The 1,153,433-nt window shown below is 36.8% G+C and overlaps 1 protein-coding gene, 1 long non-coding RNA gene and 1 pseudogene across 5 annotated transcripts; all 3 read left to right on the forward strand.

Moving 5' to 3' along the window:
• The first annotated feature begins 47,167 nt into the window (after nucleotides 1-47,167).
• On the forward strand, nucleotides 47,168-688,103 carry LOC129008283 (uncharacterized). Its single transcript, XR_008492497.2, has 3 exons — nucleotides 47,168-47,252; nucleotides 345,261-345,397; nucleotides 688,026-688,103. It is a non-coding gene; the product is annotated as an uncharacterized LOC129008283 (long non-coding RNA).
• A 25,634-nt stretch (nucleotides 688,104-713,737) lies between these two features.
• Nucleotides 713,738-901,671, forward strand: LRRC4C (leucine rich repeat containing 4C). Of its 4 annotated transcripts, XM_063670976.1 has the most exons (4): nucleotides 713,738-715,654; nucleotides 870,187-870,238; nucleotides 870,488-870,553; nucleotides 894,698-901,671. In XM_063670976.1, the coding sequence occupies exon 4, from the start codon at nucleotides 894,740-894,742 to the stop codon at nucleotides 896,660-896,662; it is 1,923 nt and encodes a 640-aa protein (XP_063527046.1). In that variant the 5' UTR covers nucleotides 713,738-715,654; nucleotides 870,187-870,238; nucleotides 870,488-870,553; nucleotides 894,698-894,739; the 3' UTR covers nucleotides 896,663-901,671. The 4 variants fall into 4 exon arrangements, with proteins under 4 accessions (XP_063527046.1, XP_054296283.1, XP_054296285.1 ...); XM_054440308.2 differs by lacking the exon at nucleotides 870,488-870,553; XM_063670977.1 differs by lacking the exons at nucleotides 713,738-715,654; nucleotides 870,488-870,553 and adding an exon at nucleotides 820,215-820,233.
• A 22,653-nt stretch (nucleotides 901,672-924,324) lies between these two features.
• LOC129008606 (zinc finger CCHC domain-containing protein 9-like) lies at nucleotides 924,325-927,343 on the forward strand (annotated as a pseudogene).
• The last annotated feature ends 226,090 nt before the right edge of the window (nucleotides 927,344-1,153,433 follow it).

The following is a 1,153,433-nucleotide window of genomic DNA, read 5'->3' on the forward strand; positions in this document are numbered from 1 at the left end:
GATGTGGTCTTTAAGTCAGAAGTTTTTTTTATACCAATCATGCCAACTTATTCTGCCTCAGGATCAGTGAGTAGTGGGTGTCAACCAACTTCCCTCCATGGAAGTTGATGATTCTATTCTCCCACAAATTTTTATCATACTCCAATTTATACAGAGATAGCTCTTCATCTAGTCCTTCTAACTAAATGTATAAAATTGTAGCAATATTGTAATTTAGATGTAAATTCTTTGCTATATTTGGAGAGATCGTGGCAACTAATCCAGATCTTGAGAAGGCAAAATTCAAATGCCATTCTCCTCTCTCATTCACCCTACTTCTATTGCATGGCTACAGGACCATTGCATTTGAGCTAGTTAGAGAAGTAAAGACCAGCATGTTTAACTATTACCTGCTCATATGTCATGTCTGTCTTTCTTTCTTTCTTTCTTTCTTTCTTTCTTTCTTTCTTTCTTTTTCTTTCTTTCTTTCTGTCCTTCTTTCTTTGTTTCTTTCTCTCTCTCTCTCTCTCTCCCTCTCTCCCTTCCTTCCTTCTTTCCTTCTTGTCTTCCTTTCTCCTTTCCTTTCCTCTTTCTTCCTTCCTTCTTTCCTTCCTTCCTACCTTCCTTCCTTCCTTTCCTTTCTTTCCTTTTTTCTTATGCTTCCATATTATATTGTCAATAGTACTAGTATGGGATTGAACATATCACATCCCAATAATCCAATTAAATATGTTCTTCTCCATTAGATGGTCAGCTTGCTCATCTTTATGAGAATACATTGTCCAGTATAGTAGCAACTGGCAACATGTGGCTATTTAAAGTTGAATTTCCATGACAAAATTAAATTTAAAATTCCTCATTTAGCTACATTCACATGCTCCATAGTCACATATGGCTAATGGCTACAACATTGGGAAGAACTGAAATAGAACATTTTCATCAATATAGAAATTTCAGTTGGACTTTTTAATAATAGCTATTCTGAATGGTGTGAGATGGTATCTCATTGTGATTTTGATTTGCATTTCTCTAATGATCAGTGATGTTGAGCTTTTTTTCATACGCTTATTAGCCACATATATGTCTTCTTTGAGAAGTGTCTGTTCATGTCTTTTGCCCACTTTTTAATGGGGTTGTTTTTTCTTGTAAATTTGTCTAAGTTCCTTATAGATGCTGGATATTAGACCTTTGTCAGATGCATAGTTTGCAAAAAATTTTCTCCCATCTTATAGGTTGTCTGTTTACTCTGTTGATAGTTTCTTTAGTTTAATTAAATCCCATTTGTCAAATTTTGCTTTTGTTGCAATTGCTTTTGGAGTCTTCATCCAGAAATCTTTGCCCATGCCTGTGTCCTGACTGGTATTGCCTAGGTTGTCTTCCAAAGTTTATATAGTTTTGGATTTTACATTTAAGTCTTTAATCCATTTTGAGTTAATTTTTGTACATGATGTAAGGAAGGGTTCCTGGAGAGGCTCTGGAGAAAAAGGAATGCTTATACACTGCTGGTTTGTGTCGTGTGCAAATTAGTTCAACCATTGTGGAAGACAGTGTGGTGATTCTTCAAGGACCTAAAGACAGAAATTTGACCCAGCAATGTTATTACTGGGTATATACCCAAAGGAATATAAATCATTCTATTGTAAAGACATATGTATGCTTTTGTTCATTACAGCAATATTCACAACAGCAAAGGCAGGGAATCAACCTAAATGCCCACCAATAATAGACTGGATAAAGAAAATTGGTACATGATACACCATGGAATACTATGCAGTCATAAAAAAGAATGAGATTATGCCCTTCTCAAGGACATGGATTGAGCTGGAGACCATTATCCTTAGCAAACTAACACCAGAACAGAAAACCAAATATGGCATGTTCTCAATTATAACTGGGAGCTAAATGATGAGAACACATAGACATATAGCGGGGAACAACACACCCTGGGGCCCATTGGAGGGCAGAGGGTAGGAGGAGGAAGAGGATTAGGAAGAATGACTAATGGATGTGAGGCTTAAAATTGGGTTGATGAAATAATCTATAGAATAAACACCCATGACACAAGTTTACCTGTGGAATAAACCTGCACATCTTGCAAATGTACCCTTTAAGTTATAATGAAGGTTTAAAAAAAAAAAGAAAATTTCAGTCAGATAATTCTAATCTAATTTCTTGCTATTCAAAGGGTGGTCCACGGAATAGCAGTGGCAGCATCTCTTAGAAATGCAGAATTTTGAGCCCCACCTCAAGACTAATCTGCATTTTATGGTATTACAGGCTGACTGGCATGCATATTATAGCATTTAAACCACTGGTCTAGTTCATTATCATACTATGCAATGTGTTTGTTTAATTTATAAACAAATGGATGGAAATATCTTCTTTCATTTTACACGTAAGAAAAAAGGCACTCAAAGTCAGGTGACTCTGTTTTATATCAACCACCAATTTTTGCTTAACATTCTTATTTCCTTTTCAACACCACTGTATTTTTTAAGGAGAATAAATGAAAGATTAGGCTATGTAAAATATGTAGTTGATATATGGTTGAGCAGAGTACTTTACATTTTTCAGCTACTGTTTCAGGGTACCCTATTCATCAAAATATATTTGCATGTCTCTATAATCTACATCTGCCATTTCTTAGCTGTTGATTCTAGGGGTGACAGCCATGATGATGTTTCTTGATGCCTCAAGAGAAACACTGAATGATTTATCGAGTAATATTTTGGGGAAGTTAGTCATAGGGAATTTAAGTTTGATCGAATGCAGAAGTATAGATATATTATTTCTCCATCTTCTGGGATCTTGAGGGAAAGAAGACATGTTAGGAAAATGTTTCCTTTCTTTAAAAATATTATAGATATTAATCTTTAATGCTTTGTTGTTTACTTTGCTAAGTCAAAGGACTTGTATTGAGGTAAAGATCTTTAAACTAAAGATTCTCATTACTTATCTGTGCTGATATTATCACCTTGGCTAATGGAATATTGTAACTACTTTTTTAAAAAATTGACTTTTGTTTTCATATTACTTATCTCCTTTCACTTGGGTGGGTGGTTATATTGGGTTTACCAGTGTCATCACCGAAGTTTCAAGGGGATAGTTTGTTTCCTGTATTCCAAGGAATGATCTCTAAATAATGGTATTTTAAAAGCCCCTCTATATGTATATGTGCATGAATATGTTTTTGACTTCGGCCCCAGAAAAACTTTTGTCTGGACACTATCCTATTCCCAGTTTGAGTCAGAGAGTTGAGAAGCCACTTACAGTGGTAGTGAGGCTCTAGTGTAGTGGGCTGTAAACAATAATACTCTCCTGAAGAAAGCAAGGGACAAATATAAACGCTAGTCGCAAATTAGCTTTTTTTTTTTTTTTTTTTTTTGAGACGGAGTCTAGCTCTGTCGCCCAGGCTGGAATGCAGTGGCGTGATCTCGGCTCACTGCAAGCTTCGCCTCCCGGGTTCAAGTGATTCTCCTGCCTCAGCCTCCTGAGTAGCTGGGACTACAGTCGCACACCACCACGCCAGGCTAATTTTTGTATTTTTAGTAGAGACGGGGTTTCACCATGTTGGCCAGGATGGTCTTGATCTCCTGACCTCGTGATCCGCCCGTCTCGGCCTCCCAAAGTGCTGGGATTACAGGCATGAGCCACCGCGCCGAGCCGCCAGTTAGATTTTTTAACCACATATATTTCACATGGTTTGAATCCCAGCCCCCATACCCGACTAGCTGTGTGACCTTAGGCATGTTATTTAATCTCTTTCTGCCTTTGTTTCCTCAGATGAGAAATGAAGATAATAATAGTAATGTTCTTATAGAATTATTATAACAATTAAGTAATTTAATACAAATTAGATTTGTAGAGCCTGATATGTGTTACTGTTTATTACATAGGCTCTGCTCACTCTGAGCACAGAGCCTACATGCTAATAACGTTTGCTGGGTCTAGGCATTTATATAAACTTGAAGAGATTCTTCAACATCATTTGAATATATCAAAACAACATGAATTAAGAATAAGCCCTTGTTTTATGAAGAGTAGTACATACTTTTTATGATTATTTGATAGAGATATATCATAAACTGTCATGAAATACGAAAGAGTATGTTCTTACTCAGTTTTCTTTACAGTTGGGTCTTCATCCATTTTTTATTGCTTAGACTTTTTTTTGTCTTTACTTAAGTTTTTGCCTAAACTCTGCTCTGGTTCTTATTTATATACCCCAGAAATTGACGGACAGTGTATAGTGCAGACTATGCTAGGAGGTCTCAATTTCTCTTCTCCAGCATGCCCAATTAATATGGATGACTTCAAAACTACTCTAAACTGAATTCATTCTAGACAATTTAAAGAAATCTATTCTACATGTTGCCTTCTTGCTCTCTGCAGCAAGCGGAGAATATAAATATTTTTTGACAACAACAAACTTTTTTTGCCCAAGAGAACATTTCTCCTTTGCACTTGTCCAAGTCATGGCATTTCCTGTATGGTTCCATTAAACGTCCCCTTTTTAAAGGAAACTGATGGCATTCCCATTTTAGTGTTTTTGTGACCAATATTAGGAAGGTTGCTGATTGTCCGAATTATAATGGAATATGTCCAAAAATGCATCATTGTATTATTGTCTGCAGCTTGAATGAATGCCTTTGTGAGCTAAATTTATGTCTGGGAAAGCTACAGGACGGCTACTTTCCTTTCATTTCAACCAGATGGGACTTCCTTTTGTGATTGAGATATTTAAATGCCACCTAAATGTCACAGAAATTTCTCTGTCCCTAAGAAATTTTATAAAATGTTTCATTGATTTTCTTGTTATATTTCTCCAAAGAGAGGAAGCTGATAAATATAAATATGTCTATAAGATTCACATCAAGAAAAGCAGAGATAATCCAACCCTGCTGTTTTACTGAGATGATAGTTGGATGGATATTTGAAAATCTGGTTGTATGTGATCTAGACAAGGAATATGTTTCATTAGGTGAAACACATAAAATGGCAGAACTATTTACTCTGATTCTAAGAGAGAAAATTTTCATTTATCTTTGATTTCACCTCACACTCGATTGTGGTTTCTTAGAAACTTTACCATTACTAAATGCTGACAAAGATGAATTCAGGCTTCTCAAATTTTCATTAACATTGAGAATACCTAAAATCAGACTTCCAGAATCTAAGAAGCCACAGGATGTTCATAGATGTGATTAATTATCCAGTTCCCTACACTGGGAAAGAAATGGTGGTAATGAGAGTTATAGGCCAACTGACTCCAATATAGACCTATTGTAATCTAAGCCAAGATCAAGTTTGCCAAAATTTTGTAGTCTTGATGAAAGGTATTCTAATTCATTTGTTTACCTACAGATTAAGTCATTAATTTATTGACTATTCAAAAAATATCTATTGAAAGAATACTAAGAGCAGGGTAGTCTAATATATCGGGCCCTAGAGTTTAAATAAATGATACAGATATGACATACATCCAAGGAATTGATAGTATTATAGAAAAAGCTGACAATATATTTGTAATTATGAGGGAAGATACTGCATTCTATGAGAACTTATGGCAAAAGGAACAAATCTCATATGCCTAGTATGAGAATTCAGGAAAAGCTTTTCTAAGTTACTAAGCTAAGAAGTAAGATTGAGGGATAGTTGGTCATGTCAAGGGTTATAGGTCAGAGGGGACAATGTGCAGATTATCCTAGAAAGAAGAACTATCATATTCAAGGACTGAATTGTATTTAAGTATAGTGAACTGATATATGTGAAAGAAGCTGAGAATGACTGATATCAAAAAAGGAAAAACAGACCAGGCGTGATGGCTCACACCTGCAATCCTAGCATTCTGGGAGGCCGAGGCGGGCGGATCACTTGAGATCAGGAGTTGGAAACTAGCTCGGGCAACATGGTGAAATCCCATCTCTACATTTAAAAAAAAAAAATACAAAAAGAAAAAAAAATAGCCAGGCATGGTTGTGGGCACCTGTAATCCCAGCTACTCGGGAGGTTGAGGCAGGAGAATCGCTTGAACCTGGGAGGCGGAGGTTGCAGTGAGCTGGAAGTGCACCACTGCACTCCAGCCTGGGCAACACAACGAGACTCCATATCAAAAAAAAAAAAAAAAGTGAAAAGAAGGAGGGGCATGAGACAAAGTTATAGTAGGATTTATCAGCCTTAACTCTATTGACGTCTGGGACAGGTAATCTTTTGTTGTGAAGGAGGCTGTCCTATGTACTGTAGAATGTTTAGCAGTATCCCTGGTCTCTACCTACTAGAAAACAGTAGCATACTCTTGACCATTTATGACAATCAAAATTGTCTCCAAATATTGTAAAATATTCCCCGGAATGTAAAATATCCTTCCAGTTAAGAACCAGAGAGTAGGGTCAAGAATGAATCAAAGTTAGGTGCTAGTTGGCTTTGCCAGTACCTTACTAAGAATTTAAAGATTTGTTTTTCTGGGCAGTGGAAACTCATGAAAGATGTTAAGTTGGACAGTAATGTGATAAGATTTGCAATGAAAAAAAATTACTCGGATTACAAATGTGAGCCGGTGAATTGTATAAAGACAGGAGAAGATTTGGAAGATCAACGGAGGGCCTAATGCAATAATAAATGGAAGAAATAATGGTAGTTTAGACTAAAGAGATGAAGAAAGAGAAATAGAAAGATTTGAGGACTCTCTCAGGAATAGAAAATACAGAGTTTGGTGACAGATACATTGTGGGAAGAAGGATAAGAAGGAATTAGGTGGCCATGACAATATTTTATGTTAGATTTCAGTGTTTGCCTTTTATGTCTGTACCTTTTTTTCCTGTGTACCTTCACATGTCCTCTTCTCCCTGGTGACTTCCCACAATTCTCCAGCACACCCTCAGAATCCCAAGACATTCTGACTTGGTCAGCAGGAAGAAGATGTTAGCATTGATTGAAATGATTAGCACTAGCTTTGTTTTACAAATAGACGTTTTTGTGGAGGGAGCAATGATTGAGTTGCATTTGGAATTTTTTAAGTTTTGAGGGACTTGTCAGACAGCCAAATAAAGCTATAGAACAGCAGTAGGGGATAGAGTTTAAAGCAGGAATCTGGACTGACAATATAAGGACAAAGTCATTTTCTCCTTGGATCTTAACTACTTGTCTAGAGAAGAGTTTTTTTTCTATCTCAACTACCTTATAGTCACTGTGTCTTCTTGGAAAATGACTTACAAATTATGTAGAAATTCTTTGATATACATAGTGTAGAGAAATCTTTTAGTGGACATCCTACAGATAGGTTGAGAAAGTATAAGTTTGAAAGTAGATATTTGACAACAAAATTGGTGGTACATGCAAACTCCACTGACTTGAATATCAGAAATCAAGTGCCAGCCTAGTTATCAGATACTCTAGGCAGTGGTCCCTGGCCTGTCAGGAACCAGGCCGCATAGGAGGAGGTGAGTGGCGGGCCAGTGAGCAAAGCTTCATCTGTATTTACAGTCACTCTCTATCGATCCCATTACCACCTGAGTTCTGATTCTTGTCAGATCAGTGGTGGCATCAGGTCTTCATAGGAGGGCAAACCCTATTGTAAAGTACACATGTCAGCAATCTAGGTTTTGTGCTCCTTATGAGAATCTAATACCTGATGACCTGTCACTGTCTCCCATCACCCCCAGATGGGACCATCTAGCTGCAGGAAAACAAGCTCAGCGTTCACACTGATTCAATATTATGATGAGTTGTATAATTGTTAGAAATAAAGTGCACAATTAATGTAATGTACTTGAATCATCCCCAAATGATCCCCCTGCCCCAGTCTGTGGAAAAAAATTGTCTTCCATGAAACTGGTTCCTGGTACAAAAATGTTGGGGACCAGAACTCTAGGACATATATTTAGAAGGAATGACTTCTCTTACAGTCATTCAATCATTGTTTTTTTCTTTTGGAATCCTTTTTGTATACTCTCTCTTCTATTGTTTTGCCTTCATGACCAAGGAAATAAAACACTGTAGAAAACCTCTGCCATTCCACAAAAATCACATTTTGTTAGATGTTGGACTCCACACCAATTGGATTTTGAAAAAGTATTTTTGGTCTCACTAGTTTGGTTAGTGCCTTTCTCTACATGCTAAAGCCTTTCTTCACTTTAATTATTTTTGCTGTATACAGCTTTTGATCACCAGTAGCATTACGCTGGTGACAAATACTGTGTGACCAGTGTGCACAAAATGAATGACTTGCTGCTCTGTCGCATCACTGAAAATGCCCTCAAGCCATAGTCTTGTTTTCTTCAGAACCCTTGTTTGTGAAAATACAAGAACCCAGGAGATATTTTCTGAGTGATTATAGTGGTAAATAAATCCAGGCGAGTGTTCTCCAACAGGCAAAGGGAAATCAGCAAAGCAGCATGCAGAGCATTGCTAAGTCAGTTCACATCCTAGAATCCTTTCCCCCATTTACCTGAGCTGCAACACTGTGAGAAAGCCAAGTGCAAGGAGATATCATGACTCTCATTAAACAAATGCAGACGTAGTATAATGTAAAAAAAATCATAAAAAGTTTGTGAAGAAATATAATCCCAGCGAAGGAACACCTAATTGGCTAGATGACTGTGATCTTCCTTCTGAGTGAATGCACAGTGATCGTTTTCAGTGTTGCCATTTAAATTTATGGAAGGCTTTATTGTCCCAGACTACTATTTTTCCTTTTGAAACTAAGGCTATGCCTGATGAGACACCTCTACAAAAGTCTAGTGGAAGTATCAGTAGTGGAAATAGTATGTGCCATATTAACTTGGGTTCAGATCAGCAAGTATTGAAGTATCAAGACATTCTCTAAGCTTTCAAGGAGCCTACAATATTGAGAGGTGACATATTTTATATAAGCTCTGAAATCTGCCTGGATCCAAATCCCAACTGTGTAACTTCTTCTCAGTTGGCTCATAAGTAAAATGGAGATGATGATAATAATCATTCTACTGCATGGGGCTGTGAAGATTAAATGAGTTCATCTTTGTGAACAGATTAAAAATGCTATATTGGACTTTGTTATTATTCTAGTTGGTAGAGGCTAAGCACATTTATGGTAATAATACAACACAATGCAAGATAACATATTTAGCAAACAAGTAATAAAGAGATGAGGCTACTTAACTTCATCATGAAAAGTCATCCTGAGGTAGTATTTTAAAGGATGAAGAGAAATTAGACAACTGGTAAGAAAGAGCATTGAAAAATAGTGAGAAGTAAGGCAGGGCTTGTATCATGCGGGGTCGTGCTTATTGTATTAGGGTTCCCCAGAGAGACAGAACCAATAGGGTCTATCTATCCATAAGTAGATAGATAATCTACTACTAAGCCAACACTGGGAATTCACTCAGAAGGAACATCACAACCATCTGGCCAATTACATGTTCCTTGGCTTGGGTTATATTTATTCACAAACTTTTTATGATGTGACTTTACTTGATATCACATATGTGCTTGTTTAAGGAAAATAATGCTATCTCCTTGCACTATAATTAGATAGATATCTATAGATATTAATAGACATATAGATAAAAGTGTAGATGTAGATATATGAAAGTTAACATATTAGGTAAACTTGCTCTTGTGGTGATGGAAGCTGAGGAGTTCCACAACAGGACATCTGTAGGCTGGAGACCCTGGGATGCTGGTAGCTTGGCTCAGTCCAAGTTCAGACACCTCAAAACCAGAAAAGCTGATGGTGTAATTCTCAGTCTGAGGGAAAAGGCTTGATAACCCAGGAGGCTGCTGGTGTAACTCCTGGAGTTCCAAGGACAGAGAGCCTGGAGTCCCAGTGTCCAAGAACAGGAGGAGGAGAGTGTCCCAGCTCCAAGTGCGAGAACAAGGAAATACTTTACTCTCTTTTTCTCTTTTATCCTGGCCCCCAGCCAATTTTACATCCACTCACACTGCGGGCAGTTTTCCCCACTTAGTCCACTGACTCACACTGCAATCTTTGCAATGTTCCCTGGAAACACCCTCTCAGACATACCTAAGTGTAATGCTTTACCAATTCCCTACGTATTTCTAAATTCAGTCAAGTTGACAGGTAAAACTAACCATCACACTTATCATATTGACAAGCTTGAACTTTATGATGAAAGGATAAATGCATGAGTTTGTAATTGTTTTAATGTAGGATTTATGTAGCGGTTGTATCTTGGCTTTGTTTATTAATCCAACATTCACTTTGAACAGATGTTGTAGCTTTTGGCGTCATTTTAATGGTAACACGAGGAAGCTGTCCTCTATTATCCTCAGTTATACGCTGAATGTTATGGTGCATCAGCCAGTAAAACATAATATAACCCTGGAAATAAATTCTGAGCCAGGAGGCCAAGAAAATCTTCATCTGGTAGAGATTAAAAATCAATAACCACAGAGATTAGTTATAAGAAAATGTCCTTCTGAAAGAGTAGAACTCATGTCAAATGTTAATAATTAAGTGGATGAATATTCCTTGAAATTAAGTTAATCCAAAGAAAAGACTCTCAAATTACCCTGTAATACTTCCTATATGGGATGAAAGAGAAACATGTGAACATTATAATGTTCGTAAGTTTAAACATACTTTTTAAACCATTTATAGCAGCTCAGTTGTATAATAAAGCATTTCCCCAGGTGTTCAAATTCCAGCCTTGTCACAGTGGCTGGTTTGCACACATGGCCTTGTGGAGCCCTCCAGGTAGTGACTTAGAGACCACCAAGGAGACTGGGAAAAGAGGCTCCACAATCCCTACTTCATCCTGAAATGAGCTCAGGGCTGTTTTATCTATTATATGAGTATTCCACCTAGACAGTTGCTTGAAAAAAGGGAATAAAACAAAAAGGCTTTAAAAATCAACAATGGAATCAAATCATTTCCAACATATTGTCTAAATTAAAAACCAGTCTAGTTATAGTTTTTATCTTTGCTCAATTAGCTGATTAACTCTCCAACATTAATCATATTTCTAAACGATGATTTTTCTCCTAGTATTAGAATTTACACTATTTTTAAAAATAATAATAAACCAGGACTTCTATAATAAAATATTAGCTTACTTTGCCATATTATGTTTTCTAAACCCTTCTCTGGGCCAACTCCAGTGGCTTTTCTCCCTCTCCACATCTATTCTCTTCCTAGTGATCTCTTAGAACTTTCTGTGGGCTCCAGAGCCAGTTCTAGTTGATCAAATAAATCATTTTGGGATTCCTCCAGAAAAACTCTTCGTATTTCTTGACAAGGCATTGTTTTGTCTTGTCTGACCATTATCCATATTTCTTGTTTTTTTGATTTTTGTTTGTTTCTTTTATTTTTTTCTCTGCCTAAGTAGTGATCTGTCTTCTTACCAGTTAGCTCTGCAGCTAAAGTGGGCCATGGACTAGCTTTCTTCTGTCTAGTAGACAACCACAAATCTTCAGTGGAGACATAACTAGTGAATTAGTCCATCCTCACACTGCAATAAAGAAATGCTCAAGACCAGGTAATTTGTAGAGAAAAGAGGTTTAACTGGCTCATGGTTCTGCAGGCTGTACAGGAAGCATAGCAGCTTCTGCTTCTGGGGAGCTTCAGGAAACTTACAATCATAGTGGAAGGTGAAAGGAAAGCAGGAACATCTCACATGACTGGAGCAGGAGCCACACACTTTTAAACAATCAGGTCTCAGGAGAGACTCACTGGCAATGACAGCACCAAGGGGGATGGTGCTAAGCATGAGAAACTGCCCCCATGATTCAATTACCTCCCACCAGGCACCTCCTCCAACACTGAAAGATTACAATTTGACATGAGATTTGGGTGGGGTCACAGATCGTAACTGATATGGTCTGGCTCTGTGTCCCCACCCCAACCTCATCTGGAATTGTAATCCCCATATGTTAGGAAAGGGGCCTTGTGGGAAGTGATTATACCATGAAGGCAGTCCCCCAGTGTTGTTCTCATGATAGTGAGTGAGTTTTCATGAGATCTGATGACTTCATAAGGGGCTTTTCCCAACTTTGCTCTCATTCTCTCTACCGCCACCTTGTGAAGAGGTGCCTTCTGCCATGATTGTAAGTTTCTTGAGGCCTCCCAAGCCATGCTGACCTGGGAGTCAATTAAACCTATTTCCTTTATAAACTACCCTGTCTGGGACAGTTGTTTATAGTAGTATGAGAACAAACTAACACACTAGCCATATCATTTTGCTCTGGCCCCTACCAAATCTCATGTCCTTCTCACATTCTAAAACATAGGTTGGTGCCTTGGTTCATGCCTGTAATCCCAGCACTTTGGGAGGCTGAAGTGGGCAGATCGCTTGAGGACAGGAGTTCAAGACCAGCCTGGCCAACATGGTGAAACTCTGTCTCCACTAAAAATACAAAAATTAGCCAGACATGCTGGCACATGCTTGTAATCCCAGCTACTGAAGGGACTGAGGTATGAGAATTGCATGAACCCAAGATGCGGTGGTTGCAGTGAGCCAAGATCGCACCACTGCACTCCAGCCTGGGTGACAGAGCAAGACTCCATTTCAAAAAAATAAAAAACAAAACATAATTATGCCTTCCCAACAGTTCCCCCAAAGTTTTATCTCATTCCAGAAGTAACTCAAAAGTCCACAGCCCAAAGTCTCATTTAAGAAAAGGCTAGTCCCATTCACCTATGAGTCTGTAAAATAAAAAACAAGTTAGTTACTCTGAAGATACAATGGAGGTACAGGCATTGGGTAAATACTCCCATTCCAAAAATGAGAAATCAACCAAAACAAAGGAGCTACAGGCCCCACGCAAGTCTGAAAACCAGCAGGAGAGTCATTAAATCTGAAAGCTTCAAAATAATCTCCTTGACTTTCTGTCTCACATCCAGGACATACTGGTGCAAGGGGTGGGCTCCTATGGCTTTGGGTAGCCCTGCCTCTATAGCTTTCCAGGGTTTAAACTTCATGGCTGCTCTCAAGGGCTGGTGCTGAGTGCCTGTGGCTTTACCAGGTGCAAGGTGCAAGCTGTCAGTGGATCTACCATTCTGGGGTCTAGAGGGTGATGGCCCTATTCTCACAGATCCACTAGGCAGTACCTCAGTGGGAACTCTGTGTCAGAGCTCCAAACCCATGTTTTCCTTCTGTAGTACCCTAGTAGAGGTTCTCTGTGAGGACTCCACCCCCAAAGCAGGCTTCTGCATGGACATCTGTGCTTTTCCATATGCTCTCTGAAATCTAGATGGGGGCTCCCAAGTCTTTACTCTTGCATTCTCTTCCCCCCCCCCCCCACCCCAGGCCTAACACTATGTGGGAGCCGAAAAGACTTACAGCTTGCATCTTCTGAAGCAGTGGCCCAAACTGTGTCTGGGCTCCTTTGACCCATGGCTAGAGCTGGAGTGGCTAGAATGCAGGGACCAGGGTCCTGAGGATGTGCAGGACAGAGAGGCCCTGGGCCTGGACCACCATACCATTCTTCCCTTCTAAGCTTCTGGGCTTTTGATTGAAGGGGCTGTGAAGTTCTCTGAAATGCCTTTGAGGCCTTTCCTCCATTGCCCTGGCTATCAGCATTTGGCTCCTGTTTACTTATGTAAATTTCTGAAGCCATCTTGAATTCCTCTCCAGAAACTGGGTTTTTCTTTTCTACTGCATGGCCAGGCTGCAAATTTTCCAAACTTTGACACTCTACTTCCCCTTTAAATACGAGTCCCAGTTTCAGGTCTTTTCTTTGCTCACACATGTGAGTATAGGTTGTTAGAAGCAGCCAGGTCAATTCTTAAGTGCTTCACCGCTTAGAAATTTCTTCCACCAGATACCCTAAATCATCAGTCTCAAGTTCAAATTTCCACAGATCTCTAGAACAGGGGCACAGAACAGCTAAGCCCTTTCCTAAAGCAAAGCAAAAGTGACCTTTACTCCAGTTCCTAATATATTCCTCATTTCCATCTGGGACCACCTCAACTTGACTTCACTGTCCATATCACTATCAGCATTTTGGTCACAACAGTTTAACAAGGCTCTAGGAAGTTTCAAGTTTTCTCTCATCTTCCTGTCTTCCTCTGAGCCCTCCAAACTCTTCCAACCTTAGCCCATTGCCCAGTCCCAAAGTTGTTTCCACGTATTCAGATATCTTTATGGCAATGTCCCTTTTCTCAGTACCAATTTTCTGTTTTAGTCCATTCTCACATTACTATGAAGAAATACGTGAGACTGGGTACTTTATAAGGAAAGGAGGTTTGATTGGCTCATGGTTCTGCAGGCTATACAGGAAGCATAGTGGCTTCTGCCGGGGAGACCTCAGGAATCTTACAATCATGGTGAAAGGTGAAGGGAAAATAGGGATGTCTTACATGGCCAGAGCAGGAACCACACACTTTTAAACAACCAGACCTCCAGAGAAATCACTATCACAATGACAGCACCAAGGACTGTGCAAAACCATGAGAAACTGCCCCCACGAACCAATCAGTTTTCACCAGGCCCCTCCTCCAACACTGAGGATTACAATTCAACATGAGACTTGGGTGGGAACACAGATCCAAACCTTATCAATTACCATCTCTTGGTTTGAGATTAGCTAGAAGGCTCTGATGATTTTGACTGATCTCATTCACACATCCAGAGTCAGCTGGGGTCAGCTGGGGAAATTACGAAACTCAGTTCTCTGCTTCTCATGGCTCTGATCCTCCAACACATTAGCACCGGCATGTTCTTATGATACCAGAGAGCCAGGAGCACACTTAAAGCCCAGGCTTGAACAGGCAGACACTCACTTCTGCCTTGTTCTATTAATCAAAGCAATGACCCACCCCCAATCTCACAGGATAACACAACTTTGGCAAACTGAAGGGGATAATGTCTGTTCAACTGAATAGTATATTTGCTACAAAGATATTGAGGGTTCAGTTCCAGGTCACTGCAAATAAAGCAAATATTGCAATAATGCGAGTCACACAAAAATTTTAATTTCTGTGTTTATATAAAAGTTATGTTACAATATTCTATAGTCCATTAAATGTGCATTGTCTAATAAATAGTGTACATACCTTAGTATACTTTTTCCATAAAGTGCTAGTAACCATCTGAGTCTTCAGTGAGTCCTAATGTTTTTGCTGGTTGGAACTCTTGCCTTGATATTGATGGATGCTGACTGATCAGGGTGGTGCATGCTGAAGGTTGGGGTGGCTAAGATAATATTTTAAAAGAAGACAATAATGAAGTTTCCCGCACCAGCTGACACTACCTTTCATGAAAGAATTTTTTTGTAGTGTAAGATGCTGTTTGATAGCATTTTACCCACAGTAAAACTTTCAAACCCTTCTGATGCTTTATCAACTAAATTGTATGTAATATTGTAAATTATTTGTTATCATTTCAAAAATATTCACAGCATCTTCACCAGGAGTACATTTCATCTCAAGAAACCACTTTATTTATTTATCCATAAGAAGCAACTCCCTAACCATTCAAATTTTATCACAAGAGTGCAACAATTTGATTACAGCTTTAGACACCATTTCTAATTCTAGTCCTCTTGCTGTTTTCATCATATCTGCATTTATTTCCTTCAATGAAATCTTGAAGCCCTCAAAGTCATCCGTGATGGTTGAAATGAACTTCTTCCAAACTCCTGTTAATGTTGATATTTTGACCTCCTTTCATGAATCATGAATGTTCTTAATGGCATCTGGAATGCTGAGTACTTTGCCGAAGATTTTCAGTGTGCTCTCCCAAGATCCATTAAAGAAATCACTAGCTGTGGCAGCTATATTCCTATACAATGTGTTTCTTAAATAATAAGTCTTGGCAGTCAAAACAACTCCTTGTTGCATAAGCTACAGAATGAATGTTGTATTAGCAGACACAAAAAATAACAGTAATCTCCTTGTACATCTCCATCAGAGATTTTGGGTGAATAGGTGCACTATCAATGAAAAGCAATATTTTGAAGGGATTCTTTTTTTTTCTAAACAGTAGGTCTCAAAAGTGGGCTTAAAATATTCCATAAACCATGCTATAAACAGATGTACTCTCATCCAAGCTTTGTTGTTCCATATATAGAACACAGGCAGAGTAGTTTTAACATAATTTGTAACGGCTCTAAAATTTTCAGAATTGTAAATGAGCATTAGCTTCATCGTAAAGCCACCAGTTTTATTAGCCCCTAATAGGAGAGTCAGACTGCTCTTTGAAGCTTTAAAGCCAGGCATTGAATTATCTATCCTAGCTACGAAACTCCTAAATGTCATATCATTCCAACATAAGTCTTTTTTTTTCTACATTTAAACTTTGTTTTATAGCGTATCTACCTTCATCAATTATCTTAGCCAGATCTTCTGGATAACTTGCTGCAGCTTCTACATTAGCGCTTGCTGCTTCACTTTATGCTTTTGTGACACAGAAATGGCTTCTTTCCCTCAGCCTGGTGAACCAACCTCTGCTAGCTTCCTACTTTTCTTCTGCAGCTTCTTCAACTCTCTTAGTCTTTATAGAATTGAAGAAATTAGGGCCTTCCTCTGGGCTAGGCTTTAGCTTAAGAAAATACTGTGGCTGGGTTTAATCTTCCGTCTAGACCATGAAAACTTTCTCCATATCAGCAATAAGGCTATGTCACTTTCTTATTGTGTGTTTACTGAAGTGGCACACAATATTAATTTCCTTCAAAACTTTTTCTTTGAGTTCACCACTTGACTAACTGTTTTGCACAAGAGGCCTAGCTTTTGACCTTTCAACATCCCTTTCTCACTAAGCTTAATTTTTCTACCTTCAGATTTAAAGTGAGATATGTGTTTTTTTCTTCCACTGGAACAGCAGGAAGCCATTGGTAGCTTATTAATTGGTCTAATTTTAATATTGTTGAAATTAGGCAATACTTATTTCAATATTTAAATTATCATATATTATTATTTTAATATCAAAAATATTGAATAATTATTGAAATCTTATTTCAATATTGAAATTAATAGAAGACAGAGAAAGATGACATAACAGCTGGTCAGTGGAGTGGAGTAGTCAGAACACAAAACTTTTTAATTAAGTTTTCTGTCTTATATGGGCATGAATTGTGGTGCCACAAAACAATTAAAATAGTAACATCAGAAATCACTGACCATAGATCACTATAAGAGGTATAATAAGAATGAAAACATTTGAAATATTGTGATAATTACAAAAACATGACATTGAGACATGAAGTGAGCACCTAATCTTGGAAAAATGGTACTGATAGATTTGTTTGATACAGGGTTGCAAAAAGCATTCAATTTGAAGAAAACACATTATCTGCAAAGCACAATAAAGTGAAGCATAATAAAATGAGTTATGCCTGGACATAGTAAACAAAAATGGAAGATATAAGTATGCTTATGGCTTTGGGAAAGAGCTTATGCTTTTCAGAATCCTATCCCCTATTTTCAAGCCTACTATTTATTCATGCTCCTAGTTCTTTGTTTTACTACTTGCTGTCCCTTTTTCTCTGTCTTCTCTTTCCCTGACTTTCTTTCCTTTTTCTTTCTTTCTTCCTTCCTTCCTCCCTCCCTCCCTTCCTTCCTTCCTTCCTTCTTTCCTTTTCTCTTTTTAAAAATAATCTCAACTTTTAAGCTCAAACTCAGATTAGCTAACTAAATTTGGTGATAAAGTGAATGATAAATTTCTTTATTTTCATGTCTGAATGTCACCTCTTTCAGGAAGCTCTCCCAGATTGCCCCATCATAGGCGATATCGCTACTGAATTTGTCAGAGACCTCTGTGCAACCTCATGTGGCTCTTGAGACAAGAACATGTTTTCTTTTACTAGAACTAAATTGTTAACATCTTGAAGAGCATGACAAGGTATGACTCACATTCATCAGCAATAAAAATGGTATCTAGGAGATGCTCTAGTCAGTGAAGGCAAGGTCATGTATAATTGCAGTCTGGAGAAAAAGAAAGAAAAGAAAAGAAAATCATGGCAGGGTATTGTGGTAGGAAAAAAGAAGCTGAGGTTTCTAAGGAACAACATCAATGAAGAGAAAAATCAAGGAAAGGAAAAGAAGAACTTGTTAATGAGGACAGAGGCATGAGTCCACCCCAGGCAGATGGTCCAGTATCTTCCACCAAGTGTGCACAGATGAAGGTGGTGTACATACCTATTCTAAGATAGGGGCTTTAGAGAAGGGAAAAAAGTAGAAAGGAACTGTGACAATCCTAAAAGCAAACATTGTGATATCAAGTGCAATTTGTGAGGAGCTTAGTGCTGCTTGAAGCAGAGATGTCTGAAGCCTTCTCCTGTCATATAAAAGATAGGAGCCTTGGTCACCTCACTTAGCCCCATATGTAAAAACTCCACCTTTTTCCTCTTCATTCCCCAGCAAGAACAGAATCTCAGTGAGCCAACTTGGGTTTCTCTTAAACTAAACTCACTTTCTTCAATGCCAGTCTGCATCTTAAATGACTTTCTACTTCTCATTTTTTAAAAATGTAAAGATGCAAACATAAAAATAGGTAAAGTGTACCTATTCTTTCATGACATTTTGCACTGTATTGATTTCGTTGAGGGTGAGCCTGTAACATGCTAATGAAATTACGTCTACTCTCTATCATCTCTACTCACAAATACTTCTATTAGATTCTACATTAATAAACTACCCTTAAAGGCAAATTCAGTGCCTGTTTTTATTTTCTTTCTTTTTGCTTGATTTGTTTTGTTTGACTTGGGTTTTTTTTTCTGCCACTTGCAGCTTTTCAGCGTGGTGTCTGATATAAATCAATGATAAAAATAATAGCTAACACATAAGGTGTCTTGGCCATGCATCAGGCTCTATTGCAAGGGTTTCACCTATATAATCTCTATGGATCCTCACAACCTTTCTATGAGGTTCATACCATTGTTATGCTGGTTTGATAGATGAAGAAACAGACACATTGAGAAATAGCAGCAGGTACTCATAAGAGCTTTTATTAGCAGTTGGGAAAAAAACCAAGGCATAGAGAGGTCAAATAATGATCCAAGACCACCTACTGAGATGTGGAGCTCAGATTTAAACCAAATGTTTCTCATTCATAGATTTTTAAAGATTGCCCAAATATTGGCATTTCTGCATTTTGCAGTAGTAAGACTAAGAAGACATTGCCAACAAATTACTCAAAGGCAAAGAACCTGCATATGTCTAAATAAGGTCAAATACTTAAATCGTTATTTGAGTGTGTGGTTCTATTTGAAAGATGCCCCATCTCTATCCCAATATTTGCTGAATAAACAAAAGATGATTCTGAGATATAGTATTTGATTTGATTGATTCCTGCCTGGGTGCTTTTTGGTAGGAGAGCTATATTATTTTAAACTAAAGTTCAATGCTAAAGGAAGAATTTCTGTTTGTGTATTAGCAATATACCCACAAACAAATAATTCTTTACAGGCTACAAAGCATATTGTGTCATCTTCTATGCTTCTTTGAGCTATATTGTAAGGCAGTCAGGGGAAGCATTGTTGTTGAAATTCAAAGCTCATCTTCTCTACTTAATGTGTGACTTTGGGAAGTTGTTTAATTTATTTGTGAATCAATAGAATAGGCACATTGATGTTTAAGACAATTTATCCCATGTTGATTTATATATCATTGATGAGACTTATTTGAGGAATTAAGTTCATGTGTGTAGCCAAAGCTCAGTACATACTCGGTCTGGAACTTCACAGCACTTGCTGAATAGTGTAAAATTGAAATATACAACTAATGTTCACTGTAATAGCATTGCATTGGTGTTATGTTAACATAGCAGGAAATTTTATAATTTTTATAACAATTAAATTGGTTGTAATAAAAATAATACTGTGCACTTGAAAAGTTAACCTTCCTTTAAGTCCAAAGACTGCAATCTGATCACTCCGGACAACTCCGGTATCAAGTTTTTACTTTTGTAAAACTGTCTATAGGCACTTACTCCTTATCAAACATCTAAAAGCATAACCACTTCTGTATCTTCAAATAAGTCGACAGAGTTTGAAATAATAATTCAGTTTTAATATGTTTAATTTGCTATTCAATTTGGCAAATAAGGCATTCTTCCTGCTTCCTGTCCCGTTTATCTCAAATAATATGCTTGCAGAATTGTGAGACTGTTCCCAGCTTCCATCTTACAAAAGATAATTTAATTAATTTGAGAAAAGGTAATCTGCCCTAAAGTTTATGGCAATTTTTAAAAATTCAGCTGAGTGAGTTGTTCTTTTTTGGAATAGATGAGAGTATAAGTAGATCTTTCTATCTGCTGAAGATGTGAATAATATCCCATATATTTGTATATATGCTTTCAGCAGGATAAATTTCTTTTACTTTTCTAGCCTGGCTAGCATGTCTTAGGTGCTTTAACAAAGATTTGCTTATGAAATTCATTTGCTCAAAACCACACTGAAAAGCAGTCTTATTGATTTTATCTGTATTTAAGTTCCCTGGCCTAGCTGAAGATAGTTATTTATTACAATACATTATTTTTCTGGTTACACTAAATCCTAGACCAGGGATCACAAACTTTTTCAGCAGTGCCGTCTATCAGTTTCCTATTTCTGTTGTAACTCACAAATGTAGTGGTTTCAAGCAATACCAATTTACTACCTTACAGTTTTGGAGCTCAGAAGTCTGAAACCAAGATGTGAGCAGGCCTGCTTTCCTTGTAAATGATGAAGGGGAGAATCTATTTTCTCACCTCTGGAACCTCCCTGCATTGCTTGATTCATGGTCCCTTCCTCGATCTTCAAAGCTCACAGCATAGCCCCTTTTCTTCTTTCCGATTTCTGCTTTCATCCTTATATCTCTCTCTGATGCTGGTACCCTTGTTATCCTTAATCACATCTGAAAGGTCCTTTTTACCATATAAACTAACATATTGACAGGTCTGGGGCATTGGGACATGGATTATCTTTGAGGGGCCATTATTCTGCTTCTTATAGGTCAGAGTGTAAATATTTTAGACCTTGGAGATCAGTCAGTTTCTGGGTAATTCATAAATAACGGGTATGGCTGTGATCCTATAAAAATATATTTACAAAAAGAGGAAACTGTCAAAATTTGGCACATGGGCTATAATTTAACACTCCCTGCCCTAAACACACAGCATCTGGTGTGGCGGTTTCTCAAAGGTTTTCTTAAAATGAATGGATGGATAAATGAATGAATAAAATAGACAAGCATTTAGAGGGAATTCTTATAGATTTTTTTACTTTGATATTCTAAGGAGAAACTCTGAGAGAATAGAAATTTCCCCCACTCATTCTTTACACAACTCTTCAATCCTGACCATAATATGTGATGAACTTTCATGCTGAAAGTCTTTCCTCTTGTCGTAGACCCTGTATAGACACATTTATGCAAATGAAATCCTGAAAATCATTATTGATTTCCTTTTTATTCCGCATATAATCTACAGCTATTTTCAAACTATTAATGTCTACTGCTATAAAACCAGTTATGCATATTTTAAAAGTCATGAAAGACACAGGTAGGAAAACATAGAACTGATATTGGGAAATTTGCAATACTTTTATTTCAGGGACTCTGAAGCCTAAGAGAGATTGGAACACAGAGCACAGACACCAAGGAGGCAAGTGTTTGTAGCCCTTCTTGCCTCCTGGTAACAAAATAGAGCCTCAATGTTTCAGGCAAAATAGAACAACTCTATCACCTGTGCTAATCATCTTTTGATCCTTGCCATGTGAATAGACTCATGATCTGATATTTGCTATTCTAGTCACAATAGCTCTTGGCTCAGAAATTCAATTTTCAGTGTCTCATGAATTTAATACCTGCTCTATTATCAGAAGATTTGTAATAACTTACACAGCTGAACCTTTTCCAAATTTCCTGTTCATCTTAACCTTTCCACCCTCCCATCTTGGTACAGAGGATGGCCTTGTGAAAAGGCAGGTTTAATCAACACACTTTCATCAAGCATCACTGTGTGCTAGAGTTATAGTGTGACCAAGACACAAGATCTCAAATGTGTCAGAGATCTGACAGCTTCAGCTGGATTTAGGCAGGAAAATAAAAAGCAATAAGCAAAGACCATGGATATGACCGAGCTGTTTGTGGAACTTCCCTGGTGGAAAGTGTCATTATATGCCTTTGACTTGACTTGCTGAAGCAGTTTTTAATCATAGCAGCACCCACTGACAGCCTTTGGCAAACTCCCGTTCTCTTTATCTTTTAATTTCTATGCTTCTTTGGGATAAACAGCCAAGTTTCAGAATCTCTCTCTCAACATTTTGTAGACAACTAAGATATACCTTGAGCCCAGTAAATATATACAAATTATCTGGCTTGGATGACCAACATGTTTAGTTTTCTTCTTCTTTAGAACATAGTCTAGCAGGCATATTTGCCAGAAGTATAAAACTTAATTTCCAGTAAAAGCTGAGATACAGTCAATCATCTTGTGTATGCAGAGGTCACACTATGTTCTCAGTCCCATAAAATAATAACCCATTGGCTTTCCCACAGAATTGTTTGAATAGAGTTAAACAGTAATCATAGAAACTCAATTTAGACCTTGTCTGGTTCAATGTCGCTTTAGCTGGAAAACAAAAGAAACTACAAAAGTAAAACAAAATAGTTCTAGAATAAATATTAAGTTCAAATAATTTCTTATATATCATTGACATCTAGTTATTTCTGTTTTATCTTGGTGATGTATCAAAAAAATCCAAATTCACACAAGTTAGAAATTTGATAATGAACCTTCAAAAGACTTTATAATGCAATTTAAAAATATGTTTTTGTAGATAAAAAATCCATCCATAAGCTTGCATGCTTATTATAGAAACTTCCTTCCTTCCTTCCTTTCTTCCCTCCTTCCTTCCTTGCTTCCTTTTTTCTTTCTTCCCTCTTTTCCTTTTCCCTTTCATGCCCTTTTAATCTTTTGTCTGTTTTTCCTTCCTTCCTTAGTTCTTTCTTTGATTTGATATATCTTTATCAATTGACTCTTCTGCTCCAGCCATTGTTAATAATTTAAAGTAGAATTACTATCATCTAATATCGTACAATTACTTGTATTCCTTATTGAAAATAAAAATTTACAAAAGCATCTAAATCCTAAAATGTAGCCTCAAATGTTGATAATACAGTACCACTGTGGGTTTTTGTTGGGTGTTGAGTTTGTTTTTGCATAACTGACTGCGATGCCATTAAAAGAGTAATCACTGAGCAGATGTGCTTAAACCTTCTCAGCATTTGATTGAACATGACACACTTTTGCTAGAGCACTATGCTCACTCATATAATTTTATGTGAACAGACTTGCTCAGGAATAAATTTAAAAATAGAGAAAAGGGAAGGGCAATAATCTGGGAAATTGGAAACGCCTTTAAAAAAATGTTTAAATATAAACATAGAAATAGCAGGAGTCATTTAGTATAAAATCTCACATGTATACTTAACCACAAACTTAATGCAAAATTAATATATTGATGGTTTCCATCATGTTAACATTTTGGCATTAAATATAATTATGTCCATTGATATGCAATACATTTTTATGCTGCATATTATAATAAAAATTGATTATTTTTGTTAGGTTGGCCAAGTGTCTTGGTTTGCCAGGAACTTGGGGAAAGGGATTGTTCCAGGGACATGAAACTTTCCATAATAAACCTGGAATATTCTGGACAAACCGGGATGTCTTGCTTATCATAGCTGTATCTCTAAATTAGGTAATTCTATGAGACACAATTTTAAAAACCATTGTGTTGAGTTCTGTTTCTTTATTGATGGTATACTTAACTGCAATGAGCTCACCTAATCTGGTGGGTTTCAATTCTAGGCTATGCATTAGAGTCATCTCAGGAGGCTTCTCAAAGTATTGATGATTGAGCACACCTAAAACCAACTACATCAGCATCTCAATACATTTTCAAAGCTTCTTAGTGATTCTAATATAAAGCAGAACCAAGAACCACTGCTCCTGGGCTGCTCTGAACTCCATTCCACACCAATCAGGTTCAGTCTGGCTCCAGTTAGCAGACAGAACACCACCAGAATAAAGAAATAATTCCTGCCTAAGGATGACTAGATCTAATCTTCTTGAGACATTTGTTGGAACTTGCCCAGTAGTGACAGGTTAGATGGATACAGGCCCTGGTTTTCTTTATGAATCCTGATACTCTCCTCCTCTCCAGCTCCTCTTCATGTTGTAATCCTGTATGTTGAAATGAGATCTGAATTCTGCAAACTGTTCTATAAAGCAAGAATTCAAGATTTGAGATTTCAAGAATCAAAAGAATTAGACTAAATGCTTTTAGAGAACAGTTTATAGACATATTTAGCTCTCTAACTGCTGATGTCACACACACATTCTATTTATTTGTTGAATCATAGAAAATTACATTTTACAATTTTCCTTAATCAAAGAAATGAGGAGCTTCATCCAAGGAGTTTATGCACTTACTCAACATTAGTCAAATGTTGATTATCATGTTCTATTTAATCCCACGTTCGTGGAATACTCAAACTTATAGGGACTATTAAAAATATAAGGCAATTATCTTAATGTGAAAATCAGTATTTGTCAATGTAAGTCTTTATGATTATTATCAAATTTCTGTAGTAAAAATTATGTAACAAACTCTTCTAAACACTTACTTATATAATTTATATTCATTTTGTGCTTGCTACAAGCTTATAACTTAGGTAATATTGTCATCATCCCTATTTTACAGTTGAAAAAAGTGAGAGCATAAAGAAGTTAATTAAATTGCCAGACTACTGTCTTAGTTTGTTTGAGCTGCTGTAACAAAATACTACAAGCTGAGTGGCTTATAAGCAACAGATAGTTATTTCTCCCAGTTCTAGAATTTAGGATTCTATTATTGACGTGCCTGGGAGATTCAGTGTGTGGTGAGGGCCTGCTTCCTGGTTCATAGCTGGCTGTCTTCTCACTGTGTCTTCACTTGGTAGAAGGGATGAGCTAGCTGGAATCCCTTTTATAAAGGCACAAATCCCAATCATGAAGGCTCCACCCTTTAGGACATAATCACCTCCAAAGACCCCACCTCCTAATAGTATCACCTTGGGGATTAGGATTTCAACATTTGAATTTGAAAGTGGGGGAGGTTCACAAACATTCAGACCATAGCAGCCACAAAGCTAGAAACTGGAAGGGCTGGAATTCAAACAGAGGCTCTCTTGCTTTGGAGTTCATGCCCTTAATTATTCCCTAATACTACTTCCTATCAGAATGGGAATTGGCAGAAATCTGCACTGGAAACCCCTCATCCCCCAGTAGATTTGCATAAGGGAAGGAATCCAGCCATCACACACTCTTCTCAACTAGGTTTAAAGAGACTCCTTGATAGGAGCAATGGATATAAGCCTAGACTTCAGCACTTATGCTGTATAATTTCTAATACCATCTCTTTTGTCCCATTATATGCAGAAAACCATAGTTTGTTTAGTGTGGAAGGACTCTTGTACATAATACAGCTCTGACTCCTCATTTACAGGATGAGAGAACAGATCTTTAAGTAACGTTGAACATAGTTCAGAAAATACAGCTATAGTGAACCTTGAAAAAGAGAATCAAAAAGAGGGAGACAGTGGGTGATGGAAAGAGAGAAATAGAGAGATATATCTGTAAAATATATGGCTTAAACTGTCCTGATTGGATAAACTTAGTAAGAGTTGGATCTCATCTTCCTCTCTTCAGTGTACCTAAAGAACTTAGTGGCCACAGAAATATTTTACCTGTGATACTAGCCCGCCTGTCACCTACAATTGCTAAGCGACTTGCACCTTGTTTTATAGTCCTTTTCTAGCTTCTACATCTACTTTTTGCAAAACCTTTGAGAAAAAGAATGTACTTCCACTACTTGCCTTAAGAAAAATAAAACATGCTACAATTTCTGTCTTGAGATTTGCCAAAAATGTCAAGTGTCAGAACATGATTGAGTTCCATTTATATGTAGAGAGAAGGGTCTTCTTCCTGATTTTGTGACATGTTTTGTCTCCTGGGACAAAGACATTCTGGATGTGCTCAGAAATTTCATATCTTTACTAAACATTGCTTTCATTAAACTTTGCCTCTGAGTTCCCTTTATGCACTGGGAACCCAAAAACAAACTGAGTTATCTGGCAAGTATCCAGTTCTCTCTTCCAATTAAACTCTTCTTTTTTTTTTTTTACTTTAGTCATATAACAAAATGTTCCAGGCCTATGAAGAGATTTTTTAAAAATATGTCTTTGAAGTGAAAGTTGGAATGGGAAGGGGGCTAAAGAGTGTTTATATTGATGAGAGAAAGAGGGTCCTAGCCCAAAATAACTTGTTATAAGAATATAGACATTGTGACATAGTGAAGAGATAAATCAAGATTTTTGCTGATTTTTAGGTAGACAGATGTGGGCCTATATGGAAAGAAGTGTATTAATCTATGCTTTCCATCTTCTCAATTTATTCCAACTTCTTCTTATTTCTCACCAAAACTCCATGGGATAAGCCTAGAAAAGTAATATTGTCTCCATTATACAGATGAGAAATTTAGATCCACTTATTGATCATCTCATCCGAGAGCTCTTGGATGAGCTCTTGTACTAGCAGATCTTGTACTAAACAGTGCCCAGTATTTCTGAATATGAACAAGGACTGCCAGAAATTAATATTCTTTATTACAGACAGTGTCTACCAGAAAATTGCAATGCCCACTACCTAAAGCACTAAGACTTAGGCACAATGCTTGCTCGTAATTTATAAGAATTCCTTTTTAAAAGACTCTGGACGGAATGTTAGCCAGCAAATAAGTATAAGAATGTATTTTACAATCCAGGAATGAAATGAAGAATTTAGAGGGCTATTGAGTTTGCTGAATTTTCACAGCCGATCAGCTCAAGGTTATTTGTTTTCGGTATCCCTTCACTTGTGCTACCCTCAGATATACGATGTTCCATTGCCCACTGTTCAAGAGCCCTCAACCTTGCTTTCTCATCTACGATCTGGCCCTTTGTAAGTAAAGCTCACAGGAGTATATTGAAAACCATAAAGACTGGTTGGCTTAAGGGCTCTGTCAATATAACCTTGAATTCTAATTTGAAGAAGACTGTACCCTTCGGAGAATGTGAATGAGAACAGCGCAGTGTCCCTGTGGAACTTGATTCACTGAACAAAGCAATTTGTCTCCCATGTGTGTGGAATGTATGAGTTTTTCTATGGCGAAGCAGAAGTGTTAATCAAGATTTTGTAAGGGAAGTCACAATAAAATGCAGAGCTTTCTGAGTTTCTAAGTGCTTTCCTCTATGAGTACATGTCTGCATTTTCCAAAGCAAGAGAATCTTTATTGACTTAGAGTTGTCAGTTTCCTTTTCTTTTTTATAAACTCTTAATGAGGTATGTTTGACAATCTGTTTTAAGTAACATTTGGAAACAGAAAGGACATTATATAGGTAAAAACAGACTCCACCTATCTCAAAATAGGATCTTGAACCCATTAATCCAGATCCTTGAATCTCTACACTAGTTTTAGATTGTAATTATGGTAGAAGAGATTATAATTAAGAAAAGGTATATTTATTTATTTGCCACTTTATAACTTCCAAAAAACAGGGTTTTTTATTTTAATTTTTGTGTTCTCCACCCCACCCCCCGCCAGTGATGAAGAAAACAAGTCACAGGACATTTTGGAGAAAGACAATTCTAAAGAAGAAAATTTTAATCATCTTTTATACTTCCTTCTACAGAATGCAGAGACATTAAATGTTTAAGGCATTTTGTCCCAGTCTGTCCTTATAGCTCTCCACCTGCATTCACATGTACCATTTTCTAGGTACACGTTTGTCCCCTACTTTAAAAAATTGAATCTCTTGGGCTCTTTTTAGACCCTCGAATAGTCTTCAAAAATACAACTTCAATTAGTGTTTAATATAGACGTAGCATATATTGATATGTCATGGCAACATAACTTCTGATATAACTTCACTGGCAATTGGTTCCATTTTCTACACAGCCCTTGCTCTGAAAAAGGAGTGAGATAATGTTTCATCTTCTAGGGTAGGTGGGGGCTGTGAAAGGAAAGCAATACAGTTTTGAGAATTGGGAAGATACAAAAGCATGAGGTGGGTCCTTGTGTTCCCAGGGTTGTCTGAGTCCAATCTCTGGGGATCAAGATGAGGAAATGTGTACAAACCAACAGGGGCTTCTGTAATTCCTGCTGTTGTCCAAGAATGCCCTAGCCAGTCAGGACCCAAAATTACCTCCAGTGATATTTAAGCTAGAGAAGAAATTGCAAATGGTGGTGCCAAGCCACAGCCAATATTTAATTCAAAAGGAGAAACCCAGAACTACTAACCTGCCAGTGGTCTGGGATCACTCTATTATTGCATTAACCACACAATAACATGACCTGTATTTTACATAATGGAATAATTTGGGCTATTTTATTAAGATGAGGCCAGATTAACCATACTTTATATGATCTCAATTGAATTAGAAATTGAACTTTTAAAAAGTGATGCTACACTATTAACATTCTTATAATACCAAGAATCCAAGGTCCTAGCCCTACTCAAATAAGAGAGTGTTGTTCACTAGATACTGAGGGGAATAAATGGCAGCACAGGTTGGGCTTCATGATTGGAGCCATGCAAATGCCTTAAGGCTGATTCATCGGGATTTCCAAAATATTATAGAAACAAAAATCGTTATGAATTTCCAAGTCTTTTATTTACACTAATTTCCCAAAATTATGAAAACTAATTATCAGGAGAGGTTTCTTTGTTGTATTTTGTCGGGTAGATTTATTTATTCCAAGATTTATAAATCAACCCCTCACTTGTTTTTTGTGTTATAAAGATGGAGCGTTTACCTAATGTTACATATTGGGGAGGTTGGTGCCAGTTGATGCATAGTAGAAAATTTCTTAAACAATTGCTGAAACAAAAACAAGAATAAAGAAAAGTTCTATGCAGTAGATGCCTTGATGAGGCTGTCTATCTTTTGCCCTGATACTGTATGAATAGGGAACATGAAAGTTTGCTGCTTTCTCACCTGTGTTATTGGTCCTCCTTATAAATACCATCTAGTTATGTATGTGTGGATTTCCAAGTTTTCTTTGGATGAATCTCTAAGACTCTCAATCACATTGGAGTTAAGAATTATATCATGTACACTATTATGCAGTTTTCCCCTTTTGTCATGACAAAATAAGATAAAAATATAAGAAAATGTTTTTAAATTATTAAAACTATATTCTATGGTAGGCTGAAACTTGACTGCAGCTTTAGAACAGGAAATAATGGTATTGAAAGTGCCAAGAAGGCTTAAAGGCTGTTTTCTTCACCTGAACCTTCGCTACCCTTCATTCCTGTTCTTTATGCCACATGGTCAGAAAAATAAGTCCTTATAGGTTTAGTCAATGGGTATTTTTGATGTAATGAACATCATTTAAGTATTCATAGTATCTAGTAATGTGTGCTTGGGGTTTAAAGCCTGAAGATAGATCTGTGAAATATGGTGATGCCTTTCACTAGTATAAAATTTAATCAGGGTAATATGCTTATGAAATTACATACAGCTGTGCATTCTTATTATGGTGACAAGAAGAATGATAATGCCATGTATTCAGAGGTTCAGAGAAGGTGGAGACTGTTATGAATTGGAAGGGTCAGGGGAGACTTTTCTTGACAAGATGAGGTTTCACTTTGGACCTGAGAGATGGGAAATCCATACCTATGTCACTGCCCACCTTCTAAAAGTCAGGAAATGAAAAACCTTGATGATAAATTGTAAAATTCTCATTGAAAAGTTATTGGCCTCTGGAATCTGCAGATCAAATAATTGTTTTTTTGTATAACTCCCTTACTTTATTTCCATAGAGCTTATATTTTCTAAATAGGGTCCCTCTCAGGATAGCTTTGTCCATGAACAGTGTTATGAAAGTAGCATACTGTCTCAAATGTAAAATAAAAATCATTACACGTTAAGGAAGAAACATTTTAGAGCAATCTTGTTTTCTGAGGACCTCTTTATTAGTATCTTTGTATGCTCGTTAGTGCTGCTACATGCAGAGCTCTATGTTTATCCTGCATTTAAGGAGTTGATTTTACAACCATACAGGGGCCAAATAGGTTTCAAAGACCTGGACAAAAGAAAAGAGAGAAAGACAGAGAGAGAGAGTGTGTGTGTGTGTGTGTGTGTGTGTTTGGGAATAGACAGAGGTGTGTGTGAGGGACAGGAGAGTTATTCAGTGATGCCTTAAATAAACCAGTGATTCACAAGTACAAGAAGTTTCAGATGCCTGATTGTGATCAAGATCTGTGTGAAGAGCTGCAACAGCATTCAAGAACACTTGGATTGGATCATGGGCAAGGATGTCACTCTTGGAGGGTCTTGTTGGACCTCTACCCATCTGTTTGCTTCAACCAAATCATATATACATATCCAGTGGGCTTTGTATCAAGTCAGTCTCAGTAAATTATTTACATTTGCATTGCTGAAATATATTACATTTGCATTGTTTCAAATATAGCAGCATCTTAATTCTAGAAAAAGTAAAGACAATATTAAAAGGTTGAAAGCTTAGAAAAAGAGCATGCTTGATCAAAAGTGAAAAAGGGTTAGAACTTCTAAATTAGTGTCATTTCATAGTAAATGTTCAGTATAAAATTAGTAGGGGGAAAGAAGAGAAAATTTTAAAGGTAGCTTTCGAAGCCAGCCAACCTGCTTCCTAGATTCCCAAAATAAACCCTGAAAATATTTTATTTGGGGGAAAAGTTGAGTGGCCTAAAGAGATTGGACCTTGGAGACAAAAGACTTAGGATCCATATCCCTCTACTTTGGCTCACTAACTGTTATGTATATGCAAATTACTTAGTCACTCACATTGCTAATTTCACCATCCTTAAAATAAAAATAATAATGTTCACCTTGTAAGATGCCTTGGACAGTATGTGCATCACACATATGAACTAAATTAATAATAGCTAACTTTTCTGAGCAATTTGTGGTAAAAAAATCTAATATTTCACAGATATAATAAACTTATTTAACCCTTAGAGCAAATTTTGAAATAATTATTATGCCCATTTGAACAGATTGGGCAACTGAGGCATGAAGAAATTGTCTTCCCCTGGCTTATACAGTCAGGATGTAACAGCCAGAATTCAATCTGAGGCAGACTGATTACAGAGAATAAACTTCCAGAAACTATGTGCTACTCAATAAAAAGTGACTGACTATATTTTATTACTCCTAGTCTTCTTGTCTTACTGAGGTATACTACATCTGATTTTCTTAATCATACCTTTCAAAATTCTTAATTCAGCATCTTCATTTAGAATCATCACCATTTAATGATAATTTTTTAATAGAGGATCCCCTATGATAAGACTTGGTGCATATGCTTATTATATTGTCCAAATGCTCCAGAGATTTAAAATGTAAATTAGAATATTTAAGTGCCAACATATTAATTTTTCTATAACTCAGGGCAACAAAATTGATACCTGTACAATTTATGTATGCAATACAATGTGTGTAAAGTCACACTGTTGACCTACTTTCCACAAGCCTGCCTTGATGTTTAAGTCCTCACTATCTTTTTGCATCAGGAATTTTTTTTTAAATTTTCACTCCTATTTCCCCCAACTTGCCAGATTAAACTAATAAGCACAATAGCAGGCAGTTCACATTACACAATGTGTGTTTTGGCATTGAACTCAATTGTCTCATTTTAGATGATATATCTCTAAGTAGTATCCTTTTTTTATTTGGAAAGAGTTTTGGAAAACAAGGCTTTCTTCTTTTATAGCTTTTAATTTGAGAATTTAGCAGAAATAACATAAAACAATTCCCCATCAAAGTTTCTAGAAAATCAGTGCAGTTTACCTTCCTGTCTTTGCCCTCTGGATTTTATTATATATTTCAATGGCCTTATTTATATGCAGAATGGTGCTGCATTATTTCCATTAGTTTATGTTGCAGCTAATATTTCACCTTATGGGAAGGATATTGGATAGTAGGAGCTTATCTGGGTGCATCCTGTACTGATTCATGTATGTATTCATCAAAAATATCACAAAGCCCTTAAAAAGAATGGAGTAGATCTATATGTACAGACAGGAAAAGATGCTTAAGATTCATATTTAATAAAAAAAAAAAAAATAAGGAAGTTGGAAAATCACATATACCAGGATCAAATTTTTTATTAAAAAACACAAAGCAAAATTATTCCATATGTGTAAATGTGTCTAGAGAAAAACTCTGGAAACATGTATCTCAAAATATTAACATTAGTTGCCTCTGGGAAATAAACTTACTTGGGTATGGGGAATAATTAAGACACGATTAAGTATTATTTGTTATTTATACATTTTTGTATTGTTCTATTTTTCTCCACTATGATATCAGTATGGTAATTAGAAATAAATAATTTATAGCATATTTGTTATCATAAATTTCTGTGTATACACAAAGGTCAGAGAGACATTTTTGAACTCAGTAATATTATAATCTTACAGATCGAGCAGACAAGTGAAAATAATAATTATAATACAAAGAAAAATATGTCATCAGTTCTATAAGACAGGTGCACATATATTTGAAAATTTGGGGAAAATTACATTTCTTTGGGAATATGAGGGAATTAAAAATAGACAAATAGCATCTGAGTGGAAAAGTAAGGGTTTTCTAATAGCAGAGAGCATTGTTTAACTTGGAGGAATGTCTGTCATTTTTCCTTCATGTTGCCAGTTTCCTAGAACATGGTAGGTGCTCAGTAGAATGGGTTGCAGAAAAAAGAAAAGAAGAAAACATAATGGAATGATCTTCTGATTATAGAAGTTTAGAGCTTGGAAGGATGTAGGGGTTACCTCCTTTCATGTCAGTGCTCTTATGATTCTGAGGAGGGGTGGGTGGGACCTTGGACACTTCACTATAGTTCTACCCAGAGACGTTTTTATTTCCCTACCTCTATTACTGGAAAGTTACAGATCTAATACAACCTTTGTCATTTTAGCCATGAAAAAAATTAAGAGAGGTGAAAATTTTCCTCCTATAGAAATAATTAGTAAAACCCATGAACTCTATGTTCTTAGGAGTTCATAGTAGCATTTCTTCAATGAATATGAGTCCAGGTAAAACAGCTAGTTTGTCCAAAAATATGAGGCTTAAAATGTTTTTGAATATGGAGTATATTGAGGGAGAGTAAACAACTCAGATTAAATAGAACATGTGACTTATACGGGGGAGTCATAAGAGAAAATCCAGGCTTTCCTTTGAGCCATTTAAGAAGAGCAGTGAGAAGTGTACCTATCAAGAGGCTTCACTGGCGATGACTGGCTTCTACTTTTCACCAAATGAAGGAAGAGATATCAGTTATAACTTCTTGCTTGAAATCACCGAAAAAAATGAGGACAAAAATACTCAACACAATGGTAGTCAAGCCATTGAATATTAAATTGAGAAACATTGAGAGACAATTATGGAGGGAAACAATTGAAGACCCTACCACTGTCCCAGCTTATTGAGAGAGTTTCCAGACCCTAGTCTGAGGACAGGGGACACAGTCAAAGAGCTGGGAGTACAGGGAGGCCACTGGGCTAGAGTTTGCAGGAGAAGGATATCAGAGAGGGGAGAGCTGCGGAGAGAAAAGAGTGAGGGGAGGTGGGGATCGAGAGAGAGTGAGAGAGAATGAGAGAAGAGCACTTCAGAGATCTGCACATGTTCCTCCTCAGCTATTCTGGTAACCTGTGAGAATGCCTGAGAAAACTAGTATGGCTTGAGGAGAAAAACACTGTAAGAAGAGAGGGAATAGTGCCCTAGACTCACTCTTTGGTTAGGAAGAATTCCTATTCCTACCAGCCAGAGCAGAAAATCTCATAATTCACTAGGCAATAGGTAGCATATACAAAAGAGACTTGCCTCAATAGAGACAAAATTAGTCCTGAAATAGGCACGTCTCTGTTACCAATAAAGCTTAAAAGCAAGACCTGAAAGGATCAAACTATTTTTACGTAACTTTACTGCATCCCAGAACAAGAACAGCAAAACCTAAAATGTGTTACCAAGTATTTCCCACTTGTCAATTTTTATCGTGAAGATGTTTTTACAAATTTGTGCATCATTTTACAATTGGGAATCAAATATTTTTCTAAACAAGATTAATTAGAAGCCAAAACTGTTAAACATAAAAAAGTCATACATGATTAAGATGTATAATTCAGCAGTTCTCTAATATTCTAAATATTACACTATTAGCCTGTATTTCCAAAAGTTATTCAATGAAATTAGTTGATAAGGAGTTTTCTCTGATAAAGAAAAAAAATGTACGACTTCTGCCTTAACTTTACTTTTACCCAAAAGTCATTCAGGGGCAACTGTTTAATTTCTACATAATTGTGTGGTTTTAGGAGATCTATTTGGTATTGATTTCTATTTTTATTCCACTGTAGTCTGATAATATGGTTGGTATGATTTAAATTTTTTTGGATTTATTGGGACTGGCTTTATGGTTGAGCATGTGGTCAATCTTGGAGTATGTTCCGTGTGCAGAAGAGAAGAATGTATATTATGTGGTTGATGGATGCAGTGCTCTGTTAGATGTCTATTAGTTTTAATTGGTCAAGTGTCAAATTTAAGTCCATAATTTCTTTGTTACTTTTATCCCTTGATGGCATCATTAACCATCAGAGAGATGTAAATCAAAGCCATAATAAGGGACCATCTTGCAGCAGTCAGAATGGCTATTATTAAAAAGTCAAAACACTTTTATTTTGGTTGGCAAGGCTGGCAAGGCTGTGGAGAAAAGGGAATGTTTATACACTGATAGTCGTAATGTAAATTAGTTCAGTCACTGTGGAAAGCGGTTTAGAGATTTCTCAAAGAACTTAAAACAGAACTACCATTTGACCCAGCAATCCCATTACTGGGTATATATCCAAAAGAAAATGAATTGTTCTACTAAAAAGATACATACACTCATATGTTTATAACAGCACTATTCACCATAGCAGTCATGGAATCAACCTAGATGCCCATCAGTGGTAGATTGAATAAAGAAAATGTGGTACATATACACCAAGAAATACCATGCAGCCACACAAAAGAATGAAATTATGTCCTTTGCAGCCACATGAAGGCAGCTGGAGACCATTATTCCAAGCAAATTAACACAGGAACAGAAAACCAAATACTGCATTTTCTTACTTCTAAGTGGGAGCTAAACATTGAGTACTCATGGACACAAAGACGCTGACAATAGACACTGAGGACTACTAGAGGGAGGAGGACAGGAGAGAAACAAGGGTCGAAAAATTACTCTTGAGTATTATGCTAACTATTTGGGCAACAGGATCATTTGTATCCCAAACCTCAGCATTATGCAATATGCAAATGTAACAAACCTGCACATCGACCCCCCAAATCTAAAATAAAAATTGAATTACATTTTTAAACCTGAGACTAAAAAAAATATTGTGGGTTGAATTTTTGAAACTCATATTCATATGTATGGATTATTGAATCTTTGGGAACCACACAAAGTTTCCTGAGATTTATTTGGAGGCTCTGATGGTGTGGTTTTTACTGTTTGATAACTGTCCATTAAAGACAGCTTTCTGCCAGGAATATACAGGAGCAACAAACTCCTTTCTCCATGGTTGGTGGATCGCTTAGTCACATCCATTGCTCCCCACTTTTCAATGATGTTGAAATTCTGGGTTACACTGCTGATTCTAATTAACAGCAAAGATTTATCTTGACAAGACTTGTCAGCGAATTTGCATTCACCTTCATGTGACTGATACCAATTTCATGAGTTTTAAAATTGGAGTTGTAAGGACTCCAATGGATACTACGCATTAAGGGGTATGATTGTGTTCAAATGTTCATTATATTTAGGAGGATAGACAGTGTATTTAAATGTTGTCATGCTTTAATTCCTATGGTAAGTTAGTATAAATTGATAGTTAATATAAATTGATAAATTTTAAAAAAAACATGCTTCACTGGCTGATTTGTTAGGGTTTGGCCAGGAGAGAAGAAAAACTGCAAAGTTGAACACCACTTAGGAGAGCGTGACTATTACAGTAGAAAAAATGAGCAGAAACGCAGGACTCAACTTGCATAGCGACATGAGAATACCTAAGCTGGAATGAATAGGAAAGATATAGAAGTCCATATTTTTATAATTTGTTTTCTCTTGTTATTGGCAAAGCATTAGCCAAATGTCAAGTGTTGTTAAATGCTAATATGTGGGCCAAGTTTACCAGAAGTTGGAAAACCGTTCTGACTTATTATACACTAAGACCATGCAAAATTGCCTTTCCTGGAGCATTATTTCAGGGTAAAAATGATCAAACCTACCAGGTGTTTGCAGAATCATCTTGAGGACTGGGAGCTTACTATTTCTAATCCTCCCTCTGCATTGCTAAGCTTTCCAGAGGTGCAGAAAGGCATCCAGTTCAAGAACCCATGTCACTCCATCGGTAGAGAACTTTTGGGAGACAGAGGTACTAGCCAAATTGCGCAGAGTAGGCTTGTTAATAAAATTATCAAACTTCACATTATTTCAGTCTGTTACTCTTTTAATGACAGAAGCATTTTTTTTTTGCCTCCTTTCCAGTGGAGCTTCAAAAATGTATCTGTGTTTTGCAAGTCTTGCAGATTTATAATTTTCTGTGTTGGATGTGAACCCCTTCACTGCGGAGGTCAGAAAAATTATTCTTGACAAATACAAATCTTGCAATCGATAGATAAGGATAAAATATCTTGTCCTCAAGATATATGGTGCAAATCTATTGCTAAGGCATCTGTGAATGTTTTTAGCTTGGGTTTTTTTAATGCAGATATTAGTGATGAAATCTTAAACACTTCATTGGTTATCAATAAATATCACTTTTATTTATTGATCAAACTGTCTTCTGACAATTTGTTGTTTTTGAAAATCATTTTCTGCTATCCATCCAAGGGGAGCTAACATTTCTGGAGTAGCTAATAGGTGTTAAATGCAATGATGTATATTTACCATCCGTATTTAGGACAACCTTAAAATAATCCTATTCCAATTAAGGAAACTAAAGCTTGGTGAAGTTAAGCATTCTGACTAATGAGAAATGTGCCCGAACATGGATTAAAATCAAGTCGGTCTTTGTTCTGGAAGTGGAAATGAGGAAGAGGGAGAGCTAAATGGGTCAGGGCCTTCTGCCTAATCACTGTACATCTGACCTATCAGGTCCGGTTTTCCTGGGTTTTAAACATCTGTGTCATGGTTACTCCTACTGGGAAGTTGAATGTATCCCACATAAGAATGAAGAGACTAATGTGTGCAAACACTTCAAAGACTCTCCCAACAGGGAGATAGCCTTGGAGACAACTGCCTTCATCATTTTTTACCCCTTCCCCTTCATTGAAAACAATTTCAAATAGTATAACACAGGTTATATTAGAATCTGTGTGGTGGCTATAATACTCTATCTAAATGAACTGAATAAAAACCTCTCTTGGGGCAAACCAGGAAGTTTGGTTTAAATGATCCCTTACTCTGCTTTAAAGTATACTAGTAATACAAGGAAATCCAACTGTAGCCAACAAGTGAGTTCTTAGAATTGCATTTTCTTTGGCAGGTAAATAGTTTTTCTTTGTGCTGGAATTGAAGGCAATGGAGAATAGTGGTTAAGAATATGGGTTTTGAAGTCAAGCAGCTGAGAACTGTAGCACAGTACAATCATTCGTGTGATCATGAGCCAGTTACTTAAACCCAAGCATCAATTTGCTCCTCTATACTAAGGTGTGAGGGGAAATAACCTGCCTGCAGAGATGCTGTGAGAACAAAACATTGTAAGTGTGTAAATCACCTAACAGTACCTAGCCTTTAGTTATTTAGTCATTTCTTATGCACCACGAGTAAGTTAAGTCTTCACACACAACACCGCTCAGAGAACAACTCCATGAGATAAACGTGATTTCATTATTACCTGCATTTAAGAAAACTGAGGTTCATGAAAACTATTCATACATGTGGGCCAAGATAGAAAAGTAGGTTTATGTCTGCTTTCAACACCTGAGCTCCTAAGTATACTACTATTTATTTCACATGATCCTGTGTCACTATGAAATAAGTACTTGAGTAATTGCTGACATAGAAAGTTAGTAATAGGGGTATGGGGAATTAAATGCCTTGCGTCTGTTCATATGGTTGGTATGTGTTAGAGTTAGGACTGGAACTCAGGTCTGTCTGCTGTTATCTTTTCTTTATTACTAGTATCTCCATTTTCTTTACCTCTTGGAATGCTCCATCTGAATAGGTTGTATACTTCAGGAATCTTTCTACAGTGCAGATCTCACACTGTCTCTGCCAAGCATTAATTCCTTCAATAATCCCACATTATCTACGGGATAAGGTCAAACTACTTTGTATAACTCACCTTGCTCTTCCCAATCTGAATCCCACCTCCTTCTCTGGTGTGCTGCACACCAACACACTTACGTACATACTCCAACCCTAATGCACTACTTGCAGCGCCCCCACACTCACCATGTTGTGCTGTATTTCTACATTAGTTCATGCCTGGAATGCACTTGCTCACCTTGTTCAATGTGTGACTTCTTAGCCATCTTTGAAAACTGCAGCACATTCTGAAGTTCTGGTCCATGAGTAAAAACTAACACTCCCATGACCACTGCAGTGAAAGTATGCCATTTGTCCTCTTGCTGGGATTATAATTGACTGATAGTCCTAGAAGCTGCTCTTAGGATCCAATGGGTCTTTTGCTGCCAGATTTTGTTTCCCATGAGCTGCTTCCAGTCAATGACTGCTAGTAGCTCAGTCCCATTCTTATAAAACACAGGACTCCTCTAATGTGCAACTTCATCTCAAGGATGCCCCATTGGCTGGCTAAACCTTTCTTGGAATTGTGCTGCAGGACCGGACTCTCTCTATCCAACCTTTGCCCCTTCCATTCTCCTTCACACGTGTCAGACTTTCATCGTGTCTGAAAGCTCTCCCTTATTCACCTGCTCACTGCCCCTTTATCCGCCACAACAATATCTGCCAATAAATTTATTGTGTGTCTAACCCTGTCTCGGTGCCCGCTTCTTGACGGACTTGAACTAACATAGCTGTGACAATGCCTTCTCTATCCTATATACATACTATCACAAAATAATTGCCTTCATTTTTTTTCTTATCCCCTTCTCTAAATTAAATTATAAACCCTGTAAAATCAGAAAAAAATATTGCCTTACTTCATTTATTTTTAGCACTTAGCATACTGCTTGATCCTTAGTGAGTATTTAATAAATATTTGTATAAATAAGTGCTCAAAGTATGATTTTCTCTAACATGAGTTGTTTAGGTTAAAACAATCAAAACTATGTGTTTACTTCTCAGGTAGCACTGTCAATCAGTGCGAAGATAGCTGGAAGTTAGCTTAGTGTTACTAATGTAAAGATTATATTTCAAAGTATTGCCATTTAGCTTCCCCATGCCCAAAATATTTTCTTGAGTTCAAGTGAGTTTCCATGCTTATGATCTTAATTTAACTAAACATGAAATCTTGAAATCTCACTGAATACCTCTCATCACTAAATGAAACAGCTTTGATTAATCACTTTGAGCACTTCAAAATAATCTGTCAGTTAACCTATATTTAACATAAAATCTATGTGAGAGCATTTATTTGTAGGAAAGCATATTCTTAGACAGCTATAAAATCAGCTATCAGTTCTTAATATCTCAAGTAAGGAGTGGGATGTAGAATGTTTCTATTTATTACTGGTAAAGCCATTACAAACCTGTTTTAATTTGCATAGTAATAAAATTATCATGACTAACATTATTTTCTCTTGATCATTTCAGATCATATTTTTATTGCAACAAAAAATAATTAAGTATCTCATTTCTAATTGAATTTTTTCTTCAAAATTACACTGGTTTAACAATCTAATTTTGAAATGCCATCTCACTGCTTGACTCCAGCCAGTTCTGTTTTTTTGTCCCACTTCATTTTTCATATTTAAGATCTCTGTTGGACTTTTTAAATATATTATGTTCTGACTGTATTATGTGATCATTCTTGCACCATCAGAACCAGTGTCAAAAAAAAAAAGATTTTGTAACGAATTCTCTGTCATACTCTTCAGGCTATGATCCTCATTCCCCAGATAAGATGCTAAGAATTAAGTAAGTAAAATAATGAGGTGATTGCATAATTAGTAACTGGATATGAACCCAGATTTACCTGATTTTTGACTACCTAATCTTAATTCAGTTGTCTAGAGTTTTGACTAAAGTTTGAGTATCAGAGAAGTCTGTTTAATATGAAAAGCACAGTGTGCTCTTCTAAGAACTTTGTAGCCTCTTCTGGAGGCATTAGAAAGCTACTTAGGTTTTAAGGAAGAAGGAATAATGTAATTTGATATGTGTTTGAAAAACATATCAAAAGTAGAATGTGCAGATAATGTAAAAGATGATGGTTAAAACTAGGAAAGGGGAGATCTGAAGTAAGTTACTGACAAAGTCCAAAGAGAAAGTGGTTAGGATCTTATCTAAGAACATAGACAAGAAAATTGAGAGGAAGAGCAGAGTGAAGAAATTTCTCTAAATTCAGTGGCTCAGTAATGTGGGCATTTGATCACATTTCTTAGCCATCATACACTGTTTCCTGCTTGGTAAAATGAAGATAGTACAATATTCTTCAAAATGTTACCATGAGTTTTAAATAATAATATACTATTCTAAACTTGTTTGGTACCTACTACGTGCTTAGGCTTTTTCATGAGCACTTTATTTAATCTAAAAATTTAATTCTCACAACAAGCCCATTAGTTAGGTAGTATCACTATAACAGCTTTATGAATGAGAAAATTGAGGCACAATGAGGTAGAGTAAAAAGGGATGACATTGTGACAGTGTGAGATTAAAGTAATAGCAGGTATTATATGTCTGACACATAGAAGGTGCTTTGTAAATGACTATAATTAGCCAAGTAGACTAATGTACTTGAGAGATAGAACCAAATTGGACTCAAGTTTGTTACATGGTAATCCAGCACTTGTTCATGTGAACTGAACTCTGGACCTTCATGGATGGAGTGCAGGTGCTGTCCTTGGTGCTGGGAATACAGGGGCAAAGTAAACAAACCCCTGTCATCACAATGATTTCTGTCTGATAAAACAAATGATCTGATGATAGGGCATTGAACGAAGGAAGCTGAGTTGGACTGTTTCCAAATTATTTTCTGCAACACACTGTACACTGGAAACATTTACTCAGGAAGATGGCACAGGAACAAGGCTCATCAACCATCTTCACTTTGCTGCATTTTCAGTGAGGACAAAGGAAACAAACTGGCTTCAAATCCCTTCTTGAGTCCCTTTTTTGAGAGTTCACTTTAATCTCTGGACTGTTACAGGTCCAAAGCTGTATACAAAGTGTCTAGTTTCTGTTGAATCCCCAGGTGCCAAAAGAGTGCCTAAAACAGAGTGGGCAGTTAACTATTGTGTCTTGAATGAATAGATGAATGAATGAATTCAGGTATTTTTCACCTTTTAAGCTATTCATCCTTTACAGTAAGTTGATTTCTGAGGAAAAAAAATGAGTATTTAAGGATTAATTACCAACTTGTATATGTGCTAGGATTGATGGTTTTATAAAGAAGATGTAATGATTTAAAAGTGTCTCCTAATAATTATTTATAACAAACATTGAAGAGATAATTTTAGCCATTTTACCTGAGCACTAAAACTAGAGCATCTCTTTGAATTTCAGAAGTGTCATTGTGCCACCTTTTTAAAATTAAATCTCATTCAGATTTCATATTATAAACAGCATTGTGAAAACACTAATGTTCAATATAAAAGCATCATTTAGTATTACACCATAGCCAAGAAATCATGAGACAATTATTCCATGTTCTTCCATCTAGTTTTTGTACATGGACATTTGTATCATCACAGAATAATTGTTATTTTAGAATTTCCTTTTTTTCATTCACTATTATATCATAAACATTTCTATAACATTCTATAATTATATAATACTATTTTAATATCTGGATAATATTTTCTCTATTTTTCCCAGCCTTGTGTGGCCACTCACCTACTTACCTTCAGTAGACCTCTGGAATGTTATCAATTCCAGATAGTGTCTAAAATGATGCATTTGCAAGATAGAACCATTACACTGTAGCATTTTCTAGTTTAAGAAGAGCTTGAAATTTGCACAATTAAATAATTCTCTTCATTTAAGGATGAAGACACAGACATCAAGGGAGTTGTGGGAACTTGAGCAATGTTCTGAGAAGAATGGTAGAGTGTCAGATGAAAGTTATTCAGCTATGACCTGGACCAATCACTTCACTACCTTGTGCCTTAGTGTGGTCAAGTCTGAATCACCTAGGTCATATTTTTAGAAATGTCATGTTTATCTATTTAAGAAGAGGCAGTAGGTGGTTAAAACTAATGAATGACATTTTCAAACATATTTATACAACACAGAATCAAAATAAGCCACATAATGTGTTTACCATATTATTGGACACATAGTGTGCGTTCAACACATACATTTACTGCCATTGTCATTGTTATTATTGTTGTTGTTTGTACAATGTCTCTACTTGGTGTAGTATACGCATATTTTATAGCTGTTCCTCAGTGTATTATCAAGTACAGTGAATTATCCATAGGCTTTCCTCACCCTTCACTTGGATCTTTTCTCTGTGACAGTACAGAATCATTGTGGTGCACTCATCCAAATGGAGAAAGGTCAGAGGGAGATTACGTTTTCTTTCCTGCCAGAATAGCTGTTTATCAGTAGGAAAGGAACTGTCAGAACTGGAGGAAGACCTGCGCCTGTTCATTCATCTTTGCCCCTTTCTGCCAATGCAGGATAACTACTGAAAAAACATTCTTCAGTGATGCTTTTTAAATGACTTCAAGCAGTAGTGCTTCCAATTAGATTGATATTTGTCATAACTATTTTATTGGCTCTTGATAATCACAGAGAGAATTACTGCTATTACTCTCCAACATTACGATGGATCAGTTCACAGAAGAAATTACAAACAAGAGCAGGATGGGTGCAGGAGCTCACACTTGTAATTCCAGCACTTTGGGAGGCCAAGGCAGAAGGATCACTTGAACATATGAGTTCAAGACAAGCCTGGGAAACATGGGAGACCGTGTCTCTACAAACAAACAAACAAACAAACAACAACAACAACAAAAAGCTGGGCATGGTGGCGTGTGCCTCTGTCCCAGCTACTCAGCAGGCTGAGGTGGGAGAACTACCTGAACACAGGAGTTCGAGGCTGCAGTGAGCCATGATCACGCCACTTCACTCCAGCTGGGGTGAGACTCTGTCTCAAAAAAGACAACAGCAACCACCCTACACACACACACACACACACACACACACACACACACTCAAGAAGAGTGAATTATTGGAGAGACTGAGTACTTTACAACTGAAGAGTTATGCAATAAAGTGATGGTGTCTTAAGAGTACCCTAGTATTAGTTACTCTGTATTTTTTTTAATTTCAACTTTTATTATATTAGACATGGAGGTGCATGTGCAGATTTATTACAAGGGAATCTTTTGTGATGCTGAGGTTTTGGGTATGGATCCCATCACCCAGGTAATTAGCATAGTACCTGATAGGTAGTTTTTCAACCCACATCTCCCACCCTCCCTCCCCACTCTAGTAGTCTGCAGCATCTGTTGTTCCAACATTTTTGTCTCTATGTGCTCAATGTTTAGCTCACACTTATAAGTGAGAACATTCTGTATTTGGTTTTCTGTTCCTGTGTTAATTCACTTAGGATTATGGCCTCAAACTGCATCCATGCTGCTGCAAAGGACATGATTTTATTCTATTTTTATGGTTGCATAATACTTCACATTTATATGTACCACATTTTCTTTATCCACTCTACCACTAGATATATATGTACCACATTTTCTTTATCCAATCTGCCATTGATGGAAACCTGGGTTGATTCCATGTCTTTGCTATTGCAAATAGCACAGCAATTAACATACATCTGCTGACAATGTTAGACAGTTACTTTGTTTTTAATTTATCATGAGTCTTCCAGATGTTCCCCAAACTTAACTCTCAGTTAAGAGTGATTGCCTTCTTGGAACTCTGCTGTATGGACTCCAGATTATATAATTCTAATTTCAAATTAGAACTTGTTTTTGTGTTAGAAAGCTGTCTAGGTTGGCATCCCAATTTTACCATTACTGACTTTATGTCCTTATGCAAATTATTTAATCATTCTGTGCCTGTTTTTATATTTTTAAATAGACATGATTATAATTGCAACTACACAGCATTGAGAATTAAATAAAATAATACATGATGTTGTCAGTTAATGTAGTGTCTGATGTATAGTAAGTGCTTGAAAGTGTTAGATACTGGCAGGGCACGGTGGCCCACACCTGTATTCCCAGCACTTTGGGAGGCAGAGGCGGGTGGATCATGAGGTCAGGAGATGGAGACCAGCCTGGCTAACATGGTGAAACCCCGTCTCTACTAAAAACACAAAAAATTAGCCAGCTGTGGTGGCGGGCGCCTGTAGTCCCAGTACTCGGGAGGCTGAGGCAGGAGAATGGCGTGAACCTGGGAGGCGGAGCTTGCAGTGAGCCGAGATCGCGCCACTGCACTCCAGCCTGGGCAACAGAGTGAGACTCCATCTCAAAAAAAAAAAAAATGTGTTAGATACTATTGTTGCCATTATTAATTTTATTATTAGCATATGACATATTTCTCAGGCCCTGTAAATCAGGTGAACATAAATTATCTATTTTTAGATGTTAATAAAACTTACTATGGTGAAAAATAACCTATTTTACAATTCAAAAGACCCAACTTTAATATTGGGCCCACCACAAATTAATTATAATATCTGGAAATCATTGCAGCTCAGCTACATTGAAATACACATTTTTCCTCAGGACAGAGTTAAGGTTCAAACTATGTTTTTTTTTTTTTTATATATATATAATTTGGCATTTTTTTAGTAGTTTTTAGTACTTTCATCACATTTTTACTGATAGTCCCATTTTATTTACTCAGCTCACTTTTAAGATGGAGAATGTGTTATTACTGTAGTTTATAGCTGAGGACCCGAGACTCAGAATGAAGTTACATCACTAAACACGGTGAAACAGGAAGTAGAACCTAGATTTTCTTAAATCAAGAGAATAAACTCATTTATTCTGTGACTGTCTAGTTATCTGAAAACGTCAACCACCCAATACACTTTTCTGCTCCAATAGACTAATTTCTCTTGGGAATACATTCTAAAAATATGTCATTAGGCAATTTCATTCTTGTAAGAACATCATATTGTGTACATATGCAAACCTTTATTGTATACCCTACTATACACCTAGGCTATGTGGTAAGGCTCATTGCTCCCAGGCTACAAACCTGTACAGCATGTTAGTGTACTGAAATATTATAGGAAGTTATAACACAATACTAAGTATTTGTGTATCTAAAAATACCTAAACGTAGAAAGGGTACAGTGAAAATATGACATTATAATCTTATGAGACCACTGTCATATAAGTGGTCTGTTGTTGACTGAAACATCCATGTGCAGTGTATTATTATATTAAGCAGACATGGCTCTGTTGTGTCAGAACAGACATAGATGAAAACAATAATAAAGACACGAGATTTTCCTCTGCGTCTCACAGTTGAGGAAGCTGTAAATGGGCTGAATTTTGAACCCAGTAACATTAATAAATTATTCAGCAATCCACTTAGAATGACTTCACTTCCTTAATCAACAAAATATTATTTAAGCCCCTACTACATACCTGTTTTGAATATATTTTGTTATTCAGGGAAACAAGGAGTACAGCAGTGAAAAAAACTAATGGAAATCCCCACCCTCATGGGGTTTTCTTGCTTAATGGGAGGAGAACAACAATTTTAAAAAGTCTGTTTGTCAAAGATGTTGTATGCTAGACGGTAATAAGTGCTTTGAACCAAAATCAAGGAGGGAAAGAATAGGGTCAACGTGTAAGTCATGTGTTAAGTCTTTTTGCATAAGAAAATGGTAGGATGTTGTTCTGACTTTAGAAGAAATGGCAGGAAGAGAAAATTGGTGGTGGCAGGGGGCTCCCTTTGGGATATTCTAAATATAAATAGCTTATTAGCACTCTAAATGTGTAGATCAAGTAGAGAGTTGGCTGGGCTAAAATATAAATCTGTCAATTCCAGGTGTGTAAATATAGTATTTCAGTCATAAACCTGGATTAGACCTTGATGAGAGCTAGTCTACTAGGAAATAGGAGATAGTCAAGAGATAAGCCATTATTATTACAAACAATTAGAAGGAAATCTCAGAGGAGACTAAGAAAGTTTGACCCATTGTGGGAGGAAAACTGGAGAGAATGGTGCTCTGGAAGCCAAGTGAAAAAAAAAGTGTTTTAATTGGAAAGAAATGTTAAATTATTATAGCGTAAACTATAGCAGTACTAAGTCTAATTTACTCCAGGATAGAGTAAGGAGCAATTGAAAGTAATGTGTGAATGTCTATTATTTGCATAAGGCAGGTGGTGATTAAAGAAAGTAAACACACGAGTGCACACACACGCACATGCAGATAAAATATTTTCCGTTCCTTCAGAGTGCAAAGGCAGGGACATAGAATTAGGAACACCAGCTATAAATCTCACAAAATATGACAAACAAAGGTCTGTGGGATTACGAATGAGGTAGAGATTAGTTTTGATTGGCTACTTCAGAGGGAAAAGGTCATATTTGAGCTGGGTATTAAAGAATGACTATGAGTTTGTGGATGAGAAATAGGAATAGACAAAAGAATAATGACATTTCAAGTGAATAAGATAGGAGGAAAATGGTATAGAGGCATGAAAAGGCACAGTATGTTTAAACAAGGAATAAACTCATTTGACAAAAATAGACCTTGCAAAGAAAACAGGGATAAACAGCACCAGATATGCCTTTTTTCCTTTGTTAAAAATCTTACTCAACAGCCCAATAGAAAGACAAATTTGATAAAGTGACACTTTTCTCAGAACCAAATATTGTGATTAACATCATTTTGCAAAAAGCCTTTTATATTCTGGGAAAAGCCTCAAGCATGACATATTATAAAATGAATATACACTTGGATAAACTTACTGTAGAGAAATATGAATTATTCCCTGCAGGTTATTCCATTAGGTCAGTTTTAATTTCAAATAACTTTGCTTGGGCTATTTTCTAACTTTCTTAAATGTAATGCCATGTTTTAATTGTATCTCTTTTCTAGAAATGGTTCTCTTTACTGCGAGGCTGCAAGGTCACCCAATGAGAGAGGGGCCAAATAAGCTGGAACATCATCTAATACACTGAATGTAAGTGAGTGCAACAATAATAGCTTTAAACAAAAGTAGAAAGAAATGTTGTTTCATATATGACTTATACTACCTTGGAATAGTCCATGTTTGCAAATTAGTATGGTCAATTGCTGGATACATGGCATGGGCCAGGCTCTCACTGGTGAGTGTGGGGTTGCTGCACACACCTGTGTCGGGGCTCCATTTCTCCTTGAGGCACACAAATTACAGTTTTGCCAGGAGTCAGTTTGTCTCTTGTAACTGCTCTGCTTCTAGTAAAACATTGAAAGCCTGCTTTCTAACTGCAGTTGCATGTATTTTCACTTATTCCACTTTCTGACTCCTACTGAACTCATAATTTATCCTTCCTTTATCTTTCTCTATCAACCTGGTCCATCAGACACTACACTTAGCTTTATTTGCCACGCAGAATCCAAAGTCAGTCACTGAGTTCTCTCCAATCCTCTAGCTCTCTGTGAAATCTATCCCCTGGCATATTTTTCTTGTCAGTTGACTGGTTAATATTTATTTGTATAACGATTATTGGATGTACCTTTCACTAGATCAAATATTCCATGCAGGCAAGAATCATGTCTGTTTGCTCATACCTCTTGGATATTCAACACGACCATGCTGTCTGACCGCATCTAGTCCTGAATAGGATGTGACTGCTTAAAATGTTCCAGCTCTTTCAGCATTTTTCAAAATCTCTATTCTCCATGGGCTCAAACCTCGCCCTGACTTCCTTAGTTTCAAATGAATTAGCCTCCTCGTTTGAAAAAAGATGAGGCTATTTGATGTGCACATCACCGAATTTTTCTTCTTTAAGCCTTAAAATATCTCTTTATCTTTACCTATACTCTATTTTCCAAAATAATCCATCATATTAAATGTTAATTATAACACTTTCATTCCTTTACCAATTTTACTGAATCAGCTATTCATCTCTAAATTTGCATTTCTCCATTTCCCTGGTTCCTTCCACACAGACTAAAACCAAACATGTTTCTCTAATCCTGGAAACATATAACCAACTAAAATCCAAACAAAACTATTCCCCATCATTTCACTCTTTTCCTGTGTTCTTCCCCACATTAGCCCCTCTTTACCCATTCAAACTCCTTGAAACAACTCTCAATATTCTTTCCCAATGCATGGTAAATTCCATAGAAGAAGGATCTATTTTTGTTTCATTGTGCAGTGTATTTCCAGTATCTAACACAGCATCTAAAATGACAGGAGCTCAATAATTAAATAAATAAATATTAGTTCCCATCTCTCTTCCCACTCTACCTGAGTGTTAAAATTTTGCTTCAAGCACTGCTTAAATTACTCTCACCAAGATAACCAACCGTAATACCTCCCTCCTCTCTTTTTCAATTTATAGCAATGCTTCAAATTCTCTTTTATATCCCATATCATAATCTGTCCTAATTATTTTAACTGTGTATATGTCTCATCACCTCTTCAGAGTCTCAGGCCCTTGAGGTCAGGACGATTAACTTGGTTATTTGTTTTGCTTCCCTAACTCTTAGCTAAGAACTTATTTTTCAACTTTTTACTAATGACTTTAATTAATAGATTTAAGTACTGAAGGATCGATCCTCTGACATTACTCAGACAACTTTAGCACTACCTTTGGTAAAATGTTTTGTCCCTGAAATAAAAATGTAAAAAATGGAATAGAATATCCTGTTACAAACCATTTCAAAATCATTGGAGGAAGAATTCTAAAACTTTATACCAAATGAATCATGACATTTATATATAGGCTTCATAACTATATATAATCAATTAAAAAATAATTATAAGTGTCTATGCATATGTATGCTACACACACACACACACACACACACACACCCCTTTATCCTTGGCTACTTAAGTGCATTATGATCAAACTTATGCATTAAATGCCTGCAGTATATATCAATTGGGGCTCTATGATAAACAAATATATGCATGCGACCTTAGACGTATACCACACAAATAAGCCAAGTAAAATATAACCCCCTATAAGCTAACATTCTCACTTATGTTGTCACAAAAGAGACAACATAAAATCTGAGTTAAATCGTAAGACTCTGCTTATTAAACTTACATAAGCAATAAGAACACATGCATGCACACATGTCTAAAAAATTGGTTGTAACTATATAAATGAATAGCCACTGATTAAATTATTTCTAAGAAAATAGAAGCCTTTTCTACTGTCTTTAAATTCCCAGTAAATGCACACAATAGAAGGAAGAAAACCCTAAGCAGCTGTTTTAGGAGTTTGAAGAGAGATTTAATAATTATTCCACATTTCCCTTCCCTCTGTCTTCATTTTCTGCAAACCCAAAATTGGGTTCTTGTTTGTTTGCTGTTTGATTCTTTTCTTCCACTAACTCATATGGATCAGCAGATCGACTTGAGTGTATTTGCCCCAGGTCTGATATTCTAAAACTCCTCTGGGATACTGTTTCTTGTAATTATCTACAGCTGCATTTACTAAAACCCACAGATTAAAGTTTTCCTACCAGCGCCTTGCTCAGGCCTTTGGGAGATCTTACAGTCCGTGGAAAGGGATCAGGAAAATCCAAACTGATTGGTGGCTTGAGGGCCAAATAATTTATTGTTTAATTAACTTTTCTGTTTTTCCATTAGTTGTGACTTCATATAAACATAAATAATTTATGAAATGTTTGGGGGATTTAATTTGTTTTGGCCCCCATTAAAAAGTCTTGAATGAAGCCCATTTTCAGACTTGGATGTAAATGCTATTGCTTGTATGATATTCACTCATATGGATCACTGTATCATAGGGGCATTTGTAAAATCAAAATAATTCACAAAGTAGTAATATTTTAAAAATCTAGACACAGCAACAATTCAGGGAGAGCCATAAAGGCTTATAGAGAATCACTTTAAGATGGGAGGTCTGTCAGCCTCTAATTTGGTAAGTTGAATGATAATGTGGTTTATAGTCTTTGCCTTCTCTGTAAATATTTGGCATATACGTTGGGTCAAACCTTGAAACCATGTCTGCGTGTGGTGTATCAGAGACACTAATTCAGAAGGACCCCGAATGCTATTATATTAATTCTATTTAGTTGTTCAGTTAGCTCTCTTTTGTTTGCCTTTTCATTCTGTCCTCTTTCTTGTAAGTTGACCTGTAAAGGCTAGAACAATAGGGTCCAGTCCCCACTTTGGCAATTAGGAAGTCCTAGCAGCGGATAATAAGAAAGAAAAAGTGAAATCAGGGTTTCTACTCTCCAGGTTTCTTTGTGTGTTCATCTCAGACTGGCTGGATTCCTCAGCCAAAGGTTTGGTATTTTTCTTGGCTACCTTCTAGCCATGAAACATGCAGACACAGCTTACCTGAACAGCTTCCTGCCCTACTACCTTCTGGACTAGAAGCGGTAACAACTCTTTTTCTCTCATTAGCCCCGGGTCCTGCATTCTCATTTACGGCTCCCCAAGCCCTGGTTATATATTTGTAAGAAACTTTCACTGAATTATCTTAATTTGAGTGTGCCAGCTATTTCCTGTCAGAAATCTGATAGAATTCTCATTGCTATTCCTAAATTAGCTTCATATTGATTATAATTTTGCAAAATTATGGCTAGTAGAGCTGAATATTAAATTAAATGTAACTATTTAGGATAATAGACATGAATTACATGTCAATAGAGGAAAGGTCTTGGAAAAATAAGAAAAAAATATTGCATTAGTAACATTTGCTCTTTTCTTTCATATGTTTACTTTGGACACTGAATTACATTTAAGAATTGAATAACTAGCTACTCCGGAGGCTGAGGCAGGAAAATGGCGTGAACCCGGGAGGCGGAGCTTGCAGCGAGCTGAGAGCGTGCCACTGCACTCCAGCCTGGGCAACAGAGCGAGACTCCGTCTCAAAAAAAATAAAATAAAATAAATAAAATAAAATAAAAAAGAATTGAATAACTAGAAGGTGCTGCTATTTTTGGTGAACGTCTTCCCTTTTTACTATGGACGGACAGCACTGAAGTTATAATGAATTCACCAGGACACCCAAACTACATTTTTCCCCATTTAATTTTTTGTGTTTAAAAATGTTAGAGGTTAGTTGACTGATATGGCCAATAGTTGCACTATTTTGTTTTTATTTATTTATTTTTATTCGTATATATTTAAGGGGTACAAGTGCAATTTTGTTACATGAATATATTGCACAGTGGTGAGGGCTGGTCTTTTAATGGATGTAGCACCTGAGTAAGTTAAACTCTTTTAGACCTTGATAAACTTTTAAAGAAGTATGGGATTAATGTGGCATGGATGGCCATATTTGCCAAAAAGGAAGGCTGGCTGTATTGGTATTGTTGGCATCCAGTAGGTCAAATAATTATTTTAATAATTTGCTTTAAGTTTTGCAAATTTAAAGAGGAAGTGTCTAATACCAATAGAATTGGACTTCTTCCATTTGTGAAGAATTCAAAAGAGAAACATGTTTTCTTATTTAATTATACAAATTAGTCTCTGAACACTTTTTAATATTGGTATTAGAGGAAAGAAGCAGTTCTTGATATTAAATTTAACCTTGTAGAATGGTATACAATTATGCACCAAAATGTTTCCACAGCATTTTAGTGTTTTAAATTTGCTTGCTGATTTGAATTTATAAAAGAAATTACAGACTTATTATGAAGTATTTGGGAAATTAAGAAAAAATTGTATAACCCTAGCATAGAACAATTATAATTTTAGTTAACTTACCCAAATTTTCTTATATAGTTTTAATTTTAATTCACATATGATATTTTTATTCATAGGTCAAAGATTTTTCCAAATTTCTACATAGTTTTATAATAATCAAAATTATTAAATGATTTTTGTAATTTAATAATTAAATTTAGCATTTGTACGGAATACCAAAGCAAACATGCAATTTAGTGAAACTGTAACTGGACATTGGCCTTCTTAAGTACCTTTAAGAAGGCTTCTGGCCACAGAGTAAATATTCAATAAACGTTAGCTATTATTACTTAATGAAAGAGATAACAGAGTTTTAAAAATATAGATGACCCCCATTGTTGCCATTTTAAAATATTCAACTACTCCCATATTGTGAATTAGCGACTTTCATCAATTCTAAGATGCATAATTATTTTTTCAAAATTTTCCAACTCCATCTCATGATGTGCCTCAATTAAATGCAATAATATTTAATTTTCAATATGTTTTTATTTTGTGTGATACATTAAAAAACCGGGAAGTCCATGACATCTTAATATTTATTTTATAAATATATATTTATAAATATATATTTATAAACACATATGGCAAGGGATTCTGAAAGAAATGTTAGGTTAGACCATACTACTTTGATATCATCATCTGGAAGTCCTTCCTATTTTTCACCATGAAAATTGCTACAAAACACCATGAGATTTAGATAGTGAAACAATATGAAAGCAGTTAATTTCACTACTTGAGTTATAGGGTTTTTTAAAAAACAATATATTTGTAACTGATATTTCCCTTTTAAACGTCTAAATAATGTTTTAGGTCATATATGTTATGGATCTACTTAAAAAAAACTTCACATTGATTCATTAGGAAAAATTACTAAAAGTAAGTGAAAAATGTTTTTCCCCCTCTGACACAACATCTTTTTAAAAATGAATACGTGGTAGTCTGATACACATACCTCTCCCCAGTAATTCAGCAGAAACTAGGCTCTGTGTGAAACACCTAAGTGACCTATAATATGTCAAAAGCATGCCCTTAAGTACTTCCTACTTATAGGCAAAAACACAATTTAGTTGTAGTAATAGAAATTATATTTTAATCAATATGCCCTTTGCTATTAATCCATTTTTAACTGCCTGAAGAGGCTTTAATAACATGTTAGGAAAATCAACCATCTATACAGCAACTCCAAAGAGAAAAGGGCTAGAATCCTTTCATTTCCGATTTATTATGTACAAAATTGACTTATATAATTTGCACACTTGTTTTTCCTAGAAACACATAGCTATTCTTTATGTACTCAAGGTGTCTTTCTTGGCAACTCAGAAAGAATCTGTAGGGTTTATTGGTAGCGCAAACTTTATAAAAATTAATAAATACATATTTTGTTATCTTTAGTAAGGACTATATGTTTGATAATATTCTTTTTTTTCCTTTTTTCATTTTTTTATTTTTTGAGTCGCAGTCTTTCTCTATTGTTCAGGCTGGAGTCCAATGGCATGATCTTGGCTCATTGCAACCTCCGCCTCTTGGGTTCAAGTGATTCTTCTGCTTCAGCCTCCTGAGTAGCTGAGATTACAGGTGCACACCACCACACCTGGCTAATTTTTGTATGTTTAGTAGAGACAGGGTTTCATCATGTTGGCCAGGCTGGTCTCGAACTCCTGACCTCATGGTCCGCCCTCCTCAGCCTCCCAAAGTGCTGGGATTACAGGCATGAGCCACCATGCCTGATTGATAATATTCTTTAATAATCAGCGACTGCTGCATTACAGACATAAGCTAGATTTTACCTTTACCCAAATTTGCTTATTTTATTGATTAGCTTTATGTTTTACAATAGCATACTCATTTTGGAAATATCAGAAAATAAATATAAGTCCCCTAATGATCTGAACACTCATGATCCTCCCCTGACAAACATAACCATCCTTAACACTGATGCACATATATTTACATAGTTTATGCCTGTATCTGAAGTTTTTATTTAACATTTTATTGAAAATATTATTCTTGTTAAATAAGTATATGTGTAACATTTTTTTTAACTTTTAAGGTTTGCATAGTATTTCTGTGTAGACTTCTATCTTGATTTATTTAATGAATACCCTAGTATTAGAAGTACCCTGGAACTTAAAGTATAATTTAAAAAAATATATACTGTAACCAAATTTACATGGTTAAAAACAGTGGTGGATGAATATGCCTATCATTCATTGTGAATACCCTTTTCTATTTTAGCAGATTCATTTACCAAATTAAAATATTAGAGTAACAGGAGTACATTTCAGTGTCTTATGTCCTTGCCAAATTTAGAAAGTTTTTATCAAGCATTGTAAGAGAGTGCTTCAGTATTTTCAAAAAACATTTGCCAATCTGATAGATGACAATGCTCTTTCATTATTATTTAGATTTTTCTTTTTTCATCTTTAATGAGCATTAATCATTTTCAAACATTTATTGTCTGAATTTATTTCGTTTTTCATTAGTTGTCCATTTTTGTCCTTAGCTGCATCATGTCTACTGAGCACAAATTAGGGAGGAGGACATCATGTACAACACGGAAGTCACAGGGTAGAAGGAAAAAACGCAGCCTCCCTAGTAGGCATTGCTGGCTGCTGGAAAGTAATCTCTTCCTCTGGAGACTTGTGATGAATTTGGCATTTGTACTAAAGGCCAAAGCAAACATGCAATTTAGTGAAGTTCAAGTCCGACTAGTTCTTAGCATTTCTGCTGATTAAACAACAACAAGAAAAAACCCTTAGATTTGGGCTTAAAAAAAAAAACACCTTTTAGCAGGTGTTATTAGAACTGTTAACAGTAAAGCTTAGGATGTTTCTACATTTAAATAAGCACTCAAAGGAAAGCAGAAACAACATTATTGACCATATACCATGTTTTAGAAAGGAACTAAAGATTTACCAGTATTGTCTTTTGTCAATAGACATGTATATTTTGTTTTAGAATTCATTTCATCCATTTTTATCCTCTCAGTGCCTAAAATAATGCCTGGCACATAGTAGAATTCCAGTAAATATGAAATGATCTCCAATTTACAGACAATAAAGTAAATGCTAAGAGAGATAAGTAATTTTTACCATGGGGACTCAGCTACATAGTGATAATTTCAGGATTTGACATAAGTTTGTCCAAACCCAAACACTGTGCTCTAAATATTATATATAACTTTTTTTCCTATTATAACTTTCCTTTTGTTATCTATTCTACCTGGAGGAATAAATTAGATTATGCTGTGGAACAAACACTTCAATATCTGAGAAGCTTAAAGTGGAAAAGGTTTCCTTCTTATATGTGCTGTGTGACAGTTGCAGGTTAACCAACTTTTGCAGGTTAACAAAACCCTTGTTCTTTCTCCAAGATTCAGGCTGAGGTAGCAGATACTCCCTGGACCATTGACAGTTGCCAAGGCAAAGAAATGGAGAAAGAGAGTGTGCTGAATATTCTTTCCCTTTTTTGTTAAAGCTTTTGCCAGAAGTGATGTGTGACACGTCTGCTCATACATCACTTGTCAAAGCAATTTATGAATGAAGATTCATGAGGGCTTGAGGGTGGGAAAATAAAATTGGGTAGCCCAACATAATCACAAGGGTTTTTATTGAATGAAGAAGATTGCCAGGGAAGGAAAGAAGAAGATGTAAATATGATACACAGGAAAGAGAGAGAGAGAGAGAGAGAGAGAGAAATATTTGGGGATGGCTCCTCCCGCTGGTCACTAAATCCTCAAATAACTAACTTCCAGGCATAGCACATTTGCTCTCTCCCTAGAAGAAACAACCCAGAAGAAACAACCCAAGCTCCTCTTGGCTTGGAGAAATATGAATAAAAAGTCAAATTTTCTGCGCCTTTCAAAAATGATGTGTAATGATCAAACAATGACAGAAATAAAGACACTTTCTGGAATTGAATATGTTCCTTGATTAATTGCAATTTTGCTCTATGGAGGAGGTCCCTCTCTTCATGATTTTCTCATCTGTATTTTCTTATTTTAGCCTTTGAGAGATTATTTTTAAAATACTTTTTATTGATATATAATTGTACACATTTATGGGATATATATGATATTTCAATATGTGGATACAATGTGTAACGATCAAGTCAGGTATTTAGCATATTCCTCACCTTAAATATTTATCATTTCTTTGTGCTGTGAACCTTCCAGATCCTCTCTTCTAGCTAATTTGAAGTACATGGTAAATTATTAACTGTAGTTACCCTACTGTGCTATCAAATACCAGAACTTATTTCTTCTCTCTAACTGCATATTAATACCATTAACTAATCTTTCTCTATCCCACCCCTCCCTTCCCAGCCTTACCTATTTGATTCCAGTAGATTCTTTATGTTGTTGCTCAGACTACTAGTATTTTTTAAGGCATACAGTATTTTTTAGCTTTTGCTACATTTCATTCTCTTCCAAAATTACTTCTTTCAAGCTGCATGCTGAATAATGAGCATGTAAGGCCTATCAGGTTTCAATTAAAGAACCACATCCTTTGTCTCCTGCCTCATAGCCAAAGTGTTCAGTTGAACACTAGGCAGCTGAACTCTTATTCTCTCACCTTACTCCGTACTCTCAACAATGGGTGTGAGGGCCATACTTTGGATTGGATCCTTGCTACAAGCTTCCATTTTTAGGGGCTTTGAACCTAATATCAAATATATACATATATATATATATACACACACACACACACACACACACACATATATATATACACACACATATATATGTATATATATAACTCTACAAGTCCCTGAATTCATGGAATGACTTTATTTCCTTTAATTACTGATTGTAAGCTAATTACTTTCTGAGCTCATTCTCTTTTCTCTAATGCATTGCTAAATACAGAAAACATCAAAAATTAGCATTTGGTAGACTAATTCTTCCTCCAAAGCTACAAATTCATTAATTCTATAGAAGAATGCCCAACTTAAAAGAGGTGACAACTTCACCAAATGCTTGTCCATTACATAAGACAGGTTATCATGCATCTTGTCTTCTGTAATAATTTTCTCACTATTATTGTCTATTCAGCCAAGGACATTTTTTTTTAGATTTTTCGATTATAGCATTCTTCTTTTAGATATCATTTTTTAGGAGTCCAAATAAACTAGTTTAGTAAAAAAACTTTAATATATCAGTTGTTTAAAATAACAAATGAATATTATTTACTTACATTTTGCATCCATTATAGACAGCTCTGTTCTATGTCATTTTACTTGGGACTCCAGGCTGAGGGAGGTTTCATCTTTACATTTCCATGGTTGCTGAGAAGATAAACAGGAACATGGAAAATTGCACATTGACTGTTAAATTCTTCACCCAAAAGTGACAAGTGTGACTTCTGCTCACACATTATTGGTCAAAGCAATACACTGCCACATTTAACTTCAAAATAATTGGAAAGTACAATCCTACTACTTTTCTGGAAAAAAGAACAATAAATGTTGGGTTAATCATACAATGACTAACACATTATCATATCCTCCAGTAATTTATTGTTGAGAAGAATGACTCTTGGAAAATATGGCAACACCATTTTTCTCACGTTGATTGTTAGATCTTTACCCAATGCATAGAAATAATTAGGTTTTCAATGAACTTTTGTTTGAGTAAATGAAATGTAACAATGTTTTCTAAATAGTGATGGTCAGAAAGATGTATGACAGGCTGGTGCAGTGGCTCACACCTGTAATCCCAGCATTTTGGGAGGCTGAGCAGGGCGGATCACCTGAGGTCAGGAGTTTAAGACCAGCTTGCCCAACATGGTGAAACCCTGTCTCTACTAAAAATACAAAAATTAGCTGGGTGTGGTGGCGTGCACCTGCAGTCCCAGCTACTTGGGAGGTTGAGGCATGAGAATCTCTTGAACCGGGAGGCGGAGGTTGCAGTGAGCAGAGTTTGTGCCACAGTACACCAGCCTGTGCAACAGAATGAGACTCTGCTTCTGAAAAACAAAATGTATCACATTTTAAAGTTGTAAAATTCACTTCACCTATACTACCCAACACAATCAACTATCACTGATATATCACTGCCCTTGCATTTGTTTGCAAAATTTATATTGATTTTCTCTTGGATATTCCCTTTCTCCTTGCCTTCCAACTTTCCGATTTTCCAAAGAAGAGTATAAAGTTATTGACAGACTACAGGTATTTTAAATAAGCATAGAAAACTAGTCAGAAGGGAGTTTATGGCACCAGGGTGTACTTTTGGTGACGAATCACATCTTTTACCACATGCATAATTAAAATGGTCTTGACAAGAGAATGAGTGTGCTGGCGGAAACTGTCTTAATGCAATAGCAGTAAAGAATGACAGAGTTCAAGGTTTCCGTTAACCAACAGCAACTTTATTTTTCCTCTACAACAAACGTCTTCAAATCAATTATAAAGATTAAGTGGACAACCTTACAAAGGAAATAGCTATGGTTTAAGAGAGAACTTATTTAATGTTACTTCAGGGGAGAAGAAAAGTCAAACATTTTCTGGGGAAATATACATATTCTCATTAAACAGTACAATACATTTTCAGGAAAATAGGACTCCCCCTCTACTCTAAAAATCTAAAAACTTGTACGGAGTGGTAAGGTATGGGGAGGGAAGGAAGGGGAAGAAGACAAGAAGAAGGGAGAGAGAAATATGAGAAGTTAGTATGTTCTTAAGTACTGAATCACACATATCTACCTTTTCCCCCTAAACTGAGTAAAATTACTTTATAATATAAAAAATTAGTTTGCAAAGTATTTGATAACTGAGAGTATTGCCAAACATTGAATTTGTTGTACTCATGAGACACTGCCATTTGTCCTTAGAAGGCAGGAAGAGGGAATTTAAATTTGTTTGTATGGAATAGTACAGAGTAGAGGATTCCAAAAGTTCAAGTGTGGTTTATAAGGAATCTACAAATTATTGAGTTGTATTACCCTCAGAGCATTGATGCAAATTTACAGTAGTCTAGATTATGTTTATTTTCCATTGCTGTTGTAACAAATTATCACAAATTTAGTGGCTTAAAACAACCAAATTGGTAATGTTGCCAACACAAAGAAAGATAAATGTTTGAGGTGATGGATATTCCAATTACTTTGACTTGAATATTATACATTGTATGCAGGTATCAAAATATCATATGTACCTCAAAAACATGTACAATTACTATATATCAACTTTTAAAATTTGTTGAAAAAAACAAGGTGATTATCTTATAATCCTGTCTGACAGAAGTTCCTCATAGGTCCTACTGAGCTAAACTGAAGATGTCAAGAGGACTGCATTCTTTTCTTGGTGATCTAAGGGAGGATTCATTTCCTTGGTAGTTGTGGTTGCTGGCAAAATTCAGCTCTTTGCAGCTGTAGGACTGAGCTTTTTCTCCTGGCTGGCTGTCAGCAGAAGGTCATTCTCAGCTTCTAGACATCATTCACATTCCTTGGTCCCTGGCCTCCTCCATCTTAAAAATTAATAATGACAGATTTAGTTACTTTTCTGTTTCAAATTTATCCTTCTCCTTCTATCTCAAATCTCTGACCCACTTTTCTGCCTTTCTCTTCCACTTTTAGAGATCCATTTCAGGCCAGACTTGGTGGCTAAAGCCTGTAATCCCAGCACTTTGGGAGGTAGAAGTGGGAGGATCACTTGAGCCAAGGAGATTAAGACCAGTCCTGACAACATAGCCAGACCTTGTCTCTACGAAAAATTTTAAAAAATTAACCGAGTCTGCTGGTGCATGCCTTTAGTCCTAGCAACTTGGGAAGCTAAGGTGCAAGGATCCGGTTCAGCCCAGGTAACTGATGCTGCAGTGAGCCATGATCATGACACTGTACTTCAGCCTGGACAACAGAGCAAGACCCTATCTCAAAAAAAAAAAAAAAAAAAAAAAAACCTTTATTATGTTGGGCCCACCCGGATAATCCAGGATAATCTTCCCATTTTAAGATGCTTAACCTTAATCAAATCTGCAAAATGCCATGTGAGCTAATATAGTCACATGGTCTAGAATGTAACGATTCAAGGTAACATGCTCACAGGTTCCAAAATTTAGGACGTGGTCATATTCGGATGGGAGGCACGTTATTCTACGTACCACAAAGATCTCATTGTGGAATCCATGTTTGGGCTGCTCTGAGATAAATGGGTGAATTGAGTCATCAGTTTCCTATTAGAAGTAAACATGAGATTGGCCACTCATGAATCTGAAAAATCCTAAATGTGGTTTGCCCTATCAGCTTGGGGGAAATGATTGTATGCTTTCCTAGCTACAAAAATATAGAAAATGTCTTATATTTATTCTAGAAATTCCCAGCAGAGCCTCAATTAACCAATATGTAGGGGAGTGTGTAACCAAGATAATATCCCATTAGTTTAGGAATGTGAAAGTGCCTTGTGGGCTTATAGTTATAAATTAAAATGCTTTTATTTAATGTCTTCACTGTATTATGATTCTGAATGTGTGGCCACATCTGCTGAATGTGTCACACAAATATGCATACAAATATAGATGTGTGATTAAACTTGACTTAAGTGGAGTTAATTAACCTGGAGAAGAGAAAAATCATAGAGTATTTGAAAGGTATCTTTATTTTTGATAAGGGGCTAATAAAGGAATAATAATTAGGAAAGTTATGTGTATTTTTGGGACTTGAAGTGTTCTCAGTGAATGCTTGCTTTTATGATACTGATTTTTGTTCGACATAAGATTTACTTATAATCTGAGCAGTCTAAAAATTAATGGCATTGCATCATGAGATAATGAACTTCCTGTCACTAGAGGTAATCAAGCAGTGTCAGATGAGCCCTTAGTAGGGATATTGTGGATTTGTTTTGAGCACTGTAAAGGTAGATTATACACATATTTTAGTAATATGGCCCTGTTTTTCTAAGTAAACTGATCAAAAATTCTTGGTCTGACAATATTTTTTTCTGGTTTTTTATGCCTTGCAAAGATGTTAAAATTAATTCCTAAGTTGTTTGCAATGACCTAAGTTTTATAATTAAAATGGATAATATTCATGTTAAATGTGTAGATTTCTATACATTCATAATAATTATTACTGATTTGCATTTATTAATTTAATCCTACACACACTTGTTAATGTTTGCTTTACGTGAAGCATTTTGCAAGCATCATTCTTGATTTTGGGCATACATACAGACCCAGACCCAGAACTTACAGATCTTACAAATTTGTGGAAGGAGACAGACAGTAAGATAATAAGCAGATGAGGAAACCAATAATCACAGAATATGCTGGAAGAAGATAAGCCAAATGATGGGTTAGAAAGAATAGCAGGGAGACCAGTTTAAATAAGGTAATCAAGGCATAATTTTCAGAGGGGCTGACGTTTAAAGTGAACCTGAAGTATAAGAAAGAGTCAGCTCCTTTAGATAACCCTATGAGTTATTAATCCTTTCAATAACTCTACAAATTAAGAACTGTCATTATCTAAATTTCATGAAGGAAGAAAGTGAGGCTTAAAAAAGATTTACATGCACAACTTTAAAGATTAGAAGGTGGTAAAGCTTGGATTAGCCCCTGGATCTATAAGACCCTACAGTGTGATACAGCTGGAATCCGTGATCTTCAGTTTTTAGGTCCCTTCCAACCCTGCATTTCTGTGACTGAAACTGACCAGTATGACTTTGACAGACTGAACATACAGGGCCATGCTTTTCCATGTCCGTGGGCCAGTGAGTTAACTACTGGCTTCAAGATAACCAAACTTTAATAAAGGAGTTAGAATACTAGGATTCAGAAATATATCCTACAGGAAATGCAGCAAATTACATTTTTTTTTATTTAGGACATGGTTTGTGGTGGACACACAGACATGGTAAAATACAATCACTTTCTCAATTTTCCTTGATGGCATTTTCATAATGCTGATGTATTATAAGTACATTCAGTGGTTTAGTAAAAGTGATTTAGGTACCCAGAAAGCGTATAACTTCCCAAGGCAAGCAGTCTCTTCTTTTGAGTTTAACTCATCATTAAAATTGGAGTAATGGAAGAGAAAAAATCTGGATGAAAATGAGACCCATGCTATAGGCCCAGCTACTCTGCAACTATGTAACATTTGGGGAAGCCACTTCTCACTCTGAACTCGGTTTTTACAACATGCTCAAAGATATTCTGATAAAGTGACAAACCTGCTAGAGATAATCTCTTTTTCATATTTAAAAAGCTAAAGGAAACAGCAGATATACATTTGAGTCAAGATTCATGTGAAATCGATTTTTAAGGATGTGTGCCATCCTAAAAGAAGGCTGCTAAAAAGGGGCATGATGCATCTAGTAGACACCTGGCAAATAAGGGAATTGGCCAGGCTGATTTAGAAACTTCCGGGAAACTCTCCCCAAATAGGAAATAGGTCAAATTGTTCATTTTACAAATTTGATTCCATACATATATATAAATATAAATATAAATATATGCATTTGCAGGTACCCCACTCTCTCTTTAAATGCAAAACACATGCACACAGGTGCACACACACACATGCACACACATATGCCACATATTAGCATTACTTTAAATTTTGGAATGCTGTGTGTTTAGCCTTAATACACACATCCTCACAATAAAAATTCACAGAAGGTTATTTTGCTTTTTAGATAACTAAAAGGCTGTGTCCTAGATCTCATTTCTCCTTACACAAAGGCTCACTGGGAATTCTTAGTGAAAGATAAAGCTTTTCAAAGGGCTCCTGATCGATCAATCATATAGATTAATATGATCTTTACCTATTCAACATACTGATACTCAGTTACTTCTGTGATCATGGTATTGTTCTAGGCATGTGGAATTCTAAGGAGGCATAATACCTTGCTGCTATGCTCAATAAACACAGTTTTGATATGCAAAGAATGTCAAACCCACACAGTTTTTTGTTATTGCAATGATATTGAATAATGCAAATATTGAACGTCTACTTTGTGTGTAACTGTGATGACAGGGCTTGTTTATGTTATTCAAGCCTACTGTGCTTCACAATGCCAAGGGGACACTATTTATCTTACATATATTATGTAAATGGTGGTCTCTCGAATTACAGAATGCTGTGGTTCTCCTTTATTTTGTTAATTATTTCAAAAATCACATTAAGTAGTTTTATTATCTCTTTTTCTAAAGGGAGAAGAGTAAGCCTCACTAACTTTACAATCACATAGTGACTAAATGGCAGAGCTGGGTTGGGACTTGGATCTGGATGATGCTAAAGCCTTAGTCATTTCACTACTCCATTATGTCTGTTGTGTCTGTTGTTATAATGTTATCAAAATGGCATACAACTCATAATTTAAGTGCCCCTAGGTTCTTTCATAAGTTGAAATCATACATTAGAGGCCATTTATATCATTTATCTTTGGAGAAAAATAATGTCCTGCAAATGCTCTCAGCTCTTGGTATATGCAGAAGCTGAAGGTCCTGCCCCTTTTACACATGAGCGTTCACAAATTGAAAAGCTCTGTAAATGTTCTATTAACCTTCTTGTAAGAAGTTACCCAAGAAATCTCTTAGTGATATACTATCTGAGTCACAAATGCATATTTCTACTCTTTTCCTAGCCACATTATGGAGAGAAGGAAAAAACTGACTGCATTAGAGGTGTCACTCCAAAACTTTGGAACTTACAAATGAAAATTTAACCTCCTATTGAATTTAAGACCTATGTAAGTTAGATAAATACTATTGAAGTAAACTCATTAACACTCCTGGGAAACATCTCAAAGCCATATACCATGATGAGTCACTAAGTTTGTGATTGTATATGTATAAATTTTTACTATATGTAAGTGTATGAAATAAACCATGATTATAGTTCAAGAAAATATTAGAAAATACTGTGTTATATTTAGTTTTCTTCTAAGAAATAGCTTAATTGCATTTTGTCTATTGTAATTGCATGAATTCATGTAACATTGATAATATACATATTTCATGTTCTTTTTAAAACAAAACTTGTAAATCCATGAATATAAACCTCAACCAATTTTTCTACCCTCCCTCTAACTAAGACCAATTAAGTGTCTCAATAGTCAGTGTCTTACTAGATAGACATTTTTAAACTTTCTGAATATTTTTAATTTTAATTTTAATTTTTATTTCATTTTTTATTTTTTTATTATACTTTAAGTTTTAAGGTACATGTGCACAATGTGCAGGTTTGTTACATATGTATACATGTGCCATGTTGGTGTGCTGCACCCATTAACTCGTCATTTAACATTAGGTATATCTCCTAATGCTATCCCTCCCCCCTGCCACCACCCTACAACAGGCCCCGGTGTGTGATGTTTCCCTTCCTGTGTCCACGGGTTCTCATTGTTCAATTCCCACCTATGAGTGAGAACATGTGGTGTTTGGTTTTTTTGTCCTTGTGATAGTTTGCTGAGAATGATGGGTTCCAGCTTCATCCATGTCCCTATAAAGGACATGAACTCATCATTTTTTATGGCTGCATAGTATTCCATGGTGTGCATATGCCACATTTTCTTAATCCAGTCTATCATTGTTGGATATTTGGGTCAGTTCCAAGTCTTTGCTATTGTGAATAGTGCCACAATAAACATAGGTGTGCATGTGTCTTTATAGCAGCATGATTTATAATCCTTTGGGTATATACCCAGTAATGGGATGGCTGGGTCAAATGGTATTTCTAGTTCTAGATCCCTGAGGAATCGCTACACTGACTTCCATAATGGTTGAACTAGTTTGCAGTCCCACCAACAGTGTAAAAGTGTTCCTATTTCTCCACATCCTCTCCAGCACCTGTTGTTTCCTGACTATTTAATGATCGCCATTCTAACTGGTGTGAGATAGTATCTCATTGTGGTTTTGATTTGCATTTCTCTGATGGCCAGTGATGATGAGCATTTTTTCATGTGTCTTTTGGCTGCATAAATGTCTTCTTTTGAGAAGTGTCTGTTCATATCCTTTGCCCACTTTTTGATGGGGTTGTTTGTTTTTTTCTTGTAAATTTGTTGGAGTTCATTGTAGATTCTGGATATTAGCCCTTTGTCAGATGAGTAGATTGCAAAAATTTTCTCCCATTTTGTAGGTTGCCTGTTCACTCTGATGGTAGTTTCTTTTGCTGTGCAGAAGCTCTTTAGTTTAATAAGATCCCATTTGTCAATTTTGGCTTTTGTTGCCATTACTTTTGGTCTTTTAGACATGAAGTCCTTGCCCATGCCTATGTCCTGAATGGTATTGCCTAGGTTTTCTTCTAGGGTTTTTATGGTTTTAGGTCTGACATTTAAGTCTTTAATCCATCTTCAATTAATTCTTGTATAAGGTGTAAGGAAGGGATCCAGTTTCAGCTTTCTACATATGGCTAGCCAGTTTTCCCAGCACCATTTATTAAATAGGGAATCCTTTTCCCATTGCTTGTTTTTGTCAGATTTGTCAAAGATCAGATAGTTGTAGATAAGTGGCATTATTTCTGAGGGCTCTGTTCTGTTCCATTGGTCTATATCTCTGTTTTGGTACCAGTACCATGCTGTTTTGGTTACTGTAGCCTTGTAGTATAGTTTGAAGTCAGGTAGCATGATGCCTCCAGCTTTGTTCTTTTGGCTTAGGATTGACTTGGCAATATGGGCTCTTTTTTGGTTCCATATGAACTTGAAAGTAGTTTTTTCCAATTCTGTGAAGAAAGTCATTGGTAGCTTGATGGGGATGGCATTGAATCTATAAATTACCTTGGGCAGTATTGGCATTTTCACGATATTGATTCTTCCTATTCATGAGCATGGAATGTTCTTCCATTTTTTTGTATCCTCTTTTATTTCATTAAGCAGTGGTTTGTAGTTCTCCTTGAAGAGGTCCTTCACTTCCCTTGTAAGTTGGGTTCCCAGGTATTTTATTCTCTTTGTAGTAATTGTGAATGGGAGTTCACTCATGATTTGGCTGTCTGTCTGTTATTGGTGTATAAGAATGCTTGTGATTTTTGTACATTGATTTTGTATCCTGAGACTTTGCTGAAGTTGCCTATGAGCTTAAAGAGATTTTGGGCTGAGACGATGGGGTTTTCTAAATATACAATCATGTCATTTGCAAACAGGGACAATTTGACTTCCTCTATTCCTAATTGAATACCCTTTATTTCCTTCTCCTGCCTGATTGCCCTGGCCAGAACTTCCAACACTATGTTGAATAGCAGTAGTGAGAGAGGGCATCCCTGTCTTGTGCCAGTTTTCAAAGGGAACGCTTCCAGTTTTTGCCCATTCAGTATGATGTTGGCTGTGGGTTTGTCATAGATAGCTCTTATTATTTTGAGATACATCCCATCAATACCTAATTTATTGAGAGTTATTAGCATGAAGGGTTGTCGAATTTTGTCAAAGGCCTTTTCTGCATCTATTGAGATAATCATGTGGTTTTTGTCATTGGTTCTGTTTATATGCTGGATTACGTTTATTGATTTGTGCATGTTGAACCAGCCTTGCATCCCAGGGATGAAGCCCACTTGATCATGGTGGATAAGCTTTTTGATGTGTTGCTGGATTAGGTTTGCCAGTGTTTTATTGAGGATTTTTGCATTTATGTTCATCGGGGATATTGGTCTAAAATTCTCTTTTTTTGTTGTGTCTCTGCCAGGCTTTGGTATCAGAATGATGTGCTGGCCTCATAAAATGAGTTAGGGAGGATTCCCTCTTTTTCTGTTGATTGAAATAGTATCAGAAGGAATGGTACCAGCTCCTCCTTGTACCTCTGGTAGAATTCGGCTGTGAATCTGTCTGGTCCTGGACTTTTTATGGTTGGTAAGCTATTAATTATTGCCTCAATTTCAGAGCCTGTTTTTGGTCAGTCAGAGATTCAACTTCTTCCTGTTTTAGTCTTGGGAGGGTGTATGTGTTGAGAAATGTATCCATTTCTTCTAGATTTTCTAGTTTATTTGCATAGAGGTGTTTATAGTATTCTCCGATGGTAGTTTGTATTTCTGTGGGATTGGTGGTCATATCCTCTTTATCATTTTTTATTGCATCTATTTGATTCTTCTCTCTTTTCTTCGTTATTAGTCTTGCTAGCGGTCTATCAATTTTGTTGATCTTTTCAAAAAACCAGTTCCTGGATTCATTGATTTTTTGGAGGGTTTTTTGTGTCTCTATCTCCTTCAGTTCTGCTCTGATCTTAGTTATCTCTTGCCTTTTGCTAGCTTTTGAATGTGTTTGCTCTTCCTTCTCAAGTTCCTTTAATTGTGATGTTAGGGTGTCAATTTTAGATCTTTCGTGCTTTCTCTTGTGGGCATTTAGTGCTATAAATTTCCCTCTACACACTGCTTTGAATGTGTTCCAGAGATTCTGGTATGTTGTGTCTTTGTTCTCGTTGGTTTCAAAGAACATCTTTATTTCTGCCTTCATTTTGTTATGTACCCAGTAGTCATTCAGGAGCAGGTTGTTCATTTTCCATGTAGTTGAGTGGTTTTGAGTGAGTTTCTTAATCCTGAGTTCTAATTTGATTGCACTGTGGTCTAAGAGACAGTTTGTTATAATTTCTTTTCTTTTACATTTGCTGAGGAGTGCTTTACTTCCAATTACGTGGTCAATTTTGGAATAGGTGTGGTGTGGTGCTGAAAAGAATGTATATTCTGTTAATTTGGTGTGGAGAGTTCTGTAGAGTTCTGTAGATGTCTATTAGGTCCACTTGGTGCAGAGCTGAGTTCAATTCCTGGGTATCCTTGTTGACTGTCTGTCTCATTGATCATTCTAATGTTGACAGTGGAGTGTTAAAGTCTCCCATTATTATTGTGTGGGAGTCTAAGTCTCTTTGTAGGTCACTCAGGACTTGCTTTATGAATCTGGGTGCTCCTGTATTGGGTGCATATATATTTATGATAGTTAGCTCTTCTTGTTGAATTGATCGCTTTACCATTATGTAATGGCCTTCTTTGTCTCTTTTGATCTTTGTTGGTTTAAAGTCTGTTTTATCAGAGACTAGGATTGCAACCCCTGCCTTTTTTGTTTTCCATTTGCTTGGTAGATCTTCCTCCATCCCTTTATTTTGAGCCTATGTGTGTCTCTGCACGTGAGATGGATTTCCTGAATACAGCACACTGATGGGTCTTGACTCTTTATCCAATTTGCCAGTCTGTGTCTTTTAATTGGGGCGTTTAGCCCATTTACATTTAAGGTTAATATTGTTATGTGTGAATTTGATCCTGTCATTATGATGTTAGCTGGTTATTTTGCTCAATAGTTGATGCAGTTTCTTCCTAGCCTTGATGGTCTTTACAATTTGGCATGTTTTTGCAGTGACTGGTACCAGTTGTTCCTTTCCATGTTTAGCGCTTCCTTCAGGAGCTCTTTTAGGGCAGGCCTGGTGGTGACAAAATCTCTCGGCATTTGCTTGTCTGTGAAGTATTTTATTTCTCCTTCACTTATTAAGCTTAGTTTGGCTGGATATGAAATTCTAGGTTGAAAATTCTTTTCTTTAAGAATGTTGAATATTGGCCCCCACTTTCTTCTGGCTTGTAGAGTTTCTGCCGAGAGATCAGCTGTCAGTCTAATGGGCTTCCCTTTGTGAGTAATCCGACCTTTCTCTCTGGCTGCCCTTAATATTTTTTCCTTCATTTCCACTTTGGTGAATCTGACAATTATGTGTCTTGGAGTTGCTCTTCTCGAGGAGTGTCTTTGTGGCGTTCTCTGTATTTCCTGAATTTGAATGTTGGCCTGCCTTGCTAAATTGGGGAAGTTCTCCTGGATAATATCCTGAAGAGTGTTTTCCACCTTGGTTCCATTCTCCCCATCACTTTCAGGTACACTAATTAGATGTAGATTTGGTCTTTTCACATAGTCCCATATTTCTTGGAGGCTTTGTTCATTTCTTTTTATTCTTTTCTCTCTCAACTTCTCTTCTCACTTCATTTCATTCATTTAATCTTCCATCACTCATACCCTTTCTTCCAGCTGATCAAATCAGCTACTGAGGCTTGTGCATTCATCACGTAGTTCTCATGCTGTGGTTTTCAGCTCCTTCAGGTCCTTGAAGGACTTCTCTGCATTTGTTATTCTAGTTAGCCATTTGTGTAATCTTTTTTCAAGGCTTTTAACTTCTTTGCCATGGGTTCAAACTTCCTCCTTAGCTCGGAGTAGTTTGATCGTCTGAAGCCTTCTTCCCTCAACTCGTCAAAGTCATTCTCCATCCCGCTTTGTTCCATTGCTGATGAGGAGCCACATTCCTTTTGAGGAGGAGAGGCTCTCTGATTTTTAGAATTTTCAGTTTTTCTGCTCTGCTTTTTCCCCATCTTTGTGGTTTTATCTACGTTTGGTCTTTGATGATGGTGATGTACAGATGGGGTTTTGGTGTGGATGTCCTTTCTGTTTGTTAGTTTTCCTTCTAACAGTCAGGACCCTCAGCTGCAGATATGTAGGAGTTTGCCAGAGGTCCACTCCAGACCCCATTTGCCTGGGTATCGGCAGCGGAGCCTACAGAACAGCGGATATTGGTGAACAGCAAATGTTGCTGCTTGATCGTTCCTCTGGAAGTTTTGTCTCAGAGGAGTACTCGGCCATGTGAGGTGTCAGTCTGCCCCTACCGGGGGAAGCCTCCCAGTTAGGCTACTCGGGGGTCAGGGACCCACTTGAGGACGCAGTCTGTACATTCTCAGATCTCAAGCTGCGTGCTGGGAGAACCACTACTCTCTCCAAGCTGTCAGACAGGGACATTTAAGTCTGCAGAGGTTTCTGCTGCCTTTTGTTTGGCTATGCCCTGCCCCCAGAGGTGGAGTCTAACAGAGGCAGGCAGGCCTCCTTGAGCTGCCGTGGGCTCCACCCAGTTTGAGCTTCCCAGCCGCTTTGTTTACCTGCTCAAGCCTCGGCAATGGCAGGTGCCCCACCCCCAGCCTTGCTGCTGCCTTGCAGTTTGATCTCAGACTGCTGTGCTAGCAATGAGCAAGGCTCCATGGGCATAGGACCTTCTGAGCCAGGCGCAGGATATAATCTCCTGTTGTGCCGTTTGCTAAGACCATTGGAAAAGCACAGTATTAGGGTGGAAGTGACCCGATTTTCCAGGTGCCGTCTGTCACCCCTTTCCTTGGCTAGGAAAGGGAATTCCCTGACCCCTTGTGCTTCCTGGGGGAGGCGATTCCTCGCCCTGCTTTGGCTCAAGCTCGGTGCACTGCACCCACTGTCCTGCACCCACTGTCTGACAATCCCCAGTGAGATCAACCTGGTACCTCAGTTGGAAATGCAGAAATCATTCATCTTCTGCATTGCTCATGCTGGGAGCTGTAGACTGGAGCTGTTCCTATTCAGCCATCTTGGCTCCCCCCCACCAAACTTTCTGAATTTTTAATGAACATGGCTTACTAAAACATAGACTTACCCTTTCATCAAAGGCGTATTTGCTTTTTTAGACCACAATATCAAGTCACATTAAAGCTACATTTTTAAATTGCTGCATTTCATATGTGTTAGCTGTATTTCCATAACCAGATTATAATTTCTTAAAGAACATCTCCGGGTTTTTTTCATCTATGTGTCTTTTGATAGAAGTCTTCCTGCTTCCTAATCCTTTCCTTTTTCTGTCTTGGGTAATTTGTTGAATAAAATAGATGCTCAATATATACTGCTGAATTGAATCATGTTATTTTTCCATCTCCTGTAACACTCATGGCAGTCTAGATCTCACAGAAGGTACACAATATGTTTTTTATTGATTGATGATAGGTATATCCTAAATCTATGCATGAGACTCTTTTCCTTAGTAGAATTGCATTAATATTCCTATCAGATTGTATAGAGACCAACAAGCTTTAAATACAGGTCTTATTTTGATCCTTAATATTGTGTGACTAAAAGATGAATGATTCCTAAGTTTTAAAATAGAATTATAAAGGGAAGACATGAAGAAAATAATAGGGAATGCACAAAAAATTTCTATGTTCCATTAAAATAAATGATTTTCAGTTGTCTATTATATTTTCTAAGACACTAAAAGTGTGGCTTGTCATATTCAAGCATTGCCTTTCAATGCCTTTGTGAATTTAGGCAAAGCATTAACCTTTTTGAGTTTCAGTTGTCTTCTTTAAAAATAGTATAATAATTGTATATGTGATGCAATGTTGTGCTGAGAATTAAGTAAACTGCCCTTTGTAAAAGAACTGAAAAGAGAACTCACAAAGGCAGGAGGTCAAAAGATATGAGTCATGGGTTTCCTCCCACTCTGCTATAGTTACATAATATACATAATATAACTGATCAAGAGAAGATAATAACTCATTGAAAATTGATGTGTAGGACTGGTCTATATGCTTCATTATGGGAAAAAAATGTTGTTCTCTGTATGAAATTATCTGTGAATATACCACCCTAAATTTATACACTGTCATTAGGAAATTTTCATTGTGTTAGATACTGATCTGCTGTTTATTTATTGCTTGTTTTCGTATGTTTCTTTGCTAGTTAATAGCCTTCTTACTCTCAGTGGTTTTCATTCTTTTCAATGTATTCTGTATAATTATTATATAAAATTTTTGAATGTTGACTTCAAATATTGTCCATTGAAATCTATACTAGGGCAAATTTAGTCGAAGCAAGCTACTATTTATCAACTTGATAGTTAAAATCACAATGGAAAGTTTTTAAAGAATAGAATCTTACCTAAAAGATTGATTTAAAAGGAGATGATAAATAGCTGACCCAGAGAAGATAAAATTCCTCATGTAAGCAGGCACGAAAGCAAGATAATTATTTCCAACCCCTACCCTCAAAGCTTCAATGGGGATGTTATGGTAACATCCATGTTAAATGTCTGTTATATAAAGAAAATAACACCTACAAAGTGTTAGTTGTTCCTTATGTTATTTCATTTTGCATTAACCGTTCATATAGTAATAATGTCAGGAGCAAAATGGCACTTTGTTCTGCCTATCTCACCTCCTAGTTGTATACTCCCTAAATGGCATAGATAATGCGCCCATAATACCCAGCCTAGTGCTTTGCTAGAAGTTCAATAAATGTTTGTTGAATTGAATTAGCACATTAACATGTAAATTATCAGATTGCAGAGTTTACCACCTGTAAATCTTATTTTAAAATCTAGGTTTATGCAAATTTGCATATTATTTAGAAAATGAATAAATTACACTCAAATCAATGTCTAATTTATATGCACTTCCACAAACTCATTTGAATAGTTTGAAGTATTACCACTGACCAACAAGTTGGATAGGGCAAGAGAACTTCTTCATTTTGGGACTGACAATTTTTTAGAAGATCATCTAAATGTTTGTTTATTTACCATGTAATATTTTTTCCAAATGAACCTTCTTTGGAGATTTTTAATTTATTTTTCATTTACCACTTTTTAAGTTCTGTTTTGTTTCTTTCATTTATTTATTTTTGGTTCTAATGTATTTAGTTTTTGACAGACAGATCTTGAATGCTTCTCCAGCAAATAAAGCTTATCTGTCCTTGTTAATAAATAATGAAAGTGACTTAAGCAGTTAAAACACTGACTTTTTTGCTTAATTAGTATTTTATTGAGTAGTGATTTTTCATTCGAGAAAGAAAGTATGCTTTTTTTGGCTTGTGGCATTATGTCTACATGTACTTTTTCTTTTGAGCTGATATAAATTTATCATAGGTGTTTGTCTCTTTAGTTTTCAATTTAAATAGAAGTGAAACTGGCTTCTTCACAACTTACGTTATCTTCCTTCCTATTCTTTTACTCAGGTACATAGATTCTACAAATCTTTATATAAAGTACTAAGGAGAAACATCCAACAAAGTATTTATTCAACTGTAGTGACTATTCAATGTGAAAAAAAAATGCCTTGCTTTTTCTGATGCAGTGCCCTTAAACCGAAGTTGTGTGTCTGATTAAGTAACAACAATACCTATGTTTCATATTTCAATGGATATAATTTCACCTTTATCTACTCAAGCAAATACAGAAACTTCAAGTGCACGATGTTGGAATTATTTTAGAAGATGATAGTTTGCAAGATCTTTTTGAAAGGGTTTCCAAAGAAACAACAAAAAAAATAAGGTGATAAATTCTAATTTTAAAACAAGTTACACTTTTAAGTGACTTAAGGAAGCCACATTGAGATTTAAGAATTTTAAAATTTTTGAGAAAAATTGCAGCTCTGTTGCCAATCAGTGAAGACATTGAATAATGTGTTTTCGCTGAGAATAAAGAATGAAACTCAGGATATAAGGAACAAGCTATAGAGAGGAAGAGTTGTATTTTAAAGGCTACATAGTCTCAAGGTGTTCAGTTGATGAAATCTTTGTCTTGTCACCAAGCTTCTTTCACTGTTTCTATAATCACAATGCAGTTTTTATACTCTGCAATTATCTTTAATTGTGAGGATACGCAACTTCTTATTAAACTAAAGGAAAGATAGTAGCTGTGCATATTAAAGAACCTATGAACTCCAATAGCCTGTTTTGATTTCTAAATGATTTTGACACTCTCTTGAATAATGATTGCCCCATTATGTTCCTTGCATTTGGTGAGTTTCTTAAAGGAAAAATGCTGACAGCATCCTCTTAGTAACTTTCCTCACTGAAGCATGGTTCGTGAGAGACTCCATCTGAAGATGATCTGCTCCTACGTGTCCAGCTACAGGGAAAAGTTATGCAGCACTACAAGGGCTAGCTATTTTAGCTGACAAAAAAGAAAGACATTCTACATCTCAGTCTCTGTCAATGGCTATAGTTTCAGCCAAAGATGTTGAACTATCTGATAGAAGACTGTTTTAATCTGAAAGAATAACTAAGCTAGTAGGGTAGAAGTAACCGATATACTTGCGTATCTCTATATTTGCTGGACTGAAAACAAGCCCTCTCCCTCCTGACAGTGCACACACATATATAACTCCACACACTAAAATAAATCACTCCGTTAACCAGGATTGCCATACAATATATGTAACTCTATTTAGCCCGTATTTTTTTCTGCCTTGTATAATTATAAGCTATTAGCATGTTTGACAGATTGTAAGCTCTTTGAGATCAAGTATTAGTGTTTTTTACACTTTATCTTTTCTGTGTGTGAATAATGTATATGTATAGAACACACGTAAACACATAAAAATATTCATACACACACGTACATATAGAAATTAAACAGAATACATACATGTGAATTTACTGTAAATACACATACACACACACACACACACACACACACACAGAGAGCGAGAGAAACATACTCAGAAATATTGCAGGTTCGGTTCCAGACCACCACAATAAAGGGAATATCAAAATAAAGCAAGTAATAGAATTTTTGTGGTTTCCCAGTGTATATAAAAGTCCTGTTTACACTATACTTACACTATATGTAGGTTTGTTTGTTTGTTTGTTTGTTTGTTTTGAGATGGAGTCTCGCTCTGTCACCCAGGCTGGAGTGCAGTGGTGAGATCTCGGCTCACTGCAACCTCCGCCTCCCAAATTCAAGCAATTCTCCCACCTCAGCCTCCCGAGTAGCTGGGATTACAGGTGCGTGGCACCATGCCCAACTAATTTTTGTATTTTTAGGAGAGATGGAATTTCACCCTGTTGGTCAGGCTGGTCTCAAACTCCTGACCTCAGGTGATTCACTCGCCTTGGCCTCCCGAAGTGCAGGGAGCACAGGCATGTGCCACTGCTCCTGGCCTATACTGTAGTTTTTAAGTGTGCCATGGCATTGTGTCTCAGAAACAAAGTACCTGCCTCAATTACAAAGACTTTATTGCTAAAATGATCATAAGCTTTTAGCAAGTCTTAATCTTGTTGCTGGTGGAGAGTTTTGCCTCCATGTTGATGGCTGCTGACTGACCAGGGTGGTAGGTCCTGAAGGTTGGAGTGGCTGTGGCAATTTCTGGAAATAAGACAACAATGAAATTTGTCACTGGGTTGAGTCTTACTTTCACAAAAATTTCTCTGTAGAATGCAATGCTGTTTGATAGCATTTTACCCACAGTAGAACTTCTTGCAAAATTGGACTCAATCTTCTTAAACTCTGTGGCTACTTTATCAACTAAGTTAATGTAATATTCTAAATCCTTTATTGTCATTTGGACAATAGGCACAGCATCTTTGCCAGGAGTAGATTCTATCTCAAGAAACCACTTTTCTTGAAAATGTGCAGACAGCTCTTGGAGAAAGTGGCCAGGAATAAGGCCCTGCTCAGGCCACTGCCCCCACCTGGGAAACAGGAGCAATCTGCCCTGTGCCAAGTGTTGTGCTGGCCTTGGGGAAGTCAGAAGGGTGGGATTTGTCCTTGCCTTGCTTTCAAGGCATGTGTAGCATGTGTAATATTTTAGCAGCAGTGGAAAGCAGAGCATATGGAACGTGTAGTTTCTGCCTGTTAGTTTTTCCTTGTTGCCTCAATCCCTGGGGTAGGAAGGGTTTTCTTGTGCTCAGAAGAAACCATTTGAAAACTCAGCAATAGATTTTGTTCGCATGACCCTTTTCAGGATACCTCAAAGATGGTACTTTTTTTTTCCTGCCTTCTATTTGTGAGCCCTGAGATTCTTCTCCCAGCTCAAGGGGATATTCTGGGATAAGGGTAGGGGACTTAGACGCGTGAAACTGGGAGTGGAGAGAAGAGCTATTTCTCTTTTTATTTTGTCTAGAAGAGCTTTTAAAGAATGCATGTTTTTCCTGGTTGGAATTAAGTAGGAAATGAGGCTACACTTCATCAGATATGGTACAATCAAGTTTGGGGTTTTCCCACCAAAACATTCAAATCCTCCCCGCCTATTCCACCCCCTTTAATTGGTGCCTGCTGGAGAGGATGTCTATATATACACTCCTGTACAACTTCAGACTTGGGCTCTTTTCTCTCACTCCCAAGATGAGTCTCATCAGACTGAGTGGATAGGGGGTGGGCGTGTGCACGTGCTCACAAATGTGCTTAGCTTGGTTGTATTTTTTGACATGCGGGGCCTGCAGCTTTCCTCTTGAGAATGGTTTATCATGTCTCACTTTCTGGCTTCATCCTTTGAACATCGACTTTTAAGTCCGATACAGGTAGGGGCTTGATGAAAGTGTGTTCCGCACTCCCGTCTGCTCCCTAAAATCAAGACATAAAGAAGGCTTTGCCTAGCATAGGACTTTAGTTTGGGAAGGATCTAGATCGAGAGAGAGAGAGAATATAAACCTAGACAGGGAGGGGAGACCTTAGCAAAAGGAGAATGGTGCCTAACCTGCAAACCAGTGACCTGCCTTTTGAGGGGGAATGAGTGGTGGTGGCTCTGAGCTATAGTCATGAACTTTTGTGTCTACTGATTCTCACCAACTTGCCACTCCCCCAGAATTATAACAGGGACCAATATTTTTAACTTTGCATATTTGTTTGTGGGTAGATTTCCCCCTCTTCTTATTCTGTCCTGAGATCATGGGCAAAGCTCTTTATTTCGTGAGAGAAGAAAAACTGTTGGAACCGCACAAAATAATATTTTCTTTTATAACACTTGAAATTTGAAAAAAAATATTTTGCTAGCAGATGTGCTATTTATTTATTTGCTATGTATAAGGAAGCCTAAAAAATAGAAAGCTGTGTAGATTGGGTTTAGTCATTAATTGGTTTGGGAGCCTTCTATGTGTGACCTACGACTTCTCTGTGTTCTGTGTATCTTGTCTGAATTAATTGCCTGGAAAGAAGCTATGGTAGCTTTCAAATAGGAGGTGATTTTCAGAAATTTGTATAATTTGCAATTGCCAGCCCAATAAAATACCTGGTTGAAATACAAAAACAAAAACAGAAAGAAACCACTTTCTTTGATCATCCCTCAGAAGCAACTCCTCATTGGATGAAATTTGATTCTGACATTGCAGCAATTCAGTCCAATCTTCAGGCTCCACTTCCAGTTCTAGTTCTCTTGGTACTTCTGTCATTTTTGCAGTTACTTCTGCCATTGATATTTTATTAAATATATATTTTTTAATTTTAAAATTTGATGAGTACGTTGTAGGTATATATATATATTTATGAAGTACATGAGATGTTTTGATACAGGCATGTAATGCATAGTAATCACATCATGGAGAAAAGCTTTCATCCTTTGTCTTACAAACAATCTAATTATACTCCTAATTACTTTAAAAGATACAACTAAATTATTATTGATTACAGTTACCCTGTTGTAACTGTAGGTCTTAGTCATTCTTTCTAACTGTTTTTTGTACCTATTAACCATGCCACTGAAGTCTTGAACCCCTCAAAGTCATCCAGAAGGTTTGAAATCATCTTCTTACAAACTAATTAATGTTGATAGTTTGACCTCCTCCTATGAATCACAATTGTTCTCAATGGCATCTAGAATGGTGAATCCTTTTCAGAAGGTTTTAAAATTATTTTTCTTACATCCACCAGATAAATCATTATCTATGTCAGCTGTAGTCTTACAAAATGTATTTCTTAATTAACAAGACTTGAAAATCAAAAGTATTCCTTCATCTATGGGTTGCAGAATGGATGATGTGTTAGCAGGTCTGAAAACAACATTAATCTACTTGTACAGCAGAGCTGCTGGGTGAATAGGAGCATTTTCAATCAGCAGTAACATTTTTAAAGAAATTATTTTTTTCCTTAGCAGTAGGTCTCAACATTGGGCTTAAAAACTGTGCTGTAAACAGATGTGCTGCTATCCAGCCTTTGTTGTTCCATTTACAGAGCACAAGCGGAGTAGATTTAGCATCATTCTTATCGGTCCTGAGATTTTTAGAATGGTAAATGGGCATTAGCATCAACATAGAGTCACCAGCTGCATTAGCCCTGTTACGAGAGAGTCAGTCTGTCCTTTGAACCTTTAAAGCCAGGCATTGACTTCTCTCTAGCTATGAAAGTCCTAGATGGCATCTTCTTCCAACATAAAGCTGTTTCATCTACATTGAAAATCTGTTGTTTGATGTAGCTACCTTCATTAATGATCTTAACTAGATCTTCCGGGTAACTTGCTGCAGTTTCTACTTGAGCACTTGCTATTTCAACTTGTACTTTTATGTTTTAAAGACAGCTTGTTTTCTCAAACCCCCTGGACCAAACTCTGCTAGCTTTAAACTTTTCTTCTGCAGGTTCCTCACCTTTCTCAGCCTTCATAGAATTAAAGATTGTTAGAGCCTAGCTATGGGTTAGGCTATACTTAAAGGAATGTTTGGCTGTTTTGATATATTCAGACCTCTGAAACTTTCTCTGTATCAGCAGTCAGGCTGTTTCATTTTATTACCATTCATGGTCACCGGAGGAGCACTTTTAATTCCCTTCAAAAACTTTTCCTCTGCCTTCACAACTTTGTTAAATATTTGGCACAAGAGGTCTAGCTTTTGGCCTATCTGGGCTGGCTTTTGATATGCCATCCTCTTTAAACTTTATCATTTCTAGCTTTGATTTAAATTGAATGTAGGGTGACTCTTCCTTTAACTGGAACACTTAGAAGCTATTGTAAGGTCATTCGTTGATCTAATTTCAATATTGTTGTGTCTCAGGAAATAGGGATGCCTGAGAAGAGGAGGACAAATGAGAGAACGGCCCATCATTGAAACTGTCAGACACATACAACATTTATCAATTAAGTTTACTATCTTATATGGTGTGTTCACACTGCCCCAAAACAATAACAACAGTAACATCAAATATCACTGATCACGAGCACCATAACAGATATAATAATAATGAAAACATTTCAAATATTGTGAGAATTACAAAAATGTGACACAAAGAATGCTGTTGGAAAAACACCACCAATCGAATTTTTCAATGCAAGGTTGCCACAAAATTCCAAAATGTAAACATTGCAATATCTATAAAATGCAATAAAGCAAAGCTCAACAAAAAGACGTGTGTGTGTGTGTGTGTGTGTGTGTGTGTATGTAGAGAGAGAGAGAGATTGTCTTTCCTTATATATCAACCTATTAAAGGGCAATAGCATCATTTTACTTACCAGGGAGTTACCCCTGTTTCAGTGAGAGTGGTAAATCAGATTAAACGTTATATATTCATATATAAATTAACACCATAATACAAGCATTTGAGTTCACTCCCTCTGTCTCCCCTTTAAAAGAGAAAAATCAATTCTTTGAATCAATCCAGTTGCTAGGATATTTCCGTATTGTTTGGTATTGCGTACGGTTCACTCTACAAATACCTTTGGGAAGTCAGAATTGTATTGCTTCCTATCTATTCTTTTCTCTTTACATTTTATCCCTGTATTCTGACAAGGGTTAAGTCTCACTTTTCCTCCTTCTTTTAGGATTTACTTCGAAGATTTAATAAGGGTAATAACCATCAGTAATTTTCTGGGAGAAAAAAAACTGGTAGAGGTACACTGCAACTCTAAACCTTTTGAAAAATGCCATATCAAATAATTGTGCATTTTTACTTTCAGTATATATAAACATTCTTGTATGGCCTTCAAAGATGTTTAGAAATATCACATTTGAATTTTCATGCTTCCTAAAGAGGTATGAGAAGCTGGAGTGCCAATGTGTTTTTACCAACAAGCAGGCTATATGGCCCTGGTATTTCACTGTTAGCCCTTGGAGTTATACTTCTTCTGTGAATTCCATTAAATTTGTATATGTACTCTATTTTATAGTTCAGAGTGACAATTAAACATATTCAAGAGTATGACATAGACAGTGCATGTGTCTTTACCAGGAGTGCATTTGCGCTATTTGTGACTTCTGCACGTCAAGGTGTTCTGACACTTTTTAAAAAATAAGATCAGCCAGTTTGTGAAATTTGTACCATATTTCAATGTGTTTGAAAAAATATTTTGCTTAAAGAGACATTTTTACATAAAAGAAAAGGAATTGAAAATGTGATCAAAGAACGTCCTTACACAAAGCAACAGGCCCAGATGGTTTTGTAAGGGAATTCCATAAAACCTTCAAATACCGTACAATCCCAAACACACAAAATTTTTAAAGTATAGAAAATGACAGATAACGTCCTAGTTCTCTTTTTATGATACAATCATATTATTGATATTAAGTCTTAGTAAATGTAGGGAGAAAAAAACTACAAATTAGCCTCACAGATATTTATGTAAAAGTAATAAATGAAATTGTATTGAATTTTTAATTGAATCTAGAACAAAAGATATAATCTAAGTGAATTTTAAACAGTATTCTTCTGCACACTTGCAATGGGATTACAATCTAAGGATAAAAAGAAATGAACATTATTTAGTAGATTTGGTGTTGATATTGATATAGTTCTTCCAAAATATTTTATATATATTATAAATATTAGCATTGTCATTTTGGAAACAGAGAAATAGATATATGACATGAGAAAAGAAGGAGATAAAATCCTGGAATTCGCATGAAACCATGATTTAACATAGCTATCATCCATCTGTTGTTTTCCTTGGTTTGGTCTAAGGATGCATCTTAAAATCAATTATTCCTAGTGGCAATTAGTACAATTATTGCCAAGTGGTTTCTAAATACCACTTGCCACTGAGAGAAATCATTAATCTTTAGATAAATGTTTAATTCCTTGGCTGAGCTGGTAAAGTGCAAGTTGAACCTGGATCATCTTATTCCATAAATTAAGAAAATGATTGAAATTGATGGGCACGTTTCAAACCAACACACAAACCCACCTGAAGGTGCTCTAACTGGCCACATTTAGAACAATTTGTTCATTAAAATGAATAATGGAAAATACATTATAATTTTGTAGAGAATCCATGAGTCAATATGGATCTTAAATTTGTAAATAAACATGAAGAAGGGAAAGCTGTTATTAGTATAAGAATGCCAACTGGTACTTCATATAAAAAAATAAAACAAATAGAAAGCTCGGCATTTCATATCCACAATAGTAATAATTTAATTCAGGCAAAAATCATTAAAATTAAAACACTAAAACCATGGGGCAAAAGACTATTGGGGTACAGGATATTTACATAATCTTAAGGTACTCTTCAGACACATACATTTTAATTTTTGACTACAAAAGGAATAACATATCTTTAAAATGGAAAAAGTCTGTGAACCATACTTAAGCCAAATGATCAAACATTACCAATAGCGTGAGAAGTGGATATCATGTTCTTTGATCTACCAGTTTCTCTTGATTCTAAATTTTGTTTCCATCTTTTTTCTTATAGTAGTGTGTTTGTGCCTAAGAATAGGACTACACTAATTAATCTTTTGAATCTTTCTAGAAAACTGCTATGTGTGCAATCACCATGCAGTCTTCTTGTGCCTCTGTAACATAAAGCTCTCCTACACAGAAATACTCTTCATTAAGACACAGTTTTATAAAGAACACAAATCTATGTTGGGAAAAGCTCAATTTTGTCTAGATAATCAGAAGGGGCCTTAATCAGAGTTGCACTAGCTGTTTAAAAAAATAAATCCAGAATTTCATGACTCAACAAGACATGAAAGTTTATTTCTTTCTCAAGAAGTAGTCCAGCATAGGTATTCATGCTGGGAAATCCAAGGGACCCAATTTCATCCGCTTTTAGCTGACGTCATGAAGATGGACACGAAGGGTCACGGTACGAAGATTTTCAAGAGCCAGGGAACTTCCAACTCTTATTCCACTGGAGAAAACTGAGTCATATAGCTACTCCTAGTGTAAGGAAGTTCAACAAATGCATTGTAGATGCACAGCTGAAGAAAGGGAGAACTGATTTGGGGACACATCTTGCAGTTTCACAAATATGGTCTCTCACTCCAGCTCAGGCATTTATAAATGGCAATACTTGGAATGAGTTGAATGAGTTCTTTACTAAATAAAATGCTTTTTTTTTTTTCAAAATGACCACATCCATATTCTGAAATGCACATTCTAAATACTTGCTTGTATGTGATTAAATACAGTAAACCATAAAGAATCCAGTGTATTCTGTGATCAAAATTCAATAACTTCTTCCAAAAAGTTTGATTCTCAGTTTTAATGTATGTATCTAAGGAAACAGGATGAGCTAGTTCTCTCGAGAATCTTCTGCAGATACCAAGTAGCTTTGTCCATCAGTGACAGGTCTGTGCTTATGATGGCCAGCATGTGCTTAGGGACCCTATTACTGCTTAAAATCCAGTTTAATTGGGACTAGTGGTTGGTTAATGTTTTTTTGTTTTTCTTTATCAAATAAAGCAAGGAATTTTTAAAACTTATAAAATTCATACCTTAAACATTTTCTGTTAGCTTTGAATCTACTATTTTTATTGTAACACAAAGGTCTGCCTAATGGAGTTCTAAGTTTTCTCCAATTTGTAAGCCAGACCTCAGGATGTATCTATAGTTTCTAGTTTGGTTTTAACTTTTCTTTCACTTTTTCTTCCTTCTTTTCTTTTTGTGAGTGTGTATGTTTGTGAAGCATGAATTTAGAGCCATTTGCGATACAATCTGAGATCAGATTCCTTTTCTATCCGTATGATTATTCCCATCTTTACCAATCTCAGGCACAACTAGTCTTCAACAAAAAGTTTTGCTAACTCTCCTTTATTGAATATTTCCAAAGCAGCTTACATTTCCTTTTTCTTTCTTTCTTTCTTTCTTTCTTTTTTTTTTTTTTTTTTTTTTTTTTGAGATGGAGTTTCACTCTTGTTGCCCGGGCTGGGTGCAATGGTGCATTCTCTGCCCACCACAACCTCCACCTCCCGGGTTCAAGCAATTCTCCTGCCTCAGCCTCCCAAGTAGCTGGGATTACAGGCATACATCACCACGCCTGGCTAATTTTGTATTTTTAGTAGAGATGGGGTTTCTCCATGTTGGTCAAACTGATCTCGAGCTCCCGACCTCAGGTGATCTGCCCGCCTCGGCCTCCTAAAGTGCTGGGATTACAGGCTTGAGCCACCGCACGCAGCCTCAACTTATATTTCATAGAAACAGCACTTTTTTTCTTTTTGTAGACCTATTTTATAAGCTTATGAAATATTTAATGAAATTTTAAAATTATAATGATAAAGGTAAAACTGCATAAACAGTTTTGGGAACAAGCAAAACATATTCTTCCTGGGCATGCACATGCAACTCAACGGTAGCAGTATGGCATGGTATGCCATGGGGTAGCCAGTTAGCAATGGCTGGTCAACAAGCTGCGGTCTTCAATCAGTATGTTTTACAAAGTACATTTTGGTACTCCCTGTACATTTTAAATTTTCTTCCTACAATGGGAGATTGGGTCATTAAATCCCCACTATCACTGAGATTACATTTGATCTGATGACATGATGATTCAATTAATGGGCAGAGCCATTATTTTAGACTTCGTGACTTGCTTTCTTTGACTCGTAGTTCAATTAAGATTTCTTGATTTTTCTCAAGGTTTTTGAATTCCAGGGAAACCATCTTCTATGCTTACCAAAGTCTGTAATTGATTTTCCTGTTTTTAAAAGATATTTTTAAATAAATATGTATGCAACACATATCCTTGCTTTATTTTTGTTCTGAGTCCACACCACTCTTCTAAGGATACTGAGTATTCTTTCTCATCATCTAAATGCATTTCAAGTATTCCTCATGAAAATAACAGGTAGAGAGGAAACATCGATGAGACAAAATTTAAAATGCATTTAGTGATCTGAACACTGAATAGTCATTGCAAATTTCTCTTTTGTTATAAATATACATATTTCAGAGTGTTAGAAATTTTCATTACTAAATATTTCCTTTTAACTTTCTGGGTACTTAATTAAGGTTTATCTTTCTCAATACACTCCTAGTACTTTAGATATTTGCTTTTCCTTTGTTATGCCCTTAAGAATTCCTCTTTGGAATTAGATGTATCTATCTCACTTCTGTGATATCAGTGAAGCCAGGTGGCACGCTTTAATACGTCTCCTTGACAGTGCCAAGCACAGCACCTCGTAGATTGTAAGTAGATGTGCATACCTGGTTCAATATGCTATTGATAATTCCTTTGATATTTAACAATAATACATTTTTCTATCACTATATTATTTTTGTTGGTTAGCTGTATTAATATATACATATATAGCATATATAATATCTATTTGCACATACACACATATGATTTTACTCTTGTCTATATATGAAAGGACAAAATACCATAATTTAGAGTCCCAGACAGTAACTGTCTTTAAATTCCAGTGCTTTAAAATAAAATCTAAAAAAAAGTATATTCTAATTGTACAGACCCAAATTTCTATCATTTGTCACATTCTTAAGTTATTTAAGATTTGTAAAATATTTCAAAAATATTAACATATAATCCACTGAATTTGAAGTACACTCATGCTAATTACAAGTAAGATTTATCAGTGAGAAGATGTGATTTTTTTCCCCTCAGAAAGAGCTCAAGGCGATCTGGAAATGATATATTTCAAGGTAATGCCATGTATGTTTCCTTTCTGCTTAGAATGGTTATTTATAGTTGGTTCAATTAATTCCTAGAGTGTGCAGGGCAAAGAATCCCTTTATCCTGCCATCCTATAGAGCTAAGGGTATGGTCTATGCTGAGCTGGAGCAAACTTTAAAGCTGATCAAACTTCTAAGCAAAATCCTATATTATGATTAGTGATGGACCCAATCGTGTGAAGTGAATAGAGGTGAAGGAAACACAAAGGATTCCAAGGTTGGAGTTGGATGAAAGAATCCAAAAGACGAACTGTGTATCTAAGCCTTATCTAAACCCCCTTGGTGGCTGGAATTGGGTCTGAAATCTTGTTAGGACACACCTTCTCAGGAGATTTTATGCCTTTCTTCATTTTAGTTAGGTCAGAGGAGCCAAGAGAACAGTTTGCAGGTTCAAAAGCACTAAGGGAAATGTGACTGAAATTTCAGAGACAGCCCCCAGATTGCAGGGTTCGGCTCAGATGCCAGGATAACTTCAAAGCCTCAAGAACTCTTTGGACCTAATTATTATCAGATAATAATACTTAAAATCATTTTTTAAGTTATAAAGGCAATTTAGTGTAATTTTAACAGATAAGGCTGTAGAAAGTAGCCAGTGGCCAGATGAATTTCACTTTCACAAAACAGAGAAAAAGAATAAAATATTTATAAAAACATTTTTTAGAGACTTGGGTTCAGACAAAGAATAATGCAAAGCTTTGTGTATCTGTATTTCTAAATACCTTTTAAAATAGAAGACTCAAATATCTGCTTCAGCAGGCACAGAAGATGATGTCCCTGGAATTCAGAAGCCCTGGGGCTGCTATAGACAATTTTTCCAGGTACATTTTGGGGGCATTTTTATATCTGCAAAAGTGATAGAATGTTTAATACTCACTGTTACTATAATGTTTCTGTGATTATCAACTAAATGTAATTTTGGGGTTTTTTTTGGTATTTTAATTAGTTTAGATAAAATTTAGTGAGGGTGATGTTTTAACATATTATATTACTTTAAAATATATGGAAATCATGATAATAACAAAGGTCATTTAAAATTCTAGAATCCTTTACAAATCAAATTTGACCAGGTATCTAACATAAATAATTCTAAGATATAACTATTTAAACGTTAAATTTTATTGTTTATAGTTTAAAAACATTTCTAGCATTTCTGTCAAGTTTTCAGTACATTTTTTTTTCCTTGAACAATTATTTCAGCCAAAATCTCTGCTAATTCACCTCAGGGTAACAAGAGTGAGCAACAAATACATTCTGTACAAAGAATATTAGAAATTAGCTATCAAGCCAATTAATAAATATTTATTAACATTATACTTTACAAAAAAGAGAGATATGAGTTAGAGGGGCTAAGATGAAAAGATAGCTACATTCATGGAGCTTACAAAAAGATCATTCACATAAGAAAAGAAATAACTATATACAAGGCAGAATATAATACGTACCAGAAGTCTAAATGTCAAAACGGGACCAGATCTTATCTCCATAAAAGAACATAGTGAAATTAAAGTGGTTCCAGGCCTTGAATTATGGGTGGACTGTCGATAGATGAAGAGAAGGGATAGAGTTTCAAGAAATAGCCATTGGCAGAAACTGTGACAGAGTTAACATATGCACACATATTTGGTTGTTGGGTGGAGAGCTTGAATATCAGAAAGGTAAGGAATGTAAGGCATTTTGACATATTTCTGTTCTTAGGAAATACTGAAATGCTGGGATGCAGAAAGTGACTGGATCAAAGCCAAGCATAAAAAACTTTCTAACAAAATCCCATAATCAAATTGTTTCATAGTATTTTGTAAATTTATTTCTTCTCTGTTCAGAAAAATAAATAATGATCAGTGTCAGTGTCTCTGTAAAATGGATCATGTTGCATTTCTAACAGATTTGGCCATAGTGTAGACTCCCGATAATCTGCCAAGAAAACTTAACACTGGAACATCCCTCAGAAACTGGAAAAATGGAAGTCTTTCCTTTGCTGCTTTATAAAAATTCATGAATCTATAATAATTAGATACTGATTTGAGGGAATATTTATATTTTGATTAAGTTAATTTATTAATTACCAAAGCATTTTAGAGACATTTATCAATATGTTTTGAATCTTTGGACTAAAAGACTATAAACTGAATTTATGGTGAAATTACTGGATATTTAACAGAAAGTATCTAACAATTTTAGCATTAGAGAAATTAGGTAAGGAAAAAATTGATCTGCAAAGCATCCAAGAATTCAATTAACAAACTGAACCAGCTATAATTGGCAAATGATTTCATGGATATTAATTTGTCAAAAACATGCAGATTTATGATCTTGGGGTTAACTGAAAACCATGTATGAATTCCACTGAAAATGTACTGTGTATGTTTTGGGTTTATTGTCAAGAAGCAGAGCAGCTCAGATTTCAAAGCTTAGATATACAAGCAAGTAGGCAGAGATATATATGCCTCTGTGTGAATGTGTGTGTGTGTGTGTGTGTGTGTGTGTGTGTGTGTGTGTTATAATATGTAACTAAAACATTTTTTGGTCATCCTTTCTGAATCAGAGCCATCATCTCCAAATCTGAAGTCATATATATTATAGCCTTTGAACACTATGACATTTTTCCATGACCATAATTTGGTAAGCATTTTGTAGATCCAGCTAAATGACTGTATAAAATCAATTATATGCCCTTAATAAGTGCCTGAGAGATTAAATCATCTAAGTTCTGAGAAATGTCTCTTTATAGTTTTCCTTTTTTAAAATTTTTAATTAGTATAGATACTTAGTAGTAGGGTACATATATTTATGTCTATACACATAAATATAATGTATATATTTATGGAGTACATGAGATATTTTGATACATGCTTGAAATGTGTAACAATAACGTCAAGGTGAACAGGATATTCATCACCTCAAGCATTCATCATTTCTTTGTGTTATGAACTTTCCAATTGTACTTCCTCAATTCTAAAATATGCAACAAATTATTGGCAATTGTAGTCACCCTGTTGTGCTGTGAAATACTAGATGGTATTCATTGTAGCTAACTGTATTTTTGTACCTAATAACAATTCTCATTTTCCACACCCACAACCACACTTGCCTTACCAGGCCTCTGGTAACCATCATTCTACTCCCTATCTTCATGAGTTTTTAAAATTTTAGTTCCCACAAATGAGTGAGAATATGTGAAGTTTGTTTTTCTGTTCCTGGCTTATTTCACTTAACATAATGTCCTCCAGTCCCATTCATATTGCTGTGACAGGATTTCATTATTTTTTTTTTTGTAGGAGTTATAACTACAAAAACTAAAAACACCATGTTCTTAGAAAAAAAAACATAGAGATAAATACTTGCGACCTTGGATTGGGTGATGGTTTCTTTTTTATTGTGGTAACACATACATAACATGTATCATTTTAACCATTCATAAATGTACAATTTAGTGACATTAAATACATTATAATGTTGTGTAACTACAACTACTATCTTATATATACAAAATGTTTTCATTATCCCCAACAAAAATTCTGTACTCATTAAACAATAACTTATCTTCAGCCCCCAGCCGCTGGTAACCTGTATTCTACTTTCTGTCTCTACATATTTTCCTATTCTAGGTACCTAATAAGAGAAGCAAAACAGTATTTGTTTTTCTGTGTCTGGATTATTTCACTAAGCATAATGTTTTCAAAGTCCATTCACATTGTAACCTATATCAAAATTCCATTGCTTTCCATGGCTGAATAATATTCCGTTTGTATTTTTTTACTACATTTTGTTTATTCATCTGTTGATGGACATTTGGATTGTTTCCATCTTTTGGCTATTGCAAATACCATTGCTATGAACACTGGTGTACAAATATCTGTGTAAGACCCTACTCAAACATCTGTTGAAGTCCCACTTTGGATAAAAGTGGGATTGTTGGGTCATATGGTGGTTCTAGTTTTTATGGCTGAATAGTACTCCATTGTGCATATGTACATGCTTTTTTTTCCATTCATCTGCTGATGGACATTTAGGTTGCTTCCAAATCTTGGCTATTGTGAATAGTGCTTCAACAAACATGAATGCAGAAATCTCTTCAATACACTGATTTCTTTTCTTTTGGGTCTGTCTAGCAGTGAGATTGCTGGATCATATGATAGCTCTATTTTTAGTTTTTTGAGGAACTTTTTTTTTTTTTTTTTTTGAGACAGAGACTCATACTGTCACGCAGGCTGGAGTGCAGTGGCACCATCGCCACTCACTGCAAGCTCTGCCTCCCCGGTTCAAGTTATTCTCCTGCCTCAGCCTCCCGAGTAGCTGGGACTACAGGCACCCACCACCACACCCAGCTAATTTTTTGTATTTTTAGTAGAGACGGGGTTTCACCATGTTAGCCAGGATGGTCTCCATCTCCTGAACTCGTGATACACCCGCCTCGGCCTCCCAAAGTGCTGGGATTACAGGTGTGAGCCACCACACCTGGCCCCCGAAGAACTTCTATACTGTTCTCCACAGTGGTTGTAGCAATTTTTACTCCTACCAGCAGTGTATGAGAGTTTCCCTTTCTCCACATATTTACCACTATTCATTAGTGTCTTTCTTTTGGATATAAGCAATTTTAACTGGGGCGAGATGGTATCTCGTGATTTTGATTTGCGTTTCTCTGATGATCAGTGGTGTTGAGCATATTTTCATATACCTGTCTGCCTTTTGTTTGTCTTATTTTGAAAAATATCTATTCAGATCCTCTGCCCAGTTTTTAATCAGATTATTAGATTTTTTTCTGTAGAGTTATTTGGGCTCATTATAGATTCTGGTTATTAATCTCTTATTGGACGGATAGTTTGCAAATATTTTCTCTCATTCTCTGGGTTGTCTATTTCTCTGAAGGATGTCGTTGGTATTTTGATGGGGATTGTACTGAATTTGTAGATTGCTTTGGGTGTTACAAACAGGAATGTCTCTTTAAATAATAAAATAATACTTTTGGAATTCAATTGAAATGTTCTATGAAGTTTGCTCTCACTTTGGTTTTTGTTGGTCTAGCAAGTTTGTCATTGTTGTTGTTGTTGTTTGATTTTGTTTGTTTGTTTGTTTTATTTGAGACAGAGTTTCGCTCTTGTTGCCCAGGCTGGAGTTCAGTGGTGCGATCTCAGCTCACTGCAACCTCCACCTCCACCTTCCAAGTTCAAGTGTTTCTCCTACCTCAGCCTCCTGAGTAGCTAGGATTCCAGGCACCCTCTACCATGCCTGGCTAATTTTTATATTTATAGTAGAGACATTGGCCAGGATGGTCTTGAACTGCTGACCTCAGGTGATCTCCCAGCCCCGGCCTCCCAGAGTGCTGGTATTATAGGTGTGAGCCACCACGCCTGACCTAGTCTGGCAAGTTTTAAAGAGACCTAGCTGTAAATTTGAATTCAGTTCAAATTGTGATTCCTTTCCTCTCCTTAGCTTTTTGACATTGGATATGTTTCCAATTTTTTTTTCAGCCTTGTTGCTCTTATTTTAACAATTGAGACTGACATATTTAACTTCCAGGGTAATTTTGGGGATTAAGTATGTTATGACATAAAAAGGGCATATCATGCAATCTGTGCTACTTATGAGCTTGGTAAATGTTAGGAATCCCATTCTGTATTTTCTATCCATGTTCAGTTATTCTACTCCCATAGAACAATGGTCTCCTCACCAATGACAAACACCATTCTAAAATTTTGATCCAAGTTAGTAAGATAAATTGCTCAAATAATATATGCAGCAGTGCTATGGTTTAAATATGTCTCCAAAATTGTATGTATTTGAAACAATCCTAAATGCAACAGTATTGAGAGGTAGGAAATCTACAAGGTAGCTAGGTCGTGAGGCCTTTGCCCTCATGAATGGATTACTGTTCTTACTGAGGGAGTGAGTTTACAATCGTGACAGAGTTTTGTCATAAAGGGAATTCAGCCTTCTTTTGTTCTCTCTTTAGTGCTGTCTGTCTCTCTCTTCTAAACGTTCCATTAGCAAGAAAGCCCTGACCAGGTGCCAGTACCTTGATATTGGACTTCCCAGCCTTCAGAACTGTGAGAAATAAATTTCTTTTATTTTAATATATTACCTACTTTGTGATATCCTGTTACAGCAACACAGAATGGACAGAGATAAGCAGGGTATGTGTTTTCCTTTTCTTATCTCATTATGACACAAATCTCAGTTCTCCATCTTGATAAATGTGACTAAGGCTTTCCTGAAATCTGAAGATGCAAGGAAGATACGATGGAGACCACTTGACAGATTAAAAAGTGTTTCTGGTCTGTAGAATAAGAATCTAAATATTTAAACTTCCTTTTGGGCATAAATTGAGGTAAGAGACATGTAGTATGTTCTATTCTGTATTAGAGTTTTTAATTATACATTGACTATAAGCCAGGATCTGTGCAAACACTACATTCATTTTCTCATTTAATCTATAAAATAATATATACATATGAAGTAGATATTATTATTATGCCTATTTTGCAACCAAGCAATTTTTCTGGGATTCAGAGAACTTGGGTAACTTATCTAAGTTTAAAAAGAATGTGATGATATCAAGTTTAAACAGAATGTGATGATATCAAGTCACAAACAGAAACAGAAAAATAGCACAGTGTTGCTACTGAAATATTCATATATAACACATTGGAGTTGGTTACACAGGAATGCCAGAATGCAGAACACCCAAAAAGAGATAATGGATGGTTTTCTAATTCACATATACACTGGAACTACAAATAATGTGCGTTATATAGCATATATTTTTTATTCAAAAAATATTTTGTTTTTGTTTAATTTTCTTGAATCAAGAATGGCTCTGTTTTTGTTCTACGCTTATTTTAATAAGGAATACCTGTTAATGGTATATAAAATATACATGAGAAAAGAAAAAAGTCACATAAACTGTCCCCACAATGGAAGCAATTGTTAATATTTTTGTGTATATTCTTGGAGATGTACATTTGCATGCAAATATAAACAAATAGGTTTGCTATTCATAAAAATTGAAGCATACTGTTATACTGTTTTTCAGTCTTTAATTCACATTAAGCAATATATTATGAGTATCTTTCCTTGACAGGAAATTTGCTTTCACAAAACCTAGCTATATTTTAAAGGACTGTATAGAATGTGTATGGATATTCCTGAACATATCTAACTCTTTTCTTGAACATTTAAATTTAATGCTGCAATGAACATGCTTTTAATAAAATCTTGGGGCACATTCTAAATTATTTTATTAGCATGAGTTCCTACAGTGGAATAGCTGGGTTATATGGTACACTAAATTCTACAGCTTTTCATAGGTATTGCCAAATTGCCCTCCAGGAAGGAAGGATCCTTTATATAAGATAATATTTGGTAGTTTTATCAATAATGGCTCATTGCCTTAAATAAAGATATTTAATGTGTTAATTTAGTCCAGAATTCCTTAAGGAGAAAAAAATAAAGGAAGATAAGCATGTTGGTGTGAAAATTTTATTGGCAGCACAGGGCCATTGCTACTTGATAAGCAATTACCTCTAAAGTCATAAATGTACACATGAGAACCTTCAAAGATCTCAGACATATTTGAAGAGAAGATATTTCATTATAAATATTTACCATATCATGCTCTAAAAGTTTGAAATTTGGTTAATCAGGAGAAATTTCCATATTTCAGTGAATAAATTAGCTATGGTTTCCATTACCATGAAATAAAAAAGCTCCTTCCAATTCTTTTTATGGGAAAGTTGATGTCTTGGATGTACAACTTAGTTTCCTTGAGAGAACAACATTTCTAAAATAAGTGGGAATCATTTTTCAGCAAAGAACAACTTCCAAGTTGGTGAAAACTGGTTCAACATTCTGCCTGAATTATATATTAAATGCAAGTGAGGAAAAATACATTTTCATGGGTAATCTTCGAACATATACATGCAATAGATTGAATACTATCATTAGATATAAAGTTTAAATACTTAAAAATATACCTTCCACTTACTGGAAACAAATAAACAAGATTTTAAGAGACAAAAATAAGAAAGCCCATACAACTTTACCTAAAATATACATTTTATTATAAATTATCATTGATATATTTCATGTATGTTTATATCTATATGGGAGAAAACAAATGTTCAAATTTATGATCACATTTATTTTCGGAGAACAAGAATTCATGTACTTAAAATGTTTCAGAACCCTGGAATTTTCACAAAATACAAGGGTTTTAAGCTACTTAACTAACAGGAACTAAAATGAAATGAGACATATGTTGATTTAAAAATCAAATGGAGACTCAGTGAAGTAGGCTCTTATTCTGATTACTAGTGCCAAAGACTAATTCTTTATAAGACTATATATCTTTTGTTAAAATAATAACCAAACTTTTACATGTTTGATGAAAAACTTATAATGAAGGAGAGGCATGGGAAATCAAGTATAACAAATGATTTCCATTATAATGTTAATTAATTTTCTAGGCAGTACCTTAATAAAGAGCCACAAGGATATAGAATGCAAACAAAGCTATAAAAATATTTACAACATCATTAATATTTTAGAGAATTGGCAAAGATGCCACTGGTAATTCAGACTTAGCATGTACACAGACAATGCTTTGCATCTAGAAAATATGTTATGTTAAAACATACCCTGGGAAGATCACAGACCTACCTTTTAATTTCTCTTCCAACCTAGTACCAAACTCTAGAACCTTGGCAATGTATTCGTCAATCTAAGCTGGCTATGCTATGGGTAACAACCAACTCCAATGTGTTTTTTAACAAAACTAAGTTTATTTTCTCTTCCACAAGTTCAAAGTGGGTCAGCAAATTCTTTGCTCTGTACCTCAAATATTTAGTATTTCCCATAAACTGGAATTTAGACCTAATGACTTGATAATATTCAGGTTCAACAGCTCAGCAAAAATATTTTATAGATGGTGCTGTGTCATTACTATTTCAGCATATGAAGAAGTGCATCTAGTCATCCTATTTTAAATGATGCTAAGTTTGATCAATGGAATGAACAGAGACTAATATTTCCATATTTCCTAATGGTTCTAGAATCCACTGATGATCATTGTCTATATCAATTGTCTCATTATGGCTTGCAAAATAATGATTTTTCAAAATCTTTTTTTATATGTATTAGCTGAAAGACTTTTGTAAAGGAGGATTTCTCATCAAATAGTTCCTTTGATGACCTAGAAAGTCAGTTCAAATAGTCATGAAGAATGGCTTCTTAATGTCTTCCCCTTTTGATTGCTAGTAATCTAAGTAAAGACTTGGTACCCTGGCTACTTTCTATATGTATATATATATTTGCTCGTGTGTGTGTGTGTGTGTGTGTGTGTGTATATATATATACACGTATATGTATATACGCATGTATATATATACACGTATATGTATATACGCATGTATATATATACACATACAGTTATATATAAATATTTGCTTGTGTATATGTATATACACACACACTATATATAAACATATTTGCTTGTGTATTGATTGTGTATTTGTACTTTGAAGGAGAGGGTCAGCGGAGAGAGGGATAATAAAGTGCATGAACAAACAAGGCTAATTTATGTAGACTTTTGTTACAGTTTATCGTTTCTTCATTTAGTATAGAGTTTATAGTGCTTGAATATCTTGACTTTTTTTCTGTTGTAAGTTTCTGTATTTAAAGAGTCGTTTCTACTGACAGAAAATTGAATAATAAAAGATGTTGCAGAACTTCAGGAATTAATTTAAAGCAGGACACATTTTAAAATTCATCAGTTGAGAATAAAGTCCTTAATTAAAAAAAAGAGAGAGAACTCCCTTTTGTTTCTATTCGGTTGATTTGAGAATTACCTTTTCTAGGACAAAAGGGTTTCTATTGGGTTATTAAAATGGCAGGTGTGAGGTTTGTGAGAGTGTGTGCATGTGTGTGTGTGTGTGTGTGTGTAGCATTTGAAACGAGACTTTGGACTACAGTACCACTTCTATTACATTGAATTGACAAATAACTCCTACTGGCTATTTCTCCAGTTGAGAAGTAGATATTCAGGTTATTTTAGCCAAAGCTACTTAACTGGATTTTTCTAGGGCTAAGAGAAATTTGGAACATGAATCACACCACTGAAATTTTTGGCAGTAATTTAGGATTCTAAATCAAGTAAAATCAATATTTGACTCATTTAATAACTAAATAATTGATAGAATTTAGATAAATAAATATAAGTGTATTATTTATTGTTGCTTTATTAATTACTATGCCAATGGAGATAATATCCAAGTTTACAGAAGGAGCAAGGTGCCACTGACAATTTCTCTCATTTTCTACCTACATTCTTGGGCAGCACATTTTATATTTCAGACACTATTAATTCTTCAGCAATGGGGATGGGAGAGGCCTGTCTGCTTGCTCCTAGCCCCATGCATTCTGCATTCTACAGCCATCCAAAATATAAGGGGATCCTTAGAGCAGTGAGACCCTTAGGGAATTTCAGGTTGATGGAAAATCAATAATGCCTTTCATAAATAAGTATTTAACATGGCACCTGGCACAGGGTAGAAGCCAAAATACATTTGTTGAATGGATATGTTGTTGAATGATAAGTACTCTGACTAAATAGATGCATTCTTTTAGAATGATTCACTTTTGGTGAGTGTATGTACTCCAAAAATCTACCTTACAGCATTTTTGATATTTTTATTTTCAGTATGATACCTGTGTCTCTAAATTATAGCAGGAAATCTAGAGAGTTTGTTGATGATACTGCCTATTTTACTGTGAGGCTGTTTACCATTCCATTTGGAGTTTAAATGTAGCTCTCAAATCATTACAGAGCTTATATAGCAGAGGATGAAAATGGATGAACTGTCTTTTAAACATGTCTCCACATAAGCCACAGGGTCCTTGACCTTTGATGCTACGGATGGCTATGGATAATGGGAACACAGCTGCTGCCTAATACAGTGGGTGTTGCCTGGTGTCTGTGTAACAATACCACTCACATCTTGCAACTTAGATCTTGCTCCTTATTGAGCTCAGATCTGCTTTCTCCAAAAACAGGACTTAAGTAATTATAAAAAATTCAGCATTCATATTTTAGCTAAATAAGTGCTAAGCAATAACTTTAAATTTAACAATTTATTCACTACTAAAAAGTTTATTTATGTATTTGGAATGAGGACTAGCAATAAATTTATTTGTGATACAAAAGTAAGCCTAAATACAAACAGTTTGTATAGGGGGTACAAGTGCATTTTTGTTAACAAGGATACAATGCATAATGATGAAGTTTGGGCTTTTAGTGTAACCAGAACCCAAATAGTGTACATTGTTCCCAGTCAATAATTTTTCATCCCTCACTCCTTTCTCACCCCCCACCTTTTTGAGGCTCCAGTGTCTATTATTCCACTCTTGTGTCCATGTGTACACATTGTTTAGCTCCCACTTGTAAATGAGGACATGAAGTATTTCACTTTCTGTTTCTCCATTGTTTCACTTCAGATAATGGCCTCCAGTTCCATGGGATATATTTTAAAGGTAACTTTTTTTAAGTAAAAGATTCAGAAGCAACTCTACCAATATCTACACTTTTTTCAGGAAAATAAAAATTGCAAAGTATTGTATACATTTACACATCTAGTCTATAGTATTGGTATCAAATTTGACCTAAAATCAGAATTACAAATGCCTTTCAGAAATTGACATGTCCAGTGATATGGAAATAACAGTATAGTAATAACTATTTCTAACACATTCCCTGCTGCTTCAGCTTTAGAACAGTTCCTTCTATAAAACCAGCTTATTTCTCTGCATCAATGCTTTTACACTGTTGGTGGGAGTGTAAGTTAGTTTAATCATTGTGGAAGACAGTGTGGCGATTCCTCAAAGATCTAGAACCAGAAATATCATTTGACCCAGCAATCCCATTACTAGGTATATACCCAAAGGATTATAAATTATTCTACTACAAATAAACATGCACACATATGTTTACTGCAGCACTGTTTACAATAGCAAAGACTTGGAACCAACCCAAATGCCCAACAATGATAGACTGGATAAAGAAAATATAGCACATATACACCATGGAATACTATGCAGCCATAAAAAAGGGTGAGATCATGTCCTTTGCAGGGTAATGGATGAAGCTGGAAAGCATCATCCTGGGCAAACTAATACAAGAACAGAAAACCAAAATTGCATGTTCTCACTCATAAGCGGGAGTTGAACAATAAGAACACATGGATGCAGGAAAGGGTACATCACACACCAGGGCCTGTCACGGGGTAGGGTGAAAGGGGAGGGAGAGTATTAGAACAAATAAGATAATGCATGCGTGGCTTAAAACCTAGATGATGGGTTGATGGGTGCAGCAAACCACCATGGCATATGTATACCTATGTAACAAACCTGCACATTCAGCACATGTATCCCAGAACTTAAAATTAAAAAAAAAAAAAAAAAACTAGCTTATGGTTCACAAATAGATATCAGTTTCATTATTTTGGAAACAAACTTGTAAGTTTTTTAAGTCCATCATTTTGAATACCATACCAGAAAGTCATTTCTATAGAAATCCTCAGCAGTTAATAATTCCATGTTTATAACATGTTTTGGCATAATTTCTTATTAGAAAAACGACATTTTCCCTAAAGTAGCATTTTTAAAGGAAGAAAGAAAAAAAAGCATGACTTACAAAGCTCTAAATGCTTATATATTTAATTATGTATGTTTAATTTTGCAATATATATGTCGATATACTCATAACTCAGAATAAGTCATCTTCATTCATTGGTGAGAGTTTGAGTTGATGAACTGATTTGGCATTTGAATGGCAACTGCACCCATGAATTAAGATTCCTCCTATATTAAAGCATTTATATTAATTTTGTTTCTGATTATTTAAAAATTTAGCTATCTGCTGATAGAAATCTTTTAGAATGTGAGCTCAGTTTATATCCACATTTTTTTCTCAGTGTGACTCTGACCAGTCACCTGTAGGAGTGAGTCACTGAGGCCATGTTTTCCTAGAAAATACTGCCCTATCCAGTCACATTTGACTATAAGAGGGGCAGGCATTGACTCAAGACTGGAAAGTTGCATTTCTTTTTTGAAAATTTAGAGTTTCATCTCAGGGACTCTTGTTAACCTCTTTTAAGTAGCTGGATTGGAAGATGATAAAATAAAAAAAGTAAGGCTGGTTATCTTTAGTGTGGAAGGCAAAGGAAAGACGGTTAATGACAGGACATGAGAGTAGAAGTTATTCCAAAAGAGACCAGGATGACATGTACACTGAGACCGAGATGGGAAAAGTAGACTTTTAGTTCCAAAGCCTTTTAAACTTGGTCCCTATACCTCAGACCATTCATGGTTCACAAATAAGAAAATACCTCTAATATAATAAACCCCATTTTGAAGCAAATTTTAGTTGATTTCTATAGAATGCAACTAAAAGAGTGTTTATTTAGAAGTTTATGTTCATTAGGTAGTGCATGCTTACTAGATTCTAGGCCAAGAATTTAGAAGAAAATAAAAAGTAGTAGCCCTGACTCTCACTCCAACTCCATTTTATTTCAAGAAAAAGAGAAAGGAAGAGGAAGAGAAGAAAATGAAGGTCAGTATGGGCAGTAAATAATTACACTGTACTGTTAAGTCCTAAAATAGCAATAAATGTTAAATTTTAAAGGAGGACAGAGTTTGGGGTAACAGGATGTACTTCATTGGGAAGACGGCATCTGGAGCCTTAGATAAGTAGGACATCACTAGGCAGAGAAAGAAAAAAATGGAAGTTCCAAGAAGTGAAGGAATAGTATGTAGAAAGATGCAGAAATGAGCAGGAAGGTGGAATATATATTGGGACATAAGGCTGGAAAGAAACAGCAATGCCAAAATGTAAAGTCTGAATTCTAGCCTAATGTATTTGGACCTTATCCCACAGGCCGTAGGTAGTGTGACCATATGTTGCAGTTTGCCAGGAACTGCCCTAATTTACACTTGCCAACTTGGCATAATGATTAATAGCACACCTTTTTTTATTCTCAAGAGTGCTGAAGTTTCGGTAATACAGTATTTGATCACTGTATCCATAGGGAACTATTAAAAGATTAGGCTAGAAATAACATGAGCAAATTGTTGTTTCCAAATGATCACTTGTGGGGTTGTGTAGAGCAGCAAGCTTAGGCCTCCTAGTCATTCTAGTTTATGGTCAGTTTTTATAAACAAAATTTCATCGGAAAGCAGCCATTCCCAATACTCATTTATTATCAATGACTGCTTTCATGCCTCGATGATACAGCTGAGTGGTTGTGATAGAGATCAATCATATAGTCTGCAAAGATGAAAATATTTACTATCTGGGTGTTTATAAGAAAAAAAACCTGCTGACTTCTAGTATGAAGCAAAAATGGAAGAAGTAAGACTGGAAGCAGGGGGATTCATTGAGTCCTAATTTCTGTTTAATAGAAGAGTACCTGCCTTGCTCATGTTCAATAAGATTTGGGTTTTGGTTCCAAGTCACAAGTTTATTAAAATATATAATTTGGATAGTGATATTTTGTCTTGAGAAAGTCTTCATTAGATCGAGATATTTTACTAGGAATCTTGACAAAATTTCACAGAGGTGATTAAAATTTTACATCTAGAATACAAAATAATATTGTGAGATTGTTGTGTTTCCAATATTTCTGTCCAATAAAAAAAAGAAAAAAACTACAACTGCCATTAAAAATCAACACTAAATAATCCTCAAATGAGGAAGTAATTATATAAAGGTCACACAAAATGAGTATAAACTGTTGAGACTGAAAATGGCCTCAATAATATAAATCACAAGAACAGTAAATAACCCCACACCTACTTTTATTCTTGGGAGGGAAGACCATGTGACAATCTGATTTGTTTTTATTGCTTTGACGCAAAACACACGAACCCAATATATCTTACCCTTAAGTAACTTGCAAAGAAAAAAGTGTTTGTGTATGGATTGCTAATGGCCTCAGAAATGAGTAAGACATGTGTCCTAGATTTTATTTATGTAGGATACACAATAATCAACAAAAAATGTATGCTGTTGGACTGAATTTAGTAAGATTATAAAGTTGGAGAGAAAACAGTCCCTCCTCACATTTCTAAAAACCCTGTAAAGATTATAAAGTACTGAGATGGGAAAATTTATTTTTAGTTCCCCCAAACCATATGCCGTAATATTTACTGAGTAATATTATTTGTATCAAGAGGTGACAGTATTATTTACAAATAGGAAGACTGAGACTCAGGAGAATGGCACAATTTTTTTTAATCTATGTAACTGAAATAATTTCATGAATTCAGACTCTCATAATGCAATAAGCAAGAATGTTGCTCATTCTCTGGCCCTTGTGCAAGGACCTTCCACTGCCTTACTTCCTATTCTTTTCCTTACAACATGTGGTGGAATTCAGGGCTCCTTGATTTGAAAAAGAAAAATATATGTGTATGCATATATATACACACACACTTTATTTGCGCTCATGTCTAAGTGAAACTATCATTTTTGTGAATTGTAAATGTAGGCAAGGAAGCCCAGTAGCATTATCAAAAAAATACTTTACCTATAACATTAGAGTTGTCTCAGATACTGGAATATATTATTTGCACTTAACATTCCTTTGAAATTATTAGATATTAGAATTATTACTAGATGCTATTTGATGCATTAGTAAAGATATACATATATTCTTACATCAAGAATAATTTGATATGTTGATAATACTATAGCAATATAATTCATTTCCTCTGTAATGCTGTGTAGTTTCTTTTTTTTTTTTTTTTGCATTTAAAAATCTTATTCTGAGGAGGGGTTCGTAGGAGTCACCAGATTTCCAAAGGGAACCATGGCATAAAAACCTTGGCATAAAAAGTCAAACTCCTACAAGAGTCAAAAATATCTGTTCAGTTAGCTATTGAATCACCTCAGAATTTAGTGACTTAATGCAACAGCAATCATTTTATTATTTACCAGGGGGGATTAATTGAATCCTCATTTCTGTGAAATTGAATCCTAGTTTCTGGTGTTTGACTGGACTCAGCTTATTGGTACTTACATGGAATATATCACGCTGTTTCATCCCAATATTGTCTAGAGCTGAAGTCGTCTCAAAGTCTTCCCCCATCTCAGGTCTGGCAGGTGGCTCTAGTACTTCCAGCAGACTTTTTGGCAGTTACACCTACTCATGCCTGCCTGGTTTTCTCACAGCATGGCAGCTGGTTTCAAATGTGAGCATCCGAAGAGATCCAGACAGAAGCCATGTTGCCTGTTAGGACCTAGCCTCAAAAATCATGTAACATACCTTTCTCCATAGTTACAGACTTGTCCAGATGCAAAGAGAGATGACACAGACCCCAACTCTCAACAAGAAGAGTGGCAATGCCACATCATAACAACTTGTGGGATAGGAAATATTCAGGTGGCTGTCTTTGGAAAATACAATCAACAATAACATTCCAAGGTTTTCCATGTTTTTGAGCCTTTTCACATAATGTATCTTCTGCTCTAAATCTTTTTGCCTTATTTGTTTAACATTATACTCTTGTCTTCCCTTCAAATCCAAAGTAAAGCAGAAGTTCTACTGAAAGTCATCTCTGAATGTCTTCCTCCAATACACACAAACACAGTTAATTTCTTGGTGTGGGTGTGTGTGTCTGTTTGCTGCTGTTTTACCATCCTCCCTTTATCTGTGAGTTTACTTAATAAATTTTAGTACGTACTTGTTTGTAGGTCTCCTTCTTACTTGATTGTGAGCTCTTTGAGGGCAGAGTTTGAGACTTCCCCTCTGTTTTCCCCCATAGGACTCATTACATATTCACGCATTTGTAGGATAAACAACTTTCCTTTCAAATTCCTTCTGCTGTTGCCTGTTAGAACAAATAAGCCATCATCTTTCCATTAGTTGGGTGGCTTTGTGTTATTGACAACTGCTCTGACACAGTTTGTGAAATTTTTGAGCACACAAAACTGTTTCGTTAAGAATTAGGTCAGAAGTTTGAGGTTCACTCCAACAAGTGATGGAGTTTTACAGCTACTTATGATTTTTTCCCTTAAGATTTTAAACCTTTAATATTCAAAAGCTTGAGTTTTCTGTGTTTGTCAAAATACCTTTTCAGATGGAAACTGATTTTCCAGTGATCATGACAGAGAGCTCCATGGAGCACATGAGTGGAGACTATGATTGTTCAAGACACTGTACAAGAACACTATTGAGAGTACTCAGTATAACAGTGTTATTATAGATGATATGTTTTTAAAGATGTCTGTCATGAATTATTTATAGTCGTGGCACTTAGAAACTTTGAAAAGAATCAACACTCACTGTGTGGAACTATGTGAGGCTCACAGCCAGACATGGGGATGCAACAACCCCATTTACTGATTCCTTCCTTCCAAGATTGAAAAATGAGACCAAGGAAACAATGTCAGTTCAACATAAGCAAATAGCATCTCTAATTCTTATAAAACTGTATGTGAATAACATCACCACTGCCTCAAAACCAAAGGCAGAGACACCACACAGCAGTGCTAATAATCTGATATAACATAATTTCTCCAAAAGTAATCAAGGTATTTGAATAAAGCAGATAAAATATTAAGTCATAAGTTAAGTCAGGGATTCCCAAACCCTGGGCCAAAAAACCAGGCTGCACAGTAGGAGGTGAGTGGCAGGTGAGCAAGTAAAGCCTCATCTGTATTTACAGATTGCTTTACATTGCTCACATTACTGCCTGAGCTCCACCTCATGCCAGATAAGTGATGGCGTTAAATTCCCTTAGGTGCACTAACCCTATTGTGAATTGTGCATGTGAGGGCTCTAGGTTGTATGCTCCTTATGAGAATCTAATGCCTGATGATCTCAGGTGGAGCTAAGACGGTGATGCTAGTGCTTGGGAGTGGCTGCAAATACAGATTAACATTAGCAGAGAAGTTTGACAGCAAAAAGACCATAATAAGTCAATTGCTTGCAGACTCATATCAAAACCTTATCAGTGAGTGGCAAGTGGTAATTAAGCTGCATCTGGTGGCAGGCTTTACTGTGGCAGGTGAGTTGATGTACTTTAATTGTACAGCTGCATCTAGTGGCAGGCTTTAAGTCAGAATCCGACACTTATTTTAGTCTACACGCAGCCCACCCATTATGTTATTTACCACTTCCATCCGTGACACTTTCCCACACTGCACACTTATCTCAGTCACGTTTTGGTAAGCTCACAAGCCCTAGCCAAAATGAGTAAAAAACAGACATCACTGGAGAGCTTCTTTGAAAAGGGGAGAAGATTCAATGATGAGACAGCACAAGACTCTAGGACTACCAACAAAAAGCTGCATCTAAAAGAAAATACCAAGAGGCCTACTTAAATCACAGGTTCATTGTAATAGCTGATTCACATTCTCCAGGCCTGCTTTGTGTAATATGTGTCGACTGGCTTTCCAACAAAGCTATGAAACCTTCAAAACTGCTTTGCCACATGGAGAGCAAGCACCCTGCATTAAAAGACAAGCCTTTGGAGTTTGTTGTTGTTGTTGTTGTTGTTGTTTTAATGTGAACATGAAGAACAGAAGCAATATTGAAGGCCACCACTTCGTAAAATGTGTCTGCACTGAGAACATCATTCTTAGCGGCTAACCGCATTGCTAAATCTAAGAAGCCCTTTACGGTTGGTGAAGAGTTGATCCTGCCTGCTACTAAAGATATTTGCCATGAAATTTAGGAGAGCCCGCTGTTCCAAAGGTGGCATGTGTTTCCCTTTTGGCTAGCACCATAACTCAGTGAATTGATGAAATAGCAGAGGATATTCAAGTGGAACTGTTAGACAGGATTAATGAGTCACTGTGTTATGCAATCCGGGTTGATGAGTCTGCTGATGTTGACAACGAGGCAACAATGCTTGTTTTGTGTAGCATATTTTTCAGGGGATGTAAATGAAAATATATTATGTGCACTTTCGTGGGCAACAAACACCAGAGCTGCAGAACTATTTAAGTCTATGAATAATTACATGTCGGGAAAACTGAATTGGTCATTTTGTGTCCATATATGCACGGACAGAACAATTACCATAGCTGGACGCCTTTCTGGTTTGACTACTTGGGTCAAAGAGGTCTCTTCTGAATGTGAGTCTCTACACTGTATCATCCACAGAGAAATTCTGGCTAGCCAGAAAAAATGTCACCTGAACTTAACAACGTTTTACAGGATGAGATTAAAATTATCAACCTCATTAAAGCACACACCCTTAAATCTGTTTACACAGCTCTGTGAGGAGATGGACACAGAGCACACATGTCGTCTTCTCTTACTCACAAAAGTGAGATAGCTTTCTAAAGGTAGATCACTGGCCAGAGTTTCTGAGTTATGAAAGCTGCTATCAAGAATTTTTTTTTTTTTTTTTTTTTTTTTTTTGAGACGGAGTCTCGCTCTGTTGCCAGGCTGCAGTGCAGTGGCGCAATCCTGGCTCACTGCAACCTCCGCCTCCTAGGTTCAAGCAATTCCTGAGCCTGAGACTCCCAAGTAGATGGGACTACAGGCTCCTGCCACCACACCCAGCTAATTTTTGTATTTTTAGTAGAGATGGGGTTTCACCATGTTGGCTAGTATGGTCTCATGATCTGCCCGCCTTGGCCTCCCAAAGTGCTGGGATTACAGGTGTGAGCCAGCACGCCCAGCCTGAGATTTCTTTTAGAAAAACAGTCACCACTGACAGCACATTTCAGTGACACAGGATGAGTCACAAAACTTGCTTACTTGTGTGAAATATTCAACCTGCTCAACAAACACAATCTGCCACTTCAGGGGAGAATGACAACTGTGTTCAAGTCGGCAGATCACATGGCTTCATTCGAAGCCAAACTGGAACTATGGGGGCGACAAGTGAACACTGGGATTTCTGACATGTTTCAAACATTATCAGGGACTTTGAACGAGACTGAGCCAGGATCTTCTTTCTCTTAGCTGGTGCATGATCACCTATCTCAGCTTTCAAAAGAGTTTCAGCATTACTCCCCAACAACAAAAAAAAAAAACTGTAACTGGGAAGGAACGGACTTGCGACCCATTTGTGAATAAGCCTGGTGAACCAACTTTGTCGGTACTAGAAGAGGATCAACTGTATGAGATCAGCTGCTTGAGATTGACAGTGGCCTTAAAAGTATGTTTGAGATAAATTCCAATCTCCATATATTCTGAATTAAAATCAAGACGAAATATCCTGAGGATGCCACAAAAATACTGAAAATCCTGCTCCCATTTCCAACATTCTATCTTTATAAAGCAGGATTTTCTACAGTGACAGCAACAAAAACGAGATTACAAAGTAGACTGGACATAAACAACACACTTTGGGTGTCACTATCTGCCACCACCCCTAGATGGGACCGTCTACTTGCAGGAAAACAAGCTCAGGGCTCCCACTGGTTCTACATTATGGTGAGTTGTATAACATTTCATATATATTACAATGTGATAATAATAGAAATAAAGTGCACCACAATACATGTAATGCTCTTGAGTCATCCCGAAACCGTCCCACCTGCCCGGGTTCATGGAAAAATTGTCTTCCATGAAACCGGTCCCTGGAGCCAAAAAGGTTTGGGACTGCTGAGTTAAGGGATTAAATATGTGCGATTACTTTAGAACACAACTACAGGTTGAATATCTCTTATCCAAAATGCCTGAGACCAGAAGTGTATTGGATTTAGGATTTCTCCAGATTTTGGAATATTTGCATAAATTTAATGAGCTATCTTGGAATGAGACCCAAGTCTAAAGGCAGTCCATATTCTACTCTATTGGGAACATTGAGAACTAGATAGGTCATACTACTATCCTAGAGGGAAATCAGTTCATGTAACGCCCTGTATTTAATTCATCAAATGCGGAATCTTGACAGTGTTCATTTTTGCTGAAAAGATTATTACAACATACATTTTGCTTTCTTATTTGAGAATTTTTAAATATTGACTCAATGTTCCCAATAGATCAGAAGTAAAACTTTTTGATAATGTGACCTCATTTGTAAGATCTATTAAAAAATAAAGTATTGCCTTTATCCTCTTTAGAAATAGATTAGTAGGAGTAGAAACATTTTTAAAGAAAAGCTATAATCTTGGAAATATTTCTACTGTGTAAATTTTTTCCTGGGTCCTAAGAAATTTTGTGGTAGTTTCTGGACTCTTAATTGCATTCTTGCGTACTAAAATAATAATAATAAATGTTATATAAATTCTGACATTTTATACTAACAAGTGTCTTTATTTTATTATTTACTAGGCTGAATGGGAAATGATTTCTATACTGATTACCTTTTGTAGAAATATGACTCAAATGACTTCTCATTGTTATCTATTTAATAAACAAATTAGTTCTAAGAGTAATCAGAACCATCATTTTGTAAACCACATCTTTATTCACTCAATATCTCCTTAGGGAAAAACAGCGGTGTCTTCCCTCCAGGTTGCTAGCAGTCCATATTCCAATCCCTTCAGAGACGTGGTACTATGTTGCTGCAAGGCTACCAGACACCCTGGCCTCATTGCAAATCCAGTGAACCTGAATCTCTATAGATGAGATCTGTGTATTTGTACTTTTCAAAGCTTCTCATATGAGTCTAATATACAGTTAGGTCAGAGCAACCTGGAAAACAAACACAGGATTTTCATTTCTGAATTTAGTACTTTCTCCACAGTTGCAGCATTTGGGGTAGGTAGGTGCTCTTCTGATGAAGAAAGGAAAAAAAAATGATGTGAAGAATATTTTCCAAAGTGGGAGGCATGATGTGACATCAAAGCTGAGAAAATAATTCCCAAGCTTTATTCATTCCAAAGTAGGACATATGTGCTCTCATTTTTCATGGTCCATTTGGATAGGGCAGCTCAAGAGGGCTGATTCTGGACAGCAAGGGAGAGAATAATCTTTTCTTGCCTAAGCTAAAAAATGGTGAGATGTGCAGAGTTACTGGAAAAAAAAAATGCATAAAATCCTTACAGAACATTGGTTTAAATAAAGCTATGTCCACACTATGTACAGAAGAAACCCTATACATCTTGATTCTGAGCTACGAGGTTTGTTTTTTGAGTGTGGGGGCATGAAAAGAAAACCCCAGTGCAATAAACAAATCTTTATAAACTTGTACATATCTGACAGGAGATGGTTTAAATCCCCTTGGAAAAACCATGTTCCGATATTGTGCATTTTCTCTATGCTTTTACTTTCTGATCTCTAATCTAATAATGGCCACTTGGCCTGTGTATCATCTGGTATTAGCCCTCTGGAGAAAATTTAAATGGTACACAAAATTGTGCTCTTATATACATCATATCTACTCTATATGTCAATGGTACAAAGACTGGATATTTAACAATGGTTTTTACAAATATCCTATTCAATGATGGGAAATGTATTGCTTTGGATTTTTACCATAAGAAACATGAAACATGGAAGATGTTTATTAGAAGTCTGTAATTCGAAATGAGATGTCAAAGAAGGCAGAAAAGTTAAAAGAATTTAGTGTTGAATTCTCCCATGAGCGATACAATAAATGAACTTAAGGCAGAGGTAGGAGAAAAATAAAATCAACTAGAAATGTGAACCAATACTACTACCTCGGTTGTCTAATCCGTGCTGTATGGGAGATCAATATTGATCAATATTCTGGAAATTAAGAAAGACATTTACAATTTGGTGTGTAAAAAACGAGTATTGTGTTTGAAATTCCATTGGCTCTCCTGTTTTCCCAAAGTGTCCCAGACGTCTTATCCCTTACAGTAACTGAGTCATTACCAATATTCCTTAGGTCCAGTGATAGAGGAAGGACCCAGTTTATTTGCAAATTGTGAGTACAGCTACTATTTTATCTGTGACACAACATCATCTTTAAATTTCTGAGGTCACACCTGAGAGGCTCCATCTGGTGGTGTGGCAGTTTCTGATACAGAAAGACTGAACATCCAGATTTCAAACTATTGTTACAAGCTCACCTATAGAGTGCTAGCCATTATTGAAGCACTGCAGCAGCAGGTTGCATGCATTAATTCCTGTTATTAGTACAACATCAGATTATGATACTTCATTGTTATTATTATTTTTATTATCCTCATTTTGCAGATATAGAAACTGATGCTTATTCGGAGGAAGCAATTTGCCTAAGGATACTCTGCTAATAGGATTTGAACCCAGGTCTTTCTAATTCTAAACATGAGGACTTCACCAGGCTGCTAACCTCTCATTGGTTTTTGTTCTCTGTACTATATTGTCTCTGCAGTCATACTGAGATGTTTTTCCCCTCATCTACATCATTATCCCAAACTGAAAGTTTAACTTACAGCAAATAATAAACAGACCTGATGATAAGTTTTTGTTTTAAAATTAAAGGTTCTAACTCTTGTTTTTAACATCTGATAGAAAGATAACATCAATCAAAAAATGTGATCCTGATTCTCAAAGTGAGATGCACAGTGAGATCAAAGCAAGATATTTCTGTAAAGTAAATTTATTTTTTTCCTAGAGCATGTGAGAAATACGTTTTTCCCTTTTACTTGTCCATACTGACTGCTGGAATATAAACTTTATGCCACAGTATATAGGCCTCTCTTGATCCCCACTATGTCTTCAAAGTTCATAGAGTAGCTGGCATTCTGTAAGCTTCATATTAATATCTTTATTAATCATAAAGATATACAATTTACCAAATCTGGGAAAGACATAGGTAAACAGCAAAATATCAAAGTGGTGGTCTATAAGAAGAGCCATTTGAATAACATAGAGTCCAAAATTATTCACTTTACCAAAAGAAGTATATAAGAAAATGCTGGGAATGTGGAAGATGCTCAGAAAATAATGGAAATAATGGGAAATTCTTGCCATAAGTGAATTATTTTGCTTCGACTTTATAAATGGACCAATAATGAGCTCATAAACTGTTCTCCCAATTATAGAATTAAATTGACAAGCATAAAACATTTTTTTTTTTAAAACTTTCAGCCAAACCAGTTTTAAGGAGAGAGCCAGGACTATTTTGAGAGCCCAAAGGCACATTGAGTCTCCAATATCAGAGTAGCTGGCAGGCTTGCCCTAACAGGAAATGAAGGGGAGTTGGACATGGGTATCTACAGTGGTCCTTTCATAAGATACTTCTTTAACTGGTGGATGTCCCAATGCCTAGTTGTCAGATCTTGCCACCAGGGCATCCTTCACACAGGAAACTCGTTTAGAGTGGCAGATGAGCTTGTGGCTCTCATCTCACCCATGTCCAGTGTATGCCTGCCTGACCAATGCCCTGGCACTAGAAACCAGCCCTTGTGTTCTCCCAGGCATTTCTGGGAAAACCTGGCCTGGGGAAGCCCCTGGTTCTTCAGATGAAAGGCACATATTCAATACCACCACAATAGGACACAAATTCAAAGATTTTTATTTACAGATCCATGGCAAGGAAGGTGCAATGAGTGTGTAGGGCAGTTCTCCATCCCCAGGTCATGCAAGGCAGGTATGAAGAAGGATAAGAGAGGAAAAGTAGAGAGTGTGTCTCACTTTATGTTTGGGAGCAAATGCCTGAATGGTCCTTTTAAAGGAAGCTGCAGGAGAGCGGGGAGTCTAGTGTACCAGGTGGAAGAGATAACTCTAAGTTCTTACCTCTGGCTACATGCTTGAGTCATTTGGAGGTACTGTGGAAGTGACGCTTTGTCTGTGCATATACTGATGCAAAATGACCAATTCAGTTTCCCTGATATGTAATCATTCAAGCTGTGTCAAGAGTGACTGGGCCCTGATTCTAGTATGAGAAAGTTGAACTTGTATTCAAAATGGATCCCCAAGGGAATATAAAATTATAAGAATTCACAATAGGTGCATATTACCAGGTACATACTAGCCTCCACACCATAACTCACACACCGCCAATTCACATAGTACAGCAACCCCCAGCTCACAGTGAAACATTGATAAGTTTTAGTGAGAATAAAAAGAGAGATTAGAATTGGAATTATTTTGAAAACTATAAAATATTCTGCAGATAAAAAGACTATTAATAATATTTTTATATAACTTTACCCTTCCCGACATGGCTTGTTGTTTTCTTTTTATTTGGCGGTATACACATTGGAGATAGGGAGGTCCTTGAGGACTGAACCTTGTCTTGCTTTTTATTATATAGCTCTTGGTACATGATAGTGTTAGCAGTGGAAATTATCTGAGTCACACGGCACCGCAGTATGTTACGAACAGCGAATCTGTATAGGTCTGCAGCTACCTCAGTTCTTGCCTTCTCAGAAGAAAGAATTAGACTGAGGGGCCTAAGGCAGAAGGAGAGACAGAGGCAAGTTTTAGAGCAGGACTGAAAGCTTATTAAAAAGCTTTAGAGCAGGAATAATCAAGTGGGAAACTTGAAAGACAGGTGTGCTGTTTGACCTTTGACTTGGGGTTTTATACGTCGGCAAACTTTCAGGTTCTTGTGTCCCTTCTCCCCTGATTCTTCTCTTGGGGTGAGCTGTCCACATGTGCAGTGGCCTGTTAGCGTGTGGGAGGTGAGCACATGTGTTTACTGGAGCTGTACACACGACATTCCTGATGGTGGGGGGCCCTCTCCTGCCCCTGCTCATGTCTGCCTGACTACCTGCTGTAAACAATAGGTCTTCAATAATAATCCTAGAGCTGTTATTGTTATTCTTGAAAGCTGATCAAATTTCAATACATAATTTGTGAACATGTAATTAATTTGTCTTACCTTTTTATATTTCCTGGAACATACTGGGTTGTGTTTGCTTCAGGTAATCCTAGCTAATGTGCTCATTCTGTGATCAGAGGCATTGTTTTTTTAACTTCTTTCCATCTCAGTTTTCTTACTTCTGAAATGGAAATGATCCATCCCCCACAGGTTTGTCTTCAAGGCTGAATGAGATACTGTGTTTAAAAGTAAACTTAAGCTATTAAGGGTCATCCAAATGTTATTAGTGTTTCTAAGTGAGCTCAAGTAATATAAGGAACAAAATAAATGTCATGTCTCTGAGACCAAAGTGCTTTCTCAGAGAATAACAAAAGGTTATTTCCTTCTGTATGACTTACATAATTCAGTACAGAGAGAAGGGGACATGATAGCCCAGAAAAACACAATTTCTTAAATATCATTGTTAATATTATGAACAACATAGTTTTGAATTTTATCTTTAAAAACATATTAAACATTTCTAGCCTTTTTAATTGCATCTTTGATTATATATTACAAAGCAGAGAAGTAATCCCCAAAGATGATCAAACACTAAATATTTTCCTAGTTGATCCAAAAAAGGAAGTGGCTCTGCTTGAAACTTGGTGGTTGTGGGTAGTCTTTAGGGGTTGGGCAGGGAAATAGAAAGGTATCGGAAGAAACTCTTCTCCTCTAGAGTAGTTTTGGGTTCAGGGCTTTAGAGATAAATCTTCCAAAGTTTATAATGAAAATTCCCATCTGCGTTTTCCTGCTGACTCATCTAAAAATGGCATTAATGTGGGTGTAGGAGGAATTTCTGCCACAGGAATGAGAACAAACAGGACTTTCCAGATGTTTCCTCTGAAAGTGAAGTCCTGATCCTCTGACTTGTCTCTCCCACCAACTTGGTCATAATGAAATATTAAATAGCATTCTTCAGTAGTTGAAGCTTGAGCCATTATGGCAATTAAAACCACATTCCCCGTTCATTTTCCAGAGTTATATATTTACTGAAGGATAGCTCAGCGAGACTTTACCCCTTCTCTCCCCCAACCCCTGTGATTTTCACAAGCATCCCCCAGCCATTCCAATGTGCACACAGTTTAAGCAAAAACAATTAGCTTGTGATGCAAATGCTCTCAAGAAAAGCCTCACAGGCTTTCTTAAAACCAGATGACTAATCCTAAGTACTATGTATATAAAAATTCTGGAGCCCTCCTTAGCTCTCTTTTTCTGGAGGTTGAAAAACAGCCACAGGGATCTGCTTGTCATGAGCTAGCATGAGTTTCATTCACTGAATCATGCAAAATTCTGGAGTCACATGGGTTTCACCAAACCATTTCCCTTGTGCATTGCCAGAGTGACATTATCTAATGAGCATGCTAGACGGGGTGAGGCAAGCTGAGGTGTGCATCAGGTGCACTTGTCATGGATGCAGACCTCTGAAGGACTGGCTTTCAAGTCTGACTTGCCAATTTGATATGGCTGTCACTTTAGATTAGCCTCCAATTTAAATTCAGCTGTTGTCATTTCCGTCTTAGCGTCATAAGCATATTGACGGAAGGCCCTGAATAAAATCTCAGTCCCAGAAAATCTTCTCTGTTAACATAATGCTAGAAAGCAACTTTGGTGGGGTAAAATGAACTCTACACAAATACATTGCCTTAGCAAGAGAACTTGCTTCTTTTTTCCCCCAAATTGATTCATTTCTACCTTTCGGAAGTCTAGACTACTATACAAAAATTGAATGTGAACGTATGGGACAATAATAGTGATACTAATTACTTTAAGAGTCACCAATACTCATATGTTTCTCATTTAACCCTCACAGTCACTTCCAGAGACAGTATTATTGCAAGTTTACAGTCAAGAAAATGATATCTGGTAGGGCTTGACTAACTTGGCCAATGTTTCAGGACTAGTGAGCTACTGAAGTCAAACCCCCATCTTTCTAAATCCAAAGCCCACATCCATGCTTCCTACATTGTAGATATATATGGAGTACAATGATGGAAGTAGTTCTAATTTATTCAATACTTAGGACATGTCAAAAACAGGGTTGTGTTGGTGAACGAGGCAATGCTGTCCCCATCCGCAGCTTCCTTACAGTATAACTGAAGAAAGCAAAATAAGTGATTAAAGTAAGACTTAAGGTTTGAAAGGAAAAGGATAGAATGCTCTGGCATCATATAGCAGAAGAATCTTAACATATCCTGTGAAGGAACATATACAGTCAAGACTGATCATCAAATAGTAGAATTTGGCCAAGTGAAGATGGAGGGGGCACGAGGGAAGACGAAGGAACAAAAGGAGCAAATATAATGGAAAAGAATCAGAGTTGAGAAAACACACAAGTTACTAAAAATGCAAAATGGTCTGTGAGGCTACAGGATGGAGAATGATGAAGACATTCATGGACTATAAAGCTGGAAATAGGAGCAGAAGTCATATTATGGAGCTCCTTATAATGTTGTCATTGTGCTACATGCTGTGCAGAAAATAATAATAATTATTATTCTGGCCCTTAAAACAATGCTGCAAGTCAAATATCATCACACAATTTTATCAGTAGAGAAGCTGAGGCTCAAAGAGCTCACGTAGCCAATACCCAATTGGCTTGACTCCCAAGCTCTGGATCATGACAGTCTGCCACACTGCTGTCACACCTCTTCACTTAGCTATGCCAGTTGACAGGGACAGTGAGTCAAGTTATCTTCCTGCTTGGTCTTTACTGCAAATGTTAATGACGACCCCAACCACATGTCTAGTCAATTCATTTTGTGATGACAAGTGGGATCATGCCATCTTAATTACAGCATAATTGAAAATGTACGTGATTTTCATGAAACTTTGCAAAGAAGGCCATCATTAACATTTAATGCTTTGCCCACATTTATCCAACTTTGTAGATTTGACATTTTATACTTTTCTGACCTTTTTGGGTTGTTAAAAGGAAATATCTTTTCTGTATTTCCTCTATTAGAGAAAAAGAAAGCCAACTCTATTAGTATTTATAGAAGAAAAAAATAGAGGGAAATAAAGACCACATTTCTTACCGCTTTTTTTTTTTTTTTTTTTTAAGTAGAATTACTGTGGGCTTTCAACCAGAGACTTTGGGCTGCTCTGTTATTGATCTGTCTGTTCTATATAAAGATTAGACCATATACATCTGTCCCAATTGGCAAGGATTCATTTATAGTCTTCGCCATTCATATTTAATTTGTTGATTATGGCTACAACCTCATATAGACAATTTAATAGAATAAAATCTTCATATTTCATCCAATAGATTAAAAAAACTACAGTTTTTTTTTCAAACTCATGTTGAACATAGTTTTCACTCTTCGGGAAAAGTACTTATGTTATTAATAATGTACTTTAACCCTACAAATTATTCTCTTATTTCCTTTCTATAATATTGCAGTTTAATCTTTTATTTGCACTCTATATTTTATATAGGAAAAATATTTACCTTTACCCCAAAGTTTATGCTCTTTAAAAAGAATGTTATCTTCCTGGTATTCTTCAAGTTTTATTTCTTTAGATTAGAACTGAGGTGTGTACATTCCTCAGAGATAACCCACCTGTTGAGATTTTAGGAATGGCTTTTGTTATTTATTTATATTTTTATTACAAATTTATTTATTTTTGAAACTGAGAGATAAAATTACACATATTCATCACATACAACATGATGTTTTGAAATATATATATATATATATATATATATATATATATATATATATACACACACTGTGGAATGGCTAAATCTGACTAATGAGCATATGCCTTGCCTCATATAGTCATCATTTTTGTGGTGAGAATACTTAACATCTTGTTCAGCATTTTCCGAGAACAAATATATTGTCATTAACTTTACTCAGTATGCTGTACAATCATCCTCCTATCTAACTGTAATTTTGTACCTTTTAACCAGCATCTCCCCAACTTCCCCCTTCACTGCACCCACCAACAGCACCAACCTCTAGTAACCATTATCATAACCATTATACTGTATTCTGTGAGATGAACTTTTTAGTTTGCACATGTGGGTGAGATCGTGTGGTGAGGGCATGTATTGCTGTGCTTGGCTTGTTTCGCTTAACATAGTGTCCTCCAGAGTTATCCATGTTGTTACAAATGATAGGATTTCCTTTTTTATGAAATTAGCATGTGGAAAACATCTCTGCACTCTCGTGTTTATTGCAGCACTATTCACAATAGCCATGACATGAAAACAACCTATGTATCCATCAATGGATAAACGGATAAGAAAATGTGGCTTTTTGTTATCGTCTGATCATTTGTTGAGGTTAAAACATTACTTGAACCAGATGCTAGTTTAAACAGTTTTATATCACCTGTCCACTTCTCCCCTTGTGTAATATCTGTTACACACAGAAGGGACTACATGCTGAGTGTAGAGAGTATTGAAAATTTGTTCAAAAGCTGACAGCCTGAAAATATGAATCTATAAAATTCCATAGTCCAGATAGAACAAAGATATCATATCTCCTTTGCCAGTGCAGATTAATTATTAGCTGCTTCTTAGAATACTAAGAAGCTGTGGTAGCCATGTCTTTGCCTAGTTTGAAAGAGTACATTAATCCACTAGGTATGTCTGCCATGGGCACCCAGTAAGAGCAGGTGAGCCATGGGTTTTTCAATCTTGCCTTAGCTACACAACGTTGGTCTAAACCAGGAGTCAACAACGTTTCTCTGTAAGAACAGATAATACATATTTTAGGTGTCAAGTGCCTTATGTTATCTGTCTCAACTACTCAGTTCTGCCATTGTAGTCACAGAGTTGACAAGTGTAGTATGTGAGAGATTTTCAGATAAGTAAACTGAGGCAGCACTAGTGCATCTTGTGGTATAAATTGGTGTGCATTGGCTGGGCATGGTAGCTCACACCTGTAATTTTAGCACTTTTGGAGGCCAAGGCAGGTGAATCACCTGAGGTCAGGAGTTCAAGACCAGCCTGGCCAATATAGTGAAACCTCATCTCTACTAAAAATACAAAAATTAGCCAGGCATGGTGGCACACGCCTGTAGTCCCAGCTACTCAGGAAGCTAAAGCAGGAGAATCACTTGAGCCCGGGAGGTGGAGATTGCAGTGAGCCGAGATCATGCCACTGCACTCCAGCCTGGGTAACAGAGTGAGACTCTGTCTCCAAAAACAAAAATAAATAAATAAATATAAATAAATAAGTAAATATTTGTCACATGCATTGTTCTTGTCATTTTCCCATCAATATAATTATTTTTCCTTCAATTAAAAAAACTGCATTTTTGTGATCTAAGATTTTTTGATGAAAAAAGGAGAACATGCAATGTTTGCTGGAACATAAGCCTGTATTGGTAAAGAATATTTTCTTTACAGGTGACATGAACACAACTTAAATAAGTTAAGCAAAAAGGAAAGCAAATTATAATAACACAAAAATATCTTTTTGAAAAATTAAAAGTTGTGTTTGGCCATTATGACCTATTTAAACCATAAATTTAATGAATAGCAACAAGAAGGATTTCCATCTCTGCTGGTATCTGAGTATTTGCTTTATTCTTCTGTCAGATTTGCCTTTTAATTTCCTCCTTATCTTTAAACCACTTGAAAGAAATATGGCTCACAAAATTTTCTGAGCTTATGATTTCAGCCTTAGAGAAAGACGGCCTCTTCCTTGAGTTTACCTCCTCAGTTTTTGAGAAGACTTTTGGGTCAAATGGCCATGCCAGGGCTGATCAACTAAGAGAGGTGGGGCTGACAAAAGGGTTATAAGGGCCCAGTTTAGGGGCGGCCCATGATATCATGAGACAGGTTCCTAGGAAAGAGAAGGGGAAGTGGTTGAGTAAGAAACATGTCTGTTCTACCAGTTTATACAGAAACAATCCTGTCCTTAAATTTCCATTTGGCATGGTGAATGAGCCTTTCCATTTTCTTGGAAAATTTTATGACTGTTGGGTAATTCCAAGGCAGCCACCTTCTGAGTGTGTGGAAACACCAGGCGACATTCTTGGTAAGTAGACCATGAGTGAGAGTGAATTAGTCTGTGCTTTGTTGTTGGGCCAATGAGCCTTAGGCTAAAAGGTTACTCATGTGAAAACAGTGGAATTGAACTTGAAGAAACCGATTAGCTCTGCTTAGCTTTTTGTGCTCTGTTTAAGCTACATAATAATTCCATCTTCCTTCTTGCATTGTGATGATAACCTTCAGTGCTTGCATCTCAGAATCTACTGAAAGGAGTAAAAGATGATCCAAAATAATGTGTTCCGTGTTGGAGAACCTCAAAGCATGAATACCCCTATCTCAGAAGAAATCATTTGTTCCACGAAAGAAATAAGATCTTCCTCCATGTGTGAAGCTGAACTACTACTTAATAAATGCCCCTTGGCAATGTACAGCACTTTTGGATGAGAACATTGGCTCAAAATGGAAGTGCTGAAGAGGTTTCTGTGGCTTTTCTCGCTGGCTGTTCCTTATACAGCACTTGACACAGAGGAGAGTTAAAATTGTGGGTCTAGGTGACAGAATCAGGACATCAACATTCAAGTACTTTATCCATCTTCCATGATGTTCTTGTATTCCCAACCAATTTGTAATCTAGGGAACTATCTCTCAGAAGAAAACATTGCTGAGAAATTGCTTCCAGCTGGAAGGAGATGGAAGGTGGCACACTTTGTGTTTCTATCACCAAGTATTTTAACAGTCAGTTGTTTGGGTTTTTAAAGCCATGATATGAAGTTTAGTATTTACACTAGTAAGAGATTATTTAAAAAACCACAAAAGCATATTTGCATTTGTTGTAAGATGTCTTACTTTAGTAAGTGGTTTCCATTTTCTTGAAAATACTCTGAACAAATGATTCTTTGCTTCCTACAAATAGCACATGCCATTCAGACTTCATGCATTTGTGAAATCAATTTTTTTTTAAATTTAAATAAGAGCCTAAACCATGGTTCACCACTTTGCTTTCCTTTCCAAACACCAAAGTCAAAAAAACAACAGCAAGAAAAAACTTCAAAAACCTACCTTCTATTTTTCTTATACTAAGGCTAACTTAGTAATACACTATAGAATAGTGTGAATAATTTTAAAATCGTCTTTTATTTGTATTCAGTAGTATTCCCAGGTAACTCAGATGTAACCTGAAACCATGTACTTTTGTAAATGAATGGACCTTCTTTTCCCTACCCTCCCATGTCCTGTCAGAGGTACAGAGCCCTTCCCAAGACTGCTGATATGGTTTGAATATTTTGTTCCCTCCAGATTTTACATTGAAATGTGATCCCCTATAGGAGAGGTGGGACCTGGTAGAAGGTGTTTGGGTCACAGGGCCAGAGCCCTCATGAATGGCTTGGCTCCTCCCCATTGTAATGAGTTACCCTGAGAGCTGTTTGTTTAAAGAGCCTGGCACCTCCCCACCCTCCCTACTTCTCTCACCATGTGACATGTCTGCTCCCACTTCACTTTCCACCATGACTGGAAACTTCCTGAGGCCCTCACCAGAAGCAGATGTTGGCAACACACATCTTACATAGTCTGCAGAACCATGAACCAGATAAACCCCATTTCTTTATAAATTACTCAGCCTTGGGTATTCCTTTACAGCAATGCATAACAAACTAACACAATAGCTGTGCCTTCTTGGGGTTATATCTTCTCCTGGCTTCCCTTGTTGTTTTCTCATACTTACAATGTCACAATGAGTCCTTGACCATACTCCTGATCTTACTCCTTCTGGTTCGTCTCTTCTTTGTTCTTGGTTCTATTCCCAGATTTTCCATAAACCTCACCCATAATGCAAGTTTTTGGTAATGGAATGAAACTGAACATTAGAGTTTCATATAATAAAGGAATGAATAATAAATCTCACACATCCCTGTTCTTAAAAGGACTAAACCTTTCTTATCAAGGGGTTTCCTTCCAGGCTCATGTTTCTCTTTTAAGTCTCAGGTCTCCCAGGTCTCCTTGGAGCTGACACCTTTCTGTTCAAGACTTCCCACACACCTCTATCTTCTTCTGCATATCCGAGGATCTCAAAATTTATTCTACTTTAAGATGCCTTAGCATTTCCTTTTCTATCTTCACTCATCTCAGCTATATTTTGAGGGTATTCTTTCTATAATTAAAATTACCAAGAAGGTATTATAATATATAAAAACTTAGTTTCCCTTGAGAGTTATTCTACTTTTTAAAATAAAAACTTCTGTTCACTTCCAACATTAATATATTCTCATGTAATTTACAATTATAAGACATGTTCCATTCTTTAACTGAGGTGAAATACACATAACACGAAATTACCATTTTAAACGAACAGTTCAGTGGCATTTAACATCTTTACAACGTTGTCCAATCATTGCTACTTTCTAGTTCCAAAATATTTTCATCATATCAAAATAAAACCTTGTTTCCAATAAGGAGTTATTTCTCTGTTATGGGTTGAATCGTGTCTCACTAAAAAAAAAAAAAAAAAAAAAGATATGTTAAGATCCTAAGCCCTGGAACATCAGAATATGTCCTTATTTGGAAATAGACTTAAGGCAGATGGGATTCCTTGAAATGAGGTTATCCTGGAGGAGTTGGGGTAGGGGAGTGGGATATTAATTCAATATGACTAGTGTTCTAATACGAAGACAGCCACGTGAAGACGGAGATGCACTGGGAGTACACCCCGTGACTACAAAGTCAGAGACTGGAGTTATGCCGCTGTGAGCCAAGGGGCTCCAAAGATCTCTTGGCACATCAGCAGAAACTAGAAGGCAGGGAAGGATTCCACTACAGGTTTCAGAGGAAACATGTTTCCACTGACATCTTGATTTCAGACTTCTTACCTTCATTGTGAAAGTAACTATTTACTGTGTAACTTACTCAACTGTTGGTAATTTATGATGGCAGCCCTAGGAAATGATACACTTGTATTCCCTCTACCCCCACCCACTGGTAAACACCAATCTGCTTTCTCTCTGTGGAAAAACTTGTTCTGATATTCCATATAAATGCAACCACACAACGTGTGACCCTCTGTGTTTGACCTCTTTCACTTAGCAAAACGTTTTTGAGGTTCATTCACATTTTATTTTATTTATTTATTTATTTATTTATTTATTTATTTTGGCAGGGGTACGGAGTCTTGCTGTCACCCAGGCTGGAGTGCAGTGGTGCGATCTCGGCTCACTGCAACCTCCACCTCCCGGGTTCATGCCATTCTCCTGCCTCAGCCTTCCAAGTAGCTGGGACTACAGGCGCCTGCCACCACGCCCAGCTATTTTTTTTTTCTTTTTTGTATTTTCAGTAGAGATGGGGTTTCACCGTGTTAGCCAGGATGGTCTCGATCTCCTGACCTCGCGATCCGCCCTCCTCGGCCTCCCAAAGTGCTGGGATTACACGCGTGAGCCACTGCGTCCGGCCTCATTCACATTTTAGTATGTATCAGCACTTCACTGCTTTTTACGGTTGACTAATATTGCACTGTAGACACATATCACAATTGTTAATAAAAATTTGGGCTGTTTCCATCTTTTGGCGAGTGTGAAAAATTCTGCTAGAAACATTTGAGTACAAATTTTTTTTCTCTTTTTTTGAATTTTATTTCTTTTGGGTACGGAGCAAGGAGGGTGATTGCTGGGTCATATGGTCATTCTGTGCTTAACTTTTTGAGAATGCACAGTATCTATTTGTAACTTGTCATTTAACCTTTTCTTAGAAAGAGTATATATTTCAATTATATTATCTTTGTGAGTACAGTCTTACTAAATATTCACAAAATAATAAAATATCCAACATTTACTGAGTTTCTACTACATGCTAGATAAACAACACATAAGTCTACGAGCCTCTCAGGCATGAATCTCATTTCATTACTATGGACTTTCCATGACTCCTTCACTACCGTAATCTCCTTTTTTCAGAAAACTGAAAATATACATTATCTGACCTTGCTTTTTGAGTTACTCAGTGGTAGAGTTATTATTAAAAACTAATGGCTTGGACTGTAGAACCTCTACTCTTGCTTAGCCCATGATTCTCTTAACCCTCTATATTTTTGATACACCATGAGTTAATAAATGATTCCCCACTGATGTTGTTTCTTGTGGTTTGCTATGTTCTATATATCACTGCAGCAAGTAGCCTCTTTTGGGATCTATTTTGATATTCTTAGCTTTTGGTCCCTTTGGATGAATCATAATGAAACTACTGGGTCTGAAAATTTGATGATTCTCAGGTATCTTGCCATGTGGCTCTCAAAGAATTTAAAAGATTTAACAGTTTTTGTCCATTTGGCAAGAATTTTTTTTAATGGAAATGAATTCTACCTATTTGGCTTGTTTGGTGACATTATCCATGTCCCAGATAATCAGAACAATGGCTTTTGTTGGTTGAAACTTGTCACTAGTAAGGCTTTCGGCTTGACACATTAAAATACATCATCCGTGAAAACAACATAAGCTTAGTCCCAATTTCTTTGGGACTAAGTTGCACACAATTTTTTTTTTTTTTTTTAAGAAGGAGTCTCACTCTGTTACCAGGCTGGAGTGCAGTGTCACGATCTTGGCTCACTGCAACCTCTGGCTCCTGGGTTCAAGCAATTCTCTCGCCTCAGCCACCAGAGTAACTGTGTTACAGGCATGCAACACCATGCCCAGCTAATGTTTGTATTTTTAGTAGAGATGGGATTTCACCATGTTGGCCAGGCTGGTCTTGAACTCCTGACCTCAAGTTATCTGCCTGCTTCAGCCTCCCAAAGTGCTGGGATTATAGGCATGAACCATGTGCCTGGAAACATGATCTTTTAAAATACTATTGATCTCAAGAAATACATTAGACTTACGTAAGTAAATTTAGTCAAAAATCATATTATTTCTGAAAAAAGAAACAACCAAGCTCTTAATTCCTCCTATTTTCAAGACTAGCCATAATGTAGTCCAACACCACATTTTGCCCAGTTATGTCCAGTGAAACTTTCTGCCATGATAGAAGTGTTGTGTAGTTTTGCACTAATACGGTATCTACTAACCACGTATGACTACTGAGAAGTTGAAATGTAATTAATTTAACTGAGGAACTACATTTTTTATTTTATTTAAATTTAATTTATTGGGCAGTAGTTAACACATTGGGCAGTGCAGGTTTAGAGTTTTCCCTTCCCTTCCCTTCCCTTCCTTTCCCTTCCATTCCTTTCCTTGTCCCTGTCCCTGTCCCTTTCTCTTTCCCTTTCCCTTCCTTTCTTTCCTTTCCTTTCTTCTTTTCTTTCTTTTTTTGGTAGGATCTCACTCTGTCACCCAGGCTGGAGTGCTGTGGCACAATCATGGCTCAATGCAGCCTCGACCTCCTGGGCTCAAGCAATCCTCCTACCTCAGCCTCCCAATTAACTGGGACTACAGGTGCATGCCACCATGCCTGGCTAATTTTTGTATTTCTTGTAAAGACAGGGATTTGCCATGCTGCCTAGGATGATCTCAAACTCCTAGGGTCAAGTAATCCACCTGCCTCAGCCTCCCGAAGTGTTAGGATTATGGGCATGAACCACAACCATGCCCATTTCTAATAATACATATTTATTCTCATGAGCCCGTCTCAGGATAGTTAATTAGGTATATTCTTAAAATAAAATTTGCATTTTGAATTTCTGAGTGGTTATATCTGAAGTTATCTTTCCCTCAGTGTGTGACTATAACTTTGATTCAGATAAAAATGTGTGTGGTTCCAGGAACAGAAAACCAAACACCACATGCTCTCATTTGTAAGTTGGAGCTGAACAATGAGAACACATGGATACAGGGAGGGGAACAACACACACCGGGGCCTGTTCGCACAGGGCAGTGGGGAGATCATCAGGATAAATAGCTAATGCATGCAGGGCTTAATACCTAGGTGATAGGTTGATGAGTGCAGCAAACCACCATGGCACATATTTACGTAAACCTGCACATCCTGCACATGTATCCTGGAACTTGAAATTAAATTTTTAAAAAAATGTGTGGTCCTAAACAAATAACAACTGTAAAATTATTTTATTCCATTGCAAGGCATTGTGTCTTATAAAAATTAAAGAAATAGAGAAATTTGGTGTATAATCTGGATTATGGAAAACCTGAATTCTAGCCCATTTGCTGGCAATTACTTTTCCAACCTTTGTCTTTAGGCCTCATCTATAAAATGAACAGTTTGATTTGAATGTTTAGTTAGACTTCTCCAATTTGGGCATTCTTCTTCCTTTGTCTCTGCCTCAGTCACCATAAGATGTACACTTTCAGACTTTATTCTGGGAAATTCCCATTCCCTGTATCTATGGTCTCTCTGGGAAAAAAAAAAAAAAAGATAAAAACACTAGAATGTGATTGTCAGCTTTAGTTAATGGGACAGCTGTTCTCTGCACTCAGATGCTGTGCTGAGAAAAGGAGACTAGTTTGTCTTGATCACAAACCATCCTGAACATTGCAGGATGAAATGATTTCATTTGAAACATCTGAATCAATTAAGAAATATTGTTTGTGTTTTATTTTATTTACTCCCACAAGCAAAAGCAAAAAAATATGCTGCTTCTGAAATGCCAATGCCAAGAATACTCTACTTTATGCATTTTAATTCTAAGAGAACATGTTTAAACAAGAAAGTGGAAATTCCTCCATAAAGAAAATTGAATATTTAAATATATAAATGCATTAAGCAATCTATACAAATTCCAGAAGCACAAGATAAAATGCATTAACGAATGTTTCTTCTGAACATAGGAAATATGAGCAATTTTTTCTCTTGTCCAAGAATACGTAGTGCAACATACCCATGTACTTCCACAACATTTTATATTTTCTGCATAAAGCCATAGGTAAGGCTCTGAAATGGACCACAAATCTGTATCTAGTTAACAGAACAATTTCTACAAAATGTCTTTCTTTTATGTAGCTACGTATCCAAACTGTTTCAGAAACAGATTGATATCTAGATTGCTTCCATTTTCACAGTTTTAAGAATTCACACCCTATAGACTTTATGAAGTTCCTTTTAAACCAAAGTTTTTTCATACAGTAATGGATGGCTCATACAGTAATGGATGGCTCCCAGAAACTTTAGAATAGAGGTTTCAGTTCAAAGTAGAGATATGAAAATTGTATTTATGTAACTGGAGTATTTACCACAGAAAGAAAAAGTAAAAAAATAAGATAAAACTGTCTTTGTTCCTACATCTTTGTCTACCTAAGGAAAAAAATATATGAAGTAAATAAATAATAATATAAAAAAGCAACATAAAATATACTATAATAAAATAATTATAAAAGAAAAATAATAAGACTATGCTGCATCTGAATATTTGCATTTGTGAAATGGGAGTTAGGGGTTCTGTCATTAATTTAAATTCTGTACCTTTAAGTTAAGTTTATAAAAAAAAAAGGCTCATTCAAAGAAGTTCTCCAGCAAAAGCAGGAAGGCATATGCCTGGTGGCTACCACCAACTCACAGGCTCAGTCTCCTAAATAGGCAGCTAATTATAAAGTGCCTTTTGAAAAACATACAGCCTGACATCATTTTCTATGGTGACACTTTGTGCCAAAATACATACAGAATTAGGGCTGGGTTAATTAATGCCCCATGGAGATTTGAAAACTTTACTTCCTTCTCAATAATCAGTTTAATGCTATAAAAAAAAATCCAAAAACACACATCACAGAAAGGCTCCAAGTAAGACAAAACATGATAAGTGCGCCAAGCATCCACAACCCACTGCATATGGATGGTGAGTTGATTAATATGACGTTATAAGGCAAAACAAAAATTGAATCTTCACTATGCCCTTTTGGTTACTATTTTAAAGGGAGGCAGGACAGAAGGGATGAATAATAGACCTAATAGGAAAACATTTCATTGGGTTTTTCATTATAGTAAAAACATCTCAGTAGAGAGATAAAATGCATTTACTAAATTCACTGGAATGGAGATGTGATTGTTAGAAAGCTTTAGATGCTTTATAAATTGATTTTGCACTAATCTCCTTTTTGAAATCTGAGCACAAGGAAGAAAATAAGTATCTCCTTTCATAATACAGCTGGAGGACACTGAAAATGGTCGTATTTCCAGACATTTTGGATTATGGGTTTTATTCTGACAATCATTTTGAACAGAGAAATGAAAGTATCAGCTATTAAAAATAAATTAACTCCCAAATTGTGATTATAACCTCAACTTTAGTGAGTTTATCAATGGGGAAAAATCTTTTTCTAAATATTTGTTTTAGCATGTGTCTTTTATATTTGGCCAATTTAGCGCTTGCCTTCAAATGTGAACGTGATCTCTAATTGTTATTAACAGAGCTAATAAAGTCATGTAAGTTATATCCAGCCAACTGAAAAACACAGATAATATATAAACTGAATCTTGTTATTTTTATTAATATGTACATTATATATGTGTATAAAATATATACATTAATATACACTTTAAATATATTTGTGTTTAATTACACAAATATATTTTAATGTATAAAGTTTTGCAGGTTTGCCAAGGGTAGCAAAAAAACTACACCGGGAAAAAAAGGCATTGTATGAAAACTGTATCATAACTAGTTATAGATTACAACTAAAAATGAAAAAAAGTCCACAACTGATAGGAGTGGAAAATTAAGAAGGATATGTTTTATGTATACAAAATCCTCAAATATTTTGAATACAAGTCGAGTCTGACTGAAGACCCTAGCTGAACTCATTTACCCAGGTGAGATTAGCAATTGGACAGATTAATAGTGGTTTCCACTTGGAAACAAGAAAATGAAGCTCTCATCTACACATCTGGCCCTTCTCTTTTAAAACAGGGCAGCAGCCTTGCCATTCCAGGAGGTGGCTATGTTTGGCAAAGTGTTACAAGAATCTGGAGTGATGGGAAAACTCCCATTCCTGTTAGAATCAATTCCATAATACTGCCTTGTCAATAAACTGAGGTTAAACCATGGTGGGAATGATTTCAAAATGCTATGCTTCTTGGATCCAGAAAAAAATGGAGGTGTGACAATTGGCTATTCTTTACCCATTTCCTAATGAAAGAATAGAAGCTGCCACTGCCGAGGCATTTGAGATAATTCTTTTTTTCTGTGATGCCTACTGGTTTCAAGAGGGCATCATTTGAGAAGAGAGTAGTTTTATTTGAATAGTGATATTTTTGATTACCTCTCTTCCAGTTGATAAGTTGATGATTTAGGCAGGTAATGAACTAACCAGATTTGGGAAGAGTTAGCAAATCAATGAAATGTGTCCTTCACATCCTTCTACCACCTGCCTTTTTTCTATCCATCTATCACCTAACTTACATCTCCAAAATCTAGTTAATGTGATGTTATTTGCTATCATGGCAACTGACTCAGTTCTGTGCACTAAAGTAACATTTCCTTCCCTCCGTAACACAGTTCACCCTGTTCAGTCCTCTAATCATTGCCAAGAAGACAGAATTGATTTAATAAATGAGGTGTACGTTAGTTTTGAATGGTATTCACTGCCTAATACTTTAATGACCCCATGGGTGTTCGTGGTTTAGAACAAGTCAATAGAGAATCCAAGGAATCATTCCAGTTGTCTTTTCTTGTTTTTGATCGTTTTGCATATACCTGAATGAAAGTAAATCCTTAAGAAAATATTTTTGAATAAACCAAAACCTGAATGACCTGGTTAGGCTATTTTATAGTTAATTTATATACATTTATAGTTAAATTATATAAATATGTAGCTATATAAATATATATAAATATAATTATATACATTTATGTATTTCTGTTTGCATAAACATATAGTTTAATTATATAAATATATAGTTAAATTATAAAGCATATAGACACACATATATGTGTATCTATATATTTGTGCGTAGAAAGATGATACTTTAAAATATTAATTACAAAGCATAGTATAGTAAATGAATAAACCAGTAATGTAGTCATTTATTTTCAAGTATCACATACTGTACAGAATGTGTTGTACTCTTGTACAACAAACAGCATAGAAGGTTAGTTTACACCAACAGCACCACAAATATTTGACTAGTATTTTGTGCTACAATGTTAGGAAGGCTGTGACATCACTAGGTGATAGTTATCTTCCAGATCCATTACAATCTTATGGGACCTCCATCTTACATGCGGTTCAGCATTGATAAAAACATCTCTATGTGACATATGGCTATGCTTGATATATTAGATCATATCAGCTCTTATTCAAAATCCATCACCTTTAAGACATCTATATTTGGTCTTTGAGCTATCCAAAATAGAAATATATTAAACATATTTTTGTTAAGTGTTTTCAATTTATCATGACTGACAGTTCTCTGTAGGCGCTAGAAAATTTCCATTCTGACTTTATTATTTTTGCCTGAAGATGCCAGGTTAAAGTTGATATCTGAGAATCGCAACAGTTCTATTCCTATTAATTATGTCATCATACTAATGTTCTTGGTTGTTGACAGCTTGTAAAGATTTTTATCCTTAGATTTTTATGATAAATTATTTTCATTCCCTTTAAGTCAATTGGATTCTCCTAATCTTCTGAGCCTTCTATCCAGTCAGATCAGATATAAATGTTAAAATGTTAACACACACCACGTAAAACAATACAAAACAAGAGGAACCTGCGAAAAATCAAATCTTCTGCAATTCTCTTTTATGACAGTCACAATACTGAATATATTAATATTGTTTTGTATGTTATATCTTTAACTTTTAATTTAGTAATCTAAAAGTTTATTTTTTAAAAATTGTAGAGTCTTATCACCCAAGTTTGCAGACAATTGGTGGCTCAGAAAGGTATTAAATGATGTATACAAGGTCACAAAACCAGTAAGAGACTGGTGTGGAAATGAGACCTGCCTTCCTCCAAAGACCAGATCCTGTCATACATAATTTCAACTCACCAGGGTCCTCAGGGTGTGTGATATTTAATCCCCAGTCATAGTACTTAAGTACCATTTAGAAATGAGACAATTCCTAAGTAATTCTAATGGATTAAAAACAATCTGGAAAAAAAAAAACAATCTGGTAGTGCATGGTGGCTCACGCCTGTAATCCCAGCACTTTGGGAGGCTGAGGCAAGTGGATCATGAGGTCAGGAGTTCAAGACCAGCCTAGCCAACATGGTGAAACCCTGTCTCTACTATTAAAAAAATTTTTTTAAAAAGTACGAAAGTACAAAAAAAGTCTGCTCCTTTTAAGTGAGTTTGTTTGCAGTAGCGGGGAACAGAAAATGCTGATTAAACACTAAAACTCTGGTGGAAGGAGAGGGGCAAGTGTGGCTGGCAACGTGGGATCACCAGGGTCCTAAAGACAGATGCTGGCTGAAAAGGACAATCTACTTATTTAAGCATATACTTTTTTTATTATTTATTTATTTATTTTTTGAGACGGAGTCTCACTCTGTCGCCAGGCTGGTGTGATGTCGGCTCACTGCAACCTCCGCCTCCTGGATTCAAGCGATTCTCCTGCCTCAGCCTCCTGAGTAGCTGGGAAACAGTTTGTTATTTTTTTTCTTTTTGCTGTTTTCATTTGTTTTTTAAATTAAAAAATTAGATTCCTGAACAAGATGGCCAAATAGGAACAGCTCTGGTCTACAGCTCCCAGCAAGACCAACATAGAAGGCAGGTGATTACTGCATTTCCAACTGAGGTAGCCAGTTCATCTCATTGGGACCAGTTAGACAGTGGGTGCAGCCCACAGAGGGCGAGCAGAAGCAGGGTGGAGCATTGTCTCACCCAGGAAGCACAAGGGGTTGGGGAACTCCCTCCCCTAGCCAAGGGAAGCGGTGAGGGACTGTGCTGTGAGGGACAGTACTCTCCAACCCAGATACTATGCCTTTCCCGTGGTCTTCACAACCCACACACCAGGAGATTCCCTCAGGTGCCTACACCACAAGGGCCCTGGGTTTCAAGCACAAAACTGGGTGGCTGATTGGGCAGAAACCGAGCTAGCTGCAGGAGGGTTTTTCTTTCCCCCATACCCCAGTGACGCCTGGAAAGCCAGGGAGACAGAACTGTTCACTTCCCTGGAAAGGGAGCTGAAGTCAGAGAGCCAAATGGTCTTGCTCAGCGGATCGTACCCCCACAGAGCTCAGCAAGCTAAGATCCACTGGCTTGAAATTCTCGCTGCGAGCACAGCAGTGTGAAGTCCACCCGGGGCTCCAACTTGGTGGGGGGAGATGGGTCTGCCATTACTGAGGCTTGAGTAGGTGGTTTTCCTGGTCATAGTGTAAACAAAGCCACTGGGAAGTTTGGACTGGGTGGAGCCCACCACAGCTCCTCAAAGCCACTGTAGCCAGACTGCCTCGCCAGATTCCTCTTCTCTGGCCGGGCATCTCTGAAAGAAAGGCGGTAGCCTCAGTCAGGGGCTTATGGATAAAACTCCCATCTCCCTGGGACAGAGCACCAGGGGGAAGGGGCAGCTGTGGGTACAACTTCAGCAGACTTAAACGTTCCTGCCTGCCGGCTCTGAAGAGAGCAGTGGATCTCCCAGCACAGCGCTCCAGGTCTGCTAAGGGACAGACTGCTTCCTCAAGTGGGTCCTGATCCCTGTGCCTCCTGACAAGGAAAAACCTCCCAGCAGGGGTTGACAGATATCTCATACAGGAGAGCTCTGGTGGGTGCTCCTCTGGGAGGAAGCTTCCAGAGAAAGGAGCAGGCAGCAGTCTTTGCTGTTATGCAGCCTCTGCTGGTGATACCCAGGTAAACAGGATCTGGAGTGGACCCCCAGCAAACTCTAGCAGACCTACAGAAGAGAGTGCTGACTATTAGAAGAAAAACTAATAAACAGAAATCAATAGCATCAACATCAACAAAAAGAACAACCATGCAAAAACTCCATCCAAAGATCACCAACAGCAAAGACCAAAGGTAGATAAATCCACAAAGATAAGGAAAAACCAGCACAAAAAGGCTGAAAATTCCAAAAATCAGAAATGCCTCTTCTCCTCCAAAGGATCACAACTCCTCACCAGCAAGGGAACAAAACTGGACGGAGAATGAGTTTGATGAATTGACAGAAATAGGCTTCAGAATGTGGGTAATAACAAACTCTTCCAAGCTAAAGGAGCATGTTCTAACCCAATGCAAGGAAGCTAAGAAACTTGATAAAAGGTTAGAGGAATTTCTAACTAGAATTACCAGTTTAGAGAAGAACATAAATTACCTGATGGAGCTGAAAAACACAGCACAAGAACTTTGTGAGGCATACACAAGTATCAATAGCCAAATGGATCAAGCAGAAGAAAGGCTATCAGAGATTGAAAATCAACTTATTGAAATAAAGTATGAAGAAAAGATGAGAGAAAGAAGAATGGAAAGTACGAACAAAGCCTCCAAGAAATATGGGATTATGTAAAATGACCAAACCTATGTTTGATTGGTATACCTGAAAGTGACAGGGAGAATGGAATTAAATTGGAAAACACAATTCAGGATATTATCCAGAACTTCCCCAACCTAGCAAGACAGGCCAACTTTCAAATTCTGGAAATACAGAGAACACCACAAAGATACTCCTTGAGAAGAGCAACCCCAAGAAACATAATCGTCAGATTAACTAAGGTTGAAATGAAGGAAAAAAAAATGTTAAGGGTAGCCAGAGAGAAAGGTTACCCACAAAGGGAAGCCCATCAGACTAACAGTGGATCTCTCTGCAGAAACCCTGCAAGCCAGAAGAGAGTGGGGGCCAATATTCAACATTCTTAAAGAAAAGAATTTTCAAAGTAGAATTTCATATCCACCCAAACTGAGCTTCATAAGTGAAGGGGAAATAAAATCCTTTACAGACAAGCAAATGCTGAGGGATTTTGTCACCCTGCCTGCCTTACAAGAGCTCCTGAAGGAAGCACTAAATGTGGAAAGGAAAAACTGGCACCAGCCACTGCAAAAAGAAACAAAAATGTAAAGACCATTGACACTATGAAGAAATTGCATCAACTAACGGGCAAAATAACCAGCTAACATCATAATGACATGATCAAATTTACACATAACATTATTAAACTTAAATGTAAACTGGCCAAATACCCCAATTAAAAGGCACAGACTGGCAAATTGGATAGTAAAGAACCATATGTGTGCTGTATTCAGGAGACCCATCTCATGTGAAAAGACACACAATACGCTCAAAATAAAGGGATGGAGGAAGATTTACCAAGCAAATGGAAAGCAAAAAGAAGCAGGGGTTGCAATCCTAGTCTCTGCTAAAACAGACTTTAAACCAACAAAGGTCAAAAAAGACAAAGAAAGGCATTAGATAATGGTAAAGGGATTAATTCAACAAGAAGATTTAACTATTCTAAGTATATATGCACCCAATACAGGAATACCCAGATTCATAAAGCAAGTCCTGAGAGACCTACAAGGAGACTTAGACTCCCGCACAGTAATAATGGGAGACTTTAACATCCCACTGTCAATATTAGACAAATCAATGAGACAGAAGTTTAACAAGGATATCCAGAACTTAAACTCAGCTCTGCACCAACCAGATGTAATAGACATCTACAGAACTCTCCACCCCAAATCAACAGAATATACATTCTTCTCAGCACCACATCACACGTATTCTAAAATCAACCACACAATTGGAAGTAAAACACTTCTCAGCAAATGCAAAAGAATGGAAATCATAACAAACTCTCAGACCTCAGTGCAATGAAATTAGAACTCAGAATTAGGAAACTTAAAACCGCATAACTACATGGAAAGTGAAAAACCTGCTCCTGAATAACTACTGGGTAAATAACAAAATGAAGACAGAAATAAATAAGTTATTTGAAAACAATGAAAATAAAGACACAACGTACTAGAATCTCTGGGACACAGCTAAAGCAGTGTTTAAAAGGAAATTTCTAGCACTAAATGCCCACAAGAGAAAGCAGGAAAGATCTAAAATCGACACTCTAACATCACAATTAAACAAACTAGAGAAGCAAGAGCAAACAAATTCAAAAGCTAGCAGAAGACAAGAAATAACTAAGATCAGAGCAGAACTGAAGGAGACAGAGACACAAAAAAACCATCAAAAAATCAATCCAGGGGCTGTTTTTTTTTTAAAAGATTAATGAAATAGATAGACCACTAGCCAGAATAATAAAGAAGAAAAGAGAGAAGAATCAAACATACACAATACAAACTGATTAAAGGGATATCAACATTGATCCCACAGAAATACAAACTACCATCAGAGAATACTATAAACACCTCTACACAAATAAACTAGAAAATAGAAAGGGATAAATTCCTGGACACATACACCCACCCAAGACTACACCAGGAAGAAGTCAAATCCCTGAATAGGCCAATAACAAGTTCTGAAATTGAGACAGTAGTTAATATCATACCAATCAAAAAAAAAAAAAAAAAGCCCAGGACCAGACAGATTTACAGCCTAATTCTACCAGAGGTACAAAGAGAAATTTGGGCCATTCCTTCTGAGACTATTTCCAACAATGGAAAAAGAGGGACTCCTCTCTTACTCATTTTATGAGGCCAACATCATCACGATACTAAAACCTGGCAGACACAACAAAGAAAGAAAATTTCAGGCCAGTATCCCTGATGAACATTGATACAAAAATCCTCAATAAAATACTGGCAAACTGAATCCAGCAACACATTAAAAAGCTTATCCACCACGATCAAGTCAGCTTCAACCCTGGGATGCAAGTCTGGTTCAACATACGCAAATCAACAAACATAATCCATCACATAAACAGAACCAATGACAAAAACCACATGATGATCTCAATAGATGCAGAAAAGGCATTCGATAAAATTCAATGCTCCTTCATGCTAAAAAAAAATTCAATAAACTAGGTATTGATGGAACATATGTCAAAATAATAAGTGCTATTTATGACAAACCTACAGCCAATATCATATTGAATGGCCAAAAGCTAGAATCATTCCCTTTGAAAACTGGCACAAGACAAGGATGCACTCTCTCACCACTCCTATTCAACATAGTATTGAAAGTTCTGGCCAGGGCAATCAGGTAAGAAAAAGAAAGAAAGGGTATTCAAATAGGAAGAGAGGAAGTCAAATTATCTTTGTTTGCAGATTACAGGATTGTATATTTAGAAAACCCCATCGTCTCAGCCCCAAAACTCCTTAAGCTGATAAACAACTTCAGCAAAATCTCAGGATACAAAAATCAATCTGCAAAAATCACAAGCATTCCTATACACCAATAATAGACAGAGAACCAAATCATGAGCAAACACCCACTCACAATTGCCACAAAGAGAATAAATTACCTAGAAATACAACTTACAAGGGATGTGAACGGCCTCTTCAAGGAGAAGTACATACCACTGCTCATGAAAATAAGAAAGGACACAAACAAATGGGAAAACATTCCATTCTCATGGATAGGAAGAATTAATATCATGAAAATGGCCATACTGCCCAAAGTAATTTATAGATTCAATGCTATTCCCATCAAGCTACCATTGACTTTCTTCACAGAATTAGATAAAAACTAGTTTAAATTTCATGTGAAACCAAAAAAGAGCCATAATGGCCAAGACGATCCTAAGCAAAAAAACAAAGCTGGAAGCATCACGTTACAAGGCTACAGCAACCAAAACAGCATGGAACTAGTACCACAACAGATATATAGACCGGTGGAACACAACAGAGGCCTCAGAAGTAACACCACACATTTGCAACCATCTGATCTTTGACAAACCAGACAAAAACAAGCAATGGGGAAAGCTTCCCTATTTAATAAATGGTGTTGGAAAAACTTGCTCGCCATATGCAGAAAACTGAAAGTGGACCCCTTCCTTACACCTCATACAAACATTAACTTAAGATTGATTGAAGACTTAAATGTGAGACCTAAAACCATAAAAACCCTAGAAGAAAACCTAGGCAATACTATTCATGACATAGGCATGGGCAAAAACTTCATGACTAAAACACCAAAAGCAATGGCAACAAAAGCCAAAATTGACAAATGGGATCTAATTAAACTAAAGAGCTTCAGCACAGCAAAAGAAACTATCATCAGAGTGAACAGGCAACCTACAGAATGGGAGAAAATTTTTGCAATCTGTCCATCTGACAAAGGGCTAATATCCAGACTCCACAAGGAACTTAAACAAATTTACAAGAAAAAAAAAAAAAAAAACATCAAAAAGCGGGCAAAGGATCTGAACAGACATTTCTCAAAAGAAGACATTTATGCAGCCAACAAACATGAAAAAAAGCTCATCATCACCGGTCATTAGAGAAATTCAAATCAGAACCACAAGGAGATAACATCTCATGCCAGTTAGATTGACCATCACTAAACAGTAAGGAAACAACAGATGCTACAGAGGATGTGGAGAAATAGGAATGCTTTTACACTGTTGATGGTAGCATAAATTAGTTCAACCATTGTGGAAGACAGTATGGTGATTCCTCAAGGATCTAGAACCAGAAATATCATTTGACCCAGCAATCCCATTACTGGGTATATACCCAAAGGATTATAAATCATCCTACTATAAAGACACATGCACAGGTATGTTTATTGCACCACTATTTACAACAGCAAAGACTTGGAATCAATGCAAATGCCCATTAATGTTAGGCTGGATAAAGAAAATATGGCACATATATACCATGGAATACTATGCAGCCATACAAAAGAATGAGTTCATGTCCTTTGCAGGGACATGGATGAAGCTGGAAACCATCATCCTCAGCAAACTAACACAGGAACAGAAAACCAGCCTCTGCACTGGAAGTTCTGGCCAGGGCAATCAGGTTCTCACTCATAAGTGGGAGTTGAACAATGAGGACATATGGGCACTGGGAGGGGAACATCACACCATGGGGCCTGTCGGCATGTAGGTGGCAAGGGGAGGGATAACGTTAGATGAAATACCTAATGTAGATGACAGGTTGATGGGTGCAGCAAACCACCATGGTACATGCATACCTATGTAACAAACCTGCATGTTCTGCACATGTATGCCAGAACTTAAGGTATAATAAAAAGAAATAAAAAAATAAAAAATGACAAAGAAAAATAAAAGAAAAGAGAGATTATGAAAAAAATTAACAAATTAAAATTGTATATATTTATGTTGTACAACATGACTTTTTAAAATACGTACACATTTTTAAAGAAAAAGAAACTCAGCATGATGTTTTATAGTATGTATACATTTTTAAAGAAAACAAAAGAAACCCTAGCTTTCTTTTAATTAAGAAAAGTAAAAAAAAAAAAAAGGACAAAAAGAAAGTATGTGTACACTGTGGAACGGCTCAGTCAAAGTAATTAACACATGCATTATCACATATCATTTTTTGTGTGTGGTAAGAACCCTTACAATCTTCTCTCAGCAATCTTCAAGTATGCGATGCATTGTTGTTTCTTTTATTGTTGTAAAATGGCCTTTTGGAAACATTTTATTTACCTATAAAGGATGCAGACACATTACACCAATTACTTGTCTAATTATTATTTGGAGTTTAGTAATAAACGAGAAAGTAACGATTCCTAAACAAAACAAAAACAAAAAGCACTAAAACTCTAGATACAGGTCTGGCCTCAAGATTAGTTGATCTAATAGTTCAATCATACCAAGATCCAGACTTTTTCCACCCATATAATCTATATTCTTTTTGGATATCTTTTATAGTCATATCAGTAGCAAGAGGTCTACAGCACCTCCATATCTTTCAATGTACATAGGAAAGAGAAGGGCCCATTTCATTTTCTATCTCTATCTTAAGAATGTGGAAAAATACCTAGCAGATAATTCCATTTTGCCTTACTAGCCAAATTAGGTCATATTCCCATTCCAGTAACCATTGGCATTGGAAATAACATTACTATTTTTGGTTTAGAGCAAATAATTCAGATTTAACAAATAAATAGCACTGATTCAACCGCTGTATTTTTTTTCTTTTATTTATTTACTTTTTATTATACTTTAAGTTTTAGGGTACATGTGTACAACGTGCAGGTTAGTTACATATGTATACATGTGCCAACATGACTGTAAACCAGTTCAACCGCTGTATTTTTAAAGGCACAACCATCTATACAACCCATATTTATTTTCCAAGGGCCATTTTAATCTGTTTGTAAAATTCAAGGCTACCTGCTCATAGATTCAAAAATAAGTGACCGGAGCACCAATAATGTCTCAGAATTTATCTGCATCTTTCAAAGTTAGAGTTCCAAAAAATATGGCTCCAAAAAGCTTATTTTGCTGTTTATTCACTTCTACTAGTCATGTAAAGCTCCTTATATAAAACTCCTCATACTCTCTAACCACTGTTGTCTGAACTATCAGTGAGAGATAAAAAAATAGTATTTTGATTGAACCATATGAAGTCGCTAATACTTAACCAATATTTGCAATTGAAAATGTAACAATTTCAAGTTGTTACTATATGAATACTAATGTTTAAGTGAGATAAATATTCCTAAAATTTTGAGCATACTGCTTGGCAGGTAATTATTATGGAATAAATGGTTTAGGAATCTGCATAAACTTGTTTTGAACATAGTTGCTTTGTATCCTTACCAATGTTAAGATAACAGATTCCTTACTTTTACTACTTTAGAGAAAGGAAGATAGAGAATAGAAAAAGCTCTCTGCCCTTCAATTGGTTAGAAATATCGTATTTCATCCGAGAGAGTGAGAAAGAGAGAGAGAATCCAAACTTGAGACATTGATTAGTTAACTTGGGTGTTTTGAAAATTGTTGATAATGATGGCTCAGGTGAGATGAAAAGGGGATGCCAGTAGGGAATGTCAGCCCACTGGGAGGCAAAAACTATAGGAAATGAAAGAATAATTCTAAGACGGGGATTTTCAGATGCCTGCGAGGAATTCCCAGTCAACTACCTAGTATATAGGGTTGGTCTCTTCCTAATTGCTGGTATTAAAGGACTGAGAGTAAGTCCAGATATCAAACGAAAGTGAGAATAATAAAGTAGACTAGAATGGCTGCCTGACCCCTTAATGGGAGTAAATATAGGAAACAGTCATCCAATGTGGCTATTGCACTACCCAGGGGTCAGTGTGTCACCAGGCAAGTGGTTCTCAAATTTCAATATAGATTAGAATGAAAATTCAATATAGATTAGAATTTCAATAGAGATTAGAATCTCAATAGGCTCAGAAATGTCACTTCTCAAATTCTACAAAAGATGTTTGGAACAGGCTGAATGAAAATACAGGTTTCGTTCTGTGCTCACAGTGCTGTATTATACCCTGCTCAAATGGGTAAGAAATGTTACTTTGCAAAATCTACAAAAAGAGTGTTTGGAGCCTGGTGAATGAAAACACCACAGAGTTGTAGAATCATTTGTTTAGGTGGGACACAAGATGGTGGAGTTCTGACAATTTACCAGGTGATTGTAATGTTTATGATCTAGGACCCACTTGAGAACCACGGTTCTCCTATTAACCTTAGATTATAGGGTAAGTAGCACAATAAAAATTTTGATCAATTATGGAGTTAATTGGAGAGATGTTGGTCAAATGATACAAAATTTCAGTTAGATAAAAATAATAAATCCTAGATCTGTTTGATAATACAGTGGCCATAGTTAATAATAATGTATTATAGTTTTGAAATTTGCTAAAAGAGTAGATTTTACCTGTTCTCACCATAAAAATAATAGTAAGAGTGTAAGGTAATGCATTTGTAAATTAGCTCAATGTAACCATTCTACAATGTATACACATTTAAAAACATGTATATAATAAATATGTGCAATTATTATTTGTCAATTTAAAAATGAATAAGAAGAACAAATTTGATCCAAAAAAGTTAGCAGAATAAGAACTGAAGATCGCTGGGCCTTCACTGCTATATATAAGAATGTTCTGAAGAATGTTAAGAGTTGGGACATGAGGCTATCCACATTGGAATGCAGGAGGCACAAGCTGCATGGGGCTGAACTAATTGGAACAGAGTTGTAGTGTTCAAAATCCAGCATGGAAATCTGGCACCTGAGTGCTACATTGGATTTTTCAGTGTCCCCTAAAGACAAACAGGTGTAAGTGATAATGAATTAATAACATCAACTATTGTAGTCCAACTGCATAATAACCTTGCACTGTGAAGCATAAGGAAATTGTCGTGATTTATAATGCAAGCTTGAAGTGCAAGAGACCTTATGGCTAATCACTTGACAACAGCATATATTCAATGCTAGGGAAGGGAAATAGAGTGGGAACAGGCATGTACCAATAAGAGAAGGTGAAATGGTTGTATTATACCCTGCTCAAGCAAGAAATGAGAGACTAGAGTGTGGTTACTGGAAGCCCTAAGTTAACTGTTGGCAGCTAGCCACTAACATGGCCAAATCAGTGTTTCCTATGAATGCGCCTTCTATTTAGCAATCTTGGTTGGCTTACACTGAAAGAGAAAAATGCGTTTTCTCAGAACTTAATTATGTCCAGTATTTTTATTGCCTCCCAGGCTGTATTATTCTATTAGGGCTGTCATAAGAAAATATCACAGACAGGGTAACATAAACATTATTTCTCATACTTCTGGATGCTGGAAGTCCATAATCACAGTGACAGCAGATTCAGTTTCTGGTGAGGGCTCTCTCCCTGGCTTACAGATGGATGCCTTCTTGCTGTGTCCTCAAGCAGCCTTTCCCTGAATGCAGGCTGAGAGAAAGAAAAAGTGAACTCTCTGCTGTCTTTTCTTATAAGGACACTAAACCTTGTCAGTTCAGGACCCCACCTTTGTGACCTGAATTACTTCCTTTAGAGGCCTCATCTCCAAATGCAGCAGCAATGGGAGTTAGGGCTTCAACATATGAATTGGTATGGGGAGAGAAGGGTATGCATATTCAGTCCATAACACTGACCATGACAAAGCCATAAGAAAAGTCTTATCACAGCAGAACAAGGATTGGGACTAAGAAACGACATAAACTGAACCATGAATCTTGAGTTTTAGCAACCAGGTATACAGATTTTGACTTAGCAATAATGAAGATTACCCCATTTCCTTATCTTAAACTAGACACATTTAATTCAAAAGTAATGATAGAACTTCTAAAAACTTAGTAATAATGTTTTAAATAATTAGATGGCAGATGCAGTGAATATTCTTTAAAACCATGTTGATCATTAATGTTTCTTTTTATATTTTCTAAATTCACACAACTTCCATATGTAATCAGTGTAAGTGAACAAAAAATGTTTCTTCCTGTAAAAGTGGGAAAGTTGTTTGTAGACTTTTTGTTTATTAATTCTAATAATTAACAAGAGAGATTGATTGATAAGTGGAAAATAAAGTGAAGAAGTGAAAAATTCCATTTGGTTCCCAGAGCATATAATGTTGAACAAAGTAACTAATATTAACAAATCTTAACAAAACAAAAACATAATTTATCTTTTTTTCTTTTGTTTTACTGTTCTTTATTAATAAGCCCTTGGAATTTGAACGTGAATTCTTTTCTAAACTCTCTAAACCTTTTTTCTTAAAGTCAAACTTGGACAGCTCAAGAGAATACAAATTTGATTTGACTAGAAGAAGAAAGAGCAGCCAATCAAAACCTATTTTACCAGTTCAAGGAAACCATAACAGTGATGTATCACCAGATGGTAAATGGATTAAGGTTACCTCTAATGATGTTTACTATTTTCAAGTCCATGTTCTTTGCAATTTTTATGTTATTTGCCTTTCCAGCTATTTATTAGTCACAAATCTAAAATCTGCTTTTTCTATTCCATTATTTTAATGTGGATTTGCAGGAGCACTAAAAAATCAGTTTCATAGTTAAAGGAGAGGATGTTGAAACAGACCATACAATCAAATGCTTGGTAGGAAAATAAAGAAATAGAAATAATGTTGGTAGGATGAAGGCTGGTGTTTGGGAGATTTGCTGAGTAATAAGTGGGCACACAATATCACTGTGCATTTTTCTTTTGTTTTATGCTTATGTCTGTTTTTCTTTGATAGGAGGATTTGCTGTCTTAATACTATTGTGTTGATTATTGCCACTGTAATATTATCTCTATAACTTTATCATGAAGTGTTATGGATCCTATCTGTACTTTAAGTAGTTGATAGAAGTTACACAAGTACATATATCTTAGATTTTTGGCAATCTGGAAATTCAAGTTAGTTTCTGTGTAAGATCTTTGAAAGAATAATATTTCCATTTTCTGAAATAGAGACTATCAGATTGGGAAAAAATGAATTATAGTATACTTCTTTAAAATATCGTAGGATATTTCTTTACCTAGTCCATCAATTATATAAGAGTCAGTCTTTATTTTTCTAGATGTTTCAAATGTTGTGATTCCGGATTGAAATTATTTTTTATGGAATTAAAGAATATATGTCATCTATAGATTTATTCTTCTTCAGCACCGGGTATATGTCCACCCTTTCTTCATTCCACTTGGTAAGTGACCCTGTAAGTCACTGCCTTAGTGTTTAACAGTTTTGAAGATCAGTTTACAGCAAGGATCCTTTCCATCTGTAGACGACTAATAGACATAAGAGAGTCAAGAATAATGACTCTCCTTCTTTGGAAATTCAATTGCTTTCTGCTTCTTGGCCAGTTCACTTCATCCTAAATAATGTCATGTCTTAATTCTAGGCTAAGAGAAATTTGAAATAGGTGATGGCCAGGTGCGGTGGCTCACGCCTGTAATCCCAGCAATTTGGAATGCTGAGGCAGGCAGATCACTTGAGGTCAGCAGTTCGAGATCAGCCTGGCTAATATGGTGAAACCCCATCTCTACTAAAAATACAGAAATTAGCCAGGCATGGTGGTGGGCGCCTGTAATCCCAGCTACTTGGAGGCTGAGGTGGGAGAATTGCTTGAGAATTGCTGAGGCGGAGGTTGCAGTAAGCCGAGATTGTGCCACTGCCCTCCAGCCTGGGCGACAGAGTGAGAATCTGTCTCAAAAAAAGAAAAGAAAAGAAATAGGGAAATAGGTGATGAATGCTTATAGCAAATAATACCTTCTATCTGGAAGTTGAACACACAATAGAAAAACTTTGGTAGAAAATATCTAAAAAACAGGCAAAATTTAGAGACAATACTGTACTTGTATATACAACAGGAAAATATAAAAATGCTGAAAAACATATTACATGAAAATATAGCAAAGTTGATGGTCTCTTCTATGACTCTCTTTCTTCAGGAAATATTATTTTAGGGGGAACAGTTAACTCAATTGGTCCTATTACAATTCATTATCACTCCTAAATCCTCCCTAGAATGTTAAAGAAATACATTTTTTTCTGATTATCAAGGAAACAATTGTTGACGGAATTAGGGATGAGGGATTTATTCTTCTACAATAATTATAAGAGATGGCTTATCATGATGAATAACTTTCAGCAGTTTTTACTGGCATTATATTCTTACTATCCTTCCAAGGTCAAAAATTTAAAATGAGAAATATGTGCATATTATATATGTACAGAATATATTTATACATAAATACTTACGTGTGTGGGTGTTTGGGCCAGTTACTACAACTCATATATTTTCAACAGATAAAAACATGTCTTCATATATATACAATAATTCTTTCTATATGTATTTTCATCATATATAAACAAACTCCTTAGAGTAATAGAGCAGACTTTATGCACATAGCAAGTCCACAGAAAGTAATTCACGTTCATTGGCAAGCTAGTTTGCATAAGGAAAAAGTGGGAAGACTAGGAATATTTGCATTAGCAGATTCCAGGTGGTAACTGCTTGGATGAATGGATAAATCAGATGAAATTTTCAATGCACATTTTTCATGAGCTGAATGGCCAGATCCCAGAAGAAGATATTCTGAGAGACAAAACATTTTCATCAGGGTTGAAAATATTGAGAAAGAATTAAAAATGCCAAGTAAATTTTCAACAGTTGTTTCAATTAGCCAAAGCCATCTGAAACCTCTTTGCAAACAAGAAAATAAAAACACATGGACATATTCCTCTCTCTCACTTACATTTTCAAATTGTAGAATTACTACTCAGTGAGAAAGTTTCAAATGTTAAAAGAAGGTAGAGTTTTCAGTTCACCTGGAGTTCTCAGAAAAGTTACATTAAAAATACCAGTAGAGTTATCTACTACTATATAGTATCCTTTTCACAATAAAGCCCTAAAAGCAGCCAATGTTTGGGATTATTTTGGCACTAGTAGATGCATTTAATTAAATGTGTTATTTTCAATGGTATTTTTTGTTATAAGTCTAAAATATATTATTTCCAAAACAGCAAATGAACAGCTGTATACATGTGAGGGTGTGTATATATATAGTTTAAGCATCATTGGCTATTTTCCTCTATTTTTTTTTTCTGAGACAGGGTCTCTGTCACCCAGGCTGCAGTGCAGTCGTGTGATCATGGCTTACTGCAGCCTGGGTTTCCTGGGCTCAAGCAATCCTCCCTCTTCAGCCTCACCAGTAGCTGGGACCACAGGCACATACCACCATACCGGCTAGTTAATTTTTTTTTTTTGAAGAGACAGGGTTTCCATATGTTTCCCCGGCTGGTCTCAAACAGCTGGTCTCCAGTGATCCTTCTGCCTAGGCCTCTCAAAGTGCTAGGATTACAGGTCTGAGTCACTGTGCCCAGCCCCTCCCCTCTTGAATGTTAGGATTTCAGTAGTTTTAATAATCTTCACAATATGCCAGTTTATTTGGCTATCAAATAGATTAAAATATTTTTTCAGCTTTTGCTATTATTCTTCCATAATAATAAATGCAATTATTATTGTACCTGTGGAAGAAGGGGCTCCAGCATGATTTATCCTAAACATAAATTATCATCAATGCTAACTCTAAATAAGCATTATGCAATTTCCTGGACATCATAAAGTTTATTTTTATATATTTAATATAGCAGGGATTGATTTTGAATAACTATAGCATTAAGATTTGAAACCTGAAATGAATCTTTGAAATTAATTAATACAGAAGCTATCAAATTTCAGGTCACATCTGCCTAGACAGGTGAGCAAGCATCAAAAAATAGGACCTTTAATTCATAAGTGCATAGATGAATTGCATCATATAGTACTACTAAATGTACAATAACAGTAAAACGGAGGATCTCATTTTTGTAGTAAAATGTCCAATACAAACAAACTGATTTTAACACCGTTCTTTAAGAGTTTAGGGAATGGAAGTTGGCAAAAGTAAGAGATTTTTTACAGGCCATGTCACTAGTGAGATGCCATAATATAAAGCCCTGATTGTCCTGTGATGTTGAGGAACTGAATGGAACTATAGATAAGGAGATGACATGATAATAAAGATGATAATGGTGGAAGAGGTAATAATAACAATAATGGTCACTTAGGAGGTCTTTTGTTGTTCTGGGACTTTCTATACTTTATCTCATTAATGCAATCACCCTATGAGATAGGTGATTTTTTTAGAACAAGGGGAAGTAAAGCTCAGAGAGATTAAATAACTTGCTGTAGGACATCTAGCAAAGTAAACATTGACATTGAGAGTCAAATTTTGGCCTAAATCCAAAGCCAGTGCTTAAACAACAACAACAACAACAAAACCCTATGAGACACAGGACTTTTCTGCTTGAGGGTTGTATTATAAAATAAGGTTGCTTAGAAATCTGAAATGGATTTCTGTCTTACTAGGAGACAGTGACGTACAAAGGAGAACATAAAAGAGTGATTTTCAATCATCTTTGATGCCCCCTAAAGAGTGCATAAGATCAATTCTATAACTTTCTTTCTATATGTATTTTTATTATTGGCATATAAAACAACATCAGAGCATATGATATACTCAACATCTAAGCGCACCTCACTTGCTACAACAGAATGAGTGAGGCCTTAAGGCAAATACAATCCATGATCACATGATCAGCTCTCACAAAGTTTTGCTCTTCATGGGAAATGAGATGGAATCCTTTCTTCAGTAGTGAAGGTATGATGGCATAGGTCCTTACACCTTCCTGTAACAGGAGGTCTACATTTAGGAGAAGATTGGTCAGGTTGGGGGTGCAAATAGGTACCCCTGGAGACGGAACTCTGTGTAGTCATTAACAAACTGGTCATATGACTCTGGATTTTTAAGTGTGCTATTTTCGTGATAACTAATGTTTCCATCTTAGATTATTCCATTTTTCTTTTCGAATGTACAGGGACTGGAATTAAGTTGTGACACGCTTACCAATGTTGCAAATGAAATGCTATAAATATGAAGTATGTTGGATAACTAATTTAAAATCCAAAAATATCTTCACCAAAGAGAGAGCATCAGACCAAAACTAACAAGATAAAATGTAATGAAAACACACACCAGCAAATTTAATTGACATTGTATTTTTACTGCTTCTTGCTGATGGAAAGGAATGCTATTAATATTTTTATTATTTAATCTGGTCAACATATTAATATTTCTCTTAATTATAAAATGTTAGTAAATTATTTGGTGTTTTGTAAATATACGACCATATAATCTTCAAATACCAATGTGCTTATGTCTTTCTTTGTGGTATCTAGAACTTTCATACATGTCATGGCTTATTTTGCATTGTCTGGGATTTCCCTGTCAATGATAAAGTATATCAATAATATGCTGAAAATTAGGCTTGTTTTCTAACAAATAGATGTATAAAATCAGATTTTTGTGGTCATTAGTACATTATCTGTGTAAGGGTCATGTGTGACATTAAAAAGGAAAACAAATAAAAAATACATACATTCAGAGAGATAGTCTAGAGATGCTTTAATCAAAGGAGTATGGACTACAGACCAGTCTGTGAACTTAGCATCAGTCTCTAAATATGTAAGTACAGAAATGGGAGCAGATGTTTAGAAATTTTATAGCAATTTGACAGAGTAATTTTATGTCTTTTGAGTCTAATAATAAAACATGTGATCTTGCATTTTGTAGAGCTTTGTTTTTTTGTTATTCTTTTAGTAACTCTTTTTTTATATTTTACAAAAATGCCAGTCTGTAAAAATGGAGAAAATAAGTTGGCCTTGTTGCTTTGAGAAGCACTTTTATATAAGGGAAAGAAATATCAGAATGGTGGTTGAGTTAAATGAATTTCATGTTTAAGTTTTGTTTAAGCTATACATGAATGCTCCTACTGAAAACTATAGTCCTACAGTTTGGGACACCCTGTGTTGCATTGCAATCAAATAATCAATGTATTGAGAATAGAGTTAGAAAGGGTGCATACAAATTCAAAATCCAGAATCCCAGGCTGGGTTGCTCAGCTGTGTGTGTGTGTGTGTGTGTCTGTCTGTCTGTCTTTTCTTTGCATGTGTTTTGCTAAGCCTCTTTCTCAGTCCTACCCAAAAATTCATAATACCCAAGATGTGGCTTTAGACATGTTGAGGGCCAAATTTTTAGAGGATGTGAAGGACAGGACAAAAATAATAGCTTCCTATTGTGTTTAGCCTGTGTCCATTATTAAGCCACCTCAGTTACACAAAGAGATTTATGGAATCGTTGACTGCTGTCTTTGAACCCATGGTGTATGGGATGAACGACATTTACATGAGATATTTGCCCATGGATGCCCATGAATGAATCTTAACAATATTCCTAATTTCTAGTGTGCCAGTTGTAACTCCCCTTTCTTTTTTCCCCACTACTAGAAGTAGCATATATTGGATTTCAAGAGGTATACAATACGTTAATTTTTTTTTTTTTTTTTTTTTTTGAGATGGAATCTCACTCTTTCACGCAGGCTGGCGTGCAGTGGCACAATCTCAGCTCGCTGCAACCTCCACCTCCCGAATTCAAGCGATTCTCCTGCCTCAGTCTCCTGAGTACCTGGGATTACAGGTGTGCACCACCATGCCTGCCTAATTTTTGTATTTTTAGTAGAGACAGGGTTTCACCAAGTTGGCAGGCTGGTCTCGAACTCCTGACATTGTGACCTGCCCACCTCAGCCTCCCAAAGTGCTGGGATTACAGGCGTGAGCCACCGCACCCGGCCAAAATACATTACTTTTTAGATTCATTTTATGTAAATAATTCCTTAGCTTTAGATATTTATAATTCTGTGAGATTATTTTTTTCAACTCACAAATTACTATGATAGCACGACTCTGCAGTTGTGTCCTGCTCATTAAATATAGAGGACACACTCAGACATAAACACACAGGTTTGGTGTGTACACATATAACAAACAGATTTTTTATAAAGAAGTACAGGGTAGAAAGTGATTTTAGTGTTTACCTAGATCAACTCTTTTATATGAAAGATGAAAAAAATCAAGGATTTACTGACAGAAATACAACGATTTGCATATTGATTCTGTGTATCAGCAGAACAGCACATGCCAGTTCTCAGTTTTTTAAAATTAATATTAGTCACACACACACTTATGCACAACACTTACCCACAATTCAAGAATTATTTCTAAATATAATATGTACACATTTACATTTTAAGTCATTTTATATGCCAGAATCAGATATCTTGCGATTTAAGAATAATAATTTAAAATATTTCCCATTCTTTGATAGAAAAATAATCATTTGCTAATTCTTACATTTTCAATAACTGAAAGACATATACACAATTTATAATTTTGCTAACGGATATGGAAACCAGTAGTCATATGTGGTCCTTGGGTGCAATGAAATGAGGCTGTTCAATTTGGGATGTTTTATAAGGATCTAATGAACTCCAGAGAGAAAAGTCATAATGTTAAAACAAATCTCATTGATACTTTTTACATTAGTTTTCTAGTCAAAATGACAATATATTGGATATATTTACTAAAATAAAATATATACTTGAAATTAATTTTACCTTTTTTTAACTAAATGTGACAACTGGAAAAAATTTATGTTTTATCAATGTCTCATAAAATATTTTTATTGAACAGCACTGGGTTTTGAATTTATCTTTCCTCCTTATCTGTATAAGCAATTTCAATTCTGATAATAATGCCCAGCAGAGAAGCTAAGTCAGAGAAAAATTCTGAGTCAGAGTTTGGGAAGTTTTTGTCACACGGAATATTAAATGAGTAGCAAGTCAAGATCCACTATGCCTTTGTAACTATTAGCTAACATTATAACCACACCCCACAAATTGAGTTTTGAACAGTTTTAACTAAGGTAAAAAAGCCAATAGAATTTTGGCCTTAAAATAGGTTAATTCAATATGATAGCATTTTACAAGAATACAAAAATATGCCATGATCTTGTGAAACCTTCTTACGCTTGTGTTGAGCTGCATGTTTTTCTATCCACAACCAAAACACACTGCCTTGATAAATGCTTACTACAAATGAACTCGGATGATTTTATATTAATATGCATAGCATTATTACTTTTTTAATGTGCAAAATTGTTTTACTTCCCAATGTACTACCTCATTCTAGATTCTTTGGTAGTTACATTTAAGTCAAATTTAGTTTTTTTGATAGTTCCACAATTTTTGTAAAGTTCTGAAGATATTTTTAAAATAATAAATGTATCCAATCATAAAGATTTTTTTCAAAGTGTTGTTCCAGAAAAAGTTGATAGAGAGACAGAAGTACTAGATTCCCACCGCGGCTTTTACTTGCTTTCCATTTGTGGCAGTGGTCTTCATCATTAACTAAGACTGATGTAGGTGTCCTCAAGGCCCTTCTGATTCCATCTAGTGTTTTGAGATTCTAGTTTGGGATTTATTAATAAAGTATGGTGTTTCTATGTACTTTTTATTTGTCACAGGAACTGTTATATCTCCAATATCTAGATCCGAGTCTGACATATTAAAATGCATCTTTAAATTCGTTTAATTATAATGCCAAAGTAATTTTTCTAAAACAATTCTAGATGATTAACCTATCACATTTTTTATACAGGCATGCTCCACATAATGACATTTCAACCAATGATGGACTGCATATATGATGGACATCCAATAAGATTATAATATGGTATTTTTACTGTATCTTTTTTATGTTTAGATATGTTTAGACAAACAATACTTACCATTGTATCGCAATGGTGTACACTATGCAGTAGAGTAACCTGCTGCTCAGGTTTGTAGCCTAGGAGCAGTAGGTTATACCATATAGCCTGGGGGTGTACTAGGCTATGCCACCTAAGTTTGTGTAAGTACATGCAATAACAATCACACAGTGATGTATTTGCTTAACATGGTATTTTTAAAATCATAACTCTACCTATAACTGTATTTTAAATATATTTTTTGATAATTTAAAATCTAAATGTTTCTATTTTATGACATGGTTTGGGTGTGTCCCCACCCAAATCTCATCTTGAATTACAGACCTTATAATCCCCATGTGTCATAGGAGGGACCCAGTGGGAGGTAATTGAATCATGAGGGGCAGGTTTTTCCCATGCTGTTCTTGTGATAGTGAATGTGTCTCATGAGATCCAATGGTTTTATAAAGGACAGTTTCCCCTGCACATGCTCTCTTGCCTGCTACCGTGTAAAACATACCTTTGCCTTCTGCCATGATTGTGAGGCCTCCGCAGCCATGTAGAACTGAGTCCATTAAACCTCTTTTTCTTTATAATTTACCCAGTCTCGGGTATTTCTTCATAGCAGTATGAAAATGAACTAATACATTTTATTCCTATGTATTTAAGTTATGTGTACTCACAATTTAATATTGAATTACATTTTAAGAATAAATTTCAAATTTTAAATCTAATTATTTATTTTCGTATTATTTTAATGACAAAATAATACCTTGAATTTATGTGACCTTCTGAGGAGGGGAATGGAAGACAGGTTCATCAGATATGTCTGCTTGGAGAGTATTGAGTGGGTCTATTTCAAAACATCATTTAATTCCTGCCTGACTACTAAAGGATTATTTTATAATACACATACATAAATCCTTTCTCCTACCAGAAGGCTGTGAGTTTCAGTTTCTTCACCATTTATGCATTTACCAGAGAGCAAAAGTAACAATTTCAGAAATTTATCTTATACTTAGGAATAATTACTTAGAATTCAGGAATAATTTCTTAGAACCCAGTGAAATTAAGGTTCCAGCTGCAAGCTTGTTGAATTATGCCCCTCTTTTGCTTCTCTGTCACTGCTACCCATTGCCTAGTGTGTGATATCTGACCTCTAGATAACAACTAAGTAAAGTATCAGTGTTTGAAGCTTTCCTAACAAAGTGAAAAAAGTACTGTCTGTGTGGAATTAGTGATTCCAACAAGTGTCTTTGGGTGGTTCAGACTGGACATTGTAATTCATTTCAACAGCCACTTTACTGCAGCTAATAAGTTAACATCAACCATGCTAATTTCCTCCACCCTCTTTGCCATAGATCAATTCAGGGCCTGATGGTATTAGGGAAAGAAACAATTCTTCTTATTGCATCCCATGGGAAGTCAGTTGTGTAACTAAGAAAAAAATATAGATCAAATTGTTATTGGTGATCAACCTACAAACGAAGATGAATCCGCCCCATATGGTGTACATCAGCATGAAGGGTAGAGGGAGACTCTGACATAAAACAACTCACAACGCTCTCCAGTCTGTTCTCCTTTAGATATGAGCTAACATGCCTCTCCTTTATTTTACACCAATTTGATTTGGGGTTTCTTTTATTTTTCGTGAAGTACTTACTAACTGTTTAACTCAGTATATAATTTCTACAGAAATGGAGGGCTACCACTCAAAATGAACTCTAACCACTTATTCTTTGTTCAGTGTGAGGGCAATTTCTCTTCTTAGAAAACCTAAAACACTGACACAAAAGAGAGTAAAGTCTGCAGTTGGCTGGGTTTTGGACATCAGGAACAGTCAGTAGTTGATAATACTGCTTTGGTTGGCATTTAAAGCAAGTATGGGGAATAATAAGATACTAGCTTGTATTTCATGTATTAATGAAGCAATAGAAAGTTGAGAAAGAACTGTAGGTAACTGCCTCTAGGCTTTTGGACATACTCTTCCATGTGTTATTAGAGAATATTCATCCACATTCAACCACAGTTATTGAATAAATTTCAGTAGTTAACATTTCTGCCATTTCCCTTTTTGGTGTTTTGGTCACATCATAGTTCTTAATAGCCCGTGCTTGTTTTTATTCCTTAAGGCCCCTAAACATACAATTTTTTCTGCAGGTTATCTTGCTGACAAACACCTATTCATCCCTCAAGACCCTACTCAACTGTTAGCTCTTCTGTCAAGTCTTCTTTGAATTAGACTTCACCCCATACATTTCCAGAAGCAATAATATTTATTTTTAGTGTTTTCATAGCAATTCCTGGGGGACTTTAAATGCACCTCATTGTGTCTGTATTATTAGTTTATTTGTGTGTTGCTTTTCAATATAGGATGATATCCTAAACACAGGAATTACACTATTTTTAGTTTTACAGCTCCAGCACTTGACACAGTGGTTGATAGATAATGGAATCAATATCAATATATGGGTTTTTAAAAATATTATGGAGAAATATTAACGATTTGATGAATGAATAACAGTAGTAGCAGAATAGAATTTTTTACTTTTCTTTCTACAGCACAGACCTCGATTTGGACGATATTGTTCAAGTGTCATTAGTTTTGGCACCTTTGGCAAAATGAATAGCCTTTAAATTTGTTACATAATTTTCAAACATTCCAAAATACTTGGAGTTAAATGTCATCCAATAAAATAATTTGAGCAGCCTTTAGCTATATTCAAGAACAAATATGTAGCAAAATGTCTGCATTGCCAAGAAACTACTAATATTCCTAAGTGACTCTGTAACCATATGTTGCTCTGCAAAAGCAATCCAGAAAGTTTCTGCTCTGCAATTCCAGGGGCTGCAAACATTTCCATCTATAAAGCAAGAATAAGAAAGCATTATGGTTATGTGTGCATACTGTTTCAATATTGGTAGGACTTGATGATCTAAAGGAGTTTTCAAAAGCATATTTTCAATTTTTTTCCCATCCTCAATATCATAGGCGGTGATGCCTAAATTTGTACTCTTTATCGTACTTCATCTTATTTCCCATTGAAAAGCTATCTGCATCAAAGCAGAATTCTTCAAAACAAGATATCTTGTTTATGATGATATAATCATTTTCTTAGAAACCAATTATGATGTAAACATTACTGGGCGTCAGGTAGCAGAATGAACAGCAGGAAGTGTTGAATTCTAACCAAGATTTTTGTTTGTGCATTATTATATTTAGAAACCAGAATAAGACTAGAAAAATGCAGCATATGTGTTAAGGATAAAATTACTTACGTCCTAGAAAAAAGATTTTAAATAATTATTTTAGGATATAGCTTTATAAATATTTAGATTTATGGCTCAGGTAGTTTTGATGACTGACTGCATTAGGAAATAGAATGGAAGCTTTGTCATTCTGAGACACTTAGTAACATTTCAGATGCAGAGTTTGCAGGCAAATTGTCTAGTACAAGCCCTTCGTTTTCCACAAGAGGAAATGAAATCCTAGAGAGGGTAAACAGCTTGATCTAGGCTAGACAAGGAGGTAGTGGTAGAGCCAGAACAGGAACCAAGCTTGTTTAAGACTATTTTTTTTTCTGTCAGTTTTCTGAGTTTAAAATATGGTAGGACACATTTGCATGAAACTTTTCCATATCCAAATCACTTAATGCTAAAAACCTGAATGTTTCCATTTTAGTATAAATGTGGACCATGTAAATCAAAGACTAAAGCACAGCTCAAAGCTTTACATTATCTAAATACATATAAAGAATTTTTTCCTACAGTATGTCAATATGTGTTTCCATTAGTCTGAAGACTGAAATATTCTTGACATTAGCAAACTACAAAATATTATTTGTAGAAATCAGGAGAGGGTTTTGCATCCTAGTTGCATAATTCTAATGTAAATTTACTTATTTTCACCATGCTGGAGAAAAATAAATAGTATAATTCAAATAGTCAAAGCAAGAAAATGTTGCATTACCCATATGCATATATGTGTATGTATATAATATATACTTATATGCTATATATTTTGTATTTAGTTTTTGAGTGTGTGTGTGTGTGTATGTATGTTTGTATACACACAAAATAAAGGGCAGTATACATATCGTTTTGTTCAAGTATAATTTTAGCTCCACAATTTTTTAGCTTAGGCACTGTTTTATAGTTACCAGTTAAAAATATTATATGAACCTGCTATATTATTAGACTTCTAACCATGTAGAAGAGACTCTAAAAGAATCTAAACAAGACTCTATAAAGATATTGTAATTGTTTTTATTTTTGATAAGCACCTGTTCGTCTTTTCTAGAAAAGGTCATGCCTCTTTATCAGTGAGGTGATATATCTTACATTTTTAAATCCTTTATATGTGGTATTTCTTTATTCACTTGATAGATGAAATGTGTAAAATCCTATACAATTTGCCATCTAGGACTGGGAGAATTAATGATTATATATTTAGCTACATGTACACACATGCACCCATACACGCACACACGCAAACATACTCATTTCATTATTCATCAAGAGAAAATAAATAAAATGAGGTAGTTTATTTTTTCAGTTTAAAAGCATCTACAGACTGAACATTCATTTACTTCTCTCTAAGGGCCCATAAGGTAGAATTTACTGTTGATACATATTTATAACTGTGTTATCCAGATTTTAATATTATTAGGTTTCAGTTAACCTCAAAGAGTCAGTGTAAGTCTATCTAGAAAGAAGATAGCAAAGATTCTTGTCTTTGCTTCTGGCTTTAGGCTCAAGAGGAACTTTTTAAATTTTTTCTTTTTAGTCTCCTGCTATTTAAGAGATAGACTATGTATGATTTTCACAAATGTGTATAATAATAGAAAATGGTACCTGTCTGGTAACTCTGCACATGGCACTCCTTCAGCAGCGACAGTCTTTGGCTTCATTAAGGAATACAAATTAGTATGGCCCACTGTTTTGAAATCTGACATGAAAAATAAGATGCATTTATATGCCTAAAATGGATTTAAGCAGATTCAGCAACCAGCCTCCTAGATACGTTCAATTAAATATTCACATTTCAGTAGCCATTAAATACTTGTATCATATTGGAAATGGGTTGTTGTGGTTCTTGGGTAAGTTTATGCTTTTATGATATTGGGAATCAAAAACTTTAACTTTATTGCACACTTTATTGCATGTTGTGTGATTAGTGGATGGTTTTCAAATTATTACATTATCAAAAGATATTACATAAGTCTTAGGAAAACGGAGTTTGTAGTGTTTTCAAAGGATAGTAATATTTCTCAGTTTTATCTTTCTGCTGTTGATATGATTTATTTATTTTTAGTAAAAGAGAATTTCAAAGTATGTATTTAAATTCTCTTGAAACTCTTGTTCTCTGTGCATAGGGCAATATTTTAGTTACTGAATTGAAATCCTTCCAGTGAAAATATATTCCTGAATTCTAGCCAGTCCCTTACAGTATCTGAGAAAATTATGGAAAAATTCAAAATATCAAGACTACTTGAATTGCCTGTTGTGTCTCAAGTTTTCCAATTAGTATCAAAGCTAGGTTAATAATCATGCCAAAAAATGGAACCAACTGGAAATAAACTGAATTCTACCCTTCCTAATGTCTCATTTTAGTTGACCAGCTGAATATTATTTTACTTCTAATGACTTTTAGGTGGTTTCAAAGTAAAAGACGTGCATTTTCTCTGTCATCATGAATAATATTTTGGAATATTTAAAGAAGGGGGTGTATGGCACATACCCTTGGGCAGAATCTCTCTCACTGTGACTTTGTGCTTCTGCTTATTCTCTTCCTGCCTCAAAAGTAGCTGCAGCTCATCAGGACTCTATTCACAGTAACTGGTGAAATCTTTTTGGAATCCTTCAGGCTGTATAAATGTCAAATGTTGCTGCTATTGCTGTTATTAATGGGACTTTTGGTTGAGAGAGAGAAGAAGGAATAGCTTGATTGTATTAACATGCATTGACTACATATTGACTGCAAAGAAAAATTGTATCTCCAGGAAGAAAGTTAAATTTCCATGATGAAGTATGCAATCAAGAGACAGCAATCTGGCTAAATAGAAAGGAATGATTTGCTCTTTAACAAGCAGTTAGTTCTACCTGGAAGGGAAAATAACTGTCTCTCTCCCCTTTATAAATCTGCCCCTTATTTAGTGCTTTGTGGACTACATAAGGGTGCATCACACAAAAAGGAACATTCACAAACCCTGCAATTTCCTCATTTTATCCTCCTGTACTCATTGAATATATGTGAGACCCCCCCCAGAATACAATATGTGAAGCATATATAAAAGGAAAGAAAAAAAAGTACTGTTTAAATTTTTTTCTTTTTTTTCTTACGAAAAGAATATACAACTGGCTTCTTTCCTTCCAAGAATCCTTCAATCTTTCCTATCTTTGTGTCATCCATTCAACATGTGTCAACACTAAGTGAACTCTGGCAGACTCCTAAATGGGGACATGTCGTGTCTTTTGTCAGGAAAGAAAAAGAAACACTCCCCTATTTTACTCTACTATTCTCTGAAGGAAATGAAGGTGGGAAGAATGAAGGCCAGGTCCAAACCATCTATGTATTGTGACACATGCCTCCGCTTTTGTGCACTTTAGGATGATTACACATTACACTGGATGGCACTTAATTATTTAAAGTGACTTTTACCTTATTGTTATAGCCAGTGTATGATTGAGTCCTTGCTGGGAATGCCAAGTTCTTCTGTTCCTGAGAGAAAGGACTGAGTTTAGATGTCAACTAGAGATGGTAGATTGTAATTTGACAGGGAGAGAGGAACTAGGCAGTACTCCAATGAGGCCAACCTCACTGGGTAATTCTGCAGAAACTGAGTATGGGCAGTCTCCTTTAAGAGAGGAGGTGATGGAATCGTCTGGACCTTCAGTAATCACGTATTCATCATTTAGATCTCAGCAACATGGCATAGTAAGAGCCGTGGTTTTATACGCACTTTAGATAGAATTTGTAGTCTAAAGACTGATGATTCGATGTAGGTACTCCAGTGAACTACCAGGAGAAGCTGAATAATTCATTTAACTTCCCTGAGTCTCATTTTCTATTTATATAAAAAGGAAGTTTTAACATCTACCTCGGAGTTTTATTAAGATTAAGTGAAGCTAATGTAAGTGGAAGCACCTACATAATGTGCTTAGTGGGTAACTGATAAACATCAGTTCCCTTCTCTTTCAGCTTGAAATGCCATTATGGTCTCTGTAATGGCCACTTAGAAGCAGGGACCAACTCACCGTAAAAGAGCAGTGACCAGCTGTGGCAGTGTGGCAGAAGTGACAGCCGCATTTTATATTAGTACGTATATTGTTAAAAGGCACAATTATCTTTACTTGTTGTCTCTGTGGCCAAGAGGAGGCTACTGTGACCAGCTGAGTAGATAGATAACACTAACAAGAAATCATGAATACAATTTGAGTTCTGACTGGTGGCAATTTTACTCTGGGTCTCACCCATAGAGACGTGTTGACATTTCTAATAATGTAGCACTTTGACTTGCAGCCCTGCTTAGAAATATGTACGGGGTACTTCGATTAAGAAGACTATTAGCATGATGAATAATGTCTGTAACATTCATGAATTTGGAAGAGTAATAATAAAATAGTTAGAAAAACAGAGCTCGGTTGGGGTACATATTTAAACTTGGGGAAGATTTCTAGTAGTGGAAACATGAATCCAGAGATTTGGGATGATGGATTTTTGTAAGCTGCCTTATCTGCTACCTATTTTACATATGAATGAAACTCTATTTAGGAAGGAATGAAGAGACTTTCCTACTTTATATTTAATTTTTCATTTTAACTTTAATAACTTTAAAAAATTTTAATCTACTTTTAAAATTTTTGAATTTTATCCTAATATTCTATACATGTTAACAGCTTTAGTGAGGTTTAATACAATAAAATTCACAAATTAGAAATGTATAATTCTATAATGTTTTCTAAATGTATGGAATTGTGCAATCATTACCACCATCTGGTTTTAAGATATTTCAATCAACCCCCAATTTTCCCTCATCCCTTTTGCAGATACCTCCCATTTCTACTCCCTGTCTTTGGCAACTATAGATCTGTTTTCTGTCTATAAATTTTCCTTTTTGGACATTCCACATTTATTAAATCAGACAACATATAGTCTTTGGCATCTGGTTTCTTTCACTTAATATAATATTTTTGAGGTCCATCCATCTAATAGCATGTATCAGCAATCCATTTCTTTTTATTGCTTAATGGCATTTTATTTTTATACTTATATCACATTGTATCAATTCTTGGGCTATTATGAATCATGCTGCTGTGAACATTGTATAGATGTCTTTGTGTAAGTACATTTTTACTTGTCTTTGGTAGATTTTAATAGTGGAGTTTCTAGGTCATAGGGTAAGTTTATGTTTAACACTATAACTGCCAAGATACTTTCTAAAGGAGCTTTACCATTTCACATATTTATTGGCAATATATGAGCATTCCAGATTTGTACATCCTTGCTATCATTTCATATTATCTGTCGTTTTTGTTAGAAGCTGTGCTGTGGTATTTCATTGTATTTTTGATTTGCATTTCTCTAATGATAAAAGACGCTGAATATTTTCATGTGCCAATTAGCTATTCATACATCTTCTTTGTCAAATGTCTATTCAAAATATTTGATTATTTTATAATTATTCACCTTTTTCCAAATTACATATCTAATGAATGATTATAAAAATATATTCTTCCCAGTATGTTACTTACCTTTTTATTTTTGTCATTTAAATTAATTAATTAATGTATTTATTTTTACTTTTCTCCTACCCTTGGAAATCACTCCTTGTCTTCTGAAGCACAGAGTTTTTAAATTTTTATGAAATCAAACTTATTTTTTTTTTCTCTTATTGATTGGGCTTTTGGTTCTGTATCTAAGGACATTCACCCAACTCAAAATAATAATAATTTTCTCTTATGTTTTTGTCTAAGATTTTAAATAATTTTAATGCTTATAATTAGGTGTATGATTGATGTCATCTTAATTGTTACATGCAGTAAAGTAAAAGGCTAAGCTATTTGTTGGTAGATATATAATTATGCCAGCACTATCTTTTGAAAAGACTGAAAAGACTAACATTTTGACATTGACCGCTTTGATACCTTTATGAAAAGTCAATTGAACACACAAACACAGAGACCAATAAAACAGAATGGAGAACCCAGAGATAAAATCACAGATTTATAACCAGCTGATTTTCAATAAGATACCAAGATTATTCTGTGGAGAAAGAACAGACTCTTCTATAAATGGTGCTGGGAAAACTGGATAGATATACATATAGGAAAAATAAACTAAACCCCTATCTCTCACTATATACAAAAATCAAATCAAAATGAATTAAAAACTGAAATGTGAGGCCTAAAACTAGGACATAACTAAAAGACAATGTTAGGGAAGCACTGCAGAAAATTGATTTGGACAAATTTTTTTGGGGTAAGACCTTAAAGGTACAGACAAATAAAAATAGACAAATGGGATTCTATTAAATTAAAAAGCTTCTCCACAGCAAAGAAAACCACCAACAAAGTTAGGAGCCAACCTACAGCATGGGAGAAAATATTTGCAAACTTTCCAACTGACACGGAATTAATAACCAGAATATATAAGTAACTCAAACAACTCAATAGCTAAAAAACAAATAATCCTAAAAGAAAGAAAATCATTATATTCAAGAGGTATCTGTCCTGCTGTTTATTGCAGTATCATTCACAATAGCCAAGATAGAGAGTCGACCTAAGAGTCCATCAGTGAATGAATGGATTTTTTAAAAAAGGTTGTTTGTACATATAATGGAATACTATTCAGTGATTAAAAAAAAAACCTAGAATCAAATTCTGTCATTTATAGCAACATGGATAGAACTAGAGGTCATTATGTTAAGTGAAATACGTCAGGCACAGAAAGACAAATATCACATGTTCTCACTCATTCACATGTGGGAACTAAAAAAGTCAATCTCTTGGAGGTAGAGTAGATGGTGGTTACTAGAACCTAGGAAGTTTAGTTGCGGGGTGAAGATTGGTTGGTTAGTGGTTACAAAAATAGATTGAAAGAATAAGTTCTAGTGTTCAATAGCACAGTAGAGTAAACATAATTAACAATAATTTATTGTGCATGCCAAAATAGCTAGAAAAAATATTTAAAATGTTTCCAACATAAAGAAAGAATAAATGTTTAAGGGGATAGATATCCTTATTACCCTGATATGGTCATTATACATTATCTGCATGTCTCGAGATATCACATATACATAAATATGTGTAACTATTATGAATCAATAAAAAAATAATTTGACCATACTATTCACTAAACTCCAGTCTTTTTGAGATATTACCAGGTTTTACACTAATGTCCTTTTACTGTTCAAGAATTCAGTCAAGGGTACCATGTTACGTTTAGTCCTCATGTCTTCTTAGTCCCTATCGGTCTGTGAAAGTTTTTTAGTCTTTCCTTATTTTTCATGATCTTGTTTGAAAATGCAGGTGTTTTTATTATTTATTTATTTATTTATTTTTACAAACATTCCATGGTAACATAAAAGACAAATATTAGGGAAAATTGAGTGAAGGGCATATGAGAACTTTCTGTATTATGTCTACAACTTATCTATTAATTTCAAGTTGTTAAAAAATATAAATTTATTAAAGAAAAAATCAATTGACTACACCTGTAAGGATTTACTTTGCAAATCTCAAATCTACAATAATTTATTTTTATTCATATCCTGGCACCAGTTATACCCTGTCTTGATTATTGAGGCTTTATATTAAATTCTGAAATCTGATAGTCTATATGTTCCAAATTTACTTTTCTTCCAAATTGTTTGTCTTGTTTAAATCCTTTTCATTTTTATATAAATTTTAGGAGCAGTTGGTCAATTTCCCCCCAAAATAGTGTATTGGAATTTTGGTAGAGTTGTATTGAATTTATTGGTTAATTTGAGAATTGCCCTTTTTAAATTATTGTGTGTTCCAATCCATGAAGATGAAACACATCTCCATTTATATAAATCTCTAATTTTTGTCAGCAATGTTTTATAATTTTCAGTGCGTAAGTCTTAAACTTCTTTTGTCAGATTTATTTACTAGTATATTTTCTTTTAAAATATATTGTGAGTAATATTGTTTTCTCTATTTCAGTTTAGGCTTTTCTGTTGCTACTATGTAGAAATAAAATTAAATTTTGTATATTGATTTTGTATTTTGCAAAGTTATTTTACTTCTTTGTTTGTTCCAGTGGACTTTTTGTGTGAACTTCTTGGGATTTTCTGTACACAAGATTATTTTGTCTGCAATTTTACTTCTTCCTCTGTAATCTAGATGTCTTTTATTTATTTATTTGTCTGAATACACTGATTAGAAACGCCAGTATTATGTTGACTAGAAAGGACAAGAGCATATTTCTTTGTCTTCTTTCTAATGTTAGAATGACAGGATTTGGTTGTAGGTTTGTAAATGCTCATCGTCAAGATGAGGGTGTTTAGTTCTATTCCTAGTTTTCTGATAGTTTTTAAAATGAATAAATGTTGGATGTTGTTAAATGCTTTTGCTGCACTTATAAAGATAATAATTTTGTTCTTTATTCTATTAATGTTTTATATAAAATGAATTTATTTTCAAAGATTGAAATAACCTTGGATTTATAGGATAAACCCCACTTTATAATGAATATAATGTGTTTTACTCCCTACTCTTCATACTGGCTAATTTATTTGAACTATATTCAGATTTCCTGATTTTTCTTTCCGCCACATCTAATCTACTGTGAAAATCTCTACTACATTTTTCTTTCATTTTTTGAGCTTTTCGGCTCCAGAATTTTCATTTCTGAAAAAATATATGTAATTACTTTTATGACACTATTTTCAATTTATTGCTGTCTTGCTTTCTTTACATCACATAAAAATGTTTCCACTTCTTAGACAATATTTATAATACTTCTTTCAAGCATTTGTCTGCTAAATCAAACATGAGTACATTAATTAGACAGTTTCTATTGACTATTTTTCTATTTCTATCCCTTTAATATGGCTATTACTTTTCTGTTTCATTATATTTCTTATACCTTTTTGTTGAAAATCAGACATTTTATATAATGTGCTACAGCAATGCTAGATTTCTATTTTTGCTTTTTTAAAATGAAGTTTGTCGTCATTAGTGGTTTTTTGTGTCTTTTTTTTTTTAATTTAGTCACTTTTCTGGATTAATTCTGAAATTTGTCTTCTCTCTGGTACATAGTTGCTGATGTTTCTGCTCAGATTTTTTAAAATTAATTCTTGATTTTACTTTTAACTCTAGCTTCCTAGAGTTTTTCTAGGTATCTTGAGAACGTTAATAATTAGCCAATGACTGATCAGAAATTATGCTCAACCATCTCAGAACAGTAACCCTTCAGTTTTCTGCAGATGTAGTGTATGGTGAATCACATTTGAATTTCAGCCAATTTTCAAGCCTTCGCTGGCATTTATTTTCTGCTGGGCCCTTTTGCATCTCCTGTGTTTATGCACACAGCTTCTGGGTTGACCAAGACTATGCGGCTAGCTTAGAAGCTCCCAATTTTTAACTACATATATGTATAGCCTCAATCAAGCATATATTTTCCCCAGCCATGCAATGTGAAGCTTTGAAAATCCATTGTAATTTCTACTAACAACACCAATAGGCTTTGTGGGCATTGCTGCCAACATCAACTACAACAAAGGTGCCAGTCCTCCTGGCTTTACTCTGCTCTGGCTGAATCTCCATCCAGTGGTGGAAGTGGGGAAGTAGCAGAATTCCAGGGCAAGAACATCATAAAATCCTGTTCTTACCTGTTCTAGATGAAAATTACCTGTATAGATGAAAATTTATAGTTTTTCATCTATAAATGCCCCTCAGATTTTTTTATGACTTTGGTTTATTTCCAGATTGTTGAAATAGTTATTTTCATCAATTCTGTGCAGTTGTAGAGTGGCTTTTTGCAGAAGGTATTTTGCCTATCTTCTTAATTGCCCATATCTGGATGTCCTACCAACCCTTCTGCACATATTTGTGAATCATTTTATTGAGAATGGTTTCACCATTAGATAACGTTTGAAACCTAATGTAAAGAAAAAACAGGATTATGTATCACTGGATACCTCCTTCCTTTTAGACTTTCTTTAAAAGTTTCATAGGAAATGAATCATCAGTTTTTCCTGAAACTGAAAATTTCAGTGTCATTGGTTCAAGATATATATAGGCATTATCCATATGTATTATATCTACCTGTTCTATTTTGTAATCTTTCACTGTAACAAAAGTGAAATGGTTTATTTGTGTAGAGTAAGACCTCAGTGAAGTGACAGTCTAAGAAAATGGATGCAGTATTATTTAGCTAGTTATGAATTGGTTAACGAAATACAAATTAAACTCTTAGAAATTATGAACCTGATTTCTTAATTTAGTGTGTATCCTATTGATTTAGATATATCTTGGATAACTGATGATATGTAAGGTTTTTGAGTAGTATTTCAACATGAAATCTCAATATAAAATAATGTGTTTAAAAAGAGAAGGCATAGAATATTGGTCTTAAAATTATTTTGAAAAATGTGCTTATATTTGTTTTTAGGAAGTAAATCATTTTTTTCCTTATCATAGAAACTGAACAAAAATAGGAGAAAGGAGTTAACCTAATCTTTCTTATTATTAGTGATAATGATGATAATAGCACTTTATGTTATTAAACAACTGACAGTTTAAAAAATAAGCTCAACTAACTTTTATATACCAAAGCTTATTTGATATACTTAGCAATTTAGTGTTGTAAGATGTACCAAGTGAGACTTATTAGGTACCTATTCACACACTGAGCCAATAATTGGATATATAAAGATGGAAGGGAAAGTCTTAGCATCCCGGAACTTGCAATCCTTAGTGGGAATAAAACACTAAGTAGACAATTACAGTGCAATGGTTTGTGTCACAAGAATGATTTTCACAGATGTTATGGATGTAACCTGAGGAGAAGCATCTTAACCTTGGTTTCCTAAGTAAGATAGTGCTAGAATATAAACAATATAGGGAAAGATGAGTGAAAAAGATGAAAGAAGAGGGAAGAAACCTTATTTTATAGTTTTTATAAGTCAGGCATTGATCAAGGCACTTCACTTAAGAAATCTTGTTTAAATAAGGCAACTACTCAATAAAGATCTTTTCATAATCTCAGGGAAAAACAAACAAACAAACAAATTAAATCCTGAAGCCCATTAGGCATAATTAACTTGGGTGAATTGCTGACATGATTTATGTGTTTACAAAGGTGTGCAGACAGCAATGTGTGTTATGCTGATAGAAAAGCATAGAAATATAGAAGGAAGCTTTATAAGTATTGTTGTGATAAAGTTAGGGAAAAGTGAAGGCTTGACCTAAGGCACTGGCAGTGAGAAAAGAGAAAAAGATAGGGTTGTAAACATTTGAGGAGTCAGCCAGCATGGGTGAAAGTTGATGAGTTAAACTTAACTTTTAATGTAAGGAAGATATAAGATTCAAAAGTGATTACCAGGTTTCTGACTTGGGAAAATTAGTGGATGATGTTTGTCATTCATTTAGGAAAAGAGAGCAGGAGAAGAAGCAAAATTTGGATGGGAGTAGGATATTAGGGACCAGTAACTAGATGTCCCCAATAAAATGCTAACATGTTCTCACTAAACCATGCAACCCTTGCATCAACTACTACGTTCTACTAAGACAGGTGGACTAGGTCTTGCCAGAATAACCGTTATGACGCAACGCATCATATCTATCAGGGTCCTTCAGATCCCAGTATCATTGTGAGTTGAAAGGATCTGAAAAACTACTAATTACTCTCATCTTTCTTTATATAAAGATCTAGTCCTTGAAAAATCATGGTGTCAGGAAGTCTGTCTGTCTGTCTGTCTCTTCTCTCTCTCTCTATTTTATTACGATGAAAAAGAGTCATTGAGGAGAGAGAGATTTCAGATAGCTGTCACCTGTATTTCTTTTCAGTTAGATAAATATTATGTCAGTTGGCTGCCAAGTACAGACACACTGGCAGGAAAGTTTTCTGAATAAGGCAAAGGAATAACCAGGTTGGCTGTTCTAGCTTTCGATCCTTATTTATTACACCACTGCAATTTGTCTTAGAACAGAGACAGCTGTCATTATGCTAGTTTCAGATTAAGCTAACTATTGTAGACAAGGCTCCGATGGAAAAAGAAACATACTTATCAGCTTCTGCATTGTGTTCCATCCAGGAATACCTGTCTTTACATTATAGATATCTATTGTGATGGGACCACAAGTCTTCCACCTATACGTGGAAAGCCTTTTAAAGACCTTCAGAGTCAACCCTGAATATAGTATCTTTTGCAAAAGACTGAGGATTAAAAAATGTCAAAATACCCTATAGAATACTAGTTGTAATATACTTATCAACTTTAAGGTTATTTAAAAGTTGTTTTCTACGCCTAGAAATCTCCCAGTTATTTGCATTTAAATGACCCTCTAAAACTTACCCAACAATGGAAATTGGTCGCCAGTAGATATCATCCATATTGTCCTATTATATCCATGAATATAATGCTAAATGATGCTAATGACGATTATACTCTCTACAAGAATGTGTCTAAAAAACACAGTAACTATCTTATTAACACATGCATTATAAATGAATCAAGGTGTGAAGCCAGTGGTTATCATTCTGAACGCTTGCTTTTTGCACACAACATAACACCTTCCTCTCCAATTGAAAAAAGAAAAAGACAAAAAACTTCAGGCAGAGTAGTTTATAAAGAGCCTCCGTATATCTGTTGTGAATCTGTGACAGGATAGGACAGCTGGTTTTGGTTTTCACGTTTACTCATGGGTACCTTCTACTGTGCTTTCTGCTCCCTGATCTCAATGGAGAGTGAAGAGTAAAATCCAGCAATCTGTTGGCACACAGATGTGGAGCTATTGTCAAGCTTTTGCTTTTACATCCCAGTTCCTCCTGATAACCTCTAGTGGCCTAGAATTAATGACCTGCCATTTGCATCCCAAAAAGAAACAGATGATAGTCAATATGTGTAAAACTTATAAACTGTCAGCAAACCTCAACTTTGGTCTCTTTGAGCTTTACTTACTCCTTTGCCAGATGGACCCAGGTCTCTCATTTAGTACAAGTGGGTGATTCCTGTCCTCTTAATAGTGGTAGGACAAACTGGGGGGAAGTCCTCTTAGCTCTTTGCTTTCTCAGTTACTCACTTCGTGAAATTGCATTAAATAGTTTTGACTACATGTATAGAAAGCATCTTATATTCTACTAAGAAAGATATGTAATTATTAGCTTTACTGCTAGGAGGAAAGATGTAGGTCACTTCTCTATTAGAACACACATAATCATATACCACTGGTAAAAGTGTCATTTTGATAACAAGCTCCTTTTCTTGATGTTTATGTGACAACGAGTTGGACTAGAGTTAAAGAGGAAGGTGCAGGTCAACCAGTGCACTGAGCTGATGGCATTCCCACTGAATTTGACAGAACAGTACCAACAGGAGTCAATTTTAATGAGACTGGTGCTCCTTGGGAAGGACATGTGCCATAAATTATCAGCTCTTGGAAGAGGTGGCAAAAAGGGAGCCACAAAGAAAATTTTTAAAATGTATGGGTGATAGAATAAGGTGACTTCCAATGGACAGCAATCAGGGCTCTTGAGAAAATCATCCAAGACCTGCAAGGTAAAAAATTACTGACTTCAAAAGAGAATTGGAATGGAGTATCTATCAAATGTGTTTTGGTAAATAAGGTCTGAGGGAACGGTATTGATATGGTTTGGCTGTGGCCCACCCAAATGTCATCTTAAATTGTAGCTCCCATAATCCCCACATGTTGTGGGAGGAACCTGGTGAGTGGTAATTGAATTAAGGGGCAAGTTTTTCCTGTGCTGTTCTTTTGATAGTGAACAAGTCTCACAAAATCTGATGGTTTTTTAAATGGGAGGTCCCCTACACATGCTCTCTTGACTGCCACCATGTAAGACATGACTTCGCTCTTTGTTCACCTTCTGCCATGATAGTGAGGTCTCCCCAGCCATCTGAAACTGTGCGTCAGTTACACCTCTTTCCTTTATAAATTACTGAGTCTTGTGTATGTATTTATTAGCAGTGTGAGAACGGACTAATACAGTAAATTGGTCCTATTAGAGTGGGTGCTACTGGAAAGATAGCCAAAAATGTGGAAGTGACTTTGGAACTGGGTAACAGGCAGAGGTTGGAACAGTTTGGAGGTCTCAGAAAAGGACAGAAAAATATGAGAATGTTTGGAACTTCCTGAAGACTTGTTGAATAGCTTTGACCAACATGCTGATAGTATTATAGACAATGAAGTCCAGGTTGAAGTGGTCTCAGATGGAAATGAGGAACTTGTTGGAAACTGGAGTAAATGTCACTCTTGCTATGTTTTAGCAAAGAGACTGGTGGCATTTTGCCCCTGCCCTAGAGATTTGTAAAACTTTGAGCTTGAGAGAGATGATTTAGGGTATCTGGGAGAAGAAATTTCTAAGTGGCAAAGCATTCAAGATGAAGCAAAGCATAAAAGTCTGAAAAATTTGCAGATGACAATGCAATAGAAAAGAAAAAACCCATTTTCTGGGGAAAAATTCAAGCCTGCTGCAGAAATTTGCACAAGGAACAAGGAACCAAATGTGAATCACCAAGACAATGGAGAAAATGTCTCCGGGGCATGTCAGAGACCTTTGCAGCAACCCCTCCCATCACAGGCATGGAGGCATAGGAGGGAAAAATGGTTTCATGGGTCAAGCCCAGGGTCCCCCTACTGTACGCAGTGTAGGGACTTGGTGCCCTGCATCCCAGCCACTCTAGCCATGACTAAAAGGAGCCAAAGTACAGCTCAAGCCATGGCTTCAGATGGTGCAAGCCTCAAGCCTTGGCAGCTTTGATGTGGTATTGACCATATTGCTGCTACACAGAAGTCAAGAATTGAGGTTTGGGAACCTCCACCTAGATTTCAGAAGATGTATGGAAGTGCCTGAATGTTCAGGCAGAAACTTGCTGCAGGAGTGGAGCCCTCATAGAGAACCTCTGATAGGTCAGGGCAGAAGGGAAATGTGGGGTTGGAGCCCCACACAGAGTTACCATGGAGGCACTGCCTAGTGGAACTGTGAGAAGAGGGCCACTGACAGCTTGCACTGTGCACCTGGAAAAGCTGCTGACTCAATGCTAGCCTGTGAAAGCAGCCAGGAGAAGGGCTCTACCCTGCAAAGCCACAGGGGTGGTTCTGCCCAAAGCCATGGGTGACCACCTCTTGCATCAACATTCCCTGGATATGAGATATGGAGTCAAAGGAGATCATTTTGGAACTTTAAGGTTTAATGACTGCCCTATTTGATTTTGGACTTGTGTGGGGCCAGTAGCCCCTTCGTTTAGCCAGTTTCTCCCATTTGGAATGGGTGCATTTATCCAATGCTGATACCCTCATTGTATCTAGTAAGTAACTAACTTGCTTTTGATTTTACAGGATCATAGGCAGAGGGGACTTACCTTGTCTCAGATGAGACATTGGACTGTGAACTTTTAAGTTAATGCTGAAATAAGTTAAGACTTTGGGGACTATTGGGGAGGCATGATTGGTTTTGAAATGTGAGAACATGAGATTTGGGAGGGGCCAGGGTAGAATGATGTGGTTTGGCTGTGTCCCCACCCAAATCTCATCTTGAATTGTAATAATCCCCACATGTCAAGGGTGGAGCCAGGTATAGATAATTGAATCATGGGGCAGTTTTCCTCATACTGTTATTGTAATAATTAATAAGTCTTACAAGATCTGATTGTTTTATAAATGGGAGTTCCCCTGCACAAGCTCTCTGGCCTGCTGCCATGTAAGACATGTCTTTGCTCCTCCTTTGCCTTCCACCATGATTGTGAGGCCCCTCCGGCCACATGAAACTGTGAGTCAATTAAACCTCTTTCCTTTATAAATTATCCAGTCTCAGGTATGTCTTTATTAGCAGCATGAGAACAGGCTAATGCAGGCATGTACTGTAATATAAGAAAGAAGGAATTCTGCTACGGGTTCCAAAATTTGCTGGGGTAACCTGGTCAATTAGATCTTATTCCGGCATCATTTTGTAACCGTACATACTGAGCAAACTCAACCTTGCATGAAATGATCAAGTCTGAGATCTTAAGAAAACTGGGGAATTTTATAGAACTTTAAAATTCAAATCATGTATTTCAAGATGTTAATGTGAAGAAATGCACTGTATATCATCATGCATTTTTTTCCACTTTCTTTCCCTCTTTCTAGAATCTAGGGACTTCCATAATTTGTTTCCCTTTTGGATTCACTTGCTCACTTCTCTTTTTTTATCCAAATGTTTTGCAGATGTGTTATAAACAAATAGGTAACTGAAGGCTTCTCTTGCCTTTTGGTGCCTTACTCTTTGATTATTCTAATGTTAAAAATTACAATTTTCCATTATCCACAGAAGCTGCTTTTAGGGTAAATGAAAATTAAATTCTATACTGGGATGTATGCCATTGGAGTCTATTTTTCCTATATGATATCTTATCACATTTTCATTTTTGTGGCTTAGAGCTTAGGGCAAATATCTTTCTTATTCTTATTTTTATGTTTGAAAAAAATATTACATAATATCTCTTAAATGCTCCAGGGCCAGGTTTTGGAAATTATTAAGAATCTTATATTTTAACATAGAGAACCAAAACAATGGTTACATTGAGGGCCAAGTTTATTTTCTAAAGTCTAATTTATCAAATATTATCATTATCATTTTATTATTATCATTTATATTATTAATACCATTGCTGTTATTTATTGGGCAAACATATCTGCTGATACATTCACAAGATGTATACAACTGTCTGCATTCTATAAAGGAGAAGACTGAGCATCAGTCAGAGGCCTAAGTCACATAACAGTGAAAGTTGCTAAATCAGGATGGAAACCTAGTTATATGTGATTTAGAAACCCATGTGCTTTCTACTACAGTCTATTCCTACAAATTAGGATTAATAATAGAAATAAGCATCTCCTTTTCCACTACATTTGACATTTATTGAATTTAATAATCTTTGGGAGGTTGTAACATAAGCTAACAAAAATTACAGACAATTACATGTTAAACTGGGCAGTACTTACAATGCAATAGCAATTAGAGAGAAGGATGATAAGTGAAATAATAGGGAAAAGGTGCATGAAGGTTGGAATTAAACTAAGTCTCATTAATAATAATGGCTGCATTCTGAAAGGGCCATAGCATTTACATTGATTTCTACATATCTGATCTTCTTGGCATCCTGGCAGAGTTGCTATTATCCTCCCTATCTCACATATAAGGACACTGAAACCCATGAATGATCCTCTCTACCTCACATACAAGGACGACCCAAGGGAGCAGCCTGCCTAAAGTAGATGCCATTTGGCTGCGTGCGATGGCTCACGCCTGTAATTCCAGCACTTTGGGAGGCTGGGAGGCTAAGGCGGGCAGATTGCTTGAGCTCAGGAGTTTGAGACCAGCCTGGGCAACATGGTGAAACCCCTTCTCTACTAAAATATAAAAACTTAGCTGGACATGGTGGTGTGCACTTGTAGTCCCAGCTACTCGGAAGGCTAAGGCAGGAGAATTGCTTGAATCCAGGAGGCAGAGGTTGTGGTGAGCCGAGGTAACGCCAGTGCACTCTAGTCTGCGTGACAGAGGGAGAATTCATCTCAAAAAAAAGAGTAGATGCCATTTATATATTAATTCAAATATATTTATTGATAGCTTCCCTCTGGCATGCACTGTACCAGGCTCTTAGGAAACAGCTGTGAACAGGATACATAATGTTCCTGTCCTCAAGGAACTTATGTTCTTGTACAAGCACAGTTTATCAGTTATTAAATATAATAAGCTTGAGGTACAGTCAACATAATTAATTCACATAATCTTAGGTGCTATGGAGGAAATAAAGTAAGAAATTATAATAGTGATTAGTACTTTAGATAGTGGAGTTGGAGAGGGCCTCTTTTAGAAGGTCACATTTGAAGTGAGATCTGTGTGAAGAAAAGAGTCAGACATGAAAGGAAAAAAAAAGAAAAAGAAAGCTTGAGAAATATCTTCCAGATGAAGGAAGAACACAATTAAACATCCATAGGAGAGAATCAAAGTGTCATGCTCAAGGAATGAAAAGATCTCCAGGATTTCTGGAATGCAGAGTACAAGTTTGGAGAGGAAGACAGAGGTCTGATTATGCAGGGCTTTGCAGGACATAGGAAGAGTTTGAATTTTATTCTAAGTGACATTGGAAGACATTGGAAAACTTAAAGCAAGAAAACGTTAGTATTGGATATAAATTTTTAGAAAAAAGTATTCTGGATTGTAAGGGGTTATGTGGGTCCAGGCAGATCATTTAGCAGGCCCTAGTAGTGAACAATTGTGACAATGGAATTGACGAAAGTTGGTGGATATATTTTGGGCACCTAACCAAAAAGACATGTTAATTAATTAGAAGTAGGGGTGAGAGAAATAGAAGAATTAAGATTTAATTGTAAGTATTTGGTACAAGCCCCCAGATAGATGTTGGTGCCCTTTTCTGATTTGAAGAAGGAAATGGAAGGAGCAATTTGCAGAAATGGGAGGTGAGATACTAAGAGTACCATTTGAGATACACTCATCTTGAAATGTTATTAGACATCCAATGCAAGACACCGTGTTTAAAAATGAGTCTAACCTCAAGAGAAAGATCAGGACTGAAGTTAAAAATTTGGTTATTAGCTTACAGTTGTTATTTAAAACTATTGGACAAAATGAGATCATCTTGGAAGAAAGTTTAGATAAAAAACTGATGAGGGCTTCCACCAATGTTGGGGTGCTCCTACATTCATAACTTAAACAGAGAAGGAGATAACAAAGCAAACTGGGATATTGCTGGTGAAATAGCTGAGAGAACCATGGTGACACAGAAGTCAAGAAAAGACTGTATTTCCACAAGGAGCAAGTATTCATGTGTCTCAATTGTTGCTGCAAGGTCAATTAGATGAAGGAAAATATAGAAACATTGGATTTATCCACACCAAGGTCACTGGTAACCTGAACAATAGTGATTTGAGTAAACTGGTTGAAATGGAAATCCATACAAAGTCTAATAAAAAAACAAACAAAAAGGAAGTGAGGGAATGGAGGTAATAAATAGAGACAAAGATTTTAAAAATATTTGCTGTGAGGAAAATGCCTAAATGAAGCAATAGGAAAGGATATGGAGTAAAGAAAGAGTAATTTAAGCCTTTATTTCGAGCAGTGTTACGACTTCAAACCATTACTTTTGTACATTTCAATCTCTTAGAGAACTAAAAGTCATATAAGTCTTGGAAATAAAATGAAAGTCAAAATGAGGTCTTCCTATTTCAGGGAGAATAGTATAAGCAAATCTTAAGAAATTTAATAACAACCACCATTTACTGAGAGTCTGCACTTTGTAAGGCATGATGCCAGGATCTGGCAATATAGAGACAATAAATTAATAAATTTATTCAAAATATACAGTTGAGTGAGCATGTGCAACATGTCAATATAATTCTAGGTGCTGAAGTTTCAATAGTGAAACAAACAATACGTTGCTATCCTTATGAGGCTATTTTTTTTCTGTGTGGAGGAGGAGAAGCAGACAGTAAATGAATGAGTAGAATATCTACTTACAGCAAAAAGTTCTATAGAAAAAAAATGCAGCAGGGGAGGGATATAGGTAGGACACAGAGGTGGGGAGATGTAGAAATTTTTAAATATAATTAAGAAAACTACAGAAAAAATGTTTGAACAAAAATATGACAAATAATATTGAGAAATATTGATATCTGTGTGAAAAATCAGTACAGGCAAAGGAGATTGAAATCCAAAGGGCCTTGAAGTAGGATCTTCACAGGTCAAGTATAAAAAGTAGGAGAGAGAGAACGTGTCAGATGCTTATCTCTATGCAGTTCCTTCTTGATTTTGACAAGAGCAGTTCAGCAGAATAGTGGAGAAGGAAGCCAGGTTGAAATGGAGAGAGAATTAGGTGGAGGTAGAAAACACAGTAAACTATTTTGAGAAGTTTTACTGTAAAGGGAAGCAGAGAGTTGAGATGGTTGTTGGAGGGCAGTGAGGTCTGGAGAGGGATTTTTTTCAAAGACAGAATTTTAACTGGATGTTTGTACACTGATGGGAAATGTCCAGCAGAAAAGGAAGAACCAGTGAGCATCAGAGAGGAAGAACTGCTGAAGCTAAGTCCCAGGAGAGGGGAGACAGGTTGGGTAGTGATTAAAAAGACAAATAAGTGAAAAGTTTGGCATTAGGTATACAGACAAATTGACACACCCACAGGAAGAAAGGCAGAATAGGGCTCAGATGCATGTAGATATGTGATGAGACCTCGGAAACACTATTTTTTATCAATCCTCTGTTTAGTCAGAGAGAAAGCAAGTTATTAGCTGAGATGCTGAAGAAAGAGATTTTGGAAATTTGATGAGAAGAGAGAAAGTATGAAACAGCTATTTAAAAAGTGAAAGAATCAGAAATATAGGATTGACCGGCAGCACTGGGTCTCCCTTGAACTTGGTGGTCATGCATTTTAAGTGAGGCAAGTCAGGGCAGTTCCATGAATTTTTCCAGCTGGCTCCGTTGTGCAGAGGAGAAGGCAGGGGAGACAGAGAGCACCCTTTACTTTATAACAGGAGAGAGAAAGAGAGAAGAAAAGAAAATATAAATAGCAAAACAAAAATATAGAATGTGTAAGTGCTACAATTGAATTACTTCAGATTTAGTGAGAGTTCAGAATTGAGAGCAAGAACTCTGGCTGACTTGAGTAACAGGTATAGGAAGGTTAGACACAGAAAGGAATGCTTAAAGCATTAATAAATAAGTAGGGGTGGAGAACATGTATTTCTGAAAGTGCTGATGAATTTATCATTATCATATAATTTTATTATCAATCAAAATCAAGATAGAAAGTATAATTTTAGTAGTCTAGAAATAGTCATAATAATGGAAACTAATGATAATTATGATAATATAAAATATCAGATTATATATACTATAGGATGCGCAATATAATTTATAATTTTACTACATTTCTTACTCTTGTATCCTCTATTATTGTTTAGTGAGCATTCTCAGAAGCACATTTACATATAGCTATTATTCTTCCCATTTTACAAATAAGGAAGCCAAGACACAGGTTATGAAGTCACTTGCTCATGATCAAAAACTGGTAATTAGCAGAAAGAGGGTTCAGATCCAGATGTACCTGATGTAATTTTTTTCCAAAATAATCAAAAATATTATTCCCAGGCATGGAATTTTAGGCTACTGCACCCTGGCAGAGTTAAGAGCAAAGGTGCTTATCGGTACCGTTGAATGTGGTATCCAGCAATATAATATCTAAATTAAAGCTTTGTCTTAAGATCCCATACAATTAGAATAGCATGTTGATTTTCTCGCCATATGCTGGCAAAGTTTAGAATGTTGAGTTACTCTGAGCGTGAAATGCTGTGTCTTAAAACCAAAGGTCCAAATGGAATCCTAAAATCCATGCAGAAAACTGCAATGCCTACTAGTTTCATAGTTATTTACTGCTTTGGAAGACAGCTCCATTTGCTCTTCTGAACAGGAGACTTTAATTGTGTCACAGAAAGGAATGGCACAGTCTTCAAGGCTTCTGTTCTGTCAGAAAGAGTTTGACAATATACAACTTAGTTGTCCCTTACACAACAAGGTCAATGTTGGAGTTATCTCACTGAGTCGATTCCATCAATAATGAGAGAGAGGGATCAGCGAAGATGAAATAAAGAAACAACCGGTGTGCTCACGGTTTGTTTGCTTCCCTCTGTCTTCATGGATAGACTATTATTACAGGGTCTGGGGATGACAATAAAAACTGAGAGGTGAGAGATATCCCTTGAAGCCCGTCGCAGGACTAGTAGCACCAACAGGGTACAGTGTGAAAATGAAATGTCTCTATCTTCTGAACCTGTTGAAATGTATCTCTGACAGACTATGAAATTGACTTTTATTATTGACAACTTATCAGTCTATTGGAGAAAACTGTGTGGGGGTGAGGAGTAAAAGTTGACTGAAATTGGAGTGAGGTGCCCTGAAAGTTAGCTGTATATTTTGAAAACAACCATATCCAGTTTTCTTAAAGGGATGAAGAGAAAATCAAAAGAAAGCATGCACTTGGGTCATTAAAAATGTAATATAAATGTAGCTCTCTTTGATGAATTTGAGAAAAAAAGTAGCGCAGTTTTTTTTCAATCCTACTCAACTCTCACAAATGCAAAAACTCCTCTTAATTTTCTAGAATGTAGATTATGCAAGAACATTTTTAATTCAAGACTGGCTATACGCTGTCTCCCAGCACACATTAGGAATATGCCTTTCTTCCTGCCTGCATAGTGGTATGTTTTTGAGAAATACTAATTGATTCTAACAGTAGATGTAGTAAGCAGATGTATACATTTCTGGGACTAAAATGAAGTAAAATATTCTAAGTCAAAATACACACAGATACGTGACTCACATGTAAATATATATTTGTGATTTGGGCAGATTTATCAAAAATTACTGCAACAATATTTGTGGCCCACTTTTCCAAAATTTTGTTCTATCAATAGCAGGTTTTGTTTCTCCTCTCTTGGAAAAGGAGGGGGTCTTTGTGACTGTCCCAATTCTTGTGGATTGCAGTGGATGTGGTGCTGCGTGGCTTCAGAGGTTAAGTCCTAAAAAGTTATGTAGCTTCTGCTTGCCTCCCTCTTGGGGCGTTTGCCCCAAGAGCTCTGAGCTGCCATAGTAGAGAGACCAGCAATAGAAATGATAGAGCTAGAGCTATAAATAAAGCTGGAGGTACAGATGGATGTGGACATGGACATGGACAGATAGATGGAGATAGACATGAAGAGAAGGAAAATCCAAGGAACCCTAGCTCTTCTGTCTCTCTGCTATTTGAGCCTTCTCATCCCAAGCTCCAGGCATATCAGCAAATAATCCTTCAGATAATTCTAACCTCAGCCTTCAAGTGGCCTAAATTTTTTAAGGCCACTAAATTTTGAGGTGGTTTGTCACACAGTATTAGATAATGACAACAGTCATAACATTTTTTAAAATTTTTTAAAAATAAGGTTTCAGTGTATGCATTTAGAAATTATACTTAGCATAACTATATACTACTGAAGCCAGGTGGGACATTAGGGGCCATTTGGAGTAATTAAATTCCTTTGTAGGACACTGATTTTCCCAGCAGTTCCGTTGTTGTACTCAAAAGGCAAGGACAGAACAACAAGAAATCCACTGATTCCTAGGACCATGCTCTTTCTTGATGAACATTATGAAATCCTATTTTTTTTCTGAGTCATACCTACACAAATAGAATGAATGTGATGGTCTTATAAACACCATACTCTTTACATCTCTGAAGCTGTTTACCAATAGTGATTAATACTAAAATTAAATACTGCTTGCCTAAGAACTAGAATCGTAACAGATATATCTGTGTTTTTTGTGCAGTTAATATAAGAAAGTGAAGAACAAGACTCCCTAGTGTCAACAAGAGACCTGGAAAGAGAACTTTACTGTAGGTTAAAGGTGGAGATAATGTCTTACTTATCTTCACACTCTTGAAACTAGTGTTTAGTACACCCAGGGTTAATTTATTTTGTATAGATATGTCTATCGCTAGAATATTTACATAGTCTCAGAACTGCATAAAAATAGAGTATTAAGATATGTTTATTTACAAAAAAAAAGAAAAGTGACTCAAATCAATCTGGTTTAAACAATGAATGGCTGTCACAATTGAAAATTCCAGAGGGCAATTTGACTGTAAGTGACGATTTGTCCAATTGGTCAAGTGGTAGGACTAGAACAAGTTTTCCTCCCCCTTTTCCACTTCTGAGATTTAGTTTTAGAGTCTGCTTTATTCTCAGTCCACTTTTTCTATCTTTGGCCCAAGATGGCTGCCATAGGATCCTAAATCTGCATGATTCCTAATCTCAACCACTCAACAAACATCCTTTTTCTCAAGGGAGTAAGTTAGGTGATGCATATTTCATTGATTCAATTTCTGGGACACAGTAATGGAATTGAAAATCAGCTTAGGCTCAGGCTTCATTGTTGGACATGAAGTAACCAAAGCATTCCTTGTAGCACGGAGGAATAGCTTTTATACTTCTCGCTCAATTAAAATATTATCATTATAAAAAGGTGAGTTGGACGCTGGGTGGCCAAACCAAGAAATGTGCACTCCAAAGATCCATTTAGGAATCAATGTATTCCAATGTCTAAAATCCCAGCCCTATCCAATGAGTTAATTCTTCCTCTTTATGGATTACTTTAAGCATTTCTTTTGACCAATGCAATGGAGTACTAATTATTTATGGAAATGTTTCTCTGCATAAGAGTTTTTGCACTTTTATAGCTTTAGAGAGTGAGAAAAAAATAATTTCAAGTCATCTGGAATATCCCCAGTGTTCTCTGCTGTAAAATCTTTGGATGAAGTACAGTAATAACTTGGGAGGCTTGAGAATCAACTGGCTTATGATTTATCCAACTGCAAATTAGACTAGTTCAACTGAGTAATAAGAATAATAATAATACATGCTTGGGGAACGTAATACACAGTGGAAGAATAAAGGGAGCATTTTCCACTGTTACCACAGGCTTCAGAGAAGGCTTATTAGCGAAGTGACTGATGTGCTACTTGTGTCATTAAACATGTGCGGAACACTGTGGTTATGAAACTACTTCAATTAGGTGGTGCACATCCCAGGGAAGTGAGGAGCTTAAAGAATATTTAGGTCATAGGAAAAGTCAAATTTCTTGAAAGCATATTTTTAAACCAAAGCTCTAGAAATATTCTTATTTTATTGATTTATTTCTTATTCTACTGAATATTTTTGCATTTTAATTTAGGTTAAGAATGAGCTCAGTATGTAGACACAACTATCAAATTTATAAGCAAATGGAGCCTATGTGAGAAGATTGGTGTAAGGATGTGGAATCTATGAGACTCCATTTATAAGCAAGTGGAGTCTATGAGAAGATTGGTATTTTTAGTAAAATTAGGAAAAGGGCCATTTTTACTAAAGTTAGTAAAAGATCCTTCCCTCAAAAGAGAAGGGAAAATAGAAAACTATTTATATAATAATTCAAACAAAATTTTAATTAATTATTTGATTTTTAGGCAGCAGTAAGAATAAGACCAAGTATTTGATAGTACAACAGAGTGACTATTGTCAATAATAATTTAATTGTACATTTAAAAATAACTAAAAAAGTATAATTGGATTGTTTGTAACAAAAAGGATAAATGCTTGAGTGGATGGATAGTCCATTCTCATGATGTGATTATTATGCATTGCATGCCTGTATCAAAATATCTCATGTACCCCATAAATATATACCTACTATGTACCCATAAAAATTAAAAATTAGGCCGGGCGTGGTGGCTCATGCCTGTAATCCCAGCACTTTGGGAGGCTGAGGCGGGCGGATCACGAGGTCAGGAGATCCAGACCAGCCTTTTAGTAGAGACGGTGAAACCCCGTCTCTACTAAAAAACACAAAAATTAGCCAGGCGTGGTGGCGGGCGCCTGTAGTCCCAGCTACTCAGAATGCTGAGGCAGGAGAATGGCATGAACCCGGGAGGCGGAGCTTGCAGTGAGCCGAGATCGCGCCACTGCACTGCAGCCTGGGTGACAGAGCGAGACTCCGTCTCAAAAAAATAAATAAATAAATTAATTAATTAAAATTTAAATATTAAAAAAGACCATATAGACAATTTTTAATTATTTTAAAAGTTTGGGAGATAGAGAAGACCTTTCCTTATTCTCAATAGATTAAGTTAGATGATGCATTATATTGAACCAATTTCTGGGATATAGGAATGGAATTGATAATAGTTAATTAAGGGTTTTAGGTTTAGCACAAAAATCACAACTGATCTAAGCCGTGTTTCTTTGTTTGCCTAGCTGCTTACTTTCAGTTAAGGGGCAGGCTCTCATGTTTGGACCGAGCTTGTAGGTTTGTAAATCCTGGTCCTCTCAAATAGCATTGGTATGACTTGGGGACACATTACTTAATCTTTTTGTGCTTCCATTTCCTCGTATGTGAAATAAGAAAAATAACGATAGTAACTGCTTAGGACTGTTGATGAATTAAATATGTTAATATATGTAGACTGTTTTCAACAGTACCTGTCACATAGCAAATATTACAGAAATATTAAGTACTTAACTGGTAGCTTGCCTGGTTATCAAATCTTAGGTTGAAACCCATCTTCCTTTTCCTTTAGAATTTTGCAGATTTACCCTAACTATAGAATTTTATTAAATTACACTGCCATGATAATCCTGAATCCTTTTTGCATTGCCTTTTCTCTTGCAAGGTTTTTAAGATTTTCTTTTGCTCCAACATTTGAAATTCACAAAGATGTTCCTTGGTATGAGCCTTTCTTCAACCACTGCGATGGGCAATGTGAGTGTCCTCTAAATTTGGAAACTAATAGACTTTACTTCTGGGAATTTTTATTAAGTTATCACTTTGATCATTTCTTCTTCCCATATGTATTCTTCACAGTTTCTGCAACTCCTATTATTTGGATATTTATCTTCAAGGGATAATGCTTAAATTTCTGTTTTTTTCTCACATTTTCTATGCCTTTTCATTTACTTTCTATTCTGAAATGTTTATTCTACTTTATTCTACAATGTTCAATACATGCAAGGGACTTTGAAAGTTCCTGGTACACATTAAGGATTAAAGAAATAATGGCTTTCTTTTCCTCTTTCTTTTCTTCCTCCTTATCCTCCTCTTCCTTATCTTTTTTTGCTTATTATAACCTCCTAAGAAATATGTCCAATTTCTGGGTGTTTTATTAAATGCTCTGGTTTCAGCAGCATTTCTCTCCATTCAGAATATGTGGACCCCTCTTCTCAGTCCAGGAAAATATTAAATCATGTATAAGTGAACCAGACTGTTTTTGTTTTTTTTTAAAACTACCATTTATTAAATACCCACTGTGTAGCAGGAAATCAACTAAATTGGCTTCCTTGAAGGCACTGAAACAAGTAGTCAAAACAACCCCATAAGATAACTGTGGTCTTATACAATTTTACAATAAGGACATCTCCTAATGTGTGCAGGTGGTCTGACGCCTCAGCAGTTGTGATTAGCCTGGCTGCACTTGCATAGTTCTGACAATGGAATGTAGCTGGAATTCTCACTAGGGAAGGATAGAAGAAGATGTAAGCTTGTTGTTTTACTCAGGTACAGGTATTTTTTATTTCAGTGAGCACAGAGGAAAATGAATATGTTGGGGAAGAAAAGCCTGGTGGATGTGTAGTCTGTATTAGTCCTCCTTGCAGTAAATGATGTACCGAAAATGCATTTTTCTCCATGTGAAGGAGTGACATATTTTAATTTAGAGTCTCCCTTCCTGACCTCCCAATGACTTTCCATCAAACGAAATCATATTTATGTATGTGATTAATGCAGGCATGCCATGATTTGTAACTTTGGGGAGTTTTCATTCATTTATTTAGCCATCATTTCACTTACTCTATTACTTTTAGGTCAAAAAAAATTTCTGGTACTCAACTGTTTGTGACCTAAAAAATGACAATTGCATAGAGTTTGAAATAATACTTATTGAATTCTTTCTAAAAGTTACTGTGAGAGATTAAAAATTTTTTAGATATAAACATAGATGGTATTAACAAGAAGATTGTATGTTTCTCTATATATACAACAAATGTTGTTTGAGTACGTACTATGCATTGAACTCAAAGGATACGGTGGTAAACAAAATAGGTGCAGTCCATGCCCATATGGGGGTAAAAATCTTTTGGAGGAATAAAAATACACTTAAACCACTGTAATATAAGAAAGAAGTAATTGCTATAAAGTGGTACTGGAGTTCAAAAGAGGATGATGTAGGTCTTCCTAAAGAGATTCAGAAAAGGTTTCATATAGAAGGTGGTATAAAGGTGGGCCTTGAATATTGGTTAGAATAGTGAGGAAGGGCGCACCAGCTGGAGGGAATGGCAAATATACCCAGGTGCATGTTTGATTCCTGTGGAACATAGATAAAATTTTTCTCATAAACTGTTTATAGTGACTTGAGGGAGCAAAATATAAATAAGTAATTTTAATAAGAGAGAAGAATATGTGAGTTTACTGTAGGTATATCTACATTTGTTTTTCTTTATGCAAGAGTGATTCATTGTGACTATGGAAATGAGGAAGAACTTCTTAGTCAAGACATTGTCATCTGATTTACTTAGAGTGTGGAATATAATTAATGTGGGTGAATAATTGAAAACAAGCCCTCTAAGTTGAAGGAAAGACAATAGGGAAGGCAAGGTAGTGAAGACGTTTATGATGTATTTAAGGAACAAGATTATGATGTAATGGTCCTGGAGCTCACAGATAATAGAGATGAGGCTGTTCATATATGTTGGAATAACTGAAGGAGAAGTTTGATATCTTATGCAAAATAGCTTGTATTATATTCAATAGGACATCAATGAAAGTATCTGAAAAAAACATTTATTTTTTCTGAAAGAGCTAAGACACAGAAGAGTAAAATACACTGCCTAGATCATCCTTGTATTAAAATAGAGTGGCATTCAGTGTGATATAGTGGCAAGAAAAGTGAACTTGGAGTTGGAAGATACAGGCAGATTGACTAATGCCTCTAAAGCTCAATTTCCTCAACCCTTCAAAATACAGAGTTAATGATTCTTAATTTTGTCTAGTTTATAACGCCATTGTCAATATATACAAGATAATGATGGTAACATCTGTTAGAAAAATGCAAAAGTGTGATTGTGAGTTGAAATTTTAAAAAGGTAACTTTGGACAAGGGTAAATGACTCTTAGTAATCATCCAGTCTCCTTACATGTTCACAAAATATGGGTATTGATGAAGAGTGTATTATATCATCCATGGCCACCATTGAATTCCCCCTCAAACCATAAATGCTGTCATGGATAAGCATTGTCCTCAACACTCCCCCAGTTAGAAGGGACAACAGACAGGGAAACAAAATAGTCATGTTTTGCCAGGACTTCTTTTAATTGTTTATAAGGACTTTGCCAATAGTTTCTTATTCATTGCATCACATGAACCAGATATAAGGTGAAGACACCCTCACAATCAATGGGAAAGGAGAGCTTATAAAAAGAAAACTAAAAAAGTTAGACAAAATTAATTGAGAAAACACTTAATTAGGAATTTATAGGATTAGATAACTAGTCCAATTCTGACCTCAACATCTGTACTAAAACATTGTTCTTTTTCCCTCTTTTTTTCTCCGACTTCTTTTCTTAGCTACACGCTTTAGAAAATTTGTGTTGTCTTTTAATGTGTGTTACCTGAAAATAGACTGTCTAGATACTGACTATTAAAATACAAGAATACAAGCCAAGAATGATCTAGCCAGTATATTTCCACTTCTGAAAAATCTTAATTGTGCAGGACTTGTCATCTTTTTACAAAGAGAAAATCTGAGATCAGAGAAGTTATTTTGCCCAAAGACATACCAAAAAGTAAGTGACTATACTACGATCAGATGTAGTGGCTCATGCCTGTATTCCAAGCACTTTGGGAGGCCGAGGCAGGTGGATCACTTGAGGCAGGAGTTCAAGAGCAGCCTGGCCAACATGGCAAAAACACTTCTCTACTAAAAATACAAGAATTAGCTGGGCATGGTGTTGCATGCCTGCAATCTCAGCTACTTGGGAGGCTGAGGCATGAGATTCACCTGAGCCCAGGAGGCATCACTACACTCCAGCCTGGGTGACGGAGTGAGACTCTGACTCAAAAAAATAATAAATAAATAAAGTAAGTGACTGTATTAGGATTCAAATCTAGGTTAATGTGACTGCAAAGTCAATGATCTTTTAACGCTACCATGTTGTTTTTTTATACATAAAACATAAAAGGGGACCTTTCTGTCCAGTATTTTTTGTTTCATTTTTTTAATTGACAAATAATTATAAATATTTATGGAGTACAATGTAATGTTTTGATACATGTATATCCACATATATTATCAGAAAACAATGCAAAGGTACACAAAAATTAAGGTTAGAGAATTGCTTGTGATGAGAAAAATAATCAGAAAATTGCATAATTTAAAAAGCCTATTTGTAGGGGGCTGATGAAGTAAAAATTAGTCATCTATGAAGTAAAATATTACATATGACCTAAAAACACTGAGGAAAGCTTATATGTATTTGTAAACAAAGGTTTCTAGGATTTGTTGCTAACTATACGCAAAGCAGAATTGTGAGAACAATGTGATTTTATTTCACAAAAAGTATATTTTACTGTATTTGTTTTTAAACATACAAAATTTATGGAAGGATATAAAAGAAACTTATAATACAGCAGAGCACGGTGGCTCACGCTTGTAATCGCAGCAATTTAGGAGGCTGAGACAGGTGGATCGCCTGAGGTCAGGAGTTTAAGAACAGCCTGGCCAACATGGTGAAACCCTGTCTCTACTAAAAATACAAAAACTAGCTGGGCGTGGTGGCAGCTGCCTGTAATCCCAGCTACTCGGGAGGCTGAGGCAGGAGAATCACTTGAACCCAGTAGGCAGAGGTTGCAGTGAACTGAGGTCATGCCATTGTACTCCAGCCTGGGCAACAAGAGTGAAACTCCATCTCAAAAAAGAAAGAAAGAAAGAAAGAAACTTAAAAAGAAACATATAATACTGATAACCTCTAGAGATAGAGAAACAGATGCTTTTATTATGCATCTATTGTATTGTTATTGATTTTATTACATGACTATTACTTATAATTTTAAATAATAAAATAAGACAACATAAATGGAGAAAGATGGTTTTTAAAAGTACTGATAACTTTCAAATTCCATGTTTGAAATCAGAAAACTAACTTGTCTTAACTCCAAAACACTGTTTCTCAGCAAGCTTCCCCTATGGCCAAAATTCAGGACAATTGCATGTGTATAAAAAATGTATGTGTATGTGATGTTGCTTTCAGAGTGACAGCTGGATGGGGAAAACTGGTCAAGGGCTGACCCACAGCATATGGTCTCACAGGTTTCTTGATTTGTGCACACATAGCATTCTTGGCAAGGTCAAGGGCAGGCAAGAAAGTGATTCATTAAATTTTTGTGGTTGATGTACATTAGATGTGTACTGCAAGTCAGCATCTTACACATGCAGACCTCTGCTCCGGCCCTTTGTCTAAAGAACAAGGACTCTTTCAAGTAAGGGACTTGAAAATTGCCTGTGTAGGAGCAAAGAGCTGCCAGTACAGATTATAGACCCAATAGGAATATAACTGTTCAACCTCAAGTTGCGATTTTTGGAAAAAATATCTTATAATTAATAATAGTATTTCCAAGTCTGAGTTCACTCCTACATACTTTAAGGAATTTGGCTAAATAACAGTGTTAATATTCTAATTTGTTATTTGTCATGTAGATGGAGTGTGGTGTTGTACAATACTTTGTCTAGATGCAGCAAATACTGAGTCTCTGTTCCCAAAAAGCTTATCATCATTTAAACACATTTATCTTTGTGGTCAAGTTAAATGGCAATTCATCTACAAAATTTTATTTACAGGAAAGGTTAATATTAGCTAAAGGATCAAGAGAAAGTCTCAATGTTGAAAAAAGTATACAATAACTTCTTAGAGCAGTATAAGGTAATTTTTGATCCTTTTATTCCCCCTTTACTCATCTTGTAGAGATTTTTGAGTCCTGAGAAATTGGAAATACATTTGATTCTACATAAAAGTTATTGCTTTAGTCTATATAATAAGATACTCTCTTTTTGTTCTTGTTTTCCTAACCTACTAACTGCAGATAGTCTTTAAAACTCTCATATTCTGTATTTACTTCTTTAATGGTTTCATTTTTGACCCAAATCCCTATGATTTCCAAAAATGTACATCTCCAACTAGATGTCCCGAGATCTGTCCAGGATCTTGCCTTAATTTGCCATAGGATCTCTTCTCTCAGATGCCCCACAGTAACACCTAACCTTTCAAAAATCAAATTCATTGGAGCTCATTGCCTACTCCAGCCCACCCCATACTCTCCATTTCTATTTTTATATCCCAATCAGAGACATCTGTATCTTTCTTAGTTCAGAGCTATGGAGTCATTTTTCACCAGACCTTCGCTATCCTTTAAAAATTTTTTTCTCTCAAATTTGATAATTATCTCCCTTCTTAAGCATGTGTCTTTCTATGGTTGTTACTATTGTTTAAATTCTCATTTTCCTAAAAATAGTCTAGAAATACTATCCAAATTATTCTCCACTGTCTACTCCAATGATTCATCTTATCCAGAGATATTGCTCAAGTTCTATAGTGTGTGATATTAACAGTGATCCATCAAAAGTCCTGCTTGTGGCTAGGCGTGGTGGCTCATGCCTGTAACCCAGCACTTGGGGAGGCCGAGGATGGCGGCTCACTTAAGGTCAGGTGTTCAAGACCAGCCTGACTAACAAGGTGAAACTCCATCTCTACTAAAAATACAAAAATTAGCCAGGCATGGTGGTGCATGCCTGTAATCCCAGTTACTCAAGAAGCTGAGGCAGGAGAGTCACTTGAACCCCGGAGGCAGAGGTTGCAGTGAGCCAAGGTCGCATCATTGCACTCCAGCCTGTGGGGCACAATAAGACTCTGTCTCAAAAAAAAAAAAAGTTCTGCTTAGCAGTCTTTTGTTTTCCTTAAACCAGCTATCAGATTTAATTTGTATTCTTCCCTTCTACACTGACTACATTTAGACACCCTGGTCCTAGTGATTCTTGCTGTTGTACATGCTTGACTCATTAATGCCATCAAGCAAATACTCTATGTCTTTCAGAATCTGGCTAAAGTGGCCTCTTTCACCCATCTATTTTCACTTTATTTTTTGTCCTATTATTTTTGCTACAAGCCTGTCCTTAGGTGGATTTATATGAACTTCAGAGTTTAGCCTGCACCACGAACTTTGACACGTAACTAAACAAAATGCATGGTCCTGTTATTTTGAACATCTGCTCAATTCTAAGCTCTTTCGGAGATGAGACATTTGTTCCATCCCCTTACTATCATCTATTTTAATGGTTTTGTCTCCAATACTGCCCAAGCTCCCACTCAGGGCATGCATAAGAATTAGACAAATTTACTGTTTAGGTGAACATATTTTTTATAAATAAATCCCCAAAGCCTGGGTATAATACCAAAGCACCCATATTCTCCAGTTCCTTGAATATTTGAAGAAAAACATCATTCTAGGTACCTAAGCGTTTTCATTCTATGATCACAGTAAACTTATAGATAATATATAGACATGTTATCATTTGGGGCTAAGAACACATTTTTCCCTCAATTGTTAGTTCTCTTTGGCAGTTTACAACTATTTTACATTCCTGCCTTCCTCCAACATAGAGGTGGCCCTATTATTTCTTAAAGTGTTACAGGGCTAATTAAAAGATCCTGAATGTTCTTCTGTAATTTACAAATTATATGCACAACTTGGTCCTTCATAACCCACAAAGTTCTTACATCTTTAGAAATTTTTGACAATTATATTTCTTCTCTTTTGAAAATTAAGGATATATTATTAATACTACCTCAAAATAAACTGCTTGTTTTGTAAGAGGACAGGTGGATTTCTTTTTTTAAACTGCCTATGTCAAAATTTCTACCTAACACAAAGCAACCCTTCTGGGGCTTTCTGCATAATTGCCGTTTCTACTTTTTCCTACCCTTGTTTTTTTTTTTTTTTTTTTTTTGGAGATGGAGTCTCGCTCTGTTGCACAGGCTGGAGTGCAGTGGCATGATCTCAGCTCACTGCAAGCTGCACCTCCCGGGTTCACGCCATTCTCCTGCCTCAGCCTCCTGAGTAGCTGGGACTACAGGTGCCCACCACCACGCCTGGCTAATTTTTTTGTATTTTTAGTAGAGACAGGGTTTCCCCGTGTTAGCCAGGATGGTATCGATCTCCTGACCTCGTGATCCACCCACCTCGGCCTCCCAAAGTGCTGGGATTACAGGCGTGAGCCACCGCACCTAGCCTTTCCTACCCTTCTAATGGTAGCATATATGGATGTGGAGAAGTAAAGATTCCATGTCTGGCAATTACTGCCTGTGCTTTTTATTATCAGGTATAATGTTCTTTTACTTGTTTTAGAGTATGTTATTGCTTTGTAAGCCTACAAGTCATTGAGTGTTACCAATGGAAGGACATCATGATGAGAAATACAGTTAAAACACTACAATCTGAAGTGATGGGAAGATTTGGCTTAGAGAATTTCTCTATAGTAAAAGATATGATGTCTAACCAAGAATTGAGTAAGTAGGAAGGTAATTTGCCATTTTAGGAGAAAATTAATTAGAAGCACTCAATATATCATTCTTGTGTCACCTACCCAAACCTTGATCCTAGGCCAGATACCAAACTTTATCTGCTGATACTGGGACTTACAGGAGTGTTGATACTAAGCCCTGGTTACGGACTTTGAGTCGTGATCTTGTTTTCCTACACTCCTGGCTTCCCTAGGTTATTTGATGAGTCCTACTCATATTCTTATAGCACTCAACTGGTTGTTCTATCAGTATTACTCATAGGAATTGGTGACATAAATTTTTCTAACACCTCCCAAGGCCCCTTAGAAATTAGTACTTCCAACACTTGTAGGATGGAAAACTATTTATTTGTAATTACCTAGTTCAACAGACTGAAACAGCGTCTATTCTCTACCCTGCGTTGTATCCAAGGAAAGGATATTTCTTACAGACAAAATTGCTACAAAAGCGTGAGTCCTATGATGGAGAACCAGAGATTTGATGGCTAGTATATCTCTTTGAACAAATAGTACATGTCTGACCATTCCTTTATCCTCCGATCCCTTTCCGCCACTTTTTTTTTTTTTTTTTGCTGGCTTTTATGAGAGTGGCTTTGTTCTTTGTATGTCTTAAACATATATTCTTGTCTTTATCATGTTTATTCACTAAATGCCTATGGCCCAGACTTTCTCATTTGTTCATTCTTAGTCTCTCAGAATGTATCAGTTGTCCTTTTTTGCATTCAAGTAATAGAAGATTCCTGAACCATAATTATGCTATCTACAGGGGACTACTTTGTTAAGCTACTTCCTTGATAAAGAATATTCCAAGACTCTGTTGGTCATTAATTCAGAAAGGATGCATATCTAGAAACAGGAAGTTTATTTTTAAAAAGTTTTTTTTCACATTAGAGATCTCACAAAGAAAAAGAAGCCTAGTCAGCCATATGAAGAAGCCTAGTCAGCTTATATGAAGTCTAGTGAGCTTATATGAAGATAATAGAGAAGGAAGGCAGCCTAGTCAGCTTATATGAAGATAAGAGAGAAGGAAAGCAGCTAGTAAGAGTATTTTTAAAGTCCGTTCCAGATACTTTATTTCTAATTACAGAATTGTTTGTGTCCATGATAGAGAGTGTGAAAAGTACATAAAAGCACAAAGAAGTTGAAAATGATTTATGTTACCACCACTAAAATATAAAATATATCCAATGCTATAACATCTTGGTATATATCTTTTTAAATATATGCCACACATTCTGGTTGAAATTATGGACTCTATTTCCAGACTGTCTGCATTCAAATCACAGCTCTGTCACTTCCTAAGAATAAAACTGGGTAATTTACTTGACCTCTCTATGCCTCAGTTTCCATATTTGTAAAATAAGAGTCAAAGTAGTACTGGCCTATTTGTTTTGTTTGTTGTGAGTATTAAATGAGTTAATACATGCAAAGCTTTTCAAATTCTGACTGGTTACAGTAATGTAGTTTTAATTGCTATTACTGACAAAGATGATGTTACTATATAATTAAGGGATTTGAAAGCTCTGTGTGGCTTTTCTTCCAATTGCCTAAAAAACTACTTTTTATACCATGAAGTTTATTTTTGAACTGAGGTAACTTTATTGGTAGACATTAACAAAGCTTAGAGAATTTTTATCAGTAATCAAGTAAGAAATTTCTTCATTGTTTTTTGAGACCCTCAATTTTTAAACAGTAACAATTAAATTATTTTCTTAATATTTTTGAGAAATAATTTTCTCATGGGCATTCTTGCAAATTAGAGTTAGGTAAGATTTCTTTTTTTATTTTTTATTATACTTTAAGTTCTAGGGTTACATGTGCACAACGTGCAGGTTTGTTACATATGTATACATGTGCCATGTTGGTGTGCTGCACCTATTAACTCGTCATTTACATTAGGTATATCTCCTAATGCTATCCCTCCCCCCTTCTGCCACCCCACAACAGTCCCCAGTGTGTGATGTTCCCCTTCCTGTGTTCAACTATTCTCATTGTTCAATTCCCACCTATGAGTGAGAACATGCGGTGTTTGGCTTTTTGTCCTTGCGATAGTTTGCTGAGAATGATGGTTTCCAGCTTCACCCATGTCCCTACAAAGGACATGAACTCATCATTTTTTATGGCTGCATAGTGTTCCATGGTGTATATGTGCCACATTATCTTTATCCAGTCTATCATTGATGGACATTTGGCTTGGTTCCAAGTCTTTGCTATTGTGAATAGTGCCACAATAAACATAGGTGTGCATGTGTCTTTATAGCAGCATGATTTGTAATCCTTTGGGTATATACCCAGTAATGGGATGGCTGGGTCAAATGGTATTTCTAGTTCTAGATCTCTGAGGAATTGCCACACTGTCTTCCACAATGGTTGAACTAGTTTACAGTCCCACCAACAGTGTAAAAGTGTTCCTATTTCTCCACATCCTCTCCAGCACCTGTTGTTTCCTGACTTTTTAATGATCGCCATTCTAACTGGTGTGGTTCTAATAAATAAAATATTCTTACATTTCCCTTTCTGACTTTATAAGCCAAAAAGGCTATTTATTTTCACTGACCATTAAACTTCTTTTTACACCAGTCTGCATGTCTTCTTACCTTTCAAAACTAGTAGCACTACCGAGAAATAAACTTCAATCATAAAGAAAACACTTATTTTGTTCATTTTTTTTTACTCCTTGGAAGCGTCATTATTGATTTCATAATTATTCAAAAGGACAAAAATAATGAAACGTCATATTTTCTTCAATATCAAATTAACAAATGCTAGAATAGGGCTAAAGTCTATAACATCTTTGGCCACATGTTGGAGAAGTAAAAATTTGTAATTGATTTGCTGGTTCTTGACACTTAAAGTTACAAAAGTTCAAACTAAAAATGTTCAGAGTTTAAGAGCTGCTTGGTGGAGTAAAATAATATATATATTTTTTAGTTCAATGTCAAATGTGTTCAAAGGCTACGTAGCCACTAAAGGAAAAGAAGCCAGAGCCTTTTTTTACCAGATAAAACAAAACTCATGGGTTTGCATAGCCTTATCTTCATGAATTGTATCACCTCCTTCCATTTAAATATTCTAAAAAAACAAATAAGAGACTAGTTTAATGTCCAAAGAACCTTACTGAACCTGATCCGTTCTCTGTCCAGAAGGAAGAGGACATCTAACAGGAACACACTATTTCTTTTTATAAGGCCGCTTTATTTTCTTTCCACAATCCCCCTCCCACTCATAGATCACGATGAATTGGCATATGGATATCATACAATTCAGGCATGTTTCATATGCAAAAGGCAAACTACCTGGCTATTCACTCACTAGTAAATATTTCAACCAGAACCCAAGCCCTCTCTTTGTCCTTAATTTTTTGCACAAACATGATTACTTCTCCATAGTGCTTAGTGATTACAAACTTTTATGGAAATTAGAGTAAAGTTTCACCTAGAGTGGATGAACAGCCCATATGTAGAAGATTATCAATTTTCAGCCTCCCTATTCCTTGTTCATTACTTTTTCTATATTTATTAGAAGCAACACTTCTTGAACTCCCAAGACATACAAACAAGTGGGGGGAAAATAACTGATTTGACAGAATGACTTAATCATTTTTGAAATGTGAAAGATGCAAAGTACTTACTATGGAAAAATGTAAAATCAATAGAGTTTACTTGCAACACCATACAATGCTTTTGTAGGCCCCATGATTTTGTTTTATTACCTCCAAATAGCCAACTGAACTTCATTCCCATATACCAGGACATTCATGAGCAAGGGCCTCTGGAAGAGGTGGGGAGTGAGCTTTAAATAATCCTCATCTGTAACACAAAAAACAAAACAACTCAGAGCTTTTCATCAGACAGGTACTGAGTGACAAAATGCAGCTCATATCATGTGGAATTTTTCAAACAAATCAAGACCTCTGATTAAATAACTTGGGCCTTTGGCTTCCTGCAAATCTAAGGAGTATCAATGGAAGCATTGTGGCACAGTTTTATTAGACTCATTGGAGCTATAATTAACCAACAGAGAGAAACAAAAATAGTTTTAAGATCCATAATGATTAATTTTCACAGGATGTCTTGGAAACCTTACAGGAGACATTAGTAGTCTGCATATTTATAATTAACAGATCACAAACACTAATGATTTTCCCAACAGGGACTATTTAAATGAAAAGCCTTGTTGATGTGGGATTCAAACACATAGGATCTAGTCCCTGAAAGATATGTTTTACAGAGATTTTAGGCCAATGCACTGTGTTCTCCTGATGAGATGTTGTTGTCTATGCTTCTATTTGAAATGCTCATAAGGGAAAATCCCCTTGGCTGCTTTTGGCTACAGCAACATGTGCAAAGTGAGGACTTGGACTGCCTGCTCACCTTGGAGAGAATTTATGCAACCTGTGCGGACACAGCAGGAAGAAATTAGCTCTTTAGTTAAGTGTTGGAGTCTGGTTTCCAAAGCCTTTGTATTTGGAATTTTTTGATCACCTCAGCCAATCAAAGTTGCCAAAGGAACACAAATTTCTATTAATGAGATTATGTAATTATCATATAAATCATCAATGTATTTGAGCACACAGAAGTAATATGATGCCAATGTCTGTGTAGAACTAGAAAAAATAAAATCATCTGTTGCAGCAATTCCACTTTGCAAATAAGAACTTCAAATGAGAAATTATTGGGCAAAAACTGTCAATGCAATACATTCACCTCTGCCTCTAATCTTCTCCAATCCACTTACGAAATATTTTCTGTGGGTAAAATTCAAGTTTTGTCACTGAAATCTTCAATGATAACAACTACCTCTATCTTTATTATGATGTAAGGATATGGTTTTAATTCCTTATATTTTGTAATATTGCTCCAACCTTTCAAGTGAATCCTGCCTGTACTTGCTATTCTCTGTCTCTAAAAACTTCAGTTCAACCTTTAAAGCCTTTAAAATTTTAGACACATATATCTCTTATTTGAATCTTTTTTGGCCCATCCTCTTCTGTTGCAATTTGTTTAATACTTTATCTGTGCTAATATGGCCTGGTGTGTGTGACTCTATTATGTGCTGTAACACCTGGTAAACATGGATTGGGAGTCCCCAATACCTAGAGAATATTTTGCTTGTATTCTTCATTACCTTGGAAGATATTTGGCTCAAAATATGTTGAATGAAAAGACTTGTAAGCAAACTATTTGGTTTATTTCATCTTACAAAAACATTTGTACACACCTATGCTTACATTTAACTCTGACTCAATAAGAAATGAGGTTTGTCTGAGTTGAAACATGAGCTGACAGTACCCAGCTACATTTTAAAAATATATCTGAAGTATAGAAGAGTAGAGCAACCTTACTTTAAAAATCTTATTGACTTAGTAAGAATGTCAATTAAAACAGAGAGAGGGAGAGATGAAACACATGTTTAAGAAGTTATTAAAGTTAAATTATAACTTTGTAATTTTATTATGCCAAATGTGGAAAGCATAAAAAGTGGGAGATTGAGAAAACCCCAAAGCCATGTATGTATAGATGTGCAATCGACTATGTACATTTTCGGTATCCCAGACTAGTTATCAATGAAGAGAAACTCAACCGATTGCTAGCTCATACCTTACCTGAAATAACACTATACTTGTAATAACAGAATTTGACTTTTTTTTCAGTCTTCTCACTAGCCTAAAATTTATAGCCATAGTTGTTCAATATTGAAAGAGAATGGTCTAAATTTTCAAACTTGATTTCATTTTCTTACCCATGAGCCCACTAACACATAAGTTTATAATATGCTATAATATGCATTTTTTTTTTTTTTTTTTTTTTTTTTGAGACGGAGTCTCGCTCTTGCCCAGGCTGGAGCACAGTGGTGCGATCTCGGCTCACTGCAAGCTCCGCCTCCCAGGTTCAGGCCATTCTCCTGCCTCAGCCTTCCAAGTAGCTGGGACTACAGGCGCCCGCTACCATGCCCAGCTAATTTTTTTGTATTTTTAGTAGAGATGGGGTTTCACCATGTTAGCCAGGATGGTCTCGACCTCCTGACCTCGTGATCCGCCCGCCTCGGCCTCCCATGGTGCTGGGATTACAGGCGTGAGCCACCGCGCCCGGCCTAATATGCATTTTTTAACAGAAATTTTAGTCCCCTCTCAGATGCCTTTTTGTATCTAAATAGGTGTCTAATACTCATGGCATTCCAGGAAAGATTTGAAGAGAGAAGCATTATAATTTCGTAAATTATATTGTTAAAAATGTTAGAGCAGCTACCACTGAAAATGCAATGGACTTTACCGGTCATGAAACAAAAATGAGAGACAACAAAAAGAAAGAGCAAAATTATATTTTGTTAATATTATTCAATTATCAGAAACAGCAGCAGTATGAATTAACCTAACCGGTTCTAAGTATGGTATCTGGGGTAGCTTTGCTTGTATTTGACTGTGATGGCAGTTTTATTGAATGAAAATATCAATAACTGAAAACATTTACAGCAAAGGGTGAGGTTTCATTTGTCCTCAAAGGTAGGACAAGACTGCAAATTATAAAGCATCAGAGTCTATACAGATGATCTACGAAGACAGAAGTGAAAGGAACAAAGAAAGGAGGAGGAGGAAAAAAAATGTTCAGTTGCTTTATTAAGGTTGAATGTTACCAAGCTGCTTTGAATGTATTCAGGGAAAGGCAGATCATCACACCTCTGAGAATGACCATGGGGAAACACAGTTTTGAAATAACTTGAGAAGCTGGGATGAAATTTGTGCATAAAGAAGACAGAACTCAGATTGAAACTAATCTCTGTCACTGGGTAGATGTGAGAACTTCTGCATGTTATGTAATATCTCTAATTTCCTCACTTGTAAAATCGGAATAGGGTTACCTCCCTGCCTAAATTGTGGGGAATAAATGATATAACATAGGTAACAGTGCGGTGTTTTGTATGTTAGAAGATGCAAAATGGTAATAACAAGAACAACAATAAGAATACCAACCTTTTTTCTCCATGGGAAAAGTTCTGTGAACTGGGCTGGCTTTCATTTTCCCTGTTTTCACTTCACTCATTCTTTCTTTGAAATCACTGGGCAAGCATAAAGGATCATTTTCTAAATATCATTTGGAAAAAGGCTGGTTAGACTTTACACTCAACTAGCTCCAATCCCTGTTGCCGGGTTTGTTTGTAATTGTAGTTTAAGCATATATTTAAATTATGTGCCTCTAATAGAATCTTTTTAAATTGCCAAAATAACTTCTAAATCAAGATGGCTGATTGAGCATTCATTTTCACCTCCTTTTCACTTATACTGATATGACAGTATGACAATAGAATGGAGAATAAGTTTACAACAGTGATCAGCATCAGAGAGTATGCCATTAGCAGTTCAAAGATTTTGAAGAGCTCTCAAAGGAGGAAACTAGATGGGATCACGTTGAAAACTGCTGCTGTATACATGCAATGGAGAATGTTGCAATGGAAGTAGGACCAGTTCTTTTTCGCGTAGTTGCATAGAGGCCTCTCACTTGTCAGCAAGCACAAAGGAAAGGAATAAGCAACTGGAATAGTAACTGCAGCAATTCACTAAAGGACTGTCACCCAACAGTGAGACTAGTCAGATCCCTTTCTCCTCCCTTGTTCCCTCTGTTCCTCCCGCTACCCCCAATTGGCAATTAACAGAGCAATGTGTGACAGACGACTTTACCACCTAGGGAAAATATTTTAATTTCTCTAAAGAAATTCATAAATCTGGAGGAGTAGAGGGTCTGCTTCTTATTGTTTATGTTAGCACCTGAAAGAGAAGTAGACAAGAGACTGAAACATGGGGAGAAATACTATGTGGCTCTTCAATTCTTGGTAAAACTCCTTATTTGGCATGGAGATGAGTGTCTCAGATTGCCTGTCTGCTCTCCTGACAGAAATGGCAATAGAAACATTTCTATATAAGAGAAATATTGAGGATTTCTCAAGGGAGGAACCAAAAACCTTGACCAAGACCTACTTTTACATAGTGAGTGTGCCAGTTTAAACTTAGGTTATTTTCTTATTACAAATGTTTTCTGGATGGTGGATGGGGGAGATGTTAATGAAGATTTGGAACTTGTCCTGTAGTTACATCCTGAAAGCAATCATGCTCAGCTGTTGGCTCATGTGTCTATTTGGGGTGGGTGAGATTTGACTAATGAAGATTATAGGATAGAGGAAGTAAAATATTTTTAATTTTTTCCTTTTTGACCCTTGTTACATACACCAATGATACCAAGTAAGAAATTTTTACTCCACTTTCATATTATGTTTGACCAAGTCTTTTATTCAGGAAAGAATCCTACTGTGGTAGCTATCAGCTTTTGCTGCATAACAAACAATCAAAAAACTCTCAGAGGTATATGATATACATTTATATGTCACTTAGACTTCTGCACATTGGCTGAGGTGGCTCTGATTCAGGTTCAGGGACTTCAAGCATCAGCTATGGTGGTTCTGAACTTTAAGTCTCATTAAAGATCCTGAAGACTGTGACTACTTATTGTATTTGCTTCTTGTGATGACAGCAGAAACAAATATGGCAAGCTCAACTGTACAAGCATATCTCAAGCATCTGTTCAAGTCATATTCACTAGCATCCCATTGGCCAAAGCAAGTTACAAGGCCAAACCCAAAGTCAAAAGGTGGGGAAGATAATTCTGCACATCATGAGGCCATGCAAAGGTGTAAATGTATATAAAAATTTGAGGGGAATGAATATTTTGGACCAATAATTCAACTTATTGAAGAGAAAGAGAACGAAACTCACAGCTGAAAGCATACAAGCTTCTAGAGCTAATTAAGTTGGTCTTTCATCCTTCGTATAAGTTTATACGCAAAGACTAGCAAACATTTAAGAAAAATGATGGGAAAGAAAATAGGACACCAACTTTCGTGTATAATTTGTTAAGGATCACTGGATTCTGAAAAAACAAAAACAAAACTCGCTGATTTCCAATGGGATTTCCTCTCTTCTCAACTTCTGTTTTTTTCCAACAATATCTACTGTTCATCTACTCTATGCTGAGTCAATGTGCAATGAGATGGTAAAGTATGATAGATACATTTTCCTTAGAATTGAGGTAGAATTTGCCTTGTCTTGGAGTTAGCAGTCAATGTTGGATAGAACCTAGTAAAACCTAAATGACAAATGTCTTAGTAGAATTTGAAGCTGTTTCCCCAGAAACAGTTAAAACTGTATTATTTTTGTGTGTTTTGAAAAGACAGCACCTTACCTCATCCCACCAAAGGATAGTGGATATACTGTTGGAGCTTCCAGTGAATCAGATAAAGATTGGTTCATAGTGTCTGATTCCTATGTATAAATTCATTCTCTAAATTGTACAGTGACAAGAAAACATTTTGAATTGCACATTTTAAAAAGAGGAAATGGGTTTTATGGATTATTTCTCTAGTAAACTATAACCAAGAGATGCCATTTTAGATATATCAAAAAAGTGCCTCTAATAATACCCTTTAGTGACATCACTTCACTTAAAGTAAGAGTCAAATTAAGAGTTAGGCAATTTATGGTAGTTGCAGAAAAATAATTTTTTTTGCAAGCTATGAGTTTGGAAGTTTAAAAATTGAAGGACATGCTGTAACTATAGGAAAATGATGGGACTGAAATGCACACCCAGTTTTTGTTATTACTCATAAATCTCGCCTGACATTAGCAGAATTCAGCCTGTGAGTCATAGATTTGTATTCATTCCTCGGCATCATCTCTTATCTTATCCAGACAGAAATGTGTTATTAGCATAACAACATAGATTATATAGCTGTGTGATAATTCTAAAATTGTAGCTGATTTCACTAAATTCTAAATCTACACATACATTGTCATTGCAATTAATGAGCAGGGCTTTATCATTTTGAAACTCGTCAGGTATTTTTTAAATGTTCTCTTTCTGTCGGCTGAAGGTAACTCTCCTTTTGAAAAAGTCCCAAACGGTCAAATTTTCTTCCTCCCTTTCTATTAATACTTTCTTTCTTCTTTCTTTCTGTGTTTTTCCCCCTTATCTTTGCTTTCTTCTTTCTAATTTATTGGATCCTAAAAACATGTTGTATGCACCTTAAAAACTATACGGTATTTCATACCCTTTCTAGCCTAAAGATCAGTGCGATTTTAGACACTCTCCAAGGTCTTTCCTAAGGAATATTTGCTATTACAATCATGCCATTGACTGCAGCATGTGCTGTGATAGGCTGAATCTTTCAAATTTCAAATTAATTCCCTTTATTTAAAATCAACACATATATTTCTGTAACAAAAATATCTGCAAACAATCAAAACAAGAATAAGGGAGATAAGAAATAGGGGTGTTTGTGAGACATCAATGACTTATTACATAAAAAATTACTTTAAGTTGTGTTCAAAAATGTTACTATCATTGCTTAATTAAATATAGCAGAAAAAAATGGGATCTAATACATTTTATCACTACCTCATATTGACTATTTTGCTTTTGCTTTTCCAAGCTCTTTCCCAATCCATTTAAACAGCTGAGGACCACAGCAATCTGACGAGAGAGGTAGGATGGATTTTTTTTTTTTAATTAGGTAGGCTTTTTAATGTTATAAAAGGAGCTTTTGCAATACAAAATGCAACTTTTGTATATGTAATACATATATATAGTGTAAGTAGTCTGTCTATATACATAGATCTCATTTAAACCACTTATATTTCCACTGAAGTACAAAATATAAATTATAAGAAATATAAAATATTTTACGATATAACTTCCTGTGCTATAAGACATGGTGAACTAATCTTAAGCAGAATGATTATTTTGCTCGGTTAACAAATTATGCATCCCCAATTTCTTTTCTTACTGAATGCTGACCACTGAAATAGCACATCCTGTACTCCTAGAGGGAGCCAAGTCAGAGAGAGAGAGAAAGTGCTTGCTAAAATAATTTTCTCTTCTTTGCTCAAAGGGGAAAAAAATCAGTGGTGGTGACCAATCCTGAAAAAGGCTCACTACTGAGCCCTATGGAAGTCAGTTCAACTAAATCCAAATAAACTGTAGTCCCTTATGAAGCCTGCTGAGAAGACCAAAGGGAAAAGGCATTCCACTTGTTAAATGTTTATTATTTGAGCTTAGTGGCCAACTATAATAAGGGAGAGAGGAAGCTGTCTGCAAGCTGCATGCAGATTTAGCTACTCAAATTCCATGAATGTAAAATAGAACATAGAAGCTAAACCCTTAAAATTTACTAGGCAGTAGCTTGAGGGAGGAGGTAGTTGGTAATAAAAGCTTGTAGCTACCAATATTTGGGTCAGTGATTTGAAAGCAGCCCAAGTCAACAAAGAACTAAAATTCCCAACACAGGAAAATTATTGCTTCCTCTTTTTTTTTTTTTAAGTATAAAAATATTTTTCCCTTTTTTTTTAAAATTTATTTATTATTATTATACTTTAGGTTTTAGGGTACATGTGTGCAATGTGCAGGTTAGTTACATAGGTATACATGTGCCATGCTGGTGCGCTGCACCCACTAACTCGTCATCTAGCATTAGGTATATCTCCCAATGCTATCCCTCCCCATTCCCCGCACCCCACAACAGTCCCCAGAGTGTGATGTTCCCCTTCCTGTGTCCATGTGTTCTCATTGTTCAATTCCCACCTATGAGTGAGAATATGCGGTGTTTGGTTTTTTGTTCTTGTGATAGTTTACTGAGAATGATGATTTCCAATTTCATCCATGTCCCTACAAAGGACATGAACTCATCATTTTTTATGGCTGCATAGTATTCCATGGTGTATATGTGCCACATTTTCTTAATCCAGTCCATCATTGTTGGACATTTGGGTTGGTTCCAAGTCTTTGCTATTGTGAATAATGCCTCAATAAACATACATGTGCATGTGTCTTTATAGCAGCATGATTTATAGTCCTTTGGGTATGTACCCAGTAATGAGATGGCTGGGTCAAATGGAATTTCTAGTTCTAGATCCCTGAGGAATCGCCACACTGACTTCCACAGTGGTTGAACTAGTTTACAGTCCCACCAACAGTGTAAAAGTGTTCCTATTTCTCCACATCCTCTCCAGCACCTGTTTCCTGACTTTTTAATGATCACCATTCTAACTGGTATGAGATGGTATCTCATTGTGGTTTTGATTTGCATTTCTCTGATGGCCAGTGATGGTGAGCATTTTTTCATATGATTTTTGGCTGCATAAATGTCTTCTTTTGAGAAGTGTCTGTTCATGTCCTTTGCCCACTTTTTGATGCAGTTGTTTGTTTTTTTCTTGTAAATTTGTTTGAGTTCATTGTAGATTCTGGATATTAGCCCTTTGTCAGATGAGTAGGTTGCGAAAATTTTCTCCCATTTTGTAGGTTGCCTGTTCACTCTGATGGTAGTTTTTTTTGCTGTGGAGAAGCTCTTGAGATTAATTAGATCCCATTTGTCAATTTTGGCTTTTGTTGCCATTGCTTTTGGTGTTTTAGACATGAAGTCCTTGCCCATGCCTATGTCCTGAATGGTAATGCCTAGGTTTTCTTTTAGGGTTTTTATGGTTTTAGGTCTAACATTTAAGTCTTTAATCCATCTTGAATTGATTTTTGTATAAGGTGTAAGGAAGGGAACCAGTTTCAGCTTTCTACATATGGCTAGCCAGTTTTCCCAGCACCATTTATTAAATAGGGACTCCTTTCCCCATTGCTTGTTTTTCTCAGGTTTGTCAAAGATCAGATAGTTGTAGATATGCGGCGTTATTTCTGAGGGCTCTGTTCTGTTCCATTGATCTATATCTCTGTTTTGGTACCAGTACCATGCTGTTTTGGTTACTGTAGACTTGTAGTATAGTTTGAAGTCAGGTAGTGTGATGCTTTGTTCTTTTGGCTTAGGATTGACTTGGCGATGCGGGCTCTTTTTCGGTTCCATATGAACTTTAAAGTAGTTTTTTCCAATTCTGTGAAGAAAGTCATTGGTAGCTTGATGGGGATGGCATTGAATCTGTAAATTACCTTGGGCAGTATGGCCATTTTCACGATATTGATTCTTCCTACCCATGAGCATGGAATGTTCTTCCATTTGTTTGTATCCTCTTTTATTTCCTTGAGCAGTGGTTTGTAGTTCTCCTTGAAGAGGTCCTTCACATCCCTTGTAAGTTGGATTCCTAGGAATTTTATTCTCTTTGAAGCAATTGTGAATGGGAGTTCACTCATGATTTGGCTCTCTGTTTGTCTGTTATTGGTGTATAAGAATGCTTGTGATTTTTGTACATTGATTTTGTATCCTGAGACTTTGCTGAAGTTGCTTATCAGCTTAAGGAGATTTTGGGCTGAGACAATGGGGTTTTCTAGATATACAATCATGTCATCTGCAAACAGGGACAATTTGACTTCCTCTTTTCCTAATTGAATACCCATTATTTCCTTCTCCTTCCTAATTGACCTGGCCAAAACTTCCAACACTGCGTTGAATAGGAGTGGTGAGAGAGGGCATCCTGTCTTGTGCCAGTTTTCAAAGGGAATGCTTCCAGTTTTTGCCCATTCATTATGATATTGGCTGTGGGTTTGTCATAGATAGCTCTTATTATTTTGAGATACATCCCATCAATACCTAATTTATTGAGAGTTTTTAGCATGAAGCGTTGTTGAATTTTGTCAAAGGCCTTTTCTGCATCTATTGAGATAATCCTGTGGTTTTTGTCTTTGGCTCTGTTTATATGCTGGATTACATTTATTGATTTGCGTATATTGAACCAGCCTTGCATCCCAGGGATGAAGCCCACTTGATCATGGTGGATAAGCTTTTTGATGTGCTGCTGGATTCTGTTTGCCAGTATTTTATTGAGGATTTTTGCATCATTGTTCATCAAGGATATTGGTCTAAAGTTCTCTTTTTTGGTTGTGTCTCTGCCCAGCTTTGCTATCAGGATGATGCTGGCCTCATAAAATGAGTTAGGGAGGATTTCCTCTTTTTCTATTGATTGGAATAGTTTCAGAAGGAATGGTACCAGTTCCTCCTTGTACCTCTGGTAGAATTCGGCTGTGAATCCATCTGGTCCTGGACTCTTTTTGGTTGGTAAGCTATTGATTATTGCCACAATTTCAGCTCCTGTTATTGGTCTATTCAGAGATTCAACTTCTTCCTGGTTTAGTCTTGGGAAAGTGTATGTGTTGAGGAATTTATCCATTTCTTCTAGATTTTCTAGTTTATTTGCGTAGAGGTGTTTGTAGTATTCTCTGATGGTAGTTTGTATTTCTGTGGGATCGGTGGTGATATCCCCTTTATCATTTTTTGTTGCATCTATTTGATTCTTCTCTCTTTTTTTCTTTATTAATCTTGCTAGCGGTCTATCAATTTTGTTGATCCTTTCAAAAAACTAGCTCCTGGATTCATTAATTTTTTGAAGGGTTTTTTGTGTCTCTATTTCCTTCAGTTCTGCTCTGATTTTAGTTATTTCTTGCCTTCTGCTAGCTTTTGAATGTGTTTGCTCTTGCTTTTCTAGTTCTTTTAATTGTGATGTTAGGGTGTCAATTTTGGATCTTTCCTGCTTTCTCTTGTGGGCATTTAGTGCTATAAATTTCCCTCTACACACTGCTTTGAATGCATCCCAGAGATTCTGGTATTTTGTGTCTTGGTTCTCGTTGGTTTCAAAGAACATCTTTATTTCTGCCTTCATTTTGTTATGTACCCAGTAGTCATTCAGGAGCAGGTTGTTCAGTTTCCATGTAGTTGAGCAGTTTTGAGTGAGATTCTTAATCCTGAGTTCTAGCTTGATTGCACTGTGATCTGAGAGATAGTTTGTTATAATTTCTGTTCTTTTACATTTACTGAGGAGAGCTTTACTTCCAAGTATGTGGTCAATTTTGGAATAGGTGTGGTGTGGTGCTGAAAAAAATGTATATTCTATTGATTTGGGGTGGAGAGTTCTGTAGATGTCTATTAGGTCTGCTTGGTGCAGAGCTGAGTTGAATTCCTGGGTATCCTTTTTGACTTTCTGTCTCATTGATCTGTCTAATGTTGGCAGTGGGGTGTTAAAGTCTCCCATTATTAATGTGTGGGAGTCTAAGTCTCTTTGTAGGTCACTCAGGACTTGCTTTATGAATCTGGGTGCTCCTGTATTGGGTGCATATATATTTAGGATAGTTAGCTCTTCTTGTTGAATTGATCCCTTTACCATTATGTAATGGCCTTCTTTGTCTCTTTTGATCTTTGTTGGTTTAAAGTCTGTTTTATCAGAGGCTAGGATTGCAACCCCTGCCTTTTTTTGTTTTCCATTTGCTTGGTAGATCTTCCTCCATCCTTTTATTTTGAGCCTATGTGTGTCTTTGCACGTGAGATGGGTTTCCTGAATACAGCACAGTGATGGGTCTTGACTCTTTATCCAATTTGCCAGTCTGTGTCTTTTAATTGGAGCATTTAGTCCATTTACATTTAAAGTTAATATTGTTATTGGTGAATTTGATCCTGTCATTATGATGCTAGCTGGTTATTTTGCTCGTTAGTTGATGCAGTCTCTTCCTAGTCTCGATGGTCTTTACATTTTGGCAGTATTTTGCAGTGGCTGGTACCGGTTGTGCCTTTCCATGTTTAGCGCTTCCTTCAGGAGCTCTTTTAGGGCAGGCCTGGTGGTGACAAAATCTCTCAGCATTTGCTTGTCTGTAAAGCATTTTATTTCTCCTTCACTTATGAAGCTTAGTTTGGCTGGATATGAAATTCTGGGTTGAAAATTCTTTTCTTTAAGAATGTTGAATATTGGCCCCCACTTTCTTCTGGCTTGTAGAGTTTCTGCCAAGAGATCAGCTGTTAGTCTGATGGGCTTCCCTTTGTGGGTAATCTGACCTTTCTCTCTGGCTGCCTTTAACATTTTTTCCTTCATTTCAACTTTGGTGAATCAGACAATTATATGTCTTGGAATTGCTCTTCTCGAGGAGTATCTTTGTGGCGTTCTCTGTATTTCCTGAATCTGAATGTTGGCCTGCCTTGCTAGATTGGGGAAGTTCTCCTGGATAATATCCTGCAGAGTGTTTTCCAACTTGGTTCCATTCTCCCCGTCACTTTCAGGTACACCAATCAGATGTAGATTTGGTCTTTTCACATAGTCCCATATTTCTTGGAGGCTTTGCTTGTTTCTTTTTATTCTTTTTTCTCTAAACTTCCCTTCTCGCTTCATTTCATTCATTTCATCTTCCATTGCTGATACCCTTTCTTCCAGTTGATCGCATCGGCTCCTCAGGCTTCTACATTCTTCACGTAGTTCTCGTGCCTTGGTTTTCAGGTCCATCAGCTCCTTTAAGCACTTCTCTGTATTGGTTATTCTAGTTATACATTCTTCTAAATTTTTTTCAAAGTTTTCAACTTCTTTGCCTTTGGTTTGAATATCCTTCCTTAGCTCAGAGTAATTTGATCATCTGAAGCCTTCCTCTCTCAGCTCGTCAAAGTCATTCTCCATCCAGCTTTGTTCTGTTGCTGGTGAGGAACTGTGTTCCTTTGGAGGTGGAGAGGCACTCTGCTTTTTAGAGTTTCCAGTTTTTCTGCTCTGTTTTTCCCCCATCTCTGTGGTTTTATCTACTTTTGGTCTTTGATGATGGTGATGTACAGATGGGTTTTTGGTGTGGATGTCCTTTCTGTTTGTCAGTTTTCCTTCTAACAGACAGGACCCTCAGCTGCATGTCTGTTGGAGTACCTGGCCGGCCATGTGAGGTGTCAGTCTGCCCCTGCTGGGGGGTGCCTCCCAGTTAGGCTGCTCAGGGGTCACGGGTCGGGGACCCACTTGAGGAGGCAGTCTGCCTGTTCTCAGATCTCCAGCTGCATGCTGGGAGAACCACTGCTCTCTTCAAAGCTGTCAGACAGGGACATTTAAGTCTGCAGAGGTTACTGCTGTCTTTTTGTTTGTCTGTGCCCTGCCCCCAGAGGTGGAGCCTACAGAGGCAGGCAGGCTTCCTTGAGCTGTGGTGGGCTCCACCCAGTTGGAGCTTCCTGGCTGCTTTGTTTACCTAAGCAAGCCTGGGCAATGGTGGGCGCCCCTCCCCCAGCCTCACTGCCGCCTTGCAGTTTGATCTCAGACTGCTGTGCTAGCAATCAGCGAGACTCCGTGGGTGTAGGACTCTCTGAGCCAGGTGCAGGATATTAATCTCCTGGTGCGCCATTTTTTAAGCCCCTCGGAAAAGCGCAGCATTTGGGTGGGAGTGACCCGATTTTCCAGGTGCCGTCTGTCACCCCTTTCTTTGACTAGGAAAGGGAACTCCCTGACCCCTTGTGCTTCCCGAGTGAGGCAATGCCTCGCCCTTCTTTGGCTTGCGCATGGTGCATGCACCCACTGACCTGCGCCCACTGTCTGGCACTCCCTAGTAAGATGAATCCCGTATCTCAGATGGAAATGCAGAAATCACCCGTCTTCTGTGTGGCTCACGCTGGGAGCTGTAGACCGGAGCTATTCCTATTCGGCCATCTTGGCTCCTCCCTTAGGATGGATCTTTATTAGAGAAGGCATGTGCTTCCCTGGTCCCTTGACGCATTTTATAACAGAATTCAACTCTTCAGTTTTCTGTAGGGTAAACCTGGGCAGTTTGCTTAGTGACTGCTTGCTAATTGCTCAGAGGATTTAGATGAGATTTGAAGGTGATGCTTCATTTCTAAATTCTCAATGAAACATGAAGGTAAACATTTTGAAGGAATGAAGTAGAAACCCAAGAAAATGAACTATTAAATGAATATAATACATAGGATTATCTTTAGTGAATATAGATATATATAAAAAAAATCTTTCATTAGAAACTTGATAAATGATTCTTATTTTAACTAAAGGACAACTCAGAATGAATCCTCTGACAAAGTATGCAAATAATATTTTTTTAAATAGTGGTGTTTGTCCAATGAATGTTTCACTTTAAAGTAGCAGCTTGGTTGTAAGACACTATTTTCAAGATTGTGGTTTTATCACATTTACAAAATAATTCTGGGCTCATCTTGCAGAATTACCTTTACAGCTGATTTACAAGGCACATGAAATCATATCCTATTACCAAAAATTACTCAAATACATTTTCCCAATTTTGACACTTACTTTCTCCATACTTAAATCTTTCTCTGATATGATATTAAAAATAATAACATCAAAATGCTGCATTTTTAACACAAAATTCCAAAAATGTTGCAATCAAGTGTATAATTTCTGGAGAAAGAGTATAATTTCAAAAGGCATTTATATTTTAAAAATAAAGTACCCCAGGCAGAGTGGCTCATGCCTGTAATCTCAGCACTTTGGGAGGCTGAGGTGGGTAGATCACTTGAGGTCAGGGGTTCAAGACCAGCTTGGCCAACATGGTGAAATCTCATTTCTACTAAAAATAAAAATAAAAATAAATAGCTGGCAGTGGTAGTTCATGCCTGTAGTCCCAGCTACTCGGGATGCTGAGGCAGGAGAGTCACTCGAACCAGGGAGGTGGAGGTGGAGGTTGCAGTGAGCCGAGATGGTGCCACTGCATTCCAGCCTGGGTGACAGAGCAAGACTCTGTCTCAAAAAAATAAAAAATAAAATAAAATAAAACAGTGCTCACTTAGCCAAATAATCTCTTATAAGATCACCAAACACCTTGAAATTGAATTACATAGACATACAATTAACAACTTTGTTCTTGTGACAGAGCATAGTGTTCAATATTTCAAACTTTGGTGCATTTAAGAAAATATTATTAATAGTGGTATTTTTAAGGGGTGGTGAGTAATCACCACTTGTATTTGTGCCTATGAACCAGTAATATGTTGTTTCAGAATAATAGTCTTCATGGTAACGAAATTGTTGTATTTATGTCTAAAAATAATGCATGGCACAAGCCAAGTGGTGGTCAAAACTAACTAAATTTATGAATATATATATATATAATACACACATGTATACACACATACATACATATACATATGTATATGTATAAACATATGTGTATGTAGATGTATACACATATGTGTGTACATCTGTATACACACACATATATATGTACAGACAGAGAGAGACAGTGACAGACTTTTTACCATAATTGACTACATAGAAATGCTGTTTGTTATTTTGAGTAATATCTAATGAATAGAAATAATGTCCACCAGGTTTGTAACAGATGCAAAAACTCTATTAATAATCTTTGTCATAGGAACCATAAGTAACAAAAGCAATACACAAACTAACTTTATAATTTGTTTGCCCAAACTCAGACTTTTTGAATTTATGCTTGTACCAATTTTAATTACAATAGGAAACTCTAGTGGAAGGCAAAGAGTATGAGAATGAAGTAAATTGAGATTCAACTGGGCATTTCAGTTTCATTCAAGTCCTTTTGTGGCTGCTAATAAAGATGTTATAGTTGCTTAAAAAATATATATATATATATGCAATTAGGTGGGAGGAGCTGTGAGCCAGAGAAGCCTAGAAGATCATGGTATGTTCATTCTCATCCCCCTGAAAGTGAGAGCAGCCATACCAGAGCCTGAAGCAGGTCAGAATAAATGTAGCAACATATATTAGGCACTGCATCAGGACGGGTAGTAACTGTTTCCACTGATTCTGTCTTAAGACAGGAACAAAAAAATGTGACTATGACATAGTAAAAGGTATCTGAAAGTATATATGCCAAAAACATAATTAAGGGAAATGAAAGCCATTACTAATAAAACAAGTTGAAAAGCTGACAGAGAAAAGAGGGCTGAGAGGCTGTTGTTTGGAAGCAAAATCAGTAATGCCCATTTTAAGGAAGAAGAAAAAATAGGCATGCAGGCTTTTGGCTTGAAATTAAATGAAAGTAAGGGATTGTAAATCAATAATGCAATAAAGGGGGCAGAAAGCTAATGGTTCTTTTATTTCAAACTGTAAATGGCATTTTTTTGTATTCCACTATAAACCTTAAGTGATAGCTTTGTTAATTACAGAGCAGAAAGCCTGGTATTTCACTTTCCTGATTACACAAATCTCTACGTTACTAAGCCTTGACTTTATTTACTCTGCATTTAGGTGCTTTTAGGTGTGAACTAAGAGCTATAACTAGTCTGGCATTGGGAGAACCCATTTCTCAAGACAGGATTTTCAGCATAGATGATTAGCGTCCAGTTGAATAGAGGGGAAGACCCTAAGAGACAGAATTAGTAAATGAAAATATTGGCAAGAGGGAGTAAAAGAACCAAATAGTTTAAGATATTTTGCTATGCTTAAAAGTCAAATCATTTAGTCATTATCTTTTGTGCTTGTAGGTAAAGGAACTATTATGCCAACTCTGAAAATTTATCTGTAAGTTCAAGGTGAGGCATAGTATTTGGAAAGCTTCCTAAAACTTCCGATAAAGGCTAAGAGCTGGCCCAAAACTATGTTAAATAATACAGAATGTTGTGCTATAGCAGGCAATCCTAAAGTGAAGCCTTGGGATTTTTGCGAACTCATAATAAGAAATTGATGGTCAATTTCTTAATTGGTTGATATTATTGTGTAAATATTTTTGTATATATAAATATGTGTGTGTGTGTGTATATGTACACACACATATGCTGCCATATGCCACATAATGACATTTTGGTCAATGACAGACTGCACATACAATGATAATGCCATAAAATTATAATACCATGATTTTACTGTACCTTTTCTATGTTTAGATACATTTAGATACACAAACATTTACCATGGTGTTACGATTGCCTGCCATATTCAGCACAGTAACATGCTGTACGGATTGGTAGACTAGAAATAATAGGCTATACCAGATACTCTATGTGTGTAGAAGGCTACACTATCTAGATATGTGAAAGTACACTCTCTGATGCTTGCATGATGACAAAATTGCCTAATTCCCAATTTCTTAGAACATATCGCTGTCAGTAAGTGACCCATGACTGTTTATGTATGTACATTTTCATTTTACATTCTCTCCGCACATCTTTCACTGATCCCTTTTTCTTTTTCCTCCCTCCTTTTCCACTCCCTAGACCTCTTCACCTGCATAAGATTCTCCTGGCAATCTTCATGTTCATTATCCTTCCTTGTATTAAAAAAAAAAAAAAGCCTCTAATCAGTTTTCAATTTGCTAGCTCTCTGAATTCATGGAGTGTTATTTTACTCTGTTATACATTATAAGAACTGTATATGAGGTTCGGTTTCAAAGGATACTTTCTAAATGCCATTTGTTATAATGATGTTTAGGAACAGGGCTTTGGTGATGACCCTTTTTATCTATTTTACATATTTAAAAAAGGTCAAACACTTACCCTCCTCTATGTCATTCATCATTAATGTAGCTCTATTATCTTTCTTGGTATCTTCTCCTTTTCATATTAAATAGCTCTCATTCTCTGAAACTCTTCTTTTAGGAAATTACTTTACTGTAATCACATTTCTTACCTTCCTCAAGATCTTTCTTATTCCTGCTTTGTCATCTTAGAAATTAGATGAGAAAATGAAATGTGATGTATAAAATGAGGGCATCCACTTACCAATATATATTTTCTAAATTTTCTTTTTATTCCTGTGTATGTATGTCCACAATGAAGTCTGCAGTACCATAAATACATTCAAACTTTGACATTTTTAAGATGATAATTTTTTAAAATAAAGTATGTTGTATTGGAATTTACCAGGGCATTAAAAAGAATTTTTTTATGCAGGCAAATGCCAGAGCTCTTACCATGGAATATTCAAGGTACCTTTTTAATATGATGGATGTGTATCTTTCAATATTTTAGTATTTTTCAGTCAGCACACTAGAACTAGATTGTAGGCTTAGGGACACTATTTAAGTCTTATTTTAAAGATGAAGAAACCAAACCATTCTGCTAGTAAAGAACAATGTTGGAATGTCCAATTTTTAGGCCTACACTGTTTCCATTACATCATATTGGGGTTGTAGTATTGCCATGATAAATTGGTACAAGCATTTATATCTTATTCTAAAGGATTATCACTTTAGGCACCATCCATGTTTGCCAATGGTCATTCACAGGTAGCCACTCCACAATGCAGCAGTTTCATTACACCCAGTCCTTTACCATGGTCTGTGTGTAAACACCCCAAATAATTTTACAAACTGTCTTATTCTACTAGAGACCAGCATGTCTTACCTGTGTCAGGGTATATTTCAATGTTTGGGGCTCTACTTAAACTTTAATTATCAGGGAACTCTCTAATTCCAGATACATGACTCTATAACAATTTTCTGCATGAAATTTTATTTTAATGTGACCTAGAGAAATAGAAATCTTTGAACTGTCTTTTAATTAGCTATAGTGCCTTTAAAAAACATGAACTTGAAAAGATCTTGAGGACTGGGTAATATAAGAAATGAGCACATATATTAATAAATTTTACATTAATTTTTTGTTTTCTCTGACTTATATTTCAATTAATCAATATATTATGTAAGTTATGCAAGTGAAATGCAGAAAAACTAGAAAATATAGGTATAAAACTCCCCATGCCAAGATAGGCATTCGGTTAACATTCTGGGATGTATGCCTCCAGAATTTCTTGCTTTGACATTCAGATACATTTATCTTCTATTCATTTCTTATGTCAGTAAAGAATAACATCATAAACTCAGTAGATGAAGCCAAAAACTTGAATCATCTTTGAGTCTCTTCTCTTTTTTTTCACTGCTTGCTTCCATGCTATCAGAAAACACAATATCTATAACAGAGGCCAAAATAGTCATTTTATCTCCAATACTACTACTCTGGTCCTGGACACTTTCCCTGTGGTAGGTGGTAGGTACCTACACTAATCACTGAACTCGTCTTCCTATGGCTACTGCTGAATCTTGCCTTTCATTCTCCACAACGTAAAGAGAACAATATTTTAAAATTCAAGATCATATCATGTCATCTCCTGCCTAAAATGCTGCAACAGGTTTCCGTTGCACTTAGAAGTGAAACACTTGGCTAATGGGATCTACTTTTTGCCTTCAGTCTCCAATCTCTCCAACCTCATTCCCTACCCCTTTCCCAACAAATTCCGGGTACCATTGGATATCCTTTTATTCTTAGAATAATAAAAATACTTCCTAACTACAGGTCTTTCACTTGCTCTACCTTTGAGGTATAACATTTCTGCCACACATTTACCCAACTGCCTCATTCTTGTCACTCTGATCTCATTTCAAATGCAGCTCCCTCAAGGAGACTTTCCTTGATCTATCTATTTAGCCAGCCCCTTTTTCCTTCCTCCTCTACTGGCTTCCCTGTCTCACTAACTCAAGAATTCTCTCTTGCTTGCCCTAGCTCACTTTCTCCTGAGCACTTAGCACCGTCTCAAATTATTATTATTTTTTCATTAAAGTATAGAGGTTAAAGCACAGACTCTAAAGCCCAGATACCTGTATTCTAATCCCAATTACACTAGATTTGTGACTTGGGAAAAGATTCAACCATTTTGCACTTCAGTTTCCTCATCTGTAAAATGATATTAATGATAGCATCGAAGTCCTAAACTGTTATAATGATTAACTGAGTTAATAATTGTTACATAAGTGAATCTCTGCTTAGCACATAGTAAATGCAATTTAACTGTCCAATAGAAATAAAAATGATGCTAAGGGAATTCACTATCACTAGGCCAGCCTCATAAAATATCCTCAAGGGAGTTCTAAACATGGGAATGAAAGAACAATATCTGTCACCACAAAAAACTTGAGTACATAGTCAACAGACCATATAAAACAACTATACAACAGAAACTACAAAGCAGCTAGCTAACAGTTTCACAATAGGATGAAAAACTCACAGATAAATATTAACCTTGAATGTAAATGGCCTAAATGTCCCTACTTAAAAGGTACAGGGTGGTAAGTTGTATTAAAAAATCAAGATCTAGCTGGGCGTGGTGGCTCATGCCTGTAATCCCAGCACTTTGGGAGTCCGAGGTGGGTGGATCACGAGGTCAGGAGATCGAGACCATCCTGGCTAAGACGGTGAAACACCATCTCTACTAAAAATACAAAAACATTAGCCAGGCATGGTGGCGGGTGCCTGTAGTCCCAGCTACTTGGGAGGCTGAGGCAGGAGAATGGCATGAACTTGGGAGGCAGAGCTTGCAGTGAGCCGAGATCATGCCACTGCACTCTAGCCTGGGTGATAGAGCAAGACTCCATCTCAAAAAAAAAAAAAAAATCAAGATCCATTTGTCTGCTGTCTTTAAGATACCCATCTCACATGTAGTGACAACCCAAGACTCAGAGTAAAGCATTATAGAAAGATTTACCATGCAAACAGAAAACAAAAAAGAGGAAGGGCCACTATTCTTAGATGACTAAAAAATAACAAACTTTAAACAAACAAAAAAAAAACAGTAAAAAAGGACGAAGAATGGTATTATATAATGATAAATGTTTTAATTCAGGAAGAAGACTTAACTATCCCAAACATACACACACCCCAAATTAGAACACCAAGATTCATAAAACAAGTATTTCTAGTTCTACAAAAAGATGTAGACAGGGACGTAATTATAGAGAAGTCCACACCCCACAGACAATATTAGACAAATAAGGTAGAAAACTAACAACAAAAATCCTGGACTTATATTCAACACTTAACAAATCGGACATAATAGACATCTACATAATACTCCACCCAATAAGCACAGAATATACATTCTTATGTGCACATGGAACATACTCTAAGATTGACCACATGCTTGGCTGTAAAGCAAGTCTCAATAAATTCAAAATAATTGAATCATCCCAACCATACTCTCAGACCATAGTGGAACAAAAATAGAAATCAATACCTAGAAGATATCTCAAAACCATACAATTACATGGAAATTTAAAAATGTGTTTCTGAATGACTCTTGGATAAAAATTAAATTAAGGCTGATATCAAAAAATTCTTTGAAATAAGTGAAAAAGGAGACATAGCATATCAAAATATTTGGGATGCAAAAAAAGTAGTATTAAGAGGAAAGTTTATAGCTCTCAACACCTAAAACAAGAAGTTAGAAATAACTCAAATTAACTATCTAATATTACACCTAGAAGAACTAGAAAATAATAACAAACTAACCTGAAAACTATCAAAAGAAAAGAAATAACTAAGAGCAGAAGTGAATGGTATCAAGACATGAAAATCAATACAATAAGTTAACCAAACCAAAAATTTCTTTGGAAAGTATAAACAAGATTGGTAGATGACTAGCTAGATTGACAAAAAAAGAGAAAAAAATCCAAATAAGCACAATCAGAAATGACAAATGTGACATTCCAACTGATCCCACAGAAATACAAAAGATACTCAGAGACTATTATGAACACCTCTATGCAAACAAACTAAAATATCTACATAAAATGGATAAATTCCTGGAAATGCACAACCTCACAAGATTAAATCAGGAAGAAATTGGAACCCTGAACACACCAATATTGAGCTCAAAATGGAATCAATCATAAGAAACCTAACAATTAAAAAAAGCCCTGGACCAGATGGATTCACAGCTGAATTCTATGAGACATACAGAGAAGAGCTGGTACCAATTCTACTGAAAATATTTAAAAAAAAAAAAAATCCAGGAGGAGGCCAAGACACAAGGATAAAAGAAAACTACAGGCCAATATTTCTGATGAATACAGATGCAAAAATCATCAACAGGCTCTTAGCAAACTTAAATCAGTAGCAAATTAATAATGTTAATTCACCACATTCAAGTAGGCTTCATTCCTGGAATGCAAGGTTGGTTCAACAAACACAAATCAGTAAATGTGATTCACCACATATACAGAATTAAGAGCAAAAATCATATAATCATCTCAATAGATACAGAAAATGCTTTTGATAAAATCCAAAATCCCTTCATTGTTACAAAATCCACAATAAACTAACAAAAGGAACATAACTCAAAATAATGACTCCCATCTATGACAAAACCACAGTTAACATACTGAACAGTCAAAAGCAGAAAACATTCCCCTTAAGAATGGGTACAAGATAATAATGTTTGTTCTCACCATTCCTATTCAACAGCATGCTGGAAGTCCAAGCAAGAACAATCAGATGAGAAAGAAATAAAAGGCATCCAAATAGAAAAAGCGAAAGTCAAATTCTCTCTCTTTACTTACAATATGATTTTTTATCTTAAAAACCCTAATAATTTTGCCAAAAGGCCTGTAGACCTGAAAAACAACTTCCATAAGTTTAGTATACAAAATCAATGCTCCAAAATCGGTAGCATCTCCATGCATCAATAATGTTCAAACAGTGCCAAATAAAGAAGGCAACCCCATTTACAATAGCCAAAAATAAAATAAAATAAAATAACTAGAAATACGTCTAACTTTCACATGCAAGGACAGAGTTAAGTAGTTGTGAAAGAGATTATATGTCCTCAAGTCAAAAATATTTACTTTTCTTTTTTTTTTGAGACAGTCTTGCCTTGTCATCCAGGCTGGAGTGCAGCGGCACAATCTCAGCTCACTGCAAGCTCTGCCTCCCGGGTTCACACCATTCTCCTGCCTCAGCCTCCTGAGTAGCTGGGACTACAGGCACCGGCCACCATGCCTGGCTAATTTTTTGTATTTTTAGTAGAGATGGGGTTTCACCATGTGAGCCAGGATGGTCTAGATCTTCTGACCTCATGATCCACCCACCTCGGCCTCCCAAAGTGCTGGGATTACAGGTGTGAGCCACCACACCTGGCCAATATTTACTTTCCTGTCCACTACATTAAAAACTGTCCAATCCCAATCTATATCATAATTTTAAGAAATGAATGAAACTGGATTTTATTAATTATTATATGTAAATATTTAGGTAATATAGTTTTTTTTATGTTGGACATAGGTTGCTTATATTTTTAATTTGAAAACAGAGCAGAGATTAATATGCCAGCAGATAATTATTTGTGCACTTGCAAGATTGTTGCTTTGGTCTAAATTCCCAGCAGTTGAGAAGTAGAAGAATATGGACTCTTTTAAAGCCATAGATACATAGTGCCAAATAGCCCTCAAAATACATCATTTCCCTTTACATTCCCATTATCACTTTTTGTGTGTATAATTTTTAACAACAAAAATGCACATCAATAGTCTTTTAAATTTTTTTCCAATATAAAGTTGAGTATATTTTATATTTTATTCTGCTCAGAATTAGAGTTTTGTCAACAAATTACCTGTTTATGGTTTTGATGATTCTTCACAGGTTAAAGATCATAACATAATTTAACTCTTCTTTCAACTTTATTTAATCTTTAGTCAAATCTATTCCAGTGTCTTTAATGTCATGATTAGAAAATATTTCCTCCATCCAAGATTATATAAATATTCATCTGTATATTATTCTAACAAATGCAGAATAGCTCCAGATTAATTTATCCCCAATTGACTACTACAATGTCAACTTGTTAAATTATTCAAAACTTTCCTTCTTAATATTATATGGAGTAATACTTATTTATATAGTATATGTTCACAGAACTTTCTTGGAATTTTCTCTCGGCCTCATTGATATAGTTCTAATAACATCTATTTTAAAACCCTGTAGCAAAGTGGAAGAATTTCAAATGTCCTTCAACAGGTAAATAGACAATTTAACTGTGGTATATCTATACATGGAATATTATTCAGCTGGAGAAATGTTAATATGCCTGCTACAAAATGGAGGAAACTTGAAGATATTATGCTAAGTGAAACTGGACATAAAAAGCTATATATTCTATGATTCTACTTATGTAAAATATTTAAAAAGCCCATGGATTGATTGACACAAAAAGCAGATTAATGGTTGCCAGGGATAGGTGAGGAGAGAAACAGAGTGATTGCTTGATGAGTGTGGGGTTTTATTTTGTGATAATAAGTGTTTGAAGACTAGATATAACTGGTAGTTGCAGAACATTATGAATATATTATATACCACTGAATCATATACTTTGAAATGGTTAATTTTATGTTGTATTAATTGAATAAGTTTATGCTGTATTACTTTTTCAATTAATTAATTGAAAAAACCTGTAGTACAGTTATAAACATATATTATAGCTCATATATAGTTGGGCAAGTTCATGGTTTATTGTCTGTATTTGAAAAGTAACTGAATTAAAAAAGTGTTCCATTTTTATTAAATCCTGAGTAAAGTGGTAACAGTAAAGTTCCCTACAATATTGTCTTCATTGGGATGTTCTTTTCTGTCTCTCAAAACGTTTTTTAATTTCTTCATATAGGTTTTGCATATTTATTTATATATGTATTATGAGATACTCTTTTGATTTGGATACTGTGAATTTTTTTTTCTTTTATCTTTATTTTTTAACATTTTTAATTTTATAGGTACATAGTAGGTGTATATATTTCTGGGGTACATGAGATATTTTGATACAGACATATGATGCATAATAATCACAACAGGGTAAATGGAATATCTGTCACCCCAAGTGTTTACCATTTCTTTCTGTTATACCCTTTTAGTTATTTTTAAATGTATAATAAATTTTTGTTTACTGTAATCACCTTATTATGATATAAAATACTAGCTCTTATTAATTTTCTCTAACTATACTTTTGTACCCACTAACCATTCTCACTGCCCAGTGACCCATCACTACTTCCTTCCCAGCCTCTGCTAACCATCATTCTACTCTCTTATCTCCATGAGTTCAATTGTTTGAATTTTTAGCTCTCACAAATTAGAGCATGCAAATTTTGTCTTTTAACTCCCACAAATGAGAGCATGCAAATTGTGTCTTTCTGTGCCTGGCTTATTTCACTTAACTTAATGTTCTCCAGTTCTATCCATATTATTGTGAATGACAGGAACTCACTCTTTTTTATGACTGAATAGTACTCCATTGTGTATATGTGCCACATTTACTTTATTCATTCATCTGTTGATGGACACTTAGGTTGCTTCCAAATCTTGACTACTGTGAATAGTGTTGCAGTAAACACGGGAGTGAAGATATCTCTTTGATATACTGATTTCCTTTGTTTTGTGTGTATACCTAAGCAGTGGATGGCTGAATCCTATGGTAATACTATTTTTAGTTTTTTGAGGACACTCCGTACTGTTCTCCATAGTAGCTGTACTAATTTACACTACCATCAACAGTGTATGAGTGTTCACGTTTCTCTACATCTTTGTCAGTATTCATTATTGCCTGTGTTTTGGATAAAAGCCATTTTAACAGGGGTGAGATGATATCTCAATGTAGTTTTGATTTGCATTTCTCTGATAATCAATGATGTTGAGCATCTTTCCTTATACCAGTTTGTCATTCACATATCTTCTTAAAAGAAATGTATATTTAGATATTTTGCCCATTTTTAAAATCAGATGGTTAGATCTTTTAATTTCCAATTGAGTTGTTTGAGCTCCTTATACATTCTGCTTCTTACTCTGTTGTCAGGTGGTAGTGATATGGTCAGGCTCTGTGTCACCACACAAATCTCATCTTGAATTGTAATCCAAATTTTAGTCACCATGTGTTGGGAAAGGGACCTCGTGGGAAGTAATTAAATCTTGGGGGCAGTTCTCCCATGCTGTTCTCATGATAGGGAGTGAGTTCTCACGTGATCTGATGGATTTATAAGAGGCTTATTCCCCATTTGCTCTGCACTTCTCTTTCCTGCCACCATGTGAAAAGGATGTGTTTGTTTCCTCTTCCATAATGATTGTAAGTTTCCTGAGGCCTCCCCAGCCATGCAGAAAGGTGAGTTAATTAAGCCTCTTCCTTCTATAAATTACCCAGTCTTGGGCAGTTCTTTGTAGCAGTGTGAGAACGGACTAATACAGTAAATCAGTACCAGAGGTGGGTTGCTGCTATAAAGATACCTGAACATGTGGAAGCAACTTTGGAACTAGGTAACAGTAACAGGATGGAACAGTTCGGTGGGCTCAGAAGAAGACAGAAAAATGTGGGAAAGTTTGGAACTTCCTTTGGATTTAGAGGGCTCAGAAGGCAGAAAGATGTGAGAAACTTTGGAACTTCCTAAAGACTTGTTGAATGGCCTTGACTAAAATGCTGACAGTGTTATGAACAATGTAGTCTGAGTTGAGGTGGTCTCAGAGGGAGATGAGTAACTTTTTGGGAACTGGAGCAAAGATGACTCTTGCTATGCTTTAGCAAAGAGATTGGCAGCATTTTGCCCCTGCCCTAGAGATCTATGGAACTTGAGAGAGATAATTTAGGGTACCTGGTGGAAGAAATTTCTCAGCAGCAAAGCATTCAACAGGAAGCAGAGCAAAAAAGTTTGGAAAATTTGCAGCCTGATAATATGATTTAAAAAAAAAAACATTTTCTGGGGAGAAATTCAAGCCAGCTGCAGAAATTTGCATGAGGAGCCGAATGTTAATCACTGAGGCAATGGGGAAAATTTTCCCAGGGCATGTCAGAGACCTTCACAGCAACCCCTCCCATCATAGGCCCAGAGGCCTAGGAGGGAAAAATGGTTTCATGAGCTGAGCCCAGGCCTCTCCTGTTCTGTGCAGACCTAGGATATGGTGCCCTGCATCCCAGCTGCTTCAGTTCCAACTGTGGCTAAAATGGGCCTAGGTATAGCTTGGGCCATTGCTTCACAGGGTGCAAGCCCCAAGCCTTGGTAGCTTCCACATGATGTTTGTCCTGTGGGTGCACAGAAGACAAGAATTGAGGTTTGGGAACTTCTGTCTAGATTTCAGAAGATGTACAGAAATGCCTGGATGTCCAGGCAGAAGTTTGCTGCAGGAGCGAGGCCCTCATGGAGAAACTCTGCTAAGGCAGTGCAGAAGGGAAAGGTGAGTTCAGAGTCCCCACACTGAGTCCCCACTAAGGAACAGATAGTCAATCTGTAAGAAGAGAGCTAACATTCTCCAGATCCTAGAATGGTAGATCCACTGACAGCTTCCACTGAGTGCCTAGAAAAGCCACAGGTACTTAATGCCAGTGCATGAAAAAAGCTGGGAGGGGGGTTGTACCCTGCAAAGCCACAGGAGTGGAGCTGCCCAAGGCCATGGGAGCCCACCTCTTCCATCAGCATGACCTGGATGTGAGTCAAAGGAGGTCAATTTTGAACTTTAAGATTGAATGACCACCTCACTAGATTTTGGACTTGCATGGGGCCTGTAGCCCCTTTATTTTCTCCAGTTTCTCCAATTTGGAATGGGTGCATTGATCCAGTACCTGTACCCTCATTATATCTTTAAATTAACTAACTTACTTTTGATTTTACAGGCTCATAGGCAGAAGGAAATATCTTGTCTCAGATGAGACTATGGACTTGGAATTTGGGGTTAATACTGAAGTGAGTTAAGAAGTTGAGGAACTGTTGGGAAGGCATAATTGTGTTTTGAAATGTGAGAAACATGAGGTTTGGGAGGGACCAGTGACAGAATGATATGGTCTGGCTCTGCATCCCTACCAAAATCTCATCTTGAATTGTAATCGGAATTGCAATCCCCATGTGTTGGGGAAGGGACCTTGTGAGTGGTGATTCTATCATAGGGGCAGTTCCCCCATGCTGTTCTTATAATAGTGAGTTCTCACAAGATTTGATGGTTTTATAAGGGGCTTCTCTGCCTTCACTCTGCACTCCTATCTCCTGCCACCATATGAAAAAGAATGTGTTTGCTTCCCTTTCCACCATGATTGTAAGTTTCCTGAGACCTCCCTAGACATGTGAAACTGCAAGTCAATTAAACCTTTTTCCTTTATCAGTTACCCAGTCTCGGGCAGTTCTTTATAACAGCATGAGAACAGACTAACATTGATAGTTTGCAAATGCTTTCTGGCATTCTGTGGGTTTCTTCTTCACTTTGATTATTGTTTCCTTTGATGTGTGGAATTTTTTTAACTTGATATGATACGATTTGTTCATTTTTGCTCTGGTTGGGGATATTTTCTCTGGTTGGGGATATAAGGCTTTGGGGGTATATTACTCAACAAATCTTTGCCCACACCAGTGTCCTAGAGAGTTTTCTCAGGGTTTTACTTGAGTAGTTTCATAGTTTGAGATCTTACATTTAAGTCTTTAATCCATGTTGATTTGATTTTTGTATATAGCAAGAGATAGAAGTCTAGTTTTTTCTACTGCATATGGATATCAGTATTTCTAGCACCATTTATTGAAGAGACTGTTCTTCCCCCAGTGTATGTTCTTGGCATCTTTGTCAAAAATGACTCCATGGTAGATGTATGGAATTACTTCTGTGATCTTTATTCTGTTCAATTGGTCTATGTATCTGTTTTATGCAGGTAACATACTGCTTTGGTTACAATAGCTCTGTAATATAATTTTTAGTAAGGTGATGTGATTCCTCCAGTTTTGTTCCTTTTGCTTAGGATGATGTTTGCTATTATAGGTCTTTTGTGGGTCCATATACATTTAGGATTCTTTTTTTCTACTTCTCTGAAGAATTTCATTGGTATTTTGGTAGAGATTGCGTTGAATCTGGAAATTGCTTTGGGTACTATGCACATTTTAACAATATTTATTCTTCCAAACCATGAACGTGGAGTATCTTACCACTTTTTTGTGTCTTTTTCAATTTCTTGCATAAATGTTTTATAGTTTCCATTGTAGAGATTTTTCATTTCTTTGCATCAGTTTATTTTTAAGCATTTGATTTTATTTGTAGCTATTGTAAATGAGAATACTTTCTTGATTTCTTATTCAGATTGTTATCTGTTGACAAATAAAGTTTTACTCACTTTGTATGTTGATTTTGTATCCTGCAACTTCACTGAATTATTTATCAGTTATAATAGTTTTTTCACAGAATCTTTTGGTTTTTCCATATATTATCAAATTATTCACAAACAAGGATAATTTGGCTTCTTCCTTTCCAGTTTGGATGCCCTTAATTTTTAATATTTTCTGATAACACTAGCTGAGACTAACAGTACTATGTGAATTACAGTGGTGAAAGTGGACATCCTTTTCATTTTCCAGATCTTAGAGGAAAGATTTTTAGTTTTTTCTCCATTCAGTATGATACTAGCTGTGGGTCTGTCATATGTGGCTTTTATTGTGTTCAAGTATGTTCCTTCTATTTCCAGTCTTTTTAAGGTTTTTATCATGAAGGGATGTTGAATTTTACCAACTGATTTTTCAGCATCAGTTGAAATGATCATATGTTTTTTTCCTTCTTTCTCTTAATACAATGTATCACATTGACTGATTTGCATATGATGAATCATCCTTACATCCCTGAGATAAATCCCACTTGGTCATAGTGAATGATCTTTTCAATGTGTTGTTGAATTTGGTTTGTTAGTATTTTATTGAGGATTTTTGCGTCAGTGTTCACAAAGGATATTGGCCTGTTTCTTTTTGTGGTGTCTCCTTTTCTGACTTTGGTATCAGTGTAATAATGGTCATGTAGAATGAATTTGGGAGGAGTAGAAGTTTGGAATGAATTTGTAGGTGTTCCCACTCCTCTATCATTTAGAATAGTTTGAGTAGGTTTGGTATTAGTTTTTCTTTAAGTGTTTGGTAAAATTCATCAGTGAAACCATCAGGTCCCAAGGTTTTCTTGGCCAGGAGACTTGTTATTATATCTTTAATCACATTACTTGTTATTGGTTTATGCAGGTTCTGGATTTCTTCGTGGTTCTCTTGGTAGGTTGTATGGGTCTAGGAAATTATCCATTTCTTCTAGGTTTTTCAGTTTATGAGTGTACAGTTTCACATACCATTCTCTGATGATCCTTTGAATTTCTTCAGTATCATTTGTAATGTCTCCTTTATTTCTGTTTTATTTATTTAGATCATCCCTCTTTATTTCTCAGTCTGGCTAAAGGTTTGTCAATTCTGTTTATCTTTCCATTAAAAAACTTTTTATTTTGTTTATATTTTATATTGCTTTTCCCGTTTCAATTTTACTTCTGGTCTTAGCATTTTATTTCTTTTTTTTTTTTCTACAAGAAGAAATGGTTTGGGTTTGATTTGCTCCTGTATTTTTAATTCTTTAAAAAGCATTATTAAGTTGTTTATGGAAGTTTTACTACCTCGTTGATGTAGGCACTTATTGCTATAAACTTTTCTCATGGTAATAAATGCATTGAATCACATGGATTTTGGTATGTTGCATTTTCATTTTTATTGCTTCAATAAATTTTTCCATTTTCTTCTTAATTTATTCATTGACTTATTGGTCCTTTAGGAGCATATGGTTTACTTTCCATGTGTTTGTATACTTTTTAAAGTTTGTCATATTATTTCTAGTTTTATTTTATTGTGGTCAGAGAAGATACTTGATATGATTTCATTTTTTTCTGAATTTCCTAAGACTTGTTTTATGGCTGAACATGTGGTCTTTCCTTGAAAATGATTCATGTGATGATGAGAAGTATGTATATTCCTCAGCTAATGAATAAAACCTTCTGTAAATATCTTTTAGTTTCATTTGGTCTATAGTGCAGATTATGTCTGAGGTTTCTTTGTTGGTTTTCTGTCTGAATGATCTGTAAAATGCTCAAAGTGGGGTGTCAATGTTTCCAACTACTATTGTATTTGTATTTATCTATCTTTAGCTCTAAAAATATTTTCTTTATATATCTGGGTGATCCATTGTTGGAGGCACATACATTTAAAATTGTTATACTATTTTACTGAGTTGACACCTTTGTTATTATATAATTGCCTCCTTTGTCTTTTTTATAGTTTTTAATCTTGAAATCTATTTTGTTAAATATAGCTACTTCTGCTCTTTTTGGGGCTTCCATTTGCATAAAATATTTTTATTTTATTTATTTATTTTCTGTCTGCATGTGTCTTTATAGGTGAAGTATGTTTTCAATAGGAAACAGATTATAGATTCTTGTTGGTTTGTTTTTCTCCATTCAGCCACTCTGTGTCTTTTGATTGGAGAGTTTAGTCCATTTACATTCAATGCTATAATTGATAAGTAAGGACTTACCACTACCACTTTGTGTTTCTGGTTGTTTTCTGGCTCCTCCTTCCCTCCCTCCTTCCCTCTTTCCCTCCTCCCCTCTCCTCCCCTCCCCTCCCTTCCCTTTCCCTTCCCTTCCCTTCCCTTCCCTTCCCTTCCCTTCCTTTCCCTTTCCTTCCCTTCCCTTCCTTTCCTTTGAAGATAATTTTCTCTGGTCATATGTGTTACTTTCTTGCTTGTTTTATTTTTCGTGTGTCTCTTGTAGGTTTTTTATTTGAATTTCCATGAGATTTGCAGGAAATATCTTAAAGTCTTTAATTAAAAAATGATGACCACTCAACACTAATTGTAAAAGCAGGGAAACAAAATAATACATGTGTCAAAGAGAAATCTAATAAATACTCTACATTTTAACTTTATCACCACAACTTTTCAAGTTTTTATTGTTTCTGTGTATATCTTTTTATATAGTCTGAGACTTAAAAAGTTGTATAGTTATTATTTTTCATCAGTTCTTCTTTTTCTTTTTATAATCAAGACATAAGTAGGTTACACACCACAATTACAGTGTTATAGTATTCTGTGTTTGTCTATGTACTTTCTATTACCAGTGAGTTTTGTACCTTTAGATGATTGTCTATTGCATGTTATCTTTTTTTTTTTTTAACAGACTGAAGAACTCCCTTTAGCATTTCTTTTAGGATAGTTCTGGTATTAATGAAATCCCTAAGGTTTTATTTGTCTGGGAAAGTCTTCGTTTCCCTCTCATGTTTGAAAGATATTTTTGCTGGATATACTATTCTGGGATAAAATTTGTTTTAATTTTCCTTAACACTTTAAATATTTCAAACATTCTCTCTCCCAGCCTATAAGGTTTCCACTGAGAAGTCAGCTGTCAGATTTATTGGAGCTCCTTTGTATGTTTTTTCTTTTCTTGCTGCTTTTAGGATCTTTTCTTTATTTTTGACCTTTGGGAGTTTGATTATTAAATGATTTGAGGTAGTTTTATTTGGGCTAAATCTGTTTGGTGTTCTATAATCTTCTTGTATGTGAATATTGATATCTTTCTATAGGTTTGGGAATTTTTTTTGTTATTATCCCTTTGAATAAACTTTCTAACCCCATCTCTCCACCTCCTCTTTAAGGCCAATGACTCTTAGATTTGCTTTTTTCAGGCTATTTTCTAAATCTTGTAAGTGTGTTTCATTCCTTTTTATTTAATTTTTTCTTCTTTCTTCTCTGACTGCATATTTTCAAGTAGCTTGTGTTCAAGATCAGCAGTTCTTTCTTCTGCTTGATCAGTTCTGCTCTTAAGAGACTCTGATATATCTTTAGTTTATAGATTGCATTTTTCAGCTCTAGAATTTTAGCTTGATTTTTAAAAATTTTTCTAACCACTTTGTTAAATTTATCTGATATGGTTCTGAATTCCTTCTCTGTGTTATGTTGGATTTCGTTATGCAACTTTAAAACAGCTATTTTGAATTCTCTGCCTGAAAGGTAACACATCTCTGTCACTTCATGTATCAGTTCATTCTCACACTGTTATAAAGAAATATTTGAACTGCATAATTTATAAAGAAAAGGGGTTTAATTGGCTCATGGTTCTGCAGGCTGTATAGGAAGCATAGCTGGAAAGGCCTAGGGAAACTTAACAATTATGGCAGAAGGTGAAAAGTAAGCAGGCACATCTTATGTGGCTGGAGAAGAAGAAAGAGAGAGGGGAGAGGTATTATACACTTTTGAACAATCATAACTTGTGATAATTCACTCACAATCACAAGAGCGGCACCAATGGTGAAATCTGCCCCCCATGATCTAATCACTTCCCATGAAGCTCCAACACTGGAAATTACAACTTGACATGAGATTTGGGTAGGGATACAGAGCTAAACCATATCACTTTGTAACTGGTCACTGGTGCCTTTTTTGTTTGTTTGGCAAAGTCATGTTTTCCTGGATGGTCTTGCTGCTGGTGAATGTTTGTCAGTATCTGAGCATTGAAGAGTTGGATATTTAATGTATTAATAGTTTGTACCTATCCTTTGTGGGAAGGCTTTCCAATAATTCAAATGGAATTGAGTGTTGTGATCTAAGGCTTTGGTCACTGCAGCCATACCTGCATTAGGGGTTACCCCAAGACCAGTAATGCTGTAACTCTTAAAGACTTGTAGACATACTGCCTTGGTGATCTTGGGTAAGATCCAAGAGAATTTCCTGGATTACTAGGCAGAAATTATTGTTCTCTTCACGTATGTTCCCCCACTAAAAATGGAATTTCTCTCTCCTTGAGCTGCCTGTAGTAGGGAGTAGTGTCACAGCACCCCTGTGGCCACCACCACTGAGACTGCATTGGGTCAGACCCAAGCCAGTACAGCACTGGGTCTCACCCAAGACCTGCAGTGACCAATGCCTAGCTACCACCAGTGTTTACTCAAGGCCCAAGGGCTCTACAGTCAGTAAGTGGAGAATACAGCCAGGCATATCTCCTTCCCTTCAAGGCGGTAAGCTCCCTCCCCAGCCAAAGGTGAATCTCAAAATGCTTTCTGGGAGCCAGAGCCTGGAGTCAGGAACATTGGTAATCTACTTAGCGTTCTATCTACTATGGCTGAGTTTGCACACGAGCTGCAAGACAAAGTCCTTCCCACTCTTTCCTCTTCTGTCCTCAAGAAGGAATCTTTCCCTGTGGACACCACTACCCTAGACCTACAGCAAGTACTGCCTGGCTACAGATGATGTTAATTCAAGGACCAAGGGCTCCTTAGTCAACAGAAAATGAATCATCCCAGGACTGGGTTGGGCCCTTCCCTTCAAGGCAATGGGTTTCCTTCTGTCCCACAGTTTGTGTAGAAATGTTATTCAGGAGCTAGGGCCTGGAATGATATCCTCAGGACTCAGCACAGTGCCCTATTCTACTGTAGTTGAGCAGGTATTCAAGTTGCAAGACAAAGTCCTCCCCACTCTTCCTTCTCCTCTCCACAAATGGAAGGAAAGAGTCTCTCCCCAAAGTGCAAGCTGCAATGCCTGGGGTTGGAAGATGGGTGACACAAACACTCCCTTTCCTACCCCAGCTTGTGTCTCACTAGGTTGTATGTACTGAAAGTCCACTGGCTCTGAGCCCAGTACACAGAGCCAAGACTTGCCTAGGAATTGCAGCCCTGTGGCATAGACTGCCTTTCTTGTTTATTTAGAACTCCAAAATGCTTTAGCCCATGGTGGTTGGGCTAGCTGGAACTTAGGTTCTGACTACTGAAATGGACAACTTGTCTTTGGCTAGGGATGGTCTAAATGCTCCCCCCTTGAGCTCTGGCTCAATTCTATCCTAGTTTGCTCTTCACTGTGACAGAGCAGCACTGAATTCCAATACAAAGTTCCACAATCACTGTGCTTTCCCTTCCCTAAGCACACAGAATTCTCTGTGCCACACAGACACTGCTAGGGTGTGGAGAAGGGGTGGTGTTGACAATTCAAGATTGTCTTTTCTACCCTTTTCAGTGCCTTCTTTCTTAATATAATGTTAGAACCAGGTACTGTGATCACTCACATGATTTTTGGTTATTATGAAAGTGCTTTTTTGTGTGGATATTTGTTGAATTTGGTGTTCCTATTGGGCAGCAGTGAGGATGATCACTAGAAAGTTCTATTCAGCCATCTTGCTCTGCTTCCTGCCCTATTTATATTTCTTAATAGTTATTCTCGTACAGTTCACAAAAATGTTATTAGATTATCACTATATGTACCATGATTTGCTCAGCACAGTCTAGGAGACAGAGACCAGATGGGATGGATTTAAATATAAGCAGCACTAGCAGATATCACCCCCTTGTAGAGGCACTTGGAAGGAACCCAACACAAATGAACATCTAAGTTCCCACAATATATGCATACACACAACTTTAAACTAAAAAAGTGTATATATATGTATACACACACATACATAAATATATATACATATATGTGTGTATATATATATTTGGAGAGAGAGTTTTTTAAATGGCCATAATATTGCAAATGAGTATCTTTTCTTATTTTTGAGCCAAGCCCTTTTGCCCTGTTAATACACAAAAATTTTTGAGATTGAATAATGCATACCTGAAATTTAAATCTCCATGAAAACAAGCATCATATCATCTCTAAAGTACAAATTTACAAGGGTATCAGTAGTAAGTCTTGAAAGAGTTTGGTGTAGAAGCTTCAACAATGAGAGGAAGCAGGAGACAAAACAAACCTAATAAAATAAAACACAGACTGGACTAGACCAAAAAAATTTATATTTTAGGATACAGATAGGAAACAGGTAGCCAGACTACTCAAGCAAGTCAACTTCTCATATCTCCTTCTTTGGCAAAGACTGATGTATGCATCTCATACAAAGAAATATCTCCCTTTTCATCAAAATACTACATTAGACTTGTTTTTATTCATGTTGGCATATACTATGACAGGGGAACAGACTCAAAAAAGAAAAATGAACCAGTGGCAACTCCGTTGTACCTCATAAAGTACCTAATCCACACCATCAAGTTCTTTAAAATATTTACAAATCATGGCTATCACACTAGGTGCTCTAAATTAATATAACACAATGGATTATGTATAATAACTCAACAGTGTTTTGAATCAGATCTCTCTAATTTGCCAGATGAATGTGGTTGAGGGGTTTATTCTATCTGAAACCTTAATGGAAATAAAGGAATGACCCACATTTGCTAAGTGACTAAGCTACAGTTAGATTCTCATGAAAAATTATCACCAACCTTAGATAATTATGTGTATGCTGCAAGATATGACAAACGAAGCCATGCAACATGATTGTTACATTTCTCCACAGGCCGCGTCATTAGCCTACATCAGCAGAAATTCCTAAGAGGAGTAGCTTTCCATGGCTTGCTCCTGCTCCCCTCCATAAAACTGCAGACAAAGTAGCCAACTCCAGGAACAATCCCTTGGAAAATGTCCTTCTATGCTATAGAGAAGTCTGGCAATGACAGTGATCCACCACCATTAATTTAATCACTGTGTATTTTTGAGTACCTTATTGGTGACCTACAGAAAAATGGAATAAAGTTCTCAAGTATGACAAATAGATAAAATGGTAGTATACTTCTTGTCTCTAAGAGCCTTCTCCTACCAAAAATAGACATGTTTCTGCAAATCCTTCCAACTCTTACTCCCAGGAAGATTGTTATTTCAATGTGGAACCACATCAGTGTAATAGGAGACAGAACCGCAGTACTCTTCCCTGATGCCTCACCTTAAAATACAGCAGCTGACCAAAAACTGGCCTTTTATCATACATTGAAAAGGTGTGCTTGAAGATGTTCACTGGTCTAATGCTTAATGAAAATATAACTTGGATTTTCATGTGAAAATAATAATAAGTGTGTTTTGCTGCATGCTCAGTATAATGTTGCATGTCTTCAGCAGTGTCTGAAAAAGCTGATCAGTTTGCTGTCTTGATGAAGAGATCTAGGACCATATTTTCTTTTCAGCAATCCATGTGTAACCAATTTCAACATTTATTTCGACACACAGCTTTAACAACAGAAAAGCTGAGGTTGCAGGTGAGGCTTTCTTCAACTCAACCCCTTCACATATAAGATGAAAAACTCATTAAGTGGCTTGCTCAAGGTGAAACAGCTTATAACAAGCTTTTGCAATGTTTCAGGCTGTGTGCCAAGTTATTCCCATGCATTTTCTTATTTAACCCTGCAAAAGTATGATGCTGTTACAGTTAACATTGCAATTTTAAGATGATGATACAACCTTCATTATGTGGCATAAACCGCCCATGGACATGCAACTAGTAAATGGCAAGGCCTAAAATTCAAAGCAAGGTTTCTTGGAATCTAGATCAGGTGCGACGAACACTGTATATTCTCCACTATAGCTCCTGTTAGTGGCAGATTCCAAACTAAAACTAAACATAATCATAAACATAATAATAACCAAGTGGGCTATGAGTTTAGATGTGCTTCGTGTCATAAAATATTCCATCATGTCTTGATTATCTGTGCTTCCTGAAAGGGCAGATCACAGTTTTGGAGACCAAGATGGGTGGATTGCTTGGGGTCAGGAGTTTGAGACCAGAAACTCTGTCTTTACAAAAAAATATATATATAGCATATATATTTATATATATTATATATATTATATATACATATATACATACATATATGTATATATGTATGTATATGTATATATAAAAATATGTGTGTGTGTGTGTGTGTGTGTGTATATATATATATATATACACACAAAAATTGGCCAGGTGTGCTGGCATGTGACTGTGGTCTCAGCTACACAGGAGGCTGAGGTAGAAGGATCACTTGAGCTCAAGAAGCAGAGGTTGCAGTGAGCCAAGATTACGCAACTACATTTCAGCCTGGGTGACAGAGTGAGACCCCATCTCGAAAAATAAAAATAAAAAAAGAAGTTTCTTCCATGGACAATCCTAAATAATAAACGATCCAAAATAACTTAGCCTTAAAATACACTTCTATACATAATATTGAGCATGAGTATGTGTATACTCCAGCCAAATTATTTTGCAAAAATTTATTCTGGAATAAATGAGTAGTTTAGGATTTTGCAGTTGTCAGCAAACTTTTTTTTTTTTTTTTTTTTTTTTTGGTAAAGGACCAAATAGTGAATATTTTCAACTTTGTGAGCCATATGGTCTCTGTTGCAACTGCTCAGTTCTCCCTTTTTCGGCACGAAGAGCAGCAGTGATAGACAATACAGAAATGAATGAGTGTGGTTGTTTTATAATAAAATTTTATGGATACTGACATTTGAATTTCATAAAATTACTCAATGTCACAAAATATGATGTTTTGAAAATTTTCAAACCTTCATTAATTTTTTTTTAAATTCTTAGTTTATAAGTTATACAAAAACAGGCAGTGAACTAAACTGGACCCAGGAAACATAATTTGCTAACTCAGCTCTACTGCATCACAAATTATTTTCTATTTCTCTTCAATCTGAAAAAAAAAAGGTGAGGGTCAGAGCCATTTGTCAGATAAATGCCAGGGACTGGTCAAAACCGAATTATTTCTTTTTCCTTTGTTTTTTTGTTGTTGTTTGTTTGTTTGTTTGAATTCTTTACTTCACCTAATCACCTTTTTCTCTATTTTTTTTTTAACTCTCAGTGCATATAGGTTTTCTAATTCCCGACTTTCAAGAAAGATAATTCTATTGGCTAGAAGTTCCCTTAGTGTAACTGCTTTAGGGAAGTTGGCTGATCAGGAAGGGGAAAAATTTATAAAGATTATATCAACATGATATCATGTTGATATTTTGTTCATGATATCAACAAGGAGTTGATAAATAGAATATGTGAATATGGGATACTTTGGACAAGAAGCAGAACTCCAGACCATCTCACTCTAATTTCATTACTGGTGTAATAGGCTAGGGTACAATGTGGATATATTAGGTTGCTGCAAAAGTAACTGAGGTTTTTGCCATTAAAAGTAATGAAAAAAACCGCAATTACTTTTGCACCAACCTAAAGCTTATTCACTCAAATATGTACTGATACCTCCCATGTACTTAGAACTAGACTAGGCCTTAAAGTTACAGTATTGAGCAAATCTTAAGATGGCATTTGATGTCACATGGTTTAGGGTATCTTGGATTGAAAATTTTTACTCACATAACCACCTAAATTATCACTGAGGTAAAAATGTGTGAAGAGAAAGTAAATGGTGTAAGAACATGTAACAGGGATATATATATATAAAAATATATATAATGTATATGGAAGATGTATATATATTATATATAATATATTATATGGAAGATTTTGTGTATTATATATAATTGTATATATTCCTCATATATGAGTATAATGGTTAGTTTTATATATATATATGGAAGATATATATATTACATATATAAGGAAGATATTTTTATATATATTGTATATATAATAATATATGTAAACTGTGTCCACTGTCTTCCATATAAATTGAAAATAACTAAGAGGGTGCTACTTGGATGTATTTAAATGACAAAAGGTAAGGTCCAATTAAGAGGGAGAGACTGAATATATAAAAGAAAAAGAGATATTGATTATTAGTGGTTACTGAGACTGCAATTTCTTTCTGTGATCCTGAATTTTATTACATGGTTTGTGGGGTAAGTGATTACATGAATGGGTTTTGGTGTCAGACAAAGGGAACTTGATAAATAATTTTGGGTTCCAGATTTTGACAGTTGAACTGGGAGAATGAAAAATAAGCAGGGTCACAAAAATTCTGTGGAAGAACTAATTTGATGCTAGTTTCTATTTTATTGTATGCTCCCTGCATCCCAACCTTCCCACTCATCTCTAGTATCTTTAAACCTTTTACGTCTTCCTTTTTCTAGAGTCTTAGAGATCCATAAAACTTTTCATCCAAGGTCTTCCAGGGATCTATCCTATTAAATGCACTATTTGCAAAACACTCATTACTAATATATTAATTCAAACAGAAAAACACACACAAAAACCTGAAACAAATCAACAAAACCTTTCTTTGAGCTCCTTTGGCCCTTAATTTGCCTGTCTTAAATCATAGAATCTATTTCTTCAGTCAGTGAGGGCATTTAAATTATTTAAATCCTTAAAACAGGAACTTTATTTCTCTAGGACTTAATTACCATGCACATAGCAGGAGGAGACGACCCTCAAGTCATCCCTTGAGCAGTTAATACATAAATCCAAAGAATCCCGAAGACTCAGAGTCATTGATAAGGTCAACCATTAGTAGGAGGCATAATTTTTTAAAGCCAGTTACTCAATAGAACATAGCTCCTTGGAGGCAAGCATCCCATATAATTTATCTCTGGCTCCAGAGCACCTTAGCATAGCATGGAATACAAAAGATGCCCAGGAAATGTTTGCTGAAGAAATGGTGACTGATGCTTGCTCTCTCAGCTTAGACTTGCATTTCGCGGGAGAAATATTCCTCAACATAAACTTCCAACGACATCACTGCATTGAAGCAACTTCCAATGTCATTCTCCAGATGTCATCATCAACACATAATGCATCCTACTGTCAGAGGTCTCAGGTGTAAAACTAAGGTTTCAGATGTATAAAATAACAAAAATATCTTGTCAAGAAATGTTTTATCTTTCAGGCAACCAACATTTCTGACTCTAACTTCTTGACCTAGAATGTAACACCCAGAGTATTGATATCTGTCAGTGTTTTTCAACAGGTGTGCTATTACCCTTTGGGACAGGAAAAATGTTTCTTTGTCTGGAACTGCTCTGCAAATTGCAAGATGTTTAGCATCCCTTGACCCTTCTTTCTAATGCCCATAGCACCTCCTGCCCTAGTCATTGTAAGCAACAAAAAAATTCCTTGAAATCAAAAGGAAACTTCTAGCAGAAGACAACAGCCTGCTGAGAAAAAAATAGTAAAAAAAAATAGGCTCAAAGTTTGGTTTGATATAGGCATATAACTTGGGAAGCAGGTGGATAATGAAAGAAGTAACTAGCCAAAACACAAAACAAAACAAAAACAAATAAATAAGGCACAATTCCTTTTCCTTGGAAAAAGCATAGGAGCTATAGCAGTTATATTAACAACAGCAATAGATTCACTGAGCAATGTACTAATTTTTCTAGTAACATGAATATTCATCCATGGGTACTGATGGAAAGCCTCAGAGGCAGGTTTAAGAGTCAAAATGCAATAAGGATAATATAACATAGGCCATCTACAAGATGCCCATCCTAATTCCTAAGCTTTTATTAGCCAGAAGGGAGATTTTAGAAGAATGACACAAAGACTGTTATTTACACTGTTTCCTAGTCTCATGACTGGGGGAAAGCCATTCTATTCACTTTAAAATATCCAAAAGATTCATTCTCAACAGAAAGCAGGTAGAATAAATAAGTGACAAACAATAGATGTAGTATTGTCGAGTTGGCATGGGGAAAGGGGAAAGGTTTCAAGAACAGTCCTTGGAAGAGGGCATGAGAGCAAGAATGACAAAAAGAAACAGTATGAAATTTGCTTGTTTCATCAGCCAAGCAAAGGATGCTACTACGTTTAAAAGAAGGATAAGTGTTTCTGTGGGATGTCCACTTTTGCTCTCCAAACATGACAAACTCCTCAAGGAAATTTTGAAAAAAAAGCCTGACAGAAAGAAATGGGATGAAGCTAAAATCTAGGCTGTCCTCTAGCTTGAACTGTATATTCATTTATCCATTGGTTTTCAAATAGTTAGAAAAAAAGACATGTTGATTTTTATAATCAGTTTCTAGGTAATATTTGTGAAAATGTTTTGAAAATGCATTGCTTAGGATGCTTCACATTAAATATTAGCAAAGTTAACAGTTTGCATTTTGAGGACGTTTTAATTGACCGGTTTAACTTTTGAGGTGACTTGCCAAACCTTGAAGGACAACAGCTTTGAAAATGTATCCAAATACCAAAGGATATTTCGCATGTGGAGAAAATACCCAGCCCCAACTCCACCAGTCCACATAGCAGGTTCACTGAGGCAGTGTACTTGGATATAGGTTTCAAAGACTTTTTAAATCCCTGGCAGCCTGATATGGGAAGCTAAAGTGGATTTTGCTACAAAATGGAAATTAAGCTAACAAAATGCTGCATAGTAAACGCAATTAAACACAAGGTTTACCAAAGAGGTGAATCATTCTTAACTAGCAAAGCAATGGATTATGTAAAAGAATACTTTAAGAGTGCTAAAGGTTCTTGAAAATTATTTATAACCTTAAGTGATGTATTAGTTTGATAGGACTGCCAAAACAAAAGACCATAGACTAAATGGCTTAAATAATCAAAAATTTATTTTCTCACAGTTCTGGAGGCTGAAAGTCCAAGATCAGAGTTCCAGCAGGGTTAGTTTCCTCTAAGTGCCATAAGGGAAGAATCTGTTCCAGGTCTGTCTCCTTGGCTTGCAAATGCTCATAATCTTGCTTCCTCTTCCCATGATCTTTCCTTTAGGCACTTGCATGCCTGTTGTTTTTCTGTGTATCCAAATTTCTTCTTATCAGGAAGCCAGTCAGATTGAAATAGGCACCCCACAATGGCCTCATTTTAACTTAATCACATCTTTAAGGCCCTATTGCTAAATACAGTCACATTCTGAAATACTGGGGGTTCAGACTAAAACACATGAATTGCAGGAGAGGGGCAATTTAGCCCATAACAAATATAATTTAAAGATGTTTCCTCAAATCTTGTTTTTATTTTGCCTTATTGCTGCCAAATACAGTACTCTGAAATTTCCATGCCAGTTTCTCTAAAGTAGTCTCACAACTGCTGTCTCAGTGTACTATGGATATTTGGACTGGAAGATTTCTTGTTGTCAGGAGCTCTTCGGTGCATTGTAAGACATTTAGCAGCACTCCTGGCCTCTATCCTCTAGATACCAGTAGCACTGCCCCTGCATCTATGACAACTTAATGTATCTCCAGGCATTGCCAAATGTCTGGTGGGATGCAAAATCTCCTGCACTAAAGTAAAGGAAATAAAAAATGGAGCAGCAGTAAGGAGGCTATTAACAATGGAGCATATTATGACTTTTCTTCATATATACACCACTCACCTTTAGCACTAGACTTCCCAGTGTTTGCATCCTGGATGTAATGATTGCTAGCCGTGTAGTTCGAGGCTAATTTCTGTACCTCTCTGTGTCTTACTTTTATTATCTGTAAAATGGTGACAGTAATAGTACTCTTTTCCTAGAGTTTATGCCGTAGTTAATAAGTAAAAGAGCTCATCATATTGCCTGGCGTATAACTGAAATCTTTTAAAATAGTAGTGGCAGAAGTAGTATCAGTAGTAGTAGTAGTTGTAATGGTACTTTGAGCAGTAGTAGAATCCTGAAACTGTTGTCCCTGATTCTAAAATGTACAATGACTGTGAACTGAGCTAAACTTTATCACGCAAACTCAACAGATAAACTCTTTGACAATATTTGGGAATAGAGCTTCTCAATTTAAGATCTATGAATGAATGTCAGAGTGGGAAATAAACTCCCTGAAAACTGTGTGCAACATTTTAAGCATGTGTGAGCATGTAGATTTTCCTAAAGAAAGGACCATCGTTTTTAATTACATTCACCAAGGGACCTATATACCACAAAAGTGTAAACAAGTGCTGCTTCACCAATATTGATGAATATGAAAACATAAAAATATAAAATTCAACAGCTGATCTTTTGAGGAAAAAATGTGAACATGATAAACCATTAGCTAACTTAGTAAAAAAAAAAAGTAATATTAAAAACAAACAAAATAAAATAGGCAAATTAAAATAAAACTAGAGGAAATTAAAAATGACTCTTAAGATACTGCCTTGTTAATATATATGCTAATAAAGAAATAATTATAAATACTGATACTATTATTGGTCACCACAGGGAGTATGGTGCATAAGCGGTGGTCTCTGGCTTTCGTTGTCTGCATCCTCTTCCAGAGTGTAAGCTTTATGGAAGCTAGCTGGCTGATTAGCCTTAGGCTGCTGTCTGCACCTCCTCAAAAGGACGCTGGACATAACCCTCTCTCTACAGTGGAGAACTGTGAGCCCCAGCTTAGGGGCCTAAATAGTTCCTAAGAGGTCAATCCTGAGGAGCAATTAGTCTGGGCTATGGTGTCTTAGTATTTTGTCTACATAAAATAATCTGTCTGTTTATCACCTATCTACCTATGAAGATTTCCTATCTTCTTAAACACAAATAGAGTTGTATATTAATTATGGCATCATGCTTAGTGAAATATGCCAGAAGCATCTCCATTAAAGTATTAGAGTCAGGATAGCCAGCATGTCCTTTATAGCCAATGGTGATGAAACATCAGTGAACAAAATTAGAGAAAGATACATAAATTATGAAAATTAAAAAGAGATGTGTAAATGATCTTTTACAAATTAAATGATTATGTGGAAACCCAAAGAAAATCAACTGAAAAATTCTTGCAAATGATAATTCAGTAGTATTTTTAAATGAATAAGCAGAATGTGTGTGTGTGTATATATATATAGTGTGTGTATATGTATATAGTGAATATATATATATTGTGTACACCATGTTTATATATACATATACACACATATATTTTTTATCTTTTTATCATATTCTAACTCAGGTAAGATGATATCTCATTGTGGTTTCAATTTGCATTTCTCTAATGATTAATGATAAGAATTTTTTCATATACCTGCTGGTCATTTGTATGTCTTTTTCGGAGAATTGTCTATTTGGGTTCTTGGTCCACTTTTACATATACTCACATAACAATCAAAACGTATAAAGAATATGATGCACTTTAGAATACCCAATAGGAAAAACAATTAAAAATTAAATCAAAATAAAATTATGGCCAGTGATGATGAGCATTTTTTCATGTGTCTTTTGGCTGCATAAATGTCTTCTTTTGAGAAGTGTCTGTTCACATCCTTTGCCCACTTTTTGATGGGGTTGTTTGTTTTTTTCTTGTAAATTTGTTTGAGTTCATTGTAGATTCTGGATATTAGCCCTTTGTCAAATGAGTAGGTTGCAAAAATTTTCTCCCATTTTGTAGGTTGCCTGTTCACTCTGATGGTAGTTTCTTTTGCTGTGCAGAAGCTCTTTAGTTTAATTAGATCCCATTTGTCAATTTGGGCTTTTGTTGCCATTACTTTTGGTGTTTTAGACATGAAGTCCTTGCCCATGCCTGTGTCCTGAATGGTAATGCCTAGGTTTTCTTCTAGGGTTTTTATGGTTTTAGGTCTAACGTTTAAGTCTTTAATCCATCTAGAATTAATTTTTGTATAAGGTGTAAGGAAGGGATCCAGTTTCAGCTTTCTACATATGGCTAGCCAGTTTTCCCAGCACCATTTATTAAATAGGGAATCCTTTCCCCATTGCTTGTTTTTGTCAGTTTTGTCAAAGATCAGATAGTTGTAGATATGCAGCGTTATTTCTGAGGGCTCTGTTCTGTTCCATTGATCTATGTCTCTGTTTTGGTACCAGTACCATGCTGTTTTGGTTACTGTAGCCTTGTAGTATAGTTTGAAGTCAGGTGCAGCCAAAACACACATGAAAAAATGCTCATCATCACTGGCCATCAGAGAAATGCAAATCAAAACCACAATGAGATACCATCTCACACCAGTTAGATTGGCAATCATTAAAAAGTCAGGAAACAACAGGTGCTGGAGAGGATGTGGAGAAATAGGAACACTTTTACACTGTTGGTGGGACTGTAAACTAGTTCAACCATTGTGGAAGTAAGTATGGCGATTCCTCAGGGACCTAGAACTAGAAATACCATTTGACCCAGCCATCCTATTACTGGGTATATACCAAAGGACTGTAAATCATGCTGCTATAAAGACACATGCACACGTATGTTTACTGCGGCACTATGCGCAATAGCAAAGACTTGGAACCAAGCCAAATGTCCAACAATGATAGACTGGATTAAGAAAATGTGGCACATATACACCATGGAATACTATGCAGCCATAAAAAATGATGAGTTCATGTCCTTTGAAGGGACATGGATGAAATTGGAAATCATCATTCTCAGTAAACTATCGCAAGGACAAAAAACCAAACACCTCATATTCTCACTCATAGATGGGAATTGAACAATGAGAACACAAGGACACAGGAAGGGGAGCATCACACTCTGGGGACTGTTGTGGGGTGGGGGAAGGGGGGAGGGATAGCATTAGGAGATATACCTAATGCTAAATGACGAGTTAATGGGTGCAGCACACCAGCATGGCACATGTATACATATGTAACTAACCTGCACATTGTGCACATGTACCCTAAAACTTAAAGTATAATAATAAAAAAAAAGAAAAAAAATTATGTAGTATTCTAGGAAAATAAACTTTAAAAATGCTTCTGTGTTTTCCGTGAGCCCAGATCGCACCACTACACTCCAGCCTGGGCAACAGAGCAAGACTCTGTCTCAAAAAAAAAAAAAAAAAAGGGCCTCTGTGAACTGAGTAGCACAGGGTATGAAAATGGGACTTTTCATTTTATACCACTCTGTAATTTTGAATTTTACAATATAAGCATATATTGGTTTTTTATGTATTTTTTTTACCGGTACTTCATATTTTACACATATGTGGGTACATGTGAGTGTCTCTTTACATAAACAGATTGTTCAATAATGATGTCAGGGTATTTGAGGGTATCCATCACCTTGAGTATTTATTATTTTGATGTGTTCAAGTCCTCTCTTATACTTTGAATTATACAGCATATTATTGCTAACTGTAGTCACCCTAATCGGCTATAAAGCATTCGAAGTAATTTCTTCTATATCTCTGTAAGTTTGTACTTATTCACCAACCTCTCAATTTCCCCCTCCCATCCTCACACTCTTCCCAGCCTCTAATATATATATGTAATATCATTCTATTCTCTATCACCAACTCCATCTCAAATTAAATTAAGTTAAGAATGAGAACTTCTGGTACTTGTCTTTCAGTGCCTGACTTATTTGACTTAGCATAATGACTTCCAGTTCTACACATGTTACTGCCAATAAAATAATTCCATTCCTTTTTATGGCTAAATAGTATTCCACTGTGTATACCTACCACATTTTCTTTATACATTTATCCATTGATAGATACTTAGGTTGATTCAGTATGTTGGCTTTTGTGAATAGTGCTACAATAATCACACAAGTGCAGGTACTCTTTGACATACCGACTTATTTTCCTTTGGATAAATTCCCAGTAGTGGGATTGCTGGATTATATGGTAGTTCTATTTTAGTTTTTTGAGAAATCTCTATTCTGTTTTTTATAGTAGGTATACTAATTTACAGTCCCACCAACAGTGTATAAGAGTTCCCTTTTTTCCACACCTTCACAAGCATCTGTTTTTTTTGTTGTTGTTTTGTTTTGTTTGTTTATTTTTAGTAATAGCCATTGTAACTCGGGTAAGATGATATCTCATTGTGGTTTTGATTTGCATTTCTCTTATGATAAATGATAAGATTTTTTTAATATACCTGTTGGTCATTTATATGTCTTCTTTTAAGGATTGTTTATTCAGATTACTTGTCCACTTTTTAGGTGATGATTTGTTTATATATTGTTGCATTCTTTGAGCTCCTTGTATATTCTGGATATTATTAGTTCCTTGTTGAATGAATAGTTTGCAAGTATTTTCTTCCATTCTGTAGGTTATCTCTTTACTCTGTTGATTGTTTCCTTTGCTGTGCAGAATCTTTTTCACAGAATCCCAATTGTCTATTTTTGTTTTAGTCATCTATACCTTTGAGGTCTTAGCATAAAATTTTTGCCTAAACCAATGTCTTGAAGTGTTTTTGCTATATTTGCTTCAAATAGCTTTACAGTTTAGAGTTTTAACATTAAGTCTTCTCAATCAATCTTGAGCTGATTTTTGTATATGATGAGAGATAGAAGCCCAGTTTCTTTCTACTGCACATGGACATCCAATTTTCCCATCACCATTTATTGAAAAGGGTGTCTTTTCTCCAGTGTATGTTCTTGATGTATTTGTCAAAAATCAATTGGCTATAAATATATTGATTTATCTCTGGGGTCTCTGTTTGTTCCATTGCTCCATATGATTTTTACCATTAAAATCCTGTTTTTGGTTACTATAGCCTAGTAATATATTTTGAAGTCAGATAGTGTGATACCTTTAGTTTTGTACTTTTTGCTCAAGATTGATTTGGCTATTTAGGCTCCTTTTTGGTTCCATGCATATTTTTGAATTGTATTTGTTTCTATTTCTGTGGAAAATAACATTGGTATTTTGATAAGGATTGGAGTGAATTTGTATATTGCTTTGGGCAGTATGATCATTTTAATGAAATTCATTCTGCCAATTCATGAGCATGGGATGTGTTTTCATTTCTTTTACCTCTACAATTTCTTACATCAATGTTTTGTAGTTTTCCTTGTGTGTATTGTCTACCTTCTTGGTTAAACGTATTCCTAGGTATTTCTTTTTTTAGCTATTGTAAATGTAAGTGTCTTCTTGATTTATTTTATAGCTATGTCATTATTAGTGTATACAAACATTACTGACTATTGTTAACTTTGTATCCTTCAACATTTCTGAATTTGCTTATCAGCTATAAGAGTTTTTTGGTGGAGTCTTTTGGTTTTTCTAAATATAAGTTTATAGCAGCAGCAGAGGGGCAATTTGACTTTCTCTTTTCCAATTTGGATGCTTTCTATTTCTTTCTCTAGCCTGATTTATCTGGCTAGGACATCAAGTACGATGTAGAATTGGAGTGGTAAAAGTGGTCATTCTTGTCTTGTTCCAATTCTTAGAGATAAGGCTTCCAACTTTTCCCCCTTCATTATGATGTTAACTATAGGTTTGTCATATATAGCCTTTATTATTTAAAAGTGTGTTCCTCCTATGTATAGATTAAGTTTTTTTTTCATAAAGAGATGTTGAATTTGTCAATTTTTTTTTGGCGTCTACTGATATAATCAATTGGTTTTTGTCCTTCATTCTATTGATGTGGTGTATCACATATATTTATTTGCATATGTTAAACCATTTACAAACCATGGTATAAATACCACTTGTGATGGTGTATCATCTTTTTGATGTGCTGTAAATTTGGTTAATTAGTATTTTGTTGACAATTTTTACATCTATGTTCAGCAGGGATATTGGTCTCTAGTTTTCTTTTTTTTCTTTTTTTTTCTTTTTATTATACTTTAAGCTTTAGGGTACATGTGCACAATGTGCTGGTTTGTTATATATGTATACATGTGCCATGTTGGTGTGCTGCACCCATTCACTCGTCATTAACATTAGGTATATCTCCTAATGCTATCCCTCCCCCCTCCTCCCACCCCACAACAGGCCTGGTGTGTGACGTTCCTCTTCCTGTGTCCATGTGTTCTCACTGTTCAATTCCCACCTATGAGTAAGAACATGCGGTATTTGGTTTTTCCTCCTTGCGATAGTTTGCTGAGAATGATGGTTTCCAGCTTCATCCATGTCCCTACAAAGGACATGAACTCATCCTTTTTTATGGCTGCATAGTATTCCATAGTGTATATGTGCCACATTTTCTTAATCCAGTCTATCGTTGTTAGTTTTCTTTTTCTTTTGTGTCCTTGTCTGCTTTTGTTATCAGGGTAATGCTGGCTTCATAGAATGAGTTAGGGAGAATTCCCTCCTCTTCAATTTTTTGGAATAGTTTTAGGATTGCTATTAGTTTTTCATTATATAGTTGGTAGAATCTAGCTGTGCCCATCTGGTCCTGTGGATTTTTGTTTGTTTGTTTTTGAGACAGGGTCTCACTCTGTCACCCAGATTGGGGTGCAGTGGCATGATCTCGGCTCACCACAATCTCCACCTCCTGGGTTCAAGTGATTCTCCTGCCTCAGCCTCCCAAACAGCTGGGATTACAGGCACGCACCACTACTGCCCAGGTAGTTTTTGTATTTTTAGTAGAGACAGGTTTTCACCATGTTGGCCAGGCTGGTCACTGTGCTTTTCTTTGATGTAAGACTTTTTCTCACTGATTCAATGTCGTTACTAATTATTGGTCTCTTCGGGTTTTCTATTTCTTCTTAATTTCAAGTTGGTAGATTGTATATTTCCAGGAATTTATTAATTTTTTTATAGGTTTTCCAGTTTGTGAGCATATATTTGTTCATAATAGTCTCTGATGATCTTCTGTATTTCTGTGGTATCAGATTTGATGTCTCCTTGACATCAGTTGTGATGTTTCATTTCTGGTTTTGTTTATTTGGGTCTTCTCTCTTTGTAGTTATTTATTACTTTTGTTTACCTATTTGAAGAACCAACTTTCTATTTCATTGATCTTTTTTCCTTTTTTTTTTTTAAGTCTCTTTTACTTAGTTCTGCTCTGATTATTATTATTTCCTTCATTTGCTAATTTTGGCTTTGGTTTATTCTTGCTTTTCTAATTTATTGAAGTCCATCATTAGATTTTTTTGACATCTTTATAATTTTTTGACGTAGACATTTATTGCTATAAACTTCCTGCTTATTATTGGGGTTTTTTTTTTGTATCTCATAGGTTTTGGTATATTGTGTTTCCATATTCATTTGTTTCAATTCTTTTTTATTTCCATCTTAACCTCTTTGTTGACCCAGTGGTTGTTCAGGAACATGTTGTTGAATTTCTATGTATTTGTATCATTTCCAAAATGCCTCTTGGTATTAATCTAATTTTATTCCATTGTGGTATGAAAAGACACTTGTTATGATTTCACTTAAAGTAAATGTTGAATTTGTTTTGTGGTCTAACATTCTGGTCTATCCTAGAGACTTTTCCATGTACTGATGAGAAGAATATGTATTCTGTAGTTGTTGAATAAAATGTTCTGCAAATAAATGTTAAGTTCATTTGGTCTAAATTCCAATTTAAATCTTGCTTTTCCTTGTTGACTTTCTTTCTAGATGATCTGTCTTACATTGAATCTCCTACTATCATTGCATTGCAGTCTCTCTCTCTCTCTCTCTCTCTTTAGATGTAGTATTATTTGCTTTATACATCTGGGTGCTCTGGTGTTGGATGCACATATATTTAAGGTTTTCATATCCTCTTGCTGCAGTGATCCCTTTTTAATTATATAATGATCTTTTTTTGTCTTTTACCACAGTTTTTTACTTAATGTCTGTTTAATCAATATATGTATAGCTATTCTTGTTGGCATTTGATTTTCATTTGCCTGGAATATCTTTTTACATTCCTTTACTTTCAATCTATATGTGTCTTTATAGGTAAAGTGTGTTTCTAGTAGGGAGCATATAGTTAGATTAAGTTTTTTATCCCTTTGCCAATCTATATCTTTTAAATGGAAAATTTAATCAATTTACATTCATAGTTATTTTTAGGTTTTGTTTCTGTCATATTGTTAATTGTTTCTTGGTTCTTTTGTATTTTCTTTGTTCCTTTCTTTTTATCTTATTGTTTGTCATTGACGTTTGGTGGTTTATGTAGTAGTACCATTTGAGTCCTTTCTCTTCCTCATTTGTGCGTTTGCTTTACCAGTTAGTTTTATACTTTCTAGTGTTTTGGTGATGGTAAATGTCCTTTTGATTTAAGGTTTTTTACTCCCTTGAGCCTTTCTTGTAGGGCTAGTCTAGTGGAGATGAATTCCCTAAGCTTTTGCTTATCTAAGAAAGGCTATTTCTCCTTTATTTCTGAAGGAAAATTTTGCTACATATAGTGTGCTCAGCTGGAAGTTTTTATTTTTCTTTTAGCACTTCAAATATATTATCCTATTCTTTGCTGACCTGAAAAGTTTCTCCTGAGAAAACTGCTGTTATTCTAACGGGGGTTCTTTTACAGGTCTCTAGGTCATTTCTCTTGTGGTTTTTAAAAATCTCTCTCTGTCTTTCACTTTAAACAGTTTGACTATATTATATGATAAAGAAGACCTTTTGCATTTTATTTGGTTAGGGATCACAGAGCCTCCTGTAATGAGTGTCTAATGCTCTTGCTAGACTTGGGAAGTTTTCATCCATCCTATTTTTGTTAACTAGGTTTTATAATTCTTTCATTCTCTCTTTGCCTCTTGGGACTCTGATAATTTAAAGATTTGGTCACTTTATGATGTTTTATATGTCACAAACACTTTGCTCACTATTTTTTTCTTTTTGGCCAAGTGAGTTTTTTCAAAAGACCTGTCTTCAAATTCTGAGTTTCTTTCTTCTGCTTTATCCAGTTTATTGTTGAAGCTTTGTCATGTATTTTGTTTTTCATTCAGTGAGTTCTTTATTTCCAGTATTTCTGTTTCTTTTTTATGATATCTTTCTCTTTAGTTAATTTCTCATTCATATTCTAAATTATTTTCTGATTTTTGTGTTGCTGTTAAGAATTATTTTGTATCTCACTAGCTTTTTTAGGATAAATAATTTGAATTCTTTTTTCTAGAATCTTATAAATTTATTTTTTATTGTGCTCTGTTGCTGGAGAATTATCATGCTCCTTTGGAGGTGTCATCATATTTTCTTCCTTTTTAATGTTTGAGGTGTCTTTATATCTATACATCTGGTGTAATAGTTGCTTTTTTCTATCTTTAAATTATTTTTTCATAGGGGAGAGCTTTTTACTAAAGATTAATCTATGGTTTTGTTTGGGTAGTGCATGTTTGCTTTGATTCTGGATATCTGCCATAGTGTAGCCTCTGTATTTGACTATATACAGTATCAGTGGTATCTATGATTTTCTGAATTGCTTAGCATGCACTTATGGGTGGGGGCTATGGCAAAGTTTTCCTCAGGACTGGTGCTCCAGGTAGGCTGATCTTTGGGCCCCAGTGGTGGCAACAATGGGCTGAGCATGCCTGCCTTGGGCCCTAGAACAGTGTACGGTGTACGCTGGCATCAGTGTTAGCTGGTAAAGGCAGGATGATTCATGAGCCACCAGGTGGCTTATTCAGATGCCAATAATAGCCACAGTGGGCCAGGCTGAAGGGAAGGCTCTCAGGCCCCTAGGCAGCTGGTGAGGCACGGGTGATGACAGTGGCAGTGGCAGGATGACCCTCTGGCTCCTGAACAGTACACATTAACATTGGTCGTAACTGTGGTGAATTGAGTGGGCCAGTGTCCAGGCCCACAGGTGGGACATACAGATAGGCACCAGTTGTGATATAGCAGCCAGGTAGGCAGGCCCCATCTTAGGAGGAGTGTTCAGTCCACCAAGAGGAGTGTTCAGGGCACCATGGTGATGGACTGGGCAGAGCAATCCCCAGGCCCTGATTGCATGGCCTGGGATGGAGCATACATAGCCTGGTCATTTAGGCTTTTACTCAGGTCCTCTGATGGTGTGTGGGGCACCAGCCATGGGAGAAAAGGGTGTGGTGATCTTCAAGCCACCAGCAGAATGCTCAGGTTAGGGGCAGCAATGGCTGTGCTGCTGCTCTGCCAAGAAGTGGGGCAGTGCTGACTAGGCAAATAAATTGAAACTGTGTACTCTACACGCACCTCTGCCCTAGTGGCACTAGAGCCTCAGCCCCTGTGCTCGAGCCTCAGCCTCAGCCCTAAAGCAGCAGCCTGTGCTTCTCTTGCTTCTCAGCCCCAGTATTGCTAGTTTCTGGGAAAATACACAGTGTGTTAGGGATGGGGCTCTAAAATGACATCTTGGTGTAGCTGTTCGTGTCTAGTGTAGGAACCAGGGTGAGCTCCTTTCCTGAAGCGGTGCCATTGCACAGTCTCCTGGCAGCTCCTAGTGTTAGTTTTAGGGCCTGCAAGGGTTGAGGACTTCTCATGAGTCCACGGTGGAAACATGGACTGCTAAGGGTCTCTCGCTTAGCCTTTCCCTGTGTTGGGGACTCTCTTTCAGCTCACAGCCAATCCTGACTGATCAGGCTGCCTTGCTTCCTCTTCCTTCATTGCTTTAGTATTTCCAATCACTTTTCTGTTGAATTCCAGTGTTCTCTTTTGGATGATCTATTTGAAGTGTGATTATCTACTCACTACTTTGTTTCTTCTTACTGAAGGAGGCAAGTACAAAATGCATCTGGTCAGCCATTTTGAAGTCATATATTGCCTTTTTAAACTGCATAACTAAAATATATTTTAAAAGCATTATTCTTTCTGATTCATAATGCCAGATTCATAAAGTCCTGAATTAAATTTTCCTTCCAGGAACAATAGGTTTAACTGAGAGTCAGTTTCACACAAGTCAGTGAGAACCACATATAATTTAAATGTGGTTAATATTAGCCAAATTATATATAATAAACAATAAATAATATTCATTGTACTTCTCATGTAAATATACATTTTCTTCCTAGTAAAATATCGTGGAAAAATTTTAGCAAAAATATATTTAGAAATAGTCTTATATAGGCTGAATTATTCCCTTCTATATAGTTCAAATTATCATCTGCCATATGTCCCACCCAGAAGTTGTTTTGTGCTAATTCAGTTGTTATTTAAATCTAGCCCTTATTACTATGCTTTAAACAATTATCAATTTATTTTAAGATTTGCTTTAAGTCAAAATGTCTATCAAAAGTTCTCATAGTATAATCATACCAATATACTTTGAAAATGTACCTTCCAAAATATATATTTTTAACTTTCTCTCTCATTGTCTGTCATTCTCTGTTTTGAAAACCACTCAATCCCCTTTTTTGGAGAAGAAGGTCTGCTATTTCTCAGTTCTCCCCTACCCTTTGGAAAGAACAGATAGTTCACCTCTTTTAGAGGGAAAAATATTTTCCCGATGGAAGTGTAGGCTGAAAAAGAATAATCCGTGGTGTGTAAATATGAGCATGATAATGCTTTCTGTGTATCACCATTAAACTTTTATCAGGACCATAAACAACTTAAGAGTTTTACTGCTTATGCATTCCATGTGCAATATGGTGATGGCTTACAGTAATACTTTACCATTTGTTTAGTGCTTTTATGTTTATTATTTTATGCAATGCCTTAATTTAAACAAACTTTGAGATGGATATTATTCTCATCATTTTATGAGAAAACAAAGACTTTGAGCAGCTATGCCTATGTTTATATGTTACTGTAGTTGGTAATCAATATACATCTACCTATTCTAAGTCATTTCCCTCATTAAGAAAACAAGTTAACTTAAACCCTCCCAAAAAATTTTGTAGAAAATACAGCCAAATGGTTAACAACATGGACTTTGCTGTCAAATAGTTTTGGACTTACAGCATAGCATTGCCATTGATATGACCTTGGAAAGTTATTAAATGTTTTCATCCTCAGTTTCCTCATAGTAAGATGGGATCAGAATAACACCATGCGTAGGGTTGTTTATTCATTCATCCCAGAAACATTTTTGAGGGTCACTAATATGTCAAGCAGTATAGGATACTATGGTAAGTAAAATCAGAGGGAATGGCTTCTCTCATGAAGTTCCAAGGCTAGCTGAGGCAGAAGATAATTGTTCGAATGATCACATTACTGTGTAAATTTGAGACCACTACAATTACAATGAAGTAGAGAAATTCTGGTTTCAGAGCTTCAAACACACCATCTTATCTCTTGGTCTTCACATTTACTGTTGCATCTGCCTGGAATGTTCTTCCCTTAAATATCTCCAAGAATTACTCTGTCCTCTCCATTCTTAATCTTTTCAAATGTCACCAATTTATAGAAGCACTTTTTGATTTATCTGTCTAAAATGACTCCCACACTTGTCTCTCATCTCTCATCCAGCTTTATTTTTCATTATTGTACTTGCTCCATCTGACACACTAAATATTTGTTTATTATGTGTCATCTATCTCCCATCATCAGAAAATAAATTTCATGAAAGCCAGAACATTGTCTGTTGTGTTTCCTTCCATATCCCTAGTATACAGAAAAAGAAGTGCCGGAAAAGGTGAACACAAAGAAATGTACATACATAAGAGTCTAAATAAATAATTAAACAGGTAAATTAATTGGCAGAGATTTGGGGTCAGTGCAGGCTTTCCTGAGAAAATGATGCTTTATACAGAGGCAGAAGAAAAAATAGAAGTTACAATGCAAAGCTGTGTTGGATGAGCATTCCAGATAGAAAACATAATATACCCAGACTTGGAAAACAAGAGCACGTCTATCAAGTAACAGGTCCACAGCAAAGCTAGCACGGGAGTGAAGAGGACAATAGGGAAAAAATGAGAGATGGAGGAGCTAGACCTTTCTGGACCTTGAAGGTCATATTTTCATACTGAAACAAGGAGTCTTAAAAGAGGTTTTAGGAAAGAAAGAATTGTGACAGGCAAAAGATGTGGTCAGATTTTTAATTTAAAAGTCTCACTTTCACTAGACTAGGGGGCGAAGTTAGCAAGATAATGACCCTCCAAAAATGTCTACTTCTTAATTCCCAGAACCTGTGAATATGTTAGTTCACATGAATGAATCCTCAGGCCTATATAATCCTATATATTACAACCCTATAATATAGGTGGCCTCTATAAGCTGGAATAGGCAAGGAAAGAGATTCTCCCCTACGTTTTCAGAAATGAATGCATCTCTGCTGACATCTTAATTTTAGCCCAATGAGATCCATTTTAGACCTCTGACCTTGAGAACCGTCCCATAATACATTTGTGTTGTTCTAAGCCAACAGCTTATGATAATTTGTTACTGCAGCAACAGAAAACTAATACAGAGGGGAGCATAAAAGAAATTGTTTTAAGAATGACGTGAGCTTACAGTCATAACACACTTAGCAAAGGGCCTGGTCCTTTGCATTCATTAAATGCAAGCTTTCATTGTTGATATCATTTTTAAGATTATTGATTTGACTAAGAAATTCATGTTCATTGAATACCAGGGAATATTTCTAATGTACCATTTTCATACTAAAAATGACATTCATACAATATTTTTATCTTTACAAATTCTCACCAAAGAGTCTAATGGGGCTTAATTGTCATTAAAGATCTTGACCTTTTCTACCTTTCCCAAGTTGTAGATTCAGATGAGCAGCACAGAATGTTAAGTTACATTCTGTTTTGCATTTCCCTTTTTCTGATGCTGGTATGATATGTATACCACTAGGCCCTACTGGTGACAGGCAGGAGTTTCTGGGGAAAGGAGCAGCCTACTCTGTACTCACATATTATAAAAATCCATAATTATGGTGGTTTTAATATTATCTCATTACAAAGAGGCTCAAAAACAAATGGTGATCACAAAATGTGTATCAGTGTAGCAAAAATCAGTGAACAGAATACCACTGTAAAGTAGAACAGAAAATGACAGATCCCAAGTACTAGATTATTAAAATACCAAATGAATAGATAAACAACTTCACTTTCTCTTTATTCCAAGGATTATAACCATCAGCTGCCAGGATAATTACGCACATATAATGGCAAATGATTGTTTTCTTAGTTTCTCTGGAGCCCTTGAACTGCACAATCTATTAGGAATGCCATCTACTTGCTATTTATTTTCTCTTTTTTATGACATTAGCTAACATCTGTAATCATTATTTAATAGACACAGGTGCAAAATGCAATTGAATGAAGAGCCATTGGTAGCTTTCGACAAAGGAAGCTGCCTGAATTACTTAGGAAACCAAGCCTTAATTAGGAAGTTGTAATGAATCAAAACAAGGAATAAATAATAATTTGAGACATCCTATCTGCCATGTTTTGTATCCCTCTGGAAACAAGAAGAACTAATCCTGTTCTCAGATGCAAAAGTCTCCTTTGCATCTAACTCTACTAGATGCTATCCATTTAAAAAAATCTCAATGATGCCTCGAAGACATCTTTGAAAACCATTCAGTATAGGAGCAATTTTGATGTGATTTCAAAGCTAGAAAGATACATTATTATGGAAACAGGATTTGGGCTGATTTGAATTTCATCTGCTCCTGCTGCTTATTCTGTCCTTGTGAAGTGATAATGCCCCTTTACGGCAATGTTAGATTTTTTTCTACTTTTCTGAAAAGTATTATTAGAAGTAAAATATGGTGATTCTAGCTAGGAGTAACAAGAGCAGATGAAATCCTAAACTACAGAAATTCTATATTCTTAGATGAGAAGACCTTTCTTTCTTCCAGTTGAAATTCTATCTTTGGCTATCATGAATGCTATTAAAACCAATGTTTATAATGAAGAGCATAAATTATTTTTATAGATGCCTGATTTGGTAATCAATAGAGTTTTTAAGAGAGTGGTAATCAGATTATTCTAAATTGTGACTAAATAACAACACATTATTATTTGATTATCAAAATTTCATTGAAAAATTTTTACTAAGAGGCAAAGCTAAAATTTTGATTTTTTGAATAGAATAAAATATTGTTAGGTTTACAAGGCACTATTTGCTCTGTGCCAAAAATAAAGTCATGAATCAATGAGTAGTGCTATAAGAAGGTGACTTTTAATTTTGCATAAATGGAAAAGTTAGGGAGGCATGTGTCTACTGTACCATCAGAAATGAGCTGCACACGAACAGCATTGAAAGTTAGGGCTTGGATCCAGTTTGGATTTATGCTAAGGTCTTGCATTATGGGGGAGTTGTCACAAGTAAAATGCTGCTGTTCAGGCATCCAGTGGATTTCTAAGGGCAATACTGTGGAATTGAAGACTTCAAGTCTTGATATGTTGGAGATTAGAATAATAATCTGGGTGCTGGGGGTACATATATGTTCCCTACCCATTTATTCAATTGGAGTGGCATAATTAATGGTTTTATTTTCACACACAACTAATCAGTTCCCCAAATGTGTTAATACACAATCTTGACTCATCTCTCTTCCCCGAATTACTTGAGATCAATATGTTAGATTGTTTTAATATTACTCTTAATACTTGTATGAACAACTTATTAGGGCTCTTATTCCTTACCTTATTTTATCAGCTAGAAAGGGCTGCAGAAGAAAACATTTAAATGCTTGTTGAATAATAGTCAAAAGATCATACTTGATCTCAGAATATTCTAGAAAGATATAATAATAAAAAATATGGTACTGGCATAAAAACAGACATAAAGACCAGTTGAACAAAATAGAAAGCCCCAAAATAAATCCATACATTTACAGTCAAATGGTCTTTGACAAAGTTACCAAAAACACACAATGGGGAATGTATAGTCTCTTCAAAAAATGAAGCTGGACAAATTGATTATTCACATGTGGAATGAAATTGGACCCTTATCTCATACCGTATACAAAAATCAGCTCAAAGTGAATCAGAAGCTTAAGCTATGACTTGAAATCTTAAAACTACTATAAGAGAAGATAGGGAAAATTCTTCATTACATTAGTGTGGGCAATGGTATTTTTGATATGACCCAAAAGCACAGAAAACAAAAGCAAAAATAAACTAATAAAACTAAAAAGTTTCTGCACAGCAAAGAAAATAACAAATGAGGCAACTATTAAATGGGGGAAAATATATGTAAACTATACAATTGATAAGGTGATAATATCTAAAATATATAAGGAATGCAAGCAACCCAATAGTAAGAAAACAACTTGATTTTTTTTCATGGAAAAAGGACCTGAATTGACTTTCCCAAAAGAGGTAAAAAATAGCCAGCAGACATATTAATGGCTACTATCAAGAAGGCAAAAGATAACAAATGTTGGAGAAAATATGGAGAAAAGCAAGCCCTGTACACTGTTGGTGGGACTGTAAATTGCTACAACCATTATGGAAAACAATATTAAGGTTCATCAAAAAATTAAAAATAGTACTACCATATGATCCAGGAATCCTACTTCTGGGTATATATCCAAAGGAAATAAAATTAGTATGTTGAAGAAATATCTGCACCATCTTCATTGCATCATTATTCCTAATAGCCAAGATATGGAATCAACCTAAGTGTTCAGCAACAGTTAAATGGATAGAAAATGTTAATATTTATATTACACATATAAGATTATGCAGTATTTGTATAAAATATATACACCTATATATTTTGTATATACATACATTATACAAATATATAATTGTATATGTTGATTGTATAATATATATACACACACACACATACATACATACATATCGTATTAGTCTTTTCTCACACTGCTACCCGAGACTGGGTAATCTATAAAGAAAAGAGGTTTAATTCACTGACAATTCCACATGGCTGGGGAGACCTCAGGAAACTTACAGTGATGGCAGAAGAGGAGGTAGGCACCTTCTTCCCAAGAAAGCAGGACAGAGTGTGAATAGAAGAAATGCCAGATGCTTATAACCCTATCAGATATTATGAGAACTCACTCACTATCACAAGAACAGCATGGGGGAAACTGCCACCATGATGCAATCACCTCCCACTAGGTCTCTCCCTCAACACTTAGGGATTACAATTCAAGATGAGTTTTGGGTGGGGAAACAAAGTCTAACCACATTACATATATACTACACAAATATATAATTGTATATATTGATTGTATATGACTGTATATATTAATTTTATATAGTTGATTTTTATATATGGTGTGAGATGAGGGTTATACACACACAGAGAATGGAAGAGTATTCAGCCTTCAAAAAGAAGAAAATCCTGTCATTTGCAACAATGTGGATGAATCTGAAGGACATTATGCTAAGTGAAGTAAGCCTGGCACGGAAAAACAAATACTGTATATTCTTACTTGTATGTGCAATCTAAAAAAGTTGAGCTAATAGGAGCAGAGGATAGAATGGAGGTTGCTAGGACATGGAGTTTGGGATAAATGAGGAGATGGTGGTTAAAGGGTACAAAGTTTCAGTTAAGCAGGATGAGTAAGTCCTGGAGATCTAATGTGGAGCCTGACTATCGTTAACATAGGAACACATAGTATTGTGTAGTTGAAATTTGCTAAGAAGGTAGATCTCAAATCTTCTCACCACACACACACACACACACACAAACACACACACACACACAATGGCAATTATGTGTGGTGACAGATATCTCAATTAGTTTGATTATGTTAATCATTTCACAATGTATATCAAAACATCACATTGTACCCAAAAGTAGATTCAATTATTGTCAATTGCATCTCATTAAAGCTGAAGAAAAAAGAGTCCTGCACTGGGTGGGGCAGGTTGGAGACTATTTTATTCAGCCAATAAGAATAAAGGTGGAAGTTACAATGCAAAGGGAAAAAGGAGTCAAAAGATTAGTAATAGAAGTTTCTGACTGTGATAGTCTTAAGAAAAATGTCTATCAATTCAATACCTATGGAAGTATCCATTCTGTATATGTGAAGATAAAGTTATTTTCATTTTAAAAGACTTTGGGGAGAGCTAAAGTTTTGTGTCTCCAAATGATGTCTTTTGGCTCTATTACAGACTATGTTGTATATATTGATTGTATATAATCGTATATATTATTTGCATATAGTTGATTTTTGTGTCCTGAACCTTTCCCTTAACCTTTTCAATTTAAACTTTGGCTATAAAGTGAATGATCTATACTCTGTATTGGTCAGAATCCTCTAGAGAGACATTAGCAATAGAAGAGAGATAAGTACATAGAAAGAGATAGAAATATATGAAAGGAGATTTATTTGGAGGATTGGCTCATGTGATTATGGAGGCTGAGAAGTCCCACAAAAGGCCATCTGCAAACTGAAGACCCTGGGAGGGCAGTATCGTGGTTCACTCCAAGTCTGAAAGCCTCAGAAAAAGAGAAGCTAGGTCTTACGTTTAAGTCCTTAATACATCTTGAGTTAATTTGTGTATAAGGTGTAAGGAAGGGGTCCAGTTTCACTTTTCTGTATATGGCTAACCGGTTTTCCAAACACTATTTATTAGATAGGGAATCCTTTCCCCATTGCTTGTTTTGGTCAGATTTGTCAAAGATCAGATCGTTGTAGATGTGTGGTGTTATTTCTGAGGCCTCTGTTCTGTTCCATTGGTCTATATATCTGTTTTGGTACCAGTATCATGCTGTTCTGGTTACTGTAAACTTGTAATATAGTTTGAAGTCAGATAGTGTGATGCCGCCAGCTTTGTTCTTTTTGCTTAGGATTGTCTTGCCTATACGGGCTCTTTTTCGGTTCCATATGAAATTTAAAGTAGTTTTTTCTAATTCTGTGAAGAAGGTCAATGGTAGCTTGATGGAGATAGCATTAAATCTATAAATTACTTTGGGCAGTATGGCCATTTTCACAATATTGATTCTTCGTATCCATGAACATGGAATGTTTTTCCATTTGTTTGTGTCCTCTCTTATTTCCTTGAGCATTGGTTTGTAGTTCTCCTTGAAGATGTCATTCACATCCCTTGTAAGTTGTATTCCTAGGTATTTTATTCTCTTTGTAGCAATTGTGAATGAGAGGTCACTCATGATTTGGCTCTCTGTTTTTTTTATTATTGGTGTATAGGAATGCTTGTGATTTTTGCACATTGATTTTGTATCCTGAGACTTTGCTGAAGCTGTTTATCAGCTTAAGGAGATTTTGGGCTGCGACAAAATCTCTTTTGGGGTTTTCTAAATATACAATCATGTCATCTGCAAACAGAGACAATTTGATTTTCTCTCTTCCTATTCAAATAACTTTATTTTTTTTCTCTTGCCTAATTGCCCTGGCCAGAACTTCTAATACTCTATTGAATAGGAGTGGTGAGAGAGGGCATCCTTGTCTTGTGCCAGTTTTCAAAAGGAATGCTTCCAGATTTTGCCCATTCAGTATGATACTAGCTGTGGGTTTATCATAAATAACTCTTATTATATTGAGATATGTTCCATCAATACCTAGTTTACTGAGAGTTTTTAGAATAAAGTAGTGTTGAATTCTATCAAAGGCCTTTTTGGCATCTATTGAGATAAACCATAAAAACCATAGAAGAAAACCTAGGCAATACCATTTAGGACATAGGCATGGGCAAAGACTTTAGTACTAAAACACCAAAAGCAATGGCAACCAAAGCCAAAATTGACAAAAGGAATCTAATTAAACTAAAGAGCTTCTGTACAGCAAAAGAAACTATCATCAGAGTGAACAGGAAAACTACAGAATGGGAGAAAAATGTTTGCAATCTATCCATCTAATATCCAGAATCTACAACAGGCTAATATCCAGAATCTACAAAGAACTTGAACAAATTTACAAGAAAAAAACAATCCCATCAAAAAGTAGGCAAAGGATATGAACAGACACTTCTCAAAAGATGACATTTATGTGGCCAACAAACATATGAAACACAGCTCATCATCATTGGTCATTAGAGAAATGCAAATCAAAACCACAATGAGATACTATCTTGTGCCAGTTAAAATGACGATCATTAAAAAGTCAGGAAAAAGCAGATACTGGAAACGATGTGGAGAAGTAGGAACGCTTTTACACTGTTGGTGGGAGTGTAAATTAGTTCAACCATTGTGGAAGACAGTGTGGTGATTCCTCAAGAAACTAGAACCAGAAATGCCATTTGACCCAGCAATGTCATTACTGGGTACATACCCAAAGGATTATAAATCATTCTACTACAAAAACACACACATATGTTTATTGCAGCACTGTTCACAATAGCAAAGACGTGGAACCAACCAAAATGCCCATTAATTATAGACTGAATAAAGAAAATGTGGCTCATACACACCATGGAATACTATGCAGCCATAAAAAAGGATGAGTTCATGTCCTTTGCAGGGGCATGGATGAAGCTGGAAACCATCCTTCTCAGCAAACTAACACAAGAACAGAAAACCAAGCACCGCATGTTCTCACTTATAAGTGGGAGTTGAACAATGCGAACACATGGACAAAGGGAGGGGAACATCAAACTCTGGGGCCTGTTGGGGGATGGGGGGCAAGGAGAGGTATAGCATTAGGAGAAATACCTAATGTAAATGACTGGTTGATGGGTGCAGAAAACCACTATGGCACATGTATACCTATGTGACAAACCTGCATGTTCTGCACATGTATCCCAGAACTTAAAGTACAATTAAAAAAAAAAAAGAAAAAGAGAAGCTAATTATGTAATTCTAAGTACAAAGTCAAATGCCTGAGAATTTAAATCCTGTATTTAAATCCTGTATTCCTCAGATTACTGATTTAAATCCTGTATTCCCCAGATCAGAGACCCTGGAATTCTGATGTACAAGGGAAAGAGGAGGAGAGTGTCCCAACTGCAGAAGAGAGACAGAGAGTATCTTTTTCTCTCCTTTTTTTTGTTTTAAATGGGTCCCTAGCTGATTGGATGGTTCTTGCACACATTGCAGGTGGATCTTCCTCACTCTGTCCACTGACTCACCTGCCAATCTCTTCTGGAAACACCCTCACAGACACACCCCAAAATAATGCTGTGCTACTTCTTTAGGTATTCCTTAATTCCGTTACGTTGACACCTAAAATTAACCATCACACTCCCTGTTCAGGATTATCCTTGGAGATCAAACTGGCTTTGAGATTTTTTTTTAGATTGTAAAGAAACATATGTTTCTTTATTCAAAGAATATTTTGTCTCCGTTAGTCATAATTAGCTACGTGGTGTGATTCTCTCATGCAGTGACTTATGGTAGATCAACTAGTGCTTAATCTCTTCTTTTCATTGAAATGGCATTGGTGGAGGGATAAGTTTTTAACCTCTAGTTTCTGTTAAATGTTTTCTGCAGTCGAATTTGCCAATCTGTGTAGCTTGTGGTTAGGTATACATTCTTCCTTGCTAGGTGAATGTGTATTGTTGTTGATTGTCTTTGGATCAGGTTTGGTTAGGGAGGGTGAGCAGCAGAAGGGAAGAGCGAAGGAAAAATATCTGTAAACAAGTTGAGCGGTTTCTGAAAGATATATTTTAGGAATAAAGTTCAATGTATTTTAGCATTTTATACAATATTGTCACTGTCAAATTCCATACATTGTTTTTGGCTTACAGGGGGTTTAATAATTATAGACTCCCCAACTCTTCAGACTGTAAGGTAAATTCTGATGTGTCTTTTATTGTACTCACCTCCCTATATTTTTTTAAAAAGCATTGATTTTAGGATATTTTAAACAATTATCTGACTTCATTTACGTTGTAGTTCATTTAAAAGATCTAGTTTTTTGACAATTGTAATGTCAGTTGCAAATTGAAAGTCATAATTGCTGTTCTAATAATGTTTTTAGGAATATCATTATAAGGGAAAGCATAGGCATCTTTTTACTACCTAAAGTGATAATAGTACCTGTTTCCCAGGTAACAGTATGTCTCCAAACCCATCTATTCTGACTTACTTTTCTCAAAATTTAAGGATCCTGTCGTTCCTTGTAAACCCCAAGAAGACTGGGTTTTACCACTTGTTGAATGACTTTGTATGTATTTTGGGGTCTTAGGGTCACAATGAATGAGTAATGGGTATTTCAAGGGGACAGCTAGCAACTTTTCTGTAACTAAGTCCCTATTAGGATCCGAACTATTTTAAAAGGTCGCTACTACATTAGTGGGCAAGGCCAATGCCTAGTGTTAGAACTGAGATTCATAAAGTCTAGCATAAAGGACTGGGCTTCATGCTTTCTATCTGAGATATGAGTCTTATCTTTAACTATTAGCCTCATGAATGAGAAGAGATAGTATATGATTCAGGAAACTCATAATAAATCATCTAAACCCAAACATCTCTTTGGGTAGAAGTGCAGGCTAAGTGGGTTCAATCTGGATCACAAATCAATTTTTAACATAACAAAATTGACAGATTTAACAAATATGTTTTTATAGTTGTGAGGATAGTATAAAGATATATGGCAAATACTCCTTAATAAAATAATCTATATTCAGCCGGGCACCGTGGCTCACGCCTGCAATCCCAGCATTTTGGGAGGCCAAGGAGGGCAGATCACGAGGTCAGGAGATCAAGACCTTCCTGGCTAACACGGTAAAACCCCGTCTCTACTAAATATACAAAAAATTAGCCGGGTATGGTGGCGGGCGCCTGTAGTCCCAGCTACTCCGGAGGCTGAGGCAGGAGAATGGCGTGAACCCGGGAGGCGGAGCTTGCAGTGAGCCGAGATCACGCCACTCTACTCCAGCCTGGGCGACAGAGCGAGACTCCATCTCAAAAAAAAAAAAAAAAAACCTATATTCATAACTGGTTTTGGAGCCAGGCAGACATATATTCCAACCTCAGTGATGGTAGTTACTAGATGTGGATCCTTAGATCAAGTAGTTATGTTACAGTCCTCGTCTGTAAAATAGAAACCAAAGTATTTAGCATATAGTAAAGAGAGTTAAATGGGTTAAGAATGTCTTAACCTAATAAATGATCCACAAATGGTTAAAATATTCCACAAATAAAGATAGTAGAGCTGGACAAAGTAGTAAGTACTTTGCATACCTCATTTAGCATTCAAAACAACCCTGGTAGTTGGGGTTTTTAATGTGCACTTTATACTTTCATATTGTTAACTTTAAAGAGATTAAATAACTAGTTAGTTTTTGAAGCTCCAAAGTCACCGTAGTGAAAGTGATAAAGATGAAGGTAATGATTGTGATAGTGATGGACGTGATGTGGACTGAGACTATGCATAGAATAGATATCAGACTATTTCCTTCATTATGTGTGATCTTTCTTCTAGCATGCCTTCTAAGGATATGTAATCTCCCACAGAGTCTTGGCTCAGCGTGTAAAAGCAGCAAATTCAATAACAACTGCTTGAATTTACACTTAGTGTCACTTTAACTTCTGGAAGAAAGACGCTGAATTGGAAAAGCAAATACCAGAAAATGAACTAGAGAGACCATCATTCAGCAAGAAAATTACGGCTTAAACCATTGAGATTTTTGGCAGAGGCTTGCATTTTGGACGCCAATATTTACTTTTTTGGGAGAGCTTTCATCCAATTATTGTACCTCCTTGAGTAAGCTACAATTTGAGTTAGCTGGAAGATTCTTTCTTTTCTGTTGGCAATGTGAGGGCCGTACTTTTTTTTCTGATAACGGTTGCACAAACTGTTCAATATTTTTTACCTTAGGTGAACTTTACCCAGCATTTATAAGAACTTTACAAAATAATTAACAGAAGAAACGCAATTATAGAAACTTCTATTGAAAATAAGCATTTAAACTTTTTTTTTTTTTTTTTTTTTTTTTTTTTTTTTTTGCATATTACTACTTTACTTCCCAGGCAAAGAGGTGTTCCTAGGATAGAGGGTTGTTTGCTTGATTTTTTAAAGAACTTTTCAAAAAAGGTCCATGCAAACAACTAACAATATTTAGTGTTGCTAAATATTGTTGTCAGAAGACTCCATTCATAGAGTAACGAAGCATCTTTCATTTAATAAATTTAAAAAATAAAGAAGCCGTTTACTTTTGTTAACTGTGACCTACTAAATGAGATGTCATTTTCTTCCCCATCTGTTTCTGATTATGTCTATGATTTTAAGTTGCCAAGGCTGTTCTGTTCATAGCGTATTATAGTGGCAGAGATTTTGTTGTTTGTATTCAATTTGAACCAATATATTTTCCACATGTAAAGTAGATGAAAGAGAAATGCTTTGAAGGTGAAGAGGTAAAGAAAGAATAATGTCATAATGGGAGTGTAGTAGGCCATTCTTGCATTGCTATAAAGGAATACCTGAGACTGGGTAATTTATAAAGAAAAGAAATTTAAATGGCTCATGGTTCTGCAGGCTGTACAAGCATGATACCAGCATCTGCTTGGCTTCTGGGGAGACCTCAGAGAGCATTTACTTATGGCAGAAGGTAAAGCAGGAGCAGTCATATCACATGGCCAGAGCAGGAGAAAGGGGCGGTGGGGAGAGGAGGTGCCTCACACTTTATTTATTTATTTATTTATTTATTTAGAGACGGAGTCTCGCTCTGTTGCCCAGGCTGGAGTGCAGTGGCGCGATCTCAGCTCACTGCAAGCTCCGCCTCCTGGGTTCACGCCATTTTCCTGCCTCAGCCTCCCGAGTAGCTGGGACTACAGGCACTTGCCACCACGCCTGGCTAATTTTTTATATTTTTAGTAGAGACGGGGTTTCACCATGTTAGCCAGGATGGTCTTGATCTCCTGACCTTGTGATCTGCCCTTGTCGGCCTCCCAAAGTGCTGGGATTACAGGCGTGAGCCACCACACCCGGCCGGCCACACACTTTTAAACAACCAAATCTCCTGAGAACTCATTCACTATCACAAGATGAGAGATCTCATCACACCGCGAGATTTCCACCCCCTTGACACAAACACCTCCCACCAGGCCCTACAGCCAACACTGGGGATTACATTTCAACATGAGATTTGGCAGGGACACAGATCCAAACTATCAGGAAGTAAAAAATAACATGATATTAAGCAGAAAAGGTGGGCTTCACTCTAGGTTGAGGCTGTGACAAATCTAAATAAAGGCACTCAGAATGAAGGTAACACTCAATTGGCCACAAGCAATACAAATGTTTATAATAATTCATAGCCTCAGTCAGATTAATTTTATCTTTCAAATGTTATAATAAAGTTCAAAGTGAAATAACAAAATCTGATTGAGCCTCTGTGATAAACAAAAGAGATGATGTGTTGAACCAGACATTAGGATAACCGGGTTCTTGCACTATTTTAAAATTATTTTTCTGGGTGAATTTATTCAACTCATCTATTGCCTTTAAGTCTCAGTTTATTTATGATATGATGAAAGCTGGTTTATAGGGCTTCCACAGTCTCTTCTACCTCAAAACTTTAAACCTGTATCTCTATGGAAATATACTCCCCATTTCTATCTTATCGAAGAATATATTAAGATCCATTTGCATGCATAACATTTGGGGTTCTACGTGGTTAAACAGAAAAAAATGTAGTGGTTGGGACACCTTTTATTTTGAGGAATTCGTAGGTCCTACAGTTGGCCAAATTCCTTAATATTTGAAGTTATTTTCAGCATCTCTCTGTACTTGCCATTTATTTTCACAGTATAGTAGGAACTTGTTGAAGAACATTAAGTATAAAAATGATATGATTCCACCATTATAAAAAACATAGGTTTATCTACTATGAATGATCATATATGAAGGTGTAATTCTAAAAGGATTATGTGGTTAGAAGGGATTCTCAGAGGAGGTGAGATTTTTAAAGTCCGTAAGTGAAACCAGTGAATTTTTAGTATGTGAGTGGAGGAAGTTATAACATGTAAGAAAGAATGTCTCCATCCTTAGGCATTGATCAGAGATCAGGCAAATGTTGGGTGAGGACTGGAACACAGGACTTTAAGTACAGACTTTGGGGAATGATCTTTCCTCCATATCATGCTGTGTAAGGCAAGATCATAAACAGAAACCATGGAGTTCAGGCAATATCAGGACCTGAAGCTGGCGTGATGACTAGTAGGCCAGAAAAGGAGTCAAAAGGGTCTGGATTGACATATTTTTACAAGAAAAGTGAGAAGGAATAAAAGTATATCACAGGAGTTACTTCTGTCTTGCCATCAGATGTCAGCAATTTAGATTCTTCAGTGTCATCCATAGTGCTCAGTACTTTTATTTTGACCTAATGACTGTAAAATATTAATGGCATTAGACATTGCAACATGTGCTAGTTTGCATCAAAATACACTAATTTCGACTAAAATATGCCAACAATAATTATTTTGGAACCAATTGAACACATGTTTTTACAATAATTTATTTATTATATATTTTTATTTCAATTTTTATTTTAGATACGGGGGTACATGTGCAGTTTTATTACACAGGTATACTGCATGATGCTGAGGTTTAAGCTTCTATTGATCCTGTCACCCAGGTAGTGAAGATAATATTCAATAGAAAATTTTTCAGTACTTTCCCCTTCCTCCCTCCCTCTATTTGTGGTCCCCAGGATCTATTTTTTCCATCTTTATGTTGATGTGTACCCAAGAATTAGCTCCCATGTTTAGGAATATGCAATATTTGGTTTTCTCCTGCTATGTTAATTCATTTAGGATAATGACCTCCAGCTGCATCCATGTAGCTGAAAATGGCAAGTTTTCATTCATTTTTATGGCTGTGTAGTATTCCACGGTGTATATGCACATTTTTATGATCTAATCCACTGTTGATGTGCACCTAGGTTTATTCCATGACTTTGCTGTTGCAAATAGTATAGTGATGAACATACAAATACATATGTCTTTTTGATAACATGATTTCTTTTCTTTTTTTTTTTTTTTTTGAGATGGAGTCTGACTTTGTCGCCCAGGCTGGAGTGCAGTGGCGCAATCTCAGCTCACTGCAAGCTCTGCCTCTCTGGTTCACGCCATTCTCCTGCTTCAGCCTTCCGAGAGGCTGGGACTACAAGCGCCCGCCAACACACCAGGCTAATGTTACTTTTTTTTTTTTTTTTTTTTCCAGTAGAGAACAGGGTTTCACCATGTTAGCCAGGATGGTCTCGATCTCCTGACCTCGTGATCCACCCACCTCGGCCTCCCAAAGTGCTGGGATTACAGGCTTGAGCCACCGCGCCTGGCCAAAATGATTTCTTTTCTTTTGACATACATCCAGTAATGGGGTTTCTGGGTCAAATGCTAGTTCTATTTTTAATTCTTTGAGAAACCTCCAAACTGCTTTCTACGAGGGCTGAACTGATTTACATTCCCACCAAGAGCATATAACCATTTCTTTTTCCACAACCTTGCCGACATCAGTTATTTTTTGACTTTTTAATGGTAGCCATGCTGACTGTTGAGAGATGGTACCTCTCAGAGGTTTTGATTTGTATTTCGCTTATGATTCGTGATGCTGATTATTTTTCCTGTGAGTCTCACTCTGTCACCCAGGCTGGAGAGCAGTGGCACAATCTTGACTCGCTGAAACCTTTGCCTCATGGGCTCAAGCAATTATCCTGCCTCAGCCTCCCCAGTAGCTGGAAGTCATTTTTACCACACTCGGCTCATTTTTGTATTTTTAGTAGAGATAGGGTTTTGCCATGTTGGCCAGGCTGGTCTCAAACTCCTGACCTCAGGTGATCCGCCCACCTGGGCCTCCTAAAATGATGGGATTACAGGCATGAGTCATCGCACCCAGCCTTGTATGTCTTCTTTTGAGAAGTATCTGCTCATGTTCTTTGCCTGCTTTTAATAGGGTTATATGTTTTTTCTTGTTGCTTTGTTTAAGTGCCTTATAGGTTCTGGATATCAATCCTCTGTTGAATGCATAGTTTGTGAAGTCTCCCATTTTATATGCTGTCGGTTTGCTCTGTTGATAGTTTCTTTTGCTGTGCAGAAGCTCTTTAGTTTAATTAGGCTCCATTTTTTCTTGCATTTGTTTTTGAGGACTCGGTTATAAATGCTTTGCTCAGGTTGATGTTCTGAAGAGTGTTTCCTAGGTTTTCTTCTAGGATTTTTATAGTGTGAAATCTTACATTTAAGTATTTAATTCATCTTGAGTTAATTTTTATATATGGTGAAAAGTAAGGGTTCTTTTTCATTCTTCTGCATACGGCTAGCCAGTTTTCCCAGTACAATTTATTAATAGGGACTTCCTCCCCTATTGCTTATTTTTGTCAACTTTGTTGAAGATCAGTTAGTTGTAGGTATGTGACTTTATTTCTGGGTTCTGTATTCTGTTCCATTGGTCTAAGCGTCTAGTTTTGTACCCATATCATGCTGTTTTAGTTACTGGAGCCCTATAGTAATAGTTTGAAGTATGGTAAATGTGATGCCTTTGTCTTTGATCTCAACTCTCAACTATGTCTCAAATCTCAACTACGATTTCTTTCAGCAGTGTTTTCTAGTTCTCCTTGTAGAGATGTTTTTCCTTCTTGGTTAGATGCATTTCTAGTTAACTTTTTGTGGCTATTGTAAATGGGATTGCTTTCTTTATTTGGCTCTCAGCTTGAACGTTATTGATGTACAGAAAGGCTACTGATATTTGTTTATTGATTTTGTATACTGAAACTTTACCTAAGTTATTTATCAGGCCTAGGAGCCTTTTGGCAGAGTTTTTAGGGTTTTTAAAGTACATAATCGTATCATCAATAAAGAGAGGTAATTTGACTTTTTTTCCTATTTGGATGACTTTTATTTCTTTCTCTTGTCTCATTACTCTTGCTTGGATTTCCAATACCATGTTGAATATGAGCATGGAGAGTGGGCATCCTTCTCTTCTTCCAATTTTTAAAGGGAATGCTTCCAGCTTTTTCCCATGCAGTATGATGTTGGCTGTGGGCTTGGCCAAGATGCCTCTTATTATTTGAAATGTGTTCCTTCAGTGCTTCGTTTGTTGAGCGTTTTTAATCATGAAAGGATGTGGAATTTTACAGAAAGCTTTTCTGTATCTATTGAAATGATCATATGTTTTTTCTATGTTGAACTAACCTTGCTTCCCAGGAATGAAGGCTACTTGATTGTGGCAGATTAAATTTTGATGTGCTGCTGGATTCAGTTTGCTAGCAATTGTTGAGAACTTTTGCCATCTATGATCCTCATGGATATTGTCCTGTAATTTTCTGTTTTCCTTATGTCTTTCCCAGATTTTGGTGTCAGCATGATACTGTTTTCATAGAAAAGTTACAGAGGCATCCATCCTCCTTGATTTGTTTGGAATAGTTTCAGTAGAATTGACACCAGCTCTCATTTGTACATCTAGTAGAATTTGGCTATGAATCCACATGGTCCAGGAATTATTATTTTTTTTTTGGTTGGTAGGTTTTTAAATTACTGATTAAACTTCAGAACTCACTATTGGTCATTTCAGGCTTTCAATCTCTTCCTGATTTAATTTTAGGAAGTTTTATGTTTCTGGGAATTTATCCATTTCCTCTATATTTTCTGGTTTGTGTGGATATAGAAGTTTTCCTAATAATCTCTGAGGATCTATTGTATTTCTGTGGGATTTGTTGTAATGTCACTTTTGTCATTTTGTTCCTGCAACACAGACCGTATTCTTGGCTCACACATAAGTAGAAATTAACACAAGGCCAAACAGAAGTTTTTCTCAGGCAAGATTTAATAGGCTTTTGGCTCAAGCAATCCAAGGCAGCAGCACACAGAAAAGAGATGCCGATGCTAGCTTTCTGAAGGGCTTGGCTACTTCATTTTTTAAAAGCTGAGATGACAAAAGGAGTGATATGTAGGCATGTACAGGCAGAGAACTTCTAGCAGCTGTGCAGTTTGATAACATGTTTCTTTATGCATTATATGTCTCATTACCATGTTAAATCTCCACCCAAGGTATGATTTTTAGTACTATAATGAGATTATTATGAAGAAAATCTCAGTGAAAGATCAATGCTGGAGTCCACCTTGTCTTCAGCTGACTGGATCTTATCCAGTTCTTTTTTATTTTTTATTTTTTTGAGACAGAGTCTCCCTCTGTTGCTCAGGCTGGAGTGCAGTGGTGGATTCTTGGCTCATTGCCTCACTGCAAGCTCCACCTCCCAGGTTCACGCCATTCTCTTGCCTCAGCCTCCCGAGTAGCTGGGACTACAGGCACCTGCCACCATGCCCGGCTAATTTTTTTTGTATTTTTTAGTAGAGACGGGATTTCACTATGTTAGCCAGGATGGTCTCGATCTCCTGACCTCGTGATCCGCCTGCCTTGGCCTCCCAGACTGCTGGGATTACAGGCGTGAGCCACCGCACCCAGCCTCCAGTTCTTATGGAGAATGCCAGAGTCTCACTTCAGTAAATGTGGAAGATGGTCAGGTTCTTATCAGGAATGCTAGAATCCTGCTCTACCAACCTTGGGAGGCATCACTCGAGGAGATAAATGGTTATGCTCTTCCTTTATGGTTAGGAAATTAGCCTAGTCAGTTAGGTTAGGACAGGGTAGCTTTCTCCTGCATTACATGGGTCAGCTTGTTAAGGGAGGCAAGAAAGTAAGGAAGGGAATCTTCCTGGATATGTGAGGTTCGTGGGGTCTTGGTTCTCATATCCCTCATCTGCCAAGACTAAGTCTCTTCTCTACACTGTTTCGATTTCAGATTGTGCTTATTTGTATCTTCTTTTTTTCTTTGTAAATCTAGCAACAGTCTATCAACCTTGTTTATCCTCTCAAACCAACTTTTGTTTTGTTTGTTCTTTGCATGATTTTTTGGGGGGTCTCAATTTCATTTAAATCTAATCTCATTTTGTTTATTTATTTACTTCTTGTTAGTTTTTTGTTTCTCTAGTACCTTTAGGTGTGATGTTAGATTATTAATTTGAGATCTTTCTGTGGTATTGATGTAGGTATTTGGTGTTACAAACTTTCCTCTTAATGTGGCTTTTGCCACATCCCAGAGATTTTGGTATGTAGTGTTTTCTGCTTTCATTTATTTCCAATAATTTTTTTTATTTCTGCTTTAATTTTGTTGTTTATGCAGATGTCATTCAGGAGCAAGTTGTTTAGATTTCATGCATTTGTGTGGTTTTGAGAGTTCCTCTTGGTATTTATTTCTATTTTTATTTCACTCTGGCTCCATAGTATGCTTGGTATAATTTTGATTTTTTGAATTTATTGAGACTTGCTTTATCACCAAGCACATGCTTGGTCTTGGAGTATGTTCTGTGTGCTAAAGAGAAGAATGTATATTCTGTGGTTATTGGGTGGAATATTCTGCCAATGTCTATTAGATCCAATTGGTCAAGTGTCAAATTGAGTCCAGAATCTTGTTGATGGTTTTCTTTCTCAGTGATCTGTCTAATGCTGTCAGCGGGGTTTTGAAGTACATCACTATTATTATGTAATTAAGTATTGTTGTAGGCCTAGAATTACTTGTTGTATGAGCCTGGGTGCTCCGATATTGGTTGTGTATATATTTAGGATAGTTAAGCTTTCTTGTTGAATTGAACCCTTTATCGTTATGTAATGACCTTCTTTGTCTTTTTTTTTTTTTTTTTTACTGTTGTTGGTTTAACTTCTGTTTTTTCTGATACAAGAATACCAATCCCTGCTTTTTAAAAATTTTCCATTTGCATTATAGATATTTTTCCATCTCTTTACGTTGAGCCTATGGGTGTCATTACATGAGAGATGGGTCTCTTGAAGACAGCAGAAGGTTGAGTCCTGTTTTTTAATCCTATTTGCCATTCTTTGTCTGTTAAGTGGGTGTTTAGACTATTTGCATTCACAGTTAATATTGATATGTGAGGTTTTTCTCCTGTCATGATGGTATTAGCTGGTTGCTTTGTAGTCTCCATTGCGTGATTGCTTTATAGAGTCTGTGGGTAATGTACTTATGTATGTTTTTGTGGTAGGAGGTGTAATTTTTTCCTTTCCATAGTTAGAAATCCCTTAAGTGTCTCTTATAAGGCCAGTCTAGTGGTAACAAATTTCATTAGCAATTGTTTGTCTGCAAAAGATTTTATTTCTCCTTTGCTTATTAAGCTTGGTTTGTCAGGATATAAAATTTTTGGTTGAAATTTATTTTCTTTAAGAATGCTAAAAATAGGCCCCCAATCTCTTCAGACTTGTGTAAGGTTTCTGCTGAGAAATCTGCTGTTAGCCTGATGGGGTTTTCTTTATAGGTGATATGATGCTTTTCTCTAGCTGCCTTTTAGAGTTTTTTTTTTTATTTTTTTATTTTTTTCTTTTATTATTATTATTATTATTATTATTATTATACTTTAGGCTCCATGGTACATGTACACAACATGTAGGTAACTTACATATGTATACATGTGCCATGCTGGTGCGCTGCACCCACCAACTCGTCATCTAGCATTAGGTATATCTCCCAATGCTATCCCTCTCCCCTCCCCCCACCCCACAACAGTCCCCGAAGTGTGATGTTCCCCTTCCTGTGACCACGTGTTCTCATTGTTCAATTCCCACCTATGAGTGAGAATATGCGGTGTTTGGTTTTTTGTTCTTGTGATAGTTTACTGAGAATGATGATATCCAATTTCATCCATGTCCCTACAAAGGACGTGAACTCATCATTTTTTATGGCTGCATAGTATTCCATGGTGTATATGTGCCACATTTTCTTAATCCAGTCTATCATTGTTGGACATTTGGGTTGGTTCCAAGTCTTTGCTATTGTGAATAATGCTGCAATAAACATACGTGTGCATGTGTCTTTATAGCAGCATGATTTATAGTCCTTTGGGTATATACCCAGTATTGGGATGGCTGGGTCAAATGGAATTTCTAGTTCTAGATCCCTGAGGAATCGCCACACTGACTTCCACAAGGGTTGAACTAGTTTACAGTCCCACCAACAGTGTAAAAGTGTTCCTATTTCTCCACATCCTCTCCAGCACCTGTTGTTTCCTGACTTTTTAATGATTGCCATTCTAACTGGTGTGAGATGGTATCTCATTGTGGTTTTGATTTGCATTTCTCTGATGGCCAGTGAAGATGAGCATTTTTTCATGTGTTTTTTGGCTGCATAAATGTCTTCTTTTGAGAAGTGTCTGTTCATGTCCTTCGCCCACTTTTTGATGGGGTTGTTTGTTTTTTTCTTGTAAATTTGTTGGAGTTCATTGTAGATTCTGGATATTAGCCCTTTGTCAGATGAGTAGGTTGCAAAAATTTTCTCCCATTTTGTAGGTTGCCTGTTCACTCTGATGGTAGTTTCCTTTGCTGTGCAGAAGCTCTTTAGTTTAATTAGATCCCATTTGTCAATTTTGGCTTTTGTTGCCATTGCTTTTGGTGTTTTAGACATGAAGTCCTTGCCCATGCCTATGTCTTGAATGGTAATGCCTAGGTTTTCTTCCAGGATTTTTATGGTTTTAGGTCTAACATTTAAGTCTTTAATCCATCTTGAATTGATTTTTGTATAAGGTGTAAGGAAGGAATCCAGTTTCAGCTTTCTACATATGGCTAGCCAGTTTTCCCAGCACCATTTATTAAATAGGGAATCCTTTCCCCATTGTTTGTTTTTGTCAGGTTTGTCAAAGATCAGATAGTTGTAGGTTTGTGGCATTATTTCTGACGGCTCTGTTCTGTTCCATTGATCTATATCTCTATTTTGGTACCAGTACCATGCTGTTTTGGTTACTGTAGCCTTGTAGTATAGTTTGAAGTCAGGTAGTGTGATGCCTCCAGCTTTGTTCTTTTAGCTTAGGATTGACTTGGCGATGCGGGCTCTTTTTTGGTTCCATATGAACTTTAAAGTAGTTTTTTCCAATTCTGTGAAGAAAGTCATTGGTAACTTGATGGGGATGGCATTGAATCTGTAAATTACCTTGGGAAGGATGGCCATTTTCATGATATTGATTCTTCCTACCCATGAGCATGGAATGTTCTTCCATTTGTTTGTATCCTCTTTTATTTCCTTGAGCAGTGGTTTGTAGTTCTCCTTGAAGAGGTCCTTCACATCCCTTGTAAGTTGGATTCCTAGGAATTTTATTCTCTTTGAAGCAATTGTGAATGGGAGTTCACTCATGATTTGGCTCTCTGTTTGTCTGCCATTGGTGTATAAGAATGCTTGTGATTTTTGTACATTGATTTTGTATCCTGAGACTTTGCTGAAGTTGCTTATCAGCTTAAGGAGATTTTGGGCTGAGACAATGGGGTTTTCTAGATATACTATCATGTCATCTGCAAACAGGGACAATTTGACTTCCTCTTTTCCTACTTGAATACCCTTGATTTCCTTCTCCTGCCTAATTGCCCTGGCCAGAACTTCCAACACTATGTTGAATAGGAGTGGTGAGAGAGGGCATCCTTGTCTTGTGCCAGTTTTCAAAGGGAATGCTTCCAGTTTTTGCCCATTCAGTATGATATTGGCTGTGGGTTTGTCATAAATAGCTCTTATTATTTTGAGATACGTCCCATCAATACCTAATTTATTGAGAGTTTTTAGCATGAAGGGTTGTTGAATTTTGTCAAAGGCCTTTTCTGCATCTATTGAGATAATCATGTGGTTTTTGTCTTTGGTTCTGTTTATATGCTGGATTACATTTATTGATTTGCGTATATTGAACCAGCCTTGCATCCCAGGCATGAAGCCCACTTGATCATGGTGGATAAGCTTTTTGATGTGCTGCTGGATTCTGTTTGCCAGTATTTTATTGAGGATTTTTGCATCAATGTTCATCAAGGATATTGGTCTAAAATTCTCTTTTTTTGTTGTGTCTCTGCCAGGCTTTGGTATCAGGATGATGCTGGCCTCATAAAATGAGTTAGGGAGGATTCCCTCTTTTTCTATTGATTGGAATAGTTTCAGAAGGAATGGTACTAGCTCCTCCTTGTACCTCTGGTAGAATTCAGCTGTGAACCCATCTGGTCCTGGACTCTTTTTGGTTGGTAAGCTATTGATTATTGCCACAATTTCAGCTCCTGTTATTGGTCTATTCAGAGATTCAACTTCTTCCTGGTTTAGTCTTGGGAGGGTGTATGTGTTGAGGAATTTATCCATTTCTTCTAGATTTTCTAGTTTATTTGCGTAGAGGTGTTTGTAGTATTCTCTGATGGTAGTTTGTATTTCTTTGGGATCGGTGGTGATATCCCCTTTATCATTTTTTGTTGCATCTATTTGATTCTTCTCTCTTTTTTTCTTTATTAATCTTGCTAGTGGTCTATCAATTTTGTTGATCCTTTCAAAAAACCAGCTCCTGGATTCATTTATTTTTTGAAGGGTTTTTTGTGTCTCTATTTCCTTCAGTTCTGCTCTGATTTTAGTTATTTTTTGCCTTCTGCTAGCTTTTGAATGTGTTTGCTCTTGCTTTTCTAGTTCTTTTAATTGTGATGTTAGGGTGTCAATTTTGGATCTTTCCTGCTTTCTCTTGTGGGCATTTAGTGCTATAAATTTCCCTCTACACACTGCTTTGAATGCATCCCAGAGATTCTGGTATGTTGTGTCTTGGTTCTCATTGGTTTCAAAGAACATCTTTATTTCTGCCTTCATTTCGTTATGTACCCAGTAGCCATTCAGGAGCAGGTTGTTCAGTTTCCATGTAGGTGAGCGGTTTTGAGTGAGATTCTTAATCCTGAGTTCTAGCTTGATTGCACTGTGATCTGAGAGATAGTTTGTTATAATTTCTGTTCTTTTACATTTATTGAGGAGAGCTTTACTTCCAAGTATATGGTCAATTTTGGAATAGGTGTGGTGTGGTGCTGAAAAAAATGTATATTCTGTTGATTTGGGGTGGAGAGTTCTGTAGATGTCTATTAGGTCTGCTTGGTGCAGAGCTGTGTTCAATTCCTGGGTATCCTTGTTGACTTTCTGTCTCGTTGATCTGTCTAATGTTGACAGTGGCGTGTTAAAGTCTCCCGTTATTAATGTGTGGGAGTCTAAGTCTCTTTGTAGGTCACTCAGGACTTGCTTTCTGAATCTGGGTGCTCCTGTCTTGGGTGCATATATATTTAGGATAGTTAGCTCTTCTTGTTGAATTAATCCCTTTACCATTATGTAATGGCCTTCTTTGTCTCTTTTGATCTTTGTTGGTTTAAAGTCTGTTTTATCAGAGACTAGGATTGCAACCCCTGCCTTTTTTTGTTTTCCATTTGCTTGGTAGATCTTCCTCCATCCTTTTATTTTGAGCCTATGTGTGTCTCTGCACTTGAGATGGGTTTCCTGAATACAGCACACTGATGGGTCTTGAGTCTTTATCCAATTTGCCAGTCTGTGTCTTTTAATTGGAGCATTTAGTCCATTTACATTTAAAGTTAATATTGTTATGTGTGAATTTGAGCCTGTCATTATGATGTTAGCTGGTTATTTTGCTCGTTAGTTGATGCAGTCTCTTCCTAGTCTCGATGGTCTTTACATTTCGGTATGATTTTGCAGTGGCTGGTACCGGTTGTGCCTTTCGATGTTTAGCGCTTCCTTCAGGAGCTCTTTTAGGGCAGGCCTGGTGGTGACAAAATCTCTCAGCATTTGCTTCTCTGTAAAGTATTTTATTTCTCCTTCACTTATGAAGCTTAGTTTGGCAGGATATGAAATTCTGGGTTGAAAATTCTTTTCTTTAAGAATGTTGAATATTGGCCCCCACTCTCTTCTGGCTTGTAGGGTTTCTGCCGAGACATCCGCTGTTAGTCTGATGGGCTTCCCTTTGATGGTAACCCGACCTTTCTCTCTGGCTGCCCTTAACATTTTTTCCTTCATTTCAACTTTGGTGAATCTGACAATTATGTGTCTTGGAGTTGCTCTTCTCGAGGAGTATCTTTGTGGCGTTCTCTGTATTTCCTGAATCTGAATGTTGGCCTGCCTTGCTAGATTGGGGAAGTTCTCCTGGATAATATCCTGCAGAGTGTTTTCCAACTTGTTTCCATTCTCCCCGTCACTTTCAGGTACACCAATCAGACGTAGATTTGGTCTTTTCACATAGTCCCACATTTCTTGGAGGCTTTGCTCGTTTCTTTTTATTCTTTTTTCTCTAAACTTCCCTTCTTGCTTCATTTCATTCATTTCATCTTCCAGGGCTGATACCCTTTCTTCCATTTGATCGCATCGGCTCCTGAGGCTTCTACATTCTTCACGTAGTTCTCGAGCCTTGGTTTTCAGCTCCATCAGCTCCTTTAAGCACTTCTCTGTATTGGTTATTCTAGTTATACATTCTTCTAAATTTTTTTCAAAGTTTTCAACTTCTTTGCCTTTGGTTTGAATATCCTCCCGTAGCTCGGAGTAATTTGATCGTCTGAAGCCTTCTTCTCTCAGCTCGTCAAAGTCATTCTCCGTCCAGCTTTGTTCCGTTGCTGGTGAGGAACTGCGTTCCTTTGGAGGAGGAGAGGTACTCTGCTTTTTAGAGTTTCCAGTTTTTCTGCTCTGTTTTTTCCCCATCTTTGTGGTTTTATCTACTTTTGGTCTTTGATGATGGTGATGTACAGATGGGTTTTTGGTGTGGGTGTCCTTTCTGTTAGTTTTCCTTCTAACAGACAGGACCCTCAGCTGCAGGTCTGTTGGAGTACCTGGCCGGCCGTGTGAGGTGTCAGTCTGCCCCTGCTGGGGGGTGCCTCCCAGTTAGGCTGCTCGGGGGTCAGGGGTCAGGGACCCACTTGAGGAGGCAGTCAGCCCGTTCTCAGATCTCCAGCTGCGTACTGGGAGAACCACTGCTCTCCTCAAAGCTGTCAGACAGGGACATTTAAGTCTGCAGAGGTTACTGCTGTCTTTTTGTTTGTCTGTGCCCTGCCCCCAGAGGTGGAGCCTACAGAGGCAGGCAGGCCTCCTTGAGCTGTGGTGGGCTCCACCCAGTTCAAGCTTCCAGGCTGCTTTGTTTACCTATGGGAGCCTGGGCAATGGCGGGCGCCCCTCCCCCAGCCTCGCTGCCGACTTGCTGTTTGATCTCAGACTGCTGTGCTAGCAATCAGCGAGACTCCGTGGGCGTAGGACCCTCTGAGCCAGGTGTGGGCTATACTCTCCTGGGGCACCGTTTCCTAAGCCCGTTGGAAAAGCACAGTATTCGGGTGGGAGTGGCCGGATTTTCCAGGTGCCGTCTGTCACCCCTGGAAAGGGAACTCCCTGACCCCTTGCGCTTCCTGAGTGAGGCAATGCCTCGCCCCTGCTTCGGCTGGCAAACGGTGCACTCACCCACTGACCTGCGCCCACTGTCTGGCACTCCCTAGTGAGATGAACATGGTACCTCAGATGGAAATGCAGAAATCACTCGTCTTCTGCGTCGCTCGCGCTGGGAGCTGTAGACCGGAGCTGTTCCTATTCGGCCATCTTGGCTCCTCCCCACCAAGAATCTTTTTTTTTTTTTGCATTAATCTTAGAAAGTCGGATGACTATGTGTCTTGGGGATGATTGTCTTATATAGTATCTTGCAGGGGTTACCTGAATTCTTCATATTCCCGTGTTGACCTCTCTAATGAGCTTTGGGAAATTTTTATGGATTATATCCTCAAATATGCTCTCCAAGTTGGTTACTCTCTCTTCTTCTCTCTCAGAAATGCCAATGAGTCATAGGTTTGGTCACTTTACATAATTCCACATTTCTTGGAGGCTTTTCTCATATTTAAAAATTTATTTTTTCTTTATTTTTGTCTGATCAGATTGATTTGAAGGACTATTCTTTAAGCTCTAAAATTCTTTCCCTTGTTTGGTCTCATCTGTTGTTAAGGCTTCCAACTGTATTTTGAAATTCCTGTAGTGAATTTTTAAATTCCAGAAGTTCAGTTTGGGTTCTTTCTAATGTAGCTATGCCATCTTTTAAATTTTGGATTATTTTTCTGGCTTCCCTAAATTGAATGTCAACTTTCTTTGGATCTTGTTACACTTCCTTGCCATCAAGATTCTGAATTCTATGTCCGTCATTTCAGACATTTCCATCTGGTTAGGATCCATTGCTAGGGAGCTAGTGTGATCCTTTGGAGGTAACAAAACACTCTGACTTTTTGAATTTCTAGAGTTCTTGCACTGAGCCCTTCTCATCTGAAGGAGCTGGAGTTTCTTTTTCTTTTTAAATTTGTTGTCAGTCAGAAGGGGCTGTTTGTTTTTATATTCTTAGTTTATTCCTTCGAGTGTTTGACTGTAGTGTATGTTGTATAAGGGGATTGTCTTCGTTTCTGGGTGCTTTCAGGGGCCCAAGGCTCCATGTGGGTTTCTTGGTTGTAGATAAGTTTCTGCAGGTTTCACAGCATTACATTTTGAAGCAGTGTAGTTTTCTTTGTTGGTGTAATTCAGGCTGTCGTCCAGTAGACGGCGCGTAAGAGTAAAGGCTGGCAAATAGGCGCTTAGCGGCGGTACCTCCTTAATATTTCAGTGCATGTGCAGCAGTGCTCTAGAGAGGAGAGGAGAGGAGCGAGAGATGACCCCCATTCCAAGTCCATAAAACTATTATTTAAATTTCAAAAGCAATATATGTCTATAATTACCAAATAGTACAAAATGAACAAAATTAAAATTAATAAATAAAAATATCTCCCTCCCCACTCATACATACAAGTGCACACTTCCTAGAAATAGAACCGCTAGCAATCTTTAAATACATTTGTCTGTAATTTTTTTGTGGATGTAAAAACGTAAATACAACACATAATCTAACCAGGGTTCCCTCCTTTCTTCCACTATTCTCTGAGAACTCAGTTTGAACAATGATGTTATCATGGTTTCAATCTTTATTTTTTATTTATTTATTTATTTATATTTTGAGAGAGAGTGTCATTCTGTCGCCTAGGCTGGAGTGCAGTGGCGCGATCTTGGCTCACTGCAAGCTCTGCCTCCTGGGTTCACGCCGTTCTCCTGCCTCAGCCTCCGGAGTAGCTGGCATTACAGGCGCCCACCACCGCGCCCAGCTAATTTTTTGTATTTTTAGTAGAGACGGGGTTTCACCGTGTTAGCCAGGATGGTCTCGGTCTCCTGACCTCGTGATCCGCCCACCTCGGCTTCCCAAAGTGCTGGGATTACAGGCGTGAGCCACCGCGCCCAGCCCAATCATTCTTACTTTGTTTTCTTATCCTATATTGCTGATGACCAGAAGTGATCTTCTCTAATATTATTGGGTATCTACCCAGCCGGGCTTCCTATGTGTCCACAATAAGAAAATGAGAATAAGTGAATCTGATTACTGGGCAAAAGTTAGGTAATATCAGCTGCTCTTGAAACTCAACTGTCTTAGTTCAAGCTGCTGTAACAAATTACCATAGACTAGGTGGCTTAAACAACAAACATTTATTTCTCACGGTTCTGGAGGCTGGAAAGTCTCAGATCAAGGTGATGGCAGGTCTGTTGTCTGTGAAGCATCTGCTTCCCAGTTTGCGATGACTGTGTTATCCTCATATCCTCACAGGGCAGAAGGCAGAAATGGAAAACAAACCCTCTCAAGGTTCTTCTAATGAGGACCCTAATTTCATCAAAAGTGCTCTACCCTCATGATCTAATTACCTCCCAAAGGCCTTATCTTCAAATTCCACCACATTGGGGATCTAGATTTTAACAGATAAATTTGGGAAGGATACAAGCATTCAGTCCATAGTATTGACTCAGTGAATGATGTTCGGATGAATTTCTGAATCATACCCTAAAGATCTCTATGGAAGACAGCGTTCTGTGGCTTCTTTACTAATAGTAAGTATAGAAAGAAATGAATTCCTGTTCTAGAGGACTATATTCTTCACTTCCTATAATGCATAGGCTCATCTCCTATGGCAAGGGTCCCTTTCAGACAGCAGGAGCTACAGATAAAAATTACTTAATTTAAGCCAAAATAAATCCCGCTTGTATCATTTGAAATCTCAGCACTGAAAACGTGATTAGGCTCTTTGCTCATGAATAACACCTATACATCATACTGTAAATCACCAAGATTTTATTCTTTGAATTAAACAGAAGGCTTATCTTTAATGATAAAGTGATTCTTTTGGGGGGGGGGAATAGAAAGAGTCTAATCCTATATTGTTCTGAGACCTCTATCAACTTACACAAGATTATCACCTTCTTCACCTTAAACAAATATCATGAACAAATTTTAGCTACCCAGAAGGTGAAGATGAGGTGGTACCTGACCTCCCAATGCCATGTCATCTGTCCCTTGTCTGAATCCCCTGGTTTATATAATAGCTATGTTTCACTTGGTCCCTTAGGCATTCTCTTGTACTGCTAACTATGTTTTTATGAACTTATGTCTCTTAAGGAACTTGATGGCAAAGATCAAGTCTATTAATTTTTCAAATAAATGATGACTATACAATAGGAATCGGGCCTGAGCTGTTTTCATTTTGTCATTCTTTGATCTCCTTGATGGTTTTGGAAAACAGTAGAAATCCAGTCTTTTCTGATAGTTTGAGCTGGGTTTCCTAAAAATGAAATAAAAGAAAGATGCCTATATTTGAAAGGAACAAATGGAGGTATCCTTATAAAACCAGAAGAATGAAGAGAGCCTGAGCTTTGTAATTCATATGTGTGATCTTTCATGAAATTAGGAGATGAAATAGCTCTACACCTAATGAGAGAATGGGATTAAAGACAAAGAAGGGGAGACGGGAAAAGAAACATGAGTCCTGGGAGAATGGGTCCCAACCTAAGCATCATAGATGAGGGATAAGCAAGGCAGACACTATAAAGGGCACAGCTGGAATTAGAGGTGGAGATTCACCAAAGACAAACTACCCACTTCCCAATTTGCCTAAGAATCTCCAAAATTAAATCAAATTAAAATTGTTTTTTTTAATTAAAGGAAGCAAGTTGGATAGTTTTCAGAAAGAAATTTTGATTCAGACTGTAATCTAAATACAATTTCACTAGCCACTTTGAATCGGATTTTCTTCAATGCGTCAGGGAAATATTTTAAAGGCCACCGAATATCCACAAAGCTCCACCACTGACACCAATAATTGTGGTTTAAAGGGTGATAATGGATCCCAAATCACAATGTACAAATCTAATTTCTTACTCCAATGTTCCTTATAATTTTCTCTGAGAGGATGGGGAGCAATATTAAAACATGGCAGTTTACATAGACAAACATAATTTTGCTCACTGTAATTACTCCAGCCAGTCACGGTATATCCTCAGTAGTAGAATTTTCATCACCCAAAAGAAGCTTTGCTTTCCTCAGTAATATTCAGGACAGATGGAATTGGATTTCTCATTCTGTGCCTCTTTGGGATATTACAGACTTCACATTAAAGTCATTAGCTATGACTCCAAGATCTAACTGCAGTAAAAGTTTACTTGGAAAAATAGTAATTTTTTTATGGTCACTTTTCTAACTTTAACTCCGTTTTTTATTTGACTTACACCATTATCTGCTAGTGAACAATTGACTTTTGTCATTTTCTCTTAGAAGACTAGAATTAAAAATATTTATGGTTTGCAGTAATGCATTCACTACTATGGCAAAATGTTGCCAATTGGTGTTTTTCTCCTTTTTCTCAAAAGATGATTACATGTTCACAATTTACAAGGTATTGTACACATTTCAGCAGGAAATTGTAAGCCTTTATCTTTTGAAAGCAAGAAGGAATTACTGCCCTTTTTAAAATAGCTTCTCTATTTTGTCCAAATAAATGATTCATGCTAGAGACTTCATGATTTCTTTTGTTGGCTTCTGTGAATTTCTGCAAGGGCCGTCAAAAGAGAAGTAATGCATTTCTGAAAATTTCAGAAAATTATAGGTTTTATATGAGAAGGAGGATGCATTCAAGTATCTTTAGTCCTGGTTTCTTCTTCCTTCTATGCTTTATTAATGCAAAGCTTGGAGGAAGGAAAAGAAAATAAATGAGAGGGTAGGAAATGAATATATTCTTTATCTGTCTCCAGTGACTGCTCAGTGCCCAGTTTCCTTATCCTGATAGGAATAAAAGAAAGTAAGAGATGTCTGTATCCATGTTGACTGATACCTACAAACAACTCAGAAAACTACTTTTATTTACAAATAGCAGCATGCTTTGGTGAGCGCTTGCTTATTCCAGAAGTTTCTGTATCTTTTAGAGGTTAAATAATAAAATAACCTATTAATACATTTATGCAGTAACATATTATTTTTGGTGCTATTTGACTTGTAGTTTACTTAGACTCTTGCTTCTCTTAGAAATACATAATTGGCAGGTGACCTAAATGTCCTCTAATCTTTATAATGGTTATACCTATGCATAGAGCAAATTCCTTTAGAGCCTCAGCTGGTCTGCATGAAAGCAGTGGTTAAAAGTTTGCAATTCTAGTATTAAAGTTAAATCCTGGCACATTGCTTCCATCTCTTGCTTCCCCGCACCCCAGGGTTTCTCAATCTCAGCACTATTTTCATTTGCGGATGGATAATTTTTGTTTTGGAAGGCTGTCGTGTGCACTGTAAAATGTTTAGCTGTATCCCTGGCTTCTACATACAAGATGCCTGTAGCACCGCCACCCCTCATTTGTAACAAATGTCTTCAGACATTGTCAAATGATCCTCCCTGGGGAACAAAATCACTCATGACTGACAGCCATTGCCGTGTGTTATGCAGGCATACCAATTTATTTGAAATCCTTCAGAAATGATTACATAGGCATCCACCATGTGTTTGATGGAATCTAAAGGATAAAGGCAATTGTAAAGGCGTGGATATGTATACAGATCCTCTTTTATCTAATCTGAACTTTCATTGCTGGTTTTTGTACATTTAAGACATACACACATATGCACATGTGTCTCTAGATTTTTAAATCTAATGTCTGTTCCGTATCAGTTATAGCAAACACAGTAATTGTGGTATATACTACCAGATATTTAAGCCACCTTTGCATTTTCAGAAATACAGAACATATCTTCATACTTTATGTAACTTGGAAGCCAGGGGTTTTCATAGGACTTGGATTAGCTGATGGATTTAGATAGAGTTTGATTTAATATTCCCCCTGCTATTTAGTTGTTTGTGCCTGATCAGAGCCTCATCTATAAAACTGTCAATAATAGTATAATAATAATAATCTGGTCAGGTGGCTGAGAAGACTACACGGGGTAAACCTGTGAAAATCTATAGCGCAGTGACTGGCACCTAATCTGCACTCAAAAAAAAAACAAAAAACAAAAAAACCCACATTATTTTCAACCCTCTAAAACAGGAAGAGTAGTTTATGGATAACTAGGAACGTTAGTACAAAAAAGAAAGTGTAATTTCTATACTCTTCAAACCTCTTCATCAAGTTTGTATTTTAAAGAGTCTTTGGGGCAGAATGTAAAAAGACTTGAAGCTCTGGGATTTCAAAAGACTCAAAAGACTTTGGACCGACTTCCAGTTCCGATTATTATTTGGTGTAAAAATCTCCAAAATTGTTAACATCTCAGAGCCTTCATTTTCTTGAAAAAGAAAAAAAAAATACACATACATTTGAAAAAACTTAAAAATGCCGAAGCACACTGAAAATGCAAGGTCTTGTTCCTTTGTGATTAGTAAACCATTCAGAGAGACAAATAGAATTTGTCCTCACCGAATATCCCATGCCTAAGAATGCCAAGCAATTTACAAAGGTTGTAAGCCCATGGAGGACAAAACAGAACCTCGTGATGCCTATAATCAAAATACAGAGGCTGTGAATGAGTTGGAATCTTCCAGGGTGAGAACAAAACTGCTAAAAGGCTTAGTCCTGCAGAAAAAGGGCAAGATGATGTTTCCTTTCTCAGTATGATTGGCAGCAACCTTCAAGTGTGGCAGCTCCGATTCCCCACTTCACTGTTGGTAGACACAGCCAAGCTTCAGAATCCTCATTCTTATTCTAATGGTCACCTCCCTGAAACCCTGTAAAATGCAGCTCCCCACCAGCATCTGTCACTCTCCTTTTGGCTTTCTAGGTCCATAGAGGAGTCATTCCCTTTAGAATAATAAGGCTAACGGGTTTGGCGAATTTGCAGAAAGATGTGAGCAGAGGAGGGATGATTTTTCAGTATGGTTTTAAGGCAGTCATAAAATGAGGTATTAAGATTTTCAGGAATCTATGACTTCTTAGATACAGCATATTACTGCTTTTCTTTTTATGCTGACTTTAGTATCTCTGCGAGAGTGGGAGCAATGTCATAAGTACTGTTCTTGGCATACCTCCAACTTCCCTTTAGCACATAGCAAATATTTGCTATGACCTCCTGCCCAGAGACAAAAAGTGAAGCAATTGTTTTTGGTTATTTTGTTGTTGTTGTTGTTGTTGTTTTTATGGAAGCTGCAATAAGAATTACCAGCATAAAAAATTGATTTATTACCAATCTCAATATGAAACTGATAACATAAGATTTTTTAAAAATATTTATTATTTTTTAACACCAAGTAGATATAAAAGAATATTTATAACATGTGTAAACTATGAAGAATACCAAGACTACAAAAACTCATGTATCTACCACCCAGTCCCCAAAGGACTTTGCACATGGGCCCATGCCTATCTTTCTCCAATGTAGAAAATTGTTATTCTAAATTTTGTTAATCATTTACTTTTTAAGGTATTACTGCATATATTTGAGCAGCATTTGAATTTCTTGCATGTTTTTACTTTATATAAATGGAATCATACATTATGATTTTTTCTAGGCCCTGGGTTTTGTTTTTGTTTTTGTTTTTGTTTGTTTTGAGACACAGTCTTGCTCTGTCACCCAGGCTGGGGTGCAGTGGTGCAATCTCGGCTCAGTGCAACTTCCGCCTCCCATGTTCAAGTAATTCTCTTACCTCAGCCTCCAGAGTAGTGGAGACTACAGGTACCCACCACCATGATGGGCTAATTTTTATATTTTTACTAGAGATAGGGTTTCACCACTTTGGCCAGGCTGATCTTGAACTCCTGACCTCACGCGATCCGCCTGCCTCAGCCTCCCAAAGTGCTGGGATTATAGGTGTGAGCTACCACGCCTGGCCCTAGACCTTGTTCTTTTTAATTCACTAGAAGTTTCCTGAAATACATGTATTGTTCTGCAATTCATTTTTCCTTGCCGTATAGTATTCTGTTCTACTACTGAAGGATATGTGGCGTGTCCAGTTCTTGCTACTACAAATTTCACTTATGAACATTCTTGTCAGTGATACCCAGTGAGCATGCACAAGGATTTTCTAAGATATGGACTTAGGAATACAACTTCTACATCATATGGTAGGTAGGTACACATTCAATATTTCTAGGTAATACCAAATGCCTTTCCAATACAGTGGTACTATTTTTCACTCCCTACCACTGTGACGATTGCTGCTGCTCTATATACTTGCCAACATTTGTTTTCATTTGGCTTTTTATATACTTTGAGGATTTGCTGAATTGAAATGGCATTTTATTGTCATTATGAATTAGAATTTCCTGATTACTAGTGAAAACTATTTTCTAAGGTTTCTGACTGTTTGGGTTTTCTTATTTGTGAAGGACCTCTTTAACATATTTGCTCACTTTTCTACTTAGTTTCCTTTGTACTTAATTGTAGGGCTCTTTATTTTGGAAAATAGTCTGAGAGTAGCATATGTATCTTGTCTCAGCTCATTCTTTTCACTACACTTTGATATTTTTGATAAATACATTATCTGGATTTTATTACAGGTGAAGTTATTTATTTTCTCCGTTATGTCTGTGCTCTGTATATCTATGAGTGTGTTGGTAATACATAGTTGCCTGCCCGTAGTCAGCAGGTATTCTCTTATAGTGTCCTCTAAACAGTTTGTGGTATTGCTTTTCAAATGTCAGTCTTTAATCCACTTGGAATTGATTTTGTGTATAGTGGAAGGTAGTGGCAGCATATCATTATTTCCATATAAATAATCAATTTTCCCAGTAATTTCTATTGAAAAGTCTAACATTTGCCGCCAGAAAAATACCAGGTTAGTCATAATAAACCAAGTGTCCTTATATGTATATGTGAGTTTCTGGCATCTCTATTCTACTTCATGGGTTGATGTTTTATTCCCTTACTGGTACCACACCTTTTTATTCACTATTTTTTATAATAATCATAACAATATCAGCCTCCCAACACTACACATTTGTTCTTTTTGGGGACACTTGGTCATCCTTGATTATTTGCTCTTCTACAAATACTTGAGGATTAGCGGGACAAGTTTCATACAATGCAACAGGGATACAGAGGATATACATCAAATGGTTTTTTCTTTGTAACTAACAACTGCAAACAATTGATTTACAAGCATTTACTTAGCTCATAATATGTGGTTGGCCAAATGGGACTGGAGTCAGTTGAATGGTCCTTTTGGTCCAAGGCATGCTGTGAGGTAATTAAGAAATAGTAGAAATATTGTGATCGGAAGTGGGGTTAAATTTGTAGTAGATATTTATTGCAGCATTGAAAAGTCACCCTAAAACTTAAAGGCTTAAAATAATAATAAACATTTACTTTCTTGTACAATATCATGGTAAGAAATTTTGAAATGACATGGTGATTCTGGCTGAGGACTCTCGATGATATTGAAATGAAGGTGTTGCCAGGGAACAGTCATCTGGATGCTTGACTGTAGCCTGACAGAGGCTTCCCATAAGGCTCACTTGTGTGGCTGGTAAGGTGGGGCTGGCTGTTGGCCACCTGAGTTCTGCATCATATGGATCGTTTCAAAGGGCTATGTGGCTCTCCTCACAATAGGCATCTGGCTTCCGTAAAAGCAATTATTCTGAGAGAGCAAGGTGAAAGCTTCAATGTGTATTGTGAATGAGCTATGAGGTTATATTCTGTAATTCCCACAATATCCTATTGGTTACACAGATTATCCCTCTTCTATAGCGATGAGAATTGAAGAGGGCATACATACTAGGTGGTAGAAATCACTGAGAGCAATCTTGGAGAATGTCTTCTACAGTCTCTTTGGGGTGAAACATAAATTACAGTAATTCTATATTTCATGATAAACAAAAAGCTTTGGGATTTGAAAGTACAGGTATATTTAAAGACAGATTTACATCAGAGAGAAGGAGAAACCAGAAAACTACTTTTTATTTCTAAATATCTTACTCAGATTGTCATTTTAAAATACTCTATTATAGCCTGACTTCTCTGTAAAGAATTATTTACATGTATATTTCAATCCTCACAACTACCCTTTTAAGTAAATATTCATAATTTCATTTTGAAGTTGAAGAAACAATTAAGAGTTCTTGTGTCACTTGTTCAAATGTATATAGCTACCAAGTGGCAGAAGCGGGCTTCTAATCCTGACATATTAGTTTGCATATCTCCTGAGTTTTCCACATAACAGACTGTCCAGTGAATATGTAAGAGGAATTTGTTGGCATCCCCAGATAGAAGTATTAGGAATGCATTTCTAGATACAAATTTTCTAAAGGGCATGCTCACTTGTTCTGTCCAAATTTCAAATAAATAGCAGCACTTCAAGTATTGCTTAAGAGTCATCTAGTTAAGAACTTAGTCTGCCTTCTACAATACCAGAAGGAATTAGATTAGATCAGAACTTTAAAAGAAATAATGGCCAGGCACAGTGGCTCATGCCTATCATCCCAGCACTTTGGGAGGCTAAGGTAGGTGGACCACCTGAGCTCGTGAGTTCAAGAGCAGTCAGGCCAACATGGCAAAATCTAATCTCTACTAAAAAAAAAAAAAAAAAAAAAATTAGCCAGGTGTTGTGGCATGTGCCTGCAGTCCCAGCTACTCAGGAGACTGAGGCAGGAGAATCACTTGAACTGAGGTTGCAGTGAGCCAAGATCACACCACTGCACTCCAGCCTCAGCAGCAAAGTGAGACTCCATCTCAATAAAAAAAAAAAAAAAGAAAGAAAAGAACTTACACGAAATAACAAAGGATCTATTGAAATAAATATGACTTTGGGATGAATGCTCTTTTGTTTATTAATCTTGTTCTCAAATATATCGAATAATTACAATATATATTATTCTAGTCTAGTATGTTTCTGATGCAAACTAGAATCTCTTTGTAAAGGTTTTTTAAGGTGGTCCTGAGACAGTATCTTAGCCTTACTATGCTTATTCCTCCTTCTCTATAATTACATTTGTATTTTTAACACTGTCTTGGTAAATTTTTATATTAATGCTAATATATTAATTACATGGGTCAGCATTCTTGTAAATATTGTCTATTTGTAAGTTTTTCTAGAAATAGCTTTTTATGAAAATTATATTTCTGTTCCCATGAACTACAATTCAAGATTAGATTTTGGGTGGAGACACAGCCAAACCACATTACTTACCTTTTTCAAAAATATTTTGTGGCATGTAGGTTTAACTTTTAGTTCTTTAAAGCTTCCTACATATAGGTTAGCTATGGGATGTGTTAGCTATGGGATCTTGGGGAAACCCAGTAAGTGAAAATCAAAGTGTTTTAAGTAAAAAATCAAAATGTCATTTGAACCAAAATGAAAATACAATATATTCAAGAAAATAATGTTAGCAACTGAGAAAATATTGGTTTGAGATACATGCCTTTTCAAAAAATACCTATTACATAAAGCAAGAAAAATGCAGAGCGTTTGTCAATGATATTGTGAGAAAACTTTAATTAAGTCAGTAACTTCATCAATCCTCCTTAGAAATCCCTTTGTAATTTCAAGTGACAACAATGTATCCCTGCCTTTAGCCCTCCTGCGTTATTAGATGTGGTTAATTTGTACAATTACCACACTACTCTGCAAGGAAGTTTGCATTTTAGTTTAAGGGTTTTAACTTTTATTGCAAATGTTAATGCAACATTAAAATTCAGCATTTAAGTTCCCAGGAGAAAGGAAATACAAACGGCAAGTTTTCGATGTGATTAATTTGTTATTCTATCTTAGGCTTCTCATTAGGACATGCATTTATGTTTCCAACTTATAAATTGAAAAACATTAAACCCAGTTCTTTCTTTCATCGTTTTACTCAAAGGAGAGAACATCCTCCATTACTATCCATGGTACAAAGTTGTTTGTTTTTCTTTTCTAACTCTGAATCTACAAATTATGTTTCTTTTCCATTCACAGATTTCTCTGGTTCCTTATTCAGGTAATGTCTATCTACTGTCAAGCAAACTAGTACAAAAGTAATGTCTATCAAACTATTCACTTTTATATCTGTAACACATAAATATAATCTTATATTTTCTGTTTACAAAAATTCTACATATGTATCATAAATGATGACTGCTGCCTCTATAAAACAGTCTATCTACCATAACCTGAATTATTTCTAATAACCAATTTATACATTTTTAAATACTAAAATTTGATCAATAACTGGGGAAGATAAGATAGTCCCTGTTTTGGGTATGAGTATACCAAAATAAGGTCATGGACTTGGGTGTTATAAAATCTGAGATTCGGTCCATTCCAAGATGGCCAATTAGGAACAGCTCCCATCTGCAGCTCCTAGCGTGATCTACGTAGAAGACCGGTGATTTCTGCATCTCCAACTGAGGTACCTGGTTCATCTTACTGGGACTGGTCGGAAAGTGGGTGCAGCCCACGGAGGGCAAGCCAAAACAGAGCGGGGCGTCACCTCACCCAGGAAGGGAAAGGGGTCGAGAGATTTCCCTTTCCTAGCCAAGGGAGGCCGTGACAGTCTGTACCAGGAAAATCGGGATACTGCCACCTAAACACTGCACTTTTCCAACGGTGTTAGCAAACGACACACCAGGAGATTATATCCTATGCCTCGCTCAATGAGTCCCACACCCATGGAGCCTTGCTCACTGCTAGTCCAAGGTCGTATTGCTAGGCAGCAAGCCTGGTTGGGGGAGGGGCGTCTGCCATTGCTGAGGCTTGAGTAGGTAAACAAAGCAGCCAGGAAGCTTGAACTGGGTGGAGCCCACCTCAGCTCAATGAGGCCTGCCTGCCTCTGTAGACTCCATCTCTGGGGGCAGGGTATAGCTGAACAAAAGGCAGCAGAAACTTCTGCAGACTTAAACGTCCCTGTCTGACAGCTCTGAAGAGAGCAGTGGTTCTCCCAGCACAGTGTTTGAGCTCTGAGAATGGACAGACTGCCTCCTCAAGTGGGTCCCTGACCCCTGTGTAGCCTAACTTGGAGACACCTCTCAGTAGTGGCCAACTGACACCTCATACTGCCAGGTGCCCCTCTGAGACAAAGCTTCCAGAGGAAATATTAGGCAGCAATATTTGCTGTTCTGCAATATTTGCTGTTCTGCAGCCTCCGCTGGTGATACCCAGGCAAACAGGGCCTGGAGTGGACCTCCAGGAAACTCCAACAGACCTGCAGCTGAGGGACATGACTGTTGAAGGAAAACTAACAAACAGAAAGGAATAGCATCAACATCAACAAAAAGGACATCCACACCAAAACTCAATGTGTAGGTCACCATCATCAAAGACCAAAGGTAGATAAAACCACAAAGATGGGGAGAAACCAGAGCAGAAAAGCAGAAAATTCTAAAAGCCAGAGAGTCCCTTCTCATCCAAAGGATCAGAGCTCCTCGCCAACAATGGAACAAAGCAGGATGGAGAATGACTTTGACGAGTTGACAGAAGTAGGCTTCAGAAAGTCGGTATAACAAACTTCTCCGAGCTAAAGGAGGATGTTCAAACCCATCGCAAAGAAGCTAAAAACCTTGAAAAAAGATTAGACGAATGGCTAACTAGAATAAACAGTGTAGAGAAGACCTTAAATGACCTGTCGGAGCTGAAAACCATGGCATCAGAACTACATGATGCATGCACAAGCTTCAGTAGCCAATTAGATCAAGTGGAAGAAAGGGTATCAGTGACTGAAGATCAAATTAATGAAATGAAGCAAGAAGAGAAGTTTGGAGAAAAAAGAGTAAAAAGAAGTGAACAAAGCCTCCAAGAAATATGGGACTATGTGAAAAGACCAAATCTACATTTGATTGGTGTACCTGAAAGTGATGGGGAGAACGGAACCAAGCTGGAAAACACCCTTCAGGATATTATCCAGGAGAACTTCCCCAACCTAGCAAGGCAGGCCAACATTCAAATTCAGGAAATACAGAGAATACCACAAAGATACCCCAAGACACATAATTGTCAGATTCACCAAGGTTGAAATGAAGGAAAAAATGTTAAGGGCAGCCAGAGAGAAAGGTCGAGTTACCCACAAAAGGAAGCCCATCAAACTAACAGCAAATTTCTCAGCAGAAAACCTATAAGCCAGAAGAGAGTAGGGGTCAATATTCAACATTCTTAAAGAAAAGAATTTTCAACCCAGAATTTCATATCCAGCCAAACTAAGCTTCATAACTGAAGGAGAAATAAAATCCTTTACAGACAAGCAAATGCTGAGAGATTTTGTCACCACCAGGCCTGCCTTGCAAGAGCTCCTGAAGGAAGCACTAAACATGGAAAAGAACAATTGCTACCAGCCACTGCAAAAACATGCCAAATGGTAAAGACCCTGGATGCTAGGAAGAAACTGCAAAACTAACGGGAAAAATAACCAGCTAACATCATAATGACAGGATCAAATTCACACATAACAATATTAACCTTAAATGTAAATGGGCTAAATGCTCCAATTAAAAGACACAGACTGGCAAATTGGATAAAGAGTCAAGACCCTTCAGTGTGCTGTATTCAGGAGACCTATCTCATGTGCAGAGACACACATAGGCTCAAAATAAAGGGATGGAGGAAGATCTACCAAGCAAATGGAAAGCAAAAAAAAGGAGGGGTTGCAATCCTAGTCTCTGATAAAACAGACTTTAAACCAACAAAGATCAAAAGAGACAAAGAAGGCCATAACATAATGGTAAAGAGATAAATTCAACAAGAAGAGCTAACTATCCTAAATATATATGCACCCAATACAGGAGCACCCAGATTCATAAAGCAAGTCCTGAGAGAGCTACAAGGAGACACAGACTCCCACACAATAATAATGGGAGACTTTAACATCACACTGTCAATATTAGACAGATCAACAAGACAGAAGGTTAACAAGGATATCCAGGACTTAAACTCAGCTCTGCACCAAGCGGACCTAATACACATCTACAGAACTCTCCACCCCAACTCAACAGAATATACATTCTTCTCAGCACCACATTGCACTTATTCCAAAATTGACCATATAGTTGGAAGTAAAGCACCCCTCAGCAAATGTAAAAGAACAGAAATTACAACAAACTGTCTCTCAGACCACAGTGCAATCAAATTAGAACTCAGGATTAAGAAACTCACTGAAAACCACACAACTACACAGAAACTGAACAACCTGCTCCTGAATGACTACTGGGTACATAACAAAATGAAGGCAGAAATAAAGATGTTCTTTGAAACCAATCAGAACAAAGACACAACATACCAGAATCTCTGGGACACATTTAAAGCAGTGTGTAGAGGGAAATTTATAGCACTAAATGCCCACAAGAGAAAGCAGGAAAGATCTAAAATCGACACCCTGACATCACAATTAAAAGAACTAGAGAAGCAAGAGCAAACAAATTCAAAAGCTAGCAGAAGGCAAGAAATAACTAAGATCAGAGCAGAACTGAAGGAGATAGAGACACAAAAAACCCTTAAAAAATCAATTAATCCAGGAGCCAGTTTTTTGAAAAGATCAACAAAATTGATAAACCTCTAGCAAGACTAATAAAGAAGAAAAGAGAGAAGAATCAAATAGACGCAATAAAAATTAATAAAGGGGATATCACCACCGATCCCACAGAAATACAAACTACCATCAGAGAATACTATAAACACATCTACGCAAACAAACTGGAAAATCTCGAAGAAATGGATACATTCTTGGACACATACACCCTCCCAAGACTAAAACAGGAAGAAGTTGAATCGCTGAATAGACCAATAACAGGCTCGGAAATTGAGGCAATAATTAATAGCCTACCAATCAAAAAAGTCCAGGACCAGAAGGATTCACAGCCGAATTCTACCAGAGGTACAAAAAGAAGCTGGTACCATTCCTTCTGAAACTATTCCAATCAATAGAAAATGAGGGAATCCTCCCTAACTCATTTTATGAGGCCAGCATCATCCGGATACCAAAGCCGGGCAGAGACACAACAAAAAAAGAGAATTTTAGACCAATATCCCTGATGAACATTGATGCAAAAATCCTCAATAAAATACTGCAAACTGAATCCAGCAGCACATCAAAAAGCTTATCCACCATGATCAAGTTGGCTTCATCCCTGAGATGCAAGGCTGGTTCAGCATACTCAAATCAATAAATGTAATCCATCACATAAACAGAACCAAAGACAAAAACCACATGATTATCTCAATAGATGCAGAAAAGGCATTTGACAAAATTCAACAGCACTTCATGCTAAGGACTCTCAATAAACTAGGTATTGATGGAACGTATCTCAAAATAATAAGAGCTATTTATGACAAACCTACAGCCAGTATCATACTGAATGGGCAAAATCTGGAAGCATTCCCTTTGAAAACTGGCACAAGACAAGGATGCCCTCTCTCACCACTCCTATTCAACATAGGGTTGGAAGTTCTGGCCAGGGCAATCAGGCAAGAGAAAGAAATAAAGGATATTCAATTAGGGAAAGAGGAAGTCAAATTGTCCCTGTTTGCAGATGACATGATTGTATATCTAGAAAACCCCATTGTCTCAGCCCAAAATCTCCTTAAGCTGATAAGCAACCTCAGCAAAGCCTCAGGATACAAAATCAATGTGAAAAAATCACAAGTATCCTTATACACCAATAACAGACAAACAGAGAGCCAAATCATGAGTGAACTCCCATTCATAATTGCTACAAAAAGAATAAAATACCTAGGAATCCAACATACAAGGGATGTGAAGGACCTCTTCAAGGAGAACCACAAACCACTGCTCAACGAAATAAAAGAGGACACAAACGAATGGAAGAACATTCCATGCTCATGGATAGGAAGAATCAATATCATGAAAATGGCCATACTGCCCAAGGTAATTTATAGATTCAATGCCATCCCCATCAAGCTACCAATGATTTTCTTCACAGAATTAGAAAAACTATTTTAAAGTTCATATGGAATCAAAAAAGAGCCCGCATTGCCAAGACAATCCTAAGCAAAAACAACAAAGGTGGAGGCATCATGCTACATGACTTCAAACTATACTACAAGGCTACAGTAACCAAAACAGCATGGTACCGGTACCAAAACAGATATATAGACCAGTGGAACAGAACAGAGACCTCAGAAATAACACCAAACATCTACAACCATCTGATCTTTGACAAACCTGACAAAAACAAGAAATGGGGAAAGAATTCCCTATTTAATAAATGGTGCTGGGCAAACTGGCTAGCCATATGTAGAAAGCTGAAATTGGATCCCTTCCTTACACCTTATACAAAAATTAATTCAAGATGGATTAAAGACAAATGTTAGACCTAAAACCATAAAAACCCTAGAAGAAAACCTATGCAATACCATTCAGCACATAGGCATGGGCAAGGACTTCATGACTAAAACACCAAAAGCAATGGCAGCAAAAGCCAAAATTGACAAATGGGATCTAATTAAACTAAAGAGCTTCTGCATAGCAAAAGAAACTACCATCAGAGTGAACAGGCAACCTACAGAATTGGAGAAAATTTTTGCAGTCTACTCATCTGACAAAAGGCTAATATCCAGAATCTACAAAGAACTGAAACAAATTTACAAGAAAAAATCAAATAACCCCATGAAAAAGTGGGCAAAGGATATGAACAGATGCTTCTCAAAGTAAGACGTTTATGCAGCCAACAGACACATTAAAAAATGCTCATCATCACTGGTCATCAGAGAAATGCAAATCAAAACCACAATGAGATACCATCTCACACCAGTTAGAATGGCGGTCATTAAAAAGTCAGGAAACAACAGGTGCTGGAGAGGATGTGAAGAACCAGGAACGCTTTTACACTGTTGGTGGGAATGTAAACTAGTTCATCCATTGTGGAAGACAGTGTGGCGATTCCTCAAAGATCTGGAACTAGAAATACCATTTATCTACTGATCCCATTACTGGGTATATGCCCAAAGGATTATAAATCATGCTACTATAAAGATACATGCACACGTATGTTTGTTGTGGCACTATTCACAATAGCAAAGACTTGAAACCAACCCAAATGTCCATCAATGATAGACTGGATTAAGAAAATGTGGCACATATACACCATGGAATACTATGCAGCCATAAAAAAGAATGAGTTCATGTCCTTTGTAGCCACGTGGATGAAGCTGGAAACCATCATTCTCAGCAAACTATCGCAAGGACAGAAAACCAAACACCGCATGTTCTCACTCATAAGTGGAAATTGAACAATGAGAACGCTTGGACACAGAGTGGGGAACATCACACACCTGGCCCTGTCGTGGGTTGAGGGGATGGGGGAGGGATAGCATCGGGAGAAATACCTAATGTGATTGAGGAGTTAATGGGTGCAGCAAACCAATGTGGCACATAAATACATATGTAACAAACCTCCACGTTGTGCACATGTATCCTAGAACTTAAAGTATAATAATAAAAAAACTAAAATAAAAATAAAATCTGAGGTTGAAACAGAAGATCAACTGAATAGTTAATTTGAGACCTTGAGCAAGTTACTTTATCTTGGATTTCTCATCAGTAGAATGGGAATACTGTGAAAACTACTACATTGGATTGTAATGAGGATTAAATCACATAATGTGTTTGTGTGTGTGTGTGTGTATGTTTGTAAAGGCCTGTAATTATTCCTAAATATACAGTTAACTTTTACATTAGTATTGTTCTGGATTCCTCTTACCTTTAATATTAATATCAAATTTTTGGAATTATTTAGTTTTTAACATGTTTTCTCTTCAATTGTATTAAATTTCAATTCAGTATTTACAGAAAGAATTAGATACATTTCAGCCCTTAAAATAGTGTAGTTTCCAGAGGGAAAGTGCACATAATATTATTATAAATGATATTGTTAATAATAGCTAATATTTATTGAGCACTTACAATGTATCATATCAGGCACTAGCCTAAGCACTTGACATATGTTACTTTAATTAATCCTGATCATAACCCCATGATACAGAAATCATTGTGAACTCAATTTTCACTTGAGGAAACTGAGGTCCAGAGAGATTATTGCCTAAGATTATTCCATCAAAAACTAACAGGGTTAGTTTTCCAGGTTTCTTGCTCTTCACCACTATACTCTGTAATCACTACAGTCTATGCAGAGTTACCTAATGTATTGGACTAAAACCTACCCTGGTTGCAGATGAGATTTCAGGGAGACCATTTTGATGTGATTATTTAAATGACTAAAGGAACCAAGAAGTCAAAAATGAGTGAAAGGTTGTGAGCTGGAGTAAGAATGTCTTTCTCCATTTCTTTGTAAATTTTTGTTTTGCAGGTCTCTCACTGGACACCTCAAATATAAAAATATAAATACAATAGTCCCTCAGACTCCACAGGTGATTGGTTCCAGGAAACCCAGCCTTCTCTGATATGAAAATGAAGGGATGCTCAAGTCCCTTATATAAAATGATGTAGTATTTGCATATAACCTGTGCATATCCATTCATAGACTTTAAATCATCTGCATATTACTTATAATACCTAATACAATGTAAATGCTCTGTAAATAGTTGTTATACTGTATTTTTTATTTGTATTATTTTTCGTAGTTGTATTGTTACATTTTGCTGTCCTCCACTCTCCCCAACATCTAATATTTTCAGCGCATGATTGGTTGAATCTGAGCATGCAAAACTAGTGAATATGGAGGGTAACCATAACTGAGCATTTAAATATCAAATACATTTTCTATGCAATTATTATTTTAATGACTTGATCTTTTTATTAATATGGTAAGATTAATTACTAAAACATACAATGTTAACATTGATATAGCAAACATAGAGGAAAAAATATCAACATTACAGGACAATTAGGGATCTTATATGCCGATTATTAACTGTTATCAACTACTACGTAATTTAGTCTCAGCTCATTTCCAGGCTTGAATGAAACAAATATTCTAAGTCATCATGACTAGTAGGACTTGCTTTTGCCTTGCTTCACTGTTAAATTGGAGTTTGCCTTAAATAAAATATTTTTTCTCCTAATTAACTAAATACTGTGATTATCTCAGTCATTCTCCAAGTGTGTAAGGCTGTAAAGCTCTCTCTGTCTCTCTCTTTTGAGATAGGGTCTCACTCTGTCACCTAGGCTGGAGTTCAGTGCTGCCATCAACCTCCAGGGCTCAAGTGATCCTCCCCACTCTGCCTCCTGAGTAGCTGGAACTACAGGCACCCATTACCACATTTGGCTAATTTTTTATATTTTTTATATTTTTGTAGAGACATGTTTTTGCCAATGTAAGTTCTGAACACAAGTTACATTTTCTTTTTTATGTAGATGGAAAAATTTCACAGCTACTTGACCATTTCTTTGAATTTAGACTTTGCCATAAGAGTTAGATGAGGGTTTTACAATTATTGTGTTATTACATTTTGGACCTGATAATCATTTTTTTGTGAGGGCCTGTCTTGTGCATTGTAGGATATTTAGCATCATCCCTGGCCTCTTACCCACTAGGTACTAATAGCACCTTCCCCTTATATAACAACCAAAAATATCTCTAGACACTGCCTAATGTGTCCGGAGGTAAAAAATTGCCCCCTATTAAAAAAATACTATTAAACTATTCTATTAATATTTCTAATTTCTGTATTTCTTAACTTTATTCTTATTTTAAAGCTAATATGTTCTCTGAAACTATGGCTATGGAATCCTAGCTTTTGATATTGATTCTGTGGCCAGTAATTTCCTAAAGTACAAATCACATAATCTTATGACATTTTAAAATACAGACTTTTAAAATCCTTTTCACACAGGGGATGAAGGAGTGAGGTCCAAAGATATTGAATTCAATGTTAAGCAACTTTCATACAGAGGACATCAAAGTGGAAATGCTCAGTAGGCAGTTATAGATGCAGAGGCAAATTTAGAAAGTAGCTCAAAGATGGAGATGCAGATTGATGGGTAGTCTTGGTGGTGATATTGTTTGAAGATGTGAGAGTGTGTATGGTAATTGGAGAAAACTATGTAATCAGAAAAGAGCAGAAATCAGCTTGTCCAAGACAAAATTGTGCTCATGAGGACAGGGAAATATGGACGTCATCTTGTTAGTGACCTCTCATCAATGTTGTTCTAATCTTGACTTGTTCTAATCTTAATGGAAAGGATATTTTTTATGTAATTTGTATAATGAAAAGCAAATGTTAGCAATTTTAAAGAGAAAGGAACAAAAGAAGGAAAGAGAAAAGGGAAAGATGAAAGCAAGGAAAGAAGCAAAGGAGAGAGGTGGCAAACTTAGTTCAGAAGTTAGGCAAAGGTTTAGAAGTTTGGTAAGAGAGACTTTTTTCATAAAATCTCTAGACTGATTATTTAGTCAAATTTATTGATCTTCTGGAAGCTAATTAGAGTGCCCTATTATTATGGTGTTGGATAAAAGCAACCATATTTTACATTATACTACATTTTTGTTTGATACTCTTGCTTGATAAACAGTAAAAATACAAATGATATATATATACTTGTGTGACCATCAACAGGTTTCAAAACGCCCAAATGCATAATATTCTCCCTTTTGTGAAACCTTTTAATGATAGTAACATCTGTTTTGTAAAACAGATATGGCATCACTTAATAATTTCATGTATGACTATTGAAATGGAATAAATTTTTTAAAAAGATTTGGGTGTATTATATTTACTAATTATTTCAAACGTGACTATTATACAGTTATCTTGTCTAACATCCTTTAAGAAATTTACTATTTCTAATTGTAGAATAGTTACCTCACAAACTTAAACCATCTAGCACATTTTCCAGAAGAGATAAACTAGAAACATTTTTCTTATTGGAAAGTAAAATGATTTTTTAAATTTCTGTTTCACTCATCTAAATAACAAATCATTAAATAGGGTGACTCTATTATGCAGGCTTTGTAATACTGGATAATTTTAGCTTGAAGGATTTTTTCATGTTGATTACACTAATTTCACATTTCCAGGAGAATAAACTTTCTTGAAAAGAACAATAAAATCTTTATATTATATATATATATTTCATGTATATATGTATACATATATAAAATATATATATGAAAACATATTCCTATGATAAATATAAAACCCATCCCAAAATATATCATTTACATGACATGGAAATGTCACATTTGCCATCACATAAGCACAGACTCTCCAGACTTCCAGGACAAATAAAAATACAAATTGTTTTTTATTTTTTTCCACCTTCACTGGATGTGCTGCAAATACGCTTTATTACATATTTTTCATGCTGTTAAACATTAGTATCTATTGAGAAAATAAAAAGAAGGTAGTGCATCTTTGAATCTCTTTTGAGCATTTCTTTTATATGGTGTGTCATATTAATGCTGCCCTACAGGGAAATAATCAGAGAACTTTAATATAATACTGTGGTTCGGAAAGGAAACATGACAGCAGTACATTACTGCAAATTGAATTTAATGAGCTTCTTAGCACTGGGAGAGTGACTCTTTGAAACAGAAGCTGTTCAATTGCGATCTTTTTGATTATAATTAAATCTTTTACATTTACCACAGGGACAAGTTTAATCTTAATTAGACACTTTTATGGGAGGTGAAGCCATATGATTTATATTTTCTTGATCATATAGTGAAAGATTCATAATGTAATGCATAAAAACAAAGTGGTCACCACTTCAAGGGAAAAACGAAAATATGTACTCTCAAATTTCTTTGAGGGGAATGAATTGGAAAGAGCAAAGTCAATAATTTGAGTTTGGCATGGATATATGCATATACATAAAGGGATGAATAAACAAAAATAGTACTTCTTTTCTTTTCTTTTCTGTGGCTTTTCCTAAAATACAGAAATCATATTTTGGGTAAATGATTGTTAAATTAAGTGACAAAGCTTTTTGTTAAAATGGATCCAATACAGAGATCTTTGTTTTAGTGGAAAGAGCATTTGTATGAGGTTCCATGGTGTAATGGTGAGCACTCTGAACACTGAATCCAGAAAGTGCACTTGAATCAGATTTTCAAGACAATTATTTAGCTAGCTTTGTCCTTTGTTAGCTTTTTAATCTTGGGCAAGTAACTCAATCTCCCTGCACCACATTCCATTCCTCCTAAAGTAGGACAAATGTCCCCCAGTTAGAGTTCGTGTGATAATTACTTGAGATAAGAATGTGAAATTACATGGCAAACTTTAGATTGATATATAAATTTAACCGATTAGTATTAACAGAAATACATTGTGATTGTGACATTTCTGTAATTTATGCCACAGGGTGCTAAGATTTTACCTTTTTAAGATTCTTATTTTATACACCAAAATGCATATACAGAGGTAAATGAATATTACAATAAATGAAAAAGAACAATAAAAACCTGCGTGTGTTTCTGTAATTGATATTTTCCCAACCATGAAATATCCAAAGACTGTCTCATGTTTAAACAAAATGACATGACAGGAAAGTAGATGGCTCGAGGGATTCCTTGAGGATTAATCTGTTTGGCGTTAGACACAGCTGTACATTTTAGCTAAGTTATCTTCAGTCATCTAAGACGTTCAATCATTTCCCAGAAATTGAAACAATCAAAAGTCCCCCTCCCCTTAACTTCACCTGGGAATGTTTGCTGAAAGGATGACATGGAGGGCATCCAATAGGAAAGACTGGATAATGTTCTGAATTTTAAAGCATTATAACACATTTTTCTCCTCTACTAAGAAGCTGTGTAATTTAAAATTAAAAAAGACTTCTAAACTAAGTTATTAAGAATTCTATGTCTTTGTGTATATTTAATTGAAGACTCTAATTTTAGTTTTAGTCACCGAAATAATATATCTTTATAAGAGTGATGTGTTTGTTGTGAATATCCTACAGACTAAATTATTAGAGCTCCTTACTAGACTGTCAATCATACAAGTAATATTAACTCCATCAATATTCCTTAGGGAAATGCGTATGTAAATAGAAATTATATGTGTGTGTGTGTATTTCTTTGTTGTGTCACCAGCACCTAGCACATAGTTGCTGTTACTTTTTTAATAAACAAATTAATTAAATGTTTTACTGCTGTCATTAAATGAATACACTTGTAGAGATTCCATCAAATTTCTCTTCATCTAAAGTCGAGTCAACATGGCATTGGGAAAAATGCACCAAAATGGGTTGGCATATATGTGATTTTGAACAGATCATAGCTCCTCTCTTAGTTTCCTCATTCTCATATTAAACGTGTTAGACATGATAAACTGGGTTAGCCTTCAATATAAATGATTTTAAAAAAATAGCAGGCTTTCTACACCTATTAATGAAGGGATTTTTTGTGCTGAGCTGAATCAATCTCTGTTTAGCCATTTGATGTGTACCAGAAGTAATCTGAGATGTTTCATTACTAACTCATTTCAAATAAATTTTGTAATAAGTCTATGACTATCAAGAGAATAAAGAAAATTCACTACATATTCCTTATAATTTTTAATGTAAGATTCTCCTGAAAATATTTCAAAACTTTTCAAAATTTAGATGATTGTAATGAACGGATTTAGGTATAGTAGGAATACCAAAGCTTCAGTTTTATCGTCTGCAGAGTTATGTATGTGTGTGGTGGGACAGGGGATGAGGAAAGGGTGAATAGTAGGAAACTCATCCATGAAAACCTGCCTTTTGTGTTGGATATGGTTTGGCTGTGTTCCCACCCAAGTCTCATCTTGAATTAATAGCTCCCATGATTCCCACATGTTCTGGGAGGGGCCAGTGGGAGATAATTGAGTCATAGGGGCGGTTTCCCCCATGCTGTTCTCCTGGTAGTGAATACGTCTCAAGAGACCTGATGGTTTTATAAAGTGTTTCCCCTTTCACTTGATTCTCATTTCTCTCGTCTGCCTCAACGTAAGACGTGTCTTTCATCTTCCACCATGATTATGAGGCCTCCCCAGCCACATGGAACTATGAGTTTATTAAACCTTTTTTCTTTATACATTACCCAGTCTTGGGTATGTCTTTATCAGCAGCAAGAAAATGTACTAATAAAGTATTTGTTTAACCCAATTTCCTTTTGACTTTTTAATTTTCTTCCCCTTCCTTCTTTCCAGGAACTTTCCCATTCTCTTCTTTTTCTCTTCTCCCTTTTTCCATTTTCCACTTGAAGATAAAGCAGAGGAAGGACAATAGGTGAGGCAAGACTGATTAGGATTTAACAAGGGGAAGAAAAAAAGGAAAAAAAAATGCTCTTATTGACTCTGTCTTGACCAGAATTGGATTATTCTCCAAAATACAATGATTGCTAGTATAGAGAAGAATTAAAAGTGAGTAATAAGCGTATGAAGAAACCTCAACTTCAGTGTCAATATAAGAAATTAAATTCTACTAATGAGATAACATTTTGTAACTTTCAAAAGAGAAAAGCTTTTAAAATAACAATAAATGACAAGAAAGTAAGGCAAAGGGGTCATTTCCTTGAACTATACTGCATAACCATATGAAAAAGCAATTTTTAAATGTTCATTTGTTTTGATATTATTAAATACATTATTATGATTATAACCACATATGGATAAAGATCTCTGTTCAGGAGTACTAATTGTAATTTTTTTTTTTTTTTTGAGACAGAGTCTAGCTCTGTTGCCCAGGCTGGAGTGCAGTGGCGCAATCTCTGCTCACTGCAAGCTCTGCCTCCCGGGTTCATGCCATTATCCTGCCTCAGCCTCCCGAGTAGCTGGGACTACAGGCGCCCACCACCATGCCTGGCTAATTTTTTGTATTTTTAGTAGAGACGGGGTTTCACTGTGTTAACCAGGATGGTCTCGATCTCCTGACCTCATGATCCGCCCACCTTGGCCTCCCAAAGTGCTGGGATTACAGGCGTGAGCCATGGCACCCGGCCAATTTTTGTAAAATAATAGCAGGAGAAGGTGAACAAACTAAGGTCCAAAATAGCAGAATGGTAAATTTAATTGCATATCCATATGACAGATTATTGTCATTGTTAAAACTGTGTTCTTCAATAGTTAAAGGGAGTAAGCTAACTCTAAATTATTGAAAGAAAGTTATGCAGGTATGATCCATAGGTTGTAAAATAGATTTAGGAATCAGGGAATCAGATCCATATGTAGCATCATTAACAGACATCTCAAAGTGTTCAGATTTCCTCTGATTTTTCCTGTCTTGCTTCTTTTAGTATTCTCAAAATTTTTGATTAAAATGTTATTCCTTTCATAAAAAGAAAATAATGTATATCCAAAAAGTGCTTTTAGTGTGAAAGACACTAGCATCTACATAATTTTTTTTTGGGTCCTTAAAATAGCCACTGTCCTTTCAGCCTCCTTGCGCTTTGAGTCTCCCATTACTCCCTAAGATCCAGTTCAAGGTCACTCTTTCATGAGGCTTTCAGTGAACCTGCCAGTCACTCTTTTTCAGATGTTTTACTCATCTCAGCACTTTCAAAGCATCTGACACACATATATTCATTGAATAAAGGAACGAAGGACCCCACGAACAAAAATGTATATGTGCAGTATGGAACAAGTACTATTTTCTTCATTTTATAGTTGAGAACTTGAGGCTGAGAGATTTCAGCCTATTTCCCAAACGTCGGATTAATGAAAAGGAGCTAAAACAGAAACTTCTTGACATCATACTTAGTGCTTCTTTCAATATTCTAATATTGAGACCATGAGGCCACAAGAGTCAATAAGAAGTTAATGAATCATTGTGTCTTTCCAGATTTTTCTCAGTTTGGGGAATACATTTGTTCTTGAAGTTGTTGGCTAATTCATATACATATAATACTCCATGTGCCTATAGCAAAGGATAGAATTTTGTTCTATTTCTTAGACTGCTTGTTGCAAAGGCACTAATTTAAAATGGTGAATGAGTACATATATATATATACTCAGATATATATATATATACAGTGTATATATATGCACAGAGACAATTTTTCTGTGCTGCAATGTATAGGTGCAACATTGCCTGTGTTTTATTGGCTGCTGGGAGTATGTTTTCTCCTTAAAACAGACTGTCCCCATTAGCCTAAGACACTTTGTTGCCTTGTGGCACTTGGAACTTGAGTTCTGTAATGTTTCTGTATAGCCATGGGAGTAAATAAAAAGAAAAACAACAGCATCACAACTCTCTGGCATTTCCAGGGTAATACATTATGAGTGTATAAATACAAAAACAGCATTTAGCTACTATTACCTTCAGCAATATATATAATATGTATATATATATAACCTCCAGCATATATATATGAGTATATATATATGACTATATATACTCGCATATATACCACATATAAACTCATATATATACCACATATATATACACCATATATATATACTCATATACATATATACCACATATATATACCATATATACACTCATATATATACACCGTATATATGCTCATATATATACACCATATATACTCATATATATACCATATATATACTCATAGATATCATATATATACTCATATATACCATATATATGCTCATATATATACACTGTATATACATACTCATATATATACCATATATATACCATATATATACTCATATATATACCATATATACCATATATATACTCATATATATACACCATATATATACTCATATATGTACACCATATATATACTCATATATATCATATATATACTCATATATATACCAGATATATACTCATATATATACCAGATATATATATGAGTATATATACCATATATATACTCATATATATACCAGATATATACACTCATATATATATACCATATATATACTCATATATATACCATATATATACTCATATATACACTCATGTATATATACTCATATATACACTCATGTATATATACTCATATATACACTCATGTATATATACTCATATATATATACTCATGTATATATACTCATATATATACTCATATATATACTCATATATATATACTCATATATATACTCATATATATATACTCATATATATATACTCATATATATACTCATATATATATACTCATATATATACCATATATATACTCATATATATACCATATATATACTCATATATATACCATATATATACTCATATATACACCATATATATATACTCATATATATACACCATATATATACTCATATATATACCATATATATACACTCATATATATATACCATATATATACACACTCATATATATACCATATATATATACACTCATATATATATACACCACATATATATATATATACCACATATATATATATATGTGTATATATATATATATATATATATATGGTGGCATTGTGGTAGGGAAGATAATACCTCACACCCAGAGATGTCTTGAAGTTGTTGGCTAATTCATATACATATAATACTCCATGTGCCTGTAGCAAATGATAGAATTTTGTTCTGTTTCTTAGATTGCTTGTTGCAAAGGCACTAATTTAAAATGGTGAATGAGTATATATATATATATATATATACAGACTTATATATATATATACATATATACTACATATACATATATACTACATATATATATATATGGTGGCATTGTGGTAGGGAAGATAATACCTCACCCCCAGAGATGTCTACTTCCTAATCTCTGAAACCTGTGAATATATTATCTTACATGGAAAAAAAGACTATGAAGATGTGATTACATTAAGAATATTGAGAAGGGGAGATTATTCTGGATTATCCAAATGAGCCCAATGAGGTCATTGTCTCCTTGTAAGTAAAAGAATGAGGCAGAAGGGTCAGAGAAGGAGATGTAATGATGGGGTCAGAGTGATGCAATTGCTGGCTTTGAAGATGGAAGGGAGCTATGTGGGAAGGAATACAGGCAGCCTCTAGGTGCTAGAAGAGGCAAAGAAATTGATTCTCCCCTAGAGCCTCCAAACAAGAACACAGCTGCTGCTGGCATCGTGACTTTAGCCCCCGTGAGACCCAGTTCAGACTTCTGACCTCCAGAACTGTAAGACAATAAATTTGTGTTGTGTTAACCTACTATGTTTTGGTAATTTGTTACATTAGCAATAGAAAATGAAAATAGAGCTGTTCCTTTTTCACTCAGGCCATTTTTCTTTCCCCTACCCCAGAATTCACAAACCAGTGCTAGTGACATATTAGCAATCAATGGAGATGAGGTCTCTGCCTTTCTGAAACTGATGCTCTGGCAAAGAAAGATAATACACAAATAAAAATACACAAATATGTCAGAGGGTTGAGTAAAAAAGTGAAAGTAAGTGATCAAACTAGGCCGAATATACTTATTGGATTATAAAATACACAGAACCAACATATACAAAATTTCTTCCTTCACGGTGCCTCACCAGGATCTTCCTGATCACCACAAGCAGAATGGATTATTTCCTCCACACTGTTCACTTAGCATTTTGTACAAGCCTCTTTATTGTACTGCATCAGAGTTGGTCCATCAGTTATTCAAATGGGGAGAAAACGTGTACTGTTTTGTTGTATACTCTGTAGTTAGCACACAATATCTGCACAATAGATATTTAAGGAAAAAAATGACAGGAACAGAAGAGGTGAATATAAAGTCAGGAAATAAATATAGAAAAAAAAAGACACAAATGGCTGGAAAAAAATGGAAGACCAGAGGGAAGAGAAGGGGGCTACGATGATGATAAAAGAAAATAAGGAAGACTGAGATATGAGCAGAGTTATGTGGATGAACTTCACCCATCTTATTCCTAGAAACAAGCCAACCCATATCAATTTGTGCAGTGTGATGCTTATGAGACTATTTTTCTGTGCTGTAATGTATAGGTGCAACATTGCCTGTGTTTTATTGGCTGCTGGGATTATGTTTTCTCCTTAAAACAGACTGTCCCCATTAGCCTAAGACACTTTGTTGCCTTGTGGCACTTGGAACTTGAGTCCTGTAATGTTTCTGTATAGCCATGGGAGTCAATAAAAAGAAAAACAACACCACCACAACTCTCTGGCACTTCCAAGATAGTACATTATGATCGTATAAATACAAAAACAGCATTTAGCTGCTATTACCTCCAGCAAACAGGAATTCTGTTTCTCTGCATTATACTCATTGGTGGCCTGTAATTGATTGCTGCTCTGAAATCATTTATTTTATAAAACTCAATAAAAGAAAGTGATGAAAATGTGCCAGATGATTTCCACAGAGGGTAAAAATGAGATAGCCAGGAAAGAAAGCAGCCTCCATTTCTATTCACTATTTATTTTCTCCAATGCTGTCCCAATTCTGGATGGAAGACTGTTCATTTCTCCTCAGTGGTTCCAGACCTAATAGGTAAAGCAAATTTCCCTGATGTTCTGTTTACCTCATTCTTGTTTTTATTTCCTTTGATAAAGATCTACTGGTATTAAAGATTGCAGGAGGTTTATTTTACATTGTGATTCCAGTTCAATTACTTCCAGCTACATCAGTACGGGGCAGAAAAGAGCTTCAGAAGGTAACAGAGCTAGTATGCGTTGCCTTTCATCTCCCAGGTAGCAAATGCAATTGTTTTGTTTTTCATGGTCTCAATATGACTAGATATCAGCAGTTTACACCCTGCAGGGCAAATCAGGATGCAGCATAAAGTGTTTGGAATTGCAATGTTGGCATTGATAGCAGAACAGTAATAGCAGAGTGTGTCTGGACACAATAGGGCTTTTGTCGATGTCAACTGCTCACTCCCTGGTGGAGAATAGGCTATGTCGTTGTGTCATTCCAACTCACCTTTTATTTTCCCTCCTCTTCCTTTACCTGGATAATTTTTTAAGACGAATTAACTCCTCCTTCCATGCCGCAGACATATTGTGATTCAATAGTTGGCTCTTTCACTGTGTCTCTTGCTATGTGGCTCAAAATAACTCTTCAATAATCTCTCTTGCCAAGGGTTTCTTGTTTATCTGGCTCACCTCTTTCCTAAATCATTGTAGTAACTTCATAAATGTATTTAGCTGCTAACAATCTCACAGGTTATATATCCTTCAAGGTAGACGAGAAGAGAAATATAAAGTCCGCAAATTACCTACCCCCTGCAGAGCCCAGCCCTCACCTTACACACATGTTCTTTGCTTCATTCCGATTTATTCCACAATTGACAAGATATACATTTCACTCAATCATCTTTAGCTAAACGATGGATGCCTTTAAAAACTCAATGTCTGTTATTGCCAAATTGTACAAATGGAATTCTAATCATTATATATGGCTATCTACTATTTTACCATTCTCTTTTCAAAAATCATTGTTTCCAATGTGATGAATTTAGTCAGACACTCAATTTTATTTTATTTTTATCTATCTCACTTCTTTATGAATGCTCTCTGAAATGGCAGACTAGCATTTCCAGTGCCACACAACCAACTTTTCTTTTAACTGAGGTTTTATGTATGTAAGTGTACAGAGGTATGTGTGTGTAGTAAAAAACCAGAATCACGACACATTGCATAAAAATCTGCTACAATGTATCCTAGAGATTATATTCATCTGGTACTTGGCTGTGATATTATGGATGACTTCCAATTTTACTTTCTGTATTAATCTCATAGTTCTGTATTAATCTCATGTGCTATGTATAGGGCATTTGCTCTAATTTTAATTCTTCACCAAAAGCTTATACCTAGGACTGTACTATCTTTTTATGTGTAGGGTTCATAGATAAGGTTCTTCTCATACCATTAATACATTTGTGATGGATGGAAATGTACAGTGTCATGGAATTAACATCACCCTATACATATAGCCCAAATAGGAGCCCGTTTTGTCTTGTTAATTCATCTAAATATCAACAATCAACAAAGAAGGAAAAAGGTAATTTGGTACAATAGACTGTTGCATAAAGTAATTATCGGCAAAAAATTGGCCTAACTTCCTAAGACCTAATCAACATCATCTCATGAACAAGGATAACTTTTCAAGGCTTTTTGTTTAGAATTGGTTAGCAAAAAAAGGACTTTTCTTCCACCCCGTTCATCTAGCAATTTGTAGTTTCTCTCTAACTTCCTTTGCTTTGTCCCCCTTTCTGCATTGTTAAAGTATTCATATTTTAAGTTCTTTGAACTGTGCCCTGAACTTTTCAGAAAAAGAGAACTACAAAGGTCTACCTTTCAAAATAATACAACAATCTTGTTCTAGATCCCTGTTTTGAATGCATCACTGATACCCAAAGGACTATAAATCATGCTGCTATAAAGACACATGCACATATATGTTTATTGCAGCATTATTCACAATAGCAAAGACTTGGAACCAACCCAAATGTCCAACAATGATAGACTGGATTAAGAAAATGTGGCACATATACACCATGGAATACTATGCAGCCATAAAAAATGATGAGTTCATGTCCTTTGTAGGGACATGGATGAAATTGGAAATCATCATTCTCAGTAAACTATCTCAAGAACAAAAAACCAAACACCACATATTCTCACTCATAGGTGGGAATTGAACAATGAGAACACATGGACACAGGAAGGGGAACATCACACTTCGGGGACTGTTGTGGGGTGGGGGGAGGGGGGAGGGATAGCATTGGGAGATATACCTAATGCTAGATGACGAGTTAGTGGGTGCAGCGCACCAGCATGGCACATGTATACATATGTAACTTACCTGCACATTGCGCACATGTACCATAAAACCTAAAGTATAATAATAATAATAATAATAATAATAGTAATAAAAGAAAAAAAATACAACAATCTTCTAGAAAGTGCTCATCTATGTATTGAAAGAACTGGTGGAAAGTGAAAAAAGTGGAGAGACACTGCTCTTTGTCTCCCTATCTGTGTTTCTCCACCCATCCCCCCCACCTCACCCCTGCTTGGATATTGAACACCTCCACTGACATTGTCAACAAGGCTATTATTCCAGTCATTGGTCAATACATATTCATTTTCTGCTGAATGCCCGGGGAATTGATACATTGTATGCTGATCTCTCTCTTGGGTTCATTTTCTCAGAGATAATAATGCTCAATCTGTATCATGCACATTTCTGATTTATGAGATGGGGAGGATTAAGTTGTAACTCACCTGCATGGAAACTCAGATTTAAAGGAGCAAATAAAAATAATTGGTGTCTATTTTCTGAAAGAAAAAGGTCTGGTCACTTCAATTGTTTAAGAAAAGTAGATTTCTGTCTTATCTTCTTGAAAAGCCCCTGCCTGTTGGTGGAGACAGTGATGAAACAAAAATAATCAAAGGTACCTCACATCCAAATCAGAAAGTTAACTATTCAAGGTGCACAGTTCTCTAAAATGAGCATTTATCACCCTCTGGGGTAAGAAACAAGTTTATTCAAAATACATAAATATTTTGGGAAGAGTCTGCATAACAAAGTATTTTGCTAAAAATTAAAATGCTTGATATTAACGTATATTTGATTAATTCTAGTTCTTAAAATGCTTTATTCTTCTTCAGATTTGTAACCTGAGGCAAGCCCTAATTTTACCAATTCCAGTCACCTTCTTCAAAAGCTTTCCTCTAAGCTCACCATTGTGGAGAAGTGATTAACCTCATTATACACTGATTATTTCTTCTCTGAGTATTTCCTTGTACACTGGTATGTAGTTATTTTTGTATTCTCTTGCACAGTTGTTTTACATTTTTTCTCTAGTTTCATGAATGCCTGAAGGCATAATAATACCTAACTTGCTGGGTTGCTGTGAGGTTTATGTGAAAGAACATATGTTGATTTCCATCTCCTGGTCCTGTTAAAGTTCTTGTGATGAAAAGGAAATTGGATACTTGGGAGAGAGAAAAGCTTGGATAACCTGCTTAGCCCAGCAACTGTACAGGAAGTGCTCCCTATGAGTCCCTGTGGGCATTCTGGAGTGCTACTCCAGGTACCAGTTTGTTATGGCAGTTAGAGGTCCCTATGAACCCCACAAGACATGGGGTTTTTTTTTTGCTTTTTATCAAGTTTCTAATATTAATTTGGTTGGTTTTGATGTGCTTTGTTGTGTTTATAAAATGGACTACTTGTTAGCATTTCAAAATCAAACACATTCATATAAAAATCTAAATCTCTTGCTGCACACGGTTGAGGGGACCTGCATGGCTGAAGTTGAAGATAACAAGCAAGTTGTAGGTAGATGTTGTGAACTTTACCACTTCCAATTGTGTTATTCACCCTCCTGCTTGTTTCATTCATCAGTGCTTCTTGCTTGGTCTCTGGAGCCATTTGACTTTGAGATTCCCTTGTGGAGTCCTTTCTTCTTTTAAGTTTTTATGGTTTGAGATATCAGCATCCTTTGAACAAATTCCATCTTACAACTCTGTGTGTTTCCTCTCCTAAGCTAAAATATATGCACATTGAGGAAAGATTCCACTTCTCTTTTTATAAGCCTTTGGTACAGTGTTATAGATAATTACACTAATTTCATATTGCCACATTTGGGGATTTATAAATTGCATAAACATGTAGAGGTTTTTTAAAATGAAAAGTAGTCTATGGTTTAGAAAGTGAGTTTTGAAGTAAAAATCCCTCCATTCTGAGAGACTGAATATACCAATGTAAAATGGTCATGTCAACATCTTCCAATCAGAGCCTGTCTGAGGCTTTCCACTTTTTCGCCTGTAAAGCTTCCCAACTCCCTTGCCTGTCTTTGAGTCTTTGATAACTGCAAGTGATGATGGGTGAACCCTTGCTACATCAACCTCTGAATAAATAGGTTTTGCTTGTTCTCATTTTGGTGGCCTTCATTTATTTTCACAGTTGAAATCCTATCACTGTCACTTATTAGTTAAATAACGTTTGTCATATTTCTTAACTTCTTTGAGCCTTAGTTTCCACACTGTAAAATGGAGATTCTAGTGGTATCTACCACACAGAATTAAATCAGTTAATAAAGTACATTAAAAACTCATAAAAAATGTCTAGTTCACTGTAAGCCCTTAATAGTCCTCAGTATTTGTAATCATTGTAATTATTTTTAGGTATGAGGCAACAAAGTGGAGAGGTTAACAGAATTGCTTGAAGTTCACAGAAAATAACTGTCTAAGCTGAGTGCAACCTTTCTACTGGCTTCAAGTCCAGTGCCCTCTCGTCCTTCAAATAATCTTTACTTTGAATGCATCGCACAATCAGCAAATGTTTTCTAAATGAATGCATGAAAGAATAAGTAAATGAGTTAGCCGACTAAATTGTTACATAAGTTCCAAATGCAACTACGGGTAAGGAAAGAAATCACCCAATCAACCAAAAAATACCTGTGTTCAGAACCTTGTTAAATATGGTAAGGAGATAACATAATTTCAGAGCTAGAATGTACATTAGTAATCATTTAGTCCAGTTGCTTACAGACTTTTACAAACTCCACAATAATAGAAACCTAAAAGGGAAAAGTTTACACAGTCATATCTAACTAGCAGCAAAGTCAAACTAACCTTAGCTGTTTTTTGGTGATAAATGAAAGACAGAAATTTTCAATTTGTTCTTAATCTTAATTTTTCCTGTAAATATTATTTGAGAAGAATCCTCTTCAACTCTTTCGGAAAATGGATAAATCAATTTAGAGCTCTCTGTAGTAAGAACTTCAAACCAGATAAGTCATGATTGTTACAAATATTAATATTTGTTCATTATATTAATGCTATTAATAATGATAAGTATAAGAACTCATGTTTACAATGATTTACACACATATCCCCTTGTGTGCTCATTATAATAAACTTGTGAAGCATGTAGGGTAGACATTAAAATACCATTTTTTTCATGAAGAAGACAAAGAGGAAAGAGGCTCACAATAATGCAATTCTTATAAGATAAGATGGATCAGACAGTACTGAGTTCAAATCCCACATTCTTACCTGCTGAGCCTCTCTAAGCTTCCACAAATATGAACATTCGTAGTACAGATCCCATTGGTTAGTAAGAGATTTAAACAAGATAAAGCAGAAATTCCAGAATCAAAACCATTGTTCTTTGTTCCTTTTCTCATTTATACATCTGAAGAAAAGATATTGTAATCTCTACTACAGTCCATAGCACTGTTGTTTCTTATTTGGGGCTCTTTTTCTATTTTAAGTTAGAAAAAAAAAATAATAGCATTTACAAGAAAAGTATCCTCATCCTCTCTTTTCCAACTGGAATAGCTTTAGGTGAAAAATTTCAAAGCTAAAATATCATTCTCTGTTGTTTTCTTATTTACACCTCGGTGAAGTACATGCTGTAACCTCTAGCATGCCCCATCCCTGAAAATGATAAAGTTCTTCCACCAACTGGTTTGCAAGTTCAAATTGCTTATTTGGCTCTTTGCAGAAGCACTTGAAAGCCATTGTGGTTCATTATGTGTGAAAGTGTAAATTGGTCTCCCGCCAATCAAACACGTCTTCTAAATATCTGTCCTGTGAGAATTGGCCTTCTATGTCACCTTTCGTGTCATTTCTTGTAAAATGTTTTCCACAGCATTTCACCCCTCTGACCTTTCTACTGACATAGGAGCATTTGGTGTCCACAGAGCATCCATCCTATGGCTGCAGCAGTCAGACTCTCAGCCATCTCTATGACCTGTCATCTCCTTATCTGATGCCCTGCTCTGCACTGTGGACTCCTTGTGTATGAGAGCCCAAGGCTTTCAACATTTGATGCCTAATTTCTGAATTCTCAATTCAGTAAATATTTTTGGAATAGATGAGGAAATGGTTAAGTAAGTAAAAGCTGCCAGATCACTATAGCAGTGATATAATGGGAAAAATAAGTTTTTTTCTTGTTCTTTAGAAGTTTGTTGTGTCCTTTACCATGCTTTTGACTAAATTCACAGGTAAAGCTAACAACGGAGGATCTTGAAACAGTCCTGTTGAAATCAGCTATGTTCGCAAATGTTTAAGTTAGGTCTTCAGTTCCACACACCTAACTGCTGTCTGGGCAGCTCTGTGTGATAACATCTACCCATAGCAGCAGCTCATTTTTACCTTCTGCTCTGAGATTAAAAAACTAATTATGGGATAATGAATTTGTAATGCTGCATAAGACAAATCTGTCGCTGAGTGACTGACAAAAATAATTCAAATTATTTTCATAAGCTCCCATTCCATTCATTGCCAGGCATTATGATGGAACAATAGTAGATTACAATATCCTCAGGAAAAAAAAAGTCTGTAAAGCAGGGCTATGCTTATTTAAATATTGTTTATCCAGGTATTTATTATAATAAGATAATGATCTTACTGTGAATTAGCTATTGAGTAAGATGTTCTCATTGTTTGTAAAGTTTAATTCTATGCCAGAAAATAATCTTCGGAAGTAGTCACTGTAACAGCTAATGAATAAATATGAAGCTTATTTTCAAGCCATTTACACATTAGGAAATTTAGGTTTTAGCCCTCATTATTTTATCACATTTAATATAAAATTATAGATAGGTTTTGTCTTGATAAGTGAAATAATTTGCATGCATCAGTCATAGCAAGAAAGATGAAGTTTAGCATTTCTCATATATTAATACAGATGTGCAATTGGAGTTTTAGCTTGAATGGGCCAAGAAATGTTTCTTTAGTATAATTAGTGTATATCTCATTGATTGAACAGCAACGTGTATTTAATCAAATACTATTTATCAAGCAACAATATTTACTTATTACTGTGCTGAATGTCAAAGTGTAGGGGAATTAAAAGATGATCATGACCATCAGAGGCACTACACTCTCATTGAAAAGAGGATCTGTCTATCTATCTATAGATAGATATACACACACATACACACATATACTTACAAACATACACACTGAATAAATGTAGAAATGTGGTAATTGATATTTTTATTTGGACTTGAAGGCTTCCTGATTCTCAAAGGTATATTTGGGAAGGTAACATGGCATAATGGGTTTGGAGTCCTGGATTGAATCTCAGCTCCATTATTTGCCAGTTGTGTGACTTTGGGCATTGTATACAAATTATCTAGCCCACAGGTTCTCAAACTGTTGCACTTGAGAAAGCCTTTAAAACCACAACGTCAAAACATCAGATTTTAAAAAACAGGTTTCAAGATTATTTCAATTAGCATCCAAGCCTGAGAGTGATTAATCTAGCTCACCATTTCTCAGACCGTAATGTGAGTACCAATTGCCCTGCTAGCTGAAGAAAGTGCAGGTTCTCATATAGGAAGTCTTGCGTGTGGCCTGAGATTTTGTATTACCAATAGATAATATTATTGCCACTGGTCTGTGGCCTACTCTTGAAGTGGCAAGATTTTAGCCTACAATTTTATCTTCTTTAAACTGAAGATGTCTCTTGGAGTGTTGAGATAAACACTAGTCTTTAGGTACTCTACCAACCACATAGCAGATGTACCCTATAATATGGTTATAATAGAGATTTCAAGTCAATTTCCCTCAAACTCTTAACATAATTAGAGAAACAGTGCTTTTGTAAGATGAATTAAATAAGACTTTTAAAAAAATTTATTTTGAACCGTTTCATTTTCCTCTTAACGCGGAAAAGGCTACTACTCATCATTCCAGCCCCTGAAGCTTGTACAGCCACTTCAGGTCACACCTGTCCTCCTTTAGCTCCACAGTTCTGGACTCTGGCTACATATTAGAGAATCACCTGAGAAAATTTCACAGCATACTCAATGTCTGGGCTGCCCCTGGTGAAGTTAGTGAGTATCTCTCAGGGTAATGGGAGGCATCAGCACATTTTAAAAGCTGTCCCAGTGATTCCAACATGTGCTCTTGGTTGTGCACCACAACTCCACCTAATTCTCTACATTCCACAGCTTGAGCTTTTACTCAGCACACACTGAGCTTCCTCTATGTGCCAGTGTTATGCTGGGCTGTGGAACTCATAAAAATATGAATGATAAATAGCAGACATGTATCAAGATAGCCACTATACTCTTTTTACAACAAATCGATGGTAGATACCGTTATTGTTATCATCTGGATGATGAAATTGAGACTTAGAAAGATCATGAAACATGTCCAGGATCCCAAGGCAGTGAGCAGGAATTCAAACCCCAAACTCTTAGTCACATGACAACCTTGCTTTCTGGAAGGTTATTGTAGAGTATATGATGAGGTTGAAAAAAGTGCTGTGGGGCCATAGAAGTAGTTTATCTTGGGATATCTTCTTCACAATTTCCCATCCTGAATTTCTTGATCTTTTTTTTTTTAATGACTGTTAAGTGTATCTACTCATATACAGTGTAAAATTCTTAGAGTCAAGGACCATTTTTATAATCGTATGATAGAATCTTTCAACCTAGGACAAGGTTGAACACAAAGTAAATCTTCCCATTCTTCCTCTCTCTCTCCGTGTTTGTATACACATATATGTGTACACATTTATATTTATATTTAAGCTGTCTTTTAACTCTTATGTGTACAGAATTCTTCTGCCAGTACTGATCAAGTTCTCTTTCTTCTCTGATTTACTATTATTATTTCTCTATCTCAGCCTACATCCTCATTCTTATCTCCATTATCCTCATTAACTATTCACTTCTGTTTAAGTGTGTCCTTGCATTCTATTTTCCACATTTTCTGGGTAGTGATACATTTCAAATTAATATATATTATTATTCTGTGTGTTTTATAGTTATAAAAATCATACTTGACTTTAAATTTTGTTGTTTTCTTAAATTTTCTATAAATACTCTCTTTAGATCTATTCAGCTTGCCCAACTTAAATCTTGTTTATAATTTCTGATTACCACATTTTATTTTATGGTACACATTTATATATTTTATTTATCCATTCACTTTTTATTAAAAAAAATTGAAGTTGATTTTATTTATTGTTTTCATTCACACAAAAAGACTGCTAATGGGTCTCATTATGACATATAATGAAAAAGTTTTATGGAGATACATAACATAGAGAGAAATTTGGGGGTCATATACTTAAAATCTTTGAAATAATTTGGCTTCAAAGGAGAGGTGCCAGTTGCGTCTCCCACTAATTCCAGTTATTCACATCCTGTCTTGTGTTTTATTTTTTTAGCAGGTCAATCTGATTGATATCAAATGCTATTTCACTGTTTTAGTTACAATTTTTCTGACTATTAGAAAGTGTGAACACAGTTTATTAGACATTTGGGTTTTCTCTTTGTTAAGAAACTTATTTATACCTATTATTCATATTTTTCTAAAGAGTATATTATATTTTTCTCAAAGGATGCAGAAGTTTTTATACAAATTATTTTTAGATTTTGAAAATATCTTCTTCTATTATATAACAAATTATCTAACTTTGTCCAACAAAATCTTCTTTTTTATGAGAAATAATATAGAATGCTAGTTTGAGCTTACTTTAGCTCCTTATTTTCATTGTACTCTAGTCCTGATTGTCACTGGTAACAAGTTTGTTGTCAAACTAATTGTTCCTCATTTGCATGTAATCTATTTTTTCCTCTCTGATTGTTTTTTAAAATGTCTTTTTTTCTTTGATATTTATTTTGTAAATTGCAAATAAATTCACTGCAATACATTTGGAAATGTATTATTTTTACTTTTTTTGCATTCCTTAATATGAAAATTTATAACCCTCTCAATTCTAAAAAAAATCCTTCAACTCTTTGTTTATTACTCTGCCAAGATTTTTCCATATCCCCATTTATGAAATTATTTTAGATATATGTTAGGTCTTCTCATCGAAAATTCAATTTTTCTTAACTTTTAATATCTTTTATGCATTTACCTCAATGTGATTGATTATGAGTTACTTCCTCATCTCTATCTTCCAGTTCACTAACATTACTTTCCGTAGGGTCTAATTCAAAATTTAATGCATACATTTAGTTTTTTTTAATTTCTGTGATTGTATTTTTCAAACTTCTAGTAGTTTTATTTGATTCTTTTTTAAATGCTTCCTCTTTATTCAAAAATTGAATTACTTTATTCTCTTTTCATTAAATTATTTTATGTCTATAATATATGTAACATACATTTTGTAAAGTCTTTAGCTTTTTTTTATTTCTTCAATTTTAAAATATTTTTATTTTTACCCCAGCTATTTACTACATCTGCTAAATTTTCATTCAAGGTGGAAATATTGTGTAAGTATTTTGTAACGTTGTAAAGTGAGCTTATTTTTACTGAGATTTTATTTGTGGGGATAACTCCAGCATAGCTTTGCTAATGTTTATAAGAGTTGTACCAGTGATATCATTAGAGTTGGCATAGATTTATGCTAATTTGGGGTTCTAAGTTCCCATAGATGTGATGCATTTAAACTCAGTGTGCACAAGCAGCAAGCCTGGCATTTTAGCAGAGTTTATGTTTTCCCTTTTCAAATCTTTGGTATGACATGCTTCCTCATTGGCCCTCCGTACTGGTGGGTGGATTTTTCTATTCTTTCTTTTTATGAGGAAGTCAAGCCCTAGTGGGGCTGCAACTTTTTGCAGATTCCTAACACTGCCTCATGCAGAACCAAACCTTTTCTACAGTTTTTGTATAATCTTTAAATAAATACATATCTACTTCCTACCTCATCCTCTTACCTCCACACTTATCTGAGACAGCTTCAGTACATATGATTCATTCTGTTCTTCCATCCCCTCCTTTTTCCTCTGTCACCTAGGAATTTCACTTTTTCTTTTGATATCAGTTATTAATTTTAAAATGACAATTTTTAAATCCATCATTTCCGAGCATCTGTTGCAGAACTTTCAAGTTTACTTTGTCAACAATTTTGACAAGTATAGAGACAGCTCTATAAGGAATTGTTCTTAAGATTATAATATGAATACTATATTAGGCAACAGTCCCTATTTCAATATTTTAACATAAGTTCTAAATAATAGGAGTGTTTGATTTCTCATATATTAATGGCACAGTGTCATGTGGTATGGGTGGTGCTGGTAGTGGAGAATGCTAAAGGGATGCCTAGCATACCTATACTTATGGATATCCAGTGGTCCCCAGCAAGAGGGCAGCATTGCCATAATTTTACCCCACCACCTTTGCATCAAGCCTTTGCTTCTTTCCTGCATTGAACTAGCATGAGGCAAAAAAATGTGGAGAAGAGAAAGAACATAGCTGGAAAGTTCTTCCTTGTATTCTCCTCATATGTTACCACCTGATATTAGTCTACTCTTGGTAACTGTTTCTTTATTTCTTTTGCATCCAGCCATCTTCTATCTTCTGAGGTTCTTACAATTCCATAAACATACCTCTGTCTTCTATAATATTTTCTGCCTTGGGACGTGGGGAACAGCAAGTAACCCAGCTAATTCTCCATCCTATCTAGAATATCTCAAATAAATATTTGTTGATCACTCTATTATCAGACTATAGGTCTGTGACTTTATCAGTAATTGGTTGTGAAAGAGTGTATAAGCAGAGATATCTTTATTTTATTTCTTTATTTATTTATTGAGACACAGTCTCCCTCTGTCACCCAAGCTGGAGTGCAACCACCACCTCCACGGTTCAAGTGATTCTCATGCCTCTCCCAAGTAGCTGGGATTACAGGCATTCACCACCACAACTGCTAATTTTTGTATTTTTAGTAGAGATTGGGTTTCGCCATTTGGGCCAGGCTGGTCTCAAACTCCTGATCTCAGGTCATCTACCTGCCTCGGCTTCCCAAAGTGCTGGGATTACAGGTGTGAGCCACTGCACCCAGACAAACAAAGATATCTTTAGATGAAAATTGTTACATAATTGAAAAGCAGTCCTTAAGGCCCACACTATTGGTATGAGGCACCCAGTAAGAACCATACTTGACAAATTTTTATTAGGCAGTGTTTGAGTGGCAGATATTCATTCATTCATCCCTTTAGTAACTATCTATTGAATACTTTATTTACCCCTTTTCTAGCACAGTGAGTTACTTTCATGCTTTTTTTTTTTTTCAAGGCAGGGCCTCACTTTGTCACCCAGGCTGGAGTGCAGTGGTGCAATCATGGCTCACTGCAGCCTTGACTTCCCAGGCTCAGGTGATTCTCTCACCTCAGCCTCCTGGGTAGCTGGGACTAAAGACATGTGCCACCATGCCCAGCTAATTTTTGTATTTTTTAAATTTTATTTTTCCATAAGTTATTGGGGTACAGGTGGTATTTGGTTACATGAGTAATTTCTTTAGTGGAGATTTGTGAGAGCCTGGAGCACCCATCGCCCAAGCAATATACACTGCACCATATTTGTTGTCTTTTATCCCTCACCCACCTCCCACTCTTCCCCCAAAGTTCCCAAAGTCCATTGAATCATTTTTATGCCTCTGTGTCCTCATAGCTTAGCTCCCATATATCAGTGAGAAAATATGATGTTTGGTTTTCCATTCCTGAGTTACTTCACTTAGAATAATAGTCTCTAATTTCATCCAGGTCATTGCAAATGCTGTTAATTCATTCCTTTTTATGGCCGAGTAGTATTCCATCATATTTTTTGTAGAGACAGGGTTTCACCATGCTGCCCAGGCTGGTCTCAAACTCTGGGGCTCAAGGGGTCCACCTGCCTCTGCTTCCGAAAGCGTTGGGGTTACAGGTGTGCGTCACAATGCCCAGCCATTTTATGCCTAGTCTTTATATTTATTAAACCTCTTCTCATTCTATGAACTGAACAATTAGATTTTTCTCAGTTATATAAAATATTATATAAATAAAGCTTTAAAGCTTTATTTTTCACTACTGCATTGCCAGTGCAAAGACTTTCTCACATAGAAATTCTTACATAAGCACCCTATTACATTTGTCATTCACTGTACAACGTTTTGGAGTACAACAAATGAAAACACACAGAACCCCTGCATTGAAAGTGTATTGTGTATTGGGGCAGACAGTTTTCAAAGGATTAATTAATAATACTGTGACTCTTAGGTTTTTTGAAAGCATAGACAGACATGGATTACATTCAACCTGTATTTATGTACTCTTGTACTGGCTGTTTTGAATAATGCCTGTTCTGATGAGACCAGTGTCTATTTTGGTTTGTCAGTGCCCATGCTCTATTGGCTATTAAATGTTTATATTACCTCTGCTATTAGGCTGCTCTGAGAGCCTAGGGAAGTATCACTTGAGATTTCCAGCCACTGCTGCTTCTTTTATTCCCCATACTCAATGCAAAAATGTAAACAATTTTTCATAGACTCATAGGTCAATATCTGATTGTATTACACCTGTGCTGTCTAGTAATGTAGCCACTAGCTTCATGTAGCTATTGATCACTTAAAATGTAACATGTTCAAATTGAGATGTGCTGTAAGTATAAAATACACATCCAATTTTGAAGACTTAAAATTCAAAATACCTTATTAATTCTTTCTATAATGATTGCATGTTAAAGTTACATTATTTTGCATATGTTGGGTTTAATAAAATATGTCATTCAAATTGCTTACACCTGTGTATAAATCCCTTTTCACGCTGATAAAGACATACCTGAGATTGGGCAATTTATAAAAGAAAGAGGTTTATTGAACTTACAGTCCCATATGGCTGGGGGGGGGCCTCACAATCATGGCGAAAAGCAAGGAGGAGCAAGTCATATCTTATGTGAATGGCAGCAGGCAAACAAAATAGCTTGTTCAGAGAAACTCATGCTTTTAACACCATCAAATCTCTTGAGACCCTTTCAGTATCACAAGAATAGCACGGGAAAGATCCGCCTCCATGATTCAATCATCTCCCACTGGGTCCCTCGAACAACACGTGGGACTTATGGGAGCTACAAGATTAGATTTGGGTGGGGACACAGAGCCAAACCATATCCTTCTGCCCCTGGCCCCTCACAAATCTCATATCTTCACATTTCAAAATCAATTATGCCTTCCCAACAGTCCCCCAGTATCAACTTATTTCGGGATTAACTAAACAGTCCACAGTCCAAAGTCTCATCCAAGACAAGGCGAATACCTTCCATCTATAAGCCTGTAAAATCAAAAGCAAGTTAGTTACTTCCTAAGCACAATGGGGACACAGGTATTGGGTAAATACAGCCATTGCAAATGGGAGAAATTGGCCAAAGCATAAAGGCTAAAGGCCCCATGCAAGTTCAATTATACAGCAGGGCAGTCAAATCTTAAAGCTGTAAAATGATCTTTGATTTCATGTCTCACAAACAGATCACACTGATACAAGAGGTGGGTTCCCATAATCTTGGGTAGTGCCACCCCTGGGGCTTTGCAAGGTATATCCCCCCTAATAGCTGCTTTCACGGGCTGGTGTTGAGTGTCCCTGGCTGTTCCAGGTGCGTGGTGCAAGCTATCAGTGGATCTACCATTCCGGGGTCTGGAGGATGGTGCTCCTCTTCTCACAGATTCACTAGGCAGTACCCCAGTAGGGATTATGTGTGGGGGATCTGACCCCACATTTCCCTTCTGCACTGCCATAGCAGAGTTTCTCTATGAGATCCCTGCCCCTGCAGCAAACTTTTGCCTGGGCATCCAGGCATTCTCATACATCTTCTGAGATCTAGTCAGAGGTTCCCAAACCTCAATTCTTGACTTCTGTGCACTCACAGGCTCAACACTATGAGGAAGCTGCCAAGGCTTGGGGCTTCCACCCTCTGAAGCAACAGCCCAAGCTGTACCTTGGCCCCTTTCAGTCACGGCTGGAGAGGCTGAGATGCAAGGCCCCAAGTCCCTAGACTGCACACAGCAGAGGGATCCTGGGCCCAGCCCATGGAACAATTTTTTGCTCCTAAACTTCCAGGCCTGTGATGGGAGGGGCTGCTGCAAAGGTCTCTGACATGCCTTGGAGACATTTTTTCAATTGTCTTGGTGATTAACATTCCTCTCCTCGTTACTTATGCAAATTTCTGCACCTGGCTTGAATTTCTCCTTAGAAAATGGGGTTTTCTTTCCTATTGCATTGTCAGGCTGCAAAGTTTCCAAACTTTTATGTTCTGTTTCCCTTTAAAAAAGGTGCCTTTAACAGCACCCAAGTCAACTCTTGAATTCTTTGCTGCTTAGAAACTTCTTCCGCCAGAAACCCTAAATCATCTCTCTCAAGTTCGAAGTTCCACAAATCTATAGCGCAGGGGCAAAATGCTGCCAGTCTCTTTGTTAAAACATAACAAGGATCACCTTTGCTCTAGTTCCCAACAAGTTCCTCATCTCCATCTGAGACCACCTCAGCCTGGAACTTGTTCATATCACTATCAGCATTTTTGTCAAAGCCATTCAATAAGTCTGTAGGGAGTTCCAAACTTTCCCACATTTTCCTGTCTTCTGAGCCCTCCAAACTGTTCCAACCTCTGCCTGTTACCCAGTTCCAAAGTTGCTTCCACATTTTTAGGTACCTTTATTGTAGCACCCCCCTACCCAGTACTGTATTAACTGTATTAGTCTGTTCTCATGCTGCTAATAAAGAGATGCTGGAGGCTGGGTAATTTATACAGGAAAGAGGCTTCACTGACTCACAGTTCCACGTGGCTGGGGGGCCTAACAATCATGGCAGAAGATGAAGGAAGAGCAAAGGGACGTCTTACATGGCGGCGGGCAAAGAACTTGTGCAGGAGAATTCCCATTTATAAAACTATCAGATCTTGTGAAACATTCACTATCATGAGAACAGCAAGGAAAAGACCCACCCCTGTGATTTAATTAACTCCCACTGGGTCCCTCCTATGATGCATGGGGATTATGGGAGCTACAATTCAAGATAAGATTTGGGTGGAGACACAGCCAAACCATATCATATTAGAATAAAATAATATAGAATACATAATCCTAAACTATTTTAAAATCAGTTGGGCCTAAATATACCAAGGAAATAACAATCCAGAAAAACCACAGAAGGTTATTCAGGACAATCGAAAAGTAACATCTGGTGCCCATGGAAATGAAGATGGATTAAATGGACACTGGGGACTATTAGATGAGGGAGAAGGAGGAGGGGCTCCAGGGCTGAAATTCTACCTACTGGGTAGTATACTCACTATTGGGTGATGAATTCATTTGTACTCCAAACCTCAGTATCACACGATATACCTTTGTAACAAATCAGTACTTATACCTCCTAATTCTAAAATAAAAGTTGAAAAAAAAAGAAAAGTGATGTGTGAGGAATAGTATTTATCTAGTATTAGCAGAACCCACCCTACCCCAAGATAGTGGTTTGCATCTCAGAAATTTATTCTCTCAGATAAAGGAAGGAAGACATTGGTACTCTAAGGCTGCTATGGCAGCTCCACGAAGCCATCCAAGTCACAGGCTTCTTCCAGCTCTCCGTTCTGTCATTCCTGGTTTATGTGCCTTATCTTTACCACTCAAGATAGCACGTAAAACTCCGGGTATCAATGCTGTATTTCAGGAAGCAGACTGGAGGTCATGTAAAGAAATGTATCATTCTTCTCTTTAAGAGATGTCCTTGTAATCACTCCAAACAGCTCCGCTCACATGTCATTGGCCAGAATTCAGTCATGTGAACCATTTCACCATGTGAAGGCTGAAAAATCTGTGTTTTGATTTTGTTTTGTTTTTAGCTGAGCAGCAAACACACTGCTAAAGATTGGCAGTTTCGTTATTAAGAAATATAAGAAAACAGATTCTGGAGTCAGCAATAATCCATATTTCACTTCCCAAATATTTATGCAAACCCTTCCTCCTAAAACTAAAAAATTTCTCTAGTTACTGTATCTATACATAATCAAGAAAATCTAGGTGATGGGAGGTTCTTTCCTTCAGGTCCAGACATGCTTTCATTTGATCTAAAGACTTACAGACTAAATGTGTCTATTATTGGATACTAACACATCTAATATATGTTCATATGTTTGTTTTGTTTTGTTTGAATTGAGACAGAGTCTTGCTCTGCCACCCAGACTGGAGTGCTGTGGTGCGATTTTGGGTCACTGCAACCTCCGCCTCCCAGGTTCAAGCAATTCTCCTGCCTCAGCCTCCCAAGTAACTGGGATTGCAGGTATCTGCCACCATGCCCGGCTAATTTTTGTATTTTTAGTAGGGACAGAGTTTCACCATGTTGGCCAGGCTGGTGTCGACCTCCTGTCCTCAAGTGATCCACTCCCCTCTGCCTCCCAAAGTGCTGTGATTACAGGCATGAGCCACCACGTCCAGCAAATATACGAAAAATAAAGAAAGAAGAGAATTTAAAACCTCCTTTCTAGAAAAGAGAAATACGTGAAACACAGGGGGAGTCATGGATTAACCACAATGATCAGATCTGTTGAGCAGGAATGGTAAAAGACTCTTTGTCTTGCCTCTGTTTCTCCTGATGTTTTTCATTGTCCATTAATGTGCCACATTTGAGAGGTAAATTGGGAAATACACCATTTTTTGTGGAGCTATACCTGAGAAACTGGGGAATGTTTTTAGGATTAACAGGCATAGGATTGGTATTATTTTGGTAACATAATTCTCTGAAGTTTGTTAATTATCTGGCCTATTTGCTTGTAGCCCATCCCATGTGCAAGTAAACATATCCAAAGTTCTTGTCTAAGACATATTGAACCAAATTGGTCAAGATTATCAAAATTGGATAAATATAGCCTAAAAGAAGGACTGAGAAGAGGCATGATAGCCATCTTATAATGCTGACAAATTGTCATGGAGCAAAGGAGAAATTTATCTTGCATAGTTTTGGAAGGCAAAACATCGTGTAATAGGAATAAATTAAAAGGAGGCAGGTATTGATGAAGCTTGAAGGAAATGAAACAAAATAAAACGAACACCCTTTCCAATAATTGGAACTGCCCCAAATCTGTATGTTTGCCTGATGAGATTCCCTCACTAGTTTTCAAAATGTCTATGGAGAGAATTCCTACAGTGTAGGAAGTTAAATTAGATGATCTCTAGGGTTTCATCTAACCCTGCCTTCCATGTTTCTATGATTCAATGAAACCAAAAGACAAGGATTGGACAAGTATTGATTCAGAAGAACCCAGAGAGGCATGAAGAAACTACAGAAACACATCAAACTGTCTTGCAAGCTGCCATAAAAGATTTATGCTACTCCCTTAAGAGCAGCCAAAAAGTTAAGATTGTTCAGTCTTCATCATCTAGTTGGCTGTTTGATCTACTTGAATTACTGACACAAGGTTTTAGAAGTTGTCACTAAACAAAAGGTCTCTATAACTTATATGTTGTTCTTTAGAAAACTTATTTTGTTCTACAGAAAATGTGTTTATTTTTGTGAATAAATTGTTAGTAACTCCTGGGATTTGTGTTGGTGAGTTTTATGGAGAACAAATTGTATCTTAGCAACACCTAAGACCATAGTTACTATATTTAAGAGTTTTCTTTTCCTGTTGCTTTGAATTGTTCACATGAACAATGGGAGTTTCCCTATATGACTTTTCTTCAAATTTAGAAATTTAGACTGAGTTCTTTAATAAACATATCCTGTTCCAAAAAAAAAACTTTAACAGAAACTTCTGATTTTTCAGAAAGATATCTAGGCATTCAAAAGACTGTGTGAATATATCCAAGATACAAATAGAACATGTTATCATTCTATAAATAGTTGTTGAGTTCTTATACACTTACCATGCACCAGATGTTGAACTTGGTATTAAAGATAAAGTGGTGAACAAGTCAGACACAGCCATCTTTGTGGTGCATACAGTCCAGCAGCTGGGGAGTCATATAAGATAAATTATGAAAATGCTGTGAGAGGGGAAGATGGTGACACAAGGGAGATCACAAAAAGGGAAACTAGCCTAGATTAGTAAATCAAAAGGGATGCAGTGTTGAGGCCTAAGTGTAAGAAAAGTGTGAGCAACTCTGCTTAACATGTTTTCCCAGCTACCCTACTATCTGTCCTGAGTTAACACCTATGACCAGGGCCGATCCAATTTTTGAGTCTTAACTATCATGAAATTCTAACAAAATCAAATATTTATAATCAATTATTTAATACTTCTGAAATTGTAGAGTTTCAAATTCTTTTCTTTTGAGCTCCTTTTAGGCCATTTTCCTGAAATGCTTAAGTAGATATGCTTTATGATTGCAACTTGGCTTTTCCTCCCCACATAGAACATGCTACAACTCCTGGTAAATTCCTAAGTCTAAATGGGTCCCATGTAATTAAAGGGTCTTAAAATTCATGCTTCATTAAATATATAGTAAACCTATCAATAAGTAGAATTTTCAAAAAAAAAATGTATAGTAAACCTACCTTGTCAATGAAATACATTTAAAAGTAACACATGATAGAAGTCCTGCTTTGTGTATGCTCTGACTTTTGGGAATTTTTTGACGCTTCAGAGTAGAAATCGTACTTCAGTGACCCAGGTTATAATACAGGCTCTGATTTTGACACACTTGGATGTGAAGTCTGGTTCTGCCAGTGATTAGCTGTGCAAATTTGGGCATGTGACTCAAACTCTTGGAAACTCAGTTTTTTCATCTATGAAATGGAGTTAATAATAATACCCATCATTTAGAGTTTTGATAGAAATTAAAAGGGTGACGGTGCAAAGCTTTTAGCACAGAACCTACAAAATATAAGCTCTATGCATATATGAGGCTTTATTTTATTCATCCTCATAATCATCATTATTATTATATTTTTAAATAGTTTTGGCATGGAAGCTCATGGAGAACATCATAATTTGTAAATATTAAAGTAAATAAGAAGGCATATGATTTATAAACTAGTATTATAATAGTACCTAAAATTTAGATAGGACTATAGTTTACAAAGCATCTCCATGTCCACTGTCTCATCTGATACAAACTGAGGCTTACCACCAGGACTGTTATTCACCTGAGAGCCCCTGGCTGTTTGCTGTCAACATCCATTCTGATTGGTCAATATCCTTGCCATATTTGCTGTTGAATATTTTGAATGTCATTCTTCAGAACAACATACTAGATTTTATTGCTGTCTTCTACTTTTCCTACACAAAGCAGGAAAGGCTAAAAGTGAGGAGAATGACTTTACCAAACTTCATATAAGAAGGTGGGTCACATTGACTGGAAGGGAGGTGCCAAATTCCAACCCCAGTGCTCTTTCCATGATGTAAAAGCTGGGTAGTTTTTTTGACGTTTAGTCTAGCCTCACATCGTCTTTAGATTAACAATGAAATTCGAATCCTATAGGCAGAGCCAATTTTATAGATATTCTCAAATATATTATGTTTCCTTCTCTTCCAGTGAAGGGATCACCAATGGGATTGGAAACATTTATAGAATTAACAGTATTAAAGCATTGCATCCTATTTTATGTGAGACCAGAGACCTGCTGGGGTAATGCCTTATGGCAGCCTAGATGATGACTGAGCATTGAGGTAACTGCTGGGGAAGAAAGAGAGAAACCTATCAGATTACACTTAAGAAAGCGATGGTTCATGAATGTACAATGGTGCATTGCCTGCAGAACCAACACTGGTATCTTGGTGACCATCATTAATTTATTTCCTTGCAACACTTCATCCTCCATACATAATGTGGATCAGTGGCTCTCAAACTATGTAATGAGGAGCTAAAAAGTTTCCTGTGGAATCCTTTTAATCCTCTCAGTGGAGGAAAGAGGTGAAGTAACAGGCAGTGTCTGGCATCTGTTATAACTAATCATAGTATGTACCTATTTATCTCCTCTATATATTGGACTTGTGCTTAATTGTTCCATTAAAATGGGGATTCTTGTCTTGAAGTAAGCTTGTGAACTGCTGTATAAAGTGCATAGCATCTAGCTGAAAAGGTAATCATGCCACATTCTAAATATTATTTTGAGAAAGTTATGCTACTTTTCTGAAATTCAGTAAAATTTATAGTTTTTGTTAAAAAAATTAAAGGAATACTTTTCTCTGGGGTTTATAAGCTAGTGAACTGATGTATGTGTTGTTGTTGCCTTATGGCCTGTAGAAAAAGATACCAATATTATGTGTTACTATTATAATTACCATTATATTCTTATCAGTGCTATATTTGATGGCCATACATTGTACCTGACTTAATCAGAGGATAAATATACTTGGAAAAGAAAAGCAAAAAGCCTCAGGTAATTTCTCATGAGAACTGCCCTGCTCCTAATATTTTTACTTTTTCTCCAAAATGTTTCCTAAAATTCAGCTGATTATGTAAGGATCATGTAAGAGAAGATATTAATAAACTTTTTGAATGATTTTACTACAAACTAGCTGTTCAGCAGACCAAAAAAAATCATGCCTGACTCCATTAAATAATATGCATAATCAGAATCTTCATTTCTTGCTACTTGTTTTTTTTTTTCTTTTAAGATAGGCTTAGGTAATATTCTGACTCCAATTTTTTAAGAGCTTCATGGACAGTCTTTTCACCTATGACCCCACAAAATTAGGAGATTTTTTGAGGCTCAAATATGAGGTGAGGGAATTGTCAAAATGCTCATCAAACAACGTGAAGGTGAAGAAGTCAAAGTCTTTCTTTACCCTCTTAAGTGCTACTAATCTCAGCCACTATATTACAAATTGGCTATTTTCTTCATAAAAACATGATTTGACTGAGATGTTATTCCTCTGACACAAAGCAAGATTAATTTGTTCCTGTAGTTTGTGATGTTAGCTTGTTTCCACAACTACAAAAACTCCAAGAATAAGATGAGAGATTACTGGCTAAGGCATATTGAGGGAAGTCTGTGTATCTGAAAAAGCTTTTTAATTAGGACATTTCTAATTAATGGTGTTAACAACAGTTTTCCTATCAAGATTCTTCAGCTGATCTACAACCAGTATGACACAGCAAAATCTTGTCCTCAAAATAGAAATGATGATATTACTTTTAATGGGGAACTCAATTGGAAAATTAATATGTAAAGTATAATACTAGTTGTTATTAACATTCTCATTTATCTTGTTAGAACCACAGCTATGGTTTAAATATTGTGTACATCAACATTCATATGCTGAAATTCTAACTCCCAAGATGATGGTATTAGGAGCTGGGGCATTTGGGAGGTGATTCTATCATAAAGATGGACATCTCATAAATGGAATTTGTGCCTCTTTTATAAAAAAGGCCCAAGAGAGACCCCTCACTCCTCCCACCATGAGAGGACACAGTGAGAGGGCATCATCTATGAAACACGTCTAGAAATTTGGCCCTTAACAGGAACCAAATCTCTGAGAACCTTGATCTTGGACTTTTCATTCTACAGAACTGTGAGAAATCAATTTCTGTAGTTTATAAATCACCCAGTCTATGGTAGTTTGTTATAGCAGCCCAAATGGTTTAAAACAACCACTCCAGTGATGAGTAACTAACAACTTGACTAGTCTTGAGACTTGACCCAGGACATAATCACTGAGACAAGAAAGAAACTTATCCCTTAATTCAACCAATTGTTTACTAAGTACCTGCTATATGCTTAGAAAGTGAGTAAGACAGACAAAATCTCGTTTTTGAAAAATGTACGTTCTAGAATAGGAATAAGTACAATGAATGTACTTAGAAATAATCTTAGATAGTGATAGGCACGATGAAAATATAAAACCGAGTAATTATAAAGAGGGATGGATAAGAGACAAGTATTATGAAGATGAGGGTTATTTGAGATAATTATATATTACTATTTGTATATATTACTATATATATACACACACACATATATATATACTACACACACACACACAAACACACTGAATAAGGACAAGAATGAAGGAATGAGACATTAAACGGCATTGAGTAACACAGTTCCAGACAGAATTTCAAAGATCCTTAGGCATAAATAAACATGTGCTATATAGAAAGTGAAAAATGGCCAATGATGCTGCAACAAAATGCATGACATAAAGAATAGTAGGGGCTGAAATATTAGAAGCAACTTTTCTCTATCTGCTTCCCAATCCTTTAATTAAGTTTATTAAATTCCTACTTGTGTGGCTAAACTCTGACGTTAATTTCTGTCCCCTCCCTTAAGCCCTCCATATCAGTGGATCTTTTCTAACATATTAAATATTTCCAAATTAAAACAAAATGCTATGTCAAAGACCAGTAATGCATTTGCTAAAATGGTTGCTAAAACTTCTTTAATAATTTAAGATAATAAAATGATTAATCGCAGTTTCAAATGTTATACTTTCTAAAGACATCAATTTAGATATAGCTATAAATAGCGACGTAGTTGTAGGTGTAAGTATAGATACATACTTTTTTAAAACGCTACAATCCATGCACATTTCCCATCCCAAATCTGTGTTCATAAAAATGGTTCTTCTTGGCCAGGCGCAGTGGCTCATGCCTGTAATCCCAGCACCTTGGGAGGCCAAGGCGGGCGGATCACGAGGTCAGGAGATTGAGACCATCCTGGCTAACACGGTGAAACCCCATCTCTACTAAAAATACAAAAAATTAGCAGGGCGTGGTGGCGGGCGTCTACAGTCCCAGCCACTCAAGAGGCTGAGGCAGGAGAATGGCGTGAACCCGGGAGGCAGAGCTTGCAGTGAGCTGAGATTGCCTCACTGCACTCCAGCCTGGGCGACAGAGCAAGGCTCCGTCTCAAAAACAAAAACAAAAACAAACAAAAAGTTCTTCACTGGCCGAATTCAAATCCTAAATTCGTAACTGAAGTTCAGGAGGTAAGTGGCCAAACTGACTAATGATATTTTGGTATGTACCCTTTTTTCCTTACATCTAGCAACTTTGCTGCTGGTGGTTTTATGGGCATACATCTTTATCATTTTGTTTTGTTTTGTTTTCAGAAAGGAGTATTGCTGTTATCCTTCAGGAAATGGGAAAAAAATGATCAAAGTTTTTGGAAAGTTCATATTTTAGACACAAGTACCATCAATGTAGCCACATTAAAAAATGGTATTCACATTGGTCTGATGTAGACATGCTTCTCTTTAGAAAGTCTCCCCACTGGAGTTGAACATTTACATAAGGACATTTTAAAAGAGAAGTCTACATGTAGCCACAAGGATTTACTGTATTGGGTCACTTCACATATTCCCAATGGCCCAAGAGGGAGAGTAATTTTGGCATTTTTATCAAGGCTCAAATTTTCACTGTAGGTACGGGGACACTGCAGTGTATGAAGAAAGCCCTTGTCTAGTGAAGGTGATAGGATACCCCAGACTTCACCTTTAAGTGACTATAATGTTCTCTACTCCTGAGATGTACAACACACCTTGTGTAATTTTGAAGTAACTACTATTTTTTTCTGGGAGAAAAGTTGCTCTTGGGATTTCAGGAGTGAGGTTCGTTGATGACAAAAATGAAGAGCTCTGGAAAAATATTGCTCTTGGAAAAAAAATAAAGCTATAATCAAGGTAATTTAAATGTTCCAGTTGCAATGAGAATATTATGTGGTTGTTTGGTAAAGGTCATTATAGTATAGTATATTTTATGAGCAGTGATTTTATACCTACTGTTTCTATAATTAGTTCAATATTAAGTAAAAGTATAACGGGGAGAGATGTTAAATTCTGTATCAGTCAGATAGAAAGGTGGCTTTAGCCAGCAGAGTGTTACATTGGACATAAATACGTATGAAGCAGAAAATAAGTGACAGATGATATCTCTTCCTGAAAGGGCCAAGTGGCACAGCCAAATCAGAATTAGAAATGTGAGGCCTCAGTCTGAAGACATTAGAAGATATATTGGGAGTACCAGGCAAGCTGATTGAAACACAACGAAGGGTCTTGTTTAGTAGAAAGCACACAAGTGCTGATTAAAGATCAGCCTTTTTCCTAAAAGCAGAAACAACAGAACAGATTACAGATAGGACTTGGTAGCAGTGTAGGCAGCATGGTTAGGAGAGAAAGGAGAAATGCTGGAGAGGAGAAGAAAGCAATGGCACCAAGCTTTACGTTTGAAACATCAGCTGTCTATGGGTTCCCAAAGCCAGGTCTCATGGCCTGAAATCTAAAAGCAGGGAAAAGTGAGTCTCTCAGAATTCTTTGATTTTAAAGATAAGACTGCAAAAATATTTGCTTCCCTTCTTTTAACTGTTTTGGTATATTGTTGCTTTAATAAATAGAAACTTCTTTACTTGTGTTTCTTACAGGCTACCTTATGAACTCCTAAAAACTCATTGAAGTCCAGGACATGATGAATTGATTTTGTGAATTCGATATGGGCATGGTGATTAGAAGAAGAGGAGAAGGGGCCTATTCATTTATTCATTTATTATTTTCAGCAAAATATTAAGTTGGTTTAAAGGAAATCTGCCAAGAAAGTGGTTTGACTCCATTTGAAAAGAGGGCTACCCAGAATAGAAAACCTATTTAAGATTTATATTTACCTTTAAAAACACAACAACCATAGAGATTTGATCCTGGGCTATAGAGGTTAGAACATCAAACCAAGGAACAAAACAGAGGTGTTTGCCCTTGTAAGTTATCATTGATGCTCTGTCTACTCCTGTTACCCTTCTTCCTTAAAGACAAAGAACCAAAAATCAATTCATCTAGCCCCATGGTTTCTACTGTCTTTCTCCACAGTACCTTGGCTTTGGGACGAATATAAATCAGAAGTGAATGGAGGGAGGAAAATCTCTCTAGTTTCTATTCCATTGGGTCATTATTTTTTAAATACAAGTAAGATCGAACTGTAATTTATAGCTGAGAGTTCTGCAAGGTTTACTTTTTTCTCTCCCCACCTACATTTTCCTCTCTCATTATAGATTAATGATGGTGAGCAACAGAGCTTTGCTCAGGTATTGGTATGAAAAATAGTCAGTAGAAAATACAAGAGTTTTGTCCAGCAAGAGTCAGGATGGGAGAGAAAATTCTGGCTTTAGAGACAAGGAAAAGAGAGTATTAAGTTACGCCTTCTTCTCTTGCAAACTTTATTTGTAGCCACTATTTGTGTGTAGACCATTTAAAATTTAAAATTTGTGTTTGCATTTTTTATGTGTGTGTGTTTCTCTCTCTTTCTAAGAAGGCAAGCAAATGACCAGATACTGGTTGAGGACACATTGATTTGGAAGATATCCAATAATAGATACAGTTATCAAACATAACTCTTTCCATGTTTTAAAAATTAGTCTCTGAAACTACAGCAAATATTATGTGTGATTTACTTTACAAGAAAATGATAAGATGTACCTGCACTAAACTTTGGATGCCAATGTTATTTATAAACATATTTATAACTAGAAATTTCCTTTGGGATCAGATTAGTATCATCAGAAGCATGTGGAAATCTTTTAAAAATCAATATATCTCAACCTCATCTCCCCAAATTCTGATTATTCAATTTATTCACAGTGGGGGCCTGACCTATGTTTTTTCAAAAAGTACTTGAGTTATTGTAAAGCACACTCGGAACTGAAAACCACTGATAACCCAAAGTTTTCACAGATGAAGGAGTGTTTTAGTTACCTCTGCAGAACACGTTACCTAAGGTAGGTGCTTAACACAACAGACATTTATTATCTCATAGTCCTGTGGATTCAGAGTCTGGGCACAGCTTAGCTAGTCCCTCTGCACAGAGATACCTACTACTACAAGCAAGGGGTTGGCCAGACTGCCTTCTCTTCTGAAGTTCGGAGTCTTCTTCAAATCTCTTGTTGTTGTTGGCCTAATTCAATTTCTTGCAGTTATAGGATTGAGGTCCCATTTCTTACTGGCTATCAGCCAGGGGCCACTCTGGGCTCCTAGAGGGCACTGTAGCTCCCATGAGTTTCTCATAGTTCCTCTTAGACTCTCTTACCATATGGCAGGCAGCTTACTTCTTCAAGCCTAACAAGAGACTCACAACAGTCAGCTAAGATGGAGTCATCTGTAAGGTAACCCAACAAAAAAGTGACTATCCTGTTACTTTTGCCATATTCCCTTGACTAGAAACAAGTTGCAGATTCTCTCCTACATTCAAGAGGAGTGGATTATGCAAGGATTTGTCTCATTGGGAGGCAACTCAAAGTTTGACCAACTCAGAGTATAAAGCTAATTGAAGGAACATCAATTTTCTTATTCCTCTGGGTGGTCTTTCAAAAGAGAAAGCAAAAGTAAAAGGAAAATCATTCATATATAACATTCAGAGTTAAATATAGAGCTCCTCATAGAATGTGAAAACACCAATTTATAGTTTGCTTATTTCCCTCTTATCATATAGGTAAAGTTACTTGTGTAAAAATACTAAATAATTAATTTACAATGAGTCTTTAGCCCTAACATATAGAAGTGGTTTGCAAAATATTAATTTCTGTTGAAGTCAGATTTTTTTGGTGAGTACAACTACATTTTGAATAATCTACGTTTATGACTTGAATCATTCAAGTGGCAAAATATTTTGTTCTGAAGGAAAATTAAGTACTTAACAAAAACCATTGATGGCAACTTGAATTCAAGGTATTTCCCCATTCCTAGCATTTTATAGCTACTTAAATATTTTTGGAGTTATCTTTCACAAATATTTGGAGGAACCTCAGGAGGAAGTTGTTATTTTAACTGACCACTGGCTAGGATAGCCTATGCAACTCTAAGACTTGGTTGATTGCCATCTGTTTCTAAATCTCTAAAGTATCCTAATTTTTCATTTGGGAAGATTTTCTAATGGCTCTTTTCTCCTGTTAATTTAAGATTATTTTATCTCAACACACCAATAACAATTATGTGCATATGTTGAATGTATTTAGGAAAATATCAATTTTTATATTACAATATTAATGCATTTATATGATACTATTAGCAACAATTCTTCTCTTGCCCAAAGGAATATTTCCTCAGTTCCCCAAATTTGAACCATTTTTGAGACATTGCAAACATATAGCCACATGTGTACCCACCAATCAGATATGCCAAATGTTACCATTTTGTCAAGTTCATTTTATTAACGTATCCCTTTCTGGAAAGAAATATAATTTTGTAGACACAATTGACTCCTCCTTACTTCAAACATGACCTTCTCTCCTTACTAGAAGTTAACCAGGATAGAAGTAACTACTATCCAGAAGTATGTTTATACCCTCACCATGCATATTTTATACCTTCCCTCTATATAAATGTACCTATAAAAATACGTAATATTAATTTAAATGGTTTTCTATTTGAATAAATTGTAGAGATACATTTGTTAACTTGCTTTTTGTGTTCAACATTGTAAATGTGAAATTTTGCATAGTGATTTATGAGGCTCTAGCTCATTTGCTTTGACTGTCGAAGAGTAGTATTCCATCATATAACTGTACCGTAGAACATTTATCTATTCTTCAATTGAAGGACATCTAATTGTTTACCATTGCTCATCATAATAAACCAGGACCTGTACACATGAACACACACCTATATATAGAAAAAAGCCAAACTTTCTACATTCACACACATACACACACACACAAATATATATACACATATATAATAACACATGTATTTACATATACATAAATAACATTTTCTGTCATATATTGTGTTCTATTCTATTAAATTCTATTTCTTATAGGTAAAAATTGTGGGTAAAGACTTGCTAAATTGACTGGCTAATCTAATAAGGGGCAGTTATTAGCACTTTGAAAAATCATGCTGTAAGTTGTATACCCAATAGCAGAACGGTTACAGGAAATAGAGATCTTCATTTTCCTGATATTGTTAAATTGCTCCTCAAAGAGTTTAAAAATTTTACACACTCATGAGTAGTATAAATGACTTTCTATTTTCTATGTTCTCTGTTTTCTTTTCAGTTCTCTACATTCTGTAGTTTTCTCAAACTGTCCTTCTCTGGTTTTGGAAAGATGATTAGAGGAGATGATGAGAGGTGTTGTGATTCTCTGAAAGAGTCATGGTATGCCTTGGTAGGACTCATTGTGCCAAAAATGTGCATAAGCCTTATAACACAATAGAAAATAGAATATGGAATCATCTAACTATGAGACAACAGGTGTTTCTTTAGATGAGCCTCTCACTCCTACCCCTAATAATATATATATATATATAATATATATATATTATATATATATAATATATATATATATATACACACATATTTTTAAGAAAGCAATGACCCCAGGGCTTTGGGTTCTTCTCAAGCTGGTTGCTTTTTTATTAAAGTTGCTGAAGCCACCAAATTCCATATTTTTCTAGGAATAAGGTAAAGGGGAAGCATCAGGAATCTGCATTCATTCACCTATACCTTTGATTTCCTGAATATATTTTGCACGGCTTATTTACAGATCTGTTATTAAATGAGGTTGAAAGTATCCTATCAGAAGATAAATTGTCATCCTTGACAAACCATCATTCTCAGCAAACTACCGCAAGGACAAAAAACCAAACACCGCATGTTCTCACTCATAGGTGGGAATTGAACAATGAGAACACATGGACACAAGAAGGGGAACATCACACACTGGGGCCTGTTGTGGGATGGGGGGAGGGGCAGGGATAGCATTAGGAGATATACCTAATGTAAATGACGAGTTAATGGGTGCAGCACACCAACATGGCACATGTATACATATGTAACAAACCTGCACGTTGCGCACATGTACCCTAGAACTTTAAGTATAATAAATATATATATATATTAAAAAAACAGAACCACATTATTTTATCTGACCTATTCTTTGGGATTATTTGTTCCTTGTTTCTTGAAGGTCTCGAGGAATTTGTCTGTAAAATCATTATGCCTACATTTTGTTTGGGTTTGTTATATTGCTGATAATCTCTGTGGTCTCTTTGTCATTGCTGCTGTTTTCTTTAATTTCTGCATCCGTTACAAACTTTTCTAATTTGTTTTCACTTTTTTTTTTTTTTTGAGACAGAGTCTCGCTCTTTCGCCCAGGCTGGAGTGAAGTGGTGTGATCTCGGCTCACTGCAACCTCCACCCATCGGGTTCAAGCGATTCTCCTGCCTCAGCCTCCCAAGTAGCTGGGATTACAGATGCCCACCACCACGCCAATCTAATTTTTGTATTTTTAGTACGGATGAAGTTTTTCCATGTTGGCCAGGCTGGTCTCGAACTCCTGACCTCAGGCGATCCACCTGCCTCTCCCTCTCAAAGTGCTAGGATTACAGGCATGAGCCACCGTGTCCAGCCCACATTCTCTTTTTTTTAACTTTTTAAAATCTTTTTGTAGTTAAATGCTATATAAGATATGCATTTAAAGCTTAAGTTGTCATGCATTCTTCCATGTTGAATTATAAACTACTCATTGTCATTCAGTTCCAAATATCTTATAATATCAAGTATAATTTCTCCTATATATGCAGAAATAATTGAGTACAGTGCTCTATATATGTAATTGGGTAAAGTTTATTCATTGGCTTCAAATGCTCTATAAAGGTTTTATATGCGGGACTTCTGTACCTTTGATCAGACAAAATCATCAAGAAGATTGGAATTAGCTTTAATTTTGCTGAGAATCTCTATGATGTCTTTATAATTATTCTTCCTATTCTTCTTTATTTCTGCAATCATTTTGGTGGTTGATTTTAAGTACTCAGTGAGGTGTGTTAAAATCTTCCACTGTGATTATGGGATTGTCTAATGTTTCATTTTAGTTCTGTCATCTTTAGTTTCATATATTTTGAGACCATAGTATTGTTATTAGGTACAAATTTAGAAATTCTCTCACTTCTACTTGTATAACTTCACGTTGAATGGAGATTCCGTCTGCTGTTAGAGCCTTTTGCCTGTTTCTATTTAGATATGCATCTTTCTGTTTAGCTCACCCCACTGACTAAATTATTTTTATTTCTCACACCTGGACGTTCTTCCCCCACCATTTTTTCAGACCTGTGTATTTGTTGTTGCTGTCATCTTTCTTTGTTTCATATCCAACATTTTGACATTTCTACCTGTTTTATAATAGAAAGTGTGTCTAGGTTAGTCCAATCTGCTATATGGTCAGAATCAGAAATCCAAACCACAATTACCAAAAGGAAGAATTTACATTCTAACTAAATAAATTGGCTGGGTGCGGTGGCTCACGCCTGTAATCCCATCACTTTGGGAGGCCAAGGCTGGCAGATCACGAGGTTAGGAGTTCGAAACCAGCTTGAACAACATGGCGAAACCCCATCTCTACTAAAAAAATACAAAAATTAGCCAGGCATGGTGGTGCACGCCTGTAATCCCAGCTACTCGGGAGGCTGAGGGAGGAGAAGCACTTGAACCTGGGAGGCGGAGGTTGCAGTGAGCTGAGATTGTGCCACTGCATTCCGGCCTGGGCAACAGAGTGAGACTCCGTCTCAAAAATAAATAAATAAATAAATAAATCTATCTTATCCAAGTGACTTATTCCAATCAAAATAACACAAAACAGAAGCCCTATTGATTTTCTATTTCTAGGAGATATAATTTAACTTATTAAATTATTTCAGAACTAGCACTTTATTATGATGATTTCTTTCAACCACACCACTACTACTATTTCAAATGTCCAATATTTATAGAGTGCATATCCTGTGATAGCTACTTTATAAAGTGCTTTATGCATATCAACTAAATCTTCACACAAATACTATGAAGTAGGTGTCATTATGATTCCCTTTTGAATGATGAAGCAACTGAGTTGTAATGGTTAAATAACCTGCACAGAGTTACTTAATTATTAAATGACAGAACTAGGATTTGAACCCAGATCTTCTGATTCTAGAACACTGATCCTCACCACAATACCACTACTGCATTTAGACAAAATGAAGAGATGTCCCTTCCCTGGGCCCCTCCCTTTAAAAGGATCAGAACTGAATTTCCCTGGCCAGTTTCTTTTCATGAACATGGACTTCATGGAGCTAAAGCTATGTTCCTCCCTATAGTCCCCTACCGTATTCTAGACCATGCCCCAGTGTTCATTCAGACCCAGAGTTCCCTGCCCAAACTCTTTTTTCAGGGTCTGCAAGGGTCTATTTTCTCACTGTGTCTTCCTGAGAGCAGCTATAACTACTGTAATGGGTACCTCTAGCCCAAGGTAGACTTTATATAGGGTTTGTGGTCAGACCTTGGACATGTAGGCTAGAGTGTCCACATGCATTCCTATGGGGTCTCTTATACAAAGCTGGACTTAACAGGGGTAAGAATGAATGAGATATGGGCTTCAGGAAGTGATCTGGCCACTTAGAATTGACACTTCGTTTCAGTAAAAACACTTCTAGGAATCTGAGAATTCTAATGTTGAGCTTGACCTTGCAGGACATTGTGCAGATGATAGAAGGATTTTATTTAATAATTATTTAGCATGATTTGTTACTTTTAAATATTCAGACATTTGAATGTGAGCCTCCATTCATTAGGTATCTACAAATGCTAAGAGTGAATTTGTGTAACACACATACTTGTCCATTTGTGGACTTTCCCCTAATATGACAGCTTCCTCATTCCTTTTCTCCACAGAATTTGGATAAATGTCTCTGGAATATGGATTTCATTCTTTACTTCTCTCTGAGGATGTTCTGATTTGCTTATATTTGGGGTTTAGAGTTGGGGGTTTGTGTAACAAGAAGGTAGCAGAGTTGACACATAGAGTATAAAGAATCAAGCTCACAGGATTATTTCATCTGCATCTTTCCCAATAGAGCGTATAGCAGTTAGTAGCAATTCAAAAAATGCTTGTGCGATAAGTGAAAAATAATATATACCATTAATGGAACATTTATGATATGTCAGAGGTAGTGCTTACTACTTTCTATAGGTTATCTTATTTAATATTGAACTGAAACACTTTTAGTTAAATACCATTATTACCACCTTCTAAAGAGGAGAAAACAAGCTCAGAGAGTAACTAGCTCAAGGTGAGAAAGTCAGTGATTGACAGTTTGGAGTTAAATTAAGTATGACTTGATAATGCATGCAGATGATTATAATGTTGTTTTATTCCCAAAGAAGTAATAATTTAAAAAATAGATATGATTTTCCTTAAATTCAAGTTTATCCTAGAAACCTAGCTCAAATAGTTATTGTATGTGTCATATCATATGCTTTGCACATCTTATTTTGATGCTTTCTTAGGCAGGTGAGATTTGAACAGCCAAATACAATAATATAAGTATGTTTAAACTCAAATTTTGTTTCAAATCATTAGAAAATAGATGATATTCTATTTACTAATGTTAGGATAAGAATGAAAAGAAAGCAGGATACATATTGGGCATCATCTCCTTTTTGCAATCAATATATTAACACATTTTTATTGAGTTATATCGGTTATCATTATTTATCATGCTTTTGATTGAAGATGCCAGATAGGATATTGTCATGGTAATTCTAATAATTCAATTCTTTATTGTATGTTTATGTCAAAAGTCCCATTGAGATTTAGAATGCTGGTGACACAAATGCAATAAAAAGAAACCCCTTTATTCATTTATATTCAGTAAAACAATATTAGATGATACATTCCCTCTTCCTTATGGTTAGCAATTTGAATCTCATGATCCTCTATTAAATTTATTATTTGTTGGGACATAATTTGCAAAGATTTTATCTTTAATATTAGTGTTTCTGTTTTGGCTTTCATTATAAATTATGTGTTCACATTCACATGGTGAAAATATATTCTTGTGGAAATTATCATGGTAAATGGGCACAAAACTATCAAATTGAAAAGAAGCTGGAAAAATGTGCAGGAGATGATTGCATTTATTGATACTGGAGCTTGAGTCCTGTGGGGGTGTCTATGCCTGCTGGACTCTAAGAATCAGGAAGAGATTGTTGTGTACTTACTTGCCTTCATACTTGCTCTGTGATATATCCAGCAGAAGCAGCAACAACATGTGGCAAATGTCTCAACGAGATATAGAATTTGGCCTCTCATTAGAACGGAACTAAAGCCATCCTCAGAAGGTTAGCAAGAATTTTGGACAGAAATATATTTATAACCATGCATTAATAAGACTGCACTTTTGTCACAGGATCTTTAGGGTTTCACTTTTCCAGCCAGAAACTTCTGTGGCCAGTGGTGCCTTTGCCCGAGTTGTGCTTGGGCCTGCTGGGGTTATTCTGCCCACTTGGCCCAGCAGGCTGCACTCCACTCATGCTACTGGCCTAGATCCCATGCCTGCTGAGGGCAATCCAGGTGCTGAGTGGCAAGGGTTGTGTAAGTGAGCAAGCATGAGGTCTGGCCACTGCACACTGCCAGGCACACCAGCTGCTGTGGTGGGGCAGGCAGCTCCAGGTGCTAGCACAGCTTCCAGCTCTGTGTAAGGCTGTGACTGGATCAGAGGTACCACAAGCAGCTTCCACTGTGGGCACCTGTGTGTGGACAAGGAGAATGCAGTGGCGCTCAGAAGCTTGGAAACACAAGGAACTGCAGAGCCCCAGAGAGGGTGTCACAGCCCTGGCTCAGGGAGCCCCTAGGTCTTTTGTCCTTGTTGTTGCCTGCAATGTGATGAGCAGGGGGGCATGTTTCAGCCCTGTTTGTGTTACAGCTCTTTCAGTCCCACCATTCGGTACATCCTGAGTACTTGTCCCACATCCATAAAGAATGAGGTACATGGACAACTGGAGGGTGAGCAAGGTGGAAAGGAGTTTTCTTCAGTGACAGAACAGCTCTCAGAAGACCTGAAGTGCATAGCTTGTTTCCGCAGGCAAGACCCAAAGTGGATAGCTTGTTTCCACAGGCAGGTCATCCTGAGAATGTCCAGCTCTAAATGGAGAGGAGAGCTATAGTGGATAACTCTGTGGGTAACTCTTTTCCACGGGCAAGTCCTCCCAACAAGTCAAAGATACCCTAAGTTGGTAGCTCCTTCCCATAGCTGGTAGTCTCAACATCTCTGTGAGTCTGGCTGAGTCTGGGGTTTTTATGGGCTCAGAAGGGAGGAAGTGCATGCTGATTGGTCCATGGGCAATCAAGGGCAGGCTGGAAAAAGCACCATGAGCTCTGACTCCAGGTCATGGTCTCCACCTGGAATTGGTAGCCTGGACCCCAGGCTTCAGGACATCCCTGGCTTGAAGGTGGGGTTTCACCAGGTACCCACTCCTTTCTGCCCAGGAACCTGTCTGCCTTCTGCCATCAACATGCCATCCACAGCCACAGGCTGTTCCTGCCACCACCCAGCCTCCTTCCTGCACTCATCAGGGCCCAAAGTCCAGAGAGGACCAAGGTGGCAGGGGACTGGCATGTCAGCACTGCTCCAAGTGCATGCACATCTGGCTGGGTCACAACAGAGCCTGGACTCAGCCACAACTTTGCTCTGCACTGGAGTGGGTGCTGGGAACAGGGAGAGGCCAGACACAGGAGCAGGATCTTCCAAGCCTATGGATATAGGGGCTTCCCGGGCCCCCAAGAGTGCAGCAATGCCTGGGTCCAGAGCCATTTCTGGGTGGCTGCAGCTGTGCCAGGGAACATGGGGCTCCCAACCTGCCAACTCATTAGGGTGCAGGGCTCTCATCTCTGCCCAGCTCCTGCTGGCTATCCCGAGCATGCAGCCCCAGCAGTGCCTCCCCTGCTACAGCCGGCATCCCCACAGTGGTCATTGCAGATGGGCTGTCACTGCTATCGCTTTGACCCACATTCTTGTAAGGGAAAGTTACTTAACACTAGATATCGACCATATGCATTTCCATTGTTCCTATACCTAGGGCTTCTGACATTAGAATCTTAAAACTTGTTTAAGAATTGCTTAAGCAGATTTTGAATTCCAGCAGAACATCTGATACCAACCAGTTTAAGGACCCCCAGAGAGGAACCAAATCATCCTGAGAATACAGCTTCTTCATCTTCCAGTCCCATGACTTCACCCTGCACTCTTCCACCAACCAACGATTGCCACACCCACACTTAGACTCATTCCAAAACCCTTAAAAACTCTAGCCCCAAACTCCTTGAGAAGGCAGATTTGAGGTTTCCTCACATCTCTTCTTTGGTAGCTTTACAATTAAACCCCTTTCTCTACTGAAACCCAGTGTCTCAGCATACTGACTTGACATGCACATTGGGCAACAGAACTGTTATGGTTACTGAACCATGAAATAAACCTACTGCCAAAAGAGAGAAGATGAGATTTCTAACTATCAGTGAGCCTTAGTATTTAAGCATCATGCTTCAACCTTAAATAAGGCTCTTTTAGCTTTTTCATGTCAAGCCTGGATGGTAGGCAAGAGCCAAGGGCAGGTGTTCTGAATTCTACATAAAGGTTTGAAGCCACATTTGCCTACTATGGGACATCAAATTCGTTACCCTTCGTATAATATAAAGGACACATATAAGGGATAGTTAATATGTGTCCTGATCTAATGTTTACTATAAGATAGCATTCTTTATTTTAATGATGTAGTTTTGCTTTTTAGAAAATATTGACTCTTTGATTCAGGTATGTGGAAAGACCACAGAGATTAGGTGCAACTAAGAAACTGTCAACTTGTACCTACTTCCATGTGAAAAGTCTGGCTTTGTTGTTTAGTATATCTTGCCGTTGTTCTTTGCCCTTAATCCAATTATATTGATATTATAGATATAACTGGACACGAAGATAAGTGGAAGGCTCCCTATTTCCCCTTGTGAGCCCCAAAGATTTGAGACAGGTCTCAGTTAATTTAGAAAGTTCATTTTGCCAAGGTTGAGGACCCTCACCTGTGACACAGCCTCAGGGAGTCCTGACAACATGTGCCCAAGGTGATCGGGGCACAGTCTGGGTTTATACATTTTAGGAAGACAGGAGACAACAATATATGTAAGAAGTACATTGGATTGGTCTGGAAAGGCAGGACAACTTGAAGCAAAGGCAGGAAGACTCCAATCAGGGAGAGGCCTTCCAGGTCACAGATAGGTAAGAGACAAAGGCTGCATTCTTTGGGTTTCTGATTAGTCTTTCCAAAGGAGATAACTAGATATGCATTTATCTTAGTGAGCAGAGAGATAACTGAATAGAATGGGAGACAGGTTTGTCCTAAGCAGTTTCCACCTTGAGTTTTTCTTTCAGTTTAGTCATTTTGGGGGCCCAAGAGATTTTCCTTTCATGCCCTACAGAGAACGTGGCTCTGAAGCATCTTACAGTGTAGCACATATTCACATTTAAATATTTGGAGCTACTTACACAAGAAAATTCCAGCTTAGACCAATCATTAGACTCAACATTTTTAAAGTAATAAGACCTATAGTACATCTGGAAGAAACATGAAGACTCACAAAAGGTCTGGGTTTTAACACTTGTGAGACAAGTGAATAGCTGTGTAGGCTTGGCCATACCTTGAAACTTCACTAAGTATCAATTTCTTTCTGTTAAACAATGATTCATTCCAGGCAGATCTTTTAAAATTGTCTTTAGGATTATATGAAATAAAACATTAAAAATGGTTTTTTACACTTTTTTTGGTAGCTTGGAGGTAGCCAAATAGAGCCTGTTAAATGAAATCGAAAGCAGAAGTACTTAAAATGAACAAAAGCAGGAGATTGTGCCAAAATAAAAATTTAACATTCCTTAAAATGTTTATTTTTCATCATGAAATTTTAAATACAAGCTGCATTTATACAATGCTCAATTTACCAAACTCTTTAGGAGATCCTGTTTAACTGGAAGAAGTTTGACAAATTTGGTGGCCTTGTGGCATATGGATATTTTAACAAAAAGATCAACAGATCATCCAGGTACCTTTGACTCTAGAGGGATATAACACTTTTAGGTGGAAACCTGCAATATACTTGGACATCTGCACAATGACTAAAATTAGCATAGGTTTACATAGTACACAACTTCATTAGAATTTTGATGCCTTGGAAAGGAACAGAAGGTTTGTAAATTTCCTAAGGGAAAGTCTCTCGAGAGTGTGAAGGCCTTAAACAAAATCAGCCCAATGTGACAGGCATGTTGTGAATGGCTGAAAGGACATAAACAGAGTTCATCAAGCAACAAATGTATTGCCTTTTTCAAAAAAAAAAAAAAGTGACCCACTTCTGTAATACAAGCACTCTTACCATACTAGGGACACAAATATCAGGTGGCCTGTCTGTTCTGCTTGTTGAGAAATGATGCAGAATAAGCCTGCTCCCTCAGTATAAATGGCCATATATTTTTCATATAAATACTTGTGTGAAAAAGAGGAGGAAATTAGGGAAAAAAGGAGAAAACAAGAATGGGAGAATAGGGAAGGTAGAGTAGAAAAGAAGAAGGAAGAAAAGAAGGGTTGGAGATGGGTGGACAAAAAAAAAAGAAAAACAGTAGGGAATCTGCTTTATTTTTATAGTTAGCAGTCATAAGGATGTGGGTCCAAAAGATTCTGGACTATAAACTGCTAAGAGGTAGTTTACTCCATGATATGGTTTGGCTCTGTGTCCCCACCGAAATCTCTTATTGAATTGTAATTCCCAACGTTGGGGGACGGACCTGGTAGAAGGTGATTTGATCACGGGTGTGGATTTTCCCTTTTCTGTTCTCATGACAGTGAGTGAGTTATCATGAAATCTGATGGTTTAAAAGTGTATGGCCATTTCCTCTTCGCTCTATCTCTTCCTCCTTCTGCCATATAAGACTTGCCCAGCTTCCCCTCCACCTTCCACAATGATTGTAAGTTTCCTGAGGTCTCCCAAGCCATGCAGAACTGTGAGTCAATTAAACATCCTTTGTTTTTTCCAGTTTCAGATAAGTCTTTATAGCAGTGTGAGAACAGACTAATACACTCTGCCAGAGATTTTGAGATCTGCCAAATTTTCAGCCCTACTCTTCACATGGGAATAATAAGAAATGACTCTTTTCCTACTGTTGTGCCAGTGGTGGGATCTTCTACCTGAATTTGTGAGCAAAGTGCAAAGCTGTCTAGGACAGTGGGTTTCTGTAGAGGTCTTCAAACTTCAGAGGCAACAGTACAATATAGCAAAGTGGTTTTCAAAACTTTTACCACCAAGGTCTCTTCTAGTATTTTATTTATGTTATGTGAACCCAATATTTTTTTTCCTACTGAACAGAGCCCATAGACTTAATAATAGCATGTTTTCCATATTTTTATTTATTAACCACATAAATTATTCCCTTGTTCTTCCAGGTTGATATTAAACACATGGTTACCTCCTTGAGTTTACTTGAATCCAGCCACAATGGCACTTGATCATTCAAATAGCCTTTGTGTTATTATGAATGATGACAGTCACTGCCTTTTTGAAATATTGAAATTAACACATGGTATTACTTAAGTATGAGATTAATACACATGCAAAATTATATTAAAGTAGATGTGAAAATGAATTCAGATAAATCTTCAGATCAGCTAAATGAATAAATAACTAGGTAAATGAAGTTGAAAAGGAACCCTATATTAGTGTGTTCTCACAATGTTATGAGGAAATATCTCAGACTGGTTAATTTATGAAGAAAAGAGGTTTAATTGACTCACATTTCTGCATGGCTGGGGAGGCCTCAGGAAACTTACAATCATAATGAAATGAACCTCTTCACAGGGAAGCAGGAGAGAGAATGAGTGACAACAGTGGAAATGCCAGACACTTATAAAACCATCAGATCTTGTGAGAACTCACTCACTATCAAGAGAATGGCATGGGGAAAACCACCACCATGATTCAATTATCTCCACCTGGTCCTGTCTTTGACATGTGGGTATTATGGGGATTATAATTCAAGGTGAGATTTGGGTGGGAACACAGAGCCAAACAATATCACTCTCTCCTGACCCCTCCAAAATCTCATGGCCTCAACTTAAGAAACAATAATGCCCTTCCAACAGTCCTCCAAAGGCTTATTTCAGTATTAACCCAAAAGTCAAAGTTTGAAGTCTCATCTGAGACAAAGCAAGTCCCTTCTGCCTATGATCCTGTAAAATCAAAAGCAAGTTAGTTACTTCCTAGATACAATGGGAGTCCAGGCTTTGAGTAAATACACCAATTCAAAATGGGAGAAACTGGCCAAAACAAAGGGGCTGCAGGTCCCATGCAAGTCCAAAATCCAACAGGGCAGGAATTAAACCTTAAACTTCCAAAATGAGCTCCTTTGACTCAATTTCTCACATTCAGGGCACACTGATGCAAGGAGTGAGCTCTCATGGCCTTGGGCAGCTCTGCACCTTTGGCTTTGCAGGGAATAGCAGCCCTCCCGGCCTCTTTCATGGGCTAGAATTGAGTGTCTGTGGCTTTTCCCAGCACACAGTGCAAAATGTTGGTGGCTCTACCATTCTGGGGTCTGGAGAATGGTGGCCCTCTTCTCACAGCTCCACTAGGCAGTACACCAGTGGGGACTCTGTGTGGGAGTTTCAATCCCACATTTCCTGTCTGCACTGCCCTAGCAGTGGTTCTCTATGAGGGCTATGCCCCTCAGCAGACTTCTCTCTGGACATGGAGGCATTTCCATACATCCTCTGAAATCTAGGTGGAGGTTCCCCAACCTCAATTCTTCTGTGCACCCTCAGGATCAACACCACATGAAAGCTGACAAGTCTTTGGGTCTGCACCCTTTGAAGCAATGGCCTGAGCCTTGGCCCAATTTTAAAATGTCCAGCTGGAATGCAGGACACCAAGTCCCAGGACTGCAAAAAGCAGCAAGGTCCTGGGCCCCAGCTCATGAAACCAGTTTTTTCTTCTAGGCTTCTTGGCCTGTGATGAGTGGGGCTGCCGTGAAGACCTCTGACATGCCCTGGAGATATTTTCCCCATTTTCTTGGTGATTAGCATTTGGCTCCTCATTACTTATGCAAATTTCTGGGGTGAGCTTGAATTTCTCCTCAGAAAATGAGGTTTTCTTTTCTATCGCATCATCAGGCTGCAAATTTTCCAAACTTTTATGCTCTGCTTTCTTTTTAAACATAAGTTTCAATTCCAAACCATATCTTTGTGAATGCATAAAACTGAATAGCTTCTAAGAGAACCCGTTACCTCTAGAATGCTTTGTTGCTTAGAAATTTCTTCTGCCAGATACCCTAAATCATCTCTCTCAAATTCAAAGTTCCACAGATCTCCAGGGCTGGGACAAAATGCCATCAGTCTATTTGCTAAAGCATAGCAAGAGTGACCTTTACCACAGTTCCCAACAAGTTTCTCATCTCCATTTGAGACCACCTCAACCTGGTCTTCATTGTTCATATCACTATCAGAATTTTGGTCAAAGTCATTCAACAAGTGTCTAGGAAGTTCCAAACTTTCCCACAATTTTCTGTCTTATTCTGAGCCCTCCAAAATGTTCCAACCTCTGCCTGTTACCCAATTCCAAAGTCACTTCCATATTTTCAGGTATCTTTATATCAGCACCCAACTCCTGGTACCAACTAACTATATTAGTACATTCTCAGCCTGCTATGAAGAACTGCCTGAGGCTGAGTAATTTATTTAAAACAGAAGTTTAATTGACTCACAGTTCCTCATAGATGGGAAAGCCTCATGAAACTTACAATCATGGCAGAAGGCACCCCTTCACAGGGTGGCTGGAGAGAGAATGAGATGCTTATAAAACCATCAAATCTCATGAGAATTTACTCACTATCATGAGAACAGCATGGGGAAACTGTCCCCATGATCCAATTACCTCCACCTGGTCCCACTCTTGACATGTGGGGATTATGGGGATTATAATCAAGGTGATTTGGGCAGAGACACAGAGCCAAACCATATCAGACCCCTTGGGGCCTCCTGAAAATCTTAAAAGAAGTTAAGAATTTTTTCTCTCTTTTCTCACTGATTCTGATATGTGGTCCATTCTCCTTCCTCACTGTCTCAGATAAGTAGACAGACGCAGTAGAAGGTAGAAGCAATTGTTGGAGCATCCAGCCCTGCTCCTAGCTGAACATGAGATTTTAGGGAGCTACTCTGTCTCCCATGAGCTCTTGTTTTCCATCTATTAAATGAGGACATTGGGTTGTGTGATCCTGCTATCTCTTCCTATTCTTTAGTGCTGTTACATTTTTTAAACACTACTTTCTCTGAACCTCATTTTTCTTATCTATAAAAATGGGAAGAATGCCTACCTCATAAGGTGACTTGAAGGATTAGAAGATAGTAATCAAGTATCTCTTCCTGTATAAGTCTATTTCCTTCCTGAATTTAGTTAGCAAGAGTTCACAGAGCAAGTTGAGATAAAGAGTATAACACTGTTTGAATCTATTTGAGTTCAATATTTTATATAGCAAGTGAATTTTGGGTAGTAAGTATTCATTAAATGTTTTTAGTTCCTAGATATCTATGAAAGCAGCTTACATGCAAGGCAACCCTCACTAAAGATTTACTCTTGTTTCCTTGACCCTGAGGCTTAAGACAACTTTGTTCAGCTTTGCAGCCCTGGCATCTAGCATAGTACCTAACAGTCATGAGGTACACAGTGGATGTTTGTGGCTTTCAGGAAAGTAATGAGACCCTGCTAAGCCTTTTCTGTAAAATATTCAATAATATCTATCCCCAATTGAGTTTTTGTAAAGAATGGTCAAAAGATCAAATTCAAAAAAGTTAAAATCACAACTCTCATACAGATATAAAATGAACAGACATTAAAGACTTTTCATAGCTCATTTATCAATGAGAGAACCACAGTATTATAGCCACTTCAAAGGAAAATCCAAAATAAAGACATGCATAAATAATAAATATTGAAATGGATATATAAATGCAAGCAAAACTAGCTTCTTCCACGGTGGAGAAGGAAATCAAATGAACCACACTATTGAACAGAAAAAAATTGCCTACAGAAAAAAATTATTTTGCATTTCTAGCAGTTATTTACAATTTGCAAAGTTGTAAATTCTGTAGACTTCTTCCATAGGATCACCTTCTGATAAGCAGAAGGGTGTGCTAAATATATAGTTTTCCATTGATGCACCAATTTTTCCCTAGTAAATAAATTAGACAATGCATGGAAATTGCTTAACTGGTATCTAGCTTATAGAGGATCTCCAATTGATGGATACTTTATTAAATTTTAACAGTGGCATATGACAGTGGTAGATTAAGTGTCTTCTAGTATTTCATAAATTGAACAAGAATTGGACAATCACTTATTCTACTTTCCAACTTTGGTATTCATTCTCCCGTGTAATTCAGGACTTTTTTCTTTCTTTTTCTTTCTCTCTCTCTCTCCTCTCCCCCACCCCCATCTCTTTTAAATTAGTTCTACTATGTTTTCTTACTATGTACCAGGAAGGATCTGCAAATTGCTGAACGTGTTAAGACACTTCCCTCTAGACTTACACATTGTCCTAAATATTCCTCTAATAAAACAGAATGACACTGATCAAAACTAAGTCTGAGAAAAAATTTACAAAGACTTTATTCATAAACTTGTGGCAAGGGGATACCTCTGCTATATCTTTCATTTAAGCAAAGTTTCCAAAGTGTTAGGAAGAGGAGTCAATTTTAGGGTGTAAAATGCAAAAATAGACTTACCTGATTGGCAAATGTTCTATTAAGATGGGATTTTGGAAACTAGAGAGGTTTTCTAAATGGTACGTTTTACAAGTATTTGTTGGTTACAAGGGGGCACTTGTGCAATTTGGGGATGTTTCAAAAGAGAGAAGTTTAATGTGAGAGGCAGAGGGTTTTCTGTGGCTGGCTATTTTCGGGAACAAGAGGGCATTAATGGGTGGTTTGTCATGTCATAATGATTCTTATGGGCTGGTCAAAGAGACCTACCATGACTGACAGTTTCTTAATAAAAACTAGTTAATGTAAGAGAGTGTTAAATTAAATAAGTAATATAATTCAGATGCACAGGAAGTTATTTTTGTTAAATTTAGTTAAAAGAGTACTGTGAATTCTAAATAGATGTGCAATTTCAGGCCAAAACAAATGTAATGGAGAAAAAAATTACGTGATGTCAAATAATAAAATTTCAACAATTTGGGTTTGACAATCTAATTGACTTTTATTAATTATTCATGAATTGGGCAGCATCTCATCTATAAAAATAGGAATGCACTTCATTGGATATAGCAGAACAGTCAATTTGTGAAAGGTAGCTTGAGCAGAAACAAGGAAACAGCATATACATAAAAGAAGATTGGTTAATGTCAGGTTACTTTCCTTGTTAGGAAAGTAAAGACAGTTATCATGCTGGGTCAGGATGACTGGCCCTTTTTCAGGTGGTTTATGTGAATCTCTTGTTATGTTGGGGAAAAAAAGGACTGTTTGGAGATTTTCCTGTTTTTTAAAGTGTCACTTCATCTGCATGACACTTAACATGAGTGGCTCCATTTTGCTTTGGTCTACTGGGGCCTATTGCAGGAGTTTAGTCCAAAACAACAGTCTGCTACAAATTTTATTTACTAGTCATTAAGGTGTTTCATCATAATTATGATATGTTGTGACAGGAAATTCATTATCTATTTTTTTTTTGGAATTCTTCATTAGCCTAGTGCCAAAATAACTCTTTTCATTTGTCTTAGGCCAGATTCAACACACAAAATATTTTGATATTAATTATTTAAACAAAACAAAGCAATAATCAATGGTCTTCCCCACCATCTGACTAAAACAAGAGAATATGGTATTCAGTTTAAATGGACTTATTATCTAACTTCCCCTATTTATAAGTCTTTGCTTTACAATTTGTTGTGGGAAGTCAGGGACCCTGAATGGAGGGACTGGCTGGAGCTGTGGCAGAGGAACATAAATTGTGAAGATTTCATTTTAATACAGACATATATCAGTTCCCAAATAATACTTTTATAATTTCTTACTCCTGTCTTTACTTCAATCTCTGAACATAATTTGTGAAGATTTTATTTTAATATCGACATTTATCAGTTCCCAAAATTAATACTTTTATAATTTCTTATGCCTGTCTTTACTTTACTCTCTTAATCCTGTTGTCTTCATAAGCTGAGAATGTATGTCACCTCAGGACCACTACTGTGTTAACTGTACAAATTGATTGTAAAACATGTGTGTTTGAACAATATGAAATCAGTGTACCTTGAAAAAGAACAGAATGACAGTGATTTTCAGAGAACAAGGGGAGACAACCATATGGTCTGACTGCCTGCGGGGTCTGGCAGAATAGAGCCATATTTTTCTTCTTGCAGAGAGCCTATACATGGATGTGCAAGTAGGGAAGATATTGCTAAATTCTTTTCCTAGCAAGGAATATTAATAATTAAGACCCTGGGAAAGGAATGCATTCTTGGGGGGAGGTCTATAAATGGCCGCTCTGGGAGTGTCTGTCTTATGTGGTTGAGATAAGGACTACTGAAATACACCCTGGTCTCCTGCAGTACCCTCAGGCTTACTAGGATTGGGAAATTCCAGCCTGGTAAATTTTTGGTCAGACCAGTTCTCTGCTCTTGAACCCTGTTTTCTGTTGTTTAAGATGTTTATCAAGACAATACATGCACAGCTGAACATAGACCTTTATCAGTAGTTTTGTTTTGCCTTTTGTCCTGTTTCCTCAGAAGCATGTGATCTTTGTTCTCCTTTTTGCCCTTTGAAGCATGTGATCTTTGTGACCTACTCCCCATTTGTACACCCCCTTCCCTTTTGAAACCCTTAATTAAAACCTGCTGGTTTTGTGACTCAGGTGGGCATCACGGTGCTACCGATATGTGAGGTCAACCCCAGAGGCCCAGGTGTAAAATTCCTCTCTTTGTACTCTTTCTCTTTATTTCTCAGCTGGCTGACACTTATGGAAGATAGAAAGAGCCTACATTGAAATATTGGGGGTGGGTTCTCCCGATTACAGTTTGAAAAATGAGGCTAACAAAAGCATCTGCTAGACAGTGTGGATAGCAAGATCTTAAGAAATATTACTGTGCTGACTGAATAAAATAATATATGTAAAAGCAATTCACATAGCCCAGGCCCATGGTAACATCTCAGATGTTAAATTCCTTTCCACCTTCTTAGGGCATGCAGTAACAAGCAAATTTTAATTAAAACTATTATATTGAGTCTCTAATCAATAAACTTTTATTTAGCCTTTACCAGTCACCTGGAGATCTACTACTAGGTGTAACTGTATTTACAAAATGACCATAACATTTGATATAGTTTTTAAAAGAGAAAATATTTTCCCATTACTTTCTATCATACAAAAAATAAAAATGGTCAATGTGTGTGTGTGTGTGTTTTAATTTTTTTTTTTAGTGTGAGCTCTAGGTGTTAAAATCTACCAGCATTTATTGACCATTAAATAATACTAATTATATCTTTTTCTTCTATTTTATGTAGGAGTTACTGGAAAAGCAAGAATAACTTATGCGGATTAACAATATGGAAACATCCTGAAACTACTTTGGAATTGCCATAAATTAAGTGGGTTCAAGTTTTGCAAACAGAGAAACGGGTCCATGAACAATTTGCTACAGGTAAGTGAGAGGTATAATTTTTTCCATTAGAATCCTTCAAAGATTCATTGACTATGGGGTTGTTAATTACATTTCAGATCATTATAATTCTCCTTTGGTACAGCTGACAGCTTCTTTTCCCTCCCGAATGTACACATGTGGATGCTGGCATATGGCTAAATGTCTGGCCATTTCATCTTGTTCATTTGGGCTTCAGTCAGTTGCAAAAGGAGAAAGCAGGGGGAAAAAGTTGCCACCTCATAAAACTTTTACCAGTGGTCATTTATGCAGAAGGGCGGGAGTCAAACTGTTTCTCAAACAGATGTTTCTAAGCACTACCTCAGGAGTTGAAAGAGTGGCAGATTTTCCTTCTTGGGATTCAGAATGAAACAGGCAGACAAATGTGATGCCCCGGCTCCTTTTCTTTGAAACTGGGGCAGTGGTTCAATCATTAATGTGGAACAAAGTGTTTGGGAATGGTAGCTGGCTTTCGATTCTCTCTTTGAAAACCTGGGGAGATTGGAAAGCTTTATGTGCTGACAGCATGAAAATATTTTCTGCTGGGCTACTGGAAAAGTTGTACTTGTCTGAATGAACCAGTGGGGAAGAATGAAAGTCTAAGTGACTCAAAACAAGTGGCAGTTTGTAAGCTGGAGGATTGGGTTGTGGCATCCTCTGTAGTTAATAATTGTTATACCATCAAGAGTCAAGGGGACTCACACCTAGAAATAGAAGCCATCAGCTCTGCAAAATTGAAACAATCTCTTTTTTCATTTGTGGGGTTTCACTGTGTTAAGGAAAAAAAAAAGATCAAATTATAGTGACATTAAGCACCATTGTAGAGGAGAAGTTTGTACTTTCCCTTTTACTGGCAAATACTTGAATTATTTGTGCTGCTTTAAGGCATAAGGAGAAATGTAAGTGGACTGGAAATGAAGGTAGAAGATATTGCTCATGCATTTTCCTATTAATATTTAGCTCTCTCTCAGTTGCATTTATAACAGCTATCTGTCCCGCATTCATAACTCATGATCCTCCCAGAAGATAACCCTTTCTTTACACATTATGTAGATTAAGCTGAATGGAAGATATGTTATTCTATCTTCAGGGATATCACTTTGTTTGGCGAGTCACATAAGAACCTAGCTATGGAGGTGTTTGCAAGTGTGAAGTGCTCTCTAAAGATGAGGAAGCGATGGTAAAGTAAACATAAGGTACCAGCCACTCAAGAGAAATATCAACCAAAAAGAGAGAGAAGACTTGGCCGGGCGCAGTGGCTCACACCTGTAATCCCAGCATTTTGGGAGGCCGAGGCAGGTGGATCATGAGGTCAGGAGATCGAGACCATCCTGGCTAATATGGTGAAACCCCATCTCTACTAAAAATACGAAAAATTAGCCAGGCGCGGTGGTGGGCGCCTGTAGTCCCAGCTACTCGGGAGGCTGAGGCAGGAGAATGGTGTGAACCTGGGAGGCGGAGCTTGCAGTGAGCCGAGATAGCGCCACTGCAGTCCGGCCTGGAGAGCAGAGCGAGACTCCGTCTCAAAAAAAAAAAAAAAAAAAAAAAAAGAGAGAGAGAGAAGATTTGAATCTTTCTTTTTAAAAGCATATGTAATTGTCTTTTTTTCCTTGCCGTCAAACTTAGTCTTTCTATTTATACACAGGGAAGGATGTTGTTTCCTTAGGCTCTTTTGTTTATTGAGAAAAAAGACTCATTTAGGTGACCCATGTAAAAAGGGAATTTTTCTGGCAACATGTGTGGGCTGGAACTGAAACCAAATTGAGAAACAAGAATAAAGAAGAAAGGCAGTTCTAGAAGCTTCTTATATGCTTGTGTCATTCTTATGAGCAACAGGAACTTTAAACTTTTTGCAACTCTACTTCTCCCTGAATGTCTATTCATTTCTGTTCTTTTTTGTTTCTGATTATTTTTCTTAGCCTTTTAATAATTGTTCCTCTTAAAATTTTACCTTGCACGTAGCCTATCATGGCCTCTGCAGCTGCTTTCCCTTTAACAGCTTCAGCTCCTGCTGCTAATGACCTGTATGAATCAGGTTACATTCAGGAAACAGAAACCACACCATTTATTTTAATAGGCAGAATTATCAAAGAATGGTTAGCCAGTTATTGGTGAATAATAAAGGCAAAAAAAACACTGAGGAATCATAAAGGTAGTAATTGCAGGAAGTGGATATCCTGGATGCAGGGACAAAAGTAAGAGTCAGAGATTATTAGAATTTAGAATACTGGAGGAGGGGCTTTGAAGAAAAGGAATACAGGATTCTTGGGTGAGGGTGTTCCCTGAAAAATAGAGGGACTTTAGAAGCTCAGCAAGGACTCCACAGAGCTAAGAACCTTTCCTTTAAGGACAGGCTGCCAGCTGGGGCTGTACCCCAGAAGCTCAGATTGGGGTACCCACGGAGCTGGGATGCAGAATTTTGTGGGGGATGGTACTCAAGCCAGTGTTACAGCCTGAAAACTAGAAAGGAATCCACAGGCAAAGCTGGAATCATATCTCTGAGGAAGGGGTACCAGCCAGCTAGTGCTGTTTTATCACTAGGAAAGAGTGCGATTAGGTTTTTTTTTTTTCTTCCTGAATTGTAGAAAAATGTATAAAATAGAACGAACTGCTTTGCAGTGGCTACTGGAATCAACAGGGCGACATTGTCAGAAGCAGAAAGCACTTTCTTCTTCCCTCTCAAGCTTCTATTCTCCCTCTGTATCCCTATATTGGCAAACAGGGAGCCAGGTGGCAACGGAAAATATATGCTTTGCACTGACCCAGACCCGGCATCTCAAAGCAAGAGGAGAGTGGACTTGAACTGAGAGATCATAATTTAATAACAAGCACACAGCCTATTCTGTGTGTGTTTATGTTTGTGTGTATGTGTGTGTGTTTAAATTTTCAAAAGAGAGAATATGATTGGCTCAATTCACCTGATCACTGAGATCATAGCATATGACTTAATTAAAATTTGCTTGACTTTTGGTCAAGTGCCATTCCTGATTTAGTCAAGTAGCATTAGATTGAGGTTTATGGCAAAATTCTATAGAAAACATGGCCACTTAGGTATCAGGGCTATAAACTGAATGGTATTCCTTAAAATCAACTAAGGATATTCATATGATTGCCGTGCAGTAGAAATACAAATATGTAGATGTCATATTGCTGATGACTGAATTTTTAATTCAACTTTTTAGTTTTTAAATAATTGTACATTGACATGTAGTTGTAAAAAAAATTACACAGAGATCCTGAGTGCCTGTTCCCCCTTTATACCTAATGATGATATCTTGCAAAACTGCATAGTACAATACTATAACCAGAATATTGGTATTACTACAGTCAAAATATAGGTCATTTCTATCACCACAAGGGACCCTCCTGTTGCCCTTTTCATAGCCACATCCACTTCGTTCCTGTCTCTAACTTCCCCCTTAAACACTGACAACTTCTAATCTGTTCTCTATTTCTGTAACTTTGTCATTACAAGAATGTTATTTAAATGTAATCACACAGTATGTGGCTTATGGGCATTGGCTGTTTTCACTCAATATAATTCTCTGAAGATTAATCCAGGTCATTAATAGTTCATTTTTTTCTATTGAGTAATATTTCTTGGTAAGCATATACCACAGTTTGTTTAATTATTTACCTGTTGAAGGATGTCTTGGTTGCTTCTAGTTTGGGGCTATTATAAAGAAATTCACTATAGTCATTCATGTACAGACATTTTGTAAATATAAGTTTTTATTTTGAGGGAAAAAATGGCCAAACATGCAATTGCTGGGTTGTATGGTAGTTGCATAATTAGTTTTTTAAATTAACTGCCGAAGAGTTTTCCAGAGTAACTGTAACTTTTTACATTCCTGTCAGAAATGTACGAACGATCCAGTTTCTCAATAGCCTTGGTTGCATTTGTTGCTGTCATCATTTTTTATTTTAATTATTCTGATAGGTATGTCACAATAACTCCTTGCAGCTTTATTTTTCACTTTAATAATAACTAATGATGTTTGACATCATTTCATGCACTTATTTGCCATCTGTATATCCTTTTAACCAAAATATCTGTTCATGTATTTTGCCCAACTTCTAATTGGATTTTTTGGGGTTCTTTTTACAGCTGCATTTTGAGCTTTTTATATCTTCTGTATATTAAACATTATTAGATAGCTAGTTTGCAAATATTTTCTCTCAGTCTATAGCTTGTCCTCTCATCCTCTTAAGTCTTTTACAGAACAAAAGATTTTAATTTTGATGAAGTCCCGTTTATCAGTTTTGCGCTTTACGGCCATGCTATTAGTTTCCAGTCTAAAAACTCTGCCTAGTTCTAGACTCCAAAGTTTATCTTCTATGTTTTTTTCCCAAAAGTTTTCTAGTTTTATTTATTAGTTATAAGTGCATAATCCATTTTGAATAAATTTTTATAAGGTATGAAATTGAAGTCAAATTTTATTTTATTGTCTATGGCATTTGCTGGGTGTCCATTTGCTCTCCTTGATATTAGCATCTAATGTTTTTTTTCCATTTCATTTTAAATCTCCCTGATTGTTGGTGGAGTAAGTAGTTTGCAGTTGAAACCTAGACATTTTGAGTATGATATTATGAGATTCTGGATACTGTTTAAACCTTCAGTTTTGGTTGGCTTTCTCCAATGTTGCTCTAGCAGGGGAAGTGGAAGTAGAATTAATGGCAGTTGGAGGTAGAAGCTTATGTTTCTTCACCTGTCCTTTGCTTATATATGAGTGGGCAGGGGCTGTTTATTACCGCTGGCATGGACAGGACTTCCAGCTCCCATTAGACTTCCATTGATACCTCCCTGGCTGGGAGGAATAGGAATGCCTTGCAACTATTACCAACTTGTTCACCACGGACACCATGCTGGTGGGGGGGAAGGGGGATTGGGTATTGGTGTCATTATTCCTGGGTGGTGGTGAAAGTACTGACTCTCCTCTAAGCCTAGTTTGACACCATCCCAACATATAGGGATGGTAGGGGTAGAAGTTCAGGATCCCTATGTTATCTCCACTGATGATACAAAGGGTGGAGGGTGGCCTGGTTACTGCCTGGCAGGGATGAATGTCCTGGCTTCTATGTGATCTTCTTTGACACTACCCTGATGGAAATTGGGGGGACCTTGTCATAGCCAGGTGAAGGTAGCAATGTAGATTATTCATTAGGGCATTGATGGCCTAGGTGAGGATAAGGCCATACATTTTTCTCTTATGTATGGGTGGATGAAAGTGTTAATTGCCTCAAATTTTTCTCTCTTATTAGATTGCCCTATCCTTGTGCTTTGGCCAGAAAGAGTCAAATGTTTTTTATCTGTGTGTGTGTATATATATGTACCTATTGTCATTTCTGGGTTTCTGATCTCTTCGGCTCCAAATCTGGGATATATGGAGCCAAAACAAAAATCCAGGAACTCACCACCATATCATTACTTGGATCCAGAGATTTTTGTGTGGTCTTCCTTCTTCATTCTACTTTTCAAGATCCTCTTATGCATTTTTCAAATATAATATCTGGGATTTTTGGTTGCCTTTAATGGGATAAATAGGAAGGAAAAAAGGTCTATTTTATCCTTCTGTAAGTGGAAGTCCCTTAGAAGCATTTTTGTAGATATTTTGATGGCTCTATTTTGATCTCTAAAATGTTAGCATAATAATCAAGGTGGAACTACGAATTTACAAAAACAAAAAAATAACTACTAAGTTTATTTCCTGGCAGGGTAGGAATACATGCAAAACCATCTTAAAGAGATAATTGCCTTAGATAGTCGGAGCTTGCAAATAATTGTTGAATGAAAGAATAATTATTAAATGAATTCATTTAACAAATTGGTCTATGTGTTAAATGTTCTAGGTGCTGAGGGGACCATAAATATGTATGATACAGAAATAATTATCAAGTAATACAGGGCCATTAACAGTGATAAAATAGATCAACGTAACTATAACATACAAGTTAAAAAGTTGTATTTCATCTCTCAGAGCAAGGCAGTGTCGTGTTCATCTTTGTCTGCTGCTAGTGCCTAATGTAGTACATTAGTCATCACACATGGCTTACTCTGGGAGTTAACAGAGGGACAGAGATCAATTCAGCTGATGGGAAGTAATCTGTTTTATGTCTTCCAAAACTTCTACAGAAAAGGAATTCTTTAACATTTCTAGATACAATATGTTCACATTTCATATTTCTTTATTATCAAGTTAGCAAATTATTTCTGTAAAATCCTGTCTCTACAAATAAACTCAAGTGATTACTGTAGCAGCAGAAGAAAGACAAACATCATTCTTTACACATATGCTTGTATATATTTTAAATTAAATGCCTTAAATCATACTCTCTCTTGCCCCAACTGTCAAGTGCAATAGCTTCATATTATACCATATAGAGAGACTGGTAGTCTTTGGGTCAAATGTCAATCCCACCCACCCATGACACACAAGCAAAGACAAAATGATTACAATGAGTTAAAAAAAAAAAAAAGCAGCCTGTGGTGACAAGATTTGACATGGCTGTCCTTGAAAATGAGCATTAATTTTAATCTGAAACATCACCCAAGGAAGGGCTCTGAATTTTGTCAATTTATTATAAAGTCTATGAAACTGGGGAATCACATAAACAATGACTTTCCAGGTACCTAAGGAAATAACTATTCGCAAATATAAAAACGCCTTGACAGAAAGTCAGAGTCACAGCTAACAAAGTCTCCAGCACTTCACTCTTGGACCAGGGATGCCAGAGGCAAACCAGCAAGAACCCTGATGGAGAGCAAGCAATAATGCTGAGGCTACAAACCCTGATGAAGCAAAAGTAAGCCATGTTTAATGCAAGGCAAGGAGATTGCTGAGAAAGCAGGAGAGGTCTCTGCTCATAACAGGCAAAGAAAAAAAGACCTCTTTCTGACCTACATTATAAACTCTTCGCATCAACTTTGACTTTGTATATTTGACAAGGCAATGTATTCTTAGGGGGCTTCCTAAATAGTGAATATTCACAAGATTAATAATAACAATAGTAAAATTCTGATTTTTATTCCGTTGGCTTGCTCTTTGAGTGAAAAGCTTTTCATGAGTGCCTAGAGCTATAAAATAAATAGAAAAAGTGGGGTTTGAAGAAGGATGTTTTTACTTTACATTTAAATTTATATTTACAAGCAATTTTCAGTGAAGAATGAGAATAAGAATGGCACATTAAAATAGGTCGAGTATATTTATTCTTGTACACTTCATTTTATAGAAATTCACTTTGATACGTTCCCTATATAGAAAATTAGGCTTAGAACTCTAAACTTAAAACCCCCAACATTTGGAATATTATGGAAGTAATTTTATCTGCCTTAAACTTTGTAGTTGCCACAAATGGAAATATTCAGAGTGCTATATAGTACTCAATATAAACAATAGTCTATATTAACTGAAGACTATCCTATTATGTGGGCTTGGAGATGCACAAGTTTATTAGATTTTTTTAAATTTACCTTTTTTTTTTTTTTTTTTTTGAGATGGACTCTCACTCTGTAGCGTGGGCTGGAGTGCAGTGGCGCAATCTAGGCTCACTGCAAGCTGCGCCTGCCAGGTTCACGCCATTCTCCTGCCTCAGCCTCCCAAGTAGCTGGGACTACAGGCGCCCGCCACCATGCCCAGCTAATTTTTTGTATTTTTAGTAGAGAGGGGGTTTCACCGTGTTATCCAAGATAGTCTCTCGATCTCCTGACCTGGTGATCCGCCCGCCTTGGCCTTCCAAAGTGCTGGGATTACAGGCATGAGCCACCGCACCTGGCCAAATTTGCCATGTATTCTTACGATGTATTTTTGAATCTAATTGTATTCTATTCAGAATTAAAATATCATTTAAAAATATATATTGGTATTATGAAACAAAATAAGTTTATTATTAGAAACTTAGAAATAAAAAAATTTTTTTTGGTTAGGAAGAGAGATTCCTATTGTTATAACCTATTTAAAATATTATGGGTTTGTTTCATCCTTTTTTTAAAAAAATGTAGAAAACGTATAGTTTATATTTGTTTCTCTAGGTATTTGAAAACCTTCACCCCTTGAAGGAAAAAATATTGCACCTCTTTAAAAAGGACCTAACGTGATAAAGGCAATAGTTCATGAGAAAAGACAAATCTAAAAATTTGTATTTCAGAATATTTCTTCCCTCACCGCAGTAAAACAAAATAGGATAGAAATAAAAGGACTTGTATGAGTTAGTTCGAAGATAAAAAGCCCATGAGAAATATCTTAACACATTATTTATTTTATTTTCAAAGCTAAGCTAGAAATATAAAAGCTAATAAAATATTAAAAGTATTAAAAATACATGTAAAAGAGTGGCAGCCACTATTTATTGCCATCATCCTGAATGTGATTTCACAGTTTTTCTGACTGTGTGATACATGATTTAGCCAGTTTTTCTAAGCTACCTTCACATGACCTAGTTAAGGTCTGAGAAGTGATAGGTAACCAACTGAGAGTATATAATCAGAGTGATTGCATCTCCTGGATATATTCCAACTTATCAAACATAATTTCAGAAGTTTCCAGGTGGATGTGAAGAACCTTTTGAAAAAAAAAAAATCAGTCTACATGAAGGCTCCAATCCTGCTTAATCCACTAGGTGAAACCATCATAATATTGGCCATGCATCAGTTTCCCCTCATCTTTTTCTTATCCAGTGACAAATATGCTGAAAACTCACGGAAATTCATTATGCTTGATTTCTTAGATTTTACATCTTTAAGCTCCATATTCATGTTGCAAATACAGGGAAATATCACTGCAGTAAAGCAAAATGTTTCACAGGACATATTTACTGTTCAAGAAACCACACCATAAAGCAGAAATTTTAAGGCAGTAAAACAATTTGAGACAAACGTTCTATTCAACCAAATGGCATGCATCTATTACAGAGAGTGACTCCTAAATTGAATGCCTTGCACAAAGAAGGCACAGCAATAACAAATTTTCGAGCGAAAGGGTGTTTATTTCATATACTTGTAAATAACAAGGTAGAACCAATGGTGTACTGAAAAATCAGCTCTCTGAGAACAATTCTGGCTCTAATTTGTAGTATGTGTAATATTTGCATGTTTCTGTGGTGTGACTACTGCTCCTATAGCCATTTCACCTACCAATGTGATGTCACTGAAGTCTGAGTTGGGAAGAGATGTGTAGAATATTATCTTACAGGCTGGTGCAGGCCAGTGTAAGGCGGCTTCAGTATTCTACTGGTAAGACGCCGACTTGCCTTCATTTGATTTGGCAGAAGAAAATTATACCACATGATATTATATTTGCTAATTAGCTGAATTGATTTTGATGGAAACTAGAGGGTTTTTTTTTTTTTCAACAACCATAACAAAGTGTTACTTTTTGGGGGTAGGATATCTGCAAGATGAAAAGTTGTAAGAATTCCTCCCTAGGAATTCTTATACTTTTGATAGGAAATAAAAACCAGGGAAGGCCTTGAGGATTTTCCTGAAGTTGAAAAAGAAATCTCTTTAACAAAGAGCCACCAACTTCGGAGCCTCGGAGCTGTTAAGCCTGCCTTGAAGAATCCATATTCTTGGCCACTACATGCTCAAAAATTGAATAGGGAAGCCCTAGGCAAGGCACTCTTTTAGCAACATCATATATTAAGTCTTATAATTTACAAAATCCTTCCAATTTCTCATGATGCTAAACTACTTTTGAAGTCAAGAAATGTAGTGCATCAAATAATTTTTTAAAAAGAAAAAAAACTCGACCAATTGAAAAAACCATTCATTATAGACTTTCTATGGATTAGACCCTGAGCTGGATGTTGACACATGTATTATTTTATATATTTTAATTAATTCATGTGCCTTCATTCTTTGTGGAAAAAAGTAGAACTTCCTCCATTTAATTAAGATTGAAAATGGCATCCCACAGGTTATTAAAAATATTTTAATAACAGCAATAGCAATCACCATCTGCTTCATGTATACTGTGTCTTAGGCATTGTCACATTTATCATTTTAGTTAACATCCTTACAATTATTTCTATTTTATGGATGAGGCAAATAAGATTATGACTAAGAGAGACTTATGCACAAGGTTAAGAGCCAATGAATTCCAGAGGAAGAAATGGAACACAAGTCAGTAATTCTCCAGATACATGCATTGCTTAGCATGTGTTGATTAATTCAATAATTCCACAAATGTTTATTGAGCACTCCACATGAGTCAGACACTATTCTTGGCTTTGGAGATATAGCAGAGAACAACACAAATATAAATATCAACCCTCACATACCCATATTTTAGTGGACAGAGATAGTCAATAAGCAAAAAAGTAAAACAAAATAATTTCAAGTAAATATGTTATGTTGAATGGGGGACAAGTTCTACAGAAAAATATAAAGTAGATAAGGAACAGGTAGTGCTTGCATGGGAGTGCATTGCAGTTTTAAATGACAGTCAGAGAAGGAATCATTATGAAGTTGAGAAAGCTAGGAAGTAGGTGAGAAGCTGAGGCATGCAAACGTATGGGAGAAAACCTTTCCAGTAGAGGAAACAAGTGGGGAAGGCCCTGATGTGGGAGCATGATTTATGCATTTGAGGAACACAAGGGACTATAGATTAGCCAGTCCTAGAATTAAGGAGTGAAGTCCTGGAGGTGGGAAAAACTGGAATAGGGTGCTAGATCTCCCTGGCTTCTGTGATGCATATAGACTGAAGGGAGATGAGAGTGGGAGGGAGAACAATTAGCAGACTATTGCTCTAATCCAAGTGGAAGATGATAATTTCTTGGACCATGGTGGTAGATGTGAAAGTGGTAAGAACTGGTTGGATTCTATATATATTTTGAGTAGATTTAATGTGTGAGATGATTAAAGACAGGATGTAAGAAAGAGATTAAGAAGAACTCCAACATATTTGGTCTGAGTAAATGGAAGCCTTGAAATTCCATTTACTGAGGTAGAGAGCTCTAAGGAATGAGAGATTTGGAGTGAAAGATAAGGAGGTGGTTGTTAACTGTAGTAAGTTTAAGATGAAGGAGATGCAAAAATAAATAATACCTACTTCAAAGGATAATTAAAAGTTTGAACAAGGTAATCTATGTGAAAGCACTCTATAAATATTGGCTACCTGTTTTAATTCTATACTTAGTCACTTGATCTAATCGTGTCCAGACTGAAATTTAGAGATTGCCTGCCATAGAATTGGTGGACGTTGAAGCCTGTTGGCAACTTAATTCACATACAAAGGAGGGGGTAATTTTTTATAATTAGCTTAAAATATTAGAAGAGGCAGATGTGTGGTAGAGTTGCCCAGGAGAGAAGAAAGCATCAATAGAAATGGAGAAGATGATATAAAACTTGGTTTTGCCAAAAGGCTCTTTTAAAATATTCATAGAGTTAGAACAGAAACTAAAGAATCTGAGTGCCTGGAAGAGTAATTAACCTGGGAGATGAGCCTTTCTGCTCTGGGGGCCCAGATGCTAAAATCAGTTGCAGGGTTAAGGAGGGAATGATCCTCCTAACACAGACACCAGTGCAATGTTGTCAACTGAAGATCTTGAAGGGCCATCAGAGGAAGATAACTGTGCCTCAGACCAGCATTCTTAGGGTGCTCACTGCCAAGGGAGACGGTATAGCATAGCACTTTGCCAGAGAAGACAGAGTGAGTGAACATTTCCTAAGCAATGTGAGATGGGACTGAGATTCCCAGAAATAACTGTGGACATTTTCATGAAGAAAATGAATCTTTGAGTGAGTTAGGAAGGGTCTCATGTGGCCAGCCATGAGATCTTATTTCCATTGCCTAGTTGAAGATGCCATGGTTACATGTTATATACTATATGTTACATGTTATATACTATAGCCACCTCTTCAAGAAAGCCTGGTATGGTAGATGGTGACCTGCCCATCTGGAGGCATTTGGGATATTTATGAGAACATTGACAGTTAAATCCTAGTGCCATTTCTCTATCCTGAGCCCACTTGTTGTATATCATTCTGAGCCTTTCTTATGGTATGGGGCTTTAGTTGGTTTTCCTTTACTTTCTGAGAAACCATTACCAATGTCTTTGTACTTACATTAACTCTAAGTTAGGGTAGTTTTCCCAGCTCCACTTTTACTTGCTCTTCCTGAAAAAGAGGTTTCGTTCTCTCACTTGGATCTCCCTCACCCATAAACCATACTCCTTAGGCTGAGTGCCTTAGACTTCTGCCATGCAGTCATCTTCAATTGCTCCATGTACTCCTTTTCCACAATGGGTAGAGATGTGTTGGCAACTGGCCACTAAGATAGATGTCCAGTGGGAGAAAACCTCCTTGGTTTCATTCACACAACCTAGATGAGCAGGAAGTGTCCAAGTGGCTCCTTGCACTTCACCTGGGGCAGGCCCACCTTAGACCTTAGTTGCCCCAATGTCTGAGAGGCTCGTGTTTTGCTGCTCATCTGCGCCAGAGCACACCGGGCATGAGATTGTACCCTCCTTTTTATGCATCTTCTTTTTACTTATATTGTTCCTTCTTCCTGAATTGTTTTTTTTCCCTATTTCTGCCTATAAAATTTAGGCTCTTCTGGCCAGGCGCCGTGCCTCACGCCTGTAATCCCAGCACTTTGGGAGGCAGAGGCAGGCGGATCACGAGTTCAGGAGATTGAAACCATCCTGGCTAACACAGAGAAACCCCGTCTCTACTAAAAATACAAAAAAAATTAGCCGGGCGTGGTGGCGGGCACCTGTAGTCCCAGCTACTCGGGAGGCTGAGGCAGGAGAATGGCCTGAACCCGGGAGGTGGAGCTTGCAGTGAGCCGAGATCGCGCCACTGCACTCTTGCCTGGGCGACAGAGCGGGACTCCGTCTCAAAAAAAAAAAAAAAAAAAAAAAAAAAAAAAAAAAAAAAAATTAGGTTCTTCTTCAATTTCTGGAGTGAATAGCATCTTTACATAGCTTTTTCTTCTGATTTTCCCCTACTGATTATGAGCTCCTTGAGTTGTCACTGCATTTTGGTAGACATGTCTTGTAGTTTTGTAAACATACCACTGTGTATGTGTCTGTGTGTATGTTCTTTCTGTCCTATTTGAAGGTGAGCTCCTTTAGCGAGGCTTCAATGATGAGCATCACCTAGCTCTCCAAAGCCTGAGGATCTCTAGAGTGGCTGAGAAATTTAATGAGGCCTATAGGCCAGGACCTTGGGATGTATCTGGAAAAGCTTTAGAAAAATCTTCCTGTAGACAACTAGCTTAATTATAATTGAGATTTAAATTCATTTCAGTAACACACACCCACTTGGGGTACTGGAGGTCGAGGTTGAGAATTCTATGATGGATGACCTGGGTGAAACCAGCATAAGAAAGGGCTGGTAAATATTACCTGGCTGTTAAAGTTATTGCAGCTTGATTTGCTTTGTTATTTTGCCGGGAGGTATAGGAGTGTTGGGAATCTTTTTGTAAGACTGCCTTAGGCTATGAGGAAAAGTCTGTAAGTCAAAGAGTAAACATGTTTTGTAATTAGCCATGGACCCTGTTTTTTTTTTTTTTTTAAATTTCCTAAACTGAGATCAGATCAATCTTAATAAAGAGAATCTAAGTTTTTGCTAGCCAAATATGTAAAAATAAGCCATTTTTTTTTTTCTTTTTTATTTTTTTACAGACAGTGTCTTGCTCTGTTGCCCAGTCAGGAGAACAATGGCGCTATCATTCCTTATTGTAATTTCAAATCCCTGGACTCAAGCAACACCCCGCACCACCTGCCTCAGCTTCCAAAGTAGCTGAGACTACAGGCATGCACCACTATGTCTGGCTAATTTGTTTTTTTATTTTCTTATTTTTTGAAGAAATAGGTCGCACTATATTTCCCAAGCTGATCTCTAACTCCCGGGCTCAAGGGATCTTCCTGCCTTGAACTTCCAAAGTGCTAGGATTACAGGTGTGAGCCACTGTCCCCAGCCAAGCATTTCTTTTTAAAGTAAATTATGTCTAAATGTTAGTACGAACATCTTAGTTGTCAGACTTACCAGAAAATAGCATTTTACTGCACATGTGTGGTGCTTGCTAGTAATATTCAAATATTTGATTCTGGTAGTTTTTCATAGATCATTTGAGGAAATAACATTTATTTAATGAAATCTGTAAACCCTAAAACCAACTTCCTTTCATCTGTAACAAACTTAAAGATTATTTGACATGTATATCATATATATGTGTATATATATGTAAATGAGGTTACAGTATCTTTAACTGTGAAAACCGAAGCTTCTTTAAGCATACTAGCATAAACACCAATTTGTGATCTTTAGTTTGGAGCCTAAGAATTAGGAATCATTATTGAAAGAACCACTTAGTTTATACTGTTTTCCAACAGTTTTCCATCCTTTATTAGTCAGTCTTTTATGCTGAAATATTTAATCTCACACTAATACTTCCATTGGCCCTTAAATACAAACAAAAACAACCCTGGAAGCTAATTGTGAGAAATACATCTTCCAAGTGTGACTACAACCTGTCAATATACCCTGCCCACTATTTTATACGTAATTAAGAGAAGAATGTACATTTACAAGTGTCATTATTTATCAGACTTTGTACCCATTTTATTTAGTCTACAAGTTTTAAATTCAGGAATTCATTTTTACATATATGTATTTCATTTTTATAACTTCATTGATTTTTTGCCTATAAAATACTCACATAAAATACAAATCAAACATTATAGAAGTATAAATATAAAAAATAAAATTTGTCTGTAACTCCATTTCCCTAAGATAATGTACGTTATTGGCCTATTTCTGTTAGATATTCTCATTCCCATTTTGTAGCTGAGGTAACTGGGGCTTAGAAATATAACATGGGGCTCAGCATGGTGGCTTACCTCTGTAATCCCAGCACTTTGGGAGGCCAAGGCGGATGGGATCACCTGAGGTCAGGAGTTCGAGACCAGCCTGGCCAATATGGTGAAACCCTGTCTCTACTAAAAACACAAAAATTAGCCAGGCGTGGTGATGGACACCTGTAATCCCAGCTACTAGGGGGGCTGAGGCAGGAGAATCACTTGAACCTAGGAGGAGGAGGTTGCAGTGAGCCGAGATCGCACCACGTACTCCAACCTGGGCGATAAAGTGAGACTCTGTCAAAAAAAAAAAAAAAAAAAAAGAAAGAAAGAAAGAAAGAAAAGAAAGAAAAAGAAAACTTGGCTGAGCTAAGATTTAAATCAAGGCCTGTTACTGCAAAGCCCATGTCAGGTATTTGTGTGTGCGTGTGTGTGTCTGTGAGTGTATACACATATATATTTCTATTTCTTCACATTCTGTGAACAAAGATGACTTCTCTCTTTGAACTTGATAGTGTTCTATGGACCCTCCCTGATCCAGTATTCATTTGTCTATCCACGTATTTATACTACCACTTATTAAATAATAAATGTTAGTAAAACTTAGAAAAATAAAGGATGTAAGAAGAGGAAAAAGGACATAAAATGGTTAAGAAAAAAACCCAAAGTAGCCTTGGCAAAGATAAAGGGATTGCATTTTCATTAGGGAAGAAGGAGCTGAGTTTGGATTAAAACAAATTCCCATTCTAAAGTCTGTGCTTTTATCTGCTGCATAACATTTGTTACCTTTGATGAGCTTGTTTATTTGATGTTTCCCTGAAGGTTTTTATTGCTAAAGTATCTTCATTGCTCAGACCCTCCAGAGCCACCACCCACAGTAGAGAAAAACCAACCAGCACATACTAAGTGCCACATACCGTCTTGGTCACTGGATTCAAAGATAAGTAAGATGAAACACCTGACTTTGTGATGCCTGAGTCCAGTAATGGGAAGCCCTCCATGCCATTTCTCTGTGAGGTTTTGTGAGAGTTCCCTAAGATTACATAAGTGTTTTAATTTCTCTGTACAGTATTTAAAACTACATTTAAAATGCAGAGTGTCTTCTCATCTATGTCCCCACTTCCTTGTTTCATTTTTGAATTCCTTTCATCTTCATTCTACACAGCTTGAGTTAATTCTGGTATCTCCAAAATACAGATATGCAAAAGGCAATTGAAAGAGAAGCATGCTTGCATGGACAGTGTCAGGGAACCACATCATCAATCTACTTCCTTCTTGACCCCAACTTTTCAGAAGCTTTGATTGAGTTCCGCAAATTACCATCCTGTTCTCTGAATCTTTCTGCGTGTGAGCTTTTTGAGGTGTTCTTTAGGTCAATTCAAGGATATGTCTCCAGTCCCAAAGAGCATACAGAATATTTATTTTTGAGTCTGGGCCAGCTTTTTCAAAACAAATACCTAATTTTGAATTCAGCCTTCAATACATGGCTGTATTTTTGTTTAACACAATCCAATTAACAAATATTTTTTGAGGGGCACAAGGTGATAGGAACAGGAAAGCAATTCAAATCAGTAGTTCTGAAGTATAGATCTAGTACTGCTACCTACTAAACCACATAACCTTGGCCAAGTCACTTAGCCTCTCTGAACTTCAGTTTTCCCTGTGATAAAATGGTGTTAATAATATCTGCTTCAAGTGAATGTCATAACATTTAGGAAATTATATTTGGTAAGGATGCTTCATTGATAGTTTTAAGTACAAGTTATGAATTATAATAATTATACTAGCAATTATAATAATATCTGCCAATAAGACCATTACAGAGCTTCTAAAGCTCAAATAAATATGGTGGGACAAATATGCCTTACATGCATGATTTGTAAACAATAGAAGACAAATATGGTCAAATACTTCTGTACTAATTAAACTACTTTGGATCTCAGATAATATTTGCAGAGCGCTATTCCAAGCGACATTTTTTTCTAATTCTACTTTGCCAATGCTATGTTAGTATAGCCTAACATAATACTCAGGCAACCTAGCATGTGTCAGGATAGAGTGAAAAGAAATGAAGTTAGATGGTCCACAAACTTTCTGAAGCCTCCCACATATAAATAACTTGATGAAGTATTAGGGGAAAGAGCAACAGAGTCAGAGTTCGCAGGTTAAAGCAATTGCCTTTCCTATTTTGCAGCCATATGTCTGTTACGGTATTGAGCTGTCACATATTGAGACAGTCAGTGTGACATCTTCATCAGTTTCAAAGATACTCTGGCCCCAAACATATCTGGCAATTACTGGGGCACCACCCTCACCCTATCCTCCATCTCCCTGGCATCTTAAGAGAATGTGCTTGCCATGCCAGACACATCTCCAGTGTGATTTAACTTTTGTGGGCATCAGCCAACACTCAGCACACATAAAAAACCCCATCAGCTTCATCCCCATTTTTAACTGTGATAAAAGTCCAGAAAACAGCATCAAATAGGCAGAAGAGATTCCAGTTCATTTCTGAGGGTGAAAGCCAAAAGCAGCTTTCTCTCTACAGTGGAAGTGCACATCAGACATTCAGGAGATGGTTTAAGAAAGTCAGAAAACTCTCCCACTATTCTCTAAAGGAAGCAGTAAGTTTCTTTCTCTCCTTTTAAAAGGGCTAACTTTGATTTTTTATATCATTATTTCACACTGAAAAATTACTCACAGAAATAAAATTTCTTTTACATTTCTCTGTTTAAGATGCACAGAAACTGTGCCCCAGAGAAAATGAGTACATTCATGAGAGGGCTGAGAACATATAAAGTACATTTCATATCGTAAAACTCTCTATGTCTTACAAAGTGAAATCTGTGGGGAGCTGTTGGGCACGTTAAGATTACTAATGCCTCAGTCATTATAGCCAGAATTCACTTTAAATTTTGAAAAGCAAGCAACCAAAGTACTGAACTTGGTTGTGTTCTGGTGAGACTCACAGTTAAAGGATCTGCTGACAATTGAATGATACTGAGATGTTATTATGCAGCATCTCTGAAGTCAGAATCCCAGCTTAACCACTTTTGAGTTGTGTAAACTCAGATAATTTATTTAACCTTTCTGAAACTCAGTATTATGAATTACCAAATAGTGATAATGAGAGAACATGTTTTATATAGCATTTTTCCTATTGTGTAAAGTAACTCAAAACTTGCTGCATAGTAAGCTCATTGGCTAGTGGCCAAAGTGGTAGTAGTGGTAAACTGACTATCAAAAAAAAAAAAAGAAGAAGAGGAATAGGAATAGGAAGAAGGAAGAAGAAGAAGAAGAAGAAGAAGGAGGAGAAGGAGAAGGAGAAGCAGAGGGAGAAGGAGAGGGAGAAGGAGAAGGAGGAGGAGGAGGAGGAGGTGAAGAAGAAGAGGAAGAAGAAGGAGAAGAAGGAGAAGGAGAAGAAGGAGAAGAAGGAGAAGAAGGAGAAGGAGAAGAAGGAGAAGAAGGAGAAGAAGAAGAAGAAGAAGAAGAAGAGGAAGAAGAGGAAGAAGAAGAAGAAGAAAGAAGAAGAAGAAGAAGAAGAAGAAGAAGAAGAAGAAGAAGAAAGAAAAAACAAGTAATAAAAGCAGGGGACTGTATTAAAGTTCTGCATCTTTAAACTTTATCTGGTCTTAGTGTATTGTCATATTTTTTCCCAATGTGATTCTTGTACCTGTCCTGTTTTGAATAATGTTCTTGAGATTTTTCTCAAAGATAGTTTCAGCTTTGTTCATGTATAGGAACATTCATAATAAGAATGCATCAGAAAATTCACAAAGTCTACAACTGAGGTTAAAAACATATAATAAAGCCTTGCTTCAAAATAATTATTTTATGATATTGGAGATTATTTATTTTGGAGATTATTTATTATAGATTTTAGAGATTAATTATTTATGATATTAGAGATTTTAGTACTGAGAAAACATTTTAGGGAAACCTAATTTTGTATCTGAAATATTATCAAATATATTAACCACATTTAAAATATGCTCTGTATCTATATCTATCTGTATGTCTATGCAGATTTTAAATATAGATTCTATGTCTATGTAGAAAGATATATATTTTTGTATAAAATAGACCTAAAGGCAAATGGTGCCATAATATTAACATCTTATCATTTAAAATGCTGTGAGCAGTGGATTATATGAAGTGACAGAGAATAAATCAGTAAGGTCAATACCATTTCATTTTGCATATGAATGGGAAATCTACATTCTATCAAGTGCCTATACTCAGTGTTCTTAATCAAAGCTATGGTGACACAGGTGAGAGACTTAAGTTAACTCTGCATGACTTAGAGTGAATCCATTCTTGTAAGCAGAAAGTGAATTTTCTGAAGCACATGTTCTAGTGTGATTAGCATTCTGTTTATTCATGAAATTTACTCCAACATGTAGAAACATGCTTTAGTTTGGGAAACAAAGGCTTAAAATTAGGTAGAGTAAGGGTGAGATATACCTAGATTTGAGAAAGCCACATTTTAGAAAAAATCCAGTTTGGACAACTATGCTACATTTTTTTCAAGGGCATGAGAATCTCGCTCTGTAAACATATGGTTGTGATGATTACAAAATAGCCCAGTAAGCCTTTTAAAATAATGTTAGCAAGAAAGGGGAACAGCTACCAAAAGCAATTTATTTTTAATAGCGTGTGTGGTTGATTGCCAATAACAACATTTCAACAAATTGAATATTAGTATCAACAACCTTAAATAAAAGCTGATTTTATACTATCTTATAAGAGCCAATTTTTATATTTTTATCTTCTACATGTAATACAAAATAATAAACATTTCTTAATTGCAACTTGCTAAGTAATATATTGTGAATTAGTCAAATGTTTAAGATGAAACTTCAATTTTTGTTTCTTTGTTTATATTTTTACCCCAATAGGCAAACGTTTGTTTAGTTAACAAGTAAAATCAAAATGGAATCTTACATCCACAACTGAGAAAATACATGGCTTTCTCCTTCATATTAAGCATAATTATATAAGAAAATTAATCAGTGTACTAATTGAAGGCTTAAATGCTCCAATTCTATCAGAATAGATGAAAACATCTAAAATTCTTCCAAGGATTTTTCAACTGTTTATAAGAGCTAGATTTATTTTCCTTATTAAAAATCTGGAAAGTGGCAAAAGAAGCACATTGACATTGCAAACACTTCTGAAATTGTCAAGTCCATTTCCTACTGTTTTCTTTGTGGTGTTAGATCTGAAATGTATTGCCTAAATGTGACCTCAGCACTTGACAATTTACAAAGCACATTCACAAACTTTGACTAACATTATCTCTGTGAGAGTACTGCATATTAGAAAAAAAATGCTTTGTGATGTTCCCCTTCCTGTGTCCATGTGTTCTCATTGTTCAATTCCCACCTATGAGTGAGAATATGCGGTGTTTGGTTTTTTGTTCTTGCGATAGTTTACTGAGAATGATGATTTCCAATTTCATCCATGTCCCTACAAAGGACATGAACTCATCATTTTTTATGGCTGCATAGTATTCCATGGTGTATATGTGCCACATTTTCTTAATCCAGTCTATCATTGTTGGACATTTGGGTTGGTTCCAAGTCTTTGCTATTGTGAATAATGTGGCAATAAACATACGTGTACATGTGTCTTTATAGCAGCATGATTTATAGTCCTTTGGGTATATACCCAGTAATGGGATGGCTGGGTCGAATGGAATTTCTAGTTCTAGATCCCTGAGGAATCGCCACACTGACTTCCACAATGGTTGAACTAGTTTACAGTCCCACCAACAGTGTAAAAGTGTTCCTATTTCTCCACATCCTCTCCAGCACCTGTTGTTTCCTGACTTTTTAATGATCGCCATTCTAACTGGTGTGAGATGGTATCTCATTGTGGTTTTGATTTGCATTTCTCTGATGGCCAGTGATGGTGAACATCACACTTCGGGGACTGTTGTGGGTTGGGGGGAGGGGGCAGGGATAGCATTGGGAGATATACCTAATGCTAGATGACGAGTTGGTGGGTGCAGCGCACCAGCATGGCACATGTATACATATGTAACTTACCTGCACATTGGGCACATGTACCATAAAACCTAAAGTATAATAATAATAATAATAATAATAATAATAATAATAAAAGAAAAAAAAAGACTTGGCATTCTCTGCTCCATTTCTCGTGTTATCAAATCATTTGTCTTATTGGGAGCTTCAGTCATTTCTTGCCTTTTATTCGTTTCTTTGTCTTCCTTTGATCAGCTGGTAATATATATCATCCTTACACTGTATACTTATTTCAGGACTGACTACAACAGCTATAAATTTCTCATATACAGAGTGAGGTAAATAAAAGACTGGTAAGCTTTAGTGATGGGGATTGTAAGCCACCCTAATCGAGTGTATCAAAAGACTTCTAGAAATAAAACTGTTGTTAACTTTCTTTTCTATATAGGTTTAAAAAAAAGAAAAAAAAATGCTTTGATTAAGCTATTTTCCCCTGAGTCTCATACTCTAAAAGATGATGAATTAGGTTTTAATCTGTGACCACTGGACTCTATATCCTATGATCTTTTTAATACCACATAGTACCTTTTATATGGTTAAAATAAAACTAGTCCTTCATAGAAAATAACTTTCCATTTTAAAATCTTACATATTCTAGAGAGCTATATCCTTTCAAGTGACATTATGTCCCTCAGCCGACTTGATGCTCAAATCAAGTTAGATAAACTCGAAACTTCAATGTAAGGAAATTACAATTCGGTGGGGGGCCAAATTGCTCCTAAAAACCAACATAGGACATCATTACAATATTACATGACTCTTTCACCAGTGCTGCTTATCTGACATGAAATAGAGCTGGAGCCTTTCTATAGAAAGAGTAATGCTTGATGGGGGTTAAAATCTGGAAAGAAGTTAAAATTTAGAGAAATGTTTCTTCACGCTTGAGTTTCTCAGCATCTAAGTGCTCAAATGGAAGAGTAGAGGAAGATAAGAAATTGTATTCTCTTGTCTATCTGTTATCCTCAGGGATGCAATCACAGGCTGCTCTAATCAATCATATACATTAAAGGTGCAAACTCTTCTCTATGTGCCATCTGGAAGAAGACATTAGTATCAGAGTGCAGCTACCTGTCCAGGCAAATGTAGCTCACGAAGTATTTTTTCCCTTGAGCATCTTAGTCAGAATTGTATTCCCTAAGTACAAAGTTCCTCAAAAATTTTATTTTACAAGAATGAGACTTACTTAAGGCTCACTTTCTTCCGAAGTCAGACACTCATTTGTACAATGCTTGATAAATGCATACTAAAGACATTCAACTGTAGATTTCCATACTTTCCAACTCTGAAAATCATAATTGATGTTTCAACATTCGCTATTTCCTCTGCCTTATTTAATTAATGATAACTGACTTTTATTCTCTCTCTCTCTCTCTCTCTCTCTAATGGGAAACACAGCTTGCTTTTGAAGAGAAATATTGGTAGATAGTCATACTGTTATCTTAATAATTTCCCTTAGGATAAAATGTAACCCTAGATGAAAATGTCTACATTTGCTTATCAATTTGCAGACCATCCTAGTACATGACCCACCCCACCAACCAAAAAAAAAAAAACAAAAAACAGTATAGTTGACAGCTTTTAAAAAAGGAAATCCTGAATTATATGGAGGGGAGAATAAATGATTAAGAATAAGAACTCTAAGTGGTAGCAAAGCTAGGAGGCTTAAATGAAAGCAGAGAAAGTGGGAAAAATCGTTGTTACATAAAGAGGAGAAGATATCTGGATTATTATTTGCAAATTGAGGGAATGTGTCACCATGCTGATGTGGCACTGAGATGGAGAGCCCCTGTGCTGGGTCAGGGTACAAGGAATATTCATCTGAGGAGACTTAGATGGAAAGTGATCCAAAATTGCAGTCATTTGAACAGAATCACTTCTGTAAATAACTAAAGTAGAAACTAAGAGAATTGATGTATGTAGATTCGGATAATGGATATTAGGACTATTTGTGGAGCTCAACAAGAGCTGAACCCAGATGTTAATGATGTACAAGTCTTGGAGCTTTCTTCTCACACAATGCTGGGTGCCTAGTGCAGAGAGTGGAAAACAACATAAAGAGATTGCACAGTGCTTGGCAAAAGAGGAGACATTTGTTCATCCATTCATTTGTAAACATTTATTGAAAGTCTGTGCTATGTGAAGCACATTTATAAGTACTAGGAACATACTGGTCAAAAAAAAATTCTCATGGAACTTTTGAATAGGTGGAGACAGCAATATATATGACAAATCAATGAAACACATAGTATTTTGCTACCAATAAGAGCTTTTTAAAAAAAGCAGGAAAGAGGGCAATAAGGGTCTTGGGGTTGAATTTTTGCTAGTATGGCTAGGAAAATTGTCCCTGAGAAGATGGCATTTGAGTAAAGAAAGAGAAATGTAAGGGAACAAATAATCAGGATATCTGGGAAATGTGTATTCTGGCAGAGGAAAGAACAATTTCGAGGGACAGAAGGGGACTACTGTGTTTGAAGCACAATGAGCAAAGACGGTAGCATCAGAAGATGAGTTCAGATAAAATATGGGGGTAACAAAGGGTAGAGAGGTGAGGAGACCATGTTGGGCCTTGTACTCTATTGAAGAGGACTTATTACTTTTATTCTGAGTGAAAAATAAAGTCATTGGGAAATTTTGAGCAGAGGACAGACACGATCCAACCTATCATTTAATAGTATCATGTTGGCTACTCTTTTGAGATTAGACTTGGTGAGAGGAAGAGGAAGGTCTCCTAAGAAAGATCATCCAGGAGAATATTGAAGTAATCTACATAAAAAAGAAGAGGTGTTTGGAAAAGGTTTGTTATAGTGGAAGTGATGACAGCAATCCTATTCTTGATAATTTTTGAAGGTAAATAGAGAAGAAAAAAATTTTTGCTCAGTGACTTTACCTTTCTGGAATATAACAGACAAGGAAATTTGGAAAAAATGAGAAATTTTATAACAGTAAGTTTGATGGTATACAGTGGCTCAAAATGTTATAGAATACTTTGAAAGAATATACTTGATATGGTTTGGCTGTGTTCCCACCCAAATTTCATTTTGAATTGTAGCTACCATAATCCCCATGTGTCCTAGGAGGGACCCTTTGGGAGGTAAGTGAATCATGGGGACAGGTTTTCCCGAAACCATGCTGTTCTCGTGACAGTGAATAAGTCTCATGAGATCTGATGGTTTTAAAAGAGCAGTTCCCCTGCACACACTCTCTTGCCTGCCTCCATGTAAGATATGCCTTTGCTCCTCTTTCGCCTTTTGTTATGTTAGTGAGGCCTCCCTAACCGTGTGGAATTGTGAGTCCATTAAACATCTTTTTCTTTGTAAATTACCCAGTCTTGGGTATTTCTTACAGCAGCATGAGAACGGACTAATACAATGCTATAGCAAAGTTTCACAATAGTTACTTTAATTAGAACTGAATAGAGTATAACATAGTGATTAAGAGCATGGACTGTATGGATCAACATATGTTGGCTAAAATCTTAGCTATGGCAATTATTAGCCATGTGACCTTGAGTACCTTACTTAAAATGTTTATTTGTCATATCTGCAGAAGAAGGCAATAATATTAATACTACAGTATTATTCTGAATATTATATGATCTTAGTTTCTTATTGTAATCTTTGGACTCTGATGAATGCTGATTAAATATCTAATCCTATTATACTTATTATGATCATTATTATTTATTCCTTTGAGCTTACTATGGCCTCAGAAACTTGTTGGTTTTGCTAATAATAAATGACCTTAAAGGGCTTATTTTAAAATAAGAAAACACTAGACTTAAAGTTAAAATCTAAATTCAAATGTGGTAGTCATTTATCCAGACTTATGGTTTACTGATATTAAGGCCAAATTAGATCTTAGGTCTTCAATTCAGTGTTTTTTCTATTATGCTATAATTGTAAAGGAACATGGGTTGTACTATACCCTACAAGATTCCAAAGCCTTACATAACTTGTTGTAAGACTGCCAGCCAAGTGTATGTGCCGCTAGTTGTGGATCTTTCGGACTGACAAAAGCAATCAGCCTCACTTTTTGGCAGAGCTTGGTTTTTGTGAATCAGGTTGGCCCATCTTCTGAGAGCCATGCTGGAGACTCAGAAACTGTCAAATGAAAAACCATTTGGGACACATTAAGATTGACTTGGTATCTATCAATGAATGCTAACGTTACCAGAGTAATTTACTGGGACAGGATTCTGAGAATAGTGGTCATTGCCACATCTGGGAATTTTCCTTTTACCACAGGCTGCTATAGAAAATAACTTTATTCCTCATCTGATTTTTAATTCAGGTGGAATTAGTAATGGGGGACAAAATGAACTAAAGACTAGTTTAAGCATATGCATGGAAGCAACTTCTTTACCAAGTTTTATAATTTTCTGTGTCACTAAATTAATCTGAGGTCAAAAAACATATCTTATAGTGATCGCAGGATAGGATATTGAAATGTCCATGACCATAGAATGTGCTTCTAACTTTTTGCTCAAGGGTGGAACACACTGACCAAACAGAATAGCACTCAACTCTTTCCCAGGTACTCTCTATTTTTTAATGAATGAGCTTACATTTGAATACGCAAGTGGCTTTTGATATACTGAAATGCAGAAAAACAAAATGTCTTGTCTACCAGAAGTTCTCTATACACACACATGCACACACAGGCAGACTTATGAAAATAAAATTAAATGAATTTTTTATTTCATGAAATTGTTTACTATTTTGAAGCATTGTTTTAATTTGTGAGTTTTTATAATGTAGAGCATCTATAATAAATTATTTTAACTCATTCTGTTGAGATAAGGACCAAATTCCAAAGCTATTGTTGGAAAAGAGAATCTCTTAAGGAAATGCATTCTTATGTGTTCCCTGTGCAGTATTTCCAGGGAAGAAGTGAGGTACTGTCAAGAGATAACATTTGTATGTTATTCATGCTCGGCATGTCATCCAGCAGCCAGGACATTGTTGGAACAAGTTGGCACCTTAGTAGGTTTTGTGCATATATAGTGTTCAATTAGCAGAAGAAATTAATTTTGCTAGTCAGAATAAATCCTTTATGCTTGGAATTACTGTGAATAAAGCTGGTGAACTCTAATGTAATATTACTTTAAAGATCCTACTAGTTACTTTAGGCCTTCCAAACTTATGCTGTAATCTAAATTACTGTCAAGAAAATGAGTATGAACCAAAAAGTTATTTTCATAGCTGGATAAGTAAGCAAATAAAATTAGGTCAAAGAGATTCCCCTGTTGCTAGAATGGCATCAAGACAATCTTTAGAACTTAAAATAGCATGAGATAATTATATACCTCAATATTTCCTAAACTGTTTCCTCCTATAACTCTTATTTAATGAAATTTCAGTAATTTTTTTTAAAAAGGTTTTTGAGGTTAAATAAATATTGCAGCATAAAGATGAACATATCAAGATATTCTTTCAGCTGAAAATGACTTAGTGATCATCTTTTCCAACTCATTTTACAAATGAAAAAAACAGAGATTTGACTCTTGTTAGCTAGCTAACAAGACCCTGGCAAATCTTGGTAGATTCTAAAATACAACATAGAGCTCCTGTAGTCACATGATGCCACAAAATAAATGTATAAGTAAATGTCTATAAAATACTTTCCAGTGAACTTAAAATCATCCCATTATTTTTTAAATTTAAACAAAAATAATAATAAATCATGGATGTGTAGATACATTTTAATGTTAGTTTTAATGAGTAGATCTTCCCAAGGAAAATTTATTATTATTGTTACCTGATTATTAAAATAATTGCTAAAAATAGTCACTGTTAAGATTTTACTAGCTATATGATATGCTAAGCACATTCCAAGTGTTCTATGATATGCAGAGTGTGCTTATCCCATTTTACAAATAGGGAAACATTCAAAGTCTCATATTTAGAAAACAGAGGAGCCGAGGCTCAAACTCAATGCTCTTTTCCACTCTGTACTGCTTCCTCCTTTAGCAAAAAGTTTAAACAATATAATATTAAGTTAATTCATTAAGACTGTCTTCTAAAGTATGGTTTTAGCAACTGAAATGTGCGTTACAATGAGCAGAATAAAACATCTCCTCTAAGCTCAGAAACTTCCTAGAAACACAAAGGTAGAATGCAGCTTGACTCTCACACTCATCTTTCTCAACTGGTCTTCTTTCATAGCCAAGGGAGAAATCTAATTGTTCTAGACATGCAGGCTATTTTGAGGCAGAAGACAAAAGCCTAGATTCATGGGAACTGGTTTTATGTCTGATCTTGTAGTTCCCTGTAGAATTCTTGGTATAAAAATTCATTCCTATGCTTTAAGTTCACATCCACTGTCATTATAGATTATTAATTCTGTTTTATTTGCTTACATATAGGCATTGTCAGGTAAAGCTTTACATAATTAGGTGATTTTACAGCATAAATTTGGATTTGAAAAATATAAAAATACAATCCAAAGTATGCATGTAAAAATGCTTGAAATCATAAGAAATTTGTTTAATGTGTGACTAAGATGTTGACATTTATATTATGGCAAAGTAGAAAGACCATTGGTTTGGAAATCCTGAGAGATTGGTTTTAGTTACTTTGTCAGTAAAAGCTGGAATGGACTTGGATAAAGTCATCTACACATCCTTAGTCTCATGGTCTCTAAGAGTTTAGATTCTTGAATGAGACTGCCTGGATTCAAATCCCAGCTCTCCATCCCAGTTGTGTGGCCTGGGGCAAAGTCTTTAACTTCTCTGTTTTTCTGAATCATTATCAGAATAATAGAAGTAAATGGAGTACCTATATCATAAAGTTGTTATATTAGTTAAGTGAATTAATACATCAAAATCTTTGAGAAAAAACAACAATACCTGGCAGATATTAAGTACCATATAAATGCTATTCTTATTTTATATCCAGTCAGTTACTTTAATTGAGCACATACTATGTACTAGACACTGAGCAAAGGGCTGAGGATAGTAAAAAAGAGTTAGACAAGGTTCCATCCCTCCTGCATCTTGAAATTTAGTATATAACATGTAAACAGATAAAGTCATCATTACCTCACCTGTGGAACAAACATTGCTAAAAGCATCTCATGATACAGACAAAGTTAGGCAAAAAAAGCAACCTGCCTTTACAATTCTAAACAGATTTTTATAACAGTATAGGGTTTTAAATGATGAAGGGTGGGCAATGGGAAGAAAGATTTTAGGTGAACACTGAATAAATAGCAGATGCCAATTCATGGAGTATAAAGGTGTGTGGTGTGTCTAGGCAACCAGAAATAGTTGGTATTGCTGGTAGAAGGGAACTGGTGAATGGTAAAGTTAAGCTTAGAGATGTAGACAAGGGCCAGTAACAAGTAGACTTTATGTCCTAAAAATGTTCCCATTATTTTCAGGAAAAAAAAGAACCATTAAAGGGATTTAAATAGAATAAATGATCAGATTTGTGTATTAAGAAGCTCACTCTTGGTGCACTGATTTCCTGTATAGATGAAGAAAACAAGGAAGACAGTAGACTGTCTAAGAGGGTGTTTTGATTTATAATAGAGAGATGAAAAGGATAGCTGAAAGAAGAGATAAAACCAAAAAGAAAGATGTGAGAATTATAACCTCAGTTTACTAGATTAAATTTGGTGGTATATGCACTCTCCAGCCCTCACCTCCTCATCAGAAAAAAACAAGCCTGTAGGCCTGTAGAGCACAGGAAATGAAAATTTCCTTCTAGACACTGCATTCTCTGAAAGACAGCTGTGAATCGAGGATAAATATTATTGCTCCATATCCTCATACATTTACAGTGCAAAGTCTCAGATATTATTGTACTTTCCCTACCAATGAAAAGTTACTCAGCGTTAGGATTCTTAAATGCAAACATTAGTGACTACAAAGATGTTCGCTAAATGATCAATGCATAATATGCAATATCATTGTCTTTTAAATACACACTTTTAACCACACACACAATAAGTAGCAGCTTGAATGGGGCTTCTGTGACACCGAATTTCTTTTAGTCTAGAGTAAGCAACAAAAATTATTCACACTTCATCATTTTATTTGTAGCTCTAACATATTATTTCATGTTCCACAATAAAGGTCAGTTTTGAATGGAAGGTTTATTTTTAATACATACTCTTTCTCAATTATCCCAGTATAATACCAATTGAATCAAAGAAATTCAGGGAGCTATCTGGGGTCTTTGAATGCTTTCTGGTCTACCTCCTTCCAGTCGCAGAAGAGAAATTTATGGCTCAGGGAAGTTTGTGATTGGCCTAAGGCTGTTGAGCAGAAAGAAAGCATAAGAGAGCCCAAGACCCCTTGTTCTGTTTCTTCTTGTTGTTGTTCAATACACCAGATTCTGATTTTTTTCTTTATTCTAATCCCTTATAGCTAGTCAATTTCATATTTTTACTTAAACATATAATGGGATGGAAAGCATAGAAGAGGTCACATAGAGAAACTCCTCTCATTATCTTCTAATGCAGAAGCAGATTCCAGGGGTTAGAAGACTATATCTGCAGCTCAGCCATGAAGACCACACTGCAAAACAAAATCAGCTCAGCTCTCAGCTCGGCTCATTCTTTTTTTTTTTTCAGGTATTTTTTCCTTTTAAACTTCAATTTTTCACATCTGAAGATACTACATATGTAATGAACTTTTGCATTTGTTGGCTAACACACTCAACAGTGCAGGTTTGAATAAAATGTAAAACACCTACAATGAATAATAACCACCAACAAAGTGCACTGTCTAAAGAATTGAATAACATAGCTTGACAGTCTCTGTGCATTCTCCAGTACTTCACCCTGCAACATCGAGAAAATGTGTGGAAGAAGCCAAGTTAAATAAAGAGTTACAGAATTATCATGGGATGTTGAAATTTCCTATCCTGAGAAATGTACATTTCTGTTTAGCAGCTTGGAGGGAGAAAAAGCAAAAACATACCAAGAGGGACTAACTTGGACAATAGGTCATAAACACTAAGGAGTCTGCAGTAGGGGAAGGCAAAAACTGATCTACGTGATTTAGGGAAAAATCTATTAAATTAGAAGAAAATAGCCAGAGGTTGAGTGAAACACTGCTAGTGATGTGCATTCATACATTTCCCAGTGTTCTAGGGATGGAAAAGTTACTGAGGGTAGTTTCGTAGAGCAGTCAGTTGACAAGGAAAATGAGTATCCATTCAGTTTTCTTTATTTCTTTTTAGTTTTTGTGGATAAATAGTAGGTACATATATTTATGGGGTACATGAATGTTTTGGTACAGGCATGCAATGTGAAATAAGTATGAACATTCTTCATCAATAACACCATGAAGAATGGGACAGTCATCCCCTGAAGCATTTATCCTCTGGTTTACAAATAATACAATTGCATTAAATTATTTAAAAATATAAAATAAAGTTATTATTGACTATAATCACCCCATTGTACTATCAAGTAGTAGGTCTTATTCATTCTTTATATTTTTGTTGTACCCATTAACCATCTCCAAATCTCCCCAACCCCCACTACTAGTAACCATTCTTCTACCCTCTACATTCATGAGTTCAATTGTTTTGAATTTTAGATCCCACAAATGAGTGAGAACATGTGATGTTTGTCTTTCTGTGCCTGGTTTATTTCACTAAAGTCTTAATTGGAAAGAGTGCAGTGATCTAATAAAGATACTGACCCCAGATCTTTGAGTGGGGAATGATGACATTCAATCTCTATATTTAATGACCCTAATTATGGTCCAGTTGACCCATTTATAGATGTACAAATAGACATCCCAAAATGCCACCTGCTTTTCTAAATTTATGCAGCCATTCAGCGGCAGATCCTGACTGGAAAGACTGGAAGTGTAGTTTTCCCTGTGGAAGTGAGATGGACTTACAACCCAAAATTGATTCAGATGTCAAGGCTGATGAAGTCACACCTGCACTAGGAGGAAATAATAAAAATTATTACTCACATAGTGAGGCTTTCTAGGGATAGCATGGCAGGCTCATGAGCAGTTCCAAAAATGGATTGAGAGAACAAAGAGGGCTCTCTCTGGCTTCAGACTTTATTGTGTTAGGTAATGGGGCTAGGGTAAGTTTTCCCATGCACCATCAAAGTATTGCACGATTGCATAGTATATTAGTTTTTTGGGGGTACTATAAAAATTACCATAAACCAGGGGACTTAAAACAACAGAAACATTTTATTTCATAGATCTGGAGTCTAGAAGTCTGCAATCATAGTGCCAGTGCCATTGGTTCATTATAGAGGCTCTGAGGGAAAATATGTCCCATGCCTTTCTCCTAGTTTCTTCTGGTGGTTGCCAGCAATCTTGGTCATTTGTTGGCTAGTACCTTCATCACTCCAATCTCTGCCTCCATCATCATATGGCTGTCTCTCCTGAGTGCTCTTGTGTGTCCTCTCCTCTACTTAGAAAGACATCAGTCATAGTGGATTAAAAGCTCACCTTTATCTTATATGACCTCACTTTAATTTAGCTGATTACATCTTCAAAGTCCCTATTTCCAAATAAGGTCACATTCTGAGGTTCTAAATAGACATGAACTTTGAATAGGACACTATCCAACCTAATTCACGTGGTTCAAACTTCCTGATGGTGCCAGAGAAAGGAATTCACAGGTTTATTACTAACTTTTTCAGATGTAGGGCAAGAAGGAACAAGGGAGAGGTGGAAATTTGGAAGCTTTTAGCACTCAGACATCAAATATATAGTCAGACTCCTCATTTCAAAAAGTCTCTTGCTTCCACAGTAGGTTACACTCTTCACTTAGTCAACCAGGTAGGTCAACACTAACATTTATCTTTCAAATTTGGACACTTATGACTGTGAAAAGGGGATGCTAAAATGGTTAAGATGTTGACACATCTACAAAAGCTGTATTCCATTTTGTACTAGGCATGTATGATTATGTATTCAGTCTGCCCAATAATAAAGAATACCAAATTCAGAAATATCAAAATATTTTCAGAAAAATATATTGCATAATTTAAGGAATTATTTCTCCATGGTACTGGAAATCTGATGAGGAGAGAAGTGAACATAGGAATAGCAGAAACCAAGCTGGACCCACGGGAAGAGATTTGCGATAGTAATTGCAATTATAAGAACTGCAATTTGAAGTAAGGGACTAGGCTCAGAAATGTGCCCAAACCCATTTAATTCAATTTAATTCAACCTAGGCAATAATTTACACTACAGCTAGAAGCAATGTTGATTTGATGGTAAGTTCCTTGACTAGGAAAATAGAGTAAATTTGAACAAATTTCAAATCTTAGGACAGCCAGGAAACAACGAAGACTTTAGGGATATGGAATTCTTGAGACCTAAACCTCCTTTATACAAGTGTTTTGTAAACCTTCCTTCTTTGCTATCTTAAGATAAAATGCATGCTATTTACCTCACACATACAATAATAATTAGAAATAAATATAGCTATCTAAGTGTAATAAAAGGAGAAATAAAAGGAAAGCGATTTCTAAAACTGCATATTGATATGTAAATGGATAAACTCTTCCGCAGTAGAAAACCTAATAGAGCACTCAGATGTCTTCGCTTAGATGTGGGTGAGACAACTGCAAATGAAGCCCATGGTAATGGGGACTTAAAAATGAGTGAAGTGGCCATCTGTCATGTAATTTTCTGAAATGAAGACCAGCTATTGGTAAAGATCTGAACAAAATAAAACACGATATTCTTTTTCTTTTTTTTTTGGCAGTTTTTTTTTATACTTTTAAGTTTTAGGGTACACGTGCACACCTTGCAGTTTTGATACATAGGTATACATGTGCCATGTTGGTTTGCTGCCAGTATCAACTCATCATTTATATTAGGTATTTCTCCTGATGCTAACCCTTTCCCAGCCCCCTACCCTCTGGCAAGTCCCAGTATGTGATGTTCCCCGCCCTGTATCCAAGTGATTTCATTGTTCAATTCCCACCTATGAGTGAGAACATGTGGTGTTTGGTTTTCTGTCTTTGTGATAGCTTGCTGAGAATGGTGGTTTCCAGCTTCATCCATGACCCTGCAAAGGACGTAAACTCATCCTTTTTTATGGCTGCATAGTATTCCATGGTGTATATGTGCCACATTTTCTTTATCCAGTCTATCATTGATGGACATTTGGGTTGGTTCCAAGTCTTTGCTATTGTGAATAGTGCCGCAATAAACATACATGTGCATGTGTCTTTATAGTAGCATGATTTATAATCCTTTGGGTATATACCCAGTAATGGGGTGGCTGGGTCAAATGGTATTTCTAGTTGTAGATCCTTGAGGGATCGTCACACTGTCTTCCACAATGATTGAACTAATTTACACTCACATCAACAGTGTAAAAGTGTTCCTATTTCTCCACATCCTCTCCAGCACCTGTTGTTTCCTGACTTTTTAATGATCGCCATTCTAACTGGCGTGAGATGGTATCTCATTGTGGTTTTGATTTGCATTTCTCTGATGGCCAGTGATGATGAGCATTTTTTCATGTGTCTTTTGGCTGCATAAATGTCTTCTTTTGAGCAGTGTCTATTCATATCCTTCACCTACTTTTTGATGGGCTTGTTTGTTTTTTTCTTGTAAATTTGTTTGAGTTCATTGTAGATTCCAGATCCCGATATTCTCCTTCTTTATATCGTAGTTTCATTCCTGGAAAAGTCCACACATATTTAAAACTTGCACAAATATTTTCATCTATATGTAAAACAGAATTCAATTCCAGGTTTAGATTACTGTGAGCAGATTTTCTTCATTAGTCTGAGTGTCAGGTTGAACACCTATGTAGCCAACATTCACTGTAACAACCAAAACATTTCCTGACAAATATCCAAAATGCCCCAGAAGCCATGAAAATGGATAATTTCAAATTTTAAGGTTAAGGGGGAATGTAGTTCTTCCTGCATAGCAGGTGTTTACTTGCAATTTTTAATGTAATTTTTGAAAACTACCAATTAAAGCAAATTTTAACAGATTCTGTCAATCACAGAAATTAAAATGACCTCACCTTTCTAACTTAGTACATTTATTTAATGCTAAGAGAACAGTTCACTCAGCAGAGAAAGGAAGACTAATGTCTGTTAGGGTTTGTTTATTGTAATCAAATAGAGAATAGGGTCATCTGGTAAATATTGGCATGGATAGGACTGTGATGACCCAAATAGCTTCAAATAGAGAAATGGAGACACATTTCTGACCAAATATTTATGAAGATAATGATCAGAAGTAACACATACAAGCTTCATCTTGCAAAGATATTGGAAATAGAGTTCAGGTTGCTGGAATGCTCTCTAGGTACTGGGCCACTGACTTCTTAATAAGAAAAAGCAGTGATCTACTGAGAGTTTATGTGAATATATATATGTACATATATATAATAAATCAATGGATTGAGTGATTGCATAGACAGTATTAACAGAACTATAGTGTCTAGAACCAGAAGGTTTTCCGTACTCGTCAGACATTATCAGCTATAATATAGTTCATTTTGTTATGCTTTGCATTATTTTTCTTCGGATATTTTGCAATTTTTACAAATTGAAGGTTTGTGGTAACCCTGCATAAGGCAAGTCTATTGGTACCACTTATCCAACAGCATGCGCTCACTTTGTGTTCCTGTGTTACGTTTTAGTTACACTTTTTCATTATTATTAAATCTGTTATGCTGATCTCTGATCACTTATCTTAGATGTTGCTATTGTAATTGTTCTGGGGACTCCATAAGCAGTACTCATATAAAATGGTAAACGTAATTGACAAATGTTGTGTGTGTTCCATCTGCTCCACTGATCATCCATTCTCCCATCTCTCTTCTTCTTGGGCCTCCTTATTCCCTGAGTTATAACCATATTAAAATTAAGATAGTTAATAACCCTACAGTGACCTCTAAGTGTTCAAATGAAGGGAAGACTCACATGGCTCTCACCTTAAGTCAGAAACTGGAAATGATTAAGCTTAGTGAAGAAGGCAAGTCAAAAGCTGAATTATGCAAAAAGCCAGGCCTCTTGTGCCAAACAGCCAAGTCATAAATAGAAAAAAAAAAGTTATTGAAGAAAATTACAAGTACTACTTCAATGAACACACAAATGATAAGAAAGCAAAACAGCTTTATTGCTGATATGGAGAAAGTTCTAGTGGCCTGGACAGAAGATCAAACCAGACACAACATTCCCTTATGCCAAAGCTTAATCCAGAGCAACACCCACTCTCTTTAATTATATGATGAGAAAGGTGAGGAAGCATCAGGAGAAAAGTTTGAAGCTAGCAGAGGTGGGTTCATGAGCTTTAAGGAAAGAAGCCACGTTCATAACAAAGGAATGCAAGGTGAAGCAGCAAGTGCTGATATAGAAGCTGTGATCTAGGTAAGACAACTGATGAAAGTGACTACACCAAACAACAGATTTTCAATGTAGACAAAACAGCTTTCTACTGGAAGAAGATGCCATCTGGGACTTTAATAGCTAGAGAGAAGTCAATACCTGACTTCATGGCTTCAAAGCTTCAAGGGACAGGCTGACTGTCTTGTTAAGGGCTAACATAGCTGGTGACTTAAGTTGAAGCCAATGTTCATTTACCAGTCTGAAACTCCTACAGCCCGGAAGAATTGTGCTAAATCTACTCTGCCTGTGATCTATACATGAGACAACAAAATCTGGATGATAGCACTTCTGCTTACAGCATGGTTTACTAAATATTTTAAGCCCACTGTTGAGACCTACTGATCAGAAAAAAATATTTATTTCAAAAACTCACCATTCATTAGCAATGCACCTCGTCACCTAAGACTCTTACAGAGATGTACAAGTATGTTAATGATTTCTTTTGCCTGCTAAAACAACACCCATTCTTCACCCCATGAATTAAAAAGTAATTTTGAGACATACCTTTCATAAGGCTGTAGCTGCCATAGTGATTTCTCTGATGGATCTTGGCAAAGTAAATTGGAAATCTTGTAGAAAGGATTCACCATGCTAGATGGCATTTAAAATAATTGTTTAATGTTTGTAGGAAGAGGCCAAAATATTAACATTAATGGGAATTTGGAAGAAGTTGTTTCCAGCTCTCATGGATGACTTTGAGGGCTTCAAGACTTCAGTAGAGTAAGTAACTACAGTTTTGATGGAAAGAGCAGGAGAACCAGAGTTGGAAGTGGGGCCTGAAGAGGTGGCTGAGTTGCTGCAATCTCATGACAAAATTCTGATGAATAAGGAGTTACATTTTATGGATAAGCAAAGAAAGTGGTTTCTTGAGATAGAATCTATTCCTGGTCAAAATGCTGTGAACATTGTTGAAATGACAACAAAATATTTAGAATATTATATAAACTTAGTTGACAAAGCATAGGCAAGGTTTGAGAGAAGTGACTCCAATAGTCACATAAGTTCTGTGGGCAAAGTATTATCAAACAACATCCCATGCTACAGAGAACTGTTTCATGAAAGAAAGAGTCAATTGATGTGCCAAACTTCTTTGTTTTCCTATTTTGAGAAACAGCCACAGCCATCCCAACCTTCAGCCACCACAATCCTGATAAGTCAGCAGGCATCAATATTGAGGCAAGACCCTCCACCAGCAAAAAGATTACAATTGCTGGAGATTCAGATGCTTGTTAGCATTTTTAAGCTATAAAGTATATTTTTCACCAAGGTATGTACATTATTTTTTAATGCATAATGTCAGTGGACACTTAAAACACTACTATATAGTCTAAATATAACTTTTATATGCACTGGGAAACCAAAACAAAATTGTGTGATTCTCTTTATTGCTATATTTGCTTTAATGCTCGAGTTTGGTACCAAACTTGTAATATCTCTGAGGTATGCCTGTATTAAGTTTATTTCAGCTTCCATATTTTAAGAAGACAGATTGGAAAATATTTTTTAAAACATCAGCCAAGTGATGAAAGGGCTAAAATACGTGTATGTGCATATGGATATTTTTCTGTATGCAGACCACTAATCTTTAAAAAATACTCATGTTTCAACTTCTTGTATTTACCATATTTTTATGCAAATATTACATTATATTTTGAAGTGCATATTTCAATTAATGTTCTTTTTGAAATAAAGGTAAAAACATATAGCATAAAATCTACTCTTTTAACTGTTTAAATGTACAGTACACTTTTGCTAACTATATGCACATTGTTATACAGCAGATCTTTAGAACTCTTTCATTTTGCTTGACTGAAATTCTGTACCCATTGAACAATACCTCCTCATTACCTCTTTATCCCCAGCTCCTGGCAGCCACTATTGTACTTTCTGCTTCTATGAATTTACTTTCTTTACATACCTCGAATACATGGTCTTGTGGTATTTGTCCTTCTGTGACTGGCTTATTTCAATTTGCATAATGTCTTCAAGGTTCATCCATGTAGTAGCAGCTGATAAGATTTTCTTCTTTTTAAGGCTTAATAATATTATATTGCATGTATATACCACATTTTCTTTATCTACTCATGTGTTAGTGGACATGTAAACTGTTTCCACCTCTTGGGTATTATGAATAATGTTATAAGAAACATGGAAGTGCAAATATCATTTGAGATCCTGATTTCGAATATTTTTTATAAATACTCAGAAATAGGATTTTGGGGTCATCTGGTAGTTTTACTTTTAATATTCTGAGGAAGATCCAGACTGTTTTAGACAGATAGATAGAGCCTGCACTATTTTTACATTCTCCCCAAAACGTAAAAGAGTTCCAATTTCTCCACATTCTCATCAATACTTCTTATTTTTTGTTGTTTTTTGTTGTTGTTATTTTGATAATGGCTATTCTAACAGCTACAAAGTGATATTTCCTTATGGTTTTGATTTTCATGTTTCTGATGATTAACGATGTTGAGCATCTATTCACACACCTGTTGGCCATTTGTATGTCTTTTTTTGAGAAATGTCTATCCAAGCCCTTTGCGTATTTTTTAAATTGAATTATTTATTTTCTTGCTATTGAATTGTAAGAGTTTCTTACATATGTTTAATATTAACCCCTTTTCAGATACGTGGTTTGCAAATATTATCTCCAATATTATATGTTGTCCTTTTCTCTGTTGATTATTTCTTTACTGTGCAGAAGCGATTAGTTTGATATAGTCTCATTTTTCTAGTTTTGCTTTTGATGCCTTTGCTTTTGGTGTTGTATCCAAAACAGTATTGTCAAAGCCAATGCTAAGAAGCTTTTTCTCTACATTTTCTAATGAGAGTTTTATAGTTTCAGGGCTTACATTTAAGTGTTTAATACATTTGAGTTAATTTTTATGTATGGTGTAAGTCAGGGGTCCATTTTCACTCTTTTGTAATATGGATATTCAGTATTTCCAACACCATTGGTTGAAAGCACAATCCTTTCCCCATTGTGTAGTCTTGGTACTCAGGTCAAAGATCATTTAACTGTATATGCATGGGTTTTTCAGGAGTCTTTATTCTGTTTCATTGGTATATGTCTGTCTTTATGCTAGTTCCATACTATTTTAATTACCATACCTTTGTAATATGTTTTAAGTCAGGAAGTGTGAGGCTTCCATTTTCAACCTTCTTTTCAAGATGGTTTTGGCTATTTGGGATCTTTTGTGGTTCCATATAAATTTTAAGATTATTTCTTTTCCATTTCTGCAAAAACAATCATTGATATTTTGATAATAATTTCATTGAATCTGTAGATATCTCTGGGTAGTATTGACATTTAAACAGTATTGAATCTTTCAGTCCATTGACACAGAATATCTTTCCATTTATTTATGTCTTCTTTAATTCCTTTCAGTAATATTTTATGTGTTTCAGTGTGCAAGTCTTTTATCTACTTGGTAAATTTCAATGCTAAGCATTTTATTATTTTTAATGCTATTATAAATGGGACTGTTTCCTTAATTTGCTTTTTAAATTGTTTATTTTAGTGTATAGAAAAACAACTGATTTTTATATGTTGAGCTTGTATCCTGCAACTTTGCTGAATTGCCTTATTTAGTTCTAATAGTTGTCTTGTGAAATCTTTAGTGTTTTCTACATATAAAATTATGTGTTTGTGAATAAGGATAATTTTAGATCTTCTTGTTTTATTTGAATGCTTTTTGTTACTTTTTCTTTCCTAATTACTCTAGCTAGAACTCCCAGGACTATGTTTAATAGACGTGGTGAGACTGGGCATACTTGCCTTGTTTGTAATCTCAGAGGAAAAGCTTTCCCTCTTTCACCTCATACTATTGAGTATGAGGGTAGCTGTGGGCTTTTCATATATGGCCTTTTTATGTTGAGATAATATTATTCTATTCCTAGTGTGTTGAGTATTTTTATTGTAAAAAGTTGTTTAATTTTGTCAACTCTATTTAGATTTTCATATGATTTTTATCTTTCATTTGGTTCATATGGTATAACACATTGGTTGATGTTCATATATTGAACTATCTTGGTACTCCAGGAGAAAACTCCCACTTGGTCAGGGTGAATGATCATTTTAATATGCTATCGAATTTGGTTTGCTAGTATTTTGGGGGGATTTTTTCTCATAGATTCATCAGGGATATTTGGCTATAGTTTTTTCTTGTGGTGTCTTTGTCTGACTTTGGTAATGCTGGCCTCATAAAATAAGTTTGGAACTGTTGCCTCTTTCTCAATTTTTTGGAAGAATTTAAGGAGGATTGGCATTAATTATTTTTTAAATGTTTGGTAGAATTCACCAGTGAAGCTATCTGGCTCTGGACTTTTCTTCGTTAGGAGGTTTTCATTACTAAATCAGTCTTCTAACTTGTCCTTCCGTTAAGATTTTTCTGTTTCTTCATGCTTTAGTCTTGCTAAGTTTTATGTTTCTAGGAATCTATTAATTTCTTCTAGGTTATTCAGTTTCTTGGCATATAATTATTCATAGTGAACTCTTATAATCTTTATATTTCTGTGATGTCAGTTGTAATGTGTCCTCTTTATTTTCTGATTTTATTTACTAAGTCTTCTCTCTTTTTTTCTAGTTTAAAGGTTTGTTAATCTTGTTGATCTTTTCAAAAAACTAAGTCATATTTCTGTTGGTTTTTTCTATTGTTTTTCTATGCTCTACTTGTAAATATTTCTGCTCTAACCTTTATTTTGTTTTTCCTTCTTTTAACTTTGAACTTAAATTGTTCTTCTTTCCTAGTGTCTTGAGGTACAAAATTGTTGTTTATTTGAGATATTTCTTCTTTTTGAAATGTAGACATCATCACCCTTTCCTTTAGGTACTGTTTTTGTTGTATCCGATAAGTTTTGGTATATTAGGTTTCTATTTGTCTCAAAGTGTTTTTATTTTCCATTTTTATTTCTTCTTTGACCCATTGCTTATTTAGGAGTTCATTGCTTAATTTCCATTATTTGTAGATTTTCCCATTTTCCTTCTGTTGTTGATTTCTACTTTTATTCCCTTGTAATCATATAATATACTTGGTGTGATTTCAGTCTTCTTAAATGTATTAAGACTTTTTTGTGAGCTAACATATGATGTATCCTGAAGAATATTCTATATGCCCTTGAGAAGAATGTGTATTCTGCTACTGTTGGGTGGAATGTTTTGTATATGTCTACTAGTCCCATTCATCTACAGTGTTGTTCAAATTTTGTTTCCTATTAATCTACTCTCTGGATATTCTATCTATTACTGAAAGTGGGATATTGAAGTCTCCTACTATGATTGTGTTGCTCTCTGTTTCTCCTGTCAATTCTGTCAATGATTCTTTCCTATATTTGGGAGTGTTGATGTTGATAGTATATACACGTATAATTGTTATCTTCTAATGAACTGGTCCTTTTATAATATACAATGTCCTTCTCTGTCTCTTGTGTCATTTTGGATTTAAAGTCTCTTTTGTTTGATATAGCTATGGCTACCCCTGATTTTTTTGGTTACCATTTGCATGGAATATCTTTTTCATTGCTTCACTTTCAGTCTACCTATGTTACTAAATTTAAAGTGAGTCTCTTGTAGACAGCATGTAGTTGGAACTTATTTTTTCCTTTACTTTTCATTTTTCTTTTATTTTTGTTAATCAATTAGCCACTCTATGTTGTTTGATTGGAAAGGTAATTCATTTAGATTTAAAATAATTACTGATAGGGAAGGGCTTTCTATTGTTATTTTCTCAATTGTTTTCTGTATATTTTGTAGCTTTTTGTCTCTCCTTTTTCTTTTTCTGTCTTCCTTTGTAATTTGTTGAATTTCTTTTTGTAGTGACATGCTTTGATTCATTTCTCATTTTCTTTTTTGTGTCTTCTATAGCTATTTTCTTTGTGGTTACTATAGGGCTTAGATAAAAGATCTTATAGTAATGGCAATATATTTTAGGCTGATGACAACTGAATTTCAATTACATAAAAGCACTCTACACTTTTACTTTCCCCCCACAATTTATTTTATTAATGTCACGAATTACAGCTTTGAATATAGTTATTTATTAACATATTTTATAGTTAGAATTAATGTGTATTCTTTTATTTTTTAACTCCTATACCCAAATTAAAAGTTATTTTTACATCTTCATTGTAGTATTAGTATTCTGTATTCTTCTATATATTTAAATTATAAGAAAGCTATATAGTTTCGTATGCTTATGTGTTGCTGACCAGAGTACTTTCACTTTGAAATGGGAAAGGTTTTCCCTTATTCCCCTCACAGGGCATGCAACAGGAGAAGTGGCTTGCTTCTTTGGTGCCCCACAGATCACACCCCTAGAGGGAGCATGTAGGCGGACAAGTCTTGGGGACCGTGGGCACCAACCCCACTGCAGGGTCTAGGGTTGAGTGTTTACAGCTCCCAAAGCCCCAGAGGGTGTGTGTTACGTGTGCTCTTTCAGCTTAGCAATCCACAGGTGGCTTGTGTTAATCAGCTCAATTAGACAATCTGCCTCATCACAAGGAGAGAGGGCTTTCTGCATCCCAAGGGTTTTGCCCGAGGGTACTGGAAAAATTGGATCACACGTAGGCTTGGAGAATGAGTGCAAGTAGTGGAAGTAGCTCTCAGCAGATGGATGGGAGCCAAAAGGGAGATGGAGTGGGAAGGTGATCTTTCCCTGGAGTCCGGCTGCTCAGCAGCCAAGCTCTTCTCTGACAGCCTTCAACCAAATTTCCCTCACCATCTGTGTCATTCTGCTTTTGATGACCTGCTGGCATCTATCAGTGTGGTCTTCTGCTGATGTGTTCCTCTTGATGTCCAGCCACTTGTGTCTGTGCCCACTATGGTCTCAGGGTTTTTATAGGCACAGGATGGGGGACGTAGCAGACCAAAGTTGTCTTGAAAAATGCAACATTTGGGCATGAAAACAGGAGTGCCTATTCTCACTTAGGTCTGTGGGCAGAGGCCGAAAGGTAAAGCCCTCACCAGGGACCCTGATGTTTTCTACCCAGAACTTCCCTTCCCCCATCCTGTACCAATTTCGATTTAAAGAACATTCTTTAGCATTTATTGTAAAGCAGGTCTAGTGGTGATAAACTCCCTCAGCTTTTGTTTATATGGGAAAATCTTATTTCACCTTCATTTTTGAAGGATGGTTTGCCAGATACATTATTCTTGCTTTGTTGTATTCTTATTTCAGTACTTTAAATATATAATTCCACTTCTTTCTTGCCTGTAAAGTTTCTGATGAGAAATTCACTAATAGGCTTGTGAGGAGTCCCTTGTATTTGATAAGTCAATTTCCACTTGCTGCTTTTAAAATTCTCTCATTATCTTTGACTATTAACTTTTTGTTATAACGTGTCTCTGTGTTCATTTATTTGGTTCAATGTTAGTTGGAATCTATTGCACTTTATGAATCTGGATGTTTATTTTCTTTCTCATCTTTGAGAAGTTTTCAACCATTAATTTTTCAAAATAGCTTTCTCCTCCTTTCGTTCCCTCTTCTCTTTATAAGACCCCCACAAATAAGTTTTTTGTTTCAGTGATTGTATTCCTCACCTCCAAAATTTTATTTTTTTCTTATATTTTCTAGCTCTTTGTTGATATTCTTCTTCATATATAATTTTTCCACGCTCATTAAGCATCTTTATGATGGTTATTTTGAATTGTCATGTACTTTACATACCTCTTTTTTTTAGGGTCATTTTCTGGGAATTTTTTTTCTTGATGGGGACATGTTTCTTTATTTCTTTGTGTGCCCTGTAATTTTATGTTGTTATCATTCATTTGAAAAAAAATATCTCCTAGTGTTTATAAATTAGCTTTGTATAGGGCATGACTTGTACCATTCAGTTGGGCTAAATATTCTCAGGGCTTCTCAACTTTTCTTGTGGATGTGTTGTGTCTTAACTTACGTGTGCACATTTCCAATTTGAGAAATTAGCTGGTTTCTTCATTCAGGAGCTGGTAATCTCTTGCTCCTTTTGGTATCCGTCTGCAGTACTCTAACTTCTCTAGTGCTACAATAAGTTACCTATATCCCTTTTGTCTTGGCTGACTCCTAGGCTTCTAGAATTTGTCAAGCCTCATTAGTGCTTCAAGGCCTGTTAGAAAGAAATGAGCTCCTCAGCACCTCCCTGAAAAGCCAAAACACTGAACACACACTTTACTCTTCTCTTTCCCCCATGAGGGAGAGACAACCAAGCTGCTTTGTTCTCTACCTGCTGTGCCATGTGTCCTCTGCAGCAGCCACAAGCCACTCAGCTCTTTCTGTTCTTAGCAGCCCCCAGGCATCTAGAGATTGCTGGGTCTTGCACACACTCCAAAACAAGAGAAGAAGAAACCAGTTTCTAGTGCAGCCCCTCAAAAAGCTAGAATGTAGGACCCACACTTCAATTATTTATCTTCCAGTAAAGAATCTGGGAGTTGGGAGGCTTCTCTCATTCTTTCCATGCTGGGCTAGTGGCAGGAACTATGGTGAGGAAGAGATTATTAGTTCAAACTATTGCTTTTGTTATTAATGATCCCCAACCTGGTGTCCTTTTCTGTCAGTGCTTAGATGCAGGTAAGAAAGAAACCAGTTGCTTTGGCAGGTACCCCAAAATTCTGAAAAATGGGCATATGTTTCTGTCTTTTCTTTTCTTCCCCCAGGGATAATTTGAGAGCTGGAACTTTCCTCTGAGTCCCACTGTGATAAAGTGGGAGAAGGACTGTGGTGAACGAGTGCAATAAATTTTCCTAGTGACTTTGATGTGGCTGGTTTTGTGCTCATCTGTATTGCAGAAGCCTCTTAAATGTTTTTTGGATGTTTCACAAATGAATAGGTTCATGTATTGTTGAATCATTGTTTCTATGTAGGGAAAAACTGTCTGGGACTTCCTATTCTGCCATCTCACTGACATCAATCTCCCTATATTCACATTCTCACATTAAATATGGTATTAAATTAAAGGATATTCCTGCAGTTAAAATTAAAATGCTTATATTTACCTCTTTCTCAAAGCACATTGAGGGAATCTAATTTTAAGCCCATTAAAAAATAAATCCCTTTGCCCCCCGCCTCCCTTGCTGATGCTACTCTTACAGAAGGGCTTATAAGGCCTGCTTATATCTAAATCTCTCACCCTCAATTTCCATAAAAATGTTCGGAATACTCAGCAGTTCCAGCTATTTTCATATCTTTCTCCCTTTATTTTTTACTTCAGCTGCTTTTAGTTTTCCTACACATTGATTATTGAGGGGACTCTCCATAATCATACAATAGAAAGGATCAGGATCTATGAGTAAATATCCTCCCTGCTTAGGGAATGTCAGAAATGGAATATAGAGTTAATTAAGGAAAAGGGAGTTTATGCCTTCTCACATGTAGCAATAGCTTAACCTCCATTCCTCCTTATGCTGCTTGTCTTTATTTTTATTCTTTTTTCTTTCCCTTTATGCTACCTTTTTTCTTCTTTACATACTTTCTTTCTTCCTTTATTTTATCCATCCTTTTTATCTCATCTTTATCATATTCTCCTATCTCAGATTCTTTTCGAAGTCAAGCAGAATATTCATTAAATAAATATAACACCTTTGTGTTGTTCATTTTACCATAAAACATACTTTAATTTTGATCACTGTATAGGTTATTATTATTTTGTACATCCTCTTTTGCAAGTGGTTAAGATTACAAAGCCAAGAAGTATCAAATAAACTCAAACCAGATTTTATTACAAACCGCCTACCCTTTCCACTATATTATGATGTTAAATTAGCTCTCAGTAAAGAAATGAAGGAATTTTCTCATCTCATATTAGAGATCATAAAATATACGCTCAATAATCTCTACTTTGCAGGGTTCTTGTGAGATATAAGAGAAGAAATGTAAGTAGGATGATATTGTACCCAATACATTATAACTACTCAATATATAATATCATTTAAAGTAATACAGAAGGAGAATTATGAGAGAAGCACTATATCTATCTTAGAGAAGAGAAGATAGGAGGAATTTATTACAGATTTTGAAAGCTATCATACTGGAAACATTTTTCGTGAAAAAATTTTAGGTAATATTTATGTTTTCAAAAATTCCTGTTGGTAAATTTATATATATGTCTGCAGTATTTAATACTGCAGTTTTATTTTCAAGTTGGGTCTTTGTGGTTGGATGCATATTTCTTTCTCTTTCTTTGTATCTGTATGTGTTTGTATGTGTGATTAAGCTGTAACATACAAATATACATGGGTATATTTTACTTCATTATGACCCAACGTCTATACAGTGATTATTCAAATTACTCTTAGCCAAGAATTACGTACAACTTTTTGCACTTCAGTGAATAGATCTAGGCTTCTAACATTTTAAATTATTCTACCAGATTTTTGGAATACTTATGTGATTTTATTGTTTACTATAATTTTTATGTCTTCTTATAACAGCTTCTCTCCACTTCAGCCTTTCATTTCCTCTTAGATGCTGTGGCTTGGGAATATGATTATCACTTAACTGAAATGTGTCTCTAAATTACAGACAAATTGGCTCTTAGTAAGGCCTTAAGGGTCTCCTCTGCGTTGCAAAGTAAACTCAGTGAAGACCCTCTCTGCCATTCAGAAGCCTTTTCTACCTTATACTAAATTTTTCACCATATTCCAGAGAATTGGGGTTGTCTCAAATTTCTGTACATAATCTACATCCACTCACAAGTCTGTGTTGACATTTAGCCACCATCTGCTCTGTACATGAGCTTTGCTTTTTTCATAAACTCTGTTAAGATCTGTATCGGATTTTCTATATTAGAATTCCAAGTTTGTGTCTGCACACCTTATATGTAGTGTTGCTGGGAATTAAACTCACTTGAATATTAGTACAAAAGCCAACACAGTCATAAGATGTGACTGAAGCACAGGAAGCAAGTCTTGGCAGTAAGTGGTTCTTTTCTTGCCTGCTTTGGCAGGTGCTCAGAAACCCACTTCAACTCACACATCAATCTTGAAATGCTAATTCCTTTGGTAATTATCAAAAGCCATTGCTGGTGTAATTTTTGGAGAAAGAGTTATGCCTCAGTGGCTTGATGTTACCATAATGACACATTTGGTGTTCAAATGACTGTATCTGCATTGTGAGTAATTGTCCTCAGGCTCATTCCCTCTGCCTCTTATTTCCTTGCCTTGTGCCTGTGTGCCATTCCCTTTAGTCAGAGTGACGTTTGTGACTCAGGTACAAGATCTCCCAGTCATAAAGAGATACTCTGATTACCTTTTGTCCTTGTCTTTTTAAGAATTCCCTTTATCTTTGAGCTCTGTATGACTATTACTTCCCAGGAAGTCACAGTGTGAAGGGGTGGCTAGACAAAGGCAGATTCAGGAATTTCTTGGGCCAATGACCAAAATAACATCAAAAATCATGATAAGAGGCAGATACGTGGAGAAGTTAATGAAACTTAGCTTCAAGCTCCTTCCTCCAAGGTACCTTTCGAAACCCAACACTGTACCTGCTGTTTCAGATTATTTTATTTAAAGACCTCCAAGCTGGAATATATTGTAATTGTTGTAAGATCCAGTCCTCATCATGTGGATGCACATTGTTGATGAAGATCCTTAATAATTTCCTTTTCTTTTTTCCTTTTATCCTTCTCTTAATAAAACTCACCATTCCCTTAACCCTTTATTTTCTTTTCTCCCCCTCATTTTCTCTTTCTTTTAAATCTCTTGCCTTTTTTTCATTTTTTCCTGTATTGTGATAACATAGAACATTTGCATTTAACTCTCATAATTACAATTTGTATTTATTATGTGGCTAAAAATATGCCCCTTTTGGGACATTAGCAATTATTAGTGCTTTGATTCTTTTCTCATAAACACAATTTGCACACATGGATATTCACCTTTTTCAAAACTGTTTAGAATACTCATCTCCAACTAGGACTTCAAATGAGTTTATCAAGAAGAAACCCACAATATTTGTACCTGTTAAAATATTTTGTGAGACCAGCACAATACAAAAATAAAGCTCTATTAAAGTTCCTGAAAGTTAGTTCACTTAATAATTACTCATACCTTTTTTTTTTTTTTTTTTTGAGACAGTCTCACTCTGTTGCCAGGCTGGAGTGCAGTGGCACGATCTCAGCTCACCGCAATCTCTGGCTCCCAGGTTCAAGTGATTCTACTGCCTCAGCCGCCTAAGTAGCTGGGATTAGAGGTACGCGCCACCACACCCAGCTAAATTTTTTTTGTATTTTTAGTAGAGACGGGTTTTCACCATGTTGGCCAGGATTGTCTCAATCTCCTGACCTCGTGTTCTGCCTGCCTTGGCCTCCCAAATTGCTGGGATTACATGCGTGAGCCACTGCGCCCGGCCCAGTTATTCATATTTCTTTTGACATGAGAAAGAGGCATGTTAGCTGTACATTATATATTCCAATCTGAAATTGGGTGCAGTGCAATAAAATAATTGTTAATTTATTGTTAAAGTAAGGTATATTCTAATATATACTTTGATCATGAAAAATATCAACATTAATTATCAAATAGAATCTTGTCATGTAATTTATAACATACTCATGAGAAAATATTCAAGTGCCTTCTATAAATTAGAACCTTGATGAATTAGACATGGATCCACCTTTAGTGGAAATTTTAATGATACAAAACAAAGCCATTCATGCAAAATAATTAGATGTGCCAACTGAATGATTTTTATACTTGGTTGATCATCAGTAATCACCTGGCCACTTTTTTTCCTTTAATACAGATTTATGTTCCCTATTCCAGATGTATTGAATCAAAACCTCTGAAGTTGCAAACATATGAACTGTACTTTCACGAACACCACACATTATTCTGATAATCAATCATAAAGAATAATTGCTGAGAAAATAATCTCTGGGCCTTTAGAGGAAGGAAAAATAGCTGCAGGCTCTCATGGCCATGAAGAAGGAGATACTTGACTAGTGAAGAGCTGGTAGTATTTATTAAGCACAGAGTATTCAGAAGAGAATTCTCAGCAGGAGAAATGGAAAAAGTAAATGTCTGAAGGTGGATAAGTAAAAGTCATTTGGAAATAGTAAAGAGATTCAATTATCAGAAATTAATGATACTTGGTGAGAAGCAGAAGATAAAGCAAGTACTTTAAGTAAAGTCTAGATGGTGAAGAATGTTAATGCCAAGAAATGGAAAAAATGAAGGGTTTAATTAGTCAGATAGTATTGCATGTTTCACAGTAGGACTACCATTATGAAAGCAGCATCTTAAAAAAATTATCTGTAAGAATAGAGAGGCTGGGTTGGAGAGGAACGGGTATTGGAATCAGAGTTCAGTTAACAGGTCTATACAGGTTGGAGTAATAAAAATCTAAATTGCCTTTCTATATAAGACACTAAATGATTTTAATCTTGATCTTTCTACGACCATTGTATATGATTCCTCATATTATGGGGATATGTATAAACAGGATGATATGTTCCTGAAAATTTAACCAAGTCAAACATAAAAGTGCCATGCATTGAATATACCAAGAGATGGTTTCTTATTTATTCTATCCACATCCCTTATTGACTTATGAGAGATCTAGACTGCCAAAATTCTAATAATGTTTCTTTGTTCCAGTGTGGTCCTGGAGAATACAAATAGATTATCTCTTATTTTGGAAGTCTGAAATATCTGGAAGACTGGCAGTAGAAACATTTCTCCATAGCTTCTTTTAGATTTACTAGCACAGTGATTCTCAACCGAAGTGAAGCAGCAGTACTGGGGGGTGTCACAAACATTTTGTGTAGAGAGCCAGGGATACTACGTGAGGGATGGTCTTGCTAAACAAATAATTCCTTTCCAAAATGCCAGCAGTGTCCTATTGAAAAACCACTTAGTAATTAAGTAGTTTTGGGTGTGGGCTTGGAGTGAAACAGACCTGCTATTGAGTTCAAAGTATACTACAATCCATTTGTTACTTTGGACAGTTTACATAATCTCTGTAAGCCTCAGTTAACTCTTTTGTTAAAGGGAGAAAAAATAATACCTACACACAGAGGTTTTGTGACAATCAAACAAGACAATGGTTCTAAATGATTTAGCATAGTACCTGGAACACAGTAAGCAGTTAAGAAAAATTACCAGTGTTAGTGGTTACTGAGTGGCTGTAAAGTCCCTAAATTGAGTCCAATCCTCTAGTCACCCTGAACTTCCATGTTTCTCCCAGGCTGATTCTATTCTAAACAGCAAACTATGCACAGAGTTAGAGCTCATGCAAATCAATTATTGAGCATCAGTGTTCATTCCTGTACTATATGAGAATACACTGGGCTTACCATTCTTCACTTGTCATCAAGATTATGCCTCTAGGAAATTCTAGGAGTTCAAATTCCTTGATCTCTTCTGTGTTGGATACTCTAATCATTTAACATTGTTGCCATTGTGCCCAGAGGATATTTGACATAGACCACACTAGGCAAAACCTTTCCTCTTATTCTTATTTCTGCCCTATATCTCCATTTCTGTCCTACAACTCTATCTACCATTCTAACTTGATAAACCCAGCTTGTCCTTTTGGAAATCTTAAGTACCTCTTCTATCCATATTCCTTCATTCATTTATTATTCCAACAAATATTTATTGGACACTTACTACATGCCAGGTATCTTCCTAGACATCAATGGAATAGCCCTGTGAAAAACAGATGTGGTATCTGTCATCCAGCATTCATTCTAGTGGAGGAAGCAGACGATGAAAAACAAACCAAGTAAATAAATAATATAAGGTAATTTCAGCGAGGCAAAAACATGGTCAAAAAATGAGACAGGATACCTTGATAATGACTAATAAATAGAAGTGGGAAAATATGGTTCTTCTTAAGAAGGCCCCCCGTCTTTTCTTCAGACGGGGTATCACTCTGTCTCCCAGGCTGAAATGCAGTGGTGCAATCAGAGCTCACTGCAGCCTTGACCTAGGCTCAAGCTATCCTGCTGCCTCAGCCTCCCGAGTAGTTGGGACTACAGATGCATGCCACGACACCTGGCAATTTTTTTTTAAATTTTTGTAGAGATAGGTCTCACTATGTTGCCTGGACTGGTCTCAAACTCCTAGGCTCAAGTGATTTTCCTGCCTCAGCCTCCCAAAATTGTGGGATTACAGACATGAGTCACCATGCCTGACCATGAAGGCCCTTCTGAGGCGACATTTGAGCTGTAACATGAAGGGCTATCTAAGTAAAGCTCTATGGGTGGGGAAGGGAAAGTTTTACAGGTAAATGTCCTAAGCCTTGAACTTTCGAAAAACAGAAAAGAAGTATGAGTGCAGTCATTAAACAATACTAAGAGGGAAATTGTAGATAAGGTCACAAATATAGACAGCGGCCCACTCATGTGCCATGTAGGGGTTTGAATTTTATTCTAAGTCCTGGAGCAGACACAGTGCTAAGCAGACTTCACCATTTCACTCTGCTATCTCCCCACTGTGATCCTATTTAGCTTTCTGGGGGTGAGAGCACCTTCTGTGTTTTCCTCCCTCCCCCAGCACCCTCTGTTCCACAAGCCTAGAGCAAAATGGATACAGAGGAATGATTCTGCAACCACTTCACTGTTCCCATCTTTTCCTCAGGCCATAACCACCACCTAAACAATATATAAAAAGGCTTTAATTCTGGTACATATTAAATAAAACATGTGAGATTAGGACTGGCTTCCTAAGGTATGTGTTGAAAGAGATGGAGGATTTGGACTCATTGTGAGGATAGCACGGAGCATTGCACCTGCTAGTTGGCCTTTATAGTAATAGGACAGCTTATTGTGACTTTTTCTTTCTCACCTGACATCTAACAGCTAACATGTTTTAAGTGCTTACTGTGTGCCTAGCAGCATGCTAAGTGCTTTGCTAGCGCCTGGGTAACAGACGGGTTTGTGACATGTGTACCCAAAATTGGATAAATTTTTTCTTCAAAGGTGACAGATGCTATAATAAAAATACTTGTCTTAAAACCTTAGCCATTTTCTGTTCTAGGAATAGAATCATTTTTGAGGTTTTTTGTTTGGTTGGTTCGTTTAAACCCTAATGTGTCTGAGTAGAAGAAAGCTTAAAAAGCAGAGGTGCTACAGAAATGTTTTTTCTTTCTTTTCTGGCTCATGAAAAAAGAGTAAAAATGATGCTTTTCTTAGTTTCACCAAGCGATATCCACTCAACCTCACTAAAAATAACTAGACTTTCAAATATCTTGTGTGGCCAGTTTTCTCTAAGGAGTAGTTTCCCTGCTACTTCAGAGGAAAATTTTGAAAAAGCACCTATGAGTGACAAACAATAATAGATTGCACTCTGAACCATGCATCCAAGCAAATAAAATAGGCTTTCAAACCTTAATTGATCAAAGCTCACAGCAGTCATCTGGACCTCATGCTTGCTTTTTGGCTTAATGGCAATAAAACATTTTCAGGGCCAAAAATATTACGCAAACTGTTGGCCAACTTTCCTCATGTTACTGAGCTCTCATTGACTGCAAATCCCTTTTCATTACTGTATTATTATAGGGCTGACTGTGATGTCAATGTGTTCAAGTGCAGTCAGCAAGAGGAAAAGGCACAGAAATTGAATTTGCTAGCTCAGCGTTCCTTATACCCTCTTTACTAACTTGCCTCCCTCCTCGTAGTATCAGTCCTTATTCCACCGTATTCTTTTAATAAATAAGGTTTGAATAATTGAACCTGGGCAGTGTATTTCTTCCTTCCTGTTGGATGTTCCTCAACTTACTGTTACTATTACATGTGACAATTTTATGCATACACATGTGACTATTTTTATGCAGATTAATATTTGTGGCTTAAAAATGATGAGAAGTGAAATACAGTGAGGATGGATTGATGATAGACAATAGAGATTATGGAACTCTAAAGAATAATTTGGATAATATTCCCAGGATATAGATCTTAAATACTTTGGAGTAGCATGCAAAAGTAACACAAAGTATTTAGAGTCCAGTCAAATCTGGGTGGAAATCCAGCCAACCACTGAACCATGAGATCTTGGATTAGTCAATTCACTTGTCTATTGTCTACAGCTTAATTTCTTGACTAATATGGTGCATATAATTGATGATAGTCAATGAGCACAAATACGTAAAATTCCAAACAGAAGACACATGTTACCAAATGCTATTTACCCTTTTAATATTCTGGGTCCAATCGAATAATTTATGTAAATGTAGGTTGAATAAAGATGAGCCTGATTCTTAAACTGATGATTTTTCTGTGAATATATGTAGCAGTATAAATCTCATTCTCTATGTTCAATAAGCAATAACACATTTGAATTTTTAGTTTTGTAAATATCACATTTATCTTTCTCAGAGATATCACATTTCTATTTGTTAAGAATATGGACTGTCTTTTTTGTGTATCAATAATATTCCATTGGGTATATGTACCACATTTTTTATCTGTTCATACATTGATGGACACTTATATTGATTCCATATCCTGACTACTATGAATAGTGTTGTAATAAACATGGGAATGCAGATATCTCTGCAATATATAAAATGAAATCTTGTAATTTGCAACCACATGGATAAAACTGGAGGACATTATGTTAAGTGAAATAAACCAGGCACAGAAGGACAAATTTCACATGATCTTAGTCGTACGTAGGAACTTAAATTTTTTTTAATTGAACTCATGAAAATATAGAGTGGAATGATGATTACCAGAAGCTGGGAAGGGGAGTGGGGAGGGGTGGATAAAGTGGGGATGGTTGAAGTGTACAAAAATACGCTTAGGTAGAATTAATAATATCTAGTATTTTGTAGCAAAATAGGATGATTATGGTTAACAACAATTTATCGTAAATTTTAAAATAACTAAAAGAATAGAATTAGAAAGTTCCTGAAAAAAAAGAAATGATAAATGTTTGAGGTGATGGATACCCCAATTGCCCTGATTTGTTCATTATATATTCTGTGCCTGTACCAAAATGTCATGTGTACTCCATAAATATATACAACTATTATGTATCCATAATAATATAAAAGAAAAAAGACTATTGGGTTTGTATGTTTTTTAATAAACAAGCTAATTTTGAATTTCTCTCTTGCTGGATTTGCACATTTCTAGAGCCACCTCCTAGCCTTGTGCCATGAGTTGTGGGGTTTTATGTCAAACCAAGTTATCATCCTCCTCCAACCCAGCTGTCATTGTTTTTTCATCTGTAATTCTGAGACTTGCCTTTTCCCTATATCAGTGGTCCTTTCAGATCTGGTAGCTATGTGTAGATTCTGTGCTACACTGGGAATACAACACTCTTTGGCAAGGACAGACATCTAATATCTGGAGTCTTATGCACTCTGCAACTATCCTGCTATTTCTCTGTGTTGCTGCAAAAGATCTTAGTTTTTCAAGTACTACCCCATCGCTATAGACTTCTTTCCCCCAGCTAATTCCAAGCCACTCTGCTTCTACTGAGAAACATGCTTTTCTTCTCTTTTAGCTCCTCTGAAAGTTTTCACTATGTTTCTAAGATATTGAGTTTTGGGAAAATAAAAGTCAGAAATATACACAGGCTATTTCTGCCTGCTGTTGCTATGTACTCCTGGGAGTCAGGGAAGTATAAAGATAGGTGTTTGAATGGAGGGAAAGGAAAGGGAAATCAGAGAAAGAAAGAAAACATAATATCTTAATATTTCAAAATATATTGGCCTAATATATTACTAAAATACCACATAGATCATGCACCAAAGAATGTTTATGTAGTTAAAGAAGAGTTGGAGAAAGAAGGGAAAGAGAATAAAGAGGAAGAAGAGGAAGAGAAGAAGAAGGAGAAATGTCTACATGCTGGTACCCAAGGATGTTGGTTTAGGTGAAAAACACTGAATGATTTGGAATACTGGGCTTGGTGGGCTTTCAACTCCCAGCCATGTTGTAGTTCTTAGGGTAGACTCACTCCTCTGAGTGTTCAAAAATCTCTATTTAACTGTTCAGTACTTCGATAATATTTTCATATTATTTCAAGTCTGTCTTTCCAGCTTGTAAGTCCCTACCATCCTAATTTATATTTATCATGATTTTTTTTGCAGATTTCTAAGATAATACCTAATGGTTTTGAATTTGTAAAATTTTATCCTTGATTTGGCTTAATAAATATGTCCCCTTCTTTTTTTGAGCACCATAAATAAAGTTCTATGTATCCTAGAGTTCAATTTAACACTATTATCTTGGGAAAAATAAAATCAAATTGTGTAAGGCTCATTAAATGGAAATGAATAAGGTCTGATAAACCCATATGAGAGAAAAAAACTATTCAATATTTAAAACTTACTGTGTAAAAGAACAATTAAGTAAAACATAAAATTAAATCTATTATAATCTTTTTGTGTTATATCTGTGTACATATGGCATGTTTGTGTGTGTATGTGTTTATTAAAACTAAATGTTTTCTGGGAAGCTCAGTTATACAGAACATTTTCTTCTTTTTGTTTACTTATTTTTTAATGTCTACAAAAACATAAACTAATATTGAAAAATGAGAAAAACATCAAATGTTATTTTGATAATTGCTCAGTACTTATTTCAATGACTGGAGACACCCTAAGCTGTCCCAAATCACAGATGTCAGTCACAATTTAGACAACCTATGTTCACATATCTGTTTTGTTAAATACTGAATATATGGTCTCAGCTAAACTGCTTAACCTCTATTTTTTTTAAAACAATAGGAGTTACTTTCTACCTCATGTTTCAAGAATTCAATAAGATACAACATATAAAATGTTTGCATATTATCAACCACATAATAGATCAGCAATAAACATTTATTTACTGCTCTTCCTCTTGACTCTTAATTAGAGAGGCATCAGAAGCAGTAAAATTGGCACAGAATTCCCATAAAAGAAAACTGGAATCAAATGAAAGCTTGGCAAATATTAAACGTGCCCTAGGGCAAGGTCCCCAGTATCTCTGAGCTCTTGTTTTCTCATCTATAAAATAAGAATAATTGTTCTACCTCCCTCATAGGGAAGTAGTGAGGATTATATAAGATGATGTACATTAAAAAACCAGCATAATACAGTGCTGGGCACACTGCAAGGGGTCAATAAACATTAGCTCCTTCTAGCTTTCCCAGCAATTAAAGAGCTAACATTTAAATGAAAAATATCAGAGTGTACCATAGAAAATTGCAAGGATGAAGGGACTATCAGGGACTATTGCAAGGATGAGGGAGAGTTAAGGAGAGTTGGAGAGGCTTTGTTTGAAAACAAAGCAGGCCAAGAGTTATGACTTTGAAAGTGACCTAGATAGTATTTGAGCTTCCAAAGCTTCAGCTAGCAAGTATGTTCCACACTGTTGGTGATATTACATAACTGGAAAGAATATGATCTATGTATTTTGATATAGAACCTTCCTCTAAAATTATCATTGATTTAACTTGTTTCTGTCACCTTTATTTTAAATTTTTAAATAAATCTAACGGATATTGCAAGATTTTCATTTTAATTAAAAAGTGACATGGGTTTTTAAAAAATGTAGATAAAAGAGTTTTCAATCTTATTATGCAGGAGAGGAAACTTTCGAAGATGAAATACATCCCTATGCAGTTTTTTAGTCTTCTATCTTGAAAAACTTTAAATATTACATCCAACCCCCTTACTTTTCCAGATGGAAAAACTGAGTTCTATAACAGGTAATCATTTCATTTAGAGTTACATAGCAGCTGAATGCAAGAACTGAAATGTAAACTCTTGTGCTAGTACAATTCTCACTACATCCCTGCATGCCTCTGTCTCTGTGCTTTTCTCTGTTTCTCTCTTGTTCATTACATACGTGTGTGTTGTGCACATATATGTATAATTCCTAATTGTGTGTCTTTATACTTGTGTCTGTGTATATGCATATATAATTGATAATTGTGTATCAATACATATATAAATTGTGCACATGTGTATGTGTACAGGGAGTGTGTAAGGGACAGAGAAAAAAATTACTTTCCTGACTATGAGAGGTTATTAGCCCATACGCTAAAGCATAAGGTTTAATAGATCTCTCTAAAGTTGTTTAAGTCAAGGTAGCACTTAAGAATGGACATTTTATTCCTGGTCATGTAAATATTCCTGTGTCAAGTGTCTCTAAAACAATCTCTTCCTTTGTTTGATGTATTTACATAGCATCTCTCTCTGTGGTTTCTCTCTGCTCATCTAGTCCTGAGAGTTCAGGCTATGCATAATAAAACTGCAGAGGCTGTGCTTGGCTTGCTGAGTTGCCAGTTGAGAAATTGTAATTTGTATTGATTAGTAAATTTACTCTCTTCAAAAGCACATCAGAAAGCCCCACTGGAGTCAGAGTTTCTGCTGTATTAGTTCAAGGACACTCTTGAGAGAAGAAATGTGTTTTCAGTAAGATTAAGTCCTCTATCACAAAGAAGAGAAAGAATATCCTGAAGCATTGCTTGAAATAGCATTCTCTCAACCAAAGACAAGATACACCCAGTAGAGCTGGTTCACATTTTTTCAGGTAATAAGGCTGCTATTTACCTTTCACTAGATCACTGTCATGGAAGTAGTCTGTGCATGCTAGAGTGGGAGATGACAGAGTGTCTTGGAACACTGGAAGGAAAGAGATTGTCTGGCTAAAAGTTACACAACGTGGGTGCAGGTCCCCAGTCTGCCATTTACCAGAAGCAGCTAAGGCCAGTCACTGAACTCCCACCTGTAGATTCTACATCTGCAAAAAAAGGCAGGGCATTCCAGTATGGGATGGACACAGAATGTCCTTGAGTCCTCTTCCCACAAGGCCTCTTCCATATGCTTTGCTTTGCTTAGATTGTTTAGAGGGTCTCAAAATGTGCTTCCCAGACCAGTAGCATTAATAGCAATTGATCATATGGGAATTTGTTATTGATGTGAATTTTCAGGCCCCATCCCAGACCTATTTATTAGAAACTCCAGGAATAGGGCTCAACAGTTTGTGTTTCAGCCACCCCTCCAAGTGACTATGATGCTCACAGCATGTGAGAATTCCTTCCCTGGGTCATGTTAACTTATCCGTTCATAGAGAAAACCTTCTCTGCAACACCATTTCCCCATTATGGGCTATTCTGGCACTCTGTACTTTATAGCACCTGTTACTTTTGCCATTTACCATTAATTGTGTCATTATTTAATTTCTCCAAAAGGGCAGGGCTGCTTTCTGGGTTGGCCCATCATTGTACTTCCATCCAGCAAAGCTCTTGCTGCATATTGTTCAAAAGCAAACTGAGGCACAATAAACATGTAACATCTATTTGAGTGAACAGTGATTCATGAATCGGGCAGCTCCAAACCAGAAGTGGTTCAAGAGCTCCATAGAGAGAACACAAAGGAACTTTTATAGGGATGCAGAAGTAAAGCAAAGATAGAATTTGATTGGTTACAGTTATACAGTCGCCTTATTTGGTCTAGCGCATGCAAAGTCCCTAGTTGTATAAGTCAGTTGGATGCTTCTGATTCTTTGAGCTAAAGTTCTGTTTTTCCTTAATATAGGCATTTACAAGAAACAACTCAAATTAAGTTTTGCTTATGCTTCCAAATCCAGCAAGGTTAAGGTTACTAATGAGGCGTAACTGCCTTTGTCTACTCAAGGATTCTTCAGGCCTGGTCTTCATTTTAATTTATGTTAACAAAATGAACACAAAATTATTTGCTATTTTGATGAAAGTTACTGATCTTGAATGAATCGTTTATACTTGCTGAGATTCAGTTTACTTCTCTTTAAAGTGGACACAATAAAACATACCTGAGAAGTTGTCACATAAGTGAGCTAAGAAATAACAAATTCAAATTTCAGTAAACACTCAATGTCTTAAGTCCATGTACATATACATATTTCAATATTACTTAGTTTCTCACTGGAAACCCTGTTTTGCTGCTGGATGTTTAGTCTTCCTTGTGTTCCCTCTCCAGCAATGGTGTTAGCTACACATCCAGCATTTTAGGAGATGCCAGAGTGATATAGGGTGGGTAGAGAAAGCTATCTAGTCTTCTGATTTTAGGATACAGAGGGAGAGGCTGAAATGCTCATATTCTCCACCACACTGTGCTCCTTCATTCTAGCTCTCCCTGCTGTCCCTGTGAGTTACGTATTTCTTAAAATTCTGTCTATGAGCGTTGCATGGTCCTATCTGCATAGGCCAACCATACCTGTTCTGTTGTTGCCTACTGTCCAGGACAGTGCCAATACATGGTATTTCCTCTGTTCTAGAACCATCCCCATCTGTCATATCTCATCTGCCCCCAAGAACCTCTTTTTCACTGCAGGTTAATCTTTCTTTCTTTTTTTTTTTCTTTTTTTTAATTGATTTTTGAAGTGGAGTCTTGCTCTGTTGCCCAGGTTGGAATGTGGTGGTGTGATCTCAGCTCACTGCAACCTCCACCTCCCAGGTTCAAGCAATTCTACTGCCTCAGCCTCCTGAGTACCTGGGACCACAGGTGTGCACAATCATGCCTGGCTAATTTTTGTATTCTTAGTAGAGACGGGGTTTTACCATATTGGCCAGGCTGGTCTTCAACTCCTGACCTCAGCTGATCCACCCGCCTCGGCCTCCAAAAGTGCTGGGATTACAGGCATGAGCTACTGCGCCAGGCCTCTTCTTTCATGTTTCTGCCTGATATTATAGCCATGCCTCTGGATTCTCTCTCTTACTGTGTGCCAGTTTATTTCTTCTCCGATGGCAAATTGTTTCTCCATCCCATGATTAAGGTTTTTGAAACAAAAGCCAGAATAACTGGCAACTGTATCTAATTTTTCATCCTGCTTTATCCTCCTCCTAACACAGTAGGTTGAGGGTTATTATCTGTGGTGGAAAATAATACTGTCATCAAGCTAGTAGCCCTCCATGCCAATGATTCTCAATTTGGGGCAAATTTTCTCTCCAAAAACTATTTAGTAATGTCTGAAGACATTTTTTATTATCATGACTGAGTGGGAGTGTTCTACTGGCATCTAGACGATAGAGGTCATAGACGCTACCAAACACATATGCTTGGCAGTGCAAAAGACTGCCCCCCATCACAAAGAGTTCATGTATATATACATATATATATATGAAGTGTGTGTGTGTGTGTGTGTGTATGTGTGTGTGTATACTTAAGGAAAGTCCAAAATTGCAATAGTCTTGTACCAAGGTTGAGAAAACCTGCTCCACAGGAAGCTATGCACAAAGCAAGTGTTAATAAGTGATCATTGACTTCAAGTCTTGGTTTCTTCCATCCCTGATCCCTTTGAAACCTTAGGAAGCTGGAAAGACTTTAGAACTTTTGTTCTGTCAGTAACTTTAACCAGATGTCTACTATGCTCCTCATGAGCAAACTTGCCTATCTACATGTCTATGTCATTGTCATTCTTCCTGCCTTAAAACTATGCATTTCATTCTCTTTATGTGTCCCGCTTGCATATTCATTATTATGTATCATTGAGTACCTACTTGCTAGAGAAAAAGTGGGACTGAAGTTTGACCTTGACTTCTGTATATTTACAATTAAACTAGAGAGGGAAATAAATGTACTACAAGAATATAATATGATGAGATTGGTGAGCAAACTCAGAGTACTAAGGAAGTGGAGAGACTACTGAATACCCTGTGAATTTGCAATGGCAGAGAGGCAGCAAGAACTCATCCCTGAGATGGGAAAAAGAATGATATTGACTTGGGGTAAGTCCGAATTTTAGATTAGAAAAATAAGAAGAATGCTAAGACAGGCAAGGTATGGTATGCCAAAGAAATAGAGATGAGGAAGACGGTTAGGGGCAAGAAGGGCATCCCATGTAATTTGTGAAGATTGGAGCAAAATGAAAATGCAGAGCCTCTTATTCAGAAAGCAGGAAAGCGGCACCATTAAAGGTGCTACAGTGTAAAGTTATTTTTCTTCCTTCTGCAGTCCATCTCTCAACTTGTCTTGATGTTTTTCACTTGCTCTTTATTATAGCAGCTGTGCTATAGATTAGAGCAGAGGGGGAAAAGTGATGAGTGAGTAAGAGGAAGTAGGTGGTTTAAACTGTCTGGGGTTTCATAGGTAGCAACCTTAGAAGAATGTTATAGAGCGAGCATTTAAAGTTATCAGTCATGTGGTCACCCGAGAAGGGGAATTTATAGAATGGGAAAAATTGGGTGAAAGGAAGGACATAAAAAAGAGGAGAATGAAGAGAAGTTGGTTAATCAGTACAAATACAGAGTTAGGTAGAAAGAATAAGTACTAGTGATTGGTAGCCCAGTAGTATTACCGTAGTTAATAATAATTCATTGTATATTTCAAAATAACTAGGAGAAAAGATGTGAAATATTCCCAACACAAATAAATTGTTAATGTTTGAGGTAGTATTCTAAATACCCTGATTGAATCATTGCCATTGTATGCATGTATCAAAACATATCATGTACTCCATAAATATGTACAATTATTATGCATCTATTTAAAAAAAATTGAACAGGCTGGGCGTGGGGGCTCACGCCTGTAATCCCAGCGCTTTGGGAGGCCGAGGTGGGTGGATCACCTGAGGTTAGGAGTTTGAGACCCCCCTGGCCAACATGGTTAAACCCTGTCTCTACTAAAAATTCAAAAATTAGTCAGGCATGGTGGCGTGTGCCTGTAATCCCAGCTCCTTGAGAGGCTGAGGCAGGAGAATCACTTGAACCTGGGAGGCAGAGGTTGCAGTGAGCCAAGATTGGGCCACTGCACTCCAGCCTGGGCAACAAGGGTGAAATTCCGCTTAAAAAAAAAAAAAAAAAAAACTGAACAAGGGAGAGAAATAAGTACAATAAGAAGAAAGTTCAGCTCCTTAACTAATTAAAATGAATTTTAAAGACTATGGATGAGTTTTAGCCTGTCTGTGACTGTAGCAGCCAGGCAATTACTTTTTTTATTTTGATAAAATTTAAAACTTCTAAGTATAGAAAAAATATTGTTTAGTACTATCTGTTCCTTGAAACTCATGTATAACAATCCAATGCACTGATAAATCTGGATTGTAATTTTGTGATTGTAAAATCAATTAAAAATCAGTCTCAAAGTGGAACAAAATTTTGAAACCCTACATAAAAATGTTATTTTATATATTCCTTGTCAGTATCTATGGATTAGTAGTAACATTTTTACTTTTTGGAGACACATGTATTCACACCCTTCTTTTTAACTTAACAATACACATAAATATTTTCTGTTTGGCTGAAATGGCTATTTAATATTCCACTGAATAGATGGACTATAACTTTTCTAAGCCTTTTCCACTTGGAAAAATGTGTTTTCTTGGCTTTCTTACTGTATATAAAATTTCAGGAAACTTCAGCTTTTCACACATATAGTTTTATTCTTTTATTTATTTTTATTATTTTATTTATTTAGAGACAGAGTCTCACTCTGTCACCCAGGCTGGAGTGCAGTGGCATGATCTCAGCTCACTGCAACCTCCACTTCTCAGGTTCAAGTTATTCTCCTGCCTCAGGCTCCCAAGTAGCTGGGATTACAGGTGCGTGCCACCATGCCCAGCTAATTTTTTGTATTTTTAGTAGAGTCGGGTTTCACCATGCTGGTCAGGCTGGTCTCGAACTCCCGACCTCGTGATTTGCCCGCCTCAGCCTACCAAAGTGCTGGGATTACAGGTGTGAGCCACTGCTCCTGGCCTATTCTTTTTTTATTTAAGCATCCTTTTGTAAGTGATTTTGTCAGCAGGTAGCAAGGTGACATGCCATTCTTGTAAAATGAAAATGAGACGGAACTAGCAAAAATTAATGTTGACAAAACAGAAACATAAGAAAATGAAACAAAACAAAGAAAAAGAATGAGCTGCAACCCTGCTAAGAACATGAGTGAGGTTTAAAATCTAGAGGGGGACAACTCAGCTAATGTCTAGGTCTGAAGACAATTGCATTAATGAAAATCACCAATATTGTTAGAAAGATTTCTGATGAAACAGTATGTTCCAATGCCCTAAAGGTGTTTTAATCATCAGTTTTACAAAAGACAACTCCAGTTTTACAGGAAATAAATTACCACGGCATTGTACTGAGTTATGGTTTTCACTGGAGCTTCTATAGTTGAACATGTTGACATTTGATGGGACAATTTTCTGTTAGTGTAATTAGCCAGTTCAGACTTACCAAAGCACATTTGTCATGCCCCAAAGATAACGATTTCAGAGAGGAGAATGGGAAAAGCAGTCAAAGGAATAAAAACAAGAAGACCAGGCTTGATGAATGAAGAAGGTAAACAGTTTAGAAAAATACCAATATTGCTTGCTTGCGCAATTATTCACTGGAACCGTATCTGGGAGTACAAGGTCATATTTAAGTGACAATAATATATCTGAAATAGTTCCTTTTAACCAAAGGAAGCAGTATTACTGAGTCCAAGGTAGTTATCAAAACTTGTTAAACTACTCTAGAACAAAATATAGATAGGCAAGGGTTTAAACTAACTGCCCATTTATCCAATTCTTCATTAAATGAAAATCCTGTCTATCCAAGTTAAGATTTTTGAATTAGACTCTTATCAATCCCATAAATTTCATCACCAGCAATTCTTTTTCAAGTACTAGCTATTCCTGATTTGAACATTGAGGATTTGTCTTTTAATAGGGAACCTACATCTGCATTTCACTGTGAACATAAAACATACCACTGAGTTATTCTATGAAGAGGATTAGCACATTTATTTACTTATTTTGGGTTATAGATATTTACAAAAAAGAAGAGATAAGGATTATTGCTGAATAATTTCTCCCTAAGATCAGTAGCTGATATGGTTTGACTCTGCATCCCCACCCAAATTGCGTCTCGAATTGTAATCCCCAGGTGTTGAGGTAGGGACCTGTTATCCTCACATGTTGTGGGAGGGAGGTGACTTGATCATGGGAACGGTTTGCCCCATGCTGTTATCATGATAGTGAATGAGTTCTCATGAGATCTGATGGTTTTATAAGGCAGTTTTCCATACTCTTGCTCATTTTTCTCTCCTGCTGCCTTGTGAAGGTCTTTGCTTCCCCTTCAGCTTCCGCCATGATTGTAAGTTTCCTGAGGCCTCCCCAGCCATGTGGAACTGTGAATCAATTAAACCTCTTTTATTTATCAATTATTCAGTCTCAGGGAAGTTCTTTATAGCAGTGTGGAAACCGACTAATACAGTAGCAATTTTTCTCACTCCCTTTCATCTTGAAAGGCACACACACACACACACACACACACACACACACCCCTGAAAAGTACCCTTGAACAAAACAGCTATTACATTATTTTCCCTTAGTCTCACACCTGGTTACAGCTACCTCTACAAGCTCTCCTCAGTCCTATTTCTGCCAGTCTCAGGTGAGTTACTGTGATTGACATGAATGTGAGACAGAAAGTAAAAGGAACAGAAGTGAGGGTTCTCCAGGAGGCGGGGGTTGAAGTGAGTGAAGATCGCGCCACTGCACTCCAGCCTGGGTGACAGAGCAAAAATAAATAAATAAATGAAGAAGAAGAAGAACTAGCAGTTAGGGTTCTATACACTGTTTTTTGTTGTTGTTTTTGTTTTTCTTTTGGAGGACTCTTTCCTTCGGAGGGTGATTCCTTTTTGGCTTGGAGAGCCAGCTTGTGCAAATACATAAGAGTTATAGACGGGCTGAAAGGGGTATAGCTGGAAATAGGCAACAGACAACATTTTTGGGTGATGAAAATGTTCTAAAACTAGACTGTGGTAATGATTGCACAGCTCTAGGAATTTACTAAAAGTCATAGGCTTTTTATACTTTCAACAAGTGTAGTTTATAGTATGTAATTATACCTTAACCCAAAGCTATTTAAAAAACAAACAAAAAACAAAAATAAAATAAATACAGTGAGACCACCATAAACTGTTATTTAAGTTGTAAACATTTTCATAAACCCAATTTTAATGCTTACCCACAACACTTCTTACTTAATGTACTTTTTTTCTATTCCTTTTTTTTTTTTTTTTTAACAGAGTCTCACTCTGTTGCCCATACTGGAAAGCAGTGCTCAGCTCACTGCAACCTCTGCCTCCTGGGTTCAAGCTCTTGTGCCTCTGCCTCCTGAATAGCTGGAACCACAGACACATGCCATCACCCAGGCTAATTTTTGTATTATTGGTAGAAATGGGATTTTACCATGTTGTCCAGGCTGTCTTGAACTCCTGGACTCCAGTGATCTACCTACCTCGGCCTCCCAAAGAGCTGGGATTAAAAGAGTGAGCCATATCACCCGGCCAACTTACTGTACTTTCTATTACCTTATTCATTCTGGCTTAACAAAGTCAGTGAATCCGAAACTATCACATATTTTAAAGAGTTATCTAAGGAATTTTTGGCCAATAGGTTTGGGGTAATCAAGAACAACATTAACAAACACGTTGTGTCATGTGCCTACCACAGGTGAAGCTCTCTTCTAGATGCTAGAAATTCTGCAATAAAAAAATAAATAAACAGACACAAATCTTTGGTCTCATTGAAGTTATACCTTACACAACGTATTTGTTAGTTTGTAATATTTGTAAAATAAGTGTAGAAAGTTTGGATCTGTGTTGCCAAATGCACTATTAAAATTTGTTCTCTAAACACACTTTTAAAAATAAAAGAGTTGAAAAAGGTGTTTAATGGTGTGTGTTCCAGTTAGTATCTCTACAACAAATAGAATAGTATTTCTAATCTTTTCCATTTTCTAGGTATTTATCTGTGGAGGGAGTCAGTGTGTGTTATGTGTGTATGAAAGAGAGAGAGAAAGAGACAAGTATATATGTAGGCATGCTTGGGTAGAAAAAAGAGAGGTAAGTCATCTTATGACCTAAAAATTATTACCAGTAGTATTATCTCTTACACAAAGCGTTTTCAACTAGATTAACAATAAATACTTGCAGTTGAGTTTAATAAAATTAATGAAATCTAGAATTTTAAAATATTACTGAAAATTTAAACGACCATCTATTCCTTAGTTGCATTTTCTGACCAAAAATATCCTGACACCTGAATGTAAAAGTTTTCCCTGTGTGTTAGGGCTCACCTGTTTGCCAGGTGCATAGTTGGGAAGCAAATCCAGGTATGAAATAGATTGAGAGAGAAAAATTTCAGAAAGCCAAATCCTTAGTTAAGAGGCAAAAAAAACTACAATAATATCACGCCTGTAATCCCAGCACTTTGGGAGGCCCAGGCGGGTGGATCACGAGGTCAGGAAATCGAGACCATCCTGGCTAACACGGTGAAGCCCCGTCTGTACTAAAAATACAAAAAATTAACCGGGCATAGTGGCGGGTACTTGTAGTCCCAGCTACTCGGAAGGCTGAGCAGGAGAATGGCGTGAACTTGGAGGCGGAGCTTGCAGTGAGCCAAGATCGCACCACTGCACTCCAGCCTGGGCGATAGAGCGAGACTCCGTCTCAAAAAAACAAAAAAAAACCAAAAAAACAAAAACAAACAAACAAACAAAACCAGTCTTGGAGGGTTTTAAAGGATGTAGAACAGGGTTTCTCAATAGCAGCGTTACTGGCATTTTGAGCCAGATCATGTTTTTGTTGTCGTTATTATTGTTTGTTTTTCCTGAGGGACTGTGGTGTGCACTGTAGGATGCTTAGCAGTATCCCTGGACTTTACTGACTTGATGCCAGTAGCATTTCTCTTCACATGTGACAAACAAAACGTCTCCAGACATAGCCAAATCTCTTCTGAGAGGCAAAGCCACCCCTTTTCCTCTATTTTCACTACCCCATTAAGAACTACTGATATAGAAAAACAGATATAGTCAATTATAGCGTAACAATGCAGGTTTGCCTGAGAAAGTCCCGGTTTAAACTTGTTATCCTGGCATATTACTTAATGACTCCTTTTCCCTTTAAAATTGTCCCTGTTTGTAGTATAAACTATACGATCAGTCTAATAATAGGCCACTTCTCTCCAGTCTGTATTGTACCTTTATGAAAAGTGCAAAGGGTACTTGTAGTACAGTGACTAGAAGCTTGGTTTTCCCATAGACTTTATCTTCCACTAGGTAAAGAAGAATTGGCCTTGTTAGCTTTATGTTAGGAGTATTAATTTTGGGTTGCTCTTGTTCTAAACGTCTAAATACCCTTCTCTACTAGTGTCACAAGTTCATGCTTTGGATCACACCGTGATTTAAAAAACTCAGTGTATATCTATCTCTGATGTTCTGTAATAGCTTACTGTTTTAAGGACAGAAGACTACAGACAGGTTTGCATTACAGAGTTCATTCTAGAGTCTAATCTGGCATTGAAGTTTCCCTAGGTAAAATCCCCAAATCTATAAGAAGGGAACTAAGTTACCATAATCAACCTTCAAAGGCTTAGTGTTAGTAATCTGTTATTTTATACATTCATTGATTTATGAACATTTAATGAGCACATACTATGTATTAAATATTAAATTATGTGCTAAACCCACAAAGATGAAAAGCTATGACCTCTGCTCTGGAGAATGATGTCTCCTTCAAATAAGAGAGATTAACAGAGGAATGAATAATCATGATACAATGTGATAATTACACTAATTAGTTTGTATGCCAACCACAATTAGAAGACTAGGAAGGGAATAAGAATGTTACCAACGTAGGGAAAGAAACAGGTCAAGGATGGAGGGGAACATTATAAATAGACAGATGTACTTTAAAACTCCTTGGGCATTTCTTCTTTTGAAAGTTGAGCTGTCATGAAAACTCCCATTGGGAACCTCAGAGGATGTAAGTGAGATGCATGATGCCACTTTCAGGGATCAATTAGTGCCCCTAAGCACTCTTCCAGATTTGTGTATCATTAAGGAATACACTCTTAACAACCTGAGAAAGTACAAGGCTATAGGCCAAGTCCAGGCTAAAAATTATAAAAAGGAACTGGTCTAGAAGCATACTTTGCCATCATAAGAATAAGACAGTGACCGAAGGTCTTGATTCCAGATGCCAAATATTAGATCCATCTGTCAGCTTAGTTCCATAATTTAGGAGTAAAATATAAAGTACTAAAACCTGGTGTCTTTGGGGCTTACTGGTTAAGAAATCCTAATCCAGGTGAGCAATTGCTAGTCCATACAGGTGTTTTATCTTCCTTCATCCCTCTCTACAGACCTTTCTCGTGGCTTACTTTATTTTTTCAAAAAATTAAAATAACAGAAAAATATTTAAGGGTTGTATTTTCATTGTCATTTGCTTTACTGCTCTGAAGCAGGAAAATAAAGATAAATTCAAAGATAATAAAATAAAATGAGGCTATGGGCAAGGAAGCTGTGATTTGTCTTTAGTGTTGGCTATTTGATATTGAGATATAATTTTATAAGCTGAAAAATATAACAATTACGTTAGATTGAAGTAAAACATGCACCATATTTTGCAATCTGTCCATACACATTACGCAACCCATTCCTGTGTGAAGGAGTTTTTCCATGTATTATTTGTGAAAGTGGTATAGTTCCAAATATTTGTATGTTCCTATTTAAATCTGTCATTCTCACGATTATTGTTGTTTGCCATGGATGAAAAATATCTGTCTTCTAAGTAAAGATTGTCAATACTTTATGGAATACTAAATCTTAGATCTTGAAGAAAACTGAATTCTTCATTTTATAAATAGAACCCTACTAAAGAGGCTTAAATTCATAGAGCTAATTAGTAGTAAGTTTCAGGCTAGAAATCAAGTATCTCCAAATCTATTTATGTGTCCTTCCCATTGCCTAAGACTTTTTAGTAAAATAATTCTTGGAACCCTTCCTAACATTTTAAAAGTAGGGTGATAGACATATCCCAGTTTTCCTGAGATTTTACTGGTTTTAGCACTGAAAATCACAGGTCCCAAGAAAACCTCTCAATCTCAGGAAAGTTTTTTTTTTTCATGAAATTAAAATAACAGACAAATTTCCAAGGTTGTATTTTTATTTTCATATGTTTTTGTGCTCCAAAGAAGGGTAATAAAAAATTGAAAGAATATAAAAGAAAATGAGAATGTAGGCAGCAAAACTGTGTATGGCTGGTAACCCCATGACATGCGCTTATTTTATTTTTTTGTTTGCTCTTTCTCTTTCACTTACTCACATGCACTCGTGAGCTAGAAACCTGAGAGTTTCTTAAGCTGTATTGTATTTGCTTTTTTCTATCATAGTACTGGTAAGTGATGATTCCATTGTCCTGAGATATGGAGAACTGGAGCTCCTGCATGAGCTCATCTTTTGGGTGAACCTGCTGAGGCTCTCCTTTGACTGCGACCCAGTCGATGGGATAGGAGTCTTGCAGCCAACAGGATGTGCTCATACAGTGGTCTTACCACCCTTTTAGACAACACTCTGGCTATCAGGGACTCTGGAGATGGCGTGCAACCTTCTAGAGAGTGTGTAGGCCTCCTCACTACTATGTGCTCATATCAGTAGGCAAGGTGGGCAAGAGCAGCTCTTTGTAAGATCCTGGGAGGAGGATGTGGAAAGAAATTGAATGAATAAACCTAGGTGTCTGTATGCTTATGCATATATCTCCTGTTGTATGGAGAGAAGCCAGGGGTGGAAAGAAAGGGGAGAGAGTGCAGCCAGCAACTGGAGCCAGCTCCACCCCCATGATCTGAGAATTCTAAATTTAAAGTTGGCCTTCTAGAGACTAAAGGGACATTTGTCAAGATAGGAGGTTTGAACACATTGTATTACACAGTTGGTTAGCTTGATTTATAATTTTAAAATGTTTATCCATATGGTGTTTGGGTCTGCGTTTGTACTAATGTTCTAGTCTCTGTAACTCTTATGGGAGGGCCTGATTGCTGCCTTCCCTTAGCTCAGGTTTGTTCCTGATATCACTTATAGATGTATTTAGAAACATTGGCTCTCTGTGCAACACAACAATCAAATACATTTAGGATACATGGGCATCTCTTAAGTCAGCTTTCCATGTCAGGGCTTCAAGGTCTGTTCTGTTCTCTTTTGGGCCCTGACTTCATTGTCCTGGCTGGCCAATAGCTTCAAACAGCCACAATTGGAGAAAGGTTTGGTCTGCTGTCTGGTTAACTCCATTACTGAGAGCAAAGAAAGTCTTCCTAGCTAGATAAAGATGGAGGGAGTCCCTGACTTGAAAATGTTACAGGAGAATCAATTGAAATACATTTCTCTAGAGAGAGTTTTTTTCCAACACATTCAGGTGTAAAAAATATATTTTATGTTGAATATCATACATATACTATCCACACTCTTTAACTGTGACAATTGCTGTATCAGTAAATTACTGAGCTACTTTAACACTGTAACCAAATTTCACAAATTCAGATAAGGGAATTTTTAAAAACCTAACAAGTAACAGTAGCCACTCTGCTGAACGTTTATAATGCACCAACTGTTTGCTGAAAGGTTTACATCCATGGTCAGAGTTTATTCTTGGGAAAAAAAAGATGACTGTAGTCTACCCACATTTATTTGGTTGAGAAAACTGAGGCCTTAGGTTATGTATCTTGCCTAAGTCACATAACTAATGTGCAGTAAGTTATCCTCTGTCAAAGCGTTAGTTAATTCATCTAAGATACATTTATTGCTAATCTTTCATGTGTAATGTACTGTGCTAGGTGCTCCCTGTTTGTTGGATAGATGGGCAAGAAAACAATCGTTTATGGAACTTACTGTCATGTGAAAGCTTAATATGTTTTAGGAAATCAGAATAGGGACATTGAATCTAACCCTGGGGCTCATAAATTTCTGAAAAGGTTTTCATGTGGTGTCAAACCTGGAACTGAGTCTGAAAAAAGAAACAGTTATTATTTAAGATTGATGAAGTGAAGACAGGCTTGGTGGACATAAAGAATTACATATGCAAAGTCACAGAGGCATGAATGTTCTTGGAAGGTGTAGAGAATGGTATTTACTTTCCTATAGTCAGAGAGGCTATAAAGGAGGAACATAGGAAACTAAACCAATTAAGAGAAGATAGAGACCATTTTTAAAATATTGTCATAATAAAGAAAACACCAGAAACACCAATGAGTTTTGTCTTTATAGGTTTGTAGGTATATAGAACATGACTGCAGGAAGAACAGCTAAAATTTTACTATTCATTATAACATCTGAAAGATGAAGAAATGAGTCCTGGATATATTTAAATCACTTGCTCAGTCTAAGAACTAAAATGTAGCAAAGTGCTATTCTCCTGAATCTCCAATCCCAGAGCAATAATAGTCACCTTTGAAATAATTTATTTTATCTTGAGTAACCTAATAACTAAATTTAAATCCAAATCAATGAATATTTTCTAACTGCAGACTACAGTTTAGTGCATATATGGTTGCAGAAGACAAAATAAATTTGGGTAGACTACAAAGAGAACAGTTAATTCAATTCAGAAAAAAATGATAAGCATTTTATTTTCAATTGTCATCTCACTTAATACCAAATGATATTATAATAGCAAATGCATTTGCATATAGTAATAGTGCATGTGTTTTCGGAAATGTGATCAAACTCTTATGCTAAAGTCAAGCCTTCTATGAGTCCCCTCTCTGTGTGACTCCTGTTTCAACCTTGGTGGTTCCAGTTCTAGGACCAGTCCTAACTCTCTGTAGAAGAGGCTGAGTGTTGACATTTTAGACTGACATCCCAATTTACATAGCCAGAATTTGCCTTATTTTTTAAACCAGGCCCCTGCCCTGTAACTCACTTCTGATACATGTGCTCCTGTATTATGACTAGGTCTGTCCTTCCTTTTTCAGTCTTCTCCAAAGATGTATTCAGCTGTAAACCTCAAACTATAACTAAACTCCACTGCCTTTTTTGTAGATATTATTGGTCCAGTTATCTTGTATTTCTAAACACATGTACTCATCGATGAGCTCTTTCCACCTGTTGGAACATACCTACATTCTCCATTAAATCTCTCTGATGCTTGCTGATATACTGCTAACATCTGCTGTTACTCTTTCTCTTAGATAGTGTTCATCTGGATAGGCAGGGCCTAATTATGGCATCTAAACCTGGGCCTGGACCTTAGTATCTATCCCAGGCTGGTGATAAAGTTCTAACAGTTTCCAGCCTATCCTTTCTAACTTCAATTAGCAATAGTGTATTCCATTTTTGCAATATTTTAAAAAAAGTTGTGTTCCCCATATGAACAAAATGACTGTTTGTTCCTGCTTTATGTTGAACAATTAATAACAGGTAGCATACTTCCTATGATGTAGGACCGATAGTCATTTGTTAAAGAGGAAAATATGGAGTGGTGGACTATAAGGAAGGAATACGGAAACTGTGGTGACATTCTTTGGAAGGAGTTAGGGTTCTAGATAGTAGAGGTTAAGAGGAAGTGATCTGCTGCATCCAGGAAGCATTCACCTACCCAAAGACCACAGATGTGCCACTGCTTTAGAGAAAGGCTCTGTTTGTTGAGTGATTTGGAAAACTTGCTAAGCTCCCCTTTTCTTCAAAAAGTGGTCTTTTGAGTTTGCCCTGCTTTCCTTCTTCATAAGGAAAAGTTGCCAATAAAACCTGAAGGCTTCAAACTGAGATGTTCTAAGCTATATGGGATGTTCAAATATCTATAATGATCAGGAAGCCCAGATGGAAACACGATATAATAAAAAGGTTAGGATCAGATATTGTTTTATTTAGAGAGATCCTCTGAGCTATGGCTAATTATAGATAAGACTGAATTATACATAAAGATCTCATTAAGCTGAAAGTCAGGAGTCACATGTTTCAGTAAAGACTCTCCTTGTAACTAGTTGTAGATGGTTCCTTTGAATAAGTCACTTGAATTGTCTGGCCTTATCTTGTCCAGCTATATATTGATGGGAATTAAGTGTTTTATATCTCATAGTGCAATTTATTCTGTTCTGTCAGGAATTCTGTTCTATGAGGGTGCATAAAAATTCTCTGTAAACACTATTAGTCAACAGTGAAATTTACAATACAAGGAAAATACAACTAAAAATTTTTAAAAAATTAACATTGGTGGGCAATGAACATCATGTGCATGTTAGCTTTTACTTTTCAAATTCAGATGTACTCAAAGAGCATGGAACCCTAGTTGGATGCTTTATGTCCATTTTAATCTTCCTATAGTCTTAAAAAATCAGAACAGATCCTGTATATGCTGTTTATAAAATACATAATTAAATATCCTAATTACTACAATTAATGCAATTTTATTTCAATATGGTTATATATTCATAAGACTCTTTAGCTACAAAAGAGAGAACATTAGAGACACTATTTACATACAGTGCCTCAGAACTTATACTGATAGTTTCATGATATAGTTTTCCATCAGTAAAAAAGCATTAAACAAAAGAAAGTATTATAGAAAATTGTATTTTAGCACATCCAAAGTTTTTTCTTGTCTTAAAAAAACTTTAAATTTATTTTTAATTTCTTTGATTCTTTATTTATTCACTTTATTTAACAAATCAAATATTTGATTACATGCTTTTTTCTGGTACATTCAATATTCATAATGGCTTATAGCACATCGAAGAATCAATTTAAATCTTTAGCGTCTTCGATGATAAGAGAAAAAATGTCTTTAGAACAGATATCATCAAGAATGAGAATATCAGAGAAATAATATCTGAGGAGAAATAGAGAAATAGATACATAGTATATACCAAGCCAGCACAATGTAAGTAGAGGCATCACTGTATCCTGAATGAATACATAATTTCCCTCCATAACATACGTACTTGTTATTTTCTTCACCCCTTAAATGGTAGTAGTATTATGGGTTATAGAGATACAAGAGAAAATTCTTCAAGTTGGAGAGACACATGCAACCATTTTACATAGTCTAAAAGCAGCCAGTCCTCATAGTGTATCTGTATTGTGAGCAGGATCACATTACTCTTCCTGGCAGTCTTTGGGCTGACCAGCACAATGACAGTTTTCTATACCAAACTGGCTTTGTATTGGGTAAGGTTAGGTCCTCCACCCAGAGAACGCTAGCTCTTGCCACTCTGAGACTTGTCTCATCTAATTTTAACTTGCAAATATGGATTTTTCCCCAGTATAAAAGCGGTGTGTATAAAATACACAAATTTCAGAACTATAAAAATGCATAGAAAAAATAATTCATATATAATTACACTACTCAGACATTGTACTATTTTGGTACATGTTTTCCTAGTACTGTAATATACATATAAATTATGTGAATAGATTTATTTATATGTATACATGTGTATGTTTATGTATATACTCATATATATGTGCATATTGTATATGTACATATTATTTACATGTGTAAATATATTATTTATGCATTTTATACAATGTTACCATATTGTACAAACTCCATGTAGCAAACTGATTTATTTTTACTCAGTAAACCTTTTATGAATATTTCTCAGCAACATGATTTTAATGCTTGTTAGTATTTCGCTATATGTATACACAATTTTTAAATTTATCCACTTTTTATTGTTTCACAAATTATTATGAATATTTTATCTTTAAAGATTTCCATTAGCAGGAGTAAAATAAAAATAGAGGTCCATTTTTCATTTAATCCTCAGTATAGATGTTGAACTCATAATGATCACTTTCTTGGTACCAGCCTTTGTGCTAGAAGACGATTTATATGTATGATATCATTTAATCATCAAACTTCCCTGTAGAACAGACAGTGCTAGTCCCATTTTATAGTCCAAAAAAACTGGATGATACTTTAATTAAAGTATATATATACACGCATAAACATTCACATACAAACACAGACATCACACATACATAGGCATATATACTGAATTGGAAATTCTAATAAATTTGGTCGCTTTGCTTTTAAGAGTTAATAAATGAGCTCAGGAAAGAGTTTTCAATCTGTTGTAGTAACTGACTATGGTTTTGCAAGTCTGTAAAAGGTATGAGACCATAGGCTTTTGGAATTATCTAGATAGGATACTAAGTTTCTTCTGGCTTAATTACATTGTTTTACAGATGAGAAACTTCATCTCAAATAATCACATTTATATCAGTTTCAGCATCTGAGTCTAAATTCAGGCTGTCCATTCATAGCATCTTTTATTCATTAATTTATGCCTTCAATAATTACTTGTCCAGTATCTACTGTGGGCTGAACAATTATGGTAAGGCCTGAAAGGTGTGGAGATCAGATTTTCAAGAGCTTATCTCATCAGTAGATCTCAAATTTAAAACTTTTCCTAATATATTGATTTAAGAAAATGTTTAGCATGTGTCTTGCATGTCTCGGCTACTGTGTTTGGTGCTCAGTAAACAAAGAACAATAAGTACATCCTCAGTGGAGTGGAAGAGTACAGGTTAGCTGTGGAGTAAAGAGCTAGTATTTTCCCATATTGAACTCAGAATATGATCATGCATCATCTTTACCTGTAATCCTTGAAACCAAGGGAGACTCTTTTTTGTTCAAGTCTAAATCCATGTATATTCTCTCTAGCAAGATCATTTGATTATTTCCTAATTTCTCACTTTCCTCATCCCATGACAACTTGCCATAGTTGACTGACCCTGTAGGTTACTATATCTGTACAATACATACTGATAGATTTCTTTCCATTCTAGGTATGTGATTCCAGGATAGGGCTGTGTGCTACACAGTGTGCTACATAGTGGGTGTTCAGTGTGTAATTACATAGTGGGTGTACGAATTACATAGTGGGTGTTCAGTGTGGTCCAGAGAGTGTTTCTGCCCATATCAATCAAATCCCCTAAATCTGATGCATGGCCCCAATAGTATCAGTCAAATTAGATTTTCGTAGAGCTGTTGTAGAAATTATATTAGTTAGTTAGTTAGTGCTATTTAAAAATGTACCCCAAAACTTAATGGCTTACAACAACAACATCATAAATAAATTTTACAGTTTCTGTGAATCAGGAATCTAGGCATGGCTAAGCTGGCTCTTCTGGCCCAGGGGTTCTCAAAAGCCTGCAATCAAGGTATCTGCTAGGGCTGCAGTCTTCTGGAGGCTGAACGGTGGAGGAGCCACTTCCCAGCTCACTAATGTATGTGCCCTACAGGCTGTAGAGTCCTCACAGGCTGATGGTTGGAGACATCAGTTTCTTCCCTTGCTTTCTCCAAAGGAGTTCTCACAGCATGGCACTTTGCTTCCCCCAGAGTCAGAGCTCTGAGAAAGAGCAAGGGCATTGCTAGCAAAACAGAAGGCATAATATTTTTGTAATCTAATCTCAAAAGTGACATTCCATCACTTCTATTATGATCTGTTCATTTGAAGCATGTCCTGAGGTCCAGCCCACACTGAAGGGGTGGGGATTTTACAAAAGCAAAGATTTCAGGAAGTGGTAATCACTGGAAGGTGAAGAAATGGGTTATTCTGACTTGAATCTTCCAAATGCCTTCCCTGATGAGATAGTACTTTAACCAGACTTTGAAGAATATAGCTTTGAGGTAAAGGGGGATTTCATAAGAAACTAAACATCAGAAAAAGTATACATACACGAATAAAGGCACAGAGAAATCAAAGTTCTGGGATTCATTCATTCCAGTGACATTATAGGGAGACTAGCATATGCTAGAGTAATAATCTGGTCAGGCTAGAGTACAGGGCAAGTCTTATGTCTTATCTGACTCTAAGCAGAAAGACCATTAACCCAGCATTATTATTGCTGCTAAGTGATGCTACATTATTACATTTTCTAGTAAGTGTATGTCTAACTTCATTATAGAATCATGGGACTGGAGAGCATTATAAGGAGTCATATATCTTATCTCTGTTTATGGAAAAAGCATGAGCTTCACTATCTGAAATACCTGAATCCCATCTGGGCCACTTATCAGCCCTTGCCTAAGTCACTTAACTTTGCTAAATCCAAGTGTCCATAGCTATAAAATGGAGCAATTATAATTACATCAAACTGCTGTTGGAAAGATTAAAAGAGATAACATTTGTGAAAACACATAGCTTGATGCCTGGTATATAATAGACATTCAATAATCTTTGCCTGGCTTGCATTGCCTTTTTTTTTCTGTACTTTGCCCTTTTTTATCCTGTCTTCATTTTAAAATTCTATCATATTGTTAAAAAATGTGATTACCAAGTTGTTTGAAAAGGCCGCAAGGAAGGTTAGCCATTTTATATCACTCCAAGTCTTTGACATCTTTGTTTATCCTAGAGGCAGAAGTATAAAATTACAACAAAATTAACCAGAAAATTAACCTTTAATCTATTGTATTTAGTTAGTATATTCCACATAATACACACTCAATAGATGCTTCTTAATTGAATGATTTTTCACCTTGTAGTCAAAAGTAATACAAATCCTCTGAAAGGTAAAACTAACACCATTTATTATACAAAATCTAAAGAACTATAATAAGTACTAAGCAAACAGATGACTAGTATAAATGACCTAAGATCTCTGTGTTTGTAAGAAAGAGGTTTAATACCTAGGCTAATTATAGATACAGCACTGTCTGACACATTGTAATTTATGCTTTTATTTTGATTTCTTCTTATTCAAAGAAATTAGGTTCCTTTGCAGGTGGTATTCCATGCATCTGAGGCTGTTATGCAAACTATAGCTATGCTTACTTTCAATATTTAAAAATTATCTCAGCAATAATGTTAGCTTCAACCAGCACCTTCTTTAGGGAAGAAAAATTGAAATTGCTACCTATGTTCATTAGCAGTGAAAGAGAGGAAACAAAATATATCAAGAAGTGTAACAGACCCAAACTCTTCTTGTCTAGTCCCATTATTTCATACAAAACATACCTGCTCATTTAACATATTTGAATATATGGCTTATTGACAAGTTAAACTAAATAATCTCTTGTAGTCCTGGATCCATCTAACTTCTAGTAACGATTCTATAATTTGTTATAGATCATATCACCCTCTATTATTAAAGATTATATGACATTATCTACTTAACCATTATAGGTTTTGATTTATGTCTTAATTTGATATATAGAGTAGAAATATAGTACTCAAGGTTCATCATTCAAAATTTTGACTTTTGGGGAGCAACTCTAAAAGTCTTTGCAATTTTGCTGAAGTTTTAATATGAATTATATAATATTTAAGGGTGATATGCAGAAGGATTACTTAAATAATGAGCAAATCCAATTGAATATCCAACACACAAACTTCAAATGTGGCCTTCTTCTAGTTAATATCACTTCTCCAGTCATTCCAGTGAAGTGGTCAAAAAATACTTAGAGAAGAAAAAAAGTGACATAAGTAAAAAAAAAAAAAACTTAGTAAAAATAGAAAAGACAGTTAATTTATGAATAACAAAACATACAGAACATATAGCTTTAATGGAAATATGAATTGTAGTAGAATAGGCCGAGCATCTTTACAAGTTTCTAGTGTGTGAACTGGAGGACATTTCATGTTGTATTGGGTATATCTAAAATGTTAAGTATTTTCTAACTAGACAAATTATAGATTCTGAATTACAGAAACTGTCTTTTTAAAAATTTTTACTCCATGGCCAAAAAGCTTAACTACAAAGCAAAAGCTTTTTATACAAGCCAGAATTTTATGAGACTTGAGACATTTTTTGCTCCTTTAGGTGGTATACCTGTTTGGGAAATCCAAGCAATAGATGGCAAGACAGAATTAGATTCAGAAAAAAATTGTTAGAAGGAAATGCCTCTAAAGGCGCATGGGGAGAGAAAGCCAAGATAGGCCAAAAGAGTCTTTAGCTGAGGAATAGGATGTCACAACTGTGAAAATTGTAATGGAAGGAAGGGAGTTTGGGTAGGAAGAGCCCTGACTGCAGTACGCTGTGAGAATATCTCAGCCAGACCACTAGGTAGCCCCAAGGAAAATATTGCCCCTAAATGAGAACATGTTAGGGAAGAATGGACTAGCTCTACCGCCTTCTTCAAGGTCAGTCACTGAGTGGGAGCAGCCTTGGGACAGTATGATTTTAGCATGAACTCTACAGTACATCTTGAAATTGCAGACTTGGTGGCTGTCAACAAATGGTTGATTACTTATACCAGCTTTTTAAAAATTATTTTTTTCATGAAGGGAGATCTGAGGGGCACACCCCCCCATAGCAGCCACAGTCTGTCTCTTATGCTGCACAGACTCACTTCTCCATATAAATGATGGAGAATAATTTCTCCACGGTTGCTGTGGACTTCTCCTCCTGAGAGGAAACATTGAAGAAGGAAGAAAGTGGAATGAACCACATTTCCTGTCACTGCAGTTTAATTTCAAAGCAGCAACTGATATTATCATCTCTCTCCTCCACTATCTATTCTAAAGTTCCTCACCCTCTGCAGGTCTTGGTTGGTTGGTAGATAGTGTAACCCAATCCCTTATCCCTGAGTGATCTTAGTTCCTAGAAATTATACGTATCTCAGGCTGCATGTGTCCACTGAAAGTTACAGCTGGGCAACAAATAACCAAGTGGATCATTTGGATTTCTTACATGGTTCTCCATGCCTGCATTGTGTAGTATGAGCCGTCCTACTGTCTCTTGCCAATCAATTACCCCTGCCAAAATGGCAACTTGTCCACTAAAGGAGTCCAAGTGTCTTGACGGCAGCTCATAGTTTAATGACATCTTGCTTTAGTCCCTGAAAAAAAGTATTCCCTCTTTAGGGACCACTCCCTCTAATCCAGAAGAATGTAACACTGAGAAAGTGTGAAGTACCAAGCAATAAGTCCCCCAGTAGGTGATGTGAAAATAAGCCACAGGATCATTTGATGATTATGTCCCACATCCAAGAGTGTATGATTGGAATTGGCAGTTGGTGCAATCCTCATCACTCCCCTGGCTATCAGAAAGGGCAGCCCTGTGTCCACCTCTTCCACCATCAGTGTTAACCTGCATAGAAGAGCCACCACTGAAGCTCTTGGTAATTTGGGTGCTCTTTTCACCAGTGCATTTACGATGGACTAGATGAATTACATGTCCTCTGGACCTTCCTAGAAAAGAAAATAATCTTCTAGTACATCTTCTAGACTCACGTAATATATCCATTCCAGCATTCCCAGCTCTATGAGCCTTTTCGCTCATTCCTTTTTTTTGTCTTGCAAGGAAAATCAGGTACTCACACTTCCCCAAGCATTGGCCATTGTTGTCTCAGGGCTTCTGAAGGCCATGCCATCAGTGAATTTGCCCATTCCCTATGGTCTTTTACAGGGCATTAAAGCCCATGTCCTAAGAAAGTGCCCACAAGTCAACAAATTCAGTCATACATCCTGTCTCTCCTTAATAAATACCCCTTGAAATTCAATCCCAGGGGTTCTCTTCTGGCTCTGGAAGGTATATGTTAGCAAATTCCTGCAGCTTCTTTGGGTTGTAATCTATTTTCGTACTTATCAGGCCTAGCATATCCCCAGCACTGAAATGTAACCCTAGTTATTGGCCTGACTTATGGGGGATGAAGCAGCAGCAGCTCTTGAGGGCAATTCCTGTTGCCTTAAGGAGACAGAGGGCTCTGTAGTGCCTTCCTGTAGTAGGGAAGCAAATAGGGGAAGTACTATTTGAAAGAGTTGGGTAATATCTTCAGGCACAAATGGTTCAGGTGAGCCTGTAAAGCCAGGCTTTTCAAGGGCTTCCTTCCCAGGTGTTCCCATTTCGTGTTTCAGAGTTCAAGGTTTTCTACATCAGGTTGAATCCTTAGCATAACAGATCTGCCAGGCTTGAGAATGTACACATCTTGGGAGATCTGTGCCACCAACTATTAGCCCATGTACTTTATATCAACTGTGTCTGCTCTTTCATTGCAGGAAATAATACCAAAGAAGTATCTACCAAAAAGACCCTCTGACCCTTACTTAGCCTTTAACTGTTTATTAACCACCCTCAGTTTCTCATTATCCCTCTGCCTAGTGTCAATACGATTTAATCATAATCATGCCACTCCACCGTCCTTGTAGGCATTGTTACTCTCAGACCTTTCCAGTGTTTGAATCATCTCACTGGAAAGGGCATTCATCTCCACCAGGCTTTTTCCCAAGTTACCAACAGTGTAATCATTAGCAATGAGTCCATGACTTTGGGCCAGGCACCCTCCTTGCCCCACATTTCACCCTGTATGTGGCTCTTCCTGCCAGCTGGGCATGAGTGATGAGGATCTCAAAAACTCATCTCAGTCTATGTCCTTGCTATGTATGTACAAAAATGAGAAATTTAAATTGTGTTTAAAAACCTTATCTCATTACATACTTTCTCAAACCACTCTTTGAGTGTCATTTTTGGGTCCTCCAAGAAGCTGAGATAAAAATGGAATTTGATGTGCAAGATATTTATTCGGGAAAGTACCTGAGGATGATCAAGAGGAGAGGAGAGGGAAGAGAAGTAGGCAGAGACAGCCTTCTGATCACTAGGTGAGTCTGACATCACAAAAAAAAAAAAAAAAAAAAAAAGGAAAGGAGCGATGATTGAGTAGAAAGAGCCCCACACAGAGTGCCACACTAAGAAAGCCTCAGTCAGACATGAGGAGCCAAGGAACAAAGATGAGCCGTTAGAGAAAGTGAAAGCTAGGCATGAATTGTTCGGTTCTAATACCCACTCACATACACAATTTGCTCAGCCATTGGCTTGGAGTAGTCATAGTCAGTATGAACACTGCAGAGGGTCTGAGGGTGCAGCAGCTGGGGGCAGGTTTTCTTTTGAAGAGCAATCTAAGTGTACACTTAAGGTAGTTTGAAATAATGAAAAAAAGAGAAGCATCAGCTCTAGTCTCGAATAGAATAGATAAGAGTTTCTGTTCCAGCTCAGTTTCACTAGATTTGTGATTAGTGCAAGTGACATGATATTTATTGGAGTCTGTTTCCTCATGCATAATGCAAAGATAGTATTACCTACTTTATAGGTCTTAATGATTTAACATAAAGTATGTAAAATTATACAGCATGATGAATGACCTATAATCAGTTTTTTAAAGAATTATTTACCTCCTCACCTCTGCATCAAATTCCTCTCAACTACAGACTATTTTAATTTATTTGCATTTTAAGTTGGGAATAATATTGGTGTCCTTAAAAAATATAAATGCAAGAAAAAACACTATAAATACCTTTTATTTTGTTAACATTTAAGAAATCTAGTTGCTTCAAGTTGATAATCAAATAAATAAACCTACCAATTAGGGCTTTAACATTTGTTATGGAACATGGTACACATTCCCATTGAGGTTTAATTGTTAAGGTTTGTTTGACATATTTTATGTGTTTAGACTGAAATCTTCACTGTTTGGAAATCATTGTACTTCTAGCACTGGCAGAAGACATGTAAATCAGCCATAGGTGTTGTCTAGACCACCTATGTGGGTGATATTTTCTCTCAGTTTATTGGATAGTTTCAATATAATATCTAATAACTATGTTAGTTGTAAACATGTCTGCTGCCTCAAGCCTGTAAAGAATTGCTTCATGCACCCCATTATGGAGTAACAGATTACAACTATTTGTCAATTTCAGCTCCATTAAAGAGTATATGAAGAAAATTCCAACTAATGGCCACCAAACAACTATTTAGTTTCAATCAATAATTTGTTAAATAATTCTGTACGAGTGAATTTGTTACCAACACAATGAAATGTTTATCTAATCTCCTTTAGGAGTCTACTTTAAAACAACAATGGCCCGGGTGCAGTGGCTCACGCCTGTAATCCCAGCACTTTGGGATGCTGAGGCAGGTGGATCACAAGGTCAGGAGATAGAGACCATCCTAGCTAACACGATGAAACCCCGTCTCTACTAAAAATACAACAAATTAGCCGGGTGTGGTGGCGGGCACCTGTAGTCCTAGCTACTTGGGAGGCTGAGGCGGGCGAATAGTGTGAACCCGGGAGGCAGAGCTTGCAGTGAGCAGAGATCATGCCACTGCACTCCAGCCTGGGTGACAGAGTGAGACTCTGTCTCAAAAAAAAAAAAAAAAGTAATCCTCAGAACAAAGAATAAAGATAATCCCCTAGTGACCATATAGACAGTAGATAATGAGCTAGTATTGCTGGAAGACACCTTAGAGATTATGCAGTCCAATCCCTTCATTCCACTCATAATCAGAGAGATTAAGTAATTTGTTAAAGGTGACTCGGGCAGGAGTGGTAGCAGGTTTTAGACCTGAATTCGAGTCCTGAGATACTTAGACTCGTAAACTTCCCCCTTTATGCATCTGCTATGTGATTAGCATTGTGCTGAGCAACCTGGGGAACGCAGAAGGATGACACATTATTTTCCTTATTTTCCTAAGTTTGACCAATATCAGTTTTTGTGATGGTAAGTCCTCATGAAGATAAAACTGTCAAACTACATTAATGTGTTACATTGAGAAAAGAAGGAGGGAAAACAAAGGATATTTATTGATCTCTTATTTCTCAAATGTAATTTTATATATTGAATCTCTTTTTATCCTTAAATTAACTCTCTGAAATGGTTTGTTTCATTTCTGTCATTTAACCAATAAGGTAACTGAGGCTCAGAGGATTATGTGGCTTGTTCAAGGTTATATTGTGTATAAATGCAGATTATCTGTGACTTGAAAGCTCTTACTCCTTCACCACTTCCAAAACAGACCATCTGATTGACAGAAGTTAGATCAGACTAGAACGATCATCTCTGAACTTTCAGAATGAATGATGTCACATATACTTACATACATTATAAATGGTAAAACTAGAGCCCAAACACAGCTCTTTCAATTTCAAATTGCCTTTCCTTTTCTCAAAATAATTCCTCTTCTTATCTTTTTTCTGCTATTCTTTTCAAATGGAAGTAGTTATCAGTAAGTTTCCCAGTTGCATTTCTACATCAAATATAATCATGCAAATAAAGTGGGAAAATATGGGAAAAAAGAAAATTCAACTTTCACTGGGTCTTAGAATACAGATACACACACACACACACACACAAAATACAGGCACACACATCATTGGTTGGTTAGGTCAATGGATCTACCTAATTCGTTGTTGGCATGGTGTTCTAAGAAGTCAATGAATATTTAATAGATTTGGAACCAAAGTCTTCATTTGGTTGTGACGAGTGGGAGAAGATCAATGCCTGGTGCTGTATGTCAGCATCTTGTACAAATCTTGTAGGACTGATGTTTGTTCTGTGTATTTGTTTGTACTATAATATTATTTAGTATATAATTGCTCTGAGAATAGAATTGTCTTCTATAAGCAAGTGTTTATAGACACCTAAACGATGAGAATATTCCCAGAACAGGTTACCCAGAATATTCTCAGAACATAACTCTTCAGGCAGGCTATAGGTTTTAGAAGAAAGACCTTAAAATAAAATGGGCTCTTAACTGGGGATGTGACTCAGTCTTTGCTGTTACTCTAAGAAGATCAGGATACTCAGGAGATAATTTCTTCACTAAGGCAGCCATAAACTTTAAGGAAACCAAATATAAGTGTAAGATGGTTTAATGATTTTCATGTGTTTATTTATTTTTTCTTTCTCTGCCATCCATTTAAAAATTTGTATCTTGTGGCCAACAAGCATGTGAAAAAAAAGCTTAATATCACTGATCATTAGAGAAATGCAAATCAAAACCTCAATGAGATACCACTCATACCAGTCAGAATGGTACGAGGTAGTCATACCATTAAAAGTCAAAAATAATGAGTTTTTTAAAAGTCAAAACTATTGAAAAGTCAAAAACAATGAAGGCTGGCAAGGCTGCAGAGAAAAGGGAACACTTACACACTGTTGGTTCTAGTGTAAATCAGTTCAACCATTGTGGAAAGCCGTTTGGTGATTCCTCAAAGAGCTAAAAGCAGAACTACCATCCCACCCAGCAATTCCATTACTAGGTAGATACCCAGAGGAATATAAATCATTCTACCATAAAGACACATACGGCCAGGCACAGTGGCTCCAGCCTGTAATCCCAGCACTTTGGGAGGCCAAGGCAGCTTGATCACCTGAGTACAGGAATTCGACACCAGCCTGGGCAACATGGCAAAATCCAGTCTCTACCAAAAGTACAAAAAATTAGCCAGGTGAGGTGGTACACTCCTCTGGTCCCAGCTACTCAGGAGACTGGGGATGGGAGGATTACTAGAGCCTGGGAGGCAGGGGTTGCAGTGAGCTGAGATGCACACTGCACTCCAACATGGGTGGCAGAGTGAGACCCCATCTCAGAAAAAAAAAAAAAAAGACACATGCAAGTGAATTTTCATTGCAGCACTATTCACAATAGCAAACAAATTGAATCAACCTAAATGTCCGTCAATAAGAGATTAGATAAGAAAATGTGGTACATATAAACCATGGAATACTATGTAGCCATAAAAAAGAATTAGATCATGTGTTTTGCAGGAACATAGATGGGAGGTGAAAACTATTATCTTTAGCAAACTAGCACAGGAACAAAAACCAAATACTGCATATTCTCACTTACAAGTCAGAGCTAAATGATAAGAACTTATGAACACAAACAAGGAAACAACAGACACTGGGGTCTACTTGAGGTGGAGGGTGGGAGGAGGGAGAGGAGCAGAAAAAAATTACTGTTGGGTACTGGGCTTAATACCTGGGTGATAAAATAATCTGTATAACAAACCCCCATGACACGTGTTCACCCATGTAAAAAAACCTTCACATTTACCCCCCAAACCTAATATAAAATTTTTAAAAAATCATGTCCATTTAGGCTAAGAGTAAGCAAAGATCTTTGCTAAACAGCACAATTGGTCAAGACTAGAACATCAAGGAGACACAGTACAGGGGCAGGAGTGATGTGGTAATGATGGAATTAATCAAAGTGAGAGAGCAAAGAAAGAGATAGTTGGGTAGATAATAGAAGTTTTCCTTAATCAGCTGATTCTTCTTCATCATAAAACATTTTTCTTCTGGGATTAAAAAAAATAGATTCTTGAAGGTGCTTGGTCTGGATATTTTCAGAACCATGTGTGGATACTGCTAATGTAGCCATAAAACAAGATAAAGTCTAAATGAAACAACAAACTTTCAGAATTACTGTGCAGATTGAAAACTGTATCCCTATGCTGATCAGATAGAGGATAAATAGGATCAGCCCAATTACGTAGTCTCCAAAATAGTAAATTAAAATGTTTGAATGTTTTAAGAACTTGTTATTGTCTCACATATGATCTTTAATCATTCAGTATTCATTTTAATTCTGACTCATAAATTGTATGCTTTTTAGTTAGCATTCCGTTCTGTTTGAATCTTTGTATTTGTATTTCTGAACAATAATTGCAGTGCTAAACAATTACATTAGTTTTCAAAGACAGAGATCTTCTCATGAGTAATTCAAGCATACAAAGTGAATTATTTTTACAGTGGGTTAGGATTAATCTTTGTGGTGTTGCCCTAGCATACTCTGTGGATTTAATTCTTATTAATCTGGATAAATTTTAACCTTAAAAACATTAATTTAACTCACCAGGTCTCCCGGCTCATTAATCTCCTCAATAATGCCACTTAGGATAAAATGGCTCATCAAACAGTAGTGATTCAATCATAAATATGTGGCAGTAGAATAGCAGCATTGAAGGCTCATAGGATTCACTTCTCTGCTTTATTCATCTTTAATAATATCAGTCATTGTTGGAAATTTTCCTACTTCATTAAAAAATAACTATCTATTAATATGACATTTATATTTTACACACACACACACACACGCCTCTATAGACAGTGTAAAAATGTCAGAGAAGCTCACTTTCCTCATCTTGAGAATAGACATACCACCTGCCCTCCCTGTTTTAGAAAGTGTTTGAGATTGATGGTGCTTGAATGGATAAAGTGTAATAACAATGTAACCTGGTAGAATTATTGCTTTTGTTAAGAACTGCCTTGTTTTCTAATCATAAAGATAATTGTTTCAGTTCAAGGATACTTTTGCATGTAATAATACTGGGTGCCAGATATTGTGTTGGTGTGCTTAATACACATTATGCAAACTCTTTCCTATAGCTCATCAAGATTTTTGTCATTATTTCTAATTTTCATACAAGGAACTCGAAGAGACCAAGTGACCTGCTGACAATCAAATAAGTTGTGGAACCAAGGTTCATAACCAGATCTACTTCTAAAGTGGTCGTTAGTTCCACTGCACTTTTCTGCTTTATTCTTCTGCTTGGACATGAGTGTAATTCATATTCATGCAATTGATTCTCATGTTTAAAAAATGACATTATATTGCACTATTTTTGTTATGGAATTGGTACGAAAAATAACCACCATTTTATTTCAATATTAATATGTGCTAGCAGCGCTATATATAAATCTTATCAGCTAAGTCTCAGAGCACGTGGTCCTGACTTTTTTTGATTGGTCTTGCTGTTTTTACAGATGGAAAAAACCTGAGTATTGGAGAACTTAGTAATGTATGATGCCTAAATTATACTTACAGATAATAAGATGTGGCAGAAATGGGCTTCAAACTCTGATCCATTTGACTCTGAAGCTCCAACTTTTGATAATCTTATTATATGAAAGTTTTCTCTAAGCTGAAACATGCCTTGCACACATTTGTATTATTATAGAACTTTTGATTTTTAATCTCTTGCAGTTTGTAATTAGCCTTTGATTTGAGCTGTTGAAGTGGATATCACCTCCTTGGTATGAATTATTTTATCCTAATTTTGCTTTGGCTGTGGTCACATTGACAACTCTTTATGGCAGAGTGATACAGCCCCAGAGAGAGCCAGAACTGCCTGGTAGATCATCCACAAAGCCCAGCTACATGGAGAGCCAGTGATTTACAATCTGTAGCAGACACAGAAATGAGAGGATCAATTGGACTGCAGAGCCTATTGAGATATATACAAGACCTACTTTCACACATGATTTATGTCATTTGGGGCAAACAACAGATAATCTTTCTAAGGCTATGGACCAGACTTTTTTAGACCAGTGAATGATAGTGTCTCAGGATTTATTCCTATAGCTCACTCTTTCTCTTTCTACATTCTGTCTTTAGTTTTTCAGACTTGCTGAGGGAAATATCTCTGGCTTCAGATTTATCGTAACAAACAGAACTTGGTAGGAAAGCTACAGCCATCTGTTTTCTATAAATTAAATGTTTTGATTAGAGACCCCTATAGGATATACGTGTCAGAAAGGCAAAATATACTACTTATGTGAAAGAACATTATTTCTTGCTACGGTTTAAATATGCCAGGCTAGGAAATTGCTTTTAACTGGTAATTCTCTGTTTTATTGTTTCCTTTGGAAACATTAGAATTACTTATTATGGAGATTATAAATCAGTGTGTTGGTTGCAATTTTTAGATGGGAAATTGGAGGAAAGTCTAAAGACAGCTAAAGAAGAGGCTATAATTTCATTTTTTCTATTGGGTCAAAATGAGAATTTTATTATCCTTGGTTCGGAAATAATTTTAAAAAATTGAAAATAAAATAAGGAACATTGAAAATAAATGCATTTCATGATCAAGGTTTTAAAATTTTGATTCCCAATTATTGTTTACCATGCAGATTTACATTTTATTGCCAGGACCCAATCAAATATTGTCTGTTGCTCTCCTTGATTTTTAGTAGAACAGTACTCAGCCATTTTTAACCCTTTGAATTCTAGGGCCTTTTTGCTTATCTGTGGTGGTGGATGTCACGAAAAATATACACGGTCCTTTTTTCTTTAGCTCATCAGCTATCGTTAGTGTTAGTATATTTTATTTTATGTGTGGTCCAAAACAATTCTTCTTCTTCCAGTGTGGCCCAGGGAAGCCAAAAGGTTGGACACACATACATCTAATTCTTTCTTGAGAACTGTCAGGGAACTTGCTAAAGGTTCTTTGATTCTTTCTCAGAGGGTCTGCATCTGAGTGAGAGCAAGAAAGGTTCATAAAAGGTATATTCATATAAATTGGGGAAATAGATTTTCCTCCTATTGCTGTTTTTTGGTCCAAAATAAGAATTACAATAATATCTGTTTGAATTGGCATAAACTCTGAAGATATCAGTAATAATATTTCAGAGAGTGATTTTACCCCAAATATACATCTTGACAGGACCATTGACATGGAATTAGATTAACAAGTTTAAAACAATGCCAACACTAACATTAATTCACTGGCAGCCTGGACACCGGTCTGTCCTTTAACACAAGGCAATGAAATAGAAAAGGAAATAAAATGATCTCTCTTTGCTGATGATATAGCTCTAGATCTAAAAAATCCTAAAGACTCCACCAAAAAACTCCTGGACCTGATAAACAACTTCAGTAGTTTCAGGATACAAAATCAATGTATAAAATCAGTAGCATTTCTATACATCAGTAACATTCAATTAAATAGCCAAATCAAGAATGCAATCCCATTTACAGTAGCCACACACAAAAAGTAAGAATATATCTAATCAAGAAGGTAAAATATTTTTACAAGGAGAGCTACAAAATACAGCTGAAAGAAATCATAGATGACACAAAGAAATGGAATAACATTTCATGCTCATGGATTGGAAGAATCAATATTGTTAACATGGCCATACTGCTCAAAGAAAACTACAGATTCAATGCTATTTATATCAAATCACAAACATCATTTTTTACAGAATTAGAAAAAAAAACTATTCTAAAATTCATAGGGAACCAAAAGAGAGTCCAAATAGCTAAAGCAATTATAAGCAAAAAGAAAAAAGCTAAATGCATTATATTACCCAATTTCAAACTACACTACAAGACTACAGTATGCTACAGTTTTAGCATACATACTAAAACAGTATGGTACAGGTACAAAAGTAGACACATAGATCTATAGAACACAATAGAGAACCTAGAAATAAAGTCACACATCTACAACCAACTGCTCTTCAACAAAGTTGATAAAAATAAACATGGTGAAAGGACCTTCTATTCAAGAGATGGTGCTGGGAAAACTGGCTAACTATACGCAAAAGATTGAAATTGGACCCATACTTCTTACCATATACAAAAATTAACTCAAGATGGATTAAAGGCTTAAATGTAGGACCTCAAGCTATACAAATCCTAGAGGAAAACCTACATAATACTCTTCAGAACATCAGCAAAGAATTTATGACTAAGTCCTCAAAAGCAAATGGAACAAAACCAAAAATTGACAATTGGGACCTAATTAAACTAAAGAGCTTCTGCACACACACAAAAAAGAAACTATCAACAGAGCACACAGGCAACCTACAGAATGCAAGAAACTATTTGTAAACTATGCATCCAACAAATGACAAATATCTAGAATCTACAAGGAACTTAAGCAAATCAACAAGAACAAACAATAAAACACATAACCCTATTTAAAAGTGAGCAAAGGACATAAACGGATACTTAAAAGAATACATACAAGAAGGTGTACAAGCAGTCAAGAAACATGACAAACTTCTCAGCATCACTAATCATCAGATAAATGCAAATCTAAAGCTCTGTGACATACCATCTCACACTAGTCAGAATGGCTATCATTAAGAAGTCCAAAAATAACTGATATTACCATTCCCAGTGGTATTGCACAGAATTCCCTTTGATAGAATAGAAACATCATGCTTACTTAGAGTTTTACGCTAATATAGTTTCTATGATAGTGACAATAGAGAAAATGATGCTGTCAGAGTTTCAATAAAAAATTATGTTATCTCAATAATCTAGATAGCTATTTTAAATTCTCCTGGATATGAGGTTTTATAAAATAACATTTGAATATACAGTATTCCTATATTAATTTAGTTCTATAAAAATTATCAATGCATACATTTTGTTGCTTCTGATCCACTTGTTTGTTTGTTTTTTTAGACAGAGTCTCACTCTGTCACCCAGGCTGGAGTGCAGTGGCGCGATATCGGCTCACTGCCACCTCTGTCTCCTGGGTTCAAGCAATTCTCCTGCCTCAGCCTCCTGAGTAGCTGGTGCCTGTCAATATGCCGGGCTAATTTTTTGTATTTTTAGTAGAGACAGGGTTTTGCCATGTAGGCCAGGCTGGTTTTGAACTGCTGACCTCAGGTGATCTGCCTGCCTCAGCCTCCCAAAGTGCTGGGATTACATACATGAGCTACCGCACCCGGCCTGATCCACCTTTTTACATGCAGGTATATGCATAACAAGTTTTCATTTTCAAAATCTGCCATCATATTTGATCTCTATTTTTCAAGACTAAGACGATTATTACATCTCAGGAGCTTTGTTGGCTGGCACATCAGGACTTAGATGAGCCATTTAATCTTTAATTATGGGTGTTATAGATTAATATTTTGAAGAATGAAAAAGGGTATATATTATCTAAGCTGCTGTTTTCACATTAAAATCAGCATAAGTTTGGACATGTCTTCATAATTAGAAAACCCATTATTTAGGATTATAGGTTTAAAACATGAAAACAGCCACCTTTTACCAAGCAGGATGTTCTGTGATAAACAAATGTTGCTCTTTCTGGCAGCTGTGAACATATCAGTGAAGTTGGCCTTATGTTTGTTTCCTCTAAGCCCTCGTGTCTACTGGACATCCAGTGCCCTCATGGACCTCATCACTGAGTAGGGTTCTGAAAGAGTTCCCTACATTGTGGGGGGTTCCTTAAATACAGAGATTTTCACCACTCAGGATTCCATCAAAGACTTATTTATTAGAGGCTCTGCTTCCATTGGGCTTTGAAGTCTGCATGATGTTGAGGAGACAGCTTGGACTTGGGCGTATAAAACAACTGGGTTCAAATTCCCACTCAGTTGGCTGGCTGTGTGGCCTTAAGCCAGTTCCTTAACCTCTCTATTTCATCTCCCTCAAAAAGACCGCTTTAATGATGTATTCATACATTCAACAAATGTATGTTTGAGCCCTGTATTAGTCAGGATTCTCCAGAAAAATAGAACCAATGGGACGTATAGAAAGAGAGATAGTCATTTTAAGAAATTGACTTATATGTTTGTGGGGACTGAGAAGTCCAAAATATGCAAGGTAGGCCTGCAGGCTGGAGACCCAGGGACAAGCTGATGTTGCAGCTCAAGTCAAAAGGCAGTCTGCTGGTAGAATTACTTCTGCCTGGAAAGAGGTCAGTCTTTTTTATCTTAAGAATGTCAACGAATTGGATGAGGATCACTCATATTGTGGAGAATAAACTGCTCTACTCAAAGTCTACTAACTTAAATGTTAATCTCATCTTTAAAAATATCTGCACAACAACATTTAGACCAGTGTGTTTCACCAAATATCTGGATACCACGGTCTAAGTTGACACATATGATGAACCATCAGAAACTTCTTCTCTGAGTTGAATACTCTCAAAATCTCTGAGGGTTGATTAGTTAACAATACAAGACCTACAATTTGTGGAACTTATATTCTACCAGATGAAGTGAGATAATGAACAGTAAAAAAATAGTAAATTAATTACCATAGTAATTACATGGTAATTTACTATGTGAGAAGCCATATGGAAAAGTAGTGGGGTGGAGGCAGATTAGAAATACGGAGTACAGGGGAGAAAACTTACCTGTGAAAAAAGACAGAAAAGTGGAATGGGAATTAGCCTTGTGGATATCTAGGAAAATGGCGTCCCAGGTAGGGACCACCCGAAATCAATTAACTCATGTAAAACTCCTTGAATAGAATGTCTGGCATATAGCAGGTGGTCATTAAATATGACTTTTTCTATTCTCCTTAGAGACATAAAAGGAGTTTAATAGTACTTAAAGTCATGAAATATTGGAACAGGAAAAATTCCTTGAAATGATCTCATGCAACCACCTCATTTTACAAATGAGCAAATGAAATGTTAGGAGTAAAATATCTAACTCAAATTCAAAATTGTGACAGAATCTTATCTTGTATGTATATCTCTTGACTGCTGAATTCTTGTTTTAGCCATTTAACCATAGATCTTGTAATTCAAGTTCTAAAATCAGATAACACATTTGGATTTTAATATGAACCTTAATGCTTTAACAAGGGTAGAAATGAATATAGGGATTCAAAGGCTGAGATAGATTGAAGGGGAAGAAAACCTGACTGGGAAGAGGTGTTAGGATCTCTTTAATCTTCCCCTGCATGGGAGTTGACTGACCATTCAGAAGCCAGGGCAGAAGTGAAGGCTTATTTCTTCTTACTTTCTTGAGAAAAACATAATTGATGGAATTTATCAACCAATACTCTACAACATGGGAGTGATACACCTCTTTGTAAACAAATATCCATTGAGCAGATTTTTCTCAACTTCAATCAGAAGCAGGTTAGGCTTCTATTAGGTCTTTTTTTTTTTCACCCAAAATTTAGAGGTTCCCTCAGCTATGACCTGTGTTTATGAATAAACCCATGGTGGTCCTTTTGCTGATAAATGAAGGGCAACACCAATGAGCCTCTGCCTGAATACCATTCTGTGTGTCACCACTGGGTCGTAATATACTATAAATAACACTTGCTGTTTGAGAAGCTGGATTGAAGAATTCAAAAGGCATTTTTCAGATTTATGAACATCAATTAATATTCACCCATCTGTCTCTCTGCACTTCCTGCTTTTCCACATACGCAAATAAGACTGTCAATTAGTCTGGAGGCTGTCAGGCCATTAAAGAGTCCTCTGTTAAAATATGTTTGCAATGCATACGCTTTTTGTTTTCTTTTCTTAGGAAAGATCTTTAAGAAACTGAAGTTAAAGTAAAGAAATATGATTTTTAGTTACATCAGAGTTGATCTCTGCATCCTCAACAAAGATGATAAAATGTTCTGGGGCAGGACACATTTGAGGTAAAAGCTTGGTAAACCTCCAAATCAAAGGAGTGAAAAGGATAGCTTTTAAGGGAGAGGCAGACATGGAATCAAGGGATACACATTAAAAATATGCCTCAGTATCATTATTAAATTACTGATTAATATTATTTAACAATGCATATTAACTAATTGAGAGTGAATATGCATGTTGACCTCTCACTGTATAATTTCCACATCAGGTCGCTTGATATCTGTAACCTATTAGTTTTACAGGCATGTCATTATTATTAAATTATAGTTCTAGGTGTCTTAGGGAGACATGAGGTGAAGATGATAATTAGATATAAAACATGGCCATTCCATTGTTATTATAAAATAGCATCTCTGTTTAATTTTGTCAGTTAACATTTTCATATAATACATATTTCAACATTAATGAGTTTATGCTCTGATATGATTTGCTACAGTATTATTAGCATCCATGTATCACCTAATGAAATTATAGCCTACAATTGCACAATGCAATAGATTCGACACCATTTAAATGCTTTATCCGATCCCTTTCTCTGTATGTATTTTCACTTTTTTTCTTCTGATATTTACTTTACCCATGGTATTTAATTTACTAGTCGAAGCCATCTCCACAGTCATTAAACTTTCCTACACTACTGGTTACAAAGTAGAGATTATGATATAAATACATTGACAAGCATTCTTGTCAATAATTCTCTCAGAATTGAGCATACAGCCTTCTTATTTCTTAGACATGGTTGATTAATCATTGATTAACTCTGCTTCCAGAATGCTAAGTTATTTTTTGTACGTTTATACCTGAACATCAATCTGTTCCTAAACTCTGTGTAAGCATCTGATTTAGGCTCTGTAGTTCAACTTCCAGATTAAATGGCATCGCTCTTTCTTTTTGAATATAATGCAACAAATTTATTATAGGACCTATTCTCTGTATCTGTGTATTGGAGGGGAAGAGGTAAGTGTTCACTCTGTCTGTGCTCCTGGTTGTCTTAAATCTAGTCAAGATGACATTGCAGTTGACATGAGAATAGTGAGGACGTTCTCAGAGTGTTGTTTCAGGCCCAGTTAACCAGTTAACCAGTGTCTTAGCCTGATTGTATCATAAGCTACATATCTTGTCTAATGATAGGTTATAAAGGAAGGAAACATCTTCTTTGATTAGGACAAACATAATTTAATAAATAGATGTTCACTCAACGTACATGCAATATACTTCTTAGCTTTTGAATTCCTGTTTTAGCCATTTAGCCATAGATATTTTAATGTAAGTTTGAAAATCAGGTAACACATTTGGATTTTAATATGAACCTTAATGCTTTAACGAGAGTAGTAAAGAATATAGGAATTCAAAGAGAACATATATTCTCTTTGAATATATGGAGTCAGAAGTTGGTTCCAGAAATCCTTTCTGTCAATTGTTAGCTTTGTGATTTTGTGAAGAGAATTGAACTCTGAGATTCAGCTCTTTGCAGGTGGGTGGGTACAGGGAGTACATGCACTAACACATACATGCAGCCTACTCACATTTTTCTCATTTATTACATAGGGTTGTTGTAAAATGCAAATGAAAACTTAATAGGAATATTTTGTTAACCATGAAGCATCATAATAAATTAAGCTGCCATTCGTACTCTCTTCACTGCCAATCACGGCCCCCTCGTTCTTCCTAGAGCATGTCAAGCATGGGTCTTTCTACTTACTGTCTTTTTGTGCCTGTAACCACTTCCTAGGGCTGCCATAACAGAGCATCACAAACTGGCTGGCTTAAATAAGAGAAATTTCTTGTCTGGCAGTTCTGGAGGCCAGAAGTTTGAAATAATCAAGGTGTCACCATGGTTGGTTCCTTCTGGGAGCTGTGCAGGAAGGATCTCTTCCAGGCTTACTTGCTTGGCTTACTGATAGCCATCTTATCCCTGTATTTTTCCTCATCTTCCCTCTATGTGTGATCTGTCTCTGTGTTCTAATTTCTGCTTTTTTGTAAGGACATCAGCCATATTGAATTAGAGCCTACCCTAAAGGGCTTCATTTTAACTTGATTTTCTCAGTAAAGTTGCTCTCTCCAAATAAAGTCACATGCAGAGTTGCTGGGTGTCAGGACACCAACATACATTTTTTGGGAAAGCACAATTCAACCTCAACAGTCCCCGAAATGCTACATGATTCCCTCACTTCTTTCCGATTTTTATTTTCTTCAGTGATTTTTTTTCTGGCCACTCCATTTAAAAACACACCTCTATTTCCCAACCTACATATGCACACTTTCCTTCTTTACTGCTTTGATCCAGCCAATAGCATTTACTAATCTTTGGCATACTATTCATTTCACTGATTCTCCGTGTTTATTGCCTGACTCATTCTGGTAGATTAAAAGCCTTACGGGAATAGAGCATTGGTCCATTTTGTTCAGAGCTCTCTCCAGTCACTAGAACAGTGTCTGGCATGTAGTAGATGCTCAATAAATGTTTGCTGAATGTTATCTTATGTTTCATATATTCTCTGGTCTTTGTGAAATGTGTAAAGATGATACTCTCTAGGAAGTCAAATTCTGATTTAGATAATATTCCCTCTTCGTATCTCAGTAGGTGAGAGCACCCAACATACCTGTAAAGATTGCATTAAACAGCCTACTACTCAACAGCATTCTATGTCCTATAGGGCGTTTAAGTTCATTGTGTTATTCAGGTAGAGTTCTAACTTGGAAAAGCAAAAGCAATAAGGATTTCAGGCCATGGTTTGTTTCATCTTTTTAAAAAAGGTACCCTGAGGTTTATAATATTGGAAATGTTCATTTAGGTAGCATTAAAGGCAGGATAAAAAATTTAGGGTACCAGGCACCAGGTGGTGGTAAAATGAAACAGGTCATTTCCCAGCTCTGATATATTTGCTCAGGGAGCTAGAGAGGCTCTGAACTCACTGCTTATAAGCCTTGCGTACCATGCTGGATTCACTTAGCAATAGGAGTCATTAAAATAATTATGTTTCTCCACCCAGAATTTGGCTTCAAGAACACTTCTAGTACTTTAGCCTTTCAGTGCCATGATTTTAGAAAGAAATGAAAAAAAAAGTTTTGGAATTTTTTTTCTTCAGCTCTCCCTCAGCAAATGAAGCTCATAAAAGTGCCAGTGACAAAATAACATCAGTTATCTGGTGCTCTCAGCTGAATATAGCTGCTGTTATTGTTGGCTGATACGGCCCTGAGGAAAAGGCATTTTAGAAAAACTAAATCTACACATAGCATTACTGTAATAAAGCAACATTTAGCAAAAAATCAACTTTAAGAACACTACGTGAAGGCTGGAAGCCAACTTCCAGCGAAGGCTGCACAAAATCTATTATTTCAATACTATCTATCTGTAATGAACTCAAGTACTGCCAAGGCTAGGTGTGAATTCAAACTATTGCCATTTTCTGGCGCAGGCTGCATAGTATACGAGAAAGAGCTTGGGCTTGTGAGTCTAACAATTGCAACCCAGCCACTTACTGCAGTGTCAGTCAAGCCTCTGACTTTCAAAATCTCTGTTTTTTCCATCTTTAAAATGGTGCTAACAATATCCTCCCCAGTTGTATGTATGAAAACTAAATTAGATTATTTGGAGAGAATGTGAAGCTAGTTCTATTTCTGCTATTCTGATGATTGGTGGTATATATTTGCCACTTCCTTAGCCCATCACTATGGCTTATTTCTCCATTTTAGCAAGTATGCATTGCAACTATTTATTTCTGTAGGTTGGGTGACCATGAACACATTAATTAAGCTTCCTGTAATTCAAATTTTTTCATCTGCAAAATTGAAAATCAATGGCAATGATATTAATGATAAAATCCAACATCCATATGGTGTATCTATGCATAAGGCACTGTGCTAAATTTTATCACAACCATGTAAAATTTATCCCAATGTGGCTCTATATTCTACATGATGAAACTGTCTTTCAGAGGTTAAATAGCTCGACCACAGTAATACAGATAGAAGGTGGTAAAAATATAAAGTACCTAGCATAGTATCTGGTAGAGATTCACTGAACTTGGTATTGCTATTATCATTAATATCATCAGCATCATGACCCTTGAATTCATGTCTTCCATAATCTCCTCTACCAATGTGTGATCTCTGTTAGAACAGGGAGTATGCCAAAAGCATTTTGTTTATTGTTAACTGGAATACTGCATAGACAATAAGTAAATATAGAGAGAAAGAAAGAGAAAGGAAGGAAGGAAGGAAGACTTGGAGAAATAAAATGCACACATATTGCTTTCTTATATATTTGCCGTCACATTTCTGACTTGTTGAAAATTTCAAGAGGGCTATTAGTATAGAACACGCTAGGTGTATTAACTATCAGGGTTGGTAATGTGCCATTTTCCAATGTGCCTGTACAGATGAACGTAATGACAAGTTGCTCTATTTTTTAATGACTGACAAAGTTTCCAGTGCAAAGCTTCAGCCAGCAAGCATCTAGGTGAACCCTGAATTATTATTTTTGACATAATTTTGTTGACCAAGGCTCTCTACATAGAAACTCTAAAGTTCCATTTACAGAAAGGTATCTCTCCCTTTATTGTCAGGCAATGAAAAATGGCTCTTGGAGGTTAAAATGCAAGGTGAACTATTGTTTTTTCTGTATATCCTTGTTTATACTTAATATGTGCTTTAACTTATCTAACACAGCAATGGAGGGGTCTTCCTGCTGCTAACGTTCCTGAAAGAGTAGGCTAAATATACTTACATCTTGCCTGAACTGCACAAGCTGCGTTCCCTTAACCTATACTTCCCCTTCCAGCTATCAATCTCCTGCTTTTTTAATCCCCTTACTTTTATGTTTTAAACATTGAAAATGTATTAGTTTTTTATAAATTATAGTACATATTCCGTAAAAAACCACTCTCATAAAATTACAAAGAAATGCTTGAAAATAATGGAAGAAGAGTTGCTTTTTTCTCTATTATTCTAATCGGTTCATTCAGTTATTAATTCCTATCCTCTTTTAACAAACATTTATTGAGTGAATACATGCCAAGCACTGTGTTTAAAGAACTAGTAGTCTTGTTGGGGGAAGGAAGAGCAGATATTCAAATACATAATTAAAACATGGTATGGTTATTATTATAATAATTAGATTTGTAGAGTGCTGTGAAAATATTGGAGAGAAATTGATGTTTTTTGCTTGGGCAATGATGGGAGGCTTCAGAGACAAGGTGCTATTTGAGCTGGGTCTTAAAAGCCAGAAGGAAATTAAAAGAAAATAAAGGCAGAGCATGCTAAGCAATGAAAATGGCTTGAAATACTGCTGAACACAGAATATCCAGAGACTGTCACTAAAGGGAACATGGAAGATATGTTGTTTGGGAAGGAAAGGCTATTAGATGAGATTAGGGAGTGAATTAACAAATGTTTGATTGTTTTTAGATTTTGACCATGTATTAACCCTTTATAGAAAGAAAGGACAAGAATGGAAAAAGAAAAAAATGAAAGTGATCCAAATAAACTAAAATACAAATTTAAGACATACACATGTGCATACATGGAAATCATATCTTAAAATTCTAGTTTATACATATTTCAGTGTGAAAACAAATATATCTAAGTAACTAAATAATAGATTTTCTTCTGGTGGTGTTATTTGGTGATTCTTTGCCACCAAAAGAATCTACATCCCTAATTTGGTAATGAAGAAATGTGATTCCCTGAAGATATACAATGCCAAGTGTATTTTGTTGTAGCTTAATTGTTTGTAAAGTAATAATCCATATTTTGCCTGAATTTACATATATGTGAGGGGCTATTGCTTTTCATTTCTTTGGAGCTCTGCAATCAATGAACTAGGTACAAAGAATCTGTGAAGAAACTGTGTGTTGTCAGTAATGTTCAAGCCTGTGGCAGGAAGGGAAAGGACAGTGGGCCAGAATGAGAAGGAGGTCATGGGAAGAGCAACTACCTTGGAGTTTTGCTTCTTAAATCCCAAATGCCTTAGCCTCGTGTAACCAGTATCTACTCTCATCTGTATTTATGCAGAAAATACTGACTAGGTAATTATCAAAGAACCTCAAATCTCATTCCCTTCTCTTCTGGATAAGTGTGGGTGCCCTTTGGTTCACAACAGAGAACTATAGTTACTTTATGAAAGTTTAAATATCGGTCATCTAATTTAGCCTCTTGTGGAACTATAGATGTTTTTAAAATCTATTTTTTAGGAAAGATAGTATGGCAAAGTTTGCTTAAGGAAAAGGCATAAACTTGAGGCTAGCAGGCTACAGGGGCTTTTCTTTCTCTATCAACCGTCTATATAAACATGCTGACAGCAATGTTTCCTCAGAAAACCCTCCTTTAGCTGTCAGTGATAAATGGTTATGGAAGACAGGACTTATAAATCAATAAAAGATTGCAGGAATTTATCTTCTCACATCTATAGTAATACACCCATGTATTTTAATACAAAAAAAATGGTAGTCCTCAAAAGATCACTGTTGACAAGATTCCTTTTAAGATTACTTAAGAGAGAGTCATATCTTTGTCATCAAACCCAAGGCCATAAGCTGGCTTAAAATCTCTAACTCATTCTTTGACTTTTCTCCCTTGCTTATACTTGCTATCACTTTGGCCTAATATGAACATGGACTCCTGTAAGAAACTCTATATTATTTTTCTTCTTAAGAAAAATGAAGGACTCAATTTTATCCTTGTTTGCCATCCAGCTGCCTTTTCAGGAAATGCTCTACAACCCCCTTTATTCAGGCTCGGTGAATATTAGAAACCAGTGAGAATGTTTTTCAATTCAGTAAAAGGCATCTGAGGGTCTGTGTGCATGGCTCTGATTTGTAATTATATTATATTTACAAAACATAATTACAAGAATTATAATACAGTGGCTTTCAGAAAGTGTGCAGATTTGGTGAGTGTATAGTTTGGCATATAACAAAGGCATAAAGAAGAGTTTCATGAAACAGAAGGCATTATAAACCAGAGCCTGCAAATTGTCTACTTTGGCCTTTACAGTGCTAGCCTTCACAGTATTTTTCTTGTAAAATTTTAAAACTAGTTATCAACATTGTGAATCATTAGATTTTACCTCAAAATGTGGACTTTCAGTTTTTCTGGAAAAAAAAAATGGTACAAGATTTATAGAGAGTAATGCATGACTGGCCTGCAAGTTTTTATTTTATCCTGGAGGTCTTAAAGGAGATTAAGATGATATTTTCAGATAATATGTTGACCATGGTATATGCCAGATATTCTATCCTAAGGAACTATAATATGCCTGATTTCCTCTGAGTCAGCACATAACTTAAGAAGCTATTGAAAGGTTAGATTTACAACCTAGAAATCTGTACGCTAAAAACTAAACTAAAATAAAAGCAACAAATGTGTAAAATGTAACTATCAGTTTAAATGTATGCCTTAACTCATAAGCATGTAAAAACATGCACAAAAGCAAAAACAGTCAATAAAATATGAGAGGGAAAATATAAACTGTCCTTTGTACCACCCTATGGGAGACAGAGAAAGCCAGAATGTGTGAGGTCTGCAGATTAGGCCTTGGACTATACATTTAGAATGTGGGTCTGAGACACAGACATCCTTGAAGGGATGAATGGGAATAAATCTAACCAGCAAGAGCAAGCAAGTGATCGAGTGAGCGAGCAAGAGAGAGAGAGAGAAAGAACTTCCCCTGTGAACACAGGGCTTGCTCTAGGGAAACTCCCAAGCCAGGAAATTATTATAAAAAGTGGTCCTAGTTGTTATTATCTCTGTTGGAAACAGAGAAGAACCTACAATCTGAGCTTTTAAAGTATCTCTGCAGATAAAAAGCAATATAAGGTACACCCACAATCAAAAAGTATAAATCACAGTAAGAGGAAATGTCCTCAGACCCACAAGGCAGCAGGGCCACAGCTTTGAAAACTTCAGCTAACAGGAGTTTTTGAATAGAGGCTAAAAAAACACTATGTTTAAGAAGATTACTATATTCCAGAAGCCAATCATAAAATCCCATGAAAAATCATGGTTATCCCTTGTTTTAATGATCACACCCCTTTATTTTTGTAGTTGGGGTGGGGTGCAGAGAATAAAGCATTTTCTCACAATGATTCTGTTTTATAAATGCAAGAACAAAATACAGGATTTAAGTAAGTTTCTGACTCTAACTCCATACAGGTCTGTGTTATGGCAGTCATATAAAAAATGTGAGAAGAAAAAAAAAGAGAGAAAAAGAAAGAGAGAGAGAGAAAGAAAAGAAAGAGAGAGAAAAGTAAGAGAAAGAAAGAGAGAGAGAGAGAAAGAGAAAGAAAGAGAAAGGAAAGGAAAGGAAGAAGAAAGATGGGGTCAATGTTATTTGGTAATTCTTTGGGTCTAGCAGAAAAAGAAGAGTCAAATATCAAGAATCTCAAAAAACTAGGCAGAAGACTTAGGTTTTTGGCAGTCAGTTCTGTTTATAGAAGGAGGGAAGTGATGTCAGAGAAAATTGCAGGGTTGATTTTCCTATCCATAGCATTCTTGGCTTTCATATATTTAACCAACATTTACTAAGCAGCTATCAAAGGGAAAACATCAATGTTAGGCAGTGTCAGAGATACAGAGATGATTGAGTGAGTCATGGTCTGTCATTTAGGAAATATGAAATTTAGTGAAGGAGATAAGAAGCTGCATAAATAACCAGGGGAGGTAACCAAGGAGGGTAGAGAATATGCTCCAATACAGTCTAGGGATGCAACTAGCTAGCCTTTCATTGCAGCAGAACACTGGGACTGTGATGGAGAAGGACTGCTCCAACCCAGTCCCAAGGCAAGATCATTGTCCAGTTCAGGATGATAAATGAAATCTGAATTTGTCAAGTTGGACTTGCTCATCCTTCCCAATCTCAAATTATAGAAAAGATGGCTTTTACCATCTTTTATGAAAAGGACCACGTATTAAAAACAGCCAGGAGTGGTGGCTTCTGCCTGTAATCGCAGCATTTTGGGAGGCTGAGGCGAGAAGATCCCTTGAAGCCAAGAGTTTGAGACCAGCCTGGGCAAGAAAGCATGACCCTGCAAGAGGATCACTTGAGCCCAGGAATTTGAGGCTGTAGTAAGCTAATATCATGCCACTGAATTCCAAGTCTGTGTGACATAGCAAGACTAGATATCTAAAAATTAATTAACTAAAAACAGACAAAATATTAGCCCCCAAGTTAACCCTGGATTATAAATTTCTGCCATTCTGTAACATTAGTAATTATTAACACTTTAAGTTTTTTTGTGTGCCTTATTTCTACGAAAGAGTTGAAGGATCCATTCAGAAATGTGTTTCCTATTTAAAACCTGTAATAAAGTGGTTGATTTCCCTATAGGTGCTTCGAGGAGTGCATAAATATCAGGAGCAATGTTGCAAAGTCACAATCATCCCTCCTGGGCAGGTTAAAATGGACTTTTGGGGATAATCACTGTTGACATGTTAAATTTAATACGTGGCTTCTAGTGCAGTTCCTGGCACATACAGCCATTTATAGGAGATTATGGACCTTTCTATAGAAGAGAGATTCTTTGAGAAGAACATGCTCTAGGAAAAGGAAAACAAAAAACTAAAACTATTTGAACCTACTTCTGCTGAGATTCCACAATAGAAGCTCAAATGTGGGGTACTAGATGAACAAGAAATAGAGAAAATTCTACATACACTTGATATTATTTTTTTTTCCTAAATAGTAAGGACTGAAATTGTCAAAATGAATTTAGAAGGAATACTCTTCCCTAACCTAAATTTTAGAACTCTGCAGGTAGAGGTGTCAGGGCAGCAGGCAGCACTAGTTGGCTTTTATCCCCATTCAGGTCTTCCTACAATTTATAAAATATTTGGTCAGGATCTACAATACTCCTGACAAAGAAGAAGCTGCATAGAAGCCTTCTGAAATAGAATACCTGGCTGTTTGGGTTTGAAAAATAAAAAACCAGAGGTGAGGCTGGCAGGTTACGTAGGGGAAAACAGACAGACCTAACAGTTTATTTTTAAGCATTTCAAACTTTAGCGGATCAATTTTCTGAAAGGGTTTCCTTCTGATTGTTCTTTTGAAAGTAAGAACTGCCAGTGCTACAACAGAAAGTTGACACCTATTCAGTTCAGCACTTAGAAAAAGCTAAGAGGGATAAAGACTTTCAATTCTTGTCCTTTCTATTTATTGTGGTGTTCAAAGCACTGAATAGTAGAGTTGGTGCTGAAAAGCATTTTCCATTCTATCTACCGCAAAATCTCAATGAGTCCCAACGAGTAGGAAGAGTCACAAAGTAAAACTTTTTCCAACTTTGAAAGTTTGAAGGTGCATTCTCAGAGCAAACTGAGTTGGGATATCTGATTTATTCCTAAAGCTACATGATAAAAAAATAAAATCATAATTTTAAGTTACTTCTATACCATAATTCTATCTTGTATATTGTAATTGTTCAAATAGATTACACATTTGCTATCTCTTTTTTAAAAAGAATAAAATTTGGAAAGTCTTAATAGCCACTAGACTGAATGAATCTACTTTTCCACAAAACTCACTTAAGGTTTGATTCAGCTGTTTATCATCAGCCTTCATAATTACCAAAATTATATGAGGTTTGTTTATTTGTTTACATGTGTCAGTGTTCTCTACCAGATTACAAACCAATGAAAGGACTCTTCATCTATCTTGACATTCTGCCTAGCATGACCAGAGTGATACTCTGTAGGTAGTTCTATATTCAGTAAATATTTAATTATTGGAATTTTGGAACTATCCCCATCTTTTTGTACTTTTGAATTTGTATATTCAAATTCAGCACACATAAAGAATACGGTACTAACATACAGATGGTGATTTCTACAAACAAAAAAAATGATAGATCTTCAAACTTATTTAACAAACATTTATTGAAAAGAGGCTATGCTTGACTCTGAAGATATACAGATAAATGAGTCAATCTATGAACTTTAGGATTCTAGCAGATAGAAAAGAGATGAAAATAGGTAATTCTAAAAGCATATGAGAATAAATCAATATAGGTACTACTGAGCATAGAATAGATAATTTTACATGTCCAAGCAGTACTAGACAAACTGGACATACAAATGGTGAGGCATGTGAAATGGATAATTTGCTTTCGTCTGAAAGTCAACACTAAATGTGAAAGCATCTGTGAGTCCTGATAAATGAGTCATTGCTGAAAGCTCTGATTAATTTGGGTCACATTAGCAGCATCATGTTTATCAATATGACCCTTGAAAAAGAAAAACTCTACTACAGCTTGGTTGGCAATACTTCTGTTAGGCAGAGGACGAAATATTTGTGGAGGGACTAAAGAGTGGGCTAATATCCAGAATCTACAATGAACTCAAACAAATTTACAAGAAAAAAACAAATAACCCCATCAAAAAGTGGGTGAAGGATGTAAACAGACACTTCTCAAAAGAAGACATTTATGCAGCCAACAGACACATGAAAAAATGCTCATCATCACTGGTCATCAGAGAAATGCAAATCAAAACCACAATGAGATACCATCTCACACCAGTTAGAATGGCGATCATTAAAAAGTCAGGAAACAACAGGTGTTGGAGAGGATGTGGAGAAATAAGAACACTTTTACCCTATTGGTAGAACAGTAAACTAGTTCAACCACTGTGGAAGACGGTGTGGCGATTCCTCAAGGATCTAGAACTAAAAATACTATTTGACCCAGCCATCCCATTACTGATATATACCCAAAGGATTATAAAGCATGCTGCTATAAAGACACATGCACACGTATGTTTATTGCGGCACTATTCACAATAGCAAAGACTTGGAACCAACCCAAATGTCCATCAATGATAGACTGGATTAAGAAAATGTGGCACATATACACCATGGAATACTAGGCAGCCACAAAAAAGGATGAGTTCATGTCCTTTGTAGGAACATGGATGGAGCTGGAAACCATCATTCTCAGCAAACTATCGCAAGGAGAGAAAACCAAACACTGCATGTTCTCGCTCATAGGTGGGAATTGAACAATGAGAACACTTGGACACAGGAAGGGGAACATCACACACCGGGGCCTGTTGTGGGCTGCGGGGGAAGGGGGAGGGATAGCATTAGGAGAATAAAAATAATGAGTGCTGCCACTTAAAGAATTACTCAGAGTGATGAGAGCGGCAGTTCTCAAACTTGGTTGCATATTAGAATCACCTGGAGAACGTTAGAAAGATTTTTTCCATGTGCACCCCAGACCAATTAAATCAATATCTCTGGGAACTTGGCCCATATTTTTTAAACTCCCCCTATGCTTCCAATGTATAACCTAGTTTGAGAGACAATAGGTTAATGCAGTGTTGTTCAAACTGTAATAAGCTGCAAGTCACTGGGGGAATCTTGTTGAAATGCAGATTCTAATCCTGTGGGTCTGGGATGACGCTTGAGATTTAGCTTTCCTAACAGACTCCCAAGTTCATGGCTACGCTGCAGCTGAGTAAACGGGGCTACAGCCACTGAGGAATTTACTAGCTTTCCAATCTATACACAAACTCTTGAAGTTAGGTGGTTGGAATGGTCATGCGGGTTTTACATAATAGCTTTCCTTTTTTCTTTCCTTTCCCAAGGAACTAATCTGTATCACATCTGATCCATATATATATATCTCTTGGATTTTTGAGATTTGGCTTTAGGAGCTGAGAGGATCTGGCCACAGCTTATTTGAAATATTAAAATCTGAGATATGGTTTTTGAGAACCAGATGGGGTAGGGGCCAAACTTCCTTTATATAGAAAAGGGTGATTTAAATTATTGTGAGTTGTTGTGCTTATAAAGTCTTTGTGAAAATGCCTCTATCAGTTGGCATCGTTTTGGAACTTTACCTGTCTCTCTTATAGCTACAACTATCTCCTACAATCTCTATTTAATTTGAGATATAGTATTATGGGGAAGTAACAATTGTGGCCTTGTGAGCCAGACTGCTGGAGTTCAAATTCAGCCTTAACAGCTTTCTGGACAAGAATACCCAGCCTCTCCCCGTTTCTTTACGGTGGGGATAAAAATACCACCTACTGAGAGGTGACAGCGTGCTGGCAATCCTCACAGCCCTCGCTCGCTCTGGGCGCCTCCTCTGCCTGCGCTCCCACTTTGGCGGCACTTGAGGAGCCCTTCAGCCCACCGCTGCACTGTGGGTGCCCCTTTCTGGGCTGGCCAAGGCTGGAGGCGGCTCCCTCAGCTTGCAGGAAGGTGTGGAGGGAGAGGCGCGAGCAGGAACCCGGGCTGCGCGCGGTGCTTGCCGGCCAGCTGGAGTTCCGGGGGGGCGTGCGCTTGGCGGGCCCCGCACTCCGAGCAGCCGGCCGGCCCTGGCGCCCCGGGCAGTGAGGGGCTTAGCACCCGGGCCAACGGCTGCAGAGGGTGTACTGGGTCCCCCAGCAGTGCCAGTCCACCGGCGCTGCGCTCAATTTCTCACCGGGCCTTAGCTGCCTTCCCGCGGGGTAGGCCTGGGGACTGCAGCCCGCCATGCCTGAGCCTTCCCCCGCCTCCGTGGGTTCTTTTGCAGCCCGAGCCTCCCCGACGAATGCCGCCCCCTGCTTCACGGCGCCCAATTCCATGGACCGCCCAAGGACTGAAGAGTGCGGGCGCATGGCGCAGGACTGGCAGGCAGCTCCACCTGTAGCCCCCGGGCAGGATCCACTGGGTGAAGCTAGCTGGGCTCCTGAGTCTGGTGGGTAGGTAGAGAGTCTTTATGTCTAGCTCAGGGATTGTAAACACACCAATCGGCACTCTGTAGCTAGCTCAAGGTTTGTAAACACACCAATCAGCACCCTGTGTCTAGCTCAGGGTTTGTGAGCGCACCAATCCACACTCTGTATCTAGCTGCTCTGGTGGGGCCTTGGAGAACCTTTATGTCTAGCTCAGGGATAGTAAACACACCAATCAGCACTCTGTATCTAGCTCAAGGTTTGTAAACACACCAATCAGCACTCTGTGTCTAGCTCAGGGTTTGTGAGTGCACCAATGGACACTCTGTATCTAGCTGCTCTGGTGGGGCCTTGGAGCACCCTGTGTCTAGCTCAGGGATTGTAAATACACCAATCAGCAATCTAGCTTTTCTGGTGGGGCCTTGGAGAACCTTTGTGTCAATACTCTGTATCTAACTAATCTGTTGGGGATGTGGAGAACCTTTGTGTCTAGCTCAGGGATTGTAAACGCACCAATCAGCACCCTGTCAAAACAGGTCACTTGGCTCTACCAATCAGCAGGATGTGGGTGGGGCCACATAAGAGAATAAAAGCAGGCTGCCACCCCTACCCCCCCCCCCCCCCCCAGCAGCCAGCAGTAGGCAAACCAGCTCAGGTCCCCTTCCATACTGTGTAAGCTTTGTTCTTTCACTCTTTGCAATAAATCTTGCTACTGCTCACTCTTTGGGTCTACGCTGCTTTTATGAGCTGTAACACTCATCGCAAAGGTCTGCAGCTTCACTCCTGAAGCCAGCGAGACCACGAGCCCACCAGGAGGAATGAGCAACTCCAGACGTGCCGCTTTAAGAGCTGTAACACTCACCACAAAGGTCTGCAGCTTCACTCCTGAGCCAGTGAGACCACGAACCCACCAGAAGGAAGAAACTCCGAACACATTCGAACATCAGAAGGAACAAACTCCAGACGCGCCACCTTAAGAACTGTAACACTCACCGCGAGGGTCCACGGCTTCATTCTTGAAGTCAGTGAGACCAAGAACCCAATTCAGGACACACTACTGCATGTGGTTATTGTGATGATTGAATGAGGTGGTATTTACCACAGCACTGAGAATAGAGCGTACTGTCACTAACCCTGGATGGAATCGTCACAGACTCTCTTTTCTTAGGGAGACAGAACCTAAAAGGAAATATTCCAGCCCTTCACAAATCGGGTAGCTGTTTTGAAAATTAAAAATGTGTCCGTTTTTTGTTATTGAAGGTCATATATTTCCTCACTTGCATTAATTCCCCCCATGGCTAATATTTGCATCTCATATTTTGACAGGGTTCACTCACATTAAACACGTATTTGTTAAAGAATCTACTGTATGACAGTCATTATTGTAGTTATTGATGTTAGAGCAGTGAACAAAACAGACCAAAATTCCTGCTCCCATGAAGCTAATATTCCAGAAAGGGTAGTTGACAATGAACCAAAAGGTAGAATATGTGGTATGCTGGATGATGATGACAATGGCTATGGAAAAAATTGAAGTACGGAAAGGGAATAAGAAGTGCCAGAAAAGAAGGGAGAAATTTAGCAATATTTTTTAAAGCTAGTCAATGAAGCCCTTGCAGAGAAGATGGCATTGTGTTCACCTAAAGCAGAAAAGCAAATAAGCCCTGTAGAGATTTGAAAAAAAAAGAGAATTCCAGGAAGAGAATGACTAGCAAATGTAAAGGTTCTAAGGTTAGATGGCATAGAAAGCTATTATGTAAACCAGGAAGCCATGCGGCCAGTTGAGTGAATAAGGAAAGGAAAAAGTAATATAGCTTGATTGGATAGACGTTCTCAGATTTGTGCATGTGTCAGAATCATCTAAAAGACTTGTTAAAACAGACTGTTTGGGGCCGGGCACGGTGGCTCACGCCTGGAATCCCAGCACTTTGGGAGACCAAGGCAGGTGGATCACGAGGTCAAGAGATTGAGACCATCCTGGCCAACATGGTGAAACCCCGTCTCTACTAACAATACAAAAATTAGCTGGGCATGGTGGTGTGCGCCTGTAGTCCCAGCTACTCAGGAGGCTGAAGTGGGAGAGTCGTTTGAACCCAGGAGGCGGAGGTTGCAGTGAGCTGAGATCGCACCACTGCACTCCAGCCTGGCAACAGAGTGAGACTCTGTCACATGGAAAAGAAAAAAAAAAAAAGAGGCTGTTTGGCCTTATACCTAGTTTCTGATTTTTGAATTCTAGGGAAGAGCCTAAGAATTGCATTTCTAACAAGTTTCCAGATGATGCTGTGGGGAAAAAGACAGGTCATATTAAGAACCATTAGATTAGACTGAGAAATAGTTGTGGACATACAATAATGGGCCTTACAGGACATTAGAAAGGTTTTGTTTTTTACCTTAAGTAAAAAATGAAGTGACCAGAGTATTTTCATCAGAGTGGTAGTTTGCTTAATCAAATGCATAGTGTCTGCAAAATAAGCCTTTTGGCAAAAGTACAATAAGTTAGGTGCAATGCTTCCTTTTAATCTATGTGATGTGATACTGCTTCAAAATGTACAAAAGTTTTCAAGCAGTTCAACTCATTTGGTAAGACATATTTCACCTTATCATTTATACTATGGAGAACTATGTTTTAAACTTCTTCACATATCTGGTCTAATGAGCTGGCATCAGCATGAAACATAATAGTAAATTAATTCATGCTGATTTAAACTCAAAGTCAACCCAGTACAAATCTAAATCAAGTCATTCAACAACCGGTAATTTGTTTAAAAACAAAACACACACACAAACTAATCTTTTCAAATAACTTTGTTGGCATCTTATGGAGAAGATCATGGTGTTGCTGTTAACAATGTTTAAAAGTTACATTGCACTTGTATTAATTATGTCTCTTGGTGATGCTTATAAATCCTACTACTGCCATCACTTTGTTGAACCTTCTTTGTAAAATGGCTTGAATCAAGGACACCCTAAAGGTGAATCAAGGACTACCAGTGAATCAAGGTAGTCACTAGAGCTGATGTGTCTCTCTAACCTATTGCACTCCAGTTTTTTATATACTTTTTTCTATTAATATTTCTCTGGTTAAAAATTGCAGATCGAATGCTGCCTTTATTAAGCTTCATTTGGAATTCCTTGCTTTTCCAAACAACCTGTTTTCCAAGTCTGTTGCTTCTTTTTTTTTTCTTTATTTTAAGAAAATTAATTTCTTGGAAATAAATCCTCCAAGGAAGATGACTATAACTCCAAACTTAGACAAATTTAGTCCCATAATACACTGCTACCTACACATCTAATTTCCAGAACTTTCTAGGATATGTTTTTTTTCTCTACCATTTGTCCTTTCAATTAGTTTATAAGAATACTGCATACTATATTGAGATAACATTTTCCATGGACCATATGTTTAGACCCTGAAAGCACAGGGCACTCTGACATTAGGAAAGATACTGTTTGCTCTGAGGTCATGCTTTCTCCTCTATGTTTTTACTGTTACTAAGGCTTGTGTGAAGATATTTAAGTATAGCTAAACACCATTATCCTTCATAACTCATCAGTGCCTTCCTCTGTGACATCTTAAATTTCAAATAGTAATGGACAATTTGCCCTAAAACCAAAAGGGTTTGATTCAGCAGGTTGGAAACACTCTTTTTGTAAAATATACGAAGGGACATTTCTGAGCCCATTGAGGCCTATAGTGAAAAACTGAATTTCACATAGTAACGGACAATTTATCCTAAAACCAAAAGGAATGTCAAGAGTTGCTAACATTTATTGAGAGCTTACTATGTGGCAGGCATGGGCCATCTATGTGTTATTACATTTTACCCCATAATATCCTAGGAGTTAACTACTTAGAAAGGCAAGTGTCTAGGCAGTGCCACACAGCTGGAAAGCAGGCAAACAAGGATTCTGACTCTGCAGTTTGACTCCAGAATTCTTAACCTCTATACTTTCACTTAAATGAGTAATTTTTTAAAGACCTGACACAGATGTTTTAAAATAACATGATTATATTATTATTTTTTAAGTACTATATATATACACATATATATGCCATAAGATTAATAAACTGGAGGCAAACATGGCTTAGTGAAGAAATGATAATTTTGGTAATTATAGTAACAACAATGGTAGCAAAAAATAATAATAATAATTGGACACATCACGTATGACAGGTCATGTGCTAAGAGTCATCCAACCTCATTGTCCCAACCATTCTGAGCAGTAAACACTATAATCCTCATTTAATAAATAAGGAAACTGAGACTCAGGAAGTCACTTTCTGAATTCACTTATCTAATAAGTGGTGGAACCATGATTTGCATCTAATTCAAGTTCATAACAATGTTCCTAAATCATTAGCACATGTGCCTCAAAATCTTGTGAGCACTAAGGCAACCACTACATTGTGCTGGGCATTGTCTATATGCACACACTTACTTGATGCTCATAATAAACTTTGGAGGCAGGTATTATCCTCATTTTGCAGTTGAAGTAGGAGAGTCTCAAAGTGGAGCCTTGAGTCCATGGACACATGGCTAAAGAGGAAAAACCAGGATTCACTTAAGTCTACTGGCTCCTCCACTTATGCTTCCTCCAATCAGGAACCTATCAAAAGGCTAGGTTCTGTGATTATGGTTAGAGTATCCTGTCCTGTGTCCCAAATAATCGCATGTGATTAATGTTGAGATAGCTTCTCTGACTATACCTCTCTGGAAATAGAGAGTGAGCCTTATGACCTTGTGTGGAAAAAAAAAAAAGCAACAGCTATAAAACCTGAATAAATCTGCCTCCTGAAGCAAATGCTGGAGGGCAGCACAGAGAGTAAGAAAACAAAGAAACCTACAATGCTCCGGGAGGGTGATAATGAGTTAAACCTTTGAGGTCAATTCTCCCCACACTCAATCAGAGACCAGATGAGGAAAATCAAAGGCAAAAAGAGACCCTGAGGCAAATAATCATAACGTATTGGCGTTGCTGCCAAAAGACCCACATGAATTAGTTGGAAGCTTCTGGTAGTTTATAAGTGAAGTTCTCCAGTCCCCAAATTCAGGGCACATAAGTTATCCCAACTGGGTATGTAAGCCAAGCTAGGATTTTCTGATCTAGAGAATGTTATAATTATTCTAAAACAAATATTTTTATTTGTTAATCAATTTAATAGTTACAGTTTAAATGCAAACCACTATTTCAGTCTCCATTTTCACATATTGAAAAATAGCTCCAAAATGATAACAGCTGATGTGATTTTGCTATGTCCCCACCCAAAATCTCATCTTGAATTGTAATGCCCATAATCTCCATAATCCCCACATGTCAAGGGAGAGACCAGGTGGAGGTAATTGAATCAGGGGGTTGGTTTGCTGTTCTCGTGATAGTGAGTGAGTTCCCACAAGATCTGATGGTTTTATAAGTGTTTGGTAGTTCCTCCTGCATTTAGTCTCCCTCCTGCTACCTTGTGAAGAAGGTGCCTTGCTTTTCCTTGTGCCATGATTGTAAGTTTCTTGAGGCCTCTCCAGCCATGCGAAACTGTGAGTCAATTAAACCTCCTTCCTTTGTAAATTACCCAGTCTCAGGTATTTCTTTATAACAGTGAGAGAATGGATTAATACACCAGCCGATATTTTAGACTGAATGGTCCCATGCTTATACTTACCATCTATACTCAACTCCCCTCTCCCCTCCCTTCTATGTTGTTTTTCTTAATCTACTAACACTTTAGTCACAAAACATTGATATTTTTACAATAAAGACTACTACTGTTTTTCATCTTATACCCCTTACATGACACCAGATATCCCTGTGTCTCTGAATTGTGGTCCTCCTTCTCATTTCCCTCAATTTCCATCCTGGCCACAGATTGCATTTTCTCATTTCTCTTCACCTGTAATTATCATATGATTGATCTTCCTACCCATAGGCTATATTCTAATATAATCAACCTTAATCCAAGGGCAATATATGGTCTATAGATTGAATTTCCAATAATAATTATTATTTGAATGCCCTTAGAAGTTGAATGCACTCTAAGTTGAATTTAGCCAGAGTGTACCACAATCACTGCTGTTCCATGTGATTCGTTTTACTCACTTTTATTACTTGTCTGGCCAATATAGAGGTTATGAATTTTGTAAATCTGTTTAACGTATTATGAAAAATGTAGTATACTGATGAAGAATTTAGGATTAGTCAGCAGAGCTTGGTTGAGGTTACTAGCTACAATACATACCAGCTTTGTGACCACTGGCAAATTCCAAAACTTCTCCAAGCTTCAGGTTATTTATCTAGAAACCACGAGTGCAATGGTTTCTAATTTATGAGATTGTTGCAGAATTTAGTAAGAAAATGCATATAAAAAGGCTAGCAAGATGCATGGTCATACTAGATGCTCTATAAATATTAATCATAATTATAATTATGAAAAATCCCAAGCACAGTTATGTCATTCCTATGTCAAAATCCTTTCTTATAAAATCAAAAGCTTAACCATGTTATTCCAGACCTTTCATGATCTCAGCCCAAACTATATATTTTTTTCTTACTGTCTTCTTTCCTTTACCACGGCCTTACACCAAAGATAAATTTTATATAATGCGTCTCTTTGATCAAGATGATTCAGCTGACAAAGCCTCCTCCTCTCTCATTGTTTGGTCTCAATAATACCTATTCTCCAAAACAGTTCAAACGCAATCTTGATTTAGTTGGCTTACTGATTGCCAATAATAGAAATCAATTCATATTCTCTTAGGCAAAAAGGGATATTTACTGAATTGAAAGAGTGAAGCTGGCCTGAGAAAAGAACTGAAACCAAGTTCTAAATAATTGTTGAGATTTTGTATTTTTCACCACTGCTTCACACTTTATATCTGCTTAATTCTTTTTTTTTCTATCTATTCCTTCTCTACAACTTAATTCAACTGACAGATTATGCTACCCACCACTCTGAGGTTTACATATCACAGTCCCTTTGTACTTAGAGATGAATTCAACTCTCTCGAAGTCACAATTTAAAATCCCTGGTATCTCAGTTCTACTTGGGCTAACTAGGATTAGGTCAGTCAGGATGAAGGAGGTGAAATGGGCAGGATCATTCTGCATTACTTTGGCTACAAATAGCCTACCCAATGTTGATAATAGGGAAGATATACAAGTGGGGGAGTAGGGTATATATGGAAAATTTCCATACTTTCCTCTCAATTTTGCTGTGAACCTAAAGCTTGTCTAAAAGAGAAAGGGCAGGTAGCACATGAAAGACAGGTAGCTGGCTGTTGGGCTGAATATACACACATTAAAGTCATCCACCGACATTTACTGATGATTTACTATGTGCCAATAGTTGTTTTAAATGCTTTCAATACTCTACTTCATTTATCCACTAGATATTATTAAGAAACTCCATTTTAGGAATAACAATACTGAGTTACTGAAAATTCCATGACAGGGTCACTAAAAAACAGTAGAATCGGAAGTTAAACAGAGCCCCTCCCTCCACTCAGCCTGTACTTGTGACTCTAATACATTTACCCCTCATAATGAAACTTTCTCCAAGCTTTCAGCAGTCACAGGTAAATTTCCCTATTTTTTCCTTTTCTTTTGGCATATACCAGTTCTTACTTTTTGATAGTAATTATTTGTGACGGGGCCTTATCTCATTCATGGCTGCGTCTTCCACAGCATCTATCACAGTCTGATGGTTTGTCTTTCCTTCATAAATAGGTTTTGAATGCATAAGCAAATCCATGAGTTGCTACTTGGCATTGTTGAAGTTTATTCTTAGTTGAGAACAATAATAATGTCTATACTTACTGAGGGTCCTCTGAGCATAGGCTCTGTACTAAGTACTTTGCACATAGGATCTCATTAACTCCATTTAGCCTTGTGAGATACAGCCAACTGATAACGCCATTTTTTTCTGATAAGAGAACCTGGGCTTTGCATGTAGCTAGTATGTAAAGGGAGAGCTTTAGGACCCAAAATCTCATCTTCCTGACTCTAAAACTATCCTTAAATTCTGTGACATCCTATCAACTCCTATTTACTTTTTCACATTATAAGATTATTTGTCAGAGGTAAAAATTCGGGCCAATATTTCTGAATGATTAAACATCCTGCTTGATTGGATATTATATTTAAATTATATTTTATTAAAATCATAATTTTAGAGTTCTAGCAAAGTCAGAAATGATTCACCAGAGAAAATATTTTTAAGAAGAACTTGAATTCTGGGCATTTGTTTTTTAATATGCCTACTCTCGAATATTTAGCTATAATTCCACATTCTTAAATTGCTCTCCCAAAAACCAGTAGTTTCAGCATGTCAAAAAGGACACTTTAAGTGTCTTTGGTTTAAACAAAAAGTTGTGCTGTGTTTTGATTAACGAGCCTTATTTTTTAAAATTATGCTTTAATTTCTGGGGTACATGTGCACAACATGCAGGTTTGTTACATAGGTTTACATGTGCCGTGTTGGTAAAGCAACTAAAGCAGGGTTGTAAGCAGACATCTAAAAGATCAAGTTCTCCAATGTCAAGCTAGAATCTTTTTCTTTAATGAGGTTTCTGAAGATGATCAACATAGAGTTACTGAAAAGATAAGCTATGAAGAAATTCATGATTGAATCCATTTTCCATTCTGTGAATGATGTGTTACTTTCAATAAGTTCAATGCAGTGTTTTTCAAACTAATGTTTTAGTTTACACTTTTAACTGCACAGAAAACTCAACTTTATTTCATTGATCTGCTTATTCAACAATTATTCATTCTGCTGAATAAATGTACAATTTGAATTCCCACTTGACCTCTGGGCAGCAGTCAATACTGCTGCCATTTCCTTTTCTTTTAAAACAATTATTTCTCTTACCTTCTATGATCCATCTGTCTCCTAGTTTATATTCCACTTGTCTGACCGCTATTATCTCTGTCTTATTTACTTGCTCATCATACTCTACCCTGTCATTCACTGTTGAAATTTCTCAAGGCTCAGTCTTAAGTCCTTTCAATTTCTTTTTTAAAAAAAGATTTATTTAATATAAATATAGAATATAATATACAATCAACTTCACTTATTTAATGTATACAACTTGATGAGTTTGAACGTATGCATATACCTGTAACAGTCATCATAGTCAAGTTAATAGAAATATACATCAGCTCCAAAAGCTTCCTTGTATTCCTTTTTGTTTTCAGTAAGAACTTGATATCTACCCTCATAATAAATTTTTAAGTGTATAACACACTATAGTGCTGACAGTCAACAGTGTAAAACAGTTGACTATCAACATGATACTGCAGAGCAGATCTCTAGAACATATTTATTTTACGTAACTGAAACTTTATACCAATTGAACAGCAACTCTCGCCTCTCCCCGACACTGGTAACCTATATTCTGTTCTCTGCTTCTATGAGTTTGACTATTTTAGACACCTCATATAAGTGGAATCATTCGGTTTTTGTCCTTCTGTGATTGGCTTGTTTTACTTAGCATAGTGTCCATCAGGTTCATCCATGCTGTTCCAAATGGCAGGATTTCCTTCTTTACAAAGGTTGAATAATATTCCATTGTTTGTATATGTCACATTTTCTTTATTCATCTGTCCACATTTGTTTGGGTTTTTCCCTTAAGTTGGCTATTGTGACTAGTTCTGCAATGAAGTTGGGAGTACAGATATCTTTTTTGAGATTCTTATTTCAGTTCATTTGGGTATACACTCAGAATTAAGATTGCTGTATCATATGGCAGTTCTATTTCTAATTTTTAAGGAACCTTCGTACTGTTTTCCACAGTGGCTGCATTATTTTATCTTCCCACCGACCATGTACAAGGGTTCCAATTCTTTAACATCCTTGCCTACACTTCCTTTTTTTTAATAATAGACATTGTAATAGGTATGAGCTAACATCTCATTGCAGCTTTTACTTTCATTTTACTAATGATTAGTGATGTTGAGCATCTTTTTGTAATACTTATTGGCCATTTATATCTCATTCTTAAATCAGGCTATTTGTTGTTGTTTTGCTATCAACTTATAGGAATTCATAATATATTTTAGATATTAACCCCTTATCAATATATAGTTTGCAAATATTTCCTCATTCCATAGATTTCCTTTTTGTTCTGTGGATTATTTCCTTTACTGTGCAGAACTTTTTAGTTTGATATAGTTCCATTTGCCTATTTTTGCTTTTATGCTTTGCTTTCGGTGTTATATCCAAGAAATAGATTTTTAAAAATTTTTCATGTTATTTATATTCTTCCCATGAAACTTCACTTATATCCATAGACAGATAACTTAAATTTAATTTCTGGCAGGGTGCAGTGGCTTATGCCTTTAATCTCAGCACTTTGGGAGGCCAAGGCAGGCCTCCCTTATTATAATATCCTTATTATATCTACTCATTATCTATTTAGATAGTTCAATGGCACTTTAGCTTTTCCAAAGACAAATTCATAATTTCCTTCCCTGGAAACTTGGGACTCAGGATTTTAATTTAAAGAGTATGATACTGCCATCCATCCTATTGTGCAAATCTAAGACTGAGGGTCATAACACCTCCCCAACTTGCCTCCTCCTATAGCAAATCCCTCAGCAAATCTTACCGATTTAATTCACCAAATATCCTTATTTTGCCCTTTATTTTTAAAGGGCAAACCCCACCTCCCTGCCTTTTTTCACTTTCTTACATCAATGCCATCTGATCATATCAAAAATCCTGATTAAAACCATTCAACTATTTCTTCTATTATTTTGCAAAGGAAATAAATCATCATTTTTATCACCATTTTAAGGCACTGCTATGTCTACCTCCTCTTTCATTTTCAATCTATATCTTTAATTTTTAATAAGCACGTAAAGTATATTACAGACAAGTGCACAACCATAGGTGAATAGCTTGGTGTATTTTTATTGTTAGTATACTTTTTGTCCATGCTCCCAGATTGAATAAACACAATATTTCATATACTCAGAAATGTCCTATCTGTCTACTTTTGTCAATATCCCCTCACCCCCACTGCAGGGTGATGACTATATTGATCTCTACCAGGATAAATTAATTTTGCCTGTTTATCAACTTTGTATAAATGAGAACATAAAGCATATAATTTTATATATCTAGCTTCTTTTGTTAAAAATTCTATTGTCCTCAGCTCATTGAGACATCAGTGGCTATGAGTAGATTTATTCCTGTATTCACTCTTCTGTTCTATTCATCTACCTGTTTATTCTTGCACCAACACACATTGTTGTATACAGCAATCGCCATTTATTCAGTTACTGTATTCATTATATGAATACATCACATTTTTAAAATGCTCTTTACTGTTGATGAAAATTTGGGTTGTTTGCAGTTTTTAGGTATTACAAATAACTCTGAGCATTCTTATACATGTCTTTTGGTGACCATACCTATGCCATCTAATAGGGCTTATACCTAGATACAGGATATGCATATATTCTATTTTAGTATATATTTCTGATACTTTCCAAAATACTTACGCCAACTTATGCTCCCAATAGCATTGTTTCAGAGTTTCAGTACCCCCAACATTTGGTATTTTATGTTGTTTTTAACAGTGGCTCTGCAGTAATAACACACTGAGTTTCAATTTGTATTTTCCTGGTGACCAATGGAGTTGAGTGTCTTTCATTTGTTTATTGGCCATTTAGATATTATTAGCTGTCCAAGTATTTTGTTCATTTTATCTATGGTGATTTTGGCAATTTCATAGGAATTTCAGGGTTTTTTAATGTATGCTGGTAGTGAGTATATTTGTTAAAATATGCATTTTAAATATCCTTTTTCAATCCTAGCACTTCCACTTTGCTCCTTTAATGGTAACTTTCATTAACAAAAGTTATTTTAATGTAGTCTGATTTATCACGTTTTTATGCTTGGCATTCTCTGTGTCCTATTTAATAATTACTTTTGTCTAGCCAAAATAAATAAGATAATCTTTTGTTTTCTTTTATTTATGTATGTATTTATTTATTGTTATTATACTTTAAGTTTTAGGGTACATGCGCACAATGTGCAGGTTAGTTACATATGTATACATGTGCCATGCTGGTGTGCTGCACCCACTAACTCGTCATCTATCATTAGGTATATCTCCCAATGCTATCCCTCCCCCCTCCCCCCACCCCACAACAGTCCCCAGAGTGTGACGTTCCACTTCCTGTGTCCATGTGTTCTCATTGTTCAGTTCCCACCTATGAGAGAGAATATGCAGTGTTTGGTTTTTTGTTCTTGTGATAGTTTACTGAGAATGATGATTTCTGATTTCATCCATGTCCCTACAAAGGACATGAGCTCATCATTTTTTATGGCTGCATAGTATTCCATGGTGTATATGTGCCACATTTTCTTAATCCAGTCTATCATTGTTGGACTTTTGGGTTGGTTCCAAGTCTTTGCTATTGCGAATAATGCCGCACTAAACATACGTGTGCATGTGTCTTTATAGCAGCATGATTTATAGTCCTTTGGGTATATACCCAGTAATGGGATGGCTGGGTCAAATGGAATTTCTAGTTCTAGATCCCTGAGGAATCACCACACTGACTTCCACAATGGTTGAACTAGTTTACAGTCCCACCAACAGTGTAAAAGTGTTCCTATTTCTCCACATCCTCTCCAGCACCTGTTGTTTCCTGACTTTTTAATGATTGCCATTCTAACTGGTGTGAGATGGTACCTCATTGTGGTTTTGATTTGCATTTCTCTGATGGCCAGTGATGGTGAGCATTTTTTCATGTGTTTTTTGGCTGCATAAATGTCTTCTTTTGAGAAGTGTCTGTTCATGTCCTTTGCCCACTTTTTGATGGGGTTGTTTGTTTTTTTCTTGTAAATTTGTTTGAGTTCATTGTAGATTCTGGATATTAGCCCTTTGTCAGATGAGTAGGTTGCGAAAATTTTCTCCCATTTTGTAGGTTGCCTGTTCACTCTAATGATAGTTTCTTTGCTGTGCAGAAGCTCTTTAGTTTAATTAGATCCCATTTGTCAATTTTGGCTTTTGTTGCCATTGCTTTTGGTGTTTTAGACATGAAGTCCTTGCCCATGCCTATGTCCTGAATGGTAATGCCTAGGTTTTCTTCTAGGGTTTTTATGGTTTTAGGTCTAACATTTAAGTCTTTAATCCATCTTGAATTGATTTTTGTATAAGGTGTAAGGAAGGGATCCAGTTTCAGCTTTCTACATATGGCTAGCCAGTTTTCCCAGCACCATTTATTAAATAGGGAATCCTTTCCCCATTGCTTGTTTTTCTCAGGTTTGTCAAAGATCAGATAGTTGTAGATATGTGACGTTATTTCTGAGGGCTCTGTTCTGTTCCATTGATCTATATCTCTGTTTTGGTACCAGTACCATGCTGTTTTGGTTACTGTAGACTTGTAGAATAGTTTGAAGTCAGGTAGTGTGATGCTTTGTTCTTTTGGCTTAGGATTGACTTGGTGATGTGGGCTCTTTTTTGGTTCCATATGAGCTTTAAAGTAGTTTTTTCCAAATCTGTGAAGAAAGTCATTAGTAGCTTGATGGGGATGGCATTGAATCTATAAATTACCTTGGGCAGTATGGCCATTTTCACGATATTGATTCTTTCTACCCATGAGCATGGAATGTTCTTCCATTTGTTTGTATCCCCTTTTATTTCGTTGAACAGTGGTTTGTAGTTCTCCTTGAAGAGGTCCTTCACATCCCTTGTAAGTTGGATTCCTAGGTATTTTATTCTCTTTGAAGCAATTGTGAATGGGAGTTCACTCATGATTTGACTCTCTGTTTGTCTGCTATTGGTGTATAAGAATGCTTGTGATTTTTGTACATTGATTTTGTATCCTGAGACTTTGCTGAAGTTGCTTATCAGCTTAAGGAGATTTTGGGCTGAGACAATGGGGTTTTCTAGATATACAATCATGTCATCTGCAAACAGGGACAATTTGACTTCCTCTTTTTCTAATTGAATACCCATTATTTCCTTCTCCTGCCTAATTGCCCTGGCCAGAACTTCCAATACTATGTTGAATAGGAGTGGTGAGAGAGGGCATCCCTGTCTTGTGCCAGTTTTCAAAGGGAATGCTTCCAGTTTTTGCCCATTCAATATGATATTGGCTGTGCGTTTGTCATAGATAGCTCTTATTATTTTGAGATACGTCCCATCAATACCTAATTTATTGAGAGTTTTTAGCATGAAGGGTTGTTGAATTTTGTCAAAGGTCTTTTCTGCATCTATTGAGATAATCATGTGGTTATGGTCTTTGGTTCTGTTTATATGCTGGATTACATTTATTGATTTGCATATATTGAACCAGCCTTGCATCCCAGGGATGAAGCCCACTTGATCATGGTGGATAAGCTTTTTGATGTGCTGCTGGATTCAGTTTGCCAGTATTTTATTGAGGATTTTGGCATCAATGTTCATCAAGGATATTGGTCTATAATTCTCTTTTTTGGTTGTGTCTCTGCCCAGCTTTGGTATCAGGATGATGCTGGCCTCATAAAATGAGTTAGGGAGGATTCCCTCTTTTTCTATTGATTGGAATAGTTTCAGAAGGAATGGTACCAGCTCCTCCTTGTACCTCTGGTAGAATTTGGCTGTGAATCCATCTGGTCCTGGACTCTTTTTGGTTGGTAAGCTATTGATTATTGCCACAATTTCAGCTCCTGTTATTGGTCTATTCAGAGATTCAACTTCTTCCTGGTTTAGTCTTGGGAGAGTGTATGTGTCCAGGAATTTATCCATTTCTTCTAGATTTTCTAGTTTATTTGTGTAGAGGTGTTTGTAGTATTCTCTGATGGTAGTTTGTATTTCTTTGGGATCGGTGGTGATATCCCCTTTATCATTTTTTATTGCATCTATTTGATTCTTCTCTCTTTTTTTCTTTATTAGTCTTGCTAGAGGTCTATCAGTTTTGTTGATCCTTTCAAAAAACCAGCTCCTGGATTCATTAATTTTTGAAGGGTTTTTTGTGTCTCTATTTCCTTCAGTTCTGCTCTGATTTTAGTTATTTCTTGCCTTCTGCTAGCTTTTGAAAGTGTTTGCTCTTGCTTTTCTAGTTCTTTTAATTGTGATGTTAGGGTGTCAATTTTGGATCTTTCCTGCTTTCTCTTGTGGGAATTTAGTGCTATAAATTTCCCTCTACACACTGCTTTGAATGCATCCCAGAGATTCTGGTATGTTGTGTCTTGGTTCTCGTTGGTTTCAAAGAACATCTTTATTTCTGCCTTCATTTCTTATGTACCAGTCATTCAGGGGCAGGTTGTTCAGTTTCCATGTAGTTGAGTGGTTTTGAGTGAGATTCTTAATCCTGAGTTCTAGTTTGATTGCACTGTGGTCTGAGAGATAGTTTGTTATAATTTCTGTTCTTTTACATTTGCTGAGGAGTGCTTTACTTCCAACTATGTGGTCAATTTTGGAATAGGTGTGGTGTGGTGCTGAAAAAAATGTATATTCTGTTGATTTGGGGTGGAGAGTTCTGTAGATGTCTATTAGGTCCACTTGGTGCAGAGCTGAGTTCAATTCCTGGGTATCCTTGTTGACTTTCTGTCTCGTTGATCTGTCTAATGTTGACAGTGGGGTGTTAAAGTCTCCCATTATTAATGTGTGGGAGTCTAAGTCTCTTTGTAGGTCTCTAAGGACTTGCTTTATGAATCTGTGTGCTCCTGTATTGGGTGCATATATATTTAGGATAGTTAGCTCTTCTTGTTGAATTGATCCCTTTACCACTATGTAATGGCCTTCTTTGTCTCTTTTGATCTTTGTTGGTTTAAAGTCTGTTTTATCAGAGACTAGGATTGCAACCCCTGCCTTTTTTTGCTTTCCATTTGCTTGGTAGATCTTCCTCCATCCTTTTATTTTGAGCCTATGTGTGTCTCTGCACTTGAGATGGGTTTCCTGAATACAGCACACTGATGGGTCTTGACTCTTTATCTAATTTGCCAGTCTGTGTCTTTTAATTGGAGCATTTAGTCCATTTACATTTAAAGTTAATATTGTTATGTGTGAATTTGATCCTGTCATTATGATGTTAGCTGGTTATTTTGCTCGATAGTTGATGCAGTTTCTTCCTAGTCTCGATGGTCTTTACATTTTGGCATGATTTTGCAGCGGCTGGTAGCAGTTGTTCCTTTCCATGTTTAGCGCTTCCTTCAGGAGCTCTTTTAGGGCAGGCCTGGTGGTGACAAAATCTCTCAGCATTTGCTTGTCTGTAAAGGATTTTATTTATCCTTCACTTATTAAGCTTAGTTTGGCTGGATATGAAATTCTGGGTTGAAAATTCTTTTCTTTAAGAATGTTGAATATTGGCTCCCACTCTCTTCTGGCTTGTAGAGTTTCTGCGGAGAGATCCCTGTTAGTCTGATGGGCTTCCCTTTGAGGGTAATCTGACCTTTCTCTCTGGCTGCCCTTAACATATTTTCCTTCATTTCAACTTTGGTGACTCTTACAATTATGTGTCTTGGAATTGCTCTTCTCGAGGAGTATCTTTGTGGTGTTCTCTGTATTTCCTGAATCTGAATGTTGGCCTGCCTTGCTAGATTGGGGAAGTTCTCCTGGATAATATCCTGCAGAGTGTTTTCTAACTTGGTTCCATTCTCCCTGTCACTTTCAGGTACACCAATCAGACATAGATTTGGTCTTTTCACATAGTCCCATATTTCTTGGAGGCTTTGCTCGTTTCTTTTTATTCTTTTCTCTCTCAACTTCCCTTTTCACTTCATTTCATTCATTTCATCTTCCATTGCTGATACCCTTTCTTCCATTTGATCGCATCGGCTCCTGAGGCTTCTGCATTCTTCATGTAGTTCTCGAGCCTTGGTTTTCAGCTCCATCAGCTCCTTTAAGCCCTTCTCTGTATTGGTTATTCTAGTTATACATTCTTCTAAATTTTTTTCAAAGTTTTCAACTTCTTTGCTTTTGGTTTGAATATCCTTCCTTAGCTCGGAGTAATTTGATCGTCTGAAGCCTTCTTCTCTCAGCTCGTCAAAGTCATTCTCCGTCCAGCTTTGTTCCGTTGCTGGTGAGGAGCTGTGTTCCTTTGGAGGAGGAGAGATGCTCTGCTTTTTAGAGTTTCCAGTTTTTCTGCTCTGTTTTTTCCTCATCTTTGTGGTTTTATCTACTTTTGGTCTTTGATGACGGTGATGTACAGATGGGTTTTTGGTGTGGACATCCTTTCTGTTTGTTAGTTTTCTTCTAACAGACAGGACCCTCAGCTGCAGGTCTGTGACACCTGGCCGGCCTTGTGAGGTGTCAGTCTGCCCCTGCTGGGGGGTGCCTCCCAGTTAGGCTACTAGGGGGTCAGGGTTCGGGGACCCACTTGAGGAGGCAGTCTGCCTGTTCTCAGATCTCCAGCTGCGTGCTGGGAGAACCACTGCTCTCCTCAAAGCTGTCAGACAGGGACATTTAAGTCTGCAGAGGTTACTGCTGTCTTTTTGTTTGTCTGTGCCCTGTCCCCAGAGGTGGAGCCTACAGAGGCAGGCAGGCCTCCTTGAGCTGTGGTGGGCTCCACCCAGTTCGAGCTTCCTGGCTGTTTTGTTTACCTAAGCAAGTCTGGGCAATGGCGGGCGCCCTTCCCCCAGCCTCGCTGCCGCCTTGCAGTTTGATCTCAGACTGCTGTGCTAGCAATCAGGGAGACTCCATGGGCGTAGGACCCTCTGAGCCAGGTGCCGGATATAATCTCCTGGTGTGCCATTTTTTAAGCCCGTCGGAAAAGCGCAGTATTCGGGTGGGAGTGACCCGATTTTCTAGGTGCCGTCTGTCACTCCTTTCTTTGACTAGGAAAGGGAACTCCCTGACCCCTTGCACTTCCCGAGTAAGGCAATGCCTGGCCCTTCTTAGGCTCATGCACAGTGCGCGCACCCACTGACCTGCGCCCACTCTCTGGCACTCCCTAGTGAGATGAACAGGGTACCTCAGATGGAAATGCAGAAATCACCCATCTTCTGCGTCGCTCATGCTGGGAGCTGTAGACCAGAGCTGTTCCTATTTGGCCGTCTTGGCTCCCGACCCTCAATACCAATCAATCTTTTGTTTTCTTGTAAAATCTTTATTTTTACATAATCCACGATTAGGTTAAATCTACACCTAGTACTTTTTTTTTTTTTTTAATTAAAGGCATGTATTAAGGTTCAAGGAATGTTTTCTTTCATATGTATGTCCTATTGACCTAGTAGTGTTTATTAAAAGACCAAGCCTTTCCCTGAAGCACTGAAATATCCCTTTTTGTTATGAATAATGTGATAACATATGTGTGAGTCTGTTCTAGACCCACTGTCTGTTCCATTGGTCTGTCAGTCTACACTTCGACCAATACCACCTTGTCTTAGTTACTACAGCTTTAAAATCAATCTCGATATCTGGGAGTATATTTCCTACAGTTTTGTTTTCTTTATCGTTGCCTTGGTATTTGCATTTTCATTGGCATTTTAAAATCAGCTTCCCAATCTCAAAAAAAAAAGTTGCTGAATTTTTGTTTGGATTTTTATTGACTGCATAAAATGTTTTAAAGAGAATTTATATCCTAGCATACTGAATTCTCCAATACATGAATAAAGTAATTCCTCCATTTATTTAGGTTTATTTCAATCATGGTTTTCAGTTTGGAGAATAGAGATTTTTTTCTTTTTTCCTTTTCCATTAGATGCTTTTCTAGGTATTAGTTTTTCTTGCTATATTTTTAGTAATGTAATTTGTGGGGTTGCCCTCCAGCCACCCCCTGCCATTTTTTTTTTTTTTTTTTGAGACAAAGTCTCTCTCTGTCACCCAGGCTGGAGTGCAGTGGTGCAATCTTGGCTCACTGCAACCTCTGCCTCCTGGGTTCAAGCGATTCTCCTGCCTCAGCCTCCCAAATAGCTGGGACTACAGGCGTGTGGCACCACACCTGACTAATTTTTTTTTATTTTTACTAGAGATGGAGTTTCACTGTGTTAGCCAGGATGGTCTCGATCTCCTGACCTCATGATCCACCCGCCTCAGCCTCTCAGAGTGCTGGGATTACAAGTGTGAGCCACCGCGCCCGGCCCAGCCCCTTTCTTAAGCCTAATTTCTCTGTCTGTTCCACACATACTGACCTCTTTCATTCCCTCATTTATCCCTTTCCATGAGCCCTTGTTTTCTTACTATTCCTCTTCTTGCTGTGCTGTATTCTTGCATTTGCCTCTCACACAGCTAATCACTACCTATTCTTTATATCTAAGCTAAATTATATATCCTGAGGGATGCCTTCCTTTATCTACCTACTTAGATACCATCTCTCTATTTAATCTACCATAGTAGTAACTAATCATTTCTTATACTGTTTATCACAGTTAAGTTTATGATTGTCTTTGTAATTATTTGATGTTTGTCTATGCGAGCTCCAAAAGGGTAGGACCATATCTGTTTCTTTTCACCCTACTGTCTTAAAGGCCTAGCAAAGCCCTTGGCTCATAGTAAGGTCCAAATAAAGACATTTTGAATGAACAAACAAATTGAATGAGCTTCAGTTTTGGTCCAGATGCTGTATGAGGTTATGAAGATACAGAAATGAGCCAAACATAATACAATCCTCAGCCTCTATCCATTTCAGAAGCTTTCCTCACCACCTTTTTTTAAGAATATAAAATGGCATTGCAGTCTTGATTAATAATACTTTTTTCTGAATTTATGGCTGCTTCTTTAATTTTCCAAACTTTTTTATATACTAAATAATAATTATTTAGAGTAGCAATTTTATACTAAAGTTTAATAGACATATATGTATTCAATAAGAAATCCAGAGAATTTCTGAACTCTTGGATAATAATGGTAATTTAATAGAATTCAATAAATTTATGAAGAAAAGTAACTTCATCACCACCTTTTCTAGCTCTTCATCTACTGTGGTATTTCTTTTCTCAGAGAGGACATGAAATAAAATCATCAAGACTTTACTTGAACATTTGAAATGACAGAAATGATTTGCTTAGTCCCCTCAAAACGTGTGACATTGATACTGAATTAATAAAGATTTACGGAAGTAGCATCAGCATCAGTGAGACTAACATAATAAGGCAAATATAGGAAAAACCCTTACTTCAGTGTTACTTGTTTGGACTTTTGAGAGTGATAATTAATCCTCTCTCTTTCCCATCTGGATTCTGAGTTAGCAAGAAATGGAAAGACGCATTAGATTGGGATCAAAATATCAACTTTATTGCCATTAAAGTTAGATTGGAGAGTATTGTTTTATTTGCAAATAAAAATGAAGCTTATTACTACATCCCCCAAAATCTAGAATCACCTGAAGGGAAAGCATGACTATCAGGGATTTTGATTCCTAAAGTCTGAGAGACACTGAATGCAGGAACAGAATGAAGACACATGTGTATATGGTTTTTAAATAATTCCAACCAAACAAGTAATGGATGTTAGATCCTCACTGTCTCATCAGTCAGATAAATTAGTTCTCTTTCCAAAGGGAGAATTGAAAGACAAGAAAGAAGAGTCCCAGATGTCATGTTAGCACTTTTCCCATTAGAGAGTGAAGTTTGCCTCTCCTTATGGAAACCCAAGTATCAGCAAATAATATTCTACTTTATATATAATAGAAAACTCTATTATACATAATAGATTACATATTATATATAAATCTATATTTTATATATTTAGAAATCTACATTTATATATAATATTTATGTATATAACCTATGGCATAACTATTAACATACATTAAGAACTATAGAAACCAGTAAGACTGCAGGATGGTAAAAAATATTTGCAAATAATATATCTTATAACAGATTGATATTCAATATTTAAGAATTAAAACAACAAAAATAAAAACACAAAAACCTGATTTTAAAAATGGGAAAGGACTTGAGTAGACATTTATCCAAAGAAAATATATACATTACCAATAAGTACACAAAAAAATGCTCAACACCACTAGGCATTAGGAAAATGCAAATCAAATCCACAATGAGATACTACTTCACATCTATTAAAATGGTTATTATCAAAGAAAATAAATGTGAGGATGTGGAGAAATTTGAAACATTCTACCTTGGTAGTAAGAATTCAAAATGGTTTATCTACTGTTAAAAGAATATGGTGATTTCTCACAAAATTAAAAGTAGCATTATCATATAATCCAACAATTACACTGTTGGGTATACAACCAAAAGAATTGAAAGCAGGCTTTTGAAGAGATATTTGTGGCCCCATGTTCATAGCATTCACAATAGCCAAAAGGTGGAATTAACCTAAATGTTCCATAGATGATTGCATAAACAAAATGTAAAATATACATACATACACTGGAATATTATTCAACTTTTAAGAGAAAAGATATTTGGACCTATGCCATAACATGATGAAACTTGAAGACATTATGCTAAGTGAAATAAGCCAGTAACAAAAGAAAAACATTACATTATTCCTCTTATTGGAAGTACCTAGAGTAGTCAAATATATGAAGACAGAAAACAGAATGGTGGTAGCCAGGGGCTCAGTAGGGGAAATGGGGAGTTAGTTTTTAATGAGTTCAGAGTTTCAGTTAGGGGACATGAAAAAGTTCAAATGTAATTCAGTTGAAATTAAATACAATTTAAATATTACTTCTTCAGTTATCCTAGCCACATTTCAATTGCTCAGTATCCTCATGTGGCTAGTGGCTGCCGTCAATGTAGAAAGTGGTAAAACCATCAGATCTCGTGAGACTTATTGACTACCACAAGAACCGTATGGGGGAAACTGCCCCCATTATTTAAGTTATCTCCCACTGGGTACCTCACACAACACTTGGGAATTATGGGAGTATAATTCACGATGAGATTTGGGTTGGGACACAGCCAAACTATATTAACGACCATCCACCTGCAGAACTTTTTCATCTTCTGGCCAGGCGCCACGGCTCACGCCTATAATTCCAGCACTTTGGGAGGTGGAGGTAGGTGGATCGCCTGAGATCAAAAGTTCAAGACCAGCCTGGCCAACATGGCAAAACCTCATCTCTACTAAAAAAAAAAAAAAAATACATATATATATATATATATATATATATATATATATATATACACAAAAATTAGCCAGGCATGGTGGCATGTGCTTGTAATCTCAAGCTACTCGGGAGGCTGAGGCAGGAGAATCGCTTGAACCCGGGAGGCAGAGGTTGCAGTGAGCCGAGATTGTGCCATTGCACTCCAGCCTGGGTGACAGAGAGGGAGACTCTTGATCTTTTGTCTCACTCAGGAATTGGTGTTAATACATCTTTTTAGAAGAATTTTTTTTGTCTGTTCCAACCTAAACTTCCTGCAAATCTTTACCATAATGGGAAAAAATGTCTCATTCATGTCAGTGTTTACTTATTTTATTTTTCTTTTCCATTTTTTTATTTTATTTTATTTTTTTGAGACGGAGTCCCACTCTGTTGCCAGGCTGGAGTGCAGTGGCACAATCTCAGCTCCCTGCAACCTCCAACTCCCAGGTTCAAGCAATTCTCCTGCCTCAGCCTCCCAAGTAGCTGGGACTACAGGCGTGCACCACAATGCCCAGCTAATTTTTGTATTTTTAGTAGAGATGGAGTTTTACCATGTTGGCCAGGATGGTCTTGATCTCTTGACCTCATGATCCACCACCTTTGCTTCCCAAAATGCTGGGATACAGGCATGAGCCACCGCGCCTGGTTTATTTTTCTTATACTGTACATTTTCTGAGGCTAATGACCATATGTGCCCTTTCATTGTCTCTGTGCATTTCTCATTGTTTGTCACGTAATATAAATTCAATACATATTTGAATGAATGGACAAATAAATGAATGTAATGAATAAGTGAGTGAATGAGCATAAATAGCAACTATCCATAGCACTATAATATTCAAAAAAGAGCTGATTGCTATAAATCCAGCCTCCAAGCTGACTCTTTCTTATTACTCACTATTCATTAAGAATTATTTAATGACTTATTATCTTCACCATTACATTACAATGCTTCATGTCTCATGGACCCATCTTTTGAAATTAAATTATATCTGAAGTGCAAGCTATGCAGATATTTTGTCAATTTTTCCTTTTAGAGTTGCTTTTTTATCAGAGCTAGCATGATTAGTTTTGGACATTGATTTCCCCATTAGCTCCATAGTGAACCAAAGTTTCATTATACTCCAAATGGGGTAAAAATAATTTCTCCTACATTTCACAAATGGTCGCTTTTGTTGCTTTATTAATGTTTGTTGTCTCATTCCTGAATATGCATTTGTGCCTTTTTTTAAGCAATGGATTTGGCTTGAGTTCTTTTGTTTTTAAAAAGGAAATGATACTAATAGAAATGAATATTATGAAAATATTAATAAGCTATATCCCTAGGTTGAGTATATACCATCAATATACACTGGATGTACAAGAAAATCAGGCAATCATAAAAGAAAGTATCTACTTCTGCTATAAAATACAGGCATACCTAATTTTATTGCACTTTGCTTTATTGTACATCAAAGATACTGTGTTTTTAATTAATTGGAGGTTTGTGGTAATCCTATGTCCAATAAGTCTATCAATGCCACTTTCCAACAGTGTATGTTCACTTCACTTCTTTGTGTCACATTTCAGTAATTCTCAATTTTTCATTATATCTGTTATGGTGCTCTTAGAGTCCTGATCTTAGATATTACTATTATAATTTTTGGGGTACCACAAACCCATATAAATAGCCAATTTAATCAATAAATGTTGTGTGTGTTCTAATTGCCCCACCAAACAGTTGTTCCCCAATCTTTCTCCTCCTCCTCAGGTCACACTATTTCCTGAAATAGAATAATATTTAAATTAGGATAATTAATAACCCTACAATAATCAGTAAGTATTCAAGTGAAAAGAAGAGTTACACATCTCTCACTTTAAATCCAAAGCTGGAAATGACTAAACTTAGTGAGGAAAGCATGTTAAAAACTGAGATAGGCCAAATGTTAGGCCTCCTGCACCAAAGAGTTTACCAGGTTTTGAACACAAAGAAAAAGTTATTGAAGAGAATTAAAAGTGCTACTCCAGTGAGTACATGGATGATAACATGCTCTCCTGGGTAACTAGATGCGTTGCCAATGAGTAGTGATATTTCAGATGGGCTTTGTTGTTCCAGTTGCAGAACATGGGAAGAGTAGATTTAGCATAATTTTTAAGAGCTCTAGGATTTTTAGAATGGTAAATGAGCATTGGCTTCAACTTAGTCGCCAGTGCATCAGTCTCTAACAAGAGAGCCAGCTTGTCCTTCACAGCTTTGAAACCAGATCTTGACTTCTCCTCTGTATCATGAAAGTCCTAGATGGCATTTCCTGCTGATAGAATGCTGTTTTGTCTACATGGAAATTCTGGCGTTTAGTGTAGTCACATTCATCCATGACCTTAGCTAGATCTTTAGGATAACTGGCTGCAGCTTCTCCATCAGGCCTTGCTGCTTCACTTTGCCCTTTTATGTTATAGAAATAATCTATAAAGATTGGAATCAACATCTTCCAAACTCCTGTTAATGTTGATACTATTACCTCTTCCCATGAATCACGAATGTTCTTAATGGCACCTAGCACGGTGAATCCTTTCCAGAAAGTTTTCCATTGACATCGCACAGATCCACCAAAAGCAAAACAGCCTGTTGCTAATATGAAGACAGTTAGTCATCTAAATAGAAGATAAAATCAGCCACAACATTCCCTTAAGACAAAGCCTAATTCAGAGCAAGGTCCTAATTCACTTCAACTTTATATGGCTAAGAGAGGTGAGGAGCAAGCTGCAGAAGAAAAGTTTGAAGCTAGCAGAGGTTGGTTAGTAAGGCTGAAGGAAAGAAGCCACCTAAGAAGAAATCATTGTGTCATTGGTAAAGTTTATTTAAACTTATACTTTCATTGTAATGAAACATTACATTTTAATATCTGGAGGTCATATGTTAATGAAAACATTATCTAATATTAAATCTCCTATAAGTCTGATTTCATAGCCAGGATTTTTACTTCATAAGACTTCTCTCTTTTTTAAAAAACTATTTAATTTTTTTATTATACTTTAAGTTCTGGGGTACATGTGCAGAACGTCGAGTTTTGTTACATATGTATACACATGCCATGGTGGTTTGCTGCACCCATCAACCCATCACCTATATTAGATATTTCTCCTAATGCTATCCCTCCCCTAGCTCCCCACACCCCAACAGGCCCTGGTGTGTGATGTTCCCCTCCCTGTGTCCATGTGTTCTCATTGTTCAACTCCCACTTATGAGTGAGAATATGCAGTGTTTGCTTTTCTGTTCTTGTATTAGTTTGCTTTGAAGGATGGTTTCCAGCTTCATCCATGTCCCTGCAAAGGACATTAACATCCTTTTTTATGGCTGCATAGTATTCCATGGTGTATATGTGCCACATTTTCTTTATCCAGTCAATCATTGATGGACACTTGGGTTGGTTCCAAGTCTTTTCTATTGTGATAGTGCTGCAATAAACATATGTGTGCATGTGTCATTATAGCAGAATGCTTTATAATCCTTTGGGTATATACCCAGTAATGGAATCGCTGGGTCAAATGATATTTCTAGTTCTAGACCTTGAGGAATTGCCACAGTGTCTTCCACAATGGTTGAACTAATTTACACTCCCACCAACAGTGTAAGTGTTCCTATTTCTCCATATCATCTCCATTATCTGTTGTTTCCTGACATTTTAATGATTGCCATTCTAACTGCTGTGAGATGGTATCTCATTGTGGTTTTGATTTGCATTTCTCTAATGACTACTGATGAGCTTTTGTTCATGTTTGTTGGCTACATAAATGTCTTCTTTTGAAAAGTGTCTGTTCATATCCTTTGCCCACTTTTTGATGGGGTTGTTTTTTTCTTGTAAATTTGTTTAAGTTCTTTGTAGATTCTAGGTATTAGCCTTTTGTCAGATGGATAGATTGCGAAAATGTTCTCCCATTCTATAGGTTGCCTGTTCACTCTGATGATAGTTTCTTTTGCTATGCAGATGCTCTTTAGTTTAATTAGATCCCATTTGTCAATTTTGGCTTTTGTTGCCATTGCTTTTGGTGTTTTTGTCATGAAGTCGTTGCCCATGCCTGTGTCCTGAATGGCATTGCCTAGGTTTTCTTCCAGGATTTTTATGGTTTAAGGTCTTACATTTAAGTCTTTAATCCATCTTGAATTAACTTTTGTATAAGGTGTAAGGAAGGGGTCCAGTTTCACTTTTCTGCATATGGCTAGCCAGTTTTCCCAGCACCATTTATGAAATAGGGAATCCTTTCCCCATTGCTTGTTTTGTCAGGTTGTCAAAGACCAGATGGTTGTAGATTTGTGGTGTTATTTCTGAGGCCTCTGTTCTGTTCTATTGGTCTATATATCTGTTTTGGTACCAGTACCATGCTGTTTTGGTTACTGTAGACCTGTAGTATAGTTTGAAGTCAGGTAGTGTGATGCCTCCAGCTTTGTTCTTTTTGTTTATGATTGTCTGGGCTCTGCAGGCTCTTTTTTGGTACCATAGAAGTTTAGTTTTTTTTTTTCCCAATTCCATGAAGAAAGTCAGTGGTAGCTTGATGGGGATAGCATTGAAGCTATAAATTACTTTGGGCAGTATGGCCATTTTCATGATATTGATTCCAGTGCCTAAACCACCATAAGGCTTCTCTTATAGACAGAATGTGTGTATAAAGATGGGTGGGTTCTCACAGTCCTGTCAGTGCGGTCTGATTGGATCTCCTAAATAGGGGGTGTTACTCTTGAAGCAGCCAGTTACAGAGAAGGCTGGAGAGAAACTTATCAACCTCTGCCTTTGCAGATGTGTAAGTAGCCTTGTGAAATTTCTACTGACCTCTTATTTAGCCTCAGTTTTTCTAAACATTCCAAATTACCATCATTTTCCTTTCCTATTTGACAGTCTGTTTTCCTGGATCAATGCCTTCCAGAGTAATGTTGCCAAACAGGACACTGGAAAAGTCATCGATTGAACTTCTTTTTGTTTCACTGTGTTTGACATTGACATATATCTAAGTAAGATGGGAATTATAATATAATGTTATTCTGTATTTCACATACACATTAGCATATTGTATTTTCTGCCAGTAAATTATATGTGTCCATGATTCTCAAGATTGTGCCTCTGAGAAAGGCATCCTGAAATATCCAGAGGTAATACATTATTTCATTAAATTTGCGACTTTAATCTTGCTTATCAGAGAAAGTCAAGCCAGAACCAGTATGAATAGGAACTGACCGTTGTATAACCATGCTCCATACTGGTCAGTGATAAGCAGTGATTAACCACCAGCCTTTCATTCTGGCCTATATAAGGGGCAATGCCCTGCTCTGTACAATGCTCTGTGCAGTGTAGGCTTCCAATAAATAGTGCAGAGAACCTAACTGACACCTTTTGACACATCCCCCTCTGAGTTAGAAACAAGATTCATTTTCATATAAAGCTAAGGAATAATTAAAATGTGGCTAAAGGGTCCTATGCCAACTCCAACCATATTTTTACATTGGGTATTTATTTTTAGGCTCATTTTAGAGGTAATTTTATGCAGAAGAAAAATTGGGTTGGATTCTCAGAGATGCTTGTGTCCTTATCTGAATACCTCTGTTTCACTTCTTGCATGGTGCTTTGTTGATTTCATGCAAAATTATGCAGAAAGAAGTAAAAAGGAAAAATTCCCTAGCCATGTGCCTAGTTTGCTTTAGACTCTTTCTATGCTACCATCTCCTTCTTTAGAACTTAAGAGAGACAGAGAGTGGACATAAACCAGTCAAATGCATAGGGTATTTGAAAATTTCTAACAGCGCCAAGTAGAGGCACTCATCATCCTGCTTAAAATTCTGTATTTAACTAGTTTAGCAATCTTGTTCATACATAGGAGAATTGGTAGTGGAGTTGGAAAATAATGCATCTTGGAAGCTAGCTGGAATAAAGTGCCTTTCTAAACTTTGTAGAATGACTTTTAATAAGCTCTTAGTCTTAATTAGTGAAAACTGTGAGAATTTTTAAATTTTTTTAACTGAAATTTATTATTTTTACCTTATAAGATTATATGATTACATAAATAAAATATGTAGAACATTTGTCATACCAATGGAAGTTAACAGCACTTAATATTATCAATTAATGTCATCATGCAAGTAGTGCCACTATAGTATTAGGAATAATTTGCTTTCTCAAATATTATTTAAAAAGAAAAAAAATCTTTCCCCCATACCCCATGCTTAGCGAAAGATTTCTTCACATGTAACTGTGGATATAATCTCAAACCTCTTTTTAATTGTAATGCATTCTGAGTGGATAGGGTCTGAGTTAACAAGATTATATTCATATGCACTATCATAAAATAAAAGGAATTTTAATCAATCACATGAACAAAGCTACATAAATTTAGTAGTATACTTAATCATGAAAGTACGTTCTTTATATATCATACGTATTAAAGGCCCTTTCTTGGCCACAGTACTTCATGAGGACTAACTGGGTCACCTCAAACATGGCTAAAATATTTAAGCAGGAAAAACACCTGATTTTTAATAATTGTTGGACATTTTACTGCATTTTAAAATGTTATTACACAAAATTGGAGTTATTTTACTTTATGTTTTAACCTACTAAGTCTTAGAGTCTAGTACAGATGTCAACAAAACTGAACAAAATTAGAAGTCTACTCTTAGAAGCGTAGAGGACAAGTCTACTTCATGAAGTCAAATAATATTCCAGAGATCAATCACATCAACTTGCTCCATGGGATAAAAATATGTATCATGAGTATATTAATATTATGTAACATGTAATTTTAAAATCTGAGCTAAAAAGTTTTTAAGTAAGATTAGACAATATAATTATTCACCTATAGAAAAGAAAGTTTTTCTTTCCTGACTGTGCATTTAAAATATTTTGAACATTTTCTTACAGTTTCTACCAATTCTATTAGTAAACTAAAATTCTGAGGGTTTCCTTTTGACAAATGTGTATCAAACAACTGTTCTTTCATAATAAAAGAAAAATATGTTTAGTATTGCTAAGTTTCTCTTTTATTCCTGATATAAGGGAAAAGGTGAAGAAAGACATGGTTTATTTTTACATGTTAATTAAATTTTACAAGACAGTTTTGTTCACTGTGGAACTTAGACTCTAAACCAAAGTAGCACATATAGATGAAAGTAATTTTGTTTGAGAATATGAAATATCTGAATCTAGAGTAAATTCAAAGATCTTACCCCATAAAAATTGAATCATTTTCATTTCATGGTTGATAGGCACTCCACAGGCAATTTATGAAATATATGGTGTGGATACTTTAGTATCAAGTTTTCTGAGTGTCCACTGGGAACAGATGAGATAGGTAGGTTTATAAAACTCTAGTCCCATGTCAAGAATTAAATTGGTTTGATAATTTTTGAAATTGTGACTTTTTTATCTGTGTTCTAATGAACTTCTTTGCCAACAATTAACTTCTCAAACTTTTAAATAATTGTATTTTTTTTATTATTTCCCTGTTTTGGCTGTCTACATTTTGAGAGAAGAGATAGAAGAAAGTGGGGAGGAGAGAGAGAGAGAGAACTACACAACAACACATAAGGGAGGTTGATGGCAATTATGTGAAAAAGACAATAGATGGAAGGAAAATCCTTATAAAATAATTAAAATAAAGGATAAAATAAGCGAATTAAATTTATTGAGTGCTAATAATTCTGATAATGATAGCAATAACCATATAGCCAGTCACTGACTATATGCCCATTACTCTATTAAGTACTTTGTATGGTTTTTTTCAAGTAATCTTCACAAAAACAGCATAAAATGATATGTTTATATGCATTTTACAAATAAGAAAAAAAAATGCTTCAACACAGCAAATAACTTGCTCAAGGCCACAGAGCTAATAAATGGTAGAGCTGGGAATTGAGCCAAGAATGATTTGGCTCCAAACAACATCACTTTACCACTAGGGTGCAGTGCACTGTGCTAAGCCCTTTGCATGCATCATCTTATTGGCTTCTTATTGCAACACTTTGGACATGTACTATTAACCTCTTAATTTTGTTATTAAATAAAAGTATTGAAGTTAGAAGAGGTTCATGAACTTATGCAATTTTACCCAACCAAACAAGGTTTGAACCCAGGTCTTTGTCACTCTACTCTAAGGATCACATAGTTTTGCTGGAATAGGTAAATTGATAAGAATGTTTTAGGGCCTGAGTTTCAAGAAAATAAAAGAAAGAAAAAAGAAAGTATTGCTATTTGCCTTAGTAGCAATTCCAAGAGGATTCATAGTGGAAGTGAAGACTCTTTGAGAGAAATGAGAGTTTAAGGTGAGACAGTTGGCTCTTTGTCTTGCCTGCCTTTTAAGATATACTTTACTTCATTTGATTGGTTTCCATCACCCTTTCCTGTGAGTTATTTTGCATCCAGAATCACTTTTATCTGAGTAAGAAAAAGAAAATGGAAGCCAAAAAACTGGTTAGAAAAGAAATGAAAGTACTTCTGTAAGGGTCTGTCTGTCATGAACCCAGCAATGCTAAGATATAGGAGATAGAAAAAACTCACTTCTATCCTGGAGAGTTGTAAAGTATCCTTCAGGAGGAATAAATTGTCCTCTATGCACCCCTTCTAATCCACTCTCCACCCTGCATCAGCGAGGTCTTTTCAAAATGCAACCCTGTCCTGGCCCTCAATTTTGAAAGCTTTCAGGGGTTCCCATTGCTCTAAGAGGAAGACAAAGCAAGGCTCTCATCCACCACTCCAGCCTGCAGCCCTGTGTACTTATCAGCTGCACTGTGCTTTGCTAGTGTGTGGTTTGCTAGGGCTTGCATCTGTGTGATTTCCTCTTGCTGGGGTACTTATCCCATTCCCTAGTCTCGTGTAGCTTATTCTCATCTATCTTTCAGCCTAAGTCTAGCTTCATTTCCCCAAGAAGGCTTCTCTGAACTCCTTGACTAATATAAACAGTACCTCTTCCTTGGAACAATTGTTAGAGTGGATTTTTTTTTCTTTTTTTTTTTTTTTTTTTGAGACAGAGTCTCACTCTGTCGCCCAGGCTGGAGTGCAGTGGCGCAATCTTGGCTCACTGCAACCTCTGCCTCCCAGGTTCAAGTGATTCTCCTGCCTCAGCCTCCCAAGTAGCTGGGATTACAGGCGCATGCCACCGTGCCTGGCTAATTTTTTGTATTTGTAGTAGAGACGGGGTTTCACCATGTTAGCCAGGATGGTCTCGATCTCCTGACCTCGTGATCTGCCCGCCTCGGCCTCCCAAAGTGCTGGGATTACAGGTATGAGCCACCGCGCCCAGCCTTGTTACAGTAGATTTTCAAAAATAAATATTTGTCTGCTGGTCTAGACTACAGGTGTCCCTAGTACACAGGAGTGTGCTTAGTCTTGTATGCCTATCTCAGTGTCTGAAACAGAGCAGCTACTGTAGTGTGGTAGCTGATTTTCAAAGTCGACTCCCAATGATACCTGTCTCCTGAATTCATCCTTGACTTTGATAAGGTGACTTGACTTATCAATGGAATTTGGCAGACGTGGCATTTTGCAGGGCTAGGATTGATCTTTAAGGTGGCTCAGTGGCTTTCACTTTTGTGCTTTTCGGAAACCCTGAGATATTGTGTAAGACATCCAGATATTCTACAAGAGACTCTGGAAAGAATCAATAATCCACATGGAGAGGAGATGCTCTGGTGTTACGTGGGTAAGGAATGAGGCCCAGCTCTCCCAGTGTCTCAGTCATGCCTGTGGTTGTGACTTTGGTCTCACCCACCATCTGATTATATCGACATAAGATGTTTCAAGTGAGACCAGAAAAATAACTGCCCCTCTGTGCCCAAGCAACCCACACAACTGTGAGATACAACACAGTAGCTACTGTTTTTATTTTGTTTTGTTTGGTTTTGGTTTTTTCGTTTGTTTGTTCATTTTTGTTTTTGTTTTGAGACAGAGTCTTACCGTGTCACCCAGGCTGGAGTGCAATGGTGTGATCTCGGCTCACTGCAACCTCCGCCTCCGGGGTTGAAGCAATTCTCCCACCTCAGCTCCCGAGTAGCTGGGACTACAGGTGTGCACCACCACACCTGGCTAATTTTTGTATTTTTAAGTGGCTAAGTGTGGTTGCTTGTTACATACCAATAGATAACTGAAAAATAAGATGCATAATAAAAATGTAGAATTTATAGATTAGCATAGTTTCCTTATGACTGGATTCTTGCTATTCAGGATATAGGTCAAGGTATCAGGGTCAGACCTATATGGATTTTTTTCTTTTTTTCTGGACCTGTCAGGCTCATCCTGCACTAATACATGCTAAAGAATAAAAACGAAGTATCAGTCTCTAAATTCTGTATATGTGGTAGATCTGAAAACCCATGTAATTTATATTAACTCTTGTTTCACTAGCCTGTGTGTACTACAAGAGTCACTTTTATGTGTAATATCAAATTTTACTGTTACTGCCAAAATTACTGATAGAAAGGCCTCAGCCCCCTTCAAAATATAGCCCGCTCTCCCAATATTTCTAGGGTCTCCAGAAACTTTTTCAGAAGTGCCCAGAAGCAATTCTTCTGGATTACTCTTCTCCAATCTTGCTTCTTTGCTGTACTTATCATTTACTAAGCGTGGCATTCCCTGCTGGTGCTTCAGTTTCGAGTCTGGAGAGAATGCTGCCTTATTCAAGTTTCCTTCTTCCTGTATACTCAGTTATGTAAAACATATGAGATACCAAGCAAGCACTGTGCTGCTTTCAGTCCTCACTACATTGAATTCATAATGTGTTCTGTGCAGAAATGTGGAAAATCTCTCATTTTATAGTACAAACTGGAAGCATTTGGTAGGCACTGGTCCATAGCAATTTTAGTTCCTAGATTAGTGTTCAATTCTGCTTCCTATGAATGATCTTTTGCATCTCATGGCCCTACTCTTTGAGCTCTTGATTTCTGCTTCTAGGCCATCTTTTCTTTGTCATAAAATGTACCCTATATTTGTAGATAAGTAGTTTTTACAGGTCAGTTGCTGAATGGAGTCCTTTAGGTGTCGTACGCCTCTTTTCATTTTGTACTGTTTCTGTCACTTTCAGTATGAGCTGATATAATTTCTTTAAAACCATTGTGGGCTTTCTGTGTATCAAATTATAATTCTTGTAGACAAAATATCCTGTACTCCTCCCACTTGAGGTTGCTGTGGTAAGATGCCTTTACATTTCTTATAACCTTTATTATTTAAGAGATATTGCCTACGAGGCACACCTTACAATAAGGCTTAATAGAGGATTTTTCTCCTCAACCTGGATTTTATTTTTGCCCTCTGAAACCATTTCTTACTTTGAGAATATTTTCCTGGGAGTGCCTGGGTCTTAGAAACGGTTTGTTTTTCCTTCAAAATCTAGCAAGTATCAGTTTCTTTAGTTTTTTTCTAAAATTTTTGCCCAGTATCCAAACCTTTCTTTCTTTTATTTTCCTCTTGTTATTCACAAGGGTCATCTTGAGTTCAGGGTCTGTATTTTTCTATTTCCCCATCTCTCTAGACTCTCTGCATACTACTCCTCTTCAAAGTCCCACAATGGTTTTCCCATGTATATCAACTGAGGCAACTAGGTGGGTGACAAGGTCACCAGATTTCAAGCACTCACATTGTGAGTTGCTGTTTAGGCTTATTTGAGACCTCTGATCACATATAAAATGATTTTGCTGCGGATAGAGGCAGTATCTGTCAACAAAGAGGAATCTGTACTTTTCTTCTGTTTGTATGCTGTTTAGCTAATGGCAAGATACTTATCCTCACTGAATTCATTTATCTTTGAAATTATATAATGAATTTACAGGATTCTTATTGTACTTAGATGTTATATCCTGTCACAAAGGAAATATCGAGTAAAATAGTCATTATTATAAACATTTTATTTATGTTGTACGCACATGTGTTTGTTAAGAAATCAACTAGACCCATTTTGCTGGCATTGTGAACGTGGACCAGTTATTTTAGCCATCTCATACACATTACTTCTGTTTAAGAAAGGAATAGCAATGCTTCTCATAGGGATATTAGGTCAGTAGTTCAGAACTATTTGAAACTTTAAGAAATATATATATATGAGATATATATAAAAATATATATAGATAATATACACATAGATATGATATATAAATATACATATATATTGATTGCAGGGTTCTATGTCAGACACTTATTTTGAGCTTTTGTAATATAAGTAATTAAAATTTAAAACAAGAACCCTTGAGGTGATTCCAATGCATAACTGGAGTGGAAAAGCACTATTTTTGAAGCTGAAGATGGCACTTGTAAATTACCTGGCCTAAAGTGCAGTAAGCACTCAATAAAGTTATATTTACATCCACTCCCCTGCACACTGCCTCCCTCCACTGCCATGGACAAGAGCTTTGTGAATCATTTAGGAGCCAATAGCAACCTGCCATGATTATTTTTAATCATCAAGTGACATATTTTTAGCTAACTGACAAGATTACACTCAGTACACACAAAATATATAACTATAGTTGCCTATGTTATATTACCTCACTGTTTCAAATAAATGGTTGCTTATTCAGCTTTGTGTAATAATTTGAAACATGATAAAGTTTTATTTAATCAAAAATATCTCCCTTTTTTATAAAAAAATGCTACGTAAAATTAACAGAAATCAGAAAATTGTATTTAATCAATACCCAATATTACTAGGCACTATGAAATGCACTAAGGAAGGCAGTCCCAAAAACGTGACATACCGCATTGTTCCATGACAAGTGAAAATAGACTTTCTCTCATTGGTCATTTCACCAAAAAAAAAAAAAAAAAAAAAAAGCGTACAGTAAAATCTTAAGGGATCTAATATCATTTACATTTTCCTTCAATTGCAAAATATATTTAAATTTGGAAGAGAGAATCATGTAGAAGATAAACTGCATCCATGCTCTTACCATTTAAATTTACTGTTAACAATTTTCAAGCTTTCCTATTAAACCATTTATCATGCTAAATAGCAACCCATTTCTTAACAAAATGGAATCACACTGTAGGTACATTGCTTAAATTATTACTTAATATTTCAAGTAGAATTTCTGATTTCCTACAGAATTATTTTAATGACTACATGAAACACCATAATTAACCAATCTCCTATTGTTGGCTATTGTATCATTTCCAATTTGCTATCTGATAATTATGCTGTGATGAAGTATATATTATTTCCTTGATATATGTGATCAGAAAAGGAAATGCTGGTTCAATGGATCTGCTTATTTTAAGACATGTCAACATATATTTCCTCATTGCCTTCAAGAGAGACAACCAATTTTACTCCTCCACAACACTTCATTTCTCAAGTTTCTTTTTTTTAAAGCTTTGTCAGTTTGATAGGTCAAAAATAGTATTTCCTTATTTTAATTTAATAGCTATAATTTTAAAACTCATGGTTATTACTTATGGTGATGCTTTTGTGCTTTAAGCCAACAGTTGAACAATAACAATTACCTCAAAAGTACACTTTGACAACAGTTTCACGTATATTATTTCATATAATATCCCAGCAGCCTTGAAAGATAGTGGAACCAATAATCATTAAAGTATATCACAAAGCATAACAATTCATTCTAAAAGTATTCATACATTGAACTCCCAGTTTCAAAATTTAGGTGAATATTTTTAGTAAGACCTGCCATTTGCAGAGTTCATGAAAAAGAAAGAATTTATTCCCTAGGACTAATCCCTTTTGGATAAAGATGAGAAGCTATTATTTCATTCTGGCCTGGTGAGTACATGAGCTAAATGCCAACTAGGCAGTTTTTTTCATCTTAGGCTAAGCTTTTTTTGGGCCAACTTCCATAATTTCAATATCTGTAGCATTACACTGTACTATATTATAAATGCTATGTTCTGTTTAAATCTAGGCATTATTTTTGCCAAGCCTTCTGTTTACCTCTGTTTTTTGTGTTTTATATGACTTTTTATTATAATAGAAACAAATTCTCATTGCAAAAAGTAACTACAGAAATGTACAAAATAAAAGTAAATAATTCCCCCTTCTTTGGTCTTCAATTCCATTTCTGGAAAAAGCCACCATTAGCAGTATGATTTTCATCCTTTGGTATTTTCTAATATATTTTGTACACAGTTGGGCCCATTCTATACTTATATTGCATGATTTTGTTATTTGTCATTGTACAGTATTAGATCTTGCTTCAGAGTATGCTGTTGGAGGGATATAACATTTAAATTTGGGCTGGGCGCAGTGTTTCACACCAGTAATCCCAGAACTTTGGGAGGCTGAAGTGGGCGGGTCACTTCAGGCCAGGAGTTCAAGACTAGGCAGGTGTTTGAAATCAGCCTGGCCAACATGGCAAAACTCCTCTCTATTAAAAATACAAAAGTTAACCAGGTGTGGTGGTGCATGCTTGTAATCCCAGCTACTCAGGAGGCTGATGCAGGAGAATCACTTGAATTCAGGAAGTGGAGGCTGCGGTGAGCTGAGATGGTGCCACTGCACTCCAGCCTGCACAACAGGGTAAGACTTTGTCTCAAAAAAAAAAAAATTAAATATAGTGCCTTATAATGAAGATTTATGTTTTTCTCCAGTATAGTTGCCAATATTAAAATAAGCATCTTTATATGCCAGTATATTTCTAGATTAAATTGGTAAAAATTTATTGTTAACATAAACTGCTAAAAGTACAGTTGAAAGTGATTCACACATATGGTAATGCTAGGCATTACCATACCTTTTTCAAAAATAAATTTCTAAAATATCCATCCATAGGTTCTTATAGTATCTATCTTCACACTCTCACCAACAATGAATGTATTCATTAGTGTTTATATTTGTTCATCCCAATTGTTAAAAAAAAGTTTTAATTTGCTTTCAATTAGCATAAGGTTGACCATTTAAAAAAATATATCTAGGGCTGTTTGGATTTTATTTTTAGTAAGCTGCCTTTTCATATGCACTGCCTACTAATCTGTTGAATTTTTAGACTTTTCTTCCTGATTTGCAGGCTTTCATTGTATATACCTAAACCAGATATTTTATCTAATCATGTGTTATATATATTTCTCAGTCTTTAAACTATTTATATAATTTTTGCTATTAAGAAAGTCTAACATTTTATGTGGACTCATTTAATTTTTAAAGGTTTTGGTTTTTCTGTTATGCCTGTGAAGGCGATCCCTGTTCCAATATTAGTAATATTTTTAATACATGTAGTGTTTTTTGTATCTTTATTTTCATGTTTCAGCCTCACATGTTGATTAAACTAGGATTTATTGTCAAGTAAAGCAATAAGAATATATATTTAGTAGATCCACCCTGTATGTTTTACGTGTGTGTTTGTATACTTCCCTAAATTAACAGCCAGTTTTTCTAGTGTTTTCATTAAATAATCCTAAATAACTTCATAAATTTTCAGGCATTTAAAATGACACCTTAAACATATAATAAATTTTTCTAAATGTATCTATTTTGGGACCTTACACATGTTCATTTATTTGTTAGCCTATTGTATTGTTGTGCCAATGCTCTTAATTACTATGAAATTATAAGGCATTATATATCTTGTAGGACTAATCCAATTTCTTCCCTAATTTTTATGGCTATTTTTATGTTATTTTCCATATAAACATTAGAATTATTTTTTTCAGATGAGAATAAAAAATAGCAGTTAAATGAAGATTTTCATGATTAAACCTTGAGAAAATAGAAGAGAGCAAATATATTTCCTTTGGCCATGTTCCCACTGGCTGTTGGAATAGATAAATAGTTCAGATTTTCAGCAACTTGCTTTATCTAATTATTTACAGTTTTATTCATTAGTAGCTACTTCACTGATCAGAGGAAGTTTTCTTGTAATGAAATACGCTAATTCCGTTTACTGAAACTGTGTGAAGGAAGTAAAATGACAAGTTTTCATTCAGTAGTGTTAAGATTTCTGTTCATGTGAAAAGCCACACAGCTGCATATGGTCTGCTAGCTCTTGGATTCTCAAAGAAACTGGAAAGGCAAAGAAACAGCCTACATAGAGAAAACTGTGAGTCAGAGCGTGTAGTAACTTCTACTTCATCTCATCATTATAAATTGAATTAAGTTGAATAAACTGAATTAACTGGTACTGTTAAGCTCAGTTTTTCTTAAAATTAGGGCCATTAAATACAAGTTCAAATGAAGAGCATAGGGAATGTATGACTACCTTTCTAAACATAGAACATACCTAACTTATGTAGTTTAAGATCTAAAAGTTCACCATAAATCTGTAGTTTGAACCTTGAATTCACTATGTAACAATATGTTAAAAATGAAGTTTCCAGGAAAACTTCAAGACGGAATAAATGTGAAATTCTAAGGCCACATTTCCATGTGTAGATAAAGAAATTAGAAAAAAATCATTTTCAGGCTTCTTGGTGTCCTCCAACCAGCATAAATATTAAGAAAATGGGGTCAGAATGTGAAAGGGGAGGGGAAGTTAAAAATGGTATTTCTTTGAAGAGAGGTATTATTGGGCTTCAAGCTCCCATTTCCTCTTTGAAATAATAACTTTGCTACTTTCTTACTCCAAACCTAGTAAAGCAAGTGTCAAGAGAAGCCCTTAGACAAAACTGCAATGTTTTTCTTGCATTCGTGGGCCAATGCCTGACATACATCTGAAATACAAAGTCAACCATTGAGTGGAATTTTACCCCACCCAGGAAATCTTGAAGCCAAGGAAAGATTATCATTTTGGAGATGGAATCGAGAAAACGACTTCACTGAGGTGGGTGTTCATTCTCGAAGTTTACAGGGCACAGATAAGCAAGAGTGTTTGCAATGGACCATAACCCAGCAGGAGGTTTCCTTCAATCCTGTCCGATGACATTATCTGGAAAAGTAAGACCTGAGCAGAAAAGGGCAGTAAATCTATTGTTGTTTGACCAGAGGTAGAGAAGGGAAACACAAGGTATCAGAATATAGTTGCATCTACTCAAGCTAAGGCAGCTTCAAGAAGTAAGGAGTCAACAGTTTTTAAATCCCAAGGAGCCAATGGAAATTTGTGCATCAGAGAAAGCATAAGCCATACCCACCCAGGGTCACCAGCTTTAAATGCCTGCCTCACCAAAAACTGGAAGCCACTAACCAAGTTAGACCCATCTCCTTACCTATTTTTCTCCCAACTGCAAAATCCTCCCAGGACCCAGATTTAGCCTTATCCAATTAAATCAGCAGTTAGAAAATAGAGGACAAGGTAAGAGTATGAAGGAGAAAAAAACAAAAACAAAAAAAACACCTGCCTTCCCCCACTAGAAGACTTGAGCCTGAAGATGGCCCACTCTGTGTAAGAATTTTTCCAATATGCTAATTCAAAAGTAAAATTTGATTACAATTCTGCACTGAAAATGCTAGTACTGTTTACGTGGTTTAAAGTGAGCCTAGGATTGCTATGATCTAAGACAGAGCCAGAAAAGTCCTGAATCTTGTCATGATTTTGTCCAGGGAAAGAGACAGCCTCCACTCTCTAAATAAAACATAAAATGGTGATGAGAAATGTGTCAATAGCAATACATTCTAGACACTGAAATAAATAGTTAACAAATAAAAAACTGTATGAAATTATAATTTAATATTGATTTTAGACCAAAATAATTATTTCAACACATAACTGAGATATCCTGGAGTCCTGAGAAAATATCTTCTTCCTCCAAGCTAATCGTTTCTGCCTAACTTAAATCCATGAGTCTTAAGCCATCCCTTCACTCAACTCACACTAGTATAAAGATTCAAAATCCTTAGGCTGATATCTGAGCTCTGGATTCTTGGATTCTGTCCACTTGGAGGACAGATGCCTGGCATATTCTGTTCATCTGAGTCTTTTTCTGTGGGAACTGAGGATGGATAATTATGACCTCTGTCCATCAGAATATCCTCCATGGCATCCCTCTTACTCCCCACAGTATACTTCACCCTCCAGTGGCTCTCTGTTGGGAAGGTTAATATACAGAATATTTTTATGTCTTTAAACTCACAAAAGTTTTATTCTTTCATTCAGCTATTCATACATTCATTCATTTATCCATTAATTGTTCACTTAAATTTATATTTTACAAAATGCCAGATGATTTAAAAAAAAAAAAAAAAAGGAAGCAATGAAATTACTCCAGAATCCTAAATGGAAGGTTTGCAGTTTTGGAATTGTGGGTGAAAATAATAAGTGTTTGTCAACTCTTTTTGTCACGTAAATGGAGGGATATATGAGGAAGATTAAAAATGACAATTTCTTTGGAGACGGTTATTGGGGGGCTGTACATGTCTCTTTTTTTCTCTTCAAAACGCCATGGTTTACTGCCAATCTCTGGAAAGTGAGTTTATAGCTGACCAGGTAGATAGTACACTGCACCATGGAACACTGCAGAAAGATATCCACACAAATGTATTAAAAGCATCATGAAAGAAAAAGCCAACATTTGGATATCCACCTTTTTGAGGGCATTAGCTTCAGATTAAAACCACACTAATAAAATAAGGCCTTTTTAAATCCTTTACCTCTAATCCTCACTGTCTACTGAGCCTAACTCTTGAAAGAACAGAAATAAAAATTTAAGAATGTGGTAAAATGGTGAATCAAGAAAGAAAGTAGACATAGAACATCCTTGTTCCTGTCAATCTTTGAGTCCTGGGTCGTGTAAGAATTGTGATAGGGAGTTAAGAAGCTTTAAATAGATTGAAAGACTGAAGCTTTGATATAAGATTGCATTGGGCTTTTTAATATCTAAGAATGGGCATAGACAATATAGTGAAATTACTTCAGGGTTTCACAGTAACCAGCTTAGCATTTTCAGCAAATTGGTTATACAGTATGTTTAAGGAGCTCAATACCTAGAAAGATAGAGAAGCTGCATGTAAATAAAGTGCAATTTATTTATTCAACCAATATTTATTGCCCATGTGCTATATGCTAGGCATGGTTCCAGGTATTGGGAAAATAGCATGAACACTGTGTTAGATGCCTTAAAAAATATTTAAGAAAAGGTACTTTGAAATTAAAGGAGTAATTCTGTCCTGGGGTCTGTAGGAAGGCTTCATGAAGGTAATGTTTTTACATACCTTCACAGAGGCAGAAGTTTGTCAGCATATGAACTACCAGGTAGCAGAAGCTGTGTGTTTAGAGGGAGAAAGGGAAAAGGTTGAAACAGTATAGTAGCCATGTGCTGCGAGTCAGCATGATGTCTTGGGGAAAGCATGAGTATTGAGTCAGAGCTAAATTTACATCTAGGTGAAATCTTAGCTGAGTAACAGCTGACAATTTTATGAGCCTATCTGAAGTTATCAGCGTTGTGGGTGGTTTTCGGATCTTTTCTAATATTCACTTTGCCAAAGTTAGAATGCTTCAAGTGACACTTTTGCCTGATAAGAGAACATCTTACATTACAAAAAAAAAAAAATCACATATTTTTTTCTAAGTAGGAATTGTTTACCTATAATTTTGATGAAGACAGAGAAATAAACCAAGTCGTGATCAAAGAGTGAAAGATGTCATAGATCATAAAACTATTAGTCATAAGGCAGAGCTACAGGTTTATAGAGATGCATGCTTATGTGGTTTGGCTCTGTGTCCCCAACCAAATCTCATCTTGAATTGTACTCCCATAATTCTCACGTGTTGTGGGAGGGACCAGGTGGGAGATAATTGAATCATGGGGGTCATTTGCCCCATACTATTCTCATGGTAGTGAATAAGTCTCATAAGATTTCATGGTTTTATAAGGGGTTTCCACTTTCACTTCTGCCTCATTCTCTCTTGCTGCCACCCTGTAAGAAGTGCCTTTCACCTCCCACCATGATTGTGAGGCTTCCCAAGTCACATGGAACTGTGACTCTATTAAACCTTTTTTCTTCCCAGTCTCCAGTGTGTCTTTATCAGCAGCATGAAAATGAACGAATACAGTAAATTGATGCCAACAGAGTGGGGCACTGCTGAAAAGATACCCAAAAATGTGGAAGCAACTTTGGAACTGGGAAACAGGCAGAGGTTGGAACATTTTGGATGACTCAGAAGAAGATGGGAAAATGTGGGAAAATTTGGAACTTCCTAGAGGCTTGTTGAATGGCTTTGACCAAAATGCTGATAACGATACGGACAATAAAGTCCACGATGAGGTGGTCTCAGATGGAGGTGAGGAACTTGTTGGGAACTAGAGCAAAGGTGACTCTTGTTATGTTGTAGCAAAGAGACTGGCAGCATTTTGCCCCTGCACTAGACATTTGTGAAACTTTGAACTTGAGAGAGATGATTTAGGGTATCTGGCAGAATAAATTTCTAAGCAGCAAAGCATTCAAGAGGTGACTTGGGCATTGTTAAAGGCATTCAGTTTTAAAAGTGAAGCAGACCATAAAAGTTCAGAAAATTTGCAGCTTGACAATAGGATAGAAAAGAAAATCCCATTTTCCAAGGAGAAATTCAAGCCCGCTGCAGAAATTTGCATAAGTAACACGGAGACGAGTGTTAATCACCAAGACAACAGGGAAAATGTCTCCAGGACATGTCAGAGACCTTTGTGGCAGCCCCTCCCATCACAGACCCAGAGGCCTAGGAGGAAAAAATGGTCTTGTGGGCTGGGCCCAGGGTCCCTCTGCTGTGTGCAGTCTAGGGACTTCGTGCCCTGCTTCCCAGCTACTCCAGGGATGACTAAAAAGGGCCAAGGTACAGATCAGGCTGTTGCTTCAGAGGGTGCAAGCCCCAAGCTTTGGCAGCTTCCATGTGGTGTTGAGCCTGCAGGTGCGCAGAAGTCATGAATTGAGGTTTGGGGACCTCTGCCTAGATTTCAGAGGATGTATGGCAACACCTGAATGTCCAGGCAGAAATTTGCTGCAGGGACAAAGCACTCATGGCAAACCTCTGCTAGGGCAGTGTGGAAGGGAAATGTAGGGAGGGGACTCCCACACAGAGTCCCCACTGGGGCGCTGCCTAGTGGAGCTATGAGAAGGGAGCCACTGTCCTCCAGGCCCCAGAATGGTAGATCCACTGACAGTTTGCATTGTGTACCTGGAAAAGCCACAGACACTCACAGCAGCTTGTGAAAGCAGCCAGCTGGGGGGCTTTATCCTGCAAAGCCACAGGGGCAGAATTGGTCAGTTGTTGTGGGTTCCATGGGAACCCATCTCTTGCACCAGCATGACCTGGATTTGAGACATGAAATCAAAGCAGATCATTTTGGAGCTTTAAGATTTGACTGCCCCACTGGATTTCAGACTTGCATGGGGTCTGTAGCCTCTGTATTTTGGCCAATTTCTCCCATTTGGAATGGCTGTATTTACCCAATGCCTGTATCCCCATTGTATCTAGGAAGTAACTAACTTTCTTTTGATTTTACAGGCTCATAGGTGGAAGGGAGTTAACTATCTTGGATAAGACTTTGGACTGTGAACTTTTGAGTTAATGCTGAGGTGAATTAAGACTTTGGGGGACTGTTGGGAAGGCATGATTGGTTTTGAAATTTGAGGACATGAGATTTGGCAGGGGCAAGGTGTGAAATGATATGGGTTGGCTCTGTGTCCCCACCCAAATCTCATCATGAATTGTACTCTCATAATTCCCATGTGTTGTGGAAGGGACCTGGTGGGAGATAATTGAACTATCAGGGCAGTTTCTCCCGTACTGTACCTGTGGTAGTGAATAAGTCTCATGAGATCTCATGGTTTTATCAGGGGTTTCAGCTTTCACTTCTGCCTCATTCTCTCTTGCTGCCACCATGTTAAAAGTGCCTTTTGCCTCCCACCATGATTGTGAGGCCTCCTGAGCCACGTGGAACTGTGAGTCCATTAAACTGATTTTTCTTCCCAGCCTCAGGTATGTCTTTATGAAAGACAGCATGAAAATGGATGAATACACATGCATATATTTAAATAATTATAAATGTTCTTTATTGAACAGTAGATTATATATATATTACATGTAAAATATATAGAAAAATATATAATATATATTGTATATATAAAATATAATATATAATATATAATATAATATAATATATAATATATATAATATATAATATATATATTTATATCAGACATTAGGCTATGTGGTCTAGATACTTTACCTTAATTCTTCTAACAGTCTTATGCCATTGGCATTATAATGCATACATCTTATGTTGAGGATGAGACAGGTTAAGTAACTCATCCCCAGTTATGTACCTATTAAGTCACACATCAGTTTTCTTTGATTCCAGAATCCATAACTGTATGCACCACTGAACACTGTTCATTATTTGAATCAGGTTTTATTGCAGATATTTCCATTCTAATTCCCAGAATTTTATAGTAATCTCTGGGAAACTGGGACAGGAACAGAGGATGGGTAAGGGCCCACCATGAAAAACACCCAATGATCTCTTTTTTCTGATTCCTGTCTTTTGTCCCTGGCCTAGGTCTCATTAGTTTTCTTAACTTTCTCTCCCGTGACGATGTTATTGCTTCATCTGATACACTCTTACAAGCATCAGAGGCCAACCTTGTTGTTGGTCCAGCTTGTTTGTTGAGGTTCCCTCGATGTAACTACTCATTCCCCCTTTCATGTTTCTTTGGCTTTCCTTCAAATCAATCCTTTGGTGTCTTTTTAACATGTTAGATTATGTCTAAACTCCCAAGAGTTACCCAATTTAGAGATTATCATCTCAGTTACTATTTTCACCATCATCAACATCAGTATTATTGTCTACATAATCATCAATACATTGATTAGATATTGAGAACATCTTTTGTGGCTGTCTTGTTGATGTCAACAATGTGGGAATTATGTGAAAATCAGTCACATAATCGGCAAGTTTATGGCTTCTTTCCTACTGGTTGAATGTACTGTGGACTGTGAAGGATACACTCTTCCCAGTGGTCATTACATGGCCATTTTTACCCAAAGATTTACTTTGGAGTAGAGACCAGGTGTGCAGTGTGATGGTTTCCATATGATACTCGCTGAGCAGGATGCTTGGATATGCAGATGCATTTTCTGACTCTGTCAGTATGGGGATATTTTTGTTTACCTGGTGGCCATATGGAAGTTGTACAAGTTCAATCTAGGGGCTTGACAGGTTATTTCTTTGGACAGCACAGCCAAGACATGCTGTTCACCTAAGTGCTGCCAGTTTCAGCTTCAAATGTGCATAGTTTCTGCGAAGGCTGACATCTCATTTTCCCATCCTCTCTCCAGCAGGGAGGCTCTCCTGCCAAGCCCACTTAAAATAGTTTCTTCAGTTGTGGCTGGTACTTGTTAACTCCTTTGGGGCAGACTACTTCTAAACTTTAAGTCATAATATCACCTATTACAAAATTAATGTAAATGAAAAGTCCCCTGGTAACATGGGGAGAGGGAAGGAACGATTCTAACCTTCTGTCATCTCAACATTTTGACAGTTGCTTAAACACACTCTGTAGAATGACTGGCCTTATCTATAATCACTGAGATCATTTAAAGCCTATTTTTCCAGTAAACTCCACTTAGTCCAGTAAAAATGTTCCAAATACCTCATTGTATATTTAAATGTGCATACATAAATGTCTTATAAGTGACACCATCTTATAAACATTCCTGAGGGACTTAAGCATCTAAGACATAATCATTGTTTAATAATATTAAAAACAATGATTCTGAAAACTTGTTTCATGGGAAGCATTTTGCATTTATTCTAAGTCAATTCTCACCACAACATTGCTAAGTAGCAATTATCACATTTTACTTATGAGAAAACCAAGAGCCAAATATACTAATTTTATCTTCCAAGGCTATAGACCTAAGATGGATAGGATTGTAATCAAGGTTTGCTAATGCTAAAACCTAAATACTCTTCTTCCCATATTTATTTTCAATATTAAAATGAACAAAAGTAATGAAACCATTTGGAGAAGAAATAAATCTATATAATGCAGAATATTACACAAAGTTCAACTAACCTTCCTAACTATTTGTGGCATCAGTGGCAGTGGGAGCAGTGTAGGAGTAATGGTGTATATGAAGGTATTTTTAATTTGGGTGCTACGTTGGAAGGTACCTTAGAATTCCTTCAGTCTAATTCCGTTGTAGTGTTACTTCCAGGAGTGTGGTCTAGGGAGGTTAACTCACTTGCCTAACTCTACGTATTATTTAGGGGGCAACTTTAGGAACAGAACTCAATCATTCTGACTTATGATACAAAATGGAATAGCTAAATTTGCCTTGACTTTGTACTCGGTAGATGGTGGTCTCTATAACTACTCAAGTAATTGTATAAGCTAAGATTTGCTAAAATTAAGGAATTCATTATGTAGATAAATTTAATATTTTTTTGTCAGTCGATTTAAATAAGATTTACATAAGTGTTAAGAGTAGTACAATTTCATTAAAGGTACACTTTCTTATACCATAAAGTGAAAAGTCACAAATACTGGTCTATAAATGCAAAATTTATTTTTTAGAGATTTTTTTAGGGGTTGTGTTCAGTTTTTATAAGAACTGAGGTCTTTGTCCTGGGAACTTGTGCTTAACTTCTGACCCTTAGCTTTTATTTCTCAAACACCTCAGAAAGAGGAGGAACTAAATATCAATAGAGACTATTTGTGACTTGTGATGATTTCTGATTTGGTAATCCCACGTGTTAAGAGCACAAAATAATTCTGAATAGAGTCCAAGATTATCTGCTATGCAAATGGGAGCTACACTGTCACGGTCTTTCTTTCCAACTAGAAAATCCAGCTGTGAAGTTTGTGATGAAGATGTAGCTTGGTCACATTTCTTTTGTAGCTTCACCTTTTCAAACTGTTTTTACTTTTTTAGATTATGTGGTCTTCAGATGTTTCTCCTCACCCTTTAAGAAGCAAATATGCAGTGGAGATATTAGTATATCCATGAAAATGATGTGCTTAAGTTTTAGTTTATTCTTTCTACTTAAATAATTCATGACTTTTCTTTTTTAATGGAGTTTTACTTTTGTTGCCCAGGCTGGAGTGTAGTGGCATGATCTTGGCTCACTGCAACCTCCGCCTCCCAGATTCAAGTGATTCTCCTGCCTCAGCCTCCCAAGTAGCTGGGATTACAGGCATCCACCACCATGCCTGGCTTATTTTTGTATTTTTAGTAGAGATGGGGTTTCACCGTGTTAGCCTGGATGGTCTCAATCTCCTGACTTCGTGATCCACCCGCCTCTGCCTCCCAAATTGCTGGGATTACAGGCGTGAGCCACCGCACCTGCCAATAATTCATGACTTTTGATGATTTAGTTGCCTACCACACTTGTCTTCCTTTTCTCCCCATTCTCCCCTGCTCTTTTCAAAACAATGGGTCAAGAACAAGACTTGAACAGCAGATGGGTTTTGAGAGGGATGATGGTCTTTAGGAGCCATGAGAGGACACTAAGAACACAACTTGTGTAGCACTTCTCCTCCAAGACAACAGCCATCACTTTCCATAGCATTCATATAAATTATCCTGAAATTGGTTAGAAAACTGAACTTTTAGAATCTTCTAGTACATTCAAAACAGACATGAGCACATGTGAACTCATTCTCAATCACAGTTTCTCACGTTGGGTCAGAGGGTGATTGGATTAATCTGAATCCTAACCGTCACTCATCTAAATACATGGTCTCAGAGACTCCCCATATGTTTCCATCTCCCCATTAATCATCTCAGTCATTCTTCTGTCACTGCTGAATGTGAAGACATAACTCAGGTGTGTATGAAGGCAGAAAAATGATTGACAACCATAAATTGGGATCCTTTTGCTTCTTTCTGGTATATTTTCCCTCTGAGTCTTAAGTAGGATGGTCTGTGTGGATTTGAGTCTCTGATTAAAAAAAAAAAAAACAAGAATATGAAATAGGTTTTCCTATATTCAGTGTAAAATATATCTCTTCATGTAACTATTTAGAAAATTACCTGAGGCAATGGATATGTTAATTGGTTTGATTGTGGTAATCCTTTCACAATGTACATGTGTATCTAAATATCACTTTATACACCTTAAATATATACAGTCTTTGTTAGTTACACTTCACAAAGCTGGAAGAAAATAAGTTTGTGATCAAATGAAAGACAACTAATAGAGATTATGCCATATCCATAGAGCTGAGTAACCAAATCTAAAATAATTCATGTAGATCAGGGAGGTAAAAATGAAATCATTATTTTCCTGTCTTCTGTTCTTTACCTCATGCTTGTAGTCATTTAAGACACTTTTGGCCAGGCGTGGTGGCTCATGCCTGTAATCCTAGCACTTGGGATGCCGAGGTGAGCAGATCACCCGAGGTCAGGAGTTCAAAACCAGCCTGGTGAAACCAGGTGAAACCACGTCTCTACTGAAAATACAAAAATTAGCCAGGCGTGGTGGCACTTGCCTGTTGTCCCAGCTACTTGGGAGGCTGAGGCAGGAGAATTGCTTGAACCCCGGGGGCGGAGGTTGTAGTGAGCTGAGATCACACCACTACACTCCAGCCTGGGCAATAGTGTGAGACTCTCTTAAAAAAAAAAAGACATGTTTATTGAGAATTTCAGTAAAATCAATGTCCCAAGTTCTGAGGTTTCCAGTACTATTTTCCATTAGTGGATAGTAAGTTCCATTCCAACACAGAGCCTAAGAGATTCTTTTACCCAACTTATTAAATCAAGTACTGACTAGCAACAGTAATTCAAAGATTACTGGTAGAAAGTCACCAACTAGATAGGGTCTTACCCGCTATGTTGTTAATGATCTGTCAGGATTTTCACGGTCATCTTCTTCCTTCCACATGCATCTTGTTAGGGAAATAATTTAACATGTAGTATCTCAACTCGGGGAACTTTCTAAACTCTCTGATTTTACTGTATTTTATTTAGTGACTTAGGTAAGTGTCAATCTTGAGACACTGGTATACTAATCTACTCAAAGGTTATTTGTGTGGATATGTTTTTCAAGCATTGACCTCTATATAAATTTCCAAACATGTGGCACTGCAGGGAAGATATTTGGTCGTGGTGAAACAAACAAATTTATTAATATTTTTTTTGGCAGTGGCGTGGAGAGATTGTTCGTTTGTTTTGCCTTTCCGTTTTGAAACTCCTTGCTTCGCACAAACTTAACAAAATCTACTGTTTGGGTTTATAAATACTTGTAAAAGCACATTTAACCTGTACTTTGAAATCTCCATTAAGCTTTGATATAAAGTGCACATTATTGATTCAAATAATCTGTTGGGAATGGCAAACAGAAATTTCAAGATTAAACATGGACACTTATCGATAATAATATGCCACAGCCAATGTTAATAATATTCACACTCTCCTTAGCACTGTGCTGAACTTTATGTATACATTTTAGTTAATTATGCAAGAGATTCTATGAGGGTGATACAATTTTCTATAATTTACATAAGAAAAATTTAAAACCTAACAACATTTAGATAATATCCAAGTTAAGTTGGGATTCAAACAGTCTGATTGCAAATTCCTTGTACTTATTTGGAGCATTAAATTGCTTCATACAATACTTTGCTGGACAGTGTGGTATCCAAGTAAAAAAGGTGTGTAGTAGCTGCTCAACAACTCTTCACTATTGTAAAAGTAGCAGGAATAGTGCTTATTCTCCTAGGAAAGCAGAAATCCTTACTTCACATATCATAAATTTTTCATCTTTATCAGTATATATGATTTACCACTTATTATGTCCATATGTATGGTTTAATCTTGAATTACTGCTTCTGCATGCTAGATGTATAAACAAAGTCTGATTTATGTCACATGTAAAATAGAAACATAGGAAACTATAATACCATTGCATAAATGAGATAATTTATTCAAGGTCCCTAATGGTGGTGCCCAGCATATAAATGTCAACATTTGTTAATTCCTTTCCCTCAGAAATAATCACTATTCTCTATCTTGAAATGCAAGTTTCTGCAAATGTTTATCAGGTATATTCAAATAAATATATTCCAACATTATTTATTGTTAACTGATTTAAAAGGCAAGCATGAACTTTGTAGAATATTTGGAAATTACAGGATGTAATATAAAAGACAAATAAAAATAACTTTTTCAGTTTGAGTACTGTCAGAAAACAGATGGCACGCTCAATCCAAGTAATTTTGCAATGCTTAGAGAAATTAAGAAGTTTCCTAGAGGACCAATATTGGAGAGCCATTACCACCCCTCAGCCTGAAAGGAGAAGTAGAAGGAATGGTAGAACCCCACGACGGTAGCAATATGGAGAGGGATTCTTGACAGAATCCGTGGCCTTCTTTAGATAAATATAGCTAAGCCGCTGTGGCTTAGCGGGGATAGAGAAAATTAATTCCCTGATGTCATCTTCCTAGTACCTCTGAAAGTTCTTTTGATAACTTCTTTTAACTGAAACTTAAGCCAGAGAGCTAGGAAATCACATAAAGGAGAACATCAAGGTCAGCCTCCCAAGATTTAGAGTAGGATGAAGAACAGTAAACAGTAGATTTAGGGAGGCTGAGAGAGAATCGTCAGCACTCAGAATGATCTGGTCTTTCTAACTGGTAATTCGTGTTCCACTGAAATGCACATAATAACCTTAGTTGGTTGGTATTGCTGAGGATTAGGCTCCAAATTTTTAAGCTATCATCTTGTATCATAAAGAGTGCCTATAATTCACTACTTATGTTAGATAGTTGTTACTATTTGTTTTAATACTTTATCAAGCTAAGAATTTATAGTACAGACTTACAGAACTTATCTCAACAACTTGAACAATTCTGAGTACACATCAGTCACACTGAATTTGTTTTTTACCTTTACTCATTCATTCTGAGAAGCTCCCTACCATCTTCATGAGCACATCTGTGATTGCTGTAATCATGTCAGTTGCATTTATTTCATTCTATTTTTGTGTACTAATGACCAATACACAGTGTGATTATTGTGTTAGGACTTTCTTGGTTGCAAATATCAGAAATGGAGTCGAAACTATTTTAAGGGGAAGACTTGTTTAACTTACATATCTGTAGATTACACAGGTATATTTTGGAACAGGTATAGACAAAGCTGGATCTACAGGCTCAAAAATTATACAGTACAAGCCTATACACATTTTTATTATATAAAGTTACCATTTCCTTACATAATTTTTCCCATTCTTTAAGTAGTCTGTGTTTAGACAAGATTAAATTTCTATACTGCTGTGATTTTTAGAAGTATAAATTTAGCTATCTCTATTTCTATATTATCTATATATCCAACCATCCATTTATCTCTATATTTAATATATATATTAAATATGGTAACTATATAGTTATAGAAATGTATATTTATAGATGCATCTTTATCTTGCCACTGTTTTCCACTTTCAAGTAGGCCTTCTCACTTATAACAGGTAGAAAAGATGGCCCTTGGAAATTAGAGGTGATAGTATAAAATGTTAGCAATGCAGCAGAAAGAGAAATCCTCCAATATTTCTAGCAAAAGCCTATAGGGTCATTCTCATAATCTGCTTTGGGCCATTTCACCATCAGTGAATAAATAACTGCAGATATCTGTATATATAGAGAAAGACAGAATACTCTTGTAGGTGAGGCATAGGTAAAGCCTGTTGATGTCTCACTTTTAGATATCCTCCTAAATATTTCATAACTTTTTTGTGAGGTACATACCTAAATATTAGGTTTCAATGACAAGACTCTATTACCTAGAAAGATTTTTAAAAGAAAAGATAATGTCAGCCTGGGAAGAAACAGTTGAATTGTTTGAAACCAGCCTATTCAACAGCCTAGGTGCAGAAGGAAGAGACAAGAGTCGTTTACTAAAAGATACGTAATAACGTGTAAGATGGCTCAGATACTAGGGAAAATGAAACGTGATTTTTAAAAATCAAAACATACAAACAAATCATCCTTGAAAATAAAACATTACTCCATAACTATTTAAAAATTAAATGGAAAGTAAATAAAAGCACATTAACCATGGCAGCTGAAAGCAAAATGGTCTTTCATAATTTGTATATCTGTGGGATCTACTTAAAATGAATCTTAACGATTAACCAATCATTCAAGTAATAAAAGGTTCTAGAAATATGACTCAAGTAATATTAAAGATTTGACAATGCAGTAGAGTGACAAATGTATGAATAAAAATACAATTTAATCCAACAAATTTTTCAAGCCAGCCTAACAAAAATATGGTCTTGCATATTTAGTAAACACTTGCAATTATATGTGTAACAAGTTGCTTACTAACCTCTTATTTTGTATCTGAACTCTCTAGTGACATCTCTTTAAAGAAGGCCTCTAGAAAAATTAGGTGTATGTGCAAGACATCATAGTCTCTAATAAACTGTCAATTCAAAATATAAAGCTATCTCCTTTGGGTTCTATTAAGCCAAGTTCTCTGAATTATTAAAACTTGTGCTATAATATGGTATGGTAGGCAGAATTATAGAATGGCCTCCAAGTTTCCTGTCTCCTGGTGTACTCACCCTGTGTAATTCCCCTCTGTGAATATAGGTGGGACTGTGAACGTGATGAGATACATACTCATGAGAGGATACACTATATAACAAAAATGAAAAGTTTTTTTAGATATAATAAAGGCCTCTAATCAGTTGATTTTGAGTTATTAAATAGGAAGCACGTTCTAGCAGAACTCGACCTAATCAGATGAGTTAATTTAAAAGATGGTTTAGAGGTGAGAAACAGATGCACTCATTATCCTTGAAGAATCAAATAGCCATGTTGTGTAGAGAGCTGCATGGCAGGAAGTGATCAGCAGCCTCTAAGAGCTGAGGTACGCATTCCTACAACCACAAGAAATTGAATTCTGTCAATAGATGGTGAGATTGAAAGAGAACCCTGAGCCTCAAGTGAGATTGCACCCCTTGCCAACACCTTGACTGCAACCGTGTAAGTGCCTGAGCAGAAGACTAAGGTAAGTTGTGCCTAGTTTCCTGACCTGTGGAAATGGCAAAATTATAAATGTGTGTTGTGTTAAGCTGCTAAATTTGTTGTTACACAGCAACAGAAGCTAATCAACGTGGCTTCTCCACACTTATTTATTTTGTGTGTGTGAGACCGAGTCTTGCTCTATTGCCCAGGCTGGAGTGTAGTGGCGAAATCTCAGCTCACTGCAACCTTTGCCTCCTGGGTTCAAATGATTTTCATGCCTCAGCCTCCTGAGTACCTGGGGTTACAGGTGTCTGCCATCACATCCAGCTAACTTTTTTGTATTTTTAGTAGAGATGGGGTTTTACTATGTTGACCAGGTTGGTCTCTACTCCTGGCCTCAAATGATCTGCCCGCCTCAGTCTTCCAAAGTACAGGAGTTACAGGTGTGAGCCAATATGCCCTGCCTATACACATTTTTATAACAGAAAATTACCATTTCCACACATAATTTTTCCCATTCTTAAAGTAGTCTGTGTTTAGACAAGCAGTACAGTCACTCAGGAGTAATCCATATGTCAGAAAGAAAATGATACTCTTTATGAGCTTTCTCCTAGAAAAATAAAAACTCTCCTGTTTATTTTGCATTTCCTAAACCAGGTTTTTAAAATAATCCTGAGAAGTTAATGCAATATAAATTATGTTTCCAGATTAAAGAACATCCCTTACTTAAGAACTTTGAAGTGAAGAGATGGAAGCTGCCGAGGAGTTCCATGCTTACTATTATTCCCTTCAGTATCTTCACCAGTGGAAAAGGAGAAACGTTTTCCATAGATGTTGCAGTGAGGAGCTACATTCAGTAAAATTCACTCCTCACGCCCAAGGGTTAAGAGAAAGTGGAGACCAAAGTTAGAAAATAATGTTGAATGTCTTTTTTTCCCCTTAAAACTCTCTCCTGTTAGCAATATAAAAATTAAGTAATTACAGATGGGGATTTTTGGAACAAGATGCATACAACAGGCGTACATGCACTACAAGGCCAAGTTAGAGGTCATCCCAGAGACATTCAGAATCTCATTACAGAAGCCCAGCTTGACATTGTGTCATGTCCAGTGTCCACTAATATAAGGTGATGGCTTTGGGTGTAAGAGTGGTGAAAAGGCAGATGAGTGCTTTATCTAATAATAACTAAAAGATTAATGTCAGCTTGGCCAAGTACTGTTGAAAGGCAGAAGGAAAAAAATCCACAACTTTGTGAATGAGCTCCAACTTCTGGGACTGAATATTAGATGGAGAAACTACTACTTTTTTTAGTTATACATTTTATTTATTATAAATTTTATTTAACAAATATTTATTGAACATACACTATATGGCAGGCATTGTTTGACACAAAGATGGCATGCACTGATCATGAGTAGTTCCTTCTCCAAAAGGCAACTGAGGAAGGAGAGTGGGTATTTTCAATATATTTCTGCTAGACTATGAACTTGAGGGCCTATATTTTCCATTGTTTTGTACCAATGGTTTCTTAACAGAGGTCCAGACACACAGTGAGTGCTCAATAAATGTATGTTAAATGAATAAATGGATAAAGGATTGGTTCACTCACTACTTATCAGAGAAGAATTTTACAAAATCAAGTCAATAAAAGTATCCTATTTGTCTGCCTTAACATTCATCTTCAAATGTAATAAAATAGTAAATGGGAGCTGACCTATTAGACTCTCATAGCTGGAAGTGAAAAAAAGGAAAGGTAGAAAAAGCACATGTTGCTGAACAATAAAGGGGGTTCCATTTATTGTGAGTTCTCAATTGTTTCTAGGAAAAACAGTGGTAGCTCCAACCCTTGTATTTTTGAGGCTACTGAATATGTTCCAGGTAATAGAAACTACAGAGACGGAAATAATAAATTCCTGCCCTCAAGGGTAAACTCATATATATAAATAATGACAACCTGGCAGGGTATTAATATAAAGTATCTTTTGGAATCATGTGGGATTACATGAGAAAGAGGCCTGCCTGACCCAGAGAGTTGCGAGTATGCGTGTGGGTGAGGAAAGAGGGTTATGGAAGTGGTCATCTAAAGATTCCCAGGGATGTTAATTCTAAATTGAGTTTTGAAAAATGTGTTGGAGTTAGCTTTCAGGGGAGCAAGGGGGACATTGTAGGCAGAGAGCGACTTACATAAAGATAAGGTTATGAAAGCAGTGAAGAGAATGGACTTTAAAATAAGCAAAACTTGAGGCATGATGTTTCTTAAAAGTCTGTACATGATATGGGTGGAAAATTACAAGAACCTGGACTAAAGCAGTAGCATGGGATGGAATGAAGTAGGATTTGACAGAAATTAAGGGGAAAAATAGACAGGACCTGGCGATCGTAAATGTGGAGGACAAGCCCGATAGAGAAGGAACCTTTTCCAGGTGACTTCCTCACTTATTTCAGTGAGTAAATTGCAGCACCAGGAATTTATCCCAGCTCTGTCTGAGCCCAAAACCTTTTATGCTGTCTTCCATTGTATTATACTCCATTTTTAAAAAATAAAGGAGAAACCATAGTATCATTGGGCAGGCATAAGATCATTCACTGAGGAAAATTAAAAATAGAAGTTAAGGTAGATATGGATACTTCATGAGGTGAGGATGAGCTGATAGGTAGAAAGTGGAGGCAGATAGAAAGCTCTAGTTAAAGATTCAAGGCACGGAAAAAGGGAAGCACAGGATGTGTCAAGTCCAAAATGAAGAGAAGTCTAAGCCATAACTCGTAGGAACACATTTAGGATTTAGTCACGTAAGAATCCAAACAGGGAGGCAACACACAGAGGATCTAGCTGCTGAAAGAGAAGATTCAGTTGCAGAAAGCCACAAGGCCACAGAAAACAAGGTCAAATGTAGGAGGAATAAAACACTAGACAAGGACCAAATCACTGCAGAATAAGAAAGTTCCTGTTCTTGGAGAACTAGAATACCATAGTCTAAGCAAAGTTTGTAGTAAGGTTGATGTACTGTTACTTTATCAAAAAAGTGCTGATAAAAAAGACTCTGTATTTCCCCCATGAGAATGTGTTGTCTCATGACCTGAGTAAGGGTCAATGGCCCAGAGAAATTCAATGGACTCTGCTCTATAAGTTACAAAGTTACAAGGCAAGAGGCCAGGAAGGTCACTGAAGATATTTTCCTTTAAGTGGGGAGAAAAAAAAAAACACCCTGTATGTGTGCTTTTGATTTCGAATGGTTTGAGTTAAGCCAGAAGAATTGGAAATCCATGTGCCAAGAGCTTACATGCATGCAAATTCTGTTTGTCATTTTCCTAGTTAATATATACTCCCATCTCTGAGATTTTTCTTGCAGCTCTCTGGTAATGTGTTGCAGCTAAAATTCTGTGTAGTCTTTGAAATCTGAAAGATCTCAGTTGAAGGGCTAATTTAACATTTACTTGCTATGTGACTATAGACAGCTAATTAAAATCTTGAAATTCATTTTACTCATCCTTAATGTGGATGTTGATAGTATACACATCTTACCATGTTGTGAGTTGGAGATTATATAATTTGTGGGAATTCTAAGCAAAATGCAAAGCACTTAGAAAAATGGTACATATATCAATTATAAGTAAAATCTATAGTTGTCACATAAATCAAGATAAATCTGTTTTTCTCTTATAATAAAAAGCAATTCTTGCACTCAGGAGCTTAATACAAATTTTTAAACAAGATCAAAATCTGTACAATTTAACGATTATGTAAAGAGTTTTACGTAAGTTGACCATTTATATAAATTCCTTTTATAACTTTTAAATGAGCTCTATGTTTTTTTGTAATGGAAATCCACTTCTCACAATTAGAGAGGCAGGTTTTATAATCTGTTTCACTAGTTGACAAGTTCTTCAAAATTCCCTACAAGGTAATGCACCGTGGAATTTTTTTCTCTCTAACTCTTCACAATACCTATGATTCCGGTTAAGTCCCACCCAGGTGGTCCAGGATAGTCTCTCCATTTCAAAAGTATTGATTCAATCACATTTGCATAGTCCTTTTTGCCATACAAAGTCTGTTTGAATGCTGACATGTTTCTGGTATTAAGACATGGATATCATTTGAAAAGCATTAGTTGGTCTACCTTGATTGCCCATGAAAATGTTTCTTGTATAACCACAAGAGTCTGAAGAGGAAAATTCTTCATAAATGTTGTATTTTTTAGGATTAAGTTAAACTGCAAATAACAGAAGCCTCATGAAAATGTTTCTTGTATAACCACAAGAGTCTGAAGAGGAAAATTCTTTATAAATGTTGTATTTTTTAGGATTAAGTTAAACTGCAAATAACAGAAGCCTCAAATTCCAGTGACGTAAACAGATTTTCTCTCTCATCAAAATAAGTTTAACAATAGAAAATTCACACACATAGAAGAATCAAGAATCTTTGATCTTCCAACTTCACATGTCAGTTCACGGATAGTAGCTAAAGCTTCAGCCATCAAGTTCAAGTTCGTAGTCCAACTCACACACAGAAAATAAAGAGAAATAAGTTAACAGACTTTCTAGGAGCCCCGCCATATAACTTTTCTTAACCCTATCGGCTTCCCCTATTTGCAAAGGAGGTTTTCCGTGGACCCAATTTCCAGTTTCTGATACAAAAAAGATTGAGAGAGTGAATATTGGTTAGACAGATAACCGATGCCAAATTAACCAGGAAGTAGTTCTATTCTGAGCATTATCCGAACAAGATTTCACTTCTCCTTAGCGCTGTTTACAATATAGGCAATCATAATAAAATTTTTATTATGAAAATGTACAAACATTGAAAGAATTTTAAAATATTAGAAGAGTAGCATATCTATATACACACCATTTTCCCATATTTTACTACTCTAATCTTAACCAATTGAAAGGTTGGAAATAAGTCGTATGTGTCATAATTGTTTACCCCTAAACACTTCAGCAGGTGTGTTCTATATAAGAATATTCATCTACACTACCTCAATATCATCACATCTAAGAAAATTAATTTCCTGATATTAGCTAGTGTTCAAGCTGAAATTTCCTCTTTTGCCTTAAAAATCTTACACAGTATTTTTTATAGCCAGAGAATCAATCATAGTTAAGCCCATGCATCATATTTGTTAGATCTTTTTGATTTTTTAGCCTACAATAATTTCCTATTTACCCCTGATGTTGACTGTGTGAAGAAATTAGGCCAGTTATCTTTTGTCTTATGTTTCAACTTTATCAGATAATTTCCCTGTGAATATTTTTTTTCCCCTATAGGTTTGGACTAAAGGCTTGATTTTTGTCTTTTGGCAAAAAGAAAAGACTTGAAAAAATAAACTTATGTGTACTTTTCATCCTGTCAGAAGGCTCATATGGTCAGATTGCATCAATATTAGTGATTCTAACTCTGGCTCCTTTTTTAAAAAAAAAAAACTTTCGTCTTAAGTTCAGGGGTACATGTGCAGGTTTGTTACACAGGTAAACTTGTGGCATGGGGGTTTATTGTATAGATTATTTCATCATCCAGGTGTTAAGCCTAGTACTCATTTGTTATTTTTCCTGATCCTCAATCTCCTCTCACCCTTCACCTTCCCATAGGTCTCGGTGTGTGTTGTTCACTGATATGTGTCCATGTGTTCTTATCAATTAGCTCCCACTTATAAGTGAGAACATGCGGTATTTGGTTTTCTGTTCCTGTATTAGTTTGCTTAGGATAATGGCTCTATCCATATCACTGCAAAGGGCATGATCTCATTCTTTTTTATGGCTGCACAGTATTCCATGGTGTATATGTACCACATTTTCTTTATCCGGTTTATCATTGATGTGCATTTAGATTGATTCCATGTCTTTTGTGAATAGTGCTGCAATGAACATACATGTGCATGTGTCTTTATAATAGAAAGATTTCTATTCCTTCGGGTATATACCCATTAATGGGATTGCTGGACTGAATGGTATTAAGATGTGGTTGTCAGATCACTTTGAAAAGTTTTGTGGGATGATTCTTTGGTACCCTGTAACTAGCCATTTTTGGTGGTTTTAGCATCCATCTTTTTTCTAAAACAATGAGTTCATTAGGGACTTGAAATGGTATTTCTCTACTATTAATATATTCAGTTCACATATTAGCTGGTATTCTTAGAAAGAACTTTGCCAAAAAGAAAAAACAGAATAAACATGTAACTCTAATATATAAAAGAGGGAGGGAGGGAGAGAGAGAGTGTGTGTGAGAAAGAAGCTAAATTATTTTCCTTTTATTACTAATTTTCAGACTAAGGGATTGGTGTAGCAGTCACTTCCACTGATGGCAAATACGTGTGTGTGTGTGTGTGTGTCCCTCTTATCACCATATTTTTACTGTTTTAAAATGAAGTATAGTCAATTGTGTTTTTTATGTTCAAATTATATCAAATTTGGCCAGTAAATGCTTCTTTAAGCTGCCTTCTGCATCTTATTGAAATACACCTTGCGGTTTTGAGCTCTCCCTGCTATCAGGCATGGTAAAAATTCCCAGGTTCACTTTCTAATTTTCCCACTTAGAGTAATCAAGAAAGATCTGGATGCCAGGTCTTTTGAGGTGCTACTGTTTCTAGGCTCTTCAAACAGTGCTAGCAAACTTGCATGTCATTTCTCTGACACCAAAACCTGTTCTCCTAATAATATTTAAATATTTACATGTCTTTTATTTTGTGAGATTCAAAAATTATTTCCAATTACACTGTCAGTAGTACATTGACTGTAAGTCTTCAGAGTAAAGTTTATTATTTCTTAGCAGGTTTTTTGTTATTGTTCTGCATATGACTTACAGAGAACTATATTTATGCTATTTGGAATAATTCTTTATTTCCATTGATACATTAGAAATTTTATATACATTTAGAATGAATTCAGTTTGTTTTTAAGTCTAAGTTTTGTATGTTTTGATTTAATTTTTTAAAGCATTTAAATAGTTCGGTAAAGCATATACAGAAAGGTCTTTAAATTTATTTTCTTCCATCTCAGTTTTTACTATTTCAACTCCTATAACTAATAATTATTAGTTTCTTGTTTGTATTTTCTGTAATTTTTCCTACCTAATGTATCCTTATTTCCATCCTTTTCTTGTATTAAGAAAAGGACTACCAGGTACATTAGTGTTCACCGTACCTTTTTTTTTCTCTTGGAGATCACTACAAAACAGTACATTAAATAAAACTTCATTTGTTTGCTGTTTATGTGTTTACATTTTAGGATGCCATAATACTCCATTGTTTTCATGTTCCCTATTGATGGGCATTTGCATTTTTAAAATCTTTTGCAATTAATTAATTGCAAATTAATGCCACAGTGAATAACTGTATACCATTTTACATTTGTAGAGGGGTATCTTCAGGGTAGATTTCTGGAAGTGGGACTATTGGATCAAAAGGAATAAAGTATTTCTGTTAGATATCAAAACATTTGCGAACACTAGATTAGTACATTTTGTACTTCTACCAGGTATAAATGAGGATAGCCCTTTCTCTCCAGCCTTTCCAGCTGGGCATATTGCCAAACAAAATTTTCGCCAAATTGATAGATGTGGTATGGTATATCAGTACTGTTTTTTATTTACCCATTACTTATTATTGGTTAAGTCAGGCATCTCTTTATACATTTGGAGGCCATTTGTTTTACAGTGAATTGTCTTTTTGTTTTCTGGAAATGCTTTTTGGATTATTGTTTTAAATATCAGTTCTACTTAAGTGTTGGATTTTTTCTCTTCACAAAAATCACTATATATATATGTATATACATACATATACACATATATACATATATATGTATATACATACATATACACATATATACATATATATGTATATACATACATATACACATATATACATATATATGTATATACATACATATACACATATATACATATATATGTATATACATACATATACACATATATACATATATATGTATATACATACATATACACATATATACATATATATACACATTCCTTGCCTATCTTCTACATTAAATTACATTTAAAAATCATTTTACCAATGTTTTAGCTTTGATTTCATTTATTTGGGATTCTTTTAATACCCATCTTCAATGTCTACGTGCTTTCCTTGGTTATAATTGTTCTTTGTTTTAGATAATTTTGTCGTCTTCCATTTTTTTCCTGCAATCAGTCACCAACTATTTCAGTCTTCCTAGATTTTATTCACTTTTATTCAGAATATTTCCATTTCTGATATGTGCTCTTTTTCACATCTGTAATTGCCTAAATCATGTTGGTTGTTGCCGTTGATTTTGTTATTTAAACCATGGCTCACATTATCTTGTTTCTTTGCAGCAAGACTTGGGAGAGCTCTCTATTATTTTTGGTCACTTCACCATGATCCCAAACATAAAAGAGCTCTCTTTCTCTCTTCTACAATCACCAGATATTTTTAGCCCCTGGGTAATTCTTTTTTCTCTTCATTCCCTCCCTGAGTTTCACCAGCTCAAGGGGTCCCATCCTTCCCTCTAGCTTTGTCTCCAGCCTCAGTCAGCTCCTGCTGTGCATAAGATGATGCCCACTGCTCCTCGAGATTTTCTCTCAGCTCTCATGCCCTAATCCCAGCCAGAGATGGGCCGCTTCCTTAACTACATGAAGGTCTGTCACATCTAAAAAGGATTTCCCTTGTGCCTAGTCTTGTATATGTTGTGGCTGTGTACAAAGTCAAGGATCAACAGAGAAGAAAATACAGGTAAATGGGGACTTTCTTTGTGAGTGAGCCTCCTTGAGGTTGCAATATGCATCCAAAATCCATGGAGATGTTATAAAAGTTTACTAAAGGTTTGGCTTATTTCTTATTCTTCCCATTGAAGGTATGTTTACTCTTCATTGTGCTATTCTATTAGGACTGAAATAAAACAGAGGTCTTTGTTTCCTAAGAAGATTTGCCCCTCTCTGAAATTCATTTTATTTAGGTTCTTTGTATTCTTAGCTCTCTGATGTGTTTTTTAAAAAGCTATAAATGACAAGGCAGGTGCAGTGGCTCACACCTGTAATCCCAGCTCTTTGGGAGACCAAGGCAGGCAGATTGCTTGAGCCCAGGAGTTTGCAACCAGCCTTGGGCAACACAGCAAAACCCCATCTCTACAAAAAATACAAAAATTAGCTGGGCATGGTGGGATGCATGCCTGTAGTCCTAGCTACTCAGGAGGCTGAGGTGAGAGAATCACTTGAGCCCCGGGAGGCAGAGGTTGCAGTGAGCTGACACTGGGCCATTGCACTCCAGCCTCGGTAACAGAGTGGGACTCTATCTCAAAAACAATACAAAACCAAAAAAAAAAAATTCCTGTAATTGATGTTTCTATTAGCTTATTGTCTTTTCTGATTTCTACGGTGGGAGAAAGTCTCATTTAATTTCCTATACTCTATTTGAAAACTCATAGGACTTTATTTTAAAGGATTAAACTTGCCTCCTACAATAATACAAAATTAATCTGAATGTCCTAAGGGTTTTGCCTGAAGTACCAGCCCAAGGTTTCTTCACCAATCTATGTGAGTAGCAAGTTTCTGTTTTTTCACCTGTCATTAATCCATGTGATGTGTGATGACTCTTTGATCTGCTCTATTAGTTATAGAAGATGGACTTTCCAGCCATGGAAGACCATTCTTTGAGTCAAAGATCTATATGATTGTTACCAAACTAACAAGTGAAATTTATGTCTCTAATGAACCAAGTGGTAGATGCTACAAGTGACAGAGCTTATATTGTCATTCTGAGTATTAACCATTGATTTGTTTGAACTTTCTAATCTTTTACAAACATATTTAACCTCATGTTCACAGTATCCCTACCAGGTAGTAAATATTATTCCCATATAATAAAATTGATGAAATTGATGTTTGCCAAGGTACACCAGTAATGAAATAGCTCTATCTTTTCAGCATCTGATTTTAAAGACCTTTTATTTTGTTCATATTTATGGCTTATCTGATATCTCAATTCTTTGAAAATAGGCAAATCAGTAAAAAGAAATATAGACCAAACAAACAAATACCTACCAAAAATAAAAGAACATAACAAAGAAAATTGTAAAAAGTATCAGTCTTGCTTTATTTATCATAGAGGATACATTCCTGAAAATGGAAGTGTTGAATTAATCAGTATTATATGGGGTCCATAAAACCCAATTCAATTTCCATATTATATTCAACAAAAATTGAAAAAAAAAGTTTACTTCCTGGTCTTTTTTGAGCATTCATTAGATTGTCCTTATTGTGACCATTTCTAAATTTAAAGTTAGGCCCCTATCCACCTGACAATCAACAGTCTCTGACAGTAAAATATTAAATTTTAACACCCAGTATGTATGTTAAGCACTGAAATAGTGTTATATTTGCTTATTCTTTAGAAAATCATCAAAATGTTTGCTCATATTCATGACCATTGGCCGGAATATAAAATATTAATGACAGATAGAAAGATGACTGTATCGTAAACAAGGAAGCACATTGTTGAATGCCACTCTGAGAGGCAAGAAGAGTTAGCTGTGATAAATGATAGTGTACAGAAGAGTTTACTCTTCTGTCCTGACTGGTGCAATTATGAAAAAAGAAAGCACCCTCCCACACACTGCTAAGTGAAGTATACCAGTTAACATTTACTGAGTGCTTCCTTTGTGTTGGACATATTAAAAACACCATCTCATTTATTCCTAGCAGATATTTTCTTTTTTCTACTGTTGTAAAACATTTTATTTCTATAATATAGTGTTATTAACTATAGACACAATGCTCTACATTAGATTTCCCAAACTTCTTCATCTTATAACTGAAAATATAGACCCTTTAAACAACCTCTCCCCACTTTTCCACCCTCAGGCCCTGGAAAGCACCATTCTTCTCTCTGCTTCTATGAGTTTGCCTTTTTAGATTCTCCATCTAACTAAAAACATGCAATATTGGTCATTCTATGCCTGACTTACTTCACTTAGCATATTGTATTTCTGGTGCATCCATGTTGTTTTAAATGGCTAGATTTTCTCCTTTTTTATAGTTGAATAATATTCCATTGTACATATTCTAATGTGTATATATATTCTATTGTGTGTATATATACATATATATGGTATATATAGAAAGAATCTGTATCTGTACATACACTATATTTTATTTTTTGACTTTTATTTTAGGTTCAAGAGTACATGTGCAGGTTTGTTATATGTAAATTATGTGTTGCAGGGGTTTAGTGTCCAGATTATTTCATCACCCAGGTAATAAGCATAGTACCTGACAGGTAGTTTTTTGATCCCCACCCTCCTCTACCTTCAAGTATGCCCTGGTGTTTGTTGTTCCCTTCTTTGTGTCCATGTGTACTCACCGTTCAGCTCCCACTTTTAAGTGAGAACATGTGGTATTTTGTTTTACTTCATAGATGGGAGAGGAGAAAACTGAGGCTCAAAGTAGATTAAAAAAAAAAACAGAAGCAAGCAAACAAAAAACTTTCACAGTGTTACATAGCTGGTAAGTGTCAATTTCAAGATTTTAAGTCAAATACATTTGACACAGAAGCCCCCCTGCTTTTTCCTCTATATTAGGCCAACTCAAACATGAACACTTTTAAGGAAAGAACCTCTCTGCTTAGCTTTATATCTCTGTTTTATGGAGGGTGGCTTTCCTTATGGTACTTCAGTTTGCTTCAGTCCTTGTCCTGCTTTCAGCTTAATTGCCTTTAAAATATAAGATTAACTCTCTTCAAGGAAAACCAATTTAAACAGAACAACAATTTGTTTGTATTCAGACTCATACATCCAGTAGAAGCAAGGAATAATAGAGGTCATCTTTTGAAATGCCTTTGTTATACAGATGCAGAAAATAAGGTTTCCCAGTGTTACAATTAGGAAGGCATCTGGTCTGAACCTAGATTATCAATATCATAAACCTGTGTTCTTTCTATTAAAGAAAACTATGCGGTTACCTCTTACCTCAGTCTTTCCACTGATTTTTTTAATGAAAATCTTGCAAGAAAACAAACATTGGGTCTTCTTAAGAAATAAAATGATCAGTCAATACCAATTACATATGAGCATGACCCTCAAGAGATTCATGAGTGACAGTCTGCAATAGGAACTTGGCACTATGTTTCAAGCAGCCGCCTCCCTCGGCAGCTTAACCTGATCCAGCTTACTCCTTTCATTTTATCATGGATGAATTTGATCCAGTTCTTCCCTGACACATATATACCATCTGAATTTGGCCTACCATAGTCCCTTCCTATCATAGCGGTTCTTCACTGCTCTCACAACAATCTGTAATTGTCAGTTCATTTACTCTCACATTGGCACTCCTCTCTGAAACATAAGCTCCAGAAGGACAGGCACCTTGTCTGGGTAGCTCAAAATGGACCACTTTCCTAAAAAAGAACCCAGTACACAGCAGACCTTTTTGAAGGTTACTTGAATAACTTTTAAAGAAAAATATTAATTTTGAATGAAAGATATTTGTATGTCATACTCTAGGAATTAGACCAAATAATATTCTTAAATGAATAAGATTATAATGTAATACTCTCACTGAGTGGTTTTAGAAACAACAGACTCTTACATTTTTATGGCATATAAAATTACAAAATGCTTTTATGTTCACTCTCTCATTTGCTGTTTGTAATTATTAACATTGGACATTCCAGTCCAAGCCCCATTCTCTCAAATATATAACAATAGATAAATATATAATTTTAATAAAAACAAATATGGATTTCAGAGTAATCATTTTGTGTAATAAGGCAAACATTAAATAAAAGTGTTTTAAAAGTTAATAGTTTCCTTCTCCCCTATAACAGCCAATGCAATTTAACCAACATTAGTAGAATGGCATACACCTTTCCAAAGCTTTATTAGTATTTCAAAAACCTCCTAATGCAGATTTTCTTCAATGCTGTCACTTCCACTCTTGACGCACATCTTTATTACAGTGAGGAGGAAGAAGAAACAGAAAAAAACAATTTTAAGGAGTCTTTTATTCAGGGAAGCCTATTTTGGCCCAATGGTCTTTTAATATTTTGAATAGGTTTTTACCAGATTCCTCTGTGCCCCAAAGTAAACATTACAATTACTAATGTAAATGACAAGTTAATGGGTACAGCAAACCAACATGGCACATGTATACCTATGTAACAAACCTGTTCATTGTACACATGTACCCTAGAACTTAAAGTATAATAATAAATTAACCAGAATGAGAAAATAAGCATTCTTAACTTACAATCTCATCAGCCTAACTCTCAGGGCCATACCATACCCTAAAAAACTAATCTCCAACATACAAACTCAATTGCATGAGAGAAGCTAAGGAAACCATAGCATGGATCGGAGCTTCCTAAACCACCCTGCAGGTACACATTTTGTCATGTATAAGTTCTTGCCAGAATTAATAGGATAACTTTCCTTCATTAAAAGGAGGAGTTTAAAAGCTTCTTCTCAGAGAATTTTATTCCTTTATTCTAGATTATTTTTTAAGTTACATTTTTATTTAGGCTGGCAATTAAAAACATAGATAATAGGGAATAAGAGAACTGGTGACTTTTTCTCAGTCTCACAGTGTATTAGTCCATTTTCATGCTCTGCTGATAAAGACATTACTAAGACTGGGAAATTTGCAAAAGAAAGAGACTTAATGAACTTACAGTTCCACATGGCTGGAAAGGCCTCACAATCATGGTGGAAGGCAAGAAGGAGCAAGTCACATCTTACGTGGATGACAGCAGGCAAAGAAACAGAGCTTGTGCAGGGAAACTCCCATTTGTAAAACTATCAGACCTCATGGGACTTAGTGACATGAGAACTGCACAGGAAAGACCTGCCCCCATGATTCAGTTATCTCTCACTGGGTCCCTCCCATAACACGTGGGAATTATGGGAGCTACAGGATGAGATTTGGGTGGGGACACAGAGCCAAACCACATCACACAGTAAGTGTCAAACCAAGACTAAAATCCAATTCCCCAGATATTTTCCAAAACTGCTCTTCTTTCCAAGGTATTTTACTGAAAAGGTGGCTACTAGGCAATTCACAAGGATGAAATTGTTAGATGAACTCTCAGAGCCACGTGGTATCTAGAGCAGGCAAAGAAACAAATTAAATGGTAGTCAATATAAGGGAAAAAGAAAAAGGAAATCAAACCATATTTAAACATAAGCAAATGAGTAAGCAACTAGAAGACTTTATTTTTTAGAAGGGAATGATGCAAAGGAAGGTAACAATGAAAATAATTGTATTATTCTGAAAATAAAAGGTGGGTAATGAATATATTGATGCATCCCTTTTAAGAAGAGAATACTTCCAAGAAGAGGTGGGTGATACCAAAGCCAGATCATCCCTCTCCTAATTAGCTTCTTACAGAGAGAAAGTAACTATAGGATAAAAGACCAAGCAGCTGATTCTGAATTAAGGAGTCTGATTTTCTTTCTTGATGTTGTCTCTCAAACTCAGTAGCACCATTTTTGAGCTAAAAGTTGGTGGCACTCTTCCTTTCCATTTAAAAGTATATCATTTATAATATCTAAAAATTTTAAAATCAAATCTAAAAGGGGCCTTCAATGGCACCCAGCTCAAACGTCTCCTTTCATAGGTGAATCCCCCAAATTTAATGGCACAAGTGCCAGAAAATGAAAATAATACATGAGCAGAATGGGCTATTTTTAACTTGGATAAATCGGACAGTTCTGGCCTTAGACCTAACTAAACTGAATTATTGCTGGAATTTAAAAGGAAAGAGATGAAAAAGGATCAATCCATTTTTTGTGGGAAAAAAATGGCAAAGATGACTAACTTCTCTGATGCATATTAAGTTGATCTTAGGACAGGATAAATTAGAAAACATTTTGTTGGCTATTTGTCTAAGTTGAGTAGTTTAAATCTGCCCTAATATTTATGGCCTCCTTTTTAAAAAATGTTTATAATGCATGAACCAAGTTTATTCTTACCATTAAAAAAATTAAAATATACCAAAGAGAAAAAACTTTATAAATTTTACATTCAAAGAAAATATCTTTGTTATTTTACATCCCTTATTCTAGAGCATACAAGGCAAAAGAAGTTAGAATTTAATGTTTAAGAAAATTGTGCACTTGGCTGGGCGTGGTGGCTTACGCCTGTAATCCCAACACTTTGGGAGGCTGAGGCGGGTGGATCACGAGGTCAGGAGTTTGAGACCAGCCTGGCCAACATGGTGAAAACCTGTCTCTAGTAAAAATACAAAAATTAGCCAGACATGGTGGCATGTGCCTGTAGTCCCAGCTACTTGGGAGGCTGAGGCAGGAGAATCACTTGAACCCAGGAGGCAGAGGCTGTGATGAGCCAAGATCACACCACTACACTCCAGCCTGGGCAACAAAGTGAGACTGTCTCAAAAAAAGAAAAAGAAAAGAAAGAAAAAAGAGAAAAATGTGCACTTATTAGTTTTCATCCCTTTACAGTATGTTAGTTAAGACTCTTTTGGTTAAAAGTAGCAGAACCCCAAATAATTTTAAGCCATGCCATACATGAGTGTATATGGATGCATGTGGCATGTATGTGTACACCCACACATGCACAAACACACTTCTAGTTGGAATACACAAAGAATATTGGTTTCAGTCTCAGACAGGCCTAGGATGATAAAGTATAGCCAAGTGATTCTCAATCATGGGCAGCTTGGTCCTGCAGGGAACATTTTGCAATGTCTGGAGATGGAGGAGGGTATTACTGGCACCTAGTGGGTAGAGGCCAGAGATGCTGCTAAATATCCTAAAATGCACAGCGCAGCCCCCAACAGCAAAAAATTATTAAGCCTCACATGTCAACAGTTCCAAGGGTGAAACCCTGGATGTAGGTACACTGATAAGTAGCAAAGGTAGAGTAAATGGGGAGGAATTTAGAATGAGACAACCCAGGAACTGTGATGCTGGGATGGCTCTATAATTATTATAAAGGAGGGGCTTAGGAGTGGCGTTCTGATAAGAAGAGGAAAGTTGGAGCACAGTTTCTCTAACAATTTTGTGAAGTTGTATAAATATCAATTGTGTATATGAAAGAATAGGACAGGACTCTAATGCTCCCCCAAATCCCACCCCATTAGTAGCACCACTGAACCAGGATGTTAGACTAGTCCTTAACTTGGATTTTTATTATTATTATTATTATTGCACTTAAAGTTCTGGGATACATGTGCAGAACGTGAACGTTTGTTACAGAGGTATACACTTGCCATGGTGGTTTGCTACACTCATCAACCCAACATCTACATTAGGTATTTCTCCTAATGCTATCCCTCCCCTACCCCCCACTCACTGACAGGCCCCAGTGTCTGATGCTCCCCTCCCTGTGTCCATGTGTTCTCATTGTTCAACTTCCACTTTTGAGTGAGAATATGTGGTGGTTGGTTTTCTGTTCCTGTGTTAGTTTGCTGAGAAGGATAATTTCCAGCTTCATCCATGTCCTTGCAAAAAACATGAACTTATCCTTTTTTATGGCCGCATATTATTCCATGGTGTATATGTGCCACATTTTTTTTATCCAGTCTACCACTGATGGGCATTTGGGTTGGTTCCAAGTCTTTGTTATGGTAAATAGTGCTGCAGTGAACATACATGTGCATATATGTTTGTAATAGAATGATTTATACTCCTTTGGGTATATACCCAGTAATGGGATTGCTGGATCAAATGGTATTTCTGGTTCTAGATCCTTGAGAAATTGCCATACTGTCTGCCACAATGGTTGAACTAATTTACACTCCCACCAACAGTGTAAAAGAGTTCCTATTTCTCCACATCCTCTGCAGCATCTGTTGTTTCCTGACATTTTAATGATTGCCATTCTAACTGGCATGAGATGGTATCTCATTGTGGTTTTGATTTGCATTTATCTAATGACCAGTGATGAGCTTTTTTTCATATGTTTGTTGGCCACATAAATGTCTTTTCTTGAGAAGTGTCTGTTCACATCCTTTGCCCACTTTTTGATTGGGTTGTTTGTTGTTTTCTTGTAAATTTGTTTAAGTTCCTTATAGGTTCTGGATATTAGCCCTTTGTCAGATGAATAAATTGCAAAAATTTTCTCCCATTCTGTAGGTTTCCTGTTCACTCTGATGATAGTTTCTTTTGCTGTGCAGAAGCTCTTTAGTTTAATTAGATCCCATTTGTCAGTTTTGCCTTTTGTTGTCTTAGCTTTTGATGTTTTAGTCATGAAGTCATTGCCCATGCCTATGTCCTGAATGGTACTGCCTAGATTTTATTCAAGGGTTTTTATGGCTTTAGGTCTTACATTTAAGTCTTTAACCCATCCTGAGTTAATTTTTTCATAAGATGTGGGGAAGGGGTCCAGTTTCAGTTTTCTGCATATGGCTAGCCAGTTTTCCCAGCACCATTTATTAAATAGGGAATCTTTTCCCCATTGCTTGTTTTTGTCAGGTTTGTCAAAGATCCAATGGTCGTAGATGTGTGGCATTATTTCTGAGGCCTCTGTTCTGTTCCATTGGTCTATATCTCTGTTTTGGTACCAGTACCATGCTGTTTTGGTTATTATAGCCTTGTAGTATAGTTTGAAGTCAGGTAGTGTGATGCCTCCAGTGTTGTTCATTTTGCTTAGGATTGTCTTGGCTATATGGGCACTTCTTGGTTTTGTATGAAATTCAAAGTACTTTTTTTTTTCCAATTCTGTGAAGAAAGTCGATGGTAGCTTGATGGAACAGCATTAAATCTATAAGTTACTTTGGGCAGTATGGCCATTTTCATGATATTGATTCTTTCTATCCATGACCATGGAACGTTTTTCTATTTGTTTGTGTCCTCTCTTATTTCTGTGAGCAGTGGTTTGTAGTTCTCCTTGAAGAGTTTCTTCACATCCCTTCTAAGTTATATTCCTAGGTATTTTATTCTCTTTGTAGCAATTGTGAATGGGAGTTCACTCATGATTTGGCTCTCTGTCTGTTATGGTGTAGAGGAATGCTTGTGATTCTTGTCCATTGATTTTGTATCCTGAGACTTTGCTGAAGTTGCTTGGCAGCTTAAGGAGATTTGGGGCTGAGACGATGTGGTTTTCTAAATATACCATCATGTCATCTGTAAACAGAGACAATTTGACTTCCCCTCTTCCTATTTAAATACCCTTTATTTCTCTTGCCTACTTGCCCCGGGCAGAACTTCCAGTACCATGTTGAATTAGAGTGGTGAGAGAGGGCTTCCTTGTCTTGTGCCAGTTGTGAAAGGGAATGCTTCCAGTTTTTTGCCCATTCAGTGTGATATTGACTGTGGGTTTGTCATAAATAGCTCTTATTATTTTAAGATATGTTCCATCAATACCGAGTTTATTGAGAGTTTTAGCATGAAGGGGTGTTTAATTTTATGGAAGGCCTTTTCTGCCTTTATTGAGATAATCATGTGGTTTTTGTCATTTGTTCTGTTTATGTGATGGATTACATTTATCGATTTATGTATGTTGAACCAGCCTTGCATCCCAGGGATGACGGCACCTTGATCGTAGTGGATAAGCTTTTTGATGTGCTGCTGGATTTGGTTTGCCAGTAATTTATTGAGGTTTTTGCATTGTTGTTCATCAGGGATATTGGCCTGAAATTCTTTTTTGTTGTTGTTGCATCTCTGCCAAGTTTTGTATCAGGATGATGCTGGCTTCATAAAATGAGTTAGGGAGGAGCCCCTGTTTTTCTTTGTTTGGAATAATTTCAGAAGGAATGGTACCAGCTCCTCTTTGTACCTCTGGTAGAATTCAGCTGTGAGTCTGTCTGGTCCTGGGCTGTTTTGGTTGGTAGGCTATTAATTACTGCCTCAATTTCAGAACTTTTATTGTTCTATTCAGGGATTTGACTTCTTCCTGCTTTAGTCTTGGGAGGGTGTATGTGTCCAGGGATTTATCCATTTCTTCTAGATTTTCTAGTTTATTTGTGTAGAGATGTTTATAGTGTTCTCTGATGGTAGTTTGTATTTCTGTGGGATCAGTGTTGATATCCCTTTTATCATTTTTATTGTGTCTATTTGATTATTCTCTCTTTTCTTCTTTATGAGTCTGGCTAGTGGTCTATTTTGTTAATCTTTTCAAAAAACCAGCTCCTGGATTCATTGATTTTTTGAAGGGTTATTTGTGTCTCTATCTCCTTCAATTCTGCTCTGATCTTAGTTATTTCTTGTCTTCTGCTAGTTTTTGAATTTGTTTGCTCTTGCTTCTCTAGTTCTTTTAATTGTGATGTTAGGGTGTTGATTTTAAATCTTACCTGCTTTCTCCTGTGGGCATTTAGTGCTATAAATTTCCCTCTAAACACTTCTTTAGCTGTGTCCCAGAGATTCTGGTACCTTGTGTCTGTGTTCTCATTGGTTTCAAAGAACTTATTTACTTCTGTCTTAATTTCGTTATTTACCAGTAGTCATTCAGGAGCAGGTTCTTCAGTTTCCATGTAGTTGTGCGGTTTTGAGTGAGTTTCTTTTATTTATTTATTTATTTATTTTTTAGACACTCTGTCACCCAGGCTGGAGCGCAGTAGGACAATCTTGGCTCATTGCAAGCTCTGCCTCCCAGGTTCACGCCAATCTCCTGCCTCAGCCTCCCAAGTAGCTGGGACTACAGGCATGTGCAACCACGACCAGCTAATTTTTTGTATTTTTTTTAGTAGAGACAGGGTTTCACCATGTTAGCCAGGATGGTCTCGATCTCCTGACCTCATGATCTGCCCGCCTCGGCCTCCCAAAGTGCTGGGATTACAGGTGCGAGCCACCTTGCCCGGCCTCGAGTGAGTTTCTTAATCCTGAGTTCTCATTTGATTGCACTGTGGTCTGAGAGACTGTTTGTCATGATTCCCATTCTTTTGCATTTGCTGAGAAGTGTTTTACTTCCAATTATGTGGTCAATTTTAGAATAAGTGTGATGTGGTGCTGAGAAGAATGCATATTCTGTTGATTTGTGGTGGAGAGTTCTGTAGATGTCTATTAGGTCTGCTTGCTCCGGAGCTGAGTTCAAGTCCTGAATATCCTTGTTAATTTTCTGTCTCGATCTGTCTAATATTGGTTTAAAGTCTGTTTTATCAGAGACTAGGATTGCAACCCCTGCTTTTTTTTTTTCTTTTTTTTTTTTTTTTTTGGCTTTCCATTTGCTTAGTATATATTCCTCCATCCCCTTATTTTGAGCTTATGTGTGTCTTTGCACGTGAGATGGGTCTCCTGAATACAGCACACTGAGGGATCTTTTAATTGGGGCATTTAGCTTATTTACATTTAAAGTTAATATTGTTATGTATGAATTTCATCCTGTCATTATGATGCTAGCTGGTTATTTTGCCCGTTAGTTAATGCAGTTTCTTCATAGTGTCAATGGCCTTTACAATTTGGTATGTTTTTGCAGTGGCTGGTACCAGTTGTTCCTTTACATATTTAGTGCTTCCTTTAGGAGCTCTTGTAAGGCAGGCCTGGTGGTGACAAAAATCCCTCAGCATTTTCTTGTCTGTAAAGGACTTTATTTCTCCTTTGCTTATGAAGCTTAGTTTGGCTGGATATGAAATTCTGGGTTGAAAATTCTTTTCTTTAAGGATGTTGAATATTGTCCCTCACCATATTCTGGCTTGTAGGGTTTTTGCAGAGAGATTCACTGTTAGTTTGATGGGCTTCCCTTTGTAGGTAACCCGACCTTTCTCTCTGGCTGCCCTTAACATATTTTCCTTAATTTCAGCCTTGGTTAACCTGACAATTATGTGTCTTGGGGCTGCTCTTCTCAAGGAGTACCTTTGTGGTGTTCTCTGTATTTCCTGAATTTGAATGCTGGCCTGCCTTGCTAGGTTTGGGAAGTTCTCCTGGATAATATCCTGAAGAGTGTTTTCCAACTTGGTTCCATTCTCCTCATCACTTTCAGGTACACCAATCAAATGTAGCTTTGGTCTTTTCACATAGTCCCATATTTCTTGGAGGCTTTGTTAGTTCCTTTTCATTCTTTTTTCTCTAATTTTGTTTTCATGCTTTATTTCATTAAGTTGATCTTCAATCTCTGATATCCTTTCTTCTGCTTCATTGATTTGGCTGTTCATATTTGTGTATGCTTCACAAAGGTCTCATGCTGTGTATTTCAGCTCCATGAGGTCATTTATGTTCTTCTCTAAACTGGGTATTCTAGTTAGCAGTTCCTGTAACCTTATATCAAGGTTCTTAGCTTCCTTGCATTGGGTTAGAACATGCTCCTTTAACTCAGAGAAGTTTGTTATTATCCACCTTCTGCAGCCTACTTCTGTCAATTCGTCAAACTCATTCTCCGTCCAGTTTTGTTCCCTTGCTGTCAAGGAGTTGTGATCCTTTGGAGGAGAAGAGACATTCTGGCTTTTGGAATTTTCAGCCTTTTTGAGCTGGTTTTTTCTCATCTTCATGGATTTTTCTACCTTTGGTCTTTGATGTTGATGACCTTCAGATGGGGTTTTTGTGTGGCTGTCTTTTTTGTTGATGTTGATGGTATTCCTTTCTGTTTGTTAGTTTTCCTTCTAACAGTCAGGCCCCTCTTCTGCAGGTCTGCTGGAGTTTGCTAGAGGTCTACTCCAGACCCTGTTTGCCTGGGTATCACCAGCAGAAGCTGCAGAACAGCAAACATTGCTGCCTGTTTTTTCCACTGAAAGCTTCATGCCAGAGGGGCACCCACCAGATGCCAGCCAGTGTTCTCCTATATGAGGTGTCTGTCGACCCCTGCTGGGAGGTGTCTCCTAGTCAGGAGGCATGGGGGTCAGAGACCCACTTGAGGAGGCAGTCTGTCCCTTAGCAGAGCTCAAGCACTGTGCTGGGAGATCCACTGTTCTCTTCAGAGCCAGCAGGCAATAACATTTAAGTCTGCTGAAACTGCTCCCACAGCTGCCCTTTCTCCCAGGTACTCTGTCCCAGGGAGATTCGAGTTTTATCTATAAGCCCCTGACTGGGGCTGCTGCCTTTCTTTCAGAGATGCCCTCCCCAGAGAGGAGGAATCTAGAGAGGCAGTCTGGCTACAGCAGCTTTGCCGAGCTCTGGTGGGCTCCACCCAGTTCAAACTTCTCAGAGGCTTTGTTTACCTTGTGAGGTGAAAACTGCCTACTCAAGCCTCAGTGATGGTGAATGCCCCTGCCCTCACCAAGCTCAAGTGTTTCTGGTAGACTTCAGACTGCTGTCCTGGCAGCAAGAATTTCAAGCCAGTGGATCATAGCTTGCTGGGCTCTGTGGGGGTGGGATCCACTGAGCTAGACCACTTGGCTCCCTGGCTTCAGCCCCCTTTCCAGGGGAGTGAACAGTTCTGTCTCGCTGGTATTCCAGATGCTACTGGGGCATGAAAAAAACTCCTGCAGCTAGCTCGGTGTCTGCTCAAATGGCTGCCCAGTTAGGTTCTTGAAACCCAGGGCCCTGGTGGTATAGTCACCCGAGGGAATCTCCTGGTCTGTGGGTTGCGAAGACCATGAGAGAAGCATAGTATATGGGCTGGATAGCACCGTTCCTCACGGCATGGTCCCTCGTGGCTTCCCTTGGCTAGGGGAGGGAGTTCCCCAACCCCTTTTGCTTCCCAGGTGAGGCGACACCCCACCCTGCTTCAGCTCGCCCTCCATGGGCTGCACCACTGTCTAACAAGTCCTGGTGAGATGAGCCGGGTACCTCAGTTGGAAATGCAGAAATCACCCGCCTTCTGTGTTGATCTCGCTGGAAGCTGCAGACCAGAGCTGTTCCTATTCAGCCATCTGGCCCTATGGCCTCCCTTTTTCCCCAATACACATAAGTGCCTTTATTTTACTACATGTCACTGCTTTGTGGGGCTGAGTGCCTAACATTGTATTATTTTTATTTTGCAGATTTTTACAGATTTTACATATATTTTACAGATAAGAATAATGTGTGACAGAACACATTTTTTAAATGCAAAATAATATTACTTTTTTTAGTCTAATATTAAGTTATTAGAATACAGCCTAATAAAATATGGGTCTTTATCAAAATGATGCCTCTAACAAACAACTGAAAGTGTACTAGAAAATGTTTCCCTGGTATTTTTTTCAGCTTCCTTTTTTGTAATACTTAGTTTGACTTGTAAGTTTGGGATTGAGTAACAATCTATTTCAAAAGATTAGACAGGTGCATTTATATAAACATATATACAAATATACATGTATACACACACTAGCCAAAATGTCAGCATGAATGGAAAAGCTCTTTGTTAAACTCACACACTCACACACACGCCTTTAAGCTATTTTTTCCTGTGATGGTTAATTTTAAGTCAACCTAGCTAGGCTATAAGCCCAGTTGTTTGATCAAAAACCATTCTAGATTTTACTGTGAAAGTATTTTTTAGATGAGATTAACAGTGAAATTAATAGAATTCAAGAAAAGTAGATTACTCTCCATATGTTGGATGGCCTTATCCAAACAGTTGAAGTCTTTTAGATAAAATACTAAGATTTGCCTAACCGAGGAGGAAGAAATTCTGTCTCCAGACTGCCTTTGGACTCCAGACTGACTACAACATCAATTTGGCCAGAATTTCCAGTGTTGAACTGTCCTGAAAATTACAGATTTAGACAATTTTTGAAAAGAAATTCTCTTTCAATATATGTATATTTATGTTTATACATATAATCCTTATACATATCCTACTGGTTCTGTTTCTCTGGAGAACTCTAATTCAGTTAATCACTTATATATAAATAAGAAGAATGTAGCAGAAAAGAAGCCTACAAAAATTCAGGAGCAAAGTCACATAGCTTCCCAACTGCATTGCCTATTAAACCCAAGCTCCAGGCTACCAGGAATTGCAGATACTCCTAGCGCAAATATCCACTGGAATGCTTGCCTGCAGCAAATTTGCACAGCCTTGTCATTTCTGGTCTTCAGGCAATTTCTACTTTCCCAACAACTCCATCAGTCAATAAAACAAAACAAACAAACAAACAAATAAAAAATGGCAGTGATTTAAAGTGTGATATACTAGGAGGGAGATCTATCTGTATTGCAATATAGTCTATCTTGGCCTAGCTTTTCTCTTGCCTCTGTTTTCCATAGAGTATATTGCTCCAAGAGATGATATTCTTGGCACAGTTAGGGTTCTGTTAGAATTTTGAAAATAGCAAATGTCTTGCTGTGTCAGTGTCCATTTTTGCATATTTTACCCTAACAGTCTACTCATTTCTGCTCAAGAACAGTTTTGCAAACATCCAGTTCTATTTTTGAAACAGGCTTAGACCTACTGAAACTATATCCTCAAACAGAGGATACAATAGAGTCAGTGTCTAGACTACTTTGCCTAGGTTTCCAGCACTCTAAAAATTTTTTCTTCCTTCTTCTTTCCCTCCTATCACATATATTTGCATAGTTATGCTATGACTTTCCATTTGTTAATTACATTGTACTAGGACTAATGGAATAATCATGCATATGGCACATTTTTCAATACACCCTTCTTAGTAATTGATACGGCAATTCTCTAGTTCAAAGTAATAATGATGACTTTTTAAAAAAAAGAAATTAATCTCACACAGAGCACAACAAAATGCTAAAGAAGAATGAGAAGGAAGAAATTTTTAAACAGAGAAAAGAAGTGGGATTTTCAACTTTCTCTGTTTTTGCACATCTTGTACAAGTATCTCACTTCTACTCTCTACCTCAACTCACCTTCACTGAGGCAGTCTAAGAGTCCATAATTCATAACAAAGTAAAGGTTGAGAGGTCCTAGGAATTTGGCAATCCCTTTCTGAAAAAATATGCAACTGTTTCTTTTCAGTAATGACACTGAGGCTGCATCTTTTCCTTTTAAGAAAATTGAAACTCATATGAATCAACTCAAACATGCATGCTTCATCAAATAAAAGTACAATTTATGAAAATGTAAATTATCATATATTCATTTTGTAAATTAAACATGAGAGATCCAGGCCTATCACTTGAAAACATTGCGGTTTAAACTGAAATGAACAAAACCTATTTACAGGAGAAGAGGAGGAATTAAGAAGTATGACACGTAACAAAAATTACTTAGATTTTCTTGATGAATGTAACAGTAAAATATCCTTTCTTTGCCCTTATATTTTATTTCAATAATAAATCAGTACTCTATAATATAAAAACAAAAGATATCTTGTCATTAAGAGCTGGATTCAAATTCTAATCATATTACACAATTATTATCTTCATCAAGTTAATTCATATCTCTAAGGCTTTGTAATATGTAAAATTATGGTAATAATATAAATACAAAAAAATTCCTATAAGAATTAAAGGAAAAAGTATACATAATATTATTTATATTCTGTCTGAAAAATGGTAGGTATTCAATAGTTATTAACAGCCTGCCTTTATTTTCCAAGCATAGTATTTTCAGAGTAATTTTTCTTTTTAGAAAAACTTATTTTTTATTTTTATAGATTTAGGGATTATGAGGGAAGTTTTGCTACATGGATATATTACATCATGGTCAAGTCTAGTCTTCTATTGTATCCATCACCTGAATAGTGTACATTGTATCCATTAGGTAATTTATCATCCCTCACTCTCCTCCCATTCTCCCACATTTCTAACTTTTGAATGTCTTTTATTTCGCTCTCTCTGTCCATGTGTACACATTATTTAGCTCCCACTTATAAGTGAGAACATGTGGTATTTGACTTTCTGTTTTTGAGTTGTTTCACTTAGGATAATAGCCTCCAATTCCATCCACATTTCAGCAAAAGACATGATTTCATTCTTTTTTATGGCTAATATTATGTGGTGTATATGTAGATACTTTGTTTATTCAATCATCCACTGATGGACGCTTAGGTTGCTTCTATATTTTTGCTCTCGTGAATAGTGCTGAAATAAACATGTAAGTGCAAGTATCTTTTTGATACAATTTTCCTTTGGGTAGATACCCAATAGCGGAATTGCTGGATCAAATGGTAGTTCAATTTTTTAATTCTTTGAGAAATCTCTACACTGTTGACCATAGAGGTTGTACTAATCTCTATTCCCACCAATAGTGTATAAACATTCCCTTTTCTTTGCATCCTCACAACATCTGTTATTTTTTAGTAATAGACATTCTGACGGTGTCTTACTGTGGTTTTAATTTGCACTTCTCTGGTGATTAATAACGTTGAGCATTTATTCATATGCTTGTTCATCATTTGTAAATTTTCCTTTAAAAATGTCTGCTCTTGTACTTTGCCCACTTTTTGATGGTTTTGTTTTTTTTTTTCTTGTTGTTTGTGTTCCTTGCAGGATCTGGATATTAGTCCTTTGTTAAAGGCATAGTTTGCAAATAGTTTCTCCCAGTCTGTAGGTTCCTGTTCACTCTGTTGATTATGTCTTTTACACTTTTACACTGCAGAAGCTTTTTTAGTTTAATTAAATGTTTTTGGTTTTGTTGCATTTGCTTTTAGGGTCTAAATCTTGAATTCTTAATGTAGCCCTATGTCCAGAAGAATTTTCTCTAGATTTTCTTCTATAATTTTAACACTTTCAGGTCTTACATCTAAGTCATTGATCCGTCTTGAGATAATTTTTGTATATCCTGAGAGACATGTGACCAGTTTCATTTTTCTGGATATGGCTATCCAAATTTCCTGGCACCATTTATTGAACGGGGTTTTCTTTCCTGAGGGTATGTTTTTGTTGGCTTTGTTGAAGATTGGTTGTCTATAGGTATGGGGCTTGATTTCTGGATTCTCTATTCTGTTCCATTGATTTATGTGTCTATTTTATATCATACCATGCTGTTTTAGTTACTATATTCTAGTAGTACAGTTTGAAATAATATGTGATGCTTCCAGCTGTGTTCTTTCTGCTTAGCATTTCTTTGGCTATTCAGGTGCCTTTTTGGTTCCATATGAATCTTAGAACTGTTTTTTTCTAATTCTTTGAAAAATGATGTAGGTATTTTGATAGAAATTGCATTGAATCTATAGATTGCTTTGGAGAGCATGGTAATTTTAACAATATTGATTCTTCCAATCCATGTGCATGAGCTGTTTTTCCATTTGCTTGTGTCATCTAAAGTTATTTGCGTCAGTGTTTTGTAGTTTTTCTCTATAGAGATCTTTCATCCTATGTTTTATTTATATTTACTGGTAGCTATTATTCAAGGGATTGACTTATTGATTTGGTTCTCAGCTTGATAGTTATTGCTATATAGATATGCTACTGAATTTTGTGTGTTAATTTTGTATCCTAAAACCTTACAGAATTTATTTATGAAATCTAGGAGTCTTTTGTAGGAGTCCTTAGAGTTTTGCAGGTATAAGATCATATCACCAGCAAAAAAGAATAATTCAACTTCCTATTTTCCAATTTGAATGCCTTTTATATCTTTCTCTTTCCTGATTCCTCTTGCTAGGACTTCCAGTATTATGTTGAATAGGAGTGTGTGAAAGTGGCCGTCCTTGCCTTGTTCCTGGTCTTGGGGGAAAGCGTTCAACTTTTCCTCATGCAGTATGATGTTGGCTGGGTTAGTCTTATATGGCTTTTATTATTTTGATATGTTCCTTTGATGCCTAGTTTATTAAGGGTTTTTCTCTGCAATTGATGCTGAATTTTATCAATTTTTTTCCTCATCTACTGAAATGATCGTATGGTTTTGTTTATAGTTCTGTTTATGCATTGAATCATTTATTGATTTGTGTATGAAATATCATTGCATCCATGCAATAAAACCCACTTGATCATGGTGTTCTATCTTTTTGATGGGCTACTTCATTCAGTTTACTAGTATTTATTTGAGGATTTTTGTGTCTATGTTTATCAGGGATGTAGGTCTGTAGTTTTATTTTGTTGTTTTTGTTGTGTGCTTGCTTGGATTTGGTATCAGGATGATTCTGGGCATGCAGAATGAGTTAGGGATAATTCCCTCCATATTCCCAGAGTAATTTTTCTTGTTGATATTTTAAGACAGGGATAATAGAATTCGGTGGAGTGCCTAGAACAATTTTCTATAGACTGCTATAGATATTCCTCAAATGGATTATACAGCCAAGTAAGTTTAGAAATGATGGATTAGACCTATTACTTTACCATAAGGCTTCTTAAAGCCTTTAATAGGTTAATTTTAAATATGATTCCCCAAAAGAAGCTATAGAATGTGGTGGTTCTAACGCATTTGAACAAGTAACTCTTTGTTCATTGAGCATTTTGTAGGTCTAAGGTTACATAGTACATATGTTAGAATATTTTGAAAGACTATTCTTGAAAAGAATTGCCAAAATTCTCCAAACTTCTTTTTTACATTGAGTTATTTCCAGCCTTTTGTTGATAATGATAGTGTGAGATCCTATTCATCCTTGAAAACATTACTCAAAGGTAAATTTCCGATGTTTCTGTCTTATCTACCAATTTTGAGAAGAACACTTTCTCTTTTTACTGCAAATTTAAATTAAACTCAATATCTATAGTGAGCATTTGCCAATTGTTTTCGTAAGATCCATGTGTTGTCACAACATCCTGCTGCCATTCCTGTTCTTTCAACCACAAACACACACACCAGTAACACATACGCACACCTGTCTCTTCCCAACAATACTTCTATGCCTCTTCAAAAGTGTTTTTCTTCCTCATTGTAAATGAAGCAGCTTGGGAGAATTTATCACACTCTTGGCTCCAGGGATTGGTCAGCATCTCCCATCCCCTTGACCATAGTTACTTTTTCAGTGACAGGCACAGAGCTAATTGAAGTCAGCAGAGAGTAAATTTCAGGACTTGTTGGTGAGTACTGTATGAGACACTTCATATTTATGGATGATCTGGGATAAGGATGATGTGAGACTTGCAGGTTCTCCATCCATTTTTTGAGTAGGACCATCCATTTAGGTTCTTTTGGATAAAACCTAAGGAGCTTTAGATGATGAAAATGATGGGATAAAAAAGAGGTGAATCTGCTCTTTGGTTCCATTGAATTGATGCTAGCTGGAGGCAACTCTACATCTGGGTTTTATATTGGTGTGAGTCAGTAGCTCTCCTTGCTGCTTCCAATCTTTTTTAAGTATCTATTTTAAGTAAAATAAAGTCTCCTAACTAAAATAATTTTTATTAATGAATAATATATATTTATTTGTGTGTGTATTTTTATCCCTTCTCACCACCCTTCATAAGGTCTTTGAGAACAGAAATCCTATTATATGTCTTCCTATCTCAATAGGTTTACAAAGCATTATGCCTGGCCTCTAAGTAAGACTCAATAAAGTTTTGTTTAATTTGATTTATTAATCTTTGTTAGAGGTTCATGTTATTTTTAACACCCTACATATTCTCTATAAATTAAAGAATGAAGAATGAAAATCTACCGCTTTAATTTAAGTAACATCAAATCATCTGAACTATTTGGTGTTGCCGAAGATAAAAAGCAAATCTCTGCTTCCAATTGTTCCTACATAATAAAGACTAATAATATGTTCCCTCCTTTGCCATGGATAATTGATGTAATTGTTTCTATACAAAGTTTTAAATAAACTCTTATGTTATGAATAGAAAGAATGTTTAGTTTTATCCTCTATTGGTATCATCAATATTTAACAATTGGGGAATTCATAGGCTTATATCATCAATAAACTTCAGTGTTAAGATGACTTCATTTGGGGCCATTTACAAACGCTATACTGAAAATACACTATATTGAACAGACTTCCTGTTCAAAAAAATTTAGAGATATTACAGACATGTAGAATAAAAAGATCCACTCTAACAAATGGACCACCTAGTCTTCCTTTTCCCCTCCTTTCCATCATTCCTCCCTTCTTCTCTCCCTCTGTCCTTTCTTCTCTTCCTTCCTTTACTTTTTATAATTTATAACTATGCTTATTATAAACCCATATTTAACTTTTCTTTACTCTTTATTTCATAGATCCCTTTCATATTGATGATTTCCCATCCATCATTTACTTTAAAGTAATAATCTTCACCAAATGCAAGGTCTGTGTAAAACTACATGCAAATATTTTTAAGAAGATTATTATAATATAACGATTATTATAATATGTATAAGATATAATAATATAAGATTATTGTAATATAATATATATATAATTTGTATATAGGATACAAATTAGAGAAAGTATTATATGTTCTAGGCACTGAGATACGTGGTTTAAGTTGGTTATTTCATTGAGTTATTAAACAATTTGAAAAGTAAAACATATTACCTTTATTTATTTGCTGAGCACTGAGTATGTCAAACACTATACAAAACACTTCAGTTGCATTAACTTATTTCATCTTCACAGAAACTTCAATGAAGTTTTTAAAATTATACCCATTTTATAGATGAAAACATAAGGCTCTAGAAAGTTACAACTCTTGCCTATGGCCACATGGCTAGTAAATAGAAGAGCTGCAAGTCAAAGCTAAGCAATCCAGCAAAAAGCTATGCTTCACTACGTCCTACCAGTTTATGGAAAAGTCATTCAATCCAAGATGAAGCTTAGTTTAAAGCCCATACACTTTCTACAATGTTCCACCAAAATCCAAGGATTCAGTGCTTCTGAGTTCTCATTTTAGCCTTGCCACTAGTAATGTACTCTTGAATAAGCTGCTTAACCCTGAAGAAATCTCAGTTAACTCCCCATCAACAAAGATTTTTTGTTTGCTTTGTTGTTGACATTATTTATTTAAACCTATACCCGTCTGTTTAAACTTTAGGCTTGGGCATTTAATTGCAGAAGTACTATTTTGGAAAGCTGTACTTACCATAGGTATATTTGGCTGAGATTTAGCATTTGAGTTTGCTGCCAGACAATGGAAGGAGAAATACAGTTATTTTACCATCCTTTTCATATATTAAGGAAATGCATTTGGTTGCTTCAGTATCTCATTATAATTGTTTTTATATGAAGGCTTTCCACATTCATTTATTTATTCAGTCAGTCATTTAGTCACTCGCAATCAAGTCTCTCATATATGCCTCATGGTGTTTTAGGTCCTCAAGATACAATGGTGAAAAAGACAAAGCCCCTGTCGTCGTGGAGCATCTTGTCTGGTTATAGCTATAGCTGGAAAAGTCTGGATATTTTATCACATCCTTCAAAAATTATGAAATTATGGTGAACTAAATGTTGCTTCCCAAAGCTTACTGCCAATTTATTTCAAATGTGGCATTACTGTGAACTGAAAAATGTTTACTTTTGTTAGGCTTTGGTTGATTTGTGAGGTATAGTAATATAAGAAATTTCCTCCATAATTATCCAGAATGCTGTCTCAGTCAATCCAGATATATTTTGTATGTACACTCCTTAAGAGATTTCACCAAAGTCTTCTTCTTTTCTCCTTTTCTATTTTATTATCTGTAGGCATGCCATGTTTGTATTTTAGCTATTTTTTTCATTGTCTATATCTCAGGTGGATTTTAATTTCAAGCACAACCATTTGCTTGTGCTTGAAATTAAAATCCCTCCGTTCCTTTCAAATGTTAGGTTCTGTAGTACAGAAACCATGTATGGCAAACATGTAGCACAGTGCCTGATGTATAGTATTTGCTCAAATAATATAACATAAAGGAAAACTCAATTTAAGTGGCTGGAGTTGGTCTCAGTGAGACCACTAATCACCTTGAGAAGGAAAGTAGGATTGAAGTTTTTGTAGAAAGAGTAAACTACCCCAGATAGTCTAACTCTCAATATGGCTACTGCAATTGTCTTGCTGCTTTCTGTTCTTAGCTTTTACCACACCCTGAAAAATTGCATTGTTGCTAAAAGGAAATTGATTGTCAGCCAGAGATAGTGAAAGGCTTTTGTCTATATCCAATCCTCAATAGCTTTTGCAGGCATAATGCAAACGTCGTGCTGCATCATGGATGTGTTTCAAACTTCACCTAGCAAAACTTGAGGGATGAAAAGGCAGCCAGTATGCACACAGGTGGCTGCTCTTGCTCTGTGGCATCAACAAGGACCCCTCATTGTGATGGCTTTGTGTGGTGGACATCAGTCTACAGCAGCAAGATTCTCCCCAAATTCAGACTCCCAAATAGAGCTTTATGAGTCATCACCCCTTTTCTTCTTTCGTGAGGGCTCTGCTTTGTCTCTAATGTATGTGCTCCAGCTCTAAGAATGGAGAGAGGCAGCTTTTCTGGCTGGATGAATTGGCTACATAATGTAATCATTAAATGTCTTAAAACTGGATCTGAATTTGAAGGTGTTAGAAAATTCACAGGAGGCCATTCTTTGTGTGATTTTGAAATTATTTTCAATTACAGATTAGAGCACGGCAGTGTCTGTAATATCATTTAATAAGTTATAATGCTTCCTTTTATCATTTTTCCCCTCTGACTGAGATGGGCACCCTTAAGCCGGCTGACAGATTCCTGAGTGCTGACGATCACTGCTCTGGCAAATGGGAAGGAGTACAATGATGTTGCAAATGAGTGCCAATAAAAGTGATAGATCTTTCAAATAAATTGCATACTGCTTCCAAATTGGATGTAATTGGAGTGTATTCATCAAATTTTGAATTTGGACTCAATAGTAACAGGAAGTTAGTATTGAAACATTGAATAAGAGAACACTTACAAAATAGAAGTCAATGATTGTGTATATGCATATATGAAAGAGGGAAGGTCATTAAAAAGTACTCAGTAGCTGGTTTTCCCAGGTCTAGAGACAATCAATATGAAGAGCATAATACATTTATATGTTAGATACCCTCATGTGTATGCATGTATGTGTGTACATTTTATCTCTGTATATGCATGTATGTGTGTCCATTTTTATCTCTGTATCCGCTTATCTAGGCTTTTTTTGATCTTCCTCCTTTTAAATTTCCAAAGAACTTACTGATTAACTATATCCACTCTTAGCAAGACATATTGTAGTAGGATATACAAATAAAAAACCTAGGAAAACATTCTCTTTGAATTTATTACTCTTTGAAGCCAAGTGAAGGTGCATATATTAAAATACAGTAACATTTAAGAGGGGTTGACATCCTATGAGATTTTTGGATTTCCAAAGTGATTTAAAATTCTAGATTCTCTTATTCTTTCAGTAGACTGTTGGAATCCATGCCTACAAAAGAAAACAAGTTTAGGTGAGAAAAGATATTTTATATTTGCTCAAGTTCCCCATCAAATACTAACCTGAGAATGATGAGAAAACCAAAGACTTAGGAGAAACTGAACAGAGAATAAGGTTATAGAAAGAACAGAGAAACTTCACAGATGATGAAGAAAACGAAGAAATGGTGAACGGTTGCAGTGGCAAGAATACAAGAATTAGTAGTATATGATGTTTGAAAGACAGATTTAAGACAAACTATGAATTACTTGATGGTCATTGAAGGACTCTGGGTATTTTTCAGTAGGTCGGTTAGATTGTCTTAAATATTTGCATCACAGAATTACAGGATTACAAGGGTTTATATAGATATGCATAATGTAATTGCATGACAGACTTACTATGATTATATATATATGTATGATAGTTCATTTCTACATACACATGTGTGTGCACAGGCGCACACACACACACACACACACAGGCAGTCCATGGCTGGTAACAAGGATTCTATTGTCATCAGAGACCCAAATTCAACATCTTCTCCGTATGATTTACAACTTTTTATCTTGTCCATTCCAGTGAAAAGATAATATCTCCCAGCCTTTCAGAAAGGAGTAAAGAAGGACATTCTATGCCATTTAAATATATTTCCTGGAAGTTGCACAAACCACTTCTATCTACATTACTTTAGGCAGAACGTAACTACATCTATCTGGGCAAGGAATTAGAAAGGTAATGTTTGTTCTACTCAGTCACATAACCAGGTGAGAATTGAGTTGTATTGCTGGAAAAGAAAAGGAGAATGGCTACTGAAAAACAGAGACTTCTGCAATAATATGACATAAAAAATTTCATACTATACAGGATAGAATGTTTTCTTAGAAATAGTGAATTTAATTGAAGGAGGGGAGCCGTCAGGAAGGGAGACTAGTTAAGATGCTCTTATAACAGTATTTAGTGTCCAAGCTAGGAAAGTGGAGATCAAAGACTCAACAAATTGCAGATTCATTTAACAGGTGGAGATAACAGTATTTGGTGATTCTCTGGCAGCTATTAAACTATTAAAGGACTGAATTTAACTCTCATTCTCAGTTTTCTGGGCCAGATGTGATGGTGCACCTAGGAGAATAAACATGGGAAGGAAAGTTTGATTGGAAAAATGGAACTGAGAAATGCACAAGAGGCATTTGTGTGTACTAAATGTTCAGGTATTTGGGATGCAAAGATAAATGATAGAAGTGCCCTGCCTTAAAGGAGACTCTAAATTTATTAGTAAGCAATACTTAGTTGAGTGTGAGAGATTTTCTTCTTAATAGATACATATACCTTCATCATACAATTAAAACCTTTTTTGCTCTTGATTTTATATTTATACAATGGGTATGAATTTATTACTCTTTGATGGGTATACTTTCTTCTTAAAAATATCTTTCTGCCATTCTGTAATTTTTAAATTTTTTTATAATTGTTTTCTGCTTCATATTAATCAACATGTGATTTGTTTGTGTTCTTTGAGATTCTTTTTTTAAAAAAAAAAAATGCTGCGGTATATCCTCAAGTAACTGGTTTTTTTTTTCTTTTTTAAGAAATACACAGGAAAGCTAAAATTCTGAGCTGTTGACCTTTTAAAATGTCCTCATTTTAACTAGATTTAGGAGTTCAGGTTCTAAATTATTTTGCATTTCGAAGGACAGTGAACTACTGTCTAGCACACATAATTTTTAAAGAATTTTAAGCCATTCAAGTTTTCTTTTTTTCCTTTTCTTTTCCCCTCCCTCCCTCACCTCCTTTATCTTTCTCTTTCTCTCTCTTCCTTCCTTCCTTTTCTTCCTTTCCTTTCCTTTTCTTCCTTCTTCTTTTTGTACAAGGTCACACAAACTGTCTCTTCCTAGCTTTCCATACAGTCTCTAAAAACTTGAAATTACCTTTACAATACCAAGCTTTCTTTAACATAAGCCTGGGTACAGATTTGAATTTCCTGATGCTATTGGACACTGGAGAGAATTTTTTCAATCTAAAGATGGAATTTTCTTTAACTTGTGAACATTTTTTTCTATTATTATTTCTCTCCCTCTCTTTTCTCCGTTCTTTTGTTGTAAAACTTCATTTAGAAATCATTGAAGCTTCTCAATCTATTCTTCTAAATTGAGTTCTTCCATATTTTCTTTTTTTATTTATAGATTTTATTTATTTATTTATTTTATTGTTATTATACTTTAAGTATATCTCCCAATGCTATCCCTCCCCTTTCCCCCCACCCTACAACAGTCCCCACAGTGTGATGTTCCCCTTCCTGTGTCCATGTGTTCTCATTGTTCACTTCCCACCTATAAGAATATGCGGTGTTTGGTTTTTTGTTCTTGTGACAGTTTACTGAGAATGATGATTTCCAATTTCATCCATGTCCCTACAAAGGACATGAACTCATCATTTTTTATGGCTGCATAGTATTCCATGGTGTATATGTGCCACATTTTCTTAATCCAGTCTATCATTGTTGGACATTTGGGTTGGTTCCAAGTCTTTGCTATTGTGAATAATGCCGCAATAAACATACGTGTGCATGTGTCTTTATAGCAGCATGATTTACAGTCCTTTGGGTATATACCCAGTAATGGGATGGCTGGGTCAAATGGTATTTCTAGTTCTAGATCCCTGAGGAATCGCCACACTGACTTCCACAATGGTTGAACTAGTTTACAGTCCCACCAACAGTGTAAAAGTGTTCCTATTTCTCCACATCCTCTACAGCACCTGTTGTTTCCTGATTTCTTAATGATTGCCATTCTAACTGGTGTGAGATGGTATCTCATTGTGGTTTTGACTTGCATTTCTCTGATGGCCAGTGATGGTGAGCATTTTTTTCATGTGTTTTTTGGCTGCATAAATGTCTTCTTTTGAGAAGTGTCTGTTCATGTCCTTTGCCCACTTTTTGATGGGGTTGTTTGTTTTTTCTTGTAAATTTGTTTGAGTTCATTGTAGATTCTGGATATTAGCCCTTTGTCAGATGAGTAGGTTGCAAAAATTTTCTCCCATTTTGTAGGTTGCCTATTCACTCTAATGATAGTTTCTTTTGCTGTGCAGAAGCTCTTTAGTTTAATTAGATCCCATTTGTCAATTTTGGCTTTTGTTGCCATTGCTTTTGGTGTTTTAGACATGAAGTCCTTGCCCATGCCTATGTCCTGAATGGTAATGCCTAGGTTTTCTTCTAGGGTTTTTATGGTTTTAGGTCTAACGTTTAAGTCTTTAATCCATCTTGAATTGATTTTTGTATAAGGTGTAAGGAAGGGACCCAGTTTCAGCTTTCTACATATGGCTAGCCAGTTTTCCCAGCACCATTTATTAAATAGGGAATCCTTTCCCCATTGCTTGTTTTTCTCAGGTTTGTCAAAGATCAGATAGTTGTAGATATGCAGCGTTATTTCTGACGGCTCTGTTCTGTTCCATTGATCTATATCTCTGTTTTGGTACCAGTACCATGCAGTTTTTGTTACTGTAGCCTTGTAGTATAGTTTGAAGTCAGGTAGTGTGATGCCTCCAGCTTTGTTCTTTTGGCTTAGGATTGACTTGGCAATGCGGGCTCTTTTTTGGTTCCATATGAACTTTAAAGTAGTTTTTTCCAATTCTGAGAAGAAAGTCTTCCATATTTTCTATCACTTTTTTTCTTGCTCTGTATTCTGGGAGATTTCCTTGACTTTTTTTTCTTGCTCTGTATTCTGGGAGATTTCCTTGACTTTTATCTTCAGATGTCCAATTAGGTAATCAGATTCAAGATTCCACTCAAATGTGTATTATCGTCATAATTTGGATTCTTAGTATCTCATATGTTTTTAGATAGCATTGTGGCATTTAATAAATTGCTACAATATACATATAGATAAATTTAATTTGAATTAAACGTTCTTCAAGTTGATTTTGCTTCTTCATTTTTCTCAAATTTCTCAAAATCCCTAGTTGATGACTGATACGCTGAAGAGGAGCTAAAGAGGACTGATATGCTAAAGAGGTTGAGTAATGTTGGTGACATATATTGGTTTCTTCTGCCATTTTGTAGGCATTTTTCTCCCAAGTACCCTCTCAATGAAAGGAAGTCATATGCCAGTAGAATAAAGGCAAAAGATATAGGTCTCAAGAGTTTCTAGTTAGGTATTGAGAACATGGAATTAACCAAAGAGATAGGCAATTCCACACTTCCTCATTGGAACATTTACCGTGTATCAATCTCAATGCCACTTTTACATACTAATATGGCCATTAATATTCATCTCCATGCAGTTTAAAATTTAAAGATAAAATGAGTTGGCCAGCACAGAGAGAGAGAAAAAAATATGCCCACAATACAGTTCTGCGCTATTTATTTCAATTATAGGTCGGAGCAGAGACACATACCTGGTTTTGATGAATTCTGAAGGCAACAACGTCTGCAAAAAGAGAATGTGCCCAGGGAAAGGTGATAGAAAGACCTTTTTCTCTCTGTCATTGGGAATGTGAAATGAAATTAGGACTCAGGTAAAAGAGAATAGGACAGATGAACAATTCAAGCATGGAATATTGAGCGCATGGGAAATAGGAAACTAGCTGTCCCCCATTTCACCTTCCCTTCTTCTCTTGTGGTATCTCACAGCTATCACTGAAATCAACAGAGTAGAAGTACACTTTGGGAATATTACGTAAGTCTGGCTGTGTTGCCCAGCTTCCTGCCTCTGGGCAGAACTCTAGTTAAATAATTCTGGACAGATGGATGCCTATCCTTGGAGAGCAGGGACACAGGAGTGAGGATGGACACAAAAGCAGCATGTCAGCCTGCTTCCATCTGGAACTAGTGAGCACCTCATTTTGTACAAAGGCAGTAGCCATGCTGTTTAAATGGCACTCTGCATGATTTTGTTGTGAAAAATGGGCTTCAGGAGCATTATATTTCCCTTATGGCCCAGGCAAGTTATATTTTGGGGTGTGATTTTTCACCTGGTGTGATTTTGGTGCTCACTTACTCTTTTCAAGTATGGACAACTGGTTGAAGCCAGTTGTGCTGTTTTCGTTGTTGTGACACACATGACAGATGACCTTCTCATGCATAGTATGCCCAAGGCTTTGGGCTATTTCTGACATGTTGCTCCCATTTAAGAGGATAATAAATAACATCCCACTTTATACCTCCCATTCTGGAACTATCTGAAAACTGAAGCAGGAATCACATGTAAGCTTTACTACTGATAAAAACTAAGTAGAGAATAAATACTGGATTTAAAAAAAAGGTTTTCTCAACTTCACTCCCACTTGAAGCCTTGTCTTTTAACCAGCTCACCCATAAAGGAGTCTGAAAATTAGATATATAACTGAAAAGGTAAATGAGAAATATTTACTTCATTATATTGAGCCCCAACGCAGGGGTAGAGAGGAATGAATATTCAGACATGGATATAAAAGGCATAGGTATTTTAACATAGCTGTGTTTACCACATTGAAAATCAGGATCAGAAAAAAAATTCATACACTGTCAAAGCAGACAAGTCCAAAACGGAGAGCTAAGAAGTTGTTGAATCACACAAGTTTTCTTCCCACTGTTATCTTTCAGATAAATCTCCCTTTGTGCCATAAGATAAAGGCAGTGAGTTAGAAAGATGAGCAGATATCTCTTCTCAGCACTTCTAAGATCTCAGAGTTCTACTCTGAAAGCAGAGGGAGAAGTGTTAGAATACAAAAAAAAAAAAAAATTCTCTAAGTTTACCACCTGTAACTCAACATATTCTATAGCTCTCATATTTGAAAAGATAGTACAGTACAAGTAAGTGAGAGTGAGAAGATTATAGGGATATTATTCAATCTTATCTGAAATCATATTTTAACTATGGTAAGTTGCACATCAGCATGACACCTATCTTACAGCTGTTGGTAACCAACGACTCACTGTTAAAAAACAAAAAAAACAGAACTTTAATCAAGTGGTCATTTTATAATTATATTGGGGAAACACTAGGGAAATATTCTCCAAATACAACAGACAAGTCAGAAAAGAATAAAGTGTTAAAGATAGAAGATGCAGGAGATCTCATGGATCCCCTTTTAGCACTGCTCAATGACAAGATAACCACTCAACTACAGGTCTTTGCTATTTGTAGCTATAGTATTTTTAACTTATTTAGTGATATATAATTCATATATCATAAAATTTACTCATTTAAAATGTGTAACTCAATGGTTTTGGTATTTCATAGGGTTATGCAACACTGCTATCTAAGTTGAGAACATTTACATGACCCAGAAAGAATTGTGGTACCAATGTACAGTGATTTCTCACCCCACCATAAGCCCTAAACAAATACTATTTTTCTTTCTTTCTGTATAAATTTTCTGATTCTGAACATGTCATATAATGTGCCTATACAAATCTTTTTATAGATTCCTGGATTTGGTTTCTAGTATTTTGCTGAGAATTTTTATATCTTTACTGATAGGGGATATTGGTCCGTAGTTGTTTTTTTTTTTTCTTAGAATGCCTTTTTATGGTTTTGGTATCACGGTAATACTGGCATCATAAAATGAGATAGAAATGTCCTCCTCTCTTTTGTTTCTTTAAAAGAGTTTTATATTCATTGGGATTGTATTAATACATAAGAATTGGTATTAATTATTTCTTTCAATATCTCATAGAATTCACCAGCTGTATTGCCCGGAGCTTTTCTTCATGGGAAGTTTTAAAATGATTAATTCAATTTCTTTAGTTCTTATCAGACAATTTAGAGTTTCCATTTATTTATTTATTTATTTATTTATTTATTTGTATACACTACTTTTTTATTTTCTCAAAAGCACTGAAGTAAAAATAGCATTCTCATTTTACATTTAAAGAAAATGAAACTCAGAGAAGTTAAATTATTTGCCCATGCTGGCTCCATGGCAAGTTTAGAGTTGAGATTCCAATCAACATTTTTTTTTCTTATACTTTAAGTTTTAGGGTACATGTGCAGAATGTGCAAGTTTGTTACATATGTATACATGTGCCATGTTGGTGTGCTTCACCCATTAACTCGTCGTTTACATTAGGTATATCTCCTAATGCTATCCCTCCCCCTCCCCCGACCTCGCAAAAGGCCCCAGTGTGTGATGTTCCCCTTCCTGTGTCCATGTGTTCTCATTGTTCAATTCCCACCTATGAGTGAGAACATGCGATGTTTGGTTTTTTATCCTTGCGATAGTTTGCTGAGAATGATGGATTCCAGCTTCATCCATGTCCCTACAAAGGACATGGACTCATCATTTTTTATGGCTGCATAGTATTCCATGATGTATATGTGCCACATTTTCTTACTCCAGTCTATCATTCTTGGGCATTTGGGTTGGTTCCAAGTCTTTGCTATTGTGAATAGTGCCACAATAAACATACGTGTGTATATGTCTTTATAGCAGCATGATTTATAATCCTTTGGATGTATACTCAGTAATGGGATGGCTAAGTCAAATGGGATTTCTAGTTCTGGATCCCTGAGGAATCGCCACACTGACTTCCACAATGGTTGAACTAGTTTACAGTCCCACCAACAGTGTAAAAGTGTTCCTATTTCTCCACATCCTCTCCAGCACCTGTTGTTTCCTGACTTTTCAATGATCGCCATTCTAACTGGTGTGAGATGGTATCTCATTGTGATTTTGATTTGCATTTCTCTGATGGCCAGTGATGATGAGCATTTTTTCATGTGTCTTTTGGCTGCATAAATGTCTTCTTTTGAGAAGTGTCTGTTCATATCCTTCACCCACTTTTTAATGGTGTTGTTTGTTTTTTTCTTGTAAACTTGTTTGAGTTCTTTGTAGATTCTGGATATTATCCCTTTGTCAGATGAGTAGGTTGCAAAAATTTTCTCCCATTCTGTAGGTTGCCTGTTCACTCTGATGGCAGTTTCTTTTGCTGTGCAGAAGCTTTTTAGTTTAGTTAGATCCCATTTGTCAATTTCGGCTTCTGTTGCCATTGCTTTTGGTGTTTTAGACATGAAGTCCTTGCCCATGCCTATGTCCTGAATGGTATTGCCTAGGTTTTCTTCTAGAGTTTTTATGGTTTTAGGTATAACATTTAAGTCTTTAATATATCTCGAATTAATTTGTGTATAAGGTGTAAGGAAGAGATCCAGTTTCAGCTTTCTATATATGGCTAGCCAGTTTTCCCAGCACCATTTATTAAATAGGGAATCCTTTCCCCATTTCTTGTTTTTCTCAGGTTTGTCAAAGATCAGATAGCTGTAGATATGTGGCATTATTTCTGAGGGCTGTGTTCTGTTCCATTGGTCTATATCTCTGTTTTGGTACCAGTACCATTACAGCTCTTATTATTTTGAGAATTGTCCCATCAATACCTAATTTGTTGAGAGTTTTTAGCATGAAGGGTTGTTGAATTTTGTCAAAGGCCTTTTCTGCATCTATTGAGATAATCATGTGGTTTTTGTCTTTGGTTCTGTTTATATGCTGGATTACATTTATTGATTTGCGTATATTGAACCAGCCTTGCATCCCAGGGATGAAGCCCACTTGATCATGGTGGATAAGCTTTTTGATGTGCTGCTGGATTCTGTTCGTCAGTATTTTATTGAGGATTTTTGCATCGATGTTCATCAGGGATATTGGTCTAAAATTCTTTTTTTGTTGTGTCTCTGACAGGCTTTGGTATCAGGATGATGCTGGCCTCATAAAATGAGTTAGGGAGGATTCCCTCTTTTTCTATTGATTGGAATAGTTTCAGAAGGAATGGTACCAGTTCCTCCTTGTACCTCTGGTAGAATTCAGCTGTGAATCCATCTGGTCCTGGACTTTTTTGGTTGGTAAGCTATTAATTATTGCCTCAATTTCAGAGCCTGTTATTGATCTATTCAGAGATTCAACTTCTTCCTGGTTTAGTCTTGGGAGGGTGTATGTGTCGAGGAATTTATCCATTACTTCTAGATTTTCTAGTTTATTTGCATAGAGGTGTTTATAGTATTCTCTGATGGTAGTTTGTATTTCTGTGGGATTGGTGGTGATATCCCCTTTATCATTTTTTATTGCATCTATTTGATTCTTCTCTCTTTTCTTCTTTATTTGTCTTGCTAGTGGTCTATCAATTTTGTTGATCTTTTCAAAAAACCAGCTCCTGGATTCATTGATTTTTTGAAGGGATTTTTTGTGTCTCTATCTGCTTCAGTTCTGCTCTGATCTTAGTTATTTCTTGCCTTCTGCTAGCTTTTGAATGTGTTTGCTCTTGCTTGTCTAGTTCTTTTAATTGTGATGTTAGGGTGTCAAATTTAGATCTTTCCTGCTTTCTCTTGTGGGCATTTAGTGCTATAAATTTCCGTCTACACACTGCTTTAAATGTGTCCCAGAGATTCTGGTATGTTATGTCTTTGTTCTCGTTGGTTTCGAAGAACATCTTTATTTCTGCCGTCATTTCATTATGTACCCAGTAGTCATTCAGGGCCAGGTTGTTCAGTTTCCATGTAGTTGAGCGGTTTTGAGTGAGTTTCTTAATCCTGAGTTCTAGTTTGACTGCGCTGTGGTCTGAGAGAGAGTTTGTTATAATTTCTGTTCTTTTACATTTGCTGAGGAGTGCTTTACTTCCAACTATGTGGTCAGTTTTGGAATAGGTGTGGTTTGGTGCTGAAAAGAATGTATATTCTGTTGATTTGGGGTGGAGAGTTCTGTAGATGTCTATTAGGTCCACTTGGTGCAGAGCTGAGTTCAATTCCTGGATATCCTTGTTAACTTTCTGTCTCGTTGATCTGTCTAATGTTGACAGTGGGGTGTTAAAGTCTCCCATTATTATTGTGTGAGAGTCTAAGTCTCTTTGTAGGTCTCTAAGGACTTGCTTTATGAATCTGGGTGCTCCTGTATTGGGTGCATATATATTTAGGATAGTTAGCTCTTCTTGTTGAATTGATCCCTTTACCATTATGTAATGGCCTTCTTTGTCTCTTTTGATCTTTGTTGGTTTAAAGTCTGTTTTATCAGAGACTAGGATTGCAACCCCTGCCTTTTTTTGTTTTCCATTTCCTTGGTAGATCTTCCTCCATCCCTTTATTTTGAGCCTATGTGTGTCTCTGCATGTGAGATGGCTTTCCTGAATATAGCACACTGATGGGTCTTGACTCTTTATCCTATATGCCAGTCTGTGTCTTTTAATTGGAGCATTTAGCCCATACATTTAAGGTGAATATTTTTATGTGTGAATTTGATCCTGTCATTATGATGTTAGCTGGTTATTTTGCTCGTTAGTTGATGAAGTTTCTTCCTAACCTCAATGGTCTTCACAATTTGGCATGTTTTTGCAGTGGCTGGTACTGGTTGTTCCTTTCCATGTTTAGTCCTTCCTTCAGGAGCTCCTGTAGGGCAGGCCTGGTGGTGACAAAATCTCTCAGCATTTGCTTGTCTGTAAAGGATTTTATTTCTCCTTCACTTATGATGCTTGGTTTAACTGGATATGAAATTCTGGGTTGAAAATTCTTTTCTTTAAGAATGTTGAATATTGGCTCCCACTCTCTTCTGGCTTGTAGAATTTCTGCCGAGAGATCTGCTGTTAGTCTGATGGGCTTCCCTTTGTGGGTAACCCGACCTTTCTCTCTGGCTGCCCTTAACATTTTTTCCTTCATTTCAACTTTGGTGAATCTGACAATTATGTGTCTTGGAGTTGCTCTTCTCCAGGAGTATCTTCATGGCGTTCTCTTGAATTTGAATGTTGGCCTGCCTTGCTAGATTGGGGAAGTTCTCCTGGATAATATCCTGCAGAGTGTTTTCCAACTTGGTTCCATTCTCCCCGTCACTTTCAGGTACACCAATCATGTAGATTTGGTCTTTTCACATAGTCCCATATTTCTTGGAGACTTTGTTCATTTCTCTTTATTCTCTTTTCTCTAAACTTCTCTTCTTGCTTCATTTCATTCATTTGATCTTCCATCACTGATACCCTTTCTTCCAGTTGATCGAATCGGCTACTGAGGCTTGTGCATTTATCACGTAGTTCTCTTGCCTTGGATTTCAGCTCCATCAGGTCTTTTAAGGACTTCTCTGCATTGATTATTCTAGTTAGCCATTCATCTAATCTTTTTTCAAGGTTTTTAGCTTCTTTGCCATGGGTTCGAACTTCCTCCTTTAGCTCAGAGAAGTTTGATCGTCTGAAGCCTTCTTCTCTCAACTCTTCAAAGTCATTCTCCATCCAGCTTTGTTCCATTGCTGGTGAGGAGCTGTGTTCCTTTGGAGGAGGAGAGGTGCTCTGATTTTTAGAATTTTCAGTTTGTCTGCTCTGTTTTTTCCCCATCTTTGTGGTTTTATCTACCTTTGGTCTTTGATGATGGTACAGATGGGGTTTTGGTGTGGATGTCCTTTCTGTTTGTTAGTTTTTCTTCTAACAGTCAGGACCCTCAGCTGCAGGTCTGTGGGAGTTTACTGGAGGTCAACTCCAGACCCTGTTTGCCTGGGTATCAGCAGTGGAGGCTGCAGAACAGCGAATATTGGTGAACAGCAAATGTTGCTGCCTGATCGTTCCTCTGGAAGTTTTGTCTCAGAGGAGTACCCAGCTGTGTGAGGTGTCAGTCTGTCCGTACTGGCGGGTGCCTCCCAGTTAGGCTACTCGGGGGTCAGGGACCCACTTGAGGAGGCAGTCTGTCCGTTCTCAGATCTCCAGCTGCATGCTGGGAGAACCACTACTCTCTTCAAATCTGTCAGACAGGGACATTTAAGACTGCAGAGATTTCTGCTGCCTTTTGTTTGGCTATGCCCTGCCCCCAGAGGTGGAGTCTACAGAGGCAGGCAGGCCTCCTTGAGCTGCAGTGGGCTCCACCCAGTTTGAGCTTCCTGGCAGCTTGGTTTACCTACTCAAGCCTCAGCAATGGCTGACGCCCCTACCCCAGTCTCGCTGCAGCCTTGCAGTTTGATCTCAGACTGCTGTGCTCAGAATGAGCGAGGCTCCATGGGTGTAGGACCCTCCAAGCCAGGCGCGGTATATAATCTCCTGGTGTGCCATTTGCTAAGACCATCAGAAAAGCACAGTATTAGGGTGGGAGTGACCAGATTTTCCAGGTGCCGTCTGTCACCGCTTTCCTTGGCTAGGAAAGGGAATTCCCTGACCCCTTGCACTTTCTGGGTGAGGTGATGCCTCACCCTGCTTTGGCTCACGCTCACGCTCAGTGCGCTGCACCCACTGTCCCGCACCCACTGTCTGACAATCCCCAGCGAGATGAACCTGGTACCTCAGTTGGAAATGCGGAAATCATTCATCTTCTGCGTCACTCACACTGGGAGCAGTAGACTGGAGTTGTTCCTATTCGGCCATCTTGGCTCTACTCCCCTCCATTTATTTTTAAGACAGTTTAGTAGTTTGTGTTTCTACAAATTTGTCCATTTCATCTAAGTATTATAATTAGTTACCATATAGTTGTTCATAGTTTTCCCTTAAAATCATCATTTCTGGCCGGGTGCAGTTGCTTATGCCTGTAATCTCAGCACTTTGGGAGTCCAAGGTGGGTGGACTATGAGGTCAGGAGTTTGAGACCAGCCTGGCCAACATAGTGAAACCCCCATCTCTACTAAAAATACAAGAATTTGCCAGGCATGGTGGCACACACCTGTAGTCCCAGCTACTCGGGAGGCTGAGGCAGGAGAATTGCTTGAACCTAGGAGGCAGAGGTTGCAGAGAGTGGAGATCAGGCCACTGCACTCTAGCCTGGGCAATAGATTGAGACTCTGTCTCAAAAAAAAAAAAAAAAAATCACTGTTTCTGTAAGGCCAGTAGTAATGTCACTCTTCCATTCCTGATTTTGGTAATTTGAGTCTTATTTCTTTTTTATTTTGGTTATTTAACTAAAGGCTTATCAATTTTTTTCTGTTTTCTAGGCAGCTGGCTTTTGATGCATTGATTTTTTTCTATTATTTTTCATTGTCTACTTATCTACTTTTGCTCTGATCTTTATTATTTTCTGATTCTGCTTACTGTGGGTTTAGTTTGCTCCTGTTCTAGGTTTTTTTTTCATTGTTAAATAAGCTACTGATTTAAGGATTTGTATAAATATATATATTATGTATACATAGAGAGAGTTACATCTATTAACTTCCATCTAATAACTATTTTTCTTACATTATAAGTTTTGGTATGTTGTATTTTCATTTTCACTTACCTCAAGATATTATCTAATTTGCTCATGATTTCTTCTTTGACCCATTAGTTCCGTAGAAGTGTGTTGTTTAACTTCCACATGTTTGCGAATTTCCAAAATTTCTTTCTCTTTCTGGTTTCTCATTTAATTACATTGGTCTTAGAGAGCATACTTTGTATGATCGCAATTCTGTATTTTTTTTTTTAATTTTCAGGGATACATGTGCTGGTTTGTTGTATAGGTAAACTGATGTCACAGGGAGTGATTCCAATTCTTTAAATATATTAATGAATGTTTTAAGGCCTTATAAGTATAACATTTCTAATTGTATAATGTGTAATACTTTCCAACAGGCTCCAAGCCTGGGCTTTGCTAAATGATTATAGCACTAAGGAAACAGTAGTACACTCCTACTTACATGTGCATCAGAAAGCCTGTTCCCTTATTTCAGTTTTAAAAAATAATTTTAGGCTAATCATTTAAGGTCATCGTTGTCTTTGTTTCCTTGGTATTTATAGCCACTGTTTATATCAAAAATAATATAATAAGTATTTTTACCTATGAGCTATAATATAGAAATCCACACATATCACACACATCATAGACACTTTTTCCTACTGTTCTAGAAGGAAAAGTGATATATTTATTTAATCATAATTAACAACAAAACTACTTAACACATAAACACAAAATATGTTTCCTAGAAGTCTGTTTACATCAATAACTTGTCTGTTACCACTACTGAGAATGAAGAACATATATATTAACTAATCAAACATAAATATTGACAAGAGAAGATGCGGGAGGGAAGGGCATATTTAGTAAGTGGGTCTTCTTCATGACCTTTGCCTTATACCTGCCCATATAATAATGAGGGATTGCTATAATAACAATACATTATTGGTTTTATTTTATGACTGATGGTAAACACAGCTAGTGGAGCATTAATAAAATACTATCTAATCTAAAATCACTGTGCCTTTAAGGATAATTAACCAGACTTTATTGAACACCCAAGGTAATTGCCAAAGTGGAGATGAAACTTAAATTTCACACTCCTCATGTTCTCAGGCTGAGTTCTGGACAGCTTTCCCCTTACCTGAAAATATATTTCTCCAGATAGCAAGTTTTCACTGAACTTTAATGCTGTTTTGCTTTCTTTTCTCAAGAGCACCTGCTTTATTTATTTTGTTCAAACATGTAATTTCAAGGCACTTCTGCTGCCATTCCTCTAGGGATGCCATTATAAAACTGATAAAACCATCAAAGTCACACTAGCCAAAAGTATTAGCCCCCGTTCATGCCTAGAGTGGAGCATGCGTTCATGGAAGTAGGGACATAATTGCAAGTCATAAACAACTGGCTGGGAAGTTAGTTGTCAAAACTTGATTCTGGATTAATTAAACAAGTAACCTTGGGCAATTTCCTTAACTTTGGGGGCCTCAGTTTTCCCTAGCTTTAAAATAAAGGGCTTTGATGAAGTAATCACTGAAACTTATGTTTAAGGATTTTTTACATCACTAGAGTAAATGAAAGGTAAAAAGATTTCACTGTTTATTTCTGCCCTAAAAGGGACATGCCTTCTCCTAGGAATCCATGGGACCTGGAGTCTTTTCATTTGTTGATTTAGTTGATTTTTTTTTTTTTTTTTGCTTCTTTTGTTTTGCTTTGTTTTGTTTGAGTTAAGTGAGTTGCAAAAAGAAACCAAAAAACAAAGCAAATACCCCAATGTTTAGAAGAAGCAGAGCTAAATTCTTACTGAAGAGCTTCTGCACAGCAAAAGAAACTATCATCAGAGTGAACAACCTACAGAATTGGAGACAATTTTTGCAATCTAACCATCTGAGAAGGGGCTAATATCTAGAATCTACCAAGAACTTAAATTTACAAGAAAAAAAAAACCAACCCCATCAAAAAGTAGGCAAAGGATATGAACAGACACTTCTCAAAAGAAGACATTTATGCAGCCAACAAACATGAAAAAAAGCTCATCATCACTAGTCATTAGAGAAATGCAAATCAAAACCACAATGAGATATCATCTCATGCCAGTTAGAATGGCGATCATTAAAATGTCAGGAAACAACAGATGCTAAAGAGGATGTAGAGAAATGGGAATGCTTTTACACTGTTCATGGGAGTGTAAATTAGTTCAACTATTGTGGAAGACAGTATGGCAATTCCTCAAGGATCTAGAACCAGAAATACCATTTGATCCAGCAATTCCATTACTGGGTATATACCCAAAGATTATAAACCATTCTGCTATAAAGACACATGCACACGTACGTTTATTGCAGCAGTATTCACAATAGCAAAAACCTGGAATCAACCCAAATGCCCATCAATCTTAAACTGGATAAAAACAATGTGGTACATATACACCATGGAATACTATGCAGCCATAAAAAAGGATGAGTTCATGTCCTTTGCAGGGACATGGATGAAGCTGGAAACCATCCTTCTCAGCAAACTGACACAGGAACATAAAACCAAACACCACATATTCTCACTCATAAGTGGGAGTTGAACAATGAGAACACATGGACACAGGGAGGGGAACATCACACACCAGGGCCTGTCAGGGGGTGGGGAGCTAGGGGAGGGATAGCATTAGGAGAAATACTTAATGTAGACGATGGGTTGATAGGTGCAGCAAACCACCATGACATGTGTATACCTATGTAACAAACCTGCACGATCTGCACATGTATTCCAGAACTTAACGTATAATAATAATTTTTAAAAAGGTAGTGAGAAAGAGTAGACCAAGATCTCCCTGAATTTTAAGTAAAATGTCTCATGAATTTACCTAGAGGCATTCCAATCAGGCAGGGCCTTGTGGAACTGCAATGGTAATAGCTTAGCAGGAGCATCCAGAATGCATTTACTGGCTGGGTGCGGTGGTTTATGCCTGTAATCCCAGCATTTTTGGGGGACCGAGGTAGGCAGTCAGGAGTTCAAGACCAGCTTGGCCAACATGGTGAAACCCCGCCTCTACTAAAAATACAAAAATTAGATGGCCATGGTGGCAAGCACCTGTAATCCCAGCTACACGGTAGGCTGAGGCAGGAGAATCTCTTGAACCTGGAAGGCAGATGTTGCAGTAAGCCAAGATCACACCATTGCACTCCAGCCTGGGCAACAGAGCAAGACTCAGTCTCAAAACAAAACACCAACAAAACAGAATGCATTTGCTTCTGGTGTGGATGTCTGGCAGTCAAGCTCTACAGTGAAGCTACTGAGATGGGTCCACTTCCTCCACATGTGATAAGACCTTAATCCATGCAGAAGCCTTCACTTGGAGACAGGGAGTTTGCTTAGATGGGAAAACTATCCCAAGTTCCAGCTCTGATTGTTTACTTTTCAACAACATAATTTTCTTGAGTCTTATCTTTATAAAATAGCTGTGCTTTATGTTTTCTTCTCAATTCTTGTGTGAAATTATTTTTTATTGTCTTATTAAAATACAAACAAAAGACCCCTGGATTGTTGACAGAGCCATATCATATAAAGTTAAGTGGATGCTAGCAATGGTCCTTTGAACTCAGGCAATTTAGTTGAGATGAATAATCCATCTGAAGACAAGCAAACATGTTTCCTTCCATCCTTTCTGGAACCCTTGCTTTCTAGGCACTTCTCTGCTGGTCTGGGGCTGGATTCTTCATCTGTGAAGTGATGCTTCTAGAGTTCTCTATGTGTTTCCAAAGCAAGAGGAAATGATGTCTCCAGTTCAGTCTTTCAAGAGCTATGGCTTTATCTAACACATATGTTGATCTCAATTATGAGTCCATGGGGAGGAAGTATTCAGGAGGCTGATGACTTGAGTTGAGGGGAAATGTGCCATTACCGGGATTGGTGAAGATGTGGCTGTTGACTTCACCTGGGAGGAGTGGCAGGATCTGGATAACACTCAGAAGATCCTGTACACGGACATAATGCTGGAGACCTGCTGGTATCCTAGGGACATTGCATGGTGAAATCTGAGGCACTTTTTAATTGGAACAAGGAGCAGAGCCATAAGTGGTAGAAACAATGCCTGATATGGTTTGGCCGTGTCCCCATCCCAAATCTCACCTTGAATTGTAATCCCCATAATCTCATTATCCCCATGTGTCAAGGGAGAGACCAGTTGGAGGTAATTGAATCATGGGGGTGGTTTCTCCCATGCTGTTCGTGTGATAGTAAGTGAGAGCTCACAAGATCTGATGGTTTTATAAGTGTTTGGCAAGTTCTTCCTTTGGTCATTCTCTCTCCTGCTTGTGAGGAAGGAACCTGCGCCCCTTCACCTTCCACCATGATTGTAAGTTTCCTGAGGCCTTCCCAGCCATGTAGAACTATGAGCCAATTAAACCTGTTTTCTTTGTAAATTACCTAGTCTCAGGTATTTCCTTATAGCAGTTTGACAACTGACTAATACACTGCCAAAACCAAGTCTCCCAGGTATCCACTCAGTTGATGACCTAATTAAGAGGAGACAAGAAAGTCACAGCAGACATTTGTGGCAAACTGCAATCACACACCCACATATCAACTAAGGAGAAAGTTGAATTATAAAAAGAAACATATAATTTTAGCACAAACTATATCTTAAATCTGAATGTAAATAATGGGAACAGTTCGGTAATGAAGCATGAGGAGTTAACTGTACATCAGAACATGCTTTGCCTTAGTAATCCTGATGCAATGGAGTCTTGAGAGAATCTAGATGCCTGTAATTTAACTGTGAAATATCTCAGAAATAATGAGCATTTCAGACAGCATCATAAAATTCAAGCTGACAGCAATATTCTGAATACAGTAGACATTGCTTTAACATGCAGGCAATATTATGGACACATGAGCATGGTCATATGGGAGAGACCTCCTGTGGATGTAAAGAATATGGAAAAATCTTGTGATCAGTCAGCTCTCATGTCCCAAGAGATAAGTAGTAAGTAGAAAAACTTTTCAGGAGAAATCAAGACTCAGCTCATTTCAGAGAATACACATGGGAGAAAATCATATGTGTGTAAAGAATGTGTGAAAACCTTTCAACTCAAGTCAAATCTCAGAAAATATCAGGATATTCACACAATCGAAAAATTCTATGAATGTAATGAGTGTGGGAAAACCTCCTGTTTGAAGGCAGTCCCCACTAGACATCAGATAACTCACAGGGGAAAAACCTTATGAATCTAATGAATATGGAAAAGCTTTTCACTGGAAGTCTCACCTCAGGTTGCATGCACTCATTAACACAGGGGAAATATCCTATAAATGTCATGAATGTCAAAAAAATTTTTCACTGGAATGCAAACCTCAGGAAGCCTCAGTGTATTCACATGGGAAAAATCTTATGAATGTAAGGAATGTGGGAAAACCTCCTGTGAGAAGAGAGGCCTCACCACACTTCAGAGAACTCACAAAGGCAATAAACCTTATGAATGAGATGAATGTGGAGGCTGGACACCAAGCCTCAGGAATCCTCATGGCATCCAAACTGGGAAAAACCCTATTAATGTCATGAATGTTGGAAAATCTTTTGGCCAGAAGTCACACCTCAGCAGACATCAGAGAACTCTCATTGGGGAGTAAAAACCTATGAACGTCATGAGTGTGGGAGAACACTGTGAACTGGTTACTCATCACTAGACACAGAAGACTCACAAGTGAAAACCCTTATGAATGTAATAAACATGGAATAGCCTTTTGCCAGACACTATGACTTAGCAGGCATTAGAGAAGTTAACACAGGGGTGCAGTAATGTATGTCAGATCCTGACTGTTCTCTGAAAATTATTCTCTATGCTTCAGGACACACACTTCGCATTTCTCAGTCTCCTATTTTTGTGGTATGGTTAGTATCATGCAACACTATTTTTATAGGGAATATGGACAGAAATGATGAACATTATTTAGAGCCTTGGCAACAAATACTGTTTCTGTGGTCCTCCCCAATTGCTTATGCCTTGTGGGGATGAAGGTCAGATGACCCCCAGGTTGACCTTGGGAGCCACTAGTGGTAACTGATCACTAAGATTTAAGAAAGAAGAAATGTATTGAAGAGAGGAGGAGACGTCTTCCCACCTCTACTCCCAAGAACTCTCCCTTTTTACCTTATGTAAGTGAGAGAATACATACCCAATCTTTTGAACGATTGGATGTGTGATCTGTTTCGGTTACAACACAAACAGCCCACTGCAGCTAATTCACTTTCAGAGCTTCCTGAGAGAAGTTGACAGTCCTTGTGTATAACAAAATTCACATAGGAAAGAATCTTGTGTTGTGGCTTTTAACAGCAAGTTAGTTTATTAAAAAACAAAACAGAAAAATACTGCGGCACGTTGGAAATGCCAGATCAGGCAGGGCCATCTTATTGATCACTGAGAATAAAGTAAATCTTTATAAATATCAAAAAGAAAAACAAACAAAAATTAGGCAAATAAAAGATTGTATAGAGTCATTCTTTTTAAATATGATTTTGTTTCATTATCATCTATATAATAAGTATAACCACTTCAATTCAGTTAAACTCAACACACATTAATCAATAGATGCTTATTCAGAAACATTAGGTAAAGTAATCCCAATTTGTATAATTCTAAGATCATTAAATGTTAATAATTGAAAGTGTTAAGGCAGAGGTTAGAAGAAACGGCTCTGGTATTAGGCTTCCTTAGCTAAAATCCAGGGTCTTTCACTAACTACTTGTGTTCTTATGGAATTTACAGAAGCCCTCTGATCCTCAGTTTTCGCACTTGCAAAATCGTCTAATAATAGTACTACTTCACCATGTGGATAGGAAGACTAGATGAACTAACATGAAGTGTTTCAACACTGCACGGCACACTCAATAAATGTCAGAAAATATTATTCATCCTTTTATCCCCTGTAAGGCAACCCTAAATTATTTTCCCATCATAAAGCTTTCAACGGAATTTGTTGTATTGGATGAAATTTAGCTGAAAATAAACTAACTTTTTTATAATGTGAATTCCCTAACTTACATCATGTAAAATTTCATATTTTGAATATCATGTTCTTTAAAAATGAACAATGCCAACATAGCATTTCATGATGAAAGGTGGTTAATGATGTTTAGATTGCTAACTCTCAAAATGTGAATGTCACTGGAAAGATGATTAGTAAAACATTATACTAGAACACAATTTTTATTTTTAAAAATACATTTTTAAAATTTTATTTTTCTGCTTCATATTGCTACCTTCACACTGTAAATACCACAGGTGTTCATTAGAATGCAATGGTAACACTCCAATCAAATTAATATTTACTGAGTTGCCACCGAGTGATGAAAATATGCTATGTAAATACTGATCTGTCTCTTCAGCATACTTTACTGAGAATGGCCAACTGGTCACTGAGGGAAAATGCTTGGAGAGTTTTCGACATAGAGAGGAATCTGACTGAAAGAGCTGATGCCCAACTTGTAAAAATTTCACCTGATGATATGCAAATAACTAGAAAATGAGTCTCGTCTTTGACATCATTCTGCAATCCAGAACAAAGTTGGTATAGGAATTTGCTAATTCAAAAGTCCAAAACTTCTTACCCGGAATAGTAATTTACTTAAGGTCTATATTTGTAATAGCAATGAAAGCGCCGCCACAGAAGTTTTTAGGGAAAGTTTCAAGATAATATCTTGTTTGTCATCACAGTTGCGTTGTCTTTCCCAACTACAGGGGAAATTTCTATGGTGCCAGTACAAAAAGGTATAATCTCCCGGTATAGCCAATCATTACCCTCTTTTCTCCGTTTATAAAAGTAAACAAAATACAGACTACAGCCAGATGCCTGATTGATCATATACTGAACTAGCTCTTCTTATGAGTCTCAGTTGGCCAATCATAAAAATATCTGTGGAGAAATTAAACATGTAATGAGATTAATTTCCAATGGGATAACTTTGGACATGTATAGCAATTATATATTAGAGTTTTTGAATCACTTATCTCCTACATTTACATCCACTCTTTGGGCAAGTTACACTTTTAGCATTCAACATTTTGCATCTATAAAGTGGAGTTTTAGACATAAATTACAGGTGATTTTTGCTGAAACATATACTGATGGTCATCTAACCCCCTCTCATTTCTAAATTGAGATACAAGACCAGAGAAATCAGAAAATCTTAGAATGGCTGTACAGTGAGTTATCAGTGGAACTGATACTGGAATACAAATGTTCTGAATAGAAATTCAATAAGCTTTTTCTGCTGCTAAAAGCTTATGTGATCTCCATAGTTACCTTCAGGTCTAAAATTTGCAGAAACTACTTCAACTCTGTCTCCCTGGAGAATCATATTTTAGGCTTTGAGACAGACTTTAAAGGTCGGGTTCTCACTGTAACTTTCCCCAACACATTGAAGCATTGATAGTAGATTCCTTCTCTCTGGTTCCATAGTATTTGATTCTTATCTCTATCATAGCATTTATCTTATCACATTTCAGTTATTTATATGTTGGTCTATCTATCCAGCTGCACCTGGAGTGGTTTTGCTGCCTAAGTTCCAGGGGCCTTTTTTAGTACCTGACTTGGTTGTTGGTGCTCATAAATATTTTCTAAATTAGTAAACAAATAAAGTTCTCATCTGGGCTCCCAGCTTTTCTTGCCATGGCACAAAACTTGCCTAAGAACTTGTGACACAAGTCAAATTCATACACTCAATAATTTCATAATGAGACACTTTATACTTTTGTAATGACTTTTACAATGAAGGAATACTAGGCAGTTCATCTTTTTTTTTTTTTTTTTTTTTTTTGAAATGGAGTCTGGCTCTGTTGCCCAGGCTGAAGTGCAATGGCACTATCTCTGCTCACTGCAGGCTCTGCCTCCTGGGTTCACACCATTCTCCTGCCTCAGCCTCCCGAGTAGCTGGGACTACAGTCGCCTGCCACCACGCCCGGCTAATTTTTTGTATTTTTTAGTAGAGATGGGGTTTCACCGTGTTAGCCAAGATGGTCTCAATCTCCTGAACTTGTGATCCACCCGCCTCGGCCTCCCAAAGTGCTGGGATTACAGGCGTGAGCCACCACGCCCAGCCAGTTCATCTTTTTATGATGCGTAATGACCTGCTGTGTGTTTTAAAGAAACTTGATCTACCATTACTTTTACCCAACACTTTCCATTTCTGGAGAATTTTCACATTCATTGTCTTACATGATCTTCACAGCAACCTTGTAATGTAGGTGGGTACAGATATTATTATCATCTTCTCATAGAAGACTTCAAAAAACTCAGATAATTGAAAGACCACCATTTTGAAATGAAGTCTTCTGATTCCAGATTTAGTTCATGTTCCATTCTAACATGGTGCTCTTTTTAAACATTTGAACTCTCCGGAAAGAAAAATCCACAAATAAATCTGTGTTCTAAATTAGCCAAGGCTCTTTGAGTTGCAAATGGTAGACCCAGATCAACCTGTCTTCAGTAAAATAAAGAATGCATTGTATCACAAAAAAAGTAGCTAGAGAAATACCTTCAGGCACACTTAGTTACAGCGAATCGTACTAAACAACCAGAAATCATACTGTTGTTTTTTTATCTTTGGATCTACTCTTCTCTGGGTTGATTTTAATCTCCAGCAGTATATGTCCCTTAAATTTGCAAAATGACTGTGAACAGCTACAGGGAGTCATTACAAATTTGCAACTCAAAGAGAGCAGTTGAGCAAATATCTACAACCTGTCCTTCAGCGACCCAACTGGAGCCTTGTGTTCAACACTCACCAGTAAATGCAGTTATAAGAATGAAATCCTTAGATTGATGAGAACTGGATGAGGGACTGATTCCCGAAGACTACAGTGACATCAAACCCAACAGAATGGCCCAGAAAAAGAGTGAAGGAGTGCTTCCCCAACAATCTTCAAAAGTTATCAATTTGAACCCTGCTTAGTTTATTTGATACTTCCTTTTGATGCATAGTTTATTCCAATAAGTGTTTAGAAGTAATGAGTTTAGTAACTTGAGTATGAAGTCAAAAAAATAGCCTTGTTCAAACAGGAAATAAGAGCAAACCTATCTTACCTATTTGCTGTACTAATAAAAAATTCCCTACTGGCTAAGAGATTGCAGCTGTGCACAAGATGAGCCGACTCCCTTCAGCCTGGTGCATCCTCAGCAGAACTGTTGGCTGCGTTGTACAGCATCTATTAATTTTAGCTATAAAGAAGGTGGAGAGAACAAAGCTGGGTTTTCAGATCACCACAAGAACTATAACATAATCACCATTTATTATCTCTTTATTACCTTGTATGAATAAATAATGTCCCTCAATAGAAAAGTCCTTCTTTCACTTAAAAAGTGAAGCAAGTGGATTAGATATCAATAGATAATGAATATGAAAATTCTTTCCTGCCTTTCAACTTACTTTTCAAGAGAATGATATAATTTCATAAGTAGGAGGGATTGTGAGAAATTTGCCAAAGGTGGAATATTATCTTGGCCTTTTGTTAATCACTACCAAGGCTGAGGTTGAATATATATATTCTACTTTAAATATATTTTGATGGTAATTTCTTCCTAAATATGATGGGATTGTTATTTAAGTAAATCTTTCTAGAAAATCAGTTTGGAGCTTTGCAGGAAAAAATGTATTTAAAAAAAAAAAAAAAAAAAAAAAGACCAAACTAAAGATTTTGTCATTTAAGAGTCACACAGATCTGGGTCATTAATTCATTCATTCAAAAGAAATTTATCAGCATCTATTCTATGCCAGGAAATGTTCTAGGTGCTGGGAATGCAGCAGAGAAAACAACAGACAACCTCCCTGCCCTCATGTAACTTATAGTTCAGTACAGGATTTGGAAAACTTTTTCTGCAAAGGTCCACATAGTAAATAATTTTGACTATGCAGGCCAGACTATCTCTATTGCAACTGTTCAACTGTGTCATTGCAATGCTGAAAGCAGCCAGTAATTATCCATAAACAAATTGGTGTGGTTGCGTTCAAACAAAACTTTATTTAAAAGAACAAATGACAGGTGGTATGTGGCCTAATGGTTATAGTTTGCCTACCCTTGGTCTAGCAGGCTGCTGCTTGAGGCTTTCCCACATAACTAGTTGTAGGACCTGGGTCATGTTACTTTTTCTTCCAAATTTGTTTTTGCATTTTTAAATGTTAGTAGTAGTAACTACTTCACATAGGCATTTACAGAATAAATGGGCCGGACCTGGTGGCTCACACTTGTAATCCCAGCACTTTGGAAGGCCGAGACAGGTGGATCACGATGTCAGGAGTTCAAGACCAGCCTGGCCAAGATGGTGAAACCCCGTCTCTGCTAAAAATACAAAAAGTAGTCAGGTGTAGTGGTACACGCTTGTAATCCCAGCTACTTGGGAGGCTGAGGCAGAAGAATTGCTTGAGCCTGGGAGGTGGGGGTTTCAGTGAGCCGAGATTGCACTCCAGCCTGGGTGACAGAATGAGACTCCAGCTCAAAAAAAACAAACAACAACAAAAAAAGAATAAATGGATTAATTTATGCAAGAGGCCCTATTACTCGTAATGGGAACTTAATAAATATTTAATTCTGAGCCTAATTCTCTCACTTTATAAATAAGGAGACCAGTAAACTAGAAAATCCCACAGCACATACATTCTGAGCTTCCTAACTACTTTGTTATTTCTAGTTTCCTTGCCCTTGACCATTCTATCAGTAAAAAAGTAGCAACTTATAGGCCAGGCCCAGTGGCTCACGCCTCTAATCCCAGCACTTTGGTAGGCCAAGGTGGGTGGATCACAAGGTCAGGAGATCAAGACCATCCTGGCTAACATGGTGAAACCCGTCTCTACTAAAAATCCAAAAAAAAAAATTAGCCGGGCGTGGTGGCAGGTGCCTGTAGACCCAGCTACTAGGGAGGCTGAGGAAGGAGAATGGCGTGAGCCCGGGAGGCGGAGGCTGCAGTGAGCCCAGATCATGCCACTGCACTCCAGCCTGGGTGACAGAGTGAGACTCTGTCTCAAAAAAAAAAAGTAGCAATTTATAAAATAACCCTGTAGATTTGAAAAACTAGTATTATTTTGATCCCAATTTTTTTTCCAAGGCATATAGATAAAAAGTACTTAAGAATAGATATTGACATTATTAACATGAGCTTGGCAAAAATAAAATAACAAAAGTGAGATACTTATTTTTAATTTGATAAATTATGAGTAGGCAATTTCAGAATATCCCCCAATCAGGCAAGAAATTTATGCATTTATGATGGACCCAAATTCGTCTCTCATTAACATACTGTGTAGCACACAAAGGATATAAAAAATGTTTTTCTTCTCTTCCAGAGTCCTTTAATGTAGTCAGATAGATAAAATATCTGTTTATTCAATATGTTTACTGAGTGTCCACTATTAGCCAGGCTTTGTTCTAAACATTGGGGACACAAAGTTCTTTAAAAAGACAAATGTCCCTGCCCTCCTGGAGGCTAAATTCTAGTAGAGGGATACAGACAACAAACAGAACATACAAGTAAATTTAGAGTATGAATTTGGAGACCAATCAAGGTGAGAAAATAATTTGGAGGATGACAGTCATAGTTTTTTGTTATTGTTTTGATTTTGGTTTTAGTTTGTTTATGTTCTTGTTTTTGTTTATTAAGGACAGTCAAGGAAGGACTTACTGAAAAGATGAAGTGAGAAAATGTTTGCAGAAAATGAGAAAATGAGCTACAGGGACAACTAGGGGAAGAATATATCAGGCAAAGCAAACATAAAGTGCAAGGGCCCGCAGTGGGACCAGACCATGCCTAGTGGTGAAAAACAGTAGGTTATTGCATTGAGATCACAGTGTGCTGATAGGAGAGTTGCCAGAGGTAAGGTCAATATTCAGTGAGGCCTGGTGAACATGGGACATGAAGGTCACTTCAAGGGCATTGCCTCATACTTCTAATGAAATAGTCATGGCCTGGCTGAGCGCAGTGGCTCAAGTCTGTAATCCCAGCACTTTGGGTGGCTGATGGATCACGAGGTCAAGAGATCAAGACCATCCTGGCCAACATGGTGAAACCCCATCTCTACTAAAAATACAAAAATTATCCAGGCATGGTGGCGTGTGCCTGTAGTCCCAGCTACTCAGGAGACTGAGGCAGGAGAATTGCTCGAACCTGGGAGGCAGAGTTTGCAGTAAGTCGAGAACGTGCCACTGCACTCCAGCCTGGTAACAGAGCAAGACTCCATCTAAAAAAAGAAAAAGAAAAAGAAAGTCACAGCTGGGCACGGTGGCTCACACCTGTAATCCCAGCAATTTGGGAGGTCAAGGCATGTGGATCACCTGAGGTCAGGAGTTCAAGACCAGCTTGGTCAACATGGAGAAACCCAGTCTCTACTAAAAATACAAAAATTAGCCAGATGTGGTGGCATGCACCTGTAATCCCAGCTACCCAGGAGGCTGAGGCAGGAGAATCGCTGGAACATGGGGGGCAGAGGCTACAGTGAGCCGAGATTGTGCCACTGCACTCCAGCCTGGGTGACAGAGCAAGACTCCACCTCAAAAAAAAAAGAAAGAAAAAAAGAAAGTCATTGGAAAGTTTTAAGCAGAGGAAAGACAGGCTCTGACTTACATATTACAAAGATAACCATGGATTCTCTGAGGAAAACAGACTGTAGGGAGTTGGGACAGAGTAGTGCAATCTGCAATTACAATGTGTATATGTGAAACAATTATGCAGGTTGACCTAATCCTTATCTTGGGCCACTTAATATAGTGAGAAAAAAGGAAAGATCCTTGGATAATAAGCACTCACTCATAGTTCTCGCTTCCATTATTAATTAGGAGAACATGATTCGCTCTGGCTTCCAGAAATCAAAAACAACTATCAGAAAAGTTAAAGCCCACAAAAAATATAATAAAAAAGAATAACAATGCTTTTAATCCCTAGCAGCTGCTCACCCCTGACTGGTCCAGAGTGAAAGTGGACCATCCTCCCCTGAGCTCGAACTACTGATCCCAAACCACCTTTGGCCTCAGAGGTCTGAGCCATTTTTCTCTTCCTTTACATCTCTAACAGCCTCTCAGTCAGACTTTCGATCAGTAAGCAACCAGAGGTCTCCAGCCTCAGTTGGGAACTCCAGCTGTAGTTGAAGTCCTCAATGGAGCAGCTGCTGACAGTGCTGTTCTTCACCATGCTGGAGTCTAGCACTCTGAAATCCCTGCTGCCGTTCTCTCCAGCTCAGCTGGTGTGTTACGTTTCGGGCCGCTTCTGGCAGATGGCATCTCAGCCTCTTCCCATTCAAGCCTTGAAGGCTCATTTCAGGCATACATTCAGTCTGTAATAGCTCTATTGAGTCTTGGAGCATTTGAGTTAGTGCTTTCTCTCTTGGGTGCACACACCAGGCTCTTCAAGCAGGACAGGAGAGAGGCTGGTTTGACAGATTCTGCTCAACTAACCCTTGCCAACTTCGTATGCCTAGACTGGAGCATTTTCTAGGAAATGTATTTCTCCTGGCCAGGAAATTTGCCTTTATTACTCAAGTCACACTCTTACTTCCCTAGAGTGACACTTTTTGGGGGCAGGAGTTATGTTTCATGTGCCTTTGAATCTCTATTGTCCCTAAACACGCTGTCATTAAAAGTGAAATGAATTAATGAATGAATGCCTCAAGCTACCTAAACAGCCCTCTCTGGGGCTTCCCAAAGCTTTCTGTTTATATTTAATTATTATAATTGTTAGTCTTCTGAAAAAATGAGCGTAGCTAATTTTTGTTCATGTTAGTAATGCAAGCTAGACTATAGTAACCATTTATTTTGGAGAGACCAATACATAAAGTGTGGATGTGATTATGACCTACAGATATTCCACAGTTGTAATGGAAAGGTAAGATTTTATTTAAGTAGTAGGGCTTGAACAAGAAAATTAAAGAAGGATCAGACTTAATTAAGTAGAGGAAAAAATGTTTCAGGTAGAACAAAAGGAGCAAATTATCAATATGAGGATGGGCTTGGAATATTAAGGGTAACAAGAGCAGGGAAGAGTTGCAGCTAGCTCAGAAAGATAAGAATAAACGAGCAAGGCGAAGCCAAATATTCATGGATGTTTTTTCCATCCTCCCCTTTCTCAGTCACCTCATTCCCCTATAGGATCCCAGCATTAACTGGTATGAGCTAAAACAACACTTGGGTTAATAGTTGCATATTGTTTTCATATAAATATTATAATTGCTGATATTTTTATCTGTTCTCATTATGTCTGCCCCTCCAATCTGTTTTTCCACTAAGCAGCCAGGGTGATCTTTGTAAATTTTATGTCAGAGCCTGTGCCTTCTCTACTCAGAATTCCCTAATCCCTTCCAGTTTTATTTGAAGTAGAGGCCAAAGTCCTCACCATTGCTCTTCCAGTGAAGATTTGGACTTTACCCTACCAGCAATGGAGAGCCAATGGAAAAGATTTGAACTGAGGAATATCTAATAAATCAATGCAGATGGAGCAATATGGATAATCCTCCCATCACTCCTCCCCATCTTTTCTTCAGAGCTCTCTTAAAAACCATCAATAGCAGTTCAAAAAGTTTTACCTGTCTATTTGTGAAGCAGGTAAAATTAACATCTCAAGATTCAGGAGTTTGATCAAGTGCCTGGCGCTATAACAGTTTAAATGGTCGGGCACAGGGTAATGTCTGCCTGGGCACTGCCTCTGAAAGTGGAATCAAGGCAGCCACAGTGCAAGGAGCATATGCTGCTAGTTGGCTGCCTGGTTACCCTGACTGGGTCCATTAATATAAAGCACAAACAAAGCCTGGATGAATGGAGCTGGCCATTTTGTTGCAACATATGGTGGTGGTGTCCCAGATATTTTTATCCTACTCCCACCAGATGTTTAGCTTTCCTGACACTCAGTTTTATCTGGCAGGAAAGGTGGTAAAGAATGCCCTTGTGATTTGGGGGAAAAGTATGTTGAATTTTTTCAGCATGTTGCAAAAAAGTAGGTTAGTGGTCAACTAATAAAGCTTCTAAGCCCTTTTAAAAATATTGTTACATTTTAAAATAAACCAGTCAATCTCTATTCATCATTCTCTCTTTCTCTTTTGTACTCCCTTCTTGAAATCCTTAAAACTCAGGCAAAATAAAACATTTATTTTCTTAAAATGGTACACTTAAACCAAATATGATAATTTAGCCACAATTGTTCAGATGGTTTGCTTATTTTTTCTCTTAAGTGACACAATGCTGGCTATAGAGTTCTATTATGTTCAACAGTAATTCTGAAGAACAACTGTGCATGGATCCTGCAGATACAGCAGAAAAGATAAGTGTAGGTCTGGCATTTTTCCCCACCTGATTGAGTTCTTAGGATTGTGTTGAAAATCATGGGCTACCATTGCTCCAAAGATCCCCATGGAGTTTTTGTTCTGATTTTTAGTCTTCCCGAAAGACTGTCCAGGCCTTTCCACTTGCTGAATAATGAGCAGTCGTGTGTCTTGCCGCGTTTGGAGCCCTCCAAGGAAATTAAGAAATGCCCTGGATTTGGCTCTTTTTGCTTCATTGGCAAGGTTAGAAGTTATCACTCTCTACCAGATAGCAGAAGAATACAGTTCACCCTCCCGTAACACCCTGTGAAAGCTCTAGGGTAGGTGACAAATAACCAAACATCCAATAGGAAATGGCAGTGCTGAGTATAATAATAACATATATTGTGTCTGCCTGGAATATTTTATCCCAAGATTTTTAGGTGCATTGCCAATGTTCTAGCCACTAACCCTAAATGGCAAGTGTTATTATCAACATTTTGTAGATGGGGGACCATGAGAGTGCTAGGCGAGACAGAACCCAAACAAATAATATCATAGTTGATAGATTTGCTAAATTCTCAACTAAACTGCCAGATAAGGAAATTTTGAAAATAAGAAAAGAAGAAAAAGTAGTTGTTTAAACCTCAATTTTTATTGAGCCTGAACACAATCTTCCCATTAGGGTTATTTAATCTTTAGAATTGTCTAATCAAGCATTCGTTCAAGTTTTTTGAAAATTCCTCAGTCCTCATACTCTTTGGGAACAACTGGAAATTTCACAAAGCCAGTCCTTCCTTCCTACTTTAAATGCTTTCTTCTCCTCATTTGCAGGACACCTCACTCTTCTGGTTTCTCACCAGTAGATCCTCATAAACCTCATCTTCCAAAACTTTAAGTCCTTGGACTACTTCCTTTTACACATATATCCTCTGTGGGCAATATTATAAATATCATCGACTTACATATTATAAAACTACACATATAAGTAAGAATATATGCGCGTGCACGTGTTCTCTCTCCTGCAATATGTCTGCTGCTGAAAGGCAAAACTTTTTCAGGGAGCTTGTCACTCTGAATTCATCTTCAGAGTTAGCAACTATCTAATTTTTTTTTCCTTTCAATTTCCTCTATCTCTCTCTTCCCAGCCCACCTCGTTTTATAGGAAATCAAAAAGTTAAAATTTATGAACTACAGGCTCTGAAATACTCTCCTTGGCACTTCCATTCTCCTTCCAAACAATCTTCCCACCTCATCCTGTATATTATATCAGTAACTCATGGGTTAAAATACTTTTTTGTGTCTCAATTTCTGAAGTATGATATCCAAGCGATGTTTCCTATTGCTCTGTTATTTATAATATGTAAAATATTATATGATGATACATACAAAACATAATATAGAAAAGTTGAAAATAATGTAACGTCAAGAGAGATTGTATCCACAATCCAGCTTTTAAATACAGTTATTGAATTATAGTTAACTTTATAACCTAAATGCTATTTGCATAGTAGGTGAAAAAGAAAGTCACAAAAATATATGTACAACATAATCCTATGTGTGAGTGTGTCTGCTGTGTGTAAGTGTGTGTATTTGGAGATATATGTAGTTTAGTAAGTTAAATAATTAACTCTGCATTATGACTTTTATTCATTATGCTTTCCTTAATTTCCTACAACGAACATTTATTATTTGTTACATAAAACAAAACTATATCCATTCAAGATGAAAATAAATAAACTTATTGAGTTTACATTCATTGCTAACATTGGGTCTATTTATTGGTCTTAAAAAGTGTATCTCTTGGGAAACTAATAACTCTCTAAATAGCACTTTTATTTATGGATTGGTCGTTGTTTGGAGTCATTAATCAAGGTTATTTTTGACAAAATGAACATAAAGAGCACAATTATTTTGAGAACTACTGAATCAACCAAAGTATAATAAATCAGGTGATGAAAGTAAAATTGGAAGATTCAAACAGAAGGAAACTGTTAGAGTCTGGGATAACATGGAGATATCCATACATTCATGTAGAGAAGACCAATTTTATACTAAATGTCCTGCAAACAAAATAAAACTCTTTCAGCCTTTGGACAGTGTCTGCCAGTTTTCTGCTAGTCCTACCTTTTCCTAAGTAACAAGTAGTTTTCAGACAGAAACTCCAGTCTTGTCAATGTGTAGTTTAACAATACGTTAAGAACCAAAGGGAGAATATAAAATGGCTTCTTTCTTCAAGACAGTTAAACTTTTTCAAGAAATAAGTTTTGTTACATTGTGGCACAGAACGTGTTATAACATTATATACTGTGAGTAACCAGTACATAGGGAAAGATTGGAATGGACTGAAATAGTTCAGAGGGGATTTTAAGAAGATGGTGGAGATTCATCTGTATCTTAAAAAACAAATGCAGCAACTTAAAAGGAGAAGTCTTGGGCAGGATGATTAGCAAGAGGCATGTCAAAGAAGAAAAAAAAATGTATGGCACCTGTGGGTGGATAGGTTAATAGGATATAAACCCATCAAGGTATCAGTGTTGTGTGGATAGAGTAAAAATTTTAAGTGCCAGCTGATATGAAAATCAAAGAGGTCTGACTACCTGTCTGAAGTTTTATACCAAGTCATTGATAGAACCTGTGCTCAAACACAGGTCTCTGTCTTGTTCAGGGTAAGATGAGAATCAAAGGTTGAGGTGGCTGACTTTTCCTTGGGTCCTGACCATAAATCTTTGGAACTAGTCTACAAGGGTAGGTTGTAGCAAATCTTCAGTACTGTGAGTTATGATAGTGTAATGAGGATGGGCTCAGTCCCTGGAATAGGAAAGTCCTGCGTAGTAGACCCAACTATACACATATTCAATTTTCTGTCATTGCAAAATGCACATCACATGCTCAAGACTCAGTTACCTTACCTGTAAAATGGGGATAATAGATCTGGTGCTGGTATTGCTTTGAAAAAAGCATGATGCGTATGAAGTATTTAATATGGTTCTTAGGGCATTTTAGATATTCCATTTATAACAGCTGACAAAACGTTTTAACAGGAAGTTTAATATTTGGGAACTTTTAACACCAAAGTTAAGAAAAAGGAAAGAAAGGAGAGGGGAAAAAGAGATGAAGATTAACAGAGGTGGTAGGCATGGGGAAAGAGAAAAGAATGAAAGGAAAAACGCTATACTAAGCATTATGAGAGACTGGTTGTCTAGCATTATGAGAGGCAGGTTGCCTAGCAAGGCAAAATTGACAAACCTCAAGATACCTTATAGTTAAGAATGTCTGAATTTTTTTGTTTTTGTTTTTGTTTTTTTTTTTTTGAGAGGGAGTCTTGCCCTGTCGCTCAAGCTGGGGTGCAGTGGCACGATGTTGGCTCACTGCAACCTCTGCCTCCTGAGTAGCTGGGATTACAGGCATGCACCACCACGCCTGGCTAATTTTTGTACTTTTAGTAGAGACAGGGTTTCACCATGTTAGCCAGGCTGGTCTTGAACTCCTGACCTTGTGATCCGCCCACCTCAACCTCCCAAAGTGCTGGGATTAGCCTGGCTGATTGTTCTTTCTTTGACGTAACATCACATGTTAGTTAGATTGATTTGTGGTAATAGAAGGCAAGGATGTCAGTAATTGGGACTTCAATTAAAAATATATATATGTAGAAGAAAGGTATAAAGAAATTTCTGTGCTGACCAGCCAGCCACAGTCAAAGGCGCTTTTGCCAGTTCCAGAAAACTGCAAAACTTTCTAGTCCTTTAGGAAGACAATTGTATCTGTGTAAGAGAAGTTCAAATGGGTTCATCTGACCATGTAAATATTGCCGTTCCTTTACTCACTGTGCCTATTGTAGCATCTAGAGTTGCTTGAAAGATTGTAGGTTTTTGTCAATAACTCTTTCACTGTTCTTCAAACTACACTGCTTTTCCATCAGAAAACTTTCTTCTAGGACATTAATAATCCTTCACCAACCTTCTCCTACAGCACCCCCCCCCCATATGTGCACTTTTCTTCCTTCTGAGATTCCTTATCAGCGCCCCCCTACTGCACAGTGATTTTAAGCTAACTCCTCTGATGTGAAAACTGAGAAAAATCTTTCTGGAATGTTTTTGAAGCTTTGATTGATGTAAAGCCCAATAAAAGCACAGCTGGAATTGGAGATACCAAGCTCTGCTTTTTGGCTCAGCATCGAAGAGAAGGAGGGGGTAGCAAGCTTTGTTTGGTCTTGAATGCGAAGGCAAAGCCAAGATGAAGCAGGGTGCCATTTGTTAAAATACTTTGGAGCAATAACTGCGCTTTGAAACTAATCAGAATAATGTTTAGATTAATAGCTTAGGTCATATTTCATGTATTATATTTAACACTGGAGAAAAAGAGCAAAAGGAGAAAGTTGGCATACCCTTCAAAAATCTATGCACATCACTAATCAAAGAATCAATTTTAGTGTTCTTGCAAAAATGCAATAAATGCTAGCTAAAATCTCCTATGGTGCATCCCATTTCTTCTATAAACTTTTTCTTATCTTTTAAATTTGGATCAGATTACTTTTTCTAAATATCTATTTCAAAGAGATTCTTAAAACTTTTTTAAAGATGAAAAGTCATAGAGCATTTTGAGGCTCTGAAGAGTACCATATATTCTCACCTTTAGAAATCCACATACCCTTACATGTTTTGGCGTTTTTTTTATTATTATTATGGCACCTGATTCAAAAGATTTTGGAGATCCATGATGAATCCTTAGCTCAATGAACACTAGTCTGGGAGTTCTTAGTCTAAAAGAAGTCAATGTTAAACTAAGTCAAATGTGAATGAAACTAAGTTTACATACCTCTTAAGATGGATGCAAAGAGTAAATAAGTGAAAGGAGTTTAACAGTTCATCACGGCCGGGCGCAGTGGCTCAAGCCTGTAATCCTAGCATTTTGGGAGTATGAGGCGCGTAGGTCACTTGAGGTCAGGAATTTGAGACTAGCCTGGCCAATATGGTGGAACCTCATCTCTACTAAAAATACAAAAATTAGCTGGGCATGGTGGCAGATGCCTGTAATCCCAGCTACTTGGGAGGCTGAGGCAGGAGATTTGCTTGAACCCGGGAGGCGGAAGTTGCACAATGCCTGAAACTTAATAAATATTAGTAGTGCTATTTTGTTATTGTTATCACTATACCTACTTTCTTAATACCATTACAGGATTTGGAAAAGTAAAATTTTGAAGAACAACATAATCTTTAATTTTATGAAATAAAACCACCCAATTTTCCTACGATTATTTAAGACTTTCATTAATAAGTGTAGGCAATTCTTTCTACTCTTTAGAAATGTATTTACTAAATATGAGTATCCTACTCACAAAACATCCACTCCTTACTTCAAGCCCTTTTAAATATATGGGAACAGAGCTCTTAAATTGGATTTCATTTTAACTATATTTTCTTAAGTTCTCAAATGATTATTTTTTCATGTTTACTTCTTGATATCTGCTGACTGTACCAAGACCACTGGAAAATAGTTTCTGTTTATACTAATTGTAAATGACTGAGCTAAGAGTGAGGAATGCTGTTCATATCATTTACTCCATTTATGACTTTATTCAAGCAACTTGCTAGTTAAGGGAAGGGGGTTTTCTGCTCATGTTGCTAGAGCTACAGTAGCAAGAGATATGTTTCTCAATTCTACAAGCAAGAGATATAAATGCATTTTGTAAATGCCAGGAAACACTTACATAAACAGCAGCTATGTTCTATAAAGTACTTGACTTCCAGCTAGATGGGAAATCTTACCATCACTCATAAGTTATTTTCTAAAATAATATTATGTCAGAGATAGAGAAACCTTAGAGATCAGCTTTTCCAAATGAACTCATTTTACAGATGGGAAAACTGAGACTGAGGATAATATATTTGCCAAAGCCATATAACAAGCCTTTAGCACAGTTATAAAATCCTTTTGGAATTCTAAGCCAACTCTTCAATACCACAATTCTTTTATAATCAAAAAAAGTCCTGTGTAGCCACTTAGGGAATCAAGATTGTCTAATCCAAGGCTGACAATTAACATCCTTTGAGTAGGAATATAACAGTAGTTCAGAAACAAAAAAAAATTTAAAAGAATTTATTTTATTCCTGGGCGCAGACAAGGCTGGTGTTCATAGGACTCAGTTATACAGATATTAACTTGAATTTTATTTTTTAGAGGGAAGCAATTCTTGAGAATAAAGCCTTTCTGATTCAGAATGCCTTCTAAAACATTTCAGTGATTTTTGACCCCTCATAATATATTTGTTAAATTTTCTTTTAATCTAATAATTTTTGAAAGAAGAGTAAAGACTTTATAGGTTTAAGACAAGTCATCCTTCCTGAGAATTTGTCGGGCTTTTGCGGGTTTTTGTTTTGTTTTTTCGGTTTGGTCATTTGTTTTTTTAAGACAGTCTCACTCTGTTGCCCAGGCTGAAATGCAATGACACAATCATGGTTCACTGTAGCCTCAACCTCCCAGACTCAAGTGATCCTCCCACCTCAGCCTCCCAAATAACTGGGACTACAGGCATGTACCACCACATCTGGCTAATTTTTTGTATTTTTTGTAGAGACAGGGCTTCACCATGTTACCCACTCTGGTTTTGAACTCCTGGCCTTAAGCAATTCACCCGCCTTGACTTCCCAAAATGCTGGGATTACAGGTGAGAGCCACTGTGCCTGACCTACCTGAGAATTTGTGATTCAGCTTTATTTTATTTTATTTTTTGAGACCGAGTTTCACTCTTTTTGCCCAGGTTGGAGTGCAATGGTGCAATCTTGACTCACTGCAACCTCCACCTCTGGGATTCAAGCGATTCTCCTGCCTCAGACTCCTGAGTAGCTAGGATTGCAGGTGTGCACCACCATGCCTGGCTAATTTTTTTTGTATTTTTAGTAGAGATGTAGTTTCATGGCATTGGCCAGGCTAGTCTCGAAACCCTGACCTCAAATGATCCACCCACCTCAGCCTCCCAAAGTGCTGGGATTACAGGCATGAGCCACCGTGCCCGGTCCTCAACTTAATTTTTTTTAAGGTGAAGATTTTTTTCTTTTATTTTTCTCCATCCCAGATTCTTTTGGACCATGCTCTGCCCCTGGCCAACCCTCTATATTATTATGAATACTAGACTTACTCATGTTTTTCCTATCTCTTCTATATATCCACTTGGTGATACATACTGCCGTGTTTTTACTTAAATATCTCAGAAGGTGATTTTAAATGCAAAATTTTTGTAGGTTATATAAAGATTCCAGTACAGAAACCAATTCTGGTAGACAGAAAGCAAAAGTCAGATGTCAGAAAGAAGGAAAAAACTTGACCAGAAAAAAAGAGAACCTGCTACTAGAAATGGAGTGAGATTTGAGTCAGTACAGGTCGGAAATGGAAAGAAGGTCTTTCAGAAACTAAGAAGAGCGGGAAATTTAAAACATTCCTTATATGTGTCTTGTTCACTTATTCATTCATTCAATAAATATTTCTTGGAGAACTTCTCTATACTTGGAACTATTCTAAGTATTCAGGATACATTCATGAACAAAATCAACAACATCCCTGCTTTTAAAAAGTTTTCCTTCTAGAGTGCAGAGATAGATGATCAAATATACACTTAATAAAGAAAGAAAGTATATAGTATCTCAGAGGCTGATAAATGCTACGGAATGAAGTGCCAAAGGATCAGTAGCTGCAGAGCTAAGTGAACTGGGCAGAGTAGGCATTCTTGATAAGATGGTATTTGAGCAAAGATTTAATGAGACTGAGGGAGATAGCTATGCATGCCTAGTGACAGGGCATCCCAAGTGGAGCAAACAGACCACACAAAACCCTAAAGGTGCAAGCACAGATGGGATTTTAAAAAAGTGGCTGGATCAAAGTGAGGAATATGAGAGTTGTAGGGTAGGAGGCCATAGAAGTAACTATGGCTGGCAGGCGCGGTGGCTCACACCTGTAATCCCAGCATTTTGGGAGGCCAAGGTGGGGAAATCATGAATTCAGGAGATCGAGACAATCCTGGCTAACATGGTGAAACCCCATCTCTACTAAAAATACAAAAAATTAGCCAGGCATGGTGGCATGCAACTGTGGTCCCAGCTACTCAGGAGCCTGAGGCAGGAGAATCACTTGAACCCAGGAGGAGGAGGTTGCAGTGAGCCAAGATCGCGCCACTGCACTCCAGTCTGGGTGACAGAGTGAGACTCTGTCTCAAAAAAAAAAAAAATGCAACTGACTTATTCTTGTTATCACCAGCATTAAACACAGTATACAGCACTTAGCATAGAGATGGTGTTCAGTGTATGCTAGACGAACAAGTGAATAAACAAGTGGAAGTATGAGCAGAATTTAGCAACATTTCCTACCATTTAAATGAGACAAGTGGGTGGAATGGAATTACATCTATGGCCTAAGATAGCTAAATATCAGTGAATTAGATTTGTCTTAATTTTTTCTGACATGAGAAAGAGTTTAGACAATAATTTAGTTGTTCCAGTGTTTTATATCATGAGACAAGACAATTAGTGTCACTATATCTGATCTGGTTATTTCATGCTTGTTTCATTTTCCTTTCCACTATTTTCATTTCCTCCTCCGTTTATGGTTCTATTCACTTCGACTCCCATTTCTCTTCCATTCTTAACTTCTCACCCAATGGGTAGTCTGTGCTTGTGGAAATGGCAATGTGTAGCAAGTCTACAAAGTCTTGGATTAACAGCAGCAGAATATCCAGATAGAGCTGAGATCATAAGAGGCAGGTAGAAAGACTTACACTGCATTGTGTTGAACCTTTGTAAGACTAACAGCAAGGACGCAAACAAAATTTCCTCCAGTCATCAAAAATACCCCATCCCTTTCTATTCATCTCAGTGTGTCCTGGCAAGAGTGTGCATATCCCCCTGCTGGCAAACCTCATGTAGAGGCTGATCCTTTTATAGATTTTTAACTTATCTGGAATTAACTTCATAAAGCAACCTCTAGTCCAGATGTTTCAGCATAATGAAAAAGGGGGGAAATGATTGGATTTTACTAGATCTCTTGGGGTCTTAAATCCTGATATGATTTAACATCCCCCACAAACCTACCCACCATAAGGGTTCTTTTTTTTCCCCCACAAAGGTGAGACTTCATTTCTCTTCTGAAAATAAAGTTAAAATGACCTTGAAATGAGCTGGAGGTTTTGTGCACCTCAGTAGCATTTGCAGAATGAATTCTGTACTTCTCTCTACCACCACCTGCAAGAGGAAGCAGAGACCAAATATCTAACTGGAACATCTGTTTTCTAAGATTGCTTTTTGACATTTGTTATTATTAGATTAATGCTTACTCATCAGAAAAACAAAAACAGACACATACTATATAAAAGACTAAACTAAAACATCAAAGTCCCAAACCCAACTTCACTTTTCCTCAGAGGCGTTCAGTGTTAAAAGTTTGGAGTGAATTATCCAAAAAATGTTTTGTGCCTAGTCAAATATACGTATAATTTTTAATGCATTCAAACCATGCACATTTGGCTGCATTTATCCGCTTGACATCATTCCATGTTGTTACACGTGGAGCTGCTTCATTCTTTCTCATGATGCCATAGTGTTGCTTAGGTGAACACACTGTAAGGTATTTAGCTGGTCTTTTCTTGATGTTTTTTCCACTTTATTAGTATTGCAAATTATGCAAGAAATCCCTGTGCATACATATTTGTTTATTAAAATCTATTTTAAAAACATTTTTTACTATTTCTTTGAAAATAACTGTAAAGGAATCTGTAAGAAATAACTGCAAAACAATTCTTATTTCATGAGGCCTTAAAAATAGAGGCGGATTATCTTTTATCATTTTGTTTTCTTTTTAGAGAAGAGGAAAATTGTGGTAAGCTGAAAGTTTTTAAGGCTCTTCAATATAGAGAAAAAATACATGAAAATAGAACTCCTCTTCTATTTGGAGTTTCATTTATAGCTCTGCTTTCATCAAAAGATCCTTGTTAGTTCACGCTTCACTAAAGTACCAGTCTTGAAAGAGGTAGTGAAATGCATTTCCAGGTTTCTCAGAGCAGATGTCCCAACTTTTATGAAGGCCTTTTAAGTATTATGGATCTACACAAAGCTTAAATAAGGTGATTTCTATGACTCTGTATGATGTATTTACCTTCCTGCTTTGTGAAGCCCACCATAGTCTGATGTCACCTTGCTAGTCAATTTTATCCAGCTGGTAAATATTTAACAATTGGTATATATGTATACCATATACATATCATGAGTTTTTATAAATTTTACTGATATAAAAGATATGGCGCATACCACATAAAAGGTATGTATACATCTTCATCATATAAAATGATTTATAATTATTAATGAAATATACAATGCACTTTATTCCAAATAACAGATTCTTCTGTAATGCTCTTACTGATTTTTACTAATTTTTGCTTAACTCTTGTATTCATAGCCTATTTATCTTTGCAATGGAAATGAGTGTAGTTCCAACATTGGTTAATATTTTTTTACCTAAACAAGCAAGACAAAAGGGAAACAGTGAAAACCTATGTGAGGACATGATCTGTGTGAAAACATGATCATTAAGAACATGAACAACTGACTTCCTTTTTACATTCAAATAACACCGTTTATATCCTGGAGGACAATTTCCTCAATTCTATGTGCTATTCACAATGTAATGACTACAGACATGATGCACATTTAAGTTTAATCTGTGTTATCACTTTCTGTATCACTTTCTTAAATCTAGAAATAAAACAAGTTAAATGTGACTTTTAGCATTTGGTGACACTCACATCATAGTAGACTTGAAGTTACCCAGGTGACCTTACTGAACAAAGAATTGGGTAAGAGATGTGAACTCTCATACTGTTATGTATCACTTCTGCCAAGCAGACAAAATAGACATAGGTAATACTAAAAGGTATTAATTACAAAGTGAAGAGCTTTTAATGTGTGCTAACTTTGTTTTTAACACAATTTATTTAATTTAAATGTATATAATTTAATTTTTAATCATGCTGTATTCAAAAACTGACTCACAAAATTTTTGGAAATTTAATTACTGGATTTATGAGCCAGTGCAAGTAGCTCAGCTCACTACTGGTTTATATCTCATCACTTTCCAAAGTGTAAAATCTATTACATTAAGAACTGTCCCTCAGTGCCCAACAAGGCTGATGGCCAAAAAGAATTTTAAGTTTCAGTCATGCAAACATTAAATAATTTGCTTTTTTTTTTTTTTGTAAAATGAGTATAGTGGGCTTAAGTACTTTTAAAGTAAGAGAAAAGAATGACTGATATAGTTTTCGTAGAACTTGGGATTCTAGCAAAACTCTATTATTCACCTTCTTTTATAGACCAACTTGAAATTACTAGCAAAGGAGGACAGTTATCCCATGCAAAGATGTGTTGTAACTTCTAATAAGAAATCAATGTTGAACATGACAATGTGTTCAACTAATAAGTGGTTTTTGGAGTTTAATTTAAACTTATTTCAAAATTTTACATTTTTCTTCCAGGATCAGAAAAAAAAATGTAAAATAAAAAAACTCCACTTTTTAAGAAATATTCAAATAATGCAGCCATGGTAGATTCATCTCCCAGTTTTTTGTCCTGTCACCTCTCACCAATATACCTTTGATCAGTAAGTTCTACCTCTTGTCTCTTCAATTACGTAGGGGACAAGAAGCACCCCCTTTCCTCCGTGTTACTGGAACACTTCATATCTTGTGATGGTTATTACGGTGAGCACTTATAAATTTTATTACTTATTCCTGTTTCTCTTCTAGGAAATGTACTTTTCTTCAACTAGATCTTCAGGAACTAAACTCTTTATATATTTTTAGTTTGAATATCCAATTGAAAGTGAATTAGCATTAACTGGGCAGAATTTACCTAGCTAGAGACTAAGGAGCATATTTCCTGCAGAACTAGGACAATCACTGAAACAGTGGGCTTGCTTTGGGGTAACACAGTTTCAACTCCGTAAGGAGGATGACTTTGCAGTTCCTCCATAGCTTTTTGCTTTTTATGTTTTCATTTAATGGTGTGACATCCTATGACAATTATCATTATTTTTGGTCCAATTTTCCCTCTGAAGCAGGTTTGACACAGATCAATGCATCCCAGTGTCGGTTTTTATGGAGCTGCAACATCAGAAACTGACAGCTGGAAATCTTAATTGGTCCAGTGACAGAAAATATAATGACTGCTCACAGTGACTTATTTTATCTGACCTTGTGTTTAATTCAAAGGGAAATTTTAATCTCACTACTGGAAAAGAAAAAGTTGTGGGTCGATAAGTGGGGCAGATCAGCCAGAGAAAGGCCCTTCATTTGGAAAGAAATTACTACTAGTTGTAGGGCTGTTATTAAATTAGGGTTTAAGTGCTGGTCTTGAATGACGGATACCAAGGGTCTCCATGCCTATTTGAACTGCCAACCATTCTACTGTGCCTTTCATTACAAATGGCAGCAGGCACTGAATGCAGCATGGAAGGTTGCCCACAAGTGACTGGCTGGAGGCCCTATTACAAAGGCCACCAGACAGCTGTCAGACAGACTGGCATTTGATCATTACTGACTTGGTCCAGAGCCCAGTGACTTTGACCCAGAGGCAAAATGTTCCTTATAATACCACCCAAATTGTCTAATACTTGCGCTCCTGGAGAGAAAGCTATTTCTAAAATAAGAACATCAGATCTGTCCTATTGAATTCAGCTGTTAAACTAAGATTTCAACTGTCTTATTGGTAGTTAAACACTGGTATATCAAGAAAGTATTAAACCCCAACATCTTTAGTTCATCTTGGGCAAAGATGTATCAGAGAGAAGGAGGTGGTATAAAGTGAAAAAAAAATGCTGGACTTAGATTGAGAAGATATCTTTGAGCTTCATTTCAAGGTTTACCTAATTCACTGGAGACTTATGAGAACTAAATGGCAAATGCATATTTAAATGCTTGATTAACTTGCTGATGACCATGAGGGTGACAATGATGATAGTCATGGTAGTGTTAATGGTGGTGAGTTAAATGTTTTTATTTTACAAACATGTTAATAGTTCTTATCATATAAAAGATCCCAGGGACACTGTTGGCCAAGGATGTAGTATGTCATAGTTAAAAGCATTGACTTTAACATTTAAACAAAAAAGTAAAATAACAGCCTTGCTCCAAATTCTGCCTCCAACACTCATGAGCTGGCAAGCCATAATTTCTATATCTATAAAGTTAGTACTCACTCCATTCAGGTTGTTTATGTTACTTTCAATTTAGTAAGCATTGAATTAGTGCATTCTTTAGGAACTCATTCACCAGATTGACGCTAAAAAGTGTTTCACTAAGTTTTTCTGCCAGATGTGTCTTTGTGTTAGTCCCCCAAGAAGAAAAACCAAGATTCAATTTTTTTAAAAATAAGGGACTTTAAAACAAATGGAGATAGAGTTCAGAGCAAGACGGGAAGAATGATAAGACAAGGATGTAAGTCTGGCCTTGAATGATGGAGAGACGTGAGGGAAGTTGGGTGGAAAAGTCCTACATTGCCATAAAGACTAAAGAAGATTCAGCAAGGCTGTCAGAGAATTCTTGAGACAAAGTTGGCTGTCAGAGGGGTCTGTTGTCTTCCAGAGGCAGGCCTGCTATGCTCAAACACTGGCTGGAAGAACCTTGAGGGGAAAACATGGTGTCAGTACAAATGTGGTGATCGATTTCAGAGCACAGCAGCTAGGTCCCTTGGTCAATTAAGCTCTCTGAAGTCTGAGATCTGTGAAGTTTTCTAAGGATCAGCACCAACTCTGCCTTTGCATACTGTGATTGCTTTCAAACTGTAATTATTCATTCCTTTCATTTAATAATACATCTATTCATAATGTTTGCTAGAATGCCCCAGGTGTTGGCTAATGTCTACTGCCTATCTGTTTACATCCTTTGAATGTTTTCTGCTCTTCATAAGTAGTTAATAAGTAAAATTCACCTCCTTCACTTATCTATCCTCCCTAAAGAGTAGATTCATCAGAAGTTCACCAAATATCTGGACCTGGTGCTTCATTCTTCATCCTTTTGAGATGCTCACTTCCTGTAAGGAATGATTGCTGCTCTACTGGGAAAATCCAACATTGATATAGGACCATAGCGCCCATCAGGCCTTCATGGCACCTGCCCCTTGTGCCCTCTATTAGGTACAGCCCTTTAGTGGAGCCCATCATTTTTTTTAACCATTTATTTCCCTCTATCAGTGAAAAGCAAAGTTTCCCTCAAGTGTCATTTTTATTCAGCACAAAGAACTTCATTTCACGTTTCTTGTACAGCGGGTCTTCTGGTGATCTTTTCTTAGTTTTCTTTCATCTGAGAGTATCTTGACTTTACTTTTATTCCTGAAGGATATTTTTGCTCAATAGAAAATTCTAGACTGACAGTTCTTCTCTTTCAGTATATTAATTAAATATGTTGTTCCACTATCTTCTGGTCTTCAGTTTCCAATGTGACATCTGTAATAATTCAAATTATTGTCTCCCTGGGATGTGCCATTTTTCTCTAGCTGCCTTAAATAATTTTTTTATATTTAAATTTCAACAATTTGATTATGATTGTCTCAGCATAGTTTTTGTTGAGTATATCTTTCACCAAATTGGGAGAATTTCCAGCCATTATTTTCTCAATATTTTGAGAAATATTTCTCAAATATTTTTTCTGCACTAATCTCTTTTTCTAATTCTGGAACTTCGGTGACACATATTTTAGACCTTTTTACATTTTCTTACAGTTTTCTGAGTTCTGTCATTTTTCTTTCTTTCTTTTTTTTCTTTTTATTTTAAGTTCCAGGGTACATGCACAGGATGTGCAGGTTTGTTATATAGGTAAATGTGTGCCGTGTTGGTTTGCTGCACCTATCAACCCATCACCTAGTTATTAAGCCCAGAGTGCATTAGCTATTTATCCTGATGCTCTCCCTCCCGCTATACCCCGACCACCAGGGCCAAGTGTGTGTTGTTCTCCTACCTGTGTTCGTGTGTTCTCATTGTTTAGCTCCCACTTATTAAGTGAGAATATGTGGTGTTTGGTTTTCTGTTCCTGCATTAGTTTGCTGAAGATAATGGCTTCCATAATGGCTTCCAGCTCCATCCATGTCCCTGCAAAGGACATGATCTCACTCCTTTTTATGGCTGCATGGTATTCAATGGTGTATGTGTACCCCATTTTCTTTATCCAGTCTATCATTGATGGGCTTTTGGGTTGATTCTGTGCCTTCGCTATTGTGAATAGTGCTGCAGTGAACATATGTGTGCATGCATCTTTGTAATAGAATGATTTATACTCCTTTGAGTATATACCCAGTAATGGGATTGCTGGGTCAAATGGTATTTCTAGTTCTAGGTCTTTGAGGAATCACCACAGTGTCCTCCACAATGGTTGAAGTAATTTATATTCCCACCAACAATGTAAAAGGGTTGCTTTTTCTCCACAGCCTTGCCAGCATCTGTTGTTTCTTGACTTTTTAATAATTGTCATTCTGACTGACGTTAGATGGTATCTCATTGTCGTTTTGATTTGCATTTATCTAATGATCAGTGGTGATGAGCTTTTTTTCATATGTTTGTTGGCTGCATAAATGTCTTTTGAGAAGTGTCTGTTCCTTTGCCACTTTTTAATGGGATTGTTTGTTTTTTCTTGTAATTTTTTTAAGTTCCATGTAGATTCTGGATATTAGATCTTTGTCTTTCTGTAAATAGATAGATTGCAAAAATTTTCTCCCACTCTGTAGGTTGCCTGTTTGGAGCCTATCAATATTCTTGTCCCACCTTTCTTGATCACATATTTGCTTCTGTGTCAACAAGGATTGGTTTTTCTAGTGGAAGACACAGACTTTGTTTTGTGTAGGAAGTTTTACAGCTGTCTGCCTTTGCTCTTTCACCAAGGAAAAGTCAAAGTGAGGAAAGTAATCAAATGATTCAGACGTCAGAATTTATTCTGAAAGGTGCTGGCATTATTACTACACATTACAACAACATTGGCTGTGCGTGATACCAGACTCGTGATTCAAAGTGGAATTAGATTTGGCTTTTACCATTTTCGAGTAGCAGATAAACCCTAACCCATACTTCACTCTCTCAGAGTCTTGCTATTTCCTGAAATGGAGATCATTTCATCATTTTAGGAGGAGGCTTCTTCCAGGCACATAGTGTACTTCTCAGAAAGGCTTGTTAAAAGAAAGAATGAATAAATAAATGGATGAATGAGTGAGCTTATTTGAAGAATTTGGTGCTTTGAAATTACATGTTTTGGCCAGGCATGGTGGCTCATGCTTGTAATCCCAGCACTTTGGGAGGCCGAGGTAGGTAGATCACTTGAAGTCAGGCAGAGGTGGGCAGATCACTTGAGCCTGGCCAACATGGTGAAACTTCGTCTCTACTAAAAATAAAAAAATAAAAAAATTAGCTGGGCATGGTGGCAGACACCTATAATCCCAGCTACTTGGGAGGCTGAGGCAGGAGGATCACTTAAACCCAGGAGGGGGAGGTTGCAGTGAGCCAAGATCACACCACTGCACTCCATCCTGGGCCACAGAACAAGACTCCGTCTCAGAAAAGATATAAATAAATAAAAACAAAATCATGTCTGTCATATTTTATGTTTCCTCTGTGATATAAAAGAGAAGTTTTAGGTATTGAGTTCGTTTATTGCCAAACAATCCCCAGAATAATCAAACCATACTATGGGAAAACTGGAAAGAACACACATCACCTGTTCTATTTTATTCAAAAAACTGAGTACTGAAGGGAAGTGACTGGACCAAGGTCATATAGCTAATGAAACAAAGTCTATCTCTTGCCTTCCTATCTATTCTCTTTTAACTAAACCATGCTGCTTTCCTTTTTCATTTTTTAATGTTCATTTGAAAAGGGACATTCACTGGTTCTCAAAGTATACGCAAACCTCATTTGAATATTCCATAATCCATTCAAAGCCATGAAGGCACAGTGAATTTTCCAAAGAAAACTCATCAAGTCATTCATTTATTCATTCATTCAACAAATACTGAGAGTTTATTGTATACACTATGGGCTAAGAATATAGTAGCACATTGAGCAGATTCCTTCCCTATTGGGGTTTATAGTCTGGTTCCTGTTCAGAAAAAGTGTTCCATTTATGACTGTTATTCACTGGCTATGTAACCTTGAGTGAATTTCTTAATTCCCTATTTTCTTGTCTGAATAAGGAAGCCAGTAAATCTCACTTTGCCTTATTGTTGGGAGGACCAAAAAGGTAATGTCGGCAAGTCACTTAGTGCCAGGTACAAAATCATAAATTGATACAGGGTGGTTTTTGTAATAATTAATTCTGAATATTCCAGTTTCACTCATTTTAGCACCATCATTTTTCCCCTTCCAAGAGTTGCAGAATGACGTAAGTTGAAGCTCTACCCTGTGTAATCAGTATCTGCTTACTAACTTTCAGCCATACTGACTGTCTTTCTGTTCCACAAACATTCCTAGCTCCTTCTTCCTTTAGGACCTTGGTATCTGACCCTCTGCCTGGAGCATCCCTCCCTCCCAACCCCCATCTTCATCCCCTACTGCTTTCTCATCTGCCTTTACTCCTGCTCATCTTTTTATCCCAGTTTAATTATCACTTGGCAAGACATTCTAACTTCCCAGGCTAAGTTAAATCATTCTTATACATTCTTACAGCTAGGGCCAGATACATAATTTGTAGCACCCAGTGCAAGATGAAAATATTTAACCCATTGTTTAAAAAGTAAAACAAAAGCGTTGTTGAAGGTATTGAATTATGAAGGTTTTCCCTCTCTTTCTCTGCCTCTCTCAGCCTGTCATGGTGGGTTTGTTGCTGCTGTTGTTATTTATTGTTGTTCTGAGTAAAAATAAAATACAATTTTAAATTATAAACATGGATTTTAACATAATCTTTATATTGCATACTACACGTTTTAACTTCAAATATAAAAGCATTTAACACGTGCACAAATAAGAGTTATAATTTCTATTTCATAGCTCATACATGCGTATGCATTTCATTCTCATCAGATCAGTGGCAATGTTGTACAAAGCTAGCTTCGGTGCTTTTATTTCCTTTCTTGATAGGCACACATTCTGTCCATGCTCTCTGCTTTCAGCCTTACTGATTGATAACGAAAGATTGAAAGGAAAAGGAACTATGGGTTAACCTGTCTCCACTTTGCTTCAAGGCCATCATTTTCTGTATAAGTGGCTAGCTGGTACAGGGAAGTAACATGAGTGAGAAAAATAAGACAGGGCTCCTCAGTCATTCATATTTCTTTCTATGTCATTACCCTTTTTCTGCATTCAAAGTGAGTTCTGGTTAGAACATAAAGTGTTGCCTCTAAGGCCCATCAGTACGCTAGCTTACCCAGTCATTGTGTAACATACTTATCTTTAACTCATTTTTAGTCTCACTGAACTGTCACATATTGCAGGTCTGTTGGAATTCTGTGCTACATATGAATGGGGCAGCAAGGAAGGGTGGAACCTCATATTGCACTATCTCCTCTCCCCATGCACGTGTTCCATTGCACCACCGCATGTCACTTACAAAACACAATTTCAAACATAAAATTAGGATTATCAAGATAGCAATGAGAGAGCATTAAACCAAGCCATTGGCTCTTCTGAGCATGAGCTTGTATGTGACTACACAAATTCTATACTGGTGAATCTGGCTCTTGTTATAGTGCTCTGCACTTTCCCACTAAAGTTCTTATATTGTAATTATATATTTATAAAGGTGTTTAACATATGCCTCCATGATTAAGCCACAAACGGCACGAGGGCAGTGATTTTATACTTCTCATCCATCTCTCCTCAGTAAATGTCTTTGAGTATATGAATCAACAGATGGAATACATGGCTGGGCAGACTAGGAGTCTAAAATCTTCATAAACAGAGTTTCAAAAAGTGACTTGAAATTAATGATGGGAGTTAATATTTTTGTATATAATTAGAATTTGTAAGTACTTTCCATAGCTGTTTATTCCTCTCCTCCTGGGGTTTTGTTTCACCTTCTAATTCTGTCTGCTCTGCTTGATCAAACCTTATTCATAAAAAGAATCAATAGGAGTTCCATCCCTTTGGAGAGAAGATCCCTTCTTCTGCTCCTCTGGTTGTGTCTGTGCATGTGTTAAGGAATACATGAATTATATGCTTAAAGAAAGAAGCTTTTCATTTTATTAATAATAGAGTTTCACATGAATCAAGTTCCAAAAGGGAATGTTTCTTCTATTTTTATAGGTCTTTTTTTTAATTATCCACACAAAGAAAAAGAAAAGTTCATTTAACTATGTCAAAGCCAATAGAGATTCACTGCTATTTACTTTCTTTTGTATAAATTTTAATGCATTTTTAATTCCACACCACTGGTTGGCAAACCACCCATTAGAGTTACTGCTGCCCCATAATGCATTTCAGTCCTTTCTAATAAGCCTAAACTTTAAGATGGCTTATTATTATCTCTGTAAGCTACTGGAAATGGATTCCCTCCCTGAACTGATGGGTCCTACAGCACTCTTGCTAATGAAAGTGGATTTGGAAATACTATTCAAATAAACAGAACCACTGAGATTTTTTTTTAAGCCAAAAATATTGTTCAGCAAAATCTGTAATCTCACATTCTGACCTTCCTTGCAGAAGTTATTCATTTAAATACCAATCCTCTGGTTCCCTGTGCCTGTGCTTTCTTTCTTTTACAACACGATTTTAAAGGAAGCCATCCAGTCATGTAAGTCTAGAATTTCTATGAACTTTAAATGTAAAATGAAACATTTAAAGATAAATATGATTTCATCATCTTTTAGCCATAAAAGAATAGGCACGTGTTGTATGTAAATATTGTTGCAGAATCATCTGTGTAGAGTCAAAGAAATATGTTCAGATCTAATATTTATACAATAGATTGACACAAAATGATGAAAATTATGCATAATTCTTAGACTTTCAATAACATTAAAATTCACCATTTAAAGGAGAGAATCAAGACCTTGGGATTGAGAAGACTGAATTTTGGTCAGTAGTTCTGCCACTGATATGATTTACTATTGATTCAAACGTAGTTTTGGCATATATATCAAGAGTTTCGTGATAAAGAAGACGAACATAATTTCTGATCCTGGGAAAGTTTCAAGTAGGGTCAGTGATTTAAGCAAGGTACTTTTCCATTCTGGGCTTTTCTGGCTTTAAAACAACATTCACTTCATTACATAAATATCTTCTGCATATTTATTAGAGAATGTCCAAGTGTTACAATACACACAGAAATAGACTTTACATAACTGCTAATTTGAAGGAGCTGATATTCCACACATAATTAGTTATGAAGGTAGAATATATGAAGCACCACAGGGACATTTAGCTAACATGCCATGAAAATGAGAAGTGAAAAGAGGGTTTGGATAGTGAAATCACGATTCCCTTGAGGGGACAACCTTTGAATGAGGCCGTGAGAGATGTAAAAGATTTACAAATGTTGAGATGTGGGAAAATGAGAATGTTAAGCAGAGAGGGTAGAAGAATACTTCAGGCAGGGAAGACTTAGGGCAACCATACAAAACAATCCCATTTCGCTGAGTGTAGGGTGTGTGAATGCATTGTGTCCTCTCCTCTTTCCTTTGATTGCCTCATCTGATGCAGTCCAAAGATTGTCATCTTGATGGAGCTTCCTCTTCTTCCTGCTAGGCCTTTCCATGAAAAAACCAATCACTTTCTGCTATGCTCCCAGCTTAGCACTTGATGAACCATTACCTGGTTATTATTTATGATTCTGTTAGTCTTGGTAGATTTCAAGTTCCTCCAAGGCAATTACTATGTCTTTTTCTTTTAATAGTCTTCATTGTCTAGATGAATTCTGGCTAAATAAATAGGCATCTGAATTGAGTTGGAATCAAAAGAAAATATACATGCAAAAATGGATTGGCACTAGATATCAAGAGCCTTGAATACCATGTTTAGAAACTGAAGTTCTTTTCTCTGAATATAACAATGATAGCTAATAATTTTTGTTCTGGACACTATTTTAATTGGTGTTCTTATTTTATACAATGACTTAACAACCCAATGACTTAAACATTGCTATTATTCCCATGTTAGAGTAAGAAAACAGTTCTGGTGTTGCAGGGACTGCCCCAGAATCACAAAGTAAGTCAGGGGTGGAGGCAGAATTTGAGCCTTCATAGCCTAACTCCAGGACAAATACTCTTAACTACAATTGCAGAACTGTGCTTCAGAAAAAAATAATTTGGCAGAAATATTTAAGGTGAATGACGTGGGAGGTGGCCAAGTCAAGCACTTCAGTTTGGAAGTAATGGCAAAAGAAAATAAAGAATTAGTGCTTGCATTATGATGGTGGAGGTGAAAAATGAAAAAGAGGAGATGCATTTGTTGTTCATCTAGAATTTTAAAAAATTGCTAAATCATTACATGTAAGAAGGAGAGATTTAAAAACAAAAGGTTACAAAATTTTGAGCCCATGTAACTGGAAGGCAGTCTCATTCACCAAAAAATGGAAAACCAGGAAAGAAGCAAACTCACTAAGGGAGACAGTAACTGTGTGATCAATATCACCATTTATTTATTATTTATGAATTACAGAAGTCTGAATGTGTCATCCTTTTGTAATTTCTATTCCTTAGAGAAAAGGAACTGTTTACAATAAAGCTTATTATGTACCATTGTTGTTATTTGTATTTTGCAGTTTTTTAAGACAAAATTATGACTTATTTTTTAAAATATGTAGCATATGTAAAAGTTTCTTTTGTGAGGCCTAGAAAGAAATCTAAAAATATGGCTTAAATATAGACATGCCATCATAGCAAAATAAGAGTTTTTACCATTAGTCTTTTAACAGATAACCCCCCCAAAATGCAGTATGTTATGTGAAAAAATCAGTATTTTCATATATTTTTAACATTAAGAAATTTACTAAACCTCAATAAGTCTGTTTTCTCACCTACAAAATGAGAACAGTATTAGACTAATCTCATAGAGTTAATGAGAGGATTGAATAAGATGTTATATACAAAAGGCTTATCACACAGTAAACACATAACAATACTAGCTACCATGGTTTTATTATCACTATCAGTTTTTATTTTTACTGAATTTCCTGATAGGCTGGAGAAATAATCATGAGAGTAACTAATATTTATTACAAGGTAATATATAGGTGATTGTTTTATAGCTATAATTGCAGTAATCTTACATTGTTTCCTCTTAAAACCTGCATCAGTAAGCATTTGCTTTATCTTATGGCTTGAGAAGGAGAAAGATAGCAAATAATTTATACACATTTTATATTCAGAATTTATACTCCACACTATCCATTCAGCACTCTGGATCTGATGTAGAAACAGTTAGGAAAGAAAGAATAAGTTAGTGTTCAAAAAGAATAAATAAATACATTCCAGAGCAGTGGATCTTCAACATGACTAGATAATGGACCTCATGCAAATGTGGTATTATTATCTAAAACACCAAATGGAGTTTTTCAAATAACATTCATTTTTGATGTATTTTCAACCTGAAAATCTGGGAACAATTTTACTACATTGAAACATTACTGTGCAAATTAAAAATACTCTAAAATCTCAACTCTGTGAATACAAGTCAACAAAAAGTGAACTAAGTAAGCCTATGTGACTTTGCGTTTTTCCAGTAACAATTTTGCCACACATTTTATTATCTTTTAATGCTCCAAATGTCTAACAACAATAAAATTCAAAAAGTGTATATTCAAATAATATAATTTTTAGTCAATATTATCAATCAATTCCTTCCCACCACCCCGCAAAGCGGGAATACTTACTTACTTTTACGATATCAGGAGATTACAGTCCTGTTTGTCAATCACCAGTGTTCTTTCTGAGGATAGCTTCTGAATCACAACACATAAACAAGAAAGCAACGGAGAAAACCTACTTCAGTAAGATGTGGTGATATGGCTTTAATTGCAACACTTTTAAAAAAGACACAGAGGTGATATTTTCTCATGGGTATAATAAGAATCAATGGTTAGATGTGACTGCCAAGAAAGCTAATTGGACTTAAACTACATTAACAGTAAAATTATCTCTATAGCAAAAAAACATGACATTTCTTTCTGCTCTGAAGTGGAAAGGCAACACCTACGTTACTGGATTCCGTTCAAAATTTAGAACTTTTACCTGGCTAGAAACAGACAATTAACTTTCAGGATTTTGCCACCAGTATGGTGATGACCAATGATACAAAAAAAGTGCCTTGTTCCTACGCTTAGATCATGGAGACACCCAACCCAGCAAACCACCCCTGGCCCAGGCCTCCAAGCAGCAGAGAAGCAGGGAAATAAAAGGAACGGAAAACATGAACTCAATAAGATGTAAATGTGCTATATAGTGACTGGAGAGTTGACAACATGAAAAGACCTATCATCTAGACACAGTGTTCATTATGGTAGCTGCTAGCTACAGGTGGTTTTTGAGCAGTTGAAATATGGCTAGTCTAAATTGAGAGGAGCTGTGAAAGTAAAATACATATTAAACTTTGATGATTTAGTGCAAAAAAAAGTAAAATATTTTATATATAATTTTTATATTGATTTCATGTTGACATAATAATGTTTGGGGTATTTTGAGTTAAGTAAGATATATTATAATGGTTTTCCTGTTTCTTTTATGATATTTAAATGCAGCTACTAAAATTTTTGAAATATATATGTACCTTGTATTTCTATTATACAACATGTTTCTAGACTAATGGTCAGCAATTTTTTTTTCTGTAAAGAGCTAGATGTCTCTATAACAACTACTCAACTCTGTCACTGTAGTGTGATACAACCGTAGGCTATACGTAAACAAGTGCAAGTGGCTGTTCCAATAAAACTTTATTTGTAGACGCTAAAATTTGTTTTTCTAATTGATTTATTTATTTTAATTGACTAATAAAATTGTAGATATTGTGTACAAAATGATGTTTTGAAATATGTATACACTGTAAAATGGCTAAATCAAACTAATGTATGCATTACTTCACACACTATTTTTTGTAATGAGAAGACTTAGTTCCATTTTCAATTCTTTGAGGAACCTCCATATCATTTCCCATAATGCTTATACTAATTTACATCCCCATCAACAGTGTTCAAGGATTCCCTTTCTCCACATCATTTCTAAAACTTGTTATTTTCATCTTTTTTATGTTGGCCATTCCAATAGATATGAGGTGATATCTCATGGTAGTTTTGATTTTTGCTTTCCTGACGATTAGTGATGTTGAGCATTTTTATATATACCTATTGGTCATTTGTGAGAAACATCTATTCAGGTCCTTTGTCCATTTTTAATCAGGTTTTGTTTGTTTGTTTTTGCTATTGAGTCATTTTAGTTTTTTTATATACTTTGGGTATTAACCTCTCATCAGATACATGGTTTGCAAATGTTTTCTCCCATTTTATAGGTTGTCTCTTCACTCTGTGGAGTGTTTCCTTGGCTGTGCAGAAGCTTTTTAGTTTGATGTAATCTAATTTGTCTATTTTGGCTTTTGTTGCCTCTGCTCTTGGGGGATATATCAATTGCCCAGAAAAATTTCATGGAGTTTTTTTTTTCCTATGTTTTCTTCTGATAGTTTTACAGTTTCAGGTAGTACATTTAAGTTCTTAATTCATTCTGAGTTGATTTTTTAAATGATGTGAACTGAAGATCTAACTTCATTTTTCTGCATGTGGATATCTAATATTCTCAAAACTATTTATTTAAGAAAATATCTTCCCTTATTATGTATTTCTTGGCACCTTTGTCAAAAATCAATTGACCATAAATGTGTGGATTTCTGGGCTCTCTATTCTGTTCCATTAATCTGTGTGTCTGTTTTTATGCCAGAGCTGTTTCGATTGCTGTAGCTTTACAGTATATTTTAAAGTCAGGTAGTGGGATGCTTTCAGCTTCACTTTATTTGCTTAAGATTGCTTTGGCTATTCAGGGTCTTTTGTGGTCCCATATGAATATTAGATTGTTTTTTCTGTTTCTGTGAAAAATGTCATTGGAATTTTTATAGGGATTGCATCAAATCTGTATATTGCTTTGGGAGTGTAAAAATTTTAGCGTATTAATTCTTTCAATCCATGAACACAAAATATCCAATTTTTTGTGTCTTCTTCAATTTTAGTAGTGTTTTATAGTTTTCATGGACATTTATAATTAAATATTATCATGTGTCACAAAATATTACTTTTTAATTTGTTTTCAACAACTTTAAAATGCAAAAGCCGTTTTGGGGCATATAAAAACAGGCTATTCATGAACAGTAGTTTCCAAACCCATGTTCTAGACCTTATTCTGCATTTATTAACTTTAGTCCTGAGTAAAATGACTTAACCTCTATCCTTTTCTAATAATTATGATATTTCCAGTTTCACTATAGAGATCCCCCACCTCTTGGAGTTTCAAGTGAGGTAGCATATAAATAACTTTACAACTTGGTTAAAAAAAAGATAAAGTTGGTCGAGGATAAAATAAACTGCTTCTAAATGTGTTAGGTGTTTAAACATAGACTTTTCCAAAAAACGATTTTTATACAGAGAAATTAAATGCTACGAGTGCAATTTAATTAAATGTATAATACCTTATTTTAAATCCCAAACACACACTTGTGTTTTGTTATATGTTAATTAAATTATATTTGAAACATTGTGAGGGGAAATTCAACAAAGGATTTCAGAGTATAGTTTCAGACTTCTAGAATCGAAATAGTTTATTAATAGAAAACTGAACATCCATCAAAGAGCTTCAGTAGGAATCTCATATCCGATTGATAACATTTCTTTCTATGTTGGTGGTATAATACTGTAGGGTTTTAATACGAAGAAATGAGATCTTGAGAAATAGGTTGATATAATTCTTCTCTTTAGCTTTCATTGTACTGATAATGAATTATCTGCAATGTATCTGAACACATACTTGGTGATTGGAAATAAGTTGGTAATTAATATTTTAAATTGTGATTTTAATAAATCCTCCCCAAAAATTTTCATTCTCTTTGCCAATTCTTTTCATGCTCTTCAGCTGAGTTATAAGTATAGAATATGTGATGCAATTACACTGAATTTACATTTCTTTGGTTAATAAATTGGTCTCAATCACTAATGGGTTCTTCATACTGATTGCATTTGTATGTTGAATTGGTTTAAATTGCCTAACCATATTTCAAGGTTAAATACAAAAGTATGTCAAGCTATTAATTTTGTGTTTCTGTTTTTGGTTTGAATGATGTATGTAGTTGGAGCTAGAACAGGAGATTAAATTAATTTCTGCCATTGCCTTAGCCCAGCCTTTCTTTGCCTATAATATGTCTATGACATTTGTCCTCATTCCAGGAGAAGATGAGGAAAACTCATCAGGATGAATGACCAGCCCTCATTAAACTGATGACTCTCAGGGAGATTTCCTTTGATCCTCATGCATTGAAACATTACCTCCCTGAAGAATTACTTTAGCAATGAGAAATTTGTAAGTGAATGAACACCAACCTAAATCAATCAAATCAACCTAGCTATTTCAAGGGCAAAAAGGAGAAAAATAGAGAGTGTCTTCCAGCTTCTGACAGAGAAATCAACATGTCTGAGCTGTAGTTTGGCTCATGTGTGAGAAGCAAATATTTCCAATAGATGCTTTGCTTTGTCAAATCCACATGGCTTGAACATTTATGACTTTGTTTTGGAGGCTAAGAGAAATAAGGATAGTTTTTGCATTTTAGAACATACAATCCAACTGAACCTATGCAAATGTCTTTTGAATCTAGATCATAAGATTCCCTCAGTCTCTCCAGAAAGTAAAATTTCATTTGCAAAACAACCCTAATCCTTCAAGCTTCTATGAAAACCTAGGTAAAAGACAGGACAAAAAATTCCTTTGCAAACAAGCACCAAGGGAATATGTGTAGCCCACATCCATCATCCACAGTGTATCTCTTATTACACATAAATTTGTCTTGGAGAAGGGATAGCAGCTCATAGTGATTTTCTTCATCTTATTGGGGATAGAATTTCAAAATTGGCCAATTATAGTATTTCATATTTCCTTGCTACTAGCCTTAGCATACAGTAGTTGTCTTAAATAGTAGGCAGAAATATATTGTATTTGGTTAATATTTATATTCCTGGTTGTATATAAATCAAAGTTGCAAGTGAGATTTTGTTTTCAATACATGATATTTTAGGAAAAAAATTGTTGTGTTGTGTTTTGCAATTATAAAACTAACATATGCATAATCTAGAGACTTTGGAAAATACTGAAATCAACCAAGTATAAAAATCACATATAGTACCACTACCCAGAAATAACTATTTGTTTTTAAAATGTATTTTCTTCTAGTCTTTTTTCTATGTTGTTGCATTAATTTATTCAATTAATATGTGTACTGCCCAATACATACCAGGCATCACACTCTCATTTGGAAATATAATGGTGAATGACATTGATACTTTTCAGTCACAGAATTTATCATTTAGCTAAAGAGACAACCAATTAAACTAATGCAAAATAACATGCTTTGTGCTTTGACAGAATGAGTCAGAATATAATAGTCACACATGGGAGGGAAGAAAACAAGCTCAAACCTGGAGGACAGCACAGAAGTCTTTATAGAAGAAATATTAATTAAGCTTAGGCCTCTAAGACTGAGTAGCATTTAGTCAGGTGAAGAAGGAGGAAGAAAATAGAAAAGCCTTGAAATACAGGAAATATCCACTTTAAAGGTCTGATGGATGTTCCAAGAAGTAAATAGCAGTTTACTGTAGCTTTAGAAAATATAGAGGCTATTCGAATAAAGTTGGACTAGCTCAGTTACAGTGGCCATCCTGCAGTGATCTGTGGATGTATGTTAATTCAGCTGTAGTACAAGATACTTTTATAAAGAGATCCGATATACAGTGTCACAAACAAGATGGAAGTTTAGTATTTACCTGTGAAACCATACAGAGAAAGGCAAGTGGCCTACTGTGGATAGAGAGCTCTTGCCTACCATAACATCTAGAAACCAGGTTCCTTCTCTCTTGTGGTTCCTCTATTTTCTAGAGTATTGCTCACTTGGTCACATAGTCCAAATTAGCCCACCTGCACCAATTCTTGCTTCCAACCTGTGGGAAAAGTGAGGAAGTGGACAACACACAATTTCTTTTTGAAGAACTTACAAAAAGTTTCTCAAAACTTCTTTTGTAAGTTCCTCAAAAAGAAATTGTGTGTTGTCCACTTCCTTACTTTTGCAGAGTTGTATTTTGTTGACTGTATCAACAATATACATTCCTTTTTTTTTTTTTTTTTTGTTTGGATAGAGTGTTGCTCTTGTCACCCAGGCTACAGTGCTCTGCCTCCTGGGTTTGAGTGATTCTCCTGCCTCAGCCTCCTGAGTAGCTGGGATCACAGGTGCCCACTACCATGCCCAGCTAATTTTTGTATTTTTAGTAGAGATGGGGTTTCACCACGTTTGTCAAACTGGTCTCGAACTCCTTACCTCAGGTGATCCACCCACCTTGGCTTCCCAAAGCGCTGGGATTACAGGCATGAGCCACCATGCCCAGCCAGATTCCATTTTTGATAACCTGATCACATGACCATTTTGGGGAATATCTCTAGTTGGGTGGCCGAATGCCTTCAGCCTTAAGGAGGATATTCTCCCCTTTGTAACAATATGAGTGAACCAAAAGGACATCATACTAAGTGACATAAGCCAGGCACAGAAAGAAAAATATTGCATGAGCTCGTTCGTATGTAGAATCTTTAAAAAAAAAAAAAAAAAAAAAAAAAAAAAGTTCAAATACAGGTAGTGAGAATACAGCTGTAGTTACCAGGGTTGGGGTTGGAGTGGGAGGTGTAGGTCAAAGGAAATAAAAGGAGCAAATAAGTAGGATGAACAAGTCAAAAGATCTAATGAGGACTCTAGTAAATAATAGTGTGTTGTATTTAGAATTTTTGCTAAATGAGTGGCTTATAGCTACTCTTGCCTTGAGGGTGGTGGGGGAATAGGAAACTATTTAAGATGATGGATATGTTAATTTATATCATTATAGTAACCCTTTTATTATATATATATCTTATATTGTATACCTTAAATATACATGATAACATTTGTTTTATTAAAGGCAAGTGGGAGAGTATTTGCCACATCATGATTTGGAGTCTGAACTATATTTAAGGATAATGGGAGGCTGCTGAACATTTTTAATGTGGGAATATTATTGTCAGATATAAATCATAGAACATGCCCTTGGCTATGGAATGAAGGATGAATTGGAGGCCAGCAGCAATGAAGACAGGGCTACCAGATGGGAGGCTCTTGCAAAAAAGAAAAAGTGGGCATAAGATAATGGCATCATGGTCTAGAATACAGGCAGAGGAGTCACAAGAGGAGCACTTCACTTGTGAGGTAGAATAAATCATCCATGTAGGAGAATTGCAGGATGAGAAGCATAGTTTAATATGGAAGGTGAGGATAAAGTGAAGATATCTGGCTTGGCAACTGGGTGGGTGGTGCCATTCACTGATTATATGCATATATTATGCACTATTTTAGAGATCGCCACAAAATTTAGTGGCTTAAAATAACAAACCTTTATTTAGCTCTTTATTGCGTGGGTCAATTGGACGGGGCTCAGCTGAGTTGCCTCCTGCTAGTCTCAGCCAGAATCTTGCATCTTAGTCCATCTGTGGGTCAGCTAGGACTCTGGGAGTGACTAGCTGTAAACATGGTATGACAAGGGCACCTTGGCCAAAATTCTTCCATCAGCCAGCAGGTTAGCTTAGACTTACTAACATGATGCCAGCAGATTCAAGAGCAGAAAGAGTAAAACTGCCACTACGAACAAGCACTTTTAAAATTTCTGTGTATGTCATGCTTACTTTGGTCTCATTCAGCAAACGTGAGACAAGGCACATGGCCATGCCTAGACAGTGCAGGAGGGAGCCATGAAAACCTTATGGGTCATTATTGAAATAATCTATTATCTTGATGTAGGAAACTGAATTCAGTGGAGTGAAAAAATTGTACTGGACTTGAATTTTGGACAGTGGAAGTGTGTCACATCTTTCTAGGAGTCAAGTCTGTTTAATGTTGAATATTACTTCACCTCCTTGAACTTCATTTTCTGCATTTGTAGAAGAATGAGCCTGATCAACTCCAATGTTCTTTTTCTCTCTGAGATTTAGGATGCTAATTGATTAGTATTTTGTTTCTGGTGGCATAAACAAAAAACCATTTTGAAGCTCAGACTGTCAGATATGGTTTCCTTCAACAAGGAACAGAAAAAAAAATGAAGTAGCAAAAGTCTTTATTTGGTTGAGTCTTTCTGTTCTAATAATCTGTGATTCCACAATTTGTCACTGATTGTCCAATTTTCATAGATCACACTGTCCTTATGTTAATGTTTGTTTATAGAAATTAGTGTGTCAGCATTAGTCACCACATAAATGATCTTATTCGGTCTTGCTTTCAATTTTCAGACAAACTATATAAATGACAGCTTTGAAATGTGTTCTTTGCATTTCGCACAACTTGGAGAAACAAAGAAGATTATTTTCTGGGATATAATTTGTGGACTATTTAGTAAATTTTACTATAAAGCTTTGACTGACTAACTTGGTTTGTCTAAAATGGTTGTTTTAATCCTGCATAATTATGATATCAGTTTCTGTGGGGCCACAGGCCGTCATAACCACTCATCTTGTGGTGCATATAGAGGTCATGGAGCAAAAATAGAATCATATGATATGGCTTAAGAGCTATAAGGGACAGTGTAAATTATTTTGTTTAAATCATCCATATTATAGCAAAGAAAATAACACCCAGAATATGTAGGCATATTGGTCATATCATAGAGTGAGAAGGCCATACAAATTAAAACTCATACCCAAGTTCAATTTTATCAAAAATAAAAGCCTAGACTAGGACCATGTGGCTTCTAACTGAGGAATAGATTAATTATCTCTAATAGGCAAGAAGTTTGTATGAACAACATTATAAGTACACTGGAGGTTATGTGGTATAGTGGAATTGGTCTTATGAAAGATCTCCCACAACCAGCTATGAGGACAAATTAATCTCTTTGAAATGCCTGTTTCTTTATAGGTAAAAGGACATATTTTTTGCTTCTAAGGATTTCATGAGGATGAAAAAACATGTGAAGATCATGCAGTGTTAAATTCTGGGTATATATAAATTTCTCAAAAAGTGTTACTTCTTTCATTTCACCCTTTAATGTACATTAGCTCTCCGACTTATTGGAATGGTCTTGAATTGATTGTTTGGGGGAGAATATATGGAAATGAACAAACTGTTGGTATCTATTTCGATGAAGAAAGGTTTATGCTTCTAATTTGGCATTTGCCCAAGTGAATTCATATAACATCTTTAACTACTATATGTATCAATTGGGAAAATGAATAGCTGGAGAATTGAACTGGGTCAGGGATATGAAATCTCATTCCATTTTGTCATGAATAAACTCTGTAGTCATGAGTCTCAGTTTCAACTGCCAAAAAGAGAATAAAATATATCTGCCCAGCCAACTTTACAGGGATTTTATAAGGGTTGAATAAATCATTTTGAAAACAACAAATACCAAATGCGCTACAAAAACATGAACTGATTAAAATATCTGGAATAAATACTTTTCAAGCAACCAGGGAATTACTGATACCAACTTTTGTTTACAATGGCAAATGGAGACAAACATGTAGTGAAAATACAAACACACAGTGAAATCCAGTTTGACACTGAGGTCCTGAAAAATAAGACCGCTTTGTTTTAGACATGCCTTTGAACCTTTTCCTTTTCAGTGTTCTCAAATGGTTATCTGAAATTGTAGAAAATGAGTGTAAGTCCTGTCAACATTGAAACTCTCGCACCTATTGTTTAATTGACTGCATTTCTTTCTTCTCCAACCTCCCTAACATTGTTACTTATTTTTTTCAGGCTCCTTTCTTTTTGTCTGAAGACCACAGAGGTATAGCTATTTATTTCAGAGGAATCTAATATTTTACATATATATAGACTACTGCAGATACTAAACGCAACATGAAAAATACACATACACATGCACACACCATAGAAAAGCAAAATGGTTTTTACTTTGGTTCCTAATGAAGTATCAGATTGTGAATTTATACACAGCATCCTCATATACTAAAGGATTATTTCACACCCATTTCACTTTATTATTTTTCCCCTTCCTGCCGGAAAATGTGCACATGCAGTAGGCTGTAGAGGGCAACACACACTCATGTGGAATATTCCCCAGTCAGAATAAATGAACTGTCTGTCTTGCTTTAGATTTGGTGAGCTACCAATTCGTGATAGTTTCATTTGGATTTCATTACTGGGCAACCAGAATGAATTGACAGAGGAAGCAATTGACATATGATGCACCCACTGGAACCTCTAATACAAAATGTTGGCTGCTTTTGTCAACAAGGCCAATTACCAAAGGTACTCAAAGGGTAAATGATAGCCAAAATAAGTCACATGTTTGCATGAACGACATCCTGTAAACCTATTAGTGAATTCAGAGTAAACACAGGATGACAGACTGCTTTGTCTATATAACATTTCAGGTGAATGCCCTGTCTGTACTGTGTTCTCGAAAGGCAGATTCAGATGTTTGTGGTAAGATAAGAGCTTACTGTTTGTGAGAGAGGGAAAGAGAGAGAGAGAGAGAGATTGATTGATTGATTGTATACTGATGCCAAGCCATAAATCACAAATCAGGAAATTTTTTTTAATAATTAAGTCTATTCCTGCTCACCATGTGTGCTGCTTTCTGCGCTAGTGCATGAAGTTTAAAAAGACAATACAGACTCAGACTTCCAGGAGCTTATTGATTCATGCCTTGCAAACAGCAATCAACCATTCTTTTAATAAATATTTATCGAGCATTTACTCTGTGCAGACATTCTATGCTAAGTAATGGTGATACCAAATTAAACAAGATAGTCATTATGCTTATCCTCACGGAATTTATAGATTGGTAGGGGAGAAAGAAAATTAAGAAACCTGGGCCAATATAGTGTGGGATAGAGAAAGTATAGGATGATAGTGATGTTCCTAATCCAGATTTTGAAATCACTGTAGATTTGAGGAGGGAATGACATTCCAACCAAGACTTAAACTATAAGTAGGAATGAGCCAGAGAAACTGAAAAAGCAATGATTATTCCTTGTAGTTTAAGCAACAGAAGTAAAAGCATGATGACAAGAAACCATGGAGTAATTTAACAAGATATGGACATTCAGAATGTCTGGAGTTTCATCAGTGGTGGTAAGGGGAAAGAATGGCAAGAAATGGAGATGGAGGGCTAGCTAGAGGATACATCCCAAATGTGAAATTAACTTTTTTTCCAGGTAGTACTGAAGAGCTATTAAAGGATTTTGACCTGTGGCATGGCAGGGTCAGATAAGCCATATTAAAATATAATGATTACTATAAATAGAGAGATATAGCTATAGCTATAGACACAGACATATACACACACACACTTTAAATATATTGTAATTTTAAAATAATGAAAGAGAACACACAGGTGGAAGCAAACAACTCTTTGGAGATCATCATGAAATAATTTTTAGGAAATAGAAGTTTAAGTTTTAATTTGGATCTTGAAGGGAGAGCCCTCTCTCCAGTTTGCACACTGACTAATTTTGCAGCCTATGCTGCAACCGCATCTGAGTGATAGAGAAACCTCTGTGTGTGCCATGGATAGTGAGTATGGGTAAAAGTTGCTGAGTAGTCTACTATGTCCGAGGGAATCCCAAGGATTTTAAATACATTTCTGCTCTCAACCTATTGAGGAAGTCAAGGTATTGTTCTATTCTCTGTGAAGATGGAGACATGCACTTGTGGACAACTCCCACGATTATAAATGATTCCTTGAAATAAATTTGAAGCAGTTTTCTTCGGCTTTGCACTACTTTTCTTTATTTTGTCCTTTGTAGTTATTTTTTAAAAAATCTAAAATGTCTTTGCTCTGTCAGTTAACTGTGTATTTGAAGTGATTAAATATGTCTTCTAAGCATTTTCTTTTACTCTTATAGACTAAACTGCCCCGTTTCCCCAAGTATTTTTCACATGACATGAAAGGTTGCAATGGTTTCATTTCACTTTTATTACTTTTGAAAAATTGGCTGAGAAGCCATCAGCACATGATGTTACCATTGTAACTTTTGTTGTTGTTGTTGTTGTTTATTTTATTATTATTATACTTTAAGTTTTAGGGTACATGTGCACAATGTGCAGGTTAGTTACATATGTATACATGTGCCATGCTGGTGTGCTGCACCCATTAACTCATCATTTAGCATTAGGTATATCTCCTAAAGCTATCCCTCCCCCCTCCCCCCACCCCACAACAGTCCCCAGAGTGTGATGTTCCCCTTCCTGTGTCCATGTGTTCTCATTGTTCAATTCCCACCTATGAGTGAGAATATGCGGTGTTTGGTTTTTTGTTCTTGCGATAGTTTACTGAGAATGATGATTTCCAATTTCATCCATGTCCCTACAAAGGACATGAACTCATCATTTTTTGTGGCTGCATAGTATTCCATGGTGTATATGTGCCACATTTTCTTAATCCAGTCTATCATTGTTGGACATTTGGGTTGGTTCCAAGTCTTTGCTATTGTGAATAGTGCCGCAGTAAACATACGTGTGCATGTGTCTTTATAGCAGCATGATTTATAGTCCTTTGGGTATATACCCAGTAATGGGATGGCTGGGTCAAATGGTATTTCTGTGGACACTGTTGGTTCTTTCTAACTCTTCTACCATCCTTGCTATTGTTCTTTGAACACACTCTAATCAGTCTAAGTGTATGATTCTAATTCAGAAATTTCACTCCTTTTGATCTGTTAAGAATATAATTTCAAAAAGGACAAAACCTTTGTTCACCAGTATGTTAATTAGAGGGTTATCTAAAAGAGTAAAAGTTCAGAAGCAGCTTTAATGCACCAAGGGAATTGGTATTACAAATTGAAATTAGGTACGTCAATGAAATAATCACAACCATTGATAATAATGATGACAGTGTTGTTGCTTATTCGTTAAGATGGCTTATTAGTAGGCCATTTAAAAAATTCCCTTTCTTTTTGTTCTGCTGTCTGTGCATTCATTAACTTTGATTTTAATAGTGTGATGTCTAGAACCCAGGACCCAGTTGCTTCTCAACTGTCTTCATCTGAGTCCTAATGTGCAATTTTAAGCTTGATTTAACTACCTGTAGCTGTTTTTTGGTTTGACCCTGTTGCATTTTCTTTCTCCATAGCATGTAATGTATCATTACGGAAAACAAAACAATCAAAACTAAGAAAATAGAAAATATCAGAGTTACATCCATATTTTCCTATTTTTACAGACAGAATCACTGGTTTATCAGTTTGTTCAACAAAGGTCTGTTGAACATTTACATTAAAACAACAAACACATATTGAGCTCTTAGTATGTAACCACAACGAGCACTTGGATCACAGTGGAAACTCAGGAAGGTATAGTCTCTTGACTCATGAAGCTAATATTCTAATGAAATAGATGATTTATTAATAAATAACATTTTTCAGCTTATGATATGTACTATAAATATAAGGAAATAGTAACTTATATGTTGGCTTATACTCCTGAATAATTTTCTATGAATAGTATTTATATTTCTTCATTTATCCAAAAATTGTACCATACTCTTCATATTGGTAAGCCATATTTCATCTCTGCTTAACAAGCTATCATAGTCATCTTTTCAAGTAAGAAATAAGCTTCTCCAACATTATAATCATTTCATAGTCTATAATTTCATAAAACTACATTACTCAAAAATTGCCACCTTTTTGTAAGTTCAAATGATTTTTTCCTATTATAAGCTACTTTTTATAACCATCCTTACAATTAAATCTATATACATATAATAATTATTGCATCATTATAGCATCCAATGGAAAAATTTGGGTGATCAGTTATCTCTTTATAAAAATTACAAATTGACTTCTAGAAAGATGAAATTGTTCTTCCAACAGAACTATATAAAAGTGCTTATTTTTCTACAACCTTTCCCACACTGGTATTTAAATTTTATTTTTAATTTTAATTCTGAAAAGTTCTGTCTGACTTGTCTGACACTGCCTTCTGCTATGCCTTTCGCCATCCTGGTTCCATGCTCATTTTCAGCCTACTGCTAGCAGGTGTCATTTGAACATTTGTCCAGCTAGACACAATTGAACTTCATTCTATGTAGAAACAGCAGTTTCTCCCAACTCTCTGTCCTTAGGAATTTTCTGTATAAAACATGCTTTTTACCCACCAACTACCTTCTGACCCTCCAATTTGTCAACAGTCACCCTTTGACACAAAAGGGGCAAAGAATATTTAATTTTAATTTTTGTTTGGGAATGTTGGAGAAATGACAATGTTGGTACAGAGAGTTCCATTATTCAAAGCTATAAATTGTAGTCTCTGAGTTTTTAAAAACGTTTTTTTCTTTTTACAGCAGAGCTCTTTCACTTTCTTTGCTTTTACTTAACTTCAAAATTGATGTCTAGGATGACTGCCAGTAATATTATATCATGCCATATGTTTTGCTTAATTACACTATTTCCTGAATTTATTTTTTGAAGTTAAATTTTTCTCTACTTCATCAAAACATTAGGAGCGCTCTTTGTCACACAGATTAGAAGACGAAATATTTTAAAATTATATCTATTTGAAATGTTTCCAGAGATTGGGTAGGGGATGATTTCATACCTGATCATTTAAATATATGTTACAAATCACAGGATATCAGAACCTTATGGTCCATGGGGTTAAGTTAATCTAAAATAAAAGCAAGGTTTAGATGTCTTTTGGGCTTGAAGTATATTTTCAATTTACTGTATGTTAAAGCTCAAGTCATTTTTTTCTAATATGTTGGTTGGTTCTGTGCATGGTTAATGTATCAATATAAGAAAAACATCTGCATCTTATTAATACTTGTATTATAGAGAACGTTAAGATGCATTGTAACTCAAACAGAATGCTCTCTTGGGAATCTTATATTTCTTTTTTATTTTTACATCTTCAACAAATCATAAATGGTCTTGAGGTCACTGGAACGTGTTTGCATACAGATTCTTAAAATGTATGTTTCAAAAGGCAGGTGAAAGACTTGCTAACAAAATTATGTTGGACGTTTTTTTAAATTTTATCTTATTTCCTTTATCATTAAAAAGAAAAGGATAAGCACCTAGTAAATATCACCGTGCTGTGATATGCAAAATAGATGTCCAATTTTACTAATATGTTTCTCTATTAAATATTCTACATGTTCTCTCATACTTTGGCTTCAATTTTACTTTTATCTTTGTAATTTTCTCCTAATTCCTCTCCATCACTCTCTCTTATCCACTCCAAACATTTTCAGTTTGAATAATTACATGGACTCCTCTGAAGGTAGAGTAAGGGTAGTTTGCAGAACTATAAACAAATCTTTAACTTGAACATGAAATTAAAAGGGGGCATTATGCACCAGAGGAATGGTGGTATTACAGTTTCTTAGCAGTAAAATAAATGATAAAAAGAATGGAGATGGAAATTATAAAACTGACTGTGCACTGTTGAATCAGTCAGATACTTTAAAACCAAGGTGTCTAGAGACGTGTAGTAATCAATAAGAAAAAAAATAATAATAAAAAAACAGAAACAATTCTTGTGCTGTAAGATGAACAGCTCCTACTTTCTTAATGTGATTTTCTTAATGTGAAGAATAGACTTAATGTGAAGAATAGATTTTCTTAATGTGATTCAGGACCACCCTGTAGACAATGTGTGAACAAGAGCTGCTTCCATAAAAACATGCATTGCATCCACATCCCTGGGCCCTATATAGGAGCAAGTGGATAATATATCTGAGTGTAGGTCTCAGAAATATGTACTTTTTAAAATTAAATTTTTTGTGACAGAGTCTCACTCTGTTGCCTGGCTGGAGTGCAGTGGTGTGATCTCAGCTCACTGCAACCTCCGCCTCCCAGGTTCAAGCAATTCTCATGCCTCAGCTTCCTGAGTAAGTGAGACTACAGGTGCATGCGAACACACCCGGCTAATTTTTGTATTTTTAGTACAGATAAGGTTTCAACACTTTGGCCGGGCTAGTATTGAACTCCTGGCCTCAAGTGATCTGCCCGCCTCAGCCTCCCAAAGTGTAGGGATTACAGGCGTGAGCCACTGCACCCGTCCAGAAATCTGTATTTTAATAAGCACTCTGGAGAATTTTTAAGCAATTGAATAGCACACACAAAAAAAAGTTGGATTCCCATTTCTAGATAAATATAGACTCAAAAAAGTTAAGTGATATCTTCAAGTTTGTATACCTATGCAACTTGTTAAAACCCCAAAACAGTTCTTTGATATCTTTGATATGGATTCATTGCTCTTTCTACAATGCTGCACTGAATGTATTATTCAGGTTTTCCTGGCTTTGATATTGCATTCCAGTTCTTCTAATTTTATGCCCTTTTATTAGAAAGGTGATGTACGTGAAAGAAGGTACCTAGTTAGGGCATGCCACCCAGAAGCTACTGTGAAGACATCAGAAAAATAAATGAGTGGCTGAGCAGAGTTCCGCTTCACAGGATCTCTCAAAGTAGGAGTCCAAGGGCTACTGTGAATTTTATAATTTCAAACAGGTAATGCTGAAAGTTTATCATCAAATACCTATGCACAGGAAATCAGTCTTGGAGTACAAGGTAGTATTTGAATTAAATTTAAGGATTCCCTGACTATACAAATTTTATACCTTAGAACATGTCACTAGTAAAGAGCATGCATGAGGTTGCATTGTTTAAAGATATGTGTGAATTGACTCCATCTACATTATAGACTATATCCTACTCTGTATCAAAGTCTATATCATTATAGACTTGATCACAGTCTCTATCATTAGAGTTTCAATGAATAGACAGGAAAAAATAATTCAGTTTCTGAAGGCCAATAGTTGGATAATTGGTAAAGGCTCAATATTATCATTAAGGCCATCAAGGTTGATAGGAAATATATTACAAAGAGAAATAGATACATTAGGAAATTACGTTTCTGAAAATCATAGTTTCATGTAATGTACCTACTCCTCTGATTTAGGTTAATAATAAAACCCATTTGAAAAGATGAAACATTGCCAGAATGTAATAGATCATTGCTTCTATCACTTCTACTCTCTCCTCTCTTTCTTTTGCCTCTTCTATTATTTACCTGTTCTGCATTGCCTGTTCACAAGTCAAGAGCGTGAACCGTGAACCACAGAGCTTCTTTTGGGTCATTTGAGGTGGCATGTGGAACTAGATTTATGATGGATCAAGGGGGTCACAGTCACTTTGTGGGTTTGTCCAGCTGTTTTTATTTTTTATCTGAATATATCAAAGAAAGTCTGAGCAGGAATCTGAGGTCAGCTATTGACAGACTGTTCAGGAAAGCATGTATGATGAAGAAAAACAAACAAGTCACTCTCAAAAGGATGATGTATCCCTTAATTCACCAGCTCTTTAGCTCCTGTCTCTAGGTAACTCATTTGTCCTAGCCCCTTGAAGATAATTCTTAACTGAAAGTCAATGGCCTGTCCTGTTATTTTTAGAAGGAAAAGTTTATTCTGCCAGGAAGATTGACTGTGTGTATACAAACAACGGCTGTGTTTTTTTTGCTAGCATACTGAGCATGGAGTGACTTAGTTTTTGAACATTTTTATATTCTAAGGTCTTTATGTCCTCAAAACTTTCAAAACTGGAGCAATGGGGTCCTGAACCACCTTCTTGCTGTCACTCTATTTTCTTCCATACATACCCCCAACATTATCTAAACAAGACTCTGTACCCATTCTTTCTTTCTTTCTTTTTTATCCTTTCTGTCCCTTCATTTTTGGCCTACTTTTATCCCCTTCTTACTCTTCATGGTCTTGCCTACTGCCAGACAATTTAAAATACAAATCTAAATTGAGTTAAAAAAAAACTGATCCATTTTTTTCTCTTTTCTCAAGAGTCATATGTGCATCCAGTTCTTTCTGCTATGTGTCTGTATAGAAATAACAATTTATTTTAGTTTCTCATGACTTTTCTGGATAATCCCTAATCAAATCTCATAATGTCTCTTGTTCTGGAAACTTTGTTTTGGGGGACAAAAGGCATAGCCCTGATGTCATGTAATTCCAATTGTTTGTGACAGATACAATGTAGGATTCATTAAAGGACCGTTGCATCCTGCTGTCATATTAATCAACAGTGCAATTGTTTTTTCACTTGGGTTATGATGTTACTCTTTGGGAGCTGTTTTTGTTGCTGGAGATTCAGAGTCAATGTTCACATATTCCGAAATTAAGTACCAAGTTATCCTGTACCATTACTGTATTCTTTTTCTCCAAAGAATTATTGCATAGGTTTTTCCTTTTCTTCCTGGCTTAGACCCTGTCTATTAAGTTGTTCATTCAAAAGAGAACTAGAGCTGAAAGATTTGTAGTGGAATCAAAACAAAGTACATTCTTAATGTGTCAATAGTCATTTCAGATTCCTCATAAATCTTCAGGGTCTCTTAAGAAAGTCTATTACCTGGATATTTTAAAGCAAAATATTGTTGAATTAACTATCTAAATCTTAAATGATTTCTGATGAAAGTAGTAGTTCAACACAAGCATATACATAGGATATTATGTGGAAGGTGGCAAAACATCATATTCTTTATAAGGTTTAAGGTTTCATTTATCCCTGAAATATTCCAATCCCTATTGAACTGATTATGCACAGCAACTATGAGGACTGCAGAGTCTTTACACTGGATTACACCTTGTCTTTGCAATATTTTTCTCTTCTGAATTGTCTTAGCTCCCCAGTAAGATTGCATTCTCTCTGAGGGCTTTTTGCTCTGCTGTTTCAGCCCTTTATACGTGCCTTTATTTTAAGCCAGTGCGTAATGGACTATCGTGAGTCACTTATCAATGGTTCCTTTCTATTACTGATGGCTGGATCCTCCAAGACAAGGACTGAGCCTTGGTCCTTTATCCCACCAAGAATATTCAGCCTGGCATTTTGTGAGCACTCAGCAAATAGGTATTGTCCTGGGGTTGTATTGAAAGCAAATAATCATTTATTTATTTTTTTGTCTCCCATTAGAACATGATACACAGTAGGTATTGAATAAATAATTGTTTTCATCACTTTGGTTGTCTTCTTCTGGGTATATTTCTTCAGGACAATAAATACAGATGCTACATTTTTATCTAGTACTTAAAGCTAAAAAGTAAAATACTGATATTATAACCAAGTGTTTGTGATGACAGCTATCAGATAGTAGAAATCACTTTCTTTAATGTTATAAAATGAAAAGTTCCATGTCTTCCAAAACACCTGAATGGTTGGCATCTTTAATTTTTTAATTAAATAACTTATTTATTTTAAAAAATAATTATTTTTAGAGCAATTTTAAGTTTACAGAAAAATTCTGCAGAACATACAAAGAGTTCCTCTTATGGTCCCTTCCATACCGTATACACAGTTTCCTCTATTATAAACAACTTGCATTCGTGTGATACATGTTTTAGGTGACAATAATTGACAAACCAATATTGATACATTAATAGTAACTAATGTTTATAATGTACACTAGGGCTGACTCTTTGTGTTGTATATTATATAAGTTTTGCTAAATGCATAATGTTATGTTTCCATCATTAGAGTATCATACAGAATAGTTTCACCTGCCCTAAATTCCCGTGTTCCCCTTTGTTCCAACTATTCATTCCTCCTCCTTACCTTTCCCCTCATCCCCACAAACCCCTAGCAACCACTGATCTTGCTACTGTGTCTGCCTTTCCCAGAATGTCATATATTTGGGAATCATAAAGTATGTTGCCTTTTTATACTGGCTTCCGCTACTTAGCAATATGCATTTAAGATTTATCCATGTATTTTCTTGGATTGATAGCTCATTTCTTTGTACTGATGAATAATATTTCATTGTATGAATGTACCGCAATCTGTTTATCCACCCGCCTGGTGAAGGACAGCTTGATTGTTTCCAATTTTAGGCAATTATGTATAAAGCTGCTAGGAACATTCGCAGACAGGTTTTTATGTGGACATAAAATTTCAACTTATTTGGGTAAATTTTTTTTTCATTTATTTACCATTCAAGTCCAGCTATTGCTAATATGCAGTGTGTGGTTTTGTCACTTTGAATACAATACTTATCAACATTTGACCGGTAAAAACAGGGAAATTGTGATGCTGTAATGATCTATCAAGTGCAGATTTGGCTTGCAGGGGAAATACTGTGCAATGGCTGAATATGTAGACTCAAACAATAGATGGACTGAGTTCAAATGCTTCTCCTTTATCTTTTCACCCCATGGTCCTGGAGAAGTGGCTTACCTTTGGCTCAATCCCTTCATCTCATCTCAGAATGGAAACAATGGTGGTACGTCACAGGGTTGTTATAAAGCTTAAATGAGATCACACCTATAAAGTGCTTAAAGCAGTGCTTACTTAAAAAATGAGCTGTTATTACAGAGATTATTATGTTGGTGTAGATCTTCCTACATACATCAGATTTGTGAATGGAAGAAAAGCTGAAAATTATCAATCTGGTGAGCTTTAAAAACAAAGCTTGTCATTTGTTCATGCATTCTCAACAACTACGTACTGAGTGTAAATATGAGCCAGAAATGTTGCTGATATTTGAGATATTAACAGGAAAGGCAGAATCCTTGTCACTAAGGAACAAATGTCTCAAGAAAAGAAATGACCTGTAATCCTAGCACTTTGGGAGACTTAGGTGGGCAGATTGAGGTCAGGAGTTCGAGACCAGCCTGGCCAACCTGGTGAAACCCCATCTATATTAAAAATACAAACATAAGCTAGTTGTGGTGATGCACACCTGTAATCCCAGCTACTCTGGAGGCTGAGGCACCACAATTGCTTGAACCTGGGAGGCAGAGGTTGCAGTGAGCCTAGACTGCACCATTGCACTCCAGCCTGGGTGACAGAGCAACACTCTGTCTCAAAAACAAAAAACAAAACAAAACAAAAAAAGGAAAAGAAAAGAAAAGAGATTATTTCGATACAATATGAAGGAGGTCTGAGTTTTCACAAATGGGCAATAACAGTCTCCTGACACTTGGCAAGCAGGAATCTGTGTTACAGAACTACCATCATGAACTCAAGAGTCAAATGAGTCAGGTCCCTGACCCTTCCCTAGAACCACCTTACTATGGAAACTTCTGCAGTTTCGTTATCCATTCCAAGCCTCAATTCCATTGTTAAGCTTATATATTAGATGTTTATTTTATCTCCTAAGAAAACTGTGAGGATTAGTTGAACTAATTAATAGAAAAGGCTTAATATATCACCTAGCACACAGTAAATGCTTAATAAAAGTTGTCAATTATTACTAATCCATGAAATTTCATCAGGTAGTTTAGATAGATTTTAGGTTGTGAGAAGCAACTGATTTTTCAGATCTCCTATTCACAGGGATCCTAGCCTGAGAGAGATAATTAGTTAAGTTTAAGATATTCTGAATAATTTGTGAGCTTGAATCAACAGATGAGAAGTCTATTTTGGATTCAGTTAATTCAGCTTAACACTCGAGATTAAGCTGAATTCCTTGTTTTCTTTAATGAGATATGTTTGATGCTTCTGTAACTGTCTTGTACAGCTAAACACCAACAGAAGTGTGATGTCTAAATTAATGCCAGCCATACTAATCAAAGGTTATTTGCTTTACTGTTTAAACAGAGATTATTCATGGCAGGAGCTGATGTGTTTTGATTTTTCAACATGTCAGCTATAAGATCAGAGTGGATATTTTAGCCTTGTGATAACTCCCTATAAATAGAGGCATAAATTATAAATGCTCATTGATGTAATTATAAATTGTCATTTGGGATCCTTTTAACCTAGCAAAATATAATGACCCTGAGTTAGAATATTGCACTAGGGGTGACTTCTATCTCTAACACTCTATAAGCCTGGAATTCTTGGTACTAAGAAGACCCTACTTCTTTCTATTTACCCTATTGTAAGAAATCCTTTCTGATCATTTACATGTTTGGTGACTTATCTTCCTCCTAATTGTATGCCTGGTCCAGCTACTTATAACAACTTCATGCTTATGTACCAGGAGGTAGGCATTACTAAAATAGTAGTAAAATACAGCAGTGTCTCATTTTTATAGCTTTTAGCAGATAATCCTTCACTCTAGTCCTTGGAAGTCAATATTTAGGGGAGATTATCAGGGAAGGTACAGTAATAATTATTAACAAGTCCTTGGGCCTAAAGTAAGATGTTACTCCACTTGGAATTAAAATCCTTCTCTCTCGTTTACAAGGTGAAAGCTTGGACAAATAAATTAACCTCCTAGTTTCTAGATATTTAAAATGAGGAAACAATAGTGAAAAAAATAATGGTTTTTTGATTATTTGTTTTTTTGAGACATACTTGAGATTATTTAGAAGCATTGGATACATAACAGAAGAAACTTTTTGCCCTGTATTAATATCTTTATGAGTTCTTGACAACTAACCCACCACGTGTACCTGAAGCAGGTTACAGCGGTGTGTGAATGGGGTTGGATATGAAATTAACAATGCCCTGCTCCTTCTTAGTGGCACAGAATGCTTTTCCATTTTGCCCTAAGATATCTCTATCACTTTGTTTTTTAGTGGCTCCAGTAACTTCTCCCAAGTTTAATGTGCCTGCTGGGATCTCTGATTTATATCTCCTTTCAAAATTCCTCCTGCAGCTCCAAATCCTCCCCGTATAGCTTTGGTTTACTAAATAATAAATGGCCCATTTTTCCTTTCTCCTTTCCTATGCATCCAGTGCAGTACTCAAAGTATATTTCAAGGAAAAAATGACAACAATCTTCAGCTCTTCTCCTTCTTTATACCATAAGAGATTGAAGGACATCACTAGAATGAACGCAAAACAAGTGAACACGTGACTAATATTACAAAATAAACATATTGAACTCTTGGTCTCCTAAAAATGGGGAGAAGGCTGATGTCTCCATTTTGCAGTACCTCGTCCTCTGCACTTCAGGAAATATCTGAATACAGACAGAATTGACCCAATGACAAAAACACACAGATGAGACTTGATGGCATAAGTAACAGTCTCATGTTGATTCAGTGTGCACACTAAACTTATTTGGCCAATTTGTACAACTTTCTAGGATCAATTCAGGTTGCCTTCCATCTAGTTCCGTTAGCAGATTACCATGGGTGTGTTAATAAAATGCAGGCATTGGAATTTGGTATCTGGATGTTCCCTGACTCATTCCTTACTCACATGACGATGCTGTGTCACTCAACCATAAAATTGCCAGCAATGGCATCAGGATCCCAGCAAGTTCTTTTTTCCACAAGATGTTTAGCCTCTCCTGTGATTCCAAATGAGAGTTTGTAAGGTTTGGGAAGAGCTATCAGGAAGAATGTCTTCAAAATTTTTCATCCCTCCAAGCGCAACCTGAATGTCTAACTTCTTGGCCCAGGTAATAGTTTTTGTAGCTGGCCCCATCACCAGATGACATTTTTATAGTGTACTTATGAGTGTCCTGAGCTCAATAAAACAGGGCAATTGATATTGACATAATCTCTTCTTTAAAAGAGGTGTCACATTTTGAAAGGTCTCAAGGAATTACCATTGAAGCAAGAGACAAGTAACCTGATAATTCATCTTATCCGGGCCTCAACTTTTGCCCCCTTTTATAAAGGGAAAATGTCTAATTGGGAAAAACAGCCTCTCTTTCCAAATGAAGGTTAAATAAGTCAGTAACAGGTAGAAGCAGACAGTTTGCAGGCTACTTTTCTCAATACATATTTTACTACATATGAAAAATCAGATCAAGGGTTGAGGAGGTTTATTAGGGGATAAAAAATATCTTTACAAGCTTCTATATTTCATCCTTGAGTCAATCATGCTGTAATGAGCACCAAGCACAGGAGGTAAAATGAGATGTAATGTTTGAGGCAAAAGAAAATCTCTGTGGAAATTAACCTGGCCTCAAAAGAGCCTTTAAAAAAACAAAATGCTGCCAACAGCAAGTCAGTCCAACTGCAGGTTTGAAGGTCAGCGTTCAAAGAGGACAACAAATGCAAATATTATCTTAACCATTTACAAAGTTACTGAGGTAAAAAGAGAGTTTATTCATTAACCTGGACTACTACTGTTGGAACCATAAAAATCACTTTCCTTTTCTGACACGTGCACTGTCCCTTGTGGTACAAATATGATCAGATCCCTCGGGAAAGTGTCACCTTCATGTCAATAAATAACCCTAGGTTTGCTTCAGAGTCTACAGCAATCATCAGACTTGACTCCCTATTAAAGGGCAAAGAAGGAGTTAGAAATTGAAACAATATAAGGAAAAAAGTAAGTGAACCCTTTATAAAAAATTATTTTTTCCCTTGAAGAGTTAGTCATGGGTACTGTGCATAGAGTGAAGGAAACCTATGACTGCATTTATCCTCAGGTTACTGCTTCCTAATTCCTGCTACAAAAGTGCCAGAAGAAAGGGACAAATGTCCTCAAAAATCTGTGGGTATCTGAATCAAATTCTTTACTTCTTTTAATGAGTAACCTATCAAGAAATAAGGATAATTTTATTGGGAGTGGTAACCCACTTAAATCCCAGATCAGAAATCATCATCTTTTTAAGTAATATTAATGGTTGGATTCTAAATGCATTATATACCAGTATATATAAACTGATATGAAAATAAATATGAGGAAAGTTAGAAGAGAAAATAAGAATAAAAAAGGAATAATTTTATATGATTTCTCCAACTCTCAATTCCATCCTACAATCGAATGCAGAATTATATTTTGTGACAAAAACATCCAAATTACGATATCCAAGTTATCTCAAATACCATCAGATAATAAATTGCATCATTATTAACTGCACATTGAATCATATCAGTCAGTAAACAGACACTGATATATATGATATAATAATATAGACAAGTTTAATTAATTGCAGTTGAACTTAGGGGTTTTCTAGAATGATAAACCCAAGGAAACAGCCCACATTAGAATTGTGTATGTCGGCTTTCCAATTTAAAGAGGAGCCGGTAAGCTGCGCCTGGTAAGAGACATTTGCTACTATTACTAAGTATTTGTTTACTACATTTATACAGAGTTTATACTCCACAGAGCCTAAAGTGTTATATTGAGACTTTGACACATCTGATATAACGAAAATAAAAGCGAGGAAAGCTAGAAGAGAGAATAAGAATAAAGAAACAAAGAGGGATGGAGGCAGGAATGGGGAGAAAGAACAATAGCAAATAATTTCTAGTTTAAATATCCTCTTCAATGCATAAAGTACCTTGCAGCTTACCAGAAGTACTAGATGGAAGAAAGACCTAATGTAATTGAACAAACCTACTTAATTGTTGTATAGCTATCTCATTTAATCTTTACAATACTCATATAAGGTGGACATTCTCATCTCCTCCTTACAGAAAAAGAGCAGATTCAGGGAAGATTATCTAATCAAGTCAGACAAGCCAAATGCCTGCTCAGTGGAATCCCTGCAATTTGACCCCAGGTTGGTCTGATTCTTAAGGTCAAGAAGTTCTATTATATTCTCCTGACCCTCAATACAGCTGGATTTTTCAAGATTTTGTCAAATGTGAGATCTAAATGCTGGGTACGTTTTAGGAACTATTTGGACATGATTATTTATGGTTTTGTGACATAATTCACTCCTGCAGTTTTTCAGTTCTTTATATATTTTTCAGTTATTCTGTGGTATGTGAGTCTCATTTTCTGGCACTTTTACATTTTATAAAGTTTTTAATGTTTTTTTAATTTAATTATTTCATTTTATTTTATTTTCAACTTTTATTTTCGTTTCATGGGTACATGTGCAGATTTGTTACATGGGTTAAATTGCATGTTGCTGAGATTTGGTATACAAACAATCCCATCATCCAAGTGGTGAACATAGGACTCGATAAGTAGCTTTTCTTTTTTATTTTTATTTTTATTTTATTTTATTTTATTTATTTTTTTTTGAGACAGAGTCTCACTCTGTTGCCAGGCTGGAGTGCAATGGCACGATCTTGGCTCACTGCAACCTCCGCCTTCCTGGTTCAAGTGATTCTCTTGCCTCAGCCTCCTGAGTAGCTGGGACTACAGGCGCATGCCACCATGCCCAGCTAATTTTTGTATTTTTAATAGAGACCGGGTTTCACCATGTTGGCCAGGATGGTCTTGATCTCTTGACCTCATGATCTATCTGCCCACCTCAGCTTCCCAAAGTGCTGGGATTACAGGTGTGCGCCACCGCACCTGGCCTCTAAGTAGCTTTTCAACTCTTACCTCCATCCCACCCTTCCCCTCTAGTAGTCTCCAATGTCTGTTGTTCTCATCTTTATTTCCATGTGTACGCAATGTTTATCTCCCACTTATAAGTGAGAACATGTGGTATTTGTAATTTTTAAAAATGTTCTTGAATCCTAATCCTTTGACATATGTTTAGGATCACACAGTTAGATAGATAGAACTCAAAAACTTGAATGAGAATTCTCTGCTAAGCAGATGAAAAAAGTTTTCTCTATTTTAATCAGTATTTGATTATTAATGCAGTTCCCCTTGAGATGACTTAATGTTTCCTCCCAGTAAAAAGAATGAATCATTCTCTCAGATTTTCTTCTCAGAGTTAGAAGGAACACTTCAGACATCACCATGAAACAGCAAGAACACACATCTGTTGCCCATGTGAACATGTATTAGAAACCTGTGTCTGTGGATGCCCGCCTCTGCCTCTGAAGATAACTTTCAGTGTGGTTGAAAAGTGTTTATACTGAAGTATTATTGAACAGATGGCATAATTCAATATATCTGTGTATATTATGATGCCAATTTTTGGAAATATACTTAATTAATATACAAAACAATACAAAAATATGCAAAATAATGTAGTAAAAATAGTTTTAGAAAAGATTCTTATTAACTTTGGGAGATTTCCCACTAGCACTTCATGTTTGCATGATAATTTCCAGAATTTATTAAAAGGTGCCCAGTAGAAATCTAGAAGGTAATGAATTACCCAAAGAATCATATTGTTTATAGAAAAATATAACAAACCTGCCAGAAGTGGATTTCTAATTTGATTAAAATAATATATTGTGATGAAAAAAAGAAAAGAAAGGTGGAGAATACCAATTGAGATGGTCTAATTCTAGAGAGATCAAAATGTAGGCGCTAAAAGAAAATAATCAGGCATTAGGAAGTCTATTTCTTCAATAGATCAAATATATCTAATTTTAAAAGACTCCTGGTATTCTTGTCAGATGGTTCTCTGATAGCATAGTGGAAACGATTTGAATGTTGGACCCACCAACTGGAAGTTTGAATCCTGGTTCTGCTATATGTTAGGTACATGACTTGCAAAAACTATATAATCTGTCTAAACTCATTTATTCACCTATATAATAGAGTTAATAGTGCCTACCTCGTAGCACATGATCAAATGAGATCAAATAGAATTTGGTACAATTTCTAGTGTTTACCAATGAATGCTAGTTATTATTACTTGTAATATGTTTACAAGCAAGAAGATTTCAATATAGTTTTTCTTTACTCTCTTTCTTACTCTAATTTTAATCCTAAAGTTTCCGGTTTCCTTAACCATCATCTTTCCAGCCCCATCGCCACTGTAAAGCAAAGATACTCTTAGGGTATTCCCCTGTGATGATTCTAAAATCATACAATACAATGATTTCTTGAATATGGCACCAAAAAAACATGCAACAAAAGCAAAAATAGACAAGTGGGATTACATGTAACTAAAAAACTTCTCCACAGTATAGAAAATAATCAACAAAATTAAAAGGCAACCTAGAGAATGGGAGAAAATATTTGGAAACCACAAATCTGATAAAGGATTAATATCCAAAATATATAATAAAAACAACTCAACAGCAAAATAATAATAATAATAATAATTTGAATTAAAAATAAGCAAAGGAGCCTGGGCAACATGGAGAGACCCTATCTCTACAAAAACTAAAAAAATTAGCCAGGCATGGCGTTGCATGCCTGTGTTCCCAGCTGCTAGAGAGGCTGAGGCAGGAAGATCACCTCAGCCCGGGAATTTAAGGCTGCAGTGAGCCATGATAGTGTCACTGCAGCCTGGGTGACAAAGTGAGATCTTGTATCAAAAAAATAAATAAAATTAAATAAAATGGGCACAGGATCTGAATAACATTTCTAAAAAGAAGGTATGCAAATGGCCAACACATATATGAGAGTTGCTCAACATCACCAATCACCAGAGAAATGCAAATCAGAACCAAAATGAGTTATCACCTCTCACCTATTAGAGTGGCTATTAAAAAAATAAATAAGATAACAAATGTTGGTAAGAATGTGAAGAAAACGGAACCCTTATACTCTGTTGGTAGGAATGTAAATTGGTGCAGCCACTATGGAAAACGGTATGGAGGTTCCACAAAAAATTAAAAATAGAATTGCCATAAGATCCAGCAATCCCACTTCTGGGTATATACCCAAAGGAATTCAAATCACGATATCAGACAGATATCTGAACTTCCACGTTAATTGCAGCATCATCACAATAGTCAAGATATGGAAACAACCTAAGTGTCCATCCATGAATGATAAAGAAAATATGATATATAAATATACAACCAAATATTTTTCAGCTTTTAAAAAAGGCAATCCTGCCATTTGCAACAACATGAAGGGACCCAAAGAACATCATGCTAGGTGAAATAAGCCAGACACATGACAAACTCTGCAAAATACCACCTACATTAAAAAATTGAAAGTAGTTAAACTCATAGAATCAGAGAAAAGAACGGTAGCTTCTCGGGTCTATGGGGAGAGAGAAATGGGAGGTATTAGTCAAAGAGTACAATGTTGGCTGGGCGCGGTGGCTCACACCTGTAATCCCAGCACTTTGGGAGGCCGAGGCAGGCGGATCACGAGGTCAGGAGATCGAGACCATCCTGGCTAACACAGTGAAACCCCTTCTCTACTAAAAATACAAAAAATTAGCTGGGCATGGTGGTGGGCGCCTGTAGTCCCAGCTACTCGGGAGGCTGAGGCAGGAGAATGGCGTGAACCCTGGGAGTGGAGCTTGCAGTGAGCCGAGATCATGCCACTGCAATCCAGCCTGGGTGACAGAGCGAGACCGTGTCTCAAAAAAAAAAAAAAAAAAATGAGTACAGTGTTTTAGTTGTGCAAGATGAAGTCCCAGAGATCTACTGCACAGGCTACTACCTATAGCAAGCAATGCTATACTTAATACTTGCATACTTTAAAATTTGCTTACAGAGTAGATCTTAGGTTAAGTGTTCTTATCATAAAATAATAATAAAGAGGGTTGGAGGAAACTTTTGGAGGTGATGATGAATAAGTTTATGACGTAGATCATATTGATGTTTTCAAGGGTAGTATATACTTATCTCCAAACTTATTTAGTTGTACATTTTAAATATACACAGCTTTTTGTATGTCAGTTATACCTCAATAAAGTGACTTTTTTAAAAAAGGAAAAGGCCATCAATAATTACAATTTTAAATAAAATATAAAAATTAAATTAAAGTAAAAACACGGCCAGGCGCGATGGCTCACGCCTGTAATCCCAGCACTTTGGGAGGCCTAGGTGGGTGTATCACGAGATCAGGAGATCCAGACCATCCTGGTTAACACGGTGAAACCCCGTCTCTACTAAAAATACAAAAAAAAAAAAATTAGCCGGGCTTAGTGGTGGGCGCCTGTAGTCCCAGCTACCTGGGAGGCTGAGGCAGGAGAATGACGTGAACCCGGAAGGCGGAGCTTGCAGTGAGCCGAGATTGCACCACTGCACTCCAGCCTGGGCGACAGAGCGGGACTCTGTCTCAAAAAAAAAAAAAAAAAACCACTGGCTGATAAGCATTTTGTCCATATGATTGTTTATTTGAAGTCCTCTTTTATTACTCCCTAAAATCATAGCTTAAGAGTCAGGAATTGATTATTTACACAATGAATAATTCATAATAATATATATTTGCAAGCCAGTGATACCTTCAGCCAGCGTCCCAATGACCAAAAGCCAAATTTCTGAAGAACAACTAGATTCAGTATTATGCTTGGCCAATGATATAGTGGTAGCACCAAGAGAGAGCCATCAATAGGATAGAGGTGGCTTTGTTACAGCAAATGAGGAGAGAGTCATGTTCTCAGGTTCTGAGACAACTTATCCCATATACAGCATATTTCTGTGAACTCCAGGTAATCAGCTTATGCTCATGAAGACTGACAGTTGCTTACTTTCAATATTTGCTTTTATGAAACACTTGTTAGGACATAAAATTGTCCAGCCAATTTTCAACACCAGAGACAGTATGTAGTTGATAATTGTAAGAAATGTTGAAGGTTGATGGCAGATTTTAACATGCAATATTTTCTTATACTTATTTTAAATATACTAATGTCATCTGGGCTACAGTTGTTCTAGGGCAGAATTATAGAATAGAAATTAAAGGCAGATCCAGTTGGTTAATGGCAAACTTAATGGATTGTATTTGCCAAATCAATTATCTACCTCAGATTGACCCCACCGTTGCATTCTACTCCCTTATTACCTAGGCTTTTTTTTTTTTTTTTTTCATTTTAAAGTCAGTTTCAACTACTCCAGCACATCACTAAATGGTTAATACTTTTCCCAACAAAGACTAATTCTTTGTCTAGGTCGAATTAATCCATTCATTCAGGCTTGTGGATGTTTGTTATTTTCCATAAGATTAAATGTATATTGCACAGTCATCCATAGTCATAAGATTCTTGGACAATGCTTGAGTGGTTGTCAGGGAAACAATGTGAATATCCAGTCCGCTGTAATATTGAGCTAAGTGCACACACATACACACACACAGAGACTCACAAGCACGGAATAGCTGTCAACAAGTTTGTTAAATATGTGTCAGATAGGTAGAAGATCATTTTTCTTTTTAAGGACATAATTATATGTGTGTGTGAACACATATTTCATTTACATTAAATTCATAGCTTGCTTTCTGTTCACAGCAATAATATTTTATGCTTTAATGGTGTTGTTCACCATAGATCCCAATGATTTCAAGAATTTTACATGAAGTGAATAGCAGATACTATTATTAAATATATTTACACTGATGATAATCTCAGCAGATAACCTTACACAGTAAAAGAGACAGGAAGGGTAGCAGATACTTTGCATGTATTATCTCACTGAATCTCACCAACAAGCAACATCCCTGTGATACAGATGTTATTATCTCAGTTACACATAAGAATACTGAATCACAGAAATGAAACAACCTGGGTGTGCACACATAAGTATGAATTATACCCAAGTATTAAGAACTAAGTAAGTACATAAGAATTAACATTTATGCCCAATCCTTTCTCTGACTTAAATCTTTAACCACTATATTATATAGCTTAGGATTCCGGTTTCCCAGCTTAATTTTCCAGATTTTCCCCAGGCACAATTTAAACTGGGAAATGACCTAACCGTAAAGTTCTAAAAACCAGTTCAAGAACAAAGGATTCTTTGGAAGATTTAAAACATAAACCACGACAAAAACCTTGCCTGATTATAGTCCAGATTAAGATCCTCAGATGATCATTCTCTCTATCTAGAATGCCTGTTTCACTTGTTTTCCTTAAAACTCCCTACTCCCTCAGGTTTAATTGAAGCATAGCCTCCTCCGTGAAATATTTTTTTATTTCCCCCAAAAAAGGGTTATTTTTCCTTTATATAAATCTTGTATCTTGTACATGGTTTCACTGAAATATACATGCTCTCACAATTACTGTCTTAATAGTTCATAAACTCTGTGAGAAGTCTGAGAGGCCATTTATTAATCTGCATTGCATAGTAGTTCCAAAACTTCAGTTCACATCGAAGTCATCCATCCACAGGACTCGTTAAAACACAGGTTGCTCAGCTCTGCCCCGAGAGATTCTGAGTCCGTTGGTCTGGGATGGGGCCCATGAATTTGTATTTCCAACAAATTCCCAGGTGATGTTGATACTGCGGGCCCACAACCACAATTTGAGAACAACGGGTGTATCAACTGACACATAAAAATGTGTTAAATAAACATTTTACTCTACACTGAACTTTATTCTTCAGAACAAGTTGTAATTAATTGTTTACAGTATGAAGAGTGATAAACTAATAACCCTCAGATATAGCACTGATTCCCACAAACAGAAAGAAGGGGGTATCAGAAGATATCATGAAAATACACCTCAGATTTTTCTTCTCCAATATTCCTAACCAGTTATTTAGAACTGACCAGAGGAAGTAGAAAAGACTTTCAGCTTTGAAAGATAAAAGTAATTTCAGCTTTCTGTCTCTTCTGAATTTAGTCTTTAGGTTCTTTGATGCATTTATCAAAAATGCAAAAACTAATTTCAGTTTGAATGATTTGGGTAAAGGTAGATATCACACAATAGGAATAGACTTGGATTTTAAGCTTTTTATAGAAATAATTGGGTTTAAAACAGCTGCTTTCTGGGCCTAGAGGAAGCCTAATTAATTAATCTATGTTCTTCAAAAAATAATTTTATATTTTGTCTTATAATTAAATTGGTGTGTTTTATTTAAATTGATAAAATGACCAAGTAAATACTGCTTAGACCCAGTAAGATGTTGCCCTTCTCATACTTTGTGTTAGGATCTCCTACTGACCTCCAACTTCCATATACACCTCCAAACATCTTTAGGTTACCTTTGCTCTTTATAACTTTATCTCCTTTTCTTTCAAAATCGGTTTTTAAAGAAGATTATGACATTGGTCATTTTTACTTTAATATGACTTTAAGTCATACTGCCTCCCTTGGTATTTGTTTGAAGGTTAATTATCCATCTATAATAGTTAAATAAATCAATGGCTTTGGTACCTGCCAAATATCTGTCAGTAAAGCAATAGAAAACACAGACACATACATGCTCACACATATATTTTACTTCTAACTCCATATGTGTATGAATCTCAGCTTTAAATCAGACTTTTCTTGAATTCCACTAAACTAAGTATAGCAGAGGATCTATAAACAGTTATAGCATAAGCATAGTTTTGTGTCTTCTGTTCACTTGTGTGTCCTTTCACAATAAAGAAATGTGATCAGTCATTAACTCCAACTTGAAAGGGATATTTTAGCTATGTAAGGCAAACCTGACATCTAGTAAGACGTATGACAACACAGTCACTGAACAATACATATCATGATGCATTCACTACTCCACAAAGCTATCCAATCTGTGGTCAATAATTCTAGAAATATTTCTTTCAATATTTTAAAGTTTACCATTTAAAGTTTATCCATTATAGTTCTTTCTCACAGAAATACACTTACCATCTATACCCCAAACACTATCTTTTGTAAGAGTCAGTATTAATAAAATACTTTTAAAATTACCCAACATGGATCTCATATGCCTACGAAGAAATAAGTCATAATTTAATTGTTCATGGAAATGAGAATTCTTGATCAGGTACTTCAATTATGATTATGATAATTTTCTGTGATTATTCCTGAAGGCTTCCCATGATGAACTGCTTGCCAGAAAAATCAAGCACTCAAGTTAATCAAGTGAAATAAGTTAATCCATTAAACACCAAAAGAAGATTCAAAGATCAATTTCTTCATCTGTCTTGCATCAATTCATTTCTTGGTGTATGATCTGAATTTATATAATTTATGGTGGAATGTCTAGCTTTAAAGTTTGATGTCCTGGAAAGTGAATTTAGAGTATAATGCTCAAGAACCTAACAGGCCCCAGATTAGCAAAAAGTTCATCTTTGCTATTTACTGAGTTTATTATATGTCATAAGAATTCTAAACAACTCCATCAGATTTTCATAAATTTGCATTACAGCAGAGTTTCTCAACCACAGTAGTATTGACATTTTGTACTGGGTAATTCCTTGTTTTTATAATCTATCTTCTGCACTTTTAAGAGGTTTAGAATTGACACTGGCCTCTACCACTGTATGCCAGTAGCACTCCCTCAATTTTATCAACTAAAAATATTTCTAGATAATGACAAAGTCATTTGAGAGGTGTAATTGTCCCTAGTTGAGAACTATGCTATTAAACAATTGGTTGCTCTTTTGTTTTCTTTCCTCTCAAAAAACTTCTGGATTATTTTATAATTTCTCCATTCTCCTCAAGAACCTTTATCAGAATTTTGCTTAGAAGAAAAAGTAGTAATATTCCAGTCTGTAGGCTACCTCAATGCAGAAAATGATAGAAAGGTAGATTCAAATCACGAGAATAAGAACTAAGAATTTAAAAATAATCAAACTTAGTATTCCTCATTGTCCACCTTCCCCAAAATGTAACAAAATTTGATCTCAGAGTATAACTTAAGAGAAACATTACATATGTGACACGTAAAGAAATGTACACCAACATCGAAACATAGGCAAGTAACCCACACATGCGTGGGGAAAATATTGTTGATGACAAATTAATCAACAGCTCAGAAAGTGCTAATAATCATTTTCTTCATAAGGACGTATACTATATAGTATATGCCATTGTCATCACCATTATCAAATAATGAGCTGCATCTTTTTTCTACTATATGGTTGGAGAAATATCAGACAAGAGTGATAAAACCACTAATGGATAATCATTGTGTGTCATGAGACTCTACTAAGAATTTTCAATCAAATGCAGCATTACTGGCCTCAAAGATAATCAACCCAAGCCCCAAAGTCATTAGTTGAGTAGCCTCTTTTATTTCTCATTCTTGTGTCGTCTCATTAGCTTCTCTCATGCTGTGCTATTTATGAAGTATTAAACACATGGTGAAGATTTTCAAATGTTATTTTGGAAATAAGATCTATTAATGAATATAACTTAAGTATATCCAGTGGTTACAGGTACTCTTTTAAGGAAAAAACCATAAGCAAAGCAACATGATATATGAGTTGGAAGCCCTGACCTTGCTCAATATTTGTATGTATATGTTCTGTTCCTCGGGAAGTGTAATTTTGTCCTGTGACTCCTTCCTTAGCTACAAGTTTTTATTGCAGGCAAGTCTAAGGACACGGACCACTATGTAGGTAGTAGACACATTTAACTCCCCCACTCCAGATACATACACACACACACACACACACACGCACACACACACACATAAGCACACACATTGATATGTTTACACTGTCCCTGGTTTTGTCTCTGGGTGCTAAGGAACACTTGCAAATTCCTCTGCTCACTTCAAAGTTGGTAACTTCATCAAGTTCATATATGCCAAACACTGGGCTACAGCATCTGGGTGTAAAGCTGTTTAATCTCTCTGGGAGTTTATTGGTTTAAACCCATGACTAACAGTCATATAAAAAATATGGCAAAACCAGATGTCTTTAAACTCCTGTAGTTCTTTGAAGCTGGAGTACATTTCTCTCTGTTTTCTCAAGTTTTCTCGCACTCCAACAAAATTCTAACAGATGTCATCTCTGCTCTGTTCAACTCTTTTCTGTGTTTCTATATAAAAGTACCAGGGAACAAGACCTATAAGATATGCTCTCTGCTTCTTGACCTGTAAAACTTTAAAAGTTACGTGCTTGAGGTTGTTAACTATAGCTCCATTTCAATCTTGGAAGGTCTGACAAGAGGGGTTATCATGAGTGGATATTGTATTATTTTAATATTGGTGTTTTGAATATCTTAATCTTTGACTCTACAGATAAAACATTTTTGTGAACATGGATATGAAAAGCTAAAATGATAAAACTTACTTATATTTCTTCTTATATTACTAATAATTCCTTGATTAATATTTCTGTTTCACGCACAAGAGTATTAGTTGGGAACGGTACCAGGTTTACTTAGCAATCTTCCAGGACCGTTCTAAAAACATCAAATAAATTATATGATTGAAGTTCAAATGACATTTTAAGATAATTACTTGTATTATCCCAAATTTTAAAGTTAACTCAGGCACCTAGAGATTAAATGACTTGATAAATATTCATGGCTGGAAGTGAAAGCTGGGGTTTGAAACCAGGTTTCCTGGTTGTAGAGATTAAGCACTTAACTCCTGTGGTAGCCTGCCTGTCTACTCCCAATCGTTGGTCAGTTCAATGAGAACAGGAAGTGAATCTGTGTCTACGTTTATATGTGGGTTAATTTATATGTATTTTCATGCAAGTGAGAGATAAAAATTCGAGAAACTTTACATAATCATTGTGCAGTCATCATACAATATTTTGTCTTAAATATTCAAATATCCCTAGAACCTGCTAAACAGTTCAAGGCTCACCTTTTCATGTCCACCTAGCTCTAGCATGGTGGTATGCCACAAAATGTTAGACCTTGGCAAAAGTGGTTGCATTTTACTAATAGTAAATCTGTGCTTCCTAAACTTAAAAACTAAGTTATTAAGCTCATTTTGTGTCTGTATTTATGTCATCCAAGTTCTGTCCGATATCAGGGATGGCTTGTTGATTTGTACTTTGTCATCATTCCTCTCCAGCTGTTAAAGAGAAGATTTATTTTCCATCTTGGTTAGGTCTCAAAAATACCAAAGACGTTACCTATTTGGAATATGCTACCTCTGTTTCAATTATAGAGGGCGCTTCAGTGTAATTACCGCTGTTGAGGAAAGGATATTGGAAATCTGTTTGCCAGTTATTTTTCCTCTTCCAAGATGATATGTTGGTAATAAAACAAAAAGTATGTTACAGTGTCTGACTACAGAGCCTTAAAGCTAATATTTAATAACTCAGTCAGCTATATGACTTAGAAACCAATTTGTTACTTGATTTTATCATGAGAAAATTTTGTTCCACTGGATGATATCTTAGGAATCTCAAGGCATCCATAAGGATACAACTTACAATTTTTCAAAAATTAACATAAAATAAATGTAAAGAGTTTAAACATAGTTGCTTGCCAGCTATGTGACTTTGGACCTTTCATGCTACCTCCTTGTACTTCAGGTTTTCTCATTTGTAAAATGAAGATATTGAAGAAGTGGTCCCAAAGTATTTGGGGTTTTATTTTTCCTCCTTCATTAAAATTCGTAGGATGTTGAAATTCATTGCCTGATGATAAATGAGGCACTTACAGAGGTAAATATAGTATCCTGATTAATAACACAGTAGCATTTTGTACAAGATGAAGAGGAATCTTAGAATTAGTGCATTTCCTCCTTTTTGATTCTCCTAATTTCTGCTATGCTTGCTGGATATGAAATGAACTCCTAAGAAAAGATGTATGAAATCTAAAAGTAGAATACTATGAGAATGTGAAAAAATCTGATAAGAATTCTTAAACTTTCCCCAAATCTTTGTTTTGTTTTATTTTTGCTAACACTGGCTCTGTTCACCTGGTACATGTTAAGTATTCAATAGACAATAGATATTAACATTTGTATTATAGGAGAATATCAAACTCAATAAGAAATTATAAATACCGTTAAATAACAACTTGAGCATATGAACTATAACTATTTTTCATGCATCTCTGTATCTTCAGAGTCTAACACAGTATCTGAAATATCTGATACAGATTAGGGAATTAATAAATGCATGCAGAATGAATAAATAAGACTAATTCTACCCAGGAGGATCAGGGAAGGTAAACTAATATCAACCACAAGCATCACCACTACGAACACAACAACAAACATCTATTTAGCAACTTTTCTTTTCCAGGCTACATGCTAAGCATTTCTTATTCATTATTACAAAATGGTTATATGATTTTCACTTTCCCCAGTAATTAATGAGAATGATCCTTGTTCCTCCCGTTTGACAAAGCTTGTTGTTGTTAAACTTTTTAATCTTAATAGTCTTGTTAAGGGATAATGATATATACTTGTGGTTTCATTTAAATTTTCATGAAGACTAATTATTTGAGCATCTTTGATAAGTGTGTTAGTCCATTTTGCATTATCATAAAGAAATATCTAAGGTTGGATATTTTATTTTAATAAAAGGTTTAATTGGCTCATGGTTCTGTAGGCTGTACAAATATGTTTCCAGAGTATGCTTGGCTTCTGGTGAGGATTGGGGGAGCTTTAACTTGTGACAGAAGGCAAAACAGAAGCAGGTGTGTCACATTGTGAGAGAGGAAGTAAGAGCAACAGTAGTAGGAGCCAAGCTCCTTTGAGTAACCAGCTCTCACATGACCTAACTGAGCGAGAACTCACTGATCACCAAGGGGATGGTGCTAGGCCGTTCATGAGTGAGCCGCCACCATGATCCAATCACCATCCCCCCACCAGGCCCTACTTCCAACATTGGGAGTTACATTGCAATATGAAATTTTGGCAGGGGACAAACATCCAAACTATATCAATACATTTATTGGTTATTTGGACTTTTTTTCATTTAGAAAGTGTATATTAAATTTACTGTTCATTTCCTATTGAGTTTTTAAATTTATTAATTTGGGGAAAAAATTTCATATTCTACATATTATTTCCTTGTTGATTATATGTATTGCAAACGTCTTCTCTCATTTCACCACTTGATTTTTACTCACTTCGTGATATTTTTTATAAACAGCACTTTGTAATTTTAATTATCAAATTTATCTAATTTTATGTTGTGGTCAATGTTTCTTGTACCTGTTGGATAAGATGTCATTCACTACCCCAAGGTCAAGAAGACACCTTCCTATATTACCTTACAAATGCTTTATTATTTTGTCTTTGAAATGTAGTTCTCTCTCTCTACATAAAATTGCTTCAAGTGTAGGCTGTGAGGTAGAGATTGCTATTTGACTTTATAATTAGGAAACCTAATTGTCTTTCCTTCCTTTATTAAAGAATATTTTCTTTTATTAAAAATGTCAGAAATATGTGTGAGAAGAACTAGCTCACCATTACCAGACATAGTAATTCTCCATTTTCAAATAATAATTGTACACAAACTCTAACAACCATGATTGGTTAGGTTATTCAACTTGCTGTAATTAAAAAAAAAATCCCAAATTATCTGGCTTAAAACTAATCTGTTGTGGGTCAGCAGGGAGTCTCTGCTAAAATTGCGCATATGCTCTAACCAGTCATATCAGGGCCAGATATTCAATTCCACCATGTGGCCAGAAGGTCAGCAATGTTTGGAGACCAGGCCTAATGACAAAGTATGCTTTTCTGATCACCAAACATTCAGTTCACTGTCCTTCCTGATAACAACATATATTCTCTCTCTCCCCAGAGAAGACAACCCAAAATTCCTATCCAGGCATAGCACCATGTAGAACATCCAGGATGACCGGGGTGTTAGCTGAATGAGTCTCCCCCTCCCCACCAAATATGCCTCTGCCCTAATTTCTGGAAGCTGTGAACAAGTTATGTTACATGGCAAAAGAGAATTCCCTGTTGTATTAAGATTGCAAACCTTAAAATAAAGAGATTATCCTGGATTATCTGAATAGGTTCAACCTAGTCTTAATCTTGGAGGCTTTTAAAAGCAAGGAACTGTCTCCAGCTATCAGCAGAAGTGTAATGATCTAGAGAAGGTTTGTGTACTTCTCTGCTACATGCCCATTATCTGGCAGAGATTTTTGAAATCCCATCAAATGATTACAAGGTCCCCAAGTATCCTTTGACTAGGCACCTATATTGCTCTCTGGTTGGGACCCTTGATGCTGCCGTCCAGAGAGTTCTTCTTTCACCATTATCCTCCATGGCCATGTCAGAAATGGACATTGAATAATTTAACCTCTTTGGGGAATGAGCATTACTTCAGCCTATTTCCTACTAGTTGGGTTTTACAGATTGTTTAATGTCTCAGTCACAGATATTTTTACTTAGTCCAGGCTGGTAGTTTCCTGAACAGCAAAACTATCTTAGAAGTCTATTTAATCCCCTGTTTATTTCATCTCATGAGCCACAAGCCACAATCATAGTTCTTTCAATATATACGTTTACATTTACAGACATGATTCTAAAATACACTGCTGTATGTTTTTTCATCCCATAACCACCCCCGACCCATCTACCTACATACCTAATTGTTTAATTCTATGAACCTGTCAGGCATAAATGAAAAACAAATATTTTCCCAGGTCGTGTTGTCCAGTTGGGAGCCTCAATCTACAATGCATCTTTGTTCTGACCCATTTGTGCCTCAATATTCTCATAGCATTTTGGATATATTCTATCCTAGCACTTATTATATTCTTACATTTCTCTATGAATCTCTCTGAAGCCATCAAACCATAGGCTTTCTCTGATTTATCTTATATATTCATCTTTTAGCGCATTACCTGGCCATTAGTTGTTGGCTCAATAAGAGTTAATTAAACCCAGGGTTGTATCTGAAAGGGTTAAAATGCTCAAGAGCCTTTAAACTCAGCAAGTCTCAGTTACAAAAATAAAAGAGCCCACCATGGTCTATTACCATTTACACTCTGATTAGAAATTTAGGCATTTGTGAAGTTGTAGTAAAGATAATTAATCATTAATATGTTGTCACTTGGGCCAAAGCTGCAAAGTCCATGCCTATGGGACTGAAGGAAATATTGTCTTCCCAATAGAATTGTCAAAATGTACAAATTGTAGTGTCCAAACCTTCCACATTTGCAGAGGAGACATGTCAAAAGCATATATTATACCCAGCTGGAAAAACTTGAATAGAAGTAAACTGCAATTTGTAATGTTGTGAAATTGCTTGTATTTTTTTTAATGACACAAGTTCAGATATACTTTTCTATGACATTTTTAAATTAGAAAGTGAACAGTATAAAAACTAAGAATCTTATGTTTCAGAGTTTTGGGGAAATGTTCCTATAAAGTGAGTGTGTTTTTTAATTTTTTAATTAATGTCTTTGTGATCTAGCAAGCAGCACTTCTTAGGCAAAAGTGAGTGTCTGTAAGTCCGAGGGTTGTATTTAGACAAGATTTTTTTTCTAAAAAATCAATGTACAGTGGCAATTAAATATGACTCATTTCACGTTAAAACTTTACAAATGATTTGCTAAAGTGAGCTTACAAAAGATCCATTTAAAGAGGTGGGCCTATAAAAATCCTGCATAACTGCAGTGAATTTAAAATAAATTTTTATTTTATTTCATTTTTGGGTGTTTTGGGAATATTTTATTTTATTTTGGAAACAATTTTTCATCTCATGGAAAATAAGCTCTTGATGAGCAGTACATAGCTTTGTTGCTCTTTTTTAAATTCCATGCTAAGATGATTTTACTAAAATGTTTTACTAAAACATTTGCCAGCTTTGTTTTACCTCTTGTTGCAGAATGTGGGCTGAAAGAAGCCCTGTCAATCTGTTACTTTGATTTTGTGCTCCTAAGTATGTGAATCACAGCTTGGTGACCCTGGGTCTTGATAGGTTGGATTTGCAGGCCTTGCTATTCTTAGTACATACAATGAAGGTTGTTTAAAATACGTATTAAGTAAAGAAATTTTTGTTGTTGCTGTTGTTGCTATGTTACTTTATTTACTCCTCCCCCTTGTGAATCTAACTTCTGATGGTTGAATTAACTATAAAACTTGCTCAACATAACACCTTCCCTGATCACTAATCCTAGTGAGGATGAAAAGAACCTCTGTACCATATGCAGTAGTCGTTTCAGCGAGTGTTTTAGATGTTGCCGTTGGTGTTTAGGTCTCTGCCTTGGGCATTAGGTTGGCATTTTGTGTGCTGTGTGTGAGGTCCCAGCTGGCTGGCATTAGTGAGAGGCTGAGAACCCTACTGGCTAGCTCTCAGCTCCATCTTCACAGGTGTTGAATTCAGTGGGTCCCTCAGGCCTAGATTTAACTCAGCAAACCAATAAAATCCCCACATCCGTGCTCAGATACAGGAATTCTAAAGGGAATCACTTTTATAACATCCTCTTGCAGATGTAAGTATTCTTTGGACTTAAAAAGTGCCATCTTATTTTAAAATAATTTTTTCTTCTTCTCTCTACCAAAAAAAATGGAAATAACCTGATCGATATAGAGTATTCATAAAACATTTGGTACATCTTCCACTTTTTTTTTTTCTCTATTTGCTATCTATATCTCCTTTAAACTAAAATTTTAGAAACCTTGTTTAGGTATTTGCTTCCTGTACCTTACCATTCTAATATCTATTTTAAAACTATTAGATTTTAAGTGTTTTTACCACACACAAAAAATGACATGTCAGGTACCACATGTATTAATTAGCTCAATCTAGTCATCCCACAATGTATACGTGTTTCAAAACAACATATTGTAAACAATAAATATATACAATTATGTTTGCCAATTAGAAAACTAATTACTTTCTTTAAAAAACTACAGAATGACTGGGTGTGTTGGCTTACGCCTGTAATCCCAGCACTTTGGGAGGCCGAGGCGGGCAGATCACCTGAGGTCAGGAGTTTGAGACCAGCCTGACCAAGATGAAGAAACCCCGTCTCCACTAAAAATACAAAATTAGCCGGGCATGATGGTGCATGCCTGTAATCCCAGCTACTCGGGAGGCTGAGAAATGCTTGAACCCGGGAGGCAGAGGTTGCGGTGATTCCGAGATCGCGCCATTGCCCTCCAGCCTGGGCAACAAGAGTGAAACTCCATCTCAAAACAAACAAACAACAACAAGAACAATCAAAAAGCTGCAGAGTAAAATGGGATCATAAGAGGACAAGAAACATTGAGACATTGCTCCCTGGCAGCTGAAGAGAAATGCCAGCAATTTCACAGCAGGAGACAGAGCTGATTCCAACCCCTATCTCATATAATTCTCATTTGGAGTCAACTGCTTCTCTCCTTGGTGAGAGTCTAGTGTCCTCTCTGTGACTGTGTCCACTGTACACCTAGATCCACACTTGGTACCTGACAGGTTATCAATAGATAAACATTGAATTAACGTAGTAAATAACAACACTGCTGTCCTTACCTTATTATGTATTAACCGTTATCTTCTTATCTCATTAACCATTTTATGAGCCTCATTTATTTGCTAAGACAGTGTAGATACTTAATTTACAACATGGAATTAATCTTACAACATCCCTGGAGGTAGGCTTTATTATCACATTATTGCAGATTAGATAATTGTGGCTCAGAGTGGTTTAAAGACTTACCCAAGGTGACACAATTTTTATGTGATAGAACACATTTGAAATCTGGTTTGTTTGTCCGCAAAGCCCAGGGGACAGGTAACATTCACATCAGCACTACTAAAGGTGGACTTATCTTTGTATGGCAAAACACCACCTTATAGAAAGCTCTTATTTGCACAAAACAGAAATCCACTTAGGCTAGCTTATTAAAGAAACCACCAAGGAAAATAACCAGGAAATGCTTTGTAAGAATGCACAATTATATTCTAAAGCCCAAGTGTAGATATGCAATCATGTCCCCAAGTAAAGCTGAAGTCAGGAACTGGAAGCCCTTAGGAATTGAGCTGTTTGTCATATAAAACTTACTGTCTAGTGGGAATAAAGACATTGGTTGAATAAACACATGTAAAAATATTCCTGTACTAAGTTTATTATGATTAACTTTATTATGGAAGGTTCATGGTACTATGAGAAAATTTTGATTCAGGCTCCCATGGAAGATCTCAGGTACTCTGATCCGAACACTGAAGAGTCATTACCTAAGATTAAGAAGTAAGAACATCTAAAGCCAATGTCCTCTTACCTTTCAAGACTCCACTGAAGTTAATATATCGAAAAGATCTTTAACCTTTCCAAAGTATATTGTATCGCCACCAATAGTCTCTCATAGCCTATATTTTTATTTCATTTCTCTTTAGTATGATTTAAAATTATTTATTTATGTGTGCTGATTTTAAAGATATATATATTTATCACACTTTATAATCAATACAAATGTTTGAGTCACCTTTACCAATGTCCCTGCCTTAAGCCAATCAGCTATGACAACAAAAAACAGTCTGATGAATAAAAATATAGCTGCCAAGGCGGTCAGTGGCATGCAGGGACAGGGGGTGTAGTTCAATCAATATCTGGAATTTTGAATCTTTGTTGATGTCTTACTGTGTAGACGGGACATTATACTAAAGACTGGAACATATATAAATATGCAAAACTCTGCCTTTAGAAAGCTTATAGCCTCGTATGAGGGATCAGATAATAACCAAATACATTTGTAACTTGCATAATAAGCTAGAAGATAACTGCTATGGAGAAAAGGAAAGCAGAGAAGGAAAACAATAACATGAAATTTTTAATAAAAAATATCAGGAAGGCCTCTTGACAATAGGACATTTCACAAAAGTGTTGAAGAAGGACATAAGATATATGGATAACTAAGTTCTCCAAAAAAGCAAGTCCATGACTTGGAAGGCACCCAAAGAATTCTATATACAATATGTTGGTTTCTACCTTCCCTTTTCATGATTCCCCTTCTAGCTAATGTCACTTTTCTTTTCTTAATCCAGATTGTCAGTGTGGCCTCCATGCATTGCATTGTGAAAAAAATAAGACAGAAAAAAGTGATGACAGTTTTTTAACAAATACTAGTGCAGCATCAAAATGTTGTACATTATGCAATTCAGTGGTGGGACCTTTTTCTTGTGTAATCTGCATGTGGATTAACAACTGGAAATGTTTCCATCAAATGCATCAGACAAGATGAGGAAATGAGTGTATTTGAACTGGGATGCATCTGTGTTCTGTATCAGTAGAAGGAAACAGCCTATGGAGCTCTAAATGTGGTACTAGTTAACTCATGTTCTTTCATGCATGTATCCATTCACCAATTAAACAAGAAATTAAGTTAATGTCTACAATGGGCTTGGCTGTGTGCTAAGCACTGGAAATGCAATGGCAAACAAGATAGACATGATTGCAATGAAAAGTGAGATAAAATATATAATGAGGATGCAGGTATTAAATAAATGTTTTATCAAGTTCACATCTGTGCCTTGATTGCCAAAGCAGATTAGAATCTTCTGAAAGGAGTTGCATTTCTCTATGTCTCAGAAACAGATGTAGTATAGTGATTAGAGTGGGTACTAACTCAACTCAAATTGCCATGTGGAATGATACAACTAACACAGATGTTAAAACCCGGTTAGTCTTCCTATCTTCCACCATCATATTCATAGCTAACAAAACTGAGAAATGTAAGGAGACTTGCATAAGGTCAGATACCTTGTTAGCTGCAGTATTTGCACTTGAAATGAAAACCTCTGGGTGCTGTTTCCGTCACCTCATATCATTGCATCTGTCTTCTTTACCTTCTCCTCATGAAAATGGCTTACTCAAAAATGTGTGTTATGTGCATAAATGCCATGTATGTGTTTGTATATACAGCATTTAAATTTATCTCAGTTTATAAGAATACACATAAATTGCCATATATGAGCTATATATACACATATGTTGTATATACATGCATATATAATAAATTCATGTAAGCCTTATCTATTTATATGCATAATATATGTAAATATTATTCTTTTAAGTTTTTCTCTGAAATCTCACCATCTCCCTGATATACAGCCTCACAATATTCCCAGTACAATATTCAACCCACAAATTCTATTCTGAACCTCAACTTCTTTATAAAGCTATTCTTGAAATGCCGACTGACAATATATCTCTCCAGAAACTTAAGCCTATCTTAAATGCTTCAAGGATCACCAAGTCTGGTACCTTGTACATAATAAGCCATTGGTAGTTAATTCTGAGTTAAATATGAATACAGTTTATTATCCAAATACACCATAAATTCCTCAAGGTAGAAAGCATATGTTATACTGGTTTATTTTCTCCACTGTTTCTGGTACAGCTGTGAGTGCATAGACACATACAGGAGTTTATAACTGGAAACAACCTTAAGAATAGTCTAACTTTGTCTCCTCATTTTACAAAAGACAAAACACAGTTTTAAAAATAAAATAAGGCTTTTTCTAAGTAATAGAGATAGTTGGTTATGTTGAGATTAAATCCCTGGTTTCATAACATTCTGTATACCATATTGAATCTCTCAATTTATATTCAATAAATATTTGTTGAACTGAACTGAATTTTGTAGTGTGTGCATGACAGTATATGTAATATGTATTCTCATATACCAATTAAAAATATATCAATAGTATGTATTGGCTTGCAAAGTCAGATATAATAAGTAAAATGGAGATAGGTCTATCCCTCATGCAACCCACTCGGGGACTTTAAATAGAATAAATATTTGAGAAAAATCAAAGTGACAATGAAGTTAATTGTTCTCACCATGTTAAGGTTGGCATTTTTGTTCTGCATCATGAATATCTGACAATCATCAGCTTGAGTCACCACTCATGACATTTACTTCTTGTAACATACTATTGTTTAAAAAAAAATGTTTAGCCCTCACCTCTTCTTTGGTTAACACATCCTTCTACTTGAAAATCTCCTCTCAGGCCTCCCCAAAGTTGCCTTCAGTTTTCCCTTAGAACTCATGTGACATGAGTTTGCCGAGAAGAGACAGGTAGGATGATGTATCACAGGGTAAAAAAACCCGCAGAACTTAATAAAGGCCAACACCTTTCTTTTACATATGAGTAAAGGAGGCACAGAATGAAGAAGCAACTTCTCTAAGGTTACACAGTTAGAAGGAGAATTGGCAAAAGTATTCAGGCCCCTGACTTCATATTCTTAATGTACCCTCCTATCAAGAGATGAAACCAAAAAAAAAGTAAGATGATTACATTCTAGTTGAAATCGTCTACATTTTTAAATCATATTTTAATTTTAAATCATATATATGATATATCACAATGCTTTAAAAGAGCCAATTAAATCTTATGGAATGTTTCTAAAAATCTTTTAAGTTTCCCCATATCTTTGCCATTCCCTATATATTTCTTTTTTTTTTTCTTTGTGGATCCAGTTTTCTACTGGTAAAATTTTCCTTCTGTCTGAAGTGGTTTCCTTTTTCTTGTGGTGATTATGATAGTAATGAATACTATTAAGTATTTTATTTCCAAAAATGCCATTATTTTACCTTCACTATGGAAAGATATTTTTGCTAAATATAGGATTCTAGGTTAACAGGTTTTTTTTTTTTTTTTTTTTTGCGTACATGTATTTTTTAAATCAGTGTTTTAAAGATATTGCTCCATTTTCTTCTGACTTGCATCTTTCCCAATAAGAAGTCAGTCTTTTTTATCTTTTGTTCCTCTCTGGGAATGGGTCTATTTTGGCTGTTTATAAGATGTATTACCATTTTTATGCAACGTAATTTTGATGAGTTTTTTGTTATTATCATCATATTTCTCTGGGTTTATTGAGCTTCTTCAATCAGAAGGCTTACAAACCTCTTTAAATTTTGAAAATCTTTGGTCATTGTTTTTAACAAACATTCTTTTCTGACAATTCTGAGACATCCTTACATATATATTAGACACTTTAAGCCATCTCATTGCTAATTTGTATTCTGTTTGCTTGCTTTTTTAGTCTTTTTAATGTGAATTTCATTCTAGGTAGTTTCTATGTATTCAAGTTCTATTTGCTTCTGCAGCATCTAATCTGGTTTTAATTCTATCCATTATATCTTTCATCTGAGACAACACATTAACTACCTTTAAAAGCTTAATTTGGGTCATTTTTTTATCTTCTGCATCTTTTAACATGTTTATGCTTTTCATTTGCTTTCTTGAACATAAGGAGTATATTTATAATAGTGGTTTAACACATTTACCTATTTTTTTTTTTTTTTGTCTAGGTCAGCTCAACGTCTGTTTCATTGACTGGTTTTTTTTTTTTCATTTTAGATTTCTTCAGTTTCTTTGCATACCTGATAGTTTTCTTGTTGTTGTTGTTGTGTTTGGACACCAGAAATTATGAATTTAATGCTGGTGGTTGCTGTATTTTTTTCTGTTGTTTATTTCAACATTCTGGTCTTTGTTTGGGTATATAGTTAAGTTACACAGTGCTATTTTATTTTCTTGAAGCTTTCTTTAAAGTTTTGTTTAGTGGGTACAGAATATCCATTAGTCTTGTAAACCTAAGAAAAATACATCAGAGAAAAATATGTCCTAATATGATGTTTGTTCTGGTGTAAGGAAAAAATATTATAATCAGACAGGCACAGCAACGGCAAGTCATAGGTGCGTGTGATTAGAGAAGTGTAAAGAGCAGCTTTTATTGATAAAACAGCAAGTCCATCTATGCTGCTTAGAAACAGTGTTCATTGGTTCCAGAGGTTCAAAGCCAGAATTGGCATCAGTTTATTAGTGGAGATGCCATTACCAGGCAAGTGTTCTTTGAGAGCATATCATCTGATTTGCTATGGTCCTTACAGTGTCTAGTGATAAACCTTGTCTCAGAAATACATGCAAAAGGTGGAAGCTGAGAAAAGCATGAGATGCATCAAACATATGAGAGGATTTCTTGTGAGGTTATCTTTTAAAGTCCTTGAAACAATTTTTTTTAACTTTTATTTTACATTGTGGGTTCATGTGCAGATTTGTTACATAGATAAACGTGAGTCATGGGGATTTGTTTATGCAGATTATTTCATCACCCACAGGTATTAAGCCTAGTACCCATTATTTATTTTCCCTGATCCTCTCCCTCCTCCCAGCCTTCACCCTCCAATAGGTCCCAGTGTGTGTTGTTCCCCTCTATGTGTTCATATAATGTGTTCTTATCATTTAGCTGCCACTTGTAAGTGAGAACCTGCAGTATTTGGATTTTTGTTCTTGCATTAGTTTGCTAAGGATAATGGCCTCCAGCTCCAGCAAAGGACATGGTCTCATTCTTTTTTATGGCTGCATAGTATTCCATGGTGTATATGTACCACATTTTCTTTATCCAGTTCATCCTTGATGGCATTTAGGTTGATTTCATGTCTTTGCTACTGTAAATAGTGCTGCAATGAACATATGCATGCATGTGTCCTTATAAGAGAACAATTTATATTCCTTTAGGTATATACCCAGTAATGAGATTCCTCAGTGGAATGGTACTTCTTTCTTTGAGGAATCACTACACTGTCTTCCACAATGGCTGAACTAATTTACACCCCCACCAACAGCGTGTAAGTGTTCCCTTTTCTTTACAACCTTGACAGCATCTGTTATTTTTTGGCTTTTTAATAATAGCCATTCTGACTGGTGTCAGATGGTATCTCATGGTGGTTTTGAGTTGAATTTCTCTAATGATCAGTGATGTTGAGCATTTTCATGTACTTGTTGGCTTCATGTGTGTCTGCTTATGAGAAGTGTCTGTTCATGTCCTTTCCCACTATTTATTGATTGATTGGTTAATTGATTGAGACTGAGTCTTAGTCTGTTGCCCAGGCTGGAGTGCAATGGTGGGATCTCAGCTCACTACAACCTCCACCTCCTGGGTTCAAGCAATTCTGCCTCCTCAGCCTCCCAAGTAGCTGGGACTACAGTCGTGCCCCACCACACCTCGCTAATTTTTGTATTTTCAGTAGAGACAGGGTTTTGTCATGTTGGCCAGACTGGTCTTGAACTCCTGACCTCAGGTGTTCCACCTGCCTTGGCCTCCCAAAGTGCTGGGATTACAGATGTGAGCCACTGTACCGGACCATTTTTTAATGTTTTTTTTCTTGTAAATTTGTTTACGTTTCTTTTTTATTATTGTTATTATTATTATTATACTTTAGGTTTTATGGTACATGTGCGCAATGTGCAGGTAAGTTACATATGTATACATGTGCCATGCTGGTGCGCTGCACCCACTAACTCATCATCTAGCATTAGGTATATCTCCCAATGCTATCCCTCCCCCCTCCCCCCACCCCACAACAGTCCTCCAAGTGTGATGTTCCCCTTCCTGTGTCCATGTGTTCTCATTGTTCAATTCCCACCTATGAGTGAGAATATGCGGTGTTTGGTTTTTTGTTCTTGCGATAGTTTACTGAGAATGATGATTTCCAATTTCATCCATGTCCCTACAAAGGACATGAACTCATCATTTTTTATGGCTGCATAGTATTCCATGGTGTATATGTGCCACATTTTCTTAATCCAGTCTATCATTGTTGGACATTTGGGTTGGTTCCAAGTCTTTGCTATTGTGAATAATGCCACAATAAACATACGTGTGCATGTGTCTTTATAGCAGCATGATTTATAGTCCTTCGGGTATATACCCAGTAATGGGATGGCTGGGTCGAATGGAATTTCTAGTTCTAGATCCCTGAGGAATCGCCACACTGACTTCCACAAGGGTTGAACTAGTTTACAGTCCCACCAACAGTGTAAAAGTGTTTCTATTTCTCCACATCCGCTCCAGCACCTGTTGTTTCCTGATTTTTGAATAATTGCCATTCTAACTGGTGTGAGATGGTATCTCATTGTGGTTTTGATTTGCATTTCTCTGATGGCCAGTGATGGTGAGCATTTTTTCATGTGTTTTTTGGCTGCATAAATGTCTTCTTTTGAGAAGTGTCTGTTCATGTCCTTCACTCACTTTTTGATGGGGTTGTTTGTTTTTTTCTTGTAAATTTGTTGGAGTTCATTGTAGATTCTGGATATTAGCCCTTTGTCAGATGAGTAGGTTGCGAAAATTTTCTCCCATTTTGTAGGTTGCCTGTTCACTCTGATGGTAGTTTCCTTTGCTGTGCAGAAGCTCTTTAGTTTAATTAGATCCCATTTGTCAATTTTGGCTTTTGTTGCCATTGCTTTTGGTGTTTTAGACATGAAGTCCTTGCCCATGCCTATGTCCTGAATGGTAATGCCTAGGTTTTCTTCTAGGGTTTTTATGGTTTTAGGTCTAACATTTAAGTCTTTAATCCATCTTGAACTGATTTTTGTATAAGGTGTAAGGAAGGGATCCAGTTTCAGCTTTCTACGTATGGCTAGCCAGTTTTCCCAGCACCATTTATTAAATAGGGACTCCTTTCCCCATTGCTTGTTTTTCTCAGGTTTGTCAAAGATCAGATAGTTGTAGATATGTGGCATTATTTCTGACGGCTCTGTTCTGTTCCATTGATCTATATCTCTGTTTTGGTACCAGTACCATGCTGTTTTGGTTACTGTAGCCTTGTAGTATAGTTTGAAGTCAGGTAGTGTGATGCCTCCAGCTTTGTTCTTTTGGCTTAGGATCGACTTGGCGATGCGGGCTCTTTTTTGGTTCCATATGAACTTGAAAGTAGTTTTTTCCAATTCTGTGAAGAAAGTCATTGGTAGCTTGATGGGGATGGCATTGAATCTGTAAATTACCTTGGGAAGGATGGCCATTTTCACGATATTGATTCTTCCTACCCATGAGCATGGAATGTTCTTCCATTTGTTTGTATCCTCTTTTATTTCCTTGAGCAGTGGTTTGTAGTTCTCCTTGAAGAGGTCCTTCACATCCCTTGTAAATTGGATTCCTAGGTATTTTATTCTCTTTGAAGCAATTGTGAATGGGAGTTCACTCATGACTTGGCTCTCTGTTTGTCTGTTATTGATGTATAAGAATGCTTGTGATTTTTGTACGTTGATTTTGTATCCTGAGACTTTGCTGAAGTTGCTTATCAGCTTAAGGAGATTTTGGGGTGAGACAATGGGGTTTTCTAGATGTACAATCATGTCATCTGCAAAGAGGGACAATTTGACTTCCTCTTTTCCTAATTGAATACCCTTTATTTCCTTCTCCTGCCTGATTGCCCTGGCCAGAACTTCCAACACTATGTTGAATAGAAGTGGCGAGAGAGGGTATCCCTGTCTTGTGCCAGTTTTCAAAGGGAATGCTTCCAGTTTTTGCCCATTCAGTATGATATTGGCTGTGGGTTTGTCATAGATAGCTCTTATTATTTTGAGATACGTCCCATCAATACCTAATTTATTGAGAGTTTTTAGCGTGAAGGGTTGTTGAATTTTGTCAAAGGCCTTTTCTGCATCTATTGAGATAATCATGTGGTTTTTGTCTTTGGTTCTGTTTATATGATGGATTACATTTATTGATTTGCGTATATGGAACCAGCCTTGCATCCCAGGGATGAAGCCCACTTGATCATGGTGGATAAGCTTTTTGATGTGCTGCTGGATTCTGTTTGCCAGTATTTTATTGAGGATTTTTGCATCAATGTTCATCAAGGATATTGGTCTAAAATTCTCTTTTTATGTTGTGTCTCTGCCAGGCTTTGGTATCAGGATGATACTGGCCTCATAAAATGAGTTAGGGAGGATTCCCTTTTTTTCTATTGATTGAAATAGTTTCAGAAGGAATGGTACCAGCTCCTCCTTGTACCTCTGGTAGAATTTGGCTGTGAACCCATCTGGTCCTGGACTTTTTTTGGTTGGTAAGCTATTGAATATTGCCACAATTTCAGCTCCTGTTATTGGTCTATTCAGAGATTCAACTTCTTCCTGGTTTAGTCTTGGGAGGGTGTATGTGTTGAGGAATTTATCCATTTCTTCTAGATTCTCTAGTTTATTTGCGTAGAGATGTTTTTAATATTCTCTGATGGTAGTTTGTATTTCTGTGGGATCGGTGGTGATATCCCCTTTATCATTTTTTATTGCATCTATTTGATTCTTCTCTCTTTTTTTCTTTATTAATCTTGCTGGCGGTCTTTCAATTTTGTTGATCCTTTCAAAAAACCAGCTCCTGGATTCATTGATTTTTTGAAGGGTTTTTTGTGTCTCTATTTCCTTCGGTTCTGCTCTGATTTTAGTTATTGCTTGCCTTCTGCTAGCTTTTGAATGTGTTTGCTCTTGCTTTTCTAGTTCTTTTAATTGTGATGTTAGGGTGTCAATTTTGAATCTTTCCTGCTTTCTCTTGTGGGCATTTGGTGCTATAAATTTCCCTCTACACACTGCTTTGAATGCATCCCAGAGATTCTGGTATGTTGTGTCTTGGTTCTCATTGGTTTCAAAGAACATCTTTATTTCTGCCTTCATTTTGTTATGTACCCACTAGTCATTCAGGAGCAGGTTGTTCAGTTTCCACGTAGTTGAGCGGTTTTGAGTGAGATTCTTAATCCTGAGTTCTAGCTTGATTGCACTGTGATCTGAGAGACAGTTTGTTACAATTTCTGTTCTTTTACATTTATTGAGGAGAGTTTTACTTCCAAGTATGTGGTCAATCTTGGAATAGGTGTGGTGTGGTGCTGCAAAAAATGTATATTCTGTTGATTTGGGGTGGAGAGTTCTGTAGATGTCTATTAGGTCCGCTTGGTGCAGAGCTGAGTTCAATTCCTGGGTATCCTTGTTGACTTTCTGTCTCATTGATCTGTCTAATGTTGACAGTGGGGTGTTAAAGTCTCCCATTATTAATGTGTGGGAGTCTAAGTCTCTTTGTAGGTCACCCAGGACTTGCTTTATGAATCTGGGTGCTCCTGTATTGGGTGCATATATATTTAGGATAGTTAGCTCTTCTTGTTGAATTAATCCCTTTACCATTATGTAATGGCCTTGTTTGTCTCTTTTGATCTTCATTGGTTTAAAGTCTGTTTTATCAGAGACTAGGATTGCAACCCCTGCCTTTTTTTGTTTTCCATTTGCTTGGTAGATCTTCCTCCATCCTTTTATTTTGAGCCTATGTGTGTCTCTGCACGTGAGATGGGTTTCCTGAATACAGCACACTGATGGGTCTTGAGTCTTTATCCAATTTGCCAGTCTGTGTCTTTTAATTGGAGCATTTAGTCCAATTACATTTAAAGTTAATATTGTTATGTGTGAATTTGATCCTGTCATTGTGATGTTAGCTGGTTATTTCGCTCGTTAGTTGATGCAGTCTCTTCCTAGTCTCGATGGTCTTTACATTTTGGCATGATTTTGCAGTGGCTGGTACCGGTTGTGCCTTTCCATGTTTAGCGCTTCCTTCAGGAGCTCTTTTAGGGCAGGCCTGGTGGTGACAAAATCTCTCAGCATTTGCTTGTCTGTAAAGGATTTTATTTCTCCTTCACTTATGAATCTTAGTTTGGCTGGATATGAAATTCTGGGTTGAAAATTCTTTTCTTTAAGAATGTTGAATATTGGCCCCCACTCTCTTCTGGCTTGTAGGGTTTCTGCTGAGAGATCCGCTGTTAGTCTGATGGGCTTCCCTTTGATGGTAACCCGACCTTTCTCTCTGGCTGCCCTTAACATTTTTTCCTTCATTTCAACTTTGGTGAATCTGACAATTATGTGTCTTGGAGTTGCTCTTCTCGAGGAGTATCTTTGTGGCGTTCGCTGTATTTCCTGAATCTGAATGTTGGCCTGCCTTGCTAGATTGGGGAAGTTCTCCTGGATAATATCCTGCAGAGTGTTTTCCAACTTGTTTCCATTCTCCCCATCACTTTCAGGTACACCGATCAGACGTAGATTTGGTCTTTTCACATAGTCCCACATTTCTTGGAGGCTTTGCTCATTTCTTTTTATTCTTTTTTCTCTAAACTTCCCTTCTCGCTTCATTTCATTCATTTCATCTTCCAGGGCTGATACCCTTTCTTCCATTTGATCGCATCGGCTCCTGAGGCTTCTGCATTCTTCACGTAGTTCTCGAGCCTTGGTTTTCAGCTCCATCAGCTCCTTTAAGCACTTCTCTGTATTGGTTATTTTAGTTATACATTCTTCTAAATTTTTTTCAAAGTTTTCAACTTCTTTGCCTTTGGTTTGAATATCCTTCCTTAGCTCGGAGTAATTTGATCATCTGAAGCCTTCTTCTCTCAGCTCGTCAAAGTCATTCTCCGTCCAGCTTTGTTCCGTTGCTGGTGAGGAACTGCGTTCCTTTGGAGGAGGAGAGGCACTCTGCTTTTTAGAGTTTCCAGTTTTTCTGCTCTGTTTTTTCCCCATCTTTGTGGTTTTATCTACTTTTGGTCTTTGATGATGGTGATGTACAGATGGGTTTTTGGTGTGGATGTCCTTTCTGTTAGTTTTCCTTCTGACAGACAGGACCCTCAGCTGCAGGTCCGTTGGAGTACCTGGCTGGCCGTGTGAGGTGTCAGTCTGCCCCTGCTGGGGGGTGCCTCCCAGTTAGGCTGCTCGGGGGTCAGGGGTCAGGGACCCACTTGTGGAGGCAGTCTGCCCGTTCTCAGATCTCTAGCTGCGTGCTGGGAGAACCACTGCTCTCCTCAAAGCTGTCAGACAGGGACATTTAAGTCTGCAGAGGTTACTGCTGTCTTTTTGTTTGTCTGTGCCCTGCCCCCAGAGGTGGAGCCTACAGAGGCAGGCAGGCCTCCTTGAGCTGTGGTGGGCTCCACCCAGTTCAAGCTTCCTGGCTGCTTTGTTTACCTAAGGGAGCCTGGGCAATGGCAGGCGCCCCTCCCCCAGCCTCGCTGCTGACTTGCTGTTTGATCTCAGACTGCTGTGCTAGCAATCAGTGAGACTCCGTGGGCGTAGGACCCTCTGAGCCAGGTGCGGGCTATACTCTCCTGTGGCACCGTTTCCTAAGCCCGTCGGAAAAGCACAGTATTCGGGTGGGAGTGGCCCGATTTTCCAGGTGCTGTCTGTCACCCCTGGAAAGGGAACTCCCTGACCCCTTGTGCTTCCGGAGTGAGGCAATGCCTGGCCCCTACTTCGGCTGGCGCACGGTGCACTCACCCACTGACCTGCGCCCACTGTCTGGCACTCCCTAGTGAGATGAACACGGTACCTCAGATGGAAATGCAGAAATCACCCGTCTTCTGTGTCGCTCACGCTGGGAGCTGTAGACCGGAGCTGTTCCTATTCGGCCATCTTGGCTCCTCCCCCTGTTTATGTTTCTTATATATCCTGGATGTTACACCTTTCTCAGACGTATAATTTGCAAAATTTTTCTCCCATTCTATAGGTTGTCTGTTTACTCCATTCATAGTTTCTTTTGCTATGCAGGAGCTCTTTGCTTAATTGGATCCCATTTGTCAATTTTTGCTTTTGTTGCAATTGCTTTTGGCATCTTCCTCAAGAAATCTTTGCCTATGCCTGTGTCCTGAATGGTATTGCCTATATTGTTTCCCAGGGTTTTATTGTTTTGAATTTTACATTTAAGTCTTTAATCCATCTGGAGTTAATTTGTGTATAGAGTGTAAGGAAAGGGTCCAGTTTCAATCTTCTGCGTATAGCTAGCCAGTTATCCCAGCACCATTTATTGAATAGGGAATCCTTTCCCCCATTGCTTGTTTTTATCAGGATTGTCAAATATCAGATAGTTGTAGGTGTGCAGTCTTATTTCTGGGTTCTCTATTCTGTTCCATTGGTCTATGTGTCTGTTCTTTTACCAGTACCATGCTGTTTTGGTTACTATAGCCCTGTAGTATGAAGTCAGGTAGCATGATGTCTCCAGCTTTGTTCTTTTTGCTTAGGATTGCCTTGACTATTTGGGCTCTTTTTTGGGTTCATCTGAATTTGAAAATAGTTTTTTCTAGTTCTGTGAAGCATGTCAATGGTAGTTTAATGGGAACTGGTAGTTTAATAGCGCTGACGCTATAAATTGCCTTGGGCAGTATGGCCATTTTAACAATATTGATTCTTCCTATCCATGAGCATGGAATGTTTTTTCATTTGTGTTATCTCGATTTCTTTGAGCAGTGGTTTATAATTATCCTTGTAGAGATATTTCACCTCCCTGGTTAGCTGTATTCCTAAGTATTTGCCATTAGTGGCAAAAACCGCAATTACTTTTGCACCAACCTAACATTCTTTTTGTGGCAGTTGTGAATGAGAGTTTGTTTGTGATTTGGCTCTCAGCTTGACTGTGGTTGGTGTATAGAAATGCTGGCAATTTTTGCACATCAATTTTGTATCCAGACACTGTTCAAGTTGTTTATCAGCTTAAAAAGCTTTTGGACTAAGACAATGAAGGGATAGTTTGACTTCCTCTCTTTCTATCTGAATGCTGTTTATTTCTCTCTCTTGCCTGATTGCCCTGGCCAGAACTTCCAATACTATGTTAAATAGGAGTGGTAAGAGTGGCCATCCTTGTCTTGTGCCAGTTTGCAAGGGGAATGCTTCCAGATTTTGCCCAGTTAGTATGATGTTAGCTATAGGTTTGTCATACATGGCTCTTATTATTTTGATATATGTTCCTTCAACACCTAGTATAGTTTGAGTTTTTAACATGAAGGATGTTGAACTATATCAAAAACCTTTTCTGCAGCTATTGAGATAATCCTGTGATTTTTATCTTTAGTTTTGTTTATGTAATGAATCACATTTATTAATTTGCGTATGTTGAACCAACTTTGCATCTGAGGATGAAGACTATTTTATCATGGTTAATAAATTTTTGATGTGGTGCTGGATTCACCTTGCCACTATTTTGTTGAGAATTTTTGCATTGATATTCATCAAAGATATTGGCCTCAACTTTTCTTTTTTCGTTGTGTTTCTGCCAGGTTTTGATATCAGGATGATGCTGGCCTTATAGAATGAGTTAGGGAGTAGTCCCTCCTTTTCAATTTTTTGGAATAGTTTCGGTAGGAGGAAACAGTTTTTATCTTCAGATATGCAAGGATTAGCTCCTCTCCTTTGTGCTCTCCTGGCCTCAATGTGTCTGGGACTGATTAAAATGACTTCATCCTCCTATCTGCAACTTGCACAGTCTAGAGTTCATTAGACCTCACTATTGAGGCAAGACCCTCTGAGGTCCCTATTCAATGCCCCATTTTTTAAGAAATATTTGGTGAGAATGTAAACTTTTCCTGTTTCTGTGTACACAGCAGAGTTTTTTCCACCTGTTACTTTCTATTGATCCATTTTCCAGACTTGGTAGTTACCTGGACCTCTTGTGTAATCAGTACTCATGTAATGATTGGCAGAGAAATCTCAGCAGATCTCTGTATCTTTCTTTGCTACTTGCCCCTCTCTGATATTCTGCCTTTCAAATTCTAGCCTTCTTTGCCTTTCTAAATACTGTCTTCTAAACTCAAGGAGAAGGCTGTTATTGTAGCCTGGAATTTTTCTCCAAATGGTCAGTCAGAATAATCATAGGGATCATTTCATTTGTTTACCTTCTTTCAAAGAGTCTCTCATACTGCCTTTCAATGTCTGAAAAAGATGTTTTTTCATATAGTTTCTTCACTTTTTATTTGTTGAATTATGGAGGCATACAGTTTTTAAGATTGAATTTTGTTTTTAATCTAGACAGTAGCCAGGTCAATTTTCAGCAATAACCACTTTAATGTTTTTAAAATTCTAATTCAATGGGCTCTCAAAAACTTGCCCTATTAGGTAGGGATGAGGTGTGGATTTCATTTCTTTCCCCTGAATCTCATAGGCATCATGATATCAGATTGGGAGAGAGTATTTCAAAGCTACTAGTCAAAAAGTCTTTTAATTCTAACTCTAATTTTCAAATAGATAATTTTTAGATGGCATAAAATGCTCATGGAAATGAATTGAGAAAGATGAGGCTATTCAGATTGGGTTGATTCTGACTGTTTACAGCTTTTAGTGCTATGTTAGAGAACTTGAATAATATCCTGTAGCAATTGGGAATCCAGGAGATTTTGAAGCAGGAAAATATTCTCATATAGCTATGCCTAAGAGGATTAATCTAGTCACGAAATAAATTGAGATGGGGAGATTGGAGGCAAGGATCCTTAGATAGTATAGTCATGAGATAAGGACCAGAATTAGCATTGTAATGTTTTGTATACACATCCCAACTAAATTAAGAGATGCACTTAATTGATGAGTGGTGAAATTAACATTGAGGTTCCATTACAAATAATGGATGGCTTTGGGAAAAAAAGTTCCGTCTACTGAGGAAGCTGAACTCATACTACTGGGATGCTCCAAATAATATGACAGTTTATTTCCCAAGCAACCAGAATATGACATGCACTTCTACCACCTGGATCCGTTCCCCAGAGCAGAGGCTTTGTCTCTGGCACAGAAGATAGGATGTTTGGCTTGCCCAATTCATTGCTTGCTATTCTAATGAAGGCCATGTACTGGTATCTTGCTTTTGAGAGGCACACATGCATCTCAAGTTCTTTTCAGTAATGAATTAGTTCTTTGTATCAGTTGCCAACACCTTTGCTTAAACCTACCCGACACATTACATAAGGGAGAAATACCAGCTTTCCTTTTTTTCCCTAAACAATTTATCAGATTGACTATTTTGTTAAACAGAAGGAGATTAATTAAACTGGCTTTTTAAGCTGATGAAAATCATTAGCATAGTCAAGTAAACTATTTATGATTGTTTGGGAAGAAGAATAAGCATGGGAATCAGTAGAAAGCCAAACCAGCACCAGCTCACATTTGAGAGCATTTGTTAAAATAAATAAATAAATAAATAAATAAATAAATAAATAAATAAATAAATAGCTTCCTTGGTGTTTTCCCAAGGCCAAGTCTCAAAGGATGATTACTATCAAAAACAGGGGCATAGAGGGTTTTCTGAAAGGGAAGGGGAAATATTTGCATGTGGAATCAGAAAAATGCCCAGTGAGTCTCTGCAGGTGCACATACATTTTAGAAAAAAGTTTCAATGAAAAGCACACAAAGAGACAAACCTGTGGCACCATGGCAGTGATCAGTAATACATAGGCAGCTTAGTATAGGAGATGGGAGGTTATATTAAGAGCTTGGGGACCAGGCACAGTAACTCATGCCTGTAATCCCAGCACTTTAGGAAGCTGAGGCAGGTGGATCACTTGAGCCCAAGGGTTCAAGACCAGCCCAGCCAACACGGTGAAACCCCATCTCTACTAAAAGTACAAAAATTAGCCAAGCACAGTGGTATGCACCTGCAGTCCCAGCTACTCAGGAGGCTGAGATGAGAGGATTGCTTAAGCCCCGGAGGTGAAGGTTGCAGTTAGCCAAGATCTCATCACTACACTCCAGTCTGGGCAACAGAGTGACAGAGTGAAACCCTGTCTCAAAAAAAGGAGTTTGGGGAGGGAAGCTTTACCTCACCTCTCCAAGCCTTACTTCTGTTTTTCTTTATTTCCTTTTTTGTTGTTGTTTTTTTTTTGTTTGTTCGTTTTTTGTTTTTTATTTATTTATTTTTGAGACAGAGTCTCGCTCTCTCTCCCAGGCTGGAGTGCAGTGGCACAATCTCAGCTCACTGCAAGCTCCGCCTCCTGGGTTCAAACAATTCTCCTGACTCAACCTCCCAAATAGCTGGGACTACAGGCACATGCCACTATGCCTGGCTAATTTTTGTATTTTTAATAGAGACCTGGTTTCACCATGTTGGCCAGGATGGTCTTGATCTCCTGACCTCATGATCCACCTGCCTCAGCCTCCCAAAGTGCTGGGATTATAGGTGTGAGCCACTGTGCCTGGCCACTTCTCTAATCTTTAAAATAGGAAGACTGGACTTAATTTGAGCTAAGATCCCTTTTACTTCTAATTCAGTGTGATTGTTTGTATCATGCCCAGGATGTTACAACCTTAACATGTACAAGGAAAGGGATACATTGTAGGCTTTGTAGAACTGGATGGGCAGGCTTGCTGTGTGGATACCTTTTGAATATACCTCCATGACTCTGTGCATATGAGAGAGAGAGAGAGAAAGGTTTTTCATTTTTGATAAGACATACATTTGTTAAGAATGTCTATTTTTTTGCTGGGTAATGGAGTTTTACAGAAGGAAATAAATGATTTGTGTCTATTAAAGAAGCAAGAGCAACAACTGCACATTTTTGAGAGCCCCATTAAATGTTTTCTGTTTCCTGCACCGTCTCTGTTCATTTGGGTGAGAACTGAAGTGCACAATAAAAGGCTGAATTAAGAGAAAGGCTAAATGAACCAATTAATTCTTTCTCTCCAATACAATGAAGGTGCCAAACAGAATGTAAAGCAGCCCAAAATTGACCCTTGTGTATCTCCTAATGTGACTTCTTGATAGGCACAGAAACATGTCCCTGTTCTCCTCCAGTCTCAGAGCTATAAACACACTGAAAAGTAAAGAGGCTTTGACAATAAAATATAACCATATTTTTAATAAAATAGCAGTCACACTGAATACATGAATTTTCCCCAGTCCCCTATCTTTGGCTGACTTTGGTCTTTAAAATTCTTGCCCTTTCCCCCTTCAAAAAAATGTCAGTATTAACCTAAAATTTCTTAATATTTTAACCTCTAAAGAGCATAATATGATACTAAATTTGTTCACAATTTTAGGGATAGCAATAGAATATATGGTTTACAGTGCACTCATAGACTTTGTATTCAAGCAAGACTGGTGTTTAATGGCAGCTTTGTGACCTTGAACAAGTTACTTAACATGGTTGAGCTTCAGTTTTCTTGTCTGCCCAATGGAACAATAACAGCCTTTCCTCTGATGGTTGGTGTAAATGTATAAAGTAATTCGTGTCAAGTGATTTTTAAAAATCAAATATATACTAAACACTTGAGGAATGGAAGTTTTCATTACTGTCTGCCTCATGCTTGGGAATGTATATTAGTATGATTTCCTTATGATATAATGTAATAAATAATTTACCTCCAAGGCAACAGAAAAATCCCCAGTACCAAGTTACCCTCTATGACTGATACTGGCATTTCACTGTGTTTCATTTTTCCAGGATTATCTATTCTTCTTTCATCCCGTGATAAAGCACAATCAAATTCCTGCATACGTTCAATAGACTACATCACCTAATGACCCAGGCAAGACCCCCTTATTGTCTAATAAGGAGTGGCAGACTGCTTAAGTCCCAGTTCTACCCTTAGCGGCCAGACATTGAAGTTCCTTCTACTTCTCTAACCTACCTTGAAATAGGAATAGTAACAACATCATAGAATAATTGTGAGAAATAGATGAGTTAATATAAGTATATTTTTTAAACAAATGCTTAATAGAATGCATACTATGTCCCATGTAATTCTTTAAGTGCTTGTGATACTAAGTTATGTAATCATCATAACATCAGAGGTGCTCTGGAGCTGGCTCATTCTGACTCATAAGAGCCAATTATTAAATATTCAAGAATTTTGTGAGCTGTTTGTGAAACTGTTGATAGCATGCAGTAGGTACTGGTAGGAGTGTTTACGCCTTTGAAATTGGCAAAGACCACCTAACTGGACAATCCTGTGAGGCAGGTGCTTTCATCATCAAACTGGCTTTACAGCCAAGACCCTGAAAGTATAAGAAATGTGCCCATAAATCACAGTCACTGGATGCCAGAGCTGAGAATCACACCCGTTGAGTCTGACTTCTCAGTTTATGCACTTAATCTCTATACTATACTATACTATGAATGTAAAACACTGCATAGCAAGGGAGGAGATGAAGCAAAATGGCTGAATAGAATCTTCTAGTGACTGTCTCTCCAACAGGAACACCAAATTGAACAACTATCTACAAAAGAAAGCACATTTATAAGAGCCAAAAATCAGGTTCGTGATCACAGTACCTGATTTTAACATCATAACAAGGTAAGAGGCACTGAAGAGAGTAGGAAAGAAAGTCTTGAATTGCCTATACCACCCCTCCACCATCCCTCAGCAGCACAGCATGGTGCAGAGAGAGAATCTGTGCTTGCGGGAGGGAAAGTGCATTGAGTGTGGAACTTAATTGGAACTCAGTGCTGCCCTGTCACAGCAAAAAGCAACACAGGGAAGAATTCAGCTGGTGCCCATGGAGGGAGCGGTTATATCAGTGCTACCCAGAAGGGAATTATCCATCTCAGTGGTAGAAAACTGAGTTCCAATTAGCCCCACCACCATAGGTTAAAGCACTCTGGGTTCCTAAATAAACTTGAAAGGTAGTTTAGGCTACAAGGGTTATCATTCCTGGGCAAGTCCTGGTGCTGTTGTAGGCTCAGAGCCAGCAGACTCAGGATACATGTAATCTAGTGAGACACCAGCAGTGGTGGCTAAGGGAGGGCTTGTGTCACCCCTCTCCCAACCCAAAGCAGTGCAGCTTGCAGCTCCAGGAAAGACTTCTTCATTTTGCATGAGGAGAGGCGAGAAGAGAGTAAAGAGGACTTTGTCTTGCAACTCGGATACCAGTTCAGCCACAATAGAATAGGACACAATAGAATAGGACACAATAGAAGGCCCTAAGGCCCTTCCTTCCAGGCCCTCACTCCTGGACATTTCTAAACACACACTGCCCTGAAAAGAAGAACCCATTCCTGGCACGATTTAGCACCTGTTGATTAAGCAACCTTTGGGACTTGAATAAACATCAGTGGCACAAAGACAATATTCCCCATGGGCCTTGGGTAAGACCCAAGGCTGTGCTGGCTTCAGGTGTGACCCAGCACATTCCTAGCTATGGTGGCTATGGATAAAGATTCCTTCTGCTTGCAGAAAGGAGGGGGAAGAGTAAAGGGGACTTTGTCTTACAGCTTGGGTACCAGGTTGGCCACAGTAGGGTAGAGCACCGAATGGGCTCCTGGAGTCCTCAGGTTCAGACCTTGGCTCCTGAGCAGCACTTTTGAACCCACTCTGGGCCACAGGGGAGCCGACTGTCCTGAAACGAGAGACCCAGGCCTAGCAGCATGCATGACAAGCTGATTAAAGAGCGCTTGGGCCTTGGATGGACATCGGCAGTAGCCAGGGAGTATTTGCCATGGGCCTGGGGCAGCAGTGGCCATGAGGAGAGACTCTTGCTTGAAGAAAGGATAGGAAGAACTTTGTCTTGCAGCTTGGGTGCCAGCTCAGCTACATTAGAATAGAGCACCAAGTAAATTCCTTAGTTTCCCGAGTCCAGGCCCTGGCTCCCGGATAACATTTCTGGCTCTAACCTGGGCCAGCAGAGAGCTCACTTCCCTGAAAGGAAGGACATAAGCCTGCCTGGATTTGCCACCTGCTGACTGAAGAGCCCTTGGGCCATGAGTGAACATTGGCAGGAGCCTGGCAGTGGTTGCCAGAGGTTTTGGGTGAAACCCAGTGCAGTCTCAGTTGTGGTAGTCACAGGGGTGCTTGTGTCACCCCTCCCGCAGCTACAGGCAGCTCAGCATGGAGAGAGAGAGATTCTATTTGTTTAGGGTAAAGTAAGGGTAGAGAACAAAAGTCTCTGCCTCATAATTCAGGGAATTCTCATGGATCTTATTGAAGATGACCAATATGGTAGCTCCTTGAGTCTGCAAGAGTCACAGAATTACTGGATTTAGGATGTCCCCTTATGCAGATACAGCTGCAATAACCAAAGAGTTAGATCACAACATTCAATTACCTTTGAATACTTGGAAACCCTTTCTAAGACAGATGGGTAGAAACAGGCCCAGGCTACAAAGGCTACAATAAATACCTAACTCTTCAATGCCTAGACATCAAAGAACATTCACGAGCATGAAGACCATCCAGGAAAGCATGACCTCACTGCATGAAATAAATAAAGTGCCAGTGACCTAACCTGGTGTGACAGAGAATTCAGAACAGCTGTTTAGAGGGAGCACAATAAAATTCAAGATAACACAGAGAAGTAATTCGAAATCCTATCAAATAAATTTAACAAAGAGATTGAAATAATTTTCTTGAGACAGAGTCTCACTGTATCACCCAGGCTGGTGTGCATTGGCATGATCTTGGCTCACTGCAACCCCCACCTCCAAAGTTCAAGTGATTCTCATGACTCAGCCTCCCAAGTACCTAGAATTACAGGCACATGACACTAGGCCTGGTTAATTTTTGTGTTTTTAGAGATGGGGTTTTGCCATATTGGCCAGGCTGGTCTCAAATGAACCACTATCTCAGCCTCTCAAAGTGCTAGAATTATAGGCATGAGCCACCACACCTGGCCTGAAATAATTTTTAAAAATCAAATGGAAATTCTGGACCTGAAAAATTATATAGTAAAAAATGCATTAGTTTCTCAAGAGCAGAATTGATCATGCAAAAGAAAGAATTGGTGACTTGAAGCCAACCTATTTAAAAATAGACAAGCAGAGAAGACAAAAGAAGAAAGAATAAAAAAGAATGAACTACAACTACAAAATCTAGAAAATAATCTGAAAAGGCAAATCTAAGAGGAATTGACCTAAAAGAGTAAGCAGAGAGAAAGACTGGGGTAGAAAGTTTAGTTGAAAGAATAATAACAGAGAACTTCTTACACCTAGAGAAAGATATTAATATTCAAGTACAAGAACATTATAGAACACCAAGAAGATTTAACCCAAACAAGACTACCTCAATACATTTAATAATCAAACTCCCAAAGGTCAGGGATAAAGAAACAATCCCAAGAGCTGCAAAAGAAAAGAAACAAATAACATTCAAAGGTGCTCCAATGCATCCTGCATCAGACTTCTCAGTGGAAACCTTACAGGTCAGGCAAGAGTGGCATAACATATTAAAAGTGCTGAAGGAAAAACTCTTTTATCTCTGAATAGTATATACAGTGAAAATATCCCTCAGATATGAAGTAGCAATATTTTCTCAGGCAAACAAAAGCTGAGGGATTTTATCAGCACCAAACCTATCCTGCAAGAAATGCTAAAGGGAGTTCTCCAATCTGAAAGAAAAAGACATTAATGAGCCATAAGAAATCATCTGAAGATATAAAACTTACTATTGAAAGTAAGTACACAAACACAGAATATTATAACACTGTAATTGTTGTGTGCAAACTACTCATATCTTGTCAACTCAAGATGAACCTATCAAAACTAATAACCACAACAACTTATTAAGACATAGTACAAGAAGATATAAATAGGAACAACAAAAAGTTTAAAAGCGGAGTGGGATGAAGTTAATTTGTAAAGATTTTATTAGTTTTCTCTTTGCTTGTTTGTTTGTTATTGCAATTAGTATTGTGTTGTCATGTGTTTAAAATAATGGTTTATAGGATGTTATTCACAAGCCTCATGGTAACATCAAATTTAAAAAACCTACAACAAATCCACAAAAAAATGAAAAGCAAGAAATTAAAACATACAAGGAAAAAACACCTTTGAAGGAAGGAAGGAAGGAAGCAAGGAAAAAATGAAGGAAGGAATTATAAAACAACCAGAAAACAAATAACAAAATGGCAGGAGTCTTTATTTATCAATAATAACATTGAATGTGAATGGACTAAAATTTCCAGTAAAAGACATAGAGTGGCCGAATGAATAATTTTAAAATATTTGTTACCTACAAGAAACACACTTCACCTGTAACATCTATAAAGACACACATAGGCTGAAAATAAAGGGATGAAAAAAGGTATTCTATGCAAGTGAAAACCAAAAAAGCAAGAGTATCTATACTTATATTAGACAAAACAGACTTCAATACAAAACTATAAAAAGAGATAAACAAGGTCATTATACAGTGACAAAGAGGTCAAATCAGCAAGAGGATATAATGATTGTAAATACATATGCACTCAACACTAGATCAACCCGATACATAAAGCAAAATATATTTTGTTAAGAGTAGTCAAGTTTAGTAGTGAGAAAGGGGGGAAGAGTATAACAAGGAATTCAATATGTAACTGACTGTGATCAATTGACATAACTGACTACCCTAGGACTAGCCAAAAGCAAATATTAGAGCTAAAGAGAGAGACAGACCTCAGTACAACAATAGCTGAAGGTTTCAGCATCCCACTTTCAGCCATTGGAGAGATCGTCCAGACAGAACACCAACAAAGAAACATTAGACTTAATCTGCACTATAGACCTAATGGACCTAATAAATATTTATGAATATTTCATCCAGTAACTGCAGAATGCACATTCTTCTCCTCAGCACACAGATTATTCTCAAGGATAGAACATATGTTGGGCCACAAAACAAGTCTTTAAAAATTCAAAAAAAAATCATATCAAGTATCTTATTTGACAGCAATGAAATAAAACTAGAAATCATAACAAGAGAAACATTGGAAACTGTACAAACACATGGAAATTACACAATATGCTCCTGAATGATCAGTGGATCAGTCAAGGATGCCCACTTTCACCATTATTATTGAATATAGTACTGGAAGTCCTACACAGAACAATCAAACAAGAGAAAGAAAGGGCACTTAAATTAGAATGAAAGAAGTAAAAGTATCTTTGTTTGCAGATGATATGATCTTATATTTGGAAAAATTTGAAGACTCCATCAAAAAACTATTAAAACAAATGAATTCAGTAAAGTTGCAGGATACGAAATCAACATACAAAAATCTGTCACATGTCTATATGCCAACAGCAAACAATCTGAAAATGAAATCAAGCAAGTAACCCCATTTGCACTGGCTACAAGTAAAAGAAATACTTAAAAATTAAGCAAAGAAGTAAAAGATCTCTACAATGAGAACTGGAAAACATTAATGCACAAACTTGAAGAGAACACAAAAATAAATGGAAAGATATTTCATGTTCATGGATTGAGAGAATCACTATTATTAAAAAGTTCTTACTTTCCAAAGCAATCTATAGATTCAGTGCAATCCTTATCAAAATACCAATGGCATTCTTCATAGAAATACGAAAAATATTTCTAAAATTTATATGGAACTACAAAAGATTAAGAATAGCTAAAGCCATTCTGAGCAAAAAGAACAAAACTGGAGGAATCATGTTACCTGACTTCAAATTATACTACAGAGCTATAGTAACCAAAACATCATTGTACTGGCATAAAAACAGACACATAGACCAATGGACTAGAATTTCCATTCGATTTTGGAAACAAATCCATACATCTGCAGTGAACTCATTTTAAGGCACAAAGAACATACACTAAGGAAAGGACAGCCTCTTCAATAAATGATGCTGGGAAAATGGAATATCCTTATGCAGAAGAATAAATCTAGACCCCTATATCTCAGCACATGCAAAAATCAAATCAGAATGGATTAAAGACTTAAATCTAAGATCTCAAGTTATGAAACTACTAAAAGAAAACATTGGGGACATGCTTCAGGACATTGGTCTGGGCAAAGATTTTTTGAGTAATATCCTAAAAGCATAGGGCAACCAACCAAAAATAGACAAATGAAGTTAAATAAAGTTAAATAGTTTCTACACAGCAAGGAAAACAATCATCAAATTGAAGAGAAAACCCATATAATTGGAGAAAACATTTGCAAATTCTACATCTGACACGGGATTAATAACCAGAATATATAAGGAGGTCAAACAACTCAACAGGAAAAAATCTTATCATCTGATTTTAAAATGGGCAGAAGATCTGAATAGACATTTCTCAGAATGTCTGAGATTGTGTCAGAATCGCATACAAATGGCAAACAAGTGTATAAAAAAGTCCTTAACATCATCGATCATCAGAGAAATGTAAATCGAAATTACAATGAGATATCATCTCATTCCAGTTAAAAGGACTTTTATCCAAAAGACAGGCAATAACAAATGCTGGCAAGAATGTGGAGAAAAGGGAACCCCATTCACTGGTGTTTGGAATGTAAATTAGTACAGTCACTATAAATAACAGTATGGAGGTTTCTCAATAAACTAAAAATAGAACTATCATATAATCCAGCCGTTCCACTACTGGGCAAATATGCTCCACAAAAGGAAATCAGTATATTGAAGAAATATCTGCACTCCCATGTTAATTGCAGCACTATTCACAATAGCCAAGATTTGGAAGCAACCGAATTGTTCACCAACAGATGAATGGATAAGGAAAATGTGGTACATATACACAATGGAGTACTATTCAGCCATTAAAAAAATGAGATTCTGTCATTTGCAACAACATAGATGGAACTGGAGGTCTTTATGTTAATGTGAAATAAGCCTGACACAGAAAGACAAACTTTTGCATATTCTCACTCATTTGTGGCTGCTACAAATTAAAGTAATTGAACTCATGGAGATAGAGAGTAGAATGATGGTTACCAGAGTCTGGGAAGGGTATTTGTGGAGGAAGGGAGTGGGGATGACTAATGGATTAAAAATTTAGTTAGAATGAATAAAATCTAGTATTTGATAGCACAACAGGATGACAATAATTTATTGTATGTTTTAAAATAACTAAAAGAGTATAATTGCAATGTTTGTAACACAAAAAATAATAAATGCTTGAGGTGATGGATACTCCATTTACCCTGATATGATTATTATGCATTATATGCCTGTTTCAAAGTATCTCATATACTCCACAAATATATATACCTACTATGTACACATAAAAATAAAAAATACAATACACTGAATAGTAAGTAGTCAATAAATTTTAGCTATTGTTAACATTTAAAAAGACATTTCCCTCACTGCTTCTCTGTCTTCCTCTGTTCTTTCTCTGTTTTATCTCATTTCTCACACAAACTTTACTTTGTGTCTTTACTAGGTCTTTATGTGTTGTATAAGAAACTATATTTTTAAAATTATTATAGTTTCCATCATACATTGAAGTCATTAGAAAGAGTTATAGATTTGGATTATCACATCTTTTAGTTTGCATGGGTTTTGGTGAAGAAGGCAGGGTGGAGGCTCATTAGCTGTTGTCTAAGATGCTGGGAGCAGAGGTAGGTATGCAGGTCATGAGAATGTCCCCATAACTACTACAAGTGAAAATAAGTCCATAAAGAGCAAGAGTGACAGCAGTAGTGGAGTAATGTAGGCATTTCATTTCTTCCTTGAGTTTACACCAGTGCATGTGATTTTGGACTTAAATGTTGTGAGAGACAAGCTAAGCTGTGCCTCTTGTAAAATGTAGGACCTCTGGGAAAGTAAATATACTAAGTCTGTTTCTTCAACAATAAAATGTAAATATCAGTAATAATAATTTGTTTCTGGCTTGAAGTGATGCATGCATACCTTGTTTTATTGTGCTTCACAGATTTTTGGGGGTTTTTTTTTACAAATTGAAGGTTTATAGCAATTCTGCATTGAGCAAGTCTAGCACTGTTTTTCCAACAGCATGTGTTCATATCATGTCTCTGTGTCACATTTTCATAATTCTCACAATATTTCAAACTCTATTATTATTATTTAATCTGTTATGGTGCTCTGTGATCTTTGATGTTACTATTGTAATTGTTTTTGGGTACCTTGAACCATGCCCATATAACACATTTAATCCAGAAATGTTGTGTGTGTTCTGACTGCTGCAACAACTGGTCATATCTCTCCCTTTTCTGGGGCCTCCCAATTTCTTGAGAGACAACAATATTGAAACTAGGCCAATAAACAACCCTACAATGCCGTTTAAAATGTTTTCAAATGGGCGGGGTGCAGTGGCTCACACCTGTAATACCAGCACTTTGGGAGTCCGAGGCAAGTGGATCACCTGAGGTTGGGAGTCTGAGGCCAGACTGACCAACACGGAGAAACCCCATCTCTACTAAAAATACAAAATTAGCCAGGCGTGGTGGTGCATGCCTGTAATCCCTGCTACTCAGGAGGCTGAGGCAGGAGAATCACTTAAACCAGGAGGCAGAGTTTGCTCTGAGCCAAGATCACGCCATTGCAATCCAGCCTAGGCAACAAGAGCGAAACTCCATCTCAAAAATAAAATAAATAAATACTTTCAAATGAAAGGAAATGTTGCACATCTCTCGCATTAAATCAAAAGCTAGAAATGACTAAGCTTAGTAAGGAAGGCACAATGCCATACAGTTAGCCAAGTTGTGAAATCAAAGAAAAAAATTCTGAAGAAAATTAAAAGTGAGACTTCAGCGAACACATGAATGATAGGAAAGCAAAACAGCCTATTGCCAATATGAAGAAAGTTTTAGTGGTCTGGATAGACCAAACCAGCTGCAACATTTTCTTAAGCCAAAGCCTAATGTAGTGAAGGCTAAGAAAGGTGAGGAAATTGTAGGAGAAAAATTTCAAGCTAGTAGAGGTTGGTTCATAAGGTTTAGGAAAACTACCAAATCCACAACATAAAAGTATAGGGTGAAGTAGCAAGTGCTGATGTAGGAGCTGCAGCAAGTTATTCAGAAAATCTAGCTAAATGACTGATGAAGGTGGCTACACTAAATAACAAATTGTCCAAGTAGACAAATAACCTTCTCTTGGAAAAAGATCCCATCCAAGACTTTCATAGCAAGAGAGCAGAAGTCAATGCCTGGCTTCAAAGCTGCAAAGAACAGGCTGACTCTTATTAGAAGTTAATGCAGCTGGTGGCTTTAAGATGGAAGTCAATACTCATTTACCATTCTGCAGATCCTAGGACCCTTAAGAATTATGCTAAATCCACTCTGCCTGTGCTTCATTAATGGAATGAAAAAGCCTGGATGACAGCACATCTATTTATAGTATGGCTTGCTGAATATTTTAAACCCACTGTTGAAATCTGCTCAGAAAAAAAAAAAAAAACATGATTTTTTAAAAATACCACTCCTCGTTGACAATATACTTGGTCACTCAAGAGCTCTGATGAAGACATACAAAGAGATTCATGTTGTTTGCTTTTAAAAAAACATTTATTTTAAGTTCAGGGGCACATGTGCAGGTTTGTTACATAGGTAAACTTGTGTCGTGGGGATTTGTTGTACAGATTATTTCATCACCCAGGTATTAAGCCTAGTACCCATTAATTACCTTCCCTGATCCTCTCGCTCCTCCTACCTTCTACCCTCTGATAGGCCTCGGTGTCTGTTGTTCCCCTCTATGTGTCCATGTGTGCTCATCATTTAGCTGCCACTTATAAGTGAGAACATGCACTATTTAATTTTCTGTTACTGTGTTAGTTTGCTAAGAATGGCCTCTAGCTCATTCTATGCCCCTGCAAAGGACAGGATCTCATTCATTTTTATGGCTGCACTGTATTCCATGGTGTATATGTATCACATTTTCTTTATCCAGTCTATTATTGATGGGCATTTAGGTTGATTCCATGTCTTTGCTATTGTGAACAGTGATGGAATGAACATACACATGCATGTGTCTTTATAACAGAACAATTTATATTCCTTTGGGTATATATACAGTAATGGGATTTCTGGGTGAAATGGTATTTCTGTCTTTAGCTCTTTGAGGAATCACCACACTGTCTTCTGCAATGGTTGAACTAATTTACACTCCCACCAACAGTGTATAAGCATTCCTTTTTCTCCACAACCTTGCCAGCATCTGTGATTTTTACCTTTTTAATAACAGCCATTCTGACTGGTGTGAGATGGTGTCTCATTGTGTTTTTGATTTTCATTTCTCTAATGATCAGTGATGTTGAGCTGTTTTTCATATGCTCGCTGGCCTCATGTATGTATTCTTTTAAAAAGTGTCTGTTCATATCTTTTGCCCACTTTTTAATGGTGTTGTTTGGTTTTTCCTTGTGAATTTGTTTAAGTTCCTCATAGATGCTGGATATTACCACTTTGTCCAATATAATAGTTTGCAAAATTTTTCTTCCATTCTGTAGGTTGCCTGTTTACTCTTTTGATAGTTTCTTTTGCCATGAAGTATCTCTTTCATTTAACTAGGTCCCACTTGTTAATTTTTGGTTGTGTTGCAATTGCTTTTGGCATCCTCATCATGAAATTTTGCCTGGTCCTACATCCAGAATGGTAATTCTTATGTTATTTGTCAGGGTTTTTATAGTTGTAGGTATTACATTTAAGTATTTAATTTATTTTGAGTTGATTTTTGTATATAGCATAAGGAAGGGGTCCAGTTTCAATCTTCTGCATATGGCTAGCCAGTTCTCCCAGCACCATTTATTAAATAGGGAATCCTTTTTCCATTGCTTGTTTTTGTCAGCTTTGTCAAAGATCAGATGGCTGTATGAATATGGCATTATTTCTGTGCTTTCTATTCCATTCTATTGGTCTATGTAACTGTTTTTGTACCAGTATCATGCTGTTTTCATTACTGTAGCCTTGTAGTGTAGTTTGAAGACAGGTAATGTGATGCCTCCAGCTTTGTTCATTTTGTTTAGGATTGTCTTGGCTATTTGGGACCTTTTTTGGTTCCATATGAATTTTAGAATAGTATTTTTGAATTCTGTGAAGAATGTTATTGATAGTTTGATAGAATGGCATTGAATCTATCAATTGAATTTGATAGAATGGCATTGAATCTATAAATTCTATAAATTACTTTGGGCAGTGTGGCCAGTTTGACAATATTGATTCATCTTCCTGTGAACATGTAATTTTTTCTATTTGTTTGTATCATCTCCAATTTATTTGAGCAGCGTTTTGTAATTCTTATTGTAGATATCTTTTATCTCCCTGGTTAGCTGTATTTCTAGGTATTTTATTCTCTTTGTAGCTCTTGTGAATGGGATTGCATTCTTGATTTGGCTCTCAGCTTGGATGTTCTTCGTGTACAGGAGTACTACTGATTTTTTACATTGATTTTGTATCCTGAAATTTTGTTGAAGTTGTTCATCAGATCAAGGAGATTTTGGGCAGAGACTATGGGGATTTGTAAGTATAGAATTATATTGTCTGCAAACGGTGGTAGTTTGACTTTCTCTCTTCCTACTTGAATGCATTTTATTTCTTTCCTTTGCTGGATTGCTCAGGCCAGGCCTTCCAGTACAGTATTGAAATAGTAGTGGTAAGAGAGGGCATCCTTGACTTGTTCTGGTTTTTAAGGGAAATGCTTACACTTTTTGCCCATTCAGTATGTTGTTGGCTGTGGGTTATCATAGAGGGCTCTTATAATTTTGAAGTATATTCTTTTAATGCCTAGTTTGTTGAGTTTTTTTAACATAAAGGAATGTTGAATTTTACTGGAAGCTTTTTCTGCAACTATTGAGATAATTATTTGGTTTTTGTTTTTAGCTCTGTTTATATGATAAATCACATTTATTGATTTGTGTATATGTTGAACCAACCTTGCATGCCAGGGATAAAGCTTACTTGATCATAGTGGATTCACTTTTTAATGTGCTGCTGGGTTTGGCTTGCTAGTGTCTTGAGGCTTTTTGCATGCATGTTCATCAAGAATGTTGGCTTAAAGTTTTCTTTTTTTGTTGTATCTCTGCCAGGTTTTGGTATCAAGATGATGCTGGCCTCATAGAATGAGTTAGGGAGGAGTACCTCCTCCTCAGTTTTTTCAGAATCGTTTCAGAAGAAATGGTACCAGCTCTTCTTTATACATCTAGTAGAATTTGGCTGTAAATGCACCTGGTCCTGGGCTTTTTTTGGTTTGCAGGTTTTTTATTACTGATTCAATTTTGAAAGTTATTATTGGTCTTCTCAGGGATTCAACTTCTTCCAAGTTCAGTCTTTAGATGTTATATGTCTCTAGGAATTCATCAATTTCTTCTAGGTTTTCTAGCTTGTGTGCATGGAGGTGTTCTTAGCAGTCTCTGAGACCTTTTTGTATTTCTGTGACATCAGTGGATTATCATTAGACCCCTTTGCCATTTCTAATTATGTTCATTTGGATCTTCTCTCTTTTTGTTCTTTATTAGTCTAGCTAACAGTCTATCTCTCTCTCTCTTTTTTTTTCTTTTTTGAAAAAACCAACTCCCGGATTTGTTGTTCTTTTGTAAGGTTTTTTTGTCTAGAATTTAGAGATCTTTATATATCACTCCATATTAAAAACATAATGGTTTTTAATACTGTATGTTCTCACTTATAAGTGGGAGCTAAACAATGAGAACGCATGGACCAAAGAGGGGAACAATGGACACCAGGGTCTATTTGAGGGTGGAAGTTGGGAAGAAGGAAAAGATGAAATAAAATACCCATCAGGTACTATGCTTATAACATGGGTGACTGAATAATCTGTATACCAAATTGCCACGACCTAAAGTTTACCTAAAAAACAATCCTGCATATGTACCACTAAATTTAAAATTCATATTTATGTGTATATATATATATATATATATATATATATATATATGTAAGTTGTAGGGCTTAATAGCATCTTCATCATGTGGATGTCAAGTAATTTGTTTAATCAGTCTCTTATTGATAGACTTAGGTTAATTCTAGATTTCTGCTATCCAAATATTGCTTCATTATGTGCCTAAGGTTGCATTCTTAGCAAACATGTCAAAGTATATATATAAGCTGAGTTCCACTAATATGAATTTCCAATGGTAGTCAGTCAGTTTATATATAATTTCTTCAATTGTGTAGTATTTACTCATTCCCTCAGTAACAATTTTATGAGCTCCTATTAAGTGTCAGGAATTACGTTAGGCAAAAAAAAAAAAAAAAAAAAAAAAAAAATGTGGTAGCAAGTTAGAGAAACATTACTATTATACTTATGGAGCCCACTTTTAATTTGGCAAAAGATAGGCAATAAAGAAAAATAGATGGAGACATGACTAGACTAAAAGATGGATGAATGAATGGATAAATATATAGGTAGGTAGGTAGGGAGATAAATAGATATAAAGGAAAATTACATAGTATGATTAGCAATATGTAGTATATATGGGGTAGTAGAATAGACAGTAACTGGAAAAAGAGAATTAAAGCAAGTGCTTGTTCTGAAAATGTGCTTGTAAATGAGACTTCAAAAAGCAAAGTACAAAACTGATCACATCAAAAAGAACATTACAAAACTGACTATGCCAGCCAGTGTTTCATTAGTATTATTTTTCTTTAAAGTAGTTATGTTGTATAATTTTTATGTGTTTTAATCATTTGCTTTTATTTTTCTACCAAGTGGTTCTCCATCTTCTTTACCTATTTTCTACTGAATTGCAGATATTTTCCTCACTGATTTATGAGGTATAAGCCTTTTCTTTTCTTTGTTTATTTGTTTTGTTTTTTGAGACGGAATCTCACTCTGCCGCCAGGCTGGAGTGCAGTGGTGCGATCTCGGCTCACTGCAACCTCCACCTCCTGGGTTCAAGGGATCCTCCAGCCTCAGCCTCCTGAGTAGCTGGGACTAGAGGTGCGCACCACCATGCCCAGTTAATTTTTTGTATTTTTTAGTAGAAATGGGTTTCACCGTGTTGGCCAGGATGGTCTTGAGCTGTTGACCTCATGATCCACCCACCTCAGCCTCCCAAAGGGCTGGGATTACAGGCATAAGCCACTGTACCTGGCCACCTTTACTTTTCTAAATGATTAAACTAAATTATCGAATTGCTGTAAATTTATACATTAATATTTTGGGGAAAAACTGAAGATGTTTAATTTTTCATAATAATACTCTTGAATTTGACAACCATATGACTTGGCTACAGATAAGCTTTGCTGTATTTTCTTTAAAAAGACTTATTTTGTTTTTTTTTTTTTTGAGACAAGTGCCAGTAACATAATCTCTATCAACATACAAAGCACAGCACTAAGCTCTGATTTACAAAGAAAACCACAGAAAAATATCTGTAATAAGGATCAAATATTTAATATGTCATCCCATATTTTCTAAGCACAAGGAACATCTATTTATATTTCTTTCTAGAATTGAACCCCAACCTTGTCACTTACTCAGGCAAAGGCAAGTTGAGATATGAAAAGTGATGTATCAACTGTGATGACTATCTTTTTTTCTGTCTTTTGAACTCTGAAAGAAGACAAAGAAATTAATATAAATTTGAAAGTTTTTTTATTATACTTTAAGTTTTAGGGTACATGTGCACAACGTGCAGGTTAGTTACATATGTATACATGTGCCATGTTGGTGTGCTGCACCCATTAACTCGTCATTTAACATTAGGTATATCTCCTAATGCTATCCCTCCCCCTCCCCCCCACCCCACAACAGGCCCCAGTGTGTGATGTTCCCTTTCCTGTGTCCATGTGTTCTCATTGTTCAATTCCCACCTATGAGTGAGAACGTGCGGTGTTTGACCCAGCAAACCCATTACTGGGTATATACCCAAAGGATTATAAATCATGCTGCTATAAAGACACATGCACACGTATGTTTATTGAGGCACTATTCACAATAGCAAAGACTTGGAACCAAGCCAAATGTCCAACAATGATAGACTGGATTAAGAAAATGTGGCACATATACACCATGGAATACTATGCAGCCATAAAAAATGATGAGTTCATGTCCTTTGTAGGGACATGGATGAAGCCGGAAACCATCATTCTCAGCAAACTATCACAAGGACAAATTTGAAAGTTGTTTATAGTTCATATATTTTAAGTGAGAAAGAAATGAGAAATATCAAACATCACTTCGTTTTAAGGTTTTTGACTGTTGAGGCTCCTTCCAACAGCCTTTGATGTTATGATGCCAGCAGAAAACTTTCAATAGAGCCTTGGCAAGTCCAAGATTTCCTTAGTTTATTTTGTGCTACACTCACCACCACAACATGACATCTAACAGAAATATATGGATTGTGAGGTTGAGACTACTGGTAGAATGTTGACCTTCAAATCTTCACCCATGGTAGATGAGTGACTACATGAGCTTAATTTTTGGCTTCTGTCATTTAAAATTTATTTTTTTATTTGCTCCTCTGCATTTAGAAAAGACATATCCCTTTGTCTTTAGTGATCAGGAACCAGAATAAACAGACCTGATATTTCACCTCAGCTCTGCTATTCAGTAATATCATTATATTACATAATAATACATGTATAATTGAATAATTTTTCTGATCGTCAATTTCTTGATTTTTGTAAAGTAGCTATAAAATTCCTATATTGTGGAATTGTGAGAATTAAATGAAAGAATGTTGCACTGCACTTGTCAGAGTACCTGCACACAGCCATTGATAAAGGTTATTATTACTTTTATCACTTTTATTGTACTTTATACATATACATATTAATATTATATTCCAAATGTATCCCTTAACCCTAGTCCCCACTACACATACATTCCTCAGTCCCAGTGTATTTAGAGAAGAGGAATTTTCAATGAGCAAGGTGGGTAAAAGTAGTTATGTGACTACATTATAATTCAACACTGTTAGTTTTCTGTTTTTTTCTTCTATTTTCTATAGGAATGGGATGCAAAAAAATACTAACCAATATTTGAACTGTACATGGCCCATTGGTGAACTTCTCATATTTCTGGCCATGTGAAAAAAAGAGAAATCAGAATTTCATATGCATTATGGGGTTTTGTTGTGCTTTGTTTTAGCCCTAGTTTTTGTATGCTGGAAAATAGGATATGAAGTAGAAATAACCATGTGCTTGGGCAGGATGGGAAGGGGGATAAAGAAGACAGTTACTTAGGCAAATTAGAATATACTAGGGCAATGGAAAATATAGGTAATTTTAATGCAACTGTTTCTCAATTAAAATTTCTAGTTATTCATTTCAGAACACCATAAGGAAGAATGATAAAAATCATACACCCACACAATCTTTAGATTTTTACTCTCTTGGAACCACATATGCCAAATTTCCAAGTAAATGTCAGTTTCCTTTTTATTCAACATATTAAAATTGTCTTTAAATTTTATAATTGTCCTAAAACATGAAGTTACTCTTCACTATTGCTCCTTGGAGAAAATTCACAAAATAAAGGAGGGAGGAAATTAATATTATTACAATTGATAAGGTCTTTTCAACTGCCCAGCTGCTCACCTAAAACAGGCTCAATACTAAACCTTTTTATGGTTATGATTAACATATGATTTACGGTTAACAAAAATTTTCTGCCACAAACCATGTCTAATCACTGGTGACCTTGTTTATACTGGGACCTGTGATAAAAAGGGCTTCAATGTACTAAGTATGTTCAACCAGGACAATTAAAATTAAATCGCCTGCCTACTTTATGCAAAGTACTGCTCAAGGCATTGGGTAGAAAAGAGAACAATGCAGTCAATATACCTGCTTTCCCAGACTTATATTCTGAAATAGTACACATTTTAAATCTCATTAATTCATACAACAACCCTGTGAAGTTAGTTGGCTGATTTTTTTGCCCATTTGAGAAATTAAATAACAGGCTTATATACATTAAGCACCTTGACTAACACATACGGAGTTTGAGGTGTTTTTTATTCTATAACCCATGCTATTTTTATTATATTGTGGAAAGACAAAGTGTTCTTTATTTTGGGACAACTACTATAGACTGTCCAAAGAAAAGCATACCTGACTATAACCTTGTTTCCTGGGCACAAAGAATTTGCTGATGGCAAAGTGGTATCTATTAATCCTGAGACAATCCAAAGTCTCCAACTCCTGCAGAGTTAGATAATATGTTTCTGCGAGAAATCCAGTGTGCCAAAACACTACCTGTCACACTTGGGCTGTAAAGTCTACCTTAATAAAGAGGAGGAAAATGTGTGAAAACACCCTCTGGTCCTTTGTAACTGGTTACTCATCTTGAAACAGGAAACAGGAAAAGGATGAACGCAGACACGAAGCAAACAGCATTCATCTATGGCTTTCTGGAGGCTTCTAAGTGATGGGATGAGTCATCTCTGCTATATTGTAAATTTCTAACAACAGGAGTCTCTATCTCTTTTTATAGTCTAGTGGCCAGAAACAGAACGAAGCCTTTTCCTACCAGACTCCCCTAAATTTTATTTTTAATGAAGATAATGAATCTCATCTATTCAGAGTTCATTTTATTCAGAAACGTTGGAGTAAGTTTAGGTAATATTAACAAATTCCCTGCTGTCATTTTCATTTTAAAAAAAAATACTTTCAAAATGATTTCATCAGGAGAATATTACCAAAAGAAGTTTTTCTGGGGAACGAGATTAGTATGAGTGTACAAGATAGACCTCATATTCATTTCAATGCTGAATTACCATTTTGGTCATATAGATTGCTGCTTTTAGATCATATCAGATTAAAACTTATTTAAAACTTCTGTCCTCTGGAAATCGGTAGCATGTATTCAACAGAACTTTAGTCCTTTGAAATATCCTATAAAAGAGGAAAGACTTCTGTAGTCAATTAAGTTTGATAAATACTCCAAATATTATTTTAACTCATGGAGAGTCATATGCATAAAAGCAGGCTAAATTCTCTGAACTACCCTGCAGAAATTGGATCTGACTAATTTTATTTAGTTCAATGACTCCAAAACATATCTTACTACAAAACCCTTTTTCACGTTGAACTTATTTACTACCTTTAGAACATGTTCTTAGGAGATATAAATTGAATTGCTATGATACAAGTCAAGCCGTTTCCAAACAGCCGCATCCTCATATGAAAAATATAGTCAAGAGTTGTACTAGTTCCATGTAAAAGGAAATTTAAAAGCATTTTAGAAAGTATCAATCACAGAAATGAAAAATAGACGTGATAGGGTTTAAGGTTAGAAAATCTAAAACAAGATTTCCACAGTTTGATGAATTATCTCCAGCTTTAGAAAGGTAAGAGTTGGAGGGCATATCTAGGGAACCACATGTAGTTATGAGTGGATTTAAGAATGATGGTGTCTGCATGTTCTCACTTATAAGTGGGAGCTAAATGATGAGAACACATGGACATAGAAGGGAAGAACACACACTGGGGCCTATCAGAGAGTGGAGAAGGGGAAGAGTGAGAGGATCAGGAAAAATAACCAATGGGCACTAGGCTATTAAATGCCCTGGTGATGAAATAATCTGTACGAGAAACCCCTATGACACAAGTTTACCTATGTAACACACATGCACGTGTGGCCTTGAATTTAAAATAAATGTTGAAAAGAATGATGGTGTCAAACTCAAGTGCTTCTGGGAGAAGAGTAAACAGATTATTTCAGATTATAACTTATTTAAAACTGTTATCCTTATTTAAAACCTTTGTCCATGTATCATAAAACAATGCTTGCAGATTATTGACTTTATGGTGTATTTATGATACATGGTTTTGCGATAAATGGACAAAGGTTCTAGGGAGCAAAAAACACTGACATAAGAAGACTTAAGCTGCTTTTGTGTTGTTTTCAAAGCTACTGTAATAGCTTCATAAATGATATCTCAGATTTCAGTCATTTTCTGACTCACCCTCTGCACGGGAGCTAGAGTGATTATTTAAAAATGTAAATTACATTGCATGATTTCCTTTCTGAAAATCTTCCAATCAAATCCACGGTCTTTACCCTCGTCTGTAAAGCCTTACTGGGCTGTCCTCTGATTCCCTCTGAACACATTTTTTACTCAGTTCCAGCCCATGCTGATTTTCTCATGAAGCTGTGAAAATTCCAAGCACTTTCCTACGTCAGGGTTTTGCTCTTGTGATTCCTTTTGTCTGGAGTGCTTTTTCAGTAGCTGTACATGCGTTTCTTTAGCTCATTTTACGAGTCTCGCTTCGGATGTGCGCTTCTTGGTGAGGACGTCCCCGACCACTCTCCTCCACTCCCTTTCCCTGATTCGCTCTTTTTTTTTTTTTTTTTGAGACAGAGTCTCACTCTGTCGCCCAGGTTGGAGTGCAGTGGTGCAATCTCGGCTCACTGCAAGCTCCGCCTCCTGGGTTCACACCATTCTCCTGCCTCAGCCTCCCGAGTAGCTGGGACTACAGGCGCCCCCCACCAGTCCCGACTAATTTTTTTGTATTTTGAGTAGAGACGGGGTTTCACCGTGTTAGCCAGGATGGTCTCGATCTCCTGACCTCGTGATCTGCCCATCTTGGCCTCCCAAAGTGCTGGGATTACAGGCGTGAGCCACTGTGCCCGGCCCCTGATTGGCTCTTCTGCATTGCACTTAGCACTAGCTGATATTATACTGCAGATTTATTTGTCTACTTACTCTCTCTAGATTAACTGAAGTGATGCTAAATGCTGTGAGAGATAAGCCTTGAAATTTTAACAGCGTAATACAATAGAGGATAGTTTTCCTAGTTGTATGAATCTGAATGTTGGTGGCAGCAGCGAGATGAGGCTGGAGATCTGCTCCATACAGTCATTCACGAATAAAGACTGACTTCTGTAGCCTGTGGCATTCAAGTTTGTCTAGGCGTCTTCATACAGCAAGCAGGCGAGGGAAAAGAGGAGAATCAATGGCATGTGGGAAATACGTATTAGCCAGGCCCAAAATAGTGCACATCACTTCCTTTCACACTCTTTTGGCCGCAACTCAGTTCTATGGACACACATCACCATAGAAAAAACTGGGATATGTAGTTCAGCGGTCTGTCAAGAAAAAAAGAGGAGAGAGGTTTAGCGAATAGCTACCTATGTTCTGTCACAGTTACTCACGTTAGAAGGTAAATTTCATGCAGGCAGGGATTTTGTTTTGACTGCTATTATATCGCCATCATCTAGGACAATGTCTAGCAAATAGTACTCTACTAAAAACTCTATATTGAACTTAAAAAATAAATGTAAAGACCTCATACTCATACAGTGCTTAGTATGTATCAGGCACTGGTCTGTGTGCTTGACATGGAGCACTCCTCAAAATGATCCTATGTGGTAGGGGCTATTAGTGTCTACATCTTACAGATGAAGTTCATGGGGCAAAGAGATGAGAAACATTCCTGAAGTCATAGAGCTAGTAAAAGTTGGAGTAAAGACTTGAATCCAGTTTATCTGGGTCCAGAACTCACTTAGCTGCGTTACTTAGCTGCATTACACAGTACTTAGCTGCGTTACACAGTACTACTCTAGACATGGATTGAATGAGTAATCACATAAATAGGAAATTTCAGAAAGTTAGACGAATCCATTCTCCTCAAGATAGGCACACTTATAAAAAGTGAAGTCTTCCGTGATGTAGGTATAATCAGAAGCAGAAGAGTGTCATACAATGATGGTGAAAAAGAAATTCACCTGGGTGAACATTTGAATTTGGCACATCTAACAATTGTCATAACTACATTTCTAAGATTTTCTGCTTCTCCATCCTAATCACAGAATACATTTTTCATGCTGTAGCAAAGTAAATACAATTAGAATCCATTCCAGTTTTATTAAATGTCTTAATTCTTTATTTCCTATTGTTTTGGCTATTTCATTTGGAAGGATGCTTGAAAAGCCCTTTGATAAGAAAGTTCACCTTCTGTCTTACATCTCAATAAGAGAGGACTTAGGTGTAGGATTTATAGACTGAAGAAGAAATGTTCAGCCTAAATTCTAATTCAGAAATCTATTTTTTGATATGTCTTTAAATATCATCTACAAAACCTACTTCCTTGATATAATAAAAATATGTATAAATTAAACAATCTAGAACAGACACAGGTTGCATTCTGACTTTTCGGTACAGGGTCATGGTTTCTGCACCTAAAAAAATGTAACACAGGAAATAAGAGCAATTATGAGATGCTACAATGTATAAAATGTTTGAATTTATAAAAGCCTTAGATTTTTGTTTGTACATTTAAAAATTAATATCAAGCATATTATTTATGAGTGAAAAATCTATAGTTGCTTAGTTATTTTAAAAGTTATAAATACATGGGATTTTGTGACTCAACCAGATATTGATTAATTAACTGAAAAAAGTTTCCAATGAGTATTGATAATGATCAGACGAATGAGTTTAGTGATTTCAATTGATTTTCAGTGGCCAGATCACTGTTATTGTATATGGTTTTGTTCCTGCTTTCATTGCTGCTGCAGTTTTTAGGTAGCACAGGAGCGAGGGAAGAAGGAAAGATAAAAGGGAGAGAAAAAAGAAATAAAGTAAAAATTTGAGATAGGTACTCTGAATTGTGTTAATGCTTTTTTTCATACCTCGCTCTGCTGACTGACTGGATGGCTTGCATATTTATGTATGCGTATGCATATGTATGTATATATTTATGTATTATAGATTTATCTGGTGACTTCAGTACTCTGCAGAAGTATTCTTTGTTCATTAATGTACTTATAATTACTTGATGATTGCAAGTAACCACAAAAACAGTTATGAGTACACACACATAATGAGATAGAAGGTAGACAGCAAAATAAAATATAATTACCTTCTTCCCCTGCTCACACTTGGTGGTGTATTACTGTGCAATAGTGAAGTAGACTGCTCTTAAAATTTTTTATTGTGCCCTCAAAACTTATCTTCTCAAACTTCTCAAACTCTAGTCTACTGGCCTCATGGATAGTAGTACCTATTGGCTTACTTTTGTGTGTGTGTGTGTGTGTGTGTGGGTGTCTTCTGAAATCATTATTAAAAGCTTTATTAAAATGTTTCAACTGTGTCCTTGCTAAGCAAATGTTCCCAGTAACCACAAACTTAATATTTAGAAATCATGTAACAGTCTTAAGACCTTTGAAAATATTATAGGTGCCCTTAAATATAAAATGTAAGAGGATCCCCAGTGGCATCCTCTGTGTACATACTAAAACACAGCAAGGAAAACCACCAGGTTAGGTTTTCCCATCTTGAGCACCAAGGACTCCAGAATTGTATCCACGAAGAGTTTTTGTTGTTGTTGTTTATGTAAGCCATCCAGCCAGTCAGCAGACAGTGATGTATGATAAAGCACTAAGATAATTGGGGGTATCTAACTAAGATTTTTACTTATTTCTTCTCTTCCTTTCCTCCTTTTTTCCTTCCTCCCTATCACTCTCTCTCTTCCACACAACAATACCAGCAACAAAAAACATATCGGATAGCAGTAATCTGACCACTGGAAATCAATTGAAGTCACTCTTCTGATCATTATCATACTCATTGGAAACTGTTCCTCAGTTAAGAGTCACAAAATCCCAGGTATTTATAATTTCTTTTTTTTTTTTTTTTTTGAGACAAAGTCCTGCTCTTGTCCCACTGGCTGGAGTGTGATGGCGCAATGTCAGCTCACTGCAACCTCCGCCTCCCGGGTTCAAGCGATTCTCCTGCCTCAACCCCCTGAGTAGGTGGGATTACAGGCACCTGCCACCACCACTGGCTAGTTTTGGTATTTTTAGTAGAGACGGGATTTCACCATGTTGGCCAGGCTTGTCTCGAACTCCTGACCTCAGTTGATCCTCCTGCTTCGGCCTCCCAAAGTGCTAGGATTACAGGTGTGAGCCACCACGCCAGGCCATATTTACAATTTTAAAAATAACTCGACAACTACAATTTTTCACTCATAAATACTATGCTTGATATTCCTTTAAAATGTACAAACAACAAATCCAAGGCTTTTCTACATTAAAAACTTTTATATGTTGTAGCATCTCACAAATATGTGTATGTATAATTAAATAATATCAATGAATATACAAAGATGATTAATCAGAATAATTCCACATACCCACTAATAAAACTGAGCTTAAGGAGTAAGGATTCCCTTACATATTGTTTGCTTATAGCAAGAGGAGGAGTTCATAAAAAAATTGAAAGTGAGATACTTTTGGTGGCCTTCACTCTCTATGCTATTTTTGTTTTAATATCCACAACACCTCACATATTCAGGTTCTTTCAGACACTTGCATGGGTCATAAGTGCACCTATTTACTCAGTCATCCATTAATTCATTAATTTACTCAATAAATATTTATGTGTGATAAACATGGTCCCTGCGTTTAAATAACTTACCATTTCAGAGAGAGAGCTAAACAAATGTTAATGACATGGCTTGACAATTGGCTTAGTGAAGATATATGCAGATGCTATAAAGGGAACAGAAGATGAAGGAAACTCTATTTTGCCTAACAGATATAAGAAATAGATAATGTAGCTAAAAGTTGTAGAACAACTAGAAAGTATTGACATGGATAAGGCAGAATCCTCCAATCCATGAACAATTATGTAAAAGAAGATGATGTGTTCAGAGAGTTAAATGTGCTTTAGCTTTATTAGGTTGGAAAGTGGAAAGAATAAGACACAGGGAATTAATGTCCAGGAAAGGAAGAATATTTTTTAAATAAAAATTAGATACCTTAATTTACACAAGTGTTGTGATAAAAAGATGTAACGTTGCTTGTTGTGAGTTGAATTGTGTTTTCAAAAAATGTATGTTAAAGTCCTAAGACACATGAAAAAATGCTCACCATCACTGGCCATCAGAGAAATGCAAATCAAAACCACAATGAGATACCATCTCACACCAGTTAGAATGGCGATCATTAAAAAGTCAGGAAACAACAGGTGCTGGAGAGGATGTGGAGAAATAGGAACACTTTTACACTGTTGGTGGGACTGTAAACTAGTTCAACCCTTGTGGAAGTCAGTGTGGCGATTCCTCAGGGATCTAGAACTAGAAATTCCATTCGACCCAGCCATCCCATTACTGGGTATATACCCAAAGGACTATAAATCATGCTGCTATAAAGACACATGCACACGTATGTTTATTGCCGCATTATTCACAATAGCAAAGACTTGGAACCAACCCAAATGTCCAACAATGATAGACTGGATTAAGAAAATGTGGCACATCTACACCATGGAATACTATGCAGCCATAAGAAATGATGAGTTCATGTCCTTTGTAGGGACATGGATGAAATTGGAAATCATCATTCTCAGTAAACTATCGCAAGAACAAAAAACCAAACACCGCATATTCTCACTCATAGGTGGGAATTGAACAATGAGAACACATGGACACAGGAAAGGGAACATCACACTTCAGGGACTGTTGTGGGTTGGGGGGAGGGGGGAGGGATAACATTGGGAGATATACCTAATGCTAGATGACGAGTTGGTGGGTGCAGTGCACCAGCATGGCACATGTATACATATGTAACTTACTGCACATTGGGCACATGTACCATAAAACCTAAAGTATAATAATAATAATAATAATAATAATTACAATAAAAGAAAAAAAAAAAAAAAAAAAAAAGTCCTAACCCCTGGTAGTTATAAATGTGACCTTATTTGAAAATAGAGTCTTTGCTGATATAATCAGGTTAAAATGAGATCAGGATTTAGGTGGGCCCTAACTCCAATGACTGGTGTCTTAAAAATAAAAATTAAAAAAAATTAGACTTACAGGAAGACACACATAGAAGGAAGAAGGTCATATGAAGATGGAGGCAGAAATCGAAGTTAAGGTGCCACAAACCAAGGGACGCTTGGAGTTATTAAAAACAAGAAAAGACAAGGAAAGATTCAGCCATAGAGCCTTCAGAGAGACTGTGGCCTGGCCATATTTTAGTTTTGGGCTTCTGACCTCCAGGAAGTGTAAGAGAATAAATTGCTGCTGTTTTAAGCCACCTCATTTGTGACACTTTGTTATGGCCGCCCTAGGAAACTAATATACTGCTAAAGTGCATTCAATTTTTAAAGGTCACAAAATATAGAAAAGGCTTCATCACAGAAATTGCTTCTCAAGTGTTAATTTACATGTTATGGCACTTGGGTCAATGCTGCTAATCATACTTGTATTCACTAGGGTTCTCTAGAGAAGCTGAACCAATAGAATATACATAAATGAACACGTACGCAGGATTTATTAACATTATGAGAATTGGATTATGTAATTATGGAAACTATGAAGTACCACAGTATGCTGCCTGCAAGCTGGATAACCTGGAAATCTGGTGGCATAACTCAGTCCCAGTCTGAAGAACGGCAGGGTTTGGGGCAACTGGTGTTAAGTCTCAGCGTTTGAAGGTCCATGAACCAGAAGTTCTGATATCTGATGGCAGGAGAAGATGCATGTCCCGGCTCAAGAAGAGAGAGAGAATTCAACCTTCCTCCACCTTGTGGTTATATTAGGGCACTCAACCAGTTGGACGATGCCTGCCCACACTGGTGAGGGGAGATTTCTTTGCTCAGTCGACTAATTCAAATGTTAATCACTTTCTGTGCCTTGCTTATTTTACCTACTGTAATATCCTCCAAGCCCATCCATGTTTCAGTCAATGACAGTATTTCATTCTTTTTTTATAGGTAAATAGTATTTCATTGTGTATATATGCCACATTTTCTTCATTCATTCATCTATTGATGGACATGTTGGTTGATTTTTTATATCTTGGCCATTGTAAATAGTGTTGCAAGAAACATGGGAATGCAGATACATCTTTGACATACTGATTTTCTTTCCTTTAGCTTTGATTATATTTGATTAGCTTTGGATGTATACCAAGTAGTGGGATTGCTAGACCATATGGGAGTTCTATTTTTAGCTTTTGGAGAAACCTCCATACTGTTTTCCATAATGGCTGTACTAATTAACATTCCCACCAACAGTGTATAAAAGTTCCCTTTTCTCCATGTTCTCACCAGCATTTGTTATTTTTTTGTCTTTTTCATAATAGTCACTCTAACTAGGTGAGACATAGTAAGTATCACATGTTCTCACTCATATATGAAAGCTTAAAAAGTTGACCCTGTAGCAGTAGAGAGTAGATTAGTGGTTCCTAGAGTCTGGGTAGGGTATGGGGAAGGGAAGAATAGTCAGAAATTGGTTAATGGATACAAAATTACAAGATAGGAGGAATAAGTTCTAGTGCTCTATAACACTATAGTTAACAGTAATTTATCTTATATTTTCAAATAGCTACAAGAGAGGTGATATGGTTTGGCTGTGTCCCAACCCAAATCTTATCTTGTGTTGTAGTTCCCATAATCCCCACATGTCATGGGAGGGACCCAGTGGGAGGTAATTGAATCATGGGGTTGGTTATTTCCATGTTGTTCTCATGATAGTAAGTTCTCACGGGATCTGATGGTTTTATAAGGGGCTTTTCCCCCTTTGCTCTGCTCATTCTGTCTCCTGCCACCCTGTGAAGAGGTGCCTTCAACCATGATAGTAAGTTTCCTGAGTCCTCCCCAGCCATGCAGAACAGTGAGCCAATGAAACCTCTTTCCTTTATAAACTACCCAGTCTTGGGTATTTCTTAATAGCATCGTGAGAACAGGCTAATACAAGAAGATTTTGAATGTTCCCAACATAAAGAAATAATCAGTGTTCAAGGTTGTAGATATGCCAATTACCCTTATTTGATCATTACACATTGTATACATGCATCAAAATATCACCCTGTACCCCATAAATATGTACAATTATTATATATTAATTAAAAATAATATTTTTATAAGTGAGATAGCTATATTTTTAATGCTAACTTTCCCCAGAAACATCCTCACAGACAGACCCAGAAATAATGTTTTACCAGCTATCGGGGTATCATTTAACCCAGTCAAGTTGACAGATAAAATGAGCATCACACCACCTCAAATTCTACTATGTAAGTAATTGCAATTTTTATAGATTCATAATTTGACTACCTCTTCTTCATTAATTTAACACCAGACTGGTATGACTCATTGGATTCTGAGAATGACAGTATACCTAGTTAGAAAGTAACTACCGGCCAGGCATGGTGGCTCACACCTGTAATCCCAGCACTTTGGGAGGCCGAAGTGGGTGGATCACGAGGTCAGGTGATAGAGACCATCCTGGCTAACACAGTGAAACCCCATCTCTACTAAAAATTCAAAAAATTAGCCGGGTGTGTTGGCACGTGCCTGTAGTCCCAGCTACTCGAGAGGCTGAGGCAGGAGTATCGCTTGAACCCAGGAGGCAGATGTTGCAGCCAGCCAAGACTGCACCACTGCACTCCAGCCTGGGCGACAGATCGAGACTCCATCTCAACAAAAAAAAGAAAAAGAAAGAAAGAAAGTAACTACCAAGTGGCAATCAATACTTGAATACCTCAAGTGATTATAAACTGATTACCTTCAACGACAGTCTATTCTACTCTTGGATAGTTTTGACAGGTAGAATTTTTTTATGTTGAGCTGAAATTGCATTTCCTGTTTCCTGTCAACCCTACCTTTGGTTCCTGTTCTATACCATGTGGTACACAAAGGAGTTTGAATCACACTTTACCAGAATAACCCAGAAACCCTGATTCCTGCCCAGTCGTCTCAAAGTCTGTTTGCTTTCTACAGACTCAACACCCTCACATCCTTCCAGCATGACTCATGTGGCATGGTTTCAGTTTACAGCACTGTTTCCGTTGCTCCCCTCAACTTGTTTACATTAGCTATGTGCACTGGCATTTCAGCTACATGTCTTTTTGCTACTAGTCATCAGACTGTTGGGTTCTGTTCTCCTGTGACGTCACTGCATGACTAGCTTGCCCAAGTAAAACAAGGTTTAATTAAATCTTAATGTTGTACCCAGCTCTTTACAGAACTAACTGTTATTTTCACTTCCTTGTGCTATTAGCAGAATACATAATGAGAGTGTATGGAGCACAGAATCAGCCCCACTTATAAAGAGTAGCGTTTTGTCACTCACTCACGGTCTATTTGCACTAAGCCTACTTTTTGGCTCACCACAGAGGTCTCAATTTTCCCCCACAGACAGATAAACTTTTATTTGTGGTAGTGTTTGTTCTTTTTGAGTTAATGAGGTGGCATCATAAAATCATTAAAATATATTAATATGTCTTTGAAAAGAAGCTATTTAATATATTTAGTGCAGAAAGTTTTGGGGATTACCCCACTCATGCTGCTATTATCCAGTTACCTTTTTCACATTTATGAATTGTCTAAATGGAAACCACTAGTCTCTGAGCACTCCAAATGCATGTAACCCATAATATATTCTGTATTTAAACTGACAATCACTTCTCTTTCATTTTTAAATATGACAGAAATGATTATCAAAGTTATTCTCTGGGGGAAAATTACAAAGTGATACCACCCAAGTACTTGTGAGATTACTAATTTTTTAACCTGCTCATAGATCCTCAGGAAATGTACAATACCTCAATTATTAAATATTAATCCAGTAAGACTTATTCCAATGGTTGACTATTCTTGCCTGCCTTAGAGAAGTCCCAGAAAAAGTATGATGACATGGATTAAAATATACATGCAACTTGTCAACGACTTTAGTTGTCTCCAACAGCTAAAGGCAAATATGAAAAAAAACACACAATGTGTGGAAGTATTATACTGTACCACTGAAATGATAATGATGTGAATATGTTCTTTTAGGCAGTTCATCTCTTGATTTCTTTTTGCTTCAGGTGATAGTAATGATGTGGTCTCTTTATTTTGAAATAAAAAACAGAGAGCCTAGCAGGCTTCCTAGACACCAGACTTTTAATTCTCATGTTAAAATAAATAAGGATAAAGTGGCTACATAGATTTAACTCCACTTTAGATAAAAATATTGTGGCATAGAATATTGAACTATCTTTCCAACCCTTCACAGGCCATGGAAGAGTAGAGTATCAAGTTTGGGTATAAATGTTCTCATTTTAGTTCTTACTATGCAAACCAACTTCTTTTAAAATATGTATAAAAATATTTCACTTTTAGTAATGTCTGTCTACAAACCTGTCACTGTCTGTTACATATTTGTTAACATATATAAAGATCACGATATTATTTTTACATAATGATTAATTCCTTTCTTTAAAAATATCTCAAGCAAACTCACAATTAGAATTTGGAAGCATAAATGAAATTTTTTTTCTTGATTTTCTAAATGATGTAAAGTTTTTATAGGTCAACATAAAAGTAATCAACTTTATTGTTTTTGTTATTAATTTTTGCAATAGTTCTAGAGTCAATGTAGAGTGTAGTGAAACCAGTTTCATGAATTCTGCTTGAGATATTTTTTGTTGGTGTTTAATAGACTAAAAATTTTGAAAATGTTCAGGCAGAAGAGAAGTTATAAAAGACTCATCACCAACACCTGGCCCAGTGCATAGCTAATTCACAGTAAATGTTTATTAAGGGAATGGCTGACTGATAGACTGACAGATGGACTGACTAACTGACTAAATCAGTGACTATGAAAACATATTCATACACTGAACTCAAATCCAAGATTATTTTGAAGCTCCATAGCTTTTGATGAATATCGTTTCTCAGCCTTTTGGCTAAGATCAAGTGTAATTAATATCAAATTCTTTCTGATAGCAGATAATAACAGAGGCCCTTTTCTTGGTCATTCATTTTCTACAAGGGAACAGTAAGACTCAATGAATTTGAAATAAATATGAAACATTGAGATTTCCCATTTAGATCTTCTTATTTATTTATGAAAAAAAAATGGCCTCTCTATGGAAGCAAGGCATCTCACGTGACTCCAAAGGGCATGCATTCTCCAGAAGCAGCCTCTGTTGAAAGCCCTATCATTGGAAATGGCAGATTTCTGCATGGCTCCTCAGAGAAGTCAACAGGAGGCTTACATTTCTTTCTCTGCCATTGAGAGAGGCTCCAGTTAGTGATAAGAATGCACCTCAACTCTCAAACATAGACCACCTCAACTAACCACATTCAGCATTAAGATTTCCTAATAGCAGTCCTAAACTTGAATCTTTTCTTGTGGTATTTTTCACTTCTAATCCACAAGCAAATCCTATTAAGATTTCTTCCAAAATATATTTCAAAACCAGTCTACATTTCTGTGTCCATTTCTATGGCTGTGTTTGAAACCTTTATCACTCTTTCCTAGACTTCTGAAATATTCCTGAACTTCCCTCTCTGCACTCAATCTTACCTTTACAATCCATTTTCTACACACTGGTTATTATCATCTTTAAAAAAAACTCAGATCAATGGCTCTCTCCACTTATATCTTAGAAGATTCCATTGCAATGAGAATGAAATCCAACAATGCTGACAGGAGCTGCAAGTTCCTGCATTGTTTGATTTCTGTCTAGCTCTCAGATTTCAATTTCTAGCAATGTCTTTATCATACTCCAGAAGCAAACGTTTTTTGTTTGTCCTTGGACAGGTTAAGGACTGCAAACTGATCTAAGCTTCTTTGGCCCTGCACAACACGCAGGCCTGTAGACTTTTTTTTTTTTTTGAGAGAGAATCTTGCCTGGAGAACAGTGGCACGATCTCGGCTCACTACAACCTCTGCCTCCCGGGATCAAGAAATTCTCTGCCTCAGCCTCCTGAGTAGCTGGCATTACAGGTACCTGCCACCATGCTCAGCTAATTTTTGTATTTTTAGTAGAGACTGGGTTTCACCATCATGTCCAGGCTGGTCTTGAACTTCTGACCTAGTGATCCACCCACCTCAGCCTCCCAAAGTGCTGGGATTACAGGCATGAGCCACTGTGCCTGGCCAGACTTATTTTTGGTAAATAATAATTGCCAAAGAAGCCTGAGCCCTCTGGGTGAGGGTTAGCTATGCCCTCAGAACTACGTTATACTAAAGTAAGTCACTGACTTAATTTTCGTAAACATAAAGATTTATTAGACAAACATGCTTTCAATAGTGAGCAAGTAAGCCACAGTTTTTATAATCTAAGTGCAACAAAATTCCACCTTTTTATTTTTTTAGGTTTTCCAAATGCCACCTTTCAGCAGACAGCATTCCAACCTCATGGTTGGATCAATCAATGTTCTTCTCACCCATGGCTATACAGAGAACCAGTTACAGATCAAGCTTCGGGTGTCATCCCTGACTTAAAGATACGTGCCTCTGGCCTCACTAGATTCTTAACTGGTCTTAATCTAATTGTGAGTAGTATCTCAAATATATCTTTGTCAATCCATATATGTTGAACACCATTAATTTCACCAATAAAGGCTATTTATTTTATCACCCCAATCATTGATACATTTATTTACTGGAAAATGACAGTTTCTGAAATTAGCTGTGATCATTAGCTGCCTGGTGTTGATTAAAAATGAAAAAATAAGTGTTAGTAGCTATCTTTCGAACATGACTTTTTAATATAATCCTAGCAAATATGGTTTCTTTTTTTTTTCTTTTGAGACAGTGCCTTGCTCTGTTGCCCGGGCTGCAGAACAGTGGCACCATCAAGCTTACTGCAGCCTCTATCTTCTGGGCTCTAACAACTCTCACTGCTCAACCTCCCAAGTAACTTGGACTGTAGGCATGGAAAATGACAGTTTCTGATATTATTTATTTATTTATTTATTTACTGGAAAATGACAGTTTCTGATATTAGCTGTGATCATTAGCTGCCTGGTGTTGATTAAAAATGAAAAAATAAGTGTTAGTAGCTATCTTTCGAACATGACTTTTTAATATAATCCTAGCAAATATGGTTTCTTTTTTTTTTTCTTTTGAGACAGTGCCTTGCTCTGTTGCCCGGGCTGCAGAACAGTGGCACCATCAAGCTTACTGCAGCCTCTATCTTCTGGGCTCTAACAACTCTCACTGCTCAACCTCCCAAGTAACTTGGACTGTAGGCATGTGCCACCAAACTTGGCTATTTTCCTTTTTTTAGAGATGGGGTCTCGCTATATTGCCGAGGCTGATCTTGAACTCCTGGCTCAAGCTACCCTCCTGCTTTGGCCTACCAAAGTGTTGAGGTTACAGGCATGAGATATCATGCCTGGCCTGGATTCTTAATTTAGATAAGTGACCGTTCCTTTCCTGGAGTGAGTCAAAGCAAAAGTAGCTGAAACTTATATAATAATACTGAAGTAGTTTCTAATAAGTTGAACACATTTTAACATTAAGGTCACTTCAGAAATTTTGCACTGTTGTTGGCTTTGTTAGGAAATGGCGTGAATATGTTTCCTAAGGCTTTTCACATATCTGGCTCTTTCTTATTCTTCAGGTTTAAGCCCAAATTTCACCTTTCAACTAGTCCTTCCATTGCCAATCTATTCATAGAAGAGTAATAATAATAATAAAGTAATAATGGTAACTACAACTATACTAATAGTAATTTTGAGCATTTCTATTTGCTAAGCACTGGGTTAATCTTTGTGTATTTATTAACTCATTTAGTCCTCAAAATAAGCCTATGAAGTGGAATATTTAGCTTCAATTTACAGAAGACGAACCTGAGGCACAAGATCTTGCCAACACAACATAATAGAGAAATGGCAGAGCTGGGATTTGAATCCCCAATCCAAAGCTTACGCTCTTCAGTTAAGAAACCCTGTCTGACCCCATCTTTTTCATTATCACATCACCCTGTTTATGTCTCCATAATTTTTACCCTAATCTGTAAATATTTTTATTTACTTAATTGTTCTGTCTCATTTATCAATAAATGTTTCTCAAGAATTGTTCTTTCTCATGCTTTCAAGAAAATATAGATATCTTTAGAGCCGGGACCTTGCCTAGCCTGTTCATTACTCTGTCACAGGATCTAATACTATCCCTGGTGCATAGTTAGTGCTCAATTTATTGTTTTTTGCAAATGAGTGAAGGTGGTAGAACTCAGAAACAGCACTGCTAATTCTAATCTTTCATTGCCAATTTCATTTCGCCGTCAAAAGGAACGCCATGATATTTGGAATTGCTAAGTTTCTATGACATTCTCCGCTACCTGTGTCTTGCATCTGATGTCATATGAATTCAAGCGTGGATTTACTAAGGCCTCTTTTGACATCTGACAAAAAAACTGCTCACCTTTATGGAAAAAACCACTCACCTTTCTTCTATTCTCTGCACTATTGCCAGAGCAATACTTTTAGAATCAAGCTTGCTTAAAATCCATCAGAACTTCTGCATCTGCATAATTTTAAGGATCGTGTCCAAACTCCTTATCATGACATATGAGATAGCTCATTAATTTGTCTGCCTAATCATGGATGTCAATTTGTTACATTCACACTTCTATGTGAGTATGTGTACCTACACACTAAACACACACACATAAACTCACACACACATACTTGCCACCTCTCACACTAATCATTCTGAATTTCTTGTTCATTGAAGGGAAAGTGTCAGGCTCTTTTATAGGATCTTCCCTCCGACTAGTGAGATCTTCTATACTTCCTTAATTAACTAATGCCTACTTGGTTTTGAAGCCTCATTTCTTCAGATAGTTGTCCTTGATTCTCCTCAGTCTTATCTAGCTACCTCCGATAGCACCTAGTTCATAAATTGTTTTATCATAGAATATGCCATATTATTCTATAATTGTTTATATACATTACTACCTCATTCAATAGAGGGTGGGTTCCTTGAGGTAGGATCTGTGTTGCTTTTAGCACAGTGTTCTGTCCAGAATAGGTGCTCTAGAAATATTTGATGAAAAAATCCATAAGAGAAAAAAAGGAATAAGCTCTGATTCTAAAGCAACCCCAGACATGAGAATAATCTGTGGCAAACTGTCCTTCAGAGGTATGTTCACTTGCTAGCTGCATTTTATAACTTTGGTGGATAGGGCCAACATTATTCCCTGGTGATGTCAATATGGCCCCTTCATCAGTCTGAAAATCCACTGGCAATGAAAATACATGAAGTCTGGAAGCTGTTTATGAAACTATGAAGGTGAGTCAATAGACTCTGTTCCAAGTTGGCAAGAAGAGACGTCGTCCTAAACATCCAAAGCGCCATAATTCACATTGAGCTTCTCATTAATTTAAATGCTAATGTAAATTTAAAACATGTTGTATTGATTTGGAACTATTTTTATATGAATATTGCATAACTGAGCTTCTAAAAGCAGAGTCCAAATGGACAGTCCTTCACATTAACTTATTATAATTAAGAGAACAAGTGAACTTTCGCCTTTTTTTGTCATGTAAAATCATTTGTTTTAGTTACAACGTTCAGCTGTGAGAAGCTGTGAGAACTTCTGCCTTTGAGTGCAATTGCTTTAGGCTGCTCTGAGCAAAAAGATCCATTTCCAAGTCTATTATTTTAGGGTATTGAACATTTAATTTCAAATATGTATAGAGATTTGTGTCTTTCTCATTTCATTGGTGAGTAAAATAAAGTTACCATGACAATGCTGGTTACTTGAGTCTCTTTCGTTAGTACTTCAGTCATAATCTCTTTTTATTGAGATTTATATTTCCAAGGGAAAATACAACTTACAGAAGATATTCCATTTTATTAGTCCCACATAAAATAAATTATGATGGTGAGGATGCTGACAATACCTGGATATCTATGTATATGCTCACTCTGGGACAGACCCTGATGCAAAGTACCCTAGAGAAATTTCCTCATTAAATCCCAAAGCAGCATAAAAGGGATGGACCTCTCATTATCCTGTTTCACAAATTAGGATAGTGACCCATAGAAAGATTAAGCCACTTTTCTAAAGATCTACAACCAGAAAGTGGTGCTGCTGACCTTAGATTGTCTGACTCCAAGGTCTTCTGTAACCTATGCTCCCTAAGTCTTAAACTGCACAATGTGATTGACACATTGAAGCCTAGAGAAGTGAATTTCTTGGCCGGGCGCAGTGTCTCACACCTGTAATCCTTGCACTTTGGGAGACTGAGGCAGGTGGATCACCTGAGGTCAGGAGTTTGACACCAGCCTGGCCAACATGGCAAAACCCCATCTCTACTAAAAAAACAAAAGTTAGCCAGGCATGGTGGCACCTGTGTGTAATCCCAGCTACCTGGGAGGCTGAGGCAGGAGAATCCCTTGAACTCAGGAGGCGGAGGTTGCAGTGAGCTGAGATCGCACCACTGCACTCCAGCCTGAGTGACAGAGTAAGACTCTGTCTCAGAAAAAAAAAAAGTGAATTTCTTTTTTAAAACATGCAATATAAACATACAATTGAGGATTCAGTGCTACCATTGAGAAGCTGGGTAGATGGATGAAATCCTAAAACCTGCTTTCTGGTTCATGAACACATTGTATCTTATTCCCTTCACCTGTGCAGTATAATATTTAGTGAATCGATTGGTGAGTCCCTTCCAGCCCCACATTTAATGAATCTATATAATATGATTCACTTTGTTCTAATCAACAAACCCCCTGCCTTGTTTTCTTCACAACCACCTGTCATAGTACTTCTTATCTGATGCTATGTCCCTTCAGGCAGCCCCACCAAGCTCAGTTCTCTGTACTAAGAATGCTGGTATAAACAAATTTATTTGAAACTTATTAAATACCAAGTAGAAAACTCAGATTAAAAGAAAGAGGAGGCATCATTTTGTTCCCCTGAACATATAATTGAAATGGAATGCAAACATCAGATTCCTGAGAAATTAGACAAGGCATTCAGGTATGAAAAGATCAATATCAACTGATGCATTCAGAGGCTAAGACACAATCAATCTGATAGAATCTACTTCAATTGAATATGTACTGGCCCAGAAGTAGCCGTCAAGCTTTGTAGTGCCAGGATACATAGCACAGTTCATAGTAAGAAAAAGTATAGGCTTGGGGATTAAACAGACTTGCCAGTTCCGCCACTTATCTCTTTCTGGGTTAAACTAAGTTGTTTAACTGACTTAAACATCCTTACCTCTGTTTCTTAATCTGTAAAAGGAGAATTATAATCCAAATTTTTATAGAGTAGTTATGAAGCTTAATTTGTACAGTAATGTAGAGAGATTAGCCTAGTGCATTAGAAGTATAATGCAAGCTTAAATTAGTTTCTTTTATTGTAATAATAGTAGCAAACAAATCTGTTATGCCAGTTTTAAATTTATCTTTGCAAGTAGTAATTCCAGCTATCACTCAACCCTTCAGTTTTAGGAAATGTATTGTTTTTGCAAGACAACAACAAATTAAATATGAATATTTCAACCAAAAATACCTTTTTCCCTCTGGAAGATATGTGAGGGGAAAAAAATCATCATATCATGCTAAATTCTGTAAGCTATCTTACATATTGTTGGTGGTTTCCCCAGTCCCTTCAGAATTTCAACTTCTCTTTAACATCAGGATAGCTGAAAGATGGACAACTGACCTACTGGCCATTAGGCTCCAAAGAGTTATTAATCTTTTGAGTTAAAAATAAAATTGTACTAAACCCCATCAGGTAGATAATTAATTTTTTTCAAGTAATACATGAATCTCAAATTCATTGATTACAACCACCTTAGTATAACTTACCTACAAATAACTCATACTCGAGAGAGAAGCTAACAATTGGTATATATAAGTATATAAAAATTCAGGCTTTATTTAAGCATGAGTTTTGCTTCCACAAAATCTTCCTGATCATTCTACCCATATCAAAACATACCCTCAGAAGGAAAATTATCACAGAATTTGAAAGATGGAAGGGTCCTTAGTGGCAATTTTGTACAAAGCTTTTCGTTTTATATGTGGAGCAATTAAGACTCAGTAAGTTTTGGATTCTTGCCCAAAATTGTCTGGCTAATTATGGCAGGGTTATGAATTGAATCCAGTTCTAATTCTCAATCCAATGTCTATATTTACTTATTTTCTGTGATGCTATATCAAACTGAGGAATCTGTAAATTACAGTGTATATTTTCTATTTATTTATTTATTTATTTATTTATTTATTTTTGAGACGGAGTCTCACTCTGTCGCCCAGGCTGGAGTGCAGTGGCGCGATCTCGGCTCACTGCAAGCTCCGCCTCCCGAGTTCACGCCATTCTCCTGCCTCAGCCTCCCGAGCAGCTGGGACTACAGGCGCCCACCACCACGCCCGGCTAATTTTTTTGTATTTTTAGTGGAAATGGGGTTTCACCGTGTTAGCCAGGATGGTCTCGATCTCCTGATTTTGTGATCCGCCCACCTCTGCCTCCCAAAGTGCTGGATTACAGGCGTGAGCCACCGCACCCGGCTAATTTTCTAGTTTTTTAATGTCAGTTTCAACTATTAGAGTTGAAATAAACAGATAATTATCTGTGTTGTTTTTAGCTCATGGCCAGAGGGAAGAAGTAAGAGCAGGAAGTCTTTTAAATTTATGTGCAATAAGCTATTTACAGATAAAAATCTTTTCCAGTGAAATTCATATGACACATTTCAATAAAACACAATGACATTAACAAAGAAATAAAAGACTAATAAATCTAGAGTTGGTAAACTAAATCAAATAGATATATGTATATATTGATATATTATATATATATAATACATATACATGTATACATACACATATTTGCTATAGTTTACCCATGTCTTGATTTGTTAGTTACGTAACACACACACGTATGAAAGACATTCTGTGATTTTAAATTACTAAATTATATTGAGGGAATGGAACAGGCAGGGATGTCTAACACTAAACTTGTTTTCACTTGTATAGCATGATTTTAAAATCTGATATTTATGTTATCTTCCTCCAGGTATAAAGAAGTATCTGCAGAAATCCAGAGCACTTATTAAACTTCTTTGAGTTTTCTCAGGAAGATCAATACCTGTTGGAGAAATTTTACTAAGGTAAGTTCCAAATACCTCTAATCTATTCTTTAGGGGCTTCCATTCTAGCTGCTCTAGTTCAGAACAAAGTGAGGTTCACTAAGTCAAAAAAAAAATAGACAAATAGAAAACCAGGCATTGCTTTTATTAATGATGCAGTTAATATTTGCGGATAACATTTCAATGCGTGTGGCAAAAATGAACTTCCTAACATTTAACTACAGCATTAGATAGATTTACCCATCCAGGCCCAAGAAGTGCATGGCAACTGCAGGCTCTCCCAACATGGCAGCCTGCCCTGTGAAACTTCTAGTGTGGAGTAGCAGACCTGAGTGTATCTTCCTTCAAGTAGCCCACTGTAAAGATGAAGGGGAAGAGAATGGGTTAAACTGTGATTGGCAAAATCTTGCTTTGAAATTCACAAATCAAATAAGCAACTCTACTGACCAAGAAGAAGGAAGAGAAAAGGGGTTAAAGAGAGGCCAGAAGAGCTGCTATAATGGAGTTTCCTTCATGTGGAAGAAAAAAAAATAGAAATGGGGAAGCGGAGTTTTTTTCTGTTACCATTGAAGGATCAGAGAGACCTACCAAAAAGGAAAAATGCTCTTTAGAGGTTGCATCAGGATTTTCTTAACCTAGCAGCACACGAAGATAATTTCTCATGGGTAATGGAGGCAGTCACAGGAATGAGATTTTCCCTGCTTTAAGAAGAAATATTCTAGGCAAAATTTTTTCCACCTTCCTATTAGAAGTCAGGTATTTTCAGAATCACAATAGACATGTTGTCTGTGCTATCACAGAGCAGATGACTATATAGTAGACTACTACCATTTACGTTTTTACTTATTTTTAAACAAAATAAAAACCTATTGCAGATAGTAATTTTCAATTTTTGAGGCATACTGTTAAGTTATTCTGTAAAGAGCAGGTGGAGGGAACAGTTTAGGTAGTAAATGGGCTTAGCTAACTCCTCAGTGGACTTGTCTCAATGGGGATTTGAAACTCTAATTTAATAAACAACCTGTGTACACGGAATTATTTATTGGTAAAAACAAAACCAAGGAAATATAATGTATTGAAAATATAAAAAGGAATCATAAGCTTGAAGAAAGTAAAATAATGTACTTGGTGCAAGACTGCGAACCAAGCCAAGTATCTGTAGAAGATAGCAGGATTGACTTAATATTCTCCATTAGATGCTGCCTCTGTAATGAATGAACCCTGCTCCTTTCATATTTGTGTTTCATCATCTAAGATTGAAGGTCATTTCATTCCAAAAAATGTTTGGTTTATTTTGATCATTTTATTTGGTCAAATTTTGATGATTTGTCCTTTTGACTAGACTGGAGCAGTAAAGGCAAAATAATAATAATAATAATAATAAATTAGACCATTGTGGCTTCTGTAGAGAAAGAGCAAGCATCCGGATTGACCGCACCACTGTAAATACATATTACAAGGAATAATTAATCATTGAAAACAAAGTAGGCTTACTCTCTGGGAGGTGTTATCTTTATTTGATATTATTTGGCATAGATGAGTATAGTGATGTTTGGAAATTGATTATTATCAATGTTCTCGGGTATGTCTTTCAAGAATACCAAAGGTCTACTAGACTGATCAATATTTTTAATTTGACACTCAAAACTTATACATCTGGAAGCTAATATGTAAGCTTAAATGTATGGTTACATATATAAAGATTCTGATCCTGCCTGTGTTCACTTTGAAAGGAAGAGTCTACTCCTTGCTACCAGGTTGCTGCTGCTGCAGAGAATAGGGACTTCTGCTCTCTAAAAGAGGAGCTTGGTTTCTCTCATCTTTCCCCTTAAGAATGGAATGGGAATACTTTAGATTTAAAATAAGCTGCTTCCTACCTTTAAACAAAAAGAGTAGCATAGTGTTGTAACTTGGTAATGAGTGGCAAAAACCATACGTGAACTAATAAAACCATGAAAGAAGTAAAGTTAATAAAGTAATTGAGAAGGTGATCTCAGGAAGGAACATGTAGGATGGACCAAGAGACATGCAGAGAGACATTTCAGTATCTTGATGAAAGACATAGAAGGGCATGGGTTTCAGGAAGTTTAATCACAAATGCGTACATTGAGAAAGTTGCCTGCATGGCTACAATTGTCAGTGAAGTATGAATTGGTGAAAAACAGGACAGATATGTAATTTATTGTCAGCTCTAGAATTTCAAGCTAGAGCATCCTTCTGCTAAGATTTCAGTCTGGATACTAAGTTATACTTAGATCCTGTGGAAAGTATAACCCATTATGCAAAGGGACATCTAACCCTAGAAAATTAAAATACTGTGCTGAAACAAGAATGAGAAATAATAAGGAAATGGAAAGACTAGGACTGCTGTGAAAGAGCCAAATCCAATAATACTTTGCAAAACAACAATATTTAAAAAGTAATAAAGTGGTCCTAAGTCAGTCGGATGTCCTGCTCCTAAAAAAAAACAAAATACCCTAACTTAGGACCTTTACTGAAGACCCCAGAATTTCCCTAGATTAAGTTCAATAAAAGATGTTTGCATCATTGAATTTTAGTAAACATTAGTTGAATAAATGATTAAATGATTACGTTAATTATGAATGTATGAGATTATTTTCCAAAATATACATTTGCTCATCTAATTTAGAATGAGTAAATCCCAGTTTTCTCCCTTTTCCCCATTTCCCACAGCCTTTATAACATCTTTTTTTTAGCATATTAGGGAACTAAATTTTTTTTTAAAACCTGGTAACTTAAAGCTATACAGATCCCCAATAGGTCTATCCCAAAGAGTTTATCTCAGAAACCCAAGGCTATCTGGTTTCCTGGCACCCACAAATCACGGCTTAACCAAATCACATCATAGTGAAAGCATTCGAAGTTTAATTTTGCCTTGAGATTTATGAAGCTTCTAATGATATTTACAGTCATGCATATGATAAATAAATGCATAACAAGTTCTATAGAATGTTTGGATATTCAGAGAAATTTTCCAAGAACCCTTTGTGAAAATTTATTAAACACCTAGAGATCAGAAAATACAACCACTCATTTGATTAACTATGATAACTCTTCATTTTCTGTTGCCCGTAAGCATCGTCATACAGATTTTTTGTCCTATCTGAATTTATACTAATAGGATTTGGCCATATCCCTACTGATTTTTACTTCTGTCTTCTTTTTGCTAGTAGAGGGACTGAGAATTATTGTCTTCCAAAAGGTCATTAACTGATTAACTGAACAAAGCAACAGATTGGAACAAGTAAAGTTCCAAACAGCCTTGTCAGGTTTCTGATTCATTCACAAAAAGTAGACATCTACATGAGTAAGTTGTGGCTGTTACTTTATGATTGACATTTTTATTTAGCAACAAATAGAGTTCTACTTATTTCTGAAAACATATCTATAAATTGGATTCCCCCAATATCTATAATGAGTTACATAATTTCAAGTGAAACAATATTATTGCCTCCAATCTAAAGAGAACTGAAAGAATATTTGCTATTATCACATCTGTGGGAATTTTTTTGATAAAAAATGCATAGACTTTTTCCAGTTTGGGTTTTCTCTGAAATGTGGCTATATTGGTAATGGCTAAAACAGTTATTAGATCTAATTCATAGAGCTCTTGCTAATAGAACAAACATGCCCACATTCCCATGATTCGGTCCTGGTTAACAAATCTGTACACCATAAATCTGATGTAGCCCTACTCAGGGAGATTGTAAGCTCTATGGGATGCCTCCTCATTGCTCTTTAAATTTAAAACCAAGTTAAAACATCCTGTAGTGGTAAGAGTTTAGAGAAAGAGCATTTTTGTAAACTGCTGTTCAGAGTATAATTTGGTGTAACCCTTTCAGAGACCTATATGTTATATGATTCAAATGTCTTTAAAATGTGCCACTTCCTTTTCTAAGATTGCAAATAAATCAGTGGACAAATGAAGACATGTCTACAGGCATGATCATTAGAGTATTGTAAGCAGTTGCAATATATTGGAAACAACTTAAAAAACTAAAAATAGAGTGTGTTATATAGTTTATTGATATAATGAAACACTATACAGTGTTTCACAATGCTGCTGCTGCTCTGAATGTATAGATATGGGAATATATTCATAATATTAATTTTAAATTTCTGGTTACAAGAAATTATGTAAATGTGACATCAATAATTTTACATATTACATATATTAGGCATTTATATGTGTAGAAAAATATCTAGATAATAGTATTATATGGGGGTAACATTTCCTTGTTTTAAAACAAGAAATAGACATGTAGGTACATAAACTAGGAGAATAAAATAAATTGCAAACTAAGCAAAAGCTATTTAAAGGATAAAAATGACTTCTTCCTCCTCTAAAACACACACACATGCACACACACGTGAACACACACATGCCATCCCTTTATAATCCGTATTGGGTTTTTTTTTGTTTTTTGTTTTTTTTCAAAGACAAAAACTGTTTAATTTCTTTAAACAAAGATTATTTGAGAATCTGACCCAAGAATGTACATAACATTTGTTAACAATCTTACTAGGATGTTCTTTAAGAAGGTGACTTCCCAAGATGCTTGTCAATATTTTTTCATTTTTTCCTGTCTGTGCAGTATTTCATTTTTTCAATTTTGTTTAACTGACATAATAATTGTACATATTTTGGGAGTATATAGTGATATTGCAATACAGATAATATATATTGATTTGCATATTCCTCACCTCAAACCTTTATTATTTCTTTTTGTTGAAGCATTCAATATCATCTTTTTAGCTCTATGAAACTATATAGTATATTTTTGTTAACTACAGTTGTCCGATAGTGATATAGAGCACAAGAAATTATTCCTCCTTTCTAGCTTTAATTTTGTATCCTTTAACAAATCTCTCCCCATCTCCCTTTCCCCTACACTTCCCAGACTCTACTGTCTTCTGTTCTACTTTTTACTATTATGAGATCAACTTTTTTTTAGCTTCTACATTTGAGTGAGAACATGTGGTATTTAACTTTCCGTTCCTGGCTTATTTCACTTAACATAATGTCCTCCAGTTACATCGATAATGCTGCAAATGACAGAATTTTATTCTTTTTTATGGTTGAATAGTATTTTATTGAGTATATATACCATATTTTCGTTATCCATTCATCTGTTTTTGGACCCCTGAGTTGAATCCATACCTTGGCTATTGCCAATAGTGCTGCAATAAGCAAGGGAATATAGATGTCTCTCCCTTATGCTGATTTCCTCTCCTTTGGATAAATGCCCAGTAATGTGATTGCTGGATCACATGGCAGTTCTATTTGTAGATTTTTGAGGAACGTTGATACTGTTCTTCATGGTGGTTGTACTTGTTTACGTTTCCAACAGTGTATAAGAGTTCCCTTTCCTCTAGATTCTCCCTAGCATTTGTTTTTTTGTTTTTCTTTTGTGATAATAGCCATCCTAACTGGGGTGATGATAATTCACTTTGATTTTAATTGGCATTTCCCTGATGATTAGTGAGGTTGAACATTTTTTCATGTATTTTTAGCCATTTGTATGCCTTCTATTGAAAAATGTCTATTCGGATCATTTAGCCATTTTTTTAAAAAATCAGATTGTTTTGTTTTTGTCTTCTGTTTTTTATATATTTTTTATTTTTTGCTGTCAGAATGTTTGAGTTCTTTTTATATTCTGAATATTAATCCTCTGTCAGATAAATAGTTTGCAACTTATTTCTCCCATTCTGTAGGTTGTCTTTTCATTCTGTTCATTGTTTTCTTGGCTGTGCAAAAGCTTTTAGTTTTATGTAATCTCATTTATTTGCTTTTGCTTTCGTTGCCCATGCTGTTGAGGTCTTACTCATAAAATGTTTTCCCAGACCAATGTGCTAAAGAATTTCCCCCATGGGCCGGGCGCGGTGGCTCACGCCTGTAATCCTAGCACTTTGGGAGGCCGAGGCGGGCAGATCACGAGGTCAGGAGATTGAGACCATCCTGGCTAACACGGTGAAACCCCATCTCTACTAAAAATAAAAAATAAAAATAAAAATAGCCGGGCATGATGGCGGGCGCCTGTAGTCCCAGCTACTTGGGAGGCTGAGGCAAGAGAATGGTGTGAACCTGGAAGGTGGAGCTTGCAGTGAGCCGAGATTGCGTCAATGCACTCCAGTCTGGGTGACAGAGCGAGACTCCATCTCAAAACAAAAAAGAATTTCCCCTCCGTGCATGTTTTCTTTTAATTGTTTCATAGTTTTGGGTCTTACATTTAGGATTTTGATCCATTTGAGTAGATTTTTGTATATTTAAAACTCTAGTTTTATGCTTCTGCATATGGATATCCAGTTTACCTAGCACCATTTATTGAACAGATGGCCCTTCCTCCAATGTATGTCATTGGCACCTTTGTCAAGAGTCAGTTGGCTATAGATATGTAGATTAATTTCTGGGTTCTCTATTCTGTTCGCTGGCCCTGTGAATTTGTCATGTTTTCATGTTATCATGACTCCTGTGCCTTAATCTGTAACAGTGATAATAACTCCTGCCTGTTGTTGTAAGTCATAGAATTGAAGGGCTGTAGCAGCCAGCAACATGGTAAAAGGCCTGGGAGGAGGCGAGGAGTAAAAACTAACATAAACAAATCTATTTGATCAATTACAAATAGGACAAAACAAAAAGAATGTGAGTTGTAATGTCCAGAGGTAGAGATTGAAAAGAGACTTTGAGGATGGTGAAAGGAAAAGGTAATAATATATTTGCCATTCACCAGTAAAGTAAAGCTAAGACCACTTCTGGTGTGATAGACATTTGGGTCTCAGTGAAACGAGTGGATGAGTGGCAAAAATGATGGACTTAACAATTCTGCAAGCTTGTAAAGTGCAAAAGAGAGGGCACCTGGTCAGTGAAGATATCAAGATGTTGCTTGGGAGAGCTTGAGCCTTCATGTAACTGCTGTCCAATCTCTGGAAGCAATTAAATGCTCAAATAAATGTCTTTCAGGTTAAGCTGACTACCGTTTCATCCAGATTGTTGACACTATCCTTCTGCTAGACTATTGGAACCACGACCATACTGTATTCATGGAGTAGTTAGTATCTGAGAGGTAAAGGAAAATCCTTTTGCAAATAAGACTAAGACAGGAACCCCTCAATAGCTCTGGATTCCCTTGAATTTGCCTTTCTTTTAGCATTCTTGGATAAAACTGGGTTGGTGCTATGAAGGGTTGGGAATCTCTTTTTTAAAAGGTCTTGAAGACATCTATTCATGGAGGAGTTTACTTAACCCAGTCTACTTATCAATACCACTATCCTAAAAATAATGGCAGGTAATAATAAATGATGTGAATAAATTCCCATGCACATGGCTGGAACTAAGCTCCTTTACATGAATTATCTCACAGCACTCTTTTCACCTTTACTTCAAAGAAGGAGGAAGACAAAAGCTAAATAACTTATTTGTTCAAGATCATTCAAATGGAAATAAGGTAGAAATGGGATTAAAATCTAGGCAATATGCCTCAAATCTTCTCAAGCATTGGTGGCTCTATTGTTTATTTATGGTTACTGTTATCGATTAAGGTAACAATAATAATTCAAAGAAACTGACAGAAAGTATAACCAAGCAAGAGTTTCATGCAACCCAGAAGTTAAATTTTTCAAACTTTTTTTTATATATCAACAAAAGGGAGTTGGTGAGTTAGAACTCCATAGTTCATCTTGAGTTCTCTTCTTTGGCCTTAACCCACATCTATGATAAATAACAAGACATAAGTAAAATCCATAGCTTTAGACAATGAGACATACAAAACCATAAAGCACTGTAATGTACATGAAAGGGGAAAAGTACTTTTTTTTTTTTTTGAGACGGAGTCTCACTCTGTCTCCAGGCTGGAGTGCGGTGGCACGATCTTGGCTCACTGCAACTTCCACCACCCAGGTTCAAGCAATTCTCCTGCCTCAGCCTCCCAAGTAGCTGGGACTACAGGCACATGCTACCACGCCCAGCTAATTTTTGTATTTTTAGTAGAGACAGGGTTTCACCAAGTTGGCCAGGATGGTCTCAATCTCTTGACCTTGTGAATCGCCCATCTCGGCCTCCCAAAATGCTGGGATTACAGGTGTGAGCCACCGTGGCCAGTTGGAAAAGCACATTTTAAATATGGTGCATTTGGCAAGTGGCAACCTTTTGGAAAACACAGGTGAAATAAAAATTACCTGCTAAGTCTCAGCTGTTGTACAGCACATTTCAGCTGAGAATACTTAAAAATAAAATGCCCAAGAAGGCAAACTATTAGAACTTCTATTTGTATGTGATCTTATTTTCTCTGTGTACAGAAAGAGATTTTCTTTCAATGTTGTCATTGTCCTCATTGAGCACTCACTCATTAAGTACACGCTTATTGAACATGTACATTATGCCACAAAATTAGGCACTAGGTTTACCCAGGAGAATAAATGCTGTCTTCTGTGAAGGGAAACAAAGACAGGCCCTGAGAGTTTAATATCTTAATAGTATGGTAGAGATAAGAGGAACAGATGCACATTAACATAAAGATATATACGCTTGCCCATATACGCATATGCTATCTTGCCATACTGCAGGAGAGAAATATCAATCACACTGAAGATATTAACAGAATGTCTGGGTGGCTTCCGCCTTGATCACAGAAGATTTTATGGATGAGTTGAGTTTTGAAAAGTTTTGGAAAAAAAATGACAGGATAAAGTATGGTTGCACAGAATATGGAGACATTTTCTGTTTTGGCAGAGATAATGACACAAAGGATCTAAGGAATCCTCTGTATCTTCAAAAACTATAATTTGAACTAAGAACCACCTCAGGTGAGCCATACAGTGTATCACATCCAGAATTAATGCATATGGTTTTCAAAATATTTTCAAATGGACCCTAAACAAAACTCTTTGGATTCTTCTTTAGGACCCAGTCTTTGGAAATGAGATAATATATAGTTATTATGCTTAATTCTAATAAATAAAGTAAACCAAAGTCCTTTTAAAGATTTTGACTTTAAATCAAACCAGCGTACAGGCAGCATTGAAAATTAGCTTTTAAGCTTAAAAAACATATTACTTCTGTCACCCCTGAATTCTTTATTGAGGAAGTGGGGTGGTTGTTGTGAGTTAATGCATATAAGAATGTAGCACAGTATCCTGCCACATAGTATGTGTTCATTAAATGTAAGCTAAGCTAGTGCTTCTTTTTGTTACTTTAATAAAGGCGATTGGAGGATACAGCACACAAATCATGCATGTACCGATTGATGCACGATTATAGAGAGTTCTGATTTTCCTTCAATAAAATAGGTTTATTGATGTTACTATAGCCTATAAATTGTGGCAAGCAATGTGGTACAATGATGAATAAGATACACTGCTACCTGGAAGGGCATCAGAGTCTGTGAGGGCCCATTTTCCACTAACCACAATAGCTACTTTGGGGTTCTGATTCACTCCTTATTTACCTATGAATTCCTAAGGAATTCAGGGACCTCAAAAGCATTTTCCTTTCATAAGAAAGCATTTCAAAATGCCTCTAGCACATTGTTCTATTGAAGCATTGTTGTACTTTTGAAAATATGTTCCAATTTATAAAATACTTTTACCCACTTCACAATATGATCTTCATGATTATTCATGAAGTAAGAATAGGGCTGCGGGAAATAAATGGAGAAGTGGGGGGATGATTGGAGGAAACTGATACTTCACGGACTTAAATGACTCTCCCAAGCTAACAGAGTGAGTGAGTAAGAAGGCAGTACTTTCTTCTGCATTAGATTGCCTCCATATAGGATGAGCAAGTCACCTTTTATTCCCCTGGCTCCAGGCAGGGCCAGCAGGAGGGAAGAAGATGGGCCTCTGGCATGCTTCCACAGAATATTCAACATCCCTCCTCAACCATCCTTTCCCTTCTGTAGTCAAACATATCTTCTTGCTGCTTCTGGGAGCCTGAGCAGCCATTAAGATCATACTTTTGGTGGGGCGTGGTGGCTCTTGCCTGTCATCCCAGCATTTTGGGAGGTTGAGGAAGGTGGATCGCTTAAGCTCAGGAGTTTGAGACCAGCCTGGGCTACATGGTGAAACCCCATCTCTACAAAAAATACAAAAAACTCGCTGGGCGTGGTAAAGCACACCTGCAGTCCCTGCTACTTGGGAGGTTGAGGTGGGACAATCACTTGAGTCGTAGAGGTGGAGGTTGCAGTGAGCTGAGATCGTGCAATTGCACTCCAGCGACAGAGCAAGACACTGTCTCAAAAAAAAAAAAATACACTTCTGCTCCTTTCTTCTCTGTCCTGTTCACTCAGAAATATTCTACCCTGTAATAATAATAACTGAAATAAAATATGATATACTCACATAATGCAATATTATTTGGCAATAAAATGGAATGAAATACTGATATGTGGTATGGCATAGATGAAACTTGAAAACATTATGCTGAGTGAAAGAAGCCAGACACACAAGACCACACATGGTATGATTCCATTTATATGAAATATTGAATATGAATATGATATGGATATAGATCTATATCAATTTGAATATACAATAAGCAAATCTATAGAAATAGAAAGTAGATTAGTGTTTACTGATGGCAGGGTGAGGACTTGAGAATGACTGCTAATGGTACAAAGTTTCTTTCTCAGATGATAAAATATTCTAAAATGACACTGTAGTGATGGTTGCATAACTGTGAATATGCTACAATGCAGCCTGTATTGGTGTGAACAGACCATTAAGGGTGACTCTGGTGAGGGCTCAGAAGGAGTGGAAGTGAGCTGTAAAGAAAGTTCCGTACTTCTTGGAGAATACCTATATGATCATGAACAGAATGTTGGTAGAAATATGGATGGTGCAGCCCATTCTGATGATTCATATGCATGTACATTTTATTGGCTCATGTAACCAGAGTAGCTTCAGGTATGACTAGATCTAGATGTTCAATACATAATAAGCTGAAACATAGAATCCATCACTCTTAATCTCATAGCTCTACTTCTCTCACTGCTGACATTTTTCTCAGGCTGGCTTTCATATGTGGTGGCAATGAAATTCCCAAACTACAGATTCACCTTCCATCATTTTGCCCACCTCAGTGGATCAAGGGTTTCTCCCTTCTTATAGTCCATGAAAAAAAAGTTTGTGGTTGGCTTGTCTTGAGTCACTTGCCCAGCAATTACGTTAACTGACAGTATAAGGTATTTGACCTTCTGCCTTCCTCTTATAAGGACCCTTATAATTACACTGGACCTGCCAGGTCATCCAGGATAATCTCCCATTTCAAAATTTGTGACTTAACCATATCTGCAAGGTCCCTTTTGCCATGTACGAGACATAGCCACAGGTTCCAGAGATTCAAATATGGACATTTTTGGGAGGTTGAGGGGAGGCATTATTCAATGTAACATATTTACAATGCTATGAAGTGTTAATGTTGGATCTTTAATCCATGTTTCCCAAATTGAAGATCAGTTTCTCTTCTACTTTATCACAACTGCATCAGCGGCCATGCATAAGCTTGGCTAGATTTCAAACTCTCTGGGAAAAGAGAATTGCACCTGCCATAGCAAACAACTGTATGTGTGGTGGGGGAGAAAGTATGATTGTTTTCTGAAATCACAGGAAGAGATGGGGGAAAAAAAGGTTCAGTTTCAGTGCCATCACTCCATACTAGCAGTGCCTCCTTGGCTCTCTTTTTTGATTAATAAAGCAATAATGTAGATTTGCTTGTACCTCCTTTATTTGATAAATTCTGTTTCTAGCGAAATAATACAAATTCCATCAGTAGGCAAATCACTTAATGGTTTTCAAATGACAACTATAATTCTTTCTCAGCTGTTCCTACATGTGCAAAGAGAAACAGAGAATTAAGGCAGTTGCATGAATAATTTAAACAATAAACCTCTATTGGCTCAATTATCTGATTTCAACAAGCATCTGGAGATAAGTTTAATTTCATATTCTCTAACTTTTTTTTAGTTTACTTTAACATTTTTAGTCATTTCCTTATAATAAGTCATTTGTTTCGTTTGTGTCCTAAATAAAATTTAACAAACATTTAATGAGCAACTAATATATGCCAGCAACTGTGCTCATTTATCTGGTGGCTAAAAAGACACAAAACAATGAATCTCATTCTCATGCAGTTTTCAGTTTCAACAGGAGAGATGATTCAATTATATACATAACTATACAACATGGCAGAAGGCAAAGGTCGTGATTGAACAAAAATGACATTTGAAAGTATTTAGAGGGAGAAATATCATGCAGTTGGAAAGAATTAGAGGAAACTTCCCCTAGGAAAAAGAATTTTAGAGGATGGATAGGCATTTGCAAGGCAGAAGCTGGGTGGGAGAGTATTGCAGTAGACAGAGCTACACAGGCAAGGGGGCAGGACAATCCAGGACTTATCTTGGGAGCCACAATTCCATTGATTATGCTGGGGAATAGGGAACATTCAGATTTCTCCCAATCATTCAAAGAAAGAAAGGGACAGTTTACATCCAGTATTTAAAACTATCTAATTTACTCATCCCAACACCCTAGCGGTTTTCAGTGGAGCGGCGAGGAGGAGAGGATTATTCATGTCTGCAGACATTTTGATTGTCATAATGGGGGGTGAGGAGGTGGAGTGGGGAAGAGAGGATGCTACTGCCATCTAGTGGGTAGCGGCTAGGAATGCTGCTAAACATCCTACAGGACCTAGGGCACCTCCCCAAGCAAAAAATCAAGAACAAAAAAAATTGTATATAGATAGATAGACATTAGATAGATAGATAGATACATAGATAGATACATAGATAGATACATAAATACATAGATACATAGATATCTAACTTGAAATACCAATTGTGCCACAGATTAAAAAAAAAAAAACCCGTGATAACCTTGTGAGGTTGTACTATTATTTTCCCTTATTTTATAGATGAGGAATCGAGATCTTTTGAGATTACGTAGCAAGTCTTACCCAAGATCATTAAATAGTGAATGGCAGTACAAGCTTAGGGCCATGTTATAAAGGGCAATGAATGGGGATATAGGCATGTAGCTAATGAGAGTCTCTGAACGTGGGCGTGGCAATCATTGGAGCTACAGTGGAATGACAGTGCACATGAAGTGCTGAGCACAGTGCCTGACACAGAGTAAGCAGTCAATAAGTGGACCGTGCTGCTTTGCATGACAGCTGGTGCTTTTGACTATGTATTAGCCATGGGTGGTTTGGATTGGGGCAGGAGCATATGATGGGAAGAGTGCTCAGGATCTGAACTGGAGTGAAAGCAGGTAGAGTGTAAAGGAAGGGACCCATGCCATACACTTTGCCCATGTGAGAATGAAAGAACCTGGCACATAAATGAATGTGTGGATGTGTATTGGGGACAGTTTTGAAGGTGACTCTGGTTTTCAACATGAGAAACTAATTTTCACCTCACTACCATGAAGTGAGCAGCTGCTGTGTTAGGAATTATTAGACTTATTTAAAACAGACAAACTGAGACATGGAAAGGGAAAGCAATTAGTTCAAGGTCACACCATATTTTGAGATTTCTTTTGACACTTTGGAAGAGAAAAAGGCTAACCTTTTTAAAGATACAATAACTAAATCTTTATAGGAAAGAGAAGGACAACATGACATTTTCCTTAACATACTTCCAAAAAATAGTTTTAGCATTAATTTTGCTATACATTTATATTGATGAAAGTGACTTTAAACTCTAGTCAGGCAGTCTGGCTGAATGACATAGGTGGAGACACCAAGGAAGAGTTGCTCAAAGAGAATGGGCCGAAGTTCTGTTTCGTTGGTCACATGTGCTACATTATTAAGGGAGAGCCAAAAAACAACCTGGTTGGTCAAATAACCACATGTAGAAGACAGAACCCATAGTAGTAACGCACAACTTGGTATCATACATTTATTAATAACAGCAAATATGACTAATAATTGAGTGCTTATTGGGTGCCAGCAACTGTGCTAACTATTCTTCTGCATTACTTCATATTAATCTTTGTAATTCTGTAGAACAGGTGTAGCCGATTATTGATGAGGTCTTTGAGGCTTAGAGAGGTTAAATAACTTACCAAAGTCACACAGCTAGGACATAAGGGAGCTAATACTCAAACTTCTGGTGTTGGGCTTAAGAGCCCAGGCTTTTATCCAATGTTGTCTATGTATGGCTAGAAGTTAAGAACATACATTCTTCCTTTTTTTTTTTTTTCGTATTTGACAAATGTAAATATAACTGGATACATAGTCATCATTCAATTAAGACCTACTTAGGAGTGACCCGAGAATATTTGCTACAGAAACAGCATGTTGCCTTCTCAAATCTCTACCTCGACTTCCTATCAATATTATGCAGTTGATTTCCAGATCTAACTTTTACCATTTTAGCTATTCATTCAAAAATTTTAATCCTGCCCTTGCTCTGTGCTTGGTACCATTCTATGAGTGGAGTATATGCCATGACCAGGAAAGTAGGGTCTGTACTCTCATGGACAACACATTTCAGCAGAGGTAGACAACTCCACCCATAACAACAGACATCAGATAAGGGTTCTGCAGGAAATTAAAATGTTGCAATAGACATGGGGTAGCCACTTGAGTTGCTTGAGAGAGATGACCTCTCTTACAAGATCAAAAAGATCAGTGCCTGCAAAGAGCAGAGGAGAATGTTCTAGGCAGAGAAAACAGCTAGGGCCATGGCCCTATTCGAGCGCCAAAAGAATGCCCATAGGCCTGGAGAGGCCAGTGCTAGGGCAGGAAATGTGTGATAAGGTTGATGATGGCTGTAATCCCAGCACTTTGGGAGGCCAAGGCGGGCAGATCAAGAGGTCAAGAGATTGAGACCATCCTGGCTAACACGGTGAAACCCTGTCTCTACTAAAAATACAAAAAATTAGCTGGACATGGTGGCACGCACCTGTAATCCTAGCTACTTGGGAGGCTGAGGCAGGAGTGCTCAGGATCTGAACTGGAGTGAAAGCAGGAGAATTGCTTGAACCCAGGAGGCGGAGGTTGCAGTGAGCCGAGATCGCGCCACTGCACTCCAGCCTGGGCGACAAAGCAAGACTCTGTCTCAAAAAAAAAAAAAAAAAGGTTGAAAGTCTAAAAGAAGTTGAGAATTTGAAGCCAGGTAAAAGAGGATTTTATAAGTCAATACAAGGTATTTTAATTTTATTTCTGGTACAATGAGATGCCTTTGAATGAATCTTACCCTCTTTCACTAGACTTTCTTGTCTAAAAGGGTAGCTTCTGAGGTAGAGAAGAAGTTAAAGATACTAAGAAAAACTAATTTTACTTTGACTTTATTAGTTAATGTTTCATTTGAATAAAAGAGAGTGAGCAAAACCCCAAACTCTTTCAGTAGCTTCATTTGTATCTGAAAGGTGTGTTTTTTGACACTTCAGTCAATCAGTGGGTGCCATTAATCTACGTATTATGTTACCAGAAGCTGTGTTTCTTCTTGACTTTCCTTTTCTTTTTGTTCTTCTCAGGAAATTAATTCATGTCATTTTCATTTGAAATCCGGTGGCATTTAACTGTACAGGCACTTAGAGGCACCCTCCTATGACTTGAAGCTTAATTTAATTGCATTACTTGTCAGCAGCACCTTAAGGAAAAAGAGCTAGGTCTTCCAGGCCCCTCAGTATCCCCAAATTACACATGGAAAATGACTTGATACAGGTCTGTAGGTCTCTATGGAGGGAGCTTCTGAAATAGCTGACTTTGGAGAATGATGTTGGCAATTGGGCTCCTAACATTTTCCAGTGTTGTATTTTACTGCAAAAGAAACCTTTGAGCAAGTGTTTGTAAGATGTCATCAATTTCACTTTAGAATCTGGCTTTTGAAAAGGCTGCACTTGGAAAGTTTTGGGAGCATTTCCTGCAATTATGGTTTAAGATAATTGGTTTATGAAAGGTTGAATAATATTCAATCACATTGCTCTGTTGATCTACCTGAAAGCACTTCATCAGGCAGAAATATTCTAATAAAAGCATAAAATCTAAAAGCCCAAAAGTCCCTCAAAGGCCATAAGTCTACTGAGGCCCAGACTTTAACACTTTTTATGTCCTTAAAGTGAACATAAAAGTGGCCCAGTATGGTGCTTTCAACTTTTCTTTTGTCAGATATTTGCATTTTAAAACAAAACTAAATAAAAGAAAAAAATGTTTTAATTGTAAAATTATAAGAATTAATCACAAATTGAAGATTTTTGCTTTAAATTCAAGTAATTAATAGGACAATCCCACTATAATGCCCTTACTCTTCTCATTTAGCTCTAGTGGAAATTTAAGCAGGGACGATGTTTAGGAACTGGTAATCTAATATAAGCTTACCTTAAAGGCCTAACCATAACATGCAGCCTATGATTGAGCTACTCCAGCAGCAGGAAAATCACCACCTTATAAGGAAGCCCATCCCATGTTCATAGAGCATTATTTTGAGGGAATACTTCATTATATTGATTGAGAGTTATGCATGGCCTCCAAATAGAATATCACACATGCACACACTCACACACACATACAAACAAATATGCAAATTAATAAAACTTTGTAAATTCTAACACTTGACATTCCTTATACCCACCTTTCTCTCTCCAACTCCAGATCTTCTGCCTTTGTTTAGATCCTCGTAACCTCCAAGTTTCCCAATTTCTCTCTGGTTTCCAGTTGTCCTTCTCTGATTCATCTGCATACTGCCTCTGGGATAACTTTTGTAGACCCCAAACTTATCATGTCACTTCTTATTAGCCCTCAGTGATGTTCCTTTACCTTTCCAAAAAACTCCCCCCCACCAAAAAAAATGATAATTCTTGATGTGGCTGTTATATGGAGGTTCATTTCTTGGCATTTTATCTTCTTCCCTGTGACACATTTCCCTTAAGTTCCAGCCTTAAAGCATTTGCAGTTCTCCTAAAGCACAAACAATGAATGTTTGTCAGATTCAGACTGAAGTCTATGAAATTCCAGACTTGCTGTTCTTGGCTCGACTCCATGCTGTTTTCTTGGATCAAGCATATACCCTTTCTAAATATACAGTAATCTTTTACAAAAATATAAGTGTGTCTGGGAAATGGTGAAAGGTTACTAAAGCATTGCTAAGTCATAGTATATACAGAACCCACTGAAATTGATATTCAATAAATATTTGCTCGTTCAATAAATTAATGGATTGAATTGGATAGTACTAAAGTGTTAGCACCTATATACAAATTATTTCATTTAGTATCATTCTTTTTGGAGAAGGCAGCTGTTTAAGGTTGAGGCCTTGGGCTATTATAAAGGAATTAAAAAAAGACACAGAAGAGAAGGATGGGCCTCTTCAAAGAAACTGTTCTGATAATCATATTTTACCATTCTTTAACCATAGAGGTAAAAGAAACACAATTGACAGCATGAGCAGTGAAAAATCCCTGTGGCCTTTTTAATGAAACCCCTAAAATAAATAAGAACAATAACAAAAAATTGTGGAAACATTCATAAGAATTAAAGTAAGAAATTGAAATTCGATGTGGCATAATTGTTATCCTAGTGAAAATGCGAACTTCCATAAATATTCTTAAAATTTCACTAGAAATCCTTTTCAAGATTGTCAACTGAAGGTTGTGATAAAATGTCAAACACTCACTCACGTAACAGTCACCCTGTGTTCACTCCATGCAGTGAGACCACAAATCAGGGACATACCTCACAGTCTTTATTAGCCACAAGCATATTTATTTTATCTCTTATTGCCCCTATAAAACTAACACAGTTTTTTTGTGATGGATTAAGTAGATATGTATAGTGAATCAAAGGATTCCTAAGCCCCTTCCATTTTGAAAGTCTTTATTTCTTTATACATACTTATTTTCATTTTTTGAGGCATTATTTTATTCAGGTGATAAAGGTGTCTCCATTCTCAGTGTCAGTATCATAAATGATTTTTTCACAAATCTACAGCATCCCTTAGAGAGTCATTTTTGTCTCTTAAAAATGTGTATATTAGAGACCTGGACATTAAAAAAATGCAAATTGTTTAACATTATTTCAATCATGAGCGACTAAATCAGCTGGAGGCCTGGAACCACAGATGTGCTAAATGAATCTTCAACGTGAAGAGAACTCAATTTTGAAATCTGTGCCTTCATCTTCTGAAAGCACAATAGTAAAGCAGTGGGGAAAACAAGGCTATCATTTCTTGAATCTGCACTGCATGGTTGGTGCTAAAATAAAGTGACATTCTTTAGGAATTGTTTAGTATCAAGTGCTGATTTAGCTGGATAAAATGCAGCTGTCTTCCCAAATTACACAACTGGATTCACACCATCTCCTAATTCCTGGTGAAGTTTTAAAGATACCTTTATGGCCAATTTTCTTCCCAGTGCAAAGATTCCTAATTTAGATGGTACAAAAATACCACCACATAATATCTATGCACAAATACCATCTCCCTCAGGAACATTTAATAAAGGAGACTGTTTTTAAAGTGATTGGGTCACTATTTACAAAGGATGTGTAAAAGATAATTGAGTTGAAGGCCATTCAGAAGTGGTTGCCAAATTGTCATACCGTTGTTTCTTTCAGCTTTCTTCTTATTACTTTAAGTCACTCCTCAAATCTGCCATGTTGCCTCATGTGGTCTGAAAAAGGGAGAATTATCTGTCAACATGCTCCCCTTCGCCAATGCCCTTCCTTCCCAAGCTTCTTTAGTGATTGATATCCTCCTAGGAAGATTATCAATGGGTAACCCTCCATATCTGTGGGTTTCCCATCTGTGGATTCAACCAATCACAGATCAGAAACCTTCCAGAGAGCCTAGTACAGTGCTCACACCTATCCTAGCTCTTCTGGAGACTGTGGTGAGAGAATTGCTTGAGCCCGGGAGTTCCAGGCTGTAGTGAGCCAGGATTGTACCACTGCATTCTAGCCTGGGCAACAGAGCTAGACTCTGCCTCTTAAGAAATAAAAACTTCACAGAGTTTCAAAAAGCAAACCTTGAATTTGCCAAGTGCTGGGTTACATTGAATCCTGAAGAATGAAGTGATGTGTAGGCATTGTATTAGGATTGTATTAGGTAAGCAATCTAGATACGATTTAAAATGTATGTGAGGCTGTCCACAGATTACATGCAAATACTATATTATTTTGTATAAGGGATTGAGCATCCTCAGATTTTGCAGTCTGCTGGGATCCTGGAATCAATTCCCCACAGATACAGAGGAATGACTGTATTTCAAAAGCTGGACTCTTTGGATCTGTACATGGCATCTAATAGTTGATCACTTCAACCATAGCTGAGTTTGTAAGTTAGTTAAGCTTTAACTCCGTTAATCTTTGGGTAACAAATTATTTTTTCTTAGAATGCATTTTGTTCTTTGTCCTCTGGCTGCCAAATGGGCAATTCTGCAATCATCAACTACATCCATATTCATGAAGCCTTGAACACATTAGCCTTTCTGATATGGTTTGGATCTGTGTCCCTGTTGAGTCTCATGTCAAATTGTAATCCCTAATGTTGGAGGTGGGGCCAGGAGGGACATGACTGGATCATGTAGGCAGATTTCTCATGAATGGTTTAGCACCATCCGCTTTGGTACTCTCCTCACGTTAGTGAGTTCTTGTGAAATCTTGTCATTTAAAAGTCAGTAGCACCTCCCCTTTCTCTCTCTCTTGCTCCTGCTCCCACCATGTTCACACATTTCCTTCCACCATGAGTATAAGCTCCCTGAGGCCTCCCCAGAAGCAAATGCTACCATGCTTCCTGTAGAATAGAACCATGAGCCAATTCAACCTGTTTTCTTATCAATTACCCAGTGTCAAGTATTTGGTATAGCAATGCAAGAACAGCCTAATACAGTTTCTATTTGTGAAATCCTCTTGGTCTGGCCCCACATTGAGGTAGCTACTGTCTCCTCTGTCTTCCATCCCCAGCCTTTACACTTCTGTAAAATTCTGACCATATTATCTCACCATTGATTGTAATTAGCATAGCTACTATCTATCCACGTTCTTCCCCCAACCAAGTGGACAGTTCATTCATCTAGTCAATCAAAATTTATTAAGAGGTCAAAGGACCAGGCACTGTGTTAAGCAACATAGGCCCCAATACATGTTAAAATAACTAGTTCTTCATTTAATTGGCTATTCAAGTATTTTTCCCATTCATGTTAGCTATTTCAAGAACTATTTTTGTATTTAAACTATGAATCTTTTCCTATGCATTACAAATAGTTTTGTTCAATGTTGTGGTTTCTTGTCATTGTACATATGGAACAGATTTTCCTTTTAATGTTTGTTCATTTAAACCTTTCTCTCACCTTTTTCACAAGCTAGCTGGTAATAGAGAGGAGCTAGAATGGGTAAGAAGAAAGATGAGTGGCAGAGTCCACACAGGAACCTGATAGTGGTCTCTCTAAAGTAATAAAGAGAAATAGGTACACTCTCTTTGGCACACATTTGTGAGCCATTCCTGAGACAGCATCAACAGGTGCTATCAGGAAAGTAAAGGTGACAGAGGAGTTACTGATGACTTCCATAATGCTTGGCACATAATTGGAGATCATTATGCATATGTTTAAATAAGTGACTGATTAGATGGTCACTAATGTGGACACTTTCTTTCCAGCAAACCCCAGTAATCACTAAGTACCTTTGTTATTCATAAAGGAGAGAGGTTGTAGTTGATTGCAATGATCACTCTGATTCTCCACTTGCTTTCATTTTATATAACTTTGCAGTAACCTCCTGATATGGTCTGGCTCTGCGTCCCCACCCAAATCTCATCTTGAATTGTAATCCAAATTGTAATCGCCATATGTTGTGGGAGGGACCTCATGGGAGGTGATTGGATCATGGGATCATTTCCCCCCATGCTCTTTTAAAAATAGTGAATGAGTTCTCAGGAGATCTGCTGATTTTGTATGGCATTTTCCCCTGCTCTTGCTAGCTTTCTGTCACCTGCCACCATGTAAGACGTGCTTCTTCCCCTTCTGCCATAATTGTAAGTTTCCTGAGGCCTCCCCAGCCATGTGGAACTGTGAGCCAATTAAACCTATTTTCTTTATAAATTACCCTGTCTTGGGTATATCTTCATAGCAATGTGAAAACAGACTAATACATCTCCCCTTGAAGGTGGAATGACCTGCCCTATTCCCTGGCAATGGGCTCAACTAAGTGATTTTGTTTGGCCAATGGGAAGTTAGCTGATACTATTCACACAGAAGCCTGAAAAGGTACTCATGATCTTCTGCTTTCTCTCTTGGATTTCTGCCATTGCCAAGAAATATGCTTGGTCCAAGCTGAAGAAGAGAGAGAGAGATGTATGTGGGGTGGAGCCCAGTTGCACCAGTGACTATAGTGGAGACCATTCTAGATCAGCAAGCAGTTAACTCAGCCAAGATCAAAAAGAGCCACTTAACCAATTTCTGACCAGCCTTTAGAGTCATAAGAAATAATAAATGATTGTTGTTTTCAGCTATTAAGATTTCAAATGGTTTATTATGCATTCATTGCTAACTGATTCAAAAGTTATACTTCATTGATGAAATCATCTTATTTGGTGGCATCTTCTCTTAGCTTTTCTATTTTCATAATTATGATAAGTATCTCATCTTTTTAGAATTTTGTGCACCACAGTGAAAAGAATAGTCGGTGAGAGACCAAAAAATGTAGGTCTTTCCATTTCCTAAGAGCATTATCTTAGACATTTATTCACTCAACGGTGTACAAAGCATTAGAAATACAGACAATGTTCTTGTGAAATCAATTATGGTTTGGGGGTTGGGGGGGGACATAGACATGAGCAAATCATTTCTATCCATCACAATAAGTAATAGTAGGAAATATGTGTTATAACCACAACCTCTGAGATGAAATAACCTGAGTTACAATCTTGCCTCTGTCACTTCCTAGCTAGGTGCCCTTATTTAACCTCAACTCCAATTCATCAATGGCTCCTACTTCATAAGACTGTTGGAAGGATTACATGAGTTGAAATCTGTAACATATATAGAGACATGCTTGGCACTCGCAAGCTCTCATTAAATGCTGGTTATTAAAACAAATGTTAAAAAGTATGAGAGAACAAAAAATAAGACTATATGGGATGAGGGCTGAGTGGAGGAGTAGCCATCATCGGTTGGTGGGGGGGAACCTTGAAAAAAAAAGCAGAAATTTGCACATCAGTATTTAGGACTTTAGGATCTTTTATCTATATTTCAAGAAATAAAGAATAGAGGATTATTAGGATATCTTCTAGTTCCAAAATACAATATCTATAGAATATTATCTAATGTAACATGTTTAGTAAACTCCCGCTGAGTATTGAATTTTAAATTCAAAGTAGTTTTGAAAAAATAAGTTGTTTTAATGAAATTAATTCACATGTCATTACGTGTGACTATACAGGCAAGCTTGATACGATTATCCCAGAGGATATTCTGGTGCCTGTGTAATACTATTGGAAGTGAAAAGAGAATATTTATTTCCAGGATTTATAACACAGAATAAAGACACAAACTTTAAGTATGTATTGTGCTTCAAGAGAGTTGCCTACAGCCTGTTAAATCCAATTAATAAACACAATAGACACATTCACTTTTTCATTTTTAAGCAAAGTTACTGAATTTGTTCTATTTGCTATTTTGTATTTCTGATTACAAGATGCTGTCCCCTGCTGTTTGCTAAAGATTACACCAGCTATAGTCACGAACATACAGTGAAATAAGATAACAGTTTTGTTTAATGACTCACATCTACAAATCAGAGAAGAACAAAAGTAGAAATCTGCATGTCCATAGAACAAATCTAGCATGCTAGCACTGTGCCTCCTCTTCTCCCAAGTCATGTCATTTCAATAAGCATTTTGTCCTCTCCATGCTTTTGGTAACTAGATGGGCTAATGGGAAGGGTTGTGGTGTAATATTATTTCTTCTAAAAGAGCTTTTATAAAAATTTTTATTTGAATACATACTCTGTCATTGTTAATAGTACCTGGCAACCTCTACTGCATAAATATCTATAATTATGTTTTTTTTCCAGCAACAGTTTGGTTTGCATGTGTACTTTCATGACAGTTAGCTTGTTTACTACTTATTCCAATTCTCTTTGAGTAAGGTCATTAAGTGACAAATGTGGTATTGCCATCCTCTGAAAGTGTTACAAATTCATGCCTGGCATTCAGGGCAGAAAATGACAGCCTGCATGCTGATAACTGACATACAGGTGTTCCCCATGTTACCAAAACCTAGATGTTATCACAAAACTGGAAGAACTGGCATTGAGTAGATCTGGGTTCAAATTTTGGCTGTGTCATTTACCAAGTTTGTGACTTTAAGCTTCATTGTTTCCATCTTCAATATCTCTCAGGGTGTTGTTTTGAGTACTAAATAAGATGATATACATGAGAAAAGTGTAACAAAAAACCATGCCATATGGATGCTCAATAATGACTGGTTCAATCTAAACCTAAAAATGAAAGCCACGTGACGAATTCAAGGTCATATAGTGTGAACGAGTCAATGATGTGGGTAAAGATACTGTAGCTGCTGAAGGGGAAGGTTAACAGGAAAGGGAAGCTGTTCCTTTTTTCCTTTTGGCCAAATAGCACTTATCTGTCCCTGCTGCTTTGCCTAATAGATTAATTCATTCTGATAGTATTAAAGATGTCTGGCAGATAGCTAATAATCAGCTCTGAAAAAAACAAGTCATTGGCCTGCCTTTGCTGTCAAAATCCCTTAAAAGAAAATTTTCATTTCAAATGGCTTCTAGCTTACTTCAGAATCAGATAGACTCCTTTGAAGCTATCTAGTGCAGCTAGTGAATGTGCCTTTTAATCGTTTATTAGTGGATAAACTATAATTGGCATATAGGGGTAAGAGCTTCAAAACACAAATTAAAGTCAACTGCCCACTAGTGTTTTGAATCAATCAATACAGCATTCATTTAAAAATAGAAGCAATGCCATTAACCCTCGAGAAATTCACATTTTCATGTAATTCATAACATCAAAGCTCTCCAAAAAGATGGGGAAATTACAATAAATCACAATCCATGGGTAAGGAAAAGTCTTTCCCTTTGCGTGTACTGACATCTGAGATGCACATTACAGCATGCTCTCGGTATGCAAAGAACATTACAGATGAAATTTTTTTAACTCTAAGTAAGGAAATACCGTGTACTATAATGAGAACAGAAAAGGAAAAAAAAAACAGCATTTTGTATAAACTTAGATATGTCTCTGATGTTTTCTTAATAAATCTTTTCTCCTTTCTGTTTGATGCTACCTTCCATTATGATTTACTCACTTTCTTTAAAACTGTTTTTAAACCAAGTACATATTCTGTTCTCTCAAAAATAAAGAAAATCAGCACAAAGATCATTACTTAGGGCACACAAAACAGAGGAACATTTATTTAATCTATTCCATATATATATATAGTACTGTTTAAATTATCATTCCTAATTTTATTTATTTATATCTCAAGGTTACATACATAAATGACATAAAGTGAATGCCCATAGGTTACTGAAAGGGCCTTATGAAAATTACACATTGAAGAAAGAAACCAATATAAATATTAATAGCATTATTTTGTTGGCCCAGTGCCTCTAAGGAGACCCAGTGAATTCGAAATGTGCCAACTATTTCTCTAACACGAGTTGATGGAAAAGTCCACATCCTGGAGCAGGGGATGTTGGAATTGAGTTGTCAAGCTGTCCTGGATGTCTTGTACAAACTGAACAGGCCAATTTACTGCAACACTGCATAGGCTGAAGGCTACTATCTCGCCTTTACAGTTGCTTCCTCCTGGTGAGATTATCCTGCTCGACCACAGCCTCCCTCCCCAGTAGCTTTTAAGCTACTGTGGATTCTTTCTGATGAGCCTATTCTTTTTTATTTTTATTATTTATTTATTTATTTATTTTTGTTATTTATTTATTTATTTATTTATTTGAGACGGAGTCTTGCTCTTGTCGCCCAGGCTGGAGTGCAATGGCCCAATCTCGGCTCACTGCAACCTCCGTCTCCCGGGTTCAAACAATTCTCCTGCCTCAGTCTCCCGAGTAGCTGGGATTACAGACACGCGCCATCACTCCCGGCTAATTTTTGTATTTTTAGTAGGGACGGGGTTTCACAATGTTGGGCAGGTTGGTCTCGATCTCCTGATCTCATGATCCGCCCGCCTTGGCCTCCCAAAGGGCTGGGATTACAGGCGTGAGCCACCGCGCCCGGCTAAGCAATAGTACTGTGTTAATCCTCAGCTTGGGACCAGTGTGCTTGACTGGGAGAGGCTCTTCACCTGCAACCTGAAAGCAACAGCTTTGTGTGGTTGGTGATAATTTTGAATCTTAGTGGTGATTCGATTTTAATGTCTTCCTCTTTTAGCTCAAAACTCCTGGATTTCTGGATGAAAACAGGAAAGATTTTTGAAAAAACTGACTTCTCCCACACAGCCTGAACCTCCCAGCGTGGGGGTTGCTTTTAGACTCAGCTGTTCTGGCTCTGCCCTCCAGGTGGCAGCAGAGCCACATCTCAGAAGCTCCAATCCCCTCTTCCCTGACTTCAAGTGTTAATGCAATTGACCAATCAGTGTTAAGATGATGGGAGGTAATTGGGTAATTGTATTTTACTGATCACAAGCAGAGAAAGGGAAAGGAAAAGGGGAAAGAAAGAGGGGCAGAGGAGGGAAGGCGACAGCAGTCCGAAAGGAGCTTTTGAAAGCTAGGACCCTAAGCGTCAGGACGTGGCATTGGTCGAGAGAAAGCCTGGGCTGGCAAGAGCTGCCGCCGGCGCTGGGAGAGCATTTATTTGGGAGAAAAAGAGGGGAGAGAGCAGAGGGAGGGGGAGGAAGAGAGTTCAAACCGAAGTGGATGGAAGGGGACTGGGGTTTCTGCCGCGCAGGGAGCCGTGAGCCAGGGCGATGGCGCTAAGGACGGCGCGGAGCAGCTGCGCTCCCGAGAACGCGTCTCCTCGAAGAGGACTAGCAGGCATCGGGAAGGTCTGCGCCAACGGGAACCAACTTGTGGCTCCAAAATGTACCCAACGCAGCTGGAAATGAGATCAAAGCTGCAGTTGCATTTGAGAAGGATGAGAAGAGCCAGCGATTAGGGAATTTTTTTTTAACCCGTTTTCTTCCTTTTTCTTTTTTTCTTTCTTTTTTCGTGTGTGTTTTTTTTTAATTTGCCTACCACGTTGTCTGTCCCCTCACTTCGCCCTCCCCATTTGAAATAAAAGCCCCAGTCTCAACTTCCATCACCTCGGCGCTCCGGGAACCACTGCCGGCTGATGGAGGAGAAGGGGACCCGGGGGCTGGCAGGGGCCACCTGCGAAGGACCGCATCCCGCGTCTCCCCCGTGATCCCGGCCCCGACCGCGGAGTTCTGCAACACCCGGAGGAGCTGGACCGGGTGCCGGGGGTGGGGGCGGGGACAGAGGAAGGAAAGGCACCCCGAGCCTTAAAAAGAAAAAAAAAAAAAAAGTAGCGGGGGGAGGAATGGGTTTCTTCTTGACAGCTGACGGAGCCTTGAAATTTTCCTCCACTACCTCCGCCCCCGCCCCCGCCCCCGCCCCCCGCACTCCATTTAACGTGAGATTATGAAATTGCAGAGGCGGTGGAGGGAAGGAGACAGGATATAACCGGAGTTTGGAGGGGAGAGGGGAAGGTGGCTGGCCGGGTGGCTGAAATCAAAAATTCAATTGCGCACTGGGTTGTGATGAGAAATCTAATCAGATCTTTGGCGAAGGGGCCGGCCGGAAGGATGGCGAGTGGGGGGGAAGTTGCTCCCCAAATTCTTCGAAGGGGAGGCTGGGGAGAGGAATTGACGATGTAAAAGGAGACTTTTTTTTTGGTGGTGGTGGCTGTTGGGTGCCTTGCAAAAATGAAGGATGCGGGACGCAGCTCTCTCCTGGAACCGAACGCAATGGATAAACTGATTGTGCAAGAGAGAAGGAAGAACGAAGCTTTTTCTTGTGAGCCCTGGATCTTAACACAAATGTGTATATGTGCACACAGGGAGCATTCAAGAATGAAATAAACCAGGGTTAGACCCGCGGGGGTTGGTGTGTTCTGACATAAATAAATAATCTTAAAGCAGCTGTTCCCCTCCCCCCACAAAAAAAGGATGATTGGAAATGAAGAACCGAGGATTCACAAAGAAAAAAGTATGTTCATTTTTCTCTATAAAGGAGAAAGTGAGCCAAGGAGATATTTTTGGAATGAAAAGTTTGGGGCTTTTTTTAGCAAAGTAAAGAACTGGTGTGGTGGTGTTTTCTTTTCTTTTTGAATTTCCCACAAGAGGAGAGGAAATTAATAATACATCTGCAAAGAAATTTCAGAGAAGAAAAGTTGACCGCGGCAGAATGAGGCATTGATTGGGGGAGAGAAACCAGCAGAGCACAGTTGGATTTGTGCCTATGTTGACTAAAATTGACGGATAATTGCAGTTGGATTTTTCTTCATCAACCTCCTTTTTTAAAATTTTTATTCTTTTTGGTATCAAGATCATGCGTTTTCTCTTGTTCTTAACCACCTGGATTTCCATCTGGATGTTGCTGTGATCAGTCTGAAATACAGTGAGTGACCCTTATTTTCTTATTTATTGGTGAAGAAAATGTCAGTTAATTTGGTGTTCTTGTTCTCTTTATCCTCTCTCCCCCTTTGGTGTTTTTTTAAAGAACTGGCTATTGGGGGCCAGAAAATAAGGGAATGGGTGGCCCACGCATTTGCTTCATCAGTCTCTGCTCGCTGATAAGCCAGTTTGCTATAAGGATGCAGGTTGACTGCATCCTGGGCAGACGCCTTTGCAAATGTTCACCAGGAAAAAAAAAAAAGCTCCCCAAGAAAGCCGCTGCAGTGTGGGGTGCCAGTGCTGTGTGACTGACACTCTAGAATGCATTTAAGTTGTTTGTCAGCCCTGGAGTTAGATGCACAAATGTTTAGCTATTGGAAATCGAAGGGACTCAATTTAAATTTCATTATCCGACCTGACATTGCAGATCAACAGAATGTATTAACACAAAAATATGACAATAAACGAAGCCGATGAAGGGTGGCTTCTGGCTGGTGCGTGGGTGGAGGGAGAAAGGGTGGGTTTTTGGGCGAGGAAGCTGGTGGAGAGAAGTGGCTGTACTTTCCACATTCACTCTTGCATACGTATGCCCAGATGTGGTCTTCAGATTACCCGGGTTCACACCAGTGCTAAAAATGAAACAAGGAGGACCTACTTCTCTCCAACTCCACCCCCTTCTAACTGAGGACTTCTTTGGATTACAGAGAGGCTGGGTATAGACTGTAGAGCAGTGGCTTGGGTTTTGCTAGAAACCTTTCCAACATCACCAGTTCGCAGCTCCTCAGAAAAAGAAAGAAATCTAGTGTCCTGTGGTAACTTAGAAAAAGCAGCTGAAGAAGAGATGTATGTTGAGCACTAATACTTCTCATGTGCCAGCTTTGTCTTGGAAAAAGAGGCCAATATAAAAAATAAAGCAGAAGGTGGAAAATGCTTAGAAAGTCTGAGCGCCTGTAGAATCACCTTCCCTCCTCCCCTGTAGCTGCCAAAGTCATGGAGCTGGACTTTTTCACAGAACTTTTCCCCTTCACCCTTCTCTATTCCTCTCTGGGGCCTTCTATCAGAATCATAGACTCATATAACTTTAGAGCCAGAAGACTCTCCAGAGATCGCAAGTCAATAAAAAAAGGAAACTGAGGCCTAGAGAAGCTATAACTCTTTCATTAATGGCCAAACAGCATGAGACAGGTGACTCACACAAGCCTCAGAACGCCAGGCAAAAGTCAGTTTGGGATCCAAACTGGACAAGGTATACATAACCTGGCTACTCCTGTATTTTGGATGCCGTTTTATGAGTAAGGGTCAAAGGAAGGCATATTGGTCCTGAGAGCTTGAAATAAAACTTCTGCCAGTTTAGACCTCAAGGGTTACAAACTCCAACATTCATTTTCTCTCTTCCCTTCCTCCCTCTCTCCCTCTTCCTTTCTTCTTTTCCTTTCTATAGCATAGTTTAGGTAACCCTGGCTTGAATACCATTTAAAAAAAAAATAAGATCCACAACTCTGACATATCCCAAAGGAGATGAAAGGCACCACTCTCCTGGGTCCCTTCTTAGTGTTTAATCCTGTGAGTGGTGGTCCCCAGAGAGTCATTAAAGAACTGTAGAGTTAGATTTATATTAGAGAGGTGATAATAGAAACCAGAAACACGCAGCTGAAAGCATCTGAGCCTGTTCTTACACTCACATCATCTCTTCTTATCCTTTTCATTACTCCTTAACTAAACTAGCCTACAGCTGAGCACTTCTCTAATTTATTTTTCTGGGCACATGTTTCCTGTTGGAACACAGATCAGGCAATAAATTTACCAACCTATGAAAATAATTCTGCAAGATGGTTTTATTCCCTGAAATCCCCATAGGCTTGTGCATATATTTTCATAGTTCTCTGCACTTTTTTTGTATTTGTTTGCCTATTTGCTTTGTTTTACGTTACCACAGCTAAGTCACCATTTGTAGACATGGAATGATTCAAGTTATATTAAGTTCCTGCTCAGCTGGAACTTAGCACAATGACAAAGAAAGTAAGAGGAAAAACATGTACTTGATGCTTTTTCACTTTATAGTTGAGTTCCTGGCTTCACATGGGAACCCCAGCCTTGAAATTAGGTTGGGTCTGCCAATTGGAGGAGATTTTATTTTCTCTCTCTCTCTCTCTCTCTATATATATATATACATATATATATATATATCTTTTGTTGACATCAAAATTTCTTCAGTGCTGCTCTAATTAGGTCTGAAAGCACATTCCTCTCCTTGATAGTGTCACCTCCTCCCTGTGCCCTCCACACTTAATGTACACATGCAACTTTCCTAAGAGAGAGAAAAGGAAAGAAGTGAAGAGAGAGAGAATCTGTTTAAAATTTTGGTCTGAAATGTGTCCTCCCATCCCCTCCACTTAAACATTTTCAAATCTGGAGTTAATAGGGCATCTAAGGTGTCATCATCTTTCATACTGGCAAATCATTTCAGCAACTCTACCGTTAGGAACCTATGGCCCACCTGGGGGTTAACATCTTTGGTTTAGTAGTCAGAGTTGGCCCTGCATTTTGGTTAAGTACTGATTCGTTTTAAACTGATTGGTTGAGAAGCACTGCATTTGTTCATGTACTGTTCAAAGAATTAGGGCCATGACAGAGCTGGAAACTTACTTCATCAGTGGGTGTCAGGGCCCAAGTTGGTGCCCACTGAAAGACATTTGTGAGTAAGCAGTTGTCCACCAGAATCTCCCAAGGACCCTATGCCCAGAAAACCACTGGGTTTTACAAGTTTTAAAGCTACGTTTTCAAATATCTTCTTCCTCAAATGTAATAGCTGTGCCCTTTGAGCAATACTTTTAATTTCCCTGGCTCTCAATTGTCTAGTCTATGAGGTGGGAATTATAATATGTAATTTGTTGAATTGTTTTATGACTTAAAAGGAGTGTTATGCAAAGCTGCAAGCATAATAGGCCCTCTAAGGATGGCTGTTTGTTATGGTTATTCTTGGATTAACGTGGATTAATTTCCTGAGAATGAATAAACAGTCTGGCTAAGCACTTTAACAGTTCGAGCACCAATACATGAAAAATAGGGAGTGTGCAACTGACCTTACAGTAGTTGCCAGGATCCTCATTTGAGGTCTTATCAGGACAGATTGGCTCAATATATTATTTTAGATATAAAGTGCTGCCTCATACTAGAAACTGTACATTATGACTTTCTCCTAAGAGTATAGAAAAATAAATCTCAGCAAAAATAATATTTAAATGAAATTTTACAGGGAAATAATGCAATTAATGTGCTGTGTGTGTTTTTGGTCTAAAAGTTGAATAAGAGATTTCTGGTATTTTAAGTGTGTCATTTTAGCCACATATTACATAGTCTGGACCTGGATGTACAAAATAAAGGCAAATGTCTATGCAGTTATATAATTTAAATTATATGGTATAAAATTCCATTACTAATATTAAGCCCTCCAAAACCACAATTTGGATTCACAATTCTAGTCAAAATGAATGCTATGTTCATTAAACAAAATCTTTACTTTGTTATAGGCTAAAGACTCATTGGAATATATAGAATGAGGAAGATTTAATGCAGACACACATGTCATTGTTTACATGTGCAAATCTTCCCCCACCAGTGGTTTTCTGAGGCAGGCGGTCATGGTCATTGCTCATAATTTCATTCTCTACAGCAGCAGCCCTGTTTTCTGTCCATTTCCTTAATATTCTTCTAGGGACCTGTTTTCCCCTTAAGAGAAAAGGAGTCCTACTGTAGTAATTGTTATTCTTAATGTCTCATCTGTGGATGATAATAGTACAGTTAGGCTTGGGAGATAGCCACTGGATTCTTATGTTTCTTTTCAATGAAAACAATTTGAAATCTGTGTGAATATTGGAAAAGCATTTGAAAGTTCACCATTTTCACTGACCTTAAGAAAAGATGGAAATTCTCTATGAAAGTTCTTACCATTTGATAAATTTTACTTTTTTGCATGCTTCCTAAAGATGAATAAGAAATTAGGTGAAACTTGGACTCTAGCATCTTAAGTGAATTCAAATACTCAGCTTCCCACTGGGCCACATGTGTTACATGCATCATTTAACCTCTCTGAGCCTGTTTGCTTATCTGTAAAATAGAGGTAATAACAACTGCATGGAACTGTCTGCCGTGAGGATGAGATCAGATTGCATATGCCACGCACAGCAAGCATTCAATAAATGCACATTTAAATGGATCATCTATGATTTTAGTTTCGATTTGCAGAAAAACAGATACGGATTCTGTTGGAGGGAAGCTGCTACTCTAAGTTCTCATTGGCATAGATGAAGAAAGAGAAATATATAGACAGGATTAAGGTTGGAGTAACACATAAATAGATATGACCATTTTTGGTAAGGTCCTGCCGTTTTAAAACATATTTAGAAGTGCCTCAGTGAATGCCATTTCATCAGTAAAGATTGAAATATACTTTGTGAATTGTGGAAAATATATTCTGTGTCCATATAAACTTTGGTTAGAATGTCAAGTACTTTATAATACAGGCATAAAAACATGAATGATCTGTAAATGGTATCTTAGAAGATTCCCTAAGAAGGTCAAGAATCAGTTGCATCTTTCATTTCTTCAAAATAATTTTTGTGGAGAAATGTTAATTTGACCATTGAAATTTACTTAGGCTGATCTTGTGGCTGAGACACTGTGCTTATAACACTTTCTGAATGCAAAGGTTTTGTTATGTCCTCAGCACCTCAGAAGAATGGCTGGCAAGTAGTATGCATGCAATAAATACTGCTTGAATGAACTTAGTTTGAGAAACACCTCCTCTAAATAACTCAAATGCATGCACATAGAAGAGTGTACGCAAACACACGCAGGCACACACATATATACCAGAAGCCTGGCTTTGGGGAATTTATAGAAGCTTAATAACAAAAGCCAACGAGTATACTGACGGAATACACACACACACACACAGAGTAACATTAAGTTGCTTCCTTATGTTGGAAAACCTGAGGTCTGAAAGTCGTGTGATGCAGTGTGTATTTCTTATTCTTGGTGTTGTCATTAATGAACTGTGACACTTTGTACAAGTCAACTTACCTCTCTAGGTTCTATATTCTCTTCTGTTAGATCAAGTAAAAACTAAGGTTACTTCAAGCACTAAGATTTTAGGTTCCTGAGTTCATAATTGACTACCTTGGAATTTAGTATTCCCAAAATTAAAAATATATAATTATTGATCTTAGGAAACTAGTTATTAAAATGTGGAGAAGAATCCCGCAGAATTGCGTTAAAATGGCAGATATGTGGGTAAAAAGGTGAAGGAAATGCTCAGTTTTTAGGGGAAATACTTCAAGATTTGGAATAGGCAAACCTTGGATTTCAACTTTGTTTCATCACCTGTTAGCTGGGGCCCCTAACTTTGTCGATTAACCTTGTTAATCCTCGGTTTCCTCAACTGTAAAATTGACTTTATTTTTTGCAGTTCTTTTGGGAGCAATAAAATGTCTTAAGTATTTGGCACATGACTGGCACTCAATAATTGCTAGCCCACTTTCTTTTCTTTGAAATCTTTGGTTATTTAAAACAGAAATGGGAAGATTTAACATTTAAGATTCTGTGAGTGTTTTGCTTTACTTTTATGGAGCATATAAATAAAGATTTCCTGCCAACTTTGCTATCCAAGTTGGTGATGTTATTTTTGATCATGGTTTTCAATGTCAATCAAATTCATAATGAAGTCTAAAAATAATGAAAAACTTATATAAAGTTAATATACTTTTCTTTCAACTTTGCCATAGGCTTATGAGAGCTTTCTGCACTTAGGAAAGCTTTCAACACTTCCGGGGTTTACAAGTGGCTAGTAGTCCCTTCTTATCTGCAGTTTCACTTTTGGCGGTGTCAGTTACCTGTGGTCAACCGAGCAGAGAGTTTAAGAGAAAGAGACTACATTCACATAATTCTGTTACAGTATGTTGTTATAATTGTTGTTAATTTTTACTGTGCCTGATGCATAAATTAAACTTTGTCATAGATACGTCTTTACAGGAAAAATTATAGTTTATGTAGGGTTTGGTACTATCAGTGTTTTTGGGCATCCACTGGGGATCATGGAATGTATCTCCTCTACCAACAAGGAGGTATTACTGTAACTTAATAAAAACAGTAGTAACCACCATTTCTTGAGCATTTGATATGCACCAGGCACTGTACTGAAAATATAACATGTATTTTTTTTTCCTTAATCCTCACTTTGAAAACAGAAACACAAAGAGGCTAAGTGATTTGTCTAAGGTTATATAGCAACTAAATGGTGAGGCTGCGACTAGGAACTGCGTATCTCCTGACTTGAGAACCCAAAATCAGAATCAGTAAAGTCAAACTTGTTGACTTGGTAACAAATAAACATAGCAGTTCACTATTATGTAACCTGGTACTCAATCTGAATGTTTTCACTGGGCTTGAGATGTCTGCAGTTTCCTTTCCCCCTATTTCCTGAAATGAAAGTTCTCCAGCTGCCTAGGTCACATATACCTTCCATATATTTGTCAGTCCTCAGTCATTTCCAAGTATAGAAGTGACTTCTCAGAAAGACTTAGGCAAAATTGTCCCAACTCACTGAACATATCTAATGGAGAGAAAGATTTTGCAAAGTGTTATAAGGCATCTAGAAATTTATAATTATATGAGAAATATGGTCAATGCTAATAGTAAGGTTAGAGTTTAGATACAATGTGCTATAAACCAGATGAGGTCCTCATTGTGGGGACCCAACACCTGATGTTAGTCCTTCTTGTGTTTGATCTCTCTGTAATACGATCCCATCACCTGCCTCTGGTTTCCTGAAACTCTTCCAAGGGATTGAGGTACTCCTCATTGATCACTTTATTGGTATCACTTTATCCTCCTTCTGTTTTCCTAATCTTCTCCTTAAATAATGAGGGCTTCACCCTTTGAGTCACTTCTACTCCCAGTCTCTCTGCATTCCTGAAAGACATAAGCTGGGGGTTTTTTGAGAGATGAATCTCAAATCCTGGCTAACCTGTGTATGCTGTTTCTGTTTTCTAAGTGAGGATTAACGAAAAAAATACATGTTATATTTTCAGTACAGTGCCTGGTGCATATCAAATGCTCAAGAAATGGTGGTTACTACTGTTTTTATTAAATTACAGTAGTGCCCCTTGTTGGTAGAGGAGATACATTTCATGATCCCCAGTGGATGCCCAAAACCACTGATAGTACCAAACCCTATGTAAGTGTCCATTGCCAGCAAGATTGCACTTAATTACCTGAGTCTCCTACAAGCCTTGCAAACTTAATACTCCATCTATAACTGGTTATTTTTTCTCCAGAAACCTAGATATGCACCAGGCACTGTACTGAAAACATAACATATTTTTTTTACTCCTTAATCCTCACTTAGAAAACAGAAACAAAAACTTGGATATTTACAGTTTTAAATGATATCAGTGTCTCTTTAACCTCCCTCCTGTCCAACCAGTCATCAAATCCAATCTACTCACTATCTTAAAGTCAGCTTTGGTCTATCTCGCTATGGCCTTGGTCCAGATTCTAGCATTTCTCTCCTAGATTGTCTCTAACTAGTCTTTCTGATAATGCCAACTTTTCCTCAGATAGTCTATTACTCGTGCTTCCTCTAGATACATCATCCTAACAAATAATGCTGAACATCCTCTTTATATTCTTGAAATATATTTTTAGAATAAAATCCAGACTCCTCAACAGCACAGTCCAGCCAGCCTATTCATGTCCTCTCCCATCTGCCTGCCATGCTAAATGTTTTAGTCCTCTGGGGACACGCCAGGCTAGTTTGAACTCAAACTTGGTGAGAGCTAATCCATTTACCTAGGATATGATCTTCGTGTCAAGTCTCAGAGCAAGTTACCTCCTTTGGGAACATCTTTCCCAGCTCCCCTAAGCCCACTGATCTCCCTGTCCTCTGTACACAAACACTTTGTTCATATGTTTGTGATAGCTCTTACTATTGTTATATGTATTTGGCAAAAACCCAGTAAATTGTGGCTTCTTTTAGAATATGGATCCCATTGACTGGGTGCGGTGGCTCACACCTGTAATCCCAACACTTTGGGAGGCTAAGGCGGGTGGATCAACTGAGGTTGGGAGTTCAAGACCAGCCTGACCAACATGGAGAAACCTGTCTCTACTAAAAATGCAAAATGAACCGGGTGTGGTGGTGCGTTGCCTGTAGTCCCAGCAACTCAGGAGGCTGAGGCAGGAGAATCTCTTGAATCCAGGAGGCAGAGGTTGTGGTGAGCCAAAATCATGCCATTGCACTCCAGCCTGGGCAACAAGAGCAAAACTCCGTCTCAAAAAAAAAAAAAAAAAAAGAATATGGACCTCATCTTATTCTTCTTGTCATCTCCCACATCTAACTAACATAGTGCATAGAGATTTTCAGTGTATCTGGGGAGAACTAATAAATGAGTGGCCTGATCTAACACATCTTTAAGGTAAAGAAATTTCTTTAATTCAGTTTGTGATATAGGCCATTATTTTCCCAATATTTTTATTGTTAAGATCAAGTTTTATTATTTTTCCTGTAGGGACCCATTTTTCATAACTACTTTGCATAATAAAACATTGCAATTTTTTTTTTACTTTTACTAATAGACAACATGTACCTGGCAGTTATCATTTTTTGAAGTGCACTAGATGAACATTTCAATCAAATGATTTGATATAAATTGAGCCAAAAGCAAAGGTGATTTAATTACCTTGTGTAAGTACATGAGTATGTGTATGAAATCTAGTTGGCTTTTTGAAATATTGATAATAGCTATTCTTGAGGATCTCATTTTTAAAAATAGTTCTTTAAATATATTTTAGTGCTAATTTAATATTCCAATGCATAGCTCCTCATAGGCTTACTGTAGGTGTGGTAATAATGTACAGTCCTCACTGACGTTGTTCATAAAGTCTGCTGGTCACAAAAATCAAGATGGTCCCTGCAGTTGTGCATTGCACACGCCTCACAGTTGTATGAAGCAGGGCTTCCTACTCATGAATGATTATCAAAAAAGAGAATGTGAATTTTAAGTTTGAGTAATGTCCATAAATGGACTAATATAACAAGAGATTAAAAAATATCTCCCTAATGAAAGTACCTTCATTAAATATAGAAAATAATGAGCTGCAATCGTTTTCGACAACATGTGAACACCTGGCTTTGTGGAAGCCAGGCATACATACATTCATGGACATAATACTCTGACTCCATGCTACAGAAGGTTATTTCCTCCTTTGTCTCCTGAGGAGCAGCAGAAAACACTGGATCACATGAAGGAAAGTGGTAAATGATAGGATACTATTTAATTATGGCTTAATTTTATCTTGCAATTTTGAAGAGAAACGTCTTAAATATGTTGAACTGGAGTATTTGTGTTTTTATATTAATAGTTCTTTTTTAAAGTTTTTCTTCTAGTTTTAGATTATTTCCAGTTTAGAGATTAATATTATTAATCTCTAATAATAGCAGATGATAAAGCATTAATAGTCATGCTTCATCATGCTTTTGAAATCCAGTGATTTCTTTTTATGCTTTCAACAAATTTTAGCCCCAGAACTTCCAAAGGGATTACTTCCTGACCACTACATTCCTTATGATAAAGTGTGAGGATTTGGGAAGGTATGCCAGGGAAGTTTTTGGGGTTTTTTTTTTGTTTTTTTTTTTTGAGATGGAGTCTCACTCTGTCACCCAGGCTGGAGTGCAGTGGTGCCGTCTCGGCTCACTGCAACCTCCACCTCCCAGATTCAAGCGATTCTCCTGCCTCAGCCTCCCGAGTAACTGGGATTACAGGCACATGCCACCATGTCCAGCTAATTTTTGTATTTTTAGTAGAGAAAGGGTTTCACCATGTTGGCCAGGCTGATCTCAAACTCCCGTCTTCAGGTGATCCACCAGCCTCAGCCTCCAAAAGCGCAAAAGATTTATTTAGAAGAGCCAGTGATGAGTTTTGTCTTATTTCTTGTCAAACTACAAACTGTTGAGATGACACTTGTAGGCAACCTCCCAAGACAACTTCTTGGGAGGGATCCATTTGCTTTAGCTCATCAATTTTGACCAAGTGACATTGGGAATGTAGGAGAATTTAGCTATCCAATTATATGAGTTTGTTTGTTGCTAAAGAAGGAGTGTGTGTGTGGGAGTGGGGGTCCACAGATTTTTAAAAAAGAAAGCCTTTATCTGATGATGACTAATACAGTTCCCTAATTATTAAAATAACCTGTTATCATCGATGTGGTCCTGCCTAGAACAAGTTGACAGATTTATTTGTGATGCTTTAAAAGACATCTTATTGTCAGTGCAGCTGATCATTTTTGTTTGTTATTAATCTAAAGAACTGTAGTACTAACGAATTTATTTTCAGGGCAATGGACATGTTTTCTTTCAACTAATGGTTTGATAATGATGGTGGGAACTTCAATAACTAAGTTATGAATGTTCTGAAAAAGGTGCATGACACTTGAAAATGTAGAGATGTGCCTCTCCTGAATGATTTTACAGTTGAACCTGAGCCAGATCTCAGAGTGTGCCGATTTTTACAACCTTAGGGGAAAGAGAGAGAGAGATTGAGAAAGAGTTTGCGGGGAGAGAGCTCATCCTGGCTCAGCTGTTCTAATCTGGGCAGAAAGAATGCCCATAGCTTAGTTAGCTGATCTCTAGAGAGGCTCACCTCAGCAGAGACCACTGCACGTGTGTGGATAAATGAATTCAAACACGTTATGGGGAGGGATCTAGAGGACTCCGATTTTTACTAACTGAAAAGGCAAAAAGTCAGAAGTCACCCTAAAAGAGTTAACATCTACACAGTGGTGTGCAGGAAGGCAAGAATGGAACTATGAAGGCTTTCTCTGTATTGTTTTGAACGTTGCCATGGCAATAGTTTCCAGCAGAAGTTACATGTTTTTCAATTCCCCAAAGCAGCAAGCAGCCTTTCCCTCTCTTTCTCACCCTCTCTGCATCCATCCCTATCCGCCTTCATCCTTAGTCCTCCCCATCCCTTTTCTCCTCCCTCTGTCCTTTCTTTTGTTCTCAAGTCCCTCTACCATTCCCTATTAACAACAAAAAATTCCAACTCCAAAAGGTTGCTTTTAGACAGAATGCGAGTCAGACATATAGTCTTCTATCCGGGTTTCTGTTTTCCCCCGTCTGTTTACGTATTAAAGACCTAATTAAACGGAAGCTGTGGATGGAAGCAGGGTTGGGGCTTTCCCTTGTTGGTAGGACACAGAACATATTATAATGGTTGGTGTTGTGGCGATATGTTAATTGGATCGCTCCAGGCAAGTGCAGAGCAGCAGTCTCTGACAATTAGAAAGAACAATGACTTTACTATGAGTGAGCCCACTCTCTTAACCAGTGGAAGGATTAGCATGCATTGCAGGTCTCTGGAAGGTTCCTGTAGACCCCGAGGGAGATCTGCAGTTGGAAATGCCTCCTGTCTCTTTATATCTATGCTGCTGCCTCTCCTTTAGCTTACTTTCCTGCCAAGGGAAGAGGAGTGAGAGGATAGTAAGATCTGGTTTACTGGGCTGGTGCGGGACCCTGTCGCAGACCTGAGCCATAGGATATATTACAGGGATGTTAAGAAGAAATCTTTGCCTGCTTAATGCACGTGGCCAGTGAATTGTGAAATGGGTCTCATTAGAGCCTTTCATATCCCGGCATGTGCCAAAGTGCTTTGCCGGCACAGCGCCATCACTTCAGGTCCAACCCTTCTGCTGTTCACTGAAGCCAAGAAGGGACAGAGACTCTGTATTAAAGCCTTCAGTCCCATCTCTCTCTGTCTACTGTTCATTGTAAGGTTCCTCTGGGCCTTTCAGTCCAGCCAGGGATGAGGCCCAGCGTATCCCCTAGGTGTTTATAGAGAGGAAATCTTAAGAATTTTGAGCATCACAGATGGATTTCAGGCAGCCAGTGGGTGCTGGCACCCAGATGTTTCCTCTTTTTCCCAGGGCTGGCACTGAAACTGTATCTAGACTTCCCTGCAAATATGCACAGATACTCACCTGAAAGAAAGGATGAGTAGTTCAGGGCCGAGTCAATCATCAAGGGCTTATTTGTTAGATAAAAAGGAACACTTTACTTTTTCTCAGATGCATATACTAAAGATTTTAAAATGAAATTATATCTCCCAAAGCATAGTCCCATAAGTAAAACTAATAAATGCCATATACTGAGTACTAACTGTGTGTCAGGCACTGTGCCTGTCTCTTATTTAGAACACCCCGTGAGTCCACAAGGTTGATGAATGACATAACAGCAGAGACATGGAAGGCAGACTAGTAAGAGCTCTGTTACCTCTTAGATCTGTGGTTTCAGGCAATTTATTTATAATTCTGAACCTCAACTTTCTTATGTGTGACATAGGCATGATTATAGTGCAGGATTGTAGTGAGTTACAATTGAAATAATTCACATAGAACTTTTAGCGAAGTGCTTGGCACATGGAAATACTCAAGCTATTATTTGTAAAAAGATAAGAGGCATTTTCTTACAACAATATTGTAAAATAATTACTAAGCATGTGCCTCCAGAAGAAAGGTGTTAAAAGTAATTATGGGCAGATTGTTTAATAAAAATAGAAATATGGCATAAGAAAATGAGTTTCTGAATTCGGAATGGTATAATTCCTGTTGTTTTCTGTATAGCGCCGTAGTTTGGAAAGTAGAATTGATGAGATCAATGAAACAGATTTGTTGCATTTATCCTGGGTAGATGATTTTTATCCATCCATATTCGAGTTTTCTTTTGGGACTGATCTCTTGGACCTGTCTCAGTTGTGATGCCTTGGATTTGACATAAGAAGGGAAAAGTCTAGCGAGGTTAAGCAAAAAAGAGAATTTGCTGACATATGTAATTGAAAAGTCCTACAGTACATGGAGTTCAGGTGTAGTTTGATCCAGATGTTCCCAATGTCACAGGGACTCCTGCTCTGTTTTCCCTATATTTCTCTTGGCATAGTCCTCTTTCATGGGCTATTTTAATCAAGCCATTGTTTTGCATTCCCTCAAACATCACTATAGAAAGTTCCATAGTTTTGTCCCAGCACTCCCAGTGAGCACCCTGAGATCACAGCTGATTAGATTAGGTTATGTCACATTTCTACTCATAAACTATCATTGGCTTTAAGGTAAGGGAGTAGAGGGTCAGTGCATCCCCAAGTGGAACTCAGGGGCTATTGAGAGGTAACAGGAATTATGTGCTGGAGACAAAACCACTAATATCTATCATATATCTGGTGGTAGAGAGTGAGAAGGACAAGTTGCTATGTTTCATAATGTAACTTGCTACAAGGGTTAATTTTATTTGTACTTCTCTGTAATGCTACGTTGTATATAGGTATTGAAGTTGTAATAACTAAGGAATTTTGTTCTTCCAGCAAATCGTCTGGCTGTAGTGATCAATTTTTCAGTGGAACAACTTCATCTGCATTCATGCTATTTTTGCATTATTCCTCTCATCTCTTAGAAACAGATCTTTGTTTTTGAAAGAGAATTTACAAGTCCTTTTTTGGAAATGAAGAAACAAAAGCAAAAACAAAAGAATCGTCTTCAGTCAGTAACAGCTCACTGGTAGAGGATCTTTACAACGCCTTGAATACCCACACTCCTGGTCACTTGTTCCGGCCATAGATGTGCTTAAATCTAGCTTTGATTTAATCTAACTGTTGTTGCAAAGATCTTAGCAGTGACATATGCCATTCCAGATCTCTCCATTCTGCCCACCCAGGGATGGTGATCTGGGCCATTTGACACGTCTTTTTCTTCTTCATAGGCAAGGTGACAGAAACTCATATCTGGCCTTTGGATACAAATATTTGTTAAGAAGCTCTGTTCAAAGTACATGATTGCTTGCCAAGTTCAAGGACTTATCTCTTTCAAAGTCTTAATACTGTGTGTTCCATATTGGGAACACTGTACTTACTTAATTCTTACTTATGCAGTGACATGCTCAGAATTGAGAATCAAACCAAGTTCATATATTTCTCAAAGCTACGGGAGAACAAATGACTGTTGGAGTAGGGTTTTCCTGGAAAGTTAAAGCAATGAAGGAAACTGCCACTTTTTTGAGTACCTGTTATATAGTGGCAATAGTAGTGAGTTATTTTATATATTTTATCTCATTGTACCCTTTTGACAACTGCAATAATAACCACAATACAAAAAAATCAGTGATAGGTAACATTTATGGAGTGTTTGCTGTGAGTAGGCACCATCTAAAGGTTTTACCTTTGTAAAGACATTGAATCCGCAAGCAAATAAGCAGTAAGCACCCTTTTTAAAGGTGAGAAAGAGAAGCTCAAATAAGCTCAATGACTTATCCATGTCGCAGAGACAGTAAATGGCAAAACTCTACTTTGAACCCTTGGTCAAGCCAGTGGTTTTCTACTATGCTGTGCTGCCTCTCACATGGGACTACTTACTACTACCGCTAATTAGCAATAATAATAATAATAATAATAATTTGATACTAGATTTCTTTTAGTTTAAAGAAATAACACGGAGTAAGACCTGTAACTCTTTCCCTTAACCTCACTGCTTTTTATACTTCCTTCCTCTTTCCCCCTCTTCTTATCCTGGGTGTTCTCAGTTCGACAACCTGTTATAGTATTTTGCCTCTAGTTTGGCCAGGGCAGCTACCCAGCCACAACTCTGGATATTTGAAAGTAAAACTTTTTCTGCATCGTTTATTTTAAATATATCAACCCTTTGAGATTGCCACAAATAAACCACAAGGGTCTTTAAGGAGGCCTTACTGTTTTCTTATGTTGGGGAGAGTAAAGACGCATTTAATATCCCAGTGGTCCCTGGCATCTGAACTTGCAAAGTGTGTGCAGACATTAGCTGGCAGGCCTCATTCCTTAAGATGTGGTGATACTAACAGTCACACAGCTGCATAAGGCTGTACCACATATTTCCTGTCTCATTGGTATCCATCAGAAGACATCCTCCTCTGTATATAGAACAAGGAAATTGGACCTTTTCCTCCATAACTCTTAACACTCTTTACCTTTTCCTACCAGGATGGCACATGGGAGAGGCAGGAAGAGATATAGTGATATAGTTCTGGGATACTGTCATTGCCGCCTTTCCCGTGAAGGTACTAAACAAAATTGCCATTTTCAGCTTCTCCGGGCATTGGTCCAGATGGAAGGCAATGCCCCCAATCAGTTTCCTTACTCCTTCAGCATATCACCCTTTATTTTGCTTATGACACAGACACTGCAGCAGCAGGGAAGACAGGCACAAAACAGCGTGATTGCAGAATCTATGGACACAAATGCTTGCTTGCATGCATACACACACACACACACACACACACACACACACTTGTTTCCCACCAATTTATCTCAGTGTCCTGAATTCCCACATGACTTCTCCTGAAGGGCCTTCTAGAGACATGTGCCACTTATCTTTCTCTGTTATTCAAGGTACAAGGAGGAAGAAGTGCATATTGAGGCAATACACTATAGATTCAGGGCATGGTTTGACGTCTGAGAATGATTTTCCTTACTGCCTGCTCCATATTTGACTGAACACCTCCTCTACAAAGAATATAACAGTAGCTTTAATATCAGTTGTGGCTTCTTATCCCTAAATCTAAGACTTTTTAAAGACAAATGGAAGAGGACTGGAGCTAGTCACTGTTTTATATTATTCGAACCACTGCTTTCTGTCCCTTAGGGCTGGCAAGACAAAGCAGGCTCTTGCTTCCTATTGTCTCTAGAATGTGTCCCTTCCCTATTCTAACTCAGCATTTAGCACTTACCAGGCCCAGGTAACTATAATCATGCCCTGATTTGCCCTTCTCCTTCCAGTCCATCTTTATCACGTTCTTTATCTTCCAAATAATCACAAAGCACTGTTTTAATGCAGTTCTCCTACTAACAAACCTTCCCTTGTAAAATAAGTGCCAGGCCCTGTAATCAAAATCTCCTCCAGAGAGCCTCTCTATCTCAGTTCCTCCTCTCTCTCAATTCCAGTATGTATTTCTTGGCTATGCCATATTGGTTTTCATTTCCAGTATCCTGTTTTGCATGAGTAATTGTTCTATGTGTTTATTAGTTGTTCCTGCTTTTAGCCAGAAGGCTCTCTGAGGTCAGCCCCTTGACTTCCACCTCTGGGTCCTCACTTTCATGCCTTACATATAGTGGATAGTCTATAGATGCTTTGTGATTGAAAGAATGTTCTTCACAAGCTTCCAACTGCTGATCTTAAACAAAATTTTTAAAAAATCATATGAAATTATGACTTTTTTGTTAGGTTTTCATTAATCTTTCTAATAGATAGCCCCATAGACTCCACTTGGGGCCAGCCAACCTTCTCCATTAGGGGAACCCACCTAGTAGTGTGTTGACTTTGAAATAAAAGCAACTCTCTTTTGCTGAGTTTCCTATGGTGTCTCTTTAGAGAGCTGGTATTGGATGAGCGATAATTTAGAGCTCTAGGTTTCCTGCAGCTGTTTTGCTTAGCAGGAATGTGGAGCTCCCTAGTCAAAGCAACCTGCTTCTGTGGGCTCCGTTGTGCTTCAGAGGGCTGCCTGCTTTTGTTGTTCTGTAGTACGGATATGATGGGTAGATTACCCAGGATTTCCCAAGGGAAATGCTCATATGTGCAAGATGTTTCTTTTTCCAGCCTCCCATTGGATTACAGTTATAAGGAGCAGGATGAAATTGTTACATTTAATGTTTCAAATCTCCTCCTGTTTGCATATTATTCTAATATGTAGCAATGGTCCCTGAAGCTAGATTGCCAAATGGGCAGGTGTAATGATGAATCTTGCATGCAATAACAGATAGAGGCAAAAAAAGTAGAATGCAGTGTATTTCTCACATAATTACATTTATACGTTTAAAAGACAGACTCTTGTTATTTCGTTGGGATCAAAATATCCTTTTGTTAAAGGTGAATGATTATGATAGTAGAAGGTATTTTTTAAATTCTAATGTCAATGCTTAGCAAGATATAAAGTCATATAGATATAATTGCACAAGTGTGTGACAAATGACCACCATGTCTATTATTCACTTCGATAGTATAGGCCACTGCCATAAGCTATAAACATTAGAGCCCCTGAAAATAGCCTTGAGCAGGTGGTTGCAAGTGAAATAGGAAATATGGGTGCATTTCACTTGTAGCTTCTTAGCAGTACCTTTGTAATGGCTGTTTCCTACTGCTGAATGCAACTGTCAAAGGTGACATTCCATTGAGGCTGCTGCTGTGTGCTCTGGTTGTAGGACTCTATGTAAGTTACCTCTTTTCTGAGCCTTATGTTTCTGTAAAATAAGAAATCTGTGATGCTCTCTGGTATTCCTTTTATCTATCTAAGAGTCTGAGCTATTTCACAGAACTATTTACAGGTAACAGGACTGTCTTTGCCAAAGAGAATGGAAATACATTTTTCTAGTTCCCCCTCTCAGACATTTTGGATGGCTAATTTCCTTTCTTTGCCACTTCTTGCCCTCCTCTGTCTCCCTTTTCATTATGCTTATCAAATGTATTTATTTCTGCTACTATCCATGTCTAGCCAAGTCCTTCTTCATATTGTGGTTTCCGTGTGTGTGTGTGTGTGTGTGTGTGTGTGTGTGTGTCTATTCCTCAGGGTAAGCACTTAATTTCATACTCACTTCCACTAATTAACTACGAAATTAAGTAGGTGAATTCATTGATACAGCACTTGGTTTGATGTTTATATTAACACGCTGAAAGGGAAGCCCTGGATGTGGCCAGAGGCTTGACGGGAATCTTTCCCTCCCCTCCGGAATCTCCTTTGACTTCCCATACTAGATTTCTATCTTGCTATTTCTCAGAAGTATTCATGCTTTTGGGGAGCAGCCAAGTGACCAAAGCCGTATCAGATAGGAATGCCATTCTTTGTGACCACAGAAATAATCATTTGTTCTTTTTCCTGCCCCAGCTTACTGGCCACAGCTCCAGTTCTACTTTTGATGCACCTGGAGAATGCTCTCAGGATGCCTACCAAGATTAAAGTGATAGGTTTGTCAAATGCCCTATAGCCACTGCCCACCTGCCCCCTACCTCATGGGGAAAATAGACTAAACTCTTGGTTGAAATCCTCACCTTGTTTCTACCAGAAAGAATGTAGGTAGGTAGCCGTAACAGCATCCACACTCACATCAGAACAATCAACTAGTATTCAGCAAAAGTCATATCTATTTTCATTTCTGTTTCCAACAGTCAAATCTTGTTTCATTCTTCTTTGCCTTAGCATATAATAACTACAAGTAAGTAACAGGTATGTTGGCCATTTGTCACAGAATTATGTTTACAATTTTTTGAACATTTTTCTCCATTTATGTAAAGATTTATGGCTTCTTTCAAACCCTGAAAATAGTATCTAGCAGACAAAATATGTTTTATGATAAAATAGACTGGAACATGGTTTGTAATAGAGTAACAGCCATCGTAAAGAGGACTTTTCTTGGAGCCCATCCAAGCAGGTCAGTAACTTGTCAAAAGTAATTGGATTAAGAGAAAAATGTTGGATGAAATATATGTTCTCTGAATTTGTATACCTTCTGTATTTTGTGTCCCTGTTAAGAGTCCTGAATTAAGCAGCATTGCCTTAAGGTAGTGTATTTGTTCTACTTATTGAATTATATGCGCTGATCATTAGGATAAACTGACCTTATCTTCCCACTGCCGCATTACTAGTTGCCTTTGTCATTGTCCCACAGTGCTTCACACATACCCCTACCATAACACTTATCACATTATTTACTAATTATACGTTTGTTCTCTATCTTCCCCCATAACTCTAAGCTTTGTCTATTCAGGGAACCAGACTTCCTCTTTATGTATCTCTTTGATACATACTGCATAGTAAATCAATATTGAAAGAAAATAAATGAAATAGTGAACACTTAAAGCTTAAAGTGTATTTAAAGCAAGACTTAGTTTATCTGATAATACTACAATTTGCATTTTGTAAACTTTTATTTTGTAAAACTCATTATCACAGTGTTTTAAATTATTGTATCTAACAGTGCCATTAAACTCATCATATAAATTAGCATCTTAAGTCACTATTTTGAGTCTTAATCATATTGACACATGGCTTTAAAAATGTGGTTGAATTAGTATAACTAAAAGAACTAATTAGTTTCAATCAAGTTACCATTTTGCAGGGACAAAAAAAAGAATGAATCATAGGTTTACACTCTGTTCACAGAGTCTGAATAATTTAACTAATGCTTTTATAATAAGACATGCTTTCCTCCAATGTGATTTTTGGTTGAAACTTTGCACCAAAAGAAGATGTTTCATTGAAATTATCATTTCTCACTAGCAACTACTTTATTGCATTTTTTAATGTGCTAGGAGTGGAACAGACTTTGCGGCAATTTTTCTTTCACTTGGGGTCTTACACATCTTTAAAAATGTAAAAAAAAAATGAAAAAAACAAACTAACAAAAAGCTGCCGGAAATTTACCCTCCCTCCTCTCCTTCATGCATGTAATTTTTCAAGAATCTCTCCAATGCATCTTGGTTAAAGAATAGATGATTCTTAGAATAAATTTATGAGGAGTATCCACAATGCCAGAACTCATAGCTGCCTTATTATCTATTTTATGTAGGCTTAAACTTTTGAATCAGGAAGTCAGACATGGGCGATCAAGGAAGGTTTGGGCCCATTATGTTTTCAGACATTGATTTTACCTGATTGCTTGAGTCTACATAATTGGATTCATAGTATTCCACAGTTAGTGAATGACCTTTGTATTTGTTTTTGTTAAGGCCAATGGAGAAAAAGGTTAACCATAAAATATCCACCAAATAGCTATTTTCTTATGGAAATTTCAAAATATTTTCCTATCACAGTTTCCATTTCTTATGCAGTTTCTACTCAATAAAAACCTCTCCGCTTTCTGGAACTTCTGAATACATCCGTATTTCATTTCTGTTCAATTTGGAGAATGTTCAATGTAATGTGCAGATATAGATAGATGTATCATACCAAGGTTTTTCATGGTATTTTATAGCACTGACTTTCAGATAGAACCAAAAGGAACATAGACTAAATGGTAGTATGACTGGAATTATATTAATAACTGAATGAGTGGGAGATACCACAAGTGGCCTGCTCACTCTGGTTCAATTCAATTTGTGAAAATCATAGGACATGATAGAATAAAACGTTACTATGTGACTCCCTGGGTCTAGGATGCAGATATGAAATGAATCCATTGATGTCATGTGAGCCACACAAGAGTTCTTCCCTGAGAAATATTCATGTGCCCTCACCCACATCGGTAGACAGGGGTCTACATTTGGAGCTGATGGAAGTGAAGAATGAATGTGTTATACCCCAGTGAAAGGTTCAGGAGTGAGCAGAAATACTGCCTTAGTGGCTTCAGGAGGCAGGGAAATGCCAAAGCCTACATTCGTTGAAGCTGTTTCAGCCAGAGCCAATAACTGAGCACATTTGACATAATTTAGTTCAGCACAAGTTATTAAATGTCTGCTATGTGGTATGCTAACCACTATCAGTTTATGCTAGTTTTGAAATCCTCCCTTCTACATCGAGTTTTAAAGGTAGTAAGTTAGAAGGGAAGAACTTTATCTTTCATTCTCCACCTTTGTGTTCTGTGGTTTAGCGAAATTCGTTTAACTCTTCCAACACTCTCCTTCCTAATTTGGAAATGTAGCTGCTCTGCTGTCTCTCTCCTATTCAGTGTTGTTGAAAGGATGGAAACATGGCAAAGCAGAAGAAACTGTAGACTTTTCATTTAGGAGGGGCTGAGGGCTTATAGTCTGCTGGAAGGGAAGGGGTATTGGGAACTGGTTTTGGAATAGGAGACCAGTTACATTTTCTTAGGTAATAAATATATCTGGGTAATTGGGGATAGCAATGTTGATGCAAATTATTTTGGGATAAAGTGTGTCCTATCCTTTCATGTATGAATATCTCTTAGGATGTTTAAAAGGCTGCTCAGATTGAAAGTTTACAACTTTTGTGGCAACACACTGCTTTCGTAGGTGCTGAAATATCAGTATGCTCAGCTTTTCCCCACTAGCCACCTTACTGAGGAAGGAATAATAGAAAAAGCATTAAATTGAGCTCACCCAAATTGCTTATGTACACTAGTGTGATCAAAATCACCCGATACGTATGATAACTCTCAATGTCATTCTGCCTAAAAACACTCAGTGATCGAATTAGTTGCAGCTATAGATGCTGTGGTAGCAGAAATTTTTGTTTACTGAATTGCCAGCTTTCAATGAACTGTGCAAGGAGCAACTGTGTGAAAATAGAAGTCAGTAATCCCCCTCTTCATCTCTTCATCTCTTCACCTCTACCTCATTGTAAGGAGGATTTGGGTTCTTAGATTGGTTGAAAGAATAGAGGTTCTATGAATAAAATAGAAGAGGATAATTTTCTGTTCAAAGAAAGAAGAGAGTGTTATGGGCAGAATTTTGTCCCTCAAAATTCATAGGTTGAGTTCCCGATCACCCAATGCTTCCAAACCTGAGCATATTTACAGATAACATCTTTGAAGAAGTAATTAAGTTAAAATGAGGTCTTTATAGAGTGGGCCCTAATGCAAAATGACTGGTGTCCTTTTAAGAAGAGGAAATCTGGACCCAGATGTGCAAGCAGAAAGGAAAGACTGAGAATACAGTGAGAATGTGGCCATTTTCAAGCTAAGGAGAGAGGCCACCAAAGAAAACAAATCTGCCGACACCTTGTTCCTGGACTTCTAGCCTCTGAAACTGTAAGAAAATGAATTTCTATTGTTTAAGCCACCCAGATGGTGACATTTTGTTACAGCAACACTAGTAAACAAGTACAGTGGCAGTGCAGTGTTTCGGTTAACTGGACAGGGGAGCTATGGCTACCATTAACATAAGAAATAAGGAATACATTCTCCCGTTATCTCCACCAGCAAGCATAAACTATCAGCTTGGCAGTCCCCCAGAATGGGCGGCGTAGGGGCTCCCTAGAAGTGTTGCTATTTCAGGAGAAGCCTTAGGTGTAACCTTAGAAACCCCACATGTGGGATGGTTTTATATGTTTCAGGTAATCTAACTTCCTTCTATCCTGCATTTCTTCCAATAGAAATAGATTCTAAAAAGGAATCCCAAGTTCTAAAAGAAAAAGATTTATTATCCAGATGTTTTAGGATCTGTCTCAAATATTAGGATTGTTCATGCCCGCCCCCGCCCCCGCCCCCGCCCCTCATTTGAGTTACCAATGTGCTATTAAGGGATCTTTTACTCTTGGAAAGGGATAGGGATAAGAAATGTATATCCCTTGAAGTACACAAAATCAGACTATATATTGCTACCCCGTTGTTTGTATATTATTATTTACTGTGTAATATATAGTGAAACAGACCTCAGGTTAAACTGAGAAGAAAGAAAAAGTGGAATCTTATTAGTTTAATTTTGTGTCACTGTAGGGTAGTGGTGACTGTCAGTTTGGAGTGACGTAGTGGAGTATTAAGAGCAAGTATGAAATGAGATAGACTTTGATCCTAGTCATGGTTAGGTGCTATCACCAGGACTCCCTTTAGGATTTAAGTTTCCTAAATATTGCTTTCCTCATCATAAATGGGATAATAGTAAATAGAAATAATAGTTACTCTAAATGAGGATAATAATAATACCCACTTCATTCTGTTATCATTAAATTAAAATTAGTGTTAGGTACTCGATTGACACATAGTAAGAACTCAATAAATGTTAACAATTATTAGTCTTCATGATATTTACTTTCAATATATTCTTTGTAGTGGAACACTGTTTAAGCTAAACAGAGATTTTATGTTGACTTGATTGCTTGGCACCATTGCTGTTGCTTCTCATTATGAGAAATATCACGTTTGTAGCATGAGGAGTACAGCTGGGTTGAGACTGAAAACGCTCTAAAATAGCAACATCAGCTGTAGATTTTAAATACATTCAAAATAATCCTACTTGAGGCCTGTAAGCTAAGGTTCTATCTAAAACACAGAGCCTTTAAGTACCAATATTAGCTTCTTCCTGCAGAAAGTAAAAGCCAAAAAGTGCTGAATTCAAAACGGCCTTAAACGGAGCTAAAACAATAGGCTTGGTAAAGTACGCTACTTAAGTGATTCTACCTAGAGTCTCTAGACTGGCGGTTCTCAGTCCTGGCTATGCATAGGATCTCCTGAGGAAGTTTAAAATTATCAGTATGGGTGCCCAACCTGCATTTTCAGACTCCAGGGATGGAGCCAGAATAGAATAAGCATGTTTTCAAAAGCTCCGCAAGTGATGCTGAAGTACATGCTAAACAGAATCTCCAGATGGTTCCCAAAATGTCATGTGTTAAAAGCCATATTTTTAATCTTTTATTTTTTTGCTGATTTTTTTTTACCAGTGCTACAGCTTGATGTTATACAAATTCTAATCCAGTCTCTGAAAATTATGGGGTTTTCCTAAAACAATTGCTTATTTATGTCTTTAATATCTCTCCATCTTCTCTTCTTTTAAATACACAGTACCATTGAGAGTAATATAAATTCATGATGAATTTTAAGGTTCTCTGTAAAGTAATAAAAGTATAAAGTTCTATATAAAACCATATGCAATATTTTCCTAATATAAACTCAAAGTCCCAAGAGATTTTGTTTTCAATTTAGGAAGCATCATGGTTTTTTCAAGTCTTCTTGAAGTTCTGTGATGAAGTGTGATCTTAGGACCCTCTTGTATCTCACTTTGAAGTGTCTTTAGCTGCAATATTTAATGGTAGTAGTTTCTCATATTAAAAAAGGCAAGTACTAGGTGCTTTGACAAGTCAACAACCAACTAGAAAGCACATTTTGTGTTTCAAGGACCTCACCATCTGGTAGGATAGGGCTTAAGAGAACAACTCCACCACGCTTCTGAAAGGTATTCTTGCTCTTCCCTGTACTATATGAAAAAGTGGTGATATAACAAGGATACAGGGTCTTTAGCTAACTCGGGAGCTGTACGCCATTCTTAGAAAAGATTGACTTTTCCTTCCACCCATTGACTTGCTGTTCCTATGTAATTTCATCCCCAGAAAAAAGAGGCACAAGGAGAGCCATGAAGGGTTTGAAGTAGGGAGTTTATGAAGCAGAAAGTCAATAATTGCAGGAAGTTAAATATGTTCCTGTAGATAACAGTGGGTCTATCACACTTTTTAGGATACAAGCCTAACATTATTTTCATTAAACTTCGTTCTGTATTTCCCAGTCTTCTTTTTAGCTTACAGGCCCACTCCCATTTGAAGCAAACCTAGTATTTGAAAATTCAGACTTGAGCATACCAAAGTATGATTATTAGTTTTATATACAAAGAGGCTCCCAGAATGCCCCATTAAGTACCTCACTTAAAAACACACTTCATACAGGACCAGGCACGGTGGCTCACGTCTGTAATCCCAGCATTTTGGGAGGCCGAGGCAGGAAGATCATGAGGTCAGGAGATCGAGACCATCCTGGCTAATACGGTGAAACCCCATCTCTACTAAAAATACAAAAAATTAGCTGGGTGTGGTGGCGGGCGCCTGTAGTCCCAGCTACTCAGGAGGCTGAGGCAGGAGAATGCCGTGAACCCGGGAGGCAGAGCTTGCAGTGAGTGGAGCTTGTGCCACTGCACTCCAGCCTGGTTGACAGAGCGAGACTCTGTCTCAAAAAAAAAAAAAAAATACTTCATACAACATATATTTGCACTCAGATACATTTAAGCAGCTTCAATGTGTGAAATGAATGACCACTCACTAATATCATACAGTAATTCAGTTACAACTTAGTAAGTTAACATATTTTTTACTAAACACTTATTCGGAGCCAAGATCATGCATGCCATTGAGAATGTAAATGAAGTTTGACATATTTCTTAGGTTAAAAATTATTTTATTCTATCTGAGGACACAAAACTAGTGATAAGAGAGAATCAGTTCTCCACGCTTATCCTCCTTAAGAGGAGAATTGTATGATCGAAGCAGGACATGCCATTGAAGAGCAAATAAGGGAAGGTTTAGGATGAAGCTAGCTAAATTTTAAATTGGACCTTGACAGAGAGAAGTAAAGACTGTGTGTGTGTGTGTGTGTGTGTGTGTGTGTGTGTGTGTGTGTGTGTGTGTGTGGTGTATGTGTTTAGAACAAACATACACCAAAATCCAAACTTCTGGAAGTGAATTTTATATCAACCAGTGTGAGGCAATGGAACGAATATGAATATTAGAGACAAAGCAATATCAGTCTGAATACTGTCTCTATTATTGACTGACTATACTCCATTGGGCAAGCTATGAATTCTTCCTTCATCAGTTTTCTTACCTTTGAATGGAGATAATAAACCAGCCTTAGAGAGTTGTCAGGATTTCCTAAGATACCCATGCAGAAGATTCAACAAATGTCTGTGCCTTCTTTTTGCAGTCCTATTATGTATTACTTAAAGCAGTGCTTTAAGTAGTACATAATACTTCAGTATTGTGTATACTTCAGTATAATACATAATAGCCTTGCCAAAGGCTATGATTTATTTGATTATTTATTTAGATGGCAACTTGGGAAGTGTTGGAATAATACTTGACTGTAGCAGTTTATTCCTTTTTTTGTGTTGTCGTTGTTGAGACAGGGTCTCACTCTGTCATCTAGGCTGAAGTACAGTGGCACAATCAAGACTCACTGCAGCCTTGACCTCCTGGGCTCAAGCAATCATCCCATCTCAGCCTCCTGAGTAGCTGAGACTGCAGGCGTGCAACACCATGCCCAGCTAATTTTTTTAATTTTTTGTAGAAATGAGGGTCTTGGTATGTTGCTCAGGCTGGTCTTGAACTCTTGAATTCAAGTGATCCTACTGTCTTGGACTCCCAAAGTGCTGGATTAAAGACATAAGCCACCACATTCGCCTTCTTCTTCTTTTTTATTTTTTTATTTTTTTTTATTTTTTGAGACAAGGTCTTACTGTGTCCCCAGGCTGGAATGTAGTAACAGAGTCACTGCTCACTGCAGCCTTCATCTCCCAGGCTCAAGTGCTCCTCCCACCTCAGCCTCCAGAGTTAGCTGGGACTACAGCTGCCACCCAACCATGCCTGGCTAATTATTTTATTTTTTGTAGAGATGTGGTTTTGCCATGTTGTCTAGGCTGTGGTGAAACTCCTGAGCTCAAGCAATCTGCCTGCCTCGGCCTCCCAAAGTGCTGGAATTACAGGCATGAGCCACCATGCCCAGCATCCTCTTCTTTTTAAAACAAAGACACATTGGAAAATGTGCTGCACATTTTTACTCAAATACTATATTAACCATTCTACAAATGTAAAAATGGACTGTCTGTATCTGTTTAAAATCTGTCAAATTCTTCCTTCTCATCTTGCAAACAAACAAATTATGTTTAGATTTGCCATTGCCCCCGCAGCAACTCAAATCACCGTGAATTGAGCAGACTCCTAGTGAGTGGATTTTAATGATTTATTTATGTATGCATATAATCCCTCCATCAAATACGGACCACATACTTGTCTGCCTGAGCTGAATTTTATTGATATTTTTTTCCTTACTTACAACTGTACTGTTCAGATTTTAATTCTTGACAATGCATTAGTGCCAAATGGTACCATTAGTGCTGTTAGGAGTTGAGTTTTGCTGAAATATTCAATTCCTGCTGTGTCTATCCTCCAGAAAAGAGAACAATCCAATCTTCCTCATTGGTTGTGACTTTGGTTGAAGTGTGGTGTTTAATTTGAGACACTTTGGGGTTGCAAAAGAGATAATGGAATATTTAGACTATGGAGGATTTAGAAAGCAGGGCAAAATTGAAGCCTTTTTAAAAATGTCTAAAACTGTGATGTTTACTTTGAAAAGTAAGTTTTCTAACAGTATGTATATCCTTAGAGCCCATTTAAATTACTTCAACAGCTGCAATAATAAAATGACACCGGAAAGTCTGCACATAAATGCACAAGGCAAAGCAAAAGGACAAAGTAATGAGATCAGTCATGCCAAGAAGATAATGAAAGACAGACCCACTGAGCCTACTCAGGGAAAAAACATGGGCACAGATATTTACAGTACAATGAAAAAAATTTTGATAGAATTTTATACAAGGTGCTACGGGAAAATGGAAGGAGGGAACATTAATTTGGCTAAAAATGGGAGCAGGGGTGAGGAGAAGGGAAGGCTTTATTCAAATCTATGTTGCCTTCAAAACAACAGATTTCCCAGTAGAACAAAAAACACTTGGATTGCTGTTTTAAATATGAGAGACCTTGACCTTTAGCCATTTAGTTCAATAATGTAAAGCAATACTGGACAGTGTATTTCTCTGTTTTCCTGAAGTATTCTAATAGTTCTTGCCATATATGTAGAAATGGATGATCTGTGTATGTTACAAGTCTCTGAAATTTGAAAGAGATGGGCAGACTGGAGCATCTGGATGTCTGGAAGAAGATGTGGGAGGGGCCCCCATTCTTCTCCAGTACTGAATTCAGAATGAGAACAGGCTCTGAAATATCAAGCACAATTTATCCCAAGGACAAAATTTCTCTTCTTGGCAGTTTTTCCCAGGGTAAGTACTGAGAGAAGATAAAGAATGATAGAATAGGAATTACTCTTCAAACCAGGTTGAAGACTTGGCTTTTCAAAGACAGCCTAGTTATATTCATCGGCACAGAAAAAAATTATGGTTCAGAGGATGCAAGTCCTTTATATCTAACAGACAGAGAATTCAGCTTATGAATATGCAGGTAGCTCTTTTTCAACTCTTCTTTTTCTCACTGTGCTGTGTTTTTTGGGGTGACTAGAGTGAGTCAGAAGTACAGGTGTCAAAGAATTTATTTGCCAAGTAAACTTAACATGTAATATATTTTTAAATTATGATTTAGAATTGAGAATGGTTTTGAAAATTGGAAAATATTTTTTTTAACCCAGCAACTATAAGAAATTTTAAAGTGTTGGCAACCGAAGTGCTTCTAGCAAATAACTGCTTTTTTGTTTGTGTGCACTGGAGGTAGTGTTTCTTCCTGGAAAGGAAAGAATGTGGGCTTTGGAGACACACAGTGCTCTCTGTTTTCAAATACTGGCTCTGGCACTTATGGAGTTAGTAGGTAACAATTAGTGAGCACTTACTATGTGCCAAGCACAGTTCTAGTTCTTTATACATAGGTATTAAATAGGACACAGACCAAGCAATTACAATATACAGATCTAAAGTATAATGGATCAATCAAGGTCTAGAATTTATTTCTCAATCCAGTGCCTTAGACCACTCAGCCATGCTTTCTTTCATGTAACAACACAGAGATGGGAGGACTGGGCAGGGAAGGATAAACTTCTATGTAAAATCCTCCAGAAACCCGGGCTCCTCCCGTGTTGTCATCCCTCATTCTGTCTGATTTGATCTTCATCTGGGTAATGTTGGCTCTCGAAACCATGCCACATATCAGACTATAGGATGAGCAGCTTCGTTTAAAGAATGTCACCTCCAAGAAGCACCCATCAGTTATGCTCACATTCTGTCATCCAGAATTTAGCCGCATGAATGGCCTTCCCCGCGGTGAAGAAAGGAGAATCAAGTGTCTGCTGAGTACCCATGGTCTCTATTAAAATGCCAAGGACACAGCCGAGCACTGTGGCATGTGCCCGTAGTCTCAGCTACTCAGTAGATTAAGATGGGAGGGTCTCTTGAGCCCAGGAATTTGAGTCCAGCTTGGGCAACATAGCAAGATCCCATCCCCCACCCCCAAAACTGTAAGGGATAGGACCACTACATTGTGTGATTCCTGGGACTTCCATTCCTGTAGGATATAATGTGAAGGATGACCCCTGGATTTGAGCCACAGAATGGTCTTGCTTGGGAAATACTGAAAGGATGAAGTAGAGAATGGATAAGGGAAGATAATGTATAGTTTTTCATGACATATTAACTTTTTTAACAGCCAAAAAAACCCTACCAATTTTATCTTCATTTCTGTAGGCAATTCTTTCACACTGTTGTTGAAAATCACTGGTCCCATGTCCCATAGCAGTGTGAAATTCAGACAGTCTGGCATATAATTTGTGCTCTGAATCAGTACTATATTTCCCCTCTACCTCAGATAATAATAGTATAGTCACTACTGTAAGAATTAGGTCCAGCCAATAGATTAATATTTATTAAGATCCTAATATATTCAGGAAACTGTGGAGCATCTTATTTTGTTTGTTTCAGTTGTGAGTCATGGTAGCTAAATCTATTGAGTATATGCAGGAGATGTAAGCTCTGGCCAAAAAAAAATTATTTTTTTTTTCAATTATACTTTAAGTTCTGGGATACATGTGCAGAATGTGCAGATTTGTTACATAGGTATACACATGCCATGGTGGTTTGCAGCACCCATCAACCCGCCATCTACATTAGGGGTTTCTCCTAATGCTATCCCTTCCCTAGCCCCCTACTCCCCGACAGGCCCTGGTATGTGATGTTCCCCTCCCTGTGTGCATGTGTTCTCATTGCTCAACTCTCACTTATGAATGAGAACATGCAGTGTTTGGTTTTCTGTTCCTGTGTTAGTTTCCTGAGAATGATGGTTTCTGGCTCCATCCATGTCCCTGCAAAGGACATGAACTCATCCTTTTTATGGCTGCATAGTATTCCATGGTGTATATGTGCCACATATTCCTTATCCAGTCTATCATTGATGGTCATTTTGGTTGGTTCCAAGTCTTTGCTATTGCGAATAGTGCCGCAATAAACATACGTGGGCATGTAGCTTTATAGTAGAATGATTTATAATCCTTTGGGTATATACCCAGTAATGGGATTACTGGGTCAAATGGTATTTCTGGCTCTAGATCCTTGAGGAATCACCACACTGTCTTCCACAATGGTTGAACTAATTTACACTCCCACCAGCAGTGGAAAACATTCCTGTTTCTCCACATCCTCTCCAGCATCTGTTGTTTCCTGACTTTTTAATTATTGCCATTCTAACTGGCGTGAGGTGGTATAATAATAATCTTGTTTTGCTTTGCATTTCTCTAATAACTCGTGATGATGAACTTTTTTTTCATGTTTGTTGGCTGCATGAATGTATTCTTTTGAGAAGTGTCTCTTCATATCCTTCACCCACTTTTTGATGTGGTTGTTTGTTTTTCTCTTGTAAATTTGTTTAAGTCCTTTGTAGATTCTGGATATTAGCCCTTTGTCAGATGGATAGATTGAAAAAATTTTCTCCCATTCTGTAGGTTGCCTATTCACGCTGATGATAGTTTCTTTTGCTGTGCAGAAGCTCATTAGTTTAATTAGATCCCATTTGTCAATTTTGGTTTTTGTTGTCATTGCTTTTGGTGTTTCAGTCATGAAGTCTTTGCCCATGCCTATGTCCTGAATGGTATTGCCTAGGTTTTCTTCTAGGGTTTTTATGGTTTTACGTTTAAGTCTTTAATCCATCCTGAGTTAATTTTTGTATAAGGTGTAAGGAAGGAGTCATTTCAGTTTTCTGCATATGGCTAGCCAGTTCTCCCAACACCATTTATTAAATAGGGAATCCTTTCCCCATTGCTTGTTTTTGTCAAAAAAATTTCTTTTTTTAGCTTCATCACTGCATGGAACTTTTGTTTCTAGGGTGATGGGATGATAGACTGTTTTCAAGATATGTTTCCCATAATTGAACCTGTCCACTTGTTTTCATATTTTATAACTTCTAAAACTTGTTTTTATCACACAGATTTATAGTCTTGTTAAATGTTGGTTAGGCAAGATGAAAATAGTTTCTGTAGTCTTCCTATAAAATCACACAGATTTGCTACTCCACTGAAGAATGCCCTTTTCTTCCTTCTCCTTCACACTGGAAAATATATCAGCCTTAACAAATGATCTTCCCTTCTGACAAAACATAACCCTTACCTAAATATTTAGGGGTGTTTTATTATGAGACAGAAAAAAATTCCAGTAAACTTTAATCTTTTCATTTCATTTATCAATGACATTCAGTATTTCTTTCTTTCTTTTTCAAATCAACAACTTTTTTTTTCAGCAGGTGAGTTGCTACACATTCCTTAGTGCAGTGCATTTTTTAAAAGAATTGTTTTCAGGCTGGGTGAGGTGACTCATGCCTATAATCCCAGACTCATGCCTCTAATCCCAGTGCTGTGGGAAGATCACTTGAGGTCAGGAGTTTGATACCAGCCTGGGCAACATAGTGATACCTACTCTACAAAAAAAATTTAAAAATTAGCTGAATATGGTGGTGCTTGCCAGTAGTCCTAGCTACTTGGGAAGCTGAGGCAGGAATATTACTTGAGCCCAGAAGTTCAAAGTTACAGTGAGCTATGATTGCAACCCTGCATTCCAGCCTGGGTGACAGAGCAAGACCCTGTCTCTAAAAAAATAAAAAAAGAATTTTTTGTATGTTTTGTGATTCATTTTGTGTTTGCCATGCATTTTGCATTTCTTCTAGTTAACTCTTTGAAAGAGATTGAATTAATTTCAACAATCATGGTATATTACGAAAAGAAGTAAAACAAATGTCAAAGGTTGCTGACTCCTGGGCTGCTCTATTCATATGTTATTTTCTGATGATAATTTGGTTACACAAATGATGGTCTCTGAGGCTGGTCCTCATCCTTTCTTAGCTCCTTGGACAGGAGCTTTTAATTTTATAGTTCTCGCACCCAAGTGGTAAACAGGACATTTTTGAGGGATGGGTATTTTTAAGAGTGCAGTCTGAGAAGCAACTGCTTGCCTGAATTCTGGCCCCAACAGTCTAGTAGCTGTGAGTCTTTGGGCAAGTCAGCATACTTTCTGTCTTGACTACCTCATTTGCAAAATAGGGATAACAATTAGATGAAACTCAGAGAGTTGTTACAAGCATTAAAGAAGTTAATAGATATAATAATGCCAGGTATATGATAAGCCTCTGATGCCATTTAGCTATTTATCATAACTTTCTTCATCATTATTTTCATGTGGACTTGGTTAATAATAATTCTGTCATTCCTTATGGTGATGTGTTGGTTTCTAGATCTGTTGGTTTATTGACATAGAGAAGATCAGCTGCAGCAAGTGAACTATTTTTTCTGCTTTCTGCTTCACCCACTTAGGTGGGACATGAGCAGCAGGGTTTTAAGTAAAGTATATTTTGAAGAATCCAGAGTTTTTCTCTCCTTCTATTGAGAACAGATTTAGGTTAGAGTCAAATGTAATTATAGGCTTAATAAAAGATAAGCCTAACAACTCAGAGTAGAATGGAAAAGGTGCTGGGATTTTTGCTATTTTCCATATCTGCTCTGCAAGTTAACTGGTCACAAAATATGACTGAGTATTTTCTCTATAAGGAGCTTTTTGCTAGAGCCTGCCAATGATACAACAAGAATGTAGGAATTGCCTCTAGGGTTTTTAAATTCTAGTTGGCAAAAAGACACTAACGTATATGAAATAACTTATATATGTTAGTGCAATATACATAGAATTAGAATGGGATATTTGAAATAATTATCACCCTCCAAATACATACTGAGAAAATTGAAAAACCAGTATGAGTTGGAGGAATTGGAGAATCTAGGCTGAAATTGTTTTTTGAGGTGGACTGTTTTTATTTCCAAAACTCCTAATTATGGCTGAGGCACATTCATACAAGTGTCTGAGCATTTAGATTGGATCCAAATCCAAATGTGAAGACCAAGGAGTTGAGTACATTCCTATAAAAAGCTTTCCCCCTACTGTAGTTGTACATGGAGGTAAAAGATTCATCTGGAGACTATGAAACGTGGTGAAAATAAAACATAGTGGTGAATTTTGTTGTTTTAAAAGATAGGCACATTGTTGTAATATTAATGACACAGAGCAGCCCACCTTGTAATTTTAGAAATTTCGAAGAGTAATCCTATTACAGAGGCATATACCCTGTGGATGTTCTACCCGGGACCTATTATAGCCGTTAGCAATAGGTATCTATACTGCCTTTTAAAGTAAGTAAATTTATTTTCACATAGAACAAGAAGTTCAGGGAAAGAGTGCTTCTGGTTTATCTCACTAGTTCAACAGCAGCATCAAGAACAAACGTCTTTCTATCATTTTGCTCTGTTCTCAGCTTGTATGTAGCCTTAGTGTTCAGGCAATTGTGATTGCAGGCATCATATCCAGACATCCAGACATGACATACGCCAAGTAAAAAGAGTTTATCTCTTCCTTAAGTCTTCTAAAAGTAAGTAAACTTTCTCAGAAGTCTTTACTAAGCCTTCTTTTATGTTTCATTGGCTAGAAATATATGTCCAAACCAATGACCAGGAGAGAAAGTGAGGCAGCCATGATTGTCTTAGGCGAGTCAAGACTCACTCTTCAGGGCTGCATCAAACGGCTTCTTTCTCAGAAGGACATGGCCACATGGAGGAGGGAAGACACTTGAATGAAACTCCAGTTTACTTGGGAACTAGAAAGAATGGGAATAAAGACAAAATGTTTTTTAGGCATCAATACTGTCTACTTAACTTGACTTATAGTAAATACTCTTATGTTCTTATGTTTTTATACTTGGTATATAGTAAATATGTTGTGTCCTTATTTTCATGGAAGAAAGAATGAGAAGAAGGAAAAAAAGAAAATACTTTCGTATTTTGTTTTGTTTAGTCTTCTCTACTCCTCCAATAGAATCCTTTGGATTTGTTTCTATCAAATCCAGGTAAAGCACAATAAAACATTACTGGGCCAAGCATTAGAATCATATAGTCAGAAACTGATTATAATTGGGTGGCCACTGCTTCTTTCTTGGCAAGGGGTCAACTTATTTCAGTAATGTGTTAAATAGCCCTTCAAAATACAAGAGCCAAAAAACAATGTCCTTTAGAACTAACATTCTTAAACAGTATCCAAATTAATGGAAAGTGCCTGCATTAAATAAATAAAACATCAGAGCTTTGGCAGGAGTTGATTGGCAGAAACACTCGATGGTTTGATGCATCTGTCTGCTGAAGACATAAATGGATTCCTCCTTGTAAAAGAGAATGAATGACTGTGGCTGAAGCTAAAGCTCTCATCTAAAGAAAATGAATTTCTGCCTTCTGCCAGAGTACCTAGGAGCACAATTCTCAGCCTGTCATCTTTGTGCCTACTAAAGTAAGATTCTGGCTGTAAAGATAAGAAAGATTCTACATCTGCAGTCATGAATACTACATCATTTAGTATTCATTAAGAGAAGATAAGATAAAGGCGTATTGTATCTTCCTTCTTGATTTGTAAGGATTCAGGAGCTGTGGCTATATAGTTGATTGATGGGTTGATTTAGAAATTTCTTTATTTGTTCATTTATTTATTGGTTCATTCATTCATTCACTTATACAAGTGGAATTACTTAAGAGTGTCTGTTCTTTTCTGGGCACAGTTACATACTGGATGTGCTAAGGTTACAGAAGCCAGAGTCCTAGATTTGAGCCATTTCTAGGGCAGAAAAGGAACGGAAGGGACTATGCTATGCACTGTACCAAGATTTTTACTTATATTCTTCCCAACACTCCCCACAACCCTGTAGGATTGTCATTATTACTTCCAGTTCCAAGAGTAGAAAATGGAGACTCTGAGATCAGGTACCTGTTCAATGTGACTCTAATTTTTGGTGATGATCTTGGCTTTTGAGCCTGGGATTATGTTATTCCCAAGCTAGGATCTTTCCACAATAGAGTGGATTGTTCTCTACTCCAATCAAATATTTACCCTCATTCTCTAGATACCCAGAGAGCTTTGCTATCAAATCCCTATAGTCAGTTGGCAGATGTTGCTCTGCAGAATGCATGAGTGGATCCAAAGCAATCCAAGACAACTAAAAAGGTTGTAGATCTCAAAGGTGAAGTCAACTGATGGTCATAATAGGAAACTCTGTATTTAAGAATAGTAGAATGGTGCTTGAGGAATGAATAAATGGACTCTGATTTAGAGCCTTTGTAGCTTTGCCAGAAATAGTAAAACATGAGTTGGTATATCAATGATGCAGTATCAAATTTGTTTTCTGCAGGATATTTTTGGCTTCTTTTTAAAGACTTAGTCATCTCCCAGATAGGTGAAGTTGGCAAACAAATGACCTTTATACAAATGAGGTTTTATACCAAAATATTTTGTATTTGGGTGGAAAGTGATTCTTCTTCATCAAGTGCTTCTTATCCTAAGGCTAGAACAACTCAGTGACACGCATGGGGTGGATTCTACTCTTCCCATTGTGTGAGTGAGGAGGCTGAGTTTCAGAGAGGCAGAGTAGCCTGCAGGAGGTCACTGACACAGCCGCTGAGCAGATGCATTGAGCATTTCTCCCCCTTTGCATCAACTCTATTTGGGTTAGCCATTATTGGACTGAACAAATTACTGTGTAAAATTTTCTAAAAATAGCTCTCTCAGAAATTATAAATAAAGTTTGGGTAGACTTTATGTATCTTGAGTAGGGGAACAGATATATCAGAACACTGAGTGTTTATCATCTTGCTGTGTTGACGCTTTGGAGCAATAGCTAGAATTATCATGAAAGTTTCAGGAAATTTCCAGTGTTTCTCAAACATGTCAGGCTTGCTCCACACTCAGTGTTTTTGCTTTTGTTGTTTCCTCTGCTTGAAATGCTCTAGAGCAGGTGGCTTTGTGGCACATCCCAGACTGCTTCGGGGTTGGGCTCAGGTGTCACCTTGTCTGGGAGATCTTGCTTTTCCACAGGTGTAAAAGTATAGTCCTATCCTCACACTTCCTATACATCCTCCCTGATTGAGTGGGACTCTTGTCCAAAGCATTTATCAGAGAATTTACTCATTTTTAGGGCAGGGTGCGGTGACTCACGCCTGTAATCCCAGAGCTTTGGGAGGCCAAGGTGGGAGGTCAGGAGTTTGAGGCCAGCCTGGGCAGCATAGAAACCCTGTCTCTATAGAAATAAATAAACAAATTACAGCTAGGCATGGTTGTTTGTGCCTGTAGTCTCAACTACTTGAGAGGCTGAGGTGGGACAATTGCTTGAGCCCAGGAGTTCTAGGTTACAGTGAGCTATAATTGGACCACTGCACTTTAGCCTGGGTGACAGAGTGAGACCCTGTCCCTAAAAGACAGAAAACAAACAAACAAACAAAACCTTACTCATTTTTTGATTGTCTCTTTCTCTCTCTCTCCCTGTAGTACACTAAGAGACAAGACATTTTGTTTGTTGTATTTGCTGTTACATCTTCAGTGTCTGGAAGAAGGCACATAATAGGCACTCATACATTTGTTGAATAATGAATGAAAATATTCATATGCATATATCATATAGGAACATACACATGTGCTATACAATTCTAGAAGTTCTATTATGTGTATCATATTTTTAAAAAGGAGGAGTTGAATAGATAGACCTAAGAATAACACATCACAATAGCAATAACAATTGGAAACATTGATCTGTGATCTTTTGTCTTCATTAGACTGGGCAATATGAAACATGGACCATGTGCAGAGAAATGTACAAGTGAGCAGCATGTGGCTGAAATTCTGCTGTCTAGCTTTATCATTCTGCCCCTCCACAATCTATGGCATCACCATGCTTTATTCAGATCCTGACTTCCCTCATGCTCTCTTTTCTACCTTTCATCTAAGTCTACTTTTAAGCACTCATTTTAATTAAAGTGTGAATGGCTAACATTGTATTTTATCAGCCCTGTTAATCATTCAGTTAGGACAAAATATGAAAAAATTATTTGTTCTTAGCATTTGCTGGTAGTTTGGAGCTTTACTGGCATTGCCACACCTTTCTGGGCACACAACCAGGATTCAAGTGTTACCTGCAAGGATACGGGAAAGGTCAGAAAAGATTGGGACCTAGAAGTCGGCTTGCTGACCAGATAGCTGTTTTCACTATCTACTTTAAATATAAGATCTAGAGAAATGGAATTCATCCCATAGTTTGATAATCTGCTTTCGGTAACAATGTTAAAGGAAAGGGCATGATTTTTAACTATAAAAACTTATATAATGTGAATAAAATCTTCATAACGTAAGCAGTACCTCAAAGTAATAATGTATTATAAGCACTTTATAAGTATTAACTCATTTAATACTTAAAACACACAATGACATGTCTCACTGTTGTTCTGTTTTATTGTTGAGAGAATTGAGACAGAGAAAGGTTATTTGACTTGCGCAGGGTCCCTCAGGTGGCTTATGTCAAGCCAGGATTTGGATCCAAGGTAATGTGTAGCATTGGGCTGCAGTGCATCTGGAGGATTAAGTTTAATAATCCATAAATCGTGTATTACCATCACTTATTTTACTAAGAGCAAATCATGTTCACCCTCATCCTTTAAAGAGAAGTGCAACACAGGAAGTCATTTTCATTGATTATCTCATTTAGTCACCACAAGCATTTTTCGAGGTAGTTAACAGTTATGCTCATTTTACAGTTAACTGAGACTTATTGAGATTGAGTAACAAGTCTTAGATCTCTCAGCTAAAAAGTATCATATGTGGCATTCAAAACAAGATCTGTCTGTTTTTATACCAACCTGCTTCTTTGCTTGGTAGTTAGCCCACAACACCAAGTAAACAAACAAACAAGCAAGAGGAGATCATTGTTTTATAGTCTTAGCATGTACTATGTTTTTGAAAATATGCCATTGTAAAGTCAAACATACTTCAAAGAGTTAAACTGTTTTTACAAGTCTTATTAAATTTCTTAGTGCATAAGTAACCTCAGATATTTGAACATAAAAGTATGTATACCTAGGTGAATAACTTGGCAATTAAGCACAGAGTGTTTCTGCAGCTATTAAAAAGATATTTAGGGATTGCTATTAACTGTAGAAATGCCAAGTGGAATAATTGTAGGATTTGGTGAAAATTCTTCTGATCCAAAATTATTTTCTCTTCAGTGTCTCAGACATCTCTAAGATGTCACCCAGATACCATAATTTTATCTCTGCAAACATTTTATTTTGTAATGGGGAGAGACTTTAGGTCTGGGAAAATGAGCCTAAAGTCTCCTGTTTTTCAGAAAGAAAGTATTGATGATATTTTGTGCAGTGACATGTCTATATGAAAGTGCTTTTATAATGTACATTATGAGAATAAACATAAAATATGCCATATATATGGATTACATAAATATTTTGATTGCTTTACATTAATTTCTTTTATTTTCTGTATTCGAGCCATATAGGAATTTTCTACTTTGTATAATAAAAGTCAGAGGAACAAGTAAAATCAATCTTACAGCCACAATCATAAGCTGGGCTATTTTAATCTTTGCCATCCTGTGGGTTTCAAGCTATCTCTGCTCCACAAAGAAACCCTGAATGAAAGTAAAGTGTAGCAAATATTTTCAGAAAGGGCTTTTTATTTTTTGCCTTCTCTTGAGAACCTAAATCAGTACTTGACCTTTTCACATCCCTATCAAGATAAAATGGAGTCTTGGTGTGCTGACTCAGAACTATAAAATATGTGGTAAGATCCATTTGTCTTGAGAGCTCTCTGTTTCGTGGGGTACTCTGTGTGTGTGTTGGGAGAGTATATGTTAGGGGGGTGTATGTGTGTATGTGTATATGTATATACATATATGTGTTAGGGTTGTGTGTGTGTGTATATATTAGGTGGGTATATTATGATTATATATGTGTATAAATGTGTGTTTGTGGTGTGTGTGAGTTAGGTGAATGTGTGTATATGTATATACATATGTGTGTTAGGGTTTTGTGTGTGTGTGTGTGTGTGTGTACCACTGCTTGAGATGATCATCCTATTCATGGTCAGTAATGTTGCCACTATCATTAAGTATGAATAATATTGTGTGGTTTATACAATGTTTTCACCTGAATCATGTCATCAAAGCCATCTGATTCCATGAAATAGGATAGATATGTAAAAATAGGTAAATGCATAGAAAATAAGTTTAAATAATTCATTGACGCTCAGAGAATCCAAATGCATGCAGCTGGTTAGAAGTGATGTCCAGATGCCAAACAAACCTCCTAACACTGAACTCCAAAGAAGGCAGTCCAAGGTGCACCCAGAAAGTAGCAGCCTAATGAACATGTGTTCTTTGTTGTGTCACAACACAAAATGCTGCAGTGAGAATCCCAGGAAATGACTTGTCAGTGCATCCTAAGAACTGAAATTTGTGTAAAGAATGGCATAAACTCTTTTAAACTAAAGCAACTTATTGGAGCCAAGGTGTTTCTTTCAACCGTAATCAGAGAGAAGATCCTTTACTTCTAGGTGAAGGTGCTAGTTTAGGTGAAGGTGCTCTTTCTTCCTTGGTTTCTTATCTCAGAGATGCAGGCCCCCTGACCTTTGAATTGAACTGTTCTACTAATACATAGTGCTCTGCATTTTAGTTATTCTTATTTTCCTTCAAGCCAGGCTTTGGGGCATGAGGCTGGGGGAAGAGTTAGGAAATGTGGAGGCTTGGAAATATCTGTTTGTAGGTTTGACTGTACCTGTAGCTATTTAGAGGAGGAGTGGGCACAAAAGGAACTTCTGTGTACTCGAAGGTGCTCCTTGTACCTTCAGTTTGTATCAACGGGTGAATTTTGCCTCACCCACTGAGCAGTTAAATAACATCACACAATATATTCATTGTCCTAATACTTAATTACCTCCTTTTAACAGAAGCAAGAATAATCTATATTTTATAGTATTATAATGAGAAGCATAATTAATGTATCTAAAATTAAAAAGAGGCAACCAATAGCAAGTGACCACTAAAATTACGGTCCTTTGCAATGAGTAAGAGATTATGTACATCGGTTCTCAATGACCTCCTTTCTGACTGCTTAGGAAGGTCTGGTCTTGTTTATGCATTTGTTTCTTGCAAAATGTACTACTGCTGCTTGGAGCATCCCAGTGAGAATAACAGATTTTCATGGATTTAAAACTACCTAAACATGAAAAGACAATTCTATCTCACTTTTATAACTTTGATTAATTAAAACCACAGCTCGGATGTGAGGGCGATCTGGCTGCGACATCTGTCACCCCATTGATCGCCAGGGTTGATTCGGCTGATCTGGCTGGCTAGGCGGGTGTCCCCTTCCTCCCTCACCGCTCCATGTGCGTCCCTCCCGAAGCTGCGTGCTCGGTCGAAGAGGACGACCATCCCCGATAGAGGAGGACCGGTCTTCGGTCAAGGGTATACGAGTAGCTGCGCTCCCCTGCTAGAACCTCCAAACAAGCTCTCAAGGTCCATAAAACCACAGCTCAGGAAACAGATAAAGGTAGGCAGGCACAGTTCACTACTGAGGTGAGAAAAGGTCTCTCATCACCAGTTCATATGAAGATCACAGTGGTTCTTGTCTTCAGTCCAAATAAATGGTTAGCTAGTCTACAGACATAAGCAATGTCAGATGACTTTTGTTAACTTAAAATAATTGAAAGGGTCAGAATTATTATTATTATTATTATTTTGAGACAGAATCTCACTCTGTCACCCAGGCTGGAGTACAGTGGCACAGTCTCGGCTCACTGCAACCTCTGTCTCCTGGGTTCAAGCGATTCTCCTGCCTCAGCTTCCCGAATAGTTGGGTTACAGGCGCCCGCCACCATGCCCAGCTAATTTTTGTATCTTTAGTAGAGGCAGAGTTTCACCATGTTGGCCAGGCTGGTCTCAAACTCCTGAACTCAAGTGACCCACCCTACTTGACCTCCCAAAGTGCTGGGCTTACAGGCGTGAGCCACCATGCCAGGTTATAATTAAATTTAAAGAGAGTTTATTCAAGCGGAAAGTTTGAGGACCGCTGCCCGGTAAGCACAGATTCCAAGGAATAGAAGTCAGTGTTCTGAAGTATAGAAATTTGGGATCATATCTATAGACAAAGATTACATAGGGAAGCTTAACAGAATTTCAGTATCTTTCTATGTAAAGCTTAATGCATAGTTACAAGGGTCAGATTAGTCAAGGTGTTCTTTTTCTTTTGCAAAAGTTATATTTGATACTCCACACTGAAGATGTAACAGTCAGGGGGTCTTTTGTGCCATGTGGTCTGAGTTAGGGACAAGATAATAAAGAAGGTAGTTCATCGATAACAAGGATCCAGTGATTAGAATTGGGAGAGTTCTGGTCTCTGATCTCTCCTAGTCATTTACAGAATAAGAACAATGAAGAAAAGAGTTAACCTATAATCTAAGAAGCAGAAGTTGCAAACATGCAATGTGACAGTCTCCAAGGCTTAACTTGCCCCTTGGCACAATAAATTTAGAGGGTCCTAAAATTTTATTATCTTTTATACTTTATTCTGCACTAAATTGGGTAGCGATGAATATCTTATCAGAACAAAAGGCAGTATCATACTGTCTGTGCCTCTTTATTTTATCAACTCCCTCTGATTTTGAAATTTTAAAATAAGCACCACTTTTTTTATGAATGGATCTTTGAAGGAAAAAAAAGCGAGAGAGTCCCAGCCTTTTTTAGGGAACAGAGACTTTTAGTATTAAGTATGATGTATTCAGAGATATCAGAAAATTTTATCCAGTTTTCTGAATGCAATTCCCCAGTAAAGCTTATTCTTTTTGTGTGGGCATGTGTATACACATACATATATACAATATATTTCATATATGTACATATATGATTATATGTAGTATATATAATTTTTATTTATTAAATATACAAAAAATACAATTTTCTTATTCTGATATCCAGATACTTTTGATCTCATTACCTTTGAATCCATCTTTAATTTAATAGTCACTTTGTTTCACCTTTGGATGAAGTATGAATTCAGTGAATTTTATAATTATGTATGTTATTATTGGGAAATGAGACTTATTTAACTCCAGCCAAGAGATTATTATTTATTTTTTATTTTTTGAGATGGAGTCTCACCCTGTTGCCAGGCTGGAGTGCAGTAGTGCGATCTCGGCTCACTGCAACCTCCGCCTCCCGGGTTCAAGAGATTCTCCTGCCTCAGCCTCCCAAGTAGCTGGGATTACAGGCTCCCACCACCACACCTGGCTAATTTTTGTATTTTTTAGTAGAGATGAGGTTTCACCATGTTGGCCAGTCTGGTACTGAACTCCTGACCTCAAGTTATCTGCTGGCCTCAGCCTCCCAAAGTGCTGGGATGACAGGCATGAGCCACCACGCCTAGCCTCCAACAAAGAGATTATAATTGCTTGCTGTTACTCTGATAACAGCAAGCTCTGGCCTGATACTCTTGGGTATCAGGTACTCTTAGGATGAAAAAAAGCAGTCACTGCTTTTGTAGTCTCTGATCTTAAGCAGTGGTCTTCAGCTAGGGGCAGTTTTACCTACTCCTCAGAGGACAATGTCTAAATACATATTTTTTATTGATATGTAATAATTGTACATATTTATGAGGGACAAGTGATATTTGATATATGCGTAAAATACGTAATGAGCAAATAAGAGTAACTGGGAATCTATTACCTCAAACATTTTTCATTCTCACAATTGAAGGGATGGTGCTACTCCTTTTTCATTTTTCAAGACAGGGTCTTACTCTGTCACCCAGGCCAGTGTAAGTGCAAGATCCTAGCTCACTGCAGCCTCAAACTCCTGGGCTCAGGTGATCCTCTTGCTTCAGAATCCCAAGTAGCTGGGACTACAGGGTCACACCACCATGCCTGTGGTCTTCCTATGTTACCTGGGCTGATCTCAAACTCATGGCCTCAAACGATACTTCCTCCTTGGCCTTCTAAAGCACTGGGATTACAGGCATGAGCCACCGCACCTACCCTGATGCTACTGTTACCCAATGGAGAGAGACCATGGATGCTACCAAACATTCTATAACACACAAGGCAGAATTACAAAAATAAATTAGCCCAAAAAGTTAACAGTGCTGAGGTTGAAAAATCTAGCCTATAGAGTGAAAAATGTGTAATGCATTGTTATAAGTGCTGTCTTAGGAACATGAATGAATAAAGAGCTGGGAAAACTCAAAGGAGAGAGAACTGAGGGTGAAGAGGTGTTGAAAAAAGCTTCATAGAAGAAATGACATTGGAACTTGACCCAGAAGAATTAGCCTGCTTTAGCCAGGGAAGGATGAAAAGGCAGAGAGGCATCCTAGGTAGGGGTGCAAAGATGAGAAAGTGTAGAAAAGTAATCATGTCACAAGGCTTTTACCGTATGCAGTTACTACAGTGGTATACCTCAATTCACGATTACACACAAATGAGGTTAACATCACTCTATATAGGAATTTTTCTTTATGTGGATTTTAAGCTGCATATATAAAACCTCCTTAGAGAAGAGACATACCATCATTTTCTACTAAGGAGGGGAAGCTTTCCAGACTCCCTAGCTTCAGGTGTCTTACAGTCATTTGCAGATATGCAGTCAGTATATGTACAAATGACTGCTAATTCTTCCAAACTTTTCTAGAACTAGAATTCAGGGAAAGGGCTTTAAACAGCTAGAACCATCTAGAAGGTGACATGACCCTTCTATCTGGACAACGGACAATATCAAGACCTTCAAAGACCTCAGAGACAGAAACACAAACAAAAAACTCACACACAAAAAAACAGAGAGCAACTCAATGATTGTTTAGTATTGACAGTGCAATGACCTGGAGTGTAGACTCTGGGAATCCCACCCCAAAAACTTTCTCTGTGTGATTTTTGGTAAGTGATGGAATCTCATTTTGCTTCCATTTTCTTCTTTTTGAAATGGGTATAATGTTATCTCTGTCGTAGGATTGTACACCTTTTATAGCTTGGCTTGAATAAGTTCTCAACATGGGTTCTTTTCACTTAACCCATTGAGATCTGAAAACATGGGGGTTTGTTTAAAAACCCATGGTCCGTCCTGTGTTGGGAGACACTAAAAGCAAGATTCTAGCCTTCCTGGTAGGCAGAGAAGACATTGCAAAAGACAGCTTTATAATAGGAAAATGCTAAGTGCTGTGGGCCGATAATGAGGTTGTTTAAGAACCATTCAATTAACAAAATGAAACAAGGGTGGTACACTCAGTGGGTGCGCTTGAGAAGTCTTTTGAAATGTTGATGCCGATGGCAGACGTGGTGATTTAAAAAGGTCCATATTTAAATTAGTAAAAAAAAAAAAGAGAGAGAGAGAGAAAAGGAAGGAGTTACAGGCTCAGAGGGGATAAGATTGAAAGCAAGCAAGATTAGTTTAGATAGAGGAAAAATTCAGTCTCTTCAGTGATTGAAAGGCAACCATAAACTCCACCTGGGGAAACAGCCTCACCTTATCTCCCACTGAGTAGTTGGTATTATTCCTCTTTGTTGGTGTATTTGAAAATGCTTAGATTTCGATAAGTCATGGCAGAAATAGTAAACAAATTATTTTTTCTTCCTATGAGCATCAATACTAGAAGAAATATGAACATATATCTCACACATATACTTTTTATTTCTAATGCTTATTTTTTAGATTAAAATTATATCAGTAGTGAATTGTATTATAAAGGAACTACCTACTTTTATAATCTAAGAAAGATGAAAAAATATGCTTTTACCTATAACCTCATGGGTATAGAATGATTTAAGGGCTCAAACCAGAATTATTAAAAAAAAAAAAAAAAAGATATATTTCAGTTTTCTTTTAGTTAATGTCTTCTTCTCTGGTACAAATATTGGAGATGATGGAGACCACATGCTTCTGTTCATATTTCTGCCACTAATGGAAGATGAGATGAATTTCATCACAGTTAAGTTAGAAGAATGAATCTGTCATGTATGTCACCTCAAAGAAGCATCTAAATGAAATGCCGTGTTATCATTTTCCAATTCCTTAATCACTACAGAGATGAAGTACTAAATCAAAAGTCTGCAGAGTGAACCAAAAACAAAATAACGTTGAGTATTTGATGTCTAGAAGGAGTATGGACCAATTCTACTTATTGTCTTTTTTCTTTTCCTTTAACACTTGATAAAAAGTTAGGACTTTAGGGCTGGGCATGATGGCTCATGCCTGTAATCCCAGCACTTTGGGAGGCTGAGGCAGGTGGATCACCTGATTTCAGGAGTTCAAGACCAGCCTGGCCAACATGGTGAAACCCTGTCTGTACTATAAATATAAAAATCAGCCAGGTGTGGTGGCAGACACCTGTAGTCCCAGCTACTTGGGAGGCTGAGGCAGGAAAATCACTTGAACCCAGGAGGCAGAGGTTGCAGTGAGCCGAGATTACACCACTGCACTCCAGCCTGGGCAACAAGAGCAAAAACTCCAAAAAAAGAAAAGTTAGGACTTTAACAATATGTAGCATGTATCTAAGAATTTTAACATAAATTAACAGTTCTCAAATATCTAAAGTTGAATTTATAATACTAATATAATGGTGGAAATAATTAAAATAATAATATCTACAAAAATAGTATGCCTTTACTGAACACTAAGCCCCAAGCACAATGCTAGTGGTAGCATTTTATTTAATACTAAAAGCAATCCTATGAAAGAGATAATATTGTTATCTATATTCTACAAGTAAATAAAATAATCCTTAGAATAGATTAATAATTTGATTGAATTAATGCAGCCAGAGATGATGATAAAATCAATTTTATCATTCAGTGAACCTATAATTTTTTTAATGAATTAGATTGAAATGGAATAATATAGACTAGAAAACCATTAGAATGCATCACAGGTAAGGTCCTAGGATTTGAGGATCATATCAATAAATCATCAAAAGCCACAAGTTGTAGGCTGTCAGCACCTACTCATTGACTAGTACAGATTCTGTAACATGTGTGGGCTTTTCCATTAAAAGCAAATTACAGCAGTGACTGTTTACTAAGTGCCTCTTTGGCAAAACACTGTATTTAGGTATAAGCCATGGTTTTTATTGTCATGGGCTTCTAACATAGCTGAGAAAAATGGCATTTATTTATAAATAATATAGTAACATATGCAAATAATAGAGTAAAATCTAAGAGAGTTTTTAAATCAAATGTACAGAGTTACATTCTTTAGAGGAAGGAAAGGTAACTTTGACTTGGGTGAGAATCAAGTCGGGAAATTGTATAAGAGATGAATTTGAACACAATTCCTAGTTGGTCTCAGGAAATGGCCAAGACTGATGAAGATCCGGTCAATTTTACTGGGTTCGTTCATGGATGAAAAATATCAGGATGAAAATTTCTTGGATGAAAAATTCAAGGATGAAAAATACTTACTGGGTTCATTCATGGATGAAAAATATCAGGATTTTTACAACAGAGGTCACAAACAAAGTAGCTGAAAAATGAACTGCTCAACTGCTGAATAACTCTTTAGGAGCCTATTGATGTTAATAATGCAATTTTGTCCTAGTTTTTTATGAGTTATTAATTGGAAAAAGTCTATTTATACAGTTATAGCAATCCAGATGCCATGGAATATGCCACTGTCTTTAGTACAATATAAGTGGTAATAATAAATACTTTAAGGTCAAATTTTATCTGTTCCTTGAAGCTTATTCAAATACTTAAAGTCAGTCTCAATGAGCTCTCTCTTTTTAAGAATCTCTCTTTACATAACATGTACTTCAGGGCCAAAAAAAACCTTCCCCTTAGCCCACTGCTGAAAATCAACTTACAAAACGCAGGTTAATAACTGAGAAGGCATACAAGTTTATTAACATGAATGGGAGAGAACCACAGCAATTACCCTACCACATAAAGGGACGTAAGGAAGTATGGATGACTTTGAGGGGAGTAAATGATTATTAGGAAAATTCAGTGGGCTTGAAGAACATACAATGGCCTGGAACAAAGTCTCTTGGGCTGCAGAGCAGACAATGGTTTGTGGCGAAAGTCTATCCAGGTGTGTTGACAGACTTGTCCTTCTTCCTACCATAGGAGTTCAGTTAATGAAAATTCAGGAAAGGGACCTTATTTGGTGGATCTGGGCTTTAGATAAGGAAACTTCAGAGAACAACTTTATCCTGTGCTTTGGGAGAGAGAGGACACAGAGGATTGAGAGACTGAGAGCTCAGATGGGGGTCTGAAGTGGGGGTTCTCAGAGAGCCCTTGAGGCTTCTTCTTCAGTTCAGCATGTCAAAGTGCCAAATTTTGGGGTATAAGTTTCTGAGGCCAACATATTCATTGCTGTATTATTATTAAATGTCATCCTAGCTTTTTAAAGCAAATTTCTTGTTTGTGCATCTCCACTACTTAAACAGATCATGAACTTCTAGGTTCACTTGCCCTTTTCTAACACATTCTTAGTTCTTTACACATGAGATATGATGAACGCAGATGTGATGACTGGTTAATAGATATAAGTTTTTGGCCGGGGGCTGTGGCTCATGCCTGTAATCCTAGCGCTTTGGGAGGCTGAGGCAGGTGGATCACTTGAAGTCAGGAGTTCAAAACCAGCCTGGCCAACATGGTGAAACTCCATCTCTACTAAAAATACGAAAAAAAAAAAACCAGCCAGGTGTGGTGGCAGGAGCCTGTAATCCCAGCTACTCAGGAGGCTGAGGCAGGAGAATCACTTGAAGCTGGGAGGCAGAGGCTGTAGCAAGCCAAGGTCATGCCATTGCACTCCAGCCTGGGAGACAGAGTGAGACTCTGTCTCAAAAAAAAAAGATATAAGTTTTTTCTGTATGGCTAGGAAATGATTAAATAAAATAATAAAAATTATATAAAATTTAAATGATCAATAAAAAAAGTGATATACATAGGAAACCTAGCACAAAATGAGTATATGAGGGTTCTCAATAAACATCAGTTGAATAAATGAATAAGTCACAAATTCTAACTTTTGCCACTAACTAGTTGTGAGACATACTCATATCACTTCCTCTTTTGTAGACTCAGTTTTCTCATCAATAATATGAGATGTATGAATTTGAAGAATAGTTTTCTACCTACCTTTCAAATTCTAGGAAGGTACTTGGTGAGTTCCACAAAATATAATGTATATTCTTAGCTAATGACAGACATTTAAAGCGCCTTAGCTTATGTTGGGCCGAAGATGTTCTTTCAAAGAAGAGCTCCACTGCTAAAATTGTTTGAACATTGTTGGTATACATTAATTATAGTGTAGAAATTTACCTTTTTAAACCAATTTGAACGCATAAAACTTAAAAGGGTATCTTGCTGTCATTACATTACCATACAGGAAATGGACCAGAGGTCCTGTTATTCCAGAAGCCACATTCAAATGAATTTGACATTAATTTTCTAGAAATATTGGAGACAACATTAATTAATTGCAAAGGCACATAACAGTTATTTGGTTGCAGAAAGCAAGAAATGTATGTTTATTTGTCATGCATACCATGAGGAGCTTCAAAGAATTTTTTTTTTTTCAGACTGGAATAAAAAATCTTATTTTTTCTCTTCTCATTCCATATTCTCTTTTTAGTTAAAAGAAGAGCATGCCAAAAACATTCTATTGAATTGCTTCTTTGATGAACGCTTGGGTTGTTCAAGTGTGTCATAATAGATGACAATAATAATGATGCTACTAATAACAGAATTGTTATTTTTTGGATGATACACTTTTTTCTAGAATTTGTATCCTCTGTGTTGACCACATTGTGTATGCAATTATTTAGGTACAGATACTAGCTTTCTTTATATATTAAATGCTAATAGGACCCAGTGTTTCAGGTTCACTTGTGTATGTCATAAAAATGAACCAAATCCATTAACCTCTGATTTAATGATTGGCTTAATTACTAGGGACGTTGGCAGTACTCACTTTTACATACATGATATCTGGATACTTCCTTGTTATTACATTTACATCTCCTAAACCGTTTCATGAAATTGGGTTTAAGTCCAGATGATCTCTCAGATTTTATAAACTTAAACCATTCCCCAACTTTCTGATTTTCTGCTAGAAAACAGTAATAATCAAAAGGAGAAAAGGGGAAAAACATAAAACTCATTTAAAAAATAAAAAAAAGCCATTTCAAAGATATTGTCCCATACAAGAATGAAGAAAGGAAGATAAGTAAATGCAGTTAAAGCATGAGCTGTGATCATCACACAGTCTTCATTCAAAGGCTGAATTTGCCTTTTAAAATTATGCATACCAACTCTTTGTGTATTAACATAATAAAATTATAATACAATAAGAAAAAAAAGGTTTCCAAAAAGACCAGAGAAGGCTAGACGGCTGATTAAAAGATGCTAAAATGTACAGCCCACTGGAGACTGGAGTTCCTTTTTAGGTTGATTTTGAAGGACTTGTCCAGGCAGGGAGCCTTCCAGGAGGAAATGCATCCTTGTCTAGGGTTCAGTCAAGGGCTGGACTCCCAGGTCCCCAGTGAAAAATTTCTCTAGGAGAAATTCCTGAGGCAGGGCTCAGACAGAAGGAGTCACCAGATCCTCAGAAGGGGGAGGAGATGATTTACTCTCTCTCTGGTCTGATTTTCAGTTGCAACACTTCTCAGGCAAAAAGTATGCCAACAGCCTTTCTCTTCTGCTTTGCTTGTCTGTGGTGGATACTAGCAACCTATGTGGTTCTAAAGTATCAAGCTGAGATTATAGTATCAACGAGTTGGAACATCAATAGTGCCAAGTGCCATTTAAAAATCTTTTCATCTTCTTGTGTGTTGCTTTTGGAGAGGAAATGTTCTCAGATGTGGTTTCTAGTCTTGCAGAAAAATGGCATTTTCAGGCTGTATGGGACTCTTACATCATCTAGTTTCAGTCACCCCATTTTGCAGATCAAGAAACAGAGTGAGAAAGAAGGGACTGGCCAGAGTTACTCAGCTAGACAGTGACAGACAACAGTGAAACTTCTGGTAAGTTGTGTGGCTTCTGGGCTTTTCCTTCCGAATATAAATAATGGAAATGAGGGATAGGCTTAGATAATCTTTTAAAGGTTTTTTGTTCTAATACTCTACTTCTGTTATTTATTTATTTATTTATTTATTTATTTATTTATTTATTTATTTTTCTGAGACGGGGTTTTGTTGTGTTGCCAAGGCTGAAGTGCACTGGTGCCATCATAACTCACTACAGTCTCCAGCTCCTGGGTTCAAGCAGTCCTCCCATCTCAGCCTCCCAAGTAGCTAGGACCACAGACAGGTGTGCACTACCATGCCTGGCTAACTTTTTATTTTTTTGTAGAGACAGGGCTCTTTCTATGTTTCGCAGGCACTCCTGCCTCAAGCAATTAGAACTCCTGGCCTCAAGCAATTCTTCCACGTCAGCCTCCCTAAGTAGTAGAATTAAGTTACCCAGACGAATTTTAAATTTTAGACACCTGTCCATTATTTAATAACCAAAAGACTTTCATAAAAGCAACATATTTTTATGCCTAAACAACAATGTTGAGGCATTTTGATGAAGCCTAAAGTTTTAGCTAATATTTTGCATTGTGTAGAGATATTTACTTTAGAATGTGGCCTGGAATTAGGCTAAACACTTTGAGAATGTGCTCTGGTTTTGAAAACGGTTGACAATTTCCTATATTACATTCTAAAACTATAAACATCCTAACACTATAAATGCTTTCTTAATGAAACTATGATATATATTTAATATTATTACCTATATTGTTTTACCCATTACTAAAAATGTTCAGATCACATAGATGACTAAGGCCAATTAAAAAGTCATACTGTAGAGGACAGAAATGCCCATATAGGTTTTAGTTAGTTGAAAACTCCATTACTTATAAGCATGGATTAGGTTTTTCTTTTTCATTTCTTCAGCAGGCACATTTTAGACAAACTGACAGCAAATCCATTATGTAATGGCCACTACAAAAGCTTTCATCAAGAGTGTGCATGTTTAGTGTCTCTGTGTGGGAGAAACTGGGTTCTGGTAGTTGAAAAGGCAAAAGATTCAAGAGTAAGGTAGGACTGGGCTTTTAAGTTCTGGGCTCCATGGATAATGCAATCAGAATTCTCTAATCCTGAGGTTGCAGTGTTGGTTGACTATAGACGGAAGCCGTCTGCATCTTCAAACCATTAGACATGGAGGTTCTCAGATATTTATTTACATAAGTGACATGTAACAAGTTATACATGATGATATTCACAGGAATACCATAAGGATCTAATGATGTAATGTGAATGAAAGGTATACATTCTATACACTAGAGAAATCTTCTTTTTGTATTACATATTAAGACAAATGGATGCCTGGAAAGACATGGAGAGTTAGAGGAGAGGGTGTGAAAAGCAAATAGTTTTTTTAATGAAGTTATGGTTTAGAGCAAAGAGACTGCCAGGAAGCAAATGAAATATTGATGCCAGAATATCCAGTATCCACGCTTCTTAAAAATGTTACCTATGTATGAGTCACTTGGAGATAATGTTAAAATGCCAGTTCCGATTCAGGTTGTCTGGGGGTGCGTTCTGAGATTCTGCATTTCTTAAAAGTTCGCACGTGATGCTGATGCTGCTGGTCTTTAACACTTTGTGTAGGAAGGTTTTATGTCTTCAGATTAAGGGTCAACTGAGTATCTTTTCAAGAAGAGACATTTGTTGGGGTTTATATGCCAAGGCAGTACAATCCAGCCTGGCTAACACCCATCTTGCTATACCATAAAAAAGCTTTCTACCCTTTCTGGTTTTATTATTAAGTGTTGAGAAAACATTCGGCTTTTACTGTTTGGCTGGGGTTTCTGGCTGATAGCGGCAAGGTAGGAGTTTAAATTTAACAGAATTAGGAATAAACAGGATCTAGAGAGAGAGTCTATCCATTACTAAGGGAGAAGAGTTGGTTTTTGTCTCTTTACAAGGCCTTATCTGATAGAGGTCTCTGAATGCTGCCTTAAGAATCTTGGATATGTAATTGGTTGTCTTAACTATCTTTATCCTTGACATATTGCATGTTTACATTAGATTGGACCCTTCAGTTTCCTAATACAAATATGAATAGGAAGAAGCCATGTGAGATTTCCCCCTCTTTTTATATTTTAAGTTCAACTTAACAAACATATACTGATTAGTAGGTTACAAAGTAGTGGACGAGGAACTCTGAGGGACATGGGGATCAAAAAAGAAGATAGGTTCCAAGTGCTGTCAGTTTACCTATAGAGGATACGGACATTAAAAATAACCAAATATAAGACAGTTTTTGCTTAAAAACACTAGATTTGGGGAAAAATATGCTTAGAGAGCTGAAAGAAATTGAAATCAGTTCTGCTGGGGAGTTAGGAAGACATTGTAAAGGAAGAAGACTTTGAGTAAGGATTAAGAACATGGTTATTTGCACATGGAGACAGCAAATACTGAGACCAAGTCTTTGTCATGTTGTAGGTTTGTAAACAGAGAGCAAAAGCAGAGACATAGGTTAGAGTGATTTAAGTAGTACCATGTTGAAATTTAAATGTCGTTCTTTGGAATTCAGCTTAAACCCTAGGTCTTGTATGGGACCGTTACAGATAATGGATAACATTTTAAGGCAGTGTTTTTCTGCATTTATCAACTGTTGATTTATTTTTCTACTGGGCCTAGTTCTCTGGACTGTGCATGAGAGAAGATCACCTTTTATATAAACGTATACCCTTAGCAAATAAAATACAACCTTTCAGCAGGTATATGAGTAAGATAGGGGAGAAAAAAAATGATTCTGAAACCTCTTTAAAATCTATTTCTATATTAACTCATTTATACATTAGATGTTCCTTCTTTGCAACTCTTACACTCATGTGATAAAAATTTTCTTCTCTCTAACTTAGGTGAATTTACAATTTTCTTTCAAATAAGTGTTTTCCATGAAAGTTACATTGGAGTATTGGCTAGTCATAAAGAAGAAATGTTTTATATCTTTCCTTTGATATGCCGTGCTTAGCCATTTTTTAAAAAATGATTCTGCTAGCCTCCTCTGAATTCTGATGGTGCTGTTGCCTAAACAGAATGGGGCTGCGGTATTATCTGGTATTACCCAAGTCAAAGCAACCTGAGGATCAAATGTAGACAGAAGTGAGGATAGCCAAAGAACACTAGCCATTATCCAATTGAAAAGCAAGTTTGGGGCCAAAGTCAGAAAGTGAAATACATTCAAAACTTACAGATATTTAAGAACATGTCAGGAAACAGTGGCTAGAGCAGGGCTCTGTTGAGGAATTATAGTATGGGGTATTTGTTTTTACTGGATATTGATTGTGTTGGCTGAGATGGACTTAAACAGACAAGAAATGATTTGCAGATATCACTCCCATCTCTTTTGTTGCCTACCCTTGGAAGATATTCTCTTAAGAACACCGATAGCGTGAAACTTGTGCTGCTGTATAAATTTTGGATCCTTCTGAGTTCCACTGAACAAAGCAGTGTACCATTTGTGCTGAGTCTTTTGTCAATATATCTGAATTAATTAAAATCCAGGAAGTGCACAGTATTAATTTAAGTCTATGTGACTCTGAATTTTTTGTAAACTCTTTTCAGCGGTGGCTGTTTGCAGATCACTTTGCATCCCTTCTCATTTGTGCTGTTGCTTACTCTTCTTTCACTTCTCTCCGTTCCTTCTCATGCTCCAACTTCGGTGGTATAGGATATCGTGATATTATTTTGATTTTTGTCAAATCAGGCTGCCAAATCCAAATTCCAGGCAATACTCAAACTTCAAGGGCATAGCTATTTCATACTGATCAGGGTTTTCACAATTATCTAGCATTTATTTTCATTTTTTAGTTTAAAAACAAGTAAATAACTAAACAAGATATTGAAAGGAAATAGGGAGGAAGGTAGAATGAAGGGTGGCAGAATAAGAGAAAGGGAATGAGGAAATTAAACAAACATTTGTTGGGTGCCAACATATACCAAACACTTTGCCAGATTCTTTATATACACAGTGCTACTTAATCCATACTGCGACCTTGTCTTAGGGTTGTCATTGGGCCCATTTTATCAGTGGACAAATAGAGAGTAAGAAAGATTCTAATTAGAGGTCAAAGTCATGCAGGCACTGCCCAGCAGACCTGAGGCAAGACTATGGACCTCTAATGCTCTGTACCACCAGGCTGATAAACTGCAGTGAAAGTGTCGACCTCTCTTTTTCACAAAGTAGCTTATACTATGCCAAGATAAGCAATTTAGATAAAAGGCAGAAGAAAGATGAGAATTGGGTAAAAGTTACAGATCCACTCCCTTCCAACTAGATTGCACTTTCCATTCACTTTGGACCTAACATATATTGGCTGCTTTATGGTGGCAATGATATTTTTATGTGACTATGACCTGTCTGTGCCTTAGTCGGCAATATGGAGTTGTGCTGAGTACTCCCTGAGCTATTTAGTAGGTTGATATATAGTCTGCTCATGTTTAATATGCAGAAATTGCTTTTTAATATAAATCAAGATGACTGTGTTTTTTTCTTTGTAATCTATATCTCAACTTCTGTGTTACTAGTAAATGGTGTTCTCAGCTCTGCACATTTGTTTTTAAAGAGCTACATATTAAGCACTTACTTCATACTAGAATCTGTGTTAGGAGACACATTTGTCAGGACAGTCTGAACTCCGCTGTGATAGTATATAAACCTTGAAGTCTTGGTGGATTAACATGACAAACATTTATTTTTCTGTGTATGCAGAGTCTACTGTGGGCCTTGCTGTTCTCCAGGGCAGCTCCCTCTCAAGTCCTGTGTCAAGGGGCTAATCTGCTTCTATGTTAATGGCTTTGCCATTCCAACATGTGGCTTCCATATTGCTATTACAGGGAAAAAGAGAGCTGGGGGAGGTGGGTGCCTCAGGGACCTTTTTTCTGCCTTTCCCTACAAGCCCCACACTATATTCTGTTCATAATCCTTTTGTCTAAACAAGTCATCTGGCCCCACCTAACTGTGAAGGTGGTGGTGAGGAGGGTGGCTGGAATGTATAGGTTTCTCTATGCCCATGAAATAAAGAATTAACAGATACCAGTTAGTTCTACTGATACATCATAAGCTCTTGGAAGAACAAAGATTGAATTTTTAAAAGTTATTTGCTTCCATGGGAACTATGCAGTCATATGAGGAAAATAATAATTACAGAGGAGTAGTTAGGGCTATATTACAATTTGATAGGACCTATATAGCTCCTTAAGCCAGCAGCTGCTGTTCTTTTTAGAGAGTTCCTTTTTCGTCTGAAATAATTGACTTGAGACTTAAAAACGTCTGTCTTTTGTGTTCATGCTGTTTGCTTTGTTTTCTTAAATATTAGAGGTCAAAATGTGTTTAAAAATCATATCTGGGTCTTAGAGCTTTTTTCCTGGAGCAGTGGCCTTGTGGTAGCTGGTTTTTTTTTCGTAGACTGAAGAGGATTTTCCATGCCCACTGTGAGCCATGACTGGCAGAATGAAGCTACGCACCCTGGTAGCTCTTTCTCTGTTGGACATTTGTTCTTTATAATGTCTCAGCATTTATTACTGGCCTGGGCAAATATTGAGATAGAGTTCTGGCACTGGCCATATAAAGCAGCAAAGCATAGGCAATTGAGTAAAAATAAGAATACAAATAATAGTAATAATAATAAGGCCAGGCAAATATGTTTAGGTTTGAGAGAATGAACAGATCCATGGAATTGGATTGAAGATTGTATCACGCTGGAGATTCTAGATATTTTCTTCTTGGGTTTGGTACATATGTTTCTGTTAATACTTTTGTATTAAAAGATAATTGGTAAAGAGCTACACAGTTAATGAGTGTCATGTTGATATGTATGGAGGGAAGAATAAAACCTGAACCATTTTATGAAAGTTTTTCTTGTAGTGAAAACACTTTTCATGATTTGTATCTTATTTATAACTGGAATATGACTTATCCATACACTTAGGTATTTGAGCTTTTACTGTCAAATATTTTCTTTCAACAATTTGTCACTGTGCATTGATTCTCAGCTTCCATTGACTTTAAGGTTATATCCATATAATAAGTTTGCTTTGGCATTTAGACACATATTATGACCTCTAAGTAAATGTTTTCAGTAAATCTGGAGAGGAAGTATGATAGTTTCTGGAAATTTGAAGATAAACTAGAAAAGTAATCTGTGAAAATTACACAGATAATAGTTATGCTAATAATATAATCACAAACATTAATTGGGCATTCATTATAATCCAGCTATTGGGCTAAATGTTTTACAAGCATATTTTTGTTTAATCTGCATAATTGTGTGAGACAAGGACTATTATATCTGTCTGATCTTTCAAAGTTAGCCAAGAATTGTCCTGCCACAAGATAGTTAAATGGTTTCTAAATGTGTGGACAATCCACAAAACCAAAATATAACTAAGGAAATTGCTGCTTAAATTCTGTTTTTTAACTTGCATAAAGATAGTCTATTTTAACAAAAGTGCTGCAATCAGGGTAATTGGAAACAGAGATAAAGCAGTGGAAATGTGTTTAGTTTTTATCCAAAAGCTTCCAAAGAAAAATTCTACTACTTAGTACAGTGGTTCTCAATGGGGAGAAACCTTGTGTCTCTACCTATAGGACATTGGGCAAAGTCTAAAAAAAGTTTTGATTTTAGTCTTTTGATTTTAGACTGGCACCTTATGGATAGAAACTAGGGATGTGCTAAACACCCTCCAGTGCACAGTGTAGCCACTACAAGTAAGGTGTTTTGTTTGTTTGTTTTAAGACAGGGTTTCTCTTTGTTGGCCAGGCTGGAGTGCAGTGGCACAGTCATGGCTCACTGCAGCCTTGACCTCCTGGGCTCAAGTGATCCTCCCATCTCAGCCTCCTTACTAGCTGGTTCCACATGCATGTGCCAGCATATCTGGCCAATTTTCAAAATTTTTTGATAGAGATGGGGTCTCACTATGTTGCCCAGGCTGCTCTAGAACTCCTAGGCTCCAGTGATCCTCTTACCTTTGCCTCCCAAAATGCTGGGATTGCAGACATGAGCCTGGTCTGAGTTTTATCCATTCCAAATAGTCCATAGCACTGAAGTAGAGCTTGTGTAAAACATCCTTCTCTTACTAGGTAGGTGAACTCTTACAATTAAGAGCTCAGTCAGTGGATCTGGGGCTCAGGGTTTTGACTCTACCACTTGACTTTGGGAACTTAACCTCTTAAGTCTTAATGTAACTACTTATAAATTGGAAATAGTGATAATACTTACCTTACAAGACTGTTCTGAAGACTAAATGAGAGAATTCTACAAAATGATTAGCATAGTGCCTTGCATTGTTAGATGAACTTTAATTCTAGCTGACGAAAAAAACTTTGGTTAAACAAAGTATGTTCTTTGGGGACCCTTAAATACTGCTGCTTAGCAGGTGTTAAAAAGAGCTGCTTCCAGATCAGACAGCTTTATTTGGAATCATGTCTCCTGTACTTGTTAACTGTATGACCTTGGGGAAGTACCTTAGAACCCTCTGTGCCTCACTTTGTTCATATATAAGATGAGGGTAGTGAGTAATATGTATCTTCTAGAGTTTTCATGAGGCTTAAATAAGAGTATAAATGTGAAGTACTTAGAAGGATGTCTACCACTTACAGGCAGACTGTGTTAGCTCTTATTATTCATATACCTAATATTGTTAGATAAGGCATAACATATAAATTAATCTTCAGACCGAGTGAACATTACCCCTTGAAATACCAGTCCTATGTTTTAACAATTAAATTAATGAAAATCACTTTACAATTATTTTTAAAACTCTTGCTTATTTAAAAATGAATACTAAATGCTTTTAAACATTTCATTGTTCACTCAGGGTCCTTGTCATTGTAATATTGTTTCTTGTACTAGATTATGATATAGGAAGCTCTTAGAACAATTGAAGTATGAGGATTTTTCTTAATCCAGATTACTGAGACTTTTATTTTTGTCTTTTTTAAAAAAAATACTGTTTTTGTATCATTTGCATTAAAACATCAGCTGTCTGTGTCTAGGATCTCTATCTTGCCTTTTCTAAGTAACTGTATTTGATCAGCTGATTTACAGTATTTATAGAATGTGCTATATACTATGCTCTAAGAGAGCATATATTGTTTTGGTAGATTAACGACCAAAACAAAATGATTTTTCTTGAGGATTTTGATTTAGCAGAAGTAAGCATTGATAACATAATGCCAGTTAAATAACTATAAATTTAAATGTGATCTATGCTGTGACTGAGCCATTGCAGTTGCTATACTTATGGACAAACCCCACTCATGTAGGACACAAGATAGGCCTTCATAAGGAATTGATTGTTAAGTGGAAATCCAAACAATGAGTGGGCATTAGCAAGGCAAAGAGAATGGGCATTACAAGTCGATGCAACAGTATATGTAAAGGTCCTGATTCCAGAGTGGGAGGCATTAAAATAAAGGGATTTTTAAAAGTCTAGTGTGGCTAAAGACTGAAAAAAAAAAATCTAGTTGAGGAAGCTAGAAAGATAGCCAGGAGCTCAATCAACCATGGACTTCTAAAGCATGTAAAATATTCCAGACTTTATCCAATAGAAAATGGCAAGCCAACGGGAAGTTTAAGCTTCTGAATAATATGATAGCTTTTCATGTGAAGAATGGCTTGGAAGTAGGAAAGAATCAAGGCAGAGAAAACAGAAAGAGTCTGCAGTAGTCCAGGAAAGATGTGATGAAACTAGTGAGAATCCTGTCTGTATTAGGAGTAAACAGTGTCTGAGAAATGACACCTAAAAATTCTCCCGTGAGAGGAGGGATGATATTTAGTTCATGAACTTGGAAAATTTTATTTTCACTGTTTTGGCTCTTTAATCTTTTACTTGTTCTTGGCCACATTCTGAAGAATTGCAATTGATGAATAAGCAACTTCCAAAACAATGAGAAGAACAAATGTACAGCAATAATAAAAATTAAATGTTATTTGTATAGTACTTTAAACATTACTATTGCATTTGATTAGCAACTTTTTATAACAAGTGATGTTTACCCTTATTGTCCCTAGCAAGTGACTATGGTCCGAGTTGAGGTCTCTTAATATATTGGCAGTAGGAAATGCTTATTTCATAGGCCTTGATGCATAACAGGAAACTGTATTTGTCTTGTCTTACAGAGATGGGTGAAACTGAGTAGAAGTGATCTTTCATTTTGTTATTTGTATTATATGAAGAGAGATATAAAAATGTTGACTTTGGCTGGGCACAGTGGCTCATGCCTGTAATCCCAGCACTTTGGGAGGCCAAAGCGGGCAGATCACCTGAGGTCAGGAGTTCGAGACCAGCCTGCCCAACGTGGCAAAACCTCATCTTTACTAAAAATACAAAAATAGCTAGGTGTGGTGGCAGGCACCTGTAATCCCGGCTACTTGGGAGGCTGAGGCAGGAGAATCCCTTGAACCCAGGAGGCAGAGGTTGCAGTAAGCCAAGATCACGCCAATGCACTCCAGCCTGGGTGACAGAGCGAGACTCTGTCTCAAAGAAATAAACAAACTACTTACCTAAAAAACAAAGTTGACTCTTCTGTTTCCATTTTTAGCCACTAGTGTCTTGATTAAAAATACACAACTTTTGTTTACCTATGTAACAAACCTGCACATCCTGCACATGTACCCCAGAACTAAAAATAAAAATTGAAATAAAAAAGATACAAAACTTTCAGTGTTTAAATAAGGAGAAAGTTAGCTATATCTGTGCATGCAAATATGTGCTATGTGAAATATAAACTGTGTAAATATTAAATATGTATGTGTGTATACACACACAACCAGACTATATAGGGTCTTCAATGTCAATATTTAGATAATTGAATGTTCATTTTAAGCATCTATAAACCTGTTTATATGTCTAATTCTAAAATGTCTATGTATATCTAAACCACTTCTAAAATAGGTATAAAAATGTCTTAGGGTTATTGGGATAATTAAATGAGATAATTTAAAGTGATTTAGCACCTGGCACATAATACACATTTAATAAATTTTAAATAGGCAGATATAATTAAAATACAGTTTTCATTACATATTGACTATATGATTTATTATAAATGTATATGTTGATAATTTAATTTACTTATATGTGGATACAAATATACATATATGACATCTATACACTATATTAGCTATTGATTATTATAATAAAAATAGTTGTGCAGTGATATTCAAAATGACATATCGTCTTACAGCCAGTTTTGATAAAATTTGTTAATGTAAATCTGAACATGAATGCTAGTCGTGAAGTTCGTTTGTTTTTTGTTTTTTGTTTTGTTATTTAAGAGACAAACTGTCACTCTGTTGTTACCAAGTTTGGTCTTGAACTTTTGGGCTCAAGGGATCCTCTCACCTCAGCCTCCAGAGTTGCTGGGACTACAAGCATGTGCCACTACGCCCAGCCCTGAAGTTCTGACTCCACATGTACTCATTCATTCCTTGTTATTTAAACAAATATTTACTGGAACTCTATTCTGTGCCAGCCCTTGCAAATCTTACAGTCTGATGAGAGATGAACATGAAAGCAAATAATTGCAATAAAATGGTGTGAACAATGTGCAACACAGTGGCCTTTTAAACTAAGGGGGCATCTGCTGCTTTAAATGGCATATGGTTCATTATTATGGACATATTTGTCTATTGTTAAACTAAATCGAGAAGACTAGAAACTAAATAGAGGAGCACTTCTTTCTAAGCATCTATATTTGATTCATCCTTTTGTCTTCATCTACCACATACATGCTGCTGATGACATGCAAGTGATTATCAGTAATTGCTATCACTTTCTCTTACCCCAGGTTCCTATTTCCATCAGATTTTTGGCAATCTGTAGGTAGATGTTCCATAGATATCTCAAATTCATTCTGCTTAAAATAAATTCATTGTGTTTCTACTTCTCACAAAAATTGTTTTTTCTCCTATATGTCTAATCCCTGTTAAAAGTATCATCACCCACAAAATCACCCCATCTGAAGTCTGGGAGTTCTGATCAATGTTCAGTGCCTGCCTACACCCTGCTGCTAATTGGTCATCAAATCCTCCTCATCCCCTGCCAATTTTCTTCTTCTCCCTCTTGGGTAAACATGTGCATGGTACACACCCCTTATACCCCAAATTAGTAGGATAAGAAGGCAATTTTCAAGTTGCTAGGCAGCAGCAGTTGAAGAGAAAGCTCAGAAAATTAAGTCAGTGACTTGGATATCAAAAGCTATCACTTTGTTGTCCCTTTTTCTGAAAGTAGAAAGTGTTTCTTCTCTTTAACACGAAATAATAAATTTAAATTCTATTGATCTGTGAACTTCAAAAACAACCTCATACATATCTGCACATTGAGACATTTGCTGAACGTCTCTGTCCTTTCTTCCCTTCCATCACTGATATTTAGTACTTCCAAGGGGAGTTTGAGCTATGAATCTCAGAGTCCTTTTCAAATCTCTGACTGCCAAGGATGTGGATGAGAAATTAGTACTGCAGTTTATGTTCACGGAGAAGTATGTTATTCACTGAGATTCATGATTGGAAAGAAATGACTGATATCACAAACATCACGATAATAAAAGATATCACAAATTAGCTCTGATCAGATTCTGAGTCTCTGAGTGTTCTCAAAATTTTCTTCTGGTCCACAGTCTTTGAAGAGTCACTTATTAACTTATAAGTGTAAGGCGCAAAACTATCTGGAGCATATCAGGTCTACAGTATGTGGTTCAGTCAGTCCCCCTTGCAGGCTTTAAAAACAAAATAAATCAGTGAGCATCTAGGTCCCAAAATCTAGGAAAATGTTTCAAAGTTCCAAAGGAAAATACATTGGAAGAAGAAATGACAGCTTTGTTTTATCCTTTTTTCATTTGTATGTGTTTTGTAAAATAGTTTGATATCCTGACAAATATGTGGAGTGCTATTAGTATTAACCATAAGGGCCGGGTGTGGTAGCACACACCTGTAATCCCAGCCCTTTGGGAGGCTGAGGTGGGTGGATTATTTGAGGTCAGGAGTTCAAGACCAGCCCGGCCAACGTGGTAAAACCCCATATCTACTAAAAATAAAAAATTAGCCAGGCCTGGTGGTATGCACCTGTAATCCCAGCTACTCTAGAGGTTGAGGCAGGAGAATTGCTTGAACCTGGGAGGCGGAAGTTGCAGTGAGCCGAGATCATGCTACTGTACTCTGGCCTGGGCAATGGAATTAGAATCCATCTCAAAAAAAAAAAAAAAAAAAAAAATTAACCATAAGTGAAAATGAAAAGTTTAAATGGCTTTAAAATGTGGGGTTTTAAATAGTATATTGCAATGATTACAGAGGAAAAGGCTGTGTAGAGCGTGAGGAATAGATAAAGAAGACAATTATTCCTTGAATAGGTAGAAAAAAGAGTAGATTAAGTTTGCTTTGAATATTTCTCAAGTAAATGGGTTATTACTTTCTGAGCTCCCAAGTGACTGCTTTTTCCCTCCCTTTGTAAAAGAATTAAAACTTCTGATGTGCCTTAATATTTCACATCTTGTTCGGTCTGTGCATCCTGATCTGGCATGATAGCCTGACATTGTTTGCAAACAGTGGTGTCATTGCAATATACATATTCATTGGTCCTTAGCTAAAATTAGGTTTGCTGAGTAAATAGATTTTGTACAGCCAGCCTAAACAGATCACTTCCCAGGATGCCAAGGGAAAACACTGTCAGTGGAACTTACTTCATACTTTATCAACACGTTATCATATTTACAAAATGAGAGAAGGAAAAACTGGACCAAACGAAAAGCTGTGATTCACAAACATAAACCTCTTGAGTGCAGACAAGAGTCGTATATTTGAAAAGATGATTTGTGAGCATTCTTCCACAAGCAAGGGATCATTGTTAGTGGATGCTTATAATTCATGGTGGAGCGCTTTAGGAAAATATGCCTGCTAGTCCTTATGCTGCATTTATTCTGCTTTCTGTAAACCAGATGAATGTAGGATTATTTGTATAGCATAATAGCTTTCAGCATGGAAATAGATGGAAAGTTTATTACCTGTTTTCTCCCTTCCCTTAGGAGAGATTTTTTTTTTTTTTTTTTTACTTTGAAGTAAGATTCTCATAAAAAGGCTGCACATGACAGTGCATCTTGTAGTTTTCTTGGAATAAAGTCCAAACTACAGTCCATTCTGCTTTGCCAATTAATCTGGAAGCTACAGAAACAATGGCAAATATGAGGGAAAAAATCAATGGATTTTGCCTCACTGGAAGAATGCAGTACTTCTCATGTGGAGATTATCCAGTAAATATTACAGGCTTTCTGATATTGCTTAGTTGAGGGTTACATAACTGTAACTCTCTGCTAGCTAATAGAACTCTATTTAGACTAGATGATTCAAGGAGATGAGAAAGCAATGAGCTATGAGATAGATAGGAGGTAACAGTAAGAGAAAAATCTTCTGGCTGGAGTGTGGAGACCCTGGAGTCTGAAGGACATGGATTTGAATCTTTCCTTTGATTTTTACTAGCTGTCGTGTCTGTCAGCTTCAGTTTTCTCTTCTGCAAACCAGCAATCATAAACTGTCATGCAGATTGCTCTCTGGTTTATGTGGGTTAACATATGGCTCATCATTCTCTTCACCTAGCAGGCATCAAGTCCACTCTGAGTGGTAGATCTTTTTCCTCTTCATAGCACCTCTTTTTAAAAATATTAAAAATTAACAATCTATGTTAATAAGAAAATCAGGTTCCTTCATTTTCAAAGACCCATGTTTAGGAATCTGTGATTTTCTATGGTACTTTTTTTTCCTTGTACTTTTGTTATCTTTCCTCCTCTTTTTAGCACCCATGGTTTCTACAGTTTACATAACCATAAACCTCTGCTCTCAAGAAGGAATAATTGAACGCAGGGGAGTCATCATGCATTTGGATGTGACACTGCATACCCTCCATCAGCCTAAGACTTTTCACCTCTTTCCCTTTCCCTGTATCTCCCTTTCCCTCCTCCCCTCTCAGAAACAAGCCAACCTATGCTTCAGTTCTATGACTTTTTGAACCAGATACATACATAAATATTTCAGGGGGTGAGTGTCAGTGGTAAACTTACTGACCTAATTCTAACTTCACAAACAGGCTGTGGTTAAAGGAAGAGAGAATAGAGATACAGGTAGGCTAAACACTGTCATCATCATAACCATCATCTTCAAAGGAGCATCACCTACTTACGCAGACAGAGATAAATATAGGATGTTTTACCTGATGCTCATAATCCATTGAGAGGAGAGGAAGGGGAAGATGTATTTGATTTAATCAATTTTAACACCAACTTCATTTGACAAAGACTCCCATCATAACAATTACACACCTCTCCATTCTAGTTTCCCCATGCAGTTCATTCTCAGGATGTTCCCTTTCTACAGTCTTGCAGGGAGAACACTCTTTGGAACACTCTTTGTGTGAGTGGCTAGATTCTCAGTGTGCTGTGTTTCAAAGTTAATATCATATTCTGGCACCATATGAGTGATGATAGAGAAAAACAGCCTTTGAGGTCTCACCTTTCAGGAGGGGAGGATGTGAAATTTAATTAATGAGTGATGTAAGATCTTCCAGCATCCTGAGATAAAAGACTCTTTGTAAAATCAGAGAACTGCCAATTCCCTAGTCTAAGTGAATACCTGCTGAGCTAACAGACATTTAAATAACTATTGAAATGCAAAATATGCAGCTTGTATATGTACATATGTATATATGCAATATAAACTACATTTTAATCCTAGAAGATAATTTAAGCTGTCCCCTCAGGTTACATCTTTAAAAACTGAGGCCAGAAATGGATTTCCTCAGGATCATAGAGCTTATTAGGACCAGATGCCAAAAGAGAACTCAGATTTCTTAGACCCAGTGCTCTGTGCAACATGTAAGATGGCCTCACTATTGATGTTCTATATTTAATCTATGGAATCAGACTAAGAACTGGCCTCAGACCACTTTCAAGCATAAGCAAGGTTAGTAATGTTGTATGAAAGATCACAGATTATTTTTCATCTTATTGGGCATACAAGAAGATATGGGCTTAAAGCCAAATCTGTGCTAGCAAAATATTATTGGCAACAATCCATGCCACTTGCCAAGGCAACAACTGCATTCTGGGATCGAGTGGAGTTTAATGTGATGTTGTGGTATTGAGGCTTTGCAGAAAATTGGTCATAGGAAGTATATAGAGCCTTTCTGTATAGCAAACCGGAGGAAAGACCCAATAGTGAATATATTGGCCTAATACTGATCTAGCTTATCATTGTTGCTGATATACTAGGAGACTCATCTGAGTCATAGTGGAATGAGCTTAAGACTTTGAACCAGATGAGTTGAGATTAAACACCCACGCTGGTATTCTCCTTACTAACTGCATGATTTCTGGCAAATCACTGAACCTCTCTGAGCCTCAATGTACTTTTTTATAAAACTGGAGTAATAATTTCTAGATTATGTGGTTTTAGGGAAAATTATATAAGATAATTCAGCTAAAGTTGCATTGAGTAGTGTTTATCACATATCTATGTAGTCTCTCAGTTAGAAGTGTCGTATTTTGAATCTAAATCTAAAGAAAGATGTCAGTAAAAATTGGAAAATATAGGCTGGGCATGGTGGCTCACACCTGTAATCCCAGCACTTTGGGAGGCCGAGGCGGGTGGATCACCTGAGGTCAGGAGTTTGAGACCTGCCTGACTAACATGGTGAAACCCTGTCTCTACTAAAAATACAAAAATATTAGCCGGGTGTAGTGGTGGGCACCTACAATCCCAGCTACTTGGGAGGATGAGGCAGGAGAATTGCTTGAACCCAGGAGGTGGAGGTTGCAGTGAGCCGAGATCGTGCCATTGCACTCCAGCCTGGGCAACAGAGCGAGACTCTGTCTCAAAAAAAAATAAATAAATAAAGAGAGAGAGAATTGGGAAATATATTGGGCATTTGCTGTGTAGAAAGGAATCCTCCAGAGATGAAGAAGGAAGTGTTTATACAACCAATTAGAAGATCTGTATCTTCCACTAGTTAGGTAGCTTCACTCAAATATGATAGTCACACTTCTAAATATTACCATACTTACCTCACATAAAAGTGGCAAAAGCCCGTTTGAAAAGGTGAGACCAAAAGAGGACAATAGAACTTAAGATGGTGGAAACTTTATTTTTATAGGAAAGGTCCATTTTCCCTAGCTCACCTTGTTAAATGTTTTAGTTTTTTTAATTTTTTCTTGGTTTCAGAGTCAGCTTAATTAGTTAATGTTAAAGTCTCCAGAGGCCACATCATCCCTGTCTTTGATTTTTGAATGTTTTTAATGGAGTTCAGGCCAATTCACGACAAAAGTTTTAGCTATTCAGATAGCTCATGTCTGTTTCTCTAGGAATATTCAATTTAGGCTATTGTTTTAGGTGGCTTCAACTGTCTAGATAATTCATGTTTTTATGCAGTCAGCTTATAGGGATTCATTTCCACAAAAGTTTTTAATGGTCTCTTCATATTTTACGGTTGCTTTAGTCTTAGTCAATAACAGTGGTCTGTATAGCAGCTAATTATGGGTTATTGTAGTAACTTTTATTTTAAGAAGAGGGGATTGACTTCTATTTGTTTAACATTGTTTGGGTAGATTTCTATCTGACAGCAGAGGATGAGAAGTAAAATGACTTTTGAAAATATTTCAGCTTTATGAAGCTATGAGAGTCAAATCAGATAAAGTAAATAAATGGATATCACAAGTCGTCATTGTGTCATTGATGACTCCAATTAAGAATAACATTAATTTATTCAGTGCCTATTTTTGTCACATTATTCTTAGATGTTCTCCATGCAGGCTAAGCATTTGACATACGTTATCTCATTTAACCTCAACATCAAATCTGTAAGGTCAAAAGTATTATTTCAGCTTTAGAGATGAATCAATAAATAAAGGCCTTGAAGAAACAGTAGGCTATTTTCTCATATACCTATAGATAGTGAGGAAAAGAACTAAGAATATGGTTTATCTTGAGTCTAAAGATTGTGATCTTTGGGCTATGTTGCATTTTCTTTGTGTTAAATTGTATTTGTCATATTTTATTTATTGTGGGCACCACACATCTTGAAAGGTGTAAATTGGAGAACACTGAAAAAGTCAGGCAAATAATGAAAGAATTGGATTTGGGGCATATACAGATAGATTAAAGCTTATTAAATAAAGCCCAAGTTGTGGGGAGGGGTTTTAAACACACACATGATAAAAGATATAAATGCTAGGTGGAATTGGAATTATATATAAACCAGATCAACATTATATAATAAGGATTTTAATGAATGTGGAGGCTATTGAGTATTTGACAGCCTCCATAGAATAAAAAGCTATTGGATTTTGAAACTCATCCCGTGGGAAATATTGGAAGCTCAATCACTTGAGGAATAAAAGCTAAATTGGATAAAACATATCTCTAATCTCCAAAATGATCTCTCTGTGCAAAATGCATGCACAAACACACATACCATTCAAAGGTACTTTTAAGCTTTACAAACTACATATCTCAGTGCATTTAAATAATAGTCTTAATCTAAATAAAACAGTTAAAATGAAAAAACTTTTTAAAAATTAATTTGCAGTAGAAACAAAACTATTGAAGGATAAATTGTAGAAACTGAAGATTCTTTACAGTTAGATGAGAAACAGGCAAGCCATTTAAAAATAATTAGTTTTGCAAAAGTATACATGAATGGAAGGTCTTGGAAAGGAGGCAAAGAATTAATTTCCCCAAAGACGCTGCAAATAAAATTGTGGTTGGCACTTTTCATTCTGCAGAAACACCTTTTATTGGTATCTCGTCTGTTCTCTTGGGTGACATTTTAAAATAGTGTGTGCACTAATGATTGTCCAGTAACACAAATGAGAAAGGCAATTTTGAAACATTCCACTCTGGACAGACACTCTGAGCCCAGCCTTGGTTGGTATCTTCTTAAGGAGGCCTAAAAATAAATTACAAAAGTAGTTATTCAGACCTCTGTTAAATGGGAGTTTCAGGTTCTGCAGTGTCTTTTTATCCTGTCCAGTGTTCCTGGATGCTTATTATTTAGCAATGAAAGTGAGGATCATGACATAGAAAGAGGCCATTCAACTGCCCTGACATGTTTCTTTTTGTCGTTTGCTGTAGGTCCCTGAATCACACTAGCCCTCATGATCTCTTGCTCCACGTTCACTTAATTTCTAGTGTCCTTTCTCCTACTGATTTTTAAAGGCTTCTCTATGTATTTAATCTCTGGTGCCCCAACCACTTCAGGCCTCAGTGGCTTTGCTGATTACATGATAAGAAGTGATGCAATTTTTGCCATGTTAACTAGTATCCACTGGACTCAGGGAAATATATCATGATTTCCCCATTGCAAACATAATAAAGAATGGACCCATTACCCTGCCATTCAAAGTCTTTTATAATATGGACACAGTCTCTATTTCTAACCTTTTTTATTTTTAGTATATTTCTTATATTTTCTTTTCTATATTTCTTAACCTTTACTTACATATGCCTTTGCTCCAGTGAGACCTCTCACTGTTCCTGAGCTTAATGCTTGGCCACTTTCCTGCTCTTGCTAGAGTGTTCCCGCTGCCTTTACTGTCTTTCCTATTTCTTGTGTTATCTCTGTTCTATTCACATTTATCTGATGATCGAAACTGTATTATTACCTCCTAAAAACATCTCTTGATCTTCCGCCACTAAATGAGACCCTTTCCCACTCTAAGCCTGCATGGTGCTTGCCTGGAATCTTCCCTGTAGAGTCATCCTAATCCACTTCGAGCACTCATTTTGTCACCTAAAATTTCTATCACAGCAGTTTTAACGTAGAAGGTGATGGATAAATACTTATTGAATGTACAGGAATTATTTCTTTGAAATCCACTGCTTTATTCAAGAAAAAAACTGAATTCAGAAGCAATCCAAAATGCCCAGAGGTAGAGAAAATAGATAAATGTGTTACAGCACATCAATACATGGACTATGCTGCAGTAATTAAAATTAAGTTTATAAAGAAGTTTTAATGCCTTGGGAACATGATTATGCTAGACAGTAAACTCTTAACATCCACAAGGAATTATTTCTGTTTCCTTCAGAAGTCTATGAATTTTTAATAATAGTATAGTAATAGTAGCTAACTCTTACTGGGTATTTCTAATGTGCCAGGGCATTATGAGTTGTCCTCTATCTTATTTAATACAAACAAATACATGGGGGCTCAAAACAGTTAAGTGATTTTCCCAAGAGCAAACACTTTAAGCGACGCCATGAAATAAGGTGACTAAGAGGAAGGATACTGAAATTAGAACTCTTGAGTGTCAGTCATGGGGGCTCCATTACCTGCAAATTACTTGCCCTTACTGGGTAGCTGTTTTGTAAATATACAATGGAGTTACAACAGTTGTGAGAATCAAACATGGTAAGTAGGTACAGTACTTAGCACAATACCTGGAAATGGGAAAGCTGTAGGAAAAAATAAGCTATTTGTATATACAGAATCTAGTATTGTAGCAGGACGAGCCGCAGACAAAACTCCTCAGACACCGAGTTAAAGAAGGAAGGGATTTATTCAGCCGGGGGCATCGGCGAGACTCCTGTCTCAAGAGCCGAGCTCCCCGAGTGAGCAATTCCTGTCCCTTTTAAGGGCTCACAACTCTAAGGGGGTGCACGTCAGAGGGTCGTGATCGACTGAGCAAGCAGGGAGTATGTGACTGGGGGCTGCATGCACTGGTAATTAGATGGGAACAAAACAGGATAGGGATTTTCACAGTGCTTTTCTATACAATGTCTTTAATCTATCGATAACATAACCGATTAGGTCAGGGGTCAGTCTTTAACTACCAGGCCCAGGGTGTGGCGCCGGCCTGTCTGCTTGTGGATTTCATTTCTTTTAGTTTTTGCTTTTTCTTTCTTTGGAGGCAGAAATTGGGCATAAGACAATATGAGGGATGGTCTCCTCCCTTAGTATTATACCTGGCTAAATAAGTATCTGTGGACTGAATGAAGAAATGGAAATGGTATCTAAACCCAAATCTGACTGGCATTCTTCACTGAACTCCCGTGCCTCCCAGTGGCATCTTCACCATTGATGTCAATTACTGCAAACATAGCAACAACAAAACACACTGACTTCCAAATTATGGGCAATCCGATAGACTGATTCGTCAGTTTAAACTATTCACATTCCCTGCATGATTCTAATTTGTCACTTAGAAAAATACAAATCATCACAAGTCAAAGACATTTAGAATAAAGTAAAAACAGTTGAACATGTGAATGCCAAGGACTATTGTAGTGTTAAGGGGAGAAAACTGAAAGTACATTAGAGATACGCAGGGTAATAATTGTGTATTTTAAAAATAGGGTTGAACAGCACTTTGGGAGGCCGAGGTGTGCAGATCACCTGAGGTCAGGAGTTTGAGACCAGCCTGGCCAACATGGTGAAACCCCGTCTCTACTAAAAAAACAAAAATTATCTGGGCATGGTGGCCGACGACTGTAATCCCAGCTACTCAGGAGGCTGAGGCAGGAGAATCACTTGAACCCGGGAGGTGGAGGTTGCAGTGAGCTGAGATTGCATCACTGCACTCCAGCTTGGGCGACAGAGTAAGACTCTCTCAAGAAAAAAAAAAAAAACAAAAACACAAAAATAGGGTTGGAAATAGACTGAAAAAAAATTTAAAAATGCACCAAAATATTAACAGAGATTGTATTTGTATTGTAAAATTATGTGTTTCCCTTTTAAAATAGTTTTTAATATTTTTGTATACTGTTTAATATTTTATTTTCATACTGTTACAGTAAGAAGAAATATTAGTTTAAAAACTCAGGTCTTCAAAAGTTAAAAAAATGAATTTATTAGCTCTAACTCTAGAGCATTTTAAGCTTAGATTCAGTTTGAAAACTGTTGCTTTGGCCAACAAGATGGATCTTTAATATATTTTACATGATTCTGTACAGTATTGACAGTGATGAATTCAAACTTCAGAAGCACTCTGCAAGGTCACTCAGAGAAGGCAGTGATCACTCGTATTTAGGCCTTCATTCTAATGAATATAGGTAGGAATAAAAATGATTTTTACAAGGCAATTGCATATCTATGTTTATAAAACCAAATAGATTGACTGATGGCCATTATCCACTAGTAATCTATCTGTATTTATTATAACATATGTATGAAAAGCCTAATCAAATGAAGAGCTCAACTCTAAAACTTTCATGACAGTTAACAATTTTTGGGAGGTGTAGGAGTTGACAGACTTTTCTGCCATAAATCTTGACATATGTTAGTGATTATTACTCTGGCACAGGAGATAAATAATTACAGGAAGTCATAGCCTCAAAAGGTTTACCTTTCATAGGTATTTGTACAATTATAAGCAACAAATAAATAGCCCTGGTGAAATACAACTGAGGATAATTTGGCATGTTGAAATTCCCTCTAAAGTGAAGTGATGCAACTGTTTTCTTATTTCTGACATTTATTAAAAATAAACTTTACTGTGTATATTTAAGATAGGTTATACATGATGTTATGGGATGCATACAGGTTGTAAAAATGTTACTACAAAGAAGCAAATTAACACATCTATTATCTCACATAGTTATCCATTTTTTGTTTTTATGGCAAAAATAGCTAAAATCTACTCATTTGGCATGAATACTATATACAGTGCAATTTTGTTACCTTTAGTTCTCATGTTGTAGCTTACATCTCTAGACTTAGTATTCATCCTACATATTTGCAACTTTGTATCCTCTGATCTATATCCCTCCCCCCGCCAATTTCTTCCCCCTCGTGTCCTGCCCCTGATAATCACTGTTTTGTTCTCTATGTCTGCATATTTGGATTTTAAAATCCCACATGTGAGATTGTGCAACATTTTCTGTGTCTGGCTTATTTCACTTAGCGTAATGTCCTCCAGATTCATCCCTGTCATGGCAACTGGCAAGATCTCTGACTTTTTAAAGGGAAATAATGAATGGTTATGTTTCAATCAATTTACTCATTTAACAGGTATTTATAGAATATCTCATATGGGCCAAGGGTTGTTCTAAGTACTCGGGATAAAGCAGCAAACAAAATCAACAAAAGCCCTGGCCACTTCTGTGCTTAGAAACATAGGGTAGACATGGGTGGATTGGTAGAAGGATATATTAAAGAAAACAAACAAATATACAAAGTGTATACGTGTCAAGAACAGCACTGTCCCATAGAAATTTCCTCAGTGATAGAAATATTCTATAGATGTGCTGTTCAATATAGTAGCCACTGGCTACAGGTGACCATTGAATACTTGAAATAAACTGAGTGTGACTAAAGGACTCAATTTTAAGTTTTGTTTTGTTTCAACGAATTTAAATTTCAATTTGAATAGCCACATAGAGCTAATGGCTACCGCATCCGAGAATGCAGATCTAGATAGTTATAAAAGCACAGAGTGTATGTGAGGGATGGGCAAGGCATAGAAAAGTGATTGCAATTATAAATAGAGTGGTCAAAAAATGCATCTTGAAGAGACATTTGAGCAAATAACAAAAAGAGGTGAAAGAGCTAGCCTTGCAGATATTTAGATGAAAATTGTTTCTGGCAGAGGGATTGGGAAGTACAGAGATCCAGAAGTGGATGCCATCCAGCTTGGAAGAGTCATGGAAGCCAGTGTGGATGCAACAGAGTGAGTGTGTGGAGAAAGGTAGGAGATGAGACCAGAAAGGCCATTGCCAGGGTGGGGAATCAGGAACTCTACCCTAGGTTTGGATGGATGGATAGATGGATGGATGGATGGATGGATAGATAGATAGATAGATAGATAGATAGATAGATAGATAGATAGATAGATAGATAGACAGACAGATTCTTTATCATTCTTTAGCCATTCTTTATGGCAATAAATGATTGATAGATAGATAGATAGATACATACATACATACATACATACATACATACATACATACATAGATTCTTCATCTCAAGGTTCACAATTTAGAAACTTATGGGTCTCTTAGTTCCTCTGATGATCTTTGTTGATGTGGAGGCTGGTTAGAATATTTTACAGAAACATATTCTTATTTCAGATTCACTGAGTCTAGAATTTTAAATGTTCTGTGATTCTCTAAGTAGCTCTTGGACTTGCATTTCCTCCATCACATTGAGCAACATTTATGACCATAACCCTTCTTAGGCCTCTTCTTGCCCTAGCAAAGTTATTCTTTTATTTTATTGGGATTGAGTTCATCTTTAAAATTCAAATGTAGTGGAAACATGTTATAGGAGAAAATTTCCCAATTTTCATAGGCAGATAATTCTGTAAAATTAATGAGAATTATAGGTCATCATGCTAAAGGAGATCTGAATGCAAAACATTTTGGAATAAAAAACATTAGTTATATAAAGCTGCACAGGATGTTAAGGAAATTTTAAGTATTCGGATCTATCTTTAATTTCATCTCACTGAAATATACCTGTCACATTATAAACCTTCTCAATTATATTGACACTTAGCCACCATATAATAGACTTTTATTTGAGATTTTGACTTTTTCTATGACTTCATTTTTAAAATGAATCTGATTGCTTTGCAGGGATATTATAATGCCCCCTTTCCAACGTTTATTTTTAATCAAGAAAATGTTTAAGCAAGGCTGTAGTTTTTTTCAATTAAACTTCAATAATTTGGAACTGCCATTTTTCAATTTACTTTTCAAAATTTGTATTTATTTCGTTAGCTAGCTAGGTCATTTGTAAATAGTCCTTACTAACAGATGGAAAGAGATGAGAAAAGGCACTATTAATTGGGTGCCTAATATGTGCTGAGGCCTAAAAACAGTCATATAACCTGTCATTTATTCCATGACACTGAATAAATTTACTGACTGAATAATACAATGATGAAGAATGACTGTTAACATTATTGTTTTATACATACATACTATGCATTGTAAATGCATTTATCTCATTTAATTTGTATACCAGATTGGCAAGTTCATGAGTAATGCTTTCATGATAAAGAAATTAAGGAGATGCAGAAATGTATCTAAATATACACAAAAGTAGTACATGATAGAATCAGGACTCAATCCAGAGCCTTTTGACTATAAAAATCTATGTCTTTTTTATTACAGTCTTTGTCTGTAATAAAAATTTGCTAATACCTGAAAAATAATATGTTGCATATTGGTTTTGCTATTTACTAGCTGTATTTACCATTTCTTACTAAAGCTTATTAATCTTGCTAGACTTTAATTTCCTTAGCTATAAAATTGAGATATTAACATTACCTATATTATAAAGTTATTATATTGTATAAGATAATTCATGTAAAACACACAGAACAATGCTTAGAACAGAGTAAGCACTCTATACATATTAATGCTTATTAATTATTTAAAGATCTGCATATGTACATAGATAAAAAAATTGTTAATTCCATGTAGCTTAATAAAATAGATTTTCTAAGCCTCATGTTCTTTCACCCTTTCCAACCACATCACTCTTAAATTTTAGTCTTCACTAATTTACAGATTATGTGCAACCAGATACCATTATTAATGAGCTTAAAGGAAAATTAATTAGCTGCCTAATGACTTCCTTCCTCAGAACTGAAAATGATCCTGGATTTCCTCAGATGCTCTGTGATTGCTGCTCTCTGCCTGTAATCAGTGTTTTCAAAAAGATTGACTTGGCATTTTGCTGTCCATCCCTGAATTCCCCAACCCGCTAAAGAACTTGCGGTCTTCCATGACTCTGATGACCTGTTAGCAAACTCTGTTACTTTGTGGTGCAGAATATTGACAGGCATGTTGATTATGCCATTTGTTTTCACTTTTACTTTTTGTTTCATAACTGGGGAAATTCACAGAACGCTTTTATGCTTGTTCTTCCAGTTTCTGGGAATCCCCTGGATCTTTTTCTTGCAGTTCTGTGTTCTTTCTGGGCTATTCTTCCTCTCCTGTCTCCCATTTTCCACTTCTTAATCTCATTTTAGAAGAGAACTACCTTGTTCTTATCAAATGATTCATTTGGCCTCTTGAGAACATTGTCTTCCATCTGGAAGAAATAGTCCTGCAGGACAAAAAAATAAAAACTCTCTATTGAGATGGGGGATTATGATGGCTAATGGAATAACTGGAATCTATTCATCCCCTATCATAAATGAAATGATCAGATCAGTCTTGGTTATGTACAAGTACTAGTAGCAAATATGAGAGTCACAGTACGGCTGGGATTCCAGTCATAGTAGAAATCTACAGCTTTAGCAGTTACATATTAAAATTTAAAAATGAAAGAAATGCGAGAGGAAAGGGAAGGAGATGAAGACTACATTTTTAAACTTAAATAAAAACTTTACCCCAAGTAGTGAGTGATGAGAGCAACACTCCAAGATAATGTATCTAAAAAATTAAGGTTTGAATGTTATTTTTTAACAAGGGGAATTTCCCTTCTTATTTTTCTTATTTGCTCCATTTGCTCCAGTAGTGAAGTTAGGAACCTAACTTTGCGCTTTGCCTTTGCTACTGATTCACAAAAAATACAGATTAATCTCATTACCAGCGTTGAACAAAGAAGGCCATGTTTCTTAGCTCGCAGATCTTTTCCCTCTTAGTATTCTTGAATGCTCTGCAAATTTCCCTCTCGCTCTTTGGCCTTTGGTCTTGCCAAAGAGTGTCTATTCTTTGAGCTCTCTCTCCTTAGGCTTTTTGCCTTCTTAGCGGTTCTTAATTCTCTTCTTTGTTTCTTTCTTGAGCCAGTCCTGAGCTTGGTCCTCTCCCAGACTGCCTTTGTGTTTGCACTCTGTGTGGAAATTTCCATGGGCCCTCTCATATTTATGCAGTCAAGACCAGGGACATGTCTTTTATTTCTTTCTTGGACCCAGCAGGGGTTTCCTGCCTGTTTTTGTATGTCAGTTTCTGAGTTAATTGGGCTAATCAATCTAACGAATTTTCCTTAAGTTGTCCAACACCAAGGGCTATCTGGACAACAGTTATTGCAGCTAATCAGTGGAACCCCTAAGGGTAGAATTTAGTTTTACTGGGCATGATTTAAAAGGCTGTTTCACCCTCTGAAAACAATTTCTGCCATTCTACAATTTATTGGACATCTGAAAAATCTACTTAAAAATGGTAAAATTGTGGATGTGAAAATGCTTAGTAGAGAAAGATGAATGTTCAGGCAAGCATAGAGGTTACAGGGTGGAGAGCACTAAACAGCATTCAGGAAACTTTGCACTTTGCCTTTGCTACTGATTAGCTTAGTACCTCTCAGCAGCTCCTTGAACTTCATCTTTCTCATCTGTAAAGTGGAGATAATATTATGTCGTGATTATAGTGTGGAGAATTTTAATTAGAGATAGATTGTGAAAGTATTTTTTGAAAAATTACACTCAAAATTGGGATGCTGGTAGTGGACACAGAATAGAAAGAAGAGCAGGAATAATAGTAATACCATTAGTTGTAGTACTGCTGGAGGGTAACAGTTGAAGCATTTGGCACCCAGTGGCAGATTTGCATCATTGATTAATGTCAATTATGCAGACAGGAGTAAGGACTTCCAGGTCCCTTCGCACAGGCTGCGCACAGTACAACTCCAGGGAGTACCAGCAACACCTTTAATGTAAAATGTGAGCTCACTAGCTCTTTAATGATTCCTCCAATTATTTTTCAGACATTTTTGGACACAATGACTAGACGTGCCTTAGCGGGGGGAAAAAAAAGGCAAAGAAAACCTTTGGAGTGAATTAGTCTGCCTGGGCCACCATAACAAAATACCACAGACTTGGTGGTTTAAACAACAAAAATTAATTTTTTTACAGTTCTGGAGGCTGGAAGTCTGAGATCAGGATGCCAGCACAGGGGCTTCTGGTGAGGGCTGTCTTACTGGCTTGCACATGCCAATCTTCTGGTTGCGTGCTTACACAGCAGGGAGAGAGTGAGCACTCTGGTATCTTATTTTATAAGGACACTAATCCTTTTCCTACTCTGATAACCTCATTTAACCTTGATTACTTCTTATCTCTAAATACAGTAACTTTTGGGCTTTGGGCTCCAACAAATGAATTAGGGAGTATTTTGAGGTAGGCAGGCCTATGCAAATCTACCCCAAAGTCAAAGGAAGTTGAGAGGCCAAAGAAAGGGCTCACAAATCCAGTTTCTTAAAAAGAAACGTAATAGGGACTTAGGAACAGGTGTCTCAGGTAGAGACAAGACAAGACAGTCTGGCAAGAATGGATCCCAGGTATATAATCCCCCAAAACCCAGGGATTATATACCATAGAGGAAGGGCACATGTGCTTCAGAGGGAATGTGTAAGAATTTGCCATAAGGACAGGATTTACATAAGTACATGCTCTTATATAAGGAACAGTAGATAAACTGGAAATTTCAAAGGCCTTCCCAGAACTGGGGTTAATCAGAAGCTAACATGGCAGATAAACATCAAAGATGGAGTTGCTCCAGCCTCCACAGGGGCAAAGGTGACACAATGTAGTCCATAGAATGGAGTAAGACAGATCTGAGTTTAACTTTTGTTTACTAACAATGGGATTAAATTCTCTTATTGTCATTTTCTAGCTGTATGAGGTTGAGCAAGTACTCAAACTCTCTTTGAGCTCCTTTTTTTTCTCATTTTCAATTTGGGATCATACTATCTACCACGTTGTTTGTAGTAAGGATGACCAAGTATGTAACATATATGATAGAAAACTTGGCACATATTAGATGCTTAATCAATACAGCAATCAGTAGGAAGAAAGGAAACTCATTCTTAATGTATTCAATGCTGCAACCTCATTCTGTCACTTGAAATTAAATATGCCCATGTCACTTGAGATGAAATCTGTCTGAGCTCTCTGAGTAGGGAGATTATCTGATTATCTACCAGATGTAGATATATCTGTATCTACTACATACGTGTATAGTAGGTACCATAGCTAGCATTCTGATTTTATGACAGAAGATGGATCTTGGGAATCAGGGTGGCCATATAATGTTCCTTTGTTTTGCCTACTAGGAAGGGGAGAGCACAATAATTTGGAGGAATTCCATTAAGATCATTCAGCTACTCAATAGCAGCACCATGATTCTTGGCCTCCTGACTCCAATCTGCTGTTTTTTAAATTATTCCAGTAGTTCCCAACATTTTGTCCAGCCTGACACATTCAACTGGTGATGGTCACACAACATATCCCTACGGGTGCTGGCAATACTCAGTGCCGTCATGTTAGCCAAATACCATTCCTTTTGCCCTTACATGAAGAAGAAGACCAAAATCCAAGTGAGAGAGAAAAACTATTAATAAGCATAACTGAATATCTTCTACTGGTAAGATTGTGGACATTATTTCCAAACTTTGCTGCTCTAACAGTACTACATTATTGTAGTACTTGAGACGCTCCAAAATATTGGCCCAGCCGCATTCTGTGAAATGGGTCAGGAATTGTGGCTCTAAGTTGAGTTTTGCTCTGAAGTTATGGTCCTTTTGTTAAAAGGGCAGAACAAGAAAGTACTTCCAGGTGGTGCTGGCACTATGGTTCTGAGATGTTTGGCCTATACCTTGATATTTAATTCCCATTCTTGGTAGCCTGGGAATCATTTTCTAGTTTCCTTTATTTAGCAGTATTTCCAGCTCAGCCATTTCACTAACACTTCTTGGTGATTGCTGCCCAAGTTACTGCTGCTTCCCTGCTGTTTGCCAGTGGTAACAAAGCATGAAGGCTAAGCACACAGAGTCTGGAACTACCCTGCTTGGATCCCAATCTTGACATCGGTATTGACTAGGTATGTGACCTTGTACAAGTTACTTAGCATCCTTGCACCTCTGTTTTCTCTTCTGAAAAATGAAGTACGCACCTCATGTGTCTGCCGTGTTGTTTACGCAATTTAATATAGGTAAAGAGCTTATTAGAATGGCACACATAATGGATGCTGTTGGAAATGCTGGGTATATTATTATTTTTTCACTGGGAGCAAAGACCCAATCTAACTCTTTGTACATATTGGAAGAGATATAACATTTCATTTATAATTCCTAGTTGCTTCAGAAGTTTGTTAATATTCCTATAGTTTTTTTTTTTTTTTAATTTTGCTTGTGTTTGTCTTGCCTGGGCCCTTGTAAAAGTTGTGTGTTTTTACATACTACTAAAAGTAGTTTCTAATCTGAGCATGTAATTACCCTGGGTGATTTGCTCCTAAATCCCCAACAAGCATCGAGTTTGTTTTTCAGAGCCACTGTGCTTAATTAATATTTATGCAGGACTTAGTAAAATCATGAAAATTAACAGATGTCCTTACCTAGAACAGGTGGTGAATATATCAACAATTGCCACAAGAACAATGATGGTACAATAGTACTTTTTAGATGGATCAAAATTACTACTGAGTGTGGTAAACATGGTTTCCACATTTACTACCCAATCTGGTAAACATATTGTCAGGCAAATAAACCTGACTCTTAAAATAATTTAAGATATTCACATGACATATGAACTTTACTTCAATGTATATAAACAGAAAACTAAAAATAACAGCATCATCAGCACATAGGGTTTGTTCTGTCCCATGGAGAAGTCTGGAAATAGTGCAGAGAGGGTATGATAGCTACACAAAATCACCAGGGATCCAGGCATCTTCCGTCTCTGTCCCAACATTCTAACACAAAGCTCTCAGTCTCAAAGTCAAAACATGATCCACAGTGACCGCTAAAGCTCCAGCCATCATATCAACATTTCGGGAAGCAGTAAGGGAAAATGGAGAAATCACATTATGATGTTATCTCTAGTCTGAATTTCCATCTTTAAAGCATCATTCTTGGAATGTTTACATGACATTTTGGCTTATATCTCATTTGGCCAGAACTTAGTCATATAACTACACCTGGGTACAAGAGATTCTGGGAAACAAAGTATTTTATTTGGGGCTCAGTATAGGCCCCAAAGCAAACCTACCGTTTTACTAAAGAAAAGGGAAATATGACCTTTGGGCATAACTAGCAAATTTAAAATTAGCTTTTTTATTCTGAATTTTGGTACTTTGATGATTTTCCCTATTGTTTATATTTTTAGATATAGTTACTTCCTTTGAAGCATTTTCTCATATTCTTGAAGTCTGTTTACAATTAAATAATGATTTTGTTTGTTTTAGTTTTATTAAAGTTTTTTTTTTTTAGATATACGCCACTTGCTTTCAAAAAGAACTGAGAAAACTTCCCATAAAAGCACATATCTAATAGAGAAGCTTATTTTCTCATTATCCATTTAATAAAAACTTACTGTGTACCTTCTTATGTGCCAAGCACTGGTTTAGGTACAGGGGATAGGAGTAAGCAACACAAGGTATCATCTAATATGGGACTTACATATTGATGGGGAAAGATACAATAAAATCTATAGTATAATTTCAGGTTCTGGTAAGTAAAGTATTGCAAGGGACTTGAGTGTATTGCGAGGTACTTGAGTATGTTGCATGATAAGATATGGTATTTTTTGGCTGGGTGCGGTGGCTCAGGCCTGTAATCCTAGCACTTTGGGAGGCTGAGGCAGGAAGATCACTTGAGATCAGGAGTTTGAAACCAACTTGGCCAACATGGTGAAACCCCATCTCTACTAAAAATGCAAAAAAAAAAAAAAAAAAAAAAAAAGCCAGGCATGGTGGCAGGCGCCTGTAATCCCAGTTACATAGGAGGCTGAGGCAGGAGAATCACTTGAACCCAGGAGGCGGAGCTTACAGTGACCCGAGATGATGCCACTGCACTCTAGCCTGGGTGACAGAGTGAGATTCTAACTCAAAAGAAAAGAAAAGAAAAGATGTATTTTTTACAAAATGGTCAAGGTAGACATCCTGGGAGAGAGAGACAAGCAATACAAATTCCCTCAAGGAAGTGTTCTTACAAGAGCTTGTCCTTGTGCTCAGGAACAACAAGGAGGTCAAAGAAGCTGGAGTCCAAGGATGGAAAGGGAGAGTTGTAGGAGACAATTTCAACAGATGCAGGGATCAGAGCCACGTAGCCCAAGAAGGGAGATAATTTTCTGAAACTTTGAAGAAGACAGCCAGCATCCTGCAGCAGATAAAGCAAAATAGAAAGCTGAAAACTCTATGTTTTACTGTTCATTTCCCTCTTTTTCCATTTACCACCAGTTATTTAATAATTGCCTACTCTGTATGAGACCCTTCATTAGGTCCAGAAGATAACACATGAATAAGAAATCTTCTCTGAGCTCAAGGTTTTTACTCTCTAAAGATTTGAGATAAGCCCAGAAAGCTTAAAAGCTCTAAACTTTATACTGCATATCCAGCAGGGTGTTTTTTTTTTGTTTTGTTTTTTGTTTTTTGTTTTTGAGATGGAGTCTCGCTCTGTCGCCCAGGCTAGAGGGCAGTGGCTCGATCTCGGCTCACTGCGATCTCCGCCTCCTGGGTTCACGCCATTCTCCTGCCTCAGCCTCCTGAGAGGTTTTATTTTTTTATATTCTTTTCTACATAATGGAATCTTTATACACAAATACATCTTGAAAACTATAGCTTAACTCTTAAGTTCATTTGTCTTCATTCTTGAAGACATAGAAATCTTCATCCCACTCTTGAACCTGTCTCACATCTCTTCCTAAAGGATCCTGTACTGTGCAAGTGTGTGATGTACTACTCTCTCTAACTAGCATGCCCTTCCTTCCTTCTCTAGCAAAGTTTTATTCTTTCTTCAAGGCATCTCCTTTGAAATAATTCTTTCCCCATAGAATTAATTGCATCTGCTGGTTTTCAACCCAATACTTCTTTTTTATCAGTCATCCTAGTATATTGTTATGATTTATGCTTACATTATTCTTTTTCACTAGAATTAAAGTTCCTGAGGAACAGAATGCAAAGCATTTTTGTTGTTGAATCTCTCATATCCAGCAAAGTGCCTGACACATAGGTAGTGTTAAATATATTTTTGTCACACCTGCAGTCCCAGCTACTTGGGAGGCTGAGGCACGAGAACCGTTTGAACCCAGGAGGCAGAGGTTGCAGTGAGCCGAGATCGCGCCAGTGTACTCCAGCCTGGGTGACAGAGTGAGACTCCATCTCAAAAATATATATATATTTTTTGTTAGATGAAAAAACGTCCCATCAAAAAAAAAGGCAGGAGAATGGCGTGAACCCAGGAGGCGGAGCTTGCAGTGAGCCAAGATCGAGCCACTGCCCTCTAGCCTGGGCGACAGAGCAAGACTCCGTCTCAAAAAAAAAAAAAAAACCTGTTGGATATGCAGGTATAAAGTTTAGAGCTTTTAAGCTTTCTGGGCTTATCTCAAATCTCTAGAGAGTAAAAAAACCTTGAGCTCAGAGGTTTTTTCTTATTCATGTAAGAAATAGAAAATAGTAAATAGAAAATTCCCAAATAGTACTTTGTGTATTATTTTCTCTCCAAAATTCATTATTTGAAGGAAAGCCTTTAGCCTTTATCACCAATTATTACTAAGTAAAATGTGTGTATTTTCATATTCCAGTTAAATCTTCTGCATTGATTACTATTTATATCTTTTAAAGAATCTACTAGAGGACCTTATATTCCTGCATGTTTATTGAATTGAAACCACTTAGATTTAATTCATTTTATGATGGACAGTAGAAACACGGCTGTTGTGAAACAGCTACCTTGGGGGAAGCATAAACCCTGGAACAGCCTTATGTTTATAAATATGTTAATTTATGTACTAGATCACAAGCTCTTCACTAGTGTGTGAATCCCTTAAGGACAGGGAATGTGCCTTATTCATTTTCACATGTCTTTGTAAATTGCTGGGATACAGGTGCACAGTCCTTTACTTGAAATCTTTAGGGGAAGTGGTGTGCTGACAAATGTTTAACAACTGACCCTCAGGAAGAAACACACACACACACACGTGCACAAAAGAAAGCCCTGATTTGGAGCATTTGACTATTTTCTTGTGTAAATACCATCCCCCTTGGCTAATTTTAAACTACCAAGTTGAAGTCGGTGAATGTGAAGTTTGGAAGAAATGTAAACAATTGACCAAACCATAAGCTGACTCTAGGAAAACATCAATAGGGAACTAAAGGAGTTTTAGATCTCAAAAGATTTCTGATTTTAAGAGGCTAATACATGCATATGTTATATATTGTGTAACACCACTTGAGGTATCTGGGGCAATAATTGTAATAACATGTATTAATATTTATGCAGCAAAATAAATGAGTATTCATAGTGAGAGGGATATATAAGCACCAGACATTGGAAAAATAGCTTTCAGTTGTCAGGGCTTTTTTTCCCCACTTGTTTTCAATTTAGAATTACATATAAGATACCAGGACTCTACTTAAATACTAAAAAAAAATTAATACTTCAATGGAAACATATTCATGATTTATATCACACCAATCCAGGATATTCAGTTCTAGTCCTATTATTGCCTTTAAGCTGTTTTGCACCTCTGTAAATTGTAGGTTACTGATTGGTATGCAAATACTGTCTTGTCCAGTAGAATTTCAATTGACTTCCCTCCCTCCCCTTCCTTCCCTCCCTCCCTCCCTCCCTCCCTTCCCTCCCTCCCAAATTGTCTTCATCTGCAATTTGCTCAACATTCCTTTACTCCATGTAATTTTGTAGTGTTTTGACTTTTCCTTTGAACTGGTGTAACGTCTGCTTGATTTCCTCGTATCATATGAGCAAAATAAATTATCGAACTCATGTTCATTTTTATATGTGCATAAGGGTCATGATTGTACTTTTTTCTGCAAATTTCTTTTAACACAATACAGGAAAGAAATCAGATATGTTCTAGAAAGCTTCTGAAGGCAGAACATGGACTGATGTACTATCATAAGCAAGTAGGTTTCCTCAGTGTCCCGTAGCATTGTCAGAAATGAAGAGCCAGGAAACAGTGGCGTGGGCTTCGCTGGAAGTTGATTCCTTCACTCAGAGTGCTCCACTGAGGCTCTGGACCTCTGACTGCCGTATGTAAAGGGTGCTATGGAACTGGATGGAATACTGTCTTTAAAGCTTAAGTCTAATTTTTCATGGTTCTAACTCTTCAACTGAGTGTGAATCAAGTGAAATAGAAACACTCAGTAAATCATTAACTAACCTAAGATGACCAGGAGCTTGGATGAACAGAAGACCACACACTTGGCTGATGAACTCTTACAATTCCTTAAAAATAAGTTCTGTTTTAGGAAAGCAAGGATGTTTTAATCATCAGAAAAGTATCTCTTGCCATCCCTTGACTCTCCTATTTCTTTGTTTTTGAGACAGTATCTCACTCTGTTGCCCAGGCTAGAGTGGCAGTGGCATGATCATTGCTCACTGCAACCTCAAGCTCCTGGGCTTAAGCTCTCCTCCTGCCTCAGCCTCTGGAGTAACTAGGACTACAGGTGTGCATCACCACACGTGACTAATTTTTAAATCATTTGTAGAGATGGAATCTTGCTATATTGCTTCCCTGGGCTGGTTTTGAACTCTGGGCCTCAAGCAATTCTCCTGTCTCAGCTCCCCAAAGTGCTAGGATTAAGGCCTCTTATCCTTTAAAACCATAATGCCTGGCTTTATGCACAATTGTGCCCGATTCACAATTTTCCACAGCGTGGAAAGCAGCTCTAACTGTGTTTATATTCCGTCACCCAAACTTCTTATTCTACCTCCAAACGAATCCATTTGCAAGAACATCAAAGGAGAGAAAAAATGCCATTTCAGCTACATTGACAGTTCTATACAATATATTAAGATTGATCAAGGCTTGGTAGTGAGTTCGTGAATATTGGCTTTCTTTCTGGAACTGAAAATGTTTGGGGTCTGAGAGATTGAATTATTTGATGTATGGAGGGCTGCCATCACTGTTTCTTACAAGGAAATAATCTGTCTAGGGTTGTGTTTGTTTGTGAGTGTGCATAGTGTCCCCTTCCCCCAGGTTTATGCCTCTTATCTATTGCCTATAATGCAGAAGTCATTCTTACCAGAGCCAAATCTAATGAGTACATGAATTCTATCTGTTAAGAACAAAAGGAGAGCTAGTGAAATGCAAATTTGGTCCTTCCCCACCCCCAACACTTCCACATACATGTACATTCACATACTAAATCCTAACAGTAGCATGATTTAGAATCCCTCTTGTATGTCCCACCCAATAACCAGAATTGACACACATCTTTAACAGACATGGACTCTGGGACTCTAGGTCTAATTGCATACCCAAAGTCATTCCTATCAGATGTACATTCACCATTCAGGAGGGATTATTTTTCCACATCCTGCATTGAACAATTACTTAACCTGCCTGAAAAAATGGCAATAGGCCAGGTGCGGTGGCTCACTCCTGTAATCCCAGCACTTTGCGAGGCCGAGGCGGGTGGATCATTTAAGGTCAGGAGTTTCAGACCAGCCTGGCCATCATGGTGAAACCCTGTCTCTACTAAAAAAAAATACAAAAATTAGCTGGGCATGATGGCAGGTGCCTGTAATCCCAGGTACTCGGCAGGCTGAGGCAGGAGAATCGCTGGAACCTGGGAGGCGGAGGTTGCAGTGAGCCGAAGATTACCCTACTGCACTCCAGCCTGGGCGACAAGAGTGAGACTCCATCTCAAAAGAAAAAAAAGAAAAATGGCAATAAATATCCATCCCATTCTGTGTCCTATAAAATTGTTGGGAAGATTACCTCAATTAATTTTCTCAATTTTTATATCTTTAACTATATTTATTGAGATATACAATGTGTTAGGCACTGTACTGCTTATGGGCTAATAAGATAAATAACTTTGCCCTTGAAGAGCTCTAAGCCTAGGATACAAGGTACTGTCAGTACACAGTTCTATAAAATTATTTTGAAAATATATTTCAGAAGAAAGATACAAATAAAATAAATATATGTTGTGAAAATAAAAATATTACTTTTGAATATAAGGGGGCTGTGAAAAAGGAGCAACAGAGATTGCTCAAGTAATACCTTTTTAGAAAGAAAAAGGTACTTAATGAGCTTGTGATTTCCATCTTTTCAGTGAGAACCAAGTGCGCCTCTCAGGGTCAACTATTAACATATTTGTAACTTAATGATATTTTCTTTGATGAAGAACCTAGTTGGTCAAATAATAAAATAACTTGATTACCTGACTGACTGGTTACCCCTTAATTTTAAAAATCATGCTGAATGTTTTGATAGGGGTGAAAATGTGGGAAAACATTCAAAATAGGAGAATGTCTAGACCTTAGAGAGACGAAACTTCAAGTAGTGAAAGGCGGGAGGGTGAATATAATGAGTATGTATAGCAAAGTCTGCAGGAGAAGAATAGAATTTTTAAAATAAAACTAATTTTATGAACATCATCGAGTTTTCAAGGTCATGACTGTAGTCTAGAAAAAAAATTACTAGCTATTATTCTTCTCACCCCCGTAATTGAATATGTAGTGTTTTTTTCTTGAGGGTTTTAATGAGATAAAAGTACCAAGTCTTGGTATCCTTTCCCTGGGCTGCTCAAACCTCACATGGATTGCTTTTATTTATAGGGTTAAGAAAACATTACTGAAAGCTGAATGTATTTGTAATTCATTCTGAGGATACCTGATCTGTGGGTTATATCCTGAATTATCACACCGTAAATTTTATTTTTCTCAGGTAAAACAAAACCCCTTTAGTTGCCTCTTCTATACCTGGAGTTACTATATCTTCAGGCACTCCCTTAGGGAGATCCTTTGACAAAGACAAATCTGAATCTAAGGCTCAGCACCTTCTGTGAAGGCCCTGGGAAGGTTTAACCTGGAGCAGAGAAGCTTTCTTCAGATATTTAAAGGATGTGTAAAATATTAGGCATATTCTATACAGACCCCAAGGGTAGAACGATAATCAGTGGGTAGAATTCCTAGTGAGACAGATTGTGCTTCCTTTTAGGGAAGAATTGTCTAAGGTCAGGGTTGATGAAGGAAAGAATGAATACCCAAGAAGATAGGTGCTGAGACCCCTGCTCATGTCCAGAAACCTTTTAAGTATCAGCAGCGAAAATTGCACTGGCCAAAGCTAAGCAGGCAAGGAAGTTTATTCAAGGATATTGCAATAGGGAGCGGAAGCTAGAACTAAATCTAGACTCAACTCTCCGCTGAAGAACGGGAAGGGTTTTTCTAAGAGTTGGGTGAGCTCAGGAAAAAGGCCTGGAGGTTGTTAAGGGGAAGTCATAAGCCATCTGTATTTATCAATTGTCTTTATCCAAAGGGAGAATACACTTTCCTTGTCTTTACGATAGAAGGTAGTTTTGCAACTTAGAATAAGGCAGGAATGTTCAACTCTCAGAAAAACTGGGAGAGAGCGATGCTATCTCCTTGTTGATTACATGTCAAAGAGATGGCTCCTAGGTCCTTGAGAGAGGTTGCAAAACTGACAAGAGGCTTTTAAAAAGATTTACATGTCAAAGGGGCAGAGAAAGGATTTATAATTACATGTTTTCTAAAGTAAATGCTATAAGGAAAGGGACATTAGGGACCTAGAGTCAGGAAGAAGCCTGCTTAAGGCTTAGTCAAGCTGAAGGAAAGGATAAGGCTGCTGGGTCAAGCACGTACGAGGGATGTTGTAACCAAAAGTCAAGTGTAGAATGGGTGGTCTGAAAGGATCACCATTAAAATATCTTCCTGGACTGGGAGGGGACTCACATCTGTAATCCCAGAATTGTGGGAGGCTGAGGTGGGAGAATTGCTTGAGGTTAGGCATTCCAGACCAGCCTGGGTAACATGGTGAGACCGCCCCCCCACCACCCATCTCTACAAAATATTAGCCAGGCATGGTGGTACACACCTGTAGTCCCAGTTACTTGGGAGGTTGAGGTGTGATGGTCTCTTGAGCCCAGGAGTTTGAGGCTGCAGTGAGCTATGATTGTGCCACTGCAGTCCAGCCTGGGCAACACAGTGAGACTCTGTCTCTAAAAAAAGTAAATAAAATCAGATAAAATCTCTTAAAACTCTCAAATTTCCTGTGTCTGCACTTTAGCTAAAAAGATCAGGAAATGGGGAGCAGCTCACAAGGAATTCCATTCATTTAGATATTTATCCAGCCAGTGCTTCCACATGGTTTAGATGAAATGCCTGCATTTTTAGTGAGGGAGCTTGGATCGGTCTAAAATCTAGATGCCCCGTTTTCAAGTGAGATTCTGTTTCACACTAATTATTTTTCCTTCATTATGGCTTCCTTCGAGGACCCCAAATTGTTTCCCTTTTTCTATTTGTAGAATTCAGGGATTTAAAAGTTCATGTTTTTGCAGTTGCATTCATCAGCATTAGGTAGAAACATTTGGTGGCACTGCTAATAAATTGTGAGCTTCTACTTTTAGTAACCAACTGCCTCACTCAGGTTAAGGAAACCTAGGCATTATGAAGCTAATTAAACATAGTAAACATCCCCTCACTTTTTTGCATTTGAATGGAAGAAAGGTATAAAAGTCAACAAAGCCTGTTTTATACTTGTTTAAGAGTTTTGATGATAAGAGAAGAGGAAAAATATCACTAGAGCATTTATTTACCCTGCTCTTAAAAGGCTTTCAGATATAGTTTGGAGCTTTTGTTTTTATTAAATGTTGTGGTTCTTTATTGTATATTAATATTAATGGAGTTGCTGCCACTAAACTCACAGCCTATCTATATCAATCATTTTAGACTGAATGGAATTGAAGGTGGGTGAACTCCAGTTCTTTCAGGGAGCCACAAACAAAAATACCCAGTAGCAAAGGGATGATTGAATTTCCCAATAGAGTCTGTGCAAGGCTTCCTAATTTAGAGGGGCATTTTCAAATATTACAGTGGCTAGGATTTCCCTGGGGAGTTCACTTGGGCACAGCCAGTGAATCAGTGTTTAAATGACATTATTTTTAGAATGGTTTGCAAGAAAGGACAAAAAAAGTAAATAGATGATTTTATAATTAATATTTGAAATGACTTGCAAGTGCAAATCATGCAAGACCCATTTGTCTCTTGGAGAGGCAGCTGAGCCCTCTTCTGTCCTGCTCTGCAGGATATTAGGTCAGGGAAAATGCTCCTGGAGTAAAGCAGTGAATTTGCCTAACAGCTTCCCCATTAAATGGCCAAGCTTTGATTATTACCCTTGATAGCTTTGCCCCTTCCCTTCATGCACAGATCCCTGCAGGCTGGTTTGAGGTTGCTCATCAGCTGACCCCATAATTGGAATTGATAACTGACCATCACACAGGAACTGTAGACATTTGTCAACTGTTGTCATCCTTACAGAGCTAGAAATGGCCCTTCCCCTATTCGGGAAATTAAGCCCACAAAGAGTTTTAGAATTTTGGACCTCTAAGCTTAGTCTAGTCCAACTCATTCATTTTACACAAAGGGAAATGAGGCCCAGAAAGTTTATGTGACCTGCATGTGGTGGTATAATGTGTTGGGTACAGAGGGAGAATTATAACTCAGCTTTCCCCTCCCTGCTTGACTTTCCCTTCACCTGACACCATTTCTTTGTGATTAATTTTCTCAAGGTTAGAGGATAAGTTGGGGCTGATATGTGAGTGGAAACACAAGTTGTTAATCAGCTATTAAGAAAAAACAAAAAAACAAAAAAACAAAAAAAACCTGCCTACTTTGGACAGCCTCCCTCTGGCCAGCCAAGTGTGGAATCCCCCTTTTTTTTTTTTTTTTTGATAATCACACAGGACCCTCCAAGGAAGGCTGTCCCTATGCTTTACTGAAAAGCTATTTCCCAAGTGTTGTTTTCCTTAATGATCCCAACCGCTCTGATTGTCTCCTGCTGTTATACGTACGGGAAAATCATGGCCAGAGGTGTTCAACACCTTGCCCAAAATCCATAGCTTATAAGTGTAGGAAATGAGATTTGAACAAAGATCTTTGTGATTCTAACACCTTGGGTCTCTAGCCAAAATTATATGTGAATTTGGCCTCATTCTCACTTTCATCTAAACAACGGATTTAGCCAAATGTAAGGGGTGATTCAAACTGGTGTGTAGTGAGGGCCATGCGAGGTGGCATTTGTTGCCTGGAAACTTCTTCGTTCATTTTCTACCCCACATTTCCTCTTGGGTATTCCAGCCTAAGTTTATTTCTATTCTTTCCCCATGTAGCTGTGGAGACAAGCACCTATTCTAAAATCACTGCTCCCTCTAGAATGGATTTGCCTCTCTGCCTCTTTATAAAGCCTTAAAGCGGGTATTGTTCAAAATGGACATCTGAGTCCTTATGGGAGTTCTATGGGTCATTCTTACATCTGCGCTTCCATGGGGTCTGCAGAATTTACTGACCCTTTGAGAGAGGAAGGCACCAGCTCGTGGGTGGAGTTGTTGAATAGAAGGCGTTCACTTCCACCGCTGAGGGGGAAAACAAGAAAGCCTCTTTCTTCCAGTTAGTTTGGGAAGATAAAAGTGAAAGGCTTCATTTCGTAGAAGTAGAGGAAAAGATTTGTTTAGTTTGTTGCTGTACCCAGTAACAATGATGCATTTCCTTTTCTTTTCTCAAAAAAAAGGGCTTAAAAACAACAACAACAACAAAAAAAAAACAGTGAGCCAGTGAGAGAAAGAATGAGTGGTGACTAAGACAAAAAACAGGGAATCCATAGATTGATGAAATATCTCATTTGCAAACGGAACTCTAAAGAAGGTGAGGTTGGTGCTAATAAGCAGCTCCCACTGCCAAGCGTGAATTTGAAGGCTGAGCCTGACAAGTTCAGTCGGGTGTGTGCCTTCTGCCTTGCGTGCCTGCAGGATGGATACACTTTTGCATGACTGGAACCAAGACCTCTCATTCTCTCTCTCTTTTTCTCTGTCCTCCCTGCATGCATGTGCACGTGAGCATGCATCACATAAACACACACACTACATTCGGCTTCAACTTATTGCATAAAGGTTTGTTCAGCTGGCTACTTCAGAGAGGGTATATTTTCATGAGTGGCAATGGTTTGGTGGAAGAGCCAAGGAAAAAGATGTGACCCTCAGGAGTTCAGATTAGCAATTCAGCTTTACCTGACTTACCAAGGATTCTGTGGTGTTGATCCAGGCTTATCAAAATTTTGAAAGACTGCTTGAAAAACTAGAATTTTTTTTCTTTCCTTTTCTGTTTTTTTTTTTTTTTTTTTTTTTTTTTTTTTTGAGATGGAGTCTCGCTTTGAAACCCAGGCCGGGGTGCAGTGGCATGACCTCAGCTCACGGCAACCCCCACCTCCTGGGTTCAAGCAATGTATGTATGACTAAAGGTAATAAACTACGGGGAACTGAGAAAGGCATGTTTATTGAGATTTTTCTTCATCTCTCTGTGTAGCATTCTTTTCCTTCAGGTATGTGGCAGGACACCTGTCACATGAAGATCTTATGGCCCAATTTCAGGGATGATGAAAGCTGGCCTTTGTGAATAACTTTCACACAGAAAGGTTGGGGAAAGTCAGAGAATTACCTTTCTGCTTCTGGTGTTTTCTCAGTTTCTAAGGTAACACGTTTTGAAGTAGTGTGTTCTAAGTACCCATAAAAGCTTTATTAAGAGTTTTGTTTTGTTTTGAGACGGAGTCTCGCTCTGTTGCCCAGGCTGGAGTGCAGTGGTGCGATCTCGGCTCACTGCAACCTCCGCCTTCCACATTCAAGCAATTCTCCTGCCTCAGCCTCCTGAGCAGCTGGGATTACAGGCACCTGCCACCAAGAACGGCTATTTTTTTTTTTTTTTTTTTTTTTTTTTTTTTTTTTTTAGTGGAGACGGGGTTTCTCCATTTTGGCCAGGCAAGTCTTGAACTCCTGGCCTCAAGTGATACACAGGTCTCGGCCTCCTAAAGTGCTGGGATTATGGGATTACAGGCATGAGCCACAGTGCCCAGCTGTATTAAGAGTTTTAATTGACAAGCAGGGATCACTGGGATAGCCACAGAACGACCAAGGCCCTCAGAGGTAGGTGGTCCTGAGTTCCGAGTTTTCACCAGCATTTATAACTATGTGACCTTGAACCAATTATCCTCTCCAAGTTTGCTTTTTCATCCCGCGGAACGTAACACCTACTTTGCAGGATTCTTGTGAGGGTTAAACAAGAGAACATCCCTGGAGTTATCCGGTAGAATATCTGACAGGCTGATTCTCATATTCTGTAGTAGCCTGTGCTTTCTGCAAGGAAAATTCCCAGAAGGGAAACTATTTGGAAAGCAAAATTAATAGTAGATTTAAAAATATATAATCAGATATAGTTCAGCCATCTTAAAGGAATGTTGTATAATTAAACTCTAGAAGCTTAATATCTTTATAAAATAACCAATTGCTTCTATTCTATGTAAGGTGTTCTCTTTCTTGGTCTTTCTGGAGAAATCCACTCATCTGCTCAAGCTAAATGAAGGATGAAAAGGGGAATACTTCAAATATAAATGTCTATGAAATCATGTCTTAGCTCACAACCCAGTGGCTCATTGCAATCAGGGTTAAAAACAAAAACAAAACCTTATTGTTATAAAGACCCACAAGGTCTTATGTAATTGGGACCCCTCCTTCCCCAACAACCACAACAAAATAACCCTTTGCCAGGCTGGGCACAGTGGTTCACTACTGTAATCCCAGCACTCTGGGATGCCGACATGGGTGGATCACTTGAGGTCAGGAGTTCAAGGCCAGCCTGGCCAACATTGTGAAACCCTGTCTCTACTAAAACTACAAAAATTTGCCGGGTGTGGTGGTGCGCACCTGTAATCCCAGCTACTCAGGAGGCTGAGGCAGGAGAATTGCTTGAACCCAGAAGGCAGAGGTTGCTGTCAGCCAAGATTGCCCCACTGAACTCCAGCCTGGATGACAGAGTGAGACTCCATCTCAAAGTAAATAAATAAATAAATAAATAAATAAATAAGTAAGTAAGTAAAAATAACCCTTTGCCCTCAACTTCTGTCTCTCTTCCCCATTACTCTTCTTTAAACATGTCAGGCATGCTCCTGCCTCGGAATCTTTGTATTTGACTTCCTGCTGCCTAGAACAGTTATTTCCAATATACCCACAAAGTGCATTCTCTCACCTCCTTCTGGGGGGGGACTTCTAGAGAAGATAATCTTCCGCATGGTTTACATTTTTGTATCAGTTTCTGGGAGTGTCCATGTCTGACCTTGTGCCCTGATTCTGAAATCCCCTTTAAGTCCAGATTGACTCCATTTATTATTCAGGCACAAACTAGCATCCATTTAGAAAGCCTGCTGAATAAGCAGACTGGAGGAGTGTAAATACATGCAGAATTATTCCATATCTCAGATCCAGAAAGGCCTATGGGCACGGATGGGTACCTATGCTAAATAAGAGCTGGCATAAATCTTAACCTAGAATTGGAATTTAAAATGGAACTTTATTTGAGCTTCAAAATGGACTTTCTTGAACTCTCTCAAAGGAATAAATAAATAAATATAGAAACAGATTATATGCTATGGTGCATCTTGACATGTAGATTGGGAATATTTGCATTGATGTTATCAGAGACACTATTTGTAGCAGATATCTGTATATCTCATAACAATTGTTAATCGAGGAGGGAAAGTAAATGAATCGTTGGACTTAGATTTCCACTAATTCAAGTGTGTAGTGGAATTGTTGTGGTGGATCTCTGCTGAAAATAGGTGGCTGTAGATTTATGAGTTAGAATCAGACTTCACTATTTTACAGTACGTAAGTGGGTACACAGTTGTAGTACATGGATGTGTGTCTGTATGTATTTGTCTACATGAAACCAAAGTTCAGGAATGTGTCATTGCAAACATTTAACACCTGTCTGTCCCTTTCTCCTTCCTTTTCTCTCTTCCTGCTTCATTTATATAATCAATGATACCTGCTCTAAAATCCCTTCCTGCCTCTCACCCCATCTCCACTGCTGCCATATCTGCTAGCACGTGAACTTTTCCCCATCTTCCCACTTATCCTACTTTATTAAAAAGGCTGATAATTTTCTCATTCTTATTAAATGTAAGTTTTATAAGATCAGTGATCATGTCTAGCTTGTTCTTTATTATATTCTGAAGTAATAATGTAGTATTTGGCACATAATAGGTGCTTAATAATACTGACTTCGTGAATGGATGAATTGATCTAGGGCTAACTAGATATGAAGTACTGTGCTAGATCCTGAAAGGCATTTATCAGAAATTGTTTTTGTTCCCCTGACACTTGAAATGTTGTTGAGATAAAACATACTCTCCTAGCATAGTCTAATGCAATAGATTATATGAAACAAAGTGATTTCTATTATCAGTTCTTGTTAGAAATCAGAGATAAGCCAAATCCTGTGGGCTATGTCATGGGGAATGATAGAGTTCTAGAATTTGAATGGAAAGAAAGGGGAAATATGGTGGAACAGCATGAACTTGTGTGACTCAAAATTAGTGATGGGAGAATTTGCATTAGAAGGTAGATTTATCCTATGGAAAGTCCTAAGTGTAGGCTGAGCTGTAAGGCCCTCAACTCAGTAGCTATGTGGAAGCTTTGGTCATTTCTGAGCAAGAAAAGGATATAATGCAATCACCGTTTTAATAAGATTAATACGTGCAGCTGAGTGCAGCATGGATTATCTGTTAGTAAATAAAGCACATGTTTGTGTGAACCTGTGAAATGATATGATAGGTGAGTGCCAGTCTGATTAATTATAAACTCCCATGGGGTCAGATAAGCAGGTAAATGAAGGAGGCTAATCTTGAGGTTAGCACAATTTATGGAGGCTCAAGCTCAAGTGTTATACTTGAGAAAATTATTAGCGCAAGAAGCTTCAGCATACACAACGTTAATTTTTCCAGCAGAAATAAACTTCTCAATCAATCCTATAGCTTGTATTTCTGAGTGAAGCTAATAGATTATAAAAGAGTATCGGGTTCTGGATTAGTTATTTTGTTGTGTGTTATTTCTGTTTTACCTATTTGGTGCAAGATGGGGCATGATTTTAACCCTTTCAATATCCCAATAGTGTGATATTGAATTATCCAATTAGAAAGCAATTTTACCCAGTAAGAAATAATGTGGTCTCCATAGCCAGAAAGCCTTTGGATTTTAATTACAACACTGCCTTCACTAGTGATCTTGGGTAAGTTACAACTTGAGCCCATTTTGCTATAATTATGCTTCAAAGAATCATTAAAAGGATTGTAATTAGATTTGTATATACAGAGTAATAGATCTTTTAATATGATAATAATAGCTAATATTTACCTACCATATGCTAGACACTGTGCTTAGAGCCCATATCCATTATCTCAATTAATTGAGTAGACACTTTTGTAAAATCTTAGATCTACTCTGCCTTTCCAATGAGAAATGTACTCCATAATGCAAATTGTATGTGCTTTGCTTCATGCCATTTGCATACTTGTGCATGTGTATATATGAATGTGTGTGTGTGTGTCCATGTGTGTTGTACGTAGGAGAGGGAATTGAAACGTGGGAAAACATTCCAAGGTAAGTTACAGGTTACGGTAACAACCGAGAGACTGTCTTTAAGGGAATCAAGTCGTGGGCAGACTTGCATGTTGCAATAGGTTTTGCTTTTGCTCATCCCATTTACTTCCTTCCCTAGTCCAGAATGGTTCTGGCTGGTTTTCCTTTGCTGTTCACCTGGCTTGGGATAGGCTTGTACAATTGGATCATAAATGCTGTAGAATTAGTATATCTGTTCCCTGAGGTTTTGTTTCTATGTGTCCCAGATTTTCATTCTGTTTGTTTCATCCTTTTTTACCCCTTCGTAGTGTCTGCCCTAAGTAATTCCTAAGCCTTCTCTATTAAAGCCTGTGTGCATTTGCCTGTTCGATCCTTAGCCACAAGAAGCAAAAAGCTTCTACTAGAAACACTAGAGTTTGCAATGTATTCTTAGGTTAAAAGACACTCAAACAAATGTCTTTCTGGGAAAAATTCAGGATTCTTTAAGCTTTACGATTCCTATGGTTCAGGTAAAATGTCTTTGGCAGCCAGAATATAAATTCACTTCTACTTTGGACACTATATAGATTATTACTGAAGTACTATATTGGGAATTCCATTTGTGGTGATTTTTGACAAATTGCCATACCTTATAAATACATCATATTTTCACAGTCTAGCCCTGCTCTTTGCCTCTCAGACAAGTTCTAAGACATTATGTATATATTTTTGGACATGCTAATCAAATCTTCTTTGCCCTCTGGAAGTCAAGGAAATCTTTTTTTTTTTTCTTTTGACAATCACCTTTTTATTTGCCATACAATTTTTTTTTTACTTGCCATACAAATCTTTACATATTAGAATTTAAGGTTTTCTATATACATTTTAACCAAATAAAATGATTCTTGACAAAATACCCATGAAGAGGCGATTTTTTCTTTCATTTCCATGGTGATCAATTTCTCCTTTTTCCCCTCATTTCAATAAAGCAAAAATTTTACATGCCCTTCAGGGCACACTCTGACCCCACCTCTGCTACCCACATCCTTGCCCCTGACAAGAAACCTTAGAACACTTTTTATTTCTTCTTTTCTCTCACCCCAGTCTCAAACCCTACATTTTGCTTTTATTAATTTTAGATTTCCCTTAAACTCACAGCTTTCAGTTTCAAGAATCTAATTGGGTTCTTATTACACACATTGCAGGCTGTTTATTCATATCCATTAGATTTAAACACTTCCCCTCCCCACATTCTTGCCCCATTTGAGGTCACTATTTTTTTCCTCTAGTCTTTTCTAGTGTATATACCTTAGACTGTATGATGTAAAGAAATCTTCACTGAATTCCTGTACAACAATATTTTCTCCTTATAGTCAATGCCATGGTCACTGGCTACAGGATTCCTGAGTTGCAGTCATCCTTTTTTTTTTTTTTTTCTTTGAGACGGAGTCTCGCTCTGTCACCCAGGCTGGAGTGCAGTGGTGCAGTCTCGGCTCACTCCAAGCTCTGCCTCCCGGGTTCACGAAATTCTCCTACCTCAGCCTCCGGAGTAGCTGGGACTACAGGCTCCCGCCACCACGCCCGGCTAATTGTTTGTTTTTTTTTTAGTAGAGACGGGGTTTCATCATGTTAGCCAGGATGGTCTGGATCTCCTGACCTCATGATCCACCCGCCTCGGCCTCCCAAAGTGCTGGGATTACAGGCGTGAGCCACCACGCCCGGCTGCAGTCTTCTTCTTTAATAATCTATAGATTTTTTGTTATTATACTCTAAGTTCTGGGATACATGTGAAGAACGTGCAGGTTTGTTACATAGGTATACATGTGCCATGGTGGTTTGCTGCACCCATCAACCTGTCATTTACATTAGGTATTTCTCCTAATACTATTCCTCCCTTTGCCCCCCACCCCCGATAGGCCCCGGTGTGTGATGTTCCCCTCACTGTGCCCATATGTTCTCATTGCTCAACTCCCACTTATGAGTGAGAACATGCAGTGTTTGGTTTTCTGTTCCTGTATTAGTTTGCTGAGAATGATGGTTTCCAGCTTCATCCATGTCCCTGCAAAGGACATGAACTCTTTCTTCAGGAACTCTTGTAAGGCAGGCCTCGTGGTAACAAAATTCCTCAGCATTTGCTTGTCTGGAAAAGATTTTATTTCTCCTTCACTTATGAAGCTTAGTTTGGCTAGATGTGAAATTCTGGGTTGAAAATTCTTTTAAGAATGTTGAATATTGGCCCCCACTCTCTTCTGGCTTGTAGGGTTTCTGCAGAGAGATCTGCTGTTAGTCTGATGGGCTTCCCTTTGTGGGTAACCTGATCTTTCTCTGTGGCTGCCCTTAACATTTTTTCCTTCATTTCAACCTTAGTGAATCTGACAATCATGTATCTTGGGGTTGCTATTCTCTAGGAGTATCTTTGTGGCATTCTCTGTATTTCCTGAATTTGAATGTTGGCCTGTCTTACTAGCTAGGGGAAGTTCTCCTGGATAATATCCTGAAGCGTGTTTTCCAACTTGGTTCCATTCTCCCTGTCACTTTCAGGTACACCAATCAAATGTAGGTTTGGTCTTTTCACATAGTCCCATGTTTCTTGAAGGCTTTGTTTGTTCCTTTGCATTCTTTTTTATCTAATCTTGTCTTCAGCTTTATTTCATTAAGTTGATCTTCAATCTCGGATATCCTTTCTTCCACTTGATCGATTCGGCTATTGATACTTGTGTATGCTTCATAAAGTTCTTGTGCTGTGTTTTTCATCTCCATCAGGTCATTTATGTTATTCTCTAAACTGGTTATTCTAGTTAGCAGTTCCTGTAACCTTATATCAAGGTTCTTAGCTTCCTTGCATTGGGTTAGAGCACGCTCCTTTAGCTTGGATGAGTTTGTTATTACCCACCTTCTGAAGCCTACTTCTGTCAGTCACACTCATTCTCCGCCCAGTTTTGTTCCCTTGCTGGCGAGGAGTCGTGATCCTTTGGAGGGGAAGAGGCATTCTGGGTTTTGGAATTTTCAGCCTTTTTGCACTGGTTTTTCCTCATATTTGTGAATTTATCTACCTTTGGTCTTTGATGTTGGTGACCTTCGAATAGGGTTTTTGCATGGTCATCCTTTTTGTTGATGTTGAAACTATTGCTTTCTGTTTGTTAGTTTTCCTTCTAACAGTCAGGCCCCTCTTCTGCAGGTCTGCTGGAGTTTGCTGGAGGTCAACTCCAGACCCTTTTGCCCTGGTATCACCAGCAGAGGCTGAAGAACAGCAAAGATTGCTGCCTGCTCCTTCCTCTGGAAGCTTCCTCCCAGAGGGGCACCCGCCAGATGCCAGCCAGAGCTCTCCTGTATGAGGTGTCTATCGACCCCTGCTGGGAGGTGTCTCCCCGTCAGGAGGCACGGGGGTCAGGAACCCACTTAGGAGGCAGCCTGACCCTTAGCAGAGCTCGAGCACTGTGCTGGGAGATCTGCTGCTCTCTTCAGACCTGGCATACAGGAACATTTAAGTCTGCTGAAGCTGCACCCACAGCTGCCCCTTCCCCCATGTGCTCTGTCCCAGGGAGATGGGAGTTTTATCTATAAGCCCCTGACTGGGGCTGCTGCCTTTCTTTCAGAGATTCCCTGCCCAGAGAGGAGAAATCTAGATAGGCTGTCTGGCTACAGCGGCTTTGTGGCACTGTGGTGGGCTCTGCCTAGTCCGAACTTCCCAGTGGCTTTGTTTACACTGTGAGGGGAGAACAGCCTACTCAAGCCTCAGCAATGGCGGACGCCACTCCCCTCGACCAAGCTGAAACGTCCTAGGTCAACTTCAGACTGCTGTGCTGGCAGCGAGAATTTCAAGCCAGTGGATCTTAGCTTGTTGGGCTCCATGGGGGTGGGATCCATTGAGCAAGACCATTTGGCTCCCTGGCTTTAGCCCACTTTCCAGGGTAGTGAATGGTTCTGTCTTGCTGGTGTTCCAGGTGCCACTGGGGTATGAAAAAAAACTCCTGCAACTAGCTCAGTGTCTGCCCAAATGGCCACCCATTTTTGTGCTTGAAACCCAGGGCCCTGGTGGTATAGGCACCCAAGGGAATCTCCTGGTCTGCAGATTGCGAAGACCGTGAGAAAAGCATGGTATCTGGGCCGAATAGCACCGTCCCTCATGGCTGCCCTTGGTTAAGGGAGGGAGTTCCCCAACCCTTTGTGCTTCCTGGGTGAGGCGATGGCCCACCCCGCTTCTGCTTGCCATCCATGGGCTGCACCCACTGTCTAACCCGTCCCAGTGGGATGAACCAGGTACCTCACTGGAAATGCAGAAATCACCCACCTTCTGCATTGGTCTCACTGGGAGCTGCAGACCAGAGCTGTTCCTATTCCACCATCTTGCCTGGGAATCAAGGAAATCTTATGACTGTTTTATTATCCTTGAAATATAATATAGCCAAATATTGATATGATATTTTGATATGATCAATCATATCAATGTCTAATCTTTCAGATTAGATACAAGTGCCTATATAATGTTATCATAACTGATATTCAAATATGAACTAGTTCACATATATATATAACAATTATAGACTTTAATTAATTAATTAATTTATTTGAGACAAGGTCTCACTCTGTCACCCAGGGTGGAGTGCAGTGGGGTGATCATGGCTCACTGTAGCTTTGACCTCTTGGGCTCAACCGATTCTTTTGCCTCAGCCTCCTGAGTAGCTGGGACTACAGGTGCATGCCACTATGCCTAGCTAATTTTTCATTTTTAGTAGAGATGAGGTCTCACTATGTTGCCCAGGCTGGTCTTAAACTCCTGGGCTCAGGTGATCCTTCTGCCTCAGCCTCCTGAAGTGCTGGGATGACAGGCAAGAGCCTCTGTGTATAGCCAGTTATGGAATTTTAGACCAAGAATTATTAGAAACTTTAGAGAATATGTAAACTCTGAATGACAAATAGGTTTCATCCTTAATGCCAACTCTGATTGATAAGATGTAATTATATGAGTTACAGTGAGGATTTTTGGCTGCATCCAAGTCACCTGGGAAGAACACTGCACTCAATTAGTAGTGCTGGGACGTGACAGGAATGGGAATTGCCACAATCATGCAAGAAATTTAACACAGTTCCTTTAAAACAAAAACACTGAGGCACAAAGAAGTTATATTATTTGCATGTTTGGAGTGTGGGACAAATGTGTGCTTAGAGTGTGGACTGGAGAAGGTGAAACATCTACAGTATTTTGAAAGTAGAACACAATTTGAGAAAATGAAACAGGAAAGTAATTCCTTGGTGAAGTCATTCTAACCTGGGTCTTTTTTATTCTCAGTGTTGGTAGTGCTGTTGATGAGAGGTGGTCAAGCAGCTGGCCTTGGAGTCACATTAACCTAGGTTCAAATTTTGGTTCCCATCACATGGGGCCATTTTCCTGAGCTCCTGTTTCCTCGTTTGTAAAATTAAATATTGGGTTGATTGATGTATTGTGTGCGAGGTGCTCGGCATAATGCTAAGTAAGTACTCAAGCAATATATTCAATAGTAGTAGCAGTAGTAGCTGCCTTTTCCCTGACTAGATCAAAAAACTAAATCAACACATTTTGACCAAATGAAAGACCTCTTGAATCTGGAAATATCCCAAGCTCCCTTTGCTGTAAGCCTTCCCCTCAGGGAAATTGAAGGTGGGAGGTGGGAGGTTCTTTTGAAAACGCGTTGAGAAAAATGATATAAAAATCCAATTTTCTATCATTATCATCCCTTTTTTTCTTATTCTGTAGCACCCAGATTCTCTCACTCAGGCTAGACACATGAGTATAACTATTTGCTTATTCAAGGAATCCTTACTTTCTAGATTGCATCCTCAGGTAAAATCATTTTATGTTTTAATGACTTCATTAAAATCCCCCCACCCCCATTTCTTCAGGAATTGTCACATATTAAAATTCGTGTTCAAAGCATATCTAAGCAAGAAGGTGACTTTTCGAGTTCATGTTCTAATTGATGATACAAACTGCTAATTAAATGCATCTGTGTCCAATCAAAACATATCTAGAATTCAGCAGTGCAGCTGTGTGCCAGAGGAACCGCATGGTAGATTTGATTGGTGATGGCATGAGGACATAATTTGTCCTTCGGCCAGTGGTTCCCAAGTCTGGCAGAACCTGAGAATCTTCTGGAGGAGTTTTTAAAAACCCATGCAGTTTTCTCTCTGCCCCACCTCCAACACTGGCACCCTAAGAATTTTATTTTATCTCTAACCTCCAAAAAAGATTTCTAATGATCAGCCAACGTTGCAAATTATATCTAAAATATTTGGATGGAACAGAAAGAAGGCCTGGCTTGGTTCAGAGTTCTTAAATTCACTCGCCTCTAGATTCTCCCATTTTCATCAAAATCTCAGTTTAGTTCTTATTTTCTTATTGCATCTTCTCTGCCATCCTCATGGGGTTTTATAGCCTGCTGAAAACTGCAGCTTTTTTTCACTTTAACAGAAAAAGCAGGTGAGTCTTTGGCTTTGCTTCAGTGTTGCTGGATATGAAGTTTCTGTTTATAATAGTCTGCTCTTTGGAAACCTCATTTGCTGTGATTCTTTGGGTGATTATGAAAAGTTTGTATGGAGTAACTATAGGCAGTTCCCATGTAGAACAAAGGCTAGTTGTTATAAATAATATTGACAACATGGTGCATTTTAAAAGGCATGTATGTTTAAAAAGTTAACCTACATTGCTCAATGTTATCCTTCAAGGTTGTATTTTCTTGTCAAATCTATTTCCGTCATGCTCATTCTTAGAGTCTTATCCACCTCCCAAGATAACTGCCCTCAAATTGGCACATATATTCAAATGATCACATAGAGGCCTTGTTTAAGTAAAATAAAACTTAAATACTATATTCATCATCTCTTGTTAGGTTATGGTTTGATCTTTTAGCCAGTGTCTCTTCTGGTTGTTATTTAAATCGACTTCAAGTCAAGTAGCTACTATGTGAAGTGCCAAGCCCGTTGCTAATTATGTTTCTATCACCTCACTTCTTTTTATAGAAGGGTTTGAAGAAGGGATCATGATGCTGCTTTTCTACAGTTGAAGAAACTGAGGCCCACAGAATAGCTGTATGAACCCAGGTCTTCCTAACTATAAAACCCAAGCAAATAAGTTATATTTTTTTGTCCTAGGGAATCTATGTAAGGCAAAAACACAACACAGTGGTTTACCCTAGGAGGTAAAGAACCAGGATTTATAGAACCAGGTTGTTTATAATCCAATTTGTAATAACAATTTTAAAAAGAATGATTGAGAAATAGCTTTTAAAAAAACATTAAAAAGAACCTAGCAGACTCTATTAAAAGGAGAAATAAAGGAAAAGAAACAAATCTCATTTTTAAAATATCTACTAGATCACAGCAGAAACAGAAAGAAATAAAACCATGAGGTTAAATTAGAGTTTCAGGTGGGTGACCTAAATCTTAGAGCCAAAGCACATGAATAAAGGCCTGGCCCAGATCCAAAAGGCAAACAGCAGACAGACTAGTTTTGTTGACACACAATCGTGTTTGCCCATTACATAATAAATTTTCCCTAATGCTAGAACACTTAAGAGATTGAATGAAAGCCTCCATGACTGTTTGAGGTAATTTAATGCCAAAATTTATTCCTTAAAGAAGTTATCAATCAATAGAATATCAAAGACTTGCACAGGTGTGCACAAAGAAAGCTTTTATGTCAACTGTTTCTGCATCCTTTTCATTTCATGTCATCAAGGTCTACTTTAAAGCCTCTTTCCAGGAATCAGGACCATAATTTGTATTTGGCATTGGATGTAGATGTATGTGTGTATGCGTGTGTGTGTGTGTTTGTATAATATTTTCCCCCTATTCGGAGTTAGTAGCCCCCTGATTTATAGAGCGTGAGAAAGGAACCTTGCTGCCTTCTGCACCAGTTTTGAACAGAGCAAACCCTGCTCTGATATAAGTCTTTTTGTTCAAACCTTTTGAAACCATAAAAATGATAACAATAAAAGTATGCATGAATAAAAACATGCAAGGTAGAAAAATGATGCAAACTCAGTACAGTAAAATACCTTTAAACTCAATACTAACAAACAGTTTGCATTTCTTTTTATATTTTTGATAATAGGAGCTCTGTGAACATTCATCCTGATTTTTACTAAAAATTTCATTACTTGATGCCAAATATATTGTGTTCACATGAGTCCTCTATAGTCATATGTATAAGGAAATTCATTGAAATATGAGAGACGAATAGAATAAATATTTTGCAAGGTTGTAGGACCAAAAAGGAAGTCAGAATTTCACTTTGCTCTTTGCACCAAGACCTTTGCATTTAGAAAAATAATTCAAGGTTCAGTTGAAGAAACAATATCATTTGATTTTGGCTGGTAGTTCACCTTCATTATTTTGCTAACGATAAAACTGGCTTCTTAATGCTTCAGGCGAGAGTTTTTCTATCTTCCTTCAGTATTCTTCACTTTAAAATAGTCATCTAATTAGTTATTTTATACTGGGCCTTGAACAGTAGATCTTTAAACATAATTCCCTTAAATTAATATCCCTGAATATTCTCTCTCCTTCCCCTAAACCCCTTTTACTTCTGGCTGGCTAGCAGAGGATGTCTCTCTTTCTCTTTCCCCGACCCCCACACACCTTTCTCTTTTCCTGCCTCCATGCATTTTTCTCCTCTAACGGCTGATTTCTGGAGTGAGAGTGTGTGTTGCATCTGTTCTCTACAGGGTATTGATTGTAAAAGCTCCTCATCTATGAAATTCATTTGGAATCCTCTATGCAACCTAGTGATGGAGGAAGTGATTTTACTCCAGAAAGGAGCAGTGTATTGCTGGGAGGGCAAAGGAAGTTGAAAAATGATTAGAACATCTAACTTGCCAGAGTCCCTTTCCTTCTCTTTGCCCTTGCGTGTATACCACAGATGGCTGGGCTGGTTAATCTTCAGTGTCTTTCTCAGTGGTGCCAATATCGTATGGTGCTTGAAACTGGGCTGCTCCTTTTCAAGAGAAGATCAGAGGCACCTCTGTGGACAGAGGAGGGGAGGTAGACGGCGTTCCCATTTTCCCTATCTGATAAGGAATTGCAACAGGCCTTCTGAGAGCTGTCATTCTAAACATTTACACACAGAGCAAAGCCAATAGAAATGCAGCAATCTAAAATTTTTATCAAAAACACTGATTCAGCAGCTCAAAAAAAAAAAAAAAAAGAAAATTTTCCTGAAAGGCATTTCACCTTGAAGTATTCTCATCTTCAGCTGAGTGTGCCTCTGCTGCTCCCGAGCAGTGTTAAGAGTTCAGATGTAATTTTGCATTTGGCATGAAGCCAGCTATCAAAGCAAAGAAAGAAGTCAGGGTTCAGGCTTCCTTAGGCTTCCCCCACCACCCCCAATGCTGAGTGGTTGAAATTTATTTTATTTTATTTTTTCCCAGGAAGGGAGAGATGATCCGATTTGAGCCCCAGGCAGTCGCCGCAGCTCCTTTGTTGGTTCTCCTGCTTGGCAGAGTCCTGCTATGGCCTGACTGAAATGTGTCAGTGGCAGCAGTTGCTGCCATCCCCCAGCACAGCTCTGCCACTCTCAAGCCACCGAGGGCATCCTGCACGAAATGCTTCCTGACAGAGGGGCCCCAGCCACACAGAGAGATCAAGTGGCAGGGTGCACAGGGGTGAGAGGATTTGCTTAAAGGGGGAAACCAAATCCATCCATCAGCATCTCTTCCTTATTGAACTGGTAACTGCAGAAATGTCAGAGAGAAGCAGGCTTTCAGGAAGCCTACCTTCCCCTGGCAGTGATGTGCTTTTATTGTGCAGACTTGAAGTGATCTAGTGTAAACTTATGCTGAGCCCGACAGCCTAGTGTCATTGTGCTACTGGCCAAGCAAAGATTGTGTAATCTATGGCTTTGAAGAGGAAGACATAAAGGTGATGTAGACTCATAGACTAGGCATCATACATCCGTGTGACCATGCAGAACAGGCTTTCCAGTTTCTAAGCCCTCCAGCTGCACTAGAGAGTGTAAGAAAAAGCTTTGTGCTTTGTTTTTCACAGCCTCAACAATATCCAATTCAGGGAGATTTGGTCTGGGAAGGAGAGAGGAGGAGGAATGAAGAACATCTTAGTCATGTCCTATTTTTTGCCCATCCAGGGTATCTGTCTCGGTCTTCTTCCTGGCATCCTTGCTGGGAAAAATAAAAAGCTTAAATTTGGGACACAGGAGAGTCAGGAGAAATTCCCAGACACTCAGAGAAATGAGAACAGCATTAACTAAAATTATGATACAGGATAAGTCAGTCCTACCACATTGTAGACTCCCTGTTTTGTGCCTTTGATAGTTTCTTTATTCATGTATTCATTCCCCCATTAAATCACTCAATAGATTATTGCTGAGCATCTATTGTAGGTAGAATCAGAGTCTAGAATAGTGAGTGAGAAACAATCATGGTGCTGTCTTCCTAGAAGCTCTCTTATAAACAAATAAGCAAGCAAAATACAGATTGCAGGAAGTGCTAAGGAGAGGTAAATTGGCTTCTATGGTAATTGGAGACAACAGGGGAAAGTGATACTGCTTGGCATTGGGAGGATGGAGAAGGCTCCTGTGAGGACAATAAGGGACTGAAAGAAGACAATAAGCAACCACGGGAAGGGGGAGGGAAAGGGGAAGAACATTCCAGGGTCCTGGACATTGCATCTTTTTGAGACGTCCAGGGACTCAGTGCTTCTCCTGCTGGTCCTCCTCCCATCCTCATCCAAGACCTCAGGTATCCAACTTGGTCTCCATTACTTTATAACTATGTTACCTTGAGCAAGTTTCTTCACCCCTCTCGTGCTCTTTCTTTGTCTGAAAAATGGGGATTATAGAAGCTATAGGCCACATATTGATGATTATTTTAATATAAAAAATTTAAAAATTCTAGCACAGTGCCTGGCACTTTGGAGGTGCTTGACAAAGCTTAGTTCCCGTTCTCATGCCTCTCACTAAATTTCCTTCATTACACCTTTTTCAGATGCCTAACTAAATTATAAGTGGCAACTCTTCCTAGAGATAGTAGCATGTTAGGAGGGGCCAAATGGTGCAGCATCAGTCCCTGTATGGGGAAGGTTGTGGTTGGGGATGGGGTGGTAACGGAGGAGTTTCTTGGGCTCTTGGATCAAGGCTTGTTGACAGCTGCCTACAATTTCTATTAAGCCCTGGAAGCTGAAAATCCTGGTTTTCAGCCCTGTAATTCTCAGTCTTTGGGGTAGGTATGGTCAAGGTGGCCCATGCTTGCTTGAGAAAAGGGTGATGTTGAAGAAGAGTTATTATAAATGAATACACACAAGCACGTGTATATACACAATAGGTAAAATGGAAACATCCCAAAAGTTAAGTGCAGTTAGCTTAACCATTTCCACGTATCACTCTGCCCCTCCTAAAAGTGTTCACACTGTGTCCCATTGCTGTACTCAGCTGGCTGTCAACCAAGGTGTTAGCTGATGACAGATTCTTACTGATGGTTTCCCCTGTAAGGTTTTACACCTGTCATGAAACTTGTTCAAAACTCACTTTGCACACCTTATTTAAATGTTATCGTGTGAAAGAATCTCTCCTGGGATAAATAGGGATTTGTAGCAGGAAGCCCAGCAGAAAGGAGGCAGCCTGTGAGCACAAGCTGTCCTAAGAGGTGGAAAATGGGGATAATTGACTCTTTCTTAAAAAGAAGGTGGACAGTTTCTTTATTCTAATTCAAGATTCTTGGGTGTGAGATTGCATTGCCTCCCTCCAGAGATGCAGTTATCTGCCATTCTCACCTCTCTTCTTTCGAGATAGTGAAGAAATGGGTGTAAGTGACGCATGTGGATTTTTTAGTGAAATTCTGACAGCAGCTGAGATTGACTTCTTTCTTAACATTGAGATTTGTTTTCGTAGACTTCACCACTCGGAGTGCTGTTGGAAATTCAATGACCTTCCCAAGACCGCCACAGATGCTTGTGGAGTTTTCATTTCTACAAGTCTCCTGGCTCCATATTTCTAACTTTTGGGTATTTCCTGATTCTTGCCTAGTTTCTCTGTGATTATTCCCTTATTTTCTTCTATTATCCATCCAAATGTTGACCACAAACCCTTTTTTATTCTATTTTCATCCCTCTAATCCGCTCAAAAGAGACAATTTGTGGTAAGGATTTTACTGGTCCCCTGTATTAGAAGGAGACATATTTGAAATCTCAATATTTAATATTATTCTTCCTGAAGATCCCCTCAGTCATTTCCACTAACATGGGCTTCAGCTTCCCTCTTGATCCCATGAGCCAATCTGAATACTCTACATGCACGTATCAGCGATTTCTGCTGTGCTTATGTAATTCCTCTTTCAATTCAGAACACCTTTGAGTGGACAACAGTCATAAACCAGAACTGTCCCAGGGAAATTGAGATGTACTGTCACTCAAATAGCACAAACATAGCTAAGCAACCAGCTTAACATCTGATTTTTGCTGTTACTTCTCCTTACTTTTTACTGATGTGCTATAGCTGTGATTCAGTTTCAGTTCTATTCTTAACTCTAAGCTCTGTCTTCTGTTAATATTATTTTATTTATATTATTGTCTTTTTTATTATTTATATTATTTATATTTATATTATTTATATTATTTATATTATTGTCTTTTTCAGGACCCTCTGACACTCAACTCTTGACCCCTCTCAAAGACCTTGACTTGTACTGCTGATATCCTCAATTCAGCCTCCCTTTAGAGTACTAGCCAACCTCTAGTATAACCACAAGGCCTAACATCTAGCCCCAGGCTAGGGATAGTAAGGAAGAGGGTAAGGACTGAGGAGGTATACCATGTAAAGTTGGCCTTTGCTGAGATTCACGTTTTCGAAATGCAAGCACTTCAAACAGCATGTTCCTTTTTCCTCTTGTTAGCTCAACCTTTTCAATGAACAAAAAAGAGCTGCACAGACTTTCTGACTGGTTTTATAATGAGATCATTATCCTAGCTTGATCATGTTATAGAAGCCACTTTCCAGACCATAAACTGCAATGTAGAACTGAAGGTCTTGAAAGAACACACCTGAACAGTGGTCAGCCTCCTGATGATTGACTCTAGTCTTCTCACCTCTTTGGCAGCAGGTTCTGTGAGGTGACTGTTACAGGAAAAGCTTGCAATCTGTAAGCTCAGCTATTTGGTCCATTTCTAGAGATGTGAAAAAAGAAAACAACAACAAACGTTTGAGTTATTTTTTCCCCCAAACAGGGACTCTACGGTAATTTCATTATTGATAATTGCAAAGGAAAAAGCACTCAAATGAAAGAAATTAATGTCCAATTTGCCTTTCAGTGGCCCGAAGCTTTTCTAATAGCCATTGCCATCGAATCAAAGGATGATTTTTAAAGAGAAAAAAATGCCTTGATTAAATTCATTCTTCCCTCACTACAGTATGTGCATTCTTCCATTTTCTGGATGTTACCAAATTTGCAAGGTACATTTTTTTAAAAATCTCTTTATTTTTTGCTAATTATAAAGCTACATTCTTATTATAGGCAGTAGCATGTAGTGGTTAATAGCTCAGGTAATGAAGCCAAACCAGCTGGATTCACATATCTGCTGTACCATCTACTAGCTTATCAAGCTTCCTAACCTCTCTGTGCCCCATTTTTTTAAACTATAAAATGAGATTGATAATAGTACTTACCTCCTCCCGTTATTATGGAAACTAAATTAGTTAACACGTGTCATGATCTTAGAATAATGCATGATAAGAGTTCAGTATATGTTTGCTACAAATACAATTGGAGGAAACTGAAAATAGAAAGACAGATAAAGCTGAAAAACACATAAATGAACAAATTACCTGTCAACCTAGAGCTCCACACATTTGATATTTGGGATGTTTTCATTGTGAGAATTGTGTATTTGTAGGTTTTTGTGTATATTCATGTGTGCATTTCTGTATCTGTATCATACTGTAAATGTGGCTGTGTATCTTTTTTCTTTAAATATTGCCGTTGAACATTTTGCATGCAATTAGAATTATTTTTATACTTTTGGGGGGCTGCATACAATTCTAAAATAAGAAGTTTTTGGAAAATTACTTATTCTGTGGCATTTAGTTCCTAAAATAATTAAGTAAGGCACTAAGCCTTATGCTGAGATAATAAAGAGATGCAGAAATTTTATAGAGTAACTCTTTTTTGATGTTTATGTGTACCCTGAAGAATCCAGAAGTTATACTTGTTTGTTTCCTCTGGTGCTTAGCAAGGGTAGTATGCAAGGTTTATATCTGGGAGTTTAGGCCAGGATGGTTGAGGCAGTGGGGAGGAGAGAAAGACACAGTGAGGGAAGGTGAATGTAATATACATCTCATAATAGTGTTATAAGGATAAAATTAAATAAGACTGGGCATGTAATGTGCTTAGCAGAAAGAGTGTTTAATAAACTTTAATTAGTATTGTTGTTATTAATACTTTTTACTTATTACTTTACAAAGTATATTTTAAGTGCTTTCAAATTAATAGGCAGAAATACATTTGAACATTTGGGTTTACCTCATTCTGAATCAGTTAGCTTTCTTAATAAGAGAGAGAGGGAGAGCATCAAGGAATGAAATTTCCTGATAATTACATTTCCTCACATTAATAAATATTTGAATCACTCTCATTTTGTGTCCACCACTTGGAGATGTGAGAGGGAAGGAGATTGGCCATAGGAGGCCATCCAAAGGGAAGAGCAGACTCTGAGTCCCGGGGTGAGCTGTGCTTGGGTAACCAGCTCTGGCCCTGATGGGCAAAGCTTCATTTCCCTTGTCTCTCTTTTCTATTGTTCATTTAAGTGCCACCCTGGCTTTCTCATCTAACTCCCTATTAAGTTCTCTCCTCATGGTTGGGTAAGAATGGACCAGAAATGGATTTGCTAACTATTCAATTACCCACATTATCTTGCTCTGTTGCTGTCAAACGAAGCTGAACTAGCTCAGTTCTCAGACAGTGTGTACCAAGATAGCAAGTCCTGTTTTACATAGCTCTCTAGGACTTTCATGATTGCCATCTATATGAAAAATCCATCACACAGCACATCGCCTGTATTGAATGTGAATGCTACACTGACCTTGTTTTCCTAATTTGTAGTGTACCCCATGTGCCTGAGGGATAGAGGTGAGTCCAGAAAAGGCTAAATCACAGAATTATTTGCAGTATGCCTTATCTTCGAGTGAAGTGTATGTAAAATACAGTTTTAACTTCATACTCACTTGAGACAAAGGAGGAAAAAACCCTCAGTCTCTTTTTTTCTTCCCTTTCTTTATTTGTTCCCACATCTTCTTTCTTGTAACAAATATATGTGGTGTTATGCGTGGTACTCAAACGGGAGAGGAAGAAGAGAAAGGAGGGAGACATGGAGAGATGGAGGAAGGAGGATGGGAGGGAGGAAGGGAAGAAAGATCTTATTTTGATCCTTCCTGGAGAGAATTGTGGTGACGGGAATGAAGCGTCTTAGTTTGAGGCACAGAGAGAATGTTTTGCAGGCTGACCATTACGACAAAACATCTTAAACTATTACTCAAAGGGTATTATCTTCCAGATTGTGCCTACCTTGGTGACAGAACAAGACTACTGTCTCTATTAGATGCCATCACTGGACTTTCTATGCTGTTTGTGGTCATTATCAGAGAAAAATGCTGCCTATCTCTGATCCAGTTCAACTCTTCAGCTGTTAAAGCTATAAAATTAAAGCCTGTGGGGACTTCATGAAAAATACAAAACAAAAAATATAGCATATTATTTTCCCCAAAGGTGTACATGACTACTTACTTATATGCTACAGCGAATGAATACACACATGCACACACACATGCATGCAAACATCTCCTTACACTCAGGAAATTCAGTAGGAAAAACCATTGCTGCCAAGTGTCCACTTGTTGGTCAGCAAAGGTGCAGTGACAGACACAAAAGAAGAGCTGTTCTAAGTAAGAGTAAAGAGGAAACCAACAGAGAGATGTGATAAAATTGGGGGCTGGCCATATTCCAACAAAAAAATCATCCCAGAAATGTGCTCTTTTATGTAGTCCCTCAGTGCTATTGATTTGGTTCATGTCACATAGAACATACTTCTGGTAATGCTGCCAGGATCCCTCCCACTCAACGTCTGCCCCTTCTTACTACAGACCAGGGGATCTCAAGAGGAAGAGGATAGGGTAGGAGGGGTTTTTCAAAATATGCATGTCTGCTTCTAAACTAAAGGTATAAATTGCTGAACTCATCACCATAGTAAATTATTCATCATCTTATTTTCAAATTAAAAAGCTTTCTTTCCTTTTTCCCATATGTGCAGATGTGAATAGCTTTGTGTTACAATACATGAGTTTTAGTTGTAAAAACATTCTTTAAGAAATGATTTCTTAGCTGATTTGATAATTATGTTATATGGACCATAAATAAAAAGCCTGGCTTTAAATATTGAGTTTTAAAATGCAAATGATCTTTTACTTTAATCTAATTACTTATTTAATAGTTTTATTTCAGATTTTAGGTAATTGACAAGGTATTGGTGTAATTATCTATTTATTTAGTTACAGTTCATTTCCAAGGTGTCATTCCTGAGGAAAATGTGTCAAATAACAACTGGCAGAGAAAGTGTGATACATCTATCTATTCATTTTTCTACCTATCACATATGTTTGTACACACACACACACACACACACACACGTACATGGGGAGAGAGAGAGAGAAAGGAGACAGATTCTCAACATTGTTACTAACCAGATGCAACTAAAAAGACCAAAGTAGTCTTTTCCATTCAGCTCCTATATCTAATTACAACATGTTCATCTTCAAATTATGAGGTTATATGTTTTAGTTTTACCCAATGATGTCTTGTTTTGGAGTCCTGTCTTTTCTCTGCTGCTGGTGCATCTTATTCTCAGTGATCATTTAACTGACATTTCCAGGGCGCGTGCTGGATGCAGGGGTCCTGATCTCTGTGCCTATGGCCCTGCCCTTGAGAAGCACTCAGTCTCCGGGGAGAAGAAGACAAAGTAAGCAGGTGCTTACTGTGCACTGTGATGTTATAAGCAAAAGAGGCCAAGAAACTCATATTGTTTGAATGCTTTCTTCTAGGTCAGCTTCTTTGCACAAGAGATGCTCAATTTAATGGTCACTGTGGCCTCGGGTGGTGGACATTATTATTTTTACTTTCCTGATGTGAAAACTAAGCCTCAAAGAATTTCTGTGTTTCAGTGAGTACGCAACAAGAAACTTAACAGCTAGCACATTCAAATTAGCATAATTTAAATAAAGTTTAAGAAAGGGATGACCAGCTCGGTGTGGTGGCTCACACCTGTAATCCCAGCAATTTGGGAAGTTGAGATGGGAGGATCCTTGAGCCCAGGAGTTTGAGATCAGTCTAGGCACCATAGAGAGACGCTGTCTCTAGAATAGTTTTTAAAAAAATCCAATCATGGTGGCACACACCTGCAGTTCTAGCTACTTGGGAGGATGAGGCAAGAAGGTCCCTGGAACCCAGGAGGTCAAGGTTGCAGTGAGCCGAGATTGCCCCACTGCAATCCAGCCTGTACAACCGAGCAAGACCGTATCTAAAAAAAAAAAAAACAAAACAAAACAAAAGAAAGTTAAGAAAAAAAAATAAGGGATAGCTTTTCAAGTGTGAGTGTTTTGGTGAACCACAAGAGTCAAAGCAGTAAGTAACTTGGGGCTAGGAAGAGAATAGCTATCACTACTCCTAGGCCTGAAGAGACAGAGGAAGGGAAAGGCTACTGGTAGCCAGGAGAGAGTAACACAGAGAAGGTCACTTTAAGAGCAATGATATTTCTTTGAAGATCAGAGAGAGCCCAACCAACCCCACAGTGAGGAAACCAGAGGAATATACACCCTGCCTTTCCACATCTCCCTCCCTCTAGTCTCCTGCCAGTATCTGCCACGGGATGAAGCTGATCTATATCTAGAGAGAAAAAGAACCCATTGATTTTGTAGTACAAGCCCTTGTCTTAACAGGGTGAAGAAGGGAGAGAGTGGATATAGGGGAACAAATGTAAAACACATGGGACATTTTGATATTTCAGAAGGCCATAAAGCAGTTTAAGAATGAAATAATTAGTCCCAGATGTATTCCCTAACTTTCTAGCTTACCCTAAGCTTAAGCAGCAAATGGATAGGTCTGCTCCTATTGGATCCCAGCAGCTGCAGTTTCACTACATTAACTGGGGTTGTATACTGTTGTTTGTTTCTAGTTTTTCTTTTAGGCCACCTCCATGTTGCCTCTTCACTTCTGCTCATCATTTCATAACTGCTCATTCATTTACCTTCTATAAATATCCAGTTTAGGTAGGCAGAATTGCCGTGACCTATCTATTTGCTCAAATATGTTTACCAAGTGAATAGATATGCATTTCCAGACTCTTTGGAAGCTCACTTTATTTCTCTTTGTTCCTTTCTTGACATCGAGGAGTACAGCTTCCAGATGGCTATAAGATGTTGTGGCAGCCCATTTGACTCATGCTATTGACATCAGTAATAAAATACTAACATATAAGCTGATAGAGCCCTATACTCTTGTCAGGATCTGCACATTGATTATAGCATTCATTTCTAACAACTACTTTGCATGCTAAGCAAGCCATATGCACCTCCTACTGCTTTATATTAGTCAAAATCAAAGTCTTTATGAAAATTGATAACCATTCAATGCAATTTAGCAATCATCTATAAAGCAACTACTATGTGCCAGGCTCAATTCTAGCCATAACACTCGGGATACATCAGTGAGGAAAAAATACAGACAAAGTTCTGTTCTTGTTAAGTGAGGGAAAATAGAAAAGAAGCAATAACCAGAAAATGCAAGGAAATTATAAAGTATGGTTCAGTGAGACAAGTGCTGTATAATAAGAACAACAGAAAAATGGAACTGCATAAGGGAAAAATGGCAGTGGAGAAAGATAAAGTATAACATTTTGAACGAATTGCTTAGGGAAGGTTCTATGGGAAAGTGACATTTGAGCAAAGATCAGAAAGAGATGAGACTGTGAGCCCTATAGCTATCTGGGGGAAGATGATTCCAAGCAAAGAGAATAGGTGGGAGCATGCCTGGTTCATTCATGGAATGCCAAGGAGTACAGTGTGACTGGAAGATATATAGTGAGGGAGGGAAGTCGGAGCTAAAGATAAAGAAGGTAGGAGACCTAGAGGTAATGGGCAATAATATAAGCTCTTCAGGCCATGGGAAGAACTAGAATGGTAGAGCTAGATGTATTCATGCTTTTACCTTAAGTAATATGACAGTCAATGGTGGGTTTTGACCAGAGATGGTTCTGATTTAACTTATATTTCTAGTAAGTATCCTCATCATTTTGTTGAAAAAAGACTCTGGCAGGCTGGGCACGGTGGCTCACACCTGTAATCCCAGCACTTTGGGAGGCCGAGGCGGGCAGATCATGAGGTCAGGAGATCAAGACCATCCTGGCTAACACAATGAAGCCCCGTCTCTACTAAAAATACAAAAAATTAGCTGGATATGGTGGCGGGTGCCTGTAGTCCCAGCTACTTGGGAGGCTGAGGCAGGAGAATGGTGTGAACCTGGGAGGCGGAGCTTGCAGAGATCACCCACTGCACTCCAGCCTGGGCAACAGAGCGAGACTCCGTCTCAAAAAAAAAAGACTGGCAGAACAAAAGTAGAAACTGGGAGATTTACATTAAATAATAAATTATAAGTTAGAAAAAGAGCAATTTTAAAAGTGCAAGAGGACCGATGTATTGGCTCACACCTATAATCTCAGCAATTTGGGAGACTGAGACAGGAGGATCACTTGAGGCCAGAAGTTCAAGACCAGCCTGGGCAATATAACAAAATCCAATTTCTACAAAAAGTAAAATAATTAGCTGGGTGTGGTCATGTGCACCTGTAGTACCAGCTACTGAAGAGGCTGAGGCTGGAGGATTGCTTGAGTCAAGGACTTCAAGTCTGCAACAAGCTATGTTTGCACTAACTGCACTGATGCCTGGGCAACAGAGTGAGACCCTGTCTCTTTAAAAAAAAAAAAAGAGTGGAAAAAAAAGAATCCATAAAGTTGTCTTTTAAAACACCAATCTAATTATTTTATCCCTTGCTTGAATATCATGCATGGCTTCCTTTATCTCTCAGTCTCATTCATTTACTTATTTTTTAAATGTTTACTAAATTGCCACCATGTGACAGACACTGTTCTAGATGCTGAGAATAAACAGCGGATAAAACACATCATCCCTGCACTCAATAAGCTTATGTTATAGCAAGGAGGACAATGCAAAAGTATTCAGGTCCCTTTGCCACATAATGCCACGTTCTATCTTCATTCTTTATGTGCAGTCTTATTATACCACTTGACATACTCAAAACATGCCAAACCTCTTTGAAACTAGGTGAATTTGGTCATATTCTCCTTACTGAAATAACCTTGTATCACCCCCATCCTCCTCCACCAAAGAATATTACATCAATTATTATGTCATCTCATTCTCCCTAAACTCTCTGAATAATATATTTATATTGCTGGAATAGCTCTTGTATCATCTTGATGTGAGCTATAAAAGGGAGTATCTCCATTATGAACTTGGGAGACTCTGAAAGGCAAGGCTTCTTTACTCAGCCTCTATATAGCTCCAGAATTTAGTTCAGGGCATGGGACACAGTAGCTGAAATCCCGTTTATAATGGTGGCAGGGTGAAGTGTTAAGGAAGTTAAAAAAAAAAAGAATTAAATGACTTAGGAATATGTTCAGGAAACAAGATGGGAACATGTCAAACCATTGGAGAGCAGAAGATGGTGTATACTCAAGGGCTGAAATGCTGCAGACTGTGGATCAATAGGGAGGAATTATTGTGTTCTGGAGGCTTTCAGGGAGGCTGTGGTGCTTTGGAATTATTTAGTTTCCTGGTACTCATCAAGGACAAGCCAGCCTTTGCATATGGTATGTCTGAAGCAACATTAAAGGCTCAAAATCTTTGTGTCCAGATCATGAGGAACTGCCATCACTCTGCAGAGGAAGAGGTTGGTTTCAAGTCTGAGTCTGCCTTGATGAGACAGTCTCCAGCATTCTTTGAAAGATGAGGTTCTGATCTTGAATTTTTTCTCTTTGTGGGCTGTCACTCTGGGTATGGACAGTGTTTTGTTTGGGTAGAAGAATTCAGCTGTTGACTAAGCGGAGGATTTCGCAGAGACAAGCCGGTGTGGTTTTCCTTGTTCACTGGGAAGCCTGGATGTTGAGTTAAGGCAGCAAAGCAACCGCTCACGCATTTTTACCAGTTTTGCTACACATTTCAAAATTATTTAGGTTGTCTATACAACTTTATGAATTCTCACTTAGTGATGAATTTAGTCAGTGACATTAAGTCCTTTCTTTTATGAGCCAACAGCATCAGGTAAGGTTAACACAATCAAATCTATTAGGCAACCACTGCTTTGTGATGTTAGTACTCAACATAGACAAGATGTAATGTTTTGAAAGCTGATAAGCTGATATTATCTTACATGGTAATGGTAGAGCTAGATGTATTCATGTAGTCTCTCTTTCTAACTATATTCTAGATCATCAATCTGTCTTTCGCTTTTTACATAATTACTGCTGCAAGTTATAATGGAAGGAAAGGAGATTTGTAGTTGAAATTTGTGGGTTTAGCACCACTCCTATCACAGAATAGCTCTGTGACTTTAATCAAAGCATGTGACCGCAGTTCCCTCCACTTCAAAATAGAAATGTTACTTATAACTATTTGACCTGTCCTCTGGGAGAAGCAAGTGAAATAATTAGTAGGAAAATACTGTATCAACTATAATACAATAAAAAATCCATTGGTTATTGTTATTACTCTTGCACTTTTTTCTTTGTGTTCATGAACTGTATTGTCTTGTGGTCAAACTCCACACTGCTGCTATGGTTATAGTGTAGGAAAAAAAATTAAAAAACCAAACATAAAAGCACAAATGGGACTGTTTCTATGGCTACTTCAGAAATATGGTTTGATGCAGAAGAAAAATAACGCACACATATGCACAGGTGCACACACAGGGTACTGAGACAATACTGCCTTTAGAGTCATCATCAATGGTAGAAGTTCATAGCCTTCTAACAGTCTTGAGTGATAAGTTTAAGAAGGAATCTCTTATGTTTCTTTAGGATTCTAATCAGTTATATGGGGATTGATAACAGCTGTGGGGATTTGGCTTCTGCTTGTTAGAGTTACTCCTGATCTTCAATTTCATTTAAATCAGTGAAGATTAGTTCAGTGGTCAAGGCCAGCAGAAGTAAAAATAGGTTTACTTTGTGTGTGAGTCAAATAATTGATTTGAGGTTTGTATTCTTCACACAACACAAGGCATCAGTCTTGTCCATCAATTCTGTGACCAGCAGACTCTTCAAATAATAAATACGATATTATCTAGCATGTATTTCATTTTTAATGTGGTTCACGCAGCATGCTAACACCATGCATGCATTATCTCTTAATTTTCTCATCAACATTTTAGGGTGTATACCGTTGTTCCTCAATTAGGTGGGGCTTTTGAAAAAGCTGGAGCTTAGAAAAGAAGGTAACTTATACAAGGTTGGTTCAAGTTTGCACATTGGTAAGTTAAACGAGCCTGAACTTTAGGAGTCTCTGCCTCCAGAACCTATACTTTTTTAACTACAATACCTTGTTGCTTCCCAACTTAAAGAGAGGTAACACAGTTTACCAACATAAGTATTCATTGAATACCTTGGTTTAGAAATACCTGCAATCAAGTTTCTCATCATCTATAACTGACTCAAATCATGACACCTGTATAGAGCCAGAGACAGAAACTATTTACTATTTTTATTATGTTTCTTATTCAAAGAATCCTTTGCTTCCCCCTTCTTCCTAGGGGATGGCACTGACGTTTTACAGGTATGATCATCTAGGCACTAAGTAAGATCCACTGAGATTTTGTTTCCATAATAAGGTATAGACCTTTGTAGGTAGTCTCAGATTGAATTGTACTCTTCAGAAGGATTGGGCTTAAAGGATGCATAGACAAGTATAAAGCAATCAAGTAAGCCAACAAAACAAAGGGCAATGGTTGGAGGTATTTGTGTTCATTATCTTTTAAACTTCATGAATGCTCCCATTCAATTCTATCATTCATTCATTTATTGTATATATTTTGAGCATCAATTTCTCTGTCTAGCATTCTCCCAAATCCAGCTCACATGGCATACAAGCAGACATGCAGGTCTTTGCCTCTTGGGGAGTTTGCATTCTAGTGTAGAAAGTGATCTATAGCAGTAAACCAAAGAAATGGTTGCAGCTGTGACAAGTGCTGCAACGAAAATGAAAACATAGCATTAGTTTCTTAGGGCTATCATTGCCAAGTGCCACAAACTAGGTGGGCTTAAAACAACAAAAATGTATTGTCTCACAGTTCTGGAGGGTACAAATTCAAAGTCAAGGTGCCATCAGAGCCATGTACTCTCTGACCACTCTAGTGAAGAATTCTTCCTTGTTTTCTTCTAGCTTCTGGCATTTGACGGCAGTCCTTGGCCAATTATCTTGGCTTGTAGATGTACTGCTTCAGTCTCATGACTGCCATCTCTTTACTTGTGTTCACTTGGTTTTCCTCTGTGCATGTCTGTCTTTGTGTACAGATTTCCACTTGTTATAAGGAGATCAGTCATTTTTGATTACAGCCTACCCTAATAAACAAATTTTAACTTGATTACTTCTATAAAAATTCTATTAGAGTAAGGCTAAATTTGGAGGCCCTGGGACTTAAGGCTTTAATACATCCTTTTGAGGGCACACATTTCAGCCTATAACACAGAGCATTATGAATCGAGAGTGATGGTGCCATTAAACGAGGTGACGCGGTCACGGATAGAAGGTGTCTCTGCCCCTTTACTTCAGAAACTGTTGCACCTAAGACTTGAATAACTAGGAGACCGATATATGTCAGTTGAAGGAAAGGGAGTTTCAAGCAGAAGGAACAATGACAGACAGCAAATGCCATGAAACAGAAACAAACTGGGGAGCATGGGAAGAATGGGAGGGTAAAAAGGGAGCATAAAAATTATAATCTTAAAAATAAGAATTTGGATTTATTTCATAAATCCACTTAGGAAGTGGAATAGGAAATGCTAGAGGGAGTTAATCAAGGGAATATAGTGATCTGATTGACTTTTCAAAAACCATTCTGGCTGTTCTGTGGGGACAGGATAGTGAAGGGAGAGGAATGGTGTGGGATTAGTCAGTGGCAATACTGCTAAAGTCATCCAGGAGAGTGATTTAGACTAGAATGGTAACAGTGTATGTCTTAGTCCATTTGTGCTACTATAACAAAATAACCTAAGACTGGGTGATTTATAAATAATAGAATGTTCTCACAGTTCTGGAGACTGAGAATTCCAAGATCAAGTTGTGTCTGGTGAGGACTATTCCTGATAGATGGCAATAGATGGTGCCATCTAGGTTTTCTCAAATGACAGAAGAGCAAAAAAATGAAGAAACATTATGTCCTCACATGGCTAAAAAGCAGAAGAAAGCAAACGGACTCCTTTCAGTCCTTTTTTTTTTTGGAGATAGAGTCTAACTCTGTTGCCCAGGCTGGAGTGCAGTGGTGCAATCTCAGCTTACGGCAACCTCCACCTCCTGAGTTCAAGCAATTCTCCCGCCTCAGCCTCCCAAGTAGCTTTTATAAAGCACTAATTTATTCATAAGAGGAATGATCATGTGGGGAAACAGATTTGCAGGCCAACGTTGTGCTGCATGGCGGTATGGAAAGATAATTTTGACAAAGTCTGGGTAAGGCCGCTGGTAACCTTGGCTGAATTATACTATAAGGAATAGCAACCTACTTCAGCTGATTAGATTAAATTAGATCGGTTGGAGGGGTCGGATTAAATTAGATTAAGCACAAGCTCCTTCTGCCGCATATAGTGTATGAATCAGCATAGGAGATTACCTGTTAGTTTCCTCTTTATTTCTAGGAGATCATTTCTATGCTTATAAAGACCCCCTTTTTTTTATGTGATATATGACATAAGAATATCAATAACACATGCAAATTTTTACTAATATTGGGTGTTGATTGGGTGCCAAGCACAATGTAAACCATTTTAATACATTGCCTCATTTAATTAGTATATCTAGCAAACAACCCTGCTCTATCTACAGGGGTCTCTAGATGGTTCCAGTTATTGCTACGGTTTTTGTTCATAAATTTTTGCCTCCCTTTCCACATTCTAATATCTTAATCTTGTAAAGCCAAGTTCAATGCTGAAGCGTGATTTTATTTTATGCATTCAGTAAAAGATAACCACATGCAGAAAGAACAAATATCAAGACTGTAGAAATAAGTTTCTTACCAAGTTTGATTGTTAAAATCATTATGAAACTACCAAACAGTAAAAAATTCCTAAAGCAATCCTTGAAATATGTTTTTTTATGAGTTTTTAATTTTTTTCAACTTTTTAGCTTGTATAATGGTCTGTTCTTTTTAATATAAGGTATTGTTAAGTTTCTTAACTGAAAAGTCTAATTCAGCCTTTTCCAAAATTGGCTTTAGGAAGCCCAATTTCCCTCACTGTAAATGCTCTGGATAAAGGGAGCCTTGATCTACTTTCTCGCTACATATTATATGCCTTCCCATCTTAAAAACTGGTAGAATTTATTAGCATGTAAAAGGCTCTGAGAAGTACTACTTCAACGTGTAGTCTCCCAAAAGTTTGTAATCACAGGCATTCTCTTTGGATTATATCTAATGCATTGTAAAGAGAAATATTCTCACTTTATTTCTTGCTCATGTGTTGGAAGGATGAGGTAAGCCTGAGATTTCTAAAGGCAGAAGTGTCAATTCACAGGTAAACTCTCACCTGATGAAGTTAGAATGTCTCTTTTCTCCTACCTTGGATTCCTAACGTTTTGGCTACAAAAAGATTTTTCAATCCTTGGATTACTCAAGATTTGAGCAAGACATTAGCATTCTTTTTGTTGTACCCTAGAGATATTTGTGAATATTTTCCATTCTCCATCTCACTCTCTTTTATTATCTTTTTCTTCCCTCTCTGGTTATTTCTAGTTTTTTTTTTTTTTTTTCCTCTGTTTCTCTCTTAATGTAGCGTCACTGTGAGGCACATGACCCTTCATTCACTGTACAGTGAGTATCTTACTTTCACCAAAGATGTAATTTGGAGGCCTTGATTTAAAATAGGCACTGCAGATGTTTTCACTGAGTGAGCCCTTTATAGGACCTCCTTGGATGCACAAGGTTCTCTGCCTTTTTGTTTACCACGGGAGCATAGTTAGCATCCAAGTTAATGTGCGACTCTGACTACACTAGAACAAAGCAGGGAGTGGGTGATGAGTCATTAGGTAAAATGCTTTTATGTTCTTTTAACCATTCATATGTGTGTATTGGGTTATAGAAAAATATACACAAATATTCATATGCAGAATCCCACTCACATGCACACTCCCTGTTTGTAACATTCTAGTACTATTATCACCCACAGTTAAAATAGAACTCTGTGTTTTAATAACATCACAAATTTGTGCTTTATCTGGGACCACTATATATTATTGTAAAGCCAAGCTAGTACTACCATTGTTTCCTTTACTCAAAAGAAGTTAAACCTGCCTCATAACTAAAAGCCTAGCTTTATCTTGTGTTTGCAAAAGGAAGAGCAATTGAAAACTTCCCAAATGAGCATTCTAGTAATACAACAGTAATTAATGCTAGGGGTTGGCTTCAGACCAAATGACCTACCCTTATACATAATTAGTGCTAATAAGAAATTGTGTAAATTGTGAATTGTAAAAGTGATGTTGCATTTTCTATCTCTCTTTTTTTAAGTGGGATACTAGACTTGGTTACGAGGGTTATGGAGTAAGATCTAGAATAGATCATAGCTTACAACCCTTCACAATGAAAATGGAAATGAAATCCCAACTGACAAGCATGTGCCTTGTCTTCCCAACAATAAACATAGCATTTTGAGCAGGCATTATGAAATCAAAATATTATATTGCAAATCCGTGCATATATATAGTTGTACTATACTCATATCTATATACCTACTAAAATATAAAATGTGTTATGGTGAAAACTTGCTAAGTAATTAAATAAATTTGTCTCAAGTTATCTTGATACCCTGAGATTGACTCACTCTTTACCCCAAAAATATTTATACCTCAAAAATTTCACATGCTATAAGAATTGAACCCCTGGGCTGAGTTTTAAAATAATATATACACATGTATGAGTGCCTTGCATCCCTCCCTGGTCCAGAATTTCACCCTGATAGAATAATGTTGAAATTATTTTCCATAGAAAGAATTGTCCACACTGTGACTGGCAAATGAACTAGTTAACAGGATCCACGAACTCCTTCAGAATACTAGGGTCCTATTTAAAGCTTACCATATCCCAGAAAAATAAGTCTCAATAATATATATTCTTAGAACCTCATATACATGCATGTATGTATATGAATGTATATGTCAATGAGAGTGCATACTCATTCATTTTTAAAGCAATCATGAGTTAAAATGCTCCGTTGCAAAGCTCTTTTATAAAACTCAAGGGTTCTTCAAAAAATAAATGAATCCAGGAGCTGGTTTTTTGAAAGGATCAACAAAATTGATAGACCGCTAGCAAGATTAATAAAGAAAAAAAGAGAGAAGAATCAAATAGATGCAATAAAAAATGATAAAGGGGATATCACCACCGATCCCACAGAAATACAAACTACCATCAGAGAATATTACAAACACCTCTATGCAAATAAGCTAGAAAATCTGGAAGAAATGGATAAATTCCTCAACACATACACCCTCCCAAGACTAAACCAGGAAGAAGTCGAATCTCTGAATAGACCAATAACAGGAGCTGAAATTGTGGCAATAATCAATAGCTTACCAACCAAAAAAAGTCCAGGACCAGATGGGTTCACAGCCGAATTCTACCAGAGGTACAAGGAGGAGCTGGTACCATTCCTTCTGAAACTATTCCAATCAATAGAAAAAGAGGGAATCCTCCCTAACTCATTTTATGAGGCCAGCATCATCCTGATACCAAAGCCTGGCAGAGACACAACCAAAAAAGAGAATTTTAGACCAATATCCTTGATGAACATTGATGCAAAAATCCTCAATAAAATACTGGCAAACAGAATCCAGCAGCACATCAAAAAGCTTATCCACCACGATCAAGTGGGCTTCATCCCTGGGATGCAAGGCTGGTTCAATATACGCAAATCAATAAATGTAATCCAGCATATAAACAGAACGAAAGACAAAAACCACATGATTATCTCAATAGATGCAGAAAAGGCCTTTGACAAAATTCAACAACCCTTCATGCTAAAAACTCTCAATAAATTAGGAATTGATGGGACGTATCTCAAAATAATAAGAGCTATTTATGACAAACCCACAGCCAATATCATACTGAATGGGCAAAAACTGGAAGCATTCCCTTTGAAAACTGGCACAAGACAGGGATGCCCTCTCTCACCACTTCTATTCAACATAGTGTTGGAAGTTCTGGCCAGGGCAATTAGGCAGGAGAAGGAAATCAAGGGTATTCAATTAGGAAAAGAGGAAGTCAAATTGTCCCTGTTTGCAGATGACATGATAGTATATCTAGAAAACCCCATCGTCTCAGCCCAAAATCTCCTTAAGCTGATAAGCAACTTCAGCAAAGTCTCAGGATACAAAATCAATGTGCAAAAATCACAAGCATTCTTATACATCAATAACAGACAAACAGAGAGCCAAATCATGAGTGAACTCCCATTCACAATTGCTTCAAAGAGAATAAAATACCTAGGAATCCAACTTACAAGGGATGTGAAAGACCTCTTCAAGGAGAACTACAAACCACTGCTCAAGGAAATAAAAGAGGATACAAACAAATGGAAGAACATTCCATGCTCATGGGTAGGAAGAATCAATATCATGAAAATGGCCATCCTTCCCAAGGTAATTTACAGATTCAATGCCATCCCCATCAAGCTACCAATGACTTTCTTCACAGAATTGGAAAAAACTACTCTAAAGTTCATATGGAACCAAAAAAGAGCCCGCATCGCCAAGTCAATCCTAAGCCAAAAGAACAAAGCTGGAGGCATCACACTACCTGACTTCAAACTATACTACAAGGCTACAGTAACTAAAACAGCATGGTACTGGTACCAAAACAGAGATATAGATCAATGGAACAGAACAGAGCCGTCAGAAATAATGCCACATATCTACAAGTATCTGATCTTTGACAAACCTGACAAAAACAAGAAATGGGGAAAGGATTCCCTATTTAATAAATGGTGCTGGGAAAACTGGCTAGCCATATGTAGAAAGCTGAAACTGGATCCCTTCCTTACACCTTATACAAAAATCAATTCAAGATGGATTAAAGACTTAAATGTTAGACCTAAAACCATAAAAACCCTAGAAGAAAACCTAGGCATTACCATTCAGGACATAGGCATGGGCAAGGACTTCATGTCTAAAACACCAAAAGCAATGGCAACAAAAGCCAAAATTGACAAATGGGATCTAATTAAACTCAAGAGCTTCTGCACAGCAAAAGAAACTACCATCAGAGTGAACAGGCAACCTACAAAATGGGAGAAAATTTTTGCAACCTACTCATCTGACAAAGGGCTAATATCCAGAATCTACAATGAACTCCAACAAATTTACAAGAAAAAAACAAACAACCCCATCAAAAAGTGGGCGAAGGACATGAACAGACACTTCTCAAAAGAAGACATTTATGCAGCCAAAAAACACATGAAAAAATGCTCACCATCACTGGCCATCAGAGAAATGCAAATCAAAACCACAATGAGATACCATCTCACACCAGTTAGAATGGCAATCATTAAAAAGTCAGGAAACAACAGGTGCTGGAGAGGATGTGGAGAAATAGGAACACTTTTACACTGTTGGTGGGACTGTAAACTAGTTCAACCCTTGTGGAAGTCAGTGTGGCGATTCCTCAGGGATCTAGAACTACAAATTCCATTTGACCCAGCCATCCCATTACTGGGTATATACCCAAAGGACTATAAATCATGCTGCTATAAAGACACATGCACACGTATGTTTATTGCCGCATTATTCACAATAGCAAAGACTTGGAACCAACCCAAATGTCCAACAATGATAGACTGGATTAAGAAAATGTGGCACATATACACCATGGAATACTATGCAGCCATAAAAAATGATGAGTTCACGTCCTTTGTAGGGACATGGATGAAATTGGAAATCATCATTCTCAGTAAACTATCGCAAGAACAAAAAACCAAACACCGCATATTCTCACTCATAGGTGGGAATTGAACAATGAGAACACATGGACACAGGAAGGGGAACATCACACTCTGGGGACTGTTGTGGGGTGGGGGGAGGGGGGAGGGATAGCATTGGGAGATATACCTAATGCGAGATGACGAGTTGGTGGGAGCAGCGCACCAGCATGGCACATGTATACATATGTAACTTACCTGCACATTGCGCACATGTACCATAAAACCTAAAGTATAATAATAATAATAATAATAAAAGAAAAAAAAAAAAAAAAAAAAAAAAAAAAAAAAAAAAAAAAAAAAAAAAAATAAAACTCAAGGGTTAGAATTGCTTATGCAATAATTAAAAGAAAAAAAAAAGAAACTAAAGTAAAGACTGAGACATGGGGTGACTCTAGTCTATTCCCTTATAAGAGGAAACATGAAGGCAATGGCTCTTCATTAAAATGGAACCAATGTGTTGGGGCGGCACTGATTTGATTTTTGCCTACCTGCCCCACTCAGAAATTATAGATTTAAAAGACATGATTAACAGAAAATGAAAGATTCTCCTTGATTCTTAGTTATGTAAAGGATTTCCTGTTACTTTCCTCTCCCAGCCCAGATTTCTCAGCTGGTGTGGAGCCTTTTAAGTTGTGTTTTCACACCACATGAGTCAGTGGCATTAATTAGCAAAGCAGGACTGTGATCATTAACTCTGATGTGAGGTTTGTCTTCCCCATCTGACCCTTCACAAAGCAGGACCATGTGGCTGAGATAAAAGCAGGGAGCCTTTGTCCTCTGTGCTCCTAGCTTCAATCAGCTCAAAGGAAGGCTCTTGCATACTGTGGAGATTTTTCAGGTTTCTTTTCTTCTATTTAATGTGACCAATCCACACAGATGTGAAGTGGATTCATTGACTTGAAGCATCAGGAGGTTTGGACGCAAACTAGAGCAAATCTGAACGAACTCTTCTTTACTCAGCTCAAAACCATGTCTACTATTTTGGTCAGTGTGCAGCCCTACCCAGAACCCCTTTTCTTTATGTGCTTTGCCACCTGAATCCAATCTAAATGGCTTCTCAAAAATGTTAGTCTTATAATAAACCTGAACATTTTGTCCCTCTGAACAGATCTTCATCCGCCATCTTTTGGTCTCCATTTGATTTTGCCAAGATCCTCGGAATAACCTCTGCCCCTTAGTTAAACAGTTTTATCTCCAATTATGTTCCCTCTTTGGTTTCCTTATTTCACATCTCCTTTCCTACTAGCAGTGGGATAGTTTTTTTTGTTTTGTTTTGTTTTGTTTTGTTTTTTGTTTGTTTGAGACAGAGTTTTGCTCTGTTGCCAGGCTGGAGTGCAGTGGTGCCATCTCGGCTCACTGCACCCTCCGCCTCCCAGGTTCAAGCAATTCTCCTGCCTCAGCCTCCCCGGTAGCTGGGATTACAGGCATGTGCCACCACGCCTGGCTAATTTTATATTTTTAGTAGAGGTAGGGTTTCTCCATGTTGGTCAGGCTGGTCTTGAACTCCCGACCTCAGGTGATCCACCCACCTCGGCCTCCCAAAGTGCTGGGGTGACTCTAGTCTATTCCCTTATAAGGGTGAGTAGGTTTGAAGTGAAATGGCCCTACCGCAAGAGACTTCCTTTTTCTACCTTGCCTTAGTCTCAATATCAAAAGAGCTCCAGGCTTAAGCCTCACCCTACCCTTTGCTCACCCCTGTATTTATTCTATACCACTCTTCTCTCCACCCTTCAGAGAACTTTCTGTCATAGAATAGCATCACTAGTGATTTATATGGATAAAACATCCCAAAGTGGGAAACTGAGAACTACCGAGGCCTGGCTTCTGCTGGTGGCTTTTTAATTTTTTTCTTGCTGCCTTGTATTAGTGACTAATGTTCACGTTGACACATTTACCCAAACATAAAATCACATGATTACAAACATCTTAGCTGGAGTTAATTAAATCAAGGGGTATAAATATAGCTATTAATTATTACCTTCATCCCATTATTTTGAGACTATGCAAATGAACAATATTTTCCATTCTGCATCTTCACTGGTACACAGAGCTACCACTCACTACATCTGCTACAAGGTTACCAAGAAAAGTGGTCGAAACAGAGGCTATGTATTTTCGAGAAACTCCGATTTTGGACAACCTAAGCTTTTTGTATTGTGGAAGCAATTTGCAGAATTCTAGGCTACACAGTGTGGAAAGTCCTAGGTCTTCTGGCAAATGTCCAGGAGTGATAAGGCCAACGGTCAGGATTACTCATAATATACACTGGAAGTGCTTTAATTGTACTCCAGGATTCCCTTATTAAAATGCCTTTCACTTAACTAATGTGGAATCAATGCTGGTCATAATCTAGACACAGGGAGTCATAATTTAGACACAGGCTCTATGAACTTATATCATGGGCCCCTTAAAACAACAATTCTGACTCCTTTTAACTGTGACTCAGCATAAAATGTACATGTTACATCTCAACCCATATAAACATATATATGGATGTTTATATCACAAAACAGTATACAGTATATAATGCACTCCAATATTTTCTGTTCTAGCCTTTTTCATTTTATTTAATACAGGTTACAGTCTATAAATTGATTACATGACCAACTAGTAGTCATTACCCAGAGTTTGACAACTATTTTTTTTTATAGAGCTGCAGTGATGAGTTTGTTTAAATCATGTCTAAATGCATTCTCCTATTCGATCATCATAGCTGCCTGATACTATGTGAGGCTTTAAAAAATTATATTTATGTGAAATAGTCTAATAAAAAATCACACATATCAGAAGCATATGTGTTCATGACATTTCACAAATTGAACACACTTAGTTAACCAGCACACACAATAGGAAACTGACAATGCCCCTTCTCCTTAGACTCTCTTCCAGTAACTGCCCGGTCCTCAAAGATAACTACTATCCTGATATCAAAGAGTGTAGATTAAGATCGTGTTTGCTTGTTCATATACTATATATAAATTATATGAGATTTCTTTGTATCAAGCTTCTTTTGTTTATATTTGTGAAATTCATTCGTATTTTTGTAAGGCTATAGAATGCTCATTCTCCAGCTATATAGTATTCCATTGGTGCAAATACCACAGCGTGTCTGTTCATTGAATGGGGATTGGGACACTTCTAGTTTTAGACTAGTTCTCATTCTAGTTTACTCTATTAGGACTACATAGTGCTGCTATAAACATTCTAATGTGTGCCTTTGGAACATATGTACACATTTGTACTGGTTATAGATACCTACGACAGCAATTGCTAGGTCATATGGCATGAGTATGATTAGATTTATTAAAGAGAGCCAAACAGTTTTCTAAAATGTTTGTACCAGTTTACACTTCTACTAGCAGTGGGATAGTTTTTTGTTTGTTTGTTTTTTGTTTGTTTGTTTGTTTGAGACAGAGTTTCTCTCTTGTTGTCCAGGCTGGAGTGCAATGGCACCATCTCGGCTCACTGCAACCTCTGCCTCCCAGTTTCAAGGAATTCTCCTGCCACAGCCTCCCGAGTAGCTGGGATTACAAGCATGTGCCACCACGCCTGGCTAATTTTTGTATTTTTAGTAGAGACGGGGTTTCTCCATGTTGGTCAGGCTGGTCTTGAACTCCCGACCTCAGGTGATCCACCCGCCTCGGCCTCCCAAAGTGCTGGGATTACAGGCGTGAGCCACCATGCCTGGCATGTTCTTAAGATCTAATTCATTTTATATATGGGAAAATTAAGACTCAACTGAAGCAGGTTACCAAAGTTACAGAACTAACATGTCACAGAATTAGAACTAAAATCAGATTGCAGAGTCCAAAATCAGTGGATTTTTTGTTGTTGTTTTTCTGTATTGTGTTTTTCTCTCTACTCCTCACTAATTTTTATAAAAGCCTTTGAAGGGGATAATTTGTGTTTTCTTCATCTCCTTCAAGCCTTTTGTACACACAGACAAGCAGACGCATAAACATGGACACATACACACTCTCTGCCACTCATATAGATGCACACACAAACTCCCACAACACACATACACATATAAAAACAAATACAAAGGCACACACACAAATTCTCAGATACACAGACACATAGAAACAGATACATATAGATACAGACATGCAAATATATATACATATATATGTATACACACTTATAAAAATAGAGACACATGCAGACATACGCAAACACACAGCAAGATAAATACACACAAATACAATTATACACCTGGTTGTATGTCATATTTGTTTCATATGCTATCATACTTTTGTCAAGATAATTAAGTTTCTTGAGGATACATTCATATGACCCATGGTTCTTCAGTAAATACCAATCTGTATAATTAGCCTGAGATTTTATTTTTACATTTTTAAGATTCCTGGAGAAAAGCAATTATACTTCACTTTGGTAACATGTCCTGAACTTAGTTACCAGATGGATGTCAATTTTAAACTTCTGTTTAAATAAACTCTATTGATACATAATAACTGTACCAATTTATGGGGTGCATGTGATATTTTGATACATGCACACATGGTGTAATGATCAAATCAGGGTATTTAGGATTTCCATCACCTCAAACATTTTTCATTTATTTGTATTGGGAACATTTCACATCTTCTCTTTTAGCTATTTTGAAATATAGAATTGTCCCCGACCCCCTTCCCTGCTTCTGATATCTATCATTCAACTCTCTACCTCCATGAGATTAACTTTCTTAGCTCTTACATATTAGAAAGAACATGGAATATTTGTCTTTCTAGTGCTGTCTAAGTGTTACAGTGATATCCAGTTCCATTCATGTTGCTGCAAATGACAGGATTTAGCTGGGCACAGTGGCTCACACCTGTAATCCCTGCACATTGGGAGGCCGAAGTGGGCAGATCACCTGAGGTCAGGAGACCAGCCTGGCCAACATAGTGAAGCCCCGTCTCTACTAAAAATACAAAAAATTAGCCAGGCGTCGTGGTGCATGCCTGTAATCCCAGCTATTCTTGGAAGCTGGGGCAGGAGAATCACTTGAACCCATGAGGTGGAGGTTGCAGTGAACCGATATTCTTTTATGGCTGGATAATATTCCATTGTGTATGTTTCCCACATTTAAAAAATTCATTCATCCATTGATGAGCTTCTTAACAGCATCTACTGGACATTCTTGTGTTAAGCTTAAGTAATTATTGGCAGAATTCAGTTCCTGGTGGCTTAAGACTGAGGTCCTAGCTTTTTTGCTGGCTGTCAGGCCACATACTCAGCTCTTAGAGGATACTCAGAGTTCTTTGACACATGACCCTCTCACAACCACATGGAAGCTAAGTTTTTCAAAGCCAGCAGGAGAATCTCTTGCTACAATGTGCTAAGACAGTCTTATATAAAAATTATTTTATCATATGTGCAACTTCCCATCATCTTTGCTGTGTAATGCAACCCAATCAAGGGAGTTTATATTTGTTTATGTTATAGAAACAAATTATAATCCCACCACTTTTGCAATTTTTTACTGGTTAGAAGCAAGTTATAAATCCTATTCATACTCAGAGAGTGGGAGGATTATATAAGGGTGTGGCTCAGGGTCATCTTAGAATTCTGCCTACTGTACTTAGCTTGGGAATTCTCTTTCATGTGGTATTTCTAACCAGGTACCATAATTGCTATTATGTTATTATAATCAATTTCTATTCATAGGATAGACTGACTCTAGAAGCAGCTTATAGTCCAATTCATACATAGCAACATATTGCATTTCAGAATATATACATACTCATACATATACACAAATATATATAAATAATTATTTTTAGTTTCACATTCCATCATAAAATTAGTCAGCCATGGTTCAGTTTACACACTTGATACCTTGCCAGCAAATGTCTTCATAGTCTAGATATTTTGCAACCTGGTGATTCCTTTAAGGGATAGTTTTATTACATTACTGTCATTCAGACATTGAAGGAGGGGGTGACTTCTTTTGAAATGCAGCATACTTTCTTCTAAACCCTCTGAAAGACAGGCAATCTTTACTAAGATCAAACCTTCAAGATAATGTGAAACTATCTTTCTCCCTGGGCTGTATTAAAAAATTTGATTGAAAATTTATCAGAAACTTTTAATGGATATTAATGTTCTTACACACGGTATGGTGGATAGGATATGGATAGGATGCACTGTGCTTTCTGGGAAACGTTCCAAGCAATGGCTTAAGGGGACCACTAGGAGGAATTTTCTTGCTTGGCCCTGTGACAAATGGCATGCCTGCTTAATTAAGACTAGGTGCAATATGGTTGCTGCCCTTTAACAAAACTATAATAGAAGATAAGAGACAAAAGAGATATGTAGTAGATGTGGTTAGAGGGATAATGAAGCTTATAGATGAGGTGAGATGGCAAATGAGAACATTCCATCCAGAAAGGCTGAGAGTTGATAGTCAAATCCTATTTCATGAAAATGATCACTAAACAGGTGCCTAGAAGTACAAGTTAAAGTGCCTCATTGTTGTATTTGGACAGCCTGAATAAGAAACTTGGCTTTGCTACTTATCAAAGTTGCCACTATGCTAACTTTGACTGAGTTATTAAACCTTATTAAGTTACCATTTCCTTAACATCTAGGAGGACACAAATCACGTGCTTTACGTAAAGTTAGTTATAGTACTTGGCCCTAATAAACACAACAACAAAACAAGGAAACAAGCAGATGAACACTGAGCTATAAAGATGACAAAACATTTGCAGATTTCTTTATGTACCTTACCATCTAACGGAGAGGTGGAGAGTACTATACAAGTGAAAGAAAAGTTGCAGAGCAATCTCCCAAATTCCAAAGTCATGGCAGAAATCTCAGTCATCAAGAGAGGTGCTTTCCTCTTCTCTTACCCTGGGTGAGAGGCAAACAGGTGCTTGCTTGTTCTCTTACCCTGGGTCTAGAGGAAGCAATTTATTTATTTATCTGTTTCATCTATATCTCTTTCTCTAATTCTGTGTCAAAATTATTAAAATCCATTTTTATTTAACCTTTGCACCAAAGAAAAATGCCAAAATGTTTGAGCGTTTGCAGCTATGATGCCTATGAGCTAATGAAGGTCAAGCAGACTAAGTCCCTGTGGAGAGACAACAAAGCTGGCACCGGAAATGATGTCTGGCTTATCATAACGGTCAGTCTTTTAAAGAGACTGGGCCCTCACTAGACACTGAACTTGCTGGTGCCTTGATCTTTGACTTCTCAGCCTCCAGGACTGTGAGAAATAAATGTTATTATTTATGCATTACCCAGACTCAGGAATTGTGTTATAGTAGCACAAATGGACTAAGACGTTACCCCTTCTCAACTACACACACAGACACAACCACTGTTTCATTCTCCTAGATTCTGTAAATTGTTCAGCACAGAGTTATACACTTTTCTAGATTATATGACAGAACTTATTGCCTCTAATTTTCTTTTTTTTTTTCGGAGAAGGAGTCTCACTCTGTTGCCCAGGCTGAAGTGCAGTGGTGCGATCTCGGCTCACTGTGCAACCTCCACCTCCCGGGTTCAAGCAATTCTCCTGCCCTAGCCTCCCGAGTAGTTGGGACTACAGGCACACACAGCCATGCCGGGATACGTTTTTGTGTTTTAGTAGAGACGGGGTCTCACCGTGTTGCCCAGGCTGGTCTTGAACTCCTGAGCTCAGGCAGTCTGCCCGCCTCGGCCTCCCAGAGTGCTAGGATCACAGGCATGAGCCACCGCGCCCGGCCTCCCCTAATTTTCAAATAACTCCTAAATGTATTTTTCTTTCATGAGCTATTTTAGAAATACCAGATACTTTAAAAATATTTACACATTGAGAATTATTTGTTGCTGATTTAAAAAATAATTTGTGTATAACTTTGGGAGGCCTATTCTCAAGTAAACATTTTATTTAACTGCCTCCTCATTATCAATCATTAACAAAATGTAAAGCATGGCCAGAGAGAAATAAGGTTAATATTTGAGAGGGGTTCTTACCTGGAATTAAAAACTCTGTAAAATTATTTTAGTCGTTATATTGAACTTGGCAAATTCTGAGATGTAATTGTAAAGAGATTTCATTTTTTTCTCCTACTAAAACTTATTCATAAACCAAGTTTTACTTCTGTTCCTAGATGAAAACTTTCTGGAAATATTTAGGTAACATGAAGCCCCATGGTCAATAATTTAAATAATCTGGTTATAGGATATTCAAGACTTTTAACTGATATGAAGATTCCTGCCTTTCCCAACACAGGCTCAATTTTAGGTGGGAAGCCTGAGGTCGCAGACTAGGCATGGACGTGGCTGGTTTCTTCTCTATGTTGTCACATAGTCTTCTATTCTTCCTCTTCTTCTATGCTGCATCATGGTTAGGGAAAATAGGTGAGAAGTAAGGAGAATAGCTTGCATTTGATAGTTACCATCTTCAGTTGACACCATAATCTTTGGATCTGGCAGACATTGAAATTGACTTTTTAATGATGATTTTAATGTGCTCTTTCATGACTCACCCCTGCCCTTTCGCTCGCCTATAAATTTGCCTTGATGAGAGTGATGGCATATTGCTGACACATCAGTTACTCCTTTTTCAGTTCCTGAGCATTCGGAAATACTTTCAGATTCCCTCTAGTAAGCTGTTGACTTCTGCAGGCAATGCTCTTGTACAGGATCTTATACATCTTCATGGCTTTCTTGTTGACACCTTTGTATATATGATCAACATCTGTTCTCATGCCCTTGAAATTTTTCAGATGAAATTTAGACACCAGCCTTCTGAGTCTCTTCTATTTAACCATCATAACCCTATCTTTAGTCTTGTGACAAGGTACCGGATTCTTCTGCAATTCTCCTTCCCCTTGGAGTTGAAGATAGTAAGTCACAACCCACTGACAGTTGCTCAAAAATCTAATAATCATCTTGAAGCTACTTTCTACAAAATTGAGAGTCAGGATGTAATACCACCCACAACTTCACTTACAAGTGGGACTCATAGTAAAACTCTCCAAAAAAAAAAAATCTTCGCAACTCTTCTCTGGTCCATTTTTGCCTTTGTTGTGTTAAGAGATTATGAACAACCACGGATGACCAACTCCATTGTAAATGCATACCCCCTTTCCAGTGTACTATCCACTGTGTCTTGGTTCCCTGGCCAAAACTTTCATTTCAACATTCTGTTATTCATGTAATAACACGTAGAGGTGTAGTCTCAACAATGATTTTATGAAAATTTAAAAGGGTTCTTTATTCTTTTATTCAATAAATGTTTTAGAAACTTACATGCCAAATATGATTCTAGGCTTGAGAAATGAGACAGTGAACAAGTTATATAGTGTCCTTCCACCCATGAAGCTTCCATTATTTTGATAGCAGGAATATAGTTTTAAAAGGAAACAAATAAACATATAATGTAATTTCAGGGAAAGGAGGTAAAAGTGACAGTGTGCAGGTGAGTAGGAGGACTTTTTAGGGAAATTTGTGAAGAAAGATGTGTGAGAAAGTAGTATTTGTACAGAAGTGATTCAAATTAATTTAGAATGATTAAAACTACATTATGGAATAAAAGTATATGTATTTTAATATGCATAAGCACATCTGGAGAACTATGAATACTATGCAATGGGATTTTCATATATTTCTGGCTCTTCCTCCCTTAGTAAGTGGGAAGAATCTCTCACCTTTTCTAAGGAAGATTTCTTAATCTGGTATAATCAGGTTCCTCATGTTTCTCTTCAGTGGGTGCCACACAGCTGGCCTGCACTGGGATGTTTGTGACCTTGTATAAGGGCTCTTATTGCATTTTTAGACTATTCTTAGTCTCTGCTAATGAGATCGCTCAGAGTTCGCTTTGAGTATCACATCTTAATCACTTGATTTCTGCAGACGTTTCCTTTCTCCAAATAAACTCTTCAAAATGCCTGCTGCTCTGTGCTCATTAACCTGGGAATGGCTTCTCTAACTCCAATTTGAAAATTATCTTCGACATCTGAAACTTCTGTCCTGATAAGGATTCTCCAAGCAGTTAACAATGGGAGGAATATTTTAGACTCTTTGGAGTACAAAAAAAATCAACGACCAAATTTGCATCTGCAAGAGGATTTTCCCTATATGTAGAAATGTGCATTTTGCTTTCTCGCAATGTAGTATAATTACAATCCATCCCCAACTCCACTATCTGCCCAATTCCCACTTAATCATATCATGCTCAATAAGATTTAGATGATTTTAAGATAAGAAAAAAATGAGTGAATAAAGAAATGAATTTTAATCAACCAGGAAGTTTCATTTCATTTTGTTTTGTTTTTCTGATACTCTTTTCCTACTATTAATCCACAACTGATTTGAGTTTAATGATGAAGACAGTAGCATTCGTTTAAACAAACCCAACATAAGACTAGAATCAAATGTCAGTTTAAACATCTGAAACATTTTTTCATTTGCTGCTAGATATTAGCTTGGATACCTGTATTCCTAAAGAGTGGGCACTTTGATGGATTACATTAAAAACCTTTCTGATGTACAAATGTTCTAATCCAGAGCCAGAGAGCAACAGCCCCTCTCTTCATCCTTGCCAAATTTCACATGCCAGGGACTCTATTTTTTATTTTTTTGGCAAGTATGTTTTAAGCTCTAATAATGCTATTTTAAAATAAACTTTTGGTTTTAGAATACCAAATCCTAAAATTTGCTTTGTTCTTAGGGACTAAAGACCAAATTTCATACCATAATTGTTAAACTGAAACTATAGTCACAGATAAATGTAATTTTTAAAATTTTTTCCTTAAGTTATTGGGGTACAGGTTGTATTTGGTTACATGAATAAATTTTTTAGTGGTATTTGTGAGATTTTGCTGCACCCATCACTTGAGCAGTATACACTGCACCATATTTGTAGTCTTTTATCCTTCGCCCCCGCTTCCACTCTTCCCCCCCAAGTCCCCAAAGTCCACTGTATTATTTTTATGCCTTTGTGTCCTCATAGCTTAGCTCCCACATATCAGTGAGAACATACGATGTATGGTTTCACATTCCTGAGTTACTTCACTTAGAATAATAGTCTCCAATCTCATCCAGGTCACTGCAAATACTGTTAATTCATTCCTTTTTATGGCTGCATAGTATTCCCTCATAGATCTATACCACAGTTTCTTTATCCACTCATTGATTGATGGGCATTTGGGTTGGTTTCATAAATTTGCAGTTGTGAATTGTGCTGCTATAAATGTGTGTGCAAGTATCTTTTTCAAATACTGACTTCTTTTCCTCTGGGTAATCCTACCCAGTAGTGGAATTGCTGGATCAAATGGTAGTTCTTACCTTTAGTTTTTTTAAGGAATCTCCACACTGTTTTCCATAGTGGCTGTACTAGTTCACATTCCCTCCAGCAGGGTAGAAGTGTTGTCCCTGTTCACCACATCCATGCCAGCATCTACTGCTTTTTGATTTTTTGATTATGGCCATTCTTGCAGGAGAGAGGTGCTTTTGCATTGTGGTTTTGATTTGCATTTCCCGGATCATTAGTGATGTTGAGCATTTTTTTCATATGTTTACTGGCCATTTGTGTATCTTCTTTTGAGAATTGCCTATTCATGTCCTTAGCCCACTTTTTGATGGGATCGTTTGTTTTTTCTTACTGATTTGTTTGAGTTTGTTGTAGATTCTGGATATTAATCCTTTGTCAGATGTATAGATTGCAAAGATTTTCTCCCACTCTGTGGATTGTCTGTTTAATTTGCTGACTGTTCCTTTTGCTGTGCAAAAGCATTTTAGTTTAATTAGGTCCCAGCTATGTATCTTTGTTTTTATTGCATTTTTTGGGGGTTCTTGGTCATACAATCCTTGCCTAAGCCAATGTCTAGAAGAGTTTTTCCAATGTTGTCTTCTAGAATTTTTATAGTTTCAGGTCTTAGGTTTAAGTCTTTAATCCATCTTGTGTTGATTTTTGTATAAGGTGAGAGATGAGGATCCAGTTTCATTCTACATGTGACTAGCCAATTACCCCAGCACCATTTGTTGAAGGGGTGTCCTTTCCCCACTTTATGTTTTTGTTGGCTTTGTCAGAGATCAGTTGGCTGTATCTGGGTTTATTTCTGGGTTCTCTATTCTGCTCCATTGGTCTGTGTGCCTATTTTCATACCAGTACCACTCTGTTTTGGTGACTGTGGCCTTACAGTGAAGTTTGAAATCAGGTAGTGTGATGCCTCCAGATTTGTTCTTTTTGCTTAGTCCTGCTTTGGCTACACGGGCTCTTTTTTGATTCCATATGAATTTTAGAATTGTTTTTTGTAATTCTGTAAAAAATTGTGTGGTATTTTGATGGAGATTGTGTTGAATTTGTAGATTGCCCTTGGCAGTGTACTCATTTTCACAATATTGATTCTACCCTTCGATGAGCATGGGATGTGTTTCCATTTGTTTGTGTCATCTATGATTTCTTTCAGCAGTGTTTTGTAGTTTTCCTTGTAGAGGTCTTTTGACTCCTTGGTTAGGTATATTCTAAGTGTTGTTGTTGTTGGGTTTTTTTGTTTTTTTGGTTGGTTGGTTTTTTTTTGTTTTTGTGTGTGTGTGTGTGTTTTTTTTTTTTTTTGCAGCCATTGTAAAAGGAGTTGAGTTCTTGATTTGATTCTCTGCTTGGTTTCTGTTGGTGTATAGAAGAGCTACTGATTTGTGTACATTAATCTTGTATCCAGAAAATTTGCTGAATTCTTTTATCAGTTCTAGGAGCTTTCTGGATGAGTCCTTAGTGTTTTCAAGGTAAATGATCATATCTTCAGCAAACAGTGACAGTTTGACTTCTTCTTTACTGATTTGGATGCCCTTTATTTCTTTCTCTTGTCTTATTGCTCTGGCTAGGACTTCTAGTACTATGTTGAAGAGGAGTGGTGAGAGTGGGCATCCTTGTCTTGTTCATTCAGAGGGAATGCTTTCAACTTTTCCCCATTCGGTATTATGTTGGCTGTGGGTTTGTCATAGATGGCTTTTATTACATTCAGGTATGTCTCTTGTATGCTGATTTTGCTGAAAGTTTTAATCATAAAGCAATGCTAGATTTTGTCAAACGCTTTTTCTGCATGTATTGAGATGATCATGTGATTTTTGTGTTTAATCCTGTTTATGTGGTGTATTACATTTATTGACTTGCATATGTTAAACCATCCCTGCATCTGTGTTATGAAACACACTTGATCATGGTGGATTATCTTTTGATATGTTGCTGGATTCTGTTAGCTAGTATTTTGTTAAAGATTTTAGCTCTATATTCATGAAGGATATCAGTCTGTAGTTTTCTTTTTTGGTTGTGTCCTTTCCTGGTTTTGCTATTAGGGTGATGCTGGCTTCATAGAATGAGTTAGGGAGGGTTCCTTCTTTATCTTGTGGAATAATGTCAAAAGGATTTGTATCAATTCTTCTTTGAACATCTGGTAGAATTCTGCTGTGAATCCGTCTGGTCCTGGACTTTTTTTTTGTTGGTAATATTTTAGTTATCATTTCAATCTCACTGCTTGTTATTGGTCTGTTCAGGGTGTCTGATTCTTCCTGATTTAAGCTAGGAGGGTTGTCTTTTTCCAGGAATTTATCCATCTCTTCTGGGTTTTCTAGTTTGTGTGCATAAAGGTATTCATGGTAGCCTTGAATGATCTTTTGTATTTCAGTGGTGTCAATTGTAATATCTCCTGTTTTGTTTCTTAGTGAGGTTATATGAATTTTCTCTCTTCTTTTCTTGGTTAAGCTTGATAATGGTCTATCAATTTTAGGTATCTTTTCAAAGAACCAGCTTTTTGTTTCATTTGTCTTTTGTATTTTTTAATTTCAATTTCATTTAGTTCTGCTCTAATCTTGGTTTTTCCTTTCTTCTGTTGGGTTTGGGTTTTGTTTGTTCTTTTTCTAGTTTCTTGAGGTGTGACCTTAGATTGTCTGTTTGTACTCTTTCAGAGTTTTTGATGTGGGCATTTAGGGCCATAAACTTTCCTCTTAGCAATGCCTTTGCTGTATCCCAGAGTTATGATAGGTTGTGACATTATTGTCATTCAGTTTGAAGAAATTTTTAATTTTCATCTTGATTTCATTTTTGACCCAATGCTCATTCAGGAGCAGGTTATTTAATTTCCATGTGTTTATTTCCACCTATTTTAAAGGTTCTTTTTGGAGTTGATTTCCAGTTTTATTCCACTGTGGTCTGAGAGAGTGCTTGATATAATTTCAATTTTCTTCAATTTATTGAGGCTCCTTTTATGGCCTATCATATGGTCTACCTTGGAGAAAGATCCATGCACTGTTGAATAGAATGTGTATCCTGTGGTGTTGTTGGATGAAATGTTCTGTATATATTCGTTAAGTCCATCTGTTCCAAAGTATAGTTTAAATCCATTGTTTGTTTGTTGACTTTCTGTCTTAATAACCTGACTAGTGCTGTCAGTGGTGTATTGAATTCTCCTACTATTACTGTGTTGCTGTCTATCTCATTTCTTAGGTCTATTCGTAATTGTTGTATAAATTTGGAAGTTCCAGTGTTAGGTGCATGTATGTTTAGGATTGTGATATTTTCCTGTGGGACAAGGCCTTTTACCATTACATAATGTCCCTCTTTGCCTCTTTTAACCACTGTTGCTTTAAAGTTTGTTTTGTCTGCTATAGGAATAGCTACCCTGGCTCACTTTTGGTGTTCATTTGCTTTTTCCACCTCTTTACTTTAAGTTTATTTGAGTCTTTATGTGTTAGGTGAGTCTCCTGAAGGCAGCAGATAGTTGGTTGGTGAGTTCTTATCCGTTCTGCAGTTCTGTATCTTTTAAGTGGAGCATTTAGGCCATTTACATTTAATGTTAGTATTGAAATGTGAGGTACTGTTGCATTCATTGTGTTCTTTGTTGCCTGTGTACTTTGTTTTTTGTTTTTTTTCTTTTGCTTTTTAGCTTGTATTTTTGTTTTATAGGCAAACGGTAATTGCGAATTCATTCAGCATTTGTTTGTCTGAAAACAACTGTATCTTTCCTTCATGTGTGATGCTTAGTTTTGCTGGACACAAAATTCTTGGCTGATAATTGTTTTGTTTGAGAAGGGTGAAGATAGGGCCCCAATCTCTTCTAGCTTGCGGGGTTTATGCTGAGAAATCTGCTGTTCATCTGATAGATTTTCTTTTATAGGTTACCTGGTGCTTCTGTGTCACAGCTCTTAAGATTCTTTCCTTCATCTCAACTTTAGGTAATCTGATGACAGTGTGCCTAGTCAAACATCTTTTTGCTATGAATTTCCCAAGTGTTCTTTGTGCTTCTTGTATGTGGATGTCTAGTTCTCTAGCTAGGCCAGGGAAGTTTTCCCCAAATATGTTTTCTGAGCTTTTAGAATTCTCTTCTTCCTCAGGAACACTGATTATTCTTAGGTTTTTTTATTTAACATACTCCCAGTCTTCTTGGAAGCTTTATTCATATTTTCTTATTCTTTTTTCTTTATCTTTGTTGGATTGGGTTAATTCGAAGACATTGTCTTCAAGCTCTGAATTTCTTTCTTCTACTTGTTCAATTCTATTGCTGAGACTTTCCAGAGCATTTTTCATTTCTAAAAGTGTGTCCAAAGATTCCTGAATTTTTTATTGTTTTTTTCAAGCTATCTGTTTCATTGAATATTTCTCCCTTCACTTCTTAATATCATTTTTTGTATTTCCTTGCATTGGGCTTCACCTGTCTCTGGTCCCTCCCTGATTAGCTTAACAACTAACCTCCTGAATTCCTTTTCAGGTAAATCAGGGATCTTTACTGGTTTGGATCCATCGCTGGTGAACTAGTGTGATTTTCAGGGGGCGTTGAAGAGCCTTGTTTTTTCATATTACCAGGGTTGGTTTTCTGGCTCCTTCTCATTTGGATAGGCTCTGTCAAAGGGAAGGTCTAAGGCTGAAGGCTGTTGTTCAGATTCTTTTGTCCCATGGGATATTCCCTTGATATAGTACTCCCCCCTTTTCCTATGGACATGGCTTCCTGTGAGCCAAACTTCAGTGACTGTTGTCTCTCTTCTGGGTCTAGCCACCCAGCAAGTCTGCTCAGCTCCAGGCTGGTACTGGGGCTTGTCTGCACAAAGTCCTGTGATGTGAACTGTCTATGGGTCTCTCAGTCGTGGATATCAGCACCTGTGCTGTTGGAGGTAGCAGAGGGTTCAGTGGACTCTGTGAGGGTCCTTAGCTTTGGTGGTTTAATGCTCTATTTTTGTGCTCATTGGTCTCCTGCCAGGAGGTGGTGCTTTCCAGAAAGCAGTAGCTGTAGTAGTGTAGAGAGGGACAGGTAGTGGACAGAGCCCTGGAACTCCCAATATAATATGCCCTTTGTCATCTGCTACGAGGGTGGATAGGGAAGGACCATCAGGTAGAGGCGGGACCAGGCATGTCTGAGCTCAGACTCTCCTTGGGCATGTCTTGCTGTGGCTGCTGCGGGGGATGGGGGTGAGATTCCCAGGTCACTGGAGTTGTGTACCTAGGAGGATTATGGCTGCCTCTGCTGAGTCATGCAGGTTGTCAGGGAAGTGGGGGAAAGCTGGCAATCAGAGGCCTCACCCAGCTCCCACACAAACTGAAGGGCCGGTCTCACTCCCACTGTGCCCCAACAACAGCCCAGAGTCTGTTTCCAGGCGGAGAGCGAGAGAGACTTGAAAACTTGCGGGAGGCTATCTACCTCCCAGGTGCAAAAGAAAAAGGCTCTAGTTCTTCCCCTGCCTGTGAAGTCTGCATGCCGAATTTGTGCCCTCCCTTGAGTTCTGGCCAAGAGGCTTCTCGCCCCCTTCAAATAGTAACAAAGTTCATCTAGGAAATTCCTTCTCCCTGTGGAGTTTTACCCCCTGCCACCCTCCCAAAGGATCCCCGTGGTGCCAGGCAGGGATGGGCTGCTTGGGGACCCAGCGAACTCCCAAGGCCTTTCTGCTATTTCCTCTGCCCCTATATTTCACTTGGCTGTCTAACTTGACTGAGCTCCAGGTAAAGTCAGAAACGTCCCCCGCAAACAGACCTTCAGCTTCTCCAGCGGGGGTGTGTGTTTGGAGAGGAGGGTCTCCCCTTCCTACTTCCACAGATGTGGCACTCACAGTATTTGGGGTGTCTCTCGGGTCCTGCAGGAGCAGTCCATTTCCTTCAGAGGGTCTGTGGTTCCTCTTGGGATTGCCAGTTTGTTCTTGCAGGCCATCTGGAGCTAAAATTCACAGTGCAAGCCTCTGGATGCTGCTCTGTCTGAGCTGCAATCTAGTCCTGCATCTGCCATGATCCCTTCCATCACGATAAATGTAAATTTTGAAGCTGAAGTTATTCTGAAAAATTTAGTTTACTTAAAAATAAGCTTGGCAGGCACTTACCAGAATTAAATAGTTGTAGACTTTCTGGAGTATCTTCTGGGAACAACTCACAGAGGAATAGCCTAATGTCACAGAATAATGACAGAGATCTCATGTTGCCTTGTTTCTTCCCCAGAAGCCAAAAGTATAGGCTTCCAGGTATATTTTATTATAATGGTTTACTCAATATGAAAATTTGGCCTTCATCAAGGGGGCTTCACTTTATAAACTTTAGCACAACTGTAGCATATTTCCATTTCTTGTCTCTACCTTCCGTGAACTACTTCAGAACAATTTAAGGCTGAGTTCTTAATCAGAATTTCATACTAGCAAGGGAGAAACATTATACTTGACTTGAAATTATAATTTCTTGAAAAGATATAACTATGAGAATTGATATTATTTTGATGATACAAATTTTTTTGTGTATCCAGAAGAGGTATCTGACCTAGGTAAACAGTCTAGAAAGTCTAGCTCCATAGAGGCTTACATACTAGGTATATGCATGCCACCAAGATAAGAACTGCTGTATAATTGGGCTCTGAATCTTTGTTAGTTGTGTTTTCAAAGAGTTTTATCACCTTGATCTAAAGAAAATGCAAAAATCCCTGACATTTCAGAGTCTGTTGTCTGGTTGTGGTTTGGATGCCTCAGTAAACTGCACTGGAGTGGGAAAGAATTAGAATAGCCTTGTTTTAAAGCAAAATTTGTCACTGGACAGGGCAAACTCTTGGGGAAAAGTTAGAGAAGGCACAGAATGCCACAAGAACTAGAAAGAGAACCAGACTAACAGAGAAGATAATATTTTCAAAGGTCTTAGAATAGCTAGGGAGGTGGAGGTGATCCCTTGACACAAATACTCTTGCAGGCATATGGAGCATGGCAGTGGGGAGTTCAGGAGCAGATGACATTTAGGTAGTTGCATTGGTAGTTGGCAGATGGCATTTTTTTTATTTCTCTCACCACCACCCCCATATGTAATCCCTAAGCAAATCTTAACTCTACCTCCATAACAAATTCTTAATCTTCTACTTCTATTTCTACTGCTGCCACCAAAGATCAAACCATCTCTCTCATGTATCACTGATCTACTACTCCCTTCAATTAGTTCGCATACATGGTCAGAATGGTAGATTGGAAGTCTAAATCAGGCTGGGCATGGTGGCTTATGCCTGAACTAGTACATTGGGAGGCTGAGGCAAGAGGATTTCTTTTTTTTTTTTTTTTTCTTTTTTTTTTATTATTATTATTATTATTATTATACTTTAGGCTCTATGGTACATGTGCGCAACGTGCAGGTAAGTTACATATGTATACATGTGCCATGCTGGTGCGCTGCACCCACCAACTCGTCATCTAGCATTAGGTATATCTCCCAATGCTATCCCTCCCCCCTCCCCCCACCCCACAACAGTCCCCGGAGTGTGATGTTCCCCTTCCTGTGTCCATGTGTTCTTATTGTTCAATTCCCACCTATGAGTGAGAATATGCGGTATTTGGTTTTTTGTTCTTGCGATAGTTTACTGAGAATGATGATTTCCAATTTCATCCATGTCCCTACAAAGGACGTGAACTCATCATTTTTTATGGCTGCATAGTATTCCATGGTGTATATGTGCCACATTTTCTTAATCCAGTCTATCATTGTTGGACATTTGGGTTGGTTCCAAGTCTTTGCTATTGTGAATAATGCGGCAATAAACATATGTGTGCATGTGTCTTTATAGCAGCATGATTTATAGTCCTTTGGGTATATACCCAGTAATGGGATGGCTGGGTCGAATGGAATTTCTAGTTCTAGATCCCTGAGGAATCGCCACACTACTCATCTGACAAAGGGCTAATATCCAGAATCTACAATGAACTCCAACAAATTTACAAGAAAAAAACAAACAACCCCATCAAAAAGTGGGCAAAGGACATGAACAGACACTTCTCAAAAGAAGACATTTATGCAGCCAAAAAACACATGAAAAAATGCTCACCATCACTGGCCATCAGAGAAATGCAAATCAAAACCACAATGAGATACCATCTCACACCAGTTAGAATGGCAATCATTAAAAAGTCAGGAAACAATGGGTGCTGGAGAGGATGTGGAGAAATAGGAACACTTTTACACTGTTGGTGGGACTGTAAACTAGTTCAACCCTTGTGGAAGAGGATTTCTTGAGCCTCAGGGCTTTGAGAACAGCCTGGACAAGATGGCGAGACCAGGTGTCTACAAAAATTAAAAATTAAAAAAATTAGCCAGGCGTGGTGGTGTGTGCCTGTTATCCTAACTACTCAGGAGGCTGAGCCCAGGAGTTTGAGGCTGTAGTAAGCTATGATCATGCTACTGCAATGTAGCTTGGGCAACAGAGCAAGACCATGTCTCTTTTAAAGAAACAAGTCTAAATCAAACTATATTATTTTCTAATGTAAAATTCTCTATGAGCTTTTCATTGCATATAGAATACAAAGAAATTGCTTTACCTGGCCTGCAAGGCCTAGCTCTCTGAAGTATGTTGAATGGTTTTACACAAAAAATCTACATACTAACCCCCAGAAGCCAGATGTGACCTTATTTGGAAAAAACAGTCTCTGTGTACATAATTAAGTTGAGGATCTTAAGATTAGATCATCCTGGATTATCCAGGTGGACCCCAAATACAATGACAAATGTCCTCATAGAGACACATAGAGGAGAGACACAGGGAGAAGAGAAGAAGGGCCATGTGGGGGTAAAGGAAGAGAATGGAGTCATGTAGCCACAAGCCAAGGAAGACCTAGAGCCACCAAAGTTGGAAGAGGCAAGGAAGAATTCTCCCCTAGGGCTTTTGAAAGGAGTACAGCCCTGGCAGCATCTCAGTTTCAGACTTCCAGCTTCCAGAACTGCATAAGGATACATTTCCGTTGTTTTATATCACCAAGTTTGTGATATAAAACACATCTCTGACTCTTTTGCTTTCCCCTGTTATGTCTACTAGACTGGCCTGTTTCTTCCCCTTATTATTCTTTAAGTATGACATTCTCCTTAAAAATTGAAGACTTTATGTTAGCTATTCCCTCTTCCTGGAATATTTTTCTCCCAGATGTTTTTATATCTAAGTTCTTTCTTATCATTCTTGAATTTACACATCTGTTATTCAGAGGGGCCTTACCAGACCATCAATTTAAAGTTTTCTCTCAAACTATCCCTGCTTGCAGACAACATGATCCTGTATCTGGAAAGCTCCATAGTCTTAGCCCCAAAGCTCCTTAAGTTAATAAATAACTTCAGCAAAGTCTCAGGATACAAAATTAATATATAAAAATCACTAGCATTCCTATACACCAACAACAGTCAAGCCAAGAGCCAAATCAGGGACATAATCCCATTCACAATTACCACAAAAAGAATAAAATACCAGGAATACAGCTAACCAGGGAGGTGAAAGATCTCAACAATGAGAACTACAAAACACTGCTCAAGGAAATCAGAGATGACATAAACAAATGGGAAGACATCCCATGCTCATGAACAGGAAGAATCATTATTGTTAAAATGGCTATACTGCCCAAGGCAATTTATAGATTAAGTGATATTCCTATTAAACAGCCAACGACATTCTTCACAGAACTAGAAAAGATTATTTTAAAATTCATATGGAACCCCTGTTCCCTCAACACCCACAAAAAGCCCAAGTAGCCAAGGCATTTAAAGAACAAAGCTGGATGCATCACACTACCCAACTTCAAACTATAGTACAGGGCTTCAGTAATCAAAACAGCATGGTACTGGTACAAAAACAGACATACTAATGGAACAGAATAGAGAGGCCAGAAGTAATGCTGCACTCCTACAACTATTTGATCTTTGACAAAGCTGACAAAAACAAGCAATGTGGGAAGGACTCCATATTCAATAAATAGTGCTGGGGTAACTGGCTAGCCATATGCAAAAGATTCAAACTGGACCCCTTCCTTACACCATATACAAAAATTAACTCAAGATGGATTAAAGACTTAAATGTAAAACACAAAACCATAAAAACTCTGGAAGACAATCTAAGCAATACCATTCTGGCCATAGGAACAGGCAAGGATTTAATGATGAAGACACCAAAAGCAGTTGCAACAAAGCAAAGATTGACAAATAGGATCTAATTAAACTAAGGATCTTCTGCACAGCAAAAGAAACTACCAACAGAATAAACAGACAACCCACAGAATGGAAGAAAATATTTACAAACTATGCATCTGACAAAGGTCTAATATCCAGCATCTATAAGGAACTTAAACTAATTTACAAGAAAATAACAAATAACTCCACGAAAAGTGGGCAAAGGACATGAACAGACACTTTTTTAAAAAAGACCTACATGTGGCCACAAGCATATGACAAAAAGCTCAACATCACTGATCATTAGAGAAATGAAAATCAAAACCACAGTGAGATACCATCTCACACCAGTCAGAATGGCTATTATAAAAAGTCAAAAAATGACAGATGCCAGTGAGGTTGTGGAGAACAAGGAATGCTTATGCATTGTTGGTGGGAGTGTAAATTAGATCAACCATTATGGAAAACAGTGTGGCAATTCTTCAGAGACCTAAAGTCAGAAACACCATTTGATCCAGCACTCCCATTACTGGATATATACCCAAAGGAATATAAATCATTCTACCATAAAGACACATGCACTTTTACGTTCATTGCAGCACTGTTCACAATAGCAAAGACATGGAATCAACCTAAATGCCTATCAATGGTAGATTGGATAAAGAAAATGTGGTACATATATACCATAGAATACTATGCAGCCATAAGAATGAATGAGATCATGTCCTTTGCATGGACATGGATGAAGCTGGAGGCCATTATTCTTAGCAAAGTAGCACAGGAACAGAAAACCAAATATTGCATGTTCTCACTTATAAGTGGGAGCTAAATGATGGGAACACATGGACACATAGAGGGGAACAACACACACTGGGGCCTATCAGAGGGTGAGGGTGGGAGGAGGGAGAGGATCAAGAAAAATAACTAATGAATACTAGGCTAAATACCTGGGTGATGAAATAATCTGTACAACAACCCCCATGACACAAGTTTACCCATATTACAAACTTGCACATGTACCCCTGAACTTAAAAGTTACATAAAAAGAAAAAGAAAAAATAAAGTTTCCTCTCGATTATTCTGTTTTTTAATTATTTTCTTTTCATCTCGACAATTATGTCTACCTCATCTTTTTTTTAAATTATTTATTATCTGTCTAACCTACAAAAAGTAAGCCCCATGAAGTGAAAGGTCTTCACTGTCTGATTCATTGCAGAATCCCCAGTGTCTAGAACAGTCTCTGCTATTAAGTAAGATATTAATTAATGTTGAATGAGAAAAAAATGTAGAAGAAAGGCTATCAGTGCTGGAGGAAGTTAGGGTGATAAGGTTGGAATGTAGAAATTTGAGCAGCAAGCCAGTTTCTTAGTTTTTGAGGCTCTGGGAGATTGGATAGTTATAATAAAAAGAACTAGATTTATGCAACAGGACAGGGATCCTATAAGAGATCTGAAATAAATATGGAGGTGTGGTCTTGGGACCAAACTGGAAAAATTTCCCGAAGTCGTATAGGGTACGGAGTAGAACTTTTGAAGCCTAAGATCAGTAATGATGTCATGAGGCTGTGTGAGAGTTACGCCTAACAAGATGGCCAGGATTTGTTCTACCTGCAAGTGGAGGTCAGTGCCCACTATTAAATGGAGAGAAGGGCTAATGAAGTTGGGAAAAAGTCAGGCACTTGCAACATGAGGCAGCAGCTATAATTCCCAACTGCTTTGGTAAAGAGAACACTTGGCTTTCTGATAATCTAGACATAACCATTTTCTGGTGGATTAAATGTAGGAGACGAGGTCCTTCCCAAAAGGGCCCACTTTGAGTAAAGTTTAAGTTTGAAAGCAATGACTTAATTTGATCCTGTGTGCTCTCAATGGTGCTATACCACTGCAACCTAGAAAGCGCTATACCCAATGTCAGGCTGACACAGAGTTCCCACAGTATCTAGCTACCAGTGTTGAGCAGGAAGTCCATCCCTCATGGTGTCATTATTCAACTTTTTGTGCCTTGTCTACCTTATTATCAGTTTAAGAAGCTTAATGAGGATGTCCTAGTCCAACTCAGAAATTAAGGAAAACATATCATCTGAGGATAAGGAATATTGTTTTAGAATAATGTAAACCAGGAGGACTATTTGTGGATGCCTGGAAGGTCTTAGAAGCCATTCCGTCAGGAACACCATTTTCGTGATTTTCTACAGGTTGGAGAGTGTCCTTGTATAGCATCCTTGGGGGCTCTTTGTGACTATTTTCTAAGTTAGCTTAATGACAACAGTCAGAGACATGTGGAAATTGTATTTTAAGGCTTATAGCCATTTTAGAGTTCCTATAGATAGGGTCTGTTGAGGCATCCCCTCACAGGGTATAACTTGTCTCATAGAAGTTATTTCAGCATTTTTCACTCTCTCTGACTTTCCCCTAGGTTTGCTATTGTTATTGTTAGGTGTATATTTGGAAAATGACAAACAATCAGGTTGAGGAAAAGGTCTATAGTGTGTTTGTGTCTGTGGGTGTAAATGTGGAATAAATATATATAATGCACAGTGGCTGATATTTTGTGTCATTTGTCTTCACTTGTGAAAAGAGATGGGATAAGTCACTGATGACTGTTCCAGTCCTGATCCATCCTTCATCACTACACTGATGAAGATAAATGCCACATTTAAGGAGAGCACAGCTATCATGTGTCCTTTCAGACTGGAGAGTCAGATCAGTTAGAGCAAGAGGTCAATCAGGTGCTGTTACTTAAAAATCAAGGACATTTTATATGTACCATCTCCTACCCCCATATACCTTGCTCTCTCCTATTAAACTAGGGTACTTCTAGCAGCCAGAGGATGATTTGGTAGCATTTATAATTTCATCTATGTCTACAGATATGCATTTAATTTAAACAATTCATTTCCTGGTATATGCCCAGCATAGAGCTTTGCAGTGACAACGCACTGATTAAAAGAATATCGTCCTGGTCCTTATACTGATAAATATTATAATGAAGCGAACACTATAGAAAAAAAATAATAAAGTGGTTAATTTTTTCTGTGAGCAAGTTAAGTGAGAAAAGAGTAAGTGACAACTGTTGAGAAGTGGAAATATTTAAACTGCTGTATTAGAGAAAACAGTATGGACACTTTATCTTTCTGTAATGTACAAATGGCAGCATGACTGGATTTTAAGCTATGGTAAGGCAAATGGATGACTTCTCTGCTCTAGCTTGTAGATCCTGGTATAGGTAATCAATAGATAAGGCCCCTTTATAACTCAGTAACTGAATGAACTATTCCGGTTTTAATTTTCATTACCCTTTCACAAATTGAATGCTTGAGGTTAAAAGACTTTTCATTGAAATAAAAGTATTGGCTTTTTTCCCACTGGTTGAGACAAAAAAGTTTATGTAACTAGACATAAGCTGAAAAGGATTTCCATAGATCCTAGAAATTTGATTGGCCAACTGGGCATTTCTAAAATCATTATTTCTCTTTGGAAACTATTGTTTTGAACCATATAAAACTGTTGATAGTCACCAGTTTTTGACCTAGGAGGTGACAATTTGATGAGATTCTCTGTAATCATGCTAATTGATTTATAGTTTAAATTTTGGGATATGCTTTAGTTGCTTTTTTCTATATGTAAGTTTGTTTCACCAAATAAGCTATTTCATTATCTTATTCAAGAAACATTTATTGAACACATATTACACAGCATTTACTGGGGTGTATGCATGCCCATGGAATAGAATATGTTGGCTATCCCAGTAGGGCACGCAGTCTAATAAGGCAGAAAGACACATAAGCAAGCAAGTACGAGTTGGAAAACTAGCACGCTGGTTGATAGTTGCCCAATAAATGTTCTTTCCCTTCTTCTCACATTGGACATAGAAGTGCAATGTGTTAAAGGAACACAGAAGCGTGAGTCTCTATAAATTTAAACAACCTGGAAGGATTCATTGCAGAAAATACCTCCTGTTTACCTTGTGTTAAAAGACCATGTCATAGGAAGATCACTAGCCTAAGGCTTCAAATATTTGATTTCTTATATTAACTCATCACATATTAGGGCTTTTATTAAACCTTAATCACATTATTTAACTTTCTTATACTTTAACTTTCTTAACTGCAAAATGAAAAATTATAATCTCATTTGCCTTCCTCCTATATTTGTTGAGGGTCAGATAGGGTAATACACATGAAACAATTTTTCAAATTATAATTTATAGTATTAACAAAAGATACAATCTTCATCATCATCTTTCTTATTGCCAGTCTTGTTTTCAACAAGACCTTTCAACAAAGTGCTATGTAAAAGATCAAGGAGGATTATCACCTTGATTTGTATTTTCCCAAGTCCAGGCTTAATAATACATTTGGGGACAAGTACCACATTTGGCCTTAAATAATCATTTTAGAAAAGTAGATGAGTTGTTTAGCCATTTGTAAGTGTTTTGAACAGTGCTCAATAAACAATGAATGAAGGGTCTGCTGGTAGCAGATGGATAATTATGTTCAGCATTTTTTTAATGAAGGAGAATTTAGAAAAATAAATGTAATTCAAAGAAATTAACTCTCAGATAATTATCATTCCCATTATTAGAGAATGTATGACATGCCCAGGCTTGTTGGTTTATGGGTATCATCTCATTTCAAGTTTAGAACAACCTTTTGAAGTTGACTCTATTATTATCACCTTAATTTTACAGATGAGGAAATTGAAACCTAAAAAAATTATATAACTTCCCACAAGTCACAAAATGACTATCTCTGATGATAGAATTTATGAACTTAACTGCAGTACTTTTTACAGCTCTGATCTAGCTATCGTTACCATCCCCATGTTTATACTCTCCTTCCTACTTAGTAATCTCCATTTTCTCCAGAAAAGCCCTCAAGGAAGGCACTGATCTCTCTGAGCTTTAGTTTCCTCACCTATAAAATGGGGCTACTTTTGGAGATCCATCAATAAACAAATCATATAAACTCCATATCCTGGGAACTCATATTCTAGTTGGAGGAGACAGAAAACAAATATGTACATGTTATCTCTAGTTTTCAGATGTTTTATCAAGAGAAATAAAACAGAATAAGGGGACAGAGAATGATGAGAACAAGGGTGGTTATGTTTTAAGCAGCATAACCAGGGAAGACCTCTCTGAGCAGGTTTAGCAGAGCCCTGAAGGAAGTGAAGAAGCAAAGTATACAGGTATTTGCATGAAAGGTGGCACTATTGTCACGGAGTGCAGGCGTAGGTGTAGGTCTGTCTGGGTGAAGGGCGTTCCAGGCAGAGGAACAGCACGTGCAAGGCCCCTGAGAAAGCACTATGTTTCGTATACAGGAGAAACAATAAGGAGCCAGTGTGGTAGTCAGAGTAGAGTGAATATGAGCGATTGTTGTAGGAAAATGAGATCAAAGAAGCAGGAGAGATGCAGGAAAAAAAATTATGACTGGCCATTAGGACTTTAATATTACTCTGAGTGTTGTGAGAAGCCATTGAGCATTGAGAAGGAATATGATCTGACTTTAATTCAAATAGGATCCCTCCACTGTGTGGAGAAATTAGAAGCAGGAAAACCAGATATCGGACCAGGCTATGGAATACTCCAAGTATCCAGTTAGAAATTTGACCAAGACGTAGCAATAGATGTGTTTGGAGAAAAAAACAGAATACTGATACGCAGAATTTCCAATGCATGGGTGATAGGATATAAAGGTGATAAGGTGTAGAGGTGATACAATCCAAAAAGAGAGGGTATGAGACCAAAAAAAAGTTTCAAGGTAGATTTTGGCCTGAGCTACTAGAAAAATCATTCCTGAAATGGTGCTTGGCAAACAGTAAGAGCTTAAAATGTTTACTTGTATGAATGAATGAATGCAACTACCATTAGAAAAAGTCTTTGTCGGGTTAAATCAAAATGAAGAGTTTGACTGTAGACAGGTTGATTTTTGAAGCCTCCAAGTGGAGGTCTTGAATAAGCAGTAGTACATACAAGTCTGCAAGCCTGCTGGAGATTTAAGTTTGGCAGTCTTCAGTTTATAGATGGTATTTAAAAGCATTATGCCATCACCTAGAGAGTGAGTATAGATAAATAAGAGTTCCACTGATTTGAGACCTGGGGCACTCCAAGGTTCATTGGCCTGTGAGATAAGACACAACCAGCAATGGATGTTCAGTAGAGTTATCACTGAGGCAAGAGGAGAAGCAAGGGAGTTGTTTTGCAGGATCGAAGTGCAAAAGGTGTTTCATAAAGGACAGAGTGATCGTTATGTCAAACATTAATAATTTTTGCCTAATATGAAAATTGAGAACTGGCTATTTGATTTAGCAATAAACATGTTTTCATCTCCCACCTTTTCTTTGCCTCTCCACACACACTAATTGTTACCTACGGCCTTGCTCTAAAGTTATAAATCCCAAGCGCATTAAATTCCGATTCATATTTCATATATCCTACTGAAGGGTAGTTAATATTTCTTGAAACCATGAGATTTGGGAAAACATTTTATAAAATCGAGTTTTTTTTTTTTTTTTTTTTTTTGAGACAGAATCTCACTGTGTCACCCAGACTGGAGTGCAGTGGCATGATCTTGGCTCACTGCCACCTCTACCTTCCAAGTCCAAGCAATTCTCCTGCCTCAGCCGCCCAAGTAGCTGGGACTACAGGCATGCACCACCATGCTGGCTAATTTTTCTATTTTTAATGGAGACAGGGTTTCGCCATGTTTGCCAGGCTGGTCTCGAACTCCTGACATCAGGTGACCCACCCACCTCGGCCTCCGAGAGTGCTGGGATTACAGGTGTGAGCCACTCCGCCTGGCTGAGTTATCCATTTGTTTAAACCTATGGACAGAAAATCCACAGATCATCTCTAAAATAAATTTTGATCATATTCAGTTTTACTTGCATAATAATAACATTCATTAGGGATATATTGCTATGACATTTGAAAAGCACTTTTATTTACATTGTCTGTTCCAAACAAAATCATCTAATACAGCAAAATGCCCAGCTGTGAAGCTTACACCATCAGATTATACTACCTGCTAACAACTTCTTGTTGGAGTCAGCCATAGCCCTGTGCTTCACTCCTCCTTGTCCCTTGAAGATTTTAACATCTGCCTCCCTGTTGTTCTCTCCATACTTACTCTTGATAGGCTTCTTGGTGATTTTAATATCCATGTTAGTCCCTTGATCTTGATTACTAACTGTGAGGAATCTTTCTATCTGCAATTGCTCTGGGTCTCCTCTTTGTACAGTCTGTACCAACTAAATTTCCAAGGTTGGAAGACCTGTATTTGTTGGAATTACAGAAAGTTTCTTTTACTTCATTATACTTTGTAAAATGTGAGCTCTCTCTCTTAGGATCTCTTTGCTTTAAGTACTGTACATGGCCCTCAGTCTCAGTTTCTAATTTTTATTCTGTCAGTGCCAAAGGAGTAGTGGGGTGAGATGAGAGATGTGTAGGGAGAGGAAAGATTTTATATCCTTCTTGTTTGGGGATGTGGTGTTGGTGGTGGGCAATCCCAAACAGAATTTGCAGCAGATGCCTATGTCAGACTCTTAACGTCCCATTTGACTTTAATAATTGAGTTTTCTATTTAACTCTTTCCTATCCATCATTATAATGCATTATCTGATTTAATCTTATGATGTGGTTCTGATCAGACACTAGATCAGAGAGAAAATGTGACTTACTTAAGGTCGGGTATCTAATAAGTCAGAACCAAGTATAGACTACATTTCTTGTAAGTCCAAATGCATTTTTTTATTGGCATTAAAAAATGCATTGTTCAAAATGGCCAGTAGTTAAGAGAGTTGCTTTGGCTTTCTGCCCAGGATAGTGTTAAAATACAGTGGCAATTCAATAAATGTCATCAGTGGTGTCTGTGGTGGTGGTTGTGGTGGTGGCAGATCAAGAATTTTCCTGAATTATTCTAATGGATGCTTTTTTTTTCTTTTTTTCTTTTTTTTAGATTGGCAAACGCACTGCCTATTTACAGCATAGAGACCCCAGTGGAGAGCTAGGTGGGTGATGATTCATACTAAATCTTTCCCACAGTATGCTGAACACTACAACTGCAGCTAATGTGAAGTGACTCATTATACACTGTCAAATCTGATAACGGCAACGACTGGTTTTGCTAGCACGAGCAATTTGTGGGAAGTCCAGCTACTGCAAACCACTACTGAATTTCAAAAAACAAGCTGCAATATAGTAGAAAAGACATATCCACTGAGTCATATTTGCAAATTTCTTGTGTTTCTCTTTGCCAGTTTAGAAACAGCCTCATGTTCCCTGCTTGACTCAAGAGATGACTTTCCTTGGGATTCACTTATCTTGTGAGTGCCTCCTCATTCAGTCATATTTTATGGGCTAAATATTTTATAAGAGTATTGGTGGCTCATGGACAGAACTGGAAATGTGGTTCTCCCATGGCAATATTTCTGAAGCTGCCTCTTTACACCACCATCCACCAGCAAACCATCGCATACACATAAAACGTATTTACCTTCTGTAGCATAGTTTCCATGAGTGGTAGTTCTACCTGCAGAGAGACAAGATGAGGAGGCAGCAGGAGGCAGGAACACTGACTCTTTGCTCTATGATTTATTGTATCATCATTAAATTGTAATCTCCTTGAAGGCAGGATTCTAATCTTACCTACTTGGCACCTATGAGCTGTAGTTGGCCCTTTATAAATATTTGACAAAATTAATGCACTTCCTTCCAAAAACTTTATTATTAAGGCAAGAACTGGGGTTTAACCTTCTTGTCTCCCTTGTCCCTGGTACAGTGCCTGACACACAGTAGGTGGAAAACTACATGTTTGTCTAGCGAAAGAACAAAGGTATCAATGAGCCCATCAATTAGATGGTTTCCTGCAGCCAAATTAATACCCAAGCAAGTGATTTTCAACCATCAGAGACAGAACAGTGATGGCTTCACATCATGTTTCTTCAGACCCCCAGGGGTAATGCCCTAAAAGCAGTTGTTTATTTTGGAAGGCAAAAGCTAATCTGAAGCTATTTTCTTAATTTTTATATTCAAATGCCTATAAAACAGAAAAGCACCAGAGACCTATTCATTGCTCACAAATGATCTATGGGGCAATAATGTGCTTGTTTTTCCAGCTGTGCTGCACTTTGGTGCTATCTTGGGTTTAACTGAAAATATGCTGTGACCTTGGTTTTGTTCACTGGGCATGTGGGGGTATAATTGGCATGAGGCCTCTGAAGAAGTCCCTTTTAATGAATGTCATTTGACTAATTTGGGGTTTGCCTGAAGGAAATAATGTGTGAAGTCCCATAAAACAAACAAACAAAAAAAGATGCATTTTATTCACATGCAGTGCACATGAAGTTAATGATTTAAAAAAGAAATCAACTTTTTATTTTGCCATACCTGTTTGTTGAATCCTAAATGCTATCAGTATGATAATAGTATTGTCCCTCACAGTCTCATGTTTCATCATAATTAAATAAACAGCTTGTGAATTGCAGTCCAAAAAATGTCTGTGTTCCACTCCTAACTTAAGGGGTTTCCATAGAAACTGCGAGCAGCAAGTTTAACTGACATTTATTGGACTTGAGGCTATATGCAGCATTGATAGCTCACTGTTATTCTCTCTGGCACTCTGTGTATGTGTCTTCTTTTCTTCCTTTAACCCTCCGAAACTCTTTTCCCCTCAGTTCTCGCCTCCTCCTCTTCTTCCTCCCTCTCTTTCTCTTATTAGCAATGAGGAAGCAATTTGGACTTTGTTAGATTTAACAAATGCAATAATACTCAAATGGGATCTAATACTTAAGTGTAATTGTGTTATTAGCTGGAAATGTTTTTCTTCAAAAATGAAAGAATTCGGAGTGAAGTTTACTAAGATAGCACATGTTGGTAAGAAGGAACTCTTGGCTGTCCCTTGAAAGTTTGTATTCTGTGTATCATAATCCACATTCATATCCAGCTGTGGCTTGCTCTTTATTTATTCAGCCCAGAATGATATTTCTCCCGAGTCCTTATTTTCCTCCCAGAGAATAAAAACACTGTGCTGATCATATTCCAAGAGAAAGTAAGAATTTACTTAGGAAAGATAAAATATGCTATATATTCAGTACCTACTGTGCAACATATATTTTGCTATTACTTTTACTTATGTTTTCTAGTTAACCCTACAAAATTCACTGCCAGATAGCATGTGGAAGGAAAATGAATCTGGAGCTGGCAGTTCAAGTTCAGGCCCCGCCACAGAGTGGCTGTAAAGCCTTAAACATGGTACCTCAATGCTTTGTCTTGGTTGCTCAAACACAAAATTGATAGGAGCACTTCTAAGTCATGAGGTTTGGTTAGGATTAGATGTGATACTACAGCTAGTACATCATAGTAGTAGTGTTAGTCTTCATCCCTTTAGAAATGAGGAAAACAAGTTGTCAAAAGAATATGTCATTCAGCCTGGACAACATAGCAAGACCCCATCTCTATAAAAAATTTTAAAAGCAGCCATGTGTGGTAGCATGCACCTATAGTCCAGCTACTCTGAAGGGAGGCTGAGGTAGGAAGATTACTTGAGCCCAGAAGTTCAAGGATACAGTGAGCTATGATTGCACCACTGCACTCTAGCCTGAGTGGCAGAGCAAGATTCCATCTCTAAAAAAAAAAAAAAAGAAAAAATGTCACTTATCCAAATTTACATAGCTAGCAGAAGATATGTCTACACACTACAGTGGCTAAAAGGAGGTGGATTTGGACAGTACTAATTGTGTGATTTGGGTTAAGTGACAAACTTACAGAGCATCTGGCTCCTAACGTTCTTCATGGGGTTGTTGTGAGAATTAAATAAAACTGCGTATGTAAGTTAGTGCCTGTCATGGAAAGCATACCGTGTTTTTTGATCTCTTGGTCTCCTTTCCTCCCCTCACTTTTCTGATTTGTTTTGGTTTTGTATGAATTCAGAGTTTAAAAATTATTGATCCCCAAAGTCTATCTAATACTTATAGTTTAAAATGATCTTACAATTCATAAACTATCCCAAGTTATCCTGATAACAATGAGAAAGGAAAGACAGATGCTACCACACACATTTTATAGGTTAGGAAAAAGGAGAGATCTTTAATATAGTGAATGAGGAAGCTGAGGTTTTACCTAATTCCCCAGGGTCCTTTTTATAATTAAAATTTCCAATTCCATTGTTCTTAATTTGGATCCTATATTCATAGCTTTTAAGGCAAAAACCCAATAGATATTAACTCCTCTTTCTAGTGAATGTGAGAGGAAGACACTTTTGGTCAAGAAGAAGGAAAGGAGGTAAGGAGAGGGTAGTCTCTTGCAATCCTGTTTCCAGGTCATTCTTCTTGGATCTGAAGGGACATGTGGAAATGTAATTCTCAATTTCAGTGATAAATGAGGCAATGACTTTGTGCAGCAATATGCCTAGTGTTGCTGGCTGGAGAAAAGGGGTGAGTTGAAGAGAAAAAGCAAAAAAATAAAAATAAAAATCCGGGTATCAATCAGAGATGTTGATTGACATGTGGTGAATTCATTATTAGGTTACTAGGGAGAGAAAGTGTGAGAGTGCAGCTAGGACAAGAGTCTGATAGGACAAGATTACTGGTAAAAGTGACAGTTCCTATTCTCACATACACACACACACACACGTGCCCACGTGCATACATAGGTGTACAGGTTTAATCAAAATAAACACTTCTTCAAATGATAATTTTGTTGTTTCAAAGAGCTCATATTGGAGATAAAAATGATAGCTCTAACTTTTTTTGTTGTTGTATGCTTATACTTGCCTTATTATTAGAATATTGATTCTCAGCAAAAGCAAAATCAAAAACAAAACAAAAAGAATATTGATTCCATGTTATCTTTGGAAGAACCTTAAGCTACTGTGTCCATTTTGTGAGTGCTAACTCAATTAAAACTAAGTAATATAATCTCTAAAGCCAATTTTCCCACCACACAGAAATAACAATATGTCACAGTGTACTGAAAGTGTGATCAAGTAATGGTGCTACAGGCAAGCCCTCTGTTCTGGAACTCCCACTTTTCCCCGGGATTCCTCCATAAGTTATATGATGCATGGCAACATTGCAAAATTAGTGAAGCTGAATTTCTTTACTTGTTCTTAGAATAAAGTTAATTACAAATAGAAGTTTTAGTATTTTTCTTCCATGCCTTCACAGGTCATCTTGGTAGCCTTGGGATTGAAGAGAGTAGGTAAGAAAAGTCTTTCTGGATGGGCCGGGCGTGGTGGCTCACACCTGTAATCCCAGCACTTTGGGAGGCTGAGATGGGCGGGTCACGAGGTCAGGAGATCGAGACCCTCCTGGCTAACACGGTGAAACCCCATCTCTACTAAAAATACAAAAAAAAAAAAAAAAATTAGCTGGGCATGATGGCAGGTGCCTATAGTCCCAGCTACTTGGGAGGCTGAGGCAGGAGAATGGCGTGAACCCAGGAGGCAGAGCTTGCAGTGAGCCAAGATCGCGCCACTGCACTCCAGCCTGGGTGACAGAGCGAGACTCCATATCAAAAAAAAAGTAAAAAGAAAAGAAAAGTCTCTGGATGGATGCTGTAGCAGCCTTTTTTTTTTTTTAGGAGACCAGGTGGTAAATATTTTAGGCTTTGCAAGCCATATAGTTTATCACAACCACTCAGTTCAGCCCTTCAATGTAAAATCAGCCATAGACAATGCTTACACGCATGGGTGTGGAAGTCTACTAATAAAACTTTACTTACAAAAACTGGGGTGGTGAGCCCAATTTTGCCTACGGGCAGTAATTTCCAAACCATTATCTTAGAGTTTTGCTTACATCTCCATCCCTCTTCTAGTTCTGCTCACATGTCAGGTGCAGCTTAAAAAATGGGACTGAGGAATGCAGGAATGACACCTATATCATAATTTAACCTAATTTTGTGGATTGTACTTTGTACACACTGATTTCTTATTAAAGTTTATTTTTGTGGTATGCCTTTGGCGTGGAAAGAACACATATTCTGTCCTCACTTTACAGATGGGTATGGAAAGTTTAAGTAACTTGCATTATTATCACCCAACGTCTCTAATATCCACATTAGAATCGGACTGTCAGCCCTGTGCTTTTTCAGATTATTGTTTTAAAAATGCATCCTCTCAAGAATAAAGACATGCTGGGAAAAGTAACTAAAAAGTAATTTTAACCATTCAAATCAAGGAAACATAGTTAATAATGGTTTAAATAGGAGCATGCACAGGCTTCCCTACTTTCTTATCCCATTATGATACCATAAGGACCCAGCTCCTTATTGCTTTTCATGTACAGCTCTATTTTTTCCCATGAAATATTTTTGCAAATGATGCATTGCAGGCAAAGTGAATACAGAAAAATACAGGGAATTTTTACTTTCCATGGTACTGTGTTAACTGAAGCTCATTCATTTTGGAATTGAATCCTAGTTTTGCAAGGTTCCATGGTAACTAAGAGCAAATATAGGAATTGTGCAAAAAAGAAAACTTGGTTCCAATATTCACAACCTATGGTTAACACAGCATGGAGCAAAATGAGGACTGCCTTAAGTAAATAAATAACTGCAAATCTAATTTTCATATGTCTGCATTTGCTGAATAATCCCCTCTTTTGCAGTCATTAGGAAGAAACAAAAAAATCACTGATTCCAGTCATTTCCATTATCTGACATGTCATCACCAAGGTTTCCTCATTATACAATGTTAACAGTGTTGAGGTTACTTTAAACCAGTTTCCATTTCCAATTAGGAGGCCATCCCTGCTATCTGCATTCTGATTAAATGACGTTGCCTGGAAATCACAGAAAGAGTCTACTCTGTTTCCTCCCCTTGCTCAGATCTCATAAACACAGACTCAATTAAAGAGAGTTTCCTTATCAGGTTTTTGTGGGTCATTTTGGTGAATTTATTAAACTCTTAAGTCATGCTGAAAACTGGAAAACAGTGGGTCTGAGATATTCAGTGGGAGCCACTAGATTTGCAAGACTTACTCCAAAGTTGTAGGGACTAAAAAATATACAGAAATCAGAGGAAGCAATGACAGGTCAGGAATCATGGGATCTAGTAAATATATATAAAGAGTATTACATATTAAGGATTCCAGAGCAGAGATAGAAAAATCATAATGTTATTTCAGCTTATATTTTAGGTAAAAGTCAGAGCCTAACCCAGGCCATCATTATTTTATAGCTTGATTATTGAAATATTCTATTTCACTCTGTCCTATTCATATTCCATACCACTGCAGACTTGCTTTTCCTTAAATACTCTTCCCACTGTACTTCTCCCTTCCAGTTTTGCCTGTGGGCAGTAGTTTCCAAACCATTCATCTTAGAGTTTTGCTTATATCTTCATTACCTTTCTATTTCTGATCACATGTCAGAAAGAAAAATCAAGTCCCTACAATCTATCCATGAGCTAATATCAAATCTAAATTCCTTGTCTATTTTTTATATTCTGGTGTTATTTCATTTATTCTACTTACTACTCCACTGCCTATATCATGTTTACTTTCATATATTCCCTACCCAACTTGTGCCTCTTTTCAAACAAACTCTTTCTCTTTTCTTGATGATGATGATTATTATTTAGAGATAGTGTCTTGCTATGTTGCACAGGCTGGGCTCAGATTCCTGGGCTCAAGTGAACCTTCTGCTTCAGCCTTCCAAGTAGCTGGGACTACAGGCACATGCCACCATGCCTGGTTCTTTCCATTTTTTCTCTCTTTCTGCTCTCTGTTAGTGTATGTTCCTTACTGTGTGCTGCTATAATACCTCATTCTAAAGAACAGAGAATAGAATTTCTGTAGTACTTTCTGCTGCATTATAATTCCTGGCTTACTCACCTGTGAATCATACTGCCCTGTGAGATTCTTGATGAGAGACACTTGGCCCTAAGTGTCAAGAAATGAGCATTGTGCTTGAAATTTGGTGGGCACTCAAAAAATATTATTGAAGGAAAGTGCCTGTTTTTTTTTTTTCTCTCTTGAAATGCTAGACCTTTTGCTTATTCAAATCTACATATCTCCTAGATCCACTGTCCACATACCTTTCACTGATTGCTCAAGCCTCACTGGTTCTCTCTGAACACCCAGACTACTTACAAGGATCTACGCAATCATACACACTCCCTCAGTGGAGCACGTTGGCATTGGTTTATGACTGTTGTTTATACTGGGCTTGTCTCAGTACCCTGTTACAAATGATCAATGATGGCTAGTTACTGAATTGGAGTTCCCTGGTAAGTATAGCGTTAGAGGGTATACTTAGAATCATATATTATTATAGCTGAAATGACTTTAGAGATTCTCTTTCCCTGCACCCTACTATAAAATGAATCCCAGACATCTTTAGTGCTTTGCCTGGGGTTATAAATATGTTTTTGGTTACTCTCTAGGAAATTAGGGTTTTTGTACTATTTAATAATGAACAAGGAAGTACTTGGTAAAATGTTGGAAGGTGATTTTAAAATCTGAATGACTCTATATACATGATATTTGTTCTCTTCGAATTGCCTTGCATGGTAATTTAAATTGCATTGCTCATTATAAAAATCCATATGCCTTTTGGGTACTATTGTTGGTTGGTTTGTTTTCAACCTATAGAGGCATTGGTGACCTTAGCACAGGGCATTTTCTAAGGATTAATGAGAAGTTGGGGGTTAATGACTATCAACTCCTCCCAGCCAGTCATCAATCCAAAGGAAGCCTGGGAAGCAAGGCTATTAACCGCATTACCAACTTTCTGAAATCACATCCTTCTCTGCCTGCCTTGCCAAGGACTTATGTTTCAGATAGCCTTCCTTGTTAGATCTTTTTTCAAAAGCACTTCTTTAGTTACTTGCTTTGTCATTAACCTAGATGAAAACAAAATATATATGGAAAATAATTTTCTACATATTTTGATTAAACATTATTTGAAATACTCAGCCCTTTTTATATGCTTTTCTCTCCCCTATATTTTTCAAACTGAAAGCCTAGAGCAAATCACCCTATTGTGCATCCCGAGAAGCTAAAATATATGACCAGTTTCTGCCGTTTACCCTCTCTCCAACACTAGATTTGTTTATTGAGGGAGGATCCTTATTGGGGTTTTGGTTATGTTTGTTTTAATAGAATATTATTTTTTATTTATTTCTTTTATATGGTTGTTTTTCCACTAATATTCATAAGTATAGTGTTTTCTCCTTTGGCATCAGGCATGGTCATCCAAAACACCCTAAGAGATAAATATCAATGCATTAGTTAATGCATTACTACATTTTCCTTTGAGGAATAAACTATAGCAAAACAAAAGAAAATTCTGGAACAGAGAAGGTCCCATTTCTGCTCTGTTGAGGGAGCGCAGGACCTTATTTTATCATTCTGCATCCTGATTCATACATTGCCACAAATTCCTTAAAGAAATGACATGGAGTGACAAAATGTCACCAGTGTACTGATGTTTAAGTTGTTCGGCAAAGATTGCTGTCACCAGGGTAGACTGCATCCCAAGACCCTTCCCAACGGGCATTTGTTTTGAGGAATTTACTCAAGAGCTGGGTTTTTACTCTCAGAAATTTGATTTTGGTAGCTCATTATGAGAAGGTTGTAAATGTACTTGCTAAACACATAAGAAAATGATATATAGAGCAGAATGCCAATGTGCTAATTTATAGCTAGAACTCTAACAGACCTTTCAAGCACTTCAGTCTATCAGTTATTTTGTATGGAACTTAAACTTTTTTGGAGCCATAAATCTCTTTGAGAGTATGACGTTAAGACTAATGAATAATCTTTCTATAAAAATATATAATCATATTTAAACAAAAATTGGCATATACTTTCAGGAGGTTCACAAATGATTTGAAACCCATTAATAAACTTTTTAGGAACCCATGATGGTACTGTACAATTTCATGGAAAAGGAAATAATAATCAAATACGGTTATTGATGAAAAATGAAACTAAGAGAACTTAATTGTATGATTCAAATTGTTTTAGTGTTATATTATTATAGTCGATGCATCAACCATTCTCCATATATGGACTTTAACCGTCATCAGTGCTAGAAAAATAATGGAAACAATGAAGACAATAACAAATATTCCTACAATATTGATTATGTACAAGACACTGTTCTAAAACTTTCTATATTAACCCATTTATCCTCACAATAAGAGAGTCCAAAATCACAATACTCAATCCCCATGCAGTTTCACAGAAGGGTACTACAAAAATTTGTGTCTCTGATTTTTAAGTCTTTGTGTACTATTAGTGTCTCCTTAGTTGTGTAAGCAGTTAGAAATCTACAACAATCAACCTTTTCTTGAGGCCACATATTTATTCCTATATTGAGCATACATAATATACAAGATACTCTGGATGTAATATTTAGGATACAGGTTACTGCTGCTAAGCATAGATTTTTACCCTAAACCATCATTTTCAATCCCCTATTTACATGCTATTTTTGGTAATTTACTTCTTCACAATCTTAATACATAAGTTTTCATTTGTTTATATGGAGGGTGACAAGGAGTAATTATTCAGCCCTCTCTTTGCCATTTAAACTAAGTTTTATACCTTTTCTATCTTTTTGGTTCACATATAAGTCTTAGCAATGGACTTCAATAAATTATGTTTTTATAAAATTAGTTTATCAATTTGGCTGCTATGAATTAAAATATGTGACACATTTCAGTAATTCAATTCAGCTAATATTTATTGAATGCCTAAATATCAACCAGTTTCTGTCTTTGAGAAAACTTATGAAGAAATAGGTTGAACACATTCCCAAACATTTACATGCAAACACGGATTTGGTAAGTGTTATAGTCTTGGCTTTACAGAAAATTTAGGGGAAGGATGGATTTATACTGATCAATAAGGCTGATGACAGCCTAGTAGAAAGAGCCATAGTAAAATTGGCTCTGACTGGGTACAATTTTGATTTTAAAAAACTCAGAGTAGGTAATTTCAGTCTAAAGTAAGAAGGAGCAAGTCCCCAAAGAGGAAAAGTAGAGGGAGTATTTTTAGAGTCAGAACAGACTGCAGCCTAGACTGTGTTAAGAACAGTGGGAGATACGACTGGGAAAGCAGAATAGCACAGCACTATGGAGGGGCTTACATGTCACACGAAGGCAGTGGTTTTCAAAGAGGACAGTTTTGCCCCCCAGGGGACATTTGGCAGTGTCTGGAGACGCAGTAGATTGTCACAACTGAGGTTGCTACTGGCATCTAGTGGGTAGAGGCAGTAAGGGATTTAGGCTTAATTCTGCAGGCACTGGGGAACTATTGATGGGCTATGCTTTCTTGCACTGTGATTGTCTAGGCTCCCATGTGTTGTTACACTAAGTCTGCAAAATGTTGCTTTGAAAATCTCCTATGGGAAAAATATGAAAAGAAAAGACCACTTGTGGAGATAAGGAATAACATACGTTAATCATTAAATGGCCCTTGAACTTGAAGAAAAAAGAAAAAAAAAAGGAAGAAGAAAGAGACAACAGTTTCTTGCATTGTGGGGCTCCAGACTTAAAATATTAGCACAGAGGAGAATGTAGGCATTGTTACAAACAGGCATATTTCTAATCATTGGAGCATTCTGATTTCATTACCTGGAGAGTGAAATATCTAGCAGTACATGGAGCTTGAGATTTTAAATATTTTTCTCAGTTTATACATTTCACTAAAGCAAATTGCTGTCAAAAACATAAACACACGCCCAAACACCTCAAATCCCACCCTATAATTTGAGAAACAAGTCGGTCATCTATATTTTACATTTTCTTAAATAATTAATATCAAAAAGTGAATAAGATTGAAAGGATTCAAAAACAGCCAGAAACCTCATGCCAGGTACACTTATCTCTCCAGCATCATGACAGAGTAAACAAGCAGGAAAAAAAACAAATTAATTTTATTTTTAGCCCTGCCAAGCTGTGACTGTATCCCTGGGTCGGATTTTTTAGCATGAAGTAGATTTGACTTTTTGTTGCTAAGGCAAGGTTTGGAGCCGCCATAGCCTTCCGCAGTCCCTTGCCTATTCTATCTTGTTGCTTTAGATTGTGACAGTAGAATTAGAAGATCTTTTCCACCCATGGATTTTTAAATAAATGGTTCAAATGAGTCTCTGTAGCAGGCATGTGGTGATCAAGAAGCCCTTCCATTTTAAAGGCATTTGCTGACTCTAGGAGTTCTTTTCTCTGTTATAAAGTGTTCTGATCCAATGCAGTGACCTGAAAGCTAATCCAGTCCTCCCTAGTTCTGGAGTTAATGTGGTGGGAAGAAGCAAATCATGAAAACAACTAGGCATCCTCTTAGGCAGAAATTTTCAAGGCAATCATGTTATTTTAGGCACATACAGCAGAGGGCATTGTTTGGTCAAACATAAAACAGGGCTGCTACTGATAATAATAGACAAAGAAAAAGAAATAGGGAAATCTCCCCGACTTTATCACCCACCCCATCCCCCTCAAAAAAAAAAAATGCAAAGAGACAGTGAGATGATCTTTAAATCACTGTTCTTCTCAGCTCTTTGTAGGAGAAACTTCTGTGAAAATAACTACAAACTGGAAAACATTATTCCAAAAATCGATGAAATTCCTGCTATGTGAATGGGGTTCTACTAGGTGTTAGGGATCAATAAGTGAGTATGACATCCTATGGGTCCTTAGTGCGTTTACAGCCTTGACTTAATGAGTTTTCAACCTGTTTCTGTCTGCGTGGGGCACTCATTCATTCATTCATGCATTTAACAAATACTCCATGAGTACTGTTCTAGGTGAATACTGCTGAATAAGGAAGACAAGTCTCTACTCCATGGAAATTAACCTTCCACTGAGGTGAGACAGGCAGTAAGAAAATATGCACCTGAGTGTATGAGAAAAAATAACAAATAGTGATATGTGCTATGAGGGAAATTGAATATGGGTAACTTATTAAATATGACAAAAGGGATACTTTTTGCCAGGTAATCAAGAAGAACTTTCTGAGAAGGTAAAATTTAAAGTGAGCGCAGAATTAAAAGGAAAACCAACCACCCAGAAATCAAAGGATACACATTGCAGGCAGAGGGAATCCTGGTACAAAGGTCCTGAGTCGGGAACAAGGCTGAATCTTTTGAGAAACCATGAAAGGCCAATGGGGTGGAACCGAGAAGGTGGAGTAAGAAAAAGTTGAGAAGTGGGAGAAGCAGACAGAGGTCAGGCTGAGTCTTGGATACCAAAGCAGTTTGCATTTTGTTCTGAAAAGGTATGGAGCTAATAGGGGTGTTTCAACTAAAAAAGTAGCATGAACGTATTTATAATTTAAAAATTCAATCTAAATACTCTAAAAAGAATGAATTGTCATAATGCAGTTAACCAAAGTAGGGAAATTAATGGCAGTGTGTTTAAGAGGTTCACGTTGGAAACGAAGATGACATATAATCTAGAAAGAGACAATGAGGAAAAGTAGACAGACCCACATTATGTTTTAAGGTTGAATCAGAATAGTGCTGGGCTGCAGGTGAACACAGAAAAAGAAAAGTCAAAGAAGAGTTTAACAATTTTGCCTTGAGCAACTGGTCACGTGGCAGTGGCTTTTATGGAGGTTCAGGGGCAAGTTTGGGGATTCGCTTTCAGTGTACACTATGCCATTTAATTCATGTAATCCTCACAATGTCTATTTATTGTATTGTTATCATCATTCCCACTTAGGAAGGTGTGGCTCGGAGAAGGCCAATTTACCAAAGATCAAACAGTCAGGAATACCAAACCAACCCTCCAGCGGGAGGCATTTTACTCTAAAGCTGGTTTTTGTTTTGCTGGGTCTTACTATTGTAGATTGGGCATTCTTTTTGTGCTTCAGCATTGTTTCAAATTAGAAAGAGGACTAAAACTAAATGTGTGTTTAGTAGTCCTTTGTGTGCAATCTGCAGCATGGACATGAGCCACTCTAGATATCAAAAATGCCTCTTTTCCTGACTTGCGGATCGGAGATTCCAAAATGATACACTGCTCTTTTTGTGTACCCTGATATTTTCTAACGTGACCATATGCAGAAGCTAATTTTCTCTTCATTGGTATTTCATGCTCAACAGGATTTTAACTGGGGCGTATTAATTTGAACTATACACATCTCAGTAGTCAGATAATCAGATTGGAGATCAGTTCCATTCATTTCTAAAGCAATACTAGGGACGTCGATTATTAAAGTCACTTACTTTCTCATCAAAGTCTTCTCTGCAATTTCCTTTAGGGACAAGAGCAGAAACTTTCCAAAACGATATTCTCATCATTCCCTCTCCTGCTTAAAAGCCTCAAGTTTCTAAGTTTTTATATTAAAATACATTCAAACTTTTTTGTTAGGCTTGCAGTGCCCGTCAATTGGGCTAGTTTAACTAACTTCTATAGTGTAAGTCCTTTACTTCCATTAAGTCAGTTTTCTTATTATTTTGTGCTCCTACTCCTCTGCTTTCATAAGTAAGCTCCTACCTCCTCCAACACTGCCCTGCCTCCATGCCAATCTATATTCCTTTAAAGACCTGCATAAAATTCCAAATCTCTATTTTTTTTTTTGTCTTTCCTTTTTTTGAGATGGAGTCTAGCTCTGTTGCCCAGCTTGAGTGCAGTGGCACAATCTTGGCTGACTGTAACCTCCACCTCCCAGTTCAAGCGATTTTCCTGCCTCAGCCTCCTGAGTAGCTGGGATTACAGGTGCCCACCACCATGCCCAGCTACTTTTTGTATTTTTAGTAGAGACGGGGTTTCACCATGTTCACCAGGATGGTCTCGATCTCTTAACCTCATGATCTGCCCACCTCGGCTCCCAAAGTGCTGGGATTATAGGCCTGAACCACCGTGCCTGGCCCCAAATTCTCTTGTTCTTTTTATTTATTTATTTTTTTTTTTAATTTTTTTTTTTTTTTTGAGACAAAGTTTCGCTCTGTCACCCAGGCTGGAGTGCAATGGTGCCATCTCAGCTCACTGCAACCTCCACCTCCCGGGTTCAAGCTATTCTCCTGCCTCAGCCTCCCGAGTAGCTGGGATTACAGGGATGCATCAACACACCCGGTTAATTTTGTATTTTTAGTAGAGATGGAGTTTCTCCGTGTTGGTCAGGCTGGTCTTGAACTCCCCACCTCAAGTGATTCACCCACCTTGACCTCCCAAAGTGCTAGGATACAGATGTGAGCCACCATGCCCGTCCCCAAATTCTCTTAAAGCATTCTCTGATTAGCTATGCCTACATTAATCTCTGGTAATTCTTTATGGCATGTAAATATTGAATGTATTGATTTACGCTAGTACCTATATGCATATATGTACATTTTTAAATTTTTGATATATGTCTATAATTTGTTTTATACCTCCAAGATTGGAAAGTTCTTGAAGACATGGGTAATTTAGCTCTCTTACAATCCTTATTATACACTCCAGCACATGACCCCGTGTTGGTGGCAGCCACATTGTTGTTGTTGTTTCGCTTTTCTAGTACATAGTTCTCTGTAGTCAGAACGTCTCACCTAATGATATGGTAATGTTATCACTAGTGACATATAGTCATAACACTAGTGACAACATTATAATATCATTAGGTGAGACGTCCTGACTACAGAGAAACATAAACCCTAAAAATATATTATACATTCTTCCACTGTAAGCCAAATAAGTCTTCTAGAAGAATGAAAATGCAGAGTCAGGTGGGTTTTTTTTTTCCCATAAATCTCAGCTTCTGAAATTTTAGTATTTTCTAGAAACATTGCAGAGTCAGTGTGTTTAGCCAAACAGCTGCCTGTTAACTTGACAGGTTGATTCACTGGGTTATAGTCATTTAAATGTTGTAGCATTTCCATTACATTTACCTACTGATTCAGCCCCGGGTATATTTACAAAAAAAAATTTCTTTTCCCTGAAAATCTGCAGAACTACATACTCCTGCATAAGGGGTGGAGGAAGCTCAAGATTTGCAAGATTGGGTTAAAAATGGGAAAATAAATGATCTATATTAGGAAATATTTATGAAATAAGCTTGATTTGCAGAAGTGTGTTAACTTTGGTAATGGTGTTATTTAATTCGTTGCTGTGTTTTTTCTCCTGTGTATTCTAGCATTCTTTAAAACCCAGAGATGTCCAGATAAATTATTTTGCAGTAGAAATCCTTCTTAGCATGATGTGGGATGAGCTTCAGACCTTTCTTATAAGGATATCATGTTGCTTTACCTTAACTTGTTTCCTTTGAAAGGTCTCATACTTACAACGTATAGGAAAATAAAATAATAAAATGTTTCCCTTTTCTTTGCTATTGGCTGAGGAAATAAGCAGAGAGAGAGAGAAGAAATGAACATAAATGTATCAGGATAGGTTTGGCTGCATGTAACCAGAAAAATAATAACTCTTTATACTGTAACATATTATTTTACATAATAAGAAGTCCAGAGGAAAAACAGTTACAGGGTTCATTAATTCAGCTGCTTATCACAAATATCAAAGATATAAGTTCTTTCCATTTTTTCATTTTTTCTTTCTTGATATATCAGCTTTGTCCTCAGGCTGCCTCCCCTCTTGGCCACAAGATGGCTGCAGCAGCTCTAGGCATCTTTTACCCTCAACAATATCTGGAAACAGAACAAAGAATTATTTCTTCCCCATGTTTTTCTTCTTATTAGTGGGAGAAAAAAAATCCTGAAATCCCTCAACTGACTTCCCCTCACATCTTATTAGCCAAATTGTGTCACATGTTCAGACCTCATTAGTCTCTGAAAGCAGGAATGGTACTATCAATCTTTGCTTAGACAAGAGCTTAGCTAACTATAATCTGCAAGACAACCTGCTACTTTTTTGTGTGTGCCCTGTGAGCTAAGAATGTTTGTGAATTTTTAAATGGTTAGGAAATAGAATTTATTCATATATATATTCTTTTTTAAAAAAGTTTAGTTATTGTGGGTACATAATAGGTGTATATATTTATGGGATACATGAGATACTTTGATACAGGCATACAATGTGTAATAATCACATTAGGATAAATGGGGCACCCATGACCTCAAGCATTTATCCTTTGTGTTACAACAATTTTACTATTTTAGTTATTTTAAAATGTACAGTAAATTATTGTTGACTGTAGTCACCCTATTGTGCTATCAAATAGATCATATTAATTCTGTCTAACCATATTTTTATACCCATTAACCATCCCTCCTTTGCCTCCCCACATCCAACTATGCTTCCCAGTCTCTGATAACCATCATTCTGCTCTCTATCTCCATTAGTCAATTGTTTTACTTTTTAGCTCCCACAGATAAGTGAGAACATATGAAATTTGTCTTTCTGTGCTTGGCTTATTTCACTTAACATAATGACCTCCAGCTCCATCCATGTTGTTGCAAGTGATAGTTTCTCATTCTTTTTTATAGCTGAATAGAACTTCATTGTATATATGTACCACATTTTAAAAATTCATTTGTCTGTTGATGGACACTTAGGTTGCTTCCAAATCTTTGATATTATGAAAAGTGCTGCAATAAACATGGGAGTGCAGATATTTCTTCCATATGTTGATTTCCTTTTTTAGGGAATATATGCCTAGCAGTGGAACTGCTGGATTATATTATAGTTCTATTTTTAGTTTTTTGAAGAACTTCCAAAGAGTATTCCATAGTGGTTATACTAATTTACATTTTGACCAACAGTGTACAAGGGTTCCCTTTTTCCCACATCCTCACCAGCATTTGTTACTGTTTTTGGATAAAAGCCCTTTTAACTTGAGTGAGATGATATCTCATTACAATGTCTATTTAAGTCTTTAATCCATTTTGATTTTTTTATATGACCAGAGATAGAGGTCTAGTTTTCTTCTTCTGCATATAGACATACAGTTTTCTCAGCACCATTTATTAAAGAGACTGTCCTTTCTCCAGTGTATGTGCTTGGCACCTTTGTCAAAAATGAGTTCACTGTAGATGTATGGATTTGTTTCTGGATTCTCTATTATGTTCCATTGGTGTATGTGTCTGCTTTTATGCCAGTACCATGCTGTTTTGGTTACTATAGCTCTGTAGTATAATTTGAAGTCAGGTAATGAGATTCCTCCAGTTTTGTTCTTTTTGCTCAGGATAGCTTTGGCTATTCTGGGTCTTTTGTGGTCTCATACACATGTTAAGATTTTTTTTTCTATTTCTGTGAAGAATGTCTTTGGTATTTTGACAGGGATTGCATTGAATCTGTAGATTACTTAGTGTAATATGGACATTTTAATCCTATTGATTCTTCTAATCCATGAGCATGGAATATCTTTCCATTTTTTGTGTGTCTGATTCAATTTCTTCTTTCATCAGTGTTCTATAGTTTTCATTGTAGAGATCTTTCAGTTATTCAAGTTAATTCCTAAGTATTTTATTGTATTTATAGCTATAGTAAATGGGATTAATTTCTTGATTTCTTTTTTCAGATTGTTTGCAATTGGCATTTAGAAATGCTACTTATTTTTGTATGTTGATTTTGTATTCTGCAACTTTACTGAATTTATCAGTTCTAACAGTTTTTTGGTAGAGTCCTTAGGGTTTTCCAAATATAAGATCATATCATCTGCAAAGATAATTTGACCTCTTCGTTTCCAAGATGTCCTTTATTTGTCTTGTCTGATTGCTCTAGCTACAATTTCCAAAAATATCATTTTATACTATAAATAGTATTATTGGAGCACAGCCACGCCCAGTTATATACCTTTTGGCTATGGCTGCTACAGTGGCATAACTGAGTAGTTGCAACAAGAGATCATATGGCTTACAAAGCCTGAAATAATTACTATCTGGACCTTTACAGAAAAAGTTTGCCTACTTCTAGCTTAAACGAAACTCTATTCACCCTTAAGTACTGGGTCAGCCTCTCCCAAAACAGATAAAATAGTATATATGTGTGTGTGTATACACTTTTTATATAGATATAAAAAAGTATATAGACCTATATCTATATATATATTTTTGTTTTGTTTTGTTTTGTTTTGTTTTTGCATGGGAGTAAATGTTTTATATAAAATTTTCTTAGGAAAGAATAAGGGAGTAGGATGTTTGGGTAAGCAACAAATTTGTGTTTGTGGGGTAGGGGGAGGGTGAAGATATTGTTTGAGATTCAATCACATTTTAAATGAGTAATACACTTTGTGTATTGTAAAAAGGTAATTCCTGAAATATCACCAATATAACCTGTTGATAAGGCAGAGCTGACTTTATTGATTATGATGGTAAGGAAAAGAACCACCTCACAAAGTGTGGCAGTGTCTGTGAGTGGAGCTGTGAAGATTAGGTCAGAATTTATTAAGAATTGGAAGTTTGACTGACATAGGAACAGAAAACCAAATACTGCCTGTTCTGTCTTATAAGTGGGAGCTGAACAATGAGAATGCGTGGACACAGGGAGGGGAACAACACACACTGGGGCCTGTTTGGGATGTGGGGGGAGGGAGAGCATCAGAAAGAAATAGCTAACGCATGCAGGGCTTAATACGTAGGTGATGGGTTGATAGGTGTAGCAAACTGCTATGGCACACGTTTAACCTATGTAACAAACCTGCACATCCTGCACATGTGTCCAGGAACTTAAAATTTAATTTAATTTTAAAAAAAGAATGGGAAGTATGAGTCTAGGAAGGTTTTTCAATGTAGAAACTTATTTAGGATTATACAAGAATTATGACACAACAATTCAGGATTGAAGAAAACAGCAAGGTGAGTCAAAAGATTCAGTAAATCTGAGCACAGATGTCTGTTGAATTTTCCATGAAAGAGTAGATAGAACTTTGGGGGAAGTTCTTATAAGGATCAGTGAAGCCATTTGCTTTGGTGGAAGAGCCCCAGAAGAGGAAAGAGGTGCTAAGACAGACAGTGGAACAGCAAAGTCATGTTGATGTAGATGGTAAGGTGTGGTTTGGAGTCTTAGGGTCCAGGGGTAAGCAGTTTTGGTTCTCCTATTTAGGGAGGTTTGTTAAGGGTAATGTGAGAAGGGAAAGAAGAGGTACAGTTGTGGGTAACTGAATTCATCTTTCTCCCTTCTTGCTTACAAACTAGTTCTAATGCTTAGACAAAGCCTATGATGACTTAGCAATGATACTGTGCTAAGTAAAGCATCTCCGTTAGCTAACTCTTTCACGTATACTTGCTTCTGTGTCTCTCACTGCGGCTCTCAGTGCACTAAAGCATGGGTAGTAAAGGAAGAAAGTCTATTGACAAAGTCAAGATATCCTCTGGGACAAGGCTAAAAGTATCATAGTTTAATTCAAAACTCACACAAATGCATTTGTAAATAAATGCTGTCAGATGACATTGTAATGGATAGTACATACTTTTAAATTAATTTTTCTTTGATGTGATAAAAACATCATGAAAGAGATGTTGAAGCCTGGCTTTTGATATAAAGTAACATAATTTAGATATTAAAGTAAAAAAACCTTTTGTTGATAGTAGTTGATTTAATTCAGTGCATGTACCAAGCATTACTCACTGTAGGTTATAAATTAGCTTTGAACCAGCTATAATTCTTAAAGCATTACTTATGACTGATTTATAGAAAATCTCATTAATTGCAATAGCACAAAGACCTTGAAGTAAGCAAGAAGTAGAAAATAAACCTCAGCCGGGAGAGTAAGAAAGAATAGATGCATATACCTTATAATTAATAGCAATATATCATTGTTGCATGTGTTTTACTGACAGTATGTTCCTGATTATATCAAGAAATCCTTACCACAAATTTGAATAAGAGATATTACTGTTGCTTCTGTCTTAAAAAATAGGAAGAAACTGAGTGTCCCATCACTTTATTTTTAATATGTATTAAATATTTATTATATATTGCTTCTTATGAGCCAGTAACTTTACATAACACAGTATTATGTGACAGTCCTAACCAAAGTCTTTTGAGTAGATAACAGTGTTCTTTCACAGATGGGGAAAGTAAACTATAGAGAGATGAAGTAACGTTCTCAATTTTAAGGTCATTGAGGTTCAAACAGGGATATGATCTCAAGAAGTCTCACATTGGACCCTTTTCTCTTGACCACTGAGCATGGCTGCCTTTACTGCCTCACATTTTAAAAAGAAAAAGGTAGCAAATGGCAGAGTAAGGAATTATCTTCTTTACTTTTGTGCTATTTCCAGTCAACCAGTTATTTCTACCTGTTTTGCCTGAGACCCTAGGATTCTGAGAAGGGCTATGGGGTAGGGAATGGGAGAAAGAATGAAGGAACAGGACCCTTGGACCCCAACCCTAAAAATGTTAATTTATGTATCAGGGATTTTGCATGCTATGTTATTTTATGCCCAATAACCTTAATAACATAGGCCCTCTCCCCCTGAAACCTATGTCTGTTTCAGGGAGAGAGGGCATATGTAAAACTACACTAAATCACTCAAATGATAAACTTTCGATGGTCATGATTACTGGAAATTTAGATGGCTTTCTATTGATAATGGAAATATAAAAGAGTTATTTAAGGCCATATTTAAATTTACAAGGAGGATAACTCTATCTGACTTAGGTTGTGAAACCTACCAAGCACATTGTTGTCATGATATAAATGGGGCAGGGTGTAGTCCTATAAAACCTGTTAACAGGATTGACGTGATGAGCCAGGCCTTTTTGTTTGGTAATTGTTTTAGAATGCAGGTTTTATTATTATTTAGCTATAGTGAAGCAACAGATCAGGAGATGGCTGCTGTTTAAAAAGTGATGTTTACTCACAGCTCACAGGAGGCGGGGCATGGCGCAGCATGTGGAGGCCACACTGGAAAGCAGCAGGATCAGCCAGTAGGGAGCAGCCAGTGGAAAATGTGGGCAAGAGCCTTTATTGTGGTTTTAGGGGAAGGCAGGGTAAATGGTCTTATGATTGGGTAGTTTGAACAATTTTGGCAGGCTCTGGGACATAGGGGCTGTCCCTTGTTGTCTGGTAAGTGGTAAGTGGACGTGGGGTGATTAGGGCACAGGAATGGTGGTGTGAGTGTTAAGAGTCCTGGGAGAACCTGATAAAGAAGGTGGCTGGGGTTTGACCTTTGGATTGGCTGGTTTGCATATGAAAGTCATGCTTATAGGCAAGTCCTTGACTATTTCTAGGAATTTGCTAGCCCTGAAAGGGTAGCCTCTCTAGGATCGGCAAGGCCTCAAATGTTAGAACATCAGAAAACACAAAAAATAAAAAGGCATGATTAATACATAAGAACATGTGACTACATATATGCAAAGGGCTGTGATTAGATATTTGCTTTGTCATACATTTTTCAATATCTTTTCATTTTGTGCCTACAGTATGCCAGGCACTGTGTTGGCAATAGGCTAAGAGGAATCCATCAGACATGGCCCCTGTTCTCACAGAGTCCACAGGCTGATGGAGGAAACCACCCAGAAACAAATAATCACAGTACCAGATGGTGTGAAAAGTCAATCTAGAGCTGCAACAGCTCCAAGGAAGAAAGCAAGTTGGTTGGCCTTAGAAGGCTGGGGAAAAAAAAATAGTAACTCAGAATCTATTAGTCAAGTATTTTTGCTGTCATAGAGAAGGACACAAAAACCTCTGAAGCCAGAACTCAATGGAGGACTTTAAATATCACCTTCTTAAGACCAAGGTTCCTTACGGTGTTTTTGTAAATGTGGGTATATGTTTAAGGATTGCTAATGACAGCTGCTTTTCCTTAAGAACGCATCTCCTATTACTGAGGGGAAAAAAGCCTCTTCTCTAACTTCTGTAGGCTATGTAAATGCAACTATTTCTCACCGGGGATCTCACCACTAGTGAAAGGATCATGTCCTAACAAGGAACCAACCCTTCTTCCTCAAGCCCTCAGTGGTAGACAAGGAAGTGCTGGCTTTGAAACTGGATTGCTCTCTGGCACTGGCTTCTCTCCAAGACTCACTTGAGCCAACAGGAAGATCTTCCTAATTGCTCTGCTTGCCACTAGTTTCTTCCATTGCTTGTCTGTGCCCCATATTAACCTCGCATCATCATTTTTCAAAACAAAGCCGATGATAGCATTATTTTCTAAAAACAAAACATGTTGCCTGCGCTATAAAATCGGGACTCTTAAGTTTGACGTAACCAACCCTTAAGAGTCTTTACCCTATCTTATTCCAGCTTCCTTTCTCATTCTTGTCCTCAGGCCTTCCATTCTCCTGATAGAGGGTACTTTTTACTGTTCCCTGGATGTACTAGCATTTTTCATGTCTGCTTGCCTTGGTTCAGCTGATCCCTCTGTGCTTAAAATGCCCTTCTTTCCTTTTCTCAGCAGCTTCTACAAAATATAGATCAGATATCCGTCTTCTTTGAAACCTCCTTGGTTTTCCGGCATAGATTAAGTTGCTCTGATGTTAGTGCTCTTGTGCCAATGTAGACTTCTGTCATAGCAATGAATATATATCATTGTACTTCATCTGTTTGCTTATCTGTCTCACCTTTTAAATTCCCAGAGGTAAGGATTCTGTTCCTCATCCTTATATGCCCACTAGTTAGCAAAATATCTGGCTGAAGGAAACAACAAAAAGGACTTAGAACAATACCTCCCACGTTGTCAGAACTCAATAAATGTTAGATATGATTATTTTATAATAAAATATTTTTAGATTAATTTATTGTTAATGATATTTTAATATAATTATATTTGTTATTTCATACTTATAAATATTTTTAATATTACACTATTTTAATATTAAATTTAATAGCAATTTGTTTAATATTAAAATATTATTTTAATATTAAAAATTATAATAAAATTAATATTTCATTATAAATCTAAATATATGATTAGTATAATGATTACTATTATTTATAATGAGATTAGTATTTATAATGAAATTAATATTTCATATTAAAAATATTTTTAATATGAAATAATAACCATATCTAGCATATAATCATATCTAACATTTATTGAGTTCTGACAATGTGGGAGGCATTGTTCTAAGTCCTTTTTCTGTATTAACTCATTTTATCCTCACAACAACCCTATGTGGTGTGTAATATTAATATCTTCATTCCCATTTTGCAAGTGGGAGAGAAATTAAGCCACAGAAAGGATAAGTAACTTGCTCAAGGAGACACATAACGGGTACTACATTAGTGCCTTTTTGAATTGAAATGTGGTGACCTCTCCCACTGGCCCCTCCCCCCTTTTTTTTCTTTCCAAGAGATTCATAGAAGACACACTGTTTATTGAGTTGAGAGACTTGGGAGAAGTTATTACACATGTGCCCAGTCCACAATAAGCCAGCTGAGTGGGGTGTATACTTGGTAACAACAGCTCCTTTGGAAGACTTCCTTTGGCCACAAGAGATGCAGGAGATGAGTGATTTTCCTTCCCAGAAATCTACTCAAAACCAGTAAGAGTAGGGACACAAGACATAATAGTCCTGTTACAACTATTTTTTTCTGTAAATAAAAATTATGCTTCATGGGAAAATAGTTAATATGTGATATGTCTGCTTATAGGCTGCAGTCAGCTATGTTATAATGAGTTGGTATATGAGAATCTCTAGAAGTTTATATATACATGTGCATGTCACTATTTCAGTGCATCTTCACAGGTACCATAAATTAAGTTGCCAGTGCTTACAGCTGAGGTCACCCCCAAAGGGAAGGTATTTTAAAGAAATTGTGAAAAATATTTTGCATTTACCTTTATTCTCATAGCAACATTTTTATGGACCATCTGAGATCATATTCTCTGGGATCAGTCTAATGAGCATCTGAGCCCTGATTTATACTTACTAAACATGTGACTTCTTGAATGTCACTTCTATGATGATATTTCTTCATTTTGAAAATGAAAAGAAGGGCAATTCCTACTTCAGAGAAGTGTTGTAAGGATTACGAAGGATTACAACCAGCTTCATAGGCCTACAACCTGTGCTGTTGCAAAGAAACCCACATTTAGATGGACCCACACTTGGTTTAGTGGTCTTTTGTTACTGATTTGATATTATTAATACTTTTTTATAAGGCTTCCTACATTTTTATTTTGCACTGGGAACCACAAATTATGTAACCATTTCCAGACAGGCTTGTTTGTGAAGTATATAGCCCATGGTGCTTGGCACATAAAATAACCTTCAATGTAATATGTCAGCTATTACTACTTTTGCAAAGGAACTTTTAGGTTGTTTGATATAGCCCCAAAGTCCTGTTTTCTAAGTTTTTCAATCTGCTGTGGACATTGAAGCTAATGGTAGGGTATGTATTATATGTTCTCATGCATTTGGGCCACATTTGATTGGTAAACAATACATTAGTGTCCTCTACCTCATTGACCCCTTACTCTGTGGTTATACATCTCATGGAATGTAGGCTTTGGATGGCTCCTACTTTGGATTAAAGGTACATTTTCCTCTAAATGTGAACCACATAGCTTAATAAAGGATATTAGATTTGTTTTTGTCTGACACATGATGGCTTTAGCTGATACACTATATTACCGACATTACTCCAGAAAGACACTTAGAGTAAATCTAATCTAATAATTGTTTTTTTGCTTGTATTTTGCAGACTGTTTGAATTCCAGAAGGACCAACACCAGATAAATTATGAATGTTGAACAAGATGACCTTACATCCACAGCAGATAATGATAGGTCCTAGGTTTAACAGGGCCCTATTTGACCCCCTGCTTGTGGTGCTGCTGGCTCTTCAACTTCTTGTGGTGGCTGGTCTGGTGCGGGCTCAGACCTGCCCTTCTGTGTGCTCCTGCAGCAACCAGTTCAGCAAGGTGATTTGTGTTCGGAAAAACCTGCGTGAGGTTCCGGATGGCATCTCCACCAACACACGGCTGCTGAACCTCCATGAGAACCAAATCCAGATCATCAAAGTGAACAGCTTCAAGCACTTGAGGCACTTGGAAATCCTACAGTTGAGTAGGAACCATATCAGAACCATTGAAATTGGGGCTTTCAATGGTCTGGCGAACCTCAACACTCTGGAACTCTTTGACAATCGTCTTACTACCATCCCGAATGGAGCTTTTGTATACTTGTCTAAACTGAAGGAGCTCTGGTTGCGAAACAACCCCATTGAAAGCATTCCTTCTTATGCTTTTAACAGAATTCCTTCTTTGCGCCGACTAGACTTAGGGGAATTGAAAAGACTTTCATACATCTCAGAAGGTGCCTTTGAAGGTCTGTCCAACTTGAGGTATTTGAACCTTGCCATGTGCAACCTTCGGGAAATCCCTAACCTCACACCGCTCATAAAACTAGATGAGCTGGATCTTTCTGGGAATCATTTATCTGCCATCAGGCCTGGCTCTTTCCAGGGTTTGATGCACCTTCAAAAACTGTGGATGATACAGTCCCAGATTCAAGTGATTGAACGGAATGCCTTTGACAACCTTCAGTCACTAGTGGAGATCAACCTGGCACACAATAATCTAACATTACTGCCTCATGACCTCTTCACTCCCTTGCATCATCTAGAGCGGATACATTTACATCACAACCCTTGGAACTGTAACTGTGACATACTGTGGCTCAGCTGGTGGATAAAAGACATGGCCCCCTCCAACACAGCTTGTTGTGCCCGGTGTAACACTCCTCCCAATCTAAAGGGGAGGTACATTGGAGAGCTTGACCAGAATTACTTCACATGCTATGCTCCAGTGATTGTGGAGCCCCCTGCAGACCTCAATGTCACTGAAGGCATGGCAGCTGAGCTGAAATGTCGGGCCTCCACATCCCTGACATCTGTATCTTGGATTACTCCAAATGGAACAGTCATGACACATGGGGCGTACAAAGTGCGGATAGCTGTGCTCAGTGATGGTACGTTAAATTTCACAAATGTAACTGTGCAAGATACAGGCATGTACACATGTATGGTGAGTAATTCCGTTGGGAATACTACTGCTTCAGCCACCCTGAATGTTACTGCAGCAACCACTACTCCTTTCTCTTACTTTTCAACCGTCACAGTAGAGACTATGGAACCGTCTCAGGATGAGGCACGGACCACAGATAACAATGTGGGTCCCACTCCAGTGGTCGACTGGGAGACCACCAATGTGACCACCTCTCTCACGCCACAGAGCACAAGGTCGACAGAGAAAACCTTCACCATCCCAGTGACTGATATAAACAGTGGGATCCCAGGAATTGATGAGGTCATGAAGACTACCAAAATCATCATTGGGTGTTTTGTGGCCATCACACTCATGGCTGCAGTGATGCTGGTCATTTTCTACAAGATGAGGAAGCAGCACCATCGGCAAAACCATCACGCCCCAACAAGGACTGTTGAAATTATCAATGTGGATGATGAGATTACGGGAGACACACCCATGGAAAGCCACCTGCCCATGCCTGCTATCGAGCATGAGCACCTAAATCACTATAACTCATACAAATCTCCCTTCAACCACACAACAACAGTTAACACAATAAATTCAATACACAGTTCAGTGCATGAACCGTTATTGATCCGAATGAACTCTAAAGACAATGTACAAGAGACTCAAATCTAAAACATTTACAGAGTTACAAAAAACAAACAATCAAAAAAAAAGACAGTTTATTAAAAATGACACAAATGACTGGGCTAAATCTACTGTTTCAAAAAAGTGTCTTTACAAAAAAACAAAAAAGAAAAGAAATTTATTTATTAAAAATTCTATTGTGATCTAAAGCAGACAAAATTATGTGTATTCCTCAGAACCTGTTTTTGCTGCACTTATTCACTATTTTCCCACATCTCATTCCTCCCTTCCCTGATTGCCATATTTTTCATAGCAGATCTCAATTCCTTAAAGAACTGGTCTAGGAAATTTTGTAAGAATTCTGTTACACTTTGAGATTTTTATGGTGAATTCTAGTGGTGAGATCCAGTCTATTTTGTCTCCCTCTCTTTTTTTAATTTTTTTCTTTTTTCCTCATACCCATATGAAGTAATCCAATGGGGAATGCAATATTAGAAATAGATTTTTAAGAGAGAACAAGGAAAAAAAATGCAAGATCTTATATTTTTCATGTAATGACCTGTTCTGTATTTATGAGGAAGACCATTCTATGGAAAAGAAAAGAAAGTAAGCAAACAACAGATTAATTTACATATGAGCATCTATAAAACCCATGACTTCTTTTAAACAACTCTAGAACCAGAATTTGTAGTTAAAAAGCTAAAAATAAGATTATAAATAAAATATTGTTGGTTTTTCTGTACCTGGACACAACTCATTTGTAGTATGGCTCAAATGTGAGAAACTTGAAGGTAATTAGATTTTCTGCTTTCTAAGAAAGAAAATACTACAGTATTCTTTAGTCACAAAATCAATCTCTACAGGGTCCTGTTTGACTAGTTGACTTGAGTTTTAGATCTATGTTTAAGGATGCTGTGGTATTTTTTCCTTCTCATTAGGCTTACCCTTTGTAGAATGCTCAGATTCAAAAATAATGATTTTGTGAAGTAAATTTAATTCTACTTGAAAGGAAGTTTCAGTATAATTTATTTACTGTCTCCTAAACATAATTTCATTGGCCAGATGAACTATAACTGCGAAACATGAAAGTATTCTAAATCATCTAGAGCTGAAAAAGAATATTTAGTGATGAGTGTTAGCAAATTCAGTTCAATTCAATGATAATTATTAAAGACCTACTGTGTGCAAAATACAGATTTTAGTATTGTGGGTGCACAATTGACAAGATCTGCTCTTGCATTACTCCCAATCTATATAAAAATGATTAAAGAAATCATCTCAGTTCATTACTGGTTGCCAGCTCCAATTTTACTGTTAGGTGAAAGGCTGTGAATCAGAACCTTAAATTTTTAAAAGATTAGATTACTGTTATTATAGAAAGCTCTTGGTTTTCTGATGGTTTCTTCCATCTTTCTGGAAGAGGTGATTATCTTTTTCTAAATGCAAACTGCAGAGCTTTTAAGAAGTGTGGGTTTAGATTTGCTCTGAAGGACGAATACATACCAGGAGAGGGCAATGCTAAATCAGTGGTAATTAATTAATGGTATTTTTTAAGGGGGCTGGGGGCATTTTGGCTAAGAGACCATACACTAGCTTCCAAGTAAAAAAGGAACTTGCTGGTTATTGTACTTTGGCATTCTCCTGATATTTTAATATATTATGTATATGACTTCTATCTTTATGTGAAACAAGTGAATATACAGAGATCTCATCATTGGCCTTGAAATTTGCTACCTTGGTGGTGAAACAAGGACTGACCAAGCTGAAGAAAACTTCAGCTCCTAATGGCTAAGAAGCTTGGATAATCACACTTAATTCTGCAGGCTGAACCTTACTCCATGGTTTTGTGGTCTCCAAGTGTGAAAAAATCAATTATTACTAGCAAAGTTGGTCAGAGAAATGGGAGAAAAGGATGGGAAATGAATGACAGCATGCAAGAGTCTCGCTTCAATTTTTTTGATCACCAATTCTCTGGCTTTTTTCTTCCTCATATCTTACGTCCCTTGGTTAGGAACACAATCCACACTTGGTTTCACTGTGGAGAAGACTCAGGAAAAGGGAAAACATATTTTGGCTACTGTTTGTGAAGTTATTCAGTATTGAATATACTTACTTAACATATTCCCAAACTGCAGATCACAAAAACACAAACAAGCAACAACAAAAAACACCAACAAATATCTATAACAACAAGCAAGCGCTAGTACAAAGAAAAGTGATATAAATCGAGAGGGAAAATGATCCTGCTTTCTCTACTTGGCTTGCGTTCACCAAACTCTGTCTTTGCTGACTCTGAAGCTTCTTTCATTTTAAGCTTATAATTCTTATAGGTTTAGTCCCAGTATGCAATTACCCTTGGCTGTGAGAGGTGGCTGAGCAGTTAGACAAATGCTACTAAATAGGATGAAAGGTGAACTTGCACTTAAAAAGTTAGGTTGGAATCTAAAGCATACAATTCAGTCTTCTAGGAGGTTACAGTATAGTACTAATGAATATATTTTGGGAAATAAATTTGATGCGAGGCTTAAATAAACCAGACTTGACTTCTATAATAAATTTAGAAACTCTTTTACCAAAGGTCCTCATTGCAGGTTTTGGGGATAAAGGGTAGAGTGCTATAAATCTATTATTTAAAGAAAACTAAAATGAATTCTAGATGTTTCTGATTAACAGTAAGCCTTTATTTTCCCTGCATAACATATTTGACCCTTGGCCCATCAGAACCGTAGCTGCACTGATGTATTAGAGACCATTACACATGTGAATTTACTTGGTTTAGCAGGAAGCCTATATGACTGTTTAAATATTTGCTATATTGTTGTACCAAAATACAATTCTGTGTCTACTGCTCATTGTAGTCTATCCAAAGGCAACTGGGCAGCAGTATTCTGAAATACGTACACCAAAAATACACCATTTACAATTCATCAAGTTAAAGTAACCCAGTGATAATCTCTGTGCGTGTGTATGTGTGTGTGTGTGTGTGTGTGCGTGTGTTTGTATTTCCTGCTAACAGTATGCAGTTTGCTTCCCTAAACATCAAAGATGCTTCAGAAAGAAGATTCTCTAATGTCTTTCTCTATCTTTTCTATTCAGGAATTTTACTCTTCCATATCTGGCCATGACCTTGGTCTCAAACATTCTTTTGAAAGTATACAGATGTATATGCAAAACAATAGAAGGATTTGGTGTAGTTCACACACATAGGCTCTGATATAGCTTTAATAATTTCCCCTCATATTTCAAATATTCTGAAATCATGTATCATCTTTTTCAAAGACTGAAATAGGTTATTTGCATATGAAAGAGTGATAAATTTTTTTTGATAAAGAAAATGTGGCTAGTTCATAATTGCTTTTAGGCCTTATAATCAAAAAATTAAAAATTAGGATATTGTTTGAGACCCATTTAGTATGAAATAAAATTCTACATATAGATGTGCTGGGGGCAAAAAATCTTGACAATGTAAGGGTATTTACATGGCAGAAAGAAAAGGAAGAAGGTATATCAAGAATAGCCTGCACTGAAACATGAAAACATATTAAGTAGAGGGCCCCAGAGTATCCAACATTTTTAAGGTAAAGATTGATCAAGGTGAAAAAAAAAAAAAAAAAAACTCAGTCTCTTATCTTTTTGGGATAATCTTCAAGATATTTAGATAAAGTAGAAGAGTTAGATGAGTGCTTACAAATACAATGTGGCACTCTAAGGCAATATAATTTTAAAATATTGTGTTCAACTACTTATTTGTTGTTTCAGCTTGTTTTAATAAGAATCTTGAAAATAATGATATCATTAACTATCACAGACATAGCATGTGAATGCTGGGTAAGCAGTCATACTCTGCTGAGAAGCTGTCTGTTTCTCTTCAATATAGTAGCACAGAATCAAATATCTTATAAAACTTATCCTGAAATTACATATGCATCATTATATTTGATTAGAATGTGATTCTGTACAACAGCTACTGATAAAAATGAATCTAAAAAGTTACCTTCCAAAAATCAAGTTCCCTGCGATTCTTTCTCTTCTTTTGCAAGAAGAAATGTGAATTCCTAAAAGCTCTGTACATATTAGATAGGAAGCAGCTGGGACACCACTGTCTTCTTATGCTCCATCGGGATACAGAACAAGATACATCTGGCTGTATGAGAGAAAAAAGAAATCTAGAATTAATGTAGCACACTGTCAATTAGGATCCAAATTTGGATACTGAATGAAGCCTTCTCAAAACACATACCAATTCACATCCTTCTGTTTCTTAAACTGCTGCCAACAGAACTTCCGAAATTTCAACCTTATTTGAGAAAACTATATAAATTGTATGTAAAATTATATAATTAAATTTTATAATATGTTTAGCAGTAAAATGTAAAACTGCTGTTCATTTTTTGTTTTGCCCAGGATTAAGAAAAAAGAAAAATAGAGAGGAACTTGCTGCAAGGCAGACAATAAATGAAGCTATTTTAATGAAAGCACATGATATTGGAAAAATCTTTGTTTTGTAAATTTTGTTCTATGCAGAAAATGAGCACATCTATATATCCCTTGCACCAAAAACAGAAAGGAAGGCCTATGAAAATCTGACCATGAAGTCTTATTTTTCATTATTTGGTCTAGTAATTTAATTTCATTTTCCAGATTATTAATGCTGCACTTTATTATATATTTGATGCTGAATTGCTGAATTTGACTTGTCCAAATGACATCAATCCTGTCTTTATCTCATTTCCAGAAGTAGTGAATATATTGCTTTTTATCCTGGTGAAAGGGAAGATTCAAAGTTGTTTGAAGGAGAGGGGCTGATCTGTGTGGTGGCAGTAGAACATATTCTGATTGATGTCCTCTAACCTTGAAAACTTGCCAGAGCATCCACCTAGTTCAACCCTAGTTCAGTTATCATGGTGGAAACCCATTATGGGCACCCTTAGCAACTATTGTGCCTATATATTAATAAGTCTACTGAATGACAATTAGTTCATCTCATTACTTCTTCAGCCCTTACTTCCACATTGAAAGAAGTAAAAAGTAGAACTCACCAATTGCTATTTAAGCACATTTGCTAGTTTTCTAAAGTCTATAGACTTCTAAGAGGAATACATGAAACCTCAAGTAAATATATTAAAACATGCACAAAATAAATATATTTATGATATAACTTTTTTATTGTAACTATCAAATTTTAATCAAAAAATTTGTAATACTAGGGAAATCTCAGGTTTTACTAATGGAATTATGAAAAAATATTAATCTTAATACAATTTGTAAAATGCCTTAAAAGTTAGAGTTGAAATGGACTTCCAGGTCCTGTAGCTACTTCTATTGAAATTATCATAATAATGTTTTACAAAATGAGAAAAGTAATACAGTTTCTCTTTCCAGTTGCCCTGAAGCAGACTAACTGATGCTTGTAAAGATGTTTCTCAGCATAAATGGATTATTAGAGAATGAACTTCAGTTAATTTTGACCTTAAAAAAAGTCACATAGCTATGTATTTTCATCTAAAACATTTTCAAGAGTCTTGCAAAGAAGTCACTCTAAAATAATTAATGACAATGTTTATGTGCTCAATTACATTTTGGTTTTTCAATACATATTCTTACCTTATGTGAAAGTAGATTGTATCCCTGGTTTTCATTTTTCAGCACATTTTCAAGTTTTCTAAGAGAAGTATAAAATCAAAATCTGTCACTACTGTTCAACATTTAGTTATACAATCTGGAGTTCAACTCTAAACAATATTGGGCAAGTCATATAAGGGAGTGAATTATTGCCTAGGCATCAAAGTGTGCCTCTTTTTCATTCTACTCTTAAATCCCACTTAAAAGACCTGACAGTTTTATTATTATTAATATAAACTTTACCTTTACAAAGAATGGAAAATTTCACAATATTGAAAAATGCTTTAAAACTGCAGATTATATATATAATTTTATGAAGGAAAACATCCCATTTATCATCAAAGACAAGTGCCAATATATATGGATAGATAGAATATTCATCAGAAAATATATGCTACTAAAATAATCTCATCTATTGGCCAACATAGTTTTATTTTTAATGATATTATCATTAAACATTTGTAAAACTCAATTTATTATAAATCCTGAGAGTGATTAGTAAATGTTATTTGAAAGCCACTTTAGTAATCATAGAAAGCACTAATATTAAGGAGTAAAAAATCAACAATTAATGTCAGAAATAAACCATGAGCTCTTAGAAATTACTGGGATACCATTAGGCATTCATAAGATATAATAATTCAAAAGTAAAAATTATATGCTTTATAGCTCAAAAGTACTTTCACCTATTTTCTCATTTGCGCAGCCTTGAAATAATGGTAGGTGAGTATTTCAAATTCAAGCATCAGATATTTCATAAATACTGCATATGCCTGTGTGTGGAATTATTGATGTTTTGAACCTATAAACAGGATAGAAAGGAAGAGATGGTCGGTAAACAACACTGGAGAAGAAAAAGAAGTAAATGGTAAAAGTGGAAAAATGATTAGATTATGTTTATTTTAGAATAGATTCATTTAGTGAATATGAATTGAGGAACATACTTAATGCCAGGCACTATTTGCAGCTCTGGATATACAGCAATGAACAAAACTTTTAAGTCACGCCCACAAGATAAGGTGACCAACTCATCTCAGTTTGCACAGACGTTCCTGGTTTTAGTACTGAAAGCCCTGCATTCCAGAAACCCCTTAGTCTAGGGCAAATCAAGATGGTTGCTCACCATTATCAGAACCTCACTTTCTGGTAACTGTCATCTTGATTTCCAAATTCATATTAATATGTTTATCTCATTGTTAACGACAATGCAAGGTAGCACTGACCACAAGTAACCAATGGCTAGTATACCTGTTTCTAATTGGGGCAAAGTTATGACAAGAGCAAATTATAGTAATATCAAACTTCCTAGAATTATTTCTAGACAACACTCCTTGGAGTGCAACTGAAGTATCAAAAGCACAACTTGACCTCAAGGAAGAGTTAGTGTCTGGGAATGTGAACGAACAATCATAACTACCATTTGCAGGACACCTACGTGTATCATCTCTAGTTCTTACAAAGCCCTCTGAGGTAGGTATCATTATCTCCATTGTAAGGATGAAGACTTTGAGAGTAAACTCTCCCTTACACAGTAATGAGAAAGAAAACCAAGGTAAAGGAAGAGAATTGGAGCTTTCAGATGGCTATAGCAAGTCTTGTTTAAGCAATAGCATTTATTTTTCAGAACAGAAAACTATTAATGCTCTCAGTATATTTTACTTCTTGTGTTCTATTGGATTATATTTTCCTGGAAACTGGCTTCTCTTTGGGGTCACATTTTGGTAATCAATGTTAGTCTTGTTCAGTCAAGTTTACTAATGAAATGGATAGGACAGCACCTTTGAAGCACTGACTTGGTTAATGTGGCAATGTTTGAACTATTTTTGTATTGACTATTATTGAATTTCATAGAGGAACTTCAAATTGAAGACGTTATGGATCAGCCAGCATTCAAAGATGAAAATAAATCAATCAACACTTTTTATCACAATTATACAGTTTTAGATATTTTATTTTAGGGTTGCATTATGATTCACTTTTATATTCTAATCAAATGTCATTGATGGATATCCCTGAATACCACAGTAGCTAAACCAGCATATTCTAGTCCCTTTCCATAAGAAAATAAAATTCTCTTTACTAACTTCAATAGTTCTTTAACATCTCATTATGTACATTGTTTTTATGAAGTCAGTAAAATCATCCAATTCATCCTTCTTAGAATACAACACACTATTTAAAGTTGTCTAAACTTTTTAAGAGGTAACCATTAGGCTGCAACCATTTTTCACTTGCCAAGTAGCTAAAAAGATAGAAAAAACATAAGACATGCCCCTAAAAGCAAGACACTTAACTTCTAAAAGGTGGAGACTCAACTCAAATGAACAGTACTAAATTTAAAAAATCTAATTATCCCAACTGAGTGCTCCTGACAAATTTAAGCCCCTATGCTTCAGTATTTGTTAGTTATTTTTTATATTTAGTAAAAGCATTACCTTTGGCAAATAATAAATGCAACCAAAGTAAAAATATTGCCATAATAATAAATGGAGACATGAGATAATTAACTGGTTAATATGGATTCGCATTGCAAAACGGTAGAAAATCTTTCCACATAAAGAAATGCTTGACAGACTTGAGAATGGAACACTAGTTGTAGAACTTCTAATACAAAATGAGTGATTAGTTTTAAATCCTTGACCCAATTCAGTGTCACTTCATTTGTAAGTACATTCATTCATTTATTCGTGGAACATTTATTGTTTTTGCTATGCCAACAATAAAGATTATTAATACAAAAATAAGGGACACAGCTTTTGCCTTCAAGGAGTTAACAATATTGCAAATACAATATGATGAATTGAATGGAAGAGGTAGCACATATTATATAATCAGAGAGAAGGGAAACAGACTTGGGCTGTGTAGTTGGAAGAGGGAGAATCAGATTTGCTTTTTATATGAATAAAAGCAAACTAGATTGAGCCCTACTGGATGAATAGGAGTTACCCAGGTGGTAGAAGGTGGTATGTTGGTTTTCCCAGAACAAATACAGCAAAGTCAAGGAACAAGCAACATCATGATGATAGACGACTGCAAGTGGCTTGGTGTTTCTATAATAGAACCAAACATTCAATTTGGAGATTGCTAAAGACAAAACGAAGACAATGATTTAAGGCTTTGTATATGGCATTTTGACCCTGTTAAATTTAACTTATGGATGACGATGAAGTATTAACATTTTCTAAGTGGTTGTGTGGCATTGATATTAGATTTGAGCTTTGAATGGGTTACTAGCATGGCAGAAGAAAAAAATTTAAGGTTAAAAAGACTAGGACAGAGAGAAATCCATATTGGACATTGTTTTACTATCGTAACAGAGAGATAATTGGTGGAAGTTAAGGTCCAATTAAAAAACAATAAACCGAGTTAGCTAGACTTGTTTTCTCATTGTATGATGAGAGAAGAGAAGGAAACAAGGTTTCTTACTTTTGTTGACGAGTGGAAATAATGGAAGATCAGCAGGTAAAGGGTGATTAGAAGATAATGTTTATAGTTAGTTGTAAAAAAGTTGTTCCAGGTCAAGATTGGGAAAGGAAGTGTTGCAGGACTTTTCTGTAGTTCATCTAAAGACAGAGTTCTTGTCCATCCCACGGCCCTGAAAATGCAGGATTGCAGACGGTTTAAAGGGTGAGTAAAGCAGGGTTTTATTGGGTGAAAAGAAAAAAAGAGCCAGAGCTGGGGGAGAGGGGGTGGAAACAGGGACTCTCACAAGGCCAGAGTCCCTCCACTAGGGCACTTCCTGCCAGGTAGTTGGAATCCCAGTTTCCACACAGCAAGAGGAGGGGGCCAGGTTCAGGCTCCCCACTGCTGCAAACGTCATGAACTTCCCAGGGCTCCATCTCAGTGGGCAGGCTGGTTGGAGTTTCTTCAGGGACCCCCTCCCACGTGGCTGTCTCATTCCCTCCATTAAAGAAGTACATCTAACTGCCGTTAGATTATGGATAAGGACAAAGACCGATCTTAACAGCTTCCTGCTGACAGGGCTGCTGTTTGGGGAAACGGCAGTCCCCAGAGGCCTATTTAAGGGTTCCCAGCAAAAGGGGCCATTGTCAGAAGCTCTGGTTGCATGAGTTTGATGGCCTGAAGGCAAGAACAGACAAACCGGGTTATTAGAAAACATGTATCAAAACAAAACAAGGGGAGGAGGAAAGACAGCTCAAAAATTCTGAGGTCTTTCACCAGTTTACACAGGGAGATGGAGGCCAATAGCCTGACTGGTAAAAAAAAATTTATCCCTTTGCTAGCATGTTGGGCTTCTGGGTTCCCATCTCCTGAGCTCAATCTTAAGCCAATCAGTTTACGGTTTAGGAAATTAACTCTTTCCAGTTTGGAGGATGCAGCTGAGGGGACTGTCTCATAGTATGGAGACATAATTACCTATTAGTGAATAGAGGACCCAGGAGGAGAAAGGAATAAAAAGAAAGCATTTTTTCAAAGGAGTCCCAAGGCTTCAGAATGCATTCTAAAGGGGTACAGACTGAAGAGGAATGACTACCCATCTAGAAAGAGGGGAGCAGGTATCCCTGGTTCCCTTCAGTTCTTAGGAGATACCGGGGTATGCAAGGGAGACAAGGAAGAGTGTCCTCTTTCCCTTCTTCTGTCCTTGCATCCCTGAGTTCCAGCGACCTTGGCAGGTGCTGCCATGAGTGTTAAAGTGGCTTGCACCCATGAAGCAGGGGGGTCTAGAGAACAGGAATTATCTGCTCTCACTTAGGTCTCTTTTCCACCTACTGTCAGTAGCCTTGGAGTTCCCCAGAACTCATTTATGCCATAAATATTAATGTGGTCTTTATCCATGAAACAGGAAGCTTGGGGTTGGCTTAATCGGTGGGAATCAGCCACACTCACCTACACTGTGCCTTTTAACTTACGTTGTCATTTGCTTCTGGATCCCTCAGATCGTTTTCCTTCCTGGGCCTTTGACCTGAAGCTTGGAATTTAGTTTGGGACAAAAATGTGTCTCATGAACTCCTTATTATAAGCTGAATGGTAAGGTGAAACTGTGGAACTGTGTCCTCCTCCAATAAGGGAGAGGAAAGGATGTCTTGTGACACACCCAGATAACTGGCTGTTATAGTTATGCTTGCTAGAATTTGGGTGCATGGTGTTTTGCTTTGGTTACTCCCTTGGTCTTACTTTACCAAAAAGAAACTGCTGAGTAATAGGTATCCTATTTATTCCCATCACCTGGAAAGATTTGCAGGATAATTGCTCAGAACTAGAATACTGGTCCATATTTCTACATTACCCATCCCTTTTGTTCTTTCTGAGCTACAGCTGGAGATTGCTAGTTGGTTCACAGGAACAATCAGGGTTAGTCTAAAATGTAGGCAAAAAACTTAAAAACAACAAGTTTAGAATTTAATGACAAATATATAAGTTTTGAAGCATGATTTCTCTCCAGACCTCATGTTTGTTAGAAAACAAATTATGATAGGACTGAGTGGTTTTCTAAATAGACTTTAGTCTTATACTTGGCCTGATTATTTGCATAAAGTAGCAAGAGCAATTATTTCTACATAGGCCTTTTGGATTGGCTTTGATGGAAGTCTGTTCCACAAGGAATCTCAGATAAGACCGTTCAAAGCGGAGCCCAGCCATGGGTTTGCATTCTCAAATACCTGTGAGTTGGGTGATCCTCTCCCCTTAAGGTCCCAAGATAAACTTGGAGCCCCTGGACCTGTTAGAAAGTGATATTGTTTACTGACCACAGGTGAGGAACCCTGCATAGGGACTGTGTAGGCAAGGGTATGAGGCCAGTTTCCCCACTGGGTTTTTATTGGCTCTGCAAGTGGAGATTAACTCCTTAAAGCAAAGCATACCCTTCCAGTCAAAGCCTTGGTAAAATAACCATTTTCTCCAATTGTGCTCTGTCACAAAAGAAAAGTGGATTCTTATTGCACTGATGCAAATATTGCCATAAATTAAGAATACTCACAGAAAGTTTCCAAATTCTAGAGGAACCAGGCAGAGAGAAACAAACATGCTCCAAATTTTGTCCACAGGAGTATACCTTACTTAATTATTAAAGGCTGTAAATAGTTCAAAATAAGTTTTCTTGACTATGAAAAACAAAACAAGGATCAGCAATATTCCAAGCAAAAGTCAAAAAGATTTGCTCAGCTTCCTGAGTTCAGTCAATTTAGTTAAATCTTGTTTTGCTTGATATTCGTGAACATTTCACCTCTTTATGAGTCCTGTACATTTTCCTTTATTCCAATGTCACAATCTCCAAAGTTATCAGAAAACTGATTGTCTCAAACATGATCAGAAATTGTATCTGAGAGCACTTGTCAGGGTCTTTTTTTTTTTTTTTTTGAGACAAAGTCTCATTCTGTTGCCCAGGCTGGTGTACAGTGGTGTGATATCAGCTCACTGCAACCTCTGCCTCCTGGGTTCAAGTGGTTCTCCTGCCTCAGTCTCCTGAGTAGCTGGATTACAGGTGCGCGCCACCACGCCTGGCTAATTTTTGTATTTTTTGTAGAGATGGGATTTTACCAAGTTGGTCAGGCTGGTCTTGAACTCCTGACCTTGTGATCCACCTGCCTCGGCCTCCCAAAGTGCTGGGATTACAGGTGGGAGCCACTGCGCCCAGCCTAAGATATCAATGCTGCCAGCACCTTGGCCTTGAACTTTTAGCCTCCAGCTCTACGAGCAAATAATTTGTTGTTTAAGCCACACAGTCTGTGGTCAGAGTCTTATAGCCTATTATAAACCATTTTTTGAAAAGGATTAAAACCAAACAACAATTGTCTGTGAATAGCAAATGTCCAGGGTAGTTACAGTTAGAAATACGATTGACAAATAAGTTTGGTTATCTCCGTGGTTTACAATAATTTAACATAACAACCTTAATTATGATTGATGGCATATACTTAGACATTAGAATTTTAGAAATACTATACAGTTTGGGAACATATGTTATCATTATTCACCAAGATATAACCTAAACAAGATTGAGCATTATTTTGGCAAGACCATGTACCTAAACACGTCAAATAATCCTGTCTCCCTCTCTTCTCTGGACATTTCAGGGGCCCCCTGAAGAATTCAAAAAGCCACATGTCAGGAAAGACTTTTTTTTTTTTGAGACAGAGTCTCGCTCTGTCTCCCAGGCTGGAGTGCAGTAGCGCGATCTCGGCTTACTGCAAGCTTTTCCTCCCGGGTTCACGCCATTCTCCTGCCTCAGCCTTCTGAGCTGCTGGGACTACAGGTGCCCGCCACCATGCCCAGCTAATTTTTTGTATTTTTAGTAGAGACGGGGTTTCACCGTGTTAGCCAGGATGGTCTCATCTCCTGACCTCGTGATCCTCCCGCCTTGGCCTCCCAAAGTGCTGGGGTTACAGGCGTGAGCCACCGCGCACAGCCAGGAAAGACAATTTTGAAGCTGAAGTTTGACTTTGGAAAGGCTGTTAAATGTTATAGGTTTAAAACACTTGATATTATGAAATAGAATTCCAGATTACCGTAAGTTATTTATTTTTCCAAAATGACTCAAATTTTAAAGAAGCAAAAACCTTTTATAACCCTTTACAAATTTTGCTAAAAAGTGGATTAGCACCTTAGGAAAACCTTGTTATGCTTTTATTTCAATTCTCAATTTACAGAAAAACTATAAATACCTTTTACTGAATTTAGTCAATATGCTTACACAGCCTCTTCTGGAAGATTCATTTCCACCATTCTTCCACCACTTCTTTGAACCTTCAGCTTTTTCCTATTTTAACTGAAAACAATCCTTTTAGTTTACATTTCCATGCCTCCTTATAACCTTTTACTAAAAAACACATTTTACTGTTTTTACACACTTTGCATGTAAATCTATCTCTAGGAGTTTCCAAGAACTCCTAGCGATTTTTAACTTTAAGGTAAAACTTGGTAAGTTGCTTTAATTGTGTGCTAATTGCAGACAAGCTTTGCCTTCTTAGTTAAGTGTGGTTAGTTCCATCTGTCCCCAGGCCTTACCAATTGTGAAGCCGTCAAGTCAAATAGTTCTCAAAACCCAAAAAGCAGTTTGTAACCTTAAAATACTTAGCAAACCTTGCATGTGATCTGCATTTTACTAATAGTTTTTAGGGCTATTTTATTTCTGAAAGATTAAAGTCACAGGAACTGAAAGTTACCACAGATTTTATCTTCCCTTTAAAAAATATTAGATCCAAGTGGTTATCTTTCTTTAGGCCAAATTAATTAGAACTCTTTTGACAGACATTACGCACAGTACACACACAGACAGGCAGAAAAAAACCCAGTCGCTGGGTGGGGCGCTTTAAGAGACAGGGCTGGGGGCCAGGCGCAGTAGCTCATGCCTGTTAATCCCAGCTCTTTGGGAGGCCAAGGCTGGCATATCACCTAAGGTTAGGCGTTCAAGACCAGCCCGGCCAACATGGTGAAACCCTGTCTCTATTAAAAATATGAAAATTATCTGGGCGTGGTGGCAGGTGCCTGTAATCCCAGCTACTTGGGAGGCTGAGGCAGGAGAATTGCTTGAACCTGGGAGGTGGAGGTTGCAGTGAGCCGAGATTGTGCCACTGCATTCCAGCCTTGGCGACAGAGTGAAACTCCATCTCAGAAAAAAAAAAAGGAAAGAAAAAAGAAACAGGGCTAGGAAAACAAATATGCAGACATCTAAGCTGGGAGGGCTCATCCCCTCAGGCTGTATTGCTAAACTCAGCCTTGCCAAGCAGTTACCAGCCATGCCCTCAGGACGTAAAACAAGATGGAAGCTTGATTTCACGACAAAAACTTTGCGGAGAATACAGTGATAGTTGGGGGTTGGGGGGTGGGCGCTAGCCTAGTAAAACAACTTCTAAAAGGAAAAAAAAAGCTTTAAAAGTTAACTTGCTGACAGGGTAGCAAAGGGGAAAGAAAATAAACAGTTTAAAAATGCAACCTCTTATTCATAGGCAAGTGGTTCCTCCACCAGGGAGACAAGTTTAAGCTTAATTACTGTCTGATGGAGTTAAACCCCTTGGACAGGGAAGGGGAAGGCTGGGGCAGCCCACAGTGGCTGTGAACCAGCCAGCCAGCTGTGCAGGACCCTTGGGCCATGGGTCCCAGCCCCAGCAGGGAGCGGGGAGTGGAGGGAGCTGCTGCTTGCCAGTGGGCCCCAAAAAAGGAAGGAAAAGGCCATGAAAAGGCCAGGCAGCTACGCGAGGTGGAGGCGTGGCTTCCTCCACACTCAGAAGTCTGAAGATTAAAAGGCTGAGAAGCAACAGTGGGAAGCTTTGAGTCCCCATTTCACTCAGGGCTTCTGGAGCCTCCACTTTGCTGCAAAAATGTTGCACGACTTTTCCTTAGTTCATCTAAAGATGGGGTTCTTGTCCATCTCATGGCCATGAAAATTTAGGCTCTCAGACCAGTTTAAAGGATGAGTAAAGAAAAGTTTTACTGGGTGAAAAGGAAAAAAAAAAGAGGGAAACAGGTACTCTCTCAGAGTCCCTCCCCCAGACCACTTCCGGCCAGAGGGTTAGAATCCCAGGTTCCACACAGGAAGAGGAGGGGCCAGGCTCAGGCTCCTCCCTGCTGCAAACGTCATGACCTTCCCTAAGTTCCAGCTCAGTGGGCAAGCTGGTTGGAGTTTCTCCACTGGACCCTCTCCCACAGGCTGTTTCGGAAGGTAAAGCCAAATTTTAATTATATGGAGTTTGGATACCTATGGGAAATTCTACTAGAGTTGTCCAATAGGAAGCTTTTCTTGGCTGGTAATATTCATCTCACAGTCATCAATATAAAATTTTAGTGAAAACTAATAGAGTGGGTGAAATCACCTACTATGCAATACAGCTATTTCAGTGGGAAAAGAAAGAACTGTGAGAAATAACATTTCATAAGTTTGAAGAGGAAGAGAAAAACATTAATTAAACAGCCACTAAAGAAATATTTGTTGTTTTCACTGTAGGTAAGGCCCTATGCTAGGCCCTGAGGTTATCTCTTTAAATATGAATCCCAGGCCAGAAAGAGAAAACAAGTGATACAGATAATTAATTGCAGCTGTGTTAACTGCTCTAAGGTAAAATTGCAGGGTAAGTAAGTGATACTGCAAAGAAAGGGAATTTCTTCTAGTCTGGGAAGCTTCTTTTAAAGTAGTGGAATTAGAGAAATTAGTGGTGATTGATGTTAATTAGAAGAAGATATAGGACAAGTGAAGTTGCAGTCTCAGGAACTTAGACTTTATTCTATAGGCAGTAAGGTAGTCATGGAGAAGAAAAATAGATGTGAACCAAAATTCATATCAAAATGATTAATTTATGAGAATTCAATGAGAAATCAGTGAAGTTATAAATCTCTAGCTGGGATTGAAGAAAGAGGAAGATGCCTTAAATTAAAATAAATATATATATATATATAGCAACTTTGTATTTTCTGACCTATATCACACAAGCAGCCCACAATTAGTATGCAATAAAGAGAATTTTCTGAAGAATCACGGACTCATGATATCTACATTCGGACCGGTTTATTGTGGCTTGAAAAAATAGAAAACAAGTGCCTTTGATAAGTTTCCTAAATAGCTAACTAATGCATTTTAGGAGGTTCTTTCATCCCTTAATATAAAGTACAAATTGCGTTTAATGGAAGAACAATGAAACATGAAATTCAAAATAATTACAAAGTCCACTATGAGAATGAAGTTAGGTTATCATCTACTGAATAACTTACCAAATGATGTTACAATATCTTAGAGAAAAAGAGTACAGTTGCAGTTTTCCAATGCAGTCAGATAAGAAATATAATGAATAGAAGGAATGCAGGCTTTTATATTTGTGATTAGACCACAGAAGAGAAATTAAAGGAAAGTAGTGAATGCTGCAGTACGAATAAATAAAACCTCTGGAGACCAGATTACAAGTAACCATCTTGCTGTGAACACCAAGTCACACACAAGAAGTGAAGTAATACACCTCTGCCATCTCAGGGGCCTGTCACCCAATGTTAGGTGACATCATGTGTGTTATTAATCCAAGGCTTGGAAAGCCTTTTAAAATGCTTTGGTATTTGTTTCAAAAAGATAGTATTAAAATTGGTAAGTAATTGACCATGATTTCTAATTTTTTTTATAAAATGTTATTCACAAGCTGTCTGCTTATGCTGGCATTGCAAAACAGCAGTATATATTTATTACACAATAATACATTTATGTATTAATAAGTAGCATTTTGAAAACATTTATGGAAAGAGAGCTGGAACCTTCTGCTGGGTCGTGATGACTGGGTTTATCTTGCTTGTTGTGCAGGACAGAGAGAAACATGTTTATGCTAATCATTAAGCAATGAAAAAAAATAGAGTCATGAGCAGGTAATCTCACCTGGATCAACATAATAAATGTCAGAATTGGGTGGGGAACACAGGAAAGGCAAAAAAGAATATGATTTTGGCCGGGCACAGTGGCTCACGCCTGTAATCCCAGCACTTTGGGAGGTCGAGGCGGGTGGATCACGAGGTCCGGAGATGGAGACCATCCTGGCTAACACAGTGAAACCCCGTCTCTACTAAAAAAGTACAAAAAATTAGCCGGGTGTGGTGGTGGGCACCTGTAGTCCCAGCTACTCTGGAGGCTGAGGCAGGAGAATGATGTGAACCCGGGAGGCGGAGCTTGCAGTGAGCCAAGATTGTACCACTGCACTCCAGCCTGGGCAACAGTGCAAGACTCCGTCTCAAAAAAAAAGAAAAAATAAGAAGTTTTTCATCACACACAGAATCTTAAAATCCCAGTCTTTCAATCTGTAAGTCTAACACTAAATGGTTTGGATTCTCCATCAGTTTCTTTCTGGTTCTTTGATTGGATGTTTACTAGCACAGTATCCAGGAGGAAGACACATCATTCATTACATGCCTTCTGAGTATGTTACAATATGGAAAATTTAGTATTAGAATTTAGATAGGTTTTCTTTCTGGAGTTTATAATCTAGAGTTTCTGTATTTTGATTGGTTACTTAGAATTTGGTAAGCACCTATGCTATGTCTGTTTGTATCCAGTGAGTCAAATAGATATAGTTTTTGCTTTTACCTTTACTTGGGTCCTAAAAACATAAATGCAAACATGTTTGCCAAAAAATGTTTATAGTTTTTTATTTTATTTTATAGCTGGAAATTTTTGTTCAGCTGTCCCACGGCTATGGAAAATATTGTACTTTAAAATATTTGTGTGCTGCCTTTAAGCAAAATTTTGACAGATTCTATCTTTACACAGCCATACCTTCCTTGAATCAATCCACACCCTACTAAGTTTGCCTATTTGTCATTTTGAAACAGGAACAGCCGGGAAAGGGGTAGAACATCATCAAACCATTACATCTTTTCTAACTCCAACTATTCACCTTTTCCATTTTAAATATTTTTACTAATTTAGTAGCCACTCAGACACTAGATACAATATTTTAGCCTTTATTTTTGGGTTCCAAATTTCCATTAAAATTTTTGACTTCTTTTAAACTGCATGACTTTAATATTTTCGTGATTATATACATGTGTGGATATAAATCCATGTGTACTTCTTCCACACTTATATTCTCCTTTCTTTTGCTACTGCCCAACACACAGTTTATAAAAATTTCTTAGTGAATGTGTAGGATAATAGTTTTTCTCTTCTAGTAGTTTCATAGTTTAAAACTCCCAGTTATATGCTCTTTATTATTTATTAATTTTTCCACCTGCTTCTGACAGATTCAAAATATCAAAGTTATAATGGTACTGACTTTAAAATGACATTATTCATTAATATAATTTCCCTTTTGTTCTGAAAGAAACAGTTGTTTCTCAATATGTCATTTGTGTATCTACATCATTGGTAATAACACTTATTCATTATGATATTAATAACATTATTATAGCTAACATTTATTGAATTCTTAGCTCAGACCACGCTTAGGTTTATAAATTTGATTTTACATTCCTCAACTTTTCCGACTGTCCTCAATATTAAGACTAAGCACTATGAGAAACATAAAGAATGAGTCTGCAGATTCCACCCAAGGTAGGAAAATGAGGACCAGAGGTACATATTCTTTTATTTCCCTTCTCCAATGCCTATTCTTGAGAAATAGAAACTCTATTATACATTCTACTTACATGAAACAACCCTTTTATTAAATCCTGTTTAATAAATCTCTCTTAAAGAACTGAAAAGAGCCATTAATAAATCCATAACATAATTTCACACATCCTTTCTTAGGTTCATAAAAGAGAACATGCTCTACAAAGGTTAATCACACACACACACACACACACACACACACACACACACACACAATCTGGTCCTAAACTATTTCTGTGTCTTGGAAAATGTGTCTCAGAGTTGCAGAATCCTTTCAGTGACCTGAAATAGAGACCTTGACAATGTAGCCCTGAAAATCCATTATGAATGTAAAAGGAATAAATGTAAAAAGCAGAGTTTATAATTCTTGCAACGTTGATGCCAAGTTCTCCTCTGTTCACATATTTCTAACGATTGTCTTAGTAAACAGAGCTGAGTTAATATGTGCTCTTGGGATTTCACCTCCTGGCCTCAATCATATTTCTCCCAAGTGGTATGTTTTTTAGTGTGAAGACTCTTAGAAAATGTCTAATATGATGCAGTTTACAGAGTTTTCAGTTCACTTTTTTTCCTCTAGCTTGTGGGGGTCTTGAGAAATGGAAAAAGGAATTAACATTATTCTAAAACATAAAGGGATCTCACGTAAAGATGCAATAAATGTTAAAGTAAAATGCATGCATCACTTAGTAAATACACCAGAATCATGTTAATGCATTTAAAAGAAAACTTTTGCAAAACTTAGATGTTTTTGTTGCATGCCTTCAGGCTCCTAGTCTTTACTCATCTTTTCCCTGAAACCACTTTTTAAGAGTCAGCTTTCAAGAGGCAGAATTTCACTTTTAAACAATTTAATTAAATTAGGGGTTTGCAAACTATTAGCTGCCTACCAAAGACCACTGCTAGTAAGTAAATTTATTGGAACACAGCCATGCCCATTTGTTTATGCAGTGTCTATGGTTGCTTTAATGCTCTAATGACAGAGTTGAGTAGTTGCAACTGAGATTGTATGCTTCAAAAAGTCTAAAATAGGCTGGGCATGGCGGCTCATGCCTGTAATCCTAGCACTTTGGGAGGCCGAGGCGGGTGGATCACCTGAGTTCAGGAGTTGGAGACCAGCCTGGACAACATGGTGAAACTCCATCTCTACTGAAAATACAAAAATTAGCCAGGTGTGGTGGAGCATGCCTGTAATCTCAGCTACCTGGGAGGCTGAGGCAGGAGAATTGCTGGAACCCCGGAGGCGCAGGCTGCAGTGAGCCAAGATCGCACCACTGCACTCCAGCCTGGGCCACAGAGCAAGACTCTGTCTCAAAAAAAGAAAAAAAGTCTAAAATATTTACTGTTTGACTCTTTATAGAAAATTTGCCAACACTTTGTGTAGAAGATGGAAACTAATTAGTCTCTGCCAATTATGAGCAATTGTTAACATGGTATTAAATGATTTGTAATAGTTGGGCTTTGAAGTCCCATATCTGCATTCTTTAAGAATACCTTCCTTCAGCTGGGCACGGTGGCTCATGCCTGTAATCCCAACACTTTGGGAGGCCGAGGCAGGCAGATCACGAGATCAGGCGATCAAGACCATTCTGGGCAACATAGTGAAACCCCGTCTCTACTGAAAATACAAAAATTAGCTGGGCGTGGTGGTGCATGCCTGTAATCCCAGCTACTTGAGAGGCTGAGGCAGGAGAATTGCTTGAACCCAGAAGGTGGAGGTTGCAGTGAGCCGAGATCGCGCCATTGCACTCCAGCCTGGCGACAGAGCGAGACTCCGTCTCAGAGAAAGAAAACAAAAAAAAGGATACCTTCCCTCCACTGGCTACACTGCTTGTTTGTAATTATAAGCTAAAACAGCATGGCATTTATGAGTAAGTAAAATTTCACATTGGACACTCCCCTATCACTTAAAATACTGTCTTTGAGATTCCTTCAGTACTTCTTTGGTTGCAGAATTTATTACCATCTTCAGTATTTTTAATTGTATCTGAGTGAATTCACAAGAATCTCATCAAAAGAAATATAGTCAATGAGCTTTAAGATAGCTTCCTTTTTGTTTTTTTTTTTTTTAAAAAGAAACACACACTGAATGAAGCTAATTTCTCTTGAATGTGAGTGTTCCCTAGAAACTTTCACACCATCCTATGCTGTACTTACATGTTGATTAGATGCTTCACTTGCATGTAATTTTCCTGAAGAAAATTTATTTTGCTGTGTTGATGATTCTTTTTCAACTAGAATTATTAGGGGAATATAGTCGGGCCCTAAAAATAAAAGATGACAGGTGTTCAGGCAACCACGACAAATTTAAATGGCATGATTACTTCTCTGTGGTAGATGATTTGTTTTTTGTCTGAAATAACACAATTACATTGCGTTCTACTTCCATCTATAGTTACATCAAAGAGAAGATAAAAGAATAAATTAAGCTTGTTTCAAGTACATTTTGGATAATAATTGCAGAGGACTTGAAAGTTGGCAGGCCAGTTGAAATGTGCCCAAAATTCACTAAAACTAATATCTAATATTTTGAGGATTTTGACTTGACATATATTTTAACTCTCCATCTATTTTCCAAGTGTTTTTGAACAAGCTCCAAATCTCCATTTAGAATAATGAGCAATAAGGAATTTTTTTCTTTGCCTTATAATCCAAGGGTATAGATAAGAAAAGCTCCTACCCAGATCATTTCCCCCTAAAGATTCTATCCTTAGACTTTGCTTCCCACTTAAATGTCTAACTCATCCTTTCCCAGTTCTGATTCTATATTAGAAGCACCTTGTGATGTTCAAAAAAACAGTGACATTCAAGCCCCATGCATACCTCAGCGATTTTGATTGAGTTTATCTGGGGTAAGGCCAAAACATCAATTTTTTAAAAGATCCCCTTGTAATTCTAATGTACACTAGGGTTGAAAACTGCTGCTCTGAATGCCTTAGTAACTAAATAGGTAGATCCTATGAAATGACAAACCCAGGGGACTATCAGTAGGAGCCAAGTATGAAGTTTCTGATGGAGGTTTGAATGAGCTTGAAATAGCAAAGCAATAGATGGAAATTTAGTTTCTCATACTGGATGTGAGCAATTAGAATTCACTTCCCAAATACCACACAGGCATACCATTTGTCATATGGTTTCACGCTTAACCAATACCTGCTTGTGGCTTAATGAATATAAATGAATATGAATATAAACTGACTAATTGTGCAGAGGGTAGTAATGATTTGTCCACTATAATAATGAATTTAAATGGCTATCATAATTCTTGAGGCTAGAAGTAATTAATACATTTCAGACTGTGAACATAGATGGGACCTAGGATATAAGAATAAGAAAAGTTATTATTTCTCATCAGTGGACATCTTTAAGAATGAGGCAGTCATATGCCTTTCCCGGAATAAGAAAGAAAGAAGCTTCAGTGAAGACAAGAGGTTGAATTTTGTCGATAACCATCAAGGGTTCCTCCTATCATGTGTGTCTCTTGGGGTAGAGGGAAGGTAAACAGTGTGGTAGAGTGAAGTGCTTCACCTGTAGCTTTAGCTGGATGGTCCAGTCTTGTGACGAGGCTCTTGGATATTTCTAGGGAACATACAGTGAGAGTAATGACCTAAGGGGATTATAGGCTAGGGGATGGAAATAAGATCTCTCCAAACCAGCTTGATTCTTTCCACAAATGTAATTAGGTAAATTCCAAAATCTTGATATTTTATCTTTCATCATGAAAAAATTTATCCATAAGCCTGAAAGTCATTTATTCATTCCTTTATTCAATTCAATCTATAGCTGTTTTCTATAATTTTTTCCCAACTATATGTCATTATCAATATTGAAATTTCTAACATGCTTAATCCTATTATTAGCCTTCTTTCCTTCATTTCTTTGTTCATTTCTTCCTTCCCTCTCTTTGTCCTTTTTTTAAAAAAAATCTCTGTTCTCAGTTTTTCTGTTTTTTAAATTACAAAATTAATACATCCTGTTGTAACAGGAAAACCAATACAATACAAAGATATGTAAAGATGACAATTATCATTACCCATCTGTCCCAGGTGATCAACATTAGAAGCGTGGCATTTTTCTTTCTGCATGATTAGTTTACTTAAGCTGTTGCCACACTTTTCGTTTTCTATTTCCTTCAGGGGCAAGAATATTTCCTAGAGCAGCAACTAAGCAAACAGCTCTATAGTGAAGTACTAAAATTCAGGCTCCTAGATTTAGAATGCTTGTTTGAATCTTTCCTCCACTATCCACTATAAAGGAAGCAACTTAAGCTTGAAAGATTCCATTTTTTTCATTTGTAATATGAAAATACTAGCCTAACTTCATCATAAAGAGGCTGTGAGGATTTATGTGTGGTAATGCATATAAAGTATTAAGATGTGACATGGCATCTAGACAACTACAAATAAAGGATGATTTTTATTACCAATCAGCTTTTATGCTGATTATCTCATGCATTTTAGAAAAGAGAACATTTCCAAGTTGTTTTTCTCCAATCTGTGCGAGAAATATTTTCCAATGTGCTAAGCCTACAGCAAGAGCCCACAGGAGCTGAGTGGGACCAGAGCTGTTACAGATTTATTTCAGGGAATTGCTTGACTTAAAGTTGAATGTGAATGGGTAATTTAAAATCATTCTGTGTAGCAGGACATTGAAACTAAAGATAGATATTTGTGCTGATGGCACTACATCATGACTGTTTTTCAGATATTTTATGTACAAGGGAGGGGTTGGGTGTGTGTGGGTGTGGTGATGTGTCCTTCTCACCTGCGTAAATAAGCAGGTCCAGGGAGAAAGCAATGACCAGCCAAATCCGAAGTACTCAAGTTATTCTTTTTCTCAAGCCTTTTCTTGAGAAAAGCTTGTACATTATCTTTCAGGGGAGATAGGCATCAATTGCTAAGGCATTAAATACTCTGTTCTCTGTGGCTAGGTATATATCTTATACTCAGTGCTAAATATATAGTAGAGTCTCAATAAATACGAATGAAGAAATGGATGGATAAATGGATTAATGACTAACTGGAAGTTTGAATAAAAGGTGTGGTCCTCCCATTGCATTCCTCTTGTCTGCTGAAGAGACCAAGAAAGAGCACACAAGGCTGTGCTTAAAACACATTTTTAACTGGCTGGGCGCACTGGCTCACGCCTGTAATCCCAGCACTTAGGGAGGTTGAGGCCGGTGGATCACAAGGTCAGGAGATTGAGACTAGCTGAGACCATACTGGCTAAACGATGAAATCCCGTCTCTACTAAAAATGAAAAAACAAAATTAGTGAGGCATGGTGGCAGGCACCTGTAGTCCCAGCTACTTGGGAGGCTGAGGAGGGAGAATGGTGTGAACCCGAAAGGCGGAGCTTGCAGTGAGCCGAGATCACGCCACTGCACTCCAGCCTGGGTGACAGAGCGAGACTCCAAAACAAACAACCAACCAACAAAAAAACACATTTTTAGTGTCAATGAGAATGTTTTTAAGACACCCTTATTCTTAAATTGTCTCTAAGTTTCCTCATCTTTAAATTGAAGCTCATAGTTTCTCGGTGTTACAGTGCATGGTTTACTTGGGACAATGTGTGTGTAATTTTTTTCATATTGTACTTATTAAATGGGTAATTATGAAAATAAAATAGAGTGTTAGGGTGCGCTAAAAGTTAAGCTTTACATATTCTGGCACAATGTGAAAGGTTACAAAATATTTGATGAATGAATGAGTGAATGAATAAATGGGTAGGTGAAAACTTCTTGATAAAATTAAATTATGGCCCAGCTTCTGCTAATTCACACAAAGTCCAGAATTACTGGTGAAGGATGACTACACACTTATACGAGGTGTCATCACACAATAGCTGAAGACTAAATCTATCCCCATAACCCTGGTTGGTTGGTTTGTTTTTTGGTATGACTCCAGACAAAATTAATAGAAATTTGTTTTCTCTCTGGCAAAGTACCTACATTATAACCTCAAATTTGCTTCTTTATTCACAAAGCCTGAAATATTTAATATGTGCTCTGCATAGGAAATGTTTTCTAACTCTCACTGTACTATAGGCTCCAAGACTGCTGGGCCAAGTCTGAGGTTATCTACTTAGTACATCACTCTCTGCCTGATTTATTATTGAGAAAAGCTTGTGCATTACCTTTCAGGAGAGTAAGCACTCCCTCAATGACTCTTCAATGAATGAATAAACAAATATATAAATGTATTCTTCACTCTACTCCCAATGTCATATGCACTAATCTTCAATACAGAAAGTATTTATTATCAGAGTTCAGGAAAACAGACATTTTACATTTTACTAAGAAAAAATAATTTAAAAATTATAACTACATTATTAAATGCAAATTGTTTAAAAAACATTTTAGAAGCATAGTGTGTATAAAGATGAATTATTTTCTTGTTATCTGCAGAGGTAGAATGTACTTCTCCGACTTATGGTTGAGATTCTAGCTGGTCTACTTCCGTATGTGGATATTGCAGGAAAGATGATATTCACGGGCTGAAAAGCCTTCTTGTCAAGGATGGAGTTTACCTGGGAGCATTTCTCTTTTGGCTGGTCCTTTCTTTTGCTCTTAAAAAATTTCAGGTGGGGAGAACTGCATATCCAACTATGCTAACGAACCCGCAGAGGAGTCTTTCAGCTTCACGCTGTGTAGTGTTCACAGTGTGGAAAGACTTTCACTTAATACAATTATTTGGTCTGTAAGAGCCATGTGACTTAAGTGCTTTCAAGATTCTCAGTATAAGTAGAACAGAGTCGATTTAAGTGCATGTGCCCTTTATGGCTATTTATAAACTCTATCAGCGTCCATTTTTATGTTTCTTTCTCCTTTTGTTTTTGTGGTTGAAAATTTCCTTTTGCTATTTTGTCTGATTTCCTGTAGTCTTTTAATATAAATCACGTCAAATCTTTTTTTTTTTGAAGTAGGTAGGATAACCAGAATTTCTAAATATGATATAAACTATGTTTATAATCTTACTCCTGAGACATTTCTGAATTAAGTGATTTTTTTCTTCCCTGAATCAATCAATATATGCTGATTTCCCAGTCCCCCTCCACAATATTCATGGTATTCAGAGTAAGAATACTAATGGAAGGCCACAAACCATATTTCTAAATAGCTAAAAGTTATAAATAAGCTAATATACTGTTAAATAAAATGCATTCTGTCTCCCTACATTGACAAATATATGCCTTTATTCTGGCCTGGAAGGCAGGTATGAACTTAGCTTTCTTGAGCTCTCAGAATGGAGTGACTCAGGGAGGGCCATGCCAAACCCTTGCCACCCTTTCTTCCCCTTCTGTTCCATGCAGCTCTTGCTGGAACCACCAAGACACAAAATCTCCCACCTCCACCACAATACCCTTTGGCCATCCTGCAGGGCTTTGAATATGCTATAATCTGTCTTAATTTGACCCAGAAATGTTTGGGCAAACAAATCTCAAGCCCTAGCAGACTAGCATGTGGACTAACATGTGGGTACAGGCTCTAGTGGACATGTTCTTTTGATGCTGTGGTTTCACCCAGTTCGTGGCATAACCAGAAGAAGGCCAGGATGGGCCCTCTAAATTCACAGGATTTTGGCACAGTCTTCTTTTATTCATATAGAAGGGAAGTACTTTGTCACGTAATGGAAAGAACATTGACTTTGAAGTAAACTGTAGCTTCAAATTTCAGCTCAGAGTTTTATTAAGACTATGATGCTGGTAAAGTTGCCCAAACTGTCCTACCTTTGGTTTCCTTATCTGCCTACTTTATTATAGTTTCAGTGAGAGAGTAAACAAGATAATGGATGCAAAGCATTGGCACAGTGTTTGATGTCCAGTATATGTTTAAAAAAAAGTCGGTTCTTTTTACTATTACACAACTAGTAAATATTTAGTAAATTATTGACTTTTTTTTGTTGATTTCATTTTATTGATTATAAATCTTTACTCATACACCTCTGTAATTCACAGGAAGTGGCTTTAGTCTTACTAAATCAAAACTGTTTCAGTTTTTGTAATAATGTGAGCTGAGGTTCTCTTCTGGAACTTCAGTTTTCATGATTGTGTATATAAGTCCTGGCATTTGACTGGCTTCATCTGCTTACTTCTCACTTTTTGATAAACTGATACCTAGTTCAGATTGATATCTGGCTGCATTGGGACCTGTTTGATCTTGGAATAAGAGCCCAATAATAAATCAATATTCCACGGAGTCTTTTGGGTTTGATCTAGGTGAAAAATCTCTTTTATCATCAGGATTCTTTGATATAAGTGACCATCTGGTCTTTTGATGTGCCAAATGCCCAGAATGGGAGAGTCTCAACAAACTAGCAAGTCCAATTTTGGCTTTCTGGAGGTGAAGAAGTAAATGACTTTTAGGTAACTGGGAACCACATACATATGTGAATCAAGACTTGTTTCTTTCTTCTTTTGTATCCTCAAGTTGCTCTATCAGCATATATCAGTCAGTAAACCATTGGTTTCAGATTTATTTCTTGTAGTTATTTTATTTTCCTGTACCTTACAACTCATTTTTATGTATTATGACTAATAACCCCCTTTTAGATTTTGCCAGTACTTTTCACATTTATTAACAACAATGACAAAAAAAAGTAATAAATACACATTATGGACTAGGGTGTATAAGGCATGGAGATATAACGTGAAAAATATAGAGCTATGATCTAGTGGGAGATGCTCATGTTTATATTAGGAAAACTACACAGGAAAGACTTCTATCTCACACTTAGGTGTACAAAAAACACTCTGAAGAAAATAATACTTAAAGAATAATAGAAGGAGGGTGTGTGGAGAAAGAGAAAGTGGAGGGGGAGGAATGAGAAAGTAGTAAATAAAAGGAATTGGAAAATAGAGGAACAGAAAATGTTACAGGCAGAAGAGTATGTTTTGTAAATCCTTGATGTGATGGGCACTGTATAAGCTCTCTATGGTTGAGTAACAAATTATGTTTATACTTAGAGGCTAGAAACAACAATAACAACAAAGACAGTTTTCGTGCATCAAGAATCCAGGCATGTATTGGCTGGATCCTCTGGCTTCAGGGTCTCACAATGCTACAGTTAAGTTGTTGGGCAGGGCTGCAGTCATCTCTGAGCTGGACTGGTAAGGAATTCACATTCAAGGTCATTAATAATGTTTTGACCAAGTTTCGGTCTTTCATCATTTGTTGGGCTGAGAGTCTCAGTTCCTATTTCATCTGGCTGTTGATCAGAAAAATTACTTCCTTGCTACATGTGCCTTTCCATAGAGCATCTCACAGTTTGGTAGCCGGCTTCCATTAGGGCAAGAAACGAGAGAGTAAGGCAAGCAAGATGGAAGCTAGAGTCTTCTTGTAACTTAATTTCGGAAGTGACATCCCATCTTTGCCATATTCTCTTTGATAGAAATGTGTCACTAAGTCAAACCCACACTCAAAAGAAGGGAATTATAGAACATCATGAATAGCATGAGGCAAAGATTTTTAGGGACTGTTTTAAAGGCTGCCTACTATAGGCAGTAGAGTATATTTAAGGAACTGACACTACTACTGTATGTTTGGAGCATAATAGTGATAAAGTGAAGGGAAATTAGACTGGATAGCTAAGCATTAGCCAGACTGCAAAGGGATTTAGAAGTCATGTTAAGGATTTGGTGTTTCATTGTAAGAGCAAGAGTTTAAGCTGACAATGACATTATCATATCTGCATTTTAGAAAGTTACTTTGGTTGTAGTGTGGAGACTGGAATGTGCTGGGTTGTGTTTGAGGCTGCTACGATAATCTAGCTGATAAAAGTTAGTGGCTGTTTAGAGCATTAGAGTAAGAATAGAAAGAAGTTGTTGAACTCAAGAGATTATCTGGTCACAAATTCAAAAGATACAGCAGAGTATATATTAGGTGGCAAGGGAAAGGTGAATTAAGGATGAAGCTATTTCTTACTTGAGGAAATTATTGAAATGTAGTTTCATTCATTAATTGTGTTTGGGTAGTAGGTAAAGTCATTACTCTTATGAGATCTGTACAAATTTGAAAAACTGTGAGACATCAAACTGAAGATGGCCAGTAAACATTTGAAAACATGATCCGGAGCTCAGAAGAAAAAACTGGGTTACAGTTAGGGATATAAAAGTCACGTGAATCTTAGTTGGTACTTCGTTGATTAGAGTGTATGAAATTATAGAGAGAGGGATCAGCACCAGACAGAGGTGTTCCAGCATGGAATGTTTTGACAATAGCAAGTAAAAAGGTGGATTCATGTGGGAAGTAACAAGAAGGAGGCTGAAAAAGGGCCAGGTTATGCAAAGCTTTGAAATCAGCAGTTAGACGTTTGGACCTTTTTTGTTAATGAAAATTGGAGACATCATTTTGTTTGTTGATATGTGTTTTAAGAATGGGAACGACATAATTGCATGTATTATAGATAAGCAGTTTGTGTGTGATTTGTGTGTGTGTGTGAAGTGTTATAGGAGTCTCTGCTCATGCTCATATAGGCCAAGTAAAGACTAGATCAACCATATATCCTCTTTTGATGTTGCTAATGTCTGAATAAGCTCATTGGAACACTCGTTCTCTAATTATTGACTGTTTCATCAAAAGAGTTGTTATCTTCAATATAGAAGCTGTCACAATATTTTTAAGATATTGAATGAAAATGCATTTGCTATCAGCTTATTCTTCTGAAAAAAAAAAATAGAACACAGAATTCCTGTATACCCTTTACTCACCTTTTCCAAATGATAACGTTTTATATAAATGTAATTATCAAAACTAGGGAATTAACATTTATGCAGTTTTATTTTAAATTTTGTCAATTACTCATGTAATATTTTTTTGGACCAGGATTCAATCTGGAATCCCAATTTTATTTGCAGATACAGTGATTAAATAGTATCATAATAATAATTACAGTTTTTCTTTGAGTCATGAAGAGAAAATTTTCATTTTAATGTATATACTGATAATGTAATAAAACAGTATATTTGTTTTGGATGCAATTTTGCTTTTCTTTAAGCAAATAAATTCCAGTAGTATACAATTGACTTAGCCTAACTAGAAGCCTTAGAAATATAACCAGTGCCCAGGGCTAATGCAAAGAAAACAGAGAAAAGGCAAGGACATTTTTGTTATTTATTGCTTTTTAACTTTTCATTTTGGAATAATTTTATACAAAAGTCACAAAAATATAACAAGAAATTCCTGCCTCTACTGTTGAGTGCCATTGCTGCCATGGGGGGTTAGGCTTCTCTGGCTTGCTAACTGCTCTAGGGGGTTCAGGCATAACTGATAAGGTACCTCCAATGAAACTGTGACCAGGTGGGCACAAGTTACCACCACATATAACAAGATACCCTTGCCCTGCAACATTATGGGAGTATATAAAAAGTCCTTTGAGGGACAAAATCTGTCAAAGCACAAACAACTTGAAGCCAATAGGCTCTCCCTTGAAATGATGCACCACAAGCAAAACAGAAAAAGAAAAGAAGAGTACCTAAATGAAGATGTGAATGGATTCATGGAATACCTAAGGCAGAACTCACAGATGGTTCACGATGGGGAGATGATAGCAATGATCAGGCAGTGAGGGAATAAATTGCAGTTGTTTTAAAGAAAGACAGTCTTATGGGAAGGAAAACAATGAATGACAAGCAGCAAAGAGAAAGACAATGGTATGTTTCCATTGCAGAAAACCTGGTCATACAACTGCAGATTGCCCGGTTGCCCTAGAAAATCAAGATACGGGCACTGGAACGTGTTCTGGGTCTGGGTCTACAGAGCGCAAAATAATCAAGGGCAGGGCTAAAGTAGCCCCGGCTCTTGGTTAATTTCCTTTTGCGAAATGTTTTTTTGTGGGGAAATGAGACAACTGTCCAGATCTTGTCCTGATCATCCCAAAGGACTCTGTGCTAATGGTGGTGGTTGCAAACTTTGTTGCTCTGTGGAATATTTTAAGAAGGATTGTCCTGAAAGTCAGAATCAGATCTTTGGTCACAGTTGATTGCTGGTCAAAGGGAGTGAGTGCAGACTCTGAAGAAATTGGATGACTTAAATCACAGAAATCCAAAACAAAGATACCTAAAATTGTTATTTTTTGATAATGAGTAAGTACTGTTGCTACTTAAAACCTCATTGTTACTTTCCAAACAGGACATACTTCACAAATTAGAGCTGGGCACCCTTGGAGTCAAGCCTTTATTGTAGGTGTCAGTATGGTCGAGATGTAGTCAAAAACAGCTTTGTGTATTCTGTCCATTGAGAAGTACTTCTATCACTGTTTGGAGAAAATCACTGAAGGAAATAATAATATTAAATAGAATTTTCTAAAGGAACATATGTTTAACTGATACAACTTAGACATAACTAAGTGGTGATGTAACTGATTGTAACAATCATCTTTTTGAAAATGCAAAATTACACATAAATGTGAATCACCCCTGAGCAAAGATACTGCTTTGCATTTGGAAATGAATTTTTCTTTGTATTATTTTCTTGCTTCAAACTATCGATTTATTATTATAATAGTATAAGTTGCACAAAATCTTTATTTAAAATATATTGAATGAAAATCCATTTATCTGATTATTCTGAAAAAAACAAAAAAAAAAAACAAAGAGTTCCCAATTCTCAAATACTCTTTACTCAGCTTTTCCAAATGGTAACATTTTATATAAACACAATTATTGAATCTAGGAAATTAACATTTATTCAATTCTATTACAAATTTTGCTAATTATCCATGTTCATTCATTCTTTCTCTCTCTCCCTCTTGCTTTCTCTCCCCCCTGCTTTCTCTTTCTTTCTTTATTTAGACCAGGATACAATTCTGAATTCCATTTTCATTTAGTTTTCATGTACTTTTAGGCTCTTTTAATCTGGAAAAGATCTTCCATCTTCCTTTGTCTTTCATGACTTTTATACTTTTGATTGGCTAAGAATTTGGTAAAATATTTTCAATTTGTCTGATTTTTCTGGTAATTCATGTTATTAATTTTTGGCAAAATATACCAAGAATGATGTGTTCCCTTAAATGTTGGCATTTTTGAAGGATCCCATTTATTAATTATTAGTCTTTTTACCATCAGACTTTTAACAAATGGAGAAATAGTCTTTGGAGTTACACAGGGATCAAAATATATGCTTTGTTATTTATAAAGCTGAATTAGATAATAAACCTTAGACTTTATTCCTTTCTCTTCTGAATTGAGTTAGTCATTCAAGCAATGGCAAAGCAGATAAGTAAACCCAGATGCCTTCTTATGCAGAGGCAGGGACTCTCCAGGTATTTTATTGTAAGGAGGAGAGAAGAGCAAACTCAAATACATTACACTTACTCGGTAAAATCTATGGGCCAATGCAAGTTACACCATGGTTTTCTTAGTCTTGTTTGTGCTGCTATAACAGAATACCATAGGGTATAAATCAGAGTATAAGTCATCCAATTTTTAGGGAACAGAGATTTATTAACTCATGTTTCTGGAAGCTGGGAAGTCCAAGATCAAGCTGCTGGCCTCTGGTGAGGGCCTGCTTTCTGTGTCATGTCATAGGAGAAGGGCAAAAAGAAGGAGTGTGAGAGAGGCAAAGGGGGCCAAACTCATCTTTCTATAAGGAACTAGCTACCATGATAACAAACCCACTTCAACAATAGCATTAATTTACTTTGCCCTCGTGGCCTTATCACCTCTCATTTGGCGCCACCTCCCAACACAGTTGCATTGGGAATTAAGTTTCCAACACATGCTTTTTTGGGGACACATTCAAACCATAGCTTTCTGCCCCGGCCCCTAAAATTCATGTCTTTCTTGTGTACAAAATACATTAATTGCATTCCAATAAATTCAAAGTCCTATTTTGTTCTAGCACCATCTCAAAAGTCCAAAGTCCAGAGTGTCATCTAAATCAGATATAGGTGAGATTCAAGGCACAATTCACCCCAAGGCAAATTCTCCTCCTCTTGTGAGCCTATAAAATCAAAACAAGTTATCACTCCCAAATGACAATGGTGGGACAGGTATAGGGTAGACATTCCCATTTCAAAAGGGAGAAATAGGCAAGAAGAAAAGGATAACTAGTCCCATGTAACAACATTAAATCTTAGGGCTTTAGAATAATATTCTTTGACTCCATGGCACAGTGGGGTGGGGGTTGGGCTTCCAAAGTTGTGGGCAGTCCTCCCTTTATGGCTTTGCTGGGCTCAGCCCATGCAGCAGCTCTCACATGTTGTAGTATTGTGCCTGCATCTCTCACAGTCCAACACTGCATACTGGTAGATCTATAGTTCTGAGTTCTTGGGGGTGGCCCCACTCCCATGGCTCCATTAGACATTGTCCTTATTGGGACCTGTCTGAGGTTAACTTGTTCTCATGACTCCGCCAGGCATTGCCTTAGTGGGGACTCTGTGGTGGCTTGTACCCCACAGTTCTGCTGGGCACTGTTTTAGCAGAGGCTTTCTGCAGCAGCTTTACCCTTGTAACAAGTCTCTGCCTGCATCCCCAGGCTATCTGGAACATCCTTTAAAATCTAGGTACAGGAAGCCATGCCTGCACAGCTCTTGCATTCTATGCTTCTGCAGAATTAGTACCACGTGGACACTGCCAAGCTTTATGGCTTGTACCTTATGCAGTGGCTGGCAGAGCTGCACCAGGTCCACTTGAGCATTGGCTGTGGCAGCTGAGAAGCGCTGCCTTGGAGTTTGGAGAACAGAGACTTGAGATGGCTTTGGACAGCAAGCCGCAAGTTCCCAGTGATGTCCTAGCGATATGGCTCCAGTGAGTGGAGGAACACCAGGTTCTTCGTCTCGTGTCAAATTGGAAAAAACAACACTGACACACATGGAGTGGTTTTAAGGAGTGGAGAGTTTAATAGGCAAGAAAGAAAGGAGAAGAAGGAGGAGGAAGCTCCCCTTTACAGAGACAGAGGGAGGGGAGCTCCAAAGCTGAGAGAAGAGATCCCAAGTGTGGCAGAAACCAGCCAGGTATATGTAGAGGCTGGAGGAAGTGGTGTCTGATTTGCATATGGCTCGGGGGATTGGTTTGACCAGGCATATCATTCATGTAGCCCGTGAAAAAACTGGCCCTCCCACCCTAGCCTTTAATATGCAAATTCAGGGCTTCATGATATTCTATACGCTTGGCGATATGTGGGGGCAGCCATGTTGCCAGGCAAGGGCAAAAGGACAACGGTGGGAATCACCATGTTGGGTGGACCTAGTTTCTAATGGTCGGCATTTGAATATCAAAGGTTTCCAGCCCGAGTCTAAGAGCCAGGGCTTTTCTGCTAGACAAGAAAAGTTTCTGGAGCTGCTTTAAAAAGAAATAAAAACTTTCCAAGGTCCCCTTTTTCTTTCTATCTGCCTAAAATAATTTCTTAATAATTCCTACCACACTAGTTCTCTCTTTTGATACATTTCCTTCTCACAGGCCTTGGCACTCTGGGCCTTTGATGGTAGGGGCAGCACTGGTGATCTCCAAAGTGCCTTTGGGGTCATTCTCCCATTGTCCTAAAGAATAGCCTCTGGCTTTGTTCTATCTAGATTAATTGCCTTATCAAACAGTCCTTGGCCACACTCTGTTTCTTCTCCTGAAAATGCCCTTTCATTTTCACAGGGCCAGTCTGAGAATCTCTCAGATCCCTAAATTATATTTCCCTTTTAATTATAAACTTCATCTTTAAATCGTCTTTTTCTTCTCTCATTTTACTATATGTAGTTAAGAGAAGTACAGAACACCCAGAAAGGCTTGCTGCTTAGCTATTTCTTCTATCAGATAGCCTCATTCATCACTCTTAAATTCTGCCTTCCACAAAGCCATTAGGCGTGGACAGAATTCAGCCAAATTCTTCACCATTTTATAACAAGGACGTCCTTCACTCAAGTTTCCAATACCTTGTTCCTCACCTGTGTCTCAGACCTTTTCAGAATTGCCTTTACTGTCCATATTTTAATAAATATTTTGATTACAACCACTTAAGTAATCTCTAAGAAGTTTCAGACTTTCCCTACAGCTCTTCTTCTAAGCCCTCACCAGATTCACCCATAATCCTACACTTATGGTAATCTTGGTCTTTCCTAGCTTGCTTTTCTAAATTTTTCTATCCTCTGCCCATTACCCAATTCCAAAGCTGCTCCCATATTTTCAGTTGTTTGTTATAGGACAGCCTCACTTTTCAGTACCAATTTTCACCTTTCTCTATTTTGTGCTGCTGTAACAGAGTACCTGAGACTGGGAATTTATAAAGAGCAGAAATGTATTGGCTCACAGTTCTGGAGGCTGGGAAGTCTAAGATAGAGGCACCAGCATCTAGCAAGAGCTTTCTTGCTTTGTCATCGAGTGTTGGAAGGGCAGACAGGATGAGAGATAGAAAGGCAAAAGAGGGCCAAACTCATCCTTTCATAAGAAACCTACTCCTGAAATAATGGCATAAATTCATTTATTTTGCCCTCATGCCTAATCACCTCTCATTAGGCCCCATCTCCCAAAGCTGTTGCAATGAAGATTGAATTTTCAACACATGTTTTGTGGGAGACACATCCAAACTATAGCGTGGTCATCAGGAATGTTTATCAAATATGTTTTATTTTGCATTTGTCATGTGGTGGACTTGCATTTTTTCTGCACCCATGGCCCTGTTGTTTGCTTTGGCCAATGGTGTGTTAGTAAAGGTGTTTTGTATGATTCCTTGAAGGAAGATTTCTTACTCTCTGCCAAAGAGATGGTAGTTACTAAATCAACCTGAGTCTCTAAGAGCAGGAAACATGAAAAAAGCTGATCTGCAACAGTCATTTAAGATGAGTAAGAAATTAATCCTTGATGTTTTATACCTCTGAGGTTTGGTGGGTGGATTGTTACTATATCCTGGCCTTAGTTCTGCAAGATGAATCAATTTTTAGCCTATGGAGCAGTTTTCTCCCCAACAAAGGGAAGAAAAGTATTGATGGAAGTTCCAATTTTATAGGACACTAAGGACTTTTCAAGAAAAAAGTTTTCCCCCAAGAAGATAATAATACATAATAATTATAACATCACTGGCAGCTAACAGCTATAAAGTGTCTACTGTGTATCAGTAATTGAGAGACATACGCATTATCTCTTTTAATTACCACAAGAATGTTATGAGGTATTGTTATTTATCCATTTTGTGAATGAATAACTGAGGCTTAATGGTGTCAGTTATTTTACCCATGGACTCAGATAACAAGAGGTCAATCCTGAATTTAAATCCAGTTCTATCTGACTGCACTGCCTAAGCTTTTATCCAGTATGCTATACATTTTAAAATATATATATAGGTTTGGAGTGAAACATATGTGGTATTAATATCTGGGTATTTAATTTTTATTTAAAAAATCTTTAAAAATTGTAACTGATATGGTTTGGCTGTTTCCCCACCCAAATCTCATCTTGAATTGTAGTTCCCATAATCCTCACGTGTCATGGGAAGGACCTAGTGTGAGGTAACTGAATCACGGAGGCGATTTCCTCCATGCTATTCTCTTGATAGTGAGTGCTCATGAGATCTGATGGTTTTATGAAGGGCTTCCCCCGTTTTGCTCAGCACTTCTCCTTCCTGCCACCGTGTAAAGAGGGGCATGTTTGCTTCTCGTTCCACCATGATTTTAAGTTTCTTGAGGCCTCCCAGCCATGCTGAACTGTGAGTCAATTAAACCTCTTTCCTTTATACATAACCCAGTCTTGGGGTATGTCTTCATTGGCAGCATGAGAATGGACTAATACAGTAACCAACAAATATTATCTAGCAAAACACATTGTAATTTTTTGTCAAAAACTGGATTTTTAAAATATTATGGTATGTTCAGAAATCAGATTATCTCCCTTCTTCTGGGTTTTTGTTGCTACTTGCTGTGGCTTGTAGTTTGTTTTATAAGCTTATTTTGTAAAGACTGTATTTTTTTTGTGCATGTCCATTGAAATGACTGTTCCATTAGCTTAGCAGTGACTTGCAGAGATTTCCTTAATGCCTGTGCTCCTCCTCCTCCCCACACTCCTCCCAAATAAATGTCCCATTCTTCTAAAAATAATAATGAAATAAAAACAAAAGTAAGAAAAAAAATCTAAAAAGAGTTAACAATAATTTCCTATGATCCTTGTTTTTTAAAACGCTAAGTAGTGCACTTTTTTTTTTGTTGGGCTGCTGTAACAAATTACCACAAACTGGGTGGCTTAAAACAAGAGGAAATTGCTCTTTTACATTTCTGGAGCCTACAAGTCTAAAATCAAGCTGTCTGCAGCACGATGTTCCCTGAGGGTCCTAGGGAATATTCTTTCTTTGATTCTTCCTAGCTGCTGCAGGTTTCTGGCAATCCTTGGCATTCCTTGGTTTATACTTGCATCTCTCCGATCTCTGCCTCCATTACATGACCTGCTTTTCTCTGTGTGCTTTGGTGTGCCTTCTGTTTTTCTTATAAACATACCAAAAGTATGTCTGGAAAAAGTATCCCATGGAAAAAAGTTTATATTATTTATCATGACTTGATAGTTTCCCCTAAATCTTAGATCCACCCAGAATTTCAGAATGTGACTTTAATTGGAAATACAATTTTTTTTTAGGCATAAAAGAGATATTATGGAATTTTCTTCTCTCAGAAAGAGTCCATGTTTGTAGATTTTACAGGTTTAAGTGAAGTAGATTGCTTTGTGATATTTCATTTTATATTTTATTTTATTTATTTTAGTTTGAGACCGAGTCTTGCTCTGTCATCCAGGCTGGAGTGCAGTGGGATGATCTCGGCTCACTGCAACCTCTGCCTCACAAGTTCAAGCAATTCTCCTGCCTCAGCCTCCCGAGTAGCTGGGATTATAGGCACCCACCAGCACAACCAGCTACTTTTTGTATTTTTAGTAGAGACAGGGTTTCACCATGTTGTCCAGGCTGGTCTTGAACTCCTGACCTCTTTGGCCTCCCAAAGTGCTGGGATTACAGGCATGAGCCACCACGCCTGGCCTATTTTATTTTATATTTTGAGATGGAGTCTCGCTCTGTCACCTAGGCTAGAGTGCAGTGGTGCGATCTTGGCTCACTGCAACCTCCACTGCCTGGGCTCAAGTGATTCCCCTGCCTCAGCTTCCTAAGTAGCTGGGATTACAGGTGCCTGCCACCATGCCCGGTTGGTGTGGTCTCAAACTACTGACTTCAAGTGATCTGCCTGCCTTGGCCTCCCAAAGTGCTGGGATTACGAGAGTGAGCCACCGTGCCTGGCCTGCTTTGTGATATTTTAGAGTGACTCAGGAGGACTTGGAAGTTATTGCAAACGATGTTAATATCCTTTAAAATATGTTATAAAATTTGCTTTAAAACAACTATATTATATGCAAAATCTGTAACACAGATGCAACTTCAGTATTAGATAATTGAGAAGATAATGCTTCTGGTTAAAAGATCTAAGATTGAAAGGTCTCAAAAGTAGAGAAAGTGGTTCATGAACTTGGATGGAAAGTTTATATCCTTATTTTTATTAACTTCTAACTGAAACTTAGTATTTATTTAATATTTTTTGGTTGTCAATGGAAGTGACAAACCTACTATTTATAATCTATAAATGTAGGTGACAAATTACAGCAGTATTAGCAGAACGTGTATTTGTCAGTGGTATAACTAACAGATATTTCCATTCCCACTACTGTAGTTATAGATATCTCACCATAACATTTATACTTATCACCATTTCAAACTTACAGCCATTATTAATAGATACATAGCTAGATCTTGTTATTTAATGTGTTCATAAAGAAACATTTAATTTTTTCTATATCACAAATTTGCTTTTGCTATTCAACTAATTTTAATAATTTTGGCCTTCTTTGTTATATATATAGTTTTTACAGAATTTTCAGAATGATGTTAAACAGATATTGAAAACAAAATTTTAAAAGACTATAAACCACAAATAATTAACTGACTTTTAGAAGCTGTTAGTAATATCCTTGCTTATATTTCTGGTTTTAACTTACTTATTTCCACATGCGTGTAACGAGTGCTTACTATTTATGGTTCACTGTGCAAGGAACAAAAAACAAAAATGGATGAAGCATAGTCCTTATCCTAATTTGGAAAAAGGCAAGAATATAAGACAAACACAAATGAAGAACAAAGAATGTTTAACAGAAGTAGGATGCAACATTTTAAGGAAAATAGAAATGTGTTAACAAAGAGATTCACCTGTGAGATTAATGGATAGGTAAGGGGGTTTTGGCCACAGTTTGATCTCTGTTTGGCAGCACCTTGTAGATACTGTTGGGAAGGTAGTTCAACAATATCTTGGAAGCCTCGAATAAAAACACAAATTCATCCCTAATTTGGTAGATATTGAAGAGCTTATAAGTGTGCGAGCAGGTTATTTTCAGAGCTATAATTTAGGAAGATTAATCTGGTTGCAGGATGGTGCCTTGGAGAGAGAGAAAGCAGTAGACCAGTAAGAAGGCTATTACAATGACAAAGTAGAAGTGTTCTAAAGACCTGTGTTAGGGTAATGTGGGCGAGAATGAACAAAATGTGAAGGGCGCCGAGAATATAGAATCTATGTGACTTGGGTAACTGATTTAGATAAGGTAGGTGCAGAATGAATTAAATCTGTGAGACTGGTGTTATTAACAGCCATTTTAAAAGAAATGTGACAAATACTATTTTGGGTATGTTGGGTTTATGGTATTAGTGGCCTTTGGGCACGATACCCAGATGGAGAAGTCAAGTGGTCAGAAATGCAGGACTGAGATTTCCAAAAGGAGCTAATACCAAGAAAGAGAGATTCAAAAGTCCCGAGGAGCATACTTTGAATTAATAAATAGCCCACATTCAAGTAATCAGGCTTTCAATTTTATTGAAAGCTTAGTTTCTTTCAGTTGGCTGTGATTTCTAGTTATATCTTTGTGGTCTCTTCACAGCTTGTATCTGATTTAATAAAGACCAGCATTGCATTATTTGCAGTTTGACCAGGGTAGGATGTATGTTTAGCAGAAAACCTGTTCTTGGGAAATTTTCCAGTACAATTTGAAAACCCAAGAAGTTCTGATCTGCTTTCTAAACTTTAGGTGCTCATCCTAGCAAACAGGAATAGATATACTGCCCGTTAATCTTCATACTCAACTCAGCTGTTCTTTCTTCCTTAGAGCAAAATGATTTAGGGTAGTAATATGAAAGGAAATGAACTAACATGATATAAAAAATTGTGCATAACTTGAAACCTTAACTAAGTTCGGAGTTGCTGCTGATTACTTTCCAATCTCATTCTTTATTTGCAAATGCCACTGCCTCATGGCCACTGAGTTCCTTTTATATTATTGCATCATTAATCATTATAGGAATCCCAATACAGCTCTAGGATAAACACAAGCATGCTCTATCTTTCACTCGTGTCTTGCAATGTCTCTCCTTTTCTTCATTATCATATTGGAGCTTGCATTTAAATAGCCACTTGTTTCTGAAATATTTTCAAAGTGCTTTATGACCACTGATGTGCAAGTCTCTGGGGAGAAAAGCAATGAATATTTGGAACTGCATTGGAAGGTGAGTTTAGAGATATGAATATACAACCTCATCTCCCTTAGAATAGAAGACAATTCATTAGGTTAATCAAAATGATGTTTGCATTGAACAAGGAAGTAAAAGTGCAATACCGCAATGAAAAATGAAATTTAATACTAAGCGAAGTCTTCTGGTCACTTACACACTTTAAGTAAATTAATGCTTTGTAATTTGGGCCTAATGAAAAATAAGATACCATGGACAATATTTAGTCAACAAATATTTATTGACAGTGTGCTATGTACCAGGTATGATATTAGGCATCTGTGATATATTAGCAAACAAAATAGTCAAAAATCATTTTTATCAGGGAAAGACAGGCATTAAATTATAGGTAAAATAAATAAACATACTATATTTCATAAGGTAATAGCTAGGGAGAAAAAATTAGGACAGTATAAAGGGGATTGGTCAGGAATGATGGTGGAAAAGTTGTAATTTTAAGTGAGTGGATAAGGGTAGCTCTCACTAAGAAGACTTGATAGAAGGTAAGAAGAGCAGGAAATTTGCTGTGTAGATATGAGAGTTGGAGGAAGCATTTTAAGAAGGGACTAGCCAATGAAAAAGCACTAGTATAAAAACCACAATTCATTATGAATTATACCTTCCAGGAATAGTCTTTGCCTATGTACAAGAGATTACCTTCATTCAGCTAAACAATTTCACAGAAGAATTCCCTATATTTAAGCTCTTTTCTCCTAGAGCAGTAGTTGGTAAGCTATGCCCGTCAGCTAATTCTGGCCTACCACCTATTCTCAATAAAGTTTTATTGGAAAATAGCCATCCTCTTTAATTTACATAGCTTCTCCAGTTGCTTTCATGTTATGACAAAATTGAGTGCTGCAACAGACAACATTTGGCCTACAAAGCCTCAAATATTCACTGTGTTACTATCTTTAGAAAAATTTGCCAACTCCAACATAGTATTCAAAAAATGATAAAATTAATAACTCAGGCTGCCCACAGTGGCTCGCGTCTATAATCCCAGCACTTTGGGAGGCTGAGGTGGGTGGATCACTTGAGGCCAGTAGTTTGAGACCAGCCTGGCCAACATGGTGAAACCCAGTCTCTACTAAAAAAAATTAGCCAAGTGTGGTAGTGGGCATCTTTAATTCCAGCTACTCAGGAGGCTGAGGTGGGAGGATTGCTTGAACCCAGGAGGCAGAGGTTGCAGTGAGCCAAGATCACTCCACTGCACTCCAGCCTGGGCAACAGAGTGAGACTCTATCTCAAAATAATAAAATAAATCAGAATCCACTAACATCTTTGAAGACAAGGACTATGTCTTAAATAGTTCATCATAGGCTTTTAGACAATATTTGAATATCTTCTCCACCAATTTGTATGTGACATTTAGCAAGTTACTTAACTTCCTTAATCTTGGGTTTTTTTCAATGCCCACTTCATAGAGTCAAGAGAATTAAATGAGATGGGGTATTTAGTGTGCTAGCGCAGAGATGATTTGAATCATATAGCAAAATACTTGAATCTATAATGAATATAATTGAATATAAAATTATATCAATTTCCTATTTCTGCTATAACAAATTACCACAAACATAGTGATTTAAAACAGTACACATTTATTTCCTTACGATTCTGGAGTTTAGAAGTTCAAAAGGTGTCTCACTGGACTAAAATCAAGGTGTTGGCAGAGCTGCTTTGCTTTCTGGAGGCTCTAAAGGAGAACATGCTTCCTTGCATTTTTTAGCTCTTAGAGTTCTCCTGCATTTCTTGGCTTGTGGTCCCTTCATCTGTCTTCAAAGCCAGCAGTGTAGCATCTTCACGTCTTTTTGACTCTGAGTCTTCTTTCCTCTTTCTCTTGGAAGGACCCCTGTGGCTACGTTAGGCCCACCTAAGCCATACAATATAATCTCACCATCTCAAGGTCAGCTGATTAACAGCCTGAATTCCGTCTGCAGCCTTAATTGGTCTTTGCCTTACAACCTAACATATTCACATGTTCTGGTGATTAAGACCTAATAGATTCAGAAGGTCTTTATTCTGCCTCCTACACTAAGGCCCACAAACTATCTTGCTAAAGCCCGTGACTATGTAGCTAGCTATGTGTAGAGTCAAGAGTTCCCTAATATTTGTTGAATGCCCTTTCAATTTTTTTTTTCTGCTTTCAGTAGTAGAAGACATTTGCTTAATTTCACAGAAGGCATTGAAGCTAATACTAGATTGATAGGACAAGTATCTTCCTAAAAAAGTCTGATTATTTATTTTAAGCCTCTTATCTATCAGGACTTCATTAGCACCTGGAGAGATGACACAGTCAAAGAAGAAATGTTGGCCAATGCTTTTGGATTTCTATTCTAAGCTTTGACTTGAATAGGTTTTCTTTTGAAATTCTAACTGGGGATTAGATAGGTCAAGTATTAGCATGAAGGTGGAAAGAAATTAATCTGTATCAATTCTGAATACTACAAATGTTTACCATTCAAAACAATAGGGATCTTCAAGATGGTGGCAGAGGCTGAAAATTGCCTCCCCTGTCATACCCACTCCATTCTTATACATAAGTCCTACCCTAGCATGTGGCTGCATATCCAGGTTCATATTGCACAATCTCCCACATACCTAGGTGTGGCTACGTGACTAGGTTCTATTCATTGGTATATGAGAAAAAATGATGTAAGCAACTTGTGGGTCATGGCCTTCAAAAAGAGAGGTGCACTCCCTTTTTCTTTTAACATTGGCCTGTCTGCAAGTCAGGGTAAGCAGAATCCTTAAATTGTAATCTGCACACTACATGTCAAGGAAGGCAAAGACCAAAAGTTAGAAGGAGCTAAGGAGATTGTTAATCTCTTTAGCCCTCTGTAATTGGTCAGAAGGGCCAAGTAAGCTGTGAATAAACCTCTGTATTGTATAAGCCACTGCATTTTTGGGTCTCTCGTTACAGAAGCCTGATCAGCATCTTTATGAACGTAAGGCTAAGGAATCTCCTTGGTGACTATAACTAATCTCTCAAATATTATTACAAGTTCATATCATCTCCAGACCTGTGTTTATGTCTGGTGAGTCAGTTAAAATGGAAGCCAAGAAATCAAGACTGAAAAACAATGCTTGGAAGTGTTGGATTCTTATGGCGATAAGTAGCTTTCTAGATGGAAAGGGGCCTTTACTGTTTTTATGTCTGAACATCAGACAAACAAAAAGATGCAGAGGTTTTATGAACATTTCATTGTTTTTAAAGTTTTGTAATAAGCTGTGTAATGTGTATGCAATTTTAAAAGCTACAAATATGTCAGCACTATAAATGGAACAGAAAGAGGAATTATAGGGAATCTACCCATCATTTCAGATGGATTTGCAGTTTGGAGCATATTTCTACCCATTGCTCAAAATACAAAGAAGATGTACTCAAATGGCTTTAGTTGTTATGGGACTGCTGAATTCCACAGGCAATAAATTAGAAGAGTTTATTCACAGTGTTTTTAAAGGGGCTGTATATTGTACTGGTTAAGATTGCTGTACTGGATTAGGAGTCAAGGAGACCTGGAGTTCAGTACTAACTGCCACCACTCACTCTTGTCAGTTTGGATGAGTTGCTTCATTTTGTGCCAGTGTTTCTCAATCTGTCAAATGGGATTAACCTTTCTTTCTAAAATGGTGATATGGTTTGGCTGTGTCCCCACCCAAATCTCATCTTGAATTATAGCTGCCATAATTCCCACGTGTTGTGGGAGGGACCCGGTGGGAGATAATTAAATCATGTGGGTGGTTTTCTCCATACTGTTCTGGTAGTGAATAAGTCTGACAAGATCTGGTGATTTTATAAGGGGTTTCCCCTTGGCTCTCATTCTCTCTTGCCTGTTGCCGTGGAATATGTGCCTTTGTCTTCCACCATGATTGTGAGGCCTCCCCAGACACGTGGAACTGTGAGTTCATTAAACCTCTTTCCTTTATAAATTACCCGGTCTTGGGTATGTCTTTATCAGCAGCATGAAAATGGACTAATATAAATGGTTAACATTTTTCTTTCTAAAATAGCATTAGTCTTTCCTTCTAAGGTTTTTGTGAGACTATGGCATATATTGTGCATAGCAAATTGCCACACACTATAAAAAAATTAAAAAATCATGGTTAAAATTGGTGTTGATATCAGTAGGTTCTTTTTTTTTTTAAAAAAATTTAGGTTCAAGGGGTACATGTGTGGCTTTCTTACAGGGTAAATTGCATGTCGCTAAGATTTGGTATATGTGATCTTGTCACTCAGGTAGTGCACATAGTACCCAATAGGTAGTTTTTTAGTTCACACCCCCTTCCTGCCTTCCCCTCTCTAGTAGTCCCCAATGTCTATTGTTGCTATCTTTAAGTCCATGATTACTCAGTGTTTATCTCCCACTTATAAGTGAGAGTATGCAGTATTTGATTTTCTGTTCTGCATTAATTTGCTTAGAGTAATGGCCTCCAGTTCCATCCATGTTGCTGCAAAGGGCATGATTTTGTTCTTTTTATGGCTGTGTAGTATTCCACAGTGTGTATGTATCATATTTTCTCTATCCAGTCCACCTTTGATGGGCATCTAAGTTGATTCCATGTCTTTACTATTGTGAATAGTGCTGTGATGAACTTATGAGTGCATATGATTTTTATATAGTGACTTTTTTTTCTTTGGGTTTGTACCCAGTGGTGGAATTGCTGGGTCAGATGGTAGCTCAGTTTTAAATTCTTTGAAAAATCTCTATGCTGCTTTCCACAGTGGCTGAACTAATTTACATTCCTACCTGTAGTGGTTGTGTTCTCTTGTCTTCATAACCTTGTCAACATCTGTTATATTTTGAATTTTTAGTAATAGCCATTCTGACTGGTGTGAGATGGTATCTCAGATGGTTTTGATTTGCATTTCTCTAATGATTAGTGATGCTGAGCATTATTTTCATATATGTGTTGGCCATGTATATGTCTTCTTTTAAGAAATATCTATTCATGTCCTTTGCCTATTTTATAATGGGGTTGTTTGGTTATTGCTGGTTGAATTATTTAAGTTCCTTCTAGATTCTGGATATTAGGCCTTTGTTGGATGCACAGTTTGCAAGTATTTTCTCCCATTCTATAGGTTGTCTTCTTATTCCATTGATAGTTTCTTTCACTGTGCAGAAGCTCTTTAATTAGGTGCCACTTGTCTATTTGTTTTGTTTGCTGCAATTGCTTTTGGGCACTTGGTCATAAATTCTTTACCAAAGCCAATGTCCAGAATGATATTTCCTGTGATTTTTTCTATTTTTTTTTTTTTTTTGGAGTTTGAGGTCTTTCATTTAAGTCTCTAATGCATCTTGAGTTAATTTTTGTATACAGTGAAAGGAAGGAGTCCAGTTTCAATCCTCTGCACATGGCTAGCCAGTTATTCCAGCATTATTTATTGAATAGGGAGTCCTTTCTTCATTGCTTATTATTGGTTACTTTGTCAAAGATCAGATGGTTGTAGGTGTGTGGTTTTATTTCTGTGTTCTCTATTCTGTTCCATTGGCCTGTGTGTCTGTTTTTGTACCAATACCATACTGTTTTGAATAGTGTGGCCTTGTAGTATAGTTTAAAGTCTGGTGATACCTCTGGCTTTGTTCTTTTTGCTTAGGATTGCTTTGGCTATCTGGCCTCTTTTTTGGTTCCATATGGATTTTAGAATAGATTTTCTGATTGTATGATGAATGCCATTGGTAGTTTGATAGGAATAACACTGAATCTGTAAACTGCTTTGAGCAGTATGGCCATTTTAAAAATATTGATTCTTCCTATCCACAAGCATATAATGTTTTTCCATTTGTTTGTATTGGCTTTTATTTCTTTCAGCAGTGTTTTTAATTATTGTTATAAGAATCTTTCACCTCTTTGCTGAGCTGTATTTCTAGGAATTTTATTATTTTCGTAACTATTGGAAATTGAATTGTGTCCTTGATTTGGCTCTCAGTTTGGACATTATTGGTGTATGGAAATGCTACTAATTTTTGTGCACTGATATTGTATCCTGAATTGTTACTGAAGTAATTTATCATTTCCAAGAACCTTTTGGTGAAGTTAATGGGGTTTTCTAGGTATAGAATCATATCAGTGAAGAGAGGTAGTTTGACTTCTTCTCTTCCTATTTGGATGCTTTTTATTTCTTTCTCTTGCCTGAATATCAGCAATTTTAATGTTTTTATTCACTAAAATCCAAATTTGGCTATCTATCAGAATTGCCTGAATCACTTAAAAATAAATTCAGATTCTCAGTTCTTCTCCACAGAAGTTTTGATTCAGTAGGTCTGGGTTAGGTCTGGGTTCAGTAGGTCTGAATTTGTATTTTTCTACATTAAATAATTGAATTTTCTACAGCTATCCTGAGTCCATCTAACATTCGGTATTCTCCTGTTTAAACACCAACCCAGAGAGAGCTTCACATTAGTTTGCATTGCACTTTACACAGCACATAAAGTTAAAAACATTTTTAACCTTCTCACCCACGCTTTGAAGTAAGTTAACGTCATATTCATTTTACAGATAAGATAATTGGAAGTATTGCTTATTCATATAGCTTATAAACTGTATCTTTTGTATTTACTAACATTCTCACGGATACACATAATACCTCATATAGCTCTAAATAAGGAGAACTAGGCCAATTTAAGAACTTTTAATACCTCCTTTTTTCAAATTCTTCTTTACAGTGGTACAAATCTTGAGCTTTTAGGAAACTAAATATTGTGTTTACTACTCATCAGGAATCCTTTAAGTCAGTATAAATTTCCTTCTAATATCCAAGCTGAACATGAAAAATTGAAGACGAAAGCAAACAATCAATGTGACTTAGAAATGTGGAGGCAACCAGAGATCTTTCTGAACCCAGATCAGGAAAGAAGCAGAGGATTGGCTGTGCCACAGCGAGTCTGTTTTGGGGAATTCTTACCGTTTCTATTTTGAAGGGAAAGTCAAATTCTAAAGAGGCATTTACAAGAAACAGAATGAGAAAGACTTTTCAGGCTAATTTGGAAGTTTGTGGGTTGAATCAGAGAAGAGCAGCATCTTGTTCTTAAGGTTTCAGGACCAGAGAATATATATGCCAAGTGGAAAACATCTTTTTAGAAAAGTTGCCATAGATTTTGCAATATATATAGTGATTAAAACCCTATTATTGCAAGTCAAAAAGTGAAAATTATTAATAATTATTTTAAATGGTGTACCATAAATCACTGTGGTGTTACATATTAAGCCCAATCATGACTACCCACAGCCTTTAATCTGGCTAGTCTAGGACCTGTAGTGGTCAGCCCATTACTTTTCTTGTTTATTGCTGCCAGGCACAGCCTGGGGCATCTAGTACTTTAAAAGACAGACCCAGTGGTCATTCTAACACTTCTAAAGCCCCCTGCCCGAGCCAAAATACCTCAGCGCTTCTTCACTCTAGGACAAACTTTCCCAAGCTTGGTAGTCCTAGCCAACTAATATATGTTTGGATGCTACTGCCTTGCCTCTCTTGACTTCTGTGAAGAAGTTCTTCCTTCTTCAGCCACTAACCCCCATCCTCACCGTACCCTCTCCCATGTTCTAATGTGTACTTCTCAGTTTGTATTTGGCCTTGACTATACACTTGATTGATCTGGGATCTCTAAGTAATCTGACTCTCTTAAGAAGTCAATACTGAATATAGCTTGATCAGGGAGAAAACTTATGCAGCCTGCTTGCTTCTGCCCTGTGGTTTTGCTGAACTCTATAGTCAGTGTAGTTAACACTTTAGGCCCTATCTTTGTCCATCTCTTCTCCTGCCTCATTTTGATCAAATTAGGTACCATGATCTTTTCTCCTTCTGCCTCCCTCCTTTATTAAGGTATAAGGTTTTAATGCAAGATCTTGGAAAACGTGTTGGACTAAAGGAAAGCTCAAATCCAGTTTTACACTCTGTGTGAATTTTTCCTGAACACCTGGAATGATGGTATCTGATTGAAGGTCATTTTAAAACCATTTATGTAGAGTTAAAGCCATGGAGAAAAATTTGCTACTACCCAAGGCAGTAAGACACAAAGAAAATCCACATTGTTATGAATTCTTTGGGTCATATAACTTTAGACTTACCTTAAAAACCAATTTAGCTAGCACATTAAATTGCAAGGCTGCTGGTTCCACCTTCAGTTTTCTTCTGAAAATTAAATAACTCTAACCTAGCCAACCCTAAGTTTAATTTTTCTTCAATGTATGGAACAGGTTTAATCTGACACTGAATGGGCCCAAGGGTAAAATTAAATGAACAGGAAAGGGGAGATGAAATTACGTGTTCTTCCTTGACACTTAGCAGCTTGTGTTCTTGAGTAAGTCCTCTCAGTTGCTTCTTCTATTCAATGAGCACATTGAACTTTTAAATGTCTCACACATGTATAAGCAATTTTTTAGGAAAAAAAAAAAAGGGATAGTTTCATTAGGAAAATTAACATGTGAAAAGATAAACGTCAAAAAATTTAAAAAGCTATCTCTAGAAATGTGTTTTTAAAATATTTCACCTTGCAATAAGGGACATGCCACTGAAACATAAATAGCATAAAATCTGACTAAAATAACAATGATAACAAAGGGAGCTAGATGATACTCCAAGAGTCAAAATCATTGGGAATTATACTCTTATATTCAGAATTAGAATTTATGATTGTCCCTGTAGTTGGTGCCAATGAGGTGGTCTTCTTGGACCACACATACACTGCATTTTAGGTATTTTTTTTTTTTGGATCCACCTTAATATACATATTCTGTAAAATATAAACAAATCCTTTGGTGATTTTTAGTTATTGACGTGGTATCTAATATATATTGAATCAGATTCCCTTCCTATTACAAAAAGATTAATTGCTCTGTGAGTAGCTGGATATATAACATATTAAATGGAGAGCTTACTGGGGAACACACTTTCTACCATATATAGACAAAAAAATGGAGCACAATTTCTAGAGATGAAGAGAAGAATGCACATGCTTACACAGAAAACTGAGAGATTTGAAAAAAATACCTTGACAACATTCAAATTACTCTTTTGTTTATTCTGGAAGTCCAGCTAAATACCCAATACAGAGTTTCAGGAGTCCTCAGGTATGGTGAGGAGTAGAAAATAAAAGAAAACATGTAAAAACTATAAAAGTTTGCAAACTTTCCACTTTTCATCCCTCCATTGAGATAGATTTCTCTCTTTTTTCCTCTTTTTGTTCGCTTTCTAAAATTTATTCTCATTTTTTTAATGTTAGTTCCTTGGTTTTGTGCTCCTGATTTTAGCTCATGGGTAGATAGAGCTAAACATTGGGAAGAAGAGACTTTTACTTTACATTGGAAGAAAGGTATTAACGTCTTTTTAAAGAGACAAAATTATGAGAATGTTAAAAAGAGGAGGAGGGGAAAAATAAGGAGGATCAGCATACGGTGGGTTTTGGGATACTGTTTGGTTACGAGTTGACTCTAAAGGAATTGAAAGAAGGGCTATAAGATGGTTTCAGTATATAAGAAGTCTTGAGAATAACAAGATTGAAATGGAGAATTTTATGAACCACTTCTATTACTTACGTTGTGACTTCTTTGAATTTGAGAGACTTCAGCAAAGATTTGAATTGTTTTTATTAATAATTAAATTTAATTGCGAGGCTATTTCTTTGACTTGATGGGCCCACCTGATATTTCAGATTTTACTCAGGTCACACTTATGAAAGAACTAATTTAAGACATATTTTGTTGTTTCCAACCAGAAGAATACAAATTAATACAGGTTCTGTCAATGCTCGGGTTATATACTTGCCTAGGTAAACAAATAACATTCTGTACAGGTAAAATAAAGGGAGAATATTACATTTATTTATTTACTTACTTATTTATTTATTTATTTATTTATTTATGAGACAGGGTCTTGCACTGTCATCCAGGCTGCAGTGCAGTAGCACGATCATGGCTCACTGTAGCCTTGACCTCCCAGACTCAAAAGATCCTCACACCTCAGCCACCTGAGAAAGTGAAACTACAGGCACATGCCACCAACACTGGCTAATTTTTTAAAAATTTTTTGTAGAGACAGAGTTTCACTATGTTGCCCAGGTTGGTCTTGAATCCCTAGGCTCAAGTTGATTCTCCTGCCTCGACCTCCCCAAGGGTTGGGGATACAGGCATGAGCCAACATGCCTGGGCCTACAGGGTCTACATTCATTAACAATATATTGTTATGATGGTAATGGTCAGGACAGAATAGAGGGATCTGCAGACTCCTCTCATTCCATAGTACTAGAATGGGTAAAGCTAAGTGAGCCTATAAACATTATAGGTCAGTCCCAGAGATGTGGAGACTTATTTCAATGTTGTTTCATAGCTTGGATTAGAAACCAAGGTGATGAGTGCCTACCCTATGTCTTTTTCCAATATGCCATACTGAAACGTTAAACTTTGGTTTTCTTGGTTTTAGGAAAATAACATTCACTTAGGAATGTTGGAAAGATAGTTACCCTTCTGAAAAACATTCCAGGAATTTTGGAAGAAGTATGTTCATGCCATTACATCACGGAGGAAGTCTTACTTGCTACCTGGAAGTAGGATGTGGCATTATTTTCAGAAATAACCACTAAGTATGGCTACTTCATGCCTTCTAAGAACCATAAGTTTGCTACCGGCTAGGTGCTATTGATTAAAGTTCTGAAAATTTCGAAGAAAATTTAGAAATTGTGATAAATATAAACATTGAAACCTTTTACACAATTGGTTAATTATGTTCCCAGTAATTATTTTGTTAGATAATAGCTTAAAGGTGAAAAGTACACTCCCTTTTCAGAATAGTAAAAATAAATTCTTTGAACTGTCTATGGCTAGGTTGAAATCTTGGAGCCTATACAGTGAATTCTAAGCTGAAATCAGTAAGGCATAAAAAGTGTCATGTCTTTGGCCACTATTCCAGATTTTTCAACAGTCCCAATTGCAAATATTACCTCAGCAGACCACTTCTAGATTTTTGGACTTGACAGTCATTGTCAGTGCATCCATGCTTCATTTCAAACCAGTAAATCCATTGGCTTTGAAGGAGAGAATAAGTGATGTAACTTTTACAAATGTGTTCTCCCTGATTTCATTTCTCCCCAAACCTGAAATAGTTTCTTGCCCAAAGATCCTCTCTGGAAATGTTGAATATAAAAAGCACGTACTTTTTCTCACTTTAGAAAGGTTTGTAGTGAGTACAAAATATGGGTTTTGAATTCTTCCCAGATTCATTACACTCAGCAACCATTATAAAAATACTCAGTTTCTGAACAAACTATATGTGGTTACAATACTGGCTGAGTCAAATGTCTTTGTGTGACAAATATGAAATCTCTGGTAAATACATTAGGCATAATGACTCAGGCTTGAAAGGAAATATTTAGCACATTCTGTGCATAAAACACTACATTTTGCCCTAGGTGGGCTGCAAAGGAAGCTTCTTCAAGACTATTTGATCTACTTGGGGAGCATCAAACTACATCAAGATTTTAAAATATTGTTGGACAATATAATCTGGTGTTTCTGACCGGGGAGGTAATCAGTATAGAATTGGGTTCATCTGTGAAGGCTTTGTGGAGGCGGCCAGCTAGAAGGGTGTGTGGACAAAGCCTTTGCACACAGGAGTATCTTGGTATGATGACTGGCTTCATCAGGTGATCTTCAACACATTTGGCCAGAACAACACAGAAACTTCGGTTTTTTTCTGCCTTGTTCAATCAAGGTATGAGTAGATTATGTCCTCTCAGTTTATACTCATTTTTTTTTAATTACAATATGAGTAAAGATTTGGCAGGCATAAAATTTAGGGAGACACTTGAAATGTTGTTTTTAGTCTTTCCCTTTCAATATGTTTATAAATAGCGTGGTAAACTGAACCTCTTTCCTTTAGAAATGCTGATATCCCGAGGGCTTAGTCAGTTTCAAGGTTTTACAGGGAATTGCATTACTCAGGTTTCTTTGAAATGAATGCAGTTATTAAAATAGCAATGACTGTAGTTACGTGGTATATGGGCATTAAAAACTGGCACAGCTTGGAGCTTGTTTTTAAAATTCACACTCATATAAACATGTCTATGTAAAGATGTCAATAGATTGGGGTTACAACAGATGAAAGCTGCCCAGTTTACTCAATTCTAATGTAGCTTTCACTTGGTTTGATATTGTCTTTTAAAACACACACACACACACACACACACACACACACTCACACACATAACAACCTGCTTTTGCAGTAGTTCTTGTCAAAGTAATGAAGTTCTCAAAATGTAATATTCCTTCTGAATTTAGGGTAAGAAACATAAATTTTATAAGAACAGGGTGATTTATGATGATTCCAATTCTTTGTTTCTTCAGGATAGAATTTTAACTCTGAATAAAGATTGTTATCTTACACTGGAAATGATACTTCTTCCATAGAAAGCCAAGGAGTGGTATCTTAAGAATAATCTTATTATTTCCAACACTTCCTACACACCAGGACAAAAATATGATTAGAATAGAGTTCCAAACTCAATTCCCATCCTTCTACTTTTGGCTGCAGCTACAAAAGTGAGTGGGAGGAAGACAACAGAAAGTGATCACATCCAGCCCATTTGTCTGTTTAGAAAATTGCAAATCCCTCATGCAGGGGTCTTCATGCTTATGAGCTACATATCCTCAGCTAACTACCTCTCCATGGCACATAGTTTTAATGTTGATCCGTTTGCTCTCTTTTTCTACTTCTGATTCTGCCACTTCCTAACTCTAGTTTCTTTTTTTGTTCTCACTTTTCTCCGTGTCTCAATCTACATTTTCCCTTCTGGTCAATGTTTCTGCCTTATGGCTCCCCAAATGTGGTTTTCTCTTTTTTCTTAAACTTTTACTAAACTGTTGGTTATATTCAAGTTCTTTTTCTTTTTCTTTGTAATAAAACACTATTAATATACCTAAGAAGAATTCAGAGCATGCTTTCTTCTAGAAAATTTTCCCACTATCAACAATAGTCCCAAATTGTCAGCATAATACTCCCACACTCTCAGTATAACCTATCTACTCGGTTTTGCTCTCATCAGATCGTAATCATATTTTTATAGTACATGGATCGTTTGTCTTGACCAACATATTATAAGGCAAAGATTCTATCTCTTTCAGTTATATGCTAAGTTTCCAATTCATTACTTTATACCCAGTAGACACTCATTAATACTAATATTCCATAAGTGGTCAATTAATTTTTTGAAATATGAAAATAATTTAAGAGGTATACACTGTGAATACAGAAGAGTTTGATCTTTATGTGACATGTACTGACTATCCGCTTGTATCTGTTCATATATTTGATTATAATACTCTTTAAAGTATATTATACTTTTAGTGTTTGAAATTAATATCTCTAAATATTTTACTTCTCAAAAATTTTATCTAGATCCATGCTTCTCAATCTTTAATCAGAGTACAAGTCACCTGGAAACCTTGTTGAAAAAAACAGATGCCTGGGCTTAACCCTTATATATTCTGATTTTATGTATCTGCATGGGATCCATGATTTTATGTTTTAAACTAGGTCCTGGTAATGGCAATGCTTTTGGTCTGAGGGCTATGCTCTGAACAGAACAGACATACACAATTACACAACATGCATAACTACCTTTTCTTGAGCCATGTACTAGTTTTATGTGCCAGGTATGGTACTACATGCGTTAGTAGTGAATAAAACAGCCTCAGTCCCTGATTTTGTGAAGCTCAGATCAGCAGTGCATAAATGTTGTTGATGGAGGACTATGACTATGAGTTTAGCATATGATTAAGGAAATGTGACTTCATAATGTGCAGGGCTATAAACAGAATGTGTGAGGAGACAGAAAGCCCTGGCATTCCCGGAAAACATATTCACCATTTTCTAGCTTTTGGTCTGATCAGAAACCTACAGAAATATGAACAGATAGAATTGCACTAGTTAACACCTAATAAAACCAAAGGAGGTTGCATTTTCTTTTGAAGATCAAAGAAATAAATTCATTGAAAAGCAAAACAAACAAACAAAAAACAACAACTCACCCTTTGCCAAAAGTTCATGATAAAATGAAAACTGCTGTAACTTCTGTCTCTTCCTGATTACCTTGAGTATAAGAGTGGGTCCTTCATTAGTAGGAACTGAATAGTAACAAGGGAATAGGCTTTTGAGCTGCCGGACACTAAATACGAATGAATATCCTAATGAATAAGCAATAATTTTGAGACCATAAATGTTTGATCAAGTATTCTGTGTCAGTGATAATTTATATCAGCTCATTTTTTTTGACCTTGTGATGATTTTTACTGAACTCTATGAAGTTTATGGGAATATATCCATTGTTGTTACTTTATATATAGACACAGCAACTGAACTTAAGAAAGTTTGATTGAATTACTAAATGTCACAATGGCAATAATTGACAGATTTTTTTAAGCTAGAAAAGCTAACTTTTCAACCACTTCAACACTTTCCACTTCACACCAAGCCTGCCATAGGATTGGCTTGTAGATAAAAGCCAAGACCGTGGACTCCACCTTACATTCTTCACTTCTTAAAAATCAACATTTATGCTAAAAAACAAAATAGATTATGTACTATTGCTGCTTTAATGCTTATACAGTAAAGTAGAATTACTGTGACTGCCCTTTAATCCTGATGTGTGGCATTCTTATATGTATGCTCCCATTAAGCATACAAAAAGCTAGATTTTCTTTTGGTTAATTGGTATAAATTGGGTTAATCTTTTTGAGCAGAGATTATGTGGCTCTCATGCAATGGAGGACTTAATTAATTTTATGAAGCAAGACAGCATTCTGTCGTTAAGGTTATTTCTCTATTTTTCCCATCTTTGTCTCCAGCCTCACTCCCAATTTTGCTGTTGTGCTGTGTTAAAGTGTAACAGGCAGCATATGTTTTCAAACATATTTCTCTATTGTATGATGCTAAAATCAGTGCATTTTTGTATTAATTTTCAGTAAGGTGTTTTATATTTTACCTGATTGCCTGTTTCACCCCTTTGGAGAATTTAGTCAAAAAACTAGTCTTGTCTCCACTATTTATTGCAGAGAAGAATCACTGACGGCTTGCGGTGAAAGAAACTATTTCAGAGTTAGGGTATGGCTCAAGCCTCGGGATGCATATGTTCTGCCCTGACCCTGTCATTCAACGTAGTAATATGATTCTGGCAGTTACATGTATATGCTCTTCTCCCTACAGGAATGGGAGGGGAGCCTGGTCAAGATGGTTTAATTTAAATGGCTTAGGTAGTGATTTCTCAAGAGTTCCAGGGTGTAATATCAAGCCTTAATATCCCAAAGACCTTGAGTTTGGTATGCACTCTTTGCAGAGCCTTGATTTGGTTCATACGTTCACTTCTTTCTTCATGACTCAGAAGAGGGCTAATTTACCTTTAATCTCAGATGACAATCCTGATTTATTTAAGACAATGAATGTTCCCAATCCCTTTGTCACTGATGGTTTAGGGATAGGTGTGTGTATTCAGTTCCATCAAATGAGACAAGTGGAAGGACAGTGGAGGTATTCTAGGGAAATGAGATGATCATGATGTGAAATTTGTTTCTGTCACGCCTATCAAATGAATATAAGGGGGAACCAGCATGAAGGTGAAGCTGAAATGCTGAGGAACACAAAGAAGAGACATCTAAGAAAAGATAGCCTTCGGTCACATCATTGAGCTACATAACCAACCACTCATGAAACCTGTCTAACCTTTGCTCTTCCTGTTATGTGAGTTGATGCATTTCCATATTGTTGAGGCCAGTCTGACTCTGGGTTTTCTCATACTGCTCACCGCAACCCAACTGATGCAGGGTATTAGTACGGAAATGCTAGGCTATGCTGCAGTAAGAAATTAACTCCTATATCTCAGTCCCTGAACATAATAAAGAGTAAATTCTTGCTTACTCTGGTTTCATATAGGTCTGACATGCTTTCTTTATCATGTTTGTATGCCACCTAGAATACATGGCTTTCAAGGCTGCTTTGTAACAGAGAGTTGAAGGGTTTGGCAAGATGCTTTTAAGGGCTAGGCTTGAAAGTAAGTTGTGTTACATCCACTGTTGCTTTTCCAATGGCCATAATCCAGTCACATAGGTCCAACATAACTGTAAGAGAGGCTAGAAGATGGGGTCCTCCTGTGTTCTCAGGAAAAGGGTATGGTATGATGAGCCTTGTATCTTCCATATATAGGGATAAGAGAGAATTGTTAAATAGCTTGAAACATGGCCGAACACAAAACATGATGCATTAGTCAGGGATTTGAAAAAGAGAAAGAAAGATTGTTTTAAGTTAGCTCACAATTGTAGAGGCTGCCAAGTCTGAATTTGCAGGACAAGCTGGCAGGCTGAATACCCAGGGAAGAGCTGATGTTGCAGCTGGAGTCTGAAGAGGATCCTCAGACTTTTTGTCCTAAGGCCTTCAACTGATTGGATGAAGCCACCCACATTTGGAGGGTAATCTGCTTTACTCCAAGTCTACTGACATAAATGTTAGTCTCATTAAAAAAAGAAAAAAACAACTCTTTACAGTGACAATCTGACATTCGATCAAATATCTGGGTATTTTGGCCTAGCCAAGCTAATACATAAAATTAACCATCACACCCGATAACACTTGAAATCAGCTACACACACTTTGAAACAGAAATCACCGATTCATTTATTTTCAGGAAAGTTACCACTAGCATATCCAGTCATAACCATCTGACTCTTATCTCTCACCTTATGAAGTGGTAGTGAGACAGTCCTCTGATATACATTAATACTGATATGTTACTGATTCAGGTTCTCAGTTTACCAGGTGTGGAAACTTGGTGGCAAGGTTCTGCAGCACAGAACACAGTATCTTCATAATAAAACTCAGCAAAGACAGCTTTATAAGTTAATGCCAGTGTCGCCATCTTAAGTATTATCAAACCAGAAACAAAGCATTATCATTGACTAGTCTGTGACTTACATTATTTTTTCACTGATAAATTTTAATCATATATATTTCAGGGGTACAGAGTGATGTTGTAACATGTGTATACAGTGTGGAATGATTGAATCAAGCAAATTATATCCATCACTTCAAATACTGATTATTTATTCTTCCTAACTGAAACTTTGTATCCCTTGACAAACATCTTTTCATTTCCACCATTCCCCAGTCTCTGGTAACCGTCATTCCACTGTCTGCCTCTATGAGCTAGATTCTTTTACATTCCACACATGGCAGTTTTCTTTATTTGCTTTTCTTATTTTACTTAGAATAATGTCCTCCAAGTTCATCCATGTTATAGCAAATGACAGATTTTTAAGGTTAAATATTATGTCATTTTCTATTTATCTATATAAAGATACCACATTTTCTTTACCATTTCATCCAATGATGGACACTTAGGTTGATTCTATAACTTAGCTCTTCTAAATAGTTTCAACAAACATGAGAGTACAAATATCTCTTCAATGTACTGACTTCAGATCTTTAAGATATATACCCAGAAGTGAGATTGCTAGATTATATGGTAGTTCTCTTATTCATTTTTTAAGAAACTTCCCTACTGTTTTTCATAATGGCTATATTAATTTACATTCCCACCAACAGCGTGCAAGTTTTCCCTTTTCTTCACAGGCTTACTCTACTTTAAACATGGAAGCCTGCTTTGTAAACTCAGCTAAGTTTAGTAATGTGATTGGTAGAGTACGAATCAGGCAAAAGAATTCAATAATAATAAAAAGTTATAGTAGTCCGGTAAACCATGCTGATCCAAACATCTGGTGAGTTTTGTATTTGGTGTTCCTGCACCCCTTTCCCTTGGCTCTGCTGACAGATGTTCTAGACACATTTCATCATTACTTCCTCTTTTCCATAATTTCCAGTAATCAAATGCCAGTAGCTTTTCTTGGATTCTATCCTTATGTCAACTTTTCTAATTTCAAAACATTTTCACAGCACAATGTGGTTTCCAAGTTTGTGCCCTTAAATTCTTTTTCCTGTGTGGGTATCATAGAAATACACATATGCTGGAATTTTATGCAAAGGCAGCACATGATTGGGGAGCAATTACTGTGCATATGCATAGGAAAAAAATGAAAAATAGATTATTTGAATACATAAAAATTTAAAAAGTTTGCACAAACACAATTTTATACATATTCTAATAAAGCTTTTTCATTTTTTTAATAAATAGGTTTTTTTGTTTGTTGTAATTATAAAAATGTATACCCTACAATATATTCTAAATATTGTCATAAAAAATTTCCATTTTATCATTTTTCTATATTAAAAATCACTTTGAATACTAAAGAAAGAAAAGAAAATATCAATTGAGAGTTTTGGAAAGAGTTTGAAAAGGGTGAAGGATCTAGCACTAAAAAAATCTGTCAATGTATACAAGTAATAATTATAACAAAGAAAGGTTATATATTTTTCTCCACTTTTAATTAAAAATGAATGTTAATTTACACTTATATTTCTATTTGTGTGTCTATAAACTTCATAACCAGGTGTTTGAGACAAGCGTGGCCGACATGGTGAAACCCCGTCTCTACTAAAAAATACAAAAATTAGCCAGGCGTGGTGGTGGGCGCCTGTAATCTCAGCTACTCGGGAGGCTGAGACAGGGATAATTGCCTGGATTTGGGAGGCAGAGGTTGCAGTGAACTGAGATTGTGCCATTGCACTCCAGCCTGGGTGACAGAGCAAGACTGTGTCTCAAAAACAAAAACAAATAAACAACAACAACAAAAACAAACACTGCCTGATTTTCTAAAGTTGATGCTGTCAGTGAGATTAACCAGTTTTGTATTGTCGATCGTTTGATCACTTGACTTTTAACAAAAAAACCACAATCAATTTTGAGATGACAACATTTTCACATATTGTATGTGTTATTATATAATTTATTTGATTATAGTCATAGAAAATATATCAGTTGATCAGTGACTATAGCATTTTAAAGATTGCTAACCCATTTTTGTCAAGTTAGTCTTACCCAATGGACTTTTCAAATGTATGCTCTCATCAGAAATATATGTCAGTGTTGGTGGTAGGCTGATTTCAGAAAAGATGCCGGTTCTCCACAATCCCCTTGCAATGTGACTTTGCAGGGTAGAGTTTGTATTGCCATTCCTTGAAACTGGGCTGGTCTTGTGACTTGCCATGGCCAATAGAATGTTGAAAAAAATGAAAGTATGTTTGTTCTAAAACTGGGCTTCAAGAGGTCCTTGTCACCCCTGCTCTTTCTCTTAAAATCTTGTCTCCACCATGATAATAAGCTTGGGATTGACTGAGGGAGGATGACAGACCAAGTAGACTGAATTTTCCCCGCTGAGTTAATCATAGACCAGCCCAGAGCCAGCCCAGCCTAGCCCAACAGAACTGCCCATCTGACTCACAGTTCAATCAAAGAGCCAAGCTCTTGTCAGAAGAACTGCTCAGATAGCCCGTAGAGTGTGAGCAAAAATAAATGTTTCTTTTTCCATTCCACTGAAGTTTTGTGGGTGTTTTCTTTGGCAGCATTATTACAGCATTAGATAGTGTCCAATTTACTACATTCTCACCAGTATCAGATATTTTATATATTAAATTGTTAGGCAAAAATAGAACCTTATTCTTTAAAAATCTAAGTATCTAATAGGTCAGATTTCTGGTAATTCAAGTCCTCAGATATGATTACGTGTTTGGAACAACTGAACAAAGACATAGACTACAGAGGCTAGCATTGGTGTGTTTAAAAATTTTTATTGCATAGGGCCCATATCAGACTTTCATATATCATTCATCTAAAAAATATAAATATAACCAACCATTAATTTTTGGCTTAGATTTTCAAATATAATGTCATTTCAGATAAGATTGTGACAAAATATTAAAACATACACATTAGCTAACATTTGACAAAATCTCAATTTAACATGTTTTGGATGATGATTCTGGATTTGGGTATGGTTTCGATACTTCCATTTTAAAACATTTGTATGGTAGAATAGCAAATAGGTTTTGAGTTTTAAAAAATGAAGTTACGTATTAAAACAAGAAGATAAAGAAAAAATAGAGTTTTTTTTCTTCTGAATTGTATTATGAGAATGCAGAATGCTGCAGCACCAAATGTGAACACAAGATGTGTCACTGTCTATGCTCAGGGAAGCAACTAAAATAATGCCGTATGTTTATTAATAGAATGCCAGCTGTGTTTAAAACAGAGAGGTAGAGGTAGCAGAGTACAAGGCCATTTTTGTCAGGATGTATATTTTAAATGTATCTTCCATTTTAGCACTGGGGAATGAAAATTGAGTCAGGTTTGTGCTACATGTAGGTTAGGTCTGTGTATTGGAAAAACCAGTGAGAAAAGAAGAAAAAATAGTCATAGAAGGTGACTAGCCATTAATTAAGAGCAGTGACAGGAGGATTGCAAAAACCAGGGCATGAATAGTAAGTAATATCCAGAAAAGGGTTCCAAAAATAACTGTTAGGAAAAACAGAAGTCCAGAAATATGTAGACTTTAGAGCAAAGGAGATAAGATATGAGAGTTTAGCTCATGTGCCAAACACACCATTAGAGTTCCCAACCTATTTCCAGCATAACCTCCTTTATTTATCCCACTGACCCCCACCATTCCCTGTATTGCTACAGTACTCCTCACATGACTGTATCATACCACTGTCACACTACCTTACATAGTGTAAACTAATTGCATATTAATGTGACTGTCTCCTTCACTAGATGATAAAAATCTCTGGGGGGCAGTAATCTTCTATGAACCAATCCTGTATTCTCAATTACTTACAAGGTGCTTTGTGCATGACAAGGTACTCAAAACTTTGTTTTTGAATAGATGAATGAATGTCTAGGCAGAAAAACAGAAGTACTGCCATGTAGGCTCTAAGGTGCCACAATACAACAGTGAGAAAGGAAGTCAAGACAGTGTTTGAGATGCCTCTTGTTACTGAAGTTTGAGATAAGGTGGGTTAGGTATCCAGGCATGGCAGGAAAAAATATATGAGAGAGCAGCATCCAGGAAATACTAAGTCCCAATCTTGACATGGTCATAATTCCTGCTTAAGAAGTGCATGGCCCTAAAGCATCAATCATCTAGAAGTCAGAAAGTAGATGGGGTAAATGACTGCATGTGATTCTACAATACAGTCAAGCAGTTAAATACTTTGATGTATTGATCTCCCTCTGTCCAATTAAAAGTTTCATAAGGACTATCACTTTTTTTAGTAAAGGCATTTTAGTAACCATTGTTGCAACCGTATTCCCTTGATGAGAATATAAAACTGCATGCCAATTTAGCTTCTTAAGCTTAGTACAATGCCACATTCCCCGTAAAGCTTATTTTGACTCCATGTAGGATGACAATGAGTCATTAGAAGCACAATCTCCCATCTAGTTCTGAGGTCTCCTTCTGTCATTAGCAAAACAACTTGGATGGGTAGCATAGAGATCTGCAGTCATCAGAAGGATGCTGGGCAACTTCTCTGAGCAACTCTAGATAAACTTCTGCTTTCTCTGGCCCAATATTCCTACTTAACACTGGGATTTAGTTATAAAAATGAAGTTGGCTTCAACTTCAGGTCCTGTTACAGGGGAAGTTTGAGCTTGAGAGAAGAAGACAGCACTTCAAAGGCTGAGGATGGGGTTTGCCCATCCCTGCTAAGATGCTGTAGAGTCTATGCTGTCCTGAAAGCTTAGGAGACGGAAGTGTGAGGAACCTTAGGGTAAGGCCATCAGGGTAGAGTAACTTTACAGTTGTAGATTTCTAAGAATCAGTCTGCATTGGTTTATGCTGAGTTGGTAATGAAACCTGGCATATGGTCACAATGAATTGCTTCAGCAAAGGGCTGTTTTACATTTTTGTTTTAAACCATGTTTCTGTAGTGCCATTGCTTTTGATCTCCCATTGTTCAGGAGTTTGGGGAACATATAAATAGTCATTTCCTTGAAGAACACAGACAAAATGCATTTAAGCAAATTAGGAAACAATATATGAAATTATGTAATTTAGAGCTTGAGTAGTGCTGGGGTAGGCTAGGAGTAATCAGGACAGGCTTCCCGGTGGGGTGATATTTTATCTTCTTTCAAACAATGAGAGATGTGTTTAAGCAAGAAGGAAAAAGTAAATTCTGAGGATTCAGGCACAGAAATAATCAGAACAGAAAACAAAAACCTAGAAAAATGTTGACATGTATGAAAAAATATATAATATTCTTACTATATAAAGAATGCTTAGATATTAGTAGGCAAAAGATTAATCAACAGAAAAATAAACTAAGATCATATATAGCAAATTGTCAGGTGAAGTAATATAAATAACTCTTAAATATATAAAAGATGCTCGTTGAATTTTAAAAATTGACATTTAAAAGTGAGTAGGGTATCAATGTTTTACATATAGTATCGAAAAGATTGGTAACACCCCATATTGACAAAGACTTGAAGATATAGACACTCTTATCCTATATGTGAATTGATAGAATTGTTCAAGTGTTTATTAATGACAATTTCTCAGTCCTACCCTGACTATCCTGTTTAAAATTGCACCCAGCCAACACCCCATCAACTTTCAACTTGGGGCTATTTAGTTTTGCCAAATAATTCACTATTATTAAATATAATATGTAGTATATTTATTTATTTATTATAGTTGTTTTTCTCCCCTCATTATAATAATGTGCTCCATGAGCACAGATTTAAGGTGTTTGGTTCACTATCTGAAGCATCTAAAATCATGCCTGGTACACAGAACATGCTGAATGCATGAAAGTGAATGGATTAATGTGTACAAAATCTGTAAATGTTCATTTTTTTAATTTTTAATTTTTAATTTTTTGAGACAGTCTTGCTCTGTCACCCAGGCTGGAGGCCAGTGGCCCTATCTTGGTTCACTGAAACCTTCACCTCCTGGGTTCAAGTGATTCTCATGCCTCAGACTCCCTGGCAGCTGGGATTACAGGCGCTTGCCACCACGTCTGGTTAATTTTTGTATTTTTAGTAGAGAATGAGGTTTCACCACATTTGCCAGGCTGGTCTTGAACTCCTGATGTCAAGTAATCTGCCTGCCTCTGCCCTCCAAAGTGCTGGGATTATAGGCATGAGCCACAGTTCCAGGCCAAATGTTCATATATTTTGACCCACTAATCTTAGCAAGCTATGCAGAGAAAACAATAAGATAAATGTGCAAGAGTATTCACAGGAATGTTTATTACAGTGTTACTTATAATAACAAAAAACAAAATCTTAAATGTCCATTAATACAAAATTAGTTTAATAAATTGGCATTTCATGCCAAGAATCGAAATATGGCTGTGATAACACCTACATATACTAAAACAGAAAGATATGACTAATAAATTGTTAAAAGTTTTTAAAAATAAATGACAAATTAATAGGCACAATATACAAATAGCTGTTAAAAGGTCTAGAAGAATATGAATATGGCTGTTAAAAGTGATTATATTTTTTGTAAATATGGATGTAATTTTACATTTTTCTAGCTGGGTGCAGTGGCTCACCCTATAATCCCAGCACTTTGGGAGGCCAAGGCGAGCGGATCACCTGAGATCAGGAGTTTGAGACCAACCTGACCAACATGGAGAAACCCCATCTCTACTAAAAATACAACATTAGTTGGGCGTGGTGGCATATGCCTGTAATCCCAGCTACTCAGGAGGCTGAGGCAGGAGAATCTCTTGAACCCGGGATGTGGAGGTTGCCATGAGCCGAGATCATGCCATTGCACTTCAGCCTGGGCAACAAGAGTAAAACTCCATCTCAAAAAAAAAAAAAAAAGAAAAAAATTTACATTTTTCTTTATCTAACTTCATATTGTTTGTTTTTTTATATTAAGCCTGAATAATATTAAGGAAGACTATGTGAAGGCATAACATTTGACACATCTTAAAATACCGAAAAAAATTTAACATTTTGTAATGAAGAAAACGTTCTTTTTGGTGTTTTAGACATAAAAGTACATTGCTCCTACAGGTGTAACTTACCTTTCATTTAATTTTGCAAATATCTAATCAGACCAGTTTTAGAATTACAAAACAAGCAAACAAAACTCTTCAGGATAACATTTTTATGAGTAAGCAAAACAGTAAATTTTGACCACTCTGAACTATAATTCACTCGTTTATAAAATGAAAATAATAATGCCTCTATTAGAGGTTATGAGAATAAAAGGAAAGCTTATTAAGAAAGATTACAAAGTACCTGCTGTGTGGTATGCACTAGAGAAGATAAGTTCCCTTTCCACATACACTCCCTTCCTTCTCTTTACAATCTTCTGGCTGAAGGGAAAAAAAGGTTAGTGTTGAAATTTTTGCCTGAAAAGCTCTCATACACTGATCTTATTAGGTGGCTAAGAAAAGCATCCTGGTTCACTATAGAGTCAAGTAGTGATTCTTTTAATAAGCATTTATGCATCCTTGTATGTGTCATTGGTCTATGAAGTCATCAGGAATCATAATATCTGACTAAACATTGATAGGATAAACAAACTTTAAAAGATATTCAATGTTAAACATAGAAAAGTATTTAATAACATGATTCTGCTCTTGAAATGATTAAATAGAAGTCACTTAGCAAATGAAACCTGAAAACAGAGCAGGAATCATGAAGTTGGCTTGCAGGAACCCTGAATCCATTGGCATACACTTGCTGCTTTTATCCACTATCAGCTCAAGACACTCTCACACCAACTGCATGGAGATAAAAGGCTGAATATCTTATTAGCAACTCCCTTGAGCCCTGTGGCCAAATCTTTTTGTGATTTGAGCTTAATTACCTTGAAAAAGGTACATCAGTTTTATGAAGTTACAACTAAAACTATTTAAATCTTCCCTTGTATGAAACGTGCCGAGACCAGCTCATTTGTGGAGACCTTAACCCAGCCCAGCAGTGCTAGAGGAATTAAAGACACACACAGAGAAATACAGAGTGTGGAGTGGGAAATCAGGGATCTCACATCCTTCAGAGCTGAGAGCCTCGAACAGAGATTTACCCACATATTTATTGACAGAAAGCCAGTCATAAGATTTACTAAAAGTATTCCTTACAGGAAATAAAGGGATGGGCAGAAATAAAGGGATGGGCTCTGACTAGTTACTTGCAGCATGAACATGTCCTTAAGGCACAGATCGCTCATGCTATTGTTTGTGGTTTAAGAACACCTTAAGCGGTTTTCTGCCCTGGGTGGGCCAGGTGTTCCTTGCCCTCATTCCCGTAAACCCACAACCTTCCAGCATGGGCGTCAAGGCCATCACGAGCATGTCACAGTGCTGCAGAGATTTTGTTTACGGTCAGTTTTGGGGCCAGTTTATGGCCAGAGTTGGGGACCTGTTCCCAACAAAATGGGTCTATAGGTTGAATTCTAAACCATTATTATTGCTCCAGCTTTGTGAAAGTAAAGTGGTTCATTTCTTTAAGGAAACACAAAATGCCAAGTAAAATTGTCATTCCCAAGCCCATAATTGGTATCAAATAATAATAATAATAAAAGAGAAATTCTTACATTTTTTTTACTGATGAAACCCTAAAGAAAAACTACTTACCAGGGCATGTGATTCCTAAGGTCCTGAAAATTTCTATTAAGTAGAAAATCTTTTTGTTCGTATTGACCTCAGTGATTTTAACAGATGAAACCACTAAAATTTTAGTTTTAAGTTGTAGTAATATATTTCAACATGAAATTTGACCATAGTGCTTAAATATTTTTAGGTCATTGAGTGTACCACAGTTCTTGAGATCAATGCTACTCTCTTGAGCAAATTCAAGAGTTAGAAAATATGTAGTATTCAGTGTGTTTAGCTGTGAATTATAGTGGAGTGATGGATGTTATCCTCCTAGCGTTAGGCCGCTGACTGGGTAAATTGCCTGTGTAGACTAGGTGTTTTCTTAACACTCTTTTCACCTTCACAAAAGGCAATTACAGTTTCCCTTTTCTCATTACAAAAGCAGTCAAATGAATTGCCTGATTATTAGGTTTATATGAATGACTCTTTAAGATATTTAGCAGTTAACTGTCCTTAAAAAAATGGATATGATTTAGTAGAGAGATTTGAGAGGTTGCCATTTGAGTTAGGAAAATAATGGCATCAGTAATACTGTGCACAGAATCTCTCTGTTGATTTCTATGTTGTCTAAAACAGATGACCCAGAGACCAAAATTTGATTCTGCACTGAACTAGCTACTTAAGCAAAATAAACTTCTTTCTACAATAATATTTCAGTTAAATAAATGTTGTAAAATAAGATGATTAATAGGATTTTCTCTGTATTCCATTAACTCACCTATGCTGTGGGACTGCTGAGACAAAGAGGATCTTGTTAAGAACAGACATATGGAGCTTTTCATCTTAACTGAATTCTTTGCTTGCAGGTCTGTTTTTGATCCTACGTATCCTTGTAGCATTTTATTCCAGCTGATTTTATAAGTATCTGTCATAAAATTTGGCACTTTATTGTGTATGCTGTTTCTCTATAATATTTTAGGAACTCATATATGTACCCTTTTTAAAAAACATATTCCTCATCCTTAAAATGTGAAAAGTAAAAAAAAAGAAACAAATATAGAAAAATATTCCAAAAACTTATTAATAATCTAGATTCATTAAATTTTAGCTTATTCAAATATCCCTCTGAAATCACATGACCCTGTCCTTCAACACAAAATATAGTACAGTATCTCTCACTTTTTATTAAGGTTCTGTTAAACATACATGAGTACATCCCCCACAAGCTTATCAGTTTTTTGAAAAGAGGGATATTAGACGTAGGTATACTTCATTTGATTGAGCTTTATTCTACTGTGCTTCACAAATATTGTATTTTTTGGTACATTTTTGTTTGTTTACAAATTGAGAGTTATGGCAACCCTTCATTGAGCAAGTCTATCCGTGCCATTTTTCTAAAAGCATGTGCTCACTTCTTGTCTCTGTATCACATTTTGGTAATTCTCACTATATTTCCATTTTTAAAAATTGTATCTGTGTTTAGGATGATCTGTGATCATTGATTTTGATGTTACTAGTATAATTGTTTTGGGGCACCATGAACTATGTCCATATAAGACTGAAAACTTGGCTGAGCGCGGTGGCTCATGCCTATAATCCCAGCACCTTGGGAGGCCGAGGTGGGCAGATCACCTGAAGTCAGGAGTTTGAGACCACCCTGGCCAACATGGTGAAACCCCGTCTCTACTAAAAGTACAAAAAAATTAGCTGGATATGGTGATGTGTGCCTGTAATCCCAGCTACTCAGGAGGCTGAGGCAGGAGAATCACTTGAACCCGGGAGGTGGAGTTTGCAGTGAGCCGAGATTGAGCCACTGCACTCCAGCCTGGGAGACAAAGCTGTACTCCATCTCAAAAAAAACGGAAGACTGCAAACTTAATAAATATGGGGTGTTTTCTTGCTACTCCACCAGCCAGCTCTTCCCCCATCTCTCTTCCTCTCTTAGGGCCTCCTTATTCCTTGAGACACAACAAAATTGAAATTATGGCAATTAATAACCCTGCAATGGCCTCTAAATGTTCACATGAAAGGAAGAGTCACAGTTCTATCATTTTAAGTCAAAAGCTAGAAATGAGGCAGGGTGCAGTGGCTCATGCCTATAATCCCAGCACTTTGGAAGGCCGAGATGGGAGGATCACATGAAGCCAGGAGTTTGAGATCAGCCTGGCCAACATGGTGTAACCCTATCTCTATTAAAAAAAAAAAAAAAATAGCTGGGCATGGTGGTGCACATCTATAGTCCTAGCTATTCAGGAAGCTGAGGCATGAGAATTGCTTGAACCTGGGAGGTGTAGGTTGTAGTGAGCCAAGATTGTGCCACTGCATGCCAGCCTGGATGACAGCGTGAGACTCTCTCTCTCTCAAAAAAAAAAAAGCTAGAAATGATTAAGCTTGGCGAGGAAGTCATGCTAAAACCTGTGATAGACTGAAAGCTAGATTTCTTGTGCCAAACAGCCAAGTAGTGAATGCAAAGGAAAAGTTTTTGAAGGGAATTAAAAGTGTTATTCCAATGAACACATGGATGGTAAGAAAATGAAACAGCCTTATTGCTGATAAGGAGAAAGTTCCAGTGTTCTGGATCAAACTTGCCACAACACTCCCTTAAGCCAGAGCCTAATCTAGAGTAAGGCCCAACTCTTCAATTTTATGAAGGCTGTGAGAGGTGAGGAAGCTGCGGAAGAAAAGTTGGAAGCTAGCAGAGGTTGATTCAAAGATTTAAGGACAGAAGATTTAAGGACATAAAAATTCAAGGTAAAGCAATAAGTGCTAATGTAGACGCTGCAGAAAGTTATCTAAAAGATCTAGCTAAGATAATTGATGAAGATGTCTACACTTAAAAAAAATTTCAATGTAGATGAAACAGCATTTTATTGGAAGAAGATGCCATCTAGGACTTTCATAGGTAGAGAAGAGAAGTCAATGCCTGGTTTCAAAGCTTCAAAGAAGAGTCTGACTCTCTTGTTATGTGCTAATACAGTTGGTGACCTTAAGTTGCAGCCCAAACTCATTTACCATTCTGAACATTGTAGGTCCCTTAATTATGGTAAATCTCCTCTGTCTGTGTTTTATAAGGGGAATGACAAAGCTTGCATGACAGCGCATCTGTTTACAGCATAGTTTACTATTTTAAGCCTACTGTTGAGAACTGGCATTAGAAAAAATTTCTTTCAAAATATTACTGCTCATGGAAACGGCACCTAGTTACTGAAGAGCTCTAATGGAAATGTAAAAGGAGATTAATGTTATTTTCATGACTGCTAAAACAACATCCATTCTGCAACTCATGAATCAAGGAGTCATTGTGACTTTAAACTTCCTATTTAAGTTATGCATTTCATAAGGCCACAGCTGCCATCGATAGTGATTCCTCTAATGGATCTGGGCAAAGTAAATTGAAAACTGTCTGGAAGAATTCACTGTTCTAGATGCCATTCAGAACATCTGTGACTGATGGGAGGAAGTCAACATATCAACATTAACAGGAGTTTGGAAGAAGTTGATTCCAACCTTCATGTATGATTTCAGAGTTGAGATTTCAGTGGAGGAGGTCACTGCAGATGTGGTGAAAATAGCAAGAGAGCTAAAACTAAAGTGAAACCCGAAGATTTGACTGAATTTTTTAAATCTCATGATAAAACTGAATAGATGAAGAGTTCCCTCTTTGGAATGACCAAAGAAAGTGGTTTCTTGAGATGGAATCTACTCCTGATAAAGATGTTACAAGTATTGTTGAAATGACAACCAAGGCTTTAGAATATTATGTAAACTTAGTTGAAAAAAATAGTGGCAGGGTTTGAGAGGATTGAGTCAAAGTTTGAAAAAAAGGCTCTGTGGGTAAAATGCTATCAAACAGCATTAAACGCTACAGAGAAATCTTTGGGGAAAGGAAGAGTCATCAACATAGCAAACTTCATTGCCATGTTAGTTTAAGAAATTATCTCATTGTGGTTTTGATTTGCATTTCTCTGATGGCCAGTGATGGTGAGCATTTTTTCATGTTTTTTGGCTGCATAAATGTCTTCTTTTGAGAAGTGTCTGTTCATGTCCTTCGCCCACTTTTTGATGGGGTTGTTTGTTTTTTTCTTGTAAATTGATTGAATTCATTGTAGATTCTGGATATTAGCCCTTTGTCAGATGAGTAGGTTGTGAAAATTTTCTCCCATTTTGTAGGTTGCCTCTTCAATCTGATGGTAGTTTCTTTTGCTGTGCAGAAGCTCTTTAGTTTAATTAGATCCCATTTGTCAATTTTGGCTTTTGTTGCCATTGCTTTTGGTGTTTTAGACATGAAGTCCTTGCCCATGCCTATGTCCTGAATGGTAATGCCTAGGTTTTCTTCTAGGGTTTTTATGGTTTTAGGTCTAACATTTAAGTCTTTAATCCATCTTGGATTAATTTTTGTATAAGGTGTAAGGAAGGGATCCAGTTTCAGCTTTCTACATATGGCTAGCCAGTTTTCCCAGCACCATTTATTAAATAGGGAATCCTTTCCCCATTGCTTGTTTTTCTCAGGTTTGTCAAAGATCAGATAGTTGTAGGTATGTGGCGTTATTTCTGAGGGCTCTGTTCTGTTCCATTGATGTATATCTCTGTTTTGGTACCAGTACCATGCTGTTTTGGTTACTGTAGCCTTGTAGTATAGTTTGAAGTCAGGTAGTGTGATGCCTCCAGCTTTGTTCTTTTGGCTTAGGATTGCCTTGGCAATGCGGGCTCTTTTTTGGTTCCATATGAAATTTAAAGTAGATACCATCTCACACCAGTTAGAATGGCAATCATTAAAAAGTCAGGAAACAACAGGTGCTGGAGAAGATGTGGAGAAATAGGAACACTTTTACACTGTTGGTGGGACTGTAAACTAGTTCAGCCATTGTGGAAGTCAGTGTGGCAATTCCTCAGGGATCTAGAACTAGAAATACTATTTGACCCAGCCATCCCATTACTGGGTATAAACCCAAAGGACTATAAATCATGCTGCTATAAAGACACATGCACACGTATGTTTATTGTGGCACTATTCACAATAGCAAAGACTTGGAACCAACCCAAATGTCCAACAATGATAGACTGGATTAAGAAAATGTGGCACATGTGCACCATGGAATACTGTGCACCCATAAAAAATGATGAGTTCATGTCCTTTTTAGGGACATGGATGAAACTGGAAATCATCATTCTCAGTAAACTATCACAGGGACAAAAAACCAAACACCGCATGTTCTCACTTGTAGGTGGGAATTGAACAATGGGAACACATGGAGATGGGAAGGGGAACATCACATTCTGGGGACTGTTGTGGGGTGGGGGGAGGGGGGAGGGATAGCATTAGGAGATATACCTAATGCTAAATGACGAGTTAATTGTAGCACACCAGCATGGCACATGTATACGTATGTAACTAACCTGCACGTTGTGCACATGTACCCTAAAACTTAAAGTATAATAATAATAAAATAAAATAAAAAAGAAATTATCATAGCTACCTCAACCTTTAGTAACCACTGCACTGATCAGTCAGCATCCATCAACAGTGAGATGAGACCCTCCACCAGCAAAAATTATGACTTGTTGACAGCCCAGATTATATTATTTATTTAACAATAAAGTATTTTATATTTGGTGTGTACTTTATACTTTTTTAAAACATAATGCTATTGCACACTTAATAGTCTAACAGCAAACATAACTTCTAAGTGCACTGGGAAACCAAATAATTCATGTGACTCACTTTATTGCAATATTCACTTTCTTGTAGTGATCTAAAACTGAACCCACAGTATCTCCAAGGTATGCCTGTATATTATCAACAAATTTTGAATGAGATTCTTTAATGTTTTTACATTTACTAGAATAACATAGGAGAGAAACCTAAATCGGTGCCCTTCCAATCAAATTCAGAGCAGTGCCTGAAAAACATGACAGTGTCCTTAGAATAAACTTAACAAAAGAAGAAGTTGTGAAAACCAATGAAGAATATGTATGTGTATATATATATATATATTTATTTTATTATAAGTTTTAGGGTACATATGCACAATGTGCAGGTTTGTTACATATGTATACATGTGCCATGTTGGTGTGCTGCACCCATTACCTCGTCATTTACATTGGGTGTATCTCCTAATGCTATCTCTCCCCCCTCCCCTGACCCCATGACAAGCCCTGGTGTGTGATGTTCCCCACCCTGTGTCCAAGTGTTCTCATTGTTCAATTCCCACCTATGAGTGAGAACATGCAGTGTTTGGTTTTCTTTCCTTGAGATAGTTTGCTCAAAATGATAGTTTTCCAGCTTCATCCATGTCCCTACAAAGGACATGAACTCATCCCTTTTTATGGCTGCATAGTATTCCATCGTGTATATGTGCCACATTTTCTTAATCCGGTCTATCATTGTTGGACATTTGGGTTGGTTCCAAGTCTTTGCTATTGTGAATAGTGCCACAATAAACATACGTGTGCATGTGTCTTCATAGCAGCATGATTTATAATCCTTTGGGTATATACCCAGTAATGAGGTGGCTGGGTCAAATGGTATTTCTAGTTCTAGATCCTTCGGGAATCACCATACTCTCTTCCACAATGGTTGAATTAGTTTACAGTCCCACCAACAGTATAAAAGTGTTCCTATTTCTGCCCATCCTCTCCAGCACCTGTTGTTTCCTGACTTTTTAATGAGTGCCATTCTAATTGGTATGAGATGGTATCTCATTGTGGTTTTGATTTGCATTTCTCTCATGGCCAGTGATGAGCATTTTTTCATGTTTCTGTTGGCTGCATAAATGTCTTCTTTTGAGAAGTGTCTGTTCATATCTTTCACCTCCTTTTGATGGGGTTGTGTTTTTTCTTCTTGTAAATTTGTTTAAGTTCTTTGTAGATTCTGGATAATAGCCCTTTGTCAGATAGATAAATTGTAAAAATTTTCTCCTATTCTGTGGGTTGCCTGTTCACTGTGATGGTAGTTTCTTTTGCTGTGCAGAAGCTCTTTAGTTTAATTAGATCCCATTTGTCAATTTTGGCTTCTGTTGCCATTGCTTTTGGTGTTTTAAACATAAAGTCCTTGCCCATGCCTATATCCTGAATGGTATTGCCTAGGTTTTCTTCTAGGGTTTTCATGGTTTTAGATCTAAAATTTAAGTCTTTAATCCATCTTGAATTAATTTTTGTATAAGGTGTAAGGAAGGGATCCAGTTTCAGCTTTCTACATATGGCTAGCCAGTTTTCCCAGCACCATTTATTAAATAGGGAATCCTTTCCCCATTTCTTGTTTTTGTCAGGTTTGTCAAAGATCAGATGGTTGTAGATGTGTGATATTAATTCTGAGGGCTCTGTTCTGTTCTATTGATCTATGTCTCTGTTTTGGTACCAGTACCATGCCGTTTTGGTTACTGTAGCCTTGTAGTATAGTTTGAAGTCAGGTAGTGTGATGCCTCCAGCTTTGTTCTTTTGGCTTAGGATTGTCTTGGCAATGCGGGCTCTTTTTTGGTTCCATATGAAATTTAAAGTAGTTTTTTCCAATTCTGTGAAGAAAGTCATTGGTAGCTTGATGGGGATGGCATTGAATCTATAAATTACCTTGGCAGCATGGCCATTTTTATGATATTGATTCTTCCTATTCATGAGCATGGAATGTTCTTCCATGTGTTTGTATCCTCTTTCATTTCATTGAGCAGTGGTTTGTAGTTCTCTTTGAAGAGGTTCTTCACATCCCTTGTAAGTTGGATTCCTAGGTATTTTATTCTCTTTGAAGCAATTGTGAATGGGAGTTCACTCATGATCTGACTCTGTTTGTCTGTTATTGGTGTATAGGAATGCTTGTGATTTTTGCACACTGATTTTGTATCCTGAGATTGCTGAAGTTGCTTATCAGATTAAGGAGCTTTTGGGCTGAAATGGTGGGGTTTTCTAGATATATAGTCATGTCATCTGCAAACAGGGACAGTTTGACTTCCTCTTTTCCTAATTGAATACCATTTATTTATTTCTCCTGCCTGATTGCCCTGGCCAGAACTTCCAACACTATGTTGAATTGGAGTGGTGAGAGAGGGCATCCCTGTCTTGTGCCAGTTTTCAAAGGGAATGCTTCCAGTTTTTTCCCATTCAGTATGATATTGGCTGTGGGTTTGTCATAAATAGCTCTTATTATTTTGAGATACATCCCATGGATACTTATTTTATTGAGAGTTTTTAGCCTGAAGGGTCGTTGAATTTTGTCAAAGGCCTTTTCTGCATCTATTGAGATAATCATGTGGTTTTTGTCTTTGGTTCTGTTTATATGATGGATTATGTTTATTGATTTGCATATGTTGAACCAGGCTTGCATCCCAGGGATGAAGGCAACTTGATCGTGGTGGATAAGCTTCTTGATGTGCTGCTGGATTCAGTTTTGCCAGTATTTTGTTGAGGATTTTTGCATGGATGTTCATCAGAGATATTGGTCTAAAATTCTCTTTATTGGTTGTGTCTCTGCTAGGCTTTGGTATCAGGATGCTGCTGGCCTCATAAAATGAGTCAGGGAGGATTCCCTCTTTTTCTGTTGATTGGAATAGTTTCAGAAAGAATGGTACCAGCTCATCTTTGTACCTCTGGTAGAATTCAGCTGTGAATCCATCTGGTCCTGATCTTTGGTTGGTAGGCTATTAATTATTGCCTCAATTTTAGAGCCTGTTATTAGTCTATTCAGGGAATCAACTTCTTCCTGGTTTAGTCTTAGGAGGCTGTATGTGTCCAGGAATTTATCCATTTCTTCTAGATATTCTAGTTTATTTACATGGAGGTGTTTATAGTATTCTCTGATGGTAGTTTGTATTTCTTTAGGATCAGTAGTGATATCCCCTTTATCATTTTTTATTGTGCTTATTTGATTCTTCTCTCTTTTCTTTTTTATTAGTCTTGGTAGTGGTCTATCAATTTTGTTGATCTTTTCGAAAAACCAGCTCCTGGATTCACTGATTTTTTTGAAGGGTTTTTTGTGTGTCTATCTCTTTCAGTTCTGCCCTGATCTAACTATTTCTTGCCTTCTGCTAGCTTTTGAATGTGTTTGCTCTTGCTTCTCTAGTTCTTTTAATTGTGATGTTATGGTGTCAATTTTAGATCTTTCCTGCTTTCTCTTGTGGGCATTTAGTGCTATAAATTTCCCTCTACCCACTGCTTTAAATGTGTCCAGAGAATCTGGTATGTTGTGTCTTTGTTCTCATTGGTTTCAAAGAACATCTTTATTTCTGCCTTCATTTCGTTAGGTACCCAGTAGTCATTCAGGAGCATGTTGTTCAGTTTCTGTGTAGCTGAGTGGTTTTGAGTGAGTTTCTTAATCCTGAGTTCTAGTTTGATTGCACTGTGGTCTAAGAGACAGTTTGTTATAATTCTTGTTCTTTTACATTTGCTGAGGAGTACTTTACTTCCAACTGTGTGGTCAATTTTGGAATAAGTGCAATGTGGTGCTGAGAAGAATGTATATTTTGTTGATTTGGGGTGGAGAGTTCTGTAGATGTGTATTAGGTCTGCTTGGTGCAGAGTGAGTTCAGTTCCTGGACATCCTTGCTGACTTCCTGTCTTGTTGATCTGTCTAATGTTGACAGTGGGGTGTTAGAGTCTCCCATTATTATTGTGTGAGAGTCTAAGTCTCTTTGTAGGTCTCTAAGGACTTGCTTTATGAATCTGAGTACTCCTGTATTGGGTGTATATATATTTAGGATAGTTAGCTCTTCTTGTTGAATTGATCCCTTTACTATTATGTAATGGCCTTCTTTGTCCCTTTTGATCTTTGTTGGTTTAAAGTCTGTTTTACAAATTTATAGGAAAAAATCAAACAACCCTATCAAAAAGTGGGTGAAGGATATGAACAGACACTTCTTAAAAGAAGACATTTATGCAGCCAACAGAAACATGAAAAAATGCTCATTTTCCTGGCCATCAGAGAAATGCAAATCAAAACCACAATGAGATACCATCTCATACCAGTTAGAATGGCACTCATTAAAAAGTCAGGAAACAACAGCTGCTGGAGAGGATGGGCAGAAATAGGAACACTTTTATACTGTTGGTGGGACTGTAAACTAATTCAACCATTGTGGAAGACAGTGTGGTGATTCCTGAAGGATCTAGAACTAGAAATACCATTTGACCCAGCTATCCCATTACTGGGTATATACCCAAAGGATTATAAATCATGCTGCTATGAAGACACATGCACACGTATGTTTATTGTGGCACTATTCACAATAGCAAAGACTTGAAACCAATCCAAATGTCCAACAATGATAGACTGGATTAAGAAAATGTGGCACATATACACGATGGAATACTATGCAGCCATAAAAAGGGATGAGTTCATGTCCTTTGTAGGGACATGGATGAAGCTGGAAACTATCATTTTGAGCAAACTATCGCAAGGAAAGAAAACCAAACACTGCATGTTCTCACTCATAAGTGGGAATTATACAGTGAGAACACTTGGACATAGGGTGGGGAACATCACACACCAGGGCTTGTCATAGGATGGGGGGAGGCAGGAGAGATCGCATTAGGAGATATACCTAATATAAATGACGAGGTAATGGGTGCAGCACACCAACATGGCACATGTATACATATGTAACAAATCTGCACATTGTGCACATGTACCTTAGAACTTAAAGTACAATAAAAAAAAAATTAAAAAATAAAAATAAAAGTCTGTTTTATCATATACTGGAATTGCAACCCCTGCTTTTTTTTGTTTTCCATTTGCTTGGTAGATCTTCCTCAATCCCTTTATTTGAGCCTCTGTGTGTTTCTGCACGTGAGATGGGTCTCCTGAATACAGCACACTGATGGGTGTTGACCCTTTATCCAGTTTACCACTCTGTGTCTTTTAATTGGAGCATTTAGCCCATTTACATTTAAGGTTAATATTGTTATATGTGAATTTGATGCTGTCATTATGATGTTAGCTGCTTATTTTGCTCATTAGTTGATGCAGTTTCTTCCTAACATCAATGGTCTTTACAATTTGGCACGTTTTTGCAGTGGCTGGTACCGGTTATTCCTTTCCATGTTTAGTACTTCCTTCAGGAGCTCTTGTAAGACAGGCCTGGTGGTGACAAAATCTCTCAGCATTTGCTTGTCTGTGAAGGATTCTATTTCTCCTTCACTTATGAAGCTTGATTTGGCTGGATATGAAATTCTCGGTTGAAAATTCTTTTCTTTAAGAATGTTGAATATTAGTGATCTCCATTCTAACTGGTGTGAGATGGTATCTCATTGTGGTTTAGATTTGCATTTCTCTGATGGCCAGTGATGATGAGCATTTTTTCACGTGTTTTTAGGCTGCATAAATGTCTTCTTTTGAGAAGTGTCTGTTCATATCCTTCACCCACTTTTTGATGGGGTTGTTTGTTTTTTTCTTGTGAATTTGTTTGAATTCATTGTAGATTCTGGATATTAGCCCTTTGTCAGATGAGTAGGTTGTGAAAATTTTCTCCCATTTTGTAGGTTGCCTGTTCACTCTGATGGTAGTTTCTTTTGCTGTGCAGAAGCTCTTTAGTTTAATTAGATCCCATTTGTCAATTTTGGCTTTTGTTGCCATTGCTTTTGGTGTTTTAGACATGAAGTCCTTGCCCATGCCTATGTCCTGAATGGTAATGCCTAGGTTTTCTTCTAGGGTTTTTATGGTTTTAGGTCTAACATGTAAGTCTTTAATCCATCTTGAACTAATTTTTGTATAAGGTGTAAGGAAGGGATCCAGTTTCAGCTTTCTACATATGGCTAGCCAGTTTTCCCAGCACCATTTATTAAATAGGGAATCCTTTCCCCATTGCTTGTTTTTGTCAGGTTTGTCAAAGATCAGATAGTTGTAGATAAGCAGCATTATTTCTGAGGGCTCTGTTCTGTTCCATTGATCTATATCTCTGTTTTGGTACCAGTACCATGCTGTTTTGATTACTGTAGCCTTGTAGTATAGTTTGAAGTCAGGTAGCGTGATGCCTCCAGCTTTGTTCTTTTGGCTTAGGATTGACTTGGCGAAGCAGGCTCTTTTTGGTTCCATATGAACTTTAAAGTGGTTTTTTCCAATTCTGTGAAGAAAGTCATGGGTAGCTTGATGGGGATGGCATTGAATCTATAAATTACCTTGGGCAGTATGGCCATTTTCACGATATTGATTCTTCCTACCCATGAGCATGGAATGTTCTTCCATTTGTTTGTATCCTCTTTTATTTCATTGAGCAGTGGTTTGTAGTTCTCTTTGAAGAGGTCTTTCATGTCCCTTGTAAGTTGGATTCCTAGGTATTTTATTCTCTTTGAAGCAATTGTGAATGTGAGTTCACTCATGATTTGGCTCTCTGTTTGTCTGTTATTGGGGTATAAGAATGCTTGTGATTTTTGTACATTGATTTTGTATCCTGAGACTTTGCTGAAGTTGTTTATCAGCTTAAGGAGATTTTGGGCTGAGACAATGGCGTTTTCTAGATATACAATCATGTCATCTGCAAACAGGGACAATTTGACTTCCTCTTTTCCTAATTGAATACCCTTGATTTCCTTCTCCTGCCTAATTGCCCTGGCCAGAACTTCCAACACTATTCTGAATAGGAGTGGTGAGGGAGGGCATCCCTGTCTTGTTCCACTTTTCAAAGGGAATGCTTCCAGTTTTTTCCCATTCAGTATGATACTGGCTGTGGGTTTGTCATAGATAGCTCTGATTATTTTGAGATACGTCCCATCAATACCTAATTTATTGAGAGTTTTTAGCATGAAGTGCTGTTGAATTTTGTCAAAGGCCTTTTCTGCATCTATTGAGATAATCATGTGGTTTTTGTCTTTGGTTCTGTTTATATGCTGGATTACATTTATTGATTTGCATATGTTGAACCAGCCTTGCATCCCAGGGATGAAGCCCACTTGATCATGCTGGATAAGCTTTTTGATGTGCTGCTGGATTCGGTTTGCCAGTATTTTATTGAGGATTTTTGCATCAATGTTCATCAAGGATATTGGTCTAAAATTCTCTTTTTTGGTTGTGTCTCTGCCAGGCTTTGGTATCAGGATGATGCTGGCCTCATAAAATGAGTTAGAGAGGATTCCCTCTTTTTCTATTGACTGGAATAGTTTCAGAAGGAATGGTGCCAGCTCCTCCTTGTACCTCTGTTAGAATTTGGCTGTGAATCCATCTGGTCCTGGACTCTTTTTGGTTGGTAATCTATTGATTATTGCCACAATTTCAGACCCTGTTATTTGTCTATTCAGAGATTCAACTTCTTCCTGGTTTAGTCTTGGGAGGATGTATGTGTCGAGTAATTTATCCATTTCTTCTGGATTTTCTAGTTTATATGCATAGAGGTGTTTGCAGTATTCTCTGATGGTGGTTTGTATTTCTGTGGGATCAGTAGTGATATCCCCTTTATCATTTTTTATTGCGTCTATTTGATTCTTCTCTTTTCTTCTTTATTAGTCTTGCTAGCAGTCTATCAATTTTTTTGATCTTTTCAAAAAACCAGCTTCTGGATTCATTAATTTTTTGAAGCATTTTTTGTGTCTCTATTTCCTTCAGTTCTGCCCTGATTTTAGTTATTTCTTGCCTTCTGCTAGCTTTTGAATGTGTTTGCTCTTGCTTTTCTAGTTCTTTTAATTGTGATGTTAGGGTGTCAATTTTGGATCTTTCCTGCATTGTCTTGTGGGCATTTAGTGCTATAAATTTCCCTCTACACACTGCTTTGAAAGTGTCCCAGAGATTCTGGTATGTTGTGTCTTTGTTCTCATTGGTTTCAAAGAACATCTTTATTTCTGCCTTCATTTCATTATGTACCCAGTAGCCATTCAGGAGCAGATTGTTCAGTTTCCATGTAGTTGAATGGTTTTGAGTGTGTTTCTTAATCCTGAGTTCTAGTTTGATTGCACTGTCATCTGAGAGACAGTTTGTTATAATTTCTGTTCTTTTACATTTTCTAGGGAGTGCTTTACTTAGAATGGTGATCATTAAAAAGTCAGGAAACAACAGGTGCTGGAGAGGATGTGGAGAAACAGGAACACTTTTATACTGTTGATGGGACTGTAAACTAGTTCAACCTTTGTGGAAGACAGTGTGGCGATTCCTCAGGCATCTAGAACTAGAAATACCATTTGACCCAGCCATCCCATTACTGGGTGTATACCAAAAGGACTATAAATCAAGCTGCTATAAAGACACATGCACACGTATGTTTATTGTGGCACTATTCACAATAGCAAAGACTTGGAACCAAACCAAGTGTCCAACAGCAATAAACTGGATTAAGAAAATGTGGCACATATACACCGTGGAATACTATGCAGCCATAAAAAAGATGAGTTCATGTCCTTTGTAGGGACATGGATGAAAGTGGAAATCATTATTCTCAGCAAACTATCGCAAGGACAAAAAACCAAACACGGCATGTTCTCACTCATAGGTGGGATTTGAACAATGAGAACACATGGACACAGGAAGGGGAACATCATACTCTGGGGCCTGTTGTGGGATGGGGGGAGGGGGGAGGGATAGCATTAAAAGGTATACCTAATGCTAAATGACGAGTTAATGGGTGCAGCACACCAACATGGCACATGTATACATATGTAACAAACCTGCACATTGTGCACATGTACCCTAAAACTTAAAGTATAATAATAATAAAGAAAAAAATAGAATTCTTATTAAAAAAAAAGGAAAAAGAATGTTGAATATTGGCTCCCACTCTCTTCTGGCTTGTAGAGTTTCTGCCAAGAGATCAGTTGTTAGTCTGATGGGCTTCCCTTTGTGGGTAAACTGACCTTTCTCTCTGGCTGCCCTTAATATTTTTCCCTTCATTTCAACTTTGGTGAATCTGACAATTATGTGTCTTGGAGTTGCTCTTCTTGAGGAGCATCTTTGTGGCGTTCTCTTTATTTCCTGAATTTGAATGTTGGCCTGCCTTGCTAGATTGGGGAAGTTCTCCTGGAGAATATCCTGAAGAGTTTTTTCCAACTTGGTTCCATTCTCCCCGTCAGTCATATCTAAACCCAGACTCCTTTTTGTCCCCTCACTTAGGGTTGCCACATAAAACACTTATTACCCAGTTAAGTATGAATTTAAAAAAATTTATTGAAGTAGAAGTGTGTTACACATATTATCTGATATTCAAATTTATAAAGTGCCTTTTATTTTTATTTGTTAAATATGACAGTCCTAAAAATCTGTACCACTCACAGCCTTTCGCAACTGAACTCATGACTTGATCCTTCCACTTGATTAGGCCAAAAATCTTGGAGTGATCTTTTACTTCTGCCTTTCTCACCCCACACCCAATCTAGTAGGAACAACTGAATATATTTGGTATGACTGCTTTTTGCCATCGATTTACCACCATCCTTGTCCAAGTTCCAAGTTACCATCATTGCTCAGTGAATTATTACAGTAGTGTTGTAATTGGTGTTTCCCCTTTGACATCTCTTCCTATACCATTCCAAATAATTATCAACATAGAGCCAAAGTAACTGTTTTAAGATGTAAGGCTAATCATGTTTCTTTGTACAAAACTCTGTAATAACTCCCTATTTCATGCAGAGTAAAAGCCTAAGTAATTGCCCACAAGTCCTGTATGATCCATCACCACCATGTCACCTGTCCTTTCTTAATCATCTCTTCCTATACTTACTATGCTTTGTCCTTCTTGGTTATTCTTAAACATAATAGAAAAGCCACCTTAGTGCCTTTGTCTTGTCTGTTCCTTCATCCTGAAATATTCTTCCCCAGATAGCTACATGGCTAAATCTTTTATGTAATTGTTGTTTCTCAAATGTCAACTTTTCAACAATTCTGCTCTGACAAATTTATTTAAAATTGCACATATTTCCAATCTCTTATATTAAATTGTTATCAACTTTCTTTACCTTTTTTTCTCTCAGCTCTTATCATCTTTTAATTGGGCATATATATTTTTATTTTATTTATTCCAAATATTAAAGCTGTTATGGCTTATAACAAGTGCTCAACTAATATTTGTTGAATAAATAAAACAAGTTTTGTAGAGCCTTGATTATTATCTTAACCCTGAAAGCATTTTCTATTATATACTTTTACGAAACATTAGGGTGAAGCTTTCTAATGTAGGTGTATTTTTTAAACAGAACATATGCACATTGATCAAGATTTTATACAAAACTTAAAAATACATATATTTTTTAAACATTTTTAAACAACTAAGAGGTTTTATTAACAATGAAGATAAAGACCATCCATTCAATTTATAATGCTCATGAAGAACAAAAGATTGAATCCACATTTAATGTGAATTAGTGCTGTGATCTAAGACACCAAAATAAACACCCCTTTATCAACTAAGGCCTTAAGGTTAAGGAAACAATAATTACCTACAGGTCAAGGGCTCTGGGCCTGCTGGCAGGGCAAATTTCTAAATTCCTATGACTATAAGAAAATACTCCCTAACAATAGAAGCCTTACTCCCTAACAATAGAAGCTATCAGGCTGACTCACCCCAGACCACTACAACTCTGATTGGACAGAGGACCAGACTTGCAAACATGCTTTCCTGATAAGCAATTGCAGACCTTAAGCCAGTTTCAGCCAGCTTGTAGAGGTTGTGCACAAACTGTCTTTGTGTCCTTTAGTTCACCTTTTCATGTAAAGAGCCCAATTCTACCTCATTTTAATGCTAAAACCCTGCCCCAAAGTGAACATGGGGTGTATGTTACATATATGTTTAGCCATTGTGCATGTGTTTGGCTCCCCTCATAAGTATGTACATCTGTCCCTCAAAGCCTGCTGAATTGGATGATACCAGCCCTGTGTAGCAAAAAACACAAACTGTCTAATATGGTTTGTTTCTGTGTTCCTACTGAAATCTCATGTTGAATTGTAATCCCCTGTGTTGAAGGAGGAGCCTGGTGGGGGGTGATTGAATTATAGGTGTGGGCTTCCCCCTTGCTATTCTTGTGATAAAGTTCTCAGGAGAGCTAGTGGTTTGAAAGTGTGTAGCATTTCCTCCTTCACCATCTTTTTCTCCTGCTGTGCCATAGTAAGACATGTTTGCTTCCCCTTCTCCATCCACCATGATTGTAAGTTCCTCGAGGCCTCCCAGCCATGCTTCCTGTACAGCCTACGGAACAGTGAATTGAATTGAACAGTTGAATTGAATTGAACAGTCAATTAAAACTCTTTTTTTTCCCCCATAAATTGCCTAGTCTCAGGTAGTTCTTTATACCAGTGCCTGAGAATGAAATAATACACTGTCATTTTCCCTCTTCGAAGAGAGGGCACCTTTGGTTCATACTGGAGACTTTCTCTTCCTGGCTTGCAAACTGATATTACCAATAAAGCTCTCCTTTCTGCTGTGTAGCCATCCTGGTGGTCTTTTGGATGACAGTGCAGAGAGATATGTAAAGTAAATTAAAATATGAAGGAAAAGATGAGGTGAAAATATATTAACACAGTTTACACTGTTTTAAATGCGTCTCAGGTAAGATGACCTAACTAGTACAGTGTTTTATATAAATAGCATTTAAAAGCTTAGCAGTCATGAAAATGGGAATGAGACTTCTGAGAAACATTTAAAAAAATCTTACATTTCATATTTGTGAAATTATTGGAAAATTATGAATCTAGTATGTAAATAAAATTTTATATAATGTAATACATGTACATAAATATGTATGTAATGTATATAATGTAATACATGTACATACATATGTATATGCACATATATACATATACATATGAGGTCTGTAATAGTAAAGTAGTCTGCAAGTTATTTGGTATGTATGTCAACAAAAAGAGTCAAACTCTGTAAAATATTTAAAGAGATTTGTTCTGAGCCAAATATGAGTGACCATGGCCCATGACACAGCCCTCAAGAGGTCCTGAGAACATGTGTCCAAGGTGGTCGGGGTGCAGCTTGGTTTTATGTGTTTTAAGGAGGCATGAGACATCAATCAAATACATTTAAGAAATACATTGGTTTGGTCCAGAAAGGCGGGGCAACTCAAAGCGGGAGGCAGGGAAGAAGGGGGCCTTCAGGCTATAGGTAAATTTAAACATTTTCTGGTTGACAATTAGTTGAGTTTGTCTAAAGACCTGGGCGTTATAGAAAGAAAATGTTCAAATGAGAACACATGGAAACAGGAAGGGGAACATCACACTTCGGGGACTGTTGTGGGGTGGGGGAAGGGGGGAGGGATAGCATTGGGAGATATACCTAATGCTAGATGACGAGTTGGTGGGTGCAGCGCACCAGCATGGCACATTTATACATATGTAACTTACCTGCACGTTGCGCACAGGTACCATAGAGCCTAAAGTATAATAATAATAATAGTAATAATAATAAAAAAAAGAAAAAAAAAAAAGAAAGAAAATGTTCAGATTAAGATAAAAGATTGTGGAGACTGAGGTTCCTATGAAGTCTTATAGTGGCTGCCCTTAGAGAAAACAGATGACAAATGTTTCCTATTCAGATCTTTAAAAGATGCTAGACTTTTAGTTAATCTCTTTAGGATTGGGAGGGGCCTGGAAGGAAAAGGTCTAGCTATGTTAATAGGGATTATTTATAGATGTGAATTTTCCCCCACAAAGGACAGCTTGCAGAACCATTTCAAAATGTGACAAAAATATGTTTTGGGGGTAAAATATTTTGATTTTCTTCCTTGTCTCGTACTGTTATGCCAGAGTCATGTCAGAAAATAAGTCACGATATATAAGATTAAATAGAACTCATCTGATGAGAATGTTTGACTTGTAGGGCGTGGCTCCCCAGACCCCTTAGATAGGAATCTGGGCAAGAGAAAAAGATAAGAAAATCAGAATTTAGTCTCTCTCTCTATATATAGAGGGCTATCTATATTCTGCAGATTACTTTATGACCCATCAGGAACCATGAGTGTTTTATGAACTGCACCATGAGGAGCACTTTCTTCTCAGTAGAACCCAGGGCAGACAGCTTAGGAACATTCCACAGGTAGAAGCTTAGATTTGGTCATTGCTGTGAGCACCTGAAAAAGGGTGCTGAACCTTCTCGTTACTTGATTTTAAACTGAAAAATGGCAAAAGATGGTTAAGACAATCTCACATAAATCTGGGGAAGCCAGAGTAGGAGAAAAGTACACTCGGCTTTCTGACTGGAACCTTGTGACAGACACAGCAACCAGAGAGGAGAGAGGGGCTGTAGGCTTCAGCAGTAGACATTAGCACATAGCAAGGCCTAACCTTGGTGAGCACATCTTAATGGATGCCAGGAAAGGATGTTTCTGAAGCAAACACACTTCATCCTTCAATTTCTGGACTATGTGTAAAAAGCCTTTTTGTAAATTGTATTTTATCCAATATGTACATTGGAGTAAAATGCAGTGGAAATAAACAGACCAAACTTAAGAAACTTTGACCATGCTTTGCTACATATTAGAACCATGTTATGTATCCACATCAATTTTACATCTAAATTTTAGGTAATATTTGCATTTAGCCTCTCTCTGCTTTTTTTCTCACCACCACAAAATCCGTAAAAATGTTGTCACTTTAAAGACCATCTGCAAAAGAAAACCAGACTAAAAACAGAATGTTTGATGCATAAACTGTCCTTTAGATCACCTTTAAGACAATATTCCATCAGGCAATAAAAACTTCCAGTTCAATTTCCTTTAATAGAACTAAGATTTCCCCTGAATAAAATTCTCTTCATTTGCTGATTGGGAAAGACAGCTAATTTTAATAGCGATTGTCCCTCCAAGACTATCGTATGTTTTCAGGTTGCTTAGGAAATATGAATTTCAGGATGAAAAAAGTCATTAGCAATAGAGGTATTTAGAAGATGTAAAAGGGTAAAATGTACATTTAGCACAAAGCAGCAGTCTCTTTACTCATAGCTCCAGGGTTATCAGGATGTCATTAACAGCTTTTTACTATGTAAATGTTTTCAAACAAAATAAGCTAAATGAGTGGCAAGGTGAATGTGGTTCATTCCAAAACACTTATTTAGAGTTGTTTAAAAATTGAAGAAGAAATGGTAAAATTCCAACTTCTTTCCAAACAAAGTAAACCCCAAATCTTTCCACTGCATCAAATCAATTTATGTTCTAATGTAATTTAGTTTCATAGTATTTAGGTCAAACACTCTTTCTAGAACTCTGCAGAGTAACAAATGTTGTCACATATTTCTATTTTATTTTATTTCTTCCTAGCATGCTACAGAGGAGTACCTGTAAATTTTTACTTTGATGTAGCCTAAAAGTCTTCCTTTTCACACCTAAAGAGATGAACTGTTTACCTCCACACCCACCCCCCCCCCCCAAAAAAAAAGGTAAAAAATTTGATGACAGAGTATCTAGGAATCAGGCAAGATTAATCTTTCTTATTTCAAAAGAGTAACAAGAAGGTTTTCAATATATGTGCCCACTTCTATAATGCACATTTACTAAGCACCTGTCAGAGGTAGACTGTCAAGGAGATTTTTGAGTAAGACCTAAACGCTGTCTTTAAAATGCTCCTGCTTTAGTAGACAGAACTGCAATTTAACAGTGAGTCCACACTGTTGATTTAGAAAATAAACAAATTTTCGCAAACACCAATTACCTATAACACATATACAGTTAATGTTAATATGCTTATGTATATTTTTCCGTAACATTTCTATGCAAGTATATAGATATATTTTCTCCAAATGGGAATATACTCTCCACAATCCTTTATTGTTTGCTTTTTAAACTTACAATTCATTTATTAAATAGTGTATTTCCAGGTTTACAGTTTTAATGGCACTCACATATATGGTTGTATTAAATTTATTTAACCTTGAAGTGTTGAATGATTTCATGCTACCAAAGTTTTGCTATTATCAAAAAAAAAAAAGCTGTGCAGAGTATGACTATAGACAGATTTTTGTGTGGTATTCAAAAAGTGTTTGCAAAAATTATGACAGTGAGAAAAATCTGACATAGGAAAATTTTAACAGTAAGAAATCTGACCTAACCAACTCCTTCTTGCTTCTAAGCTGCCCTTGTTCATTCCTGGATATAGGCCAAGCTAATTATGGGAGGAATTTAGTCTATAGTTTAACTTTGACACAAAGATAATAACAGCCCCTTCCCCAAACAAACTCCCTCTTGGGGACCAGATCACCTTTGTAAAATGAACAAATTAGTTACAAGTTTAGAAATTATGCCTCAAGAGTTATGCAGCCACAAACTACAAGACTCCCAACTTACCCAATTGTTTCTATAGATAACATCACTACTGTAAAACCTAAGATTGATGATCCAGGTATTTTTCGGACTCTGCATTCTGATGGCCCAGCTAGCACCATCCAGACCAATAAACTGGCTCATCTGGTCTTGCAGCCCCACCCACGAACTGATTCAACACAATAAGATAAGCTTCCTATGGTTTCATCCTGGATGCAACCAATCAGCATTCCTCATTCCTAGTTCCCTTGCCCTGCAAACTATCCTTAAAAACACCTTAGCCTCTGAACTTTTGGGAAGGATGATTTGAATGAAAAAGAACTCCTGTACTTCCACTTAGCCAGCTCTGCATTTTTTAAACTCTCTATTGCAAAAACCTGCTGTTCTCAGTACTTCGGCTTTTCTGAGCAGTGGGCAATTACAATATTTAATCATTTCCTTAGGATATGGGCAATTACAATATTTAACCATTTTCTTAGGATAAGTAACTAGAGGTAACATTTCTGGAGCAAATGTGAGGCACAATTTTAAGACCTAAGAAATATACAGCCAAATCAATCTTTTATATTGTCTTTTATTGATACAAAAACAAATTATGCTGTTTTTTCTTTCTTATTGTTAATAAGTCTTATGATGTTTTTCCTATTTATAGTTTTTTTTAAGCTTTTAATTTGTGAATACTTTTCTATTGGGCATGCATTTTAGTTTATTGTGTGTAAGAGTTCTTTTAATAATAAAAATATACCCCCACAGAAGCAAGGGGCAGAGAACATCCCTTTGTTGACATCTAGTAAGGAGCTAGGGATCTCAGTCCTACAGCCTCAAGGAACTGAATGTTGCTCATTATTTAAATAAGTTTAGAAGCAGGATCTTTTCTAAACTCTTCAGATAATAACCAGTCATATTGACACCTTGAATTTAACCTTGTGAGACTTTAATCAGAGAAGCTAGTCAAACCACCCAGATTTAAACTTATTATATTCAGAAATTCTCCATTGTTCCTAGTTTAGTTAGGGCTTTTAATTTAAATATACATGTATTATAATATATATATATTTAAGCATCTTTTATAAAGTTTTATTCTATTGTGATATATCTATGCAGTGAATTATATAAAATATTTTCCAATTTGGAATTTATGAAATGAACCTTTCTTGAGCCTCATAGATTTTTCTTTTCAGTTATGTTATTTAAGATTATATGTATTAGACTTATGTGCATATATACAGACATATAAGGAGCATAGATATGTAATATGTTCCTTTCTTTTATTTTCTGCTATAATTTTTTTAAAATTTAACTTTTAGGTTTATGCCAGAGTCATAACATGAGTTGAAAAGCTTTCCATCATTTTTACATATCATGTAAATTATTTGTTCTTAAATATGTGAAAAAAATAATTTGCCTGTAAAATCATTTTGGACAGAAAACAGGCAGTTGTGGGCTCAGAAAATGACACCCCAAAGTATGGAGCTTTGACATACTAAATACTTAGAACTAAAAAAGCAGTCTCAGAACCAAGGTGTCTCTGACCTTCCTCTACTCCTCTGTCTCTCCATTCTCTTTCTCTCCTGAAGCACAGGGAGGGGCTTTCTCTGAAATTTCCCTTGTCTGACTGAGGGAAGTTCCTCAGAAAGAATCCCATTGTCATGAACCCTGCTCCGTGGAGTTAACATTAACCAGAGAAGATTAAGTCCTATTGTAGGGGAAGGGGAGGAAACTAAAGGTCTCCATGCCCAGGAGCTTATGCCCAGACAGACTTTTCACTCAGTCTTCTGAGGGCTGCTACCTGAGAGACTTTATCCGCATAATAAGACAATCTTTGTTTCCAGTGTAGTTCCTCTCCTCACATTCCCATAGCTTGTAAAATGTCAAAACTCTAAAGATAGCCAAGAGGGTTGAAAATACGGGTGAACAGAACTAATTTTGTTGATTCACATCTTACTTGTGTATTATAATAATATTGATGGTTATAGGATATTAACTCCATTAGATTTATATTGATACTTCTATTTGTTAAGAAATTTCATAATTTTTTTACTCAATTGTCTTAATAAATATGTAGCCAATTAACTTTTTTCCTACTCCCTGTGTAAATATACTAAGGAATATAGTGACCAAGAAGGGCTTAACATCACCCTCAGCCTGACTAAACTTTATATAGGCTTCTTCCTGACTATAGTCTCCAGACCTCTCTTTTCTTTGAGTATTTACTTTAGAAAATTTGCAATTGTAAATTCTTTCTCTGACCCTTTGAGATGTCAGTCTTCTACAACTCAGGAATGTCTTTCTCAAGGACCTAGTAATAATTTGTTTGAATTGCAATCATCAAGAGAGATAGGTCTCCTGTCTCTCAGTCTCTATGAGATTATAGGATCATAACTTCCAGAAGGGACAATTTGCAAACACATAGATGGCCTGATTACATTGACCAAGCTTCTCCCTTAACATTCTCCAAGACTTTTCCATTGACTCATCCCAGAATTTAAAAATTCTCTTTTCTTTTTTTCCGGTGGAATGGAGTTCAATATCTCTCTCTCTCTCTCTCTCCTATCACATAGTCTTAAATAGAATCTTCCTTCTCATTTTTAACAAGTATTCAGAGCAATATTTATTTTTTAATAGATGTTAAATAATCTGCCTTGGTTCAGGTAGTTATTTAGTAGCTCAGCTGAGATAACTTTTCTACTACATCAAAATTGCTTGGAATGCTTTGTGTAGGCATTGTATCACTTTTAAAATAAGTAGAGAGAGAGAGATAGAATAATTGGGTTTCCTTTTATTTCAAAATGTAGTTCTATTCAACAAGCATTGATAACTTGAAATGACTTCTGTATCAGTTCTTCAGCTTTGGTTAAAATTCACAACAGGTGATATGAATGGCAGGTAATCTGAGCCTCAATATATATCATTCAAAGCTTTTTTTTTTTTTTTTTTTTTTTGAGACGGAGTTTCGCTCTTGTTTCCCAGGCAGGAATGCAATGGCGCGATCTCGGCTCACCGCAACCTCCACCTTCTGGTATGACGACTAAGGTTCTTGCCTATCCACACCAAAGAATTGGTGCGGCTGCTGACCACAGCAAGTGATAGAGACATGGACCGAGAGAGAGGAAAAAGTTGTAGGCTTTATTGAGCAGAATGAAAGTACAAAGCTTCCACAGTGTGGAAGGGTTCCCAAACGGGTAGCCAGAGTTAGATTATACGATTGCCTTTTAAACTCTTTAAGGCGGGAAATACATGGGGCGGGAAGATGTCACCAGAGTGAGAAACAAAGACAATTTACCATTTGTGACATGTCTTAGATCTTGAGGAAAACTGGAATTGCAACTCAGGTTTTATCTACTTTATGACCTTGCAGCAGCATAGCAAAGGAGACAGGATCTTAGAGGACTTTACAAAGTATGTTTACAAGGAATTGGAATTGGGAGTATAGATAAGGTCCACTGGTCACAGAAAAACAGTCAGTTAACATTCCTTTTACTTTAGTTTCAGAGGAGGGGAAGGGAGAGAGGGAGAGAGGACACAGGGAAACTTAACAGCAAAATTTTTGCTGTTTATAGCTTTCTTGGGGAAGAAAGCACATGCACAAATCCTGGTGTTAGGAATATTTTAAGCATGTATCTGTGATATTATTCATCCAGGACCAAAGGAAGTCCTGATGCAGGAAATGAGTGAGTTTCACAGCTTTCTGAGCCCCTACTCAACCAGGAAGCCCACCTGGCACCTCCTCTCACAGGGTTCAAGCGATTCTCCTGCCTCAGCCTCCCGAGTAGCTTGGATTACAGGCATGCGCCACTAGGCCCAGCTAATTTTGTATTTTTAGTAGAGAAGGGGTTTCTCCATGTTGGTCAGTCTAGTCTCGAACTCCCGACCTCAGGTGATCCGCCCGCCTCAGCCTCCCAAAGTGCTGGGATTACAGGCGTGAGCCACTGTGCCCGGCCTTCAAATCTTTTATAACTGTCGGTGCAGTTGCTTCGAGTACTCTAGCTGGTTACCATCTACATAACAAGTGACCCTTTATGTTCCATACTTTGGGATAGTTATAGTGAACACTCAACTTTGAAATATAGACCTGCATTTTATATTTTACACAGCCACTTATCAGCTTTGTGTCCTTGCACAAGTCTGTTGTCAGTATAGTAAAAATTGCAATGATGTTATATGCTTCTTGGCCTTTTGTGGAAGCTAAACAAATTATATTTTAAAGCACTTTGATATAACATTGCTACATAAAAGGAAGTGACTATAATTACTTGGTCAATGGAAATCTGTGGGATTTTGCAGTTGCCCCCATAGTAGCTTAGGTCAAATTTGAAGTCAGAGTTCCAAGAGGGTATTGATGTTTAATGTCAAAAATAATATATTTAACTTTCTTAAACAAGAAAAACTTTATTGTCACAGATCCATTTAACACCATAGCTTCAAACAATTTATTCTAAGTTCCAACTATTTTTTGTCTTATACTCCATGAAGATTACTTGTCTTAGGTTTTTTGTAGAACTGATATTTAAGAGATTGGACAATGGGAAAGTTTGAACAGGTACATTCTACCGCAGGCTTAGAAAAGTCAGTGAAAACAGTGTTTTTTAAAACAAAGACTGTTGAACATGCAAATTTTGTAAATTTATAATAGCTTTGGGATATACATGTAATGTGTTAGGACTCATTCTGAGCCAAGTTACAGAAAACTAGTTCAATTAGCTAAAAGTGGAAAGGGTACATGAAGCAAACTTCAAAAAGAGATGAGGTGGAAGTGGTTTCATAATGACTGGATGCAAGAATGCCAAAGTCATCAGGCCTCTTGTTTTCACATTGGATCTGGTCTCATTCTATTTTCTCTTTCATTGTCTTTCATCTCCACTTCTCTGTTATGACTTCATTCTCTTAGACCAGCTGTACCAACAAATCTAAGATCATAACCAAATGCTGTTTCTGGCTTTTATACAATATAGCCTCATGAGCGGAAAGAGAGTACTTTTCCGCCAGTTTCCATTATATAAAATCCAAGGGAAGAGCTCTGATTGATCTAGTTTGGGTCATGTGTCTATCTATCTCTGGAAAAGGAAGGAGAGCAGAGGGAAGTGTTGTTTTGACCATCACCTCCAATATGAAGGGAATAGGAGGAATGGCACTGGGGCTTCCATCACAGCAGAATGGGAAGGAAGTGTTGGGCAGACAAACCACTGTTATAAACTACAGATTATCAATAATGGATTTGTTAATTTGAAATAATCAGGCCATGGGCAGTGGCTCACACCTGTGACCCTGGCATGTTGGGAGGCCGAGGTAAGAGGATCACTTGAGGCCAGGAGTAAAAGACCAGCCTAAGCAACAAAGAGAGACCTCGTCTCTACAAAATTAAAAAATAAAAATAAAAAATAGTCACGGCGGTGCAAGCCTATAGTTCCAGCTCTTCAGGAGGCTGAGGTGGGTGGATAGCTTGAGCCTGAGAGGTCAAGGCTGCAGTAAGCCATGATCACACCACTGCACTCCAGCCTGGGTGACAGAGTGGGATCCTGTCTCAAAAAAAAAAAAAAAAGAAATAATCATATATCAATAAGCCAGAAGCAATCCTGTAAATCTGGATTTTCTAGGTTTATGGTAACATTTTCAGACTAGATTTATTTTATTGTAAAATTACCTAAGGAATGTGTTGGAAGAGTAGTAACTGAGTGTGTATCATAAAAATGGATTATTCAAACAAAATATATATTCTATTTTTAGACCTGCCATTTGCTTTATATTAGTATAATTCAAGACAGGAATCTATAGCAACAGACATATGTGTATGTGTTTATTTCCTGTTAGAAATTGGTAAATTTCTTATTCTGCTATAAAACGAAAACTCTTGTGTCCAGGAACACTTTTGAAATAGCCATTAGTATTTATTTTTCTTTATGCTAAAAAAATTTTTTAAGTGCCATACACATTTTTAGCATAGTCTATTCATTAAATGTTTGAGAAGGCCTTAACAGTGTGTATACCTGACAATACCATGAGCTTATTAAAAATCAGGGCCAATGTCTTATTCATCTTTGTTTTCCAGTCCCTGTCAGAGTACTTTATACAATAGCAGGCTTTCTATCCATGTTTGTGGAAATGAATTAGCAATTGAGCATTAATATATTGTTTGGTGATAAATAAATATACAGGTTGTCAACTCAGAGAAATCACTGAAGACCTGATGTTCAGAGAACTTTGTTGTCTAAAAATGTAAGTGGTGAATAGCCATATACAACTAAAGATATGTTCCTGTATGCTTTTCTTTTTTTCTGTTTTCTCTCATTCTTGCCCTCATTTTTTTTTTTTTTTAACATAGTCCATGTTTTGCTACTTCTTGACACCAGTGGCTATTGTGGGAAACCCATGCCCTGCCAACAACTTCTCAGTTATTTTGGGAAGCCAATAAATGTATCTCATGTATCCTCAAGAATAAGTTCAGGCAGCCATCCTCATTTTCTTCCTCTTCTGGCTACTTCCCTGCCTACAGACAGTCCTGTGAAGCTCACTGCCGTTACCTTGATTTGAGCGAGTAAATTGCTTCCACAGCTGAATTTTATTTGGCATGGGTTCTTCCCAGGTATCTCTACAGCTTCTGCTCATTATGCATTATCTAATTGCCATGGCTGATCTGGTACAGTGCTGACTGCCACACTTGTTCTGAAGTCTTACCGGTCCCAGAGTAGCACTGTGTCATGTGACGCCTATTTTGCCGAAGGATTTCTGCCTTTCAGGCAAATGTAAAAGATGCCTCCTTCCATGCCCTTTGTAGTACGGTGTTATCTAGCCTTAACATTGCTTTGTTCCCAGTTTCTTACAATATTTCTAGTGAAACTCTTATTTAAGATTTTTTAAAAATTGAGATGGGCTCTCCCTATATTCCCTAGGCTGGTCTCGAGTTCTTGAGTTCAAGTGATCCTCCCACCTCAGCCTCCCAATGTGCTGGGATGACAGGTGTGAGCCAATATACCTGGCCTATGTAAGATTTGAATTTAGCGCTCACATACTCCACGCTAATTTAGATGACGCACTATGAACTCAAAGTTTGAAAATCAGAAAAATAAGGATGAGGACAATATCATGGTGAGAGTTGCTAAGGGTTCTGGACTTTCTGCTATACAAACCTGAATATTTAGTCATAAGAAAAATAGTTATGACAATCTGTCATTTTGGTCTAAATTTTGATAATTCTTGCAATAGTGAGTGGCTTCTCTTCTACCACACTCACTCCTGATTATCTTCTTTCCTTTCACATTGAAGCATTCTCTGGCTTCCTTCTATTTTATCTTAAAATGTTGGTTTGGGGAATGTTATGAACTGAATTTTGTGTCCTCCAAATTCATAACATGAAGGCCTCACTCCTAGTACTCAGAATGTAACTCTATTTGGATATAGAGTCTTTAAACTGGTAATTAAGTTACCATGATGTTATTTTGGTGAGTCCTAATTCAATGTGACTGGTGTCCTTACAAGAGGAAGAAATTAGGACACAGACACATATAGAAAGAAGAGCATGTGAAAAGAAAATATCCATCTACAAGCAAAGGGAAGAAGCCCCAGAGGAAATCAACCCTACTGACACCTTGGTCTTAAACTTCTAGCCTGCAGAATTGTAAGAAAATAAATGTCTATTGTTTAAGTGACCCACTCTGTAAGACTTTGGTATGGCAACCCTAGCAAACTAATACAGGGGTCCTCTCTCTTCTCTAGTTAATCTCTCATTAGGGGAATTTATCTAATCCTGTGGCTTTAATATTATTCTGGGATGAAAGAAAGGAAACATATTTTTTATAATTTATTTGAATAGTTAAGTATAGTTTGAAAAATCTAATAGAGAATGATTGTTGTTCGCATGGAAATGACAAAATATTAAAGCATCTAAATAAAGTAATGTTGCCATATTTATTAGTGTAGTCTCCCAGCCGCCAGCAGCAGCATCACAATTCAACTTTCTAAAAATACGAAATCTGGGATCCTACCCCAGGCCTACAGAATCAGAAACTCTGAAAATGAGGCCCAGCATTTTGTGTTTTAACAGGCTTTCTAGGAGCTCCTGATGCATGCTCAAGTTTGAGGATCATAGATTATAATGAGCTAGAAATAGAAAACAGCATAAATATGCCCTTGTGTTGAGGATATAAAATGGCATCCTGGTAAAGTTAGTAATTTTCCCAAAAGTCCCTAATCTCTATGTTCTGATTCTTCTCTCTTTGCTCTGTGCTTTTATGACTTTCAAGTTAGTTCAGGACAATCCAGCACTTGATACAATTGTGATTTGTATTGCTCTTTATTTCATTTGAGGATTGTCTCTCCAGTAGATCTACAAATCCTATGCCTTCTCTTCTCCTCCCATTATTCCCATTACCAAGTGCATGCTTCATAATGCCCATTAAAAAAAAAAACCCTATAGAGAAATATTTCAAAACTAGCTTTTCTCCTTATGTCTTGATATGCTACTAAAATGGAATTCAACTGAATAGTTCCACTGATTTGATACAGACTAAAATATACTCAGGATCTTATATATAAGTCACAGAGGGGGATATTGTTGGTTTGATGCAATTAGATAGGTTTAATTTTTTGATGAAATTAAAAACAACAATTGGGTTATTGGCTATAACATATCAGTGCCTTATAATTTTTCCCAAATTCTACCAACAAATTCTTCAGACTTTGTAGTATTTTACATATGTGTATATGCTTTTATTTGCATTCTGAAACTTGACTAATCTTTAGGAGAGCACTCAAGCAACTTGATACATACACATTTGTGTGTGTGTGCACTCCCAAATAGTTTGTACATAGGTTAAGTGGCTTACTCAATTAAATATCCACATGTGCCTATTTATAAACCCTAAGTTGTCATAGGTACAATTAACCTAACAGTCACTTTTTGATTTAAATTAAATTTACATTTTGAGTTGAGACTACAGCATGTCTCAGTTTGTTTCTTTATGGCTCCCTAAGCAGGGCTATGTCTTCTGCATGTGGTGGGGTCATCAACTGCAGACTGGGCTATTTGGATCAGTGATGCTCTTAATTAACACACAGAAGGTCATATGAGTGCCCAGGAGCTGCCCATGGCAGATGCTTTGGCTAATCATTATTGGATCCAATCACTATTAATTACTAAAGTTTCACTGGGGTTTGCAAGTGTTGAGAGGAAACAGCAGGTTTTTCTACACAGCCCATTGAAGTCATTCTTCTTGTCCATTAACTCTTATGAGGTCATGATGCTAATGCTTTCCCATGAGGACCATGTATCTTTCTTCCCATGCACTGTGTGCTTCTGGAGTTTGCAGAGTCTAGTTTGGATCACAGCCACATTGGTATATCACATTCTTAACTAACACAGACATTTCCATTTAGTGTGGCAGAAAATACCTGGCAATCTCAGGAGCAGGGAGATAAGTATTGAGTTCCATTTGATCACCTCGACCAAAAGACATTATTATAAAGAGCTCTTTTGTAAGTGGCCCAGGACTAAGCTGTCTACTTGTCTTTACAGTAAAACTTTAAAAAATTATTGCCATAATTTTTGAATTTGGATTGAGGCTTAAAGATTTTCTCCCTTGCTCTTGTATAAACTTGACAAAAGAGCTATTTAAAACCATGCCTATATTTTTTATATCACTTAAGATTATTAATGTATCAATTTATTCCCATAAAATACACAAGAAAGAATCTGTAATCAGAGGTTGGAGAATTGTGGCCATTTTCCCTACTGGCCCAGATCCAAAAATTGTGCATGATTGAAGAGAAGCAACATTTGAGTCTCAAATGTTTGATTTTGAATAAGATGATTTTGAATAAGATGAATATCACCAAACAATTATACAATAACTGGACTGACCTCATTTTTCCTTTGTATGTACATCCTAAGCAAGCTAATAGCCAATAGATTATTACTTTGCTACCAACTTCCAAACCAACATTTTTATTCTTTTTATTTTCTACTTTGGCTCTGCAGGTCCATTCAGCTGAGCAACTATTTTATGACCTCCAATAAGTGAAATGCCCATACTGAGGCTAGAGATGATACAAAATAAACAGAAGGAAATTCAAATGTTTTGCTTTTGAGAATATTAAAGATAATAGAGTAGGCAAAACTTGAATACTAACAAATATTGGCAAAATATAGTAATATGGTAAGGTGAGTTACAAGCAAATTGGTTAGAAGTGTAAGGAGGTCCCTTTGCACATAGAACAGAAACCTAACTCTTTAGCTGACCATTTGAGGCCATGGTAATATGCAACTCAGCACACTGCTTGGGCTGGAGCTTACTTTTTAATTTTTCTTTCTGTTTCTTTTTACCTGACACCCTGCACTTTGGGAGGCCGAGGCAGGTGGATCACTTGAGGTCAGGAGTTCAAGACCAGTCTGGCCAACATGGTGAAACCCTGTCTCTACTAAAAATACAAGAATTAGCTGGGCATGGTGGCATGTGCCTGTAGTCCCAGCTACTTGGGAGGCTGAAGCAGGAGAATCACTTGAACCTGGGAGGCGGAAGCTTGCAGTGAGCCGAGGTCGCACCACGGCACTCCAGCCTGGGTGACAGAGAGAGACTCCATCTCAAAAAAAAAAAAAAAGAAAGAAAAAGAAAATACATCTTGAAGATCAGTTAGAATGACCACGTACTGATGGAATTTTGAGAGAGGAGCATCAAATATCACTTTAATGATATCATTAATCAAAAATGATAAGACAAAATTAGAAGAAGATGAGAATATTAGTCCAATGAGTTGGGGGGATAGGATAAAAGTACTTATTTAATACTTTTTTTTTTTTTTTGAGATGGAGTTTCACTCTTGTCACCCAGGCTGGAGTGCAATGGCACAATCTCGGATCGGTGCCACCTCTGCCTCCCGGGTTCAAGTGATTGTCCTGCCTCAGCCTCCTTAGTAGCTGGGATTACAGGCATGTACCACCATGCCCAGCTAGTTTTGTATTTTTAGTAGAGATGGGGTTTCTCCATGTTGGTCAGGCTGGTCTCGAACTCCCAACTTCAGGTGATCCTCATGACTTCGGGTGATCCATCCACTCATAATATGTTAACATTGAGCTATTATCTTGTCATCACATAAAAATATTGAGGTGCAAATTGAAAAGGTATATCTGGGGCCAAAAAGAAAATACTGGGCCTGAAGAGTTAGATTTAAAAGCCATTACTGTAGAAATTCGATTTGAAATCAAAAGTGACCATCTAATGGAGGCATACAAGGAGAAGCACAGGAAGATATGCTCGAGCTTAGGTGTTCCTACAATTAATTGGCAATTGGAAGAATAGAAAGCTGTGGAGAACCCAAAGAAGCACTCATCTGGAAACCTTGAGAAAGAAGGAGAGTAATGTAAGGGAGAGTTTAAACAAGCGAGGTCTCTTGACTGCCATCCACAGCTGGAGAAAACTCAAAGAGCTAATTTTCATTCAAATTGAAAAAAATGGCTTTGAATGGAAAGCGAAGGGACTGGTCAGCACCCTTTACCAAAGAGTTTCATTAGAAAGTGTGAGCAAAAATTTCCAGGGCATTGGTATTAAATGGCTGGCAAAATAAGGTAGAATTTTTTTTTAAGAGAATCAACATAAAATTGGAGAAATTTGTCAATAACAAGTTATTTACCCTAAATTTCTTATTTGTAAACTGAGGTTATTGTAACATACATTTTTAAATGTATGTTAAAATTACATACATTTTACAAGCTCCCGGGTTACAAGCGTTGCAAAGATTAGATTCTAGTACCATACTAACAACATAAGCCCTTGCTAAGCATTATTATCTATTACAGTTTTAACTGTTATAGAATTCAAGCTCTCTTTTATATATTTGGTCACTAACAATTCCTTTTTTTTTTTTTTTTCTTCTTGCTCAGCTCCCTTTTTCTAGCTAAGTGCCACCTTGGCTAGTTTCTACTGAGTCTGCTAGACCAGGAGGCTTCAGCTGGCCTCCCCCATTCCTACTAGTGACAATTTGTGTTTGAAACCCTGGTTCCTCAGATGGATACTACTGGCATGACTGATGGGTACATCTGCATCTTTCAAGAAATTTATTTTTGCTGAGCATTGGCACTCGTTTCTGCCACATTTTTATACTGGCCTCCTTCTTCTTATGGGTACTATTAACTGAGTTCTTTTGTTGTTGTTTTTTTGAGATGGAGTTTTGCTCTTGTTGCCCAGGCTGGAGTGCAATGGTGCAATGTTGGCTCACTGCAACCTCCACCTCCCGGGTTCAAGCGATTCTCCTGACTCAGCCTCCCGAGTAGCTGGGATTACAGGCACTCGCCACCATGCCTGGCTAATTTTTTGTATTTTTAGTAGAGATGGGGTTTCTCCATGTTGGTCAGGCTGGTCTCTAACTCCCAACCTCAGGTGATCAGCCCACCTCGGCCTTACAAAGTGCTGGGATTACAGGCATGAGCCACGAGCCACCACGCCCCACCTGAATTCTTTAACTGTCAAAGCTAAGCCATGATTTATGGTGAGGTTGTAGAAAGAAGGCCTCCTTATATTTTCATGGACCATTTTGTTAGGAATAAAAGCAGAACTGCCTTAAAAACTAACATTCAAATCCAGAGGTTTTCATTCCAGTTCATGAGTTCCTGGGAGGTAGACCAGTGACACTTCTGGGTGACACCTTACTGTGCTCAGAATCATATGCCTTTTTTCCTTTATGATGGACTTTTTATAAAAGTTGGAGGTTCCTCACTTCCTCAGGTGAACTGAATAAAGCAGGCCTTCCATGTCAGCTTGTCAGAAATGATCAAACAATCCGAGTTTCAGGCAAACTTAGGACCAAATTGTACCCCTCTCCTACATAAGTAAAGCTCTATTGCCTGCTGTTAGAAGTTGGTTCTTCATGGTTGTTTTTTGTTTTTGTTTTTCGATTCTGTACATGATTCTATAACAAATGTGGGAAAAAATTAATCATATAATTTATCTTCTGAACATCATTAATCACCTACACTCTTTTATTATGTAAGCAGTATGATGGTGAGATACCATCAGATGATCCATTTCCCCCATACTAACCGTATGGCATTTGTCATCCAAGTGTAGGTTGGAAAGAATGGGGAGGAAAAAATATTACTTTTTTCACCTAACCTACAAAGAAGCTGATAAAATATTTCTCTCCTTTACTGTGTTAGTCTGCCTTGGATGTCTCTAATACATGGTGATCTTCAATAATACTTAAAGTTGCAGCAGGATAGCTAATGACGTGAAGATATAGAAAAAGTGGCAGTGAGATTGCCTTCTATTTCAGTTATCACTGTGTTTGCTAGGGCCAGAGATTTATTATAAGCAAGGTGGAGGGATAAAATTGTTCAGTGAGCTGAGCTGAAGCAAGCTCTTCAAATTACTTTAATCTCTTTTCCACATGAGGAATATGTACATTTTAAACACGTGATGAAAGAAAGTTTTTTATTATCTTCTATCAACAATCCCCAAAGATTAGAAATAATAAAAAATAAATCCTTTTATCTGCATCTCACCTGCATCTTTGACATGCATTATGTATTTTCAGAAATATACATTAGCATTGTTAGTATCCATGCTATTATTTATAAATCAGAGAAAAACGGAAGTAGTAGAAGTGATGGTAAATTGGATAATAAAAATAAATGTTATAAGTTAGTGCACAATTTCTGAAACTTAGCACTATTGATATTCAAACCAGATTAATTCTTTGTTGTGGGGAGCTATGCTGTTCATTATAGGATTTTATTAACGTCCTTGTCTACTCACCAGATGTCAATAGAAACCTCTTCCACTGGTTGTGACTATCAAAAATAAAAACTATCAGGCTCTAAACAAGTGATTCTCAGCTGTAGGGATGTTACTCTCCAAAGAACATTTAGTATTTTTCTGTGTTTTATTTCATTCTAATGTCACATGAACCATATAAAATAGGTAATGTATTTTGCAAATGAGGAAAATGAATCTTAGGGAAGTTAAGTACATTTCTCAAAGTAACACAGCTGTCTAGTGGCACAACGAAGATTGCAATTTTATATTTTATCTTCAAAATAGTGCTTTTGACTAGGGCTTTTCTTTTTGACCAGTGGTTTTCAAACTTTGGTGTGAACTAGATCCAACACAAATTGTTAGGACCCATCCCCAGAGTATCTAGATTAGAACCCAACAATCTACATTTTTTTTTTTTTTTTTTGAGACAGAGTCTTGCTCTTTTGCCCAGGCTGGGGTGCAGTGGCGTGATCTCGGCTCACTGCAAGCTCCACCTCCCGGGTTCACGCCATTCTCCTGCCTCAGCCTCCGGAGTAGCTGGGACTACAGGTACCCGCCACCACGCTCAGCTAAATTATTTTGTATTTTTAGTAGAGACGGGGCTTCACCGTGTTAGCCAGGATGGTCTCGATCTCCTGACCTCATGATCCGCCCACCGGCCTCCCAAAGGGCTAGGATTACAGGCATGAGCAACTGCTCCGGCCAACAATCTGCATTTTTAACAAGCTCCCAAAGGATGCCGATGCTGCTGTTCCAAGGAAAACACGTTGAGACTTATGGGCCTAGACTCTATTGAAATGTAGCTTGCTTCACATTTTGCAGTGTGTCCAAGGACTTCAAAACAGCAGAACCTTTCCCGGGTCATGAATAATTTGTGTAATTGTAGTTCCTCTAAGGGTTGAAGATTGTGACAATAAACAATGAATTTGTGACAATAGGTGTTGAGACTGACTCTGTAAGGTATTACTTATTGTTCATGCTCCATTAGAATGCCTTCCTTGAGATATCTTTTTACAAAAATAAAAAAAAGTTGAATCAGATCACGTATTACTTCATTTTCATGCTCCTGATAAAGACATACCTCAGACTGGGCAATTTACAAAAGAAAGAGGTTTATTGGACTTATAGTTCAACGTGACTGAGGAGACCTCCCAATCATGGTGAAAGGTGAAAGGCACATCTCAGATGGCAGCAGAAACTCCCCTCCTTAAAACCGTCAGATCTCTTGAGACTCATTCACTATCACAAGAACAGGACAGGAAAAGATCTGCCCCCATGATTCAGTCACCTCCCACCAGGTCCCTCTCACAACATGTGGGAATTCAAGATGAGATCTGGGTGGGGACACAGTCAAACCTTATCAGATCACTACTGGTTCTGAAGCTCATTCGTGGTATAACTTTCGGAAAGTTTCAGCTCCCCTATTGCATTTTTAACTACCTTATCTATAACATAAGGGTTCTTAAAAATAGATGATCAGCTTCAGCAGTCTATATTCCATTATTGCTGTACTATTATTAATGCATTTAAATTAAGATGAAAAAGTCAATGACATTTCTTATAATTCTCTTCAGCGATACCTGGGTAGCCATGCATTTATACAATATACTCTCATTAGTAAACTTCGGGTGCTGCCAATAGGATCTCAAGCTCTTGTTTTTCCTCACTGTCCAGCTGAGAAATTTTATTGCTCATTACTTTGTTTGAGAATAAACTGTGTTATTGTTATATCCCCACTACCCTCTTCTTTAGTAGCAAATGTCTTCAAATCCTGTTTTCAAGTTCTTAATACTATATTTCAGAACTTACACTGCTTTTCATATTAATGTGTCAATCAAAAAATCTAAATTTTAATTATGTAGTAATTTGATAAAGGTCAGGAGATTTTTCTTTCTTTCATCAGTTGATATAAATGTGCAGTCTGGTTGAAGAAAATAGCTTCATCCTTTGGCAACATAAAAACATTATTCCCTCTCTGATCAGCTGGAGAACATTTCTGTCACCTGTAAATAAATTGTTTCTAATGTTATTGGTCATGTAAATTCCCATCAGCTTTTGTGAGTCACTTATCTGTAGCAAGAAGAGATCAAATCATTTAGATACAGAATTATACAATGGCAACAAAAGGAAGAGATATTTATGGTTTTGTGTTTGCTTTTTCTGTCACTCACAGTTTGTATATTTTTTGATCAGCAAAGACTGTGTCTGTGTCTGTGTCTGAATAAGGGGGTCTCTGAGCAATAAGGTGATGGAAACCACATGCAGACCATTGCTTTAATTTTCCCAACCATAAAAGCAAATTGTAAGCAACTTGTCTAAATCATCTGGAATCTCTTTAATGCAGAGACTGCTACTGTTAGCCGCAACACATCTCAATTTCAGAAAAAACATTACCCAAGAAATGGCAGATTGTACAAGTGAGAAAATAGAAAATTGTGGCAAATTCTCCATTGTGATTTCTATACTCATTGGAACTGTTTTCCAGAAAAAGTTGTTCATATTAGCGCTGAAATAAAAACAACATGATAACATTAGAGAAGAGTGGAAATGTAGTACTAATTACAAGAATGACCCTAGATTAGAGCCCTGGCTTTGCCACCCACAAGTTGCATAACTATTAAATGTTATTTGACTTCTTAGTCTTTTAATTTTCTCTTCTACAAAATGTGGGTAAGAGTAGCACTTATAGCAATTATGTTATGTCTGAGGAAACTTTAGAGTAACTTGTACAACACATAATATATTCTCAATAAGTATACGTTACTATTGCTGAAACATCAGTCTTTGTCAAATTTGTCTTATCCTGTGTCCTTTTTGTACAGAATTCATAAAACATTAAGGGTAAAAATAAATTAATTTGGATTAAAAAGTTTATCACCCTTCCAGAAAGATTTTTCTTTACTTTGATTAAATTGATTTCAACACATCCTTTCTTAATGTATGTTATTTACCTATTACAAGTGATAAGGGTTAGAAGAAAAAGAAAAGAAAGCTGAGACCATGATGTCAAAATTATTAAATGTATTTAGGTTTAAAGAAATATTCTCATCCGTACAGTGGTAATCATAAAACTTGCTTTATCTATACTTATAGTCATATTGTGGACAATAATATGAGGTTATTCCCCTATTCATTCAAGATCAGATTTCCAGTGACTAAATAATGGGTACTAATATACATAATCACATTATTTAAAGAACAGAACCAAAGACTCAAAAGTAAAAGAATAGGATTGAACATGTGCAGAAATTATCTCAAAACACAACCCACTCAGAAAAAGATGTTTAATTTTGTGACATAATATTTGGGTACGACTTCAAGCTTAGCCAAAGTTGAGCATCACCTTTAAATAACAGACTGGCAGCTTTGAACATGTATGCCATAAGATATTTTGATGGCAGGCACTGTTAATAATTGACAAGAGGTATTGGAAAGAAGGAAATCGTAGTAAGAATGAGCCAATGGGTCTGCAATATCACTCAGGGACATGAGATGCTGATTTTAGTAACCAAAGTCGATTTTCTAACAGGGGTCTCATTCAGCTGCTTTCATTAGTCACTGTTGTGGAGTTCAAGAAAAACTGTAAAACGTATATGAGATTAGAATTGAGAAAGAGATTAATTTCCTCTAAGTATTCACATTTAAAATCCTTCAGTACCATGTGGGGCCAAACTACATGTTTTCAATAGCTGGATTAGATCCCTGAGCTAAAAAGGTTATACGCACAAAGATGAAAATCCCAGACATATTCCTAGAGTAGGGAAGAACATACAAATTTAGACCCACAGGTCACATAAGATCCTAATGAGTTTCTTGTCTGTTCTCACTATTGATGGCTTGCAAACAAAAACTAAATCATGTAGATTTCATATACTAAAGAGGGAAAATGTGCAATTTCACTTTTTCTATTCTATAGCTAATTACAAAGGGGTTGAAACTAGCCACAAGCCGCTAAGGGATCACTTTCTCAAGAAGTAGATAAACGCTGAATATGTATAAAATCTTCGCTATCATTAAATATATAAATGAAAAGAACAAAGGAGAAAATAATACACTTACGGCCAGGTGCAGTGGCTCACGCCTGTAATCCCAGCACTTGGGAGGCTGAGGCTGGGGGATCACCTGAGGTCAGGAGTTCAAGACCAGCCTGGCCAACATGGTGAAACCCCGTCTCTACTAAAAATACAAAAATTTGCTGGTTGTGGTGGTGGGTGGCTCTAATCCCAGCTACTTGGGAGGCTGAAACAGGAGAATCACTTGAACCTTGGAGGTGGAGGTTGCAGTGAGCCGAGCTGGCGTCATTGCACTCCAGTCTGGGTGACAAGAGTGAAACTCCATCTCAGAACAAAACAAAACAAAAAGAATACACTTACAGAAATCTTTCTAGCAAATACACTTCATTCTTTTCTTTTTTAATTTTATTATTTTTTTCTTTTTTCTTTCACATTTTGTTTTTTTTGTGTCTTTCTTTTTTTATTATACTTTAAGTTTTAGGGTACATGTGCATAACGTGCAGGTTAGTTACATATGTATACATGTGCCATGTTGGTGTGCTGCACCCATTAACTCGTCATTTAATATTAGGTATATCTCCTAATGCTATCCCTCCCCCATCCCCCTACCCCACAACAGGCCCTGGTGTGTGATGTTCCCCTTCCTGTGTCCATGTGTTCTCATTGTTCAGTTCCCACCTATGAGTGAGAACATGCAGTGTTTGGTTTTTTGTCCTTGTGATAGTTTGCTGAGAATGATGGTTTCTAGCTTCATCCATGTCCCTACAAAGGACGTGAACTCATCCTTTTTTATGGCTGCATAGTATTCCATCGTGTATATGTGCCACGTTTTCTTAACCCAGTCTATCATTGTTGGACATTTGGGTTGGTTCCAAGTCTTTGCTATTGTGAATAGTGCCGCAATAAACATACGTGTGCATGTGTCTTTATAGCAGCATGATTTATAATCCTTTGGGTATATACCCAGTGATGGGATAGCTGGGTCAAATGGTACTTCTAGTTCTAGATCCCTGAGGAATCGCCACACTGACTTCCACAATGGTTGAACTAGTTTACAGTCCCATCAACAGTGTAAAAGTGTTCCTATTTCTCCACATCCTCTCCAGCACCTGTTGTTTCCTGACTTTTTAATGATCGCCATTCTAACTGGTGTGAGATGGTATCTCGTTGTTTTGATTTGCATTTCTCTGATGGCCAGTGATGATGAGCATTTTTTCATGTGTCTTTTGGCTGCATAAATGTCTTCTTTTGAGAAGTGTCTGTTCATATCCGTCACCCACTTGTTGATGGGGTTGTTTGTTTTTTTCTTATAAATTTGTTTGAGTTCATTGTAGATTCTGGATATTAGCCCTTTGTCAGATGAGTAAATTGCAAAAATTGTCTCCCATTTTATAGGTTGCCTGTTCACTCTGATGGTAGTTTCTTTTGCTGTGCAGAAGCTCTTTAGTTTAATTAGATCCCATTTGTCAACTTTGGCTTTTGTTGCCATTGCTTTTGGTGTTTTAGACATGAAGTCTTTGCCCATGTCTATGTCCTGAATGGCGAATATGCTTCATACTAACCGATTTGCTTTTTAAATTCTCCCAACTATTTTGCAAAGACCAGTAACCTAACCAAAACTATTAACTACCTGCCTATATATTTTGAACTGTCCATTAATTTTGGATATAAGCTTCTAGTTTTAGATGCAAATAAATTTAGTTACTTATTTCCCCCCAAAAACCTGTGATTTGATATCTTGCCGCAAATTCTGATAGTACATCAAAGTCTGAACTTCAAGGCATACTCTATTAGTAAAAATGATAATAATAGTAATTATGATTTATTGAGCACTTACTATATGCCTAACATTTTTTCATATTTTATTTTATTCTTCTACCAAGTTTGTGACATAAATTCTATTTTACATTTGATAAAACTGAGACTGAAATATTAGAAATTTTTGATTCAGGTACCAAAGGAAATAAAGAAGAACCAATATTAAATACAGGTATGACTGACTCCAAAACCTGTATTTCCTGGAGACACAGGGACTATGTTGAGGTGACTCAGCATCCCCTGAAATGGGGATAGGTACAGAAAAAGGGAGGCCAACAGCTAGGCCTCCTATCTCAACTTCTACCAGAGCAGCTAATTTATTATTGGTTTATATACTGGATTTGTATATTTTTTGAATAAGGATTTAGTTGCTAAAATATTTTTAAAACCACTCTTTTTTTTTTTTTTTTTTTTGAGATGGAGTCTCACTTTGGTGCCCAGGCTGGAGTGCAGTGATATGATCTTAGCTCACTGCAACCTCTGCCTCCTGGGTTCAAGCAATTCTCCTGCCTCAGCCTCCCGAGTAGCTGGAACTGCAGGTGTGCACCACCACTCCTGGCTAATTTTTGTATTTTTAGTAGAGACAGGGTTTCACCATATTGGTCAGGCTGGTCTTGAACTCCTGACCTCATGATCTGCCCACCTCAGCCTCCCAAAGTGCTGGGATTATAGGCGTGAGAAGCAAACATGTTTTGGGATAAAAATAGGTATCATTATTCTCTCATTATTTCTTTAATATACTCACATTGTTTTTTCTTTAACAGATTAAATGCTACTTTAAAAAGTAATCTCAAAATTACCTTGCTATAAAAAACTTTCCCTCAACTCCTGACTCAGGCTAGGTTGCGATCAAAGGCCTTCCACCAGGTTCACTTTGGACACATTATTCCAGGTCATTTTTTCTGTGATTGCCATTTTAATAGCTTGATTCTGAAGTATCTAAATTCTTCCCATCTATTTAATACAAAAATTTCTTTTACGTTTTAGAAAAGGAACATGTAGGAGAAGACAAACTATGTTTCTCTGAGATTACAGGTCTATCCCGGTCAAAAGAAACCTATTATTTTTTTGATGGAGAATGGGATTTAGGGACAGCATGTGAGTAATGGAACTGTTACTGTCACTTTGCTGGGCTGGTGCTGCTACCTTTGTCTAATATATGATTCACTTCCTGTCATTTAGTGGTTTATTGCCATTAATGCTTTTAGATACAAACTCCTTCAAAGTTTCTACTGTAAATAAGCCAACATTGAGACACTTACAAGTGTCCTGAAGTCAAGGACCTTGTCTGCTTCATTTTTGCATTGCCTTCTCTTCTCCCCATTATCTAAGACTTTCAAAATTAAGACATTCATAAAATATTTAGAGGAGAGAATGCAGCAATAAGGGTGTAATAGAAGGATCAAACACTATTGGATTTATTTGGATTTATTTGTGATTTCAAGTAGTATAATAGAAATTACTTTGTATTGGCTGGGCGCAGTGGCTCACGCCTGTAATCCCATCACTTAGGGAGGCCGAGGCAGGCGGGATCACGAGGTCAGGAGATCCAGACCATCTGTGCTAACACGGTGAAACCCCGTCTCTACTAAAAATACAAAAAATTAGCCGGGCGTGGTGGCAGGCACCTGTAGTCCCAGCTACTCAGGAGGCTGAGGCAGGAGAATGGCGTGAACCTGGGAGGCGGAGCTTGCAGTGAGCCAAGATTGCGCCACTGCACTCCAGACTGGACGACAGAGCAAGACTCTGTCTCAAAAATAAAAAGAAAAAAAAAAAAGAAATTACTTTGTATTTATGTGTAGTGTATGTGTGTATGTATATGATATTTAATGCCTTCTGTTTACACATCTACACATATACGTGCATACACATACTACATGAGGGCAAAGTTATCTTTCTTACCATGGTGGTCTCTGCACCTGGGGTGAATGTAGTAAGTTCTCAATATTTATATGTTAAATGAATAAACTAATTTACACTACTTTCAATTTTTGTATTATAATATATGTAAGGTTATAAGGGAGTAACTGTGTCTACTACAGAGAAACTCTTGTCTACTTTTGCTATACTGCACACTTGTAGTTATTTGACTATAAACTAAATTTGGCACTAAATTTCTGTACATATTTATGAATTAAGACATGAGAGAACTTCAGAGTGGGGGCAGAAAAGGGCACTTATAATTTGGGACTCATAAAATAATGTTTTTATGAAGACAATAATACCTTGAATGGGTTTTGTACAAATGTATCACATTCTCTTCATGGAAGAGCTTAATGTAAGAGTTGTAAAAGATGCCCAAATATTAGGCCATCTCTCATTTGAGAAAAGAAGACTGAGTGGATAAATGGTCAGTGATTTGTTTTATGTCTATAGTAGCTTAACCACAACCTTTATAATATTTCAAGTCAAATATATTTATGAAGAGTCATTAATATCTCAGCACATACTTCTATGGCAATGCTGAAATGTCTTTAATATATTTTCAAGCTATTTTTATTTGGTAGTAAAACAATTATCAGATAACATTTGTAGCCAAATCTACTTCATCTTGAAATAAAAATGAGTTTTAAGATAATATTACCAATTCTTTAATTAAGAAACATACATTTTTAAACGACTGTCATTGATAACTATATTCACAAATTGTTAAACCCTAAGAAACAAGGAAACATCATTGTTCTCCCAGATGACTGACTAGTTTAGTTTTTAAAAAAATATAATTAAAATGCAGCCATTATACTACTTAGGGGTCATGACAACTTAAATTCCAGTTAACTGATTCCATTTAATTTCTCAGCTGATCTCAGTTTTAGAAACATTTAGTTTCATGAAATGGTTTTCTTTTTATAGTGCCTTGTAGGGAGCCCTGGCATATGTTATTTTTGCATATGTCACCAAACAACTGGGTTATCAGTTTTATTTCTTTCGTATTTCCTTTTAACACCATTTAGAAATATACACAACAGCAGATAGAGACTATGTTTTACATTGCATAATTTTAGATTTTTTTTAGTAGTGATAAAATTTCTCTAATACGGTCTTGAAAAAAATCCTTTTGTTTAAAACAGCTACATGAGGATAAATGAACTTAACCCTATTTTCTTTCTTACGCTCTTATGTCTGATGTCAAAGCCAAAAAACGATGCAAAGGAAGCTGTGCTATGTGAAATTTCTAATATACTTTATGACTATATTATGGAACACTAAATAAACTTAAGCAACTCTACTTACCACCAAGGTGACTGGGAATGGAAAATCAGATACTATTATTGAATAGTTGAATCATATAGCTATTCCTTTGTCCTTGATTTGTTCGTCTCTTTATTTTCCCTGTCCTATATAGGTAGACAATAAAAGAAGCCTTTATAGGTGAATGAGTTGTTAGCACTATGTAAATAGTATAATTATTCTAGGAAAATAGGATAATTTTGTATAAGCAGTAGTTAACATGTTTATGACATGTGCCAAAATATCTGTTTTTCTAATGCCTTATTTGATGAGGAACATTTTCTTTAATTAACATAAAAAATACTTTCTTGCCATGGTTTTATGAGTCTGCTAGCACAGTCCCCATTTAAAAGATAATGAAATAAGAGGCATAAGATCTAGTTTTTTCTCAAGGATATGCAACTTAAAAAGCCTTGACTTGAATTTAGTTTTCCTGATGCTCTCTGATGCCTATTATTCTAAATTATGGTTAACAAAGTGATATAGAAATTCCTTGTACTTAGCAACACATTTATTATAATATTTCCAAATAATATATATAATTATACTACTGCTATATTGTCTAATAAGGAAAGTAAAGCAATTTAGATCTTATTCTGGAATCCATCACCAACTCAAAAGATTTGAAACCAGTCATGAATTTAAAACTGTACTCACATTAAGCTGCATTATTATTATTGTTTAATTATCTGTCTCCTTTAGAATATTAGCTACATGAAGGTAAGAACTTTGCCTGGTTTACTCACAATTATATTCTAAATGTTTCACTAGAATAAGCACATAGTAAATGCTCACTAAGAATTTATTAATCAAATGAATAAAGACATTAACTCTAGGGGAGAAGAATACACACGACACAGAATTTTATTAAACCAAGGTGTTCCAGAAGGTAAGAAGAAATCAAGGGGGAAAATAATCTGATTGTCCCCAAATGGTCCTTGTTTGACTTCATTCATTAGCTATTTTTGTTATTTTGGCAATGTTCTAAAGATTCCAGTAAAATGAAACAACTCAGTAATTGAACTCAGTGAACTGTTGGGCAAAATGAAATTGGCAAATGTATGAACAGACTCATTTTGGCATAGAACATTGTAATAACAAAGTTGCTCTGCTCATTTGAGCATTTGGTTATTAATAAAGTTCTCCAAGCAATTAATGCAGTTCTGTTACTGTGCATTTCTACTAAAGTACAAATTCTAATTTTATGTCTGGAATCAAGATCCTACAGCTTAACTTTTAAGATCTGTTCCTTATCTCCGTTAATATAGGTGATAACTGATAAATATGAGTCATTGACAAGTGCATACGGCTATTGTATCTCACTAAATGTGTAAGATCCAAATCTCTTGGCTATTAAATTTAGTACAGACATCAGCAGATAATTAGAAGCCAACTCTTTGAAAGGAATTGGAGTGGCCTAGAGCTAATATCCTGTGGTTTATCAATCGTACACGATAATTTATCTCCAAATTTTTGCATTATAATTCAAATTTAAACGCTTACATGACTCAGAGTATCAACAAATATGGTGAAATATTTCTCTAGCCTACATTTTGTAGTCTTATGTAACTTCAGGTGGATTCAAACTGTTAACTTTATATAATATGTAAATATTACTTTATATATTTTCTATCACAACTGTAATTTGAACATTAACTGGTGAGAAAGTAACTTGAAATCTTGCATATTTTAAAATTATTTAGAATTTGTTTGTAGTTGTAAAGGCTTAAACAATGTTCCATAAAATAATACTGGAAATATTTTATTTACGTTTCTCTTAACATGAGTTGTATACATTTATCTTGAAAGTCGAGGTATAGCTGATGATACAGTTTGAGGCCCATGATAGCTGAAGAATTTGGATGATCACATAGGGATCCCCATAGATGAGGTTTATTAGACACTTTCCTCAAAAATTTTGAGATCTGTCTTGGCTGCCTTATGGAGAATTAACTCAGTGTCTTAGGCCTGTTATGTCCTATAAATTGAGGTAAATAAGCCCATTTCCTCCTTAACAGAGGAACATGTATATTCTTACTTTCATTTTAAGATAGATAATTCAGTTTTTAAGCATTTCTGTATGTGTGCCTGCACGTGTGCATGTGCGTGTTGTATGCTGTCGGCCTAAGACCACTTGACTAGTTTTATAAAGTTGTTTCCTATTTGTTGAACAAATTCAATTTGTACCATGGCTCAAATGCAGTACATATTTATTTCTTGCTGTGTAATATCCCAGATGTATGATCCTGGCAGGCTGACTGGTCTCATTTCAAGGGTGATTCAAGATCCTCAGTTATCTTGTGTCTTGTAGTGTTGCAGCTTTAGCTGGTGGCTTCCATAGTTACTGTGCTTATTTTTCTCAAGACAGCAGAAAGAGGTAAGAGCCTAGAGGTTTATACCTGCATCAGGAAGGTTTTTAATGGGCCAGACGTAAAGATCGTTTATATGACTTCTCTCTCCCTATAATTCATTATTCAGAATTCATTCACTTGATATTATAAGTTGAATTCTCTGCCACCGCCTACCCCGGAACCCCACCAATTTATATGTTGAAATCTGAACTTGTAGTATCTCAGAATGTGACTTTCATGCAGGTAATCAAAGTGAGGTCATTGCCGGGGGGGCGGGGTGGTCTAACCCAATATAACTGGTGTTCTTATTTAAAAAAAAAGCAATTTGAACACAGAGACACACATAGAAGGAGGACAATATGAAGAGACAGAGAGAAGATGGCCTTCTACAAGCCAAGTGAGAGAAGCTTGAAATAGATCCTACCCTACAAGCCCTTGGGAGGAAGCAACTCTGCCAGCACCTTGATTTTGAACTTCTAGCCTTTAGAACTGTGTCAATATATTTCTGTTATTTGAGTCACCCAGTTTGTGGTAGTTTGTTGTGGCTGCCCTAACAGCCAGATACACCTAAAAATAAGTAACTGAAAAAAACAAGTTTGGAAATATAGTCTAAAATATAAGTTCCTTTACAAATCCAGCCATGGCCAGGCGTGGTGGCTCATGCTTGTAATCCCAGCACTTTGGGAGGCCAAGGCGGGCAGATCACGAGGTCAGGAGATTGAGACCATCCTGGCTAACACAGTGAAAGCCCGTCTCTACCAAAAATACAAAAAATTAGCTGAGTATGGTGACGGGCACCTGTAGTCCCAGCTACTCAGGAGACTGGGGCAGGAGAATGGCGTGAACCTGTGAGGCAGAGCTTGCAGTGAGCCGAGATGCGCCACTGCACTCCAGCCTGGGTGACAGAGCGAGGCTCCATCTAAAAAAAAAATAAATAAATAAAAATAAAAATCCAGCCACAATTTACTTTTCTAGTTTCTTGTTTTCTATCTTGGATTCTGTAATCCATAAATTCTGGAATTATTCTTTTCTAAATACACTTCTCTTTGCCTTTGCATTAGTTATTCTTTCTAAGGCATTTCCTAAAATGATCTTGAGTTTTCGTCCTATACATCAGTCAATTTGTAGCTCAAATGCAATTAGGTTTTGTGGGCAGAGTCATAAACTTTTTTTCTTGGGGCTTATACATTGTCTTTACCTTTCTTCAGTACTAGATATGTTTTTCCCCTTAGACTATGCCTTGGCTGAGGTCAGGGACTAGATTGTGTCTTCTCTCATTCCCAAGTGCCTAGCAGATTGACTGATGTGCAGTTGGCATTCAGTAACTATTTGTTGAATGGATGTTGAATGAATACAAGATTATGTCAACCCCCCAGAATCTAGAGGGGATGTTAGGAATGAGTAAATAAATTGCTTGTAAACTTTGGATATATTTTTCCTGGGTTATTCAAGGTTCTTTGTTTCTTGCCACAGTAACTAACCAGATTATGTATTTTAATTAACTATTAGCCCTCCCAACCCCCATGGATATTCAGAAGTGAGCAATTACTTTAGTAAATACCATCAATATGAAGCATCGGTTCCCTAAGGTTTAAGCCCCACATTTAATTCCTGTGTGGTTGTTCAGTCTAGACACAGGCAACGTAAAGGGTGATTTGGTCTCAAGAATGCCTCCTGTTGCTTTGCATTTGCATGCCCGCCCAGACAGTGGCCTTTCATTAGACTTTAAAGAACACTCCTCAAATCCAGCTGAACAGTCCTGGACTGTGTGTCCTTGTTATTACCTGTTTTCTTGGTTGTCCCATTAGAATACTTGGTGCCTGCAGAGAGCTGAGACTACTTCTTGAAACAGGAGCAAGAATATGAAGAATCCAGTGTCATTCAGGAATATTTACTGTCCCAGAAAAGCCCAGAAATCATCGTCAAAGGTTAGAACCAAAGCTGATAGCGATAAAAGACTATCCAGCCTGGAGAGGTAAAGGCACCAAGGTCATAAAGAAAATGAGAGGTGAAAATATTTTTATTTGAGATAAAATAGAGTTGGAAATGTGGTGGAGAGGAATTTTTTTTTAATATTATTTTTCAAGACTGCAGTAGGATTGTATGAGATATTAATGTCTCTCAACTGTACAAGATTCTTGAGTAGCTCTGGGAATTGGGAAGTCTCCAATTTACAATCTCTCTTCTCTGTTCTTATCAGCAGTTTAACCAGGCTCCTGTTAGCAAGAGACACTTAAGCAACAGAAATCCTAGAGGAGATTTTTAAGCCCATAGTAAATATAATACAATTCTCCTGCATAAAAACAAAGGATTATTAATGCTGTGCTGTTGGTAAAGTCTCATTTTACAACTGATGTAACTTTCTGTATTAAACCAGCCCCACCAGCACTGGAATGAGCCAAGCTCGGGCATCATTTATCGCTAACCATTGTGGGTGCACCAACCATAGAGCCAGCCCTCAATTTGACCCTTTCAAAGGTTTGCCCCCTGTGTGAGTGGAGGTTTTTATCTGTAGACATGCTGATCTTTTTCAGGATTTAAATTTATTTTCCTGACATGGTTTATGGCTCCTGTCTCTAGGTGCTTGTTCTCCGAAGTGAGAGCCTGCCTCTGCAATGCACCTCTCGTAGCAGATCATATCCCTTTGGCAGTTTGTAGCACCAGCTCCTTTATAACTCTTAAATCTCAGTTTATGACCCATTTACCTGAAAAATTCATAATTAGTTGAGTTGCTAATTTTACCTTTTGCTGACTCACCCAGGGAGGCAGGTCATGAGAAGATGGTATTGCATTGCCGAATGATCCATTGATTGATTCATTTTGTTTTGGGTTTTCGTTTTGTTTTGTTTTCATAGGTTGCTTTTACAGATTTGAAGACACAACACCACTCTTTTCCTTTTCAAGATAAAAGCCTACATTGAAATAGGCAACATTATTTTTCTTTCTTTTTTCCTTGTTTTTCTTTCTCTCCTATCCTCCCCATTTTTTTTCTTTTCTAAAAATAAATCAGCTTGTAGAAAGCAGTGGAATCATGACTTCAGAGAAGCAAGTTCTTCCCTCACATCCAGAATGAATGGTTAATCAGTTTTTTTCCCACTGTTATATTTCTCTATTCTTGAGGTACAAGATCAGTGGTAGATTACAGTCATATATCATATATGAGTCCATGCCAATGCAGCTGTAAATGCCAGCTTAGATTTATTAAATTCCTTCATTCCTTCAACAAATATTTATTGAGTGCCTACTATGTCCTTGTAGACACCTACTTGGAGATGTGAGAATACAAAGTAAAAAAGAAAGACTATCTCTTCTCATCTTAAGCTTGCTTTTTATATTCCTTGGACTCCGTTATGGTAAGGTAGATTCACTGAAAGTTTGCAGACTTTGAAATCAATGAAACTGAACTTAAGTTTCACCAGATAGTAGCAGCATGATCTTACAACATTGTTGGAAAAATAATAACATAGTAGTTTTTATGTCTTTTGGAATCAGATCAGCTTTTATTTATGGCTTTGTGACTTTAGCCAAATTAGTTAACTTCTCTTAGTCTCAGGTTTTCTCACTTGTATAGAGGTGACATTAATATCTCATCCCATTCCAGACAATTGCTGGCCAAAATCAAGAATATATATGAAGCAGATCGTACACATGTCTCAATATGTAAAAGGTATAGGGCAAGCTAACATACTGTTCAATAAAATGTGTTTTTTATTCTTACCTTAATATCTTCATAATGACCTGAAAGTACAATTTAAGATTTAAAATTCTTGAACTCCTTAAAGTTCTGAACAAGCAGAGGTAGCTGGTTCCTAGTCTGCTGTCTTTGGCCCATAGGCATCCCTTTCTACTGCCAGCTCATTTGGTTAGCACGAGACCTCAGATATACACAGGTGAAAATCAGAGCCCATGCATGCTCCATCTATAACCCCAAAACAACTGTTCCCTGACTACTTCCTGGCCAAAGGGTTCATCCAGCAAGGATGTAATCTACCCCTGGGGGATGAACCTCAAGAATATGCACTTGCATGCTCTGAAAGTGGGTAATAAAAAGTCTTAGTTCTGTGCTGGAATCATAGTAAATAACTATATGAGTGGGGACTCATTTATATCAATCATAGAATAATAACAATTTTGTCTACTGCAAAAGTGTAACAACGTATTTATAGCTGCTATCTTGGTGCCTGAGATTTAGAATTTTTCTTTTTTTCTTTTGAGACGGAGTTTCGCTCTTGTTGCCCAGGCTGGAGTGCAATGGCGCGATGTTGGCTCACCGCAACCTCTGCCTCCTGAGTTCAAGTGATTCTCCTGCCTCAGCCTCCCAAGTAGCTGGGATTACAGACATGCACCACCACACCCGGCTAATTTTGAATTTTTAGAAGAAGCAGAGTGTCTCCATGTTGTTCAGGCTGGTCTTGAACTCCCGACCTCAGGTGATTTGCCCACCTCGGCCTCCCAAAGTGCCGGGATTACAGGGGTGAGCCACCGTGCCTGGCCAAGGTTTAGAAACGTTTTAAAAAATGTGTTGGTTCACAGTTGATGCCAATGCCAGAAGAACCAGTGGACTTAACAGCCTCAAGGATATATTCAGCTCTGGGACCATGCCAAGCTCTGCAGACATTTGAAGGCAGTTTTTCATTTTTGTAATACATTTTGGGGATGGGGACAGAGAGCTTTGCCCTGAGAATAAGGAGGAAAACATCACTGTATTTATATCAAATACCAAGTTACCATGAAATTGCTCATCCTTTAATTTTAATTTATGCCCTCACAGAGGTACACTCATAGGAAAACTGGCTTATTCTACTTATCAAAATGAGATGAATGGGTGAGATTTAACAGCAGCCTGATGAATGAATGAATATATTTTTGTGACATTAACATAGTTAAAATTCACTATTTCTCCCCACAAACACCCACATTTCCTGATAGCTTGTGGCATATTAAGAGGCACACTTCAATCGTTAGAACAACCATGCCAAAAAGTAAATATATTTGAAAGGTATACTGTATACTGTCTATTTAACAAGCGTACACAAAAAGTAAAAGACGAAAAGGAAAAAAAGCATGAGATATGTAGAAAACAAATAGAAAAATGCTAAACATATGGTGAATGACTGAATGAATCTCCTCTAAAATCAGGACAAATCAAAGGGATCTGTTTGTGTCATTACTATTTACTATTGTGCTGCTAGTGAAGTAAGGGAAAGAGGAAAAAAAGTCATCAGATTGACAAAAAGAGGCAACACTGTCTGTAATCTCTAACAGTATAATGCTCTATGTATAAAATCTTAAGAAATACCATCGAAAACACACACACACACACACACACACACACACACACACACACACACACAGACACCCCTACCTCAAATGTAATAAAGAAGTTCAGCAAGGTCACAGGATAAAAATCCAATGTTTCTGTATATTAACAACACACACACAAAATGTGAAATTATGAAAATTTTTCCAATCATAATAGTAAAAAATAGATGCTTTACAATAATTTTAACAAAAATTCCAAGAGCTGCACTGAAACCTACACAACATTGCTGATTAGCAGAGAGGCATTCTATCTTCATGGAGTTGAATACTCAATATTATTAAAGTGGCAATTCTCTCCAAATTGATACACAGATTCAATGTAATTCCTAGAAAAATTTCAGCAGATTTTTTATTTGCAGAAATCAACAAGCAGATCTAAAAATTTACATATAAAGGATTGAGAGTAGTCAAAAGAATTTTGAGGAAAAAACAAAGTTGGATGACCTATACTTCCTAAAGTCAGAACTTAGTATAAAGTACAGTGTTGTCTTAGTTAACAAAACAACATTGTACTTGCCTGAGAATAGTCACACATAGAAATGAAACAGAATTAAAGATAAAAATTGGGCCAGGCGCAGTGGCTTACACCTGTAATCTCAGCACTTTGGGAGGCTGAGGTGGGCAGATCATGAGGTCGGAAGTTCAAGACCAGCCTGGCCAGAATGGTGAAACCCCCTATCTACTAAAAAAATACGAAAAATTGGCTGGGCATGGTGGCGCGCGCCTGTAATCCCAGCTACTTGGGAGGCTGAGACAGGAGAATTGTTTAAACCCAGGAGGTGGAGGTTGCAGTGGCTGAGATCTCGTTACTGCATTCCAGCCTGGACGACACAGCAAGACTCCGTCTCAAAAAAAAAAAATGTAAATAAATAAATAAGTAAATAGTGAAGCCTCATGCTTAAGGTCAATTGATTTCTGATGACGGTGACACATCAACTTAATGGAAAAAGTACGTACTTTTTAACAAATTGTGCAGAGGAAATTGGATATAAAAGTTAAATTTAGAGCTACCGCACACTATTCATAAATATTAATTAAAATGAAGTACATATGTAAATCTAAGTGTTAAAACTGTAAGTCTTGTAGAATAAAACATGAGAGGAAATCTACATGACCTTGTGTTAAGAAAGAAGTTTGCACATATGACATCAAAAGCATGATCCATAAAATGTATACAGTAAATATTTGGACTTCCATCAATTTCAAAAACCTTTGGCACTTGAAAAGTAAATATTAAGAAAACAAAAAGACAAGCCACAGGCTGGCAGAAAATGTTTATGTGTTATATCTCTGATAAATGACTTGAATCCTGAACATATAAACACCTCTTACAACCCAATAATGAGAAAACAATCCAGTTAAAAATAGAGATTTTTGTCTTAATTTAGGAAGCTATAACAAAGTACCATAGTCTAGGGGGTTTATACACAACAAATGTATTTCTTGGAATACTGAAGGTTAGAACTCTGAGATTAGGGTGCCAACATGGTTGAGTTCTTGTGAGGGTCCTTCTCTGGGTCGCAGACTGCCAACTTGTCATTATATTATTTGGCAGAAAGGGAATGTGAGAGTTCCCTGGGATCTTTTATATAATGGCACTAATTCCATTCATGAGGGCTTCACCCTCATGATCTAATTATCTCCTGAAGATCTCACTTACCAATACTATCACATAGGGGTCATGTTTTCAACCTATGAATTTTGGAAGGTATAAACATTCAGTCTGTAAGAGATTTGAGTAGACATTTTACCAAAGAAAACATAGGAGGTCAATAAATACATCAAGGAATGTTCAGCATTCTTAATCATTAGGGAATGTAAATTAATATCAATGAAATAATGCTTCATGCTCACTAGAATGGTTATAATAAAAAGAGAGTAACAAATGTTAAGAAGAATATGGACAAACTGGAACCCTCCATAAGTGCAGATTGGAATGCAATGTAATGTAGTTACTTTGGAAAATAGTTTGGCAATTTTTTGAAAGTTAAAAATAAATGTACTATATGGCCTCATGATTCTAATCCTAGGAATCTATCCAAGATAAATTAGACCACACAAATTTTTGTATGTGACTGCTCATAGCAATGTTATCCCCAAACTGAAAATAATCCTAATGTTCATCAACTGGTGTATGGATAAACAAAACGTGTTTTATCTGTACAATGGAATACTATTTAGTCATAAAAAGTATATGCTCTTAGTCAATGAATCCCCAAAACATGCTAAATTAAAGAAGTCGGACACAAAAGACTACATATTCTATAATCCCGTTTATGTGAAATGCTCAAGAAAGAAAAATCTGTAAAGACGAAGTAGATAAATGGTTGACTGGGGCTGAGTATGACAGTAGAGATTTACCCTATGAACCCCGAATATCTGAGATAGGTCTCAGTTAATTTAGAAAGTTTATTTTGCTAAGGTTGAGGACATGCACCCATGACACAGCCTCAGGAGGTCCTGAAGACATGTGTCCAAGGTGGTCAGAGCACAGTTTGGTTTTATACATTTTAGGGAGACACAAGACTTCAATCAACATATGTAAGATGAACGTTGGTTCGGTCCAGAGAGGTGGGACAACTTGAAGTGGGGAGGGGTCTTCCAGATCATAGGTACGTCAGAGACAAATGGTTGCATTGTTTTGAGTTTCTGATTAGCCTCTCCAAAGGAGGCAATCAAATATGCATTTATCTCAGTGAGCAGAGGGGTGACTTTGAATAGAATGGGAGGCAGGTTTGCCCTAAGCAGTTTCCAGCTTGACTTTTCCCTTTAACTTAGTGATTTCGGGGCCCCAAGATTTACTTTCCTTTCACAACTAGACACAAGCAATCTCTTTGGAATAATGAAAATGTTTTAAATGTGGATTGTGGTGATAGTTGCATAGCTCCATATGTTTACTGATAATTATTGAATATACATTTAAGACAGTTGCAATTAGAAAAGAACTTTAAATTATCTCAGTTCTCTGCTTCCAAATCAAATTGCAGGTTGAGATAAAACAACATTTGTTGCAGGCCTTCAATATGTCATACATTCAGTAAGTGGTGAAGAAAAGATATAATCTGGGTCTTTGGGGCTCTGAGGTCTCTCTCTGTCTCTCTCCCTGTGACTGTCTGTCTGTCTCTCTCTTTCTCTCTCTCTCTGCCTCTGTGTGTATATGTGTGTGCACGCATGCAGCTGTGTTTGCCAGTATTGGACATATGCATCAGCAATAATGCCATACATCTGAAACATTAGTCGATTTTAATGACTGCAGCATATCTTCTCTTTGACGTACTTGTGTTTTCTAAAACTTTTGGCCAGCTAAAGGAAGGGTTTTCCTTCTTTAAATCAAACTATATATTTGGTAGTTGTTATAACTTCAGTTCAGAAAGTCCAATGAACAGAGGCTAGAAGGAGGTAATAGAGAATAATGAACTACAGATTCAGATTTGAAATTATACATAATAAGATTATAATGTCATATTCCCTAGGTTCCACCACTGTTGACTTAGAGGCTTATTAATTAAAGTCTTTGAATTTCAGTATCTTCTTGGCCAAAAAAAAAAAAACACCTTGCAGTTTGTAAGAATAAAAGTCATGAGAAAATGAGAAAATTACAAACATAATGCCTATGAGCACTCATTAATATCGAGTCTATTTTCTCTCTTTGTTCACTGACTGAGAACTTATCAGAAGCTGCAGCCCTCACATAACTTCAAATTTAGAAATTTCTTTCATTGTAAACTTCTGTGAGTTTTAGTATTAGTTTTTGTATTAGTTTTCTACTGCTATCATAACAGATCACTACAAACTCAGCAGCTTAAAACAACACATTTATCTCATGTTTTCCATGGGTGAAGAGTCTGGTCACGGTCAGGTGGATTCTCTGTTTAGGTCTCAGAGACTGGCTGACACTTTTCTGTACCTATAAGCAAACCTTTCTTTTTCTGCTGCTGTGATGTTTTAAAAGTTTAGTTATTGTCATGGATTCAGTACATCTACTATCTTCATCACTCCTTTGCACTCCAGATTGTTCTCTCTCAGTTGAATAAAAGTGATCTCTAATTGGATGACCCACAGTCATTTCAAAGGAACACATTAATTGTCCTTACCATTCCCTTGACAATCTAAGTATCTGATATATTTTCAAAAAAATTTAAATTGTATATCAATTGACATAAAATTCTAAATTTTAACCAATGGTTATAACCTCTATTCACTTCTACATGAACCTGCTTTTATAAAACTATAGTAACCATGGGGTTGCAAAGCTTATCATGTGGTATAACTTCCATCACTTAAACTTCATCTTTCTGTTTTGTTAGAGACAGAGTTTTGCTCTGTCACCCAAGCTGGATTGCAGTGGCACAATCTCTGCCCACTGCAACCTCCACCTCCCACATTCACACGATTCTCCTGCCTCAGCCTCCCGAGTAGCTGGGACTACAGGCACATGCCACCATGCCCAACTAACTTTGTATTTTTAGTAGAGATGGGGTTTCACCATGTTGACCAGGCTGGTCTCGAGCTCCTGACCTCAAGTGATCCACCCACTTTGGCCTCCCAAAGTGCTGGGATTACAGCCGTGAGCCACAGCCACAGCCACAGCCACAGCCACAGCCACGGTGCCCAGCTGAACTTCACCTTTCTTTCTTTTTTTTTTGAGACAGAGTCTCTCTGTTGCCCAGGCTGGAGTGCAGAGGTGCAATCTCGGCTCACTGCAACCTCTGCTGCCCGGGTTCAATCGATTCTCCTGCCTCAGCTTCCCGAGTAGCTGGGATTACCAGTACCTGCCACCGCACCTGGCTAATTTTTGTAGGTTCTTTTAGTAGAGACGGGGTTTCACCATCTTGGTCAAGCTTGTCTTGAACTCCTGACCTTGTGATCCACCCACCTCGGCCTCCCAAAGTGTTGGGATTACAGGTATGAGCCACTGCACCCGGCCTGAACTTCACCTTTCAAAGGGGGATCCTTTTGGTAAATTTCTCTTAGAATTCCTACACTTTTTCTTTCCTTCACTTTCTAACATTCTAATCTTTTTTCTTTAATACTTTTTATCCCCTCAGTCACACAGAGTGTCCAAATATTTTCAAAGAATCTGTTAATTTTCTCCTCACTCCTTCAGATTGGTCTACTTTTCATTCCCACAGCCCTATATTCCAAACTTTCTTTCTCTAGTAAATGATTGGCCATAATGTTTCTCAGGCCCATCAGAGTATCTTTTCTAATAGGTAATGTCTTCTACTCATCTACTCTATTCCTCTTTTGCCTCCTTCTTTGTGTCTCTCTGAGGGTCTTCCTGTTCTGCACTCTCTTGTACTCTTAAGCCACACTACATATGAGCATAAAATAGATCTTGTCACCATGAGACTCCCATGCTATATTGATTCTCTAGCAGATAGAGTCTAAACTCAGCCTGACATTCTGTTAGTGGCTATCTCACTCAACTAAAATTAACTACCACTCTTTACCATTACTATAGCTTAATTCCTAGAAAACCAATATTTATATCAGACTACTATTATCTCTGCGCTATTTTCATATTTTTTTGTATTAGTTTTCTATTGATACCATAACAGATCACTACAAACTCAGCATGTTAAAACAACACATTTATTATCTCATGTTTTCCATGGGTCAAGAGTCTGGTCATGGTTGTGTGGATTCTCTGTTTAGGTCTCAGAGACTGGCTGAATAAAAGTGTTGCCAGGACTGCAGTCCTCATCTGAGGGTCTGGATCGTCTTCCAAACTCACTGGTTGTTGAAATATTTAATTACCTTGCAACTGTTAGCCATTTTCTTGCTGGCTGTTGGTGGGAGCTGCTCTCAGCTTTTGTAGGCTGCCCCTTGAAATTTTAGAACATATTTATTTGATTTCTTCCACAAAGACAATGGATGTGCATATCTCTCTGGCTTTTTCTGCCTTCAGTAAAAGAAAATTCTGCTTGTAAAGATGTCACTTCATTACATCAGTGTCTTAGTCCATTTTTTTGCCACTATAACAGAGTACCTGAGGCTGGTTAATTCATAAACAATAGAAGTTTATTTGGCTCATAGTTCTGGAATCTGAGAAGCCTAAGAACATGGTACCGGTGTCTGGTGTGGTCCTTTGTGCTTTCTTACACCATGGTGGAAGGTGGAAGGGCAAGGGAGCACAAGAGTGAGAGACAAAACTGAACTCGCTTTTATAACATCCCACTTCCATGACAACCACATTAATTCATTCATGAGGATGGAGTCTTCATGGCTTAATCACCTTTTAATAGTCCCACTTCCTAATACAGTCATAATGGCAATTAAATTTCAACGTAAGTTTTGGAGGGAATATTCAAACTTTAGCAGCCAGCCATATTCAAATAATCTCCAGTAGTTTAAGGTCAACTGATGGATTTCAATTACACCTGTAAAATTCCTTCACTGCAACACCTTGTTTAGTAATTGACTGAATAACAAGAGGATGGAAATCCTGAAGGGCTATTTTTAGAATCCTGAGTCTTATGCTCGTCATTGCCTATAAAACTTCTGCACAGCCTTAAAGGTTCATCTCAAGACCAAGCTACCCCTTGTTGCTTTCTCCAATTTCTTATTCTACTATGAGGATCAAGGATGTAGATATGTACGTGTGTAATATATGTCATTGTATATATACATATACATGTATATAGACATAACATTCCACTCCTATGACAACCACATTAAAGACATATAATACATATATATATATAAATCTATACATCCTTGATTTCCATAGTAGAAGATTAAGGGCACATTCAAAGTTTAGCAGCCAGCCATATTCAAATGAAGTTTGAATGTTCAGAGATGTTCTGCTAAGGTTTGAATGTTCAGAAAGACCTGCACTTCCACTGTCCTTGAGGAAGAAATCAAATCTGTTCTGAACTTCCAAAGGCAGTCCTCTTATTGAAATTATATACATCCTTGTATATACGTACATATGTATATATATCATTGTATATAGTTTTTTAAAGGAAATACTTATCAATATGTCTAAATGTGTTTATATGTTTCTGGGAGTATGTGACCCCCTCCAACTACATACCCACGAGTACAAGCACACACTTATACACAGGTACTCTCTCAATTTTTATTTTAATGTCATTGAATGCATAAAACAACTTTTTTCAAAGTCCTTTTTATTTTTTTTTTTGAGACGAGTCTTGCTCTGTTGCCTAGGCTGGGGTGTGGTGGCACAATCTTGGCTCACTGCAGCCTCTGCCTCCCAGGTTCAAGTGTTTCTCCTGCCTCAGCCTCCCAAGTAGCTGGGACTACAGGCACATGCTACCATACCCAGATAATTTTTGTATTTTTAATAGAGACAGAGTTTCACCATGTTGGCCAGGATGGTCTCGATATACTGACCTCATGATCCGCCTGCCTCAGCCTCCCAAAGTGCTGGGATTACAGGCGTGAGCCACCGTGCCCAGCTGTTCCAAAATCTTTTTTGCATAAAACATATGCTGTGACAATTATATGTTAGTCATCTTGTTAGGAATAATTCACAGTGTATATAATATTATTAGACTTACAGGAAACTGTGCTAACCTTTTCTTGAGACAGGAAAAGATCTCCGAACTACTACTTAGGCTGAAAGTTCATTGTAATTTGCCCTAATCCACAAACAGCAGAATTTAGAGACGCTCCATTATAGGACGCTAATGAAGCTAAATTGTGAACTAAGTTGGGTTGGAGACAAGCAGGCATCACTTTCTAATGATCTTCCTCCCAATATTGCCAGAGAATTTTAGTCTAAATCAAGAAGCATTTTACTTAGTAAGCACACCTTCAGAGAATATCCATTTAAGAAATTACCTTCTGAAGAGGTTGAGAGGTCGGTCCCATGCTCATTTTTACTTATTCTTCAATAAGACTGGACGGCTAATGCATGTACAAATTATTTTGTCACTTTGGAAGGGGATAAAACTTAGGATAAAAAAAATCAATAGAGAATTCTATTTCTGTATTTTGGAGCATTGAAATATATCAGCTATTTATTATGCCCGTATCAATAGAATATTGAAGCTGAAATAAATTTCCTTTCAGAATGAAGGTAAACATATTTTCTTTCTTTCTTTTTTTTTTTTTGAGATGGAGTCTCACTCTTGTTACCCAGGCTGGAGTGCAATGGCACCATCTCAGCTCATTGCAACCTCTGCCTCCTGGGTTAAAGCAATTCTCCTGCCTCAGCCTCCCAAGTAGCTCGGATTACAGGCGCCCACCACTACGCCCGGCTAATTTTTGTTTTGTTTTGTTTTGTTTTTAGTGGAGATGGGGTTTCACCATGTTGGCCAGGCTGGTTTGAACTCCTGACCTCAGGTGATCCACCCACCTTGGCCCCTCAAAGTGCTGGGATTACAGGTGTGAGCCACCACGCCCGGCCAGCAAACATATTTTCTAAGACTCATTGGATTGCATAATGACAACAACTAAGATTTAATGTTAGATGGAGAATATGTTTTTATACATGTGTATTATTAACCATACACTATACAAGTTTCCAAATATTTAAAAAATGTTCTGACTTTTTAAGAAGACCAAATTATTTCAATGTAGCTCTGCTTATGATGGCATAATTTCTGGCATTAAACTGGGTATATTAAAGTAAGTGGTAATGAATTAAAAGCACAGTAGAATTTTTGGTGGGTGTGAACTGATGAGTAATCTTAATTAGAGGTAAAATGTACCCATTATTTTGTGCTATAAATGGACTTTCATCTTATGAATTGCAGAGATAAAGATGTGAAATGCAGTGATGCATTAGTCAAAAACTTAGTATAAGTGAACTAGATATAGGTTATTTTGGGGAAAAAAAAAAGGACAGCCCAATTTTTTAGCATTTAATTTACCTCAGTTTACCTAAATATGATCATTTATACATTTATTAGTTAATTATATTCTATAGTTCATGACCTGGATTTGTACTATGGTTTTGCCATAGCTAAAATTCAATTATAAATTACTACTTACTTTGCCATTCAATTTAAGTTAAAATATTAGGAAACTGCACATACTAGCCTAATAGTTCAAAAGTAAATCAGGAAAACTGGTAGCTTCTCCACTGAAGGTTGTATATTAACCAATTATTGGAAAATAAATTCACCAAATTTCTTGGGGTTAAGCACCTATTTAAGGAGGTAGAGGTAAGAAGTAATGATAACTTGTTATACTGTATGTGATAGGTTCATTATTGGGATATATTTTATTTTATGTATTATTCCATTTTCTATTGCTATAAGAACTATCTGAGACTGGTGATTTATAAGAGAGGAGGTTTAATTGGCTCATGGTTTTGTAAACTTTTCGGAAAGCACAGTGGCATCTGCTTCTGGGGAGGCCTCAGGAAGCTTCTAGTCATGGCAGGAGGCCAGGGAGAAGCAGGCACTTCACATGGTACAAGCAGGAACAAGAACGAGAGATTGCAGGGGGAGGTGCCCCATATTCTTAAATGACCAGATTTCATGTAAACTCAGAACGAGAGCTCACTTATCACCAAGGAGATGGCCCAAGCCATTCATGGGGGATCTGGTCCCACGATACAAACCCTTCCCACTAGGACCCACCTCCAACATTGGGGATTACATTTCAATATGACATTTGAGACAAATATTCAAATTATGTCAAACTGCCTCTGGCCTCTCCCAAATCTCATGTCCTTCTCACATTGCAAAATACAATCCTGTCTTCCCAACACTCTCCGAAGTCTTAACTCATTCTAGTGTTAACTCTAAAGTCCAAAGTCTAAAGTCTCATCTGAGACAAGGCAAGTCCCTTCCACCTACACACTTGTAAAATCAAAAACAAGTTGGTTACTTCCAAGATACAATGGAAGGTATAGGTATCGGGTAAGCATTCCCATTTCAAAAGGGAGAGATTGACCAAAAGGAAGGGGTTACAGTCCCCATTCAAACCCGAAACCTAACAGGGTAGTCATTGAATATTAAAGCTCAAAACTAGTCTCATTTGACTCTATTTCCCACATCCAAAGCACACTAGTATGAGGGTTGGCCTCCCTAGACCTTGGGCAGATCTGTCTCTGTGGCTTTGCAGGGTTCCGCTCCCAAGGCTGCTCTCACAGGTTGTTGAGTGTCTGCTGCTTTTCCAGGCACAGGGTGCAAGCTGCTGGTGAATCTACCATTCTCAGATCTGGAGGGTGGTGACCCCCTTCTTACAGCTCCACTAGGCAGTACCCCAGTGGATTCTCTGTGTGGGGACTCCAGCCCCACATTTCCCCTTGGCAGTGCCCAAGTCGGGGATCTCTGTGGTGGCTCCATCCCTGAAGCAGGCTTCTGTCTGGGCATCCAGCCTTTTCCAAACATCTTCTGAAATCTAGGCAGAGGCCAAGCTTCCTAACTTTTGCACTCTGTACCCACAGGCTTTATACCGTGTAGAAACCACCAAGGCTTATGGCTTGTATTCTCCAAAGTGGCAGCTCAAGCTGTACCTGGGCCCCATTTTCTTTTCTCCTGCATCTGAGCGTAGGCTGTTAGAAGCAGCCATGTTACCTCTTGAACACTTTGCTGCTCAGAAATTTTTTCTGCCAGATACCCTAAATAATCACTCTCAAGTTCAAACTTCCACAGATCCTTAGAGCATGAACACAATGCAGCCAAGTTCTTTGTTAAGGCATAATAGGTCTATCCTTTACTCCAGTTCCCAATAAGTTCCTCATTTCTATCTGAGACCTCAGCAGTCTGGACCTCATTGTTCCTATCACTATCAACATTTTGGTCACAACCATTTCACCACTCTCTAAGAAATTTCAAACTTTCCTTCATCTTTCTGTTTTCTTCTGAGCCCTTCAAACTCTTCCAATTTCTGCCCATTATCCAGTTCCAAGGTTGGTTCTGTAACGCCTAAGGTTCTTGCCTAGCCACGCCAAAGAATTGATGTGGTGGCTGACTGTGGCAAGTGATAGAGACATGGACTGAGAGAGAGAAAAAGTCGTAGGCTTTACTGAGCAGAGTGAAAGCACAAAGCTTCCACAGCATGGAAGGGATCCCCAAACGGGTAGCCAGAGTTAGATTATACAATTGCTTTTTAAATTCTTTAAGACGGGAAATACGTGTGGCGAGAGCGAGAAACAAAGTCAGTAAATTATTTTGTAGCATGTCGTAGATTTTCAGGAAAACCAAAATTGCAACTTAGGTTTTATCTACTTTATGACCTTGCAGCAGCATAGCGAAGGAGACAGGATCTTACAGGACTTTACAAAGTGTGTTTACAAGGAATTGGAATTGGAAGTATAGATAAGGTCCACTGGTCACAGAAAAACAGTCAGTTAACATTCCTTTTACTTTAGTTTCGGGGGTGGGGGAAGGGAGAAAGGGAGAGAGGACACAGGGAAACTTACAGCAAATTTTCACTGTTTATAGCTTTCTTGGGGGAAGAAAACACATGCACAAATCCTGATGTTAGGAATATTTTAAGCATATATCTGCAATATTATTCATCCAGGACTGAAGTAAGTCCTGACACAGGAAATGAGTGAGTTTCACAGCTTTCAGAACCCCTACTTGACCCAGGAAGCCCAGCTGGCACCTCTTCTCAGTTCCACATTTACAGGTATCTTTATGGCATTACTCCATTTGGGGGACTATTTTTTTTTTATTATTATTATACTTCAAGTTCTAGGGTACATGAGCACAACGTGCAGTTTGTTACATATGTATACATGTGCCATGTTGGTGTACTGCACTGATTAACTTGTCATTTACATTAGATATATTTCCTAATGCTATCCCTCCCCCCTTCCCCCACCCCACGACAGGCCCCGGTGTGTGATATTCACCATCCTGTGTCCAAGTGTTCTCATTGTTCAATTCCCATCTATGAGTGAGAACATGTGGTGTTTGGTTTTCTGTCCTTACGATGGTTTGCTCAGAACAATGGTTTCCGCTTTCATCCACGTCCCTACAAAGGACATGAACTAATCCTTTTTTACAGCTGCATAGTATTCCATGGTGTATATGTGCCACATTTTCTTAATCCAGTCTAACATTGATGGACAGTTGGGTCAGTTCCAAGTCTTTGCTATTGTAAATAGTGCTGCAATAAACGTATGTGTGCATGTGTCTTTATAGCAGCATGATTTAAAATCCTTTGGGTATATACCCAGTAATGGGATGGCTGGGTCAAATTGTATTTCTAGTTCCAGATCCTTGAGGAATCACCACACTGACTTCCACAATGGTTGAACTAGTTTACAGTCCCACCAACAGTGTAAAAGTGTTCCTATTTCTCCACATCCTCTGCAGCACCTGTTGTTTCCTGACTTTTTATTGATCACCATTCTAACTGCTGTGAGATGGTATCCTATTGTGGTTTTCATTTGCATTTCTCTGATGGCCAGTGATGATAAGCATTTTTTTGATGTGTCTGTTGCCTGTGTAAATGTCTTCTTTTGAGAAGTGTCTGTTTATATCCTTCACCCACTTGTTGATGGGGTTGTTTGATTTTTTCTTGTAAATTTGTTTCAGTTCTTTGTAGATTCTGGATATTAGCCCTTTGTCATATGAGTAGATTGCAAAAATTTTCTCCCATTCTGTAGGTTGCCTGTTCACTCTGATGGTAGTTTCTTTTGCTGTGTAGATGCTCTTTAGTTTAATCGGATACCATTTGTCAATTTTGACTTTTGTTGCCATTGCTTTTGGTATTTTAATCATGAAGCCCTTGCCCATGCCTATGTTCTGAATGGTATTGCCTAGGTTTTCTTCTAGGGTTTTTATGGTTCTCAGTCTAACATTGAAGTCTTTAATCCATCTTGAATTAATTTTTGTATAAGGTATAAGGAAGGGATCCAGTTTCAGCTTTCTATATATGCCTAGCCAGTTTGCCCAGCACCATTTATTAAATAGGGAATCCTTTCCCCATTGCTTGTTTTTGTCAGGTTTGTCAAAGATCAGATGGTTGTAGATATGTGGTATTATTTCTGAGGGCTCTGTTCTGTTCCATTGGTCTATATCTCTGTTCTGGTACTAGTACCATGCTGTTTTGGTTACTGTAGCCTTGTAGTATAGTTTGAAGTCAGGTAGCGTGATGCCTCCAGCTTTGTTCTTTTGGCTTAGGATTGCCTTGGTAATGCGGGCTCTTTTTTGGTTCCATATGAAATTTAAAGTAGTTTTTTCTAATTCTGTGAAGAAAGTCATTGGTAGCTTGATGGGGATGGCATTGAATCTATAAATTACCTTGGGCAGCATGGCCATTTTCACGATATTGATTCTTCCTACCCATGAGCATGGAATATTCTTCCATTTGTTTATATCCTCTTTTATTTCCTTGAGCAGTGGTTTGTAGTTCTCCTTGAAAAGGTCCTTCACATCCATTGTAAGTTGGATTCCTAGGTATTTTATTCTCTTTGAAGCAATTGTGAATGGAAGTTCACTCATGATTTGGCTCTCTGTCTGTCTGTTATTGGTGTATAAGAATGCTTGTGGTTTTTGCACATTGATTTTGTATCCTGAGACTTTGCTGAAGTTGCTTATCAGCTTAAGGAGATTTTGGGCTGAGATGATGGGGTTTTCTAAATATGCAATCATGTCATCTGCAAACAGGGACAATTTGACCTCCTCTTTTCCTAATTGAATACCCTTTATTTCTTTCTCCTGCCTGATTGCCCTGGCCAGAACTTCCAACACTATGTTGAATTGGAGTGGTGAGAGAGGGCATCCCTGTCTTGTGCCAGTTTTCAAAGGGAATGCTTCCAGTTTTTGCCCATTCAATATGATATTGGCTGTGGGTTTGTCATAAATAGCTCTTATTATTTTGAGATACGTCCCATCAATACCTAGTTTATTGAGAGTTTTTAGCATGAAGGGCTGTTCAATTTTATTGAAGGCCTTTTCTGCATCTATTGAGATAATCATGTGGTTTTTGTCTTTGGTTCCGTTTGTATGATGGATTACATTTACTGATTTGTGTATGTTGAACCAGCCTTGCATCCCAGGGATGAAGCCCACTTGATCATGGTGGATAAGCTTTTTGATGTGCTGTCGGATTCGGTTTGCCAGTGTTTTATTGAGGATTTTTGCATTGATGTTCATCAGGGATATTGGTCTAAAATTCTCTTTTTTTGTTGTGTCTCTGCCAGGCTTTGGTATCAGGATGATGCTGGCCTCATAAAATTAGTTAGGGAAGATTCCCTGCTTTTCTATTGATTGGAATAGTTTCAGAAGGAATGGTTCTAGCTCCTCTTTGTACCTCTGGTAGAATTCAGCTGTGAATCTGCCTGGTCCTGGACTTTTTTTGGTTGGTAGGCTATCAATTACTGCCTCAATTTCAGAGCCTGTTATTGGTCTATGCAGGGATTCAACTTCTTCCTGGTTTAGTCTTGGGAGGGTGTATGTGTCCAGGAATTTATCCATTTCTTCTAGATTTTCTAGTTTATTTGCGTAGAGGTGTTTGTAGTATTCTCTGATGGTAGTTTGTATTTCTGTGGGATTGCTGGTGATAATCCCCTTTATCATTTTTTATTGAGTCTATTTGATTCTTCTCTCTTTTCTTCTTTATTAGTCTTGCTAGCAGTCTATCAATTTTGTTGATGTTTTCAAAAAACCAGCTCCTGGATTCATTGATTTTTTGAAGTGTTTTTTGTGTCTCTATCTCCTTCAGTTCTTCTCTGATCTTAGTTATTTCTTGCCTTCTGCTAGCTTTTGAATGTGTTTGCTCTTTCTTCTCTAGTTCTTTTAATTGTGATGTTAGGGTGTCAATTTTAGATCTTTCCTGCTTTCTCTTGTGGGCATTTAGTGCTATAAATTTCCCTCTACACACTGCTTTAAATGTGTCCCAGAGATACTGGTATGTTGTGTCTTTGTTCTCATTGGTTACAAAGAACATCTTTATTTCTGCCTTCATTTCGTTATGTACCCAGTAGTCATTCAGGAGCAGGTTTTTCAGTTTCCATTAGTTGAGTGGTTTTGAGTGAGTTTCTTAATCCTGAGTTCTAGTTTGATTGCACTGTGGTCTGAGAGACAGTTATAATTTCTGTTCTTTTACATTTGCTGAGGAGTGCTTTACGTCCAACTATGTGGTCAATTTTGGAATAAGTGTGATGTGGTGCTGAGAAGAATGTATATTCTGTTGATTTGGGGTGGAGAGTTCTGTAGATGTCTATTAGGTCCGCTTGGTGCAGAGCTGAGTTCAAGTCCCGGATATCCTTGTTAATTCTCTTTTTTGTGATCTGTCTAATGCTGACAGTGGGATGTTAAAGTCTCTCATTATTATTGTGTTAGAGTGTACGTCTCTTTGTAGGTCTCTAAGGACTTGCTTCATGGATCTGGTTGCCCCTGTATTGGGTGCATATATATTTAGAATAGTTAGCTCTTCTTATTTAATTGAACCCTTTACCATTATGTAATGGCCTTCTTTGTCTCCTTTGATCTTTGTTGGTTTAAAGTCTGTTTTATCAGAGCCTGGGATTGCAACCCCTGCTTTTTTTTTGTTTTCCATTTGCTTGGTAGATCTTACTCCATCTCTTTATTTTGAGCCTATGTGTGTCTCTGCACGTGAGTGGGTCTCCTGAATACAGCACACTGATGGGTCTTGACTGTTTATCCAATTTGCCAGTCTGTGTCTTTTAATTGGAGCATTTAGCCCATTTACATTTAAGGTTAATATTGTTATATGTGAATTTGATCCTGTCATTATGATGTTAGGTGGTTATTTTGCTCATTAGTTGATGCAGTTTCTTCCCATCATCAATGGTCTTTACAATTTGGTATGTTTTTGCAGTGGCTGGTACTGGTTGTTCCTTTCCATGTTTAGTACTTCCTTCAGGAGCTCTTGTAAGGCAGGCCTTGTGGTGACAAAATCTCTCAGCATTTGCTTGTCTGTATTTTATTTCTCCTTCACTTATGAAGCTTAGTTTGGCTGGATATGAAATTCTGGGTTGAAAATTCTTTTCGTTATGAATGTTGAATGTTGGCCGCCACTGTTGTCTGGCTTGTAGAGTTTCTGTCGAGAGATCAGCTGTTAGTCTGATGGGTTTCCCTTTGTGGGTAACCCAACCTTTCTCTCTGGCTGCCCTTAACATTTTTTCCTTCATTTCAACTTTGGTGAATCTGACAATTATGTGTCTTGGAGTTGCTCTTCTCAAGGAGTATCTTTGTAGCATTCTCTGTGTTTCCTGAATTTGAATGTTGGCCTACCTTGCTAGGTTGGGGAAGTTCTCCTAGATAATATACTGAAGAGTGTTTTCCAACTTGCTTCCATTCTCCCCATCACTTTCAGGTACACCAATCAGTCGTAGATTTGGTCTTTTCATATAGTCCCATATTTCTTGGAGGCTTTGTTCATTTCTTTTTACTCTTTTTTCTCTGAACTTCTCTTCTCACTGCATTTCATTCATTCGATCTTCAATCACTGATACCTTTTCTTCCAGTTCATCGAATCGGCTAATGCATCTTGTGCACACGTCACGTAGTTCTCATGCCTTGGTTTTCAGCTCCATCAGGTCATGTAAGGTCTTCTCTACACTGTTTGTTCTAGTTAGCCATTTGTCTAATCTTTTTTCAACGTTTTTAGCTGCTTTGCGATGGGTTCAAACATCCTCCTTTAGCTCAGAGAAGTTTGTTATTACCGATCGTCTGAAGCCTTCTTCTCTGAGCTCATCAAAGTCATTCTCCGCTGAGCTTTGTTCCATTGCTGGGAAGGTGCTATGTTCCTTTGAAGAAGAGGTGCTCTGATTTTTAGAATTTTCAGCTTTTCTGCTCTGGTTTCTCCCCATCTTTGTGGTTTTATCTACCTTTTGTCTTTGATGATGGTGACATACAGATGGGGTTTTTGTGTGGATGTCCTTTCTGTTTGTTAGTTTTCTTTCTAACAGTCAGGCCCCCCCAGCTGCAGGTCTGTTTCAGTTTGCTGGAGGTCCACTCCAGACCTTGTTTGCCTGGGTATCACCAGCAGAGGCTCCAAAACAGCAAATATTGCAGAACAGCCAATATTGCAGAACAGCAAATGTTGCAGAACAGCAAATATTGCAGAACGGCAAATGCTGCCTGATCATTCCTCTGGAAGCTTCATCTCAGAGGAACACCCGGATGTATGAGGTCTTAGTTGGCCCTTACTGGGAGGTGCCTCCCAGTTAGGCTACTCAGGGGTCAGAGACCCACTTGAGGAGGCAGTCTGTCTGTTCTCAGATCTCAAACTCCATGCTGGGAGAACCACTACTCTCTTCAAAGCTGTCAGACAGGGATGTTTAAGTCTTCAGAAGTTCCTGCTGCCTTTTGTTCAGCTATGCCCTACCCCCAGAGGTGGAGTCTCTAGAGGCAGGTCTTCTTGAGATTTGGTGGGATTCACTCAGTTCGAGCGTCCAGGCCACTTTGTTTACCTACTCAAGCCTCAGCAATGGCGGATGCCCCTCCCCCAGCCTCGCTGCCACCTTGCAGTTCGATCTTAGACTGCTGTGCTAGTAGTGAGCAAGGCTCCATGGGCATGGGTCCCTCTGAGCCAGGCGCAAGATATAATCTCCTGGTGTGCTGTTTGCTAATACCACTGGAAAAGTGCAGTATTAGGGTGAGAGTGATCCAATTTTTGAGGTGTCATCTGTCATGCCTTCCCTTGGCTTGGAAAGGGAATTCCCCAACCCCTTGCACTTCCTGAGTGAGGCGCTGCCTCACCGTGCCTCAGCTCACACTCTGTGGGCTGTACCCACTGACCTGTACCCAGTGTCCAACAAGCCCCAGTGAGATGAACCTGGTACCTCAGTTGGAAATGCAGAAGTCACCCATCTTCTGCGTCACTCATGCTGAGAGCTGTAGACTAGAGCTGTTCCTATTCAGCCATCTTGGAACCTCCCGCCGGGGTACTATTTTTTTTGTTAGGCCAATCTTACACTGCTATGAAGAAATACCTCATGGCCAGGCACAGTGGCTCATGCCTGTAATCCCAGCATTTTGGTAGGCGAAGGTGTGTGTATCACGAAGTCAGGAGTTCAAGACCAGCCTGACCAACACCGTGAAAACCCTTCTCTACTAAAAATACAAAAATTAGCTAGGCATGGATGCGGGTGCTTGTAATCCCAGCTTCTCAGGAGACTGAGGCAGGAGAATCGCTTGAACCCGGGAGGTGGAGGTTGCTGTGAGCCGATATCATGCCACTGCACTCCAGCCTGGGTGACAGAACTGACTTCTTCTCAAGACCAAATAAAAAGAAAAAAAAATACCTGAGATTGGGTAATTTATAAAGGACCTGGTTCTGCAGCTTTACAGGAAGCATGGCACCAGCATCTGCTTCAGGGAAGCCCTCAAGAAGCTTTTACTTATGGCAGAAGGTGAAGCAGGAGGAGGAGCTCACATGGCAAAAGCAGGAGTGAGAGAGAGTAAGGAGGATAGTGGGGAGGTGCCACACACTTTTAAATGACCAGATCTCATGAGAACTCACTATCATTAAGACAAAACCAAGCCATGAGGGATCCACCCATGATCCACACACCTTCCACTAGGCCCCACCTCCAGGACTGGGGATTATAATTCAATATGAGATTTGGGCGAAGACAAATAGCCAAACTACATCACTGTATAACTAATTGTTTGGCATGAAGTACCAGCTTGACAACTGAATCAGTATAGGATGTGAAGACATAGTTTAGGGAAAAAACAAATGCCATTATACTAAGTTCTGTTTGACTTGAACATCCAGTGGGAAGAGCATGTTCATTAAGTACTCAGTATTTATACAAGTATGGAATATATTGTACTGAAAAATTAAAAACTGTAGCATCAACAGCTGGATTACCTAGGAAAAATAGCTACATTTATTGATAAGATTAAATTATATAGAAAAAGAAAACCTGAACAGGCCAATAATTAGTAAGGAGATTGAATCATAATTAAGTCTCCCATCAAAGAAAAATGCAAGGCCAGATAGCTTCACTGCTGAGTGTACCAAACATTTAAAGAAAACCTAATGCCAGTTCTTCTAAAAAACTTTCACAAAATTGAGGAGGACAGATTTCTGAGGCCTGCATTACACTTATATCAAAGCCCGAAAAGAACAGTACCACACACACAAAAATGAAGTAAAAACACAAAAAAACTGCAGGCCAATATGCCTGATGAACAGAGGTGCAAAAATCTTCAACAAAATAGTAGCATATCAAATTAAACAGCACATTATAAAAAGATCATTCACCATTATTAAGTGAGATTCATCCCACAAATGTGTAAAGATGGTACAACGTATGTAAATCAATAATTGAGATACATCATAACTACAGAATGAAGGACAAAATCCATATGATCATCTCAAGAGATTCAGGAAAAATCATTCAATAAGATCTAACATTCTTTCATGATAAAAACTTTCTACAAATTTGGTATATGAATGTCCCTCAACACAATAAAAGCCATATATGACAAACCCACAGCTAATATCATATTCAATAAGAAAAAGTTGAAAAACTTCCCTCTAAATTCAGAACAAGCAAAGATGCATACTCCTGCCATTTCTGTTCAACATAGTACTGAAAGTTCTAGCCAGAGCAATCAGGCAAGAGAAAGAAAGAAAATCAGAAATGAAGAAGTTAAATTGCTTGTTTGCAGACGACATGGCCTTATATGTAGAAAACCACAAAGACTCCATCAAAAAACAGAACTACTAAACAAATTCAGTAAAGTTGCAAAATACAAAATCAGCATACAAAAATCAATAGCGTTTCCATACACTAACAGTGAGCTATCTAAAAAAAAAATCAAGAAAACAATACTATTTAAAATTGCTACAAAATAAATAAAATACTTCAGAATAAAGTTAACCACTAAGGTAAAAGATCTCTACACTGAAATCTATAAATCATTGATGAAATAAATTGAAGAAGGCACAAATCAATGGAAAGGCATGCCACACTAATGAATTGGAAGAACTAATATTGTTACAGTATGTATACTACTCAAAATAACCTACAGATTTAATGCCAACCCTATGAAAATACCAATGACATTCTTCACAGCAATGGAAAAACAAAAACTCCCCAAATTTGTATGGTACCACAAAAGATCCCAAATATTCAAAGTTGTCTTCACCAAAATGAATAAAGCTGGCATAAATATATAAACCTACCCACAAAAATTTTAATAAAAGCTTGAAGAATTTCACTGCCTGACTTCAGAATATACTACAAAGTTATAATAATCAAAACCACATGACACTCGTGTAAAAATAGACATTTAACCCAATGTAATAGAAAAGAGAGAGCAGAAATAAATGCAAGGATTCATTCCCAAGTAATTTTCAACAAAGTTGCCAACAACAAGCAAAGGAGAAAGAATACTCTCTTCAGTAAATGGTTCTGGGCTATTCACAATAGCAAAGACATGGAATCAACCTAGATGCTTATCAACAGTGGACTGGGTAAAGAAAATGTGGTACATATATACCATGGAATACTATGGAGCCATGAAAAACAATTAAATTGTGTTCTTTGCAGCAACATGAATGGACCTGGAAGCCATTACCCTAAGTAAACTAACGTAGGAACAGAAAATCAAATACCAAATGTTCTCAGTCGTAAGTGGGAGCTGAACATTAGTACATAAGGATACAAAGATGGGAACAATGGACATAGAGGCCTACTTGAGGTTGGAGTCTGGGAGGAGAGTGAGGATTGAAAAACTACCTAACAGATACTGTGCTGATTATCTGAATGGCAAAATTATCTGTATGTCAAATCCCCACAATACGCAATGTGCTCATGTAACAAACCTACATATATACCCACTGAACCTAAAATAAAGTTGGAAAGAAAAAAAATAATAAGTAAATAATGCTAGGAAACCTGAATATCCACATGCAGAAGAATGAGATTAGGCCCTTATCTTTCATCATATACAAAAAATCAACTGAAAATGGATTTAAAACTTAAATATAAAATCCAAAATTATAAAACCACTAGAAGAAAACAATGGGGAAAAGCCATTAAATTGGTCTGGGTGATGACTTTGGACATGATCTCAAAAGTATAGGCAACACATGAAAATGTGGACAAATGGGATTTTATCAAACTAAAAAGCTTCTGTACAGCAAAGTAAACAGAGTGAAGAGACAGCCTACAGAAAGGGAGTAAATACATGTACACTATCCATCTGATAAAAGGTTAATATCTAAAATCTATAAAACAATAGCACAAAAACCAAATAACTGGATTAAAAATGGACAAATCACCTGAATAAACATTTCTCAAAAGAAGACACACATATGCCCAACAGATAGATGAAAAAATGCTCAACATCACTAAATATCAGGGAAGTTAAAATGGAAATCACAACGAAGGGCCGGGTGCGGTGGCTCACACCTGTAATCCCAGCACTTTGGGAGGCCAAGACGAGCGGATCAGGAGGTCAGGAGATCGAGACCATCCTGGCTAACATGGTGAAACCCCGTCTTTACTAAAAATACAAAAAAATTAGCCGGGCGTAGTGGCAGGTGCCTGTAGTTCCAGCTACTTGTGAGGCTGAGATAGGAGAATGGCGTGAACCTGGGAGGCAGAGCTTGCAGTGAGCTGAGATCGTGCCACTGCACTCCATCCTGAGTAACTGAGTGAGACTCTGTCTCCAAAAAACAAAACAAAAAAAAAACAAAAAGAAATCACAATGAAATACCTGCTCACACCTGTTAGAATGGCCATTATAAATATAAAGAAAAAGATAACAAGTGTTGGTATAGATGAGGAGAAAAGGGAACTCTTGTAGACTGTTTGTGGCAATGTGAGTTAGTACAGTCATTATGGAAAACAGTATAGAGGTGTCTTAAAACCTTAAAAATAAAACTATCGTATTTTCCAGCAATCCCACAACTGGGTGTGTATATATATATATATATATATATATATATATAGCTATATATATTCCTTTGGAGATATATATATATATATTCCTTTGGAGAGATATATATATATATTCCTTTGGAGATATATATATATATATATATTCCTTTGGAGAGATATATATATATATATTCCTTTGGAGATATATATATATATATATTCCTTTGGAGATATATATATATATATATTCCTTTGGAGAGAGATATATATATATATTCCTTTGGAGAGAGATATATATATATATATTCCTTTGGAGAGAGAGAGATATATATATATTCCTTTGGAGAGAGAGAGATATATATATATATATTCCTTTGGAGAGAGAGAGATATATATATATATATATTCCTTTGGAGAGAGAGAGATATATATATATATATTCCTTTGGAGAGAGATATATATATATATATTCCTTTGGAGAGAGAGAGATATATATATATATATATTCCTTTGGAGAGAGAGAGATATATATATATATATTCCTTTGGAGATATATATATATATATATATATATATATTCCTTTGGAGATATATATATATATATATATATATTCCTTTGGAGATATATATATATATATATATATTCCTTTGGAGATATATATATATATATATTCCTTTGGAGAGAGAGAGAGATATATATATATATTCCTTTGGAGATATATATATATATATATATATATTCCTTTGGAGATATATATATATATATATATATTCCTTTGGAGATATATATATATATATATATTCCTTTGGAGATATATATATATATATATATATATATATTCCTTTGGAGATATATATATATATATATATTCCTTTGGAGATATATATATATATATATATATTCCTTTGGAGATATATATATATATATATTCCTTTGGAGATATATATATATATTCCTTTGGAGAGATATATATATATATATATATATTCCTTTGGAGAGATATATATATATATATATTCCTTTGGAGATATATATATATATATATATATATTCCTTTGGAGATATATATATATATATATATATATTCCTTTGGAGATATATATATATATATATATATATTCCTTTGGAGATATATATATATATATATATATTCCTTTGGAGATATATATATATATATATATATATATTCCTTTGGAGAGATATATATATATGTGTATATATATATTCCTTTGGAGAGATATATATATATGTGTATATATATATTCCTTTGGAGAGATATATATATATATATTCCTTTGGAGAGAGAGATTATATATATATTCCTTTGGAGAGAGAGAGATATATATATATATATTCCTTTGGAGAGAGATATATATATATATATATATTCCTTTGGAGAGAGATATATATATATATATTCCTTTGGAGATATATATATATATATATATATTCCTTTGGAGATATATATATATATATATATATATATTCCTTTGGAGATATATTATATATATATATATATATTCCTTTGGAGAGAGAGAGATATATATATATATATTCCTTTGGAGATATATATATATATATATATATATATATATATATTCCTTTGGAGAGAGAGAGAGATATATATATATATATATTCCTTTGGAGATAGATATATATATATATATATTCCTTTGGAGATATATATATATATATATATATATTCCTTTGGATATATATATATATATATATATATATTCCTTTGGAGGTATATATATATATATATTCCTTTGGAGATATATATATATATAGATATATATATTCCTTTGGAGATATATATATATATATATATATATTCCTTTGGAGAGATATATATATATATATATATATATATTCCTTTGGAGAGATATATATATATATATATATATTCCTTTGGAGATATATATATATATATATATATATTCCTTTGGAGATATATATATATATATATATATATATATATTCCTTTGGAGATATATATATATATATATATATTCCTTTGGAGAGATATATATATATATATATATATATATATTCCTTTGGAGATATATATATATATATATATATATATATTCCTTTGGAGATATATATATATATATATATATATATATTCCTTTGGAGATATATATATATATATATATTCCTTTGGAGATATATATATATATATATATATATTCCTTTGGAGATATATATATATATATATATATTCCTTTGGAGATATATATATATATATATATATTCCTTTGGAGATATATATATATATATATATTCCTTTGGAGATATATATATATATATATATATATATATATATTCCTTTGGAGATATATATATATCTCCAAAGGAAGCAAAATCAGTATGTTGAGACATCTGCACCCTCATTGTTATTGCTGTATTATTTACAAAAATTAGGATATGGAATCAACATAAGTGTCCATCAGTATCAATGGATGAATGGGTAAAGAAAACATACATATACACACGGAATACTATTCAGCCATAAAAGGAATGAAGTCTTTCTTTTGCGGTAACATAAATGAACCTGTAGAACAGTTATGTTAAGTGGAATAAGCCAGGTACAAAAAGACAAATATTGCATGATTTCACTCATAGGTGGAATCTAAAAAGTTGATCTCATAAAAATAGCGAGTAGAATGGTGGTTACCAGACTAGAATGGTTGGAGTTTCGGATTAAGGAGATGTTCAAAGGATTAAAATTTAAAATTTCCGTTACATAAGAGGAATAAGTTCATGAGAGCTATTGTACAATATGGAGGTTATTGTCAATGGCAATATGTTGTATTCTTGAAAAATGCTGAGAATGGATATTAAGTATCTTACCACAAAAACTATAGCTATGTGAAATAATACATAACTTAAATAGCTAGATTTAGTCATTCCACAATGTATATATACTTCAAAACATCATGTTATATACTACAAATGCATATTTTGTCATATTAAAAAAAGTTTGACAAGTTTTGCTTCAAGTGTTACATTTATCAATGCATGTAATACTTCCAACAGAGCCAACAAAATTTGACAAAGAAGGCCGGGCGCACAGTGGCTCACGCCTATAATCCCAGCACTTTGGGAGGCCGAGGCGGGCGGATCACGAGGTCAGGAGATCGAGACCATCCTGGCTAACATAGTGAAACCCCGTCTCTACTAAAATTACAAAAAATTAGCTGGGCGTGGTGGCGGGTGCCTATAGTCCCACCTGCTTGGGAGGCTGAGGCAGGAGAATGGCGAGAACCCGGGAGGCGGAGGCTGCGGTGAGCTGAGATCGCGCCACTGCACTCCAGCCTGGGCGGCAGAGCGAGACTCCGTCTCAAAAAAAAAAAAAAAAAAAAAAAATTAAAAAAAAAAAATTGGACAAAGAAGAAAGCAAAGCTCAATTAAGAACTTAAATCTTGAAATACTAAATAGGTAATAAAAGGCCTATTCTAGTCCTTGGATTCCAAAAAGCTCTTCCTTTTCAACATGTCACTAAGAAGACTAAAAAAAGATGAAGGAGCATCTTCCCATTTTGAAGCTTCAGTTATGCAAGATGAATAAATTCCAGAGATTTGCTGTCCAGCATTGTATCTATACTGTATTGTATACTCAAAAATTAACAATACTGTATTGTACACTTAAAAATTTAGAGGATAGATAGCATGTTAAATGTTCTCACCACTAAATAAATAAACACACGAATCTGATGATAAACCATGGAGATGCTTGGCTTCCACTTTTACATTCTTGGTAAACTAAGACAATAGTATTTTTAATCAAAGGACTTCATTTTCTTTTGATACCTGAATGAACTTTGAGGCACCTGAAACACTTTTTTAAGCTAATTCTTGGAGACATTGGTAACTGCACACATTTGGGGAAACAAAACAAAATTCTCTGTGTCAAAATTTTGCAGTATACACTCTTTTAACCGATCTTTATATACTACAGTAGGTCAAATTCCTAATAACTAACTTTCACTGGGCCTCCCACTAGTAGAAGTAGTCTTTGCCTAGCATGTGGAGGTATTTGTGAAGATTTTTAAAATTATACTTGAAAAAGAAAAAAAAAAGTCTGGCTATGTAATCATGAAAGAAAATTATGAAAAAATTTTCCCTGTGTGATCATTAGAGCTGATGCCTCTCCTAAGATAATAGTGAGCTTGTCATGCTTTGACCAAAGTTTCTACCTTTATGTCACTGATATATATCTCAAGGCTTTCTAGAATTGGAGATTTTGCCTAATATATGACAAATCATCGTTCTCAACATGGGCTATGAATGACTCAGATGGCACAGTTTGACAGAACTCTGGAGATGGACATTTTTAGTTGTAACCAGATGCTAAATTATTTTTGGTAGATTACATTATTACTTTAGGATTTTCTTTTAATATATTCTGGAAAGAGTGTCCTCAGGAAATGAGTATCTCTAATATCTACTGAATTTATTCTCCCAAAATCTTGTTTATCTTAAGCAGTTTTGTTTAAACAGAGACAAGTATATCACAGATAAGGAAATGTTCCTACAACATTAAGTACTTTATTAAGTTCATATTAAGAACTTTACGCATAATAACCTGACTAGTTATTTCTTTTCTTCCAATTTAGAAAAACAACACCTCAGGTTAAACATACTGAGAGAATCAGACAAATATGTAAATAGAATATAAGTAACAATCATTTTAGCAACTATTTTAAGATAGTGAGGTAGGAAGAGCATGGAAGTTGAAATTATACTATTTCTAATTACTGTGTGAACTTGTAAAAATTTACTAATTTTTCTTGGCATCAATTTCTTTGTCAATAAAATAGAATTCACAATATCTAAGTCACCTCATTATAAATAATAAATGAATACATGTATATTTATATTTTTTTAGAACTGTATATAGCATTTATTAGGTATTCAGTAAATGATGCCTTAATTTTGTTAGTATAAATATGGAATATTATAACTTACAAATATTACCTTTATATACATTAACATTTTTCCACACTTAATTGCCCAGAACTTCAGGCTCTGAGAGGTTAGATGACTTTCTCAAGTTTTTGCATGTAGCAACTTTCTAAATGATGGCTTCATGTGTTTGTTCTACAATTACTCTGTGATTTTCATGTGTTATTTAATTTTCATGACAAGTAAAGAAACTGAAGCACAGAGAGATTAAATCATTCGCTCAGTATCACACAGCTAAAGAGTAATGGGGCAGAATTCCTAACCTCAGACAAATCTCATGCTCTTTATATTACCCCACACTGAGCCCCCATACTCTTAAGGATACCATGCTACATCACCAATTTAATCTTGATTCCCTATTTCACTGTATAACATATATATATAAAAATATGTTTAATCCTCTAGCTATACCAGACCACATAGTGTTCCTCAAGCCTGTCGTGTACTTTCATGATATACATTATGTTATATTCACTTCCTGAAATATCTTCACTTTTAACTAATTTCTTCCAATCTTCTGTATCTTTTACCTTTCCTTTGAATTCCTTTGGTAAACTACCAGGTGAAATTAATCACATTATCTTTTGTGTTCTTATAGCTCTTTGCATATCTCTTCGCATATCTCTTCTTATAATATTTATAACTCTGTATTATAGCTAGTAATAAAAATACTTAACCATTTTTTTAGAACTATGGATCTGACCTAAGAATTTAAAATGTTTACTCATGTTAGTTTCCCCACAGCCTATGAGTTAGGTATTATTATTATAATCCCAATTTTACAGTCAAAAAAAGGCATAGGTTAGCTAAAATACCTTTTCTAATTTCAGCCAGCTTATTCTTCACATACTTTGCATGTGTATCTTTTCCACCCATTTACTTTCAACATCTTTGTGTTTTGTATTTAATGTTTCTCACTTGTAGACAGCATATACTGAGTATTGCTTATTGATCCATTCTATCTCTTTTAATTGAAATTCTGATTAAAAAAACCATGTTGTTACTGCTGTGATAGTTGTGTTTTATGGAACAAACTTTGAGGTCAGCACAGAAACTTGAGAAACAGGGAGGGCTTAACAGGGGGAAAGGACATGTGATTTCACCTTTAAAGTATGAATTAAAAAAGGTTATAAGCACATAATGAGAGTAGCATCCCTGACAAAGGATGTACAGTAACACAAAGGCTAGACAATATCAAAGGTGAAGTGTAGAAGAGATCTTGCCACACTTATGTTTTATACACTCTTCTTTAGAAATACTTTACCCCCTCAAGTGAAGGGCTGAGCATAGTTGCCATGTTTAGACTAAATTAGTTTCATGTACCATATGTCTCCTGGCAGAGCCATCATTAATAGGGCCAGCTTTAAACATGTTAGTTAAGGTAGATTCGTTTGTCTCCCTTTTGAAGATTTGAACTAGGAAACATGGACATCAGTATTGGAAAATTGTGACATGCCAAAATACAAACCTTTGATGAGAAAAAAAGAAGTACAGGTTTATGTAGTCATTTTCTCTTTGTTTACAGAGAACAGTATATTCCTTTCAATATCATTTCCCTTTAGTAGCATGGCACTGACTATTTATTCCAGCCATATAGATCTATTAGGTTTACTGCAGAGGTGTTTTCAAGATTCGTATGGTGCCTTTTTTGGCTACCCTAGGAGAATAGTGAAAATTACAGCTTATACAATCATGGCAAAAATAGTGTGTGTGAATAATAATAATAAAAAGGCAACTCATTCCTTTCTATTTTCTGTGCACTATCTTAGTGTCATGGAATGAACGTGTAATGCCTCACCGATGTAGGGAAATAGCAGGGTGATATGAGCTGAGATGGAAATGGATATTAACATGATGTCAGATGGATCATGTTTTTATGTGTTATATAAAGTACCATATACAGTTATGAAATTCCATAAACAATGTCAATACCAGCTTAATATATTCAGTAGCTGCTGTTCTCTTTAAGTTTGGGATTGACCATATTTTTGTATTACAGAGAAATAATACTAATCCAAAACAGTTTATCAGGAATAAAACACACTACAAATCAAAGTAGTGAAGAAATGATAGGCAATGTTCCTTATATTAAGAAAAAAAGTAAAAAGTGTTGAATTGTGGCAGAGACTTGAATGGACCATAACGAATCTCAGTGGCTGAAAGCTGATTCAAAATAAATCGAGGTAATTAACAGATTGGAGATCTGCAAGCAACAGGTAATTGGATTATCAATGGATAATTAGTTTCCATGGATTTTTTTTTTTTTTACTATCTGTACATCTGCAATATTTCATTTTTGTCATTTTGTTCTCCAAAAGAATGTCCTCAAAACTCAGTTAATCCCCCATATGATCTCCATAATTAAAGTTATTTTGAAAAGATGGGTACTGCGTTTTTATCCTCAAACAACAGCCAAAGCCCTCATTTTAATTACAAATGACACTTTATTTCCGCTGCTTTTGTACTGGCTCTTTGAGAAGAAAACAGTTTTTTTTCATCCTCCAGGGAGCAACAACCCAAGTCTAGTACCTTTGATATTTAAAATATTGACCACTGATCTGTATCTTTTTGCTAGTAATGGCAATTAAACATTACAAATTTCAAATATCTTTTCATCAGATTTCTAACTTTGCTGTAACTTCAAAAGTTACAATTGTGAAATGAAGGCCTACATTTACCTGTTTTGCTTTCTTTGTAGTCATCTCAGAGTCACATTTCTCCATCTCTAAGGGATATGGAAAACCACTTCCCTTTGTTGGTGGGAAGAGAAGTTGGCAGTTTTCAAGGCAGTTGTAAAAACTTTGAACAGTCCATCTAAAATATGTAGCAAAATTTCAAACACAGAAAAAGCATACAATGAAATCAAGACCTTAATACCTCACAGAAATGGAAAAGAATTTTGTGAGGCAGCCATTAGATATAACAGAGCACTGTTTTAGACTCAGGAAATTTGTTTTAAAAAGCTTTCAAAATGTTATTTTTCATAATAGCTACTTAGGCAATTGAAATACTTAAAAAGAAAATTGAATATACTAAACTTACTTTAAAACTTGAGTCATTTAAAATGTTTAAGAATATTTAATGGCCAGGCGCGGTGGCTCACGCCTGTAATCCCAGCACTTTGGGAGGCCGAGGCGGGCGGATCACGAGGTCAGGTGATGGAGACCATCCTGGCTAACACGGTGAAACCCCGTCTCTACTAAAAAAAGAACAAACAATTAGCCAGGCGTGGTGGCACATGCCTACAGTCCCAGCTACTGGGGAGGCTGAGGCAGGAGAATAGCGTAAACCCGGGAGGCGGAACTTGCAGTGAGCCGAGATCCAGCCACTGCACTCCAGCCTGGGCGACAGAGTGAGACTCCGTCTCAAAAAAAAAAAAAAAAGGAATAACTAATTAAGTAGTAAAAGTTGCCTCAAAAGTAATTGTCAAAATTTTCTATGCTGTTATAAAATAAGATTGGTAAACTAAAATAAGAACTAGTTTTTAAATTGTATAAAAAGAGTTCTAATATTTAAAACTAAAGAGACTTCTGGATAATCTTTTTGAAGGGGAAAAATCTTCAAGGGAATTATTTTGTGTGTGTGTTTGTATTTAACAATCATTTTTATCAATAACTTGAATCATTATCACTGGTGTCTATTTTCTTTAAGCTATTAATTTTTTCTAAAAATTTAAATTCTTGTGAAGATCCTTTGGGATTAATTGCAGTATATTTGGAAATTATGAATTGCATGATTACAAAGTTCAATTTGTGGGCGTTTTGGGGAAAGAGATAATATAAATACTTGGAGTACCTTCTTCAGTCTAAGAAGACAAGTATAGTTGAGGTCAAGAGTATTATTGATGACTGGAACCTTCTTGCTTGGGCAGAGACCTTGGCATACAGGAGGCCAGATGAGGATAAAGTGTACTGCATATTTAGGGGTAAAATTGTTCCATATGAATGAGGAAATTTGGACCCTACTAAACTTTCTACTGTATTTCTTAGGCTTTTCAATATAAAAGGCATTTTTTTTTTTTTTTTTTTTTTTTTTTTTTTGAGACAGATTCTCACTCTGTCACCCAGGCTGGAGTGCAATGGCACGATCTCGGCTCACTGCAACTTCTGCCTCCCCGGTTCAAGCAATTCTCCTGCCTCAGCCTCCTGAGTAGCTGGGATTATAGGCATGCGCCACCACGCCTGGCTAGTTGCTGTATTTTTAGTAGAGGTGGGGTTTCACCATGTTGGTCAGGCTGGTCTTCAACTCCTGACCTCGTGATCCACCCGCCTCGGCCTCCCAAAGTCCTGGGATTACAGGCATGAGCCACCATGCCAGGCCCAAAAGGCATTTCTTAAGGAAATTGGGCATTTCTACATTATATATACTTTGGTCATTATTCCATCTTTGTTCTCTGGACTGTAGTAAAGTGGCTTTGTAATCGGGATTTTAAGGACTTCTGACCTCTTATTGCCAAAGATGAAATGTGTTTGCATATTGAGAAGAATAATTTGTAGGTGGTTAGTAACTCCAGGAAAGGAGAAGAGGAAAAAAGGGAAAGGGCAGAGACCTAAGGTTTACTGAGCATATAGCAGGTGCTTTTCCATTATCATTTTGTGATTCCTCAGTAACTAATTTATCTTGTTATAATTATCCCTGTTTTACAGATGAAAAATTAAGGAACTTAGAATCAGAGGTTGTAACTGAGGTCACGCAGTTAGTAAATAGCAGGCTGTATGGCTAACCCAGGTCTGATGCCAAAGTGAGGCAAGAGAATAGGGCATGGAGGCAGGAAACCCAAAGACTTCCTAGAATGGAAAAACTTCAGCTATGACAGGAAATATCCTCTTTATTTACATAGAGCATATACCAAGTAAATGACTTTGTAATTTTACTTCATCCTCTTCATTTACATAGGGTGTACCCAAGTAAATAACTGTGTAACTTCACTTTAGTCTTTCCGTTACATAGAGCATACACCAAGTAACCAATGGAAACCTCTAGAGGATGTTTAAACGCCTGTGGAGTGTGCTTCCATTTTCAATAAATCTCTGCTTCTGTTGCTTCATTCTTTCTTTGCTTTGTTTGTGCATTTTGTCCAGTTCTTTGTCCAAAATGCCAAGAACCTGGACACCCTCCACCGGTAACAAAAGTCCTTGTTCTTTCTAAAAACAGCAAAGGGAAATGAAACCTGGTGATAAAAAAAGATTGTTTCTCACCAAAAGACTTTTATTTCAGACTTCTTTGATCTGTTTTTTTTTTAAGGAATATCTTTATGTGATCTTTATAATTGAATTTATCATAAGAAATCTATTTGCTTATCTTTGAAATGTATACTATTATGTTCTGTGTTTATGAGATTGAATATCTCATTTACATAAACTATTTTTATTCTTATGTGTGCATGTTATTTTCCATGTTGTTTTTGCCATATGGTATTAAATAGTATAAGAACCTTTGTTGCCAAGTCCAAGCTTGTACAGCTCACTGCACAACAGCCAGTAAGTCAAGAGATGAGATGTTGGGGAGAAGGAAAGCAACTATTTGGAGAGCCAGCAAACTGACAAGAGGACAGACTAGTGTCCTAAACAAACCCTTAAATTGATAGGGATTTTATATTCTATTACAATATACATGTGTACGTATGTTAATTGCAGCACTATTCACAAAGCAAAGACATGGAATAAACCCAAATGCCCATCAATGATAGACTGGATAAAGAAAATACGGTACGTATACACCATGGAATGCTATGAAGCCATAAAAAGGAACAAGATCATGTCCTTTGCAGGGACATGGATGGAGCTGGAAGCCATTATCCTCAGTCAACTAATGCAGTAACAGAAAACGTAACACTGCATGTTCTCACTTATAAGTGGCAGCTGAACTATGAGAAAACATGGACACAGGGAGGGAAACAACACACACTGAGGCCTGTGGGGGGATTGGGTGGGGCAGGGAGAGCATTAAGCAAAATAGTGAACGCATGCTGGGCTTAACACCTTGGTGATGGGTTGATAGGTACAGCACACCACTATGGCACACGTTTACCTATGTAATAAACCTGCACATCTTGAACATGTACCCCGGAACTTGAAAAAAAATTAATACGGATTTTAGGCTCCTTTCGTGTTAGGAAAGGGGAAAGATGGAAAGGATTGAAGTCGAGAGGTGGCTGAGGACCACAGACATCTGGGTGTAAGCAAGAGCTTGAGGAGGTTGTGAAGCTTCTTTGTCCTGGTGAGGTCACAATGCACATATAAATCTTTAACATAACATTGTTGCTTTTTTGTATACCTTCCTTAACTCATCGGGAGTTACTTATGGGAAGGGAGGGACTATTGTCTTTCTTGCTTTAAAGTTAAACTATGAACTAAATTCCTGCCATAGTTAGCTTGGCCTACATGCAGAGAAAAGCAAAAACAGTCAACCTAAAAGATATCACCAAGGGGTAGGGAGTTAGGTGTAAAATAGAGTTTGTCATGCTAGGCTTCCTTTTCTATGTTACACCTTCCCTAATATAATAATTTTCAGAAATAGAATCAATGCTCATGGACAAATTTATTTGCTTTCACTGAAAGTAATGTTAATATCATGTATATGTGTTTTTCCCATTAGGATCTCTTTTAATGACCCCATCTTTAGGTAAACCATGACTTTTGAATGTAAACCAAGGGGAATTGCTTTTCCTGCACCATTGTAACAATCCATTCAGCAAAAGAGGCCAACAGGAAACCCCAAATTAATGATGTTTGTATTGATTGTATGTGAGTCTAAATTACTGTAATGGAAATGTCTACACTTTCTCAGATACTTTTCCTAGTGGCATTTAAGAAGTAACAAAACTGTTTTTTCAATATATCACCAATTGGTTTGGGGAGGAGAAGAGATAATAGCTACCTGTTTCCATTGCTTACTTGGAACCATACATTTTACTAAATATATTACATGCATTTTGCACAATGAGATATGTGTTTTAATTAGTTTTTGGGTATTTGTTTGCTTATTTGTGTTTCTTTTTAAGAAAAACTTTTACCCTAAGGCTAGTAAGGAATTTCTGAAAGCAAAACAGAGGAGTGGAATGGTGGGTCTCCTAAAAATGCCATGTTATTCCCACTATTACTGCTTCTGTAAGATTCCTGAGAATAAATGGAGATGAAATGAGAGAGGTAGTAGGGGCTTTCTCTAACAGGAAGAGACTTGAGTAGTCCTTCGGTCTTTCAGGTAAAACTTTGTGATTAGAAAATTTTCAGTGGAGTTGTCACTTCTTGGAGGTCGCTTTCTTGAAAGACTTTCATGGGTGTAGGATCTGAGGATGGTTCGGGTTTTGCCGCAAGGGTGCAAGGGTGCAAGGGTGGAATGCTAAGAACCTAGACAGGGGATGACTATTAATTGAATACAAAGTTGACCAAGGAACTCTTAGGATAACTAGACAATTTGTATAATCTTTCTTCTCCTTCTTAGCCTTGGTTGTGGTTATGATGTGGAGCACCATGCCACATAATACAGTTGATTCTCCTCAAGCTGTATGGACCTACTCTACTTATTATTTCTGCATTCTGACTCTCTGGCATTTATTAAATAAAGGAGTGAAGATGTCACTGGAAAGAGGCCCTGATCCAGACCCCATGAGAGGGTTCTTGGATCTTGCCCAAGAAAGAATTTGGGGCAAGTTCATAAAGTGAAAGCAAATTTATTAGGTAGGAAACAGGAATGGCTACTCCATAGATGAAGCAGCCCCAAAGGCTGCTTGTTGGGTGTTTATATGTTTATTTCTTGATCATTTGCTAAACAAGGGGTGGATTATTCATGAGTTTTATGGGAAATGGGTGAGGCATTCCCAGAACTGAGGGTTCCTCCCCTTTTTAGATTATATAGGGTAGATTTTGGATGTTGCCATGGCATTTGTAAACTGCCGTGGCACTGTTGGGGGTGTCTTTTAGCAGCCTCATGCGTTGTTATTAGTGTATAATGAGCAGTGAGAATGACTGGAGGTCACTTTCATCACCATCTTGGTTTTGATGGGTTTTATTGGGCTTCTTTACCATATCCTGTTTTACCAGTAGGGTCATTATGACCTGTTTCTTGTGCCAACCTCCTGTCCCATACTGTGACTGAGGATGCCTAACCTCCAGGGAATGCAGCTCAGTAGATCTCGGCCTTATTTTACCCAGCCCCTATTGAAGAGAGAGTTTACCCTGGTTTGGATGCCTCTGACACAGAGAATTTCACATCAAATTATGGCTTCCAGGTATAATGAGTATTTTGACTTAAAAACCCTTAGAGATCAACAGGCCTTGGAAGAGACTTTTCCCCATCTACATAAAGACTGGAGAGATCCACCAAGAAGAACAATTGTTCTTCCTTCTGTTCCCTGTTATCTCATTATCTATTGCAGGAAAGCAGAGGAACAATGTAACCAGACCTGTCCCAACTCTTTTACCAAAAAATGCCTGCCTCTCAGGTTCATTCAGCTTCTAAGGAGAACCATTTACAAGTCACTCTCTGTTCCCCTATCCATTCATTCTCCTGAGTATCCATTTATTCTCTTTAGCAATCATTTAATGCCCATTAATAGAATTACCTACACTTGCCATCTGCTCCCTCCACTCTGAAAAGAGCTTATATAAGTGCTTGGGCCCCACTGGGATATTAGGTAATCACTCTGTGATTCTCCCCATGCACATGGTTACATAAATTTGTATGCCTTTTCTCTTATTAATCTGCCTTGTTGAAAATTGATTTTTCAGTGAACATCCTGAAAGCAAGGGGGAAGCCTTCTTTTTACCCCAATATAAACAACAATTAACTTAGTCGCTACTATATGTCGAGCCCACTAACACCTTCATAGACAGTTTCCATCTTACTACAGATAATTTCTTAATGAGTTACTGAGATTGGATTATTCCCTTGACCTTGATCCCCTTCTTGGGCAGGAACTGGAGTGGTTCTTTTCAATCAACCCACTGCTGGCCACTCCTCACAAGAGGGAGTGTGTGAGCAAGCTAGTGTGGGAACCGAAAGGAATGAACATTGGAACCAGCTGGTCACACCTCTCTGGTGGGAGTATGCTGTGTGTGGGCCCTACAGCAGCATCCAAGACCCTACTCTCTCAGCACCCAGGTTCTTGTCCAGGTTCCAGGGAGAATCAGGTCACGTGAATGGATTGAAGGGTAGTGTATGCAGAGGATTTTATTGGCTGATAAAAGTGATTCTTAGTGGAATGGGGAATTGGAAAGGGGAAGAAGGTGATCTTTCCTTGAAGCCACACTGTCTGAAGTTAGCTGCATCTATCCATAGTCTCCCATGCTCAGTTGTTACTCCTTTGTTCGCTACTTAGCCGCGTATATGCCCAACACTCAGCAGCTTGTATCCCTGATGCTCAGCCATTTGTGTTGCTCTGCCAGCTGAAGTCCTTTCATGGGCACAGGATAAGGGGTGGCAGGCCAAAAAGGCAACATTTGGGCAGGAGAAACAGGGCTAGCTGTTTTCACTTAAGGTTGTGGTTCCAGGCCTAAGAGTGGGGTTTATTCAGGAGCCTAGCTGTTCTGTATCATTTCCCCCTCTGAAGAGGCACATCTAACTGCCATTAGAATATAGACGATGACTGGTCTTAGCTACTTCCTGCTAAAAGGGGGCGTTGTTTGGGGAAAATCGCAGTCAGATTCCTCCAAGAGGTCTGCTCAAGGGTCCCCGGCAAAAGGCAGCCATCGTCTGAGGCTCCAGCTGCCTGCACATTTGAAGTCTCGATGGCCTCTAGGCAAAAGAAAAAACAAGCTTTACAAGGTTAAGTATGGATCAAACATGTGTATTATACAAGGAAATAATCTAGTGACAAAAATTACAGAAATAAGAAGTGAAATATACTGACAACATTGTATTCTGAGTTGTCTCACCCTGGTGAAAGAAATTAAGCCTTGTATGGGAGTGGTTAAATGTTATGAGAGAGATAACTGTTCTTGCCACATCTGTAGCAGTTAACAGGTGAATCTTAGGAATTCTGGGGTTTGTGGGCTAGGCCATTAAAGCTTCCGCATCTTTATTGTGTCTAAAAGACTAAGGTGGTCACATTCAGGAGGTCCTCTAAAGTACTATCTGGTTCTACGGTCCATTTCTGAGTATAAATTGGAGGTGGTAAAGTTTGTTGGTTGCCCATTCTGAAAGACAGGGAATTCAGCATTCCTCATTTCCTTCCTTCTTTCAGCAAAAACTCAGGGTGTGAGGTAGAAAGAAAGTGGGCATCCCCCTTTCTCTTCTGTCTTTTTTTTCTTTTCTTTTCTTTTCTTTTTTTTTTTTCTTTTGAGACAGAGTCTCGCTCTGTCGCTCAGGCTGGAGTGCAGTAGCATAATCTCGGCTCAGTGCAAGCTCTGCCTCCCAGGTTGATGCCATTCTCCCACCTCAGCCTCCCAAGTAGCTGGGACTACAGGTGCCCGCCATCACGCCTGGCTAATTTTTTGTATTTTTTAGTAGAGACGGGGTTTCACCATGTTAGCCAGGATGGACTCAACTCCTGACCTCATGATCCGCCTGCCTCAGCCTCCCAAAGTGCTGGGATTATAGGCGTGAGCCACCGCACCCAGCCTCTCCTGTCTTTTTATCCCTGAGTCATGGTGACCTTGGCAGGTGCCACCCATGGGTACTAATGTGGTTTGCACCCATGATGCAGGGAGGGCCTAGAGAATAAGAATTATCCACACTCACCTATACCTCTACCTCTCCCATGGTTGACAACCTTTGAGTTCCCTGGGCCTCATTTATGCCATAGAGCATGTCCTCCTTCTATGAAGTGGGTGTTTAATTGGCAAGAATTTGTCCTGCCCATTTACACTGTGCATGTTGCCTGGCTTTGGATCCCTCAGATCTGGTTTTCCTTTCTAGGGCCTCAACCTGAAGCTTGAAATTGAGTTTGGGACAAAAAGGTGTTTAGGGGGTACATAGATTCATTTAGGTTATATCCCAAATGGGCTTTGCCAAGTTTATAGCTAACAGCCAGCATGGGTCGCTCCTCTGATGTTTCCCTATCACAAGCAGAGTGCTGAGGTAGGAAGAAAACTCTCTCGCTTAAAAAAGAAGAAAAACAACTTAAAGTGCATTAAATGGAGGGATCTTGGGGAAGAGCCTCTTGCTCTGTGGAAATGGGTTCCTTTAATCACCTATCCTTCCCCTGGTTCAGACTGGCTAGACCTCTGTGAAGGGAAACAGAGCCACCATTCCATTTACCTAAAGGAAAGAAAGAGGTGGTAGGGTCTCGGCAAAGAGACAGATCTCACAGTTCCGCATTTTTAACTCACCCTTTTTCATATCCTGGACGGGCCCCTAGATGACATGGGATTGTTCCCTTGACATTGACCCCCTTAGTGGGTGGAAACTGGAGTAGCTAATTTCAGTCGGCCCACTGCTGGCCACTTCTCACAAGCGGGAGTGTGCAAGCGAGTGTGGGAACCAGAGGAAACAAACGCTGGAACCGGCAGTTTCCAGCACGCATGATGCAGACAGGGCCTAGGGAATAGGAATTATCCATACTCCTCTCTGGCAGAGCACACTTTGTACAGGCTCTGCAGCAGTGTCTAAGCCCTTACCCTTTTAGCACCCGGGTTCTTGTCCAGCATCCAGGAAGAATCAGGTCACATGAACAAATTGATGGGTAGTGTATGCGAAGGATTTTATTGGGCGGTAAAAGTGCCTCTCAGTGGGATGGGGAATTTTATTGGGCGGTAAAACTGCCTCTCAGTGGGATGGGGAATTGGAAAGGGGCTAGTTTGGGAGGAAGGTGATTTTTCCCTGAAGCCACACTGTCTGAAGTTAGCTGCGTCTATCTGTAGTCTCTGATGCTCATTTGCTGTTTCTCTGCTCACTGCTCAGTCACTTGTGTCCCTTATGCTCAGCCACTTGTGTTACTCTGACAGCTGAAGTCTTTTTATGGGCACAGGATAGGGTTGTGGCGGGTCAAAAAGGCAACATTTGGGCCAAAAAATGGGGTCAGCTGTTTTCACTTAAGGCTGCGGTTCCAGGCTTAAGAGTGGCATTTAGCCAGGAGTCCAGCTGTTCTGTATTATTACTATTGTCAACTGAAGAATGATGAAGTTAGTAAATTTGAAAAAGAGACCTTTATTTCTCATGAAGTGTTGTAGCCTGCAGAGTGGCCATTCTGACAGGCTGGGAAGCATAGCCTTCTGCCAGAAGCCAAAAACAGACACTTTGAGAGAGGGGCAAAGAGAATAGGAATTTATGCTGAGCAGGGTGGCTAAATATACATATTGAGTAAGCTATAGGAAAAATAGCGTAAATATTCATGAGAGGAGAAATTTGCACATGCACAGTTGTGCTTCATGACCCTACATGGGTCTTATGTTCAAAAAATGGCAGTGTTAGCATAATCCAAGGGTACAGTTTTTGGCCCTCTGATTTCAAAAAGGACACAAAAACCCTTACCATGCAACCTCCATAGACAAGCCAGAACCACGCCATGGTCTGTGGTCTCTTATCAGGAAGAAATGCTGGCCAATTGTTTTGTTGAAACTGCCAAAGGGAGGAGCAGCATCAGGTGGTTGGTTAAAATCAGAGGGGCAGTGACTGTTTTGAAAGGGATGATTTCTGTTTAGCTCTTAGGGAAGAAAGCCTAATGACCCTTAGCACAGTCAGTAATAGAGCAGGTATAATGAGGTGTGGCCCATCATGGCCAAGGACTTGGTTTTCAAGGTTACTCTGGGGTTCCCTTGGCCAACAGGTGGTCCATTCAGTCAGTTTCAGGGGCTTAGGATTTCATTTTTATTTCTCACTATAGACACAAATGTCAAAACATTTTTACTTCTAAGCCTGTGCTGTAGAGACAGAATGTTTTGTTAGGATTCTTTCTTTCTTTTTTCTTTTTTTTTTTTTTTTTTGAGACAGAGTCTTGCTCTCTCGCCCAGGCTGGAATGCAGTGGCGTGATCTCAGCTCACTGCAACCTCCACCTCCTGGGTTCAAGCCATTCTCCTGCCTCAGCCTCCCCAGTAGCTGAGACTACAGGCACCTACCACCACGCCTGGCTAATTTTTGTGTTTTTAGTAGAGATGGGGTTTTGCCATGTTGGCCAGGCTGGTCTTGAACTCCTGATCTCAGGTGATTGACCTGCCTCGGCCTCCCAAAGTGCTGGGATTACAGGCTGGGATTACAGGTGTGAGCCACTGCACCTGGCCTTGTTAGGATTATTTCTAAAAGCAGTTTCTGTTTAAAAATGCAAATTAAAAACATTTAAGAAATTACCCTAGATTTTGAATGGAGACGGGGCTCAGTGAATAGAAATCTACCCTTTTATAGATGAAGAAATTGATATGGTGAGTTAAAGGTCTTTCCTGAGCTGATATCACAGCTAAGTGTTGGGGATGAAAACAGATGTAAGGCCTATCAGATATCTGGTCTCTTAATAACTATGATATTAAAGTTCAAAGTGAGAGAGAGATGATGCAAATGATTTGATTTCTAAGATGATTTCAGTTTCTCTAGGTTTTAAGCCTTGGGAAGGCTGATGTCTTAAGGCTTTGGAGATTTTTATTATTGTGAATGGCTTACATACAATTTTTAATGAGGGTTGCTAAACTCATTGATATGAAGTGTTATTCTGGTATTAAGAGATACAGTTTTTTTTCTCAAGGGACACACAATTTTCAATACCCAGATGACTTTTCTTTGGGCTAATCCAAGCCTTTCTTCTCACATGGGTAATACATATTCTTTAGCAAATGACTAATAAAACAATTGAATAACTATCTACATCCTTTACAGTGTGTCTGTGTGTTTTTGTGACATATACCAAACCATAGTTTGTAAACTGGTAAAGATTAAGTTTAAAATACGTTATGAATGTGTTTATATCTATCTTTATATATGTAGTTTACTGATTTGTTAGAAAATGAGTCAATTTATAGCGTTGAGCGAAAAAAACACTTAGATTGTGAGAATCAGTTGAACTATTTATATATGCAGAAAAAGATAACCAATGTATAATCTCAGTCTTGATTTGCCAAAGGAACGAGTCCATGATGACACAAAGGGGGTGCCATGCACTGTTTTCTTTGTACTCTTGCTCAGTGTTTTCTACACAACTTCAGGAAGCCCCATTTATGTAGACTGCACTTATTTTTCCTCTCCCTCTTTTATTGTGTGTCCTTTTCTTGCTCAGTTGCTTTGAATTAGGCCTTCCAGAAGCATCTGCTAGAATGTTTAATGATTTTTGATGGCACTAATAAGTTACTTGAGTTCCTGCATAGGGTTAAGATGTGAACTTAAAAGTTTGAAGAATGTCCTTGAACTCGTAAATAATAACTCAGGGTTTGATAGACACACAGATTTTGTAAGAGGAAAATAAACCAATTTGTTGTAATTTTCTCTACTATCACGGGATATTGTTTTTGCAGGAAGAAAGGAATGAAAACACTGCTAGAGGTATTGGAAACAGTTATTAAATAGATGAGTACTAAAAAGAAAAATTTCCTTCCTCTGTCAAAGCCCTCTGGTGTTGCCAAGTCATTTTGTATCTGACTTTCAAGAGAGACAGGGCTGCTCTCTTCAAAGGCTCATGAGAAAAAGATCAACATGGCAACATCTTAAGAACAGAGAGAGAAGGTAATAATGAGAAAAATATTTGTGTTATTTCTTAAATCAAAGAGAAATTTGAAACTATTAATAAAAAGTCTCCCTGGGAAACTAAATCTTATTAATACTAACAGGTTGACAGAATGATTTAGTGTTCTTATTTCATTTGAAAATGTGGAAGGATAATATCTTAATAGTTAAAGTGATACAGTTTATGCTTCTGTAATCCTGTGTGTGTGTGTGTGTGTGTGTGTGTGTGTGTGTGTGTTTTCAAATCCACCTCATGAAAGAGATGTGAGAAGTATCAGTTCACTTCTTACTGATATATGTTTGCAGTCCATTAGAATATGTGTAGCCTGACTGAATGAATCATAGGGGGGAGATGACTGATGCATTTCTTTACAGAAAAGCGTGTCTTTTATCTCAATAATATAATTTTAAAAATTGAGTCTGCAAGAAGATATATATATTGACACCTCTCTTCTACAAAACCAGAGAAAATAATTTGTCCCTTTGTAACCTCTTGAAACCAAGCTAGAATGTTTATATTACATTTGTTGAAGGATAATTTTAAGAAAAAGGTATAATCATACATCTTACATAGAAATAAAATAAGCATATGATAAAAATGGAATTAACTCATTATTAATGAGTAAACTGTTAAGATGTTACGACTAGTTCAAAACAGGCATGGACACATTTTTAAATCAGAAATGTTACCGTGAATGTGCAAGTGGAGGGAAACTGGCTTCTAACATAGTGAGGGAGGGAGGTCAGTTGAAACTTCACCAGAAAAAATCATTTTCAAATCTATAAAAAATGATCATTTTGTTTTACCATGATCCATGCCTTTAAGAGTTTTTTGTAACTTGTGAACTGTTCAAAGTCAGTGAAATACTAGAATCAGATAATCAGGAAGAATATATGCTAAAAAAATACATAATTTTAACACATATTTGAGATACCCAGTAATATTTTTATTTATTTCAACTTTCCTTACACATTGTAATGCTCTGGCTGACATATTTCCTACCTCTTTGATTATCTCTGCATGTTTGTATATCTGCTTTGTCTAGTGAGGTACTGAGCTTCTCTGGGGCAGGAACTGTGCCTTGAATTATTATTGTCTCTCCATTATTCCAAATATAGTAATGGATTAAAAAAACCCTACTTATTAAATAGTTGGTGAAATGAAATTATCAATATTGGGTATTATTGGTCAGCCTCAATAAACATTTGGTCTTTATGGCATGTTGTCCAATAATACCCAAAAATATCACTGGAGGCCTAGGGAAAAGTGGTGCTTGTTTTGTTAGGCTAAATCGTTTGGTTAGCGTCTACACTCATGTCCTTAGTTGATGCTCTTATAGGATTTTACTGGTGAGCAGATAGATCTTTTGGCTCCAGCTTGCCCTAACAATCTAAAAAAAATGGGTGGAACTATTCAGCCAGACAAACCTAAATTCAAATACTGCTCCATTACCTTGCCCCTCAGGGACCATAGGTAAAAAATATTTAACTTTTCTGAAATTTAGTTTTCCTCAATTCTCAGTTCTTTAAATTGAGATACTACTATCACCCAGTATTCTTACAAAGATTATATAACATAGGTAAAAATTTAGTCTAGCGAGGCTTGCAATAAATACTATTTTTCTTCTTTCCTTTCGTATTTAAAACAAAAAAATTAATATGAAGTCTCAACCTCTGCTGAATACAATTTTGGATTGAGATTAGCATAAATACTCATAAGATAATTTTTAAAAAAGTTTGAATAATTTTAGTTTATAAGATTACTATTTAAGGTCACTTTTAACTTAAAAACTAAAAATGTTTTAAAGTTAGGACAACCTTTAAAACTTTTACTTTGCTCCCTCATAATTAGAAAAATTCTAGTTTATTAAAGGTCTTTCTCCTTTTCCACTGTTAGAAAACAAAAATGTCACAGTGTTTCTAGAATACACATATTTAGTATCTTATCTCTGTGTTTTTCTTTTTTTTTTTTTTAATTAGGGGAATTCCAGTCATCCAATTCAGAAAACAGATTATCTATTGTATTCATATTCCAGAACAGAAAATATCAGCATTCAGGCAGACCACTCAGTATATATGCAGAGTTGGTCTAACAGACTCATATTGCTTTCATGAAAATAGAATTCAAAAATCAGCCTCTTGAAAGGTCTAACTGCATGGAAAGAGATGGTATATGATATTTTCATTGCCAATCCAAAACGGGTACATTTTCTTCTTTTATATGCTGTTTCTTAATTTACAGTTTAGAGCAGGCTTTTCAGCTAAACCAGCAAAAAGACAGCATGGGAGCTGCCTACTTTAATGTAATTTTAAGCCATACTTATTCTTTTAGAAACATAGAAAAACAGAAATGAAGTTTACCCTCTTTGTTTGCTGATATTTTTATGGCAGTTCCACAATTATTTTTATTCCTCAAAAAATTGCATCTGTTGAGGAGTAAGAGCATTTGGAACAACTTAAATTAATGCTTCATTTATGTGTCAATTATTTGTCAGAACAGTTTTGTCAACGTATTGTCTCTTCAACGTTGCCTACTATTTAAAAACAAAAACAACATAAACAAAATAAATGGGTATGTCATGTCCTCTGGAAAGTGTCTGGGTAATAAGAAATTAAATGCTGATATCTCCGTAGATATGTTTAGAGATTCCTGGGCTTCCATGGAGATTTTAAGACACATGTGAGGTCACTGTCCACACAATTCTTCCATAGAGAATTTTTCAGAGACTCAAAAATTCCCTCTAAGTTCATTTACAGGAAGGAAAAAAAATCTTCCAATTTTACCGCAGCCAATTCTAATCTTTCGGGATTTGGAGTTCAGAATTTAGTAGACTGTATTATGAGCACTTCAGCATTTAGAAACCTCTCTGAAAAAAGCTGAAACAACAACTAGATTGAGGTTTCATACTGGAGAGAGCTGGCTGGCATTCACATGACCAGCATTCTACGTGATCTTGATTTACAAGCTGAACAGATATAAAGCAAATCCTACTTCCCTCTCATTAGTGATAATTAACAATTGATAGAGCAGTAGAGAAGTCAATCTACAAGATTCTTTTCTTCTCTCATAGATCTGACTATAGGTCATGTTTTCCCTTTAGAAAATTTACCCACACTAAAATTATGTTTCAAGTAGAAAAAACGTGCCTACATTTCCAAATTGGTTACATCACATATCAGTAAAACATCAGAAATACTGAGTAATTTCAGGGAAAGGACTATTTAGAATGGAGAAAGCTTTGCCTTAGCTACTTTTTAAAAGAAGAAATATAGTCTAGATATGTAATGATAAAGAACAAAAAGTCCTGGGGAGAGATGAGCATGTATTTGAACTTGGAGTCTAGCTGTGGGCCCTAACTTGTCCAAAATTGAGCTCTTCATGCTGCCTCCTACTTGGTGCCTACTCCAACGTTATTAATACTAAAGGTTATTACCATAATCGACCCCAGTTGCTTAAGCCAGCTATTTTGAAGTTTTTCTTAATACCTTCTTCATTACATACAACCAAACACTACTTGGGCTATTGGTCCTACTGCCTAATTGTCCTTAGAATTTATTCACTTCTTTTTTTTCCTCGTGCCTCTTTATTTTGGTCTAATCTGGAAGCATCTCTAGTATGCCCTACAGAAACTGGTCCCTCTGCCTCAGGGCTTTGTAGTTTTTTTTTTTTTTTTTTTTTTGAGACGGAGTCTCGCTCTGTTGCCCACGCTGGAGTGCAGTGGCACGATCTCAACTCACTGCAAGCTCCGCCTCCTGGGTTCACGCCATTCTCCTGCCTCAGCCTCCCGAGTAGCTGGGACTACAGGCTCCCGCCACCACGCCCGGCTAATTGTTTTTTTGGTTTTTTTTTTTTGTATTTTTAGTAGAGATGGGGTTTCACCGTGTTAGCCAAGATGGTCTTGATTTCCTGACGTCGTGATCTGCCCACCTTGGCCTCCCAAAGTGCTGGGATTACAGGCGTGAGCCACCGCGCCCAGCCTGTTGTTCTCTTAATTAATACTCAATCATATAGCTAGAGTGTTCCTCAAAATTTGACCATGTTAATCCAGCTTACTGCCCTACCCTGCCACATGCACCACACAAGAACAGGCACATGTACTTACACTTTTTTGGTTTTTTTTTTTTTTTTTTTTTTGAGACAGAGTCTTGCTCTATTGCCCAGGCTAGAGTGCTGGCTTTGGTGCGATCCTGGCTCACTGCAACCTCCACCTCCCAGGTTGAAGTGATTCTCCTGCTCAGCCTCCCGAGTAGCTGGGATTACAGGCGCTTGCCACCACACTGGCTAATTTTTTTGCATTTTTAGTAGAGATGAGGATTTCACCACGTTGGTCAGGCTGGTCTCAAACTCCTGACCTCAGGTGATCCACCCGCCTCGGCCTCCCAAAGTTCTGGGATTTCAGACGTGAGCCACTGCGCCTGGCCTATTTACTCACTCTTAAAACAGATTCCTCTTAGGAGAAATTCTCAAATGTCTATAATGGCTTATTGTTCTCCAAAGTAAATGACTTCTGTCTATTTCTCCCATCACTGGACTCACCATATCTAAGCCCACATATCCATCTTTCAACCAACTGGCCCAGAAGGAATCGAAATTTTGTATGAAAGATTCCCACAAAAACTCCAGAGGCTCACTATGAATGAATGTACAGACGAGTTTAGTGGGTATCGTGTAGTTAGAAATGGATTTATCTCTGCTGGAACTGTATAGCTTTCTATGACAAAATTATGAACATTCTGAGAAAGGATGAAATGAATGCTAAGAAGGCAATCCGCCAGTGTGTACTACAATAGTATTAATTACATTTTAATGTGGTAAAAATTACCTGGGATGCAGAGACTCATTCATCCGATACTGGGTGAAATCTGAAATTTGGCATTTCTAACAAGTTTCCAGGTGATACTGATGCTGCAGGCCCACAGATCTCTGAGTAGTAAGACATTAGAATGCCTTATTTGCATGTATTACAAAGTAGAGTACAGCCATTAGAGCCTGAATTTTGGGGACATAGAATCTGGGATTCAATTTCTGAATCTTATTCTTAAGTTTTTGGTGACTTTGGGAAGCTAATTAAATACTTTAAACCTCAGCTTTCATATCTGTTAAATAGCATTACCCATCTCATAAGGATCTTGTGAGTATTAAAGGAGATTATATATGCACAGTGTTTTATATAGGCTTTAAAGTCATTAATAAATATGACTTTCACATTCAAAGTGTTCAATATTATTAGAGTAACATTGACTTATGAAATAAAATATAACACCACTATGGTAAAAATCACTACTCTTAAAGAAGTTACTGTTTTTAGAGAAAAAGCAAACATAGCTGTACAAATATCTGTGAGATTTCATTCAACTCAAAAATTTTATTACCGATGACATGAAAATATAATATTAGTAAAATCACTAAAAATATATCTATAATTCATATTAGTAGGGACTGAATTAATGAAGTTTTCTCTAGGATACTTTTTAAAGTCTATTAAGAGAAGAAAATCTGAAATAAAATTACAATTATTTCCTAAAGATCAAAAAATATTGAGTCCCCGTTTATTTATCTGCTTACAGAATTTACGTATAATTTGAGGAGAAAATTAAAATTTAGCTATTGGCCAGCTGAAAGAAATATTTTTATTTCTTTTTTTCAGATATGATTAGAATTCACTGAAATAAGGTACATGTACATAACTGTAAATTGTACTTAGATTACAAATTATAACTACTCTGGGAAAGTATTTTTTTTTGAATTTCATAAGAGAAACTGGCTATGTTAGCTTTGCCTCATTTGTCCAGATGAAGCAGATACTGACAAAAAGATTAGAATGCAAATGTTTTCTTATTTCCTACAATTACTATTTCTGCTTGAAAGAAAAGGATGTGTGTATTCACTATGAAATCATTTGCATTTGGCTGCAAATCGACAATGAAATCTGGGGGCAGGAAGGAGGGTGCTTTTTGCCAAATTTTAGATGAGTTGGAGAAAAGAGTGGCTGTAGCCTTATAGATGATGTCAGGAGACTTTCTGTCCTCTTTGGAGTTAAATTAGAGGCATATGCTTCAATATTAAAGTCATTGAAAATGATAATATTTTGCATTTGAGTCCTTGTGCAACATGAAATAAAGTCCATCTTTATGTTAAAATTTAGTGCTAAATTCACAAAACATACAAAGCAGTGGGAGAGGTAGATAGATCATAAATTGTTATAAATATTATTAAAATAAAGGATCTGGAGCAGCATTTTTTAATTTTCCATGAAAGATTTTAATATTTTATGCAAAGTGAATATAGTAAACCTGACTTGAAATTCAACCCCACTCTTAGTTTTAAAAAACAGAAAACAAAAACAGTGTGTACTTAATGACGATCTGATGGTCTTTGCCACTCGAATTTTATTTAAGTTTGATTTTCATAAAATTTAATTTGGGGAGAATACAGGAGAATACTTGAAGACAGCAAGATGTTTCTGGACCAATCCTGTTGCTCTCACTTGCTGCCATCAATTGAATAGAGAGAGAGATTTGAAAACAAAAATAGAACTCCAGCCTGGGCGACAAGAGCGAAACTCCATCTCAAAATAATAATAATAATAAAAAAAAAACGGAAACAGAAATAGAAATATTGAATTGGAATTGTAGATGAGGGATAAGAGGGGGAGTAGTGGGTGTGTTGGGTGGGGTGGGGGAATCATTTTGTGTCATAGGAGAAACAAAGATACATGAGATCTACAGTTACGTCTCCAAGAACAGCTACTTAAAATCAGATATCCCGTTTCAAACATTGCTTCTTTATTATGTTGCTTATGTATGTAGCATATGTAAAATATTTTTATAAGGAAAACGATGATAAGGTGAGGTCAGATAGCTTTTCTTTAGGACAGTGACTTTACCGCCAGGGGACACTTGGCAAAGTCCTAGAGATGCTTTTTCTTGTCATATCTGGGAGGGAGAGTGCCAGTGGCATCTAATGGGTAGAGGCCAGGGATGCTGCTAGACATCCTACAATGCACAGGGCAGTCCCCCACAACAAGGAAGTATTCCACTCAAAATGTTAATAGTGCTGAGGTTGAGAAATCCTGCTTTAGGATTAGGAAGCACACTGCTTCCTTGTTCTTATTCATTTTTTTTTTTAAACAAGACTAAATGGTAACCTTATAAACTGTGGGTACCGCCACTCATGTTTGGATGTCTTTTTGATTCCCGACAGTCAGGACCCTTTTTTGTAACCTTTTAATTGTCTTTTAAAAGGTCCATTTTCTCATTATAAATAGCACAAATTGAGAAAATAAGTTGAATTTTCCTACAAACTATTTGAAACAGGTGTTTGATTTGATGTTTTGTAGCGAAAATTGATATATCATTGGCTCTAGGGTTAGAATGCCTGAGTGTTAATCCTGGTTTTAAATTTCTCATCTGTGAGTTGGGCCTGTACTTGGAACTACAGTCGGCCCTGGAATAGGTTCCAGGACCCCTGTGGATACCAAAATTCGTGTATAATCATGTCTAGTTGTCAGCCTGGTGCAACCTGAGGAAAAAGTCCAGTGTTCTGTATATGTGGTTTCACATCAGGAGAATACTGTATTATCAATCCCTGTTTGGTTTCAGATGTGGGGGGCGGGGAGCCTGACTATATTTACTGAAAAATGTAAACATGTTCTATAGGTGGACTCACACAGTTTAAACCCAAGTTCTTCAAGTTTCATTTCTACTTCATAGGGTTACTATAAAGATTAATTAAACTAATTCATGTAAAGCAATTAGAATAGAACCTAGCAGAAGCAAGTGCGAAATAAGTGTTAGCTCTTTCTATAAAACAAACAAAAAATCAACCATCCTTCCTAGCCTTAATCCTGGGTTCTATTTGTCCTCATCCTCCCCAGCATGTTATTATATGCATGTAAGTGCCAGTAAGATGAAATCTTCTAGCCTCTCCTAGGAGAGACAATTCAGGATCATACAGCAATTGTAGATTTTGTTGGTATGAATGAAATAAACAACTTTGCTAGATTAGCTGGAATTTTATGTAGTTGGGTATTATTGAAAATTCTTTGCCAAATTATAATAGACATTAGAATATATTCTACATAATTTCCCTTACTGGACTAGCTTTTTTTCGGTGCTATTTTAAAATATCTTTAATTCTCCAACTGCTTGGAAGTCTTTTTAGATATTTTGCTGGGTGCAATAGCACAATTTATATCTATATTGTAGATTACCTAAATACATTAAAATCCAAACCAATGCTGCTTGTATGCAAAGATCGTCATTTATTCAACTACAAATGGCATTGTGCTAGGTGCTGGGAATATAAAGCCGAGTAAGAAAAGCTCTGACCTTTAGGCATACACACTCTAGTTTGGGAGACAGACACATACAGAGAAGTTGTAGCACAGTGTGTTAAGGAGTCTGCTAGACACATGGACAGAGTGCTGCTGTTGAAATGCACAATTTGTAAACTATGTTAAAGGAAATGGATATAACAGGAAACAATTTTTCTTTTCTTTTTTTTTTTTTTCTTTTTTCCAGAAACAGGGTCTTGCTCTGTCACCCAGGTTGGGTGAGGGCAATGATGCATTCATACAACCTGGAACCCCTGGATTCAAGGGATCCTCCCACCTCAGTCTCCCAAGTTGCTTGGACTACAGGCACAGGCCACGAGGCCCTGCTAAATTTTAAAAATTTCTTTGTAGAGATGGGGTCTCGCTATGTTGACAAGGCTGGTCTCAAACCCCTTGTCTAAAGTTATCCTTTCACCTTAGCCTCCTAAAGTGCTGATTATAGGCATGAGTCACCACACTTAGCCAGGATAAAATTTTAAGCCTTAAAAAACTTACAGAGGAAAGATAAACTCCTGCAGCACTTCTGTTTAATTATCTGAAAAATCAGGCAATTGTAGTCAGAGTAGTTGAGATGGAAGTTGATTTACTGAAGTCTATACATTTTATATTTTAATTTCTATATTGTAAGAATCAAAGACTAAAGTAAAAAGTGTTCAGTTATAGAAATTTCTGTAACATCACCCACAATTGGATTTTTAAAAAGCCATTTATCTTGCATATAAGAAAGTATAAACACCTACAACAGAACAGTGAATCTCTGTTTTTTTTTTTTTTTTTGAGGCAGAGTCTCACTCTGTCACCCAGGCTGGAGTGCAGTGGCATGATCTCGGCTCACTGCAAGCTCCGCCTCCCGGGTTCACGCCATTCTCCTGCCTCAGCCTCCCCAGTAGCTGAGACTACAGGCACCCGCCACTACGCCTGGCTAATTTCTTTTTGTATTTTTAGTAGAGATGGGGTTTTAACGTGTTAGCCAAGATGGTCTCTATCTCCTGACCTTGTGATCCGTCCACCTCGGCCTCCCAAAGTGCTGGGATTACAGGCGTGAGCCACCACACCCATCCAAATCTCTGTTTTTTTCTCTGCCATGTAAACACAACTCTGAAGGTATTACATTCAGTTCTTGGTGTCTCACCTTAAGGACTATAGACACGTTGAGGGGAAAGGGAGTAGTCAAGATAACGGAGTGAACACAAATAATGCAATAGGGAAATTGGTTGAGAAAACTGAGCATAAATAGCCCAGGTATAAGCAGGTAATAAAAGGTTGAAAGGGGGCCCAATTTTATAAGGGGTATTAGGCCACAGATTATAATATATGGTAGAAGTGATAGAATTGTTGTACCATAGTATTCGTTTCATCCTATAAAGGAATGATAAAGTTTTTTAAAAAAAAAAACATGAAATGAGCCATCTTAGGAAACAGAGTGTTCTTACTCTTTGGAGATGTCAGTATACAGGACTGAACACATTTGGTGGGGTTATTTATTGTTGAGGGTAAGAAAGAAACAATTCCTGTGGGTAAGAAAAACAATTTCTTTTTTCAACAATGAGAAATGCTGACATTAAAAAGAAAAACTGGATTAATTTGTACTTGACTAAAGTTATTAATAAAAGTTAAGAACAGATTCAATGTTGAATGCTATTCTGGGCTGCATTCAAGTATAGAGACATAAAATTATACCACTGGTGACCCTCGGTTCTGTAACAGAAATGAGATGTCTATCTCATGAGGCTATTACAGTCAGCAAAAAATTTAAATAATGACAATTAAAGGGCAGCTGGCTTCCCAAACTAATGAAAGTTCAATATCTTCTAATTATATTGGTGGCACAGAATGGTTGCAAAATATGACTTCGTAGCTCTAATGCAATACTGTAATGAGTCTTTCATTTCAGCTCTGTGCTGTATGCTTTCAGATCTCTTGGGCATATGAAATATGCCGTTTGCAAAGGAAAAGGAACTCACTGTTTTTGACATAGTAAAGGAAAGTGGCTGCTTAGGGAACCAAACAATTTAAAATTTCAATTTATTTCAGCAATCATTTATTACTTTATATTGACTTTATATCATTCTCTGTCCTAGATACTGGAAATAATACTAAGATTAATAAGGCATGAAACTTGCCCTCAAGGTGCATGGTGTCTAGTGGAAGAGTAAAACATATTAAAATTATCTGTTACATGCTTGTGTACTTTTGGTGAGGATGTAGATTCTTGTAGCCTTTATGGGAAACTGTATGAAGATTTCTCAAAAACTAAAATTCCACTAGTGAGTATCTACCCAAAGGAAAATAAATAATGTCATAAAAAAGACATTTGCACTTGTACATTTATCATAGCACTATTTGCTATTGTAAAGTCTGGAATCAACCTAAGTGCCCCTGAATGGATGATTGGAAAAAGAAAATGTGGTACATATACATCATGGACTACCATGCATCCACAAAAAAGAATGAATGAAATTATGTCTTTATGCCTCTTAGTTTTCTTGATGACACCAAAGATTTACTCTCCTTACCCACTCACCTTCAACATTTAACTTGTTCCCCATTGTAAATTTTACTCCCCCAAACACATTACTTCATGCCTTCTAAACTCTAACCACAAGTTTCTCTTTTCCCAGACAGAAAACTTGATTATGCCCAATAAAACCCTTCATTACCTCCTTTCCACCAGTAGGTCCTTTTCATTTCTTCTTTCAACTCTGTCAAATTGTTACTTTTCTCAATCTATCCAGTACATATTTTTTTGGGCCATCATTTAAAAAACACAACTGACAATTCTCTCACATTTTTCTACACAGACTCTGACAGTCACAGTAATTGAATTAATTAAAGCAACTGAATATTTGAATTATCCAGGCTTTTCTCACTGTCAGAATATGCCAGCCTGGTGTCTACCATTACTTTGAGAAGATGGAGTGTATTAGTTCATTCTTGTACTGTTATAAAAGAATACCTGTAATTGGGTAACTTATAAAGAAAAGATGTTTAATCTGCTCACAGTGCTGTGGGTTGTATAGGCTTCTGCTTCTGGGAAGGCCTCAGGAAACTTACAATCTTGGTAGAAGACAAAGGGGAAGCAAGCAGGTCTTCACATGGCCAGCAGGAGAGAGAGAGAGCAAAGGGGGAAGTGCTACACACTTTCAAATAACCAGATTTTGTGAGAACTCACAAACTTTCAGGAGAACAGCAAGGGGAAAGTCTGCCCCCATGATCCAATCACTGCCCACCAGGTCTCTCTTCCAACACTTGGGATCACAATTCAATGTGAGATTTGGGTAGGGACACAGAGGCCAACCATATTATAGAGATTTTTATAAACCCTTTTATAAAAAGTATTGTCTGTACTATAGCCAGTAAAGTGAACTGACTTTGAAATTATTACAGTAGATCGGGACAGTTACATTTTAATATAGCCTATTAGAAGAATAAAGGTGAACTGAAACTTGTAAGGGTCATGTTTGAACATGGAAACTTAAAGGTATATCTGTATTTTTTATATACAGATGGACTTTATAAATAATACATACTATAGAACTTAAAGAGTAACTTGTTTCTAGCTATGTCTTGACAAATTTCTGGCTATTATTTTTACTATATAAACTTACACATTATAAATTTTATCTTTAGTTATCTTTCAAATTCAAATGTTTCTATCTGCACTGCAACCATTCTAAACCAAATTGTCATTTTTATGAGATTACTGGGTTCCTATCTAATCTCTCTGCTTCTGCCATTTCCGCCTTTCTCCCTTATGACTTATGTAAAATATATAACTGAAGATAAATTTCCCAAATGTAAATCTTTCTATTTTATCGTGTAAATACTCTACTTACCAATTGCTCTTCATGCCCTGGTCTCTAACTTTCTTTTTATCTTCAACTCCTAGAACACCTTTCTTTACTCTCTCTAATCTCTCTCTAGACTCTTTCCCAGACTTAGAATGCATCATTTTCTCTTCTGTCACCTTCACATTTTCTGTTTTGCTCCAGAAGTGCTAGAAAATGATTACATTTTACTTCTGACTGCATGTCCTTTGTTTATCACAGTGCTTGGCACACAACAGTAGTTCAATAAATATTAATTTATTTAATTGAAGACCAAAGAAACTGTGTCAAGAAATTAAAAAAAAAATATATATATATATTTATACTTCACAAACTGTTATTACATCAGTTTCAGGATTTCTGTTCTTACGAATGTGTAGATAACGTTCATAGCCCAGCCATGTAAAGAACTGTGGTTTCATCTTCTTTCTTTTTCCCCTTTTTTGTGGCTTCTGATGCTGTTCTTTCCTTCTTTTTTTTTACCTTTAAGTTCAGAAGTACAAGTGCAGGTTTGTTACATAGGTAAACATGTGTCACGGGGGTTTGCTGTACAAATTTTTTTTTAATCACCCAGATATTAGGGCTAGTACCCATTAGTTGTTTTTCCTGATCCTCTCTCTCCTCCCATTCGCCACCTCCTGAAAGTCCCCAGTGTGCATTGTTCCCCTCTATGTGTTCATGAGTTCTCATCATGTAGTTTATAAGTGAGAGCATGCAGTAGTTAGTTTTCTGTTCCTTTGTTAGTTTGCTAAGGACAGTGGCCTCTGGCTCCATCCATGTCCCTGCAAAAAGCATAATCTTGTTCCTTTTTATGGCTGCATAGTATTCTATGGTGTATACATACCACACTTTATTTATCCAGTGTATTATTGATGGGCATTTAGGTTGATTCCATGTCTTTACTATTGTGAATGGTGCGGCAATGAACACACGTGTGCATGTATCTTTATAATAGAATGATTTCTATTCCTTTGGGTATATACCCAGTAATGGGATTGCTGGGTCAAATGGCATTTCTGGTTCTAAATCTTAGAGGAATCACTACACCATCTCCCGCAATGATTGAACTAATTTACATTCCCACCCACAGTGTAAAACGTTCGTATTTCTCTGCAACCTCTCTAGCATGTGTTGTTTCTTCATTTTTTTAAATATAATTGCTATTCTGACTAGCATGAGATGGTATCTCACTGTGGTTTTGATTATCATTTCTCTAATCATCAGTGATGTCGTATCTTTGTTCTTATTAGGTTCAAATAACTTCTTGATTCCTGGCTTAATTTCATTATTTACCCAAAAGTCATTCAGGAGCAGGTTGTTCAATTTTTATGTAGTCATATTGTTTTGATTTAACTTCTTAGTCTTGAGTTCTAATTTGATTGTGCTGTGGTCTAAGAGACTGTTATTATTTCAGTTCTTTTGCATTTGCTGAGAAGTGTTCCACTTCTGATTATGTGATCAATTTTAGGGTAAGTGCCATGTGGCAATGAGAAGAATGTGTATCTTGTTGTTTTAGGGTGGGGAGTTCTGTAGATATGTATCAGGTTTATTGGATCCAGAGGTGAGTTTAGGTCCTGAATATATTTGTTAATTTTCTGTCTTGTGATCTGTCAAATATTGTCAGTGGGGTGTTAAAGTCTCCCACTATTATTGTGTGGGAGTCTAAGTCTCTTCGATGGTCTCTAAGAACTTGCTTTATGAATCTGCGTGCTCCTTTGTTGGTTACGCATATATTTAGGATAGTTAGCTCTTCTTGTTGAAATGAACCCTTTACCATTATGTAATGCCATTCTTTGTCTTTTTTTAATCTCTATTATTAGTTTGAAGTCTGTTTTGTGACAAGCTAGTATTGCAACTCCTGTTTTTTCTGTTTTGCATTTATTTGGTAGGTTTCCCTCCATCCCTTTATTTTGAGCCTGTGTGTTATTGCATGTGAGATGGGTGTCTTGCAGACAGCATACCAATGGATCTTGGTTCTTTATCCAGCTTGTCACTCTGTGTCTTTTAATTGGAGCATTTAGCCCATTTACATTTAAGGTTATTATTGATTGTTTGAATTTGATCCTGTCTTGATCTTAGCTGGTTATTTTGTAGACCTGTTTATGTGGTTGCTTTATAGGATTACTGGTTTGTGTACTACAATGTATTTTTGTAGTAGTTGGGAACAGTCTTTCCTTTCCATATTTAGTGCTTCCTTCAGGAGCTCTTGTAAGGCAGGTCTGGTGGTAATGAATTCCCTTAGCATTTGCTTCTCTGAAAAGGATCTAATTTCTTCTTTGCTTATGAAGCTTAATTTGGCCAGGTAGGAAATTCTGGGCTGGAAATTCTTTTCTTTAAGAGTGTTGAATATTGGCCCCCAATCTCTTCTGGCTTGTAGGGTTTCCACTGAGAGGTCCACGGTTAGTCTAATGAGCTTCCATTTTTAGGTGACCTGGCATTTCTCTGTAGCTGCTCTTAACATTTTTTTGTCATTTCAACTTTGGAGAATCTGATGATTATGCATCTTGAGGATGATCTGTTCATATAATATCTTACTGGGGTTCTCTGCATTTCCTGAACTTGAATGTTGGCCCACCTACCTGGTTCTCATGGATGATATCCTGAAATATGTTTTCCAAATTGGTTCCATCCTCCCCATCTCTTTCAGGTGCACCAGTCAGTCATAGATTCAAGCTTTTTGCATAATCTCATATTTCATGAAGGTTATCGTCATCCTTTTTTTTCTTTTATCTCTATTCTTGTTTGCCTGTCTTACTTCTCAGTCTTTAAGCTCTGAGATTCTTTCCTCCACTTGTTCTATGCTCCTACTAATACTTGTGATTGCATTATGAAACTTTTGAATTGGTTTTTCAGCTCTATGAAGTTTGCTGTGTTCTTCTCTATACTGACTATTTTGTCTGTCAGTTCCTGCAATGTTTTATCATGACTTTTAGCTTCCTTGCATTGGGTTAGAATGTGCTCCTTTAGCTCAGTGAGCTTTGTTCCTATCAATATTCCGAATTCCACTTCTGTCATTTCAGCCATCTCAGCCTCAGTGCAGTTCTGAACCCCTGCTGGGGAGCTGATGTGATCATTTGGAGGAAAGAGGGTACTCTGGCTTTTTAAGTTTTCAGCAATTTTTTTTCTTTTTTTTTTGGAGACAGAGTCTCGCTCTGTCACCCAGGCTGGAGTGCAGTGGCATGATCTCAGCTCACTGCAAGCTCCGCCTCCTGGGTTCACGCCGTTCTTCTGCCTCAGCCTCCCCAGTAGCTGCATCTACAGGCACCCGCTACCACGCACGGCTAATTTTTTTCTGCATTTTTAGTAGAGATCGGGTTTCACCATGTTAGCCAGGATGGTCTCGATCTTCTGACCTCGTGATCTGCCCACCTTGGCCTCCCAAAGTGCTAGGATTACAGGCTTGAGCCACCGTGCCCGGACAGTTTTCAGCATTCTTGTGCTGATCCTTTCTCATCTTTGTTTGATGTCTCAGCTAGGCACATCATTATTGTGAGTACCTGGCTGGAATTCCAAGCCAGTGGGTTTTATCCGGTGAGATGTTGTAGAAGTGGGTCCTGCAGATTATTGCTGCTCAGCCCCGTAGATTCATTCTCTTTCTTAGGGGTATGTAAAGAGCGCTAACCTTCCACTTTGCCAGAGTTGCAGTTACTTTTGCCGGGAAGCCCAGAGCCAGAGTATGTAAAGCTCCTGGGTCTCCATGCATGCCTGAGTGGCTGCTCTGCTGATCTACATAGCTCTGTGTGTCAGACTAAAGTCCTTGGTGGAGTGGGTTCATGGAGGTATCTCCTGAACTGAGGATTGCAAAGATCCTTGGGAGAAGTGTAGTTTCTAGGTCACACATTTACTCATTGCTTCTCTAGGTTGGGGAAGTTCTCTTAGGTCCATGTTGCTCCCAGGTGAGCCGTTGTTTTGCCTTTTGGTTTTCTCCATTCTCCATGGGTCAAGTTGTTTCCTTGATTAGTCCCAGTGTGGATACCTGGATGTTTCAGTTGAAGGTGCTGTATTTACTTGCCTGTTTTCTTTCTCTCCATGAGAGTCACATACCCTAGCTGCTTCTAGTTGGCCATCTTGACCACACATCCCCTGAAACTAATACTTACTGTATTATATATTATATTTCATTGTTCCAAGATGCCTTCCCACACATTTTAATATTTTATAAATCATATGTATCTTACAACTGATTATGTCATATAGTCACTTTCTATAAGGTGGCTTTCACATCATAGCTGTCAAGTCAAGCACTGTGTAAAATTGTTTTTGCAGATTTCATGACAGTACAACTGTAATCACTTGGCTATTCAGTTTACAAACCATTGATGGGCCATTTGAAGAAGGAATAGATGTCCTGGTTCTTGTCTCAAAACTTTCTGTTGAAAGCATCTGTACTAAAAGTTACAGTATGTACATCTGTGGCTTGAGAAGACTTCTAAGAGATAAGACTGGAGCATTCTTTTAAGAAATGCCACATTAATAAAGCTTTTCTTAGCACAAAAGAGGTTATCTTTTGTAAAAGCATGAACCACACAGTTCTGAGTTGAAAATTGATTCAAGTGTAGATCCCAGAGGGGCAGAGTAAGGTAGTGGGGTAGGACTCTCCAGCCATCATCTCACCCACAGAAATATCAATTTGAATAACTATTCACACATGAAAACACCTTCCTAAGAGCTAATTAAAGCAGGTAAAAGATCACAATACCAGGATGTAACATTGAACAGGGTAGGAAGACGTATTGAATAGGATAGGAAGGGCAGTTCTACCTTATCCACACTCACCCTATACCAATGCTACAAAATATAGTACTGGAAGAGATACCATCTGCTTGGGAGAAAGATAAATGTGAGTACAGGCCTTTCAGACTTGATCTCTGAACAGCACAACCACTGGGCCAACTTCAGCAGCCCTAGGTTCCGGACAATTATCAGAAGCAGATGATCCTCAGTGGTCATGTGCTTCTGGTATGCCACCTTTTTAAATTTTTTTCAAATATTCAAAACTTTATTTTTAAAAATAGCCTTCACTACAATTTTTAAGAGCCTAGGGAAGCTCCATTTTACCCCACCCAAAGAGTTGATAAACATATAAAGCAAAGCTAATTCGTTTTTAAAACAACATTATTTAAAAGGCAAAAGATGGCATCCATAGGTATTAGTCCAAATTCTGAAAGTTAGTGTAGTTCTCAGGTAATCAGGCTTCTGGCATGCCTCGGCACTGAACCTCTTACAGCAAGCCCTGAGTTTCTTCCAGTTGCATGGTAGCTACAGCTGCCTCAGGATTCTGGCCTGCCCCAGGACTGTGGCTGCTGCATTGCTTTCTCAGACAAAACTAGTCTGCAAAGACTGTAATAAGTATCTATTAATATTTCTTCCAGTGAACAGATATTGACACACCACTACAAAGATCAAGAACAAGCAAAGAAACATAATACCACCAAATAAACAAAAGAAAGTGCCAGTGACTGACCCTAAAGGATTATAGCTGTATTAATTGCCTGACAAAGAATTCATAATAACTGTTTTAAAGAAGCTCAATAAACTTTAAGAAAATACAGAAAAATAATTCAATGAAATGAGAGAAACAATGTGTCAAGAACAAGAAATTTAATAGGAATTGAAATAATTTTAAAAATTCAACAGAAATCCTGAAGATGAAAAACCCCCAAATAAAAAAATAAAATTTAAAAATACAATATCAACAACAGAATTGATCAAGTATAAAAAAGCTATCAATTCAGACAGGTTATTTGAAAATACACAAAGGAGAAAAAAAAACACAAGATAAAAGAAGTTGTAAAAGTTATAGGATTTTTGGGACAATATCAAAGTCACAGGAGTCACAGAAGTTAAAGAAGGAGAAAAGAAAGATAAAGGAGTAAAAAGCTATTAAAGAAATTGTAGCAGGAAACTTTGCAATCCTGGAGGAAGGTGTAAATATCCAGGCACAGGAAGGTCAAAGGTCTCCAATCAGATTCAATCCAAATAAGATTACCCTGAGAAATATATTAAATGGTCAAAAATCAAAGACGGAGAAGATCGTGAAAGCACCAAAGAAAAGAAGCAGATGTCATGTAAGTGAGTTCCAATAAAACTAGCACCAGACTTTCAGCAGAGCCTTACAAGAGAGGTGACAGTGGGATGATGTAGTCAAAGTGCTGAAGGAAAAACATTTTAAACCAAGAACACTGTAACCAGAAAAGTTGTTTTTTAAAAATGAAGGTGAGGGCTGGGCACAGTGGCTCACACTTGTAATCCCAGCACTTTGGGAGGCCGAGGTGGGTGGATCACGAGGTCAAGAGATCAAGACCATCCTGGCTAACACAGTGAAACTCTAATAAAAATCCAAAAATAGCTGGGTGTGGTGGTATGTGCCTGTAGTCCCAGCCACTTGGGAGGCTGAGGCAGGAGAATTGCTTGAACCCAGGAGGCAGAGGTTGTAGTGAGCTGAGATCACACCACTGCACTCCAGCCAGGGTGACAGAGTGAAACTTTGTCTCAAAAAAAAAAAAAAACAAAAAACAAAAGGAGGTGGAAGACTTTCCTAGACAAACAAAAGCTGATAAAGTTCATCACAACCGGACTTATCTTACAAGAAATGCTAAAAGGAGTTCTTTAAACTTAAAGAGTTACTAATGAGTAACACAAAACCTCTGAAAATATAAAACTCACTGGTAAAAGTAAATACACAGTCAAATTCAGAATACTTTAATACTGTAATGGTATTGTGTAAATTACTTAGATCTTTAGTATAAAGGTTAAAAGACAAAACTACTAGATATAATAATAACTATAATAATTTGTTAAAAGGGATATGCAATGTATGAGATATAAATCATGACATAGAAAAATCAATATACAGAGTGGATAGAGTAAAAGAGTAGTTTTTGTCTTTTTTTTGGGTGATAAAATTTTTTATTAGCTTAAAATAATCTGTTATGACTACAAGATTTTTTTTTTGTAGGCGTCATGGTAACTGCAAAGCAAAAACCTAGAGTAGATATAAAAATAAAAATCAAGGAGTCAACACATACTATTCAAGAGAATAACAGCCACAAAGGAAGACAGGTGAGAGAAAAAGAAAGGAACAAAAGATCTATAAAACAACCAGAAAACAATTAACAAAATGACAGCAGTAAGTCCTTGAATTTAAATGGATTAATATCCAATCAAAAGACATAGAGTGTCTGAATGGATTTAAAAAAGCAAAAATACCCAATTATATGCTGCCTATAAGAGACTCATTTCACCTGAAAAGGACACACATAGATTGAAAGTAAAAAAATAAAAAAACATGGTCCATGCAAATGGAAGCCAAAAGAAAGCAGGAGTAGCTGTACTTACATCCAATGAAATAGACTTTAAGATAAAAATTATGAAAAAAGAGACAGCAAAAGTCATTATATAATGATAAAGGAGTCAAGTCATCAAGAGAACGTAATAATTGTAAATATATATGCACCTATATTGGAGCACATAAAGATAGAAAGCAAATATAACTATCTGAAGGGAGATATAGACTGCAACACAATAATAGGAGATATCAACATCCAACTATTAGCAGTGGACAGATCAGACAGAAAATCAGTAAAGAAACAATGGACTTAAACTACACTAAATTAAATGGACCTAACAGACATATGCAGAACATTCTGTCTTACTCTTTTCAACTACACATGGAACATTTTCCAATATGGAGCATATGTTAGGCCACAAAACAAGTCTTAACACATTTAAGAAGACTGAAATTATATCAAGCATCTTTCTGACCACAATGATGTAACTAGAAATCAATAATGGGAGAAACTTCAGAATATTTACAAATACATGGAAATTAAACAACATGCTCCTAAACAACCAATGGGTTAATAAAACAATTAAAAAGGATATTTAAAAATGTCTTGAAACTAACAAAAATGGACAAACAATATACCAAACCCTATGAAATACAGCAAAAGCAGCTCTAAGAGGGATGTTCATAGCAATAAATGCTTTCATCAAAAAATGAGAAAAATTTCCAATAAACAACCTAATGTTTCACCTGAAAAAAAGTAAGAAAACTATAATAAAGTATCTCAAAGTTAGTAAAAGGTAGGAAATATTAAATATCAAAGCAGAGATAAACAAAACAAAGTACAGAAAGACCATAGAAAAGATCCACAAAACGGAATTGCTTTTCAATAAGTAAACAAAATCAGCAAAACTTTAACTAGATTATCTAAGAAAAGAATGTTTTTAAAAAATCAGAAATGAAAGAGGAGACGTTACAACAGATGCTACAGAAATATAAAGGATCACAAGAGATTACTACAAATAATTATGCATCAACAAATTGGACAACCAAGAAAAAAAGAAATTGCTTGAGACACAAAGTCAGCCAAGGCTAAATTATGAAGAAATAGAAAATGCTAACAGACCAATCGTGAATAAGTAGATTAAATCATTATTAAAAAGTCTTCCATCAAAGAAAAGCTCAGGACTTAATAGCTTAATACTAAATTCTATCAAACATTTAAACAAGATCTAATACCGATTCTTCTCAAGCTCTTCCAAAAAATTAAAGAGGAAAGAATACTTCCAAACAACTTTTACAAAGCCAGCATCCTGATACCAAAGCCAAACAGACACTACAAAAAAAGAAAATTACAGGCCAGTATACCTGAAGAAGATAGAAGCATAAATCCTCAGCAAAATACTGATAAACCAAACTCAATAGCATGATGAAAAGATTATCCACCATGATAAAATGAGATTCATCACAGAGATGCAAGGATGACTCAATAAATATAAATCAATACATGTGTTAAAACCCATTAACAAGCATGAAGGACAAAAACAATGTGACCATTTCAACAGATGCACAAAAACCATTTAATGAAGTTCAACTTTCTTTTCTGATAAAAACACTTATGAAATTAGGTATACAAGGAATGTACTGCAATGAAATAAAGGCCATATATGATAAACCCAAAACCAATATTATATCCAATGGTGAAAATTTGAAAGGTTTTTCTCTAAGATCTAGGACAAGACAAGGTAACCCAGTCTTGCCACTTCTGTTCAATATTGTACTGGAGGCCACAGCCATAGCAATTAGAAAAAAATAAAGAAATAAAAGGCATCTTGATTGGAAAAGAAGAAATTAAAATGACTGTGTTTGCAGGTGACATGATTTTATATATAAAACCCTAAAAATTCCACCTAAAAATGTTAGAACTACTAAACTAATTTAGTAAAGTTGCAGGATACAAAACTGGCATAAAAAATTAGTAGTGAGGCTGGGCACAATGGCTCACACCTGTAATCACAGCACTTGGGAGGCTGAGATTCAGGGAATCATTTGAGGCCAGGAGTTCAAGACCAACCTGGGCAGTTTAGCAATACCTCACCTCTGAAGAAAAAAAAAAAATTTAAAAATTAGTAACATTTCTATACATTGACAGCAAGCGATCTGAAAAAGAAATTGAAAAGATAATCTCATTTATAATTGTTAAAAAATAAATGCTTATGAATACATTTAAAGAGATGGAAGATCTCTACATGGAAAACTATAAAATTATTGATGGAAGTACCTGAAGAAGACACAAATAAATGGAACTCTATCTTGGGTACGTGGAATGGGAAAATTAAGATTGTTAAAATATCCATACTGCCCAAAGTAATCTTCCGACAACACTATCTCTTTCAGAATACCAATGACATTCTTCACAGAACTAGAAAACAAATTCTGATATCTTATGGACCTCCAAAAAGATCCCGAATGGCCAAAGCAATCTTGAGAAAAAGAATAAAGCTGGAGGAAATCACACTATGTGCCTTCGAAATATGCTACAAAGCTATAGTAACCAAAACATCATGGCATTGGCATAAGAACAGACACATAGACCAAGAGAGCAGAATAGAAAGCCCAGAAATAAATCCAAGCATTTACAGCCAACTGATATTTGACAAAGGTACCAAGAACATACAGTAGGGAAAGAGTACCCTCTTCAATGAATGGTGTTGGGAATACTGGATATCCACATGCAAAAGAATGACATTAGACCCTTACTCAAATCCTAGACAGAAATCAACTTGAAATGGATTAAAACATATCTAAGACCCCAATTTATGAAACTACTGAAAAAAGGTGAAAAGCTGTATGACATCGGTCTAGGTAATGCATTTGCATATGACCCAAAAAGCACAGGCAACATACGCAAAAATAGTCATACAAGATTACATCAAACTAAAAAGCTTCTGTACAGTAAACAAAACTGATAAAAAGAGTGAAGAGACAACCTAGAGAATAGGAGAAAATGTTTGCAAACTGTACATCTGATAAGAGGCTAATATTTAAAATATACAAGGAACTTAACAAAAAAACAAATAATTGAATTTAAAAATGAGCAAAGGATCTGAATAGGCATTTCTCAAAAGAAGACATGCAAATCATCAACAGGTATATAAAAATCATCACTAATCACTAATCATAAGGGAAATATAAATTAAACCACAATGAGACATCTCCTCACACCTGTCAAAAATGGTTTTTGTCAAAAGGACAATAGATAACAAATATTGGCAAACAGGTAGAGAAAAGGGAACTCTCACACACTGTTGGTGGGAATGCCAGTATTATAGCCATTAGAGAAAACAGTATGAAATTTTCTCAATTAAGTAAAAATAGAATTACCATATATAATCCCACAATTCCTCTCCTAGATATGTATCCAGAGAAGATAAAATCAGTAAGTCAAAGAGATATCTGCACTCCCCATTTACTGAATCATTATTCACAATAGCCAAGATACAGACTCAACCTAAGTATCTATCAATGGATGAATGGATAAAGAAAATGTGGTACATATACACTATGGAATACTATTCCAGCATAAAAATGGAAGGAAACCCTGTCGTCAGTGACAACATGGATGAACCTGGAAGGCATTATAAGTGAAACAAGCCAGAGACAGAAAGACAAATACAACATGATCTCACTCATAAGTGGAATCTAAAAAAGTTGATCTCATAGAAGTAGAAAGTAAAATAGTGGTTACCAGGGAATGGGGTAGTTGATAGTAGGGGGGTTGGGAAGATGCTGGTCAAAGGATACAAAATTTTAATTAAATAAGAGGAATAAGTTAAAGAAATCTAGTGTACAACATGGTGACTATACTTAACAATATACTATGCTAAAAAATGCTGAGACTGTGGATGTAAAGTGATCTCACCAGAAAAATAATAACTATGGCAGAAATCTATATGTGAATTAGCAAGATTTATTTATTATAAATGTATATGTACTTCAAAATAATATTTTATACATTTTAAGTATGTACTTTTTTCTGTCAATTCAAAAAAAATTAGAAGAGTAAGACCTCTAATGAGATAATTTTTCAGGAAAACCATATTCATTTTTTTTCTGTTTCTAATTTTCTTTTTATGTTCATACGAGAGGAATATATAACAGAAGATTTATTTTAAAAATTTAAATTGAAAAGCCTAAGTGATAAAATATTATGGTTTATGTGACAGCATTTATAATTCCTTAATGATTAATAAAATATTGACATATTTGACAAACAGTAGAATCTTATATTTAATGAAACATATAAAAATTCACTGTTTTATAAAATCCTGGGTCATTTAATACATTTTTTAAGTAAAATCATAGAATCATAGTTAGTTAAAAATAGGGCATTAGAAATCATGTAGTCTAATTTTCTCACATTGAATATACAAATATTGTAATTATATGTAAATAAAGTTACCTATTTTCAAGGATATAGTTACTGATCTGACATATTCAGTGTTTTTTCTTGTCTGTTGGATCCATGTTGAGTAATTCATTTCTCTCTTGATATTATATGGAAGAACTGTATTGCAGCAATCTGGTTTTATACTAGAAAGAGCTGGCGTCATAAACAGAAGGTTCTAAAAGTGTCTCAAGATGCTAAGAAATTCCTGAAGCCTATTTTATCCTTTGTTCCTGATAACTTGCCTTCCTGCCATGTGCTATGAGGCCTATGATTCAAATGAGCTCTCTGCAAAATATGGATAACAAAAATATGCCTTGCTTCTGAAAAACCTCCTTACCCACCCCCCACCACCAACAGAAGGAAAACATGGTCATGATTAACAGTCTTCCTACAAGGAATATGTTATACTTTATATTAATTCACTCTTAGCTTCTCATAAATAATAGGAACCACCAATGCACCAAGGTTTTGATTTTCCAGCATTAAATTTAGAGTCAACTTTTAGCAAGTGAGACAAACCTATTAACTTAGCTGTATTATAGTCATTTAACAGAAATTTAAATTTAGGTTGGCAAGTTGAGAAGTACTCAGGGAAATGTACAGGCATACATTAGAGATATTGCTGTTTCAGTACCAGTCAGTTGAAATAAAACAAATATCTCAATAAAGAAAATCACACAAGTTTTTTGGCTTCCTAGAACATGTAAAAGTTATGTTTATACTACATTGCACTCTATTAAGTGTAAGATAGCTTTGTGTCTAAGAAACCAAACTATATACCTTAATTTAAATATACTTTATTGCTAAAATATGTTAACAATTATCCCAGTCTTCAGTGAGTTGTAAATTTTGTTGGTGGACAGTTTTGCCTTGATGTTGATGGCTGTTGATTGAACGGGGTGGTATTTGTTGAAGACTGGGGTGGCTGTAGCAATTTCTGAAAATAAGACAGCAATGAAATTTGCCACATCAATTGACTATCCTTTTACAAAAGATTTCTCTGTAGCATATGATGCCCTTTTACAGCATTTTACCCACAGTAGAACTTCTTTCAAAATTAAAGTCAATCTTTTCACACGCTGTTGCTGCTGCCTTATCAACTAAGTTTATATAATATTCTAAAGCCTTAGATGTCATTTCAACAATGTTCACAGCATCTTCACCAGGAGTAGATTTCATCCCAAGAAACCACTTCCTTTGCTCATCCCTGGCAAGGAATTCCTCATTTGTTCAAATTTTATCATGAGATTGCCACAATTCAGTCACATCTTTAGCCTTCACTTCTAAATCTGGTTCTCTTTTTTTTTTTTTTTTTTTTTTTTCTTTTTTTTTTATTATTATTATTATTATTATTATTATTATTATTATTATACTTTAGGTTTTATGGTACATGTGCGCAATGTGCAGGTAAGTTACATATGTATACATGTGCCATGCTGGTGCTCTAGCTGTTTCCACCACACCTGCAGTGACTTCTTCCACCAATGTCTTGAACTCCTCAAAGTCATCCATGAAGGTCAAAATCAACTTCTTCTAAATTCCTGTTAATGTTGGTATTTTTACTTCTTTTCATGCATCACAAAAGTTCTTAATGACATTTAGAATGGTAATCCTTTCTGGAAGGATTTCGATTACTTTGCCCAGATCTGTTAGAGCAGTGGTTCCCAAACCCTGGGAGGAACTGGGCTGTGCAGCAGGAGGTGTGTGGTAGGTGAGTGAGCAAAACTTCATCTGTGTTTATAGCCGCTCCTCATCGTTTGCATTATCTCCTGAGCTCCACCTCCTGTCAGATCAGTGGCAGCATTAGATTATCCTAGGTGCATGAGCCCTGTTGTGAACTGTTCATGTGAGGCATCTAGGTTGCATTCTCCTTATGAGAATCTAATGCCTGATGATCTGTCACTGTCTCCCATCACCCCCAGATAGGAACATCTAATTGCAGGAACACAAGCTCAGGGTTCCTACTGATTCTACATTATGGCGAGTTTTGTATTTATTTCCTTATATATTATAATAATGATAATAGAAATAAAGTGCACAATAAATGAATGTAATGTGCTTGAATTGTCTCACAACCATCCCTCCCCCCCTTGTCCATGGAAAAATTGTCTTCCATGAAACTAGTCTCTGGTGCCAAAAAGGTTAAGGACTGCTGTGTGGAGGAATCATTATTTTGGGAGCTATGGCCTTATGAAGTGTATTTACTTAAATAATATTTGAAAGTAAAAATGACTCTGATCCATAGGCTGCAGAATGGATGTTGTGTTAGCAGGCATGAAAACAACATTAACCTCTTTGTTCATCTCTATCAGAGCTGTTCAGTGACTATGTGCATTGTCAATGAGCAGTAAAATTTTGAAAAGAATCTTTTTTTCTGAGCAGTAGGTCTCAATAGTGGTGTAAAAATATTCTGTAAGCCATGCTATAAACAGATGTGTCATCATACAGGCTTTGTTGTTTTTTTAATAGAGCCCAGGCAGAGTAGGTTTAGCAGAATTCTAAAGTGCCCTAAGATTTTGGAAATGGTAAGTGAGTCCTAGCTTTAACTGAATGTCACCAGCTACATAAGCCTCTAACAAGAGAGTCAGCCTTTCCTTCCAATATTTTAAGCCAGACATTGACTTCTCCTCCTTATCTATAAAAGTCTTAGATGACATGCTTCAATAGAAGGCTATTTTGTGTACATCTGAAATCTGTTGTGTAATGGAACAACCTTTATCAATGATCTCAGCTAGATTTTCTAGATAACTTGCTGCAGCTTTTACCTCAGCACCTGCTGCTTCATCTTGCACTTTTATGTATGTAAATGGCTTCTTTTCTTAAATATCAAGAACCAACCTTTACTAGCTTCAAACTTTTTTCCTGCAGCTTCCTCACTTCTGTCAGCCTTCACAGAGTTAAAGAGAGCTAGAATCTTGCTCTGGATTATGTTTTGGCTTAAGAAAATGTCGTGGCTAGGTGGATCTCCTATTCAGACAACTTAGCTAATGGGTGCAGGAGAGCTAGCTTTTGGTCTATCTCAGCTCTTGACTTGCCTTCCTCATGAGACTTATCATGTCTAGCTTTTCTTTTAAAAATGGTAGGTGTCCTTTCACTTCAACACTTAGAGGACATTGTAGCATTATTAATCAGGCCAATTTCAATATTTTTGAAAAATCAATGTTGTTTTATTTCAGGGAATAGGGAAGCCTGAAAAGAAGGAGAGAGAGTGGCCAATCAGTGGAGCCGTCAGAACATAAACATTTATTGATGAAGTCTGTGGTCACAATCTGTGGCATTCCAAAACAATGACAATAGTAACATCAAATGTCACTGATCTCAGATCACCATGACAGACAAAATAATAATGAAAAAGTTTGAAATATTGTGACACAGAGACACAAAGTGAACACATGCTGTTGGAAAACTTTTGCTGATAAACTTGCTTAACACAGTGATTTCACATTCTTTCAATTTTTAGAAAACACAATATCTGCAAAGCACAATAAAGGAAAGCACAATAAAATGAAATATGCCTATAGGATTTTTTTTCTATTCTCTATTGGCTCCATCTTTAGAATTAAATCATAAAGCTGACAAGCCTGTTAACCTGGTTAATAGTGAACGAATGTCTGCTAAAATGAAGATAAAATGAAAAAAAAAATGCCAGGGTTATATCCTTTGATTCTAAGACTGAAAGTGAGCCTATAGTCCTTGCAGAGCCAAACATTAGCACCAAAGTGAGTTTTTGTCAAAGGTCTTTGCTGGGGACACTGTTTCTGCTGGCTGATTTCTTTAATAGCACTACTCTGTCTCATCCACCACTGACTCAGTAGGTGTGACAGGAGAAAAAACTCACTGTGACAAGGAGCTAAGGAAGGCTGAGTTCTACACCTGCATTTTCTAATAAACAAATATGGACAGTAATACAGAGCAATTTCTGTGGTCCCGTTTTTGTCTCTCCTTTTTTTTTCTTCATATAAAAAATATCAAGTAAAATATCTCAGTTTAAATTTGCATTTCTATTTCAAATAACACTAGAACTCCTGCTATGAGTTTCAAAATAAAAATTAAATGCATTTCTTTATTATTGTGATTGTGTATAGCTAACCTAGCACATCTGGCTATGGTAGAAAAGTGATAATCTTGAGACCTCTAAATGATCTGAAAAGGAAGGTATAGAGATTTAGAGTGTGAAAGGACTCACTGTATCTTAAATCACCCCCTTAAGAGAGTGAACTTTGCCCTGGAGTCTTGTCCTCAGTGATACAAATTATTCAAGAACAATCTGCTCCTTTATTTTAAAGTAGAGAAACAACTCATTTTTTTTTTTTTTTGAGACGGAGTCTTGCTCTGTCACACAGGCTGGAGTGCAGTGGCCCAATTTTGGCTCACTGCAACCTCTGCCTCCCAGGTTCAGGTGATTCTCCTTTCTCAGCCTCCCTAGTAGCTGGGATTACAGTTGTCAGCCACCACATTTGGCTAACTTTTTATAATTTTGGTAGAGACAAGGTTTCACCATGTTGGCCAGGCTGGTCTCGAACTCCTGACTCCAAGTAATCCACCTGCCTTGGCCTCCCAAAGTGCTGGAATTACAGGCGTGAGCCACAGCACCTGGCCAAGAACAGTTCAACCTTAATTTGGGTGGAGTAAATATAAGCAAGTACCCAAAAGGAAGAGAGTTGTTAGATTTTATTTTTACTCTTTCAGGCTGTAGTATAATGACAACACCTGGAAAGTGGTAATCCTTTCCAGAAGGATTTTGATTACTTTGCCCAGATCTGTTAGAGCAGTGGTTCCCAACCCCTGGGAGGAACTGGGCTGTGCAGCAGGAGGTGTGTGGTAGGTGAGTGAGCAAAGCTTCATCTATGTTTATAGCCGCTCCTCATCGTTTGCATTATCTCCTGAGCTCCACCTCCTGTCAGATCAGTGGCAGCATTAGATTAGCCGGGCATGGTGGCACACACCTGTAGTCCCAGCTACTCAGGAGGCTAAGGCAGGAGAATCGCTTGAACACAGGAGGTGGAGATTGCAGTGTGCTGAGATCTCACCATTGCACTCCTGGCTGGGTGACAGAGCAAGACTCTGTCTCAAAAAAAAAAAAAAGAACATTTCTGAAATGTTCAAATAATATATCTGACGAATATATCTAAGTTACTTTTTTTTTTTGTTGAGAGGGGGTCTCACTCTGTCACCAGGCTGGGGTGCAGTGGCATGATCATTGCTCACTGGAGTCTTAACCTCCTGGGCTGAAGTGATCCTCCCACTTCAGCTTTTGGAGTAGCTGGCACTACAGATGCTCGCCACCATGCTTGGCTAATTTTTGTATTTTTTGTAAAGATACAGTTTCACCATGTTGTCCAGACTGGTCTTGAGCTCCTAGGCTCAAGTGATCTGCCCACCTTGGCCTTCCAAAGTGCTAGAATTACAAGCGTGACCCACCTTACCCGGCTGAGTTATTCTGTAACGACTGAATAGTTCTGAGGTATTCTTTGACAGGTCCAAGCTCCATTTCTTAGCTGACATTGCTCACAAATACAAGTAACTATGAGGCTTCTATACCATTGGGCTTAAATATTAAGGACTCTTGTTTAAAATAATTGTCCACCTCCTTATTTCCAAGAAATAAGGAAATTTTCATGAGTTATATTGCTGCATCTTAGTCACTTACAGAAGGTCAGTCCTTCTAGGCTGTATAATACCATGGAGAATTTCATGTTCATACTGCTCTGTATAGGCCATGTGCTACTTTGATTCAGCCCCACACACGGCACCCCTCTGCCACAATGATTGTTCCAAACCCCTTTCTGTGCCCATGAGAAATCTTTTACGAGTTCCTTTTCTTTGTGTTTAAAAAAATCTCTGTTTCTTAAATGAAACCTTGCTATTTACCAAACACACCATCTTCCTGAACCTGAAGCCCTCTCAAGTGGAGGGGGAAACTCTGCATAAAATTCTGGCATTTCTCCTGTAAATTTAATATATTGAACATATTTATATTCATTACCTATAATACACTGACTTCTTAATATTTCAGCTTTGTAACCTCTTATAATCTTTACTCATACTACTTTAACTACCCACTTACTCACCCCTAGGCTGTGATATAACATGGAACGTTCATCTTTCAAAATCTTAGCTGCAAACCACTACTTCCTATTCCTCTGGCTTACTTTTTCTTTCTTTTTTTTGAGACGGAGTCTCACCCTATCGCTAGGCTGGAGTGCAGTGGCGCGATTTCGGCTCACTGCAACCTCCGACTCCCTGGTTCAAGCGATTCTCCTCCCTCCGCCTCCTGAGTAGCTGGGATTACAGGCATGTGCCACTGTGCCCAGCTAATTTTTTTTTATTTTTAGTAGGGACGGGGTTTCACCATTTTGGCCAGGATGGTCTCGATCTCCTGACCTTGTGATCTGCCCACTTCGGCCTCCCAAAGTGCTGGGATTACAGGCATGAGTCACCACGCTCGGCCCTGGCTTACTTTTTCTAGCGTCCAAACTACAAACATTTTTGACTTTTATGAGACCCCCAAACAATTATTAGTACCTAAATTTTGTGGGACTTTTTTTTTTTTTCCCACAGTCATGATATGGTACCCTCCTCTCATCTCTCTCCTATTTTAAACCATTTTTGATTCTCTGATCTTGATTGTTATCGTAGGGGGTCCTCCTAGGCTCTTGTCTTTCTCTCACATTTCCTGTGAATTCTATTTAGGATATACTTTCAATTTTATTTTCAAAATATTTCTAAAATATTACTACCTCTCACCACCTCCTTTGCCATAGTCCTATTCCAAGACTGCCTCATTTTATACCTGAGATATTTTAATGGCCTCTAAAATGACATTCCACTCTTTTGTTATCCTCTCCCAAAGTCAGTTCTACACATAGCCACCTGTGTGTGTTTTAATTAAGAAATACCTTCTAATTGTTTCCTTCTCACTCTCAACAAATTTCAGTCCTATCTACAGCCTACAGAGTTTTACATGATCTGATGTATGGTTGCTTCCTGGCTGTTATTGTACTACTCTCCTCTCTAGCCATACTGTTTTTGTTTTTGTTTTTGTTTTTTTCTGTTTCCAATTTCTCTACACAGACTTGCTCCTCAGGGCATTTGCACTTGCTGTTCCCTGTACTTGGTCTGTTCCTCTTCCAGACAGCCTCTAAAGTTTCTTGCATGCCTCTTTCGGGTTTTGGCTAAAAGTTCACTAGTACAATGAGACCTATCTTTAAATTGGCACTTTCTTCCCAAAGGCACAATTCTCTCTACCCTGCTCTATTAGTCTGTTCTGGCTGCCATACCAGAGGACAAAAGACTGGGTTGTATTTTCTCACAGTTCTGGGGTCTGGGAAGTCTAAGATTAAGGTTCTTTCTGATTTGGTTTGTGACAAAGGCTCTCTTTCTGGCTCTCTTCACATAGCCTTTCCTTAGTGCCTGCTGGCCGAGAGAGAGAGAACATGCTCTTTGTTGTCTCTTATTATAAGACGTCTCACTCAACCTATAGAATCAGAGCCCTACCTTTCTGACCTCATTTGACCTTAGTTCCTTGCTCAGAGCCCCCATGTCCAAAAAAAAGACACACTAGAAGTTAGGAACTAAACGTGACTCTCAGAGAACAGAAACATCCAATCCGTAACATGTACTTTATTTCCCTCTACAGTACTCATCCATTTCTGGCCTATTTATGTTTTTTCTCTGACTCCTTCCCTCTCATGCCTCCTGTCACTGGAATATCAGCTCTCATTTTTGTTTTGTTCACTGATTAATCTCCAGAGCCCAGAGGAATGCTTGGCCTAAAGAAAGCACTCAAAAATGTGCTGAATGAATAGATTAACTGTTCTTTTTAAACACCCTTACTTCTCTCTTCCTTTGGCATGCTTGCCTGTGGAAAAGAACCCTTGTAGAAAATATTTTGAAAAAAATAAAAAGATTTTATTTAAAGAGGTCAAGATAAGCCAATAGAGGGGAAACTTTAGGTGATCTTATTCTACTCAGATATCCCATTGATAAAAGGATCTTGTGGTTATCTTTGGCTAGTTTTTATATCTCTTGATGCTTCTAGAAAAACTTACCAAGGAAAGAAAACTAAAATAGACTTTAGATAAAGCCTAAAACCATGAACCATTACAGTGTTGCATGCTTTGACTTATAAAAGGCTTTCTGCAAAGGTTTTTGTATTTTTCAAAACAGATGTTTTAAGCATAAATTGTAAGGAATAAATATGCCTAGCACTATTTTATTAAAGCAACTTAGGCATGATAACTTATGGAAATATTTTACTTGTTACTGGTATATATTTTATTTATTACAACAGAGATTTTACAAATTGATTTTCGATTCAGTATTTGAACAAGTTTGTTTTAATTGAAAGAAAACTAATCAGTGTCATTCTATTCATTTGCTTTCATTGTGCTCTATATTTTCAGAGAAAAATATTCTTAGAAATTTAAGAATCAGAATTAGCGTTATTTATTTTGTACATGACTAAAAAAATTGGCATAAAAATAATTTGCAAAACCACAGTATAATTATTTGACTATTAGTTGGCTGTTTACTCAGTGGCTTTCTCAGGAAAGTATGACATGAATCTTTTGTGTGGGTAGTATGTGGTAAATATTCAGTGAGTTACTACAAGGTGACGTTGGATAGTAGGTTAAGTAAGATAACTTTGGAGGCAAATAGAACTGCATTCAAATTCAGGTTTTCACTAATGTCACTTGCATGACTTGGTGCTAATTCCTTAATATTATTCTAATTTTTTTATCTATGAATTAAAGTTATGAATACCCAGCTCATAATGTTGCTTTCACTCAAAAATGCTTACTATAACAATATATTTCAGACTCTCAGGAATTTGGATAGAGAAATGTTGTGAATATTGAATGCTTGTGAAAAACTTGCATAGTAAGTGTTTCATAAATGTGAACTATTACATCTTTTACTCAAAAACTAAATGTGGGAAGTATTAATTGACAGAAACTTATGTTTACATCATAATTTATTATTATTCTCACTAAAATATATTTTTCAAAAACTTACATTTGATCCTTGGGCATTTCTAACCTACTTCCATTTGTATTATTTATGTGGCTCATGGCCATTTTATAATTTAAGTAAATTGATGCTTCCTAGTTAGATGCTTAAAAATTTATAATGTACTGCAAAAGAAAATGTATCTTCTGAGTGACTGCTATGGAAAACCTATCTAAATTATAGGCAATCATTCTGTATTTGCTTAACACTTTCAGGACTATAGAAGTATAAGGACCAGCTTCATTTGAGAAAAAAACAAAAAGTTATTTAGAAATATTATGGTCAATATTCTAGAGAAGCCAATAGTTTTGTTTTCTTTTGTCTCCAAATATACATTTCAGACCATAATATCAATGTTTGGGCTACAATACTAGAATTTCTGTTATTTTTCGCTGTTAAACGAGCCTGAATATTAGACCAAGTTTATGACAGCATCATTTTAGGGTATTTTTTTTTTCTTTCAGATTTTGACTTAGGTCACACTGAAGAAAATGAATTAAGATTAGAAGATAATTAGGGATGGATGGTGCCTCATTGAGAGAAAAATCTAATCAATGATCCCTGCCTCACAGGATAGACTTCATTATTCATTACCTGCTTTTAACAGATGGCTGCCATGGTCCTCAACTGGGGAATGGGGGATGTATCTCAGTTCACCCCCCTGAGGCCATAATATCTTCTCAGGCAAAACTATTGTCGTATTTGGCACGACTCCATCTTAGTGCAGGAGAAATTGGGTCAGTGAAGACAGACATCTATGGATCAGAATTTAGGAGCATTGTTAGTAAATCCAAAGAAAATGCATGTGTGGAGATCCAGAAGTAGCAGTTATAATTCTCCCTGCTTACAAAACCCAAAACCAGAAATTAAGTTACTGAAAGTAAATCACTACACTGAGGATAATTTGTTAAGAATACTTTTTCAACGGTAATTTTATAACTAACAGATACTAAGCAGCATATTAGAAAAAAGAGACTTACAAAGAAAAGAGTTTGTATAAGAGCATGTAATATTATTAATTTAAATGAAAGGATGATTTTCTAAAATATTTGTTGATATTATTTAATAATTGGCCTAGGTAATCCTGTTAAATTAGGCTATGCATATACATATAGGCTTACAAATATAAGAGGGTAGAAAATATCTGGATTAACCTCATGCAACTAACCTTAGTAGAGGGATGAGAATGACAATGATGTACATTAACAGTAGAGTTTTCAGGGCATTTTTACAATAATTATTTCACTTAATCCTTAATCATTGGGACATCCTTTGTCATAGTTACTTCAATACTCAATTTTTAGATGAGAGATAATGGAATTTTTTTTTTTTTTGAGACAGAGTCTTACTCTGTCTCCAGGCTGGAATGTAGTGGTGCAATCTTGGCTCACTGCAACCTGTGCCATCTGGGTTCAAGTGATTCTCCTGCCTCAGCCTCCTGAGTAGCTGGAACTACAGGCGCCCACCACCACAGCTGGCTAATTTTTCTATTTTTAGTAGAGATGAGGTTTCACCATGTTGGCCAGGATGGTCTCAATCTCTTGACCTCGTGATCCACTTGCCTTGGCCTCCCAAAGTGCTGGGATTACAGGCGTGATCCACCGTGCTTGGCCAAGATTATACAAATTTTTAAGGTCACAAATTGGGACTAAAACTTTCATCTTTGGTCACTTAAGCCCTGGTCTCTTTTCACTAAATTTCGGAATCAAAATTTACTTTTTCACTGGAATGATATTTTACTTTTCTTTAGAAGAGTGGCTGTCATATTTGACTATCTATCTCTTCCACAGCTCAATTCAAGGGAATTTATTCTGAAAAAGGAACAGTATAGAAATTCATGACAACCAGAGAGATTTTCTTATGGTAAAAGAAATATACATTCTTTACACTGGAGATAAATCCTAAAAGGTTGTACCAAAGGGAAACCAGGGAAGCCACAAATAGCCTTTCCACAAGCATTTACCTATTGGAATCTTTGCTTTTCCACCTTTACTTCTTTCACCTGTTTCAGGTTTTCTTGCTGTCTGAGGAAGAAAAATATAATTCAATTTCTCCAATTAACACAAAGTTATTAGTGATCCAATAAATAATCCTGATGATGCTGAACATCCGCAAAGAAGAAAATAAAACTGTATAAAATGCATTATATATTTTAAAAAGAAAACCACAGAAAAGAAACCAAGTTTATACACTTTGGAAGGAGGGAGGGAATCTCAGTTGAAAGAGAGTAAAAAGATAATACTGATAGATTTTCTTTTTCATTTGGAAGTTTGGCAATTGTATGATTAAACATATAAATTATTTTATTCTTTTTCATTATTCAAGTTTGGTCTCCTGATGGGTTGGTCCATTTACTAAAGAAAACTAATAATCTCACTCAAAAAGACTAGGTGGAAAGGGAACAACTTAGTTCTCCTTATGCCTGGGACATCATAGACAGGGCACCCTACGGAAAAAAAAAATCTATTTTCATTTGTTTCTTTTGTATTAACAACACATAAAGTAAAAAAAAAAATGTGAGATTGATTATTACTATTTTTTTTTTTTGAGACAGCGTCTCGCTCTGTCACCCAGGCTGGAGTGCAATGGCATGATCTCGGCTCACTGCAAACTCCGCCTCCTGGGTTCACGCCATTCTCCTGCCTCAGCCTCCCAGGTAGCTGGGACTACAGGCGCCTGCCACCACGCCCAACTAATTTTTTGTATTATTATTAGGGTTTCACCGTGTTAGCCAGGATGGTCTCGATCTCCTGACCTCGTGATCCACCCGCCTCGGCCTCCCAAAGTGCTGGGATTACAGGCATGAGCCACTGCGCCCGGCCCGATTTTTTTTTAAAGTTAAGATTTACGCCTGCTTGTATATTGTCAAAAGCCACCTACTTCTAATCATTTTCTCTTTCCTGAGACAAGTTTAAAAACAAATCATAATACCTTACTACATGAAACACAGGCTGACTTTATTTTTTAAATATAAAGGAAGGTATTCTAACTTTGAAGGGCTTTTTCTCTGTAACAGCTGCAAAGTAAGATTTTAAAATAAAAATAATTATATAAATAAGATTCAATGAGAAGAGTAATTTATAAAATGTGCTCAAACAGAATCAAATCAATATTACTGAATCTCCTGTGAACACCATTTTAAATACTACTTTCTATTCCTTCTAGGGTTTGGTTATTGATTATAAAAATTGCTCCCAAACCTCTATTCTAAATAATTGCACTCTTACTTGTCTTTTCCCCTCCAGTGCTATGAAAATTACAGCATTCTGATCAATAAGGATATAAAATCAGAGGAACAGAAACAGTGATTTCTGCCTTTCTAGGCAATTCATATTTTTGTGAACACAAATACTTTGCTGTAATCACTCTTCTCTGAGGAGTATGTTTTTGAAAGCTTTTTAAAATGAGAAACACTGAATACGTTTTTATTTTGTTTTGTTTATTTTCCTTATCACATCTCATTGGGTTGTTAGTTATATATGCTGGGTTTTCTCTTTCAGATGCCTTCATGAAAAAAGAAAGCAAATTTTTCCTATAGTTAGGAAATGCTAAGAAAACCCATTTGATTAAATTGCCATTTAAAGTCAAGACAAACAGTTAAAATCAGTAAGCATTTGTAGTATTGACTTCAAATTGATTTAGTTTAGTTTTAATTTTATTATTGCGAATGTCCTAGATAAATCTTGATTGTTTTGGGTGGTAGAAGGCCAAAGATAAATTGAGCCACATTTTTTTAGCTAAATGTAAAACTCACATCATGTTATTAATCTTCAAAGACAATATAGAAGAAACTCAGCTCTACTTCCTGGCTGTGGAGAGAGAGGCAGAACTCAATAGAAAACAGTTAAAATTTTGTTTCTGCTTGAGGTTCTTTAAATTTTTAAACAAAACAAAACAAAATAAGATGTATTAACTTGCCCCAGAATAGGTCCATTAAAAACAAAACCATCTACTAGAACTTTTTTTTTGGTTAGAATACTGTATTAGTCCAGTCTCATGCCACTATGAAGAACTGCTCAAGACTAGGTAATTTATAACAGAAAGAGGTTTAATTCACTCACAGTTCAGCATGGCTGGAGAAGCCTCAGGAAACGTACGATAATGGTGGAAGGGGAAGCAAACACATTCTTCACACGGAGGCAGCAAGGAGAAGTGTACAGTGGATACAGGGAAAAGCCCCTTGTAAAACCATCAGATCTTGTGAGAACTCACTCACTATCACAGGAACAGCATGGAGGTAATCGCCCCCAAGATTTAATTATCTCCCATCAGCTCACTCCCAAAAAACATGGGGATTATGGAAACTACAAGTGAAGATGAGATTTGGGTGGAGACACAGCCAAACCATATCAAATACCCTCCTTACTGTACAACATTTCTTTCTTATTACAAAGGTGTAGTTTACTTTGAGGTAGAGATGAAGGATCTGGTACTTAGGAAATTCTAAGAAAGCAGCATATAGGCCATACTATAACGTTTCTTGTCCTATACCCTTGTCCCCTTTTTACCTTCAGGGCACCTTTTATAAGTTTCTGACAGAAATCAGTGACCTTTCAGTTGTTTTATTTTTGAATAACAAAGTTTTGTTTCGGAAAAATCTATTTATGGGAAATTACTTCAATCAATGTGTCAGAAAGCCACCTGACACAATCGAGGTAACAACATTGAAAAAAAAGGAAATAAATTGGCCGGGCGCGGTGGCTCACGCCTGTAATCCCAGGACTTTGAGAGGCCGAGGCAGGCAGATCACAAGGTCAGATCGAGACCATCCTGGCTAACACGGTGAAACCCCATCTCTACTAAAAAAAAAAATACAAAAAAATTAGCCAGGCGTAGTGGCAGGTGCCTGTAGTCCCAGCTACTCGGGAGGCTGAGGCAGGAGAATGGCGTGAACCCAGGAGGCGGAGCTTGCGGTGCACCGAGATTGTGCCACTGCACTCCAGCCTGGGGGACAGAGCGAGACTCTGTCTCAAAAAAAAAAAAATAAGTAAATAAATTTATGTCGCATTTAGTGATTATTCCCTGTGACCCTGTGATTGATTTCGCAATTGCAAGAATAGACAGAAATTTGAAGTAAGTATTTTAAAGATCCCTTATAAATAACAATAAAGTGGTTGCATTGTAGAACTCACAAGTGTAACCTCACATGGTAAGAAAAAGATGTACCTATTCTACCATGCGTACTTGTGGCTTGGAATAAAAGTTCAGGTGATGGAAACATGTAATATGCAAAATTTCTTTTTTTGGGGTGGGGGAGGGAGTCTTGCTCTGTCACCCAGGCTGGAGCACAGTGTGCAGTGGCGCGATCTCAGCTCACTGCAAGCTCCACCTCCCAGGTGAATGCCATTATCTTGCCTCAGCCTCCTGTGTAGCTGGGACTACAGGCGCCCGCCACGACACCCAGCTAATTTTTTGTATTTTTAGTAGAGATGGGGTTTCACCGTGTTAGCCAGGATGGTCTCTATCTCCTGACCTCGTGATCCGCCCGCCTTGGCCTCCCAAAGTAATATGCAAAATTTCATACAACTTTAATGAAAGTAAAAATGGTATGTTTTAAAAACCTAGGTTACTGAAAAAGTAGACGCAGTAATGACCCATGTGCTAATGTTGAAAAAGTACAAGGAGTGTTTCAATAAATTTATGAAATAAAATTGTTTAAAATGGCAATATTTGTAAACTACCCTCCTACTTTATATGACAAATACTTTTGTATATTATATATAATGAAATTAATTATTTTAAATATATAATTTGTCTTATACTTTTCAAAAAGGTATTGTAACAAACATGTCAATCAATAAAATATTAAATATTCTCACTGGTTATGGGGGGATATTGCATATATCCAGGTTTACATTACATTCAGCTATGTAGAGTAATTCATTTTTATTATTAGCTGCATCTTTGAGCTTTCTGCAGAGTGGCCCAGTCTCTTTGCTCTGTGTGTGTGTGTGTGTGTGTGTGTGTGTGTGTGTGTGTGTGTGTGTGTAGTGGGGGGAAATCTAGGGGTTGAGAAGACGTCAAAAATGCCTATGACACAAAAAGTGATCATATATTTTCAGGTAAGTCATGGATTCCTTCCCATTTTTTTTTTTTCTATTCCTTTCTTTGGTAGCTCAGTTTAATTTCTCCAAATTGAAGTTCCAACCATGGCTTACTCAGCAGAACTTATACTGCAGAAATACTTGTGTGTCTGTGTGTATGTATTAGTCTATTTTCACATTGCAGATAAAGACATATCTGAGACTGGGAAGAAAAAAAGGTTTAATTGGACTTAGAGTTTCACATGGTTGGGGAGGCCTCAGAATCATGGCAAGAGGTGAAAGGCACTTCTTACATGGCAGTGGCAAGAGAAAGTGAGGAAGATACAAAACCAGAAACCCCTGATAAAACCATCAGATCTTGTGAGACTTGTTCACTACCACGAGAACAGTATGGGGGAAACAGTCCCCATGATTCAAATTATCTCCCACTGGGTCCCTCCCACAACACATGGGAATTATGGGAGTATAATTCAAGATGAGATTTGGGTGGGGACACAGAGCCAAACCATATCATTCTGCCCCCGACCCCTACAAATCTCATGTCCTCACATTTCAAAACCAATCATGCCTTCCTAACAGTCCCCCAAAGTCCTAACTCATTTTCATTAACCCAAAAGTCCACAGTCCAAAGCCTCATCTAAGACAAGACAAGCCCCTTCCACCTATGAGCCTGTAAATCAAAAGCAAACTAATTACTTCCTAGACACAATGGGGGTACAGGTATTAGGTAAATACAGCCATTCCACATGGGAGAAATTGGCCAACACAAATGGGTTACAGGGCCCATGTAAGTCTGAAGTCCAGCAGGGCCATCAAATTTTAAAGCTCCATAATGATCTCCTGTGACTCCAGGTCTCACATCCAGGTCACACCAATTCAAGAGGTGGGTTCCCATGGTCTTGGGCAGCTCCACCCCTGTGGCTTTGCAGGGTACAGCCTCCCTGCTGGCTGCTTTCGTGGGCTGGTGTTGAGTGTCTGTGGTTTCTCCAGGCATAACCGTGCAAGCTGTCAGTGGATCTACCATTCTGGAGTCTGGAGGATGGTGGCACTCTTCTCACAGCTCTACTAGGTGGTGCCAGAGGGCTCCGATCCTACATTTTCCTTCTGCGCTGCCCTAGCAGAGGTTGTCCATGAGCACCTGCCTCCTGCAGCAATCTTCTGCCTGGGCATCCAGGGGTTTCTATACAGATTCTGAAATCTAGGTTCCCAAACCCCAGTTCTTGACTTCTGTGCACTCACAGGCTCAACCCAATGTGGAAGCTGCCAAGGCTTGGGGCCTGCACCCTCTGAAGCCATGACCCAAGCTCTACGTTGACCCCTTTCAGTCATGGCTGGAGCAGCTGGGATGCAGGGCACCAATTCCCTAGGCTGCATACAGCATAGGGACCCTGGACTCAGCCCATGAAACCATTTTCTCGTTGGCCTCTGGGTCTGTGATGGGAGGGGCTGCTGTGAAGACCTCTAACATGCCCTGGAGATATTTTCCCTATTGTCTTGGGTATTAACATTCGGCTCCTGGTTACTTCTGCAAATTTTTGCAGTCAGCTTGAATTTTGCCTCAGAAAATGGGGTTTTCTTTTCTATCACATTGTTAGGCTGCACATTTTCTAAACTTTTATGCTCTGCTTCCGTTATAAAACTGAATGCCTTTAACAGCCACCAAGTCACCTCTCGTATGCTTTGCTGCTTAGAAATTTTTTTTTTCTTTTGAGACACAGTCTCGCTTAGTTGTCCAGGCTAGAGTGCAGTGGCTCGATCTCCGCTCACTGTAAGCTCCACCTCCTGGATTCACGCCATTCTCCTGCCTCAGCCTCCCAAGTAGCCAGAACTACAGGCGCCCGCCACCATGCCCAGCTATTTTTTTTTGTATTTTTTTAGTAGAGATGGGGTTTCACCATGTTAGCCAGGATGGTCGCGATCTCCTGACCTCGTGATCCGCCTGCCTTGGCCTCCCAAAGTCCTGGGATTACAGGCGTGAGCCAGCGTGCCTGGCCACTGCTTAGAAATTTCTTCAACCAGATACCCTAAATCATCTTTCTCAAGTGGAAAGTTCTACAAATCTTCATGGCAGGGGCAAAATGCCACTAGTCTCTTTGCTAAAACATAATAACAGTCACCTTTGCTCCAGTTCCCAACAAGTTCCTCATCTTCATTCAAGACCACCTCATCCTGGACCTTTTTGTCAATATCACTATCAGCATTTTGGTCAATGCCACTGAACAAGTCTCTAGGAAGTTTGAAACTTTCCCACATTTTTCTGTCTTCTGAGCCCTCCAAACTCTTCCAACCTCTGCCTGTTACCCAGTTCCAAAGTTGCTTCCACATTTTCAGGTATCTTTTCAGCAACACCCCACTTCTGGTACCAATTTACTGTATTAGTCCATTTTCATGCTGCTGATAAAGACATATCCAAGACTGGGAAGAAAAAGAAGTTTAATTGAACTTACAGTTCCACATGGCTGGGGAGGCCTCAGAATCATGGCAGGAGGTGAAAGGCACTTCTTATCTGACAGTGGTAAGAGAAAATGAGGAGGATACAAAAGTGGAAACCCTGATAAAACCATCAAATCTCATGAGACTTATTCACTATCATGAGAACAGTGTGGGGGAAACTGTCACCATGATTTGAATGATCTCCCACCAGGTCCTTCCCGCAACATATGGGAATTATGGGAGTACAATTCAAGATGAGATTTGGGTGGGGACATGGAGCCAAACTATATCAGTGTGCATGTGAATTTTGGGGTGGCAGAAGACTGTAAATATCTAACAATCCACATTTTTTTCTTGCTTTTATATATTTCAAGAAGGCAAGGAAAGTGTAAAATGAAGGAAATATAGTTGTTTCACAAATATCAAAATGAGAAAAATAAATCCCTTCTTAATAAATGTTCAGAACTAAAAAACAACTTCTGTTAACAGCTGCAAATTACTGCTCACTGGTGAAGGGCCATGGCAAATTTAGGTATTTAATGTAGTCTTCAGCAATTCTTTTAAAATAAAATCCTTATATTTTTGGTTCTGAGGAAAAAAATGCTTTTGGAAAATTTTGCACCTGTCTAGGTCCTAAAGCTGCAATTCTGAACCATGTTTATTTTAGTAATGAGATAACTTCAGTAAGTAATTCCTTACATTTTAATGGCTTAGTCAAATGGGATTTCTGGCATTGCATGGTCTCCATATATGAAAAAATATTAATTCCTATTATCTTTGAAATAATTGATAATCATAAAGGATCATATTTGGATCCTGTCTGAATCAAAAGATAAAAGAATTGGCTCTACAAATAATCCAATTATACTTGAGCCATTTTGCTAACTTTGTTCTGACTCTCAACAGATGCCTGAATCAATAGCTATTTACACTGGATATTAAAGTACAGAATTATTTCCATGGAAACCTCTTAATCATTGTTTTAGACAGAAAAATAAAAACTATGCTTCAAACCTCATTTTAATTAATATTTCTAATTTAATGAACTTTTAACATAGAATTCAATTTGCATATGTGTGAAGTAGAAAGTGTGATTTATTCTTTGTTCTTAAAAAGCTCATTAAATCATGAGTCCATTAATAAAGTTTTTTTTTTTTTGTAAAATCAGTTTGAAATTTAAAATGAAGTTGGCATTTTCAGTGTCTGTCTTAGAAAGGAACATTGACAATTAGAATAGCAAATAAGTTAATTTTTGATAGCATAAGTTTATAAAAATAAAATAGCTGGTATCATTCATAAGATAATTTGGGACAGATAATCTAGATTGAATATTCCCACTCAGAGAAAAAAGCATACACTTACTTCAGGCATTTGGAAACAAAAGAAAAGAATCGGTGTACGATTCTAACATTCTAACATCATCTTTGATTATGTGTATGTGATTTTACATTCAGAAATTTTTATGTTGTCATCACATATTGAAAAAGTACTTAGGAAAGTAGGACATATAATTTTGAAAAAAAGGTAATGATGGTAGATATAAATGTTTGAAGTATTTCATTGTTTGGAAAGTATAAATAATTTTACATTTACTTTGTTTAAAATTTACTTTTAAATTTACCTATTTTCCTCTTTGTTTTATCTCCTATATACCTTCCTTCTATTTATCATCCAATTAATCATTCTCTCACTCTTTTTTCTCTACAAACACATATTTCCTATTCCTGATTGAAGAAAACTATGTCTGTTCATTTTACACTGCTTATGGCTACCCACGTAAAGGAATAGGTTACATTCTAGTGAGCGGAGAGAGGAAATAAACTAGATAAATAAAATATATAGCAAGTGAGATAGTGACAGAGATTTATTATAAGGGATTGGCTGTCATGATTTCAGAGGCCAAGAAGTCCTAATATCTGCAGTTGGGAAGCTGGAAACCCAGGAGAGCTGATGGTATAGTTTAATCCAAAGATCATCAGGCTCAAGACTCAAGAAGAGCCTGTGTTTCACTTTGAGTTCGAAGGAAGAAAAAGTCTCACATCTCAGTTTGAAGACAGGCAGAAGGAGTTGCCTTTTATTTGGGGAACGGTCAGTTTTATATTCTATTCAGGTTGTCCTGGGATTGGATGAGACTCACCCACATTAGAAAAAGCAATCGGTTTTACTCAGTCTATGGATTTAAGTGTTAAACTCATCCAAAAACATTCTTATACAAACATCCAGAATAATGCTTGACAAAATATCAGGGAAGCCCCTGACCCTTTCAAGCTGACAGGTAAAATTATCCATCACAACCCTAGTGAGTATATTAAAGAATGCCACTTCTCCTATCCAAAATCAGAGACTTTGGGAAATTTTGGGGCCAGTAGTGACATATTTTAATGCCTCATTTCTGTGTTCAGAATAGGCTGAAACAGTGCAAGGAAAGAGACCAGTAAGAAGGAAGTAAATTGTATGGCAGATGATTGTGACTTAGACAAGTGTGATACTAGTACAAGTGGTGAGAAGAGATCAGATTTAGATATATTTTGGCCATAGATCAGATAGGATGTGTTGATGACTTTGACGTGGAGTATAAAAGAAAAACTGCAGTCAAGTATTTCTTTAATATTTTTGCCTAAGAAATGGGAAAGATTCAGATACTCTTAACTGAAATTGGGAAGAATGTGAAATGAGCTGAATTGAGCTCATTCTATGTTGGGCATATTAGAATCTCAGTTGTCGATATTTTGAGGCAGGGATGTCTGTGAGACATCCAAGTGGAGAGGTTGACTAGGCAACTGAATTTATGAGTCAGCAGTTGGAATCCTCAGCAAATAAATGGTAATTATGTACGCCATCTTTCTTTATCTGTTTTGCCTTTACTATGTTAAAGCACCAAAGATCAATATTAGGTGGTAGGCATTAGCTTAGGGTGTAGCATGATGTCAACTTGGGCATAAAAGTTATGCTTTATTTAATCTGTAGATATTGATCACATGTACAATCTCAGCCCATGTTCAAAGATTTGTTTTTATTTCTTATTTTAATGAAAGATTGCAATATTGACAATTGTAAAATAAATATAACAACAGTTAATGTATCTTTCCAACATTTCTTCTAAAGTTTTAGCATTTAGCACTTACGGGTATGGAGCTTGGAGAAAAGAATGACTAAGTAAGTTACCTGGTTTGATTTTCGCTTCAACTTTTAGCTAGAAATGTAACAGCAGATGTTAATTCATGGCAAGTTCACCAAGACCTTATCCTGAAATTTGGATCAAGACTCTGGTTAGTAATAATTTTGTCCACACTTAATCTCTCTCAGGGGCAACTAATAGCAAGAACAGGGTTTAGACTTTCTAATCCTGTCTACACTCTGACACCATTCAATGTGGTTAGTAGGATAATACTCAGCAGATTTCTTTTCCGTCTTCTTCCACCACAATGTCTGTTCTGTAAAACAGCTCATTCTATGAGAGTCACAAAGCCAGATACACGAGGCAATTATTTAAATTCTCCATACCCTAAGGATGGTTCCTGCCTACACTTGGCCTACATTTGGCACCAGAAGAATCATCATTTTCTCCTATGATGGAATTTTCTTGTTAATTGGCACAAGTGCTCTCCATGGGGATAGAAAAGTGTTGTGTTAGCATTATTGAAATAATTATTTCACTCCAATTTACTAGCTGTCAGTTCTATGAAAATTAAAAGATACATGAATGTTATGCAAATAAATACTCTAGGGGATATTTAGATGCCATACACTTTAATTTTTAATTGGAAGGATTAGAGTGTAGGCAAAGTATGACCTAAAGTAGAGAGTGAGGAAGCGCAACAAAATAAATTTTTTTTCCACCCCGGGTTATGCAACAGGCTTTGCAATCAGAATCTGTCATTTGTTGTGGCCAGGTTTCAAAGATTTAATCTCAGTAGCTCCAAACCTGGTGAGAAATGCTGCAGGAATGACCTTTTCAAGGTGATAGTTGGTTAATTGAGAATACTGGCAGTTTTGAATTCTTCAGTTCTGTATAGATATTTCTTGTGTCTTTGCAGAGATGGTTCTGCTGAAAATATTTCTGTTTGCGAGTACAAGGACAATAAACCCTTGACATTGAGAAGGGAGTCTGAGCAGTTCTTATTGAGATACAAATATTGGGTGGCCCCTGACTCACTGCCAAGCTACTTGATTCTGCCTGCTTAGGGGGCAGCAAATAGCATATGCAATTTAAAATCATGCTTGACATGTATTGCTTTATTTTCGCGTAACTACTATGAAATGTAGAAAGTGTATTTTCATCACAAATAACTACATGTCATAGGTGTTGATGTCTCCTTCAAAAGTGCAAACCCTCCGTTGCTAAGTACACAAATGTAAGTTATTTATTGTGTGTGTGTATATTTGTATGAAGAAGGCACAGGAGTTATGGTGTTTTACTTCGCTGTATATTTTTCATAAGTTTTTTTTTTTTTTTTAGATAGCTGTTTCTAGCTTTTTTTTTTGGAAGACCCAGTGATACTTTGGAATTCTTCTATTCTTGATGGTTACTGACCCATTTGTTCAAAGTGATAGATTTTGTCAAAAATTTCTACAGGGAACTCAGTGCTAGAATTTCCTTGTTTTTATTGTTGAATTTTCCAAAGGATGAAATAAGTAGGTCTTTTTCTTGGCATTCTTAAGCCACATATTTATTCTGTAGCCATTCGGAAATTGAGAGCAGATCCTTGCCTGCTTGCTCAAATAGCTAGACTTAGACACTTCACACTGAGCTTTTAATTCTGTAACATTTATAAATTTTTAATTTCTGAACATTGGCTAATTCAGGTATACCAACATTTTTTTTCAAAAAGTAAAATCATCCTTTAGTACTATTTGAGATTAGTTATATAACCTCTTCAGTTTTTCTAGTGTTAGAGACCTTCTTGACTTGTAAATATTAGCTGAGAATACTTAGTTGTAACTGCAGACCAGATTAAAAAAAATACAATATTTGTCAATATTAAAAATCGATAAAACACAAGGAAACCCAAAAAGGATAATATAGTGACATAAATTTCTCTGCCTATCATTTAGTAGTTTCACTCAATCTATCATGGATTTCTTATATTGCTATTGCCTTAGAACATTTTGCCAACTATTTTATGAAAATGATTTCCAGAAATTTTGCAACTTCATTTAAATGAAGAAAGAATTTGTTTGGCATTCATTAACTCCAACTACTTTATTAATGTTTTTTATTTTTTTAAGTGTTTGATATGGCAAAAAAAAAAGAGAACTGTCAATGTTTTTAATTGTTTTCACTGAAGATAAATAAGATTAAACTTAAATAGGTCTCCACGTATTTTTGAAACAAAGTTTTAAAAATTTACCAAAGCTAAAATAATTAATCTTCTCAATCTAAAGAAATTACACAACTATTTAAAAAAAGTTGTAAGTCAGAGGAAGTCATATATCATGTGAAAATCATGAAATAAGGGGGTAAAATTAGTTTGTTTAAAAAAATGGCAGCCGGGCACCATGGCTCATGCCTGTATTCCCAGCACTCTGGGAGGCCAAGGCTGGCAGATCACTTGAGTTTAGGAGTTCGAGAATAGCCTGGCCAATGTGGTGAAACCCCATCTCTACTAAAAATACAAAAATTAGCCAGGGGTGGTGGTGCTTGCCTGTAATCCCAGCTACTTGGTAAGTTGAGGCAGGAGAATCGCCTGAACCCAGGAGACAGAGGTTGGTGTGAGCCGAGATTGATTGTGCCACTACTCTCCAGCCTGGGCAATAGGGTGAGACTACATTTCAAAAAAAAAAAAAAAAGTAAAATGAAAAGGTGGATTCAAGCTGGTCCTAGGATAGATGACAGTGCAAGAATAGCCTTTCTCGGTTTGATTTTTCCTTCTGCCAAGAGTAATACATTTAATAAAATTTATGAATACTCAAGCACTTAGAAGATGAACACAAGGCAATATGAGGTTTGTATGTATTAATAGCTAAAATCACTAAACAAATTTTCCTAAAAAATTTTTGAAGTTACTCTTTATATAGACATGTAGCCACCAGCCTTCTTGATATGTTCTCTGGGGTGTCTAACAGATACTCTAAAGACATCTGTTGCTATGTTTGGAAAATAGATTTCCAAAACTAAGCTTATAATTTTTCCCATCTCATGGCCCCCCAAACCGAAGTATTTCCCAGTAGGTGCTCAGTATTTTCTTCTAGTTCTTCAGGATAGAAACTTTGGCACTACCCTTGTCTTCTTGACTTTTCTTTATCCTATTAAAATACCAATTATTGAGCAAATCGTCTTGGTTTACTTTCAGATTCTATTCAAAATTCAAACACTTTCTTCCATATATACTGTTATCTGTTCAAGACACAATCATTCTCTGCCTGCTTATTGCAATAGCTTCCTAAATAGTCTACCTTCTCCCATTATCATCCCACTTTTAGTCTATTCTTATTCAAATAATTAGAGTAATTCTGTTAAAATAGAAATCAGGTCATATTATCCCTTGGCTCAAAATCAACTACTGGTTGCTTATTTCAGAGTGGAAGCAGAAGTTCTTGCTGCAATCTGTGACTCTGTACCTAATGTTCACTGCCCATCGCTGTGCTGGTATTACCTCTCTCTGCTTGGATTCACTCCATCCCAGTTACGCTCACACCCTTGCTACTCCTGCACCACATCAGGCATCCTTGTGGAACATTTCCTGTGTGACCTTTTCCTTCTGTCTGAAGCACTCTTTCCCAAACTGATTGCACAGCCGGCTGCCCCATATATATATATATATGTACTTTGACTTTTTACCTAAATGTCTTACCTTCTTAGTGAGGATTTTCTTGCCAACTTAATTTTTTATTTTCCTTACTCTGACTTTTTACCTAAATGTCTTACCTTCTTAGTGAGGATTTTCTTGCCAACTTAATTTTTTATTTTCCTTACTCCACCCCTCACCACCATGTTAACAATCTCATATCTTCTTTCTCTGCTTTTTTTCCCCTAAGTATTCATCTTATTTGTCTTTTTTTTTTTTTTTTTTTTTTTTTTTTTTTTTTTTTTTTTTGACACGGCGTCTCGCTCTGTCATCCAGGCTGTAGTGCAGTGGTGCGATCTCGGCTCACTGCTAGCTCCGTCTCCTGGATTCACGCCATTCTCCTGCCTCAGCCTCATGAGTAGCTGGGACTACAGGCGCCCGCCACCACGCCCGGCTAATTTTTTTTGTATTTTTAGTAAAGACGGGGTTTCACCGTGTTAGCCAGGATGGTCTCGATCTCCTGACCTCGTGATCCACCCGCCTCGGCCTCCCAAACTTTTGGGATTACAGACGTGAGCCACTGCTCCCTGCCTCATCTTATTTATCTTTTGGATAATTTTGTTTGTAGTTGTTATTTTTCAGGTTTATTGTTTGTCTCTCTAGTTAGAATTTACTCTCTGTGAATATAGGACATTTTTGGGCTTTTTAATATTTCTCAGCAATAAGAACAATATTTAGAATGTAGTGGGTATTCAATAAATATTTGTTGAATAAATGGCAAATATCCATTGGTTATAAATTTATGACTTGTATAATAGCTAAAGTTATGTCTTGCTTTCAATATGAAAAACATTTTAAAGAAGGTGTGCTGGGGCCATTTTGTGATCTTTTTAGATGCATTGTATAGCCTCACTTTCTCTTTAGATTGCCAAATTAGAACATATATTGGAAATGTAGAAAGTCTGATGACAATAGATGAGAAAAGCAAGAATTTCTTTTGTTTTTTCAGTGTAAGCATGCAGAAGAAAAACATATTTTTTGTTTCTTATAATATCTTTTGTGTGAGAGGGGAAAATATTACTTTCTGGGAACTGTGAGAATGGTATTTTCAAACGTTTAGAGTTGAATTTAATCTTATATTTGAATTTCTTAAAATACCCAGAGGAAAGCAGATGAACAAAAAGTAATAGACTAGCTAAGGGAGAATCCATACGTTTTTATTCCTGGACAGTGATAGTAGCTCTCTTAGGCTGGATTACCTAATATCAGAGCATGAGACAAAGGTTTTTGTGCAAATAATTTACTTGGGAACATAATCCAGGGGAGCAGGAATGAGGAACTGAGTAGAATAATGGGAAGGAGGGAGAGCAGTAGCCAATTTTGAAAAAACTGATAGCTCTGTTCTACAGGACCTTTAGAGAAGTCTTATTAAAGAGTGCTATGATTTCAATGTGTCTCCTTAAAATTTGAAGTGTTTCCAGTGTGACAGTAATAAGAGGTGGGATTTTGTTTGTTTGTTTGTTTGTTTTTTGAGACGGAGTCTCGCTCTGTCGCCCAGGCTAGAGTGCAGTGGCAAGATCTCGGCTCACTGCAAGCTCCGCCTCCTGGGTTCAGGCCATTCTCGGGCCTCAGCCTCCCCAGTAGCTGGGACTACAGGCACCCACCACCACGCCCGGCTAATTTTTTGTATTTTTAGTAGAGATGGAGTTTCACCCTGTTAGCCAGGATGGCCTCTATCTCCTGACCTCGTGATCTGCAAGAGGTGGGGTTTTTTTTTTTTTTTTTATTATTATACTTTAAGTTTTAGGATACATGTGCACAAAGTGCAGGTTAGTTACATATGTATACATGTGCCATGCTGGTGTACTGCACCCATTAACTCGCCATTTAGCATTAGTTATATCTCCTAATGCTATCCCTCCCTCCTCCCCCCACCCCACAACAGTCCCCAGAGTGTGATGTTCCCCTTCCTGTGTCCATGTGTTCTCACTGTTCAATTCCCATCTATGAGTGAGAACATGCGATGTTTGGTTTTTTGTCCTTGCGATAGTTTACTGAGAATGATGATTTCCAATTTCATCCATCTCCAAACAAAGGACATGAACTCATCATTTTTTATGGCTGCATAGTATTCCATGGTGTATATGTGCCACATTTTCTTAATCCAGTCTTATCATTGTTGGACATTTGGGTTGGTTCCAAGTCTTTGCTATTGTGAATAGTGCCGCAATAAACATACGTGTGCATGTGTCTTTATAGCAGCATGATTTATAATCCTTTGGGTATATACCCAGTAATGGGATAGCTGGGTCAAATGGTATTTCTAGTTCTAGATCCCTGAGGAATCGCCACACTGACTTCCACAATGGTTGAACTAGTTTACGGTCCCACCAACAGTGTAAAAGTGTTCCTATTTCTCCACATCCTCTCCAGCACCTGTTGTTTCCTGACTTTTTAATGATCGCCATTCTAAGTGGTGTGAGATGGTATCTCATTGTGGTTTTGATTTGCATTTCTCTGATGGCCAGTGATGATGAGCATTTTTTCATGTATCTTTTGGCTGCATAAATGTCTTCTTTTGAGACGTGTCTGTTCATATCCTTCACCCACTTGTTGATGGGGTTGTTTGTTTTTTTCTTGTAAATTTGTTTGAGTTCATTGTAGATTCTGGATATTAGCCCTTTGTCAGATGAGTAGGTTGCGAAAATTTTCTCCCATTTTGTAGGTTGCCTGTTCACTCTGATGGTAGTTTCTTTTGCTGTGCAGAAGCTCTTTAGTTTAATTAGATCCCATTTGTCAATTTTGGCTTCTGTTGCCATTGCTTTTGGTGTTTTAGACATGAAGTCTTTGCCCATGCCTATGTCCTGAATGGTAATGCCTAGGTTTTCTTCTAGGGTTTTTATGGTTTTAGGTCTAACATTTACGTCTTTAACCCATCTTGAATTAATTTTTGTATAAGGTGTAAGGAAGGGATCCAGTTTCAGCTTTCTACATATGGCTAGCCAGTTTTCCCAGCACCATTTATTAAATACGGAATACTTTCCCCATTGCTTGTTTTTGTCAGGTTTGTCAAAGATCAGATAGTTTTAGATATGCGGCGTTATTTCTGAGGGCTCTGTTCTGTTCCATTGATCTATATCTCTGTTTTGGTACCAGTACCGTGCTGTTTTGGTTACTGTAGACTTGTAGTATAGTTTGAAGTCAGGTAGCGTGATGCCTCCAGCTTTGTTCTTTTGGCTTAGGATTGACTTGGCGATGCGGGCTCTTTTTTGGTTCCATATGAACTTTAAAGTTGTTTTTTCCATTTCTGTGAATAAAGTCATTGGTAGCTTGATGGGGATGGCATTGAATCTATAAATTACCTTGGGCAGCATGGCCATTTTCACGGTACTGATTCTTCCTACCCATGAGCATGGAATGTTCTTCCATTTGTTTATTTCATTGAGCAGTGGTTTATAGTTCTCCTTGAAGAGGTCCTTCACGTCCCTTGTAAGTTGGATTCCTAGGTATTTTATTCTCTTTGAAGCAATTGTGAATGGGAGTTCACTCATGATTTGGCTCTCTGTTTGTCTATTATTGGTGTATAAGAATGCTTGTGATTTTTGTACATTGATTTTGTATCCTGAGACTTTGCTGAAGTTGCTTATCAGCTTAAGGAGATTTTGGGCTGAGACATTGGGGTTTTCTAGATACACAATCATGTCATCTGCAAACAGGGACAATTTGATTTCCTCTTTTCCTAATTGAATACCCTTTATTTCCTTCTCCTGCCTAATTGCCCTGGCCAGAACTTCCAACACTATATTGAATAGGAGTGGTGAGAGAGGGCATCCCTGTCTTGTGCCAGTTTTCAAAGGGAATGCTTCCAGTTTTTGCCCATTCAGTATGATATTGGCTGTGGGTTTGTCATAGATAGCTCTTATTATTTTGAGATACGTCCCATCAATACCTAATTTATTGAGAGTTTTTAGCATGAAGGGTTGTTGAATTACCCAAAAAGAGAATTTTAGACCAATATCTTTGATGAACATTGATGCAAAAATCCTCAGTAAAATACTGGCAAACCGAATCCACCAGCACATCAAAAAGCTTATCCACCATGATCAAGTGGGTTTCATCCCTGGGATGCAAGGCTGGTTCAATATACGCAAATCAATAAATGTAATCCATCACATAAACAGAACCAAAGATAAGAGGTAGGATTTTTAAGAGGTGATGAGGTCATGAGGGGTCCTCCTTCATTAATGGGATTAAGGCCTTTATAAAAGAGGCTTCATGCAGCATCCTTCTCTACCTACTCTCTGCCTTCCACCATGTAAGGACACAACATTCTTCCTCTGTAGAGGATGCAACATCAAAGTGCCATCTTGGAAATGGGGAGCAGCCCTCGCCAGACAACCGAACCTACTGGCACCATAGCATTGGACTTCCCAGCCTCCAAAACTGTGAGAAAATAAATTTCTGATTTTTATAAGTTACCCACTTTCAGGTATTCTGTTATAGCAGCACAAAGGGACTAAAACAAAGACATAGCTGAGGACCTTCTGCCCTGAAAAAAAGGAGTACTCATTTATCCCTAATTCCCCCACACCTTTGGCTAGGCATTGCTCTACAGGGCGATAACTCTCCTGTACTTCCTGTGGTTACGTGGGAAATGGGAAGTGTGCAGTACTTTGAGAAAAGGCAATGCTAAAAGTCAGCTGTGTGAAACTGGTTGAAGCCTGCGTGGAGTTGGATACTGCAGCAATGGCAAGATTAAAATATGAATCTAAGGGGATTTGCCAGTGACCTTGCGATGTAGGTCTATTTCTACCCATACTAGGTAAGATTGTTCTCTCTTAACATTGCGCCATTTCCCAAACAACATTTTTAAAAGGATAGTATGATTCTTTATTTTAAAATAATTTGCTTTGTTTCTAATTTACCAGTGGCAAAGGAAATATTACTAAAATTCTGAAAAAACATATTTTTTCTGAAAAGGACAGTAGTAACAAAACATATGATAAATGTCATTCCACATAAAGACCAAGAGCCTTTACTAGTTTCCTAATGTTAAATATGATTTTGCAGTAATATGTAATTTTTAAATATTAAACCCACCACCTTTTATTCCAAGAGATAAACTAATTAATGCAGAAATAACTCAAGTAGAGCTTACTTACAAAAACATAAAGACACAATGTAAAATCTAAATTATTTGACAGAAGTTGAACTAAAAAGTAAACAAAAGCAGTTATTCAATATTTTACATTGTGGTTTTGCTGGCTACTTTTAAAATAGAACTTTAGGCTTTTCAGATATTACTGAAAGTGTGTACCAATATTATTTTCTTAAAAATGTTGGGAGTGAATAATCCAGGACAAGAAGTACCATGTTCCAGTGCCACCAGAGATGAACATATCAATAATTTTGCAATGATACGGAAGCCATGTCATGGCACACATTAAGCTAGCAAAATGTTTTTCATTACAACTTAAGTAATGAACAGACATTGCTAATATAACTTATTATATGTATACCTTGAACATTATAGTAATATGAAGGACATTTTTTTCTTTAGTTTCATTACCTAGATACACAACTAGCTCTGTTTTGTATAAAACTATTAAGAATTATGTTGTGAACAGGCCAGGTGCGGTGGCTCACGCCTGTAATCCCAGCACTATGGGAGGCCGAGGCGGGCGGATCACGAGGTAAGGAGACCGAGACCATCCTGGCTAACACGGTGAAACCCCGTCTCTACTAAAAACACAAAAAATTAGCGGGCCGTGGTGGCGGGCGCCTGTAATCCCAGCTGCTCGGGAGGCTGAGGCAGGAGAATGGCATAAACCCGGGAGGCGGAGCTTGCAGTGAGTTGAGATCGTGCCACTGTACTCCAGCCTGGGTGACAGAGCGAGACTCTGTCTCAAAAAAAAAAGATGGTGTCATCAAGTAAGTCTGTTATAGATGTATGTTCTGATGGTGCAGCTGCAATGATGTGACAATATTTTGTGTATACCCAGATTAAGGATTTTCTTCCAGAATGTAAATCAACTTACTGATTTCTTCACCGATCAAGTTTTGCAATGGAAAAAAAAAAATCTGCAGATCTAACTAATATACTTAGTGATACAGTAAAATTTATGAATTATGAAAAGACTAAAGTATTAAATACTATTTTCTTTATTCTAAGAGATAAACCAATTAACAGAAAAAAACTCAAGTAGTGCTTATTCATATGATAATATAAATTCTGATTTATTAAGAATTGCATTTATGTATGATGTTTACTGTGAGGAAATTTTCTGCCGATAATGTTTGAACTATGCAACAAATTCTTAATGTTTCTACATAAAAGAAAACAGATGAGACCCAACTTTCAGTGTGAATAAATAGTGAACCTGCTTATTTTTCAGATATTTTGGTTTGTTTTCAATGATCTTAAAGCTGCTATGTAAGGAAGCTAGGTCTTTTTTTTTCCCCAATTAAAGATGATGACATCACAGGGGGAAAAAATCATAATGTTTGGAAGATGAGAGGATGTACAAATCATTATGACTCATAATTTAAGAACAATAATCCAATGAAGTAATGACATTTATATCATGCATTTTAAAAAAGTGTCACTGAATATTTTACACATTTGATAGAATGATTTGAATTTTATTTTTCACGGAAAGAAGATTGAAGCATAGAAAATTCTTGCTTCTGATACTTATTTCTATCATGAAAATGTAAGTTAAATTTGACTATGTCTTTATAGGCTCAGTTGTTCAAGTTGGCTATTTATGAATTACTAAAGTTAAACTTTGAAAGTATAGTATTACTTACTTCATTTTGGATTAAGTCAAATAAATACCCTGTGATTGATAAAACTGCTTTAAAATTTTTTCTTCCATTCCTGTCAATATGCCTCCTTTACTCTGGTTTTTCTACTATGAGTGTTATTAAAACAGATCATTTAAACAGTTAAGATAGATTTAATATTGTCTGTGTGTCGTTTTGTGAGGATATTTGGATGGCTTTGGAAGAGAATAGGCAAATTTTCATCAATTTCTTTTCTACATTTTAGATTTTTTTGTTTGTTTGTTTTTTGAGGCAGAGTCTTACCCTGTCTGTCAGTCTGGAGTGCGGTGTTGTGACCTTGGCTCACTGCAGCCTCAAATTCCCGGGCCCAGGTGATCCTCTTACCTCAGCTTCTCCAGTAGCTGGGACCACAGGTACATGCCACCGTGCCCAGCTAACTTTTTGTATTTTTGGTAGAGATGGGGTTTCACTATGTTGTCCAGGCTGGTCTGAAACTCCTAGGCTCAAGAAATCCACCTTCCTCGGCCTCCCAAAGTGTTGGGATTACAAGTATGAGTCAACACGTCCGGTCTGATTACTTCTTAAATTCTATCCACATTTGGCCTTCCTGTGCCTTCTGGTGGCTTTGCACAATAGCCTCATATCCCATGATAGTTATAAGAATAAAGCCTTAATTTAGGAACTTTCCAGATAATATCACCATAAGATTGTAGGAGCAAGGTAAAGCCCTGCCATAAAATCTTTTTTTAATGGAGAACTACAGTACTTTTGCTCTAATTTAAGCATTATTAAACGTTTCTGGGCATTAGTTCTTACAAGGAAGTGAACATTTTCCAATACACTTAGGGGTAGTAAAATTGGATAATTATCTGCCATTTTTCACTGTAACTATTTCCTTTTTTTGTGACTTCATATACTTCTTTTTGAGTTAGTGGATCGTATTTCCCTCTCTCATTGATGTTGACTTGATCCATGATATGTTTTGAATGATAGAAAAGATGTCAGTGGATATGATGTAACTAGAAGCTTGAAAGGCACTCATATAGTGTGGGTAGCTCATATTTGCCCTTGTGATTTGCCACAAGAAGAACATGTTCCTAGTAGCTGCTGATCCAAGGAGAATGTGGGGCTATTTGGAGTGTACCTGACCACAACCCAAAGCCTGTAGCCAAGTTCAGCTGAACCCAGGAGAGTTATAGCCAACATACAGAACAGTGTTTTGAAATCCACAGATATGTATAAAGTCACAAATATTTTGGTATGTATGCACATAGCATTAGCAATAGATAATATAGTATGTTTTTGAAATTTTCAAGAAAATCTTTAATTTCTGGCATTTCTTGGTTTCCTATGACTATCATTTTAAATATTTCTTCCAGAAGTCCTCTATCAGCAGAGTAACATGCAGGTATCATTATAGATCTTCCACATGAGTTCACGTTACTGCGTTCTGATGCATTTGCTTCTTCAGGAACAGCTGTGGCTGGTTTTTTATCATTCAGCACCCCTAGCATCAAAGATGAGAAGCAAAGTTGCAATGGTGACTTTGTAGAAAGGTGTATTTAGACGTTTTAACAGTAGTGACTTAAGTATATTATTGGAACTCATAGGCATTCTGTGGACCCTAATATCCCTTGCAAAGGCCTAGGCTGCTGAAAGTAGCCAGAGTAGATTCTATTGTTTATAGCTAACAACCCTGGCTGATATATCTCTTTCTTTTCCTCTCTATCCCTTTTCTCTTCCTATTCTCCTCCTCCTCCTTCTCCTCTTATAGATTCTGCATGGGATAATATAGTTTTGCCTCATAATTGGCCTTCCTAGGTGGCTATTATTTTGTCCAATTATCAGTGGGCTTGCTTCTCTTAACACAAAGTGCCATCTGCAGAGACACATGTGACTTCTTTAATACCTACTATAATTTCAGGTTTTGACATCGGCACCACTTTCTATATTTCACATGCCCCTTTCTCTTTGGTACACTACTCTTATCATAAAATATTTTTGGAAGCCACATTTATATTGGTCTGTAGGCCTACAAGGCAGTTGAGGGATCATTGAAACATTCTTTCTACTTCAGTATGATGTTTTGCAAAATACAGTAAGAATGAATAGAAAAATCTAATAAAAAGCACAGACATCAGAAGCATGTATATTTTTATTATTAGATTCAATGGAAATATAATTACATTTCTATATATATATATATATATAAGAGCAAATGGGATCAAATAAAATAATTTAAAAACTATACATTGTATGTTGAAGGTGTGCGTGTGGGTGGGTAATCGAGTATTTTTACTACATGTAAATCTGTATGGTATACAATGTCAAGTAAATTAAAAGTTAAAAGTGAAATAGGAATTTTTTTACATCAAATGCCTTCTGACATACTGCATGAACACTATGTTTATCAATATTTAAAATTTACGAGAAATGATCTTGCTTCTTCTTGTTAATTTATGCAGTCCCAGATGGATCTGGATTATAAGTGATATGCTGCTTCTAGTAACCTATGGCATATCAGTTTATTAATCTGATAGTATAAAGGAATTAATAGAAAAGCTCAAAGATAAGATGTGGCTTTTTTTTTTCCTGACAAGTTTGCAGATATGCTGTGATTCCACTTATCCAAGTTGGGGTCAGTGAGGCTTGGTGCCAGACTGTGATTTGGTTTGAGGTTTTCCCCACATTCCCACATGTTCTCCTTAGACTTACTGGGGCATGCTCTTCTTATAGTGGGTCACAGGAGCACAGCACAGAAATGCAAATGAGATACAATTTAAGCATCTTCTTAAATTAGAGCCACTCATAATCATTGTTCTAAGCAAGTCCCATGAGCAACCTCAATACCAATAAAATATGGAAGTACATTTCATTTAATAGAAACAATTGAAAAATTAAAGAGTTTTGATGCCAGAAGTCATAGAGAACAATTATCCTAATTACCACATCTACTTCCATAAGTATCCATTTCCCTCCATGTTAGTGCTGAAACATGATCATTGCTTAAGTTACCACAAATTGGTATAAAAGCACAATGATTCTTGGTCCACATCACAGTCATGGTGGCAGGACTTCACATTCCAACTTCCCTCTGGTATCTATGTTGAAATTAAATGAAAATTTTCCATATTATTGTTCTGCTCTTGTATATTCTGCAAAATGGATAGGATAATATAGACAAAGCCACCAGGAGGCATATAAGAACAGAATATAAATAGAATTCAAGATGAAGTGAAGGTGACTGGTGCAAATAACCTTGGAGAAAAGTGATCAGTCTTCTTTAAGTTCATGAAGGCATCACTGGCTTTGAAGAAAATATATATACTAGCCCCCTTTATAAATCTCACAGACAAGAGAAAAATGTGAGAGCACATTATATTTTAAAAGGACACATTATTTTTGTCTATTTAAAAAAATGCGTAATCACTTCCATACCACTATTATCATGAGCTACAGTAGGACTATTACATTTTTATTTATAGTACCTGAACCTTTTTTGGTAATGTATCAGCATTACTTTCTTGAGTTTGATGATTATGTTTTGCTTGTATAGAATTTCCTAGTTTGTAGAAAATACATAACAATCAATTTGAGGATGTGGGGCATCGTGTTGGCAACTTAGTCTCAACAAAGCTCAGGAAAAAATATTCTTGAAAAGTTTTTGCAGTCTTTCCATAAGTTTGAGAGTTGTTTCAAAAAAAAAAACTTAAAGTTATACCAAAAACAAAATTAGTGTACTTAGGAATAAATGTAATGAAAAGTATTAAGACTTTTTATGTACACATAATAAAACTTCATTAATTTTTTTTAAAAAAACTAAATAGATATACCATGTTCATGAACAGGAATTTATAATACTTAAAGCTGTAAATTATCCTGATATTATTTTGTTTCTTAAATATACTCTAATATACATAGTAATCATTTTTTAATAAAACTGGACATAAAAACTTCACATGGAAAAGCAAAGGGTTGAAAACAGCCAAAATAAAAAAAAACAAATTAGAGGGCTTTTTACGTAGCAAATCTTATTATGATGCTTCAGTAATTATCTCAGTGGTTTTTGTGTGTGTTTGTGGGGAGGGGGTAGGTATTGTCGGTTTTTTTGCCAACAATAGATAAATAGATCAATGAAGCAAAATTAAAAGTTGAGAAATAAACCAATGCACATATAGAAACATAGGCTAAAGAAAATTTGTCTGTAAGTTCAATGAAGAAAAATACATTTTTTCAAAATAGTATTTCAATAACTGGTTATGTAATTGGTTGTCTCACTAGAAGTTTTAATGTCTTTTCAAAGCCTTCACTTACATGAAAATTACGGTGATGTTTATTAATACAGATTTCATTCATTGTGCTGAAACCATGGTAGACATTTTGTAGATTAAAATATCTGCACTTCATTCAGTCTAGACAAATTTCGTGAATTCATATATGGCAATTTCTTATAATTTTTTTCTGCCAGTCACTTCTACTTTTCAGATAATTGGTTCTTTTGTAGTGATTCTCTAATTTTCTCTTCTGTTTTTTCTTTTTATCTATTTTTCTTTTATTATATTTACTGGGAGATTTCCACAACTTTATTTTGCAACCTTTGTATTGAGTTTTAATTTTCTCTACTATATTTTTAAATTTCCAAGGGCTGGTTTTGTTCTCTAAATATTACTTTTTACAGCGTGCCTATTTTCATATGTACAATGTGTTCTTTCTTTTCTCTGTAAAAATTAATTATAGCTCTTTTTGCACTTTGTCTCCTTGCATTGTTCTCACTTTCCCCAAAACTCTTTTAGAAATCTGTTTTATTTTCTATATGTCCTGATAGAAAATGTGCTTAAATATCTATTGGTATTTGGCATTTAATTAATAAGTTCTAAAAAGCTGAGTGGAAGTTCTATAAGTTAGTGAGATCAGTTCACTCGTGGGCTTCGCTCTAGATTTATCTGGTTGAGAAATGTATTTGGGGACCAAAACTGCCAGGAACTTTTTGTGTATGTATATTAAATATATAATTATGTATATATACATGTGCATATTTTCCCTTCTGGGAAAAATCTCCCATCTCTGGCCATAGATTATATAAACTTCTCTGTCATTATTCAGTGACCCAAGTAGAAAGTAAAAATAATAGTTAGCACATATATAGTGCTTATTGTTTGCCAAGCACTGGAATATTTATTTTACATACATTTACACATACATTCTTTACATTAATCCAATAATTATGAATATATTGGTTTTTTAGATGCATAAATTGAGGCAGAGAAAAGAAAACTAACTTACCTAAGAGATTGTTGGATATGAAGCTGAGATTCTAATTCAAGGGTATGCTTCCAAATGTGATACACCTGTTTTTTTTTTTTTTTAACCTAGGCATTAATTTAAGCTCTCATTCATGCTTTTTTTGCATTACATTGCCCTCAGCTGTGCCTTGTGTTTGACCAGTTCAAAGTACTTAATTATTATTGAATCTTTCTAGATAAAATACATTCATTTCTCTTCTTGTGCAGGGAAAGGGCCATTGTAGTTCTGAGTCAGGCGGGTGAAGATCAAAGTGCTAAACAACTTTTTAAAACAGACTTTCAAGCTATTCTGTAGGTTTTTGTCCCCTACACTCCCATTTGAGGAGGTCTGTAGTTCAGCAAATTCTTGCACATTTCTAGGATAATCCAATGCAAAGCAGGTGGTTGTTTGTCTTTCTCTCTGGCTATCTTAAGTTTCAGCCTTCTCTGGTCTTCTAAATTTGTTACCACTATCCATCTGTTTTACATTTTCATATTTTTTCCTTGCCACTTTATTTGTCCTTATATGATAATTCTTTTTTTTTTTTTTAAATCACTTTACTTTTATTTCTGTGAGATTTAGAAGGAAACTGCAGTGGACATGTGTGTTTATTCTCTCATCTTTAACAAGAACCCATCTTTATTTTTCTTGATAAAGATTATTTGTGACTCACATCATATTTGTAGATGGTGGACTCTATAGCTGAGAACCATGTTGTGGATAAAGACAGTTCTCTTTTTTCAGCCTAAAATTTTCTTATCCCGGTTTGTTGAAGAGCATAACAGATCAGAGTCTGGATTTTAGAGGTTGGCTGGAAACAATGAATCTGTTACATCATCAGTGAGGGGCTTCCTATTGTGCAGACATGCAAGTCCTGAATCTAAGTTGAGGATAAGGATGACTCCTCTAGGCTCTACTCAAATGTCCAGGAACTAGAAGATGTAGGAAGATGAGCATTGATACCGTGTCTCTGTTTGCCTACCTAAAGTTCCTTCATCATTAAGCTTCTGTTGTATTAAGGCTTCACATAGAAAGCCTTTGTTTCCTTAAATGAGCCTTTGAAAAGCTCTGTTTGAAAACCAGACAAAATAACTTATTAAAAAAAAAACTAGCAAGAAATTTAGGTAGTGCATTGGTTCTTAGCCTCTGCTGCACATAAAAATTAAACAGGGATTTTTCAAAGTCCCAGTTTAAAGGCTGCCCTCAAGAATAATTAAATATGAATCTCCAGGGATAGGATCTAAGTACAGTAATATTTTTTTAAGGCTGGTCAAGGGATTTCAATATGCAGCCTGGTGCATTGATCTTGTGCATTGTTTGAGCATTCCTCGACCAAACAGTGAATCTGATAAACAGATCTAGTTATCAGGCTGTTTCCCAACATCTCTGGACATTTTGGTGTGAGGCTAATTTAGTAATAGAGCAAAACTGAAGATAATTGTTCTGTGATTAAGTCTTTCGCAGTTCCCTCTTGGTACGTATCTCAGAGCTCACTCACTTCAAGCATTCCTTGTTTTCTGAGAAGATGCTTTTCTAAGACCTTTATATTCCTGCTGTAGGCCTGTGAATATATATGTGTGTGTGCGTGCATATGAATTTTTTTCTTTCTAGCGAGCTTTTAGCAATTGGAGAGAACTCATAGCAAGGTGACTTGGAAGGGTGAATATAAATAACTAGATCTTGAGCTGCTGCATTAGTTGGTAAAGTGGGAAAGTGAATTTCAGTCCTGTTAGATTTTGTTATAAAGCAAACTCTCTCCCAAACAGCCATCTTAATTTAATTACCACATTCTCCATTACTGGCTGAATTTGTGACAATAGCAGCTTTATGTTTCTCTCTCTCTCTCTCTCTCTCTTTTATTATACTTTAAGTTCTGGGATACATGTGCAGAACGTGCAGGTTTGTTACATAGGTGTACACATGCCATGGTGGTTTGCTGCACACATCAACTCATCATCTACATTAGGTATTTCTCCTAATGCTATCTCTCCCCCAGACCCCAATCCCCTGACAGGCCCCAGCATGTGATGTTCCCCTCCCTGTGTCTATGTGTTCTCATTGTTGAACTCCCACTTACGAGTGAGAACATGTGGTGTTTGGTTTTCTGTTTCTGTGTTAGTTTGCTGAGAATGATGGTTTCCAGCTTCATCCATGTCGCTCCAAAGGACATGAACTCATCCTTTTTTATGGCAGCTTAATATTCCATGATGTACATATGCCACATTTTCTTTATCCAGTCTATCATTGATGGGAATTTGGGTTGGTTCCAAATCTTTGCTATTGTGAACAGTGCCACAATAAATATACGTGTGCGTGTGTCTTTATAGTAGAATGATTTATAATCCTTTGGGTATATACCCAGTAATGATATCGCTGGGTCAAATGATATTTCTGGTTCTTGATCCTTGAGGAATCGCCACACTGTCTTCTGCAATGGTTGAAATAGTTTACACTCCCACCAACAGTGTAAAAGCATTCCTATTTCTTCACATCCTCTCCAGCATCTGTTGTTTCCTGACTTTTTAATGATCGCCGTTCTAAGTGGTGTGAGATGGTATCTCATTGTGCTTTTGATATGCATTTCTCGGATGGCCAGTGATGATGAGCATTTTTTCATGTGTCTTTTGGCTGCATAAATGTCTTCTTTTGAGAAGTGTCTCTTCGTATCTGTCGCCCAATTTTTGATGGGGTTGTTTGTTATATGTCTCTCTTAATAGGAACTGATTCGAGCTCCCTCTTGAAGCGTTAGGGTCAGAGGAGCAGTGATTGAAGTGGCTTAGTACATCACTTGACTGGAAGAGCTTTCCAGTTAATATACTGAAGGGAAGTATGAAGTATTCCACTCCCTCCCCTCCACCCTTTTTGAAACAGCATCCTGCTGGCTCATAACTGTGTTGGGAAATACAAAGGCTCATTTAAGGAAACGGTAGGGCATATGAAAAAGGAGGAAGGGCATGGAGTTTTGAAGATTTTGAAGAAGAGAACAAATGTTAAGCTCTTTGCAATACATAAGGCACCCATTCAATGAAAAATAGAAAAATAGTCATGATGGGAATAAGCACAATGGAAAGGATAATGTCTGCTTTGAAATAAATGGAAACACCACAGTGCAAGCACATGCTTATGTTCATTTTAGGTCTAGGGAAGTGGCCTAAGTGAGGAATGTAAATGCCAAGAACTCTTCCTTATTTTTATCCCCTGCCATTACCACAGATTTACATGAGGTTTATCTTCAGCCAGTGTGGGATCTGAAAGCAGTTTCAACAGAGCCGGTTCTACAGGCAAAAGACTCCTTTGACCATGTGAGGTCTTACCTGTTTTTCATTTCAATCCTCACATGCGACCCTAAAATTCTTCCACAGGATAGCTAGGAAGAATCATATTTTTGTAATGCTCAGTTTTCATCAAAAATCAGGACTTTTTCATTTATGCTTGAAATAAAACTCCTGACATTATTTAGCAATAAATAAAAACATGGCATGAATAGAACTACAGACCCCTAACAGATTCCAATTGGCCAGCCCAGGATATGAAGTGGAGTGAGCTATAGGGGGAAGAATTATGAAGAGAAACTAGGGTGCAGGAAACAAAAAGAAAATGTAATATAATTATCTTTGCAAAAGCTTTGTCAACCGCATTCCCAAAACATTTAATGGAGTAGCTGATGTCATTATGAAATTACGTTTATTATGACAGTCAAAGAAAAAGAGCAGATGAAAGCATATTAAAATATATAACTGCACAATAATGTAGCTTGTTTTATTTTAGAGTAGTGGATGATCTCATTTTTTTGAACCTACATATTAGTAACCTTGGAAACTAATATGTAAAAGTTAGTATGGTATCTGCCACATCATAGTTACTTTATTGGTCAGAATTTGTTTGGCTCTAATTGATATCCCAAGAAATCTTAAGAAAAAAAGCAATAAATGTATTATTGCCTCATATAATTACAAATTTCATTGTTGATCCATGAGCAATTTGGAATTACATACGTTGACTAGGAGAAATAAAAAGATGCTTATTGGAGAGGTATAATCTAGCACTCAATACAGGAAGAAGGAGGTGAGTCTAGGCCTTCAAATCAGTATTTCAAAAATTTGAAAGGGGATGATTTTCCCAAAGGAATATCAAGATGCTGTCACCAAAATAAGGGGGGATAGTAAACAGCCAAGGAGAAACATCTGTTGTTACTAACAGCAATTGCATAATGCCAATTGAATGAATGACTGTGTTACAAATAGGATTAAGAGGGAATGGTGAAAACAAGGGCATGGACAATTTTAGGAGTGTGGCAAAATTAGTACTGTGATGGCTGAAAGGTGTATTACGGTGTCCCCTTTGTTTTTATTTATTGGGTTAAAAAGATTTTATATTTGCAATGTAAAATAACTTCTGATTTTATTTCTTATGAAGATATGTTCTCTGTGAACCATTACTGCTTAGGTCTGGGGCTCTCAAAATTAAACAGTTCTGAATCAAACCAGGGTCTCGTTTTGTTAGGTTGTTTGTTTGTTTGTATGCTTTTGTTTTACTTTTTTAAAATACTGTTTTCCATATAACCGAATCTGTGTGTCTATACATATAATTTTTAATAGAGTATTGGTGTAAAGAAATGAAAAAAAAATCTAATTCTGTACCAAGAATATTAAACACTGATATGATGTTCTTTGTCGGACCTTGGATGTTTAGGTGAACAGTAAAATCATCCAAGTTCAATGATAACCTGAGATTGTAATTTTTTACTAGACTTCAGGATTCCCTTAGTGAGCAGCCATCTAGAATTTTAGTAACAGCTCTATTTCCAGTATTTCCTATGGCCACATAGAAAAACTATACTCATTCTGAGTGAATTTTGTAAAACCTAAGAAAATAAAACAAATTAAAATAAAATAATACCAAGAGGCTCTGAGAAAATGATGTTATCTCAAAAATAGTTGGTCCTCCATAGCCGCGAGTTCTACATGTGCAGATTTAACCTTGGATGAAAAATATTCATACACAAACATGATAAAATAGTAAAAAATATTGTAGTATAACAACTATTAACATAAGATTTAGACTGTATGACAAGTTTAGACATATTTAAGTAATCCAGAGATGATTTAAAGTATTTGGGAGGATGTGCATAGGCCATATTCAAATACCACGCCATTTATATAAGATACTTGAGCATCTGCAGATCTTGGTAGGAGTATAATCCTGGAACCAATTTCTCTTGAATACCAAGGTAGACTATGTGAGCAATAATTCCAGATCCTAGAAAACTATGGTTTTATGAAACTTGAGATTTAAAGTATTTTAAAGATTTTAAATAAAGACAACCTGATATGTCCTAATGAAACATGGAAGCTTTAAAAACGTAACTGTGTATTTTAATTTCCTGTAGCACTGGCAAGAGAATCCAAACAGAGCATACAGGGAAACTACTCAAGGAATGGTGCAGTGAAAGTTAGGAATTTTGTTAATCAATTATTTTATTCATTTACTTATATATTATACTAACTATAATATAATATATATTTCTCTAGACTTTGAGCTTCTCATGTGCAGAGACCTTGCCTCTTTTGTTCACTTCTATATTCTTAGCATTTGAGATGATGGTAGGCATATACAGAGTATTTCGAATAGTACTTGAGATGAATAAATAAATACTTGGGTACAGACTTTTGAAAGAGTTTGAAAACCAAATTGGAACACACAAAAAATTATTGTAAATAATGTGATTTTTGTATTCTTCATTCAACCAGTTGATATATTAGAAATGGAGACTGTAATAGGATGAATTTAAAAGCAAAAGGCAGAAATGACATGTAAACATTCAAGAGTCCAATCTGAATGATTTAATTGGATTGATAGCTTAATTTTGGAATGCAAGGATGTTTCAGACTCTGCTAGGTGCTCTGCTCTTCAACATTTAGGCTGAGATGGAAGGTATGACAAGGTTTTGACGAGAACAATTTATCTTTATTATCTTCATCTGTGTTATGCTTGTCCAGAAACCAAACAAATGTCAACCATAGTCAGCTACTTCGGGATGGTACCTTAACTCTTAGGCTAAGAATTCCATAAACTCTTTAGTAAAGAAAGCCTTTCTGGGGTATAGGGAATGCACTAAATTCATCCTACCCTTGGAGTAAGATTTAGGTTGCATACACACACATAATACATACATGCACAGATATTTAGATACATATTCATACATGTTTTTCCTTCATACAAGTTCAAGAATGAGGTTTTGGAGTGCTGTAATTTCTAGATTCTTTCTTTTCTTAATAGGTAAAAGAAAGAATGGGCTCCATCAGGCAAACTTACACGAATTTCATTAAATCCTCACTAAAGTCTTCTCCAGCTGTAAAATATCATATGTATTTATGGCAGAGTAATGTTACCAAATATTTAATCCTCTTGGAGTTTGATAAAGTCATGTGCTTCATGTCTTTATTTCTCTGTCTATGCAACCCAAAAGACTGAATGTCCTGCAAGATGTGGCAAAACAGCAGAACTTCCATCACCCTGAATCCCAGAATTGCCACATGAGCATTACTGGATATTCAGTGTAAGTGGGCAACACATTTTACTGGATTAATCTACTGAGATTTTTATGGTTTATTTTATTATTACTTTAAATATTTGTCTTTTGTGGCCTTATAAATATAGTATGTAAAGTCATAGGCTTTAGTATAATGACTCCGAGTATGTCAAATGCATCTCGGATTGATTTTTTTGCTTGGTTCTGTGATCTTTTTCTAAAACTTAGCTTTCCACAATGTTGTCATTTTTCTTTTTTTGTTTGTTTGTTTTTTTTTTGTTTTCTGAGATGGAATCTCACTCTGTCGCCCAGGCTGGAGTGAAGTGGCAGGATCTGGGCTCACTGCAACCTCTCTGCCTCTTGGGTTCGAGCAATTCCCTGCCTCAGCCTCCCAAGTAGCTGGGATTACAAGCGCCTGCCACCACGCCTGGCTAATTTTTTCTATTTTTAGTAGAGACGGGGTTTTGCCACCTTGGTCAGGCTGATTTTGAACTCCTGACCTTGTGATCCACCTTCCTCAGCCTCCCAAAGGGCTGGGATTACAGGTGTGAGCCACCATGCCCAGCCCAATGTTGTCATTTTTCTGACTAATTCCAAAAAAAGTTTTGAGGATTAATCTAGAAAAACCAATTAGTAATTTACATGGAACCTAATAGGTACAAAAACAAAGATAGTTTCTTTGTCTTTTAGCTAACTTATCAACCAATCTTAGATTGCTGGAACATTATCAAATTGATCTGTTTTCTGGAATATGAATACTTTGCCATAGAAAATAATGAGGTAAATAGTATTTCCTATTTAATTTAATTTTTTTTTTTTTAACAAAATGCAAGGTTTAGTTTAATTGTATCTTCATTGTAAACTGTTTTTTAAAAATAAATAAAAGCATATTTACAATTGGGAAGTATCAATTTTTGAACCAGCAACATTTTGCCTAATACTTGCTTCAAAAAGAACCAATTTATATATGCTATTTTATCTAGAAAGTGAGCTAGACATTTAATAGAGCATAATCTAAATCTCACACTGAGAAAGCTCTGGTTTCTATTTTTCCATCATTTTATTATAAATATTTCCAAACACATAGCAAAGTTGCAGTATATCCACCATCAACCATCTTATATTTTGATGCATTTCAAAGTAAACCTTTGACATCAGTATACTTTCCTTCTAATCATTTAAGCATGTATATTATGAATTAGAAATCTATATGTGTTTACATTTTTTATAAGACTTTTATTATAAAAGTAGTATGTGTTCATTTTAGAAATTGGAAGTTACAGATAAAAATATTGACAGATCTAATAGTTAGTATTTATTTGTACCAGCCATCTCAATTAATCCATTATCACACCCTACAAAATAGCATTATCCCCATTTTACAGATGAAGAATCCATGAACAAGTTGCCCTAGTTCCCACAGTGGCAGAGTTAGGGAATGCGCCCAGGTATGTTTCATAACCTTACTTTTTTTTTTTTTTCATTTTTATGGATATTCACTGGTACATGTGATAGTTTAATACAAGCATGCCATGTGTAATGACCCAGTCTGGGTAATTGGGATATTCAACATCTCAAACTTTTATCATTTATTTGTGTTGGGAGCATTCCAAATCTATTCTTTTAGTTATTTTGAAATATACAATATTTATGGTTAACAGTAGTCACCCTATTGTTACCACACACTAGATCTTATTTTTTCTATGTAACTGTATTTTTATACCCATAAACCAACCCTCTTTCTCCTGCCTCTACTCTACTTTTCTCAGCCTCCAGTAGCCACCAATATAAAACTCAGGTTTAGCAAAACAAGCATTTGCATACTTGCGAGAAAATGTTAATTTTAAGGCAACAATAAGGAAAAATGAAGTAAAGTATTTCAGTGCTTCCAGTGTTCTGCAAGTAAAAACAGAACAATTAAAAAAGTATAACCACAACACAGACCTAAATTATATTCCTTTATTCTGCCAGTAATTGTGACAGCCTCAAAAATGATGAAAGGCTTCATCATCTTTCTGTTAAAATTCATTTAATTATATTCATCTTAGCTTGGATGAGTTATTGTTATTATTACACTGTTTTTGAGGCTTCATTGCAAATTGTGTGGGGATGTTGGGGTGGAATAGTCAGAAAAAATGTATTGCTACATACATTTTCTCTATATCTTTATGATGTAAAAATGGCAGTATTTTGCCCTTATTCATTGTTACATTATTTCTACAATATTTGCTACACACTTATTTTACTATTTATTATTATAATTTTCAGAGCATTGAATAATTTAAAATTTTATCTAAGAATTTTAACTTCTGATATAGCTTTACTTATTAAAGGTTAAAAAATAATCATTTAATCTTCACTCATTAAATACTACTGAACTGAAGTGCAAAAGCTGGTATTAACAACACAGGATATTTTTGGTGAGTACAGAAGCAAATATATTCTACAATACATATCTGCTTGTTCAATAATATACAATTCTGATGCATAAGAATATACTTTCTTACAATCAGCGTCTAAGATCCAACTCCAAAGCAGCATTTGCTGTGAATGAAAAATAGCTGTTACCCTATGACTCATTCACACTTTGCCCTTCTAATCAGAAACATCAGAAAAGATGGTAATTCATGTAAAAATATGACACTTCTCAGATATGTCAGGTTCTTCTTGGCTCCTTGAATAAATGGGTTCTTTGTGGCTACCATCAGTTGACAACTGACTTTCATTATGCACTTTGCATATATAAGTTACTTTTCAAGTGAGCACGATAAAATCTTATAAAATATATGAAAATGTTGATTCCTAGGGAGTTTACTGTCTAGCTTGAAAAGCCACTGACATACACACGAAAAATTCTAGTGGCTCTCTAGATTATATTTTAATTTATCTATATTGATCATAAATACAAAGGGAAGAACTGGGTATGGACTTTCATTCTGTCACCTACCAATTTTATAATTTCTGAACCTAGGTTCCTTCATCTGCCTGATTACATTAACAAAATGTAGGGTTGCTGTGGATAAAAGTACACCTATACAGTATAACATAATTATCCATATCTGTTTCTCTCTTTCCTTTTTTAAAATCTGCCTTTGAATTTGGCCTGGCACAGCCATGTATGGTGGCTCATGCCTATAATCTCAGGGACTTGGGATTTGGGAGGCCAAGGCAGGAGGATTGCTTGAGGCTAGGATTTTTTTTTTTATGTTTTTAATGTTTTACTTTTTAATTTGTATGGGTACAGAGTAGTTATGTATATTTATAGGGTACATGAGATGTTTTGATACAGACAGGCAATGGTTAATAATAACATCATGGAGAATGGGGGATCCATCCCCTCAAGCATTTATCCTTTAAATACCAGGTATTTGATTAAGAGAAATTGGGATGGAGAAGATAAGTAACTACAGCAGAAGTTGTAATGGTCTTCAACTGTCTATATCATCATCAGTCTTCTAGCTCAAATGATGGCTTGAATACACTGCCACCAGAAGTATTTTCTGGTTCAAAAATTGAAAGCAAGTTTTCAAGTGCCAGGATGAAATCCACTGCAATAATGTAAAATGTAATTGCCTCATTTATTATTACAGAGATTACCAAAGGTCTGATGGTGTTTTTAATGGCAGTGTGTTTTAATGGCAATGTGTTTTATTTCTCTGGTGGAAAAAAGGGTTATGCTCCAGTGACCTAAAATAGCCCCACTGAGCATATTTTGCAGCTCCACACAAGGCACTTGGGGATTTGTATGGGAAGAGTCCTTTTTCTTGGGTTGAAAGAGATGTGATTTGGAAAGGGAAAAGGTTGCTGAGGGCAGGAGGTACCTTCCATTCAACTAAGGTCATAGGTAGCTGTTGTCCTTCTGGTACCTTCCTCTGGCCCATGGGGGCAGCAGTGGGCAAGAGGGCGTTATTTAGTTGATGGAGGTAAGGAAAAAATAAAGCTTATGAAGTTGAAGATTGAGCACTATGTGGAAAAGTTTTATTGTTAAGCAGGGAACCTGTGTCTAGTCTCTGCGGATGAGATGCCTAGACTCGGGAGGGGGTGTGGGGAAAACTAGGGTGGGTCCTTCAAAGCCAAGACACTGCAAACGCTATTTGTGCCCTTAGGATAGCAAAGTCTCTGATGGTTGCTGTTGGGCTGGTGATGTGTGAACTGTCCCGGGGAGGGGCTCCTGCTTGGGATACAGGGATATAAGATGTGGTGCCCAGCTGCCCCTGCTATGCACAGGTCATGCGGGTCAGGACTGGGTGGCCCAGTCCACTCTGCACAGTATCAGCCGGCTCATGGCCAGGCCAGGGTTTATCAGTGACCACAGTGGTGGGAGGTGAAGACAGTGCCCTTCTAATATACTCCTTTTATTTATTATACTCTCCTGCCCATTTCTACCATCTACATCATATGGCACTTAGGAACATGCAGTTTGATCCTGGACACTACCCTCAGCCTCTCTGAGCCTCAGCCTGCTCACCTCTGAGGAAGGGGAATAAATGCCCAGCACAGAATGAGTTTAACGTCAGACTTCCTGAACCACTGACTGTGGACCACCCTGACCCTGCAACCTCACCATGGGATTTTTTTCTTTTTTTAATTATACTTTAAGTTTTAGGGTACATGTGCACAACGTGCAGGTTTGTTACATATGTATACATGTGCCATGTTGGTGTGCTGCACCCATTAACTCGTCATTTAACATTAGGTATATCTCCTAATGCTAACCCTCCCCCCTCCCCCCACCCCACAACAGGCCCCAGTGTGTGATGTTCCCCTTCCGGTGTCCATGTGTTCTCATTGTTCAGTTCCCACCTATGAATGAGAACATGCAGCGTTTGATTTTTTGTCCTTTCGATAGTTTGCTGAGAATGATGGTTTCCAGCTTCATCCATGTCCCTACAAAGGACATGAACTCATCCTTTTTTATGGCTGCATAGTATTCCATGGTGTATATGTGCCACATTTTCTTAATCCAGTCTATCATTGTTGGACATATGGATTGGTTCCAAGTCTTTGCTATTGTGAATAGTGCCGCAATAAACATATGTGTGCATGTGTCTTTATAGCAGCATGATTTATAATCCTTTGGGTGTATACCCAGTAATGGGATGGCTGCGTCAAATGGTATTTCTAGTTCTAGATCCCTGAGGAATCGCCACACTGACTTCCACACTGGCTGAACTAGTCTACAGTCGCACCAGCAGTGTAAAAGTGTTCCTATTTCTCCACATCCTCTCCAGCACCTGTTGTTCCCTGACTTTTTAATGATCGCCATTCTAAGTGGTGTGAGATGGTATCTCATTGTGGTTTTGATTTGCATTTCTCTGATGGCCAGTGATGATGAGCATTTCTTCATGTGTCTTTTGGCTGCATAAATATCTTCTTTTGAGAAGTGTCTGTTCATGTCCTTTGCCCACTTGTTGATGGGGTTGTTTGTTTTTTTCTTGCAAATTTGTTTGAGTTCATTGTAGATTCTGGATATTAGCCCTTTGTCAGATGAGTAGATTGCAAAAATTTTCTCCCATTCTGTAGGTTGCCTGTTCACTCTGATGGTAGTTTCTTTTGCTGTGCAGAAGCTCTTTAGTTTGATTAGATCCCATTTGTCAATTTTGGCTTTTGTTGCCATTGCTTTTGGTGTTTTAGACACAAAGTCCTTGCCCATGCCTATGTTCTGAATGGTATTGCCTAGATTTTCTTCTAAGGTTTTTATGGTTATAGGTCTAGCATTCAAATCTTTAATCCATCTTGAATTAATTTTAGTATAAGGTGTAAGGAAGGGATCCAGTTTCAGCTTTCTACATATGGCTAGCCAGTTTTTCCAGCACCATTTATTAAATAGGGAATCATTTCCCCATTTCTTGTTTTTGTCAGATTTGTCAAACATCAGATGGTTGTAGATATGTGGCATTATTTCTGAGGGTTCTGTTCTCTTCCATTGGTCTATATCTCTGTTTTGGTACCAGTACCATGCTGTTTTGGTTACTGTAGCCTTGTAGTATAGTTTGAAGTCAGGTAGCATGATGCCTCCAGCTTTGTTCTTTTTGCTTAGGATTGACTTGGCGATGCGGGCTCTTTTTTGGTTCCATATGAACTTTAAAGTAGTTTTTTCCAATTCTGTGAAGAAAGTCATTGGTAGCTTGATGGGGATGGCATTGAATCTATAAATTACCTTGGGCAGCGTGGCCATTTTCATGATACTGATTCTTCCTACCCATGAGCATGGAATGTTCTTCCATGTGTTTGTATCCTCTTTTAGTTCATTGAGCAGTGGTTTGTAGTTCTCCTTGAAGAGGTCCTTCACATCCCTTGTAAGTTGGATTCCTAGGTATTTTATTCTCTTTGAAGCAATTGTGAATGGGAGTTCACTCATAATTTGGCCCTCTCTTTGTCTGTTATTGGTGTATAAGAATGCTTGTGATTTTTGCACATTGATTTTGTATCTTGAGACTTTGCTGAAGTTGCTTATCAGCTTAAGGAGATTTTGGGCTGAGACAATGGGGTTTTCTAGATATACAATCATGTCATCTGTAAACAGAGACAATTTGACTTCCTCTTTTCCTAATTGAATATCCTTTATTTCTTTCCCCTGCCTGATTGCCCTGTCCAGAACTTCCAACACTATGTTGAATAGGAGTGGTGAGAGAGGGCATCCCTGTCTTGTGCCAGTTTTCAAAGGGAATGCTTCCAGTTTTTGCCCATTCAGTATGATATTGGCTGTGGGTTTGTCATACATACCTCTTATTATTTTGAGATATGTCCCATCAATACCTAGTTTATTGAGAGTTTTTAGCATGAAGGGCTGTTGAATTTTGTCAAAGGCCTTTTCTGCATCTATTGAGATAATCATGTGGTTTTTGTCTTTGGTTCTGTTTCTATGCTGGATTATATTTATTGATTTTTGTATGTTGAACCCGCCTTGCATCCCAGGGATGAAGCCCACCTGATCATGGTGGATAAGCTTTTGATGTGCTGCTGGATTTGCCAGTATTTTATTGAGGATTCTTGCATCGATGTTTATCAGGGATATTGGTCCAAAATTCTCTTTTTTGGTTGTGTCTCTGCCAGGCTTTGGTATCAGGATGATGCTGGCCTCATAAAATGAGATAAGGAGGATTCCCTGTTTTTCTATTGACTGGAATAGTTTCAGAAGGAATGGTACCAGCTCCTCCTTGTACCTCTGGTAGAATTCGGCTGTGAATCCATCTGGTCCTGGAGTGTTTTTGGTTGTTAAGCTATTAATTATTGCCTCAATTTCAGAGCCTTTTATTGGTCTGTTCAGGGATTCAACTTCTTCCTGGTTTAGTCTTGGGAGGGTGTATGTGTTGAGGAATTTATCCATTTCTTCCAGATTTTCTAGTTTATTTGCATAGAGGTGTTTATAGTATTCTCTGATGGTAATTTGTATTTCTTTGGGATCGGTGGTGATATCCCCTTTATCATTTTTTATTGCATCTATTTGATTCTTCTCTCTTTCCTTCTTTGTTAGTCTTGCTAGTGTTCTATCAATTTTGTTGATCTTTTCCAAAAACCAGCTCCTGGATTCATTGATTTTTTGAAGTGTTTTTTGTGTCTCTATCTCCTTCAGTTCTGCTCTGATCTTAGTTATTTCTCGCCTTCTGCTAGCTTTTGAATGTGTTTGCTCTTGCTTCTCTAGTTCTTTTAATTGTGATGTTAGGGTGTTGATTTTAGATCTTTCCTGCTTTGTCTTGTGGGCATTTAGTGGTATAAATTTCCCTCTACACACTGCTTTGAATGTGTCCCAGAGATTCTGGTACGTTGTGTCTTTGTTCTGGTTGGTTTCAAAGAACATCTTTATTTCTGCCTTCATTTCGTTATGTACCCAGTAGTCATTCAGGAGCAAGTTGTTCAGTTTCCATGTAGTTGAGCAGCTTTGAGTGAGTTTCTTAATCCTGAGTTCTAGTTTGATTGCACTGTGGTTTGAGAGACAGTTTGTTATAATTTCTGTTCTTTTACATTTGCTGAGAGTGCTTTACTTCCAACTATGTGGTCAATTTTGGTATAGGTGTGGTTTGGTGCTGAAAAGAATGTATATTCTGTTGATTTGGGGTGGAGAGTTCTGTAGATGTCTTTTGGTGGAGAGTTCTGTAGGTGTCTATTAGGTCCGATTGGTGCAGAGCTGAGTTCAATTCCTGGATATCCTTGTTACCTTTCTGTCTCATTGATCTGTCTAATGTTGACAGTGGAGTGTTAAAGTCTCCCATTATTACTTTGTGGGAGTCTAAGTCTCTTTGTAGGTCTCTAAGGACTTGCTTTATGAATCTGGGTGCTCCTGTATTGGGTGCATATATATTTAGGGTAGTTAGCTCTTCTTGTTGAATTGATCCCTCTACCATTATGTAATGGCCTTGTCTCTTTTGATCTTTGTTGGTTTAAAGTCTGTTCTATCAGAGACTAGGATTGTAACCCCTGCCTTTTTTTGTTTTCCATTTGCTTGGTAGATCTTCCTCCATCCCTTTATTTTGAGCCTATGTGTGTCTCTGCACATGAGATGGTTTTCCTGAATACAGCACACTGGTGGGTCTTGATTCTTTATCCAATTTGCCAGTCTGTGTCTTTTAATTGGAGCATTTAGCCCATTTACATTTGAGGTTAATATCGTTATATGTGAATTGGATACTGTCATTATGATGTTAGCTGGTTATTTTGCTCATTAGTTGATGCAGTTTCTTCCTAGCCTTGATGGTCTTAACAATTTGGCATGTTTTTGCAGTGGCTGGTACTGGTTGTTCCTTTCCATGTTTATTGCTTCCTTCAGGAGCTCTTTTAGGGCAGGCCCTGTAGTGACAAAATCTCTCAGCATTTGCTTGTCTGTAAGGGATTTTATTTCTCCTTCTCTTATGAAGATTAGTTTGGCTGGATATGAAATTCTGGGTTGAAAATTCTTTTCTTTAAGAATGTTGAATATTGGCCCCCACTCTCTTCTGGCTTGTAGAGTTTCTGCCGAGAGATTAGCTGTTAGTCTGATGGGCTTCCCTTTGTGGGTAACCCGACCTTTCTCTCTGGCTGCCCTTAACATTTTTTCCTTCATTTCAACTTTGGTGAATCTGACAGTTATGTGTCTTGGAGTTGTTCTTCTCGAGGAGTATTTTTGTGGCGTTCTCTGTATTTCCTGAATTTGAATGTTGGCCTGCCTTGCTAGATTGGGGAAGTTCTCCTAGATAATATCCTGCAGAGTGTTTTCCAGCTTGGTTCCATTCTCCCTGTTACTTTCAGTCAGGTACAGCAATCAGCCGTAGATTTGGTGTTTTCACATAGTCCCATATTTCTTGGAGGCTTTGTTCGTTTCATTTTATTCTTTTTTCTCTAAACTTCTCTTCTTCCTTCATTTCATTCATTTGATCTTCCATCACTGATACCGTTTCTTCCAGTTGATCGAATCAGTTACTGAGGCTTGTGCATTCTTCACGTAGTTCTCGTGCTGTGGCTTTGAGCTCCATCAGGTCCTTTAAGGACTTCTCTGCATTGGTTATTCTAGTTAGCCATTTGTCTAATCTTTTTTCAAGGTTTTTAACTTCTTTGCCATGGGTTTGAACTTCCTCCTTTAGCTCAGAGTAGTTTGATCGTCTGAAGCATTCTTCCCTCAACTTGTCAAAGTCATTCTCCGTCCAGCTTTGTTCCATTGCTGGTGAGGAGCTGCGTTCCTTTGGAGGAGGAGAGGCGCTCTGATTTTTAGTATTTTCAGTTTTTCTGCTCTGTTTTTTCCCCATCTTTGTGGTTTTATCTACCTTTGGTCTTTGATGGTGGTGACGTACAGATAGGGCTTTGGTGTGGTTGTCCTTTCTGTTTGTTAGTTTTCCTTCTAACAGTCAGGACCCTCAGCTGCAGGTCTGTTAGTGTTTGCTGGAGGTCCACTCCACACCCGGTTTGCCTGGATATCAGCAGCGGAGGCTGCAGGACAGTAGATATTGGTGAACAGCAAATGTTGCTGCCTGATCCTTCCTCTCGAAGTTTTGTCTCAGAGGAGTACCCAGCTGTGTGAGGTGTCAGTCTGCCCCTACTAGGGGGTGCCTCCTAGTTAGCCTACTCGGGGTTCAGGGACCCACTTGAGGAGGCAGTCTGTCCGTTCTCAGGTCTCATGCTGTGTCCTGGGAGAATCACTGCTCTCTTCAAAGCTGTCAGACAGGGACATTTAAGTCTGTAGAGGTTTCTGCTGCCTTTTGTTTGGCTATACCCTGCCCCCAGAGGTAGAGTCTACAGAGGCAGGCAGGCCTCCTTGAGCTGTGGTGGGCTCCACCCAGTTCGAACTTCCTGGCGGCTTTGTTCACCTACTCAAGCTTCAGCAATGGCGGGCGCCCCTCCCCCAGCCTTGCTGCTGCCTTGCAGTTCGATCTCAGACTGCTGTGCTAGCAGTGAGCGAGGCTCCATGGGCGTAGAACCCTCCAAACCAGGCATGGGATATAATCTCCTGGTGTGCCGTTTGCTAAGACCATTGGAAAAGTGCAGTATTAGGGTGGGAGTGACCCGATTTTCCAGGTGCCATCTGTCACCCCTTTCCTTGGCTAGGAAAGGGAATTCCCCGACCCCTTGCGCTTCCCGGGTGAGGTGATGCCATGTCCTGCTTTGGCTCAGGCTCAGTGCACTGCACCCACTGTCCTGCACCCGGTACCTCAATGGAAATGCAGAAATCATTCGTCTTCTGCATCGCTCACGCTCGGAGCTGTAGACTGGAGCTGTTCCTATTTGGCCATCTTGGCTCCACCTCCACGACCGAGGCTAGGATTTCAAGACTAGACTGGGCAAAGTAGCAAGACCTATATCAAATAAAACAAAATATAATATAAAATAAAATAATTAAATTATAAATAAAATAAAATTGAATACTTCCTGACATATAGTAATTTCCATGAAAGTGTTTTATTTATCTAAAACCACATACTTATTTTGTTTTTTCATTGACTGTTTTTATGATTGTTTCCTCTACTGAACTTTAAATTGTTTGCATATACATCACTGGGTCATAGTCAAATTTATACCACTCCTACCTTACTGAGTAGAAGTACTGAAGGTGTAAGCTGATTAGACATTGAATTGAATTGCTAGAAATCAGGTTGAGACTGAGACAGGCTAGTTTCAGATGCAGTTAGAAACTGAATGATGAATAAAGCATGAAAAATAAGCAACTATAGATAATCTCCTATAGAGTATTAACTTACTTCAAAATTGCTTGTAGCCAGTGTCTTGACAACCATGTTGTTTATACATTCTTTGGGGCTTTTTTGTTTGTTTGTTTGGGGCTGGAGGGCAAATTCTGTGTGTTATTTCATCTTGGGCAAAATATTGATTGTTTCTAAATAAAATACTTGTCATATCTTCTTAAATAAAAATTATTCTCAAATGTGAAACTATAGTTATGATGTTGGTTGCACAGTAAATTTGTGAAACTATAAGCCCATTTGTCTAATTCTATATATTGATAAAAAGAAGAGGTTATTATTGAGTCTGTGCTAATACTGACATTGCCATGGAAATGCAAGATTTAGTAAAGTAGTTTCTTCCCAAATCTGAAGAGTTATGAGGAGCAAAGTTCATCAAAAATGGTTAATTTCAGTTTTGAAAATCATAGCAAAATGACAACAGGATTCTTTCGGTGCTACTTTGCCAGCTGAAAATCTTGCAGCTGGTGGCACCTCTGCCAGGGCTTCGCTTAGGCCCACTGGGCTTGCTGTACCCACTTGGCCTGTGAGGCTGTTCTTGGCTCACGCTACCAACCCAGATTAGATCTTCTACCTGCCATGTCTCTGTGCTCAGATCATGGGTGGTCCAGGCATGCTGCAACTGGTTTCCACCTTGGCCTCCGGCATCTAAACAACAGGAATTGTGGTGGTGCCCAAAAAGTTGAAAATGCTGGCAATGCAGAGGATCAAGGGGCATTGCAACTTTTGCTCAGGGATTCTTGAGGTCTGATAGCCCAGAAAATGTTACAAGTCTTGTTCATTCCCACTGCCTGCATGCAGCTTTGGCAAGTGGGGGCATGTCACAGCTTGTTTTGTCCCACTGCCTGCATCTTGGTGAATGGGGTCATGTGGTGCCCAGCAGCTTTTTCTCCCCCATTGTTTGGCAACTAGGAGGGAGGTTTACAGTGTTATCATTCTTTTCACACCTACCTTTTGGCAGGTTCTGGGTTTTTGTCCTGTGACCAAGAAGAATGAGGTACTCAGATACTGGAGAGTTAGCAAGGTAGAGAATAATTTTATTGAGTGACAGAAAGGTTCTTGACAATGACAAGGGACCAAAAGTGGGTATCCTTCTGTGTGAGAGAGGGCCCCAAAGCAGGTAGCCACCTGTGTGACTGAGTCCAGGGTTTTTATGGGCTCAGAATCAGGGAATGCATGCTGATTGATCCATGGGTGGGCCTGGAAAAAGCACCATTTGATTGGCTAAAAGGCATAGAGGAAGTTCTCATTCCTGTCGTGGACTCTACCTAAAAGTGGCAGCTCAGTTTTCAAGCTTTAGGATGTCTTTGGCTTGAAGATTGTGTTTCACTGTGGATCTGTCCCTGTCTGCCAAGGAATCTGCCTGCCTCCTTTCCTATCACTACTATATTAAGAGTTAAAAGGGCTTCCTCGTGTGTATGTGTCTTTGTGTATAATTAGAGCAATAAGATAATACCAACAATAGTTTAAACAAATAACCACAATTACATTGTCCTCATTATTTCATTCAGTCATTTATACTTTTTGCAACCATGGATCCTAGGTAAGCAATTTGCTTTCATGAAGTAGATCTGCCTCCAGGCAGTGAAGAGTCCTGGAAATACTGACTCAGTCAACTGATACTGTATGAATATTTTCTAAGCCTTGTCAGCCTGAAGCCTCTTCTAAATATCTATTCATTGAAGCACCAAAAATTTAGAATATCTTATGCAGTTTGTTCCACAGGCATTGTGATGGCTGTTTTTTGTGTGTACATAGCATAAATTCTAGCTTGTACTTTGTAGCAAGTCTTTCTGGCATACATCAGTGGAAAGCAGAAACCTATTTAGTTTGTTGTTAAATGATTAGAGTGAACTAGAATATTAGAAAGGGGGAAATCAGATTCTCTATTGGAATTTAGAACACAGCTATTTCAGGAGTTTGATCAGGGTTTCTCCTTAGGGTAAAATATATGTAACAGTGAAAGGATGGAAAAATCCCCATTAAGTGTAAAATTTTGTAATATTCATTTTAATAGTATTTTGCCCGTATAGTTTTCACTATAGGAAAGCTGTTTCTTCTTTGACAGTTCTTCCCACATGGATTTTACAATAATGTTGGGCTGATGAAATATGAAACACAGCAAACAACCCTAACTGTTCCTATCATCTTTTTCCACAAGGTGAAGTAACAAATTTTGTCTAGGAAATCTATGGGAGGGGGCAAGGCTCCTGAATATATTATTTAATTTTTTTCTAAATTTGGTATCTGCTACTTTAGGCAATCCTCTCCCTCCCCTACAAAATAAAGCAGATTTTATGTTTCAACATAGGCTCAAGGGTCCTGAGAAAAAACACTTGGTTATTGTTTTAATCAAAGTGATGGCATGCTTTAAATAAACACAAAAGATAGTAACAGTCCTGTAAGAAACTTTAGGTTTTTCATAAGTGAGGAATTTTTCAAAAAATTAGCCAGTTGCATAATAAAATATAAACTAAGCAAAGAAGGTTTTTCAATGAGATATAGACTCTTTGCTATGTGGAAAATATACCTAAAAGATTAAACAATGATATTCTATTATCCCTTTAGAGTTTCTAAGGCTTACATATCAACTTAACAGAAAAAGTCACATTTCGCTTTCATATTGATAAATATTTGGCATCACTACCCACCCTCATCACTGACCCCCTTAAATTATGTGGTGAATAAATTCATCAAAACTCAGTGAACTTTGCCAAAATATAAATTATCTCAGCTTTTTTTCAGGCTTAGGTATTTTAAACCAAGGCAAACAAAATTAACATCCTTCATACCTTCTCCTACTTGCTATACACACTAAAGTTTCCTCCTTTTGTGTGTTTTTTTTCTTATTCTGGATCAAGCTTATGTTTCATTTTAAGATAAAACTACTCTCATTTTTCCTAGAAAAACAAAACCTCAGCTTTATGTACACAATGCTTTCCTCAATCATCATTGCTTTTCATATAGTCTCAATAACCCATGTTAGTTATAACTCTTAACTAAAATAACTATCTTTTATTGCAAAGAAAACAACTGGATAATAGTACTGAGAATTGTCTATCATACATAATCATGATTGTAGAAGACAATCAAGCTCATAAATACACATAAGTATAGCCATATACATCCCTTTTACATCCTATCAAAATGATAAGAATGAAAAGGTTCATTAACATTACCCAAAGAGATGGCCATTCCATACTACATGCAAATAAGAAACTATAAAATTAAAATTATGTTTATAAGCCATCTTTCACTATTTAATATCACTTAGAAATTAGCTAAGAATCCAGGGGGCCGGGCGCGGTGGCTCATGCCTGTAATCCCAGCACTTTGGGAGGCCGAGTCAGGCGGGTGATGAGGTCAGGAGATTGAGACCATCCTGGCGAACACGGTGAAACCCCTTCTCTACTAAAAAAATACAAAAAATTATCCGGGTGTGGTGGCGGGTGCCTGTAGCTCCAGCTACTCTGGAGGCTGAGGCAGGAGAATGGCGTGAACCTGCGAGGCAGAGGTTGCAGTGAGCTGAGACCGCTTCACTGCACTCCAGCCTGGGAGACAGAGCGAGACTCTGTCTCAAAAAAAAGAAGAAAGAAATTAGCTGAGAATCCAAAGATTCTCCAAATATTAGTTCATGAATTTTAGTTATCTAAAGATCTTAGAAATAATATTTATTGTAATATACTACAAAACATATTTATACTTTATAAGCTTGTCAGAATTATGATTCCACTTAATTAAATCTACATGTATATTTTTATGATCTTGAATATTATATAAGTCTTAGGTTGGTAATCCAGTACAAGTTTAGAAATTTCAGATTAATTTACCTCTTAGTGAAAAAACAAATCCAAATTTCACATAAAACAAAACTTTAGAAATCATGCAAATATATCTTGTATATAATCTTATAAAATGTTTATATTTTACTCCATATTGAAACTCAAAAAATTGCCATATAGCTATCATTAATATTTTAAATACAAAATGATTGATAGCATAATTTGCAAGATTCATCATGATTATTCTTGGATTCTTAAAATGTTTCTAAGATATCGGTGTCTGCAATAAAGATTTGTCTCAGTAATTTTAAAGTGTTATCAGTCCATTCTATTTATTTTCTGGGAAATTTTGAAATACTTAAATTTTTATCTGTGCTTATTTGTATTTATAAAATAATCAGAAGACAACTAATTTAAGAAATACTATAATCAAATTTTTAACCCCTGAAGGTAGGAAACTATTTCACACTTATAATGAAATGTAAAAGCCTTACTCAACTACAGATGCACAGACACAGACACATACACAACTTATATTTTGTTCTTTTGTTAAAAATTATACTGTAAGTTCTGGGATATGTGTGCAGAACATGCAGGTTTGTTACATAGGTATACATATGCCATGGTGGTTTGCTGCACCCATCAACCCATCATCTACATTAGGTATTTCTCCTAATGCTATCCCTCCCATAGCCCCACATTCCATGACATGCTCCAGTGTGTGACGTTCCCCTCCCTGTGTCTATGTGTTCTCCTTGTTCATCTTCCACTTATGAGTAAGAATATGCAGTGTTTGGTTTTCTGTTCCAGTGTTGCTTTGCTGAGAATGATGGTTTCCAGCTTCATCCATGTCTCTACAAAGGAAATAAACTCACCCTTTTTTATGGCTGCATAGTATTTCATGGTGTACGCATGCCACATTTTCTTTATCCAGTCTATCATTGATGGGAATTTGGGTTGGTTCCAAGTCTTTGCTATTGTGAATAGTGCTGCAATAAACATATGTGTGCATGTGTCCTTCTCGTGGAATGATTTATATTCCTTTGGCTATATTGCCAGTAATGGGATTACTGGGTCAAATGGTATTTCTGGTTCTAGAGCCTTGAGGAATCACCACACTCTCTTCCACAATGGTTGAACTAATTTACACTCCCACCAGCAGTGTAAAAGTGTTTCTATTTTTCCATATCTTCTCCAGTATCTGTTGTTTCCTGACTTTTTAATGATCGCCATTCTAACTGGCATGAGATAGTATCTCATTGTGGTTTTGATTTGCATTTCTCTAATGTCCAGTGATGATGAGCTTTTTTCATATGTGTGTTGGCTGCATAAATCTCTTCTTTTGAGAAATGTCTGTTCATATCCTTTGCCCACTTTTTGATGGGGTTTTTTGTTTTTTTCTTGTAAATTTCTTAAAGTTCTTTGTAGATTCTGGATATTAGCCCTTTGTCGGATGGATTGTAAAAATTTTCTCCCATTCTGTAGGTTGCCTGTTCACTCTAATAATAGTTTCTTTTGCTGTGCAGAAGCTCTTTAGTTTAATTAGATCCCATTCGTGAATTTTGGCTTTTCTTACCATTGCTTTTGGTGTTTTATTCATGAAGTCTTTGCCCATGCCTATGTCCTGAATGGTATTGCCTAGGTTTTCTTCTAGGGTTTTTATGGTTTTAGGTCTAACATTTAAGTCTTTAATCCACCTTGAGTTAATTTTTATATAAGGTGTAAGGAAGGGGTCCAGTTTCATTTTTCTGCATATGGATAGCCAGTTTTCCCAACACGATTTATTAAATAGGGAATCCTTTCCCCATTGCTTGTTTTTGTCTGGTTTGTCAAAGATCAGATGGTTGTAGATGTGTGGAGTTATTTCTGAGGCCTCTGTTATGTTCCATTGGTCTATATATCTGTTTTGCTACCAGTACTGTGATGTTTTGGTTGCTGTAGGCTCAAGTCAGGTAGCATAATGCCTCCAGCTTTGTTCTTTTTGCTTAGGATTGTCTTGGCTATACGGGTTCTTTTTTGGTTCCATACGAAATTTAAAGTAGTTTTTTCTAAATCTATGGTAAAAATCAATGGTAGCTTGATGGGGATAGATTGAATCTATAAATTACTTTAGGCAATATGGCTGTTTTCATGATATTGATTCTTCCTATCCATGAGCATGGAATGTTTTTCCATTTGTTTGTGTCCTCTCTTACTTTGTTGAGCAGTGGTTTGTAATTCTCCTTGAAGAGGTCCTTCACATCCCTTGTAAGCTGTATTCCTAGGTATTTTATTCTCTTTGTAGCAATTGTAAATGGTAGTTCACTCATGATTTGGCTCTCTGTTTGTCTATTATTGGTGTATAGAAATGCTTGTGATTTTTGCACACTGATTTTGTATCCTGAGACTTTGCAGAAGTTGCTTTTCAGCCTAAGGAGATTTGGGGCTGAGACGATGGGGTTTTCTAAATATACAATCATGTCATCTGCAAACAGAGAAAATTTGACTTTGAGTCTTCGTATTTGAATACCTTTATTTCTTTCTCTTGCCTGATTGTCCTGGCCAGAACTTCCAATGCTATGTTGAATAGAAGTGGTGAGAGAGGGCATCCTTGTCTTGGGCTGGTTTTCAAAGGGAATGCTTCCAGCTTTTGCCCATTCAGTATGATATTGGCTGTGGGTTTGTCATAAATAGTTCTTATTATTTTGAGATACATTCCATCAATACCTAGTTTATTGAGAGTTTTTAGCATGAAGGGGTGTTGAATTTTATTGAAGGCCTTTTCTGCATCTATTGAGATCATGTGGTTTTGTCATTGGTTCTGTTTATGTGATGGATTACATTTATTGATTTGTGTATGTTGAACCAGCCTTGCATCCCAGGGATGAAGCCAACTTATTTGTGGGGGATAAGCTTTTTGATGTGCTGCCAGATTCAGTTTGCCAGTATTTTATTGAGGATTTTTGTGTCAATTTTCATCAGGGATATTGTCCTGAAATTTTCTTTTTTTGTTGTATCTCTGCCAGGTTTTGGTATCAGGATGATGCTGGCCTCATAAAATGAGTTAGGGAGGATTCTCTCTTTTTCTACTGTTTGGAATAGTCTCAGAAGGAATGGTAGGGACCAGCTCCTCTTTGTACCCCTGGTAGAATTCAGCTGTGAATCCGCCTGGTCCTGGGCTTTTTTTGGTTGGTAGGCTATTAATTACTGCCTCCATTTCAGAACTTGTTATTGGTCTATTCAGGGATTTGACTTCTTCCTGGTTTAGTCTTGGGAGGATGTGTGTGTCCAGGAATTTATCAATTTCTTCTAGAGTTTGCATTTTATTTGTTAGAGGTGTTTATAATATTCTCTGATGGTAGTTTGTATTTCTGTGGGATCAGTGGTGATATCCCCTTTATCATTTTCTATTGTGTCTATTTGATTCTTCTCTCTTTTCTTATCGGTCTGGCTAGCAGTCTATTTTGTCAATCTTTTCAAAAAATCAGCTCTTGGATTCATTGATTTTTTGAAGAGTTTTTCATGTCTCTGTCTCCTTCATTTCTGCTCTGATCTTACTTATTTCTTGTCTTCTACTAGCTTTTGAATTTCTTTGCTCTTACTTCTCTAGTTCTTTTAATTGTGATGTTAGGGTGTTGATTTTAGATCTTTCCTGCTTTCATCTGTGGGCATTTAGTGCTATAAATTTCCCTGTAAACACTGCTGTAGCTATTTCCCAAAGATTCTGCTACATTGTAGACAACTTATATTTTCAATTCTACAACTTATACCACAAGTCAAAAGTACACACAAACATTTTTTTAATTACTTGTTCAGATTCCAAAGAGCTATTCTCCTTCTTAATGGGTTTGCAATTCTTAATTGATATAAACTGACAAATAAGCAAACAAGTTAAAAAACAAGCACTAATAGCTGGGCACGGTGGCTCACGCCTGTAATCCCAGCATTTTGGGAGGCCGAGGTGGGTGGATCATGAGGTCAGGAGTTCAAGACGAGCCTGGCCAAGATAGTGAAACTTCGTCTTTACTAAAAATACAAAAATTAGTCAGGTGTGGTGGTGGGCGCCTGTAATCCCAGCTACTGGAGAGGCTGAGGCAGGGAATTGCTTGAACCCAGGAGACAGAGGTTGCAGTGAGCCAAGATCACACCACTGCACTCTAGCCTGGGCGACAGAGCAAGACTCCATCTCAAAACAATAACAACAACAACAACAAAAGCACTAATAAAACCATACATTCTTTTTTCCCTCCACTGAAAAAGAATAGATCCCTATAATCCATTTGATAGAGATTATCAAATGTTTTGACCATAAAATCAAATGTCCAATTTTTATTATTACCAAAGTAACATAACTTATCTTCTGTGAACAAAGTAAAAAAAAATCAAATCATAAAATCAATAGAAAAGAACAAACAAAAAATAGAATCAGCAATTATCTTAACTCTGTGGTAACTTGGAATTAACTGTTAGAACCAGGGAAATATATATGTGGGCTTAAACATCCCACTGGATACCCTTCTCGATCTTGTTAGTTTACTTACTTGGCTTCAACAGGTGTGTCCACTGGCATCTATGATTGGCCTTCAATTTTATTTTTTCCACTGACTTACACTTTTATTTATCTGTGCCACAACAATACAGAGAATTAATATAGAGCTGTTTTCTTATTTTACAAGAACATTACAAAAATAATTACAATGTAAATAATTGTGGCCTACTGTCAATTCATGTCATTAAGAAAATGAAAACAGCTGATATAATATTCTAGGGGTAGTCAAGAAGAATGGAAAAGCAGCATCTATAATATTCTTCATATTATAGGCATTATGTCACTTAATTCATAGACCAATTTAATGAGGTAAGGATTCTGTTCCACAAATGAGAACCCTGAGCCCAAGGTCTCATTAAAAAGGCATTGCATTTGAACTGTGTTTGGCCTTAACCATAAAGCCAGAGTATGTTCTCCATGACTATATTGTTTACTAACCACTCTAAGGTTTTTACTGAAAAAGTATGTTAAAGTCATATGATAAGAAGTTATCCTTATTTTAGATTCCTTAAGCATCAATCTTTGATTTTCATAAAGCTCCAAGACTACTTTCATGCACTTATTTGAATTTCAACTTTTCTATTAGTTATATACAACTTTTACTATTATTTACTATTTTTATATGTATTCACTTTAAATTTCTTGAAACAGGAAAATTTTTTATCACTATTATAAATGTAAAAACAGTGTATTTGCTAGAAATAGAAAAAGAGAAATAATTATTAAAAGATGTGAGTTTATGCAGGTCTTAAGAGGCTCTCAGGCACCATCAACTGCTCATGGTGGGAAGGAGGCAGGAGGGAGAACCCTCCCATGTGATATTGGGAAGTCAGGAAGCTCCTTGAGTGTCAGGGAGTGGTCTTCGTCAGGAGTTTCTTGAGGGTTACATCAGGTCTCCTTGGTGTTATGACTTCATTCACTCTTCCACTTTTAGACATCAGAGATTCTTGGCATTGTGGCAGAGGCTTAGCCCATTATATAATTCCTTCTCATTTAAATATTAGAAAATTATAGTAAGAGCGGCCCATATGTTACTGGAGTGGGAGCTTTAAAATTCCAGATATAATAATCCAAATAAATTTGGTTTCCAGTGTGTACTTATTTTGGTGTTCCTGATATAAAAAACTTGAACTGAATGCAAATCTGCATAACACGCAATGATGTGTAATCCAAGGTCCCAAAATGAACCTTTAAATATGGTATACCTTCAATACAAAGCCAGTCAAGTGGCCATTTCTTATGGCTCTTGGCTCCAAAAGTTATAGTTCCAGAACAAGTAATTCCCATTGATTTGGAAACTTTTGACTAAGAATTTAGATCAGTAAACTCTTCTTTCACAATACTTTGAGGTGGGTAAAACTTTGCATTCCAAATGTGCAACTGGACTCTTTCTATTGTAAAAAGGTACATGAACGTCACAGAATATTGGTGGGATAAGGATCTGGGAAGTGTAGCATCATAAGCTGGATAACTCTAAAGGTGAAGTGAATGGGAATTTATAAGGTTCAGTAACTGCAGAGTCATCTACTGCATCAAGACAACTAGAAATCAAAATGGCATAGTTAGAAGTCACAGAAAGATGAACCAGAATATCCTGAAGTCAGGATCCACTGGTAGGGAATGGCATTTTTAGGGCTTTTTTTTCACTTATTTAAACATTTTGACCACATTTTTGTAACAGTAAAACAAGGGAACAGATCCTTAGTCAAATCACTGTGACTCAGCCCTCACCTTCTAAGCTCAAAAAGGAGATTGGGATGATAAAAGGTGACAAGGATCCAAATAAAGATGAAGGGACTTTCTACCACCAAGGAGCTAAATGTGGAAATTCAAACTTGGTTAACACTAGAACCTAAATCCAGCTTTATGTTATGAACACAACTGTAAGGAAGGGACAGATTGCCATAGTTACTTAGAAAAATGAAGGATGAATACGGAAGAACTGGAGGTAGGTAGTGACCGAGCTACAAACACTTGCTGCAGGAAGAGCTCATCTGAAATATGTTGCTGGTAAATTCAGTATCACCACCTGAGCTGCTTGAGAACTTTCAATAATTAGCAGAAGTGCAGACAATGACGATTATGCAAAAGAGAAATAAGACTTTGGGTGATGATCAAGAGTGAATTGGTTGCAGCTCCAATGCCGATCAGCACAACAACTGTAGACAAAGGTGAAAAGCACTGGGTGAGGGGTTAGGTTAGCAGAAAGGTAAGCACATCCACAAAATACCTGTCTTGGATCTCTCCAAGAGAAGAGCAGAACAAGAAGGGATTTTGGTCTTGCTGTTGGAAAGATGTGAAAATGAGCCAGTGAACTCCAAGGTCGATGGGGAAAGCAAATTTTCATGGAGAGTGTAAGTAGGTGCTGACTGTAGGTTATTAAGATTATAAATAGTACCATTTAAGGGTGGGTGAAAGCAATACATTCTAAAATGTAAAGTTACTAGATAGATAAATGATTTATATCATTTGTCATCAAGTCAGGGCAGAATAGGTTTTTTTCCTGTACTTTAAAAAGTAATTAATTTACTTTTCTTCAAGTAGGAAGCCCTGATTATCCTTCTAAAGCTCTCGCAACATACCCATAGTAGGTTAATCTAATTTGGAATACTCTGATTAAGAGAAACAAGGAATATGGAGCTTGGCATGAGGCAAATTTTTGTGAGTAGAAGGGGTTAGTGAAATCACAGAGGTCAGATCAATTTTTGGAGGAAGGAAAACTATGAATGAAAGAAAATAGGCTTTTTTCTGTAAATTGACCTTTTCCCCACATCCCTCCTTCTCCTCACATATCTCCTTAGGGCTTAACCAATTGAATGCATCCCCTCAGAAAATCATATGATACATTTCTCTTTTCTACTCCTACGGTGTAATTACTTTTCATTTTCTCAAGCCTTTAATTAAGTCTTATATACCTCACTATTTCATATAATGGGGTCATGGAAAACAAAAATATAGGACAATAAAATAAATAGTGTCCTTCCCTAAAGTAACCTCTCCAATGGCAGTGGTCAGAAGAGTTCTGAATCCTTGTGAAGACACAATGACCAGGAATTTCAAACAGGCCCTGATCCTAAGGTTACCCCAATTCAAGACTTTGGAATCAGTAGCAATAAGTAAAACACCTCAAAGAATACTGAAAAATAGACAATGCAAAAAGAAATTAAAGTACAACCCACATTACCCTCTCTTTATGCTAGAGGACTGACTCTTGAGGTGAGTGGGGTAGAAGCGTGAAGACATTTTCTCTGAAATGAGGAAGTTGAATATTATACAATGTGTGATGACAGAAGCACTGCTACTCAGTAGCAATGCCAGATAGGGCCTGAGAGCTTTCAAATCCAACTACAATATTATTTTTACTTGACTTATTATCCTGGAAGAGACCTGACAAAGATAGAGCCCTGACAGATTTTCTTTAAACAGTTGTGAAGACACACTGCCTTTCACAGTAGAGAACAAAAGATGATGCCACAACCTGGGTACAAGGTCCCACTTCTAGGCTAGACAGTTACTTATCTTAAGCCTTACTCATCTATGAAATGGTTATTTTAATACCATTTTGGAATGTGGTTATGAGGTAAGATAATGTTCTGTAAATCTAAGATACTGACAATATGAGCAAAAGAAATAAAACAAATTGATTATTTCCAAATCTTTTGCACAAACCTGATTTTCTTCCCCTTCTGTCTTTGAATTTAGAGGTTCGTACACTTATTTATTCAGCAAAACTTTCCTCATCACTAGATCTTCCCCTTTTCTTTTCCAGCACTCAATCTGGGAGCAAAGCTCACTCCACCCCACACCCTTCCCAGGCCTTTTCACTGACAGGTTCCTTTCCCCTTTGTTCAATGGAGTTGGCTTTTCTATTTCCAGCCCCTCTCCATGTCTTTAGCTCCCTCCATGTGTCAGGCCTGAGGGAGGACTTGGGAACAGGGGTTTGAGTCCCCAAGAGTAGAGCCTTGGGTATAATCTATTTTTCTAGCAACCACTTGCCTTGTCATTTATCAGCTTTTGTCCTCTGCTTTGAAGGCCTAGGTGAACTCATGTTCTTTGGAAAAAGGGAAGGTGGGTTGTGTTACAGAAATAAAATGTCTATTTGCTTAAAAAATATATGATTCCTTTCTCTATATCTCCTCTCCTTCCCCACATTCAGAAGGTTTGCCATAGGAGAATGTAATATTTGTTAAATGAATAAACTATGACACCAATGACTGAATTATTTAGTGACCATGTTTTTCCTGGTTCTTTGCTTTATGCTTAGAATAAGATGAATAAGAAGTGGCCCTTGTCCCAGAGGACTTTATTTTTTGTCTTGATGATGTGAACCTTTACTCAACTATTTTTTCAAGGTTCTTTGAAGTGTTCTGCTCATCACTACTGTTTCCAAACTTCCAGTTAACCACCAAATGAGGTTATTTTAAAAGAGGAAATGCACTTACATGGAGCAGTGTAGGTTTTATGTGCATTTAACCAGCCCAGTAAATAGTCATCTGTATTTATGTTCCTGCTACCTTGTGGCACCATGGTAGATGATGTCTTAGTCCCCTTGTGCTACTATAAGAAAATACCACAGACGGGGTAACTTAAACAACAGAAATTTATGTATCTTACTTCTGGAAGCTATGTCTGAGGTCTAAGATTAAGGGGCTGGCTGATTCAGTTCTGGTGAGGGCCTTGTTTCTGATTTGCAGGTGGCTGCCTTCTTGCTATCTCCTCATGTGGCTGAGAGGGAGTTTGTCTCTTGTGTCTCTTCTTATGTTTAAGTGTTCTATTCCCAGTCATGAAGGCTCTACCCTCATGACCTAATTACCACCTAGAGGCCCCACCCCAAAATACCATCCCCTTGGGGATTAGGGCTTCAATATATAAACATTAGAGAAGCACAAACACTGAGTCCACAGCAGATGCTTAAAACTTAGTGTGATTTTCAAGCTTGGTGTGATTATCAAGCTCAGTTTTAAATAATGTATGTATTTAATCATAATTGAACAAGTATTTGTTTTAAATGTGGCCACAGGCTGGTTACAGTGGCTCACACCTGTAATCTCAGCACTTTGAGAGGCCGAGGTGGGCGGATCACGAAGTCAAGAGAACGAGACCATCCTGGCCAACGTGGTGAAACCCCATCTATACTAAAAATACAAAAATTAGCCAAGCATGGTGGCACGCACCTGTAGTCCCAGCTACTCAGGATGCGGAGGCAGGAGAATCGCTTGAAACTGGCAGGCAGAGGTTGCAGTGAGCCAAGATCATGCCACTCTGCACTCCAGCCTGATGACAGAGTGAGACTCCGTCTCCAAAAAAAAAAAAAAAAAAAAAAAAAAAATGTGACCACAGAAAAAAGAATGTTAGTAAATTTAAGTATACCTTTTTCTGCTTTGGCTCTGGTAACATTATAAAGCGATGTGAATTTAGTGATTGTCCTTCAGTGATCCTTCTATATCTGCCCACAGAGGACACATGGCTGCTGCAAACCTTGCCCAGCATCTTCACACTCCCACTAATACATGTGTGAGGGTGGTGAGGAGTGAAGGTAAAATAAGGAATAAGGAATAAAAAGTGCTTCTCATCTTCAGATGATGTCTTAAACTTCAATGGGTTTCTAAAGGCCACTCCTCAGAGAGCAAACAAGCCACTATAAAGCAAAAGCCTGAATTTTAAAAGTCTTTCTGAGGCTGGTTAAACCATGATTAATTTTACCTTCTCACATCATTTCTCATAACCTCTCATTTTTTCTTTATCTCATTACACATTTCCACTCACCTTGTGTTGCCTTTTTCCCCCTATCTTGCCTAGCATTTCAAATGAAGATTTATTTTAAAAAGGCAAAAATTTATCTCTTTGGAATTTTAATTTTGTGACTTTATTTTTATTTCTGTATATAAACATTAAATGCAGTCCCTTTCATGTCAAAACTAAATATTAATATCTATTTTTTCAATTTTATAGCAACTTTCTTAACATCTCCAAACTCACTTTAAGCAATTCTATCTAGTTTTGTCCCCCGTGGATCAGTTTACTATTTGTTTGTTCATAGTTATTTTTTCTTTTATTTTTTTTTCCTTTTTTTTTTTTTTTTTGAGAGAGGGTCTCACTCTGTCACTGAAGCTGAAGTGCAGTGGCATGATCATGATTGACTACAACCTCACAGCCTCAACCTCCCCAGGCTCAGGTAATCCTCCCGCCTTGGCCCCCAGAGTAGCTGGGACTATATGCACATGCCACCATGCCCAGCTAACTTTTGTGGGTTTTTGTAGAGGTAGGGTTTCGCCATGTTGCCCAGGCTGATTTCGAATTCCTGAGCTCAAGCAGTGGGCCCACCTCAGCCTCTCAAAGTGCTAGGTTACAGGCATGAGCCACCATGCCCGGCCCTATTTCTAAGTTTTAATGTAGAAAGATTTTTCTCCCTGCAATGAGATCATAAATTCCTGAAAAGCTGCCATCGTGTGTGTGTGTGTGTGTGTGTGTGTGTGTGTGTGTGTGTGTGTGTGTTTTCTGGTTTTTGTGTTAGTTCATTCACTTATCTTCTCATCAAAAGTTTACTAAACAACAACCATGTGCCTGGAACAATACTTATCTTACAGAGAATATAAATATAAATAGGATAATAGGATAGATTTTCTGCCCTTAAAGATGCAATTGTCTAATATAGAATTTTCTTTTTTTGAGACGGAGTCTTGCTCTGTCGCCCAGGCTGAAGTTCAGTGGCGCGATCTTGGCTCACTGCAAGCTCCGCCTCCCGGGTTCACGCCATTCTCCTACCTCAGCCTCCTGAGTAGCTGGGACTACAGGGTGCCCACCACCAAGTCCGGCTAATTTTTTGTGTTTTTGGTAGAGACGGGGCTTCACCGTGTTAGCCAGGATGGTCTCGATCTCCTGACCTCGTGATCCACCCGCCTCCACCTCCCAAAGTACTGGGATTACAGGCGGGAGCCACTGTGCCTGGCCCTAATATAGAATTTTCTAACGCATGGTGTCTGTGGTCTCTGTGGAAAGCTTTCTTCGGTGTTTTGGGAATTACTTGTACATTTTGGGTGGTATACATAGGTGCGTTTTTTTTTTTTTAATGGAAAGTAGACTTTCCAAAGAGAGTGATTTTAAGAGCTCCATCTTTTAAAAAAACAGTAAGCAATTTTTAATTATTCTCTCACTGCTTTACTCCTTTCCTCTTCAACCTCTTTCTTATCACCTTTACTTGGTCCATCATTACCCTCCTTTGTTAAAATGAGACATTATGTGCTTGCATTGTGAGAAATTTATTTTGAGAATACTAAAAGTCAATTGACCAGAACCATTTGAAATGTTTATATGAGGAGCCCTGCAGGTCCACTTCCCTGTGAAACTATCATCACTAAAAAAATATATAAAATAAAACAAACAACCATTTAAGATTCTGGAAATTGCCATAAGTTATTGTAGCAAATGAAAACTTATTAAGAAATTCTGCGAAATTTCAATTAAAAATAGTGGCAATCTACAAAACCTGAGCTGAGACCTGCTCCCTCTATCATTCCATCTAAGCATGACAGATAACTCCATTCCATCAGATGTAGCCAAAAACCAGGGCTTCTCCCTTTAGCTTCCAGTCAGTCTTGCAGAGACAGGCAGGCTGGTTATGTTTTTCTTTCTTCCCATGCCCCCATCATCTTTTTTTCTGCCTTAACTCTGCATTTCTGAGACCAAATTCAATGTAAATGTGGCCGAAAGATTAGGGGTTCCCATTCAGGATGGGAGCTCTAGTCTGGTGCAGCAGCTAAGAATAAGATGCCCCTGATTACTCTCACCTCAGCTTGCTTATGAGAGAAATATGTTGCACTTGGAAAGGCAAGCTGAGAAAATGGGAAGAGTCAATCTACCCTAGTCATAAAGAAGGGGTGTTGTCCGAAGAGAAGTGAGCCACAGTCCTTGTCGAAATCTCCCGAAAAGTGAACCATAGATTTTGTCCTCAGGGAGAGGTAAGCCATAAGGAGAGAGTGCTCTGAGGCTCTTCCTAAAGGAATAACTTTATTTGAGCCAGGATATGAAGGAAGTTCAAGACTAAAGATACTCTTTAAAATGGCAATTTTGTTGTTAGCAATTAAGAGGAGACTGATAGTTTCTCGAGAGCAAAATGGTAAACCGTAAGCCAGTTAGTCTGCTAGAGAGAATGGAGAAAAGAGGCAGCAAGGAAAAATCTCCCAGATGTTCAGGAAAAACAAAACAAAACTCTTCAAGCTGTCCTCAAAAATTGCCCTTACAAAGGGGCTCAAATTTAATAGGCTCAAGCCCGTGGGGTAATTTATAACTCTAGCCATTGTTAAAAATATAGATCAATCGACCATCAATTAGTGGAGCCCAAAAATTGGGTGTGATAACAATAGAAGCAGATAGCTTAATGGAAAGATTAGAAAAGAGACAAAGAGCCCTATTAAAACTACTGTTATCTCATGATGACTGTGCAAATGCCCATAATGCCCACTAAACAAGCAATCAAATGATGGCAAAAACAAACCAAGGGTAGGATCAGCATCAAGAGCTGCTATAATATAGTATCTAAAATGTACAGTTTTCAACAAGAATATTAGATTGCATACAAAGAAAAAGGAGGACTTGGTTCATGCATATTATTAAAAAGAGAGGCCGGGCGTGGTGGCGCACACCTGTAACCCCAGCACTTTGGGAGGCTGAGGCGGGCAGATCACGAGGTTGGGAGATTGAGGCCATCCTGGCTAACACGGTGAAACCTCGTCTCTACTAAAAATACAAAAAAATGGCCAGGCGTGGTGGCAGGCGCCTGTAGTCCCAGCTACTTGGGAGGCTGAGGCAGGAGAATGGCGTGAACCTGGGAGGCAGAGCTTGCAGTGAGCCGAGATTGTGCCATTGTACTCCAGCCTGGGTGACAGAGCAAGAATCCATTACAAAAAAAAAAAAAAAAAAAGACAACAAAACTGCCAGTGAGAAGTCCAAGTGTGGGATTTTAAAAATACTTCAAAACTCCATTTAAAATATTTTAATTAATAAATTCTTTTAATTGTTTATTAAAGGATTAAAATAATATATGATATTTCATTAAATAGAACATCAATAAAACCAAATTATTTAAAAATAAAAAGTCTGGAGTTGAAGAATATAATAACTGAAATTAAAAATATGCTAGAGGCAGTCAACAGCAAATTTAAATTGACAAAGAATCAGGAAACTAGTAGACTGAAGCAATTATGCAATCTGAAGAACAGAGAGAAATAAAGAAGGCAAATAAACAGAGCTTCAGAGAAATATAAAAGTGTACCAAAAGATAGGTAATAGGAGTAACAAAAGGAGAAGAGGGAGGAAAAGGAGGAGAAAGACTATTTTAAAAAATAAATAATAATGACATGTCCCAAATTTGATGAAAAACAATGTACACATGCAAGAAGCTCAAAAACTCTAAGTAGGATTAATGCAAAAGACTACATTATCATAAAAATTCTGAAAGCCAAAAGGAAAATCTTGCATGCAGCAAGAGAAAAATGACACATAATATGCAAGGAAGCCTCAATGATATTAACAGCCAACTCCTCATGAGAAACAACAGAAGGCAGAAGATAGTAGGATGCCATATTCAAAGTGAAGAAACAAGAATACAAAAGACAAGACATAAGTAGAAAATCTATCTTTAAATAATAAACATAAAGGCATTGCCAAACAAATAAAAAATAATGCTGATTTGTTGCTAACACACTGCTTTGGAAGAAATTTCAGCCTAAAGGAAGTTCTTTATTAATAATTAATAATTACAACAAAGCAATTTTAGTTTTGTAGCATATATCAGTGTAATACAAATAACAATAGTATAAAATGCAAAAGAAGAAATAGAAATATACAGGTGTTACATCTATTCTCACTAGCAGTATGTTATTATATATCTGAATTAGATCGTGGTAAACTAAGATGTATTTGGTAAGTCCTAGAGCAACCAATATAAATTTAAAAATACAGTTTAAAAGCCATTTAAGTATGAAAACAGTATACTAGAAAATACTTAATGCTAAAGAAAAAAAATAAAGAAGAAATAGAAAAACAAACAAGATATAAGACATACAGGACACTAAAATGCCAGACATAAATCCAACTATCTCAATAATTATATCAAAAGTATGTAGATTGAACAATCTAATCAAAAATTATAGATTGCCAGTCTGGGTAAAAACAAAAAACAAAAACATACTCCAGTTCTATATTGTCTACAGGAGGCACATCTTAGTTTCAAATATATGGATAGTTTCAGAATAAATGAATGGAAAAAGCAAACAGCAAGCTTGCTGTATTAGTATCTGACAAAGTAGACTTTAAAATAAGAAATGTAACTAAGAGAAAGAGTAGATTTTATATTGATGAATGCATTAATCCATTGGAAAGATGTAGCAATTACAAACGTATACAAAAACAGACCACAATACATGAAGGCATCCTTGACAGAATTGGAGGGAGAACAGAATTTGAACAACAGTAAAGACTTCCATTTTCCTCTTTTAATAATGAATATAACTAAGCAGAGAATAAATAACGAAATAGAAGACTTGAATAACACTATAAAGCGAATAGGGCTAAGAGACAACCAGTAGAATGCATTATTCTATTTTTGTCTGCCCAACAACAGTGGGACACATTATTCTCAAGGGCACGAAGAATTTTCCTTGATAGGCCTATGCTACTCACAGAATCCTTGATAAACTTACAAGGGTTGAAATCCTACATTCTCTGACTACAATGAAATAGATTTAGAAGTTAATAGTGAAAGAAATACTGGAAATTCGCAAACGTATGGAAACTAAACAACATGCACCTAAATAAGCAAAGGGTCAAAGGACTAATCAAAAACAAATATGAAATATTTTAAGATGAGGTGACTCAAAGGGACAACATATCAAAACTTACAAGATGTAGCTAAAGTAGTGATTACAGAGAACTATGCAAAGGTGAATGCTATATTAAAAAAGAAGACCTCAAAAAATAACTTAACCTGCCTTATGTCAGTAGAAAGAAGAGGCAACTAAAGTAGGAAGCTATTAAATAATAAACATCAGAGAAAAATTAATAAAACACAGAAATACAATAGAAAAAATAAACAAAACCAAAAGTTGATTATTTGAAAAGAGGAAGTAAATTGACAAATGCTTACCAATACTGATGAAAGAAAAAGAGAAAACTCAAAATACTCAAATTAGGAATGAAAGATGAAATGTTACTACTGTTGTTTTTATGAATACTCTGAACAAAAATCTAGTGGGTTGGATGGTAGCCCCTGCAAAAGAGACTTAAGGATTAAGGATTAAAGGATTAAAAGAAGATATGATATTTCATTAAATATAATATCTATAAAACCAAATTATTTTAAAATGAAAATTCTGGAGTTGAAGAATATAATAACTGAAATTAAAACTGTACTAGAGGGGGTCAACAGCAAATTTAAATTGACAGAAGAGAGAATCAGCAAATATGTCCACATTCTAAACCCCATACCTTGTAAATGTGACCTAATTTGGAAAAAGGGTCTTTGCTGATATAATTAAACTAAGGATTTTGAAATAAGCTCTAGTGTCCTTAGAAGAGAAGAGAAGACAGAAAAAAGAAGATCATGGGAAGATGAATAGAGAAATTGAATTATGTGCCACAAGCCAAGGAATGCCAGGAACCACTAGAAGATGAAAGAGACAAGGCACATTATCTCTCCCATAGAACCTCTGGAATGTGGCTCTCCTGACAACTGGAGGGCAGATTTTAGACATCTGTCCTCCAGAACTGTGAGATAATAAATGTCTGCTGTTTTGAGCCACAAACTTTGTGGTAATCTATTATGACAGCTTTAAGAAACAAAAACTATATGACAATAAATTTGATAATTTTGATGAAACGGACAAATTTCTAGAAAAACCCAGTTGACTAAAAGTGACTCAAAAAGAAATAGAAAATCTGAAGTGGTCTGTAACAAGTAAAACAATTGAAATAGTAATCAAAACACTACACATACATAGAAAAAGGCCATACCTAGTCGACTTCATTGTTGAATTCTGCTAAACATTTAA

This window comes from Pongo pygmaeus, chromosome 9 (assembly GCF_028885625.2).
Source record: "Pongo pygmaeus isolate AG05252 chromosome 9, NHGRI_mPonPyg2-v2.0_pri, whole genome shotgun sequence".
NCBI lineage: Eukaryota > Metazoa > Chordata > Mammalia > Primates > Hominidae > Pongo > Pongo pygmaeus.

Excerpts from the sequence above, each read along its gene's own strand:
- LRRC4C (XM_063670976.1), top strand. The coding sequence starts at position 894,740 with ATGTTGAACAAGATGACCTTACATCCACAGCAGATAATGATAGGTCCT.